The 1,153,433-nt window shown below is 34.5% G+C and overlaps 1 protein-coding gene and 2 pseudogenes across 5 annotated transcripts; all 3 read right to left on the bottom strand.

Annotated features, from left to right (window-relative positions):
• Nucleotides 1-181,323: 181,323 nt before the first annotated feature.
• LOC119234753 (influenza virus NS1A-binding protein-like) lies at nucleotides 181,324-182,726 on the bottom strand (annotated as a pseudogene).
• A 346,583-nt stretch (nucleotides 182,727-529,309) lies between these two features.
• FSTL5 (follistatin like 5) lies at nucleotides 529,310-1,087,730 on the bottom strand. 5 transcript variants are annotated; one of them, XM_054690351.1, is made up of 16 exons: nucleotides 1,087,695-1,087,730; nucleotides 978,611-978,752; nucleotides 928,318-928,351; nucleotides 840,296-840,544; nucleotides 763,739-763,935; nucleotides 751,661-751,781; nucleotides 687,112-687,278; nucleotides 653,347-653,467; nucleotides 624,497-624,658; nucleotides 621,098-621,232; nucleotides 612,495-612,521; nucleotides 607,227-607,345; nucleotides 592,715-592,864; nucleotides 575,371-575,478; nucleotides 571,314-571,438; nucleotides 529,310-531,864 (listed from the first exon to the last, which is right to left on the bottom strand). In XM_054690351.1, the coding sequence occupies exons 2-16, from the start codon at nucleotides 978,734-978,736 to the stop codon at nucleotides 531,162-531,164; spliced, it is 2,544 nt and encodes an 847-aa protein (XP_054546326.1). In that variant the 5' UTR covers nucleotides 978,737-978,752; nucleotides 1,087,695-1,087,730; the 3' UTR covers nucleotides 529,310-531,161. The 5 variants fall into 5 exon arrangements, with proteins under 5 accessions (XP_054546326.1, XP_054546325.1, XP_054546327.1 ...); XM_054690350.1 differs by lacking the exon at nucleotides 1,087,695-1,087,730 and adding an exon at nucleotides 1,028,768-1,029,474; XM_054690352.1 differs by lacking the exon at nucleotides 1,087,695-1,087,730 and adding an exon at nucleotides 1,028,768-1,029,474 and having other exon boundaries at nucleotides 928,318-928,348.
• LOC119234990 (U2 spliceosomal RNA) lies at nucleotides 671,787-671,920 on the bottom strand (annotated as a pseudogene).
• Nucleotides 1,087,731-1,153,433: the final 65,703 nt, after the last annotated feature.

Here is a 1,153,433-nt window from a genome sequence, read left to right as displayed (position 1 = left end):
TCCCAGTTCATGGTGGGTAACACAGGCTACACAGTAACTTGCTGGCCCATGGTTAGATTTTCATTCTCAACTTAGGGCTAGTAGCTGGCCAGCAGTTATTTCTCTAAAAATAAAAGAATAGTTATTTGTTGAGAATGGCATGGACTTGGGCTATAGGTGATCTATAGGACCCTGTGAAAGGCTCTAAATAGCACCCTATAAATGTGACTGCCACCATTTGGATCTCTTGGATCATAAAGCCCAAGTGCAGAGCACCTTGTTGTCACAAATACTGCTATTCTAATGACACTGACAGATCTAGATGTTATATATCTCAATATTACAATGATCCTTACTGTTTGAGAGGTGGGAGCAATTGCAATAGAGTGATTTAGGTTATCATTATAAAACAACAACCACTTGTTTATGAAGACACTGATAAATAGCCATGTTAAAGACAAGGACAGATAAAAAACCTGGCCATGCACATAGACTCCCATCACCCCCTGCCCTAAATGCAGGTTATTCTGATAATATGACTCCAACTGTTCTATGAATATAAGCACCAAATTGCAGCTAATTGGAGATGTTTATAGACTCCAGACTTGTGATTCTGAAACTAGGTTTTGGTGGTAGCAGTAAAGACTGCTACCAAATAGCAGTATGACTGTCCTTGCTTTTTTGGGGGTCTCATTTATGTGTAAGATTATAGTCCAACCATTTACTTTGAATCTGCATTTACCCTTATAGCTCAAATGGGTCTTCTGGAGACAGCAGAAAGTTTAGTTTTATTTTTGGTTTAAACCGGCCACTCTGCTTTTTGATTGGCCTGTCAATCTATTTACATTTGGCTTAATTACATGAGAATTTCCTATTACAGTTTTGTTTTTACATTCTCATACTTTTAATAAAGAGTAAGTCAATGAAATGCTTCTCTTTCTCTCTCTATTTCTGGAATGATTGAAGAGGCCAGATAACACTGGTAAGTTTTCATGCTAAGCAGAGCAATCTGATGTGGCACAAATGCAGCAAAAAATAGACTTCAGGTAGATTGTTATGATCTAAAATTTATTTATAAGAAAAACAGCATTATGGGTGAGCTGATCCCTAGGTCAGAGATTGATTGAAATTTTCAATGTTCTATTATTTTTGTCTGATCTAGAAATATTGATTGACAAGTGTAGATTGTAGGCAGAATGAGGTCAAAGTTAGTTGTAAGGGTGTCTTGCCTTTGATTGAATAATGTTCTCAGTCAGGATCTATGTCTAGTTAGTATTATCATCACAGAGTCTATTAATTCTGACATGTCTTCCTAAATTTTATTCATGTACAATAAGAGAAACATGATAAAATTAAAAAGGAGAATTAAGGTTACTAAAGACAATGAAACTTCTGGTGAAGGGCAATAAAAAACAATGCAATGCGAAGTCCTGTCCTTTGTTGTCCTTACTTTACTTGGCATGAAAGACTTCTTTCAAAGAAATCGACTAAAGAAAATCAAGTGAAATGACATTGATATTGTTCTTCAAGTTATGGAAGTTTCATTCCAGACTCCTTCAAAGTTTCATTCTTAATGCTCTATTTATTTCCATTTGAATTCTGACAGAGTAAAACTAGGAGGAACACTTTCTCATTTTTATTTACTTTGCATCCTAGGAATTGACATATAAAAAGACTGCTTATGAATACATTATGTCTCCATTAATAAGGTTTGCATTAATAAGGTTTATTGAGACTGTTTTGCTGTTATCCCAAGGGGTGACAACTCATTTATTCAGAAAGTGGGCAGTATCGCTTCTCGGCCTTTTGGCTAAGATCAAGTGCAGAAAGTGGGCAGTACCTAAGTAGATGAAAAAGGCATATGAGAATGAACCTTTGAGTTTCATTAGATATTTGTGGATGCATTCATCAAAATGTTATTTTAGAAATCATGCTATTTTTGTTCTTGTTGCTAGACTATTATGACAATAAAAAATTAAAGCAGTAACTTACATTATATGATAACTTGGTCAATAAATTTCAAGTTCTACTTGAAAACTACATTAGTACCTACAGAACTGGGGGAGGAAAAAATCCTTATACCAACCTTACTACTTAACAGGAAAGTTCAAAATAAATACTGCAATTATTATTGGGAAACTCTCAGTATATAGTACATTTTCTAATAAAATTTATTATTAACTTGAAATTCCACTTTTATTATATTAGTTTCAATTAATAATATTTGAAAATATTTTTCTATGAGGATGCTAGTTGAAGTTTTATATAATAGCTAAAAAGTATAAACTAGTTAAATATTCAGCAACTAAAGATTTATTAAATTCTATGCTTAAACACAATACTCTGCAATCATTGCAATAGAACACACAAATACCATCACTTATAAATTATATTTTGAGTAAAAATATATATAAAACAACACTCACTTAAGACCTCTTTTGATAAAGGTAAAAATGTATCAGCTATCTTGGATAAAAGAGAAAATATATACAATGAAATTGTCACTTCTATAATTATATAATTACTCTAAATAATATGTCTTAAGGTCTTCTTTGTACTTACATGTAGTTTATAATTTTGTGATAGTTCTATATATTCTATAATAAGAAAAATAGTGTTACTAAAGCATTTAAAATGTACCTGGAAGAACTAAGTGACCTAATTTTATAAATCACATGACTGTTTATATTTGTCTAAGTTATAGCAGAGTCATAATTAGAATTCAAGTCTATTTTTTTCTCCCTATTTTTGTTTCTTCTGTAATATAGTAATGGATTTTGCATAGTCCGAATTATTTTAAAAAATAATTCATTCAACACTTACCTTATGCAATGACAGTTACTTATTCAGACTTTGAATAAGCTGCCAAAAATCTTTAATGTAGTCCATACTATATCTTTTCCATAAAGTCAAGTGGAATAAGATCACTCTAGATCTATGAATTGTAGTTTTACTTTGCTTATACTAATATAATATCTGACCTTAGTAAATGTAACTATTTGTCAAATAGAGTCAACAAAACCAAAATTTTGCTTACTTGTTTTGTTTCACTGGTTTAAGCTTTTGTTTGGAAGGATGGGCCAGTGGAAAGAAACACCAAGCCTTGCAGTCACTCCCAGCAGAGTCCTTTTTTAGTTCAGTTTGTTATGCTCTTAAAAAAAGAACAAAGTAAGAAAAAAGAAGCAAACATTAAAAAGCATTCAAACATGTACGTCAGGGGACTTGCTATTGCTGAGACTGCTCCATTCATTCTCAATTGATGGTCTCTGATATGAGATTTTTGGATTTATTTCTGTTCAGACATTTGAATAAAATTTATGAAGCAGTACAATGGAGGGTGAGTCCATAAACCATTCTTCAGGTACAATTAACAGCAATATGGCACTCCAGCTAGTTAATTTATCTAGTATATCAAAAGGACATCATTTCCATTGTGATCCCCTTTAGGCACATCAACAAAAATCATCTATGAACTACTATCTTGAAATTGCAGGCTCCCAAAAGACTCTAACTGGATGAATTAAAGAAGCTTTATAATGTGTTTTTTTACAAACCAAGACATAATCTAAATTTCTAACTCATATACATTGTTGTACAGCAATGTTACCTCAATAGAAAACACTACATTACAATAAAATATTTAAATTCAAAGGGAAATAAAATAAGATAAAAAAGAAATTAAAATATGTTGAGGCTTTCCATGTGAATATCTATAAGTCTATTTTTATAAGTGTTTTATGTGCACTTGGAAATATGTAAATACAGATTGCATTTGGAGCGCTGTGAGAAATATGTAAATACACACACTTTTGTTAATTGTCTTTATATTTTTACATCTTGGTTCATCTTTTTATTAATATAATTTGCCTATTATCAATTCTAAGCAAGATTTGTTATGGTATCCTAGTACATTTTAGAATTTATTAATATTTCCTTTAACTTTTGAAATGTGAATTTGAAACTTGCTATTAACTACATATAGCTATTACTATGATTTGTTTTTCATCTTCTATGCTTCTGTCTTCCATTTAGAACATATTCCATGTCTCTTTTTCTCCATGCTTGTTATAATTTTTATTTATTTTAAAAATGTTTGCTAATTATTAATCTTAAAATATTTGATAATTTTCTATTATTAATTTGCTAATTTGCTAATATTAATTGCTAATTTGCTATTAATTCAAAATAATACTCCAGAGGTTTCTTACTACAGTCTAAGTCAGATTTTTTTTATCAGCAGTCAAAACTGCTAAAGTCTTAGAAACTCTAATCTCTTTTTGTCTGAGTTCTTATTTTTATTTATTTTAACTATAAGTACATTTTAAAGTCTGGAAGATTTATAATTGTGTTATGCAGTCAATATTGTTTTATTTACTCATGTACTTAGACATTAATGTGTACCTTAATCCCTTCTGTATTGCTTACCTTTGCCTAGGACTTGTTCTAGATAAATACGTAGGTAAGCATAAAACAAATGTTTTCTCATTAAAAAATTAATGAGGTAACTACTGTTTGAAGAAAAATAATATGAATTGCATGTCTTGTGACATGTAGAATAATCATGCCAATAATTGTACAAGTTTGGAGAAAAGAAAATTGCAATGCTCTAGTGCAGTTTTCTTATAAATGAAATAGTATTAAATATGCAGAATACATATGATAATTTAAAAGTACTTTTCTAAAAAATGAAACAAAATCAGGGTTAAAAGAACAATGATGAACATAAAATTGAATGCCAACTATATAATCAAGTACCCCCAAACTGGCAGAATTAGTCAAATAGAAAACAAATGTCAAGATGGCGCGATTAAGTCCAAGCTTATCAGTATTTACATTAACGGTAAATGGACAAAATCTGAACTTTACAGTACATTATACTCTTGGAACTATGTAAGTCTAAATTAATTAAAATATAAAAGTCAATGTTTCAATCATATTGGCCTTAGTTCAATACTTTGTATTTTCAGACATTCCCAAAATCACTTTTCTTTTACAAAGTACTTGTCTAAATGCTATCATTAAAAGGTAGAAATAACTTTTCAGAATGTATTTCAAAAGGCACCACTAAACTATTTGTTCTTTTTAAGAAATTCAATTTAAATATAAAATAGCAAATAAGTTTAAAAAAAGGAAAAGTATAGAAAAAGTATAGTGGTTATAGTCATACCAAAGTAGACTTCAGATCAAGAAGTTTTACCAGAAATAAAGTTATCATTAAGTGCATATAGTTACTCTGTTTTTATACTCAAATGTACACATGTTATTAAAGCATCAAAGAAAACATACATCAATTTCAATGACTTAAGTTGAGCAAGACAGATTCACAAATACATTTTAAAATTCAACAATGCTCTCTCAGAATAAGTTGAGAATGCTAGCAAATCCAAGGTTTGGATAATAATACTTTCATAAGAAATTATCACAAAGATAAAATGAAATAAGATAAAAATAAGTGTTGGAACATAGCATGTCTCAGTAAATTTAAGATGATTGAAAAATAAATCTAAAAATACTTCTTATATAAAAAAGTTTTATAAAATAGGATTGAATAGAAATCAAAGAGTAAATCAAGTTAAATAAGAAGCTAAAATTATCAGACAAACTAAACATTAGATTAACATAAATCAAATTTCCATACAAGAAGACAAAAGTTGCTAGTTTAGGATAAAAAAACACACTTATCAAAGTGTTCAATTTCAGATGTTCAGTTTGTTTCTCTTTTTTACTAATGCTTAATATAGTTTTTTTAATTATACATTCTAACAGGTATGTATGGCATCTCATTGAGGTTTTAATTTGTGTTTCTTCAATCAATAATAATGGCAGTTGGGCCTCCTCTTGTGGCGCAGCGGTTGAGCGCTGGGCTGTGAAGCTGCCTGCAGCCTCTGTAGCACCAGTTCAATCCCGGCCAGTGAGGGTCCCACATGGTATGGCAGACCTCTCCTGCCGCCCCGCTGCTCCCCTCAGCAGTGTACTTCGGTCCTTCTGCCTGCTCTGCTCCCCGCTCTGGCTCTAGTGAATTCTCTCACCCTCCTGCGCTTCTGACTGTACCCAGTGCTTGTATAAATAAATAAATAAATCTTTAAAAAAAAGAAAAAGGGAAAGAAAATGACTTTAAAAAATAATGACAGTTTTTTTTTTAAATTACTTTTTTATTTTTTCAAATATTTATTTTTATTTTAATACATTTATTTATATATATTTTTTACATCATTGTTCATTTTGTACAATGTTGTATTTCTCTTCTCAGGTGTAATCTTAAACAAACTTGACTTGTTTGTTTTTTCACATTATAGAATTTCTCCCCTTAGGTGTGTTCACGATAGTTTTCCACCACCAGTGCCCACAGTCCTACCCCACATTCTACTTTGCTCTCATACCCTTTTTCTCCATTGTCCATTTTCTCCATTCCTCTTTCCCTCTCTCTACCACCTCTCCTGAGTGTCTCAGATCTTTGGTCTGCTTTCAAGGGTCAGTCTTACAGTTTGATCCTTTGTTTGGTTTCTCCAGATTCCACATATAAGTGAAACTGTCTGGTATTTATCTTTCATTTTCTGGATCACTTCCTTAGAATAATCCCCTCCAGTTCCATCCATTGTTGCCACAGATGGCATGAATTTTTCTTTTTTAATTGTCAAGTAGTATTCCATAGTGTGTCTATACCATATCTTCTTGATACACTCATCTGTTCTGGGGCATTTAGGTTGTTTCCATGTCATGTCTATTGTAAATAGCTGCTATAAAGATAAGAGTGCAGGTTTCCTTTTAAATTAGTGTTTTTTGTGTTCTTTGGGTAGTTACCTGATTGTTGAATTGCTGGATTGTATGACAAATCCATTTGTAGTCTTTTAAGAAACTTCTATACTGTTTTCCATAGGGAGTGGGCCATATATTTTCATTATATTATAAATTTAGAGAGTAGGGACCATCGGTGTTTATAAGTTTAGGGAGCAGCTTATTGTCTTTTGCTGTGTTGTTTGTGGTCCTAGTCTCATGTATGGACAGCTTATCACAGTTGTTCTATAAAAATACAGGCCTTTTCCCAGGATAAAATTTGGCAAATAAAATTGTATTTCCTTATTTCACACATATAATGTTCTATATCTTAGCACTCTGTTTCATATATTGAGCCTATAGACAGAAACATTGCACACTTTTTATGTTTTTCCAATTATCATAATTTTTCTTATGATTTTCCCAGTCATTTATTTATGAAATGGTAACAAAAGAATTGGCTATCCCAAAGCCAGGGAGTAAGAGTAAAATTTTATTGAGAGCATGACTTTTGGAAAAAATAAAAAAAGATTTCCATAATAATCAAAAGCAATTTTAATATGTAAATGAAACTAGTTCAGGGTATCATAATAACTGAAGAAATTTGTCTCATGATAGGTAAGCTCAGCTATTATCAATAACAATACTTTAAGAATCTCTTGGCGCAAGGGGTTGAGACACAACCTATGAAACTATCTGCAGCCACTGCAGCAGGAGTTCAATCGTTGGCCAGGGAGGAGACTCACATGGCACAGCAGACCTCACCTGCCTCGCCCACTGCTCCCCTCAGCAGTGTATTTCAGTCAATATGCCTGTTCTGTTCCCGCTCTGTCTCTGGTGAATCCTCTTACCCTCCACACCTCTGGCCAATACCCCATTTCTTGTATGCATAAATAAATAAATCTTTAAAAAAAAAAGAATCTCTTGATGAAAACACAGCCTTCTAATGACTGTTCATCAGATGTTAAGACCATTAACTCTGAAACTAAGTAAAAGTGTCCAAGATCAAAGCCTGAAGTATTTTATTGACAAAATAAGTGACTTTTGATGTCTGAATACTTTTAAAATATTTTAAGACTGCATAATTGACTTTCTAAATTTTATTTGAAAGGGTTTGTGTTAGTGATAATAGTGTTACTGTCTTACCAATGTGCATATTTTTGTTAAGTTTTATCCTATCTGGGCCTCCCCTGGTGGCACAGTGGTTGAATGCTGGGCTGTGAAGATGCCCACAGCCTCTGCAGTGCAGGTTCGATCCTTGGCTGCCGGCAAGGGTCCCACATGGTGCACAGACCTCTCCTGCCGCCTGCTGCTCCCCTCAGCAGTGTATTTCGTCAGTCTGCCTGTTCTGTTCCCTGCACTGGCTCTGGTGAATTCTCTCACCCTCCTGTGCTTCTGACTGTACCCAGTGCTTGTATAAATAAATAAAATAAATCTTAAAAAAAAGTTTTATCCTATCTGGGCATTAAGTCATATTTTAGTTAGCGTGAATTTCTATAACAGTTTATTATTTAATGTACACTGTGGGTAAAAATCAGTTATATTTCTGATTAAAAAAGTGTATTTTTTGAGCTCTAGCTATGTCCTAAGCATAATTCTGGTGGTATTTCCTCATTAATTCTCATAAAAATCATCTGAGATGGCAAATTTTTTTGTGTGAATGAGAAACTTGAAATTCAGAGGGCTTAAACATCATAGTGCAAATTGTGTAGGTACTAAATATGAATCACAATTTGAATATAAGCAGTTTGGCCCTTGTATCCTTTGAACTGATGCAGTAATTAATTGCCTTTTTGGTTGATCATTAAATTATTATGATCATGTGCATCAATATTTACTGATTGGATATATTCTCATATAAATTGAAAGTAGATATAAGTAAATTAAAATTTAGATGCAGAGATATTTCAAATTTTTTGAAAAGGGATGATGAATAAAATATATAATTATTATAATCTCTTAACTCCAGGATTAGATGTCATAAAAACAGGAAGTCAGAAAGGAATTTAATTTTTGTCTATGAGAGACTTCATTTGATTATCATCTCTTTCAGATATTTTCTAGTAGGTTTTGATGTGGTTTAACATGAGGTTCTTATGAGGTACATACAGTGACAGATCATCTTTAATTTACAGTGGTAACAATATGAAATTTAATGCCTAATAATATGATTGAGTTTATAAGGGAGAATAATCAATATTAACTTCCATGTATAAGTTCTCTCAGAGTTTGCTAACTCCTCCAAAATACAAACAGATTTGTCTTACCTTTTAAATGTAAAAAAAATATTTTTCATTTACTTTTTTTCCCCTACCATATTAAGATTTCATCCTTAAAGTCATATTCATTTAGGGCCTCCCCGGTGGCGCAGCGGTTGAGCGCTGGGTTGCAAAGCTGCCCGCAGCCTCTGCAGCGCCAGTTCGATCCCCGGCTGCTCCCCGGCCACCGGAGGAGGGTCCCACATGGCGCGCAGACCTCTCCTGCCGCCCGCTGCTCCCCTCAGCAGTGTACTTCGGTCCTTCTGCCTGCTCTGCTCTGCTCCCCGCTCTGGCTCTGGTGAATTCTCTCGCCCTCCCTCACTTCTGACTGTACCCAGTGCTTGTATAAATAAATAAATAAATCTTTAAAAAAAAAAAAAAAGTCATATTCATTTAACCCAATGTGGGTCATTTGATTTCAATAACTGGATATGTATCTGGGTAAATCTGACCAACACAATTTTGTGTGCAAAACGCCTATGCCCTTAGAGAACCTCCTTAGGGTGTGTGGCATTTGAGAATAACAGAGCTGTTGACATTTTCTTTGGGCAAACATATTGATCTTTCAAAAATGCCTACTTTGTTCTAGCACAGGAAGGATCTCTGCTCTGCCCTTTCCTACCTATGTCCAACTCACCATCCTCCTGTCCTGAAAGCCTGAAAATCACTAATCTGATCTCTAATTTTGTCTTCATCATGATATTACATAAATGCAATATTATCATTTTATTGAATACAATGTGAACACATTGATTATTACATTGGACTATGCTAGAAACAGGAGTTATATCATTATCAAGAAAATCTTATTTTACAATCTTATTTTTACAATTTTCAAAGAGAATAAATGCCATTTTAAGATGTAAATGATACATAATTTTAGCAAATGAAAAGAGAATGAAGAAACAAAGACCTGATTGGAAGAAAGTATTTGTAAAAGTCACATCTCTTAAAGAATTGCTCTCCCAAATATAAAAAGAACAGAAAAATAAACAATAAATAAAAAAAAAAACCTGTTTAAGAAATGGGTAGAAGACCTGCTTAGATATCTCACTAAAGAATATATATAGGTGAAAAATAAGCATATAGGAAAAATGTTTAACATTATGTCTCAGAGGCATTGAATACCACTGCAAAACTATTTAAAAGGCCAACATGCTTAACTCTAAAATAGTCAAATACTGGCAATTACATGTAGTAATAAGGGCTTTTATTTTTTTTGTCAGTGGGAATGCAAAATGGTTCAGTCACTATGGAAGAGTTTGGCAGTTTCTACAAAATTCAGCTTAGTCTTCCATTTAATGCATCATTCACAGTCCCTGGTATTTACCAAACAGTGTTGAAAATGCACCCATTCTAAAACATGCACACACGATTTTATAGTTACTTTATTCATTAAATGTCCCAACATTGAAAAATCAAGTCTTTTATCAGGTGAATGGATAAATAAATGGTGGTGCATCCAGATGATGGGAAATTGTTCAATGAAAAGAAGAAATTCCAAATCCATGAAAAGATATGAAGGGACATTTGCCCAAACCCATATAATATACACCACCAAGATTGAACCCTAAAATAAACTATGGATTTTGGATGATGATGATGTGTCAGTGTAGGTTCCTCAATTGTAAAAAAAAAAGTGCCATTTTATTGGGGAATATAATAATGGTGGAGATTATGCATATGTCAGGGCTGGTGTGTAAAGGATCTCTGTACTTGACATTCAGTTTTTCTGTCAATCTCACACTATTAAAGTATATTTAAAAATGAAAGCTATTTCCTCTCCCTAATTGCTTGTATTATTGCTGATATAATGCTTTGTAAACTTTTATTTGTTTTATTAAGAATTCATGTTTAAAATAATGAAATGATCATTTGGTGTTTTAATTATAGATACCTTATCAGTTATATGTTAATTAGAATCTTAAATACAGGCTTGGTTAAATTTTTGGCTACTCCCATTTTCTGAAAAAAAAAAAAAAATAGTTCAATGTGGGCATTCTGGATATGTTCCAAAAAATTATGTATTTCTCTATAGCTGGTGGAGTGCAGAATATGGAATTTTTAACCTGTTCATGAGATAACTGATAGGTTTAGTAATGCCATATTTATGAGAAGTACTTCATAGGTTGAAATAGTTATATAAGCACATTAGTATGGTCTATGGGTATAATCATTATAATAGTATTTTGGAGAAATAATGCTGTGAATTTTTGAATTTTATTATTTAAATTTGTGTTTATGTTTTTAACATCAGTTAAGTCTTTTGCTTTAAATGTATTTGAATGACTTAACAGCCAGTCACTTTAAATTGAAAAGTCCTTCCATCTATGTTAAAAGATTGCTATCAGTTACATATTGAGTTTAAATAAAAGATAAGAAGATTCCAATAGCTTGAAATTTATAGTTTCATTACTCTGAAAAATTAAATCTAAAAATGTATAAAAATTCACATTAATCATTTAGTTTCAGCACATAAATGTAAATGGATTGGAACTTAAATTCACTTCAGACTGTAAGTAATAATTAGCCTGAAACACTACATGAGCTTCATTAGATCCTATGTTTAATAAAAGTGAGGAGCACAAGGGACCTTCACAAATCTTCACAAATAAGAGGATTATAGTATTTAATCAGCCTAAAATGGTCACCATAAAGCTTCATTAAGAAGCATTTTCAAAATATGAAATCAAGAAAGATGATCCTGAAAATGAAATCTGATTTTCAAGTTGACAATTACTTTCACAAAATGCAGCTAATTTTTATGCAGCTGTCTTTTCATGTTCGTTTTCTATATATCCCAAATTAGCAAGGAAAAAAGAATAAGGAAGTGGTTGAAAACACCGATAACATTCAGCATCTTTGTTTAATACACAAGTATTTGCAAATGCTAGCAATTTAAAAAAATATAATTTCATACGATTCATGTGATTAAATAGCATCTTTTAAGAAGCCACTTTGGGAAGCATCTCTAGTTCTTAGAGGATAGGTACATATGTCTTGGTTTAGTCGATGAAAGCTGAATTTCTGATTCTTTGTGGAGAGTGAATCAGAGAACATGATACATCTAGAGATAAATTGGAGGTTCTGAATTTTAGAATTTTCTTTATACTATTTAAAAATGTGAATGGATGTTTAAATTACTTTTATTTTATTTAGAGGGCCATCCAGACAATGCAAGGTTTGGTTTATATTCTCCTTTTTTTTAGAAATGGGGTACAGGCCAGAGTTGCGGGGGTGGTGGTGAAAAGATTCACCAGAGAGAGTGGGGAGCAGAACAGGAAGATGTACTGAAATACACTGCTGAGGGGAGCAGCAGGTGAGATAGGAGAGATCTGCTGCACCATGTGGGTTGCTCCTGGCTGGCCAGGGATCGAACTCAAACCGCAAAGGCTGTGGACAGCTTCACAGCGCTGCGCTCAGCCCCCTATGCCACTAGGGAGGCCCCCCTACAAGGCTTATATTCTATGAATACTTATGGAAAACATCAATCATATTTTACTGCTTATAGCAACCTTATTACTATAATAATAACAAATATACCAAGTTTCAGTTTTTGGTCTCTTTTCATGCTAGAATATATATTAATTTTAATAGCCATTGATTTTAAAACATTAGGAACTTATCAATTGCCTAGTGCATACTTCTGCAGTGCTTAGATAAAACCTATACAATTCCATTAATAAAAGGTGTCCACTATGACTAGATTCATAATTACTTTGGGGAATATGTGAGTTCTCTATTTTATATATCTGATTACAATTCAACAGCTTTATGGCTTTTTAACAACATACTTACTCCTGAGCATTAAAATTTAGGTAATTCAAAGAGGTGGCAGAGAGTCTACATGGCTCTATAAGATATAGGAACCTAATTACAAGGGTTGTTGGCAATGTGTTTAAATTTTAGCCATTTTAAAAACTGCACTATGGGGCATCCCTGGTGGCACAAGGGGTTAAGACACAACCTATGAAGGTATCCATAGTCACTGCAGCACAAGTTCGATCCCATGCCAGGGAGCTACCCACATGGTGCAGCAGACCTCTCCTGTTTCACTCACTGCTCCCCTCAGCAGTGTATTTCACTCAATCTGCCTGTTCTATTCCCCACTCTCTCTCTGCTGAATCCGCTCACCCGCCACACTTCGGGCCTATACGCCAGTTCTTGTATGCATAAAAATAAATAAGTATTAAAATAAAATAAAAAACTGCACTGAAAATTTACAGTATCAAAACTATTGCATAATTCCATGAATCTAATATGTTTAAGCAACTTTAAAACAGTAAATGCTTAAATATTGTACTTGGACTGTTGGCTTGTTCTATGGTTTATGGTATCTCCTAGGACATCCGAATGAGATCCCAATGATTATTGTCTTATAATGATTTCTCACCAAAAGCAGGATTTTAATATCATTAATTTCAAATACAAAAAATGTCAGTGTATACTGCTGTGGAATTTAAATATACACACAATACACATATGCATACGTATATGTGTTTATGTAAATATATGTACATTTGTATGCTTATATGTGTGTACATGTATCTATGTACTGCATACATTATAGTGAACATATTGGTATTTGCAGCACATTGAAAAACTGAAGTAAGTGATATCAATTTGTGGGAATAATTGCTTGTTTATTTTAATAAAAATGTCATATCAAGTTCCTATCCTTTTTTCTGCCTCTTACCTTGCTCTCTTACCTTTGCCCTTTGAATAACTGTGATTCCTCCCTCAATCTCTAGATATATGTTATAGCTTTCAAGTAAGAATATAGAATCTATATAGAAAGAATATACATAAATAAACTATATTAGGTAATATTTAATTAAATATATTAAGACTATCAAGTATATGTGTGTACACCATGTGCATGCACACTATCTTGGGGAAATATCCAAATATTTATAATTTTATTTCATTGCCAAATGGCAGTTGTGAACCTAGAAGCATTTAGTCGTTCTCCTAACAAATACTTTGCTAAAATAAGTGAATAGCAGCTCCTTTTTGATTCTGGGGAAACTCTGTAAGAAGCCTATTGAATGTTTCAGGGGACTTTGCACACTTGAATAAGTATTTTAAACTTCCAAGATTTGCAAAAATGTTACTGTGATTTTTTTGTGAATGGGCACTGTAAGAGGAATTGATGCTTTTGCTTTTTCAGGTGTAGTGCTAACAGTTGTGAGACTGAAGATCAATCCTGGTTAAGTGCTGTCCAATTACTGTCAGTAATTCCCACCACTAGCCAGAAAGTCTAGTCTTAATCATGTTCATTTTAACAATGATAAAATGCATTGTTTTTGTGCTGTGAAAATGCAGCCTTTTTTTCCCCACATCAGTAATTTTGGATAGTAATGAACATTGTAAATGATAGATAACATTAGAAAAATTTCTGAGATGAGGATTCTATTAAAAAAATTGATTGCCTAATACCCAATATAAATAAACAGCATGGACCGCAAAATAATGACAAAATTTGGCTTTTGTTAAATTAAGAAATTTCATTTTATAATGTTTCAAAAAAAACTCTGCACAGTGTAATAATTATACAAGGAGGATAATTTCTTATTAAAAAAAGAAGCAATGATGTGTTAGCCTGATGCATAAGGGGGGGGGAAATTAACTTTCCGTATTCTAGTAAAGAACAAAATAATTCAAGGTAAAGCAAAAAATAGTGCCGGTAAAAACCAAACAAGAATATATTATGAAATGAGAACTTTGTAGAGGTTTTTGAGGTATAAAACAGATTGGATAAAACAAATGAAACACCTCAGCAGCCTAGCTCACTATCTAAGAGGAAAAAAAAAAACCAAAAACTGTCAACAGTAAGGGAAAATGTCACCAAATGTCAGAACTAGAACTCCTACAAAATAAAACAGAACATTTTCCTAGAGATAAAGACTGCTGCACAAACTTATTGGAACTCTATAAATCAAATTCATGAAAAAGGGACACCTCAATAGGCTCGAATGTCAACATTAATAAATAGAGTCAAATAGAACTATCACATTAGGGGAGTAATGAAAAAAGGAAGAGAAGCGGAACTATTATTTCCAGTTGTTAGGTTTTGCAGCAGTATGTTTGTGTGGGTTCTAGTAGGTGGTAGTAAGGAAAATAGTACAAGGAAGAAGAAAGAAGGCATTAGGGAAATGCACAGAGTAGAAAAAGGAGCATTGATCTGTAGAGGTTGCAATTGTGTTTTAAGCATGAGCAAACTGTGAATAATAGCTACCAGATATTGAGCCTGATTATATGCCAGCAACACAGCTAGCCTCTTATAAATTTTTTTCATTTTATTCACACAATAACTCTAGAAATATGTTGTTATGCTCTTTTAGAGATGAGAAGGCAGGATCAAAAAGCTTATATTAATTGATGAGCATTGCGTAGTGACTGAGTGCCTGGAATATGACTGTAGTCAACACACTATATTGAAATGTAATGCATTCAATCATTTTCTTTTCTTTTATTATAATTCTTCCACTCATCTAATTTATTTAAACAAAATTGTGACTCTGTTCTTAGAGAATAAAAAAAAATTGTCAAAGGTATCACAAAGTATAAAATGAAGAATTAATGATTTTTTATTGGTAGACAAAGTATATTTCCATACTAAATACTTAGCAAATCCACATTGCAATTGTGAAAATATGAGCATATTACTGAGGTTCACATCAGGTAATAAACTATATGAGGGAAAAAATTATCGATTGGACAGTTTGACCCTAGTAGAACTGTAGAATGACTAATGGTTTAGTCACAAATAATTTGACCTCTGGGTGAGAATGTGTGATACATTCTTAGACAGAGAAATCTTAGAAAATATTTATCAGAATTCAGGGTTTTGTTTTAGTTCAGCTGCTGCTAAACTATTGCTCTGATAATATTGATAATTAGTCAAAGGTTCAAATGCTTAAGGCTCCTTCACAATGAAACCATGTCATTAGCGCAGACAGAGATGGGTAATTATCTTCTAATTTGTGGTGTCAGGAAGGGAAGGGATGCATCCGAGTTAGCTAAATCATAAGATAAGTTATCCAACTTATTTTCTGCCTCACATGAATCATATTTACAATTCTGTGTCATGGATAATATCATGCATTACAAAATAATTATAAAATGAAGAAGAGAGCATAAGACCCTAAGGTAATGCTTCTCAGATCAGGCTGTTCATCCCTGAAGAAGTAATAAAAATATAATCAGTGATCAGATGTACATCCCTACAATTTTGATTAAGCATAGTTGAGAAGGATCTAGGCACGTATATTTTTATAGACTTCTTGATTTTGAAGCATATATTCTTAAAAACTACTAGTCAAGAGAATATAAAATCATTTGCATACAAAAGTAACAAGGTGTTTAATTAAAAAAGCAAACAAATCACAATTAAAAAAAAAAACTCTAAAGATAATTCTCATATGCAACCTGAACTGAAATTTCAGTAATGGAACTGATCAAAATGCTAGTTGATAAGTATATTTATAGACTCAGAATTCCTTTGTGCCCAAATCTGCTTGAAGAGCAGAAAAATATAAAGTATAAATAATTACATAAGAATCTTGAGATAAAAGCTTTGCAACTCAACTAAGCAAAACAGAAGACTTTGAGTGATTCTCCTCAAAAGAATTCCGAAAGGCAGACTGTGAAGGCAACAATATGTCATGCAAGAGAAACTGTGATTCAGAAAAGAAATTGTGAGTGAAATATGGTGTGTTGGACCAGGCCCTTAAGTTCCTTCTCTAAAGCCAAGAAAGTTGTAATAATATGAAAGCCCATTACTATTTTAATGAAGTGGAAAATCTGTAATGGTGGTTCTCCATGCAGGTATTTGGATCTTAAGAGAGTGACTGGGAAGTGCCCAGATATCTTCCAGTTGATACAAAGAACGAGGATTTTTGAATATGCAGAATGCAATCTGTTCATATAATTATATCAATTGCTCAATTACAAAATCTAGATATTAGCTTTGATCTATGATTTTTCCTCATACCCCCTCCAACCTCACTGGATACTTGATTTATCAACCATTTTTGTTGACTCTAAATGCAAAATATTTATTATATTTATACAATTCATTTTCACAGCTAACATTCCATTCTGTGACAACATCATTTTTATCAACCTGAATACAGTATGCCTTTCTCTTTGGCCTCAAGTTTTGTGCTCTTTTCCCACTACTAGCTACTTTCAGCACATGTTTGCATAATGATACTTTTAAGCATTAAATTCGATCATGTTACTCACTTGCTTAAAGCAATGTCATTATTTTTTCTCCTTGAAACTTGAAATAAAAACCAAATTCCTAAAAGGTGACTCCTGTTTAGTCCTTTGTGTCTCTCTTTGCCCCTTTTCCTCCTATACTGGAGAACATTGTTGATTTTTTTATGTTATCTTAATTGCCCAAGGTATATGATTCAGGCTAGGACATGCCCTCTTTAAATTTACAATAGATATGAAATGAAATTCACAAACCCATAAATAAACGTCATAATTTTTAAGACCATTGATGTCCTCTTGCTTGAGAGAAATGAGTTATTTTATAAAACATAGATAAAATACCTTAAAGTAAATACTAAATGAAAAAAAAATTCTTCTTTTATTTTTCTGGTCTCCATATCTTATTGATTATTGTTTCCAAGGGAAGAGAAATATTAAAATTAAGAAATGTTTTCTTCTCAACTTGTTATATAAAATATCCATCACTGAAGTAAGGGTAAGCAAAGCAGAAACAGAAGTGCTGACCCCTTGATGAGAAATGAAAAAGCAATAGCTCAAGAATTGTCACATACTTTTCCACTGAGTGACATTTATCTGTGATAGTAAGTTAGTCTGAGCAACTATACTCTCTCATGTGAAATAAACATATATGGGAATCCATATTTCTCATGAACAAAATTTTGGCAAACTGATAGAACTCTTCTTTTTTGTTGTTGTTCATGTACTCCCCTCTGCAATGTAAAACTTAGGTAGTAAAAGCACAAAAGATGGTAATTATGGATCTGAGGATTGGTACTTCTATCAGTAAGAGATCTAGATATATACTATAAAGGCACACCAACAGCATCCTAGAAGTTGTGGTAGACACAGATGATCTTAGGTAGATAAGAATTTGACACATAAGAAGTAAAATAAATTGTGTAACTTGCTTTACCAAATTTGCTTTAGTTGATGTCTGAATAAAGAATGGCATAAATTATTAAACCAAAGGGGAGTCCATTTAAAAATAGCCAAGTAGCTATTTGAAAATGAAGACAACTTGAGAAAAAATGAGTGGTCATTATTTTATTTTTTCTTCAAACTGCCTTAGTAAAAGAAGAAATATCATCTATTTCAAAGAGAATTTAAAAATATCTATATTGCCAGCAGATTACCACCTTTTGCTTTTGGCTCACTGGTTTTATTACCTTATACAAACTGAATATGGAACCTATGGATTTTGAGAGGCTTGCCTAGTCTGAAAGTTTAGAAAATTGCCTTTTCTCTTTAATTGTGGAATTATTGCATTTTTGGTCTGGTGTATCAATTAAGAAGAAAAGCTTGATAAGAAATTAGGTGTAAATTGATACTTTCATTTATTAAATGTAATTCATTAATAAAATGGTATTAAAATGTGAAGATGTTTTAATCCAAATAACTGATCTAGAAAATTTTCACTAGTGTCACACAATGACCAGGTTGTTAGAAATCACATAGATTAAGGAGTTTGTTAGGGGGGAAATTTGCAAGTAAGACTATAGGTTGTGATTGTGACAGAATAGCCTTACTAAACTACTTACAGAAAGACTTACTGAAAAGAACTGTCAAAACTGTCCCTTTCTTTTTTTTTTTACAGATTTATTTATTTATTTATACAAGCATTGGGTACAGTCAGTATTGCGGGAGAGGTCTGCGCCCCATGTGGGCCCCTCACCGGCCACCAGGGATAGATCGAACCACGCTGAGAGGCTGCGGGCAGCTTTGCAGTCCAGCGCTCAACCACTGCACCACCTGGGGAGACCCAAACCTGTTCCTTTTTATAAAATAATTAATTGATTTTTTACTCTTTAATATTTTATTTATTTATTACAAGTATTATTACATAAAGCTCCATTAATTTTAGACAAACTAACATAGTTGCTAGTAAAACCAGCAAAAGCCATTAATACTAGTTCAACTTATAGGACAAGTCAATAACTGGCATGATTTGATGCTTCAACATATAATTTAAAATAAATAAGTCTGAAAACTACACAAAAATAATTTCTGATTGTATCATTGTAGAGAATGGGAATTCAGATTGTAGAAAACACTGGGTATGTGTACATACATTATACGGCAAAAATGTCCTTAGTTTCATCACCAGGTGATCTTCCATTGATTTTCAGCCACCAGAAAACTAAGAATCATCGGTGGATCTAAAATAATCCTAAACTAGGATTCAGAAAACAAAAAATTTGATCTAAGCCAATCAATTAGTCTCTTCAGCCCTTAGTTCCCTCAGATAAACAATAAAGAAGTTGAACTAAATAATTGCTTTAAAATCTTCCATCTGGGTCAAACTGAGATTTTCTTGTTGCTATTTTAAGGACCATCAGAAATTTTACAACATCTGCACTAAGAAAAAGAAAATGACAGAGTTGTTGTTCTAGTCAGCAGCATATGCTTCTTTATAGCTTCTCTTTCTCTCTGTCTTTTTTTAAAGATTTATTTATTTATGCATACAAGAGCTGGGGTACAGGCCAGAGGTACGGGGGTGGGGGTGAGAGTATTCACCAGAGACAGAGTGGGGAACAGAACAGGCAGACTGAGCGAAATACACTGCTGAGGGGAGCAGTGGGCGAGTCAGGAGAGGTCTGCTGCGCCATATGTGTTTCTCCCTGGCCGGCCGGGAATCGAACCAGCGCTGAGGCTGCGTACAGCTTCCTAGCGTGGTGCTCAACCTCTGCGCCACGGGGGAGGTCCCAGCTTCTCTGGTTTTTCATAGAAAGAAGGATGGATCAATAGCTATTGTGTGGTGTAAAGTCTTTGCAGGACTTCTTTAGTACTCATCCATTATTATTATTATTTTTTTTTTCTTTTCCTTTCGGAATCTGTGACCTTCCAGGTAATATCTTGGGCATTTTATAAAGATACTAATTCTTTCAAAGCTTTTGGAGACTATTGAATTATGCCAGGATGTTGGGGGAAGTGTGTCCTAAATAAACTCCACCCATTGATGTTTTTTGGACTCCACCCGACCTCCATGTCGAAGAGATCCAGGCACCTGGGACTACAGCTCACATCATGCATGAAATTGCTATGACTCTTGACTTCCTAAAGGGGGTGTGGCTGGGAACTAAGGGTGGAGTTAAGTAAGGGAACTGGGTATAAAGCCAAACATATGCGCACCTGTGGGTTCTTGGTTATGCCGGCCCTCAGCATGCACTTGGGAGCTCAGCGCAGACAGCGTTACTGGTAGGACACACTGACCAACTAATCTCTCTCTCTCTCCTCTGGGTTCCTTCTCTTTCCCTTTCCCTTGTAAATAAAACTTTCAAACCTCTTATTAACCTTTTCTGTGTGTATCTGCACTTGGGTATTGTTCTAAGTTTTGTTTAAAGCATGTGGGTGAGGACTCAGAGAATATAGGGGAACCAAATAAGACATGAGGGGAAAAAAATAATGACAATACAAAACACAACACAACAAAACAAAAACAATTATAAACCAGAGACATCCTGCGAGCGGGGGGGGGGGGGGGGGGGGGTAGGACAGAGAGGGTCAATGGGGCTATTAAATAGAGTAACCCTTCATTTAATTGGCAATGTTGAGAATTAGCATGATCCACACAGGTGAAATTAGTTCTGAGTGTGTTAACTTTTAGCTTGAGCGTATGAGCTTTTGGCTTCTTTTAATAGCAAATAGCTGAGACTTTCTGGTTTGGGCCTGACTTTAGGATAATGTAGTTTGTTAGAAATGCTCTACTTTAAACTGTTATTTGTTGGGAAAGTGTACTTGCCTTGAAATTTATCACACAATTTCAAAAGTAGTCTTGACTAGAGTATTGACACAATTTTATTTGATATTAATAAAGAGCTTTGTGCTTGCGAGGAAGATTTTGCCAGTCAGAGAGCTAGATATTTATTACTACTGTTTAACAGAAATCCCAGCTATAAGGGAATATTTTTCTTTAAGGAATGCCCCTTTTCCTGCTTCACAGTATGTATAGAAGGGAATTTTGGTCTAGATCCAGAAATTAATGGGAAAATTACCCTTGGGTCACAGGTAGTAGGTAGCATAACTTTACAATCTGGTAACTCTAAATTTCATACATAATTGCAGCAGTGAGAGTTGGAACACGGTTTGAAGACATAATGATATTACCATGGAGAGAAACCATTTAACCATTTAATCAACCAAAATCCAGTAAGAAATTGTAGATTGCTTGCTACCATCCAAAAAGCAAGTAAATAATGACTTTAAAAGTCAAAAATAATTTGACAATAAATTGTATACAAGTTTAAAGGAATGAAATAGAGCTTGCAGTATTATCACCTGTTGAGAAAAAAAATTATTCATTTTCTTCTTTAATGAAATATATTACCTGCTTAAACTCTAACACATTTTTATATCAGTGAAACAGTATTTTACTAGGAAATCTACCTAAGGTAGACTGATGTTAAAACTAGTACTGAAGAAAACTGAAACTGAGTTCTAATCTCTTTGTGTTCTGTTCTGGTGAATCCTCTCACCCCCCTGCATCTCTGGCCTGTGCCCCAGCTCTTGTATTCATAAATAATAAATCTTGAAAAAAAAAAAAGAAAGAAAGAAATACTCATATGTTATAAAAGTAAGATTAAAGAAATTGAATTTGTAGTAAATCATCACTGAGGCCTTTGAGAAACATGGGTTACATCTATATTAAAAGTACTTATAGTATGCACCTGCATTTTAATTTATTAAAATAGTGGAAAATTCTCAAAAAATGATAGCATACATTTAAATTTGTTTCAAAGCTTTAAAAATCTGTAAATGCTATTTTCCTGATGTGCAGGAAATCTTGTATTTTCAGCATGATTATTTTGCAAAGTGCTATGAACTACAAATGATGTATGATTCCTTTAGAACACTTTAAACTTTACTCAGAAATTTCTACCTCTAAGAATTATTTTTGTACATACTCAAGCCTCCTCTGTGCCAGTGTGGTAGCTTTTTGGTAGGTAAAATTTAGAGGAGAAATAAAATGTGTTGATAGGAGTATTGCTGTTTAAGGAAATTGAGGTTGTTGTGGATTGGTATAGTCATAGAAAATTTAGTAGAGACAAATATTAATCTGGCCTAAGAGGGATTTGTCAGCACTGAGCACTGTGTTGTGAGAAGGAGTAAGATGCTATACTTGTAAGTGGAAAATAACATAGCATATGTAGGTACAATGAAGAATTAGGGCAGAGATAATAAGGACTTTTATTAAAAAATACTAATGTCAAAAGGTGAACAGACTCTGTCAGTTTATCATAGACAAATACAATTTGTAGCCTTAATCCACAAGGGAAAAAATCAATGTGTCTGTTCTTTACTTTTTAATGCTGGGTATGGACATCATATAGAACCTATTTTAGGAAGATTAACCATAGACCAATATTATTCTGACTCTGATGAAGGACGATAACTACCAGAATATACTAAATAAACATTTCAGTAACCCTATGGCAAGAATATGAGCCCTTGGCTTACATACAGATAAAATGAAAACAAAGAAGTGGCAAATCTAGGCTAAGTAGTGTTAGTGCTCAAGCCTCTTGGAGGTAATACAGAGGCATATTATTTGTAGAAAATATTAAAGCCATAATAAAACAATAAAAGTTTGTCTGCTTCTAATGTCAGTGTTAAAAACTTTCTCCTGAAAAAAAAATCTTACTTTTAGTAAGGACTAAACAATTGTCATCATTATTGATGAGTTTTAATATTATGTATACAAGTTTTAATTGCTTTTTCTTTAATAAAGGCTGTCTCTCCAGGGATGCTAATTCCAAGAAATCAACAACCATCACATACTTTATCAGTTTATTTCAAAAGTCAGTTCATGAGAATTCAGAATCCTTTGATTGCTGTCAGTAGTTGTGTTCCAAAGCATCAGTGTATTACATAGTTCTTCAATGAAAAATCCTAAATTTGATTAAATTGAGAGGGCACACTTGTGGATCAGCGTTAGAGGAGAGTTGAGCCTTGGGAGCCAGAGATGTGTTTTACTGTGATCAGATTGCTCCGTTTTCAGAGCTAACCAGTTGGTCCTTTTATCAATTTTATCTTGAAAAAAAAAATACTATCATGCCTCCCCAGTGGCACAGCAGTTGAGCGCTGGGCTGCGAAGCTTCCAGCAGCCTCTGCAGCACCAGTTCGATCCCCGGCCACTGGCAAGGGTCCCACATGGAGCACAGACCTCTCCTGCCACCCGCTGCTCCCCTCACCAGTGTAGTTCGTCAGTCTGCCTGTTCTGTTCCCCGCTCTGGCTCTGGTGAATCCTCTCACCCTCCCGTGCTTCTGACTGTACTCAGTGCTTGTATAAATAAATAAATAAATCTTTAAAAAAATAAAATAAATATTATCTACTGTTAAGGTGAATAACATCATGTTTTAATGCTTACTTACAGTCAAGCTAATGTATGCATCCATCTCCTCGCATATGTACTTTTGTGAGTGCATGTAGTAAGAACACCTGAAATCTCCTCAGTGAATTTCCAGTGCGCATTACAGATTTATTCACTAAGGTCCTTATCCTGTACATTAGATCTCTAGAATTTATCTATCGCTCCTAACAGCAACTTTTGTTGTCCGAATTTTTGGTGTCATATCCAAAATTTACTAAGGTCTATGTCATAGGGTTTTTTCCCTATGTTTTTTCTTCTATGAATTTTAAAGTTTCAGGTCTTACGTTAAATAATTTAAAATATTTAAATTTATTTTGTGTATGGTTTATGATAGGGACGCAATTTAATGTTTCACTTCTGAATGTACAGTTTTCCTAGCATTCCCTATCATTTCCATTTGTGTGCTCTTAGTCAAAATTAGTTGACCTACACAGTCAACTATAAATCAAACTTTGGTAAATTTGCTCATAGGAGCAAATCTGTGAAGAACGGACTGAATATCATGACTACCCTCTCTGAATGAAAATGTCTTTTCTAAGCATGTATTACACAAATACCATTTCATTACTGTGAACATTTCATTATAGAGTATAAGCATGATGTAAGGATCCAAAAAGATTCTGAAGGTAGAAATACACAAGCCTGTCGTTAAATGATCACACATATATTTTCAACACTTCTGCCACATACACATTGACTCTACAAATACAATATATACTTAAGCTAATCTGTTTGGTTTTTCACATTATCAATTTGAGTTACATAAATATTAATCCATATAAAAAACATTAGCTAGAATTAGGACCAAGGCATTCCTATAATGAAAGACCATAGTGAAATTTTGTTACCAGGTAAATATTACCCATTATGGAGTTAACATATCCACCACTTAACCTCTTTTATTTTTCTCTTTCACTTTTCTGTTTTGGCATTAGCTTAAGTAAAAAATCAAATCTGTATTTTTGTTTAAATTTTCCTTTCAGTCAATTCTGTCAAACTGAGAAGACAAGGAAAAAATAAAGAAAAAAATGCAGCTTATTTTGATAGTTCTCCTTAGAATGGACATGACACCTGTCTAATTATAAGACATTGAAATGCAGCAAAGTCCTTAAACAGGCAGTCATCCTGTCTGCTCTTGACAACCTTCCCTGCCCTTTCTATCATGCTGAGCATAAAGTAAAACTTAATGAATGTGACCTACTGATTTGGAATTTGTAAGATTAAGGCATAAGAAGCACCATTGATTTCAAATGTTCCATAACAAAGTATATAGGGTTTTATTTGAAGATAAATAAAATGTAGTCAATAATTAATATTTTTCAAATGAAGGGAAGAGCAATGTTTTCATATATTATCAGTCCCTTTTATCAATAATGATTATTGCTAATTTTAGCTTCAGAGAGAATATAATAGGTATATAATAGGTATAAACATATACCTATTAAATGATAGCTGTTTTTATAAAATAGTAGGTCTAATTTTAATAATATAGCTTGTATTCATTTGTTAGACTTTTTTATTAACCACATTTTCACATAATATAATTGAATTACATATAACTTCATAGTTATATAGTTACATAAATCAAATTTTTAGGTTATCTCTATATGTGAAATTTCTTTGTTATTGATTTTCTTCCACTAAATTTTTAGCTTCATCTATTCTTCAAAATAAGTAGCACAGTGTTGTGTGCAGTAAACAAAATCAACAGATGATTTAAAAATTGAATTGAATAGAAAACATTGCATCCATATAAACTTTAAGTACAAAGGACAAAGCAGTATTATCCCCAGGTTGGTTGAGTTGCTCAATACACACACACACACATATTTATTACAAGTTTAAGTTCAATTTAAAAAATTTACAGGAAATTATTAAATTGATTGGAGGGCATAGATTAGAAAAGATAAAGACAAAAGCTATTGAACTCAAGAGATGTAGAGTAAAATTGAAGGTATTGGTTAGTTTCAGCTTCTTGAGCTAGTTCAAAAATATCTAACTTGACATATAAACTGCAGAGGTGCATATTCTCAATCTGCAGCTGAGCATCTGAAGACATAATCAAGGAAGGCTGAGGATATGGATAGTGAGAAATGATCAAACTCTGATTTGCTTTAATTATGTGTGAAGCTCTGCAATTATAAAAACCTAAAGCAGTTTTCTTTTATTTTGAACATTGATATATTGTAAGCACACACAAAAATAAATAAATAAATAAAAATGAAACGGAGGGGAAGTTTTGAGAGTTACAGAAAAAATGTAAAAGGTTAGTTGAATAAGCACCTACTTCAATCACCATTGAAATATGTGGGAAAAAGCTTATGCTCAGCAGTGAACTAAACTTTACCTGAATAGATAAGAGATGAAAATGGGCTTATGGAATATTTCCCTTAGTTTAAAATGTAGCATCAAAATAAAGAACTAAATAATAGTGCATAAATGGTATTATTCCTGTAACAGGTTTCGGAAGTTTTCCTAGATGAAATGTAAACAAATAATTTTTCTTTTCTTTGGAACATTGACTTCCTGATCACTTAGCCTTTTTCAAATTATAAAATGCAATGGCCTTTATTATCGAGACATTTCTATTTCACCAAAGCCTGAAAATTTAAGGTTGTCTTTTATTGGTTGATGATTTGTTGTCCCATAACTCTATGTTTGTTTTCTTGTTTTAATTGTTTTTAAATACAATGAAATATATCATATTTGTGAAATGAATTTTCAATATTAAAGAGCTTATGAGGAAAATGTAGGCCTCTGGAGACATGGCAGTTGAGATGCAGTTGAGACATTCATGATATTCTTTAGGTCACATTATATTTAAGTATTCTTCAAACTACAATATATATTCCTGAAAGTCCATAAAGTTTTTCCAGGTGCTAAATACAGCCTGCTGGTTTTGAGAGAGTAATTTCCAATCCTCAACTTCCTCTGAAATTGCTTTAAAGCTTTCCTGAATTCAAAATAGCCTCTCTTTTAGTCTGTTAAAACTGTGATGGTGGTCAGATCTCATAAGTTCTGCTGCTGCATATGAACAATTGCAAAATTACAGTTTGTCAACAAGAAGAAAATATTGGATACTTACATTGCACACTGGCTGTTGATTAGCTGTGCCCGAGATCCAGGCTGAAGGTCAACTTCAAACTTTTTTAAAGTGTCTTATTTCTGGGATTCAGGCTGTATGAGCAACTACTTGGGATATGGCCAGGAGGAAGAAGTAAACAAACTAGTCAAAATACATGGTGACTGTCACAATTGCTGTGTGGTCCTGTCAAATTGTCACCTCCACTTATATTTCACTGCCCCCCCCAAAAAAAAGACTGACAAGATTGGAAATGGGACAAATGTATCTTCTACGTAAAGGCTTATGATTCACATGAAAAGTGGCAGGACTATATCCTCTTATAGGATAATAGAATCTCATACAGAAATAATAGATATATGGGATCTAATGCAGAAATCAAACTCCTTATGCCATTTACAGTGACATGAATGGGGCTTGAAAGGATATGCTAAGTGAAATAAGTCAGAAGGAGAATGATAAATACCTGGATGGTGTCACTAATATGTGGAATATAAAGTCACTAAATGAATAGTCAAAGAAAGAAATACTAACCCTTGATAGCTGACTCCAGAATTGAGACACAGGGAGAGGTGGGGGCAAAAACAAGAAGGGAGGGAGGCATAATGAACTGTGGTGGTAGAGTATGGGGCTGTAGGTGGTGGGTGCACTATGGTGGTAATACTTCATGGGAGTGGCCCAATGTTACCTCAGTTAAAAATAAAGTAATTAAAAAGTCAACTCCTCTGTCATCCCAAGTCACAATGTGGTACAGAGCCCGAGAACATCAAAATTTCCCTAGAATAATATAAACATATTTCAAAATACAGCTTTTACATAAGGAAGCATCCTTAATTAAGTAGTTGGACTGTTTTATTTTCATAGTACTTTAAGCTTTCCCTCTCCTTTTTCACATTCATATTTATTAGTCAATGCCAGTATATTCTGAATTAGAAACAAAAATTATAGTTGAGGTATTGAGTTTGTTTTTTAAAAATGTAACTAGAGGGGCCTCCCTGGTGACTCAAGGGGTTGAGACACAACCTTACTTACGAGGCTGTCCATGGCCACTGAAGCATGAGTTCGATCCCTGCCTGGGGAGCTACCCACATGGTGCAGCAGACCTCTCCTATCTTGCCTGCTGCTCCACTAAGCAGTGTATTTCAGTCAGTCTGCCTGTTCTGCTCCCCCCCTTTGTCTCTCGTGAATCCTCTCACCCTCTGCACCTCTGACCTGTAACCCAGTTCTTATATGCATGGATAAATAAATCTTAAAAAAAATGTAACTAGAGCATTTTCAAAATACAAGAAATTTTACAGTGAAAGTTATATAACATTTCAAATCTGTTGTGAGATGTGCAGTAGATCAAACTTTTTTCATGAATTATATCATGGCATAGTTATGCCAATTGTAGTTAATCCTCCTCTTATTTAATCTTATAAAACATTTAATATTTCTAACCCATATTAACACAAAATGAATTATATTTAAACCTATGATGGAATGATTTCAAATGTCATTTTAATAATGTGTTAAGTAGTATTTAATCTTTTAAAATTATTTTCCGTTGTGTCTCTTATTTCCCTGTTCTCCCTTTTATACCTTCTTTGATGCAAGAAGTGAGATACCACAAGTTAGCCAGCTACACCTGGTTAAGCTGACTTACTGGGTTCAGCCAAAGAGAAATGCATAAATTCATTATTTAAAAAATATTTTTGCAGTTACAATAACAACAAAAGGAAATGCAAGAGAAAAGCTGAAAAACATCGAGTTAGAGCGGTACCTGCTTTTTTAACACTACCTTAGAAACAGCGCTCCTCTTCCTCACCCCCAAAAGTAGTTGATTTAAATTTGAAGACTGGAAATATATTGCTATAAATACAGCTACCATGGGATTCTGGATTTAGTGGGTTAAATTGAACATCTAGAATTGCTCCAACACTTTAATTATTTAATTGGTTTAAATTTGAAATTAATTTTGAAATGCTATAAGAAATTCAAAGGCCGAGAGAATCTTTGAAAGAAATTTTGTCGTGCATTTATCATATGTGACCTGCCTAGCATCCTCCATTTCATTCTTAATAGGGCTTAGAAGTCACTCCATTTACTAAGACATTGATAAATACTTTGGTGAAGGGAATGCCAGAACACGTGAAGATCTCTGAGGTGGCAGTCCTCTGTGGGCTGGTTATGACTAGGAGAAAGACTGCCATTAATACAGCTTCTCTATTTTAGTAGGGATGAAACAATCTTGGAGTAATGAGGGTCAAGTGGAAGTACTTAACCTTAATAGACAAGGTATCCCAATTACCATAATGTGCAACAGGCACAACAGAGACCAGAATGTTTTCATCTACTGGGACTTCAGCTAGTGGTGAAGTGAACATAGTTTCCCTGAGAATAAAACAGATAGGCAGCCTACAAAAATGCTCCCTGATCTCCCCAACAGGAACATATCCCTCCAGGTCTAGTGCTAGAAACATAAATTGAGTTATGAAAGGAGAGTCACTGCCCCTCAAAGTGTTTCCATGTCTATGACAATTCACAGATTGGAGCTTGTCTATTGAAGATGAAATTGAATCTCCTGAAAATTTTTCTGTCACATGATATAGTATTTTCTTTGAAATCCTGATGAGCATATGATGTTTTTCCTCCCTGATCAAATACATGATTTTAACAAACAAGGAATCAAGGGAGTCCATGATTCTCTATGATTCATTCAAAAACCTGTTACTACTCTTCCAGATTTGGGATTTTTGTGAACTGGAGTTATTAGTTCTCAAGGGAGTAATTTGAACCTGATTCATTAAAATCTGATTTCATTGAAACAGACTATCTTTCTACAGGCAAATATGAGTATTTCCAAAATGGCTGTGGTTATTAGCAGAGGAAATTTAGGTTTCTATTACATCATGGCAATGATGAGGCTTTCTTTTGGACACAGGTGGTTCTCTGGACTGTGTCTTAGTTCCTACTTGAACAACAGTAGTTAAAGGGAACTCACAACAACCAAGAAGAGACAGGATAACTAAGGACTCCAACTTTTTAAATATACAACTTGGGTTCACCCAAACTGGAAAAATCCTTAACTGCTGAGGCTATGATTGGGGATGACAAAGGAACATGGGATGCAAAAAGTAGCAACAAAGTATTGCACATCGAAGGGCAATTATAGGATTGAGTCTTTGCTCTTTATAGTTAGGAAGAATATTTGGAGTGGTGGATCTAAAGAAAAGGGACTTTCTGAAATCCTTAATTACTTAAATATTGTTATTAAAACCATTAAGCAAGCATTGTTTTCATCTCTGGAATTTCTAAGAGTGACAGTTTCTTTTTAGAAATGAAATAAGGCTGAATATTTAAAAATAAGTATATTTGGAGAGAAATAAAAGACATCAAGAAGCATCAGGTGCTCTAGAACTGACTATCTTCTTTGAGACTCATAATCACACTTTTCAGCCTTTGACATATTACAAACCTTATTTTCATTGTTAGTGTTGTATTGCATATTAAAATTCTAAATGGTTCCCTCAGTGCCTCAATTTTTAAATTTCTTTTTAATTCCATAATGTTATATTTAAGAAATGTGTAAAATTTATACTCATTCATTTATTTTTAAATAAGGTTTTTTTCATTGTGTGAAACCACAACAAATTCTCTCCAGTTTATTTTTAATTTTATTTATTTTTGCATAGAAGAACTGGGGTACAGGCCAGAGGTGCGGGAGGTGAGAGGATTTACCAGAGACAAAGTGGAGAATATAGAACAGACAGATCTACTGAAATACACTAAGGGCAGCAGTGGGCAAGACAGGAGGGGTCTGCTGCACTTGGCCAGGGATTGAACTCAGGCCATATTCGTTATAGCGCTGAGACTTAACCTCTAGACCACCAGGGAAGCCCCAGATTCTCCATTTTAAATGTCTTAAGTTTATAACTGATGTTTTATATTTATATCTTTCTTTTCTAGTTTTTTTTTTTTTTAAATCTAAAAATTACCAGTTTGGTTACTGAGCTGCAACTACTAAAATTTATGACAAAAAGAGAAATATAACACTTTCAGGACTAATGAGAAGAATTTTAACAGAGCAGAATTTTAACAAGAGTGGAATCTTTGTGTGATCTTATCTCAAGTATTGACACATGCTTTGTACAGCTTCATTTTTAGTGCTTATATATCACAGTATTATAATTTATTTCTAGTGCATAATTATGTATGAGCAAAGACTCATTTGTGTGAAATGTTTTACCCCTACGTTTCTTATTTTTGGAGAGTAATGATGTTTCAATGCAATAATTAATAACACATTTATTCAACTGATATTTATTGAGTTAAATCCCCGCATCACATATAAGATGGACAATATCACTTTGGAAAATGAAAAAGAGCTATTAGAGGAGCTTGTGTTTCAAGAAAGAAATGAGTAATGCATCCAAATATATACTAGGATTACTAGTATTTTATTATTCAACTTTATTTTGATGAATTATGGCCATTAGATGTGACCAATAAAATTATATATTACTGACAGCAAATGTGCAAAAACACCAAAATGTGGTAAGAAATTTAAGTTAATTTCTCTAAGACATGTCTCGTGATTTGACTTTTAATACTGTAAATGTGTGTTAATAAATTAGATAACCAAGAAAAATAATTCTCTCATAATCTCTAGCACTCTCTCCTTCCACCATCCTCCTTCTATTTGTTTTTTTCCTTTCCCTGTCTCTTTTTCTCTCTTTCCCTTTGTCTTTGAAATTTTCTCTAAGTTCAAATATCCTGGTGGAAGATTCTGCTGATCTTACAGTTCACGTTTATGAGTTGACTTAAATCTGAGATTGGAAGGAAAGGGTTATTTGCAGAAAGAGGAAATATCTTTTAAGTGTGTCATGAATTTGATTTATGAAAGAAAGACATATGGAATGTCAATTACAGTAAACAAAAAATAAAGTTCCATAGTGACAATAAAAATAATATAGGTCAGGTCAGAAACTTGGACCTATAGAAAGGCCATCAAAGAACAATTAAATGAAGATACTATAAAAACTGTTATGTTTCATAGTCTTAACTGACCTAACAGATAATACTTTGTTCAAAGTAGTAACAACTATGTATTTGATGATAATCCATATATTCTTTATATGCTGATAGATATATAAACATTTCTATACACCTCTCAAAATTATGCTACATTTTATACTTGAAATTTGCTAAAGTGAGTAGATCTTAAATTTTCTCATGCCAAAAAAAATTAGGTGATGGAGGGTTTACTGAATTTTTACTTAATATTCCTTTTTATTAGACAGCCATTTTTATTTTAATTCTCTATCCTAAATAAAATTACATGGAAACAATAAAAAGGTAAATAAGAAATCCCAAATACTTTAAAAAATTGAAATATAGGAATAAGCTACTTCATGTTAAGGTTCGGAAGTTGAAGTTTTCAGCATATGTCCAGAGGATAACTGAGAAGATGGAATTTGAATTTATAACAATGTGACATCCAGGCTTGGTTCCAAGTTAAGCATTCCTCAAAGGAGCTGGTCTGCTTGCCAGAGGTAAAGCACTCTGACATGTGCTCTAGGTTTGAATATTACATGCTTGAGAGAAGAGAAAAAAGGCTGCAATCACTCAAGTCAAATTCCAAATGTTTCCCTAGCTGGTTTATGCATATTTGGAATAAATATCAAATAAATCATTTCTCTCCTACACAGAAAGTGGTAAGACTGCTATTTCCTGCAAGGCTGGCCCTATGTAAGGATGTAAGAATCTGCTCAGGTGTGGTGATTTATGGAATATTGAACACTTTCACTTGGCCAAATAAGATCTTTTAAAATGTGTGTGTGGTGTACGTATGCATTTCCACTTTTGACATTGAAAACCTTTGTATTAAATCAGCACAGTTTTCTTTTTCAAACAGAAAATTGAGAATGTATAAGAAATTTCATAGCATAAATATGGCATTGTATATGTCACGCACTGCTGATGCATGTTTTCATAGCTTTTGAGGCAAAAACCTTAACACTTGTCATGATTTTAAATGAAAATATAATTGTATATGTTGGTTTCAAGGTTTTCATAATACATAATATAATCATACACATTGTGAAATGAAATATACATCAATATTTATTGCTCATAAGTCCAAGAACATTGTGAACAGCCTAAATATTCATTAGTAGAAAAGTTAAATTTTTACAAAGGATTCTGATACCATAATTTTAGAAAAAGTATATCTGTACATGCTTATTAAAAAAAGATTACAAGATAAACTAACGATATAAAAGCTACAAAGAACATAATGCATAGTGTGATCTTATTTATTTTTTCTGTTAAATACACTTGCAGCCACCCTCACCTGTTCCCACTGGAAATAACAGAATGTCTTGTATTTTTCTACTTTATACTTTCATCTGCACCTCTTTTTTTCCCCCGTCATTAAGGTAACTTAAGTTTACAAGACTGTATATAATTTGAGGGAATAAGTTACCACCCCAACCCTACTATCCAAGTACCCGTAGTCCTTTCCTATAGGCCATTGTGCCCCCAACCTTTGTTCAGTCACATACTGAATGTAGAGGAAACAATCACAACAACAAAACAAAGAAACTGACAAAACAAAATCATCTGTAGCTCTTAAATTTTCAACTCATTCTCAATGATAATTCTCTGATCATCTTGACTGCTTCCACCAACTCAAATTGTCATTTCTCTAAGTACTCATATTAGATTCCTTGATCATTTATAGTAATCACTTGCTTGTTAGCAATGAATGCTCTTGCTTCTTTCTCACTTCATTGTCATCACTTGTAGAAATGTCGGCTCTGAATAAAATCCAATGTTCTGACTAATCTCTGCCTGTAAATTTAATATAACCGGAGAAATGTGACTAACAACAGTTTACCGGGGTGACAATAAATTTGCAGCCACCCACTCAGTAGAATCCTAGTGTTGCTTAGCATTTTCACATTATTCTCTAGTCCATTCACTTGCTCACTGAAAATAGACTTCTCTTTCATTAAAATTGTAATTTCTCTTTCTGTACCTTTACTCATCTAATTAGCTTACTTTTTATTTTCAAGAAAATAGAGACAATCAGAAACCAATATTAGCATGCTGCCATCCTGCAGCTCTCAACATATCATCTGTACCCAAACAAAAAACGACTTCCACCCTGTGAAGATGAATGAATTAGTCATTTGTGCCACCAAGGTGTTATATTTAGATTTGCCTGGGAACAAACCACTTATTCTCAATTGGGTTGAAGTCTGAATAATAATTATATAGTATCGTGTGTCACCTTCTTAAGAATAAAAATAATAATAGTAGTATTTATGTCTGGGCAATAGGTTTTACTACCTTAGCTCTCATTCTCTCACTTCATTTTTACCACTTTGTCCAAGTGTTGATTGTTACATTGCCACAAAGAGTGATCAGTTCTCAAATTATGTCTCACTAGACCTATCAGCCCCATTTGAAAGCATTGACCACTTCTTTTTCCTATAACCCTCTATCTCTGTTCTTCACTAAGGACACTACTGTCCTGTTCTCCTCTACTTCATTGGCTTCTGCTTTTTAGTTTCCTCTGTTAGTCCCTACTTCTCTCTCTGACAGTTAAGTATTGGCATGCACTGATATTAGACTTGTATTGATTCTCTGTTTAAATGATGTAGTAGATTGGCTACAAAAATCCTCTCCATTTATTTCCAATTCAAAGTCGTGCATCTATGATGTGGTACTGTGGTGATTTCTCGCAAAACGTGGGGTCTATTTCACAATCCCTATAGTTAGGGTCATTTTTAACAGAATAAAACAACTAATTTTGTGCCAGTTCTCAGTATAAGAATCAAGTAACTTCCCCCTTTTTCTTTGGAAATAAGGCTTAGCTCCCTAGGTGAAAGAAAAGGCATAGTTCAATTATACTTGTTTTCCCAGCTGAGTGTCAAGCAATTGTCTGGTGCATAAAGGAAACTAACTTAAAATATACCTTGTTCCTGGCCAGTCTTAACAGTTGACCACAGGCAAATGAAAAAACATATCCAACGTCGACTGAGTCTAGTCCAGACCAGTAGAGCTACCCATGTAATCCACTGACTTGCTATCATATCATAAAATACAGTAATGGTTGTAAAATGAGTATATGTATCTTTTAACCAACCTTATTATGTAGCAGTCATCTCAACTGCTGATAGGTGAGGAAGATAGCTATGCATAGCCAAATCCTTTACATTCTTATACTCCTAGGGAGATAGAGAAAAATTTATCTGCTTGCAATAATTGGCTTATTATAGCCATCAGGTAACTAGAGATCTCTCTGGTATTCCATGTTTCTAAGACTTCTTTTAACCAAAATGTAAAGGAAGAGATGAAAAAGGGTTTGGGGACACTGGGCATTAAAGCATAACAAGAGTTAAAGACCTTGTGAAATGAAATTGAGTGCTCTTATCATTTCAATTCACAATTTGCCTTATAGAGAACAAGAGATTTTTGTAAAAACTGTCTAAAATAAATTAAAAAGTAATATCAGTAAGTAGAAAGTAAAGAGGAAAGTAGAAATTATTTGGAAATTACTGTTAAAGTAGTAAGTTATCATGTAAGAAGTAAGGTTATTGCAACAAAAATAGATTTGGGAGCCCCCCCAAATTTCCTTTTTGTAAAATTCTAAGCTGCTATACTAGATTTATTTTAATGCTTTTCCTCCTATTTATTACAAAAAGTAGATGTTTGCTTATTTGATCAATTTGAACAAATAAGATTGTTTTAATTCCTTAAAGATCATTTTTTCTAATTGGTATGAAATATAAGAATATAAAAAGACCCCATTTGTGGATGAAAATCAACATTGGGGTGCAGATATAGTTGCCTCCACAGGTGGCATGAGCAGAATTAATATTTACACATGATTGTGTCTTTTTTGTTTTTCCGCTATGTCATTTTATCAGTATTTGCAGTTTATCAAACTAATGAGTTGGTGATGACCTGTTGCAAATACAAACAGGCCAACCTGACTGTGAGCATAAGTGAGTTGGGAGTACAGTCATCCATCCTATAAGCAATCGATTATCAATTAACAGCAGGCTCAGTGCATCTTAAATCTAACATTGTCAAACATAGTCAAATGTTAATGAACCGAAGTCCAAGAAGATGAAGGTGCTGGACTGGTCTAGGAAGAGGCTTTTGGGGTTCAAATATTTTATGGTTAGGTGAGCACAATGTGGGAGTTTATCATGCCCAACTCTGTGGACTGAATCCAGCAGAGAGAGGCAGAGAGTGCTTCCTTGCCCATGCCTGGACTGAGTGGCAGTGTCTCAAAGAACAGATTCCTGAGGTGTATCTGTTTTTTGCTTGGTGTCTGGCTACTGTGTTTAATACTTTTTTAAGTTTCTCTGCCCAAGGTCAGTGTGCGGTTGTTCAGATAAGGTTCCAGTTTAGGGAATTCCTCTGTTATCACTGTATCCATAAATCCATTTGGATGTGCAGAATTTGACTTCCCCAAGGTATGTTTGTGCTTTGACATTGGTGACTCCATTTATATTTGCATAAGTTCTTCATTTATAGATTTTTTTAAATTAAATCTATATTTTACATCATTGTTCGTTTTTGTACAATAGTTGCTTTCTCCTCTCAGGTGTAGTCCCTGTAAAATTCCCACCACTGATTCACCCGTGCACCATCACCATTGTCCCTTGTGTTCTTCCCTTCCCTGTTTTGAAACCTCTCGCTCACCCTCCCCTGCAGAATGTCTCTGATTTATGGTTGCCTGTTAATTGTTTTTTATTTATTTTTCTCCTGATACCTTATTTGATTTCCCTACATTCCTCCTATAAGTGAAACCATCCAATATTTTAAGATGAACTCATTTATAGCTTATTAAATAGTGTAACTACTTGAAAAATAAAATACTCAAGAGGTTTTTGAGTCAGCCATAATTTATCTATGGAAAAGACTGACTATAAAGAACTACTTCTTTTTTTGTGTTTATTTTTTCCCCATCATTATTCCAAGCTCCCTCCCCCACTATGCCCCCCTCTACCCCTACACATACACCGCTGTAACCCCTGAAAGAAACCAGATTTATATATTAAAAAAATACAGTCTTTAAGGTAAAATGTTATCTATTAGTTCTTGCATTTTCACATACATAGATTGATTCTGGCCAGGCAGATAACAGCATCCCAAATGCAAATAATGCATTTCCCTCACATAACCTCCTCACTGGCCTGAAGACTCTTCCATGGGACATAAAGTCTTCACAGAACACATTTAATTACCAACTGACCCAACACAGAGCACTGCTTTTGAGTCAGGAAATGAATCTGATGATGTCTAAATTCTAGTAGGTAAAGAATTCTGAATTTTAGCACATATTCTTCTTCCCTCCACAACACATGAAAGTGGGTAGATTACCTCTGTGCTGCTGCCAACAATAGTTTTGGAAGCTAGCAGTGTTTGTGCTAATTTGTATAACACAAACTACACTGTGTGCTTGGCCACAGAAAAAAGAAAAGAATGAGAAGCAGAAAGACAGAAGTTAAGATATTATTTCATAGAATTCCATCCCCTCATTGGTAGTTAATATTTTCCTTATTTGTTTTAGGAAATTCTCTAGATAAGATGGATGATTTTCTCATTCCTTAAAATAATAAGGCCACACATATTGCTTCTGTCATTTAGAAGAGCGTAAGTCAAATGCAGCATTGGAAGCACACACATTTGAGAACTCTGTGTTTTAAGATTTTACAAATGGTTGCCCTCTCTCTATCTTACTGTGAGGATTATTTTTCACTTTGTAATATATACCATATCATTAAAGATACATATTTCTCTTTAGGGAGGACAGCAAGATGGTGTTTTGATAGCAAGAATAAGCTTGAATTGGGTAAAATATTTTCTAAATCCAATGTGGGCTGGTTTTATAACAGTCCATCAGTGAGTGCTATCTTTTAACAGAATTTGGTCTGCTGGTGAAGCGACAGTGTGAGATAACATTAGCAAAAATATTTGGGGATCATTTTTATTTTTGATAATTTTGTGAGTTGATAGAAAGCTGCTGAAAGCTGTGGTCTGCGATTTGATGTAATATTTTGCCTTTCCATGTAGGAATAAATTCAATCTTTTCTCACTGCTGTAGCACTGATAAGTTCATTGAAATTTAAGGTGTTATCATATCAAACAGGCATCTAAACAGTAGTAAAATCCGAGCAAAAAAATTGATTTCCTGACTGACATAAATGAAGCAACTGGGACATTTGAAGGAAACACATGTTCTTAGATCACCAATGACTTTAATTTCAGAATGTTGATTTTTCCGTGTCATGATAAATCTATCTGTAATGAAATATCACCCACGTGGTGTTTCCATAGTTATGTTTCTTATGCTCACATATTCTCCTTGTTTTCTTTTATTAAAACACACCATCAAAGGACCAACTCAAGAAGAAATACTAAGGAAAGCACTTGAATTTAAAATTTTCATGGATTTTTTAAAGGAGTCTTAGAATTTTATCATTTCTCATTTTATGAAAAATTACTCCTTTGAAGGGAGCTGTATTGTAGTGTCCATCAGATTTCATTCACAACTTGATTATGACAAAAAATTTAGGAAAAAAATCAAGTTTTACTGGATATCAAATCAAGTTATGTTTAAATAACACAGACACAGATATGTGTATCGTGTGTATATATAAGGCATATAAACATAGATAGTTTTATTTTAAATATCTAATGACTGCTCCTTGTTAAACAGATGTCATTCATTAAGAAAACTTGTAGAAAAAGCAATAAATAACTAAATTCAAAATTCAATAAATGCAGTAATACTCATTCTTCCATGAATATTTTAAAATTAATCATACTAATTATACTCTCTAATAATATATTTATACATAGGTATGTCTTTTACATAAAGAATCACATATGTGCTCTAATAATTGTATTAAATCTAACTTTTTATTTTAACACAAATGCAGGCACTGATTCATACATCAGATTATTAAATACAAATATGTTCAAATTCTAATGTATTTGCTGGAATGAAGTTACATACATTGGACAAAAAAAAGTTTAATGTCTAAGGATTGTTAAAAATAGAAAGTAATTTACTTGTATTTCCAATTTGTTTTCCATCTGTGTAAATGTTAATTTTTTTTTTACCAACTTCTAACCCCTAGAAGTGTATATTATTAGAGTTTATTTATTATAGTGTAATAAGTGCTTTGAAGAGTACATGAATGGTAATAACAGGAGTTCTTAAAGTTTACTATATGAAGCATAATGCATTTTATTTCTCTATGGTGTTTAGGGTGTATGTATCATGTAGATTATCTAATTTAAAAAAATGAAACATGTTTTTTTCTTAGTAAATGACAAATCCATTTTTCTAAATTATGCAATTATAATATACTGTCAAATTAGTGAATATTGTCTCTATACCCAGAATGCTAGGTTTTTATAAATATAGTTTTTATCACTTTGTCCATTCATAGTACTCTTACCATTCAGTGTAGCCTACAAAGAACTGATTGCGACAGGGATATCATGTTGTTAAATCAATTACAGGGATTGAAAAAAAATTTCAAATTCAATAGGGATCTTTCCTGAGAACCTGTGTGGAGGTCTGCAAATTCTCTGTATTTATCCTAAGAATTGCCCAACACCTCCTGTACCTGTGGCAATTCTAAGTCAATTGATTCCTAACTGATAAATGAATAGATGCAAGAATTAACAAACCACAAATATTTGTGAAAAATTAAACAAATTATTTGAAAACTATGTCTATATAAATTTAAAATCCCATCTCATTACAAGCACATGGATATTTGTAGCCTTATTAAAATAAACTAAGCTATTGATTGAGAATAGTTTATGTATTAGATAGCCTACTAGCTATTGGATTACCCAGGATGGTGAATTTTGTGACTTTGCATCAATAAGTGATATCACTGGATTCATTTGTCCCAATGCATTATGAACTTGCTTTATTTCTCAGAAGGAAAAGCAATTATTCATCTAAATGTTATTACTTTTTTTTTTTTTTTTTTTTTGGCCAAGTGCTGTTACCTTTTTCTTCCTTTGGCTGGGGATAATTTAGACATTGGTAATTCAGAATGACTTTGTTACTAAATTGAAAATGACAACGATGTTATCTTTTTCTTTGCTTCCTTGGTTTCTTGAAAAGGAGAACATACAAATTTCTGTTTATTGCTAATCACCTTTGAAAATTTTAAATTAAGGTAACATTGATTTACAACACTGTATGCGATACAGAAATATAAGATCTAACCTTTTCATGTATATGTTATCACACCAAGTCACTAAGCACATGGAGCTCCCTTCCCTTCCTTTTAGTCCATTAATTATTCACATGTAGGTACTATTTTGTTGTATGGTGAGTTTTTAGGGTCTTCTTACCAGTATTTGTTAGCGCTGTAACTTATTAATAGGAAATAATAGACTCCATGTGGCCATATTAAATCTGTAGGTATGTTATTTTTCTGCCTTCTTCTTTGTTGTCCACAACTCTATCAAAACACAAAAAAATACACAGGCATTGAAACTTTTAAATAGATCACTTGTGGTTTTATATATTATATATCAATAAAATTTAAATTAAAAAAAGCTGATGATAATAGGTTGGCTAAGCTATGGAACAAATGGCAATTTCATATATTGCTGATAATATAAAATGATAAAAACCCTTCATAAAATATTTTGGAAATTTCCCTTTAACCATCAGTTTATGATTTGAGCAAATAATTCCAATTTTAGATTTTTTAATCCAAGAGGAATAAAAACAAATTTCTATTAAAGGCTTATATAAGAATGTTCATGGCGGGGCCTCCCCAGTGGTGCAGCGGTTGAGCGCTGGGTTGCAAAGCTGCCTGCAGCCTCTGCAGCGCCGGTTCAATCCCTGGCTACCGGGCGAGGGTCCCACATGGCGCGCAGACCCTTCCTGCCACCCGCTGCTCCCCTCAGCAGTGTATTTCGTCAGTCTGCCTGTTCTGTTATCCGCTCTGGCTCTGGTGAATTCTCTCACCCTCCCGCGCTTCTGACTGTACCCAGTACTTGTATAAATAAATACATAAATAAATAAAAAATCTTAAAATAAATATGTTCGTGGGAAATTTTTTTTTTTGTATGATAGACCAAAACTTGGAACAATATATCAACAGGAGAATGGACATAAAAATCATGGTATATGAACACAAGGGAACAAACTCCCTGCAACTGTATGAATGAATCTCATAGGCATTATGGTACATGAAAAGAGAAAGGAACATTTTTTTTTTTAAGATTTATTTATTTATTTATACAAGCACTAGGTACAGTCAGAAGTGCGGGAGGGAGACAGAATTCACCAGAGTCAGAGCGGGGAGCAGAGCAGGCAGAAGGACCGACGCACACTGCTGAGGGGAGCAGCGGGCGGCAGGAGAGGTCTGCGGGCCATGCGGGACCCTCCTCCAGTGGCTGGGGAGCAGCCGGGGATCGAACCAGCACTGCAGAGGCTGTGGGCAGCTTCGCAACCCAGCGCTCAACCGCTGCACCACCGGGGAGGCCCGAGAAAGGAACATTTTGATGGAGTAGCAATGTTCTACAGGTAGCTTGGGCTTTGGGTGAAATCAGTATCACTTTCTCAAATTTATACCGTTTAGATGTGTGAAATTCAATGTACATTGACCTTATTTCAAAAAGAACTATAAAATAATAATAAATAGGGAGCTTGCAACTGGAGTAGGTTTTGAAGAATCACGAATATTGAGTAATTGAAGTTAGGAGATGAATGCATGAGGTTTTATATACAATGTGATTTGGCTTGTACATGTTTCTGATTTTCCATAAACTAAACTATATATTTTTTAAAAGAGTTTCATGGACAAGAAGGATGATAATGCCTTAAAGATCACAGAGGTATTTACAAGGAACAGTGATTTGGCAGAACAATTCTTTGAGAATGTATTGCTTATACTAGTGAGGTAGAGGTTTTATCATTATGATAGAAAGCTACAGACAAGGTGCAAGCTGAGACGGAGATGATACCCTTAGAATATACCTTCAAACGATTAATGCATTGAAAATAAGGATAGCACTCTTCCATTGCTTACTGCCGTGGCATGTTTTAGCTTATGTCCCTTAATGCATTTGTACATTTTTTAAGGTTTCAATGTTTTACTGTTTCTAATTGTATGAACTTGTGAAATACCTAAGATACCAATTTTTTTTTAGATTTATTTATTTATTTATACAAGCACTGGGTACAGTCAGAAGTGCGGGAGGGTGAGAGAATTCACCAGAGTCAGAGCGGGGAGCAGAGCAGGCAGAAGGACCGAAGTACACTGTTGAGGGGAGCAGCGGGCGGCAGGAGAGGTCTGTGCGCCATGTGGGACCCTCCTCCGGGGAGCAGTCGGGGATCGAACCAGTGCTGCAGAGGCTGCGGGCAGCTTCGCAACCCAGCGCTCAACCGCTGCACCACCGGGGAGGCCCCAAGATACCAATTTTTTAATTCATACATCTATATTTATGAATGTTGTAGGTTAAAATATCAAATGTTTTTCTTAAACATGTATACACAGAATCATAAATTCAGGCATTGGCAAAGTTGTAAGTCATGCATTTGCTCAGTTCTTTTTGCAATTATAGATTAAGTGCATTTTTCAGGATTATATCAACTTGTCGCATATTTAAGGTATGTTCTGAATTTCTAATCAGCAGGTCAATTCTATACTAACATGCATTTTCTTTATTTCCACATTAGAAGGTAACAACCATATCTGAAAAATCGATATCATGCCTCATAGTAAGAGGTAAAGATATTATTTTAGAAAGCTGCTTTCATAACTTGAGATGTCTTTCAGTATATGAATTTATATATTTTCTTTTAAAATCATGTAAATAGGCATTTGACTGTAGTAGAGTTATAAATATGTGCTCTTTAGTTTAATCCATGTGTTTTGTGCAATTGCATGTATATAATTATTTTTATTATCTTTTTTATTTTTGAAGAATGGTCAAATGAGAAGTGTTAGATAAAAAGAGCTCATTAATTAGACATAACCTTCAGTTCATCCTCAGATAATCCATCAAAAATATCAATAGGGATTTCCATATCTTTTCATTCCAAACAGATTGGTAAGTAAAATTAATAGTTCTAGGCCTTAAAGTCATAACACACGAGGGCCAGATAAAATAACTTAATTACTAAATTGTGACAAAGTTTAGACAACATTATGTGTAAGTAGAACCTTCAAAATTCAGAATTATAAAAAACTACAAAGATTATGCTTTATAAATATAAAAATCAAGAATGAGTGCCAAGGATAATAATCAAAAAGAAAAAAAAAATAAAATGAGATTACTAGCAGGTGTTAAGAGACATCCCACCTGAAATACAGAAATTATTTTGTTTCTAGAAAACATAATTTCTCATATTTACTTGCTTTCACTTCTCACCTGATTCTGTAGATAAATACCTAGCAGTGGTATTGCTGGACCATATGGCCTTTCTATGTCTAGTTTTTAGAAAAATCTTCATACTTTTTCATAGAGATTACCCCAATTTACACTCCCAACAGTAGTGTACAAGAGTTCCTTTTTCTCCAAACCCTTGCCATCACTTGAATGCAGTCTTTTGGTGAGAACATTATTAAAAGTGTGAGAGGTGAGATGACATTGTGGTTTTGATGTGCATTTCATTAGTAAGTACAATTGAGCCTTTTTTTCATGTGCCTGATGGCAGTCTGTGTTTGCGTTTCATTTTTTGGAGCAGTTTCTGTTTAGATCTTCTGCTCATTTTTTGATTGGGTTTTATTTTGGGGGTGTATTTGTTCTTATTGTCCAACTTTCAATTCTTAACACAGAAGCAAAAGTGAGCTTTTATAATGTTAAGCAAATAATGTTACCCCTATGCTCAAGCCTTTCCATTGGCATCTCGTTTCAAAGTAAAAAGCAATATACTTAAAATGTCCTTCAAGTCCTATAGTGTGTTGACCCTCACTGCTTCTCTGATCATGGTTTCTATTTCCCTCAGCTTTTCTTAGTGGAATGCACATACACTGAACTTCAAGTTTTAGGGGCACAACAAGCATTTTCCTACCTCCTTTACATTTGCATTTTACCAAAAATGCTATTTGTTATCTTTCTCTCTTTAATTTTTCATGTCTCTTTTCAAATATCAACATGTAACTGAATTTTTGTTACATTCTTTATAAAAAATAACTCTTCCTCAATATTGACAAGATGTCAGTTCTTCCAATTTGATCTAGAGATTCAATGCAATCCCAGTCAAAAATCCCAGCCAGTTATTGTATAGATATCAAAAAACTGATTCTACACTTATATTGAGAGGTAATAGACAAGGATGGCCAACACAAGATTCGAGATGAAGTAAAAGTTAGCGTCCAATCTACCTGATTTCATGATTTATTATAAAGCTACAGTAATCAAGGCAAGTGTGATACTGGTAAAAGAATAGACAGAACAATGGAACAGAATAGAGCCCAGAAATAAATCCGCATAAATATAGTCAACTAATCTTTGACAAAGGAACCAAGATAAAATGGAGTAAAGATTATATCTTCAATAAATGGCATTCAGACAACTGGACATTCTACATACAAAAAAAAAAAAAATCTAAACATACATCCTACAACCTCCAGAAAAATCAACTCAAAGTGAACCATTGACCTAAATGCAAAGCACAAAACTATAAAAGTTCTCAAGGATACCACAGAGGAAAACTTAAGTGACCTTGAATATTGTGAGATATTTTTAGATACAATACCAAAACCAAAATCTATGACAGAAATCATTCACAAGTTATACTTATTAAAATTCAAAACTTCTGCACCACAACAGACCATGTAAAGTGAATTAGAAGACAAGTCAAAGACTGGGTGACAATGTTTTTAACAGACACTTCTGATGAAGAAGTTTTATCCAAATATATAAGGAACTATTAAAATTTAGCAATATCAAAACAGCCTAGTAAAACTGAATTGAAGACATTAACACCTAATCAAAGAAGATTATATATGCATTCATATGTATGTAGTTATGTATGTATATAGTTACAAATGAGCATATAAAAAGTTGCCACACATCATATGACATCGGGGAAATGCAAATTAAAACAACCTGATACCTCTGCACATCTATTAGAAAAGTCAACATCTGGATGTTGGTAACTACAAAGGTGGTAAGGATGTGGAGAAACAGAAACACTCATACACTGGGAATGCACAATTGTTCAGCCTCTTTGGAAAACAGTTTGTCAGTTTCTTAGAAAATTAAGCATTCTCTGGCTGTGCAATATCGCAAATGTTCTCTGTGGTGCTTATTTATCCAAAGGAGTTGAAAGCTTATATCAACAGAAAAACCTGCACATGGATATTTATAGCAGATTTATTCATAGTTGTCAAAGTTGAAAGCAACTAAGATGTCCTTCAGTAGGTAAATCAATAAACAGTGGCAACCTCAGACAATAGAAAGTTATTTAGCAATAGGAAGAAATGGACTATCAAATCCTAAGAGGAAGTGGAGAAAAATTCATGTTACTCAGTGAAAGAAGCCACACATTTCTACATACCATGTGATTCTAGCTATAGAAATCCTGGGAAAAAAGAATCCATGGAGATACTAAAATGATCTGTGATTGCCACATTTCAAGTCTTTCTAAGATTAAACGTAACCATTGACTGAGAGAGGATTTTGGAGTCATTTTCTTTCACTTTATCACATGATTATATCACATTTGAGTGAACTTAAATTTTGTGACCTAGTTAGACAATAATGTGGTTGTAGAGTAAATTTGAGTGTGTGTGTATGTCATATGTTATATGTTACATGACTTGTTAATAGAGCTTTGTAGTGAGCTCCAATTTTTCAGTTAATCTGAGTTTCAGTTTTATTATAGTCTTAAATGAGGATAATAACACCTGCATTGCAACACTGTTTGGAATAAATTAGTTTTCTATTTCTGTGTAATTGGTTACCTCAAATGTAGTTTCTTAAAGACATACAAGTACAGTACTTACTCTTTCTGAGAGTTGGAAGCCTGGCCATGGACTAATGGGCCTTCTGCTTATTTCTTACAAGGCTGAAATCAAGATAGGGAGTGAGCCTAAGATTCTTATCCTAATCTCTGGTGCCTCTTCTTAGGTCATTTAGGTGTGGGCAGAATCATTTTCCTTGTGGTTGTAGGATCGAGGTGTCCCACTTCTTGCTGTCAGCTGGGGTTCACCCTCAGCTCCTAGAAGTTATTCTCTGTTCTTAGCTGCTGACCCCCTCCATTGGCAATTTACTACCTGGGGTTTGCTTTCACGTACTCCAGCAGGGAGAGGGTGTTACTGCTTTTTGTCTCTTTTAAGGACTCACTGGAATAGGTATTGCTCATTCAGGATAATCTCCTTTTTGGATCAACTCAAAGGTAAATTGATTAGGGACCTTAATTAGATCTACACAATCCAGTTATCTATATAATGTAACAATCAGGGGAGTGATAGGGATCATATGCAGAGATCCTGCTCACACTCAAGATGGTGGGATTAGACAAGGACTGGAGTCACAGCTGCTACCACATGACAATTAACAGTCCTAGTTTTGGGCCTCCCTGGTGGAGCAGCAGTTGAGTGCTGGGTTGCAAAGCTGCCCGCAGCCTCTGCAGCACTGGTTCGATCTGCGTCCGCCTGGCGAGGGTAACACGTGGCGTGCAGACCTCTCCTGCCGCACCCAATGCTCCCCTCAACAGTGTACTTCGTCAGTCTGCCTGTTCTGCTCTCCTCTCAGTCGCTGGTGAATTCTCTCACCCTCCCACTCTTCTGACTGTACCCAGTGCTTGTATAAATAAATAAATAAATCTAAAAAAAGGAAAAAAAAAAAGGCCTAGTTTCATAGGACTGTTCTCATGCTGTATATCCTCAGAGTACTCAGTAAAGGAATTCTATTATCATTTTCCTTGTTTTGAATTTCTAAATAGATAATGTGTTTATACTTTAAGCAGCAGTTTGTACTGTAAGATATAATTAGAAAACTTACTGATTACACAGATCACATAAAAACATTCTTAGGTCAAAAAGACATTTATTGGACATTCACATAATGGATGATTCAACAAAGGAAAATACTTTTTAAACTAGCAGACACCAAAAAAAGTGAGGCTTCTGAGGCTAACTGGGAGGAGAAAGGGATTAGGATCAAGGGATAGTGATGACAAATATTTTTTTTTTGAATGCTCAACATGAAAAGAGTTATATGAGAATTTAATGAAAAAAATATTGTTAGGTCTTGAATTAAAGAAGACACAATAAAATATGTGAAATATCTGTTCTATTTTACCTCTATTTTAACTCACTATTTCTTCACTTGAGCAATTTGCCATCATGTTCCCTAGGGGACTGAGAAAATTGTACTTGTAAGATGTTGCAAAAAGGAAACTTCCATGGCCTTCAAGTACAAGCTACATTATTTATTATCAGATCAATGTTCTGGCAGTGTTGCTTGTGAGTAGATATACTGATTTAATCTTAAGATCAGTCAGGTGAGCTGAGTTTTGCCTTGGGCTATGGGATAAGAAATGCATCTTACTTTGATATTATATTTGATATTATATTTGAAGTCAAGCTCTGAAGAAAATATTCATATTTATAGCATGTGTTAACAATATTACTTTACTTCTGTGACCAATATCATTGAACAAGAAAACTAAGCTGTTAATTGAAATTCTCATGTACATCAGCCATGAAATTGTGGCAAAGTCATGATTCTCTAGATAAGATAAATATTATTAATTTCACATATATACTAATTATTACTGCTATTTCTGTGGATAAGAAAAGCCCCATAAGATTTTCAGCATTTTTCTTAAATACCAGTTGTTGAAAATGATCAACTTAAACTGCATTGTAAAAGTGATAACTTCATAAAACCACTCAGATGAGACTGTCAGTAAGTAGTGTTTGCAAACTAATATGAAAGTAAGACAATTCTGATATAAAGTATAGGAAATATTTTAAAATGATCATTTAGAAAGATTATAAAGTAAACTAACCAATTTCTGCAAGTGGCATATCCCATCTTAGGGGAAGAGAATGTGGCATGTTTATAGTAGATTAATGCATCTTGTCAAGCAGTTATCGTCAATGTCAAGACCTAGAAGATTATTTGTGCATCACCTTAACCCTGTACTTATAGTTCTTTAGTCTCCACTATTAGAGCCATGTGACCATCACATCTCAGATTAGTCATTTCTTAAAGTATGGCATCCATTTATTGATTGATTTTTTTTTAATAAGTGGCCTCTATTCTGCATACTTACTTTTGGTTGAACTTTATTATTGCTTCTGCTGCTGTTAATTTTCATTACATTCTCTATCCTAAGCTCATTTACAAGCCTTGCCTATATCATCTCCTCTTTCTCTTAGGAACTGGAGACATTTATTAGATCCAAACACTGAATATCTATTTGTCTGGATTTTTCTTTACCTATGTATGACCAAATAACTCCCCATTATCTTATGCTAGACCTGATAATTTCCATACTATTTTTATGGTTGCCATAGTTACTTCTATGAGTATAAGTAGACTTGATAGTTGTTTTTATATATGGTTTTTTAGTATTGGTTCTGCTTAAATTGAACATGTTCTCTTGCTAGCTGAACCAATACTTAATATCCTAATACTCAAATTAAATACCTCATAGATTATAATAATTATTTTAAAAAATTGTTCAGAGCAGTCAGTCAGAGCCACTGCTTGATTATTGAGCTGGAACCAGGCAAGTTGAGGCTCCGTACACCCTCCCCTAACATTGCAATGTATGTCTGCCCACCCTTACTACATGGAAGTCCTTCAAGGACACACGTCTTGTGATAGTAACATGTTGTTGAGACCTTCTGGATGGTGTGCAGTGACTGAAACCAGTTAAGACCTCTATATAAACTTTTAAGAATCTATCAAATAGAAGTAGAGACCAACTTTTCTTTCAGCCACCAATACAAACCTTATAAGTAAGTTCCCTTCCTATTAAATTCACCATGTACCAACCTGGAGTGGCTTACCTTTTCAGTCTCTCCCTACCTACCCTGTTTTGGGGTCACTTTCAGATTTCACTTGGCAAGTTTGGAACAAAAATACCTGATTTTTATGAGATCATGAATCGAGTCTGGAAGAACATTATGAATGTGACAGGGAGTCATACTTTTTTAATTATTTCAAGATATCTTCTGTGCCCATTCAAAGCTCAGTAGTAACATCATTATTTCATAGTTACTCATATTTATTAATTTTTAAAGATTTATTTATGCATATAAGAGCTGTGGTGTAGGCCAGAGGTGCAGGGGGTAAGAGGATTCACCAGAGACAGAGTGGGGAACAGAACAGGCAGACTGACTGAAAAACACTGCTGAGGGGAGCAGCAGGCGAGTCAGGAGAGGTCTGCTGCACCATATGGGTTGCTGCCTGGCTGGGGATCAAACTTGAGCTGGAGTAGCTGCAGACTGCTTCAGAGGACTGAGACTTAATCCCTTGTGCCACCAAGGGGGGACCCCATCATATTTAACAATTTTACCTAGTGTAAGACTCCATGAATATTTTGAGGTTCCTTTTAATAATCAGCAAGAGTTTTTGTATAAAATTTAAACTAAAAATTCAGACTGCTTTAAAAGTTGTGCCTTTAATGTACATAATTCTCTCTACATGAATAACTGTCATTTTTTCCAGCCTTTACAAAACAATCCTAATTTGTCAGTATTGAAACATAGTACTCACATGTAAACCTATATAAGTCAAAAATTTTGAGTGAATATGCTCTGTAATAATTATTTAAGGTTCTTTTTTTTTTCTTTTTACTAAGGCAAAAATCACTTGAAATCTAGAACTACATCTTGAGCTTATTTCCAGTCTCTACCTCTGGACCAAGGATAACTACTGTCCAACTTCTATTCCTACAGGAAAATTATGTATATTTTAAACTTTATACAAATTGAAAGGAGAAAGATAAATACAAGATGGTGTCACTTATGTATGAAGTATGGAAAACCAAAGGGAAAAAGTCAAACTTTAAAACCAATCCTTGAAGGATTTCCATAGATCTTGGGTTTTCAGATGAAGGGGTGAGAAGAGGGAGAGGAAGGGGGACCACACAATGGACTATTGTGGGGGACTAGGGATGCTTGCGTGGTGGGAGGGCTCTGTGACCGCATCAGAGAAGGGAAATCCTGTGCTGTCAAACCACTAGCAATGATGTAAAATAATGGTACTTCAATAAGCGTAATTTTTTAAAAACAGTATATGCTCTAGTTTCTGGTTTCTTTCATTCAGTATATGCTTCTGGGGGTTATTCTTGCATGTAGTTGTGTTTTGTTCCTATTTATTGCTATTTGTCACGTTCTGATTTATTAATAAATCATGACACACTTATTCATTGTAGGATTCATGGATATATATTTTTATTTCTTTTCATTATTTAAAAAAAATAACTCTGCCATGAACTTGCACATCTTTCATTGTGAGGTAGAGGTCAAGATTAGTTGTGTTCAAGTGTATATGTAATTAATCCAGAATAAGTGTATTGTAGTTCACGCTCACCTTTATAATCAATCAGGTAACAGGTCTGTATCTGTACTTTCTATTCTATAACTTGATGTTTTTTTCTGTCCCTTGTGCAAATACCACAGTTTATGTTTCTAAATAAGTTGATACGATTTGATTGGCCTTCTAGTCACATTCCTCTTCTTCTCTAACACTCTTCTTCTCTAACACCTGTATTTTTCTTTTTCTTTTTTTTAAAAGATTATTTATTTATTTATTTATACAAGCACTGGGTACAATCAGAAGCGCGGGAGGGTGAGAGAATTCACCAGAGCCAGAGCAGGGAGCAGAACACGCAGACAGAGGGGAGCAGCGGGCGGCAGGAGAGGTCTGCGCGCCATGTGGGACCCTTGCCCAGCGGCCAGGGATTGAACTGGCGCTGCAGAGGCTGCAGGCAGCTTCACAACCTGGTGTTCAACCGCTGCGCCACCGGGGAGGCCCTAACACCTGTATTTTCAGTATTAGCTAGTAGAATAAGTTTGTTTTAGTCTTTTGCTCCTATAACAGAAGAAAGGATCAGCTCAGTCAATTGAACTCACTTACCTGTGAGAAAAAAGAAATTGTTATTCTAAATCATGAAGTTTTGAGGTAGTTTGCACACAGCAATAGATAATTGAAACAAAAATTGGCATCTGGACATATAATTATGCCTTGCCAAAACACACAATATGATATTAGTTTGGGTACTAATTGGTGGGGAAAGATTGAAAATACAATGTGTAAATTTCTAGTCTAGCCTAGAGAAAGGAAACTTTGCTTGTGTATTGATGGGACAATTGCAAGAATGCTGTCTTTGGTAACTTGGGAGATAGAAAAACCTAAGCCAAGAAAAAATTGACTCTAAGCATTTTAGGCAGAATGTTGAAAATGATAATTAACTTCTTTTATGTGTAGTACTATATTGTAAAAGAAATATGAAATAAAGAACTTTTATTTTCAGGAGAGTCTTCAACAGCTTGTTGGATTGAAAATTAAAGCTATCTCATTCCCAAACTTTATAGCCAGTAAAAATTACTCAGGGCAAAAAAAAATTCCAATCTAGAACCTGTTATAAGACATCAGAAGCTTTGATGGTGTCTCACAGACCCTCTCATCAGTAGAAACTAAGTGTGCAAGAGTAAATAACTGAATAAGTTTTACTGTCTATATTTTTTTTAATCTGGAAAGCAATCATGACGTTTCTTACATCATATTTCACAGATCATAGATAAATTTATTAGTGTTTGTAGCAATAACTGCCCCTATTTCTCATGCCTCTTTCTCCTTGTTGGGATGGCATAATAGCAGCAGAGGTACTTACAGGAGTCTAAACTACAGAAGCAATCTGCAATTATGAATTTCATAGCCACTGTCCCTATGAGCTATTGTCCCTACAGTTCCACCCTTTGTTCTTCACATTATGGTTTATGTCACATTTTCTATTTATATGCCACTCCATTGGCCTTTCTGATTATCCTCACCAACAGGGGTTGGGACCAAACTGCTGGGTTTGTGTTCTATAGCACTTATCATGGCTGTTCGCAATAGGACTCAGAACAGTAATGTGAGACCAACTTGCAAGGTTGATCTCAATCATGCCCACCAGGGGCTCAGATTCAGTCAGCTAAACAAAACCCATTAACTCTCAGACTCTACCTTAGAAAGATAGATAACTTGACCTGTCCACCTGGCTCAAGGCACTAATCCAAATACAGCAGGATATTTTAATAATTGCACAGATGTCACCTTGGTCTCATAGGGGAAGAAAACTTCCCCCTTCTTTTCTTTCAGGTTATTTGGCTTGTCTAGCATTTAAACTGATATAAGACATTAATAAGAAAAACAAATTTAATTTCACGTGTACTGGGACTCCAAAGACAGAAGACCCAAAGTGTAACCAAACCAGGCAACTTTTATACCTTTTGATAAGGGAACAATACACTTGTAAATAATTAACAAGGCACAGAATTTGGGTTGGAGGTAGTAAATTAGGTTGGAGATAGCAATGTTTACACAGTCTTCAGGGTCATGAATTCCCATCTTTTTTTTTTTTTTTTTTAAAGATTTATTTATTTATTTATTTATACAAGCACTGGGTATGGTCAGAAGCGTGGGAGGGCACCAGAGCCAGAGCGGGGAGCAGAGCAGGCAGAAGGACCAAAGTACACTGCTGAGGGGAGCAGTGGGAACAAGCGCTGCAGAGGCTGTGGGGAGGCCCATGAATTCCCATCTTTATGTTAAGAATGTGTCCCTACCTCTGGTACGGGAGAATGCTTTTCACATGGGAGATTTATTTCTTGCTTTCAGAGGAACAAAGGAATATCAGAGTGTCTTTCTTGCACTGTTTAACCTTAATTCAAAATAATCAATACCTGAGAAGCAAACTTTGGGATGACATAGTCTATTCTCTGTAAAGTTATAAAGGGAGACCAGGGCAACCCTGTTGCCCCGAGACCAGTGAATTGATACCTTCAAGGGAGGGGCTAGGGCCATTTAGCATTTTAATTAAGGTTAGATACATATTTTATACCACCCTTTCAAATGAAATAACTCCTATTATATGTAAAACTGCCCTCAGAGTATTCCATTTGCAGTATTACCTTAAATACCTAAATGTTTCTGAAAACTACAAATTGCAACTAGGTCTAAGATGAAAGCAACAAGAACATATATTATGGGGTTTCAGCTTAAACAACTTATTTTATTCTGAAAGCAAACATAAACACATATAAGCTTCAAACTTACTGGTAACTATATTTTAATATAATTATATCCACCGTTTATGGAGAATATAGCGTCGATAAATGAAATGCTAAAATAGAGTATAAAACAGTTCATATCACACAATTTCATATTCTGTATGTCAATAACAAAAGAATGGAGTTCTATCTGCTTTGGAGAGGAAATACATCCAGCATCAATTAATTATCATAAAAACTAATGTTTAAAAGAAAATATATTGTATTATCTGTGAAAGCTGACATATAGTAACTATTTAAGTCAGATCTGGAGTTAGAGAAGAGTGACTCTACGTGCATAAGCAACAAATTACAGGATGCAGCATGCCTAACTTCTAGGGCAGGCAAAGGTCTTGCTCCTTCCCACCTTCTGCAGGCGAAAGGAAGAAAGAGGCAACTTTTCCCAGAAGCTACCCAAAAGCATACTTAAGGGTATGCTTTGGTTGGGGAAGTACATGTGAGCTTGCTAGTAGACTGCCCTGTGCTTACTAAGCCACCTTTTTTTGCTGTGCTTAAGCTCATTTTTCTAAGGATATAATTGATTGCTTTTTGTCTGAGTTCAACATATCCTATTTTGTAGAAGAGAAAAATTGAGAAATATTTCTGCATATATACATATATATGCTTTTTATGGATTCTAGTCAGGTAATTAAAATGATTTTTCTCTGTGTACTGAAAAGAGAGCAAAAGTAATGTAAATGCAAGGTCTTTTTACTTTATACACTTGCCAGTTTATACAAGCATCAATTATTGGCATTAAAAAGTAAAAGAAAAAGGAAATGATCTCCTAGTATATTATTTTTGGGGGCAATCAAAGTTGACTTTATTTTCTGATATTCCTATATTATAAGATTAATAAAGAAATTCAAATAAATGAAATTGAAGAAGATGAAAATTGACTAGCTACATAGTCCTTTCTTCAGTTACACTGTTTCATTGTATTTTTTATGCTTTCATAATTCTCCAGCTACCTGCATAAGATGTGTTTCAAATTCCCAGCATGAGAAAGTAAGCCCCTTTTGGTTAGAATTAGAGTCTGTCCAATATTTCTTCATGTAGCAAGAGTCTCTTATTAAGAGATCATTATTAGCCCATTCCTTCCTCTGTTTGGATCCCATTATATGTGATCACGTATCAACCATTACAATCCCAAGGATATGGATGTCTTCCCTCACTCTACAAATATTTAGTGAGTATTGTCACTTATCAGCCACATTGCAAGTCCTGCAATAAAAATGAATAAGCCGTCTAACTATAGTATTAGTGTGATAAGCTGAGCAACGGCCCTCCATGGATGTCCATGTCTTTATCCTCAGATGTGTGAATCCATTATCTTACACTGTATAAGTATCTTTGTCCATATGATTTAGTTAAGGTTATTGACATGGAGAGGGTCTCTAGAATTATCTGGGTGGATATAATATAACTTCAAGGGTATTTGTAAGAGGGAGGCAAGAGGATCAGAAGATGTAAGGATGGAATTAAAGGGTGGAGGGATGGGTTTGAAGAGGAGAAGAATGGGACATGAACCAAGAAATGTTGGCAGTCTCTGGGAGCTGAAAAAAGGAAAGAAATGAATTCTCCCTTTAAATCTTCAGAAAGATGCAGTCTTTCTAATTCCTTGATTTTAGACTTAAAGCTTCCAGCATTGTAAGAGATTAAATATGTTGTTTTAAGACACCAAGTGTTTGATGATTGGTCACATCAGCATTAGAAACTAATGTAGTTAGGAAGGAATTATTAATTTGTTAAGAAACAAACTATAGTATTCTTTCTATCCACTTAAAATTATGATCATATTTAATTTTATTGTAGTTTTGTCAATAAAGTTTCTCAAAAACAGTCTTTTATTTGCATAGCTTTTGGGCATAAGGTCTACTCTCTGCTCCAAGAGGTCATTTCAAATCAAAAGTCAATGAAGGGCCTCCCCGGTGGCGCAGCGGTTGAGCACTGGGTTGCAAAGCTGCCCGTGGCCTCTGCGGCGCCAGTTCGACCCTCCAGAGGAGGGTCCCACATGGCGCGCAGACCTCTCCTGCCGCCCGCTGCTCCCCTCAGCAGTGTACTTCGGTCCTTCTGCCTGCTCTGCTCCCCACTCTGGCTCCGGTGAATTCTCTCACCCTCCCGCGCTTCTGACTGTACCCAGTGCATGTATAAACAAAAAAACAAACAAAACAAGAAAACCAAATAAATAAATAAAACATGCCTCTATTAAAAAAAAAGGTCAGTGAAAAAATATTCTGTTCAAATCCAAAAATTAGTATGAACTCTATAGCATCAATTTTATCAGAAATAGGAATTGTACATTAGTGACATAATTTATCATTTTATCATGGTTAAAAATGCCACATAATATATCACAAAGTTGCATGCTTTATTTATGTATTTTATTCTGAGTAGAATGGAGGTGATAAAATACTTCTTAATCACCACCAATTAAAACCCCCCTTGGAGAAACAGTCTCTCAATCCTCTCCCTGTTCTGGAAAAAAAAGTCTAGAAAAGAAACCACATACTAGAAATAGTTTTCTCTTATAAATCTGAGTAAATATTGAGGCTTTTTGTCCTAGACAGAGTATTTCTGCTTACAGTGGGTTAAATGAATGACCAGTTGCCAACAATATATTTCCCAGTTTCTTGCCATCAAGATTTAGAGTGACATGAATTAATCCATTGGTTAGCCGATTTGAACATCAGATGAGGAATATTGGCAGTGCTGAGGTTGGATAAAGGACAGATATAAATACATCAGATACATCAACACATCAGCCTCTGTTTGGATTTGTTTCCTTATGCCAACAACTGGGGCATTTTTATTAGGTCATAACTTCCCTTATGATTGGCTTTTTATCGGTGTCTTTTAAATCTCTCATGCAAACTGTGTATTGGGCAGCCAGACTCTCTAGTCTATGGAATATGTGTTGCCATGTTTAATCAGTAGTGAATAGTGTTTTGGCCCTTAAAGTTATGATTAGGAAGAGGCCTGAAGATGTGTTTGTTCAGCTACTGCAACAAACAAACAAACAAACAATAAATAAATAAATAAACAAATAAATAAATAAATAAAAGTTAATAATAATTTAGGACGGGCACATATTCTCGGCTTATCACATTTTATACATTTCCTTGTGTGTGACATCCAGCTGCTTCACTTTTTCATGTAGCTTGCCCATATTATAGGGACATGATTTTGCAACCCTTGGGCTACGTATTCTGCCAATTAAATGTAGGTATTCTCCCAATTATATTATGTGGTTAAAGCAAGTTGAAGAGCAAGGAAGTTGTAATTAACTTTTGGTTTCCTTTTTTCCCCTTTTCTTCATGATTTCTCTCACCCTCATTACTTTAAATAATGTTCAGGAAAAATGTGTTAAATGATTGATGTCAACATTGAATTCACTCTTATCTCTAAGATGTCCTGATTGCAGAAAAATATAATCTATTGATGTGAATAGAAAGACTCTGTCAGATTCCTAGTAGAACAGTGACTAGATTAACAGATAACATTGTTGTCTCTTCCAGTGTTTGTAGAAATATCATATGATTTATTCCATGCAAAAGATTTTTTAAGTGTTGATCTTCTACTAAAAGATTTAATTGATTTTTGCATGTTATTAACCATAAAAATAATTGATTTTACTGATTATGCTGCAAAAGATGGTTATCTGATATAAATTCTATTTATCATATGAAAAAGCTTATTTTACTCTTTTTACATCATCTTATAAAGTTAGCAAGTTATTAAGAATTATAAATATATAACAGTATAGATGTATAAAATTATAAGATACAAAAGAATATGTGACATTACTAAGCAAACATACATAGCTAGAAATAAGTAATATATTATAATGTGACATGATTTTGATATTAATAATTCTTCTGAACCTATGTACAAATGAAACAAAAATGTCTATATCAAATTATGTTTTGTGGTCTTAATAATCATACTAAGTTTCAAAAATTATTTAAGGTTCTCACACATTGCATTTCTTCTTATTTATCAATTTTACACAGTTTATTGGGAGATGTGGCTAAGATGTTAAGCAATAATGGGTCTCTAATACTGAATCACAGAATTGGGCAGACAATCCAGCTGTGAGAGAGACTCCCTGGGAACTTCAAAATGATGTACTATTATGACATTAGGAATGTTTGCAAATACCTTTGCTTGGGAGAAGAACTAGGTAGCATGCTATTGCATCAACTATTTTATGTGTTAAATATAAAGTATTCATAGTAAAATATAAATATGAACTCATTCATATATACTGTAATAGGAAATATTCATTTCATATTCATGAAAAGTTTCTTTATGAGTCACTATCCTCTTGTGTTATTATATTATTTTGAAAAAATACTTGGGCTTTCATATCATAAAAAACTAACCATCTGCTCCCACACTTGAATAGTGCTCCCATTGACTTTTAAACATGCTTATTACTTATCTTATTGCATTTTATTTTGACTGCATAGGTTTTCCTTCATCTTTGTTATGAATTCCTAAAATTCAAAGACTATTCATTATCCCTCTTTGGATCACCAGCTCTAATCATACAAATACTGTAAGAACACAAAGGTGAGAGTTAAGTGGAACTTTATTGTTTAACTCATTTAACTTCCTTTGCATTTCAACAAGTCCTAAGTTGAGGCTGTGTAAAAGGAGCTCTCCTGTTGTGGGCATCACAGTCCCTATTTAAAGATCTGACGCGTGACACTTTTCCAGGAGTCCTGTATGAGGAACTGCTTATTCTCAATCACTGATATTTTCTTCCATGTAGAACATTTATTCTCTTTGCTGCCTCACTCCTCACTTTCTTTTCCCCCAGGGAAGTGAAATGATTGTTGTGTTATTTTGAGTTGGGTACAGAGAACCAGATATCTCAGTTACTCCATTCTGTGAAGCTTCTTGCTTGCAGAGAGCAGGTCCTCTGATGTGGCCCCAACCAAAAGAGGCTTAGAAGTCAAAGCTCCATCTAATTGGGTGACACCTGGGGTTCTCAGCATGACTGTGTCTGGGTGGTTGTCTGTCTAATTCTACAGTTCACCATTAGAAGTCCATAATTGCTTCATCCCCAGGCTGTATTAAATGTGCTATTTTGATCTTATTTTTGTTATGTTCTTTAATGCCATAGGTATTTTAGGGAAAGACCCCAAGCAGGGGAGACCTGCAGTTTGGGGTAGCTAAGTTCAAATCACTGGTGAAGTATTAGTAACTTGTGTATCAATCAGGGAACTTTGAGAATTACAATGAGAATTGTTGGATCAAAGTGCTATGATATGATTGAGTCTGTGGGGCTGCCAGGGAAGGGGCTCTAAGGCTTGATGGTATTGAATTAAGAGAGATGAGGATTTGTTGTTACAGTTAAAGTAGGGTGTGTGTGTGTGTGTGTGTGTGTTTTACCTGGAAGGTTTACAGTGCTATAACTGTGACTGTTTTCTCAGTTGCATGGTTGGTTTTGACTACCCCTGCTTAAAATGTTAAACTTTAAGAAAGCAAACCACATGTGAATTTGAGATTGGCAGTTCCCTACACCTGTGGCTTTTCTGATATGAGTCATTGTTCATTTTCACAAAGAGAGGGCACCAATAGAATAAAGTAAAATGTAAACAAGTTTAATAAATTGGCTTGTGGCCTATGCTGCTGACTATTGTAGATTGAAATTAAATTGGACAAGCATAGGTTGAACTATTTTGTAAGTGAGGGTGAGATTGGAGTAGAAATTCTAAATGCACACTGGACAAACAAGCAAGAAGACTATTGCATCCTTCTATAGCTACAGAACAAGAAATCAAATATCAAGGCACTGACTTTTGCTGAGTCACAGAGCACTGCTGAACTACTTCATTCAAATAGCTAAACTTCTGAAATATAAACAACATGCAAACCAACATTACCTAAATTAAAAAAAAAAAAACACATTATTTAGAAGGCTGTGACAGTGACTTCTGCATCCAGAGATGAGTGAATAAGGTGTGAAGTAATCTTGGATTTCTGTAGCTTATTCATAAGATCAAGATTCATCCTTTATGACAAGACCTGTAATTAATTGTCTTATATTGACTCATATGGGATCTATGTCTATGGATTTTAAGTTTAAAGGCCCAGATTAAGCTGTTTTGAAGCGTACATGGCATGGATGTTGGTTTCCTCTTATGGCTGTGAGATGTAGTTTTCAAATGTATGAATTCAATTCAGGGATTTGAAATTCAATTCAGGGAATCCTTGAGGATCACTCTTAAACTAAAACAAAAATTGAGATGACACAAAACTTGAGATGATGTACAGGTCTCAAATGGAAAACACAAGTTTAGAATTTTGAATATATAGGAAAGAAATGAAATACAACTCTCATAAGGTCTAGTGACTAGAGTTGCCTCCATATGAAATTTCAGAACTTTTGAAGAAGACAGAAATTACTAATCAATTCTTTGAGTGCTATCCTTCAACTCTGCCTGTACACATACACACTCATAAACGTGGATTCTGATTAAGCAGTATTCACTGACAGCATACTAACAAATCTAAAATCAGCAAGCATTTGATCCTGATAATAGAATATGGGATAGAAAAGTCCTGTTAACACTTGGCTCTAACCTTTGGAGATTGACTAGTTTACTAAATCCAGTGCATGTAGAGTCCATTCTATGATAACCTTGAATCTTTTTATCAGCATGTGTTTTTTTAATAGTGAATATAAGAGAATCTCAACATCAGACTAATGCTACTTCTGCAGCTCTAAATGAACCACTCTATCAGTTAGAGATAACATAGACAACTTCACAAAAAGAACAAAGCATCTACTTAAATGTTGATAATCTTTCTAAAAGACAAAGAATTTATTCATAAGTTAGGTAGATTACATTTTGGACTTTTTTTTAAACTCCAAATCAATACAGGAAATAATTTGTCTTTATACTTAAATTCATCAGGATTAAAATATCAAGAGAGTTAATTTGTGCTCTAATTTCTCCATGAGAATCTGACACTAAGAGGTAGTTAGTTCAGTTCATTTTTAATTTCAACTATTTTTAAATTCTAATTTTTTAAGATTTATTTATTTATGCATACAAGAGCTGGAGTACAGGCCAGAGATGGGGGGGTGGTGGGTGAGAGGATTCACCAGAGACAGAGTGGGGAGCAGAACAGGCAGACTGACTGAAACACACAGCTGAGGGGAGTAGTGGGTGAGGTCTGCTTCGCTATGTGGCTTTCTCTCTGGCTGACCAGGGATTGAACTCGAGCTGCAGAGGCTGCAGATTGCTTCATAACCCCTTGCACCACCAGGGAGGCCCTCACATATTTTTTTTTTTTTTACTTCAAACACATTTTGGTACATTGTATTTGAGTATCTTTGTGAAGTCATTTGACCTCATTGATAGACTTTGGATAGGCTATGTTGAAAAATATGACTAAAAGAAAATTAGAATGGGACGTAAAAGAAGGAATCCAATTTCAGCACTGGATGAGAGAATGACCATACAGCTTAACTAAATCAATAGCCTATTTCTGACCCTTATGTTTCTTTCCCAAGAGCATTTATAAAAGAGCAGTACTTGTTCTGTGTAACTTCCTTTTTCAATAGACTCAATCATCTTTGAAGATAGACTTCATGGTTGAGCACAATGGGTTAAAAAATAAAAGCTCAGGCTTTTTGAGGGAGTACTTTTCTTCATTTCTCAAAACTATTTCCAAGTAAAGGGAGATCCTTTAATCAAAGATATTTGGACTCTGTTCATTTAGGAACTGACCTACCTCATTAGTGGGGATAATGCATGTTTTGTTGGGTCTCCGCGGTGGTGCAAAGTTGAGCGCAAAGCTGTGAAGCTGCCCTGCAGCCTCTGCAGCGCTGGTTCTATCCCTGGCCGCCGGCGAGGGTCCCGCATGGCGCGACAGACCTCTCCTGCCATGCCTGCTGCTCCCCTCAGCAGTGTATTTCGTTGGTCTGCCTGTTCTGTTCCCTGATCTAGCTGTGATGAATTCTCTCACCCTCCCACACTTCTGACTGTACCCAGTGCTTATATAAATAAATCTTAAAAAAAAAAAAATACGCTTTGTAGCAAATACAGCTCAGATCTTCCCTTATAGGGAATTTGTCTTTCTGCAGAGAACATTGTGTTGGATTGTTCTTCGACTTACATTGAACTTAGCAGTTAAAGGATCTTATCTTTGGAGAAAGCTTTCAGTAGGCCAGTGCTGCTTGTGATTATGTGGGCACATCTACAACTCTTACAGTAAGTATAAGCAAACTTTTTTTTGTTCTGCTGCATACTTCAGCATGCTCTAAAAAAGCATTACCAAAAATGAGCTCATTAGCATTTTACTTTCTACCTGACTGACTCTTGACTATCTTTAATTATTTCATAATTTGGTGAGGAAATCAGGGTCCATTTTCATTATCTATTAAAATATCAGCAACCTCTAGGGAATTATCAACATCAGTTTAATTGCTCCTGTGCTTTTTTTTTTTTTTTTTTTTTTTGATAATTTGGGGAGGTCTAAAGGTTGAAAAATACATATAAGTAATGGAATCTAGAACATCATTCTAAAGTCTGTTATTTCTGACTTTTTCTTAAAATAAACATTTCAAGTACAAAGGCATTGAAAATTATGAAATTTGCCTGTGTTACAAAAAACTCATGTAAAGACCAAACCAACTGGGTCAAAAATAATAATTTTAATTTTAGACAACTTTCATAAATATATGCTTCCCCAAAAGGAAGGAATGTGCTGAAATTAACAAAATGACTGTGATTCTGGTCTAGCAATAGTTAGTCACAAATTTGTTGAAGAAAGCATAGAGCCACTGACATCTCCAGGATTCATAACATCAGTCAAGAAGAAAATCGTCAACCTGTTGATTAAGATATTTACATGCAGAGTCCCAAAGTATGTTATGCTAACATTCAGGTTACCATATAAATATGAACTGATTTTTCCCACCTCATAACATTTTGTGTTAGTTTCATTTATCAAAACAACTTTGCTCCCTAGATTTCAACTGAAATATTGGTGTTTAATTCATTGTATCTCTTAAGAGCAAAACAAAGAACTTAAGGGAATAGAAGGGATCAAAAATTATGAAAGCCTGTAAGTTTAGAATTCTTAACAAATATTGAAAAGCTGTGACAAAATATTTCACTATATTTTTCACTTCCCAAGTGAATGATTTTCAATGTGATGCAGGTTACATAATTCCTTAAATGCAAAAGTTGATAGCTACTACTCTGTATATTTTTCTTACTGAAAAGACATTACATTTCATATTTATTTTTTAAAGGGCAAAAATTCAGTTTAAATATTCATTGAAGTCAGAAACAAAAATCCAACATATAAATTCTATTCTGTGGAATATATCAAATTTTCAGCTTTCAATGTGACAAGCCTGTGGTGATTTTTTTGTTTGACTTGAATAGTTGATCTCTAGACTAAAATAAGAAAAATTCCTAAATGCATCTTGATTGATGTTCTCTTTGAATATACAATGCTCTTAACAAAAATCGACTGATTCTATTTAAGTCTTTAATTATAAGGGTCGTAGATATGTTATCATTAAAAATGGATTGTGGCAGGAGAGTCTTCAGTTTTATATATTGCATTTGAGTTATATATTGTGAGAAAAGTTAGCAAAAATTAGAAAATATTTTCATTTCATATTCCCCCTGCACTGTGAGAAATAATTTTAACATCTGCCTGGATATCTTCATCTGTAATGATCATGCCATTTTCGTGTTAAGGAGGATAAGTATTCACAGATTCCATATAAATTTTCTATAAAAATTACTACCTGGTATTTAAATATTCATGTCAAAACAAAGATTCCAAAAAAGTGACAAAGAAGCAAAATGGACTCAACAGAATCTGTTATATAAAGCAAAATTTTGACATGATTCAATAAAAGAAAATTTAGATTCACTGACCTAAATGTCAAATTGGCAACATTACTTATTACTGATTCACTCATCATAGTTACTCATTAGCATGAAAAATAAGTCTTTATAACAGTTTTTCTCAGGTTAGAATATGTAATGAATGAAATAAGAAAGCATATAAAAGATGTCAGTGTTTCAAAGCAAAGTACTAAACAAAAATAATAAAAGGATTACAACCATCTTGACTTCTATGCTAATTAGGATGGTTTGTTACCCACTAGCAAATGAAGTTAGAATTAAAATAGGTTGAATCGTTGAACAAAGTGGAAAATTTCAAAGGAAATATTAGTTAGCTACACAACCTAGAAGGATCAAATTTAATCTTCTTGAAAATATTGCAGTACAAACTCAGTTCTACATTTAGCAGCATCTTTAATAAATAAGTTTGTACAATAAAGTTACCATGGAAATCGAGACCCAAATTTCATAGCCTTTGTCAAGAGATAGATTTGGATTTTAAATTCTGGAATTTGAACAAAAATCAGTTCACCCAACTACTTATTTTGGAGATGAGAGATGAGCTCCACATGGCTACTCAAATTCACCTTAGTAGCAAATGTGATTAATAGAAAACTAGTAATAGAAACCAGTTCTGAATTTTAACTCAGTTTACAACTGAGAATTGATAATTTAGGATATCAAGAGCCTAAATAAATGATCAACTTCTCAAATACAGCAGAGAAAAATAAGCAAGATGGGAACTATGAAATTGCTTAAGTTCCAGCTCCCAAAATTATGAACCACTTTTCTCTCATTGAGTCAAGAGAATCCATGTGAGCCAACCCAGTCTGGAAACCCTCAGGTATATAACAGGAGATATACAAATAAGCAAAATACTTAAAAAATGTAATCATAAATCTTTCTTTGCTTCCTAATATCAGACTTAGAAAATTCTACCCAAAGAAAACATCTACCAATTAAAACATTGGACTCAAATGACACAAACTCCCACTTTTCACCATGATTTAGTAGTTTTTCTTGAATAAATATTTCTCCATGTGCTATATGCTCTTTTCCAGAGATTTTAATGATTGATTTTTTCTAAATTTGTGTAGGTAAATATTATATTACTTTATTAGAAAGACAGTATACCACACTAATTATTTTAATGTCTATCTTAATTGTTACTAGAGTTAACACTTGCAAAGTTTCCTCTCAACATTTCCTTCATTGCTCAATTTTTGTTTCAGTTTTTTTTTTTTTTTAACCTCTGGTGATTTTTCTCTTCAACCCTAATTATTATACATTCTTGACATAGGGTTTATTAATGAGATTTTTTTTTGAGGAAATTTCTACATTCATTTTCCCCTACAGAATGCTTCTGAGGAATTTAGATTTAATAGCAATTTAATAGCAATACTTGCTACAAACCTAGCCCTACACATTGCTAGAAAATTTTATTTCCATTATCATTTTTTTTTTGCTCATTAATCCATCTCCTTTGGTCATTTCTGATTCACTACTCTGTTTTTCAGTTTTAGAGTTTATCCCCCAATAACTAATAAAGTGTCCTAAAATATAGACTTCCTGTGAAATATTAGCAGTCAGAGTAGTGTAAAATGACAAAACAATTAACATTACATATTTGAAAAAAAATTGAGCAATCCCAAACCAACAATTTAGCATGCCAAGTAATACATAAAACCTAAAATAATAGCAGCATGTTGTAAAAACAGGACTAATATGTACATGCCTGTATAAAGTTGTGTATACACAGGTATGTATACAGGTGTATAATGTACTCACAGTGTAGTTTCACTTGCTAGAATTGAGTAGACAGCAAACACACTGGAAGGCTGAGGGATGGTGATGATGGGTTGATAAACTAAGTTGTTGGAGACTGGAGTCTTGGGGGTACAGGAGACCGGGATGGAGGAGAGAGGAAGAGGGTCATCTATTACTCATGGTGGTCTGCACTCACCAGGCCACTGTGTCTGCCTGCCTGGATGCCAAAATTTGAGGTTTCTCATCTACTGTGGCTGATTTGGCAGGCTTGAAATATGACCATATGCTTGATTGTTTATTCTCACACATTTTTCTCATGCAGTTCTTTGTACTTCTTTGTAGCTCCTTGCAGTGCTTTGCAGTTCTAAACACCTGCAAACCTGCCCTAAAACCACACTCCCTTTCCAAATTAAAGCCAGACTTTTCTGCAGTCATCGCAGCATCAGCAATCCTGGTGAAAATCTTGGGCAAGTGTTTCAGGTTCAGGTCCTCAGTGACTTCACTTTTGTGTGTTTTCCATTTGTATCCTTTTTTTTTTGCCTTGCATCAACTCTTCATAAGTCAGGTCTTGGATCCCAAATCTTCAACATCATCTTCATCAACTTCCAGTTAACATTGAGATACCGAGTGTAGTTGCCGTGGAAGGAGCTGATGGTGCCATTCTCACCGCACAGCATGCAAAAACAAATGTTGACTGCTATTTTTGCTTTTATGACAAAGGGTTCTCTTTAGATTCTGTCCATTACCAAAAAGATGTGCTAATAGGTCTTTTGTGAGAGTAAAGTGGTGCAGTAGCATGCACTTCAAGAAACAGAAGGTGCCTGCTTTATTTACTGAAAGAATTGATATTTTCTTGGAATAAAGGAGAAGTTGAACTCTGGCTTCAAGTCACCATCTCTTCATACATTGGGTATTTGCTTTGTTGCCTCTGTCTCCTGATTTTCCTCCAGTTGCACAGGCATGTAGCTTTCATTGCCTTTACTGGATTTTGTTTTACTGTTCTTTTGTGCTTCTCTTTTTTGCACCATACCTCTAATTAGCTTTCATTCCAGTGATCCTAAAGTGATCTTAAACTCTATTCTCCAAACTTGATATCTTAAGCCAATCTAACTAAAGATGTATTAACTCTTTACTTGAAATATACTTTGGTAAAGTGGAACTCTTATCTCTGCCCCCCAACATGCACACACACATACACTAGCCCTAAAATTACTTAGTAATCACACTTTTTTTCCAATTAATACCATGTCAAAGAATTACAAATGAACATGAAATTTCACATCTTCGCTTTAAAAATTTCTTCATGAATTTGTATTTTACCAGTCAATACTATATAAATAAAAATTTTTGAGGTATTATTTTTATAAATAGGAGATGAGCAGGGGAGTGAGACCAGGGATATAAAGGAATCACTTCATTCATGCTTCCAATTTTATCAACTAGATTTAAAGAAAACTGTCAGTTTAACAATATTTTTCCAATTCGTTTGTTCCTGAATGACTTTTGAGAAATTTATAACACATCTTTTGACTCTGTCATTCCATGAGGGCACATTTTCAAGCATGGCTGCCTTTTTCAACTTGAAATATATTTACCCATAGCTTTAGCCTATGGCTTCATAAATTTTCAATTGTTCCAACATGATATCAAATTTAATCTTGAAGTAAGTTTAAAGCTAGTCTTTATGGACTATTTAATCAGACTTTTCATTATTTGCTCCTAGAAAACAAATATCTCTTCTATGTTACAAAATAGTATTGGTGATTTTTCTTCACATTTTAATAAAGCCCCAAGAGTTCTGATTTCATGTAGTCAGTTATTCTGATTCACACAGAAGATTCAATCTGTACTAGACACTTCTATTTCTAGTACTAAATGCCATATTTGAAATCCTCAAATGAGCACATTCCATAATTTTAAATGGATTGCTCCTACTTTCAGTAATTCAGTAATTTTAGTTAGATCAGTGCTATCTTCTTTTGCACTGTGTGAGTTATTTTAGGATTTATACCTAATAAATTTATCCTGAATTTTTCACACAATCTTATTAATTTTCAAACATTTTAAGGGCATTTCCTAATAGTTTTTGAATTTAAATTCTTATATTTCCCTGTGAAAATATAAAACTGCTGCTTTAATTAACAAGTGGCTGAAACATTGTAAGTCTGTCTCTTAACCCCTGGTTGTATGAGATTTTCACCATGATTATATGACATTTTCATTTTCCATTATACTTTTGATATTTTTCCATATTTCCTCATGTCACAGATGTATAATATGAAAGAAAAATGAGAGGATTTTTGTAAGTTAAATTATCAATATAGCTAACAGAATCACATATTCTGTGAAGTCACCATTAAAAAGAACTTTTATAGGGGCCTCCCTGGCAGCATAGGGGTTAAGTCTCAGCGCTATCACCTCTGCAGTCTAAATTCTATCCTGGCCAGGGAGCTATCCACATGGTGCAGCAGACCTCTCCTGTCTCGCCTATTGCTCCCCGTGCAGTATATTTCAGTAGATCCACCTGTTCTGCTCCCTGCTCTGTCTCTGGTGAATCCTCTCACCTCCCACACCTGTGGCCTGTACCCCAGTTCTTATATGCATAAATAAATAAAAATGAATCTTTAAAAATTAAATAAATAAAAATAATTTTTATATTTCATTCATTTACTTTCAACCTATTTATTTCAGTACACTTAAGTGTGTCTTTCTTAGGCAACCTATTTTAGTGTATTGCTTTTTTAAAATCCACTTTATGTTTAAAATTTAATTGGATTTTAGAATAATAACATTTAATGTAAATACTAGTAGGTTAAAATTTATACTTACAATTTTATTTAATTTCATTTTCTGTATTTTGTATACCTTCATGATCTTTATATTATTTGTGTATGTATTTTTAGTATTCTGTTGTTACCATGGGCCTTTGCTTTTATGTTTGATTGCTGCAGAGATTGCAACATACACATGTAAATTTTCAGTCTACCAAGGGTTCATATTATACTACCTTACTGAAAATACAGACTCCCAAGACAGAGGTTTTTTTTTTTAATTTCCCCCATTCTCACTGTTATATTTATTGTAATTACAAATCTACATGCACTTTCACAACTTTTATTTTAGACATTCATAGATATTTTAAAAACTTAAGTAGTGAAATATGTCTTAGCTTTACCTGGCTTTTCGCTTTTTCTGTTGTTTCCCCTTCATTCTTGAAGATAAAAGACTCCTGCTGGTATCATTTACCTTTATCTTGATGGATTACTATTACCATTACCAATAGAAGAGGTATTGCAGAAATAAATTTGCTTTGCCAGAGAATATATCTGGTCCCATTTTACATCTAAAAGGTATTTGCACTAAATGTAGAGTTCTGGATGGTCAGACAGTTCTTTTATTTAAACATTTTAAAGATAAGATATTGTCCACTGTATTCTTGGCATAATGACTTCTGAGATAGTCACAATCATTGTAATTTTTCTGTTCTATTTAGATGCTCTCTTTTTCTGTGGTTTTCAGCAGTTTGTTGTGATGTGCTTATGTATGTTTTTCTTTGTTTATTCTGTTTGAAATTCTGATCTTCTGGAATCTATACGTTATGCCATTTACCATATTTATGAGGTTTTTCAGCTATCATTTCAAATCTGTGTGTCTGTTTGCCATATGTGTATTTCTATATCTCTATAAATAAGTATAAAATAACAAAGATTAGTATAAATAAAATATAGACTATATATGTATATATATTTATACACACATTTTCTCCAATTTCTTTCAATTTTAGCACTCTATGTGGATATATGTGTATGTATGTATAGACTTTAGTTCCCCAAGGGTGTTTTAAAATCTGTTTCTTGCTTTCAATCTCTTTTTTCTCTGTTCTTTAATTGCCAAGAAAAAAAAATCTGCTGGCCACTTTAAATAATTCTTCTATCATATACATTCTCTTCAACCCAGTGAGGAGTTTTTCAATCACATACTGTATTATTTTTATTTTCCATTTGACTTCTTTTAGAGTTTCTTTTTCACTGGTAAGAATTCCCATTCTTTTTCTTTTTCCTTAATTTCTGGTTTGGTTTCCTTTCTCCTCTAAGTCTTTGCTATGTTGGTTTTGATCTGCAAATGCATGCTTCATTCAGAGCTTGGTCTTGTACTTATGTGGCTACTTCAAATGTCACCTTTCAAAGACTTCATTATGCTATTTGTACAGTGTAGTGTTAGGCTAACACATGTGTGTTTATACACTGAATTCCTTCTTGGATTATACTATACTCAGTGGCTACAGAGGATCATTTCTCTGGCTCCTCTGGACTCAAAGGTAGAATTTTATTGTTTTATGCTCTCCACAGTGATGCACTGTTCTGCACTTAGGTCCCCCCCTTGGGGCAAAGCCATCAGAGGAGAAACAATAACAAACTTGACAATGTAAAATGTAATCCTGTGTGTTTTGTCATCTCTCCACAATCAAAACTTTTATGTAAAGTTTCCAGGCAGATTTTTTTTTTTTGGAGGGGGGATTTATGCAGTGATTTTAGGTGGCATCAGTGAAAAGTTTGGATTTTGTGGGGTGTGAACTATGAGAATATACCATAGCAAAATTAGAACCTCTTTTCCTATTTTGTCTTAAATATAAAGTATTAGCAATCATTTTTAAAAATCACTGGAGGCTGTTTAGCCACAAGCCCTCAATTTACAAATATAGGAGTGTAAGCCTGAATTAACTATAGTTATTAGCCTAATTAACATTATTTAAACAGGGATATAATTTATATTCTCAAAGTATTATATGAAAAACTTCTGAAAATTGAGACACAAATAATTAAAGTGGTTAACATTATGCAGGATTTAGTGTTTGTGTTCTAAAATAATTTCCTTTAAAATTTGGGATAATATGACCATTTTATGGAATTATGGTGTTATTTGCCAAGGTAAATTTTGTTTATTCTATGATGGTGAGTATATATTTTGCTCTAAATTTTGCTAACCCATGAGACATTAAAGCCTGGGAAATCCTCGTGCATTCCATGTTTAGAAGGCAAGGACACTTATGCCATGCTCCAAGAATAAAGAGAACTGTTAAGTGTGAAAGTGTCATAGAAATTGTGATGTTCCTAAGTCCCCTCTGATCCTGGAATACCATTGGGACTTCTAGTTGAAGACAGAGGAGAGCAGTCTTGAAGTAACTTTTGAGAACATTCACAGTCATTTTGTTTGAGATGACAAACCCTAGCACTGTGGAGAGGGGGGGCTATTTTCCCATCCCCTGGCTTTAATCTAGTCAGTCCAGCTGAGGCTTCTAGCAGATTGGGAACCTCAAGGCAGAGGACCTTAGGGATTTAGTCTCACAATCCAGTGGAGCTCCTGCAATAAATATATGGAAAACAAACATCGAAAGTAGGATTGTGAAACTGAAAAGGGAAGCCCAGTGTGATGAGCTCCTGGAGACTGCACAGAACACTGGCTTATTATAACATGAAAAACTGATTTTAGGAAATGTCAAAAATCACTGAGTTTAGAACTAGAACTTTGAAGGCAATATATTAGACATTCTGAATAAATATTTGATATCTAGCTATTCAAAGTAACCTAACTCATCTTTCCTGAATGGTGACATAGGGAACAAAATCTAAATGCATAGAATAAAATCTAAACATACAAAAATTAAGCTCCTTTTCCACTCCTCTCATCTTTCCAGATATCTATTTTCAGTGATAGCCACTTTTGCTATTAGATTTTAACTTCAAGTCCCCTTTATTCCTATGAATGGTCTTATAGCAGCAATTGGTGTTTTATTTTATTTTTTTTCTCCACAGATACAGTGTTGTCTGAGTTCTTAAAGGGTATATAAATGATAGCACCCTGGAAGATTCCTTTTCCCTGCCTATACATATTTTCTAAAAATATTATTTTCAAATGCTTCTTTTGTTTTCTGTCTTCTTATTGCTTTATTTCCCCCAAAGTGATTGGAATTCCTTTCCTGTCTCAATATATTTAAGAATGCATGGATATGTTTGGGATCATGGTGTGTGTTAAGGTGCTCTACAAGCTATTAATTTGATTGAAGGATGACCTGGAAAGGCTGATGTATTTGGAAAGACAAATACAAGTATCTTTAGGTCCTTTCTCTGGGAAGTTTATTTCTCCCAGTGAGTAGACTACCATCTGCCAAAAGGATACTAATTAACGGGGCATGTTTGTTTGGGGAGTCTTTGGATTTTAGTGAGAGAAGAGGCTAGACACTCATTATTTTATGAATGACAGCTAACATTTACTGAAGGCTATTTCATGCCAGGTGCTATTTTTAGAGCTATGCCTTATGTTATCATTGTTTCTTACGCAAACCCATAAGTTAGGTGCAAGAATTATATAGTTTACAAATGGTCGAGCTGATCCAGATAGATCAAATATCTGATATACCAAGACTGGGTAAATTTTTCTATAGGATGATTGCGCTTTACATTTCTGTGAACTGAGACTATCAGCTTCTACTCCAAGGGTTGGACAGGTTTACTTAGATTTTTGTTTGTTCACTGGCTTCTGTATTATGACAATACCTCTTCTAAAAGGAACCTTACTGCCAACTGTTGAGATCATTTTTTAAGAGATTTACTTATTTATTTATACAGAGAATTGGGGTACAGGCCAGAGATGCAGAGGAGGGAGGGCAGAAGATTCACCAGAGACAGAGTGGGGAGAACAGACAGATACACTGAAATACACCGCTAAGAGGGGGCAGCAGGCTAGACAGGAGAGGTCTGCTATGCCATGTGGGTCACCTCCCTGGCCGGGATCAAACTCAGGCTGCAGTGGTAATAGCTCTGAGACTTAACCCCTGAGCCACCAGGAGGGCCCCAAACCATTTTTATAGGAAAAAGAATAAATAGCATGTTTTACTTTGGTCTGAGTACAAGCACTATGCCTCCAAAACCATGACACATGTTTTGGATATTTATGTGATGCAATATGGTAATGAGAGAGCTATGTGATCATTAGTCTGCCTGGTTGCAGATTGTGCTCTGCTGCCTTTATGTTCAATTATTCTGCATTTTCTTACATAGAAACTGTATTCATCCTTTTACAACAAATTGTCAAGTCAATCTTAGTTTCAATTTATGGATAAAAAATTAGAAATGACCCATGATACTGAATTTAAAAAGAAATTAAATATTTTGTTAATCAAGGTTAGATACAGGAGAAGGAAAATTCATCAGATTTTTTTTTGCAAATATGATTAAATAACTAAATAAAGTAACAGACTGTTGAGATCATACATATTGTAAACATTAATTGTGATTCATGAAGTTTGTGAAACACTAAGATAATGAGAATGCACTGGACCCTGGTAATACAACACAATGCTTTTGAGAATAAAAGAATTTGGTGAATGAGAGCAAAACAAAGAAACACATTTGTTAAAATAAATCATTTTGAATAATGTTATAGTTCTGAAATAATGACAGTTCCAAATTGTCTTTTTTCGTTGTTGTTACTGACTTTTAGGTCTTATCTTACTTATCATTATAAATAGTGAATTTGTTTCTTTGCATTTGGTATGAATTTTAACACATGCTAATCTACCAATTTCATTGTTGGTTTATGTGCAGGAATTCATCATGAACTGATATTCTTGAGTGCAGGTACATTTTTAATGCTATATTTACTAGCCCATTGCTTATTCCTTCCTTTGAATTACTCTGTTTTCTTCTCTATTATTTGGGCCTCCCTGGTGGAACAGGGGTTAATGTCTCAGCACTGTCAAGCTATTGCCCGCCACTGCAGCATGAGTTCCATTCCCAGGCCAGGGAGCTAACCCACATGGCACAGCAGACCTCTCCTGTCTTACCCGCTGTGCCCCTCAGCAGTGTACTTTGGTCAGTCTGCCTGTTCTCTTCCCCACTCTGTCTCTGGTGAATCCTCTCAACCCCCACACCCCCTACACATCTCTGGCCTATACACCAGTACTTGTGTGCATAAATAAATAAAAATAAAAAAAATAAATTAAAAAAATAAATTAAATCCTCAAGTCCTATGAACTTGTGTTAAAAATTACTTGTATAAACTCCATTTTTAAAAATTTCTATAACATTATTTTTAGAGTTCAGAGAAAGTTTTATTGATCCATTTAGTAGTTTTACTTTTGTGTTGTCAAACTCTAATTTATGGTTTTCTAGGTTTGTCATCCACTGATACCTCTAAGATATTTGTTGCTTTAGAGGGTAAATTTCAAATCTAAGTAAGTATGTTCTGTAAAATGCCATAATGATAAGATATTTCCTTTAGATAACTATATTTATTGAGATCAGATTTATTTTTAATATTTTGTTCATTTTCTTAATTTGAACATGCATCAGAGGAATTGTTAAATATATAAAATATACAAGAAATACATAAAATCAAATGGGCAAATATATTTATGGATGCAAACCTCAAGGTTGTGAGAAAGAGGCTATTGCCTTTTTTTTAAAGAATAAGAATATTAAGCACATGTAAGAAACTAAGCTAGAGTAGAATAAAGCCATTAACTGTAATTTACTGTATCTTTCTCATAGACAATTATAATCCTCTTGCAATACATGAGCAAGACCTACTAAATTTACTCCAGAAAATAAAGATAATCCATTGATTTTTCTCATCTTCATTGAAAACATTATAGTACAATCCAGATATTTTATTTAGAATCTTTTTAATCTTTTTTTCTCTAGGTTCTATCAAGAACCTTTATGGCACAGACCTTTCTCTTTCCTTCCCTCAGCTTACGTGTCGCCTCTTCAGAGACCTCTGTTCATCAAACTTCAATTCACTTTGAATCATTTTCTATAGGAATGATATACTCTGAAAAAATACTGTCCTCTTCTTAATTTTTGTTTCTCAGAACTGGAACATTAGTTTCATTAAGGTCCTGACTACTTAGTATAAGTACTTACAAATAGCAAGTTAATATTTTAGCCTATATTTGACAAAATGTTTGAAACAAGAAAAAGGAAAAAAAATATTCAATTCTTGTCCTCTTATATAAATAATTTAAAAATAATTTGTGATGATGCATAATTTCTTTTACATATTTTTTATCTTTAGGGTGTAACCTATTTAAAGGAATTAGGTGTATTGCAGTTGAATTATGAGTATAGGTGAGTTAATTGGGTGTATGAGAAAATGGTGAGACCACAGTTCATAATAGCGAGAAGCAGCAAGCTGTCCATGCAATGGCAGGCAGAGAATAAGGTAAAAGGAATATGAGTTATTTGGAAAAATCTGTAGGAGTATTATTCAAAATAATATACTTAACAGGTTTATAGGAAAAAGTTACGTTAATTACAAGAAAACCTTAACTTTCTTTGCCACTAAGTCAAACACTTATGCCTTCTCATATTTAGAATATATCAGAAAAGGGGTATTTATGATAGATACTTATCATGTTGGAACAGCCTTTATTTCTACCAATTAACTGACTTATTACCTGGTGACATATCCTCCAAGTAATCCCCAAGGTTATTTATAAAAGCACGTACTGAATATTCAGAATTGTAATGACAAAAGCAGGTGACATAAAGAAAAAGACTGCTAAAGCTATTATTATTTTTTTCTTAATACCTTTCAGATTATTATAGTAACTAGATAATATGTTTAGATGCATTTATATATACATACATATATATACTATATACTATATACTACATATATATACTATATACTACATATATATACTATATATACTATATATGTATGTATATATACACACACGTGTATACATACACATTTGTATCTACATTTATTTATAAAAGTTGTGAACTGTTTTGACCAAAACTGAGCATGTGGCAGGGTTTTTTGTTTTGTTGCTTTGTTTAAGAAACATTCTAAAAACTGTAATAATACATAAAACTGGGAAAAACACTATTTGTCACAAGATTCTTCTTTTTTGGGAAGAAATTGTATTTTATTTTTGGAGAAATTTTCTTTTAGCGATAGATCAGAAACAAAAACATTTTAGTGAACCCTTAATTATGACCATATAAGGAAAATGTCTATCTATTGTGAAGGGCTGCTCGAAATAAAACAATCCAAGAACAGATGTTTAGGGCTAAGATGACTATTCTGCTTAGTAATATAAGCTGTGCCTTTGCAAATCATGATACTCATTAAAACTTGTTTGTTTTGTACATCTGTACTTAGACTAAATTACACTTTTTATGTCGAGTCCACTCCTATTAAATTGTGTTGATTGTTAGCAGGTCATGGTTTATGGAAGATGTAGGGCTTTATTATAAAGGATGAAGAAGTAGTTTTTAGATAGGAAAATCCATATTTTATTCTGTTTATTGTCAGGTAAGAGTATGTATTGGTGAGAATCCACTTAGAAACTAAAGGCTGGTAGGTTTTTCATAACCAGGGAATGCAATTCAAGGAAAGGACTTGATTAAATAGGTTGATGGAAAGACTGACAATTATAGTAATAAAAATGCACCCCAAAAGAAGATGCCACAATTTCTAGAGCAGGAGGATCACAGAGAGGAAATCAGAAAACACATTTATTCTAAACTGAACTTGAAAAAAAGTACTGAGGCCCTACTGAAGCCAGAGACACAAAGGAAAGGTCAGCCAGTGACGTTGAAATGACATGGCATGACCTATGGCCGAGGAAGACAGACTAGAATAGAAAAACCCTTGCTTTCTCTTCAGTGTTTTCCTTTTCTTGTCTTCTCATATGTCTTCCCTCACATCTTCCACCATCGCCTCCTACTGACAGCTTTATCATGAATTCAGAGAACAAGAGAGCTGGAGAAATACAGTTTGAAAGAGAGAAGTAAAAATGAATCTGGAAGTAAACTAATGGCAACACAGAGGGTATGTTCTATGCTTTCACAAAAACATCTGTAGAAGTTTTAACTTGATCTTAGCTATTTCCTGGATAATCAAGAAAAGCCTCCATACATAGTAGTTGCTGAGTGAAGAAACGGGTCCTCTCTGAGATTCATGGTGGTGTCAGTGGTGATTTCCTTTGCAGAATGAGTACACTGTATTTTGAGATTGAGAATTGGCTTGCCAGGAGTAAGAAATGGAACAATATTATTTAACTGTCCTAAAGAACTCATGATAGTATGTAAAAGCTATAGTGACCTTTATTAATTTTTTTTAAGATTGATTGATTTATTTATACAAGCACTGGGTACAGTCAGAAGCGTGGGAGGGTGAGAGAACTCACCAGAGCCAGAGCGAGGAAAGAACAGGGAGACTGACGAAATACTACTGAGGGGAGCAGTGGGCTCGGCAGGAGAGGTCTGTCGTGCCATGTGGGACCCTCGCTGGCAGCCGGGGATCGAACCGGCACTGCAGAGGCTGTGGGCAGCTCGCAGCCCAGCGCTCAACTGCTGCACCACCAGGGGAGGTCCTATAGTGACTAAAAGAAGCTCATTTCTGATACCAGTATGTTTGTGGGCTCAAACAGTTACAGTTTAAATTATTTGTGGCCTCCCTGGTGGCACAAGGGGTTGAGTGCAGCACTGTGAAGCTGTCTGCAGCCTCTGCAGTACAAGTTCGATCCCTGGGCAGGGAGCTACCCACATGGTGCTGCAGATCTCGCCTGACTTACCTGCTGTTCCCCTCAGCAGTGTGTTTCAGTCTGCCTGTTTGGTTTTCTGCTCTCTCTGGTGAATCCTTTCACCTCCTGTACCTCTGGCCTGTTTCCCAGTTCTTGTAATCATAAATAAATCTTTATAAAAATAAATTACATTATTTGTTGATACAGCAATAGGTTAATAGAATATCTGCACTGCATTCTTTAAAGCACTAAATACAAATGCAGGGGATTCCCCAGATAGAATAGTAAGTTATTATAAATAGATATTTTGTACTTGAAATTAAATTATAAAGCATTCTATGAGGTCTAGAAAAATGGATGAAGACTATCAGTTTTTATGAGTGTATGTATGGGTAACACCAAAATCTCACAGTACATATAGAAGCTTATGAAACATGTTACCATTTATGAGATACATAAAAACAAATCTCACAGGCTTAATTAACATTGGGTAATGCATCTTTTAATGTTGTTTGATTGAGAAAACATTCCTGAATGCAGGGATATTTAAATCAAACTGTCTTTGATAGATATTCATATCCATTGAACATTCCACAGTTTGTCATTAAAGGTCCTTCACAATTTGCTTTCTCAAGTATATTTCAAAAATCATTTTACCTTTTTCTCTGTATTAATCTTACCACCATTAAATTTATATGCACACTGATTTCTAAATATACTTTGATTTGGTCATTTTCACCCTCTTTATTCACCCCAATTTATCCATTCTAAAAATGTATTCACTTTTCACTGGCTATTCCAACTCTGTCCACATTTTAATATTATGCATATATTTTCTGATATAACACACATGTTTAGGATCTTATATGCTTTTCATCATTAGGTTATGTATCATAGATAAACTGATAGGCAAGATATTGTCTGCCTTTAAAGATGTCTGCCTTTAAAGGTGAACAATAACCATTCAATTGTATTGATAACTGATGTGAGGTATAGTGGATTTGTGCTCTTTCAACTCAGCTAAATTGGAATTACATTTGCCAAAAATCACTTTTATGTGTATCCAAATTACAACTGGTAACAAAAGAGATTTGTGCAGGATTTGAACGATAGCAGTGAAATAGCGGCCATTTTATTGGAAAACTGATGGAGAGGTCTGTTGTTACTATGTGCCAGGTACATTGTCACTTATCTGCCAAATCACTTGTTGGCAGGAGCTATACCTGGGTATAGCACAGTTCACAGTTCCTCAAATCTCCCCTTTCACATACTCCAGTTCTGATCTAGGCAGGTGTGTGGCACTTTTACAAGGTCACAGCTTTTTTCTCAGATCATTCACATAAAGGTTGTTGATTTATTCTGATGGATGCTGGATTGTCCTTTGGATTCTGATGCACCCTTGCTCTCCTTTACGCCACATCCAGTCCTTTGCTGACTAACCTCCCAGCAACTTCAGACCTATCATAAGGTGCAAGGGCCAGACCTGTCCAACTGCAAAGTCTAATCACAGCAGTGCATTTCTAATTCTGTATCAATCATATTTTTGTACCCCTGGTCAATTCCAAGAAGCAAAACCTTGGAGAAGCATTTTGTAAAATATTGCTCTGATATGATTGGTTCTGGTGGTATTAATGGCACTGTTGCCAGTGATAGATGGACGTGGTAGCCCTTGGCAAGTTATGGAAAACATTCATTTAAATTATCATTCTTAAACTCCTGTAATCAAGTAACTACAGAAGGCAAGATGTAGAGTAACAAAGAAGAAATATTAGAATTTTTTTTTTAATAATGATAGGGATGTAACATAATTTAATCAGTAAGAGACCTGTGGGGAGGCTGGCAATGGCAGCCTTTATATTGATTTGTACTTTGATTATGTTCCTTTTGTCCCAGACTTCCCGCCCCATTAGCCCCTTTCCTGTGGTTCCCTGTTAGAGGTGCCTTACACTGTGGCAAGTTTTGGGTCCTCAGTGTCCCTGCTTTGGGGCAATCCTTTTTGGCTGGGTGTGTTATTAGGAAACTACTACCCTTTCTTTTCTCCTTGTGCACACTATTCTATTACAGTTCTTATACACTAAGAATATGTTTGTCTTTGTGTGGTAGATGGCAGAACCCCTTTAGAGTGTACAAGTTTGGGAGACCTGGGGTGCCCTTCAGTCTGTACACAAACACTAATTCTGTTGACCCTTCTCTGCAGTAATGACAATCTTTCCTAGTTTGAGGGACTTACCTCCTCTTGCCTTCAAATGATTTGCTGATATTTTTAAAGACTATTTCTGCTCTGCTCTTTGCTCTGGAACTAAATTAGATTCAAATCTGAAGGTCCCACTTAGTAACTTATAAATAAGTAATATTATTATAATAAGTAAGAAATAATAATATGAAATATAACATATAAATAATATAAATATCTTGTGGGGAGTGTCAAAAGAATGTTTTTAAGATTTTTCTAGTTTGTACCACTGATTTCTAATGATGTATAAGGATAGAATAAAATAATGTTGGTTGAAGTCATATTTGTTGTTAGATATTCTGGATTTCTATATTGACTCTAGTTGCTGGGAGAGACTCTAAGAGAATTTTGGATAGTTTGAAATATGGACCCTTAGGTGACCTAAAATGAATAAAATGGAAATGTTAGAACTACCTTGGCATACTGTAAAAGAAGGTACAAAGGCAGAGAGTGGTTTGATGATAGAGCAGATTTATCACAAGAAAACTGTTCATTTCCAAACTAGTTATGTGAAAGCATCTAGAGCTCATTCCCTTTATTATGCTGTAAGAAATACAGTTGTGAGGGAGTCCAGCATTGCTGAAAAATTCTGTGGTGGGTTGCCCTGGGATGGTTTCTAGTCCATGGGATTCATGTGAATCATTGGGGAAGATAGGATCTTAGGATGTCAGTGACCTAGTTGTGGTCAGAGATAAGATGCAAAGTAGACAAAGCAATCAGCATAGTCTGACTAGTAGGACTGATTAACTAGGCCATTTATTGCATGATATTTATACAATAAAATTCTGCATGATATTTATATTTATATTGCATGATATTTATACAATAAAATTCTAACTTTTATCTGGAGGCACCATCAGCTATTTATCAGGTGACTGAGTATTTATCACTGTGACTGAGCATTGGGTAATGGACATAATTATACTTTGGGGAAATAACTAGATTCTGATTCTCGACTGTCAGTAATTTCTAGAAACCCAAAATGTCACATGATCCATCAGTAAGAGTCTTGTGGAGGACAGAGCCAAATTTTTGGCTCAGGCTTTTTATACCAAAGCCCCAATGTGCCACCAAGTCTGAACTTTCTAATATAAACTAAGTACTATCTAATTTACCAGTCAGAAAGTTGACCATAGATGTGGTATATAAAATAATAGCCAATATAATTATGTTCCAGCTGTGCCATGTGGATCACCTCCCGGCCGGGGATTGAACTCATGCTGCAGAGGCTGCAGATAGCTTCATAGTGCTGTGCCTAACCCCTTGTACCACCAGGGAGGTCCTAATTATGATCTTTAAAAATAATTTGTAAGGTTTATATTACTTTATAAATCTGAAACTGTAAAAAATTCCCTCAAAGCAACATATAAAAGTTAAGAAAAAATATTTTTCCACAGACACTTTTTCATCTTTAGCCCTTAGAGAAATAAAGAAAAACTATATTGGAACTTTAATGACAGCATAAAGAAGCTACATTGTTCTGGAAGTTGTACGGTCATTTTTAAACTCCTGTCAGTACAGGGAAATAAGTACTGGGAAGTTTTCTCAGACCAGCATGCCAAATCTGGCAATAGGATGATGTTATCTTTAAAGAGAGTCGACAGGACTCCAGAAGGAACATTTGGCGAAGAATCTGCCAACTGCCTTTATTACCTTCTGAAATACCTCTAAGTTACAGGTATTTCCAGTTTTGTTCTGCAGATAATTTGAGCCCCATCTGTGGTTGATGAATATTTTTTAGTATGCTATTACAAATTATGGCTTTAGGCACAGTTACACCGTCTCCCTGCAAATTCAACTCTATAAAATATTGTGTTTCTTGATTGTGGGGATAGTTCTATAGTGTGAAATGTGGTGCGAAAAACAGGGCATTATTTTCTGTTGTAATTTGTTGACTGGTTTGTTTCCAAAAGAAGGGTGTTTAAATTTTGATGTGAGAATAGGTGATTATTAATTCTGAAGTATAAATTCTCCACAGGATCTATACTCTGTAGTCTATAAGGAAGCCATCAGTATCTGTAAATAACTATTAATTCATTAAAAAACCCTACATGGTAAATATGTAGTTGCTTAACTTGGTTTAAAGTAAGTATACTTTGACTATGTTTTCATTGTGGATAGTTTATACAATGCTCAGTTTCAAATTAATTATAATGAATTTTGATTAAATTATTCTTATGATTTAAGAAAAGATGAAAATAGTTTGTAGTTTGATCTTGTATTACCTTCCAGACGCATTCCAGAAATAGTTTAAGAGCAGGGACTCTTGTGTACTGAATCTGTTCTATACAGATGGCTTAGAGTCCTGGCAGGTCAATTACAGCAGAGGTCAGAAAAAGGCAGACAATTAAGTGTCTTCTATGGTAGAGATGAAAAAGAAGGTCTGGTTAGATGATTAAAGGAGCACAGGAAGTGTAGAGAACTGAGGAGTCACATTAATTAGCATCTGAAGCAAGTATAGAATAGTCTATAGCATCATAAGAATAGAAAGAATTTGAAGTTTTTCTCCCAGCTCCCTTAGTGCTTTGGAATATAGTCAAGCCATCCTGCATTTAAACTTGTACTCCCTGGCTTGGCTACTTGCTAAATCTATGACTTTAGAAAATGTTTTAACTGCCTCTGAGATAATTATGTTTATTTTTCTCCCTTAATCTGTTAAACGTGGTAAATTTTGTTATTAGTTAGCTTGATAAGCCATCCTAACATTCTACGGACAAAGTCTAATGATGATGATTTATCTTGGATAAGGTGCTGGATTTAATTTGCTAAGTTGTAAGAATGATTTGCATTTATATTAATACGGTGAGATGGATCTATGTAATTTCCTTTTCTTGTACAATCCTTCACCAATTTTGGTATCAAGATTATATAAACTGCTTAAATGAATCTGATAGCTAGCCCTTTTATTCTCTACAAAAGTTTGTGCAAGATAGGGATTAAGGATCATTTGTTCTTTGAAGTATTTATAAAATTTAGCTGTTTGTAGGTATGCATGTACATGAAATATTACTTATGCAACTTCTGCTTATTGGTCTATTTTAAAAATTTTGTAATCTTGAAATAATTTAGAAACTTACATTTATCTGGAAATTCATTTTATTTGTGTTTTCATATTTAAGATTCCTGAATTCTTTCATATAATTTTCCTGACTTTTAAATCCCATTGTACATGTAAATTAATTTCCTCATTCTATTGCAATGTTCAAAGAAATATATCTTTATTTTATGTTGGAAGAAAATTATTTTTGTCTCTAATTTATTAAATGTATGCATATATGTTACCTCTGTCTTATTTATTTGACTGCAACATTGACTATTTTTTTGCTTAATGCATTCCCCTTTTGTATGAAAGGCTACAAATTATTCATGAGTAACAATTTTTCTGCTTATTATTTTTTTTACATGTAATGATTTCACTGTGACCTAGTTCTAAATATATCTTGATAACCATTATAACTTAAAGATAAATTATGGCTATATTTTCAGTTTTTTTAATATGTGATTATGTTTTAACAATGCTTTATTTCCAATTTTATTGTTTTGTTATCAGAGAATATAACACTTTTTTCTTGAGCCATTCTTTTTATTTTTTTATTTTTTATTTATTATTTTTAAAGATTGAATTATTTATACAAGAGCAGGAGTACAATCCATATGTGCGGGAGGGTGAGAGAATTCACCAGAGACAGAGCAGGGAGCAGAACAGGCAGATGGACCAAAATACACTGCTGAGGGGAGCAGCGGGTGAGACAGGAAAGGTCTGCCGCACCATGTGGGTATCTCCGTGGCCAGCCGGGAATTGAACCTGTGCTGCAGAGACTGCAGCTTCACAGCACTGCACTTAACCTGCTATGCCATCGGGGAGGCCCTTGAGCCATTTTTTTTTAGAGTATTTTTTTAGAGTATGTAAGATGGCAATATTTATTGCTCATGTCTGTTTTACAATCATCATTAATCTTTACTTGTTTGAACCATCATTTCCTTTTAAAGTTGTGTTAAATACATATATTATGTTGTTTTAAGTCCCTGTGCAATTATGTTACTTATCTCTTTGGAAAATTTGAACTTATATCATTAAATAAAAAAGCATTGCTTTTTCTCCCCAGAAGACATGATATTTCTAGATTTTTTATTTTAATAATTTTCATTTTCTATTGCTGCATAAAAGATGAATTGAAAGCACATTATTTTTAATTTTAGTTCATCAGACTTACTGAATTCAATAATAGAAACAAATCAAAATACATTGTTAGTCACAAGATCTAAGTGTATAAGAATTTCTACATAAACAAAATAAAAAAATATACTAACCAAATAACTAATATAGTTATTCTAATAGTCATATTGTGCATAATAATAGACTTTAGGGTAAAACTTTCCATCCTTAAATCTCATTTTTATCCTAAAGTCTATTATATCATGTCTTCCGGGGAGAAATAGCAAGGATGTCCCACTCCATTATTTCATCTCAGAATATTACATTTTTATAATAGTTTAACAGTTTTCTTAACATATATAATTCAGTATTTTGTTGATCTTAATTTAATCTGTTTTCTAAAATCATATGGCAGGTTTCAATTATCAATTATCAATTTTGTATATATAAGTGAAACAGTGTAATACATACTTTTCTATTTTACTGTTATTTCTTTCTAGAACATTATATATAGATCTGACTGCCACTTCTTTTTATTCTTATGTTGATTAATTTAAGCATGAAATCATCTAAATTTAGTGTGTCTACGTTGTTCAATGAATTAACATTTTAATTTTTGCATAGTGCTTATATTAATTTACCAACAGCAGTGTATTATATATGAAGTGTTATGCTACACCTCTCTAATAAATGTTATTTTCATGTTTCTTTTTTAAAGCAATGCTGGAGGTTCTTTAAAAGTGTATCCATTGTAATATTCATTTGCATCTCTCCAGTGACTAATGAGTTTGAACACATTTTTGCTTTTAGCCTTGTGGATATTCTACTGTGAGATTCTTGTTCTTTATTGGGTTCACTTTCTTATTGTTTTAGAGAAGATGTTGATATGCTAAACAGGAACCCTTTGTTGCAATATGTTGAATTATAGTCTCAGAGTCTGAGCATTATCTGTTCTTGCCTTACATATATCTTCTAATGAATAGAAATTCTTAATAGTTGTATAGTCTAACTGGTTAATTTTTTCCTTTATGGGAAGTGCTTTTCCAACCTTAAACTCATAAAAATATTATCCTGAGTAAACTAGAAAATTTATTATTCTACCTTTATATCTATATCTACATGTGAATTATAATTTATAATTACAATTACAATTGTGAATAACACACACTGTGATCAACTTAAGTTTGTTTGTTTATTATTTTGGTGTAGATATCCAATTGATTTTATACCATAAAAAATCTTTTGTTTTCCAAGTTTTATACTGTCACACCTTTGTCACCAAATGTTATACTGTTCCACCTTTTTTACTCCTTTGATAATTGATAATTCAAATTGATTTTTTAATGTGTATCGGTTTTTAAATTTTTCTTTACAAAAGGAATGTTCAAAGCAGACATAGTAATACATATACCATGTCCTATATTACTTTTTGATTAATTATAAATGAATTTTTATGTATTTTTTCATTGTGGTACCATTTGTAAGGTTAAATAGTATTCTAGATATTTTTGTGAAGGTATTCTATATTTGTGATTAGTATCTATAAGATGGAATTTTACCTCAAAAATACAACAGAAATCTTGTCAGTTTTCAGACTGCTAGGCTCCCAACAGCTTTCAAATCAAAACTGAAACTGTAATTCTTTGAATTTATTTTTTCCATCCTGGACCAGCCTGCCTTAGGAATTTTGGAATGCCAATGCCCATAATCATATGAGCCAATAACTTAAAATAAATTTCCTTATATATACACATACATACTTACATCTTTTTGGTCCTTTTTTTTCCCCTGAAAAACCTGGGACACGACACAGACACATGTCATAAACAAATTTATTAAATAGATTTCATAATTCTGTGGATGAAAGTCAAAGTCCTAGTTTAGAACTGCACCAAAGGAAGAACATCTATTAAAGAAACTAGAAAAAAACAAAACAAAACCAGAAGGTACAAAGAGATAAGGGTTGGGTCTCTCTTATCTGAAAGCTATGTATTTTCTAGTATTACTAAATACTAATAGATTCAAATGAGTTATTCATATATCCAAGAATAAGATATAACAATTAGCCTCCAGAAGTGGAGATTGAGAGAGAGAAAGAGAGCAGTGCAAGGAGGATTGGAGACAACTGCAAAAATAGAGGTGCGGGAGCTAATGTGGCTTAAGGACAGAAAGGAGATGTGTATTGAGAGAGCAGTGAACAAAGCTGAGTGAAATAACTTATGAAGTCAGAACAGTAACAATGATGAGGTATATAATGCTTTGTCTTAAATAAATTCCTCTGATCTCTGTATTAAAAAATATATATAGGAGGACCTTCCTGGTGGCTCAAGGGGTTAAGCACCGCACTATGAAGCAATTTGTAGCCTGTGCAGCATGAGTTCGATCCCTGGCTAGCCAGGGAGCAACCTACATGGCACAGCAGAGCTCTCCTGACTCACCCATTTCTCCCCTTAGCAATGTACTTCAGTCAGTCTGCCTGTTCTGTGTTCCCCACTCTGTCTCTGGTGAATCCTCTCACCCGCCACATCTCTGGCCTGTACCCCAACTCTTATATGCATAAATAAATAAATCTTAAAAAAAAATAGAAGACAAAGGTAAAAGTGGGGAATACCACTTGGGAGGTTATAGCAATAATTCAGGAAGGGAAAAGAAATCACGATGTAATTGGTGGATGCTATGCAAAGAGAACAGATTGTGAATGATTTTTAATGTAAAGAAAATATAGTTTTAATAGGAATTATAAAAAGAAATATCTGTTTTGACTGGGTAATTGGAAAGATTGTTTGCATTTAAGTAAGATGGAGAAAATTATGGAAGGAGTAAATCAACAGTAAAATTTCATGCATTTGAGTAGAGATGTGGCTGTGAAGAGTCTAGAATTCTGGGGAGATAGGCCAACTAGATGTATTTGTTAATTGCCCACAAAGAGATGGTATTTAAAGCCTGTCAAGTTGAGTGAAACTGATAGATTAAACAAAATGTGAATAGAAAATTACCCACTGAATTAGGCAAAGTGAATACAAATGAAAATATTTTGTTGTATAATAAAAGTGAAAAATTAGTCCAGGAAAGACTGATAAGAGGGATTAGGGTCAGAATAAGAGGGGTGGGAATTATATGCAGAATATAACCAAAATGAAAATGCATACATTGTGCAAAAATGAAAAATGATACAAGAATTATATAAAATAAAATAATTAAAAGAAAACATGCTGTAATGTGGTATAATAAGTAGGGATCACTATCATCTGAAAAGATGCTTTTTATGGATATATTATAAAATGAGCAATGAGCAAAGAACAAAAAATAAAACAATGAGAGAGGAGATAATTCCTGGAACAATGAGTAAAGAGGCAGATGGGAGCTAATGAAGAAGTGGAACCAACCATTCTTATTAATAGGAGAAAGGAGAGGGTGTATGAACAGAGATGTATGCATTAAAATTGGGATGCCAGGTATATCTAGATTTTTTTTCCTGTGATTATTTCTATTTTCTAAGGGAAATGGGAAAAAAATAGATAAGAAAGGGTTGGGTGGTGTAGCATTTTGAGGAAAGAGAAGATGGTATAAAACGCTTCTTGAAAAAAGTGGGCAAGTTGGATTAGGGGAAGGTAGAAGGACTCAGAGCCACATTAAAGACTCATCTGAGGTTAGTGATCATGATTTAAAATGAGTCCAGTCAACAAGGTAGAATAATTTTCTTCAAACACAGAATTGATGGAAGATTTCCCAGGTAGGGATTCTCCAGGCAGTTTTACGGGCGGTATAGATTATATAGTCTGCTGAGGATGTTTCAAGGGAGTGATAATAATCATAAGCCATAGTTCTATCTGGAAGTAAAGAAACGTGAGAACAGGAAGGTAGGAGAACCAGAAAACTGGTGGCAGGACCAATGCATTGTCAGTTCCTGTGGGGACAAATAAAATTAGAATAAGAAACTGTAAAGGATGATTGAGCTCTGAACAGACATCACCAGGAAAATCCAGTGAAAGTAAATAAGTTGTTTCGAGAGAGTGATCAAGAAAAGATCAGGAAATAGAAAGAGTATTTACGGTTTAAAAAAATAATTCCTGTCTGTGCTTCAGCACTGAAAGTCCGCAATTTGGTTCTTAGAGGAAAAGGCATAGTAATACATATTTTTAAAACTGCTTTGTACTTTAACTAAGATGTACGTCAAGGACCAAGGCATCTAAATAGTTTCAAACTACCCATTCCATCTTAAGTACATGCCAACTGCCATCGTCTAAGAATTAAACTAGGATGTTTTTATTTCCATTTTAAAGGGGGGAAAAGCATTTTGTTTGTGAGGGAATGGGATGTTCGTTTTGAATATATCAGAATAAGTACAATAAAAGCATAAAGAGACTTGTAATTTCAAAGAAAAGTGAACAATTTAAACCCAAACTCTATAGCAATAGGAAGCAGGACATATGGAGCAAATCACTAACTTTAAATGAGAACCACAGCTGAGAGTTTGGTGTATTTTGGGAAGATTATCTTTGTCTTCTTTTGAGTCGTCTTTCTCTTCTTATCAGGGGATGTGTTAAGGATAAGCAACTTTACAGAGCTTAGGTGAGAGACATGATAAACATTCCAAACAAAATTTCCCAATTACATAAAATTTGACAAATGGAGACGTTTATTCCTAAAGAACCGTTTAAAATGCAGCTTGAGTCAGGACAATATAGCAATGGCAGCAGCTCATTATGCACTGCAAAAGACCAGAATTTGACAGCTTTTAGCTACCTTTTCCAACAGAAGACTATTATCAACATTTTTCATAGTAAATGCTTTTAATGAAGCCCCTGTGGACAAGTTGACGAGGTGTACACATGTCATTTTGCATGTTCCTCTTTAAAAAGTGAGAATGAAAACTGCTGAGAACACCTAGGACAGCACTCCTCCACAGAGCATGAGTCCTCTGCTGCCTCTAATGACCATATCCATTAGATCTCAATAATGATACAATTTCCTGCTGACTGTCTTGCGGCTGCCCCACAGGGGACACAGTTATACCGATGTATCAAAACTGTTTAGTGACAATGCCTATTGTTACAGCCACCATTTTCTACCTTTTGAGTTTTTGACACATTTTTATTATGTGAGGGTTTGGAAAGTACTACAGACAAACTGCTTTTTTATTCCTCAGCTGGAGCAAGAGTAGTTTGCTTGAGAATTTAACCAAATTATCAATTCATTTAAATCCTGCGGTAAGTTCTAATGTAGAACATATATTTCTTCTGAAGTACATGTTTAAAAGAAAATGAGCACAATGACTATGTGTTTTCATTTTTATGTAGGTACTCCTCCTATATTTCAATTCAGTTCTGGGAGAAGTAATAGCATAGAGTTTTCTGGTTTATTCTGAGTATGAAGAGTATGATGCAAAAAAGGACAAAAGTTTTTTTCTTCATCTCTGCTGTGCTTTCTGTATAGATTCTCTTTATTAAAATGATTTCTCTATGGAATATTTGAATGTATAAATGTTTATGTGTTGTTCATTTATAGTGTAGAAAAATGCCCAGAAAGGTGACTTTACTGGGTAGGTTAATGTGCCCAAATAGGAATAACTTTAATTCAGAATGTTACAACAAGTTGGCAATGCCAAAGTTTAGTTGATACCACTGTGCTCAGGAATAGAAATTAAGGTAGATTGGGCTGAAAACCAGGCCCCTAAAATTGAAAATGGCACAAAACCAGTACATTTACTTGTGGCTCATGTCTTGGGGAGAAGAATGGAAAGGTTTTTTATGTCAGGATTCAGGAATGCAATCCATGGGGCTGATCCAAAATCTTCGACACATGACTTTGAAAATATTGCTAAGGGTAGAATTAATCCCACTATCTGGAAATAGAAAGAACTGGTAACAGAGAGGTTCCCAAAGGCCAGGTGAGAGGTGGCACTTACTTCCATTCACATGGAGTCTGACTCTAGACCTATAAATAATAGAAAACTCATTTGGATTGTTAGCTATCAGTCTCTGCTGAAATATTTTTCCTTAAGGCCATGCAACCCACATAGATTAATCAATCTAATTATATATTTAAAACATCAATACATATTGCATTTGTGTGAGACTTTATTACTAAATAGACATTCATCCTCAGTAGGGCACTCAGGAAAAGCTTACCCACATAGTTAGTTAATGTCTGTCTCACTGCTTCTGCTGTCACTTTCCTAGTTTTGGTGTGATGTGTTGTTTGACAATAAGATCTTCTGTAATATTTCCAGGCATAGTCAGCTTTTCTGTATCAATTTAAGTGGTAATTTCATTTACAGTGTTGATATATAAATTACAAACAGGGCCTCCCCGGTGGCGCAGCAGTTGAGCGCTGGGTTGGGAAGCTGCCCACAGCCTCTGCAGCGCCTGATCTATCCCTGGCCTCTGGGCGAGGGTCCCACATGGCGTGCGCAGACATCTCCTGCCTCCCGCTGCTCCTCTCAGCAGTGTACTTCATTTGTCTGCCTGTTCTGCTCCCTGCTCTGGCTCTGGTGAATTCTCTTACCCTCCCGTGCTTTATTAAACTTATACTAGGTACCATGCACGTTACTAGTACCTGGACCCACAAATGATAAATATTTAAGGAAATTACATTGTAACATGGAGACAGGTCTATAAATTAGAGAACAATGTCAAAACAAAAATTTTAAGATATGTTTTTATATATTTTTATTTAAGATTACAGTTAGGAGTATATTAATAACTTTTTGAAGAAAACACAAACTATCTTTGATTCAAATATTATTTAAAAGATCCCCCATTGCCATTATTTAAAAATAAATCACTTCTTGGAGATGCCAATACTCCTTCAATCCAATATATGTGGTTGCAATATTCGGATAGTATGATGGAGTCATATTATTAAACAACAGCCCATCTAGCAGTGGAATGGCTCTGTGAGGAGCTGTAAGAAATGGGAGGTTCTTTATAATCAGAAAGTGGGTGGGAAAGAAAAGACATATTATTTTATGCAAAGGAACATACCCTTAGCTAGAGGCAAAGGAGTCTTAAAATTCAGATAACCGGGCCTCCCCCGTGGCGCAGCGGTTGAGCACTGGGTTGTGAAGCTGCCCACAGCCTCTACAGTGCCGGTTCGATCCCCGGCTGCTCCCGGCCACCACAGGAGGGTCCCACATGGCGCGCAGACCTCTCCTGCCACCCACTGCTCCCCTCAGCAGTGTACTTCGGTCCTTCTGCCTGTTCTGCTCCCCGCTCTGGCTCTGGTGAATTCTCTCACCCTCCTGTGCTTCTGACTGTACCCAGTGCTTGTATAAATAAATAAATTCTTTAAAAAAAAATTCAGATAACCTTATTATTACTGATTTGGAAATTCCAGATAGAATGGTTATAAATTCTACTTCTGGGAGAGACTGAATCTGCAGCTAGGTGAGGTATTTAGTTTTGGTAGGACTTGGCATAAAGGATTTCATTTTAGGGCTATTATTTCTTTTTAAACACTGGTTAAATATAGACTACAGTAAATCACGCTTGATAAGATCTTAAGGATATTCAGGTAAAGAATATGGAGCAACAACTTATATATGAGTACAGGGAAAATTGAATCAGAAAATAAAAACTATTTTAAATTAAGATTTAAAGTCAAGAAAAAAATATGCAGGATAAAAATATTCAGAATGTCAGATGTTAAACTTAAGTCCCAGCCTGTACACAACCAGAGAAAATGCAAACATACTATTTAAAAAAGAAGTGTCAGAATTAATTTCAGAAATATAGCAATATGCTCTGAATAAGAAAAAAGCCCAAAATATGAAAACTTAGAAACATCTAAAGGGATTTAAAAAACACCAGGCAATTGCTAACTAAAAGAAATTTTATGTAGTTTAATTATATCATATAGACCATGGCTTATGACAAGCACATTATTAAGTATAGAGTGATAGAAGTTATGATTTACCAGGAAGATGCAAAAATTATGTCTTTTGTACCATGCAAAGCCAGAGGGAAAAGGTGAAAACTCTACAGCTACAATGAGAAATTGAAAACAGTTTGCAATTATAGGCATCTCATAAAAGGAAAGCTTATAAATATGTTGTTACTTTGAAAAATGCAATTATTAAACTTTGATGACTAAGCCATCTATTTATCCATTCAACCATTCATCCATCCATCCAACTGCAAAATTTGAGGTTAGATATCCTTCTCAAACACATGAGAAATGTTCTAATGTTGTTCCTTGTCAGAATATATTAAAAGTTGTTTAAATGATAATATGTATGTCATGTATTTTGAGTACATGAAAATAAATTTGCAATTAGTAAAATAAATTATTAATTAGAATACACATATATTTGGCATTCTAAAACCATGCTTGTAAAAAAGCCACAAGTCAAAAAAGCATAATGGATTGTATTAGGATCCTACAGTGATAACAAAACCAATAGTTTGGTATACACACACACACACACAGACGTACACACATATATGCATATATACACACAAATATATGTACTAATATACATATATATGCACACACTAATAACATATACAAATGTAAATATTCTGCTATATATTAGAGCTTAATTTATATATATATATATATATATATATATATATATATATATATATACAATTTTGTATTAGTGATTTGCTAAGGTAATTATGGATGCTGGGAAGCCCCAAGAATGTCAGTACAAATGACTGAGAACCAGGAGAGCCTATGGTATAAGTTCTATTCTCATCCAAAGGCAGGAGAACACCAACAGGTAGAGAGACCAAATTCTCTCTTGCTCAATTTTTTGTAGTATTCAGACCATCAACAGTTAACAGATTAAATGACATCCACTCTCTTCAAGCAGATAATTTACTTTTTCAGTCTATCAATTCAAATATTAATCTCTATCCAGAAACATTCTTACAGACACACTTAGAACCACATTTAACCAAAATCTGTTCACACCATGGTCCAATGAAGTTGACACATTAGCCATTGTATGCATGACTTGAAAATATTCAGAAAGAAATATTGAATAGTTGCAAGTAAATTTATTATTTTAAATGCTCATTTTAGAAAAGATTAAAAATTAATGAGACTATTGAAATTAAAAGTACAGAATGTTTAAAATGCAAAGCGTATAAACTCTTAAGAGCAAGGTAAACATAGAAGCAAACATTTAAAATTTCAATTTAAAATGACTCATAAAATAGACATATTTCTGCCAATGTTTACCAAGAACAAAAGTTAGATGTCTACGCTACCCCTTTCTGGAAGATGTATGAAGAAATTCAAAAAGCATATTTTTAATATGCCAAATAATGGTTTAAGTCAGTCATCTCAAAAAAATAAATAAATAAACCTTTATACATGGAATGTAAAACAGGAAAAAATGATTATTAGACAGAAACGTGATCTTATTAAAATAGATGTAAGCTTGAGTTTATACATAAGTCAAAATCTTTACTTTTTTTACTTTAAAAATTGCACTTTAGCAGAGATGTTCCAAAGAATACCTATCTAAACGAGATCTTTTTGTCAGTTCTTTTCACTTCATATTATCAATAAATGTCACATGTGTGTGATTTCTGGTGGGTTAGGGAGCAGCACAGCTGGTAGCTACCATCAAAACTCAAATCCACATCTGTTGTGATATTGCCGAAAAGAATTCTTCACTAATTTATATGATGAAACATCTTTTATCCACCACCCCTCCTCATAGAAGTGCTAGATCTGTCCAAAAAAACATCTGGACACTCTGCTAAAAAGAAGCATTTCTTTATCTTATAAGACATTATTTTCATTAGATTCTAGTATAATTTGCTATCATTATGCAATGAATCACTGAAATATTAATGTCACATATGTTAATTCAATAATATTTTTGAAATGGTTTTTGAGAATCTTTCATAATTATCCCATCTCTCTTAAGTTTTCCAAGATATCAAAAAGGAACAAATTACTTTCTTAGTTCAGCAAATTCATTTTTTGTGTTTTATTTCTTTTTCTCAAGATTCAGCATTACATGAATTTATAGGCCTCCAAATGTTGTTTTAAAATAATTTCAGTCCTAAAATATAAAATGAATAATCATACACTTTTTAAATTGATTACACAAAAATTATAGTGTTTCTTCATTTATAAATGTATCAGATGGACCACATAGTAAATAGTTAACTCTGACCTAAGAGTTCTAACTTAGCCATTTTCTAAGTTCTCACAGTTTAATAGTCAATATGTATAGTTTATGTTTTATGTATTAGCCATTTTAATTAGTGCATATTACTGTAGGTGATACAACATCATACATCATTGCTCCATTGAAAAGTTAAGGAATTCATGAATCAAAATAGTCCTCTAATTAGACAAGTGTATTAAATGTCTGAGATTTTAAGTATGAAGAAACACTTATACTCAGAAATTTACAAATCCAGCACAAGAGAAAATTCATACAATAATAGTCTCCCCACTTCTGAAAAGTATTTCTAATATCATCATATTATCAATATATTTCCAAAATCATCTTAGTGCCATTAGTCATGAAATATCTTCCAAAATTTACAGAACTATCTATCTTGAAAGTTGGTGAACTTTCAAGCAAATTGTTAATCCAATCAACAAAATGAGCAGTGGTTGCCCCATTTTTACAGATTCAGTTCCTCATAATGAATTGCAGTCTGAAATGGTACATATATATAGTAGATATTTTGAGAGACCACATTCACATAACTTTTATTAATGTATATAAGATATTGTAATTGTTCTACTTTATTATTAATTATTTCTGCTAATATTTTACTCTACCTAATGTATTAATTAAACCTTATCAAGGGTATGTATGTATAGGGAAGAAAACTTATCAAAGGGTATATATATAATGGGTATGTGTGTACAGTTAATCAGTTTTAATTAGTGTTAGTGTATATTAGTGTTAATTGCTTTTTGCAGTTTTAGCAATCAACTAGGGGTATTGGAACACAGCAATGTACATATCTTCCTCTCAAATATTACAAACAAATAAACCTATGATTTTGGACAGTGGCTATTGGGAGGAAATTATGTGAGAAATGAGTTAGTCAGGAATCAAATGAGGTAGCATATTGAAAGGCTTCTTAATGAGTTGGGACTTAATTTCAGTGCTTCAGAAATAATTTGGAAATAGTTTAAGAATCTATTTGGAAATGATTTGTAAATAGAGCTTTATCTCTTTTAAAATATTCTTTATACTATTTTGAAAAAAGTTATATGATAAAAGGACAGAAACTTGATGGACTCCAGAAATGAGACTGTATTTGTGTCAGTGGCATGATAAGTCAAAATACCTCCTTTTGCAAGTTAACTTCTTAGTTGCTTCAGTTAGTACAAATCATGGATGTGTGATCACATATCACAGATTTCCATGTTAACTGCCTTTCTTGCATCAGTATTTCTTTCTTAGCTCACACTTATGATATAATAGTGTTTCTTTTCAACCAGGTAAATAATTAGACCAAGACTGAGTCATCACCATACATTTATAATAAGAAGAAAAGGGGATGCTTCCAATGACAATCCCACACTGAAAGGCAATGTGTAGGAGAATATAATACACAAATGTTCAATCAATACCCCTAGCCATCCTCTTGGTGTAGAGGAAGAAGTGGTTAAATGTTGGATATAGACTCAAAAGCAGATGTGAATGCCTTGATTGATTTAACTTGCCTCAATGAAGCAGCATTAATATGTCATTGTGTCATTTAAGAAAAAGAAAAAATACCGGATGGTCTCACTTATAGCAGGGATTTAGGAAACCTAAATAAGAGACCAGGAAAAAGACTAATCAATACAAAGTAAAAATCAAAATCAACAAGCAACTATAAACCAGAGACACACTACGGGGGAGGGGAGGAAAAAGAGGCGGGGAGAGGAAGGACTAGAGTCAAAATAAGGGGGGGTGCAATTGTGTGGGGAATATAACCATAATGAAAACGCATACATTGTGCAAAGATGAAAAATGATGTAAGAATTATATAAAATAAAATATTAAAAAAATAGAGAAGGAACAAAAATATATATCATTGGCAAGAAAATCTTAGAAAAAGACTTGTGAATGGTTCTCTGGGAATCATCACAGGTATATGCATTTTTGTCTTACATCCTGCAGCACCTTCTGCAGAGGAGATACTGATCTTTGGTATTTCTGAAGTATCTATACTGATACTTTATACAGTATCTATTCTGATCTTCAGTATCTCTCCATTGCTGGTCACTACTGCCTAACAGTCCTGTGAGCCTGTGAGCAGAGTTGTCATGGGTGTGGTGTCAGGCATGGTGCATGTGCATGTGCCCAATAGTTTGAGGTTCTTCTCAGCTAATGGAATACTTCGAGGGTTAAAATCACCAATAGAGACCAAACCTGAGCCCTCATTATATTATCATCTCTCCAAGAAGTCAACTATTCACCTCAGAGTAAGAAAATTCATTCAGCTGACCTCTTTTACCATGGAAGGTTCAAGAATTTGTCTTTAGTGGAATTATGTATTTCAAGAATAAGAAAGAGATGATAAACAATTATAGTGTTGTGGCACTTTAATTTTTAATATTTCTTTTGCAGTTACTTTTCAGAAGTTGTGAGTAGATATCATTGTGACCAATTGGTAACTAAAACAAGTGACTGGATCCAAGAGTATAGAAAATCCTGTTGGTATTCCCATCTTTATTGCCTTGTTATATGGTACTTTGTACAGATCAATACAATTGTTATGTTTTGTAAACAACTGTTCATTATTGCTAAAAAGCCTTGATACCAGGCTCGGCCTGCCCATGAGGCTCGCTAGTCTTGCCAAGGAGTTAATAGCCCCAGGAATCCCTCAACCAATAGCTGATAGAACCTACTGGTCAATCTTAATAGTTGAAAGCTACCCAAAAAATACACCCTTCATTAATTACCTTCTCTATAAGTGCTTCCTCCTACCCCCTCCGAAAAACATTTTCACTTAAATCTTGGCTTCTCACATGCTTTAGGGAGAAGTGTCCTGAAGACCATCAAGTAAATATTCCCTGCCCTTTGTTCCTATAAATATAGAGCAATATGAAGGAGACATCACTATTTAATGAAATTCTGGTTATAATGCATTATAATTCTCTCTGGTTATAATACATTAGCATCTCTTTCTGAAGAATAATAATGTTCAGGAAATTTTGGGAAATCATGTGTATTTTAATAGTTTTTCTGTGATAAATATCCCTTAATTCACTCTATTGCATGTTTGAATTCTGGGGCACTAGTCGTGTGGAGCTTTGTCCGGTTTCCACTATAGTCATCATATCCATCTGTTATTACTGATGTTTATTCCTTTTCTAATCCCACATGGATATCTTGAGTTAAAAAAAAAACTGAACTATAAATTTTGTGGAAATATATGCCTTATATAAGATAATAGGGATACTGTAGAGAAGGCTCAGGATTTGTCAGATTGTATGGTTCAAATGTTAGAGATTGCACAGTAGCCTGGAATAGCTAAAAAAATCTGCTCTTGTCCTGAACCCTATTCAAAAATTGTAAAAGAGACACTTGTCAACTGTGATGTTTATTACCACTAAAATCCAAAAATGTCCATCGATTCTTAGAGTAGGGAGTGCAACAATTCAGCAATTGCTATTCCATTTCAGAGACAGTATTTTGACATGTCCCAAATTTTGTATTTTATTTTCCCCATTACCTTGTGTGCACATGCATGCACACATATTACCAGGTCATCTGTGGTACTTGCTACTTCCAGTGTCCCAGGTATGGATCTAGGTGATGCCCCTAAAGTAGGAGGTGCCTAGTGATTCTGTAGACTAGATTATGACAGAAAGTTGAAGTAAACCAGAAAGAAGTAGTGTTGCTACTGTCATATGAAAACAAGTTAATTGTAGTATTCATGGGTGTCTGGATAGAAAATAAATTTAGTCTGAACATTTTATACAGAATGCAGGGTCTATGTTAAATTGGTCAAGTAAAGAGATTACATTAGGAAACTCTCTGCAATTAGAGGTAATGTAGGTTATATTTATAATAATCCACTTGTATTTCCAAGATTGATACATCTTCTCCATAAGGCACATAAGATATAAAATGAGGGAAATGATATGAGTCATCAATCTTCTGTATTTTAAGGCCTTAATAGTGATGTAATTTTTGAATTTCATGATAGTTCAGCTGTTGTATGTTTCTTATTATTTCATAAAAAAAGAAAGTGCTTCATCTAAGCTGTCTATCACAAGCAATTCATGTGGATATTTTTCCAGGTTCCAATTGTGGTTAATTCACATTTCCATGTAGGAATGAGGTGTGCATAAGTTGTCTCACCAGTGTCTAGACCTTTGCAACAAACACTCAAGTCATCCTCTGTCTTCTGCAGATTTCCATGTGGGTGATAAATCACAGTGATTTTTCGGTGATGCCAGAAATTCATATCAACTCAAAGTTCATGAAATAACAGCTCCCTAAAATAAATATATTTCCTTTTCTCTATAATGCATATTCACCTTAAAAAGTGGTCACAGCTCATATAAGCTACAATTGTGACAATATCAGTACATTCTTCCTCAAAGGAATTTTGTTCCTTCTCCATGCAAAAGGACTCTGTCTGCGAATTGACTCAGATCTGGAAATAGGGTAAAAAAATCCTGACTCTTCCCTGTAATGACTTAGGTCACTTTTTACAGATCTGGGGGCTCTATCTATCTATCTATCTATCTATCTATCTATCTATCTATCTATCTATCTATCTATCTATCGTTCAATTTATCTATTGTCTATCATCCATCATCTTTTTTATGTCACAGGTTGAATAGGATTTTTAGATTGCTCATCTAGTTTAGAGCACCATGATCACATTGCCAAAGAACCTGCAGTTCAAACCATTGATTATGAGGTTGACCTTGCTATTCATTACAGTGACCATGGCCTTCTGTTTCTAGTGCATACGTGTTACAATTACTGATGATCTCAAGTGCACTATCATTCAGGATTGATACAGATATCAGAAACTATTCTATGTACTTCTGGCAAAAATAGAGGTAGTGATTTTATACAAGCAGATAGATATATAGAAAATCATATGGTACTATATCAGTGTGATTTACTTCAATTGCACGGACATGTTTCTGTAAAGGAAGGGTTAATAGTACTTCAGTCATTGTTGCTATTTCTGTAACATTTACTATTAAACTGCTCCTGACCCCTATACCTAACAGTAATTAGATAAATGAATGCAGTGTATCTATTTCACATTCTCCCCTGCAGTGATCTCTGTCTCCATTCTGCTCAAGCGTTTGCATCTAATTGATGTGATATACTTCTCATCTAGAACATTAGTTGCAAAGAGTCATGAAAATGGAGTTTTGGCTCAGAAATTTTTCAATATAAGAAGCTAGCATACCTTCTGTAAAAAATGTGTCCTCTCTAATTCTACTTATTTGCCTTTCATCACAATATCATTAACATAAGGAGATTGTTGTCAAAAATATTGGCAAAAAGAAAAAATAACACTAGCTAATTTTATTGAAGACTTGTGATGTGCTGAACACAGTTTTTAACATAGCACATGTTGACTTTTAATTTTTCATAATAACCTTGAGGAGAACTATAATTATTTCATTCTACAGATGAGGAAAGTGACATGCAATGTACTAAGTAAAACATTGATTTCACAGCAATAAGTAGAATAACCATTTTGATGACTAGACAAACCCTGAATTATTATACTAAACCATCTCTGGTTTAATATTTTATTAACATAAGGCTCTATCTTACTGGACTCTGATTATCCTCCTTGCTATTTCTCTCCAGCAGTAGGAATAATAAAAAATCTTTTAATGATCTAGAGTTTCTTTACATTGCTTTACATTTCCATCTCAAACCTTATGTGAGTTGGCCACTCTTCCCTGCAATCACTGAATTAACTCATCCCATCTCTTTTCATAAACATTTTTTTTTATATTTTATTTTTATATTCCCCATACAATTGCAATCCCCTTATTTTGACCCCAATCCCTCCCCTCCCTGCCCCCACCCCCCATAGAGTGTCTCTGGTTCATAGTTGTTTATTGATTTTGATTTTTACTTTCTTATAGTTATTCTTTTTCCTGGTCCCTTATTTAAGTTTTCTAGATTCCTGCTATGAGTGAGACCATCCGGTATTTTTGAAAGAAACAAATTTAACAAATAAGAATATCTACCTTGTAATCAAGCATATCAAATACCCATCCATCTATCTATCCATCCATCCTGTATTTTAAGAGTTGTTCACAGAAGAAAGCCAAGCTGTTACTTAGGAAGTAACTACAGAATAAATTTGCAGTAAATTTAGAGGTCATTGAAACTAAAGTTAGATATACAAGAGTTTTTCTTTATATAGTCTTTATCTTTACATTATTAAAACTACTACTTGTGATCATCAGAATTGTTTTTGGGTTGTCTATAAATGAAACAAAGACTGAAGTAAAAGAGAAAGGAGAGTGAAGATAATTAAGAACATTAAAAGACAACAGATTTTATTTAAAATAATGCAAAAAGATAATTCTCAAGTTAGAAATTAATTAATTACCTTACTTGTAAAAATATATAGGAAAATAGGATAATCATTATGGCCATACCATATGTGTGATTCTCTCAGTGGGAAACTAATAATTAGCTGGACTTCCAATATGGACATTTTTTTTTTGTTTTCCTTGCTTATACGGCAAATGGTAAAAAGAAAGGCAATATATATGACAATTTATATGAGCACAAATTTGCAAGCATCAGTATATTCTGCCCTAAGCTGATTACCAGGCACACAAAGTTGGCTTCTCTATGCTTCAAATATTTGTGAAAATAGATTACTAAATCCAGGTTCTAAAAGATATTCTGAATTTCTACTAATTAGCATTGTCATCCTCTGTATTTGAAAGGCTAATAATTCTCCATCATCTTTGATAAATGATTTAAATCATATATCATGGTATCATCAATAATTCTTCAAAAACAGTAATTGAGTAATGCAGTTTGATTTATAATCAGAGATGGCATCCATAACTGGAAATGTTAGGTTTGTTAGACCTTTCAGTCTGAATGACTTGGAGATCAATATATTTTTGTATAAAACAGCATTTGGGGCTTTCCCATCTGCAAAGCTGACCTTTAGTAATTCCACCAGTTACTTTTAAACTTAGCACAGATATAATCACTTCAGTTTGAACCTCTAGGATAATGTTAATAAAAAAAAAATTATTCTTATACTATTTAAGGTTTAAAAATTATCTTTTATTTTTTTAACTTTTGAGGACATCTAGAAACAGCCTGGAAATTATCATGCAGTTCTTATTTTCTGTATTTTTAAGAAGAACTTGGTCCTTGTCAGAGTAAATTACTTCTGTACATTATTTCTGTCTGGAATTTCTTCCAAAGAAAGAGGACTACATTAGCACTTAGAATCTTTCTGTTCAGAAGCTACTGTGCCATCTGTAACCTTTTTTTTTTAATTTTTAATATAAAATTTGAAAAATAAAGTTATTTTTTGAGACTATCCTACAATATCCTTCCACCAGCCAGATAGTTCTCAATTTAGTTGATAGGGATGAGTGAATTTATTGTCAATATTTTCTGAAGTAACTAATAAAGCTAATAATCATTGTTATAATAAATAACAGGGATCTTGAACATCATCAAACTGTCTATTCATTTCCAATATTTCCAAATACATCAAATAACCCCAATTTTGTTATATGTGCTTTAGAATATAAAATATGGAATAAAAAATTCTTGAATACTGAGCCATTAATATTCTAATTGGTGTACTAGCCTGCAACAAAAAACAAAACTTTAATCATCTTGGCTTATTGTAATAATGCATAATAAAAAGTCCCTTCCTGAGCCCTTTTTGGCTGTTACAGGATAATGATACTTAGGATATTTCTATATCAAAAATAAGCTCTTTCTCTACTCTGTGACAATTCACTTGACTCTACATTAAACCATGTTAAGCTGCCAGTCTCTGTGAGCTCCATTTTCACTGAGCAGTATAAATTCAATTATTAATATCATACTTCATTGACTGCATGCAGCTTTCAGTTTCTGGAAAACCACTGGATTTAAGTGTCATTTTTTATTTTTCTTATTTTATAATATCAAACTACAATGATTATGGCATATCATTTCCTATTTCGAAAAACTAAGGGAACCTCCTTCAAAAACAGAGATAACTGACCTCTTCTGAGTATTATTTATAAAATATAAAGACTCCCTTTTTGAATTTTGAGTTTAAGGTAAATTTGCAATTATCAACTCATTAGCTATTACTTGAAAATTTTCTTGGATAAAGTATGTTTTTCCTGTTTTTAAGTCATTTTTTTAAAAATAGTTTTATTAAAAAATACTTGACATTAAAATTGCATATATTTAGTATTGTATATATCTTTTATTTGATTATAGATTATTCTCAATTTTTTTACTATTGTTAGATAAATAGAAACTCTTTAACTAAATTTCCTATATCAGAGAAATTAACTTTGCTTTTAGCAGTCAACCTCAGTCTTTAGAACTGCAGCGAATCTGGTTGGCTACCTATATAGAGATAGCCACGTATATTGAGCAAAAGTTCCAATTGATCCAAATTTAACAATATTTATTTTGTGTGATTCATTTTCATTATTTCCCTTCTTATTTTATTAATAATTACAGAGGCAACAATCTAATTTTCACAGTTGACATATTAAAATATATGCAATTGTCATGGTAGTTAAAAAACAGAAAAATTATCATTTTAAGAAGTTTTCTCTATGGCAAACAATTAAATATAAAAAAATCAGTAATCATTCTTTAAATTACCTCTCATCAGTAGCTTCAAGTTATTTATGCCATTAGCTTTTTCCTCAACACTGCTCTGAGTCAGTAAATAACTGATTTAATTTCCTTCTTCCTTCTCTTACACACTGTTTTTTAAGTGGGTTCATTAATGAACAAATATAACCCTGTTATAAGAAGTATAAACTAGCCAAGTATAAAGATATTAAGGGAATAAGTATTGTTGGAAATACAAAAAAATAACTTAGCTTGAAATAACAAATGTTGAATGATTAAAGTGATCTAAAAAACTTTTAAAATGGTTGGTTATGATTTTCAAGAAAAGAGTGAAACAATGTGCTGTTATTGCTCCTGCTCCTGCTGACTCTTGTTTCCCTGTTTCCAGGTGAGTGGATCTACAACTAGCTTGGCTTCTCGGGTAGATCCTGAAAGTTCTTGGAATGAGCTGGTGCTAAGACTCTGGGAATGGTGAGGTGGCACCACAGTCCTGCCCAAGTCACCTGAATATGACTCTCAGATTCACAGGTGACCTCTCAACCCATACAGCTGAAATAGACATGTGAAAGTCCATGCCTCTCAGACAAGGTGAGCATTCCCCACATGTGGCTGTTTTTTCAGGGATCCAGCAGCTGCTTGGGTGTCTCCTGGATAAAGATCTGGTCTTTTATTCCCCTCACACAGTTTTTCACACTCTGGTCATAGAAGGTGTGAGTGACTTCGGGGTTTCCAGATCACCGCTGTTCTCTCCAGCATTGACTGCAGAAACACGAGGTCCTTTATACTGGCGTGAAGTATGAGGATGCGAGAGCTCTGTGGGACTTTAGTTGACTGGTTCCTTTTGAGAGCTACATCGAGGGCAATGTCACTGTCATGAGCTTCCTGTCCTGGTCCACCTGGACGAGGGTCATTGACTTTCTTGAATGAGTTCCACCGCAACTGGGCCTGTGTTTTCTAAGCACAGCCTCTCTTTCAGATCTTTCTTCAGAAGTGATGGGTGTATGGGTATGTGTGTAATTTCATACACACACACTTACAAGTATCCCCTACTTTTCAAAAGTTAACCTTAAACTCTTTACTTTAATAAAATACCTACATTAGTGTCTGTGTTTGCTAAACTTTGGGGATTTCCACCTTTACAACACCCACACACACACACACACACACACACACACACTCACACACATATGTTCAACCAGTCTAATAATTGCATAAGTAACAACCTCCCAATAATAAACTGTTTATTCGTGGGTACTCTTTGGCAAATTTTTTCCTTGTAATTTTAATTTCCACTAGCAGGGAAAAGAATCTTCATTCACGATCATAATCTTAGAAAATAAATTGATATAACACCTTTGAAGGGGTATTACACAAAATTTGCCAAACCTTAAAATTTTGTACACTTTTGAGTTGGCAATGCTATTGATGTTATCCACATTTAACCACCACCACCAATAATAAATACAACAGATGTAAAGAGACTGATACAGAAATTAGAAATCTTAGGTTTAAATCTAAGCTCATTGTCAGTTTCTCCCTCTCTAACATAGAGATAGTAATAACTACTGTTTTATAGTTATTTTAATACCTCATAACACTAAAATATTGTTTAAAGTGCAATTACAATTTATAGTAAAATTTCTAAAAAAATGAAAGAATTGATACATTTATACTGGTGTGAAGTATGAGGGTGTTAGAGCTCCATGGGACATCTGTTGACTGGTTCCTTTTGAGAGCTACATGGAGGGCAATGTCACTATCACGAGCTTCCTGTCCTCGTCAGCCTGCTTTGAATGTGACATTTTTCTGTACTGCCTTTGTTTTCAAAAGTTTCTATTATGAACATATATTATTTTGGAAACATTTATTTGCAAATCATTGTGCCATTACAAAAGCACAATTGCAGGTATGATGAAATGATCAAAGTTGTTTACCTCATGTGTCTTCCAGCTCTTAACGCAATCTTTCCATTGCTTTTACTTAAAGTGATTCACGTGCAAAGTAAGCGCCCACTTGTTAATGTTATTTTACATGATACTGTATGCTCATGTTTTCCTCTTCAATACCCTTTAACTTTATCAGCATCACACAATTTTTCTTTCATTGTTTCATTTCCCCTAATGGTAAACATTTTTCCTTTATTCTTCCCACCTCCAGTAATGTTAGATTCTTAACCTTTATGGCCAATATCATCTTGACCTTTAAGACACCGAGTAACACCCAGATGTGTTGAGTAATTAGAAACAGACTGCCTATTCGGTAGTGCTCTTATCCCATCCCAGAATAAAGGGTCTTCCGCCTTATTTCCCAAGTGTGGCACAAAGGGTACATGGGATGCCTGCTTTTCACTCATTGTAAATGCTAAAGGCACATTTTATTTTCTCCTCTGGTGGCAAGTCCACTTCAGCTTTTGTGCTTTCACCACAGGAATTCTGACATGCACGATGGTTTACAAAACAAGTAATGTCAGATCTATTTGTCTTGTCGCCTCTGTCTCTTACAGCCACCCATTTAAAACCAGGTACATTTTGGTTTTATAATTCATATAATCAGAATTGTTTTGACTCTGTCAATCTTCTTGTCCTTTGATAGTTCGTTTGCTTTCCTTTCTCTATCGCTCATATTCCTGCAATTCATCTTGCTCAAAACCTCAAAGACAATCAAAACACAGAAATATAATTGGTGACAAAGATTACATCGTAACTGACTGACTGACTGTCAGGAAGTTTTTCACAGTGCTTTATGTCTGACTGTAGCTTCACATTTGCACATGTATTGTATAGGGGGAAAAAGTTTTGAAACTGACATATTTATCCAGTTAGAGGAATAATGCCTTTGACCTTTTTTTTCTGATTTTAAAATTGATGCTAATCATTGACTTTTGCTTTGAATACTAAAGAAAACACAGCTGAAGAATGAGACTTAGGTAAGGCTGCCAGTCATCCTGTATAGTGAGAATATGCTTGTAGTGAAGGATTTTGTCATGAGTACTCTAGTAAATTTGTTAAGACAGTCTAAATTCAGCTCCTTTCAAAAATTCTTAAATTCAGCTTTTTTCATTTGTTTCCAAAAATCTATCAGAACTATTTTTCAAGTGGTACTGGCTAGCCTGTGTTTATTTACCAAATCTGCAACTCTAGATAGGTTTTCTTATTATGAATATGTATTACATATGTTTTTATATGTAATTATATTTATTTTTTTTATTTTTTTTTAAAGAGACATGTTTTATTTTATTTTATTTATTTATTTGTTCGTTCGTTTTGTTTTATACATGCACTGGGTACAGTCAGAAGCGCGGGAGGGTGAGAGAATTCACCAGAGCCAGAGCGGGGAGCAGAGCAGGCAGAAGGACCGAAATACACTGCTGAGGGGAGCAGCGGGCGGCAGGAGAGGTCTGCGCGCCATGTGGGACCCTCCTCTGGTGGCCGGGGAGCAGCCAGGGATCGAACCGGCGCCGCAGAGGCCGCAGGTAGCTTCGCAACCCAGCGCTCAACCGCTGCGCCACCGGGGAGACCCATATGTAATTATATTTAGAAGAACTGTTATCTACTTCTTTTAGTGACATATTTACATAAATTATCTATTTATGATAAGAAACATAATAAAAAGTAAGCAAGGAAAGGGCAGTTCTGATTTTACATATGTCTGAGTGGATGCTTACCAATTAGTTCCCTAACTGACATTGATATATTCTTAATATTGAGGTGTTAGGTTGATACTGTTTAACCTTTAAAATGTGAAATGATAGAAAAGGAGCATGTTCATGAATAACTAACACTGACAAGAGTTTAAATTATAGACTCTTGTCTGTCTCCTTTTATAGCCTATAGATTAACTGTCACCCAGTCTCTCAATCTCTATACCGTATATAGTCCTATCCAATAGCATACCTTCCCACGTCACTTTTTTTCCCAAATTTCCTTCAGAAAGAATTCTCCACAGAAAGAATTCAGATGGCCCACAGATACATTAAAAAAAATCAACATCACTTAATAAAAGGAATTGCAATAGCCACATTATTTAACCCAGATTCTTTCTTAGTTTTGAATTGGCAGCTCAAAATAATAAGAAGAAATGAACTTTGTAATTGGTGCATCTAACCTATAGTTTTATACCTCTATCAATTTAGAGACTCCCATACCCAATCAAAAAAATTGAAAATTAAAAAATGCAAATCCCTCTACCCTGAAGGCAGCTCTGCTCACCACTACAGCACCAATGCTCAAATCCCTCCACCCTAATGAATAAATTTCTGTTTTTTTTACTTTTTGAATTCAAACTTATTGTTTATATTTTTCTGATCACATCACTATCTTTTGTAATTACATTTTAGCTTATAATATTTTTGTTTGCAATGTTTATATTGTTGTGATGAGCAAAAACAGAATAATTTGTTCATTGTTTGAACAAACATATGTTTGTCAGATATGTACCTAAAGATGATGCACTGATAGAGAATATTCCTTATGGCTTATAGTAACTGATTCACATTGCTTAAATTGTATTCTATATAAAACAAAAAATTGTGAAGCCTCAATACATGTAGAAAAGTTTCTAAGTTAATTCAGCATTAGATGTTAATGATATTTTAACTGAAGGCAATAGCTTTTTTTTTTGCCAAATAAGCAAAAATAAATATGGATATATCTTTTGGCAATGGGTTTGAAAAATCAGTCACCTAAAATATAACAAGTGAAAGTATATATTAATTCTACATATAAACTTCCATTTTCTGAAAAAATAAATTCCTTTGGTTCCCCATTAATGTATAATGTATCTTTGGCATAAGATCATACTAGAGGCTATTTTCTACTAATCAAGCTCCATGACCTTAGAACCACAGAAAAAAGTAATAAAAATAAAAGTTCAAAACGGTTCCTTATGTAATTTCAAATATGTAGAAGGAATTTAAGTTAATATGTTCCTTTGAATATACAGACTTGGGATTCTTTAATACTTTTAAGAATTATTTCAATACACTCATGCACAGTAAATTCATATGTAGACGAATTCTATCAAACAAGTTTTAAGTGTGTTTTTTGTAGGTTGAAATGATAGTATTTTGCATATTAATTACATATATTTGTATGTTTACATAAAACTTTAAAACTGCGTTATTCCTTCTGATAATAATAATATCAATGATAAGGATTATTGCCATGCTATGTACTTTGTTTAGATTGAATCATTGTCTCTGTAACTTTAGAAACTAGTCTATACTAACCTCATTTTACAGATGAGGAAATTGAGACCTAGAGGGGTTAATTGATATGCTGAAAGTTTCATATTCACTAACTGTAAGAATTAAGTTACATTAAGATATTGCAATTGCAATATACTGGAGTTCAAGCACTATACTGTATTCTTTCTGCTTCTAAATACAATGAAATGGACACATTTTTATTAACTTATTTGTAGGTAACTTATGTAAAAATAAATATATCAATAAGATTTGTTATCTTTTTACTTGGAGAAAAAATAAATATGGATATGTATGTATAACATATTTGTAGCTATAGAAAATAAAATGAAAATGATAGTAATTAATGTTTTTTTCTTAAAATGCTAGACTATAATAATTACTCCCATACTAGAACTGTCTTCCCTTTTTTTTCTTAAGAGGGTGTGCTACAATATAATAAAGGTCTGGGACTTAAGACTCATTTTATATTCTATTTTTGTTTCTCTACAACTAATAATTGCATATTGCCTATATTCTCTGTCACTAAAGTTTTTTTTTTCTCCCCACTGTTTACTAGAGCTACCAAAGCATCTATTTCAACACCATTGACTGAGGACTTAATAAGATAAAGCATTAAGGTAGGCACTCAGTGAATGCTTATTTTCTCTTTATTTCAAAAGACAGGTAAATTCACAACACTATGAATGTGAATGTCTTTTTTCTTCTTTCTCTGTGTCTGATTGGATACCAAGTACTCTGAAGTTAGTGTTGCTTTTTTTTTAACCTACTTAAATGACAAATTGCAGTAATTAGTAAAATTAATTTTACAAATAAAATTCAACAAAACATATCTTGTGATAAAGGAAATTTCTCTAATCATGGTTTGGTTTACTATGTATGTGGTATGATACATGGTGAAAAAAAGTCAATTGGTAAATATTTCAATTTGTTGCCATTTAAATAATATAAACATGTATCACCATTTGGGGTTTATGTGTGCTTGTGCTAATGTACACATGTGTATATATGTGATCTGTGCGCTTCAAATAATTCAGTCAAATAAATTTTAGAACTATTTTGTTGTGTAACATGCAGAATAATGAGACAGATGAGGTCAGTCATGGCTCCAATAATACAGAATAAGTGAATACATCTGAGCTCTATCGACATGACACAAGGGAATAGTACGCTTGTAACAACCATTTAAGCTAGAACTAATAAGCTCTGCTACTATAGGTCAGGTGACTTTGAGAACACACAAAAAGTGAAATGACCATAAATTATATTGCCAGAAATGTTTCATTATCCTCATGGAATAGAATACATAATGAATGCAAACCCAGAGCTGCATGTTCTTTTTTATCATTAATATGAATGAGACATGATGAACAGCTAATTTTTTTTGTACATTCTGAGTCATTAAAATTATTTCTAAACAGTGTGCAGGTAGCTACTTCACAGTTTTGATTTAACAAATTATAAAATTTGGTAGCTATTGACCTACTATTATGATTTATTTTCTACCTTCCAGTATTAATTGCTTTATTTATCAGCTATCATTGTAGATACTTGACTCTCACTGCCCACTATAATCCTCAAGTGTACATATTGCATATATTTATTTTTAGAAAGTATCTTATTTTAGAATATGCATTTTAAACAAGTAAATGTTAGTGAAAAATACATTGTACTTATAGTTCATAATTAGAATATAATTTCTCTTTCTTACTCTCAACCTCTAATTCCTTCTTTCTCTTCCTAATCTCAATTTCTTTATTCAATATGAGAATCTAATTGTTTAATATAATTTCGTAAATGTTGGAAATACTAACCAACTTTTATGATCGCTACATGCTTCGAAAAGAAACTGATTTCAAGACAATAACCAATATGATTTTATATTTTTTACTCAAGATGCTTGGATAAAGTTAGGCTAAGTTGTTTTACTTTCAACCAAATATACCAATATTGTTTTATCATCATATTTTTAATTTAATGCTTAGTGTTTCTCTTAAATCCTAATATCCTGCCATTACATTGATGTAAATTGATATTTATGATAAAATTCTCTGGTCTACATAACAATAATATAATGCATTCTTTTACCATTCATTTTCTGAACAGATATTTCATCATCTCAGATATTATTTTTGAAGTTCTTATTTAATATCTATATTGATACCAGTAACTTTCATATACTAGTGCTATGTTTATGAAAAAACGTGTAGGAGTAGACATTTTTATATTGCAGAAATTTACATAATATCAGGTAACTGTCTTGGAAATTGTTTTTGTACATCTTAGCCAGTATTTAAAGAGACTGGAACAAAAAATTATCAAATACCATTAACACATGAAATAATAAAGAATTATTTCACATCAATGGTTGGATCCTTTAAAATAGTTCCCAAATGATCTTGGATCTTTCCATAGAGCTCTCACAATACTACAGAATCCATAGATTATGATCTAGTCTTCGTCTTAGAGACACAAAACCATTAGTTTTAGATGCTAAAAAAAAGTTTAGTAATGAATCTTTAGTTGTTCAGTAGACAATCTTACGGTAGTTGATCATTGAGTTAATGAGACAAACCTAAATTCCTAAAATGACCTTCGATATTAGGAAATATATGTAAAAAATCATTCTACAAAAAATGTTGAAAGAACAGTTAAATCAAAAGCAGATATGTATCTTTTTCTTAGTAATCTAGTTTTGTCAAATCTACGTCCTCTTGCAGCCCAGAAAAAGAAACTCATGAATGACATTTGATAATTCTTAGCTAAAGTTCAGTTTCTCATCTTGCAAACTCAAATGTGTTAAACAACATTAAGGCACAGAGAGCTAGGTTAGGGCAAATCAAGCTTAAAAATTGCAACTTAAACCCTTAGAAGAGTGAACTCTCACTATCCCATAGAGAAAGAAAAGATCAACAAGGAGATCAACATTATTAGTTTAATGATCATTGTAAAATAACTCTGGTGGGATAAATTTTCTCCACATTTGATGACAATAAAATGCTTTAATCTACTGTCAGAACACAGTAACAGCCTCTGGGAGAAGAGCAGAATGATTATATTTAACTCATCTGCTAGTGGTGAGGTGTCACAGAGCAATGTGGAGACATCACTGGAAATAGGTAGTCTCTTTAAATATTGATTTTGCCTGACAATTAACCTCTATTTCAGAACTGTACTTTAGAAAATGAATCAGATCCTGTGTGCCCATCTGACAGAATCTTTATGACTGAATTAAGAAAAAACAATGAACATGATTTGATGTTAAATAAATATGTGACTCATTTATTTGGAAGTTCAAAAAAATCTATTTGGAATCGTTGATATTTCACTAAAGTGCTACTTTTGCTTGAAACACACTCATACTTACATGTTGGTAATTCTGAAATAAGGAGGTGACATAAATCCAAACTAAAGTATAAAAGATAAACTTAAAAATATATACTGGAAAGAACATTTGATAAAGTACCAGAAAAGTGAGTTTTGTTATTAACTAGTTTATTCATCTATTTTCTTTTAGTTTCCATAGCTACAAGCATTGTCATGACCAGGATTTCGTAGCATTCTTCCAGCATTACATTTATGATTTCCAAATTTTTACATTTATGAAATATTCACATCATAACATATATCACATATAAGAATGATATAGATATATAAAAATAAAGAATATCATTAATACTTTGTATTATAGCTAATGATCATAATTAAAAATACCCTTGGGGATTAGTTGATGATTTTTCACAGAGGAGTTAATAAACAAAATCATATCAATTCAATGAATATTTACTGAGTAGTTTCAAGATTATTTTAAGACACAGATTGGCCCTATTTTCTTTTTTTTTAAAGATTATTTATTTATTTATTTATTTATTTATTTATTTATTTATACAAGCACTGGGTACAGTCAGAAGCGCGGGAGGGTGAGAGAATTCACCAGAGCCAGAGCGGGGAGCAGAACAGGCAGAAGGACCGAAGTACACTGCTGAGGGGAGCAGCGGGCGGCAGGAGAGGTCTGCGCGCCATGTGGGACCCTCCTCAGGTAGCCGGGGAGCAGCCAGGGATCGAACTGGCGCTGCAGAGGCTGCGGGCAGCTTCACAACCCAGCGCTCAACCGCTGTGCCACCGGGGAGGCCCTGGCCCTATTTTCAATATGCTTTAAGTAGTTGGAAACTATACATATCCATCAATCATAAAAGATGATGTCATGTGTAAAAAATGTCATGTGTAAAATATAGGCAGTAAATTTAGACTCTATATTATATACTTGAATGCAGATTCAGGTAATCCATTCAGATAACTTTGCTGTAAAGTGTGTAATCTAAAGAGCTATAACAGAAACTTATACGGTGATCTAAAATGTTGAAAGAGGAATTAAAGATTTAGGGAAATATTTGTAAAAGGTAAACAAATCCTCTAGCAATAGGTCTGTGGATATTTTCTCACATTCTCCCTCTCTCCTATCGGTGTAGAAATATATAGTGAAAATAGGGAATTGTCTATGTTAGAAAAATCTCAAGGATTTTCATGGGTTTCTGAATAGGAAAAAAAAATATTAGCAAGAGACAGGTGTTGGATAAGTTTTAGCTTTTACCTTCATAGCTGTCATCGGACATAGGCTCACTTGCTCTTTCTACTGTCCGTCTAGTTCCTTTCTTTTACTATAGAAAGCTGAGCAATTATAGATAGAATAATAGAAGTTCCTGGTTTTTCTTCCCTGAAGAGGTTGTCGAATGGACAGTTTTATTATCTGGAAATTGTTGCTGGTCCTTTGCAAGCTTGCTTTACAGATGGATACACTTGGTACCACAGGGATCTTATGGGTATTGATCCTAGTAGTTCTAAAACCTAGTGTATGACAGAGATTCACAGTATCTGAACTGGTAAGAGCAGAGCAGAATTTCATGTATTAAGGTTGACTCCCTATTATTTCTCTGTTCTTTAGTGAATAGACATCATAAAACAGACGGAGTATGTGTGTGTGTGGGTGTGTGGGTTGTGAGTTCTGGTGCTGGGATGGAGAATAAGGGCGTCTTGTAAGGAAAGTGGTACAGAAATAAACTAAAACTATTCAGGTAAGTAGCAATATCTGGTTAAGTATCCTTGGTAAGATCACAAAATAATATTAAAATAAAAAATAATAGAAGTGAAACAATATATTTGTTTTACTCAAAGGGATATTTTTGAATGTTTATACTTACAAATTTTTATATTGTTTATGTAATTGTGTACTATTTTTTAATATTCAAAATATAAACCCAAACAGTCACCTCTAAATTTTTATCATTTTTTAAAGAAACTAATTCTAGAGGAAGACCATGTAATTTGAAATAATTTTCACAAACAAAATGAAAGTATGTGCATTCAATCTAAGATTTTTCTCTGATTTATTTGTATCATTTTGTTAAAGAAAATCAGATAATTTACAAGTTGATTGAATGTGGGATTTTAAGTTTGCATATGGGAAAATGTATGTATTAATATAATGTTTACAGGGATATGCAAATGGAGTATTAGAAATGAATAAAAATTTGGCAGATAAAGCTGAAATGAGTCACCAGCGGTTGAAATCCATGAAAATGTAACAGAAGCTACTACTGAAGTTTTGTGAATTTCCCCAGAAGCCATTAGCAGTTCAGAAGTAAAAGAAGAAAGAACAGAGTAGAGTTTCTCTTAGTTCTGAATCAGTAAGGCAAAAAAGACAAAACACATAAGGAAGAAAAAAAGATGGACACTCTTAACCTGGGAAAGCTGAAATAAAATTTTTCTTTAACTACTCTCTTTCCAGGAAGAAATATTTACTGTATAAGTCTATTTGTGGCCTGACAGCTGGCAAAAACAGGTTCAGTGAACACAATTTTGCCAAAGATAACATCTCTAAAAGCTATGGATTCTAAATGTTTTGTTTGTGGGACCGATTCTGGATAGTCTTACAGATTTTAACTTTTTGGACTTTCTTCATAAAAGAAAACATGGAAGGCTTACGGTGTTAATTCAGGTATTTTTCTGCCTTGAGATATCAAATCCACTCCTGAAAAAGACAACCTGGTGGTTGTTGAAGCTGCCTCATTTCCCAGGGGAATCTGTGTGACATGCCTGGGGCTGAGACCAAGTAGATATCGAATTACAGGAGATCAGGATTGATGTGAGATTTCAGTTGTTTGAGGCTGTAGTTCAAAATGAACATTATCTTGGTTTTGGCTTTAATATCTTTGGGTTCCAAATAAAACATTAAGTATTTCTTCAATTTGATAAAATGAATTTTTATTTCATAGAATCCTAAGTTCCCCAAAATTCTTTAATTATTCTATGGGAACTTTACAGATTTCAAGTTCATATCTAATTTATATCCATAGGATGTTTTATATGCTGAGGGATTGAGAGGATTTTTTTTTTTACCATGATGAATTTAAATCTGATCTTTGTTGGGAATGTTGATTCTTGCTCATGTGCTCATTAACATTACATCATGAACAACTTTTAATTGAGGAGTTAGTGTGTAGATTTTGTGCAGCCCTGACAGACAACTGTCAGAGGTTGCTGAGATTGAATATTTATTAAACAATTTGCTTTTGAGGGAATTATCAAGAAATTTAGTTTTAAAAATGATTTTTAACTTGTAAAATAATATAAAATTTTTAAATAAGATTTAAATCCAGCTCCTTCCACTTCTTTCTTGTTTGCTTTTTTATTTTCTGTTTTCATTGCTATTATCATCAGTGTTATTACTTAATCATTGCATTGCCACAACAAAATGACAATACCAGTATATAATTATCAGGCTTAATATCAATGTGTTATTTGATAGTTTGATTTTTCTAAATATTAAACAACAGGGTTTTGTATTATTAGTCTCATTTGTTACTTGTAAGGTGTGACAAAGTAAACATAGTTTTTAAAATTTCCATGTTTTTTTTTTATTGAGGGAACTTTGGTTTAAAACACGGCATATGATTTAGAATTATCAGTTCACAACTCGTCAGATTATTTTTACTATGTTACAGCCACCACCAAAGCACCCATAATCCTATACCATGCTCTACTGGTTTCCTTCTCCCACTTTGCTCCCTAGCACCCAACCACCTCCTCTGTTACACGCCTTAATTCTACAGGCAGTTTTATAGAGTCCATTTTGATTTAGTTTTGTCTGTTACATTATTTTATTTCTCTCTATTCCACATATGAGTGAATCCATCTGGTATTTGTTAATTCTATTTCTACTTGTTTTGCTCAGCATAATCCCTTTCAGTTCTATCTGTGTCACAAATGACAAAGTTTAATCATTTTATAGTTGTGTCCTGTTCCATTGTATACATATACCACATATTCTTAAGGCACTCACCAGCCATTGGTCACTTAGGTTGTTTCCATAACTTGGTTATTGTAAATAGTGCTGCAGTGAACTTAGGAGTCCATATATCCCTTCAAATTAGTGCTTCCACATTATTCCTGTATACAGAGGAGTATGAAGACTAGATCATATAAGAGATGCATTTTAAATTTTGAGAATCCTCCATACTTTTTTTACATAGGGCTTGGATCAGTCTGCATTCCCATCAAAAGAATATGGGGTGACCATGTTAAAATATATATGCATACAAGAAGGAATATGAGACAGAAATAAATATAGAGAGATGATTGGGTAAAAACAATTAATGGAACGATATCCTAGAATATGTGAGTGATTAAATGATCCAGAATTACAAAATTATCTCTCATAGTTTGTCAGGAGTGGTTTTTTGAAAGGTGTATTTCCCCAGACTTCTTCTAGTTTACAAAGGGAAAATGTGAAATGAATTTGTGTACTGGGTCACAACAGGAATGTTTATGTGGTGAACACTAGATTCTTTATTCATTGAGCTAACTAAGATATAAACCCTGCTGTGCTTATATCAGTGATTAGCCACATGCTGTTGCTGAGCACTTAAAATGCAGCTATTTCAAATTGTGTTTTAAAAGTAAAATAGAAGCCAGTTTTTGAGGATTTATTGTGAAAAATTTCGTATAACTATTTAATGCTAAAATAAAAATATTACATTAATGTGAAAGTATTTAGAAATATTGAAATGGAACTAGATTAAACTGAAAATATTTAGCTATATTAAAATAAAATAATACTACAATTAATTTCACGTATTTTTCTGTTTCTTTTTTTAAATTTATTTATTTATGCATACAAGAACTGGGGTACAGGCCAGAAGTGCTGTGGGTGATAGGATTCACCAGAGATAGAGTGAGGAGCAGAACAGGCAGATCTGCTGAAATACACTGCTGAGGGGAGCCCCAGACAAGACAGAAGTGTTCAGCTGTGCCATGTGGGTTAGCTCCCTGTCAGGGAATAGAACTCTTGCTGCAGTGGCTGCTGATAATATCATAGCGCTGAGACTTAAAACCCCTTGTGCCACCAGGGAGGCCCCACTTTTCTGTAATTTTAATTTTTTCTTTTGATTTTATTTTTAATCTAGCCAGTAGAAATATTAAAATTACATATATAGTTCTCATTTATGAATCACATTACATTCCTATTTGATATAAAGAATTTATATACAAAATAATACCAAAGTTAAATGTATGGTGGTATTAATTTTTATTAATACTGTCTTGATTTCAATGGTGTTAATTGCCTAATATCTTGAATAATTTAAAGAAGACAGAACTTTAATATCTTCATATGACATAGCACATAACACAATTTTCATGACATTAATAAAATTAATTTTTAGAATTAAGATTATCATTCCAACTATTTAATACTGTGCTGAGTGAATATTTACTCAAACTAATTTCTAGATGCTTCATATAATCAAATGTAAATTTTTGTCCTCACAAGTCATAGAATTTCTAAATGTAATATGTAGTAAATTGAAAATATTTAGTAAAATATTTACCCCTGTCCAGGAGGATATAATAAATTTTCAACATAATAATAATTAATTTGAATAGTAAAATCTTATAGTCATTGGGTTATGTAATAGAATACACACTTACAAATCTTGTCTATAAAAGAGTAGTGGTAGAAACATCCATGAAAAGAAATAACATTTACATGACTTAAAAAAGCAACATAAATTATAGGAGACTCTGTATCCAATAATCTATGATGATTGCACAGACATTTAAATGTTAAATGTGTCCATGATGTCATATTAATGAAAATTTTTTTAGCATTTTATGAAAAAGCATACCATCCTGTTTCTTTATGTGTTAACAAAATGTGAGATACATGTTTACTATTATTACAGCTTCTAGGAAAACTTAATTTATATATTGGAAGCAATAATCTAAAATTTAGTTTGATTTTCATATTTCTTAAACTTGGCTTCTGTTTACTTTACACTTACCATCTGTCCATAATGCTCTTAAAGCTGTTCAAAATACTATAATACCAAGAAAAGAACCTTAAGGAAATAGAAACAATTTATAAAAACCTTTTTGGATAAAGGATTCATATACACTTACATTTAAAATACACATTTTCTGTAGTTTTATATTTGGAACGTTATGTGTGCTACTGAAGTTATTTCCCAATTTATCTAAAAACTTCTATAAACTGATGACATGTACAAAACATTTTATTTTACATGTACTTGTAATATTTTCACCATAATGTCTAGTTTTGTATACATTGCCTTTAACTTCAGTTAGTAATGAATTATTTAACAGAATTAACATTTATAATGCCCATCAAGTTTTCTCTTTAAACCAATATAATCAGAATGTAAGAATTCATTATAAACCTCATTGGGAGGAGGAACAATAAGTATATGAATTATGGAAAAAACAGACATTTTCAAATTCCTGTTATAGAAATCATTTTTCTTATTTGTGGCCATTCAAGATTTGTGACAGCTTATCCTCCTCATTAGTATTTTGTTCATTTTGTGTCTCATCTTCCTAATGTTAAAGCCAGAAAATTATTTTACCATGACCCTTTTGTAGGTAAAGTAAGTTTCACTAATCACATGCATTTTCATAAGCACTATCACTTAATGTTCTGAAAAAGAGTTAAATAAAATGAAGCATCTTCAATTGACAGCTCCACTTCCCAGCATACATACACACACACATATATCATCATCAGGAGTCAAATTCAATCCATATATTTATGTCTTCCAAAGATTATTTTATAGTTTTCAACATATATAGAAAATTGTATTTTTAATTAGCCATGTAAATGTTGCCATATGGCACCTTTGTGTTATCTTATAAATTAGATCAATCAATGCATAGTTTATATTAGGAACATGAAAAACATTTTACATACTTATTATAAGTGATTAGAGAAACCAATGTACAGGTACAGGAAAAGAAAGCGAAAAAATAGTTTATCAGTAGAATATTACAGTATTAGCATATCCAATTTATCATATCCAATCACAGCATTGGGCAGAAAAGCTCAATTGTAGCTGGAATCAGACAGACCCAGAGGGAAGATTCTGACCTGTTGGTTGAAAAGACTTTCAAAGAAACATGAGGTGGGCCTCCCTGGTGGCAAAAGGGGTTAAGCACCTCACTATGAAGCAATCTGAAACCTCTATAGCATGAGTTCAATCCCTGGCTGGTCAGGGAGCAACCCACATGGCACAGCAGACCTCTCCTGTCTTGCTTGCTGCTCCCCTCAGCAGTGTACTTTGGTAAATCTGCCTGTTCTCTTCCCCACTCTGTCTCTGGTGAATCCTCTCACCACCCCCCACACTGCGCACCGCATCTCTGCCCTGTACCCCAGCTTTTATATGAATAAATAAATAAATCTTTTTTTTTTTAAAAGAAACATGAGGCATTTTGGTGTGAGAGTATGGAAGGTAGAAATCTTGTAGTTAAGAATATAAAGATTATTGAGCACATATTTGTTACATGTATTTGCAATTACATAGTAAACTTTTATATTATTTAACAATGAATTCAGTATTGGCTGATGATTCCCTGCCATACAACAAGCATCTATTGTTTAAATTTCTGTCATTAATGTTACATAAAACAGGACAACTATATGTCCTAAAAGACAGTTTCAGCTTCTGCTGAAGCAGGACTTATTTTTGAACATTATATAATGTATAGAGAACCCAAAACTTCAAAAACACATTAGTAGCAAATGTGAAAATAATGTCATATTCAAGAGAAATCCTTTGAAAAGTTGAAGTAGAATCATCAAAGTAGAAGTAGAAGACATTAAAGCAAATGAAATCCTATATTAAGAAGAAAGTCCAGCTCTTTTTTTTTTAAGCAGTAGAAGCCACAACCTGGCAGTGTATTCAATAAGGATTTATATTTTATGCAAGGCTTTGAGAAGGCATGTATAAAAGGGAAATAAGAGTGACAGTATTAATTAATAAAAAACGGCCCCAGTCAATTTCAGACTTATTATTAATCAGTGGGAAAATGCCCTGTAGAAATAATAGTATCATAAATTCTTTGAGAAGATTCAATATAAGTGCTATCCAAAAATATTGTAAACATGGTTTCAGACAGAGTAATAATCCCAATGCTGAGGAAACGTTTAGTAGAAACAAGTGTAGAAACCTTTTGACTATAATGTAGTTTGATCAGTCAGTTGCAAACTATAATTATATAGTTTGAATTATTATTTTCCTATGGAAAGACTATGGTATGCTATACCTTTCTTTATTCAAAGCTTCATGAATATCAAAACACATATTCATTAATAGAAAGTAAAGTATGTACAATGATATTTCTAGTTGTAAGTAAATAATTAAATAAGGAAAGTTGAGTAACTAATATATATTTTCTTTGACTTCAATGATAATTCAATGAGGCTGTCTTGTCTAGATGATATTAATCTTAGTTGAGCAAAATAAATCATGAATCAATATATGATTCTAGCTTCAAGGATCATACAACATTAGAATGATATATATTTGATCAATATTTTCAAAAAGCAAACTATACAAGATTAAAAACACATAATAAATTAATGTGTTTATGTAAGTTATAACAGAGTGAACTGCAGACAATGCAACCATCTTACTGAGCTGACTAGGAATAAGGGTAAGCAGTGAAAGCTGATGAAAGCTTATGGGCTGATACATAAGGCTGTTGCCCTCTGTCTATGGTTTAGAGCAGCAAAGTGGGGAGAAAGACAGCAGAAACTGCAATGACAAAAAACTGGAGTGGGGTTGCTTGCCCCCTCACACTATCCACTAGTACTGACTTTCTGAATCATAGTTATACAGAGATAATAATAGATAAATAACTAGTGTTTCCTAACTCAAGAGTTGGGCTCAGAAAAATACACTACTCTTCCTCCACTGTAGACTACTATTATAAACACGCACATATTGTTAAAGGAGAGGAAGGAAAATAGGAAATAGATGAAAATTGTTAAAGAAACAAGAATGGATTGTGATATGGAGAGTAAAACATTATCTATTCGTATACTACTATAATACCCTCTAAAGTTTTAAGTCTATAATTTATTTAACTTGTCCTTATTTTTTGTATCTAAATATCAAAATGTTAAAGGGTACTTTTTAATAAATTTATGTAATTTATAATACTTTCCTTGGGGATATTTTGTCAAGCATCTTGGGGATACTCTTGGGAAAATATTCACTTAATGTTGTGGTTTTTTTTTTCTTTCTGAGAAAATGAAGCAGATAATGTATTTTGTTCTCGTGATCTCATTTTAAATATCCCTCAAGCAAGGGAAAGTATTAGTGACTTAATAGCGGGTCTTTCCTCTAAATTCAATGTTGTGTTATCTTTTTATATATGTATTTGGGCAGCCTATGTTAATTTATATTCCTGCTTACATAAGTGGTTTTAGCAAGTCCATAGGTATAATTGGATGAGCACTGTGTGGATCTCTCTAATTAGAATTTTCAGTAAGTTGAGCAGGAACTGCTTTTCCTCTGCTATGCATGTGTAATTTCCACTAAAGTGAGCAAGCATAACTAAGGACAGTGTTTTCCCCTTTGAGCACTTTGAATTCTATGCGCTCCAGATGCTATGGAGACTCCACGCACTATTCCCTTATTCAAACTGTTGATTTGTTATGGCAATATAATTCCTTATGAAATCACTTTTGTTTGTTTAAATGAAGTTTTAGACCCCTCCAAAGTCATATAAGTTCTGGTTATGGAGGCGTTAACTTTTCAGTGATGGAAGAAATATTTGCTAAGTGAAATGAAAATATTTGTCAAGGCCATCATGCTTCTAGTTTGATGATTCTGGACAGGATGCTGATACTAGCTGGCAGATATGAACATCCCTGCAGATTAAAATGCAAATTTTATTGCTGAAAAAGCAATACACAGAAAGGCCATAGAGCCTTTCAGGTTTCTGACAGCAGCTTGCAAAATCAGTACATTGAATCACTCAATATCTTTAAGTGTCTATATTATTCTGGAACGCTCATAAACATCTGCTCATACCATGCCCATGGCAACTTCCAGTTTTAAGATTATACAGGCTTCAAGATTAAGAAACTGTTGGCCTAAGTACTTTCTTAAGAGTTGGTTGGGAATATATATACTCTTAATTAGAGGGTGGGGTTGGGGTAAAGTAAGAGATGATAGTATAATATCATATAGCAATCTAGAGCAAAGATAATTGACTCATAATCCAAAGATAAAAATTACAGTTTGAATATCAATAGATGCTGAGAAAGCTTTTGACAAAGTGCAACACCCATTCATGATAAAAGCCCTTGAAATTCTTGGGATACAAGGAACATACCTCAACATCATAAAGGCCATCTATGACAAGCCAACAGCCAGTATCATTCTCAATGGTGAAAAGCTGAAAGCAATTCCATTAAGATCTGGAACAAGACAAGGATGTCCACTCTCACCACTGCTTTTCAATATAATACTGGAAGTCCTAGCCAGAGCAATAAGACAAGAGAAAGACATCCAAGGAATCCAAATAGGAAAAGAAGAAGTCAAACTATCACTATTTGCAGATGATATGATAATATACATAGAGAACCCCAAAATCTCCACAGAAAAAACTAATTTAACTCATCAATCAATTCAGTAAAGTGGCAGGATACAAAATCAACACGCAAAAGTCAGTAGCCTTCCTATACACAAACAATAAATCTGAAGAAGAAGAAATCAAAAAAACCACCCCTTTTATTATCGAAACAAAAAAAATCAAATATTTGGGAATAAATCTAACAAAAGAGGTAAAGGACCTATACAAAGAAAACTATAAAACACTGTTAAAAGAAATAGAAGAAGACACAAAGAAATGGAAAGACATCCCCTGCTCATGGATTGGAAGAATAAACATTATTAAAATGGCCATCCTACCAAAAGCAATATACAGATTCAATGCTATTCCAATCAAAATCTCAATGGCATTCTTCAAAGAAATAGAACAATTATTGATGAAATTCATATGGAATCACCAAAAACCCCGAATAGCCAAAGCTCTACTGAAAAAAAAAGAAGGAAATGGAGGCATCACACTCCCAGACTTCAAACTCTACTACAAAGCCATAATCATCAAAACTGCATGGTATTGGAACAAGAACAGACATACAGACCAATGGAATCGAATAGAAAATCCAGAAATAAACCCACAGATTTATGGTCAACTAATCTTTGACAAAGGAGCAAAGACTATGCATTGGAGCAAAGAAAGTTTGTTCAATAAATGGTGCTGGGAAAACTGGGTCGCTACATGCAAAAGAATGAAGCTTGACCACTACCTCACACCATACACAAAAATCAACTCAAAATGGATTAAAGGACTAGACATAAGACCTGAAACCATAAAATACATAGAAGGAAATATAGGCGAAACACTACGGGATTTGCACATCAAAGACATCTTTACAGACACTTCACCCAAAGCAGTGATAGTGAAGAGAAAGATAAACAGCTGGGACTACATCAAATTAAAGAGCTTCTGCACAGCAAAAGAGACAATAACAAAAACAAAGAGAAACCCCACCAACTGGGAGAACATTTTTGCACCCAACACTAATGATAAAGGACTGATCACAAAAATCTGCAAAGAGCTGATGAGACTCAGCAACAACAAAGAAAATAATCCAGTCAAAAAATGGGCAGAAGAGCTAAAAAGAAACTTCTCTGAAGAGGAAATGCAAATGGCCAACAGACATATGAAAAAATGTTCAACATCACTTGTAATCAGGGAAATGCAAATCAAAACTACCATGAGATACCATCTCACACCAGTGAGAATGGCACATATTAAAAAAACTAGCAACAACAAATGTTGGCGAGGATGTAGAGAAAAAGGAACTCTTGTGCACTGTTGGTGGGAGTGCAAACTGGTCCAACCACTATGGAGAGCTGTGTGGAGATTTCTGGACCTACTAAACATAGAGCTTCCATATGATCCAGCAATTCCACTCCTAGGTATTTACCCAAAGGACACAGAAACATCAATTCCAAAGAGCACCTGCACTCCTATGTTTATAGCAGCACTGTTTACAATAGCTAAGCTTTGGAAACAACCCAAATGCCCAAAAATAGATGACTGGATCAAGAAGATGTGGTACATATATACCATGGAATATTACTCAGCATTCAAAAAAGATAAACACATGCAATTTGCAGCAACATGGATGGCACTGGAAGGGATCATGCTCAGCGAAATAAGCCAAAAAGAAAAAGAAAAATACCGGATGGTCTCACTCATACATAGCAGGAATCTAGAAAACTTAAATAAGGGACCAGGAAAATGAATATAAGAAAGTGAAAATCAAAATCAACAAAAACTATGAACCAGAGACACTTTTTGGGGGGGGGGCGGGAGGGGAAGGATTGGGGTCAGAATGGGGCGTTTGCAATTGTATGGGGGAATATAAAAATAAAATTTAAGATTTAAAAAAAAAATTACAGTTTGAATTTAATTTATAACTGACTTAGCATATTATGTTGCACAGACAAAATGAAATACTTTAATTTTGCAGTGTAAATATGAGACTAACGGGTCTGTCCAACACTTGGTGATTCTTGGATGCTAGAGCCTTTTGTAGATTAGTGGAAGTAGAAAGAACAATGAAATAGTCGGTTCATCAAATAGAGTTCAGCTGGATCACAACCCTATAAATAACTAAATCCAGCAAAATGGAGTAAGACCTTGTGAAATAGTTCATTCTACACTCAGAATTGATTTTGATAAACATCCTGATTATAGTTGAAGACTCTTCCCTAAGTGAAAGAGAATTTGATTTAAACTGGGCCTTGGTAATCCACATTCAGAAAAAGTGATATTTGGTGTATGGTAACAAATCTAATGCTGTTGTATTCTTATAATAACTAGTTCTTTGGAATGGATCTAAGAATGCCAATTGGATCTTGGCCAATGTTGGAAACACGGTGATAAATTTGGGGTTTCTTTTTCTAACCTTTATGCTATCTTGATTTTTAAGAACAAATTCTGGTCACTTAGAACATTTTTTAGGTCTGGCCCAATATCCATTAATAAATAATTTATTAGAAAATATTATTCTTGGGCCTCCCCTGGTGGCGCAGCAGTTGAGCACTGGATTGCGAAGCTGCCCACAGCCTCTACAGTGCTGGTTTGTTCCCCGGCCACTGGCGAGGGTCCCAAAAAAAATAAATAAGTAAATAAATAAAATAAAATATTATTCTTGAGCATTGATCTTGTCGCTTTCATTTCCCTAAATTAAATTCTTAGAAGACTAATTTCAAATATATAAAATACCTTATTGTTGTCCTGTGTACTTCAAATAATACCAAATTTTATATTTTGCCTGAATTATACATAACACAGTCAAAACTGAGTTATCTATAAACCTTTAATATGTATCATATTTATATTTATTTTTACAACTAATATAAAGCTAGGGTACTATATAAACCATCCTCATATTCATTTAATAAATCTGTGCAAAGTATAATCGTGTGTATGTGTGTGTGTGTGTGTGTGTGAAGCTTCTATATGTCTTTTTTTTTAAGGATTTATTTATTTATTTATACAAGCACTGGGTACAGTCAGAAGCACAGGAGGGTGAGAGAATTCACCAGAGTGGGGAACAGAACAGGTAGATTGGCAAAATACACTGCTGAAGGGAGCAGCGGGCGGCAGGAGAGGTCTGCGCGCCATGTGGGACACTTGCCGGTGGCCGGGGATCGAACCGGCACTTCAGAGGGTACGGGTAGCTTCACAGCCCAGTCCTCAACCACTGCACCACCAGGGGAGGCCCTACTATCCCTAGCTTTGATTAGGATTTTTAACAGTAGTTTACACAGCATAAATAGGCATTCTTAATGCACATTTCTGACATTTCCTTACAGTTTGTTCTTTGTTGCTAATATTTGATCGTTATTTGAAATGTATGAAACATGCATCAGATTTTAAAAACTAATTTCTGCTTTATATGTAGCAGAAATTATGTCATGCGAATAGCTCAAGAGGCAAGAAAACACATACACATTAATGCTATTGTTGTTTAAAACCTAAGAATGTATCTTTCACTTTCAGAAGGAAGGTGTTACTATGAAAGTTGACAAGGCAAGGTATTGACCTGTAATTTGAGGGCAGAGGATGACATGAAAGAATGATCACAAACCAATGCTGTTTAACTTTTTTTTACTCTGTGAGGGAGCTCAAGTATTAAAAATTAACAAATGTTATCCTTAGGCATTAAAAACAAGAATAAAACAAGCTATGCGTGGATGTGTTCCATGGTCCCAGCATCATTCTGCTCTTAATAGTTTTTATAATTACAGCTGTTGAATAAGGGAGTGAGTTGTCAGCAGTGGCCATGCATGTCAATGAGAGCTATGCTCCTTGGCAGCATCCAGAATTGGTCTCAAAAACATAGTCTCTGCAGATCTTTCTATGAAGATGAATTTTCTAAACATCAGGGAGAAAAATATTTTTTTTTACTAATTTGAGATTCCCATATGTTTGATATTTTAAAAATGGCAACTTGTGTAAAATTGCCTTCTCTCAGATGATGACTTTTACATATGAAACCATAGTTTTATATGTTGCTACAAACTGATGAGTAAGAGAACACACACACACACACACACACACACACGTAAATTTCAGTAGTTGCGGCTAAATTTATTTTTTTATCATCCAAAATTTTTTATTTATGCTTTTAAACTTGGTCATGATGTCCTTTTTCATTCAATTGATTGGCTTAAGAAGAGAAACAAAAGAAGCCTGTTCCCATTCCAGCAACTGTAACTCTAATCACACAGTTGCTACAAGTCACTGCCAGGGAATGGTGAACACATGGCAGATATGTTTTCAATGATAGCTCTTCCATGTTTGTCTTTGGGAGCCAAAGGCTGTTCATATTCTCTGACTAAGCTTTATAAAATCCTCTACCTCTAAATCATTATATAAATCAATGTTGCTTTCAGAAATAAAATAAAATTCTGTGGGTTTAATGTTTTATTTGGGACACCATATCATTTTATTTAAGGCATGAAACACATTCTATATTTTAGGGTATAGTGAAGATGTCTCATAATATTTATCATAATGTGTCACATATTTAATAAATTTCAGAAATAATATTTGTCTAATCAAGATAATCTATATTTTTGAGAAAGCTTGATGAACATGAGTAGGAAGGAACATATTTATATATTTTTGAAAGTAAATACAGATAATCAATCTTCCAAAAGGCAATGGCTGCCAATCAAGTGATGGTGTACATAATTAATAAATAATGATGCTCTATCTCATATTCACATCTATTTATGTATGATATTTGAAATTCATTGAATATTTGCTGTTTACTAGAAACTGAACTAAGTTTGTATCATAATTCTAGCCCTTAAAATATTAAAAGTTACCTAATATATCTATGAGTCCAGTGATTAGAAAGATTTCCCTGTGATAGAAGGCCTAAAATTTATTTTGAAAGGTAGGAAAATTTTTTTTGATATATCCTTAGTAAGTTTTCCAATTAGTAGTTCTTGAAATTTTATCATTCTAAAGTATGGAAGGGGAATTATAAATAGAGTGGATATTTTTTGGAAACATTATATTAATAGGTTCACAAAAGCATCATTTAGAAGATACTGGCAAGGTTAGTTTGTCTGCTAATTATACCATTGTTCTTGGAATTGGTATAATTTTGGTCTGAAGTTCACAGAGGATTTTGTGCACTTGGTAAAAATAGCTTATTTTATGTATTGCTTAGTATATGTAAAATGTTGTGTAAATGACTATATATAAAAGAAATAATATCTCCTATAAGGAACACATGATACCAGTATTTTTATTGTCTACATTTTACCACTGAACAAGTTGAGGTACAGTTATTTAATGTGCCCAATATCATATGAGATATAAAAAGCAAAGTGAATTTTCTCAGTTTGGAAATGTAAGTAATTGGGATTAAATTGTACAGAAGAGAGAGATTAAACATTAGAAGTTACTGGGTTATTAAGACTAGGAAAATGGAAAAATAATATTGCCACCATCAAAATTGGAAGTAAAACAGAGTATCCAATAGGGAGGATTTAACTGAACTAACAAGCTTTCTTCTGCAATTTAAAACAAGAAAGGACTAGGATAAATTTCTCAAATATACTACAATGATAGTGAATAAATACCTACTCTTTCTCTGTCTTTCTGTTTTTAATTTTACTTAATTCTATATGAAGACAGAATCACCAACATCACCATTAGACTATTAAAAGTCACCAGAGGGATTGTTTTGGATGATGCTTTGTTAGAAAATAGACTTTAGTTTACATGCAAGTGTAAAATTTTGACACAGTCAATTTATTTATATATTCTTGAGTTATAAAGTGAACACATGATCTTGGGAGCAGAAAAAGAGAAGACTTCTTAATCTGAATTTTGTATTTACACTAAGTTTAATATTGCCAATAACAGGTCATTTATGTCTTATTTTTCAGTTGTTGATAGGATTAGATGCTAGAATGCTAGTGAAGGGTCTGTATATTTCCAGTAGAGCAGGATCAAGGGTGTCATTTGTAGATAGAGCAACTCTACATTTACCTTTTATTTATTCTTTAAATTTGTAAAACATCTTTACTTATTTTTTCACAGTGTAGGATTTCTCCCCTCAGGTGCACTCACCATAGTTTTCCCACCACCGAAGTGCCCACTGTTCCTCCATGTTCTCTCTGCTTCCCTTTTCCCTCCTCCCTGTCCTCCCTCGATGAGTGTCAGAACTATGTTTTCAATCTGGTTATAAGACTAATTAATGTGATACCTGTCCCATCCAACACATCCAAGATATGTTCTCAATATCTTCATTTTAAATATGTGAATAACTTTAGAACTAGGCAAGAGTATTGATTAAATAAGATAGAACATATACAATACAGGTACATTGTAAATTATTGTATAAATGTTAGGGATTCTAAGGCTTTCCATAGATAAGTTGCATACCAACACATTTCACACTAAGAGAGAGCACAGCATTATGTAGCTCTTCATTGAAAGAAACTAATCTCATTATGATAAAAATCTATTAAATTGTATGGATTCGGAGTTACATGATAGAATGTAGCTGGCATAAGTTGAACCAATGGGCAGATTTAATTACTTATTTTTAAAAAGTTATAAGGATCATTCTATGTTTTATTTTGGTGAAAAGCAATTAGATGCAATTTATTTTCTACATTTCTTTCGCTATCAGAGGAAAAGGCAAAACCAAAACCAAAAAGACGTGTGGGCTTCAGCGTGTGCCTAATAAATTTGTCAATATGTCAATCAAAGTGTATGATACACTATTTCTTCAATCTCTGTCTTTCAATTTGACCACCCATTTCTTAAAAATGTAATTTCCTGCTACTTTTAATTATTTTATTACAACACATTTATACTTAATTAGTCTTTGAAGTAGTCATTTGGCTATTTTAATAATTCCTGTCTGATTTACAGTGTTCATTATCTAATCTCTCAGATCATTCATAGTTCTCAATTTTGGAATCTGTATAATGCAGAATTAGTTAGTGCATGGGGATTATAAGGATAGAATTCCAGTCTTCAAAAACAATGCCTAGCCAGACAAGAATGCCATTGGAGAAACGTCCTTGACAACTACATTATCAAACAACATCAATTGGGTTGGCAAAGGTTAAGACTGACAATTACCTCTGGTTGCTGCTCAAATGGTCACTGTGCTTCCTGGCATTTTATTCATCTTATTTCAACAGAATGAGAGTTTAAGTACACAAAGTAATTACCTGAAGGCTGAACAGATTGGGTTGGACATTGCATCCTCATCAGAATTCAGCAGCAGTGTAAAGGAATAAAAGTGAGCATAAAGTAGGGAAGAAATAAAAGATTGGCATTGAAAAAGAAAAATCTATGTTGTTCCTTAATTGATTTGAGAAAGAAAAAGTGCTTGTATGACCTTAAATTTAGTTTCTCACCACTTTTTAGGTTGGCATATGATTATAAACTTAATTGCCTTGAAGATTTTTATTTACGATTCTTGCAATCTTAAAGAACCAAGTCTGGTCAGAAGGGAAACAGATGGAGAGGGCATTGCCACATACCCTTCTCTGGGCTTTACCACTGCATTGACATTCAAAGCAGAAATCCACAGAGTTAAAATAGCATCACACAAAGGATGCACCAACCATCACAACTGGACTACACAATTGTGTAAAAAAAACAACAACAATACATAGCTATATTTTTAATAAAGATTCTTGACATATTCTGTAAGGTGATTTTTGTTAAATTAAGAAGACCTCTGGAATAAATCCTGTTTATATTAAAGTAAAACAGATGTCTTATTTTATATTTACTCAGACTTGGATTGACATCTAATTATTTTACTTGTGAGTCTGGAAGTAAATATGTACTGCCGTTTATTTTTCAGAAAAAAAAATGTTGACGGGTAGAACAAGCAATAAATAAGACAACAACCCCTCCTAGGGAATTCTTTGTAGTTGTCATGAATTTCAGTTATGAAATACTGTCACAATCTAGAAACCTAGAAATAATTTGAATGGATAACATTAAATGCATCCAACTATTTGGGGAGAACTTCATGATTGAGCTAAATTGAATGTATTTTAGAATCTGAAATTACTATTTGAATATACACAGACCAGTGAGGAAAAATCATCTTGAGATATGTGGTGAATTTGGCACTAACACAAGATAAACAGTGTGAAGTAGATTAAAAAAAAAAATAACATGGTAGGGCCTCCCCTGGTGGCGCAGGCGGTTGAGCTGTGAAGCTGTCTACAGCCTCTGCAGCACGGATTTGATCCCAGCCGGCTGGTGAGGGTCCCACATGGCGAGCAAAACTCTCCTGCCTCACCCGCTGCTCCCTTCAGCAGTGTATTTCGTCAGTCTGCCTGTTCTGTTCCCCACTCTGTCTCTGGTGAATCCTCTCACCTTCCCATGCATCTGGCCTGTGCCCTGGTTCTTGTATGGATAAATAAATAAATCTTTAAAAAAATAATATATATATATATATATAAAACATGGTAGAAATATATACATACCTAAATTATTTGTTGGATTCTTGGTAATAGAATAAAAATATAACTAAAATGCAGTAATTGTCCATTGGTATAAAATTCTTTTTTTTTAAAGATTTTTTATTTATACAATAGCTGGGGTACAGGCCAGATGCACGTGAGGGTGAGAGGATTCACCAGAGACAGAGTGGGGAGCAAAACAGGAAGATGGACTGAAAGCACTGTTAAAGGGAGCAGAGTCGAGGCAGGAGAGGTCTGCTGCGCCATGTGGGAATCTCCCTGGCCAGCCGGGAATTGAACCCACACTACAGAGGCTGCAGACACCTTCACAGCGCTGAGCTCAACCTGCTGCACGACCGGGGGAGTCCCGGTATAAAATTCTTAAAGAAATTATGGGAAACTCTTAAGAAATGTAAAATATAATCTTAAAAATGAATGAAGATAATTCATACGCAGTGGACATAAATTGCTCTTTATGATAAACACCAAGTTTAGAATAGGATGTCTAGTATAAATCTAATTTTATAGTGAATTAAATTTGCGTTTAATAAAAAATACTAAAGATAATGATTGTAAATTTAAACATAATTTCTGGAAGAAAGTACCAGAAACTGCAATTACCTCTAGGAAATAGCAAGTGAGAATAAATGGAGGGAGGCAACTTTCAATATTTTCTATTTATTCTTTCATAAAGTTTGAAAATTTCAACATAATAAAGTATAACAAAGTATTTTTGTAAAAGGCAATGGCTCTATTGGGCCTCCCTGGTGGCTCAGCGGTTGAGCGCTGGGTTGCGAAGCTGCCGGCGACCTCTGCAGCGCCGGTTCAATCCCCGGCTGCTCCCCGGCCACCTGAGGAGGGTCCCACATGGCGCGCAGACCTCTCCTGCCGCCCGCTGCTCCCCTCAGCAGTGTACTTCAGTCCTTCTGCCTGCTCTGCTCCCTTCTCTGGCTCTGGTGAATTCTCTCACCCTCCCGCGCTTCTGGCTGTACCCAGCGCATGTGTAAACAAAACAAACAAACAAACAAATAAATAAATAAAAAACATGCCTCTATTAAAAAAAAAAAAATCTTAAAAAAAAAAAGGCAATGGCTCTATTTTGAATGTCACCCCTAATTTTGTCCATCTTTCATAAACTCTAGCTATATATCTTTAGACAAAGAACCAGAAATACTCATCTCAGCTGTATCCCAAGGACTTTCTATGTGATTCTTCCTATTACTTTAAGAATTAATATTCTTTGCAAAAAAATGTATGTGTCTCATACCTTTGATTAAAGGAGTGATTTTGGGGTGAATTATTTAGTGTTCTTGGACAAATCAATCAGAGCATGGTAACAATTTATATTTGATTTAAATCTTTCTTAGAAACATGTATGATAACTTTTAAAGACTAGCCTGAAATCATTTTAAATATTCTAAATTATTTAACTTAATGTTGTTTCAAATTTAATTTCCATTTTGTGACCTATATTGTAGATTGTTCCATATATAATGACATAAAGATGATATTTACATTTATTCAGATTTTCAGTTTTTATTTTTTAAATTTATTTATATTGAAGTAATGTTGGTTTACATTGTTGTTTGTATTTTGGAAGTATAGGGTCATTTTTGGTTTAATATTTAATTAAATGAAGATACAGTTAAAATGACCACTGTACAACATGAGTGAATTTCACCTTATTTACCAAGCTTCAATTTTCTTATTTGTTTCTGTGATTATAGCCTTCAAGTATTTAATGAAAAAGTGATATAATAAGTTTTTATCTAAATGTGTGGTGCACAGAAAAAGAATTGTGTACTTTTTAAACATTGAAAATAACTTTAAAAAGTATTCAAATTCTGGAAACCATAGCAAGATAATATTTATCACTTTTTTTTTTAAAGATTCACCCATCTATGCATACAAGAGCTGGGGTGCAGGCCAGAGGTTTGGGGGGTGAGGGGATTCACCAGAGACAGAGTGGGGAACAGAACAGGCAGATTGACCAAAGTACACTGCTGAGAGGGGTAGCCGGCGAGCAAAGAGAGGTCTGCTGCACCATGTGGGCTGCTCCCTGGTCAGCCGGGGAATCGAACTCATGCTGCAGAGGCTGTGGTTTACCTCACAGATTGCGTCCCAACCCCCTGTGCCACCAGGGAGGCCCTCACTTACTTATTTTTTGTTAATAAACATTGGAAGAACTAAGAAAATAGCCAGATGTTCTCTGCTGCTGCAAATTTCAGTCAAAGGTTTTAGGAATAGAAAAGAGGCAGATATTGAATTAATTCAGGATATGAATTAATTCAGGAAACCCTACCTGACTTTTGCAGTGAGACAAGTAATAACACATTTGTTGCAAATGGGGAAGTTTGAGTGAGATCAATTTTCAGGTTAGCACTCTTTAAGTTTGTAAATTATACTTGTCTGTATTTTTGTACAAATATTTGTGAAGCTCCTAAAAAAGTGACCTGTTCGGTGTCAACACCATGTAATTGTTTAATTAAGTTACAGTGGATTTAGGATTAGATTGTAAGTGATCAAGCAGAATCAGTAGAAGTCAAATTTCAGTGAACTGAGAACTAAAGGCAGAGAGTAAGATTTTGCACATTCCTTTTTCAAAAAGATATTAAGTAAGAAATAAAAGAAAGGGGTATCATCCTAATTTTATTTATAGGGACAAAAGTGATATGACTTATTTATAGTGAATAAAAAGATCATCTGTGGTGGGGCCATGGACCTGAATTCAGTGGGAAAATACTGAAATATCACTGGGTGGAATTAGGTTTCTACAAAGGAGAAGAAATTGTCCTACTGTCCATAGGGGGTGTATGCTCATTGCTTGCATCCTCTGATTTTATCTTTAAACTTCATGTCCCAGGTAAGGTGAGTGAGGGAGGGGAGTCTCCATTTTCACTTATTTATATTAGCATATTCTCAATATGGACTGCTTGCTTTCCCTAATAACACTAAGTCAGAGGATACAAAAATATTTACAATCTTTGTATCTTCCTTAAGCAAGTGTTTTCATGGTAGAAAATAGGTAAAAGATTGTGTGATTAACCTATAATCATAGTTACCTGCATGTTAGTTCAGGTTACAAGCCTATCCTAATAGAATATGCTTATATGGATAGGCCACTTGTTATGAAAATGAGTCACTTCTACTTTTGTAGTTCATTTAAAATATTTTTTATTCAACTGTTACTTTGATAAGGGAATACAGGGAGGGTATTTGAAATACCTCAGAAATGATGATTCACTTTGGTGCTAATGAATTTTCTTTCACAAAATCTGTTGTGTTATGTCCTCAGAATTTGTTTTCTAGCTCAGCAATTCTGTGATGGAGGGTGGAACTCTTGCAAATCATGATTAAAGAGAGGAAGTATAAATCTCTACATTGAAATGAGAATGCTAGAACAGGAGTTTCTCTTATATCTTCTCTGATCGTTTGAGTTAGTAATGGCACAGTGTAATAAATAAAGCAGAACTAGTTAGCAGTAGTCAATAAAAGTTGCATATCACTCATGGAAGCCTAAGTGAAAAATCCCTGGTGACTCCATGGCAGAACACATAGTATGCCACATTACCTCCTCTTTAGAATACTGGAGGCACTTCTTTAAAACATGGCCTGCCTTTGCAGATTATCTCATTGGGAAAAAAAAAAAATAAAAGTTAACCTCTCCATAACCCTGAACATGAAATGAGAATTTTACTAAAAACAGCTGCAGCTGTTGTTTCATGAGAAGAGGAGGTGATGATGTGATAACAGATGCTCAGCTTCTCCCTTGGTAACAAAGCATATTGGTGATTTCAAGTAGGGCTGGCATCTTGAAGAAAGCAATTAGGTTCTTTGTGAGTGATGGTGGTAAAGAAACCAAAGTAATTAGGACAGATTAAAGTGAAAAAAGATAAATCTCTTGTCCAGGCAGAGGTTGAAGTAACATGACCACAATTACTTAGGCAAGAGCAAAGTGGTACATATGGCCATGGGCAGTAATGCTTTCATATCCCAAAAGTGTATTTCACATGAAATAGACATGAAAAAACATTTATAAGATGTCATATGTATTCACTTCAAGAAAGTACATTTGGTGGAAATATTTGCTGTTTGTCTTTTGAAAAGAGCATATAGATATGTTTCAAAACTACTGTTTTTGAGAGTAACTTCAAATATTATACCATAAATACACTTAGAAAGGAATCTCAGATATCATGTGTAAATCTGAAATCAATTCTCTAACTTTGCATAGATCTTATCTCCTTGGATTTTGGGAAGTTCTTTTTCTTCTCCACACACTTGCTGATTTCTACATTCCTGCTAGACTGCCATTGTGATATAGTAGAATAGCATCCTGACTATTATTTGCTGGTAACATATGGTTGCACAGCTAACAATATGTAAATTATTTTGTTTAGGCATTGCAACCAATAAATACATTTGAAAGACTGGTTTAGGCATAGCTTGTTTTCAATTGACTTAAAAGTCTTTAAAGGTGAGAGTGATTTTATGGGTCTAAGACTGCAAACTGAGAAGTTAAATAGATGAGTTTGTTTCAAAAGCAAAGATTGATAATCTAACCTCCTTCAAGGATTATTTTTTTTTTTATAGAGGCATATTTTTACTTATTTATTTGTTTGTTTGTTTGTTCGTTTTTTGTTTATATATGCACTGGGCACAGTCAGAAGTGTGGGAGGGTGAGAGAATTCACCAGAGCCAGAGCGGGGAGCAGAGCAGGCAGAAAGACCGAAGTACACTGCTGAGGGGAGCAGCGGGCGGCAGGAGAAGTCTGCGCGCCATGTGGGACCCTCCTCCGGTGGCCGGGGAGCAGCCGGGGATCGAACCGGCGCCGCAGAGGCTTCGGGCAGCTTCGCAACCCAGCGCTCAACCGCTGCACCACCGGGGAGGCCCCAAGGATTAAATTTTTTGGTTGATCTGAATATTTCTTAAGTGTTTGGTATGAATATTTCTTACCTGTTAAGGAAATATAAGACCCTTCTCTGACTCTCCCTTCCCCACCTTCACATGGGTGACTCTTCTTGATGGAGAATTTAGGAGTTAATTCTGAAAACACTTAAGCAGTATGCACTAATAATAAGGTGACAATTACGACTGCTATTAATTCTTCTCTCTCCCCTTCTTCACACCCACATTTAGATGTTTGGACCTCTTAAGGTCCTAAAAAATAAAGCAAAACAAACACATCCAATTTTGTATATATTCAAATAATGCATGTGTCTAAAGTTGATACTGTGAAATTGCATTGAATTTTTATAAATCTAAAATATCACTAAGTCCTCCAACTTTTCCCGGTTATATCTCCTGTCAACATTATGGTAACCCTCACAATAACAGAGAATAAAGGCAAGATTTCTGATGCTGTATTTTGGAGTACTTCTTTAATTTACTTTTCTTTGATGATTCACTATTCATAGTACTTGAAAATAATTTAGCCATTGCTCATTAAATATTCCAAATTACATCAATCTTCTTTTTTTTTTTCTCTTTGAGAGTATTTGCTTGAAACTAAGTGACTGAAATTTAAAAAAGAACAGAGTAGAAAAACAGTAATTGCAGTTCCATGGCTATTAAAAGTCATATTGAAAATGACTCTAATAAGAAATAAGGATATATATGAATTTTTATTTCTTTAGTATCTGATACCATTTTTAATATTCCTCAATAAATACAATCACTGATATACTAATTGTTATAGTTTATATGTATCATAAGGTAAAAGGAAAGAGAAGAAAAAAACTAGCAGAACATTTGCTAATTTTTTAAATCTTTAGTTTTTACATAATAGTTGCATTGTATGTACAATAATAAAATAAGAAATAATACATAAAATAAGAAATATAAAATAAACATTTAAAATATGCTTTAAAGATATGAAATTTTTACATATACAAATAAAATTAAAAATGTGTGTTATAAATAGATGGCATTATCTTATTACTCAGCTGACACCAAATAAAGCTGCTTAGTAAAATGATACTACATTTATATTATTAGCAGGCCTATCGGTGTGATTTGTTTGATAAAGACTAGCATTAGCCATTTTAAGACCTTAAAACACTAGAGACAATTTTTCTTTTTTTGAAGAGTCTTAGGCAAGTTTAATATTATTTGGTTAGAATTATTTGTTGTTATTATTTGGTGAGAAATTTTTAAAAAATTCAGAAGACTCCATCCACAGCCTGACGGAATAGGGGTTTTTTGATAAACCTTTACTGTAAGTACAACTGGGAAGAAATAAATTCTCCCCAACAAGAAATTTTACCAGCTCACTACTGGTGACTGGACAGATCCATGGGTATTTTCCTATGAGACTGGCAGCTCACCATGGAGGCAGAACAGGGAGAGGCAAAGGGAGTTGCAGGCCAGGGCAGCCAAGCCAGCCAAACAAACGGGGCATTGGACACAGGCAGTGTGGCACAAAGAGCCGACACAGTAAATCTTTTTAGTGAGGAGGCATTGCAGAGCTCCATGAACACAGACACCGCGACCATTGGTTGAGCTATAGAGAATCTGACTACTGGCAGCACAGGTGACAAAGTCCCTTCCTCCCTGCCTGCTAGTAGGTCAGAGGGAAAGACCTACTGCACACCAAACTGTGGACCAGATGGAGTTAATAGATATCTACAGAACCTTCCATCCCTAAAGAAATGAATATGCATCCGTAAGAGGGCATGGAACTCTCTGATGGAAGGGAAGGCAGTTCCAAAGTGTCTCTTTTCTAGAGGGATGCTTTGAAATTCAGTGGATCTCAGTACTTAATGTGGTAAGAGATGCCCGCTGGGACACATGAGACCAGAAATGTGTGCTGTCTGCTGTGCTGTGCTTTATAGATTTATATTGAGAAAATGCTCACTCATTATCTGCTTCTTTTCCATGTATGCCCAGTTTGGATTGGGGCACACGTCAGCCTATCTAATTCAGACTTACCTGTTTCAGTTTTCTAAATTCTTATTGTTTCAATCCCATAACCTGGTTGATAATGCTTCCAAGTTATAGTGTATTATCCAGCCATTTCTGGGCTGTATAATTTATTTCTTAGACCCCCACACACTGATTCCCAGATACAGAGTAGCACCGATTACAGACTGGCATCAAGTTCTCTCTCTTTCAAAAGTAAACACTGGAGTTGAGAAACAGAACTACAGAATAGATCTATGGCTAGAATTTGTTGAAGTCAGTCAGTTCAAAGGTCTGAACCTCTGTTTAAAACTTTCTGTTGCACCTCATGCAATTTTAATTATTCATGTAATAGCAATTATTTCATTAGAAATAAGTTTAAAAGTCTATTTCAAAAGCTTTTTTAGTGGTGATCATGTTATAGTAGTACTAATGCTTACTTCATAAACTTTTAATTACTCTGAAGTGTTTTAAGCCCATTTCTAATTTAACAAGTGTGAAGAAACATTAAAAATCTCAAAAGAAACCCATCCTTTTGAAAGAGAAAGTAGGTTTCTTTTATTATTAACTAATTAAATTCAAGTATAACAGCATGTATTAAAAAATTGCAGAGAAAATGTCAACCTAAAATAAATTTATTTCAAATAATTTAGATTTATGCTGCTTATGCAATATACTTAGATTTAGTAAATCTATCATTTCTTATAAAACATAGAAAATCAGTTGAGAGAGAAAATATTCTTTAGTTTGTAATCTGTCAGAGTCTAAGTTATAACAAAAAACACTTCACTTCTAGATTCGTGTTGAGGAAATGATCTTTCTCAGTCCTTTTTGTTTAGATCTCCATGGGGTAAACTGACAATTTTTGTTTGAGTATTCATTTTTAGAGCTGCTTTGCCAATTTCAGAAGATTTCTATTGCTGAAGTCAGCATGCATAAAATGAAACATAGTTGACAAAAAGAATAGCAAGTCCAACCCTAGATTACATACTCTGAAAAAACAGCATGTGAACAAGATAAGGCAAGGGAAATAGAAATGAATATCTATATGGAGTGTCAGGTGATGCATAATGAATTCTTACAAGCTGTTGCTGAGCATATTAAAGGTATTATAGGTTTTCAAGTTGTATAAAAGAGAAAATTGTGATGCTGTCTTCCAGGAAGGAGAAAAGCAGATTTAATTTCCCATTGGTTTTCTTGACTTTTTTGGAGAGAATTTTTCATTATGTGCATCTTGAAATATTCCGTAAGTACAATACGTTGTTTAAGTTGTTTAAACACTACCAATGAAAAGATGTCACACTGGTGATAGACAGGTGAAAAGTTCCTGCTTTTCCTTAGCTGTTGACTTTGTGGTTTGAATAATTCCCAGCTTATCCCATCCGCATTTGCTTGGAATAGACAATCAGTATTAGACAACAGAGACCAAGAGAAAAATTACATGGAAAATTGAAAATTTGTTTTGTTCTAAATCTTTTCTCTCTGAACTATAGTATGTATAATGATTTTGTGTTATCCCCCCCAGAGTCCCAGGTTGGCTGTTTGATTGTCCATATATGACATGACATTATTGGGCCTATGCCTATTAACATGTCTGCTTATATCTCCACACACAATCACTGTGTCTAGGATTCCATTTCTCTCTCTTTGCTTACCTATTCCTCTCTGTTCTCTTTCCATTAGTTTCTGAAGTTTTCCCCCTAACTAAACCTAGAAGAGATTGGTCAGAGAACTGCCAGCTATCCTGATCCATCTAATGAAACTCCCACCACATTGCAAAAATCTTCAATTTACATTGCTTCATATCTATAGATGACATACATGATGGTACGAAGGTAATATTCTAAAATTTCTGTGAATGGAAAATGACCGCAATAGGAACACAATTTGCTGTTTTCTACATTAATTCACCATTAAAGCAAAAGCAGAAACCCAATGCAATGTTCAATTCTAAGATCATAAACACATGATTAAATGCTGGTCTCATACAGAGTATTCATTATCACATGCAATATAAGATAATTATTAAACAACTGACTCAAATACAAAATATTGGTAAAAAAATTAGTAAGAATTTTGTCCTTGTTAAGTTAGTTTTCTTTCTTTCTTTCTTTCTTTCTTTCTTTCTTTCTTTCTTTCTTTCTTTCTTTCTTTCTTTCTTTCTTTCTTTCTTTCTTTTTTGCTGCTTTCAGAATTCCAAATTAGTACCAAAAAGTTTGTGGGGAAAGTGCAAAAAAACATGTAAGAAATGTTTATTTTTTACCTCCTGCCATTTTATTGTATTTTATTCAGTGCAGCAGTATCTAAAAGGGTTTCTATTAACTTACAGAATGAAAAAAAGAGAGAAGAAAAATTATATTCCAACTTAGCAATGATTTCTATTCCTCTTTGATACCATGTGTAATGCTTATTCTCTTCTTTAGTGTAACACAAATTAGGAAATTATAAAAAAATTATCGAGCTATTATTTATAACATTTCTCTATTATTTGGAATATTATTTAACATAGCTTCACTGCAGGATGTTACATACATGTCTAAAGTGCCCTCTTCACTGTGAGGTAGCAAGTGCTTTTTAGATTTTTGAGGCATTAGCTTTGTGACTCCAAAGTAAGATTTACACTCAGTTTACTCAGTTTATTATCATAAATGGGAACCACATATACAGTTGTTACAGTTGAGAGTCACTGATCACTAATTGTTAATATTAAAATCAAAGAATATTTCAATTATCCTTTCACCAGATCTTTATTACAATCCTTCAATGCATCAAATCCCATTCTAAGACCTGGGAATGTAGCATTAAACAGACAAGTTATAGGCCTTTGAAGGAGAAATGTTATAATTCAGTAATTACATGAATACCTACACAAGAAATAGGACCAGATGTACAGTGCTGTGTAGGCTATGAATCAGGGTAATATATTATAGTGAATGTCTCCATTAGGTTGCATGTTTAAAAAGTCTGAGAGGTTATCACACATACCCCAAATTACAACTATTTATTGGAAGATTGAGTAGAATGGTATCCTAAGCAGAGTGTCTGAAATAAGTTTCCTGCATTCATGAAACTAAGGAAGACTGGCCCATAATCAAAAGAGAAATAGAACTATAGGATGTGATCATCTTTCAGGTCCTGTGAAAATGAAGATGATATAGAACTATTCTACCCAGAAGAAAGTCTAGAGTTTATTTCAAGTGCCAGTGGAAGACACTTTAAAGAGTTCTATGCAACTGGTAGAGAATAGTTTGTAGGGGTAAAATTTCAGAGTAGAGAAAATATACAGAAAGCTAATAAATTAATTCAAGAAGAAATCATTCTGGCTAGTATCATAAGTAGTGCTAGTGCAGTTAAAATTTAGATGTTAAAATTGATTTTGAAGACATGCCAGACTAAGAATTACTGATATATAGAGGTGAGAAAAATGTAGTACTCTAAGACATTTACTCAACTTTCTACTTGTACAACTGATTGGCAGCAGAGATCTTAACTGAGTTGGGAAAAATTAAGAGAATGAAATGACATGGGAATATTAAGAATGGGAATCAATTTTTTGACATTCTCAATTTGAGATTACTGTAATAAATCTATATGAGCATGTTGAGAAAGAAGTCTGAGATTCAGAGAAGTTGGATGGAAAATTATGGATCACCAAAATACAGCATTTGGCACATCTGTATTGCTAAGACAATTAAAATGGGAAAACTGATAGTGAAGGAGCAAGTAAGAATAAATTCTTGAAAAAAGAAGAGAGGGCAGATTATCCAGAGAATGTGTGAAGAAACTGTGCATTGGTTGGTAAATGCCAAGCTATTTCATCCATGGTAGCAAGATGGAAGGCAGAGAATACAGATGCATGAGCTTGTGCACTTGCTCCTGATAAAATGAAATTAGTTCAGATTGTTTCTGTTTTCTTAATGAAGCTTGATTCAAGTCCATTAGCTGAGAATAAAATTAAAAAGAAGGAAACAGAAAATTAAAAGGGATATAGAAAATGAGCGATAGAGATTTGGGGTAGTAGAAAATTAAAGAAAATGTAAAAATATAGTCAGATTTCTGAGTAGTATAAAGTGATCATTTGAAAGTTGTATTTGGAATTTAAGGTGAGAAGTGAGTTTCGGTGTGTGCAGTCATTGTGAAAGCAGAAAATTGAGTTTAATTAGGTATCATGTAAAACAGATGGAGATGGGCAAAGGGAGTTTAAAGTGTTTGCAAGGGTGTTGTTATAATTATGGAGCATTGAATCTGAGTTTAGCAGGAAATGAAATGAAGATGCAAGTTGGAGAAAGAGTAGTTCATAGAAAGAAATCAATTTGAGTTTCAATAAGGTAAAATGTTGGTAGAAAAGAAACTGAATTAGAATGCTAAGAAATATATTCATAGAGCAGGTTTTGTTTTCACTTAATCCTAAGTTAAGGGATAATTAAACACGAGCAAAAGAAAAACAAGAAACATGTTCATTTGCGAGTACTTTAGATATCTGAGTTGGGATACAACTGAGTGCATTAGAAAAACAGTAGATGGACATACAGAAATCGTTCGACAATAAAGAAATTTGATAAATTATACTTGAGAGTAAAACTATATCATACAATGGTTTGGGGGGTTGTTTTAGTATAAGGAATCATGTCAGATTAATGAGGATATATTTTGAGGAATAAATCTGAAGACTTAGGTTTTGAATGGTACATAAAATATGTGTGTTTCTGTGTTATAAAGGGGTGTATGACATTCATAAAGTTCATTGTGGAAGTCCCTTGAGGGAAGACAGGAAACCAATTCAATATGGATTCTTTGAGGCTTCTGAGTAGTTTTCATGTCCATCTGGGGGAGAGGCAGCCAATGTGATGAGTGTGACTGAGGGCTTAATCAAGGCCTGGCTTCTTTAAGTGACAACCTTTTGACCTAATAACCTTGCTCCATGACATCCAGTTTTTTCTTCAGTAGGAGCTGATGAGGTTTCCATTTCCTTGGTGTCTAAGTATTGTTGTTGTTGGATTAGGGGGGGATATATAAATGTATGTATATATATACACAAATTATGTATTGTATATTATATATAAACTATATTAATATAAACATACAAACACATACACATATATTCATTTAACATTTGTTAAATATTTGTCTGTGGATAGCTTTAGCCAATGTTAGCTAGTTCATCATGTCTAACAGTCAATCTCTAATCTTAGAGATTCACACCTAAAACCTTTGTACAGTTATAATGCATTTACTTCAATTAAAAAGGAAAAAGAAGAAAATTAACATTGTTAAGAAATGCAAAATTAGTCACATATTGTAGCATATACAAAGTATAGAGCATAGATTATATTTAATTTTGGTGGATATTTACTAACTCATGAAATAGATAAGAATGAGCTTATATATAATGTATTTTTCAAGAGATTAAGCTTATTGGCAGCCTTGAGTACTCTCAAATGAACATTTTTTATTCATGTTTAATTATTTAAATTAGAACTCACACTAAGTGAAAACAAAATAAAACCTGATACTGGTTTTCCTGATACTGGATTTATTGTTTTGACAAGATAGTTTTGTTTATTTCCACCTGACTGCTTTTGGAGTTAACATGTATGCAATTCAAAATTTTTTAATGTATATTTTATGTGTAAACATAAATCCAGCATCTGTCTAATACAGCTTGTAAGTTTGATTCTTCAGTCTTCAGATTCATTCTCCCTCTTTATCCTTCTGCTCTCACTTGATTCACGACCCAATCATCCTGCATTTGGTTTGCTTCAGTAACTTCTTTTCTATCTACTAACATTCTCTTTCACCTTTGACTCACTCTGTGACCCATCTCCGCATTTCTATTCCAAATATAGTCCTTATGCTCTGTAACTGTCGTGACTACTAAGGTGCTGTTGATACTTATCACATTGGATTCTTATCCCCCCGCAAAACATTTATAGTACTCAAAATGAAAAATAAATCACTTGGCTTTCTATTATCAACTTAAATTAAGCTTTCTCTGTGTACAAACATAAGACCTTTATTCCAATCCTTCAATTTCCCTACCACTCAACATATTTTTTTCTAAATCTGTGTTTTATTTTATCTTGTCCATTTAGGCTTTCCCTTTTATGATTCAATCTGCATTATATGGTAAGAATATATAGCTTCCCAAATTACTTTTCAAGATAGAAATTTATTTGTTTATAAAAAATTAACTTAGGGCCTCCCCTGGTGGCTCAAGCGGTTGAGCGCTGGGCTGCAAAGCTGCCCGCAGTCTCTGCAGTGCTGGTTTCATCCCTGGCCTCCGGCGAGGGTTCCACATGGCGCACTGACCTCTCCTGCCACCCGCTGCTCCCCTCAGCAGTGTATTTCGTCAGTCTGCCTGTTCTATATTCTGGTCTGGCTCTGGTGAATTCTCTCACCCTCCCGTGCTTCTGACTGTACCCAGTACTTGTATAAATGAATAAATAAAATCTTTAAAAAAAAAAAAAGAAATTAACTTAAAGGAGAGTAGAAACATAAATATACTTAAACACACAAAAACTGGACTCGGAGAAGGATGGATCTTGAGAAATTAGAGGGCTTTTGTTTTAATTGTGTATGCAAGTTAAAGGCAGATCATAGGCTTAAGCTGCTTAATAAAGAAGTGAAGAATTTGAAAGTCTTTGGAAAATATGGTAGAAAGAATCAAAAGGTTTCTACCAAGAATTCCAAATTATAAGTATTACGTGAGGAAAAATCTGAGCAGAAACAATGAATATTATAAAATAGATTTAAGGAGATTTTGTATGAATTTATTTCATAGAAATGTATAATGCAATTTTTTCTTCTAGAATCCAGTAAAATCTAAATTCTAAGTTTAGTAAAAACTACAATACACAGTTAATTTTTTTTAGCTGCTCTTTTGAAGAGAGTCATAAAGGGGCCAGTACTAATACTTAGAGTGATGCATATGAAAACAGCAGGCATGACTTACAAAAAGTAAAATATGAAAGGTCAGCTGGAATCTTACTTAGACACAAATGCCTTGTAAGGTACACATTAGTAGTTTCTCTTTAACATATCTTTCTAATATTTCTACCCTACAATAATTTCTACTATCTAATTTTGGTATATAATTTATTGTTTTCATAAATAAATAGTACTTGTTCTATACTGCCATACATAATAGCAATTATTCTATTTTACAGATCTTCTTTAATCCCAATATGCTAAAACAAATTTGAAGGCAAGAAAATCTAATCTGAATTTTTTCCAGTCCTTTAGGCACTAGCAATTTTACAATAAACTTTTCTAATGTTAGTATTTTAGAGTTTAATAATTAAATGTATTTGCATAGGCTTTATCTTTAGTATTGGTCATTTATAATACATAGATTATTTAAATAGTAAATATTTAAGCATTAAACTTGAATTAATTACTTTTATTTTATGGTTTACTCTGTGTATTTAAGTAAAAATAATATGGTTATGTACTGTAGATATAAGAAATATTGCTAGGAAAATAGAATCCTGCCTTGTTTGTCTTCATTTTGTGTTTTAATCTTGCATTTTATAAACTAATAGTAGCACTAAGAGTCACCAAATGTAGGTCCTGAGGATAATTTGGACAGATGGATAAAGTACGAACATAACCGTGTGAGACATCCAACGGGACTCATAGGTTTTTAGATTTCTTCCCTCTAGAAAGTCTTCTCTATCATAAAATGTCATCACAATTAAACAAAGACAGGACATGGAACAAATCCTAGTCACCAATAGTATTACTACAAGTACAGCATCCTAATTAACTATTTGGCTATTGTTTGAATTGCTTGGCTTCATTTATTTTTTATTTATTTTTTTTTAAAGATTTATTTATTTATGCATACAAGAGCTGGGGTACAGGCCAGAGGTGTGGGGGATGAGAGGATTCACCAGAGACAGAGTGGGGAACAGAACAGGCAGAGTGCCCAAAGCACACTGCTGAGGGGAGCAGCAGGAGAGACAGGAGAGGTCTGCTGGGCCATGTGGGTTGCTTCCTGGCAGTCTGGGGTCAAACTCATGCTGCAGAGGCTGCGATAAGCTTCATAGTGTGGTGCTTCACCCCTTGTGCCACCAGGGAGGCCTGCTTGGCTTCATTTATTTCCTCTTTCTTTTCATCTCCTTTAAAACTGAAAATGAAACTAAACCAAATTTTGGGCTTAATGAGTTCAACTGTGTAAATAAGAAACTGAAGCTGTTACAGCTATAAATAACATAAATCACATTTGATTAACAGAAAAAAAAAAAACAACTCCAATTCACTTCTTTACAAATCTGCAAACATGAAACTACAAATGAGATTGTTAGCATCAAATTATATAGTGAAATAGATAGTGAAATAGATTATATAGTGAAATAGATTATATAGTGAAATAGATTATAAAATTTGGGCAACTTTTGACAAATTCTGATATTTTAATATTTTTAAATTTGAGTTTTCATTTTGAGATGCTTGAAAATTAGTGAAATTTTTATTGCAATTAAAATTTGCTTCATTAGAAAGCCTAGTTTTTCCAGGTTATAATCCCTGCATTAAGAACAGGAATTCTAGGGCCTCCCCTGGTGGTGCAGCTGAGCACTGGGCAGCAAAGCTGCCCACAGCCTCTGCAGCGCTGGTTGGTTCGATCCCTGGCCACTGGCAAGGGTCCCACATGGCAGACAGACCTCTCCTGCCGCGCCTGCTGCTCCCTTCAGCAGTATATTTCATCGGACTGCCTGTTCTGTTCCCTGCTCTGGTTCTGGTGAATTCTCTCACCCTCCCATGCTTCTCACTGTACCCAGTACTTAATAAATAAATAAATAAATATTTTATTTTATTTTTTAAAGTCTTTTTTTAAAGATTTTTTTTATTCATTCATTCATTCATTCATTCATTCATTCATTCATTCATTCATTCATTCATTTATTTATACAAGCACTGGGTACAGTCAGAAGCATGGGAAGGTGAGAGAATTCACCAGAGCCAGAGCGGGGAGCAGAGCAGGCAGAAGGACCGAAGTGCACTGCTGAGGGGAGCAGCGGGCGGCAGGAGAGGTCTGCGCGCCATGTGGGACCCTCCTCCGGTGGTCTGGGAGCAGCCGGGGATCGAACCAGCGCTGCAGAGGCTGCTAGCAGCTTCGCAACCCAGCGCTCAACCGCTGCACCACCAGGGAAGCCCAATAAATAAATATTTAAAAAAAAATAAAGAACAGGAATTCTAGACTCCTCATAATTAATATTAGTAATTTTTATTTTTCATTACATAATTCTATGAAGAGTAAAATAAATTAAATTATATATTGAATAATCTATTCCATAAATATTGCTGTATAAAATTTATAACAAATTATCATAGCACTGAAAATGAAATGTTGACTAACATGTATGGTTTTATGTGATATCTCACTGTTCCTTACTTTATATATGAAAAGTTGCAGTCAACAATGCTCTTGAGGCAAAATGCATTAAAGTAAAATGCTTAGGAGTAAAATTAAAATTCCGAGGAAATTTATATGTTGAATATATATGTCACATTAATTATAATCAACTTTCCCTAACATTTATTGAACTCTCTCAAGCAGTTAAGTGGTTGTGATGTTGTACAGATAAACCTTAAAACCCATTTTGTTACCTAATTTACTACAAAATTGGTTTTGTTTATCACGTAAATTGTATTTGTTGCCCCATGTATAACTTTGATCATCAGAACCTTGTAGTCTCTAATGATAGAGTAATAGTACTTTAAATAGATATTTTCCCTAGTCATCAAAAGAATAACATAGTATATAAATGAAACACTAGCCAGTTCTGGTTTTTGAAATAAATGAATTTATAAAATTATAGAAGTAATAACCAGGTTCTCAGAATGTGAGAGGAAACATAAATGTTGACTACTAAATTTTTGTCTACCAAATGGATTGTACAAAACTGATTCTCTTCCTTTGTCCCCAGTTTGTTACTGTATAATTCTTGTAACTGTTTAATTGTAGTCCCTGGGAATGAGTTTAAAATTGATTACTTTCTAGTTACTATATGTTGCCAGTATAAACAGGTAGCTTTTTTTTTTCCCTTAGGGTGACATCATTTAAGAAAAAAAAATTTATATTTAAACTAAAGTATACCTAGTTATTTGAGAATCACACTTTGGTTTAGAGGAGAAATTGATTATATTTCCAGAAATTGTGACATATCACACATCTGATAATTGTCCAGTATGTGAATAATTAATGATACATAGATGCAGCAATCAATCAGTACATTCACCAGTATGAATTTAATAATTATAAAAATACCTCTATCATTTGAAGTCTTTTTCCATATCTAATGAAAGGACATGATCAATATAAAGCTCCTGAATGACAATGCTGATTTGATGATATTTTAATGATTTTGCTTAAAATAGTTATCTCTGCTGTCAAATGTGCCTTATAAACTGCATGCATATATGAGACTCATAGTATTTATGTGTGTGATGTGTCTATTTGTATGTGTCTATCTACCTGTATCAAGTCAGCAGGTTGTTTCAGGAAGCAAGTGAAAATGAATTTGAAAACACTTTCATGGTTAGTATAACTCTACCACCATTCTAGAAAACAATGAAAAAATCATGGCCTTTTGAGGAAGATAAATTTAAATGAATCTTTTAAAATTCTTACTATATACTGATGTTAAAATAAAATAAACTTTAAAAATATGAAATACAAGATTGTTCTACATACCAACGAAAAGGTCCTAGATACAACTGATATGAAACAAGGCTGATTTAGGTTTTACCATTTCTTTAACAGTCTGGAAACAACCTCTTGGTACTGAAGATTGATCTGGATGGATTAACCTTGACAGCAGATAGTAGCAGTGCCACAGATCATACACAACGACCAACATTGTGTGATGGAAAGGCTGCCTGAGGCAGCATATTAAAAAGACTGTTGTGCTACTTAATACTTTGAAATGTTAACAGTTCCAGAGATATTGCCACAATTGCTCACTTCCTCCTAATCAGTGTGTTTCATATCATATGATTATGCTGTTTGGGGCACTGCTTGACTATGTAGTTTTATACTATATACTAAAAGTGTTAGCTTTTTTTTTAATAATAAATTTTATTTTTATATTCCCCCATACAATTGCAAATGCCCCATTCTGACCCCAATCCCTCCCCTCCCGGCCCCCACCCCCCAAAAAGTGTCTCTGGTTCATAGTTTTTTGTTGATTTTGATTTTCACTTTCTTATAGTTATTCATTTTCCTGGTCCCTTATTTAAGTTTTCTAGATTCCTGCTATGAGTGAGACCATCCGGTATTTTTCTTTTTCTTTTTGGCTTATTTCGCTGAGCATGATCCCTTCCAACGCCATCCATGTTGCTGCAAATTGCATGTGTTTATCTTTTTTGAATGCTGAGTAATATTCCATGGTGTATATGTACCATATCTTCTTGATCCAGTCATCTATTTTTGGGCATTTGGGCTGTTTCCAAAGCTTAGCTATTGTAAACAGTGCTGCTATAAACATAGGGGTGCAGGTGCTCTTTGGAATTAATGTTTCTGTGTCCTTTGGGTAAATACCTAGGAGTGGAATTGCTGGATCATATGGAAGCTCTATGTTTAGTAGGTCCAGAAATCTCCACACAGCTCTCCATAGTGGTTGGACCAGTTTGCACTCCCACCAACAGTGTAAAAGAGTTCCTTTTTCTCCACAACCTCGCCAACATTTGTTGTTGCTAGTTTTTTTAATATGTGCCATTCTCACTGGTGTAAGATGGTATCTCATGGTAGTTTTGATTTGTACACGTGGGTTGTATTTTTAATTTATGGTGAGAAATGATCTCAGATTAGCATTAGTCTCATTGCTTTGTGATCTATATATACAGTGTCTCATGAGATTTTACTTACAAATACCATTTGTTATATCCTCATTAGCTCAATTCCCCAACCTAACTCCTTAACAAAAGCTGCTGCCCATGAAACTTTAACTTTTTAGATATTTTGATACCATGCAGATTACCTTCTAGAAAAATTATATCTTACAAATTACTCTTGCAGTTCATTCTCATCATCTTTGAGTTTATGACTTCAGTTTTCTAAGTAAATGAAAATCCAAGTATGTAGGGCTTCCTCTCTTTTTTCGCCCACCATGAAAAATTTTGCAATATTTGCCAAATACCTATTTGTTAATTCAAATCGTATTAACTAATGTTCATACAAATCATATTAACTAATGAATTAAATGAAAAAAAAAGCTTTTTATGCTGAAAATTTACTAATTACAGTATTGTTTTAAGAATTAAGGGAGATAATAGATATAGTTAAATTAACTTCCACATCTAAATTTGCAGTACTAACTTCACAAAATTTAGCCATACAATATATTGTTTGGATATCTCTAAACTTTTGTCCTGTCAGTGCTTTGAATTATTTACATGCATACAAAAAAAAGACTGTTCTTTCTAAGTTTTTTTCTTTTTCTGATGTTTCAAGATTTCAAATCTCTGAGTGTTGGTCTGCTAATTCTAAGTGGCCTGTTTTGCCACCATTTTGTTACCTACAATTCTAATTCCTAAGCAAGGTCAGAACGGCCCACAGTCAGGTACAGGGGCCCAACCCTGCAAGGTGCCTTTCAAAATCAATCAAGAGCACAAAGCTGGATCACTCTGGGAAGGCTATGCATCAAGAGGTATGACCAGGTACGCCCAGGGGGCCAAGGACTGATGTATAGATGTATAACAAGGGACCCCAGAAGCTGATCATTGGAATGCCTTGATAAAGTTGAAACCATGGCTAGGAAACTAGAGCTTGATCCAATTACAATACTAAGTCATCAAGCAGATGAGAAGTACCTGGAGAGCAGACTCACAATCTCTGACATACAGATGACAGCACATTTTCTAGTTACATTTTTCCCCTTTTCAGAGATCTATGCACACATTAGTATTTAGAACAATATCTGACTTTGCCTACGAGTCTTTCCAGAAACAAATTTAGACTCATCCTGAGAATTCTCAGAGAACATGATATCATCCTTCTTATTCTTCTTTTGGTTGATCTCTTCTAACTTGGTGTCATTAATTCAGTATTTCTAACTCCCAAGTATAGATGAACACATTTCAAAACAAAATCTTTAAGGGTGTGTATTTTTTGAATTTTTGAGTAGAAAAGAAAGAGGCAATACAAGTACAGGAAATAGTATGGGAAAAAATAAAGTATAGAAGGAATGGAAAAAGAAACAATACAATGGCTAGAAATAAAAGTATGAATTAGTTAGAAAGAGATAACACCTGGTAGCAGAATAGAACTAAATATGGGTAATCTGTTTAATTATTTTCATTTATATTTTTCAACACATGCTACACTACTAATATAATCATCAGAAAGAGACTGATTTAAAAAAAAAACCTGTTTTTTACCTCTTAGATCATAATTAGTGGCATAAAATGCTCTTATAAATGTAACAGGGTGGTCCCCAGGAAAGGGGGAGGTTCCCTGCCCCACCCAAGCAGGAAGAGGAGAAACTGCAGAGGAGACTGAGGGAGGAAGAAGCAGGATGGAGCCAGGAGACCTGGAGGAGGCGCGTGGAGCCTAGAGACATGTGAAGAAACTGCGCTTGTCTTTTGGTCGTGGACTGGGTGACACAGATGTGGGTGAGACCCATGGGGAGGTGACAATGGCAGCTTTTATTTTGATGTTGATTTTGCTCTTTTCCTTCCGGGCTTCTCTGGTTGTTTCTGACCCTTTTCTGTGGGTCCCCACTGGAAGATGCTTTAGACTTGTGGCAGGCTTTGGGGCCTTGCTCTGGGCTGTTCCCATATGGATGGACTTTTACCCACGAGGGGATCGGTAACTTTAGGTGCTTCATTTAAAAACTAGACTCTTTGCCTTACCTTTATTATTTCCTAGTTTTATTAAAGTTCCTTCCCATTAAAGTCTCATATGTTTTGTGTTGATGCGGCGAATGACAAAACCCATTTAGAATAGGCAGGTTTGTGGGGTTTGGGCTAACCCTCTCCCTGTCCTATAACATAAATACAAAAATATAGCTTTAAATTTTGATATGTGAACAAGAGAAAAACTAGCATACTCTTGGAGTAGTCAGAGAGAAATCTTTACAAGATTGGGGAAGGTCAATGAACAATATAGATTGGGGAAGGTCAGTGTAAACAATGAAGCTGAGATATGAGGGCTAAATCTCATTCTCTATCCCTCCTCCTATTGTTATGTCCCATACATAAGTCCCCACTTTCTGTCTTTGACTATCAAATGTCTCTAAACTCTGTTTCTCTCTTCATTCATTCCTCACTTCAATTTTTTTAACACTTTTCTGTTTACTCCGTTCCTCTTTGAATAAGAATTGAACCTCTTTTAGCACTGCAGTCAGAGTTCACTCTCTAAAGTGCATTGAAATGACATTTTACTTAAAAAAAATAATGAGACCATATTGCCTTCAAGGAGAACTCCACAGTGCTCAGCACACTTCAAGATCAGTCTGTGGTTGTCTCTATAGCTACATCTACCCAAAAACTAAGGCTTTGTGAAAGATTTGTTGTATTTTACTACCCTCTATTAAAATCAAAATCAAACAATCTGAGACTGATAAAATGAGTTTTGGGAATAAACACAATAGGCTAGGCATATATCATTAAAGATCATTTTGTATCCTGGGCATACTTACATGGTGTTCTTAGATTTAATTGTCTTCTTCACACAGTGAACATACAGAGAAGGCTGTTTTTTCAAAACTAGTTGTTCACTTGAATCACAGAGCTTTAATAGAATTCATCAGAAACTGCCTTCGAGGTTCTTAGTTGCAATTTCAAAAGTGGGGTTAGTTGTCTTTATTTTAATGGCTTCATAAATAATCATGAAACAGAGCCAGGGTTGCAAAATCACAGTAGTGGAAGGCAGAGGATTGTATACCTATATTCCTACTTTCTGATAGAGTACCTAAACTTCAGTAGTATAAGCCTCAGGAAATCTTTTAAATTTATTAAAAAAATACAGCTTTTGTGCATTTTCAGATACACAATTTACATAGATAATATTTGCATATAAATGTATTTGTTTTGACTCATTATCATTTAAAAAGGAGATCAGATCTTAGGTGGAACAGTCAAGAATGCCTTTGCATTCATGATGTTCAGGTTGGTATCAATGAATTTAGTTTTCTTCATAATATACTTGCACACAAAATGACCAATTATATATTTTCACTTAGATTCTTTGATTCCACCTAAGGCACTGATAAAAGCATCTTCATATATTTTTTATAAGCATTCAGAGACTGAAGTATTTTGCATATATAAGACACTATAACAAAATTATGAGAACTTTATACTATGTTTGGCTTTTTAAAGTACACATTAGCTAAATTAATATGGCCAAACTGTTCCCAGAGGATATTCTAAGAATGATAGAATAAACTAAGCATTCTCATAATTAAAAGAAAATGTAATCATCATTTTCAAATTAAAAGGCAGTTGTAAACCTTGACAGTTGTGAAACACTGTACTTTCACTATTCTTTTTATTTTAATCTGGTGTGATTAATGAAATAGGTGTATCATCATTTCAGATGTTTCTACATTAAAATTTTATTTTGGCAGACTTGCAAACCCTTCGACCAAGCTTGAACCACAAAGAAAATGGCTTAGAAACCAGTCATCCAACTTCAAAGTGTTAGACAAACTGTGCTGTGTCTACTTTGATAATAATGCATTTTCAGAAATTCAAAAGCTCTAAAAATAATACATTAGAGATAAGCATGTGTTACACACTGCATTTGGGTGACCTTATTTTTAAAAGTTTGCCTTGCTTCCCTTTCAAATATGAAATTCCTTTGTATTATTTTGCAATCATTACCTTAGCATAAATAAATTTAATATTTTATTTTATTTTTAAAGATTTATTTATTTATTTATACAAGCACTGGGTGCAGTCAGAAGTATGGGAGGGTGAGAGAATTCACCAGAGCCAGAGCGGAGAGTAGAACAGGCAGAGTGACGAGGTACACTGCTGAGGGGAGCAGCGGGCGGCAGGAGAGGTCTGCGCGCCATGTGGGACCCTCGCCGGTGGCTGGGGATCGAACCAGTGCTGCAGAGGCTGCAGGCAGCTTCGCAGCCCAGCGCTCAACCACTGAGCCACTGGGGAGGCCCTAAATTTAGTATTTTAAATGAAGCTTTTCTCATCTTTCAGTATTGGTAATGTTAAATTGTTGTCTTATGTTCTGAATTGTTTCATCCTCATTCATTCATCAGTGATTACCTTGAGTACCTAGAATGTGAATTATTGAATTATTGTTGTTTTTTTTTTTTTTTAAATAGAGGCATGTTTTATTTATTTATTTGTTTTGTTTGTTTATACAAGCACTGGGTACAGTCAGAAGCGCGGAAGGGTGAGAGAATTCACCAGAGCCAGAGCGGGGAGCAGAGCAGGCAGAAGGACCGAAGTACACTGCTGAGGGGAGCAGCGGGCGGCAGGAGAGGTCTGTGTGCCATGTGGGACCCTCCTCCGGTGGCCGGGGAGCAGCCGGGGATCGAACCGGCGCTGCAGAGGCCGCGGGCAGCTTCGCAACCCAGCGCTCAACCGCTGCGCCACCGGGGAGGCCCTATTGTTGTTGTTTTTTTAAGATTTATTTATTTATTTATGCAAGCACTGGGTACAGTCAGAAGCGCGGGAGGGTGAGAGAATTCACCAGAGCCAGAGCGGGGAGCAGAACAGGTAGACTGATGAAATACACTGCTGAGGGGAGCAGCAGGCGCAGCAGGAGAGGACTGTAGCACCATGTGGGACCCTTGCCAACAGCTGGGGATCGAACCTGCGCTGTAGAGGTTGCGGGCAGCTTCGCAGCCCAGCGCTCAACTGCTGCGCCACTGGGGAGATTCAATGTGAATTATTGTTAAGTGGTTATTTGATATATTCATCATATGAACCATGACCCTTGCCTCTGGGAGATTTTGGGTAAATTTCAGGTATTAACAGGGAGCAACACTACAAAAAAAAAAAAAAAAAAAAAAAAAACTCTGAAAGTTAAGAAACAGTTTATTCTAGTCTTATCAGAATTGCCAGTTAGGTATTCAGCATAAGTGAATAAACTGATCCTTCTCACTCTGAGCTTTCTCATCTACTACATGAAGATGAGTTAGATTAAGTTGTCAGCAACTGTGTGGGCACATCTACAGAGTATGCTCAGATTTGGGCTCAAGATTTGTACTCCCATGTATGGATTACTTGATCACAATTTACTCAATTATAAAATGAGGAGACAGGGCTACCTTTAGTATTTTAGGTCATCTATCCCTAAAGCATACTGTGAATACACTAGAAATATTTGCTGTGAAAGGGAAGATAGTGTAAGCCTTTTCTCCACAGATTGCATTGAAGCTATATCTAGACATGCTTAGCTTGTATTTAGATGAAATTTGGAGAGCCTGGATTTTATCCTATAGTCATTATATAAAATCTTTAACTAGAATATTCTAGAAACTTATTCTGAAAATCACTTTGCTCTATAATCTTTTCTTTTCTTTTTATGTTTTAAAAGGACAGGATTATTAGGAAAAGGAGGGAAAAAAGAGAAGCACCCTCATAAGCACAGGTGATCAGGACAGCAGCCACTGCTGTTTTTGCTGCTTTATAATCTATTCTGTTCATGGATAAGGAAGACACAAGATAATGAATGAGAATTTCCAATGTTTTATTTATTTATTTATTTTTGTTACAATAATTTGGGAGTTGGGCCTCCCTGGTGGCCCAGCGGGTTGAGCACAGCACTATGAAGCTGCCTGCAGCCTCTGCAGCATGGGTTCGATTCCCGGCCGGCCAGGGGGATACCCATATGGCATGGCAGACCTCTTCTGACTGGCCCACTGTGCCCTTCAGTAGTGTATTTCAGTCAGTCTGTCTGTTCTGCTCCCCACTCTGTCTCTGGTGAATCCTCTCACCCTCCAGTGCCTCTGGCCTGTACCCCAGTTCTTGGATAAATCTTTAAAAAATATAATTTGGGAATCTACACTTTTGATACACTGATTGATAACATATACAATACTTTCTTTTTTACATTTTAAAAGGGTGGTTTATTAGGAAAAGGAGAAGGGACTAAAGAGAGACAACTGCATAGTCACAGGTGGGCAGGGAGGAGAGCAGCCTATATTCGAGAATTTCTTAACTTTTGTGTTACACATAGGCTAATATTTTCTTGATGGTCCAAGCCTTTATCTCTTTTCATTGGATACCTGCCTGAGAATGTTCAGACAAATAATTATAAAAACTAGACACTGGTCGCATGATATTCCAAATCATCACTATTTGGTAATTCTTAAGAAACTAATAGAGTGAAAAATGAAACATCAACCCTTGAGGGTCATTTCTGCAGATTGCAAGCAGGTTTGTGCTCTGGAGCTTACTGAAACTGTTGGCCTCAGTGTAAAGTTCCTTAAATTTGTTCAAGTAATAGTTAAAATTAAAAAAAATGAAATTTGATTTCTCCATCTTATACTAATTCCTGATGACTAAACTTAGTGGCCTTGTCCCCCAAATTATAAAAAGACCTAGAGAAATTGATATTTCAGTTTACAAATACATAGTGATATAGATACATGCATGTACAAACACACACACACATACACACACATACACACACATATACACACACATTTATTTCCCCAAGTCAGTTTCTATCTGGATGCATTCGGATATAGCTTATTAATACAATCTCAGAAATGTCCATTCTGTGCTCTGAAACTCCATACACTTGCATTTGACAGGAAATTCCCAGATGTTAGTGTAGCAGACATACCCTAAGATATTTTCCAATTAGTTGTACTTTTATATAATCCCTTTCCTTAGGTGGAGTCTAATTTGCTTGTAGCCTATAGAATATGGAAATGGTGAAGATATTTTTTAATGTAATTAAGATACCAAATCAGTTGATTTTAAGTTCATCTCAAGTGAGCATGTACTGTGTGGGCATCACTTCATCAGGATAAAGGATCTTAAAAGAGGACTACCTCTTGGGCCTTCTTGATATCAGAAAGCTATGTCTGATACACTTGAAGATGAAAATTTGTAACGATTTGCATTACAGCAATGGAAAGCTTATAGAGATAGCATCTTACATAGAGACTGTAACACCTTGTCACCATTCCTTTATACTAGGATGCTCCCTGGAGGGCAGTACCAACAGTACCTTAGGGAAAGTGCCTGATTGCATTGTGGAACAAAGCCCTCCATAACAAAGCTCTTCTATGTGTCTTCTGGTCTTTCTTTTTTCTAGATGTCCTATCTTGAGAACTCTCTGAGCATCTGTGTCTGAATGTAAGTTTGTATGATAGTGACCCAAATCTCGTTCCTCTTTTATCACTAGCAGATTTAGGTTTGCATTGAACATGAATCCTCAGCATTAGTTCTTGTCATTTGTGCTTAAGGACTAAAATATAGACTCTCCCCTGGAGGCAAAAGCAAAGGTCCTGCACTCTTTTATGTTCCCTTAGTGTTTCACATATCTATTTGGAGCTTCATCAAAGAGAAAACAAACATTGCAAAACCAATAACTATTAGAAATAACAATAAATTTAGTAAAGTCAGAAGATATCAACATAAAAATATTGTATCAGTTGCTTTTCTGTACAATAAAAATACCTGACAAAGAAATGAAGCAATTTCATTAACAATAACATTTAAGACAATGAAACATACAGGACTAAATCAAATGAAAGAGGTGAAAGATCTATAAAATGAATACTACCATACTGATAAAAAATTAAAGACATGTCTTTTCCCACTATCCACAACCCACAAGGACATGATAATTAAAGTCAGAATATTCAGTCAAAAGTAGTGGTTGGTGGTTTCAATTTTAATGTTGAAACTTTTTTTTTTAGATGCTGCATTTAGTTTATTCAGGTCAAGCAGAGTGCTAGTGAGGTCATTTTTGTAAAACCAAGCTCCCAAATGATCTTGTTAAAATAAATATATCATCTGGTCACAGAGTTATTTTCTGACCCTGGAACTAAAAAATTAAAAAATTAAAGACATTCATTCCTTGGAGAAAAGGAATACTAAGTAAGTGATTATCATTCCATAAGGATAAAACATTTTAAATATAGTAACATAAAGTGACAGCATTGCCTTGACAACTGTGATAACTTCTGTGTATCTTTAGACTTACATCAAAGACATGTGTTGGTTATTCTCTAAAACAGAAGAAACTATCTTAAAATAGCATTAATAAGTCTATAGCTCCCCTCCAAAAAAAAAAAAAAAAAGAAAAAAAATCCTTCACAGAAAGAGTTTCTGGTTTAAAGTATGGGAGTTGAATTCCTATCTCAATTCTAATTTTCAGCTTCTTAGAAAACAAGTTTCTTTCTTACAAATTAAAATTAGATCAGATGAAATAAGCCAGTACAGGTTATCTGGAGTCATTATTAAAGTGAAATTTCTGATTTTGTAGGGCTGGGTTTAGTAAGAGTCTGCATTTCCGATACATTCCCAGGTGATGATGTTGCCTATTCATGGCTCATAATTTGAATAGTAATCATATAAAATATTTCTTCTAACGATAAGATGTGGGCCTATATCCCTAGGTCACATACAGTGTTATAAAGCAACATTACCTCAATAAAAAGAAAGAAAGTTAAAAGAATAAAAATATAAAAATAAATAGTTCATGTATTCTGTGAATTAGTATCATATAGGAAAGATATGTTTTTCAACATAATGACTGCATGATAAAAATAATGTAGAAAATCGAATTTACCATCCAGGAATTCCCTTCAGATCTTCAATGAATCTGTGAATCTAAATCCCATTTTTTGTCCCTCACCTATATTACTTTTCTATTGCTAACAAATTGTAGCTTAAAACACACACATTTATTCTTCAATAGAATTCCCTCCGGGCATGGTAGGGGCAAATCTATTTCCTTGTCTTTTCCATTCCAGACTCTATGTTTCCTGCCTTATGATCCCTTCCCCCATCTTCAAAGCCTGCAGTGAAGAATATTAAGTTTTCTCTGATTTGTTTCCTTTTTTTCCCTGTCATTTTGTTACCTTCTCTCACACTGATCCTCTTCACCTCCCTTTTGCAGCGATCATCCCAGATAATCCAGGATAATTCTTAATATTTAATTTAATTACATTTGAAAGTCCATTTTAGCTTGTAGGGTGACAGATTCACTGTTTCTGAGGATAAGACTAAATACATGTTGGGGTCATACCTGACTTGTTATGTCTTCCAGCAATGGTGTAATACATACTGAAAGCTTGGAGAGGGAAATTTTTATCATGTCTCTCATACTCTGTTATCTCTGGAAAGTGCTGCAAGGTTCTTGCATTTGATTGTTCATTTATTAATGCATTCAAAATTATATATTGAGCATCAACTATCAGGCAGATTCTGTGCTATGTGTGAGGAATGCAAAGAACCAAACAGGCAACGTATTGTATTCAAAACTATTTCTTAAATGTTTTCCTGTATCAACCACAGCTCAGCTTGCTCTGAACATGAAAATGTTTAAGAGAATTGTGGTTCCTTTTTGTTTCATTATAGTGTAGTGAAATAGATAGATAAAAGAGAAAAAACTAGAAATTTGTCAGAGAGTGACACATTCTATGCAAATAGTTGAAAGATGATGGCTGCAATGGAAATTTACCACACAGTAATTTTTGAGTGCACTGGCAGGGAAGACTTCTCTGAACCGGTGACATTTAAGCTAGGAAACAGATGACTTTAATGACCCAGTCATACAAATACCATGCTTCACATAGAGGAAGCAGCTATTGCAAAAACCCTTTAGGGAAAAGAGTTTGGCCTTTTCCTCCTAAGCATCAAAGGACATAAAATGTAATGTCATTTTGAATAAATATGGTAATGGATGAGAGGGAAGAGTGTCCAGTTCAGAAGGAGGAGCACAGCCTGCCTGGGTGGTGAGGCACTTGTGCTCACTTTGCTCTTCTGTGCCCTCTGACTTCCCTGAACCCACCCAGCCTTTCACTGCGGCCCCTTTCACAACAATCCTATTCTTCCACCTCTTCAGCTTGCACTTCAATTCCACATGGTTTTCCCTAAAAAAATGATTACAGGGGCCTCCCTGGTGGTGCAAGGGTTAAGATGCAGCCTATATAGCTGTCAGCAGCCTCTTCAGCATGAGTTTGATTCCCCACCAGGGAGCAGTCCACATGGCGCAGCAGACCTCTCCTGTCTTGCCTGCAGCTCCCCTCAGCAGTGTATTTCGTCAGTCTGCCTGTTCTGTTCCCCGCTCTTTCTCTGGTGAATCCTCTCACCCCCCCACACCTCTGGTTGTACCCCAGCTCTCGTATGAATAAATAAATAAATCTTAAAATAAATGATTACACCTTCATGCATCTATGGTGTTTTCAGTGACAACCTGCTCTGTTTGCCAAGGTGTGATCCATGCTTATCTTCCCCTCTGACTCATGACTTGTGATTCATGTTATATGCCTGTATCATCCCTCCCTCATAATTCTCAATTTTAGTGAGTCTACAGTGGTGGCTCACTTTGTTTTAATTTATAAATTTGAATTAGACTAAGCCCACAGCTCTGCCTAGAAAATACTGAACTTTTAATTACTGTGACATCTTATTAATATCAAAGTAGCACATGCTTCTGGCCACCACCCACAAAATCCATCCTCCAGGAACTATGAACAGTTGGAAGGGAGAGGTAAACAAGAAAGTAATAAGCTGATTAAAAAAAACACTCTGAGAAGCTCCCCATGAAATGTCCTGTTGTTCCAACTAAAAATTTAATTCATCTACAAGCTATTTTTCTCCATTTCACATTGTTACAGTTGAATAGGTGTTCTTACAAAGACAAATGACTGGACATCTGGTACATCTTCTTCTTTGATCCTAGAAAGAAGATCTATTAGTTTAAAACATAATGCATACATACAATGCATGTAGTGAAATATCGATGCATTTACACATTTATTTCTTTAAGAATTTTTTCCTTTACATTAGAATAAAATGTGAATTGTAATGGGAAATGACAAATAGAATGAACTAAATAGAAACTATCATTGAGGCAAGGAGGGTGCAAATGTGAGTGTGTGTGTGTGTGTGTGTGTGCCTGCACACAAATTTAAATAATTTAGCAATGACCCTATCCTTGTACAGGTAGACAGAAAAAAAAAAAGATTGCAAACAATCTCTATAAAATAGAAAGATGTGTTAATTGTACTATTAAGGGTTAATTTCACCAGTTTTGGTCTTCTAAGTTTTGGGACTGCTAAGCAGGTAAGTTCATGATTTATTCTCTTCATGTGATAGGTTTGCAGGATTAAGCAACCAATGGTAATAATTTCTTATGATCTTAAAATAAAGACATGTTTGAAATGTTCTCATGAGCACTTCCTATATGTCAGCAAATGAAGTGAAGGTTATAATATGTATTCTTATATTTATGACTGTTTTACTTGTTTAAAATTTTTATTTGATAATAATGAAAAGCAAGTCTTCGGTAGTGGTAAGAGAACACTATTGCTGTGAGCACTTTGTGTCTCAGGGCTACTGAGATATTGCTTTTCCCTGTCCTGATGCAATGTTTAAATGAGTAGGCTTAATTAAGATCCAAAATAGCTTCTTAGGTATTTTATGGAAGTTTTCTGATAGTTGAATGATTGCTTTTGTGCTTGCCTATCTACCTGTCATCTATTGATTTATCTATATTTTTCACAGTAGATTAAATTGCTTCAAAGGAACTTAATGCCAACATTAATAGTGAATCCCCTTGGAGACGAACAAAAGAAACAGTGATATGGATGCAACTTTCCTTGTGAAAAGTTTTGACAAAGTTAGTTGGAAATAAATAGTAAGGTAAATTATTATAATCCTGCTATGACACATTCTGTGCCACTGGGTTAATTTGGGAATTTTTCTTTTTGTTCACTCAGAAGCTTGTGTTTTGGGGAATAATTAGCTCCAGGCAAAGTTCATATTCCATCTATTCTGCATCTCTTCACTTTTATTTGTGTTTGTTGAACAGTTTATTGAAATAATGGGATCACCTTACTAAGTGATAGATTTTTTCAAGGAATGTAAAAACAATTCTTCATGAAGGCAAAAACACTTTTTATCTTTTCTCTGGAACTGGAGGAGATGTAAATATTGCTGCATATTCATATCTGACATAGATATTAACTGCAACATAGATGCCAAGAAAGGGTCTTTGGTAAAAAATTACCTCACTGACATGTAGATGAATGATCAAATACTATTTTTGTTCTATTTCCTCATTATATTTCCATTTCTCTCAGCAAATAGTTTTAAGTAGATTTGTTCAATGATTCAGTAATTGCCAGAATAAAAAGAACATCCAAAATATAATCTTTTGCTCTCAACTTCAAAATTATTCTATACGTATCACAATTGAAATTAAAAAGCATCATTATTCAAAGATGTTTTGGTTTTTTGAGAAATACTTTATTAAATTGGAAGTGAGTAGATTAGGAAATGTAAGTTGGTGTCATTCTCTCAATGGAGTGCATAACAAAATATAAAATTCTGTTAAGTCAAACTTCAGGCTGCAAATATCAGGTCTTCTATTTTGTTTACATACTAAATGCAGGTAGTTACTTATTAGATGTCTAATTCATAAAGTACAAAGATGCAAAATGGCTCCATAGGAGATACAAGCCTTTATATAGCAGTTACCAGAACATTATCCAAATCAAAATGTTTTTGGATAATTCCCAATCTTGTGAATATGAAGATGTTTATATCAGGAAAAGAATCCCATTTTTGATTGCATCAAAGAGATTTAAATACATTGGGGTAAATTAATTTTTAATAATTTATTATTTTATTTTATATATTTTACATCATTTCATTGGGGTAAATTTAACCAAAGAAATAATATATATCATATATTGGGTATGTGTGTACATATATATATATATATACATATATATATGTATACACACACGTATGTGTGTATGCATGTGTTTATGTATATGACACAAAAGTTTTAAGACATGTTGAAAGAAATAGAAGACACAAAGAAATGGAAAAACATTCCATGTTCATAGATCAGAAGAATTAGCATTGTTGAAATAACCATTTTACCCAAAGCAATATACACATTCAATACAATCCCTATCAATGTTTCAGTGACATTCTACAAAGACAGAAAAACTATTACTGAGATTTATTTGAACCACAAGATCCTGAATTGTCAAAGCAATACAGACCAAAAAATGAGGAAGAATAGTGGTATCATACACTACAAAACTATAGCAATAAAAATAATATGGTATTGGGCTAGAAAGTAAAACAGACCACTGGAGGGCCTCCCCTGGTGGCACAGTGGTTCAGCGCTGGGCTGCGAAGCTGCTTTCAGCCTCTGCAGCATCGGTTCGAGTCCCGGCCGCTGGCGAGGGTCCCACATGGCACACAGACCTCTCCTGCTGTGCCCGCTGCTGCCCTCAGCAGTGTATTTCATCACTCTGCCTGTTCTGTTCCCCGCTCTGGCTCTGGTGAACTCTCTCACCCTCCTGCACTTCTGACTGTACCCAGTGCTTGTATAAATAAATAAATAAATCTTAAAAAAAAATCATCTCTTAAAAGAACAAAAAACAAAAAACAGACCACTGGAACAGAATTGAGAGCCCAGAAATAAAACCACCCACATATGGACAACTAATTTAGTAGTCATGAGGTTATATTGATCAGGGAAAATCCCTTCAATGAATGATGGGGATACTGGACAAACATGCAAAAGAATGAAGCTGGATCTCTTCTACCACCATGCACAAAAATTAATTCCATCTGAGGAAAAGACAATGTAAGATGTGACACTGTAAAATACATAGAAGAAAGCAAATGTAATGTGCATCTTGATAGATGTCTCAGAGAAGTATTCAGGTACTAGACTCCACTGGCAATAATAACAAAAGCAAAAGTAAGTAAATGTCCCAAGGTTTCATCTAGGAAGCATTGTGAATGAGTCAGACATCTGAATGATAATACATGAATAGGCCAGTGAGTTTGATTAGGAATGATCCAGTCCATAAGAATCACCTAGATGCGTAATCAGTCTGTAAATATATGAGTTAATAAATGCTTCAGTACTTAAATCATTGTATTTTAAAACGGTTGGTTACAAGGCAAAAGTTAACTGAAACCAGAATCTTCAAAATGCACAAATATAATAATGATATGAAAACTTTTTTTCTCATATGAGCTTTCTCCTAAAATTTGTCTTATCTCCCAGTGGATAGATAACCCAATAACTACTTGCATCTTTCCCATACCAAACCATTATTCCTTTTCTAATGTTTAATTGTATTACATTTTCCCAGTTATATTACTATATATCATATATGTTTGAAAAGTTTTTGTAATAATAGGTCACCTTAATACATCACTAACTGAATAGTTATAACATCCTAAATGTCTCATAAATGCATCTTTTTTTTTAAGTACAGCTTTCATCTACTTTATCTTATTATAAACTGGATAATGTAATGCTTTTAAAATGTTTTTTATCTGTGTAATTTCCTAACCCAGTCCAAATTTTCTAGAAATCCATTTCTACATTTCAATCATTAATATGCAAAATATATCAGAAAGTTATTTTTTTGAAATTTTAAGGAAAATCATATTGGATCAGATAACCCCAAAATATATTGTGATCAATTTCTAGACTACAAAGCCTACATACATCTCTAACTCAATTTGATCCCTGATTCTCTCATTTTATGGTTCAACTATCCCAAAATATGCCAGATAACTCCATAACTCCTTGTCATTGTAATTTGTTTCCTCTGTTAGAATTTCCTAAATTTTACACCATTTTATGTTGATTGTCCCATTTTTTTCTTGAAATGCCAACCTATAAAGTATCACATGTAACTCTATTTGGAATATATGAGATAAGAATAAAAATATTCTACCATAGAGATTAAACACATTAAGACAATTGCGGCAGTAATACCTTTTCAATTTTTTTAAAGCCCCTTTGAATCATTCATCCAATAATGGCACTGTACTTTTATAAGACCATATTTGTCTTCTGTAGTTATATAGTTAAAATATTACCAGTACCTTTTTTTTTTTCTTTTTAGAGCCCCAATGCCTGCATTTACATTAATCTAATAGATCCTTCTATTTAACTCAATTGCAAGTGTTTATAATGCTTTCAGGAAAACAAAATTATATGTAGATTTTGATTTCTGCAAATAGATTTGAGATCATCAGAAGTGCTGAATTTTCTGTCTTCACTGTTGTAGTTAATATATGTCCTACAGTGTGTTATGCTTTAAAGATTCTGAGTATCTTTTTTTCTCACTGTATTGTCATAAAGACTGCACTGAAAATTTCTTTTTAATGCAGTCTTTCTTGTACAGAAACTCTGTCTTTGATAGTTCTTTAGCAGCTGTCATTCTCACATTTTGATATCAACTACTTACTCTACATTGGTGTTAAGCTCCCTGTAATCAGCAGATGTATCATATCATAGTGTCCTTGAGCTTCTAATTGACTGTCAGCTCCTCAGTTCCATCATCCTGAATGCTACATTTGGTGACAGTAGAAAACATTCAATTTTACTGATGCTCTTTCAACATCATTTGAGATATTGGAAATCATTTTGTGGGTTTTTTTTTATTCTCCATTTGTCATCTCTGTGAATGATTGAGTCATCATTGCACCTTATCCAAAAAAATCATGCAATGAAAAGTGGCATGCTAAAGACTTTAGGGATTAGAGTTCATTTCTATAGTTGACTATAGCATGCTACAAATTATAAATAGTTGCAAAAAATTCCTAAATTATAGATGGTAGTCGCGACTCTGATAAAATCAGCTTACCTAATTATTCATTTGTCATTTAAAAAATGAATACAACATTTTATTGAATGATATTGAAAACATTTATTTATTAAATAACAATTTTATTATATAGATTCCCTGGTATTCAAATCATAGTCAATAATGCTCTTGTCTAACCTTAGCTCCTTATTATCCATACTGTAATTCAAAATATTAGCTTGCTTTAATATTGCATAATTATATTTGCTTAAGAATCACTGTTTACTAAGTTTTTTCATAGGCGATCCTTAAATCCTCCAAAAATGAAGTTTGTTTCCTAACTTATTGTTCCACAAACATACTTTTTAATTGCCTACATCATGTTTTTCATCATCTACAAATGTCTTCAGCTTATCAATGACTTTAAAAAATATGGAGCTAGAAGGCATTATGCTAAGTAAAGTAAGTTGGAAGGAGAAAGACTAATGCTGCATGATTTCACTCATATGTGGATAACAGAGAAACAAACTGAAGTAACTGACAAAACAAAGCCACAGCAAACGCTATACATCTGACTTAGAATTGAGGCTGTCAGCAGGGGAAGGACTGAGTGAGGAACAAATGTGCAGGGGCCCGATGGACTGGGATGAGGATTATAGGTTCCTTGGTGCTGGGGTTGTGTTAACATATCTTTGAAGAGGTATGATGAGCCTCTAACTTTTAATTACCTACATGCTGTATGTCAAAATTACTTCAAAAATAATTTAATAGTCATAATTTATTGTTTTACTGCTAAAATATTTTCTTTACCTATAAAATTGTAGAAGTAAGCTCTTGCAATAGTAATTATCAGTTGGATTTGATTTGATATCAATTTGTACTCATTTTGGGTCTTTCTCTTGGATTGCAAGTTTTTGGAGTTCAGTGTCTATATTTTCATTAAAACTATTGCAGTGACTTGGTTAAGTAAACACTAAATATTTTGATATAAATAATGAATGCATTTCATGTGATGAATTACAAAGATATTGTATCATTTTTTTTCTGCAAAATTTCATATATAGCTGTAATTAGGAAACATTTTATATTTCTAAATATGTGTTACTATTTTTCAATGAACGTTAAGGAAACATTTTTAAAAACTCTACATTAAAAAGGTAGAAAGTGGGCCTTCCCTGGTGGCGCAGAGGTTGAGTGCTGGGCTGCGAGGCTGCCCGCAGCCTCTGCAGCACCGGTTCATTCCCCAGCCGCCGGCGAGGGTCCCACAAAAAAAAAAAGTAAAAAAAATAGTAAAAATAAATAAATAAATAAAAGGTAGAAAGTGAGATAAAAGTACATAAATAAATATGCTCCTTGAACAAATATCTAAGAGGATATTGCAATTCTTAGATAAGATAGAAATCATCTTGTTTTTACATAGGTGACTGATAACCTTATGTGATTTTGAGCATCACCTCAAAAGGCACACTAATGTCCCAGTATCCTAAGAATTCCAAATAAATAAGTTCGGCATATGATCCAGGGCCCTGTGTTTTTACTTCTGTATACAGGTGATCTGTAGACCCATTTTGAGTAGTATTTTAGGTAAATGCTGCTAATGAACTTTACTTAGATGTTTTTATTATTTATTTGGATGGGGAATTTTGACCAACTAAGATTAAAGAAGTAAAACAATTAAGGGGTTATATGACAAAGTCAAGTATTCAGGAATTGAATTCTTAAAGATTTTGGGGATTATTTGGAAGAAGTAATACTCAGAAAATGGTGGAATGGTTGGTTTTGGAGAAAAGTTTGAATAAATAAAATTCAAATTGACAAGGAAGAAAGATGAAAGAGGAAGGAATTTTGCTCAGTGAAATAAAACACAAGGAAAAAGAAAAATATCAGATGGCTTTACTTATAGGAGGAATATGGGGAAAGAAGAAGTTCAAAATATACTAGTAGCTAGTATTTAATGTGTTTCTTGTTCTGATTTGGATTGTAATGTCAGTTTTCCCACCACATTCTGGTTATCCTCAAATTTGCAGTGAAAATGTAACTGCTATAGATTTTCAATTTTTGTGTTGTTTATTATTTTGAGAAATTAAAGATGAGGAAAATATACACATGGTAGAACTCTGGCAGGTGTTAACTGGGAGTAGGTCTGGGAATAGATGTTGTAGCAAAAAATAGCCAGCTCTTCAGGAATCGTCAATAGCATTGGGAAAGGAAGTAGGTGAATTTCAGTAGCACCTGACATGAAAACTGGAGCTGTTTATTTGTGTTTGGAGGACGAAGTGACTCTGAAAGACTTGAGGACCAGGAACCCAAGTGGCTATATAGGTTTGTATTTATGCACATATGGGATTCTAGCAGTCCAAACAGTTATGCATTTTTCTGCATTATTTTAATTAAACCATTCTTAGAAATAGTAATTCTGACTCATGCTAACAGATTAAAAATAATAGGGAAAGCAGCATAAATAGTGACACTCTGAAATGACAACCCAGAAGTCAGTGGAAATAGCAAATGAACATTTCACAAAATTCAGAAAAATTGGAGTACGAGCCTGATAAGAGCAATGTTCCAAGTAGAAGACTGAGCAAAATATGTAAAAGAAGAAAAATTCTATATTCTAATCAGCTTGCTTTTCCCCATCTTGTTTTCTATGCCTGACTTTCAAAATGATATGAAGGTTTACTTAGTCTTTGAAGCTGATGTTGAAATTTAGGGAAGTGATTTGTTCAGTAACTCTGTAAGCCATCATTTTGGAGACGTGTGTGTGAGATGTGTAAGCCTGATAAAACTTCTGCATCACAAATTCAAAACGCTTCAGCGTGGTTTATGTCCAACAGTTTTATCCACAGTTTAAGTTGAAAAAGAAAGAAGATACTGCCTGAAACTTTGATACCTAGTCAGAGAAATCACAAAATCAGATTGAACTGTTACCAAAGATGACATAAAAGCATGCACTGGAAATGATGAAAAATTGTTTATTTAGTAAGGAAAACTAAATTGTTTATTTAGTAAGGAAATCACCTCACTCGTTACAATTCCTGGCACCTTTTATTGCATTCAAACTTTTATCTTATTTCTTTGTTTGATGTAAGTCAGAGAATAAATGCATTTGGTATATTTGGTGTATTTCCCCCTCATTACCACATCTTTTTTGTTCTAAAAATATTTAGTACATGTGGCAGCTTTGAACCTTGAGGATGAATATAAAGGAATATTCAAATAATGCTTTGAATTCACATCAAATATACATGTGCATGTTAGAAGACAGACTGATCAGAATTTTGCTATTTTGTCTTGGCTAAAGGAAAATAATTAGACCTGAAAAAATGTAACACATTTGATTGGAAGAATAAGTACTCATGGGCAGTTTATTTGATATAGTCTATCCCTCTCCACCTCTGGATTCCTCAGTTCTATAGTCAACTTTCAAGGGTTAATTTTTAAGGTTGTCTTCATCTGATCCTTAGTTTAGATCTCTGTATTCCAACTATAAGTGATACCATCCTGTCTTTGTCTTTCTCATTCTGATTTATTTTGCTTATAAATGGATTTATAATTTATAGGGTTTATCTATTTTTGATATTTGTACTACAATGCAATTAGTATAAAAGAAGTAAGTCCTAGGAAGGAGATAGGTAGTTAAATTAGACAATGCCACAAGAAATGTTTAATGATAACTTATTAGATGTTTTAGAAGAGATGAGACTAATTCTAATACTTGATTGTTATCCCATATGTATTATCAGGCTATTACAGCACAAATGTTTAACAATATTCATACAAATAGAGAAGTTAATGAGATAGATATTTCTGTCAATAGCCTTATATTTTCAGAACTGTCAAGACTGAGAGATGTTGCAGCCACAGGCACATGTGCTTTCATCTGCTGTGAATAGTAAACTGGTATTATCTTTCATGATCCAACAAATTATGCAGAAAATAAACATCGAAGTATAGAATCAGAATTTTGTGTCATGATCAAAACCAGTAATTTTAACTTTTAATTAGATATTTAAAAAATGCAAATAATTTGAATAATGTAAGTGCAGCTTTTATTTAGTAAGTAGAAATTATTTTGAAAAATGTATATGCAGATTTTGTCAATGATACCCTATAATGGAAGCCAACTTTCATTGACAGTTAAGTATGATTAGTTTGTTTACTTGAATTTTTGATTTTTATGGAACACTTTTGAATTCTTCTCCATCAAGTATTTACTCTAAAGAATTTAATTTATTCTACATCCAACTATAAGAAGATAGGCTATATTTACTAAACCATGTTACCTTAAAACAGTGAGATATTTTTATCTGTGCTACTTGAACAAATTTTGTTATATAATTACACATTTTATCTGTCAATTTAATTTGATTATTAAAACCTCACTTATTTCTTTAGAAAGGTAGCATTTTATCTTGAGCACTAAAACTCAAGTAATTCTAACTATATTATATAGTTAAAATATTGATAACAGATCTTTTTAATCAAATTTTCATTTTTGTTACTGCTCATCTGTGGAGAAGAGACTACTTCCTTATTTCACTGATTTTAAACTTTACTATGGAAATGTCTTCAAATAATGGACTAGGGACTCAGTGGACAATATGCTTATTCTAAGACTAAATGGTAAGATACATTAAAAGATTGTATTTATGTCTGTGATACCTTCCAACTCTGTCAAGAAGAGAATATCCCCTGCAGAATTGCTGTCTCCCCAAACTGGACAGGAGTAAAACATGTGGAGGAGAATCTTGACTGTTCTGCAACCTTCTTCATAAAGCAGAACTTTTGTTCCTAGTTCAAACCGTGTGGGAAATATAAATGATGATGGAATATGCAAATACATTTTGAAGTGATGAAAACAAAGCAATATGGTGAAAATGGTTGGCTGGCACAGCAGTTAATTGCAAGCATGCAAAAATAATTTTGGGGAAAATATTCTGGATCCATATTTTAAATATCACAAATATTCTGAAAAATTAACTTTATCAAATAATGTATTAAGCAATTATATTTATATAATAGTGCTTCATCAACGATATGCAATTATTAAAATTTATATTCAAAATTTTATGTACCAGGTTTTTAAGACAGGTAGTAAAAATGTCTGGAGCCATTAAAAAGCACATTTAATTCTTAAAAACATTAGCTTTTAGGCTTGTTGAAATGACATATTTTAACACATAAAATTTTGTTAATAGCAGATATATTTACAAAGAAAAGTTACCTATTATCATGCACTGATAGCTGAAAGTTGTGTCATTCAGTGACTCTTATTATCAGGCAGAACAGCTACTTCCTTGAACATCACATATTGGAAAACCCAACATAAGGAAACATATCTTAATATTTTGGAAAAGCCTATGAGAACTTTGTCATTTGAAATCTAGTACTTAACCCTGGAATAGCATAATCCATAACCCTAAACATCAGCTGTAATGAGTAACAGAGATCAGTGCTTCCAGCAAAAGATGACTACTTCTAATTGCTATAAAAGTTTGTGGTTTGTTTAACTGCCAACATTAAAGTCAAACATTATTGTGGAGTGAAGAGGCATTTGAGTGGCAGATATGTGTAAGTAAGATCAAAACAAATTAATCCACTTGGCAAACTCTACCTCGCAGATACTGAAATTCAATGAAACATTTTCTAATAGTGGCAAAGATTTTAAATAATAGTTAGATAATTTTTATTGATGGTTCTGAAGGAACTGAAAGTCAACATGATATTGAAATCCAAAGTTTAAGAAACAATTTGTAACATCTTGGTTAAGAGTGATTTTCAATGTGTAAATATATAGTTATAAATGTAACAAGCATTACTTTATTCTCTTACAACACAACTATAAATTAACTTTGAATATTTTACCATCATTTTTTAAAGTTGTTTTTTTTTTAAGATTTTATTTATTTATTTATACAAGCACTGGGTACAGTCAGAAGCATGGGAGGGTGAGAGAATTCACCAGAGCCAGAGTGGGGAGCAGAACAGGCAGACTGATGAAGTACACTGCTGAGGGGAGCAGCAGGGGCGGCAGGAGAGGTCTGCGCCATGTGGGACCCTCGCTTGCAGCCGGGGATCAAACCGGTGCTGCAGAGACTGTGGGTAGCTTTGCAGCCCAGTGCTCAACCGCTGCACTTCCAGGGAGGCCCCATTTTTTAAAGTTTGTTAATTTTAATCACATTTTTTATATCCTTTCTCTCTTGCTCTCTCGTTTTCATGCTCTTTTTGATTATGTATAAATTATCTATCTTGGAAAGTGATGATGTAGGAGTAAGAGGAGACAGTTTTGTGATCAATATAGTCCATATATGTGATTTGTTAGTATTTTCTACTAATTTCCACATAAATCATTTAATTATGATAAACATTTATTTGGCAGTTATTGAATGTGTATCAAGTGTATTCTATCCACTGTCTTAGTACTTGAGATAATGCTGTAAGCAGGAACCTAATAATTTAAATTTAGTTGGGAGAGGGGGTGATATTTACAAAACCCCTTCTATGTAATTTCAGTTGTAGTTTTATAAGAAAAGTCAAATCTAATCTGTTTTGTGCAACTCTTCCATTTCTCTCTCACGCCTGTCCCCCAACAATTACTTTTCTGCTTTCAGCTTCTGTGTGATTAATTTAGATACCACACATAAGTAAAATCATGCAGTATTTGTCTTCCATGGCTGCTTTTTTCATGTAGCCCAATGTCTGCAAGGATCATTAAAGCTGTAGCTTATGACAAGATTTCTTTCTAAGGTTAAGCAATATTCTGTTTGTACCGCATTTCTCTTTAACCATTCATCTGTTGATGGATATTTAGGGAGTTTCCACCTTTCAGATATTGCAAATAATGCTGCAGGGTACATCGGAATGTGGATGTGTTTTTTAAATCAAATTTTCATTCCTTTGGAGTAAATGCCCAAAAGTACATAGTTTTCTATTTTTACAAATAAGTATAATTGAGACTATGATAGGGATTGTATCAGGTCTATTAAACACACTGGGTGGTATGGAAATTTTAATAACACTAAATATTTAATATTTAATTAATATTTTAATAACATTAAATAATATTTAATATGTAAATAATCACTAAGTATTAGATGTTATTATCTTGCAAGTCATGAGTGCATTTATGTGGATCATTTTAAATTTCTTTAAATGATATTTTGAACTTTTCACTGCACAAGTCTTTTGCTTCCTAGGTTAAGTTGTTTCTAAATATTATTTTCTTTTCATAGTATTCTAAGTAAGATTTTTAATTTCCTTTTTCAGGTAGTCATTGTTAATGTATAGAAATACAAATGATTTTGTTTGCAAATGCTTGGTCATCTTAAAAAAAGGAATGAATAACTGATTTATAATTCACATTTTGTGAAAGAAATTGTTAATAAATTTGATTTTAAGGACATCATTACAATAATATTTTTCAAATTTACAGTGTATAAATTATTAGAGAGAACAACTATCCTCACTTGTTACACAATTACAAAATACTGTATTAAACCTTCATTTAAACTTTATTTATTCTGTAAATAAATGTATCCCATAACTTTTTACAGTGATCCTCTGTAACATCTTTATAACTTCCTGAAAATGTGGTCATGGAATATGACATTTACCTGAGGGCAATGGTTCTATTCCATTTTATTGCTACAGCTTAGGTGTCAGAAGGTGAATATGAGAGTCATAAAACATTTCTCATCCAAAAGGAAGGTCAGATTTATGAGCCAATGTAAATCCTCAATCAATTGGAAATACACTTCTATATAGGCCTTTTTTTTTTTTTTTTTTTTTTTTTTTGGTAACCCAGATAGGAAAATAAGACTATGGTATAAAGATCAAAAACACTTGGTGACATTTAAGTACATTAAAATATAACTTGTGATTATGGTAAAGAACACATATTATGAATACATGTTTATATTTTTTGAATCAGTTTACCCAATTTTCTTAATTTTTATAGTGAATGTGATTAAAACTAATCATTTTCAAGGTTTCAAATGATTGAAATATTCAATCTCTTAGCTTTAGTACCACTTTAAATTCCAATCGAATTTGTAATATGCCAAGGTAGTATTGAGTTATTGCTTCAAATATTATGAAATTGGATTAGAAATTGTTTTGCAGATCAAAATGGAGCTTAACTTTGCTATAATAAAAATTACTGAGTATCTAAAGACAATGTTTTGTAAGGTATTGTAAGATAAAATTGAATAACACTGTCCTCATATGTTCATCTAATTTAATCAACAAAATACTTAACATTTCTTTCCAATGTGTCTTACACATTTAAAAAATACATCTTTGACTTTTTGTAACAATGTGTTATAATAAACCTTGACTCATTATTATGCCCCAATTTTTTATTTTCTCTTGATTCAGAATAAAATAAATATTACTGAAATGGGAAAGAAGATTAACAAGGGGATTTTTTTTTTTTACTGGATAAAAAACCCAGGTTTCATAAAGATAGTATATATGCTTTAAAAAGTGTATGTTGCTTTCTAAATACATATTTAAAAATATCCTCTCCTAAAACATCCCATTTCTTTATGGGAAAAAAAAAGCTAATATATGATAGCAAATATTTTCAACATAATTTTGCAATATAGTAGAAATTGTAGGGTTTAGGGGAGACTTGAAAACTGACAAGTTCTTGGAATTGAAATAAAATAGCAAACCAAACATAATCCCTATAGCCTCAAAACCTCGCACATTTTCTGAAATGCCAGAAACACTATTTATTTCTCCCCTTTTTTCCTTATTGCCAATGTCCCCAGATGATGTTGTGTGTGGTATAAATTAGACAGACAGTTTATTGAATCTACTTTTAGTCCATCTTCTATAACACACAAGGCATCACTTTCAAGGTGTCACTTCAGAGGAATAAAGGCAGACTAGAGCAATATTTTAAGTCTGACTGGGTAAAATATGGTTTGGAAAACTGCAAGCGCAATATTATTGGAATACCTCAGCAAGATGTGGAGCATATTGGATGCAATTTTAACTTTGATTATTGAGTCAGTTTCTGGTATTTGCATAAAATCATGTGCAGTAAATACATATCACTCATGAAAAAAATTGGGGCTTCAGCATAAATTTATTCCATCCAGTTTATGTGTTGCCCTCATGACCATCATTTTGTCCAAATCAGGACACATGCAGATCTGAATTTTTGCTGCATCACAGAACCAGACGAGGTGGATGAAAATGAAATAGAATAACTTATTCATCTTGTGAAATTTTTGATTACTACAAGTCAGACTCCATACATTTTTCACTTATAAGAAAGTAGTTTTAAAATCACCCTTAGAAGGAATGGACTGAGAAACTTGCATATTCAGTCATAACAGGTAACACTTCCTTAGAGACAGAGATTGTGGGAAGAATGAATGAATGACTAAATTCTTTAAAAAAAAAGCACCAGGAGTTTTATATAACAGTGGTTTTAATGTTTAAGATACTCAGATAAATGAAAAAAAGAGAGGTTATCTTAAATAAATGTTATTGTATTTTGAGACTATGCAACTCCTTGTATTTCAGCTTGGATTTCCTTTCAGAAAAACAGATAAATGTGGAATCCAGAACCACAAAGATAAAGCATCATTTAAAAAGACTAGAAAGAGTCTTATACACCTGTGCACATGTTAACAGACAGATCTCAGCTTGGACTTTAAAAGCAGCAACTGCATAGAAACTGTTCCAACCCTTAAGGAATATAGTCAGAGAAAGACTAGAGAGTATTGGAGAGAAATAGTTTGAGGAAAGAAACTTTATAGAATTTAAATCTTCACGAGAGGAAATTATAACACTCTGTGGGAGCCAAAATATATGACTCATTTGGATACATTAGAGATGGTAAGAGGAACTTTGCTGGTGGACACCTTCCCCAGGCAATGCTATGAGATAAGACTAGTAGTCATTTTTGAAACTTAATTTGATATGTATGGAATGTAGTTTACATTCCATACGTAGTATTTACCTTGGGAGATTAATCAGATTCTCTTCCAGATTTAAAATTGCTCATGGTCTAGTGAAGGAAAATAAACTGCCCCCAGATAAATAGCTAGTGCATTATGGGAGCATAGGTTTCATTTATTTTTATTTGTTTGTTTGGTTGGTTTTAGTATGAAAAATCTTTTACAGAATTAGTGTGCATAGAAAGGAAAGTATGTTAATTGCCCAATAAAACCTCCAAAATTATTAATCCCTTCTTGAGCAAATGCCAGGAGTCAGCCAGGAGCATGACCACTGGGACCAAAATCCTTGCCAAAAGTTTAAGTTACCTTCTGGTGGGGAATCACAAGAAAGGGATTAGGCAGATCTTAGAAAGCAGGGACCAGAAAAAAAAAAAAAAAAAAAAGAGCGAGGGAGAGAGAAAATATAAAATCAAAGTACAAATACTTTGTCTCTGCCAAGGTCAACCTTTTCTTATGTCTCTCAGCCATGTGTCTCTTTCAAGTATCTCTTCCAAGTGTCTCCTACAAGTCTCCTTCCCAGTAGTACTAGGTAGCAGGTCAGGCCACAGAAACAAGAGGACCCTGAGACCACATGTGTTTGGTTAATTAGCCAAACATAGTAGTTTGCTTAACTACACCCCTAATTCCCATTGACCCTCCCTTCCATACACACCTTTCAGGAATTCCATTTCCCAACATGCCTGAAACTGTAATCCTCAGTTCACAAGATCTCTTCAAGCATGGAGATGACTTGTAGTCTGTAAAATCATCAATAAATAGGTTAATTCAGGCTGTGTTTCATGGGCTAAGAATTGGGAGCAAAGATTTGGATATGTTCTGTGTGTACTGGAAGGATCATACAAGCTTCTTTTGAAAATATAGAAGCTGAACTGAAAGATGAATATAAAGAACTAAATTAAGAGAAAAATGCATTGTAGACTTTAAGATTTAAATAAAGAAAGTAGAACTACTACTGAAAACTTGAAGTAGCTTCATGGTGATATGATATGCATCATGCACCAAACCTTTGTGCGGTTACAAAGGAGCATATGACCCTATAAAGAAAGTCTTCAAAGTTATCCTAGTGAATTGGTGCTATGTGTGTGTCACCTGCACACATGTGTGATACCTGCACATATGTGTGTTCATGGACATGCTGGTAGTTTTTAATCTCTAGGTATCAAGTGTGTACAAATGGATTATTCTTTAATTCATACATTATTCGATCATTGACAATGCTTGGTTCATTGGCTCATTACATATATAAATGCATACATGCATACACACATACACACATACATACACATGCATACATACATGCACACATGCATACATACATATATATTTGTTTGTATATGTTAGCCCAACATGAAAAATGACTAATTTCCTCTTATGACATAATACCATCCCCAGTTCTAACTGCCATACCCAAGATGGCCATTTTCGTAATCCCATTTTAATTATTTTTGTTAAAAATTCAGTTTGATCCATTTCAAGGCATTTCTACAAGTACTATCTATGATCTCAGATGTTTTGATCTTATGAAATAGTACCGTACTTAATACAGACTTTGAGATTTTTAAATCAATGTTACTAATAGGATTCACTTCTATTATAATAAATACCTGTAGATAATTTACTCTGAGCACTGCATAATAATCCATTGTTTGAATATACCATTCTTAATTTATCTATTCTCATTTTGATGGGCATATTTTTGCTATTAAAGTAGTGCTCCTATTAATATTTTTGAATACTATCCTAGAATATATTTGTATTTTTAAAAAAGATTTATTTATTTATTTATACAAGCACTGGGTACAGTCAGAGGCGCGGGAGCGTGAGAGAATTCACCAGAGCCAGAGCGGAAAGCAGAACAGGCAGACTGACGAAGTACACTGCTGAGGGGAGCAGCGGGCGGCAGGAGAGGTCTGCGCGCCGTGTGGGACCCTCACCCGGTGGCCCGGGATCGAACCGGCACTGCAGAGGCTGCAGGCAGCTTCGCAACCCAGCGCTCAACCGCTGCGCCACCGGGGAAGCCCTATTTGTATTTTTTGTATTTACTTAAAGGTGAAAATCATGGGTATTAAGAAGAGAGTAATGTCCTTTACTCTAGACCATTGATCCTCCTCCCTCCTTTGTCTCACCCTCTCTCCCTCCCACACTATTAGACTCAATTCTTCAGACATATTTCAAGGATCTGTTTTGGTTTAATTTTGCCTACTTTGTGCCTTTGTTTTATTTCTCTATACTCCCCCTGAGTGAAATCATCTGGTATTTGTCTTTCTCCTTCTGATTTATTTCATTTAACATAATCCCCTCCAGTTTTATCTATGTTGTTGCAAATGGCAAAATTTCATCTTTTATATAACTGAGTCGCTATAGTAGTAGTCGGTTGTGTGTGTGTTTGCTCTATCAGTGAGCAATTTAGGTTGTTTCCATAACTTGGCTATGGTAAATAGTATCGCAGTGGACTGTGGGTGCTTTGATGGTAGGCATGGTGACATAAGCATTCCCCTAAATCATGTACATAGTTGTTAACCACTGTAACCTCGATAAAAAGAGACACTAAAGTTAAAATTGACCATATAATGTTAACTTATTTTTAAATATCTACAAAATAGCCGTATACAATATCTGCAAATTTCCAACCACTTGCTTCATGTTCTAAGTATCTGAGATATATGTACACACATCAAATATGTTGATAGTCATATATGAAAATTTAAAATAATCATAATACTATATTAGGGCTAGTCAGGATTTTTTTCAGGTAAGTGCATATAAATGTACAATATTCCCTTTGTACATTGATAGTCTCTGCCTGAATCATTGTTTTACAAATGTCAGCATATCCATATGAAAATATCTATTACTGGAAAAATGCTGTCATTGGATTACAGTATCGAGTTTGATGGAATATAAAGGAAATTTTCATTCAGCACTTTGCTCCTGTGTGTCTTCCAGGAAAAAAGAAACAATCTAATATAATTAGCAAATCAAACCTGAGAATCAATCCAGTTCAATTATCTTTTTTAATAGTGTGGAACAATGATTCCTGTTATATCTTTCTCATGATAGAGATAACAGAACAGAAAATTGAACATGACAATTCCACTTTTGTGACAATTACTAAGTGAGAAAAATGTTGCATATAAAATATTTAATTCTCCTTGTTAGAAATTTGAGTGTGATTCTTTAATGCTGGTTTCTTTTCTGAAATTATACTTTTAAGTGATCTCTAGTATGAAATCAAAAATCTTACAATTGAATTCCTAGTGCTTATATTTGTGAACTGAAATGTTGCAAAATAATCAAAAATATATATCCTGTAAATACATATATAATTATTGGTATTAAGAGAAAATTAGCAATGAAATAAAATATATGAATTTTTCCATAATGAATAAAGAAAAAATATACCTTTATTTCTTTTACAATAGAAATTAGTGATAATTTAGTTTTATAAATCTGTCAAAGATTGAAGAAATGCAATAAGACAACACGCCAGTAAATTTATTGCATTTAATCAAGATTCTTTAAAGATTCAAGCCTTTAAAATAATATTTGAGAAAAATTATTAAAAAGGCACAAAAGAAAAAGTCAAAAAATTTACATTTGTCTCAGTCAAGTTACATTTAGAAGACTTAATTTCTTTAAAGTTAAGTAAAAGGGGGATAGATTTTTTTTGCATATTACATTAGGCATATGAAATTAAATCACATTTATGAAAGTATTTTAGAGATTTTGAAAATAATACTTATACATTATTTAAATAAAGTATTATTGGTAAAGTCTATGAAACAGAAGCACAGAAATTATGAAAAATACCATTTTATTACATCTGACATTGGTTTTTTCCAGACTTAAAAAAATAATTTCATTCTGATTAATGGTATTTTTCTACATTTTCTTATTTTATTCACTAATATTCCTCCTCTTTCACCAGTGAATATTAAAGGATTATTTTCTATTTAGGAAAACTTTGCTCCTTATAAATTTTTAAAAAATTATGTTCAATTTATTTGAAGAATATTGTTGGTATTTTGATGGATATTGTGTCAAATTTACATATTGCTCTAGACAGGATAGTATTTTTGGTTATATTGATTTTCCCCATCCATGGGCATGGGATATTCTTTAATCTCCTATGTCACTGGATGTTTTAATATCTTGTAGTTTTTATTGTATTGGCTTTTTGCTTCCCAAGTTAGATTAATTCCTAGGAACTTGAGTCTTTTTGAGGCAATCATAAACAGAGTTATTTTCTTTATTTCTTTTTCTTACCATTCATTACTTGTCCATAAAAATGCTATGGATTTTTGTATGTCGTCTTTGTAACCGACCGCTTTGCTATATATTCATTTACTGTTTCTCATGGATTTGTAGTGGAGTTTTTTGGGTTTCCTATCAGTTCTCTTTCAGGATGCTACTAAAGGACTGATCATTAATCAATCTAGCTAGTCAATGATTTGGAAGGATTTCTAATTCCCCAGTGCTGATAGAAATCCCACAGTCCTATTTCTGCCATGTTATTTTATGTCTCCAGTGAACCTTACACTACACACACACTGTAGTGTAAGGTTCTGACACTCTGGCACACTGCTCAGAGTGTCAGAAAGAACAAAGAGCTTAGAAGGCAACAGATGTATGATTGTATAAATATGTTTGGTGTCTGCTGATAGTTTTGCGCATAAGAACTATAAAGGCTTCCTAAGAGTTATATGTGTCCAAATTAAGCAAGTGTGTAGTATCTGTTTAAAACCTAATAATCCTCCAGAAAACAGCCAAAATAATTCTTCCCATAAATAGTGAGCTCTCCCTATTACACAGCTTATAGAGCAGTGCCCTTTCTATATATAGTCATAAGAATAGATAATTTACAAACTTGGTAGTGACATCAGAATTCCCTTCAAAAATTGAAGTTCTCTATAGGATTATCTCATGAGCTTAACCTGTTGTCAGCAGTTCCATTCAGACGTCAGTATTTTTGTACATGGAAACATAGAAAGTTTTTTTCATGATGGGCGAGAGAAAAAATAAATTGATGAGTGTATGAAATGAAAAAAGGGCAAAGATCATATATGTGTTTCACAAAAACAATGTATGGGAAGTGGTCTATTATTTCATGGAGTGAAAAATCTGAAGTGTATCTTAACCATAATATCTACTGCATTTGCATGGATGTGATCGACAATTTTCTATATAGTCACAAATATTGGGTTAATTTAATTTGTTCACAAAAGGTTTGTAACAATTTTGGGTTTATTTTAATCTATCTTCCCAGTGATGAGAAACAGAAGTCAGGTGGGGATGATCACATATTTCCTTTAGTTCATTTCAGTAAATTAATGTTGGTAGAGAATCCACTAATATCAATTATGTATTGGAGATATAATGATTAGTAAATCTTATTCCATGACCACCAGATATTTCTCATTTTAAATATGAGAAATTGATATTAGAGAATTAGATATTAAAGAATTAGACATTGAATTTCCTTAACTTCTTTAATGCATCAAGTGCTGGAGCATGAATAAGTTTACTTTTGTTTGTGTCTGCTTATTATTTTAATTCTAGCAGCTGTCAAACTGCCTAGTACATTAGGATTTAAATTAAGTGAATATTGAATGTTGTCAATGATTTTTGTGTAGTTATCAAGATCTCATCTGTCATATGTTCTAGAATACAATATTATTTAAAGACATAATACAAACATGGACAAAATGTAAGTCAATTTCTCATATTTAAAATAAGAAATCACCTGATGGTCATGGAATAAGATTTACTAATCATTATATCTCCAATACATAATTGATATTTGTGGATTCTCTACCAACATTAATTTATTGAAATGAACTAAAGGAAATATGTGATCATCCCCACCTAGTGACTTCTGACTTCTGTTTCTCATCACTGGGAAGATAGTAACTGTCCTATAATACTAATGCACCCTATGTTATAATCCATAAAGAAACATTTAGATCAAGCATAATGTTTGTGATTGATATATATTTTAAATTTTAATCTATGCATTACAATTGTCATTTAAATTATGTGGTTAGCAAGAAATACAGACTTAGGAAATTTTATTAACAATGGTGAATTAAATCTTTTCTAACTAAGTATTGCTCATTGGAAATGGAGAAAATAATTCTCATTACAATTTTATAGCATTAAGTAACCAGCATTACTGTAAACGGCATAGTGCTAAACACCAAAAGTTTTTCTTAATTGTTAACAGTGTTTCTCTGCAAATCTGCCGGTTACTTCAAATCCCCCAAAGGAATTATCTACAGACAGAAAAAAGAGGATGCTTTCAATAAATTAATGTATTAAACTAGTTCTTTTAAGATTCATTTCTGTTTTAATATTTTTCTCATATGTAAAATTCCAACTCAGATAAATAAGATGACTTCCATATATTTAAGACTTATGTTTAAGCCAGTTTTACATGAAATGTTCAGGGGTTTGCTTGCCAAGTAAAATGTGCCCTGCAATTTGAGTAAAAATGATAAAATATAACACATTAGATACCTATTATGAAAAATAGAAATCTATTTTTCAATTTCCTCAGCTTAAAATTCACAAAATACTTTAAGGAAAATCAATAAACCAACTAAACAATTTTACTTCATTTTCTGGAGTTGTGAGAAATGTTGAAAGCCTGTTCTTGGTTTGAATTTTACACACTTTGATTTCAACACTATATTTAAGAAAAGTCTAAATCGAGTGAAGATACTTTTTTATAAAGAACCAGACAACACATAGTTTAGGTTTTGCAGGCCATATGGTTTCTGTTGCAGCTACTCATCTCTGCTTTTATACCATGAAAGAAGCCAGTGAGTGATAAGTGAGTGAGTGTGACTTTGTTCTAGTAGGTGTGGTGTGGTATAACATATATGTGGAGAGGTGTAAACCTGTTCCTCTAGATGTATGCTGTGTTGTAAGCAAGAATTACCTCACTAAAAAAAAAAAAAAATAGAATTAAAAAAAATATTACAAAAGTGGTTACCAGCTTCACCCACAATCTGGAATATGTCAACTCCTGGCCTAGGAGGATGTAAACAAGTGTTTAGTTTAAATAATCTGAGCTTGCTGTTTGATTTTGGTGGCCAGAAAAACACAAAATCGATATAACAATTTACTGTAGTTATATGAAATAGTGTTGTATTTCAATTGACCTCTCTTACCTCTGGGGTGAATTAAATATATAGGGAAGCTGTGTTTTTCAAAGATTTTTAATATTACTCAGCAATACTAAAGGTCTTTTAAGGAATGTTTTACCATAACAATCATTCTTTTGGTCTTTATTTGCATAATACTTGCCCTCAATCTTACTGAGGTTAGATTTTCAAACACAGTGCAATACAGATTATTGTGTACTGAAAAGATTTTGAAAATCCTTTCCAATAAAATTTCACTGAAGAAAACCGATTACATTAGATACTGATGAAAGTTATTTGGGCATAAAAGGGAAAAAAAGTGAAATTGGAAATGGGACAATGATCTGAGACCTTAATCTATATGATTCTGCTTTAAAAAGTAGTTCTTGAAATTCTTAGAAAATATTTAATCACTATTCTTTAATATTAAGCCCCATTAAGTTTTCATTTAAGGAAATGCCATCTAATGGCATTAAATATTTAGCTTTGGCAAAATCAACATCATAAAAAAGGGCTGAGACTCTCCATTAATCATGTGCATATTTTCACTGAGACATGACTATTCTAATTTACCTATTAGAAATTAACTATCACGTAATGGCTTTTTTTGAGAGAAAATCCACAACATTCAGCATTAGTTTAAATTAATCCACGTCATTCAATAATCTTTGTGTGTTAAGAGGAACATAGGTTATCCATGGTTTTGTATAGGATCAAATGTATCACAATTTTCAGTTCTTTTTGAGTCACTAATAATGTATATTTTTCCATTCTTACCATACGCTCATGCCTTACAACAGTTAGTTCTTAATTCCAAAATAGGTGTCCAGTTATTTATGTTTGGATCATACATTTCTTTACAACTCAAGACTTCTAAGTGGCCATCCAATCTACCTACCACATTGAGATGGTTCATGAGTATATCATTTAAAATTGGGCTCTTGATGTTCTTTTCATGGGAGCAAGAAAAGGCTGGTTATCTACATGTGGATTATAGAATTCAACTGTTTGAAGATACTCTTTATATAGCCAGCTACATTTATGAATTCACCATTTTTCTCTGCTGTTCCCAGAGTAGATCATGCATACTGCATAGGAGACATGAGCTTCCATTATTTCATCTGGTTACAAATGAAAGCTCAAAATTTTAATTAAGTTTAGAGTGTGAATGCTGATCTCTGTGGGCTGCATTGCCTGTGAAAGAAAATTACACAGAATATAGCATCCAGCACAGCCAAACCCATATGTTCTTTGGAGATATTCCACTCATGCTTATGGCTTAGTGTTGTAATATTTGGGGAAGAGACATGTCCAATGGAACTTACTGTTAATGTCCATTGTCATGTGGTGGCTGCTTCTGTACAAAATAAAAGTGGTCATCTTCACTGTTAAATACCTTAACCTGCCCATTTAATAAGTTCCCATCAAGCAGTTTTGACCAGCTAAGTAATACAGGCTTTGAACCTCTTCCATCAGCTTTTCCAGACTGCCTCCATTCTACCAGATGCTCAGCGCCACTTTACCATTGCTGGGCAAGTAAAATCATCTTCAAGGCTAATTCTTGCCTTGGGAGTTTAAGGAACTTCCTTTTCTAAAATTTGTAACAAATGTTCCTGAATATAAGCACTAACCTTGTTCAAAAAATGGAATATTTGTTGGAATAGATATCTCCCATACAACTTACTTAATTTTGGTAAGAGAAAAAACTGGTAGCATCCATTATAGATTGTAAATAATTGCCACAAACCTGTTTTACTCCATCTTCAGCTTTTTTCCTTGAAGAATAAACATCTTTTACTGATTTCTTGTCACTTTCAACTGAGCGCTACAGACATAATTCAACAAGACTTCAACAGCTTCTGAATTGGGATCATCAAATTTAATACAAGAAAATCCATGAGGATCATTCTCACACTAACAATTTCAAATAAATTGGGACTGCAACAAGCCAAGGCTACCTTGTGTGCTAACATCTCATGGCCACAGAACTGAAGTTGATATCACAAAACTGACCACGTTTCCTAAAAGCATTTAATTTGATAACAGAAAATTAAATTTTCATTTTTCAAAGATTAAATATCTGTTGAAACATTTTTCATATATATTATACTAGTTACTATACTGGTGAAAAATATATTTCTGAGGCATCTTAAATAATCCAAAGACAAGGGAATGTTAAAATTCAGCACTTGGTAGAGGTATGAATATAGGTGGTTTGAAGAAAAAGTTGAAGTTTCTTAAGCTCTAATGGTGATTCCAAAACTATCTGGTCTGAAAATAGCATGATCAAATCCTTAAATATCATATATATCCCAGATAGGTATCTATATATATATACACATAAGCATATATTTTAATGATACACTAATAATATATGAATATTAAAATTTTAAGTTAAAAATGATAATATTTGCCATGAAAATTTCATATAAATGTTAATTCTATTTCTCATTTCTTTTCCATCATCTAAGCCTATTCTTTCACCAACACACTGACTAATTTACAATATTAATGTCTAGGAAAACAAAACAAGCAAAAGCAAACACTCCTAATCTTCAATTTTTTAATATTTGTTAAATAAACATATAACAAAACTTCTGGTTAGTCAGCATCATCAACAGAATGATAATGATACATGGAGAAATGTGCAACCTCTCCTGCGAAGAATTAAATAAAAGAACCTAGTCTTTGGCACTTACTGAAAATAGTGAGTCACAAATGCTCACTGTGGGAGACCTGGCCAATCTGGAAACATTTCAATCTGGTGACACCACTTCCATTTTAAAAGACAAAACAACGTGTCCAATGTCATTTCATTAAATCATGTGATTTCTTGTTCCATAGAACAATCAAACAATGAAAAGCTTATGATGTTAAATAAGTATTACAATTTAATGTGTGTAATCACGAATCTCCATCTATGTATCAGTCAATTCTTTCATTTGCTATTTGATATATTAACTAAATGGCAATACAATCAAACCCTAACATGCCCACATCTATTCACCACCCCATTTTCTTTGCACTGTACCTCCTTCTCTCCTGTTTCATAGCAGTTCTGTCTTCCATATTATTGGGCCATTTCTCTTGTTAATCTTCCAAATACCTGAAGGCCCAAGACCTCCGAGGGCCTCTCTTGTGATACATGGCAGTTCCCCAAATCAGAATTGCAGGGTGGAAAAGTCCAGAAAAATCTAGAGAGTCAACTTTTTTTTTTTTCAATTTCTCTCTCTACATGTATCCCCATTCTAAATTTCAGTATTCCAGTGTTTCCTTATAATTGTCCTGATTTTGATATAAATCTGTGCTCTAACCAGAGAATTCAGACTTCTTTTCGACCTCTGTCATTCTTAACAATTTGTTAACTCTTAACTCTTAACAATTAGTCATATGTCTGACTTTCAGTTTTGCTTTTCCCTCTAGCTTTAGGAGAGTGTCCATTCAGTGCTGCCCCTGAATGCCTAATGCCCTTACACTTTGCTTTCATTTACTTCTTTAATGGATCTGTGCTGTCATTTTATCTCTTAAGTGTATTACTGTTATCTATTAACAGCTACCCCATTCCACATTCCTTGTAGTTCCTATTTTCTCTATATCCCTCAAAGACAAGGGATAATGAACAAGAGAGAGTAGTTGAGTATAGTGTAGCTCTATAATCTATCACAGGTCTCCCTAGGTGAAAATTGCACTGATACAAATAATAGGACTCTCAGTTCTATTTTACCACTACTAGTGAAGTGATCCCCTTTGCAATCCAGTTGGATAATGACTCACTTTTAGATCAATGGCATCCTTCGAGTTTGGTTCCTAGGACTATGTCAGATAGTGATTGTTGCAGAGCAGATTCTTCAACAGTAGAGAGTTTTGGGAATTATTGTAAAGTAGTGAGGGAGTGGAAGCATGACAGTGTACTAAGCTAATTAAAAACGCCTCCTCCAGAAAGTAGCATCACTCCAGTCCCAGAGAGAGGTTACAATAAAGTCCTTTCACAATTTGAGACAAAGGAGGGACATTCACCCTATCAGGCAGACATTGCACATTGACTTCTTACACAAGGGCAGGGTGCTTCATGCTCAGAGTAGGGTATCCCAGTGAGACTGAGAATTATTCTCTAGATAAAGTGGAGTCAACATGTACACAGCCCACATAACATACCTTGAAGCCTTTATTTTTAAAATAGTTTACCTGTTGGATACTTAACTAGAAAATCACCTCACCTTTGAGGACCTTAGAGCTGGAAGGTGCTGCATTAAGGTCCAGAGGGGTGTGCATGCACACTCCTGGAAAGTTAATCTCCAGAAATTCTGGACAATGAGGGGATTGGCTTCTACCACTTCACCTCTCATAGGAATGATTTCTGGAGAACTTGTTCTTCCAACTAGGACTTTTTTTGCTGCTAGTCATTTGGTTGGCCTAGAATTTGAGTGACATTAACCTAATGGCACCTCAACCAGGACGTATCAAATGTGTCTACATGGTACCCATGTGGTGTGTTCCAACCTTCCAAAAACAGAGCCTCCAGTCTGTGACCAGCATAAGACTTGCCTGATGGCAGCTGAAGTTTGATTAAGACAGGAACCTTCCCTTCTCTGCCTAATTTCCTTTTCTCAGTCAAGTCCATTCAGAATTCCATTCTCTTGTCAGCAGACTGCAAATAAAGTGTTTCTCTGTTGTTAAAATTCTGCACATAGTTCCTAAGTTTCTGCAGAGGTGTTCTTTGTTCTTCTCCTGAAGAATAATCTTAATAGTATTTAACAAATATTTGAAATAAAGACTGCACACAAAGACAACCAACGAAAAAAGAAAGGAAAGCATCTGAGTTTTCTCAAAAGGCAGATGAAAGAAAGGCGAGCTCTAGCAAAAAAATCCCAGTACTCAGACAGCAAAATTGCCCCATAGTTTCAAAGATGAAAATAATTGCAAAACAGCAGTAATTCCTTTTTCCCCCCAAATACCACAAACTCTTATTAAGTATGCAGAACTTTATAACATAACATTGTTTCTAGTCTATACCTTTATTCATTCACATATCGTGATCATTACCAAGTATGTGTCCGGCATGATACACATCACTGGGGCAGAATCAGTAGACAGCATGGCTGTGCTTGGATAGTCTACAGCACAAAATGCTGATCTTCAAAGACTTTGGTCATGGATTCAACCACAACTGGGTGATAGTATTAAGAGATCTATGTATGGGGCCTCCCCGGTGGTGCAGCGGTTGAGTGCTGGGTTGCTAAGCTGCCCTCAGCCTCTGCAGCGCCGGTTCGATCCCCGGCCACTGGGTGAGGGTCCCACATGGCGCGCAGACGTCTCCTGCCACCTGCTGCTCCCCTCAGCAGTGTACTTCGTCACTCTGCCTGTTCTACTCTCCTCCCTGGCTCTGGTGAATCCTCTCACCCTCCCAGGCTTCTGACTGTACCCAGTGCTTGTATGAATAAATAAATAAATCTTTAAAAAAAATCTATGTATGGAGAAAATTTGGAGAGACAGAAATCCAAAGGAAGGCTGGGTAAGAATAAAGGAATTCAGTAAAGATTGAATGGAATTTTAAATGTATGTTGGAAAACAACACTGTCATATTCAAGCAAGTCCCATCATTTGGGGGAAAAAAAAAAAAACCTTTGTAGGAAAAGTCATCTTAATAAATAATGGAAATAATAACTTCCATGCTTTAATTAACCTGAAAAAACACTTCTTGTGTGGCCTTTATTCCTGCTGTACATACTTTTTCATTCATTTTCAAAATAAATACTCAAAGGACATTTTATTATGCTGATGTTTTAATGATGTTGAGATTTGAAAACAAGTTACTATAGTCAGTGTATTAAACCAATTTTTAAATTATATACCCATTTTTTATATGGGAATAGTGACACAATAACTCTCTGAGTTTTAATTTTCCCCACAGTATGCTTTCTCAACACTCAGTACAGAGTGGTGGCATGGGAGATTACTGCCAAACCTGCTTTTCCTTAAAAAACTAAGGAGCGCATAGAAAGACCATATTTCTTTATTGGTGGTCAAAAGAAGCCACTGCAATTTAGGGGATCTTGAACCAGGACTTTGACGGTTTTAACTTTTACTTCACAAGTTAATCCTTAGAAGTGGTGTCAGGGCCTCCCCTGGTGGCACAGGCAGTTGAGATCCGCTCTGTGAAGCTGTCTACAGCCTCTGCAGCGCCGGTTCCATCCCTGCCGTCCAGCGAGGGTCCCACATGGTGCAGCAGACCTCTCCCATCTTGCCTGCTGCTCCCCTCAGCAGTGTATTTCATCAGTCTGCCTGTTCTGTTCCCTGCTCCGTCTCTGGTGAATCTTCTCAGCCTTCCGCACATCTGTCCTGTACCCCGGTTCTTGTGTAAAATAAATAAATAAATCTTAAAAAAAAAAAAAAGTTGGTGTCCAGTTTGAGATCTGACATGATATTCTTTCTTGTTTTTATCCTAGTTGACTCATTGGGATTATTTGTTTTCTTACAATTAGTTTCAGTGATTCCATGAAAGGAAAATTGGCTGCATACCAATATTTTATAACATGATGTGTCAGGTGTGCAGTAATGTACTTCAGCATCTGTATATGTTACATTATGATCACCACCAAAGGGTTGGATTCTATTCACTACCGTAAAGGTGACCCCTCTACATATTTTACCCAACACTCTTCTTTGGCAACTGCTTCTCTGTTCTCTTTAGCTAAGAATTTGCTTTTTGTTGGTTTATTCATTTTCTTTGTTTCTTTATCTGAAATATGGGTGAAAATATACAGTGTATATGTCTTTCTCTAACTTTTTAAATATAGCATATTATACTTAATGTCCATACATGTTGAAAATGGCAGGAATTCAGTTTTCATAACTGAGCAGTATTCAATTGAGCATATATACCACTTCTTTATCTGTTCATCATTGATGGGTATGCAAGTTATTTTCATGTGTTGGCTCCTGCAAAAAATGCTGCAATCAAGAAAGGGTGTGTGCATTTATTTTTATATAATTTATTTACTTATATATATTTTATATCATTATTCATTTTTGTACAATGTTTGCTTTCTCCTCTCACATGTAGTCCCCATAGAATCCCCACCACTAGTTCATCCATGCACCATTGCCATAGTCCCTTGTGCTCTTCCCTCCCCTGTTTTGATCCCTCTCTCTCACCTTACCCTGAAGAATGTCTCTGATTTATAGTTACCTGTTAATTTTGTTTTTTTTTATTTTATTTATGGTTATTATTTTCCAAACCCTAATCCCTTATTTGCTTCCCCCATATACCTCCTATAAGTAAAACCATCCAATATTTTTCTTTTTCCTTCTGACTTATTTCACTGAGCATAATTCCTTCTAGCTCCATCCATGTTGCTGCAAATGGCATGAGTTTATCTTTTTTGATTGCTTAATAGTATTCCATGGTGCATATATACCACATATTCTTGATTAAGCTATCTATTTTTGGGCATTTCCATGCATTTTTTAAATCTTGTTTTTATATTTTTTTGGTAAATACATAGAGGTGAATAGTTAGATCTGTACCCCTGAATCAAATATGGTATTGTAAACCATTACCTCAGTAAAAAAAAAAAAAATGCAATTTCAGAAAAGCTTCTGCACAGCAAAATAAATCATCATCAAAACAAAAATGCATCCTACTAAATGGAAGAAGGTATTTACAAATCATACATCTGAATATATGTAATATATATATATATAAAGAACATATATAACTCAACAGCAAAAAAAAAACACACAAAACACACAAAAAGAGAAAACAAGCAACCCAATTTAAAAAGGGCAGATGATCTGAATGGACATTTCTCCAAAGAAGTCATACAAATAACCAGTAGGCACATGAAAAAATGTTCATCATTTATTTATTTGAGAAATATAAATCAAAGCCACAATGAGATATTAATGCACACATGTTTGAATTGTTATTATTAAAAAGAAAAGATAGTTACTTTTGTACATTACCCCCAAATAACACATAAACATGTTAGGGAGGTAACAAATTGGCCCTGTTCTGTCCTCACCTACTTTCTAGTTTTAGGATTCCTGCATAGGCTGTTAACTAAGCAAAACTAGTCTGGTTATTTTTTTGTAGTCACTTGACACTAATTTTTTTTTTTTAATTTTTATCTTCCTATACTTTAAATGTTTTAGTTTAATTTATTTTATTTTTTTTTATTTATACAAGCACTGGGTACAGTCAGAAGTGCAGAAAGGTGAGAGAATTCACCAGAGCCAGAGCAGGGAGCTGAACAGGCAGAAGGACTGAAGTACACTGCTGAGGGGAGCAGCGGGCGCTGCAGGAGAGGTCTGCGCCATGTGGGACCTTCTCCTGGGGGCCGGAGATTGAACCGGTGCTGCAGAGGCTGCGGGCAGCTTCACAACCCAGCGCTCAACCGCTGCGCCACCGGGGAGGCCCTTAAATGTTTGTTTAAATCACCATTTCTCCACTTCTGAATTCAGATCTAAAAGATCACATATTATGAGATTCCTCTAATATGATATATCCAGAACAGACAAATGAATGGTTTCCAAGAGAAGGGGCTATGAGACTGGGAGGAATTGCCAGTTCCATATAATGTTTCTTTAGGGTGAGGAAAAAGTTTAAAACTAAAGCAAAGTTGAGTTTGTGCACTACTGTAAATGAACAAGATACCACTCAATTTTACATTTTCTCACTGTTATGTGAGTATCCTTTCAGTTAAAAAATACATTGAAGTTTTTCATTATGTATTTTTTAAAATTGCCAATTTATATAAAACTAGTTTTCAAAGAAACTTCTCTTCACCATTAACATGATTTTAAATTCTAATATTCATATTGTTAAAAACCCTCAAAGTTTATTCGCCTAACAGAAATATTTTAGGTGATTTTGACGCAACTTTGTCAATTTACTCATGTTTTTTAACATATCATTCCTTGCAAAATGCAATTCTCCTACTCCTTTCCCAAGGAGACTATTCTTGTTTATTTTTTGACTTGCGTACTCACTGTCTATTGGAAAAATCCTGTCACTCAATTTCCAAAATTCTAATCCTTTCTTTGACTTTCCTGTCTTCTCAAAATTATGCTGTAAAAATATTCACCCTTTCCTGTCATTTATGTCTTATCATCTCTATCTCTAAATTCATCTAGGGACTCCTCTGCCATATATGTTACTTTAAAGTCAAATTTCTGTATTTTTGTGTAAATATGATCTATTTTGACAGAAGCTTTCATTCAAGAGTACAAAAAACTCTCAAATCCAAAAGTAGAGTTATACATAATACAACAGTTTATTTTAGAAAGATCTCTGAATTCATCAAGCAATGTATCAGTGATAAAATTCAGTTCCTAATCTGTACCTAATTTATGCAATTCATGATCCTCCTTAACGGACCAACATAATAGTTACAGACTACAAAGCACAAACTATTTGGAATAGCTCCAAGTTTTTTAGACCAAGAAAGGCGTTAAAATGATACAAAGCAATTACAGAAAAAATATTTGTTTTTCTAGATGTTTGAGTTATGAACTTGTTATGCTAAATGTGCTATTTTCAAAAAGGCAGATAGCAGTTTCTTTATTTGAAAGAGTAAACCCTTTGAAAGATCTTATTTATGTGTAAGAACTATGGATTAGGTTGATAGGTTGGAGACCTGTTAACCAACTAGTTATTAGGTATATTAAGGGAGCTAAAAGAATAGAAATTACATTGTTTGAGAAACCAGAATGTACTTATCTCTCTAATAGGAATTTTTATGTATGTAGCAAGTTTACTTTGTATAAGGTGGGGGGGAGCAATAAAGTGTTGGTTTTTTTTTGTTTTTATTTTTGCTGTTGATAAGAAACATAAAAATAATATATGATCTGGATATTTTCAAGTTCCATATTACTTTTCCTTTCAAAGAAATGAAGGATTTGTCCTAGTTTGTGTTATACCATTTATTCCTGGAAAAAGACACATACCCAGTACATACTTTTGGAAAAAAAACTCATCAAAATGTTCTCTAAAATACAGAGATGAGAAAATATGTGGAAAAAGAAAACTAACTCTGTCTACTAATATAAAAAGTTGTTATGTCAAGTGTCTTAGCAAATATTTTTACTTATAAATTCACATAACTGCGCATATTGGCAAGTTGGATAAAAATTTCTCTATTGTTTTTGTTCATTACTTGTTATTTTCTTGCAAGTTAGGTAGCTAGGCTACAGAGTCTTTTAGACTGTACATACATGCATTTTTAAATAATCTCATTGTAATAGAAATAGAAAGGAACCAACTGAGGTTGTTTTAACTTCAATTGTTTTATAACATTTGATGTTTAAATTACATCAGGAAGTACTGGTTTTAGGCTATTACTTTTTCTTTTATTTTTATACAGGCTAAAGGCTAGGATTAGCCATTTGTTAAGGATGAATAGTTCTTGACTGAAATAAATGTTTGTCATTGTGTCACTCTAAAAGTCAATCCAGGGTTCTCAGTGCAAGCTCACATACTGTACATTCACATTTGTGTTTATTGACAATTTTTATTCACGCTAGTTCAGAGAATATTTACTCTGTTTACTACTGTATGCCTCAATCTAGAATAATACCTACTTCTACATGGAAATTTAAAATACATTGTTAAATGAATGAGCAATGTGAGAATTAAATTGCATATTACTCTAAATCTATACTTTAATTGAAATCTGTTCTCAATTTATTTTTCTTCATTATTTAAACAACGTTCTTTTTTGAGGAAATATATTTTCTGAATAGAAGAAATAAAAGATGAGTGGGTTCACAAATACTTTTTTAACAGAATATGATTTACTAGGACTACAATGGTTTAGAAAGTATGTAGATTATTATAAAAACAGTAAGTTGAATTTGTGCTTTGAATTTTGGGAGGCAGAAGTGTACTAAAGCATAACTAATTGGAAAACAGTTGTTGAGATGGTTGAACCCTGGAGGATATGTAGAACTAAAAGTTTACCACAGCTGGCCATTCCTTGAATCTTATTTCATAATAGTTTTCTTTTTTCAACTTATTATATTTAATATAATATAATAATATAAATATATAATGTATAATATGCAAAAGTAAATATATATAACAGATGAGTGGATTAAGAACATGTGGTATTTACACACAATGGAATACTACTACTACACAGCTATATTTAAAAATGTAATCTTGTCATTTGCAACAACATAGATGGAACTGGAGGGGATTAGACTAAGCAAAATAAGACAGAAGATGAAAAACGCTGGATGATTTCATTCATGAGTGGAATATAAAGAAACAAAACAAAGTAATAAACAATATTGACCATAGAAATCTCACTGTAGAATTGTGTCAATCACAGGGAGAAGATAGGAGTGGGGAAAGAAGCAGGGAGGGTGCCCAATGGACTATGGTGGAGGATTATTGCTGGTTTTGTGGTGGGCAAGGTGTGGCAACCAACATCTGAAGTGGTATAAACTGTAAATGAAATTATAAACTAACATTACCACAATAAAAATAATATCAATTAAAAGTGAATGAAAATAACTGTTTTGTTTTAGTAAACTGCTATTAATTTTGCACTGAACTTATTTAAATTTATCTTACTTTTATGCTATTTATATAATAAAATGTTCCTCATTTTTCTATCCTATCTATAATATCTAATATTATTTCTATGCCTGATAGAGAAGAAAGACATTTCTCTTGATATGTTGCTGTACAAATTAGCCATTAACTAAAGGAAATCAGAATAAAAGGTCACATTTCACACTTCTTATTTAAAAAAATTTATAAGACCTTTTTAGAGTTTTAAAATTACTCTATATGCCTTTGTTTAAATATCTAAAGACTATTATAATAATTCTGATATTTCTATTCAGCTCAGGTTTTCACAATTGCTTCTATGGTTTTCTTCTTCATTTTTAGGTGTTCAAATGAAACTGCTTTGATTTCAAAATACCCACAGTATTAGTTTTACTAATATCTGAGTAATAGATTCACTTTTTGAATAGACACATCTTCCTTTTCAGTTTTGACGCTTTGATATTTTCCCAGATTGTTAACCTCACTTTCTCTCCTTATTTCTTATCTTTTATCATTCATCCTTCACTAATAACTCCAACTGCTATCCAGTGAACTTGTTAGGCCATAATTATATCTTCATTTTTGTTCCTTATCTTCCTACTTAAAATGAAAAGCTCATTTTATGCTATCATTATTTTCCAAAGTCAAACAACTATAAGCATTAAAAAAAAACCTTATAAAATGTTTCAGTTTTAAAATTCCTTTACATACACATGAAAGGAACATTTTGTTTTAAAGATTTCATTGTTCTCATTTAATATAAAAGATTACCACACTGATACTGTCTTTTAACTTTGAGTCTGCCTACTAATATTAGCATAACAGATAAATGTATTCCTGTACTTATACTAATCCTTGAAACATACTCTCTTTTTGATCAACATCATAAGTAGATCAGAATCATAATTATGTTCAGAATCATAAGTAGAATTAGCAAGAGAAACGTTATCAGGGAATAAAGACTTCAAAGGTCAAAACATTATCATCGTTATTAAGATGGTTATTGGGGCCTTCCTGGTGGTGCAAGGGTTTAAGCACCGTACTATAAAGCAATCCGCAGCCTCTGCAGCACGAGTTCGACCCTCGGCAGGCCAGGGAGCAACCCACATGGCGAGGCAGACCTCTCCTGTCTCGCCCGCTGCTCCCCTCAGCTGTGTACTTCAGTCAATCCACCTGTTCTGTTCCCCACTGTCTCTGGTGAATCCTCTTACCCCCCCTGCATCTCTGGCCTGTATCCCAGCTCTGTATGCATAAATAAATCTTTTTAAAAAAGATGGTTATTAATTACTCATTTTTAGCATTTTTGACTATATTTATTTTAGCTAAATGTTTTCTCTTTCTTTAACCTTTAGTATTGACATGGGTTGTCTGTTTATATAATATTGTACCATCCAAAAGAATTCTAGGTTTAATATGGTACTACACAAATTCCACAAGTAATGTTTTATCACAAGTAACAAGGATAGTACTGGAAAAGAATATTCCTCCATACATATATTGTTAATAGTGACAAAACTATTTTTTTAAAGATTTATTTATTTATGCATACAAGAACTGGGGTACAGGCCAGAGATGCAGGGGGTGAGAGGATTCACCAGAGGGAATAGGGAGCAGAACAGGCAGACTAACTGAAACACACTGAAGAGAAGAGCAGCAGGCGAGATAGGCGAGGTCTGCTGCATATGTGGGTCAGCAACCTGGCTGGCCAGGAGATAGAACTCGTGCTGCAGAGGCTGCGGACAGCTTCACAGTGTTGTGCTCAATCCCTTGCACTACCAGGGAGGCCCAGAAAATCTATTTTTTCAACTACTTCATACATTAAAAAATACTCATGATTTAAATATTGCATCTCAAGGAATATTTACCAAATTTTCTACATAAAAGAGGAAAATAAGTAGCACAGGTGAAGCATAAAGGGAATATTGGGTGGATTCTCAAGTTCATATTTTAACTTTGTACATTCAACTAAGTCTTTTTGAGAAGTAGTATATTTTCACTAAAATATTTCAGGAAGGACACTTTTTGGGGAAAATAGTGAATAAATCAATAACATTTACATATATTGTTCTTTAGAACAATATCCTTTTGCTAATCTGCCATCAGGTTAGAAAATATATATTAAGTACTTCTTAAAAGAATAGAGTCTTCTGCTCCTACTTCTTTGTGAAACTTGAGCTTTTAAACTTTGTGCTGCATAAACTTACTTTATAGAAATAGATATAGATAGATGTATATACTGCTGTTGTGCTAACTATTGCGGCATAACATGCTGTTCCTCATTGTAGTAGTTTAAAGTAATAGCCATTTGTTTAGCTCTTGTGTCTACAATGAAGGCAGGTTTCCCAGGAAATGTCCATCTCTGATGCATGTAGCAACAACTTTTACTGGTGCTGGAGGGTCTATTTCCAAGACGGCTTATTCTCTGGAATTGGATGTTGAGTAGTAGCTCTGCTGCAATTATGAGTCAGAATACCCATACAGACTTTTAGAATGATGTGGGCTTTCTCAAAGCATGGTGGTAGCTGGGTTCTAAGGCTAAGTGCCCCAGGAATACCAGGCAGCATCGCTGTCACTTTAGATGATAGCTTCAAAAGTGACTTCAACAGTTGTCACATTTTCACCCAGATACATGAGCAGGGAACATTACTCTCAATGGGAGGGGTATTGACATCGAGCTGTAGTAAGAGTCTGGGAGTCAGAGGAAACTGTGGCCATTGAAGAAAATAAAAGCTGCCACAAAAGCCTAAAATGTGTGAAAAAGTGATGTGGTGTTATATTGTATATTTGCCACAACTCACAAATATCTGAGTACCTTTAGTTTTATGTTGGTACTTAATATAAATTTTAAACCAAAAGATGGATCAGATACTGACCCATAGAGATAATGGAGATTATCAGGTATTATTTATTTTCATGTATGCTGTCTTCCCAAAGTGGTAGGTTTTTTTTTTTTCTTAAATCTACATTCTCCTTCCCCTTTTTTATCAAAGGCTTTCCCTCCCAGTAGGGAACTGATCACACTAACCATTCCTCTTTGGTTTTTGCCCTTCTCAGATCTTCAATCTCACTTTTTTCTCTACTTGTGTTTTCCTCTTAACATGAAAACATTTGCAACTTCCCTATGCTCAAAATTGCACTCCAAACACAACACCATAATTATTATTGTTATTATTATCCTCCTCTTTCTATAGCAATTATATAGTTTATGTATTTCTTCATTCAAGTTCTTAAAAGAGCAAATTTGCTATCTCTGTCTTAATTTTCTCTTCCATTTACTCTGTCCCAATCCGCTGCATTTTGATATTGCCTTTTTCACTCTATGGAAATAGTGCTAGCTACAATCTGCAAAGATCCTTTTGCCAAAGCCAACTGATTTTAGTCTTTACTTACTGAGTGTTTCTGTTCCATTTGAAAGGCAGAGTTTATTACTTATCTCTATAAGTTCTGTCTTCCATTACCCTCCTGATACCACACTTGCACTATACTCATTTTCTTATATATCCTTTCATGGCCATTTTTATGTGTTCTTTTTCTCTATGCCCTTTAAAGTTTTGTTTGCCTCAAGATTGTATTTTCAGCCATTTCTTTACTCAGTGATTTATCTGAAAAATAGTAAGCTATTAAAACATTCCAGGACTATGTTAGGCACTGAAATTAGAATGGTAAACATGATATTAAATTCCTGCCTATCAGAATGCCAACAGGAGTATAAATAAGCACCTAAATAACCTCCTAAAAATCTAGAGCTGTTGTAAGTGCTATTTTGGAGGAAGGAAATAATTTTATATAAACATATTCAGGGACAACTACTGTCATTTTCCACTTTACCTGTTCCCATTAATGCTATAATGGTGCAAGCTTTCTCCTAAAAATTCATAGCATATTCTCTTGCATTTTGCTTTAATTTGAAATTATAGCAAATTTATTTATTAAAAATATTTTCCTAGCTCTCACAAGAAAGTCAAGCTAAACATACTTAACATTTAAATAGCATTTTTATTTAATCCATTGTCCTGCATTTCTCATTTGTGTTAGCAATTTGACCTTCTAGCCATCAAGTATAATTTAACTCCTCCCTCTTCCTCTATACTCTAAATTACAAAATCCTTTTGCTTTTACCTCTTAATTTATTCATGATTCTACTCTCTACTCTTATCCCTATTACCTAGCCCTGTCATATTTCAGACATTTATCACTTATGTGTCCTTATACTAACTTAAAAACTCCTTTCTCTGATTGTAGATTGGCCCAGTAAAATTCATCCTCCAATGTCCTTTAGGCAATTTACTAGAAGTTCAGATTAAGTTACTATTCCCTTTAAAAGCTCCAATGGCTTTTCATCATATGGAGATCAAGACATAAGCTCCTTAACCAGATAATCCAGAGTATGGCTGTTACCCACTCACTCATCCATTCTCTTGCCTTTCTTTATATTTAAATACATTTAATGCATTTTATTTCCTGACACACAGTTTTACTTTAACATCTGAATGTCTTAGCTCATGTATCCTTATCCTCTGAAGAAATATTCTTTCCCTTTTCCTCTTTAACTAGATTATACACACAGTTTCATTTCATTTTGTTGGAATACTTAAACAAAATCTTATATAACTCTTGACTCAATCCACACATAATGATTCAAAGTTTATCCCCCTAAATACTCTTATAATTTTCCTTGAATATCTTATAAAATGTAGTTTTGTATTTTTCTATTCACCTATTGATATATACAAATCTATGTTATGGAATTGGTTAAAGGGTACAATATGTGTTTGGCGTGTGCAGATAGATGATAGAGGATAGATAGTTGTGGAGTACTCTATACTTATAGCATATATGTATCCTGTATGATATGTGAAAAGCAGAATATACCCAAGACAGACACAGAACACATGATAGTAGAACTCTCACCCACAATGGCTTGAGGAACCAGCTTAAAAAATCAACTATAAACTCTGCAACTCTGCAGCAATCAGTCCAGGAGTCAAACACAAACTACAATAATCAGGTGAAGCTGGTGGGACTTTGTCATTGATTGCAAGCTTCCACGCTTTTGCCCACACTTCCAAGTCCAGAACCACCAGAGAAACCAATGTGCTCTGCAAACCATCACATAGGATGACAGATTCTACTTAGGCCACATCTTGCTTTCTCACATCAAGAACCTGTGATCATGACTGATATGAGTTTTTTTTCCTTTTTTTAATTATAAAGTTTTTCTGCTCTCCTGTTTACCTTATCATCTTCTTTTGGGTGACCTTCATTTATTTCCATAATTTTCCTGGAGGTTACACCAAGATATCCTCTCTAACAAGATATCAAGTCCTTATGAATGCTAGTCTTCAGCTAGATATAAAACACTGATGACATCTTCTTGATCTTGGAATTATAACTTCCAGGACTATGTGAAAATAAATTTATGTTGTTTAAACCCCCTGGATGGTAGTGTTAGGGGGAAATAATGTCCTGAGTTAATCCCATACAGGCTTTGTGGACCCCACCCCCAATCCAGACTAAAGCCATCAGGACACTGGGAAAGACAAATCCCATCACCACCAAAGGGAGGGTGGCTGGGACCTGAGGGTGGAGTTGGGCAGCCAGGTTGGATATAAAAACCAAACACGTGGGCCTTGGGATCTCTCTGGCTCCCGATCGCTCACCTCCTGGCTTCACTGCTCCTGGCTGGTGGCCAGCTCTGAGAGCGCCATTTTGGGATTCCTGATTGGCGGATTGGGTAGGACTCATTTAAAACTTTGTCTCCCACTTTTCTCCCAGAGCTGTACATTTCCTCATTTCCCCTTCCCTTGTAAATAAACCTTTTTTTATTAACCTTTCACGTGTGCCTGCAGTAGAGCATTGATAAGTCCTTTTAAGCGCGTGGGTGAGGACCCACAGTCAGGCACCCCGTTTTGTATCGGGGTTGCTCTACAACAGTTGTACCATGCTATAGTAACCCTAATAAACTGACAAAAATGACCGCTCTGGAAAACATTACACTTGAACAAAAGTGTTCATTTGAGAAGTAACTTAAAAAATCATTCCTTGGGGCCTGTCTGGTTACACAGGGGTTAAATCTCAGATCAAGCTATCTGCAGCCACTGTGACATGAGCTCCATCCCTAGCCAGGGCGCTAGCCCACATGGTGCAGCAGATCTTTCCTGCCTTACCCCCTTCTCCTCGCAGAAGTATATTTCAGTAAATCTTCCTGTTATGCTCCCGTCTCTGTCTTTGGTGAATCCTCTCACACACCCCCACAGTTCTGTCCTATACCCCAGTTCTTGTATGCACAAATAAATAAAAATAAGTTTTAAAAAAATCATTCCTTCAGTCAAATGTGCAATATATTTTTCGTGGAATTCAGAGAGCACTAAATAAGATTCTGATCCAAAAATTAATTCTCTGAATTATTCTTTAGTAAAAACTAATCATAAATTTTTAAAAACATAAGCAATAACAAACTATCAATATGTCACTTCTCTAGATTTGTTCCCCTCCGAGTCCTTCAGTTGCTTCCCTATATCCATATCTCCTTCCTCCCTTATCCTTTCAATTTAAATTTCTTTTCTTCTGAAAGAATATCAAGGCATTCTTAATCTTTCCCTTATCTGAACTCCTAATTGTCCCACAATGGTTCTCCTAAGACTACAAATGCCATTTTCCTCTAAAAGGTCACTACAGTTTAACTTTACAGTTAAGTATCCTGCCCTGTTGTTCCACCTTCTACTAATGTCTCACATACCACTCAGTTCCCTGTCAGTTGGTTAATAAACTGTTCCCTGTTTTCTTGAACTCTCCTGGTATTCCACCTGTGCATGTTTGGGTTCTTAGAGAAGAGGATATAAATATGTAGTTTGATTTGGAAGAGATTTATTGGGGAAAATGCTTGTGAATGATAAAGGGTATGAGTAGGTGAGGAAGAACTCTAAAACTGTGATGATATAGATCTAACATCTATGAAATGAAGGAGGGAATAGAGGAAAGAAAAAGAATATCAGTTCTGAAAATGTTTTCCAGGTTAATGGGAAGACTTGATCCATTAGTGTAAGGCAGTATTACTATTAGTGATCAAGTTATAATCCCCTGCCACTAACTGGACCATCCAAAAGTTCATCTTCCACTACCATCTTTTTGGATTTCATTTCTCTATGTTTACATTTGGATACCTCCCTTAGGGATAAGCTCAGGGTAACTGAGCTTTGTTTTCCTTTTAAGAATCATGGCCCTGTGTTGTGACTTTGAATGTCAGAAAACAATTGCTTCATCTATCTCCTGCTTCCTAATTGCTTAGAAATTAGAAATTTCATGAGGTCAAGTTCAATACACATTCCTCCATCATGAATGAATCAGATTTTTATGTATAAAACCCTTGAACTATTTTAATTGGTGCTTCAATATATGTAGTGATAAAAACACCTAAATACAAGGAAAGACAATCAATAAACATACACGTAAAACCTAAATAAATGACTTTGACTCAAAATGTTAGGGGGAAAAATGATGTCCTAAAGCTAATTCCATACAGGCTTTGTGGACTCCACCCTCACTTCAGACCAAAGCCATCAGGACATTGGGAAAGACAAATCCCATCACCACCAAAGGGAAGGTGGCTGGGACCTGAGGGTGTAGTTAAGCAGCCAAGTATGGTATAAAACCAGACAAGTGGGCTTTGGGGGGGTTCCCTTTTTGGCTCTCCGCCAGGTCACAGCGCTCGGCCAGCTCTGAGAGTGCCTTTGGGTTTCCAGGTCGACGGATCGGGTAGGACGCATTAAAGACTTTATTTCCCTATTTTCTCCCTGAGTTGTACATTCCCTCATTTCCCTTTCCCTTGTAAATAAACATTTTATTAACCTTTCGTGTGTGCCTGTAGTGGAGTATTAATAAGTCCCTTTTAAGTGTGCGGGTGAGGACCCACAGCCAGGCAACCCGTTTTATATTGGGGCTGCTCCATAACAAAAAAAGCAAAGATTTCTATGGACTGGATGTTTTGTATCTTCCCAAAATTTTTATGTTGAAATGTGTGTTGTGATGGTATTTGTAAGCAGTCTTTGAAAAATGATTTGGTCTTGGTGGCAAAATTTTCAAGAATGGTATTAAGCTCTTAATTGTTACAGGGCAGGGAGAAGACCACCCTGTTACATTATAAAAGAGATTTCAGAGAGTTAATGACCTCTTTTGCTATGTGAGGACAAATAGAGAAGATAGTCATTTGCAAACCAGAAAGAGGACGACTCTCACCAGCCTTCAGAGCTGTGAGAAATCAATGTTTGTTGTTTAAGCCACTCATTCCATAGAATTTCTGTTACAGCAACTCAAATAGATTGGCAAAGGTAATTTTCACATGTGATTTATGGAATGATAACCCAGTCAAAAAATGGGCAGAAGAGTTAAAAAGAAACCTCTCCAGGGAGGAAATGCAAATAGCCAATAGGCCTATGAAAAAATGTTCAGCATCACTTGTAATTAGGGAAATGCAAATCAAAACTACAATGAGATACCATCTTACACCAGTGAGAATGGCACATACTGAAAAAACTAGCAACAACAAATGTTGGTGAGGATGTGAAGAAAAAGGAACTCTCCTGCTCTGCTCGTGGAAGTGCAAACTGGTCCAACCACTATGGAGAGCTGTGTGGAGATTTCTTGACCTACTAAACATAGAGCTTCCATATGATCCAGCAATTCCACTCCTAGGTATTTACCCAAAGGACACAGAATCATTAATTCAAAAGGGCACCTGTACCCCTATGTTTATAGCAGCCCTATTTACAATAGCTAAGCTTTGGAAACAACCCAAATGCCCAAAAATAGATGACTAGATCAGGATGTGGTACATATACACAATGGATTACTCAGCAATCAAAAAAGATAAACACATGCAATTTGCAGTAACATGGATGGAGTTGGAAGGGATCATGCTCAGCAAAATAAGCCAGAAAGAAAAAGAAAAACACCGGATGGTCTCACTCATAGCAGGAATTTAGAAAACCTAAATAAGGGGTCAGGAAAAAGACTAATTATAATAAAGTAAAAGTCAAAATCAACAAGCAACTATAAACCAAATACACACTACAGAGTGGGGGCATAGAAGGGAGTAGGATCAAAACAAGGGTGGTGCGAATTGTACAGGGATGATAACCAAGTTGAAAATGCATACATTGTACAAAAATGAAAAATGATGTAAAAATATATAAAAGAAAAATAAAGCAAAAAAAATTCAATTAAAGTTGTAGGAAGAGAAATTTCAAATTTACTATTCATTTAGTTATATAGATTGTGAATTTAAATAGCTTTCAGATCTTTGCATGTCTATTTTATATAACCAAGATCTGCATGACCTCTTTTCACACCCTTACAATGAATAATAACTTGTTTCAATGCTTTGCACATTTTAATCTGCCTCCACAATGCTAACAAAGATGTTAAAGTTTAACAATTCGATAATTCTAATCTGTCCCTTCCAACTTTCCCTTGCTTCCTGGTCTTTCAAAATCAAAGTCAAACTCACCTATTGCTTATATAGGTTGGTTTAGACCTAGATGTTGTGTAATTGTCTCTCATTAAGAATTTTAATAAATTACTTGAAATTTTTTATATATTTTAGGCATGGTTTTCCTTCATGCTTTTCCACAAAATTATCCTCTCTCAGGAATTATCCACCTCCATTCCAAACCAAATTTTTTACCTAACTCCCACTTACTCTTAACTTTGTAAGGCTCAGGCATCCCTGAACTTTTTTAAACTATGAAAGTGTTCCCACACAATTCTATTTATTAAGTTAAATGGTATTGCACTTATTGCATTGTATGTAATTGTTAACTTTTCTTTCTTCCCCTTTATTCTGTGAAATCTTGGAAAAGATCCATCACCCTTTATTGGTGTCATAGTTACTGTTATTTGATAAATGAATACAAATAATTAAGGTAACTATTCAAACAAATCCTTCAAACTGTTGGAATTGTCACATCTCTTGAAATGTGCACCCTTATTAATATTTTAAATATAAAGTTCACCTTTTATATATTATGCAATCGGTAGACCTTAAGCAAGCTGTGGTGATACATCATTATAGAACATCATAAGCAGAGAGGTGGAGATTCCACCTCAGCCTTACTCCTCCAGATTTGACTTTTATTAAAAAAATGAATAATATATAAACTTCAAGCAAGACTTTTTGCATAAAATTTCAGTAAAAATGATGCAATGTGTATTCCACTTTTCTATGCTAATATGTTTCTCATTTGTCTGTAATCAATTTGCTTACTCTTTCATCTAAGGAAGATTATTTGATTGTTTTTTTTCCCAAGATGTGTTATTCCCTCCCTCTCTGCACGTCATTTTCATTTTTTTTTTTTTTTGAGTTAAGGAAAAGATAGAAATGCATTGTTATTTCACAGTGAAATTTTTCGATAGTATGCACTGTCCCTTGGCTGGGTTCATTCTCTTAATACTAAATATAATCTTATCTAGAATAGCATGTCAACTAAGGATTTGGAAAACACCTTACTTTACCTTATTTCTGCTATCATTCATGTTCCTCTTATCTTAGGTGAACATGACTTCCCACTCAAAGTTATATCTAAACATAGTCACTATTTGAAATTCTTCAACTATCAGAAGTTTAACCAAAGGAAACCTCTTTGAAAAATAGAGTTGAACAAACACCAAATGATTTTACTCATATGTGGGAGAGAAAGAAACAAGTTTACAAGCAAAATAAAACAAAACAAACTCTTAGCTGCAAAGAACAGATTGGTGGTTACCTGAAGTCCCCTTCAGGTGAGAGTGGGTGAAATAGGTAAAGGAGGTGTATTGTATGATGATGCATAGGAACGAGACTATTGGTCGTGATTACGGACGATGCAGATATCAAATTCTAACACTGTGTCCCGGAAACGACAATAATGTCATGAGCCAATGTTACCCCAATTAAAAAATCATTTTAAAAATAGGGTTATTCCAAATGACTAAAATCCTGTGCTTTTGTCTCATAATAACTTTTCACCATAAAAAGAAGAGTACAATGCCCTCTAAAGTCTCTCAATCTGGAAATAGACCCTATTGATGGCAACTTTTTTCAAGTGAATGGGTATTAAAGTTTCTAAATAATTTTGAAGGTAATGTGTATGGCAAAATGCTTTTTAAAAAATATTAAACTACATAGAAGTAGAGATAGATTATTTGTAAGAGGAATGGAAAGAGAAAGTATACAATGAAGTTAATAATAATACTCTAATACATCAAAATGGTAGGATTATGACATTTTTCTTATAACTTAAGATGTTCTATATATTCTGTAATAACTATGTGTTATTTTTTAAATCATAAACATAACATTAAAAACGAAAATTTCTTGGCACTCCCTATATAATTTTTAACATAACAATTAAGATAAATATTTCTAGAATTAAAAATTCCAGAACCAGTAATAATATTTCTGCAGGCTTACCTTGGATTTGAGGTATATTCATGGGTCATCTATAAAGCAGGAGTTTCTGTTACCCCAACAGAAGTATATCATTATTAGGTTGCTGCTTTCAAGACTCTTTCTAATGTTTAGCTTGATTAGCACTCCAGAACTTCTACTATTCTATTTCAGTTACATCTTGTCATTTTTTCATTTATTGAAGGGCTTAATACTCTTATAATAAGTTTTATGTTTGTCAAAAATATTGCAAACTATAGGTTTGTTTTACCAGTTTTTAACAAAAAGTATTAAGTGATAATAATATTGCTGCTTAGAATGGTTTACAGGCTATGAGCTCTCATTATTTGGAATTACTGAGTTAAGAAAGGGAAGAAGACATTTATGTTTCAGAAGAGGACTTACAGAAAGCTAAGTGAATTAGCTAAATTAATCAGCTTTGAGGACACATATGTCTTCTAGAAGGCAAAGCAGTAACAATTAAAATAAAATACATAACTAAGATCATATTAAGTGACAACATCTGATAATCTGTCATAATTCAACACAAAAGAGTGGCGAATTAAAGTACTCAATTTCTTATCTCAAACAAATTTGTTCCATTTAGTCTCAACAATGGGTTATAACTGGACCAAGATTTAGAATTAATAACAAAGAATACGTCAGATCTTAGGCTACTGGGCTAAGAATTCACATAGCCTGCATCCTGTTGACCATGCCAAGCTTTAATGCAACAAAGGAGCCAATCTCAATGAAAAGGCGAGAAAACAGGAACTGAAGGTGATGAAAACTCCTCGACACTATAGGGTGCAGGACCAGTGTCCATCAATCAATTTATATTCTATTTCTATCATAGGTCTGTGCCATCTATATAACAAAATATTTTACCTAAATTTTAAATTTATATGTTGCTTCTCAGTGCACTAAATGAAACGCTTAACGATTCTATGATGGTTACATTTATGATACAGATTCGTGTTCACATATCAAAAACAAAATTAAAAGGATTCTATAGATTGTGAATGCAAATTGAATCCATAGCCTTTCTTATGAACTTACATGAATGTTATTGCATTGCTTGGGGTGGCTAAGTCTTCATTTAGGGTATAGTATTATTTGTAGGAATCAAGAATTTTCCCAAACCTTAAAACCCAAAGAAAAATTTTCTATGACCTTCCATTGTCTTTGGAAGCTTTTTCCATGGACGAAAAAGCTGTTGATTCTCTTTTCCAGAAAAAAAAATAAAAATGAGCTTCCTTCACAGTTAGAGAATAGGTAACTAAAAACAGACCTTACCATTTCCGAAGGAAGAAAGCACAAAATAAAACTCTTAAATTCTTATCATCATGTTTCTGAGAAATAGTTCTGATAATGAATTTCCAGGTACTTGAGAGAGCAAGAAAGCTTTGTATGAAGTTGCAAATGGATAAACTTCATGGGACTCTGCACTTAACACACTATGTCCTGAAGCTGGATCTATCTGACTCAATTATGATTTTTTTTTTCAATTATGGTTTTGTATTGGTCATATGGCCCAGAACACAACACTTGATCTTGCCAATGACTTTTCTTACTTTCTAACTGTATTTCTCAAAACTGATTACATGTTAACATCACTTAGGTGTGTTGTAAAAAATATATATACACCTTTCCGGTACCATTTCCTCAGCTTCTAATTTATTTGTTCCAACATGAGATCCAGGAATTTGTTTCAGCTTTACTTAATTATTTCTATATGATTTCAACCTTTGAGATATACTACAAGAACAATTGTGGGATATTTATCAGTTTGGATTTTATTTGATACTTCCTTTTTGCAACAGAATATAATCTAATTAATCCTAGTTTATTTATTGTTTTTTAACTGCATTTTATTAGGTACTACACAGCTCTTTGTGTTCAATTACTGATTATGTAAACTTTGTTAGCTAGAGATTACATGGAGATTACATAACTAGTTTTACATAGTGACACTAGTTCAACATCCATTATATATTCTTGACTGAACCAATATATTCAATCAAATACAATCTTGTGATGCTCAGCTGCCTGTCACATATTTGGCAAGTGGGAGTGGCCTGTACTTGATTTCCATATGTGTTACAGAGACTGTTTATGGCTTGCAAAGCCTAAAGTATTTACTTTCTGGCTATTTATAAAAAAATTGACTAAACCTACCATTTAATGGTATATGTTAGGTGTAGTTGAACCCCATATACATCTATTGTTTTTGCCCAGTTCCTCTTTGTAGATAGTTAAAGTTTAAGCCTTAGCAACCTAATAGATTACCAATATTTCCATAAAGAAAAGGTAATTCTGGTAAAAGTCAGTTCTATATAGTAGAACTTTCATAGGGATTAATTAATATCAAGTAGTGATACATTTACTTACATGTTCACCTGGGTGAGTAGCTGATATATAAAGGCACGTGATAACTATCAGTCAATATTCTATCCCTAACTTTCCTTGAGTTTTCTTGGTTCCCACTTATTTATAAACTTTTTTCTCCTGGTGACTTGTTAATTCCCTGCAATCTTTATAAACCAGTTTATTTCCTTTTCATACAATCAAAGAATCCTATTCATAACAAATAATTCCTTAGACATTTAAGCTTGTACTTGGACTTTATAATAAGTATTCTGAGAAAATGTGATGCTCAGTAAACTGACATGACTGTGTTGCAGCAGGAAGTTGAAAGTTTTTAGGTTTGTCAGTTTTTCTGTTTTTGTGACAGGGAACATAGGTTATAAGTAGGCTGGTTATTTTCTCCAGTGAAATTATCTGTCATGGAAACATTAAAATATTTTTTATTGAAGTAGAATGGAAGAGATGACATAAAATATAGTAAAATAAAAAACTTAAAGTGCTATTATTTATAGCAATTCATAATAAATAAAGAAGGTGTTTAGATGAAGGAAAAGGAAGACACTTTCACACTCTTCTTTCTCTCTATCATAAAGCACAGCAATTCTAAAATGGAATCATCTGAGCTGTAACTACACAGTGGTCTAAATTGAGAAGTTTCCATCTTTACCATTTGTAGTACACACCATAAATTCTCTCTAAGCACATACTTCTTCCACATCACTGATATCACTCGCTTTTATCTTTACACTGTCATTTTTAAAACCTGCAGTGAAAGACCATTTCTTACATTTTAGTCTTCAATAAACTTAGAACTTGGGTATAAGACATTTCAGCCTTGAAGTTCCAAGTGGTCTTAGAGTCAACATATAATAAACTACATAACTAAAAGTGCTGCTTTATGAGTTTAAAGCCATTTACTTGCCTTTGATATGAATTATGAATTCTTGCTTCCTGGGGACATACATTGCCAGTGAAATATATAGATTTTTTTTTGAACATGCAAAAAACAAAGTTTATCACCTGTATTTTGCTATCAAGCTTGTGAAACTAATCTATACCACACATCAAATAATTCTATTATCTGGACTAAAATATTAGATTTGCAATATTGTCCAAAATATCATAAAATAATAACAATTTGAAAAACTTTAATAGTTATTATTTGAAATGTGAAATTTCTAAGAAAACGTTAATTTGGTGGGATTTGTTTTTAATTTTTATTGAAGTAAGTTGATTTGTAAAACTATATGGGCATCAGGTAAACATCATGATAAATCTCAACATCATTATCAACCAATATTTCTATATAATTACACTCTATTTCCCAGTGAAAGTCAAATTCCATCCTTCACAGCACAATTGACCCCTTTTACCATATTTACCCACCCCTCTTTTTTCTTCCCTTCTGATGACTACTAATTTGGTCTTTTATTTTGAAAGTTGATTTTTGCTTTATTTAGTCCATTTGTTTTGTTTCTTTATGTACCACATATGAATGAAAGCATTCATTGTTTTTTGCTTTTCTTTGTCTGACTAATTTAACTGAGCATAATACCGTTTTGGTGTATCGTATCGATGTGTTGCAAGTGAGAGTATTTCATTTTTCTTAAAGTAAGTGAACAGAAAAAATAATTTATAAACTTAACATTTTATTAGTGCAATTTTAAAAAATGATATTACTTATACCAATAACTAATGCAAAAATAACTCTATTAGTGTAGTTGTATTAATATTATATAGGATAACTTGCAAATAAAGCAAATCATAACTAAGTCATAAGGAATATTTTGGTAGTTTATAGCAGCTTAACGAAAGAAGAAATATCTGTAATCATAGAAAATATGATACCATCCATATTTCAACTTCAAAAAATTTGAACAGCTTCTTTGACCAGGAGCAACTTAAATAGTATGCAATCTGAAATCATGTTCATAATTTTGCATATATTTTGTTAGTTTCCTTATTAATTAAAACCCTAATCTTCCAATCTCAGCATTGTTTGGCCTTAGGTTAAGTGGACATGGTGAAATTATGAAATTTCTCCAAATATTTCTACTAGTTAAAATTTTTCTATGCCTACGTCTCAATCTTGGCTCATGTTGAAAGGAATAAAAGGTATTGTAGAATGAAGTAACTCTAAATATATGGGTCACCCTTTTGACATATATTATAAAAGGTAAAGACATAAAATACTGGACTTAACTTCTTAGGAGACTCAAAAGTTTCTTTTTCACTTAAGCCATAAAAGCACAAGAATAAAAAAAAATGGTAATAATAGCAGTAATAACATATCATGCAGCATCTTAGATTATATAGTCCCTTTCTTCTTAAGTGATCAAAGACTTTCCAAACCTTTATGTAATTTAATACAAATTCAGTGAGAAAGTCTATGAAGTATTTAAACATTCACAGTAAGAGAATTAGGAGTAAAATGATTCTTAAACATCCATCTGAATTTCAGCCCAGAATACATTTTAATAAAAAAAAATCTTGACTTTTAGCATTATGAAAGGTCTTTTGAAAATCTTCTTTAGAGTCCTGCATGTATCTCTACCATTGTTTATTGCCCCTCCAATAGGAGGAACAAGTATCAATTGCGGTTATTTAAAACATATATATGTGTTAAATAGCCACTTATGTATTTTGACAGTTTTATCAAATAGTGACATTACAGTCACATTGAAGCAGCAATGTATCTCTCTATACATTTCAAGCCCATACAACCATGGTAAGTGGGGGTAGAATTACTCCTCCAGAAAGGAGCATATTCATAGATGACACACATTGAAATGGAACTAGTAAAATAGATTATTGTGTCCTCATCTGCATTTGATAGGAAACCCAATAGGAACATATTTCCTCTGTCTGGTTATTCAACTCAGGTTAAAGTAACTATTTCATTTAAGAGACACAAGTTAAAGTCCTTGAATGAAAAATTGAATGCAAATACTCTGGCTAAAACAACAACCAAAAGCAAAAGGAGGCCTGGTATTCAATTCTTGCAAATTATAATAGCTCCATCCTCAGAGAAGATATAAAATGGACTTATCCAACAGGATAAATCTGTCTTCCAAAAAGACACTGGATATGGTAGAGAAAAAAATAACTCTATCCCATAAGGCTTTTCCCATGAAGGCAAAAGACAGCACAGCCGAAAGCAATGCTGGGACATTCAAAAAATGGAGAAATAAGAACTACAAAATGTGCACGGCTGTGGAATGGGTGGTGATTTGTATTCTAGAGAAACTACAAAAGTAACTTCATTTAGGAAGTTTGGGGAGGGAAATTCTCCAGCTGATCAAAGCTGAGGATTACCTTGAAATCCTATTGCAGAGGTAGTTTTCAAGGCCTAAATAATTTCATGGCATGACAGAGGAAACAATGTGCCTCAGGGTAAAAAAGAATAAATTGCTTACTCATAAGAGTGTGCAAGCTAAAATATTAGTGTGAGACCACTTTCAATATAATAATATAGACTGCCAGAAATAGGAGACACCGAGGAAATCAAAATTAATTTCTAAATATATTGGACATAAAATAAATACATCTTGTATTATTTCTGCAAACTGGGGCTTCCTAAACATGACAACATTTCTAAATTTCATAAAAAAAAAAATGCACCTGTGATTCATTCACCTAGGTGAAATCACCCCACTGATTTTGCAAGTACAAAATTAACCCTTTGAGAGATCCAGAGAAATAAGCTCAAATTCAGAAGTTTCACATTCCTGAACAACTTCTCTCTACTGATTATTTTGCTTATGAGTCTCACACTTTCTTTTTCTCAGATACCACTGAATTTCTGCTATGGTGTTTTATAATATAACAATTCTGGAGGCATTATTTCACCTAGGCTATCTACTATAAGGAATTGATTGGGTGATAGGCCACTTTTCTAAATCTTAAGGGTCTGAGAACATTGTAATGATAGTTAATCTTACTTTTTCTTATTTCTGGATGCTATAGATTGAAGTATCAGAGATTTGACATTTGACCAATACATTGTCTAAGATTAAATACTCACAATGATCTTTTCTGTCACCCTCACTGTGACCAGAGAATGAAATTGAGTAAATGATTTTTTTGGATGTTTATATAACTTCAAAGTTTAAGAATATGAGCTTTATTTCAAAAGGGCAAGACAATTTATTTTGAGAGGCAGTGTAGCATGGTTCTTAAAAGAGGTAGTATTGTTTGTTCAGGAACCCAAGCTCTTGATCCATTAAAATGTAGGCTTCACTAACTGCTAGCTGGTAACCCTAGACAAGATGCGCAGCTGCAGCAAAACTGAGATATTAGTTTGACTAAAGTCAAAGCACTTTTGTAAGAATTAAAGGAGGTATTATTTATGAACTACTTTGGACATTGTCTAGCACATGCTTATTTCTAACACATTTGGATGTTAAATTCTGCATGGATTTCATATTTATCTTCTCCCTGGTGTTTGATGATCAAAAGACTTTTTTTTTATTCAATCAGGACTATTTAAAATGTCAGTCATTGTATGTTTTAACATATTTAGGTATATAATTGAAATTGTACAAGTGGCACATATAGATTTGTAATAAGCTAACCTTTCCTACTTACCTGTTACAAAGAATAATCTCTTTAGTATATGAGGTTTGGAATTACTTATTGAAGTATCTATAAGAATGAGATATCTATTTCTCTGAAATTAAAAAGAAGCTATATTAACAGCTTTTTTGTCATTCAGCATTTTTCTCTAACAGTTTACCTCATAACCTCACTAATCCCAAAGCATGCATATATTTTTCTTCAAACAGCACAAGATCTTTATTCTCTGTTCCTAAAGAGTACCTTTATTTCTCACACACAACACAAAAGTTAATTTTATAGCCTTACTTGATATCTTTACCATCTTGAAAACCTACCTGTGGTATTTTATCTTTATTATCCTCATAAAAAATTCCTTTGTCTGCCAGAATTTTAAGTTCTGTTTCTTTATATATAATTAAAGAACTATAATACATAAAGCATGGAGTACTAAAAGCACTCTGTAAAGAATGAGTTTTTGTGTATTTATACTAAGTTGCATCTGAAAAATGAACATTTTCAATTACAAATTTTAAATTATATGTTTACCCTAATTAGTGTCATTTAGAATCACTCAAACATTAGTTACTCATATAAGTGTGCTTTGAATAAGGACTGAAGAAAGCATAGTAGCTACAGATTTTTTCATATTTCAATGTGTTTTTTACATATTTACACTTTAAGTTTTAGTTTGGAAGGTTCAACCATTAAAGATTCTCTACTTAGAAGAGAATCTTCTAAGTAGATTTTCAATAAGTAGATTTTCCAGTAACCTGGAAAAATTTGTTGTTTCCAAAATCTGTGTGGGGCTAATTTTAGAAAAAATTATTTATCTTGCCCTTTTTGGTCAAGATGTATTACCTATTTTCTCAATTGATGATTATCTGAAAAACTTTACTTTCGGGGCCTCCCCGGTGGCGCAGCGGTTGAGCGCTGGGTTGCAAAGCTGCCCGCAGCCTCTGCAGCGCCAGTTCGATCCCCGGCTGCTCCCCGGCCACGGAGGAGGGTCCCACATGGCGCGCAGACCTCTCCTGCTGCCCGCTGCACCCCTCAGCAGTGTACCTCGGTCCTTCTGCCTGCTCTGCTCCCCGCTCTGGCTCTGGTGAATTCTCTCACCCTCCCACGCTTCTGACTGTACCCAGTGCCTGTATAAATAATAAATAAATCTTAAAAAAAAAAAAAAAGATGAGCACTAAGGAATCATCATTTTAAAAAAAAAAACTTTACTTTCATTGATAGCATGAAAATATAGAAGATTTATATATCCTTATTTAACCTCTAACAAAGTTCACCTCCAGAGAGTTTCAAACAGACATATTTTTGCTGAGTTTTCTCTATTTACAGATTCATAATGTAATTTGTTTACGTGCACTTTATATATTTCAACTTATTGAAGTAGGATAGTCTGTAAACTGAAGAATTAATAAAATGTGAAAATTGAGTTGAGGACTATAGTCTTATTTCATTGAGGGTGTGGACAAAAATACAAATATTTCATATTACATGATTTAGTAATATGCATTTGAAGTTCCTCTATATTTTTTTCATGATTTGATAACTAGTTTCTCCTTAACACCAAATAATAAATATTCCATTATCGACATTTTTTTTTATTCATTCACCTCATGAAGAACATATTGGTTACCTGCAAGTTCTAACAAACTATGAATAAATTTATGGTAAACATTTGTGTGCATACATTTTCAACTCTTGGATAAATATCAAGGAGTACAATTGCTTGAATTGGGCTTTTCAGACTGTGTTTATTTTTGTAAGAAACTCCCTAATGGTTTTCCAAAATGATTGAGCTATTTTTGCATTCCCACCAGCAATATATAAAAGTTTCTGATGTTCCCTCTCCTTGTCAGCATTTGATATTGTCAGTGTTCTGATTAGGCCATTCCAATGTAAAGCTGGATCTCAACACTTGCATTTGTATTTCCCTCATGACATATACTGTAGCATAACTTCTCATGTGCTCGTTTGCTATCTATGGTTCTTTTTGGTGAAGTGTCTTAAATCGTGGGTGACTCATATTTTGAGTTTTTTATTTCATATTGTTGAGTTTTAAGAGTTCTTTTTATTTTAGTTAACAGTACTTTATTAGAATATCTTTTGCAAATACTTATTTCCAGTTTGTGACTTTTCTTCTACTAGTCTTGAATTATCTTTTGTAGAGTGTTTTTAATTCCAATGAAGTTCATCATATAAATTCTTATTTTCATGATTTGAGAGTGGTATTTTAGTTAAAAGGCATCATCATACCCAAAATTATCTATTTTTTTTCCTCTGTTATCTTCTAGGAGTTTTATACTTCAGAAATTTGCATTAAGGTCTACAACCCATTGTGAGTTAATATTTGCAAAAAGTGTAAGGTCTGTGTATTGGTTTATTTAATTTTATATGTGAATATACAGTTGTTATAGCACCATTTATTGTAGCAGCTATCTTTGCACCAGTGTATACCTTTGTTTCTTTGTCAAAGATTAGTTTCTTTGTCAAAGATTAGTTGACCATACTTATGGGAGTCTACCTCTGGATTCTGTTCTGTTGATAGACTTGCCTATTCTTTCACCTATTTCATAGTGTTTAGACTGCTGTTGGTTTATTATAAGTCTTGAAATAGGATAACATTAGTCTTCCTAATTTATTCTTCATCAGTATGTACAGTCACTTCTTTGTAAGTTTTAAGTTTGATCATATTATTACCTCTGTTAATCATTTAATGATTTACCACTGTTCCAGATACTCTTATGGGATATAATTTCTTTGATGAACATTTGTAGGACACCTTTGTTATTCTGATTCTAGACTTATGTATAGTCATCTTCTATAAGATCTTTATAAAGATCCTTTTACTTCAACTTCAGTGTCTGTGCAAACTGTTCCTTTAGCTTGAATTCTTTATCTCTCCCTTCCATTGATTACTGGTTGTCTGGTAATTTTTCAAGTCAGGGGCCTCCCCGGTGGTGCAGCAGTTGAGCGCTGGGTTGTGAAGCTGCCCGCAGCCTCTGCAGTGCCGGTTCGATACCCGGCTGCTCCCCGGCCACCCGCGGAGGGTCCCACATGGCGCGCAGACCTCTCTTGCCGCCCGCTGCTCCCCTCAGCAGTGTACTTCGGTCCTTCTGCCTGTTCTGCTCCCCGCTCTGGCTCTGGTGAATCCTCTCACCCTCCCACGCTTCTGACTGTACCCAGTGCTTGTATAAATAAATAAATCTTAAAAAAAAATTCAAGTCAAAGGTCAATTGTGAAAACAATCTCACCAAAGAAATCTTTCTATATTTCCCTGAATTATATAAATATATATAATTCCTTCATTAATATATATCCCTTCACTAATCACAACTTCCATTTTACAACTATTTTATTATTTAAAAAATATATGCCACCTCCATCAGACCATAACAGTATTGTAGGAGAGCTTTTACTTCTTTTCTTTACCCTGACAGAGTGTTGGCTTGTTAGGAGTCTAGGTTATAAATGCAGAAACTTACTTGATTGTTTGACTTCGTTTTTCTTAGAGAGATACTCCTCACATTTTCTGTAGAAAAGAACGAACTCTGTCATAGTAGAACACAATGTGAAGACTGCTACAGAATAAAAAGGCTCATATTGAGGTATTTTCATTGATTTGAAAACATTTTAATTATGAAAAAATGCAAAAATGTTTCATAATTATGTTATTGTTTTATGATTCTATAATCTTTTAAATTAAATTTAAATGTTCTACTTCACCTCAGTACTTGTTTGTTTACATATATACTTACCAAAGCAGATGAATGATCAATTTAGTAAATCAATCTTTATATTTTTATCCAATGTTTTCCATCTATCTATAATATGTATGTGTCTAATTTTGTTTAGATATTTTTGTTTTTCTCATTTTTTAGCCCTTAGCAAGTCTTAATATATACTAATGCTTCCAGCTGGGGACACTTGTCAAAGCCTTGTGATATTTTTGATTGTCACAGCTGGGAGGGAAATGTTAACAGTGGATAGTGGGTAGAGGCCAAGAATGGTCCTATAAATTTAAAATGCACAGAACAGTCCCTCTTTATCCCCCCCTCCAACTAAGAGAGAATTATACAGTTGAAAATACCAATAGTGCTGAGCTTAGGTAACCTGCTGTATACTACCCAAAATAATACTTGTTTGACAAAACTTTCAAGGAAAAGGAAGGACTCTCTATCAGAGTTTTCTAAACTAACCAAATGGGATTAGGGATCAAAATAAATAGAAACTAAGTTTCTTTTATAAAACATGCTACAGATTTTTATTCTGATGTGCCAATTTGTATACAAAACACTAACCGTTCTCTTTAAATATCATTTTTACACCAGGTAGAATGTATTGATTCAAGTTTGTAAAATGATCATATTAATAATTTGACTTTTATACATTGTGGGAATGACATCTCTGAAGTACTACATAATTTTACTTCCTTAAAGGTATTTTCCTGTCACCACATTCTTAGCTAGAATGGTCCATTGATCTTTCCTAGTGTTACATTTTCATTTTGAAAACTACCATTAAAAGCAATTGTGTTTCTCTTTTCAGATATTATTTTCTACCTTCCATCCTACACAATTTTGGTGATCTTTGTTCTTGTATATTTTTCTCCAAGTATATTTGATATATATTAGGACAAGATCTAATGTTATTACTGTCCTTTTTATAGAGGTTGCATAGAGATGATTTTAAAAACAAAAAAATACTGTATGTTTTGGCTAAATGAATTCTTCAGATTCAATGTCAGAATATTTGAGGAATTTAACCTTTATTCAAGTAGAATATGGTAAGCCACTTTTTGTACAGATGAATCATTTAATGTAATTATTTCATTGACTCATTCAAATATATTGTCTGACATATTTGAACAGTGCTATGAGTGAGCATGTTTGCATTTACTATCTTTCCTAATAGAACCTGAATTCTTTCAGGATGATCTGTGTCTCTGTTGTTTCTTGCTTCTGTTTTTTTTTTCTTTTTATTGTGTCTTTTGAATTGCTATTTTATCTTTTGCCAGATCAACTAGATCTATTCTAATCATAAGCTAGGAATGTTTCTATTTGCTCTTAGCAGCACAGCTACAATTCTGTTATTATTCATAGAGTCTTGTAAATCTTTGCATGTAAATGTCACTATTTTCCTTTGACATTTGAGCATCATTGACCTATTATCTAAAGCAAGGACCAACTAAATTTTCTATTGCTAAACGTGATCTGAGTGACACGTGGTAGATATGCATAATCAACCACTCTCCCTTAAAGATTCCTAACTTTAGTTCTTTTTTGTCATCAAGTATAATCCATAACTACCTAACAACATAGTCATAGATTTATAAATTGATAAATATATTATTTGCAACATTTCGTAATGACATTGCAAAATGATTTTCTTTTTGGAAAAAAAACAAAACAAAATCCCAACACTATTGATAATAATTAGCCTCCTAAAGATGACAAGGTGTAATCATATTAGGCTTTATTTCCACAAGAATTATTTTGCTTCTTGAATACAAGACCAAAGAGGACCAAACCAAGATGGATTAGGAAGAAGTCCCATGCTACACTACCAGGAGAACAATCTGAAAGTTAACTTAGACAGGCAGTATACCCAAAGGGTATTGTGACTTGGGGAAAACTGAGGCATATGGTTATTTATTCTGATGGTGATATACTGAGGAAAGGGGGAAACCAGATATTTCAAGAGCTCTTAGACAGAGATCCAGTTTGATATTGGCACTGGGATTTGCAAAGCCTATTTATAGTTCTTTTGTTTTGTGTAAGAGATGGCATAGTTGGGAAAGACAAATAGATGCTGCTGAAAACTGGCCTCTGCCAATATGGTAAGGCAAAGGCAGTACTGCATCTCAAAAAGTAAATGGAAGAAAGCAGTGCCATGCTTAAGATTTAATGTGCAATCATGTTGATTCTCATCATATCCCCCTATATTTAAAAGTCTGGCCATTAGAGATGGCCCCTAGACAACATAGTAGGATACTGAAAACTCACCAGGTAGTCATTAAATATGACATCTTTGTTACAGCATATGTACAAGATCCCAGGTTTACCATCCTCAAGGACATAGTGCAGAACTTGATCAATGACCACTGTATGGTGTTGTGTCCCTAGCTGGAAAAAATACATGATACCAGGTACTAAGACATATAAGAGTAACTTAATTTACTTTTACACACAGTAATCTATTTGGTTAACTTGTGTTTTTTACATAACTATTGCAGTGACACCATTGGTTATCAAATAACCAAGCTATCATTGAATCATGACCAAGAATTTAAGGGAAGCTCCGTGAACTTGGGTACTGTTGAGCCAGTAGCTTTGTTTTCCTCTGCAGAATGAGAGAGAAAAATTTTCCTAAAGGGAAAGTGCCACTTTTTCATATAAAACTGAAATGTCCCTATCGTTAGGACAGCCCCATTGTTGAAGATACAATTGACATTTGAGAAGTGAGTCTTGTTGGACCCTTCCTTCATTATTAGTCTTTGAATTTGAGCTGCCCAACTTCCATAGGAAACATCAGGCCAGAGAGTCACAAAGGTCTAGTGGTAATAGATCAGTTTTACAAGAAGCCAGTAGCAAGTTTCATTTCAAAAGATGTACCTATTAGCCATGTCAGAGAGTTGATAGATTTGCCTCAATGGGTACCCCTGAATGGAGGTGGTATCTTTTAGCCAGAGGTTCTAACTGGCAAAATCATCAGTCACAAAGACTTTTAACTGAAGGGGTTTGAGAAAACTGAGTGGTACAGTACTTTCTATGCAGTATTTTCTGATAAGAGATATTATCTTTATTCCATCAATATGAATTATACATTCAGTGTATGAAACCACAATGATAGTATAATAAATGTACCAAATGTCTTCACCCTTCAAACGTTGTCCAAATTCAATTAATTGAATTCAGTTTGTTTTTACTCCCAAAGGAATTCTTACATCTGAGGCTATTACTTCTGCTAAAAGTTAACACATTTGTCTCATGGTACACTAGCCACATTGCAAGGATCATGACATTTACCTGTTCCTCACAGTTGACTACATCAAGCTTTTACTTATGCTTTGGAGCTAATTTTGAGGCCTCAGTGCTATTGACATTTTCAGGTTAAATATTGATACTCCAGCTCAATCAATTGACTTCAGGATTGCATATGAAGTTAATATGTATCCTGTTTTCAGATTCCTATGTTATCCGCAATCTGAAAATTGTGTTTCTTTTGTTATGAAAGTCACTCTACAACAGCCTGATATTCAAGATGAACCATCATTATCATTCATAGACATTTAGTAAATGTTAAAATATCTTCCTCGATATTATGCTAAAGTATGTTTGACTGAACTTCCCTCACTTATTTCTGCCATACATAGCCTAGAGGTGTGTTGGTCAGTGAATGTGGTTGCCTCCAGAAAGAGATCATCTCTACATGACCAATTCTTAGGTAATGATCAGAATGAAATAGTTTGGGTGGTTTAAAGAGTTATTTCTGAAAATGAGATGTTATAATGCTTCTTTCTCCCTCATAACAACTTTGAGTGACAACTTGGCCTAAGGGATACTTAGGGGAATAAAAGTTAATTCTGCTTCAATCACTGACTTTTCTTTTTAGATTGGAATTGTTAGAGATAATGATAATGACCATTTGATTGGGTAAACTGGTCATGAAAATCACTTCCAATTGCCTAAGAAGTCTATACTTAGTCTCTTTCAGCTTTATAAAAATGGCCTTCCCTTTCTTACATCTATTTCAAATCAAGTTGGCTATAACATGGGAAATTAGAGCTATTGCAATTAGACATCATTTTGTTGTAATCTAAGAGGAGCAATAACCCTCTGGGAAGGAAATACCTTGACCCTGGGAAGTAAAGATAAAGGAAGACCATTAATGATCATTATCTTTCAGAATAACCCGTCAAACCTTCTTTATAAAATAAACCACTTGGTGTCATTCTCTTAAACAGTTGCAAGCAACTTAAATTCAACTGATTGTTGGGTTTCCCATCCCTTGTCCGATAATATTGACCAAGAATCAATCTTTATTATCTCTAATTGTACAGAAAAGAAAATCAGAAATGGAAGATAATGTCATCTGTCCCTGTACTAACTACACAAAACGCCTTGTTAATCCTTCCAGATATCTTCCCCATGCTCACTTCCATAGTTGCACTCAGATATTTTATCATGGAGTTGATGAATGGCACTTAGCAGTTTTCAAAGACAGGACCTACCCTCACATTCTCAGTATTTAATCATTGACTAGAATCAATTTTTTAAAGTAAACTGGGAAATGTCTCACCAATAGTCCAAGGGATCAAGTGTTTTCACTGACACAAGTTTTACTTAAAAATGGGCAATGATTTTAAAGAAATATTTCTTTTCAGGGGCAACATGTGTACCCTCAGGATTATGCTACTTTGTCTCAAAGTCAAGTATTAACTTATCCCTCTCCTACAGAAATGCGCATCTTAGTGATAGTCATAAAAAATGACATCAATAGATTCATGAAATTTATGGTTTCTTAACTAGCAATAGTTTAAGAAAATACTCAGAAAAACATTTTACATTATTAAATCATGAGGACAGCTCTCCAAAATGAGGATGGGTTCCTGGAACAATTGACTAGTTATTGACTAGAACTGACTAGTTATTGAAGCAGACAGTCATATCTACAGTGGGAATAAACCAGTTAGAAAATTTTCTATTAGCTGCCTTTGACTATAGTTGAAGTGTTCAGTAATACCAGCTTGGGTCTAGAAACCATTCAGGTCACCCTCAACTTATTGACTAGGGTTGATGTAGGTATTTGAATTAGCCTAGATGTTCTCCTTGAGGACCAAGGCAGAGTCTGTGAAATTACTACCATATATTATGTACCTGGATTAATGTCTTGGCCCTAGTAGAAAGGTCAATACAGAAAATTAAGAAGAAAGCCACCTGATTTTGCAAGATAGTTACTGAGAGCTTATGAGATTTGTTCAGCTGATTAGGTCCTGTAGTCCTGGGGGACATGACTGAGGTCAATACTGCAGGACGGTCTCATTCTTCTTTTCAGAGTACTGTTGATAGCAGTCTTAACAAAACACTGAAAAGGGAATTAAGCAGATTTTGCTTCACGATATTTGTTATATTAGTCAGAATGGATCATGGACTTCAAGACAATGCAAGCTGACTGTTGATTTTCTTGGTAGGAAATTTCCCACTGATATCTACCATTTCTGCATGTCTTATGAGCAGAGGGACGGACTAGTTTTATTCTGGATGTTTTAAGAAGTAGGTGAAGTGCAGTGTATTGAAAGAGTAGAATTTCTCTAGAGAGCAAAAAAAAAATGTTTGCTTTCTTCCTTGGAAGATAAAAGTAGTTCCTCCCTCTAGAATGAAGGGCAGGTATGTTGACTATTCCCTATAATAAAGACAGTGTCTTCCTGTAGAGTAGAACAAACATGCTTATCATCTATTATAAAATACTTGGATTCCCTAAGTTCAGGGTTTCTCCCCTTAAACATAACCTTGCTACATGAACAGATGTTACCTGATAATTTTAATGTTGTCTTGTGGGCTTTGAAACTTGGGGAAATTTGGAGCTTGATAATACTGACAGTCTGGCTACTGCTATGAACAATAAGCTTTACTTTATCCTCACCCAGGATTTTTATGTCTTCTGTCTATATGCATAAGACTGACATGCTAAAGGTAGACTTATGTGCTGACTTCCTTGCTTCCAACATGTGTAAAATCTCTTTATAGCTCAAGACACTGTGTCTTGTCATTTTCTAAAATGTGCTGTGAGTCACAAATCAATAAGGTAAAGAAAATATATTTACATGTGGAAATCTTAATATATAGGTCATAAATCATAAAAATAAAGTTGCATTGAAATTTGGAAAGCAAAGACCATACTGACATTGCCAAAACATAAATATCTTTTGTAATATCTATTGCATTAGTAACAGATTAATATCTTACAATACAAATTGGAGTTCAATATGGATTGGGTACAAGCATAAACCAGGAAACAATATTCCTCTTATGAGAGAATGTCTTCACTTGTAGACCTTTGAGCATAAATCTTATGCTATAAAGATGGAGTGGTTGTTTCTTTCCTGTTGTTATTTCTGTGGCTATCTCATTTAAATATATAAATATTGGAATATTCCTCTGTCCCATTTCAACTCATACATAACCTTTCCAGACTGTATCTTTCATCAGATATAAGTATAAATTTCTCGATTCATTCTTGAAAGTTTATAAAGCCACACATTGTCTTGTTTTTACTTAATATAAGTATTCAGTTAATGAATCATTCAGCTATTCCATTCATACACATTAAGTATAGATGTCTCAAATTCAGCAATCTATTTATAATTTCCATTTCATCAAAGTAGGATTAGAAATCAATTTATTTCAAATAAATTCCTAGCCTGTCTGGATATTTGAAATTTAGCAATGGGTATTTTAGCACCTAAGTTCTCACTTTTTGTAACGCAAATGAAAATGTTTAGAGCTGTGTAAAAATAAGTGATGTTCATGTGTTTTATTTTATATGTACACATAGAAAAAAGGAAATTTCTCTCAACTAACCACACTCTATCAGTAAAGATTCTTTTTTTTTTTTTTTTTATAAACAACACTGATAAAAAGGCTGTGGTGAACTTTTTCACAAGGAGACTTGAAGTTGTTATCAGTAAACACTCCATGGGGACGAGAAAGTCATAGTGAGAACTGGGCAGGTTTCCTAGGAGAGTCAAACTTCAAGTAAACAGCATTTTCACACTAATGGAACCATTTCATCAGACCTTATCTGTACATTTAATAAAAAGCTCTAACATACATAGTTTACAATGTATTTTGGACATACTTAGCTCTGGGTCAGGCATATAATAAGGATTCAATGAATGTTAACTATGTTTATTTATATTGTCAGTATACCACAATACCCATACTGTTGTGCAAATTGTTTTGCTTTAACTATAAAGATTTGGAAACCACAAAATAAAGTTAAAATTAAATAAATATAATAAAATCAAATACATTTAACTATTGAACAACACAGGTTTGGACCTTAAGGATCCACTTCTACTTGGATTTTTTTTTTTTTTTTCAGTTAAAACAATTGACCCTCCAATTCTGCAGTTTCTGCATTCATGGATTCAACAAACTGCAAATGTCAGTTGGGTGACTGGAGGATGCAGAGGGCAAACTGTGAGAGTCTTGAAGGAATATGTGGATTTGGGTTTCTGCAGGTACCTGTAACCAATCCCCTGAGGATACCAAGGGATTACTGTAGTTAGGCTTTGGGAACTCAAAAGTTCAGTGACTGCTTTCAATTATACAGGAGGTTTGGATCCCCTAAACCCCTCATTCTTAAGTGTCAAGTATAAATATATAAATATTAAAGATTCATTTTTATTTATTTATGCATACAAGAACTGAGATATAGGCCAGAGGTACAGAGGCAGGGGTTGAGAGGATTCACGAGAGACAGAGTGGGGAGTCAAAAAGGTGGATCTACTGAAATACACTGCTGAGGGGAGGAGCAACGGGCCAGACAAGAGAGGTCTGCTGCGCCACATGGGTTAGCTCCCTGGTTAGTTCCCTGATCAGGACCCAACTCATGCAGCAGTGGCTGGCAATAGCTTGATATACCAGAGACTTCAAGTTAAGTCTTCAAGTTTAGATAATGAACAAATCTTCAGTACTTGATGGTAAGTAATACTAAAATACTGAGAACTTCCTAAAAAACTGCATTTTGAGATTTGATGATTCATAAACAAAAAGAAAATTATTCCAAAAATTATAGTTGAATGGACTGGAGAACCAAATTAAGAAAGTATAATACTTAGTGTCTGAATTCTTATTCACATACTTTTTACTTTAGTGAACAGGCTCTAAATGCGTGTGAAGTTGTAAACAGCAATGAGTCACAATAGGGATTCTTTAAGTTGAGTGTACCAGAGCTATAATTAAACTGTTCTTAATCCTGGTTATGGAAAAGGTCTGTAATTTCTTGAAAAAGAAGCATTTCAAGGAAGTCAGAATTGAAAACAGTAACTTAAGGAGGAAGGGGTGGGCATAGATGCCTTAGGTAATGGAAGGTAACTCCCTACTGCTCTATTCAGTTGCAATAGATTTCAAAACAATCCTGGGATTCAAACTCTCAGCCTTTAGAGGTGATGCTCAATTTGGAGCCCTGGTTGAGACCAGATTTTCATTTCAGTGCCCACAGGAAATTTAAACTCAAGACTGAATACCACTTAAGCTACCAAGTGTGGAATGGACTCTCATAGTGGCATCTAAGCTATTTAAGGTTTTGCACTGCCATTTCATCACCAAAATTCCATTTTTTGTTCAGATAAATTTACTGACTGTGATGATAACTAGTTAAATAATTAATAGGGATAATTTGTTGTAGTCTGTACCTCTCTTAGATTTTAATTTATCAAGGTTATTTAAATAAAGTTTTAATTAGCAAAGGTAGTTTTCCTTGGAAACAAATTTCTGTGTAATTGTGGAAGGGTGAACCAAAATTAATCCTACATAAAAACAAACCAAAATTTTAGGTAAGCTGTTAGAAATTCCAAAAAAAAAAAAGCATTTGAAAAAAAACTTTCAAAATTCTGTATGACAAATGTCAGCTATAATCTAGGTTAAAATGTAACTGGCAAAATTAGGGGAATTTTGTGAAATATATAACAAGATTTAAAATGTATAATATATGAGCTGTGTAAATAAATAAATAAAAATTTTATTAAATAGCTAATGAAAAATGATTTAAAGGTATAAAGAAGAAACAAAAAGAGTTAATATAGTTATGTTTACCGGTAATTGGATGATAGCACCAGGAAACTTAGAATCAATTTTCCATCAGTTGTAAATATTAATACTCTAGGAATAACAGTATATGGAAAATCTGTGAAAACTCCCTACTTTCTTATATTGAAGAGTATAAATTAGGGCAAGATCATTCAAAAGCAAAAAAAAAAAAAAAGTACCTACTAACCTATTGGACACAGCTACTCTATTTTTTTTAAAAGGTGTATTCATTTATTTATACAAGCACTGGGTACAGTCAGAAACGTAGGAGGGTGAGAGAATTCACCAGAGCCAGAGTGGGGAGCAGAACAGGCAGACTGATGAGGTACACTGCTGAGGGGAGCAGTGGCTGCGGCAGGAGAGGTCTGTCGCACCATGTGGGACCCTTGCTGGTGGCTGGGGATCGAACCGGCGCTGCAGAGGCTGTGGGCAGCTTCACAGCCCAGCACTCAACTGCTGCGCCACCAGGGAGGCCCGCTACTCTATTTTTCAAGAAATCTTTCCAATTTTTAAAATAAAGATTTTTCAAACGACCTCTAAATATTTAACATGAAATTAAATGAAATATCCATTTCTACTTTGGGAGCAATATATGCTTTAATATCAGACACTTACTATAGATTGTGTATAATCAAATTTAAGAAGAACTACATTATCAATTAAGAAGTATAATTACTGGACCTCCCCTGTGGTGCGGCAGGTTGAGCACAGCGCTGTGAAGCTGTTCGCAGCCTCTGCAGCACAGGTTCAATTCCTGGCCGGTCGGCAACGGTCCCACATGGCACAGGAGACCTTTCCTGTCATGCCCGCTACTCCCCTCAGCAGTGTATTTCATCAGTCTACCTCTTCTGTTCCCCACTCTGTCTCTGGTGAATCCTCTCACTCTCCTGTGCCTCTGGCCTGTGCTCCAGCGCTTGTAGAAAAATAAATAAATCTTAAAAAAAAAAGAAGTATAATTACCTTAATTAAAATGCTTTAAATATATTTTATACTATACACATTTAATTTGGATCTTTGTTATTCTTTTATTTTCAAGCTTAATTTTTGTATATATGTGTACATGTACACATATACATGTGGTCATTTATCGTCATTTTGAGATTTCTGAGGGGTACTCTTGGGTGTCTCTCCAAACTTCAACCCTGACCTAGTTGTGATTCCTAGATTAAATGTGATGGATAGTCTGAAAAAAAAAAAATCCTGCACTCTAAAATAAGATGGGAAATACATTACATTACACATACTTTTTTCATGTTAATATGGAGCTGCAGTATAATTATAAAAATTATGATAACATATATGTACATGCACATAAAATTATATATACATATATATGTGTTTATACACATTGTAGGTATAACTCTCCCATCTAAGTGTAACTGAGTTGACACCAGCAATATCATTTATGGAATAGCAATTGTGAATTGTCTTTTACATATGACTGGAAGCACAACTGTACTGTAGATGAAAAATGAAACCATTTGTAAATGTTAGTTGAAATCATAAAATTTACCAAATTAACCATTCACTTTATATCTGGGTACATATATTAAAAAAAGATAAAAGTTGAATTACTTTTTACTGAAACTGTTACTATGCTTTTAGTGATAAGACTTCATCAGAAACATAAGCCAATTTCAGGGATAAGCCAGAGCTCTTCCCAGAAAATATATTAAATATTTAACACAAAAATAAATTTTTATTTGTAGTTTCTTAAAACATTTATTTATTTAAGCATGCTTTAAACCTATTCAATGTGTTTAAAGTAAAGAAATATTCTCTCTACAGTATAATTTGTAAAGGCAGAAAATCAATGTGTTTTATGTGGTTGTAGAAAAATGGCACTTTAACAGCTTTACTAGTTTAATGTACTTCTATAGTGCAAATGAGTATATTTTATATTTTAGTACTTAGAATGTGAGTCATTAATGAGTTTATTTGTTAAATTTTTGTGACATATGTTGAATTTATTTCTTTATGGCTAAGAACACCAAAATATTTATCTTTTAAATTGTTCTATAACTTCCATAGTTATTCATTTAAATAAGTCTGATTAGTCCGTGCACTCCACTCCACTCCACTGCACTGCACTGCACTGCACTCTGTGCACTGCACTCCACTCCACTGCACTGCACACCATGCACTGAACTCCACTGCACTCCACTGAACTTCACTGCACAAAACTGCACTGCACTGCACTGCACTGTACACCTGCACTGCACTCCACTGCACTCCACTGCGCTCCACTGCACGCCACTGCACTCCGTGCACTGCATTCCACTGCACTCCACTGCACGCCATGCACTGCATACCAGTGCAATCTGTGCACTGCACACCACTGCACTGCACACCACACACTGCACTGCACTCCACTCCAATGCACTCCTCTGCACTCCACTGCACTCCGTGCACTGCTCTCCACTCCACTGCACTGCACACAACTGCACTGCACCGCACTGCACACAATTGCACTCTGTGCACTGCACGCCACTGCACTGCACTCCACGCACTCCACTGCACTCTATGCACTGCATTCCAGTGCACTCTGTGCACTTCACACCACTCCACTGCACTGCACTCCGTGCACAGCACTGCACTCCACTGCACTGCATTCCAGTGCACTGCATTCCAGTGCACAGCATGGAACTCCACTTCACTGCACTCCACTGCACTCCACTGCACTCCGTGCACTGCATTCCAGTGCACTGCACTCTGTGCACTGCATTCCAGTGCAGTGCACTCCACTCTGTGCACTGCATTCCAGTGCACTGCATTGTACTCCACTACACTCTGTGCACTGCATTCCAGTGCACTGCACTGCACTCCACTGCACTCCGTGCACTGCATTCCAGTGCACTGCCCTGCACTGCACTCCACTGCATTCCAGTGCACTCTGTGCACTGCACTCCACTGCACGGCACTGCACTCTGTGCACTGCACTGCACTGCACTCCACTGCACTGCACTCCACAACACTCCACAGCACTGCACTGCACAACACTACACGCAGTGCACTCTGCACTGCACTCCACTGCACTGCACTCCACTGCAATGCACACTGTGCACTGCAGTGCACTGCACTGCACTGCACACCGTGCACTGCACTCCACTGTGCTCCACTGCACTCCACTGCACTCCGTGCACTGCACTCCACTGCACACAACTGCACTGCACTGCACATAACTGCACTGCATTGCACTCCAATGTACTCCAATGCACTCCGTGCACTGCACTCCACTGTACTACACTGCACTCTGCACTGCACTGCACTGCACTCCATGCACTGCACTCTGTGCACTGCAGTCCACTGCACTCTTGTTTCTACTTTAAAAATATATAGAGAATTCAATAACTTGTACTTTTATAAGCCAGTCCAGCTCTCTCTTCAATCAGTCCAGTGTGTTCTAAAATGGCCTCCTGTAATCTCCCCTTGCTCTGTTACAATTTATTTTCCTCACAGAGGCAAAGATTGATTAGTCACCTCATGTCACTCTTCTGATCAAAACCATACAGTAGCTCACATTTCATTTCTAGTAAAATCACAGTTCTTCCAATTATTCACACACGCCATGATCTGCCAGCTCCCTTCCCTAAGAATTGAGCTCTTTTCTTCGATTTTCCTCCTTCAGCACTCAATGTTAAAAAAGTAATAATTTTAAATTTGTATTTATCAGATAGCATAACTTTAAAAGTACATGAAACAGAGGCAGGTAGATCCTGGTTATCCTTTCATACTTCCGTACAATGAGATATATTTTGAGACAAAAACATATTGCATTATGCCTCATGCATTCAGTACTACTAGCCAAATGAAGGTTATTTTTTAAGATTTATTTTATTTAGTTAGGTATACAAAAGCTGGGGTGCAGGCCAGAGATGTGGGGGTGAGAGGATTCACAGAACAGGCCGATCAACTGAAATACATTGAGGAGAGGTCTGCTGTGCCATGTGGGTCAGCTCCCTGGCCAGGTATTGATCTTGTGCTTTAGTGGCTGCCGATAGTTTCATAGTGCTGAGACTTATTCCCAAATGAAAGTTATTCATTGAAGATACCAAGACTTCAGGTAATGAGAGACTATACAGATGGAATCTCGTTTTCTGAATGAATCTAACACAGATGTGGAGGCTGTTGAGGATATATTGTTTCATTTTCATTGATTGATTTTGGAAGAAGGTGCCAGAAGTTAGAAAGTCATTATATAAATTTTAGGTCATGATAATCTTCTACTATTTCACCTAAGTGGTTTAATATTTAATAACCATTCTCTAAAATTGCTTATTTCTTTTTACGTAGTTATTCAGATACATTTTATAATTTTCATAAAAATTAAGATATATACTACCTATCCATTTATGTATATCATGCTACTCTTGATTTTACAGTGCACAGGCTTCAATTGTAAAACAAAGCTAAAAATATAACTAAAAAAATTAAGCAATACTGTTTATTAAGCATTTTATATAAGATATATACTCTGAGCTAAATTCCAAAGCTATTGTGTAAGACCTATATATATCAGTGTTCTCTTGTCTTCCTAATGTTAGTTGTTCTATCTCCAATTTTCCTGTTTGTGGACAAGCTAGCTAAGAGAAAGGTATATAATAAGACCATTGCATTTAAAAAATAAATTTCTTTTTGCAAAAAGACAGAAAATATTAAAGAAAAAGTACATTGAAGTACTTAGTATAAAAAAGGTTCATTTATTTTTAATAGTCTGCTACTATAGTCTTTTTGAAAATTACTATAATAACATAAGAAGTTCTTAAAATATTTAAAACAATTTTTGAGAATTGAAACTGTATTCTGCTTTTTTGGTTTAGGGAAGTCAACTTCTTTTTTGTTATTTTGCTGTTTTCTTATTTTTTTTTCTTTTTGTTGGTGTACTTAATGTGCCATTGTATCATTTGACTTTCATTCGATATGAAAACTACATTTATATACTTTCTATTTTCTTTCTTTGCTCTCCTTGGAAAACATAGAATAATAATTTAGCAAAATTGGCACAAATAAAATTGTCACAAAATTTTCATCAAGCACTACTTTTTTCTTTTATGAATCTTCTGACATACCACCAAATATAGAATTCCAAAGTATATAATCACTATATAATTTGTTTAAATACTTACCCTGTTACCTTGCTTCCAGGTCTTTTCAGATATTTTGCTGTGACAATGCAATAAAAAATATAGTGTGTGTGTATATATAAATATATGAATTGGTAATTGTGAATTTTTATAATTTGATAAGTATTTCCAACTACATTTACACTTTTTCTTTAATTTTTTAATGCAACCTAATTATAAAATTTTTTGGCTTTTGCATTTGCTCTTTGGTTTGGTTTGAATTTGACATGGTGACTTCTTAGCAGTGCCATTTTTTACCCCCAAACATACTTTTACTGTGGAAGAAAGTAACTGAACAAATCTAACTGAATAGATGGTCATGAACATTCTAGCTTTGTTTCCACATTTAAAATATATTTACTTGTCTAGATACTACACTAAAAATTTTTCTTCGGTCATAGTCACAGCTACAGCTATGCTTTCATGCACACTGAAGCCTTGTCTCTAAATGAGAAGCACTAGGTTATCAGTTAATTCTAGTCTCTTTATTTCAAAATTTTAGTTCATGCATTTCTTTTTTTTTACTTTTTTATTATTATTTTTATTTTTTTACATCATTGTTCATTTTTAAACAATATGTGCTTCCCCCTACCCCCTTAGGTTCTTAATTCATGTTACAAACCTAAGCTACTTTGTATCAGTGCCTTAAAATATTTTAATAACTTTTTTAATAAATGTTAAGAAGAGTGAGAATGATAGCAGGTAGATAGTGATAGGGGATAAATAGGTAGATTATAATGAGTAAAATCTTTGGTTTTCTCAATTAAATGTCAGCATATAATCTCTCCATACCCATTATTTGATTGTGGTTCAGTTTTCTCATACTCCGGCTTCAAATATAAATCCAATTTCTTTTCTGACTTTATTTTTCATTTATTTATTTATTTGTTTGTTTGTTTGTTTATTTATTATGGAGGCATGTTTTATTTATTTATTTATTTTGCCTGTTTTGTTTATACATGCACCGGGTACAGTCAGAAGCACAGGAGGGTGAGAGAATTCACCAGAACCAGAGTGGGTAGCAGAGCAAGCAGAAGGACCGAAGTACACTGCTGAGGGGAGCAGCGGGCGGCAGGAGAGGTCTGCGCGCCATGTGGGACCCTCCTCGGGTGGCCGGGGAGCAGCCGGGGATCGAACCGGCGCCGCAGAGACCTCGGGCAGCTTTGCAACCCAGCACTCAACCTCTGCGACACCGGGGAGGCCCTCTTTTCTGACTTTAAACTAGATACATAATTATTCATTCATTCTATCAGAAATTATATTTTGAACTTCAGGCCCTTTACTAGGTGCTAATGATATATCAGTGAAGAAAAACAGGAGCAACCCTTTATCTCATGGAGAACATATAAGCACATATTAAGTATGTCAGTGAGTGGTAGAATTATTGAGAATAAAGTGTGTAGGAGTGGACAGTCTCAGGGAAAGTATTATCTTGTGCAGTTGCCAACACATCTATGATAAGGTGATTTTGGAGCCATATATATGAAGACAGTGAATGATGATCCATGTTAGCTTGTCATCTCCAATAGAAGGGGAGTTCTGGCTTTTTGAGAAGCATGTCTCAGAAGGTATAATCATGCTATCCCCAGATGTAAGGTAGTAACTATTTCGGAGGGCTTGGAGAAGTTAAGGCAAGAAGACAGGATGAAGTTATAGCAAAAGCATTCTGTGTGTTCTATCCAAGAGGAGACAAATTGAAAGAAAAAAAAAATAAAGCAAAATGAATATCAGCACATAGAATCAAAAAATATTTAAAAAAAAAACTTCATGTATTCAATAATTGTGAAAGAGAAGTATAATCAAAAAGTAAAATTAGAGTAACTGGTTAGGTTGCTGGAATCAAACGAAGAATAGAAAACAAAAAAAGGATTTGCTAGTAAACTTTTTAAACTGTGCTGTCTAAAGAATAGACTAAAGATTAGCATATGTAAGTGTTTTAGGAAGAAAATCAGAATACCTCTATGATATAATATAGTTTTAAAGATTCATTTTGCAGAGAAAAATATCCAACAAATGATTGGTAAATTCAAGTAAGATAAATATATGGAATACATTTGCATTTGTTAATATTCCTACAGGTAAGAAGTTTAGTTACAGAGTCCTACAACCTTTAATTTGGTTAAAATCCCCTAAAGTCCTCTCTCAGTACTTTTCCTTTTCAAATTCAACCTCACTGAGTTCCTTGCATGGCTGTTCCTGCTGATATTCTACTCACCCAAGGTGACGTTCATTTGATCCTATCAACTAGTTATATATATTAATATAAAAAATCACTCAGACAAATATTTCATCCTTATAGCAAATTTAGGAGCTACATGGGATAGTTCTTACTATTTATGTGCTTTTAAAATATAAGTTATTTTAAAATGTGTTCAACAGTGAATTATTAATACGTCCTTTTCCAAATCTAGTACTTTATCAAGTCTGTTGCAATTAAATTCCAAATCAACTTCAAACTCTCGGCTATAACTAAGTTGGTTGTTTTAAATGTGTTTTGTATTTTGATAGAACCTATTTTATTTTCATTTTGATTTTTTGCCTGTTGGCTCTCATTGCTACATCTTAATAACACAATATACTAAAAGATATTTAAAAACTTTGGGCTGGTATGACATTTTGCTCAATTATCATGCCACTCTGTCAAGTGTATTTTTACATCAACAAATAAAGAAAAATATTTATTTGTCAAAGACATAGTTTCATTATAAAAGGAATATTTTATAATGCTTCTGTGATGAGAAAAATTCCAGTAGCAAGATCACCCCGAAAATGTTTTGATACATTTTTAGTTAATGTAATTTCCAGCAAGAAGTTTTCTTTCCCGCTACAATTTATGAAAAAATAACTAATACTTTTTTGCAAACATTTGCAAGAAAAATATTACTATGCCTGAACTTGTTCCAGATATATTAAACTTACTCAAAAAAATTTTATGAAAAGATAGCTATAACCTTCCTGGTTTTTGCTTGTAAGAAATTCTAATTTCTAAGCAGTGCCTAAATAAACATCTTTAAAGGCTATCTCATATATGGGTGTGAATTTCTCGAAAGAGAAAATAGATGTGCTTGAATGTTTCCTAGGAGCATGTTCCTCCAAAGGTTATCATAATATTCAGAAATATGTCAGCAACATTCTCCCATTTCATCATGACAACACCTTCTAGGATTATTTTACAAAAATGTCATTAAACAAAAAAGATTTTGATCAATAGCATCTCACCATTTCTCTTATTGCTTTTTTCCTGGACAAAAATTTACACTTATTGATGTCTATCTTATCTAGGATTGGATCATTTGACTGGTTTTACTACAGCACCCCATGTTGTAATGATACAAAACAATGGATGTAAAATTGCAAAAAATATTATTCTTGGATGCATATGCTTTTTCACATGCATGTGCTTCTTAAAATAGTGATCAATGAAAGTGACATAGAAAATAGTGCATTAGGATATTAAAAATTAATTTGGCAAACGACTTAGGTCAAAGTTTTTAAGGTGTTCAAGCTCATTAAATATATTTCATTCAAAACTAGCTTTACCTTTATCAAATAGAAATGAGTTGTTATATTTTTATTTCTTCATTTTCAAGCATTCAGTTACTTCTTCAAATCTTATTTTTTGTTCCTTTACCCATTACTCTTATAATCACTTGTTATTTGGAAAGAATGCCTTAACAAAGCAAAAAAAAAAAAAAAAAAAAACGAAACAGTTAATCAAGTTACATGGTCAAAGGAAATGCAGTGCTCCTCTAGGGAATCTTATTTTGAATTTCATTTACATGCAATTGGATATTTTATAACTAGCTGGAAGATAGAGCCACATATTTTTAAAAAAATTCAGAAGAAGGTAAAAACAAAGCAGTGTTCCTGAGTTAAAAGATGTTATTAATGTTATTATTTATCATTTTCCCTTGCAAAATCTATATTCAAATGATATGTTTATTGGTGGCACTTGATGTTGGGGCATGGAGACAAAAGTCATAGATTTAAAGGAATTTATTGCATTTATTCCTATTTAAATATAAACATATTCCTTATTCTATTTCAATCATTAAAAAATTTATTATATTAAATGGCTAGGAAGACATTTATTTGAACATTATATTGCATTTCCACATGTCAGTTATACAAGGTTATTTGTTAAGTCTGCATTGTGGTTAGGAAATACCTAACTTCTTCCAAGATACTTGTTTCTAAAGCAGAAAGATTTATTCTCCTGCTGTCCTGAGTATATCATGGAAAATATGTCATGGCATTGTAAAAGCATAAAATGACTGAGGCTCAGATGTGTCCTTTATTAAACAACCTCCTCCAAAACACACAAACTAAATAAAAAAAAAATAAACTTTCAGAATATAATTCCAACTAGTGGCAACCAGAAGGGATGGGGGAAGGGTATGGGTAAATAGAGACAAAAGGAACCTGAGTGGTCAACTTAATGTAGTGTACAAACTTGTTTTTCAGTGACGCACTCCTGATATATATATATATATATATATATATAAAATGTTATATAATGCAATGTTACTTTAAAAAAAGGCCTAGGCCTCCCCTGGTGGCACAGGTGGTTGAGTGCAGCACTGTGAAGCTGTACACAGCCTCTGCAGTGCTGGTTCGATCCCAGCCAGCAGGCGAGGGTCCCACATGGTGCAGCAGACCTCTCCTGTCTTGCCTGCTGCTCCCCTCAGCAGTGTATTTCGTCAGTCTATCTGTTCTGTTCCCCGCTCTGTCTCTGGTGAATCCTCTCACCCTCCCATGCATCTGGCCTGTACCCCAGTTCTTGTATAAATAAATAAATAAATCTTTTAAAAAATAAATTAATTAAAAAAGGCCTATAGGGATTCAAGGATTATCTCATTATGTGTATAGAGTGCCTCCATGTAGTCTGATAATACTTCCCTTATTCTATGACTGGAAGCTAAATTTATTACCCAAGATTTCACCACATTTCCCAAAGATTTTACTTTCCAAGTTGTGGCTTGGCTCTGTAAATATTGACATACTTTCCTCTCTTTCTTGACTTTTTTTTTTTTTAATAAATCACAACTTTGTGCCTCACTTGATTCCAGATATAGATTTCAGCATCTCTCTTTCTTCTCTCTAGCTCTCATAGTATTTGTACTATTTAAATTCTATTTCCTGTCTTCAGTTTTTTTTTTTTCTCCTCCACTTGTACCTTTACCCTTTTGTCTTAAAATAGATCCATGAATTAAGTAGATTTGAATCTTTGCAATGGAGAACACTTAAAAAGATATAGAAAGGATAAAGGGCATAGGGGAGAAGGAGTTGCTTTACATTTTCGTAGACTTCTGTATGCAGTTCCCCTAGGACAAGGATCAACTTACTGAAGACCTCACAGTTTTTCAAATTCCCAGTTCCTGAAGCACGCAGCATACAGCAGCACCAAATTCCTAGCGTGTATCCCCTGAAATATTCCCGTTGGACTGAATTATAAGCAGAATACTTGTGGTATGTCACCTCCTCTCCTCATCAACTGCTTTCCCCAATAGAGTAAAGGAGAAATTTATGGCCAATTCCTGAAGAAAGATTTTCATAAAGTTCTTCCAGTAAAACTCCATAGCAGCTTCTCTGTGAAGAAAACACAACTTGGTTTTCAGCAGTGTGGATAGGAATTTAACTCTGGGGGCTGGAAGAGTATTTCTTGGGGTGCTTTACCTCAGCTATTCTTATTTCTACTATTATTTTTATGCCCTTTATATTTCTCCATACTATATTTACTTCAAAACTTTCTTATTCCAATTCCAGTTATAGCTAAAAATTACAGTACACTTTTCCTAAGAAAGTTATGTAACTCATCTCTCCTAGTAAGACCTATGCTGACACAGTATAGTTCATGGAGATCCAGTCTAATATACAACTAGAAATGAAGATTAGGTTTGAGTCTTCTTATTCCACCACGGTAGAAGGGATAACAATTGTCTCCAAATTACTTCTTTTTCTCCATCAATTATCTTCAACCTGTTGACCTCTATGCTTGGAGTGATGGCTCAGTCTCCATGAGATTGTCTCCTCATATTCTCAAGCAAAATTGGCTCATTCATCAAAAGGATCTTGATGGAATTTAAAATAACACTTTACAGCTAACATTAAATTTGAGGATATAGCTAATTTCTTATACATGTTTTAATAAGGAGAAAATCAGTATTTGACAAATTTTAATTTTAACATGCCTTGTCATCTTGACTCAATATTTTTTTTAAAGATTTATTTATTTATGCATTCAAGAACTGGGCTGTAAGCCAGAGGTCCGGGGGGTGAGATGATTCACCGTAGGAAGTGGTGAGCAGGACAGGCAGATCTGCTGAAATACACTGCTAAGGGGAGCAGCGGGCAAGGCAGGAGAGATCTGCTGTGCCTTGTGGGTTGCTCCCTGGTCAGTAAAGGACTAAGATGGAGGACTGTGTGTTTTATTTGGGGGTGGTGGTGTTGTGGTAACAACACCTGAAGGAGGAGATCTTATAACTCTGAATCATAAAAACAACATTGTATGCCCATGTTACTTTAATTAAAAAAGAAAAAAAAAAAAAACTGTTAAAAAAAAGAAAAAAAAAAGAAAAAAAAAACTGCAAAAGAATGAAATGATCTTCAGCAAGATTTTCTGTTAGATTACATATTTCCTTTAAAGTTGATATTTTTTTAATTATTTTTAACTTTTATGATGGTAAAAAAAAATGCAGTGTGAATACAATAATGAAAAATAGTATGGAAACAGCAGTCACCTCCCTCTGAGCTGAACTTCTGCTATCCTCATCATAATTTCATTCTTTTTTTTTAAGATTTATTTTTATTTGTTTATTTATTTTATTTATTTATGCAAGCACTGGGTAGTCAGAAGCGCGGGAGGGTGAGAGAATTCACCAGAGCCAGAGCGGGGAGCAGAGCAGGCAGAAGGACCAAGGTACACTGCAGAGGAGAGCAGCGGGCGGCAGGAGAGGTCTGCGCGCCATGTGGGACCCTCCTCTGGTGGCTGGGGAGCAGCCGGGGATCGAACAGAGGCTGCGGGCAGCTTCGCAACCCAGCGCTCAACCGCTGCGCCACCGGGGAGGCCCCATGATTTCATTCTTATGATTCAAAGACAGACACAATAGCCAATACTTACTTTTCTTTTTATTGCAATATAGTCTAGGAGGGATTCTATGAAAATCTAAGAGCTGGGCATTTTTCCTAAAAAAATCCCCATCAGAGATAGAAGATACTGTAATATAGAGAAAAACTGTGTTCCTTCCACGGTGTGAGAGAGAGAGACAGGGGCAGAGGAGAGAGAGGGAGAGAAAAGAAATGTTCAAATTTACTTTTCCTGATAACTGTCTGTATCTACAAGCCTTTTCCAAGAAATGTAAGTTAAGGAAAATAAACAAAATAGAAACTGAAATGATTCTGAAAATGATTTCAGGTCATTTCTGCTTTTATTGTACATAAAAGAGAACGTTAGAATCATATTGTAAAGATCACCATTCATTATTCTGCTTACAAGGAAATGTAATTGTAAAACAATTTAAAAATCAGTGGGCACAAAAATGTTATAGTTCTTAATAAATAAGTTTTAACAAAGCACATTGGGTCATAACTAGAGAAGAAATTACTATGATCTGGACAAAACTATTCATAATTTAAATATAAGGAAAACAAGTTATTCTGAGTTCACTAGGTGCACTTTATTTGAAGGATCACCTGTCATGAACTTCCAAAATAAATGCTGGTAAATATAAATATAAATATAAATATAAATATAAATATAAATATAAATATAAATATAAATATAAATAAAGCCAGAGAGAGTGACAGATCTCTTTCCCATTAAGATGTTGTTCATAAATACTACCTGAAATACCTCAGAACCTAAACCTTTGTTGCTGAATCGGATTTAATTAGTTTCAAATTCTAAACACATTTTATTTTTCCTATAACTAATAAATGTATTTTAGGAATGATATCTATTATAAGTACAGGTTTATTAGTAGTAATGTTTTTTTAAATGTGTGCATTTTTTCAAATCCTTAATGATACTCTTCAAATTAAATATATTATTTATATGTAACATTATACTACAAAGAAATGACAGAAAATAAACATGATTTGTTTAAGCAACTCTATCAGGTAATACTATTTTGTATTTTAAGTCACCCAAATTTAATCACTGGCTATTCTTCTCAACTATAAATTCAGTTTTTGTTATTTTATACTAACTTATTTTTTAGGATAAATCATAATTTTAATCATTCTACTATGACAAATGCAACTTTTCATTTAAACTTAATGTTCAAATTTGGTGAAAGGCAGGTTTCTTTATAGTGTGTCAAGTATAAAAGGTATCATTGCGATTTCTTTAAGATGTGAATATTTTCAACATTCAAAATCTGTGCTATTTAATGGAGAAAACCATCAATGTGAATACATTTCTATAAAACTCAATGTGGACTTAATCTCTTTAAAATACCAAAAGCCTAATCCATAGTGTACTGCTTAGTCTTTATAGTCATGGTCTGGATTCAAGTGCCCTTACATATTAATGCATGTACTTAAACTATTAATATATTTATGAAAATCCCAAATTATTTTTATTCATTATTCTTTCATTTTTCTATAAAAATTAGCATTCAAATTTTGAGTTTTCTTTTCTTTCCATTGGATAAAATGTGTTTTCTTTTGGTGACTTGAAAATCTGTACTTTCTACTTTTTAAAATTTATTCATAGTCTTTAAGTATCATACTTACATTTTTTTTACCACTAGTGAATTAGTATTATAGAAACTTATTTTGTTCCTAACATTACAAATACTTTAGAACAAGTCATGTTTATTTGACTCCTTAAGTTCTCACCCCACCAAATAGATGCAAAACACAATGCTGTGCATGTTTAGTCATTACTTTGAAATTGAGTGAACAGAAAATTCAATTATATTTTTTAATAAAACCAAAATTAGAATAGTAAAATAAGGTAAACAATTGTCAAAGCAGTGAAAGAAGGTCAATTGCAATATAAACACTGTTAATCTGGATTCCAAACTTACATGTTACTCAGAAAAAAGAAAAAACAGGTACTAAACAAAACTGCAAACAGACACAAAATAGTGGACACTCCATAGCAGGTAACATAATAAGAAGAAATAGCAGGCATGATATTTTAAGAAAATGCATGCTTATTTCAAAAGTGTATTAAACAATACATACTGTTGTCTTGTGCATTTAAAACATCTGGACAAAATGATGATACAATGATGGCAGATGAAAGTGACTCAATAGATAAAAGATACTACCAGAAATTAAATTAAAATATAACATAAAAGTTAAAATTAAAACCAGTTATTTTAAGACAGCAGTTCCAACATCTTTCATTCATTATAATTACTTGATGATTTTTTTTTAAATATCCTTATATACAAGTTATACTGCATACCATTTTATTACGAATGTCTGGATCAAAAAGCCAGTGACAATAGTACAGCAAAATTTAGGAACATCTGACTTAGGTTTCTTTAACCTGTCACTATCAAGTTTCTTTTAATATATTTTTAGCTATAGTTCAAGATTATAATGGGTAACTATCTAATTTATATGAATAAATTAATGTAAAATTTGTATCTATAAAATATGTATAAATTAAAAAGTATTAACATCTGACACAGTAGTTCTTATTCTTAGAGTTCTATACTGAAATAAAATTATTGTAATTTGATATATATATGAAATCTTATATATAGTTATTATATATATTTTAATTTTAAGTAAGAAAATATCTATCTACCTAATAATTGACATATAATGTCTTAAACACTGTTGAAATCATGTTCTAATAACATTTAAATCTCATTTTGTAGCCACCTAGTAAGAATAGTGTTCTCTGTACCCAGTTATATGCTCTTGCAGGGAGAGGAATGCTGATAGCAGAAACAGCTGAAATTTCTGATAACTGGCCTAAATTAATTCTCCATGGGGAATAACCTAAATGTGACCTTTGGGTCATTAAAATACTGAACATTATGCCCAAGGGTGACGACTTAACATTACAAAGAAACAGGAGATCTGCATATAGACAAGTAATAGACAAGTACATGTGTGGCTTACTCCAATCTGGAAATACCTTTGTTCCAAAGCCTTGTATACTTGTCCCCCAGTTCAAGGCTCAAGGAGCAAGATGCTTTGGAAGACAAGCTTTCTCCATTGTGCAGTCAGAAAATAAAGACCTTCCTCTACTGAAATTGGTGGTAATGTCAAGGGATTTAATCACTAGGTTAACACACCGTCAACTCTAGGAGCTGGGTGACAATTATATAATTTATAAATCTGCATATAAGATTAACTGTATTAATGCAAATTCAATTTTCATGAATATATGTATCTAAAATATATACATATATATGTTGAGAGAGAGGGACAAATCAATCTAAAATACATCAGAAAATTTTGAAGCAGCGGTTCTTTTTATGTATTCATATTAAATTATTGTGTTTTCTTATATTAATGCTACTCTTCCCAACGTTAGCATCAAAACTTAAGTAATCATATTTTCGTCAAAATTAACTGTGTATGTTCTATTTTCGGAAACATGGAACTTAAATGCTTTGTTTCCTACAGTTTGTATATTGAGGAAACCATATTGTTTGACCTTTAAATTTTCCTGCAATCTGGACTTTATTGATTTCTTGTACGTAATGTAGTTCAACATGTTCCCCAGAGAACTTTCCTGAAAATTTACAGCTAGATCCACATATTTGTTCAGACTGAGGATTTATTACTTTACTGTAACTACAGATGATTATATAATTTTTTTAATCAGAAGATACAAAATATCTGTGTTTTTGTTGTATTATATGTTATTTCTCTTAATTTTGTAGGTCCCTGAATTTATCAATGTTTTCTGAAAAATGATGTACTAATTCCAAAGTCACTGTCTCTTCTAATAATTTTGGATCTCTGAAGGGTTTCTTTATAGCATTTTTTAGGGAAAACATTCCCTAAACATTCCCTTAGGGAATGAGTGTTGAAAACTGATTATCTATGCCTTTACACATTAAGGTCATTAAAAGTCATTGGCTAACTTTGTTGTATTTTATTTAATTTTTAAAAAGATTTATTTTTTATTTACTTATGCATACAAGAACTGGGGTGTAGGCCAGAGGTGCAGGGTGGGGGGTGGAGACGATTCTCCAGAGACAGAGTGGGGAGTAGAGCAGGAAGATCTACTGAAATACACTGCTGAGGGGAGCAGCAGGCTGGGGATCAAACTCATGCTACAGTGGCTATGGTTGGAAATAGCTTGATAGAGCTGAGGCTTTAACCCCTGTGCCCCCAGGGAGGACCCTGTTATATGTTATTCCACTTTGGTTTTTCTCTTATAAAAAACATGGCATTAAAATTAATTAATTTTAATTAATTAATTAAACATTAATTAAAATTAATTAAACATTAATTACAAAAACATTAATTAAAATTAATGTCTGATTGTAACATTGCAAATAACATGTATCTTTTCTTACATATGCGCAAATAGTTTTCTTCTTTAAACTCAATTATTGTACTGAGACATTTTGTCGATTTTCATGATCAATATTTTCAGGTGCACCATGTGATCTTTTAATCTGGACGTTCAAAACTTTTCTAAAATTAAGTTCTGGAATGTCTTTTGGAATGTACTTTTTATTATGTGATCTGTGTTACTCTGCTTTTCTTTTGCAGGTAATCTTATCATTTGTATGCTTTACTTGGGCACAAAGGATATCAACCTGCAACTCTTTATTGTCTCAGCCTAGAATAATAATCAAGCTATCAGACAGAGTAGCAAAGGAAAAAACTTTTATAACATACACATGCAAAGTTCCCATGGCTATAAATTCTGACAAATAGTGGAGCAGATAAGGATATATTTGTCCTATGTTAGGGGACCTGGGACATCAACCACAGAGGTGGGGAGACGTCATATGGCAGAAAATGGGGGGGGGATATGTCATCATTGCTCTAATAGTAAAGATGAGATTCTTAGATTGAGATAAGGACAAACAACTGAATGAGACCCACTAACTACATTCTTGTAGGTATCTCTTCTTTGATTAGGGAGAGTGAAGAACTTCCAAAAGTACAGAAGCTTCTTTTGTCCTTCCGGGCTTTCTTTCAGTAACGGTAATATACCGCCCAATGCTCACAGGGCCTTAGTTCACCTCTGGTGCCCATGTTAAGGTGATAAGAGGCCTACTCTGGCCCATCTAGAAAAACCCACTGCTGAATTTTAACTGCCTACTTTTAATACTTGTGACTATTTTAAACCATTTTAATTCTTATTTTCATTACTATAGATTTCAAAAATTGTCTCCTTTTTTAAAAGTCCTGCTTGTCTTGTGGGATTATCTATCCTGTTCAATTGTTCGTGTGTTCTTTCTAATTTAATCCATACTTCTGAAATTATTAAATTTTATTTACTATTGTTTGTGTTCTCTCACATCATTTTCCATCATTTCTAATTTTAGTTTATGATGGACTTGCTCTTTTCCATGATTTGTTTATCTTCTCAATTTATTTCAGCTTGCTTTAAAATATTGTCATGCTGGGCCTCCCCGGTGGCGCAACGGTTGAGCGCTGGGCTGCGAGGCCACCCGCAGCCTCTGCAGCGCCGGTTCAATTCCCGCCAGGCGAGGGTCCCACATGGCGCACAGACCTCTCCTGCCGCCCACTGCTCCCCTCAGCAGTGTATTTTTTCAGTCTGCCAGTTCTGCTCCCGCTCTGGCTCTGGTGAATTCTCTCACCCTCCTGCACTTCTGACTGTATCCAGTGCTTGTATAAATAAATAAATAAAATCTTAAAAAAAAAAATTGTCAAACTTTTTATCTGTTTGGACAATTTTTTTAGGCATGTGTTTCTTTTGGAAATGTTCATCAATTTAAAAATATTAAATATGTATGATTTTTAGCATCCACATATTCTGCCATCACTTACCATGTGAACTTTGCAGAAGATTTAGAAAAGTGTTTTTTTCAAATACTTTTTCTAAAGTCATTGATGTCTTCAATTTCTTTTTTGTGTGTAATTTTCCGAACTTTTCCTCACACCTTCTCTGTTTTATCATTCTGCCCCTTACCTTACTCAGTCAATCTCTTTACCCGGCAGATTCTTCTTGGTGCTGGAAGTTCTCCTAGAGAAGGAAGTCCTAGCTGGCATATTTTGAGACTTTACTCAAGCTAGGAATTTGGCACTTATTTGTTATTAAATTGAGCCAAACCCTTTCAGTTTCATCTGCTGTTCTCAAATTCTCTACTCAACTTTCCAATGAATATTGATTTTATTGGTGTTTAGGCCCTCTTCCCAGAATCTGCAAAAAAACAAATATGTTTATTTAGTGACTATATTGAAGTGCTCTTGACATAAACTAAGAAGGTATTTTTAAAAAGTGCCTGATAAAAAAAAAAACAAAACTGTTGATATGAGTGTACAATTGTGAAGCTATCGTTGGAATCAATTCAGGGACATATCCACCACCTAAACAATATTTATGGTGTCCCTGCGTAAAACACTACCTCCTATTCTTCCTCAAAATCATTGTTTCAGGAAACCACTTATGTACTGTCTTTATAGATTCATTTTTTATGGCAACACTTTATTACAATAAAATGTACCTAGCAAAAAAACTACCATTTTATCCACCTAAATACCATTTTGTGGCATTAGGTACATTCACACTATTGTGTTACCATCACCATTATCGACCTCTGGAGCTGTTTCATGATCGCAAGCTGAACTTCTGTCCCCATTAATCTATAACCTTCATTGTACTTTACGAGGGACATCCCTTCCAATCCTGACAACCACTACTAAAATTTTTGTCTTTGTGAACTGGATAGTCTTGGTTCTTCATGTAAATAGAATCATGCAATTTATCCTTTGGACACTGACTTATTTGCTGAGTAAAATGTTTTCAAGATTCATTCTTGAAACATATAGCAAATCTTTGAATATGTCTTTGCATGTATATATCACATTTTCTTTTTCTATTCATCCATCAAGGGCCATTTTCCCCCAACTTTGGTTATAAATAATTCTACTTTAAACACTGGTGTCTGAATGTCTTTTGGAGTGCCTCCTTTCAAGTTTAGTTCTATACCTAGAGGTAAATTGCTGTGTCATATGGTAATTCTGGTTTTAGTTTTTTGAGGAAACTGTATTGTTTTCCAGGGAGTGTACCATTGTACATCCCCACCAGCAAAGATACCACTTTCTCCACATCTTCGGCAAGAGTGTTTATCTTATGTTTGTTTTTATTTGTTGTTGTTTTGTTTTGTAATAACCATCTTAATGGGTACAAAGTAAAGTGGTTTCTTATTAGCATTTCCATAATAAAATTAATGATGTTAAACTTTTTGTGGGCTTATTAAACATTTGTACATCTTTGGGGAAATATCTACCCAAGTGGGTCTTTTATTGAACTTAAATCAAGATGTTGGGAGAGCTGTTTTCCTTTCTGGATGCTTTAGCAGAGTATACATCTTTATCTTACCAGTTTCCTTAGGTTATTTATCTTCCTACTTATATCTCCTGCCTCTCTCACCCATCTCTGTCTTCATATCTCTGTTGTTGACTACAGTTAGGAACATTCCTCTATTTTTGAACTTGTGTGTGACTATATTGGATTTATTTGCTTAATACAGGATAATCTCTCCACTCCAAGGTCCTTATCATTAATCATACTTACCAACTCCCTTTAACCATATAAAATGAAATAGTCATAAGTTCAGAACATTAGCACATCCATTTGCTTAGGACGAGAGCATTAATTTGCCTAACACATTTAACCTCTGACTCCCAAAGTTTCACATTAGTCCTACACACAAAAACAAAGCAAAACAGCTCATTTCAACATCTCACACCACTGCCTAGCATCAACACAAAGCCCCCAAATATAATCTAACTCACATCAGTTCAAAAGTAACAACATTCCATAATTTAAATCATGTAAATCAAATGTGGATGAGGCTCTTAGATGCCATATTATAGCACTATTATTTTCCATGTGTGGAACAATGAAAGTAATGAAACAAGTTATCTTCTCTGCAAATACAATGAAGACATGAGATTTTTATAGAATGTTTAAACAGTCCTCTTCAGAAAAGAAGAAAACTGGGAGGAAAAATGAATCACTGCTCCCAAGACATTTTGAAATCTACTCTGACAAATTCTCTGGTTTCAGGTTCTAGGGATAAGCCTCTGTGGCTCCAGGTTCCTCTCTCCAGGCTCTCAGCTCCACCCTCTGAGGCATCATCCCTTCTTTGTAAAAGTTTGCACATGTTTATGCCTGAGGAATTTTGGAAACAGACTTATTTTATTTCTTATTTTCTCTATTTCCTGCTAAGATGCCAATGCAGCTGTTGGCATAAAATTCTTAAGGCATTTATTTATCTCCTATGTAAATTATGAAATTCACTCTATTACACAAGAGATTCACAAAATTTTAAATGGTAATTTCATCTCTATTTTTAGACGTCCTCTAAGATGACACAGGGTATCTTTGAATGGCACCCTGAATCTTTTGAGAAACTGTTGTGTTAGACATTTGATATTTAAAATGTTTTCAAATAATGTACATTCACACTCTCAGCTTTTTTTTTGATGTTTGCTTTTCTGACTAAATAACTTAATTTTTGCATTAAAAAAATCTTTTACATTGAGAACTTCTAAATCATCAATTTCTGGTTCCTTTTAGTTTAAGAAGAAGCCTTCCTTCCTCTGCTATTTCACTATAAGCAGCAAGAAAGAAGGAGGGGGAAGCTCCTTAAAGATTTGTTTGGAAGTCTCATTGAAAGATGCAATTTCTTTGTTTAAATTTTGTGTTCTAATATCTTCCAGAAACAATTCTGATAAACTTTTCAGCATTGTAAGAAGAGTCTCCATTCCAGTACTCAGAAACATGTTCCTCTTTTCCTGCAGCCTAATAGGCAGCACCTTTGGCACACACACACACACACACACACACACACACACACACACACACACAGTGAAACACTTTTGATTAAAGTGTGCTTGAATTGGGTATTTCCCTTTTGCCACCTGGAAGTCTAGAGGGAGTTAGATTTGAATTATTTCCCTTTTCCCAGTTTTGTCAGGCTCTACTAAAGCAGCAGCATTTTAGTCTATTTAAATAGTTTCTCCTGAGGGCAGACCTTGATAAGAACAGAATGCTCTGGTTTATTTAAAAATAATTCCATTTTTCCTTCCACTGCTGGAAGCAGGTAGTTTTTTTGGTTTTGTTTTGTTTTGGTTGTTTGTTTTGCAACATTCACTTTGAAAAACTGGTTGAGCTCCTGGAGGTAAAATTCACAAAACTATGAGGTCCCCTATGATTGGGTCCCTGGAGTTTTTATCTCCAGATTTGTTCAATTGACCTTCAATAATTTATCAGTTATGGTTCAGGTCTCTCTGCTTGTCATTGATTCTCCTGCATGTGCAGGCTCCTGGGTTTGTGTTCTAGTAAAGTGTGATTGTATTCTTTCGGTCCCTCTAATTTGGGGATGGAACTTAACATGAGACCACACATCTCTTGCATCTAAGATCTCTTAAATCTAAGATCATCTGTGGAGTTTTCAGTCTGCTCAGTTTTTTCCTTGTAAGAATGGAGGGGTGTCTTTTAGTTTGTTATGTGCTAACTTGTAACCATATACACATCACCATTTTGTCCTTTTCATTGTAACCTAAATAATGCTATCTGATATTAAACTGCAGTTTTCTAGAGAGTGTGTATTTCAGTATTGCATTTCTTAGAGTTCTAAATATCTTTCTTCTGAGGCTTTCAATTATATTTTTAAAATGTAATTATTGACATGGTTGGCTAAATAGATATTTTAATATTTCATTGATAGGTGTTTCATATATTTATTCACTTTTCACCACCTCTGCTGCTTTCTTATTTGTGTATTTTATTTTGTCACTTTACTTTTCCTGTTGAATTTTTGACTAAACTTCTGTGAATAACATTTTAGTCATTCCCAAAGGGACTATAATCTTCATCTCTAATTAATAAAATCTTCATAACGTTATTTAAAAATACTTCTGGTAAAATGTAGGAAACTTGTGCCATTATATTTCTATCCCAATCTATAATTTGTGCTTTACTTAAATCATATATTCCATCTAAATGTCTCATAAGCCCAACAATAGAATGTCACAACTCTTAATTTTAGCAGAAATCAGCAAATGATGTGCCCTGGGCCAAACAAGACTCACTATCACATATTTAAATAAATTGTGGTTGGAACTTGCAATAGCCATTACTTTAGGTCTTGGTTATGTCTTTCATGTACAAGAACAAAAAGGAGTAGGTGTGACTGAGATTTTCATGCCTCGTTGCTAAAGTACTTTTTTTCTGGCTTATTACAGAATATCTCCCACTCCTGCCTTAAATAGTTGAATGGATTATACAGAAATTTAGACAAGAAAAATGTATGCCTATATACATGTAGTTATCTGTACACAAATACACACATATTTGCCAATTCTTGTGTTCTGTATTCCTTTCTGTATACTCAGTGTATAACAGGTATGCATTTCCTTTAATCTGTAGGATATTTTTAATATATTTTTACTATTTCTTATGTTCTTTAGTACAGATGTGTTGCCAACACCTATCTTCAGTTTTTGCTTTTCTCAAAATATATTTAATCTGCCTACATTTGTAGAAAGTATTTTTCTGAATATGAAATCCAGGTGTTTCTTCCTTCAGCCTTTTGATACTTTTCCCTACTCCCTTTTGGCCTGTATTATTTCTGACTAGAAGTCAGAATTCAAATATGTCATTGTTATCATGAATAGCCCATGTTATTGTTCTTTTGCTGCCCTCTGGGTTTTTCTTCACTTTTGTTTTGAAGTTGTTAGAATACGTAAAATCTATGCTAAGTATCTTTTTTCTTGGTTGGGTTTTATTGAATTTGAATCTGTAAACTTATATTTTCTCATAATTGAGGAAATTTTCAGACCTTTTTAATATTTCTCCCCACTTTTCTCAGTTTGGTCTTTATGGGGCTCAAACTATGTTTTTGAATACTGATATTGTCTCACTGGCCTGTGAGGCTTTATTGATTTTTATTTCAATCATTTTTTTCTCATATTTTCAGACTGGATAAATTGTGTTTATTAATCTTAAAATTTATTTTTCCTATTTCAAATTTGTTGAGCCTATTACAGAGGCAAGGAAAGACAAAGCCCATCTTTGCTGAAAGACCAAATCCAAATTAAAATTGACATATAGTGTAATGACACACCTCTGAAAGCTGTATGAATATGGGAGATTAATTAAATCAAGCAGACATACTTTGCACTCCTATCCAAGAGGCCTCTGGAGCCTTCTCCAGATTTGGCATCTGATCTTGGATCTACTCACCAGACAAGCAACACTCCCTTCTACAGGAACTGACTCCACAAGTCGTGTTCTGGACTGAATTTGGGCACTCTCTCATTGGTTTCAGGAATCATTTCTTAGTGGGTTGGCCTCCCCTTCATTTTATTGCAGATTGAATCATGTGATTATATCGTTTCAATGTGGAATTCCCCCCCCCCATAAGTTCTTATTGTGGTTTTATGCATTTGGCTTGAGTTGTAAGTGAAACCTCTCTGTTCTGGTGGAAGGAACCACTTTTGAGATCTGGATCTCTTATTACAATTGGTATAGTTGGAAGGTTTCACAAGTCAAATATCCTGGTAAAACATTGTTTATGATATTATAAATTTATGAACTAATCAACATTGGGGGGAAATACACAAAATAAAAACCTGTAGCTATTTAAATTTCCATCAATACATGGAAACTTGAATTTATAAAATATGCTCTGGCAATGACCCAGTAGGTGTTGGTCTGATTACCCAACCAACTGCTTCATTCCTCTTATTAACAGATCAAGGAAAAATGAAATCCCTACCTTAGTTTTAAAAACTGTAAGTGCTGTTTATTTAGATAGTCAGAAAGGGAAAACTCCAGCAAAGAAAAATCCTAAAAATTATCCTAGGGAATATGACACTAATGTTGAAGTATCAGGGAATTAAATAACTTCCTGGGAAGGTGGCTGTTGATATCAGAAAAAAATTGTTTAAGGTCATGATGGAAGAAATATAATAACTGTAGAAAATATATTAGTTAATATACAGGACATCCACAAATTTTTTTGCTTAGGGTATAAAATCTAACATCTAGTTTTTACATGACTTATGAACAAATGGCAGTAAATCCTTATTACTCACAGGTACTAAAATAACACAAGTAGCTAACATAACTAATAATTCTGCAGTGAATGATGACTTAATGAGTTTGGTCCAGAATAGTCTTAATTTTGCTGTTTCTCTTTGTGGTTAAATAAAAGCAGTGTGGAAAAGAATATATCTTACTATGAACCCTAAATTTATACAACAACCAGCATGTCAAATTTAGATGAAGCCATGAAATTGCATAATAATATGGGTCTCTCCTCATGGAATCATTGTGCATGTTAGAAATATAGCCAAACTATAATAAACTCTTTAAATAATACAATAGTTATAAATTGATCAAGTAAATTATTAATTGTATATTTGTAGCATATGTAGCATAAATATATTTTAAAATAATGAACTCATAAAAGAACACCTCAAAACTTGTAATGATAGAAATAATAAGAAAAATATAATTTTCACTTGCAGCCATAATTCACTCACACCATTATGACAATTAAGAAAGGCTACAAAACTATAATCACAATTTAAAACACACTCCTCAGCAAACATACCATTTGAAAAAAACTAGGCAATGTCTTAATAGACAATCAGAGAAATAAAATCACTACTCCCTACAAAATCTGAAGAGATGAAATAAACACTTTTCATCATGATAGGAAGGGAGTCTCCCTGAGTTGGTAACCAGTGTCCCCTATTTACAGACCTATTGCTGGTATATCCACAGTCTGGCCTTTTTTAGAAAATATATTTAGATTGGACATAGTCTCTATTTCATTACTTAAACAATCTGAAATAAAATGTTTTTTAGCATATTTTGGCATAACTCCAATAATATTACCTAAGGCATATAAGGCAATGTTCATGTACAATACCCTGAAAAAGAGTATGTAAGGAAGTTTCTGATTAAATAGAGGAATTACTGACAAAGGACATGGTAGAAACTTCCTTTGTACCATATCATTTGCCTACATGACCAGTAAGAAAATCAGATGCCTCATAATTTACTGTTGACCACTGACAATTGAATAAGCAATCACCTCCCATGTAGTGTGCAAATTCATGTATTAACCATTCTTCTACACAACCAGAAATAGCTAAGATATCGTCTTTACCTTGCTTTACTTCTGTGAAGTTTCAGATACACAGAAAGCTTCATCTCACTCCCTCAGACAAAAAGTACAATTAAATCCAGTCATTAACCATCCATATTCTTTTGCTAACATAGAAATGCCTCTTACTAAATATTAACTGCTTGTGCCGTACAGGTCTAACAGAAATCGGTAGTTTCAGAGTCAGTCTATCAGCAATATCTGTCTGCATCACTGCCTCCTGATGGACCCCAACTTTTATCTGAACTTACTCATTTTCATTATAATTTTATTTAAATGCATACATTCTAATTCACTGGCAGTGACTTTCAGCATATTAAATACCCAAGCAATTAAAAGACTCACTCTTAATTATAATGACTCATCAGGGGAGGTGGGGTTATATTGTAAACTAGAGTTCATTTCTTCCTTGTAATGCAAATGCCTGAACTCAGTTTAAATCAGAGGTATCCATATCAAAATAATTGTTCAGTTCAAAGAGGACTAACTCAAAGACTTGTAGACCACAGTACTACCCAGGAGCTAGACTGGTTTCCAGATATGTCATTTCAATGAGAAGTTTTATTTTATTCCAAATCAATTTTAAAATTAGTTTCTTCCTGAAAAATACAATAGAAGAAATGAAACAAAGTTTTCACATTCAAAAATGTTATCAAGCAGTTTTGTAGGCATTTGGTTAAACACACCATGGCATTTTTTTTTTTAAGAGAGATTTATTTATTTATACAAGCACTGGGTACAATCAGAAGCGCGGGAGGGTGAGAGAACTCACCAGAGCCAGAGAAGGGAGCAGAACAGACAGACTGACGAAATACACTGCTGAGGGGAGCAGCAGGCGGCAGGAGAGGTCTGTGCGCCATGTGGGACCCTTGCCCGGCGGCCGGGGATTGAACCGGTGCTGCAGAGGCTGCAGTGCTCAACCGCTGAGCCACCAGGGAGACTAATAGCTTTCTTAGGGAATAGAATCTGGACCATTAATTGTATAATACATGGAAGATAGTTTCTTATTTTCAAATCAAAATTTGAACATTGTAATTAACAGTTTTGTATGGGATGTACGCTCTGTTCTTTTAATGAGAAAAACTTTTCATCAGCAACCCAAGGGAATCATGGGGTCTTACTAGTCAATGAACAAACAGATTCTATTCCCTAAGAAAGCTATTAGCCATCCTGTGTGTGTGTATCTACATGCCAATACTAATCATCTCAGATATACTTAGGAAGGTATAGAGTTGTTCAGAATTTCTGGCTTTACAAGGTTCATAAACATTTCCACCCATCTTCCTGGACTTCACATCTTATTACGTATGCCCTATTACACCATTCAGGGTTATTTAAAACATGAGATTAAGATATGTAATTTCCACATTGGAAACTTTTTACTAGCAAGTGATACCATGTTAGGAAAACAGCAAAAATCTGTATCCAAGGAAAAGCTGCAATTCGAAGTAGCAAGTGAAAGATTATACAGGTGAGGAATGAATGCAGAACATGCAGTCATGGGAAGAGTTGCATTCTCCATTTGGGGACTTCTGGGCAGTCTAGGGGCAGTCAATCATAAGACTATTGATGCTATTTCTGGAATAGTTGCCCTCTTCTGTCTTATCAATTTAAATCAACTTGCTGGTTTTCACTAGGCACAAATATTTTCTGTATCCTTGGAAGGAACAGAAATGTTCCAAGAAAAAAAATAATTACAATCAGTAAGTTTTTGCTCTAATGCATACACTGGGAATGAAGAAATATCTGAAGCTAATATAAATTATTTTTTAAAAAATTGTCAGTGTCCTCTAAAGCATTATAAGCTAAGAACTTTTAAAGTATTTTAATACCACAAAAGATGACTAGAAACTGGCAACATAAAAACCATGGCTAGAGACTAAATTTAGATGAGCTTCCTCAAGAATTGTTTTTTTATAAAGACCCAGGAATGATTTTATGCTATTTGCATTCTAACATGGACCCTTCAGTTTGGAGAAGGTATTTACTTTTAAGTAGATTTATAAAATTAAATTAATTCAATCAAAATAAATTGAAGGGCCTCCCCGGTGGTGCAGCGGGCTGAGCATGGCACTGTGAAGCTGTCCGCAGCCTCTGCAGCACAGGTTCAATTCTCAGCAGGCCAGGGAGATTCCCACATGGCGCGGCAGACCTCTTCTGTCTTGCCTGCAGCTCCCCTCAGCAATGTATTTCATCAGTCTGCCTGTTTTGTTCCTTGCTCTGTCTCTGGTGAATCCTCTCATCCTCCCGCGCCTCTACCTGTATGCCAGTTCTTGTATAAATAAATAAATCTTTAAAACATAAATAAATAAATTGAGAATCTGAAATGTATTTAAATTCTTCCACAAATAAGATACATGGTAAGAATATCTATGGAGGTTGGGGAAGAGATACAGAGAAAGAGCATTGAAGTGTTATTTTTTTTTTAAATATTTATTTATTTATTTATACAGGCACTGGGTACAGTCAGAAGCGCAGGAGGGTGAGAGAATTCACCAGAGCCAGAGCGGGGAGCAGAGCAGGCAGAAGGACCGAAGTACACTGCTGAGGGGAGCAGCGGGCGGTAGGAGAGGTCTGCGCGCCATGTGGGTCCCTCGCTGGCGGCCAGGGATCGAACCAGTGCTGCAAAAGGCTGTGAGCAGCTTTGCAGCCCAGCGCTCAACTGCTGCGCCACCGGGGAGGCCCAGAGCATTGAAGTGTTATAAACCAAGACCTGTGTTATAGGACGTGATAACACAGAATAGTAATGATTTAGAAATACATTATAAAAAAGGACTAACTGACTAAAATAAAGATAGCTGCAAGTATCTAGGAGGGTTCATGAAAATAGAAATGATATGATTATCAAGAAGTATGCTGGATGTATGAGTATTTCAAACACCTAATATGAAATATTTTTTACAATATAGTATTTAAAAACAAATTCATGATAGCAAAATTGATTTATAATTTATGGAAAATATAGTATTCATTCTTTAAAAATCAGTACAATTTAAAAAGGAAAAGAGTATAAAAATTAAAAAATCAATATACATACTAGCTTACAGTGCCGTTATTTTTCTAATGAAGATGCTAATTCTTGAATAACTTTCTAATAGTATATAACCATTGATTTTTTTTGACCTTACAAGATTTAATAAATCTTACTAAACTTACCTTTTCTTGTATTAAAATGAGAATATTTATAGTAAATTTTACCCAATTTAATTTGGGGACACAAGCTCTGAGAGTAAAAATAATGTTTAGTTCGGAGCATTGTGATCTAATAAGTATCCACCAGCTATGTAATATTTATCATTGCTCTTAAATTTATAGTCAGAACCAGTTGGGATTTTCCATAATTATAGTAACTTAATTTTAATTAAATGTCATATAAATGCATAGCAGATGGAGAATTAATTATCTTTTATAATCTATTTCATGTGTCCTTTAATTAATATTCCTATAACCCTTAAAGTTTCCTGGACAGGAATCAAGGATGTTTTTTCCCTTATTAGAATATTAACAATACCCCCTACTGCCTGTTTTAAAAAGTTATTTATGACTATTTTCAATTTTTTGGCTACAGATTCTTTAGCTTTATTTGGCTTATCAAATTGAGTTACGAAGCATCATAGAAAAAGAGATGCTCTTCTAATTAAAAATATAAATAGTGAATATTTCTAGCTTCACACTAGGATCTCATACTATGAATGATACAATGTAAGAAATCCAGACAGATTTAACATTAAAGATCAACAATTTATTTTATTTCTTAAAACTGATCCACATATGTTAATCAGGAAAATTGACAGGGTTTGTTTTCCGAGGGAAGAACAGTTGCTGCTGCTTTCACTAAATTGGCATTTTTGTTACTTACTGAGTGACTGAACTGCAGCTGTTTTCATAAAAATGGCCGAGACTATAGGAGGTGTGGAGGCGGCTGGATAACTGTTGGAGAATAAAGTTAGAATTTTGTTCTGTGCCAGCACTGACTGTGCTAGACAACTACAAAGTAAGCACAATTTTTATTTCTTAACCTACAATATAAATTTTAAAATTTATATCTTCATTGCCTAGACAACTCTTCGGGGTGTTTTGATATACAAACTGTTCTTTACCCATAGGCACATTCTTTCTAACTTAAAAAAATGCACAATTTCCAAAATAGTACCTATATTTCATTACTCTGTAAAGAACTGAGAATATTACCTGTACTTTAAAATATAAATCTGTGAATATTATCTGCACTTTAAAATATAAATATTCACAAGAAAATTCAAACTAAATGTGTTGAAATTGCATGAATACACACAAATTATGTCTTAGTACAACTTTGTTACAGGGCACTTTGTTACAGGGCAGGGAGAGGGGCACCCCAGAACCCCAAACCTGCCTGCTCTAAATAGGTTCTGCCATTTGCCACATCAAGACAAAACATATAAGGGGCCTCCCTGGTGGCACAGGGATTAAAGACACAGCGCTACCAAGCTATATACAACCCCTGCAGCACAAGTTCGATCCCCGGCTGGCCAGGGAGCTAACCCACATGGCGAAGCAGAACCTCTCTCTGGTCTTGCCCATTGCTCCCCTGAGCAGTGTATTTCAGTGGCTCTGCCTTTTCTGCTCCCCACTCTCTCTGGTGAATCCTCTCATCCCCCACACCTCTGGTCTACACCCCAGCTTTTGTATGCATAAATAAATAAATCTTTTTTAAAAAAAGACAAAACATGTAAGTCCTTTAATAGAAAGGAACTTCAATACAATTAGTGTGCAGTACAGAAAAGACAAAGAATATAGTTTCCAAATCAAGCACCCAAAGTTACCCATCCTCTCATGGGGAAAAGTCCACCCAAACAGGATTGGCCAAAGCAAGGCCTCAAAGCCTGCCACAAGTCTAAAGTGCCTTCCAGCAGGGTCACAAACAGCCAGACAAGTCTGGAAGGAAAAGAATAAAATCAAAAGCAAGAGAAAAGCTGCCACTGTTAACCTCTCACCCAGCTCTGTTTCAACTAGTCCAGGACCCAAAACCAAGTGCAGCTTCTTTACATGCCTCTGCTCTAGGTGCCTCCTCCAGGTCTCCTTCTTGCTCTCCATCCTGCTTCCTTCCTTCACCAGTCTCCTCTCCAGCTTCTCCTCCTCCCTGCTCAGCTCTACCCAGCCTTGAGTCAGGCAGGGGACCTGGAATCTCCTCTTTTCCTGGGGACCACTCTCTTACAACTTTACTCTCAAATACTCATTTTAGGAAGAGTTCTCACAATTGATCCCAAGTAGAATTAACAGACAAGTATTTGGCAGACAGTGTCTGTGGGCCATTTTGTACGCACTATGTTTTTTAATTGAGCTTACTGCTTTCAAATGGTAAAAAAAGAAAAAGAGAAAAGGACATGTAGTCATCTCTCATTTACTAAAATTACCAAAAATAAGGGAGAGGGAAACCTTTTTTGAAGGTTGCAAGTGAAAATAAAAAATCTTAAGGTTGCATATGACAGCATGATTTTCAGAAAAGAAAGATTACATTTTAAAAAAACATTTTAGCACGTTAAAATAGATTATGTACTCACATTACATTTTTAGTGATAAGAACAAGAAAACACTACTTCCCCCCTCTTCCTGCATATCAATGATTGTTTCAGGGGCAAATGAATAATAAGCTCCTATTTTCTATGTACTTAAAAGCTCTGAGAAGGTACCTCAAGGTTTTTGATTATGCCTTTTTCTTCGGAGAAGAAAATGTAAGCCTTTTCATACTCTTTGAAAAAAGTGCCACTTTAATGAGAGAAGAGGTAGATCGTGAAGGGTGGGGACACTTGAATTAAATGTAAATGTAGTGTTGTCACAACACTAAATACATTTCAAAAATTATTGAGCTATTTAAAAGTAGGCATACATTAGTAAGAGATTTTTTGCATCTGTTTGCATTATACTTTTTTTGTTCGCATTATATAATATTGGCACTATGACATAGGAGACTGCAGAGAAGAAGGCTGCAGAAACTGGTCTCAACTGGTTCCCATTTCATTATGAGCTCATTTGTAGGTTGGGCTGCCCAGAAGCAGATGCAGAGATGGAAGTTGGCACACATGGCAATATCAATTATCAATCTCTCGAAGAAAAGGCCGGGAAGAAATACATTTGGGAGAAGTTAGAGGTCTGCCTGCAATTATTGACTTTATAACTCTACAGAAAGTTTGGAAGTATATGGGGATCACAGATGAACAAGCTTTCATGGTGGATCTTAACAACTTATTTGATGTGGCCTGTCCTAGGAGAACAATTGTGGCAATTCTTGAAGAAATTGAAAGTTGCATATTGTCTCCTGACAGCGAGGGCAACAAATTATCCCTCACAAGGGTCTTTCATGAACACATCACTGTACCTATCAAAGTCCATCCTGTGGACGACTCATCATCTCTGTTCTCCACTCTTCATTCCAAATTTCCCTCAACTCAGTTTCTACCTTCTCTGTGATCGAGACTGCCATCCCTAAGCATTCTGAGACGCTAGGCACAAATCAGGCTAATGCTGATTTAGGGGTTCATTTGTAGTATGCAGGGATGCCACGTGGCTCATCTGGCTGCTGTGTCTAGTCCTTCCTGTCACCTGTGGCAACATACCTTCTGAGATGCTTAGAGTTGGTTAGCCTTGCTAAGATGCTCACGCCTGCCTTTGACTACTGCTGCCTGGACACTGTGAATGGAAGTACCTCACTGGCAGCTGGAGGGGGACTCATGTTGTGACTCCTGATAAAAAGTACATCCCTTTTGGGGAACAGGACCTATAATTTTTTTTTAAGATTTATTTGTTTTATTTATACAAGCACTGGGTACAGTCAGAAGCGCAGGAGGGTGAGAAAATTCACCAGAGCCAGAGCGGGGAGCAGAACAGGCAGAAGGACCGAGGTACACTGCTGAGGGGAGCAGCGGGTGGCAGGAGGGGTCTGCACGCCATGTGGGACCCTCACCCAGTGGCCGGGGATCAAACCGGCGCTGCAGAGGCTGCGGGCAGCTTCGCAACCCAGCACTCAACCACTGCGCCACACTAGGGAGGCCCAGGACATATAATTTTTTGAAGCAAAGTTAGTGAGAGCCAGAAGTGAAAACTCCCCAGGAGTATTTTGGGAATAATGACAAATAAAGGAATATTGTATATTCTGTATGCAAGTGAAGGTATATTGCATATTTCATATGCAATAACATAAAGATGTCTTCAACTGAATGTGTACAGTACATCCTAAAAAATAGTGCCTCATATTTGTAAACTAAATTTTCTGAGGGGAGTTTCGGCTACATCTTTGCCAGATTGTTCAAATGATTGACCTGCTGGTCAGCTCAGGATGGTTTGGGTTTTCATGACAACAGATTCTAAGTCCCTGAGTAAATCCTAAATTTTCTTTGCTATGAAATGGTTTCCCTAATCTGATGTGATTTATGTGATTTTAAATCCTCTATCTCAGGTAGTAGTACGTACTTAGAGCCTATCGATAGGAAAGGCATACTCAGGATTTTTGTCTAAGTAATTTATAGACTAATCAAAGGGTCTTCAATGTGGATATTTTAGAGGTTTTATTTCATTTATTTCATTAATGTGAATCTTTTATATGAAGCTGACAAATGAGAAACATTGTACATTTTATAGATGTGGATATGCGATATTTCAAAAGGAAAATAAGAGGATAATAAGCAAATGTGTTTTCTTATTGGATATTGAGCTTTGTATCAGTGAGGAAATTTATTTCATTATTAACATAACTGAATATTTACATCTCCTGTCCTTAATATCTAAAAAAATTCAAACCAAGGTAATAGAGCAATAAAGATGAGAAAAGAAGGCAGCCTGATTAATTACTAATAGGGACTAATATAATTAGTTAGATAATAGGGTTCAACTCAATTAACAGGCAGATACCTGTAGTCATGGTTACTACAAATAAAATATGTTATTAGGGCTACCCAGGTTTCATGGAAATAATTATCCTATAAATTTTTACTTGGGAATTTTGTATGAAGATGAACATGAATCCTTTTGGTGGTGATGTTGCCCATCCAGCTGGAAGAAGAAAGTCCTCAGGTTGTTTTTACAGAATGGATAGCCCTAAGTGTACCAGGTAAAGTTATAGGTAGGCTCATATGTGTTTATTGGAAACAGATACAAGGAAAGGCATGTGTACTCCTGCAACCCACAATGACTGCAAATATTCTTACTGGTAGCAAAGCAGCTGTAGTTGCAATTAAGTCCATGAAAGATCCCTTAGTTATAACTGAGTTTCAACTCATGCTACGAACTAGATTGCTATTTTTGAAATGTATAGACATGGAGGAGGTTTCTTCTGAAGTCTTTTTTTTTTAAGATTTATTTATTTATGCATGTAAGCCTGGGGTACAGCCAGAGATGCGGGGCCTGAGAGGAGTCACCAGAGACAGTGGGGAACAGAACGGGCAGATTGACCAAAGTGCGCTGCTGAGAGGAGCAGTGGGCGAGTCAGGAAAGGTCTGCTACACCATGTGGGTAGCTCCTTGGCCGGCCGGAGATTGAACGCATACTGCAGAGGCTGCAGATTGCTTCATAGTGCATTGCTTTACCCTTTGAGCCACCAGGGAGGCCCTCTTCTGAAGTCTTAAGAGAAAAACTAAGTGACTCTAAATATTAACACAATGAAGGGTCTTAAATTTGAGATATGTATAGGAAGTTGGAAAAACAAAAGTTTTCCAAAGGAAAGAGAGTGCATAATGAACATATATAGTCAGAAGAGGGGGAAGCTGCACTGTAGTATTATACTTTTTCATAATTATGTATAATAGGATATCAATAAACAAAGCAGATTTCATGAAAGAGCTGGGAGGATTCTTGCTCAACAGAAAAGGCAAGTATTTATCCTTCAGCGAGAGGCAAGAAAATATCCATCCAGGAATATTCTTACAGAAAAAGGAAGGAGCAATCAAGAATTTCACATGACAAATAGAGATAGGTCAAAGAGCTAAGTACTCTCATCTCCAGGAAGAAGATTCTATCACAAATGAAAGAACTGATTGTAAATCTGTCTTAGAAATTATACTTAAGTCTCTATTCCATGTTTTTTTAAAGATTTTATTTATTTATTTATATAAGCACTGAGTATAGTCAAAAGCGCTGAAGGGTGAGAGGATTCACCAGAGCCAAAGCGGGGAGCAGAGCAGGCAGAAGGACCGAAGTACACTGCTGAGGGGAGCAGCGGGCTGCAGGAAATGGTCTGCGCGCTATGTGGGACCCTCACTGGTGGCTGGGGATCGAACCGGTGCTGCAGAGGCTGCAGACAGCTTCGCAGCCCAGCACTCAACTGCCTCGCCACCAGGGGAGGCCCTCTATTCCATAATTTTATTGCTTTTGTTGTAACTGTTGACTTAACTGAAATCAACCCCAAAAAGTGTATATGTAAATTTTAACTGTATTTAAATATTTTCATCATTAAAATTATTAACGTTAGATTCAGCTTCTTTTCCTGAGATTTGGCTAGCATGATTTACATCTGCTTCAGATGCATTAGTCACTCAACCTAATCATGCCAATTCAGGCAATTTTTAAAGCCTATTAATTACATAAATTAATATATCAAAAAGAGCAATATATTTTTAAATCAGTAGATTAAAGCCTTTCCCTTACTAAAAACTGAAAACATTTAGAGAATAAACATAATTTTTAAAAATAAAATAACCAATAAATGTTATAATACATTACTAATGAAGATAATTTTTATATTCTGTTAGCATAAATGGTATTCATTTTTCTTCACACATGTAAATAAAATATGATATAAAATTTAACGTTTTCCTCCCAATGTTGACCTTTTAAGTAAAATTCTATGATTTTTTCACAGTATTTTTAGCAATTCTTTTGAAATCCTTAATACTTCTATTTATAGGTAAAAATGCTAATACTTACTAAAATCTTAATTTGTAGCCTTAGAGAAAATTTATTATTTGAGAAATTACTTTTCATTGTGACAGTGATAATTCTTCTCAACTTATCTTTTCTATAATTCTTCGTTTCTTATGTTGTTCATAAAAAAAAAAGAATTGTTAAACCCCTACAAGGTTTTTTTTTTTTTTTTTATGATGGCCAATATTCACCCTGCTGGTAAGTGGTATTTCTTCTAATGTATATTTAGTGAATATGCTTATAAAATATGCTTATAGATATAAGCATATTTCCAATAAAGCATATTTTTTTTTTGATAGAGGCATGCTTTATTTATTTGTTTTTGCTGGTTTGTTTGTTTGCTTTGTTTATACATGCACTGGGTACAGTCAGAAGCGCGGGAGGGTGAGAGAGCCAGAGCGGGGAGCAGAGCAGACAGAAGGACTGAAGTACACTGCTGAGGGGAGCAGCGGGTGGCAGGAGAGGTCTGCGCGCCATGTGGGACCCTCCTCTGGTGGCCGGGGAGCAGCCGGGGATCGAACCGGCGCCGCAGAGGCCGCGGGCAGCTTCGCAACCCAGCGCTCAACCGCTGCGCCACCGGGGAGGCCCAAGCATATTTATTTTTTTAAATAATAAATTTTATTTTTATATTCCCCATACAATTGCAACCCCCCCCATTTTCCTGGTCCCTTATTTAAGTTTTCTAGATTCCTGCTATGAGTGAGACCATCCAGGTATTTTTCTTTTTTTTTTTTTTGGCTTATTTCACTGAGCATGATCCCTTCCAGCTCCATCCATGTTGCTGCAAATGGCATGTGTTTATCTTTTTTGAATGCTGAGTAATATTCCATGGTATATATGTACCACATCTTCTTGATCCAGTTATCTATTTTTGGGCATTTGGGCTGTTTCCAAAGCTTAGCTATTGTAAATAGTGCTGCTATAAACATAGGGGTGCAGGTGTTCTTTGGAATTGATGTTTCTGTGTCCTTTGGGTAAATACCTAGGAGTGGAATTGCTGGATCATATGGAAGCTCTATGTTTAGTAGGTCCAGAAATCTCCACACAGCTCTCCATAGTGCATATTTAAAGATATTGTTAAATAAAAAATTATATTCACTTTCATAAACACTGGAATTATCTTTTTCTCCACTTTTTTCTACTTATTACAAATGCAAGTATCAAACTTCATTATCATGCTGTGTGATTTCATCAACTCAATGAAAATTTGCTTCACTACAGTTCATTACACAGCTGATTTTCAACATTTTCACCATTCCATTGATTCTTCATGAGACCATATCATTGTCCAATGGAACAGAATAAATTATTTCATTTAGAGTTCCTTCTATCACCATACTAATAATGTAGTGATCAGCACATCACATTAATTATTTTCTAATATTATAGGTGTTAACATTTTTTATCATTCATTTTATTCAACAAAAATAACACAATGCAATTAAAGCACTATCCCGATTGGAAGATATTTTAAATCATTGTGGAGAGAATCACATTGTTTAAATATTTCAGATAGTATGAAAAAAAAGTATGTAATGTGACATTATCATGTTCATTTGTAGTATCTTTAATCTTCTATGCATCCCTTGTAATAACATTATGGTAGGAGACTACGAATTGGTTAAGAATCCAAACTTTTACTTTGTAAAGAGATGTAGACATGGAATATATAATAAACTCTGTGAATGTTTATATAATAAACTGCTAGAAATGCATATCAAATACAATTGTACTGTTAGGGGTATTTAAATACTAGACATTGTTTCACCATAGAAAATGCTATTTTGAAAAAAAAAAAAAGAAAATGCTATTTTGGCAAACAGAGAGATGATTCTTAGTAACCATTTTTGAGATATAAAATGTATTTCCCCCCAATTAATGATAAATGTGCTTATAAAAATCACAGAGCATGTTAAACCAGGCATTATGAAACAAAGCCCTTATATTTTATATGCAAAATAGCCCTTATATTTTATTTTCTAGTCACAAAAAAATCACATTCCTAATTATCAGGTAGTTCATTTGAAGGTCATGTTAGAAGTAAGTTAATTCTTTGCTTTGCATGATTTGTCCTTACTTTGCAAGATACTTACTATCCTGAAATCTACTCATTATGTGCGAGTAATTCTTCTCAATTATTTTACCTACAGTATTTCCTTAGTGGATATCACCATCTCTGTTGAGGAATATTTCTCATATGATAAATGTGGTACCTTGAATGATTGTTTATATATAATCAGTCCACTTCAGTAACTCCAGAAAATCACTTCACTAATAGTCATATCATGGTGACAATAAGCTTATAAAATGATCCCCACATATTCATATTCCAGATATTTTTCCCTGTTCATAATAACACTTTACTAACCTTATTCTCATTTGGATTACCCTACTAGCTTTCTCAATTACGTTTTTGCAACCAGCTCTGCTGACATATATCTTCTTCTTTGTTACCTTCTTTGTATATTTTCTCCACAACTCTGCTTACCAGCAATTACATATTCAAAAATATGCATTACATATTCAAAAAATGCCATATAAATATGTCTATTTATTTATGTATGTGCATATACAGAGAGAGAGCAAATATGAAAAAATAGAGTTAACTAGCACACACACATCACACACACAGTATGCTTTTTATCTTCTTTTCAGATAATCTCTGTTCAATTTTTCACAGCTTTATTAATATATATTTAACATACAATAAATTTCCCATATTTAAAATGTACAAATTAGCAAATTTCAATGTGTGTCTAACCCAGGATCATGAAATCAAGAAATTAATTTTTCTCTCACCTGGCCAATAGCCTCATTGCCTTTTGTAATCATGTTCTGTCAAAACCCATTCTTTAGCATTTCTTCTATTTTATATGATTGAAATGATCCCATATGTCTGGTTTCCTATATTTTGATACCCTTATTGGGTCTTTAAATTTTTGTTTTTAGATTTCTAGGATTATAGTTTTCATCAAATTTAGAATATTTTTCATCATTATTTTTTTTCCAGTATTTTCTGTTAAACCACTTTCTCTTCCCTCACTATCTCTCTTTACTTGAAAACTAGGCCATTTGAAATTGTCCCACATTTGTAATAGTCTGTTCATTTTTGCTGACTGATTCTATTGTATCACGATATTTTTCTGCAATGTCTAGCTCCTAATCTCAATTCACCCATAGAATTTTAATGAGAGGTTTTTGCTCTCGTTTCTAATATTCAACTTGAATCACTGAAAACATCTATTTCTAAACTTTGCATGTTTATTTTCATTAATTTACTTTTACCATTTTTACTTTTAATTTTTAAAATTAATTAATTTTTCACTGAGGTAATATTGGTGCTATACCATGAGGTATCACCATTGTAGTGCACCAACTACCCATGTTCCACCACCACCATAGACCATTGTGCTTTCTTCCCTCTTTATTCTTACCTCTCCCCCAGTCCACCCAGTTTGTGGTTGGCAATCAGGAGTTAGTTTTTCAGCTTGTCTTTATATCACCATTTAAAATTTAGTTGCCTTATATCCCACATATTAGTGACACCATGCAGTATTTATCTTTCTCCTTCTGACTTATTTCACTTTTCGAGCTTCTTGAACATGTGATTAACAGTCATTGAATGTTTTTAATATCATTGTTATGAACTTTGTCATCACTATATTTTCTATAGTGGTTTTGACTGATTTTTCTCCTATTGGTTTTATTTTCTGATTGTTTGCTCACTAATTTATGTTTGAAAGTTAATAATTTTGAGTTTTGCTCTATGCTGAACATTTGTTTTCCTAAAAATACTACTGAACCTTTATGTAGTATTTTGTTCAATTATTTAGGAGGTGTTTGATTATTCTGTTTTTTATGGGTGTTACTTGAGAGAAAAATCAGTGTTTTGAACTAATTTCCAACACTGCTATGGTGAAATACATCTGAGCACTCTATCAACTCTCCCAAGGTCTGTGAAGCGTGCCACTCAACTATTATTTGAGCCCTGTGTATTGTTAATTCTAATCTCTTTAGATGGATTTTTCCTGAGTTTTAGCTTGTTTTCTCAAACTAGCTTATCCTACCAAGTGTTAACACTAATTTCCTCAGCATGTTCTGACTTGATTGGGCCCTTCTGCAGATTTCCAGAGTTTCCTCTCGGCAGCTCTTCTCTGTTATTCACTCTTGTGAAACCTAAGCACTTTGACCCACTCGGATTCTATGTTCCTGCTCTTCAACTCAGGGCTCTGCACAAGGTGTGTAAGCGCTCTCCAGTTAAGTAACTCAGACAAAAGTGGGGCTCACCTTTTTTGTTTTCTGTACTTCAGACATCATCATTATTTGCTCCATGCTTAACTTTTTAAAAATTAGCAATATGCCTTGAAGATCTTTCCAAATCAGCAGAGACTAATCTTTTACATTCTTTTAAGTAACTCCACTGCAGTGTATCATGTTTTCTTCTTATTAAAAATGCTGCAGTGGGGCCTCTCCTGGTGGCACAGTGGTTGAGCGCTGGGCTGTGAAGCTGCCCGCAGCCTCTGCAGCGCCAGTTCGATCCCCGGCCTCCTGCGAGGGTCCCACATGGCACAGATCTCTCCTGCCACGCTTGCTGCTCCCCTCAACAATGTATTTTGTCGGTCTGCCTGCTCTGTTCCCCACTCTGGCTTTGGTGAATTCTCTTACCCTCCCACGCTTCTGACTGTACCCAGTGCTTGTATAAATAAATAAATAAATCTTTAAAAAAATGCTGCAGTGGATGTTTAACATATGGATCATAAAAGTTTTCATGTATATATAATGTAAAAGTATTTAGTTTTTTTATACTGTGGTGTATATTGCCAAACTGTGGTACATAGAATTTCTACCAATTTACATTGTAGGTTGTCTAATTGTGAGCAATTTGCACTTTCAGTTAACATTGAATTGTTACTTGAATCATAGATTAATAGTCACATGAGTATTGGGTCCATGTTTCAATTACTAGCGAACTTTCAAACTCTAAATCATGGTTTCCTTTTTCTTTAATTTGTGCAAAAATGTCCTTTATGTGCATAGATAAAATACAAAGAGCTAATGTTAACTTAAAACAAGCCTTGGGATGTAGTATATCCTTATTAATAACCATTTGTGTTATTATTGATTATAAATTGTTATTTTATTGATTATAAAATGGTATTAGCTTGCTGTTTTATTGTTGTTGTTTTATTGATTATAACATGGTATTAACTTAATGACAACAAACATCGGCCTTTGGAAATCCACAAAGGTATGTAGCATTAGCATCTGTAGGCTTTTATCTGCTGATCCTTTCCTTATACCTATTTTTCTCAGTATTTTAGGAACACATCAAATGGATTATGGTATTCCTGAGAGTTTACAAAATTTCATCTTGGCCCAGAGTTACTGAGAAATTCTATTATCATGAAGAGATTTTAAATTGCCAACCTGTATGAAAAGTTTAAGCAGGTAAGTTCTATTATTCCAGGTGGAGATACTTCCTACACTGATATTGCACATGAAGTGTGAGTGATGTCTAGAGATTGATGCAGGTTACAAAACGGGTTGTAAGACCAATGTCTTACAGCTGGGCAGACACAAAATGAGATAATGAGGAGCAATACAATTATCTTCTCTGTCCTTTCTGGACCTTGAAGAGAGTATTAGTTACCCTCTATTGTTCTCATATGTTTGTCAAAGTACTGAAAGTTAGTATTGCCCTGAGGATGAAAGCTGCTTATGCTATTACTCAGTCCACACAGAATCAAAGTCCTGATCAGAAAAGGTTTTCAATTATCAATATGCAAAAAAAAAAAATGCCATTTTTTTCCAAATGAGATGATATGCTAAAGTGCTAATGAGCCCTTTTTAGACAAGACTTATTCTTAAGAAAATTAGGAACAGTTCTGTGGTGAATAGGAAAACCCTGAGTTTGGTTTATTAAATTCTACCAAGTTTCCAGTGACTCTACAGAACCAGATTTACTGAGTTGAGATATTTAACTTCTAGATCTATCTCTGTAACAAATGATGTCTTGTTATTCTGACTAATACTCAGAAAAGATTCAAGTTGCTCCAGGGAATGTGGGTATAAGATCATCTATTTCAGTTAATAACATATGCAAGAGTAGTAAGATATAACAGAGCAGATCATTTAATCATTTTCAACTTAACATCTAATACAGCTTGTTTCCTTTTGATTTAGCTAAAAAGCCTGGATGAAATTAGCTTTGTTGTTGTTCAGTCTTCTTTTTTAATAGAAAGCGTAGCCAAAACAATTTAAAAGTTGGCAATTTATAAATATTTCTATAAATTGAAAATAAATGAGTATTTATATTACTCATTTTCTTGTTGACTAACAATTGGAAATCAAATCAAAATTTGTATCACAATAAAATGGAAAAAATGGAGATTTTGATGCTATCTCTGTTGTTGTTTGCGTCACTGCATATTTTTAGAAATACATTATTTATCGACAGTTTTGATATGGCCAAGCTAAAAAAGGTATCAGTTACCTAAATTGCAAAGGTAAATATCTAAGAAAATCTCCTAATACAATGATTATTTCTTTTTGACAACAGATTGAATTTGTGGAGTACGTTACACTTCAGCTGTTGTCAATATAACAGAGGGGTAGCATGAGTAATACCTGTGCACTTGGTGAGACAAAAATATAATGGGTGAAGGAACAGAACACAACTTTGGAGGCAGGCTGTGTGGACTGAATCTTAACATTTGAACTTTATGCTAGTTAGCTAATTATATTCTTTTGATTTCCTAATTTTTTTATCAATAAATGCGACTGCACTGGGCCCCTTCATATATAGCTAAACACTACTTAAAGTAATGTCTGAAGCACAATAATCTCTCAGTAAATGTTAGATATTTATTTTATAAACAGGATGTATATTTAAGGTATCAAACACATCACAATGATATTCTCAGGGTATTCTATAATTGATTATATAGAGTGCATCATATTATAATAGGAATTCAAATGACATGGTGATAAAACCATGTGTTTTCAAGTGTCTTCTCAACCTATTAACCATTAATCATATTATTAGAGACAAAATAATGATAAGAGCTGAATCAAGAAGGTGGAAAATATAATAAGGGGAGATCAAGGAAAAATAACCCTATAGCTCATTAATTGTGGTATATTCCCCAGAGAATTTGAAATAGAGGAAGGGAATTTAAGGCAAGAACATATAGCTTTTCAAGTTAATGTCAGGATTCCCCGTTTGAGCAGACTCAATTCAAGGATCTACTTTTAATGAAGATCATACTGTTAGAAGCTGAGATGAGCATTTGTAAAGCTATCTTTTAATGAGGTATTAGACTAATGCTGGTAGATTTCACTAATGTTAAGATTTATCTTCAATGTTCCTTCTAAATTTTACTTTCTAAATTTTTCTTGAAAGACAGAGATTTGCAAAGTTGTTACTTGGTTTTTATCATTTCATTTAGCATTATTATAAGCCTTATAGTTATATAGGCTATTAATGAGTTTTATCTACCAAGCAATATTTCTGAGGTTTTGTATCTGTGTGTTTTCAGTTTCTATTTTTTTACTTTTTCCCAAATAAATTATCTGAGAAAAATGGTAGAATATAAAATTAATACATATAATTTAAATTAATGAAAAATATATAGGTCGAGATGCTGCTATTTTGTCATGTACTTAAAGACTTTCCTAAATAAACAAAAATATTGCTACTGATGAAGAGAGAGTGGGTAGATTTAAAATAGTAGACATTGTTCAGAGGGAATGAGTCAATTCAACTACAGCAGTGCAAACTTTTAGAAACAAATTTCTTCTAAATTAAAACAATGTTCATGTGCTTAATATTTGATTTCTTGACTGGAGAGTCAACCTTACTCTCTTTTCGCAAAGACAGGGAGGGAAACTAGACAGGAGATATTTCCATTTACTTCATGGAGTTAGCCCAAGGTTCACAAGTGAATAAAAATAAACTTTTAAATTAATACTGTGATTCTTTATTAGGTTCTTAATGATTACTGGTCCTTTCAATTTTGACAAGAGGTATAATTTTTATTGGTCTAGTTGGCTAATAGACCTTTGCCTATGGTGATGTTCTTGTCATACTCTCTTGCAAGCTTCCTAGAAAATAACAATTAAAGTTAATAGAGTATTTATCATTATTTCAAAGCTGTAACCTTTTTTTCCCAATATGCACTACTAAGATCTGAATACAACATTTGCATTTAAATTAATCCTAGAGGGATTAAATGGCAGTTTGTAAAACACAATGAAATAAATATAGAGATATGCCTGAATTAATAAAATAGCTATTATTTATTTTGTCCTTTAGGTATTCCAAGCACTATGCTAATTTTGCCTTAGCTTTCCTCTTTAAAACAAAGGGAGTGTTAACCCAATTTAAAAATCCAGAGCTTGAGTTCAAAGATGTTATGCATAATAGAATTATCATTTAGATATTTTTTGTCATTTTAGACATTTTTTAAACCTAAACTTCATATGTTTAATTGGTAAGTAACTGAATCATGCTTAGCACTTAAAACTTTCTGCCTTCATGGCACTTTTCATTATTTTGCTATCACATCTTGTCCTGCCAAAGCAACATAGAAATTTTTTTAAAATGTGCTACAAGCTCTGTAAATTGTGCTAATTTCAAATTTAACTGAAATGGAACAAATATGTATAAACATTGGAGGTATATGAACACAGAAATGTAAAAAAAATGGTCTGTGTGGTAAGGAATTCACCCATTTTATGATACCCACTAGAATTTTGAAAAAGTAGGGTCATAGATTCAAATTTTCCTCGTCATAAACATGATAATATAGTTTAGATTAACCAGCAACCAATGTAAAAATCAGTAAATATTTGATGATGTACAGAGGTTATGGAAGAAATACCAAATGAAATACAGAGAATTCAGAGATTGGAAAATTATAGCAATCAGTACACACGATGGTGCTACTTAGTTACTAAAAATCTTACTGTATTCATATTACACTTTATAGTTAAGCATAACATTAAAAATATTTATTCTTACTAGAATTTAAGTCTGAAAGAAGGATCTGTTTAGTTAGATGGGTTTGTGAATTTTGGCCTTGGTATCATTTTCAGTTGTATTATTGTCAGTTGCTATTTTTTTCCCCTGGATTTGTATGCTGTTTTTCATCTTTTCTTAGAGGATTTGTACTTGTTTTGTGAGCCAAGTTCCATTATGTTGGATATATTCTTTATTTCATTCAATTTCACTTCCTTATGTGTTTCATGCAGACATCATGGAAACTAGTAAAGAAATGCAATAGAAAAAAAATATTTCTTTGACATATCCAAAGTCATCTGAAGGACAATAAAACTTTCAACATTAAAGAATGTGAAAATAGGAAAAATAAACAGAGAACATAGAAAAAACTTTCATCAACTAAATTCAATGAAAATTTCTGCTTGTAATGATTAGTGAATAAACACAACTAAATTGAATCCTGACTAGTATAAAAGCAAGTGGTTAAGCTTAAATTCTATACTGTATGCTTGGAAATAAATGTATTATGTCCTCATTTAAAAAAATGAGTACTTTCTTTTTTCTAAACATGTCTATGTTATTTTTATTTATTTATTTTCTTAAAGATTTATTTCATTTATGTATGCATACAAAAGCTGGGGTATAGGTCAGAGGTGTGGGAGATGAAAGGATCACCAGAGACAGAGTGGGGAGCATAAAAGGCAGATTTACTGAAATATACTGTGAGGGGAGCAGCAGGCGACAGGAGAGGTCTGCTGTGCCATGTGAATAGCTCCCTGCCAGGGGACTGAACTCTATAGCAGTGGCTGCTGATAGCTTCATGGCGCTGAGACTTAACCCCTTGTGCCACAGGGAGGCCCCTATGTTATTTTTATTTCCCTCTTTTTAAAAGTAATTTCTGTGTGTGTGTGTGTGTAGTCATATATATATATACACACACACACACACACACACACACATATCACATAAGCAATTAATAGCTTTAACAAGTAATATTGGACATTTTTAATGAAATCATCTTAATATTATGTTATACTTTTTCATTTTTAAATGTTACATGTTATATAAAGTATTTATATCAAAATGTAACATATCTAAAGAAATGATTGACATACTACTTTAAGTCCTCTATGTGGCCAATTTTCTCTGACTTTCTCAGCCTGACTGCCATATGCTAGAATTCCATGGGCTCACCAATTACAGAACATACTAACTGTATATCTTTTCATTTGCCATTGATACAGAAATTCAGGACCTTTAATACTACTTTTTAAAAGATATAATTCAATTCCTGAATTATTATATTACTTTTTGGGAAATGATGTAATTCTGAAAGCTAATACAGCACATTTTTTAAAAAAAATTATGTATATATTGATGGGAATTTAGAAAAATACTTTCAAAAACATTCTATGAAATGTTACTTTACAGTCTATAAAATCCCGACCTACATGATACTGTGTGACAGGATCTAGAAAGACATGCTTTTAACTTTAATATAATGCTTCAGACCATTGCTACTGAAGAAAAATATAACAATTACATTAAAAAATTGGATTCTTTAGTTGCTTATAAAAAGTTAATTTGCATTACTCTGAATTATTGAAATAATGGATATTGAGCGTTAATTCATTTATTTCTGTACTTAGAATGGAAGAACCATAATATCAGTTGAAATTGTTAAGATTAAATAGAAAAAAAAGATAAAAATTCACTTTATTTTATGTATTTAATTGGAAAAATATGTAATGTAAATATATTTAATGTAAATGTATCTTAAAGGATTATTGCTTTCAAGAGGGTTAGTCACATGTGGAACATGAATGCTTTGAAGAGCAATATGTTGCATAATGCTACTCAATGGAAGATTTTATTTTTAAAGATTTATTTATTTATTTATACAAGCACTAGGTACAGTCAGAAGCGCGGGAAGATGAGAGACTTCACCAGAGCCAGAGCGGGCATCAGAACAGGCAGACTGATGAAGTACACTGCTGAAGGGAGCAGCAGGTGCAACGGGAGAGGTCTGCGAGCCATGTGGGACCTTTGCCAGCGGCCGGGGATAGAACCGGTGCTGCAGAGGCTGTGGGCAGCTTCACAGCCCAGCGCTCAACCGCTGCGCCACAAGGGAAGCCCCCCGCAGTGGAAGATTCTTATTTGACTGTGACTATAAACAGGATATGATTCCCTAAGTCCTGACTTTTTAAATATTTTTCTGCTGGTTCAATAAGCAGAGCATAGAGACAGTACAGTTAATCTAGAGAGAGTTAGAAGGATGAAGCTTTTCTTATTAACCAGTGACCTGACAGCCAGAATTTCAAAATGCATGCTAGAGAAGGAAAATGTTCCTATAGAAGTTAATGCATGAAAATATTGAACATGGGCCTCCCCTGGTGGTGCAGGCAGTGGAGGGCAGCGCTGCAAAACTGCAGCCTCTGCAGTGCTGGTTCCATCCTGGCCGGCTTCGGAGCAACCCACTTGGCAAGCAGACCTCTTCTGTCTCGCCCACTGCTCCCCTCAGCATTGTCTTCCGTCCTTCTGCCTGTTCTGCTCCCTGCTCTGCCTCTGGTGAATCCTCTCACCCTCCGGCACATCTGGCCTGTACCCCGGTTCTTGTGTAAATAAATAATTCTTTTTTAAAAAAATTGAAAATGATGTCTCTGGATCATAAGGACTATCAGTGACTTCAAGTAGTTATTTAAAAAGATAGGCAAAGAGATACCAAATAAGTATTACCCAAGATATGAAAAGCCTGAAACTTAACTCTAAGGGGCATTACGGTCTTGTTAAATACTCCTTCCGGCTGCTTAAGGCATAGAAAATACAGATTTATATCAGAGATCATCTATTTTCATTATATGTAATTACTAAAATTATTTTTACTTACAGGTCTCATAAATGTTCTTGTTAATGTTAATCCCAAATGAAATAATCATATAGTTTCCCATACATGCAGTTGATTGGCTCTGAGAGTTGTCTTAACTTGATCTTATTTCTATATAGATTTCTCTTCTATATAAATAAAATTTAAATTTATTTTATATGGATTTACATTTTGTAGAAAGTCATCACAAATTAAGTAAATAAAAACAAGCAAATGAAAAAAAGTTTTATCAAAAGGTTTAAATTATTCAAGTATCTGCTGGTATTTACATCAACAGTGTTTTCTTACTATAAAGATTATAGGATAAAAATGAAATGTGCAAAAAGAGGAGAGAGATTTCAGATGATTTTCAATTAATATCATTAAATTTGTATGTCTTGATTTTCTATGCTCAAGAAATACAATTGCTTAATCATGCTTAAGTCCTTGCATAACATCAGGATGGTGTGTATTCCTGGCCCAACCAAAACCAGGTATAAAAAAATGAGTAAAAAATTAACCTTTATGTTCTAAGCTAATGGGAGTCCAGACCAGCTTGTTACCAACCTAGTCTTACTTATTTCTAACTTTAAATCCATTAATATATTTCTTATAAAAGAGAAATGTCAATTTTTATAAAGAATTATTGTGGGTGTGGGATAAAACATGAGAAAATGAAAGCAGTCCAGAATCTTTCTCTACATTGTGCTTTAGGTTATTATTAACATCTTTTCTTCCATGATGAATGTCAAAAGATAAACTGGGGCAAAACAAGTTCACATCTCAAATCCACTATTTTTATTTTTTTCAATTTTAATAAAAATGGTATATTTAATCTTGGAAGACATATTCCTCTTCCATATGCTTTGTTATTCATGAATTGCTTTGGGTCTCTCCTATCACACTCTGTCATAAAGATATAAAAGTTAATTATTCTGCATAGACTGTATGCTTATTTATGGCCATTAACTATGAGCACATTGTGAATACTCAGTGGGATTCTCACATTTAAGTAGAGATCTGTAGTGCTTTCTCTCCCAAGATCCTTTTATTTATGTGACTCAGCACATCATCTCTTTCCCTCCTAATAGGCCTATTTATCTTGTGGCCATTTCACCAAGTTCGGTATATGTTCATTACAGCGTGTGATTAAAAGTACACAATTCCCCATTAATCCCACTGAGTCCTACAAAGCCATGCAGTGATCTACACCATTAGAGTTTAGGTCACAATCTCAAATTTTTATGACTAAAGGTAAGCTCCAAGCTGTGAGAACCTGATGTGAACAAGATAGTAAAGATGGAACCAGCAATATAGCGAGGCCCATTAAAAAGCATTAATGAACAAACATAACCATAGAAACTTTTAGGAACCAGAAATAGATCTCCATAAAATAAAATGAAGAACCATTACAGTTAAAGACAAAGAATATCAAGTGGAACCAGCAAGATATAAGTACCATTAAATTCCTCTTTAGAAAGAGTCTTTGAAATTTTTTTTTGGCATGATAATAACTTGATCACAAAAAAGAAAAGTGTTTCATTTAGTGCCTCTTAAAATCTCAGGTGTTTTGTTTTTTTGCTTATATGAATTTCAAATTATTTCACCTTTGAGTGTTCATACTTAGCTATTGTGAAATATTTAATTTTATGCCTTTTAATATTTGAAAGTCAATTGATTAAACAATTACTACATATTTTGAGTTCTAGTGGTATTTCTTCTTTTTAATACAGTCAAATTATTTAAACAATAGGCAAAGCCAAAAATATACAAGTATAATTCTATGGAACTATTTTCTAAACCTTACGTTGAAACAAAAACAAAATTCAGAAGGCTAAGGAATTGAACAACTATAAAATTGCTATTTTAGAAAGAAAAATGAATAAACTGATCAGTATTAGTCAGCATTACTTACTGAGGAGCTATTAAAGTCCTTGTTGGGTTATAAATAAGATAACCTGCATACTTTTTTTCCCTTTACATTCTGAAATAATTTTTACTGACCAAAAATGGGTTTTACTAAATTAGTTGATTTTAGTTCTTTTGGAAATATGTTTGTAAGACATAATAAAGTAAATGGCAAGGAAAGGACATTAAAGCAAAAGTAAGCAATTGGGATTACATCAAACTAAAAAGCTTCTACAGAGTGAAAGAAACTATCAGTAAAACAAAAAGACTCACAGTTGACAGGGAGAAAGTATTTGCACATCATACATCTGACAAGGAGCTAATTAATACCCAGGACCTACAAAGAACTCATAAAATTCAACAAAAATAAAACAAATAATAAAAAAAAATAGGCAGAAGGGCAAAAATAGGCCTTTCTCTGAAGAAGACAGATGGTCAATAGGTACCATCATTTTTACTAATCATCAGGGAAATGCAAATCAAAACCACAGTGAGACAGCATCTGATCACTGTGAAAATGTCCCTTATCAAAAAGTCCAGAAAAGAAGGTATTGATGAAGATGTAGAGAAAAAGGAACCCTCATACACTGTTGGAGTATGCTGGTCCAGATGCATTGCAAAACAGTATTGTGGGTTCTCAAAATATTAAAAATAGAATTACTATACAATTTAACAATTGCACTCCAAAATATCTACCCAACAAAAGCAAAATTACTAATTCAAATCACTTCTATGTTTATTACAGCACGATTTGTAATGGCCACATTATATAAACATCCTAAGTGTCTAAGGACAGATGATTGGATTAAGAAGCCACAGAATATTAATCAGCACACATACAATGGTATATGAATCAACAATAATAAAAATAATAAAAAAAGAGGAGGTCTTGAAACAATGTGCATGGAACTAGAGGACATTATACTAAGTAAAATAAGCCAGAAGGAGAAAGACTAATACTGGATGATAACTCTCTTAAGGGGAATGTAGAGAAATCAAAGCAAAACAAAACAAAAACAGCGAAGGGTCAGACAATGCTAAGCCAAAAATAAACCCTGGAAGTCTGACTACAAAACTAAGGCTACCAGATGGGGAGGAGAAGCATAGAGGCAAAAGGGAGGAATGGACAGAATGGACTAGAGTGGAAAATGATGGGTGGGTGCTTTGGCGGTGAGTGTGCTGTAGTGACATGCATTTGAAGAGGTGGGATCCTGTATTTCTCAATCATATCCAATGTCGTAAACCAATGTTACCTGAATTTAAAAAATATAGAACTAAAACTGAAACATAAATATAGAGCAGCATATTCTTACATTATTCAAAGTTATATTTATTTTCAAATTTTGATCACATGAATATCTTAAGATAGCATCAAACTAATAATTATTGTTAGAACCGTTCATATATGTTGTTGATTCTTAGCTGTGTTTATTACTAAGTCACTGGTATTTATCTGAAAAATATAATTAAATGTATTTATTTATTTAATTGAGCTTCTATCTAGATACCCCCATCAGGTATTACCACCACAGTCCACTCACCACCAAATTGCCAATATTCCACCACCATAGTCCATTGTTCTCCCTTCCCTCTTTGTTCTTAGCCCTCTTCCAACCTTTCTCTCTTGGTAGGTCAGTTTAGAGACTTAGGAGCAAAGGTTAGTTTTCTAATGTGTTAATTGCATTCTTGAAGTGCCTCAATGTGTGCCATCAAATGCTTACCTGCTGCATATGATGATTTAGTACAATAACATTTATTGTTTTTAATATTTTCAATAGTTTTAGCATACTTTTTCAATTTCTGTGATCAGCATTGCTTCTTGCATACCATATCCTTCCTTACAAACTATATGGGCTATGATCATGTGTGCTTTTGAAGTAGTTTATTCTTCAATTAATCTTTCTTTTGGTATGTATTTTTTACATTGTAAAACACTTGGCTGTGGACATGTCTGAAAAATGTTTTGTATTCTTGAATGGATATTTTACTGTGCATGAAATAGAATGTTGTCTGTCATTTTTTCCCCCAATTATTTGAAGTCCTTATTATAGTCACTTATTCCTATGGTTACTAATGAGCAATTTAATGATAATTGGATTTTCTTTCTTTTGAAGGTTACCTGTCTTTTCAATCTGGTAGCTTTTAAATTACTTTGCCCTCTTATTTTGATGTGCTGCAGTTACATCTTAATTTTTTCTAATGGAAATAAACATCTTAAAAAATAACTCCATCTTCTACTTTTTAGGTGAATTGGTAAATTTCTCATTAGTTTACATTTGGGGACTGGTGTTTATTTCCTATATTGCATTTTAACTTTTAACTGACAAGATTTAACAAGTTTTCGATGGTGTTCTTTACTATCTCACAGTTGTGTTTTGCTTCATTATTTCACATTTTCTAGTATTTACGGTTATTAGACATATTTTTAAAAATCACATTAATGTATTTGATTTTGATTTGCATACTCACTATTTATACTTCCCCTACCTTTTTTAATATATCTTTTTAGACTATTATGTTTTTTCACTCACCATTCTTGTGTTTGTGTGTGTGTCTTTGTGTGTATATATGAGAGCACGGGCATTTTGCCTTACTTGTTAGGATCACATGCTAGATGAGGAATCAACAAATTTGGAGCTTCAGTCCCATGAATATATTTGGATAATACGGGGTGAGCCATATCATCAGCAACTGGCTTGAGTTCTTTATGGTTATTCAGTACATTACAATACACACACACACACACACACACACACATATATATATATATATATATACACACACATACACATTGTATATACATACCAAAAATAGAAATTCCTATGAAATCTTTTGTAAATAAAAGCAAAGAAGCAACTACCATTAAGTCACATAGATTCTCTTTATTCTTCCCATACCCCAAAAAATAACCCTCCGAAACATACCCAATAACACATAAAACCTAAAACAACACTGACATATAGTAAAAATTAGAATGTTGTGATAAATACACAAGCTGTATAAAGTGATTGCCAAGAAAGGAGCTTGACAGCATATCTATGACTGCTTGGTATGCACACTGTCTCTAAACAAGTACTGCAGAAGCAAACATTGAAGGTTCTTTGCATTTTTCTTCTTTTGTCTTAAGCAGAACTCTCTTTGGAATTATTTCGGTTAACAAAAGCAGGTACTAATGTGGGTCTTTCATAAAAGCAAAGTGGCATAATGAAAATGTATGTAAATTGTCCAATGCCTGTACATACATATTCTTCCAATTCATTGGATAGTCAATTTCTATATACTGTACCTGTAGTCAGAATCATCAGCGGTTTCTCTCAGTTTCTCTAGTTATATTGATCTCTTGAGTATTCACCATATTTATGGCAATATATCAACTATTTTTATATTTGATACAAAGATACAGGTTATGAGATTTTTATCTACCTTTTTTTTTAATATCCAAGGAATTCTCAAGCTGAATACTTCCAGACAAGTTGGAATTTCTTTTGAAGAAAAGTGAGTTTCTTTGAGAACTTTAAAAAAAGAAATCCGTGTTCTTCCTATGATTTTAATGGTTAGGAAGTTGTTCTTTATGCTTAATCTAGATTGCTTTTTACATGAAAATTCTTGTTTTGATCCCAGTGGAGATGAAAATACATAAAAATATAATAAAAGAGAAAATACATAGCTAATATTGCATTTGTTATGTATTGTGAAATATAATAAACTTAGCTTTATCTTTGGATTTCTCATCTCATTTGAGTTTAATTCCAAAGACATCTCATTTAATGTTTTTTCTAAGTCTGAATTTATATATCATATAATTTCTTTTAATAGCAATTTTATATCCAGATAAGTAGAGATGATCCTCTGAGACTGAAACTGTAATTGGTAAACTGAAACTATGTTTTATTTTCCAACTGTGCACAATATAAACTGCATTTCTGCATATGAGTAATGTGATATAGGTTTTCTAATGTGTATCTAAGTAATCAGACACTCCAGTAACCTTAAAAAGAGCTCCTTACAAATTTCAATTCCTAATTCCTGGACATTATATTTCCTTATATAGCAAAGATTTTGTAGATGTTTAAGTTAAAGACTGGAGTAACACAATTACTTTGGATCATCTTTCTGGTCTCTAGATTCCATCAAAAGTATCCTCTTAAGAGACAGGCTGAGGGGCCTATCTGGTGGCACAAGGGGTTAATTCTCAGCACTATTAACCTATAGGCAGCCACTGCAGCACGAGTTCAATCCCCAGCCAGGGAGCTGACCCAAATGATGCAGCAGACCTCTCCTGTCTCACCTGCTGCTCCCCTCCGCAGTGTATTTCAGTAGATCCTCCTGTTCTGCTCCCTACTCTGTTTCTGGTGAATTCTCTCATCCCCTCAGCCTCTAGTCTATACCCCAGTTCTTGTATGCATAAATAAATTAAAATCCTTTAAAAATAATTTTTAAAAAAGAGAGGCAGAGGGAGATTTGACAAAAACAACAGAAGTGGGGATGAGGTCATGGAGGCAAAAAGTGGACAGCGGTTGCCACAAGTCAAGGAATACAGGAGCCACCAGTACTGATTTCACCACGGACACTGATTTCAAACTTCCATCCTGCAGATCCATGAAAGAATAAATTCTGATTGTTCTAAGTCAACAAGTTTGTAGTAACTTGTTAGAACAGCCACCAGAAACTAATCATATTCTCTCATTGGACAGAAGTGTAAGGAAACATGGCAATAAATCTCTAAAGGTAATGTGGTATCCTGGCCCTGGCCGGGATGTTGGAACAAAAAATGGACAGCAAGTAAAAATTTTGAAAGTTGATTACAGACTTTAGTTAAAGGTGATTCATTAATATTAGTTCGTTAATCATGACATATATATGTTCTAATGTAAGAAGTTAAAAAAGGGAAACTGTTTGCTAGATATATGAAAGTTCTCAGTACTTTTTACAACTTTTCTGTAAATCTACTATTATTCTAAAATACCAAGTTTATTTAAAATAAAAACTGTGAAGTATATTGAAAAAAATACCCAATGGGATACTACTCTGCTATAAAACAAGATGAAATCTTACCATTGGGGAGAATGTAAATGGAACTGGAGAGAATTATGCTAAGTGACAAAAAGCCAGAATGAGAAAGACAAATATCAAACAGTTTCACTCAAATGTGAGATACAGTGAAACAGACAAAACTGAACCAAACAAAGCCTTGACTTGCATAGGGTAAGGTGAAGCATGGGAAGCAAAAAGAGAAGGGGGCCCAATGGACTGTTGTGGTGGGTGATGGGTGCTTTTGTGGTGGATGTGGTGTGGTCACATATCTGAAGAGATGTAAACTTAACACCTCTAAGTTGTTATAGTGAGGTAAGCCAGCATTCCTTCACAAAAAAATAACAACTAGAAAAATACAATGATCCTTGTATTGTGTATACTTTTTTTTTTTTTTCTGTTCAGGGTTTAAAAAGCTAAAACATTAAAGATGGAATAGAAAAAATAAATACTGAAAGCTGAAAAGACACAGATAATACATTTTTTTCTTGAATAAAGAGAAAATAATTATATATGGGTAAACTTCTGATAATCCTTTAAATTTTTTTTATTATTTTCTAAAATGTTTTATCTCATACAAGGTAACTGAAAACATACAAATATCCATACATAAATTTTGTTATATTCACACAGTAGATCACTTTTCGTAAAAAGAATGAATTTCTGATAGAATAATATGGGTGAATCTTTTTTTTTTAATTAATTTATTTATTTATACAAGCACCGGGTACAGTCAGAAGCGCGGGAGGGTGAGAGAATTCACCAGAGCCAGAGGGGAGAGCAGAGCAGGCAGACTGACGAAGTACACTGCTGAGGGGAACAGCGGGCTGCAGAGGGGGGTCTGTGCACCATGTGGGACCGTCGCCCGGTGGCCAGGGATCAAGCCAGTGCTGCAGAGGCTACAGGCAGCTTCGCAAACCAGCGCTCAATCGCTGCGCCACCGGGGAGGCCCTACATGGATGAATGCTAAAAGCATTATGTGGCAGGAGATAAGGAAGGCTGTCTAATTCTAGGTGAACTTAAACCAGACTGATGGAAACCAGGTCAGCCTCTCAGGGAAGGTGAGCAAAAGGATCTTTTTGGAATGATAAAAAATATATCTAATTTGTGCTAGAGGTGATGTAGGTAACCACTACATTTTTAAAAGTTCATCACACTATACACTTTAAATCTCTTTATTCTATTGTCTATAAACTATATAATATTAATTACACACCATGAAATTATATATAAACTCTATGACTCAACAATTTCAGTGCTAGATATTTAACGAAGAAGCTGCATCTACCCACTGTTGTAGAAGATGGCATAGCAGGTTAAAATATACTATCTTATTTTTTACATAATTGTTATGTAAGTTACATAATATTATTATGTATTATTTTTTTACATAATTATTGTGCTTTCAATTAATTTGTGAGTGGTGCCAATAAGCAGACTGAAAGTTGTCAAAGCTAGTCTTCTGTACTGATACATTTCTATTTATAAATAGAAAAATTTGGTCCATTTTTAAAATCATCTCAAACTGAATTTCTCAAGTATAAAACATAAAATGGAGAACATCTCTTCCTACAAGTCTCCAAATACTATCTAGAAAATTGAATATTCTGAGTGTGTGAAATAGTGGTTCATTATAATGAATCAAAATATTTCAGCAAAATATCTTTTCAAAAGAATTCAAAGTCCTCTAAAAATGCCAGAGCACGTGAATAACAAGTTTATAAAAGTCATTTTATGAAATAAATATGAATTAAAGTAAACTGTAAAGTAGAATACTAATAAATATTTATAAACTAGGTAATATGTAGAATGCATTTTTATACATTCATTCCATTAATATACAGTGCCCCAAACTTTCTGGCAATTAACTTTGCAGTTTATGCCTAGAAGTTTAAATGTATTTCATCAGTCAGAAACTAGTCATTAAAACAAAAACATACTAGCTATTTAAATTGATGAATTTAATAGGGGAAACAGTTCACTTTGGCAGGAAGACCAGAATATAAAGCAAGAAGCATTTTCATCCTATAGTTAGGAAAACAAGGAAGAAGAAGTAGGGTTTCCAGAAATCAGATGGTTGCATAATGGGTTCTTTGCAGTTATCATTCAGATATTTGAGGAACAGTTCACCTATATATGCTGGAAACTCAGGACTTCAGAGGAGTGCTATGAAACACCATCTCTCTGATGTCCGAGGATGGAATATTTCTTTGAGTCTCAATGGAGCTGTTTCAGTCATTGCCTAAAGAATCTAGGTTAATATGATGTGTTGGCACAACTTTTCATGCTGAATAATGCTGGTATGAACATGATAGAGGGAAACAGCCCCTTTCCTCTTAACTTTCAATTTCCCTCAAGTGACTCCTCCTGGAAAAAGGCAGTGAGTAAAACTGACAAAGATGTATGGGTAGTGTAGTTCGTTGAGTGCCAGATTTTGCATCACAGAGTAGAAGGTGGATTTGGAGTTGAGGGGCAATACTATAAATCCTATCTATAAATCTATTGCAATGATTTATAAACAGAGATGCAAAATGCACCTTTTTCATTACAGTAATCACAATAGAAACAATACAAATGTCCATCCTCCATGGCATTTATAGATAAAATTACATAAATCATGACAATAACATAAAAATAAGTTCTCAGCAATTCAAATATTTTCTCCTTGCAGTTTTCTCTGTTACTTTTGTGTGCTGCAATCATCCTATGCATGGATTTATTTAGTTAATCTTTTCAACAGGAACCAGAAACTTTCACCAAGTTTCTTGTTAATAAATATTCCAAATAACATGAAGAACATGTTATTTAGTTCACAGAACAGATAGTATTTGGAAAAGTCAAATATGATTAGGGAACAGAACATCCTAGAGATAAATAAGCGAAGAGTACAAACTGACAACAAAGTTTATTTGTTTTTATTTTTAACACTTGACTATGAGGCAGGCATGTATAGAAATGTTAATTTATTTTGAATGTTAATGGTCCTGTAGAAGAGATAAGAGATTTTGGTTTCTGTAACAGTTGATCAGAATTGAAGATGATATCACAAGGGCAAAAAACCCTGAACAGAATGGAGAGAAAATGGTAAAGAACATAATCTCTGCTTTTATCTAGGAGGAGAAAATAAAGCCAACATAGTGTATTCATTAAAAAAAAAATTGAGGAAGGACATTTAAAAATTTGTTCCTGTGTTCCTGTAGTTATACTTCAGCTAAAGAAGAAAATATATATTAAATTATATTCATTAGTAATATCCTTAATTACATAAACAGATTTGGAAATTAACATTGAAACACTAATATAAAAACAAACTATTATGATCAAATTGCAAAAAGTAGTATTGAATAGCTACTCATGGAGGCAATCATATCTAAAACAGTACATAATAAAGGTCTCAAGGAAAGGCTATTCAATGATAATAGAATGATATTTTATAGGTCTTAAAATGTACTCAATTTGAAGTATGGATAACTGCATTCACTACCAACTACTCTTAGATTTGGCTAATTAGCAAGTATTTTGACAGGTATTATGTTACCAAGTGTTTTGGGACACCCTTTGCTTTATGCTTCAGAAATTCTGTTTAGCATGATGAATTTAAATAGTATCCTTAACTTGCATATTTTGTATTCCCTTTAAAGTACATTTCATAAATTAAAAGCAGTAGGTGTATTGTAAAGTCTAATTAGTTTTCAAGCTTCCTGTCAGTTTTGTGTTTCTACTAGTAGTGAGAAAACATGCTGCATATAGGAAATATGTCCCCTTTCAACTTTTGTAAAGAACATTTTAAAAGCCCTACTATTTACACTGCATATTTTTGAAAATACATTGATTCTTTGAAGTCATTAGGGGAACATTTAGTGCAGTGGAGCAGTAATTCACTGAATTTCAGGCACTGGTGGCTTAATGTAGTTAGTACAATGTAATTTACACTCAGGGAGTAGTTTATATACCTGGAAGGATCTAAACCATTGCCTACTTAATTGACATGATTTTTTAAAGAGAGATGGAGCACCCTAATATTTACATGACAAGAAAATTGGGATTAAATTACCCTTTCAAGGTCAAGGAAAAAATTAATTGCTAAAGTAAGACTTGAATTTTTGTTCTTATTCTCACTGTTCTGCTTAGAAGAATTTGTTATTGTGATTTGAACCTATGGGAATATAACTCTGGACCTCACACTTTCAAAAGACACAAGTTAATGTAATCTATAACTCTAAATTTACACAGTACATTTGTCATTAATCTAAGGTCAAATTATAAAATCAGCAAGTTAGACAAATATCACAGTCAAATTACCCTTGAACAATCTCTCTGGGATGGTGCTACTAAGCAGATGTATTTAATTACTTTCAGGAATGCATCAGAGTTGTTTAGATATTAGGAAATATTCTTCTTCACCTTAATGGTAGGTTAAAAACTAGGCTTAATTTTAGGAACTAAGAAATTTACGTAGCATTAAACACTAGAATCATTCTTATGTATTATGTTCCAACTATAATTAATAGGACAAAATATTAAAAGGAGACCATTTGATCTAATTCTAATATATACCAAGTATCTCCAAGAACACTTGGGGCAAACAAAATGTTTCACTTTTGACAGAGTGGTAGCAAACTTTGCTTTTAAGGCAAAGAGAAAGATAGTTGTTGACTTCATATATTTTTATTTTTTAAAGATTCTTTTTATGCATACAATAACTGGGGTGTAGGCCAGAGGTGAGGAAGTGAGAGGATTTACAAGTGACACAATGGGGAGCAGAACAGGTGGATCTACTGAAATATACTGCTGAGTGCATGACAGGAGAGGTCTGCTGCACCATGTGGGTCAACTCCCTGTCCAGGACTCGACTCATGCTGCAGTGGCTGGTGATGGCTTGATAGTGCTGAAACTTTAACCCCTGAGCCATCAGGGAGGCCCAACTTGATATATTTTTAAACCTGAGCATGGGCTACAGTGATGGTATAGAATAGATAGTCATCACAGACACTCATGCAATCCACATTCTCTCAGCAGCTATTTCTATAGGGCTTGACCATAAACTTAGGAATCAGGTTAAAGAAAAGGCAGGAGATCTGAGAGAGCCATCGTTGAGGTACAAACAATGTAGACAAATCTGCCTGCTCCTTAGCTCCATTGCACAGCTGGTACAATGGTAAAGTCATAGCAAGTCTTGGAGAACAGAAAATATTCCTATTGTAGAATCTCCTGGCAATGCTTCTGAGGAAAGAGCAGAGGCAAATTCCATCTGCCCCTGGAAGAGGGGGAGGAAAGAGCCCCACACAACCCAACTGTGAGCTTTCAGCAAGTTACCAAGCAAGTAAGTCACTCAGTGCTGCGGGAGGAACAGAAAACTCTATTTTAAGGCAAAGGTGCACAGGGAAGATTAGAAGAGAAAACACTTAATACAGTGCGAGGGACAGGAAAAGCAATCACAAAAACTCTTGAAAGCAGTCAAGAAGAAAAAAAAATTGACATATAGAGACACAGATCTAAGATTATAGCAGTGTTCATATAAAGTTTGGGAAGTCAGGGGCTAATGGAAGGGTTTCTGTCATGTACTAAGAATAAATTTGTGAATCCAGAATTACATAGTCTTCTTTTATCTTTCGAAACTGGCAAAATATGAGCTTTTTAGAGAACAAAAACCGGAAAATCCATCACCAATATGACATGCGGTGATATGCCCAACTGGGAACTCAGCGGGTGTAACGAAGAATTGAAACACCACACACAAGACACAGACCTTGGTAAGCAAGCTAGCAAACACAAGGAAGTTTATTTAAAGACACAAGCAAACTCCTGAGAGCAAAGCCACAAGGGTTAGAGAAACAGGCTAGCTCCTGCCAGCAGCGAGCAGGTCTTTGAAGATTCAGGCAAAGACAGAGAAGCTCCTGCACATGCAGAGGGATCCTGAATGGGTTGTCACTGGTGAAAACAACTTCAGGGTTTTTATAGTTACACTCATATTTGGGGTTTAGGGGATGAGTGTGTTGATTTTGCAGTTTTTTGTTTGGGCCACCTTGGCTGATGTATTAACATAGGTTTACCGCTGACAGCTTTTCTCTTGGTCTTGACTTTTCTCTATATTTTTGGCTTATGGCATGCACCTATAAAAGTTATCTCTAAACTCAGAAATACAACACAAACCCAAAAATGTTTGTCATGAAATTGTAATCCGGTTAATTTTGGTTAATATAAACCATTCTTTAAAATCCAGTTGCTTGACTTGAAACTTGTGTATCCTTAGTTATCAAATTGGAAGCAGTATTTTTATACTATTTGCATTTCAATCAAGTATTAGTTTATGTTATCTAATAAGAAAATTAACTGACTTGGTCTCCTGAGGCTTTATGGCTAATGACAAGAGACGATAGGCTCATGATGGAGTTTTTTTGTTAATTTCACATCACCCAGAAATGTCAAACTGAAGTTTCCTGGTCAGTAAACTTTCTTGAGAGATAAAGGTTTAAATGAGTGAGATACAACTCGCAAGCAATAGTTTTATTGGTCTCTCTAACTTGAAATTTTAAAGGTAGGCAAAATAATGGACATTAATTGAATATCTACAACATTTGAGTGAAATACCAATTCTTAAACTTTTAGGTTTACATTTGACTTATTGAAGACTAAAGGATTTGTACTTATGAGTAAAATATGTCTTCTGTCAACTAGAAACTGTACTGTAAGGAAGTACATGTTCTAGAAACCTTGACAATTTATTTGTGAATCTTTCTAAACAATTTTGTCATAACTTTTTATAATTTAGAAATTAAGCTTTTAAGTCTACAAATTCTAAATTAATGTATGAAATAAAAAGTAATGATGAAGAAACTATCTCTAAATCAAAATAAATGTGTTTTTGGTAAATGGGAAGTATAAAAATAGATTATTTATTTTTTTAAATTGAGGTAACATTGTCTTACAATATTGTTGGCACTGTGGAATTATAGAATCTCTCACCTATAGTCCACCACCATACAAGAAAAAGATTTTTTTTTTTTGAGGGAAAGTGAAGAAATCTGGGGCCTCCCAGGTGGCGCAGCAGTTGAGCGCTGGGCTGCAAAGCTGCCCGCAGCCTCTGCAGCGCTGGTTTGATCCCCGGCCACCAGGAGAGGGTCCCACATGGTGCGCAGACCCCTTCTGCTGCTCCCCTCAGCAGTGTACTTCGTCAGTCTGCCTGTTCTGTTCGCCGCTCTGGCTCTGGTGAATTCTCTCACCCTCCCGCACTTCTGACTGTACCCAGTGCTTGTATAAATAAATTAAAAAAAAAAAAAGTGAAGAAATCTGGTCTTCAGGAGTTAAGCATATATCTTAAACAGAATGATTTTGGCCAGAATGAGAATGGGAGAAGCATCGAGAGAGGAATGAAAGGGAATGTAGTATTTGGTCAAGCCAGATAAGACCAAATGAATTGTCATGAGAATTTTTACAGTTAGATTTTAATATCAGTTGTAGATGTATGCATAACCCAACGCTAATTACTAACTTTTGTAAAAAGGACAAAAGCATTTAAAACTGTGGTCATGTTATAGGACAGGGAGAGGGGCAGCCCAAACCCCGCAAACCTGCCTATTCTACATGGGTTCTGCCATCCGCCGCATCAACACAAAACATAGGAGATTTTAATGGGAAGGAACTTTAATAAAACTAGGAAACAATACAGGTAAGGCAAAGAGTCTAGTTTTTAAATGAAGCATCCAGAGTTACCCATCCCCTCGTGGGTAAAAGTCCATCCAAATGGGATTGGCCCAGAACAAGGCCCCAAAACCTGCCACAAGTCTAAAGCATCTTCCAGTGGGGACCCACAGAAAAGGGTCACAAACAACCGGACAAGCCTGGAAGGAAAAGAGCAAAATCAACATCAAGATAAAAGCTGCCATTGTCACCTCCCCACGGGTCTCACCCACATCTGTGTCACCTAGTCCACGACCAAAAGACAAGCGCAGTTTCTTCATGTGTCTCTAGGCTCCATGCGCCTCCTCCAGGTCTCCTTCCTCCATCCTGCTTCCTTCCTCCGTCTCTTCCTGCAGCTTCTTCTCTTCCTGCTCAGCTCCACCCTCCCTTGGGTGGGGCAGGGAACCTCCCCCTTTCCTGGGGACCACCCTGTTGCAGTCAGTTTTTAATAGCATCATAAACTTATCAAGTAACCTAAAGATTTGGTGCCTTGAGTAATCTTTGCCTTTTAAATAAGAGAATCCAGTCCTCTTAACATTGCATTGAGCTGAGTCTTGACAGTGATCTATATCTTTCTTAAAATCTAAATGTCAGAAGCATTATTTCATAGTAGTCTGTATGTTTTACCTTTTAATACTTGTGAAAAACCTTATTCCCCCATCAAAATTTTAAGAAAACATAATAAAATAAAGCCTTTAATTAAAAAAAAAAATGGAAAGCCTCAGAAGAGCTCATATTCTTAAACATTGTTCTTTCTCCTTGTAGAAAGAGAGATATTAAACAAATAAGGCCTATTTGTTAGTATGAAACTTCATGGTGAGCACTAGACATTTTGTCACATAAAGACAAATGTTTAACCTCTTTGCGTTTATGTAAATATTAATCCATGTATTTTAAAATGAGGTGAAACTTCCTAAAGTCTGGTATTTTCTGGTAAATTCTGGTTATTATTCTAAAGCATCGTATGATATAATATTGAACAAACTTCCTTGTCAATTGTCTTATACTTAGATTTCTAATTATGGTAATTTGCAAAAAAGAGTTATTTCTTATTCTATAACTTGTATTTGGATAAATTCATAGGAAGGCTTTGATAAGTGCTGTAGGCTACAGATATATCATGAAACTGGTGAGGAAAAAAAAATTGCAAGCTTAAGGAACAAAGTACCCAGATTCAGTCATTGTTTTGAAAAGATTTGGTTCATCTGATTCTTGACAGGCTGCCTGATAAGAGCTCAATCTAAGATTCCTTATCAAACATTTGAAGCAAGGTCTAGTAAAAGAATGTACGTGGTTATTTCTGCTCTTAATGTGCTAATAACAGGTAAAAATTTTGATGCATATTAATATGCAAATGAATCCATTTTACTGCAATTACTTATTAGTAAAGTTAGAGTGAAAAACAGATTTCATTAATACACATATTCCTAGACATCAGACCCTGGCCCTCAGTTATTTTTGAGGTTTTCATTTTCTACCTGTGAATTGGACTGGCATTCTGAAATTTTCTAATATCTGGTATTAATTTCCAAACTAACATATCCAGTTTTACTACCAATCTTTTGACTTGTATTGATTAGAAACCTTACTCCTTTTTCTGAAACCACACAGGATGGAAATGGAGAACTTAAAGATATTTCAGAGAGATCACCCTTAGGGACTGCACATAAACAATTCTCATGACTGATTGCTGTTTTCTAAATACCTAATGATGTGACAGACACAGCAACCCAGGAGAACCTGACATCTGAAGATTATTCAGACCTAATCCCTAGGTATCTTTTCACTGGATGCCTCAGAACTTCTGACTAAGGTTTTGTTTACTTCACTGATTATCCTTTGTTTCCATAGAAATACCTTTTATTATTGCTTACACAATATTGAATTAACAAAACTTTGGGAATCTACCTACAGTATTGCCTCTAGGAGTTGGACACAACTGTATAATGGACTGAGCCATTCTCAAGACAAAGGGACTGATCTATCATCCCAAACTTTTAAAATATAGAATTTCCCTTAGAAAATTTCCAGAGGAAAGAAACTATGGGATTGACCTCCTGCAAAGGGCAGGACAGACTTTTCTTATCATGCCTCTTCTAGTAATTATCACCTCAGACTGGGCAAATAAGATCACTTGACACCCTGTGGACCTTGATAAGACACTTATCATTGGTTAAGAAATACAGATTATTTTAAAAACAGTGTAGGCCTTAGAGGCTTCAAGAAACTATGTCCTTGTCTTTGTCATTTGCCCTTTTCTTTAATTGAAAAAAGCAATCAATACTCCCCCTTTTTATGACCTCGTAAAATATATTTTGGGGTTTATTATTCAGGTGTAAGTTTTATCGGTGATTTGTCCTATGTATCTGAGAAGCTCATCTGAGAAAATCTGAGAATGAAAGGATGAGGTCATCTCTTCCTTGTCATGTAAAGTCTGCTTCTCATCACCCCAGGTACATTAACACAGGATACATATCCCTGTTTTACCACATATTTCTTTAGAATTTACAACTATTACATTTTCCATATGTATGTTATTAAATTTTGAGTTGTTCTCTTACCTGCCTGTCTTATGTCAATTTGTTAACATCAGAAGAACCCAAATGGGGTGAGAGGATTTTTTCCCTGTGCTCTGATAGATAAAAACATTTTTTCAGTTGATGTTTTGGTCGTTTTTATTGTTGCTTAATGTTTATCATATTATGTACTTTTTTTTTTTTTTTGCTCCTGTAAGTTTCTAAAATTCTATGTATTCTATTTATATAAAATTTGTTGTAGGCTCATCGTATTTAGTAGCAAGAAAATGTCAAATGAATGTAAAAGAATGGCAGGTCCGTATTCTCATAGGAAACCAAGTTTTGCGTTAAATTTTTCTTAGCTGTGAATGTGTTTCATTAAAAGAAAGACTTACAAACACATCTAGAAAAGGTATGAGATCAAAAGAATAAAAAACAAAGGGAAGTCAAGTACTTACAGTTTTTATATATTCTATAAATTTGTTTTTAGCTAAAATTACATAGTGATAGTATGAAAGACATTTTTCTCAGAGCTTTACAAATATTAATTAATTATTTTTTTAAAATAACCTTCTTATATATGTACTAATATCATTGCCAATTTTTCAGAAGACAGGATGAAGGAAAGAGAGGGAGGATACAATTGTACATGTGGTGCTTTATCAGCCTAAGTCCACCTACCAAGCATTCTGAATCAATATCTAATTTATCCAACTCTTTACTTGATTAGTTGACTAAAACACTAAGTCTGATGTAACTCTATAATAAAATTGATGTATCAAACATTATCTATTTTAATGCAGAGAAATGGATAAAATGTCCTAGAGAAATGGGGATGTTAGAAGGCATTTATCAACTTATATTGCATATGCCTTTAAATAAACTCCCAAACATGTTCTGGGCTATACTGTCAAGAAATTTAATGAGGGAAATTTCCTCCTCACCAAAAAACACTGAAATTTCTTTACATTAAAAGTTGGAATAGGTAGAAGATGCTGCTACTGATATATACTTCTTGATTTTATTGGAAATGCTATCGGATTGGAAGAAGCCAAATAATAGCTTTTAATTTCCATTGATAAATTAGGCCTTGGGTTTAACAACAGAGATTTGTAACTGTGGTTATGTGCCACTGAGGTGTCAATATCTAAAATAATTGGCTATCACACGAGGGGACAAGTTGATTTATATAGTAGAAAGTAGAAATCTTTCAAGCAGATATAGTTTAGTTTGCTATGAAAATTAATGATCCCTCCTAAAATTCCTGAACATGAGTAAGTCCACACATCCAGCACATCCTTAATGAAAGGAAATCCACATGATCTCAAGAAAAGATTTTCTAATAATAATATAAATGTATGCATACTATTGATCTTAGAATTCTGGGGCTTGTTGAGGTTGCACTGATGACTATGCGTATCTGTTTCTGAATTCCATCCCACAGTTTGCCTAAGTTTGCAAATGGTTACAGTGTAGGGGCTTTGCAAGTTCCTGGTTGCTGTTCATGGGGCCCATCAGGCCTCCAGGGCTCAGCTTGCCCGGCTTTGCCTACCTGTATGTCCCATTCAGCTGCTCACTGGGGTCCCCCTCCTCTGGATGTTACTCCTAGAACAGACAATGGTCTGTTTTTCTTTCAAGTTTTTCACTTTGTTCTGCTACAGTCTGTCAGTATGTGGAGGAGGTGAGCCTTATTTTTCACTCTGCCACCATCTTTGGCTGCCTCCTCAAGGCCAAAGTTTTGCAGTAAAGTCATTCCATACATGCACTTTGTACACTATATGATGGCACTGTCAAGAACATGTCAAAACCATAGAATGAAGATAAAGGAAAGATGTATGTAAAAAGGAAAATGAGAATGACTGTTCCCCTTCATATTTGACTAACATAATGTCCTATGACCTTTCTTTACAACCAATGACAGTTAAAATGAAGAAAATTGTTAAGTTTATGACTGTCCAACTGAGTTAGACAACTGTGTATTAAAATCTTCTACAGCAAAAATAGAACGGAGTATAAAATTCAGGCTATAGTATATAACAATAGTATATACAAATGATAATTACACAAGCAGAATTATAAAATATAAAATGTTGGACTCAGATGGATCCTAGCTTAAATACAGTGTTACCACTGCCTACCCTAGAAGCTTTATTAATTTACTAAATCTCTCTAAATTTCCCTCCCCAGTTATTTAGTCAAAAATAGCACAAATCAAAAGGAATATTTATGAACAGTGATATGATGTATATAAAATGCCAACACAGTGGCTGACTTCCTATAACATATGCTAATCATTTCTCTATCATGTATTCCAGGCACTGAATTGGAAGATACCACTTGAAAATGTTATTCTACTAAATGGCCTGGTAAGCATTCTTAGTGCGCTGGATTGCCTGTTATGATTGCAGTCATAACATATAGTCCTTAAATATTGGTATTAGGATAATATGTCTTTAAAGAAAAATTGATGATGATATTAGTATGTTTGAGTCACAGGTTCTTATTATTCTAATGTGCATGGAGGCATTTGATAGCAACAGTGGTACAATATTATTACATACAGAGGGTGATGAAACAATTTCCATAATTATCTCTTGTCCATACTATGCACAAAAAAGGAGGAAATACATTTTTATGTTTTTGACAGAAACTCTGCTCTTAGCCAAAATAATGATTTTGTAGTTTTTCCTGTAAAGTTTTGTGAAATTTTACAAAGAAAGTAAGAAAGCTGGATAGGGCTACCCCAAAAGTTGAACCTTTTCTGTGTGACATGATGATCAGATAGTTATTGAAAGAAATATACCAATTTATTTGGATAGCATGATAGTAGAATGTTTACCTTTTGTGATGAGCAAGATATGCAGTTGTATGAAGTTAATAGGTAAAAAAATTGCTAGCTATATTGTAAAATATAAACATTTATATACATACTGTAGTAAGTTAAATTTTCCTTAATATATGGATAAAAGGGAAGCATTGCTATGAGTGGGGAAAACTCTTTTTTCCCCATAATTTAAACCCAGACTATATATATAATATGCAATTAGGCTTCACTTTGCAAGTGTACTTCTGTATCATTAAAATATATTTTATATGGAATACTATTTGTAATGAGAATTGTGGTAATTACCTCATATTTTTCCACCTTACATACTACAGTTAATTATATAATATAGCTCTTTTCTTCCTGGGAGGCATTTTGCAAAATGTCATTTCTAGTAGGTAAGTGTTGCATGTCAAAAGAGTATAGAATAAATCATAAAAATTGATATAGTAAATCAAAGGTTTAAAAGAATATCATAAATAAGTCACAGATGTTATTCTATTGTTTCTTGCATCATTTTTCATTTATTTGTTAAGCATATATTTTAGGACTTATTTGCAAGATAAACATTCAGTGCCGTCAGAGATGCGTAAATATGTAACCATTTAAAAATTCTCCAATAGCTATAACCTATTTCCCTCAGATGATAATGCATGTTACTTCATTTGAGAGAGTTTGGAAATATTAACAAAATTAAAGTAGTAATAAGGGGACTAGAAACATTCTTTAGTCTAATTTAAGATCAAAATATTAATTTCTGTGAATTCCAATCAATGTTGCGTGAAACTCAGGTGGGTTCCTCCACTTGCATGATCTTGATGTCATAGGTATATTTCACAGTGGATTTCAGAAATCAGATTGAATTTATTAAATTCCTTCAGTAGCTAACATGGAGATGTGATACTTTTTGGTTATTTTTGGCAGCTTGCTCAGCTTACTTAGCTTACATCAGTAGGACTACTCATCATGACAAAAGCATAAATGTCAGCACTGCAGCTTGTTGCTAGTTAACTTCAACAAGAATGTCACAAGGAGTGACAAGGCATAAAGTGATACTGAGTGATGACATTCCTGTTGATAATAGATCGACTCCCATGTATGTGGCAATAGCCTTGATCTCCAAATCCTCTCATTTTTTAAAGAAAAAAAATTGTGAATTCTTCTAAGCTGTGATAGGAAATTTCAATTTTCCTACCAAACATTGTCAGAATTGTCTTTAGATGATTTAAATGTCACATTCACTCTACTTGTGATCATATTCTGCAATACAAATAAGACCAGAGATTCACTGCCATGTAGAGAATTGGAAACACAGCCATAATTATTTCTGAATGCAATCCATGATGTACAAATAGTGAGCATTCATGAGTAGTATTTTGACCCAAAATGTCCTAGAGACAGAAAAGAAACATTTTCTGAATATCCCATAGACTATTTATACATCATAGTCTTGACATTCTTTCTCATGATAAAAACAACTCAGCACTATCCATTAGTGTATACATATCTTTTCATTAATTTTAATGACAAAGGTGAAAAGAAGTTAAGGCTTGTCAGTTAAGGTTTATAGAAATCTCTTCCCCAGTCTTATAAACATAATCTTAATTTAATAAAAATTTTATATGAAAAACAATATTAATTCTTTTAAAATCTAATATTAGGTCAATGTTTAGAACTCATTATGCTTGGAATGTTTTTCCATGGACTTAGCAATTAAGAAAATTCATTAAATACTATATAAAATATGTTTGATAGCTAAGTTTTACTCTATTGCATAGATTTTGACAATTTCATGTACTCACTATGTTATAAAATTTCAGAACATATATGATTTAGAAATGTAAATCTCTAAGATTTACAGAAAATAGACTACATATACTGAGGATCAATTTAGGAGCACTATACCCACAGGAGAAATGAAATTTAAAATCTAAAATCATTAGGAAGTACATGGCGATACCCATATAAGTGAACTAGCCAAAGTTCCTATCCCAAGAAACTTACCATAAATAATCAACAAACTTACCATAAATAATCTGATCTTCAGATTATCCCTTAGTTGTATGACAGTTAAGAATGAGATGAAACTCAAGTTTTATGTGACTGTATTATGTAAGTTATTTATCTTTAATTAAGATAAAGATAAATGCTTAGAGTTAAATGTCTTTATGCTTAGAGTTAAACTTAAGTTATGTATACTTGCATGAAGTAAGTACCTATCATACAAGGATGAGCTCACCTTTTCTCCAAGAAGTATAAACCCAAGCTCTCACTATGCATCAGGCATCATGCCCAAAATAACATGATGTACAGATTCCCCCATCAGGTAAGAACTGTATAGTAATTGAGCACTATACCTCAAATAAAGGAAAAAAATAAAATGTAAGCTGATGAACAAGTAAGAAAATACTTACCTGCTATATTTCTCATAGTCACAGGGTCGAAGAACACTGTAAGGCTAGTCTCTATCAAGGTCCAGTTGAAAGATAAGAGCTAAGTCTGAAGAGAGAATGGTAATCACTAGAGGAAAATGTTTTGCTGAAAAGACCCAGAATCTGTGCTGTAATTACTGTAGTGGGCTAGCCAGAAGATCCATAAAACAGTCCTTGTTTGTGACTGACACTGTGAGAACCATTTTATCTGCTGTTTTGTGTGCTCTGATTTTCAGAAGGCTTTCATGTCAGTCAGAATATGTTGTTGTGCCATATTTTGTCTTGACTTAAAAAAAATGTGTTTGTTGATTTTTGAATTGAATCAATGTGGTTTATAATCTAAAGAGACACAAGTTGAATTTTACAATTTTTCAGTCTTAGGAAGTGTAAAGTGTTTCTCACTTTAGAGGGGTATTTCCCAACATGTTAAAAATTGTTAGGTCTCTAAAAAGATTTAGTAATCTGACAGGATGCAGACTTTTTATTGGGTTTTTCTCTTGTGACTAACATGCATATAGTTATGTAGAGTAGCTGCTTGCTGGCTATACTCTGCTTACTAGATTCCACCATTTGGGCTACTAATAGTGGGGCAACATTATATTCTGTAGACTATTGAGATGGTTCATTTCTCTTACAATTATTTCAAGACAGAGAGCATGAGAGCTGATGTAGGTAGCCTGAGGTTAAAACATGGAAAGATGTACTGTTGTTTATGCCTGATGAAGGTGAATTGCTTCTCTTTGTCCCTGTTAATTGCTTTGGGAAGAATTATAATTTACACTACTTTCCAGGATGTGAGTTGTAAAATTGATCTAGTCAAAGGACAACATGTAAAATGACAAATGGATATAGAATTGTCATCTCCTTAAGTTTTAAACAACAGACAATTCCTGTAGTTTTTGCACTAGTCAAACACATCAGTTAAGTGGAAATCTGACAAGAACCACCACACCTCTAACTTTCAGATCTTAGATATTTCCCGCACTGAATAAAGAAGTATTAAGTCTACTTTCAACTTTTTAAGTTGGTAGCTTTAATTAGCCTAGCTATGATTAGCTGTCTGTATACAGATAATCTTAGTGAAATTCAGCCTCCTTCTCTGCCTAATGATGATTAAAGTGCATTCCCACCTTTGCTCACAAGGTTCTTGCTATTATAACTTTCAAGATCTTATAATTCTATTGACAGTTAGACTATATATTTCTGCTCAATACTTACAATTCTCCTCCTGGGAGAATTGGGACAGATTTATTTTATAAGCTTGGAGGTCAGAAAAGATGAGTTATCTGTCTTAAAATATCTTCAATTCATTTAAATTTACACTCAACCTAACATCAATTATTTGTATCATGTTTTCACCTACAAGGAGGTCATTACAATGTCCAGGATTAATGAGTTAAGTAATCTATTCTCAAAATCCTGTGTTAATGTTTTTTTTTTTTTCTGGGACCACCCATAGTAGTAAGGACTGTAGCAGGCAATGTCGACTCTATTAAACAAAGTCAATCTGTGTATTTAAAACATGTTGAGCAACCTTTGGTGTCACTTACCACTATGATTCTCAGCCATGGTGACTTTGTCTGCCATGGAACATTTAACAAAGTCTGAATTCAATTTTCTTTGTTTCATCTGGGAAAGTGATAGTGATAGCTGATATGTGCAGCTCTGGGTACTCAAATGTCTGGGGATGCACAGGAAGGTTTATCGCAACCAAAAATCATTGTAGCCAAATGTCAAAAGTGACAATTATGATGTTCTGGAAAAGATAAAATGATAGGTACAGATAGATCATTAGTTAATCAAAACATGTGTCTAGAATTGCCTTTGGGGAATGGTCAAAATTACAGAATTTAAAATTTTGGAAATCTGCACATATACTGGTAGTTTAGAAAACTGATTCTATTCAGTTTTTCTTACTATTTTGAGTTTGCACTCAAGCTAACATAGAAAACTAAATTTTCTCTTCTAATAACAATAACAATAAATCTAATAACAAAAACAATAAATCCTGTTTGCATTGAAATACATATTCACTGCTTAAAGAAAGAAAAATTAAATACAAAACAAATGCTTGAAAAATTCCATCTTTCTGTTATTGTGTTTACTTTCAGTTATCCAGCTCTTGATCTTGGCAATTTTTCTTACTCATCCTGCAACTTAGCTCTTATTCAGTTTAAAATAGACAACACTTTATTGATACTATTAGATAAGTTCAAATAGTAAAGTTTGCAGGAAAGTGATGAACAAAAGATATTGACTGGAGAAATGAACTCACTGAAGAAACTATTAAATGTTCTAAGATTAAGGGGGATATCAAATTGTAGTGATAAGAAACTTCTAAGAAAAATTTTAAGTCATTTGAACTAACTTTAAGAAGAAAATAACATGAATCAGTAGACTTAGACAATAAATCAAATATCATATTTTGTGATAAGAGTGCAAAATCCCATCTTTTTTTGTGATAAAATTCATTTATTTTTAAATGGATTAAATGCCATGGAAGAACAGATCTTGTCCTGTGTGCATAGCGATCTTACTTGCAGCTATTTTTAAATGTGTGGCTTCATGCAGATGTATATATAAATAGAGAATAAGAAAGGGAGGAAAACAAAATGATATATAAACAAAACAATATAAAATCCGGGGAGTCCCACAAACCATCTATATAACAATATAAATAAAAGGATTTAGACTTAATCCACTTTTAAATGATCCAAATATTTCAAATGTCACATATCTTAATATTTTCTCATAAAAAGGTACTTTAGCACTGAAGAAGATCATCTATGAATTCAGTCCCATTTTCAAGTGTTAAATTGGATTTACTTCATACCATTTATGCAGCTATCAATCAACACATATACAAAACTATAAGTAGAAATAAAGCAAAAACCTGTCAGCATGATCACAAATGAGGTAAATAGAATAACGGTATAATCAAATGAAAAAGAGAGTTAAAAATTAAGGTTTGTTCCATCTCAGCTAATTTTATTCAATATAAAGTTGTTTCAGGAAATGCTATATGAATTTCTCTTTAACTTTAAAATTATTTCTCTTTAAGTTTACAAAAAAAGAGTCCCAAGGCTAACATCCACATAGTAGAGCACTTGTTAAATGCTCAAATGTTATTGTGTTTACTTTCAGTTATCCAGCTCTTGATCTATGATTCTCAGATCTATGTACATCTTATAAATATATTTATATCAATGTCATCTAAGATGAATCCCTCCATCACAAATGCATACATTTGTTTAAAAATCCATTGGATATCTATTCAGATTGAAGGAACAGTTTTTAATCATTGATTTTACCACAGGTAAAAAATAGGTAAATTGAATCCTGTATAAAAATTAAAATTCTCTTGACAAGTTTTAAAGCCAAGCATTTTGATATAACACTAAATATAAAAACTAAATTGATGTTTAATTTTCCCACAGAAGGAAAATAAAGTATATAAAATTTTCTTTGCAAGGAACATTAGTAACTTTCATTTAATATTTTGACAGAAGTTTAAAGATTTCCTAGTTACTGAAATTTTTCACTGTTGAAATTTAGTGCCATTTATTTTTGTGTTAAAATCTGAGGAATCGTTAAAACACCCATCAAGAATTGATTATATGTTTGAAACCTAAATTATGAAAACAAAAACATTCTCTACACTAATATTATTAGCATAAGTTATTAATATAATGGTTTTCAAAAGTCATTGATTTTTTTGAGGAATAAAATATTCCCTATTAAAGCAAAATGGCCAATAATTTTTGTGGAAATTCAATAGAACTAAAGGTTTTTCAAAGGCAAAGCTTAAACTGCAAGATTGTTATATCAGTGTTTATCTTTAAACAAAAGAATGTTATCTCACTTTTTAGCAACTCTTTAATTTGACCAAATTCATTATGCATAAACCCTGATATAAAATTGACTTCATTACTGAATTTTATTTTAGAAATCTCATATTTAGTTCTCTTGCCTTGAATCAGCTCACCAGCCTCTCGCTCTCAAAATGGCAGAAACAAAATCAAATAGAAATTATTGTATCAAGGATGAGAAAAATGATGTTTGATTTATATTACCAAATAAAGTCACTTAGACAAATAGCATGAAATTGAAACTTTCATTGTCACTTTTATAAAATACAATCTGGAATCAATTTTGTTATGCAATATCTGGTTCAGAACTTGCTAAATAGATTTTCATATTGATTTTATCATAACTGGTAAAGGAATGAAGACAATTCTGAAACAATATATGAACAGGGCATTTAATCACCCTTATTTTCAAGATGTGAATGCATTTGTGTGGGGGTGATTCAGGGTCCAGCAGTTAGCGTACCATTGATTCAAGGATTGAAATGGAAGATCACAACTGCTTTCCTGATGCCGATATTCTTATACTAACAACATTGAGTAAACTTAAAACCCAATGTAGAGACAATGATATGTTTTCTCTGATATCTGACTCTGATTTTGATATTACCAGAAATCTTTGATTAATAAAATTCCCTTCACATACCAATACAATTTATGTAGGCAATAGAAAATAGTCATTGAAAAAAACATTTAAAAAATACAAAATAATGAAAGAATCATATTCTTTTACTTTTTCTCTGAACTCTGAAATAGTAAATTGCAGATTTGCTTCATGGCCATTTGTACCTAAATCTTTTGATGTCCTTTTTCTAATTAAAAAAAGAGTAGACATTTATGTCTCCATGCACACATCTACATAGGTACCCATGCTTCAATGGCATTAACATAGAAGAAATATTTTTATCTAATTTATAGACTTTGTTGAGATTTTGCAATTATTTAGGTAGTATTATGTATAACAAAACCATATCAAAGATCATGTACCATATTCTCTTGTCGTATATCTCATTTCCTGGAGTAGTTTCTGCATCATCATTTGTCATCATTTGTGTTTATGGCATTCATATTTTGTCTTTCATTCTTTTTTTTAAAGATTTCATTTATTTATTTTGATGTAGAAGAACTGGGGTACAGGGCCTTCCCAGTGGCACAGCGGTTGAGCGCTAGGCTGAGAAGCTGTCCGCAGCCTCTGCATCGCCGGTTCAATCCCTGGCCACAGGCGAGGGTCCCACATGGCGCGCAGACCTCTCCTGCAGCGCCCGCTGCTCCCCTCAGCAGTGTACTTCATCACTCTGCCTGTTCTGCTCTCTGCTCTGGCTCTGGTGAATTTTCACACCCTCCCGCGCCTCTGACTGTACCCAGTGCTTGAATAAATAAATTAATTAATCTTAAAAAAAAAAAGAACTGGGGTACAGGCCAGAGGTGTGGATGGTGAGAGGCCTCACCAGGACAGAGTAGAGCAGAACAGGCAGATCTACTGATATACACTGCTAAGGGGCACAGCAGTTGGGACAGAAGAGGTCTGCTGTGCCATGTGTGGGTTAGCTCCCTGGGGGTCAATTCAGGCTTACGCCCGTGATAGCACTGCTCCCTAAACCCTAGGCCACCAGGGAGGCCCTTTCATCCTAATCTATTTAGGGTTAATTTGATTTTTCCCTCAAATATTTACTGATTTTTTTAATCTTTTATTGATTTTCTGTTATTCTATATATTTTATATTTATGTATTCTATCCATATATTGTATTCTATATATTTTATATTATTATGCTCTATATTATTCTTATATTCTGATAACTTATTCTAAATTTCTTAAACTATCTTTTAACTTTAAATCATCTGAGATCAGATCACAAAAATTAACATCAGTGATTTTATATCTATCAGTATTCATTCACTCATTCATTCTTTCATTCATTCATTCATTGTCCTGAGATTTCTTTTATGGCCAAACATAACAATTATTTTTGGAAAATGTGTTGTTCAACAAATGCATCTTAACTGAAGTTATTGGCAAGGCTTTTTGACTATCTTTGTATTTTAAGAATCAGCCCACACAATTTTTCTCACATTGTAAATTCATGTGTGTTTGTGTGTGTATGAGTGCTTCTTTTCAGAACTTTTATCTCTTCATTGTAATTATTTGCTATTAAATGAACATTTTTAAAGAGAGATGCATTGTTTTAGATAGTTTAAAAGATTTAGATATGTGAAATTCAGCTGTGTGATAAATTTCAATATATTTTAATTGATTTCATTCTGACATAATTATTGATTCTCAAGTCCAAACTCTTTGTTTTTGTATCAAAGAGTTACTGTCAAGTTTGTGATGACAATAAGAGTAAATGTATGGAAGTGAAGAAGCTGAAGGTAAGCAAAACCTCTAATGGCATAATAATTTCTATAATCATTATATTGTGTGCTGTTGTTTCCACTCTAGTTATCAATGATATCATGGCATATATATGTGAGCTTTTAACATAGATCAGCTTAAAATGAAGATATTAATATTTGTTTGATATTAATATTTGTTTATTATCTTATTTTAAAATTCTGATAAATTTCTTTGCCTTTTTCCATTTCTGGTTCATGTGTTTTTAATTATAGAGCATATCAGTAGAGAAGAATTTAACCAGAAAGTTCTGAGTGTCTGTATATATATTTTTTCAAGTTTTAAAACATTGTATTTGTCTCCTTTTCAAGAACAGCATACTCTGAAATAAGAACCTGATGCATTGTTTGCTTAAAAAGCTGATACATTAGAGAAAAATCAGAGTATGCAGATTGAAAACCACATTAAATGAGGCTAAAAATTCACATGAAAAATATCTGTATGACAATGTGCTGAGTCTTATGAATATAAACAAAACGCCTTTCACAACAGATCATGTGACACCATTTATAAAAGTATTTATAGGTAAACATGAGAAAAACATCCTTGCAGTAGAACATAGTCTAAATAAAATAGGTTCAATATTTCATATTATTAAGAATTTTGTTGTCCTAACTTGTCACTAAATTTTTCTACCCAATTGATGCATAATGTAATATCTTGACTATAGTATAAATAGTTGTAGCTTTAGAATTTTATGCCTCTGTGTTTATGTCTATTTTCAGATAGAAGTATCAAAAATTATTAAGTGTATGTACTTAATGAACCTGAGAATTCAAAACCTAATGCATGATGGTAATGAAAAATAGTGTACAAATAAGCTGAATCACGGAGCAGAATTTTGGGAATATTTCTGTAATCTCAGGTATTAAATCCATTTGAAGGCATGTGTACAGGCATTTCTGAAAACAAGTTACATTATGAAGCCTGCAGATACAGCAATTACAGTCTCTTCCTCAAACTGCTGTAACTGAAGTTCTACTCTTTCCTGGTCTCCAACCAGACATACTGGGTATCAAAACTCAGGGGAGACAGGGTTACTTAACTAGAAATACAGTGAGCTGTGAAATTCTGTGTGGCCAATTGTCCCAATTGCATCCACCTGGCTACAGGAAAACACAAGATCAGCATTTCCCCTGTTTCATTCCTATCGAACCCTCACCTCACTCCCACAATGACCAACAAAGGGATAAAGATCCCTCTCCACTTGGAATCACTCAGTATGGGGACTCCTGCATTAAAATGGCTGTCTGCCCAATATCTTAAAGTTTGCCCTCAAGCCAATGAGCTCAGCCCATGCTCACAAATTCTTAGTAACTTTTATGAAAAAAAAAATGTATGAGTACAGCCTGGAATTTGAGGAAACCATCTAATATGAGGGGGGAGAAATGTGTCTATGAGCAAACTGCATATGTCTATATGTATGTATGTATGTATGTATGTATGGTCTCTTTCTAGGTTGAGGGGAGAGAGACCTACTCAGTTTTATTTTGCCAGGCAGTAACATAGCCTGGTGCTTATCTTGTATGAATAACTGTCGGAGCAGTGAATGGAAAGGGAGTTTTATAGACTTTGTTGCTTGTTGCTCACAACAGAAAACAGTGGTAGCCTTGTAAAAGAGAAGACATTGTTAAAAAGGATGTCAAAGAAAAATTGAACTAAACTTTATAATATTATCATGGATTTTTTTTTTATTTTTACTAGAGTTCTAAGAAAAAAATATTTTACGTTCCAGAAGTAAACATATTTTTATCTGTAGAGAATTATATAATCCAAATTATACTACCTGGAAATACACATTTTTAAATATGAGCCTTAAAAAGATAAACATCCTAATGCTGTAATTTAGAGATAACATAGTGATCACCTGAATAATCATAACATAAAATGTGCTAATTATTATCGTTTCTATTGCCAATAAACTGTTTTCTGTAATTCCTATCATTCACCTTCTGCTGTTCACATCATTAAATCTTATGAAATGGTTTTTGATGGACTGAGCTTGAAAAAATAAAATATCAGGAAAACTTTTGAATAAAACAATTTAATATAGAATATCATAGGAGAAGCCATGAAATCAAATAGTGAGAAGAAACTTAAATATCCTATTTTCAATAGTATACATGACAAATGGTTTAGTGTAGATTTTTCAACTAACATTTGGCTTTTGGATTAATTAATCATTAAAATGGAAAATGCAAGTATTGTCAAATTAAAATAGGGATATTCTTTTCTATTATTGCCACAAAAACAGTAAGTACATATGGATATGTTGGCATGTTTTGAATGATCACTGTACATAGATAAAATCTTTACCTCGGTTTTAGGATCAACAGGTTAAAGTTTAATTATTACTGGTTAAGAACATTTTTCTGTGTGTTAACAAAATCATATTTTTCCCCAAGCTCCCACCAAAAAAAAAAAAATGCACACTTAAATTAACATCTGTTGTAACTCTAAATACACACTATGGCATTTTAAACAAAAACCACAGAAAAGAATGATGGCTATTTTTACATACCTGCTGTGACATAACATTTCTTCTTGGGAATCAGTAATGCTATTTTTTTAGATACATTGAACTAAAAATATAAAAAATGTGACATTTGGTTAATGATAGAAAACATTTTACTGAGAAGGATAGCTTAAAAATACAATATGAAAAAGTCTGTCGATCAAACATTTTCTCTTCTTAGAGACATATATTTTATAAATTAAAATGCACATATTTTACTGCACAATTCACCTACTTTTGACAAATATATAACTGATATAACCACCATAATAATAGAGATACAGAACATATCCTTAAATCACCTCAGCAGAAACACATTTTTCTATTAAAAAATAAGAAAATGATTCATTGTTCCTAAAGCTATTAAAATTAGAATTAATCATTGAATTTAAAGATAAACACTTGTTCACTCTTTGCCTTGAATTTGCCAAATATCTGAAACCACAATCTTCCAGATATGTGCCGTGTGTAATGATATAAATGTTCTGAATTACATGGCAATCTTCTCCAATCCTGGATCTCCCTTTGATCAATGGATAAATATTGTTATTGTGTGAAGATGGAGTTACATGTTTTACACTGATGTCTATAATTCATGGAAGATTCAGCTTACTGTATTGAATGATAGAATGTGTCAATGCCACATTTTTTTTCTGCATGAACACAAAAAGGACGGCAACATTTATTTAAAAACAGAACTTTCCCAATTTTTTTCTTCCTCTATCAAAGCTGTGTGTGCAAACCTATGTGAGGGTCCTTCTTAACGTCTCTGTATTTGCACTTGTCCACTGGTCTTTGCCCAATATTACTGTCGCAATTACTTTAATTTGAATAAATCTTATTTCTGATGTAACTGGAACCTAAAGAGCCACATCTGAATTAGACAGATAGGACTGTGTGTGACCCATAGGATAGATTTTCAAGTGGAAAAATAGGTAGTTCTTTGTGTGTATATTGTTTTGAAAGATTTATTTATTTATGCATACAAGAGCTGGGGTTATAGGTCAGAGGCACGGGGTGGGGGGGTGAGAGGATTCACCAGAGACAGAGTGGGGAGCACAACAGGCAGACTGACTGAAATACACTGCTGAGGGGAGCAGCGGGCGAGACAGGAGAGGTCTGCTGCACCATGTAGGTTTCTCCCTGGCCGGCCGGGATTCGAACTTGTGCTGCAGTGGCTGCAGATACCTTCATAGGCTGTGTCTTAACCCTTGCGCCACCAGGGAGGCCCTATTTTTTATGAGAGGTAACTGTGTAGTTTGTGTACAAAATAAAATTTTGGGTGAACCCATGATTGGACAAAAATGCTGAAGCCCTAGCTACTGCTTATTTTCCACACTCTTTGTCATCCCTTCTTCCCTGCCCCCTCTCTCTTCTGTCTGAATCTTTCACTTGCTCTCCGTCCGTTGTATGGAAAGCCCTAATCTTCATAAGGATACACAACCACTTATATTATATTATACACTTCCCTTTTACCCATGGAGTTCTTTGTGGACATGTTTATAATTTTTAGCTAATAAATTGCAAGTGTAGTGTTGTGTCCAACAACATTCATAATGTGCTGTTGTAAAACAGTGATTTCATTCCCCTGGTGGCCTACGGGTTAAGTCTCAGTGCTGTCACCGCTGTGGCTTGAGTTCGATCCCCTGCCAGGGAGCTAATCCACATGGCACAGCAGACATCTCCTGACTCGCCTGCTGCTCCCCTCAGCAGTGTATTTCAGTAGTTCCCTCTATTCTGTTCCCCACTCTGTCTCTGGTCAATCCTCTCATCCCCCTGCACCTCTGTCCTACACCCCGGTTCTTCGACCAAAATAAATAAATAGTCTAGTTATAAAAAGGAAAAGGATTCTATACTCAATCTATGGATTCTATAGCTCCACACTCAACGTAGTGAATGAGATTTCTTTTGGATTATAAGTCATATAAGGCCGAGTTAAGATTTACTATATGAAGACTTCTGGTACTTGAGGAGAAAATAACATCTTTCTTTTGTTTAAGGAATCCTAATTTGAGGTCTGGTGTTAGTGAATTCATCCCATCTAATTCAGAAGGGCAATAAGTCTTATTGGCTTACAATTGGTTTCATTAGTATTCAAGTTAACTACATTATGTTCTATTAAAACATGATTGCTGGTAAAGTTAGCGATTGTGTATCATCTAATGACTAGTCATGAATAATGTTTATTTCAGGACTATTGAGATAGAACATAGGGGGTTACAAAATAGTTCCATACAAAAGGATTAGAGTTCACTGCAAAACCATATGATGAACAATATTAATAAGAATGTATAATATCCTGAACACAACTTCTGGGATGAGAAAAAGGAGAATTTTAGAAACTAGATGACTTTGAATTAAAATACTTATATAAGACTACAAGAAATAAGAATACAATCATGAAATCAATTGCCTTTTTATCTAAGTGTGATATAACAGCTGCATGCTAATGGGTTAATAATGCATTGAGAGTGCTGTGAACTTCTTCAGTTTCCAAGGCAACTATTTTTTTCATTTTTTATTCAAAATACATGAAATTCCTGTAAATTAAAGATAATGTAATAATACATTCCAGGATGAAATGATCAAAAGAAGGAAATTGATTTAATATACAATATCCTGCAGAAAATGTATAAAATTTTATTTTCCCAATGCATATTTTCTAGAGACACATCAGACTACACATGTGCAGAATTTGAAATGAAAAAATACTCTTAAATATGTAAAAAAAACATAAAATTCAAAAATATATCTTAAAGAATGTTTTTCATATTTGTTGTCACTTTTGAACTCATTTTTATTTACTAAAGCATCTCGGAAAATACTCAGGAAGGTCTAACCTTTATATGATAACACACTCATTGTGGAGGCTGTAATATTTTGTTTTCTGTCATTATAGTGCTGGATAATTACGGAATATGAGTCTGAATTATCAGAACTTTAGGTCCTTTGACTTTTCAGATCTATAATAAATACGTTCTAGATTCCTCAATTTGATACCAAGTAGTTAAAATATGAATCATTCTTTACACTCTTGGTGAAATGTAATGGCTACAGAATTGAGATTCTCTTAGAAATTTAGAGGTGAATAATAAGAACCTGAAGCATAGTTGGCTGAAATGATCTCTGGAAAGGAATGATAGTTTTATGACCCTCAAGTGGTTGCCATCCGAATATAATTAGTAGAGCAATCTTGGTCTCTGTAATGAACACCGAATGATCCTGAAAATCTTTCAAGTAAAACAGAATGCCTCCTAATATATAATATCAATAATTCCAATAAAGATTTGGAATTTAGTAACAAATGTATATACATTGAATTGAATACAAATGAAACACTGTATCAGATCAAATTAGAAATATTATTTATTATTATTATTATTTATTCTTTTTATCATTGAGATAACACTGATTTATGTTGTCGTTTGTGTTTTAGAGGTACAGGATTTCCCCACATCCACCGTTAAAATATCCACAATTCATTCCAATAGCCCTTTGTCCTCACTCTTCACTTTGTTCTCTGGCTTTCTCCTCCCCCTCTACAGACAGTAGCCTCAGTTCTATAGTCAGATTTCTAAGCTGTAGTGTTAGTTTGCCTTTCTATGACCCCTTTTTGTAAATTTTATTTATTCATTTTAAAGATTTATTTATTCATTCATTCATTCATTCATTCATTTTTTTTATTTATATGAGCACTGGGTATAGTCAGAAGCAGTGGGAGGGTGAGAGAATTCACCAGGGCCAGAGTTGGGAACAGAGCAGGCAGAATGATGAAATACACTGGTGAGGGGAACAGCGGGCACGACAGGAGAGGTCTGCAGCCATATGGGACCCTCACAGGTGGCTGGTGATCGAACCGGCACTGCAGAGGCTGCGGCCAGCTTCGCAGCCCAGCACTCAACTGTTGTGCCACCAGAGAGGCCCTGCATTTTATTTTGTGTATTTTTACATAATTTTTCATTTTTTCACAATGTATGCATTTTCATCTTGGTTATATTCCCCATATAATTCCCACCCCCCTTATTTTGACCCTAACCCTCCTCCCCTCCTCCCCCCCATAGTGTGTCTCTGGTTTATAGTTGCTTGTTGATTTTGATTTTTACTTTATTTGAATTAGTCTTTTTCCTGGTCCATATTTAGGTTTTCTAGATTCCTGCTATGAGTGAGACCATCCGGTGTTTTTCTTTTTCTTTCTGGCTTATTTTGCTGAGCATGATCCCTTCCAGCGCCATCCATGTTGCTGCAAATTGCATGTGTTTATCTTTTTTGAATGCTGAGTAATATTCCATGGTGTATATGTACCACATCTTCTTGATCCAGTCATCTATTTTGGGGCATTTGGGTTGTTTCCATAGCTTGGCTATTGTAAATAGTGCTGCTATAAACATAGGGGTGCACGTGCCCTTTTGAATTAATGGTTCTGTGTCCTTTGGGTAAATACCTAGGAGTGGAATTGCTGGACATATGGAAGCTCCATCTTTAGCAGGTTGAGGAATCTCCATACAGCTCTCTGTAGTGGTTGGACCAGTTTACACTCCCAGCAGCAGTGCAGGAGAGTTCCTTTTTCTCCACATCCTCGCCAACATTTGTTGTAGCTAGTTTTTTTTTAATATGTGCCATTCTCACTGGTGTAAGAGGGTATCTCATTGTAGTTTTGATTTGCATTGACCCCTATTTTGTTTGTTTCTTTATATTTCACATAAGTGAGACCATCCATTATTTGTCTTTCTCTTTCTTCACTTATTTCCCTTAGCATAGTCCTGTCCAGTTCCATCCATTGTCACAAATCACAAGAGTTTATATTTTCTTACGACTGACTAATTGTCCATTGTGTATAATTACAACATCTTCCTGGTCCACTCATCTGTACTTGGGCACTTAGGTTGTTTCCATAACTTGGCTACTGTAAATAGTGCTGTAATGAACATAGGAGAGTGTTGTGCCGGCAGGCACAGTACAGGTTCTCCATCAGTTCAGGCAGATGGATAAAGGAGAGTTCTGGAGCCCTCAGTGGCATTTTCAGGCTTTAATGCTCTTTCTATGCCATTTATTGTGGACCAAGCTTGCAGGCTGGCAAGGCAGGGAAGCAGAAGGGGCAGAGGAGGAAGCTTGCAGGCTGCCCCTGGAGAATCCTGACTCTTTCTCTTGTAGCTCTTCCACCCACGCCATATTCCAGGTGTCCACCATCAGGTATGTGTGCCCCAAGCGCACGCTCCCAAGCACCTCCTGCCACAGGTGATAGTCACAGAGGCCAATGGCATAAAAACCTGAGCATCTTCATGTACCCTACAGAGGGTATATATCTCTTTGAATTAGTGTTTCTGTATTCTTCTTTTGATACTTGGGAATGAAATAGCTGGGTGTTATGGTAGATCCATTTTTAATGTTTTAAGAAACCTCCAAAATTTCTCACGTTAAGTGTTACACCAATCTGCATTACCACCAGTGTGTCTGAAAGTCTTCCTTTTTCTCCACATTGTCTTCAAAACTTTTTATTTCCAGTCTTTCTGATGAGTCATTCTCACAGGTATGAAGTGGTATCACCCTGTTGTTTTGATTTGCATTTGTGTGATCATAACTGATGATCATTTTATATTTAAGCAAGCATTGCTTGAGTTATTGCTTTTTCTTGTCCATTGTTTGCCTATAGGAACACAGTTTATTTTTGTAATTTGATTTTTGTAGCTGACACTTCAGTGTACTGATTTATAGTTTCTAGTAGTATTTATAGTTTGTAGTATTTAGATTTTTATAGGTATATTATTATGTAATCTGCAAATACTGATGACTTTACTTTTTTTTTTTTTTCCTTGAATTCCTTTTACGTCTTTCTCTTACCTAATTGTCCTAGCCAGGACTTCCAATGCTTTGTTAAATAGTAGTGGGGAATGTGGTCTGTCTGTTGAACACGTATTCAAAAGACATTAAAACATATGTGTGTTTATTTATGTCACAAATTAGGAGCATTTACATGCTTCAATATAGACTAGCAAAGTAATAATATATGATCAATTGTTGTACAACACACCTGGAAAGATATGGAAAATTTTATCACATCAAATATGTGAATTGTTCTGCTTAGTTCATTTTGACTGATTATGTTGGATATTCTTAATTGAAGACTTTGAAGTGCCTAAGATTTTTGCTCCTTACAAGTCAATTATGCTTATTATAAATATTTAAGAGAGAGAGAGAGGGAATGTGTAGAGTGCATCTAGGGTGTTTGGTCAGAGTAAGGCCATTTTGTTCACAAGGAATTAATGCCAGACACAACAATATTTTGTGATTGTTCTTTTTTTTATTTATGCGTACAAAAACTGGGGTATAGGCCAGAGGTATTGGGGGTGAGAGGATTCACCAGAGACAGAGTGGGAAGCAGAACAGGCAGATAGACTGAAATACACTGGTGAGGGGAGCAGCAGGAGAGACAGGAGATGTCTGCTGTGCCACGTGGATTAGCTCCCTGATCAGGGATTGAACTCATGCCACGGTGGCTGACTGTGAATAGCTTGATAGTGCTGAGACTTTAGTCAGTGTACCACTAGGGTGGTCCTATGATATTTCTTAAGAATCAGTCCCTTTAGGACTATGGGTGATGGTCACAGGTGAATTGGTGGTGGGAATTTTATGGGGAATACACAATGATGTAAAAGGTATAAATTAAAAGAAAAAAAAAAGAATCAGTCCCTTCAGGGTGACTTGGTAAGGGATAAATGCATGTGCACTTGCAGTGGAGCACACTACACAAAAGTTACCCCATATCAGGATTCATTGATCTTCTGCAGGGTGAACTAGAGGTATAGAGTGAGCTTGCCTTTACTCTGGAAAATAGATTAACTCTGGAAAATCTTGGAATATTCCCAGGGAGGGAAACAACCTCTATTCATGCTAAAAAAAAAAAAAAAAAATCTGCCCTCTTTAGCACAAAAGGATTTATTGTCTATATCCTCAAAGAATATTTTCTTTGTATTTGTTATGATAGCAAAGTTTTAAGTCTCACAGATAAATTGTGTTTGTTGATCATAGCATAGGGAACATATTAAGGGAACATATTTTTGCAAGAGTGTATGAATTCCTTGCATATTATCAGTGCCTTTTGCTCAAAAGATCTAGACTGTGGGAACATAAGATGCTTATAGGGAATTATGTGTCTCAATGGACATATAATCTTAATTGTATTTAAACAGGTTTCATCTTCACAGTATTTTTATATCACAATATCTATTGGGACTTTTAAAAATAACTTTCCAAAAGGTTAAATAATACTAACAACAGGAATTTTGAGAATTCCAAATCCATACATCTCCGTAACAACAACAAATGGAAACATTTGGTCTAGTACTAACTGGGATGCTTATTGGATCCATTATCACATAATGCTCAATCCCTAATTCCTTATTGGACAGTGACATAATAATTCAATGAAATACTTGGGCATTTCTTCCTCTTCCCAATGTCACCTTCTCCGGTGGTGGCATGGTTCCTGTAAAACAATTCCACCTATGAAAGAATGTGTATGATGAACAAAACTGTTGATTCCATATACAACACAAGCTCCCCAATAAATGATGCCATATTTCCTCAGGGAAAATAAACTCAGTATTTACTTAATCCATAGACTGATGATTCCCTGAAATAAACTGCTTTTTCTAAACAATCGGATTTCACAAGAACCGACTCATAAGACTAAAGTATGGTTTGTGCTATGTAAAAATGTACTGCATCTTAATGCACTCATCTACCAATAGATACTTAGGTAAAGTTTTGGTTATATACTTTGTCATTTTCCAGTCTCAACACATCTTTGAAAACGTTTTTCATTTTCCATTTTTAAAAATTTTAGACAGCCTTATGTATACGGAGTAGCCATTCTCCTGTGCGTGTGTGTGTGTGTGTATGTGTATGATATATATAATATATACTTCCTTAAATTCCAATAATATTATTTCATAAATTGATATACTTTATAATCATTAATAATCATTGGTCTTTTGTCTGACTTTTAAGAGTTACAAAAAGTATCAATTATGTAAATAATTTCATAGCTCCTTTTCTAGCAATCATGGCTCTTGGGGTCATAGGAGAACTAAATTTTAGACAAGCTTCTTTTCAGAATATAAGAGACATTGTTATCTTCTGACACTACTACTAATATGGATTTAGTTTTGAAACAGACATTCTGAACAAGGTATTTAAAAGAGAAGGGAAAATACGCATTGATCTTGCGAAAGTTATATTTTCCCTCAATTTAATATTCTCCTATGTTGTGAAATTTTAAGAAAGTTGCATTGTCATTGTCATTGTAAATTAACCAGGGCTTATGTGTACTCACAAAATTTCCCCATAGTTATCTCTTCCTTTGAACTTTCAGTATCTGTGTTAAGTCATTTAACCATTTTGGTGTTTTCTTTCCTCCTCCAAATCCAGTATCAACTGATCAAATACTTAGAAGAAAAAAACTATATATCATCTAGCAGGGGGTCAAGAGTCAGGCAGTTAATATATTAAGTTTTGTAGGGTGCATTTTGTTGTTGCTGTTGCGATGGCTCAAATATTCTATTGTGGTGTAAGAACATCATTGACAATATGTTAAAAATGCATAGAACTGTGTTCAACAAGCTTTTATTTAAAAAAAAAAAAAAAGATTATGGGATATATTTGTCTCTCAAACCATAGATCTTAAGATTTGATTTAAGAAAAAGATGGAATATTAGCTAGCATATAATCATGAAGTGATTACTATAAATTGTAACATGCTAAAGTGGGTAGAACTAATTGTAATAGTAATATTTATTTAAATACGCAAATTATAAATATTTCAATGTATAATCAATATAATTTTGCTGATATTTTGTATTTACTTTTCATACAAGACTGTAAAATGAAGCGTACATACTACAATTATGTCACATTTCTGTAAGAATACAAATTTTCACTAGAGAAATTTAATTTGTATCTAGATTTTATAAAATATATAGTTGAAAAAGTAAATACTTATTGCAGTGGAGTTCCAAATATTCTTAGACATTTCCTAAAACTTGAATAAAGTAAAACAACATCATTTCCCTTTGATTATCTGTGTTTAAAATACTGGTTTAGGGGCCTCTCTGGTGGCGCAGTGGGTTGAGCGAAGCGCTAGGAAGCTGTCGACAGACTCTGCAGCATGGGTTCGATTCCTGGCCAGCCAGGGAGATACCCACATGGCGAGGCAGACCTCTCCTGCCTCGCCCACTGCTCCTCTCAGCAGTGTCTTCAGTCCATCTGCCTGTATCTGCTCTGTCTCTGGTGAATTCTCTTACCTTCCCATGCCTCTGGCCTGCACCCCAGTTCTTCTATAAATTAATCTTTCAAAAAAAATAAAATACTGGTTTATTTCTTTACAAGAGTCAATTTGAATTTAAAAAAAAGTATATTATTTTCATTCTTCTATTCAGATTAGGTAATTTATTTTCTATTAGGTCAATTCAGTATCACTAACAAAATATAAAGGGATAATGAATAAATTCAAAAGGAATTTCCTCTATATCAGTATCAGCAAAATATTATTTGAATTTCATTATAGTTTATATAGAAATTATGTATAATGCTGTAGATTAAAATTGTTGTCTGTAGATAGTCATGAATAAATGGGGAGAATCATTATTATTGATGAATGATGAATCGGCAACAGGCTCAGACTTTGAGGGCCTTCACATACTATTACCACTCCTCTTGCACCCTACCCTAAATGAGTTAACCTGTCACAAGACTTTCTGCTTGTTCCTGGCTATGAGTTTTCCATTAATTTAATTTAGTAAGTCCTGTCTTTTGGCATCTTTATTTATCCTGTCAACCTCTAGTATGTATGATCGCTAGTATAACTTGCATGCAAGTATACTTTGAAATCAACACTGGTCACAGTAATTCCCATCATGACATTTTCATGCTTTTGGACATAAGGTCCACAGACAGGGTGTGGAAAAAGCTAACCAACCAGTGTCCAGGCTCAAGGAGTATATATCTCTTGTCCCTCTCTATGTGCCAGCTCATATCTTGGCGGAAGAGAATGAAGAATAGAGTTATTAACAAATATAAAAAAAAAAGATCAGAATGACGATCCTAAACATAATTCATTCCACATTCCATCAGAGTATTTTCAGACCAAAAGTTATGTGTTGTTTGCTTTTCAGGAATTACAGGCCTTTAAGAAGATAATTATAGTACGACCTACCACCACACATTTTTGCTTCAATTTTGGGAACCTCTTGAAATATATCCATAGACTTTTGGTGATGATTCCTTGATTTCAAAATATAAAGATGAAAGAAAAAAGAAAAGAATGAAAGAATAAGTCACATATATAATCTGATGTCCTTGGATATAAAATAACCATAATTTCCTGACTTCGTAGCTATGCATATTTTACTGTTTCATAATTTATTTCTCTAAGAACTGAGCACTTTGTTAGCTCTCATTACTTCCAAAATAAATCATGTTCAATAATACTTAAAAAAAAATTTAATCCACTTAATCCATTAAAATTAATCCGATTAATTTTAGTGGATTTGATCATTTCTGGATGGTCTGTAAAGAAGTGTCATTTCAATAGCAGTGAAGAAGTTGCTCACATATTAAACTGGTTTTCCACTGAAGTCCTAAGAAACAAAGGAAGCAGCCATCTGTCCCAGGAGCTTTCTCACACTCAGGCGGTTGCAGGTTACTGTGGTTGTTGTTGTGATAAATGATCGCCAGGTGGCGCTGCAGTGTTAGTCTCCAGCGGATTCCAAACCCACATTGTGTTCTCAAACAGACTAAGTCACCAGATATGGCTGTAAGAGCAATGGTTGACACTAACTGAGCTTTCACGGTGTGCCAGGAACTGAGCCCCTCCCCTTTCCCAGATGAGTCTTGGAAAGTTGAGCCACTGATTCATGAGTCTGCATTTGAGAAGGGCTGGCATGGGCTTTTAAAATCAGATCCAAAATCACAACCTTTGTGTTCTAAGATTTCCTCTTCTGGGATGACTTTGGAAAGTGCCAGTGTGGAAAGCGTCCTTCTTTTAATTTTTTTTTTTTCCAAACGTTTGCCTCACTTGGCCTGAGATTTTGTGGTTTCTTTATAAAAGGGTATTGGACATTGATTCTCATCACCTTGGTCACAGAAATCCAACTCAATTCACATTTTCCATCCCAGACATAGCATTCTGTTCCAATCATCTCTGTGATCTGTTCTGGAAGGAAAGGGTCTATCTACCAAGTAGATAAGCATAACTTTTCATTGACTCATTCATTTAAACAGGTCCTAGCACATGGGCACTCCATAACTACTTTAGTGATAGAACAGACATGGTTCTTGTTTACAAAGATGTCATATTCTAGTAAGCACTGGTTTATGACAACATTGTACCATGAAATAAGATTCATTTTGAGAGTAATATGCGTAATCCCCCCATGACTTTTTGCAAAATCGATGGGAAAACTGTCTGGTTGGAAACCAGACAATTTTAATCTTCTCTTTTGCAAACATCTGGAAGCTCTTCCAGCCCGCTGTGGATGGTTGGATGTTTCACTCTTAACCTTTTTCCTAATCACCTGTGGCACTTAACTCTTGTTAAGTGAAAGAGAGTTGAATCGGCCATTCTGAGCTGACCATAAATCTACCAGTGGCTTTTATTTTTACCATAGATCCTTTGACAACTAGGCAATGTGCCCAATTGGCCACATTTGAACATAGAAGAAAGGGGTCTTTAAAAGTAACATGGGGCCTCCCTGGTGGCACAGCGTTGAGCACTGGGTTGTGAAGCTGCCTGCAGCCTCTGCAGTGCCGGTTCGATCCCCGGCTGCTCCCTGGCCACCGGAGGAGGGTCCCACATGGCGCGCAGACCTCTCCTGCCGCCCGCGGCTCCCCTCAGCAGTGTTCTTAGGTCCCTCTGCCTGCTCTGCTCCCCACTCTGGCTCTGGTGAATTCTCTCACCCTCCCACACTTCTGACTGTACCCAGTGCTTATATAAATAAATAAATAAATAAATCTTTAAAAAAAAAAACAAAAAACAACCCTGTGTAAAAGTAACATGGAAGCTTTGAAAAGTCACATGATTTAGCCATATTTTCCTGGTGCAGACATGGGGCAGACAGAATTAGCTAGATACATAGCCAAGAATTTTCCTCTTGTATAGTACTAGATCCAAGGATAAAAAAGTGAAGATATCTATTATTCATCCAAAATTATGTTCTTATTATCAGATATCTCACCATTATAATCTTACCACTAGAGGTAGATCACAAACTATTTCAGAAGTTGCTATAAAATCATTTGGAAGGTCTTGTAGAATGACTTTAAACATACTATTTGCTAAATATTTTTTATTTCTCTAAACTTTAGCTTCTTTGTCAAAATTTCAAAGACTATTTTCTCAGAGTGATTATGAGAATTATGAGTAAAGTTAATGTGTATATATCACATGTAAATCTTGCAATAATTATAAAAGCAATGAAATGTTATGCATAATTCTAACTTCTCAGCCTGAAGTTCCCCTTAAAAGCAGATGTTGGGCCTCCCTGTAGCCTCTGCAGCGCCGGTTCGTTCCCCGGCTGCCGGCGAGGGTCCCACCAAAAAAAAACAAACAAACAAACAAACAAACACAGATGTTCATGTGAAAGTTATTTACTATGAGCTAAGGGCAAGATGAGTTTCTAGAAGATTGTAAGAGCCAAGAGGACAATGACAGAGTGAAGGTAACTTGTCAACTACTTTTCACTGTTGCTCAGATTCAGAAGAACACAAACATCAGGCCTCAAAGTTCTTGCTTGAGAACACAGAAGCTCAGCTGATAGTTGAGTGGAGTCTCCCACTCCTACAGGTGATAGTCCTTTACAATCACCCATGCAACAAGCACTCTCTTCCTTCTTGGGTCATCCATCTTGTAACCAAACGGCTGTTGCTGATGGAGGGGAGGGAGGCACGCCTTAGCAGCTCGAAATGAGTCTTCCAAATGCAAAGAAGATTGAAGAACCACAGGTAGGATCTTCTACAGCTCTGCAGTTCATAAGGTAAGTGTATCCCAAGTAGCAGATTGGGCAAAAACAGTCACACCGATATGCAAGCTCCTGCAAGTACAGATATTTCCAAGACATGGGATTGCTGCTAGGAACACTTGGAAGTGACTAGCCTTTGAAAGATCTGAAACTTTATCTATCTAAAGAACTGGAGATAAGGGTTGTAAGATATAGATTTGCGGCTCTGCCTTGTTGCCTGTTGCCATGATTGTTTTTCTCCCTCCCATCATATTGTCTCATGGTGGTTTGCTTTGGCTTTTTTGGTTTTTCCTTTTACTGAAATATTACAACACCATAAAGAAACAGGCACCTGTTATCAGTAACAGGTGATTTTCACAAATGATTTTCACAAATTGAATACACAGGTATTTTCAAGAAACAGAGTGCTGTCAGCTTCTAGAAAGACCCTGCCATTGCATGTCCCCTGTAATCATTGTATGAACCCTGCCACCACCACGGATCACTTGATTTTGAACTAAACAAGAAATAATTTTGCCATTTTTTTAACTTTTATGCAGATGCAGGTTGACTGTTTTTTATGAGAAAGTAAGCTTTATCCATGCAGAGAATACCAACAGCTTTGCTTGATGTTGGAAGTCCCAAGGTATGTCCTCTGTAAACTCCACTTCTGGAATAGAAATGTTAAAGATCTTAAGTCTCAGAGATCATTCTGTAGCCCCTTTCAGTATTTAACATTCTTTATCATGAAGAACATAGCAAGAGTCCTCAACTAAATGCCCTTGAAAGAATCACAGCCACATGTTTAACCCTTAAGCTGAGTCCCCAGGAAAGGCTGGTTGTAAGACCTCTCTGGAGGTATGGTAGCAAAGCACTCACTATCTGTTTTTTTCAGACAATGGGTAACATGGGGCAACTGATGCTCAACTTCCCTGGGAGACCACAGGAGCCAGAAGTGGCTGATGTTCCATTATTCACACAGAAAGTCAACTTAATAGGCCAATAGCCTGGGCCTATTCAACCCATGCCTACCAACGGGAGCGGCAATGCCCTTGGCTTGTAATTGTAAATTTAAATTGCTTGGGTTTTCCTTACGTTGGAGATTTTGCTCTACTCTCCTCCCTCCTGCCTCGGCATCTTTCCCCACAGTGGAAGTCAACAGGCCTTTTAAAATATTTCCCATGTGGATGCTTTGGAATTTATGTAGCACTGGGTTGAGGGATTAGCATACATAGCATTTTATTACCACTGCCTTGCTAGAAGGGGCAGCCAAAACCTTGGGGATCAAACATAAATCCTGCCTTGGTGAACGCTTGATGGTTCCCTTTAAAATATGCGTTGGAGCCTCCGTAGTGGCGAAGGCGGTTGGGCGCCACGCTGTGAAGCTGTCCACAGCCTCCGCAGCGCGGGTTAGATCCTGGCAGGCCTGCAGAATTCCACATGGCAAAGCAGACCTCTCTTGTCTCAACAGTGCTCCCCTCAGCAGTGTATTTTATCAGTCTGCCTGTTCTGTTCCCCGCCATGTTTCTGGTGAATCTTCAAAGCCTCCCATGCATCAGCCTGTACCCGGTTCTTGTAAAATCTTAAAAAAAAAACCAAATAGGTATTGTGCTTTAAATGTTTTTCAGGGGCAGGGAGTCTCTAATGTTCTCAGTAAGACTCAGTCTGACCCAGGAAGTAGCTATCATATTTTTCTTATCACTTCTTCCTGCTGAACTCACCTCACGTCTCTCTCTACGTTCACAGCAGAGGTAGAGCCAGTAGTTAGTTAAAAGTGGGCTCATTTCTCTCCACGTTAACGGCAGAGGTAGAGCGAGTAGTTGTTTAGATAGTTAGTTAGTGAGAAGTGAGCTAGTGAGAAGTGAGTTAGTGAGAAGTAATAGTTAGTGAGCCAGTAGTTTAGATAGACAGATAGATAGATAGTGAGAAGTGGGCTCTCTGGTAGAGCCAGTAGTTTAGATAGTTAGTTAGATAGATAGATAGATAGTTAGTGAGAAGTGGGCTCTCTGGTAGAGCCAGTAGGTTGGATAGACAGAAAGACAGATAGTTACATAGACAGATAGATAGTTACATAGACAGATAGATAGTTACATAGATACATAGATAGATAGATAGATAGATACATAGATAGATAGATAGTTAGTTACATAGATACATAGATAGTTACATAGATACATAGATAGTTACATAGATACATAGATAGACACACACACAGATAGACACACACACAGACACACACACAGACACACACACAGACACACACACAGACACACACAGACACACACACAGACACACACACAGACACACACACAGACACACACACACAGACACAGACACACACACAGACACACACACAGACACACACACACAGACACACACAGACACACAGACAGACACACAGACAGACACACAGACAGACACACAGATAGACACACAGATAGATAGATACATAGATAGATAGATAGATAGATAGATAGATAGATAGATAGATAGATAGATAGATAGATACAAGATACATAGATACATAGATAGATAGATTAGATGATAGTTACATAGATACATGATACATAGATAGATAGATTATAGTTACATAGATACATGACACATAGATAGACCCATAGATAGACACATAGATAGATAGATAGATAGATACATAGATAGATACATAGATAGATAGATACAAGATACATAGATACATAGATAGATTAGATGATAGTTACATAGATACATGATACATAGATAGATTAGATGATAGTTACATAGATACATGATACATAGATTAGATGATAGTTACATAGATACATGATACATAGATAGATTAGATGATAGTTACATAGATCCATGATACATAGATAGACAGATTAGATGATAGTTACATAGATACATGATACATAGATTAGATGATAGTTACATAGATACATGATACATAGATAGATTAGATGATAGTTACATAGATACATGATACATAGATAGATACATAGATAGATGGTAGTTACATAGACACATGATACATAGATAGATACATAGATAGATTAGATGGTAGTTACATAGATACATGATACATAGATAGATTAGATGATAGTTACATAGATACATGATACATAGATTAGATGATAGTTACATAGATACATGATACATAGATAGATTAGATGATAGTTACATAGATCCATGATACATAGATAGACAGATTAGATGATAGTTACATAGATACATGATACATAGATTAGATGATAGTTACATAGATACATGATACATAGATAGATTAGATGATAGTTACATAGATACATGATGCATAGATAGATACATAGATAGATTAGATGGTAGTTACATAGACACATGATACATAGATAGATACATAGATAGATTAGATGGTAGTTACATAGATACATGATACATAGATAGATTAGATGATAGTTACATAGATACATGATACATAGATTAGATGATAGTTACATAGATACATGATACATAGATACATAGATAGATGACAGTTACATAGATACATGATACATAGATAGATACATAGATAGATTAGATGATAGTTACATAGATACATGATACATAGATAGATTAGATGGTAGTTACATAGATACATGATACATAGATAGATACATAGATAGATTAGATGATAGTTACATAGATACATGATACATAGATAGATTAGATGGTAGTTACATAGATACATGATACATAGATAGATACATAGATAGATGACAGTTACATAGATATATGATACATAGATAGATACATAGATAGATTAGATGATAGTTACATAGATACATGATACATAGATAGATTAGATGATAGTTACATAGATACATGATACATAGATAGATACATAGATAGATTAGATGGTAGTTACATAGATACATGATACATAGATAGATGATAGATACATGATACATAGATAGATAGATAGATACATGATACATAGATGATAGATACATGATACATAGATAGATACATGATACATAGATGATAGATACATGATACATAGATAGATAGATACATGATACATAGATAATAGATACATGATACATAGATAGATAGATACATGATAAATAGATAGATGATAGATACATGATACATAGATAGATAGATAGATAGATAGATAGATAGATAGATAGATAGATACATGATACATAGATGATAGATATATGATACATAGATAGAGAGATACATGATACATAGATAGATGATAGATACATGATAGATAGATACATGATAGTTAGATAGATAGATACATGATACATAGATAGATGATAGATACATGATACATAGATAGATAGATAGATACATGATAGTTAGATAGATACATGATACATAGATAGATAGATACATGATAGTTAGATAGATAGATAGATACATGATAAATAGATAGATGATAGATACATGATACATAGATAGATAGATAGATAGATAGATAGATAGATAGATACATGATACATAGATGATAGATACATGATACATAGATACATACATACATGATACATAGGTAGATGATAGATACATGATACATAGATAAACAGATAGATACATGATACATAGATAGATGATAGATACATGATACATACATAGATAGATAGATAGATAGATAGATAGATAGATAGATAGATAGATACATGATACATAGATGATAGATACATGATACATAGATACATACATACATGATACATAGATAGATGATAGATACATGATACATAGATAAACAGATAGATACATGATACATAGATAGATGATAGATACATGATACATACATAGATAGATAGATACATGATACATAGATAGATGATAGATACATGATACATAGATAGATAGATAGATACATGATACATAGATAGATGATAGATACATGATACATAGATAGATGATAGAAACATGATACATAGATAGATAGATACATGATAGATAGATAGATGCATGATACATAGATAGATAGATACATGATACATAGATAGATGATAGATACATGATACATACATAGATAGATAGATACATGATACATAGATGATAGATACATGATACATAGATGGATACATACATGATAGATAGATATATGATAGATGCATGATACATAGATAGATAGATAGATACATGATACATAGATAGATAGATACATGATACATAGATGATAGATACATGATACATATATAGATACATGATACATAGATAGATAGATAGATACATGATACATAGATAGATGATAGATACATCATACATAGATAGATAGATAGATAGATAGATAGATAGATAGATAGATACATGATACATAGATGATAGATACATGATACATAGATACATGATACATAGATAGATAGATAGATACATGATACATAGATAGATGATAGATACATCATACATAGATAGATAGATAGATAGATACATGATACATAGATGATAGATACATGATACATAGATACATGATACATAGATAGATGATAGATACATGATACATAGATAGATAGATAGATACATGATACATAGATAGATGATAGATACATGATACATAGATAGATAGATACATGATACATAGATAGATGATAGATACATGATACATAGATAGATAGATACATGATACATAGATAGATGATAGATACATGATACATAGATAGATAGATACATGATACATAGATAGATGATAGATACATGATACATAGATAGTTAGATAGATACATGATACATAGATAGATGATAGATAGATAGATAGATAGATAGATAGATAGATAGATAGATAGATACATGATAGTTAGATAGATACATGATACATAGAGAGATAGATAGATACATGATAGTTAGATAGATAGATGCATGATACATAGAGAGATAGATAGATACATGATAGATAGATACTTGATACATAGAGAGATAGATAGATACATGATAGATAGATAGATAAATGATACATAGAGAGATAGATAGATACATGATAGATAGATAGATAGATACATGACACATAGAGAGATAGATAGATACATGATAGTTACATAGATAGATACATGATAGGTAGATGAAGAGATGATAGTTACATAGATAGATACATGATAGGTAGATGAAGAGATGATAGTTACATAGATAGATACATGATAGGTAGATGAAGAGATGATAGTTACATAGATAGATACAGGATAGATAGATAGATGAAGAGATGATAGTTGCATGGATAGATACATGATAGATAGATAGATAGATGAAGAGATGATAGTTACATAGATAGATACATGATAGATAGATAGATACATGATAGATAGATGAGATGATAGTTACATAGATACATGATAGATAGATAGATACATGATAGATAGATGAGATGATAGTTACATAGATAGATACATGATAGATAGATACATGATAGATAGATGAGATGATAGTTACATAGATAGATATATGATAGATAGATGAGATGATAGTTACATAGATAGATACATGATAGATAGATACATGATAGATGAGAGGATTGATAGTTACATGTTACATAGATAGATAGATACATGATTGATTGATTGATGAGATGATAGTTACATACATACATAAATAGATAGATATATGATTGATTTATGAGATGATAGTTACATACATAGATACATGATTGATTGATGAGATGATAGTTACATACATAGATAGATACATGATTGATTGATGAGATGATTGATTGAATGATTGATTGATGAGATGATTGATAGTTACATAGATACATGACTGATTGATGAGATGATTGATTGATTGAATGATTGATTGATGAGATGATTGTTACTTAGATACATGATTGATTGATGAGATGATTGATTGAATGATTGATTGATGAGATGATTGTTACATAGATACATGATTGATTGATGAGATGATTGAATGATTGATGAGATGATTGTTACATAGATACATGATTGACGAGATGATTGATTGATTGAATGATTGATTGATTGATGAGATGATAGTTACATAGATACATGATTGATTGATGAGATGATAGAATGATTGAATGATAGAATGATTGATTGAATGACTGATTGATTGATTGATTGATTGATTGAATGATTGATTGATCGAATGATTGACTGATTGAATGATGAATGATTGATTGATTGATTGATGAGATGTTAGTTACATAGATAGATACATGATTGATTGATGAGATGATAGTATGATAGTTACATAGATACATGATTGATTGATGAGATGATAGTTTGATAGTTACATAGATACATGATTGATTGATGAGATGATTGATTGAATGATTGATTGATGAGATGATTGAATGATTGATTGATGAGATGATTGATAGTTACATAGATACATGATTGATTGATGAGAGGATTAATTGATTACATGATATGGATGATTGATGAGATGATTGATTACATGATATGGATGATTGATGAGATGATTGATTGATTACATGATATGGATGATTGATGAGATGATTGATTGATTACATGATATGGATGATTGATGAGATGATAGTTACATAGTCAGATACATGGATGATTGATGAGATGACTGATTGATTACATGATATGGATGATTGATGAGATGATAGTTACATAGTCAGATACATGGATGATTGATGAGATGATAGTTACATAGTCAGATACATGGATGATTGATGAGATATAGTTACATAGTCAGATACATGGATGATTGATGAGATGACAGTTACATAGTCGGGCTCATGGATGATGATTGATGAGATGACAGTTAGTTACATAGTCAGTCGGGCTCATGGATGATTGATGAGATGACAGTTAGTTACTTAGACAGTCAGTCGGGCTCATGGATGATTGATGACAGTTAGACAGTCAGTCGGCTCATGGATGATTGATGAGATGACAGACAGTCAGTCGGGCTCATGGATGATTGATGAGATGACAGTCAGACAGTCAGTCGGGCTCATGGATGATTGATGAGATGACAGTCAGACAGTCAGTCGGGCTCATGGATGATTGGATGATTGATTGGATGATTGATTGGATGATTGATGACATGACAGTCAGACAGTCAGTCGGGCTCATGGATGATTGATTGATTGGATGATTGATGACATGACAGTCAGACAGTCAGTCGGGCTCATGGATGATTGATTGGATGATTGATGGCATGACAGTCAGACAGTCAGTCGGGCTCATGGATGATTGATTGGATGATTGATGACATGACAGTCAGACAGTCAGTTGGGCTCGTGGATGATTGATTGATTGATTGATTGGGTGATTGATGACAAGACAGTCAGTCAGTCGGGCTCGTGGATGATTGATTGATTGATTGATTGGGTGATTGATGACAAGACAGTCAGTCGGGCTCGTGGATGATTGATTGATTGATTGATTGGGTGATTGATGACAAGACAGTCAGACAGTCAGTCGGGCTCGTGGATGATTGATTGATTGATTGGGTGATTGATGACAAGACAGTCAGATAGTCAGTCGGGCTCGTGGATGATTGATTGATTGATTGATTGGGTGATTGATGACAAGACAGTCAGACAGTCAGTCGGGCTCGTGGATGATGGCTCGTGGATGATTGATTGGGTGATTGATGACAAGACAGTCAGACAGTCAGTCGGGCTCGTGGATGATGGCTCGTGGATGATTGATTGGGTGATTGGGTGATTGATGACAAGACAGTCAGTCAGTCGGGCTCGTGGATGATTGATTGGGTGATTGATGACAAGACAGTCAGTCGGGCTCGTGGATGATTGATTGGGTGATTGATGACAAGACAGTCAGTCGGGCTCGTGGATGATTGATTGGGTGATTGGGTGATTGATGACAAGACAGTCAGTCGGGCTCGTGGATGATTGATTGGGTGATTGCTGACAAGACAGTCAGTCGGGCTCGTGGATGATTGATTGATTGATTGGGTGATTGATGACAAGACAGTCAGTCAGGCTCGTGGATGATTGGATGATTGGATGATTGATTGGGTGATTGATGACAAGACAGTCAGTCGGGCTCGTGGATGATTGATTGGGTGATTGATTGATGACAAGACAGTCAGTCGGGCTCGTGGATGATTGATTGGGTGATTGATGACAAGACAGTCAGTCGGGCTCGTGGATGATTGATTGATTGATTGGGTGATTGATGACAAGACAGTCAGTCAGGCTCGTGGATGATTGGATGATTGGATGATTGATTGGGTGATTGATGACAAGACAGTCAGTCGGGCTCGTGGATGATTGATTGGGTGATTGATTGATGACAAGACAGTCAGTCGGGCTCGTGGATGATTGATTGGGTGATTGATTGATGACAAGACAGTCAGTCGGGCTCGTGGATGATTGATTGGATGATTGATTGATTGATTGATTGGGTGATTGATGACAAGACAGTCAGTCGGGCTCGTGGATGATTGATTGATTGGGTGATTGATGACAAGACAGTCAGTCGGGCTCGTGGATGATTGATTGATTGGGTGATTGATGACAAGACAGTCAGTCGGGCTCGTGGATGATTGATTGATTGGGTGATTGATGACAAGACAGTCAGTCGGGCTCGTGGATGATTGATTCGGTGATTGATGACAAGACAGTCAGTCGGGCTCGTGGATGATTGATTGGATGATTGATTGATTGGGTGATTGATGACAAGACAGTCAGTCGGGCTCGTGGATGATTGATTGGGTGATTGATGACAAGACAGTCAGTCGGGCTCGTGGATGATTGATTGATTGGGTGATTGATGACAAGACAGTCAGTCGGGCTCGTGGATCATTGATTGGGTGATTGATGACAAGACAGTCAGTCGGGCTCGTGGATGATTGATTGATTGGGTGATTGATGACAAGACAGTCAGTCGGGCTCGTGGATGATTGATTGATTGATTGGGTGATTGATGACAAGACAGTCAGTCGGGCTCGTGGATGATTGATTGATTGATTGGGTGATTGATGACAAGACAGTCAGTCGGGCTCGTGGATCATTGATTGATTGATTGATTGATTGATTGGGTGATTGATGACAAGACAGTCAGTCGGGCTCGTGGATGATTGATTGATTGGGTGATTGATGACAAGACAGTCAGTCGGGCTCGTGGATGATTGATTGATTGGGTGATTGATGACAAGACAGTCAGTCGGGCTCGTGGATCATTGATCATTGATTGGGTGATTGATTGATGACAAGACAGTCAGTCGGGCTCGTGGATCATTGATTGGGTGATTGATGACAAGACAGTCAGTCGGGCTCGTGGATCATTGATTGATTGGGTGATTGATGACAAGACAGTCAGTCGGGCTCGTGGATCATTGATTGGGTGATTGATGACAAGACAGTCAGTCGGGCTCGTGGATCATTGATTGGGTGATTGATGACAAGACAGTCAGTCGGGCTCGTGGATCATTCATTGATTGATTGGGTGATTGATGACAAGACAGTCAGTCGGGCTCGTGGATCATTCATTGATTGATTGGGTGATTGATGACAAGACAGTCAGTCGGGCTCGTGGATCATTGATTGATTGGGTGATTGATGACAAGACAGTCAGTCGGGCTCGTGGATCATTGATTGATTGTGTGATTGATGACAAGACAGTCAGTCGGGCTCGTGGATCATTGATTGGGTGATTGATGACAAGACAGTCAGTCGGGCTCGTGGATCATGGATCATTGATTGATTGGGTGATTGATGACAAGACAGTCAGTCGGGCTCGTGGATCATTGATTGGGTGATTGATGACAAGACAGTCAGTCGGGCTCGTGGATCATTGATTGGGTGATTGATTGATGACAAGACAGTCAGTCGGGCTCGTGGATCATTGATTGGGTGATTGATTGATGACAAGACAGTCAGTCGGGCTCGTGGATCATTGATTGGGTGATTGATGACAAGACAGTCAGTCGGGCTCGTGGATCATTGATTGATTGGGTGATTGATGACAAGACAGTCAGTCGGGCTCGTGGATCATTGATTGATTGGGTGATTGATGACAAGACAGTCAGTCGGGCTCGTGGATCATTGATTGATTGGGTGATTGATGACAAGACAGTCAGTCGGGCTCGTGGATCATTGATTGATTGGGTGATTGATGACAAGACAGTCAGTCAGTCAGTCGGGCTCGTGGATCATTGATTGATTGGGTGATTGATGACAAGACAGTCAGTCAGTCGGGCTCGTGGATCATTGATTGATTGGGTGATTGATGACAAGACAGTCAGTCAGTCGGGCTCGTGGATCATTGATTGATTGGGTGATGTGATTGATGACAAGACAGTCAGTCAGTCGGGCTCGTGGATCATTGATTGATTGGGCGATGTGATTGATGACAAGACAGTCAGTCAGTCGGGCTCGTGGATCATTCATTGATTGGGTGATTGATGACAAGACAGTCAGTCGGGCTCGTGGATCATTCATTGATTGGGTGATTGATGACAAGACAGTCAGTCGGGCTCGTGGATCATTGATTGGGTGATTGATGACAAGACAGTCAGTCGGGCTCGTGGATCATTGATTGGGTGATTGATGACAAGACAGTCAGTCGGGCTCGTGGATCATTGATTGGGTGATTGATTGATGACAAGACAGTCAGTCGGGCTCGTGGATCATTGATTGGGTGATTGATGACAAGACAGTCAGTCGGGCTCGTGGATCATTGATTGGGTGATTGATGACAAGACAGTCAGTCGGGCTCGTGGATCATTGATTGGGTGATTGATGACAAGACAGTCAGTCGGGCTCGTGGATCATTGATTGGGTGATTGATGACAAGACAGTCAGTCGGGCTCGTGGATCATTGATTGGGTGATTGATTGATGACAAGACAGACAGTCAGTCGGGCTCGTGGATCATTGATTGGGTGATTGATTGATGACAAGACAGACAGTCGGGCTCGTGGATCATTGATTGGGTGATTGATTGATGACAAGACAGTCAGTCGGGCTCGTGGATCATTGATTGGGTGATTGATTGATGACAAGACAGTCAGTCGGGCTCGTGGATCATTGATTGGGTGATTGATTGATTGGGTGATTGATGACAAGACAGTCAGTCGGGCTCGTGGATCATTGATTGGGTGATTGATGACAAGACAGTCAGTCGGGCTCGTGGATCATTGATTGGGTGATTGATGACAAGACAGTCAGTCGGGCTCGTGGATCATTGATTGGGTGATTGATGACAAGACAGTCAGTCGGGCTCGTGGATCATTGATTGGGTGATTGATTGATGACAAGACAGTCAGTCGGGCTCGTGGATCATTGATTGGGTGATTGATGACAAGACAGTCAGTCGGGCTCGTGGATCATTGATTGGGTGATTGATGACAAGACAGTCAGTCGGGCTCGTGGATCATTGATTGGGTGATTGATGACAAGACAGTCAGTCGGGCTCGTGGATCATTGATTGGGTGATTGATGACAAGACAGTCAGTCGGGCTCGTGGATCATTGATTGGGTGATTGATGACAAGACAGTCAGTCGGGCTCGTGGATCATTGATTGGGTGATTGATGACAAGACAGTCAGTCGGGCTCGTGGATCATTGATTGATTGGGTGATTGATGACAAGACAGTCAGTCGGGCTCGTGGATCATTGATTGGGTGATTGATTGATGACAAGACAGTCAGTCGGGCTCGTGGATCATTGATTGGGTGATTGATGACAAGACAGTCAGTCGGGCTCGTGGATCATTGATTTGATTGGGTGTGATTGATGACAAGACAGTCAGTCGGGCTCGTGGATCATTGATTGGGTGATTGGGTGATTGATGACAAGACAGTCAGTCGGGCTCGTGGATCATTGATTGGGTGATTGATGACAAGACAGTCAGTCGGGCTCGTGGATCATTGATTGGGTGATTGGGTGATTGATGACAAGACAGTCAGTCGGGCTCGTGGATCATTGATTGGGTGATTGATGACAAGACAGTCAGTCGGGCTCGTGGATCATTGATTGATTGGGTGATTGATGACAAGACAGTCAGTCGGGCTCGTGGATCATTGATTGGTTGGGTGATTGATGACAAGACAGTCAGTCGGGCTCGTGGATCATTGATTGGGTGATTGGGTGATTGATGACAAGACAGTCAGTCGGGCTCGTGGATCATTGATTGGGTGATTGGGTGATTGATGACAAGACAGTCAGTCGGGCTCGTGGATCATTGATTGGGTGATTGGGTGATTGATGACAAGACAGTCAGTCGGGCTCGTGGATCATTGATTTGATTGGGTGATTGATGACAAGACAGTCAGTCGGGCTCGTGGATCATTGATTGGGTGATTGGGTGATTGATGACAAGACAGTCAGTCGGGCTCGTGGATCATTGATTGGGTGATTGGGTGATTGATGACAAGACAGTCAGTCGGGCTCGTGGATCATTGATTGGGTGATTGATGACAAGACAGACAGTCAGTCGGGCTCGTGGATCATTGATTGGGTGATTGATGACAAGACAGTCAGTCGGGCTCGTGGATCATTGATTGGGTGATTGATGACAAGACAGTCAGTCGGGCTCGTGGATCATTGATTGGGTGATTGATGACAAGACAGTCAGTCGGGCTCGTGGATCATTGATTGGGTGATTGATGACAAGACAGTCAGTCGGGCTCGTGGATCATTGATTGGGTGATTGATGACAAGACAGTCAGTCGGGCTCGTGGATCATTGATTGATTGGGTGATTGATGACAAGACAGTCAGTCGGGCTCGTGGATCATTGATTGGGTGTGATTGATGACAAGACAGTCAGTCGGGCTCGTGGATCATTGATTGATTGGGTGATTGATGACAAGACAGTCAGTCGGGCTCGTGGATCATTGATTGGGTGATTGATGACAAGACAGTCAGTCGGGCTCGTGGATCATTGATTGGATGATTGATTGACAAGACAGGTGATTGGATCATTGATTGGGTGATTGATGACAAGACAGTCAGTCGGGCTCGTGGATCATTGATTGGGTGTGATTGATGACACAGACAGTCAGTCGGGCTCGTGGATCATTGATTGGGTGATTGATGACAAGACAGTCAGTCGGGCTCGTGGATCATTGATTGGGTGATTGATGACAAGACAGTCAGTCGGGCTCGTGGATCATTGATTGGGTGATTGATGACAAGACAGTCAGTCGGGCTCGTGGATCATCATTGATTGATTGGGTGATTGATGACAAGACAGTCAGTCGGGCTCGTGGATCATTGATTGGGTGATTGATGACAAGACAGTCAGTCGGGCTCGTGGATCATTGATTGGGTGATTGATGACAAGACAGTCAGTCGGGCTCGTGGATCATTGATTGGGTGATTGATGACAAGACAGTCAGTCGGGCTCGTGGATCATTGATTGGGTGATTGATGACAAGACAGACAGTCAGTCGGGCTCGTGGATCATTGATTGGGTGATTGATGACAAGACAGTCAGTCAGTCGGGCTCGTGGATCATTGATTGGGTGATTGATGACAAGACAGTCAGTCAGTCGGGCTCGTGGATCATTGATTGGGTGATTGATGACAAGACAGTCAGTCAGTCGGGCTCGTGGATCATTGATTGGGTGATTGATGACAAGACAGTCAGTCAGTCGGGCTCGTGGATCATTGATTGGGTGATTGATGACAAGACAGTCAGTCGGGCTCGTGGATCATTGATTGGGTGATTGATGACAAGACAGTCAGTCAGTCGGGCTCGTGGATCATTGATTGGGTGATTGATTGATGACAAGACAGTCAGTCGGGCTCGTGGATCATTGATTGGGTGATTGATGACAAGACAGTCAGTCGGGCTCGTGGATCATTGATTGGGTGATTGATGACAAGACAGTCAGTCGGGCTCGTGGATCATTGATTGGGTGATTGATGACAAGACAGTCAGTCGGGCTCGTGGATCATTGATTGGGTGATTGATGACAAGACAGTCAGTCGGGCTCGTGGATCATTGATTGGGTGATTGATGACAAGACAGTCAGTCGGGCTCGTGGATCATTGATTGGGTGATTGATGACAAGACAGTCAGTCGGGCTCGTGGATCATTGATTGGGTGATTGATGACAAGACAGTCAGTCGGGCTCGTGGATCATTGATTGGGTGATTGATTGATGACAAGACAGTCAGTCGGGCTCGTGGATCATTGATTGGGTGATTGATGACAAGACAGTCAGTCGGGCTCGTGGATCATTGATTGGGTGATTGATTGATGACAAGACAGTCAGTCGGGCTCGTGGATCATTGATTGGGTGATTGATGATTGATGACAAGACAGTCAGTCGGGCTCGTGGATCATTGATTGGGTGATTGATGACAAGACAGTCAGTCGGGCTCGTGGATCATTGATTGGGTGATTGATTGATGACAAGACAGTCAGTCGGGCTCGTGGATCATTGATTGGGTGATTGATTGATTGATGACAAGACAGTCAGTCGGGCTCGTGGATCATTGATTGGGTGATTGATTGATGACAAGACAGTCAGTCGGGCTCGTGGATCATTGATTGGGTGATTGATGACAAGACAGTCAGTCGGGCTCGTGGATCATTGATTGGGTGATTGATTGATGACAAGACAGTCAGTCGGGCTCGTGGATCATTGATTGGGTGATTGATTGATGACAAGACAGTCAGTCGGGCTCGTGGATCATTGATTGGGTGTGATTGATGACAAGACAGTCAGTCGGGCTCGTGGATCATTGATTGGGTGATTGATTGATTGATGACAAGACAGTCAGTCGGGCTCGTGGATCATTGATTGGGTGATTGATTGATTGATGACAAGACAGTCAGTCGGGCTCGTGGATCATTGATTGGGTGATTGATGACAAGACAGTCAGTCGGGCTCGTGGATCATTGATTGATTGGGTGATTGATGACAAGACAGTCAGTCGGGCTCGTGGATCATTGATTGATTGGGTGATTGATGACAAGACAGTCAGTCGGGCTCGTGGATCATTGATTGGGTGATTGATGACAAGACAGTCAGTCGGGCTCGTGGATCATTGATTGATTGGTGATGATTGATGACAAGACAGTCAGTCGGGCTCGTGGATCATTGATTGATTGGGTGATTGATGACAAGACAGTCAGTCGGGCTCGTGGATCATTGATTGGGTGATTGATTGGGTGATTGATGACAAGACAGTCAGTCGGGCTCGTGGATCATTGATTGGGTGATGTGATGGATGACAAGACAGTCAGTCGGGCTCGTGGATCATTGATTGGGTGATTGATTGATGACAAGACAGTCAGTCGGGCTCGTGGATCATTGATTGGGTGATTGATTGATGACAAGACAGTCAGTCGGGCTCGTGGATCATTGATTGAGTGATTGGGTGATTGATGACAAGACAGTCAGTCGGGCTCGTGGATCATTGATTGGGTGATTGGGTGATTGATGACAAGACAGTCAGTCGGGCTCGTGGATCATTGATTGGGTGATTGATGACAAGACAGTCAGTCGGGCTCGTGGATCATTGATTGGGTGATTGATGACAAGACAGTCAGTCGGGCTCGTGGATCATTGATTGGGTGATTGATGACAAGACAGTCAGTCGGGCTCGTGGATCATTGATTGGGTGATTGATGACAAGACAGTCAGTCGGGCTCGTGGATCATTGATTGGGTGATTGATGACAAGACAGTCAGTCGGGCTCGTGGATCATTGATTGATTGGGTGATTGATGACAAGACAGTCAGTCGGGCTCGTGGATCATTGATTGGGTGATTGATGACAAGACAGTCAGTCGGGCTCGTGGATCATTGATTGGGTGATTGATGACAAGACAGTCAGTCGGGCTCGTGGATCATTGATTGGGTGATTGATGACAAGACAGTCAGTCGGGCTCGTGGATCATTGATTGGGTGATTGATGACAAGACAGTCAGTCGGGCTCGTGGATCATTGATTGGGTGATTGATGACAAGACAGTCAGTCGGGCTCGTGGATCATTGATTGATTGGGTGATTGATGACAAGACAGTCAGTCGGGCTCGTGGATCATTGATTGATTGATTGGGTGATTGATGACAAGACAGTCAGTCGGGCTCGTGGATCATTGATTGGGTGATTGATTGGGTGATTGATGACAAGACAGTCAGTCGGGCTCGTGGATCATTGATTGGGTGATTGATGACAAGACAGTCAGTCGGGCTCGTGGATCATTGATTGGGTGATTGATTGATGACAAGACAGTCAGTCGGGCTCGTGGATCATTGATTGGGTGATTGGGTGATTGATGACAAGACAGTCAGTCGGGCTCGTGGATCATTGATTGGGTGATTGGGTGATTGATGACAAGACAGTCAGTCGGGCTCGTGGATCATTGATTGGGTGATTGGGTGATTGATTGATGACAAGACAGTCAGTCGGGCTCGTGGATCATTGATTGGGTGATGATTGATGACAAGACAGTCAGTCGGGCTCGTGGATCATTGATTGGGTGATTGATGACAAGACAGTCAGTCGGGCTCGTGGATCATTGATTGGGTGATTGATGACAAGACAGTCAGTCGGGCTCGTGGATCATTGATTGATTGATTGGGCGATGGATGACAAGACAGTCAGTCGGGCTCGTGGATCATTGATTGATTGATTGGGCGATGGATGACAAGACAGTCAGTCGGGCTCGTGGATCATTGATTGATTGATTGGGCGATGGATGACAAGACAGTCAGTCGGGCTCGTGGATCATTGATTGATTGATTGGGCGATGGATGACAAGACAGTCAGTCGGGCTCGTGGATCATTGATTGATTGATTGGGTGATGGATGACAAGACAGTCAGTCGGGCTCGTGGATCATTGATTGATTGATTGGGTGATGGATGACAAGACAGTCAGTCGGGCTCGTGGATCATTGATTGATTGATTGGGCGATGGATGACAAGACAGTCAGTCGGGCTCGTGGATCATTGATTGATTGATTGGGCGATGGATGACAAGACAGTCAGTCGGGCTCGTGGATCATTGATTGATTGATTGGGCGATGGATGACAAGACAGTCAGTCGGGCTCGTGGATCATTGATTGATTGATTGGGCGATGGATGACAAGACAGTCAGTCGGGCTCGTGGATCATTGATTGATTGATTGGGTGATTGATGACAAGACAGTCAGTCGGGCTCGTGGATCATTGATTGGGTGATTGATGACAAGACAGTCAGTCGGGCTCGTGGATCATTGATTGATTGATTGATTGATTGGGTGATTGATGACAAGACAGTCAGTCGGGCTCGTGGATCATTGATTGGGTGATTGATGACAAGACAGTCAGTCGGGCTCGTGGATCATTCATTGATTGGGTGATTGATGACAAGACAGTCAGTCGGGCTCGTGGATCATTCATTGATTGGGTGATTGATGACAAGACAGTCAGTCGGGCTCGTGGATCATTCATTGGATGATGGGTGATTGATGACAAGACAGTCAGTCGGGCTCGTGGATCATTGATTGGATCATTGATTGATGGGTGATTGATGACAAGACAGTCAGTCGGGCTCGTGGATCATTGATTGGGTGATTGATGACAAGACAGTCAGTCGGGCTCGTGGATCATTGATTGATTGGGTGATTGATGACAAGACAGTCAGTCGGGCTCGTGGATCATTGATTGGGTGATTGATGACAAGACAGTCAGTCGGGCTCGTGGATCATTGATTGGGTGATTGATGACAAGACAGTCAGTCGGGCTCGTGGATCATTGATTGGGTGATTGATGACAAGACAGTCAGTCGGGCTCGTGGATCATTGATTGGGTGATTGATGACAAGACAGTCAGTCGGGCTCGTGGATCATTGATTGGGTGATTGATGACAAGACAGTCAGTCGGGCTCGTGGATCATTGATTGGGTGATTGATGACAAGACAGTCAGTCGGGCTCGTGGATCATTGATTGGGTGATTGATGACAAGACAGTCAGTCGGGCTCGTGGATCATTGATTGGGTGATTGATGACAAGACAGTCAGTCGGGCTCGTGGATCATTGATTGGGTGATTGATGACAAGACAGTCAGTCGGGCTCGTGGATCATTGATTGGGTGATTGATGACAAGACAGTCAGTCGGGCTCGTGGATCATTGATTGGGTGATTGATGACAAGACAGTCAGTCGGGCTCGTGGATCATTGATTGATTGGGTGATTGATGACAAGACAGTCAGTCGGGCTCGTGGATCATTGATTGGGTGATTGATTGGGTGATTGATGACAAGACAGTCAGTCGGGCTCGTGGATCATTGATTGGGTGATTGATTGGGTGATTGATGACAAGACAGTCAGTCGGGCTCGTGGATCATTGATTGGGTGATTGATTGATTGATGACAAGACAGTCAGTCGGGCTCGTGGATCATTGATTGGGTGATTGATTGATGACAAGACAGTCAGTCGGGCTCGTGGATCATTGATTGGGTGATTGGGTGATTGATGACAAGACAGTCAGTCGGGCTCGTGGATCATTGATTGGGTGATTGGGTGATTGATGACAAGACAGTCAGTCGGGCTCGTGGATCATTGATTGGGTGATTGGGTGATTGGGTGATTGATGACAAGACAGTCAGTCGGGCTCGTGGATCATTGATTGGGTGATTGATTGATGACAAGACAGTCAGTCGGGCTCGTGGATCATTGATTGGGTGATTGATGACAAGACAGTCAGTCGGGCTCGTGGATCATTGATTGGGTGATTGATGACAAGACAGTCAGTCGGGCTCGTGGATCATTGATTGATTGGGTGATTGATGACAAGACAGTCAGTCGGGCTCGTGGATCATTGATTGATTGATTGGGTGATGGATGACAAGACAGTCAGTCGGGCTCGTGGATCATTGATTGATTGATTGGTGATTGATGACAAGACAGTCAGTCGGGCTCGTGGATCATTGATTGATTGATTGGGCGATGGATGACAAGACAGTCAGTCGGGCTCGTGGATCATTGATTGATTGATTGGGTGATGGATGACAAGACAGTCAGTCGGGCTCGTGGATCATTGATTTGATTGGGTGATTGATGACAAGACAGTCAGTCGGGCTCGTGGATCATTGATTGATTGATTGGGCGATGTGATGGATGACAAGACAGTCAGTCGGGCTCGTGGATCATTGATTGATTGGGCGATGTGATGGATGACAAGACAGTCAGTCGGGCTCGTGGATCATTGATTGATTGATTGGTGATTGATGACAAGACAGTCAGTCGGGCTCGTGGATCATTGATTGATTGATTGGGCGATGGATGACAAGACAGTCAGTCGGGCTCGTGGATCATTGATTGATTGATTGGGTGATTGATGACAAGACAGTCAGTCGGGCTCGTGGATCATTGATTGGGTGATTGATGACAAGACAGTCAGTCGGGCTCGTGGATTGATTGATTGATTGGGTGATGTGATTGATGACAAGACAGTCAGTCGGGCTCGTGGATCATTGATTGGGTGATTGATGACAAGACAGTCAGTCGGGCTCGTGGATCATTCATTGATTGGGTGATTGATGACAAGACAGTCAGTCGGGCTCGTGGATCATTCATTGATTGGGTGATTGATGACAAGACAGTCAGTCGGGCTCGTGGATCATTCATTGGATCATTGATTGGGTGATTGATGACAAGACAGTCAGTCGGGCTCGTGGATCATTCATTGGATCATTGATTGATTGGGTGATTGATGACAAGACAGTCAGTCGGGCTCGTGGATCATTGATTGGGTGATTGATGACAAGACAGTCAGTCGGGCTCGTGGATCATTGATTGATTGGGTGATTGATGACAAGACAGTCAGTCGGGCTCGTGGATCATTGATTGATTGGGTGATTGATGACAAGACAGTCAGTCGGGCTCGTGGATCATTGATTGGGTGATTGATGACAAGACAGTCAGTCGGGCTCGTGGATCATTGATTGGGTGATTGATGACAAGACAGTCAGTCGGGCTCGTGGATCATTGATTGATTGGGTGATTGATGACAAGACAGTCAGTCGGGCTCGTGGATCATTGATTGATTGGGTGATTGATGACAAGACAGTCAGTCGGGCTCGTGGATCATTGATTGGGTGATTGATGACAAGACAGTCAGTCGGGCTCGTGGATCATTGATTGGGTGATTGATGACAAGACAGTCAGTCGGGCTCGTGGATCATTGATTGATTGGGTGATTGATGACAAGACAGTCAGTCGGGCTCGTGGATCATTGATTGATTGGGTGATTGATGACAAGACAGTCAGTCGGGCTCGTGGATCATTGATTGGGTGATTGATGACAAGACAGTCAGTCGGGCTCGTGGATCATTGATTGGGTGATTGATGACAAGACAGTCAGTCGGGCTCGTGGATCATTGATTGATTGGGTGATGTGATGGATGACAAGACAGTCAGTCGGGCTCGTGGATCATTGATTGATTGGGTGATGTGATGGATGACAAGACAGTCAGTCGGGCTCGTGGATCATTGATTGGGTGATTGATGACAAGACAGTCAGTCGGGCTCGTGGATCATTGATTGGGTGATTGATGACAAGACAGTCAGTCGGGCTCGTGGATCATTGATTGGGTGATTGATTGATGACAAGACAGTCAGTCGGGCTCGTGGATCATTGATTGGGTGATTGATGACAAGACAGTCAGTCGGGCTCGTGGATCATTGATTGGGTGATTGATGACAAGACAGTCAGTCGGGCTCGTGGATCATTGATTGGGTGATTGATTGATTGATGACAAGACAGTCAGTCGGGCTCGTGGATCATTGATTGGGTGATTGATGACAAGACAGTCAGTCGGGCTCGTGGATCATTGATTGGGTGATTGATGACAAGACAGTCAGTCGGGCTCGTGGATCATTGATTGGGTGATTGATGACAAGACAGTCAGTCGGGCTCGTGGATCATTGATTGGGTGATTGATTGATTGATGACAAGACAGTCAGTCGGGCTCGTGGATCATTGATTGGGTGATTGATTGGGTGATTGATTGATGACAAGACAGTCAGTCGGGCTCGTGGATCATTGATTGGGTGATTGATGACAAGACAGTCAGTCGGGCTCGTGGATCATTGATTGGGTGATTGATGACAAGACAGTCAGTCGGGCTCGTGGATCATTGATTGATTGGGTGATGTGATGGATGACAAGACAGTCAGTCGGGCTCGTGGATCATTGATTGATTGATTGGGCGATGGATGACAAGACAGTCAGTCGGGCTCGTGGATCATTGATTGATTGATTGGGCGATGGATGACAAGACAGTCAGTCGGGCTCGTGGATCATTGATTGATTGATTGGGCGATGGATGACAAGACAGTCAGTCGGGCTCGTGGATCATTGATTGATTGATTGGGCGATGGATGACAAGACAGTCAGTCGGGCTCGTGGATCATTGATTGATTGATTGGGCGATGGATGACAAGACAGTCAGTCGGGCTCGTGGATCATTGATTGATTGATTGGGCGATGGATGACAAGACAGTCAGTCGGGCTCGTGGATCATTGATTGATTGATTGGGCGATGGATGACAAGACAGTCAGTCGGGCTCGTGGATCATTGATTGATTGATTGGGTGATTGATGACAAGACAGTCAGTCGGGCTCGTGGATCATTGATTGGGTGATTGATGACAAGACAGTCAGTCGGGCTCGTGGATCATTGATTGATTGATTGATTGATTGGGTGATTGATGACAAGACAGTCAGTCGGGCTCGTGGATCATTGATTGGGTGATTGATGACAAGACAGTCAGTCGGGCTCGTGGATCATTGATTGATTGGGTGATTGATGACAAGACAGTCAGTCGGGCTCGTGGATCATTGATTGATTGGGTGATTGATGACAAGACAGTCAGTCGGGCTCGTGGATCATTCATTGGATCATTGATTGGGTGATTGATGACAAGACAGTCAGTCGGGCTCGTGGATCATTGATTGGATGATTGATTGATTGGGTGATTGATGACAAGACAGTCAGTCGGGCTCGTGGATCATTGATTGGGTGATTGATGACAAGACAGTCAGTCGGGCTCGTGGATCATTGATTGATTGGGTGATTGATGACAAGACAGTCAGTCGGGCTCGTGGATCATTGATTGATTGGGTGATTGATGACAAGACAGTCAGTCGGGCTCGTGGATCATTGATTGGGTGATTGATGACAAGACAGTCAGTCGGGCTCGTGGATCATTGATTGGGTGATTGATGACAAGACAGTCAGTCGGGCTCGTGGATCATTGATTGATTGGGTGATTGATGACAAGACAGTCAGTCGGGCTCGTGGATCATTGATTGATTGGGTGATTGATGACAAGACAGTCAGTCGGGCTCGTGGATCATTGATTGATTGGGTGATTGATGACAAGACAGTCAGTCGGGCTCGTGGATCATTGATTGGGTGATTGATGACAAGACAGTCAGTCGGGCTCGTGGATCATTGATTGGGTGATTGATGACAAGACAGTCAGTCGGGCTCGTGGATCATTGATTGATTGGGTGATTGATGACAAGACAGTCAGTCGGGCTCGTGGATCATTGATTGATTGATGATTGGGTGATTGATGACAAGACAGTCAGTCGGGCTCGTGGATCATTGATTGATTGGGTGATGTGATTGATGACAAGACAGTCAGTCGGGCTCGTGGATCATTGATTGGGTGATGTGATTGATGACAAGACAGTCAGTCGGGCTCGTGGATCATTGATTGATTGGGTGATTGGGTGATTGATTGATGACAAGACAGTCAGTCGGGCTCGTGGATCATTGATTGGGTGATTGATGACAAGACAGTCAGTCGGGCTCGTGGATCATTGATTGGGTGATTGATGACAAGACAGTCAGTCGGGCTCGTGGATCATTGATTGGGTGATTGATGACAAGACAGTCAGTCGGGCTCGTGGATCATTGATTGGGTGATTGATGACAAGACAGTCAGTCGGGCTCGTGGATCATTGATTGGGTGATTGATGACAAGACAGTCAGTCGGGCTCGTGGATCATTGATTGGGTGATTGATGACAAGACAGTCAGTCGGGCTCGTGGATCATTGATTGGGTGATTGATTGATGACAAGACAGTCAGTCGGGCTCGTGGATCATTGATTGGGTGATTGATTGATGACAAGACAGTCAGTCGGGCTCGTGGATCATTGATTGGGTGATTGATGACAAGACAGTCAGTCGGGCTCGTGGATCATTGATTGGGTGATTGATGACAAGACAGTCAGTCGGGCTCGTGGATCATTGATTGGGTGATTGATGACAAGACAGTCAGTCGGGCTCGTGGATCATTGATTGGGTGATTGATGACAAGACAGTCAGTCGGGCTCGTGGATCATTGATTGGGTGATTGATGACAAGACAGTCAGTCGGGCTCGTGGATCATTGATTGGGTGATTGATGACAAGACAGTCAGTCGGGCTCGTGGATCATTGATTGGGTGATTGATGACAAGACAGTCAGTCGGGCTCGTGGATCATTGATTGGGTGATTGATGACAAGACAGTCAGTCGGGCTCGTGGATCATTGATTGGGTGATTGATGACAAGACAGTCAGTCGGGCTCGTGGATCATTGATTGGGTGATTGATTGATGATGACAAGACAGTCAGTCGGGCTCGTGGATCATTGATTGGGTGATTGATTGATGACAAGACAGTCAGTCGGGCTCGTGGATCATTGATTGGGTGATTGATTGATTGATGACAAGACAGTCAGTCGGGCTCGTGGATCATTGATTGGGTGATTGATTGATGACAAGACAGTCAGTCGGGCTCGTGGATCATTGATTGGGTGATTGATTGATGACAAGACAGTCAGTCGGGCTCGTGGATCATTGATTGGTGATGGGTGATTGATGACAAGACAGTCAGTCGGGCTCGTGGATCATTGATTGGGTGATTGGGTGATTGATGACAAGACAGTCAGTCGGGCTCGTGGATCATTGATTGGGTGATTGATGACAAGACAGTCAGTCGGGCTCGTGGATCATTGATTGGGTGATTGATGACAAGACAGTCAGTCGGGCTCGTGGATCATTGATTGGGTGATTGATGACAAGACAGTCAGTCGGGCTCGTGGATCATTGATTGGGTGATTGATGACAAGACAGTCAGTCGGGCTCGTGGATCATTGATTGGGTGATTGATGACAAGACAGTCAGTCGGGCTCGTGGATCATTGATTGGGTGATTGATGACAAGACAGTCAGTCGGGCTCGTGGATCATTGATTGGGTGATTGATGACAAGACAGTCAGTCGGGCTCGTGGATCATTGATTGGGTGATTGATGACAAGACAGTCAGTCGGGCTCGTGGATCATTGATTGGGTGATTGATGACAAGACAGTCAGTCGGGCTCGTGGATCATTGATTGGGTGATTGATGACAAGACAGTCAGTCGGGCTCGTGGATCATTGATTGGGTGATTGATGACAAGACAGTCAGTCGGGCTCGTGGATCATTGATTGGGTGATTGATGACAAGACAGTCAGTCGGGCTCGTGGATCATTGATTGGGTGATTGATGACAAGACAGTCAGTCGGGCTCGTGGATCATTGATTGGGTGATTGATGACAAGACAGTCAGTCGGGCTCGTGGATCATTGATTGGGTGATTGATGACAAGACAGTCAGTCGGGCTCGTGGATCATTGATTGATTGGGTGATTGATGACAAGACAGTCAGTCGGGCTCGTGGATCATTGATTGGGTGATTGATGACAAGACAGTCAGTCGGGCTCGTGGATCATTGATTGGGTGATTGATGACAAGACAGTCAGTCGGGCTCGTGGATCATTGATTGGGTGATTGATGACAAGACAGTCAGTCGGGCTCGTGGATCATTGATTGGGTGATTGATGACAAGACAGTCAGTCGGGCTCGTGGATCATTGATTGGGTGATTGATGACAAGACAGTCAGTCGGGCTCGTGGATCATTGATTGATTGGGTGATTGATGACAAGACAGTCAGTCGGGCTCGTGGATCATTGATTGGGTGATTGATTGGGTGATTGATGACAAGACAGTCAGTCGGGCTCGTGGATCATTGATTGGGTGATTGATTGGGTGATTGATGACAAGACAGTCAGTCGGGCTCGTGGATCATTGATTGGGTGATTGATGATTGATGACAAGACAGTCAGTCGGGCTCGTGGATCATTGATTGGGTGATTGATTGATGACAAGACAGTCAGTCGGGCTCGTGGATCATTGATTGGGTGATTGGGTGATTGATGACAAGACAGTCAGTCGGGCTCGTGGATCATTGATTGGGTGATTGGGTGATTGATGACAAGACAGTCAGTCGGGCTCGTGGATCATTGATTGGGTGATTGATTGATTGGGTGATTGATGACAAGACAGTCAGTCGGGCTCGTGGATCATTGATTGGGTGATTGATTGATGACAAGACAGTCAGTCGGGCTCGTGGATCATTGATTGGGTGATTGATGACAAGACAGTCAGTCGGGCTCGTGGATCATTGATTGGGTGATTGATGACAAGACAGTCAGTCGGGCTCGTGGATCATTGATTGATTGATTGGGCGATGGATGACAAGACAGTCAGTCGGGCTCGTGGATCATTGATTGATTGATTGGGCGATGGATGACAAGACAGTCAGTCGGGCTCGTGGATCATTGATTGATTGATTGGTCGATGGATGACAAGACAGTCAGTCGGGCTCGTGGATCATTGATTGATTGATTGGGCGATGGATGACAAGACAGTCAGTCGGGCTCGTGGATCATTGATTGATTGATTGGGCGATGGATGACAAGACAGTCAGTCGGGCTCGTGGATCATTGATTGATTGATTGGGCGATGGATGACAAGACAGTCAGTCGGGCTCGTGGATCATTGATTGATTGATTGGGCGATGGATGACAAGACAGTCAGTCGGGCTCGTGGATCATTGATTGATTGATTGGGCGATGGATGACAAGACAGTCAGTCGGGCTCGTGGATCATTGATTGATTGATTGGGCGATGGATGACAAGACAGTCAGTCGGGCTCGTGGATCATTGATTGATTGATTGGGCGATGGATGACAAGACAGTCAGTCGGGCTCGTGGATCATTGATTGATTGATTGGGTGATTGATGACAAGACAGTCAGTCGGGCTCGTGGATCATTGATTGGGTGATTGATGACAAGACAGTCAGTCGGGCTCGTGGATCATTGATTGATGATTGGTGATTGGGTGATTGATGACAAGACAGTCAGTCGGGCTCGTGGATCATTGATTGGGTGATTGATGACAAGACAGTCAGTCGGGCTCGTGGATCATTCATTGATTGGGTGATTGATGACAAGACAGTCAGTCGGGCTCGTGGATCATTCATTGATTGGGTGATTGATGACAAGACAGTCAGTCGGGCTCGTGGATCATTCATTGGATCATTGATTGGTGATTGATGACAAGACAGTCAGTCGGGCTCGTGGATCATTCATTGGATCATTGATTGATGGGTGATTGATGACAAGACAGTCAGTCGGGCTCGTGGATCATTGATTGGGTGATTGATGACAAGACAGTCAGTCGGGCTCGTGGATCATTGATTGATTGGGTGATTGATGACAAGACAGTCAGTCGGGCTCGTGGATCATTGATTGATTGGGTGATTGATGACAAGACAGTCAGTCGGGCTCGTGGATCATTGATTGGGTGATTGATGACAAGACAGTCAGTCGGGCTCGTGGATCATTGATTGGGTGATTGATGACAAGACAGTCAGTCGGGCTCGTGGATCATTGATTGATGGGTGATGGATGACAAGACAGTCAGTCGGGCTCGTGGATCATTGATTGATTGGGTGATTGATGACAAGACAGTCAGTCGGGCTCGTGGATCATTGATTGGGTGATTGATGACAAGACAGTCAGTCGGGCTCGTGGATCATTGATTGGGTGATTGATGACAAGACAGTCAGTCGGGCTCGTGGATCATTGATTGATTGGGTGATTGATGACAAGACAGTCAGTCGGGCTCGTGGATCATTGATTGATTGGGTGATTGATGACAAGACAGTCAGTCGGGCTCGTGGATCATTGATTGATTGGGTGATTGATGACAAGACAGTCAGTCGGGCTCGTGGATCATTGATTGATTGGGTGATTGATGACAAGACAGTCAGTCGGGCTCGTGGATCATTGATTGATTGGGCGATGTGATGGATGACAAGACAGTCAGTCGGGCTCGTGGATCATTGATTGATTGGGTGATGTGATGGATGACAAGACAGTCAGTCGGGCTCGTGGATCATTGATTGGGTGATTGATGACAAGACAGTCAGTCGGGCTCGTGGATCATTGATTGGGTGATTGATGACAAGACAGTCAGTCGGGCTCGTGGATCATTGATTGGGTGATTGATTGATGACAAGACAGTCAGTCGGGCTCGTGGATCATTGATTGGGTGATTGATGACAAGACAGTCAGTCGGGCTCGTGGATCATTGATTGGGTGATTGATGACAAGACAGTCAGTCGGGCTCGTGGATCATTGATTGGGTGATTGATGATTGATGACAAGACAGTCAGTCGGGCTCGTGGATCATTGATTGGGTGATTGATGACAAGACAGTCAGTCGGGCTCGTGGATCATTGATTGGGTGATTGATGACAAGACAGTCAGTCGGGCTCGTGGATCATTGATTGGGTGATTGATGACAAGACAGTCAGTCGGGCTCGTGGATCATTGATTGGGTGATTGATTGATTGATGACAAGACAGTCAGTCGGGCTCGTGGATCATTGATTGGGTGATTGATTGGGTGATTGATTGATGACAAGACAGTCAGTCGGGCTCGTGGATCATTGATTGGGTGATTGATGACAAGACAGTCAGTCGGGCTCGTGGATCATTGATTGGGTGATTGATGACAAGACAGTCAGTCGGGCTCGTGGATCATTGATTGATTGGGTGATTGGGTGATTGATGACAAGACAGTCAGTCGGGCTCGTGGATCATTGATTGATTGATTGGGCGATGGATGACAAGACAGTCAGTCGGGCTCGTGGATCATTGATTGATTGATTGGTCGATGGATGACAAGACAGTCAGTCGGGCTCGTGGATCGATGATTGATTGGGTGATTGATGACAAGACAGTCAGTCGGGCTCGTGGATCATTGATTGATTGATTGGGCGATGGATGACAAGACAGTCAGTCGGGCTCGTGGATCATTGATTGATTGATTGGGCGATGGATGACAAGACAGTCAGTCGGGCTCGTGGATCATTGATTGATTGATTGGTGATTGATGACAAGACAGTCAGTCGGGCTCGTGGATCATTGATTGATTGATTGGGCGATGGATGACAAGACAGTCAGTCGGGCTCGTGGATCATTGATTGATTGATTGGGTGATTGATGACAAGACAGTCAGTCGGGCTCGTGGATCATTGATTGGGTGATTGATGACAAGACAGTCAGTCGGGCTCGTGGATCATTGATTGATTGATTGATTGATTGATTGGGTGATTGATGACAAGACAGTCAGTCGGGCTCGTGGATCATTGATTGGGTGATTGATGACAAGACAGTCAGTCGGGCTCGTGGATCTGTCTCTTATACACATCTTGATTGGGTGATTGATGACAAGACAGTCAGTCGGGCTCGTGGATCATTGATTGATTGGGTGATTGATGACAAGACAGTCAGTCGGGCTCGTGGATCATTGATGGATCATTGATTGGGTGATTGATGACAAGACAGTCAGTCGGGCTCGTGGATCATTGATTGGATGATTGATTGATTGGGTGATTGATGACAAGACAGTCAGTCGGGCTCGTGGATCATTGATTGGGTGATTGATGACAAGACAGTCAGTCGGGCTCGTGGATCATTGATTGATTGGGTGATTGATGACAAGACAGTCAGTCGGGCTCGTGGATCATTGATTGATTGGGTGATTGATGACAAGACAGTCAGTCGGGCTCGTGGATCATTGATTGGGTGATTGATGACAAGACAGTCAGTCGGGCTCGTGGATCATTGATTGGGTGATTGATGACAAGACAGTCAGTCGGGCTCGTGGATCATTGATTGATTGGGTGATTGATGACAAGACAGTCAGTCGGGCTCGTGGATCATTGATTGATGGGTGATTGATGACAAGACAGTCAGTCGGGCTCGTGGATCATTGATTGATTGGGTGATTGATGACAAGACAGTCAGTCGGGCTCGTGGATCATTGATTGGGTGATTGATGACAAGACAGTCAGTCGGGCTCGTGGATCATTGATTGGGTGATTGATGACAAGACAGTCAGTCGGGCTCGTGGATCATTGATTGATGGGTGATGGATGACAAGACAGTCAGTCGGGCTCGTGGATCATTGATTGATTGGGTGATGTGATGGATGACAAGACAGTCAGTCGGGCTCGTGGATCATTGATTGATTGGGTGATGTGATGGATGACAAGACAGTCAGTCGGGCTCGTGGATCATTGATTGATTGGGTATTGGGTGATTGATGACAAGACAGTCAGTCGGGCTCGTGGATCATTGATTGATTGGGCGATTGGGTGATTGATGATGACAAGACAGTCAGTCGGGCTCGTGGATCATTGATTGGGTGATTGATGATGACAAGACAGTCAGTCGGGCTCGTGGATCATTGATTGGGTGATTGATGACAAGACAGTCAGTCGGGCTCGTGGATCATTGATTGGGTGATTGATGACAAGACAGTCAGTCGGGCTCGTGGATCATTGATTGGGTGATTGATGACAAGACAGTCAGTCGGGCTCGTGGATCATTGATTGGGTGATTGATGACAAGACAGTCAGTCGGGCTCGTGGATCATTGATTGGGTGATTGATGACAAGACAGTCAGTCGGGCTCGTGGATCATTGATTGGGTGATTGATGACAAGACAGTCAGTCGGGCTCGTGGATCATTGATTGGGTGATTGATTGATGACAAGACAGTCAGTCGGGCTCGTGGATCATTGATTGGGTGATTGATTGATGACAAGACAGTCAGTCGGGCTCGTGGATCATTGATTGGGTGATTGATGACAAGACAGTCAGTCGGGCTCGTGGATCATTGATTGGGTGATTGATGACAAGACAGTCAGTCGGGCTCGTGGATCATTGATTGGGTGATTGATGACAAGACAGTCAGTCGGGCTCGTGGATCATTGATTGGGTGATTGATGACAAGACAGTCAGTCGGGCTCGTGGATCATTGATTGGGTGATTGATGACAAGACAGTCAGTCGGGCTCGTGGATCATTGATTGGGTGATTGATGACAAGACAGTCAGTCGGGCTCGTGGATCATTGATTGGGTGATTGATGACAAGACAGTCAGTCGGGCTCGTGGATCATTGATTGGGTGATTGATGACAAGACAGTCAGTCGGGCTCGTGGATCATTGATTGGGATTGATTGATTGATGACAAGACAGTCAGTCGGGCTCGTGGATCATTGATTGGGTGATTGATTGATGACAAGACAGTCAGTCGGGCTCGTGGATCATTGATTGGGTGATTGATTGATTGATGACAAGACAGTCAGTCGGGCTCGTGGATCATTGATTGGGTGATTGATGACAAGACAGTCAGTCGGGCTCGTGGATCATTGATTGATTGGGTGATTGATGACAAGACAGTCAGTCGGGCTCGTGGATCATTGATTGATTGGGTGATGTGATGGATGACAAGACAGTCAGTCGGGCTCGTGGATCATTGATTGATTGGGCGATGTGATGGATGACAAGACAGTCAGTCGGGCTCGTGGATCATTGATTGATTGGGTGATTGGGTGATTGATGACAAGACAGTCAGTCGGGCTCGTGGATCATTGATTGATTGGGTGATGTGATTGATGGATGACAAGACAGTCAGTCGGGCTCGTGGATCATTGATTGATTGGGCGATGTGATGGATGACAAGACAGTCAGTCGGGCTCGTGGATCATTGATTGATTGGGTGATTGGGTGATTGATTGATGACAAGACAGTCAGTCGGGCTCGTGGATCATTGATTGGGTGATTGATGACAAGACAGTCAGTCGGGCTCGTGGATCATTGATTGGGTGATTGATGACAAGACAGTCAGTCGGGCTCGTGGATCATTGATTGGGTGATTGGGTGATTGATGACAAGACAGTCAGTCGGGCTCGTGGATCATTGATTGATTGGGTGATTGATGACAAGACAGTCAGTCGGGCTCGTGGATCATTGATTGATTGGGTGATTGATGACAAGACAGTCAGTCGGGCTCGTGGATCATTGATTGATTGATTGGGCGATGGATGACAAGACAGTCAGTCGGGCTCGTGGATCATTGATTGATTTGGGTGATTGATGACAAGACAGTCAGTCGGGCTCGTGGATCATTGATTGATTGATTGGTGATTGATGACAAGACAGTCAGTCGGGCTCGTGGATCATTGATTGATTGGGTGATTGATGACAAGACAGTCAGTCGGGCTCGTGGATCATTGATTGATTGGGTGATTGATGACAAGACAGTCAGTCGGGCTCGTGGATCATTGATTGGGTGATTGATGACAAGACACAGTCAGTCGGGCTCGTGGATCATTGATTGGGTGATTGATGACAAGACAGACAGTCAGTCGGGCTCGTGGATCATTGATTGGGTGATTGATTGATGACAAGACAGACAGTCAGTCGGGCTCGTGGATCATTGATTGATTGGGTGATTGATGACAAGACAGTCAGTCGGGCTCGTGGATCATTGATTGATTGATTGGGTGATTGATGACAAGACAGTCAGTCGGGCTCGTGGATCATTGATTGGGTGATTGATGACAAGACAGTCAGTCGGGCTCGTGGATCATTGATTGGGTGATTGATTGGGTGATTGATGACAAGACAGTCAGTCGGGCTCGTGGATCATTGATTGATTGGGTGATTGATGACAAGACAGTCAGTCGGGCTCGTGGATCATTGATTGGGTGATTGATTGATTGATGACAAGACAGTCAGTCGGGCTCGTGGATCATTGATTGGGTGATTGATTGATTGGGTGATTGATGACAAGACAGTCAGTCGGGCTCGTGGATCATTGATTGATTGGGTGATTGATGACAAGACAGTCAGTCGGGCTCGTGGATCATTGATTGGGTGATTGATGACAAGACAGTCAGTCGGGCTCGTGGATCATTGATTGGGTGATTGATGACAAGACAGTCAGTCGGGCTCGTGGATCATTGATTGGGTGATTGATGACAAGACAGTCAGTCGGGCTCGTGGATCATTGATTGGGTGATTGATGACAAGACAGTCAGTCGGGCTCGTGGATCATTGATTGGGTGATTGATGACAAGACAGTCAGTCGGGCTCGTGGATCATTGATTGGGTGATTGATGACAAGACAGTCAGTCGGGCTCGTGGATCATTGATTGGGTGATTGATGACAAGACAGTCAGTCGGGCTCGTGGATCATTGATTGGGTGATTGATGACAAGACAGTCAGTCGGGCTCGTGGATCATTGATTGGGTGATTGATGACAAGACAGTCAGTCGGGCTCGTGGATCATTGATTGGGTGATTGATGACAAGACAGTCAGTCGGGCTCGTGGATCATTGATTGGGTGATTGATGACAAGACAGTCAGTCGGGCTCGTGGATCATTGATTGGGTGATTGATGACAAGACAGTCAGTCGGGCTCGTGGATCATTGATTGGGTGATTGATGACAAGACAGTCAGTCGGGCTCGTGGATCATTGATTGGGTGATTGATGACAAGACAGTCAGTCGGGCTCGTGGATCATTGATTGGGTGATTGATGACAAGACAGTCAGTCGGGCTCGTGGATCATTGATTGGGTGATTGATGACAAGACAGTCAGTCGGGCTCGTGGATCATTGATTGGGTGATTGATGACAAGACAGTCAGTCGGGCTCGTGGATCATTGATTGGGTGATTGATGACAAGACAGTCAGTCGGGCTCGTGGATCATTGATTGGGTGATTGATGACAAGACAGTCAGTCGGGCTCGTGGATCATTGATTGGGTGATTGATGACAAGACAGTCAGTCGGGCTCGTGGATCATTGATTGGGTGATTTGATGACAAGACAGTCAGTCGGGCTCGTGGATCATTGATTGGGTGATTGATGACAAGACAGTCAGTCGGGCTCGTGGATCATTGATTGGGTGATTGATGACAAGACAGTCAGTCGGGCTCGTGGATCATTGATTGGGTGATTGATGACAAGACAGTCAGTCGGGCTCGTGGATCATTGATTGGGTGATTGATGACAAGACAGTCAGTCGGGCTCGTGGATCATTGATTGGGTGATTGATGACAAGACAGTCAGTCGGGCTCGTGGATCATTGATTGGGTGATTGATGACAAGACAGTCAGTCGGGCTCGTGGATCATTGATTGGGTGATTGATGACAAGACAGTCAGTCGGGCTCGTGGATCATTGATTGGGTGATTGATGACAAGACAGTCAGTCGGGCTCGTGGATCATTGATTGGGTGATTGATTGATTGATGACAAGACAGTCAGTCGGGCTCGTGGATCATTGATTGGTGATTGATTGATGACAAGACAGTCAGTCGGGCTCGTGGATCATTGATTGGGTGATTGATTGATTGATGACAAGACAGTCAGTCGGGCTCGTGGATCATTGATTGGGTGATTGATGACAAGACAGTCAGTCGGGCTCGTGGATCATTGATTGATTGGGTGATTGATGACAAGACAGTCAGTCGGGCTCGTGGATCATTGATTGATTGGGCGATGTGATGGATGACAAGACAGTCAGTCGGGCTCGTGGATCATTGATTGATTGGGCGATGTGATGGATGACAAGACAGTCAGTCGGGCTCGTGGATCATTGATTGATTGGGCGATGTGATGGATGACAAGACAGTCAGTCGGGCTCGTGGATCATTGATTGATTGGGTGATGTGATTGATTGATGACAAGACAGTCAGTCGGGCTCGTGGATCATTGATTGATTGGGTGATGTGATGGATGACAAGACAGTCAGTCGGGCTCGTGGATCATTGATTGATTGGGCGATGTGATGGATGACAAGACAGTCAGTCGGGCTCGTGGATCATTGATTGGGTGATTGATGACAAGACAGTCAGTCGGGCTCGTGGATCATTGATTGGGTGATTGATGACAAGACAGTCAGTCGGGCTCGTGGATCATTGATTGGGTGATTGGGTGATTGATGACAAGACAGTCAGTCGGGCTCGTGGATCATTGATTGATTGGGTGATTGATGACAAGACAGTCAGTCGGGCTCGTGGATCATTGATTGATTGGGTGATTGATGACAAGACAGTCAGTCGGGCTCGTGGATCATTGATTGATTGATTGGGTGATGGATGACAAGACAGTCAGTCGGGCTCGTGGATCATTGATTGATGATTGGGCGATGTGATGGATGACAAGACAGTCAGTCGGGCTCGTGGATCATTGATTGATTGATTGGGTGATTGATGACAAGACAGTCAGTCGGGCTCGTGGATCATTGATTGATTGGGTGATTGATGACAAGACAGTCAGTCGGGCTCGTGGATCATTGATTGATTGGGTGATTGATGACAAGACAGTCAGTCGGGCTCGTGGATCATTGATTGGGTGATTGATGACAAGACAGACAGTCAGTCGGGCTCGTGGATCATTGATTGGGTGATTGATGACAAGACAGACAGTCAGTCGGGCTCGTGGATCATTGATTGGGTGATTGATTGATGACAAGACAGTCAGTCGGGCTCGTGGATCATTGATTGATTGGGTGATTGATGACAAGACAGTCAGTCGGGCTCGTGGATCATTGATTGATTGATTGGGTGATTGATGACAAGACAGTCAGTCGGGCTCGTGGATCATTGATTGGGTGATTGATGACAAGACAGTCAGTCGGGCTCGTGGATCATTGATTGGGTGATTGATTGGGTGATTGATGACAAGACAGTCAGTCGGGCTCGTGGATCATTGATTGATTGGGTGATTGATGACAAGACAGTCAGTCGGGCTCGTGGATCATTGATTGGGTGATTGATTGGGTGATTGATGACAAGACAGTCAGTCGGGCTCGTGGATCATTGATTGGGTGATTGATTGGGTGATTGATGACAAGACAGTCAGTCGGGCTCGTGGATCATTGATTGGGTGATTGATTGGGTGATTGATGACAAGACAGTCAGTCGGGCTCGTGGATCATTGATTGATTGGGTGATTGATGACAAGACAGTCAGTCGGGCTCGTGGATCATTGATTGATTGGGTGATTGATGACAAGACAGTCAGTCGGGCTCGTGGATCATTGATTGGGTGATTGATGACAAGACAGTCAGTCGGGCTCGTGGATCATTCATTGATTGGGTGATTGATGACAAGACAGTCAGTCGGGCTCGTGGATCATTCATTGATTGGGCGATTGATGACAAGACAGTCAGTCGGGCTCGTGGATCATCATGATTGGGTGATTGATGACAAGACAGTCAGTCGGGCTCGTGGATCATTGATTGGGTGATTGATGACAAGACAGTCAGTCGGGCTCGTGGATCATTGATTGGGTGATTGATGACAAGACAGTCAGTCGGGCTCGTGGATCATTGATTGGGTGATTGATTGATGACAAGACAGTCAGTCGGGCTCGTGGATCATTGATTGGGTGATTGATGACAAGACAGTCAGTCGGGCTCGTGGATCATTGATTGGGTGATTGATGACAAGACAGTCAGTCGGGCTCGTGGATCATTGATTGGGTGATTGATGACAAGACAGTCAGTCGGGCTCGTGGATCATTGATTGGGTGATTGATGACAAGACAGTCAGTCGGGCTCGTGGATCATTGATTGGGTGATTGATGACAAGACAGTCAGTCGGGCTCGTGGATCATTGATTGGGTGATTGATGACAAGACAGTCAGTCGGGCTCGTGGATCATTGATTGGGTGATTGATGACAAGACAGTCAGTCGGGCTCGTGGATCATTGATTGGGTGATTGATGACAAGACAGTCAGTCGGGCTCGTGGATCATTGATTGGGTGATTGATGACAAGACAGTCAGTCGGGCTCGTGGATCATTGATTGGGTGATTGATGACAAGACAGTCAGTCGGGCTCGTGGATCATTGATTGGGTGATTGATGACAAGACAGTCAGTCGGGCTCGTGGATCATTGATTGGGTGATTGATGACAAGACAGTCAGTCGGGCTCGTGGATCATTGATTGGGTGATTGATGACAAGACAGTCAGTCGGGCTCGTGGATCATTGATTGGGTGATTGATGACAAGACAGTCAGTCGGGCTCGTGGATCATTGATTGGGTGATTGATGACAAGACAGTCAGTCGGGCTCGTGGATCATTGATTGGGTGATTGATGACAAGACAGTCAGTCGGGCTCGTGGATCATTGATTGGGTGATTGATGACAAGACAGTCAGTCGGGCTCGTGGATCATTGATTGGGTGATTGATGACAAGACAGTCAGTCGGGCTCGTGGATCATTGATTGGGTGATTGATGACAAGACAGTCAGTCGGGCTCGTGGATCATCGATTGGGTGATTGATGACAAGACAGTCAGTCGGGCTCGTGGATCATCGATTGGGTGATTGATGACAAGACAGTCAGTCGGGCTCGTGGATCATTGATTGGGTGATTGATGACAAGACAGTCAGTCGGGCTCGTGGATCATCGATTGGGTGATTGATGACAAGACAGTCAGTCGGGCTCGTGGATCATTGATTGGGTGATTGATGACAAGACAGTCAGTCGGGCTCGTGGATCATTGATTGGGTGATTGATGACAAGACAGTCAGTCGGGCTCGTGGATCATCGATTGGGTGATTGATGACAAGACAGTCAGTCGGGCTCGTGGATCATCGATTGGGTGATTGATGACAAGACAGTCAGTCGGGCTCGTGGATCATCGATTGGGTGATTGATGACAAGACAGTCAGTCGGGCTCGTGGATCATCGATTGGGTGATTGATGACAAGACAGTCAGTCGGGCTCGTGGATCATTGATTGGGTGATTGATGACAAGACAGTCAGTCGGGCTCGTGGATCATTGATTGGGTGATTGATGACAAGACAGTCAGTCGGGCTCGTGGATCATCGATTGGGTGATTGATGACAAGACAGTCAGTCGGGCTCGTGGATCATTGATTGGGTGATTGATGACAAGACAGTCAGTCGGGCTCGTGGATCATTGATTGGGCGATGGATGACAAGACAGTCAGTCGGGCTCGTGGATCATTGATTGGGCGATGGATGACAAGACAGTCAGTCGGGCTCCCTCTGGGCTCCCTCTGGGCTCCCTCTGGGCTCCCTCTGGGCTCCCTCTGGGCTCCCTCTGGGCTCCCTCTGGGCTCCCTCTGGGCTCCCTCTGGGCTCCCTCTGGGCTCCCTCTGGGCTCCCTCTGGGCTCCCTCTGGGCTCCCTCTGGCTCCCTCTGGGCTCCTCTGGGCTCCTCTGGCTCCTCTGGCTCCCTCTGGGCTCCTCTCTGGGCTCCCTCTGGGCTCCTCTGGCTCCCTCTGGGCTCCCTCTGGGCTCCCTCTGGGCTCCTCTGGGCTCCCTCTGGGCTCCCTCTGGGCTCCCTCTGGGCTCCCTCTGGGCTCCCTCTGGGCTCCCTCTGGGCTCCCTCTGGGCTCCCTCTGGGCTCCTCTGGGCTCCCCTCTGGGCTCCCTCTGGGCTCCCTCTGGCTCCCTCTGGGCTCCCTCTGGGCTCCCTCTGGGCTCCTCTGGGCTCCCTCTGGGCTCCCTCTGGGCTCCCTCTGGGCTCCCTCTGGGCTCCCTCTGGGCTCCCTCTGGGCTCCCTCTGGGCTCCCTCTGGGCTCCCTCTGGGCTCCCTCTGGCTCCCTCTGGGCTCCCTCTGGGCTCCCTCTGGGCTCCCTCTGGGCTCCCTCTGGGCTCCCTCTGGGCCCCTCTGGCTCCCTCTGGGCTCCCTCTGGGCTCCCTCTGGGCTCCCTCTGGGCTCCCTCTGGGCTCCCTCTGGGCTCCCCTGGCTCTCCCTGGGCTCTCCTCTGGGCTCCCTCTGGGCTCTCTGGGCTCCCTCTGGGCTCCCTCTGGGCTCCCTCTGGGCTCCTCTGGGCTTCCCTTGGCTCCCTCTGGGCTCCCTCTGGGCTCCCTCTGGGCTCCTCTGGGCTCCCTCTGGGCTCCCTCTGGGCTCCCTCTGGGCTCCCTCTGGGCTCCCTCTGGGCTCCCTCTGGGCTCCTCTGGGCTCCTCTGGCTCCCTCTGGGCTCCCTCTGGGCTCCCTCTGGGCTCCCTCTGGCTCCCTCTGGCTCCCTCTGGGCTCCCTCTGGGCTCCCTCTGGGCTCCCTCTCTGGGCTCCCTCTGGGCTCCCCTCTCCTCATGGGCTCCTCTGGGCTCCCCTCTGGGCTCCCTCTGGGCTCCCTCTGGGCCCCTCTGGGCTCTCCCTCTGGGCTCCCCCTCTGGGCTCCCTCTGGGCTCCCTCTGGGCTCCCTCTGGCTCCCTTCCCTCCCTCTGGCTCCTCTGGCTCCTCTGGGCTCCCTCTGGGCTCCCTCTGGGCTCCCTCTGGGCTCCTCTGCTGGGGCTCCCTCTGGGCTCCCTCTGGGCTCCCTCTGGGCTCCCCTCTGGGCTCCCTCTGGGCTCCCTCTGGGCTCCTCTGGGCTCCCTCTGGGCTCCCTCTGGGCTCCCTCTGGCTCCCTCTGGGCTCCCTCTGGGCTCCCCTCTGGGCTCCCTCTGGGCCCTCTGGGCTCCCTCTGGGCTCCTCTGGGCTCCCTCTGGGCTCCCTCTGGGCTCCCTCTGGGCTCCCTCTGGGCTCCCCTCTGGGCTCCCTCTGGGCTCCCTCTGGGCTCCCTCTGGGCTCCTCTGGGCTCCCTCTGGGTCCCTCTCCCTCTGGGCTCCCTCTGGCTCCCTCTGGGCTCCCCTCTGGGCTCCCTCTGGGCTCCTCTGGGCTCCCTCTGGGCTCCCTCTGGGCTCCCTCTGGGCTCCCTCTGGGCTCCCTCTGGGCTCCCCTTGGTCTTGGGGCTCCCTCTGGGCTCCCTCTGGGCTCCCTCTGGGCTCCCTCTGGGGCTCCCCTCTGGGCTCCCTCTGGGCTCCTCTGGGCTCCCTCTGGGCTCCCTCTGGGGGCTGCTCCTCTGGGCTCCCTCTGGGCTCCCTCTGGGCTCCTCTGGGCTCCCTCTGGGCTCCCCTCTGGGCTCCCTCTGGGCTCCCTCTCTGGGCTCCCTCTGGGCTCCCCTGGGCTCCCTCTGGGCTCCCTCTGGGCTCCCTCTGGGCTCCCTCTGGGCTCCCTCTGGGCTCCCTCTGGGCTCTCCTCTGGGCTCCCTCTGGCTCCTCTCTGGGCTCCCTCTGGGCTCCCTCTGGGCTCCCTCTGGCTCCCTCTGGGCTCCCTCTGGGCTCCTCTGGGCTCCCTCTGGGCTCCCTCTGGGCTCCCTTGGGCTCCCTCTGGGCTCCCTCTGGGCTCCCTCTGGGCTCCCTCTGGGCTCCCTCTCTGGGCTCCCTCTGGGCTCCCTCTGGGCTCTGCCTGGGCTCCCTCTGGGCTCCCTCTGGGCTCCCTCTGGCTCCCTCTGGGCTCCCTCTGGGCTCCTCTGGGCTCCCTCTGGGCTCCTCTGGGCTCCCTCTGGGCTCCCCTCTCTGGGCTCCCTCTGGCTCCCTCTGGCTCCCTCTGGGCTCCCTCTGGGCTCCCTCTGGGCTCCCTCTGGGCTCCCTCTGGGCTCCTCTGGGCTCCCTCTGGCTCCCTCTGGGCTCTCTGGCTCTCCCTCTGGGCTCCCTCTGGGCTCCCTCTGGGCTCCCTCTGGGCTCCCTCTGGGCTCCCTCTGGGCTCCCTCTGGGCTCCCTCTGGGCTCCCTCTGGGCTCCCTCTGGGCTCCCCTCTGGCTCCCTCTGGCTCCCCTCTGGTCCTGGGCTCTGGGCTCCTCTGGGCTCCCTCTGGGCTCCCTCTGGGCTCCCTCTGGGCTCCCTCTGGGCTCCCTCTGGGCTCCCTCTGGGCTCCCTCTGGGCTCCCTCTGGTCCCTCTGGGCTCCCTCTGGGCTCCCTCTGGGCCCCTCTGGGCTCCCTCTGGCTCCCTGGGCTCCCTCTGGGCTCCCTCTGGGCTCCCTCTGGGCTCCCTCTGGGCTCCCTCTGGGCTCCCTCTGGCTCCCTCTGGCTCCCTCTGGCTCCCTCTGGGCTCCCTCTGGGCTCCCTCTGGGCTCCCTCTGGGCTCCCTCTGGGCTCCCTCTGGGCTCCCTCTGGGCTCCCTCTGGGCTCCCTCTGGGCTCCCTCTGGGCTCCCCTCTGGGCTCCCTCTGGGCTCCCTCTGGGCTCCCTCTGGCTCCCTCTGGGCTCCCTCTGGGCTCCCTCTGGGCTCCCTCTGGGCTCCCTCTGGGCTCCCTCTGGGCTCCCTCTGGGCTCCCTCTGGGCTCCCTCTGGGCTCCCTCTGGGCTCCCTCTGGGCTCCCTCTGGGCTCCCTCTGGGCTCCCTCTGGGCTCCCTCTGGGCTCCCTCTGGGGCCCTCTGGGCTCCCTCTGGGCTCCCTCTGGGCTCCCTCTGGGCTCCCTCTGGGCTCCTCTGGGCTCCCTCTGGGCTCCTCTGGGCTCCCTCTGGGCTCTGGGCTCCCTCTGGGCTCCCTCTCTGGCTCCTCCTGGGCTCCCTCTGGGCTCCCTCTGGGCTCCCTCTGGGCTCCCTCTGGGCTCCCTCTGGGCTCCCTCTGGGCTCCCTCTGGGCTCCCTCTGGGCTCCCTCTGGGCTCCCTCTGGGCTCCCTCTGGGCTCCCTCTGGGCTCCCTCTGGGCTCCCTCTGGCTCCCTCTGGCTCCCTCTGGGCTCCCTCTGGGCTCCCTCTGGGCTCCCTCTGGGCTCCCTCTGGGCTCCCTCTGGGCTCCCTCTGGGCTCCCTCTGGGCTCCCTCTGGGCTCCCCTCTGGGCTCCCTCTGGGCTCCCTCTGGGCTCCCTCTGGGCTCCCTCTGGGCTCCCTCTGGGCTCCCTCTGGGCTCCCTCTGGGCTCCCTCTGGGCTCCCTCTGGGCTCCCTCTGGGCTCCCCTCTGGGCTCTCCTCTGGGCTCCCTCTGGGCTCCCTCTGGGCTCCCTCTGGGCTCCCTCTGGGCTCCCTCTGGGCTCCCTCTGGGCTCCCTCTGGGCTCCCTCTGGGCTCCCTCTGGGCTCCCTCTGGCTCCCTCTGGGCTCCCTCTGGGCTCCCTCTGGCTCCCCTGGGCTCCCTCTGGGCTCCCTCTGGGCTCCCTCTGGGCTCCCTCTGGGCTCCTCTGGGCTCCCTCTGGGCTCCCTCTGGGCTCCCTCTGGGCTCCCTCTGGGCTCCCTCTGGGCTCCCTCTGGGCTCCCTCTGGGCTCCCTCTGGGCTCCCTCTGGGCTCCCTCTGGGCTCCCTCTGGCTCCCTCTGGGCTCCCTCTGGGCTCCCTCTGGGCTCCCTCTGGGCTCCCTCTGGGCTCCCTCTGGCTCCCTCTGGGCTCCCTCTGGGCTCCCTCTGGGCTCCCTCTGGCTCCCTCTGGGCTCCCTCTGGGCTCCCTCTGGGCTCCCCTCTGGGCTCCCTCTGGGCTCCCTCTGGGCTCCCTCTGGGCTCCCTCTGGGCTCCCTCTGGGCTCCCTCTGGGCTCCCTCTGGGCTCCCTCTGGGCTCCCTCTGGGCTCCCCTCTGGGCTCCCTCTGGGCTCCCTCTGGGCTCCCTCTGGGCTCCCTCTGGGCTCCCTCTGGGCTCCCTCTGGGCTCCCCTCTGGGCTCCCTCTGGGCTCCCCTCTGGGCTCCCTCTGGGCCCCTCTGGGCTCCCTCTGGGCTCCCTCTGGGCTCCCTCTGGGCTCCCTCTGGGCTCCCTCTGGGCTCCCTCTGGGCTCCCTCTGGGCTCCCTCTGGGCTCCCTCTGGGCTCCCTCTGGGCTCACCTTGTTTTCCTGGGCGTGCTCTTTCCACATCCAGCCAATGTCCAATCCCATTCCAGTTGCTTCTTGCATTGCAGGTTTTACACGATTGCCTCAGAGACTAATGATGCCTTTTTGATCTAACTTAAATCCACAGACCCTTGCTTTTTAGAATCTATACTCAGGTGTGTAGCATAGCAGCCATGTCCCCAAATTTAATAAAAAGCACACATCACACAATACAACCAAAAATATCAATAGTGCAAGTCAGTCTGGGCAGGCAACAATCCAGGGCCATTATGAGAACTATCACCTGCAGATGCTCTATCAAGTTGCTACTGAAGAAATGCTCACAGCAGGGACCATCTCTATTCACCCATGGCCTCCACCCCCAGGTTCCCATGACATAACATTACCAAATTTTCCCACCTTATGGCGGAGCTTTTAGTCCCAGTCCACCCATATTATCCTTCCATCAGTACTATGTAAGCTCTGGTGATCAAGTCGTTTTTTTTTGTGTCATCCCTGATGAACCTGCTGCTTGAGTTGTTATGGGCTGTTTGGCAGGTTTTCTCCTCCACTAGAATTCCTGTCCTTATTCTCTAGGACACCTTCCATTTCTGCAGTGTCTTTAGCTCTTTAAGTTACTGTACTTTCACCTGTACATGTTTCCATGCTGAATATAAACACTGCACCATGACCCACAAAAGCCAGTGTGATACTACAGTATGTTGCTATACAGCAAAATGCAAGTTGACTCAGGCAGGGCGCCAACCTAATGTAAAAAAAAAAAAAAAAAAAAAAAAAAAAAACACATGATTATTGGGGCCAGCAAATGATCTTCCATGTCTACTGCCGAAGTTGCTGCTCATTCAGCGGTAGAATCACTCTTCATAGGCCAGGAGCCATGAGTCCTGCTCCGGCTGTGGTCTCAGCAACAAGCATACGCTGCATCCACCCCCATGATGCACTATACTCTTCTGGGGATAATTAACCAATCACCAGGGGTACTCAGCTTTCATAACTAGTGTGACAAGCAGACCTCTGCACTATGGCCAGCACTTTTTGGCCTCTTTGGTCCTCTTTCCATTTGCGGTCTCAGCCATAGGCTAAGTTCCCATCTGCCCCCTAATTCAAACAGTGAACAGGGCCACAGATGATATTAGAGACTTACCCGCCTTCTTTATCATCCTTCAGCTATTTAACCACTGCTCAGGGCTTCCTGACCGTGGCACAAGCTTTTTGCCTTGTCTAAGTAGCCTGTTTGGTATATCTCGTGTACATACTCATGCTCACCACCCCTCTGTCTCTCCCCAGGGCACAGGAGGGCTCCACACCCAGCTGCGTGGGACCATCCTGCTGACCATGCCAGGTATAGAGCTGGCAGGCAAAGGAGAGCCCTGGAGCCCTCAGTTGCTTTTTCAGGCTCTTAATGATCTTTCTATAACATTTGTAGTGAGGCAACCAGGGATAGAGCAAGCCAGGGTGCTAGAAGGCAGGGGACAAGGAGGTTGGCAGACTTCCCTGCTCTTCATTTTCTGGGCTTTCTAGGATTCCCCCCCAGTCCCCACTGCACTCTGCTGCTGATCCTGTGCCACATACCATCTTGTCTTGTTGCCCTTATATGCCAAGACTCAGCTCAGTGTGCCCACTCACGCATGCCCACACCATAGCCCAGGTGTCCACCATCAAGCGTACCCCTAGCTCTTATTCCCAAGTGTCTCCTGCATTCAAGGCCACAGGTGAGGGCTATGAAGGCCAATCACGCAAGAGCCTGAGAAAAATGCATTTACCCTACAATTCACCCAGTCAGGTATTTTTGTCATACAATCTACATGCAAGTTTCCCGGGTGAATGTGGTACACAGCAGCCATGACCCACAAAAGTAAAGAGAATACAACTCTAAACAATACAAAGATGCAACTAAGCTCAGGCAGGACAGTCTTGCTGCCATCAGACGCTCAGCTCAGTTGTGCCCACACCATACTCCAAGTGTCCACCATCAGGCGTGCCCTACCCCACCCCTCCCCTAAGCGCCCCTGCATGTAAGGTCGAGGGGTCAGAGGCCAGGGGAGCAAAAGCCTGAGCAATTTTCTTTTACCCTAAATTCACCCACTCAGATTTTTTGGCCATACAATCTACACACAAGTTCCCTTCTGAACGTGTAACACGGAGGCCATGACCCACAGAAGTAAACAGAATACAAGTTAAAACAATACAGCAAACGATACAACAGAATACAAGCAAACCCAGGCAGGGAGCCATCCTAGAGGCAAGAGACAACATTAGCACCCATAGATGAAATAGCAAGTCTATTTCCAATGGCACTGCTCATGTGAGTACAACCACTACTCACGGAATCTGGCGCCACCCACCAGGGGTCATCAGCAGACAGCACAGCTTCTGTGATCCAGGTAAAGGAGTCCCGGAGCCCTTCGTGGCTTTTCAGGCTCTTAATGATCTTTCTGCACCATTATGTCGCGAGGTCAAAAGGTGCAGGGCAGGTAGGGGTGCTAGGAGGCTGGCGGGCAAGGAGGCTAGCAGGCCTCCTGGCTCCCTAAGTCAGTCACTCTGGGCTCTCTGGGGCTCCCCACTGCACTCCACCACACGGTCCTGACTCCTACTGCCTTCTGTCTCGCCGCCCTTCTATGCTCAGACAGCTCGGGAGTGACCACTGACACATGCCCACATCAGACTCCAGGTATCCACTATCAAGCGTACCCCTGTTCCCCACTCTCAAGTGCCTCTTGCACTCAAGGCCACAGGTGAAGGTCATTGAGCCCAATGGCGCCAGAGCCTGAGCAATATGCTTTTACCCTACAATCCACCCACTCAGGGTTTCAGGCCGTAAAATTTACACACAAGTTTCCCTGGCCAGTGTGAAACATGGCAGCCATGACTCACAAAAGTAAATAATACAACCAAACAATACATCAAAGATCCAAGAGAGGGCCTCCCTTGGTGGCGCAGTGGTGGAGCGCTGGGCTGCGAGGCTGCCCGCAGCCTCTGCAGCGCCGGTTCGTTCCCCAGCCGCCTGCGAGGGTCCAACAAAAAAAAAAAAAAAAAAAAAAAAAAAAAAAAAAAATATCCAAGAGAATACAAGTGAGCCCAGGCAGGGCATTCACCTGGCTGGGGGGGGGGGGGGGGGGGGGGTGTGGGGACAGCATGAGCTCCAGCACAGGATCTATGAAATCTGCTGCCCATGGCGCTACTCATGAGAGGGGCAACCACTACTCACAGCATCTGCTGCCACCCACCAGGGGCCATCAGGCACCCTGGCCTTCTCAGGGGGGGGGGGGGGGGGGGGCAGCCACAAGCCATACTCCACTTTACCACCAGGGTGCACTCACTCTACGACTGGTAACACACTATACGCTTTTGGGGGCAATCGCCAATCCCCAGGAGTACTTGCTGTCACCCCAACACTTGGCTTCCACAGCCACCAGTGTAACAAGCAGACATTCACAGCGGCAGGGACCGTGGATGCCAGCTCCACATGTGGTCTCAGCCATAAGGCATGTTCCCCACCCGGCCCTTGAGGACCGGGCTCTCAAGACCTTCCCCTTTTCAAAGAAAAGGGCATCACGCAGTGGCAATTTTAAGAGACTCATCTGCTGTCTTTAGGATCCTTTTAGCTCCTCAATAACCTCTTGGCTTCCTGGCCATGGTGACTGCTTTTGACTTTAAGCTGGCTTTTTTGAAAGATTTCTTCTGCCTTTCTCCAAAGAACCTCACATACGGCTGCTTTAGGTCATCAAGGACCACTGGCCACCCCTTGATTCTCCTCTCTTGGGGTGCACACATAAGCCATCTACCCCCAAGTTTCCCATAGACAGAACATCAACCACCAAGTTCCCCTGCCTTCTGGCAGATTGTTAGCTCATCAGATTCTTCCCTGAATCAGCACTGGGCGAGCTCAGCTAAGGAACTGTGGTCTTCTTACCCTGGGAGAAAGCTATCTCAGGAATCCCTGCAGGCCGTCTCCTCCCCACAAGTGCTTGTCCTGGCTTGTCCGCCTCCCGTGCTCCTGCAATGTCCTCTGCTCTACTCACAGCTCCTGAACTTGGGCCACCACCTGATTTGCCATGGCATCTCCAGCGTTGTCCTCCACTCCATTTGCAGAGTTGTGAGGAGCACTCAACCCTCATCCCTGCAACCGAGCAGGGACCTTGTCCATCAATACCTTCCCCAATGAGTTCAGTCCTCTCCAATGCACCAGGGCCACGGTGGCAGCCAAAGAGGGGACACTGGCCACTGAGCACTACATACTTGTAGCCCACCACTGTCAGTCCCTGTGAGGCCTTCAGAGGGCTCCTGACCCATCTGCATGAAGCCATTCTGCCAACCTACACCTAATGGGCAGCAAGACAGTACAGGTTCTCTATGACCCAGTAAGCCAGGTAACAGAGGAGTCCCGGAGCCCTTAGCGTGTCTTTCAAGCTCTTAATGATCTTTCCATACCATTTGTAGTGAGGTAGCCAGGTGCAGGGCAGGTAGTGTGCTAGGAGGCTGGCAGGCCTCCTGGCTCCCTAAGTGAGTGGGCTCTCTGGGGCTTCCCATTGCACTCCACCACACGGTCCTCTGACTCCTACTGCCTTCTGTCTCGCCGCCCTTCTATGCTCAGACCGCTCAGGAGTGACCACTGACACATGCCCACATCAGACCCCAGGTGTCCACTATCAGGTGTGCTCTCTAGTGCCTCTTGCATTGAAGGCCACAGGTAAGGGTCTTAGAGAGCAACAGCACTGAAGCCTGAGCAATCTTTTACCCTGCAGTCCATGCCCTAGAATCTACACACCAGTTTCCTGGTGAATGTCTAACACTACAGGCATTACCCACAAAAGTCAACAGAATACAACCGCAAGTACACCCGCACGCACACCCGCATGCACAACAGAATAGTAGACCCAGGCAGGGAGCCAACTTAGGGGCAAGAGACAACATTATGAGCACCAGCACAGGATTTATCATGTCTGCTGCCGAGGGCCCTGCTCATGCAAGGGGCAACCACTACTCACAGCATGCGCTGCCACCCACGAGGGGCCATCAGGTGCTCTGGCCTCAGCCACAAGCCATACTCTGTATCCACCCCCAGGCTGCACCCACCCAAGATTAGCAACACTATTCTTTTGGGGGCAATCGCCCAATCCCTAAGGGTACTCACTGCTGTCACCCGAACAGTCAGCTCATAGCCACAGTGTGACAAGCAGACCCCTGCGCTATGGCCAACCCTTTCTACATGTGCATGGGTCAGGGCCGGAGAGAGCAAGCTCCACCTGTGGCCTCTCTGGCCCCCTCTGCGGCTGTGGGCTCCACTCCAAGCCATGCTCCCCACCCAGCCCCTGAGGATGGGTTCCTCAGCACCTCGCTCTTATCAGGTGAACAGGGCAGCAGCCACAGGTGATTTTAAGAGACTCACCTTCCTTCTTTAGCATCTTTTAGCTCCATAACAACCACTCTGGGATTCCTGACCTTGGCACCAGCATTTGCTTTGTCCAAGTTGGCCATCTCCTCTGCCTGGCTGCAAAGAACCTCACACAAGGCTGCTTTAGGCCACTGAGGCCCATTGGCCTCCCTTGATTTTATCTCCTGGGGTGTGCAAATGATACCACCACCCCTAGGGCCCCACAGACATATCAACCTCCAGATTTCTCCCAACTCCGGCAGATTTGTTACTCATAGTCCGTCAGTGTCATCCCTGCACTGGGTGAGCTCCAAATGACGAATCGTCTATTTCACCTGATGAGTCTGCAGCCTCAGGATGCTGGGCTGGTTCTCAGCTGTCTCCTCTGCCACTCAAGGTCTCGTCCCACATCTCTCAGGCCTTGTCTACTGCCTGTGCTCCTGCAGCATCTTCAGCTCTACTCACAGCTCCTGGACTTGGGCTACCACCTGGTCTGCCCTGGTGCCTCAGCATTGTCCTTTACTCCACTCCGTTGCAGAGCTGTGAGGGAACAAAACCCCCAGCCTGGCCTCATTTGCATCCAAAACTTTACCCAATGAGTTCTGTCCTCTCCCCCTGTTCCAGGGACTTGGGAGGAGCCTGGCCTCCAAGCACTACACACACATTCCCGGCCTGCCACCCCTCATTCCCTCCCAAGGTCTTTGGGGTTCTCCATACTCATCTGCGTTGAATCATCCTGCTGACCTATGGCAGTTGCAGCGCAGGAAGGCAGCAGGGTGGGGTGGCAAAGGAGAGCCCTGGAGGCCTCAGAGGCTTTTTCAGGCTTTTAATGATCTTTCTACACCAATGGAGCAACCAGGTGCAGGGTCGGCAGGAGTGCCAGGAAATAAGGGGGGACGGAGGCTGGCAGGACTCCTGGCCCCACTGGCAAATCTTTACCCTATGAACTCCCTCCCTACTGCACCCTGCTGTGGATCCTCTGCTGCAAAGCATCCTGTCTTGCTACCCTTCTATGCTCGTATCTCAGCTCAGGTGTGCCCACTCTGCCACGCCCACACCATGCTGCAGGTGTTCACCATCACGCATACCCCTATCCCACACTCCCAAGTGCGGCTTGCATTCAAGGCCACAGGTGAGGGTCCTAGAGGCCAACGACACAAAAGCCTGAGCAATCTTTTACCCTACAGTCCACCCACTCAGGGTTTTACGCCATATAGTCCACACACAAGTTTCCCACACACAGCAGCCGTGACCCACAAAGTGAACAGAATGTAACTGAAAATACAACAAAAATACAACAGAATACAAGTAAGCCCAGGCAGGGCACCAACGTAGGGGATAGAAAACAACATGAGCACCAGCAAAGGATCTATCAAGTCTGCTGCCCATGGCCCTACTCAAGCAAGAGGCAACCACTACTCTCGGCATCTGCCGCCACCCACCAGGAGCTATCAGGCACCCTGGTCTTATTGGCTGTGGTCTCAGCCACAAGCCATGCACTGCATCCACCCCCAGGGTGTACTCACCGAGATTATTAACAGTGTAGTCTTCTGGGGTAATCGCCCAATTAACAGGGGTACTTGCTGCCGTCACCCCAACACTCGGCTTCCATAGCTACCAATATGACAAGCAGACTCCTGCACCGTAGCCAAGCTTTGCACATGCACACGGGTCCGGGCCCATGGATACAAGCTCCACATGTGGCCTCTTCGGCAGTGGTCTCAGCCACAAGGCATATTCCCCGCCTAAACCCGAGAACAGTTTCCTCAGCACCTCACTCGTATTCAAAGGTGAACATGGCATCACCCACAGGTGACTTTAACACACTCACCTGACTTCAGCATCAGAGCTCAGGCTATAGGCTCAGCACTTCCCGACACTGGTACCAGCTTTTGGTCTGTTGGCTTTTTGCTCCATCTCCTGCCTGGGTCAGAGAACCTCACACAAGGCTGCTTTACACCGCCAAGGCCTATTGGACACCCATGATTTTCACCTTCAGGGGTATACAAGTAACATCCATCCCCAGAGCCCATAAACATACAACTGCCAACTTTTCCCACCTTCTGGTAGAACTTTTAGTTCAAGTCCCTCACTTTTATCTCTGCGTCAGCACTGGACAAGCTTGGAATGATGAATCACTGTCTCTTTCACGCCCAATGAGTCTGCTGCCTCAGGATGCTGTGGGCTTGTTCGCGGCTGTCTCCTCCGCCAGTGGACGTCTCGTCCTGCATCTCCCTCCTGTGCTCCTGCGGGGTCTTTAGCTCTTCTTGAAGCTCCTGGACTTGGGCCACCACCTGGTCTGCCATGGTGCCTCCAGCGTTGTCCTTGACTTCATTTGTACAGCTGTGAAAAAACATTCAATCCCCCAGCCCTGCTTGGATCAAGCACCATGGCCTTCCAATGCCTTCCCCAATGAGTTCAGTCCTCTCTACCTGCCCCAGGGACTCCGGAGGCGCCCAGAGAGGAGGCTGGCCTTCAAACACTACACACTCATAGCCATTACCCCTTAGTCCCTCCCAGGGTTTTTGGGGTTCTCCATACCCATCTGCGTTGACTCCTCCTGCTGACCTACGGCAGCTGCAGTGCAGGCAGGCATGCAGACAGCAGGGTGAGGCAGGCAAAGCAGAGCCCTGGAGGTGTCAGTGGCTTTTTCAGGCTCTTAATGATCTTTCCACACCATCTGTAGTGAGGCAACCAGGTGGCAAGGCAGGCAGGGGTGCCGGGGGACAAAGAGGCTGGCAGGCCTTCTGATCCCCCAGCGAATCTTCACTCTCCGGCCTTCTCTGGCGCTCCCCATTACGCTCCAGCGCTGCGCGGCTCCTCCGCAGCAAACTGCCCTCTGGCTCACCAGCCTTATATGCTCAGTCTCTCGGCTCAGGCGTACCCACTCACGCATGCGCACACCAGGCTCCAGGTGTCCACCATCAAGCCTGCCGGAGCACCCCTCTCAAGTGCTTCCTGCATCCAAGGCCGCAGGTGAGGGCCGTAAATGCCAATAGCACAAAAGCCTGATATGCACAAAGGAAAATAATTATGTGTGTATTGATATGTGTGAATGATTTTCCTTTTCATTTGCACGCCCCCTGCCCCCATAGCCACACACATGATCAACCGCACAGAAATAGAATATTTCAACTTAGTCACAAAGGGCATATCATCCTGGTTGACTCCACAAGGGGAAACTAGTTTTCTAATTTTTTTTCACTGTATACTTTTCATCTCTTATGCATTACGATTGTCAGTATGTTATCTCTTCAAAATAAACTAAATAAAATACACACTAAGATGAATTCGTAAAAATTCAAAAGGTGAATATTTTGACAAGGACAGGCATTGATGTTTTGAAATCTCTTGTGCTTGAGCTGCCAGAAGAGGTAGCATTAGCTAGGGTTCTTAATTTTAAGAGCATCTCAGGTGCTTTTAGCGTTTGTTTAAGATTTATTTATTTATTTATTTATTTATTTATTTATTTATTTATTTATTTATTATTTATACAAGCACTGGGTATAGTCAGAAGCGCGGGAGGATGAGAGAATTCACCAGAGCCAGAGCGGGGAGCAGAGCAGGCAGAAGGACCGAAGTACACTGCTGAGGAGAGCAGCGGGCGGCAGGAGAGGTCTGGGCGCCATGTGGGACCCTCCTCTGGTGGCCGGGGAGCAGCTGGGAATCGAACCGGTGCTGCAGAGGCTGTGGGCAGCTTCGCAACCCAGCGCTCTACCGCTGCGCCCCCGGGGAGGCCCTTAGCATTTGTTAATGCCCTCTACGAAAATGATTTTAGAGACAAATGAAATAAATAAGGGAAAAGTCAGCTATAGGGGGGAAACTATTGATATACTTAACATTTTGATGCAATATCAGTTTCTTTACTAGTGTCATAAATAGGACTTAATGACATGTCAGTGACTTCTGGAATTTTGAGTTGTCTGCATCAAAAGCAGTGTGGGATTATGAAATTAGTTGTAATTTCTAGTGGAGGCACCACCTTCCTAATAGTATTGTGCTCTGTTGCATATAATCACAATGAAAGGATATGTAAAATTTCTACTAGGTATCAATAAACCTAAAGAATGAAATTATTTTCCAATCAAGTTCAGAGACTACCATAATGGTATCACTAGTCATACTTGGGAGGTATGTTGAGAATCCTTCTTGATGGAAAAGTAACTGGGTAAACACATTGAATAAAACATAGCAAGGGCTATGAAGAAGGGGTGAAACCAGCTGAAGGAATTCAGAATCACCACCAAAGTAATATCTGAGCTACATTTTCAAGGACAAACAAGATTTTTTTTGTTTGCTAAAAATTTGTTGAACATTTGTTGAATATTTTATTATTATTTCAGATGACATTTTATTGATTCTTCATTTTTGCATATACCTAATGAGAAAGAAGAAAAATAAATTTACAAAATAATTTCATTTCCTATCACATTAAAAATCATTAAATACTTAAGAATTAACCTAGGTAAGGTGAAGGATTTATTCAAAGGAAACTATAAAACACTATTAAAAGATGTAAATCTATTGATAAAGAGATGGAAAGATATTCCTTGTTCATGATAGAGAAAATTAGTGTGCTGAAAATGACTAAATTTCCAAAAGTGATAAATAGATTTAATGTAAACTTCATTAAAATTCTAATGAGCTTATCCAACTTAACAACAACAACAAAATAAAACCCAAAAAACTCAATTAAAAAATAGGCAGTAGATCTGAAAAGACAATTTACCTCTTAGAATATACAGCACACCAACAAATGCTCATCATCACTTTTAATAAGGGGCACAGAAGTCAAAACCACCTCTGAGAATGGCCTGTATTTAAAATACCTTCAACAAGTACTAGAAAGGAGAAGGTGAAAGAGGGGCTCTAATGTGGGTGAAAATGTAAACCGGTGCAACCATTTTGGAAAGCAGTGCTGACTGCTTTCAAAACCTACAATGGAAACATCATATGATCCATCAATCCCTCTTTTGAGTATCTATTTGAACAATATTGAATTTCAACTCCAAAAGCCTTATGCTCCACAGCTTTTAATGCAACATTTTTTTTTATAACAGCAAGGATTTGTGTAGGGTAAATGATTTTCAGGCCGTTCTGCCCTCCAACCATTAGGAGTACCCTGCCTGATGGGGCACCTGCATTTTGTTACATTGTTATAAATTGTGTAGTTTACTTTTGGGGGCCATGGCTGGAGTATTGAGATATTCACCAAGAGAAGCAGAGGCAGGAGACTGGGATAAAGATCGCCAGAGAAGCCCAGAATGAAGGCAAACCACCAAGGGCTCCAGGATTCCTCCTTTACTCCGGTCTGCTTGAATCATAAAGGAAACCTGCCATGTCCATCCTGCCACTACAATTGGCATAAGTCGGCAAGATTATTTGAAGCAGATGGGTATGGAGCCCTCCGAAGACCTCAGGGACTGAGGAGTAGCAGACTGTGTTTGCCTCTGACAACGCTGGATGTGCCATGGCAGCATAGGTGGTGACCAGGGCCCAGGAGCTGGAGGAAGAGCTATAGATGCTGCAGGAGCACAGGAGGAGGAGAAGGTCCAGGAGCTGCAGGACCAGACCTCGAGTAGAGGAGGAGACAGCCCACAAGGACCAGCCCGAGACCCCTGAGGCAGCAGAATCGTCGGGGAAGAAGGACCACAATTCGGAGCTCGCCCAGTGCTGACACAGGAAAAGACTGATGGACTTGGACTGACAATCCTGCCAGAAGGTGGAGGAATTTTGGCAGGGTAATATTTTGGGGACCTTGGGGGAGAATGATATTGTTTGTACACCCCAGGAGATGGGAATCTGGGGGTGGCCAGTGGACCTTCATGGCCAAAAGCAGCCTGTGTCCTGCCCGGCAATCCCAGAGCCACAGCCTGGAGAGGCAATGGCCAGAGTAGAGGATGGGGCAGTTATGAGAAAAGCTGAAGACTGGCTGAGGGAGGAAGGCCCCACCAAGTTCTCTGCAGCCAGGCAGAGGAGATGTTTCAAAAGCCAACTTCGAAATTCAAAAGCTGGTGCTGAGATTGGGAAGTCCTGAGTAGCTGTAAGCAGCCTGAGTATGTTAAAGAAAGCCAGTGAGTCTCTTAAATTCACCTGTGGGTGATGCCCTGCTTGTTGTCGAGTAAGGGTGAGGAGCTGAGGAACCTGTCCTTGGGGGATGAGTGGGAAACGTGGCTTGTGGTGGAGCCCACAGCCAAAGAGGCACCCCAAGAGAGGCTGCATGTGGAGCTTGTATCCACGGATCCCCGACCCCTGTGCATGTGCATTGGGTTGGCCTGAGTGCATGGGTCTGCGTGTCATATTGAGTGTTGGAAAGACCACAGACAGAAAACCCTGAGGATTGGGCGATTACCCCCAAAGAGTACAGAATCGCCGATGCAAGAGTGAGTGCACCCTGGGGTTGGATGTGGTGTGTGGCTTGTGGCCGAGACTACAGCCAGAGAAGGCCATGAAGGCTGACGGCTCTTGGCGTGTGAAGGCAGATGCCTGAGTGGTTCCCCCCACCTTGTATGAGCAGTCCCTTTAGCAGCAGAAGTGGTGGGTCATCTGTTGGTGCCAATAATCATCTTTTGCCACTAGGTTGGTGCCCCGCCTGGACATATTTGTGTTGTGTTGTATTATGTCTTTGCTATTTTCTTTTGTGGGCCATGGCTGCAGTGTATATATTTGTTAAGGGAAAAATTGTGTAACTTGTATATAGACTGTATGGCAGAAAACCCTGAGGGGGTGGATTGTAGGGTAAATGATTTTCAGGCCTTTCTGCCCTCCACCATTAGGATTGCCCTGCCTGATGGGGCACCTGCATTTTGTTACATTGTTATAAGTTGTGTTGTTTATTTCTGTGGGCCATGGCTGGAGTATTGAGATATTTGCCAAGAGAAGCAGAGGCAGGAGGAGGAACAAGACAAGGGGAGAAAGAACGCCAGAGAAGCACAGAGTGAAGACAAGCCACGGAGGGCTCCAGGACTCCTCCTTTACCCCAGTCTGCTCTGATCATAAAGAAAACCTGCCCTTCCTGTGCCATCCTGCCACTACAGTTTGGAAGCAACCTAAGTACCCACATATAGAAGACTGGATGAAGAAGACATGGCATATGCACATCGTGGAATGCTATTCAGCTATAAAGATGAAATGATATCATGTACAGAAAAATGGGAGGAACATGTGGGAATCATAGGTAGCACAGTCAGAAAGATAAGACAAATACTGGATGATTTCATATATATGAGTAGGATTCAAAGCACATGAAACAACAAAATAATAAATAAGTGAACATTGATATTGATAACAGAAGCGTGGTATCTAAGGTTAAGAGAGAGGAAGGAGGGAAAAAGAATTAAGGGGATAGGGAGGTAGGGAAAATTAAAAAAAAGAAACTTGATAAAGACAGCAAAGTAGAAGCACAGTATCTCAGTGTCAGGCATAGCTACACAATTCTAAAAGAAATATTTAGTACATAGAATCTGGCAATGAATCTATCTAAAAACAATATATGGTTAAGAAGTGTAGGGTAAATGATTGTCAGGCTTTTCTGCACTCCTGCCATTAGGGTTAAAGATGGATCCCAGTGGTCCTGAATGCATGCCTGATGGCGGGCACCTGGAGTAGGGTGTGGGCATGCATAGGTGGGTACACCTGGGCTGAGAGACTGGGCTTATAAGGGTGGCATCACAAGGACACCAGAGGAAGAGCAGAACCAGAAGGAAATCAGAACAGACTGGAAGTTAACCAGCAGAGAAGCAGAGGCCAGGAGAGAATACTGGAGAGCCCAGAAAAAGTGAAGACATGCTCCTACCAGCACCCCCGCCTGCCGTTTACCTGGTAAAATCCCAATAAAACCTGAAAAAGCCAAGGAGGGCTTCAGGACTCCTCCTTCACCCATCTGCTTGGATCATAGAGATCCTGCACTGTGACCTTCCTGGCATGGCAAGAAGATTTTACACTAAGTGTAGTTCAGCATGAGAGAATCTATCAAAATAATCCATCATATCATTATATCAATAAACTATATATGTATGGCATGCATATACATGAATGGTATATATTGTTTATATTTATACATATATGTGCATATATATTCTATACACATATATTAATAATAAGGAAAAAAGAATAACATTTCACATTTCTTCACTTTTTACCTTCAAGTGGAAATTAATATGCATTAAATAAAAAGTCCAGTTATGTATTTGTATTAATCATATTTCAAATGCTTGTGACTATATGTGGCGACTTACTGGACAGGCAGCATTAGAAGCTCTCTAATATGCTTAGTAGTTTTAATGACACACCTTTATAATTTAAGTGGCGAGTGCAGATATAATGTCACATTTTCAACTGAAGTAATTTTCAACAAATTTCTTTTCAAAATAACGGCTGCCTAAACATCTAAAGGCCACAGTGTTCCAGGCTCAGTAACCCTGGTACCTCCATAATTCTTTCTATGGCAGGTTTTGAAGTGATTGATGTTAGCTTTTTTTTTTTTTTTTTTGAGCTAGAAATAGTGGCACATAGAGCATGTAAATTTTAATGGAGTGAATGGAATTATAATGAGGGGTGAGAAAGGTCCAGAACATGATATTTTTTGAGGGGAACAGGCAGAAATAGAGTGTTGTAGGCAATGCATCATGAGACTCCGGGGCAATGAGTTTCCCTGGAGACCAAATGAAAAGGAATCAGAAGGAGAATCTAAAGGACAAAATTAATCCTAGACAAAATTGTGAAAAACAATACAGGCAGATCTATAATCCACAATCAAATCTCAAATGTCCTCAGAAATGATGTACCTTATTTGGAGCTCACTAATGGAATTTAGCTTAGTTCATCAGCTCCTGTTCAGGTCACTGGCAAAATAATTTCATCTAAAATTGTCAGTGTTTTTCTTCACTGAAACTTTAACTTTTTTATTATTTTTTAGTCATTAGCAGCAGACTTTTATAGAACTCAAATTAGACTTACATAATAATTAAAACTTATAGTCTATCAAATTCATCTTCACAAAATAAAGACACAATGAATGGGAGTATATATATATATATATATATATATATGGCAAACATAGACATACATATATGTGTATATATGTGACAAAACTATTATGTATTATACATAAAGTAATTTCATGAACCGAGAGAAAAAATAAACAACTCAATGTAAAAATTGCAATAATCTATTCACAACCTTTTACTGGATGTGTTCAATAATATAACTCATCAGGGAAACTCAAAATAGAAACGCATTAAATATCACTACACACTCGAGAATGGCATGTTTAAAAATGTCATTTCCAAGTTCTGTAAGGATCAGTATTAACTAGAATTCATAATGTTACTGCAGGAAGGTTAATATGATACACTCACTTTGGGAAATCTCGTTGGCAACTGTTCCACGCATAAGTAAATTTTTCAGAGAAATAAGTTTGTCTGTTTATTGTCTATCTAGTCTGTTCGTCTAGAGTTTTAGACCAGACCCTGTACAGCAGCACAGCAACACTCATTATAGCTAGATGTTGAAATCAGGACAATAGAACATTTTTTTTTTTGCCTTATCTATCCAATGGATATTTCTCAATATTAACGATGTCCTACTGCTACATACAAGAGTTTGGATGGAAATCATTGACATTTTCTTGAAAATATTATGTGGCACACTTTCTATATAGTTGCTGCTGTGTTGTGTCAATCACCTCCCTGGCAAGGGATTGAACTCAGGCCTCTACCATGGGGACATTGTAGTGTTACCAGGGAGTCCGTGTTTTTTACATTTAAAAGGAGTTTTTAGGGGCCAGGCCAAGTTTCTGGCCTGGGTTTGCAGCTCGTAGTGGTCTGGTCCACTGCCCAGTGCCGGGAAGGGGTGGGGTGGGGTGTGTGTGTGTGTGTAAGGGGGAGGGTCGCAGCCCAGAAGCCGCCCTTGGGCCAGGAGGGAGAGGCGGAGGAGGCCTTGGTCATCCAGCACTGCACCAGCTGATGCGTGTACAGGGTGCAGTGCCGCCACCCTGAGCCAGGCGCTGCACGGCGAGCCCCTGAGCTGCCAGTGAAGGTGAACCCGGCCAAGCCCTGTTGGGGCAGCTGCTGCATCCTCTAGGGCAAATGATTTTCAGGCTTTTCTGCCCTCCTGCCATTAGGATTGCCCTGCCTGATTGGGGCACCTACATTTTGTTACATTGTTATAAGTTAGGTTGTTTACCTCTGTGGGCCATGGCAGCAGTGTTGAGATATTGCCAAGTGAAGCAGAGGCAGGAGAAAGAGGAAGAAGAGAGAAGGGGAGAAAGAACACCAGAGAAGCCCAGAGTGAAGGCTTGCTGGGGGCTAGGTGGTCTCCTGGACCCTGGCACACCTGCCTGCCATGTACCTGGTTGCTGCACTGCATGTAAAAGCTCAATAAAAGCCTGAGAAAGCCACCGAGGGCTCCAGGACTCTCCTTTACCCGCTGGTCTGCTCTAATGATAAGAACCATTTCTGTGGCCATCCTGCCACTACAGTCCAGTAGGCAGCAGTGCGGACCTATGGACTAAAATTAAGAAGGGGCCCCAGCGCAAACACAAGTTCCCAGAGCCTCTGGAGGTGGTGGAGCAGCTCAAAAAGTACCTTTTGTAGGAGGCTGGAGCAGAAGACCTCGTTCTGAGCCTTCTGTCCTGGTGATGTTGGAATATGTATGATGGGACATGACAAAACTTCAGTCATGTGCCTGAAGCCCTGGTTTTTCCTCCTCCAGAAATGAAGGTTCAGTGTGAGGCAACTCTCCAGTGAAGCATTGGAAAATCTTAGATTTGGTTTGTTTAATAAAACTTAAAGTGTTTGATACAAAAAATAAAATAAAAGGACAGTTTTATTAGGAAAAGGTGAAAGAAATATAGAGGCCCCTGCATAGTCACAGGTCGGCAGGAGAGGTCAAATTTTGATTTTTAAACCCACTTTAAATTACATTACATCATATTAATCTCAATGTTCTATAAAAATTCTGGCTCCAAATGCAGTTAGTGTTTGCCATTTAAGGATGATTACAGAACAGTTTGTAATTCAGTAAATAATCAGGTATGCTTATTCTGATGTAAAGAAAACTAGACTGAGAAGTTTCACATTGCATATGAAAAGACTGTTGTAACTTTAAAAAAAAAATACCTTTTCAAAGGAACAGCAAGTCCCTACTCTTTGATTTTAAAGCCATGATTTTGGTGATGATCATTAAAATGTTAATTTAATATTTTCTAAAATATCGCCTTCTCTTTGCTATGCATCATTTATGCCATGGTTATATTATGTGGGATTACACCCTGAGAATTCGCTTTCATTTTCATTACTCACAAGTCAGCCCAGAAAAATAAGCCGCTTTTTTCCTAATCAGAATTCACTTTATACTATAATGACTTATTTATTCATTTAAGAGTTTTTAAGGATTTAAAGTAAAAGAAAAATAGATTTAGGGTTAGGAAAATGTACACAGGAAGAAATATTCTCTCTCTGTGTGTGTGTGTGTATGTGCAAGTAAATCCTGACCTCTATATTTCTGGTTTTTCAAAATCACACATGTTAAACTTCAATGACTTTTTTTTTTTAATCTAAAACATCTAAGTGCACTAAAAGCTGGTAGGAGAATAGACTACACCTCTGCTTCTTTCCTTTGTTCTTTCTTTCAATCAGGCTTAAGATGGCTTTAGAGGAGACCTAGCCTGGAGCCAACTTCTGCTTGCAGCTGTGGGAAGCAGAGTGTGGCTATATTCACACCAGACCAAGTGCATATACCTTACAGGAGAAAACAGTACCAGAATCTTAGGACTTTATCTAAAACATGCATAGAAGTTTTATATTCTGGTTGGCTAAAGAAGTGCCTGTCGTTTTCCTCTGTAGAGGTCACATAGCCAGATACTCTCTGGACATTATACCACTACTTAGCATGGATGAAATGCTTATTACCCAACATAAATAAAAATGCTACTGCATTTTTATTGTAATAGCATGTGTATGTGAATGTAATCTGTCAATTTATATTAGTATTAAACATTATTTTCTGTTCTTCATTTTTGTACCTCCATAAAAATATGGAACGTATTCACAGAGATGAAAACTCCAGTAAGTCATGGTTAACCCCTTTCTACCTTACTCACTGCTCTGAGATTTTGTCTTGTTTGAAACTGTTGCAATCCATGCAAAGGACACAAATCCATTCCTATTAAATATAATGAAAAAACTAAGGCAAATAAAAGAAAGAGCTCTGTATTTGTACAGATTGTTTGCTGTCTAGTCACATATGGAGTTTATTGATTCAGCCCAAGCCTGGACTGTTATATTTGCTTGTGAATATCAACTGGCAAAATATTCTGATCTCATTATTCTGTGATATTATGCATTCTCACCAGCACATTTGTATTCAACATGTGATGTATCCTACATGCTTCCATATATATGCCCTTTGTACCTACAGCTCTTTATTACTTGTTTAATAAAATCATCTCAGAGGCAAGCAGAGCAGACTAAATAAATAAGCACTTACCATGAAAACGACTTGCAAATTCAAAATGTAGCCATGCCCATTGGCAGCAGGACTTTCATATATTCATATACACACCTGTGTTGTTAAAAAGGTGATGGGCCTGGAGTTAAAGCAGCTTAATTTCAAAAGGGATATGAGAATATTATAAAATCCTTCTAAAATAAGCCACCTAGATCCAAAATCAATGTTTGTTTATGACACGATTTACAAGTTACTTTAATAGGATAAGTAGATCTGGGCAAAACATATTGAAGTAACTTATTTATTTGATTAACTTTCTAATCTGTACAATAAGGTGTAAAAAAACATACAAGGGAATAGAATACCCAACATTTTGGTAGTTGTGTTCTGATAACTATTAGAAAACATAGCTGAAAGGTTTTAACTTAGTTAGTGACTAGTGAGTTTCTAAAATAAAAATCACAATATAAACATAAACTGTGACTTAACTTCAGCTATATCATACAAGATAGCATCAGTAATGTTTTACATACTTTCATGCAACATAAGACACTGGAAGATCAGCATGTCCAGATGAGCATTTTATGAAGAGTTTATGGAAATGGCTTGCATAAATTATGGTGATAAAGAAATTCTAGGAATAATTATGGTGAAAAAGAAATTCTAGGCAGTTATGTTTTCTTATAGGAGTTTGTGTAATATTGATATTTTGTGCAATTGATAGTTTGTGCAATTGATAGTTGTGTAATATTGATAGTTTGTGCAATTTGATATTTTCCAGAAAATTCTGTAATCTAGAAATATTAAGACACATCTAATAGAATACTTTTAGAATCCTCCATACAATGGAGGAGTGAAGTGCATACATATGTTTCTGCAATGTTAATTTACATGAGGAGAGATTATTACTTCAAAAGATGCTGATAATAATGTGGGTATTTGATAACATCTGCCCCACACAATATAGTATTTCCTCATTATTTCATGTGTATAGTAAAAGTTAAGTCATAGAAAGAAGAGATTTTTTTATGGATTTATAAGAATGGAGTAAATTTGAAAAAGTTTCATGTAAAATGGTAAGATAAACTCACTAAATGAACTGACTAAAGTATAGAAAGATTGCCAGCAACTTTGATGGCTCCTTTGGGAATGAAAACCACAATTTTTACATAATGGTACAAATCTACATTGCTCTGTGGTTTTCTCCATCAGTGATTATCAATCGTCATTTATGTTATAATACACAAAACTATGCATATGAAATTGTCCCTCAAGATACTGTTATAAATTGATAAAGAAAAGACAGATCATTATGGGAGTTGAATATATAATTGTGCTGATCATAAAATAAAACATCAGAAATATATACCACCTACTGCCATTGTAGGTACTTTCACTAAAACTTGTGTTCCTAAGGTTAAAAACATTTTAGTTTCTTTGAAGATAACAGTTGACTAAATACTAAATGTACAGAATCACTTGGGATTGTAGTGTGAATGTCATGCTAGTGAAGCTTGCATTCAGTATAAATCTAATATATTGGGGAGAGAAGAAAAGCACCAGCTGTTTATCAAGCAGCTGGAGAACAACTCTTCTAAACATCACTGTCTACATAGAAGGGGTAGTAGGTATATCATAGTTACAGATACAAAGACTGGAGGAGTCTGCCTATAGTAATGCCAATTCTTCAACTACTTGATTAAGTCACTTAGGTATTCTCTAAGATGCAGTCTTCTCATTCATGAAATGGGGTTTATGATAACATCCAACCAATCTATTTATTTTTTCCTTCTTACACATTGTTAATTTTTGGACAGTATTTGATATCCCCCCTCAGGTGTAGTCCTCATAGTTCTTCCAACACCATAGTACCCATGATCCATCACCACTGTCCCTTGTGCTCTTCCCTCCCCTGTTTTGACCCCTACCCCCCAATGCCCCTGCTGTAAGCCTCTTACCTATGGTCAGCTTGGAAGTTTTTGTTTTTTCCTAATCCTTTGTTCAGTTTCTCTATATTCTGAATATAAGTGAAACCATCTATATTTATCTTTTTTTCCTTCTGACTTATTTTGCTTAGTATAATCCCTTCTGTCTCTATCCATGTTGCCACAAATGACATGAATTTATTTTTTCATCACTGAGTAGTATTCTATTGTGTATATATAACACATATTCTTCATCCATTCATTGATTTTTATGAGGATTAAACGAGTAAGCCTTATAAAGCATTTAGTACATGGTTAAAATATAAATGCAATGTTGGTATCTGTTCAATAAATAAATAAATAAATAAATAAATAAATAATGTTAAAAAAATTTATTAAATCTGTGTCCCCTAGAAGACTTAAAAACAAATAAAGGTAAAAATGCCATTGTATCAACACTGCTATGGCTGCTATTAAAAAAATGTGTGGTCTTGGCTAAACTTTATTAAAATGAAAATCTGCCCTACAAAAGATAATGTATTGCGAATGAGATGACAAAGCACTGATGGAGAAAATATTTCAAAAGACCCATAGGATAAATATACAAAAAACTTAAAATTCAATAATAAGAAAGCAAACTATTCCTACCATAATGTACTTCTTCCACTAAATCTTTTATCTTTTCCAGAATTCCACATTTAACTATTTTTTTAATGTAACAAGTCCTGATAATTTCACCATAAAAAAAAAATAGACTAAAGCTATAGAAACTTACATTTTAAAAAAGTGAAAATGAAATGAAGACCTTAGCCAATAACACGAAAGAAGATACACAGATGGCAGATAAGCATATGAAATGGTGCCCCACATGTCATCAGATAAATGCAAAGTAAGGTGACAATGTGATACACTGCATGCCTTTTAGATTGACCAAATCTGAAGCATTGACAATAGCAAAGTTTTGAGTCAGTGGAGTGACAGGAGTTCACATCCATGGTTAGAAGGAATGCAAAAATGGTGCAGCCACTTTGGAAAATGAGAAGAGGAAGAGGAACAAGGTGGTTGGTGCTCTCCACCATAGATAAGCGCCTAAGAAGCTAGCGAGTGTTTAATTTAACCTTCATAAATCTCCAGAAATCAGCATTCTGGATCATTGAATATTAGTCACCTGCTGTGAAATAAAAGAGATAATTGAGTTCTTCATCTTTGAATGATTTCAAGGTGTAATTTTATCTAAAGGACATAAAAAACCAAAGCCATTTTAAAAGCAAGGCAATTCATAAATTCCTTTTGAAGGTTAGTTGTAAACATAGAGTAAAACCTCATTAATTTAAATAATTGAAGGAGAAGTCTTTTTTTTCAGTTTGGAAATTAGGTTGGCAAAATGTTGTCTATTATAATTCCTCCTGGACTTATGCTAATAAATAAATATGAGTCATGCAATTATGACATTGCTTGTATGCAAATGAATCTCACTAAAATCTTTAAAAATGATTAAACAAGTTCAATAGTCTGTTTTCCCCTCCCCCTTTGGCCCCGTTGAGAAATATCTGTTAGAATTCAAACAAGTTACTTACATTTTCTGAAGCTTAGTTTATTCGTTTGTAAAAGGGGATGAAATTTAAAGGTTTCTAAATTCCATTCCATATCGACCCAATTTGCCTCCACAAATAAATATATACACGTATTCTGCAATAGATTAAATTTAAAATATTTTTGAAATAGCATTTCTAATTAATTGAAAATAAACAACTGGGTTTCTTGTTCTTGCCGTAGCTCCTCTTCCCAATGGCTTTTTTTTTTTTTGCCACAACTGGAATGTAGCTGGATATAGGATTTCTTCTAGCTTCTCGTTAGTCCTTTCAGATCATTTTCCTTTTGCCCACATTTTTGATTTATCACCACATTAGATAGCACATTACTATCATCTATATTCTATCAATACCTGGTCATTTCATGAGTTTCTAGTTGAATGTTTACACAAAGTACTATGTAATTCTAAAATTAATTCTTGTTTATTTCAATGTATATGTAGATAATCTTTCCAACAACCAGAATGAAGTTTGCTAAATTCCTCCACTTAGCACCGAAATCACTGCTGTCATCATTACTAATAACTGCAATGCCTTTATATAGCTCCCTGTCTCCCTAATCACCGTGTTCATTTTCCATGTTACTTTCTCTGCCCTCTAATTGAAGTCATTGGCCAGTCCACAACTTCATGGTCCTTCAACCCTGGAAGGGCTTTTCATTCTTGTTATTCTACTTCAGGTCCAGGGTAATTCATCATCACTACTTCCTTACATTTCAAATTTCAGGCAAGTGAATCACCTTTTCATAATTTTCATTGGTAGAATAATAATGATGGCTTATTTTAGTCTATGACATCTTTTGTTTGCAACGTTTGCAGCTGCTTGTGACTAAAGAAAATGCAGATACCTATTTAAATGTAGGGCCAAAAAGCTAAAGTGGCTTCTTAATGCAGCCAAACAACTGTACCGTATTTAACAAATCCATTTATTTTCCAGCTGTTCTACACTATTATCTTACACCTTCCTTTCTCTCTTAAAATCCCCATATCTCCTTCCTCATCTGCATTCTCATAATGACTATTCTTGTGACTTTCCTGGAAAAATCAAGGTAACCACATAAGAATATAGAGACTCCCCTTACTACCAGTTTATGGGCTTTTGTGTACATATGAAGTAACTTTCTGACTTTTGGAGAAATTAACTTCATTTACCTATATAATGCCAATTGATGACCATGTAAAAACAGAATATAATGCATGGTAAATGGCTTTAGCCTATTTGAACCTTAATTGACACCAACTCCTTAGAGACCATTATTAATATACTGAATAGTTCATCAGAATTCCATCCTATTATAACTAACATACACATAAGTTTCATGTGTGATGTACAAAATTAAAAAAAAATATTGATTTATCAGGTTATTATTATGATTATTACAAATTAAAGTTGCAATTTGGGCTGAATAAATTAGTTATCACAATCACATACTATTTGACCACTTGTAGAGAATATTTACCCAGGATCAAAAAAGAGAAAATAGGGCCTCCCTGGTGGCACAAATGTTTACGTGTCAGCTCTAGGAAGCTGTCCTCAGCTACTGCAGCACGAGTTCGATCCCCAGCTAGAGAGGTGACCCACATGGTGCAGCAGACCTCTCCTGTCTCGCCCACTGCTCCCCTCAGCCGTGTATTTCAGTCAATCTGCCTGTTCTGTTCCCCACTCTGTATCTGGTGAATCTTCTCACTCCCAGCACCCCTGGCCTGTACCCCAGTTCTTATATGCATAAATAAACAAATCTTTAAAAAAAAGAGAGAGTATGAGTATGAGAGTGATGGCAAGAGACAGGGAAAGATAGAACAGAGTGAGGATTGGTTACATTGGTTATATTTATATTGGTTATATTACATTGGTTATATTTTATAGAAGTTTTTAATAATAATTGTTAGATATTTACTGAATACTTTTATACTTTGGATTTCTAATATTAAAAAATCCATAAAGTTGCTATAAGGCATAAATAAATTAATATTTTGAAGCATTTAGAACAGTGCCTGATGCATAGCAGGCATTAAATGTGTTTGTTCCAAAAGATATGTCATCACATATTACTATAGATTATTAAATGCCAAGTAATTTAGTCTTGTAACAAAATATGTGTATATAATATGTATAAACAAGGTAAGCTCTGAATATTTTAGAAATCTTAAAATTTCTTGCATAATGTTTATTCAAATATGATTTAATCCCTAGATGAGAGTATAAAAATAGAATACATTAAAATGTTTTAAAAATGTTAATTACTCATGTAACTTTATTCCTATAAGGTTAACATTGATAACTATATCCTAAGTCACAGAATTTAGTATAAATTAGAATTTTTAAATGATTGTTTATTTAAATTTTATATTTATATATAACATGTATTGATGACAATATGCTTCTGGCAATAATATTCCATGTAACATTTGTAAAGAGAGACTTGGTAATAATAATACTAAATGAAATTTTTGGTTCATATAATCTGCCATATACTTAAGAAAACTTATATGCTTTATTCCATTTAATATTCATAACAGTTTATACAGGTGCTATAAGCTTTATAATTTTTATTTTATGTGGGAGGAGACTAAGGTACAGAAATATAAATGACTCAAGTTAATGGAGCTAATAATGACAGAGCTAGGATTCAATATATATTTTTCCCTTCCTTAGTATCCAAACTCTCGGGCAGTAGACTAAAAAAGCTACAGAACTACTTAGAGTCTCATGCTATTGTTGCTGCTATGGTTTATATCCACTGTGATAATAGCAAACTCGTGCTGAGGTGCTGGTGTGCATCAAACAACTCTCCCAATCATCATGGGTTATTTTAAATTTTCAAGGTAACACAGTAACACTCAACAGCATTCATCAACATCAGGTTTCACATAATGCTTTATAATTAAAATAGTTCATACTCCATCACTTCTACTGACGTTATGTCTTTGTGAATCTGGGATCAGCAATTGCTGTGATAAAAGACAAGTATGGGGCCTCCTTGGTGGCACAAGGGGTTAAGATGCAACCTATGAAGCTATCTCTCCACAGCGACTACAGCACAAGTTCAATCCCCAACCAGGGAGCAACCCACATGGCGCAGCAGACCTCTCCTCTCTTGCCTGCTCTTCCCCTCAGCAGTGTATTTCAGTCAATCTGCCTGTTCTGTTCCCCACTCTGTCTCTGGTGAATTCTCTCACCCCCGGCACTTCTGGCCTGTACCCCCGTTCTTGTATGCATAAATAAATAAATCTTAAAATAATAATAATAAAAGCAAAGTGCTATGAAATCCCTATGAAGCAGAATTTAAGGATGGTGGCATCCAATCTGAGATTTGAGAAACTATGCAGGCCACAAAATATGCACATACCAAATATTAAGAAATGGTGATTATTCAAGAAAGAAGCAAAAATATTTTCTTAAATTTTAGTTTATGTGTGCTATTTTCTGATGACTATACTGTTTGGTTTCACTGTTTAAGCAAAATAATTTGGTATTTTCTTTAACATAAGAGCACCATGAAAAATATCTTGAAGCTCAAGGTCTCTGTCAGTTAAGAAAGTTTGGTGATCTCTGATCTACAACCTTTGATTAGAATGTACCTATTAGTTTTAACTTTATAGGGATACGTCATATTGGTCATTAACATTTTTAAAACATTTCCCTGAATTCTACTTATTTATATATATATATATATATATATATATATATATATATATTTATAACCTCATACAGGTGTTAAGACTTATGTGATTTAGTGCTATTCCCAGGAATATCAACACTGGGTGTCAAAGAAATTTTCTATCATATTCAGTAAAACCATTCTTCCACCCATGTCTGATATTTTTTCATCCAAATCATAAGGTATGTTTAAAAAGTTATTTCATTAACTCTTCTCTCAATTTTTGGATTGCTCTCTTTGAGAAATATCAAAGTGAATGACCCTAATAGAAAATAATTAAACAATAACAGAGAAAAAGTTTTTGGTCTTTGCTCCTTAATGTCAATATTCTTTCTTTACTACTTGTGACTCTTTAGCATTCCAGAAGTGAACTAGAAGGAGGCATTGGCACAACTCCCTACCAATAAAAAGGGGGATTTTATTATTGTAAGCTGCAAAAAAGTTTCATAGAAGGACAACACAACATTTCAAAATTATACATTTTGACAAAAACAATTGCATTAGTAAAATTTGCCTTCAGTTTGTACTGATTGTAGTCTCCATTTTTCACACAAGTCTCTTCCCAACATGTTATGTTGTGGTGGAGGAGGGCAGAGTAAGTGATGCTGTTGACAGTAGAAAGATCATCAGCTTGCAGCTTCACTCTGACTTGAGAGTTCACTTCTAATCTCCATGTGTCCGATTAACAGCTCTGCTGTTCCTCTCTCTTGAGCTCTGAAGAATCCCGTTTTACAAAATAATTTGGTGGTATGACTACTATTGATGTCCACATACATATCAGAAGCATATAAATTAAATGTAACAAATGGGAAGGATGAAATGATTTTGAAACAATGATACAGAACCCTCTTCTTTAGGTAAAAACCATAAGAATTTTAACAACACAATGTCAAATATCAGAAATATGTCCTAGCCTTTAGGAAAATAAAAAAAAAATAACCTTGATTCAAAATATTTAATGTTTTATTAAAGATTCCAGAAAACTCCCTGGGATTTGATTTCAGCTGTCAAATTGAAAATAGAGCTCAAAACCAGACCAGGGGCCAGGTCGGTGCTGGTGCTTAGCTGACAGTCCTCTCTCTGACCTCTCCCTTTTCTCAAAATCCATTTCTATTAAAGGTAAACTTGTCTCCCCTTTATGTTTCTAGCAAGGACCTCAAAGCAGTTTTGATTTGTGCAGTTTCTTGAAGCTATTCCAAAAATTTATTGGACTAGAGAGGGTCTTTGCTTTATATGGGTAAAACTGAAAAAAGTTCTTTCATTTCTTTCTATTTTTCTCAAGCAACAAAGAAACTGATTACACCAAATGATTAAGTATTACAAGCAGAAAAAAAGATTTCCATTTATAATTCAATTCTCTTTCTGAACACAATATATCATCCTAATCGATATTTTAAGTATCTATAAATCCATTTTTCAATCCACCTTTAAATTCGAGCTATTTGACTTCCCTTTTCTGGCTAGTAAACTGTAAAAAAACTGTGTTCTCAAGCATATAATAACATGTTTCTAAGATTTTGTTATAAAGATATGAAGATTGAGACAAATGCATGTGACATGCATAGGAAATGGTTTGACACACAGTAGGTCCCACACAGGTTTAAGTATTTTTCCCCATGAGAAGTAGCAGTTGATTTACTCTGGGGAATTATAACAGCATCATTAAGAAGGAGGGTCATCATTTGGGAATTTTGAGGATGGAGGGGCATGAATCTTTTCCTGAGATTGAGGAAAATTTCTCCAAATGTAGTTCATTTCAATGAATCCCACTCATGTCTAACTAGCAAAATACAGCTTGCAGATATGGTGCCCCACCTATGATTACAAAATGAAAGTGTGATTGACTTAAAATAATGATCTCTGGAAACTCATGTAATCAGGAGATAAATAAATGAAAAAAAAATCTGTTAAGAGAGATATAGGAAGAAATAGATAGAATATATACAATGAAGATGATGATATTGCTAGATAGATGATAGATAGATAGATAGATAGATAGATAGATAGATAGATAGATAGATAGATAGATGATAGATGGAGGATAGAATTTTAGTGAATGATTGCGGTGTACTCAGTCTCTGGATAATCTGTGTAACAGGTAAGATTTCTTTATTTGTACTTGTCTCTGAGAATGTTAGTGCTAAATAGAAGCTGTGCACTACGTAGGGTCACAGCCTCCACTCTTCTGTGAACAATGTACCATCTTTTATCTGGAAACTTTTTTTTAAGATTTATATATTCATGCATACAAGAGCTGGGGTACAGGATTCATCAGCCGGGGTGAGAGGATTCACCATAGACAGAGTGGGGTACAGAACAGGCAGACTGAAATACACTGCTGAGGGGAGCAGCAGGCGAGTCAGGAGAGGTCTGCTGCTCCATGTGGGTTGCTCCCTGGCCAGCTGGGGATTGAACTCATGGTGCAAAGTCTGCAAATTTCTTCATAGTGCAGTGCTTAACCCCTTGCTCCACCTGGGAGGCCCATTTATCAGGAAACTTTCTAAAGAGAATTAATGCATTCTTCTCCTTCTTAATTTCCTATTGTGTCTGTATTTCTCTATCCACAGGGGTTTCTAGATAATTTTTTCTCTCATACCACGGGATTCATGTTTTGCAATTTTTTAATACCTTGTGACCCTCTCCCCAAGAAAAATAGTTTTACCCCTTCTTGCTTACCTCTGCCTTAGTTTATTTCCAACTGAAAGTATTCTTCACAGGAGAACAGTTGTGCCCAGGAGAATAGTTCGTTTGGCAAGCACTCTTAAGACTTTGTCTTCACCTTTGGAGTTTCTCAGACCTCAAAGAGCTGTACTACTTCAATAAAAGAAGAACCATTCATTTCTGCCATATACTACATGGCAGTGGAATATGCCACTTATGTTGCATTTCCCATTTGTTTTCTATTAAACCTAATGAGGGCTTTTAAGTTATAAAAACTTTAAATGTTCCTTAAGATTTCTCTCTCTCTCTCTTTTTTTTTAGGCCTAAATTCATGGGCCTTTTTCATTTTTTTTCTTTCTACTTTCAAACACAGATATTTGTTTTTCTAAAAAGCTTCCATATATTTTCCTTGCTATCCTTCACAGAGAAGTCTATGAATTCCAATTTTGATGAGAACATTTTTCAAAGAAATATTTTCTTTTTATTTTTATACAAGAACTGGGGTACAGACCCAAGATGCGAGGGTGAGAGAATTCATCAGAGAGAGAGCAGGGAACAGAACATGCAGACAGACCAAGGACACTGCTGAGGGAAGCAGCTGGAAGACAGGAGAGGTCCGCCATGCCATGTGGGTATCTCCCTGGCTGGCCGGGATTTGAACCGGTGCTGCAGAGGCTGCAGACAGCTTCATAGAGCTGCTTTTAACCCATTGCACACCACTGGGGAGGCCCCAAACAAATATGTTCTATCATCCCCTCCTACCTTTGATAATTCCACCCAAGAGATAATCATTTATCCATTTAATATCTATCTCCTAGAGGGAAATCAATCTACTGCTGTTCTGTTTTCCTTCCCCAAAGAAAGTTCCATCTTCCCCGAGACATAGCTTTTACTTCTAAACCCATAAATTTCCCTTAGGTACAGATTTTACCTGTTTTGCCTCTGATATCAGGTGTTTGAATTTGCATCTTTTCTAGTATCAAATGAGTATATTCTACTTTGAGAACTACAGTTTTTGGTGTAGCTGACCTCATCTGGGTCTCTGTCCTATGTCAAGGGAGAAATGTATGTGGTGGTTTTCCGAGAGAACATCAAAGGTCTTTATTATTGTCCGGGTGTAAGATGAAAATACATGTGGGAGTTTATCAGGAAACTCTCTTGGAGTATAGTTTGTAAGTTTTATTTCTGAGAATTTCCACCTTTCTTTTCAGACACTGTGGAACTGTTTTCCTCTTTCTCTCCATAGATTATCAAAACTCTAGCATCTAATTTTTCCCAGTTTATTATTAGTGGGCAATTAGTTACACAAATATTTCATTTACACTTTCATGCACATTTTCTCTATTCTTTAGGCTAATGAATCTTCCTATACATGTATCCCTAGATAATATACTGCTCTGAAGTTTCCCTCATACCTCTTTCTTCAAGTTGGAACACAGACACCTCCATGATCCCACATAGATTATGAAGTCAGGGATAAAAATTTAGGGCGGGTAGGATCTTGAAATAGAGGAATAGCTCCATCAATACACATTGTTTCCTGCAGAACATTTAGAGGTTAAAGTGATACTTCTACTCTCTCTTTATTTACATTTATAATTGTACCGCCTTCTTTATTTTTTTCTCCCTATTGCCTGGATTGTATCTGCAAATATTTATTTAAAAATGATATATTGGAGCTATTTTCTAAAACTCAGTATATGAGTGTTTTCCTATTGTGTTCACTCAAAAGCATAAAAAAAGGACTGGATAAAAAAATTGTTGGGTCACTGTTTTAATTAGATTCCATAAAATAAAAGAGCCAGCTATAGATTCACAGTGTCCTTTCAAATCTGAACTAAGTAGAAAATTGGCTGGTAGCAGAGGAGCCCAGGGTTTTCAAGTAAATATAGATTTATTAATTCAATAATTGCCATTCTTTATATCAACACTTTTGGAGCTGATAGGCAATCTTGGTAAATGTTAGTGGTGTTTTGAATTTCCTCCCCAGTGGCTTTACGGTATTATTTATGAGAATTTGAGACCAATTTTAATTGGAAATGTAAACCATAAAAGTAGGATCCCAAAAGATCCACAAGGTTATTTACTCTTTCTGGATGACAGGGATGACTTTTTGACTGAAACATAACCTGATTAAAAATATTTCAAATCCATTTTAAAATATGATACACAGAGCACTACTGAGGTAATAGAATGTCTTTTTCTAAAAAGAATATCAAGATTGTAAGCACATGAAAGATAGAGACAAATCTATCAACACAACTCCTGACAGTTTCTTTATTGAATGGTAGTGGGTCTTGCAGTAAATGCTGCAAGAAATATGCATTATGTGTTTTGTCAATGTATATGTATAATTAAATAGATTTTGTTTTGTTTATGCATTTTTATAAAGCATATCATGTCTATGTAGAATGAAGAAAGGTAAAAATAATCCAACATTAATTAAATATTGTGATTTTATTTTTTTAAAGATTTATTTATTTATTTTTACAAGCACTGGGTACAGTCAGAAGTGCGGGAGGGTGAGAGAATTCACCAGAGCCAGAGTGGGGAACAGAGCAGGCAGAATGATGAGGTACACTGCTGTGGGGAGCAGCGGGCAGCAGGAGAGGTCTGCGCGCCATGTGGGACCCTCCTCTGGTGGCCGGGGATCGAACCGGCGCTGCAGAGCCTACGGGCAGCTTTGCAACCCAGCGCTCAACTGCTGCGCCACTGGGGAGTCCCCAATATTGGGAAAATTTTAATTCTAACTCAGGACCTATACTATTAAAGATAAAAATACAAATTTGGTACAAATACCTGTTTTCAGTATAAATATTAAATATTTGGAGACTCTGGTTAAATATATATTAGTTAGAAGAAATGTGTTAATAAAGTTATCATTCCTTAAGTTAGATGAAAGTGAGTTGAGTGTCAGTATCAAATACTAAAAATAACACTGTCCTTTACATCAGCAGAATTGAGCTCTATTTCCATGACATTAGCTATCTAACCATATTATGAAGGTTCTAAATATATTACATAGTCCAAAGTGTTCAACTATAAATAGTACAGATATGTAATATTTTTTCTAAATAGAAACAAATTATCTTTGAATTGGAAATAAAGATACCCTTGTTCCACATGTCTTTAAGAAAGTATCAAGAAACATTTTTAATTTTTTTAAAGATCTGTTTATACAAGAACTGGAGTACAGGCCAGAGGCACCAGAGGGTGAGAGAATTCACCACAGACAGAGTGGGGAGCAGAACAGGCAGATGGACCAAAGACACTGCTGAGGGTAGCAGCGGGTGAGATAGGAGAGGTCTGCCGTGCCATGTGAGTTTCTCCCTGGCAGGCTGGGAATCGAACCCACGCTGCAGAGGCTAAGGACAGCATGGTGCTCAACCACCTGTGCCACCAGGGAGTCCTCATTTTTAATTTTGACTTATCTTTAGTTTCTTAGTTTTATCAAATGTGACAATATATTTTTAAAGTAATGTATTTTGAGATCACATTCATATTTCAAAGTATGATACAATATAAACAATTGAAATGATTTCTAATTTTTCACACAATATACTAAATATTTGTAATTTAAATATTTCCCAAAGTCACTTTGCAAAGATGGTATGACATATTTATGAATATTAATCCCTTGTCAGTTATAGTCTGAATATAGTCTCCTATTCAGTTGGATATCTTTTTAATTTCCTTTTCTGCTATGTAAAAGCTTTTGAACTTGAAGCAATCCCAATTGTTTATTTTTGCTTTTATTTCTCTTGGCATAGGATTCAAGTCTCCAAAATCATCTTCATGGAAGATGTCATGGAACACGTTGCCAATGTTTTCTTCTATGTAATTTATGGTGCAGGTCTTTTATCTAAATCTTTAATATGTTTGGAATTTATTTTTGTGTTTGGAGTTAGAGGGTGATCCAACTTCATTACCTTTTTTTTTTGAATGCATGGCTTTCCAGTTTTCCCAGTGCCATTTATTGAAAAGACTTCCCCTGTTATATAGCTGTGGCTGCTTTATGATCTATAGGTACTGATATGTATGTGGATTTATTCCTGGGTATTCAATTCTGTTCCCCAGATCCATGTCTCTATTTCTGTGCCAACACCTTGCTGTTGTTTTCGATGTTGCTGCTTAATAATAAAGTCAGGTAGCAAGATACTTCTGTTTCTCTCCTTTTTCTCTCAGGTTGCTTTTGCTATTTGAGTCCTTTCATGGTTCCATATAAGTTTCAATATTTTTCCTTGAATTTCTTTGAAAAATGATTGCTGATTTTCTGATGGGGATTGCATTAATTTTATTGATTACATTAGGCAATATACTCATTTTGATTCTATTATTTCTCTTTCATATATGGCCAATTCCAGGAGTTTGGGATCTCTCTCTCTCTCTCTCTTTCAAAAAGAAATTGTCCAATTTTGGTTGAGATCATCTTTTTTCTTGCAATACTATGTTGAAAGCAGTATGGTATAATGCATACTAATACACCAGGTCATTCCAACTGCTTCCCTCAAAACTACAGGTCTCACAGGTATATAAATGTTTTTCCAAGTTGTCACAGATAACAATTTAATAGGGACATGAGAATTCCTGATCAAAATTTTTTCCTTGCCTCTTATTGTTTAGGCATTAACCCAGCAACTCAATTTCAGACTTTAGTTATGGAAGCACGATAGTCTTTTATTTTAATTGGTCTAAATGTGAAGCTTATATAGCAAAGAAGTTTCCTAAATAACCAGATATTAAAAACATGATTCTTCAAAATAATAACAACCAAAGAGCACTTCAAAAGAAAAAAAATATATTATTATATGGAAACTTTAAGAAAGCATAATTTAAAATGAAATAAAAGTAATTAAACATATAAAAGAAAAAATAATGAACACAGAGGGTAGATTTTAAAGTTCAGATATCTAATTAAGAGTGCCAAAATACTAGACCTGGGAAAATAGAGGTCTTCAATATCCAAACTACTAATAATAGCAACGCAATGATAATATCATACTGTCAGGAATGCAAAATGCCAGTATTTAGATTAAAAAGTTCCAGGTTTTCCAGAATATTCAGTGAAAAAGAATCACAAAATCTTCAAGATTTTATGATGATATAAAAGACAATATCCTACAAAACTTCCAGAATTAAATAATGACAATAATATTAAATAAAACTAACAAAATTATTCTCTTCTAGGATATATCATCTTTCTTCAACTTTCAATGGACCACAATATTGATTTTCTGGGTATATACTCACATATTATTTAAAAAAGTAATTGTATGATGACAGATGTATTAACCAGCCTTATTGTGGTAATCATTTTACAATATATATGCATGTACTATTGTGTGTATTAAAATTACACAATATTTTATGTTAATATAATGTTTAAAAAGCTGGAAAAATGCTAATGGAATGTTGTGGTAATAGTTGCTCTAAAGTTTACATTAATGTCCACTATCAAAATTCCATTATATGAAAGTTAATATATTTCTTCATTCAACAGAACTCATTAGTCACTAAAGCATGGTGCTTGAAACTCAGATTGTTGCCAGGGTGGCCTCATTCCTATAAAAATGTGTGGGATGGGGGTAGGGGGAGATGCAGGGTGTAGAGTGTAGGAAAGGCAGAAATGATGAGGGTTGAGATTTTCTGATATTGTTTTTGGTTGTTTGATGGAAGAGCCGATCACATGTGAAAACACTTTTAAATCTAGTAGATAAGACAGCTTTGGTTTTAAACATCACAGATTAAGGTACAGAGGCAGGGATTCTGTCCATATCAGTGACATTCAGAGCAGCCTACTGTTGCCCTAAGAGCAGGTAGCAGCATATCAGAGCCCACCTCAGCTCTGAACATCTTTAGTGCACTGAAACACTAGCTGGGGAGTCCACTGACCTTTTGAGGGCTGGAAAGGTGAATTTTATCAAAGAGAAGCAAGTCAAAGCAGAAGACACAGTAAAAGGTGAAGGTTGTGTGTTAGCTGACAGCTGTGTCCTGATCATAGAACCACAAGTCCGGTAGATCTGAAGGGATAAATAGGACAGAGGCTTTGAAAGTTTCATCTGGATAGATACATAACTTCCGTAGTTACAAAAAAAAAAAAAAAGTGACACTACATTTATGTTCGGGCTTCTGTGTCCTAAAAAATGCTGGGTCCCTGAGGCAGTATGTGTCAACAATGTCACAGAGTTGTTGAGAAGACACACAAAGTCATGCACAGCATTATTTAAAGTGCAAAATATTCTACCTAAATATAAGATTTACTCACACCTTTCTATTTAGATGTCATATGGGGACTATAAACCATCACCTTAGTTGATTTCATATATCAATAACAAAGGTAAATCAGATACAGTTCAAGAAAGTGTTTCCATTTATGGACCCTTTTATCATAGAGCAAGTAGCATTCAGGAAAGTAGATTGAGTGAAAAAGAAATTAGAAAATCCCAGATTTTATGAGTCTCTGAGTTGCAAAATTGTTTTTTTTTTTTTCTTAAACCAAGCTGTCCTTGTTTGATATATTTTCCTTTGGGGCTCAAGTAATAAACATAGATATATAGAGGGAAGAATTTTATATCAAGTTTTAATGAAAGGTTAATCACTTCAGCATCAATAAGTCATTTACTAGGAGAGACATTCTAATTCATAACTGTAAGGTTTGATATGTGTTTCCATTTATTAAGATGTAAGGAGACGAAAAAATGAAATAATCAAACTTAAAATATAGCTATTAACTGCTTGGTGTTTTGTGATACTAATAGATTCCTGTCAAAATAGAAGCTGACTTAAGATGACCTTGGTGGAAGTTGACTAGTACTGAAATTCAATTAACTGTAGGATTAGGGTAGTAATGAACGTATTTATTGCAGGTTAGTAACATCCAGAGGAGACAAAGTCATAGGATACCAGTTGTTAAATATGCCACAGAGATAGCAGCAGAAGAAAAAAATTATATGCAAACAACTGGAAACTTTGTTATAAATTGTTTCTAATATTTTAATGATATAAACAACAATCCTTGATTCTTTAAGGAAAAGCAAGCTGCTAAGGAATGTTACTAAGAGTTTCTCTATAAATACACAAGGCCACTTCCAGTAGTCTGGAAACATGGCCATGATTGTTTATGCTTTCTTGTATTCAAACTGTTTGCAGCAGGATTTTGCAGGTCTGTTTTTTATAACTGGTGGAGATTACCTCCTAACTACTTCAATTTGACCTGTACAGTGACTTGCTTTCATCAATAGAACAAAGCAAGGTGACATTATATTACTTCCTAGCTTCAGATTCCAGAGGCCTTGCCTGTTTTCTGCTGGTGTTCTTGAAACCCGTCTGAATGAGGTTAGACTAGACTGGAACTCCCGGAAGATGAGCAATCATGTGCAGCAGTCAGCTGGTTCATCTCCACCAAGAACCACGGTGTGTGAAAGACCCATAAACACTCCTAAAGTCAAACATAGCAAACCTTGCATCTAAGCTGATGGCCATAGATACATAGCCAAGGTCATCCTAGATCTGCCTGGCCTGCTTTGACTCAATTACTCATGATTTAAATAAATGTTTATTGTTCTAAATCACTAAATTTCACAGTGGTGTGTTACAAAGCAACAGATAGCTGATATACTACTGAATATAGTTTATAAGAAAAATGTGCAAAAATTCCTTTGGTAATATATGGTGTCTTCTCACTACTATTACGAAAGCACTTGCCATAACTATACTATCTGTAAGGATATGTTTTTGTTTGGGAATATTATTTGCACAAGTGATACTTAATGTTCATCTAATTACAAACTATAAACATCACTCGTGCCCATATAGGAGCAAATAGACAGTTTCAAGGAACCAAATCCCCAGATTAAAGCTTAACATACGAAATGATAAAAAAATTACTGGGTTTCAAACATTTAATTTATTTCACCTTCCTGTCGCTGAAAATAGAAAAATAGCATCACTTTTGTTGCTTATATTTCCTCACAGTCTAGATTACAATCTAACTGAAAACCACAGATGCAGCAGTCCCTGAGATTTCAGATCCTGAGATCCTTCTCTCCCCTTAGCTACTGCTTGTCAGAGCCTTAGGATCACAAGCACAGATTATGGCAAAGATATGCTTCCGTGATTGTTTTTGAAACCATTCCTCTATCCGTTTTTTTTTTTTTTTTTTAGATTTATTTATTTATTTACACAAGCACGGGGTACATTCAGAAGTGTGGGAGAGTGACAGAATTCACCAGAGCCAGAGTGGGGAGCAGAACAGGCAGACTGATGAAATACACTGCTGAGGGGAGCAGCGGGAGTGGCAGGAGAGGTCTGCGTGCCATGTGGAACCCTTGCCTGAGGCCGGGGATCGAACCAGTGCTGCAGAGGCTGCGGGCAGCTTTGCAGCCTAGCACTCAACCTCTTTGCCACCAGGGGAGGCCCCCCTCTTTCCTTTTAAGGCAGGATTCACCCAAGAAGGATTTTCAGCCTGAACCAAATTTGAGAGTTTCATTTTTCATTAAAATACCTATAAAATCATTTTTTTAGCATCTTACCAATATGCTTTCAGGACCTAACAGCATTTCCAATTGACTCACCCATCTGCCACTCACCAACAAATGCCCATCAAATATGTACCTTAAAAGAAGAATATCAACCCAGGACCTGATGGATTTACAAATTAATTCTACCAAACATTCAGAGACAAATTAGTGCCTATCCTTCACAAACTCTTCCAAAAAATTGAGAAGGAAGGGATAATACCAAACACGTTCTATGAAGCCAACATTACACTAATACTGAAACCAAACAAGGACAAAACAAAAAAAGAAAACTACAGGCCAATCTCTCTAATGAACACTGATGCAAAAATCCTCAATAATATTTTAGCTATCAGAATCCAACAATGTATCCATAAGATAATTCCCGACAACCAAGTAGGATTCATTCCAGGGACACACGGGTGGTTCAACATCTGAAAATCAATCAACATCATCCAACACATCAACAAAAAGAAATATAAAAACCATATGATAATATCAATAGATGCTGAGAAAGCTTTCGACAAAGTGCAACACCCATTCATGATAAAAGCCCTTGAAATTCTTGGGATACAAGGAACATATCTCATCATCATAAAGGCCATATATGACAAGCCAACAGCCAGTATCATTTTCTTTTTTTTTTAAAGATTTATTTATTTATTTATTTATACAAGCACTGGGTACAATCAGAAGTGCGGGATGGTGAGAGAATTCACCAGATCCAGAGCGGGGAGCAGAGCAGGCAGACTGAAGAAATACACTGCTGAGGGGAGCAGCGGGTGGCAGGAGAGGTCTGCGTGCCATGTGGGACCCTCCTTCAGTGGCCGGGGATTGAACCAGCACTGCAGGCTACGGGCAGCGTTGCAACCCAGCGCTCAACCGCTGCACCACCCAGGAGGCCCAGCCAGTATCATTTTCAATGGTGAAAACTGAAAGCATTTCCATTAAGATCTGAAACAAGACAAGGATGTCCATTCTCACCACTGCTTTTCAATATAATACTGGAAGTCATAGCCAGAGCAATAAGACAAGAGAAAGACATACAAGGAATCCAAGTAGGAAAAGAAGAAGTTAAACTATCACTATTTGCTGATGATATGATAATCTACATAGAGAACCCCAAAAACTCCACAGAAAAACTAATTCAACTAATCAATCAGTTTAGTAAAGTGGCAGGAAACAAAATCAACACACAAAAATCAGTAGCCTTCCTATACACAAACAATAAATCTGAAGAAGTAAAAAAAAAAAAAATCCCTTTCATTATCGAAACAAAAAAAAAAATCAAATATTTGGTAATAAATCTAACAAAAGAGGTAAAGGACCTATACAAAGAAAACTATAAAACACTATTAAAAGAAATAGAAGAAGACACAAAGAAATGGAAAGACATCCCCTGCTCATGGATTGGAAGAATTAACATAATCCAAATGGCCATCCTACCAAAAGCAATATACAGATTCAATGCTATTACAATAAAAATTTCAATGACATTCTTCAAAGAAACAGAACAATTACTGATGAAATTCATAAGGAATCACCAAAAACCCCAAATAGCCAAATCTCTTCTGGAAAAAAAAAAAAAAAAAAAAAGAAGGGAATGGAGGCATCACATGCCCAGACTTCAAACTATACTACAAAGCCATAATCATCAAAACTGCATGGTATTGGAACAAGAACAGACACACAGATCAATGGAATGTAATAGAAAATCCAGAAATAAACCCACAGATTTATGGTCAACTAATATTTGACAAAGGAGCAAAGAATATGCACTGGAGCAAAGAAAGTTTGTTCAATAAATGGTGCTGAGAAAACTGGGTCGCTACATGCAAAAGAATGAAGCTTGACCACTACCTCACACCATGCACAAAAACCAATTCAAAGTGGATTAAAGAACTAGACATAAGACCTGAAACCATAAAATACATAGAAGGAAATATAGGCGAAACACTACATGATATGCACATCAAAGACATCTTTACAGACACATCACCCAAAGCAGTGATAGTGAAGGCAAAGATAAACAGCTGGGACTACATCAAATTAAAGAGCTTCTGCACAGCAAAAGAGACAATAACCAAAACAAAGAGAAACCCCACCGACTGGGAGAACATTTTTGCACACATCACTAATGATAAAGGACTGATCACAAAAATCTACAAAGAGCTGATGAGACTCAGCAAAAACAAAGAAAATAATCCAGTCAAAAAATGGGCAGAAGAGCTAAAAAGAAACTTCTCTGAAGAAATGCAAATGGCCAACAGGCATATGAAAAAATGTTCAACATCACTTGTAATCAGGGAAATGCAAATCAAAACTGCAATGAGATACCATCTCACACCAGTGAGAATGGCACATATTAAAAAACTAGCAACAACAAATGTTGGTGAGGTTGTGGAGAAAAAGGAACTCTCCTGCACTGTTGGTGGGAGTACAAACTGGTCCAACCACTATGGAGAGCTGTGTGGGGATTTCTTGACCTACTAAACATAGAGCTTCCATAGGATCCCACAATTCCACTCCTAGGTATTTACCCAAAGGACACAGAAACAGTAATCAAAAAGGGCACCTGCACCCCTATGTTTATAGCAGCACTATTTACAATAGCTAAGTATGGAAGCAACCCAAATGCCCAAAAATAGATGACTGGATCAAGAAGATGTGGTATATATACACCATGGAATATTACTCAGCAATCAGAAAAGATAAACACATGCAGTTTGCAGCAACATGGATGGAGTAGAAGGGATCATGTTCAGCAAAATAAGTCAGAAAGAAAAAGAAAAATACTGGATGGTCTCACTCATAGCAGGAATTTAAAAAACCTAAATAAGAGACCAGGAAAAAGACTAATTAATACAAAGTAAAAATCAAAATCAACAAGCAACTATAAACCAGAGACACACTATGGGGAGGAGGAGGAAGGGGTGGCAAAAGGAATGACTAGAGTCAAAATAAGGGGGGGTGCAATTGTATGGGGAATATAACCAAAATGAAAATGCATACATTTTGCAAATATGAAAATGATGTAAGAATTATATAAAATAAAATATTTAAATTAAAAAATAAATATTAAAAAGAACATCATCCAAATGTAACTTTCACCTTTTAATGTTTTGATATGAGGAAGAATAACATATATAAATGTTTATATTTCCTCTTAAAATACTAAAGATCTCAAAGTCAAACATGGTACAACTTTTAAAACACCATTTTTTGTAATTGGTCAGATTGAAACTGATAATAGGGCCTCCCAGTTGGCGCAAGGGGTTAAGCACAGCACTGTGAAACTGTCCGTAGCCATTGCAGCACAAGTTCGATCCCTGGGCTGCCAGGGAGCTACCCACATGGTGCAGCAGACCTCGCCTGTCTTGCCCGCTGCTCCCCTCAACAGTGTATTTCAGTCAGTCTGCCTGTTCTGTTCCCCACTCTGTTTCTGGTGAATCCTCTCACCCCCCTGCACTTCTGGCCTGCACCCCAGTTCTTGTATGCATGAATAAATAAATCTTTAAGAAAATAAAACTGTTGATATATATTTGAAAAGCACTCTTTTTTTTGTCTTAAAATAAAAGTAATGAGATAAATAAACTTTGAAAACTAAAGAAACAAGATAATCAGGTGTCCCAGTCAGTCAAAAGATGAATTTCCTTGGAAAGGTTATGCCGTTTAAGGAAGAGGCACAAGGGTCTCAAGGTACACATATACCAAGAAAGGTGTAAGGAAAGTGAACAGTCTAATGAGCATAGAGTTTATTCCAAGTACATGCATGTAATCAACTTTTAGAACCGGAGGCTCTAAGAAAACAGGGATCTTACAAAAGAAACACCGAATGGGGAAAGAAAAGGATGGATAATGTTTCAAGCAGTTTAAAACATTCTGGCTAGGACCAGACTATGAATTTGAATCCAAGTTCTGGTATTTACAAGATGCATGGCCTTGACAGTATTACTTACGTGTCTGTTTTCTGTAAATATGTAGTAACTACCTTTTAGAGTTGACAAAATATTGTGAATGCTACCTTTTAATTTTTAATATTTTTGTATTTTATTTTCTAAAATAATTTATTTACTCAAATTCTTCTATTTCTGCCATGTTTATCACCCTGTCTTGAATTTGGATCCCTTATCCTGGAACATTCCTTCAACAGATCATCTGGTGTTTTCTATCATTTCACTCATGTCTCCTCAGATGTCAGCTCCTTAGAGCTCCCTCCAAGGGACATCATCTCTGCTTCCAGAATAGAAGAACCCATCCCCTTTCAGCATTCTTTCTTTTACTGCAATTTATAATTCTTCACAGAGAGTCACAGGGCAAGTGGAAAGCCCTAAGGGTCAGAATACAATAGGAAAAGCCTGGAGAAATAAGGGGGGCTCCAGAAATATGGGCATCAAAATTCAAAGGGAACTAAAAACACCCCAGGACTAGGGGCAACAGGGCATTCTGGAACAAGGATGATAAAGAAAAGTATGCTAAGATAAGGGCTGGGACACAGAGACTTAGTTTTAGGCACAGAGACATTAAGGCCAAGTGAGTGAGAACACCGAGAACTAACCAATCACAAAGAGACTGATGGAACTTTATAATAATTAGGGAAAGAAGGTCTATATTCCTGGAGGCATGTCTCCACTTGGCTTCCTTGTCCCTCCCTGGCCTGGTTCCACTGGCCTGGGAATCCCACTTTATTTCTGTTCCTTTTCTCCTTAATAAACTTTTTCTTTCTCTAAACAAATCTGCCTCTTTTCGCTAGCTTGCCTGAGGGTCAGCAAAGCTTCTGCTGTGGCTTCGTGAGACACCCAACCTGTGCTGGTCTAGTGGCCAGGGCTCAGTGCTGCCGCTGCATCCTGGGATCCATTCCTGCCTGGGAGACTAAGCCTGAAAACCTGAAACTATGGTATCAATAGTGCCTACTAGTATCTGACATCTGATTTGAAACTATCTATCTAGAAAGTATATGACTTTTGAGTGTTTCTCCTTAAATTTTTTTTAGTACATACTGAGAAAATAAGGGATTTTTAAAGACACTTCTGTTCTTACTCTCAAGATTTTTAAAAGGTTAGTGACAAGATTTACTTCATGCAAAACTTACAATAGTGTAACACATACAGGAAAAAATATTTTATTTACTGTGATATTATCAATAAAGAAACTATAGCATGGTTACCGCACTTTCAAATTTTTATATAATTAAATTATCAAAACACATAGCCTATTTTAGCCACAAATTTTCATCTAGTTCATCAAGAGAAATGTACCTAATGGAGTTGTTTGGGAATATAAATTCAATGTTTTTCAACTGAGTAATCATATTTGGGATCTTTAGGTAACAATAATATCAATTCTATTCTTTATTTAATAACTATATTTGGTAGACAATTAATGCCGTCATTCAAATTTGAACAATGTTTCTAATTTGGAGCACAAAGCTGAAGTTAATTTCTCACAATTTTAAAAACCATTCATGCATGTTTCAAAGAACATGTTCTTTGTGTTTGGAATTTGGAGAACAGGGACCAATGGGGAAGTTTCAGGAAAATGGAACTAAACTGTTCTTCTATGCATACCTCATGGGCCAAAAGTCATAATGTTGTTGGAAGAAGGTCAAAAACTGTACTCTGACACTGGAAAAATCCACTGCAGCTATGCAATAGAAACTAAAATATAAAGAATTGTACTTCTGGGAGCAAAGCAGGAAAGTTTTCTGTGTCCAGAAAGTTCTCTGGGAGGAGCAGGGACTAAAGGATCTCCATTACTGAGACTAGGACCAGGGCCTGCTTTTGGTCATGATTTATGCAGAAGAAAAGACTATTCTTCGATTGCCTGCCATCAAAACACATCAAGTAACAATTAAGAGTAGAATATCTTTGGGCACAGGCCAGGAGGACAAGATGCCAACACCTTCCCTGAGGCAACACATGAAAGAAAACTTAGCATTGAAGTTTCTGCAGTTAAAAAAAAAGTAAGAAAATGTTTCAGGAAGTAAGAAATGGGTATAAAAAATAAATGACTTCAAGGAGACCCATGAAAAGTAATAGCATGCGTAATAAGATACGCATAAACTGAATATGCACACACATACACGCAGAGGTGATAGTTACAGGTCATAAAATAAGCAGAACATTTGTCTAACATAGGAAAAAATAAATTTTGGAAATTGAAATATCTCAGGCATTCATGGAGTAAGTTTTCTTAATGACAACGGCTCTTCCAGCAGAACGGTTTTCGTTACTTTAGCTTTGTGTGTGTATGAAGCATATGAAAAATGTTCCCTTGTACTTCCAAGGACTAAAGTTTGAAAGACTGTAATAAAGAGGGAGCATCAATAAACACAGCACTTAGTTTGACCTAAGATACGAGCAATTCCCATTGACTGCAGCATGATTTGAATTAATTGCAAGATTTGGCCAATTAAGTTCTCCTCCCGGCTTGGTCATCAACTCTCCAACTGTCAGGTCATACACAGCTCATTCCTTCAGATCTCCCTAGTTTCTCAGATTTTGGCAGTGAATATAAGTAACTAAAACAAAAATTGTGTAGTGGGCAAGGAAATATATTATTCAATAAATGACTTAAATAGACCAAAAAGAAATGTTGAATTGATGTATTAAAGTCAGTATCTTTGCAGGCGCTGTGGTGGGGGAGCAACTACAGGGGACCATGCCTGAGGGGAGAAATCAAATACTGTCCAGTGATAAACAACAAAGTAAGACAATAAACAAATTAATTAAATTAAAATAAATAAATAAATTCAGTGTCTTTGAATGTGATGGCACTGTTTTTCCTTTAAAATGTTTTGATCTTGAATAATCATAGTACTCTTAAGGCTCACAATAAATTATTTTATTAAATACCTACCAGAAAACTACTCACATTTTAGAATTGCAATGCTGAATTTTGTGCTATTTTCAAAAAGTCTTTACTTAAAGACAGCTGGTTATAATTTAATCTTTGGTACTATACAATGTGTATAATTAGTTTTAGGAATTATAATATATAACTTTGAAATATAATAATAACCAAATTTTGAATATAAGAATCTTCATTAATTTAAGAAAACCAGGCTACCAAAGTCAGCATCTCAAAACTAAAATTCAAATGTACTTGTTACCCACAATTTGTCATAATTTTAGTCTTTTCCAGAATGCCTCTGACATAAAATTTTAAATAGCTAAGCAATTAATAGGAATAAAACACTGAAATTTATAGTGCTTCTCATACCAATGATAAAGCATAACAACACAAAGAACAACTTTCTTCCTGTTTGATTTTCCATTCAATTGAAAAAGGAAGTTATTCAAAAGGAACAATTCAGTTGTTCATAACTACATAACTACATTTTCAATAAAAACGATTAGATTTTGATTTAACAAATTAGTTTATAAATGTTTTTATTACACTCAGAAATTGTCCTAGACCCTATGCTACCGACTCCCTAGGAGAGAGTAGAGATTACAGATTAAAGTGGGGGAAACTATACAATTCCACCTCCAAACCATTGCACTCTAATAGGTTCTGGAATAAGAATAAACAGATGGGATACTGGAACAACAGAATCTAGAATCATCTTTAGCAACCTGAGACTTAGTATTCCTCGAGTTAGGTATCCCTTGCCCTGTCTCAGATAAGCACATGAGGGCTCTGTTAACTACCTTAGTCATGGGCTTTTGGTTCCTCACTTGGCAGCTGGGACACAGAGATAATGAAAACAGTTGTAGGGCAGCAATGAGAAAGGTAGTGAGATTTGAATAAAAGTTACCAAGAATAATAATAAGCAACTTTGAACAGGCTTTCTTTATAGACATTACAGCCCTGGCATCTGAAATGAAAAATCTGAGTGAGGCAATGAGGCACTAGCAATTTACCTTACTGTACTGTAGATTTTGAAGATTGATGACATTTTGTTCCTCTTGTACTGCACAGTAGATACATGAAAAGGGTATATGGCCTGCCTTAGTGCACCAAGTTTATATCTGATTTATAAGCTGCATAGGGCTCTCCATCAAAATAACAGAAAAGGTTTTAGTGTTGCTTAGAATGACATTCTGACTTTTGCTTAAGAATGAAATGTGATTTAAAGTGTATCACCTTCTTGATGGGGAAATCAAACCCCTCCCCACTGCCTATTTTACAACTTATTTCAAATAAGGTCCTCAATTTAGTTTGTGGCAAGTATGATTTCTTCAATTTTGACAGATTTATTTTGATCCTGAAAATAGCAACACCAAATAATGGCTCTGTTCTAAAAGGTAAGGTACTTACTTTTGCCTTTGAAGACTTTAATACCTTATCAAGGGGATAATGTGGCAACTACTGAAATGCCCACTGTGCACAGAGCAGGTAGCTGCCACCTAGATTTCAGTTAACACTTAAACAACCAAGTGAGTATGAAAATATGTCAGAACTGCAGCTGCATAATTTAAGTAGAGAAAAAAAAACTCTCAGTGTTTTCATGGATTTCATATGAGGCAATCATTATGCAGTGTTTTCTATAAGTGCTTCTTGTAACTGACAAGTCTCAAAATCTCACTGTAAATAAGTAAACACATTTTGAAAGAAGGAAAGAATAAGAATAAAAGTAAGAAAGACAGAACATTGATACTGATGAGTTGTGCTAGTTGTGGGGGTGGGATCTACATTAGTATTGACCAGTGGTGCAGTAATATATATTTTAAGAGGTATAGGCCTCTACCCTTAAATCACATACTGAGTTGTAAGCTGTCACCTCAATAAAATATGATACAATTAAAAAATCTCAAAGGACTTTTATATAATTTCAATCTTTTAGATTTTTTTAAAAATAATTTTCATTGAAATATATTCATGGGAAATTCTAAATACATTTTGATCAGTATCAGATTGATCTGGAAGCTGGAGCATTAGGATGATTGAAGGATTTTAGCTTGATATATACCCATGATATTCCATGTTGATTTTATGGACCAAATAAAACTTATTATAGAATGTAATGCTCTGAGAGTAACTTAAAATAAATATCAAATTGTCTAATTATTAAATGTTATCATTATATGATAGGGAGATGTTTTTCTAATGGTTCAAAAATAAGTGTAGGTGAAAATTTACATAACTTAATGAACATTCACCTAACAATTCAAAGACCTAAAAAAATTAAAAATAACTACATTTCCATAGCATTAAAAATCATAAAATACATATGCAAAATGTATCCAAATATGTATACCATCTCAAATTCAAAATAACAAAACATTGATAATATAAGTTAAGATCTAAGTAAACAGAGAGCTATGCTTTGGTTAGTGATTTGAATGATGCAATATTTTAAAAATATCAATTTCTCAAGTTGGTATAGAGCATAAAGTTCAGGAAGACCATCTCCTGAAAAATAACAAGTTTGTGTTAAAAACAATATGATCACAAAGGTCCCAAAGTATACAAAACATTCTTTTTTTTTAATTTTTAGTGAAATAACATTGCATTATAACACTATCTAAGTTTTAGGTGCACATAATTTAAAAATCAACGTGTTTATATTTTATATTAAGTTCACCACTGAAAGTTTTATTCTATCCTTCACCATATAATTGACTTACACCCAATTTAAACACCCCCTTCCCTTTCACTAATGGTGACTATGAATGGTCTTATAAACAATTAGAAAACAACAAAGAAGTGGGTGTATTTCACACCTACGATTCATGTTTTACTATGAAGTCACAACAATCACAGCAGTACATTATTAGAGCAAGTATAAATAAATGAAAGAGTTTAATGAATGCAAAGTATAGAATTAGGCCCAGAAACAGATTTCAGAAGAGAAAGGATAATTTGTTTAGTAATTCACATGGGTCAGTCTATACTAAGTCACATAGGCTTTTAGGCAATCTGTTGTTTATATTTAAAAATATAATTTTAAAATTTATATTTAGGTAATTAATTGCACAGTTTCCTTATTTTCTTCTGTGACTACTCTGTCTGCATAAGTGTTAATATAAATTGACATTTGGGAGTTTGCCTGTTTACCTTTCCATGTTTGATATAGGAGTAAAATGATAATTATATAAGCATTAATTTTAAACTGGTAAAATATAATTGTTTCTATAGAAAAGTAACATTTGGAAAGTTTTCATTGTTGAATTTTTTTCCATTCCAATAGTTATCTATTCTTTTATTTTTTTTAAACTTATTTATTATACATATATACATATATGGTTGAATATTATATATATATATGGTTGAATGCACATATATAATTCCCTTCAACTCAAAAAGGGAATTCCTCTTGGAAATATTGCTTGATTTAATAGTTCACATGATGTGGCAATTAAAGACTTACATTCCGAATGGTGTGATAAATGTTTGTTATTCATCTGGAACTAGGAATGTAGTTCACCTATGTATAACTATTCAGAGATTTGTTGTAGGTTTCAAAATCTTAAATTAGATTTATCAGAAGAAATTTCTTCACACTCTACAATGCAAAATGTCATGTGTCAGTGGTTATATGAGTTTAGAAACTATCCTATTTTTAACATTCAGTTAGGAATCTGTTAAGAAAGCATAAATATCCAGACCTCAAATGGTCAATCCTAAATTTGCCTCTAATTTGCATTATGTCTTAAAAATCCATTATCCAAATGTTGATACAGTTGTTATTCATTATGTCAGTTGCACAAGATAACTTAGTGAACATAAGCACATCTATTTGCTACAAAGTATTGGCTTAAATATCCGTATAGGACCTGCTTCCAACAGGATAGTTAGGCTAATACTGTAGACACTACAGCAAAAGGAGCTACATTGTCACATGATTTAAAACAATTCTCTTCAAGCTGATAAGACTCAACAAAAACAAAGAAAATAATCCAGTCAAAAAATGGGCAGAAGAGCTAAAAAGAAACTTCTCTGAAGAGGAAATGCAAATGGCCAACAGGCATATGAAAAAATGTTCAACATCCCTTGTAATTAGGGAAATGCAAATCAGAACTACAATGAGATACCATCTTACACCAGTGAGAATGGCACATATTAAAAAAACTAGCAACAACAAATGTTGGTGAGGTTGTGGAGAAAAAGGAACTCTCCTGCACTGTTGGTGGGAGTGCAAACTGGTCCAACCACTATGGAGAGCTGTGTGGAGATTTCTGGACCTACTAAACATAGAGCTTCCATAGGATCCAGCAATTCCACTCCTAGGTATTTACCCAAAGGACACAGAAACATCAATTCCAAAGAGCACCTGCACCCCTATGTTTATAGCAGCACCTGTTTACAATAGCTAAGTTTTGGAAACAACCCAAATGCCCAAAAATAGATTACTGGATAAAAAAGATGGAATGGAATATTACTCAGCATTCAAAAAAGATAAACACATGTAGTTTGCAACAACATGGATGGAGCTGGAAGGGATCATGCTCAGCGAAATAAGCCAGAAAGAAAAAGAAAAATACTGGATGGTCTCACTCATAACAGGAATCTAGAAAACTTAAATAAGGGACAAGGAAAAAAATAACTATAAGAAAGAAAATATCAAAATCAACAAACAACTATGAACCAGAGACACTCTATGGGGGGTTGAGGGGTGGGGAAAGGAGGACTTGGGGTCAAAATAAGGGGATTGTAATTGTATGGGGAATATAAAAAAATAAAATTTAAATAAAAAATAATAAATAAAAATAAATAAATAAATAAAATAATTCTCTTCAGTGGTTGGATTAGAACTAGCCAGCAAGTCATGTGCCACTTTGCAAAGTGATACAGAATCTTGCAGATGCCTCTGATGAAGTAATCAAGGCTGTATAGAGAGCTAAATGCTGGTGGGAATCTATACTTAATGATTTAAAAAAAATAAATCAACCAAAGTTTTATAAGACACTTCTGAACATAACTTCCTGTTAAACAACCTTCAGATCAAGAATTATTCAAACTTGGACTTTCATTAACTGTGAATTTTGCAAAGTACCTAATATCTTTCTCATTTTATTTTTCATTAAAAAGAGAAATATTATTCTTTTGTGTGATTGTTCTGAAGATTAGAAAATAGTGAATTAATTAAAACCAACTGTGAATGACAATATTTAAATTTATTCATTTGTTTGTTCTATGATCATACAGTAAATTTAAAGAAGCAAAACACATAGACGGAAAATTTATTCATTTCATTGAGTATTAGGGAAATGTATTGGTTTTTGGTTTGATGATAGTGAACAGTGTTATTCATTTTAGTACGCCTTCAGAAAAACTTGATTATTTTATTTCTCTCAGCTAGTAACACTTTATATTACTGATAGCATTCTTTCCAGGTACACTTCTTCCTTGCCCCAAACCTATTTTCTTTTGGTGTTTAAACTAAATCAGTAATATTTAGGTTACCTAAGCTAGAAATTTCTGAAACATAGAAATTATTTAAACAACAAAGACTTTTTACATGCAATGTCCATTTGCTAAAAGTTGAAAGATGTCATTGAATTCCTTTAGGTGGTGAGGTAGAGAATAGAGATTAAGAAAACCAGTATTCTTTCTTTGGGTGATTACAATCTATAGGACAGGCAGTCACTTAAACTCTGAAAATTTTAGATTTTTATGAATTAATAATAAAGTGGCTGCCTCATAGATTATTGACATATTATAAGTACTCTTGTGAAATAATATTTGCTTTGCCATTGATTGTCATCCTTAAAGTCAGCAGCAAGAACAGTATTGCAAATAGTAACTATGGAGTGCTTTCTACTTGAGAAAGTTGTTTTTTTTCTTTTCTTTTTTTTTTTTGTGTGGTGTGAACAGAGTTTACATTTTTTAATTTGTTTTCTGTTTTAATATATGACCAACACTGCTATTTAGAGTCTCTTTAATTTGTGTTTTATATTATTTTTATGTGTTCTTATTTTATTATTCAGGTAGAATTGTCTACAACATTTTATAAGTTTCAGATGTAGAGATTCACACCTCCAAAAATGCATATATCACACCATGCACATCACTGAAGCCACAGTTACTATCTACCACCATCTAGTCACTACCTCTATTGGTTCCTTTCATCCTCTGCCCTTTTCCACTCAAGGCCAAGACTTCCAGCACTCTCATTTTAATCTTCCCACAGCTTCCAGTAATCAAAATGAGCAGTTTAGTGGTTCTGCCTGTTAAGGATCTAGCAATTTCGTTTCTAGGCAAGCAAATTTAGAATATCTCAGGATGAGTTTCTACATATTTTCCAGGAAAATTAAGTTCTCTGAGTCCAAATAAGTGAATGATTTTTGGATGAAGCTTAACATTTCTTCTTATAGGTTACCTATCAATGTGTCAATTTTGCTCATTCTCCTGAATTTAAACATATTTTAATGTATGTTTTCCTCTTTTCTGAAGTATTGTTTTGACATTGTATAGATACTCTCTAGATTTTCTACTTACCTTTTGAGTTATAGAGTCCTAAATTACTATCTTATAATAATGCACCACAATAATACAATCCTTGATTTCTACATTTTCTAATGGGAAAAAAATCATATTACATAACAGCATCCATATGAAATGATTTCATTGACCTCTGGGAGGACAATTTTATTTCAAAGCTACTTTTCTCCAACTGATATTTGAAATTCTTTTAACAAGAGACCAATCTTTTATACCACAAAGAGAAATAAGACTTCAAATATCTCCTTGGAGAAGTAATATGTTGCGTCCCATTCTTCTAGGACAAAATTAAATAACAAGTCCTTTGAAGGCACTAAGAACTTGAAAAAGAAAAGTAATGGAACAGATAAGCTGAAAAAAAATGGACAAAAATATAAACCTGGTGTGAAGAAACACTGAATGTGAACCAGCTCTCATTTCTATACCTTTATAAAGGAACGTATCTTAGAATTGAAGAACAGAAAGCCAGGTAGAACTCACCCATGAAATGATTGTCAGTCACTGCCTTCTGGAAAATCTCTGGGAGAGATGAAATTTAGTGACTATTTCATTCCCATAAGCAGAAACAGATACAGAGAACTTAGTGAATTGCCCAGTGTTGCAGAGGTCATTAACAGCAAATATGTAATCAAAATAAAAAATATTCCTGATTTTCATCATTTGCTAATATTTTTATTTTGTAATATATAGTAGAGAACTATTAACTTTGAGGGTTTCTTTAATCAAATGACAGTAATATAATTACAATAAGGACAATAATATAATCACATTTTCATACCTTTGGCTTTGAACTCTTAAGGAACTAGATTTGAATTCTGGCCTTGAATAATTTATCTTGCATGAAAACCTATTTCAAGATGATAGACTGAGCACATATATCAGCTGTCTCTTACCTAAATGTATGGTATAGGCAGAAAAAATATTAAATAACTAAACATTTTCCAAACATGTCGAAATGAAATATTTGGGGAATAAGAAATTTCCATGTAGCTCAGAAATAAAAAAAAAAAAAAACACAAACAGTATATTGTAAGATAATCATCTCAGTGGCAAGTGCTTGAAAGTAAATTATGGACGATGGGTTAATATTTTGTATGAGGAACCTCCTCACTTCAAACAATAACAGGAAAATAGTAAATTATTTGTTATAACAGACTGGTGTTCAGCAAACAAGGAAAAAAAAAAAACGATCCTGAGTCTTAGAATTGCTCTTACTATTGGAAGCAAATTTCCAGACCATGGAATAGTAAATCCAAATGCACTCTGACAGACTCCTTGAATCAAGGAGATTAGAGATGAAAGTTCAAACAGGCTACAGGTACTAGAGCTGACAGAACAGAAATATGGAGGAGATTTTTTTTCCCAAATTGGTTTATAATTTCAAGAAATCCCAGTAAAAAATCTTAGCAAATTAGTGGAAAAGTATAAAGAGTACAGAAACAGACTCACACAAATACAATCAATGGAACTTTGCAATGGGACAAATGAATTCAATGGAGAAATGGTTTAGGGAAAACTGGATTTCCTTATACTAAAAAATGAACTATAACTGACATCTCATAATCATAAAAAAATCTAAATTGAAATTAATTAGACTTAATATGAAAGCAAAACTATAATGTTTAGAAGAAAATGGAGCAAATCTTTGTGACCACAATTTAGACAAAAATTTTTTTTGATATGATACAGTACCAATTATGGGGTAAATAAAAAAAAGAATTAATTTGACATTTAACTAAATTAATGACAGCGACTTTTCAAAAGATATTATTACAATAATGAAAAGACATGTTGCTAACTAGAAGACTATTTTAACATATTTCATATTTGAAAAAAGAAATTTTACCCAGAAAATACAGCTTTCAATATTCAGTAACAAGAAAATAATCCTATTAAAATAAGTGAAATATCTCAACTAACACTTCAGCATGTACAAATAAGGATGGAAAATAAGGATATGAATAAGTGTTATTTAATGGGAAAATCATAACAATATTCTACTACATTCTGATTAGAAATCTAAAATTGAAAAAGTTCACTATATCAAGTACTGGCTAGGATGTGGGATAATTCAAACTTTGATATCCTACTTATGAGGTGGTAACATTTTACATTTGAAATGTATTTGCATGAAAATCAACAATAAAATAGAGTGACACATAGATTAGAGGTTGTCTTGGGAGGGGCATCCTGAAGGACTAGTTGGAAATACAAAGATTAGTAAACCTCTGGGGGCAATAGATGCATTTCACTGTAGTGATTTTTTATATGTACTGAATATCAGATTGTATATTTTAACCATGTACATTTTTATTTATATGAGTTAAACCTTAATAATACAACTACTTGAAATTGGGTATAGAACTATAAAATATGTAATTTCATATATGGTGATGACTCACAGAAAATGTGACTAAATAATGACTTAAACAACTAAGGCTTATTCCACCCCTCTCCCCACCTTGTAAATAAGTCAGAACTCCATGGTTATATGGTAAGTTTCTTGATATTTTTCCTACTTTATTAATGTTCAGTCTTTTCCTTACCGCCTCTGAAATATAGCTCTTAATCACCAGGAATGAAGAGTATGGAATAAGTATTTCAAAAAACAAAACTAGATGAAAAAGGGGAGAAGACTATATCAGCTGACCTATTTTAAATAGGCTTTCCCATTTATGCACACCTTTTACTTTGTCCTATGGCAGTCTCTTTCAAAAGAGTGTTAGTGAAATATAGTTGTCATTTTCTTTGTTTAGCCTTATACATTGCCTCTCCAAACCAAATTGAAGTTTTTATAGTTTCTATTAGTAATGAAGAAGGTTAGAATGGATATTAGATTGATAACTAGCAGGCGATGCCAGAGGCATCAATAAGGCTTTTCATAAGAAGGTGTGGATACAAGAAAAAGAAAAGTTCTCAAGACCACTAAAGCACATGCGGGATGACTCCTGCATATTCTCCATTTCATATTCTCCCTGCATATTCTCATTCCTACTTGCATCAATGCTGACAAAATTACAGTGTATGAACACCTTGCAGAGGAGAAATGACTACATGAATTAGGCAGGGGAAGAGCAATATTTCATGTAGCCTGCTACATAGGATATATGGAGCATCCCTTCACCATGTGACCAGGGGCAAAGTACCCCACACTAAAATAATACAATCCCCCAATCTAATTTTCCATTAAAAACAAAGCCAGAATACACACCATAGTCACAGAAGCCACCTTTCCATCCAATAACCAAAAAGACATATCAGATCTGAGGGGAAATGGTTATAAGATGAATAAAAGCACAAGCACCAAATGCCCAAGAACATCAACTACCATGAATAGAACAATCAACTCAAAAAATGGTAGAAATTATGGACATTGAAATCGAACTTATTTGCACTAGTATTCTTTTGTTTGTTGGTAAATAATATATTCTCATATTCTAAAGGATGCTATATATATTTATTTGAAAGTCCTCAGAAGTGATAAAATATATAAGGCCTAAGAAGGAAGATATTATAAGCAGATATGTCAATAAGGTTCCAGCTAGCCTGAAATTTTAAAATGTATAATATACAGTGGAATTGAATTTATGCCAATGCCCTTATAAAAGCATTATAAATGAAATGAGGATTTTTTTTAAAAAATTACCAAAATTAAACCAAGGATTAGAAAAAAGCTAAGAGAAGCAATGATTACATGAACATTTGGAATGATAGTCACAGATCTTAAGTCTGAGATCCAGATATTTTATAGATGAAACTTGCTAAGTACCCATAAATGGATGGTTCAATAACATAGAAAATTCTTCTCAACATTAAGAGAAAGAAATGATGGATCCTACCAAAAAAAAAAAAAAAAGGTACTCGATATATTCAACTACTTCTGAGGTGTAAATTTGATAATAATATAACTTAAATTAGAAAATTCATTATAATGAAAAAAAGACTCTAGAGCATTATCAGTTACATTTCTCACTTTCAGGCATAGTTTGAAGAAATTATAATCAAAATTAGAAATAAAAATATTCATTCCTACCTAAATAAACATGCACTTACTGCAAAATGTGTTTAAATTTAAAAGTGCAAATGAACTTAGAGGCAGATTTCAGGCTAATTCTGAAAGGTAATAGCTACTACAATCTTATTTTGTCCTGAGCTGAAAAATAAGTATGAAAAGAAAATATACTTGTTTCTGAATGAGTTAGCTATGAAATTATTGTTTACAGGATGTTAAAGACTGAAATATCTCTAACTGGTATCAGTTTAAAACAGGGACCACTGATAACTATGAAATTTGCATGTATTATTTTTAGCAGGTAGAGCCTCACAACAGATTTTGAATTAGTCTACGTGAACCATATCTGACATGCCTGTTAAATAAATAGCAATCATGTGTTTTGAAATCTGTCATACATTTTTAAGAAACCAGTGGGGAGGAGATAATACATGCCATCTATAATTACAGGTAAAAATTGAAATTTGGAAAATGGTTATCCTTGAAGCACAGACTTAAAGCCAGAGAGAAAGGCCAATTATTTTGTTCTAATATTTTAATTTGTAGTTGTTATCACTCATACATAAATCAGAATGATAGATTTATATTCAAGATAAAATATTTCCCTTTGCTTTTTTGATTCCTGTTTTAGCTAATTTAGTTTCAAAATATTTATTTTCATATATATACAAATTTTTTATTCTTTTAACTTCACCACCCAATATTTTCCTATTTCCCCAATAACTTAAAAAAATTGTTTCAAACACAGAAAATTTCCAACATGTCAGAAAGTTCTACCATATAATAGTGATCTAGAATACAGGATCATATCATAAGTTTGAAATAGGATACATTGTCTTTAAAAGGTTGGAGGGAGGATCAAATTTTTAAAAAATGGCAAATTGAATCTCACTTAAACTAGGAATTTCTATTACTAAAAAGGCATCTTAAGAAACAAGGGCTGTTTCTGAACACTACCTTAAGACTATTGTAGGTGAAAAGTCAAAGCGGAGAAAAAGGTATATTGCATGTTACCTTAAAAAGTAGAACATAAACACATACACTTGCTTATATTTTATATATCTATGTATGCATATATATATATATCTGCAGTTTTAAAAAATTGTTAGAAGATAAACCATAACTTTGATTACCTATAGCAAGAGGGAAGAACTATAGCACAGGAACAGGGAGAGTAGATGCTAGAGCTGTGTCTATATACATTGTTTTATAAATGTATTTTGTGATCACATAAATATGTCACATTATTATAGAAAGAAAATTAAATTTTACAAGCACATTCTAAATTTGAAAGCAACTCAAAACAAATGAATCCAACTCTATGTACCTTGTGGCTTAATTACAAAGAGACAAACTATTCCAAGATACTTTAAAATCAGGTTATCAGACTGTGTATGGCTGGTGGGATATGCCCTAAAAGTGAAAAGAATGGCAAAAATATTAAACTCTCACTACTAATCACAAAAATATTGTTTTAATTATAATTTTATTTCACTAAAAACCCAACAAATATACAAATCATAACCTATAACCTAGACAGTGAAAAATGTTCAATTAAATGAAAACTATTAAATGTAATTACATGATATCAAATAAGAATAATCAGTCTCTAAAATTCTTAAGTAAACAATTTCATGACAATTTTTAATTAACTTTCTTCTAAATGTTCTGAAACTGCTTTCTCTCAAAAATATACAGAATTAAATTAAAAATGTTTTACTAATAAGACATTTATTTCTGTTTTTAATTAAACCATCTGTATTTTAAAATTAATATTTTTCTTAGAGTCTACTGAAGATATCCATTATGCAGAACCCATCACATGGTACATTGATTTTATAGATTAGCTTCATTTACAGTAGTAGCTCAAGAGAAAATCCTTCTGAACATGAATCAGCCAACTCAAAAATAAGTGTTTGGATCAAATCTATAGATTCTTTTTTGTTCTTTCTTCTTTTACATAGTTTCATTGAACCTATATATAGATTCAATATAGTATATATTATATTAGAGAATATATTATAATATGAAATTTTATTTGTAATGACAGTGAAAAATAGAGGGGTATTATATCAGAAAGAAGAGATGAAATACTTTGTCTAAAATGTGTATATGTTGCTATATTCAGGATATTAAATCCCAGTGATTAAAATAAAATGTCAATAAATTATTTAGTCTAAATTCTAATTTATAGAATTCTCAGAAAAAAGGATTTTTTAAATGTAATAAGCATACACTACCTAACAAAGCTAAACCAGACTATTCAGACTGTGATAATAGACTATATACCTCTACTTAGGGTTAAATATTTTGTATTGTTCTTCTTCCCACGTGTTAGTCTATTTGAAAAATCACAGGGAAAATACAGTTATGTGTACATAAAAAAAGCACATGTATGTTTAAGGAATGGTACAGGAAGTGATTATGTAAATCACAGATGCATATAGCAGGATCACAATTACTTATAATTATTTAGGTTGAAAAAGAAACAAAGCATTAAGTTAGAGTTAGCAATTACATAGTAGAGATCCAAGTAGTTTTTGAAATATTCTTTGTAGGGAAAATATTATATAAAAGCTGAATGTCATTTCAAGACATGTTAGGTAGAAAATATGCTTACATGTATGACTAATTTTTTTAACATTTTATTGACAGCATACATTATTTTCCTTTACTGTCAAACATTTCAAAAAATGTCTATCATTAAGGGTCAAGAACTTGTCTATTTTCTGATTTGAAGTAACTGTCTATTGTCTAAGTCTTAAAAATTGTATTTACTGAGGGATATTGGTAACTTCTTTAGTAGGTGAAGCACACAGAAAAATTCTTTTGAATGAGAGAGGAAACTGTGGGGGCTATCTCTTTTACTTATCAAGATAATTAGTTTTTTATCCTTTAATCTGTTAATGTTATATGTTACACTGAGAGTTCTAATTTAAGATCTTTTTGCATCAGTAGTCATAGGGTAAGGTTGCTTTTAATCTCCTCTCTTGTTTCTCTAGTCTTTTACTTGACTTATTTTCTGAATTATTGCATTCTACTTGTGAATTGATGACTAGAGTTGGTAGTTCCTGGGAGGCTGGGTTGGGAGTTTTCACTTTGCAGAGGCTGTTTTTTTCCTTTACTAAGCATTCTGAATAGCTCTCACTGGAATCATTTTAAATTAACATCCCTGCTTTGGTTTTGGTGCACTTTATCAACAGATTATTTCAAACCCCACATCATTGTATTTACAAATTCTTATGTTTAAAAAAAAATGTACTCCTTATGCAGAAGCTAAGCTAAGCAGATGTGTTTGTGCATGTGTGTACCCTCTTTTGCTACTTGTACAGGTTTTTTTTATTCCTCTGAGTATCCTTTCATTGAAGCTGAAAGGCTTGGACTTTTGAGTAATGGTGGAAAAGTCTCATTACCTATTCATCTCCAACTCCTCATCTTGCAGAAGCCCCAAAATTCATATGTTTAGTCTCCCACATACGACTCATTAATTCCAAGATTCTATATTAGACAAATATTTTGTGTTGAAATACACATTCTTGCTTGATTATACATATGGTTTCCTGACATCTATTTAATTTGCACAGTTAGGAAATTCCATATATAGCTCCAGTGATTCACCTGGATAGTATGATGCCCAATCACCCCTTCTGGAAAACTGCTATTCCCTTTCTCAAGTTCACAGTTATCTGGGAAAGCTGCTGCAGGGTCATTTATGGCAAGATAGAGTAATATTGTTTATAAATATTTATACTGGTATTACAATGTTCTCAAGATGATTTTGCCTACTCATCAATCACTAAGTTCTGTTTTTGTGCACTACATTACTTGTAGAAATTGGGTAAAGAATTGTTATTTTTCATTATAGCATTTGACATATTGACTCTTAATTTTGTTTCATCCAATTCATGAAGTCTTCTAATTGGCTGCCTACTAACTATGCCTTCAGAGATATTATGAACTACCAAAGGTCAACATATGATCCTGAAGTCCAGGCCTACTTGGAGTAGCCCCCAGTCACGCTGCATATTAGGGATTTAAATGATCTTATGTGTGAAGGTAAAATAGTTAATAACCTATGACTGTCATTTTGCAATTTTATCATCTGTAATAAAATTAGGAAGTTAATTTCATGGAACATCGTTCATTGTTAATTTGAGGTGGAAGATGCCCAATCTAACCAATTGGCTAGATGGCCAACCTAGTCAATACAAAGCTTCCCAAAAGATTCATATTTCTTCCTCATCAGTACATTGCTTTCTGTTTTATTATGGGAGTGATTTCTGGTCCTTCCCAAAGAATATATAGTAAGATAGAAATTTCTCAGTTCTTACATAGTAAATCCACTGCAATACTTCCTATACCCTGGGCCTTTGGGGCATTCCTTAATATTACCTTAAGGATATACTGATGTCCCAGCCTCACTTATTAAAAGGCTTCTTATGTTCAGGATTCAAAGTGATATCACAGCAATTTATTAAGATAGCGGTGTCTTTCCTATGCAGAAACCTGGAAGTTTAGCCAGGACTAAGTCCATTTTTCAACATATTCTCCCTTGTCTAGTCATATGTTATTCCTACTCTGGCCTATGTCTCTAAATATATCTATACATGCCATCCAGGATCCTTATAGTACATATTTCAAAAGTTATTTTTTTCCCCATTTACATCAGGTGAACCGAGATTCTTTTTTTTTTTTTTTGAGCAGAGAGCACATTCCAATGTGTTTTCATTGTAGCTATTAGCAAAAATAAATGTGTTGATTTATCATATCCTGAGAGGAGCTAGCAGCCTTATAATATGTGGCATCTATTTCAGGTTGGGTCACTACACAGTTTGCAGACAAGGAAACCAGGTTTTATTTTCTGGACAGGAGAAAATGTTTTTGTTATCAAGGATGTTTCTAATGGATTTGGATACAAATTATCCAGAATTATGTACTCAAGCACTATCATCCTGAGACTTAAAGTTCCTCTCCTAGCTGATCAGGGATCTGACTTTGATATAATGTAATTCTCATGACTTTAGATTACTCTTCATCCTTTATAATTAGGTCTTAAAGCTGCTATTCAGCGGCATCTGACCATTATCTATAGAAGATAAGAATTTCCACTGAAGCATCATAAGGACACTCTCACTTTCACAGCATGATTTAAATTACTAATTAACACTTTTTAACCTAAGAGTTTCTTTTTGCAAAGTCCAAGTGTCAAAAGCAATTTTTCTACAGAACACTCAGCAGTGCCATTCTACCATTCAAGTGCAATAACCATCGCCCTCCCTCCACAAAATATTAACTTTCACATGAACCTCATGTGAACCCCATTGAAATTGGCCACAGGTAAATCCCATATGGTCACTCAAACCAGTGTTGGCTTCTACCCTAATTATAATCAGAAATGAGGATCCTCATTTCTTTTTGAAAACCAAGAGCACTAGCTCCAAAATAAAGTGTTTTTATTTATTTATTTATTTATTTATTTATTTATTTATTTATTTATTTATGTTATGAAGTCCTTTAGCCTTGATTTCCTAGAAAAGATTTTCCTGAGGCAAAATATATGCACTAATGATTTATCTGGAGATCGAATACTTGGACAGGGAGAACTGAAGAATAAAACAAGGAAGGCAGGGATGAAAATGACACTTTAAACAAACTAACAAGAACTTCACAGAAAACAGAAGTATCTAGTAACTATTCATAAGCAATAAACAAACAAACAAATAAATAAATAAAACTACTCTGTCCACTTCTCTCATCTCTTCTATTTTGCCTCATGATGTGTTAACTCCCCTGCATGTCGCTTATGTATTATCCAGTCCAAACAGGCCAACTCTTGTCTAGCTGGAACATCTTTTCTTATCTAAATCTGATGCAAGTATGACAGATTTGGAAACAGACAAAATTAGTTAAAGCCAACTCACCAGTTCATGATAATTTTGCATTAATAATTCAGAGCCCTACTATATTGTGTCTTTGTTCGTGTTTTCTCTTTGTATTTTCTTTAGAGGAATAATTCTACATTCCCAAAGCCACAAAAAAATCCCAAGAAACAAAATGTAACAGATTCCTTATTACATGGGATTTATTTCTATTACACCTACCTATGCTTTACGCTTATTTATGTCTACAAATAACATATACACATAGTCTTCTGTGTGCCTTACCAAATCATATTGTGTACCTGGTATTTAATACTTTCAAAAAATGGCATCAATAGGTTAAAAGTCAATATGTATTGTACTCTGACATTATATAAGGATGTTGATTTATCCCTTAGCTAAAACAGTAAGGTTAAAATATGTCCCTAGATGGATAAAAGAAAACTACTTCAATTACTTTCTCTTTAACAAAATGGAGGGGAAAAAATCAATCATACACCAGATCAATTACTGCATCCAGGTGCCATCAAGCAGTAAGATAAACAAAACAAAACAAACATACAAAAATCTATCACCTGAGCTCCTCGATCAAAGCCTTGCTCTTACCAGTGAGCCATATGGTGTTCTGGGAATCATGGGATTATTTTGCTCTGTTACTGACTCATATTCCCTGGAAATTGTCAATGCCCTATCTTTTTCAGTACACAATGACTCATTGAAATGACTAAAGGTCATTTGGGGAATAATTTGAAGGAAGATTCTTTATATTAATGTGTTTTGGGACTACACCAGTTTTCTTTATGCAAAGTGATACAGCAAAGAGACATTATGTATGAAGCAGAACAACACCTGATTCCTCTTCCAATGACTCTTTTACTTATGCATGCCCAAACAAGACCAAGATGCACCTTATAGTCGACTGTATTCAGGCACTGCCAAGGAACGGTGGTCTTGCCTGCAGTCCAGCCTAGGCATGTGGACATGTTACAAAAACAGGAGCTATTAATGGACCTGGGATGCTAACGGGCTGAGCAACATCCACATTTATAATTTAAGAATGTTGAGAAAATAAAAAGGTTTCAGAGAGAAAATTATTTTGTTTATTAGTAAAATATTTTTGAAAACATTGGTCTTATTTGAGACTATAACAAAAATATCCCATATGGCACTGACATGAAAGAAGAGTTCTTATTGTGGTTTGGTGGCACAAGGGTCTCAGGATGCTACTGAATTGCTACCAGAGAAATTCTCCAGTTTGGTGGAAAGGTAGTAAATTTTATTCAAACAAAAGAGAAAGTGCCTTATCAGCTACTTGGAAGAGCTGTTTCATTGGATAAGGGAGGCTGCTGGGAGCCTTCACTAGTATTCATGTGTAAGGGATGCTCTGAACCCTTCACACCTTCTTAGGTAGCTCCCATCTAGTGACAAGGACCTTCATCTTCCATCAATGTTCCAAGTGTTATATTGTAGGTTAGTAAGAAAGTGAATTTAACTGATAATGCAATTCATTCAACTCCATGTTTATTATTTGGTTACCACATGCCTTTGAGTACAGATGTAAAAGATTCTTTAAAATTAGACATAGACTATCCCTGAACATGTTTTGAAGTGAGAATTCAGAACTGACATTCATTACTCTTTTAAGTGTCATAAGAAATTCCCACACCACCCCAAAATTCTTGCCTCCTATCCACCACCAATAATATAATAACCACTCTGAGATCCTCCAAAGCCTGTACCTCCTGGCTTACAGGAGACCATCAACAGTAATTTACATGTTTGGTTGTAGATTATCACAGTGGCCAGGATTTTTTAATTTGCAAATTCAAATAAAGATTCACTATCTTCAACTCCATTATTCGGAACATCCCACCCCCCCACCCCCCAATTTTTATAAGAATACCTGTTGAGTTTATTTTCTTGTTATTTTGTTTGATTTTCTTGTTATTTTGTTTCATTTTAGCTATAAGCCACAGAAATCGATGTTGTATAAGTAAAAAAACATGGAATCCTCACAAACCTGCTAAGTTGCTGGAAAAGGACTTATAAATGAGGAACATTCAATTTAGCTCTCAATGCTGAGAAATACGAAGGACAATAGACTCACAGCAGAAGCCATCCTGTCCAAATGCCTCCACCAGAGACGCAGATGTGCCAAGCGTCATCAGTTTCTTTGTTCTTTTCAGCTCATTATTCAAATTAGGAAGGAAACGTGATTGTTTCAACTTCTGTCACATTTTATAAATGCAGTAGATGGATTCCAAGGGATGCAAAGCAGTTCTTTAAACTATATCAGGGTGCTTTTAGGAAACATACATTGATATTGAGTATTTAAAAGTAAAGTAAGTCAGAAGGACAAATACTGGATGTTATTACTCAAATGTGGAATATAGAGAAACAAAGCAAAATAATGGATAGGACAAAACTAAACAAAAACCCAAGAAATCAGACTTCAGAATTGAGGTTTCCAGAGGGCAAAGGTGGAATGTAGGGAGCAAAGGATGTAGCCCAGTGATCTGTGTTCAAGGACTATCAATACTTCAGTGGCAGTGGTGGTATAGTAATATACATTTTAAGTGGTGTGAACCTACAGTGCTAAAACATATACAGTGTTGTAAACCAATATTATATTTCAATGAAAAATAATATAATTTTAAAATAATAAATATAAAAGGTGTACTATATATTTATCTTTACAATATGAATTTCGCATCTATATTTTTATCATATATTAATTTAAATTCTGGGAAGAATTATAATCTTCATGTTACTAATGAGAAAGTGAAGCTTTGAGAATTCAGAGTAATCAAATTGCTATAAATTAATTCCAGTATGATAATGCTGATCTATTTGAACAAGATATTTGATCTAAGTATGTTCAGATACATATCACCCCAAACAATCTGAGTTTTCATTCTCTTTCTGAAACACACAGGCACCATGATTTAAAGTCTTACATTCTAGATTGGAAAAAATTCTCCACAATTCAATAACTCAAAGCAGAAAACATAGTACTTTGTAAACATATATGTATATCTTTGCTCATATTAGAAATTCTCATGCAGTCTCCCACAGTATATTATGTACTGAACATGTATATAATACATTTAATGTAGACTGTTTTATCATATCTAAAAAAACTCTGTGACCAGTCCATAATGTAAAATATTTGTAATCACAGTTACCTAAACAAAATCTTAAAATCCAAACTTGAACATTAATCAAGTTAGAGAAGAATCTAAATTCTTCATGATTTGCCTACGATATCACAAATAATGTCAACGTGTTTTTACCTCTTAGTGTTTTCATCTATCATTTATTACACATTTCTCTTTTAAACTTATGTTACAGGTAATTTGTTACATAGATTATATCTTTTTGTTGAACTTTTTCTGATTTATTTCCTTTTTCTCCTACTAACTGATTTCCAATTTCTCAATAAATAATAGTTCAATTATAAAAATAGCTAATGTATTGAAGTATTCAAAGCCTTAGTTCTCTTTTAAAGCATAATATTGATTTTGATTACTGGGTGCATAAATGTATATAATGGTTGCAACAAATTTATTGTACAAATTTAAGTAGACTTTGCAGGCTGAAATAGCCTTCACAATGCAGATAACCTCATTCTATTTTGATCTCTTTTTTTGTTTCAATAAACTTCCTGAGATACACATTTCAGTTACTCCTACATAATTACCAAAATATGAATATGATATGCTATTTGTTTTTAGCAAGTATATTTGGATGATAATGACATTCAAAAGCATCTATGTGCTAAAAAAAATCATCATTGGATAAAGAAATAACCAGAATAACATAGGCCAGTCATATAAACTTATGAGGGGAACAAAATAATAATATCTAAGACCTGAAAATATCCTTTTTTATTGATGGAAGTAAAATTAGTATGCTTTTCTCTGTGTGTGTGTATAGATAAGAACACAGGTCATCCCATCTCTGTGGTAAGCTACATCACAACTGCAGAAAACAAGATGATTATAATTTTCTACCCATGGAAATATGTAAGCCCAGGGCTTGCCTTAGGAACAGTGAATTGGAAACATAATAACACATTGTTCCCATCAGATTTCATTTCAAATCCGGGATATGTTTAATCCTACTCATAAATAGCATGAGATTCAGGAAGAACCATTAAAATAAATCATCTGACTTGTCACTAAAACACTAGTCATCAAATTCAGTGCAAAATACAAAAAAGTGTCACTGAGTCTAACACTTACAAAGTGTCTCTAATTAATATCTATTTATTGCTTAACTACTTCTGGAGGGGGAAGGGGAGAGAAGTTATATTAAAGGAGATGAACCTGACTGTTGATGAGCTACACAAATATTGTTCTCTACAACTGACTGATAACTACTACCCAGTGCATTGCTATAACACCATCTCTAGTTACTGTGTATGCCTCTTAATCAGCAGATCTTAAAGTTCCTGCCAATGACTGGTACTTAGAAATTCATCTGGTTTGTATAAAAGGAAAAAGAATAAACTTAAAAAGTGGAAAATAGGAAATTTTATGATATCATCTAGAACAGTAGGGAGGAGGGAAACTCTTCAATCCCTGAAAGAGATTTCTAAATGGTATTTACATGTATGGTAACATCCTCACAGCAATTTCTTTCTTTTTTTTTCCAAAGATTTATTTTTTATTTATACAATAGCTGGGGTACAAGCCAGAGATGCGGGAGGGTGAGAGGATTCACCAGAGACAGAGTGGGGAGAAGAACAGGCAGACGGACCAAAGGCACTTCTGCGGGGAGCAGCGGGCGAGCAAGGAGAGGTCTGCTGTGCCATGTGGGACTCTCCCTGGCCAGCCAGGAATCGAACTGGTGCTACAGAGGCTGCAGACAGCTTCACAGCCCAGTGGTCAACCTGCTGTGCCACTGGGGAGGTCCCTCACAGCAATTTCAAGAGGCAGATTGTAATGGTCTCTGATGGAAAAATATTTTGTAGTAAAACATGAGGTTGAGGGAAACAAACTACTTTAAAAAGTAATTATACAATTGTTGCTCTTAGAAATTTGTGAAAAGCAGAAAACAAGAAACAAAGTCAAAGGTGCTGCATCTGACATTCCTTGGATCTAGGGTACTCTGTAGTTTCAAAATCAATATTAATTGATTGCTTCTTCTATTTCTCTGTTCTACTCATCTGCATGTATTAGATGTTCCCTGCATTTAAAATTCTGATATATCCATAGCTGATTAAAAAAAAATACCTGTTAATTGCAATTTATTTTAGGAAAATATGGTTATGCATAGAAAATCTTTATTTCAAGCCAAATACAAATTAGTCTTAGTATTGTGAAAAATGATGAAAAAATCATCATGGGAATAATTAAATATGGATTATTCAAGGAATAGTCTACTAAGAAAACTTAAAAGAAGAATTAAAATCATAAACAAAGGCACACAGACAAAACTGTATAAATGTAAGAAAATGAAGTGTGAATACAAGAACACTTTATAATGTTTTAATTATTTTTTCTTTTAATATTACTTTTGCCACATAATACATTAATTTAATTAAAAATAAAATTGAACACAAACTGTTTATTGGGAAATCTAACTTGATGCCCCTTTCTGTACCTACCCCATTGTTATATATATATTGATATTATAATAAATCTGACTAAGGGGGGGTCTCAATTGAGATGGAATGACTTAAATTATCAATTTAAAAGTAACTATTTTGTTCATGAAGACACTGATCAACAGGCTGTTGGACAGCAAAGAGTGATTAAAACCTATCTGTGTCGAGAGTCCACACCCAAATTAACATCAATAAGTGGTCCTGGGAACATACCTTTGAAATCAGAAGAAAAATATAGGACCCACATTTAGCCAACCTGAGAAGTTTTGGACTCTATTCCCATGAGGACTGTAAAGTCCTTTTCCATTTATGGCCTCTGCCTGGAAAAGTATCACCTCTGTCCCCAATGAGCTGATGTTATAAGGCGAGTTCCAGAAGCATCACTTGTCACATTTCATGCCAACTGAATTATATGTTTATATTGGTGTCATGTGGATTCATACCCCCATCCCAAAATATGATGATTATATGCCATTGACTTGAGTCATAAATGAAACCTCTCCACTTTGGTGGAAGTTAGCACTTCTACACATTGCCTACAGATAATCTTGTCTCCTAATCTTCAATGTATCCTCATCATATTTCTGTTAACAAATTGTAATAATACTTTTTAAAATGTGGATCAAAATCCACTGTACCTTAACTCATTCTTCTTAGCTTACTATGAAGATTTCATGCTTCTTTGGCATTTTATTTCATAAATAATATGGTATATTTTTCTACCTTCATTTGACTTATTTTCAGAAATCATATCCCCTTTAGTCAGCCCTATGAGATATTTCATTTTTGTTGATTTTCTCTTCACTGCTGTGAGTATACACTTTCTTATTTGGAGCAGGAGGTTTCTCTGGAGGACTCTAAGTTTAACTTTTCCCTCAAAGTTGGAAATAATTGAGAAATAATAATAGACGCCATTTCCTGATCAAAACCTGGAACTTGATTGCCGATAGAAATGACCTAGACTGTCGTTTTGATCTGCAATCATATTTAGACCACTTAATACTTTCCCAGACAAAAGGACTTAATTAGCCACAAAAAGATTAGATTAAAAAATAAATTCTCAAGATTCATTGCCAAATACCACATCAATAGACCTAATTCAGTAAGGGCAGCAAGGGCTCCCAATTTTAAGAAAAAATATGGTCATGTATTTCACTGAAAGCCACTCATCTAGACTTTTTGAGGGATCAGTTAATCTTCTTAACTTCTTTTCCTCTGAGGTACTATTCTAGATGGAAGAACTCAGACATTTGGAGGTGGGTGTGCTGGGAATAAATATGGTTTTCAAATAAACGACATCGACATCCTTGCTTATTGGATGGACATTAGCCAAAGGTGGTTGATGCCTCAGACTAAGATGCATAGTTGAAGAGCCATGGAGAAAAAGAAGCCAAATATGAAATTATTTTATGAATGGAAATATGGACATACATAACTGGGACTCCTGTACATTGCCTGTAACTATGTTGCTCAGTGCTATATTTCCTCAGATGTTATATAAGAGTAGGTATGCAGATACACAACAGCTCATGCTTACTGAAGCTGGAGGCAACAGCAAAGCAAACGGTGTCTGACTCCCCTTCATATCTTTCATGCTGGCATTTATTAAAAATAAAATCTTCAGTCTTGGCTAATATAGCCATAACTTTAAATGGTGACCAAGATAAATAAGACATATAGTAGAGCTAGACACAAAGAAGGTAAAAATAAATCTTCTGAAGGTAAAACATTGGAAAGCAACTTTAATTTCTTATGGTCTATTTTCCTTACCCTAGGAAAAAAGATGAAGCAAAATTGATTATAGGGTCCTTAATTTATTTTTCTATTGTACAATATAATTCAGGCTATATATTTTTAAATTTAGCTTCTAGTTATTTTTATCTTTGAATTATTTAAGAACCAATTGAGGTCATATAGTACCTCTCCTACTTGAAAAGCAACAAAGGTGAAAAATGTAGATAACCTAAACATTCAAAGTTGCAAAGAGTTTAGATGTGTGCCATGGAGCAGACGCTAATGAAAAGTGGTCCATCAAGTCAAAAGACTTGTGGAGTCTCTGATTTCATTACATCAACCACCCAAGGCATATCTTAGGATTACTATTTCACATTTTGAAGACAGAAAATAGTGCTAAGAATATGTGAGCATTAAAAAAAAAAAGTCATCAATCACCTCCTAAATCCAAAGTAAAGGTAAGAAAAAAATATTCTAGCAGCTACCTATTTGAATTATGTCTATTATATCCTATCATCCAGCAGGATTGAAAGTTAGGATAATTTGTTTGATTTTTTAATCTTGTACCAAAGAATAAAAGAGAATTTAAATAACAATTTTTGTGTTTATTTTATACATTTTAAGATTTTTTTTAACTTGAAGTACACAGCTATATTAATGAAAATTCAAAATTGAATATTGTAATAGTAGTCTGAGGTCTTTGTTAGATGCTGGATCTACAAATACCATGATTAAGGAATGTCATTGATTAAATATGACATTTAATGGACTCATAACTTTCTAATGAGAAGAAAAGGCTACTGGGGTTAAACTTAATGGTTTGCAAGGACAGTAGGCTGAATAAAATACCATCCAAATAGCATGTTTAAGAGGTAGGCTGTGTGGGAAAAAAGCAATATGCAAACAGTTGTATTTTCTTTAAAAAAATACCAATGATCTAAAACATAAGTTTACAACTTACAAGTAGGGTGTCACTAATATGTGGAATATAATGCAACTAAATTAATAGTCAGATAAAGACAAGCTGAAAAACTGACCCTTGATAGCTGGCTCCAGAACTGAGACACGGGGCAGTGGGGTGTGGGGAAGGGGTGAGGGGAAGGGTGGTAACTCCAGAATTGAGACAACCAGGGGGTATAGGTGGTGGAGTGGGGGAATAACAGGGAGGAAAAGAGGGAGGCAAAATGGCCTGTGATGGTGGAGTATGGGCTAGTTGGTGGTGGGTGCACTATGGCTGGAAATATGTGTTTTTTTTTTTTTTTTTAATACCTAGGTATTTACCCAAAGGACACAGAAACATCAATTCCAAAGACACCCGCACCCCTATGTTTATAGCAGCACTATTTACAATAGCTAAGCTTTGGAAACAGCCCGAATGCCCAAAAATAGATGACTGGATCAAGAAGATGTGGTGCATATACACCATGGAATATTACTCAGCATTCAAAAAAGATAAACACATGCAATTTGCAGCAACATGGATGGCGCTGGAAGGGATCATGCTCAGCGAAATAAGCCAGAAAGAAAAAGAAAAATACCGGATGGTCTCACTCATAGCAGGAATCTAGAAAACTTAAATAAGGGACCAGGAAAATGAATAACTATAAGAAAGTGAAAATCAAAATCAACAAAAAACTATGAAACAGAGACACTTTTTGGGAGGTGGGGGGTGGGAGGGGAAGGATTGGGGTCAGAATGGGGGGGTTGCAATTGTATGGGGAATATAAAAATAAAATTTATTTTAAAAAAATAGAAAAAATAAAAACAACACCACACATTTGAATAAGCCAAGAATGGCAGACTGATCTTCCATGAAAACTGTTGTAAGTGGAGTTAAGATTCTTTTCATAGCCCATTGATTTTGTAAGTTAACATATAATGTCCAGCATTTTGATTTACTAATTGAACATTTCAAACCTACTTTCTTTATACTTATTCACTACCTGAAATTACAATAACAAGACTGTGAAATTTCAGATGGCAAGCCATTTCACATTAGATAGATTAGAAGACATTAGTTCTATAACTCTACCCTACTTTCATTTTTAAACATTTAAGCTACCCTCTAAAGCTGATAAAATCAATATGCATGAAAATAAGTGACATGGTACAGATGGTATATTTACCAAGATACTATCAACCAAGTGTATTTCATAGGTAAAAGACATATTCCTTCCTCATGTTTTTTCCTCCTTGCACTTATTTATATAACAAATATTAACAGAGCAGTTATTATGTCTGGACATTGATCAATTGTCAGGGCCTGGTCTTCATGAGCCCATACTGCAGGATAAGTTTGCACTCTAGTGATTGGCATCCAATGTAAGTTCATAGAACTAAAATGGTAAGTTAGTGATTTGGGAATATTTTGCCGAACTCTAAGTTTTGACAGTATGAACTAATAAAAGTGTGTTACAATCAGCCAATAAAAATAAATGAATGTAAAGAAGCAGAAAATAGATAAATTTGGCTATTATGTTAAATTAGTTATTTATAAGAATTAGATATTTTGAGATTTTATCTTTATTTTCAAATGTTTATGGCACTTTAAAATGGTTATTTTGAACTATGGTTTTAAGTGGCCATTTATATGCATTAATTTAGCTAGAAAAATCACATCCAATAAATTGGTGAGCTTTAAAAATCCCAAAATGCTTTTAAATTGAGAGTTTTATCTGCAGGGAAATAAAGTTTAGATTTCTCCTTTCCTTGCCCTCTCCCACGTCTTCTCATGCTCCTGTTTGTTCTGTGTTTCTACAGATCAATGTCTGGACACAATAACCGTTCTGTTAATATTTGTTATATAAATAAGTGCAAGGAGGAAAAAACATGAGGAAGGAATATGTCTTTTACCTATGAAATACACTTGGTTTTCAGTATCTTGGTAAATGTACCATCTGTACCATGTCACTTATTTTTATACATACTGTTGCATCTTTTTATATGTTCCTCTTTCTTAACTTCTCCCTCCCTTTTCTCTTCCCATTTTCTTTGTTTTCATTTCCTCTTCCTTCTCTTCACTATCTTTTCTCTTACTTTGTTTCTTCCTTCCTCTATATTTATTAAAAAATATATTTATATTTGAAAAAACTTGAAAAGAGAGTCCATTTCCTTCATTAGTGTGTTTAACTATGATCTTAGGACAAAGATTGGAAGCAGATTTTCATGTCCCCAAAGAATTTCAATGGATATCCTAATATCAGATCTTTCATTTTCGCAATGGTGCCCTCAGGCAGTAATAAATCATATTTCCAACAGTACACTGAATAAAAGAAACTATAAATCTAGGGTCAACAGCCTGAGGTTTTTTCATTGTATTATAATTACTAACACAATTTAAATCTAATGTCATCTAAATTGAGTTTAATTAAATAAAAAGAACAAAACAACAGAATGCAATATATGAGCTAAAACTTAGATAAGTTATTTTGGCAAAAAAAAAAAAAAAAGACCTATAGCATAAATGATTAGACACTTGAACCTCATGTTTAAAAAAAATATTTTGAAGATTTTATTTATTTATTTTTGTGTAGAGCTGTGAGTAGGGCAGAGGTGGGGGTGGTGGTGAGAGGATTCACCAGAGACAGAGTGGGGAGCAGAACAGGCAGATTGACTGAAATACACTGCTGAGGGGAGCAGCAGGAGAAAGAGGATAGGTCTGCTGCAAGAGGTGGGTTAGCTCCCTGGCCAGGGATCGAACTTAGGCTATTCAGAGTGGTAGCACTGTGACTTAACCCCTAGGGCACCAGGGAGGCCCTCACATTAACAATTTTGGCTCACTGAAGCTTAAAAGGGTAAGCAATAGCTGTGTCATCTAGTAAATACCACGGGGATGATGATCCAGGTCTATATCATTAAAAAAAAATAAACTTTCTTATCCATCATCTGGCTGCTGTCTACTGATCATTTTCACTTGGAAAATTTCACATTGACTTCTTTGGTTTTAACAGACTACTTATTATTTTCTTCTTATAGTAGCAAAAATTTCTTTTATTGTACAACTGAAACTTAATCTTTATGTATTTATGTCATCTGCTTAATATGAAACTGAAACTATTATGAAATGCCTGAAATTTATATAAATCAGTTAATAGATTTTTATTTCTCTGTTTTTATTTCTTCAATTTCAAGCATACTTCCAATCTTTTTATATGTATTTGAAATGAATGATGTCAATATTTGTGTAAATGGTTTATATATATTGCTTTATTATGCAAACTTCAATCAGTAAGTGGGATGTATATAATCTGCCATGATATAATAACATATATAATAGCATATTTTGCATAACATATATATATATAAATATATGACATAAATAGTCATTTTACTGTGAAATATCCCCATAAAAAATAATGCCACTTATGTGTGCAGTTTAATTATAAATTGAGTACCCATAAATGCCAACAGCAAAAACAGAATATTTATTGCCTGCACTGAAGTCTCCCTTATATCCTCTCATGATAGCAGCCCATTTGCTCCCCACAGAGGAAGATACTCTCCAGTGTTTACCACTTTATAATGAAAAATAGTGCTTGTTTACTTTGCTTAAAGTAAGACTTTCTGCAGGCATTTCTTTAAATATTTATATAGTACTTTTTTGAAGATCTTCATGACAGGAAGGATGGCTATCATTTATTAAGCCCATATTTTATATCACTCTATTTTAAATCATTGATAAATTCATATTTCATTTTTATAACAACTTTTCAAGATGGATCATTATGTTCCCACTTCACAAATGAGGAAACTGAGGCTTAGATCTGTTAAATGATTGCTTGCATGTATACAGAAAGGGGCTAATATATCTATTGTTATAGCTATTACGATACTGAATGTGACACTGATAGACAGTGAAAAAGCCCTATTTTAGTCAATCACTTTGTTGTCTAGAATTATAAGAGGATTCTAGGTAAAATAACAAAGTGAGATACTGAGCTGGATACTGAGAAGTATTTCATCAGATTAGTAGATCAATAAAAATTTGATAAGATGAACGTACTCCTTATAATTAAAACTTTTTCTTCTGTCCACATGAAATATTTACTCAAAATATGGCATGAACATTATGAGCATATTTAAAAAAATACTAAACTCTAGATTATTCTTTACTTTCAAACAACTTTTAAATAACCATAAGTGCATATAAATATCAAGTAGATTTATTTCAATATATTAGAAAAGTACATTTATGTTGATGATGTAAAATGTCATTCAATAATTAATGAGACAAATAAAAATGGAACAGAGAAAAGAGTAAAGATAAAAGTTGAAGTTAAACAGTAGTGTTCCAGGAAAAAAAATCCTAATTTTAAAAGATATGAATGATGATTATACTGTTTTATACCTGGAGGCCTCCACAATTAATCTACGAATATTGAGGGGGAAAAGATACCTGACATAAACCGATGGCTTTCTTCTTTAGCCTTATTTGAGCTGAGCTTCTGCCTTTTGGATTAGCCAAATATAGAGGACAGAGAACTGAGAATTTAATAAGATAAGATCCTCTCCAGGATAAGTGATTTTGAAATACATATTCTTTTATCTTAGTAGGTGCGGAAAAAAACAAGAGTCTGAGGTATGTGTGTGTGTACATTTGTTCATTGTTATTCTTTCAAAATAAGTGTCCAACTCATCTGAACAATGAACAGTTTCACACTCAGTATATACAGGATCTAGTCAAGACATCTGAAATTCTTTATCCTATTACAAATGCTTTAATTCAAATAGAGGAAAATCTGTGGAAAGCAAATGTATTTTAGGAGAGCAGGTAGAAAAAATTAATTCATAATAACATATTTGGTATTTTCTGACTTGTTACTAAAATAATTCTATAGAGCAAAAATATATCCCATGTGGGAAATTATCAATCCTAAAAGGAAACCGAACACAGACTATCAATGATAAAAACAATCAATTTCACTAAGTTTGTATGTGATTGAGTTAGGTTACCTTTAACAATGCACTAATGCATAGAGGTTGTAAGAATTATTTTTAAGAAATAATAACATAAAGCTGTATAATACACACTATTGAGCTAGAACTCTTTAAATTCAGATTATAAGACTCTGCAGTTTTTTCCCAATCTGAATTCAGTGACATCACACTAGTAGCTTGAAATTGTCTGAGGTAGGAAGGAGTATTTATGAGCACAATGATTGACGAACACTAGAAAATGTGTATTTTTCCCAGCTAGTAAAACATTGCATTGCATATAATTTTGTTATAATTCTTAGACATTTTTAATTTTCCTATGGAAGAACATTTTCTCCAATAAAAATTAAATAAGATGTAGACTCAGTCAACATATATTGAATCAATATTCACTACATAGTATCATTATGTAACATCAGGTGCTAAAAAATTCCACATATGCAAACAAACTAAAAGCTGTCCTTTTGCCATTTGATGTCTAGTGAGATCCTTCAGATTACACAGTCTAAAAATAGTATTATATATAATACGCTATGCAATTTTGTCCAAAACTACTCAATTTGTATCAGAGGGAGATTTTTTAATGTTTATACTGGAGCAATAGGCATAAAATAAGAATTTTTTTAAAAATTGAAAAAATAGTTATGAAGATACAGTAGGCTATTTAAATCAGACTTAGAAATTTTAGCTGATGCTCTCAATTTAATGAGTTTCACAGATGAAAAAATGATGGAAATCACATTTAGTTAGAATATGTGTATGTGCATACACAAACCTATGCTATGTATTTAGTATTTTTGCAAATATATAAAAATGTATACACACATCATGTCCTATGCTCTAGCTACACTGGACCCTTCCAAATTACTCAATGAAGCTCTTATATCCCCTTATATCTCCAGCCTTTTGCATGAAACAGTATTGCTCAGAGGTGGTCTGTGAGTTTGCTACCAATCCACATATAATTCTATATGGAACTTGAACCATTTGAAAAATTGTTTGACACATACACACATCAACACTCACCAGTTCAACATCTACATTTATGATGCCACAGAATATCACATCACTGTCAATGAAAAGAGTGAAGTAGCCTTTAGTTCAGAGAGAAATTGGAGAAATGTGTTAGAAAAGACTAAAGAAGGAATATATAGGTTTCTTAAAATGTTAGCATTTAAAATCTTAGCTACTTCTTTCGTTAGCCTGTCTTAGACACTTAAGCTTAGTGTTAAGTCAGAATTTAGCTGACTTTATCACTCTTCCCACTCAGTCGTTTAATTTCAGGTAAAAGAAAAATGGTGTCAAATGCTTAAATATATCTGTTATTATATGTGAATCTTTCTTTGTGTTAATCTTGCAGTTCTATATGTGCTTTACTCTGATTCAATGTAGTAATCATTAGAGTTACTGGAATCAGAATTATAGCTGCCACATCGTTAGAACAAAGACACCGGATCTCTTTTGTCCAGACTCATTTATTGGCTGCACATTAAATTACAATTTTGTGGGCCAGACAGATAGAGGTACTAGCATTAGGAGACTATTCTACTCTTTGTCTTTGTTGACATATAAATTGTTCCCTCTAAAACAAGTTTCCAGTTGGCTAAGTAAGAAATTTCCTCTTGTTTAAGAGATATTTGATCAAGATTGGTACTTTTTTAATTAAATCCATGGGGAGAAAAGCAAATCTGTAAGTGAGAGAAAAGGACATTGCTTGAATACTAAGATTTGGACATAACTTTTAAGAGATGCTGTAAATTGGTTGGAAAGATTTTTAAAACATACCTATTCTATTATTTAAGAAAAATCAGGCAGGGTTTCTGAATTAAGTGTAACCTTTATTCATTGTTGATAAAGTGATTACTACAGTCAGGAATCTCTGTATGAAGTTTTAAAATACTGATTTAAACAAAATACAAAGAATTCAAAAAAGGAATGACCCGCAGGAGTGGTGCTGCATTGGAATAAAACTGTCATAATGGAAGAGAGACTATTTGGCAGTTCTGACTCTTCATATCTATGCCTTTAGAAGCAGAGGGTGAGAGAAGGCATGGAAAAATGACACTAGACTTAGAAAGAAATGAGTAGTATTCATAGTCTTAAGTCTGTCAGCTGAACCTAAGAAAAGCCATATATAACAATGAGTGTAGTTCCCAAAATTTATTCCACGAGATATCCCTGAAAATGGAGGGCATAAAAATATAAAACACAAGGGAAGACACTTTTGAGTATGAGTTAAAGCTTTACAATCATTAGACAATGATTACTATAACAAGGTAACTATTAATTAATTTGCTAGTTATTTACTTTATTGAGGTCACATTGGGCCATACCATTATATATGATTTGGTGGTAATAGTGGCACACGATTCAGTTGTGTGTTACCATGCCACATCCACCACCAAGGTACTGTCTCTTCATTTTAGATTTTGCACGAGTTTTAGTAAAGAAACTGTTGCTTTTGAAATTGCTAGATTGGTCAGGGGACTGGTACCAGTGAGGGTAGTAGGTTTAAAAGGGCCAGGGATTTAGGATCAAGGGATCACCTAAGGTAAACACAGGAATTTGACATTCCTATTAAGCATTTCTTTGTGGGGAGTGGCAGGTGTTTCAGATATCTCAGTCTGGACATTAGTAGCAGTCTCTTCTGTAGATTGAGAAGGACTCGGAACCCCCAAACTTTCATAAAGGGATTCTGCCACCTGCTGCATAAAGACAAAGCTATTCTTAGCATGGAAGAACTTCAATCTAATTAGAACCCATAGAGAGAGAGGAGGAAAAAGGATAACAGTTCCCACTAACACCAGTAGCTACGATCCCCTCCTGGGTAAATGCCCAGACAGACTTGGCCTGAAATGGGGCCGCTGAGGCCCAAAAGCTTACAACAAGTCTAAGGTAGCTTCTAGTGGGTAACTGTGCCAATGGGGTGAAAGGAGCCAGGCAAGACTGGACAGAAGGAGCAAAATGGAAGTACAAATCAAGACAAAGGCTGCCATTGTCAGCCTCCTCGTGTTACCTACATCTGTTCTAAGTTCCCTGCATCACTGGTGCAAATCTACAGTTGAGAAGCAAACAGGCCCTTCTTCTCCATGTGTCTCTCCTTCCAGTGTCTCAAGCTTCCCCTTGCCCCTCAGCTCCACCCTTCACTAGGTGGGACAGGAAAAATGGAACCTCCCTTTTTATAAAGATGCCTCTGTCCCATGAGGAAGCCCAGATGCTGTGATGCAACTCAGTTTTCCTAGGTTATGATCAGATTGAAACCAGTAGTCCTGGTTCTGTGCCCTCACCTCTGTAGCTCTCCCGCAGTGCACCCTCCATCCCTGGTGCCTGCTCACACTCCCTGGGGGGTTTGGACTTTGACTGAGTCTTTTTGACTTTGCATCTTTTTGACTTTGACTGTTGTGCATGTCTGGTGGTTAGCTTCACTGTGCAGCCATCTTATTGGATTTCTAATTATATAGTTTACTTATTTAGAAATTTATATAGAAACTAATATTACTTTGCTTATATAGAATATTAGTATGTAGTCTGATATGTAGTTTCTTCTTTCTAATGACAATGCTTCCTTTCCTTTTAAAAATTTTTCTATGTCCATTTCTATAATAATTAATATATTATGCACATCTCATTTATAAACTTAGCATCAGGCAGCAAGCTTCCTTGGAATAGATTTGCTTCCATGCTGGGCTGGTGAAATGTGCAGATCTGATGCAGTCATTGAGATTGGGCTAAAATGAGAAATCTGTCATTCACTCTACCACTATACACAGATTATTTTATCCTATGGGGGAATTTTTCACTTATCATTAATTTGTTATTATTCACAAGAATGTAACATAGAAGGTTGTTAATGTGGCAGACCAAACTTAACCACTTTCTGATTGATTTACTGAGGGATCTTGAAGACATAGAAGTATCATAAATGCCTTAGTAGTAAAAAATGATTCAATTATGGATATTATGGAAATGGCAGTAGGTAATATGGAGTGTCAATAGCAAAGGTATTGAGTACTTGCTCCAGGGCTTTCTCTAGCCTGGGTGTTGAAAACATATTTAAACCTTTTTGAATGAATAATTGTCTTTAAGGTGTTTGCACAGATAATCGTAATGGGAAAATAAACCACAAAAGAAAGCTATTATTAATCTCCCTGTTAATTTAATCAAGAAATGGATTGCATCATTAATTTAAAAATAAAAAGTGATAAGATCTGATGCATAGCTGAAATTGCAACAGTGGATCATACTGTGATTTATCTCTCTCAGTGTTGCAAAGGGTATAAAACACATTTTATACTCATTCAGAACCTACCTATTATTATGTTAATGTGGGCTCTGCAAATTATTATAAATTTGTTTTTCTTAATCACTGGTGGATGCCCTTCTTTACTTAGCTCATTAGTTTTATGTTTCTCACTATAATTTTTTTCACAGGTTTTCTTCATTTTTGTGGTTCCTTGCCTGAGCCATCCTGCTGTTTCTACTGCTGTGGAGTGATCTGCTCTAAACTGACATCTATCTTTTGCACTCAACTCTCCAAGCTAACTTTGTTGCTTTTAGAAGTACTATTGTAAATCACTTTCTTAATCTAGACATACAATTTTCCTACTCTGATTACTTAACTGCTACTTCTGGGAGCAACACCAAAAACTGCATCCTGACTTGCTGAGTAGCTTCAGGATTCTGTTCTTAGCAGACAACATTGTCACAAGAAATTATTTCTGCCCGCAGGAGGGCCATGTAACAGAAAAGAAAGAAGAAAGGTAACACTTCTGCTCTTCTCCAGTTATTTCCCCTCTGATTACTCAAAGATTAATCCATGGATGGTCCCCACCATTGCCTTAATTCCTAATCAACTTCAGCTAATAGAAGAATCATTAAAATGTATCTTATTCAGTCATACTTATATAAGGCAGTGCTAAATATTCATTTACTTCACACCTGAATTAGCCTGCACACAGCCCATGTCCTGCACTTTGCCTCACACTGCACTCCTGGACACTCTGCCATTCTCTGTATTACTTCAAAATAATCTGCAATATGAACTTCCGAAGCTAGGCACTGAGATTCCAGTAATAAATCACGAAGATGTGATGACTTCCCCGAACTAGGTTTTTCTCTACTTAGGAATAAGACATGCATTTCAAAGAATACACATAGTAACTACAAATGTGACAAATGTAAATAGAAGACAACCAAATTACTGAGCTGAATAATAACATGAAGGTTATAGCTTATGGTAGGGTGGTTAGAGACTAATTCTCCAACCAGATAACAATGAAGCAAAATTCTGAAAATCATGCAGGAGTAGGCTTGGAGAACTCTCAAGGCAAAGTCACAAGCATGAAAGAGATGAGAAATGCCTTAGTGAGAAACAGAGAAGTCATATGAAGGTGCATTGCCCTGGGAACAAATCCTGTGACAAACAAATAGATTTTTAAAAATATCACTTTGATGAAACCACTTTAAATGACTAATTGGAACACCTTTGTTCTTTGGGTTTTCCATCTCTGGTTAATAAAAGTTTGTATGGGGATGAAACATGGCCTGTATTTATGTGAGTTTCATGGAGAACAGAAGCTATGTGGACTATAGAACACCTGATAGTAAACTGAATGCTGTCACATACAAGTTCTGATAGCTCATCATCTTTAGTGAGTTGGCTTATTAATATTACAAAGTCTGGTTTAACATTGTTACACATAAGTTTATTGTGGGGCGATCTGCTCAATGGACTTATTCAGGAAACCAGACTGACGAGGCTCTACCGCTGACTTAGACATTTGACTTCTCAGATCAACCCAAGAGAAAAAAAAAATAAGTTTAAAAAATTTAAAAAGCTGTTAAATGGGGGCCTCCCCTGGTGGCACAGCAGTTGAGCGCTGGGCTGTGAAGCTGCCCGCAGCCTCTATAGCACTGGTTCGATCCCTGGCTGCCAGTGAGGGTCCCACATGGCGCGCAGACATCTCCTGCCGCCCGCTGTTCCCCTCAGCAGTGCATTTCATCCATCTGCCTGTTCTGTTCCCCGCTCTGGCTCTGGTGAATTCTCTCATCCTCCTGCGGTTCTGACTGTACCCAGTGCTTGTATAAATAAAAAATAAATAAATAAATAAATAAATAAATAAATAAATAAATAAATCTTTTTTTTTTTTTTAAAGCTGTTAAATGGAAAGGAACTGAAAAGAAAAAAAGATAATAATTGTTATTGCTTTTTATTGCTGTAACAATGATTTGCAAAACTATATATGACTTAGGGGTATATGTCCACAAATCTTCAGATGTAGGTTACCTCACCACACCCACCATCATTGCACCAATAATGATGTATTCATTGGGCACCTCCTGCTGGTGCTCCCCACCACTACTAGTGATGTAGGAAATGAATGGACAGTTGTGTGCAGGTGATGCACAAAGAAAGGAGCTATATCCCCTCTTCAGTTGCTGATCTGACATCTATAAAAGCCCCAATATCCCTCCCCGGTGGCGCAGCGGTTGAGCGCTGGGTTGCAAAGCTGCCCGCGGCCTCTGCGGCGCCGGTTCGATCCCCGGCTGCTCCCCGGCCACCAGAGGAGGGTCCCACATGGCGTGCAGACCTCTCCTGCCGCCCGCTGCTCCCCTCAGAAGTGTACTTCGGTCCTTCTGCCTGCTCTGCTCCCCGCTCTGGCTCTGGTGAATTCTCTCACCCTCCCGCGCTTCTGACTGTACCCAGTGCATGTATAAACAAAACAAACAAACAAACCAGCAAACAAATAAATAAAGCATGCCTCTATAAAAAAAAAAAAAAAAAAAAAAAAAAAGCCCCAATATCAACACTACAGTGAGACTTGGAGACAAATTGATAGAAAAAAATAGGAGCTTGTGTGGTCACGTGTAATTCATACAACTGAAAAGTGGCATGGAGTTAGGAGAGCCACAGTTGAAATTTTAATAATCCCAAATTCATCTTTCATGTAGATGTGGCCTATTTTGAAATGATCAAAAATTTCCATATTAGATGAAAATTATGACCCACACATACAAGAATCTCAACAAACTTCTAAAAGTATATAAAAAGGAAAACCTCATCATGGCATATCATAGTAAAACCATTAATACAGAAATATACTACAATAAACTAGAAAAAATGAAAATACATATATGAAGACAAAAAACCTGCAAATTATTCATAAGAAGGTAAAGCGGATATAACGAAGTGATTTTTTTAAAGTGTTGCAATAAATGTCTGCTTTTTCAGAATTTTCTATACATTGAAAATATAATTTTGAAGGAAAACAGATGTAAATATTCTTGAATAAAATCTGAGAAAATTAAAGGATGAGAGGCCTGTACTAGCATAAATATATTAAAAGAAAATCTTCAGGAGGAAAGAAATTTATAGTATTTAGACACTTTCAGTCACACAATGAAAGAAAAACTCTACAAATTGAAAATATGAACCAAAGTGAATTATTATCTTTAAATTATACTTTTTCTATTTAAGACAAAATATTAACATGTTATGTTTTAAACTAATGTCCAAGTAAAACTATAATAAAAATTACACAAAATTTCAAAAGTTCCCATTTATTTAGTATGTTTAGAAACTAAAGCCATCAAATCTATTCACTCTAATTAAAACAAATTCATTTCAATAATATTTAGCTCTATAGATTCAATTATTTGATAATTCAGTCTACATTTTCTGAAATACACTTTTAAACTTAGGTTGTGCTTACTTGAAACCAAAGTTACTGTGTTTGAAGGAGAAAATATATTCCATTTTAGACATCTGGTGTATGAAGGAGAAAATATATTCCATTTTAGACATCAACGTGAAGGCCCTGCTGTTGGTCTTGATTAGAATCTTTTTCCTTCAAATTTTATTGAGAAAAAATCACGGCTAAGAGAAGTTCTAGAGCTATGAAACCCAGATTGATTTGTTAGAAATAAATGTGAACATAAACAGTTCTATAGAGATGGTCACACAGGTAATTGTCTTATTACATGTTTGATGATGAAAACATAAAGCCTAGGTCTCCCTGGTGGCACAGTAGGTTGGGTGCTGTGCTGTGAAGCTGTCTGCAGCCTCTGCAGTGTGGGTTTGATTCCCAGCCAGCCACGGAAATACCCACATGGCATGGCAGACCTTTCCTGTCTCGCCCACTGCTCCCCTCAGCAGTGCATTTCAGTGGATCTGCCTATTCTGCTCCCCGGTGAATCCTCTCACCCTCCCACACTTCTGGCCTGTACCCCAGTTCTTGTATAAATAAATCTTAAAATTTTTTTTTTTAAAAAGAAAAGAAAACATAAAGCCTATATAACTCATCTTAAATGGTACTGGCTTCATTTTGTGTCCTAGTCTTATGTCTGTGTTCTCACGATGATGACTCATTTGTGTTACATAGGCAAGGAGAGAGCAATAGGGCTAGAAAGGTGAATGCATGTAATTGAGCATATGTAATTTTTCTTCTCTGTTTGCTTCACTTGAATAGATCTTAATGTTTACAGAGATCTTAATGTACAAAATATACTTCAGCTAATATGGTACAAAGAAGCATTTTTCAAATATCCCTACAAATTTCCCTAGTGGAGGTGGGGGGACGAGAGGATATAACTAATTTTATTCAGATCATATCCCTAGCAAATATAGAGTTAAATATTTCATCGCTCTTCACCATGTTATCAGTAGTCTTGACCTGGTTTCCAATAATGTGTGATAGAGTGAGAAGGGTTATATTTAGTTATATTTATTTATAGAAACCAACTGTGTAATTAACATGTCCCAAAGAGGTGAAGTAGGTGTCAGTTTGAGCCCATTAAGTGTCATCTAATCAAATTTCATGAATTAATGTTCTCAGTGAGCAGTGTTTCTTGGAGGTATATTGGCTAAGGTGAGAAGTGGAGATGTAGATTAATTGAAAATCAATTTTTGGAACACATAATGGACTCTTAGGTAGTATTCCATTGGCAGGTTAGCTTAAATATTTTGGAAAACAAAAGGAAATAAATGATAAATACACAGCATTCTTGGCCATCATTCATTTCTGTAACAGTCCGTAATTTCACAATTATTCCTAGGCCTGTAATTACTTGTGTTTTTGTTGGCAAACATATTATTTGGTTTTGAAAACTGTAAAACTAATTATTAGCTTCTGAAGATTTATTTTGTAGTATCTATCCGTTTGTTACTATTTACCATTTGTAATCCTGACCCTGTAGATTCAGGACTTCTATAAGCTCCTGGGAGTATTCTCCCTTTAATGAGACATTTATAATGAAGAGATATTAAGATGAAACATTTCATGGAAAAGGTCATTAAACATCTAAATTCATAAGCAACCCTATTTAAATGATGCTATGATGGCATGTTTAGAAGTACTAAAGAAATCTTTAAGATGTGCTATCATTGGAAGTGAAATACAAAATATGATTTTTATTTATTTTATATATTTTTAAAATTATTAATTTTTTTAATCAAGAAAACATTAGGATCATCCCCATCAGGTACTGCCACCTAAGGGTACATCCACCAGGGATCATCCATAATCCACCACCATAGTCGATCCCCACTTTGCTCTTCCCCTGCCCCCTCTGTATGCTTCTGTTCTACAGTCAGCTTGTTTTTATTTGACCTTTCTTTTGCTTTCTCTATATTTCACATATTTTTCTCAGTGAATTAGAATGTGAGAGCTGCAAAACAGACTGAAGGTCATATAGTTTTGTAGTTTTCATATCTGATTACATATTAGAATATAGAAGTTTCATCCAGGAAGACTCATTTTGAGGCCAGAAATGTGTATTTCAAAAGTGATAGCAAAGCCAATCCTTCAGATAGTTAATTCTAAAATAGCCAGTCCATATAAATTCACTTTGAGTATCACTGTTCAAGAATGTCATTAATTTTACACAGAAGTAAGTGATATCCAACAAGAATAAGAACCGTAGGTTAAATATCTATTTTTAATTTGTCCAATTAGTTTTTCATGCTGGAGGGAAAGTTGAGTTCCAGTTATTTCACATTCTAATATTTTTTTCTCACATTTTATTAATTTGTCAGTCATTTAAATATCTATATATCTTTGAGGATACCTTTTCATACCTCCATATATGCACACGCTTCACTGACCCTCCACCAAAAGTCTCCTGCCAATGTTCTAGCTGCTTCCTTTCCCTACCTCCTCCTTTTCCTATTCCTTCTAATAAGCAATGCATTTTTTAGAGTCTGATAATTATTTCACTATGCTATTTTTGCTATATATTTTATTTTTGTGTTGGTTAAGTCTACCTATTTTTCATATTTGTGGTGCTTGCTTTAGAGTTGAAAATACACCTATTAATTAACAAATGGATATTTAGACTCAATATTGTGCTATTTAAACTTTGCACTTTACATTTGACCCTTTACCCTTCTCACTTAATTCATCTTGCCAATGTTTAGTTCCTAGCATTTCTGACTTTTCAAGTGAAATTATATCCCAGAAACATAAATCCCTATAGCTATCACATATAAGAAATACAGTGCAGTATCTTGGGGATCTCCTAAGGATACCATAAGCCCACCTTACTTTGGGAAGAGTTTTTTTTTTTTTTTTTTTGCATCTGAAAAAAGAAAGTAAAAAGGATACTTTCTGAGAGGATGACTTCTAATACCGGCTGGAAGATGACATGTTCAGTCATGTTCAAATGCTCTGAGGATCGACAATGACTTGATTACACTTGCTCTACAGTAGAGTACAGTTATCTTTACATAATCCATCACAGATGTCTATGAAAGTTTTAAACACACCACAAAATAAAAAGAACAAGTAAACCTAACACTCTGTTCTTTTCTGTATATTGCATTTTCTCTGTATTTCTGAACTTTATTTCTTTGCAAACTTGCTGACTTTGCTTGTTATTCATAGAAGTTGAGTCTCTCAAACTTAAAGGGAAAGGTTCATTTTCATAACATGACTATCCTGCTTAGTTTTATTTCACACCACTCCACATTTTATGACACAACATAAATATCTCAGGATATCACAGTTATGAATCATTTAGCATCCTAGAATATATGAACATAATTGTCCTATAAGATAATAGAAAATGCATGAAAAAATGCTTCAGAACTCAATAGGCATATTTTAAACCCTACAAATATTTCTGTTTTGTGAAATCCTATATCATGGATAATGAGAAAGAGAATATAGATTCTGTAATTCAATAATCATCCCCATAAAACAACAACACTGAACTCAGATCTACGTAGTTATTTGGTAGAGAAATAACTCTGATTATTAATACGGAGGATGTTTAATATAGTATTCAAGTCATCTTGATGTATTCTTCTGTGATAGGATACATTCTACTTTGATATTTTCCTGAGTTCATCTACAAGAGAAAAGTAATTAAAAATGAAGTTTCAATGTTTATTCTCATCACAAATCATAGTTTATTGTAATGCATACTTTTAGATACACATTTAAAAGGTATCCATCATAAATTTTTATGTTGTACATGAAGAAAAGTGGTAATATTCCAAATAGGTAATAACTTTACAAATTGCATGGAAATGAATGGCACAAATGTGCTGGTGCTGCTTTATCTTAGAAATACACAGCAGTAAAATTCATCATTTAGAAACATTTTATTCAGATGCTTATAAATTCAAAAATATTCCTCAGCCAGGATATTTTTTTTCCTAGTTACTTTTTGGTTTTTCTACTAATATATGAAAGGAGAGAACAACCGAATCAGCATTCAAGGAGTATCAGTATCTCCCAGTGTATTTTTAAAGTCTACAGAGAATTAATTGGGGGATCTGGGGTCTGTGGCACATTTAGAACACCTCACTCCTCTTTTTCTTTCCAGGATCTCTGTGCATGAATGGCATTAATTTTAAAACAGGTATTTCATTCAGGAATAATTGAGTTGTTTTGAAATTGTCTGGAGTACTGAACATTGCTGTGGGAAGGAAAATTCCATGATACCATCCTGCAAACATTTGTATGCTATCTATCACTTTCTTGAAATGAATTTTCACTTGTAAGTTCAAAGTGTATTAGTACAAAAGAATGAAGCTTGACTACTACCTCACACCATGCACAAAAACCAACTCAAAATGGATTAAAGAATTAGACATAAGACCCGAAACCATAAAATATATAGAAGGAAATACAGGTGAAACACTGCATGACATGCACCTCAAAAACATCTTTACAGACACATCACCCTAAGCAGTGATAGTGAAGGCAAAGATAAACAGCTGGGATTATATCAAATTAAAGAGCTTCTGCACAGCAAAAGAGACAATAACCAAAACAAAGAGAAACCCCACCAACTGGGAGAAAATCTTTGCACACAACACTAATGATAAAGGACTGATCACAAAAATCTACAAAGATCTGATGAGACTCAACAAATCATAGAAAATAACCCAGCCAAAAAATGGGCAGAAGAGCTAAAAAGAAACTTCTCCAAAGAGGAAATGCAAATGGCAAACAGGCACATGAAAAATTGTTCAACATCACTTATAATCAGGGAAATGAAAATCAAAACTACAACGTGATACCATCTACCATCTCACACCAGTGAGAATGGCACATATTAAAAAAACTAACAACAATAAATGTTGGCGAGGTTGTGGAGAAAAAGGAACTCAGCTGCACTGCTGGTGGGAGTGCAAACTGGTCCAACCACTATGGAAAGCTGTATGAAGATTCCTCAACCTACTAAAGATAGAGCTTCTATATGGGCCAGCAATTCCACTCCTAGGTATTTACCCAAAAGACACAGAAACATTAATTCCAAAGGGCATCTGCACCCCTATGTTTATAGAATAACTATTTACAATAGCTAAGCTATGGAAGCAACCCAAATGCCCAAAAATAGATGACTGGATCAAGAAGTTGTGGTAATATACACAATGGAATATTACTCAGCAATCGAAAAGATAAACACATGCAGTTTGCAGCAACATGGATGGAGCTAGAAGGGATTATGCTCAGTGAAATAAGTCAGAAAGAAAAAGAAAAATACAGGATGGGCTCATTCATAGCAGGAATTTAGAAAACCTAAATAAGGGACCAGGAAAACGACTAATTAATACAAAGTAAAAATCAAAATCAACAAACAACTATAAACCAGAGACATACTATGGTGGGGGCGGGGAGAGGAAGGATTAGGGACAAAATAAGGGGGGTGCAATTGTATGGGGAATATAACCAAAATGAAAATGCATACACTGTGCAAAAATGAAAAATGATGTAAGAATTATATAAAATAAAATAGTAAAAAAAAAACAACAAAGTGGATTAGTAGCTGCTTTGGCTGAACTATAAATGGACTTCCTTTTACCCTCAGCACTGCATTTCTTTATCAGTGTTCTCTTAGTATAGGCTGGGCCTAGTAGGACTCAGAGACTATTTCAAAAATCACTAAGTAAAAAACATTTATTATTTAAATGCACAGTCTCAGTTCTGTCATTTGTAACAAGGAATAATAGTGACCGTTTCCTAAGGTTATAGTGAAAAATAAAAGAGTAAAGAGTAAAGGGAGTTTAGAGGTGGACAAGAATCCTTTGAAAGTAACATGGTCTAAATAAAAGTTAATCTTTCTCATATATATATATTTTTTTTTTTCGGTAACATTGTTTTTGACCCTGTATGTTTTAGTGGCACAGGTTCACACTGCAAATGTATGTCACCACATCACAGCCACTAACAAAGCACCAATAACCCACAAAAATTGTTCATTTGGACCATGACCCTTCGCTCCTTACTCTCTCATCTGCTAGGTAAAATAAGTTCTGGAGTCAAATTTCCAAGGTTTTTGTTTGTTTGTTTTTGTTTTGTTTTGTAGTCTGAGTTTGATTGAAATCATCCAGTTGAAGGTTTCTCTTTTCCACAAATCTATTGACAAAGAAAACTACACACAATATTACTTTATAGGAATATATAGTAAAATGTCCTCGCTCACAAAAACAGTGAGATAGACACTGAGAATTATAAATTTAGACTGTCACATATCTTCAGGGATGCATTGTAGTTATTTTCATCTTATTTTAGCAGGTTAGACACTTGGAACAACTAAGAGGATCTCATTCATTCAATTATGTATTCATTGACTCAGTAAGTATGGAGAATGTGCTGTGTGGCACTCCCTGTGGGAAGTTGTGGGAATAAAACAGTGAAGGAGACAGACATGGTCCCTTTTGTTTCCATAAATGAAATGAGTAAACATATGATCCAACATTTTCACACGCAAAATATTACCTCATAATTTACCACCTGATTCATGATTTTAAATTTCAAACAAAAATTAGAAGAGGTAACGTTAAAAACAGAACTGAAGTAACTCAAATTCTGTTTCTTCATATTTATAATCATTGTACTATCATTGTTTACTGCAAATACACTGTTTAAAAGCAGGAAAATGGTGCACCACAGGAGTTGGAGATAAAATTGATCCTTCAGAGAAACAAAACAAATTTAAATCTTGATGAATTTACTCCTTTAAAAAAGCAGAATTTGTATGACACATGAATTAACTGTTTATCTTGGAAATTTTCAAATTAACTTCCTTGCAGAATATATGTAGAACATAGTATTTTCTAAAACTTATGTAACAAAAAATGTGTCATTTAGTAATACATGTTTGTATACATATATGTCCATAAAGGTGTGTGTGCATACATGTATAGGTGAATGTATGCATGCATTTATATTTATGCATGCATTTATTTATATGTATATACATATAAATGTGTGTTATATAAGTATATAAATAAAATATAAACATATATATTGTTTACATGAACCTGAATTACTTGGAACTCAGACCAATAATCTTTTTTTTTCATTATTTTATTACTAACATTGTTTAAAATTGTCAGAGTATGTTGACAATATAAAATCAAACCATATTCACTTAGTTTTACTTTGGTTTTTAAATTCTCTATAAAATGTGTTATTAAAAATCAAGGGAGATACTTTCAAATATGTGTTCAACTTTGTCCACGGGTCAGTTTAAGCAACTAGACCTTGATTATTTTCCCCCATACTAAGTACGTGGCTATGTTCTGGTTGTGAAAACAGAATATCATAGAATGGGTGGCTTACATCCACAAAATAAATATTTGTCACAGTTTTAGAGACTGAAATCTCAATAACAAGATAGACAAATTCTGTGTCAGCTTCATAGATAACCCTGTTCTTGCTCTGTCTTCACATGATAGCAGGTGCATTGGAGTTCTCTGGCATCTGTTTTATAAATTTACTAACCTTGTTCATGAGGGCTCCATCCTAATAACTTACTTACCTCCCAAAGGCCCTAACTCCAAACACTACTAGATTGGGGATTAGGTTTGAACATGTGAATTTGGAAGATGGGAGCATTCAGTCAATAGCACCCAGCCATCTAACTCCATAATTTCTGTGTCTATACTTAAAACAAATTTTTACTAATGTGGCCACAATTATTGAATCAACACTGTTACATTTAAGGTATCTATACCCCCCTCTCTCTCTCCATACACATACATATATACACACACACACAATGATATATATATATTATGCATGATGTATATAAATTATATAATGCATATCATTGTTTAGTATTTTGTAATCCTTTTGTTCATTACTACTATACCGAAATTTTAAAGGTTTTTCTTTTTTACTAATTATCCAGCTTCCATCATAAAATGTTAATACCACAGATATAATGTATATTTTTGTATCTACTATAGCCCTTTGGAAGGCCATAAGCCACTATATTTTTTGTGCCTTCAAAGAAGCTACCATTCATATAGAAAATGCACATTTTAAAATATCCCTTTGATAAGGTACAAATCATATCAATTCTCTATAATACTGCTAATAGAAAACAAATAACCTTCCCTGCCAATTAATTTATATGTGTATTATGTAAACTTCATTACTTTCACCAATTTAAAATGTCATTTTAGTTTACTAGGGTCTGACAGGAGGAGCTGGGAGGGCAGTTTGTGGAAGTGGGGACAAAGTTCCAGGTCACCCACGGGCAAGACATAATTTTGCATGTCTATGCCTAGAAAATATTATCTAAATGAGTCTATATATAATAAGCAATGGCCATAATAAAAGCAGTTAAAGGGCCTGAAGAAATATTGAGAGGAATAATTAATCCCCTGCAAAGCAGCTTTGTGCATTCATTATTATCCTCTTTCACATCTGTTTCATTATATATGTCTTTTTATACAAAGTTGAAGGAAAACATATAATTTTCTATTCACCCTGGAAAGTCCCACAGCATGTCAATAATTTTCTTCTGAGTTCTTAATGAGACGCTTTAAATTTCAATAAAGAATGTTCTTCCATTTGGGAACTCATGAAGAGTTTGCAGCAATTCATTCCCAGACAATATTTTATGGCATCATTATGCCCAAATTTTCACTAAGTAATTTCACTCAAATAATTCAATAAGAAAATAAATCCATAAACAGTTTTCTTGATCCTTATAGCGTCAATTAACAGTAGTATATTTTTTAAATCTTGGTACAAACATGTATTATTGAATCCACAATCTTGTTTTTAATAATTTTATTATATTAATGCTTTAATATGAATGAATTAAACTATTGAATCTATTAATGGCACTATAGATTATGATATACATTCATTTTTGACATAATTTTATTCATTTTTTGTAGTACTTTGCCACAATTAAAATCTGGTGCACATATAGGTGGTGAATTGGAATGTATGCAGACTAATTTTAAACACTTATCTTGATCTTTGACAAATAATAATTAGTTACCAATTATCTTTCTGCTTATCTCACTTTCCTTCCCTATGAAAGAGTGACAATAATCCAAAGAGAAAGAACTAATGACATTTGAAGGGGCTGGGGGATCCTATACTCCCCAAATACAATAATGTGAACCAATATTGCCTCACTACAAAATAATAATAATAAAGTAAAAAAAAAAAAATGAGAGGAAGAAGCCAACAACAAAATGGTATACAGTTGACCCTTGAAGTACATGAGTTTGAACTGTGTGGTTCACTTGTACGTGTTTTTTTTTTTTTCCAATAAATATATTGAGAAATATTATGACAATTATCAATGAATGTGTAATTAGACCTATAAATATGAATTTCAGTTTTTTACATTTTCTTTTTTTTGATGTCTAGTGTTAGTAATACATATAACATCCACAGTGTTTTGTATTCATATAAGACTATATTGATGTAGGTACTGACAGATGATTCATCTTGTTCAAGTAATGTAAACTTATGGTATAGATAAGTACAATACAGTATTCTAAAGGTAGTTCTACTTTATGAATGCATGGCCGTGTGGTATGAGTGGTAGGCGGGATTATCAACACATATGGAGTAGAATCCCAACACTGGGGAAATAGATAGGGGGATTGATTATACCACAATGGCAACTACACACACCCTTCCATTTTGAAGCAATATAGTGTGGGAAGCAGAAACGATGAAGATTGAATAGTGGGTTCAAAATCAACTTTTGCAATGTATCTGCTGAATGATTTCATAAATTTATATAAAATCATGGTGCTTCAGTTTTATTATTTTCAAAGTGTGTATCATAGTACTATCTACCATACAGTTAGAATAATAATATAAAGGATATTTAAAATGGTGTCTGTCACTGCATAAATGTTAGATTAATGTACAATTTAAACTCCATAATAGTATGACTCATTAGAGTTGTTTTATTTTTATCCTTATCTTTGCATTAGTGGCCAGAAACTGTAGAAATATTTTGAAATTCCTAAATGCCTCAGAAGACCATGAAATTGAAATCAAGTTTCTGAAGAGTAATCATAATCGGTTTTTATTCAAAGTCTCTTATTTCTTTGGAGTTTATTTTTGAACAATACAAAGAGAATGATGCAATACCCCCCAAACATGCCATTTTGAGAAGCATTATCAAGCTATATATGGACAAAACTTCAGTGTGCTATAACACCTATGAAACTACAGCACAAAATAGATAATTACTTGAGTTCTTACAAGAGAAAGTTGATTTCAAACAAAATTACAGTATTCAAATGTAGCATGTCATAAATGTCAAGTTATATTTTAGCTAAAATGTTCCAAATGTAAGTTACTATCAGGGTTGTAAAGCCCTGAGGTATCAAAAGAATTTTTGCCATTCCACTATGGACCTGCTTGCATTTCTGGAGCAATTTGGAAACCTCGAGGTGCCAGAAGGCCATTCTCTTTGTCTCTTTATAGAGTCACATGTAAATAGTTGGTCACTGTGATATTTTGTTTTATGTTTTAATAGCAATGTGAAAGCATAGGTCTCCCTGCTGACTTCTTGGATTACATCTTGATAAAAAGTAAGAATGCTTTACCACCACACTTCATGCCACAGGTAATTTCCTTTGTATCCTTAGAGAATCTAGCAATTTTACACTTTTCACTTAAGGGAGCCACTGCTGTTAAAACAAAACAAAAATAAAACACCAACAAAAAATGTCGAACCTTACTTTCCAAAGTTCCATCTATCCAAAGACTTGCTCTGGTCAAACAAAACACAGAACAGCTGTAAAATCTAAATGAAGGGCTAGAGTCAAATATTTCCTGATTGCTTGTTTCTCAACACCGTCTGTTCATTGGCTGCATTTGGTAACGTGCCATTCAATAAGTAAAAACAAGTTAGTTTTACTACATTACTCTGAAAAGACACCATGTGTTAGTAAAGATCATTGAAACTTATTTATATTGGCTTTCAGAAATATATTAAAGCAATTAAAATAAAAACAATTACTGGAGAAATTAATTTTAAGTAGACCCTGTTCCTATTCTGCTTCATTTTGATGTGTTAATATGGAAAGTATTGCAAATAATGAGGTTCACTTTCAGACACTGTATCAAGATGGCATTATTTATGATAGAAAAATTATCATAGCAACCACTGTTAAATGATACTTTGTGGGGGCCTCCCCTGTGGCTCAGTGGTTGAGCACTGGTTTGTGAAGCTGCCCGCAGCCTCTGCAGCGCTGGTTCGATCCCCAGCCACCGGGTGAGGGTTCCACATGGTACGTAGACCTCTCCTGTGCCTGCTGCTCCCCTCAGCAGTGTATTTCATCAGTCTGCCTGTTCTGATCCCCACTCTGACTCTGGTGAATTCTCTCACCCTCCCATCCTTCTGACTGTACCCAGTGCTTAAACAAACAAATAAATGAATCTTTTTTTAAGAAATGATACTTTGTGGCTCCTTGGTGGCTTTTGCAGTGTTTCTTTCTTGGCTATCACTGTGATAGCCAAGTTAAGTTCCTTTAAGTTCACAGTGACTATGTTGTGACAATTTCAAGGTGGAAAGGGAACCTAAGCCAAGTGCTTGTCTCTAAGTTGAAAAATTAGCTGATGATTAATCCTCTCCTGTAATTCATATATTTTTGTGTGTGTATATATAAAAATAGTGATTAAAATGTTTATTCAGCCACATAAAATTGGTCTGTTATGTGTTTTTATTCTCAAAATAATAAGAGATCAATTTTGTTTCAACTAACCATTGGAGACCTACTTCCTTTTTCCTGGACATGAAGTTAATTAGTGAAAGGGATAAGTTCATAAAAATAATTGACAACTTACCAAACGCCAGCTGGTTGTTTAATATTAGCCACAGTGCCAGAAATGTGGGTGGCAGACTTAAATCTACGGCATTTTAGTTAGCCATAATTCAAACTTGGTTTAATTTGTGTGGTGACCTTAGGTAAGTTTGTTTTCTTCTCTACAATCATCATCTCCTCAAGTGTAAAATAGAAATAATACTGTCACCTACATTAAGTGATTTCTGTAAGAATTAGCTAATCTACAAAGAATTTAAGTGCCTAAAATGTACTCAATAAAATGTTTGCTATCACTATTATTATATTCCTCACAGCAAACATAAATGTAAATACACACACACACACACACAGAAATCTCTGTTATTCAAATTAAGAAAAATGAAGTCCAGAAAACTAAAGCTACTTGGCCTAAGTTATAAAGCTACTAATGGTAAATGCCAAATTTACTACTATCTAAAGCTAGTCATTTTTTACAAGAAAAGTATTTAGCAAAGATGTACAAGGATGGAAATTTTGAACACTCATTGCTGTTTACCATGTGATTAGCTGTTTAGGTGCAAATGAATTTCCATTTATAGAGAGCAGAAAAGATCTGAATCCTATTATTTTTAAAATTCTCACTATTTTAATTACAGAAATCTTGATACTTTTCCCCCATAGTTAATTTACTTTAGAATTTTGTGGTTCAATACTTTATTATAGATTACTTCAATTTCCCTGGAGTGGAAGTGATACAATTCAAAGACAGTTTGAAGAGAAAAACTTAAAATTAATTCAAAACTTAAGTCTATATAAGGGAGCTTAAAAGAAAAACAAAGATTAGAAAAAGTTATTCAAACTGATATGAATGAAAAACTGAATCTCTGTGCACATTTTCATAGTAATAATCTTTTTTGAAGTGAAATAATTATCCAAATCTATGCTTATTGAGTATGTACAAGTCCTTTTTTTATCTCTAATTGACTCTCTGGTGTCAGACCTACAGATATTATCACACTAGGATTCATTTCAAGTTCCCACTGTCACACAATAAGTTTCATACCTAATAAAACAACCTGATAGTTTAACATATCTTGATCTCATCTCAGTATAACAGGAAACACACATGTACATTTGTAAAACTAATTTAAAAAAAATCTGGTCTCTGATTATCATCCTTTAATACAAATAGGACTTAAGTCATATGAATCTACCCTCCATTTCTGACACGTTCAAGCACTTGTACATTTTCCACTTTTTATTAAATATTTTAAAAATTATTAACTTTAAATTTTACTATCTTTTAACAATATTTAGAATTTCAAATCATGTTTAAAACTCACCTTAAACTTGAATTTCAATAAATTATATCAGTGAATTATTATTAACTATCACCAACGTGACAAGGATATTAGTCCATAAATTTTGACAAATGTGTCTATGTTGATGAATTAAGTTAAATTTAACATTATCTTCCATTTTCTCTGCTTTGCCTCTCAATATCACCCTCCCACATTTTGGGTTTTTGAAGAAATAATTTGGCAAAGTCTTGCTAATACCTTAGTGTTAGACAAATTCTTCTCAATTAAAACTATGCAGTTGTCCTTCAGGTGCAATCTCAAACATCTGTGTGGTGATGAATCTAGAAACAATGAAGATGAGTAGGGATGCCTCATGATATAGATGCATGCAAAAAAAGACTCACTTGCAAAATACATACAGGGCATTTAACCAATAGATGGCTTTTCATTTTGTATAGGAAAGAAAAGGCTTTTTGGCTGGTAAGAAGTACTCAGTGGGACCCAGGAATTAAAATAGTCAAATTTATCCAAATCCACTAAAAACCCCCATGCAATTCCCAGGACATAATTTTATCCAATGGCCATGCTTCCAAAAAAGAGAACATGTGAAACTTTATATTCAATATATGGTAACTCACAGCCCAAAGAGAAAACATGGTTTTCTATAAAAATCAACCCCCAGCCACAAGAGATTAGAAATTCTTTTAGAGTAGTCCTGTAACATTTTCATGCTCTAGCCTTAAGTCAAATAATGAATATAAACTTGCTAGTGAAAATCCTTCCATTAAATAGTCAAAATTAGCTACTTTTATCCCTTATCCTCTTCATTCCAATGGTTGGTCTATTCTAGAGTTTCTTTGTCTACAATGTTTTGGTCTTTGATGGTAACTTTATATCAGCTAGTACCTTTCAGGTGATAATTGAATAGTTGAAATATTTTTGTTATCGATTTTTATCAATATTACTACATATATCAGGAAGCATTAATATCACCAGGATCCCCCTCCAGCCACAGTTGTCATCACTGTCTCTGCCACAGTCACCCATGCCTAAGCTGGTGATTATCAAGTGAAATATTGTACCCGGTTCTTGCCAGACTCCATGTGTGTTATGCCCTGGCATCCCCTTAGCAACATTAGCAAGTGTTGTTTTCCAAACTTTAAATGCTAGAATCCTGAGGCTCAAAATGATTATATAATTTGTCCTGTATCACTTAACCAATAAATGCCAAAATGTTATGTGACCCAGTTAGCAATAATTCAAACACTGTGTTCTTAATATTTATATTGCTTATCATTAAAATGGCACACTTTAGTCCAATCCAATGAATTCACATATGACTACATCCCATGAGAAGGATGGGGGTCTAAATGAAAAGCAAAATAGAAACTAAGTCTCTAATCCCCTTGCAAATTTTCATATTAATATTTTGATTTTAGGGATAACTTTTGTGAGCCATCTGAGACACATTTATATTAAGGAAAATATGAATAATAATAAAAACTATGCAGATGCATCACTAGGGCAACAAAAAATGCACATTGCATAATTATTTATATTTACATATTTTCTATATCATTTATCTTTTAAATAAATGCTATTATTTAAACAATAGAATGGTAGGACTTCTGGAGTGTGGTAATTAATAAAATTAAAGAAAACAATAATTTATCTGAGAAAAATATATCAGTATTTTATGTTTATATTTGAATTATATTATTTTTATTGGGGTAATTTTGGTATATGACGCTGCATTTGGTTTAGAGGTATAGGTTCACATTTCTTCAGAAATATTTTATCATGCCCACCAGCAAAGCCCCTGAAAAAGTACTGTAGTGAGTTGGTCCCTGTACTACCTTTGCTCTCTAATTCTGCCATTCCTTTCTTATGACCTCAATTCTACAGATAGATTTCTTGGGTTTGTTTTGGTTTAGTTTTACCTGTTCTTTTGATTTTTTTCTTTATAAGCCATACATAAGTGAAAGTGGCAATTTCTTTTTCAGTTCTGAAGTAACATTATTTTCAAACACTTGGTTATTTCTTCACCATTGAAATTTCTATCACAATCTGCATATAATAGTGATGAACTCATATTCAGTCCTTTCATCTTTTTCTCTTGACTTCTTACATCCTCTTCAAAGATTCTCACATATTTTGATGGAACATCATATAGATTTTTCTTTTACTGTAATAAATTCCCCCATTCTTACCCTCAATATATCTCCAGATTAGAGAAAGATTTCCTATCTACCTACAGTTTGAGATTGTGATCTGATTGCAGGTTAACATTTTAAGGGCATCTCTATGGCCAGCAAAGATTGTATCCATCTTATAACACATGTAAGAAGATTGCCTCTTTCCATTAGCTATAAAGCTGAAGTATCATTAAGTATTTTTACATTTTTTTAAGAAAGCTGAAGAGCAAAAAAATTAAGAAAACTTATTATGAAGGTTTCAATAGCACATGCAGCAAACCCAACTCCTCTTTGACAATGTTTTATTCAAAGTATGTAAGACAGTTAGCAGGTAGTTTCTTTTCATTTTATTTGTTAGGAAGTTTATAGCCTCAATAGAATTTGCCAAAACTTATATTTGTATTATCTGCCAAATATAAAAATAAAGGAGCAAAATCTAGTTTGTATTTGGACAAGACAACAACAATCCTTCGTTTCACGTTTTCTGTTGTTTCTTTATAATCGTCAAAAAATCCAGAAGATAATTGAAACACTCAATGAAATAAAAATAAAATCATTTGAACTCTAAAATCAAATTGTCTAAAAGCTAGAAGGGGATTTTTTTTTTCTTTTTTGCCTTGTTTCAATATGCCCAATAAACATCAGGTAGCATGTTGATAGATAGGAGCCTCAGAATTAATACTGCACTTTAGAGGGGCAAAGCATCTGTTATTAAAATGTCTCTGGTGCTTGTCCACTAAACATTTTACTGCAACCTCTGACTCAGGATACATAATTTCATTCAGTTTCTTAGATCAATCAACCAAATCAACTAATCTATAGCACAAGAGTTTGTTTCTGTGGTTTGCTAAAGCTAATTCAACAGCTCCTATTTTTAAGAAACAATTGTTATTTTGGGTGGAGAAGAAAAAATCTTTTTATTATTAGCAAGTCCTCATTCTTGATTTGTGACATTCTGTCTCCAGTTGTGCTTTCTGATTCCCTGCTCCACCAGGTCCGATCATAAATTCTATTATGCAGATTGTCCAATATGCTCTGTTGTAGTTATTTACCAACCTAATCCAGTTGCATGTGTCCTTCCATCTGTCATTAATAAAACACAATTATTTAGCCCTCTTTATAGTGATGAATGAGTCACCCTGGCATTAGTATTATAATCATTCATTCTCATGTTATTTATCTTAACTCTTAGAAAACATAGCCACAATATACACAATTTTAAAAATTAAGCCAGCATTAACCTGATACAAAGCATTACAGTTAATCCAGAGTCAAAGCTGAAGATAGAATACAACTGCTCATAATTACAATTGCAGAATAGTCACATAATTCAGTGTAAGCAAGGACTCAGGGTCCATTATCGGGAGCCACAGATCATGGTTGCTAAGATCAGAGGTCAAGGGAGAAGGTACTAACACAAGCTATGAAAGGTAGATATTCTCTGCTATTTCCATTTAACATTTTAAATTATGTTGCTTTTAGTCCCTATACTGGGGACAATCACGTGGCTGAACTTCACCCCGAAACTTCCAATCTCATCCTCAAAAATGGACTTTTTAAATCCTAGAGAGTTTTTTCCAAGATACCACACTTTTAGTCCTAAAACAAAGCACAATGAACCATGGTGAGGGGTAGGGATTTTCTGGTGGTGGACAAGGTGTGATATCCTGTAGCTCTAAATCACAATGTTGTAAACCAATGTTAACTTAATAAAAGTAAATAAAACAGAGACAGGGAAATCAGATGGTTTTGCACCCCAATATATTATTGACTCTTTGACAATACATAGAAAAATAACCTTGAGTAGAAAGTTAAGTGAGTTACGATCAAGCAAATGATGTTTTATCTTTGCTCATTTAGAAATGTTCTAAAACTATAATCTGGCTGATATATTCTGTGGTACTGCTGACTTAATATATTCATTAATGTACAATTTTCTTTCTGTAAAGATTTAGCATTGTTATGTGTTAGTAGTAAATATTCTTTAATTTCATTAATTTTTAAAAAGCACTATCACCATTGGTTTGATCAACAGATTAGAAAACAGATAAATTTCTGAGATTTTTAGAGGGTACTATGGAATTCAGTAGATGTATTTTTATCATTTGACTGCATATTGAAGCAGGAAATAATTTTATGTGGAATATTAATTATATATAAGATAATAACTACAAAACATAATTTTAAGGAATATACCAAACAAAATATATCTGTATGTCAACATCAAAGCTAATTTTAAATCTATTCAAATAGGTTTAAGAAATATATGAACTTGCTTTGTTACCTTTGTTTAAAATTTTTAATGTTTGATGAGTATACAAATCAACTTTAGTAGGGAGATTAATAATCTAAGAGGAGTAAGGAACTATACTAAAAAGATGAATAGCTAAATTAGCATTTATTTTATACATAATGTTAGATTTAGTAGTCAGTTGGTGGTGAGAAAAGACAACCTCTAAAATATGCAAATGGTACCAGAAGATCCTTGAGTATATAGCCCAATCATTTTTTCAGCTTTATTGAATTATATTAAATATCTGATTTTGCTAAGAAAGTAGATTTTAAAAGTTCTCCCCACATACACAAAAATATAACTATGTGATGTGATGGATGTGTTAACTAACCTTATTATGGCAATCAGGTGTCAGAATAAAACATGCATCAACATTTCTGTCCAATTTTTTTCTTTTTTTTTTTTAAGAGGCATGTATTTATTTATTTATTTATTTATTTATTTGTTTGTTTGTTTGTTTATTTATACATGCACTGGGTACAGTCAGAAGCGCGGGAGGGTGAGAGAATTCACCAGAGTCAGAGCGGGGAGCAGAGCAGGCAGAAGGACCGAAGTACACTGCTGAGGGGAGCAGCGGGCGGCAGGAGAGGTCTGCGCGCCATGTGGGACCCTCCTCTGGTGGCCGGGGAGCAGCCGGGGATCGAACCGACGCCACAGAGGCTGCGGGCAGCTTCGCAACCCAGCGCTCAACCACTGCACCACGGGGGAGTCCCCCAATTTTTCTCTTAATACTAAAGCCATAAAAGAAACAAATCAAAATCAAAGCAATGTTTTAAAGGATATTTGAATGATACAGACTTTGCATTTAATGGGAAAAGCAGTGAAAGAACCAGGAGACATGATACGTGCAGCTATATTAAAGATGAGTGTACTTAATGTAAAAGAATACAATGGTGAAACGTTGTTAGAGTTTTTAAAAATTCTAGTAAGAAAATATTCATTATAATTAGGTATATAGCTTTAATACTTTGTTTATAAGAGCATGCAGGTAGCATGCAACATTTCGTTCACAATGTGACTTTGTCCATATTAACAGCTTCTCAGAATGTATTTCTGTTGTTTCTTTTTCTAATGTAAGAAGTAGGGGAAACAATCTCTAACTTGTAGCAGGCACTATGTTAAATGCTAAGGTGATACAAAGGTAAAGAATATAGATTCCAACTGAACAAATATAAGAATATTGTATCCCCTTTAAGATAAAGAGACACACGTGTGGGTGACTACAAGATAGTGTGAGGTACGCAGGGTGATGAAAGGACACACTGTGCTGTATGTTCAGGAAGACAGTTCTGCTGCCAGGATGAGTCAAGGGGATCACTACAGAAGGTGCATTTAAAGGTGGATTGGAACAGTTGAATGAAGGGGTGGGGAGCGTAGTATAGGTAAAGAGCTCATGTAATATAAGGAGGCATAAAATGGCAGGTGGCATAAAGACAAAGGAGGGAGAGATAAGGATTGATGATGGGAAATGACGTCTGGGAGAAGAAAATACCAAATTATGGAAGGCTTTGATGTCCTTAGCTAGGTATTTTCATTTATGATCATTACTGCTATTGAAATATTTAAAGTGTTTGCTCTTTTAGGAATCGAATCTGGATATTTAGACAAGACAGTGAGGAAAATAGTAAAAATAGGGACAGTGGGAAAAGAGAGAAGTAATCAAAATTTAGACTCCAGTAGAGGATCAGATAAATGATAAAAGGAAAAATGGAAGTATCTTAGTTTCTAGTTTGGCCAACTACCTATGCAGAGCAATTCATAAAGACGACAAATTACAGGGAGAACGGACATTTTGTAAAAATAATCATCTTCAGATTTAAACACGTTTATTTTAGGGCCTCACCTGGTGGCCCAGCGGTTGAGCGCTGGGCTGCGAAGCTGCCCGCATCCTCTGCAGCGCAGGTTCGTTCCCCGGTCGCCGGGCGAGGGTCCCACATGGCGCGCAGACCTCTCCTGGCACCCGCTGCGCCCCTCAGCAGTGTACTTCATCAGTCTGCCTGCTCTGCTCTCCCCTCTGGCTCTGATGAATTCTCTCACCCTCCCGCGCTTCTGACTGTTACCCAGTGCTTGTATAAATAAATAAATCTTAAAAAAAAATTTATTAAAAAAAAAAAACATGTTTATTTTAAGGTTTAGTGAGAAATCTCAGGAGAGATACCAGATGGTCTTTGGCTCAACAAATTTGGAAATAGTTTTGCAGTTATTGAAGTTTTGATTTATGGTTGCTAATCAAAAAATTGCTGATATGAGGTTATTAATTAGGGATATATAGAGAAAGTAGAGTTGGGGAGCAATGATATGTAAGAGACAAGTAAAAATATTACACCAGTTTTTGGTTATTATTTTTTTTTAAACTTGGTTTATATAATAGTAAATTCTGAAATTGCCCATTATTGGTCATGTGGATAATTGGCTTACATAATTATGTATAATATATAATAATAACATATATTTATAACATAAATCATGTAGTATGTTAATACATATGTATACATACATATACATGTCTATACATGCATATGTATATTCAGTACATTGCTGTAGATCTGTAGTATAAGGCAAGTAAAAGAAAATTGAATGGTCACAATATTTTTTAAAAAATGTATGATTCACTTCATAATGATCTGTAGGAAATATTCACTTAGAAGCAATCTAAAATATATTTGGATAAATTATTTAGATTTTTTTTCACTTTTTTACTGAGCTGTAGGTGTGCTCTATCTTTACTGCCCTAGCCTCTAAATTATTTTGATCCACTCTCCCCCTTAGATGGAATCTGTCGTTTCTCTTCCTTTTCATGTTAGGAAACCTTGAAACATATATTGGCATAAAAATCCAATTGTCAGAACAAATATCAAGCCAGAGCTGATCACTTTTTTTAAAAGATAAAAGATCTAGCAAAAGAGAACTTAATATTATGCTCTTAGTTTGCATTTGACTTATTTTTTCAGTCAAAACAATCAGTTTCCAACATATTATAACACACAGTGATGAATTTTCAATGTGTTTGCAAAGTAAATACAATAAGAGAAACCAGTATTGTTACATAAGTGCCTTTTATGTATACTGAATGAAGATTTACAGCATGATAAACAACAGATGATTTGTGTATGTGTGTTTGATCTAATAGCCATAGAGATCCAAGTGCACAACTTCAATAACTGTGTGATAAAGGCAGCCTGCCTGAAGTCTTCAATTAAGGAAAAAAACAGATTTCTTAAGGGCATTTTTGGGAGAAAAGAAAACTGCATTGCAATTAGAGTTTCCATTGGGAGAAATAGCTCAATCTAATCCCATTTATAAATAACAAAAGGAACAATGAGAGCAATTTATCATCAGTCAGTGCCAAGGAAATACACTGAAGGGGATGACCAGAGAGATTAAGGTCTGGAATTGTATGTGAGCTGGGCTGCTGAAACCAAAACTAAGTGTGGCAAGCTTTGGAGGCACTATGGATGTAAAGCAAAAGCACACCTGTAAAACTCTGTCAATTTAAGCCTAACAGAAGATCTTTTAAAAAATCAACTGAGAAAAGAGAGAATATTCCAATAAAGACAAAATAGGGAAAACACCTTAGGAATTATTGACACCACCATCTCAACAGCAGCACTGGGTATCTTGCCTTATAGTACTCCTATGTAATACAGATTTTAAAACTTGTGGAAGAACACTTTTGACTTGAAGTATGAGCAAAAAAGAGATATTCAAAGACAACTGTTTTCTGTTTTCAAATCAAATTTGTACTGACATGATTGTGAAGCATAGTTCAAAAAAGAAAACACCTCTAGATTTTGGGTCAGAAAACTTGCATGAAAACCTGTATTGGCAGAGAATAAGCTGGCATATCCTGACAAATCAAATCTTCCAGGCCTCTTTCTATCCATGAAAGGAGTAGGGTAATGGAGAATGAAGGGGGATGAGGTTGAATAGCTATTCTGGGACATATTTCAGATTCACTCTGCCAAAAAAATGAATCTATTTCTTTTCCTTTCAAATCTGTTTCTCCATTTATGTGGCAAATCAAGACAATTATTCATTTGGTTAATAAAACTAGGTTACTTAATTCACAAACTGCTCCTGACCTCTCCTTTGTGCTTGTTAAGTATCAAATGTCATCAACTGTCTACTGTGCATATAAAAGGCCTGCAAGTGTTTCCTCTCTCTTCATTCTCACTCACACTGTTTTAGTTGATGTTTGGGCCCCTTTTAATTACCTATAAATATTTTTCCATAATTTAATTTTCTTTCCACCTCTCTTCCACTTTCAGGGTGAGTTTTCTGAATTAAAATTTCGACATTCAACTCACCAGCATAAAATCTCTCACAGCTTTCTACTTTGCCTATACGACAGAATGAAAATCTATCATTTTACTTCTTCTCAGATGCTTTATTTACTGATATTCAAAGATTTGATTTTTCCTGTTTTAGTGTTTGATCATTGTCCTACAGTAATGGAGTTTCTCATACTGATTTTTATTTGTAAAAAAAAATTGGTATTTTTAAATTTAAAAAGAAGGTTGAGACATCATAAATAAAATTAGTAGACAGACATTTAATTGTTCAGTGAATACAAACAAATATCTTTTCTAAAATCGTGCAAAAATATCCAACCTGTGACCACACTTCACAGCAATTAGGGAAGGGTCTGCCCAGATGAAGTGCTCTTTTTAGCACTTTACCTGCTATATCTAGTGCTTTACCTGCTGTATCTCTGCCTCAGAAGATGGAGCAGAGTGTGATTCTTAATTCATTTTATTTCCTGATGTAAGGAGAGTCATTTGATAGATGATGTGTTTCTAGGATATACTCAAGCCACTTATTCTAAACATATCAAATGTATGTAGTGTTTTTTGTTATTTGGGGCACATTGATCTAAGATATTAGCAACTTTGTGAAACTATTATGTTGTGATCAGAGAATCAGATAAGTGGACTCAGTAAAAATGCAAGGAAAATGTAGAACCTGTTTCAACTAGGAAGACTTTGATTGTGAGACATTACAAAATTAAGATGTTTAATTTAACTTATGCTAATCAGTTAATTTATTAGTAGGCACAAATTGCATATTTACTAAAATCTCCATATAAGTTAGATTACTAAAATATACGTACTTGATCTGTATTGTCTACATAGAAAATTACTTCATCATGGAGCATCTACGTTTGAAAAATTTTAATGTCAGAACTTCACACTTTTCAAAAATACTTTTTATATACTGTGGAATTTTTATTTCTTTTCTCTTTCCAAGAGAGTTAATAAAAAACAAGAGAAAATTCAGAGCCAGATATATCACAGCAGCTGAGGAAAAGCAAACAGCTGGTACATAAACATGAGTGTAGATTCATTAGATCATGAATATATATTCACGCTTACCTGCCATTCCAAGGTGAGAAAAGTTTTAGTTATTGTCAATTTCATAGTGTTGCAATAGTTCATTGAACCCAAAGCTGCTTGAAATATTATAAACAAGACATCTAAGGCATTCTTAAGGGGAAAAGGGAAACAACCATAGCTGAAGCCAAGAAGAAAATAAAGTTATCCGTATGACTCTAAGAAACCACAGCCAAAAAGATGAATTTCTAGAAAATATAATCTTCTTTATTGTCTAGGTTGGTTACTATTCTAAGTATTCTGAAAATAATTCTTTGTCTGGAAATATTTTAAGAAAATATTATTCTCTCTTGCTCAATATTAAGCCTACACCCATAGGTCTCATGTCTTCTATTTGCTAGCATTTAAAGAAGAAAAATAAACATTTTTAGCTAAACTGAAAACAGAAATGAATAAATATTTATTTAAAAGCAAACATGTTTTGGAAAATCAGAGAAATTATCATTTAACATTTTTTTTGTGTTAAAAATAGAATGTTCTATTAAATCAATAACTATAGCAGGATAAACAATGTACACAGGAATTAAAGACAGTACTGTTTTGAATGACAATATGGATCAGTGGCATTTGTAAGTAACTAATAGCTGCTTGGTAACCCCTTAGAGAAATTTATGGTGTAACAAATTTCTTGAGAATTTTTTTTTCTGATTTTTGAATTGTTTAAAAGTGAACAAATCACATAAATATATGTAGTTACATTATTTCTATTTATTTTTCCAATATGTAAGAGTTCAAATATTTATTTCCAAATATCTGCATGACAAATATATATAACAACTTCATGGTTTTAAGAAAATATATAAAATACCTCACATATCATAAAATGGATCTATTAACTAACTGATAAAAATTTTTTATGCAGTCTGATCTGAAACTATTTCACCTTTCTTAGATGTTACAATAACTTTCTTTTTACAATTTCATTTTATTCTTTGCAACATACAAAATAGACTCATTCACCATAATCCTTATTCTAATACTGACTCCTAGGGGCTTATATTAAATTCCTTAAGGGAAATGTAGTTCAATTTCATATTTCAATATATTGAAATTAGATGTTGATACTACAGAAACAAAAATTTAGATGATAACACTGGTACTCAAAAATTTTTGAGATCAGCTAAAGAGAGTTGAACTTTTGTCATTTGCAACAACATGAATGGAACTAGAGAGAATAATGCTAAGTGAAAGCAATCAGAAGCAGAAAGACCAATACCAGACTGTTTCATTTATACGTAATATATAGAGAAACAAACACAAGCCAGAGAAAACCAAACCAATGACAAACTCTAGAAATCTTACTATAAAATTGAGGTTAGGGCCTCCCTGGTGGTGCAAGGGGTTAAGATGCAACCTGTGAAGCTGTCCACAGCCTCTGTAGCACAAGTTCGATCCCCAGCCAGGGAGCAACCCACATGGCCCAGCAGACCTCTCCTGACTTGCCCGCTACTCCCCTCAGCAGTGTGCTTTGGTTGATCTGCCTGTTCTGTTTCCTACTCTGTCTCTGGTGAACCCTCTAACCCCCCACACCTCTGGCCTGTACCCCAGTTCTTGTATGCAAAAATAAATAAATCTTTTTAAAAATAAAATAAAATTGAGGTTACAAGCACTGGGAGAGAGGAGAGAGCAAAGCAAGTAGGAGGAACAATGGACTCTGGTGGAGGACAGTGGGTGCCTTGCTGGTGGGTGTGGTGTGGTGACATGCATCTGAGGAGGTGTGCTCCTATGCCTCTAAATCACATACAGTGTTGTAAACCAATTTAACTTGAGAAAAATGAAAATATTCTGGGTAATTATTTCAGTGAAGAAAATGACTTTAGATAATCTAAGCTTTAATAGCTTTTTTTTGTTGACATATACATAGCTCTGAATACCAGATACTTCAAAATCCTTGCTTTCATCATTAGTGGAGATGTTTACTTTCCTGTCTTTGTTACTCTCAAATATTTAACCTGCACTCATATGTTTGCATTTGCTAGGGCTTCTAGAATAATGGTGAATAGGAGAGAGGAAAGTGCAACTTCTTGTTTTTGAACTTTGGGGCAAACACCCAGTTTCTCATATTAAGGATGATGTATGTAAGATGTAGGGATTTTATTATTTTTTATCAAGTTGAAGAAGTTTCCTTCATTCCCAATTTGCTGAGTATTATTATCATAAGTGGGTATTGTCAGAAATCAAATTTTTAAAACATCATAAGACAGTGGAAATAGAGTGCTACAATGGATTAAAATTAGATCAAATAGATGTAACTAAAATTTCAGAGAGGGACTCTTCATTTTGAATTTGATGATCAGCAGACATTCCCCACTGTGTGACATTTCCAACCCTTATGATGCCATAATCATAATTGTCCCAATAGGATAATCTGTATTGGGGTGGGGAAAAAACACATGAATGTCTTCAAGGTTACTCAGTACCAGTTTAACAGTCGGAAAATTACTCAATCCAGAAAACAGGGGAGACTTGCCCCAACACATTTTATAAATCCTGTTATGCCTGGGCCAGAAATGCAAAGTGAAATCACAGACAGAGCCACACTGCTTAAAGATATAAAGTCCTGCTGATGCAGGGGGCTGAGGATGCAAGAAGCACTGTGAGTCTTTCCTCAAGACATAAATCAGATTGTAAAAACATGCAGGATACAGGTGAAAGATCTAAACTCAAAACCTGTGAAAGATAAAATGGAATCATCTATAATCTGTTAGCTCTGAAGAACCAGATACCTGCCATGTTCATAATCAAAAGAGTGGGAAGAGCCTACACTTAGACTTTGGCTTAGTCAGCTCCTGCAGGAACCACCTTTCTCAGACAGCAAACTCGAGATTAAATACTAAAAGCAATTTCCTAAAGAAACCGGAGAGTGAACAACAGCAGGAAGACTCTCATTGGTACTTGGAAGAAGGAAATCTCTAGGAGGCAGGCTTCTGGCAGTACTGCACAGATATCTAATTCTTCAAAAGAAAATATGACGTCTTCTTTGCATGAAGGAGAATACAGAGTTGGCAACATGGCTGAACAATGAGAGAGAAATTCCATAAAGGAGAGCAAAATAGAAGCCTCACTCTCTGTATCAAGATAGTAACAGCTGATATAACTTTGAGTCACATGTGTATAGGTGGACACTCAGATCAGGATTAAAAAACTAAACTAGGTTTGAGGTACTTCATGAGATAGCTACTTATTTGAGTCCTCCCAAGCTGATTGTCTACTAAAGCATACAATCAAAATCAACAATTGTTTGCTGTTTTGATGTTTCTGGTCGCCTTTAAGATTTTTAGCTTCAACAACGATGCTTTCTTTTGATTATATTTTATATTTTGTAGGAAATTATTAAATTTAAATATAATTTAAAATTATTCTGAAATCAAGACATACAAGAATAGTTAAAAGCATTTTATAATTTGTCGCTATGTATTAAGCTATAAAAATGCACATTCAAATGACGCATACACTCTCATTCATTTATTTATATGTGTAGGAAAATTGTCACTGTCGTGTTTGTTTCTTCAGGCCATTTTGCTGAACCAGAGGCAATTTTGCATGCCATTTCTTTTGGGACTGCTAAACTCTGTCAGAAAACACATGAAACATGCTAAAATTTCAATATGATGCATTGAAATGCATATGATATACAACTTCACATACAGACACAATTACTATTTGAAGTATTGAATACTTATGTGTCATATAAACCCGGGAATTTTGGTGATTTTTATTTCACATAATTCTCAAATTCTCCCTCCCCCAGTTATCTATCTATCTATCTATCTATCTATCTATCTATCTATCTATCTATCTATCTACCTACCTACCTACCTGTACCTGAATTGTTAGTCAGAATGGCAGAAAGGAGAGAATATCTATTCTGATTAAGGGTCAATGAAATGAACAGTTCATTTATAATTTACACAGCTCCAGATTAGAACAATTTTCTATGAAATCACTTCTGGATTAACATATTATTTTTTCCTACATGACTCACATAATTCAAGAGACTGATATTATATATTACATTTGCAGAGTATATTTCTTTGGCTCTGCAAAAGTGGAGATGGCCAGACACACATTGCAAATCCCAGAAATATATGTCATTAAACTAAAAGTGAAAGATTTCCCCAAATCCATTATCTCTCAATAAGAGCTTTCAAAGTATATGTACGCTTTTGTCCAAAGTCAATCAATAGAAAAAGAAGCAGAAGGTAAGATAAGCCATTAAGAGGTATTATTCTTTGCAAATGCATTTGAAATCTTACTTTGGTAAGTTCTACAAAAATATATGACTGCATGAACAAATATCCAGAGCTCTTCCCTAGAAACCCACAAAATTGAAAGACCCAGTCTGACTTTGATTAACTTCACTGCAAATTCACCATTACACACCATTTAAGTACCATGGTCAGAATTTTGTTAATTACTAGCTTAAATCCTTAATTATGATAGCAGAATGAGAATTTTAAAGTTTTCATACTTAACAGTCTACTTATCATCATAGTACTAGGCAAGAACTTAGCAATAGAGTCAAAACACCTATTTTTTCTCATTGATCCTTAGAAAACAGATCTTATTTGAATTCCTAAAATTGTACCTACGAGGGAATTATTGTTCTGTGAATCATAAAACTATACCTTTAAGGTATATTAGTATTATTTCAATTATTTTAATTATTAATTATTCAATTATTTTAATATTATTTCAATTATTTTGAAAAAGAAACACATTTTGGAAACTTAAATTTGTCCAAAGGAAAACTCACTTACCTCATTAGTTGGAAATATCTTTGTATTCTATAGATTTTATTTCACATTTAAAAAGAAAAGGATAAAATTACTATGCCTGGTATTCAAGAGTTTTCTGCTAAACCACTCAAACATCTATTCAACTAATGTTTGTTATATTTTCTATGCTTCAGTCATATTTATTTGCTCTCTTACTATATGTATACCATTTATTTTCCATCACCCATACTCTTTCTTCTTTCTGGAGTACTTTCACTGTTCCTTTTTTGTTATTATTTTAATAAGTCCTACCCTATCCACAAGAAATAAATTGTTTAATAAACCATTTTCTCCATTTCTAAGATTCATGGAACACAACAGATACTCTTCCCTTTTCAATGACAAAGAATTTATGTCTTCATTTCTCCTACTAACTGCAAGACATAAAAATGAAAGAACATGTATTTTCACTAGTAAACCTACTATTTCACCTTTCCAGTGTCCAAAAAACATACATAGATGATAATGACTTCAAAAATAATTAAAGCTATACTTTGTTTTGTAAGCAAAATAGTTATACAAACAAGTAGTTAAGCCTACTTGGGCCCACTGTGTATTATCTCTGGGCCATTTCAGTTCACCTAGGTTCAGGGAGTTTTTTTCCTCCATCTCCAATTTTTCTAATTAGATATGCTTAATCTACATATTTTAAGATGGTTTTACAATAAGAAAACAAAAACTATTTAATCAACAACATTTTTTGCAAAGTGAACACATTTATTTTCTTTTATTTATATGTTTTACCTCCATACAATAATCCAGTTTTTTAACTCAGTACAACATAACATCAACAACAAAAAATATATTTCAGTAGCTACATTCTAGAATATAAATGGGAAAGCCCCTGGTTTCATAAATCCTCAAATACCATAAGGAATGTGAGAGAGTAATATACAAAATCCATCTTTAATAGAACAAGATGAAGGAGAGTTGCAAGCAGACTAAAGAAAACTCCTACAGCTTCAGATCTCAGATATATCTGGCAGAGAATTTCTAAAGGAGGAAGTACACCTAGAAAGAAAAATAACTATCGCTTATTTAGAGAAATGGCACCATGATTCAAGCACTGATATGGGCTTTCCTCGACAGATCTGCCATGAAAAAGGAGCTGGGAGAGTTAGGATGAATGAGAAATTCCTTAGATATGCCATATTTGTAGGAAGCTGTCTGTTGGTAAGTATGGTGAAAGAACAAATTATGAGCAGCTGTATATCTGCAAATACCTGAAGTTAGGGAGCAATACCACTAACACAAATTCACAAATATATCTTGTGTTATAAATCACTACCCTGAGAACTAAAGGAAATTTCTCTTATTCCTAGGGACTTATTTAATATTTTATGTCATTAAATTATTTTAATTAGAAATAACTTGATTGTTATGATGGTTGTCTATCACAGTTTTTATCTTCTCTGTGTGCTTATTTTTCAGCAGTTAGTAACATGATCACACTATATTTCAGTATTTTAAGGCAACTTTTTGATCTTTTAACACCTTTTCTCTACTCCTATTGAATATTTTTGTGAAAATAATTATTTACTTAATAAATATTTAGTGATTTTATGCCACATAAATGTTTATTATTGCTGCTCTTTTGTTATTATAATTATTCTATCCAAATAAGTCTAGTTAATATTATAAGAACTAAACAAGTTTAACAAATACATATTATCACCCAACTCAGAAAATCACATGCATTTAAAGTAAACTACAGAGTTGTATGTGGCAGGGATTGGGAAATAATATATGGTTTACACTGTGACTAAATTATTTAAGTAAATAATCAACAAGTGAATTGAACTAGCAAAAAACACTTTATTCACATAATCAAAATTAAAATGTTTGACACATGCTTGACTTCACACTGTTTTGGATTCCTAGATGATTTTTATTCACCACTTATCCCATTTCAAAATCAAATGTAGATTTATAGATTCATTGTTTTGCATTTCCATTAGTAAACTGAAAGCTGACTAGAATTAAGAAGCAAATGTTTTATTGCTCAGCAGGGAATATTAGGTTTTGTGGTCTTAATCACTTAATTCTAACCATGTTCAGACTTTTTAGAGATATATTCTTATTTGGAAAATGTGTAGTAATACTGAATATGTGGTAACATCAGATTTCTAGAACACTGCCTATGTCAGTAATGACAGCATTTGTGAGCTGGTAAGTAGCACTTTCAGTAGAGGAAACACAAAAGCAATGCTTCATTCTGATCTTACTAAAAGCAGACTTGATTTTGATCCTTTGTTTGGAATAGTAGAAGTGAAAATATTGTCTTTACATTCACAACACCTCTTATTTACCTGAGAAATTATACCACTGCTGAGACTACTGTTAATGCAAAGTGAACAGTGTTATGAAGAAAGGCAAAATTCACCGATGCTTGAAATGCTAAAAATGCAGACACTGCATCAAGAACATATATTAACAGTTCTACAGTCCATGACTCATAGATTGAATTAATAGATTCTCACTCATAAAGGAAAACAAAGAAAACTTAGTAAAGGGGCATTTTTCCAGTCAAAACCCTGGGATAAAACATGTAGGCATGGTAGGTTTGTACAGTGGTGTGTATGTTTATACTAGTCCTTTGAATCTAAAAGTCGAGATTTTAATCAGCATACAGAATATCACATAAGGAGTCTCTTAAAATAAAATTTGGCTTCTTATAATACAAATTGAAAAAAAAATGACAGAGTGAATGAGATTAGCCCTCTAGAAAAGTAATTGAAATTTAATAGCATTCTACAAATTATTGATTAGGATGGATTTTTCATAGTCTTAATCTAATCAAGATGTCTAATTTATATTCCATTTAATTTACTATTTATTTTATTTACCATTTAAAAAATTTGTTACTGAGGTATCATTTGTTTACAATACTGCACATAATTTGGGGGTATAGAACCATCAGGTGTATGTTACCACACCACACCCACCACTAAGGCAAGAGAGACATCATAGTCCATTGTGCTCCCTCCCAACTTTCCTCTCCCTACCCTTTCCCCCTCTCTCGTGGCTACAATTCTAAGTTAGGTTTCTAGGATTGGATTAACCTGGCTTTTTCTTCCCTTTCTCTATGTTCCACATATAAGTGACAACATCCAATATTTGTCTTTCTACTTCTGATTTATTTCGCTGAGAATAATCCCCTCTAGTTCCATCCATGTTTTCACAAAAAGTCAAGAATTTAACTTTTTTTGTACAGCTGAGTAGCAATCCATTGTGTATATATATACACCACATCTTCCTAATCCTCTCATCTGACTTTGGACACAGGGTTTTCTGTGGCCTGGCTTTTGTCAATAGTGCTGCAGTGAAAGTAGGATTGCATGTGTCCCTTTGAATCAGTGATTTTGTATTTTTCAGGTAGATACTTAGGAGTATTTTTCCTGGATTTTGTAGTAGATCTATTCTTTATAACTTTAAGAGCTCTCCTCAGGGACTGGATCCATGTACAGGCTACTTTCCCACCAAAGGTGTACAGAGGCTCCTTTTCCTCCACGTCCTCACCAACACTTGTTTTTGGTCTTTTGACATGGGCCATTCTCACAGGTAAATCTGTCTTGCATGATCACTTTAGCAGGTACAACACAGTCAAATAGAATTTTTCTGTGTGCACGTATAACTTCTACATAATAAATCCATCCTCCATTCCTCTATCCTATGGTCTGTGGAATGAATCACAGGTTCTTCTTGCTCTTGGCGTCTCATTGAGCTAACAAGTGGTGTTGTTAGGTAATCAGCAAGTGGAAGTGTAGTCCATCCTACAATGCTTCCTTTGAATTCATCTTATAAGGACCCTGCAGATTGGCTTTTTTTTTTTTTTAATGAAAGTGACAAGATAGAAAGTTACATATAAAATCTGCCCAGGCTTTGATAACTTCAAACACAGGGGTGGATTCCCTTCATGCAAACTTAGTTTCCCTTGCTGTTCATTATTGGTTTCTCTTATCCCCATTTGTACTATAAGAAAAAGCTTCTTTATTATTAAGCTCAAAATGCAAAGATACTGTCATTTATTTTATGATGAATATACTTAAAATATTTTATTATTAAAAATGATAAAAATAAAATCACAGATGTGAAGAAATTGAACTTCTGAGGGGGAAAAAAAGACTATCACTTTATGTTTATTACTCTTTCAGTGACAGAATGCCAGGATCAATTGCTCAAGATGATCCAGTTACTCTCTGCTGAAGGGATGGCCTTATCAAGTAATTTTGCTTGCGATGGTTAATGTCACTTTATATTTTGTTTGTGTCTATGCTTATTAAGTATACTTTGCAAAAATATAAATTTGAATGTAGGATTTTTATTACATACATACTCCAGAGAGCATTACTAACTAATGATCAAACCTTAAACTGTAGCTCAAGTTATGTCACAGCAGAAGACAACCTGAACAAATGCTCTTAGTGTCATCTCTCTTGAATTGTGATCACTCTTGAACTAACATAAACATTTAAAGCAACACATTATATTCTATTTATTTTCCTGCAAATATGACAATGTAGACATCTACAGCAAAGACCACAGTGAAACCTTGCTTATTTTATGTAAATAGGTCAACACCCATAATTGTGTTGGTTTAAAATAAATGACTAATATATTTTAAAAAACAGAAAAACAGTTTAATTTTCTGTTCAACAAAAACAAACAAATTTCAGGAAGTACCACTTGCAAGTATACATTACAAACTTAAAAGAGCATCAGTAAAGGGTCAGCACTCACTATTCACTACCTGATCATTATTCCTTGTCCTCATTATCCACAAATCAGACTCTATGAGTAATATGTGGTTGATTCTAGGGACTAGATAAGAAAGATGGCTTCAGTCTATTTATCCATTAATTTTTACTGTTGACTAAGTACTTCGTATGTATAATGCATATACATCTTTTAAATGTGTTGAAAGCACAAAGAAAAATAAGATTTTACTTTTACTCAAGGTGAAATTAGTCTGTTGGCCATCATTATAGAAGAAGAAACTGAGAGATATCTATTTCTTTCTAATACCCGTACTGGGTATCTTTTGTAATAGAGTTATCCATCCATGTGTGATGATATAACCACCTATCCTTGATGTGAGGTTTCTTGGGAAGTTCCTATTATAAGGGAATGTGGTTATAACTTTGAGAATGAAGTAGAAAAGAAAGGTCCAAAGCATCATAGAACCTGTATTTTAAGACAGGAGTTGACTTTAAGCACCCAATCTTGCATTTATTTATTTTTTAAAGATTTATATATTTATATAAGAAGTATAAATAAATATTTATACTAAGTACAGGCCAGATGCACAGGAGGGTGAGAGAATTCACCAGAGACAGAGCAGGGAGCAGAACAGGCAGAAGGACCAAAGTACGCTGCTGAGGGGAGCAGCGGGCGAGACAGGAGAGGTCTGCCGAGCCATGTGGGACCCTCCCCGGCGGGGATCGAACCAGCACTGCAGAGGCTGTGGACTGCTTCACAGTGCTGCACTCAATTGCCTGATCCCCAGGGAGGCCCTAATTATTTAATTTAATGTTAATAAGACATACAAATAAATAAGAAATACATAGAAATATGTAAGTGGAATTAGAACGAGTGTATGAGTTTAAAAAAAAACTAATCTGGAAAAGCGCATAAAGATGAGGTTGAAAAGATGAAACAAGACTAATATGTGAAGCTGGAGATAACAATGCAAAACAGTACATACAATCAAAATATCGTGCTTGACATAAGGGGAAATCAATAGTGAAGTCCAGGGACTTCCATTAAGTGCTATTAAGTTCTATTAAGTGCTCAAAATAATGTTCTATTAAAAAGTTCTATAAAGTGCTCAAAATAATGGCCTCATACAATGAACTTCTTTCTAACTTAATGGTTTCTAATTATTCTTCAGTCTTTATTTTTATCTATAACTTTTATTGAGATATTAGATTTCATAATATGTTAATCATCTTCACAGTATTGTAACTTCTTAAAGATAAGCCTGAGTATGAAAAATCATTTTTCCTCACCACTGCTATAGCAACACAAAATAATCAAATATCAAAGTTTTTCTGTACTTCAAAATGTCCCTTTGGCACTTAAGTTCATTTGCAAATGAATCTTATATAGTGGTCTCTAAGGACTCTTATTGCAGCATTTTGTCTTTCACAGGTGAAAAACTTCAAGTGTCTCGAATAATTTTTTGAGCCTTTACTGCCCTTTTGAAGCAGATACACACACCTAAAGAACCTTATTATTCATCACTCAGCAAGATTTTTGTGTATGTAATATTAAAAGAAAGCTGCAAATTTGATTTGAGATTAAGAAATCCTAGGAGACAGAGTGTTCCCCGCTCTGTCTCTGGTGGATCTTCTCAGACCCCTCATCTCTGGCCCGTACCCCAGCTCTTGCATGCATAAATAAATCAGTATTTTAAAAAAAATTAAAAAAAAGAAACCCTTTGAAAACTGGCTTACTACTCAGCACCATGCATAACATTGCTATTTTAATCACAATTACATTGATTATCCTGTGTCTGACGTCAAGGAATTTCACTTAAAGTCACATTCACATGCATATTCTCAATACTTTCCTTACTCTTATTGGGAAATAAGGAAATAATTGTTAGTAAAAATATTTTATATGGAACAGAAGAGGTATGTCTTAAAGAGTCACTAAAATTCTGTATTGCTCTGTGCTAATGTAATAAATTTCTATTGAAATAAAAATCATAAAACTGTGCACAGCAATTATGACAGGAATTTGTGTTACAAAAGTGACAATGACCAAGTATTGTGATTGTGTTTACATATTTTGCCATCATGCTATACTAATAAGATAAACTAAGAATCATTGAGTCCAGCTCTTCCATGTTTCACCAATAGTACTTACAAAGGTATTTTCTTTCTATTTCCAAGATTTCAAAATTGATGATATTCCTATCCTACTAGAATATGATATGATATTCTTTATTACTTTAAATTTTTAAGTTTTTGATTCCACTAATTATAGAGCAGATAACAGACTAGTTTCCTGGAAATAATTTGTAGAAATTATTTTCAAATGAGTAGTTAGAACTTACATTAATTAGTCTTAGCTAATTAATGAAATTCCTGACACAGTTTAGTTATACATATTATATCTCTTTAGGAAAGGGATGAACTTAAGCAAATATATCATCATCAAAAGTAGAGGTACATAAATATAGGCACTTTGGAAAATATTTAAATATTATCATTGCTGTTTTGAGCTATTTTGTAAACAAAGGTGATTAGTAGTTATTGCTACGTAAAGAGTTATTGGGTTTTCTAAAAGTTCATTAGCTTATTAAACAACAGCAATGATTTTAGTAAGACAATTTTATTTAATTCTAAGGACTAGTTAGAAACAGATATTTTGTAAAATAATGTTTCATTCCTGCTTATGTCATAATACAATAAAATTGTGGATTATAAATATAAATGGGTTTTCACATATACTATTAAAAATTTAAGTTACTTTCAGTCAATTTAATCCTAGGTAACCAATTCTTGTTTTGTCAGTTTTGAAATATGATGTCTACTTATGATATCTACTTCTAGACTAAAAATTCCTGGGAATAATGACTCAGTAGCATTATTTTGTCACTATTTCTTAGAAAAATTAAAAAAAAGAAAAAAGAAAACCACTCCTTTTAATGAATGGCAGAGAAAAAAACAAGCAAATGGAATTGCAGTTCTGCCAGCTAACTCAGCATACGAATGAAGAGTGATATTAAATACTCTAAAACGGGGCCTCCCTGGTGGCTCAAATGGATAAGCTATGAAGCTATCTGCAGGCTCTGCAGCATGAGTTCCATGCCTGGGCAGGGAGCTACCCACACAGCACAGCAGACCTCTCCTGGCTTGCCAGCTGCTCCCCTCAGCAGTGTATTTCAGTAGATCTGCAAAGATAATCATCCCATACACCTCTGAGTTCTTCTAGGTTCTTTATTTTCTTTCATTTAACAAAATCAAAGATAGTTTGGGGTCATTCAATAAGCACCACATGTTCATTTTCATTTTTTAAGTTTGTCCTTCTAATTAAAAATTAAACCACTTTATAGTATATAAACTGGAAAAATTATAACCTCTTTCCAAACACTTCTTGTTTGTGAAAAGACAGTAGGTTTCCCCAAAATATCCATTTATCATCATGCATCTATGAGCCATCTATTCCTTTCTTGTTCTTGAAGGAAAGGCATATACCATGGTGAGCTGGGAGGGAGATAAGCACTACTGCAGTTCATATTCCTGCCTCTGATTCGTGCCGGCAGATAAATCCCTGCCAAGGTGAAGTAAGAAGAAGATAGGAAAGGTAGAAAAAAGCCAGGAGAGACTCATGTTTCTTATCAATTCCATTAACAAAATACAAAGGTTCAGAATCTGAAGTCAGTAGACGGTAAATCATTCTCAGCTAACTTCATACTCAGAAGCTCTATGAAATATTAACATATGAGAATTCCTTTCATTTTGCACACACAGATTATGGATAAGGCCAAGGTTTCCTCAAAACCCTTGCTGAAAATTAATGAGCATTCACATAATAAGCCCTCCCCTCCCCACACTAACAGTACAAAGTCAAACTGAAACCAAATATTCAAACTACAACTAGATGATTTAAATTCTGTAATTGTTCCAATAATGTTTTCTATTAGAGAAAAAAAAAAAAACTAAGATGATCTCATTCATAAAATTCTTAGAAAAAACTGCTATATAATGGACTTCAATTCTGATTAGTCTTTATAGTGAAAAGTGACAGCTGCTATAGGAAGTTCTGTAATGCTTTGCATTGGAGAGTAAAAAGGCATAGATATCTCAGAAAACTAAATAAATGACATCAAGTAACAGATAAATACATTATTTTTGGAAGGAAAATTATTGGTATTTTGTTTCTTTTTTTAAGATTTATTTATTTATTGCATAGAAGAATAGGCATATAGGCCAGAGGTGCAGGGTGTGAGATCATTCACCAGAGACAGTGGGGAGCACAACAGGTGGATCTACTGAAATACACTGCTGAGGGAGCAGCGGGCAAGACAGGAGAGGTCTGCTACACCATGTGGGTTAACTCCCTGGCCAGGGATTGAACTCATGTGGTACCAGAAAAAGCACTGAGACTTAACCCCAAGGCCACCAGGAAGGCCCAGTATTTTGTTCGTGTAAATTGAAATTATTATCTTTTATAAGAGGAATCAAAACTATGGAATTTCAGGAGCAACACTTAAAAAATTAGTAAAGATGATTTTCATGATATGTTTCAATTTTAAAAATGTTTCTCTCATTCTAAGCTGTCTTGTCATTTCTATGTTGGGTAAATATTTTTAAAATTTTTGTTACCCAGTTATCATTCTTCTTAAGAAGTATGTACATTTTTAATCAAAAATGTCATTATGCCTGTTATATTTTTTGTTGTTGTTAAAATTGTTTCTGATTTATGGAGAAAGAAATTTGGCCCAACAGAATAATCACTGCCCTTAAACATCCTTGCTTAAATGTACATTTTAAAAAAGAATATAAAAGACAAGTTGCATACTTATCTCATTCCTCTGATCAAGAAATTCCAGGTCTTTTTAAATGGTGATAAAGATAGATGGTGAACACATACCTTCTTTAACCTCCTGTCAGTGTCTTTGCCAAGGTGTATGAAATATGACAGATTCACAGTGTGTCAGTAAATAAGCGCAAACGACTGTCAGACATTTCATTTTAAGGTGGTTGTAGTAATTTGTTATAAAGATATAATGCAGATCTTTGATTGATTATGTAACATTCACTGTACCAGTATGAACTTGGCTCTGGACTTTATTACTAAACTTATAGAACATACCTGTTTATAGTGCTTCAACTCACTTGGAAAATAAGATAATTTCTCAATCACATGTATTCATAGACTATTGTGGTTAATATCAGCTAATTAATGCAGCATGTAACAACTTGATATTGCTAGCAAAAGTTAAACATATGGATAATAACCTCTTACTTATTCTTAAGCATATTTGTGTGCTAAGTTTTTAGACAATAAAGTCAAAAAGGGTTAAGTACTTTTGTTGACTAGAAACATTTAGGCTGTGTCAACAGCAATGGGAAATCAGTTTATGTATTTAGATTTTTTTAAAATGCAGATTACTATGTACATAATTTGTGCTCTTGATGCTTTTAGAAAAGGGAATGATTTAAAAAGGGAGGTTAGGGGCCTCCCCCGGTGGCACAGCTGTTGAGCACTGGGCTGCGAAGCTTCCTGCAGGCTCTGCAGAGCCGGTTCAATCCCTGGCTGAGGCTAGGGTCCCACATGGCACGACAGACCTCTCCTGCTAAGCCCATTGCTCCCCTCAGCAGTGTATTTCTTCGTCAGCCTGCCTGTTCTGTTACCCGCTCTGGCTCTGGTGAATTCTCTCACCTTCCTGCTCTTCTGACTGTACCCAGTGCTTGTATAAATAAATAATCATTTTTTTTTTAAAAAAAGGGGAGGTTAGAAAAATTTAAAAGGGAATTAAACAAAATCAGAGTGAGTGATTTGATATTTCTAGAGTTGCCAGTCTTACTAAAGTTTCCTCACCATACTTAATTTCAACATCATAATGAATTAATTTTTCAAAACTGTTGAGAATAAAGAAGAAATAAGTCACTCATACTTGGGCATCTATGTGTATGAGGAACTTTGTGTCAACAGAGAGGTTATATTAGAATGTGCTTTGTATAGTAGGATGAATCATTAATTAGTAGTCATTAATCTAAACTGATGAAAAAAAATTATATATGTAGTTTGGGGAGAAAGTGAAATATATTAAGGAATTAATACTACGTATATGTAGCCAGATTTTTCAGTCAGGATTCAGAAAGAAGGCAGAGCCACTTGGAGTGTTACAGGATAAATAATTTACTATATTAATTTGTCCTTTTACACTTTTAGACAGAGCTGAGATAGCAAACACCTGCAAGGGGAATACAAAGAGCAAAGAATGCAGTCGCCAATCAATCTGAAAAGAGAGGGACTTCCACTCCCAAGTGTCTCAGAAAGAGGATTTCATGGTGAGATCTATGAGCAGCTGATGCCCCTGAAGCTGTTTCCTTTTCATCTCTATGGGTTCATAGCTAAACATATGGAAGTGGGATCGGGTGTCTGTCAGTCACAAGTTCAGTGGAGAGAAAGAATAACTGAGGAAATCTAGGGGAGGTTGGAGCCCTTGACTATATGGCAATCTTCAATAATGTCTTCTTCAGTCCTGTTTTTTTTTTTTTAATCTCATTTACACACTTTTCTTTTGGCCTATTGTCACCTACAACTGTACATGGAAGGAGATTCTAGAAAAAACACAAATCCGGCTTACCCAAATCAACAGAACCAAAACCAAGATGGATTGTCTAGCCCTTGACACCATTAAGTTGCCTAAATTCAGGCTTTAGAGCAGGAAATCATCTAAAAAGAGCATACAACCTTGAGAAGTTCATACAGAAGGGTACATATTCAGCAGAGGACTAAACAATATTTAAACTTGAATGAATACAGTCAGTTTTGATCAGAATTTTGGCATTTATATAACATCATTTTTGCCTATGACTATGCAATGATACACATGAAAAGTGACTCAAATATAAAACAGTGTAATGTGACAAAACCAAATTACAAATGATTAAAGAAGAGTGGTTTGCCTAACTAGACAGAAAGAAGTGCTTTATACTGAGCAGTGAAACATAAAGGATGAATGAACAAATGCAAGGAGACTGAGATAGATGAAAGATACAGCTAGTAGTAATTGCAGCAGGAACTAAAGAAAAGTAACAGCCATTACAGTTTAAAGAAATTAGTGCATAGGGAATCTGAGTGGCCTTGGGACCAATACACTTTTAAGTATCACTGCCCCAGGAGAAAATTACTAGCTTGGGAAGACAATACAAATTCCAAGCACAGAATGACAATACTGAAAACTGGGATAGTGCAGGGCATTGTCTTTAGCTTTCTTGAACTAAAATCCTTCAACATTTCTTGATAGAAAGAAATGAGCAACTAATCAAGAAGAGCATCATAAATTAAATATATATGTAAATTAATATACACATTAGCCTTTTAGCTAATTTATGATCATTACCTTACAGGAGCATTTTAGAATTTGCATTCAATTCCTAAGCATAATTTGATATAGTTCAGTTGTTAAAACAAATTTTTTTCATACACATGGAATCAATTAAGCATTTGAAAATAATCTTTATACTCAGTAATTTCTGAACAATTGGCACATTGATAGTTTATTGAGTTGACTCTTAAACACGAATTGATCATGACAGGTGTCTCCCAAGAGAACAATCTTACTTGAATGCTCCTATTGTCATGAACTAGAATTTGTCAAATATTTCAAATTTTCAGAATACTCAGTTTTATTTAGACAAACTATACATTTGTTATTCTCCCTTGGAATTAGAGTTCTGCATCTACTTAAAGAACAACCCCATGGGATTTCTAAGTAAAATTTAAACCATTTTCTTATAAATTTAAAGCCTGGTAAGCAAATTATAACATGTATGAATATTTGTAGTTGATGTATTTTTTTATTTAGTTACAAGTTTCATAGATATGAGACAAACTTATAAGATGCAGTGATGATAACCACACCTGAGGGTTCCTTCCATTCTGTGCCTTCAGCCCTTTTGCCACATAAGCAACCACAAAACTCCCTGCATTCAATTCTTCCTGGTTGAAATACCTGAAGTGGAGTATTACATAATGCCCTGACAGATACACAAGACCTCTTAGAACCATTTGTTTTCATGTATGTGGAATCCTAAGAAAACAACACAGAATAAACTGAATTAAAAAGTTTTAATATAATATTCATTTGATTGGGAAAATAAAACATGTCCTATTAGATTGTGAGAGAGGGACTAAGTAGTAGTGCCCTTCACACATGAACGCAATCTGAGAATATGCACAGTAGGGCTTGCCTCAAACATTTCCTGATTTTGTGTCAATTGCCCCAAAATACCTACACTTAGAAATTATATTAGATATGTACAAACACATGACGATTTTCCTATGCAATTATGAGATAATTGTAATAATAATGTTTGAAGTTATATAAAGATAATGTCATAATACTTTTTACCAAAAAATGCAGATAAGTTAGCCATTCTGATACTGCAATTCATTAAAGGAAACCAACAGAGACAAAAATATTTCAAATAAACCTTTTATTTGTGAACACTGACCATTATATGCATTTTCTTCTTATATTACAATGGTTTGTTTATGTTTAGTGTTAATGACTCACTGATTTGATATTTTTATAGGTTTATATTTTTCAGAATATGGTATCCATACTTGCCTTACTCCCTGGCTTTTCTCAGTTTAAATTAATAATGTTTTTCAATGAAAGACTCAATCTTCCTATATTCTTAGCCATATAGTGAATACACCAATAATTTCATGCACAGAAGCTAAGAAATTCTGCAATTAATCTCAATAAAAACCTTGTATTTAGTGTGCAGGAAATCCCTGGGCATGTTCTTCATCATTACCCCTCCCATGGCCATGTTCTATATCAACACCACTGAGACCAACTTTATATCAAGTAAAAGCAAGATGGACACTCAATCTTCCTTTTCCCTATCTCCCCAAGTTAGTGTTCTTTATGCAGTGGCATTGATCTAAGCAGACTGGTTGAGTGTCTTCTGAGTCTAAGCATTGCTTGTCCTCTTTATTTCTACTATATCGTCTATCACTTATGTTATATGCTTCTTCTGTTCTCCAGACCTGCCCAAACTAAGCCAAATTTAATCATAACCTCTTGGAATCATCATAGTTCTAAAGTGCCATTATTTTCCTGCTGAATATGGCCTCTGTAGTCAAATTCCTTTCATCAGACTTTTTGTTGCTCAATCCCATTTGTTTTAGTGCCTCTTTTCCCTCTTCTGTTAACTTTACAATCTGAAATACAAGCTTTTCTCTGCTGGACATGATGAAAGCATTTCAGTATTCCTTTTTGTCACATTCCACAAATCTCATAAATCTTATATTCTTTGAGAGCAAGATAAGTGGCTATCAAGTGTATAAAAACTTATTTAGGCAGGTATTTCTGGATGTGTAGCTTTTTATTCTGAACAATTGGAAGTTTATAGGAAATGAAAAAATTATCAACAGATATATGAGATTATTTCCCATGCTAGAGGTAAAAGAAATATCGATTAAAAGGACTTACAAGCTATTCTACAACTCACATACTCTTTTTAGTCCTTGATTTTTTCAACAAATCTTCTTAACCCATATTTCAATGAAATCACCCTTTCCAGAAGTTTTATATACATCAAAGACACAGGCTATAAAAGCATTAGATATCCCCTTGTCTGTAACACCTACTTGTTTCACATCTTTTTTTTTTTTTTGAAAGGAAAATCCCCTTATGATGTTTTAACTGCATTCAGTCACACTGAATACTGTTTGTGGTTAACACATCTTTTGCAGACTAGGAATTAATTTTGCTAACATATCAATAATATTTAAAAATTTAAAATGAAAAATATTGACTAAAACTACAAAATAACATTTTTATTCATTGTATATACATAACTAATTGTCATATAACTATTTTCATAATTTTTAAATCCTGTATAAATTCTCCTTTTTTGTATTTTTGAATATTTTAAAATATACAGTAATTAAGAAAATAATTTATATGGTTTTATATAGATCTGGAATTCTATAGCTCTATGAGTCCATGATCAATCAATATCTTATATCCTTAATTTAGTAAGTATATCTCAAAAGATATTACCTTATGTAATGATAAATTGTTCTCATCAGCTTATTCAATTATGAAACTGTTTTATGTTGAAAATCAGTAAGATATATATAAAAATATCACAAAATTTTAAAACATCACCCAAATCAAATTATCTTTAAAGAAAATAAAACTTTGGGGCCTCTCTGGTGGCACAGGCAGTTGAGTGCAGCGTTGTGAAGCTGTCCGACAGCCTCTACAGTGCTGGTTCCCCACTGGCCATGGAGATACCCACATTGTGGGACAGACCTCTCCTGTCTTGCCCGCTGCTCCCCTCAGCAGTGTACTTCAGTCTGCCTGTTCTGTTTCCCACTCTGTCTCTGGTGAATCCTCTTACCCTCCCACACATTTGACCTGTACCCCGGTTCTTGTATAAATAAATAAATCTTAAAAAAAAAAAAGAAAAGAAAACTTTGGGAAGTCAAGCTTCCTTCCAAGTGATTGAACACATTTTGAATGTGTTCCAAAAGGAAAAAAAGCCAAAAGGAAAACTTCAAAAACAATTGATCAATATAGTAAAAGTGATGAAAATAGATACTTTGGAATGTGCTTCTTTAAATCTGAATTCCAATTAAACTTGAAATTAAAATTCAGAAAGCATAATTATTCTCTATTATTATTTTATCTTTATGAATAGGACTCCCACATGTTTTGCCCTTTCTCAATCTATACCTGAAAGTCAAATAAGGAAAATAAATATGAATAAAAGAGATTATCTGCAACTTGTGCTCTGGAACAACCTAAAAATAGGTGAGAATAGGTTAGGTTGGTGGGTTATAAGATTTGGGATAAGTAATTAACCTGGTTTGGATAACCTCTCAGATTGACTGCATGCATTTGATTATTTTTTTTAAGAAGTATGACACCAAATGTTTTTAAAAAAATGGGTGTTAGGCTGAAAAAAAGTACATAATCTATTTATCTCTAAAATCCTGTGTTTCTATGAGACTGCGTTCCACAGATGCATTGAAATTGCTTTCTAACCAACCCCCAGATCAGAGCATGTGATCTCATGATGAGATTCTATATTCTTTCCATTTGTGAGAGGCAGTTTAGATGTGGTCAAGATGCCAAAATGATATATGTGAGAAACACTGTAGAATAGTGCCTGGAGCATAATAAGCACTCAGCAAATATTAGCTTCCCTGGTTTTTATTCTCTATCAATACACACTGTGGCTAGAATGATTTCCTAACAGTAAATTTTGGTGGGGAAGGAAAGTGTCAGGGTGATTGCAGAGGAGAATAAGGCATTGGAAGAAAGAATACACAGACTTGTTTCTACATTGTAATTGGAGATAGTCCCTGATTTTCTCAAGCTGATATCTCAGTGTCCATTTGTTGTCTATGTTATTTATGTTTTTAAATTTATAAATATATGGGTTGCTTATGTGCAGTCTTACACAGAAGGCAGCAGAAGATTGCTTCACTGGCTAGCATCCTAAGTAAAATTGATTTGATCTGGCTTACAGGAAAACTTCTTAAAAAGCATGTCACCCACACAAAATCTAAACTTATGAAACTTCTTGGGTCAATCCTGAAAAGTGACCCTCAACATATCACTTTCTATTTTGGTGCATATCACAATAATCTGTGGGGCTGTTTTAAATTGCAAATTCCTTCCTAATTTATCTGGTAAGTGGGTATAACACACCACAAGTGTCTTGCTCTTTCTTGCTTCTGCAAATGACTGTAGTAGTATGAGGGGAGTATGCTTGCCATCCTGGTGTGGATAAATGAAAGTACATAGAGTTGAAAATCAAGCATACTGCTTCTTTTCTTGATTATTCCAGAAGGACCTGTTTATCCTATGTAACTCCCCCCGTTTTCATAATATCTCACATCTTCAAACATATAACAATATGTTACATAGCTCCCGATTTTGGTGCATTTACAAATGAGGTTGTGTTGAAAAGTGAAAGAAGTGATAATTTTTTAAAGTTCTGCCAATTTTTAACTGGGTGAATTTCAGCATGCAGTATTCAAGTCCCCTGAGGTAGACAGGTATAGCACATTAATGTTACATATGTCTGAAAATCAGGCCCCTATCAGGGTCACTGGTAAGAGCAAACAATTATTTTTAAATGTGTTAGATAAACTTCACTATTTTATAGACTTACTCAGTCTAATATTTTTCTAATATATAAGAAAGTTTGGCTGAGAAAATAAGTGATATGATTCTTTGTAGATTTAGATGAACACTGAAGGGAAGGTTTCAATAATATGTGTTACAATTAAAGATATTTTAAGAAAGAATGATTAGAGAAGGGAGTAGTAAGAGTACTGAAGAGAGTTGGGAAAAGCTTCCGTAGTAGTCAGAGGAAATTTTAGGATCACAACCACTTGGCATTTAACCAGTCTCATTTGTTGTCAAAATTAACCAGACATATCATTTATAAAATACCATAAATTCTCACACATTGCATGTTTGTGGGATGGATAAAAAATATGATTAATACTTTGGCCTCTAAAGCCCTTGGACCATAATACAAGGAAATTAAATGTTTGAAGGAAAGATACCATAGATGACCAATTACTCAAAGATATTCAGCGCATAAACCTAAAATTCTATGACAGAAAAAATATATTTATTCTATTCTAACACTTAGAAGTCATGACTAATTAGTAATTAACCCACAGAAATGACATTCAAAATTATGATCTTCAAAATTCCTAACCTCAAGGGACTTCCTTTCTGTGTTAAATAATCAGAATGAGTTCTAAAATAAATAGCATTCTAATTAAGAGTATGTCTAAATTTTGATAAGGTTGATTATTGTAAAAGACATTTTAATCAAACAGTTATTAAGAAATCCAACTCTATGAAACAATCTAATAAAAATTCCTGAAGTAAATTCTAAATTGTGGAACTTTGCATATTTTAGAATCCATTATAATTAGCTTGTTTGTTTGTTTTTCCCCCACACCTTTAGGAGACTTAGGCAATTTAAACTTAGCAAATTTAAAAATTACCTCAGATTCTTTCCTGTTAATCAGTCATTCATTCCCTGAAATTATTTGAAACCACAAGATCCTCAAGTTTACATCGTATGGAGAAGGGCACAGATACTTAGATTTCCTGTATTGCTCTATCATTTTCTGGGTCATTAGAATACAATAGGAATATAATTCCAAGTACATGTAATTTTCATTCCATTATTCATATTGAAAATACAATTTTAAGTGAAAATCATTTTTACAAAATTTATTTATTGTGGATAAGAACTGGGATACAGGCCAGAGGTGTAGGGGGTGAGCGGATTCACCAGAGACAGAGTGGGGAGCAGAACAGGCAGACTGACTGAAATACACTGCTGAGGGGAGCAGCGGGGGAGACAGGAGAGATCCATTGCACCATATGTGGGTTAGCTCCCTGGCCAGGGATTGAACTCAGTCTATGGTGGTGATAGTGCTGAAACTTAACCTCTAGGCCACCAGGGAGTCCCAATAATCATTTTTTAAATAGATTATTTTAGAAGAGATTTGCATTTTTGGAACTACTGATGAGATAGAAAGAAATTACCTGTGATTCTATTAAGAATTGCATTGAATCTGTAAATTTGGAAGTATTGCCATATTGCATATTCAACTGAAAATTACACATTCAATCTATGAACATGGAATGTTATTTCATTTATTTAGAAACTTTTAATTTCTTTAAACATAGCACTTTATTTTTCAGAGAATAATTTCACACATCCTTTGTTAAATTTATTCCTACAGTGTTTATTATTCTTTTTGATGCTATTGTAAGGTGAAATTGTGTTCTGATTTCCTTCTTTGAAATGCTTATTCTAACAGTATAGATATGCAATTGATTTTTGTACCTTGACACTGTTTTATCCAATTTTAATGAATTTGTTCATTAATGTACTTTTTAATGGATTCCTCATATTTTTCCTATATACAGAAAAATACTTATAAATGTTGTTTTATCTTTCTCTCAAATGTGGATGCTTTTTATTTATTTTTCTTGTATTATTGTCCTGGCTAAAAGCTCTGTCAGTCAGCAAGGAAGGGTAATTTCTCATGGTACAGAAAGAAATCTAGGTTAGTGGATTTTTTCCTCAGTATTTTTTAACATTTTCATTCTACCTGTTCTTGCTTGTATGATTTCCGAGAAGTCGTCAGATATAAATCTTACCTTTGCTCTTCTATATGGAAGGTTGTTTTTCACCACCCCTCTGGGTTTGTCAAAGATTGGTGTTTGCTGAGCTCCCGGGGCCTATGGTTTGGAATATGAAATTACTTCATGGAAATTTCCAGTCATTGCTTTTTCAACTATTTCTCGTATTAAATTGCATCTTGTTTTCCTTTTTGTCTGTTTCCATGTATGTTATGCCAATTAAAGTGAGCCAGCATCTTTGGATAGTCTGCCCAGGTTTTTTTTTTTTTCAGTCTTGTTCTATGAGCGCTCAGTTTTTGAGGTTTCCATGAATAAATGCCCAAGCTCAGAAATTATTTCTATTAAGTCCATCAAAGTTATAATTCATTCTGTCGGTGTTGCTGTTGTTTTGATCCTCACTGTTTCTTTTTGTCTTAGGATTCCAATCTTTCTGCTTACATTGACCATTTTTTCTTACATGCTATTTACTAACCAGAGTCCTTAGTATAGTGATCAGAGTTATATTAGATTCCTGGTGATAATTCTGATATTCCTACCCATCTGGTTCTGATACTCACTCTTTTTCTTCAAGTTGTGTTTTTGTTTTATCTTTTGATATTCCTTGAAGCTTTTTTCTTGATAGCTGTACATGATATACAGGATAAAAGGAGATGCTGTAAATACAGCTGTGCACTGTGAATGTCACACGGGCTTCTACTCCTCATTCCACCCCCCACACAGCCTTACACATTTACTTTCCCTAAGTTGGCAGTGGGTGGCCAAAAGGGCTCTAACTGAATATTTCCTTACTTGTAGGTCAGCTATGGTCTAACAATAATACCCCAGCATATCAGTCACTGTTTAATTATTTTCTCTTGAGGGCAGGTATTGTTAAAAAGAACAAGTGCTTCAGCCTATCTAAAAATATTATTCTTCTACTTCATAGGTTATTCATTCACTTCATAGGTTAATGAATATTATTCATTCACTTCATAGGTTAATTCTGGACAGATGTGTCCATATCTGAGTTAAGCCTCCCAAACATCCCTAATCACAATGTCAACATATATAATTTTGATTCTATTCCTTTCATAGTGTTTTTCACAGAAATCTGTAGGATTATGACTTTGTTGTCTCTGAATCCCAACACACAGTTATATACATTTTATGGAGTCAGGAGTTACTCGTCTTTTTCACCACTGTATCCCCCCAAACCAGAAATGTGCTTAGTACACAGTAGATGCTCTCCACATATCTATTAAATAAATGAATATATGGCAAAAGAAGTTATTAAATCAACATACCCTGGTCTTGTATATTATTAGGTGTTAAATGTTTTATAATTCAACTACAAAAATGATTATTTTCCTTCAGTTATCAAAATTATGTGCATCATGGTCTTTTTTTTTAGCAAAGAATTGCTATATATATGGCAAAATGTGTTGCCAAATACAGCAATGATTTTATTAGCAAAAGTTTCAGTAGAATTGATCTAAAAACCTCTACTGATCTGCCTAATATGGATTAATTATTGTGTACTGGCTGAAACACGTGATCATTTTTCTTTTTAGATTATGAAGAATCATTCAGACAGAGTAATTGCTGCAGTGTATTGAAAAACTGTTCAAATTTACCCTTCTAAACAACTCTTACATGATAATCTAACTTTTATAAAGTCAGTAATTTTGATATGGGGTTAATCCACTTCAAAAGGAATTAAGAATATTTGTTCTCATTGGAAAATTGCAGTTTTAGAGCAACATACAGAAGTTATATTTTCCTTGATGGTATGAAATGAGAATTAATAGTAGGAAGTATTTACAAGTTGATGCAAAATTTATGTTGCTTAAAAATTCTATTTTGTGGGCCTCCCCGGTGGCGCAGCGGTTGAGCGCTGGGTTGGGAAGCTGCCTGCGGCCTCTGCGGCTCCAGTTCGATCCCCGGCTGCACCCCGGCCACCGGAGGAGGGTCCCACATGGCGCGCAGACCTCTCCTGCCGCCCGCTGCTCCCCTCAGCAGTGTACTTCGGTCCTTTTGCCTGCTCTGCTCCCCGCTCTGGCTCTGGTGAATTCTCTCACCCTCCCGCGCTTCTGACTATACCTAGTGCATGTATAAACAAAATAAACAAACAAACAAATAAATAAATAAAACATGCCTCTATAAAAAAAAGAAAAACCTCTAAAAAAAAAAATCTATTCTGTGCATTTTCCAGCCTTCCTTTCTTCCTTTCTTTCAGGGAAGATTTAATGTGTCTCCTCACCTAAACCCCTCATCAGTGTTTTCCTTAAACAGATTGCATCTCAAGAATGTGAAACATCTTCCATTTTTTGTAAATGTGTTATGTAACATGGGAACATATATAATTAGGAGGTTAAATACAAAGAAGTGAGGAATATAAGTAAAAACTAGCTTAAAAAATGCAAATGCAAATACAAATCCACAAAATAAGCAATTAGATAAATACAGCAACTACTTTCAAATTAAATCATACAATAAAAATAAAGCTTCTAATTGATCCAGTTAGTCTGTTGTTTGTTTTATTATTTTTAAGACACATTTATGGGTTCTAAATAAAAAACTCCTATAGTAAACTAGTGTTTAAAGAACAAAAACATTGTGAGGAATCAAAAACCGTAGAGTTTCAACAATCAATATAAGAAATCTTCTGCATACAATGATTCTGTAGTTTAGGCAGTTCTTTCAAATAGTCTTCAAGAGACTTTGGCAGGACACTCAGTGGGAACTACATCAATCATTGGCAGATCACTGCAGCTCATCTAAAGATGAGACAGTAAAACATGGGAGTTTAAACTGATTTAAACTTAGTGTAGCCAACTTGGAAGCCTAAAATTTCAATGGCTATATATCAACTAGCAGTATGCTGAACTATCTAAAACATAATGTGATATCAGTGAATTTTTAATTTTCATAGAAGAACGGGGTACAGGCCAGATGCATGGGAGAGTGAGAGGATTCACCAGAAACAGAACGGGAAACAGAACAGGCAGACTGACAAAATATACTGCTGAGGGGAGCAGCAGGCTAGTCAGGAGAGGTCTACAGCATCATGTGGGTATCTCTGCAGCAGGCAGGTTTGGAACCCGCACTACAGAGGCTGAGGACAGCTTTACAGTGCTGTGCTCAACCCGCTACACCACTGGGGAAACCTACAAATCATTACTTTTAACAGTAAGCCATTGTTTACAGGTGACAACAATGTGGGATGCGTATTGATTCACGTTATGTTATATATAAGAAATAGCATGACCTTTTACTTTCAATTAAGGGGTAGGCATATTATAGCAAATTCATTTAAAGTTTGTCTTGTGACACTAAATAGGTTGTGAATAATAAAACTTGAAATTTTCCTAAAAATTTCTCTAGTTTTGAGAATTTAAAGAGAAATTTAAGAGCCTAAAAAACAAGTTTAATGATTTATAAAACATTAAAGTTTGTGAACTTAGTAACCCTGATACTGTTAATGAAATAAAGTAACAAAATAACATTTGACTGTTTCATCAATCTTAATTATAAAACCTGCCACCTGAGGAATAAAGAAGTAATGGTTCAATTTCTTGACTTAATACATGTTCTGAAATAGATGTATGTAATAGAAACTTTCATTTGGAAATTACAGAAATTCTACCCATAACTTAGAAATGTTGACAAATCTTTGATACAAATAATTTTTTTAATGTTCGTTTTGGTTTCTCTTGTGATTAGTGGCAACTTAGTATAAAGGGTAATCTAAAGCACAGACAACTTAAGTTTGAAAGCAGCTGCAAAACTTATAGAATTTGATTTTTTGATTGGGTAATTTTATTTAACCTCTCTGTACCTTCATTTTCTCTTTTTAAAAAAAGAAATTATCAGGTCTGCCTCTAAAGGTAGTTGTAAGTGTACAACTGAGACGAGCACCATTACAGATTTTATATATATATATATATATATATATATATATATATATACACACACACACATATATATACACACACAATTTACATTATTTATATTCTATATGTATATATCTATATAAAATGCATGCATGCATTTGTGTATATATACAAAAATTTTCAGATTTTGAACTTACATAATTTTGATCTTACTTAAGTGAACTTGATTTTATTAATAATAGACAAAATATTATCATTATGGTCATATCTTTTTGAATATCCAGAATTATTCCTCATTTATAATATTATTTTCCAGTGTTCTCACTATCAGCACCATTACCTTCACAACTATGAGACTTGTAAGTCTTGATTATTATGAACATTAATGCTATGACAGAATGAAAATTAAAATTCAAGAAGGAAAGATAATATGTAGATAAAATCAATTTTACTATACTCCAGTATTACACTTCTTTCCTATTACAATTTGTAAATTGTGACATTCTGTTTGTGTGGTACATAGGCGCAGCCACCACAAGGTGTTTCTAAGAGTTTTTATATAAAACAAAAGATCTCTGCCTATCACAATTCTACTCTCTAAAAAGGGATTACTCTGATGAAATAAAGTCAAACAGCCTGCTCCATTGAGTATTTAAGAATGTCTATCATAACACCAATATGAGTTAAGTATAAGTAGGGAAAGAAAATCTCTCAGGTAGTTTTTAGAATAAACAAGAAGTAAACTCTCAAGCTGTCATGTTGAATGTTTTCCTAAGGGACCTTTATTTTTGCTTAGAGCCTAACTGTCTGAAACACTTTTTTATACACACATGATAAGTCAAATTTAATATCATTCTTTCCATGAGAAACAAACTTAGAAGGTGAATTAAATAAAACAAAGAGGGTGTTTGTGCTTAATCTGTCACATAAGACGACAACAACATCCAAATGCTTTCCTTGTCCCCTAAATCTGTATGCTTGGCAGGGTATGTTATATAAATATAAATTAATATTTAAATAAAATCATAGATTATGAACATTTATTTAATTTTGATGATGTCATATCTGTCTCTGAAAAACACATAGGGAGAAAAGTATTTATTGTCTGTAATTACAGAAAATTAATTATGTAATGCATAGCCATAGAAACATTGTTCTTGTCGTTCTACATAGCAGTAGTTGCTTTAAAAAGTGTATGCTAGAAAAAATTTCAGTTTCCATTTGAATTTTTATTTCTCATTGAGAATTATATCTTTCAGCTTTTGTTTCTTAGTTATTCACACTCTGATTTTTTTTTTATTATTATTTCTAGTTTGGGCTTGTACTGTATGAAATAGCATACATTCTAACACAGCTGGAAAGATTTTTTTCCATTGAGAATTTCCAATGTTTTTGAAAAGGCCAAAATACTGTTGAATGTAGAAAAAGCCTGGGAAATTAAATGGTGAATTTACATGACAATATACTACATATGGTAAAATATTTGAGAAAAGTTATCCACCTGTTTCAAGTTTTTAAAAACATTTGATATGGGCACTGACATAGTCTGAAGATGTATGACCCTATATTTCTGAATCTCATACAGTATTGTAACCAATTACCTAAATATAATTGAATGTATAAAAACATTTTATGACAAAATTTTACATGCATGTATCCTTCATGTTTATATATGTATATATATATGTTTGCAACATTAAAATTAGATAGTTAATTAGATGACCACCAACATTTGAATAGATTAAGATTTTGAAAATTCTAAATGCAAAGGTCTCCAAATTTGTATTAGTTTCCTATTGCTGCTATTGTAAATTACTACAAACTTCATAGTAAATTACCACAAATGCAAATTTATAATTTTATAATCAGTAGGTCAGAAGCCCAACATCTCACTAGACTAATGTCAAGTTGCCTTCATGTTTGCATTGCTTCTGAAGGCTCTAGGATTAAACCTGACTCCTGGTTTTCCCATATTTTTGAGGTTGACCTGCATTCCTTGATTTGTGGCCCATTATTCCATCTTCAAGGCCCATACTGCTACAATCAACCCTATTCTTTTTCTGATACCCTATTTTATGAGTCTTTGTGATTATTTTGAGTTCACCTAAATAGAACAGAATAATTTATTTTAAGGATAGTTGGTCAAAAAGCTTATCCTTCCCTTTCCCATGTAATCTGATATTCACAGATTCTGAAAATTGAAGGTAGCTATCTTTGGGGGAGGGAGGGGCATTCTTCTGGCTACCACAAATACTCCATTTCATTTGTAATATGAAATAATAAATTTCCATTTCTACCTATTACAGTGAAACACAGGAACATATTGACACATAAAGTGTTCATTTTGTCATGAAATAGTACATTGTGTATCAGGTAATTTTGAATAGTTTCATGCGTTATATTATATTGGTGTGCATATGCATATTTATATGAAAAAGATAATCCCCATCTGCAAATATGTGTATCTGTCTTTCTACCAGTAAAATCCATCAGAAAAGAACATTATATATGCACACATATGTACATACACACATAGGTATACGTGCATGACATGTGTATAAATGTAGATGTATAATTGCATATATTAGATGTATGGAGTTTGTTTTTAAATTTTCTGATAGAATAAAAAATAAGTATATATCTATTCTTTATTGTGGCTCTTCTGTTATACAGGATTTCATTTTCAATCTGTTCTCTTTTATCCTTTTATTCAAATACTAGCCATGTTTTATACTATAATAAAAGATGCTCTTTCATGGAAGTAAGTAAAATTATATTGGGTAATTTTATTCAATTATGACAGAATAAAAATATATGAACTACAACTGAAACATGAAATCTATCAAAATCTATATTTTTATTTTCCTTAATATTAGCAAAGTTTGTGATTTCACATTGCATTTGCCTTTCTCCTTGAATTCTAGATCAAACTCTTGTTATAGAGAATGAGGAAAATACTTTAAAATTTGTTTTTAGGACAGTTAAACATGAAAGTATGATACAATTATATGTATAGAAATGTGATCTATAGTCCATCAACATACAAAGAATCAAGAATAGAAATCTTAATTCAGAATCTTAATTTTTCTTTTGTGAGAACATATTAGAGAGAAGTAGTTCATGGAAATTAGAGGGATCCACTTCTATTAAAATCAGTATTACCTGAATTCCTGATACCATTTCTCAATGATAATATCTTATAGTTCATAGTCTTCCTTTTTGGCCCTCATTTAGATATTTTGGAATATATCACAGAAACTATTAGATTTAATGTGGCCCAACAGTGTCATTTAATTCTTAAAGACTAAGAGCACAATTGACTAAGTATTGTTTATTGGTATGATCATTCTAAACAATTCAGGGATAAATCTCGCTGACATAGCGACTTTGCTAAAGAAAATTAACAGTAGCAGGCACATAACTTAACGGTATGAGAGATAAAGACAAATTGCTGCTGACACTGAAGAATGCCACAGAACACCAGATCGACTGAAACCTGGACACCTGCAGATAGTAAAACCACCTGCCTGTGCGAAATCATTAAATGCACTAAGGGGTAGAATGGAGCACCTCTGAGGTCAACAGGGTTTTAGTATCTAGATGGCAAAATTGGGAACTTCATGGCAGATTTCTAACCTAAAGATCATTCTATTTCTTTTTTAAAAAGAAAACATATTAGGGAAAGCGACTACCATAAAATATTTATCCTAAAATCATGTTTCTTTGGGTTTAAAATGACAAACCCATTTTTAAAATATCACAGTCCCTTTAATTGTTTGAAAAAAACCAAAATGCTATAATCCTTTAAGTGACTTTGACCATGCTATGTTTATCTTGTTTGTGCTTTTGTTTCACTTTGATGTTTAAGATCCTCTAAGGGAGAATTTCCTTTCTCTGTTCTCAGTTAGTTCTGATCTATCATGCTATTTTCAAGTATTCTCAACTCTATAGGGTTTACATTTATGGCTTTAATTTTCAGTGTCATGTTCTTTCCAAACACCAATAAAAAGTAACTTAAAAACACAAAAGCAAGTAGTAGTTGACTATATCACTTTAATTGGCCAACCCAAAATAGAAATAAACAAGTTGCCAATAATTGCTCATTTTTGACCATGAAAATAATTTAAAAACCAGCTATAATGCAAGGTATTCATTCTATCATGCAATTAAATTCAAAACATATTTTAATTCCAAATGTATCTAGAGGAAATTTAAATTTTGAAACAATGACTGCATACTAATCACATTTATCTAAAGTGCCCAGATAAAATGGAATTTAATTTTCAGATATAGCATATCTAAAAAAGAATATTCATAACAAATATTCATATCAAGTCACCTAACCAAGTTAATTATGGCCAAAATGACTCTTTCAAATTATTTTGAAAATCAGAAATTGGAACTGCTTGCCATTGCATTTTTTTTAATTTAAAAGACTTTGTTAGATATATGATTTGAAAATAATGAGTAATAATAACAGTAAGAGTTAATGTAAAGTCCCAGGGCACAAGAAAATTTCTTTAAATTTTAAATATGCATGGTCATAACATTTCCCAATGTACAGTTGGAGGAAGAACATACTTTGGAAGAAAATAAATTTAATTAAATGTTTTATCTAGAAGAGATCCTTCAAAATAATGCTTCCCATCCCATGCCATCATGCATTTTCAGGAACAAATAAATAAAAAGTTTCAAGTTCTGTCTACTTTGTCACACACTCTTTCCATCACTCGATTTAGTTCAAATCCAGAACCACTTATTCCATCTCTTATTCAACAAAACCCATGCCTACATCAGGCAGAGTTCAGGTAATTTTATACAAAATATGTCTCTTTTTTACAGTTAATGCTTTAACTTTATTTTTTCTAAAACAAATAGAAAAAACAATATTTTTACTATAAAACCATACCTGCAAGATTTTGTTTAATGCTTTTTGAATAAATTCATTTTCACTATTCAAAGAAGTATGTTGATTCTCTGGACATACTTTCTGGTCTAAGGATGTAATATTTTCAGTTCATCAGACTTGCTCAAATTTTCTTAATTACAGCTTCTTCCTCAGAATAGAGCTCTATAGTATGACAACAAATCTTCTATGACTGAAAAACATCTTTCCAAAGACTTATGATCCTCTTCACAGACATTGTACAAATGGTGTAGCAATGGCAGAAATACCTCTCTGAAGAAAGTTGAAGCTATATTATAACATTGTACGGGATATCAAACTCTTTTTTTCTTATATACATCTAGGTGTGTGATCATGCAGTGTGATCTGGCAACAAAATCACCAACTTGTTTATTGTCTTTTGGATAATAGTCATTCTAGACAGCATGAGGTGATATATCACTATGGTTTTGATTTGTACTCCTTATTGCTAAGTGATGATAAGCATCTTTTCATGTGTCTGTTGGACAGCTACATTGTTACCAGCCCCAACCTGATGTGGATCCTTTGCCTTCTAGAGAAAGAACTCGCCAGAAAGTGTGAGGTGTAGTTGAGTGAAGCAAGACTTTGTTAGAGGCTTGTGCATGAGGGAGCCAGTGACAGCAAGGATTATTTAGGCTAACTCCTTAAAGGGAGTTAGGAGGATGTATTTAAAGGGTAGGTTCATCAGGAGGAAGAGAGCAGTATCATAGATATACATAAAACACATATAGGTTATATTTGCTGATATCTACAGCATCCTCCAAAATTTGTACTGACAGCACAGAAAACTGAGATCAACTATGACTGATATCTGAAAATATCTTCTGCAAGAGATAACTCTTTTTTAAAAGATCTATTTATTTATACAAGAACTGGGGTATAGGCCGCATGTGCAGGAGAGTGAGAGGATTCACCAGAAGCAGAGTGGGGAACAGAACAGGCAGACTGACCGAAATACATTGCTGAGGGGAGCAGCAGGCGAGACTGGAGAGGTCTGCTGTGCCATGTGGGAATCTCCCTGGCAGGCTGGGATTGAATCCACACTGCAGAAGATGCGGACATCTTCACAGTGCGGCGCTTAACCACCTGCGCCATCAGGGAGGCCCAAGAGATAACTTTAAAGCTACAGCTAGTCTGTAAGACGGAATTCTGACAGTGTTCGTTGGGATGTTCTTTCAATGAGAGGAAATAACTGTGCTCAATATTACTGAGATAAAATAAGTGTTTATGAGAGGTAATTAAATCAGAATCTTAAATATGATAAATACGTAGCTTGAAAGGCAAGGAAAAAAATCAACAAGAATGCTGTGCTGAAGGAAAATTGTATTGGAAAGAGGAAGTGGTTGTAAGGAATATTAAAACTTAAGGTTGAAGAGATATGATCTGTCAAAAACTCAATCATAGTCATAAGGGTGACTAATATTCCAAAATAACTGGGATAAATTCAAAACCAAAATTTCAGAATATCTCTCTGTCTAAAAATATATTTATCTCTTTTTAAACTGTTTTATTTAAATACCTTTGGACATATGGATTGTACAACTTAATGTTTCTATATATGTGTACTTTGTGAAAATATTGCTGCAATTAAGCTGATTAAAATAGACATCACTTCTATGTAAGGTCACCATTATGGGGCACATGTGTGGATAACACAATTTTCTTAAGGTATTTTAGAGTATGTCAAATTATAGTTTGTTTCTTATTATTATTTTAGAATGATGTTCTAAAAATAGTATAGAATGCCTTTGCTAAGGACAGGAAGACTTGAAATGGAATCTAGTTAAAAGATCTAATTATATATGCTTGGAAAATGAGGTAATTTAAAAGTTTGGATGTATGATATAGAGTAACTACAAAATTGGCCTTGATCCATAGTTGATGTACAAACTAAGAAATGGCAAAGAGAGAGAGGAAAAAAAAAAAAAACCAACAGCCCTGCAATGAGCAAAAGAAATTTTCTATCTGCTTTTGAGAAAGGTTTCTCTTGATAGGTGAGAAAATCAATTAGGAGGAAGCAAACAAATATAGTTACAGTCTCTGTAACAAACATGATCCATTGAGTGACATTTACAGGTATGGCGCTCATTCTACCACAGGTAAAATTTCGTGATTTAACTAGAGAATTTCTGCCTCCCCAGAACCACTATATCCTCTTAAAATGTTAGTTTATTAGAGATATGGGGTCAGGTGTGGGTCACAAAACAGCATGACATTTTCAGAAAAGTGCATGGTGACCTCAATCGAGTTATTTCACTAGGAAAAAACATGCTATATTTTATGAGAAAAATGGTAAAACCTGAAGTGTCAAGTACCTGGCTGATGTGCAAGAAGATGAAGTGTAAGTGTAGGACTGCTGATGAGCTCTGGGTGGATGTGCTATGCCAAGAAGTTTTTATTTAATAAACACCTGAACGTTTAGCAGGAGTTTTTTGAGGTAAAGGAAGTAGATGAAGGTAATATAGAGAAGGTTCCAGGAAGAGGATGAGAGGCAAGAGAAAATTTTATTTTCGTGCAGGAATTACAGGAATTAATGACAGTCACAGGGTGAAATATTCCAAGAAGTGAAATAGGTGATAATATGATCCAGAATTTTATTTAACCTCTGGAGATACTAATGTGATTTCCAGTTGGGAGAACACTTAGGTTCACTTCATTTTGGAGTAATAAAAAAATGATTATTTTGTAGAAAGACAACCTCAAGTGTGTAAGTGCATATAATTTTTTCCATTGCTGATTATTCTAGATATACTGAAAGCAGGAAAAATAATGCTACAAAATTTTATAAACTTGAAAATTCATTGATGATAGAAACTCATGCAATCTAGGACTGCCTGAGCATCGCTTGGTGTCATATGTAATATTTGTTGTATACACACTTATTACTATATATGTGAAGTGAGTACAAAAATGATTATTCAATGTTGAGTCAAAGAGAATATAACAAAGGTGAATAGTATACAGATTGGCTGTACCTTAAAACAGATTTTTTTTCCTCATTGAAAGATTTAGATCTTATTACCTGCATTTAGCCTTACCTCTAACTTATAATTTCTTATATTAATTGTTTATTTTTTCATCTCTTCTATTTTAGATTCTTTTTTAGGAAGGCACTATTCATCATTCACTATTGTAGTCTCTAAAAAAGAACTATGACATTAAGGGTTGGGATAGATTACAGCAAAACAATGAGAGTTTAAATCATAATTAAATGATGAAAGAAGGTTGTGAAAAGCACAGAATTTAAAAAGTAATTTTAAGCTAAGTAAATTATTTTGTTTTGAAAAACATAACTTAAGAGGGAAATAGTCTGGAGGTATCCAGGGGACAGGATATTAAATAGTTTGAGACTTAGCAAGTGCTGATCAGATCTATATTCATATTTCCTAGTCAATGAAGATTCAGATTAGAAAGATTAGAAAGAATTTACTTTTTATTCCCTAAAAGGAAATTCAAACTGAAAAAAAAAAAATAACAGGGAAGCCATTACAACAAATGCATCATTATTTGTTAGACTATGTATAAGCCTATACTTAAGAATGCAAAACCACAAGCACATAAACATGGGCACATATAATAAGAACTTCAATAAATCAAATTTCATTTGACTCAAAGGCACTTTGTTTTAGATGGAAAATAGGACTTGGAATCAGAAATTGATTTAAATTCTCATTCTATCATTTTTTTCAGCTTTATTGAGGTTATTGAATTTATTCTAGGAACATATATTCAATATATACAAAAACAACATATTTTTATATGTTTATTTTGATGATAGTTTTCCTGTGAATGTAGCAAAATATTTATCTTGAACCTCAATTTTCTTTTATAAAATTGAAATAATTGTATCCCTTAGGGATATACTTATGCATTAAATTATAATAATATATGAAACATAGTGATTGTGCTAAAGAAATATCTCAGTAAATGTCAATTCCAATATCTATTCTCAAATAGACATTGCCTGTTAGTTTAGATCCAAAAATTATTTGGACAGAATTTATAAATAATAAAACTGTAAAATTGGTGGCTAATATATCTGAGAAAATGTATACTGATGGAACTTTTGGAATTGACAGAATGTGTATATTTGTGTCACATATAAATGCCCACCAGGGAACATCTACTCTCAATAATTATAGATAAGCTAACTCATCATATAAGGCTTTGATGGCAAGAATGGGGGCTTTCTCTTGGATTTATGACATACCCTTCCTCTTACTGAGGCTGTTTGTCTGCCACCACTGTTGGATAAATGCATAGTCTTCCAAAAACAAATTTCAACACTGAGCTACTGAACTGGTGCCTGATGGGTCGCTGATAGGTATGAGGTGACTATATTAAGCTCTCTTATCATGGGGGAACATAATTGTGTTCTCAGGGAGATAGACAAATATTCCAGATAAGAATATGCCTCCTGGGCCTCTCCGGTGGCACAGCGGTTAAGCACTGGGTTACGAAGCTGCCTGCAGCCTCTGCAGCGCCGGTTCGATCCCTGGCTGCTCCCCGGCCACTGGAGGAGGGTCCCACATGGCGCGCAGACCTCTCCTGCCGCCTGCTGCTCCCCTCAGCAGTGTACTTCGACACTTCTGCCTGCTCTGCTCCCCGCTCTGGCTCTGGTGAATTCTCTCACCCTCCCGCCGTGCTTCTGACTGTACCCAGTGCCAGTATAAATAAATAAATAAATCTTTGGGGGGAAAAAAAAAAGAATACGCCTCCCATTTCCAAGAGCTTCTCTTAGCACTATGATTCCTTGTCTTTTGCTATATTGTGTGACACAGTGTTCTTTATGTTTAGGAAGCATGTTGTGTGGTAAAAGAATATAACAATAATATTGTGTTCACAGATTTCATTGATTATAATACATGTTCCATCACCTAAAAGTAGCAGAATTGTTCTTGTCAATCATTTCCAGTTTAATGCAGTGTTACCTAAGAGGACTTGATAGATAAATGCAATTTTATTGCTTCAGAAATCTCTTGGTTTCAGATATCAGATTATAAGGCCTAAGTGAAGGATTCTAATTGTATATTTTAATCTTACCATTTCTTCAGTTGCTTTAATAGCATATAAATTCAATCCATTTTTTTTTAAGAACAAGTCAACAACAACAACCAAAAACTCACATTACTTAAAAAAAAAAAATTTGCTGGTACAAGAAAAATTTCATTTTTGCTAATACAATTTTAATAATGATGTTAACTCTTTACTTGGTTCTTTTTATACTGTATCTTAATAAAGAAAATTTTTCCCAACTTTCTAGGCTATTTCTGCTGCATTGCAGGTCCCTATGTCTTCTGGCACAATTTCTTTACTGATTATGTTCACCCAAACTCAAACTATTGCAGGTCAACCCCTAGAGGAAATGGTATGTCTTGGATGTAAGTCCTCACCTGTGCACTTAAAAAAAAAAAAACAAAAAAAAAACCACTCAGGGCCTCCCCCGGTGGTGCAGCGGTTGAGCACTGGGTTGCGAAGCTGCCCACAGCCTCTGCAGCATCGGTTCAATCCCCGGCCTCCAGTGAGGGTCCCACATGGCGCACAGACCTCTCTTGCCGTGCCCACTGCTCTCCTCAGCAGTATATTTTATCCGTCTACCTGTTCTGTTCCCCACTCTGGCTCTCGTGAATTCTCTCACCCTCCCATGCTTCTGACTGTACCCAGTGCTTGTATAAATAAATAAATAAACTTAAAAAAAAAAAAAAAAACACTCAGAACAAGACCCAAGGGCAGGACACATAGAAAGGTTAATAAAAGGTTTGTTTAACAAGGCAAATGAAAAAGAGGAAGAGCACAGAGAGTGAGACAGGGACACAGAGGAACTAATTGGTCGACACACCCTACCAATAGCACTATCTAAGCTGGGACCCCAGGTGCAAGGTGAAGCAGGCAAAACCAAGCTCTCCTCCAGGCCCATGCATGGTCAGTTCTGTACCAAACATGGCTGCCTAACTCCACCCTTTGTTCCCAGCAACTCCTCCATTTAGGAAGCCAAGTCAAGACAGCATGGCATTGATGGAATCTTTCTGAGGTATCTGGGGGTGGATTCATTCAGGACGTATTGTTCTTCCGACAAAATGTCCTCCACTTCATTCCCAAAAGGAGTATAACTTTCCAAAGTGAAAATTAAAAGCTGATTATTGATATCCTAAAGTTTTAAAGTAACAAATACAAATTACTAAATTTGGATAAGAACATATATAAAATTTAATGCAATTTAAGTTACTATAATAATAATAATTTACAAAATACTTTTGATGTGAAAGTCATTACCTTATGCATCTGTTATTTTGCATATTGTTTTTTTTTTGTTTTCAATTTGGTGATAATATACATATTTAAATCTCTTCTGAATTAGTCTTTTTTTTTTCCACTGGGCTGCCACAACCTTGGCCTATTTTTTCCTCTCTCATTACTCCATCCCACCATGCTTTCCTTTTACTCTGCAGCCATCAGCAATCTGAGATTCCTTAACCTTAATCCAAGCCCTTTTTCTCCCTGCTTATGTTTCCTGTTCCTATCAATGGCTCTTCTCTTAAGTTTGAAACCTTAAACCTTAACCGCATCGTCATGCCCCTTTTCCTTAATTGAAACTCATCCTTTGCAAAGAGTAACCTTTACTCTGCCCGTCTTTTAAGTGGACTTTTTTATCCAGTCACTCATAAGAGATTACTAGTTTTTCATTAGTCTTTTGATCCTTCAACACAGTGTGAGGGAAAACACTTCTCTATCTCCTCTACTCTCAATACTTCTCTTTTGAAACCAGATGTGTTTTTTCCCCACAGATCAAGCTCTTCTCGTATCTGTTCAATGTCCGACAACTTCACAGTTCTGACACTCTCGACCTGGGATTAGCGTCAAGTCCTGCAGGTTAAGGCTCTGTAGCACAGGACTGCTCTCACTTCAGATGCCATCCATCTAAGTTGTCACTTGTGCTTCTGACTGACCAATAAGAAGTGAGACATGAGAAATCCCCATGCCCCCCTACTCTGGTTTATCAAATTTCTAGAGTTACCTGCAGAATTCAGGAACAAGAGTTTATATACTATTTTAGATTACCAGTTTGTTATATAAAGAATAGCTAGAGGGAAGTGATGCCCAGGTCAGGTATATGGGAAGGGGTGCAGGGCTTTATACCCTCCCCAGGTGTGCCACCACCCCTGCACCTCCACATGTTCACCAGCCAGGAGGTTATCAAAATCTCATCCTCTTGGGTTTTTATGGTGGCTTCATTTCATAGGAGAGATGATTGAAATTGGTGGTTGGTGTCACTCCATCTTCAGCCACTTTTTTCTTCCCAGAGTCAGAGGTCAGGAGTAGGACTGAAGGACCCAAACTTCTAACCCTATATATATTTTTCCCTTACCATTTTTCTGGTTTTGAAGAAGTTGTCTCATTGAATCAGGTTGGCCTTGCTAATTTCTATGATGCTGAGTTTGAAATTTTGCAAAGTAGATTACTTATTACAACAACATTCTTGATACAGTCTGACAATTGGAGGCAGCACAAGAGGGAAATTTTAAGTTAAACAAATGGAAAAAGCGTCTTTATTCTTGTGGTGTGCTAATTGTGGTAATTGTCACCATTACCATTGTAATGAATGCAGGTGCTTCTCATCCCCTGGATGCGAATATAGCTCAACTAAGCACAGTTATCATTTGCTCACAACTGCTCTGAGAGCTGACACTGGCAAAGTCAAGCTAGGGAGCTAGAATCCAGAGTAAACATGGCCTTATCCTCACATCTATGTGGTTTTAGGACTTCCAACTTTCAAACCAACATTCCATATACCAAGAAACTGCCAATAATTCTCAAAAAGTCAATTTTTTATCATTCAAAATCATCCAATATCTACATTTCTCTCCTCAATAACATTCCTTTCTATCCCATTAAAAATAAAATCTGAACCCACATCCAAGATTCAAAAGAAAATTAACCGTTACTTACATTAACTGATACAATTATGTGTATGTGTGTGTGGGGGGGGGTGGAGGTGACTTCAAATGCTTGGTGATGTTTCAATTTTAACCAGTCCAGCTGAACCACAGATTAGACCACATTGCACAGAATTGACTTTGTTGTTAATCAGTTCTGTGATTTTGAATTAATTACATATACTCTCTGCACCTCAGTTTCCTTCACTCTAAAAGGGGGATTTTTAAAGTATCCAAGTCAAGGATTATTGTATACTGAGTGAGTTCATAAACATAAAGTACACAGAATGACATTATCATGTGGCAATTGATAAATGAATGTTAACTACCTTTATTGTTACTATTTCTTCTGTACCCTAAACTGACATAGCCTGGATAAATATGTACTAGGAACAAATGTATTCTTAAACATAAATACAGAAAATTTTCATAAACTAGAAATGTTTTGTTCAAAAATGTGGAAAGCAAAAGCTTATCAGACAAATGCTTCTTTAATTTGGTTTATTAATTGGGTAGAAATAGTCTGTGCATTACTGCTTCACACCTCCAGAGACGAGAGACCCTCAGGTAAAATGAAGTGTCAAAACACTTTCTTCACCTTCCTACCCCTCTTCTCTCTCTTACCATATGTTCTTGGAAGAAATGTGAAAGCAGATGCCAATTGCATGTACAATTTTGATACTGCTTTTGGAAAACAACTGCAGATTAATTAAGATTTCTGTATTGTTTGTTTCATTTAGACCATTGTATCCAATCATAAAAAAGCATTTTTCCAGTTTTTGGTAGGAAATTGAATAGTGCCCCCATCCCCGTCAAATGCCACCCCAAACCCATATACCATTTGTCAGGACTATCCTGTCTTAAAATTCTCTGACACTCAAGTTTTATCCACAACAAATACCAATGTATTTGTCGCATACATTTTAATATATTTTACTAAAATTTATTGTTCTTAGCTATCCTTCCCCTTATGAATATTGGACATGGATCCCCAAAACTAAATTCCTAAGTTTAGTGGTTGAGCCAATTCTAAACTGTGTCTCCTGATCCTTGGCCAGACACTGTTTCATTGATGTCTAACTTAGAGGTTAAATTTATACTTCCCTAGGTTAAGGAACCACATATTTTATTTTATTCACATAAGAATATATGACTCAAATTAATATTAACCCAAATTTTATGTAGTATTAAAAGCTAAGTTGGAAACAGTGGAAAACATGGGGGGTCTCCTCAAAGAAGATGTAGGGAACACATTTCAGGTGTGCTGTACCAACTCTACTCATGCTGTACCAACTCTACTCAACTCTACTCAAGGGCCCAAGTAATTCAAGATTAAAAAGGGCCTTTCTGTTTTCCCCTTTTTTCAGGCTAATCTGTATAAATGAAACTTCTTTGAGAGTGAAAGGACAAAATATTTAGTTCAGAATACATGTTTGTGGAACCATTTATCTTGATGAAGAGACTGAAATTTTAGAAAATAGATCTCACACACACAAAAAAAAAATCAACATTGCTAACTGGGTTCTAATAATGGGATATTGTAATTTTTTTTTGTTTTAAAATATTTTCAACTAAAAATATGGGAAATAGGATCTGAATATGCCAGTTCTTCCTTGAAATAAAACATATTTTAGAAAAATTGAAACATCAAACATCCTATAAAAAATCTAAGCCCATCTACATCTATGACTGGTGAATGTTATGTTAGGGGAAAAGGATGTCCTAAAGCTAATTCCATACAGGCTTTGTGGACTCCACCCCCACCCCAGGCCAAAGCCAAAGACACTGGGAACTCCACATCCCATCCCCACCAAAGGGAAGGTGGCTGGGACCGGAGGGTGGGATTAAGCAGCCAGGTTGGTATAAAGCCAGACACGTGGGCTTTGGAGGGGTCCCCCATTTTGGCTCTCCGCCAGCTCGCAGCATCCGGCCAGCTCTGAGAGTGCCTGTGGGTTTCCAGGTTGGCAGATCGGGTAGGACGCATTAAAGACTTTATTTCCCTATTTTCTCCCTGAGTTGTACATTTTCCTTCTTTCCCTTTCCCTTGTAAATAAACCTTTTATTAACCTTTTGTGTGTGCCTGTAGTGGAGTATTCATAAGTCCCTTGTAAGCGTGTGGGTGAGGACCCACAGCCAGGCAACCTGTTCAATATCTGGACTGCCCTATAACAGCTACACTCTATTTCTCTCCACAGTAATTCCCCCTCATCCATGGTTTCAGTTACTTGCCATTAATCTCCTGAAAATATTATGCACAATAATATAATTCATATAAGATATTGTAATAGGGTGGTCCCCAGGAAAGGGGGAGGTTCCAGCTTCCCTGCTCCACCCAAGGGAGGGTGGAGCTGAGCAGGGAGAATAAAAGCTGGAGAGAAGACTGAGGAAGGAAACAGGATGGAGCCAGAAGGAAACCTGGAGGAGGTACAAGGAACCTAGAGACACGTAAAAGAAACTGCGCTTGTCTTTTGGTCGTGGACTGGGGGACACAAATGTGGGTGAGACCTGTGGGGAGGTGACAATGGCAGCTTTTATCTTAATTTTAATTTTTCTCTTTTCCTTCTGGGCTTGTCTGTTTGCTTCTGACCCTTTTGGATGGGGCAGGGAACCCGGAACCTCCCCCTTTCCTGGGGACCAACCTGTTACAAGACCACATTCAAATAGTTATTACAGTGTATTGTTACAGCCTTCTGCTTTATTATTTGTGAATATATTTTTACACCTAATTTATGAATTAAACTTTATAGGGATAGGGTTTAGAGCAGACTTCCCCTAAATGTGCCACCTTAATTTTTCCATCTTACAATTTTTCATCTTACAATTTTTTCATCTTACAATTTTATCATCTTACAATTTTTTCATACAACCTTGCATACAGAACACTGAACACTACTTGTCCTTGAAACAGGAAATGGATTCCCCTTTTGAAAAATACCCTCCCTACAGAAGGCATCCTTAATCACTACAGATAGGGATATGTAGGGCCCAAAAGCAATGCAAATAGACTTTGTCACATCCTTACTAATCTAAGAGCCCAAACCTTTAATTCTTGTCAAGTCTTCTTTGTCTAGAAAAGATACAAGGTGAAGTGCTCAGGTCATTTCTCTTGTCCTATATCTATTTATATCCTCCATCTGTAAGAAATTAATTTTTTTTCTCCTGTTAATTTGTCTTTTGTCACTATTATTAGACCAGCTGAACGAACCCAGAAGGAGAAAAGCAGTTTCCCTTCCTGCATCTATAAGGAAAAAAAAGGTTTTGTACTATCTGTGGGTTCAGACCTCTTCTGGGGTTCTTAAAATATAGCCTTAGAAGATAAGGGAGATCCCCCGTATTTCAGAAGAGCAAAATTTCCAACACAGGAGACAGGACACAAAGGGGAAACATCCCACACACATGGAATGAAAGCATGCAAGGTGTGGAATCTACTTACACAAACAGCTTCACAATCTGAAACATTCATAACTGCAAAGCCTGCACTTTTTATCTAGTGTGAAATGTAATCATCTTGGAGTTAATAGGCTCATCTCACGCTTAGGATCAGTTCCTATGGCCCTAGGAGTCTCTTTTCCTTTTTCTTTTATTTCTTCTTCCTTTCACTTGCTCCCTCTTTCCTCCTTTCTCTACATGTCTAAAGTTCTCTCTGTAACATAAAGAATTTTCGTTTCATGGAATTTAACACTATTTTAACTAACAAAACAGCTTGCTCTCTGAAGACAGAATATATTTATGCGCTTATTTTTTTTTTTCCTTAAGAGACAGCAAACAACATCCTCAAAAGAAAAACAAACAAAAATCCCAGTGGGAAAGAGGAAGTGAAAAGATGCTACTTTCCTAAGTGATATTTATATCCTTGTTTGCTTTCTATTTTCTAAATTTGCCTCAATCCATCCCTGTTGAATCCCCATTTCTAAAATGTTACTATGAAACCTTCTGCTCCTGCAAAAGCTTATATACATTAAAAACAAGTAATCTCCCAGATTTGGGCTTATTAAAAAAAAAAAAAAAAGGAAGAAAGGAAGAAATTGTCCTGTTTCAGTCTGTTGAATTTTCTTGTATTTTTAAACAAAACTCAATTTATCAATTCGAGAGAGGGTAGAACATAAAAGTAAAGGATGTTGCCATAAAAGTTGGAAATATATCCTCTATAACAGCTTCTGGGGCCGATCTGCATAGCAAGCTCTTGGTTGTTTATTCAGTGTGAAAGCTAATAAATCTATTTGTGAGAACTCCTAAAAGGCAATCATTTTCAGAAAGAGCGAATTCTGGCAAAAGCTATTGTTTCAGCAAATCCAAATGACAAGCGCTTTAATATGACAACATTTGCAGTTCCGGGGGCACAGTACATTTTAGAATCATAAAAGTAGCAGCACATTCTGTGTGGCAAAACATACTGTGTTTAAATCTGTCCTACTGCAAAGTGCTGCTAATGGTTATGCACCAGGCATTAAGAAACGGAAGGATGATGAATTATAAGCCTACACAGATCTAGTCACTTTGCAAGAAAACCTTTATTTTCTTCCTTTATTTTTTCTTTTCATCCATCTGTTTTTGTTACACCTATTCTCCAAATTCTGTTAGGAAATCTCTCTCTCAAGAGCTTTCTCACACTGTGTTTTTTACTTTTCTTTAGAGGGTATACTTTAGTTTGTCCAATAACAACCACTTTTTTTTTTTTTTTTTTTTTTGGATCTCAGCAAAGAAAATCTGATTTTTTAAATTAATGAATTAAAATAAATAATTTTTATTCTATGTGTTAAAAAAGTAATGATTCATGATACCCAGGAAGGTAAAATCCAGTTCTCATTTAATTTACTTCAATTTCCTTTATCACTGGGATACAGTGTACCAAACATTGTGGAAAATGAAAAGTTGATAGTCTTTGCCCTAAAGCTTACAATCTAAGAATAAAAACTTGAGACAGGCAGTCAAAATAGGAAAGCTGTAGCAAAGTGAAGTAAACATTGTTAGAGGTAAAGTAATAAGAGGGGAAAACAATATACTGTGATCTTGGAAGAAGAAACAAAAAAATTGTGTTTATTTAAGAATTGCCATTCTCCCCAGCTGCATGCTGCAAGATGGTCACCAGCACAGTGGGCCCAGATTTTTTTTTTCTTAGGGATTTATAGAGATGGTTTATTATATGGACTCTGATCCCTGCCTTAATATACACTGCAGAGTATTGCTAAGAACACACCAACTTTCTGAAGGCATTCCTTCACTCATTGTATTCTGATTCCCCCTTTTCTGTGTCATTTACTTTCAACTTGTCACCTAGTCTATAAATCCCATCCTATAAAGTCCCCTATTATCTAGAACTGAATGAGGAAGTTAGGAAATGCGTACAGGTAGTCAGTTAAGAATGGGTTTCTCCAGGCCCCAAGCCCATTTACAATCTGAACAATCAGTGGGAACAAGGAGTGTGCCCCCAACCCTCAGGTGCTTAAGTCTATTCATCAGTCGGATTGGAGAATAATTGTGGGACCATCTCAATTAAACATGGACTATTCAGAATACCAACACGACAGCACAAAGCTAAAGCAATGGGCCAAATTGGTTCCAGAATGCAGGCCAGGTAACGTGGGAAGACTCAGTGGGCCTCAGTAACCTAGGAGACCCTGCAGGCTCAGCCAATCAATAAGGGACACAATGGGAGACAGCCAATGGCCAGACCACCATTCCTTGCCCAGTATACCCATATGAACACCTACTTCTGGCCCCCTCAGAAGCTACCCATTCGGGACCCCTCTTCAATGGGAGAGCTTTCCTGTCCTTCCTCGTATCTATCCATAAATATCTTTCTCTTCTGTAATCCCATCAGGCATGTTCCACTGCCCATGGCTGCTGAGTCAGTCAGCAGTGGAACCTGGCCCTGTACTTCCAAACCAGGAGCTGTGGAGCTCCTTTTACAAGTGGTTAAAAAACTGATGAATTCGCCAACTTTAAACTGTCCAGCTTTGTCCTTAAAACAAGTTTTGGAATTTGTTAGGTTCTAAGATAGATTTCCATTGTTATGTTTTTCCTAATTTTCCTCCACTCAATTCCATCCTAATTAATGTGAAGATGAGGCTACTCTTTTATAGTTTTCAATTGAATTAATATAAATGAGAATAGTGTGTGTCCTTTTGAAAAGTATCAAGGCCACAATGTCTCACACCTGTGACAATAGCCCATATTGAAAAGACCAGAAAAAACATGTGCTGACGAGAATGTTCAGAAAACAGAACCCTCCTATTCTGTTGGTGGGAATACAAACTTGTCCAGCCTCTATGGAAAACATTATGGATGTATCTCAAAAGGTTAAAAATGGATCCATCATATTACCTGGTAATTCCATGCCTAGGCATCTACCTGAGAATTTCAAAAATATCAAGGAAACTTGTACTTTCACATTTATTGAAGTACTGTTTATTATTATATCATCACATCGACATGCTATGTGAACAATGTAAGCTGCCCCAAAAACAGCTAAGTGGAACGAGAAGATATAGTATATATATATATATATGTATATATATATATATATATATACATAATGAATATTACTCAGCAATCAAAAAGGTAAACTTATGCCTTTGCAGCAGCATGGATGGAGTTACAAGGATAATGCTAAGAACAAAGATAAAGTCTAGATGGTGTCACTGATATGTGGAATACAGAATGACTAAACTGAGTCAGATAAAAACAAGCTTAAAAACTAAAACTTGAAAGCTGATAATGGAACTGAACATATATATCAGGGAGGGAGGAGAGATGATAAAAAGGAGGGAAGGAAGCACAAAAGATCATGGTGATGGACTATGGGTGATTTGTTGGTTCATGCACTGCAGTGACCACTTGTTGCATGTATCCAAATATTACCTCAATTGTAAACTAATTTTAAAATATATGATTTTATTTTTCACCATTAAATCTTAATTTTATCAATTCTTCAACTATCCAGCTATACTACAAATTTTAAAATGACTACAATTAACTTAGAAAAAAAGTGTCTCAATTTCTGTGTTGTGACTATATATTTTGTGTTTTTTTAAGAACTTATTGAAATAACTTTGATTTATAACATTATAAAGGATTCGGGTATGTAGAATTATAGTTCCATATCTCATAGGTTACATTATGATCTCCACCAAAAGTCATTTATAGAACACAGAAAAAGAAAAATAAGGGTCAGATGAAGACAAGTTTAAAATCTCACCCTTGAAAATGGACTATAGAACAGAAGCATCCAGAGGGTGATGGGATGCAGAAGGAATGAGAAAAGAAAAGAGGGCACAGTGGTCTACGGCAGTGTGCTATGGGAAATTTGGTGTCAGGTGTGCTATTGTGGTACTTCCAAAATATCAACAATTAGATAAGCCAAGTTTACCTCAATTAAAAATAAAAAGCCAAATCGCGAAAAAAAATTCCATTAAATCTTATGTTGCTTTGTTCATCATGACTTAGAGCATTTATGTAGACTTTAGACATACTGTACACTTAGGCGATACTAAATTCATTTAAAAGCTTTTTTTCAATTAAAAAAATCAACCTTAGTTTACTGTAACTTTTTACATTATAAACTTTCCCCCATATTTTGACTCATAATAAAACTTAGTTTAAATAAATACACAGTTGTGCAAAAATATTTCCTTTATAATTTTTAACCTTTTTTAAATACCATTTTAATTGATTTGCCATTGATTTACAATATAAATTTTGGTAGCACGATACCACGGCACTCATGCCTACCACCACAATTCTACTAATACATACATTAGGTATACATAGAGTTGGAGTCATCTATAACTATGTTCTATCTCCACATCTTCCACTGGGGGGTTTTGATGTGTAATAATTTATACAGAGCTTTCATCTCCTATGTAAATGATCTCTTCTTCTGGAAAATATCCTGGAGGACCTGCTTGTATTTAAATGTTTAAAGTAACTTGTTGAGATCTGCAGATTAAACTTTAATGTGTTTTGTGTTATCTAAGGTAGTTTTTCCTTCAGAGCTCAGAACATTCATGTCACATGATAATTAATTATTGAGCAGATTTCATAATCTCTTTTCCTCCTGAAATATTTGTAGTAAGTATTTTATCCTTTTAATCCTAACAGTTAACATTAAAATCTTGGTATATAATTAGCTTCTTTTTTTCTTAGCATTCCCTTTGGTAGTGAATAAAACATAACCCCATTAGCAATTTTCATTTGGGACACTGAATTTGATGTTTTCTAATGTGCCTTGCCTACAACAAAATATTTATTTTGAAGATCTGCAGTGTTTCATCATAACCCACATTTTAGCACAATGAGACACTTGTATATATTTGTGAAAATATCCCTAATATTTCATATATTCTAGGGGTGCAAATCCAGCTGTTTGAATTTTAAACACTATCATTTTCATTTGACTCTCACAGTTAAATGTTCATTTCATTTCACAAATGTATGAAAACTTTTTCTCAAAGTCTGTTTCCCAATATAACCTCAAATTTATGAATTTTAACATTTAATATTTCTCCTTTATGTTAAGATGTTTGTCTGAAACCTCCATATGGTTTAAAACTTTTCCTTTCTTTTGGTGGATTCTAAGTTTCTTTCTCTCAATAAGTTGGTATTGAGGTAAAATATCTTAGAAAGTAGATGCAAGCTTTTTAATGTTTATTCTCTCTTTTTCACTTCATGCATGATGTACCGCTAGTATTTCATCACCACTTTTTAAAAACTCAAGACTACAAAAAAAAAAAAAAAAACAAACAAAACTCAAGACTACATCAAAATTGTTAACATCCTGTTAATACAGTTCACTCCTTTCATTTCATTATTTTCTACAGATTCCTTTTAGGTTTCTGTTTTTTTTTTTTTGTTTTTTTTTTTTTCACCCGCACTCCATTAGTGAGAATAAAGATTTCAGCCACACTGAGTAAGTTTTTTCTCCTGTGGACTCAAGTCTCTGCCTAAGTGTAAATTAGGCACTTAAAGAGGACCATTAGCACCAGCAATGCTTGCATAATGTTCAACACAAGACACACATGGCTGAAAAACTGATGTACCTAATGCCAAAGATACTTACAGAGCTTGACTTAGGATCCATGGAGGAAGCCATAACGGGATCCTGGGGGACTCTCTGCTCCAGCTCTTCACCTTCAGGCAGCCACATGTTGAAGCTATCCGGGAGAGATTGTTTTGTAAATACCATTATGTGGATTTCATGTTCATCTATTCTTTTTTAAAACTACACAAAGCAGCTGCAACAATCCCATGCACCGGGTGCTTTCTGAAACTTTCTTGATTGAAAGGTAGCTCTGAATCATTTTTATAAGTACTCACTAGCTAAGGTTAATATATTTCACTATTTATTTTTTTGAATTGAAGCAAGATTAGTATTCTATTAGTTTATCTTTAATATCTAAATTTAAACCAAGATAGTTAAAAGTAGAAAAAAATTTTCATAAATCAAAGAGGATATTATCTGGTCGTACCAGTGGAATGTTGCAACTTTGGATACTTAACATTTTCCTCCTTGTTAAGTGTTAAAAATAGGGGCCTCCCTGGTGGTGCAAAGGGTTAAGTACTGTACAATGAAGCAATCCGCAGCCTCAGCAGCATGAGTTCAGTCCCCGGCCGGCCAGGGAACAACCCACATGGCACATCAGACCTCTCCTGCCTCTTACACTGCTCCCTTCAGCAGTGTACTTCGGTCAATCTGCCTGTTCTGTTCCCTGCTGTCTCTCGTGAATCCTCTCACCCCCCACATCTCTGGCCTGTACCCCAGCTCTTGTATGCATAAATAAATAAAATATTTTTAAAAAGTGTTAAAAATAATATTTACATTAACTACTGCATTGGATTGTTGTAAGGATTAAATAAACTCTGCATGTGACAATGCCAAGAAATCTACAGGGTGTTACTCAATTATGTAGCCTTTAATCACTATCCCTTCCATGACCATGGAAAAAAATTTTGTTTATATAACTACTACAGCACTCTGGGCATTGTTTCTTAGTATTAAATGTTTCACTTCTGTTTTTCAACACTAAGGTTGTCAACTAGTAGAAAAGTTACCCAAATTATTGTTTCATTCCATGAATTTAAAAATAAATTACCATGCATGTAATAACCAAAAAGTAAATGGGAAATAGTAAATGAAACATGCAGATGTCATTACTGATTATTTGCAAAATTAATATACTACACTATGTTGGAAATGGAAACCAAAGGCATAATGGAAATAATTCAAACCGTATATTGTCAGATTTCAAAGGTCAAAAAATTAGGTGATAAATTTTGAACCAAAAACATCACCAGTACAAATTTTGAAAAGTATAACCATGGTTTAAAACTATTGGAAAGGGATAAGTCACTCTAAAAAAAGGTTGCATTACAATCTGTGTTTATGTCCACTTAGATGATGAGGTAAAATTAAAGTGGGTCATTAGCACCCAACCACCAGCAACATTTCCTGCCCCACAGTCTTAACCAAATTTTCTGCTCCTTTATTCTGAGAATAGGATGTACCCAACTCTTGCTAAGTGAGCAAAGCAATAAACTGCAAGGTAGAACAAGCTGAAATGTAAAAACTAAACCCTAGCCCCTATCCGGGGGCAGACAGTGACACTGACTCCTGCCCTTTCCTCGTTTGGAAAGTATTTCAATAAAACTTTACTTCATGTCTAACTTCTCAATCTCTAGATTTTTTCACAACCCATGCCTGAATGCCTACCACATCATAAGAGTACCAAAATCAAGGGTAATATACATAATTTTTAAGTATTATTAAGTATTGGCCTGCATTTTAACTATTTCAAATCATTGTTTCAACTCTTCAGTCAAGTTGTTCTGGCCATTGTTCAAATCTGTGGTCATTTAGACAGAGGCAGGAAATTCAGCAAAAGCTTTAAAGTCTGATGTGGCTGAACAAAATGTAAAAATACCAAGACTCACTCAAGATATTTGAATAAATTATGATTTTGTCACATATCTGAAACAAATATTTGAGTCTATATTATTTTAGTATTAATAGAAGAGAAAGCTATGGTCAGAAAGCTTATGCTATGAGAATATTCAGATAATGACAAAATTATGGTATATAATGTAAAAATTGGAAACAATGATGTCTAGAGCATAATGCATAATCTACTTACTGAATAGTGAGATCTTTCACCTGGAATTAAATTAAATTCAGTATAATTTAAACAAGATGGCTTGTTTAGGCCTCCCCGGTGGCGTAGTGGTTGAGCGCTGGGTTGCGAAGCTGCCCGCAGTCTCAGCAGCACAGGTTCAATCCCTGGCTGCTCCCCAGCCACCAGAGGAGGGTCCCACATGGCGCACAGACCTCTCCTGCCACGCCCGCTGCTCCCCTCAGCAGTGTACTTCGGTCCTTCTGCCTGCTCTGCTCCCTGCTCTGGCTCTGGTGAATTCTCTCACCCTCCCGCGCTTCTGACTGTACCCAGTGCTTGTATAAATAAATAAATAAATAAATCTTTAAAAAAAAAAAAAAGATGGCTTGTTTATAGGGGTATGACTAGTTTGATCATTCACAACTTCATTAATCAATTTGGTATACAATTGCCATACTATCAACCAAAATTTAAATAATTTTCTTCTCTTCTTTGGATGTGTTTAAATGGCTAATTTTATGGCATCTTATAAGCATTTTTACATTTGCTGTAAAATATTTGCAATATTTATTAATATTGATTTTTTTTCTATTTTTTTTTTTTATTTTTGCATAGAACTGGAGAGTAGGCCAGAGGTGTGGAGGGTGAGAAGTTTCACCAGAGTGGGGAGAAGAACAGGTGGATTTACTGAAATGCACTGCTAAGTGGAAAAGCAGGAGAAACAGGAAAGGTCTGCTGCACCATATGTGGGTTAGCTTCCTGGCAGGGGTTCAGACTCAGACTGTTGTGGTGACAGCACTGAGACTTAACCCCTAGAACACCAGGGAGGTCCTTATTAATATTGTTTTTAATGAAAAATCAGAATTTGACATGTCTGTCAGGGATGACTTTTGCTACTGTGAAATTCTGATTCTTCATATTGGGGGAGGGAGAAATGAAATACTAATTATTGGGAAGGTTTGGCCAGTTAGAGTAAATAACACGATAAATGCTAGTAACAATGGAAGTATAAGAAAGACTGCTGTCTAAAGATATATGATGGTGTAAAGGGCAAGACAGGACACAGTGCAGGTTTTCTGATCCCATGCAGACCGGGTAAAGGAGGAGTCAGAGTCCTCAGTGGTTTTTTGCAGGTCTTTTATTGGGGTTCATCAGGCATATGGCAGGCAGGGGTGCTGGGGGGGGGCCGGGAGGCTGGCAGGCCTCCCAGCCCCCAGCAAATCCACACTCTCTCTGGGCTCTCTGGCGTTCGTTCTGCTGCTTCTCGGCTTCTCTATCGGCTTCTGCTTCGGCTTCTGCTGCTGCTGCTGGCATCCCCAGGACGCCGCCCTTAAAAAGCACAGTCTTAGCTCAGCTGAATCCCATCTACCTATGCCCACACCCTATTCCAGGTGCCCGCCATCAGGCATGCATTCAGGACAAGGATCCATCATCTATCCTGATGGCGGAAGGGCAGAAAAGCCTGATATTTTCTTTACCCTACAGATGGAAATGATGATAAGTAGAAACTCCTTATGTATAAGGAGGGAAATGTGAGAAAATTGAGAAAAGAAATATTCAAGCTGAAAAATTCAGTCCAGTCTCTCTAAAATCTAGTCAATTGTTTAATCTAGGGTCATAAACATGATACATAAACTTATGATTCACAACACCCAAGACAGGGTTTGTTCCACATCTTGCCTTTGTGGTTATAGACAAGCTGAACCTTTGCCATGAGACACAATATAATGCAGTGATTTAAAGTATGAGTGTAGGAGCCAGACTCACTGAGTTCAAATCTCATCTCTGCTACTTAACAATCAGTATAATTGAACCACTGGCTCAGCTACTCTTTATTTTTGTTTTTCCATCAGAGAAAGTGTCCTAACAACTGGGATACCTCAGAATTTTGATGGACACCTTAATACATAAGCAAGGTACAGAATGCTCAGCACATAACAAAGGTAAAAGTCTCCTGTGACTCCTTAGTTGATAAGCATAAACTCGGCAGCTAAAGGTAGCAATATATTTCTCTCACAGGCCAAGAGACTGGAAGTATTTAATCTCGCAGGACTATATTCAGTCTGAGACTTTAGGATAGACTCTTCTCTTTTTTTATTGCATTTTTATTGCATTTCATGCTTCCTCAGCATTTCTGTGCTTATGGACATCACACTCCAATCTTTGCCTCTCCCTCACATGCTTCTCCTCTGTATCAGTGTGTGAAATTTTTTTCTGCCTGTCTTCTATCAAGACAGTGTTATGACATATGTGGCCCCTCTGATATTCAAGGGTAATTTCTTCAACGCAAAATTCTTAATTTAGTTGTATCTACAAAGAGGTTTTTTTCAAATCAGATAACATGTACATATTCTAGAGATTAGGATTTGGTATGTTAAAGCAAAACAGGATGAAAATCAAAACAGGATGAAAAATGCTACTGTGTTTCTTGTTTTTGGAGCTCTCCTGCGCTCCTTTTTAAGCATATCATCACAGGTAGTCTTTCCATGTGCGTGATTGGCTTTGTTTAGCAGGAACGTTTTTGTTTAAGTGCTTCTTTGATATCACCCAGTACAATATTGGCATCTCTTTTCACAGGCTGTTTGATTTTCTTCAGAAATGAGACTAATCTCAATGAATGTCAAGCATTAGTCTAGCAGTTGTTTCTTATTTCAAAATGGAAATCAAGAATAACTTCTACAGGAATCATTGTCCAGGACTGTAAACTTTAGAATCACTTGGCATTTGTTCTGAAGATTCTAGTCTCTCTGAGTTTTTGTAGCTGACACTTTAAATGTCACAGAGCACGGAACAATGAGGGTATTTGATCAATCGTATCAAAAATATATTTTTTTATATTTTTATTTGACATATATGTCACCAAATTATATCCAGTTTAAGGATATGGTTTCACCAAAATCCAACTAATTTTGGTCCTTACTATCTCACCTAAGGAAAGACTTAGAAGTAATCATTTTAATTTTTCTCCTTTCTTCTTGAGCAGTTCATCTTAGTATGTCATTCATCTTTCTAAATTGAGAAACCATATCTCCACTGAATTGTGCATCATTAATACAATTTATCAGAATGCAGATGGTATTTGTCACTGTGGTTACAATTATTCATGCAATACTAATATTATTAAAGTATAAATCACCTTTGGCTAGGACATTAAAAGCAATTGAATTTTTTCTCAAGGAAATACAAACTCTTCCTGATTGTCTTATAATAGAGTGGGAAAAGCTAGCATGAACATAATCAGAAGCAGCATACCATTCTCCTCCCATGTGTTGAGCTTCTACTACTTTAGAGATTGAAAATAAACATTAGAGCAAAACATCCTAGATTGCCATTACATCTCCAACCCTTATGTGCTGTGTGATTTTTTCCAAGTTACTCAATTTCTCTGTGCTTCATTTCCCTAACTCAGTAAACTTTAATAATACCCATTTTATAGGTGTTACAAGAGCATTAAAAAGAGGTAAAACACTTAAAACAACTATAGATTATTTGTGAATATTAAAGAGCTAAGTGAATGTTTACTAAGTCCTATACCTAAGCCATTTGTATATATCATTTCTTTAATTAGAAACCACATTTCCTGAGAGCAAATCAAATCCTTTTCACTGCTTTTAGCTGTGGTTTCTATTAAGCATGTCTGCTAAAATCCAAGGGAAAGACAGGTGCTCTGTATCAGCAAGGTTTTAGCATTTGCTAAGAATTCCCATACCGCAGATGCAGCGTCACCATGTCATTCAAAAGATTTTTATCTTTTCCCTTCATTTTTCACTTTTCACCACTAGACCCCCCCACCTCTGTCTGAGGCTACAGCACATCTCTTGCCTGTGTTTGATACTAAGGCATAAGCAATAGCACCCAGAAGTCTCTTGCACAGTATCTGACCAAAATCTGCCATCTGTGTTCTCCAGAGCAGTTAACAAAACCAAGGAAATTCAGTGTCTTTCTTTGTTAAATTATAATGTAATCTACTGAGCTATATCCCTAAAAGATGACTTCCTACTCCTCTGGGACTTCTACTTACCATCATATATCTTAATTTGAGTCACAGGAAAAAAAAAATAGTTCAATTAATTGTTACATTATTCTTCACTTCCACTTTCTGTATTACCCCCTGTATCTTTTCACAGAGATTTACTCTAAAAAGGGTCTATGGTTTTCATTGTAAATCTCTCTCTCTCTCTCTCTGTATATATGTATATATAATAAATTATACATACACATAAGTGTAAATCAGCACAGTCGGAACATGTAACAGAGAGAAGCATCATTTTTTTATAAAGTGGTAGAAAACTTAAAAAAATCCTTATTAACTCCAGAAATATTTTAATATGAGAGTTACATCATAACCTCCAGGATGTTCAAATGAGCCACCCAAACTGCCTTACACATCCAAAGTTAAACTACTGAAGCATGTATCTGAATTGAGTAATCAGCCTCACCAGTATCAGGGTAGTCCTGTATCCTCTTGTTTCACAATCATCCCAGGCCAGGTAGGTTCATCGTTGGTTCTCTAAGATGAAACGATCATTTTGGAGCTTTTGATAGATTTTTAGTCTTTAATGCTGAATCAGGGGACAGGCCAGCTTTCACCCTCAGCATTCCTCTAAGTTCCTCCTCTCCAGACACAGAGTGATGCAGTCCTTTTATTCCTTGCCCCTGGGCATGGGCGTCCACATTTACATACACCCACCTCCCTGTGCTCTATGCGCTCAGGTGTCGCTGATCATAGGAGGCATGCAAGCCCACAGGTGCTAGCCTTAGAGGCTAATGGGGTGAAGCCTAATTTTTAACTCATTTACCGTACACCCCTTGGGCTGTAGAATGAGGGAAGGCACAAACACAGGCATGAACATTCCTCATTTGTCATCTACAGCCTCCCAGTTTCATCAAGTCCAGCACGAATGGGTTCTTCGACTCAGAGCTGCAGACCTAGAGTGAGAGTCACATACTCGAATGTCTGTGAATTGCCCCTTAGGCAATCATATAACCCATGCTTAGAACTCAGTATTTTTATTAAAATTTATTTTTCATTGAGGTAATATTTGGATACCCAATCAAGTATTGCCACGAGAGTGCACCCAACACCAAATCACCCAGAGCCCACTGCCTTAGCCTATGGTGTTTCCTTATCTCTGTTCTCCCCAACACCCCTTGCAGATGCTTCAGTTCTGTAGTCAGCTTTCAAGGGTTAATTGTTGTTTTTTAAAAAATATTTATTTATGCATACAAGAACTGGGGTGCAGGTTAGAGGTGTGGGGGTGAGAGGATTCACCAAGACAGAGTAGAGAACAGAACAGGTAGATCTACTGAAAAACACTGCTGAGGGGAGCAGCAGGCGAGACAGGAGAGGCCTGCTGCACTAGATGGGTTGCTCCCTGCCAGGGGATCTAACTGGTGCTGCAGTGGCTGGCAACAGCTTAATAGTGCCAGTTTTAACCCCTGTGCCACCACGGAGGCCTTTCATGGGTTAGTTTTTAAACTTGTCTATATTTGACACTTAGTTTTGTTGCTCACCTAAAAGCCTACGGCACCAGGTATTCCCAGGTACTACCCAGCCAGGAGCCAGCACTATGACTGTGGATTCACTCAGCAATTTTAAATTAAGTCTTAAACATAAAATTCGTGGGCTTATCACATGTGATCAAACTATTGGTAGTTACTGTGATCATTAAGACAGTGATTAATGAAAAATTGGTATAGGTTGGACATCTATATTATTGTTTAATGATTTTAATGAACTAGAAGATGCTTGAGGACTGTATGATGAATTGAGAGCAGTATGTCAAGCATAATAAAAAAGGCTTTGTAAATATGGGTAAATATTCCCAGGAAACCTTTATGAACCGCCATGCCCCCTTGAACTATGTATTGCTTCATATCAGTATGTTTTGTGTACTTGTGGGTCTCTCTACTTACATACCTCTCTCCAGGGAGTTCTGTACATTGTGGTTGAGAACAGCAGTTATTAAAATGGAAGGATGATACAATCACCTAAGATGGGATAAATAACAAAGTCAAAAAGATAGAAATGGAAATTTGCTGATACATGGGTTTTATTGCCACTAAGAATAGCAGCAAGGTAGTCAAAGGGAATGAGTTACTCCTCCTCTTAGAAAGTAACTCCTTTTCAAGTAGAGTCTGCCTTTTTTGCTTCAGCGTATTCAGCACCTAGAGCACAGTCTAGCAATAGCTGTTACTTAATAAATATTTCATTAATGGATGAACTGAAAAACAAAAGTAGCACAGAAAAAGCAGAATTGGAAGATAAGAAGATCAATGTAGCTAGGGACACAGAAAACTGGTCTACTAAAAAAGTCAGGTTGCTAATATAGGCAACACCCATTTGTTCCTGAAGTAAATATTAATCAATTAAGGGAAAGTTATATTACTTTATAGGACATGATTACATATAACACCTTATTAGCAACTGCTTCAATTTAGTGCTGCAAAACACAAATGCAAATAACTGAATTGCTCAAGTTCAAGGTTGTCAAACAATTTTAAAATATTTATTTTATTTCGCTGTTTATTCCTCAATGGATTGAAAACCTCTATGGACAGCAGTAGTATATCATTCATCATTGTTTTCTTGTAGAACACAATATCTGATTTAAAGTCGGCATGAATTCATTAATTTAATTGAACTAAATCCCAAGAAACTTTCTCAGTAAGTAGACATCCTGCCAGATCAAATAAAACTTGTCCTAATCTCTGCATGTGAAATATACCAGTGTTGTTACTTTGTTAAATCTTCTATAAAACAGATAACTTTAGGCAATTCCTCCTTTAATTTGAAAGAACCATAGCATTGACACTAATTTGATTTTCTGTTTTCCTTCTATAATCCTATCACTTGAGCTATGCACTGAAAATCTATCTTGTCAGACTGTTGCCACCCACTGCCTGTCAGCCTCTCATAAGATGGCGTCTCAGTGAGAGAAAGAACATTTACACCTCTGTGATTTTATCAATTGGTTTAGGAAAGGACCACTTCTAACATAGTGCAGCTTCCACAGGAGGAGAGAGCTTTGTTCTTTAGTCCCTTGGGATACAATTTGATTTGTGTTGAAAACTATTATCTATAGGAACCAACTGAGACCAGGGGAAATGTTACACCACACAATACAGGCAGGGATAAATATTTAAACAAAAAAAGAAACAATAATGGTAGGAGGTGAGATAATAAATAGAAACACGGAGCTTAAAGTATTCTAATTCTTTCATTTCAAAGATAAGTGAACTATTCCAAGGAGATTTTGACCTAATCAGGATCACACAGATAAGAAGTGGTAAGAATAAGACTGTAAATTAGAAGCCATATATCCTATGTACTAGATTAAAAGGACTCTTTCCACTAAGTTAACAGTTTTCAGACCAGTACCTTGAAAGTATATTTCTGCCAAATAGGGTAGACACATAACATAGAGTTGATTCAAATTTAAATTAATGAAATTAAATAAATAATGATGATGCAGGTCATCATTGGTAACACTAGCCATATTTCAAGTGTCCAATACCATCAATGACTAGTGACTATTGGCCAATGAAGACATGCAACTGTCCATCAATGCAGAATGTTCCTTTGGACATCACAGCTCTAAACATTCCATTTGCAGATGGCTAAATACTTAAATCAAGTAAAGTACTATTACATGGTCCACTCACCTAACATATTTGATTTCCACATGGAATTTCATAGAAGAAAATGGCTTTAAAATAATGTAAATATCGCAGCACCCTCTTTGCTTCTGTTCCTCCACCAATATAGTGATGCTTCTCATTGAACAGGGTAATACCACAAAATAAGAAGATGCAAAGCTGGATTACAAACCAAGGATTCCATAACTGGCAAGTGTATTATTTATTCACTATGTCCATAGAAATTGACATTAATATAAATGTATTACTCCATTTCAACAAAAATGAAATTTTAATAACTTTTTATTTTGAAATAAACATATTCACAGGAAGTTGCAAAAATGTATACAGTAGGGTCCTTTGTACTTTACACTAATTTTAACATTTTATATAATACAGTACAATATCAAAACCAGGACAATGCCTTGATCCAAAGTGTAGGGCCTACTTGTGTGTGTCTTTGAACATATGTGTGTCTGTAGCTCTGTGCAATTTTATTTTGTGTTAACTTAGTGTAATCACCATGAGTCAGGACATTTAACAGTACCATTACAAGACTCCTTTATGTTATAGATACGTCTACTTCGCCATTTTTCCCGCCATAGCAACCAATATCCACACCCATGTTATCTTATTTAACAATAATTATTATATAGATGGAATCATTCAAAATGTGTTGTGTTGTGATTGATTTGTTTCCACTCAGCATAATTTTTTGAAAGTCATCCAAGTTATTGTGCATATCAGCAGTTTGCTGCCTTTTAAGATTGAGGAGTATTCCATGATATGGAAGTTGTAGTTGTTAAACCACTCACCTATTGAATTTCTGGTTATAGCTATTATAAATGAGATGCTATGAACATCCATGTGAAAGCTTTTGCATGTAAAAAATCTTTGAATTACCTGCTATTACTGCCCAATAATGAATTTTGTGGGTAATGTGTTGAAATTATTTTTAGTTTAAAAGAAACTGCCAAATTCTTTTTTTTTTTTTTTTTTAAGATTTATTTATTTATACAAGAACTGGTCTGCTAAGGGAGGGTGAAAGAATTCACCAGAGACAGAGCGGGGAGCAGAACAGGCAGACTGACTGAAGACACTGCTGAGGGGAGCAGCGGAAGAGGCAGGAGAGGTCTGCTGCGCCATGTGGGTTTTCCCCTGGCCAGCCTGGAATCAAACCAGCGCTGCAGAGGCTGCCAGACAGTTTCACAGTGCTGCACTCAACCCTCTGTGCCACTGGGGAGTCCCGGAACTGTCAAATTCTTTAACCAGTTACAGTATTACTTTGCATTCAACCAGCTGTTTATAAGCTATCCAGGTTCCACATCAGAATTTGTGGTTCTACTTTTTAATTTAGTTTTTCTGATAGTTGTGTAGTGATATCTCGCTGATTTTAATTTTCAGTTCTCTAAGGGCTTATGATGTTGAAGATCTTTTCATATGCTTAATGATATTTTGGCTACTTTTTAAAGAATTTTTTTATTGGTAACTTGGGACTTAATATAAACACCATAACTTAGCAGAATTTATTTCATATTTATTATACATAGTTAAACCCAATGAGATACATAAATGCAACTCTTAAATAACTCTATCCCCATATTCACTATTTGTGCTATTTTTATTTATACATACATACATATATTTGTATGTGTGTCTGTGCATGTTAATGCATTTTACAAATAAAAGAAATGCCTTGTTATGGTGTTTATTTAACATAATTTGAAGTCTTTTACAAAAACTGAGAAAATAGGAGGGCAAGAGTTTTATTATTCTTATTCATCTTTCCCATTCTTTTAATTTAGATTAAAAGTACCAACTAGTATAATTTTCTTATTCTAATACAGATTTGCACTGCTTTCTTTTTTCTGTTATTGTCAAATATATTACAATCCCATGTTATATTTACATGCATATAATTTTATAAAATTGCTTTATAAATCAGATTAAAAAGGGGAAGACATATGCATGTATACCACCTTTAATATTTACATATTTAACTTTGTTGTGCTTTAATTGTTTTTGTGTAAAAACATTTCACTGTCTGAAGTCATATGCTCTTATTGAGAAAAACATCCTTCATAATTAAAGTTAGGTCTATAAGCATAACATTCTCTGTTTTGCTCATTTGGGAATGTTTTATATTGCTTTATATTTGGAAAGACAATTTTACCGGATAACAAATTCTTGGTTGACAATTATTATCTATGAGCATTCTGGATATGTCATCTTTTTGCCTTCTAATTTACATTGTTTATGATAATGCATCCACCATTAATCTTATTGGTGTTCCTATAAAAGACAACTCATTTTCTTCTTGCTATTTTAAAAGTTTTTCTTTGTCTTTCTTTGGCTGTGAATATTTTTGCTATAAGCCTGGATGTGGATAATTTTGAATTTGTACTGTTTGATCTTCATGGCTCTCTACATCTTAATGTTTTCCATCAAATTTGGGAATTTTTCAGCTATCCCAAAACTTTTCTTTTTTTTCTGTTAGCCCCATTACACATTTTTATGTACTTAGTGATTTTCATTTGTCTTAGCCTCAATCATTATAATTTGTCTCAATCATTGCATTATATAACACTCTGAATTTACTTTCAAGGTCACTGATTTTATTTTCTATCAACTCAAACTTACTTTTGAATCCCTCTAGTGAAATTTTAATTATTGTACTTTTCAACTCCAGATATTCATGTCTTCATTGATTTTCATCTCTTCATTGGTACTATTTCTTTGATAGGACATTATCATTTTAGATCCTTTACTTCTCAGCATATAATTCACTTCAATTATTTGAAAATAGTCATAATGACAGTTTTGTTCTTTGACTGTTCACTGCAATGATTGGACCATCTCAAAAAAGTTTTGGTTGCTTGTTTTTTCTCCATTTTTATGAGACACATTTTCATATTTTTGACTTGTACATTTTCTTTTTCTTCAAAAACATTTTGAATTTTAGTAACATACTGTAGCAAATCCATGTACTCCCAAGCAGAGCTGCTGTTGTTGTTTGCTTGTTTATTTACTTAGTTACTTCACAGGGCTACTCTAGTGTAGTAAAGCACACTCAAAGTAAAGCCTTTAATACCATTACTTAGAAGGTGTGACCTTTGATATTTTCCCATAAAAAACCCAAATGGCATTGGTTTAGCAAGGCTATTTTTGACTATTTCTTGCCACAAATACTCTGTTAATTTCTCTGTTAATTTGTTTCTTTTGGTTTCCTATGAAGATGCTAGGCTTCATTGACTGATGACTGAATTTACTATTGTTTCAGTTTTGTCCTTGTGGACAACTTGCTCCACAGTCAGCCTGAATTAAATCCAGATCCTTATGCAGAAGTAGTTTTTAATGCACATAAAACTCAACAAAAAAGGAGTTTTGAGAAAGAGTAATACAAACACTGTGTGTTTTCACTAACATGTGGTACATAAAAAGTAAAACAAATATATGAACTAAGTAAAACTAAAACAAACTTTTGTAACATAAGAACAAAGTAGTGTTTACCAGAAGGGAAGGGGTTGTGGGGTAAGTAAATCTAGCAAAAGGGGCCAACTCTGGTGATAATGGAAACCAGAAACAGTTGGCAAATGTAAGGAAGCATATACAGATATTGATTTAAATAACTGTGCACAGGAAGCCTATAAAATGTTATAAAACATTACTTCTATAAAAATGTATTTACATTAAAACAATGAATAATATCTTTTTGATTGACTGAATTAATCTTAAAAATAAATATAAATTATCCCCAAATATTCTGATGTTTCTGTGGGATAACATATCTGCAACATCCATTATTTATTTCTCCTAAGTATAATTATTCTGGCAAGGCTAACATCTAAAGGACGATCTGCATCTATAAATAATGAATAGATGATGTATATTAATTTAGAGTTTAACAATATTTGAAAGGGATTAATTTTTTACACAGCAGTCACCATGTTTACATAAGCAATTATATTTAATTTGAGATGGTAAATGTTTTAAAAAGACATCATCTATCCAAATGTTCATTATTTGTTTATTAACTCTTAATACTTTAGAGAATTAGAAGAAAATTAAATGGAAAACACCTGCCTGCATGTTGCTACTTTTAATTTTCACAGTTTAATAGCACTCAAGGCATATGTTTTCTCATAATGATTTGAAGTTTTCAAAAAGTTAGATATTTGTTAGGTAGAGACCAAAAATTAGAATCTAATAGTCCAATAGATAAGGAAGTTCCGTTATCGTGTATGTTTATTGATTGCCTTGTACCTGCCGTATATTATACTCTTTTCTGGATGTGGTATAAACCAAACACAAAGATACCTGCCTTTGCTTGGTTACATGTGTACGTGTTGGATTGGGTTAGACAGTTAATAAATGAATACACAATATATTATGTTGCATAATAGAAACTTACACAATTATGGAAAAGTACAGCAAAGGTGGGTAGGCATATTCTGGGGGATTATTTAAAATTTTAAATAGGGTAGTAAGGGAATCTCACTGGTAAGCAGGCCCATGTGGAAAGTAAAGAAATAATTGATGAGGCTATATCTAGGGAAAGTTTATTTCAGGTGGAAGAAAAAGAAAGTGTAAAGACACAAACCAGTAGAGGCCTTTCAAAAGGAAAAAAAAATAAGTTATGTGATTGGAGACGAATAAGTATAGGAGAAAGTTTAGGGTGGTGAGCTGATGATCAAAAACATGAATTGTTGTATTATGTAGTTCTAAATAGGCCATTTTAGGAAAATCTGAAGAGCAAAGAGAAAAACCCAGACTATCAGAGGCTACCACCTCATACTCAAGGCACTCATAAAGATGAAATGTTACTCCAAGAGTAGGAAGCAAATATTTCTATCACCAGTTCCAGAGTTGTAGCTTAAGTTTTTGTAGGTCATAAGAATAAGGGAGAAACATATCATTAGATCAGAGAAAATCATATCTATTCTCATAAAAATTTGATTTTACTTGAAATTGAGTGTGAACGTATTCAAGCCTAAGGGCTCTGTTAAAAACCATAGGGAGTTTGGTAATAATAAACAAAGGGGGAGCTGGTAGGTCTAAATGGGTAGTAAGCTAAAATCATTGGTCCACTAATTTTCTAGACATAACCAGGAAAAGGGCAGTCAAGACTAGGTTAGAACAAAACCCTCAGGCAAATCTCATAGCTTCTCTTGCATAGGAATCTGAATTTTATTGGAAGACAGCAGCAGTTTCTCTCCCAGGGCATTATTAAAAATAGTAGCGAAAGCAAGCAGCAGGTATGAAACCTAATATTTTTGGGTGTAATTCCAATAGAGACAGAACTTCACAGAGAGATCAGTCAAAGAAAAAGTCAAAACAAACCCTTCTAAAACAATGCCATCCCAGGGGCCTCCTTGGTGGCACAAGGGGTTAAGATGTAGCACTATGAAGCTATCAGCAGTGAGTGCAGCAGAGTTCCATGCTGGGCCAGGGAACTACCCACATGGTGCAGCTCACCTTTCCTGACTCGGCCCTCAGCAGTGTATTGCAGTCAATCCGCCTGTTCTGCTTCCCACTCTGTCTCTGGTGAATTCTCTCACCCTCCACTCCTCTGGCCTGTACCTCAGTTCTTGTATGCATAAATAAATAAATAAATCTTAAAAAATTACTTAAAAAAAAACAACAATGCCATCCCAGAGTTATTTGACATGGCCATTGTCTTGTTCTCTGAAGGATAAGCATCAGTCTTTATTTTGAGGGGGAAGCTATATATCATTACAATATCCCAGCTAGATCAATAAACAAATAAACAAGCAAGTAACAATGAAAAATCCAGAGATAGAGTATCTATAGATTCAATGTTATCAAAGATGTAAAATCTAAAAACTATGGTATATACAAAGAAAGAGGAAAGTTTAACCCAAAGGGAAAAAAAAGCATGCACCAGAAATTGCCCAGTTGTTACATTAAAGATCTCAAAACAGCCACTTTAAATGAAAACAATTTACAAAAAGTAAAGGAAGACATGATGACAATGTCTTATGAAAAACAATATATAAATAAAAACTTAGAATTAATTGATAGATGAAGTATAAACAAAAAATAATCCCGAAGTTGAGAACTACAATGAAATAAGATAGAAATTCTCAGAAGTGATCCAAAAGAATATTTAAAGTGGCAAAGAAAATAATCAACCTACCTGTAGCTACCTGTAGCTACGTAAGTAATATACAACCCAAAGGAAAGAGAGATAAATTGTTGAAAGAAGGTATCAAGTTTCAGAGATGTATGTTTCCCTACGAATCATAAAGACAAACATATAATGCGCATGGCAGGGAAAAAAAGAGATAGAGGTACAGGCAAATTATTAAGATGACACAAGCTGAGCACATATAAATGTAAACAACAGTCCACACATCAAAAAATGCTCAACAATGACCAACTTGTATAAAGAAATCTAATCTCAAACATATCAGTAAAAAACATTAAAAGACAAAGACAAATAGATAATCTTGAAATTCGGCAAGAGCACAACAATATGTCATATACATGAGAATACCAGTTAGAATAACAGCAGATTTCTTATCAAAAATAATGAAGGCTAAAAGTTAGTTATTATTCCTATAAAACAAATTTCTGTGAAATGTTCAAATTTATTGAAATAAAAAAAAAAGTTCCAGTCAATGGTATCATATATAACAATAGCTACACTGATTTTAAAAATTAAGGTGAAATAATAAAGACATTTCAAAATAAAACTAGATAATTTCTTAATATTAGACCACTTTAAAGGAAAGCTAAGCAAATGTTTTAGGCAAAAAACAAGAGGCAACAGATGATAACAATCTACACGTACATACATGTACACACAGTTTACCAGTAAGGGTAATTATGCATTTTAAAAAGACACGAAAAATTTCTTCTTTCTTCTTGTAACTGATATAAAAACCATTTGCTTAAAGAGATGGATTACAGATTGATGGATGATAGATACCAATTTTTCTGTATCTATCAATAATCTATCATCTCTACACTATGAGTGAACACTAGTGTAAAAGTATAAGTTAAATTTTTCTAATTTACTATCATTATAAATTATTGTATAAATTACTGTAAAATACCGCTGCAATACCCATACCACAGAAATAGCAAATTTTAAAAAATATGTTCCTAATTATTGCAAAAAAGCTAAATGCTTTTCCTTTTACTAATGGGATTATATATCTTCTTAAATGCAATCAAAACCATATTATTTGATGTAGTTAAGACAGTCTTCTAGGGAGATGGGAAAATGTACCATAGCCTGAGACAGCAGACACAAATTTCTATAGCACAACTTTCAAAACATATTTCTATGTATGAAGGTAAATATAATTAGTCAGAATATATCAATATTTGGAATAGAGGTGAAAACAGACCTTTGATAGTTGTTCGTTTTCTTCATTTTACCCTTCATTCAGATAATAACAGCTAAATAATAGATACAGGGGCAAATGGCATTAGAAGTGGACCTTTATGAATTCTTAAGGTTAATGCATTAGTTGTACCTTATTTTAGTGTCGTATTGATTTCCATCACTTTAAAAATTTACATAGTTGTCTTGATTAAACAATTTGTTTCTTTCTATAAAATATTTTTAGATATTTTATTTTTAATATTTTATTTTATATAATTCTTACATCATTTTTCATTTTTGCACACTGTATGCATTTTCATTTTGGTTCTATTCCCCATACTATTGCACCCCCTGCCCCCTTATTTTGACCCTAATGTCAACTCCATTCAAATTAACTATTTTTTTTTAAAGAAAACACTATGAAAGACTTATGGCTGTGCTTGAAAGTTGATAAGGTTCTGAATTACATTTCTTAAAATGTATTGACTTTGCATACACATGATTAAACAGAAGGAGGAATAACTCCGGAAACTATGTCCGCTGATGGCATTGCTCTGGGAATAAACTTCATTGCCCAATATTTTCACGTAATTAGAATTTTATCTTAATCCCCATTATCTGCCTGAATCTCAAATCTCATTCAACCTCATGACTTCTGTTTCTACTAATGATGTCATATTTGAGAACTGTCATGTTTGTCTTTTTTTATGATGCATATTTATCAGTTACGTTTTCAAGGTTGATTTCTTAACATGCCCTGATTTCTAATGTATACCTTCAATTTAATTGTCTTGTACTAAAGGCATAAACACATAATTTTGCAGCAGCTTTCCAGCTAATTTTCCTTTTCTTCAGTCACATCTTTATTCCACCAAAAATAATAAATTTTTAAAGTGCTGTTTTCACTGCCATTTCTCACTGAAAAATTATTGTTGGGTCCATATTGTCTGGACTAAGTCCAAATTCTTTACATCAGTTTCAATACCCAGCTCCCTCCCTCCCAAACTTGATGATAACCTACTTTTCTTGCCTTCCTACATCACCTTCTTTGCATACCTATTAACTTCTTTCAGTCTTATTTGAGTAATTCCCCACACATCATTTCCATTTTGGTGTCACATATTTTCTCCTTTCATGCTTTCCTTGCTGTCACTTCACTTTTTTCATCTGCCAATTAAAATATTTATTCTTTGATGTTATAATTTTTGGGGGGATTATGAAATATTCATTTTATCCTAGTTTTTCTTAACTTTTGGTTTTACACATACCCAAATTGTTGATGAGATTGTAGATCGTTATCTGCAATACAACTTTTATCAGGATGTACATACAATAATAATGCTGCCCCTCTTGATGTTGGTTCTTACTCTATTGTTTGTACTATCATTGAAGAAATATCTTCCCAAGAAAATATTGTAGCATAATATTACATTGTTTTTTAAAGAATTACAAATGTCAATATTTTAACTATTATATTGCTTTAAAAATGTGACTCAATATTTGTGTGTTTAAGAGTGTAAGGATGGGGAAGAAAAATACTTTCTTTTTTTTTCCATGAGTGTGGCAGAAGTGCTCCTGTGCTGTAGGAGTTGCAGCCAATAAAGTAACATCCTCCCTAGTGTGTGCTGAGGAATACACTTGCAATAGACAAGTCTACTTTTGATATTCAATCCTGATATTCATTTGATACATGAGAAAGTATTTAAAGAAATTGACACTTTTAAAAGAATAACTGCTCTGACTTAAATAGCAAATATGAACAGATACAGCAACTTTGATATAAAAAGATAAACTAAATTTCTTTTCCTGATTGATCTCACTTAACTTGCCTTTACATCTTCTCCATGTCAAAACTTTAAGAATAATACATGGCACCAGCCTATGTTTGAAGCATTAGGAAGAAAATAAAACCAAGCCAAAATAAAACAAAACACTGGTTTGCACATTAAAACATTGACTAAATGCTTAAGGGTTAAAATGTAAGAGGTTTATTCTCCTTTTATCAAGCAATGTCTACAGACAGAGCATCCACAAGGTGTAAGCTACCAAAGAAAGAAGTATGAGACAGACTTACATTAAATTGTTAGGTCACAGAAACTTTATATGGATCATGATCACAAGGGAAAAAACTGCTAAAAAGGAAAGCAGATTCAATAAGTAGAAACATAAGCTGTTTTCTTGTTTATTAAATCTACCTCCCATAATTTTTTTTTCAAGCTAAGAAGAAATCTACTGTATCACACAGCTCAGGATGATATATACACATAAGATATTACACACTATAAAATTTCAGTTTTCTAAGCAGTTTTACACAATTTAAACTTGAGTAAAATTTGTATTTAAAAAAGACCTTATTGGATTACCTTCAGTAAATGGAGGTCATTTCAAAAAGCCATTAGCATTTTTAGCAACAATAAAACAAAAATAAGTAAAAGATTCTCAAAACATGTAAGCTATTACTTTAAGCCTGGATAATTATCTGCTTATTTCAATAAACCAACTCTAGTTTTAATCCACTTCTACTGGCCATTTCTTTGCCCTTATTTTTTTTTAAAAGAAGCAATCATTTTTTACTTCTATGCAGTGTCCAATATAAGAGGATTAGTTAAATTTGGAGCTACAGTACACAGTTAGGGAGAGGGTCATTTAAGGATTATGCAGGACTTGAACAGAAGTCATTAAGGAAAGTTATTAAGGAATGAAGTTTGTTGATGGGTTATATTTAAATAGCAAAGGCAATTGGAGAAGTCTCTCTGTACTCTCCACTGTGGAACTATTCTCTTATTCCTATTTCTTGTTACTAATTCTCCTAAGCCTCTATCAATTCTTTAGCCAGCTTTCTCTCTCTGTTGTTAATTTCCCTATATGTGGTTTTAGTCTAAGCAGATACAAATGATGCTACATTTTTAGAATAAAAATTTCTTCTGATGCAATACTGGACTACATGAAAAGGGAAAAAAAAATCTGTTCTGATAATAATAAACATCTGTAAGCAGTTGACATCCCAGACAAACTTGCATTAAAAAAAAAATTACACAATCTAGTGGCTAAAAGCAAAATGAATAGAGAATACATTGCAAACATTTTACCATAATTATTTTTCCTTCCTTCCTCCCCATTTTCCATCGCATGCTGCAGATTATACAGTATGTGTCAAATAGAGTTTGTCACTTGTATACACCATAAGGCCAATTTAAGCCTTGAAATGATATTTCACTAAGGGTTTAATAAATGAGTGAAGGCAGGATTTGGTGCAAGAGATGTTAAACATTTCTCTTTCAAAGACAAGATATTTATAGTTATGAGGGTATCCAATATGCAGCGTTAGCCTTCCTTTTCCTCTTGTGACATTCCCTTCAAGGCACAAAAGATTATTAACAGTGAATGGGACAGAATATTTTGAATGAACAATCTTGAGGTTCCACAATACCTTCTATTTCTGGTTTAAGCATACTAAAAGGACAGAGAAAAAAATAGATAAACTTCCCCTCAAAATGAAGCAAAATGCTTAAAGTTATCAGAATTTCCCTGCAGTTATTTTTTTGTGTTTAAATTTCTATTTTACTAACTTCAACAACATAATTATATATTTGATTCTTGTGATTGATGTATTTTCTTATTAAAACTGTGTTCTATGTTTCTAACCAACCAATGTTTCTAATTGTGTATGTTTTTGCCAAAAAAAAAATCTATTTTATTTGGGCCAACCAAGTAATTTATGTTTGAGTAGGCTATAAACTTCAAAAGTTAAGCTGTAAATTTAAAGAATGGATTAAGTGCAATGTACTGGAAAACTCTTCATCCAATAATTATCTAAAGGACTCCTAGGCTTCTCCAACCCAAATGACTGTGTTTCCTTTTTCAACTTCAGTGATCTCACAGTTTAACTTATTGAGTCGTCCATCTAGTATAAAGAGAGAGTCCTTGGACGGGGTCATCAGGTATTGACCAAACAAGCCACTGTCCTGGATTTGCCTGTTCTTCCGGTTCCAAGGCCATTCTTCTGCTTTGAGTGGTTCTTTAAGGCTCTTTATCATCTTAACCTTCCCAGAGGACAATTCTACAAAGAGCACATCAGTTTGTGTGCTTGAACTACCATAGATGTTGTATTGGTGGGCTTCTGTAAAGGACGGCTGGAATGCCAGATCAGATATGTGCAGATTTGTGTGAATATCAAAAGCCTCCTGAATTTCTCCTCTGATGGTAATGTACTGGACCCTTACAAGACCTTTCACATCATTAACGCTGACAAGATAGTGCCCATCTGGAGAGACATATGGAGTGCCTGTCACATCACTATTGAATCCAAGCACTGAGTCAGTTACACTGTCCACCATGAGCTGTGGTGGAATTGCTCCAGTGCTGTCAGGTTTGCAGCCAATAAAGTAGTACCCTCCCAAGTGTGTATATGCCAAAGATTGAGGAACACACTTGTAGTCCTTCAAGTTAATTGTCTTGATGTATGACATGGTTTCAAGATCAATTTTTTGTAGTGCAGCTTCATCTTTATGGAGAATAAATCCAAACCTGAAAAGATGAAAACCAAAGTTAGACAGGAAACTATAGAAGGGTTGCATCAAAAAATAGATTGTGGCCAGATGGAAAAGGGCCATTGGAAGTCCAGGTAGGTTATATAGCAATTTGTATCACAATTGTGCTACAGATTAACTTTAAATTTGTGCTTTGGGCTGCCCTCTTTCTCTAAGTCATTCTTCTTTTTTAATAAGATTTATTTATTTATGCATACAAGAACTGAGATATAGGCCAGAGGTGTGGGGGGTTTGGGGAAGGGGTGAGAGGATTCACCAGAGATGGGGTGAGGAGCAGAACAGGCAGGCTGACTGAAATACAATCCTGAGGGGAGCAGCAGGTGGGACAGGAGAGGTCTGCTGCACATGTGAGTAGCTCCCTGGCCAGCTGGGGGATCAAACTCCTGCTGCAGAGGCTGCAGACAGCTTCACAGTGCTGTGCTTAATCCCTTGTGCCACCAGGGAGGTCCAGTCATTCTTTCATTACAACTAAACAAGTATAACTCATGCTGTAGAAAGCAAAATAATTAAAAGCAATACATCTAGGTAATTGGGGCAACACATTTTTTCTTTTACCATAGCATGAAAAAATAAACATTCTTTTGCACATCTCTAAACCCTCTGATGCTGAATAAACTTGATACTAAAGCCAATACTGTGACTAATGTCAACAAGCATAAAAGGCTTAAATACATATTGATTTCACTCTATCTTATATTGTCTTATGACTAGCAAATCTAACATCTATCACTATTTAGATAATTATCTATATCTTTCTCATTTTAAGACTGCCCCACAGGAATAACTTGATACAGTATTTTTTTTTAATTTGGTATAGAATTATTAGATTTCCAGTTTTATGTATTAATTCTAGTGTCACTTTGAGTAATGACATTTATGATTTTATAATAAAATAAATTTTAAATATACATTATATTTTTCAATCATGGCCTGTTTATATTACTATTAGTTAAATGATGTGCCTATATCATACCAACTATCTCATTTTGAACGTGATGAAATGTAAAGATTGATAGTATTTTTATGAAAGTCAATTAAAAATAAATACTTTTTTGTTTTGGTCATCTCATTAATTACTTCAGTGCTTTTCAAGGAATTTGTTCTGAATAAAGGCTGAAAATGATCAAATGTGCCTGTGACAAATGTAAATATATTTTGAAAACTTGACTCTGGTTTCCTAGCAAAATAGGTTGGTAAAATAAGATAAAATGACATTGGAACTACTATACAGAATCAATTTTGGATATTGACCAACAGAATTGTGAAAGAGTTTTGTTTTTTAAATGATATGGCATTAAAGAAACTCCTATTACTGCAAAATTTCCATAAAAATGAAGATTAGAAAAATATTATTACATTGACTATGCTCATAATTTAAAAAATATTTTGAGTATTGTAAGACAAAGCAAAGTAAAATGAAAATATAAATCTATATATATATATATAAACAACTGTGTTATTGTCATACTGGCAATTCATTACCAGTATGCTAATTCCTACAGATTTGTTAGTGCAAGAATGATAATTTACACACAAAATTCAGAAATATGATGCATTCAGTTTAGTAGTTGCTAAAAGTTTCAAATATAAACAGAAGGAAAAATAAAAAAAAAATCAATGCATCTAAATAGCATAGAAAAAATAAGATGTCAAACAATTTGTGTGTATTGTATAAGGCAAGGAGTGCATAAGCAAGTATTTTACTCAAATAGACATCAAACTGCAACCATTTCTATGTTATTATATTCATACAGTAGGAAATCACATTATAATTTTAGCTATATTTAAACATTTATGGTGAGGCTAGCTGTCACTGGAAAGAACATTACTATTATATTTTCTATATAAACTTGGCATGACATAAAGTGATAATTTTGAAAATAATATTCTAGTGTGTTTCAGAATGATATACATAATATCAGATTTAATTTCTAGATCTTTATATTTGCCTGTGTTCTTAATAACTGCATTTGTGTCGTTTCAGTAAACATAGCTTATAATAGCCCTATCTGGGAAAAAATTTTAGTCCCAAATACGATGGGATGAAGAAACTCTCATATTAACAATCACTTCTAAATGTTCTCATTAAAATATTAATGCCTGGTGGAGGTTTTAAATTGTTTCTGAATATTAAAGAATAAAAAACTCAAATGGAAAAGTAAGTCCCATTACTTTTGTGTGACAGCATCAAAAATATCATAAAACCCAGAATACCACTATCCATTCTCCTACTTGTCTTACTAAATAATTAACTCTGACCATTGCAAAGGGATGCTTTTTCATTAATGGCTAATCATAAAGATATGTAGGTGTGTAGATGTATGAATAGGCCTGTCGTTATTTGAGAATATATAGATTATGATATTGTCTTTTCAGTTATACATCTATACATGTGCCAGAGGCAAAAGCAGTAATATGCACATTGAATAAAAGCAATAAGCCAATCAAGTTTTGGCATTTCAGCTCTCCTGTTAACCTTGAGTCTGCTAGTCCCTTTGGGCAATGGTTTTTGAATACTGATGAGGAAGAATGAGAGGAGCTCTCTTTCTAACTACTCTTGAACTATTTTAACTCTAATACTAAAGAATGCACTCCAGCTTTCTGTGATATAATCCAGCCTCTTTTGGAGGTAATTAAAATTTAAAAAAATGGTCCAGATAAAAATGCAAAAGCTCCATGTGGGGTGATAAAATTATATCTATTTCAGAATTCACACTTACGCTCCTTGAGGACTAGAGATCTAGCTACATAAGCAGATGCATGAGAATGCCTTCAATTTTTCACTACTGATTTATTGGGTAGAAAGTAGTGTCTCTAATTCAAAATTTCCCCCTAGTACAGATTGATATTCAGAAGTCTCCCACTGTTCATTAGTCTCTGATTAATATTTACGAGGCTCTCAACTTTCATGCCTGCTTAGTATAATAAAATCTTGCACAGTACTAGACCTAACATAGTTTGTCTAATATTTGTCAGAATGTGTATAGAAAATTGCAGGCTGAAAAATGTGAAAAATGAGAGAAATTTAAACTTAATCATGAAATCATTTATTTAACTAAGAAATTAATGCAAATAGGAAAGTATGACCTAAGGAGGAAGCATGCTTTTGTATAGATTTGGTAAGGAAAGTTTAAGTGATTTTTTTTCTTTTTCAAATTATTTTAGTTTGCTGAATGATTTAATCAGTGTAGTTCATTACCATGTTCATAAGAAGGTTCAACTTTAATTGCTGCTTTTATGTTTTAAGGTGAAGTTCTGAATTGATTCATAAACAGAGACATTATTTTGGAAAAATAAGTGTTTTTAATCTAGTCTGATCTAGTCTTATGATACAAATTTTCAATATAATAGATATGTGACCTCATGTAAAATCTTTGACTTACAGGAATTTCAATTTCCTCATCAGTCGGAAGAGTCTAAAGTACAATCTCGCTTAGATGATGAGAGTAAATTTATATTTCAAAAACAAGTAGATTCCCAATAAATAGACCTTGTCCATGTTTATACCTTAAGAAATATAACATCCCATTATTAATGAAATAAGATATTTTCTACAGCACAAAAAATTATTTTGATCCATGAATGGGAAATACATTTTCTGTACAGCTACTTTTCCCATACTGTTAAAAACAAACATGGATTTACTCAAAGGTGGCTAGATTTTTCTAGTCAAGAATCCAACAGAAATCACATTGAAAAAAAAAAAAATGACTTTTTAAAATCTTGCTCTCTCTGTAATGACAGGATCTATGTTCTGGTCACACCTTACCTAATTATCAAACCCCTCACATTGTCAGGAATGAAGGCAGTTTAGCGCACTCCATCTTCCTAAAAGGTGGTGTTTCAGCTATTACTGAAGGCCTGGAGCAAGAAGCCATGGAGCAGTGGGCCGTGATGCAGGAGGTGAACTTGAACTCTATAGAGATGATGTAATTTGAAATAGATTCCTGACTCATTTAATAAAATACTCAATAAAACTAACCGAAAATTTTGTGGCTGATTGTTGGATCTGGATATGTAAGGAACAGAGAGTTATAGCCAGAATTTATCTCATGACAATTCAAGAGCCTTGCAAAGAAAGCTATTTGGCAGAGGGGAAAAGGACAGATATTTAGAGAGCAGCGTGGTTGAAGCACCATGAAGCCTAGTAAAGAGTAACTAATCAAAGACCTCCACATGCCCCAAGAACAGGCTGCGTTTCTTGCATTTGAGTAATGAGTGATCTCCCACATTCCTCACTTACACAGTCCCCAAATAGATCTGATCGCACAGCATCTCATACAGCACTCTGCAGTCACTGTCACCTCATAGCATCTGTCATGCAATTCTGCTACTGTCCTGTTTTTGAATCTGTCACCTGAGAGGATACTGAAGGTATCTCATAATTGCAGTTAATGACTATAATAACTGCCATGGTCAGTGCCAAGAGTACTGATATCCCAAGGTCTGAAATAAAGAAACAAGGCTGTTTAAACAATAAAAGAAAAAGAAATAAAGAATCCTGTGAAACTTGCAGAATAACAATTATTTTATATCCTAAGTCTTAATGTAGCACTGCCTATTCTCAGAGAATCCAGTTTCTCACCTGAACAAAAAGTTTTCTTTACTGCTGACTTTTAATATTTAACCACCAAGGATCAATCCCCACACTCCAAGCTGCGAAGGGTGCCAGATGCTGGCTTGCCATTCCTGCATCATCTCTGTCCTCAAACCTTCTCATCTGAAACTCTGCAGATTTTAAAACCAGTCTTACTATGTATATAAGTGGATGCAAATAGGTCATAAATGGAAAGGAGTATATTTTAGCATTGGATTAGCCAGAAACTCTATCTTGTAAAAGCATCCTTGCTGCAACTCACATCTAAAACAATAGTATTTCCCAAAGCATTGCTGATGTCTCAATTATAGAAACCAAATTCTTTGAAGTAAAGTGCCAGAATAAAAGAATTTTTTAGCAGCCCAAGGAATTAGTTGTAGATATGGATGAAAATCCACATCCAAGACATGTGATCATGTAATTTGTACTTCATAAATAATAGTGTGCAAGATAACTATTTTTTCTTTATTTTTTATACATACAAGAGGTAGGGTGTAGGCTAAGGGTACAGAGGGTGAAATGATTCACCAGAGACAGAGTTGGGAGCAGAACAGGCAGATCTACTAAAATACACTGCTGAGGGGAGCAAGGGAGAGACAGGAGAGGTCTGCTATGCCTTACATGGGTTAGCTCTCTAACCTATGCCTTACATGGTTAGCCAGGGATTGAACTCCGGCCTCAACAGTAATAGGGCTGAGACTTAACCTCTAGGTCATCAGGGAAGTCCCCCAAAATATTTTTTCTAATTAGAGGGCAAATATCTTGTTTTAGCAGTTAGAAGAAATGTGAACCTAAAAGATATTAAATTTATAACCTCTCCCCCATGTAATTAATATAAACACATATAGAAAGCAGTTCTGCAGTGGTATCTTCCATTGTGTTACAGCTGACAGTTTTCATTAATTCAAACCATAAATCTGACATAAGTAATCATTCACCACTTTCTGAATTCCTTTATATTTAGCTGTTTTCTATTATCCCAGAATGACCCTTGTAAAAACAGATTGAATGTTGCTCCTACTCAAGTTGCAGAAGATATAGTTTTTACCTGAATTTTACAGACATAGATCAGCAAAACATACCTGTTCATAAATAGCAGTCACATACGTATTTGGGAGTAGAGAAGGAAAGAGAAATAGTTCTGATCATTTAGTCAACATTTATAACTAAAGACAGTTTCTGAGTAGTTCTAATGCTTAGATATATTTAAGAAATGATAGCACTTTGAAGTTTTCTGTTATCAAAACATAGGTTGAAAAATATAAAATAAATCATAGGAGGTCTTCCTATTTGATTTATAGTATATCATAGAAACTACATATTAGCTACATTGCATCTTCTTTCATGTCATTTCTATAAAATGTTGTCTTAAAAAAAAAAAGCTAGATGAATATTTCCCTCCTCAGGTATCCTATTGTTCTGGATCTCCCTTGAAAGATAGTTTTTCTAGAGAAAATGGAGACATAATCACATAATCTAAATACAAAAACATCTAGGATATCTAATTTCTTGATAGAAGCAATACAGTCTAAAGGTATATCACACACTCCTAGTGAATACCCTAGAAAAAGCCAAATTTACTAATAATTCTGTGCACATAACATACTTTAGAGTCTATACATCAAACACTAAAGTCCTTAACCTCTTTTGAGGAGCTTACAAGCTTAGGACACAAAACTGACAACTATAATTTTTATAAAAGATTGGTTGCTCTCCCTAACTTAGGATTAGAAAAACAACATGAAATTCTGAAAAGAGGAGCCTCCCTGATCTTATTTTTCTGATGGATGTTTTTACTCAAGAGTTAATAAATAGATCTGAGGTGACACAGTAGAAAAAGGCAAAATATTCGTGAGTACAGACATGGAAATAGAAAGGTAAAATAAAGGCAAGAACACATTAAAATCTATTAATCAAGGAAAAAACAATTATAACCAACATATCCATTGTACACCTGGAAAACAGAATATTGAGTGAGTTCTGGAAACAGGTCCATGAAGAACCAGGTTTTAGATAAGGTAGGTTCTAGCAGCAAAGTGACAAAATTCCACAGTTTTTATAACCTACTATGTGCAGTGTACTATGTAAAGCCCATGATGAAAATGGAGAGGAAATAACTTGTCCCTATATTTAAGGTAATTGTATTCAAGCAATACAGTGCTTTATTTTATGCCCTGACTTTCAAAGTGTGTTCAGGGAAATGCTTCAAAGTTGGGAAAGGGATGGGTATGCAACATCAGTGTCTCAGCTACTATTTTACTTTTTTGTTATGCTAGGCTTTCCTTGAAAAGAGAGCTTCATATCACTCTCATCCCAGAAAGAATAGGACCAAGTTGAAGTAGAGTAAATCAAGGGATTTTCAATAAAAAGGCTGTTTACAGAGAAATGTTAGTTGAACATAAGGAATAATGCAGTAATAGAAATAATAATGAACCTTTTGTCACTGCTATGTCCTAAAAGGAAGAAGTTATGGGGAAAAGTGCGTGTGGTGAGGAGATGTGACATTTGATATAAAGGAACAGTTGATCTCCTACATATCAACAGACAAGGATCTGAGGGATGGGAATTATATACTCAGTCTCACCCTCCTTCATGTAATCACCAATCAAACTTAGTGGCCAAACCAACGAGATGCCACATTAGTCTTCTGGGACAGAAAGCAAAGTGGGGAAGTGTAGAAGGGTCTACCATGAGATAGAAATGCAAAACAATAGTCACAAATGTCCTTGGCTTAAGAGTCTGAAAAACTCAAGTCTGGTGAATACATAGAGCTACATGGGTTAAGGACTGTAATATACACATTTAATTTCTACATGGGATCATTCAATAGCTGATGAAGAAAAATTGTATAACATCACAAAGTGGGAGATGGAAAATTTTTGATTTTTTAAAATATGAAATTAATGCCTGTTTGGATAGCATTTTCCTTTGTTCTGGATATAGTTTTAGAAAATATCTTTTACTCTTCGATACTGGTAGAATGTTTTCAATAGCTGTCATTTTCTAGATGTTTGCTTGCTACCAACTCCTACCAAACTCCTAAGTTGAAATCCTAATCTCTGAGGTGATAGCATTCAGAGGTGGGATCTATACAAATAAATGAAGTCATAAGGATAGATATCTTGTAAATGGGACATGAAAGAGATGCCATCTTTGTCTATACCATCTGAGGACACAGGAAGAGATGGCAGTCTGCAAACCAAGAAGAAGGCACTCACCAGAACCCAAACATGTTGAAACCTTTGACTCCCCAGCCTCCAGAACTGAGAAAAATAAACATCAGCTGTTTAAGTTGTCCAATCTATAATATTTTGTTGAAAAACTTGAACTAAAACAGAAATTGATACCAGAAGTTGGAGTGCTGCTGTAACATTTTCTAAAAGTGTGGAAGCATCTATAAAAGTGGGTATTGTGCAGAAGCTGGAAGAGTTTTGAGGTGCATGCTAGAAAAAGCCAACTTTGATAAAATGGGGGTTACCAAAGGCAATGCTGGTGAGGACTCAAAAAGAAAATAGGAGTGCTGGAGAGAAAGCCTAAGCACATAAATAATCATGAACAGAATATGGAAATATGGATGTTAAAGACACTTTGATGATGTCTCAGATGATAATGAGAGATATGTTACTGAAAACTGGAGGAAAGATGATTTCTTGTTATGAAGTATTAAATTCTGTGAGTTTTCCAGTGTTTTGTGAAAAGTTAGACTTGGAAAGATAAAATTAGATTTCCATCCAGTGTAGGAGGTTTCATAAATGAAGGGTAGAAGGAGTGATTTGACTACTCCTGGATACTTATAATACAATTTGAATTGAAGGACTTGTTACACATAAAGGAGACACAATAAACACTTGAAAATTTTCCAGCCAGTCTATAGTACAAAAACATGAGAACGTATGTTCAAAAGAGAACAATAAGTGTGTGGAAGATGAATCTTTGGTTAGGGAGTAGGCCTGTGAAACATAGAACTCATCAGTCACCCAGCAGGAACACTGCCAGTTCAAAATGAAGAGAATGGAGACACAATGGAATTAAGGAATGTTGTTGGACTTGTTGAATTTAACAGGATGAGACCTGTAAAATGTCACAGATATCTGTCTGTGACCATGAATGATTCTTCAATGATTCTTCAGTACAAAGGAAAAATGACTCCAGAGGTTATTCCGTAATCATCAGGGCCATTTTTAAATGACTATAAATTAAAACAAGAAAAAAAGACACTTATTTTCACCAATCTACTGTTTACAATAATAAAGTATATTTAGATACAACACTCATAATAATGTGATTAAATATGTTCTCTCATGTACTGTTGTGGATCCATAATCATTGCAACCTCTTTAGAGGATAATTTGATATCTCTTAAAAATTAAAATATGAATGCTTTAGTGAAGCAGTAATGTCTCTCAGTCTCTTGCCTTAATAAATGCTCATAAATGACTACAAATAGCATACACAAGGATCTTTATTGCAGCACTGGTAAAAATAGGAAATTCAGGAATAATCTAAATGTCAAGTAATACAGGAATGTTTAAATAAACTATGAACTATGCACCAAATGAAATTTCATACTGCAATTATAAAAATGATAGTGCATTAATAATGACACAAAATATCTATGAAACTTCATTTTTAAACAAGTACATGCCAAATTAAATAGGATACTGTACATTTTAATGCATTTATACACTATTGCTTCAATTAATGAACTGAAAAATTCTCAACAACTTATTCTCCTAGGGTGAAAAAAAAAAAACATGCTGTGAGTGTTTCTAGAAGAAGACTTTTACTTATTACTATATAAATTTCTGCATAATTTAATACTGTATACATGCATTAAAACATATAAAGAAAACATGCCACTTCATTATATTTTAACTAAGCAAAATTAGAGCAGCTAGATGCCATTTTCATTTCACAAATTGAGAAAACATAATGTTAAAGACCATTCAAAGAAACTGGCACTGTCTTATACTGCTAATAATGTAACTTGCATGTACAAAATAATTAGTTATTAGCATCAAGTATATTTCACATATTTTTGCCTTTTTTAGTGTTAATTCACTTCCTAGTTGACTACCCTGAGGTAATAATAATAAATATAAATAAAGCTTTATGCACAAGTATATTCCTAACATTATTATGTTTAGTAGTAAAAAATTCTAAACAACTCAAAAGCCCATATTGAAGTGACAATATGTAAATAATGGTATAGTCACCTGATGTAAGAAAATATACATGTTTAAGATATTATTGGAAAGATTTTAAAACAGTAATTTAGGATAAATATTTAATTAATTGCTATATGAAATGAAAGAGTACAACACTGTAGGAATCATATACTTAAGCCATTTAAAATAAAATAAACATAGCTCATAAGGTAAATATGCCCAAGGGTAAACTTTGGTCAAATTCTAGGATTGGAATAAGTTCGTTTTGTTCTGTTATAAATAAATTTGCAATCTTTCTTTAAAGAGTATAGTTTACATATGTATTGACAAATATATATTTATTAATAGAAGTAAAGCAATAGATAGGGATGCCAGATAAAAATCTCAGGCAGTTTTTATGTAATTGCTGATCAATATTTTAATTTTGAATGTTCATTTATTAAGTGCCCAAGAAAAATACACAGTCTGTACGTGGTGCTTCAATAAAATGTTTCACCTGTGTGAGGACTCATCTCAAAGAACCGAAGATATACTGAAATATAATTAAATAATTACAATATATTTGGGTGTCAAACTAAATGAAAATCATGTAAATAAAATTAGTAATTTCATTGATTCAACCAAGGATATAATGAAACAATAAATTAATAATACAAGTATGAAGCATATAGTAACTAAGTATTTGACAGAGGACCAGCATGAAATGTTATGGCCTGTAATAGCACCTTGTCTTGCAGCTACTCAAGACAAGTCTTACTTGGAAGTTTATTTGCTTCCAAACTGCCATACACTAATCTGAGTGGTCTGACTCTTTCTTCTAACTCTCCTTGGCCTCTGTGAACAAGGATAGTTTTGAATTTCACCAGGGATCTCTTCAGTTTGCAAACCAACACTTCCTGCTCACAAGACATCATTCCAAAATGTTAATCAGAGATTGTTTTTTATACTTCTCTAAATGATTCTCTCTTTGAAAATCTGTTTTGGGGCCTCCCCGGTGGTGCAGTGGGTTGACAGCTGCACTGTGAAGCTGTCTGCAGCCTCTGCAGTGTGGGTTCTATTCCTAGCCAGCCAGGGAGAAACCCACATGGTGTGGCAGACCTCTAGTGCCTCACCAGGTACTCCCCTCAGCATTGCTTTTGGCCTGTCTGCCTGTTCTCCTCCCTGCTCTGTCTCTGGTGAATCCTCTCACCCTCCCGTGCCGCTGACCTGTACCCCAGTTCTTGTATAAATAAATAAATCTTAAAAAAAAAAAAAGAATGGGATGCTCACTTTAAAAAAAAAAAAAGGAAAATCTGTTTTGAAATCCAAGCTGGCATAACTAATTAATTTTTAATACTTCTCTACTCAAAATATCACCTTTGATAATTATCTTAACTCTCATTTCAAGTATATTGGAAGATTTGCCATTTTTAAATCTATTATGCATAAATTGATGACTGAACATTAGAATTTAAAACTGAATGTGATTTTATTGCAAGTCTCTGGAAAGGCATATTTATTTCTGAGGCTGATTCAAGCACAAATACTATAGAAATGAGGACAAACAAGGCTGAGGTAGTTGAGTTTGTTGCAACTACTTGATCAATCCTGCTTGAATACATAATCTTATTAACTTTAGTAGTCTTTTCTTGTTATAATGATGCTAGAGAGAAACATGTTGTGAAGTTTTATGAGGAAGAAAGTAGAAAAACCAAAACATGCCTCACCCATATCTTGAAACTCAGCCCAAATACTGTAATTTCTTTGGTTTTCTGTTTTTATAACGGTGATAATGCCAGCTAATTCCCAGACATTATGATAATTAATTGGACTTAAAAATCTCAGTGCTTTAGATCATATTATTACGAAGAGCAAAGCAAACTAAATGTAACTATAATGTTTGTAATAATGAACTAAAAAATGGTTGTATTCTTCATAATGGAAATTAGATTGCTACTACCTTTTAAAAATATATTACTAATGCTAAATGACATGTTTATTTAATACATTGACATAAAATTTCTTAAATTATTTGATTTCCTCTTTCCTTTTTATTAATCATGGAATTTTAAAGTGATTTTCATATCTCAATATTCTATCAGCCTATTAAAAGTAGACAAAAGACACCAAGGAACTAAGTTTCAAAGGAACTGAGTCTATCTTACATTTCTGATAACATTCTTATAGGAAAGGAAATGTAAGACAGAAAACACTCATAATGATTATAATATTTAAAAAAACAATTTCACAAATTATGAGCAAATTTTTTTATATATTTTTGGAAATATTTCAAACAAAATTATATAATATGAATTAACACTAATATTCTGAATTATTACTAATATAAATTATTGGGCTCTAAGACTGACTCTTCCCTTGCAGGATATACATAACTATATTATATTGTATAACACTTAAAATATTAGGAACTGACCAATACTTTTTGGTAACAATGACTTATTGAGTTTTGTCATTTTCTCAGTGTGTCTCAATACAATCCAGGATCTATAGTTTGTGTAACTTCTTTTTTGTTTGTTTGTTTATTTATTTTTTTATAGAGGCATGTTATTTATTTATTTATTTATTTGTTTGTTTGTTTGTTTGTTTGTTTGTTTGTTTGTTTGTTTGATTTGTTTATACATGCACTGGGTACAGTCAGAGGTGTGGGAGGGTGAGAGAATTCACCAGAGCCAGAGCTGGGAGCAGAGCAGGCAGAAGGAACGAAGTACACTGCTGAGGGGAGCAGCGGGCGGCAGGAGAGGTCTGCGCACCATGTGGGACCCTCTTCTGGTGGCCGGGAGCAGCTGGGGATCGAACCAGCGCCGCAGAGGCCGCGGGCAGCCTCGCAACCCAGCGCTCAACCGCTGCGCCACCGGGGAGGCCCTGTATAATTTCTTTTGATTTGAGTGATGGTGAGATATAGATTTATTTCTGTGAGGAAAGGACTTGGATGCCTTTTCTAACTTGAGGTTTGAAACAAATTACTCCATTTTGGGCCTGTTTCTTTCTATAATAGTCATAAAACCTTAGAACAATCAATTAGATTTCCTAGTGTACTATAAACAAATTCTAGTTAATATATTTAATTATGGAATAAAATATTAACATGCAATATTTATTATAATTGTAAAGACAGGCATACTAGAGGAAATATGAACAGGTAAATTTACAGAAACAGCATATTTGTGGTTTTCATGGGTTGGTTCACTGGGGAATAAGTGATTGCTTATTGAGTATAGGTTCTTCTTTGAAAGTGATAGAGCATTTTGGAACATTTTGAAACTAAACAGATGTGATGGTTGGGCAATGCCATCAATACATTAATGCCATAAATTGTAGACTTTTGTGTTATGTGAATTTTATTTCTATAAAATATTAAAAATAAGTAATCTAAATATAAATGTCAGCTGGTGACTGCACTAAAATAGGCATTACATAGATCATTATAGTCATCAAATGAAGAAAAATTAAAACAAATATTATCAATAATTTAATGGTTATTTCTCCAGAAAAAGTATAAAGCATAGACATGTATATTTTAATGTGCACTTAGAGATCCTCTGGGTTTACCATAGTTAAAGGCCACACTTCTAGAGTCCTCATGTAGTTCTAGTATGTAGTTCAAAATGGATATTTTTTATGGGAATATCATTTAGATACCTTAAATATTCTTCATTTTTATATAGGAAGACAACCTAGATAGTTATGTAATATTCATTAGTTGAATTCATGTAAAAGAGAAAAGATCATGTTACAGAAAGAGAAGCAACAAAAACCAAAAATAATTCACAAAATAAAAGAAATAAAGAACAACACAACACACCAGAAATTCCAGAAGCATATTAACTGGAAATTATTTTTCCCACTTGTATCTGGAAAGCAATAACAGAGTTAATAATTTGCTTCCTTCAAATAATCATGTGAATTCAAATTTTGGGCAAGAATATTCCATTTCAGGTTCCCAATGACTGTATAGAGAATAGGTGTGTTTTGGAGTCAGGACTAAATGTGAGTCCTGATCTCCCATATACTGGTTGATGACATCCTGAATAAGTTATTCTATCTGAGTTTAGTTTTTCCTTTGTTTTATGTCCTAATATGTAAAAAAAAAAAAAAAAGCGAAGCTTAGAGAAGTAAACATATAAAGTCTGATATGCTGTAGGTACACAGTTAATTACAGCTATTATCCTTAATGATATTACAATATACCAAGAAAATATATTAAAATTACAAGTAATGCAAATATCAGGCACTGATTTATTTTTAAGAATTTAGATAATTTCCCTGAAAAGGGAAGACAGATACATTTAAGAGAGTTATGATTTATTTTCCCATATGTTCACTTTCTTTTGAGGTTCACTTAGCTATTTTTTGCTTAAGATAATCTCTTGTCTTTTACTACCCTAAAAGATACATATTGCATTATGGGGACTAAATATCTAGCATTTCAGAACACCAACTGCTTGATTTGCTTTGATATTCTTTAATGTATGTCCACAATGGATAGGTGGGTATTGGATGGCCTGAACAGATAGTTTCTTTATTCAGAGAATTTAGCACACCAACCTTCAGAAATGTCAAATTTAGGAATATTTCTGCTTAGCATATTCAAGTATATGAACTTATGTTTGCTTTCAACTTGATACTATATACTTATTTATTGATAAGCTTTTCAATGCCAGTCAACTTGACTTTCCATAAGTCAATGATCTAATGCAGTATATAATTGTAATATTATTTTACCAAGAGAAAATTTAAAAGGTTTAGCTGATAATAGGGTAATTAAATGCTCCTCCATTGTTCTGATGACTATGGAAGTTTAAGTTTATTGTCATGTTGACATGGTTAACTGGAATAAAAAGTTTAGGTCACAGAGCCAGTGACCTTTCATTTAACTTTTTGATTTCTTTGTGATATTAACAATTTTAAATTATCAAATATAATTCTTGAATTCTGGTCCTTTTATTTTAAATGTAATAAAATCTTTATCTGCACTCTCAACTTGTCATAGCTTTAGCTATATACAAAGTGTGACACTCTTCTGAATTAATTTCTGTGAGTTTTAAAAATATGAAACCATACTAACCTTGCAGTCCTCAGAGGTCTTCTTCTGAATTAATTTCTGCGAGTTTTAAAAATATGAAACCATAACCAAATATAGAGATCTTTCTTGTCCATGTAAACTGTCTATTTCCCATTGGATCCTCATGTTTATTTTTAATATTAGTCATTATATTAAAATCTGTGACTCTGAAAGCATCTCTCTTTAAGTTATTTAACAACCATAAAATATACTGATTATTTCCTTTTTCAGTGGTAGCCTAATTCTAAAGCAGCATATTAAGTAGATATTTATATAGCTGTTTTGTTTGTTTAGCTTTGAGCAAGTTTTGCTCAAAACACAGTAACTCTTAATGGTTATGCAATAGAGTTAAATTCTCTATTTTGTGGTTAAAGATAGCCACAAAATAATGTGTGTGCCTTATTTCTAATTTTCAGTAAGGCCATACTATATTCCAGCTAAATTTATAGTTATTAATTTTTCACATATGTGTCATCCTTCCTCAAGTTTTTGATATCCTCTTCTCATGGTATCCTATTCAGAAAGTGAAATACCACAATACTGATTGTGCAACAATCAGTTTTTGAGTTGTTTTCAGTATAGGATAATAATGTGGTTCTGGGCACTAGACTATCTGACTTCAAATGTATTAAAATCTTTATTTGCACTCTCAACTTGTCATAGCTTTAGCTATATACAAAGTGTGACACTCTTCTGAATTAATTTCTGTGAGTTTTAAAAATATGAAACCATACTAACCTTGCAGTCCTCAGAGCTCTAGTTTCCATACCTGTAATATGTATACAATCTCAATACAACATCTATTTACTCATTTTTATGAGTACTGAATTAATTCATACAACACTAATAAAATTTTGTCTTGCACATATTCACTGCCATATGTTTGTTAAATAATTATTTCAGATACAAATGAATGTACAAATTACTTAACTACAATGCACTGAGTGTTATCATAAAGCATGGAATTCACTGGAAAACAGATATTTTATACAGACTGATAAAGGATGGATTATGAATGTCTTTCTGGAGGAAATAAAGTAAATCTTGGAAAATGGTGATCAGATGAAGAAGGGGAAACAGCTCAAATGAGTAGGGAACAAAATAAGCAACATAATCAGTAAGATTCGATACTGGCTGCCTTGAATGACACAAATGAAATGCGTAGAAATATTTATTTTGTCTCTGTTCCTAAGCTCCTTGAGAGGCAAGAAGCATAGGTGTAGCATACCCTTAGTTCTTGCAGTCTCTAAAACAGAGCTTTATATATAAGACACACTCATTGGCTCATGTGTTATTCTTGAAATAGCTTCCTGAACTCTCAAATGCTCTTCTGAAATACATTCATTGAACTTCATGTAGAGCATCCAGCTTAGCCTACATGCACACATAATCCCTGAAAGGAAAAATAGGCTGAAGAAGTTCAGTGGCTCATGTTAACACTGACAATGATGGCAATTTCTTATTCTAGTCTTAGTCATACTCTTCACAATTATATGGCTTATTTACTCTTTATTCAGCCTCCTCCATTCTTCTATCTGAATTATATATTTGCCTATATGGTTGAAAAAGCAAGCACTTTGTCCAACGTCATTTAAATATTGAAGTTTAAAGATTGTAATGGATAAAACAGGGAGAACAACAGAAAACAAAAAGAAAATATTCCTGAAGGAAAGAGATTGTTTTCTTTGATGTTGTTTAGTTCTTGGTGGCATGTTCTTGAGAACTAACCCTCCTGAAGATCCTGACCTTGCATGTGGACTTACAAATGAAATTCCTCACTGGTATACACCTATATCCTCGTAGAATATAAACTCCCCAATAATCAACATGACACTTTTCCAATGAAAATCAGATTCTGTTTCAACTCTGTTCAAAATCTTCAAAGCCTCCTATCATAAAAATAGCAGCTGATTTTACTTTCCCCAACTCATCTACCTTTAGAATCTCAGTGGTCTTTTAGATGTTTCTCAAAATTTTCAGGAGGATTTCCATGTAACAATGTCATTCACAGTTCCTTCTACCCCAGATACTGGGTTTGAGTCTTCTCAGTTAGTATCACTTTCTTTTCAAACTATCTTTTACAAACACACTGCCATAATTCTCACTGTCAGTAAATTTACATTCTAACATCTTCCTCAATATTTTATGCTTTAGTGAGCTAGAGTAAAGTTGCAGTTTCTGCTCATTCTGGATACTTTAAGCATTAGTCTGTAGGTACTGAAATTAGATACCCGTTTTTGAGTTCTGTGATCGAATCCAACAAATACCCAGTGATCTTCTGCTCATCTGCAGCAGGTTGTCCTTGGGTTGGCATTATAAAATGGCCAAATTTCAGCTTCAATTGATGTCTATAAATTGCTCTTCCGAAGGATTTTAGAGAATGCTGTTACATAAAATGTACCCAGTAGGTTGCCTGGCTCCATTCACATCGTAAGGAACATCTACTGTTACAACTACAGCTCTCCTAATGAGATTTCTGTACAAGAAAACTTAATATTTCCTCCTTGGTTAATTAGAACTTTATTAAGAGCTAGAACCAAATGTCCTATTTAATTGCTTTAGAATATGCCAGAAAACAGATAGCTTTGGGATTAGCCCAGAGAAAACGAAACAGGAATCTATGGGAGCTAAAGATGTGGTGGTACTAAAGCATCCAGAAGCTAAGCATTTACATTGAGTCTGAGGGCTGTCTACACTGCCTGCCCTTAATTTCTTCAACTGACTCTACGATAAAAATAGCAATTGTTTGAGCATTCCCTGCAGGATGCCTACATGCTACTCTTTAAAGTGCCCGAGGGAGTTTATTTTATTTTTCTTAAATAAATCATACCATAATGCAACACATTTCTTTCTTAAAGAGTATCAAAGAAGTCAGAGCATTGCCTTTGAAAGGACCTATGGACTGAAAACACATTATAGCATATTACAGTTCCATCACAGCTTCTCCTATCTATTTGGAAAGGCATTTATGTTGCACTTATTACCTAGTACCTGTTAAAGCTGTTTATGGAGACCACAAGGAAGAAATAATTTTTATGCACCTTTTAGTTTGCTATAAATTCAGAAACAATTTTGCTTGAACAGCTGATCTGTGAATTAATAATGAGAGACTATAACTTTTTCTCAATACAGTATGTCAAGTACTTCCTTTGTGCTTAAAAATTGATGAGGCTCAAAACTCCATTTCTTCACATGAAACAGATTTCAAAAGCATATGGGGCAATCACTACCTCCTTTATATGGAATATTTTTCCAAGATTTTATCTTGACTAGTAAAAGAAAAATAAATAAAAACAGTTTAGTTTCAAGTATCAAATACAATGCTAAAAAGATTCTTTGGGACTTCTTAAAAATTATTGTCCTGAAAAATCAAGTGAATGTAAAATATATATATATATATATATATATATTAAATATATCAGGCTGTGTCTGATAGTAAAGTATATCAGCCTGTAACTCATAAATGCTGGCTATCTATAAAAAATTAACTGAATCTTTTCATAATGTGAATAATGTTGATTTCATTGGGCCTTATGTGTTTGGATTTTTATACCAACTGTTTTTAAAGTAGGATAATTCTCCCTGCTATATATTTCATTCCATATTAGCTTAATTTATCAAGATGAAGACATCAGTGAAATGATATTCCATCACTGGAATATCAGACAGACTTAGGACATGATGAAAATATCCTCTAGGGCAGATATGATGTCTTAGTCCTGAACACAGACACATCAATAGTTAAAACAAAGTCAACTTGAAAGTGATCAGAAGCAGTGGACAGAAAAGCTTTTCTAGTATTTTATGTAGTTCATCATCAAATGGGGGGAATAAGCAACATGGTGAATTTAAAAATTGCTTACATTATCCATGTAGTAAGACTCATTCTTAAAACAGTGCTAATATGATTATTTTATATAGGAAATAGAATGTTCATTTATTCAAAATGACTTCATGTTCACTGGAACATAGGGCATAGCATTCAATGATATAATACCCTGAAGGCAAATAGCCTATGCTTAAGGTATTATATTTTGAGAGTCAGGCAGTTTCCTAAAAGTATCTTTAAAACAATTCCCTTTTGTTTGATTTTAAAAGCTTATATTGCCTCAAAATTTTTAAAAAATAATTACTGATTTTTTTGGTATTATTTTTCCTCTTTATTCACTTTTCCTATATAAATAGATTCTTTCTTATTTCCTGTTTTTCTCTAAGACTCAATATATTGATAGGATTTTGTAAATATTCACTTTCTAGCATGGAGATAATTATTAAATCAGAAAATGACAGCACACTACTTTGGATCTTTGAGGATACACACTACAAATAAACATCAATTTTAAGAAATTTAAAAATACAAAAGTGATATATGTCATTGGAAGTTTTTTGTTTGTTTTTTGCTTGTTTTTTTACAGGCATACAGTAAAGTCAAAGAGAAATGCTAGTTAGAACAGAAATATTTTCATGTCTTAAATTTTATAATCCTGATCTAATGCTCACGTTTTCTATATTTTGATATCAGTTATCAGGGTATGTCAAACACCAAACCCATCAACTCTTTCATGTGTCTGCTCCTGGCAGAATGTCAACAGAACAGGTTAAGACTAGGATTTATTTGTAGTTAGGAGTCTAGTTGGCAATGTGTGTATTATACATTGTATTACAGTTATTGTAGATCTTTATGTAGTGCATTTTAATAGCTATATTCATTGTTCAGGGAGTTCCTGATCCAAATATATTTGTCTCCCTTGAGAGAATGATTAATATTTGGTAGCTGTTAAATAAAACCATAAGCGATTAGAGAGAACAGCACAGAGCCAGATGTTCTGGTCTGAGGCAATCTTAAGACCTTAGAGTTTTCTTTGGAACTCGAGGGACTTTGGAGATGATCTGGTTAAATCCTTTCATTTTACAGATGAAAATCTTGAAACCCAGTGAGATTAAAGGATACACCTGAAGTCACAAACTCACTTATTGAAGAGCTTGGATTAGATCTTATGTTCCTAAATTCTATCCTATTCCTTTCTCAGGAGGAAACGGTCACAAGTAGAGCTTAAAAATATTTTGGGGAATATTTTTTTAAACTTGGAACATGAGGAAAAAGAAAACAACATGAAAAGTTAACTTTTTAGGAATCAATTGAAGATTCTAATCAAAAAATCTGTTAGAAAAGACAAAAACAGTACTATTTTTTAGCTAGTAACTTTTTTTTTAATAAATCTTATTTTTATATTCCCCATACAATTGCAACCCCTTATTTTGACCCCAATCCCTCCCCTCCCCGACCCCCACCCCCATAAAGTGTCTCTGGTTCATAGTTTTTTGTTGATTTTGATTTTCACTTTCTTATAGTTATTCATTTTCCTGGTCCCTTATTTAAGTTTTCTAGATTCCTGCTATGAGTGAGACCATCCGGTATTTTTCTTTAGCTAGTATCTTTATACACTTTGCTAATATAATACTATTTGTTATGTGAGTTATAAGTATTTTTATATATTTTCACTATATTCAGAACTTTACTAAATTATTTAAGTATAGAATATGTTAAATATTTTAAGTTATTAAATTATTTTTACTAAACTCTTGCTATTGATTTCTGTAGGATCCATGTTTTATGTGATGCCATCCATGAGAATGATACCAAAAGTACTACTGTGGGTACCTAATCACCAAGGGTCTTAGCTGCTGTGCTTCGAAATCTATGGTGACTTTTGGTACATGACCATGTTTTCCACAGACTACTCTATGCTGAACTTAGAATTGAAAATAAGGCAGATCCATTTCTACCAGATAGGAAGCACCTCTGGTGGACAGCCTGGCTCTAAAATTTCCAACACTGCTGCTAAATCTTCCTTATATGGCAGTCTAAGGGGCTCACTAAAACTGATTTTCTTCCTCCCCATCTGCTCACTCAGGGTCAGACATGCATCATGGTCAGAGAAATCTCCCAGCCTTGTCCAAGTCCCTCCCCATTTGTTTTCACCAGTGTTCCTCCTAATAAATTTCTTGTACTCTGTTAATATCTACTTTTCAAAGGCCCAGGAGAAGACACACATGTAAATATCCCATAAGGATAATAACCAATTATAATAAATATATCATAAAGGACACAAACATCCCATGGAAGTAATGTATTATGATTAATCAAGAAGTTCAAACTTCAGAGTGAGTAACCAAAACCAGAGTATTCCTTGGCATCTCCAAAAAAAGGTAATTAAACTTGTCAACTGAATATACATTTCATAGTTCTACAATACAGTAATAATTGGATTTCCCCAAGGAATCAAAACAGTGTTTTTTTTTTATCATTATGAAAATAAGCATGCCAAGGCTTTTTATTACATTTACCTTTGCATATGCTATTTCTTCTAGTTGTAATAAATTCCCTCACATTTCTGCGCTTGCTTGCTTTGGAATGCCATCATTATGCATTTTTTTGGGGGTTGTCTCATGGTAACAATGATTAATAGCAATTATCTAATACATACAAGCTAAACATACTTATTCATCTTAATGGAGATCAAAGATCATGGGTATATGTGTATTTGGCCAACATTTCATGCAGAGGACACAAAAGAATGCTTCTATCTGGAGGGATCAATTTACCAGTGTAAAGTGCATATAAGAGCACACAACTACTTATAATAACTGTTAAAATAGGACAAAGATTCAGACAGTCATTTCTTATTTCATCCTTCATTTGTTAGGGATCAATGTGTGCTTAAGATTCTTCCAACTCTTCAGGAGAATTTGGCTATTGCCTACCCACTTGCTAATATCTGAAACTAAGTAGCCCTGTCTATTAACTGGAGAAGGGGTGAGCTAAAGTTCAATTTTCTGGGCAAGCTATCTGCCAACATTTTCATGATCCAAGCTTTACTTTCACCAATTTCTTCAAAAGACATCGCATGAATCACTGTTATTGTCATACTTCTCTTACTTCTCTCCAAAATAACTGATTGCTTCACTTCTATTAGAAATGTCTTGACACTACTTCTAATATTGTATTTATTATGCATCAAATTCTGCATATGTATTAATCTATTTTATTGGGTCATGAATAAATTGAGGTCCAGTCTTCATTAAAACATGTGCTAACAATGTCTGTATCCAATCCTTCAGTCTATACTTATGTTTACATGCAGATGATCAGATTGAGTCTGTTGAAAAATAAGAACATTTCAATGATTCTGAATTGAATATTAGCTCTTATGTGAAATAGAGAAAAGTGAGATTTTCCAAAGTAATTTAAAGATTATAGAAAAGTTTTTGGAAATGTTTTCAAGCAACTGCTATTACCACTGTTTAATCATTTCATTACGTGGCATTCTGAATAGGTTCCAGGTATCACATGTATCACCATGTGTTGGGGATAAATAAATTATAGTTACAATTCCATTATTAGGACTCTATTTTCATGGAGAAGACAAGTTTGTGAATGACAAAAATTTTGAAAAAATAACATTTGCAAAATTCTGTTATCACAGAAGCTTTCATAGTATTATGCAAACAATATAATTTTGAGGAACTGGATTAGGTTCAAGACTGCAGTCCAAAAGAATCTGGGAGAGAAGAAGTAATGTGAGAGAGGTTTGACTGAATAATAAAATTAATATTAGGAAGTAAAAGCCAGTGAGGACAAAATAAAAACTGAGAAGAAATAAGTCACAAATGGCCTTGACTACATGAAATGTAGTCAATTATTTCTTTTAGAGATAAAGGGTACTATTGTCATATTTTTACAATGACTTGATATATTGCAATATAAGTAATAGAAGCAATTAGAAACATAAAAATATATTTTGAATATAGACTCAGTAGTGCTTTTTGATTTTGTGAAAGTGAGAAATGAGATGCTGGATGAGTTGTCCACTTCGAAGCGGAAGTCATTTGTATGAACTTGGTATGGAGAGGAAGCTAAAAACTTTCATATGTTTTTATTAAGTAATTGTTGCTAAGGGGTGGCTTGGATACTGTAATACAACAAATACAAGTTGAAAGTAATACAATTGAGATGGAGTATTATGTACTTCCAGAGGGGATAACTAGGGCTTTTTTCTCATTTTTGGTGAGGACTAGTGATTTGTGAATGACAGCATGGGCAAAAATAATGAAGGCAAATAACTCTCTCCCACAATCTCACACATATGTAGACTGTTTAGAATAAGAGCTAGACACTTTCTCAAGAGTGGAGAATGACTTACTAAAAACAAGAAGGGTGATGAAAAATGATGATAAAGGTCTGTGTATCTAAGAAAATTTAACTCAAATAGTAACTCAAATAACTATCTATAAAGGAGGGAAAATGTTGAGACTTCTGAAATGATCTTGGCCTATGAGCTGTTCTTGCTATTTGAGGTTTTCAAAACTTATTGTTAAGGGGCCAAATTTTGCTACTAGTTTTCTTCATTAAGTTCAAATATACCAGAGAGAAAATAATAATGGCTACTTAGACATAAGTTAGCAACTTATGGTGGATACATTGATGGTGAAAATGAATTTCCCATTCAACAAAAGCATTTCACAAAATGTTTCATATGTTTCCTTTTAATTTTACTTTTTATCTCTTGCTGATGACAAAAAAAAATAGGCTGCTCAATTAGCATCTTATATGGTTGCAGAATGATAGTTTTACAATGTCTATGAAAAGAATATTTATGAAAGTCCAAGGAACACCAGGGATTATTTTTCAGATCCATGATTCATAAATCTAAATGAACAAAAGATGATTAAATTGAATTAAAGTATATTATTACTGTACAAGTATTCAAAAGTAAAATTAAATCGATGAATCTCATGTAATGAATTAACTATGATACTCAAGATGCTTGAATTTTTTACAGAATATTTAATTATCATATATAAAGAACATTACAAAGGAGACAAGCCAGTTACTTTGAATTAATAGAAGTAAAAATCCATTTTATAATTAGTGATTTCTTTCTCTGATACTGGAAAGGGAAGCTTATATTATATTTTTCTAAAACCTGCGATAGTAATATCTAATTCATATGACCACCTCGTAGTTTCAACATCTCTCCATAAAACAAACAGACAAAATTGAAGGTTACTAGGTAAACTAAACAAGGGCAATTTTTTTTTTTTATTTATGTATACAAGAACCGGAGTACAGGCTAGATGTGCGGGAGGGTGAGAGGACTTGCCAGAGACAAAGCAGGGAACAGAACAGGCAGACTGACTGAAATACATTGCTGATGGGAGCAGCAGGCAAAACAGGAGAGGTATGCCAAGCCATGTGGGTATCTCCCTGGCCTGCCGAACAAGGGCAAATTTTAAATGGAGGTAAAGTGTGTGTATACATGTGTTGGAGGAGTGGGTGAGTCAGGGCCATGGAGTTCCTTGGCAAAGCAAAGTGGTTAAGAATACTCAAACACTGGGCTTCCCCGGTGGCGCAGCAGTTGAGCGCTGGGTTGTGAAGCTGCCCTCAGCCTCTGCAGCGTTGGTTCTATCCCCGGCCGCCAGCGAGGGTCCCACATGGCACGAAGACCTCTCCTGCCGCCCGCTGTTCCCCTCGGCAGTGTACTTCATCAGTCTGCCTGTTCTGTTCCCCACTCTGGCTCTGGTGAATTCTGTCACCCTCCCGTGCTTCTGACTGTTCCCAGTGCTTGTATAAATAAATAAATAAATCTTTAAAAAAAAAAAAAAGAATACTCAAACACTGAGCTTCGACTAGATGATGTAGATTTATATCCCCACTGAACAATTTAATAACTGATGATAAGTAAGTTTTTCAATTTCTCTGTAGGTCCGTTTCTTATCTCAAGAAAATGACCTAATATGATCATTATGATTAATACGTTAAAACATGCAAGTATTAAATATTGCCTAGAACAGATTAAATACTTAATGAGGATCAATTATTTGCAAAATGATAGCTAAAATAACTGATAACAGATAGGTCATAACCAATTAGAATGCATAACAACCTGGTATATAGTCACATCATACCTGATTATTTAATATGCACATACAATTGCATATTTAAAATATATGTACATAAAAGTATTTTCCAAGTAATGATCAGAGTGAGTTGGTTTTGAGCAATTAATGCCATAATCTGGTATATTTTCTCTAAGTGATTGAAGAAGGTTATTGTCATTTTCAGAAACTGCAGGTCCTGACAGAAACAGATAATGTCAAACAATACAGTATCTGCTAATATGATTAGAGTCATAGAGTCATGATCTGCAAGATCATCTTATAATGACAAGACTGCTTTTAATTTAATTTTATTTTCCTTTTTAAAGCAGGAAAAGGTATTGCCCAATTGTTACCTAGGAGATACTGTGCTGAAAATGAACATATCATTAAGCATTTAAGGGATTTTCCAACATATAGATCTTTGTTCCATTCATTATTTTTTTTTAAAGATTTATTTATTCTTGCATACAAGAGCCAGGGTACAGGCCAGATGCACGGGAGGGTGAGAGGATTCACCAGAGACAGAATGGGGAACAGAACAGGCAAACTGACAAAATATACTGCTGAGGGAAGCAGCAGGCGAGACAGGAGAGGTCTGCCGTGCCATGCAGGTAGCTCCCTTGCCGGCTGGGTTTGAGTCGGCGCTGCAGAGACTGTGGAGAGCTTCACAACACTGTGCTCAACTGCCTGTGCCACCAAGGGAGGCCCCATTCATTATTTGTTTTGCATAAAAACATAATAAATAATAATCATAATAATAATAATGATAACGATGTTATATCTGCACCTGTTGATAAAGTGTTTGTTTTCTTTCCCCGTACACCTTCAGAAAGTCTTTGACAACCTCATTTTCCAAGAGAATAGGGCTCTGTCTTGTTTTCCCCATGCTGTTCTGAGTTTCCTAATGAACCAGCTGGTGCTTTGTTTTTTTCTTTTGAAAACATTGACCTGCCTCTGGACCTGCCAGGTATCATATCCTGGTAACTTCTCATTTTAGAGATTCTTGTTTTTACCACATTTTCCTGCCAGCCTTGAGGAAATGAAGGTCTCTATCATGGCGTCATGTCAACTGCTAATGATGTTTTACTTCAAAGGGTGTGACTTGAATTTACACTAGGGGATTGATGTTTGCAGAGATATATAATAGTGAACATAAGATAGTAACTATGAGAAATGCTGATATTCCTAGTAAATACAGTCATGTATTTTGTTGTGTTAGAACATTTTCCTACCAGATGCTCATTAGGTAATTAGCATAAAATTTATCATTTACTATTTTGTCACTGATGTTGAAAAATGTGTCCAATATTTATTTAAAAATCTTCCATGTCATATTTTTATTGAATGGTTTTCATTAAGTATTTCTGACCAGAGATAAGGTACATGATAGAGCAAACAAGAGTTATGTAAACCAGCAGTGCTTGTTATGGGCAAAACAGCTATCCTTGGTTATAAACTTCTACCTATGTTGTGTTTGCTAAAGAGCAGGAATTGTTTTCTCTACAGCACCAATATTGAAGTTCCAAATTAAAATGAGCCAAAAAAGAAGGCTTCTTGAGCTTTATAAGTCATTTAATAAAAATACCAAATGTGAACTACAGATTATAATTACTCTTCATCATGTTACACACTTTGAAGAAATATTAGCTATAGTGTGGTAAGGGTTCTAACTTATAAACCTTGCCAATTATTCAACATTGCTATAAATTAGATGGATCCTAAATTAAGACTTAGAAGTCTAGTGAAATATCCACTCTAACATGCATTGCTTTGAACCAGAAAAAATTCAGTCATACGTGTTAATACTTTAATGACTATAACGGATAGAGAGGTGGGGGCAATTGAGATTTAACAATTTAAATTACCAATTAAAAAGAAACCACTTGTTTATGAAGACACTGATAAATTCCCATGAATTAACATAATTTGGTTTTTTGATTCATATAAATTAAGAGAATCTAAATCATAATCAGAAATAGCATTTCTACTGATTAAATGGAAAAAGAAAACTACTCAGCTTCACACTTGCAGCACCACAAAAAATGTGTAGGTCATTTTTAGGAACTAAGGTTGCTAAAGGAGGTGGAATTAACATGATTTGGACTTAACCTTTACACATTAGGGAATGCATGCCTTTTTTTTTTTTTTTTTTCCCTTTTAAGTACAGGTTTGCATCACCAGAGCTATCAAGTTGGGAAAAGAAATCTAGTGGTTCTCTGTTAGATGAATTGAAGTAAGTAGAAGATAGAAGTTCTGAGAACAAGAAAGAGTTAATTGCATTAGCAAGGTGAGAGGGAAGGTAACATCTTCAGGCTATGCCTGCAAGACTAGAGAAAACAGATTAATAAATATTATCAAGTTAGACATGAGCAGACAACAAAAATTTACTACAGGGTCTGCAGGGACTACAGACACCACACCATAATTTTTCTCTGTCCCTTCTGAAATCATTTACCTTTGGAAGAGGAAAATCAAAGTGATCTAATTGATATTAAATATTGTGTTAAAGGTCTCAGAAGAGTTGGAATGCTAGTTTCCATTCTGGGTCTGTGGGAATCTCAACTACAAATGAGAAATAATGAAAATTCAAAATGCCAAAGGGACTCCAATTAGGGAAATTATAACAAATTTTATAAAACGTGGTTTTGAGAGAAGCCTTGATGGATTTTTTAGGCAATGAAGAAACAAGCCATATTGCAAATAAATGCAGGTAGGTGAGAAAATATGTTATGAGGACTATCATTTTGTTGTAGAATAAAAGCCAAAAAAGGGAATGTTTTAAAAGGTGAACTTGTGATATTTGTGAACACACCTCTCACTGGGTTTTACTCTGAAAATTAAAAAAAAAAAGAAAACTTGAATACTATAATGTATTAAGTGTTAAGACATTGAATTTAAACAGAACTGTGTTTATAACTGATTCTAACACATAAGTTAAGTGATCACCATATGTACAATAGGGATAAAAATTTATGTAGCTGCTAGTTTTAAATGAAGCAGTGCATAAAACATTCTTAGCTTAGTGTCTGGCATAGAAAAAGTGTTCAATGTTTCTTAATAACTATGTATTAACATATAATAGCTACAGTAATCAGTGCAAAAACCACAAGTAAGGAACACAAACTGAAGGCATGTAATTGATACAAAAACATAGACTTGACTTGACAAACTCATACTTTAGCTTCTATATTAAAATAAGACAATTATAGAGAACTATATTAAATGACAATTGTATGCAGTACAAGAGGAGAGTAGGAATTATTGTTGAAACCGCTAAATAATAGTAGCAACTAGTAGTGTGTTGCCTTTATGTCCTGTAAGTTTCTCATGTACCTGGTCCATTTCCCTTAATACTTTCATGTATTTCCTGATAAAGTAAAAACCTTCATTGACATCTGTGCATGATTTGCTAAATCATTGAATTTATGATAAAAAGTGCATCCCCTTAAATTATTTATATTATGGACATATCATAAAAAGTTAAAGCAACTGTTTACATTTCACTTGTATAAGTACAATAAGGAAAAAATGTTTCCCTAATGATTTTGTCATTTTAGCAATGACCTTTTTTTTTTTAAGATTTATTTATTTATTTATTTATTTATTTATTTTATTTATTTATTTATTTATTTATACAAGCACTGGGTACAGTCAGAAGAACAGGAGGGTGAGAGAATTCACCAGAGACAGAGTGAGGAGCAGAACAGGCAGACTGACGAAATATACTGCTGAGGGGAGCAGCAGGCGTGACAGGAGAGGTCTGCATGACATGTGGGCCCCTCACCAGCAGCCGGGATAGAACTGGCGCTGAAGAGGCTGCGGGCAGCTTCGGAGCCCAGCACTCAACCACTGTGCCACCGGGGAGGCCCTAGCAATGACCTTTTGAATCAGAAGAATAAATATAATTTATCTCCTCCCAGCAAACCCTAATAATATGGTAGTCCAAAGAGTGTTGTGAAGTTGAGTGATATTAAAAGATGGAAAATTTGGGGCAGCCAACAAGGGCAGCTTTGCTGGAGGACACTGGTATGGGTGACCAAAGATGACCAAGTGGAGCAGGCAGAGACGGCCTCCAGTCTGGAGACCCTGGGTGGTGAGTGATCTGCCCCCCTCTCTGCTGTCACCTGTGCAGAGCACAGTGTGGATATTCTAATCCACAGTCTACCTGGAGCACCACAGCATGCCCTGGGAGAAGAACAATCTCCATCCTTGACCTGGACAAAGCAGTTGCCCAGGGAGAGCAAAGAGAGCACCTGGTTCAGGGTAAAAGTCATTTACAAATGAGAAGCAAGACTTCCCTTTCACCCAGCCACAGGGTTATAGTGAACCAGTTGTCCAAAACCTAATCCAGGATGTTGAAGAGGTTGCAGGAGGACTGCTGCCTTTTCAGAAACTCATTTTTAAAGGATAATCCCCGAGAAATTAATATAACCAAATTTTCAAACAGAACTTAAGCAATATATATTTTAGTTAATTAAAAACATTAGTAATTTTCCCATCACTCAAAATGGATGAATAATCTTGATTTACATTATTAGGGAAAACATCTAAGTTATTTTAAGGGTTTTCTTGGTTTAGTTATATAATTGAACCACTTCTTTCACAGTCTATGAAAACCATGATTCCCTTTTGTCTCAAATAAATGGAAAGGTATATTTATGTATCCTAAATCACATAAGCATTAAAAAAAAAGCTTTAAGACCATGGCCCAACAATAAATTACTGTGATTTTATATTGTTTCTCTTGAAAATTGGTTACTAGAGAAAAATCTATAGTTCATTTATTATCCCTATCTTCAAAAAACAGAAAGGAAGTTCCCATATTACAGAACAAATTCAACTAACCTCAATCTATATAAATATAAAAAGAGTGATATAATTTCACTGTCATTGAATGATTATTTTTCCCATTGGAGAAGCTTTAAAGAATTATATGTCAAGCCCAAACTCTTCTTAATCATTTCTTTGCTATAATTGAAGAATAATAAACCCCACTTGGAATTTTAATAGTCACTTAAGGAAACGGTCATTTTCATTTTCCCTGAAGCTATTTCTATTCACTTTTGAGGTATATACATTCTTCCCTATGCTTTTATAATATCCAAAGGGCAAATCCCTGGCAACTTGTCACTTGTCACTAACGTTCTCTATACACTCAAGTCATTATGTTGAGTATTTCTAAAAGACTGATGAGAGATTAACTTAATGGTTTCTCCATGTATTTACTAATTTGGTAGTTTTTTGTTGTTGTTGTTGTTGTTGTTGTGGTTAAGTTTAAAGGTTCTCTGATATCCTTCTCATGTACTTTAGTTTTATTTAAACTTTCTTAAAAAACTTCAAAACCTGACATTTTGTACATGATTTCTTTTCAAAAAAGAAGCAAGATATAGACACTGTACCATCACAAGTGAATGCCAACAAGTGAACATTATTTACTTAACCTAAATGAAAAAACAAAGAATGCTTTGTCTAAATATTCTTTGAATGACTCACAATAACCAATGACTTCCTTCACTTACATGGACAGTAGACTGAAGCTACCTCCTCAGATTTAAAACTAAATTAAAATGATACGAAATATTTATTCAGGTGGATACATAATGAATAGTTTTTAGTCTCCCAGCATTAAGAAAATGAAGATTATCAGAATATCAGGCCCACTAATGCCCTGCATTAATTTTACATTTAAGTTTACTTTCGTGGTCAAACAAAATTGAAAAGAAATATGTCTATAAAAATAAGCATTTATTCAGAGTCACTGGAACCTTCCAAAATATACTATTAACTGTTATCATTAAGTTGGACATGTTTTCTCAAAGACAAAATTGTTCATTTGCTAGTGCTTTTCTGAGACACAGTAGGAGTCTTTCATTTTTGAAAAAGGAGTTTTTGTAGTGTTATGAGACTTGTATTTAAAGTTTTAGCATTTTAATAAAATATTAGATCAAGAGAAGTGCATGAATTCAAAATTTGTTATGGCAAAAAATATATATATTGCCTTCCTTCATCAGAAAAGTAATATGTTTACTTAAAGAGAATTGAAGCCTCAATATATATTATTCTTTAATATACATATTTATGGGAACTAGCTAATATCTATATGCTTGATTCAAAATATTATAGGCTCATCTACTAAATACATATATGAAGTAGGTCATACAGTATGTACATTAAATTAATAAAAGAAATTGCTCAAGTTCTGAGTATGAGCTCTACTCTGCTTATGATTTATTGGATTTGTATTTTAGCTTTTAATATTTTTTACTCATCTGAACTATTATCTGAGTCTGTTTTTACTAAGGAAAAAGCCCAAGTAATATAAGGAACCATGTAACTTAATTGTTTAGGGAAAAATAAGCTAGATTTATTATTTCCAGAAAAACCCAAAATCATATGTAAAAAGGGGAAAAATACATGGAATTTTGCACATATATAATATTAATTTAATGTACATAATGAATGGCCTAGTTCATTTACATTATATATATGTATATATAACATGATACACACACACACACACCAGCTACCTCTTAAGGAAAATACCGAGTCCTCTTAAATGGATGAATCTATATTTTACTGAACACTTTGATGAGTTAGCATAAGGACCTCTGAGAAAAGAAGTAAGAGCTATTTTACTTTGCATAATAAAACTCAAGAGGCAGATTACGATGCAGAGTGTTTCTAAATTACATGTTATTAGTGCTCCATTGATTCCTGCAGTAGAAATTTCTGTAGAACACATATATTTAGAGACTTTATTAAATACTAGTCTACTATCAATACCTGTACCGAGTTTTTTTCTTTTTTAAAATAGCTAACTCTTCATATTTAAATACAGCTCGCTCTTTAAATCCAATCTTGCTTCTCCATACAACAAATATATTACATGGCTAATGCAGGTTACTAACCTAAGTGAGCATTTTGTCAAAAGAGGTCTATTTAGGCACATCCACTTTGGGCACTACGTTGTTTCTTACAAGGCTTATGTAGAACAGAACCTTGTTAATACAGAGCAGAGACCAAACAGGACAGCGGGCAGGTTCTCTAACTCAAGAAATAATGAAGATAGCAAACTGAACATACATGACACTTGGCTGCAAGCACTCAGTGATTTTCTCCCTCAGTGTTTTACAATCAATGTGTGGACTGTACCAATAAGCTAAAAGAAGGTTGAAATTGCTGCTTAAAATAAACACAAATTCAGGAACCATATGAAAAAAACACTGGCATACAGATCAAAGCTTGAAGGATATATGTATTCACTACTTTAGAAATAAGATGAGCAAAGTGTTTATGTAGAAGCTTTGCACCCATATAAGGATGCTACGTTTGCCAATGATGATTTCCGTTTGTATGCGCAATGTAAACTACTTTGCTTGCTAAACAATTTATGAAAGTCTCATTGTTCACCTAATATACTGGGGCCTGGAAATGAAAGGGCCCCATGAGACCATCTATGGTTTGTGATTGTGTGGAGCAGAGCAAGGACAAGCAGCAGCTCAGGGCAATTGGAGTAAGAGAAGGTCTGCTTCAGAACTGACACATATTTCAGATAATCATAGTTGAGAGACTATAGACAGAAATAGTTTTGGATCCTGTTGTATTTGGAATTCTTTTCTTTCTTTTTGTTGGAGGAATTAGCATATTAGGATGACTGGATCAAAAAAAAAAAAAGGAATCTAACTGAATTGTGATTTTTGTGAGGTCTTTTTCTAAAAATAATTTTGGAAACAATGTAAATGGTTGTTTATTGTCCTGTAAGTATGCTTTCCTTAGAAAGACTTTGGATATCATATTTTCAATTTTTGATGTGCTAGGATTTCAATGTAACCAGACAATTTTAGTGTTAAAATTATATCTCTACGCACCTGCCCTGTCCATGAATCAAGTGCAGAGTTGTCTTGATATATCTCTAGCCATATATATAATTTTGCCGCAATAGATTTGATAAAATATGAGGGAGAATGATATACTTTACTTTAACTTTTACTTTCACAGAATGTTTATTTTTCCCATGGAGAAGCTTTAAAGAAACATATATCAAACCCGATCCCTTCTTAATCATTTCCTTGCTGTAATTTATAATGAAAAAGGAGTTCTATAGACCTCTCTCCAGACTGCCAGAATGGTGCCCACTACTTGTTATTTCAGTTTTCTTCCTATCTGGCAGCGGAGCCAAAGCCATCAGCTGTGCAGGGATTATGACAGATCTGAAACAGGGTGAGCCCTCAGCCCCAACTGCCACATTTGACTGCAAGCACACTATGCTAGCTTTGGCACTTATTTGACTTTTGAAGTCAAATGACTAAAAGAGTGCCTCCCAGCCTCTCTCATTCTTTCTAGTCCATTTGAATAGAAGAGTAACACAGAAGTCCACTTTTTGTGGAATTTGGCATTATTCAATCTGAGCTATTTATTTGACACCAACGTCCTATCAGGGTTGTGATGAGGAAGGAGTGTATTAAAGGGAACTTTCAGAGCACAAGTGTACTTTTTTATTTGCTTCTTTGTTCCTTAACAGGTCAAGTTCAGAGGTGTGAAAAGAGTAGGAAGCAGCACTATCAGGTTTTTATATAAATGATTTTTTTTAATTCTATGATCCCCCTGTCAATGTGATTTACAAATTGATTTTATTTATTTTATCCCATATTATGCAATTACTGATTGAATACACACACATATATATACTCAGACACATAAACCTTACTTTTAAGACAATAGCATGATCAATCCATAAAGAAAAATGACAATAAAAAAGTATCAATTTCCTAATGTCTCCATTTTCCTCTCAAGAAATAGATTCCCAGAGAAATACAACCCAAATAAATAGAATACTTTGAAATTCCAGGCAATATGATCAAATGGTGGTTTGATTTGGGGTGATTCCAAGGTTAGGTAAGTTGTCAAGGTATCTCAAATAGCATCACCTAAGCCACTACCTTCATTTCTACTTATAAGACTAGGTCTGGAAGAGATACATAAATTAATATAATATCCTACTTGCATAACTGTCAGGGTGTCCTTGGCACCCACTGGCATCAGCACGCTTGAACTTAGTAAGATTAAACTTATATGTAGTTGCTCTCTGATGTGGAGAATCATCAAGAGGTGGGAGAGGCATATTTGCAGATATCAAAAGGGATGAGGTACAAATACATGTTTTTTTTCCCAAGTGGCACTGTATTTTATCAAAGTTATTATTGCATCAAATAGGCTATTAATAGGTTATTTATAATCTTAAATAACCTAAATGTTGTGCTTTTGTAAGGTAGGTGAAAGTATCTTTCCTTTACCTTCCAACTATTTTATCAACAAGTCAAAGACTAAGAAAGTTGTCTGCTAATTCTTGCTTCTTGCATTTGTTGTAGATTACACTTTGTGGCTTTTTTTTTTTAATTTTTGTGGGACCCTCGCTGGCGGCTGGGGAACCAACCAGCGCTGCAGAGGCTGCGGGCAGCCTCGCAGCCCAGAGGTCAACCGCTGCACCACCAGGGGAGGCCCCACTTTGTGGTCTTTTATTTAAATCTTACACTAAATTTTATCATAAATTCCCCTGCTCTGAACCTCATTGGCCCCCTTGTAGTTCTCATTTTCAAGATCCCACCACCAAAACGAAATTTGTTGCAAGAATCATGGAATGTTTTTCTGGGAAGGGCCTGGGGAAATATCTTCACTCATTGCCTGGTTATCTCGCTACCACCTCACTAACTTCTCTTATTTTCTCAGTTCTCCTCACCCCTCTAATCTTTACATAAGTACTTTAGAAAAAAAGTGTGATATTGTGAGAAATCATTGCTAAATTTAATGTTTTTTTTTTTAATTTTTGTATGCAAATTATAGTACCACCTGCACAGAAATGTGTAATCTTTACGCAAATCACAACCAGAAATTGACATTTAAATTTTTTCTCTCTTCAGAGTAGTACCAAAATAAAACACAATCAATTATGGAAATGCTCATTTTGCATGAAATTTAGTTGCTTTGAACTTTAAAACAACCATAGTAAAAACAGTTTTTTGAAAATAATAAACTTTTTTTAAAATGCTTTTTAACTTTTGGTTAATTTTTTAAAAATTGATAACATAAAATACATAATCGGTCATGCTTTAGTCATGTCATAAAAATTAAGGGTAGTAGAACAATGTTATTATTCAAATGTAAGTGGTTATCATGTAATAATACTAAAACCATGTACTCAGATACAAATTATGCATAGAATAATGAACTATTTTACTTTACATTTTTAGAGAACTTTTGATTAAAAGTGATAGTGAATTATTTAAAATTTTATAATATTAAATAGATATAATTATTTCTTCTGAGAATTATAAATGCATTTTCACCTGCAACAGTCTCTCTTAATTTTACCATCTGGGTATTTGACTTTACTCTGTAGTACACAAAGAATATAAAAATTTAAGTTGAAATTCTTAACTTAAGAAATTTATATTCATGTCTTAACAAAACCACAAGTTTTTCTTATAGTCTAAAATGATTTTTTTTTGTTTTATTTAGTTCATTATTTGTTGTTTTCTAATATACAAAATCCAATATGAATGCATATTCAATATGAATGAAATCATATGTATGAGGTTTTTAAACTGTCTTTAAAATTGGACAAACTTCCTAAATTTTTTGAAGATTATTTTTTAATTTCAATTGTATCTTTAAATTTAGATTTTTTAAAAAATATTTATTTATTTATGCATACAAAAACTGGGGTACAAGTTAGCGGTGTGGGGGATGAGATGATTCACCAGAGAAAGAGCGGGGAGCAGAACAGGCAGATTGAATGAAATACACTGCTAAGGGGAGCAGCAGGCGAGTCAGGAGAGGTCTGCTGTGCCATGTGGGTTGCTCCCTGGCTGGCCTGGGATCGAACTCATGTTCAGTGGCTGTGGATAGCTTTATAGGTTACATCTTAACCCCTTGTGCCACCAGGGAGGCCCTATAGATTTTTTTTCCTTTTATGTTTCATATTTTATTTATACATTTTTTATATTCTTTTTCATTTTTGCACAATGTATGCATTTTCATCTTGGTTATAATCCCAATAAAATCTGCCACCCCCTATTTTGACCCTAATCTCTCCTCTCCCCCCCCACATAGTTGCTTGTTGATTTTGATTTTTAGTTTATTATAATTACCCTTTTTTCTGGTCTCTTATTTAGGGTTTCTAAATTCCTGTTATGAGTGAGGCCATCTGGTATTTTTTTTTTCCCTCCATCTTTGTTTTGTTTTTCCTGTGTCTATAATTCCAGGTTTGTGTAATCTAGTCTGTCACTAAATCAGGATTATGGGAATTAAGAGTGACATAAAGTTGAACAGGGAAAAACAGACTCTTAGCAAAATTAAAACTAATCACAGGAGCTCCCCTATCAGTGTACATTATGAGTAGTCTGAACAATTATTACTGGTTAATATAAAATTCAAACATTACTTTATTTCATTCCTTAAAAAGAGACGGAGAAAGTAGGCTAAGGTAATGATACTAAGTGGAAAGTGCTTTTTCTGGATCATTCAGGCTTAGATCTGACAAAAGTAGCAAGTAATCACTTGCAAGAGTTATGATTTGCTTCTACACCATTGGCATGTTCTTGCTACAGCTTGTGCTACATGTTGGGTTTTGTGTTAGGCACTAAGAAATCTAGCACATTAGGTATCCCCCACAAAAAACAGTCATTTGAAGGGATATGTATACTCCTATGTTTATTGCAGCACTATTTAGAATAGCCAAGTTATGAAAACAACCCAAGTGCTGAAGGACAGATGAGTGGAATAAGAATATATACACAATGGAATACTGCTCAGCTTTAAAAAAGATAAATTCATGCCATGTATGACAATATGGATGAAACTGGAGGGATAATGCAAAATGAATTAAGTCAGAAGGAGAATGACAAATAATGGATTGATTTCACTTAGATATGGATTACAGAGAAATAAAACAAAGGGTCAGATAACAAACTCTAGAAGTCTGACTATAGAATTGAGGCTACCTGAGGGGCAGGGGTATGAATTGGGCCCAATGGACTATAGAGGCAATCTATGGTATCTCAATGGTGGGTGTAATAGTAAAATACAACTGAAGCTGTGTGATTCTGAAACTCTGAATAGCATACAATATTGTAAACCAGTGTTACTTCAATTAAAATAAAAAGTACATTTCCCTCTCAATACTATATAATCTAGCATAGACAATAGTGTAGTACTTTCTTCTTTCTCTTTCACTCCTATGAGTGCCTACACTATTTTAGTGCCTACACTATTTTAGTCACTAAGGACGTAAAATCTTGACACTTATCCAGCAACTCTTCAGACATGACGTATAAATTATTTGAAATGAGGCAGTAGCAATCAGAGAGCAAAGAAGATTAGGGTAATATGGGGTCAGAGGAAGAAAATAGTTATTAATTAAATGCATATTATATGACAGACCTGCTCAGCATGGAATTATCTACCAAGCTTAATAGTCAGAAAATATTCTCAAATTCTGACAACACAAACACATATATATTTAAACACATCCTGATATAGTTAGAAATATAATGCACGAAAATAGTAGGAGAAAAAACCATATCTGTCTCAGGTCTTTCCTGATATGAAACAGATTCTTGCTGTATCAAAAACACTTTATATATTTAACAATTTATTTTTGGAAATGCATGTTAATTTTTACTCTTACTGTTCACTTTAATAATAGGAATGATTGCTTTGAAGTACAATAGGAAATATCATTATCATCTATTTTCATTAAAAGAGGACTCTGCAAAGGACTGCTTTAATTTAATATAGTATTTTCACAATATTGACATATCTATACCTAAAAGAAATACAATATTTGAAAATATCTTTAGGCATACTTTTTAGAATTTCTCATAATATATAGAAATTACTAAAATGAAATTTTGCTTTATATTAGTTCACATTATTTGAATGTGCTTCTAATCACCACTAGCTCTAACTCCAGCTATGTAGTATCATTTAGACCCTAAAGAGATGCTGTGGTCTCACAGTATGTCAATTATACACATGAACACAAATTACACATTGTACTCACTACATGAAAACAAAGATAAACTCTTGTCCTTGGTAACTATTTTAACATAATGAGACAATTTACTTGTAGGGGAAGAAATATCCCAAACTAGACACTATTCACCCTATTAATAACATAGATATGGAAATTTTGCCTAAAATGATTACATTAATGGTGCTTAAGAAGAAAAACAAAATAGTGAATAGGAGAGTGGGGCAAATAAGTGTTATATATTCAATTATTGATTAGTAATAATTTACCACTGAAAACTAACAAAGGGATTTTTACTAATCATAATACAGAATGCCAACAGAATGAAATTTTACCCTTATCAAATACCTATAAAACATTATATATTCTTTTGGTACCATCTCAATTGGTACCATTTCTTCAGTCTTGAACTAAATATTACAGTGCTTAGAATTGGATTTGAAAATTATTATTTTGATACAAATACTTTAAAATATTCTGCATTTTCAGTAAGTGCTACTTATTTAATATAAACATAATAATTGTACAGGATATTACATATTTAATCAGTTTATTGCTGATCACATAATCACATTCCAAAAATAAGGGTCAGTCACTAAAGAAATATATCAAACTTTGAAAACATACTTTTCTGCACAAAGAACAGTTTATGTACATTTTGGCTATGGCGTCTTCTGATTGACTAATCCCCATTTTTATTTTTGCAAGTTGAATGTTGCATGCATTCACGATTCTACTACTACAACTTACAGATGATATAATTTTCAATCTAAATCAAGAGAAATAATATACCTAAGAACCAAATAATGGTTTGACAACATATCTGGAGCAGCTTCCAATTCTCTTGAGAAATGAACTAAAATATTAGTTTGTTTTAAATTCACTTTTAGATTTCATTTTTATTGCTGTGCAATACTAAATACTAAATGCTAGGCAATAGCATTGCTGTTTCAATAAATTATCAATATACATAAAAATGAAAATCTTAAAGTATCAAAATTTTCCCCTCTTTAAACATTTAAACTACTCTCAAGAAACACTGGTGTAATGTCATCACAAGTTATTACTTTTTCCCCTTTTGCCAGTACATAAAAAGATAGAATATATCAACATATTTTCCCAAAGTACATACCTCAAAGATTTCAATTTTCTATAATCTATAATAAAATTTTCTATTAATTTCTATGTAGGAAAAATGATACAAGATGTTCTTATAATATATTGAATAGATTTCTACGAGAGTAACTCATCATCCCAACTTCAAATGTTTGCTCTATTTAAGAAGGGAATTTATCATTTAAATCTTTTTTTCAGGAAATGCCAACATTTTGTGAAAGCTTAATAAGAAGATACCAATGACAATTGGCAAAAATATTAACACCGAAATTGACTTTTAAAAGGAAATATATCTTTAAAAATTCACTTCTCTATCAGACATAAAATAAAGAGATTATTGGAAATTCATCACTGATGTCAATAAAAATTCAACAAGCAGATGAGTCAAACTAAATCATGAGTGAGTTGTGTGTACATTTGTTTTATAACTGAACTTTTAAAAGGACTTCCCATGGCTTTCTATAAAAATTAGAGAGAAATTGAAAAGTTGATACTTCATCTCAGCACTTACCTCATATGGGTGATGATGAGGGTTGTGCTAGGAATGAAAAAATCATCTACTCGGTCAAATTGCTTTCCCACAGGCTGGGTGTGGATGGTGTGGTGAGGCACATTCCCAGTAGCCAGGGTTATTACCTAAATATAAAAAATCATGTTTTGATCTTGGTGATGCATTCACTTAATAGTATGACCTGCTATTTTATTTACAGATGATATTTTTGTTTCCCTTGTGGCAGCTGTTTACATAGATTCTCCAATGCTATCCTCAAAATTAGTATAATATTAGCAAATTCCAGTTCTGCAATTGCTTCAAATCTTGCAATGTAAAATGTTCTATAAAGAAATTTAAAATATAAAAATATTTGCTTTGAAATATTTCTACCTAATATATAAAATAAATGCACATATAAGTTATGGTATTATGAAAGTATTAATTGTGCTGTAATGAGAAAAATAAAAACAAGGATACAGGTAATATAAAAGAGATACTAGCTTTTTCCATTAAATAGCTTTATTTAAATATAATTGATATATAAAACCTGATCTTCCTGTAGAACAAAGACAGAAACCTAGGACTGAAAACTCAAAAATAAAGCAGAGGACATATTTCAGCTTTTTGAAATCTTAGACTAGACAAAACCATATTTTAAAACTTTTTTCTTCCTAAAAATGGAAAAGAACTGATTTAAGTGAGTGATTTAATCAAAAAGGTTTCTTCTAACTATTCATCATTAATTGCTTCTTAAAACTTTCATAGTCCATAAAAGAAAAGATCAGTACATTTAATCTCTTTTATTCCTCATATTCTATTTTTCTCCAAATTCTATCAGTTCTTCCTTTAGCTTCCTCATACTGCTCATGCCTCTATTGTCCCTGCTGCACAGCCAGAGGAGTTTTTCAAAGGACTTTCCTGCCTTTACCTTTCCCCTTTTAAATCCTTTCTACATCAGGTCACCAAATTAAACTTAAACTATTGACTGATTCTCTCAAAACTGTGTTTTCCTTTGGTTTTTATGACAGAGTAAATAGTCTTTTTTTTTTTTATTTTTAAAGTTTTCTTTTTGAAAGGTTAGTTTTTATTCAATGACAATATTTTCATTGAGTTCCACTGGAAATTGCCCCATTCATTGAAAATAGATTTTACAATGGTCATGGCAGACTCAGTTGTTACAGAAAAACAGAAGACAAACCTAAAAGTCTTAGTGACTTAGGAAATAAAAATTTCATTTCACACCTGTTACTTTTCCAGAGGACTTTGAGGGCCAGTAGGCAGGTTACCTACTGTTTTGACTTAGTTTCCTAGGCTGAAGAATCAGCCACCTACCTGGAATACTTTCATTCACAACAGACCTTATTTTCCAGAACAATTCATAAAGCCCCATTTAACCAAAGGAACCCACTATGTACCTACAGGAAATGAAAATCAGTGCATTTGATAAAGCTTCAAAGACATCTACCTATTTTATTAATGAGTATCTGTGCTGAAGTCATCACTGGATTTTACTTTTATCATAATAATGTCTACTAGACTTTAATAAAGATCAATAAACTAACCGTGAAGGGATTCTACAAATTTGCTTTCCTTTAGATGGTCTAGAAATCTATAACTCCAAAAATCCATGTACCTGTATTTGAAATTGTAATAATACATAAACTAAAGGCAACAATAGTAATATCTGCTGAAAGCTTGCTATATGCTAATGTGTACTACATAGTTTCCAGGCAACACAAAATTTAATATGCAAATAGCACTGTAATATCTGTATTGCATCCCTGGGTGTATTTGCTGGTATCTCTTTTTGTGCCCAGTGCAGTCCTAAGCAAAAAAAAAAAAAAAAAAATGCACTGTCATGTGTCTAGTTCCATTCAGTCTAGACTTTGTTCTGTGATGGTTCTAGAACCTTCTTGCTGCTGAATTAAGTAGAGAGTGGTAGATTGTTAGGTTAAGACTGAGTTGACTGCCAACAAAGGCATACAGATTGATCTATGACGAATCTTAGGCAATAAGACCAATCGTGCAACACACCTACTCATTCCCAGTGGTATCCTACTGCTGGTCTCTCCATGTGTGATACTTTCACAAGCCCACAGTCACCACCCCCCACTAGTACCCCATCTGGCTGGGGTCTGTTTCCTGGCCAATAGCAATATGTAAGGACTTTATTCCAAGTTGTTTCTTGAGGATATTTTCTTCTTTAATTATTATGCATTTTGAAAAGATAGCACACATAAATTTTAAAACTGTAGAGATGACAGATTCATGATTATTATAACAGCATTTTTAAAAAATTTTCATAAGACATAAAGTTGCCTTTTAAAAACAAACAAAAAAAAGTCTATGGTATATCCTTGAGAATTCATTAGACAACACTTATTGGAAAATCAGTCTTACATACCGAAAATTATGAAAGCTATGTGTTTTTATTAATTAATTATAAGATCATAGAAAATATACAATCTGCTCCCATAACTGGCAAAGAAATATAGATTAAATTATAATCAAATGAAAACACAAAATAAAAATATAAGCAGGGCATTCTGATACTTAATAAAAAAGCTTTTTCACCTTCAAGTAGTAGCAGGTACCACTGTAAGAATAATGTATTAGGACAAAAGAGTTACTTCTTAGGATTTCCAATGTAGCATCAATCTTTTTTTCCATTCAAATCTTTCAAAATTATGAAATATTAACACTATAGCCAAACTGAAACCTTGCCCACATTTTTGGTTTGATGAATTCAATTCCCAAAAAGGAAAATCTGTTTTCCTTCCCAAACAAATTTTAAGTCCATTTTCCCTTGAGGGTGTTAATCTCATGAAAAGCAATTACCCACAGATATTTTTACATTTCTGCAAAATCAAGCCTTTCTAAGCAGAGGCCACTGGCACATTTGGCTAAGGAATGATGGCATAGCAAAAGTGCTTGGAAGCTAGAGATGGTGTATTGCTCCTGAGAGATATGGGGACTTATCGTCTTTGAACCAATTATTGACATCCCAGGGTACTGAGTGACATATTCTCCCAGGAGAATATGTGCATACATTCTAGAGCAACAGTCTCTATCTTTCAAAGGAGAGGATGGCCTGATGTGGCATCAGACTGAAAAAAAATAGACAAAGACTTATGATTCGAGGATCTTCTACTATAATGCAACTGTGCTACACAGGCAGGGTAACTTTAGCTTTATATATATATAAATATATACACACACACACACACACTCACACACACACACATATATATATACACATATACACACACATATATGTATGTACTGGAATTAAGCAGGAAGTGGTAGATTATTAGGTTAAGACTGAGTTCTCTCGGGCCTCCCCGGTGGCGCAGCGGTTGAACGCTGGGTTGCGAAGCTGCCCGCAGCCTCTGCGGCGCCGGTTCGATCCCCGGCTGCTCCCCGGCCACCAGAGGAGGGTCCCACATGGCGCGCAGACCTCTCCTGCTGCCCGCTGCTCCCCTCAGCAGTGTACTTCGGTCCTTCTGCCTGCTCTGCTCCCCGCTCTGGCTCTGGTGAATTCTCTCACCTTCCCACGCTTCTGACTGTACCCAGTGCTTGTATAAACAAGAAATAAATAAATCTTTTAAAAAAAAAAAAAAAGACTGAGTTCTCTCTCTCTCTCTCTCTCTCTCTCTATATATATATATATATATATATATATTTGTTAAGTTCTCATATAACTTCAAAAGAGAAGTAAATGACAAAATTGGTACCACATGTTCCCCAATTGCAAATGACTCTGTGCTCTGATAATAAAATACTATCAACTATCTGTTGTAGAAAAATGGAGGTCTGCTTCATGTTCTCTGATTACCTCTCCTGGGCACCACCACAGGTCCTACCCTTTGGGTCCCACCTTGAAAAAAGAGATGGAAGCAAGGAAATTATGAAAATTGGAAGAAGAAAGGAAATTGCAGATGTAGGTAATAACTTTTTCTCCCTTATAGCAGCAGTTTTAGATGGAAGGAAATTATTATTACATGGTTTTAAATATCTAATGATCACATCTAAATATTCAGACATCATTTTCTCTAATACACTTAATGGCACTTACCTGTAGTGTTGGAGAAGTCTTTTCCATGGTACCCCAGCTTAGCACCCAGACTTGATCATGTGATTTGTCATAATGTAATTTAACTGGGACAGGGTCTGTGCTCACTGCCTGTAATAAATAAGAGTTGAAACAAAATGATTACAGAATAAAATAATAGTTGAAAATTAGGTCAGAATTATGGAAGAATCCAAGAGCTTAGTTCAAACATTTGAATTGCCAATTACATGTTTTTATAAATTTTATTTGATTAATATAGAACTATGATACTTCACTCAGAACTATGTTTGCTTATTATCTGCACAATTGTATATCTTCTTGTGTTTATTTGTTTTCTATGTAAACTGTTTGGAGAAATATTTAAAACTCAAAATATTAATGATTAATATGTGAATTTTAATCACTTGTTGAAAGCAGGTGAGAACTATGTTTATTATATTATTAGGTTTCTCCAACAGAGTGTTGGTCATGGGAATGGATTCATCTTTAATGCCATAACTCCAATAACTGGATGTACAGTTGTAACTCTAAGAACCTATTCCTTAGTTTAGCTCACCTAATGAGGAATCTAAAACCACAGAAAGGAGGAGAAACAATTTATCACACCATATTTAACATGGTAAATGTGTTTTTCTACTAATATTTGTAATATTTAAAATTTACTTAAAATAAACTTCAGAAAACAATGCTGCCTGGAAGTTATTTAATTCACCTTAATTTCAAGTTATACATTCATTATGAGCTAACAACTTTTTAAGGTTCTTTTCTCTAGTATATAGTTGTACATATTTTCTAATGTTATAACATAAACAAGTAGTATTCAATAAAACCACCTTTCTCTGATCTCAAACATATTTCTTTCCAAAGCTTTGTCTTATATCCTTAAAGAATTTCCCAGGCTTAATTCATAATGGAATCCTCTTCTCAATGTATCCTTAAAGGTAAGCTACAGTTCAGGATGGACCGAGAGATTCATATTTTAACTGACATGCTGGTGGTGTAGTCTAACTAAGGAATTTTGCTTCTTAAACCTTGGCCTTCATTTACCTATTTAAAATTCACAATTCTTGTGTCCTCTGAGAACCAGGACACAGAAGATAAACAGGCAACTCTGGTAAACTGCCCAAAGAGGAAAGTAGCCATAAAAGAGGATGAAAAAGATAAGAAAGCTCAGAACCCTGCTACCCTTGCCCACCACATTGCTGGCACATTCCAACCAACAGAAAGGAGAAAACAAACAAAACAACAACAAAAACAAGAACAAATTAGAGATCAAGCAGAACAGTGAGTGGAAAGTAATGACTGCAAGCACCGCAACCCGCAAATGGGAACTGTGGAGAACCATACGGGAATTGCCCCGGTGGTGAGCAAACGGCTCTGGGCACCATTAGAAGAAGATAAGACTCCATGGAGAGACCTGCAAATAGCCCAAGGACAGCTGGTAAGCTTGTGTGGAAAAGCACGCCCATGCTCAAAAAGCATAGTTGGATCACGGCTGCCCGGGTCCCTGTGTCCACAACCTAGGTTTGTGGGGAGATGTGCAGGAATAGACACTGAGGTGAATGACCCTCACTGAGTAATCAAAAACCAGGTGCCCAGACAGGGGAGCAGGGTGCAAAAGCACCATTTCTGAGGACACTGAACTGGGATACTGCCCATGTCCTGGATCTGAGGGCTTTGGAACTGAGAAATGGAGCACGAAATTCAGGGTGTGGAGTCCCCACCATGGCGGGGCAGAGGGCAGACACAGCTCCCGCACACCGTTGAGGCACTCCACGCCAGCCCCACTCTGTTCCCCAGAGGGGGAAAATCACAGTTCTGGAAGGATACTAGGAACGATCTCTGGTGCCACCTAGTGATCAGAACAAAATCACCAACTTCCTGATAGTTGGAAGCTAGGGGCCCCAAAACTACCCTCCGCTCTGAGAGGGGGTGAGCCATGCAAACGGGGGTAAGAAGGGAAACAAGATGTGGAGCAAGACTCCATTCTGGAACTGAGAGCCATGTGCAGGATCCGGGTGTGGGGTGCACCCTTAACAGTGGGCATTTCACAGGGTGACAGCCAGTGTTTTGGATCTGATAGCCCTGGACCTGAGACCTAGAGTGCAGAATTCAGGGTGTGGAATCCATACAGCTGTGGGCACAGCACCAGATGAACACGGGGCAGACACAGCACTCAGCGTGAACAATAGCCCTGTATTGAGGTGCTGCCCTCCCCACCTCCATTTCTCAGAGAACCACTGGGAAAATCACAGGTCAGCAGGTACAGGTCTCTGGCACCAACTAGTGACCACAACAAAACCACCAACTAGTTGACTCCCTGTTGGAACTGATTAAATACAGAGGGAGGGACCTGTAAGGGACAGTGCCAAGCTACACAGCAGTCAACACCCTAGTGGAATTTTGCATACAGTGCTGGACTTGGTCTGGTAAACAGTTTTTGAAACCACTGAAGGAGCACCCCAAAGAGATGCCCGCCAACACCAGTGGCACAATGTCCCAACACATAGAACTAATTACAAAGCAAACAGCAGGGAGAAGGAAAAATATAAATAATCAAGCAAGCCTGCAGGAGGAGGACACACCACAAAAAGAAAAACGGTTACCAGAGCTCAAAAATGACATGGAAGAACTTTTGGCCTGCCAAATAGAGAATTAATGATCATCATGATTAAATAGATGAACTAAAATGAAAAGGAAAAAAATGATTTGAGACAAATAATCACTGAACTGAAGAATGAAACTGACACCTCAAGATAGGAAAGACAAGAAATGCAGGAGATTAAAAGATTACTAGAGGAGATAAAGAACTCTGTGAAAAGCAATGAAAACAGAATTGATGAAATGGAAGAATGGATCAGTACTCTTGAAGATACAGTAATAAAAAGAGACAAAAGAGAAAGGGAGAGAGAAGTGCAAAGGAAGAAGAATGAAGACATTATTCGACAATCATCAGACTTCATGAGATAGGAAATGTAAGAATTATAGGCATTCCAGAAGGTGAGGAGAGAGACAAAGAACTGAGAAATTATTCAAGGAGATAATTGAAGAAAACTTCCGAAGCATGAAAAAGGAGAATATAGACATACAAGAAGAGAGAAGAACACCCAATCGCCACAATGAAAAGAAAACTACAGAAAGAAACTTAATAGTAAAGCTTACAAGAGTCCAAGACAAGGAAAAAACAATGACTTCTTCAAGGGGGAAGAAACAGAAAATTTATAAAGGAAAACCAATCAGGTTAACTTCAGACTTCTCTGAAGAAATACTACAGGGAAGAAGAGAATGGACTAACATATTCAACAAACTTCAACACAGAAAATGCCAACCAATAGTACTTTACCCTGCAAAGCTGGCCTTCCTCTATAAAGAAAAAATATGGATCTTCTCAGACAAACAGAAACTCCTAAAGCCAAAAACAACAGAGGAATGAACAAGAAGAATAGAATAAAGCAAGAAATAAAATCACAAAGAAGACAAACAAAATGGCAAACACAGATGCCAATATATCAATATTAACTCTAAATGTAAATGGATTAAACTCACCAATAAAAAGACACAGAATAGCAGTCTGGATTAAAAAAAAAAATCCATTCTTCTGCTGTCTCTAGGAAACACATTAAACCATAAAAGATAAATATAGACTGATAGCAAAAGTTGGGAAAACAACCCTACAAGCAAATGGATCAAAAAAGAAGGCAGGAACAGCTACTTATATCAGATGAAAAATACTTCAAATTAAAAAAGGTAAAAAGAGACAAATAGGGACACTACATTATGATCAAAGAGATGATATACCAGGAAGAAATAATACTCATCAACATATACTCACCAAATGAAGGAACACCAAAATATATTAGACAATTATTGTCAGATCTGAAAACAGACATTAAAGAAAATACATATATAGTGGGAGACTTCAACTCTCACCAATGGACAGATCAACAAGACAAAAAATAAGCAAAGACACTAGAGCCCTAAATAAAGATATAGAACTTATGGACTTAACAGACATCTATAGGAAATTGCCCCCCCAAAAAAACTGAGTACACATTTTTCTCAAGCACACACAGATCATTCTCCAGAATTGATCACAACTGGGCCACAAGACAAACATCAACAGATACATGGAGATCAAAATCATTCCAACTATCTACTCTGATCATAAAGACATCAAACTAGAAATCATGAAAAGAAAACAAGGCACCCTCCCACTTCATGGAGATTGAAACCCACACTACTGGAAGACCACTGGACTAATGAGGAGATTAAACAAGAAATTAAAAAAAAAATACTTTGAGTTGAACAACAAGGAGGACATCACTTTCCAGAATGTATGGGATGCAGTAAAAGCAGTAATAAAAGGAAAATATATATCAGTACAGGCTCACATCAAGAAATAAGAAAGAACTCAAAGAAACAACCTAATCTCACATCTCAAAGAGCTAGAAAAAGAACAACAAAAACCCTCAAGCCAGTAGAAGAAAGGAAATAATAAAAATCAAAGCAGAAATAAACAAAATGGAAATAAAAAAAAAATCCAAAAGATCAATGAAACCAAAAGTTGGTTCTCTGAAAAAATAAACAATATAGACAAACCTCTAGTCAGGCTCACAAAGAAAAAAAAAAAAAAAACAGGAGAAAACACATATAAATAGGATTATAAATGAAAGACGAGCAATCACAACAGACTGTAGAAATAAAAAGAATAATCAGAGATTACTATGAACACTTATATGCAAACAAATCCAACATCCTAGAAGAGATTGGTGGACAACTTCCTAGAACAATACAATCATTCAAAGCTGAACAAAGAAGAAATAGAACAACTAAACAGACCAATTACAAACAGCAAAATTGAGGCAGTAATCAAAGTGATCCCCAAAAACAAAAGCCCAGGTCCAGATGGCTTCATAAATTAATTATGCCAAACATTCAGCAGTGTATTAGAGCCTATCCTACACAAACTCTTTCAAAAAATTGAAAAAGAAGGAATACTACCAGATACATTCTACAAAGCTAATTAATTAATACCATTAATACCAAAACCAAACAAAGACAGCGCAATAAAAGAAAATTGCAGGCCAATCCCCATAATGAACACTGATGCAAAAATCCTCCACAAAATCCTTGCCAACAGAATCCAACAATGCATCAGAGGAATGATACACCAGATCAAGTGGGATTCATTCCAGGAACACAAGGATGGTTCAACATACAAAAATCCATCAGTATAATCTAACACATCAACAAAAAGCAAAAGCAATGAACAGATTCAATGCTATTCCAATAAATATCTCAATGACATTCTTCAAAGAAATAGAACATACTGATGAAATTCATATGGAACCACAAAACACCACGAATATCCAAAGTCCTACTGATGAAAACAAAGGAGAAAGGAGGCATCACACTTCCAAACTTCAAGCAATACTACAAAACCATGATATTGGAACATAAACAGATACACAGACCAATGGAACCAAATAGAGAGCCCAGAAATAAAACATACTTATATGGACAGCTGATCTTTGACAAAGGAGCAAAGAATATGCAATGGAACACAGTTTGTTCAATAAATAGTGCTGGAAAAACTGGACCATCACATGCAAAAAAATGAAACTAGACCACTACCTCTCACCATCCACAAAAATCAACTCAAAATGAATAAAAGAACTGGATATAAGACCTGAAACCATAAAATACACAATAAAAAATATAGGTAAAAGACTACAAGACATACATTCAAAAACATATTTAAAGACTCCTCACCCAAAGCAAAGAAAGTCAAGGAAAAGATAGACACCCGGTATTACATCAAACTGAAAAGCTTCTATACAGCAAAATACATTAACTAAAACAGAGAGATACCCCAATGATTGGGAAAAATCTTTGCACTCCATTCAACTGATAAGGGACTGATCACAAAGATATGCAAAGAACTCTCAGGACTCAACAAAAACAAAGTAAACAATCCAGTCAAGAAATGGGTGGAAGAACTCAAAAGACATTTCTCCAAAGAGGAAATGCAAATGGCCAACAGGCATATGAAAAAATGTTCAACATCCATTATAATTGGGGAAATGCAAATCAAAACCACATTGAGATACACCTTACACCAGTAAGAATGGCACATATCAAAAAAACAAGCAACAACAAATGTTGGAGAAGATCTAGTGAAAAGGAAATCTCATACATTGCTGGTGGAAGTGCAAACTGGTCCAACCACTATGGAAAGCTGTCTGGAGTTTCCTCGGTCTACTAAAAATGGAGCTACCATATGACCCAGCAATTACACTCCTAGGGATCTACCGAAAAGACACAAACACATTGATTCAAAAGAACACCTGTACACCTATATTTATTGCAGCACTATTTACAATAGGTAAAACCTGGAAACAACACAAATGCCCACAAATAGATGACAGGGTCAAGAAGCTGTGGCATATACACACAATGGAATATTATTCAGCAATCAAAAAAGATAAACTCATGCCATTTGCAGGGGCATGGATGGAGCTAGAAGGAATTATGCTCAGTGAAACAAGCCAGAAGGAAAAAGAAAAATATCACATGGTTTCACTTATAGCAGGAATATAGGGGAACCAAATAAGACATCAAAAAATAATAACAGTACAAAACATAACAAAGCAAAAATGGACAATTATAAACCAGAGACATCCTGCAGGTGAGGAGGAGGGAGAGGGATCAGATGGAGGGAGGAGCACAGGGGACTGAGGTGATGGTGCACGGGTGCACTGGGGAAGGAAACTCTATGGGGACTACACCTGAGGGGGTAGGGGGAAGCAAATATTGTTTAAAAATGAACAATGATGTAAAAAATTAAAAAAAAAATAAAAAAGGAAAAAAAATCACAATAACCCATAGAAATATTCCTGTATCAGTGTTCTCAGTCTTTTCTTCCTGCATAGTGAAACCGTATTAGTGTTTTGGGATCAGGGGCAGCTATTTATCAGGAAAGGAAGCTCAGTTGGCAAACACCAGAGAATCAAGCCAAAGACTAATCCCATTTCCCTTTGACAGATATTAAGTTTCTAGCTTCTGCAGTGACCGAATGGTGACATGGCATATTTAGATTATGCATCGTAACAATATGATTAGTGATTTATGAGACAGATACTGAATTTTCATCAAAGAGACCGTATCAGCAGGAGGTTTCCTTGAGCCATACTATCACTTTCTTGTGGCTTCAGATGCTTTTCTCCTTCGCATTCTGTCATATGAGGATATTAAACTTCAATTTCTAAAATAATTTTTGAGGCCATCAACAGAAGCATGAGAAGGCAAAGCCAACACTTTGAGTATTCGGCAGAAGAAAAATAAAAGGAGACAATATGCTTGATAATAACTAAATTGCTGCAAAAACCTAGAACACTCTCCCATGACTTGGTATAACTTGGGGTATATAACTGCTTTTATTGTCCAAGGAATAGCTAGTCTGGTATTTTGTTAATTATACTCAAATGAATGCCAGATGTTTCATTTAAATTCTTTATGTATTGATCAATAATTTTGATGCACTTATAGCAAAAGAACCATCATTAATCATTACACTAATAGCAAAGCAATAAGATGCCTTTGATTTTTCACATTTTCTCTTTTATATGTTAAAGTTGATCTATGCATGACTATAGCAGCCAGCCTATTTTGCCTGGAGCTTAAATGGAATAATCTTTAGGTCATTAAAATATTAAAGATAATATAGTTCAAGACAAAGCAAAAGCAGTAATAACAAAGACCTCATTTTTACTCAACTGTTGGGATACAGTTTCTAAAAAGCAAAGATACTTAGATAACTTTATCACTGACAAATTCGAATGAAAATTTGCCAATTCTTGTAAGGTGCTTCTATTTCAACCAGTCACTTTCATAAGAGCATATCACCATCTGTATTTTATGTTACTATCCATGTAAAATGGTGTAGGGAAACATATTCGATGCATCCAGTAAGCAGCAGAACTGAGATGCAGTTTTCCTTCCCACTGTGGGAATCACTCTGCACATAATTGACAGTTGTTGCACAAGGTGATGTGCTTACTCTGAAATGCTTAGAGTGTGCCTGCAGAATTTCAAGCACTAGGGTAATAGTATTACTATTTCTAGAAAAACAAATTGAACTGGAGGTATTTTCATAACAATTAGCATGTTAGTGTTTTACTGATAGTAGTGAAATATCCTACTTACAAATTGAAAAACTGAGACCTAGAAGGGTAAGTATCTGAGCAGTCTTTGTTCTTGAAGGCTTGGCAGGCCAGTGGGTGAAAGAAATTAAAATAATGTGAAGCATGCCACAAAATAAAACTAAAGACCAAATGGCATGGAGATTCAGAGGAAAAAATACAATGTAAGATAAAGGATGAGGAATGGAGGTGATACTTTAATGGAGCCTTAAAGTATGAACGATTTTTACAAACAGCAGACAGAAGCTGTGCTTTAATGTTAACTTATGAGATGATGTTTCAGGAGTTTTCAGAGGCACCCTGAGATTAATTGTCTTCAAATATAATAGATACTTGTGTTTGAAGGAGGAATATATCACACAATTTTCAAAACAACATCATAATTTGAAAAATCTCCAATGGTTCTCTAAAATTTTTGTATATTTTGTTTTCAGCATTTCAAAGTTTTGTATTAAATGTAATTTATTTTGGTCTTGGTTTATAAAACCTCACCAGAACTGAAGAGGACATGCAGATTAAAATGAAGAAAAGCACACCAGATCTGCTTTATGTAGCAAACATTTAGCTCTGAGGAAACTGTGTTTACATGTTTTCAAATATTCAGAAATGACATATTTTACAACAGAAATATTTAAATGTTTTCCAGGAACAAAATCAAATAATGAAAAACTATTTCCAAACAACCATTTCAGGGCAATCTTTTTAAAACCTAATCTTCAGTCAAAAAAACATATTTTCCTATTTATAGCATTAGCATTGAGTTTTGAGAGGAGTAAATGGCATGCTGGCTTTCATAAAATATCTACTGTGAGTGCTGGATATTTACATGCTCAGTAAATTTAGATTACAGGTTTTGTAAAAGAGAAAGATACTGTTTTTAACACTCAACAAAAATATCCTGCCATAATTAAACCTGTAAGCTTTCTTATGTTATAAAATAATTTGTTTCTCCATATTTAGTGAGAAGGATTGTAAAGATTCTTTCTTCCATACCTCTCATTCTCAGGAATCAGGATTGAAGGTACCATCCTACTCTGATACCATCATGAACAGTACGTCTGCCATCTCTAGCCCCATCATACGGCTTCTAACTTCACACTAGTCAACTTTCACAACAGATTTGTCAGTATTTTTTTTAAAACATTAACTAGATCATAACAGCAGTATGCTCAAATCATTATAGCATGTTCCTTTTTTTTGAGGGGGGGATTGGGGAGATGTTGTTTAAGGGTATAGCTTTGCAACAAGTAGCTAAAAAAGTTCTGGAACTCTAATACACAGTGCAGTCATTCTAGACTAAAGCAACAATACTGTGCTATAAACTTCAGAATTGTTAAGAGTCTAGATGTTAATTGTTCCTGCCACAAAAAAAGAAATAATCCTGTGATGTGATAGAGATATTAGTTGGTGCTAAGACAGTAATCACATTGCAATATATATATGTGTCAAATCAGCATGTTAAATACCTTAAACTTACACAAAGTTTTATGTTAATTGTATCTCAGTTAAAAAGTTTGTACAAGTGGGCCTCCCCTGGTAGCACAGGCTGTTGAGTACAGTGCTGTGAAGCTGTCCGCAGCCTACGCAGCGTGGGTTTAATCCCTGCCGGCCAGCCTGTGAGAATCCCACATGGCATGGCAGACCTCTCCTGTCTTGCCTGTTCTGCTCCCCACTCTGTCTCTGGTGAATCCTTTTACCCTCCCGCACATCTGGCCTGTACCCCGGTTCTTGTATGCATAAATAAATAAATCTTTAAAAAAAAAAAAAGTATGTACGGGGGAGGGGGGGGGAAGCATGTTCCTTCTTGCCCTTGGACAAAAAGCCAGAAATCCTTCCAATGTCTACTGGCATTTACCTGACCTGACAGTCCAGAATTTTCTACCAGCTCTTCTATTTCCTATCCAGCTGCCTTGGCCTCCTTACTGATCATCCAGCATGCTAACTGCACATTTGCCTTTTGGAGGACCTTTACTGAATATTCTTCCCCTATTTAGCCCACTGTCTGCTTTCTAAACACCTTCTTTGCACAGAACTCACCTCCTCGGTGAGGTCAGTCTAACTACCTTATTTAATACTTATTTAAATACTTATTTAACACCTGCCTTCCCTTCATGCATTTTCCCTCATCCTTAGCTTTCCTAGTCCTACCTGGTCTTGCTCTATCTTCTTATGCTTTCCTATAGCACTTAACCCCTTACTCATTTTTTGACTTAAATTTTTGTTATTCTTATTTTGCATTGTCTATCTCCATTCTAGGCTCTAAGAAGCCAGGCTTTTGTGTTTATTTAGTTCCATGATAAAGCCTATGCACTTAGAAAAATACCTAGTAATTATTAGTACTTAATATATAATTAACAAACATCTAACTCTGCTTTAATGGGGAAAAGTAAATTGCAAAATTGAACAGCATGCCAAAATCATTATTATTAAGATCATCATTATTATTTTATTTAACCAAAGCAATTACGCTGTGCACAAGGTTTATGAACAAAGTTGTATTTTTCTGAAAACTTTACAAACATAAATTCTTTTTTATGTAAAGTTTACAATAAAATTTCTGTTAATGTTTACACCACTGCTTTCCCTTTTGTTCACATATAAGTGAACATAAGACTAAGGATACCAATGTGGATCCCTCCCTGCTGTAAAACACCTGCTTTCTTCTCAAGACATCTTCATACCCACTGTACAGATGGATTCAGATATTTAATATAGGCCCCAAAATTAAATATGATAAAATGTAATTTAATTATCATTTTAAGATAAAAATAAATAAAATGAAGTCCTAGGATTCCTTTCCCATGATGGTCATCATTATCTCCCTTACACTGCACACACTTCCACTTTATAAATCATATATATGATTTATATATGTTTGTATTTTTCTGCAGCCACTATCCAGTATCAGGAAAAGTTATTTAAGTTAATAGACAATGTTCAAGTATATGTGTTGTGAAAAAGTATTACATATATGCTCATTTTTTAGCTCAAAATTAACCTATGTAGGATAGTAATTTACTATTTAGTATAAATTTGCATTTAGTTACCAGTATTAATTTGCTAGAAAAATGATCTTAAAACTCTGCCTTGAGAAGTCCATGGAAATGAAACTTGTTTGTAGCAGTCTATTTGAACACCCATCATGACTGGGCAGTGTATCAGTTTTGACCTACTGAATAATTCTGTAAGACTTTATTTGAATAAAGGGTTCTGACACTACAGATTAGAACTTTCTCTCCCAGATTATAAATGCTATGATTTGTATATGCAATAGCCTTCACTACCTAGTGTGATATTTAGATTATTAAGTCCCAAGCCTTCTTCCAAATATCTATCAATGTATTAAATATTAAATATTGTTATTTATTTCAATCAACTATTTTGTTATTGTAATTATTTAATAATAGTATTCTACACATTCAATTCTTGGATTCCATATTTTTAAATTTCCCATGTGCTATTTTCAGTCATGATTTTGATAAATTAACTTCTCATTCTATTCATTTTAAAAGATATATTAATATATATAGTATAAATCATAATAAAGTTTTATTTGAATTAGCTTTATAAATATATTGATAAAATATGAATTTTCTAATATTTGAAAACATTACTTAAGAACACAATTTACTTATAATATGAAGATTTTTTTTCTTCTTTATCTATCTGTAAACCTTAACTCCCTCATAACCCCAACATACCAAATGTTCACAAATTCATGAACATTTCAGGGGAGATGCAGCAAATACAAACATTTAAAACGCATGCTACAGTAATCATGGACCTGTTGTATCAACGTCTGTAAAGATGATTTATGGTGTAAGGGTGAAATATGGATAACAGCAACAAAAATACACAGAACTCGGGGCTTATTCTGGAAGCAACAGGAAAGCACAGCTTGTTTATCAGTCTGACAAGGAGAGTACCAGCTGGCTAATTAAGTGAACCTAATTTAAACTAATGATGCAGATTCTCAGGATAACGTGCTAATGGCTAGAGGAGACTGCTGATGACACTTAAGAATACTCCTGAGATGCTTCACTAAGCCACTTCTGCATCAGAGCAGAACCCAATTTTGCTTCACAGAAGACAAAATGAGGTCAGTTGTTTACTAGTTAATCTTTAATACAGGGAAACATCACCTGTATGCCAGCTCACACAAATTTTAATAGTAAGAAAACTTGAAATCATTGAAGTTTAAAGCAACACAAGGTTATAGATTCCATTGAAAAACTGTGACCTTTTACTTTTTAAACTGCAGAAATAGTATGGATAGAAATAATACGGATGTATCTATTAGAACACCAAGATACTATAATAATACTTTAGCATGAAGTTTATAAAATCTTACGTTTTAAAAAAATATTTGTCATTTTAACAATAAAATGGAAAAATGTGTTTCATTTTTTTTAAATCTCCAGTGCTAAAATACATTTAAGACCAATGCACATAGTCAGGTACAAGAAACAGAAATCAGAAATATGGTTTCTTACATGAATATAGCATAAACAGTAAAGTACTTCGTTGTATTGAAAAAGAAAGCTTGAAATAGTGCAATGAATGGTGTAGTATTCTTTTCTCTTCATTTATTTTTTAACAATAACACATTTTGATTTAGGATGTCAATGTTTCATCTATATCTACACTGTAGAAAATTATATTGTGATTTCTATAATGTTTGGGAGCTGATAAATTATATTATTTATATTTTGTTATAATTAATATTCTTAGTTGGCTCTGTTTAAAATCTTGAGGTCAGAAGTAAGTAAATGAACATATATATATATATATATATATATATATCTATCTCACACAATAAGGAAGTACAACTTCCTTTAGCTACAAATAATGCTGACTGCAAATATAACCTCTGTTGAGAAAAATGGCCAATTGAGAAGAACATTTTACTTTTTACAAAATTAACTTCACATTCTGCAGTTGAGTTTAAGAATGTGCTCAGTCCTGGCATATAAATGAAAGCTTTACATCACAAAGTTTTCTAAATTTAGATTTTTAAGTACATATAAATAGTCTTTCTTAACAAAGCCTTCAAACTTATATTACTTGAACTATTAACTTATAAACCAGAAGGTTTGCTATCCAAGTGTGTGAAGCCTACTATGTACATAATGTCTTTAGGGAAAACTTGAAGGAATTTAAAATTCTAAGAGATGAAGTATTTTCAAGTATAAAAATACAGTAGCATATTCACAATTCACCTTTAGCACATATATTTGAGGATTAAAATTTACACACTTCAAAGTAATGTTAAAACAAATAAAGAGGTGTGTTATTATCCCCAGCAGGGATATACTTATGAAACTCATAACCTAAATAGGTTCACAAACTGAAATGATACATGGCTGCAAAAAAGAGAACTTAGAAAATTTGAAAGAAAATTTTAATTTTTTAAGAAGCGAATCTTACTGGCGTATTTCTAAAATTTGAAGTTGACATTTATAATCAACACTAGACCTCAAGAATTAGTGTCCCTCTCAGAGACTATTAGGCGCACTATACCTGATGAGATCATATATATTTAGTCATTTCTGGATAGAAACATATGTTAATAAAACATGGTGATAGTTTTGTTTAAACCACCTATAGCACTAATTGTGTCTGTTGGCTTAACAACGGTTGAAATACAAAAATTGTAACATAAATTTTTTGAAATATAAAAATTTTGAATGGCGATAAAATATATAAAATTGTAAGCAATCTTACATGAATACATGTTTTAAATATCATTTTATCATTATCAGGTAATTTTACTTAATGTTTTGTATCTTAAAGTCCTTTTTCATGCTGATGCTAAAATAGCTTTGCCAGTTTTTGTTGCTTAATAGTTATCCATCTGCATTATCTGTTACAATCCTTAAATTTCAAATTTTCCTTTTTCTCAAATTTTTGGGTATATCTCAATTTGCAGACAGATAAACTTTCATTATTTGATCTAACAAATTTCTTTTCAACTTTCATTTAGTTACTTTAGTCAATTCTCAGTGATTTTTGTTATGGATGTATTTGGTTTTATTCTTTCATTTTGCTTAAAGTTTTTCTATTTCTGCTTTTTTCTATTCATAACTTTTTGTCTTTCTTATTCTTTTCCCATTGTATGTCATATTTTTCACAAACACAAAAGTTTCATGATGATAGGCCTTGAAATTAATAAACATTTAAAATATGCATAGAATAAAATTATTTTCATTTCCAAAGATAATAAGGAATCTTAGCTAATATTTTGAAAGATGACATGTTTACCAATTTATTTGTTCACAATCACATCAAATTTACTACTCAGTTAATTTTCCTTACTACTGAAGCAGTTTCAGGTTGAGGTGTTTTGATTTATGTTGCCAATAAAGATAATTTCTTTTGTATATATGACACAATTACTTATGCTGTGGTTTAAAATTACATTTTCACTGACCACATAATATCAGAATATATTTTATTTCAACTTAGTCTTTTAATAATATTAGTTCACTTTTGTTGTCCACTATAGTTACTGAGAAAATTAATGTTCTTACAATAATTCATCTGTAATTTTTGAGTTGATATTTTGAACTTGAATTTTATCTTGATATTTGGTGTTGTCACGAAATATATTTGAATAATGATTTATTTTCTATTTGAATTCCACTTGTCTTTAATGTGGGTTTATTATATTGAATTTTACATTAAAATTTTATAATAAAGTATAAAATCTAAAATATTCTCGCTCATTTTGGTTCAAATGTTAACTTTCAGTTTTTCTCATAAATATTTCCTTCTGAAATTTCTCTATCTACTATAAATGTGTGAATAAAGTCTTATGTATTCAAATATAGCTGATTCTTGTTATTAGTGGTAGTTGTTTTAGAAAGTCACCACACACTGAATTTCAGAATACTGAACTATTGCTCCTAGGAGAAACATACAGTTGGATTCCTTTGAGCCTATGATCACATGATTTTTATTAACTAAAACAATACATAACCTTGTTTTATGTATTTCTAGTCAAATACTCTTTGATATATATTGTTTATTAATTAACATGGCACAGTCAAGCATCACTACAACTCATGCCTGAGTGAAGCTTATCACACACAACCTTTTTGAACTTAGGAAGAGTAGGCTACATTTCAGTGCTATGTTGGGGCCACTTCAAAAAGAAATCTGCCCCAAAAATCACAAAACTTCAAAAAAAAAAACAAAAAAAAATACAAAAAAAAAAAAACCAAAGTGACTCTAAATAGACCATGAAGAGAACACTTGTTTACAGTATGAAAGATGAAACAAGATAGCAGTTATCTCTATTTTCAACCCTAGCTGTGAACATGCATGTCCAGAAACAAGTTTTCACCACCCTCTACATTTCTGTGAATGACCACAAATGTGCCAAGGATATAGATTTGTGGTTTTAAACCAGTTAAACTGGATAAGAGAAATTTCATACAGAATTTATACAATAAAAGAGAATCAACGATAATCAATTTCTTTACAGCAAACAACGAAAGAATAATTTCAACAATAGCTACATGAAAACAAAATGATCTGCCAATTGTAATATACAGTCAAAATGGCTAGGTATAAATAGTGAATGTTATATATTTCCATTTAAATAATTTTTAAAAATGGGCAATATTTCTGTTGGTAACAGAAATCTAAGGAATGATTACTTTTCAATAGGTAAGACTAGAGGAAGTAATACAATACTCCTAAAAATATTTATTATCTAAATAACAAAGTCACAAGGAGAACAGATTTGTTCAGATTGATACCCAGTTTTTTTTTTTTTTTTTTTTTTTTTAGCCTGGTCAAAATCTAGCAGTATCAAAGACAGAAGTTTATGGTAAATATATGGGACAAAATGTATTTTAACATTAGATATGGGATGATTAGATTGGGTATACATGAGAAATTGTAACTCTGGAGGGCTTAAAGTTTTCTAATAGAACAATTATTCATCCTTTACTCATTATTGTACTACACATTCTCATATAAGAAATTGAACCATTAGACTAATTGTTTACTGGCAAGTTTTCAACAGTATAGATACCAGAGCTTCCTTGCAGGAACACGTTTTTATTTTTTTATTTGTGACAGCAAATCCAATAATGTTTATAGGATGAACAGATGACTGGATGAACAGATGAATGGATGAATTTAGGTGAAGGTGTTAAACTTTTAATATAACAAACTTGAACTTCTAACCCTTTAGCACTTTTTATGGCTCGAGTCATTAATCAATATTAGAGGAACTAATATCTATTTCAATATTCAATTAAAAAAAGTATTATGTTAAAAAACCCTGTAAATTATAAGGAATGGTTACTTTTCAGTGTCTTCCAGAAATTTGTTAGTAAACAGGGATATAGCACTTCCATATGGCATCATCTCTATAAATGCTTTAAATGCATTAGTTGACCTAATACTTAAAGTAATTTTATGAGATTTGTGGAGCTATTAAAGCTATTTTGTTTGTTTCCTTTGAACATATCATGAAAGGCTTAGTACAAGAGCCACATTGCCTAGATACAAGTCCTGCATTGATCCTTGCTATTGTGCAACTGAGTTTGAGTTGATTGGTCATGTTGGGCCATCTTAGAGAAAACAGAGAATTAAACATTTGATGGCTCAATCCAGAATGATTTCTCATCACCACAACCATGGCAATATGGAAACTGACTATGACAATGTTTGTTAGAGATGTTACCTTTCATTGACCTATTACATATCACTTGCCACTCCAATAAAACCTACTTTTATTTAGTAAAACTTAGTATCATCTGTAATTTTGTTAAGAATCAAATATGCATGATTAAACACTGTTTTTGGAAACATAATGGAGGAATACCTTACTTGGTCTTTGAGTAGGTTTCTCCCTTCTCTAAACAGTATAAACAACTATGAGGGGCACTAGTCATGTAAATACTATGATGTGTTAATGGAAGCCTAATTTTTGGAAATGAAAGATGTTTAAATTCCTCCTCTAGTTTGTTATGTTTAAGTAGCAAAGAGAGATGAGAGTTTGCATAAAATACATGTTTTCCAGTTATCAAAGTGATGAAACAATTTATCAATGACAGTGAAATAGCAATGCATAAGTAACCTGGTAAAGATATGTTTTTAAAATCAATTTCAAAAGTGGGATTAGTCCATACCTGAATAACTTTTTGGGACTGCACATCAACAATAAGGACTCTGTTCAAAGTTGGCTGTGCAACATATATGAACTTGTCTTTCACATTCACAGCTGAGGCCCACACACACCTCTGAACTTCATCTCCCTCAGCTTTGGGACAGACTTCATCCTGTAATAAAATGAAGATATTAAATTGTGATATGGGTATGGCCATATTATGGGTAAAATCAATGTGATGCTTTACTACTTTCAGCATCAAAAGCTATATATGTATATGTTTATGTGTGTGTATATATATATATATATATATACATATAGAGAGAGTTAGATCAAATAAAACCATACATAGTACATGTTTGAGATCATTAAATATATATAGAAACCTGTGTAAATAAACTTCAAGTCCTTAATTACTTATTTATAGTAAGATATAGTTCTTTCATTTGATACACTTCTTCATGGCTCAGTCATTCCAGGAAGACATAACAAATGCAGATTTTCCTGCCAAAGCACCCAATCTCAAGCTTCTTTACCATAGATCAAATGTCACACTAAATTACATTTAGAGCTTCTCTAGACATAAGTAGTTGTACATGGTATTTTCATGGACTTGTCAAAAGTTACATAATTCAAGGAAATAATTGAAGGTGTCTTTTAATTTAAGGAGAATTAGAAATTTAGAAAAATATAATAGTATAATTATTTAGAATTATTATTTCATTTCCTTTTGATATCAAGGTTAAATATTACAAAATGCTTCACATTGCCCAAGTCATTATTTTTTCTCCTAGAAATATCTTCTGGTTGAATATCACATCATTTGACAGCCAACAGGCATATGAAAAAATGTTTAACATCCCTTATAATCAGGGAAATGCAAATTAAAATCACACTGAGATACCACCTTACAGCAGTAAGAATACAAATTGCAGCAACATGGATGGCGCTAGAAGGGATCATGCTCAGCGAAATAAGCCAGAAAGAAAAAGAAAAATACCGGATAGTCTCACTCATAGTAGGAATCTAGAAAACTTAAATAAGGGACCAGGAAAATGAATAACTATAAGAAAGTGAAAATCAAAATCAACAAAAAACTATGAACCAGAGACACTCTATGGTTACAGAGTAAGAATGACACCTTACAGCAGTAAGAATGACAAATATCAAAAAAAAAAAAAAAAAAGCAACAACAAATGTTGGTGAGGATGTGGTGAAAAAGGAACTCTCCTACATTGCTGGTGGGAGTGCAAACTGGTCCAACCACTATGGAAAGCTGTGTGGAGATTCCTCAGTCTACTGAAAATGGAGCTACCATACGACCCGCAATTCCACTCCTAGGGATCTACCCAAAGGACGCAAACACATTGATTGAAAATAATAACTGTACCCCTATGTTTATTGCATCACCATTTACAATAGGTAAAACCTGGAAACAACCCAAATGCCCACAAAGAGATGACTGGATCAGGAAAAGGCAATATATATATACACAATGGAATATTATTCAGCAATCAAAAAAGATGAAGTCATGCCATTCGCCCCAATGTGGATGGAACTAGAAGGAATTATGCTCAGTGAAATAAGCCAGAAGGAAAAAGAAAAATATTGGATGGTTTCACTTACAGCAGGAATATAGGGGAACCGAATAAGACATCAGTGTTAAAAAAAAATAATAACAGTACAAATCACAACAAAGCAAAAACAGACAATTATAAATCAGAGATATCTGCAGGGCAGGAGGAGGGGGAAGGATTGCAGGGAGGGAGGGAGGAGCACAGGGGACTGAGGTGATGGTGCACAGGTGCATTGGGGAAGGAAACTCTATGGGGACTACACCTGAGGGGGTGGGGGGAAGCAAATATTGTTTAAAAATGAACAATTATGTGAAAAATAAAAAATAAAGAATAATGCGTCATTTGAGCTAAATGACCATAAATAAGGCAAAACGTACCAATTATTTTCTCCTTTCCTGCATTATGTCAATGCGTGAATGTAGAAGTGATACCTAAGCCTTGTGATTTGTGTTATGAGAAACATCACGAACAGAAGTGCCATGAAGCCTGTATTTTTTCAGGTTTTTCTTTTATCCGGTATATTGGTTTTAAAATTCTCTTCATTTACTTATAGTTAGAAGAACCACTATAAAGAGAAACTTTTCATTCTGTACATAAAAGATAAGTATAATTATAGACCCTTATATAATGACAATGTTATAGAAGCAAACACTGACTTGTTGCACGTGGTTTATGATTTAGGTACAGATATTGATGAATTTTGTCTAATTTATTGACTTTTATACTCTAGCAGTAACTTTTAAGCTAATTTAGAATATTCGTTCTCCTAACTCAAACAAACACAAAATTCATTTTTAACAGATGTCCCATTCACCATTTGTTTTTAAAAATCATGAAACAAAATCATGATTTTTTGTTATAATTATCAGCATTACTAAGTAACTATAATTTAAATATAATATAAATAGAGGATAAACCACACTTTGCATTTAGTAGTTAAAATTAACGTCACAATAATATGAAACCTCTTCGAAAAAACATAATGGTTGGTTTTCCTGTTTTCATGAAACCTGGAAAATAATGTAAAAACAAAAGTAATTTGAAAAGAGTCGGTTGAGGGTGGTGTTTTTTTGTTTTTGTTCTTCAAACTTCAGATCTGATTTAGGGAAAACCTGGGATGGCTAACAATTTTTTAAAATTCTTTTTTAAAACTCTGTCCAAAAGTTAGTAGGTTCAGCCAAAACACCCAAAGCATATAATGATATTGTTATTCTTTGAGCTGAACAGATTGTTCTAAGCTTGCAGGACAGAGGTTAAAATGCCTGTAAATTAGGCATGCAAAGTGTACTTCTAGCTCTTTTGAAGGCATAAAGTTAATCTCATTTCAAGGATGTACCCTAATTATAACCCAGTGGGGTCATCCTGTTTAATATGAATGGTACTTTTAACAGCATAAAAGCAGAAATCTGTCCTCAGTACATGCCCAATTAGGAGTACAGTGTTTTACTTTCATTCATTGATTTCTACTGAAACATTATTTTCTATGTCAACCTTTCTTTTAGAAGTGTAAGTATTTTGAATATCTTTGACAAGAACCTATTTTGTGAGACACAAACACCATAAAAATATGTACTTGAGAAACATGGAGAGGTGGGGAAAAAAGTGGGACCTGAGGTTGATGAAATGCTCTGAATTGGAGAAATTGTTTATAAACTCTTTGCTGTTGTGTAAAAGCTCCCAACAAAACCTGCCAAATAACAGAAAGTACGAGCGACCTGACACATAACTGTCAGCCAAACAACTGCTGAACCAGGAGCAATTTCCACCCCTTTGTTTGCTACAAAACTAGTCAACAGTAAAATAAACTATTCTGCTGGGAATTATTTCCTATTTGTATGCTGTCCCACTAGATGTCCCTGACCAGACTCACAATCATTTTCACAAAGCCATTAAAAGTTTCCTGACAGTCACCCTGAATTTTCTTCGCTTCACTTCATGTCATTATTTTTGATTATAGTCTATTAGGTCTCATTTTATAATAGCGCTCTTATTTTTTTCAGACTATATAGATTAATGTTTATTTTTATGGGTAGGAATTGTAGAGGAATGTTTTTCACATGCATTAGGCATTTAGTGGGATAAAAGAGAAACTGAAAAAAATACCAGAGATGCAAAATAAGATTAATTCATACTGATAATGCAAATTGTCAAGAATTATATCAAGAGAATCATTAAATGACTTTTTTATAGAAATGTATACCAGAGAGGGCGGAGCAACATGGTGGAGAGGAGACACTGCGAGTAAGATCTCCCATTAAAAAAAGTTAATAGGGAGGAAAAGCGGCAGGTCCCAGTGAGAACTGGGACACGGAAGATAAACGGGTGACTCCAGCAAACTACCCGAAGAAGAAAGTTGCCATAAAAGAGGACTAGAAGGGAGGAAAGCGCAGAACTCTGCTCCCCTCCCCCACCCACGGAGTCGGCACTCTCCGACTGGCAGAGAGGAGGAAAACAACAAACTAAAACCACCAACAAGAACAAACTACGCAGCAAGCGGGACTGTGAGTGGAAAGGAACTATTGCAGCCACCACACCCCGTGAACGGGAGCTGTGGAGAACCCTGCAGGATTCGCCGTGGAGGTGAGCTCCAGGTGCCATTAAACAGAGACCCCGCCCCCCAGGAGGAGGCCAGGACCAGCACACAGCCCCAGGCCGCCCGTTAAGCTTGCGTGGAAAAGGGGCTCTCTGGAAAAGCAAACGCGGATTGGGATCGGGATAGCGCGGAAAAGCAGCGTGGTTGAAAAGCAAACGCGGATTGGGATCGCGGCTGCCCAGGTCCCCGTGCCTGCAACCTATGCTTGCAGGGAGACGCGCGCGAAGACCCTCACTGAGGTGAAAGTGCCTCACTGAGTATCCAGGAACCAGGCACCCAGGCACGGGAGCGGGGTGCAAAAGACGCCATTTTGTGGACACTGAACTGGGCTACAGCCCGCGTCCTGGACCTGAGGGCTTTGGAACTGAGATCCGGGGCACAAAATTCGGGGCGTGGGTTCTCCACGACGGTGGGGCACAAGGCAGACACAGCACCCCAAAGCTGTTGAGGTTTACCCTACCATTCCTGCTCTGTTTCCTGTCCCACGGGGTGAAAAAAAAAAAAAAAAGCTCCCCAAGGGCTTTAGGAGAGATCTCTGGCGCCACCTAGCGACTTGAAACCAGCAGAGGCTCCTGGTGGAGCCGTGGCCAGCTGGGAAATTAGCCCATGCTGGGCCCCTGCCAACCAGTAGTCTGAGCCCACAGGGGGAGCGAGTACCCAAAGCCGGGGCAGACCAGGCGCGCAGAAGAGTGTGCCTGAGACTGGACACGCAGGGAGTGTGTCCCGCATCGGCATTTTAGAACAGGGACCTTTCTTCAGTTAAGACTGCTTGAAATTGACAGATGGCTCCCGGAGGAGCCAGAGGGGAGCAGAGAAGCTCACCCAAGATGCCGGCCAGTCCCAGCAACACAGTGTCCCAACGCATATGGCAAATTAGAAAACAGACAGTAGGGAGTAGAAGAACCACACGCAACATAGCAACTCCTCAGGGAAGAAGCACACCACAAAAAGAAAACCAGCCCCCAGATTGCAACGACAGTAACTTGGAAGAACTTCTGAGCCTTCCAGAAAGAGAATTTAAAATTGCCATGATTAAAAAAATGACAGAACTCATAAAGGAAAACAATGATAAGGGAAAAATAATCAACGATCAGAAGAATGAAATTGAGTCCCTAAAGAGGGAAGTAAAAGAAATGCAGGAGATCAAAGAATTAATGGAAGAACTAAAGAATTCTGGGAAAAGCAATGAAAGCAGAATAGATGAAATGGAAGAACAAATAAGTTCTCTTGAAGACACAGAAATAAAAAGAACCAAAACAGAAAAGGAAAGAGAAGTACGAAGGAAAAAAAACAAAGAAAGACTTCGGGAACTATCTGACACCATGAGGAAAGGAAATATAAGAGTTATAGGAATACCAGAAGGAGAGGAGAGAGATGTAGGAACAGAGAAAATATTCCAGGAGATAATTGAAGTGAACTTCCCAAATGTGAAGAAGGAGCTGAAAATTGATATACAAGAAGCAAGAAGAACACCAAACTTCCATGACGAAAGGAAAAATACAGCAAGACACATAATAGTGAAGCTCCCAAGAATCCAGGACAAGGAAAAAATAATGAAGCTGACAAGAGGGAAGAAACAAATAACATTCAAAGGAAAACCAATCAGGCTGACATTAGACTTCTCTGAAGAAACACTACGGGCAAGGAGAGAGTGGAAGGACATAGTCAACAGACTCCAAGAAAACAGATGTCAACCAAGAATACTCTATCCCGCAAAGCTTTCCTTCCTCTATGAAGAAAGAATAAGGACCTTCCCAGACAAACAGAAACTATGGAACTTCATTACCAATAAACCCCCACTCCAAAAAATACTACAAGGAATCCTAAAGCCAGAACCTCAGAGGGACGAATAACAATGAAAGAAGGCAAGGAAAAAAAAAAGATATTAAAAGAATAAATAAAATCAAAGGAAAGACAAACACAATGGCAAATATAGATGCTAACATATCAATATTAACCCTAAATGTAAATGGACTAAACTCTTCAATAAAAAGACACAGAGTTGCAGCCTGGATTAAGAAACAAAACCCAACTTTTTGCTGTCTCCAGGAAACACATTTAGCTACAAAAGATAAAAATAGACTCAAAGTTAAAGGATGGAAAACAATCCTACAAGCAAATGGACCAAAAAAGAAAGCAGGAACAGCTATACTTATATCAGATAAAACAGATTTCAAACTCAAAAAAATAAAAAGGGATCCCAACGGTTACTACATTATGATCAAAGGGACAATACTTCAAGAAGAAATAACGCTAATTAACATATACTCACCAAACGAAGGAGCACCAAAATATATCAGGCAACTGTTGTCATCTCTGAAAACAGACATCAGAGAAAACACATATGTAGTGGGAGACTTCAACACACCACTATCAACAATGGATAGATCAACAAGACAAAAAATAAGTAAAGAAACTAAAGCTCTAAATAAGGACATAGAGTATTTGGGCTTAACAGACATCTATAGAACACTAAACCCCCAAAAAACGGAGTACACATTTTTCTCAAGCGCATACGGATCATTCTCCAGGATCGATCATATACTGGGGCACAAGACAAACATCAACAGATACACCAAGATTGAAATCATACCAACCATCTTTTCTGACCATGAAGGCATCAAGCTAGAAATAAACCATAAAAAGAAGGCAAGGAACTTTCCTACCTCATGGAGACTAAAAACCACACTACTGGAAGACCACTGGACTAATGAGGAGACCAAAGAAGAAATTAAAAAATTCTTTGAATTGAATGACAAGGAGGACACCAATATCCTAAATGTATGGGACGCAGCAAAAGCAGTAATAAGAGGAAAATATATAGCAATAGAAGCTCACATCAAGAAACAAGAAAGAACTCAAAGAAACAACCTAATCTCGAAGCTCAAAGATCTAGAAAAAGAACAACAAAAATAATTAAAATAAATGGCGAGAAGATCCAAATAAGCACTTCCCCAAATAATACATAGAGATGGCCAACAGGTACAACAAAAAAATGCTTATTATCTCTTATCATTAAAGAAATACAAATCAAAATCACAGTGAGGTTCCACCTCACACCCACGAGAATGGGTCATAACAAACTGAGCATAAACAAAAGTAGTGGTGAGGCTGTGGACATAAAGGATCCCTCATTTTATGAGTATAGAATAGTCTGAGTCTTTGGAAAACAGTACAGATGTTAACCAAAATATTAAAAATAGAACTGTCACAAGATCTCACAATTTATCTATATAAAGAATACAAAAACACTAATTTGAAGGTATATATGTGTTCCTATGTTAATTGCAGTACTATTTATCTGAATCAAGTTATGAAAACAAGCTAAGTGCCCAGTGACAGATGAGTGGATTGAGATGTCATAAATACACACAATAGAATATGACTCAGCTATAGAAAAAGATGAAATTCCTCCCATTTACAACATGTATGGAACTGGAGGGGATTATGCCAAACAAATCGGAAGGCAAAATACACATACCGGATGATTTTACTCCATTGTGTAATATTGAATAATGGAACATACTGGTTAAAAAAAGACTGAGCAAAAGATAAAGTGATTTTTTCCTACAAGTATTTTAAGAACTACTGATTTTGAACTTTTTTCTGTTCTAGCATCTTTCTTTCTCCCTCTCTTTTTATTTTCACCCTCCTTTTCTGTTATCTTAGAAAAGTGAATAGAACAGTTGGGAAAAAAACACAAGTGTTCACTTTATCAAATGCAGTAGTAGAATGTAAATAATTGTTCTCAGTGAGGAATTGTTTAATTTGTCATATGTTATGGCAAATGAAACAAGAATATCTTTTACTTAATTGGAATACTTATTTATTTATTTTTAAAGATTTATTTATTTATTTATACAAGCACTGGTTACAGTCAGAAGCACGGGAGGGTGAGAGAATTCACCAGAGTCAGAGTGGGGAACAGAACAGGCAGACTGATGAAGTACACTTGAGGGGAGCAGCGGGCGGTAGGAGAGGTCTGCACGCCATGTGGGACCCTCACTGGTGACCAGGGATCGAACCAGTGCTGCCGAGGCTGCGGGCAGCTTCACGATGCAGCGCTCAACCGCTGCACCACCAGGGAGGCCCCTAGATTGGAATATTTAGATTGAAATTCCCAGAATATATTTTATAGCTCTGTGAAAATATGCATAATCAAGTTTGGTCTATTTGTGAATATATTAGATATAAGGCATTTTATTAATCTTGTTTTGCAATGCTATAAAAACTAGATATTATAATATATAATGTATTATTCAATTTAATAACAGTGGCTATTTCCTTTATTCAACCATTTTTTAAAAAGATAATGAGGTCAAAGGAATTTTATCTTTTTTTTTTATTGAGATCATTGGTTATAACCTGGGCAATACAGCATTTTATTTTTTCTGTAACTACAAATGTTTAATCTAGTTCTTTTTGCCATTTCATTTACTAAAATGTTATAAACACACCTACTCATAGTATTTAAAACATACATAGTCATGGCAATGGTCATTGCTGTCTTTTTTTCAGACTGGTAGAAAGAACATTTAAGATAGTATATAGAAACAGTTACTGAAACAAGAAACACTCAACTGGTGTTTTCAGAAAGCTTAGTTATACTGCCAGAGGTTGTGTTACTCTAAGTGTCTCATATTACATTTTCTTTAAAGATTCACAGATGATGTTGAAATAGGATGGATCAACTGTCTTATTGATTTGCAAGTCCTAGATGAACTTTTAATTTTGCCATTAGCTTTCTAAGCAATTCTTAAACATGCACTCTAATAAGTTAAAAAAATTGAAAGTTAGTAAAATTTAATGAAAGGGCATTAAAGGTGCACAAGCTATCCACTTAAATAGTTGGAGATGGACTGCATATAAGGGTTCAGTTTTACTGTTATTATGATTCTTTTTATGAAGTTGTATATTAAATTTCCTGTAGAAAACATGAAATGATTACATGATAAGGATATGGAAAGGTGCAAACTTGTCATCTTAAATACTCATCAATAATTAAAAAAAAATGTGGGCCTCTCTGGTGGCTCAGGGATAAAAGTCTCAGCCCTGTCAAGCTATCACCAGCCACTGTAGCATGAGTTAGATCCTGGCCAGGGAGCTGACCCACATGGCACAGCAGTCTTCTCCTGTATCACCTGCAGTTCCCCTCAGCAGTGTATTTCAGTCAATCTGTCTGTTCTGCTCCCCACTCTGTCTCTGGTGAATCCTCTCACCCCCCACATCTCTGGCCTACACCCCAGTTCTCATATGCATAAATAAATAAAATTAATCTTTAAAAAATGTTAAAATTAGCCTACCATTTAATAATTTAATTTAATCTACACTTTTGTTTCCTGAACCAACTCCCCAATTATCCAAACTGAGATAAATGAACTAGCTGATATATAAAATATTAAAGAAATGAATAGACTTTATGTTAAATTGAAACTACTGACAATTTTGAAGCTACTATTGAAATAAAAATGTAAGCAATGAGAAATCAAACAAGAGTTCTGAAAATATTAAATATTTAAGAAATTCCAAGAAAAATAAGGACTAACATTTGAGTGCATATTTAAAATTATAAATTTCATTCACAAAAATCATGAAAATAATTATTTAAATTTTACTATATTTACAATGAAGGAAAGTAATTTTAAGTAAAATAATCACCTGCTGTAAAGGAACACCAATAGGAAATATCTAATATTGATAAATCAAAAAATATCACTACCGAACACATTATTTAGAGTCACTGAATAGATTCAATTACATGAAGTAGATCTGGGAACAGGGGACATGCCGCAAGAAACTGCTTGTTATCATAAGCTTTTTTGCATTATTTTATTTTTATCATGTATTTCTATTACTTTGGAAAAAGAAATAGGTGCATTTCTGTGAATACAAAAGTCCTGGATGAGAAAATGTATTTTAAATTCATATTTAAAATACATAGAGTTATGTGATTTTGTGTCAAGAAAAAAAGGTTTCATGTATAAACATACTTGTATCAGTAATTTTTGTGTTACACTTTTCAATTTTACCCTTAAAAGCACCTATTGAAAATCCAAATTACTGTAAACACATTTCTTTCTGAAGTACATAGAATATACTCATGTTTATAGTGAGTCCTTAGTAATCATATAAAAATGTTTTAAAACGATGGCAATAGATTGCAGAAGATGCATCATTCTGCTTACATTCACCCAAATAGCTCCCTTGGTCCTTATTAATAATCTTTTGAAAAAGACATGATTTCTTAGACAAAACCATTTGATCCAAATAGCCACGCAGCACCATTACAAGGCTCTTGCACAACTTACATGCTTCTCACTCTAGTTCCCTCAATGTCATACTTACATACCTAAAATCTAAAGAAACACAATGTGAAAATTTTGAAACAGTGTGATTTTTAATGAAGGATTAGAGGGTTCTTTTTAAGTTCAGAACTTCAAAGACCAATTTCATAAATTTATTTCTTTTAAAATCTACAGAGTAATCTTCTAAGGAATAGTTAGAGGGAGTTTACATTACTTCTCTTTAGGAAGCTCTTTGCAGGATATCATTGTACCACAAAGGGACAAAAGCTTAAATTTTTATCATTCTATAACCCTTTGTAACTTAAGCCATGTTTGAATAAGGACCCTCTGAGAGAAGAATAAGTGGGGAAACATTTCGATTACTTTTCTGGAAAATACAGTGGTATTAAATTCAAAAGGTTTCTCAATGGCTTCACAGGGAAATCAATTGTCAGTGTCAGATAAAAAAAGGCTGGTGTTTCAAGTATTTTTGTGGACAGAGTTTGGAGAAGTAGTAATTGGATTGGAAACAGAATGAAATGATGAATAGGGAAATTTGGAGTTTTAACTAAAGGAATTGATGTATGCCTCGAAGACTACACTCCTTGTGGTGAGGGGGGCACCAACAGAAAAAGGAATGTGGACTCTGTGTGCCCAAATATAACCTCAGTTTAAATTCCTGATGCTTAAGTATTCTAGACACTATAAAATTCTGTCCTTACACGCACGTTTCATCCTAGTAGACTACTAATAGTATCAGTTTATAATAGTAAAATAGTTATAGTATGTGGAAATGACGAACTAGGAAACAGACATTTTGGAGGTCATTCACATCAGATTTCCTGTAGAAACGATGTTCTGTGCATAAGATCTGGTGTTTTAGCACCCATGAAAAAAATAAGTAACACCTTGGTATGTGTGAAGAGTTGCAGCTATATCTATAATAAGCAAATATAGAAATAGCTGAATTTGGAAGTATTAAAGATTTAAGCAGTGGCCATTGAGGATGGAAAAAATAGTTGAAAATCAAACAGCTACAAAGTTGGTTACCTTTTTCTTCCTTGAACCTATAATTTAAACATTTTTGCCAAACCTATTTCAGTTTGAGTTCTGAATTCATAAGTCTGGAATAGAATTCAATTTGCTTGAAGTTCAGGCTGTTCATACTGAGACAAGATGAAATCATGTGTACAACTAAGATAAATATACCAAGAATCCTATCTAGTAAGGATACATAACAAAAACGAAAAAAAAAGATGAAAGTATAACATAAAAGTATGTTGTATGAACACTCACTAGTTCACTATCAAAACTTCAGTCCTGATATAATCTGACATTGTACCAAAATTGAATTTTTATTTAGAGCAAGCAAAAAAGCAAAAAGCATCTTCTGAGAGGTTTGATGGAATATTCTATATTCTAAATATTTCAGTTTTTATCTAAACTTTACGGGCCAATGAGTTATATTGGGAAATGCACTTCTATTCCCTTAATATCAACAGTGACTTTGAAAAATATTCTATGTATCTTTAATCCCTTTGTGGGAAAAATGACTCCAAAATACTCATTTTCACTACTTGCACACAAGAGATTTATCTTCTAAAATCCAGATGAATTAGTTCATTTTTCTATAATAGAACTCAGCTATCTATACATGGCATCTGCATTGTACATTTTGACTATATGATCCTGAATTAATGAACCCAAGAGGTTATATTTACCTTGAAACAATTCAATGATAAACTACTCTATGAAACATTTCTCACAAATGCATTAAAAGAAGAACACTGTTTTGTCAGAATTGTAAAGTAAGGAAAAATAGTATAATGAAGAAGACATTAGATATATAGATCTTTAAATATAGAGAACACCTAATATAATGAATAGACCAAAGCTCTGAGCCATGGAATTTATATTAAATTCATTCATTCAATTTTCATTGAATTCATTAAAGTCATTTAACAAATGTATGTGTAAGGCATTGCACTAAGCATATTTGGACTACAAACACTGATTAAATAATCATCTCTTACTAAACAAGATATGATTTTTTTCATATTAAATGGACAGGTTAATTATGAAAGGGAAAGAATGCACAGACACAAGAGAGAACGAGTTCACCTATGTTTTATAAGACTATAGAATATGAAATTGAATGATTTGCTTTATCAGAAGCAAATATTCATATACTTATGTTTTTGTTTTGTTTTGTTTTTAATAGAGGCATGTTTTTATTTATTTATTTGTTTGTTTTGTTTGTTTGTTTATACAAGCACTGGGTACAGTCAGAAGCGCGGGAGGGTGAGAGAATTCACCAGAGCCAGAGCGGGGAGCAGAGCAGGCAGAAGGACCGAAGTACACTGCTGAGGGGAGCAGGGGCGGCAGGAGAGGTCTGAGCGCCATGTGGGACCCTCCTCTGGTGGCCGGGGAGCAGCCAGGGATCGAACCGGCGCCACAGAGGCCGCGGGCAGCTTCGCAACCCAGCGCTCAACCACTGCGCCACTGGGGAGGCCCTATATACTTATGTTTTTGATTTACATACATAAACACCTTATTCAAAATGTATCCAGTCAGTATTGATATTATATGATCTTAAAATAAAATTGCATATTGTATTTAAAAGGTTTGTGTACTTGTTGTTAATCTATAACTTCACAAATATGGTAGCAATTCTATTAAGTAATACAGCCAATAACTGAAGTATTTTTAAATTTAAAATTATTTCATTTAAGTAATCAAGGATATATTGAACTGAATTATTTTCTTCATTTAAAATTAAAGGTCAGGGCCTCCCCTGCTGGAGCAGCAGTTGAGCGCTGGGCTGCGAAGCTGCCCGCGGCCTCTGCAGTGACAGTCGATCCCCTGCCACCAGGGAGGGTCCCACATGGCGCGCAAACCTCTCCTGCTGCACCTGCTGTTCCCCTCAGCAGTGTATTTCGTTGGTCTGCCTGTTCTGTTCCCCGCTCTGGCTCTGATGAATTTGCTCACCCTCCCATGCTTGTATAAATAAATAAACAAACAAACAAACAAACAAATATATAAATAAATCTTTACAAATAAATAAATAAAATTAAAGGTCATTGGATTGTCCTACAGTATATCTGGAGGAAAGATAATCATTTTACTTATTTCACATTTCTTATTTCATTAGAAATTTTTTTTCTTGTTTTAGGGCATGATTTTAAGGTATAAAATACAGGGTCATTTTCAATATATATGATAACAATACTGGCTATGGGTAGGCTTTGAATAGAAGTAAAAATAAAGGATCTAAATTATGACTTTTAACATCTTTTTTACTCATACCTCATTGACATGCCACCTTAAAAATAAATATTAAGAGTGGAAACCATGAAAAGATCTGCCAATAAGTTATTTTGTGTGTCTGGTATGTGTCTGAACTTGTGAGAACACATAGGTAATAGCAATACCTGCTATTTATTACATAATTAATGTACACATACTTATGTCAGTATGTAAAATCATAACAATATGAAAATCTCTTGTTATTTTACAGAAAATATGCATTTCAATATATGTAATCAATGCTCTTTGCCAGATATTCAGTTCTAAAATTGTAGAAAAAAATTAGTTCTAGAAAGGCAAGGTGTATACAAATAGAAAAAGGAATGGATATTTTCCCACATAAATCTGAACCATTTATTCTACTTATATCTCATGAAAAATTATATGAAGAATAAAAGGTAATTAACATTTATAAAGCATCCAATGTACCCAAATATCCTGTCAGATTATTTACATGTTCTTTTGTTTCATTTGTTAAAGTAATTATTATCTACCAAAATAAGAGATTCTAAATTGAAAAGCAAGTAATCTTGTGTTTATTTTGGGTATTTCACTAGTATTGCCTTAATTTTAATTCCAAACAATTATGAATACACAATACATTGTTTCCTCCTCAAATATAAAACTACCATAGAGCAATAACCAACAAAATAGTTTCAATATTTTCTTCCCAATACAAGTTTCATATATATACATATTTCTGGTATTTCCAAAATATAGTTGTCTTTAACATAACTGTTTCATAAAACTACAAAGAAAGTTTTAAACACTTGCCTGAAACCCAAGTAGCTTTTCGCTGGGTTTAATGTGCCTCTGAAATTCACATTCAATAGGTTGAATCACTTTGATTCCATCTTCATAAAAAACATAGAACATGTTCCCAATTCCAAGACCTTTTGGAATAAAAACACATTCAAAAGTTCAAAATAAAATTATCAGAAATCTTTAAAAAACCAAAACTTAGTGCCCCATGCATCACTGGCCAATCAATTTTTAAAGTCATGTAATGTTAAAAAAGCAAGCCATATGAGATCTTTACTGTATACCTAAGCCATTGTGTGGCATTTATTTTGTATACTCTACCTTATTCTACCTAATATGAAATTCAGTGTGTGCTTTAATATTATTCAATAGATTTGAAATATTTTAAACAATTATAAATGGCAATTAAACTCTTTGATGCATAGATTGTCAGATACATTCCCCACTTACTTTAAATATTAATAAAGAAATAAAATTACTTTTTGAAGAATCATATATGTTCTAGTACGGTTAATGGATTTTTCTAGGGAAAATAAAATTTCATTCCTTTTGAGTACTTAGTTTATATATATTAAGACTTCTAGAAATTTACATTCCCCAGATTGTGGAAAATATCCATTTTCCAGACTAGCCTTTGTAATTTGACACAGAGGTCTTATAAATCAGTCTTTGTACTGGCAATGACCAGGGTCTCTTATTATACATTAAAACTTTTATTAGTTTAAAATATTAGAAAATCACAGTGAAATGGTACTTTTAATTATTTTTCTCTCTATAGATATGGGAGTATAAACGCTCAGAATTTCATCTCACTAACTTTATAAATCCACACCTAAAGGGTGTGGGATATTATAAATTAGAACCTTGTAAGGCAGAGGTTGATAGAGACCTGCACCAGAGGAGTTTTCATGCCAGTTCTTTGTGTCTTCTGCTTCTGCCTTTTTCCAACACACCTAGATTTAAGGCATTGCAGTCTTTTTATGGATATTTGAGTGACTCCCTTGCTCAGTGTGCATAACAATATTCAGTCTAACTATACCTTATATAACTCAGTGATAAGCACAACTCTTAAAGATTTATTTTTATTTATTTAGTATACAAGAACTGGGTTCTAGGCCAGAGGTGTCGGGGGTAAGAGGAATCACCAGAGACAGAGTGGGGAGCGGAACAGGCAGGCAGAGTGACTGAAATATACTGGTGAGGGGAGCAGCAGGCAAGACAGAAGAGGTATGCTGTGCTCTGTGGGTCAGCTCCCTGGCTGGGATTCAAACTCATGCCACAGTGGCTGGTGATAGCTTGATAATGCCGAGACTTAACCCCTGCTCCACCAGGGAGGTCCAAATAGCACAACTCTTCAAGAAATAAGTAAAGTTATTGAAATCTTATATTTTGGAAATCTAAACCATTCTTGCTTAAAATGTTTCCATTCTAAAACATCTATCAAAAGGGAGATAATAAATATCAAAATTACTCCAAGTTTAATTTATTTCAATTGACAACACCTGCAAGGTTTATTAAATGAGACTGAGGATAACAATAAAAGTACATGGATTAACTTGCACAAGTGAATAACGTGTTTATTCAATCTAAGTCACATATATTCTTTATAACGATGAGCCTGGAGGGATTTCAGTAAGAAAAGTCAGAAGGACAAGGCCATAAACTGGACGATGTCATTTATTTATTTATTTATTTATTTATTTATTTATTTATTTATTTATTTAATGGAGGCATTTTTTTGTTTGTTTGTTTATACAAGCACTGGGTACAGTCAGAAGTGCGGGAGGGTGAGAGAATTCACCAGAGCCAGAGCGGGGAGCAGAGCAGGCAGAAGGACCGAAGCACACTGCTGAGGGGAGCAGCGGGCGGCAGGAGATGTCTGCGCGCCATGTGGGACCCTCCTCTGGTGGCCGGGGAGCAGCCAGGGATCTAACAGGAGCAGGCAGGTTCTCAACCCAGTGCTCAACCGCTGTGCCACTGGAGAGGCCCTGGATGATGTCATTTATATGCAGAATAAATGCAGAGAAACTAAACAAAAGGTCAGATAAAGTCAAACTAAGAACCAACCCTAAAATGCTGGACTCCAAAATTAAGGCTACTGGCTGGGAAGAGAAAGGGCAGAGAACATGACAGGGAGGGAGTACAATGGACAAGAGTAGTGACTGAGGGTGTTTTGTTGGTGGGTGTGATGTGGTGACAGCCCGTGGAAGGGGATATCCTATATGTCTAAAACACAAACAGCAATGTAAGCCAATGCTACTTTAATTAAAAAAATACAATAATGAATTAATACATAAAATGAATAATTTTCAGATTAATCTGAAGTGAATAAAATGGCTTAAAATGCTTAATTATTTGTATTAATCAAAATACTAATTAAGCTAAATCAAATAACAACTCCCAAAATGTTAGCAACTAAATAAGCATTAGTTAAATCTTCATTAGATTATAATCGATTACAAGATCACAAAAATATTGTAGAACAAAACCATCCATATTGAATGTTTCAATATGTATTTTATATATGTTTTTGAATTAGGTAACCTTGGCTCACAATACTTTATATGATTCTGAGGTATAGATTTACAACTCTTCAGATTTATGTTACCACACTGTACCCACACCAGGGGACCGAGAGTCCTTCCTCCACCATAATGTATTTTGAAATTACATAGTAAACTTAGTTGACAGTAGAATGATTATGCTTTTAATCCACTAGACTAAGAGGTTCTTTTGGTCAATATTAGATTTTATTTATTACTGCATTTCCAGTACTTTCAAAGTGCTTTACATTTAATAGGCTCAAAAAATGTGTGTCAATAAATGAGATATTTCCTTGAAGATTGCCATTCTATATCCTGTGAATTACAATGATGACTAGCAAAAAAACGAAAGTAAAACAGACAGAAAGATGTGGCTCCAAGCATAAATATCCATGTGATTACTAAAATAATGCATATTAAATTCAATAAAATTGAATCAGGTTACAAATTTCTGGCTAGCCACATTCTAATATGCGTTATTGGAAAAAAAATCAGTTAAACAAAATTTCATAGTTTTTCCACACACAGGAAATAATATAAAATTGTAAGAGGTATTTTCATTTTGAATTTTCTTTCCATTATTGACCTTAAAGTTTCTGACTTCTTTGGGGTTCTCTGTTAAATAAATTTTCTCTTGACCATGAGAAAGAGGCAAGCATATAATCAGAAAACACAGCTACAGTGTAAGAAAAAATGGATCTCAAAAATGTGTAGTTCATATTTGTTTTTCTATCTTCTAAATATAGAGACAGAAATTTAGTTTGGAAGCTCCAGATAGTTAATATTTTAATTACATTTAATAAAGTAATTGTACACCCTGTTAGGGTTCGGTGATTTCTTAAACAGCTCTATTATCACTGGCCACCATAATTATTATTAAATGCAATCATTTCCAATTGTAATTCCTTGCCAATTAGTGTGGCATCATAAAAAATAAATTATAGATGCCTATGAAACTCAGTCAAGTACATTATTTTCTCAAATATTTTATTTTACATTTTTTTTATCCCAACAAAAAACAAAGAACTCTGATGACAATTAGACGTGAAAATTTACAAAAACACATTTATGGTATATGTCCTAAATAATCTGCAACATGTACTAAGTAGTTATTATTTCCTAAGCATATATTCTGTGTCAAAGCCATGAAGAATAAAACGATCATTGATTGGTGGAAAATAATTATTGAGAATACACATTTCCCAAAACTAAGAGAATAAAATTTTAAAAAGATAAGAGTTGCTTCATATAATGAATCTCACTAAAATCTCAAATAAACTGAAGGTCTCCAAAACTTTTGATGATAGCCTGAAGAATATTAAATTAATACTAAAAATTAATAATTATTGCAAGCAACTCTAATGGTACTAATCAAAGTTCAATCATAAGGAGGGGTTGTTCACAAACATTAAGTAGCTTCATATATCACAGATTGATAAGGAGAGTATCAACTGTATTTCAAACATTAAGAAATATTTAGGAGGTAAAAACACATATTTTTTTTTTACAGTGAGGTAAAATAACTTATCCAAATTTTCAATTAATCACAAAAGCCAGCATTTAATCAGCAAAGTCAAATCTGTGGTAACTGATTTCTGACCTAAGTATTGTTCCTTCCATTACAATGACAAAAGGAATAAATCCTTTAAAATGCACATGTGAAGATTTGTTTCCTCTCACCCAGAAAGGCAGTATAAAGAAATGGCTAACAAATATGTCACTGCAATGACTGCACTTGTACATTTAAATGTGAAATATCCAAGGGTAATAAAATGAGATGTAGCTACATGACAACCTCCTCAGTAAACAGCACTCAAAGAAATTTAAACAAGAGATTTAATGAGCAATACCAATGGAGTGTGGGGTTAGCGACATTGGGTGTAACTCATCATTGAGTTTAAAATAGAATGGGTAAATTCTAAACTTTCCTGAAGCTTATGAAACACAGCCCCCATAGGTAACAAGTCTCCAATTCAGTAATAATTGAGGAATGTGAAGTTCATCTAAGATGGACTGATTGCAAACATTTTGCTTAATTTCACTGGTTACTATGTGGTATAATGATGACCTATTCACATTTTTCTCCTAAGAATTTAAATAAAGCATAATTGTGTGTTTGGGTACTTATCAAGTACTTTCTTTCCAACCTTTGTTACTAAGGAAAACAATAAAAACAACAATAATGATGAGAGTGGATACTATTCATTGTGTGTGCTATACTTATTAAACTGAATACAACCCTACTATGTATTAACAACTAATCTTATAGTTGAGATAAAAAAAAATAATGACAAAGAGGACCAAGGTTACATAGTGATGGATACTGGATTTGAATCCAGTCCCTTCAAGAATATAGCCATTTCCTTAAATAATTTATCATACTTTATTCCTAAGACAATGTTTTGTATACCATTCCTTCTCAAAGGTGATTATGAATTGTTTAATAAAATTATAATTTGTGTAATAAAATTATCATTTATTTATTTGAATTAATTGCATGTTCTTAAAGGCATTTCAATATTTGTAATGTAACTTTCTATTCATTTATAAATAATGAATCAACTAGTGAGGAATAATAAGCATTTTTCTGGTAAATGTCTATATAAAATTATTGAAATTTAACAAAAATATTAAATCAAGATAAAGACACATGATAATTTAAAAACTGATAGCAATAAATCTCTAAAAATTAAGCAAAATAATCACAAAAGCGTAAAAGAATACCGAAATATAGTACCTTCTTCTCTCCATAATATGTTAGCTACTGCAGCATGTTAAGAAAAAAGAAAAGAGAATTTCAGTTGCATAATATAAATAATTATTAGAGAGATTATAATCACTATTGTAGAACATGCACCAAAAAAGTAGTGACAGTGGATTCAACAAACTACTTTAAATTAACAAAATGATAACATGCTAGAACTAACTAATAATGCTCTGTTGGTCTCTTGAAGCAGCCAATTCTTTGGAATAAAGATTGTGTTAATAAACAAATAACATTTTATGCTTCACTGAAAAGAATGGGATATTTGAGTTCATTTTCTTGAACTGTATCTCTACAACAGGCTTTGATAGTTAAAACTATTTATTTATTTGACAGTATAGTTAAAAGTCGCTAATAGAAAATGTTGCATTTTTAAAATTCTCAATAATCACAATATGCAATATTGCTACACAATATACAATATTCCTGAGCAAGAAGAGTTCTTGTAAATACAGGATTTTAGATGCAGAAGTAGTCCATTTAAAAGTTTTCACCTCTAAACCAGAAAGAATAAAATTATATCCAAATATATCTTTGTTTGTTTTTGATAAAAACTAGCAAGATTCTTACATTGTTCCCTGAAAACTGCTAGTCATGATGCTGCTTGACATTAAATTTCTAATCTTTTAGGAGCATAAATCTTTCTCTGAGGAGACAGTCATTAATGCTCTTAAATGCCTGTAAATGAGACTGAAACCACACTTTTTTCTTACCATGTTAAAAGAGGGAAATCAAAGCATGAAGAAATGCCATCAATGTCTAACAAATAAACCAAAAAGGTTCCCACTGCTGCAATAAAGATTAGGAATTTAGAATCACTGCCCAGATGATCTGAACACTTATTTTCTTCTCTGAAACTTCACTGTTGCTACTACAAGTTGGATCACTGCTTCATAATGTTAAGAGAAACAAATGCTTCATAATGTTAAGAGAAACAAATCATAAACTGAATTAACTGTTCTTTCTTCTCTAGTCCTACCTTTTCCTCTCTTTCTTTCTAATCCCCACCCCCTCACAATAGCAATCCTGTATTAATAAGGAAGAATAATGCCAGCTGCTTCTCTTCCTTCCATTGTCAACACCGAATCAAAAGGCAGAATGACAGACAGAATTGATACTCTAGCAGCTCCGGTAACTGGCACAGAAAAAAAGAGAATGGGTCAAGATGCCCAGCAGAGAAGTGTCAGGGAATACAAAGAAACTGGGCCAAGCAGTAAGGGTGTAGCCAACCATGGCTCTGGTAAGAATAAACATTGGCATTGAAATGTGAGAGCATTTTCAGTTGAAGCCTTTCATGTTACAGTGACTCCACACACACAGGTAACCTTTAATTATTGCTCGCTCTTGAAAATAAAATGTGGTCAGGCATGACTTTGAGAATATGATATAAAAGCACTTTCTTTCCCTTCTACAGAGTAGTTTCCCTTTATCCATGGGGGATACTTTCCAAGACCCCCAGTGGAGACTTGAAATTGTGGACAGTACCCAACCCTATATAACTACATTTTCCCTATACATGCACACCTATAATAAAGTTTAATTTATAAATTAAGCAAACTAAGAGATGAATAGCAACAAGTAAAAATAAAATAGAACAAATATAGCCATACACTTAATAAAAGTTGTGTAAATGCTCCCTCTTGATATTTCTTCATCTCTCTCTCTCTCTCTCTCTCTCTTTATTTTTGGACTGCATTGGACAAGGACTCACTGGAACCAAGGCCAAGGACTACTATATAATGGACAGGAACTACTGTATGGTTATTTTTGGCTAACATTCTCTATGAAACTTACCTTTCTTACTGGAAAGGGAAGTTACCAGATTTGAATAAACTATGCAGCAATCTTATATCTTGGGGCATTTTTTTTCAAACTCAAGGATAAACTGTTTTGTCACTATGAGAATAAAATGGAGTTTAGCTTCACTGTTGAGTAATATAATACACAACATACAAGAGTAAGCAGTTAAATAGTCAATTCCCATAATTGTTAATAAAGGTATAATGAATTCCTATATATATATATATCCATATATATATATATGGATCTCAAGGTATTTTGATATAAAACAAAAATTTCTATCTTTAACTCTTTCTTAATAGTCCCATGTCCGGCATATGGTATTACCACATTTAAGCATATTTACCCAATTACATCTTTTTTTTAATCCATTCTTCAATATGTTTAAGAAAATTTTAAAGCTAATAATCATTGACCTGGAATAATAACAGCAATGGTAATCAGAACAAACAATTACTGAGTTCTCATTATGTGCTAGACACAGTGCCAAGTATTTTAGAGCATTGGCTCCATTAAAATTTAATTTCTACAAATGACGCTAATTGAGTTAATTTCTATAATAGCTTAATCTAAAAAAGCAAAATAAACAGAGCATGTGTTAAGAATATAAGAGACTAATCAAAGAGTTGGAGTAAAATGATAATATATTAAAAACAAATTGATGAGCAGTATATCTATTTCTTTAAGTATTATACAAAATGTTTTCAGATTAGTCTCGTTAACAAAATAATCCATCCAGCCAACACTGTAGATAGGCATATGTGAATATGGAGATAGGCGTGAAGATTGTTCAGAGGGCCACAGAAGCAAGTAGCTGACAACAGATTATCTTCTATCTATGATCATAATAGACTATTTCCAGTATCAGTTGTATTCTTATTTAATGATTATAAATTAATAGATATAAGCAGCCTAAGGCATTTAGTCCTTGACTAATAAGATTACTTGTTATGAACACATATTTTCTGAATACACAGGTTGTTTTGTAGAAGTTTAAATAGTCTGATGAACAAAGTAACACTATTTTTTGGGAGAAGCCATTATGCCAAATACTCTTCAAAATTGGATAAAGAAAGATAATTCAACTTCATATTGAATGCTCACATTAATTGTGTTTCTGAAGCATGTTGTAATGAGTTTCTACATTACATATACCATACTGAGATTTAATAGTAAAAATACAAGATTATAACTGAATAATAGGATGATATTCACTTAAAGGATACATATATCATACATATTATATATATAAATTATCATAAAATAAATTAGGCAAACTGTCTTTCTATAGTATGAGATGACAAAGGAACATTTCCTGAAGGTACACAATACCATAAAAAATAAAATTTAGGTAATAAATTAAAATTAGAAAGCTTTGATTCTTAGTTTGTAATGTAGACAAAATAGCTACCCAAGGGCTTATGATTGCGATAAGCCTGTAAATTCGATGACATTCAGATCATGTAGCATCTTGTTATATAACAAGTCTCTGCAATTGTGCAAAAATGACAATGCATTAGAAACTGATCTACTTAATGACACTGAAAAGGGTATTATTTTTAAAATATAGCCTTCAGATATGGTAATTACAAGGCAAATCAGTTCAGTATGTTCTGGGTCAACAGATGAAAAGATTTACAGAACAAGTCACTTTACCAGATGTGACAATGTCATTGGCCAAATGAAAGCATGCATACTAGAATTTATGATAAATAATAAAAGCTCATAAAATAATAAGTGCCTATCAAGCATAGTTAACCTTGACATGTTATGATTATACTAAGTAAATTTTATTTCACAGTAAATTTACTTACACATGTATATATAAATGCCCACAACAAATATTAAATTGTGTTGAATTTCCAAAATATATAGAAGTGTTTATTCTAAAATGTTTTTAGTATAGACTTTAAAGGCTATACTAAATATACTATTGAGTAATATTTAGTGAATGTTAAAAAAATTAATAGAGTTTTTCATTTGTTAATTCATTTTCCCCCAAAATGTTTGCTTTATTTGGTTCTGTTTATAGATTCATCATATAATGACCAGGAATAAAATATTGTACCAGCTATGTTTATCTTTAATTATAGATTTCCCCTATTCCTAATAATGATCATTATCTCTTATTTGTGCACCTATCTCACAATTATTGTTCGTAAAATCAACTATTAATTGATAACTATTATATTTTATATTAAATCTGCCAAAGGACTGCTATTTTCTTATTAATATAACCATTATAATCTCTGTAGATTAAATAAGATCATATGTAAGTGATATCTTTAAGTTATACAACTAACCTCTTGAAGTATTGTTGCCATTCTTTAGATACAGGAAAAAAATGAAGAGTAGAGAGGTTTATTAATTATTCTTCATTACCAGAATGTATAATTTCAAAGTCTGCTATGTTATATTCAAACATTGTTTGCTATGTCATATTAGTTTATTTGCAAAGTTTGCTAGGTCATATTCAAACTGTCTTTATATATTCATCAATTACGTTTTAACCTGCTCAAGAAATTTTCCTCTACTTGTAAAATGTATATATGTTAATTTCTAACAATGTAAAACTGAAGTTATGTAATATAACAATGCAATGTCACTTCAATTAAAAAATAATAAAACAGGTCATACCTTTTAAATAATTGGATTACTAGTCAACTATTGAAATGATTAATTTTTGCATTTGCCACAGCACTGGTTGACCTAGAGGGTATTACTCTAAATTAAATTAGTCAGAAGGAGAAAGACAAGCACTACATGGTTTCATTCATATGTAGAATGAAAAAAAAAAAAACAAAAACAGAGAAACATGTTCTCTAAAACAGAAAAACATCGAAAAAAAATAAATGAACTAAATAAAGCAAAAAATAACTGTTGGGCTATATGACCAAAATCATGGTTACCAGAAAGGAGGCGGGGGGTGGGGAGGATTGGAAATCAGGAAAAAGGGACCAATTGGTGTCATGAAGGAGATATTTGAATTTTAAGTGATAATTTGATAGTTATATACAGATATGATCTCTAATGAGATCTATCTCTATCTATCTCTAATCTCTACCACCTGAAACACATAATATTAAATTTAATGTCACTTCAATAAAAAATAAAAATGAAATAAAATAAAATTTATCCTAAGTAAATAAATAGGAAATATTTCTGAAGGATTTAAATAACATTTTAAATATTTAGGGTCAAGCGGCTACATATTGCTGTATGTCTATATTTGTGTTTTGTGAATTATACATATTGTATATGTTATAATGGTTATTAATTTGTACAATCATATATTTACATAATTGTTTATTCAAATAACCTAGTTGTAGAATTTAACCCATTTTTTAAAAAAAATTATTTAATTTTAGGTTGTAATAGTCAACCATTATAAATTTACAGAAGTTAATTCTAATTTAAGAATTGTTGCATATATATATATATATATATAACTTTTCATGTACTTATTACCACTGTCATAGGTAATATTACATTTGGAAATATTGGGCTATTGCAACAATTAGAATTATATATACATTATAATTATAATACATTATAGTATAATTATACATTAGAATACATTAGAATTATATATATACACTATATATTATATATAATATATATGTGAATATGTACTATATATGTGAATATGTTATAGTATATATATACCATACACTATATGGTATATACTATATACTATATAGTATACAGTATACTATAGTATATATGTATATATGGTATATATAATTATAGTGTGTGTGTGTGTGTGTATATACCATAACATATTCATACATTATTGCAATATATTTGCAAGATTTTGGATTAATCATATTTTCTACTAAACCCCTAGCCACATATGATATAATCTGTGCTTGGCACTCTATGCTGCCAATAGCTTAAAAATTCAATAACAGCCCACATTCACACTGCTTTTCATCTACCTTAATCCTGGAGATGAGTTATTATCATCTGGGAATTCACTTCTCTTGGAATGGAAATCTATCAAGTGTTTATTGCTATGTGCAAGACATTTTCAAATGAATAGCCTTCTACCTCTACCTAAAACTCACATGTTTTCAATCATCATCTTTGTGATAGCATCACACAACCTCTTGCTACCCATTTCTATTCTGCCTTGCATTTAAATCCTCCCCTGTATACCACTCCAGTAAATCTTAGTTACCAAACCCTTTTCTTAATGTAACTGTACAACGTATTATTTATTTTTTTTTTTAAAGATTTATTTTTATTTATTTATTTATTTATTTTACTTATTTATACAAGCACTGGGTACAGTCAGAAGCGTGGGAGGGTGAGAGAATTCACCAGAGCCAGAGCGGGGAGCAGAGCAGGCAGAAGGGCCGAAGTACACTGCTGAGGGGAGCAGTGGGCGGCAGGAGAGGTCTGCTCGCCATGTGGGACCCTCCTCCAGTGCCGGGGAGCAGCCGGGGATCGAACCAGCGCTGCAGAGGCTGCGGGCAGCTTCGCAACCCAGCGCTCAACCGCTGTGCCAATGGGGAGGCCCCAACATATTATTTTTAAAGCACATTTTTGTAGTTCAATTTGTTACATGAGAAAACTTCCAGTGTGTTTGTTGCCAAAGTTGGGCACTGTAACTCAAGATTTTCCAATTCAAAGACTAGGGAATAAGGAAAACATAAACTCCTTAGCCATGTGCCATTTTGCATGAATTGTTCTCCCAAGAGTATAAATTGCTGGGAAATGTGGTGTAAGAAAAAAACTGATTGATAGTACTATGAGTGTTCCATTATGTAGGAAATAGCTAGATGATTACACTGAAGCTGTAGCTAAACAAAGTAAGTCTGTGTTGTGTCATTTAGTCCAAAAGTTGTAAATTTTTCCCATTTTTTGCTATCACATGGAATTCAACAGTTTTATTCTCTGCATCTTTCAAAATGAAAACAAAAGCAAAGCACATTTTAGAAGAATTTTTGAAATATAAGAATATGAATAGATCAATGCAAGGGGGAAATAGTATACAACTTGCTCTGATTCTGTGACAAATGTGGATTCTATAAAAATTGTGTCCTTTGTTTAAAATATTTTGATATTTTGTTTTCTATATTTAAGTAAAAAATGTATATTCTAATCAGTTGAGTCATTTTTAAAATGTGAAAAGAAATAGCTATATTTTATATTTGGATATAAAATAAATAGACATCCCCACCAGAAGGTGCCTTAGACTTGTGACAAGCTTTTGGGCTCCAGCAGTCTCCCCTCAGGTCAACCCTATTTGGCTAGGCATTTACTCGCAAGACTATGGGTAAGGTTGGGTGTTTTATTGTAAACTATTATTCTTTCTCCTTTTCTCTTTCCATGTACACTAATTCTATTAAAGTACTTTCCTATTAGAGGTCTTACACACTAAGAATATGATTTGATTGTATGCAGTAGATAGCAGGGCCCATATAGAGCAGGCAAGTTTGGGGGTCCTGTCCACTAACAGAAATACAACAGATTTTTGTGCATTGATTATTAATCCTGCAAATTTATTGAATATATGTATAGCTAATAACTTTTTATAGTATCTTTGAATTTTGTATATATAAGATTATGTCTTCTGCAAACAGAGACACATTTACTTCTTTCTAATTTGGATCCATTTTATTTATAATTGATGACTAGGATACACAATATTATGTTAGATAGAATGGTGAGAGTAGGCATTTTGTTATGTTTCTGATCTAAGAGGAAAAGATTATCTTTTTTTTTAACCATCGCTTTTAGCATTAGCTGTGGCTGGTCATATATGGCTTTATTATGTTGAGGTACATAGTATCTAGGCCCAATTTGTTGAGCATTTTAAATCATATAAGAGTGTTGTTAAAAGAGCTTTTCTAAATCATAAAACAGTTTGTAAAACATTTATTTGCATCTACTGTATGATCAAGAGAATTTTATCCTTTAGTTTGTTAAAATGAAAATCAAAATGATCGTGTACTTGAACCATCCTTGCGTCCCAAGGCTAACCCTACATAATCATGGAGTATGATCACTTTAATACACAATTAAATTATTTTGCAAATATTTTGTTGAAGAATTTGCACGCATGTTCATCAGAGATATTAGCTCATAAATTTTCTCAAAAGCATAGGCAACAAAATAAAAATTTACGAGTTAGACTATATCAAACTAAAAAGCTTCTACACATCAAAAGAAATAATCCATAAATGATAAGACATCCTATGGAATGGGAAAAAAATCCTATAGTTTCACCCATGAATTTGAAATGCATTTAATTACCAATATATATTTTTGAAAATCCAATAATGCAGGGGAAAATATTAAATAATCACATTTAAAGAAGTCCAAAGAATTTGAAGAGATTTTTACAAAGAAGACATAAAAATAGTCAATAGGTATATTAAAAGGTACACTACATAACTAAATATCAGGGATGCGAATCAAAAACACAATACAATGCCATCACATACCTGTTAGGAGGGCTGTTATCAAAATAACAAAAGATAAAATGTTGGAGAGAATATGCAAAACCTTTCTTAGAGCTTGTATGGAAACTACTATGGAAATTCTTCAAAAATCAAATATATTATTGTCACATGACCCTGTAATTCCACTTCTGAGTACATATGCCAAAGTATTTAAATCAAGATAAAAAATATATCTGCATTCATATGTTCATTGCAGCATTATTCACAAAAAAGTCAAAATATGAAAACAACCCAAACTATCAACAAACAGTGGATAGAGAAAATATTGTGTTTGTGTGTATATGTGTATATGTGTTCAATACATACGGGTCTTTCTAGCAGAATCTTCCACAAAAAGAGAAGAAATGTCTTCATCCACTCCTGCTTCATTCTTTGCGATACAAGTGTACGCTCCTGTATCTTCATAGCGCACATTGCTTATGTGAACTTCACTGCCATTTGCTGAAAACAGAAGGCAAATGCAACTTGTAAACTACAATTTTAGTTTTGGTACAGTGCTTTCTGATTACACAGTCAAATGGTTCTCTTAGCTTGTCCTAATTAAACTGTTTCCCTTCCTACTTCCATGATTTGGAGCCATGCCAAATTATTCCAAAAGCATTAAAGTGTTTCATAAACTGTGTTGTCACTCTATTACAAAGAATTCAATACTCTATATCAAAAGTATACTCTTAATATTCTATATGCATTTCCTATTTCCCACATTGCATAAGAAGTATTTCATATTAATAACTGTAATTTAATTTATATAGTTATTTTTATTATTCAGAATCTACTTTGTTTTAAACTTTTGCAAAAATTTTAAATAATAAAAATATGATTAATTTATAGGAGAGAATACATCTGAAAAAGGAATTGTGAAAATAAATTAAATGAGCAGGTATAATATGATTGATACTTATCAAGTCTACTTTTTGAATTCATATTAATATATCTGGAATTATTATGGAAAAGGACAGAAAGATAATGCCACATGATTTGTATGTCAGAATACAGAGAAGAAAAATATTTTTCTGTCTTAAAAAGATTTTCAGTTTTTGCCAGTTATTTTACTAAAATAAACTATATTATATTAGGGAAATTAATATAGTCAATGTGTGTATAACCGAATTAAACAGACTTTTAAATCTTGGTAAAATAATATTTTAAATTAATCCCTGATTAATGAGTTTCATCCCACCAATGGGGAAACCAAAGTATAATTAACTGTTTTCTACATTTGGTCACAAAGCAAGTGCTTTCACATAGACCATATCTGAATTTCCCCAAATAATACTGAATTATCAAATGAGGAATATGAAACTCATAGTATGATCTGTGCAAGTGTATGGTAAATTTCCAGAATTGACTTTTAACCAAAAGTCACAACATCCACTTCAAAGAGGGTAATTGCTTAGAAATACTAGATCAACATCAACAATGAAGAAATGGATAATAAAATATCTATAGTGCTGGTTAATATATAATCATACATAGAGTGTGAAATTTCGCATACCTATGTATCCAGATTTATCTCTTAGCTTGTATCCCCTACTCACGATTTATTATCTGTCATAGTCTCTCAAAACTTGACGTAGTTTCTCTTGCTAAAAATGACAATAGCTATTTTATAAGAACTCTCATTCTTTTGGTGTTTGGTGTGGAATATAATCAACTTCTGAAATTTGCCTACTATATATTTCAAATATATATCAAATATATAATATGTTCATATAATAAGGTTTGTTGCTATTAAATGGGCAATATATGACAAGATCAAAATCTAATTATTGTCAAAATCTAATTAGATCTATCTTTAATTTCTGTTAATCACATCAGTGCTCATTGCTTCATAAATTACAGGTACCAAAATATAAACAGTAGATGTAAGGTGTAATTTTATTGGGGTTATTTACATTGATATGGAAATTTCCAGGATTTAGGTTTCAAAGGTCAAAATACTCTGTCTTAAAATTTTTTACCTTATAAAAATAAGTCAATCTTTCAAAAAAAATTAAAAAATGCATACTGATCACATATTTACTGTAAAAGTAGAATAATGAGAGAAGTCTGTACTTGTAGAAATAATAAAAACATTAAAATACTAAAATAGTTATTTCTAAAGTATGACTTGATTGAGCTTAAAAGCATGGAACAAGGAACACAATGGACTATTGTGGAGAACCATGGGTGTTTTGGTGATGGGTATGCTATGGTAACATGTATCTGAATAGGTGTGATTGAATATCTCTAAATCATATATAATATTGTAAAGCAATGTCATATTAATTTTTAAAAAAGGAATATACACCATGACATAGATCCTCAAATATCAGGTGCTCCTCTTGATAATGTTAATAAAATTTGCAGATTTTTTTTTCACTTACAACAATATTATAATCAGCACATATGCAACTGCTTTGGCATTATGTAGACAATTTGACACTACAAAAATGCTTTTTATTTTCACTCACCACATCTTGTAATTCTTATTTTCTATATTTTTTTTTTTTTTTTTTTTTAATAGAGGCATGCTTTATTTATTTGTTTGCTGGTTTGTTTGTTTGTTTTGTTTATACAAGCACTGGGTACAGTCAGAAGCGCGGAAGGGCGAGAGAATTCACCAGAGCCAGAGCGGGGAGCAGAGCAGGCAGAAGGACCGAAGCACACTGCTGAGGGGAGCAGCGGGCGGCAGGAGAGGTCTGCGCGCCATGTGGGACCCTCCTCTGGTGGCCCGGGAGCAGCCGGGGATCGAACCGGCGCCGCAGAGGCCGCGCGCAGCTTCGCAACCCAGCGCTCAACCGCTGCGCCACCGGGGAGGCCCTTTTCTATATATTTGATTAGTTATGTACACAAAATCGACTACTAGAATATGCAGGATACTTTACATATTATAATTTAAAGTAATATAAATGTGAAATATTTACTGGATTTATTTTTTTTTTTTAATTTTTTTTTTTTTTATAGAGGCATGTTTTATTTATTTATTTATTTGTTTGTTTGTTTGTTTGTTTTGTTTATACATGCACTGGGTACAGTCAGAAGCGCGGGAGGGTGAGAGAATTCACCAGAGCCAGAGCGGGGAGCAGAGCAGGCAGAAGGACCGAAGTACACTGCTGAGGGGAGCAGCGGGCGGCAGGAGAGGTCTGCGCGCCATGTGGGACCCTCCTCTGGTGGCCGGGGAGCAGCCGGGGATCGAACCGGCGCTACAGAGGCCGCGGGCAGCTTCGCAACCCAGCGCTCAACCACTGCGCCACCGGGGAGGCCCTTTACTGGATTTATTATTTTCCTGTTTTAATTTTCAATGTTACCAAATATTCACAAAAATAATTTCTATATTATTAATACCTGTAATACATTTTTTTTGTAATTTAAGCATTTAAATAGTCACTTCAAAAATGCATTCTATGAGGAGATGTAATTTTCCTCTTCAGTGTATCTGTTATAAGTCATTGGAAGTATTTAATATATACTGTTTAATACTTTGTGTATCACTAAAATAAGCACATAATCACGATAAAACTTTGTTTAAAAAATTAAAATATAAAAAGAATCTATTTAAATCTTATGTTCTTTCAGGTACAAATATGTATTTTCACTTATATGATATTCTGTTGTCACTGACACATTTTCTATTTTTTCTAAATACTATAAAATATATTATAAATTTTAGCACAAAATGTCTATGTATTCATTTAAGAGAAAAAAATTCAAATTAAAAAACACCTTGAAGCGTGAGTTGTTTGGACAGCTTTGGTGTAATATCAATTCCATTCTTCAGCCAGCCAAGCTGAGGGTTTGGTATGCCCTCTGCATGACACCTAAGACTTGCAGTTACCCCAGGTTCTCTAGCCTGGCTTTCAGGATACACCCGAATTACTGGAGGAACTAAAAAAAGAAATGGAAAAGAAAGTAAGTAAGTAATCCATATTTACCATTTAATTTTTCAAAACAAACAATTGGAATATGGTAAAAATATAAATCATATATTATAATGATGTTTTATATTTCTATAGACATTTGTTTATAAGAACTATTATCCATGACAATGTACCATGAGTCAGTGAATAGCCCTAAAGGCTATTCTGGAGGCTTTGCCATGGAAATATCTTAGGATATTTTATTTCAGAAATTAACAATGTCCTCCAAGTATGACAGATACATATAAAAAATACAGAAATCATTTTAGAGAGGCTCTCCTTTGTCAGATATTGAAAAAAAAGAATATTAAAATATCTAACAATTGTAAAAGAGTTTAAGAAATTAAGACTATGAATTTAGATATATGTAAAATAAATGAATATAGTAATAGGAGAGAAAGTAATTTCTTCTTTTTTTTTAACTACAGCATTTTAAGAAATTAGGATAATTCCATTAACAGCTGCATCCCCCCAAAATAAAATATTTTGTAATGCAAACACTAAAAAATATGTTGAAAGAATTTAAAGAAAATCTACATAAATTGAAAGATACCATGTGTTCACAAATTGAAAGAATTAGTTGCTAAGATAGTAAGAATTGGTGAGAATCATTGGTAAAATGAGAAAATTCCAAAATTGTTCTATATATACAACATAATCCATGTGAATATTCCAACTGTGGGTTTTTTGTTTGTTTATAAAAATGAGAGAGTCCACCTTCAGTTTCATGTGGAATTAAAAATTACATTAAATAACCAAAACAATCATGAAAAAACTCTCACTGGAGGTCTCATATTCCTGGTTTCCACATTTATTATAAAGCTAGAGTAAACAAAACAATGGGATACTGGCATAACGATAAAGATACAGCTCTCTAGAATATAGTTGGAAGTGCAGAAATAAACCCTATATGGGAGGTCAATACATTTTCAACAAAGACATCAAGAAATTGTTTTTCTTAAGAACTGATACTGGTCTGACTAGATATATACATGTATGGCAATAAACCTGTAAGTTTACTGATACCATATATAACAGTTAATTCAAAGTAAACTGGAGAAATAAATGTAGGTGCTAAAACAATAAAACTTATAGGAAAAATACAGATAAAGTCTTCTTGGCCTTATATTTGACTTTTGTTTCTTAAATAATATCCCCAATCACACGCAAAAAAAAAATTGGATTTCATTAAAATTAATTTTTTTGTTATACTAAGGACAAATTCAAGGTAATGTAAATATAACTGAAAGAATAGACAAAATTGCAAATTATATTTGATAGGAAACTAGTATCCAACATATATTATGAACTGTTACAATTCAGCATCTTAAAGGCAATAACCTCTTCTTCACAGCAAAATAAACTATCAACAAATTGAAAAGGTAACCTATGGAATCAGAAAAAAATATGTATAAACCACATATCTCTTAGAGAAATATTAGTCAAAACATCAAAGGAACTCACAACTGAACAGAAAAAAGTGAGCCAAGATCCTAAAAAGCCATTTTTCCAATGACAGGATGCCAAGCTGTACATGACAAGGAGCTCAAGATCATGGAAGATCAGGAAATGCAAATCAGAAGCACAATGAGATATCCCTTCACATATGTTATGATGTCTGTTTTCAAAAACACAACAGAAAATACATACTGCCATGGATTTGGTGAAAGGGAACTCTTGTACACTGTTGGTAATATAAACTAGAACAGTCAGTATGGAAAACAATATGAAAGTAGCTCACGAAATTTCAAATGGAACTACTTCCAAGTCAATAAATTCCCACTTTCTACTTAATTAAGTAAGCCTTGATAGCAATTCATTTTCACCTTTAGCTTCAATTTTCTCACAAGTGAAAATGAGAATTGATTTATGTCTCTTTTTTTATTATGTGACATGAGTATTCTCATGATAGAAAATAATACCATTAACACCAACACTTTTAGTGTGGAAATAGTAATATATTCATAGATACTATAGAATATTTACTATAGAATATTTCATATTCTATTCATAGATACTATAGAATATTTCTGTTGTTTTAAAGATGAGTAACAGGAAAGTTTAACAGCTTTTACCGATGGAAATGAAAAATTACTGCCAATAAATATTCAATAAAAGAACGTATAACTTGTCACAGAACTTGAAGTCAAAGCAAAGATCAATGATTCCTGTAGCATTTTGGGAGAAGTGGAAAATCAAGACAACAGAATATATTCGAAAATTACTTTGAAATGAAACACATCAATCAATTTAATAATTATAATAAAATCTGCATCATTCATATTTGAAAATGCAGCTATTATTGGGTGACCTATACTGTTCTTGATACTTTCCAAAGAATGTTTTCAAGTAAGATGTGCAATAGAAACCTGCAGTGCCATCTCTTTCAACCTTATTGATATAATTGTGATTGAAATGAAAGGAAAACAGTGAATAATACATTTTATCATATTGAACTTTAATACCTTTAATAACTTTTATACAATAGATAATATACACTATGGAAAAATAATAATACACATATATAATGTTTCTTATTTGGTAGATTGGCATCAAGACATGGCCTGAAAATATCTAACTCACATAGAATTAAAGGATAAATGATTGGCATAACAACTATTAACCTAAGCAATAAACTACACATTTAATAGGAGGTTATTTTTCCTGGGATATATATTATGAAATACAAATGAGGATTGATGGCAGTCTAAATTAAAAAGTCAATAATTCTCCAGAGAACATTTTAAGCCATTTGTTACAGTCATTTTTAGTTAGGAAGTGCACTCTATGAACTTGTCTTTCCTTGCTATTGGCAGTATATAAAAAAAAAAAAGAAACTGAAGACACCAAGAGCTTCTATGTTGACCTTATAATTCAATTTGTGTTCACTATCACACCAATCTTTAAATAATGTCCCCAATATTTTCAGCAAAAGATGATACATAAAGGTTTCTATGTACAGGAAATTTCCTAATAATGTTTCTTATTTCATTGAAGTAACACAGGAAGCAATCTTGTTAGGTTTAATTGATGCAATAGTATTAAACAAAGTCAAGTAACATAATATTGCATGTATATCTATAAAAACATTAAATAACTTAGTGTATATATATATGTGTTATCCAACCTCATGTTATTGAAATATATATATATTATATAAAACGTGATTAAACAGTTTCAGACACTTAAAATGGAAGGGATACAGGATGATGTAAATACATGAATTTTATTTGTGAATAACATTAAGAAAAGTATAAAATCTTGTTTATCCTTTAAGGTAACAACATACACTATTTATTGAGCAACATCTGGGTATAGTATATAGTGCTAAGTGAATTTATTCTCTATCTGTCATATTCTAATGTATATATTAAGATGTTGAGTGAGTGCTGAATTCAGCTTTTGAAATTAATCAAATGAAATTCTGGAAAAAATGCAAAACTCTGGAGAGAATTGCCTTATTTGATACTGATCTTAAAATTCCCTACAGAAAGTATCTACTGGAATTTGACTACATGGAATCTGAAAACAAATTCTGACATTTATAACAGCTACATCTAAGGTATATTTGAGATCCTTAAAAAGTATATTTTAAAATGAAAAGTTAATATACTTTTCATTGCATTTATATTTCAGAGGAATATTAATAATTAATCTCAAATAGGTGCAACTTCTCAAAATAAGTTACTTCTGTCACCCAATTGAAATAAATAACACCATCATGTGATTAAAATACACTAATAAAAGTATATTTAATTTATCTACTGATCCTTTAAGCATAACATATAAGTAATAAGATAGTATATATGGAAGACTTGTGAAATACATACATAAAGCTAATAATTTTAAGCTACTTATAGAAACTTAGAAATGGAGATGTGTTTCTAGGACTAAAACATTAAACTTAGATATCAAAAAAGTAGATAAGAAAAATACACTACTGCATAATTACTATCATTACATTTTCTCACAGATTTCTTTCCAGAAATGTTGGGATCTATATGGAATTATTTGTAAAATTCATCATCAGTTCGAAACCAGAAAGCATTTAGTAATATGTTTAAATAGGCATAAAACTAAATAAAGGTCAACGGGCATATTTCTGAAATGTTCATAATATATTTTTATATAGGAATAAATCAAGGAAGGATCCAAATATGATTCAAATAGGATTCTAATCTAATTACCTTGCCGGTAGAATATTAGAGATTGGGAGAAAATGGAAAACGGTAGCTCTCTCTAATGCTGAATGCTGGCTTTTTTTTTTTTTTTTCCTTCTTTCAACATGCATATCCTGTGATTTCTTTAGAACTCCCTGCACTTGCTGAAAGTCTGAGAATAGCCTAACTTGGGCTATTTGAAAGCTTGATTGTAGAGTCAGGAGGCAGATACTGCTGACCCCAAACAATGACTCCATTCTAACTGAAAACAAAAATAAATTTAAGGTGAATCCTCAGGTCATTGGTATGTAAACAACTAAACACTGGGTATTTTTTTCCTTTTCTGGATGTTATTATCTTGTATTCATTTGTAGGATTCTATCACTGCTTTTCCACAAATTATTCACACAGCTGCAACTGTTAGAAAAGGTTCTAAGAAAGCTTGAGGGTAAGAATATAAATGTCTCTGAAGTAGTGCTGACTCACAGCAGCATCTGGATTGTTCTGTTCGTATTATGCCTTCTTTTGTCATTAAAGCAACTTTCCTATGAAAAATTACAGACTGGGTTTAATAAATATTTTAAAATGCTACTGAGCCTGTCCAATGCCTTTTGTCTTTGACATTATTAAAGCCATCACTTTCTCTTTAACATTGTCCCAAAGCAGTCTTTTTATATTCATGACTTTCACACAGCCTCTTGTCAATATTACAAAACTCTGATCACATTATTGCAGCCTTCATAAAAGTGTAAAGGATGCAACAAATGTTGGAGGCAAAATATAAATTAGCAGCAACACACTCATGGTCATAAACTTTTGTGACTTTTTTTTTTAATTTGGTCTTCCTATTTATTCTGTGGTATAGTAACAAATAACAACTTTTTAAGTTATTTTGAAAGAGGCAGCTGTTCATCTTTAATTAACTTAGATCTATTCTGTTAATCCTTAAAATAGTGCAATTTTTTAATCCCCATTTTCACAGTATCAAAAGCTACCATCTTCAGAAATGCTCACTGAAACACAAAAGAAAACATAACAAAAACATTGAACATAATAACACATGCTTTTCTAAATCTGTGAAATAAAATAAGAATTAATGAAAATTTGAAGTGCAGCACATGGTGGACACTGTTTTTTCTTTTAGGCCTTATTTACTTTGATTTAAAATATACTTAATTTGAAATAATTTATCAGGACAGTCAAAGTTACTTATTTGAGGCATGGACTATTCAATGGCTCTACCCAACCTGAAAATTTGTTTTTTTTTTAAAGATTTATTTTAGGGCCTCCCCTATGGCACAGGCTGTTGAGCACCATGCTGTGAAGCTGTCCACAGCCTCTGCAGTGCTGGTTTGATCCTGGCCGCTGGCAAGTGTCCCGCATGGCGCAGCAGACCTCTCCTGTTGCGCCTGCTGCTTCCTGCTGCTTCCCTCAGCAGTGTATTTTGTCAGTCTGCCTGTTTTGTTCCCCACATTGTCTCTGGTGAATCTTCTCATCCTCCCATGCATCTGGCCTGTACCCCGGTTCTTGTATAAATAAATAAATAAATAAATCTTTAAAAAATTATTTTATTTATTCATGCATAAAAGAACTGGTGTGTAGGCCAGAGATGCAGGGGTGAAAGGCTTCACAAGAGATAGAGTGGGGAACAGACCAGGAAGATGTACTAAAATACACTGCTGAGGGGAGCAGAGGGTGAGAGAGGAGAGGTCTGCTGCGCCATGTGGGTTAGCTCCCAAGCCAGGGATTGAACTCAGGTCACAGTGGCTGGAGATAGCTTGACAGTGCTAAGACTTTGACTCCTGCACCACCAGGGAGGCACCCCCAACCTGAATATTTCAACGCATCTCTAATACTCTATGCTCCAAGGGACAAAATATTCAACTACTCTGTGCCTCAATTTCCACACTTATAAAATTTGAAATCCTTCCTAGGACTAAGTGGATTAAAGAAACAATAGTAAGTCTCCAGATATGCTAGACATAAGTGAGCAGGAAAATGTTAGGAGTCTTACACACATTGCTTAACAGAAATCATGGGTTTTGCCTGTTACATGGAGAATGACTGTGGCTTAGCATGAGAAATGGTAAATTAATTTCACTAGTTCATACTGATTGATTAGTAGAACTGGACTGATAGTAGAAGTGGATCCAAAATGATGTAAACTAAACCCATGTATGCGTTCTATAGGCAATAAATCAGTATAACAATCAATCAAAAATATGGGCCGGGATTAGAAAAAGGGAAAAGAAAAAAAAATCACATTTTTCAAACTTTCTAAATGTTGAAGATATAAATATAAATGCTATCTAGATACAATATTTGAATGGATTTATTCAAAGCTATTTCTGAAAAAATTCTAAACACATCAAGTGTATGTATCTTCTAAGCCCTTTCTTCAATTCACATTTGCTCCCCATTTGCCAAATAACTCATAAGAGTTATGTATAGTCTGTAAAAAGGACATACTTGTGACTGAAAAGTAAGAAAAATAATTTGCCTTTATTAGGGTTTAAAAATATGAGGAAAACATACGTTGTTCAATAAAATATTAAGATGCTTGGCAAAAAATAATTATGATTTTTAACTTTTTTGTTCATAATTTTTTGGTTTACAACCTAGTTAAACATATGTTCTTCCACTATTTGTATAAGAAATGAAGAACTTTAGGATATATAAGACCATAATATGTATAATACCTAGCATTCAACAGATCGCTTAACAGAAATCATAGGTTTTGCCTATTACATGGAGAATGTCTGTTAAGAGACAGATTTTAGATCATAACCTATAAGACGATGTGATGGTATTTTAAAATATAAAACAGAAACACTATGCAGTAGAGAGAAAAGGATTCATGATTACATATCAATGATAGTGCTAACAATAGTGAAGATATTTTCAATAGAATAGATGATGCAAATTTAAAATATTAAATATTTTGGCATATTTTTTGTAAAAATTATATAAAAAGCAAAAACAAACAAATTTCAGATATAAATGTATAGTCATATACACTTAACTAGTCTAGGAGATATAGATCTATTTTTTAATTATGAGTTGAACTCCAGGTTTATGAAAGTTGTGACATCTTAAGAAATTGCCTAATTTAAGAACAATTTTTAGATGTGCTAACATACCAAGATTTCAAAATAAACTTCTTTATAGGATTTATAAATGCAAGTAACTGCAGGTGGAAATAATCTTATTAATACTAAGCAATATATATTACAATATCATACACAATTATATACAAAATCATCCTTGTATTTTATATACCAGTGCATTCATTTTTTTTAGATAATCTGAATCCAAAAGGAATTTTTACATTAAAGAATATAGGCATTTAATAGCGGACACATAATGTTAGATTACTAGGTGAACATTTTGTAGCAATCCCATCTCTTAATACTAAACAATGTGTGAGAGGGTCAATTTTCTCCACAAGTTCATCTGAAATGCATGGTATTACTCTTTTTAATTTGGAAAATGCTTCCTCATTTTAAATAAATTGAAGTCATTGTTCCTTGGATAAGTATGTGTTTATCCACCCATTTGCCATTTTGATTACTTCTAAGAATTGCTTGTTCATAATCTTTTTTTTTTTAAAGATTTATTTATTTACACAAGCACTGGGTACAGTCAGAAGCATGGGAGGGTGAGAGAATTCACCAGAGCCAGAGTGGGGAACAGAACAGGTAGACTGACGAAACACACTGCTGAGCAGAGCAGCAGGTGCGGCAGGAGAGGTCTGCGTGTCATGTGGGACCCTCGCTGGCGGCTGGGGATTGAATCGGAGCTGCAGAGGCTGCAGGCAGCTTCCCAGCCTAGTGCTAACTGCTGCGCCACCAAGGAGGCCCCCTACTTGTTCATAATACTTACCCATAATGTTGCCACCATATAGCTAAACAAATAAGAAAACATTTCCCTTGATGTCATTAGCAAGCTACCAATCAATCCACAAATAGTGATTTACCACAAAATATTTATTATTAACTTTCTACTTTATCCTTTTGACCTTTAGGAATATTTCTAAACTATTCAACTTAGAAATACTCTACACTTAAGACACTTCAGTATTTCTAGTCTTTGTTAATGCAAAATGTTACCTGCTCTCCTCCACAGCGCTGCTCAAATCCATCGTCCGTATCACTGTCAAAATTATTTTTAAATTGAAAGTAGAATATTGCTCTGATTTACTCTAAATCCTTTACTAAATCACCCCATTTTCTTTTTCAGAATAATATCTAAACTGCTTAACATAAAATGTTCTTTGTTATTTGATCTTGTCTTTCAAAATTCATTTTTTGCCAAGAACTTAAAAACCTCTATTGATGTTTCCAAGTGTAAAGTGTTTCTTCTTGTATTTCAACTCCTCTTCCCCTTATTTTATTCTTTTTCCTCCTGTTTCTTCTCCTTTACTCCAAATCTTCTTTCTTCTATTTCTCTCTTCCCTTCTATTTTCCTCTTTCTTGTCCTTCCTACCCCTTTTCTTTTTCTTCATCTTCTACACATTCTCTCCATTTTTCTATTCATGTTTGAGTATTCAAATGTACACATTTAATTTCATATTTATATTTGAGTAGACAATCAATTCATATTATTTTTTAAATATTTATTTATGCATACAAGAGCTGGAGTACAGGCCAGAGGTGTGGGGTGTGAGAGGATACACTAGAGCCAGAGTGGGGAGCAGAACAGGCAGATTGACTGAAATACACTGCTGAGGGGAGCAGCAGGCAAGGCAGGATAGGTCTGCTGCGCCATGTGGCTAGCTCCCTGGCTGGCTGGGGATCAAACTCATGCTGCAGATGCTGCAGGTGCTTCATAGGTTGCGTCTTAACCCCTTGTGCCACCAAGGAGGTCCCACATTATTAAAAAAATAAAATATACAAAAATAAATTATGAAAAATCTCCTTCCACCTTTATCTTTCAGTGACCTATTTTCTTCCCTCCTCCTGGAAGAAAAAAGCAAAGGTTACCAGTTTCTCATGGATTTTGTCAGACATATGATAAAGATGATGACAATAGAGAGAAAGAGGGATGATAGATAAGTCTAGATATATCTGTGTATAGTTATTATAATATTAGTATTGCACTCAAGTCAAGAAAAGAAGGCAGATGTACATTATGAAAAGTAGATTAATGGTTGTCAGAGGATAGAGGTCGAATACAAAGAGATTGTTAATTGATAGGGATACTTTTTGAAGTGGTGAAAATATTTTGGAATTAGATTAATGATGATAGTATAACCTTGGGAATATACTATATAACAGTAATATGTGTACTTTAATATAAGAGTCAATTGTATTGTGTGAGAATTACAGCTCAAAAAGAACACTAAGCAAATAGAAAAAAAAAAACAGGAAAGGGAGAACGATAAGTATAGTATGTTAACATTTGTGTAAAGAAAAGTAAAAATATAGTAGAGGTTTGCAATCTCTCCATGTGGCTTGGCTCTACCATGTTTCCAAGAATTTCCTCTCGTTTGGTTCTACTTAATGTCAATAATAGGAATTATTTTATATTTGTCAAAGATATGTGGTAAGAAGTAAAACGGAAGTCATTTTGATATTGGGATAAGGTCTCTATGTGTTCTGTAACTTATATACATGGTTGCCTCTCTGGGGCTGCCTCACATCTACAGCTGTTTCACATTCCCTCCAGCTTTATACCTTCTTGGACATGATGCTCATTTTGTTTTGCACAAAAGTGACCCAGAATCTCAATACATTCACCTTATAAGGCTGGAGTCTGTGAGAATTGTCCTGGATACCAGGCTAATCTCCTAAGTTCCACTTCATGCTTTCTGGCTTGTATTTCCCCTTATTCCTTCCCACTTTACCTCTGTTTTCCCTTTTCCAAATCCCTCAACTTTGTTTCATTGGCCAATATGTCTATCTCAGGCAAGTATCACTCCATCTTGGTTATGTTACATCCTGGCATCATTTTTACTTTGCTCATCATAAATTCCTCAAATTAGTATATAGTCTGAGCAAGAACTGGGGAGATTTTGAGAAAAGGACAGCTTATATTCAATACATAGGAAGTTAGAGCACCATCAAGAATGACAGCAAGTTCCTCAAAGAATATAACTATCATTTGCTCACCATCGTATCTTCAGCATCTAACATATGTGAAATAGATGTCAATCCATAGTTGTAAAATAAATTACATAGGCCTCCACTGGTGGCACAGCTGGTTGAGCACAGCGTTTTGAAGCTGTCTGCAGCCTCTGCAGCGCCGGTTCAATCCCCGGCCGGCAAGATACCCACATGGCACAGCAGACCTCCCCTGTTTCGCCTGCTGCTCCCCTCAGCAGTGTGTTTCAGTCAGTCTGCCTGTTCTGTTCCTTGCTGTCTCTGGTGAGTCCTCTCACCCTCCAGCACCTCTGGCCTGTACCCCAGTTCTTGTATGTCTGAATAAATAAATCTTTAAAAAAATCACATATGTGTGAGTAAATGAATGAATGAGAGCTTGATATCAGGTTCCCATTTAATTAGTTACCATCATAATATGACAACGTTGGGCTTACTTTCACTTTGATCTCATTTTTGCTGCTCCTTGTTAAGGCTGTGCTTGCCTTTATTGTTTCTGCTCTTGTCAATCACATTGCTTCCTCTACTATGCCTGTTATTAATGGCTTGTGTCACTTGCAACATACAAGCTGATCAAAGCGTCGGGACTCTTGGATATTATCTCCGCTTTCTATTCCTTTCAGTTCTGTAGACTTGTACCTTAGTAAATATACAGTATTTTTAAAAAAAACTAATAATTTTCACCCTGACAATTTTGTGGGAGAATACACAGATTGTTTTAGCCAGCTTTATAGTAGCAAATGTGGAAAAATTAAAAATATAAATTAGAATTATTGAGATAAGATGATTCAACTTGAGTTTTCTAAATAGTAGCTCATTATTATAGATGATCAAGCCAAAGTAAAATATAGAGAGAAATAGTCATACTCAGTAGCTGAAGGGAATATATTCAGAAGTTTACATTGTTAAAGTATTATCTGTACTTTAAAATTGAATGAATAATAAAGTTATTCATCATTCATCATGTATGTATCTATTGCCTATGTCTTGTAGCAGATAATATTTAATACTAAATTTTCTTTAGTTCATATTGATGGAATTTATTATTACTCAAATGAATGATAGTGAATCTAACAGCCAATATTAATCAAAGTACCACATTTTTAATCGTAAACACATATATACCTCTCATCCATATTACTTTTTAACTAATTCCAGAATTTAACATTGCCCAATAATAATTTAAAAGAATAGTCACAACAACAAGGGATCATTAGTTCTGGAAATATATTCCTATGAATCTAAAGTCTTAGTTTCCCTTTCATAAAAACTGTAGTTTTCAATTTTATCAATAGATGGCACTACTATTTACCATATATATATATATATATATATTTTTTTTTTTTTTGCTACACAATAACTTAAAATGTTTGTTAGGATATATCAGTTAATTAGATAATTTCTTCTTTCTCAAGAACTTACTCTCAATAAACATTTTATTTCCATGACATTGTGATGGGTTACTTTAAAATGTTCACTTTCAAAGTGAGACAATCTTTTCAGAACACATAATTACTATAAAATTCATTGTTATCATCTACAAAATTTTCCAGGTACTTTCTAAGAAATCTATTATTATTATCATCATCATCATCATCATCATCATTATCATCATCATCAATACAGCGTTCTGACGTAGAATAGCGTTTGTGGGAAAAGGTGACAGTTGTGGTTGGAGATGTTACTATTACTGGTTGTTTTTCTTGCTCACTACTTGTTTTTATATTAAAATTATCAATGGTCTTAAAAAGTGAGTTGAAGTAACTCTTAAAAGTAAATAACATAAATTTGCTATTAAGAGCAAGTTTACTACTGATAGTCACAAATGATATATTTTCTGTTGTTAATCTCTTGAGCAACTATCTGACAGAAGAGATACCTGTATTTTTTTATTTTTTTTAAGATTTATTTATTTATTTATACAAGCACTGGGTACAGTCAGAAGCGCGGGAGGGTGAGAGAATTCACCAGAGCCAGAGTAGGGAACAGAACAGGCAGACTGACGAAATACACTGCTGAGGGGAGCAGTGGACGGCAGGAGAGGTCTGTGCACCATATGGGATGCTCGCCAGTGGCCCGGGATCAAACCGGGGCGGCTGCAGAGGCTGCAGGCAGCTTCGCAGCCCAGCGCTCAACTGCTGCGCCACTAGTGGAGGCCTGATACCTGTATTTTTTCATGATACCTGTTCCCAAGTCACTAGTATGGATGCCAGTGAATAGCAAACTTCCTAAATGAGAAGATAAACATTTTCTTTTTACATGTTATCTATATGGAAACTTTTATTGGCACTTAAATTAGAAGCATGCTTATCTAATAATCTCAACTAAATTAAACCTCCTTGTACTTATTATCTCAGTAAAGATACTGAAATGCATGTACATGTGAGGAAAATGCAATGTGCAAGATTACACCTCTCTCTCTGGCTCTTTATCTCTATGAATGTCAGTCCTGCTATTAAGAACATTCAAGCAACCCAGGAGAGCTCTGTGGCCCATTTTGAAACAGTTCTTCTTTTGCACTTTACATGCCACTTCTTGAATTTGATACTTCAAATTCAGAAAAGCTACATGAGTAGAAGTTATGTCCTTGCTGAAGTTACCAGAACATTAATGACTGACCTAGCCTGCCACAAGAGAGATCCAAGCGCTGATTTCATCATGGCATCTCGAGACACTGATTGTATGGTTGTATGTAAACTGGCTGACTTTCACCAACCTACAAACCAGATGGCTGATTACTTACTTTAGTAGAATAAACCTAATCCCAATCCAAACAAAACAGAATAGATCGATAAGAATTTGCTTATTGGGCCTCCCTGGTGGCGCAAGGGGTTAAGCACCGCACTATGAAACAATCCACAGCCTCTGCAGCATGAGTTTGATCCCCTGCCAGCCAGGGATCAACCCACATGGCGCAGCAGACCTCTCCTGACTTACCTGCTGCTCCCCTCAGCAGTGTGTTTCAGTCAGTCTGCCTGTTCTGTTCCCCACTCTGTCTCGGGTAAATCTTCTCACCCCCCACACCTCTGACCTGTACCCCAGCTCTTGTATGCATAAATAAATAAAATCTTAAAAAAAGAATTTGCTTATTGTTTACTATTTACAAAATGCAAAATTATGCCTATAGAGAAAGCAAATGTATGCAATGTGGCCCTTGTTCTTTAGCTATCTAGTTATGAAGTTTCATAAACATTAAAAAATCTAAAGGGAAGATGTGAAAATCAAATGAATCAGTTCTAATGAAAAAAGAATGTCTAGTAATGTAGGATGTCTGAGTTGAAAAAGATATGTGAGCTGCATGGTTGACTGATATGTTACATGAATAAACAACATTGAAAAAAGTATAAAAACCTTGTGAATAAGAAAAAAGATATTAATTTGAAGAATTCATAAAAGCTGGTTTACAGATTGTGAACATGTGACTCTGTTTTTCCTGAGCCCAAGGAATCAGCACAGTATTGACTGAATCACTGCCATAAATATGATCTGTTTCATTGCTAAGTTAATTTCTAAAATGTTCTTTCGATTTGGTCAAGTCTAAAGTTGACGCAGGTATCAAATAATGAAATCACATTTATTGACACACTGTAAGGCAGGTAAGGTGAGCTCCATGACACAAAGATTACTTCAGTGAGTCCAGTCGTGACTTCTCTCAGCTGCCAGAATTATAGTAAGCTATTGTTTGGACATTTTGAAAATGTGGTACTATTTTGAATTAAACTACAATGTAATCATAATATGAAAGAATCTCATAAATTATGTAGATCAAATGAAAAATTCAAGAAAATACTATCACCAATAAAGGTAAAACAACACATGGAAAAGATTAGACAAATCTATTAATTTAAATGAAGTAAAATTTATTTTTAGAACATATGGATTAACAAGTACACATGTAAATTGCAAAAGGTGCTTAAAATCTAATTAAGCTATCTTGAGAGTGCCCTCATGTTAAATCTTTAAGATCAAATAAGCCTCATTATCACATTAACCTTCTTTCGACTCTCTTGTTATACAAGTGTCATTACATTAATTAGTCATTATACTGTTCTTTAAGTGCTGGCCACCTCATGAGTGTTTTGTAACATTTCCCAGGACTAGTATACACAGAAATGATCTATAGAATATTGCTCCTATCTATCGACCCATGTAAAGTAGTCCAGTAAACCATATCACCCTAATTTAAGTATGCATGTAGGCATGGTCAGATTATAATTTTGTAAAGAAAAAAAATGTTGTAGTAGTAAAAAAACAAAATTAAGTGCATTTTTTTTTGCCCATAAAAGAACATGAAAGTACATTTGCTTATAGCATAAAATAATTATGGCTGAATGAACTTAGGTCTGAAAAAATGGTAGGTTAGTACAAAATACCAGAACCTGAGATTGAGTCATCTGCCAGAGAGATGTGCTCCTAGTCAATTCATGCAGAGGACACTCTCTCTCCCCCAGCTCTTATTAAGTCCTCCAGTAGGAAGAGGGACAGAACATCTCTTAAAGCACTTTTAGAAAGGCTGGGTATAGGCATTTCATCCCTTCTCACATTTGGTTGTTGGTAATAATGAGACCATTGCCACTGGCTCTGCTTCTGTGGGCTGATGTCTATAGATGTCTACCACTGTCCATGACTTGGTGGACAAATTGTAAGCAATTAATTGAAATGCTATCCATCTCAACCAGGTTCTCTAAGCAATTGTTTCAATAGAATATATGATTTTTTGTCCTTTGTATGACACACTACTGTACCTTTCTTGTTCACTGGTTTTGAAGGCAATATTATGAGGATGAAAGAGTGGTATACTATTTACTTATCTCCTAAATGTCCAACATCTGAGGCTTTAAGAAACCTTGAGAAGTTCACAAAGTAACATGTGGATGACATAAATCACATTAGGAGGAATCAAACCTATTGAAATGGCTAGGGTAGGTAACTTAGCCTTGGAAAACTTCATTTTTAAATGGTAGGAAATTTGATTTGTATATGTTGCTAACTCAGTAGGTGACTTTAAGCCATAGGCTTCAACAAATATGGACTAATTAAATTTGATCCCATTGGATGAATTCTTCCACATAAGTAAGTAATTGTGTTTATTCTGGCAGAGCTTTGTCTAAAGAATACAGATCTTAGAATGCAGGTCACCCTGTATGGGTGGGTGTAGCTCAATTTTGAATTACACAGGTGCACTTTGGTCTGGCATTTCACTGAGGGCTGAAGTTCCTTTGTTATGTATCAGTAAGTGGCTTTTGCTATGTTTCTCAACCAGGTCTGTAGGCAGCATTTTTGTGATTTTTCCCTAACATTGAGGCAGATAATTTCCATTAGTGCTACAAAACACTAAGTATAGGTTATAGCTCTAAATTATTAGGCAGCACTAAACTGACTACCCAAATTCCTTTAACTACCTTTAGTTATAAGGGAGGGATCTTGCAGGATTAACTTCATGTAAAGAGGAGCTTATTCAAAGGCTCTGCAACACCAGTTCACTTCTTAGTGGTAAAACGTGTTCTGGTTTCCTTCTTAATAACATAAACTCTGAGTGTGGCTTTAGACTGCAAATATCTACAGTGTATCTTCGACCAAGGAGACATTACACACACACACACACACACACACACACACACACACAGAGTAAATAGACATGATGTACAAATTATATGAGTAAATCTCAACTCTGAATAAAAGCAACTCAATGAAAGCAATGAAAGTTTAAAGCATATAAGGTTAATTAATGTTCCATACCTCCACTGTCTGCAAGACTTAGTGTTGCCTGGTCCAACCACTATAGAAAGCCATAAGAAGGTTCCCCAGTCTACTAAAAATGGAGCTATCATATGACCCAGCAATTCCACAACTAGGGATCTACACAAAGGGCACAAAAACATTAATTCAAAAGAACACATGCACCCCTATGTTTACCACAGTGCTATTTTATAATATGTAAGACTTGGAACCAACCCAAATGCCCAAAAATAGATGACTGGATCAAATAGATGTGGTATAGATACACAATGGAATACTATTCAGCAATCAAAAAAAGATAAACTAATGCCATTCACAGCAATGTGGATGGAGCTTGAGGGATTATGTTCAGTGAAATAAGTCAGAAGGGAAAAGAAAACTACTGGATGGTTTCACTTATAGGAGGCATATAGGGGATCAAGGAAAAAAATAATTACAAAAAAAAAAAAAACCCACAACACAACACAACAAAAATAAGCAGACAACTATAAACCAGATACATTCTGCAGGGGAGGGAGAGGGAAAGGGATCAAAACAAGGGTGGGAAGAGCATAAGGGACTATAGTGATGGTGAACAGGTGAATTGGTGGTGGAAACTCTGAGGACTACACTTGAGAAAAGAAAGCAAACATTGTAAGAAAAAAAAGAATAAAAAAATTACCATTAAAATTAGTTTTGCTCAATAGATCAAGGCGCTGGAGTGGTTTAAAATATATACTTTATTTTTTCTAATAGATCATGAAAAATAGAAAGTGAAAAAAAATAAAGAACTAAAGACTGATTAAACTGGAGATTTATTTAGAAGAACCTCTTATAGGACAGAGCAGTCATTGGCTATGAAAGAGGAAATTAGATTTTGAAATCTAACACACACACATACAGGCACCCTGCAGGGGCCACTCTGAGGACTAACTTCTGTTAAAAAAGGCTATCATTAGAAAAGGAGGAAATGCATTAGCTGCCTACTTAATAAAACCATAGATAGTCCCCAGCAATCTGACAGCAGAAAAGAGTAGACAATCCGGAGACAGCATAATCAACTGACCCTTGAAAGGAATCCAGAATCAGGAACTAATAAGAGATTTATTCATTCATTTATGTGCATTCATTCAGCAAATAGTCATTGAACATAATCATGTGCAATACAAGGCATTGTTCTGGGCATTAAAAGGAGGGGGGAAGGAAGGGAGGGAAGCAGGGAAAGAGAAAATATTTCTCCTGTCAATGAAGACCAAAAATAAACTAAAACACACTAAATGATTGTCTCTATTTAGTTGAATCTAAGATACTATTATTTATATACCACTTAAAAATGTTGCCAGTTTAATAGACACTGTCTATGAAATTAAATTATAAATTAAACTAAACTGTATAATTGTTTTTTATAACCAGACATTATAGAATGCATCCCTACTTCAAAGGTGTTGAAATATGAAGAGAAAACAGTATAGTAGCACGTTAGGACGTAGGATGCATATAATTTGTTAGAAGGTAATAGTGTTATTCATAAATAGAGTTGAAAGGGAGTGAAAGTGTGGGAAGGAGGGAGCTAGTTATAATTCTAAATTGTGTAGTCTGGATGAACTTCATTGAAAAATGGTCATTTAACGAATGAGTTGAAAGAAGCTGGAACTGAGCCTTGCATGGATCTGGCAAAGTAGCTTCAGGCAGAGGGAATAAGTAATTGTAAACTCTTATTATATTCAAGAATGAAAGTTCAGTGGGTGTTAACTGCATCGAGAGCACATTTGGCAAGGGAGAGAGATGCAGGATAGGAAAGATGGAGCATTTAAGGTTTTGAAGGACATTCAGAATACTGGCTTTTCATTTAAGTGACACAGAAGTCACAATAAGATTTTAAGCAGAGGGGAGTATGACCTGATCTCATACATGTGATGTTGGAGTGACACAAAAATAATATTCATAGAGCTCTAGAAGGCATTTAAACCAATTGTGGGAAATTTTGTGTAAGAATAACAAAGAAGGGCAGTACAGAAATCTCATGGCATCCCAGGGGGTACTTCACAGAGACCGTCATTGCAGCCGGTCATGGCACTGTATTCTGTATCTAAAGCACAGGGCCAGGAAGTCTGTGGAATAAAACTCCGAGGTGAGACACAGCCAAGACGAGACATTCTAAATAGAATCCAGGCAAGATAATGATGGATCGTGTTGGGACATAGGTTAAATATTGTTCTAATGGAAGACTAACCCCTGGGTGGGATTACCCAAGTCATTAAGGAGAAGGTGGAGGATATTTGTTTGAACTGTGAATGCTTCTGACAGACTCAGATGCAATATTCTCAAATCTCTTTCTGGACAGATCCCACAGGATAACATATAAAGAAATACATCAAAACAAAAATGTTTGGGCCAGGAAGCAGAGAGCAATAAAAAAGAAAGAATGCACTTTCCCCCCAGCATTCTGCTCTACCAAAGGAAAAAGAAAAGGATCCAAATTAAGAAGATGGTTAAACTGTTTGAAAGTGGCTTTCAAGAAGAAAGCCTCAAAGAAAGAATGGGACAAATAACAGAGAAAGCGCATTAGAAACAGGGGAAAATAAAGCAGAAATAAACACCCTACAAAGTCTAGAACCTTTCTAAACTGAGGAAATGATACATCTGGGAGCTCATGGTCAGGCATAGTCCCTTGACAGCATAGACATCATACACTTTAATATCATTTGTATTTTCAGAACACAGTGTAGGGTCTTGGTGAAATCCCTATGGTCTTGGTTTCACAAATGCAAGTAATTCTATTGTGGCAATCAGTCCAAAAGCACCTGTTTCCAAGGCTATTATAATTGTCTTATATGTTTTCTGAGAGGAGACATTCTGCATGGCTTGATAATTCTCCCAGAATGCTTATGAGCATTGTATTTTTGTGGCCAAATCAGTTTAGACGCACAGTTAAGGTGTTCCTTCTCTCTGAGCTGAGAGCTCACTTAGCTTTCTCAAACTTCCTTGTAAGTGAAGGCACTAAATGTGAATCCTTATAACTAGGTAATTCTGCTACTAAAAGGCCTGCCCGGGCCTCCCCGGTGGCGCAGTGGTTGAGTGCTGGGTTGTGAAGCTGCCCGCAGCCTCTGCAGTGCTGGTTCAATTCCCAGCTGCTCCCCGGCCACCAGAGGAGGGTCCCACATGGCGCGCAGACCTCTCCTGCCCCGCTGCTCCCCTCAGCAGTGTACTTCGGTCCTTCTGCCTGCTCTGCTCCCTGCTCTGGCTCTGGTGAATTCTCTCACCCTCCCATGCTTCTGACTGTACCCAGTGCTTGTATAAATAAATAAATAAATAAATAAATAAATAAATAAATAAATAAAAGGCCTGCCCGATTACACTTCCGACACAGTCCTTTACACATCGTCTCTTATGCTGTCTGCTAAACAAATACAAAGGATCCAGTGGGGGACTCCAAGACTGAAAAGAAGAATGATTCTATGTGCTGGAAATTGCTGGAAATCTTTGCTTTTCTTCAATTTCTACAATTACCAGAAAATAGGATTTCCTACATATATGATGGAGAAATACAAAATCACTACAAGTCTTTTAAAGCTTACTCATAATTTCTAGACTTCATTTCAAGGATAAATAACAAAAGAGTTCACAGGCTGGAATGCAGTCACATCATATATGATACTGTGTCTCACGGATAGGATTCTGGATCACTGAATGACTACATCAATATTGTCTCTCTACCAATGCATAATGGAATATAGCAGAGATGAGAAATAAACTGGCACATAGAGGGAGAATGCCAGTTAAACTGCTGGAATTAGCAATTCCACTCCTAGGTATTTACCCAAAGGACACAGAAACATTAATTCAAAAGGGCACCTGCACTCCTATGTTTACAGCAGCACTATTTATAATAGGTAAGCTATGGAAACAACCCAAATGCCCAAAAATAGATGACTGGATCAAGAAGATGTGGTACATATACACCATGGAGTATTACTCAGCATTCAAAAAAGATAAACTCCTGCAATTTGCAGGATTATGGATGGAGCTGTAAGGGATCATGCTCAGCGAAATAAGCCAGAAAGAAAAAGGAAAATACCAGATGGTCTCACTCATAGCTGGAATTTAGAAAACCTAAATAAGGGACCAGGAAAAAGACTAATTATAATAAAGAAAAAATCAAAATCAACAAGCAACTATAAACCAGAGACACACTGGGGTCAAAATAAGGGGGGTGCAATTGTGTGGGGAATATCACCAAAATGAAAATGCATACATTGTGCAAAAATGAAAAATGATGTAAGAATCATATAAAATATTAAAAAATAAACTGCTGGAATTAACTTAACAATAATATAGTTCATAGTTGTACAAAATATAAATCTTGATATGTGGCCATAAAATGGTATGGTGGTTTGATAGTTTGGATGTGGTTTGATCTATTATAACAGAGACCCAGATACAGCGGGTTAAACCCTATATATGGTTAAAGGGCAGTTTGTTAACTTGGTCTTATTGCATGACTTACTGTATTTGTTTCCTATTGTTGCTGTAACAAATTGCTACAAATTTAATGGTTCAAAGCAGCAAAACTTTACTTTTTTTTTTCAAAGATTTATTTATTTATGCAAGAGCTGGGGTACAGGCCAGAGGTGCGGGAGGGTGAAAGAATTCATCAGAGACAGAGTGAGGAGCAGAACAGGCAGATGGACCAAAGACACTGCTGAGGGGAGCAGTGGGCGAGGCAGAAGAGGTCTGCTTTGCCATGTGGGTTTCTCCCTGGCAGGCCAAGAATCAAACCTGTGCTGCAGAGGCTGCAGACAGCTTCACAGTGTGACACTCAACCCGCTGCACCACCGGGGAGGCCCCAAAATTTTACTTTCTTATGTTTCTGGAGGCCAGAAGCCAAAATAGAAGTTTTGCTGAACTAAAGTATTCAACAGAGTTGGTTTATTTTGGAGGCTTTAGGGAAATATCTATTTCCTTGAAATTTCTAATTTCTTGAGGTATTCATTGATCTCTGGCACAGTCTTCATATCACTCCAACATTTTGCTTCTGTCATCACATCTCCTATCCCCTTCTTGGACTTCCCTGCCTCCCTGGTAGGAGAACTCTGATAATTACATTGAGAACCCACCAGGATAACATCTCCATTTCATGATCATTAACTTAATCATATATGAAAGACCACTGTGCCAGATAAATTAACATTCACATGGGATTAGGGATTAGGATGTGGATGTCTTTTGAGAAGACCTTATTTAGTCTAGAACATTCAGGTACTTTTTATCTTTTTCTTCTACTAACTTCAAGTAATGATAGCCTTTTTCCAAAGAGAAAATTGTTCCACCAGCTACCACCTTCAGGCCCATATTCCAGGAGGCAGAAACAGGGAAAAGAAGAGCATTAGGCATATATTTTCCCTTTTATGATCATAATCCAGACATGAAATATATTAGTTATCCTCATATTCCATGCAAAAACATTGTCCCAGGCAACACCTAGCTTCAAAAGGGTCTGAGAAAGATTATTTTAGGTGGATAGGCACTAGGCTGGCTAAATGTGCCTTGTCTCCACACAGAAAACAGCACAATAATTTGGTACATCATAGCAAATATCTGTTATACACGTATAGTGACCCTCCCCCAAAAAAAAAACACCAAGAACTATTCATGGGTGGCTATGATCAACAAAGTATAAATTCTTTAACCTTGAACAATTGATACAGGAAGTCACATCTTGACGCAGCAAAAATAAACAAAAAACCCTCTTTGTGTGTGTTATTCTCCTACCTGCTTACACAACTGAATGTCTGCGGTGGGTTTTGACAGAATTTAGTACTGAACTCTGGGGACAAAATAAGTATTACTTGCAATTTCTAATGCATTTGACATAGTATTGATGCTGTTGGTATTAGCTATCTCCATTAACTCTCAGAACGTTTACAAATGAGGGTCATGAAAAAATCTGCCTTTAGGCTACTACAACCTCTCAGTGTTTTAGAAGAATGGTTCCTATGTGATATACAGTCATGACAGAAATCTTACAGCAGACCTATCTGCCCTCTGCCATAAATGAGTAGAATATGAAACAACTGTTACCACTTGGGAACCCAGCCACAGAAGACTGTCATCCATGAAATAAGAGAAAAAATAGAATTACATGAGTTGTAATTACATAAGTTGGCTAATATTTTCCCAAATTTGTTGAAAAAATACCTATCTCAAATGCAAGAGATTGAGTAATCTCTGTAGGATAAATCTAAGTAAGGGAAACCAAATCAACACATGTCATAATTGAATGGCTGAAATCCAATGAAAAAGTAAAATACCTCAAAAAGCAGACAGAGGAATGAAAAACAAAGGCTAGGGATACTCAGCCTTCTTGTTAGGATTCACACAAGCCAGAAGAAAGCAATATGACATCTATAAAGTTTTGAAAGAAAAGCAAACAAAAAACCCTGCCTACACAAAAATATCTTTAGACAAATAGGCTGAGACAATTTTAAAGGATGATTATAGGATATAAGGAGAATTTGTTTACATGAGGTGTGAGTAGAATTAGAAATGCAATTGTAACAGTATTGTTCACGTGTTCTGTAAAGATTCACTTTGAAAGATACTTAACTAAAGCAAAAAATAAAACAATGCTCTGTGGAATTTACAACATACAGAGGTAAACTGAAAGTATTATCACAATATGGAAAGGAAAGAGATTAAATATGATATTTTAAGGTCTTTATATGTAAAGTGTGAAAATATTATTGAAAGATATATTGTGGGCCTCCCTGGTGACACAAGGGGTTAAGACATAACCTGTGAAGCTATTTGCAGACACTGCAGCAGGAGTTCTATCCCTACCAGGGAGCAACCCACATGGCGCAGCAGACCTCTCCTGACTCACCCACTGCTCCCCTCAGCAGTGTATTTCAGTCAGTCTGCCTATTTCTGTTCCCTATTCCGTCTCTGGTGAATCCTCTCACCCACCGACCCCCAACACCTCTGTCCTGTAACCCAGTTCTTGTACGCATAAATGATTCTTTAAAAAAAAAGAAAGATATATGGCATACTGTAAATACAGCTTAAACTTCACCTTAAAATATGAGCAAATGAATGTAACCAACATGCCAATTGTGTAGTAAAATAGAATCCCAAAAGCTATGGAATACAACATAAGGCAGAATACAAGAAAATAATGAATAAAGAATAGATGTGACCATTTGAAAACAAGTAGCTGATGGTACATTTTAATCCAGTGAGGGTAGCCAGGATATATAAATAGAATTTACTCCAAATCCATACATATTACAAGGGCCTCTCTCACAGAAAGGGGACAAAATTAGGAAGGAGCTTCATTCTTTGAACTTTACTTGTACTTAAAACTTTGGGACTTTCATTAGATGTTATGTCAAAATAAAGGCAGAGGAATTTAATTTGGGATGTTAATTACCTTGGAATAATTCTTTGGGACTTTAACTTCTGAAGTTGATTTGTCCCTGGAAATTTAATAATTAGATTATATATTAAATTTGGAGCATTCCCATGCTCGTGTTATTGCAAAATTGGAGTAGACTGATGTTGTGATTTAATCAAGCTGCAGAAGCTATGAAAAATTTTATTGAACAGCGTAACTAGACATAATTTAGCATGGGAAATAATAGAATTTGAGGTTTTGGAGTTAGTGCATTGATGAATGTTCTATTATTTTTCAAATCATTGTAGAAGCAATCAAAGTGCTCACAGTAGATATTTGTGGTGGGGAAGCTACAAAGGGACAAGAATAGTCACTTAGGTGAGGACTTTCCAAAATAGGAGTGTAATAAAAAACAAAACAAAACAATTTAATATAGTTCATTTGGGAAGTAATTTCAAGAAGCACAACTCAGAGAGTAGGAAAGTGAGACAGAGGAAGGAAAAACAGGGTAGGCTCAAAAAGGAGGAAGGGAAAAATTGGAAATGGAAGAAAGAAAGGGTTGGGAGGTGCAGTCATGAACATGATATCACTATAGGCATAAAAGGATTCTATTCAATATGGACCGTGGGAAGAACCTTGTAGAAGCCACATCAGAATCTTCCCAACCAGTGGGAAGTTGTGCCTGCTACCTATTGACACATATCACTTTTTTTTTTTTTAAAGATGTATTTCATTTATGCGTACAGGAACTGGGGTGTAGGCCAGAGGTGTAGGGGGAGGATGTGAGAGGATTCACCAGAGACAGAGTAGGGTGCAAAACAGTGAAATACACTGTTGAGGGGAGCAGTTGGCGGGACAGAAGAGGTTTGCTGCACCATGTGGGTTATCTCCCTGGCCAGGGATCGAACTCATGAAGCAGTGGCTGGTGATATCTTGATAGTGCTGAGACTTCAACCCTACACCACCAGGGAGGTCCTCATGTCGCTCTTAGGTTGGCATTACAAATTCCTGGCACCCTTTGTCAAACAAAACTTCCTGTGTCAGAGTCCTTGGGAAGAAAGGCAGAGAAGCAGATTTTTAAAGTAGCAGGTTTGGGGGGATGTCCACCACTGTGCTGAGGTGAGCTGATCAGTACTGTCTCCAGCATGGCCTCATGAAGGGGAGACTGATTTAATACGTGGCTGATCTCAGCCCCTAAGGGATAGCCACTCCCCAAGATTGCTATAAACTTATTTTCATATCCTCACTTCTCATTTTTCTAGTGAGTAAAATTGCTAGGGCAGTACTTCTCCAACTTTATCATCAGAATCATCAGGATTCTGATCATTCTACTGATCTCTGTACCTCATGTCTAAAGCCTCTGTCAATAGATGAGGGTGTGCCCTGAAGGATGGCATTTAAAACCAGTTTCTGAGGTTTCATGCCCACAATCGCACTTAGAGAATCACTGAGTCAAAGTGATTTCCCCTTGAGGCTTCTATTTCTATCTCTCCCCATGCCTTGGACTCTCATATTACTGAGTGGAGGGCAGTGAGGGGTGAGGAGGGAGGGGTGAGAAGAAATGTCACTGTCCTCACTTCCTGCTTCCTGCTGTTGGATGAGTTTATTCTTATCTGTACATTGGCCTTGCAGAAATGAGTGAATAAAGAGGTTCATTCGATTCAACTATGCAAAAAGTCCATTGCTGCCCTTGACTTATGCCACTGTCTCTAAATAGCGTTGTCTAGAAAGGAGGTGATGCTTTGATGTCTCTATGTCTGGCTCTCTTGTCTTTCTTTTAGATGTTTCCAAACTTTGAAGGAGAAAAATACAGATGTTCTATATAGACACCCTATAAAATCAGCAGTGTTGTGCAGAAGTTTTTTTATATGAGTAAGAAAACATATCCATTTAGAATTTTGGGTGAAGACTTAAATGATATGGAGAGAAAAGTAATAGCAGACCTATGAGTCTATTGTGAATATGGACAAGCTTCCTGCCTAAAGGGTAGTGTAAACACTGAATGATTTTAAAATTTCAAACATTCTGTATCATAAGCTGAAGATCTAAAGATGATTTGCTTTATGTAAAAAGAAAAAGAAAACCATGAAATGAATTCCACTGGTAGAGTCAAGCTCCTTTGATTTATACAAATGTTTCTTCTGACAAGGACACAGAAGCATGCTCATATTTCAATAATCTAATTTTGCATTGTTTGAAAAGAAACAGGGCTATTGATAGACTTTTATTTGGCCAGCATCAAGGGATATTTAAATAGACTTTGCACTTCAAAAACACTCTTTCACAAATTCCAATAACTTGCGGTATTTTCAGAGCTTTTTATGGCAATCAATGAGATATTTTATTTTTATTACTAATTGACAGATTGTTAAGATAAATATGTTAAATTTCCTATGAAAACCTGATTTTCTAAAGGTCTTTTAACCTCTTCTGAAAAGTGGATGGAAAATAGAAAATGAGTTAAACTAGTTTTAGAGATTTATTGGGTCCATAAATGTGCTATTTGGTTAATTAATTTGCATTTTCGTGTATTTTTTTTCCAGCGTCAAAGCTCATTCCCAGATATTCTTTTGTTTTTAGCCTATAAAGATATTCTGAGTAATCTCAAGTTTACTGTACTCATTTATGCACAAAACAGACATTTAAAGTTATTTTACGTGCAATGCAAAACAACATAAAACCAAAGAAAGGGAAATGCTCAAAGAAGGGTTTCTTGCTTGTGTAGCAAATCACATGTGGAGCTGCTGTTTTACCCCACTGATTTCTAACTATTTAATTATAAAGTGTCATTAGTCTATTGCAGTTTTGCAGTCTTTTGACATATCAGACACATTTGTGACAAAGATGGTTAGCTACCTATCCAATATTTATCCCCCACCCGTCTTTCCTTCCTTCTAAATAAATGAACCCTTAATTAGCCAAAAAGATACTTTGTAATATCTGTATTTAGAGTAGTTATTGTTGGTGTTTTCATGACAGTATTTTCAAGTGTGTTTGCCCAGGCATCAGATGTTATTTCCCTCACTCTTTTTTCCTTTTTTCTTGTTGAAATGTGAATAGAAGGACTAGAATGCCTACGACCACTTGCCATTGAGAACAGAAGCTGTGTGTTAAGCACGAAAGGGAAATACAGAATCTTGAGAATATTAGGGGGCTGTCACCCTGAACCACGGCAACTGGGCTTCTTTTATGAAAAAGTCAAGAGCACTGTTCTAGCAACTGAAGGTAATCTTTCACTGATATATAGATCTATAGATATAAAAAAGAACTTTTTTGAGTGTCTTGGTGGTAGATGTGCTATGGTTATACACATCTGAGGATGTGTAAGCCCATATCCCTGAATCGTATACAGTGATATAAACCAATGTTACCACAGTAAAATAAGATATAAAATTCAGTGGTTTAAAAAAAAAAAACTAAAAGAAAAAAAATAAAATTAATTGCTAGCCCAAAAACAAACCTGAAAAAACAAACTCAAATATAAAATAAACAAAAAGTAAAAGAACTCAAATCATTTATCTTACGACAAGCAGATTCTGATTTAGTAAATAATCACACCAAAAAGAGACAAGAAAAACAGACTTACAACAGACATTTGCACAAGAACACAGCGTCTAGATAGCGAACATTAACCATTATGTCATTTTGACCTGTCCTATCAAGATTACATACCATCAAGTTTAATGGAGATATCTGAAAATTTTACCTCAAATAGTTGAGATTAGAAATACAAGCACACATCCTTTTGCATTTTTTCCTGCTCTCTCCAATAGTTCATTCAAATGTTGCTATTGAGATCTTGATCCATGTTTAGTTGCCAACTGGGCTTTATCAGAAACCAAGACCAAGACCTATTGTGTTGCGTGCCAACAATAGTCAAACCAGGAACACCCCAATCTTTCCACTCTTTAACCACATTTTCTGCCTGACTTTCAAGCAGGGTGTTCATTCTAAGTCATCTTTTCTTCACTTGTTAACTTCAGCATCAAGGATTAATCTCTCACTTCATATCTCTCTGCATTCATTCCTAAACTTACCTCATTAAAGCTTTGATTTATGACTGTAAGTATAGTCTAGTCACAGTGATATTATCTAAATATTCAACTTTAAGCCTCACCCTTCTCTGATGTCTAGACTTTTATACTAAAGTGTATACTTGACTATTCCACCTAGATAAGCATATTTAAATAAATGAGTCAATTATATTAATCTTACTCAATTTCCAAATATGCTGCTTCTTTGCATTTAGTGGCATAACCGTTATGTCTAAATGTTTAGTTCAAATTCCTTAGATTGTTTTATAAGTTTTCTTTTTCTCTTATTCATATGCCAATCCTTAGCAATATAGTCATATCTACTATAAAAGCATATTATAAATTTGAACATTTTTTACCTCATCATCATTAACCTATATTTTAAGTCATATATCTTCCTTAGACTTTTAAAGTAGTTTTTTTATAATATCTCAGTATTGCAGTCATTTTTTAAAACAAATAAGAATATGCTACTTCATTCACTATATAATTTGATCACTTCCCATTATCTTTAGAATAAGAATTCAAATATTAATCTAGGCCCACATTGCTCTATATTATCTGACCCCAGGATACCTCTTTAAACTCATGTTCTACTCTCCTCTTAAACCATGCCAACCGCACTAAACACTTTCTTTCCCCAAAGAAAGTGAAGTATATTTCTGTTTACTTTTTGTAAATCACGAAGAAGGTAAATATACAACGGTAATGAATATGTGTATGTTCATGAGTTATACATGCAACCCTACATCCTCAATTCAACTAATTATCATTTGAATTAAACCAGAAATAAAGATCTGAATGAATGGTAACACACTAGCCAATGTTCATAGTCATTAACCATTGAGAGTATAAAATTTGCTGTGCATAAATAAGATTTCTGTATCATCAAGATCAATTGGACAGATAATCCCATTTAAATTTTGAATGCTTAGTTTATCAGTTTTAAAATCTATATGGTTATTTCATTGTTACTATTCTAAAGATGAAAAAAGTAATTTAAATTTCCTACAGCTTAAATTTTCAATTAGAAGGAGTTACTCAGTATGTCTCATGCAGAGATAAGTGGTGCAATTCACTTGGACACTGTTCTTAACTGAAAAAGGTTGTATATTTTACAATAAATCTCGAAACTCAATAATTCAAAGCCTAACCAAACTCAAAGATTTGAAAATCTGTCTTCCTAGTAATGGTGATATTCTTTGAAGATCTAGTGATACCAAAAGGAATTACAGCAACACCACATTTCTTACCATTCACTTGGAAGATATGTGTCTGATAGACTTGCTCATACCCATCTGCAAAGCAGGTATAATTGCCCATGTGAGTCGTGGTCACCTTAGTAATATACAAGGACCCATCATCTCCAAAGTCCTGCAGAAAAAAAATTAAATTAAATTAACTACTTGTATTTGAAATGTAACAATTCACTTTATAAAAAGGTATATTTAGATGCAAAGTAAATAGACAGATATTATTATTTAGTTATTAAAAGTATTATTAATCTAATAATTTTGAAAGTCCTCCAGTTACCATTTTCTTAAAACAAGTTTCATTTAAAAAGTATAACCTCGGGCCTCCCCGGTGGTGCAGTGGTTGACCGCTGGGCTGTGAAGCTGCCCGCAGCCTCCGCTGCACCGGTTAAATCCCCATCTGCTCCCCGGCCACTGGAGGAGGGTCCCACATGGCACGCAGACCTCTCCTGCCGCCCGCTGCTCCCCTCAGCAGTGTACTTTGTCTGTTGCCTGTTCTGCTCCCTGCTCTGGCTCTGGTGAATTCTCTCACCCTCCTGCGCTTCTGACTGTACCCAGTGCTTGTATAAATAAATAAAAATAAATCTTAAAAAAATAAAAAAATAAAAAGTATAACCTCACCCATAAATATAGCTTTTAATATTTATTGAGCATTTAATATACATATTAAAATACATATTTATTTAGCTTTTATTCAGTACATAGCATACATATATTTTAATAAACCCAGGAACATTATACACAGTAGAATAAAATTTCTCATTTAAAATACCATTTCAAATTTATAGGAAAAAATGCATAACCATTTTGAAAAAAATGAAAAAATCGCACATTGTCAAAATCAAATTCATGAAGCATCTCCAGAGAAGCAAAGACCTGAAAGTATTCTCTTCCATAAAGACAATGAATGTAGTAGGTAATATTGTCAAAATGAACTTCTTCAAAACTCTGGAAAAAGACAAAGACTGCCACGAATCACAGAGCATTACTCAGTAAAAGTGACTGAAGCTCATTAAGAAGAGCAAGATTCCTGGCATTGCCTGCTTGGCCACAGCTGCATGGCAGCCTTGAACCCGGATGTGCACGGTTCAAGTAGTGAAAACCATCACCCGCACAGACAGCAAAGGGTGAACAGGTTTGGAGCTCTGCCAAAACTCCATTCACAAAGAACTGTCACTATTTGACCCATCATGCATCTCCCTGAGAATGTTTATTTTTATACCTTCTTTTTATTTGAGCAAGAATTAAAGCTCAATTCGTGTTAATGGCCCTACCTCTAAAAAATGTACAGATTCCTGAAATGGAGATACTAGTTGGAGAAAACAATAGGCACAAAAATTTTTATTTTTTTATTTTTAAACAATATTTGCTTTTCCCCACCCCCTCAGGTGTAGTCCCCACAGAGTTTCCTTCCCCAAGGCACCCATGCACCATCACCTCAGTCCCCTGTGCTCCTCCCTCCCTCCCTCTGATCCCTTTCCCTCCTCCTCCCCTGCAGGATGGCTCTGATGTATAATTGTTTTTGCTTTGCTGTGTTTTGTACTATTATTGTTTTTTTTAAACTGATGTCTTATTTGGTTCCCCTATATTCCTGCTATAAGTGAAACCATCTGATATTTTTCTTTTTCCTTCTGGCTTAGTTCACTGAGCATAATTCCTTCTAGCTCCATCCACATTGCTGAAAATGGCATGAGTTTATCTTTTTGATTGCTGAATAATATCCCATTGTGTATATATGCCACATCTTCTTGATCCAGTCATCTATTTTTTGGCATTTGGGTTGTTTCCAGGTTTTACCTATTATAGAAAGTGCTGCAATAAACATAGTGGTACAGGTGTTCTTTTGAATCAATGTTTTTGTGTCCTTTGGGTAGATCCCTAGTAGCAGAATTGCTGGGTCATATGGTAGCTCCATTTTCAGTAGACTGAGGAAACTCCAGACAGATTTCCACAGTGGAAATATCTAGCAATGCCAAAAGGAATTACAGCAACACCACATTTTGCACTCCCACTAGCAATGTAGGAGAGTTCTTTTTTCACCACATCCTCGCCAACATTTGTTGTTGCGTGTTTTTTTTTTTTTTTGATATGAATAGGCACAAAACTTAAAAGGAAGTTTTCCACATCCTTAAAAGTCAAAAAAACAAAAAACAAAAAAACAAAAACTTAAAAGGAAAATATCTCTAAAAAAATTGAAAGGAAAATCGAGTAACCAGGATGCCCATGGGGAGATTAAAAAAAACTCTGCATTTTTCTGTGCATCTAGAAAACAATACAAATATACAGTCTGTGTGCATGCCTCCAAATGTTGCATTTATTGTACATTTTGTGAATAGGGTGAGAATCCCTAATATCTCATCTCTGTCTGACCTTGAGTCTCTACACAAGCATGGAGTGAAGACTGAGACAGATTCATAACTGCCTGTGAGAGCATTCATTCAGTGCAGGACACAAAACAAATAGAGCAACTCAGCAAAGTCTGGAAAACTTAATGACTCAAGACATTTAATTACATTTCTGTCCAATCATTAGCTCACAACTAATGTAACTGAGCAAAGATTTCAGTGGCCATACATAACAGCCTAGGTAATTATATAAATCTTCTTCAAAATTAAAAACTTTCACTCACCTAGGACACTATCAAGAAAATGAAAAGATACCCCAAGAATGGGAGAAAATACAGGCAAATCATTTATCTGGTAAAAATTTTATATACAGAATACAGAGCTATTATAGTTGAACAAGGAATAGACAACTAATCCAATTAAAATAATGGAAAAATAATTGACCAGATAGCTTTCAAAAAGACTTATAAGTAGGCAATAGTACATAAAAAGATGTTCAGCATTTTAATCATTAGGGAAATGCAAACCATAATGAGATGCCATTTCATACCTAGTAGCATGACTAAAATAATAATGAATTTAAAAGATGAACTGAAACAACTGATGTAGAAGATGTGGAAAAATTGGAACCTTCAAAACTGCTGATGGGTATAATAAGTGGTACACCCACTTTGGTCTACAAGTAGCAATTCCTCAAATAGTTAAATAAACACATTTATCTAATAATTTTATTCCTGGCAATATGCACAAGAAAGTAAAGAAAAATAACTTTGCCTACACACAAACTGTATGTGAAAGTTACAGCAGCATTACACACAATAATCAAAAAGTAACAATAACTGGGCCTCCCCTGGTGGTGCAGCTGTTGAGCGCTGGGCTGCAAAGCTGCCCACAGCCTCTGCAGTGCCAGTTCAATCCCCAGCTGCTGTCGAGGTTCCCCACACAGGGTCCCACATGGCGCGACAGACCTCTCCTACCGCGCCCACTGCTGCCCTCAGCAATGTATTTAGTGAGTCGGCCTGCTCTGTTCCCGGCTCTGGCTCTGGTGAATTCTCCCACCCTCCCATGCTTCTGACTGCCAGTGCTTGTATAAATAAATAAATAAATAAATAAATAAATAAATAAATAAATAAATAAATCTTGAAAAAAAAAGTAACAATAATTTAAATGTCTATAAACAGATTTAGATAAGCACAATGTGGTATATTTATATACATTGAATAGTATTTGTCAATGAAATAAATAGAATGCTTGTATATACTACAACATTGATTAAACTGAAAGCATTATACTGAATGAAAGAAGTCAAACATAAAAGTTACAAGTTGCATAGGTCTATTTGCACGAAATTTATAAAATAACCAAATCCTTAATTGTGGAGGATAGATCAGTTTTTGCCAGGAGTTGAGGAGGGTGGAGTTATGGGAAATGACTCCTAATAGATACTGAGTTCTTTTTTGAATAACATAATATTCTAAATTTTGAGAGATTTGTTCCTTCCCATCTACTGCAATCAAGATTCTTCACCCAATGATCAGAAAATTATCCAGGAATGTAACTTTGAGACTATCTAAAGTACTTTATTGTACCTGATATATGTTAAAATAGTGTCTGTGTTCTGATACTTTCTTATCTATGTGTTTTTGTTCATGCTGTTTTTTAATCTTTCTTCTAAACGGAAACAGTACCTTCCAGCCCCTTCAATACACAAATTTTTAATCATCTTTTCAAACAGTTTTTATTTTTGAGTAGCAAAACTTTTATAATAGTCACTCACTCTGGATAAACATGAATCTTTTCACTGCAGTTAAAATAAGTGTGAAGGGCCTCCCCTGGTGGCGCAGCGGTTGAGCGCTGGGCTGGGGAGGCTGCCGTAGCCTCTGCAGCGCTGGTTTGTTCCCCGGCCGCCAGCGACGGTCCCACAAAAAAAAAAAAAAAAAAAAAGTCTGAAGGTTTTGGTGATTAAATATGTCAGGCACTGTGTGAAATAATTTAAATGATCAAATTTCATCCTTTAAACAACCATTTTAAAAAACACTACTAAGGGGCCTGCCTGGTGGCGCAGCGGTTGAGCGCTGGGTTGCAAAGCTGCCCGCGGCCTCTGCGGCGCCGGTTCCATCCCCGGCTGCTCCCCGGCCACTGGAGGAGGGTCCCACATGGCGCGCAGACCCCTCCTGCCGCCCGCTGCTCCCCTCAGCAGTGTACTTCATCAGTCTGCCTGCTCTGCTCTCCCCTCTGGCTCTGATGAATTCTCCCACGCTTCTGACTGTACCCAGTGCTTGTATAAATAAAATAAATAAATAAATATTAAAAAAAAAACCTGGAATATGATGTTGTCAAGTTTGAAGTCACCAGTTTTTATGGTACCAATGTCTATGTCCCCTACCAATTCATCTGTTGACATCCTAATGACTAATATAATAGAACAGGAATTTGGGCCTTCAGGAGGTGATTATGTTATGAGAGCGAATGGGGTTATCCCATAGAGTTCCGTTACCTCTGCTGTTGAAGGACACAGCAAGAAGATAATGGTTATGAACCAGCAAGAGGGCCATCACTTCAAAATGAATATGCTGGTGGCTTGATCTTAGACTTCTCAGCATCAGAAATGTGAGACATAAATTTCTCTCATTTATGTTACTGAGTGTTATTTTATTGTAGCAAACTGAATAGACCAATATAGCAACCACATGAGAGGTCTAGATTAGCACCCGATAAGAATGCAGGATTCAATTACTTTTGCTCTTTTTAATTCTTGCATTTATTATTTTTTTTTGTTGCGGTAACATTGGTTTACATTTTTGTTTTTCATTTTATAAGTGTAGGATCCCCCATCCAGACATTGTTACCCTAATGCTCCCCCATCTAAAAACCCATTGTCCCCCACCATGGACCATATGTTCTCTTCTCCTTTTGACCTCACCCCTCTCTTTTTCATTCCTCTGCTAATGCCTCAGTTCCAAAGTTAGCATTCAAGTGTTACTGTTTTAGTCTGTCTTTATCTGACCCTTTGTTCGGTTTCTTTATAGTCTAAATGCAAGTGAAACCATCAGGTATTTATCTTGTAATTCTTAACACAATGACCTCTTTCCAGATTCTTTATTATTTTAGAAGACCTCAAAATTTCCTGTTGAGATTTATTTATTCAAATACATAAAACCTACTCATTATCTCCATTTGAGCATGAGCATTTCTAATCTTTTCATCTTTCATTTATCATTTTTTTAATCTTTAATAGATTAAATCAAATGTATGATTTTAATGCTCAGCCATGTTAGAGATTTATGGCTTTAGAACAGGCACTCATTGAATACAGGGACAAAATCTTGCACTTACTCTGAATCTCCATTACACCTTTACAATCTTGCTGCCAATAGACACTCCATAAATACTTCTTCAGTGATTAAATCTTTATGAGCTTCTACACCATTAAAAAGTTGCCTCAAGGCACTGATATCTGGAAAGTTGATAGGAAAAAACCTAAAATAATTTATTTTGTTGCATTGACTGCTTATATTCTTTTTAACACAGTAAAAAGGGAATGCAGAGTAAAGTAAATCTGAAACAAATTTTCAAAATTTGAAAAAAAAATAATTATGGCTACTATTAATTGACTATAATCAATCAAAACATTTAACCACTAATAGATGTTGAATATTATCAATCAATACATAAGGCCAAAAACACCAGCTATGGATTAATCAGAATATAACAGCTAAATTCTAGGCATTGAACAGATACAAACATTTGCTTCAATCTGAAAGACAAATCCATCCATTAGAAAATGCTAAATTTTAAATTTAACTTTACACTTCTATTTTATATTATATTCCTCCTCATTGTTTTAAGTTTCATGGAACCAGTATTACTATACTTTAAAAGAGGTTTTCCCTGTAATATATACACTGCTTTCATAAACACTGACATTAAAGCAATTTCCTTTCTAATTTTGATTATGATAATATGCTTTTACTTTGCAATATTGTGAAAGCTATTTTGCTAGCTTTTTATGTGTATGAAATATATTTTCATAAAATAGCAATAAATGTACTTTAAGCTAACTTCTAACATTGCAATTGACTAAAGTGCAAGTATCTCATGATTTACAAAACTTTCTAAAAACAATGGAAGTTTCTTGCTAGTCATTTACTTAGATATTTAAGCTATCATCAATGAAATATAAAATTAAATAACATAAATTCAGTTTGGTAAATTCATTATTTTAAAAGCTTTTTATTAATACAAACTATCTCATATCAATAGACAATGGAAATAAATTCTAATATGGATTGAATTTATGATTTAAGGTTGATAAACACAAATTGAAGCAACTGTATTAATAGAAAAACTAAAAACCAAAATTATGAAAATTATGTATAACAATATTTTATGATGGAATTTGGAAATAAATAAACATATTTTAAGAAAATAATACTGCAAAAAATTCCATTAATTCCTCCTTTTGACCACATTTCTCAAAATTCTGTTTTAGGGTAAAAGATGAAACTAATCACCACTCTGGACAATCAAGGAAAAGAGAAAAGATTGATGAATAGCCATACAAGTTCTGAATGCATGTTGAATTTCATGAAGTTTTATAAATGTGATTTGGAATGCATAAGTGGTTCGTGAAAAGTTAAAAGGAACCTAGAAATATGGAAGTTCTTTAAGCCATTCTTGAAAGGTTTTGAGAGTTAAAAATAAGACCAAAAAACTATAGCTATTTCTATAGTTGTAAAGAAAAGCAGTCCAACAAAAGGCTTTTGCAGTTGCCATGAATAGATAGTTACACCAAATGTAGAATCAATACAGTAGGGTGTTGAGATATGATCAGAGGACTAAGAGGTGTTACTCTATTTGTGGTGTGGGAAGATAGAGGAAATTGAATTTGGCAAAATGGAATGGGTAGCATTTGTAATAGCTATATAAAATGATAACTAAATATACCTACAGCATGAAAGGTCTTCATTGAGAAAATGAAAACTTTGTTGAAGGATATTAAAGAATATCGAACTAAGTAGAAAAAAATGTATAGGTGGACTCTATTTTAAAGATAACAATTTTTATTAAATTAATCCAAAATCACAGTACAACTTCAATGAAAATATCAAATTTGTGGAAATTGTAAGATGATTTAGATCTACAAGAAAAATAATGTACTATGAAAAGCCAAGGCTGAGTTGAAATAGAAATAGCAAGCAAACACACTGTACCTCTATCATATATTGATTCGTGTACCAGATTAAAGATATTATCAAGTTCAGAGAGATAAGAAAGTTGTAGGTAGATACATACATTCACTCATTTATGTTGTACACACATATATACATGCCAACTTGATGTAACAAACCTAGCATGGCAAATCAGTGGGTAGAAAGAATAGTCTACTAAGTAAATAGGGCTGATACAACTGGAAGGTTCTATCATGTAGGAAAGACCAAAGGGTACAGTAGTGTATGTGAAAGGTAAAACTAAATAATTTTGAATAAATTATACAAAAATGTCCTCATCACCTCATGCATCAGGTATTGGATGAATTTTAAAATTAAAAGACCAAATAAGAAAACAGAGAGAATAAATAGAACTGTTTGAAGAAATCTTATTTGTAAAAACATAGTGACAACACAAGCCATATTGACAATGAATTTATTATGTATAACTGAAAAAGGGGGAAAGAAGGACTAACAACTCAATATAAAAGAAGATTTAAAAAAAAAAAAACCAGGTATTTTGTAAACACCGATTACATTTTTCATAAACTTAAATGTTTAATCTCAACTGTTGACAATGAAAATTCTAACAAAGGCAGCAGAACAATAAATTGTTGTAAAAATAAAGATAATATGTAAAGATAAATGAAGCTGAATATGAGAGCATTCTACCATCAGACATTTCATTTAATAATAAACATACTCCTGCAAATATATACCAAAAAAATAGTATTGAAGCAACATGGGCTTACAACATTGTATATGATTCAGAGACTGAAGATCACACCTCCTCACGTGTATATTGCTGCACCAACCACCACATGGTTACCCACAGTTCTCTCATAGTCCATTGTGCTGCCTCCCCAATTTGTTTTCCTCCCCTCCCTGCCCTTCTTGTAACTTCAGTCACACAGATTTCTTTTTTTTTAAGATTTATTTTTATGCATACAAGGCCAGAGGTGTTGGGGGGGTGAGAGGATTTGCCAGAGATAGAGTGGGGAGCAGAACAGTCAGATCTACTTAAATACACTGCTGAGGGGAGACAGGAGAGATCTGCTGCGCCAGGTCTGTGGGTAGCTCCCTGGCAGGGGATCGAACTCGTGCTGCAGTGGCTGTGGATAGCTTCATAGTGCTTCAAGGGCCTCCCGTGTGCCACCAGGGATGCCCTCAGTTCTATAGATTTCTAGGGTTTGTTATTCATTTGGCTTTGACTCACCTTTTATTTTATTTCTACATAGCCACATATAAGTGAAATCATTTAATATCTGTCTTTCTCCTTCCGCTTATTTTGCTTAGCATTTTCCCCTCCCATTCCAATCATGTCACTCATGGCAAGAGTTAATCTTTTTTATAGCTGTGAAGTATTTCACTTACACACCAAAATTTTGGTATAGTGATATTTAAAGCAGCACTACTTTTTACAATAAAAATCTGAGAAAATAGTCCCCAGATAAAACACATTAAGACTCTATCTATGCATACAATGGGAGTGAGTAGTATAAATAAAATTAATCATGTTTTACAAATACTATTCAAAGTGCTTTACATATGTAAAGACAGTAAAGTACAAATTTTAGTGCCCTCATTTGTATAAGCCCTTTCCACTGATCTGAAAGCAATCTGGAAATGCGTTTATATACTTCTGAAATAATTGCACATATATTTATAATCTATATGTTTATTTTATTTTCATATGGTAATAAACATCCTGTTATGTAGCTAATTGCCATTTTTAATTTTGTTATATTATTTAAATGCAGTTCCATCAAAATATAGATGCTCTGAAACATCAAGATATAACCTTGAACCACCTCTGACTATACTAATTCTTTATATTTTGATAACACCATATTTTACTCAGAGAAGAATCAAGGTCAGAAAGAGTCAATGACTTATCTCTGAAGGTTATTAATAGAATGATAAAATATTCAAAGCTAGGCCACGATCCTCTGGAGCCCATGTTCTGAAATACACTGTCTAATATATGGCTCAATATGTAAAATTCAAAATAGGTCAAATAAAACTTTGATAAAATATAAAGAAGAAAAAAGAAATTACTCATATATAACTACTGATAGGAGTTATATCTAGTGAAGAAAGAAAATTTAATTGGAGAAGTCTATAAGAGGTTTCAAATTTATTGGCAAATTTAATTTATACATAGTTGTTTATTTATAGGTATCAATAAATATATTATTTTATTTTAAATTACATATATATATATCTTTGGGTGTGTGTAATACATGAAATACTAAAACAAAACAAAACATCTAACTTAATAAAAATTTCTACTAGGAGGCCTCAAATCGTGTATCTCAACTGTGTATCTCTTTCCCTAAGAATATTTAGGATGTACCAATTCTCTTGTTACTCTAGATTTCAAATGCACTTACAAATTCAATAGAGTAACAACAACAACTACAAAAAAACACTTCAAACTATATTTTGTCATGTTTTGAAAGATAATAAATCCTTTTTCAGGTTTCATCAAAAATTGTTAAAACCATAATAGCCAAAGATACTTGCAATCCTGAAAACTATCACATAATCACTAAATTAGTACTATGTACTATAGGGCCTCTGGCTCCATTTTAGGAGATATAAACAGAGGGAGAACATTCCACTTATACAAACAGCAAGCAGATAAATTGCAACATCACACTTTTCTTAAAGCACATCAGAGTGCTGACTTTGCAGGGCTGACTAGACTAAATGTGAAGAAAGTTGGAGAGAATCTCCAGAGAGAGACAAGACACAAGCACTTGTCAACCAGAGCACTGAAAGAAAACAAGGTTTCCAAACAAATGACTATAAAAATTATAAACTAATATTTTAATGACACACTAAAAGCTGTCATGCACAGTTTTGAAGTGTAGAACCCTGGGAGCACAAACACTGGCAGTCCCTTCTCCATGGCCCTATTTGTTCATTAAAAAAAAAAAAAAATGTAGAAAGCAGGAAAGATCAGAGAAAACATCCCTCAGTGAAGTCCTGGTGTTGTGTAACAGCTGCTGCTGAGGAAAAACAATACCTACCCTGGATCTTTCTCTGCAGTGTAATACAATCTTTAGCTGCTAAAGAAAGGCGGCAAGTCTTGTCACGTTCAGTGGTTGAAAACCCACTGAGTCTTAGAAAAGGAAAGAGGCAAGAAATATTCCTACTTCTAGAAAACTTAAATGTCTCTTAGCACTGAGGGCAGGGCAGGATCACTAAGAAAACTCAACTCAAAAGACTCAAAGACTACCTAAGGCTGAGCCTGAAAGAAGAAAATGTAGAGCACTTCCTGTTCCTTTAACTCCAGGTTAGCAAGAACACAGAAACAAGTGCAGCAGACAAATTGAGGGACAAAAGCATGAAAAGTTAACTTCCCTGAAGTGCAGGTTCACATGGAAAATCAGAAGTTAAGGGTGAACCAAACAGAATCAAGCATATGCACATATGATCAGACTCCCCCACTCAACACAATATAACACCAGAGAAATTTGAAATTGTTTGTTCTTCAAGATATAACTATAGCAACTAACAAAGCTGAAACAGCCTAACTTCTCAATAAAGGTTTAGCAGAAAAATTGGTGTTCCTATTCCCAGGCATGAAAACCGTTTATTTCAGTCCCAAAACAGAATATGTAGATTTTGGCTTAAAATTTATAAGACATATAGCATGCAAAAGAAAAAGAATCTGCTGTTGAGAGACAAAACAATCAATAGAACTAATCTCAAATATAGCCTATTGCTGGAAAAATCAGACAGGGGATTTAAAAGAACTATGATTAACAAGGTATAGACTCTATCTAGTGCAAGGCTTGTGGACATTCATGGAGTCTTGAACATTATTTCAAGACTGGATTTGGATTTGAATAAGAATCAGCTTGCTCTATTCAGGTCCCTAACACCATTTATAGCTTTTTTTTTTTTTTTTTTTTGAGAAGGGCATTATTAAAAGGAAATTATCCCTTCCCATAGGACATCTGAAAAGAGAGCAATGTAGTCTCAGAGATTCATAGGGGATGATTAAATAGAAGAGTCCATTAAACACTTCCTGAAAAAATAATCTTAGAGAAAGATTTTAATGATTTCCATTTTTTAAAATTCTTATTTATTCTTATTTTCAGAAGCAGACAGACAGCAGAAATATAAAAAAAAAGAATCATTATTTTGGAGGGATGGTATATATTGTATCTGTGAAGCATGCAACTAGCAGAACGTTTTGCAAAATCTCCCTGACATATAAAAGCTAGCTGAGCAACAATAGCAGTATCAGTATTATGAAAAGTTCATAAAATATAGCGATAAATTTCTCATATAACATATTACTTGACGATTCCTCAAATCACAAGGTTCTTTGCCCAAGTCCTCAGGATGGTTCAGAATATAAGACTATTGCCTAATTGACAGTCAAAAAATTTACTACATTACTTGATAAAAACCTGTGGGTTAATACACAGTTAGTGAAACAGTGAATATGTCTATTTTTATTGCATTAATACCTACTTTAATATAAATTATGTCTAAATGTTTTATAAATTTGTTATCCCTTACTTCTCTTAGTGAAGAAATCAAATCGCCAATATTGTAAGTTTAATAATTTATATCATTTGGTGGACTCAGCATTCATAGATTTTAAATTAAAACATTTAACTCTCCATAAGTAAACTTAAAAGTTTTGGGCATATAATATATTATATCTCACTTGTAACACAATTTAAATTCACAATTTCTCATTACTCATATGAAGAAAAATAATCTTATACTATCAATAAATCTAAGTGACTACTTCCTATGCGAAATCAGCATTTGTTTTTTGGTTTTCAGTTTAGTTTATCTATAGAATAGCTCCAGTGAAGTGATATGAATATTATTTAAATAATCATTATTTAAAATCATCGAGTGAGACAGTAAACCTCAGTCAGAAAGTAAAAAGTCATTCCAGATGGCTGTTACAACATGGCACATTACGATAAAATTGAGTAACTAAAAATCACAACCTTTAATTATACCTTGAAGGTTTTGGGTCAGCTAGGAGGTTGTATGAACTGATTGCCCCCCTACTTACAAAACATTAAGTAAGCCTGACACAGTTTCATGAATGCTGGCAGAAGACATGAGATACCTGGTTCAGAGACAAAGGTCTTTATAATTCAAGGCTTATCAAGCAACATGAACTTCATACTTGCATCAATTCTTTTCTTGTCTGGGAACAATGCAGAGCAGCCTGGGTGAATATTGTAGCCAGTTAACACACCTGTTTTCTCTTTTACAGGGAGATACTATTTCTATTCATGCAATATACCAATATACTTACAAATGTAATCCAGAACAAAAATCTGCTTATAATATATGCACAAGACCCATGGAAAATTGTTTCTTGGTGTGCTCTTCTCATATTAATGCAAATCTTGCCATTTATACTCTGAAACACTTTAACAGAGCAGTACTTGTTATGTGTCAGTTAGAAAATTATTTCAATACAGTAAATTTCAGTCTGTTGAATATTGCGCCTATTAAAAAGTACACTGATTTATTGAGACTCTCTTGTTAGTTGAAAATGGATAATAAGAAGAGGTTTTAAAATATTAAATGCTGGCTTCTCTTGTTTTGGATTGCATTTCTAGAGTTAGTCATATTGCAAATTTGTAAAGTATTCCGCGGATGTGTAAGAGTTCTGTTTACATTAATCACAGAACTATAGGTTTATTATAGAATTCTTAGGCTGGCAACAGTGATAAAAATCACTGAGTCAAAGATATACATTATGTACAACATAAAATTTCAGTTATATCAATTTTCTATTTCTAATGTGTTACTGGCCTCAGAAGAAAACAGAATCTGTCCTTGTTACAGTCCAATTTTGCTTTAAATTTGAAAAAACTAAGGTGACTACATGGCTGAGGGCTATAAATGTAGTACAGATTTCCAACATCTAGTGCTCTAAACAAGAAAGCTCTAAACAAGGAAACAGGGAGGCCATTTCAGTAAAGGCAGTACTTTCTTCTCACATGGAACTTCAACTAGAAATACAATGATGAGGAGTTGAGATTGAAAACTGGGATTTCACCATAAATTTATTTATTTAAATGATAAAGCAGCTTGGTTACACACTGGCATGTGATTATTAACAGACTTACACTGTTTTCTTTATAACATTTCATGTACATTTTGGTTATAGAAAAAGTTTTTCTATGGATATGTGATGTGCCATTGTTTCTTCCTGGTAACTTCAGGTGCAGATGAAATGAAAAATAGACTATACTATCTTCTATTTTCTCAAATACTTTTCTAATTCATAAAACAAATTAGGCCCCATAATTAAATTTTGAATTTATAAAAGGAAGATATAAAATCACTTGTAAAGTAACTCACTTCAGCATACTTACTCCATCAAGAAATAAACTGTGATGGAAGAATCAAGTAATTTGTCCATGGTCACAGAACAGGTTAGAAAAAAAAATGAAAAGATATAAAACTAATGTGCTATATCAGTCAGTTACTTCATTCATCTTTTTTTCACTATTATTTTTATGGTTCCTGCTTGCTCCAGAATATGATTATAGTTATTATGACTGATCTTCTAACTGAAGACCACATGTTTAGACCAGAAACAAGCTGTAGATAATCTGCCTCATCTGGGGTATCAACAGTGATGGCCAAGACCACTTGAGGTACTGGGCTGAGAATAATGCCGTGGAGTGCTTTTATTCAGAGATGAGGCAGCAGCTAAGGCTGTGCCAACTGTGAGAGCAGAGTGCATAGAGGAAACAGAAAGAATGGAAGAGAGGTGTGCAGGTCTCATGGGGTACCATGCCCAGCCAGAAGCCGGAATCTGAGAGGCGGCATTTAAACACTAGGAGGTGAATGTCTTCTATGTGTGTCGGGGCTTTATGGGGTGGAATGCCCAATTTTGTTATATGTTTCCATTTATTTGTGATATATTTACATCCATTGTAAATATTCATGAACTACCTACTAGGGAATAGACACTATTCAAGGTCCTGTATACACAGACTGACCAAAAATTTGCCCGCCATCAGGAAACATAATTATAAAGAGGAGAATCAAACAGTAAATGCATTTTTAAAAAGTTAATTTTCTAGTGTAAAATTATGTAATGGAAAATTTAGAGTGGGTATATACTTTAGATGGGATAATCATGAAAGACCTCTCTACTAGGAGAGATCCTTCTTTCTAATAGAAATATGATCCTAGAAAAGGAACTGGTCAAAGTGGAACCAGAAAGAAATAAAAGGGAGTTAAAATTGTGGATGTTTTCCACCCTTACTTCCGGGCCGGGTGAGTTCATCTGAGAAAGAATGGGGGGGAAACCCAGAGCTGCTAAAACTTAGAGGTTATTAATAGAGGAGGTGGTGTCAAATGAGATTGTGAAAGGACAGAGTGGAAGAAAAGAATCAGCAATGTGTAAGAAGCCAAAGAAGAGAGATCCTTTATTTGTTTCTTCTAATAATAAATTATACTACAGAAGCTCACTTAATTGCCAAACATGGAAAGAAAAATAGAAATTCAAATAACATAATTCAGCTTTATGGTTGCTTTAGTATGAGGAAAATGTAGTATATTATAAAAGTTATTCTGAATTAGTAAAAAAATACTGTATTCATTCCACTTATGAATGAAAATGTTGTATCTTCACTAACTTTCATGATAATAGTATATATATCAATAACATACATAATACAATAACAAGTATTATTTCAAGGTATTCATTAGTATGTTTTCCATTCAGGGAAAATAAAATTAGTAGCATTTTAGAGGACTAAAAAATCCAGACTTTTCTATTTTGCCATTCACTAGGACTGGTGTAAGATTAGGATAAATTGATTTGGTACTTGAATTTCACACGATTGCATTCTACCATTGTGCTATTCATTAGCCTGCAGTAGTGCATTAACATATTGTGATATGACTTTGTAGATTCTTTTAACAAAGATAAAAGGTCATGTACTTCACTTGGAGATTAGAAGTATGGAAGATAGTAGCTTTTTCAGAGCATTACTTCAATAAGGGTATATAAGGCTATAAAGTTTCAGCAGGAATTCCCACTTGTGAACAGCAAAGCTAGTTAACATGTTATTTAGGATTGGGGAGTTGTAGAGAAAGGTGTTGAAAAAAAGGATCTATAGTAGAAACAGAAATTATGTGATGAAAGCACATAATATAACATCTTCTTGATTCAGAATTGTCATTTATGATATGGGGATTTTAGTGATAACTATCATGTTACAAGTCTGAATGCTTTGTAAAAAAATGATCACAATGCATCTGCAATACTGTAACTGTAGTATAAACATCAATCATTTTTGCTTTATTATAATTTTAATGCAACATAACTATGCCTTAAAGTAAGAATATGTACTAATATTCAAATGAGCTTGGTGCTAGATAAGGGGATAATGAATTTTTTAAACAAACCTGAGGGGAACTATATTTATTGAAACCCCAAAATAATCTTGTAAGTTTTGGAAACTAAGTTTAAGACATTTCAATTCACTAATGCAACACCTACTATGTAATAGTATCAACACTTACCATGATGCCCTAATCATATGAGTAATCAATAGATGGTGATGCCAATAATGTAATAGTAGAGTCAGATGTAAAGGGTCTAGAAAGCAGGTTGGAAGTAGGGGAGAAGGAAAAAGGAAGACAGAAGAACTAAAATACCTGAAAGTTGGATTAATCTCTGAAACCATACAGAAAAATAAACTCCAAATAGACTAAAGATTTAGATATAAGACCCGCAAAAAAAAAGTACACAGAAAAAAATTGGCAATACATATCAATAGTAAAGATATTTTTGGTGACTCCTCCTATATGACAAGGGGAACAAGAAGAAAAATAGGATTACTGTGAGCAAAAAAGCTTCTAAAAGTGGAAGAAAGTATAAGATAATGAAATTGACCCCTTATTGAATAGGAGAAAATAGTAGACATATATTTACGCAAATATTACACATGTAATTGAGAAGAGGTTAATATCCAATATATTAAAAAGCCAATTTAGCAATAAAAAAGCAAATATCACTATTAGTAGAAGAGCAGCAGCATATGAGCAGACATTTCACTAAAGACAATACCCAGAAGGCCAAAAACCATGACAAAACATTCATCATAGTTTCTAAAATAAGTTATTTCATGCCCATGACAATGACACAAATTAAGATCCACAAGAAGTGTAAGAGAGGATGTAGAGAATAAGGAACCCTATTAACACTGTTGGTGGGAATGTGAACTGGTACAACCACTACAGAAAGCAATCTAGATTTACCTCAAAAACTAAAAACTGAAGGTGCCTCCCTGGTGGTGCAGAGATTAAGTTTCAGTGCCATCAACTCTAAGGCCTGAGTTCTACCCCTGCCAGGTAGCTAACCCATGTATGGCATGGCAGATCTCTTCTGTCTCACCCGCTGCTCCTCTCAGCATTGTATTTCAGTAGATATGCCTGTTCTGCTCCCCACTCTGTCTCTGGTGAATCCTCTCCCCACCCCAACCCACACCTCTGGCCTATACCCCAGTTCTTCTAGGTAATAAAAAATAAAATAAATAAAATAAAATAAGGTTACACTTCATTTAATTTACTTTAAGTCACTAATTTTTTTTCTATAACTTCTGGTCACATAATAGGCTTTTTTATAAAATATTTATTTATTTATACAAGCACTGGGTACAGTCAGAACCGCGGGAGGGTGAGAGAATTCACCAGAGCCAGAGTGGGGAACAGAACAGGCAGAAGGACCGAAGTACACTGCTGAGGGGAGCAGCGGGCGGCAGGAGAGGTCTGCGTGCCATGCGGGACCCTCCTCCGGTGGCCGGGGAGCAGCTGGGGATCGAACCGGCACAGCAGAGGCTGAGGGCAGCTTCGCAACCCAGTGCTCAACCGCTGCGCCACCGGGGAGGCCCACATAATAGGCATTTATCAAATCAGAAATGTGGAAATAATTTAGCAAAAGCCAAAACAAGCTTTTGAAATTAGAAAAACCTTGAAAATAATTTAGGTTTTATTCTATACTTGCTGCATACCTTTTTCAAGTCAACTGGCTTTATTGATTATTGAGGAAAAAAATGCTTATGGTGCATGACATACTCATACACACAAAGTTTCTGGTAAATTATAAGTAGCTGCTATTATTGTCATTTATAATTATGACAGGTGTATCTATTCTCATTATTATATCTCATACCTATATTTTGCTAGCAAATCATTCCTTTTTCCATTCATTTTTCCATGTACTACATTTAAATTAATTTGTTCTCAGAGACAAATTATACTTAATTGTTTAAAAAATCATCAATAATTCATCATTTGAAAGTTGACAATCCCAAAAACACTGAATTAAAGAGGAAAGCCTAAATTTAAATATGACTTCTATTAGGCATGCTTTATTATATCCTATGGACCATCAATTTGAGACACTGACTCAGATGATTGAAACTAGAATCAATCGACAAAGATGAAGTTTCAGTCAAATAAAAATAATAAATATCTCCTGAATAATTAGAAATATATGTACTTACTTCCTCCAGATTTACACACAAAGGTTTTATGCAAATAATTACATTTGCCAAAAATTATTCTGGGCAAAATTATTTTAATTTTTCCTCTCTAAATAACATTACCTTAAAATATGAAAAAGTGTTATATAATCCCTTTGTTAGTATAAAAACATTAAGTGTTTCTATGTAAGAGTAGCACTCCCTGCAGGACAGTAAGAAATGTATGAAATGTTAAAGTATGTGACAATGGGATTGAATTATACTCATTAGATCAAATAAACATTAAAACCAAATGGTACAAGTATTCTCATTTCTTCCAGTGCTTCCACATTTACACTCATTATACTTCTGGTACCATCAACATTTTCCATAATTGCATATATGTAAACTTTTTAATAGTCTATCATAGCAATGCCTTTTAAAAATGTAGCATACTTAATTGTCCTTCTGTCAAAGTTATTTTCTATTATTTCACATTTTACACTTGATCTTAGCCAAAAGGCCGAGAAGCGATCTATTATTTCACATTTTAAAATTGTCTGGATTCTATCTGCCACACAGCAATCAAATTCTCATATCTCCTGGTTATCTGACTTTTGAAAGAGCACACAAATCTCTTTTTATTTTCTAAATGTATCTTCTAACTTTATTAGTTTGTTATTAGGAAGTATAAAGAGAACCATGTTAGACACTTAGAAACCTAATCTTGTGTGTGAAAGTTTATTATCCTTATTTTACTTTGAAGAATGATGCTCCAAATCTCAGTCAAAATCTCGTAATTTATTAAGCTACAGAAAGGTCTTCCAATGGCAAACCCACAATTTTCATAAGGCATCATTCTGCTTCCCTATTATCTGTACTAGATTGCCTTAATTCAATTCTTGAATCATGATTAAGAACAAAAGTCTACTTTACCAAGGCAGCTTCTTTTTCCTTTCACTCATTTTATAAATATTATAAACAGGCTTGAACTCCCCAGTATTACCAATAATTTACTTCTTTCAAGCTTTTTATCTAATCCTCAGGAAACAAATCTCGGGATGTACTTATGAAGTTCATTTGCAATCACTGCTTATTATTATTTACAATTTACATAACTTGCTGGGCAAAATATACTTTAGAAATATGCATAAATAAGTTTAAATTTAAAAACTATAAATTATTTCTTTTATATTTCTTCAAGATTGGTCATCTAAACAGATATAACCACACTAAAATAAACCCTTGAAATGTGAATGCAGGACCCTCCCTGGTGGCCTAGGGGTTAAGTCTCAATGTTGTCGCTATCACTGCCACATCCTGAGGTTTGATCCCCTGCCAGGGAGCTGACCTACATATGGGCAGCAGACATGTCCTGTCTCACCGGACACACTCCCCTTAGCAGTTTATTTCAGTAAATTTGCCTGGTCTGCTCCCCACTCTGTCTCTGGTGAATCTTCTCACACAACTCCCCCCACACCCCCACCTTTGGCCTACATTACAGTTCTATGAAAAAGAAAAAGAAAAGAAAAGAAATTTGACTGCAGAACTGAGACGACCAGAAGGAGAGGATAAGAGGAAAGAAGGCACGGGTGGGCAGTGGACTCTAAGGGAGTGTTACCAGCGTTTTGGCGTGAGGTGTGATACATTTGAAAGGGTGTGAATCTAACCTACAAAACAGACAGTGTCATAAGCCTCAATAAAAATGATTTAATTTTAAAATAAGTTATGTAATAACACCCTTAGGAAACCTTTTTTTTTTTTTTGCTTTTTACAGTAATCCCAGTGGTTGACACTGGTCTGCTGCACACAGTCTACAAAATTAACCAGGGACAATTTCTCATCTGTGTTAATTATATCCCCAATATTGTTCAGGCATTTTCCTTGTACCACTTTCCTCTACTTTCTTAGAAATTCTGTTAAAAGGGAAGCTAGCATCTGAAAATTTTAGTTTTGGATACAAATAAACCTTGGATAGAACTCAAATTTTTATTCCAACATCTATGTAGTATTGGATTAAATAAATGACCACCAAATGATCCTGTATTTAAATTTTCTTAATCTGACATATTATAGTTGAACATTTTATAAAACATATTATTGCTGTTTGTCCAGATTTTCTTTTTTTTTTTTTTAAATGTAGGTTTTTTTAAAAGATTTATTTATTTATTCATACAAAAACTGGGGTACAGACCAGATGTGCAGGAGGGTGAGAGGATTCACCAGACAGAGCAGGGTACAGAACAGGCAGACTGACGAAATACACTGCTGAGGGGAGCAGTGGGCGTGACAGGAGAGGTCTGTGCACCATGCGGGACCCTCGCTGGCTGGCCGGGATCGAACCAGCGCTGCAGAGCCTGCAGACAGCTTCACAGCGCTGCGCTCAACCGCCTGCGCCACCAGGGGAGGCCCTGTTTGTCCAGATTTTCAATTTTTGTTTTGGTTAAATGGTCTTTGTTAGAATTTTATATGAACTTTTACATTATAAATGAAGCCATTCTCTATATAATGTTTGATTAATACTTTCCTTTATAATTGTTTTCTTGTATGTGACATGTACAACTTTCTCCAGTACATTTCTTTTATTCCTGTGACATATTGTTTACATTAAAATATCTCATTGTGTTATATTTCCTACTTAAAATGACTGATTTCTGGCATGATAGCATACAAGTCAATGACAAATATCAGTTTATTGAAGAAGGCTGGCATTTCCTTCACTAATTGGAGACTCTAATTAAGAGCAGTGTTGTGCATAATATCTTGCACCCTTTACTCAGACTGTTTTAATTTAATGTATTTGAGATGTTTGACAAGACAAAACTCCCAAGGACTTGCTTATACATTTCAAATTTATTATTTCTTTGCAATTAAATTCACATAAGCTCTTAGGCAATTAAGTTTGCAAGAGAAATTTTTAAGTGATGAGAAAGATTATAGGGACGGATGTACAAAAGTGAAATTGTCCAACACTGGTTATGCAGTATTTTATATAAGACAAAGGCAGTGGGGAAGATAAGTGCTTCCTCACAAGAGATAAGATAGCTATTACCTATTAAGAAAATGCATTTGAAGCAATTACTAAAGAATAACAGCAGTCACTCTATTCGTATTTTGAATATCCCTTGTCTGCCAAATTAAAATATGTACCTCTGCTCTATAATTTGGTATATTTTTACATTTTCTTATATAAATAGGACTACATGCTAATTTTTCTAAGCTTTACATACTTCCAATTCTGAAGTCCAGAGATAAGCCTTTTGTTTTTGATATTATAATTTTCCCTGAATGTATATATCCATACATTTAGCAATGTAATTTGTACACTGTAATTTGTTTTAATGATTAAAATTCAAGATATCATCTGTTATAATAAAACAGAATAATTAGAAAGCATACAAAATTATATGCATTTCAAATTTGATGGTTATATAATGTGAATTTTTCATTTTCACATATACTTATTTAACATTGCTTTATATTATAGAGCTACAGACTCAAAGCAATAAGAGTCTATTGATTTTTTGAACCATAACACATTAAAATTTTATCCTTTTTTATAGGTAACCACTTTTGGCATGCACATTGTATTGAAGTGCTTATAGAATTTAATTTCTAAATAGAAAACTTTGCACTGCTTGAGAAAATGTCACGACTTATGCAATGGGTGACATACCTATAAAAAGAGAGCGATGCTACTGCAAGATTAGTATTAGTTCTTCTAATTTCCTACTATATCTTATTAATTTGTTGTTTACCTGTACCAATATCTTTTTTGTAGATATTGTTGAATTTGGATATATTTGCTGGTACAAAACTTAACTTTTAGAACTTATGCAGAAGTCCAATATAGACTATTGAAAAAAGCAGAGAAGCAGGTGTTGTAATGAATAACACACAAACCGTGTTGGCGTTTTTGGTTAACAACACAAGTATCTATTTTTGGAACTGTGTTAAGAAATATTTTTACCATTGTATTTCATCTGTAATGGTCAACAGCATGCTGTTCATTTCCACCAATGTAAAAACCTAATAAAACATCCATCATATAGGGCCTCCCCGGTGGCACAGCGGGTTGAGCACAGCACTGTGAAGCTGTCTGCAGCCTCTACAGTGCAGGTTCGATTCCTGGCCAGCCAGGAAGATACACTTATGGCACGGCAGACCTCTCCTGTCTCACCTGCTGCTCCCCTCAGTGGTGTTTTCAGTCTGTCTGCCTGTTCTGCTCCCTGCTCTGTCACTGGCGAATCCTCTCACCCTCCAGCACCTCTGACCTGTACCCCAGTTCTTGTATAAATAAATCTTAAAATAAATCCATCATATAGAAATAATAGTCTCAGAAAGTTCTCTTTAATTATATGCAAATGTAAAATATTAATGAATTGACTATTTTTCCCAATTTATCAGTTTTTAATACCAGTATTTCACAATAATTTTAGGAAATGTGTTCTCATCAGGTAACTGCAGAATACAGAAGCTCTAAACCTTAATGTTAATCATATAGAATTAATTTCTATTACTTCACCATATTTTTATGTCAATTAATATGGGATTTAAGGCATTAGAGCTATACAGCCAGAAAATTTCCCATGTGATAACTTTGGATATTATCAAATACATTCTGGAGTATTAAAATGAAGTGACTAAACTAACAGCATCTCTATATGTAAAGCATATAATCTCACATCTGAAATATAAATTAAGAAAAAATAATTTAATGTATATTGATATTCTCATGCTTTGGAATATTTTCATGATTGCTACAGATGTAAATTAAGTCATATTTAATTCATTCTAACATACAAGTATAAGAAATGAATAGAAACATCTCAAACAAGACAAAATGCTACATCTTTAGAGGCAACCAATATGACTTTTAATTCTGACTTTATTTCCAACTCCTTTTGTAGGATTTTGATTAAGTCAGTTTCTTAACCTAAGTTTCCCATACACAAGTGGGGGACAACGTTCGGTATATTTTCATCAAGATGAAAAGAGTCAAGCAATATAATGCATTAGCACTGAATCTGTCACATGACAGGTACTCAACAAATTTTAATTCCCTGACATATATATATATATATATATATATATATATATATATATATATATATATATATATATATCTTTTTATTTTAGAGATTTGATTTGAAAATCTATAATATCTATGTTCTGAGTCATGGAAACTATCTTCATAAAGGGAAATGGTAGCGAAAGATGAGCATAGGGGCCTCCCCTGGTGGTGCAGGCGGTTGAGCGCAGCACTGTGAAGCTGTCTGCAGCCTCTGCTGTGCCGGTTTGATCCCAGCTGACCGGGGAGATAACCACAAGACGCGGCAGACCTCTCATCACACCTGCTGCTCCCCTCAGCAGTGTATTCCGTCAGTCTGCCTGTTCTGTTCCCCACTCTGTCTCTGGTGAATCCTCTCACCCTCCCTCACATCTGGCCTGTACCCTGGTTCTTGTATGCATGAATAAATAAATTTAAAAAAAAAAAGATGAGCATCAATTTATCAGGGGGGTCCTTATGAGTGTCAAGGTCTTCCTAAGGTAAGAACATCATACTCTCAGCAGAAATATAACCACAAAGATAAAAGCTGTTTAAAAGAGACATGTGAATGGATGCTCCATCTTTAAAATTATGCCTAACAAAAAATTAATATATAAAACATAATATCAGAGTATAATTGTTTTACTTACTCAGATTAACCAAAGATGAATGACAACCATATTACTTTTAATGTGCAGAGCGATGCCAGAAAGGACATTTGAAATCACTTTAGTCCATTAAGTGTGACATTAAATCCCAATGATATTTAAGTTTCAATTTTATAATGCATCTCAACCTGAAGCCTCCATATATAATTAGTAATTTATTCTTTTTAACTTCCTATCAGATCGGCCTTGCCAATCTTAAACCCTTGATCAAAATTTGCCACTTACCAATTTCTAATATCAAGTTTCAGACCATTAATAGACAGTCACATTATTCTGCTGCCTGGATGTACCAAAAAACGTCAGTGATCTCCAGGAACAATGAAGCTTTACATTTTAATGAGTGCTTAGCATATTCAACACATTGATATTTATCTGGGAACTTTCTTGCAGAAACAGTTACAAAATAGGAAAAACAAGCAGTGTCAGTGAACACAGAGCTTGGAATCCTAGGAAGGAGCCAAGGCCATATATTTATTTTGATGTGTTAGACAAACTGGAAAGAAATTATATCAAAGAATCATTAATAAAATCTGAATCTGTTTTGTTTCTGGAGATCAGTGACTTTCATGTTATCTCACAGCAGCAAAACCCGGTGCCCAGTGAAATCCCAATGACATCACATGTAGTTTCTGCCTCCTTGATTGTTTTTTAGTTTTGTCTTGACATTACACATTTATTTTCCATTATTGGCATTTGATTGTTTATAATGTTTTTCTGCCTTCTTGAGTTTTCTTAAGTGGTATATGGGCCTACCACCTACATCTCTATCTCTGGCTGTTTTCTATTACAAGTTACAATAAATGTTCCCAACCTATATTTTATTAGTATAAATAATATTATAAGTAATTTATTTAAAAAAAAAAAACTAATACAGTTAAAGGTGACTTGTCAAAAGTGTTTTTAATGAGTGTAGTATCTTGAAAAAAAAAAAGGACTTTTTTTTTTTTCAGGTTATACTGGTATAAATTTTGGTCTGAATCAGTTTGTGAGAAAATAATTGAGGTATCTTCCTCTATCAAGAATCTCTGTGTGGGGCCTCTCCTGGTGGCGCAGCGGTTGAGCGCTGGGCTGCAAAGCTCTGCAGCACCAGTTCGATCCCCGGCCACTGGCGAGGATCCCACATGGCGCGCAGACCTTTCTTGCTGCCCCCTGCTCCCCTCAGCAGTGTACTTCGGTCCTTCTGCCTGCTCTGCTCCCCGCTCTGGCTCTGGTGAATTCTCTCACCCTCCCGCGCTTCTGACTGTACCCAGTGCTTGTATAAATGAATAATTAAATCTTTAAAATAAAAAAATCTGTGTGTGACATACATGGTTTCATAGGATTTACCTGGCAGGACTCACACACATGAAGAGTGACTTCCTCCAGGATGGGGTGCACAGCCATCTCTGAAGGGATTTGCAGTTAGGGATTCAGATCCCCTTGCCAGCCTTGCTCTTAGGTTCTCTGTATTACTATTTCCAACACTCCCATTACATCTTTATCAGGGATTCTTTGTAGAGGGTTTCTGTTACCTGTGCTGAGACTCTTTATGGGGAAAATGGAGGGGGTGGGGGCGTGAAGATACCTTTTTCCACTCTCGCTTAGAATTAATATATTTCCACTTATAGTCATTACTCTTCCCTCCTCTCCTCTCCTCTCCTCTCCCCCGCTCCATAAAATTGCAGGGTTATTTTATTTAGCTTCTCTTGGTAGTTAGTGAAGTGATGATTCTCATTTTTGGCTTGTGATTCAGTGTCTGTGCTGATCCACTTCACTCCTGACTGGTGCCATTTCATAAGGAAACATGGAACAGCAAGACAGCCACCACCACCTCTAAGTTAGCCTCTTTCTTAGAATTTGTCACTAAGTGACTAAGGCTTGTGTGTTGCTTGCAGTTTGACTTGTGTCAATCTGAGACTAGGACACCTACCAGCTCAGCTCTCTGCAGCTCGGCTCAGTCCTTGAAGTTATATGCCTATTTTGAGACTTTTTTGTCTGTGACATAGGGATAGTGATCCTTTTATCATTGTAAGATAAAAGATGACATAAGTGTATTTCTTAGGATAAACTGACATGACAGTCAATAATGGCAATCTCATAACCAAGATTATAACTAGAAATTTGAAGGGTTGCCAAGAGAGTAAATAGCAGTTGTTGAACATATGAAATGTTTACACTTTGGGTAGGTAAATTTTTATAAAATGGGCAATGAATCTTGTGTCTATAAACTACACATATTTTCTAAAGGAAATCATTAGATCACTTCACAGTAAACATATGTCTGTTAAATCATAATCTAATTCCAGCAAAGAAACCAACTGAAAAGATTCTTCCATCTGTTCTAAAGGTTCTATTAGTCTTTGTGTAACTGGGACTCAAGCTTCTAAGTTCTATTTGGCTGCTGTTGCTTCTGTCCTGTGTTGAGAGAACATTGTTTTTGTGCACTGGTTAGAGAAAAGACCGTTACTTGCTAACTATACCTACTCTCTTAATAGGAATCTGACACAAAATGCCATCCGATTTATTGTTGGCATTTCAGCAACACATTTTCTCAATAGCCGATAGACCAACAAAATTTAAGCTAATTAATGCTTTATAGCTCAAGTTACTAATTGATCAAAAACACCGAGTAATATTTCAATGTTGATTTAGAATAAAAATATTTTATCCCCCAATTTCCAGTTTCACTTGCGGTGAAAAAGGAACTCTCCTACATTGCTGGTGGGAGTGCAAACTGGTCCAACCACTATGGAAAGCTGTCTGGAGGTTCCTCAGTCTACTAAAAATGGAGCTACCATATGACTCGGCAATTCCACTACTAGGGATCTACCCAAAGGACACAAAAACATTGATTCAAAAGAACACCTGTACCCCTATTTTATTGCAGCACAATTTACAGTAGGTAAAACCTGGAAACAACCCAAATGCCCACAAATAGATGACTGGATCGAGAAGATGTGGCATATATACACAATGGAATATTATTCAGCAATCAAAAAAGTTAAACTCATGCCATTCGCAGCAACATGGATGGAACTAGAAGGGATTATGCTCAGTAAAATAAGCCAGAAGGAAAAAGAAAAATATCGGATGTTTTCACTTATAGCAGGAATAAAGTGGAACCAAATAAGACATCAGTGTAAAAAATAATAAGTACAAAACACAACAAAGCAAAAACAGACAATTATAAATCAGAGACATCCTGAAGGGGAGGAGGAGGGAGAGGGATCAGAGGGAGGGAGGAGCACAGGGGACTGAGGTGATGGTGCACGGGTGCATTGGGGAAGGAAAATCTACGGGGACTACACCTGAGGGGGTGGGGGGAAGCAAATATTGTTTAAAAATGAACAATGATATAAAAAAATAAATAAAAATGAGAGATTTAAAAAAAAAGTCACAACAGCAATGAAGTTGGGTGTTTCTGTGCCTTAGTATTATTTGTCCATTTCTGCCTTCACAATAATGTCCTATAATTAAAGTTAACCCTCAAGGCGAAAGTCTGAACTTCCCTATTATTTTTTTCACTTCCCTAATCCATAATCTTTTCCTGCTAACAATAATTAATGTGACCCAAAATACTAATTGGGCACTTGAATCTATAGTATTATATTTATTAAACAGCATAACTAGTATTCAAAAAGCCACAGTATCTTTTGGCATCCACAAATAGTGAAATATTTGGACTAGACAACTGTAATACCAAATATTTTAAATATATCTTATTCATTTAAATAGCATAGTTTCAAATTTGAACTGGTGCTTTAATAAAGTGAGCAATTTAAAAAAATCACATTAAAATTCAGGGTATTATTTAAGAGGGACCTCAGGTAAGACTGAGTCATAATTTGTTTTACTGATACATTTTTTAAGGGGCATCCAATTTAGAAATACATTGAAGATATAGTTGGTTCATATATAGGTTTATTTTAGTTTGTGGGTAAGGTCAATCGAAATTTCAAGAAAAAAATATCCTTTTACTCAGTCTTTACACTACAAAATTATACATTTTTTTAGAGTGAAAGAGAATAGGGTAAACATGGTGAGAATGGTGTATTTAGGCACTGATGAATAATTTTTCAAAGTCCTGAAAAATTATTTCACTTAAAGGCTAATAAATTTTTGTATAATTAAATTACATGATGGACAGAGAACTACAGATCCCTGAATACATCATGCTCTCCCAAGTATGCTGCACCCCTCCCCAAGAATACCAACATACCACTGCTTCATCTTGGTATCATCTAAACTGCACAATGAATGTATTCTTAGGAGTTTTCTATGACTCTGAAAATTTTAATTTGACTCTGCTTTTCTATTTTGTATATATTTGTGTATAAACATATGTATATTTCTGAAACTTTCATATTGCATTATTAAATGTAATACAGTTTTTTTTTTTAATCCTTTAATCTGTGGTTTTGAAGACTGGAATATCTCTTACAACTATAGCCTCAACATTTAGCTGAGTGCCTGGAAAAGTGTAGCAATATTTGTTGAATGCATAAAGATTAAACAATGACCAAATATGTGTTTCCCTTCATCTTTTACTTGCCTACCTTATTGCATATGATAGGAGATTAAATTGAAACTGTAGTAAAAAATCAATATGCTTAATGAGAAATGTGATTAAAGAAATTGAATCTAGAAAACGTTGAGCTGTGCTAGGCTTTAATGATTGATTGCCAATAAACATCAGTTGATTGATAATCCTATATATGACTACTGTAAGTAAATAAAATAGCTAGCAAGGTTTCAATATAAAATACCCATGAATAAACTCAATAATGCAAAATTGCAAATATGAGAAATACCACCATGTCATTTGTTATTGAGCATTCAAAATTATTAAACATCTCCTGTATGTCAGTATAATGACAATATCATAACACAAAGTTCAATAACTTTGTGTTGAACTTAGCTCAGACTTTTCAGTCTACAGAAGAAGATAGGAACATCAGTTTTATTATGATGCATCAGGTACTGTAGTACTAGGCACATATGTAAGAAAGGTGAATTTTAAATATAACAAACATTAGTCTATTTTTTAAGAACACAATGAATTTAGTTGGATGAAGGAGGTAAGAGAATGTTTTCCAGCAGAGAGAATGTGTTCAAGAGTGGTGGTAATAGTATAAGATAGACAGAGAACAGTCAGTGTTTTGGAGAGTTTTTAGTGACTATGGCTAATAGCAGGAAGAACTAGGGAGAAATCGGTTTTCTAGATCCATTAAAGAATTTTAATTTTTTTTTTTTTTTTTTTTTTTTTTTTTACTAAAAGCTACAAGAAGTAGTTGAAGACTTTGAAGATTAGAGTGAGAGATGTTATAATAAAAACTTCATGACATTCTCTCAGGCTGTTATGTGATGTTTGGGTTTAAAGAGAATGGACAGTCTCAGTAGGCAATGGTGAAAATGTGAAGATAGAAAAATGGTAAGAACTTCAGCTAAGGCAGTAATAGAGAAAACAAGGTAAAGAACAGATGCAAGATTCATTTTTAAAAGTTAAATGCACACTGTTTTGTGTCATTAGTTTTGAAGGAAAAAAATAGGAATGTTCCAGCCGGACTCAGATTTCTGGCTGTTTGCATGGAATAGGAAACTGCAAATGTTATAGGTTTGGGAATAAAGGTATCTCTTTGAATTTTTCACATTCAAATGAAAAAAATGGAACTCAGAAGAGAAACTTCAAGTAGAAGTAAAAGTTGGAGTGCATCAGCTTAAATATAGTAATTATGGTTATGGGTGCAGAGAAATAATAATGAAAACAAATTAAAAAACACACTTTGTATTTAAGAATCTATATATTTACTTAGCCAAAATTATTATAGAAAATATATAATAACTTAGTGACATGTTTCCATATTATTATATTTCATAAACTTATTTCAGTGACATGGTTTCATAATGCTTATTACTGAATATAAAATGCAAAAATAAAAAAACAATAACCTAGTGTTCATCAGATAGGTATGTGGCTATTTCTTCCACTCTTTCATACAAGGAGACACCCTTTTTTATATTTTGTTATATGTAGAGAATGAATTCCAAGAAATACAACTAAATAAATTAAAATATCTTTTAATTTTGAATTTTAATTTATTATAATTACCCCCATCCCTTATTTGCTTCATCTACATTCCTCCTATAAGTGAAACCATCCAATTATTTTCCTTTTCTTTCTGGATTATTTCACTGAGCATAATCCCTACCAGCTCCATCCACGTTGCTGTGAATGGCATGAGTTTATCTTTTTGGAAAAAAAAAGTAATTATAAAAAATTAAAAATCAAAATCAACAGGCAACTATAAACCTGTAGGGGAGGGGGGAGGGAGAAGGATCAAAACTTCAAAACGGGGTTGGAGAAGAGCACAAGGGACTATGATAAAAGGACAGGGGTGAATGGGTGGTGGGAATCTCACAGGGACTATACCTGAGAGGAGAAAGCCCACATTGTACAAAAATGAATGATGAGAAATATATATAAAATAAAAAAAATCAAAAATCATTTAATTCAAGTAATATTAGTATTCAACACTGTATATAAATCAAAAGTATAGGTTCAAACCCCTTTAAATTCATCTTAACACATCACAACACCACCTATGAACTCATAGGCCTCCACCAGTAAAATATTTCTAAATTACTGATTTTAACACTTTTTTGAGAAGGAATTGTAATCTGCAATGCTATCTCATGTCAGCAGAATAAAGTAATTTGGGAATAATCTTCATTTTATTTTATTTTATTTTTTTAAGATTTATTTATTTATTTATACAAGTACTGGGTACAAGCAGAAACGCGGAAGGGTAAGAGAATTCACCAGAGCCAGAGTGGGGAAAAGAACAGGCAGACTGACGAAATACACTGCTTAGGGGAGCAGCGGGCGGCAGGAGAGGTCTGTGCACCATGTGGGACCCTCGCCGGCGGCCAGGGATCAAACCGGCGCTGCGGAGGTTGTGGGCAGCTTCATAGCCCAGTGCTCAACCACTGCACCACCAGGGGAGGCCCCAATAATATTCATTTTAAAGTAATACACTCTTAGGCAATATTTATGATCATATGCAGTTTCACGAACTTAACTAATAGTGTCACTGTATAACCCTTTATGTGAGAAAAACGAATACAAGTGGCATTTTTTGTATTTGAAGACAACACTCAATTCTATGGCCTTACCAAATGTTCTCTGATTTGTTTGGCTAGGAAGATTCTGAATCATAAATATTCTCTGATGACACTTAGGTTTTAAGAGTCACAATGGCCTCAGGCATATATTAAAAATGAATTAGTAATAAAAATTACATGGTGATTGATGTATTTAAAACATTAATGCCCACATTTCAGTTTTGGGGGAAAGGAAATAGATTGCTTATAATCCACAGGAGTAAAAAATCAATAGGTTTCTTTTTAAATGACTAGTTTTTAATGGTATAGTCTAATATGTTACATATCAATAGATAACAAGTCTATAAAAGGATAAATAAAATCTTGCTAATTATTTTCATTGGTGATAGACTATTTATGATGTGTTAGTAAAATATCTGAAAGGTTAAATATGCCCCTCTCACAGATGTAAAATATTGAAAATTCAGATGTTTGAGAAAAGAAGTTCTATTTTCACAATGCTTTAAATATTAAAAGGAAGCAACCGAGTCAGAATTCACTTGTAGTAAAATTCATTCCTTCTGTCTCTAGAAACTGGTATGACTTGAATATTTCACATCTAAATTTGAAGTATAGTGCATATTCTAAAACATTTTTTATCAGAATTAGGTATAACATTCTACAATAGGTATGATATATATACATATCAAATGCCTTTAAAAATCCAGATATACAAGGAAATTTTATTATTTTTTCTTTAACATGCTATCTCTCAGAATTAATCTTGCCAAATATGCACTAAAAATCTAGAACTTAAAAGAATCTAGTAATATGGCAAACTTCCACAATTGCAATAGTATCCTGATTTGTATCAAATGATAATTTCAGTTGCTTTTTGTCTACTTTTAATAGAGTGTTTCATATTAAATGGAGACCAATTGCCCATGGTAAAAATCACTTTAGGGCTCTGCAGGGATAGAACTATCTTAAGAATTACAAGAAGGAAAACCATCGCACTGAATAAAAAAGAAGTAGAATAATTAAGGAAAGGTCTATGAGCAAATCAAAACAATAAAATAAATAAAACAAAAGCTAGAATCGCTAGCAAAGGGATAAACATGGCAGGGAAAGTTGCTCAGATTTGAATTCTGATTATTAATATTATTTCATCAATGCAGAAAAAAAAACAGAACTATAAAGTAGTACATCTTATATCATCTTAGATGATTCTGTGGTAGCTAGTTCTTCTGTTCCTAATTTCTAAGAGCAAACTAAACAGTATGCCTAACAAAATAATTATATTTACCAGTTCCCCTAGTATAGTTATTGCTGTCATTACACATCATTTACCAATAAACAGTTGCAGGAATTCAAGGATTCAGTGGCATTTATCTTTCACCTCTTTTTTTTTTTTTTTTCTCTTTTAATGCATAGACCTGGATTACAAATCGATGAAATAGATTAGTAATTGGAGCTCCAATAGTTCCCTGAACTCTGAGATAACCTTGCTCTTGGATGCCAGAAAAGAAAAAGATGAATGAGTTCTAGATGTTTCATGGAGAATCATACCAGTTGTGTTATGTACAGTATATTTTATGAAAGATTAAACTCATGTCCATTTCTTATACTATTTTTTTCTAATTTATATTCAGTTAATGACATAATTACTAACAGGCTAGATAAATGTAGAAAACAAATACCAGAAAACCAATACTCAAAAATGAGAAAGTAATGTGAATCTACAAAGTCAATGGATAGAATTCACATGAACTTTTAACAGTTCAAACATTTAATCTCAGTGATTATAAACTACAGAATCATTTGCAAGAAAATGTAATAATGCAATATTCAAACCAATTTGAATTTCATGCATAGTGCCAGGCTTAACAAATAAAATATGACACCCAATTAAATTTGAATTCAAAAGCAAATAAAAGAAAAACAAAACAAATGAGACTTTATCAAACTTAAAGATTCTACACAATAAAAGAAATATGCATCAAAACAAAAAGACAAGCTACTGAAAGGGAGAAGACATCTGTGCTTCATAAGTCTGACAAGGGTTTAATATCAAAATATACAAAGAAATCATAAAACTCAACAACCAAAGAACCAAACAACCTGATTAGAAATGGGCATGGGATTTGAATAGATACCTCTTCAAAGAAGACATATAGATGAACACATAAAAAGATATTCATCTTCTCTTATTAGGGGAGTACAAATTAATAAAGCAATGAGCTATCACCTCACACTTGTGATAATGGCCTTATCCAAAAGGCAAGAAACTGTGCAAAGAAGGAGACTTGCACATTTTTGGTGGAATAAATTGCTACAATTAAGAAAGAATTAACAGGATTCTTTGAAAAGTTAAAATTATAAATAGAACTAAACATAGAAATAGAATTGTTCTTTCTTTGTTTCACTTACGGAGTTTTATGCACTTGAATTGAGTTTTGATTCTGGAGTCTCTAGGAATGAACCTGAATGGAGAACATGTTCCTTCATTCCAGAAAAATGATATGTTTATTTGTTTCATTGCTATTTATCACCCCTGACACATTGTGCTTGAAGCAAAACTGCTTTTACACACCTTAACATGTCAGGAGTTACAGGTTGCTGTTCAACCATAATAGCAAATACATGCAGATTAACTTTTGATACTTATTGAAATTCTGACGATTAGAACTTTGTAGTTTCGATTGGTATGATCACTCCAATCATAACCTCCTTACCACACATCTACAAGTAAATTGACTAATCTTAAATGTTCCACCGTGTGCCTCTTGGACAGTAGAAGGGACAGAACATTGTTCCAGTAATTTTATTCCACTCTACATCTATATTTAAGCTCTTTGTATTTCACAAAGTTTAGATATATCAGGTGAAATGTACAAATTATAAAGCAACATTTATTTATGTACTCACATTGATGTCTTCCAAATCTAAATTATTTAGAATAATATTGTTTCTTTTCCAGATGATGGGGGGTCTCAGGGATCCCTGAATGGCACAGCTCAGAACTGCACTTTGTCCCACAGTTGCTGCTGTAATGCTGAGTTTCTGATCTTCAGGCAAACTCAACTGGATAACCTCTGTAAAGACAAAGTATCAGTAATGTTAATGAGTGTGTAGTTTTGTAAGGTTAATAAGTATAAAGTTTCTGAATACTAGTCATTAAGACTTAATTTGAATAAAATGGAAAAAAGCTTGTGATGAAATGAAAAAAAAGAGTCAACGGTTTCCAATAAAAGGTCAGAATGACATTTCAATTTAATTGATTGACAAGCATCCTCATGAGGCAAAGAACTATTAAACATGAAATGAATATCAGAAGTAGAGTTATAATAAGCCTGGCAGATTGCACCCAAAAGAGAGATAAATTATTTAACTGCCAAATCAACATGTAGTATGTCATCGACATGGAAATAAAAATGATGTTGTTTATCCACTGATAGATTTATACGTAGGTGAGATGAGATCATTGTTGGCTGGCTTCAGAGAACACTAGCATAGCTGAATGGGTGAAATATATCATAAAGCTGGGAAAAAAATTGACTCTAAAAATAATTTATTTGGGGAGCAGAAGGAGGAAAATCAAGTTCACCAACCAAATAACAATTAAGAGAAATTCTGTCAGCTACCTTTAATGAAAACTGTTGTTTCAGTACAGTCACTTCCTTGTCCTTAAAAGAGTATGATAAAATCTTGCCATTTGCAACAACATGGATGGTACTGTAGGGGATTATGCTATGAGAAATAAATCAGGAGAAAGGCAAAATAGTGGATAGTGTCACTGATATGTGAAATGTAGAGAATTAAACAAACAAAAGGGATCAGATAAGCCAAACCAATAACAAGTTCTAGATATCTCACTTTAGAATTGAGGTTACCAGAAGAAGAGGAGGCAGAGCAAAGTGGGGAGGGGGACACACTGGTGCCTTGGTGGTAGGTGTGGTTTGGTAACATATACCTGAAGATGTGATCCTACACCTCTAAACCATATACAGTGGTATAAATCAGTGTTACATGCCCCCAAAAACAAATTAAAAAAAAAACAAATATTTTATTATTAACTAGTAATTGAGCATATTTCTCCTAGTAATTATGCTGAAAAAGAAAATAATAATCATACTCTGAATCTGGTTTTCAATTTTCTGTTTTCTGATATCCTATGAGGTATAATCGTAATAATTCTCTTTTATCCTATCTTTGTCCATTATCATGAGAAATGACTGGCATAATCATAATAGTCATCATCCATATGAAAATAACATTGTAGTTTTCAGGTGACATTCTTAGACACTTTAACTTTTACACCCTATGAGTGAGTCTTGCATTTTGACCTTACGTAATTATAGTCAAGCTAGAAATGCCACAAATCACAATTCTCACTGAAGTTTCCATGGTAAGGAACATAGATAATGGTCTTTTTTTTTTTTCCTATGTTGATATTTCACATGGGAGGTTGAGTGGAGTCAATGTTAGCTTTTGATTTACAATATTTTATAATAACCAAAGTTCTGTGGCATCAAAGACTGGGATAGGCATATTTTAGAAATTGACCCTTTCACTAAAAGAAAATATATTTAATGAGTTACCCAAAGGGAAAGTCTGAAATTTGCAAAGTGGTCTTTATCTTTTTAAAAATATTACAAACTTACGTGTGGAGAGAACATTATGAAAGAAGTAACACCATATAGAATACCAATAATTTCTCATTAACATCTGTGAATTTTAGCTTTTCATTCATTTTAAATTTATGTAAAATAAAATGAGGCATATGCCTTTATTTTTTTAATTTTTTTTAAAGATTTACTTATTTATTTATACAAGCACTGGGTACAGTCAGAAGCACAGGAGGGTGAGAGGATTCACCAGAGCCAGAGTTGGGAACAGAACAGGCAGATGGACGAAATACACTGCTGAGGGGATCAGAGAGCAGCAGGAGAGGTCTGTGTGCCATGTGGGACCCTCGCCGGCAGCCGGGGATCGAACTGGCACTGCAGAGGCTGAGGGCAGCTCCGCAACCCAATGCTCAACTGCTGCGCCACTGGGGAGGCCTGGCATATGCTTTTAAAAACAGAATTGTTCTGACTTTTGTAAATACAACTGCTACTAAATCAGCTTAGTATCTTTTCATTAACCTGCATCTAGTATTAAGTACCAGACCATTTGAATTAGTCACATTTTTGGTAGTTATATATTACAAGCTAATTAGGTAATATGAATATCTTGAAATAAATGCTGGTATTAGACATCACATTCACATTGATACACATTAATGATGGCATATTTCACTCTATAGCTAACAGAAACATCTTATGTTATTTATGTACAAACAACTGTTTGCAGCAAGTGACAACTCATTTCAGTACCCCGTTTCATCACTTCAGCTCCAATGATAATGAATGTATGAAAAATCTTATTTAAGCAAAATCACATGCCACATAAAATCAAAAGTCATTTGATGTCCCGACCAAAGGTAAAAGACCATAGGCTCAGAATAACAGATGATAATGAGTTTTTTAGAATACTGCATAATACCTTTTGACCTAAAGACACTCTCCTTTAGAAGATCCTCTCACACATTTAAGTGAGATAAATCAGAGTTCTAGCTGTGGTGTTTCTTCTGATCTCATTATGAATATTATTATTTATATTGAGATGACATTGGTTTAGAGCACTGTATATGAAAATTATTAATATCCGGACCAGCTTTCCCTTTTATCATTTGATTACTTAGGAATATTAAGGGACAAGTAAAATAGGTTCTCTTTGTGGATACCATTTTTGTATTTTTTCATCTTCAAAACAATCTTATAATTAAGAGCTTACTTTCAAACAAATGAAAAATTACATCTCCATTAGCCAAATCTGAAGAAAAGGGAAATGTTGATTTACAACTTCAACAACTGCATGCAAGTATTTATGAAATATGTTTTCCAGGCCTAACTAGAATGGCTTTATGCCTTGAAGAAGAATGTAGTGTGACCTGCACAAGGCAGTGTTCAGGTGTTATGGAGAAATACTAGAGCTATTGTAAATAATGTTGTGATAAGATAGATTGTGATCATAAAGTAGAATTGTTAAAGTTGAATTATAATGATGTACATCTGACACCCATATAAAGTTTTTTAAAATACAAGCTATTTCATCAAAAATAAATAAAACTATAAATATTGGAGCATAAAAAGGAAAAAGACTACTAGAAATAACAATGTGTACATTTTATAGGTACTTTCAATATATTGGACGGGAAAAATAGAAGCAGTCTAAATGGGAAAAGAAGAATCTGGAAAAGAATAGGATAAAGGAATCCTGAATTTATCCTACAGAAAAGGAATTGGTATAGAGGAAAATACTGAGAGTAGAATGATTTCTGCCAAATTTCTGAAAAAATGAAAACTTATAATTGCAAGCATAAGTAAATATTTGGCAATGAAAATAAAAGGTCAGTTCTTCCTATGGAATGATGAGATTGAGCATTTATGGGAAAATATATAAACAAATACTTTTCAAGGAAAGATCTGTGAAACAATGAGGCAACGATTCCTGTGCAAAATTGGAATTCGTTTTTGATTCTTTTACCACTCTGTAATCAGGACAATGCCCTATTATAGACAAAATTGTATTTTGATAATACTTCAAGGAGTTTTACATGTTAATAACAGTGAATCTCATTTTCTTTTTGTTTTAATTCATAATTTTTATAATCTTTCTATGGTCTTTTAAAAATAGAACAATTGGCATTTAACTTTTCTGCTCAATTGTACTTAATTTCTTTCAAACAAATTATATACATTTGAATTTTAAAAAACATGTGAAGAATAATCCTTTTCATTCAGAGATATGTATGACACTAACAATTTAGAATATAATGAAAATAATTCTCTTTTATGAAGAATAATTTGCACTGGAAACCTGACCGAATGAAAATAGAGCATTGAGTGGTCAAACCAGTCAAGTTAATTTTAACTTTATGATTTGAAAAATTTCAAGAGTGCAGACAAATAGAGTATTTGACATTATAGGCTGGACTAACAAGGTATTGCTACTTCCATTTATATTATAATAAGCTTAAAACCACTTTATTTTTTTTTTAAGATTTATTTATTTATTTATACAAGCACTGGGTACAGCAGAAGTGTGGGAGGGTGAGAGAATTCATCAGAGCTAGAGTGGGAACAGAACAGGCAGACTGACACACTGCTGAGGGGAGCAGCGGGCGTGGCAGGAGAGGTCTGCAGGCCATGTGGGACCCTCGCTGTAGGCAGGGGATAGAACCAGCACTGCAGAGGCTGAAACATGTGCAGAGGCTGCGGGCAGCTTCTCAGCCCAGCGCTCAACTGCTGCGCCACCTGGGGAGGCCCTAAAATCACTTTAGAAGAGAGTTTTTTCGGGGGCCTCCCCAATGGTGCAATGGGTTAAGTCGCAGCACTATGAAGCTTTTCTGCAGTCACTGCAGCATGAGTCTGATCCCCAGCCAGGGGGCTGATTCTGCACCCCAGCTCTTGTTTTCACAAATAAATAAATCTTTATTTAAAAAAAAATACTCAGCACGTTCTATTTGCCAGGCATTGTTCTAAGTATTTGATTCATTTAATATTCACCATTATCCTATGAGGTAGATGTTGTATGATCCTGATTTTATTTTCTATTTGTAGTGTTATTATGTGAGGAAGAGATGATTAATTGAAGATTCCCTAGCCATCTTGAGACCAGACAGGAACACTTCCTAATACACCAAGGACAGCATATACAAAAACAAAAGAAGTTCATCTCCTTAATTACAACTGTGTGAAGCAAGAAAACATAGTACCTTTGCATAATTTGTAAAATAATTATCTTAAAAAGATACAGGATACTAACAATCAAGTCTGAATAGCATGGAGAGTAAGATCATACACTATAATATCAAGATCCACAGTTGAATTGTGACTTTGATGCCTGCCTCGCTGTTACAAAGACTTTTGACAAGTTATTTATACTCTGTGAGTTTCATTTTTCAATCTTTAAAATAAACATGGTAAGAAAGTTGTGAAGAAAAGACACAGTGTTTTTTTTAACTACTTATGACTGTGTCTGGCATTGAGTAAATTCAGAATATGCTATAGTTGTTATTGTTAATGGAAAGCTAGTTAAGTATTTGTAGATTAAGACAGACACTATTTCACCATGGTTAAAATATGTAATTTTACTTTGAGAAAGGTATTTTTATGTAAAATTGTATTGGCTTAAGTATTATAGATATTACTTAAGCACAAGAGGAAGAACCCAGACTCATGACCCATAAAACTGCTTATAATCTCCTTTTTTTCTGCTCTTACATACAAACTGCCTTGAGGTTGTACTACATATGTGCATGCTTTTAAAAAGAGTATCTAACATAATGATAACCAGTCTTTACTAACCAAAGATCTACTTATGAAAAAAATCAATGAAATACTGAATTAGGACTTCCCTGGTGGTGCAGGGGTTAAAGTCTCAGCACTATCAAGCTATCCCAGCCACTACAGCACAGGTTACAGTTTGCCCCAGCCAGGGTGCTAACCCACATGGCACAGCAGGCCTCTCTTGTCTCACCTGTTGCTCCCCTCAGCAGTGTATTTCAGTCAGTCTGCCTGTTCTGCTCCCCACTCTGTCTCTGGTGAATCCTCTCTCTCTCTCACACACACACACACACACACACACACCTCTGGCCTTTACCCTAGTTCTTGTATGCATAAATAAAAATAAATCCTAAAAAAATGAAAGAAATACTGAATTAACCAGTAATCTTTTCTCCATTTGATTTGTTGGTATAAAGACTACAGATGACTTAAGAAAATTCAATGTTATACTCTAAATAATTGAATCAAAAACTGCATGAAATATTTAAATTACTATCTTTAATTATTTTTAAAATTTTCAGTATGATCACTATAAATGGAATTTAGTATATTAAACTGGAAAGAGAAACTGGATAGTCATGTGACAAAAAGTAATTAACATAAAGTGTTTGCTATATATTCGAATTTGTCAGTCAAGATAAAGAAATAAGCTAATCAATACCCATTTCCTGTATGTTAAGAGTGTGTTCAGTGGTGTGTCAAAAAGCTATTATAGATAAAAGGAAAGAATGTTAACCTGTTCTCATTCCTTCAACTTATCTCAAGGGAACCCCAAGATGTTAATGTTGGAGTCAATCAAATGACAGAATATTTTCTTTGTCTTAAATAAGTTAAATTTTTCTCAGTTTTTTAGATAACAGTTAGTCAGACAGAGCTAAATTGAATGAATGATTCCTTCCATGAAGTCTAACAGAATTTGAGCATTTTGGACTGTAAAAGACTTTATGGTTGTTTGCCCAATTAAAACAATGCAGATAAAAGAGACTGCTATTTGTCATAATGCACTGCTATTACTGATAACACTGAAACTAAGCTCCACAGCACTTGCCGGCACTATGAAGTTTTGCAAAGTTAGAGTCTCTCTAATATATTACAACAAGGCAAAGTGAAAGATGGGGAATTGAACACTGGCTGTTCATTTTGGCAGCTCTTCACAGGCTCTGAAGACTGGACCTCAGCTAGGCAAATTCAAAACAAATTTAACAATCCATCCAGAATTAATTAGACTATTGGGAATTGACTGAGCCAATCAAAATCACTGGATACCTTTGTTTATACTGGAATGCCAATTTATTCATTTACAATTGGGAAAGCATCAGGTTTAGTACAAAGTGTCAGCTGTGAGCCTGGGAATCTCCCTTCTAATTCACAGGTCAAAAGCTTCTCAAGATTGATGAACAGAAAATTACAAAAAAGGAGTCTGCTATTCTCAAGCTATTCAAGCTCTAATCAGCTAATGAATTGCCCTTTTCAACTCTAAAGACATTTCTGTCTAGAGAGTCTTTATTTTTCCTGTCACTTTCAAGTTCATTGACAAATTCTTAGTTCTTATCTTTAAAAAACAAAAATCAAAAACAAAACAAAACAAAACACCATCCACATCACCATGATTGCAGCTAGAGCAGGTAGGCTATAACAGAGTATATAAATCTTCAAATCAGCAATTGTGCCCATAATCGTGGGCTTGTCAAGTTTCATCCATGGACCAAATCTTGCCCAACACTCATTTTTATAAATAAAATTGTACTGGAACACAGCAATATCCATTTATTACTTTATTTCCTAAGCCTCTGGCTGCTTTTAGCTAGATAACCAGAGCTTAGTCATCGCTACAGGAAGGTTATGGCATATAAAGCCTGAAATATTTTCTCTCTGGTCCTTTACAGAAAGTTGTCTAGTTACTGAAACAGTATCTTGCTGATTTTACATTTCTTGAAGATATATAAGGTATTTAAATATTTCATTCTGCTTATTGTCGACTTTCAAAACACTAACCATAAGACAATGACATAGACACTACATGGAAAATGCTCCTATCCAGTTCTGGGTGAGTTTATAAACTGCCACTATATAATTTATATTCTTTGAGACTTCCACTAACAATGGAAGGATGGATTTCTATAAGTAAGACAGCTCTTCCTAGAGTCCACCACAAAATGTTTGTCCTATGCAAATGCAATTTCTTAGTCCCTGATAATAGTATACTTCTGGATCTATCTTCCCCAAGTTTATTATGTTAAACAATTATAATTTCTTCACTCTGCTTAACCTTCAATAAAACTACTAATTTCCGGGGAACAATCTCAACCAAAAAGAAAGCAATCTTGCTTGCCCCATGTAAGTCATACACAGCACTAATCTGTGAGCTAGCTCGATTGCAAGGCAGGATTTACGTTTTAATAGGAACACTTCATTTCAAATGTGTCTTAAACCACCAAAAGGCTTATCAGAATTGATTTTAAGGAGAAGGAAAATCTTTCAAGTAACCTTTGTCAACTCTGCCACCAAATTTTCTGTAAGAATGAAAGGGACTAGGGTCTGAACAAGATAGTCTTAATGTTTCCCCCAGTTTGATAGAATAGTAGACACATTCGTTTCTTATTATAGACATGCCGCCCTACTGAATGGGAGAAAATATTCACACATATATTACTGATAATAGGTTAATATCTAAGATATATAAAAATCTCACAACAATAGAAAAACAAACACCTCAATTAATAAATGGACAGTACACATGAATAGAAAATTCACCAAAGGTAAATTTGATATTTTGAGAAATATCAAAGAAAATATAATTCAATATTAAAAAAAGAATACTCATCATTGCTTCCAATTGGGTCATCTGGTTAAAACCACAATGAGTCCTCTCACACACCTGTGAGGATAACATATATTAAAAAAGACCTCCACGATAAGTACTGGATAGGATATAGAGGAAGAGGAACCCTACTAAATGTTTGTAAATGTGTAAACAGCTATAGCCATTAAGGAACGTGATTTGGATTCATCTTAAAAAACTAAAAGGGAACTATTGTATGACCCAGCGATCCTACTCTTGGGCATCTATCCAAAGAATATGAAACCATGTAGCAAAAAAAAAAAAAAAAACACACTGTACATTAATTTTTACAGCACTATTTACAAAACCTAGGACATGGAAGCAGCCTAAGTGCCCATCAACAGATGATTGGATCAAGAAAATGTAGTCTATCCACACAATGGGATACTATTAAGCTATAAGGAAAGATGAAATGCAGCCATTTATAGCAAAATGGAAAAAGTTCAAGATAATTATGTATAGTAAAGCAAGTCAGAATTACAAAAATGACAAAAATTAATACTGGCCATTTACATAACAGGCAATTTGACAAGATAGATTATTTACAAAACTAGTTGGCAATATACACAATGAGGGTTCTGAGGTTAGTAGTGGAGGGGAGATAAAGTGACAAGGTTATAATGGATGATTATGGGGAAAAAAACCAAGTAATTCTCTGTGAAAAATAAGAGAGAGAAATAGAGTCTCTATTTTAGTCTCTGTGAGAAGATAGGTGTCTAACACCAGAAAGTGTCAATTAATAGAACAAAAAAACCTTACCATCATGACCAATATCACCCCACCATTACTTTGATTCTGCATTTAAAATGCTAATGTGAAGAAGTAAAAGTTGCCACATTTTCCCTTTCATACTAGCCTCCCTTCTACACATCCAATCCAGATTCTACCTGAAACTATTCGTCCCAAAAGGACATCATTGTGGATTTTGTTTTTTACTTAACATACTTTTCTAGGTATTCCTTCCTTCTTTATAAGGAAAGTATTGGTATTTCATAACAGAAATGAGACATATTTACTTATCCATTCCCTAATCATTATTAATGATGGCTATTTAAATATTTAGAGTGTCTGTGTGTTTGTTTTTGCTACAATAAACGATACCATCATTAAAAAAGTCTTATCTTCACCACCAAAACAAAGAGATGAACAATTGTATATTTAACTTACTAAGGTGAACAGATGCTCTGGGCATTGATGTTAAAATGAATGTACTAGATTTAAGTTATACAGATTGAAAATGTATTTCTATAAATTAGAATAACAAGACTTTATATTAAATTCTACATGTACAGACCTTAGATCTGCTAAAGTACATTTGATTATACATATATTATATACATATATAATTTTTCAATAATATATGTGTATTTACAGTATAATAAATGCAAAAACTCAGTCCTTTATGTCAATTCAATATTTTAGTAAGTTCCTCAATTTTATGGAGATTTCAATGAGATTATCTTTATCCTCCTTGTTTGAGTAAATCATGTGAATAGAGCTGACTAAAAAAGCTATATACATTTTTCTAAAGAAGTTGCTGAAACAAATCCACTAAGATTTTTGGTAATCTTTAAATAATAAAAGTCTAAGCTATTTATAACATCATGTTAAAAACAAGTAAAACAGTTATTCATGGTTAAGTAGATAAGTGTAGATCAAATTCATGTACTGATGCATGCCGGTCTTTGACACTGTCCTTTTCTTTGTAATAAGTAAGCATTAGTAGAATATATAATTAAATTGTCAAATGACATCATTTTTATACTTACCTTTAGTTTTAATTATTGATTTGTGATATAAACTATGTGCTTTATTTTTTTCAGACTGCATTTACTTACATTTTTAAATGATTTTTTTAAAGATTTATTTATTGAAGCATACAAGAACTGAAGTACAAGCCAGAGGTGTGGGGGGTGAGAAGATTCACCAGAGAGAGGGTGGGGAACAGAACAGGCGAATCTACTGAAATACACTGCTGAGGGGAGCAGTGGACAAGACAGGAGAGGTCTGCTGTGCCATGTGGATAGATCCCTGGCCAGGGGTTGAACTTGTGCTGCAGTGGTTGCAGATAGCTTCATAGGTTGTGTCTTATGCCAACAGGGAGGCCCTTAAATGATTATTTTTGTGAACATATTTTTATTTTAAATTCATAAAAAGATAGATAAGTTGTTTCTAAAATTAGAATTAGCAGGATTTCCAGCAAATGTTTGTAAAAATGTGAAAAAAAAAAGGATTAAAAATTAAAAGTAGTTTAAACTTTATAGCCTGTTAAATTTAGAATGATTTTAAGATATAATTTTAATATATTTGTGATATAATTGAACTCTGTACTTCATATACAATCATTAAAAAGAGTGATTTTGTTATGATTGGACATTATTTAGTACACAATTAAAGGAAACTGAAGGATTAATACAAAATAAAGCCTTTATGAGTTTACATATTAATACAAATTAATATAAATATCTATTTTGGTAACAGGATAAACTACAACATTTGCAACACTGACAGTGTAACAAAAGTAATTTTATCGGGAGAAAGTATAAGTGGGAAAGAAGAGCAATGAGGAAAAAGATTTGATACAGGAGATTCAACAGAAGGAATCTTCAGAGTAAAAGGCTCAGGGAAAATATATTGTGGAGAATCTTATCACCCACTGGCATCTGTTCTCTGCTGCTCCACTAGTCCTTGATGTAAATATTACTAGTAATAAGAAATGATCCATATCTCTTACATGTGCAAGGCTTCTCTGGCAGGGGAGGAACTGCTCCAATACTCAGTGACCAGAGTTCTTGTCCAAAATTAGATGAGCCAATATACATATTATTTTTGGTCTATAAAAAGTACCATATCATATTCTCTAAATGCATATTTACTGGTATTTCATTTATTGTGGAAATGACCATTTGGATTGTATCCAGCTGCACTGCTGGGCTGGCACTGCTGTCACGTGTGTAGGTCACCATGCCAAGGCTGCTTGATAGGATTGTCTGATAACAGCATCAGTTAGTGGGTAGCTGGGCATCAATACTGCAGTTGAATAGTTAGGTTGTGAGCAGTCCATAGGCAGAGGGCACAAGGGACAGTTGTTTTTGTAAGAGAAACATTTCAGTCAAAACATTTCCCATTTCTGTTTAGTAGAAAGTTCCATATCTTGGCCCTGAGAGAACATCTGGATTTCAGTAGCCAGTTTTGTTTCTGCCTTTCTGGCATTCCAGAAGAGAAAGAACCCCTCTTTCCCATGCTGTGGTTTTATGTTTCACTAATCTGAATTCAGCTTTATAATAACTGGTTTGACTTAGTAGAAATGTCCATTACAAGATTAACGTCATACAGAATAGATTAAAGGCAGAAAAACCCAACAAAATTATAGATAAAGCTATAAGCGCATAAACATTTCAATTTACCAAAAAGATATAAATAGATATGCTTCTAATAACTTCAATGCCATGTTAGAAATATAACAATAATGTATTGCTCAGTTATCCATTTATCAGTAAAATACTAGAATATACAGTTTTAAAGTGTGCAAAAACCTTTCATTAGTTTTAATCTCCATGAAAATTTAATGAGTCAATATAGATACTAATTTATATTTTGAGTTTGGTCTATAAAAAGTATCACATCAAATTCTCTGAATGCATATACTGGTATTTCATTTATTTTTGAAACAATCATAGAAATTAACACATAGAGCACAATATTTACCCAGTACAGCTTAATTATCAACTTAATATTAGATATATCAGACATTAAGCTCACTATTTTGCAAAAACAGCAACCCAGGAACACACTAAAACCCTTGTCTAATTCCTCTTATGCTCATAAAGACAGCATTCTGTAATTAGCACAGTTAAACAGAATGTATTTTTTATATAATTCATATTTTTTTATTTATCAAAATTCTAATTTGATAGTTTTAAGAGCAGAGGTTTACTCTATTATGAAAACATTAACTTGGATGAAGTAATTTACTTGGGAGCACAAATATTAAAATTCTAATGAAACAAGAAAAAATAATTTTATTTCCACCCTAAAGGCATGCTGTATAACCAGATTTTAATACATTGCTAAGAAATATATAAAAATGTGCTTTTAAAAAAAAGATATTTAAAAAATCAAAGTTGGAAACATGACGTAATTTATGCTAATATGATGCTGTCTGTAGAAAAAACTTTAAAAATCATTATTTTTTACATAAACGATAAAATGAGTATTTTTTGAAAAAAAGAAGAGTTACAAAGGAACTATTAGATTTCAACAACATTACCTTGCTAAACACCATATTAACCAAACTAAACTAATTTGTGTGTGAATTAATTATAGAAAACAAATCACAATGCATAGTTGTAACCAGTTTCTGGTGTGATTCAGAATTGAATTTCTAACACTAGTACTTACTAGTGCTAAGACATTCATTTCTTCATCTGCAAAGTAGGGTAATGAGAATAGCTCAGAGACAATTCGTCATGATTAATTCTCATAAAATACTTTTAAATAAGCATTTATTTAATGGAAGTTATTGATACTATTAAATTACCAAACAATACCACTCTAAGTGATTCTAACCAAATGATGTTAATTTTTTTAATGATCAACTTGTAATTATTCACAACTGTACTTGAGAAATACCCATACGTAAATTTTGTATGTATATTCACACATGTACATAGCAGTGCACAAGTAAACAACACTTGCTTTCCTTGAAATCAGTGTAGTTTCTGTTTGTTTTCTGGTTTTCCAAGAGTTATCAATAATCAATCATTCTTCAACTTTTATCCCACACATTAACTTATTTCAGTAGTATTTAAATATATTTTATTTCATTTAAAATAAAGATTGCAACATTTTTCTTCCTAAATGAATCTTCATGTATCCATGTTAAAATGTGATTTTATAAATGATAAATATTATTTTATATTAAAATAAAAAGAATGACCTCAATTTAGGAAATTTATATGCATTTGACACCAGATATTGGTCACTAAAATACACAATGTTTAATTTAAACTATAGACTATACCTGCTAGAGAAATATTCAGTTATTTTCACCCATAAAAGTAGCATCTAGTATCAAGTAATAAAGGTACAATAGAAGGAAGAGGAGAAAGATATGGAGTGGGAGATACGGAAAGAAAAAATAAAGAATCAAGGAAAGCAAAAAAAATCAACAGAGCGAAGGGAAAAACATTTACATATATAAAATCTAAGATTAAAATTAAGAGCTACCACTTATACTATTTTTGCTTACCTCAAAATTGTCATTCATTATTCAACATTTAGTATTTGCCTATTACATATCATATATTTGGAAACTATCACTTCTCTTCTTGAAGATATCAGTACTTTGGAAGAAACACTAGCTACAAATTTTTAAGTCTGTCAGTATTGACCTCTAGTCCCCCCTGCATCCATGTGAGAACTGAGATGTGCATTTTCACCAGAATTACAGTCTGCACTTTAGTTTCTTCAAGACTAAAAGCTGCAATTGAATGACAGGAAAATAATGAAAAAAAAAACGTGAATTTTCATATAAATTGGCTCATGAAAATGAGCCAAAATATAAATATATATCTTAGTATTGAACACCCAAGTAACTCTTGAAGCAAGTGCTGTTAATGTGTATGTAACACACACACACACACACACACACACACACACACACACACACACACACGGTGACCAAGCTGATACAAGCTGCTCTCATAGAACTCAATTAAGTGAATTAAAGTCAAGACTATGAAGGTATTGAAAGACCTAAGTATGCTCTCAGGTTTTTTTCTCATCAAAAAATATAGAACATTAGCAATGTTTTTTGGCCCCATTTTTCAGACATATGGATTCAGAGAAATGCAACAACAAAAAATGAAATGAATCTTTGTAGTTTCTAAGGCCCACATATTTTCAGGTTTTGTTTTCATCATTGTTATTACTTCTACTGATAATATAAATTACACAAATAAATCATTGAAAATACAGAGAGAGCATGTTGTAATTAAATGAGTCAAGTTGAATTCAGAGAAGGCTCTATCATTGCATTTGATCAACTGAAAGAAGAGTATGCATTTTTCAGAGCTAGAGACATATATTTTCAAAATAAACTGCAAACCCAGTAGAAAGTGGGAAAAGTTTCAGAGTGATGAAAAGTGAGAAATGGGAAAACAGCAAACAGGATGAGATTTATTTTAGATAAATGTAAGGAAATACACAGAAGCAATGGCTGGAGAAAGGAACAAATTGAAGAGTATAGACTGGAGAATGTTGTTTAGAGCTTAACTATGGATTAGTATGGGACAAAATTTGGCTAAATAGCAGGAACATAAAAACTAGTAAAATGAATTATATATAAAGTATTTTATCCATGTACCTAGGGCCATTTTTAACTCTAATATTAACTTTAAAAACAATAATGATTGGGCCTTCCTGGTGGCACAAGGGGTTAAGCACCACACTATGAAGCATTCTGCAGCCTCTGCACCACCAGTTCGATCCCAGACCAGCCAGGGAGCAACCCACATGGCGCAGCAGACCTGTCTCACTCGCTGCTCCCCTCAGCAATGTACTTTGGTCAATCTGCCTGTTCTATTCCCAGCTCTGTCTCTGGTGAATTCTCTCACCCACTTCCCTCCGCATCTCTGGCCTGTATCCCAGCTTTAAAAAAAATAAAAATAAAAAAACACAATAATGATTGTGATACCTAAAGCTTATTGAACATGAAGTTGATACTAGACATTGTATAAGCGTTTTTGTCTTAGTACTGAACACTCAAGTAACCATGAAGCAAGTGTTGTTAATGTCTCATTTCACAGATAAGATATTAAGAGAGATTGAATATTTTTTTTCAAATTTATACATACAGAAGTAATAGAGCAATGGTGATACAAAATTTGAAAATTTATAATATAAATTTAAAAAAATAAAAGGAAGCATAAAAAACACTGAATAATAACATATAGGAAAAATTATTTCAGGAAAACATGATTTTCAAAACATGATTTTCAAAAGTGACAATTGCTAACACATATTAAATACTATTTACTATGGACTTTATTCCATATTTTTCTAGTTTTTTTTTAATATTTCAATAATCAAAAACCATATGAGTTCTAATTACTCCATTTAGAGACACTAAAACAGTGAAAAGTTTTGTAACCTCCTAAGCTATTAGTGGGATTTGCATCTAGCACTCTCCACATCCAGCTCCTTGAATGTGTGCTAGCTATCAGGCTGTGCAGGTTCTAATACTGAGAAAAAAGGGATGGAAGGGCAAATATAGAGTAGAATGTAAGTGTAGAAATAAATGCAAAATATGGGGATTATTGAAAAAATATTGAGCCTGAGTATAGTATAATTTTTAATAATGTTTCAAAAATAAACTAATTATGGAAAGTTTGGAATAAAAAATAACTAATTGAGGAAATAAAACAATAAACAATATGATTTCTTCCTTCTTTCACTGACATTACTTAGGAATGTACTATGAGCTGGGTGGTATCCTTCTGGTATGAAAGAGAGATAATCCTATCCTCATACAGTTTATATTCCAGAAAATACAAAATAATGTTATACCAAGGTTCAAATATTTACAATTTTATTTCTAGGTGTATTTCAGTTAACTTTGAATCAAAAGGTCATTGTTATTATTATAAAGTTAAATCTACTATTATAAAAAGGATAATTTAAAGATGCAATTTTAACAGAGCATTTTTCTCTACCTGGATGGGAGAAAAATATATTTACACATTAAGCATGAGTATAATCCAGAATTCAGTTTAGAGGCCCAGGATTTTAGAATCAAATGAAACAGACAGAAAATGATACTAAATGTAATCTCATTATACTTGTTACCTCACATTCTGAGTGCTCATCCACCCAAATAGATCAGTCTCGGGACCATCATCCGGCATATTGTCCCAATTCTAAGTTATTTTTCGTCCATTCCAAAACACATTTCTTTACATGTTTAACTCTTCCATTCCCTTCTTAACTTTAGATCTTCTAAGGTTTACACTAAAAAATCATTACTTAATTTATTTAATGAAGAGCTAACCTAAGCTAGTTGAGGTGAAGCAGCAATGTTTTCTCTACTTTAATTAGTTGGTTTTGTTTCCTTCTCTCTGTCTTTTTTGTTAATTTTCCAATAGACATTCATTTTTCAAGTGATAAGAATCACAATACTTAGAGATTAGATTTATTTTCATTTTAAATGTTTCATGTCCCTTTCTATTAAATAAGGACAGAGAAAGAACCATAGCAATGTGTTTATTTCCTACATATATATAAATTTCCATTGGGAAAAAAATATCTGGAAAAAACAAGTATTTTTATCAAACAAGAAATTTACAAATGATTAAAAATTTTAGGCAAGACACTAACAGTACCATTATAAAGGCATAAGATATATGATGCACAGAAAGATTGAAAAAAACATGACTGAAAGGAATTCCATGTTTTTTTTCCTCCCCACTTTGTACATCCTTCTCTGGCTCTAAAGAAAGACACATTAAATCACTCAGTTCAATGAAGTGTAACATTGCAAATAGCAATAATGTGTAGATGCATTCCAGAAGTCAAACTGAATTATAGAGTCAAAGCAAAGTTTCATTACATGAGAAAATAACTATGAAAATCAATTAATGAAGTAGCTAAATTAAGCCCTAGGTCATGTGAATTGAGTAAAAATTGCTTGTGTTTGTGTGCACAAGCATGATATGAAAATGATCTTCATTAAACAGAAATGACAGCATCAAAAATTTGTAAAAAGTGGGATAGCAAAAAAGTAGTTTCTGGCACTATTGCTTTTTGTGCTTTCTGTTTTATAAAAGTAAAATCTCCATCAAAAAGTACATCATGTACAATTTTGAAAAGCAAAACCTACTTGGGAAACAAACTAGCACACATCAGAAGTGTTTTGATATATTTCTTTTCAATGAATGGATGGATGCTTGCAGGTTTCAAGCCTGTTTATTTTCCATCCTTGTAAACAGGAGTATACTAAACAAATTTCACAGTCAATATCACATTGGCACTATCAATAAGAATAGGCAGTAGTACAGGAAATACTGGTGGCTCTATCCATGCCAGCTGGATTTTAGCCTTGATAATACAGAAATTGAACAAATGTTGAAGCCCTAGTCATAATTATCATTTTTAAATGTGTAAAATATTGTATCGAACAGACGTAACTTATTTAATCTTTCCTTTTTAGTTTCATAAGAACTAAATAAATCCACTCTTAAGCTTAATAACTATAATGCAGTCATGCAAGTTCATAATTATGTCTTCCTTTTTTCATATTACCCACTCATATTTCAAAGAAAGAAATTAAAATATGAAAATCAAGAATACTTTCTCAGACTTGGTACAGTTTTAAGTTGTTTTTTTAAAAAGAAAAACAAAAGCTCAAAACAAATAATGGGAGAAGGAAAAAAAAAAAAAAGAACAAAAAATGGACACATGAGTCCTCAGTACAGTAATACAATGCACAGAGAGAATAAATCTCTAGAGTCCAACTTCAAAGACATGGGAATATGTTCTTCCTATAAGACACAGTGTTTAAAATTGCCATGATAAAGAAATTCAAAGAAATGGAAAACCAAGAAAACTAAGAAACACAAGTGATTAACCTTAGAAATGAAATCAATAAATAGAATATAGAAACCAAACCCAACATTCCTCTCAGTTTCAATGCTTTTTAATTGAGATCTTTAGGTTTCCTAGATATGCAATTATATCACTTGGAAATAATAGTTGACATTTTCTATTCCCGTTTCTAACTGATTTTATTAGCCTTATTATGGTTAGTTAATTTCAAAAATCAACAAATTACTTGAAGTCATGAGCTACTTCATTTCATGTATCAATGGGTTTTGTTGGGAAGCATTTATGCCACTATATACAACTATATATATTCTGTTGATACTAAATCCTTATTAGTATTTTCTAAATTAAGACTATTGGCATAAGGAACTACTTTGAGTAGGAACATATGGTATGTGCTTGACAAAAATCCTCTTCACTTTCCTGAAATAAAAAACAAAGTTTCATTTTTTCCAAGTACACAAATTCCAAACAGTGTAAACTATTATTTTCTTCATGATGAGGTGGTTTGTTTAGTAATTAACAGAACTTTTAGCATATATTGGTACACTCCAGAATAGTAGACAATAGTTACATGTGATTATTAAGTGCTGAAAATATGGCTAGCTCAAATTGTGATATGCTTGAGTAGCAAATATGTACTATATTATAAATGACACAATCAGTATATTAGCTATATGTTAAAATAACAAATTTTGATATGCTGTCTTGTGTTGCTTAATGACAGGGATATGTTCTAAGAAATGCCTCAGTCTCTTTTGTTGTGGGAATGGCACAGAACATAACACAATTTTTGCAAGTTTCTCATTCTTGTAGATCCTTTGAAATCATGAACAAATCTCTTGAGTATCTTCTTCCAGATACCTTTCATACACTCTTTGATGACATCATTCTAAGCTTAAAGCAAGGTTCTTGATTAAGTCCTGGATGTTGTAATCCTTCCAAAATTGCATCAGTGTCTTCTCTGCCTCTTCCTTACTTGTAGCAGTAACCTGGAGCAGTAACTCATTGATCATTGTTTGGATCAAAGAGGTGGTATTTGTAGGTAAAAACAGCACTTCCCATTGGGAGGAAGAGCAATGATAAAAGGAGCATGTCTAGAATCATTATCAAAACCATATAAAATCTTGAAAAGTATTTTTTTCTTCAAACAGTACTTTTCCATCTTATTGGCACAACAATTCATAAGGGCATTATGGAAGAGAAAATGAGTCATCCATGTCTTCTAGTTGCTCCTGTAATGCACTATCAGTATGTGCTTGTTGGTATGCTTGAAGACCTTGGACTTCTCACTGTGTGAGTTCACAAAGGGCTTTAATTTGTAGTCTGCAACATTGTTCCCCAAGCAGGACTATTATCCTGTCTTTGAAACCCTTGAAACCTAGCAATGACTGGGACTCCTTTTTGATGAAAGTCCTTTCAGGCATATATTTTTAAAAAAATGGAATTTTCATACTGAATTGAATTTCATTCAAATATTGAGTATTTGCTGTGGCAAATAATTTTCTTCCACAATCAACTTATTAAAAGTTTCCAAATTTCTTTCAACTGCTTTTAAATCAGCATTCACAGACTCATCATTTACTTTCATCATTTACTGAGGCAGATCCTCTAGCAGCAGGTGTCTCCTGCTCTGTTTTTCAAGATCTAAGCTATGGTGGAACGAGACATGCCTGACTTACAATCAATAACCATCACTGACTTTTCACTTTGGTAGTCCTTAATCAATTTTAATTTTGCTCACAAGTCAAACACTTGATGTAGCCTCTTACTGGACACATCAGCAGTGGATATTATAACCTTAAGGACCATAATGAACAAAACAACACAAGTTAAATCAAGCACAAATTAAAATGATACCATCGAGAAATAGCAAAGTCAACCAGGAGGAGAAAGGCAAATACTGGATGGTTTCACTCAAATGTGGAATATAAAGCCACAAACTATAGAAACTTACTGTAAAAACAGAAGCTGCCAGAGAGGGAGGGGGAGGTTACAGAGGAAAGGGAGGAAGCCTACAGTAGACTATGTGTGGAGCATTATAGGAGCCTTGGTGGAGGGAATTGTAGGAGTAACATATACCTGAAGAGATGGTCCTATATTTCTAAATCATACACAATGTTATAAACCAATGTTGCATCAATATAAAATACATGAGAATACGAAAATTGCAAACTAATGAATTTTATGGAGTTATCTTCATTACATTTGGACTGAAGAATGAGTTAAGCTTTCATTCTTTTCCTCTTTAGAATGTAATTTAAAGACAATCACATTTTAGCAGCACAAAAACATATTTTGCTACAATGTTTCAAGTTTAATGAGTATGTCATCACATGCATAAGTATGATCTGATGCATTTTGATTCAACAAAGCATGAGGAGGGGAGAATAACATGTTTTTTTGTTGGAATATTTATCAAAGGTTATAATTTCCATTCATATGGGTTATGACGATATTAGGAAATAACTTAGAATGAAATTTTGCATGTTCTTAAATTACGTCTTAAATGTTATATTACTTAGAAAAAATATTAAGGTACAAAAATCTTCCTCTGGTAACTTCACTATGGTTAAAAACCTTTTTTTTTTTTTTTTCCATTGGGGTCTCCCTGGTGGCGCAGTGGGTTGAACTGTCTGCAGCCTCTGCAGTCTGGGTTTGATTCCCCGCTGGCCAGGGAGATTCCCACATGGCGCAGCAGACCTCTCCTGTCTCACCGCTGCGCCCCTCAGCAGTGCTTTCAGTCTATCTGCCTGTTCTGCTCCCCTCTCTGTCTTTGGTGAATCCTCTCACCCTCCCACGCCTCTGGCCTGTACCCCAGCTATTGTATAAATAAAAAATAAAAAAAAAATTCTTAAAAAAAACCCTCTTTTTTCTTGCTTAAAACAAAAATTAAATGATTTCATTATCTGATTGTAAGAGTGGGGGGAAAAAACAGCAAATTATAGCTTTCTCATCTAGTATACAACAGAACAAGTATTAGGTAAAACAGTGACTTACAAACAATATCAGTATGCATAATGCCTATATTATAATGAGAATTCATTCTTTAAATGGTAATGGTCTAAGCAAATTCTTCACATTATCTTTTTTATCCAAAATATAAGTTGAGGATTTTATCATAAGTACATATGGTTAGAAGACTGCTGATTTATTTTAAAGAATTGTTAAATGATTGATTGAGACATAATATTCAAACTGAATACAATGTGCATGAATAACAAAATGAAGCAATTAAAAATGATTTTATTTATGGTTTGTATGTGGTAGAAGAAATAACTGTAGTGATATGTGATAGATATTACACATTCACAACCTACATACAAATATGCTAAAATATATACAACAATGCACTTTTTGTAAGATATGTGGGTTATTCATATCATGGTATTATTTGTACTGACTTAGCACATATATAAATATATGCTAAAGTGGATGAAAATGTATTTTGCAATTGGTGGTATTAATGGAGTCTGGAAAAATTGACCATGGTCTTCTACTAAAAATTATTACTATTTTCCCTTGATTTCAAATGGAAATATAAAATACTTTATGTCATTAGAATTGTTTCATGAATTGTTTCCCACGTGGCACAGGGGTTAAAATCTCAACGCTATCAAACTATCTCGAGCCACTAAAGCATGAGATTGACCCTGGCCAGGGAGGTGACCCACATGGCACAGCACTTACCCACTGCTCCCTCAGCAGTGTATTTCAGTCAGTCTGCCTGTTCTGCTTCCCATTCTGTCTCTGGTGAATCCTCTTATCCACATGCCTCTGGCCTGTACCCCAGTTCTTATATGCATAAATAAATAAATGTTAAAAGAGAGATAATTATTTCATGATACTAAGATAAAAGTAAGGCCATATTAAAATTTAAAAATGTCTTTGTGTCAAATGAATGTTTAAGTCTGTCTGAAGCTGATGGCAAGGGCAATAGGAACAACACATAATGATAACCATCTATTTTTTATTACCATGTCAATCTAGTCCATCTGAAGTCTATTGGAAGTTATCTATCCTGACATTTCTAATTCCTCTGTCCCAAACTTGGTCATGAAGTCTTTTAGGAGACTCCCATAGGCAAAGTGACTTATTAATGACCATTTATCTATGGGTACCACAAAGTCATCCACTCAATATGTTGCATTAGAGTGAACTCAGAACTTTCTGCCCTCTGCACTTCATTTTCTGTGACATCCTAGAATGAGAGAATGAATTCAACCTAATTATCCAAGTGTAATAACAATCAGTTAGCACTGGCTTCAAAAATAAAACTCTTCCCCTAGGCCACCCCCACCACAGAATGGTAAAATAGACATCTTTTATTGAACATTTGTCCTATTAAAGCACTGATAACTTCAGATCCACTTTGCTGTTCTAATTTCCATGAAATGATTATTCACTTAAATGATTGCCAGGCATCCTTCCTCTGTGACAGAAAGTAATACAAATTTGAACTTTGATTCCATTTTCTTCCTCAGAAAAACAACTGACATATTTGTTATGGATTCAATTGTGTCCCAAATCATACATTGAAATCCGAACCCTAATACCCCAGAATGTAAAATATTTGGAGAAAGACTTTTAAAGGGATAAATAAATTGGAATGAGAATATTATGGATGGGCCCTGTTCCAATAGGACTGGTATTCTTGTCAAAAGAGAAAGACTCACCAAGCAGGCAGGTGTGTATTCAGGACAATGTATGAAGTTTTGCTAAGAGGGAGATTTCTGCCAACAGAGGAGAGATACCTGAGGAGAAACCAAACTCTATGATACCTTGAACTTGGACTTCCAGTCTCTAGAACTGTGAGAAGATAAATCCCCATTCATTCACCCAGCCAATCTGTGGTATTTTGTTACGGTAGCCCTAGCTGCCTATGTTCTGTGTAGTAGCAGGTTACAAAACCTAACTTTTGAGTTCAGGTTTCTTCCTGGTGGTCTTCATTTGATGGACTTTATTACCTAGTTCCTAAAGTTCAAAATCATTTTTGAGGTCAGGTAATAATGCTTGAAGAAAAAAAGCTATAATGTCTTGCCCTTTCATTTGATCTAGTTTTATTCCCTCCACATGTATAGTGCTTTATAATAATAGTCTTTTTATGGGTTGCCTTGTGGGACATAGACTCTCATCTGGCAATTACTCTATTTTTCAGGCATGAAATAGATTCTGAAAATCTCAAACCCAATGTTGCTGAACAACTTATAGAAGTGGCATACACTTTTTATACTTTGTGATGAATCTTCAGGAGAGTTCACCATAAAACATAAGTAAATTTCTCAATACCTGTTATCATATTGAAATTTACATTTGTATACAATGATTTAACTCTACCTTCATTTCTATCATATTACTTGGCCTTTTTTGAACTAGAAAGTGCATTTTTGCCTTTACTATTAAAACCACACACATTTTCATAATAAAAAAACCCATTTTTTTATGCAACCCACATTTTTCTAGTTATTTTCAACCATGAAACCACCCTCTCCACATATTACTTACTAATGTGCTAAGAAAATGTACTTTGGGAATGTTAAAAAGTATATTGGGAGGATTGATTGCTCAGTTTAGTTAACATTTTTTTACAAACTTGCAGCAAGTGATTAAGCTCCAAGATGGACAATTAAAGACTTATTTATTAATAATGAATGATTATAGGAAGAAAAGATGGTTAAAAAAATGGTAAACTAAGTATGAAAAAAGTAAAAGGATCTATTGAGAATACCAGGCTCATTACAGACTGATAGTTTCCTAGCAGTTTAAAGACAAAGTCCATCAGTTAATATCTTAACTCTAGTTCCAGAAATACTACTACTGTTAATCTTATGAGACAATAAAGCTCCATAGCACATTCACTCACTTTCTCAGATTTGAAGCCATCTTTTTTCTTATCATGAAACACTAGTGGTTTGATCCTCTGTGCTTTTGTTCATGTATTGACGATACCTCTTGCTCTTTCTTACCTGATTAACTTGGTTTTGTTCATAAAATGAAGATGTTACTTATTCTTAGAATAGAGGCATCTATTCTTTGTTCAAGGAGTCCTTGAACTTCAGGTTGGATTTATGTTTCTATATAATTTAATAAATATATTTTTCATAGCTTTAATAGTTCAGATACTGTACTATATTTCTAAATCATATATTATTTTGAAGTGATCTTTCTCAGTAGATTATATACTTCTCAGATATAGGTGAAAACATGTCATGCACATTTTAACTTTGTATTTATATTTAAAAATTGATTTATATAAAATTTATATTTATACTCAATATCAAGCACAAAATAGCCAGCCTTTAAATGGATGTTGAAATGAACTAAACCTATTCACAACAATCAATTACAGGAGGTGAGAATAGCTTTTAATATTTATTTATGTACATATTTTTTACATCATTGTTAATTTTTGTACAATGTATCCTGGTATGCTTTATTCTCCCAGGTATATTCCCCTTAAGGAGATGAGACTATTTCAATGAGGCAATTTTCTTTGAAAAAATATTTGTTTATAAGTATTATTCATACCATCACACAAAAAACCATAAATCTAACAGAATTGTCCATTTGGAAAGAAAAGGGGCCTTATTTTGAAATCATACCCAAAAAGTCTATTATGTTACAAGAAATTCTGCATTTGATCTACTTTTTTCTTCTAAATGATAAATGAATATATCATTTAGGATAATATGTTTGCATATTAAAATGGCACATAAATTTGCTTTCAAACAAAAATTATTTTTAAAGTTAAAGACGGAAAATGTGTATTTAATGAATTTTTTGGAGGTCACAGTATTGCTTGCCTAAATAATCATCTTTTAGGTTTTCAAATTAGTGTTTGAAATGTAAATCAACATATTACCTAATAGGATTATAGTTCACTGAAAAGGAATAGGAAGTAATAGTAAAATATTTACACAGTTACTGGCCATCAATTCTTTTTTTTTTAAGATTTATTAATTTATACAAGAGCTGGGGTACAGGCCAGAGGTGGGAGGGTGAGAGAATTCACCAGAGACAGAGAGGGGAGCAGAACAGGCAGATGGACCAAAGACTGCTGAGGGGAGCAGCGGGCGAGACAGGAGAGGTCTGCCTCGCCATATGGGAATCTCTCTGGCCTGCCGGAATTGAACCCGCGCTGAGAGGCTGCCAACAGCTTCACAGCGCTGCCTCAACCCACTGTACCACCAGGAAGGCCCCTGGCCATCAGTTCTTAAATTGCCATTCTTTTTATGCAGATTTTAGTGCTGCAATATATTTTACTATATAACCAAAAAGTCATCTTTGCAAAAATAAATTTGTTTCTTTATATAAATTAACTTGTTCAGAGAGAAATACCTTTCTAGAAACACAAATTAATTATAGTTACTAATTGTTACATGATACTTTTCACTTCTCAAGCAAGAAATTTAATTTTCACACTTCAGGAAAACATTGTATTGAAATGAATTTTAAATCCGGTTTCTTAGCCAAATTCCTATTGTAGGAACAAGACATGCATTATTGAAAAGTTATATTTATGCAGTTAATGATCAGGTTTATTTTATTAACAAATAAACATAATATATTTATGTACTACCAAACATAATGCAGATGTATATTATGATAAGACATCTATTAAAAGTTAAATGATTTGAAAAGGAAAAAAATATGATGAAACTTTGAATCATATGCCATTCATTATGCTACAAACACCACACTGGTATAAAAAGAAATTAAAACATAAAGATTGCAGTGTGTATTGTGTAAATGACTTGTACGTAAATGAACATAGTTTTTTTTTATAAATAAAAAGCAAATCACTGAATGATTTATTTATAAATAAAAAGCAAATCCCAAAATCTTGCATCAAAGTTTTCTAATACAACCATGCAATTTCAATGTCATTCTGCCATATATATTGATATACACAAATATTTCATTTGCTGAAACATTTTGTGTTCTTCATTTTATAAATTTAATTTTATTACACAATTAAAAATAAACTTTACTAGTCATACTTCCATGGTGATACAAAATAAGAGAATATTTTCTGCTGTATAAATGAAAGAGATAAAAAATCTTTGAAGGAATTTGGTCTCTAGACAGTAATTTTGTTTTACTGAAAGTTGGAATTTAAACCTCATAACTTGAAAATAGAGAAAAAGACCAAAAACGGAACACAACATAGTAACTAATACAAAATAATAATTTTCTCATAAATATCTTCCAAGTTTTATGAAGGCATAATTTATCAGTCAGAGAAAAGTTATAGAAATTTAACACATCCCTATAAATTTCAGAGTGTAGAAAGGTCAAATGAGCACATCTTTAATACAATATGGAATTTTATAGATAAAAGGAAAGGTGGAAATTTCATCTTTTCTTCTTTAAAACTTAGGCACAGAAGATGCTCAGAGTCCTCTCTCAAATTCAGAGACAAAGAAAGAATTAGAAACCTTGTTTCTCTTATAGCAATGCCTAGATCTCTAGTACATTTTTTTCATCCTTGTCTAGTTTAGAAAACTACCACTTTTCAAATTTCATTTTATACAAAATGAATTAATCCTGTCCATTGTTATCATTTCTTCATTTAGAATTTCCTAACGTAGGAGGTACCTATTTTATAGCTTACATTTTCACTCAATTTTTTTGAAATAACATGACTTTTTTCTTACTACTTAGCCTACTTACTGCTTAGCCTACTTCAACATACCAACTTCATTAAAAACAGCAGTAGCAAACAATCAACTTACAATATACATTAAACCTAAACAAATGTGAGCTCTGAGTCATACCTAGGCAAACAATGGGACTTTGCCTTGTCCCTTTTCTGGCTGTTTCACACTTCAATACTTAGATTCTAAAGATTTTTTAGTCTTTATGTATACCAATCCATCACATTTATATAAATTATTTTTAATTTTTTTAAAGATTTATTTATTTATTTATTTATTTATTTATTTATTTATTTATTTATTTATTTATTTATTTATTTATACAAGCACTGGGTACAGTCAGAAGTGCAGGAAGATGACAGAATTCACCAGGGCCAGAGCGGGGAGCAGAGCAGGCAGAAGGACCGAAGTACACTGCTGAGGGGAGCAGCGGGCGGCAGGAGAGGTCTGCGCGCCATGTGGGACCCTCGCTGGTGGCCGTGGATTGAACCGGTGCTGCAGAGGCTGCAGGCAGCTTCGCAGCCCAGCGCTCAACCGCTGCGCCACCAAGGGAGGCCCTATTTTTAAAATTTTTAAATAAAAAAAGTTTTTGTGTTTTCTTTTTTGTGACTATGATTTTGTTATCTAACGTTTTCCTCCTTTTCTAGTGATTATAATTATTTCAGTAACTGGGGAAAGGAAGATGAATTGTCTATTAGAAAAAAAAAAATAATAGTTTATCTTATTTTCATACCAGCACCAACAGTTTGCCAATTCTAGATCATGGAGATATTAGAGTTATTCTAAATAGTTATTTGCGTATGTTGAATTTTCATGAAACTTTAAGATATTGTGCAGAATATTTATGAAGTATCATTAAGATGATAATGTTAATAATTCCCTAATTTGTTTTTTCTTAATGCAGTTTATCATAATGGTTATAATATCCTTTAAATTTATGAAAAATCCAGTATGCATTGACTATTTATGACTAAAGCATCACAGAAATTTGCCACTGTCTTACCTTTACCATGTCTCTGTTATTTTTCATAATATAGTTTGACTAATTTCAATGGGCCTGAGGCAACTTTTATTTTATAAATAAGAATTTATCTACTTTTATTATTCTACAACTATTACTTTTAGTTTTAATATATTTCAGAGAAATTTTTAAAAATCTACCTTGAAACAATTTTAAGGACAGAGGAAATGAATATAGACTTGAAATAATGCATTCTATTTTCAGTATAGTCCAATTGCATTATTAAATGAATTATTTAAACTACACTAGTGTCCATTTACTTAATAGTATTCTCATGGAATACTATTGGACCATGTGCTATTTTAACACTACTTACTTAATAGTATTCTCATGGAAAAATCTAATAAAAGAGAAGAAATCAACAAAAGATGCAGTATATTCTCATATATATGAAAATATTGAATTACAAAATTTTAAAAGTCAGACATGATCTATTGATTGGTTTTGGAAACACTATATTAGAACAGAAAGTAGAAACTAATATTGACATTTTAATGAAAATAGTGGTGCTAATAATTTCAATATCATTTATTTTAAAAACTTAATATTCTGTAATATAGCTGTTAGAATATTATGAATAAATGATAACTAGTTGATTATTTTCAGAATATCACTATATCAATTATGGTTAAATAGCAAATCTAACTGAAGATAGCTTAGACAAAAATGGAAACAAATGCTTTAGATAAAGATAGTTCAGGAAGAGATTGGATCTGGTTTTAGGTACTGCTTGTTTAAATGCATTAAATTATTTTATCAACCTGTTTTATTCTACCCTATGTTTCTTACCTTATATACATTATTAGGATGTTTCTGCATTATATGGTAAAGCAGGGTAGTATGTGAATTATCAGTTAGTCATATCTTCATTATCAGGTAGTTTCAACACAGCAGCTTCAGACTAATATACTGAGTGTTAGATTTTTGGCAGCAGAGCATGTCCCTTTTCTCTCAATATTACAGAAAAGAATGTTAATTGTGCCACTTGCTCTTATTGAGTCACATTCCCATCAAGGTAGAGAAAGAATGTGATACCCCCAATGATTGAACCAGTCATTAGATGCTTCAGAACCTGAGTGGGAGAAAGGGCATCACCTTGGAACAGTGGTTCTCAAAATTTGTCTTACAAATGCAAATTATCTGTCATATCCCAGACCCACACTTGTGAAGGGACATAGTAATCTAATTTTTAACAAGTTCTTCAGGTGATCATGATGCCTGCTAAAGCTTACTTGAGAAGTAGTACCCAAAATACCCTAAAGTAAAATATGGTTTTTGAAGCTAGAAGGCAGCATAGTTTATAGAAGGAAAAAAAAAAAAAAACAGATTCCAAAATAGTATCTTAAGTAAAATATTTGTGTTGTGTAAAAATGTTTGTGAATGTATGTATGTAGTTTTATTATTAAAAGAATAGACTTTTGGGGTATCTGAAATTTAAATAATTGAATGCTGAATTCCTTTTTATCAGTGTTATGCATATAAATATTGAGTTTTATTTCTACATTATTAAAACATTTATTTATTTGAATATGATAATTTAAATTCATGCATATTAAAATGTACATTAAATTTTACAAGACACATTTACTTCCTTTCTGCATTTTCTCATTAATTAAAAAAAAATGCTGTAAGGAAAGCCCTTCAGAAATGGCAGCATGAGAGGTTAATGGATCCTACCCTATCAAAATAGCTAGCAAAAATAGCTCTAAATCATATATAGTGTTATAAACAAATGTAACCTCAATTTAAAAATGCCTGTCCCTCTCTTTCCCTTTCTCTCTCCCCTATCCCATGTGTGTGTGACCAGACATAAAGAAATAATTTTAAATATACATATACAAATACATATACACATATAAAAGCACTCCTTAAGGGACCTGATATAACTTGGTACAGAATGTGAAACAGTCCAAACCTAAGAAAAATGCTGAAAACAATGGAAATTGTAGTAGTAAACAATTAAAATGAAGTTGGATGGTCATGCATACATGAAACTATAGATTAGCTAAGAGATTTAACAGAAAACCAGGGAAAGAAATAGGCAAAAACAGTTCTCCAGGGATTGGAGCAAGATTCAAAGATTGCATAAAAATTACTTCTGCAAATTGACCTAAATATAATCAAATATGATTGTGGAGCCATGCGTGCTGCAGAATGGTTGTTCTATCAAACAATAGAACAATCAATTAATAATTGATAGAAGATAGCAACTGGACTTGACATCAACAGGTAGGTCAGTTCAAAGCTGAACAAGGAGATACGAGACAGTAAAGACAGCTCTATGACCACTGATATGCTTGGGTGAGGGGTTGTCCAGAATGAAAGTGTACATGATTAAGAACAAGTCTTCTGGGTAGCAATGTCAGAGGCTGAATACTTTTTCTATGAGGAAAATTATCAGTAGAGAGTCAGAATTTAGGTATAAAAAAACAGAACTGAAAAATAAAATAATCAAAATGAAAAATTCACTACAACTCAAAGTAGATTTCAGATAGCAGAAGAAATAATCAAATTAACAACCTGACAAATATAAATTTAGAGTAAAATAGTTAACTGAGTAAACTAATGAACATTAATAGAGTTAATAGTGTTAATATATAGAAAAATGACATGAAAATGTCATGAGACATAAAGGAGTACTTTTTAATAATTCTAAAAATATCAGTCCATCAAGAAGATGAATGGTTATAAACATATATGCAACTAAAATCAGAGCTCCAAAATATATGAAAGGGTATAGATTTCAATACTCCACTTTAAATAATGTGTACAGTAACTAAACAGGGGAACTAGACAGAAGGAGGATGAGGAAGTAGAATTGAAAAACATGATAAATAAACCATATCTAAAAGAGAACTACAGAAGACTATAGATAACATTACCCAACAATAGCAGAACGCCTGTTCTCCTTAAGCACACAACAGAACACATGCTAGGCCGCAATAAATTTAAATGGAGAGAGGTCATGCAGTAAGATCTCTCAACACAATGGAATTAAATTGTAAATCTGTAACACAGGAAAATTTGGGGAATTCACAAATATGTAGAAATGAAGTAACCCAGTACTACATAACCAAAATATTAAAGAAGAAATCAGAAGAGGTTTTAGGGAACACTTTCAAAGTGGAAGCAAAATAAGTAAGAAAAAGAAAGGCAAATATCAGATCATTTCACTTACATATGGGATATAGAAAAACAAAACAAAGGGTCAGACAAACCAAAACAAAAACAAACCCTTGAAATCTGTCTGGTAAAGTTGAGACTACCATAAGTGGAAGGGTGTCAGTGAACTATGGGGGAGAACATTGGGGTGCCATACTGGTGGCAGGTAGGGTGTTGTTAATGAGCATCTGAAGAGGTGTGAACTTTTACCTTTGATTCATATACAGTGTTGTAATCCAATGTTAGCTCATTAAAAAAAAAAAATGAAAAAAGAAAATACTTTCAGATAAATGAAAACAACACACTCAGCCTAGCAAAACTCACATGATATGGCCAAAGGAATGCATCAAAGGAAATTTAGAGTTACTGATGTCTATCTTTTAAAAAAGCAATATTTTAATCAATAGCCTAGTATTCTATCTAAAGGCACTGGACAATATGAAGCAAATATGAGAAAACACAAAGGGGTTAAGTACCACACTGTGAAGCAATCTGCAGCTTGCAGCCTCTGCAGCATGAGTTCAGTCCCAGCCAGCCAGGGAGCAGTCCACATGGTGGGACAGACCTCTCCTGCCTTGCCCGCTGCTCTCCTCAGCAATGTACTTCAGTCAATCTGCCTGTTCTGTTCTCCACTCTGTCTCTAGTGAATCCTCTCACCCCTTGCATTTCTGGCCTGTACCCCAGCTCTTGTATGCATAAGTAAATCTTTGAAAAATAAATAAATAAAATTAACTAATAAAAAAAAAAAAACAAAATCTTCAATGTTTATTTAAGATGACCAGGACAAAAGGAAATAAGGCTCAAGTTTCTTAAAGGAAAAGTGATATCATTCAAATCTAACGGAAAGTCTTAGCGAATACCATGCATATACAACTCCATGCCAACAAATCACACAAATTGGATGGAATGGAAAAATGCCAGAAAAACACAAAACTACAGTCTGTCTGAAGAATGAAGAGAACACCTGAATAGATGTGTCAAAAGTAAAGAGACTGAATAAAATTTAAAAAAAAATTTAGACAAAAATTCAGCCCCTGATATAAGCTTTACTGGTGTGCTCCAGCAAATATTAGAGAAGACATACTAACTCTTCATAAATTTTCCCAACTTATTTTACAAAGTTGGCATTAGCCTAACACCAAAATTAAACAAGGGAAATTTAAGAAAACACAGAACATTATTTCTCATGAAAATAGATGCAAAGATGTTCTTAAGAAAATACAAGCATACCAAATCAATACTACATAAAGGGGACTATAAATTATGACCAAGTGGGATTTATCTAAGATTGGTTCACCATCAAGAAATTAATTAACATACCATATTAGTAAAAACTGAACAAAAATACATGATCATTTGAATAGAAACAAAAAACGCTTGATATAATTTGAAAGCCTTTGTGACAACAACACTCAACAACTAGAGTTAAAGGAGAACTGGTTAAATGTGAGGTAGGACATAATGTAAAACCCACAGCTAATGTGAAGCTGAATATGAAAACCTGATTGCTTTGTTCTTACGTCAGGCACGAGAAACAATGTTTTGGAGTACTTTTAAAAAAATATATATATATATATATATATATATATTTAAAGAGGCATGTATTATTTATTTATTTATTTATTTGTTTGTTTGTTTGTTTGTACATGCACTGGGTACAGTCAGAAGCTTGGGAGGGTGAGAGAATTCACCAGAGCCAGAGCGGGGAGCAGAGCAGGCAGAAGCACCGAAGTACACTGCTGAGGGGAGCAGTGGGCGGCAGGAGAGGTCTGCGCGCCATGTGGGACCCTCGGTCGGTGGCCGGGGAGCAGCCGGGGATTGAACCTGCGCCGCAGAGGCCGCGGGCAGATTCGCAACCCAGCGCTCAACCGCTGCGCCACCAGGGAGGCCCATACTTTTAAAAAAATATTATACAGATTAGATATGAACATGGAAATACTAGCAGTATGTAATTTTAGAAATTTTCTAAAATGAGTGTGTTGGTTGTTATATAATTTTGAATACATTAAAATAAAAACACTAAATTGTGCAATTGTAATAGGTGAATTGAATTGTATATGATCTATGTCCCCATAAAAGTTGTTGTTTTTTTTTTTTTTTTTAGTATTAAATGTAAGGTCAAGAATTGCTGTTACGTAGAAAAAATATGCTGACAAACATTTTTAAATTTAGGTAGATTAAATCATGTGGTCATTCAATTAATCAACCTAACGATGATTATTCCCATACTATTACAAGTTTCACAAAAATAATGAAAGTCTTTTCACAAAGGCAATTCAAAATGGATGGGATTTAAAAACTAAAATCAAATAATCAATACCTGATATGAAAATACTCAGAAAACATGGTTGTTTTCAAATCATATATAATCATCATGTCCAAATGAAAGTATTTAGCACTATAATGCAAAATTAATCCATGGATTAAGTCTAAACAACTTCATGATTTAAAGAAATACTTCTTTTTTGGTGAATTTATTGCAAAGGTTACACAGTAAATTATGAATAATAATAGTTGAAGATATGAAGGAAAAATGAGGCCAAATATATTTTACTCATATACATGTTGCTTCTAGTTATGCCCAGTGTGGCACTTTACAAACAATTGAGCTCTGGAAGTTTTAAAGAAATTTCCTCACTCTGTGTTCAGCATGAGCAGTTATGTCAAACTGGGTTTCTTGGTTAAGCAATTTGGAGAAAAGTTAGATAATAAAATGTCAAATGTTTCTTTGCTCTATGACATTATTTTGAAAAACGAATAATATAACTTTCAAAGTTTTCTTTCACACTAAACTTTGAAATTATTATGTTCCATCGGTGTTTTAAAATAATGCATGCCTTATAGAAGAAATGAAAAATAAGTATTACCTGAGATGCCAGAAAGACAGTGAAAAGTTTAATGATAATCCATTTAAAATCTTACATGCACAAATATACACACAAACTCTAAATGTTTCTTCATTTACTTTTCTCTGCACATTTATATAATAAAAATACAGAATAGGCACATTTTCATATAAATAGTTCTTCATTTTTAGTACCCTTTGCTTTTCTTTTCATAACATAATTACTTTAAATAGTCCACTATTTATGGGGTTTGGGTTGTATTACATTTTTTTCTTCCCTGCTTAGATTTGGAATTTTTTATGAATAGTTATGAATTTCAATTTTTTGCTACTTAATGTGAAATTCTTCCAGGAAATATAGCCATTTACATTCGCAGGAATACACTATACCTATAGTCTTGTGGAAATTTTGTTGCTACTTTTTTTTAATTGTCATATTTGTAAATATTTAAAACATTCTGATCACTTTGAATTTTCTTTTTTCACTAGTGAGCTGAAGAGCTTTTCCTGTTTGTTGGTAACTGCTTCCTTACTTTTTTGATTTGTTTCCTTTCCCCAAATATTCATTGGGGAAAGAAATTTCAGGATGTCCCCATGCACAGGGACATGTCAGTAGACATGCAGAAACTCATTAAAGTGTGTGAAGTGGTTTGAGGTCACCTCACAACACCATTTCTCACACAAAGAGAATATAAATCAAAAACCTGAAATTCTTATTCAATTTACTCAGTACCAGATGCACTTGTAAACATTTACTGAATCCCATCTTTTAATTTTAGGTAAAATTCAACTTCCTCTTACTTAATTCTATTTCTATTTTCTACTTAATATTTAGACATAAAAATTTCATAAACAATATACACAATGAGGGTTATTGTGAGGAATGAAAAAGGAAGCAAAAAAAATGGGATTCAAATCTCCTAATCCTTTAACAAATCTTCTAATCCACTAGCCCGTCTCCTGTAATGAATGTTCACTCTGTAAGCAGGATTTGCTGTGCTGCTGGCTGGTCCTCACTTCTGCATTCAGTCTGACACAGTTTTCAGATTAGTTTTGTGGTTATCCCAGCTTAGTTTTGTGGGTTATAACCAGTCCTTTCTAGAAACACTCAAAATGAAAAATTTCAGCTTAAATGAAAAATACTTTTCTTAGATAGATACAAGTTATAGATTTTGCAAAAAGAAATAAATAAAATCTGCTTTATACTTTGTTGATTATATAGATGAACAGGTGCACCTTGACTTTAGTAGATAATTTTATTTTATTTTTTTTTTGCAAAAACCTGCCTGATGTTATTCTCTCTATCTGTACATACCATGCATAAAGATGTATACTTCCAATATTAATCTAAACTTACCTTTTTTTCTTTCCAAATTTGAAGTCAATTTAATAAAGAATAAATTTATTTTTTTTTCTAATTTTAAAGCAAAACTATTTTGTAGCAAAATGGACTAGGTAGATTATTTCAACAATGAATAATTGTTTATTATTTAAAATGATTAGTCTACTTCTATTATGAATATAGTCAGAACTGTTACTACTTGTTAAACTTTTAACATTATATATATGTGTGTGTGTTTATATATATGTTTTCCCTTCCATTTGAAAATGAAAACCAACATGTGAAAGAGTATTAAGATGAACTGCCCAAGTATTTGCTAATATTGATTCTTCTCTCCTTAACAAAATCTCCTTGACTTTTAGACAGTATGGTACAGTAGCACTCAGAATCCCAAATATTCATGTGAACTTCCACTCTCTACTCTCTCCTGTTGCATGGTTTAAAAATACTACCTGCAAGTTCATGGTTTCCAATTTATACTTCCAATGCCAATCTCTCTTCTAAGTGGAAAGGCAACATGTCGCTCAAATATATATATATATATATAGGTATCTGTACAAAATATACATCAACTCTGTTCCTTTGCCATTCTATCACTTTCATCCTTGTTCATCCTCTACTCTGAGGGTTATTTTCTACCACAGTAATCAGAGAAACTCCATTAAAAAGTAAACAGTTGGTTTCTCAATTTGATTTCCTGAAAATATCTTTGAATTCATTGACATCTATGCTGGTCTCTCACTATAAGGAGAGCAGAAAGTTTGCACTTCCTATTCCTTTTACCTGATAACTTTGTCTCCTCCCACCTCACCATAGATATGTATGCACATGCCTTATGTTTTTGCTGCTTTGTGGTCTCCCCTGTCTCCACACCCAATGGGTCCTTCCAAATTACCCTATTAAAAATGTCACTACCACTCTCTAAATTCCAACTTTACTTATTAAACATAGTTTTCACAGTTTTTTATACACCTATCCCTCTCTCCTTCTACCCTCACTATTTCACTATTCACCAACTGGAATGGAAGTTCTATGAGACATTTATTCACTCTTTATCTTAATGCCAGGAACAACCCAGACAAGTGATTGGCATACATTATTTGTTAACTGAATCAATAAGTAATTGCTGAAGTTAAGAATAAAAATTATTCTGACTTTATTCAGGTTAGGCCAGAGGAAATAAAGAGAAGTTAGATATAAATATTTGCACAATAGATTCAATATGGACATCAAAATGGTTCAAAAAATTATGGCTAGAAGGCAGAAAAACTACAAGGTTAAAACTGAAAACAGTGTTTTTATTTTTATCTGAGATTGATATTGACTTTATTGGAGCAAATGTTCCCTTGGTTTTGGAAAAGTGTCTTTAGTAGACCTTTGATTCATGGTTAAGACATGAATGCAGTGACATGACTTACACGCTAATAATTCAAACTGAGAAGTTAAATGGTCTTTTTACAAAATGGAAATTGGAAGATCTATGTGTATGCAGATTGTATTTTCTTCAGCGGTTTCATTTCCTAAATAAATATTTAGACTGTGCTGAGTATACTTAGACTGTGGAGATACTACAGCTGAGCATACCGATAGCAAAGGCAGACTTTTCCCCTTCATTATGAGAAATTATCACTGGCTTCAGTCGAGTAGCAAGTCCATGGCACAGAGTACACAGTAGTACTTAAAGGGGTCTTACCTACTCTGATTTATGACCCGGAAGATAGAGCCTCAAAGTTAAAAAGCAGACATACTATCATTTATCATACCTATTGTGAAAATATATAAATGAATACATTTTCTATCACCTTTGCTTCAAAACTCCAGAGGGTCAAGTAAAAGGGATTGACCTTTGCAGATATTTCAGTCCTTAAAAGCTTAGAATTGTGTAAAGGAGATTCACTACCCAAAGAAAAGAATGAATTTCTTGTAAGCAGCTATCTGTAAATGGTTAAAGATACTTTTTATGTGAAAATGATAATCATTTTTATCTTAACATAAGTCTTAAAATGTTTTTAACTGAAAACTAACATATTTTTATCATGTTGACATGCTATTAAATCATTTCATTTTTGGGTAAATGATATAATTATAAGAAAAATAAGATGATTATATCTCCAGGTAATTTTTTTTAATTTTATAAATGATGTATTTCTAGTGTAAAGAAGTCAATTATTTCCATTTAATAAGTTATATAGTTACCGCAATCATTTTTAAAATAATATATTTCACTCATATAATACTAAGTATGTGCTATCTCAACTTGACTGGAAAAAATTCATTCCAAAATGTTATAGACACTTATTATGTAACCCGGTATATAACAGAAACAAATCTACATTTATTATCTGATATTTTAAATTATCGCATTTTGTTATATTAAAAATAAGCTGCCATGATTTAAAATTATTGTTCTGTGTTATTTATAAATAATGATATGAATTTTGGAAAATTCTGGCTGATGTTTTAAAATAATTTTCCTTAAATATAGTGAATTTGGCTGATCTATAATTACATAACTGAATAGAGAAATTGGAATAAATCTTTACCATATTTTCCGTTTACTATCAATGATGCTTGAAATCTTAGAGCTATCTTTATTTTTTTAAGATTTATTTATTTATACATACAAGAGCTGGGGTACAGGCCAGAGGTGTGGGATATGAGGGGATCCACCAGAGACAGAGTGGGGAACAGAACAGGCAGACTGACTGAAATACACTGCTGAGGAGGGCAGCAGGCGAGACAGAAAAGGTCTGTTGCACCATGTGGGTAGCTCCCTGGTAGGTCGGGGATCGAACTTGTGCCACAGAGGCTGCAGACAGCTTCATAGGTTGGGTCTTAACCCCTTGCACCACCAGGGAGGCCCTTAGATCTATCTTTATATACTATATAAGAAATTCATTGATATTTATGTTTTTGACTAATTTATGAGCAACATCTTGGGGCAATATGACAGAATTATTATCATTTGTATGTTTTCATTAAATTGTTTTAGCTCAAAATAAGTATTTCCCATATCTCCATCTTTTAAATTATGGTACATTAGGAATTAACCTATGAGCTTGTCCTTGTAAGGTATTTAAGAATCACATTTTGAAGACTATGGCCTTGAAACTGCAGTGGTCTGATGGTAATTTACTATTTCTGCTTATTTTGCAAGAAAAGAAGGGTAGGCTTACAACAACTGGACAAAAATGCCCCTACTCATTGTAAACAAAGAGAAAAAAATGATGTTTCATATGTGACAAGTTGTGTTTCAGAACTCAGGTCCAGAAGAGTATTTGCTGTTCTAGAGTCGACATCACATTACCTGGACTAAAAACAGCCATGCAAGATGGAACTAAAATGCCTCGTTAGATGGCCAACATTCAGAAGTAAGGGGTGCTAGTTTGTTGCAACTCTGAATCCAAATTCAAATTACACCATGAGTTAATACAAGGCAAGCAAGCAGACTCTGCTAACTTGCATTTACTGTAATTTATTCTTCAAAGCCATAAACACTGCCCAAAGCTCCAGCCTCAGGGAGACTGATTTGAGTCTGTCTCCAGTCTCCTGCCAGGTGACTTTACATTAGTTGGTCTTTTCTCAAAAACGATAAACACATGCAGTTTGCAGCAACATAGATGGAGCTAGAAGGGATCATGCTCAGCAAAATAAGTCAGAAAGAAAAAGAAAAATACCGGATGGTCTCACTCATAGCAGGAATTTAGAAAACCTAAATAAGAGACCAGGAAAAAGACTAATCAATGCCAAGTGATAATCAAAATCAACAAGCAACTGTAAACCAGAGACACACTAAGGGGGGGTGAGGGGGTTAGGGAGGGGCGGGGAGAGGAAGAACTAGAGTCAAAATAAGGGGGGGTGCAATTATATGGGGAATATAACAAAATGAAAATGCATACATTGTACAAAGATGAAAAATGATGTAAGAATTACATAAAATAAAATATTAAAAAAAAAAAGCTGCTGGGATGATATTTTGGCTTCAGGGCCATAGAGTAACAGGTCCACATTTGGCAAATAGCCTCATGGACTAAGATGTAAGATTTGCTGTCTCAAAAAAATAAAGTGAAAGAAAGGATAAAAAGTATCATCCAATGTAGACAAGCTTTTCTTTGGAATAAAGCTTTTTAACTTAATAGAAAATTTTCAAACTCTTCCTTTGGCAAAGATTATACAAAAGAATAGTGAGTGAATTTTAAAATAGTTTGCAAAGGGATAGTCTAAAAGAGCATAATCAGGTATCATTATGCTGGCGAGACAGGGGTCAAAGTAATTGAATTTGTAAAAAGGCACAAAGGATATCTGGTGAATTAAATTATAATTAGAGAGTGATAACATCTTCTTATACCTAATATGGATGCAAATATAAATGAAAAAAATACTTTAAAGATGTCTTTTTTTTTTATTTCTCTCTGGAATACTATGCCTAGCTTCTACTTCCTTGCCTTAAGGATTATGAGGCTGCCTGGGATTCATTCCCAGAAATGTTAATATTACCTTATTCTCATCCTCTCACTGATGTGAAAAAACAGCTGGGGAATTGAATGCAAATGCAAACATTTTCCTTAGCAGAATTCTTTCCACTCTTGTAAAAACCTCTTGTATCTATTTGTTTTATTGATCAACCCCATTCAACATTTGTCATTAAATTTTAATTAATTCACAACATGGATTTGATTCTAAAGGAATAGTCAGGTTATCCTAGTTTTTTTTTTTTTTTTTTGAATGTTGCTTTCCAGACTCTTCATTGCTAAGAAATTATTGAATTTCAAATAATTTTCTCTCCCTCTCTACAGATGAATCTCATTTGGTGTTCAGCTCATATTTCATGTATCTCCCTTTAGTTCACTTATTTTAGGTGATTATCCCAGGGGTGTTTTCAGTACCTTTAAATATTCTGATGTATGTAAATTGCAGTGATGTATTTCCTTATAATCGCACTGCTGATCTATCTATATACAGAACTAACCCTGTGGCACTTAACTAGCTACTTCCTCCATCTAGACAATTTCCATTTTAATCATTCCCACTGCCTTTATTCACTTAAATATATTGAATTATATTCTTAGCCAAACTATTTTTTAAATGGCACATCTCATAAGGCATGATTGATTAGCTTCTCAAACTAAATATACTAAATGTCACTAGAAGGGAATCATGAAGGTATGTTAATTCTTTGGGACCACGAGAATGTCACTGCGGTTTCTGGGCCCTGAATAGTTATCTACCGTTAAAACATGCCTTTATGAAAAGACTCGGTAAGAACCATATGTGGTGTTTTATAAGTGTCACCCTTACATTTATAGAAGATCAGTTACATGGCTTTTTAGAGAATATGTAATTTTATAAGAACAGAAATCTGCAAGTCCAAGTCATCTAAAGGCCAGCCAGAAACTACATTTCTGAAATAAGAATGTGTCTTTATAATTAATGTGCACAATTGAGGAATATTTTTGCCTGATGAAATGCTACTTGTAAAGAAATGAGGAAATGTATACATACGGAGATTTTGAAGATAAAAGTCAGGTTTATAACACATATGATTAGCAGCTCCTCTCATCCACTAAAGTATGTGAAGGTAAAATGACCAAGACTTAGTTTTGATAAGAAATTTTTGGCATAGTAAAGAGGGATTATCCACTAACTATAAAATGTATTTAGTCTGACTTAAAAAAAAATCAGTGGAAAATTTAGGCTTTTTATAAAACAGGCAATTGTTTGCTTTCTCCCCCTCTGTTCTCTAAGTTGGAGATCAAATATCTATACCAAGCAGCATATTAGGCAGGGTATGGCATCTCCAGGGTATGCAAATTATTAAAGTTTCCTTCCTTTGTTCTCTGTGAATTTTCTATATTCAATCACAGTGTACACATTCAAGAGACAATAACTGGGAATTTTGGGAAAATAATATTAAATATGCATTGACTCCTCAGACATGGAATGAATTGACAAAGCTAAAATAAAGTTTTGCAAACAGATCTGGGTTTAGGAGTGTGGCCATAAAAGAATAAACTTATTTCTCAGAAAGCTGACATTAATTAACCATTTTTCAGTGCCCACTGTGCAGGACACATATCTAGATCGATATCTGGATTATGAAGAATACATTAAAGAGAAAAGACAATAATGAAACAAATCAACATCAGAATCTGAAAGTGGTATTGTGAGGTTGATCTCCCCAAGGGGTCAGACTTTTTTCAATATGCTCAGAGTAGGTCCTGTGTAATCAGTGTCACTTTGATTTAGGGAAATAAAGGTTAATGGAAACCATGTGAGCCTTTGGAAGTGGATTACCTTACATAAAAAATGCGGATTATTTAAAATTAAGGGTAGTGAGGATCCTATAGACTAAGAGAAATTGTATGCCTGTTTCAGTCACTTCCCCTTTTCTTAATGGATAATCAATGACAGCTCCCCCTATTATGACCATGACCTATAAGAAATCAGTTTGGGGGCCGCCGCTGGTGGCGCAGGTCATTGAGCGTAGCACTGTGAAGCTGTCCACAGCTTCTACAGCACTGGTTCAATCCCGGCCAGTGGGTGAGGGTCCCACATGGCATGGCAGACCTCTCCTGCCTTGCCAGTCACTGCTCCCCTCAGCAGTGTATTTTGTCAGTCTGCCTGTTCTGTTCCCAGCTCTGTCTCTGGTGAATCCTCTCACCCTCCCACGCATCTGGCCTGTACCCTGGTTCTTGTATAAATAAATCAATAAAACATTAAAATAAAAACTTTAAAAAAAAGAAATCAGTTTGGGTGATATTATCCAGGTGTTGGTATATTACTGAACATGTTTTCCATGTTTGAAAAATGCATCCTTTTATTCTCAGAGTAGATGAATAAGGTCACCGCCTCCTTGTCTGCCATAAGAAGTCTCCCTTTTTTCACTCCAAGATGACACAAGTTCTTAATCACAGGATAGATTTCCCTAGTCTGCTCCATTTTACTTTAGAATTTACAACCATGTAGATTATCCATCTGAATATTATTAGATTGAATTTTCCTTTGTTAAACCTTTGGATGCCATTTTTATTTGTGTACACTGAGCAGATCTCAGAGAGGTAGGGACTTTTTCCCTGTGCACCAAAAGTAATTTATCAGAAGGGAAAGACACTCAAGAATAAGAAACATACATTTGGAAATAATTTTGCAGAAAAATAAGTTAATGTCTGGGTGTTCAGTGAAATTCAAAATAATATTAAATCTATGAAGGTGAATTGAAGGCTGTGAGAATAAAGTGTTTTTGAAAGACTGTAAAGGTGGAATCAGAATAAAATTGAATGAGATTCAAATGAATAATATCTTAGGATGAAAATATCACAAAGAAAGCAAAATAGTATTACCAGAATTAATAAAGTAAAACTGTATTTATGGCAAAAGAATGTCTGAAGTATGTGATCCTATACCTCTAAATCATATACAGTGTTGTAAACCAATGTAACCACAATAAAAAAATTAAAAAACAAGGATAGTAAGAGCAGATGTGGTAATGCAAAAATCAAATGAATGATAGTAAGAGAAAAAACTTGAGAATTTTTTTTCAAAAGGTTTAGGAAAGACAAAAAATAATGAAAAGAGACAATAAACAAGGACAGATTGCAGGACACACATAATATTCATGTCCTGATAGAGAACAGAATAATCAATTATGTGTGGTCAACAAATAGTACAATTATTAACAAGGGAAAAAGTTTTCTTTTGGAATGGAAAAAAAAATCTATGTATATACATAAAGAACATTCATTATTCCAGACAAAATTAATGAAAAAAATGAAAAAAATAGAGAAAAGACATTCATATACAGGCAAAACATTCACATATATTTGTATGTGTGTGAAAACAATATATAGGTATGTACAAACAGATATAAGTGAACACATATTTGCACATAAAGGAATATATACATGAAGAATAAAACATGAATTGTTCTAAAGAAGACTTCTCCTGTAATATGAAATATTAAAAAACACTGTAGGATATTCAGACAATGTCTGTGATGCACGATTTATATCTATAAATACTTGCTCGTTTGCATTAGCTTTTGATGGAAAACAATTAAAAAATAGGTATACACACAATTATTTAGAAAATATAGCAATCACATGTCTTGTCCTATCTATAAAAGTTCCTTAAATTTATACCTTGGTAATAACATCAATCATATATGCTCAGTGGGCCTCCCTGGTGGTGCATCGGTTGAGCACTGGATTGCGAAGCTGCCCGCAGCCTCTGCAGCACCAATTCAATCTCCGGCCACCAGGTGAGGGTCCCACATGGCGCGCAGACCTCTCCTGCTGCCCACTGCTTCCCTCAGCAGTGTATTTTCTCAGTCTGCCTGTTCTGTTCCCCACTCTGGCTCTGGTGAATTCTCTCACCCTCCCGCACTTCTGGCTGTACCCAGTGCTTGTATAAATAAATAAATAAATATTTTAAAAAAATAAAAAAATAATATATGCTCAGATTTGGGAAAGGAGATATTCAGCATTAAAAAATGGGGCAGAAATATAAATTCATTATGAAATGCTTTTGTGATAGTATTAAAAGAAAGAAAAGACAATATACACATCCATGTACAGCATATGAAATTATTCATAATAATGTGAATATATGGAATAACTAGAAATTCACTTAAGTGGTATATGAAATAGATACTTTCAGGAAGGTAAGTTGTTAGGGGAGAAAGTACTAAGATAAAACAATCTTGTGCTATTGAGGTTATACATTTTCAATATTATTGGTTTTGCACCATGTGAATATTATTATTTTTAATAAGAGGAAAGAAAATTTGAATTTGTGGTTTCAGAACTTTGTGTCCCATAAAGGTTAAACAAATAGTTAAATCTAAACTTAGAATTGAAAATAACTACTATATAAAAAGTTACTTGGAAGGGGAAACAGGTTATATAAATAAATATGTAAAAATACTATGTGATATATTATCAATGCATGTATATTTTTATTTTATTTTTTTTTTATTTTTTTTTTAAATTTTTTTTAACGATTTATTTATTTATACAAGCACTGGGTACAGTCAGAAGCGCGGGAGGGTGAGAGAATTCATCAGGACAGAGCGGGTAGCAGAGCAGGCAGAAGGATCAAAGTACACTGCTGAGGGGAGCAGCGGGCGGCAGGAGAGGTCTGCGCGCCATGTGGGACCCTCCGCAGGTGGCCAGGGAGCAGCCGGGATCGAACCAGTGCTGTAGAGTCTGCGGGCAGCTTCAGAACCCAGCTCTCAACCGCTGCGCCACCAGGGAGGCCCTGCATGTATATTTTTAAAAAACATTTTTGCATAAGGTTTGGTGACAGCAAGCACTTTAGGTTATCTAATTTAGTTTATTTGTGAAAATACAAACTCCACAGTTTACTTAAAATAGTCTATACTTTATCCTTGGAGTTATCCAGATATTCGAGCAGAAATCTAGAAAATCATTTAATTCCTGTTTACAGCCCTATATGGTAGGTAGTGTCATCCCTATTTCATAACCATCTAATGAGTAGCCCCAATTAGTTAAGTAATTTACACCAGATTAAAAAAAAAAAGTGAACAGCAGAGTTAAGACATAAACACAGGCTATCTCTACACTAATGTTTCTACAATATATTCAAATCAAAATGACTATTATAGGATATGTAAAATGCTGATGTGAGGATAATTTAAAAAAATCAGAATGAAGCGCTAGTAAAAAATCTGAATCTAATTATGAAAAACCACCATATATAATATGGATACAAAATTAAGCTGAAAGAAAATATTAATAAAGGTTTTAACTCTTCTGGCATCCCCTAAGATTACTTAAAATAATGTATTTTAGAAAAATTAAAATACAATTACTCTTTCATTATCATTAGTGTTAAAAGTATATTATTTGAACACAAATAGTTAGCTAATTAACTCATAGATAAAGAATACACCTAGGAGTTGATATTATCAAATATGTTAAATATGAAGGGAAGTTATTAACAATCAAGGAATTTTATCCTACTAAGAGCTAGTCAATATCTTGTTAAGAAATCAGCATAAGAGAAAATAAATTTTATGTAATTATTTATTGTGTCCATATCTGGATAAAGAAATGCAGTAAAGTGTTAAGTTAAAATTTTAAGAAAATGTTAAAGGAGAGCTACTTTGATGCAAGAGGCACTACTGCTATATCACAATGCTAAACCTGAAGTTAAATATAATACTTTTGTTACTGCATCAAATGTGAAAATTGCTGAGATTTCCCAGGTGAGGGATCCTGCTGCCTGCTGGCCTTATAAACAGTTTGGACAACTTGCTTCTTCATATGATGAGAATATTTTGAGATAATATTTGCCTTTAGCTATTCTTTGTCTCGATATATTTTAAAATCTTTCAAATTGCTGTTAGTCCTTTGCAAGCAGGGGATCAAAATGAGAGGCAGGGAAGAAGGAATGCAGGGAATGAGGAGGTGTGTATGTACAAGAGAGAGAGAAAATGGGAATGAATTATGTGTCAACATACCTGTTTCTAAATTAGATTCAATCAAATTAGATATATTTCTAGTCCTAGGTAGACACATGTGATTATGCTTCAGTAGTTTTGGAAGGGAGGTTAATTATTGAATAAAGTAAGGTGGCCAATTTGCCCAAATTCCAAGTCACCTTATTTATTTCACTGAATGATCAAACTTCCAATATGCTGAAGAGGTTTCTCAAAAATTTCATTTGTTCTTTATTCAACTGTGGTCCTTGATCCTAACCCTACCTCTTGTCATGGAATTGTGGACCATTTCTCACTAATCTAATGTACTATCTACTGTCCTTTGAGAACATATGTCTTTATACACATGAGACCTACTTCAGAATTGGCCTCTATTTGTTGTTGAAGCAGCAACAGGGAAGTCACAATGAAAAAACTTGTAAATATTAGTGGAGAATTTCTGAAAACGGTAAGTTTCACAAATCTTGAACTAGAGAGAGCAAAGGAAAAGATATTCTAGGAAAAGAGTAGCTTTTTGAAAACGATGGATTCAAGGAAAGCTTTACAAGTTGCAATGTGTTCAGTTGAAAACTGTGAAGCTGAAAACTGCTACACATAGGAAAAAGAAAAAAATAAACTAAAGCATATACAAAAGTAAGCAGAGACCAGAGTATTAGAAGTCTGAACTCGATTCTCTGTCAGAGAGAGCCATTGAGAGATTTCCAGAAGTTAATAACAGTTGAAAATTAGACCTATTGCCTTATTGAGATCAAGATAAACTGAGAATTCTTGAAATAGAAAATATTCATTAGAAGACAAAGAAATAATCTAGGCAATAAGTGCTGAATGACTAACCAATTAGTAAATTATTAAAAATGTTGATGGAAAGGGAGTATTTTTGAGAGATAGTTAGCTGAATGCTATTTTGTTGATAGCCACTTGTCTATGGAAAATGAGGAAAAACCACATTAAAGTCCATCTAAGGATTTAGGATGGAACAATTGGTACTTACCTCATAGAGAAAAGAAGGGGATGATTATAGCTTTTAGGGACAACAACATTGGCTTATTTTGAGTTTAAGATGCTACTGAAGGGATATATGTAAGGTAATTTATCAGAATCTGTGTGTGTGTGTGAGTGTGAGTGTGTATGTGTGTATGTATGTGTGATTAGTGTATTTGAGCTCAGAAGGGAGAGATAAGGATGGATATAATATTCAATTGATTCATTCTATTTATTACACAGGAAATATAAAAGTAAAGTAATAAACATTTGGTAGAGAAAGGAAAGGAATATCTCTAGCTACAGTAGGCTGTCACAAAAGAATTTAAAAGAGGAAATTAGTATAAGACATAGATGTTCTGTGCTAACAAAAAATACTCAAGGAAACTTGGGTTTTAGGAAAAAATCTGTTTCTGGTACCATGATTGTCTAAATCGAAAAGCTTCTCTGGAAGTAGGCAGACTAGCACTGGGAGATAAATCAATAAATGAACTAATGAGCATTATGAAGCGCCAACTATGGAACCAGAAGTTATTACTCTACCAGATGGGACATGCATGGTTATTTGCAAAGAATCTGTATATATTACTTAAACGAATAAAATGGGACACACTAAATATACAGTAGATGCACAAATCACATCTCAGGATGTGGATTAGAATGCCATCCTATACACTGTATCAGGCAGAATAATGGCCCTTCAAAGATGTTTATATCCTAATCGGCAAAACCTGGGAATATTTTATGTGGCAAAGGAGCTTTTGCAGAAGTAAGGAAACTGATTTCCTTAAAGCAAGTAGATTATTTTGGATCCAGTGTGCCCATCTATTTACATCATTCCTCAAAAGCAGCAAACTTTCTTCAGCTAGAGTCAGAAATGTAGCAGAAAATGATGAAGCAGAAAAGAGATCTGAAATGTGAGGAGGACTCAAGCAGCCAATTCTGTAATTAGGGCTACATGAAAAATGTGAAGATGAATGTGGGTAACTCTAGGAATAAATGGGGACCCACTGCTGAGAGCCAAGTAGGAATTAGAGACCTCAGTCCTACAAGTGCAAGCAACTGAATTTGTCTAGCAACATGAGTAAGCATGGAGGACATTTCCTCCCCGGAGCTTTCTTCCCTAACCTTCCCTACTTCTGTTCAGCCTGAGACTCGCAGTAGAGGACTCAACTGAACAACTCTGAATTGAGACTTCTGACCCACGAAATTGTAAGATAATAAATTAGTTGTTTACAACAGTTAAATGTATGGTCATTTGCTATTGACACCACAGAAAACTAATCTATGTAGATTAATTTATGTTTCTGAGAACTTGGATTGTATTAATGAAATCATGATGTCAATAGAACCCAATAGAAAGTTCTTAAGTACTCTGAGATATACTTTGAGTGACCCACTGTGAAAGATTCATAGAACAAAATGATGAAAACAAATTCAGATGACAGTGAAGATGACTAATCTTAAGCCATCTTCTGTTTTTCACTTGATTCTATAATATATACCAGGCAAGCTATTTTCTATGAAAGCAATATAATAATTTTTAAATAGGTGTAACTAAAATGGGAAATACGGTAAAGACTTAGAGATACAAGTGTCATTAGATATGTTCCTTTAGATCAGCTGAAAACACATCAATAGTTATTTCAGAAAATCTTCCCTAGCTTTGCAAAATTATTCTACTGCCTTCCATTCTGTTCAACTCATCCTTAGCTCCATATGCAGCTACCCAAACACCAATCTGAGAAGTCTCAGAAGATCCAACAACCTGCCACAAAAATCATGGTGAACCCAAAATCACTTTTTAAAAAAGATTTATTTATTTATACAAGAACTGGGGTACAGATCAGAGGCACAGGAGGGTGAGAGAATTCACCAAAGACAGAGCAGGGAGCAAAACAGGCAGACGGACCATAAGCACTGCTGAGGGGAGGGGCGAGACAAGAGAGGTCTGCTGCACCATGTGGGTTTCTCCCTGGCCAGCCAGTAATAGAACCCACACTACAGAGGCTGTGGACAGCTTCACAGCGCTGCACTCAACCTGCTATGCCACTGGGGAGGCCCCCACAATCACTTTTTGTAACATCATCACAGAAGTTGACAAGCCACAGGCCTCCCCTGGTGGTGCTGGCAGTTGAGCACAGCGCTGTGAAGCTGTCTGCAGCCTCTGCAGCACTGGTTCAATCCCCGCTGGCCAGGGAGAATCCCACATGGTGCAGCAGACCTCTCCTGTCTCGCCTGCTGCTCCCCTCAGCAGTGTACTTCAGTCAGTCTGTCTGTTCTGGTTCCCACTCCATCTCTGGTGAATCCTCTCACCCTCCCGTGCATCTGGCCTGTACCCTGGTTCTTGTATGCAAGAATAAATAAATCTTTAAAAAAAAAAAAAGAAGTTGACAAATTAGGAGATCAGCAAAGTCAGAGTCTACACCTCAGTTCTCAGTTCAGATAGATATTCCACTCATGCATTCCTGGTGTTTACTTTAAATAAGACCAAGCCCCTGCTGCCTCCTCCAAGTCAACATACCCTGTCAGGGAATGTGGCCAGAATACCAAAATGTTTTTATCAAATTTAGGTTTGAGAAAGTTTTAGTGCCTACTCTAACCCACCCCCTCCACTTTTATAACCCCCAAATAACTCTCATAAAATGCATGTTTTACTGTCCTCTCTACCAGTCATTTTCCTGGAAGTGAAAGTTTAGAAGTGTGTGGGGCCAAAAGGTATAGGCAGTTGAGAATATTTTTATGATGCTGAACATGTCAGATTTTAAGCTTCATGGGTTTTAAACACACACTTCTGAATAACTCTGCCCTCACACCTGATCTTTCTAGCTGAGCAATCTTAAAACAGACAGCAATTACCACTTCATCATGTTCAGTGATAGATGATTTGTCTCCTTTTTATTCTTTTCAGCAATTTAAAGATTTGCAGGAACAAAAGTAATATTTTAAGCAAAGGCAATTCTAAATGTTAAAATTTACTTAAAAATAGAAGATGAAACCAATTCCTTAAGATTTGAAATAAAAGCAAACAAAATCTGTGTACAACTATCCATAGATTTCTGGAGGCATTTATGATGAATTTGGATGATAAAGTCCACAGTTAACGTTAAGTTGGTTAGATTCAAATAAACCTGAATTACAAGAAATTGCAAAGACAGGAAAATGGTAATAATGGAGAAGCATTGTCTACTCTTCTACACTTCACAAAGGATTCAGGAATGAGCTGGTGATGGGCCCCTAGAGGATCTGACACCCCAGAAAGCACAGAGCATTATTTCTGCCCTCCCAGGTGTACATATAAAGCTGTGCTATTCTGTGTTAGAGGCAGGGCAGATATGATTTTCTTTCATTAGAATTCAGGAGTAATTTTGGCCCAGTATGATCTAAATTAGCATTTATTGGAATCTTGTGTGTGAAAAGTGCAGGTTTTTTTTTTTTTTATCGAGACTAATATTCTGTTATGTCAATCTTATTCATCTCTGAATAAGACATATCAATCTTATCCAGTTTGTTTTCTAACTTAAATTCTCATTTTTTGATTACATATTAAATCACATGACAGAAAAACTTTGCATAAAACTAATGTTATTTTGAGAAATATAAAGAATCTATATTATAGAATAATAGTATCAAGGGAATTATATATATGAGTTGTTTTGAGATATTTTTCAGGCATATGGTCTTTTTCTGAACCCATTTACAACTCTGAATTAGGAAGTATCTTCATTAAGTATGCTAATCAAAAGCAATTTCTTATAGAAGGTATTTTCCATTTTATTTGTATTTTGTTTATTGTATTGATATACAATAAATTTATTTATTTAAAATCATTTAAAATAGCTTTTCATAAAAAATATACTGCACAAATCAAGATTTTGCTAAAATGGTATCCTGAATAAATGGCCTATAATTTTCAAATATACAGCTAGTACAGAAAGTTTGCTGCTGTCAAATCCATCTTCAATTACTGACCTTTCTCTTCCCCTTTCAGCCAGATTCTCACAAATCTAACCCTTTCTTTGAAATGATGCATCGCCTCATTAGCCAGAATACTGGGCCTACTGTCCATAAATTTTGATTCAATCCTAATTTACATTTCCTTGCTTGATTTTGAATGCAGAAATCACAGATATTTTGAATGGTTTCATATTTTGAGTTAAATACTGAATTGCTAGATAATGAAAATTCTTAAAGAAAACATGAATATTCTCACTGAAAAACAGAAGAAACTAAAAATTTGGGAGAAAGTAATTATCTACAAACAGACAAAAGATCATGTTTCTGGTATGCAAATAAAGTGTATATATATATTAATTTTAACATCATTTATTATTCACAGAAGTCGTTTAAAGAGCAAGTTTAGGGTCACAGAAAATTAAAAGGAAGATGCAGAGGTTTCCCATATATTTCTGCCCCCACACCTGTTTAGCACCTTCTATTCTTAACATTCCCCACCAGGGCAGTGCATATATACATATATGCTTTACTTACAGTTATCAGACATTATCAAAAGAGATATTTTGTTTTTTACTATTAATTTTAATCAATATATTAATTTTATATCTTGAGATAAAATTGATGTAGACTATATTTAAATGTATAATTTAATGCATTTAATACTGTATTAAATTTGATAAATTGATGAATAAATGTTGCTCAATATGAAAACATTTGAAATTCTCATAAATTTCTTGATAATTTTAATATGGATAGGCATTCATGAGAATGCCACAACATTCAAATGAAAAATATGTCCATCCGCCAATGATTTTTTTGTGTATGACTCCTAAATTCCTACCCAAACCTCACATCATCTCCAGGTACACATTGTATCTCTTCTTACTAGTACAAATTAGTTTGCACTTACTAAAAATTTTATGAACTTTATCTAGTAGCACATTTTTTTCATCAAGCCTTTTTTAATAAATACATACTAAAAATAATGAAACAAAGTCTACATATTTATTTACAAATTGAGAAACATTATTGCTTTTAATTGTTTATGCTTGATAATATCTACTGTGCCCTCTATACATAGGTTGTTTTTTAAGGAAAATAATAGAAAAAGGTGAAATTTTCATATTTTTCTAAATTAACTCTTATATCACATGATTTATAATTTTAAATAAAAAATGGCCTAATATGATGAATAAAATATTACCACTAGTACTAATTATATGAATCAAAAATTTAAGACTCATGCTTTTTAGAATGTTTTGCTGTCCTTTTATCACATGCTCGTATAATCAGATTTAGACCGTGAATAAAAAAAGAGAAAACTTCAGTTTACTATTTTTCTTTTTTTTTTTTTTTTTTCATTCAGAAAGGTCAGGTTAGGTTTTATTTTTTTTTTAAATAATAAATTTTATTTTTATGTTCCCCATACAATTGCAGCCCCCCCATTCTGACCCCAATCCCTCCCCTCCCAGTTTACTATTTTTCAAATCATTGTTCAGGGATCTCCCTGGCAGTATAGGGGTTAAGTCTCAGCACTGCCACCACTATGACCTGAGTTCAATCCCAGCCAGGGAGCTAATCCACATGGCACAGCAGACCTCTCCTGTCGTGCCTGCTGCTCCCCGTAGCAGTGTATTTCAGTAGATCTGCCTGTTCTATTCCCCAATCTCACCAACTGCAACCCCACCTCTGACCTGCACCACAGTTCTATGCAAAAATAAAATATTTTTAAATAAATTATTGTTCATTAATTTTAGAGAAGAATGTTATTGTTTATCTGATAATAATGATGTTACCTATTTTCTCTTGTTAAAGTGAATAGGTATGAATTACAAACTATATTTTCTGGATAACATTTAATTTGCTACTGATTGTGAATTTTATCTGAGACAAGAAGGAGATGGCCCATTAAACAAAGCTCTTGTTTCAGAAGTGGCCATTAACCTCCACATAATCCTAACAAAGCATCAACTCATGTTGGTGGCTTTTAGAAACCAATAAGCTTTATAACACTTGTGATTTGGCATGATAATTATTAAATAATAGCTCATAATATACTTAATAGTTATTTTTTTTAATGACAAAATAAGAAAGGTCAAGAATGAACATGGAGAGAGAATGTTCATTTACTCTAACAGAGATCACATGAAATAAGCTATTGAAGAAAGGGATTTTGTGACTAAGAATAAAATGAAAATTAGAAAAACTGGCATTAAAATTGATTCCGAGATAAGGATAATTAGTATAATAAACAGTGATCAAAAGGTAGCTTGTATTTTGCCAAAACATATCAAAAAATGTATAAAGATATAATAAAGGAACAACTAGCCCAAAGTAACCCAATTAATTGGTGTTGATGAAATTAAAATAACATTGCATTACATACTATGAAAATTACATGCTAAATCAAGACTGTTCAGCTAAGCAAAATATTAAACTACAAGATGTCCTTGATTATCTGCATAGCTTTTGATGATACTTCAAACACTTCTCTTTTTTTTTTTTGCTATTTCCCTTATTTGCATATTTTGGTTAAATAACTAGCACAATTTCCTTAATTACATAAGTTGTAATCAAGTTCTTTTACAAGGACTCTATTACTTCTAAGATTAATAGAGAAAAGCATTCTTGTCCAAATTTCATATGACAATATTTGTACAGGAAAATTCCAACAACCAAGTTTTATCTTATTTAGGAATGTATAATTTATGTGTGTCAATTTTTAAAATGTGTTTACCCTGACTATTTAATGTATGAATTGATTTTATTCCCCCAAATCCATATGTTGAAACTCTAAACCTAGTATCGGAGAACGTGACCTTATTTGAAAACAGGGTTATTGCAGATACAATAAGTTGTTAATATAAGGTAAGCCATAATCCATATGACTTGTGAAAAGAGGAAATTTGGACATAGAGTCATGTGCATAGTAAGAAAACGATGGAAACAGAAAGATGGCTATCAACAGACCCAAAATAGATCCATCATCTATGTTCAGAAGGATGCAATTTTACTGAAACTTATATTTTGGATTTTCAACTTCTCTAACTGCAAAAAAAATCCCAAAAACTGTTGTTTTAAATACCAAGTTTGTTATATTTAATTACAGAAACCTAGCAAGCTAATTAAATTATGTACATCACTTTATCCCTAAAATGTTCATTACTGATTTTGCTATGAAAATTCCTCTATACTGAATAAAATATTTTTACAAAGCAGACTTAATAGGGGAACAATTATATACAGAGAAGGACAGGGACAGGAGTATTTTTGGGGCCAAACACAACTAATGACAAATATTGGGACAGGGAGACAGAGTCAGGGAATGACATCCTAGGTCTGTGCAAAAATAGTGTTCACTACAACCTCAAAGGAGGAGATCATTTCAGTGTCTGTTGGTCATCTGTCTGTCTTTTTTGTAAAAAGTCTATTTTGATGGTCTGTCCACTTTTTTAATCAGGTTGTTTGTTTACTGCCATTAAAGTGTATTATTTCAAATATTAAATGTTAACACATTATCCGATATATGATTTGCCATTGTCTTTTCTCATTCAGAAGGCTATGTTTTCATTTTGGAGAGATGTTTTCTTTCAGCCTGCAGATTCTTTTTAGTTTGTGAGAAACAGGACAGTGAATACAAGCAACCGTAAACGTCTGATGAGAAAAGAACACAAATTAGGTTGACATTTGAAAGAAAGTATACTGACGTGGTGGGAAGAGACTTGAAAGTCCTTAATATTATTGAGATAAGGTAGCCATCATAATGTGAGAGATCAAAGAGACATCATTTAAAGGAATTAAAGAAAGAAATGTTCTTTGGTAAGGAGAGACCATGAAGAGGAGTTTGGATGTAGATAAAGGGAGGATTTGTCTATAATGTATGATCTTACTCTATTCATTCAATGGGGAGATTTAGCAGTGGACTAATGCATGTCAGTCAACTAAAATACATGAAATTGATTCACAGTGAATAGTTAAGAGTCAGTAGTAGCTTCTGGAGAAAAAAAAATATTTTCTAGAAAAGCAAAACTGGTGACCAAATAGTGATGGTTTCGAAGAATAATTTCAGTTAATATTGATAAATTGTTCTATTTCCATACATTACCATAATGTCTAAAATACCATAATATTACAGCAAGTAATAACTTGAAAATTCAAGTCTGAAATAATGTAAGAAAATTGCATAAAATATTTACTGACACCACATTTTGTATATGTATAATTATATATGAAAACATACTACTTTATAAGTTTTAATGGTGAGAAATGCAGTGCTAATATAATGTTTTTCAAATACAGTGCTAAAATAAAATAATTACAATATGGGGTGATAACAAGTAAATATTTATAGATAATAATGTATATGGTGCTCTCATCTGTTTTTTAAACAGAGTTAAAAGGTGTTAAAATATTTAATTATACAATTTTAGCTGAGTTGTGAAATGTCTACAAAGGGCAAGGAAATAATCTGCACTTTTTAATGAGACTTCATAAAAATAATATCCTTTATATATGAAATGTGTCAACCCATAAGTAAAAAGTCTCATTCACTATACTAGGAAGATAAACTCATGATCTCAAAAAAAAAAAAAAAAAAAAAAAAGGTGTTACCACTTAATACAGTCTAGCAAAGATGTAATCATTAAAACAAATGTTGAGCTGTTGCCAATGCAGTTTTCAGAATGTTAATATACACGTCTTATAAAAATTAATTCTAATAAAATGAATTGTGTCAATGGAAACATGCTATTAAATACAATCAATGGCTCATATCTTTAGTTTGTTCAACTAACTTAGTTTGATATTTTTCATCAGTAAGAAAAAAAAAATTCTTGCTTGAGTAGCTCTAAAATCTTGTAACACATTATTCAGAACTTACTCATTATACAAAATCCATTGTTCCATATATATTTTTTCCATTATAAAATATTACATTAATATTTCTAGGGATGGCCTCCCTGGTGGTGCAGCGGTTGAGCGCTGGGTTGCAAAGCTGCCCGCAGCCTCTGCAGCGCTGGTTCGATTCCCGGCAGCTCCCCGGCCTCTGGAGGAGGGTCCCACATGGTGCGCAGACCTCTCCTGCCGCCCGCTGCTCCCCTCAGCAGTGTACTTCGGTCCTTCTGCCTGCTCTGCTCCCTGCTCTGGCTCTGGTGAATTCTCTCACCCTCCCGCGCTTCTGACTGTACCCAGTGCTTGTATAAATAAATAAATAAATCTTAAAAAAAAAAAAAGTGTGCCTTATTAAAAAAAAAGTATATTTCTAGAGATGAGATTTTTTTTAAGTTGAAGTTTAACAAAGCATGGAGTGTCATCATTTTGTTTATTTAGATGTCTTTGTAAATCACAGAAAGCTTCATAAGATTATTGTTAATACTAACTTTGTATTGTAAAATGTATAAATTCTAAGAATATTTTTTAGAAATTGTCAGCCAATGGTATTTTCTATAAAATATTCACACCACCTGGGGCCTCCCTGGTGACCTAGGGGTTAAGTTTCAGTGCTATCACCACTATGGCTTGAGTGCGATACTGGCCAGGGAACTAACCCACATGATGCAGCATACCTCTCCTGTCTCGCCCACTGCTCCCCTCCGTACTTCAGTAAATCCACCTGTTCTGCTCCCCACTCTGTGTCTGGTGAAGCTTCTCACCCTTCCTCCATACTCTAGTCTACACCCCAGTTCTTTTATCCAAAAAAATCCACACCATCTTTTATATATATATATATAAGATTTATTTATTTTTATGCATACAAGAGCTAGGGTACAGGCCAGAGATGCGGGAGGGTGAGAGGTATCACCAGAGACAGAGTGGGGAACAGAACAGGCAGACTGACTGAAATATACTGCTGAGGGGAGCAGCGGGTGAGACAGGAGAGTCTGCTGTGCCATGTGGGCTGCTCCCTGGCCAGAGATTGAACTCATGTTGCGGTGGCTGCAGATTGTTTCATAGTGTTGTACTACCAGGGAGGCCCTCACACCATCTTGAGTTACCTTTTCAGTACCTCAAAATATATTAACTAGAGGATTACAGACTGTTCTCAGCAATGTTCTATCCTATTAAATGCTAAAAATATAGCTTTCTATGCTGGGTAGAGTGGCATGGGAGTTAGGCCATTTGCCAGTACCTATGGAGTAAAGGTTCTCAAAATGGGCCAATTTCTAGTTTCTACTTTGCCATCAACTTGATAACAAAATTTCTAAAAATTTAATCATTGACTTCAATATACCACTGATTGCAGCAATGTATTTTTTCTACTCCAATCTGGTTTCTTAACTGAACCTTAGACTTAACTTCATAAATGATCTTTCCAAATTTAGATCTGAGAATTCCATATTGCTGCCAGTGTCTTGCTGATCATTATGTAGATTCTCTCAGTTTGTCCATATTATATTCATGGAACTTCAAGATTTATCCCTACCTCCCTCTTCAGCTTCTTCCTTCACTAATTTTCTCTTTGCATTTCCATCTTCAGGAACTCTCAAACTGCTTATAATGTCCCACACCTGGATCTTTGCTGCTATGTTCTCCTTTGCAGAAAAGGATCTGAAATGATTTTATCCTCAAGAACCTCTATTCCAGAGTGTACTTAATTAACAAGCTATTTCTGTTTAGCTCCATTCCTTAATGTGATCCCCATTTCATTACCCCATGGCATTTTATACAAGTAAATATCTTATGCCATGTCATATTATTTGTAATTGTTTTTTATTGTTAATTTCCCAGAGTTGAGAAACTATTCTCATTTATATTTGTATTATCTTTGATAATGTTACATAGTAATATAACAAATATTAGTTGTGTATAAAGTTAATGTTTGTAACTTGAAAACATTAATTTAAATATGCCAATGTGCAATTGGATCGTTGCACAGCTTTATAAAGTTTATGATAAATTCAGGGGCCTCCCTGTTGGAACAAGAGGTTAAGTCTCAGCACTATGAAGCTATTGGCAGCCACTGCAGTATGACTTCAATCCCCAGCCAGGGAGCAATCCACATGGTGAGACAGACCCCTCCTGTCTTGCCTGCTGCTGCCCTCTGCAGTGTATACCACTAGATGTGCCTGTTCTGCTCACCCTCTGTTTCTGGTGAATCTTCTCACCCCCCACACCTCTGCCCTATATCCCAGTGCTTGTATGCATAAATAAATAAATCTTTAAAAAATAGTTTATGATAAATTTAAAACTCAAAACAATTAATAAAATATATTGTATTTTTTCTTCTTGTATTTCTTCTATCTTCTTCTCTTTATCTTCCTGTCTTTCTCTTATCCTTTCATCCTACCTTGTCTTTCTAATCTCTATTGTTAGATGAAAATGCTCATCATGGACCTCCCTGCTGGCACAAGGGATTGTCTCAGCACTATGAAGCTATCAGTAGCTACTGCAGCATGAGTTCGATCCCCAGCCAGGGAGCTACCCACATGGCACAGCAGACCTCTCCTGTCTCACCCGCTGCTCCCCTCAGCAGTGTATATCAGTCAATCCACCTATTCTGCTCTGCATCCTGTCTCTGGTGAATCCTCTCACCGCCCTGCCCTGCACCTCTGGCCCACACCCCAGCTGTTGTATGCATAATAAATAAAAAAGAAAAGAAAATGCTCATCATTTTGGAATAGACAAGTACAATTTACCATATATAAAGATGCCTAATTTACTTATTTATTTATTGAAGCAGTGTTATTTTTAATAATCAATACAGTCATGGTCAGAAGAAAGATAGTAATAACTTGATGCCTTCTTACTCACTATAAGAGTGTTACATCTAAGGTGATTTGTAATATGTAACTCCTGTAATGCTCTAAACATCAGAGCTGCTTTTTTTTTAGACCTATCTGGTCACTGTCAACAGACATCTCTTTATTTGACTGATTAGTAACAAGTTTATTGTAATTGCCTTCCTCTTTATAGGAACAATTACCATCAGTATGAACACATTTTTCAGTGAGTACCTTGCATACAATATACACTATTCTTTTCCTCACAAAATTCTGAGTCAGGCGGCTAAACAGCACTTAGCATAGATAACTCATTTCCATTTTCATTCAAACATCTTTTTAGCATCCATCTATTTTTAAACTGTTGCCTAAGATTATAATAAATATTTGTTGGAAATTAAAGATAAATATTCATGTTATAGAAAATTATCATTACAAACTTAGTAAGGGTTATAGGTTATGTCAAAAATTCACTCACTAAATAACACTTGCAGACTTAAAATATTAATACAAATTAAGTAATTTTGTAATAGAACTTCCTTAAGAAATTGAAACTTGTTATTGAACAAAATAGATTAAGAGACTCAACACTCAAAACCTGGAGCATTACTAGATGATTGGCCTCAAATACTTTAAATAGCTAATAATTATCAAATTAATTACTTGTGTAGAAATGCAAGGTGGACCTTTATTAATGATGTATTATGCTAATTATTATTTTTTTGTTTAAAACTAATTTTCTATTGTTTTTGGAATATATGAATTGCCAAGAAGAAATGCTCTGCATTTCCATGAGGCAAGTTCATAATTATTTTGCACAAATTCTGCTAAACATAAATATGTACATATGTACATGCAAGACTTTTCATTGTGATGACCCTAAGGCACTACAGAATACTTCAGGAATTCTAAGCATTAAAGCATTATTAAGCTCTACTTATTGTACTACATTAATTCCCCCAGGGTTTACACAGGTAACAATGTGTGGAGCTATTTAAATACTTCAAAAGTTAAATAGAAAACATTAATCCTTGTGGTACATGAGACTGTACAGGCTATCTGGAAGTGTTTTGCAGGTAATTGTTGGATTGAAATAACTGAGACTAATAACACTTTTATTTTCAGAATGAACAGTCCCTTGTACTGGAAGACAAAGTTGGTATATTTCTTTTCAATCAGAGGGAAAAATTAGTCATTAATTTAAAAAATAAGATTATTTTTAGAAGCATAAAATATTTTGGAAGAACATACTATGGACAGAAGATTTTGTGATTCAAATGATCCACTGATAATACAACATTGGGGGGACATTGGTTAAAGGTAACGATACAAACATTTTATTCAAGCTAGTTTGTAAAATAAACATCTTATTTGTGCTGAGGATATACATACTACAATGCTCTGTGTGGATGGCTATTTTGTAGTAGCTATGTCAACTGTATAACTCAGTATTTCCTAAATCATTCCAAACAAAATGTAGAACATTATCAGCAGCAATGGAAGTCATTTTGCCTTCAGCTCTTCCAAAGTCAAGCACCCTATTCATTTCTAAACCCATGATTGAGTTTTGTTGTTTTGGATTAGATCTAAGTATTTCTTTCTTTTTTTTAAAAAAAGATTTATTTAATTATTTATACAAGAACTGGGGTACAGGCCAGATTCATGGGAGGGTGAAAGGATTCACCAGAGACAGAATGGGGAACAGAACAGGCAGACTGACAAAAGACACTGCTGAGGGGAGCAGTGGGCACGACAGGAGAGGTCTGCTGTGCCATATGGGACCCTCGCTGGCCGGCCAGGATTGAACTGGCACTGTAGGGGCTGCGGACAGCTTCACTACGTGGAGCTCAAGGGCTTGTGCCACCAGGGGAGGCCCAATGTAAATATTTCATTGATATAGGGTTATGTACTCTGCTTTTTGCTCATTAAAAAGGAAATATTCTTATATTTACCTGCTGAACTGCCAGCACTACAGTTTCTACTGCTACATCTCTGATGAGTTTCAGAATTACACACATTTCTGTTTTCATATAATTTCAAGATTACTACAGAAAGTCAAAGTAATTTATGTTTTAACTGAGCAAATAAATTATAATGAAATCATTTTCAAAATTAATATTCTTTCTTTGGATTGTGAATTACACCACTCTTCGTAAGTGAAAGCAATTTGTTCCTAAAATCAATAATCACAACACAGTACTTTGTCATCTTAATTGAGTTTAACTACAAAACTAAGTAAATACAAAAATTTATTTGAAAATCACTTCTGAAATTAAATGCCTCAGCTCAGTACATGGTCATCTTGTCTAAGAGGTAATCATTGCATTTACCCATAGATTTAAAGGAAAAAATAAAGTATTTCATGCAAATCAAACTTAGCCAAACACCACAATGCTGACATGGAAGAAATTAAAACAATGAATCTTATATGTTATTACAAATTTTTGTAGTTGTAATTACATGCCTAACCCATTTTTAATTATGTAACAGATGTTTTCACTGAAAAATATACACTTTTACTGACAATATTCAAGAAAATAAAATGCTAAGATGAGGCATCTACCTTCTGACCAGAGATTTAGTGATTTTTTTCTGAATTTGTTTTTTTTCAAAAATTTGGCCCTGAACCCTCTTAATATTTATTGGATCACATTAAGAGGATTTCAATTGCAAGTTGAATGATTTAGAATACCCTATGCTCACACTTAGGATTTATTTTAAATATCTTAGTAAAATTGAAAATTATTTTAAAAACCTAGTAACAATTTATTGTAAATACCTTAGTGGACTTTTAAAGATAATACCAAAAATGCTGCAAAAATTTAAGAATACTGAACCTTTCAATGCCTATTGAAAAATATTAAAATATAATAATTCATCTTATCCACAAAGGAAAAATATTTATAGTGAAGCTCATAAATACTGTAATAATAATGTAATTTTTGGTCAGTGATGTGTTTTTTTTTTCTTTTTTTAAAAGATTTATTTATTTATGCATACAAGAGCTGGAGTACAGGCCAGAGATATGGGGGGGTGAGAGGATTCACCAGACACACAGTGGGAACAGAACAGGAGATTGATTGAAGTACACTGCTGAGGGGAGCAGCAGGTGAGTCAGGAGAGGTCTGCTGTGCCATGTGAGTTGCTCCCTGGCCGGCCAGGGATCGAACTCATGCTGCAGAGGCTACAGATTGCTTCATAGTGTGGTGCTTAAACCCTTATGCCACCAGGGAGGCCCCGTTGTTTGTTTTTTCATTAACCATTTATAATTTGCAAACTACCCTTTATTTCCATTATATAGCATGGCAAAAAAGAAAAATACTCTGTAACTCAGCAAATCTGTTTATCCTTGTATCTACTTAGAAAATAATTAATGAATCAAGATAAGTTTATTAACTCTTCCAGTCTTAGTTTATTATTCTTCTGGATATCCAATTATAGATTGTCTGTTTTCTGGGCTGTTTGCTTATTATTTTTTTTTTTATCTTGGGGAATACATTCTTGATGTGAAAATCATGACATTTTACCTTTATTATATCTGTCATCTTTATCACTGTCTGTCTGAGATTTCATATTCCTATCAGAAAGAAAATTTATCTTTTCAAGTTACTTAACTATCACAGCACTATAAACATGTAGCCACTTGATACATGACTTTTTAATAGACTGCCTTTCTCACTATTATATGATTTTTATTCATAATACTGTGTAAGGATTTTATAATAGAGTAATTTTCTAAAATCATATCATTATACAAAGCCTGTTATTAAACTTAATAAAGCCAAAGTGAATTTGTGAAATATTATAGCAGATGGGGAGGAAAAATAACAGTATATGTTTCCTATTCTCATCAAGTATAAATCCCTTCTTGGTAATGTAAAGACAATACACACAAGTTAGTTTTACTATCTCTGGTGGGGTGGTGGGGCAGTCACTAGATAGCATGGTCTTCTCTTTAAATGAGGGTGTAACCATGATTTAATACCTGATTTATTTGTAGAAAACCAGTTGGTGAGGCCATACAGATTATAAAAATAACATCTATAATTCCAGTATTACTTAAAAAACATTGTTCTTTAAATGGTTAGGTCAATATAATTTTATATTGTTAAGGTATATTTTGTGATTATACAAAAAAGAAAAATTTCATAAAATGACTGTCAAATGCTTTCATTACCTAATAAATATTTATGACTCAAATATTAAAAATGTAGACCCATTGTACAATACATACTTTTGATGTAATGACAGAATCATTGTGGTATTCATTAAAATAATTGCATGAACTATAACTTATTTATATGAAATTGCTAACGTTACCTTCTAACAATTAACAAAATCAAGTATTTTTTCCATACTAGTTCAATAGTTTCTAGCACAATACAGCTCTTTTATAAATGTTTTACTATTTCTTTATTGAATACTTTTATTGCTTGATTTATGAATTGCAAAATTTTATTTAGCAGAAATATATACTGCTCTACCTTGTATTTCTTAACATCAAATCTTATCATAGACAGTGATCATTATTCCCCTTGATATGTACAAACAGTGGTAGTCTAGGCGATATTCTTATTTACTGATATTGCTAGGGATCATTATTCAGTCTTTTGCAGTACTGTCATAAAAATAACATTATTCACTATTTGTTTTCCTTAGTTTTTAGCTACAGCATTCCACAATCAATATTCTAGATAAAAATCATGCACAAGCATTTCCATGTCTTTATCTTATTGATACTTGATAAATTGTGTATCATTAAGATTATTTCCTGCTGTCACTACATGTTTCAATTAATTTAATTTTGCCAAATCCATGTATCCTCATAGCAAGGGAATGGGAGACAGTAGTTGATAGATTTTATTGATTATTTCAGATATAAATTAGTATAAAAGCAACAATTAGTGATATGTTTTCAAAGTACTTCAGACTCACAGTTGTATTAGTTTTTCTAAATACCCTAGTTTCTCATGCTCTTGATTTTTTAATTATGGTATTTTTGTCCATCTTCCATCTCTCATCTCCCAAAGCTGAAATCCACTAATTTGGAAGACTAACTCAGTTGCTATCATCATCATAAAATCACCTGATTCCCAGAATTGGAGATGATACTCTCGATTCACTTAATATTGCTATCACATCTATCCCCTTCTATCTTGCATCATAGTACTATAGATACAAGGATGTAATATACTATTAATAATGTATCATAATTTCCTGCCTGATAAAGTATAGATTCTCCCTGCTGACTGAACAAACAAAATGATGTCTGCTACACAGTGATGATGAGTGGAAAATTCATAGGATGCTATAATTATAGTTTGACATAATCTGATATAAGTTCAGTCACTTAGTACTTAACTTTAGTATGCCAAGTTCTTCATACAAACTACAATGCATTTGCTGTTTTCATGTTTCCTGTTGTTATATTTGAAAAGTAGTCTAATCTTGCTGAACATTGTTAAAAGATCAAATGTCTATTGATCTGTATTGTTTTGCACTGTTGCAATTTAAAGTGAAAATTCAATTTAATCAAATCTGAAGAGTATCCTGGTGTCTTACCTTAAAGCTTTGTAACCTACAGATATTTCACATACTTTTTTTGGCTTGTAAAAAATGTTACATAAAAAAGAGTTCAATGTTTCAATATAAAATTATCAGCTTATAAGAAAATCACTATTCTTATTAATATAGGTAGAAGTAATTTCCCCCAATATCAGATATCCAACAGATGGTAGATGCATAATTCACAAATGCCCTTTTAATTCCAGTCCCCATCACTCTGCTGCTTTTTAGAAAGCAATAAGTAAATATATTGGTTTCAGATGATGAATTAAATTATATGATTCTCCTATTCTTGTGTAATTTTCAAATATGAAGAGTAAATTTAATTTTCCCCTCTTCTTGCACACAGTTCCCAAATCTTTTCTGGTTTTTGTCTCTTAGTTCTATGTTTTTGAATAACATGCAAGTAATTTAGCCAATAAACTTTATAAAGCATAAATGATTAATCTTAAGTTTTTAAATAATTTAAGTAAGTATAAAATATTCCCAAGTTTAAGGTAAGTATAACTTTCCATGTTTGTTGTAATTTTTATTATTAAGATATATGTAACTATATCAATCCACTTGAATTTCACAATAAAATAAACAAATATTCACCCTGCAAATGATTTGTTTGTTTTTGATATCTAGTGATGTTGGTCAAATGTTCTTTCTATTCTGAAATCACCTTGCAAGTCACATTATGGAACTAATGTCTTAAACTAGATTTAGTGAGAACCGATAGACAGGATTATCAAATATTTCCAGCTCTTCATTTTAGAACAGCTAAATCTCTTGCCTTTATATATGTTTCAATATAGCCAAACATTGCAATTTTCTCAATCATGTCACTTATCTTAAGAAACAGTTTGTACTCTGATAGCAAGCAAACATACCACTGTGTAAGAAACTGAAAAATGATCTAAAAGAAATTAGAGAAGAAATGTAATACTCACGGAATGCTCTATAAAATTCCTCAAGAGCCAGGTGCTTATCAGAGTTAAAATCATCATATTTCAGTAGATCATACAGAGTACAATCAGAAAGATCCTTTCCAAGTTCTTCCTGTTTTATCACCTAACAAGAAAATTACATGTATGTATTAATATTTCTCTAGCATAATTAAACACAACAATCATTTAAATAGATAATCTTAATTGGCAGTGGGCTAACAACAACTTACAAAAAATGCAATTTTTTGTTACTGGACAATTATTTTGAACTATTTCAAAAATAAAGTTATAATTTTAAGATATTTATTTAGAATTATGCCTAGGTAAAAGTTTAGTGTAGTATAAAAATCTCCCAGTAGGATGCAGAAAATATGAGCATTACAAGGACAATTTGAATTTTATTAATTTTCTTAGCTCCATTTACACTGACTCAAGGAAATATATCTACATGAATTTTCCAACAAAAATACTGAAGTAGTTGGTTCCAACTTTCATCATCATATTATTTGTGAAAAATGAAGTTAGATTTTTTTCCATCTCGGTCTAAACTCCTCCCCAGCTGGAAGTGAATTCATTTGGGATTGTGTATTAACTCCCTCAGTCACAAAAGAACTATTAAGCAAATGACTGTTTCCAGGAGCCAGATAGAATTAATGCACCGACTAATGATGAAAATCTATCCGAGCATGGGTGAAAAATATCACCAACTTCTTTCCTACTCTGTGCTTTGTCTGATGGACTGAGGCTGTAGCTTTTTCATACTCTACTGCTTTTGACTATTGCCTGTTATATAAAAGAGCTCCCCAAAATTTTTCAAACATTCCTATTTATTCTGGGTAGCTGCATAACTGTGACAATGGTCTTTCATGTTGCCTCATATACAGAGGCAGTGGTTTACATTACTTGAGTTGAACATGACAGTGAACTTTAATTTCTTTCAGAAAACTGTAAAAATAACTAGAAAACAATAGCTCTGAAGTCACTAGTTCTGGGTTCAGGTGCCAATACAACTAAATAGCTCTATAATTTCTGGCAAATCCCTAATCCTTTCCTCGATTAAACACTGAAGACAGCAACCTCTTTCTTTTGGTTGTTGTGAAACACACATATAACATTCATACATGTAGGTGCTAGAATGAACATATTGTATACACTCAAAGTAATTGTCCAAATCTAAAAATAATAATTCTTCATATGAGGTGCTTTTTATTCAAATAACTCACGCAGATTTCCACACGAGCTTATTCAGGTTATGGGATGCATTTAAAACTTTGCTCCACTGTTAGCAGGAACAATTAGTCATATTAACTAACTGTGAGCTAGTTTTTGCAGAAGAAATAGAGAATGATGCTTGTCTACAAATCATACAGCTCAAGTATATACCAAGCGATGGACCTTAAACTAAACTCCAAGTCAGCTGGAACCAAGAGACCTTTTGACACAGAACAATGAAGACAGGAAGAAGAACCAAACAAAGCACACAAGTAATGAGTCTGTCTACCAAGATAATTTGGTCATTTAAAAGAAAACTCTCCATATATTGGACCAATTTATAACTAACCAGTAAATTTCAGTCAAGTCCATACATGTTTGCCTTTAATCCAGTCCTTAACAAATAAAATTTTACTGTTTCATTTTCAATTACACTCCCCCCAACAATATGAACCCATTTCCTTTACAGTTGGGGAGACAGACTTGACTTTCGCCCCTTGTTTCCTTGTCAGAAGACTGTATGAACTCTTTTCTTAAATCTTGGTGTCAAGGTATGGGTTTCTATATACATGGAAAAGAAGTTCTTTGGCTTGGTATCACATTCACAATGAATTGTTTCTTTTGGTAGAGTAGATTTCACACTGTCTTTGTTATATCAGTGGCAGATTGGTAATGCTCATTTTTAACAATTCTCAGATGCTTTAGAACAATTTTTAACAATCTTTAAAACACTTCTATGTAAAAAGTTCTGTTTATGATTGAATGTGGATAATCTGTAGAGATCACTCTAAAAACTAAGCTTCACATGCAGGTCACTAGAATTTCCAAACACCCTTCTCTAGCTACCTCTGTGATTATATGCACTGATGGCAGACACACTGCCCAATGTAACTCTACAATACAATAGTTTTCTATTGCATATTTTATTCAAAAAGGTTAAGCTAATATGTTCAGGCTTGGGGGAAGACTGCAAAAAAGTGTATCTGCATTATTGATCCATATAAATAGATACTGTTGGTACTGAAGCTTTAGGACTATTCAGCTGAAGAGATTAACAAAGATACCTAATGGCTGACACCATCTATCCTATGTCTAATGGAAAACAAATACTGTTTTTCTATTTAGAAAGCAACAGAGCTCTCAGTCACTCTCCATCTGTTCTTAAATCATGGAAAGATTTTTTTTTTTTTTTTTCGTCCTAAAGTGCTACAATGGTAGTAGTGTGGTGATGGTTAGAAAGCAGGTACATAGGGATGGTCAGATATTTTAATGAAAATGTTAGCGATCTGTATTCTCATAGCTGTTTGTAAAGGAATTGAAATGGACTAGAAATTTAGGGAAAATGCTTTCATCATTTTCCACCTCATATTTATTTCTATATGTATGAAAATCTCTCTGGGATTTTCCTGGGAAATCTGTCTTTTATTACAGTGGGTGTTACAGGTAAATTAATTTTCTTCCTCTTCACTATTTAAAACATTTCCAGGGCCTCCCCGGTGGCACAGCAGTTGAGCGCTGGGTTGCGAAGCTGCCCACAGCCTCTGCAGCACTGGTTTGATCCCCAGCCACTGGGCAAGGGTCCCACATAGCGCGCAGACCTCTCCTGCCACGCCTGCTGCTCCCCTCAGCAGTATACTTCATTAATCTGCCTGTTCTGTTCCCTGCTCTGGCTCTGATGAATTCTCTACCCTCCCACGCTTCTGACTGTACCCAGTGTTTGTATAAATAAATAAACAAACAAACAAATAAATGAATCTTTAAAAAATAAATAAATAAAATATTTCCAAGTAACTCCTTTAAGTTTCATGAACAGAGGTAGGCACTATCTGGGATGTTCCTAATGAGAGAGGTATGAAAAAATTGCTTAGATATTGAAAGTTTAATAGCTGTAAAGTGATGAGTATTTAATGATTGCTAAGTACTAAACAAACAAAAGTCATTAAAATAAATTTAGACATCTAATTGACTTTATTAAGCCATTCATGAATTAAACAGAATCCCATCTAGGAAGGATAAATGAATTGCAAGGAGTTGTACAAAATGGCAAGTCCTAAAGAGGGTAGTACAAGAAAACAAAGATTATTTCAGCCAAAGCCACCTTCCCTAAGTCTTATCTTATCATGCAAATTACCTCACTAGTGCACCCTAGGAAATTCCATGTTAATTAGTTTAAAACCCTGCTTTTGGAAAAGGCTAAAGCAGCCATTAAGTTATATATTAAATCTTTTTGGAGTTTGGCACTAATAAGCAAATTTTGAGCCTGTTGTGTTTTTTTAATAGAAGAAAGTATGATAGAAAATATAAGTACATTTTCTTCCTTAGTGCACAGTAACACATTAAGCATTCTTTGGCACAGAGGCATCCAAACTTGTAGTGCTTTGCTAGTTTCCTGCACATCTTTTACTGTCTGGCAAGGTTCCAGTATCTTCCCACTCTACACTCCTCAAAATGCACTTGCCACTTTTGAACTAGTGGTTCATGACAATTCAGACTCTTGAACATATTGTTTAAGTATCCTGCGATGAAGCTTTAGTCAAGGAAACAATTCATAATTTCATTTGATATTTATTGTAAATACCAAAGATGTTTCCCAAACTCATCTGTGTTCTAGAGAATGCTTTAAGGCTACAAAAAAATAAAAAAAAAAATCACTTTTCAATTTTTTGTTTTTTAATCAAAGATCAAGTTGCATGAATAATCTTGGACTCCACAGAGGTTAGTGTCACTGACAATACAGACGTATTTGCAAAATGTATATCATCAAGGGAGTTCAGACACAAAGCATCCCAGAGTGGGTATATATTTAACTTCAAGATAATAGAACTGTCAAAGTTGCAAGAAGGATTGTAAAAACTCAGGGATGATTCAGTGTTTAGATCTATAAACTTGTTTGTTCAAATGTAAAATAAAAAAGAAGTAGCCCTCCCCCAAAGTAAACCATTCTTATTCTCTTTCATTCATTTATTCAACAAATGGCTTTTGTCTGTCTATTATGTGTCACTGTCATATGTTCTGGAAACATTAAGCATTCTTTGGCTCAGGGTATCCATACTGAGACAGACAAAACTCCTTTCTGCGCAGAATTAATATTTTAATGAAGGGGAGCAAAACAACATATAAATAAAACACACAGTGTATCAGATGATAAGTTATCTTAAAATAATGAAACTGGATAGTAGCTGAGGTGGCTGTAGAAGACTGTCTAAATGCAGTAGAGACAGATGTGTGATATTAGATTTCTGGGCATATGACATGACTTGGAAATCCAAGTTCATCATATTGCTTCTCACAAAAGGAATGACATATACAGGGTTGGGTTTGAGGATCTCAGGGCAGACAATGGTAATATGACTATCGTTGTGAGGGTCTAGCAGACCAAAGGGGTTAAATTTCCCACTTTTGAGTATTTTTTTTTTTTTATTTTTCATTCTTCTTGGTCAAGAAAGGAGAGGGCAGAAACTATGAACAGTTGAAGAAAGAATACCACATGTATGTTTAAGTTATCTGAGCTCTTTCTCATCCTTTACAAATTCATGTTTTTCAAACTAATCATAACCATGTCAGATTCACAATGGTCTTAGAATTAGAGCTCACTGTTACTCTCTTTTAAAGTCCAACAGAGTCATTTGTGAAGTCAAAGAGAGTCCAATAGATTCACATCTCTACTTCGCTAATGTGAATATTGCATAAAAGTATAAGGGCCAAGAAATAAATATACCCCTTGGGTAGTGTCACAGAGAATCTTCATAAAATGTTCCCTGAGCCACCTAATGAAGGATGGAGCTGAGTACCAAGGAGAAGCTAGAAAAGACTTAGAGAATTGTCTGGAGGAGGCATGTGGAATAGAGACATGTGAAAAAGGGCCATTTGCTTCTCTGCTGTGGACTTGCACCAGAGACTTGGAGTACATAGAAGAAGACACATGTAGTTGAGACATGTAGAGACACTTGGAAGAGAGACATGGGTAAGAAATATATGGCAAGACTGACAATGGGCGCCATTACCTTGATTTGTACTTTGATTTTGCTCCTTTAGGCCCAGACTTCCCCAATCCCTCTGCCCCTTTTCTATGGTTTTTGGCCAGGAGGTGTGGTAAGTTTTCAGGACTTAGCAGCCTTTTTCTGCACCAACCCTGCTGGGCTGGGCATTTACCCACGAGGGGATGGGTAGCATTGGGTGTTTCATTGGGAAACTATTATCCTTTCTTCTATGAATATTAATCTTATTAAATTTCTTTTTCACTAAGAGAATGCTTTGTCTTTATGTGGCTGGTAGAATACCTTTAGAGAATACAAGTTCCCGGGGGCCTCCAGGACCCTCAATCTGAACACTAAGAATAAACATTGTCAGACATTAACTTTAAGTTTCTCAGCATATCTTGGCTCTTCTACCACTTTAGTCTATTTTTCTTTCTTCTTTTCTTCTGCTCCTTTTCTCCCTCCTTCCTACTTTCACTTCTTTGCAACCAACATGTACCAGGAACATGTCCTGGGGATAAATCAGCAAATAAGAATGACACTATCTCTACCATCATAGAATTAATATTCTAGAGAAGATGAAATCAAACAATTAAATAAACAAGCTAATTACACATGGCTAACAGAGTTCTAAAAAAATAAACAAGTTAAAAAGACCAAGAAAATAATTATTATTGCAAATTATAATTGCTTAATCATACTTAATTATTGTTAATCTACAATAGGTGTATTAAAATAAGAGAACTGAATAAAAATAACTAAATCTTCTAAGTTCTAGTCTAGATTTTCTAGCAAGGCTTACATGTTAGAAAGCATTTAAAAAATCAATAGTGCCAACATTAATTCTTCTGAAAGATGAGCTGAAAAAATAATATTATTAAACCACAGGTGGGTGGAAAAGTATTTTATTTTTAAGGCATTCTATATACCTCAGAGGGATTCTCTGAACATGAATTCCATTTTTTAAATGTACCTTGACATTCAAAGGGAAAGATGCAACAAGTAATATGTTTAATTTTTTTAAACAACTGAAATTTCATTGTGGCTATCTTGTGAAAGTTATAAACAGCACTAAACAACAACAAAGAATATCTGAAACCAGTTGCTAATGTTTCCAGATACAATTGAAAGCACTGTTTTTTAATTGTAGCCTTGAGCTGTATCTGAACCAACAACCAAAGGCCTCATCCTTCTGTCAGTGCTAATTGTCCCTGTTATTATTCAGAATTTTTTAGCACTTGAAAGGAAAGTCCCAGTACTACCAGGATCTACCCACTGGCTTTGCCAGTGCCATTCTAAGTCAAACATGTTATTTCTGCTGCCTCATTTTGTATACCTGATAAGTTTATAGACTTTTAAAATGTTAAATAGGATTAATTACCATGACATTCCCTGGATGTTCTCACTTATCTTACTTTTCTATCCAGACAAGTTCTTATTTATTTGTATTTAGTTTGTTTCACTAAAATAGCTTTTCACCTATGAGACAAAACAATTCTTCCCAAGCTTATAGTAAATAACTATAGTGAGTAGACTCCAGAACCTTTTAAAATCTTTAAAATTTTAGCAGGTTTTATTAATTCAAAACAAAGATTTACCATCCACTACCTAGGTAACAGCTCTAATACTTTCAAAAGAAAATTGATACGTACAAAGTTTCCAAAGTGTCATTACCATGCCCATCCTGTTAGCTTAAAAACATTGTCTTATTTATTTTCGCTTTTTATTTAATTTCATAAATGTATTCACATATGGTAGTCATTGAGCAAATGGCTTTTAAAGTCAAATATATATAACATAATAATCTGAATTGTGTGAACAAGTAGTTCTTTTTATTATTTTAATAAAGAGTTGGCATGTGTGCACATTAGGAAAATATTTCATTCTAATATGCATTCCTAATGCACAGCAGCATATGAAGATGACAAGATCTTAGTGAAGAAAAAGCTAAATCAATATATTCAATACAGCTGATTATTTAAACTCAGAATCACTAGGGAACGACTCTACTTATTTAAATGTTATGGTTGATTATTTTTATCAAATGTAGAGTGTTCTAAGGAGCAGATTATCCAGATGTTAGCATCAATTCTCTCCAAGAACACAAGTTCACTGCTAACAAACTCAGAGCTGCCACAATGCCAAGAGAAGTCAGCTTTGTGTTCCCTCAGGATCAAATAAATATGACTACCATACACAAGCCATTGTTCATTCTCCTCTAAGGAGCAATTTGGACAAACTCCTTTGTGCATCATACCCTGATGAACTTCTATGACCCTGTGAAGCCCAAATCTCCCTATTGTCCAATCTGACTCAATTTATATTCCTGTCCAACTCAAACCAATCACATCTTGTTCTTCATCACATTGACTTGAGAAAATTCTGGCCACTATTAAGAAAACAACTGGAGGTTAAATTATCTCTCAGATCCATTCCATCTCAGAACAAGAAGAAGATAAAAACTCAATCATCCCTATTGATACTTCTGGATTAGTTCTTTTTCCCAAGTCAATCTTCACTAGAAAAATAAACAGAAGCAGATAATACATAGATAGGTGATAGAAAGACAGACAGACAGACAGATAGAACCTACTCTGAATCTCAGAATATTCAGCTACATGATTCTGGCCCCATAATTCTTGAAAAGATAAAGCTCCTGATGCACAGCATTTTGGTCAGCTTTTCAATATTCCCAGTGACTTCCACATCCAGGTGAACAAACCACCTAGAAGAGTGGCTGAAAGCGATGGAAACGCTGATCAATTATTTATCCATTACCTAAAGCACATGTGCCCTTTTTTATTTCCATCATCATCCAGGGCATCCACAGCAAAGTTAGATTTGAACATATATGGATGGCTAACAATTACACTGTGTTTTCTATGTACTAGTCATCTGTCTAAGAAGCTTACCTATTATAAATAATAACTATGACATTACATGTGTGTACTAGGCACAACTGTCATTCCCAATACATAAAAGGGAAATTGTCACACAGAAAGTTTAAGTAATTTGCCAAGTGGTACATGGGTAATAAGAACTAGAGAGGTGAGTCAGACCCAGGTTCTGTAATTAAAGTTCTTAACTATTATGATATGCTAACAAAGATGACTTTTGAAAAATGTCATAGGACTTATCAATTAAGGTTCACTCACTCTTTAGCCTCATAAAACATTCTCTTGATTTTGAAATATACATCACATCAAATATTTGCTAATTTCTCTTCATAGTTATTAAACTATGGTTAATTAATTTAACACTTCTATACCAACGGGAAATGACAAATATCCTTGCAGTCTAACATCATTTTATTGACTTAAAAAATACTATTTTTTTTTGGGCCTCCCAGGTGGCGCAGCGGTTGAGCGCTGGGTTGCGAAGCTGCCCGCGGCCTCTGCGGCGCCGGTTCAATCCCCGGCTGCTCCCCGGCCACCAGAGGAGGGTCCCACATGGCGCGCAGACCTCTCCTGCCGCCCGCTGCTCCCCTCAGCAGTGTACTTCGGTCCTTCTGCCTGTTCTGCTCCCTGCTCTGGCTCTGGTGAATTCTCTCACCCTCCCGGCTTCTGACTGTACCCAGTGCATGTATGAACCAAACAAAAACAAAACAAACAAATAGATAAATAAATAAGACATGCCTCTAGAAAATTAAAAAAAAAAAATACTATTTTTACTGTGTTATTATATATTGAAGTAGGGTTGTTTTACAAAACTCAATATGACTTAGAGGTACACACCTTTTCATATGTGTGTACCACATCACAACAACCCCAAAAGCACCCAGAATCCTCTACCATAGTCTACTTTTGAAAGTTCAAAATTTCACTTTGCTACAAATTTGCCTTTCATTGTTGGCTATTTCCAACATACAAAAATCAGCCACAAAGGGAAAGATAAATGTGCAGTTATATATGTTCATGTAAACCTAGAGTGATAAAGTGATGGATCAAATGAGATCTATTGCTGTAACTAGTCAGTTCATTTTAGCAAGTATTTCTTGCATGATAAGGTGTTAATGGTGGTATTAAAGTTCCTACCCCCCTTTATGTACTGCTTATTATAATATTATTATTGTTATTATTATTATTATTTTCATTCAATTAGACAGGCTTCCACCTTCTAATTTACTTAAAATTCTGCAAGAAAAACTACAAAATATATATTCCTAATGTGGAGTATGAATAGAATGTCTGCAGACAACTTTAATGCTGCATTTATAAAACCTCAAAGTCAAATTATATTATTTAATTTTTACTTGTCACTGTCATTATTTTAGACTTAGATATTATATTTCTGCTAATAATAGCTCATAAATTATTTACAGACACCATTAAGATTCTTCTCTTTTTTAGTCTAAGTTAAATTATTTTCAATTTAAAATTAACTTATTATATTTTTCAAGTTTATGAATAAAATGGTATGCATTATTGGTTATAATACTTGACACAGAAGTACTTAAAAAGTACCTATAATCTATGAAGCATAAAACTCAAAGATCATTATTTGTACTATAATTACAGTTATTACATGTATTTCAGGGTGACTTTCATAATCTGATTTTTTTCATAGTTGACTGCTGATGGATGAGATACTAACATTGCCACTAGATACCACTGAAGTAGTAACTTATATGATATTGGATGCGTGTTAAAGAAAGTCACTAAACATTACCTTCCTAGATCCTTATTTGCATGTACCTTATGGATAGCCAAGATACAAATGGATTCTGAAGATAATTCTTTCTTCTGTCACATGGTATTTTTCAGATGCATTGGAAAGAGGACTTCTCAGAGAGAAAATGAATCCAAATCAAACATAACTGAGTAAACAAAACTAAACTTTAGAGGATATGAACTTTATTATGAGTTGAGTTGTGCCCTCCCAAATGATATTTTAAAGTCCTAACTGCCAATACCTCAGAATATGAACTTTTTACTTATTGAAGATTTAGTTAAATAACAAGATTAGGTCATGCTGGAATAGGATAGACTTTTAGTACAATATGACTGCTGTCCCTTTAAGAAGATAAGGTGAAGATAGACACACAGGAAGAACACTATCTGACCATGGAGCTAGAGATCAAGATGGAGTGATGCCTCCAGTTGGGTCCATGCAGATGGAGAATGACAAAGAATGCCTGGAGGTACTTTAAGCTGCAAGAGGAAAGGAAAGATTCTTCCCTGGAGGTTTCAGGGAGGCATGGACCTTACAACACCTTCATTTCACAGTTGAGTATCCAGAAATGAGAAAGGTTGTTTACAAGTCATCCAGCTTGTATTTTTTCATTGGCAACCTTAAGCAACTAATCAAACTTGAACTTAGCAGAAACTTGAAATATGTATAAGTTAAGGCTACACTGCTATTTTCTAATGATTATAATTGCTCTTTTTGGATTTGAATGTGGCTTTGATTATAATAACTAAATTTGGGCAGATCATGGTTTTGTAGCTAACCAATGACTACAGGCAGAGGCATGCAGGTATGCTAAAGAAGTGAAAAAATATTATTGAAAATAATAAATGATAGTAAAAAAATTAAAAACATAACCTAATGTTAGCTACTCATAAATAAAATGACAACACAAAATTCATTTTTGATGAACTACTTGTTCTTTCTTAAAGTAAAATGTCAAATTACACTGTTTCATTCTTGAAAAATAAATCATTAATGATACAGCAAATTGATATAATTAAAAGACATTCTAATTTACTCTAAACCTTCCAGAGTTCAATTCCTTAAATCTCAGTGTCTGGAACTTAGTAAGTACTCAATAAATGTAGGGTGACTATAGAAGATAATGAAAATGATACACACTTTTAATTAAATGAAATGACAAGAACTAGAGCTAATTTGCCCACAGGTTCATTTTGGTATGAAGTCTTTAAAATAAGTTACACTATTTCAAACCTCAGAAATACTTGCATAATCAAATTAACATTCTACAATGTCAGATTTTTTTAATAAGCCATGAAATTAACCAGAAAATATGAGTGGTATGATGTTATGGAAATAGCCTATTTCATTTTTTTAGAAAACTATATTAAATGTTCTACACAGCAGCAAAATCCACCTCAAGATACACAATAAAGATTATCAAGAAGTCAGCAAAATTCTTAGTGCTATTACCATTTCCTTAGTCACCCTAGATTGACTTTTTTCCATTACTCCTTAAAACTTACGTAACTTTTTGGAAAACTTCTATTGCCTTATTTCACCTTTGCACTACCACTCATAACTAATTTAGATTCTTAAATGTGGGTATGTTTCTTTAAACTAGTCTGTCTTAGTAATACTCAAAAACCATTTTTTCTTTAAAGTGACCTCATAAATATCTTTTGTTTATTATAAAATTCTCTTTAATAACAACAAAGTTTACTACTACCATTTGGATGACACCTTTTTAAAGACATGCAATTTAATAATACGGCTATTGAAAAGTACAGAAATATGTCAGTAATTCAATACCAAATTAAATCATTTTTTAATATTATGTGATAGTGCCAACTGTTAATCAATGATGCCCTTGAATACTGGATAAATATACTTTTATTGACTGATAGTTAATTAAGCATTAATAGGGTCCAGAATATGTCTGGAGAGAGCATATAAATGATGATACAAAATTGGTAATTTCTTTGCTATTCAAGTTATATAAAAGGCTTTCAAAAGTATGTGTATTTTTGACATGTAAATGATACTTGAAATTATTTTATCAAAGTCAATTGAAATTAAAACTACTGATAGAACAGTCAAATTTTACTTTTAGAAAAGTTGTATGCCCACAATCTTAAAGACATGAATTAAATATCTATATATTAATACAGAAAAATTCATACAAAAATATTTTGTATATGCTACATTTAAATAAGTCTGTAAATTTAAGCATTAGTCATACCTGAGTTAGTTCATTAATATCTATAAGTCCATTATTGTCAGCATCAAAATATTTAAACATTTGATCCACCAACAACTTCTTCCGAGATAAGTCATCACCGTTAGGATTTTCATTTTCTTGTGTAATATATTTTTGATTTTGTAAATCTAAAAGCATACTTTTCATCTTGCTGTATTCAATGGCCTTGCAGTTATCTCCTGTAACAAAAGAACTAAGTTATTTCCAAAGCATTATTATCGAAAAGGAATCATTTAGTTTATTTTATTAATGCATAGATACTGTTTCCTTACAGATAATATACATTGTACATAGTTTTAATGTTTCTGTTTTGTGTATTTTACAATTTGTTCATGGAAAATTAATTGGGCCAATTTCATGGTGGGATAGACAATTTTTGTCTGTATTATAGCTAATAAAATATATCTACTATTTTTTTCTATGCAAACATCATTGATTCTATGAGGGACATAGGAAAATAAGAGAGTTCCAACTGGCTGACACATTTGCATACATTATTTCAGATTTAATCCTTACCACACATTATACATTGATAGTTTCACAGATTTTGAAAATGAGATCCAGAGAGAGGAAATGACTTTTTCCAAAGCAAATGGTTAGACTGTGCTGGACTTTGCAATTAAACACATGTATATTTGGCTCCAAAATCATTTAGAACCCATGGAGTATATGGGATCTTTGATTGTGGGGGTGGTGTGGTGATACACATTTGAGGTGTAAAGTACTATTACATACTAATAGCAAATGTAATATAAAATATATTACAAAAATGCATTGTGTAACAATCTGTAAATGAAAAGTAGGCACATTATATATGGTAAATTTTTTTCAAGACTTTTTGTTTAGAAATAAAATGTACTTTATAATGTGGTTAATTTTGAAAATTAGCTTTGATAAAAATCTATGATTTTAAAGGAAGATTTCTAAAGATTTGAAAATATATCTCTGAGAATAGGGTTGAAAGGAAATATATGAAGACAATTCTCTTTTAAGATAAGATGGACAACAATCTCTTTTGGAGAGAGAAGAGACCAGCTTATTTTTCAGACAGTGAACAGACTCCTGTTGTTCCGCAATTTTAGTGTTTAGTAATCCTGCCAAGACTTCTTTTTTACAATAAAATGTAAACTTTGTGCTGAGATTAAGTCAATTTGGCATTATTCTGCTCTCAGTAAAGAATAAGAAGAATATGCTATCATAATAGCAAAGAAATCACTGACAAAAGAAAGAAGTAATCAAATCCAGAGGGATAGGTAGCAATTTTGGTGTCTGTGAAAGCAGCACAAAAGGGGCCTTCAAATATGTGTTTGTGGGTGTGTGGGTCTATGAGTAAGAGAGAGAAATGTGTGATGCAAGAATGGGGAAACTGTTCCAATAGCCCTGCCTGAGATTTCTGTATTTGACCTTGGATCTGTGTCCCTTTAAAATTCATTCACTGCTGGGGAATAGGTGGAGTTTACGAGAGCTGACCCAGGACCTTAGCAATAAGGATATCAGAATGTCATTAACATAGCAATTAGGATTTAAATGCTGAAAAGCTTTGAACCAATATTGGGCATCTGAGGGAAGAAGATGTAGTCTGGGTTGTTATAGTCTGAGATCTAATGAAATATTGTGATTTGCGTAGTTTATTAATGTTTTCATTCATCAAATTTTAAATTCTTGTCAAGGTATTGGGGTGGTTGCTGGCAATTCAAAGGAAAAAAATGTAATAAAAGTTTTGCATTTAAGGTATTCATATTGTATTGGAATGCACAGTAGACAGTTATAAAAATATGTAAAACTTTATAGAATTTATGCATTTAGTAAAATGTCCCATGTCTTTCTCATAGTAATAAATAGGTAGTTCTGTTGTTAATACTATATTACATGTAATGCAGGCTTAATATGTCAGCGACTTGACTTACATGGAGTCATTTAACCATTCAGTCAATTCAAAAAGAAGTACAATACAATTATCACCACTTTACAGATGATGAACTGAGGCACATAAAGATTGAATAGCTTGCTCAAAGCCACAGAACTAGAAAGAATAGAATGACTTTTAAACACAGACAGGGCCTCCCTGGTGGTGCAAGGTGTTAAGATGCAACCTATGAAGCTATCCACAACCTCTGCAGCGCGAGTTTGATCCCTGGCTGGCCAGGGAGCAACCCACATGGCACAGAAGACCTCTCCTGTCTCACCTGCTGCTCCCTTCAGCAGTGTACTTAAGTCAATCTGCCTGTCCTGTTACCCACTCTTTCTCTGGTGAATCTTCTTACCCTCACATCTCTGACCTGTACCCCAGCTCTTGTATGCATAAATAAATAAATCTTTAAACACAGACAATATCTCTTTGACCCTCTATTCTCTACTTCTCTCATCTTCAGAACTGAGTTTTGAAATATATGAATATGTAGATTTAGTAAATTTTCCCAAGTAAAAGAAATATAAGCTCCAGGTGACATTACTGTGACAACAGCATATTGTGACCTTGAACTTAAATGTTTAGAAAATAGAAAATGTGGAAAGTAAACTTCATGATGAATACACATAGGAAACAATGGAAAAAAATACTGGAATTTTTTTACATTAGATGTACATAGATTGCCATTGGCAAAAACCGAATCAAGAGACAGTGAGCAAATAGACAGGAAATGATAAAACAGTTGTTAAATAAGTTTGAGGCACTTGTGGGATATCTTGATTGATGCCTCAATGAGGGCACATGAAACATAGTTCTATAATATTAGATGTTCTATAGCTCAGAAGAAAGGAAGGGTATGATCAGTTGGACTTGTGAGTCATTGATAAATGTAAGACAGTTAAATCTATGATTGATGAATGAAGATATTTGTCAAGTGAACTGAAGAAGACCCTGGTCAAACAAGAGCTTGAACATTTTTAAGGTCTGTTTGATAGAAGTTACTTAAAAGAAACTGCTAAATCTTATCCTGAAACCATAAAATATATAGAAGGAAAGATAGGCGAAACACTACATGACATGCACCTCAAAGACATCTTTACAGACATATCACCCAAAGCAGTGATAGTGAAGGCAAAGATTAACAGCTGGGGCTACATCAAATTAAAGAGCTTCTGCACAGCAGAAGAGACAATAACCAAAACAAAGAGAAACCCCACCAACTGGGAGAAAGTTTTTGCACACAACACTAATGATAAAGGACTGATCACAAAAATCTACAAAGAGCTGACGAGACTCAACAAAAACAAAGAAAATAATCCAGTCAAAAAATGGGCAGAAGAGCTAAAAAGAAACTTCTCCAAAGAGGAAATATGAATGGCCAACAGGCATATGAAAAAATGTTCAACATCACTTGCAATTAGGGAAATGCAAATCAAAACTACAATGAGATACCATCTCACACCAGTGAGAATGGCACATATTAAAAAAAACTAGAAACAACAAATGTTGGCAAGGATATGGAGAAAAACGAACTCTCCTGCATTGCTGGTGGGAGTGCAAACTGGTCTTACCAGTATGGAAAGCACAAAGCTGTGTGGAGATTCTTCAACCTACTAAAGATAGAGTTTCCATATGATCCAGCAATTCCACTCCTAGGTATTTACCCAAAGGACACAGAAACATTAATTACAAAGAGCACCTGAACCCCTATGTTTATAGCAGCACTGTTTACTATAGCTAAGCTTTGGAAACAACCCAAATGCCCAAAAATAGATGACTGGATCAAGAAGATGTGGTACATATACACCATGGAATATTACTCAGCATTCAAAAAAGATAAACACATGCAATTTGCAGCAACATGGATGGAGCTGGAAGGGATCATGCTCAGCGAAATAAGCCAGAAAGAAAAAGAAAAATACCGGATGGTCTCACTCATAGCAGGAATCTAGAAAACCTAAATAAGGGACCAGAAAAAAGAATAACTATAAGAAAGAAAAAATTAAAATCAACAAACAATTATGAACCAGAGACACACTATAGGGGGGTGGGGAAAGGAGGGTGAGGGGTTAAAATAAGGGGGTTGCAATTGTATGCGGAATATAAAAACAAAATTAAAAAAAAGAAACTGCTAAAGCATTGATTAATTGGAAGAACTGAAGACGGTTTAATCACACAATTGCATGTGCTTTAGTTTATTTTTTGAAAAGGGAAAAAACACTGAATAATGGCTTAACTTAAGTGGAATTATGAGCTAAAAGAGATGTTGCTTTTCTCTGAAAAACAAAAATTTTCTTTGAAATGCAACAGACCTTTTTATTTTCACCATATGTAAGGACGTGTATCAGTGTGGGTTGTGTATACACAAAATAAAATCTGTAGTTATATTAACATGAATAATAGTAGTACATGTAGAGATATATTTCTTTGCTTTTCCTTTTAAGTTCAGAAAAAGTGTTTGCATTTGCATTATTAAAAATAAGTTCAAGATGACTTTCTACAATGAAAAGTTGCTTCCCTATTAATTTGACTTTACTCAATTAAAATTGCTCAACCAAAAGCATGTGAGTTTTGAATATGTTTACGTAAGAAAAATTTCATTAAAATGTGTGAAATTTCTAAAGTCAATAGGAAGTTGTAAAAATTCCTAATTTTCACTTTAGGAATAAATAGCAGAAGATAATTGCTTAAGTAGTTGTCCTTTTCATGTATATTTTCAAATGAAAATGATTATAAATCCCTTCTTTAAAGCCATTTGTTTTCACAAGTGAATTGCAGAATTACTTAGCAAACATTTTAAAATAATTCCTGACATCTGGTTTCTGAGGAAGGAGGAAAGTCAAGCTGTGGTTCTTTACATACACTTAGTTACAAACACTGGAAACAAAAAACAGTGTTCTTCTGAGGTAACATACATTGATATGCATATGCCTATAGTTTTATGTATTTGTGTATGTATTAATGCACAATATATTATGCTTTGGTACTGTTTTGTTTTCAATTAAACACATTTCTTCTTGGCTCCACAATTAAAAGTTAACAGTAGCTTATATAATTGATGTTTAAAGATTATCTCTTTTGCAAATTAAATATTGTTCATACCACATACTGTTGTCTAATATAACTCTGTAAATACGTTTGGAATAATCAAATGAATGATTAGATGACACCAACAGAAAATTATTTATAACATCCTTTTATGGGTTATGAGACTTTAGCCCTTCATTATCTTTGAGGTATTTTATTACCCTTTAAATTATAGATAACAGATAGTAATGAAAAATAATTCTTGTCTATGGACAAGAAATTAATCCAGACTGGAAGAGGTGCAATTGATTTCTTCTTACCATTTTGTGGAAGGTCAGGTTTATGACTATGTCTAAGTTATTTCCACAATTCTTTATTTCATTGAAATAGGTGACTCTTTGATTTCTTTGAACTGAATATAATGTACGTTATTTCCTAAAAACCAATGCATTAAATATTTCTATATTTGTTAAATATTTAATGTGTATTCTGTATATATCTGGACTGGATATATCATGTTCTCATTTAAAAATGTATTCTTCAACACCCCAGATATATTATTCTTTCTTTTTAGATGATTATAAAAATGGCTAATATAGACTCAGAGTGCTTTTGATTGCTTCAGACATTTGATTATGTATCAACACATAATGGATATACTTTAATGAATATGAATTTGATCTGAAGGTGAGTTTGAATATAACTTAGCAAGCTGAATAAAAAATACAGCATATAATGCACATACACTATAAGGAAAAAAATAAGGACACAAAGAAAATGAAATCACAAAACCCAAGAACAAATTTTAGTCATGGAAATCTAAATGGTGGTTACCACAAGGGGCAGAAAAGGATGTGGGAAAGAACAGACACAGGGGCTTAATTTGCTAATAGTAAGTAGTACTAGAACTTTGGTGGTGGGTGTGGTTTAGTACATACATCTTAAGGTAATCATTTTATTGGATTTAATCATTGCTACCTCCTTTCCAGGAGAAATAAAATTGTTTTTTTAACTTTTTTTTTTTTTTTGTGAAGAACTGGGGTATAAGCCAGAGGTGCAGGGGTGGTGAGAGGATTCACCAAAGACACAATAGTGAGTAGACCAGGCAGATCTACTGAAATACACTGCTAAGGGGAACAGTGAGCAAGACAGGAGAGGTCTCCTGTGCCATATGAGGGTTAGCTCCCTGTCCTGGGATCAAATTCAGGCCATAGTTGTGATTGTGCTGAGGCTTAAGCCCTAGGCCACCAGAGAGAACCAAAATTGCTTCTCTATTATGGTATTATGAAATAAAAATAATTTTTACAAGGTCATATAGTAAACAAAATACTGAGATCATATATTATTTCCTGAAAGTGAAATTTTGATTGCTTGGATTTAGAAGAATGTTTAAATAGCTATGCACTTCTAACAGGGTGCTTCAGACTTTGTGTTACCTTCTTATCAATTAAGAAAGGTCCTCTCCTTTCACTGGAAAAATCTCAAGTTATAAAAATGGTGAATACAAACGGACTCCAGGGTGACTGACTTCACAAGTGAGGTTCAGACTGGATTTCAACCCCACCTACCACCTTACTCATGCGTCCATGCAGTGTATAACTTTATGGTAACTTTGTAGTTTTGTCCTGGACATCATTTTTCTACTTTTAATTTGAGGAAACTTTCTGTTATGAATTTTAACAAAATTTACATGAGATAGTACCTATAGTTACACCATCATATGCATTATTTTATCATAGTGTTTCATAACTAAAGAGATTAGTCAATAATATTTAAAATCATGCTAAGGTATTTAAAAAGATTACTTTTTGATTATTTCATTAGGAAAAAAATGTGACAGACTAGAAAACCAAAAACACATTAAAAAGAAATGGGGTCATTTAGTCAATATCATTCCTACTTAAGAAGGTTCTCTTTTAATTTTTCACATTGTTCTTAGTCATGGAACACATTTCTACTAATTTTGGGGGACAGTATATTTGATGCTACTGACTGATTTCTGTCATTACGTGATCATTGCACCCTAATGAACAGACAAGATTTTGGCTGAAATTCAATATTTGACTCAGGACTGGGTCCTAGCACAGGTCCTTGTTTTGGGAATTTTTTCCATTTTAGAGATTAAATGGAATGATATGTGAGTCGTGATCAGAATTTCTATCTTATTTTAATGACTCTTCAAATCATCCTTAAATGATCTTTCCCAGACTAGTTCTCAGGGAATCACAGAGCAAAATACCACTTAATTGTAGAAAGATGTCAAGCATTTTAGAATTCCAAAGACGTATAGCATTTTATATGGTCCAAAGAAGACAGAAAAATGGTATCATAGAAAGGAAATGAGAAATGAAGGGGGGGGGAAAGAGGGGGGCAGAAACAAAGGAGAAAGAAAAAAGATAGTTCATGCTGAGGAACAGCCTTGTTTCACAAATTGTTTTTCCTCCTTTGTTTATTACATGGAAAATGATAAAGAGCAATTTAAAGAAAGTAGTAATCTTAAGCTATCATAAATCATAATAGATTGCAAAAATCAATCAAGAGGTGGTTTTGGCAAACTTTTTCTATAAAGGACCAGAGAGTAAATTTTTTAGGCTTTCTGATCTCTACCATCTCAGTCAACATTACTCTATTCGGCTATTACAGGGCAAACTCAGCAGTAGACGATTCATGAACAAATCATCATGACTATGTTACAATAAAACTTCATTTACAAATGTGGCCTGTAGATCACAGCTGTCTGATCACTGACCTATAGAATAATGGTATAACATACATAACAGTATAAAACTCATTAACATTATTCCTACTTTTTTAGGTTTTGCTGGTTTCCCTGATTTTAAGTATAGATTTTTTGGAAATGAGAGTAAATGATGTAGAGATAGACATAATCAGCAATGAATTCAAAAGTAGTATATTTTGTATTTCCTTGAATTAAAAGATTCTTTCAGGGCCTCCCTGGTGGCACAACTGGTTAAGTCTCATCACTATGAAGCTATCTGCAGCCACTGCAGCATGAGTTCGGTCCCTGGCCAGGGAGATACCCACATGGTGCAGAAGACCTCTACTGTCTCACCCGCTGTTCCCCTCAGCAGTGTATTTCAGTAGATCCGCCTGTTCTGCTTTCCACTATGTCTCTGGTGAATACTCTGACCTCCCCACTCACACCTCTGACCTATATCCTAGTTCTTAGATGCATAAATAAAAAAAGATTATTTCACATTGGTTATACAAATACATTTAAATAAGGCAAGAAAAATAAATATTTTAATGTACAATCAAAGGATAATGTGAAAATAAAGGTGGGTTGATATTTCATAGATCCCAGGAAAGTATGATTTTTATTTACTGTCATAAAAAAGTAGGCCAGACCTTTTACTTTTCTGAAATTATCTCTTAGTCTTAAAAAGGGTTGTGAAAGCATATTTGTAAATATAATTGGTGTAAAATAGACTTTATATTAATGATTGAGCATAGAAGATCTATTTTTCACCTACGGAGGATGGTTAGGAAAGTCAGGTGAATTGGAAGTTCAAACTCCAAAGAGTATCATTGGTACAACTTGAAGTTGTTTTTAAGGAATAATGAGTGGGAAGATTAAGACTCTCAGAAGCAATATTTTCTAACGTGTTCATATTATGGAGTCACTGGAGTAACATTAAACGGAGAGAAACCTGGGCCTAATTCTCAGAGATTCTGATTTAATTGATCACTGATGGGGCCTAATCATCAGTATTTTTCTTTTTTTTTTTTTTAATAGAGGCATGTTTTATTTATTTATTTATTTGTTTGTTTGTTTTGTTTATACAAGCACTGGGTACAGTCAGAAGCGCGGGAGGGCGAGAGAATTCACCAGAACCAGAGTGGGGAGCAGAGCAGGCAGAAGGACCGAAGTACACTGCTGAGGGGAGCAGCGGGCGGCAGGAGAGGTCTGCGCGCCATGTGGGACCCTCCTCCGGTGGCCGGGGAGCAGCCTGGGATCGAACCGGCGTTGCAGAGGCTGTGGGCAGCTTCGTAACCCGGCGCTCAACCGCTGCGCCACCGGGGAGGCCCATCATCAGTATTTTTCAAAGCATTCAAGTGATACATTTGTGCAGTCAAGGTAGTGACTCACTGTTTCTGAGTTTAAATAAAGTAGATCAAAATTACATTGTTAGGTGGAAAATCTAAGACTCCGTATTAGCTCAGGTGTTTAATCTAGGCCATAATCACCTAGTTTCTTTACTGTCATTGGTCTGGATGATGCCAAAGAAAACTGCCTGGGGCATTCAGTGCTTGTTATGGTTTGTGTGTGTTGTAGTAATCGCATATCTAAGGTAAAGGAATGGAGCCAAGGAAAGGAGGCTTTTATCAATGATTACATTTCAAGTCTTATTCAATTTAATGGACAACTTACGGGCAACATGAGTCGTCTCCCCAGTCTTTTGGGCCCAGTAACAAAAAGACCTGGTTTCTTTTCTTGTATCATCCTCCCACTTCCTCCCTCCGCCTTCCCCTTCCTCATTTTGCCTTTTTTTAAGCCATGACTTTTCCCCTCACTTTTGGACTTGATAAACTAGCGGTGAGGATCATTTGTGATTCATTTTTGTATCCTCCATAGGCTCTTGAACTAAGTCTTGTATCTAAGAAATGGCATGAACTAAGTAAAATATCAGTATAAAAATTTTACATTTTTTTTTACTCTCCCACTATACACATCATCTATATTTTATTACCAGGTAAGTTCAATCAGGACTCTTAATATTCATCTGATTATAACACTGATTTTCTCACTGCCTAAATTTTAACTTTTTTTTTTCAATATTACCAACTTCAATACATTTTCCATATTATTGTTGAAGCTATATTAAAATTAATATTTTCAGGTAACATTTCTGCTTTACTTTTGAATGCTCACTGTTCCATTCTATATTAAGTCCAAGCAGAAACATGTAAGGCACTCCTACTTTTCATTACCACATTATTTTACTTCTAGCATAGTTACTTTAGATATTTTAAAATTTCTGAGAGCTGACTGCTCACTGGCTGCTGTATTTCTTTAGGTAATAGTCCATACTGAATAGTCTATTCAGCAGGCTCATAGTACAAAAAGCATGTTGAAGTTGCATAGTAAGCATTATGTTTACTCAAATTGTTTAAATGTCTATAATAATATAGACATAGTTATAATAAAATTATTATAAATTGGGCATTGTAACATTTGGGCACTACTTAATGGTATTCCGTACAACACTTAATTTTCCTAGAATAGTTTGCTTATGTTAATTTGGTTTTAATCAGGTAAAATGCTAACAATCACACTGGTACTATTAATTATTCTTGCTTGGAAATGACAAACCCTCTGCAAAATTAGGAATTGGTGTGAATATTTATGTGATCTGTTCTGATGAATATATTTCAATTATAAAGTACATGGAACACTATTAGAAAGATGGATTTTAAAACAAAAGGTATATTATGTGTGCTGTTTTATAAACAACTTGTTTATTAAAGAATTTCAAATATTTTTATGAATATAACACATTCTAGAATAAACAATTACTTTCCTCATAGATAGTAAAGTATATTTGTCACTTCATTAATGCAGTATTTATGAAGGTTTTTCTATTGAAAATATTTTTATTATAAAGGCACAATTAATATTATAATTGAAATAAAATATAAAAGCAGAACTAGTCATGTTGATATTTGAATTTCATTTTGATCCTTGATAGTCATGTCATTCATATCTTTCAGTTAATAAACTCTCCAAACAAAACTTTTTACATTCTATAAAATATAATGCTAGCACAGTAAGGTAAAAGCTAAACTCATTGTATATATTTCTAATTGCCTTACATCTATTAATATATATGATATTAATGCTATCTTGTGGGATATACTCTACTATCACTTATTTATTTTAGATCAGGAAGCTGATACACAAAAGTTAAGTAATCAGAATGATAGATTTAAGAAATGGTAGAGCTGGAATTTGAATTTCATGTAATTTGGCTAAGAGTCTATGATGCTCTATGCCATTTGATAGTGATCAACATTAAAGCCTTGTAACCAACTTACAAACCTTTTTAGTTGGTGAATTATAGAAATATATCCAAAAGAATGGAGAAGAAATAATCAAAAGTGCATGCATACTGAGGGCCTCCCCTGGTGGTGCAGTGGTTGAGCACTGGGTTGCGAGGCTGCCCACAGCCTCTGAACCGCCAGTTCGATCCCTGGCCACTGGCGAGGGTCCCACAAAAAAAAAAAAAAAAAAAAAAAAAAAAAAGGTGCATGCATGCTTATCTGCTACAAATACTTAGCTAGTTAGAATTTTGTAAAAGTTCAAAATAATATTTTTAAAAACTTACTTAACATTTATGGGAGGAACATAGAACGAAAGCATTTTAATAATGAAGTCAAATGCAAATTCTCAACCACAAGCAATATAAATTGAGTCAGAAACACAAGTTATATGGCCCAGTTATCTGCGTTTTAGCAACCTCTTTCACTGAATCCTGTAAATATTCAAGTTTAACAAGTACTGGTTTTTATTTGCAAAAATAGAATCAATGATGGGGATCATTTGTAAATCTAAAAAAGACAATGCTTAAGTATTTCAGAGATTAGTCTAACCTAATTTTCAGTATGCTCTGGCATGCCAACTGCAAAAGCATTTTATTTTAATAAACTGGTTTTATAAAGGAAAATATCTGAACTTCTAAACCGTGTAAAATGAAAGGAAAGTGGAAAATTTAAGTGTGAGAAGAGATTTAGGATTAGACAAAACCAGAAACCTGAATGAGATTATGAAGAATTATTAAATCATTATGGTAAAATACGAATGTTTGAAAGGCAACTAAGATTAGATTGACTGTAGAGACCATATATTACTAAATAACTGTCCTCAATTACCAAAAGACTGTTGTCTAGGTTAAAAACCTAACATATATACCAGTTAATAAAATGTAAATTAGTCATGTGATCTTTCCATACCTTTGTGCTATAATTTGATATGACTACGTCAAAACCTAATTGGTGCTTTGGGGGGATGATTAATTTTACATGAAGATCTCTCCACAATTTTTCTCACAGAGCTAATGAACCCTTCCAAACGTTAGAGCCTCCATATAATGTAAACAGAATACATAACACAGCGATATATGAACGATCAAATGAAAATATTGATATTATACTTACAAATGTTTTGGGTTAGATATTTAGTTATATTAATTCAATTTTAAGATATTACATTATGTATGGAAAGGTAAAATACATGAAAACCAAAAAAAAAACAATTTCCAGAACTATATCGAAAATAGAACAGATATTTGACTAAAATTCTTTTACTATTTCCATCCTCCACTTGACACCTTGTTCACAAGTCTATATTTTAGTACAATATACAACTTGTCCGAATCAAAAAAATGAGAAGCAGACCTGATTTATGTGTGTGTGTGTGTGTGTGTGTATCAATTGCAATTGAATGCTTCCCATGTTACAGGATCAGAAGAAGCTAAACATTAACGCATGTAATCCTTGCAACCATATTCTACATAACTATTATCTCTTTTTCATAGACGGATAAATGATGGCAGTAGGGTGTTGAGTATGTCTCCACAAGAGATACAATCAGTGAATACTGGAGCTGGGTTATGAAATCAGGCAGTTAAACTCCAGAGTTTATGTATTTAACCACAGTGCCATGATTCAAGTCACTTGAAACACGTATGTTTACAAAGTAATATTGATTCATAGCCATAATAGCAATTCAAATATTGACATAACATTTAGGACATCTGTGCAAATTTAGATTACCATATCATACAGATGTAATACTGACTGCCGCAGCCAGGCTAAGACTAGACTTGGCTAACTGATTATTGAGATGGTGATGCTGCATCTTAAAGTGCTAATTATACATTTTATTTTTATCATTGAGATAAAAATCCCTTTCTTGTCTTCACCCAGACTGTTTCTAAGCTTCATTTCTAAATGTAGTCTCTGAGGATCTGAAAAATATACACTATTATTTTTAAATAATTGGAGACAAAAAAATTATGTTTTATCTTACAGCTAACAATTAATTTAAATAGGAAAAATACAGTAAATAATATACAAAACTAGCCCCCACCAGAGAAAAGCACCTCCTGGAGAGGCTAGGAGGAACATTTTGATAAGACAGCAATTTCCTTTTTTAGAATGTAAGAACTGGAAGATCAACTGCCACTGTCTGAAGACTTAACCACCTGACTGGTCAATTTTCACTTTTCAATATTTACATCAAAGGGCATTTCAGAGTCAAGTAGACTACATTTGAATTTTAAAAGAATCTTTGAAAAAAAAAGAAAGTCTCACACTGGCAGATGGAAATGAATATACAAAACCCATATATATATTTTTTTTTATTTATTGAGACAAAAGTGCACTGACTTCTTTACCTCTCATGGAATGCTAAATTTTAAATATTTTGTTGTACTACAACTTTGGTAATTACCCCTTCTAAGTGACTGAATTTGTAATTAGCAATTTAAGAAGTTCATTTTTGTTCAAGTTCAGTCATGTTCTAATTTGGAGTACCATGAAAAATTATTTTAAAAGTTGTGAACAATAAACTGTGTAAACATGAGTAAAACAGTCTGTTCTTCAGATATAAACACAATTTTAATATAAACAAATATTTCATTTAATTCTTGAAAAAAGTAATAACAATACCTGATAAAATATTGTGAAATGTATTTTGACCAATTTTTAAATAGTTGATAAATTTCTCCCAGCCTGTATGACATTAATTTTAGTTTCTTTAGATAGGACTTTGGAAATTCTGAAAACCATTAGACAATAATGATAAATGACGGTGGACATGTTTCATTAAGCAGCTTCAGGGATTCGTATTAGGCAATGAAAAATGCAGCACTTGTCAAATTATGGAGATGAAAAATAAATAAAGCAGAATTTTTTTGCAGTCCTTGTTTAAAAAAATGCTATAAATATCTTAATGCTTAGATTTTTTATTGTTCATACGTTTTTTGTAGAGGGGATAAATATTTTGGGGAGGACAAGAATGATGTGCAAGCTACATATTTCTTGTATGAACTATGCCATTCCTTCTTAACCTTTTCATGGCTAGTATTCAGTGTAATGTACAGTAGGGGATCATTTGTGTTATGTCTTCTCTCAAATGCACATTTATTTTGTGAAGAAATGAATGAGACCTGACAGTGTGTCTCAGTTTTATGTTTTTTTATACTCTTGGATTTTCTTTCAAGGAAAATCTCCTCAGAGAAATGAGAAAAAATAATTTCTGCAATATCAAGAGATCCTTCAGTTTTATCATTTTATGTTCCTAATGGGGAAGCAAAATCCTCTTCTCCTTCCAGATATTCTAGGTCTCAGATTTAAAATCTTATCCAGCACACTATACCATTTGAAACATACTATAATCAGAATTTTCAATAAGACTGATATATTCTTGTGAAACTCTACTTGAATATATCATGTTATTATTGTCATTTATAAATATTTATAAGTGTATTACTTAGCTAATACAGTATTACGATATAATAAAGAAGTCTTTGAGAAATAAATGTCTCTACAGAGCAGGCATTCCATCAAGTTTCTCGAACATCTGATGAGCAGTGATTGAAAAGTATAAAGGACAGATTAAAAAGAGATTCCTATTGTGTCTCTAATATTAGTGCACTTACTTCTCCCCAGCAAATAAACTGCTGGATATGGCATTTTTGTAGATGCCTTTCTCCTTCTTCACACAATATTCAAGAATAGAATTGTAATTTGTGATAAAAGTCAATTCACGATGGTAGATTAAAGTCATACCATCTTTGAAAGACCTTAAGTTTGTGTATTTATACAAATATTTAGTGTGCTATTCTATACATACAATGAAGACTATTTTGGTTGATCTTTAGTATTTTTTAGGGAAATAACATATTTTCTGAGTTCTTCCTTCAAATTTGCTTGAAAATATAACCACATAATACCTTTAATGCTACTTTTATATGATTAAAACAGTAAATGTATTTGGTCACTAAATAAAAGGAGGCTGACTGTCCTCCAAAGAGTATGTTATGGGACAGTGATTATTTTCACTCTTATCTAAGCACTTTTTATAAAGGCATCATGTATATTTGAGTTTCACTTGTTTAAACCCCATAGTATTAATTATCATTATTATTAGATCATTACCTAGGATATGATGTGATATGTTCAGTAAAATTTAAAGACTATGTTTCAAAGAGTATCTTCAATTCATGTATCACTTCTACTAGAATATACAAGACAAAGGATACAAATGCTGTTATTCAAAGAGGAACTCTATTCATATGTGAATTAGATTTAAAAAATATTGTTCTATTGCATCAGTAATGCTATTCAAATTATTGAATAGAAAAATCCCTTGAAATTCACCTTTGAATACAGTTTTTGATAATAGTTTGAAAATAATTTTTGAAGCTTAATAATTCACTATTTGTGAAATTAGTTTTCTAGTATAATGATACAAGTCTATAGAGAGAACTAAGATCTAAGACATATATTGAACTATGAGCTTTTCTGGGTCTCCAGGTTCTTAGCATCGTTCATACCTATTGCTTCACAAATTCTAAAGTAAATTAATTTACTTTTGTGTTGAAAGAATGTTATATGACTTCTTCATAATGCATAACAAAAATTATTCAAAACTTATTCTAATTTTGTGCATGATAGTGCTCAATATTTATTACTGACTTTGTGATTAACTGTGTTAAATTAATCTTCTATCATAACAACTTTTTGAAGCATTCTCAAAATCTATCTTAAAAGGTCCCATATAAATAAAATATTGAAATTTAGTAAGTTTTAACTTCTTGAAAAGAGGGAATATATAATTTATATGGCCTTTTAGTATCTCTAAGCCTTAAAACATTGATGATCACTATTCTGTTCCTGACTTCATAATAGTCAAATTTCAAAGTCAAAAATATTCAACTCAGAGTACTGAAGATCATTTTATTACATGAAGTAAGTCTGCTTACTTCATATGCTTTTCTGGATACAAAGATACTAATCAGCAATTAATAAAAAATATAGTAACATTTGACAATTTATAATTCCTGTCCTAACAAATTGCTACTTATTTAAAAGCTTAAAGCAACTCAAATTTAATTTTTAACTGTCACTAGATTAGCTACCTGGATATAGGTATCTGATACACTATAGTGTATTAAGCTAAACCATAGTGCAGTTTAGCTTGTTCTGTTCCTTGAGTTTCTTGAGGTTTAATTCAAGATGTCAGCTGGATTAAGTTTCTTACTAGATGCTTTAGGCATAAATCCACTTCCAAGCTCAAGCAGGTTGTAGGCAAATTCCATCTCCATATTGTAAGGCTGGCGTGTTCTGGGTTTTCACAAACTCAGTTCCTAAAGGCTTCTATGTGCACATATGGAAAACCCTACATTTCAGAACCAGCAGTGGCACAACTCCTTCTCTTTCTGTAACTTCTCTCTCATGCCAGCAAGAATAAACTACATTTTTAAGGGCGCTTGTGATTAGATAGACCCATACAGATACAAACAGTAGTTACATGACCTTTAGTTCCCTAAACATAACTATACCTGCAGTGTTTCTTTTTGTTACATAGTGTTACATATTAATGTGTTTTAGAGTCTCAGTGAGAAAGACAATACCTGCTTTATAGCTTTGATTCATGTATTTAATTATAACAATATTAATATGGAATTTATATAATGATAACAGCAATTTATATATACCCATACACCCAGTGTATAGAAGGTACTTAGACATTGTAGCTATAACAAAAATAATCATAATTAATGCGATCAAGTGACAGAGAAGTTCTAGCTAAACAGCATAATAATAGCAAAAACAATAATAGCAAGACACAGGAAGCACTGCCATCAAGAGTAGCAGCCGATTGAAGTCAGGGAGGCCTCACTATGTGACAGTGGCAGCCCCATCCTAAACATTTTACATGCCTTTTAAATTTTTTTTCGTATATTTTTTACATCACTGTTCATTTTTAAACAATGTTTGCTTCCCCCCTCCCAGGTGTAGTCCCAACCTTGTCCCACTAACCTTGAAAAGAATTTTGACCTATTTATACTCTTGTCCACATTTTTATACATACATAGAAAAAGAATAGAGAGGGAATGAGAGGTGCAAACAGTATCTTAGAAAACACCTTTTTTGTTGGTGGATAAGAACAGTGAGAAAAATAAGAGTCCTCAAAGAAGGAACAGCTATGGTGACAAAAGGAGGTTTGAAAAAATACAATTTTACTGAAGTCAAAGCAGAAGAAAGTTAACAATACATCAACCTATGATTTTTTGCAGAATAATCAAAATATAACATTATTTTATAATGATGGTTGTAATGATTAGTTATTTTCTTTCATGTAGATGGCACACATTTAAATTATTGAGTAAATTCTACATTGTGGCAGCATTTTAACAGACATCAATATACTACAATTGAATCTAAATTTCCCTTTCTCAGCTTTCACTGAAACAACCTACAGGGCTAATTTTAAAATGGCTCTATGGAAAACAGATGGATTTTGAATGGTATACAATGTGCCTGGAAACATAGGGAAGAAATCACAAATGAAATGTTGACCCAAAATCTTACTTGAAGTTCTGATCAAGACAGAGCTTAAAAACAAACAAACAAATAGGTCCTTAATCATGGCTAGTCTATGAAAGCATGGAAAGCACAACACTATAGTAGATGGCAGTATTCTGTTGTAAATCAACAAATTCCCTATACAACAATTCACTTAAATATTAATGTCATACAGAATGTGCCTTTGCATCAAATATTTAGCTTAGGAATTAACAATCAACGTAGAATTTACCTAAAATAGCAAATATTTCCAATTGGCTCTCAGGACTGCATCACTGAATATAAATTACATGTTCTGAGAATCACACTTCCTACTACCCTAAAAATATTTCTAACTAATGGGTTAAGTGTTGAAGAAATACTTGACAATAATCCCTGGGAAATATTTGAATATGGCATAAATATTAATAAGGACTATTTCTCTCCCTGAATCTTAAGACCCCTGTTTATTAAGCTACATTGCATAAAAGGGCAATGTAGCTGAAAATTCAATAGATACAGATTTGTTCCCAAACTGTTTTAGGCAACATTAGTTCTATAAATCATTAATAGAACATTTCATTTTAAGAAGACAGCTTGTGGGACAAAGTATTTGGGAAGTGCTGAAGCAAACATCTTTAACAGATTCTTTCTTTTGGGCCTTTCATAAGAGCAAGATGAATTTTCCAAAGACAAAAACACAGAGGCAGTTTTCTCAAACTTTTGATCACAGAGTCAGTGTACAAGTACTATGGGGGGTAGTTAAGAATTTTTTTTTAAAGATTTATTTATTTATACAAGAACCAAGGTACAGGCCAGATGCGTGGAAGGGTGAGAGGATTCACCAGAGCCAGAGTGAAGAACAGAACAGGCAGACTGACGAAATACACTGCTGAGGGAAGCAGCGGGTGAGACAGGAGAGGTCTGCCGCGCCATGTGGGATTCTCCCCGGTTGGCCGGGATCAAACGGGCACTGCAGAGGCTGCGGACAGCTTCACAGTGCAGCTGTCAACCACCTGTGCCACCAGGGAGGCCCCTGGGGAGTGGTTATGAACTGAACTCGGCTCACACTGAAAGGTAACAATCCAGAGACGCCAGTGTTCAGGGATGTGCTTGCAAATTGCTTAATTTTGCTGTTTCTCAATTTTATCATCTAAAATTAAGGAAAAACTGTAAAAAACAATAAAAAAAACTTCATGAAGTTCTAATGAAGACTAAATTATAATATTCTAAGAATTTAAGGTAGCATCTGCCACACTGAAAGCCCCCACTAATAGCTGGCTGCTGTAATGAGCTATGAATGGAAGGTCTGTCTCCTTCCTTTCCCAATTCATATGTTGAAACCAGCTCTGGGGCCTCTGCTGAGGATTTATTACATAGGTGTGATTGGTTAACTCATTGATCATTGGTAAATTGAAATCACCCTCCAGTCCCACTCATTGCTGCAAGTCAGGGAGGAGGACTAAAAGTTCCAGTCCTCTACTCTATTTCATTTCCCTGGCAGACAGTCCCCAACAATACGTGTTTTACAAAAGTTCCCTTCATTCACATAGCAAGAGACACTGTTAACCCTCTGATGATTAGGAAATTGCAAGGATTTAGGGGGAGCTCTGAGCCAGGAACTATAAATGAAGCCCAAATATGTATGATAAATATGTTTTGTCTGTATAAAAATACATTTTTCTTGCATATCACAATATTGCATCAGCACAAACTAAGAAAATACGCTATCTAAGAGTATGTCTGAGGAACAGTGTACAAAGGGAAATTTTGTTTTAGCACCACTACCTTATACTACATTTTCAAAATATCAGGCCAGCCTTTTCATTTCTCATGCTGCATTATGTCAGGGATAGAAAAGGACTCTCCCCACCACCCAGAGGAGCATAGCTGCATCCTTGCCATTCCAGAGTCCAGCTGTGGAGATCTTTGTTTCAAGGACCAGATAAATCTGGCAGATCTGGGAAAACTGCAAGGAGTCTCTTAACTCCAGTTTTGTCCTACTCCAAGAGGGTGGGAGGGGTAGTTTCAATTAGCCCTGGAATCAGAAGGTGATGGGAGCAAGGTCATCATAATGAAGAGGAACCACTCCCCATCCAGAAAGGAAAAAACAAAACAAAACAAAACAAAAAAAACCTTAAGAATCAAACTGCTTTACTGCCCAGGGATCAATCCTACTTGCTGAGACTGCCTGCTACCTCCAGCTCTGTTCTGACCTATCATTTCCTAATAATTTTTTTTAATTTATTTGAATCCTAAATTTCATATTGAAGTTATACAACAGCTAATTGGTGTTTTTGTTTCGCCTTTGTGAACCCTTAACATATCATGGGTGAGGCACTAGTACTCTGTACAGCATAGGATTATTTTTCAAATAAGGTTTTTAGAAAACCTCTAGAAACTGAAGTTGTTTGCTTTGGTATTTCATACAAATGAACTTCTTAAAAATCATGCTAGCAGAGAAAAAAGAAAATGGTGAATTTTATATATACCTAATTGTCATTATAGTAATTTTATTATTCTATGTCAGGAATAAACAAGTGAAGAATGAGTCTTGGGCAAGATCTCTGACCCTTATGAAACTGGCAGTGGAGAGAAAGTTCAAGTGCAAAGATGTATTATTTTGTTCTGCCTCGCTTTCAAAATTTTAGTTAAATAGGAATTACACATTCTATCCAAAACTAGTTCAATATAGAAATTTCATTCTGTATAATGAAGAATTAAGTAGTACAAAGGAAGAAAAACAGATTACCAAGAAAATGAGCAAAAAAAAAAAAAAAAAAAAAAAAACCTCCAGAAAGGGATAGAAAAAGAGCAAATGACACTAGAATAGAATAAACAGAAAAAAATAACAGAAAGAAAGTTTGGCAAAGGGAATACATAAATATGTACAAAGAAGACTGAAAACATAAATAGGTACACATATTAGCAGAAGTAAAAAAAGGAAAGTGAGGAAAAACTAAGACAAGAACTATGAAATTAAAGGAAAAAAATAGCTTGCACATAAGGAATCTGTGCAGTTACTGCTCTGGAAAGTCTGATTAAATAATCCTGAAATCATGCATCTCCAGCATGTGTATATTAAATTCTTCAACTTAACTCTAGCCAAGAATATACTCTTATAATTCATGGATCAAATCCAAGAAAAGCTCAAACTAGCCTGAAAATGAAGTTGTTTAACTCATTTCTTGATATATTATTGTACTTTAGGAGGTTTTTTTTTTTTTTTTTTTTTAATCAGGCTCAGGATTTCTAAAAGTGCTAACTTTCACAAAGTAGGAAAGTCTCATTTATTTATGAACTTATTGGGGGAATCTACACTACAATAATTTAAGCATACAATTTCACTGGCAACAAAAAAGGGAAGGTTGCAAACCTCTTGGTAAGACCTGGGATATGGTGGCACAAAGTGGTCAGGACCTGTTAGAGTTCCTGGCAGTCATCTGCAGAAAGGGGAAGGGCACTTCTCAGAGTCCCTGTGACTCTCCTCACAACCTAGAGAAACTTCAGGTCTGTGGCTGTGGACTCCTTAAGTATGTTATGAAAACCACCTGTTAACTTTAAATTAGGCAGGGCCTCTTGGATCAGCCAAGTCTTTATCTGTCTTAGTATTTAATATATCTACTAGTATCTTTAAAAAAGAGTGGTTGCTTTTTAATTGGCAACTGTAAGTAACTCTATCTCTTGCCCCCAATGCTCCATCAGTCAGGATCATTACAATGTCAATGTCACACACATAACATCTCTGTTAATCAGAATCATTACAGTTTCAATACATATGACAGAGGTGATAAATAACTTCCCAATATTTAACTATCACAGTAACTTCCTTACAATGGGGGAGGGGGAATAAAACTATGAAAAAGTGAGGTGAGTGAATAAACCTAACATACATGATGAAGATGACGGTCAAGCAAACAGTGATAAATCATGATAATGGCATGTGTGCAGATATTATGTTATGAGAATAGAAGTTACCTTTGTGCATTTACTCTCCAAAATGCATAACCCCAAAATTCATCAGACAGATCCTAATTGTGGGACATTCTATAAAATATCTCATGGGTACATGTCAGAACTGAAAGGTCATCGAAAACAAAAGTTTGAAAAAATGATCTTAGCCAAGGACAATGAAAAAAGGTAACGTAGTATCTCAAAAGAAAAAGGACTTTAGCTAAAAACTACTATAATCTGAATCAAGCTTGGACTTTAATTTTATATTCCTTTAATAATTATGACAAATATAAAATGTTAATAAGAGAAGTTGAGTGTGGAGTATATGGGAAATCTCTCCACTATCGTTAAAAATTTTCTGTAAATCTAAATCTTCTCTAAAATGAAAAGCTCATTAAAAAAAAAAACAAAACTGCAGACTAAAAACAAAACTGCAGACTAATTCAGTCAGAATCTCTAACCTATGATAACTTGTAATCTGTATTCACCACATTCAGGTGCATCCACTAAGTCCCAAAGTTGTGATTCTCAACCCTGGGCTGCTCATCAGAATTATTTAGGAAATTAAAAAATAATGGCAATAATAATATGGTAATTGGACCCCCAACTTCCTCTAGACATTACTGACAATTTTAGAATTTGTGATTTCTTCTACCAGACTTCCACTGCTACTAGACTGTTTTCTTGATGGTAGATTACATCTTTCTAGCCAGAGTTTAATTACACTTAGCAAATAATTTTATTGAGTGATATGATCAATGTGCATATTTTGTGTCTAATTTTACCTAAGCAGTTACAATATCAACCCTGTATCATTAACATGATACACACATTTATTCACTTAACAGTAATTTATAAATGTAATATGCATGCAAATAGAAAGAGAGAACAAAGAGACAGAAATAAATATTTTGATTTGGCCAAGCTACAGAAATAGGCTAATTCCAGTAAACTCAAGTTCATGTCAAGGCTGTTGTAACAGAAGTAAAATACAAAGCCCTGCTCTTCACCAGTTTCAGGTGAAGAGTGAAATTATGAGAAGAATGAACTTTTAGACAGCTCTACTTGGTAGGTGTCAGTGGTGATGAATTTAAGGATACTTGAGAAGTGTAAAGAGGACAAATCAGAGTTCAAAAGAGCTTCTATACACTAGACAGTATGAGTGGGGAAGAAGCAAGTGGAATTTGCTTTCAGGAACAGTCTGTGTATTTTATATTAATTTCTCTGATGGTAAAAACACAGGCTAGTATATTAATGAAAATCTCATGGCATGTGTATACACATATTGTTGTATACAGCATATTGTTATACTGTTATATATTGTTATATACACAGTAAATTATATATATCTATGTATCATTTTTGCATATGACATATATTTAAGACTAGAAGCTCTTTGAAATATTAATTTTGATTAAATAGCAATCATAGAATATCATTACTTTTAATCATGTATGCTAGAGCTAAGTAATAAAAATCAAGTAATCTTTTTCAGGATTCTTAGTGAATAGAAGGAATTTTGCATAAACAATAACAAATCAAATGATAAACCAAGAAAACTAGACTTTTAAGCTGAAAATCAACACAAATCACATTATGATGAATATATACAATTAACTATGATAACATGCAATTCAAATTTATACTGATTTTCCCTCAAAATTATCTTGTTTTAAGCATTTCTTAGGAATGAAAAATAATTTCCAGTTTTGTTTTGAGCCATCAAATAACAAACACCGTGTAAATGAGAAGGAAACAAGAATTCATTTGGCTACTGTGCCAAGAGGGACCCTAACAGCAGGTGATTACAATAAAAACCACCTTGTTGTTATATAGTTAACATCTGTGCTTTCTAAATGGTAAAGTAAATGAACATAATGGATATAGTTTTGGATTCACATTTTGCCACCTGCCTTTACACAAGCGTATGCAGAATGTCTTCAAACCACAGAGCCAAAAATCTCAGATACATCCTGCCAACTTTCCTTTAATGATTGTATGCATCAATGACAAGGAACAAACACATTTTACAATTTTGTTCACAAGGAAAGAGCAATAATTAAGTTTATAACAGTAAAAGACTAGACTCAGAAGCAGTTTTTAGATGAATAATAACTAGAAAGCAAATATGATGTAGAAATCCAGAGTAATTGTATTGATTTGAATACCTTTTAATGTATGTCATAAGTATATAACTGACTAAAGAAAACTTAAAAAATAAAAATAAATTTTATAAAAGAAAATTTAGATAGCCACAGATCTTTTGATTGATGTAATGACATTGAGAAAATTTTAAATTAGGTAAAAATATTTGATATTGCACAAACAGAATTCCTTATGATTACCTAAGGACTTTGATTATAGTATAGAACACAGCTGGCTCACTATTTACAGAGACTTTATTTTTGTCCTTCTGGAAACCTATTATATTTCAAGGTGTATGCTTTGAGAATAAACAGACATACTGCAAACTAATTTCAGAAATTGTGTGTCTGTTATAAGGTACTTTCCAAGTTCTTACATGGTTATAATATATAATCTGATTTTTAATATTTTGGTTTTTGTCATGACATTTAACTTCAATAACCTTACTTTGCAATCTTAAATTTAATGTTTTGATTAAGAAATAAAATATGTGTACAAGCACATTTTTTAGAGAAAAGGACATTTGATATGAGTGAGGAGAACCCTAGTTTCTCTTTACATTTGTTTTTGGACTGGAGAAGGTAGTAAAGTCTTTGGCCTTGAGATTCTCTGTGCAAAATAAAGGTATCAGTATTAACAGTATTCAGCTCAAGATGCTTCTTTCTGTTTCAAAATAAAAATAAATAAATAAATGAAACGTGTCCCTTGGTAAAATGCTTGGAAAATAGATGATCTATAGCTTCTCAATGAAGAGACACTGTGACCCTCACCATATTAAGGTATTTAAGAAATAGCAAAGAAAAGACTGCATGATCAATCCATCAATCAACATTTATACAAAGTGTATGACCAGAGGACTTTCCAAAATTGACATTAGGGGAGGTAGGGTTAGAACAGATAGTAACATCTCTCTGATACATAGGACGCTGTGTAGTTATTTAGATAGAATGGATGATATAGAATGATATTGGTCCCTATCAGGAATAAATTGCTATGGTGCTTAGTATACATGAAAGTTAGCATTTCTACATACTCTCTGCAAGTCAAATGAGAATTTCATGCATTAGCATTAAGGAACATTTTGGTTGTTTCAGTCATACAAAAATATCTAATCAATGGACATATTGCAAATTATGTTTGGATATTTTAATTTGATTTTTCCCCTTTGAAGCATACCTCATATTATATCTGATAAGACAAGCAAGCACCATCTGCCTGCTTTTTAAATTGACATTTTCACCACCTGTATTCATTCTTCTGTGCCATTTTGAAGGGGAGATAACACAAAATTTGGAAATAAAATGGAAAGATCTAAATTTCCAAGGTTACTCTGTTTTGTTAGGAATTACATATGATTCCTATAACAACACTGAAAAACACAATCATGTTCAGCTCCCAATTTCCAAAAGTTACATTATGTTTGAAATTAAGATATAATCAGTTTAATTTCTTATATATTCAATTTCTATATAGTACTTTGCCGAAGACCAGCCTCGGCAAAATGTCGTGTCAGGAGTCCCTGAAAGGATGAGATGGCGTCAGCGAAAACTTAAGGGCTAAGGGGAAGGGGACGAGGTAGTGAGGAGACACTGACACTCGATGAGGTGCAAGTATCTTCTTCTGAGGGACTCAGCGGGTCTTTATTTATTCATTTTTAGCAAGCAATGAGATTACATCACCATAGGCATAGAAGCAAAGCAGAAACAATCAGTGCATTCTTTTCCCATAGACTACTGGCCCCTACGGTTCTCAGCAAGGCGGTAGCCTTCAAGGTTAATAGATAAAAAACTAAACCTTACACTAAAACTCATTATTTTAGCTTAGACAATTACCTAAGACAGTTGATAGCGGTTGGTACACTCCTATCAGCTAATGCCTAAGCATCAAAAGATTCTCTTTATTTGCGTGGCCTTCAGCCGGAGACCAGCTGCTTTCTGGTTATCAGCTGACAGGGTTTTCTACCTAGAAACTTCTTAACACAATTAACTTTGTTTCAAAACTTTCCTAAGAAACTTCTAAAAAAAAGCAAAAGAAGGACTTACTATAATTGTTGTCCTGGATTCCTTGTCAGGCATGTTCATGTATAACCATTATTTCCCATTGTCAGGCAGGCCAAATTTATAGTGTTTAATTTTTGAGCAGCTATTTCTTTGTGCCATTTACTTACAGTATTCTATAGGTATAATTTATTGCCCAATGTACTTTCTGAGTTTTCTTCTTATATGACCAAGAACAAAAAAACAAAGGGATGCTTATAGGTTATAAATTAATCTTCAGCCCCACGATGTGAGGCACAAGGAAACTTCAGCCCCACCGTGTTAGGCTCTTTGAGCTTTGGCCCCAAGGTGTGAGGCCCATTTTCTTCAGCCCCAAGGTGTGAGGCTCTTTGAGCTTTGGCCCCATGGTGTGACGCCCTTTTTCTTAGCCGGCTTGCCAGTGTCTTATCTGGCTGGGACAGCAAGGCCCCCCACAGTATTTTATTATAATGTATATTTCTGTAGAATAGTTTTAAAAATTAAGTCATTTAAGAATATCTCTTAATGTTTTTGAAATATTTTTGTTGTATATGTTGTACATATACTCATTTATATACATTACTTAGAAATATCATATTCCTATTATATACATGTATATAAATATACCCATTCTGAAAATTTAAAAAAATATTTTAGAGTTTTAGAGATAATTTGCTGAAAAATATATTTAAAAAAACTGGTAAAAAATGACTTGTGATTTTATTAAACTACATGATTTGGATAATAATAAGGGACATTGCCCAGTTAAGGCTATTAATTCATTAGGTAGATTGTTATAATAACCTGCTTACCATGTGCCAAAGACAGGAAATACAGACATGGAAAATGACTGACAGTAATGTTAGTGGAAACTCCCTACAAAAAAACCAACCATAAAGCAACATGGGAAGTTTTATAAATGATGCATAATTGCAAGGTTTGAGGATACTTCAGATGAGGGGATGATTAACCAAACATTGTCACAGAATAAGGATAGGGAAGAATTCATAAATGACATGAAAATCAGACTAAAAGAATGAGCTGTACAAAAGGATAGGGTGGTGGTGAATTTTGTGAGGAAAGATGATCATTGCAGAGAGCTGAAATGAATGAAGTGGATAATAAGTAAAACACAACCCTATACTTGCAAACAGCGCATTAATCCCTTAGGTAGAAATTGCCAAAGGAGTTTGGTGTCCATATAGATTATTACACACTTTCCGATGGAGTTTAGCCTATATCAGGGAGCTTATTTTAAGTAATGCTAGTTTATTACCATATTTTGACATTAGAAAGAACACTGTGGAAGCAATTCTGAGGATCGGGTACTGGTGTGCCATCCTTGACGTTTGTGAAGTTGTGGACTTTTAAAATACATCATATAGTAAAGAGTGAGGGTAGAATGTAAAATTTAAGAGGTTCAAAATGTCTTTTTAAAATAAATTTGGGATGTATCCTTATTTTCTAATTTCAGTAATAAATAAATATTGATTTCATCTTCTGAGATAGCTGAAAAGAATGAGGGAGATATGAAACAGGAATGAGTCTGTTCTAGATCTATTGAATCTGAGGCATCTGTGCAGCAGTGGTAGGTGCTAAACATTAGTTAGAACAGAGAACCTGGACACTCAGGACATATTTTCAATCTATGAGTTAATTAAACTATATATGGAGTTGAAATCATAGATGAGTATTATTAATTCAAAAATAGCTTGCAAAATTAATAGGGAATTTCTTGGAACATGAACAGAGGTGATAGTGAGGTCACCCAAAGAGAGAGAATATTGTGAAAAAGAAGAACACTGTCAGCGTCTGACAAAGGCTGTATCTTAAGATGAAAGCAGGAAAATTGTGAGACTATGAATGAGACCAAGAAGATTATGTTTAATAAGTATGAGGGGAATTTAGAAATAATGCTATTTATAATTTCATGAGAGCAGAGAAGTGCAAAAATCTCAAATATGAAAAGTTATAGCAAATCAATCCTGAAAATGTGTGTTTTATATAATAATTAAGTAGAATGTATGAAATTAAGAAGTTTCAGTAAGTATTTTAGAACAGATAGTACTGCATTAGTTTGAGGTGAAGAGACAGTAAGGAACTGAAATAATGAAATTAGGCAAGATATTTTAAATGACAAAGAGCTTCAATGTCACTAGTCAAATGAAAGATATGTATTGTTTAATCTGGAAAGTTGCCTATCTTTGTATATCTTGATTGATTATTATAGGAGTCCAATTACTCAACAAACTCTGATATCTGCAATGCCACAAAGAAAAATAACACTTTATAAAATGCTTTACTTCAGCTGTGAATAATATTAAAAATACATTGTGTGGCCTATGAAGTAGATTCATCTTCTCCTTTATGTATTTAATACCCTTTATGTATTCAGAGAGCAATACTGAATCACTCAAACTTATAAATACAACATCTATAAAACAAACATATTTTTGACATTCAGGATCAAGAAAATAAACATGGACATATTATGGCAGTCACAGAATGTTAGCCATCTGATTTAATGATTGATATGCTTAAAGGCTGTCTTTATTACATGATTTTAATATTATATGTATTATTTTTCATTTTGACAAAGTGTGAGTTTAGTAAAATATCCAGGATGTATTCTTACACACATACAAGCACATACCAATATCAGACAATCATTCAAGGAAAAAATTCAATCTAAGTGTAAACTGAAGTCTCTTTACATTTCTACATGTGAAAAAACAAGTCTGATTTTTACTGGAATTTTTCCTTGTTCCCAAATTTCATCCGTGTTCAAGAAGAATATAAAGACATAACGCTGATGAATGTTATGATTTTTTAAAGATTTATGTATGTATGTATGTATTTATACAAGAACCGGGACACAGGCTAGATGTGTGGGAGGGTAAGAGGATTCACCAGAGACAGAGTGGGGAACAGAACAGGCAGACTGACGACATACACTGCTGAGGGGAGCAGCGGGTGAGACAGGAGAGGTCTGCCGCGCTCCATTTGGAACCCTCACCGGCCAGCCGGGATCAAACCGGTGCTGCAGAGGCTGAGGACAGCTTCACAGCGCTGGGCACAACCACCTGTGCCACCAGGGCAGGGCTGAATGTTATGATTTTTGAGGGGACTGATTTTAACATCAAACAATCAAACAATAGAATCACTAAGTGCATCGAAAAAAATGGAATATAACTAGAAAGCATAATACTTTTTCTAAAATAAATTTCAGATTACTTAGAATAATAAAATTTGTACATGAAAAGTTAGTTCAAAACATCAGATAGCATACTTTAAATGCTGGAAAAGTAGACCATGGCTAGCCTGTACCAAGCTTTCCAGAACTATTAGACTGGCAAGGCTACTCATTCTTTGAGCAATCCTGGGGAAGCTGGGGTGCTGACAGTGTGTGTCAGTGTCAAGTTTCTAAGTGTGTGATACAATTATTTTATTAGAAAATAGGAACACATCAATGCAAGATCTCCATTCTTAAAATAAGTCTCAGTTAGTAGTCCCAAAGCCTTTGGATATCAACAGATTGAAAGAGTAATAAAAATGAGAACTCATTGAGTAGCTTTTATATTTAATTTAAGCTACTCTATATCCTCCCAGATATTTCTCTTAAACTAGTATCACTCCGACCTAATCCATGGTGTTGTCTGGCAAACCAATTTTACAAATTACCTAAAAACATTGCTTTACTCTTCAGATCCTCCAGCACAAAAATCCTGTTTTTGACCCATTCTCTATTTAGTCTGTTTTTCAATTTGAGTTATGAATGGAAAATATATATGGTAAAAATCTATTGTACATCATAAACTGGGCAACTGATGTTTGAGTCCACCAATTTGCATCATCCTGCCTATACTTTCCCTCTCCAGATCCTCTCTGGACATCCTTATCTGGATATGTCAAGAAGCTGCCTTGCCTCTTGGTGCATGGTAAGGGTCAGAAAATGTGAAGCACAGGCAGGAAATTGAAGGAGTAAGGAGAGTAAGGTGGATAAATAGAATACAGTTTACAGAAAATATATAGATAATACTGATGTAGCTATAGGTTCCTCCTCCTCCCTACAGCATATGGAGTCACAGGTTCAGTGACACCCTATGAGCTAATGCACAGCTCTTGTCAGAGTGCATTCTTCTCAAGTGTCTCTGGTAACAGCTGCTTTCATTTGCCTTTTCAGTCCTAAACCTGGTCCCAGAAGCTTAGTTAGTAGGTCCTTCCACATTTCTATAAACAGTTCGCTAATAAAACTCTCTTCAATTTACCCAAAGTTCATGTATCTTTTGTTTTATGCCAGATTTCTGATTGTTTCACCTCTGTTATTGATAAAAATATATATGAAAGGGAGAAGGGAAATTATAACACTATTTCTAGAGTTTCTTAGTGATATTGCCTAAGAAACTAGTGTACAAAATATATTGATATGATATATTTATAGGGCCAAAGTGGCCCAGAGATATTTGATGTGGGTATGCATACATTCCAACATTGACCAGAAATAAATTGTGAAGACAGGAAATTTAATCTAAACAGTTCTTTTATTAAGGAAGAGTTTCTAAGTTTTTGTTTTTTTTTTTTTAAGATTTATTTATTTATTTATTTATACACGAAATGGGTACAGTCAGAAACATGGGAGGGCGAGAGAATTCACCAGAGCCAGAGGGGAGAGCAGAGCAGGCAGACTGACGAAGTACACTGCTGAGGGGAGCAGCGGGCGGCAGGAGAGGTTGGCTGAGGAGAGGCTGCGGGCAGCTTCGCAACCCAGCACTCAACCGCTGCGCCACTGGGAAGGCCCGAGTTTCTAAGTTTTATTTAGCAGATAATCATCTAATAACTCTACAACAAAATAGGAAATAAAGCAGAAGGTGCATATCTTTGATGATATAAAATTATTATTTAATATCAGTTCCATTTTGCATGTACAAAAATATGTTTAGAGCCTTGATAGGGCCTCCCCCATGGCGCAGCGGTTGAGTGCTGGGGTGCGAAGCTGCCTGCAGCCTCTGCGACACTGGTTCAATTCCTGGCTGCTCCCCGGCCACCGGAGGAGGGTCCCACATGGTGCACAAACCTCTCCTGCTGCCCGCTGCTCCCCTCAGCAGTGTACTTCGGTCCTTCTGCCTGCTCTGCTCCCCGCTCTGGCTCTGGTGAATTCTCTCACCCTCCGCACTTCTGACTACCTAGTGCTTGTAAATAAATCTAAAAAAAAAATAGAGCCTTGATATATAAATTTTAGACCTAATTCCCATAGATGAACATGGAGAAATTACTTCTATTATTCATTAGATATTTACTGAGTTTTGTAGGAGATGGACATATATTTCTAGAGAGATTATTAGAGGTAGGATCACTGTTCTCACAAAAAGTGTAGGTAGGCAAGAGGACAAAGACAATAAATAAATAATTAAAATGTTAGGTAGTGTTAAGTATCTAGTCAGCTAGTGTTAACTACTGTTCCCAATAATTTAGGGGAATTATTCTAATAATAGAAAACTTGACCAGTAGTAGAATCACAATAAATCAGAGCATATTTAATATTTTAGTGTTTATTCCCGTACTTGGATCTTCAATAACTGTTTTTGATGTTGATGAGTCTTTGGCAATCACTCAATGGAAGGAAAGATTTGCTCCCAGCCGGGATGGATGTCTGTTCAGATTTGAGTGTATGTTGGCACAAGGATTTGAACTATCTTAAACTTAGCTTCAGGAAAAATACTGAGCGGATTTTGCATGGTGTCAACTGAAGGATTCCAGCAGAGCTAGGACACCTTGCGACATCAATATAAATAGCTGCAAATTGACAGCTGGTACCAAGTAATCAAAAACAGGTGGCTAAATGTGAACTGAAATGTGATGGTGATTATTGTATTTTGAAGGTACAGTCTGTGAGTCTTCCTGTGTGTAATCAAGATGACTGTTTGCATTTTAAATACTATAGGCTCATTCCAGTCCATATCTGGGTATTTACCAACTCAGCTTCCATATTTGTTTTTATAATTTCAAGCATCTGTTCTTTCCTACAGGTTCATTTACAGTTATGAAGAATTAGCTAGGAAACTAAAAGGGATCTTCTAAAAAGTGAACACCAGTATAATCACTATTTTATTATTTTGTTATTTTCAAATTACAAATGAACCAAAATAGAACACAAATATCCTCACATAAAGTAAATATCACTGTATATTTGATAGACTACTGAGGAATATACTTAATTATTACCATCTATTTTATTTCATCTCATCTGTTTTAAGTCTAACTTCAGCATTACTCTAAATTAATGTCACTAAAATTAATGATTATAGTTTTCTTTTAACCAATGCCTTACATCCAAGAAAATCTTTTTAAAAGATCTCCTCCTCTAATAAAACACTATCTTATCAAGGAGGAACAACAATCAGTTATGATTTTTAAATAAAATTCTTTTAAATAAGCAATTATAAAGCCATTTTATTAATTATTCTAATAACTTGTCCTGCATTTAAGTTTAAATATCATTATAAAACATATGCATATGTCATAGAACATGACAATCTTTTGAGAACTTAGTCACTCTAATCTACCATGAGTTCTCCAAGAAAATTATTAGCGTGCTCAATAATTCTTAATCTAGTACCCTGAGTAAATCAGAATAATTTTAATATATATTTACTAACTTGATTGTGATTGCTATATTTTAAAAATACTTTTGATAATTTAATGTGATTTAATTCCTTTCTTAAGATACTAATAAACCCAATTTGCTTATTCCACTTTTATTGTGATATTACTGATATTTAACATATGTGATTTTAAGAGGCACATTATGACTTGATTCATACAAGATGATCAACACAATAGGGTTGATTTGACATCTCTGTCCCTTTACTTGACTGCCATTGTGTGCTTATATTGATAACATTTAAGATGGACATCCACTTTCTTAAAATTTGTGAACTATATAATACAATATTGTTAATTATAGTTACCATGATATACATTAGATACCCATTACTTTTTCATCTTCTAGTTGGAAGTTTGCAAATTGTGACCCACATTTCCCCATTCCCCCTGCCCCAGCTGCTGGAAATTGCCATTCTACTGTTTATTTCTATGAATGTAACTGAATTCAATGAAACATATAAGTAAGAACAAATAGTATGTGTCTTCCTCTGTGTAATTTATTTCACTTAGCATAATATGCTCATGGTTCATATGGTGGTAAAGGTACACTTTCCTACTTTATAACTTAATAATATTCCATTTTTTATATAACATATCCTCTTCAATTGTAAACTTTGATGGATATGGTTTGCTTTCATCTTTCAGCTACTGTGAATAATGCTGCAATGAACATGGGGGTACAGAGATATGTTTAAGTTAATGACTTCATTTTCTATGGGTATAAACCCAGGAATAGGATTATTGGATCATATGGTAGTCCTATTTTTCATTCTTTGAGGAACTCCATACAGTTCTCCATGGTGATGGAAGATTTTATTTATTTACTTTTTAAAGATTTATTTATTTATATATACAAAACCTGGGGTGTAGGCCAGAGGTGTGGCAGGTGAGAGGATTTACCAGAGACAGAGCGGGGAACAGAACAGGCAGACTGATGAAATACACTGCTGAGGGGAGCAGTGGGTGAGTCAGGAGAGGTATGCTGCACCGTGTTAGCTCCCTGGCCAGGGATGGAACTCAAGCAGCAGTGGCTGGTGATAGCTTGATAGTGCTGAGCTTGTGCTACAAGGAAGGACCATGAACCATTTTAAATTATAACCCATGGTGCCCAAATGTTCTCCTTAATTCACAGACTTACAAATAAGTACGGTCTTTTGTCTTTTTAATAGTAGCCATTCTAACAGGGGTGAGATAATAGATACTTCCTTGTGGTTTTGATTTGCATTTCCCTGATAATTAATGGTGTTGAGTCTATTTCCATGTACTTATTAGACATTTGGATTTGTTCTTTGGAAAAAAAGTCTATTTAGTTCTTTGCCCATTTAAAAATAACACATTGGGTTTCTTTTCTTTCTTTATTTTTTTTAAAGATTTATTTATTTATTTATACAAGAACCGGGGTACAGGCCAGATGTGCAGGAGGGTGAGAGGATTCGCAAGAGACAGAGTGGGGAGCAGAACAGGCAGACTGATGAAATACACTGCTGAAGGGAGCAGCAGGCGAGACAGAAGAGGTCTGCTGTGCTATGTGGGACCCTCGCCTGCCAGCTGGAATCAAACTGGTGCTGCAGAGGCTTCAGACAGCTTCACAGTGCTGCGCTCAACTGCCTGCACCACCAGGGGAGGCCCAAGGGTTTCTTTTAGTTTGTTATTGAGTTTTATGTCTTCCTTATTTATTGTAGACATTAACCCTTTATCAGGTATATGATTTGCAAATATTTTCTCTCATTCTGTAGAACTACCTGTTTATTTTGCTGTTTCATTTGCTGTGCAGAATGTTTTAATTTAATGTAGTCCTATACTTGTTTATTTTTGATACTGTTGTGTTTTTGGTGTTATCCAAAAATCTGTGCCAAGCCAATGTTATGGAGGTTACTGCCTATGTTTTCTTCCAGCCATTTTTTGTTTTGGCTCTTACATTTAAGTTTTCAATCCATTTTGAATTAATTTTTTTGAATGAAGTATGATAGGTTTCCAATTTCATTCTTTTGCATGTAAATATTGCTTCTCCAAGACCATTTATTGGAAAAGCTATTTTGTTGTTATGTATTCTTGGCTCCCAATCAGATATTAGTTGACCATTTGCACGTAGGTTTATTTCTGTGTTCTTGATTTTGTTCCATGTATCCATATGCCTGTTTTTATATTGTTTTGTTTTTCACAAGTACCATGGTATTTGACGTGGCTCCTTTGATTAATATATAGTTATAATATAGTTTGAAATCAGGAAGTATTGTGTCTCCTGCTTGTTCTTCTTTCTTGGGGTTGAGAAGTCCCTATCTTAATAATTGATTCCAAAATATTTTTATAGTCCTATGAAAACATTTACTTTTCCTGTTGACTTTTATTTTAACTAGGTTGTTGTTTCTCTTATTCATGCTATATTACCTGCAGAAAGGTAGTGCACTCTTAAAACAAGCATGAATATGTGTGTCTTTTCAGGATTCAGAGTACTTTGGAGATGCCTTCCAGATCACTTTACAAGTCACATTAGAAATCAGTTTCATTCGTTGATGTGCAGTTGCATTTGTGACTGCAAATAATGTCATCAAAGTTGATTATTTATCTTATTCACCAGGGATAAAAGACTTCTGCTTGAAAGCCATTGGCCAATGCTTTCAGTGTTGGTTAAGCTCTGCTCCACATAATCATCATATATGATACTTTTCTGGTCCTCAAGACAGAAGGAAAATAGAGTCTTGACAAATCATTAACCACTTTTTAATCTACTGAAATGTGATACACACATTATTTTGTTTTCATTAAGTTGAGCAAAGTAAGTTACATAAGCACTCTGAGCTCATGAAGTGGGGAAGGATAATCATTTGCAATTGGGAGCTGTTATAAGTTAGGTGGTAGAATCCTCCACCAGTGGTGAAGGGATAAGACAACTGTAAAAACTACAATTTACCATGGCCTCAACAAGTGGTTGATGCTAATCCTGCACCTAACCGAACATAGTTATTGCTAAGTAAATATTTTTTAATAAGTGTTAAATTGTCTCCACGTTAAAAAAAAAAATTTAGGTAGACTTTAGAAGAAATATTTTCACCGTTAAATCTGAGTAAGAAGATATAAATCAGAATGTTTCCTTAGACAGAAAACCCAATAACCACCAGCAACATTATTGTGTTTCTTGGTTCTTTAACTTCTAGAATGTCCATCAACTATAAAATCCAGCTTGCATAGTTAGATATATTTGATTCCTTTGAAAATATTATTTCTTAGTGACCTACAACAGCACTGAAATTATCAGATTGGTTTAAGCCATGAGATAAAGTCTCTAAAGCTTTTGTCTGTCTTCTAGATTAGCGGTATACATGGTTGATAGACACTATAGTATCGCTATCAAAAGTACTTCAAAGGTTTTATCAAATTTAAAGTGACTTTAAATCTACCACATACACTAGAAAATATGATTTTTCAAGGAATTTAATTGCATATTGGTGTGAATAGTGTTGTCTCTCCATGACATTCTGATCACTTTGATTAGCTATAACATTACCAGAAAATATTAAATAGTAAATTGACTTTTTTTCATGTTTCAGTCAAATCTAAGAAGTGTATGTGTTTAAAAATCAGCATAGTTTCTCATAATAGGTAAGTGAAGTTAGTAACATGACTTTTAGCCTTCCATGTGATCATAAAATATACTCTCTATACAGGCAGATATAAAATGCATACAATTATTTAAAATGATTTACACAAATTGTGGAGGAAAAGGACTGCCACATATTGAGTAAACTAAAATAACTTAATTGAAGATAATGGAATCTATTGCAAAGCTAACCCAAAACCAAACCTAACCAAAAAAAAACAAAAACAAAAACAAAAAACCCAGGATACAGCCAATGCTTCAGAATAAAGGGTACAATTAAGAATTTAGCATTATTTCCTTATATCTCAAGTCATTTATGCATTAGTTATGTAATTTAAATGAGAGAAAAAATGGTTTTCTATTAGGTGTCCCAAAGAGTTCTATCAAATTACTGTGTCTCATTGTATCTAGCCCATCCATTTCTAATGATATCAATATAATATAATTCACCTTCAGGGAATTTGTAATGAAAACCATATAATTTGATGTAGATGAGTAAGTGTTGTGTGATATTTTGTCTTTTAAAAATTGCTCATTTCACTTAAAAAATAAGAGCCTTAAACTTTCCTAAAAGCTAATTAAATATTTGTATTTTCCTTCAGATCTATGTCAACTTTTGCTAGCAATTTTGCAATTTAAATAGTTTGATATCTTTGGCATGGTTGAGGGGACAGGTTCAGTGCTGGGGTGGTGTTTATCCCTCTTCCTTCAGGCCAGAAAAACAAGTAAAATTAATTGCAAACATCCCTATGCATTTGAACATGATTTCAAGTTTTGACAGAAACGTAATAAAAATATTAGGACTCTGGAGTTAGGGAAGACTACCTAAGTACTACCACTCACTCACTTTATAAAATTAGATTAATTACAACAGGGAGTCATACTTGCCTCACAAATAAAATGAAAGTAACAATCTCTAACTTACAGACTCAAGATGAGGATCAAATAAAACAATCAATCAAAGAAGATAGTAAATAACTAAACTTCCTAAGAACACATATTTATAATGTAGATCATATTCTGTATACATTTCTTTGTGGTATAAACTTTAAACATAAGCTTATTCTAGAATTTAAGTGTTCGTGAAGTGTGGAAGAGAGGGAAAAGCTTTCTATTCGAAACTTAGGAAGAAACAGTGTTGATAGGAGTAATTAGCAATATGTTGGACACTTACACTTTGCATTATAGAAAGTAAAATGTTTAACATTCACTTTCCCATTGAAAAGAACCATTACTCAAAAAAATACATTCAATCCTCAGAAGGGGCTTTTGGTAAGGAATGTGTCTCCCCGTAGACAGTCTCAACATTTAGCACAGAGGACACTTGAATAGGGATGAGCAGGACCAATTCTCTGGATGAGTGCTAGGGACTGCTGGATGAGGAGTCCCTCCAGGATAATACCTTGAGACAGGGGTTCTGACTATACACATTCACATTCATTGGGGAAGACTACATACCTCTCAATGGTCTAAGAGAATAAAAGAAATTTGATTTCATGGTGGGTAAGTGAACTTTTAATTCTCCATGGGGATTACTGATGCTATTCCAACAAAGACATCAATATTATAGACAAGTGTGCACTTGAGTCAGAGTGTGACTCAAATCAGAAATAGTAGGCATAAATGAGTTAGGGAAAGCTACTCTGTCACTGGCTTTTGTGAGCATAAAAGATCACAACACATATTTTTATGAGATAAAAAACAAAAATGAACCATAAAAAATATAATATATAAAATATAATTTGTGTTTTGTGTCTACTTATAGTTTAAATAGACATATTTACATAGTTACACATAGATATACATTTAAACATTTACTGAAATTCAGAAGATTGTTTTAAAATATTCAAAATTTTAAAAATGCCAAAATATTTTCCTGAATTTAAACCCACAACAATTAACAGATAAATTACAATGTTGGTAAGCCAAACTTTACATTTCTTATGAGGAAGAAAACTATGGATTTTGTTTTTCTTTCCCTTCTACTCTTTTCACCACTAAGTTCTGCAGCTTGAAAGCAAAGATTGAGAATGTTCTCAGAAATCTGACTCGAGGCGGTAATATTAAAGAGAAGAGAATCTAAGCCCTAATTGTGCTATTTGGGGTAAATTAATTATATTGCAATAAATATAAAGATTAAGATAGCAGTTTATGCCTTGAGGTATGTAAACATAGGACAACATTGCCATAAGGTATCTTTGGAGAGCTTTCTAACTGGTATATTCAGAGCTCCTCTGCATTCCCTTGAAATTTCACAATTGAAGAAAATTATATATTCAGGTCTGTAAGGATTACATGAAAACAAAACAAACCTCTCCTCTGAGCATAAACAGACTCATTCATTTCAATATAATGTCAGTGTGCTTGTTTGCAATCAGATTACTGAGATACATTTGTTACAGAATTTATAGTTAGATTGGAAATTCATAGAAACTCACAGAAATATACCCCTAATTGTTCATTTACATCAATGTCAAAAAATAAAGGAAATGCAAGAAAAAGATAAAGAGGTACATTGTTAGCTTATACTACTATATTTAAAATATACAGAAAAGGTCAAAACATCTATCTATTCTGAATATTGTTTAATAGTTTGCTCATACTCAGGTCACACAGCAACTGACCATAGTGCTATTAGAGACACCGATTATATTATGCTTCAGTTACTTCAATATCCCATTTAATTTTCTAATTCTATTGGTAAAACAGATACCTCAAACTTAAATGTAATCTCAGTTCAATGGATTTTTTTCCAATTTATACATATAAAAGTCTAAAAAGCATAAAATTTTGGGAAATTTTTGTAGATGATTTAACAAATGCCAGCATGTCTAGAGCACAGTAAAAATCACAATAACATATTTATGATACAAAATATTAATTATTAGTGAAAACATAGATAAAATAGTTTGATGCCAAGGGAACAGTGAACTACTACCATTTGGAGGGTAGAGAAATTCTCATGTATTACCAGGAATATAAATTTTCCTTAAAATATTTTTCAGACTTAATTTTTTTTAATATGAAACGTAGAAGGAAAAGCATAAGCAAAGACATGACTGATGTGTGGCTGATGTGTAGGCATAAGAAGACAAAGGCTGTTACAATCCATAGTTTGGAGTTTTTAAAGATAAATTTCAAGGGAAATATTGGTGATATATTTAATTATAGCTTGAATGAAATAACGATTTTATGAAGATCTATAGCATCAAAGTATATCATTTTAAAAGGCTATTTAAAAAACAAACACTTGGAATCTGACTACACAACTGAGTCCACCACAGTGGGAGGTGGGGGGTAAGGTGAGAAGATGGGGGGCAAAGTGGAGTGGACACCCAGTGGGCTATGGTGGGGGATTATTGGTCTTTGAGGATGGGTATGATGTGGTAACATATATCTAAGGAGATGTAAAATTATTTCTCTAAAATTTATACAGTATTGTACACTGTACACTGACTGACTTTATCTCAATAAAAGTAGGAAGAGGAGGAGGAAGAGGAACCTGGATTGAAAAAAAAATGAAAATAAAAACAATTTAAAAAGGATATTTGAAACACCAAATAACTTACTTATATACAATCATCATTTATGGGGCATGTATCAGTCAAGATATTACCCTCAACTTGAAGAAACAAGAGTGGATTAGTCAGTTAATTACTTGTCTCCCTTGAGGGAGTTTAGATTCTAATGGGGAAAAAATAGTATTTTTATTTATACCTGAGTCTCTATTATTTATTTACATGATTTTATATGTATGCATGCATACAGGTATATACTCACACGGCTAAGCATGTAAATAAGTAATATAAATTTAAATAATGAAAAATAATGAGGCTTATAAACTGAGGGAGGAAATTCTGGGCAGAGTTCTCAAGACTCTGAGACTAAAATGCATTTCACATGCTAAGGGAATGGAAAACAGACCAGCTGGATTAGACCAGAGTAAAGGTGGGAAAGAAACAAGGAGATGAAGTTCAAGATGGATGTAGGATCCATACATACCAAGTCCATTGATCACTGTGTGGAAACTGGAATCAAATCTAAGTGCAGTCAGTACATTATTGACTGAGATGTTCAAAGTGGCCAGTGGCATTATCTGACTTGCCTTTTGAAAGAGATCATTTTGATTGCAAAGCCATAAGTAGAGAGTATTAAAAAAAAAAAAACACTGATGCTGTAATACAGGTGAGAGATGAAAGTGGAGGGCTAGATGGTAGTGGAGGAAGTGATGAGAATTGATTAGATTTGCATGGATTGGATCTATTAGATACACACTGATGATGTTGGCTACAGGATCTGCTGATGTGAATGTGAGTTGGCGTGAAGTCAACAATAGTTTCATGTTGTTGAAATTAAATTTAAATCCTTGGTGAAGATAAATTAAATCCATTTGAAACTATTTTCCCTAACCTCTTCAAAGGATAATTCTTGGGGAGCATCTGTTTGTAACATTCATTTTTTTTTTATTTTTAATTTTGCCTCTTTCTATTGCTGTCAACTACCAATAAAATAAGAGTTAGAGAAGAGGGGGCTTCAAATTCTAAGCACTATGATAGAGACCAAGTGTAACATAAATAACAAAAGCACACATGATCCTTGCCATCACTCAAGACAAATGAAGAGACTGATATTAATCAAATAATCCCTTAAGATACACTTACCTCCTATTTACTTTAACAACTCTTTTCCATAGATACTGCTTTGAATAATACTGAAATTGTTATTCTATTCTCATTTTTAGACACATATTTGACTCCTCCATGATTACTTTCTATTCTACTGATTCTGCTCAGTGAATACCTTGAGATTTAAAATATGTGTCCCTGTCTTCTACTCTGAGATCAGGACCTTGCTCCTGACTTTACACCTTGTTGTTTCTTCCCTCGACATCCCAGTAAGTGTCTCTCTTACCTAGGACTTTATCTCCTTCCACTCTGTTTTCATCCTCAAATGCATGGTAAACCACAATCCACAACACAGTTATGCATCTTTCATTCTCTATGAGATCAGTTGAAAATACTGAAGAAAATTCCATAAATGTTCTAATTAGTGTCTTTGTAGGATCATGGTTTCCACCTGCACTGACACCGATGTTGTTCAGGAGAATTTTTGTGTGTCTCTGGACAGTTCCCTCTCCCTCTTCCATTCTCCCTAGGAAGTATTTTAACATTGTTTCCTAGACTCTTAGACAATAATTCTGCTTCCCCTTTTTGGGACATTTCATCAGTCAAAAGTGAAACCCTTAACAGTACTCTGGTACTTACATCTGTGGGAATAGTTATTCATCTCTCCACTGCCTTCATTTCTATCCTAGAAGAATAGCTGGGAAATTCTCTCTTCACTAACATCCTTACCACCATTCTTACAGCCTATATAAATGTTAAATTATAAACTTCTAAGATGCTGTCAAAGCTTTTTATTTTATTTCTTTGACTCATCATACATTTTTACCACCAGATTAACTTAGGAAAACATAGTTCACTGGGTTACTTTTTTTTTTAAAGATCAGTATTAAAGATCACTATTAAAGATCAGTATTTTCTTTTTTTTTTTTTTTATAGAGGCATACTTTATTTATTTATTTTTATTTGGTTTTTTTTGTTGTTGTTTATACATGCACTGGGTACAGTCAGAAGTGCGGGAGGGTGAGAGAATTCTCCAGAGCCAGAGCGGGGAGCAGAGCAGGCAGAAGGACCAAAGTACACTGCTGAGGGGAGCAGCGGGCGGCAGGAGAGGTCTGCGCGCCATGTGGGACCCTCCTCCGGTGGCCGGGGAGCAGCCGAGGATCGAACCTGCGCCATAGAGGCCGCGGGCAGCTTCGAAACCCAGCACTCAACCGCTGCGCCACCGGGGAGGCCCAAAGATCAGTATTGTCAACTGATCTCATAAAGAATGAAAGATGTGTAACTGTATTATGGATTGTGGGTTATTACCATGCATTGAGGATGAAAACAGAATGGAAGGAGATAAAGTTCTAGGTAAGAGAGACACTTATTGGCCAGGGTACAGGTCAGATGTGCGGGAGGGAAAAGAGTATTCACCAGAGACAGAGTGGGGAACAGAACAGGCAGACTGATGAAATACACTGTTGAGGGGAGCAGCGGGCGAGGCAGGAGACATCTGCTCACCATGTGGGTTGCTCCGAGGCTGGTGGGGATCGAACCAGCATTGCAGAGACTGTGGACAGCTTCACAGTGCTGCACTCAACCGCCTGCACCACCAGGGAGGCCCTCACTGGGTTACTTCATGTATAAAATCTCCCCAACATTTCTTTAAGTCTTTAGCATTATTTCCCAATTTATTTTCTTGGTATACAAGACTCACTGTAACTTGACTTAATGGTAACTATCTAAAGTTGTTTTCTACAACTATTACCCTAACATACGAACTCTCCATTCATAAGACCTGTTTCTCCCCAACATCATATATGTTTTATCTTTTAAAAATTTATACTTGTGGGCATCCTTGGTGGTGGAAGTTGTTAAGTCTCAGCACTATGAAGCAATCCACAGCCACGGTAGCATGAGTTCGAGGCCCAGCCAGGGAGCTAACCCATATGGTGCCGACCTCTCCAATCTCATTTGCTGCACCCTTCAGCAGTGTACTTCAGTCAGTCTGCCTGTTCTGCTCCCCGCTCTGTCTCTGGTGAAACCTCTCACCCCCCCACACCTCTGACCTACATCCCAGCTCTTATTTTACTTTTTTAAGAGCTGGGGTACAGGCCAGAGGCACGGGAGGGTGAGAGGATTCACCAGAGACAGAGCAGGGAGCAGAACAGGCAGACGACAGAAGTACACTGCTAAGGGGAGCATCGGGCGTGACAGGGGAGGAGGTCTGCCACACCATGTGGGATTCTCACTGGCCGGCGGAATCTAATCCGCACTGCTGAGGCAGTGGACAGCTTCACAGCATGGCACTCAAGCCACTGCGCCACTGGGGAGGCCCCCAGCTCTTATCTATGCCTATAAATAAATAAAATAAATTTTTAAAAACATAATAAAAATTTATACTTGTTCAATTTCCAAAATTTGGGAATTTAAGAAGTCAGCTGTGTAGGAGGCATAACAGTAACTGTTGGGAATAACATAATGAATAGGGCAGGCCTATTTCTTATCACCATGGGCTTACCACTGCTTACATACCATCAATTAAATGCTATTGTATTCAAGTGCAGAGGGCTATCAAACATTTTGAAAGGTAATGGAATCCCGAGTGAGAGGTTAAAATGAGGCATCAAGGGAGGCTATGAAGATCAAATGCCCACTGAATTAATGTTACAGGATGAGAAGAATTATTAAATAAAAGAGAGATGACAGTGAGGAACAACAATGTGTGCAATGCTTTTCTGAGATGTTAAAGAGAGTACGGGATTTAAAATCAGGTTTGGCTGAAATGCAGAGCTAAAGGTGAAGAGGGATGAGAGATGAAGTTGAGCAAGTAATAATGTTATTATATGCCATATTAAGGAGCTTCGATGCTGTAATAAACGTGTGGGGAGGTTTTGAAGGAATCAGACATAATAGGGTCAGATTTGACTTTTTATATCCATCAATCTGGCTTCAGAGTAGAGAAAGTTTCCAGAGCTTAAAAATAGAGCTCAGAGCTAAATTGAAAGGAATCGATGAGGAAAGTAATGGAGGCACATATCAGGTAGAGGTGCAGCAACTCTCAAACCCTCTACCTTGTGGAAACATAGAAATTAATTTAACTGCTCTCTTAACTTTGTACATGTATAGTCTGGTGAAACTTTAATGAAGGAATAAAGTATATAATATTTCTTGACATGCATTTGCCTGCATTTTTTCCCCTCAGAATATCTTATAACACTCTATGTGGCTCAATCTACAAGAAATGCTGACAGTGTGTTGTTAGCAATAGATAAGTGCCTAGATGTACACCCACAACAGTGCTCCCTGCACAGCCCAAGAGAACTGGGGTGTATATTCTACAGTTATTACTATCCATAAAAAAGCACACATATATTTCTCAACAATCAATCATTTAAATCACTATCATAATGAAATGTACTTAAAAGTTCCTGTCGCCCAGCATATTATGTGTTATATTTGATATTCTTATGTTGATTTCATCCCTTTAACTGGTTCTGCTATAGCATATTATGGTCTCTTGTCAGAAATTCTAAATGATATTTGGGTAGCACCACTCAAATCAGAATAACATTTTTTGACATGGTTCCTCATTGAAACATGGAACAAAACTCAACAGGCCAATTTTGGGTAAAAATTTGGGAGAGCATTATATTTTTCATGGGAAAAAGGTTGACTCTTCCCTTTAGACTCTTGCCAGAGAAGAAGCTGACAGATTGAGTGGATAAACTCCAACTCATGTCAAGCAGTATTTGGAAGTTGCTTTCTCATTCTAATTCTTTGATGATATATGTAATATAATAATAGCTGATAGCAAGATGGGAAATATATATATATATATATATACATAAACTACATGCAGATAATCTGATCAATGTATGAGTCTGTGTCTAAGAAATCATTTCTCCCTTAATGCAATTTTAGTTCATTTTAGCATACTGAAGAGTAAACTAATATCATTAGTCTTTCTTCTAATATCATTAGTCTTTCTTCACCTGTAAAACTGACATGGCATATGCAAGAGAATTAAATCTCCTATTTTAGAAGGATATGTAATACAAAGATCAAATTAACTCTCAATGATAACAAATTCTTTGTGCAAATACAGTCTATCTGATGTATACATAGGAAAAAAATTAAATAATTTGTTAGTATCAACAGAAATATTTAATGTTTGATAAACCTATTGCATATATATAAATTTACATATATTTATAAAATATATAAACCACATGTGCATATATAATATGTAACTGTACACATATACATTTATAGGGGTAGTATTTTACCTTTGCTTTCAGTAGTTAAATGAAAAATAACAAATAGGAATAATAGTAATTAATTCGCTGATAATAAATGTAAAGGAGTGACCTTTAATAATTTATATTTGGTAATTAATAGTTGTAGTGTAGTAAAAAATCAATGTTTTCATTATAATTTCAATTTAATAAGTGATAAAAGTACTAGAAAAATCATTTATGTGATATCTTATACTAGAGAAGATACTGTACTAAATAAATGTGGGAATGATTACAAAAAGTCAGTATAAAAGAAATTAAAATTGTGAAGAACCCGAACATTTTGAGTAGATTGATCCTTCTTGTATGACAGAAAATGGAGAACTGACAATTGCAGTTTTTCTATAGTTCAAACTATGTAAAAAATATAGTGATAATATTCTAAATAAGTGAAAAAAATTTGTGTTATCAGTTCTGCAGAGAAAAATATATCCTCTAAACCAAATGTGAGTGGTAACACCACAATTTGATTTGATTAAATTGACTCTTGTCTGATAATCCTAAATATATATAAAGTCCATTTTATAGACATCTCTGCATCTCTGTATGTAACCAATTGCACATTTTTCTATCAGCATAACACTTAAGCATTCTTAATTTTAATGGAAATACAAATTCTGCATATTATCATATTGTTATAGATATTAGTAAGGTATAAAGAGTGAATAATAATGAAAAAGGTAGATTTAAGGCAGAGAATAAAAGGCCTTAGATTGTGACTGATTTTTTACTAGATAAGATAACATCATATTTTCTACTTTGTTTTAATCAAAGGGTTTCATTATCAAAACTGTGTCGGGTGATGAGTATTTGCTTTCCAGTCACAGAGGAAATCAACACAGAAGAAAGTAAAGAAGCAAGAGAATCAGTTAGAGGTTGTAGCATTAGTTACAACAACGGGGATAGAGAACATTGAGAGGCTGAATGAGATGTGAGAGGCATGTTAGCAGCAGAACTGACAGATTGGCTATGATGCAGGCAAAGAAAAGTGGTGTCAGAAATTCAGGCTGATAAGTCTACAAGTGTTTGCCTTTTCCAGTGATTTCCATGAGAAGCAATTTACCTCACCCTCTCTCACTTTTACCGGTTCCACTCTTGAGAAGTAGAGTTTCCTTGTTTCTAAATTTACAAAGTGTAATTCAGGAACCTTGTCACAGATCCACTCATTTGCCCCCTCAAAAGAAGCCCACCTGCTGGCATTGAGCTCACTCAGGGGTTTCTCCAGCAACTTTACTTCAATAACGCTCGGATAGGGCTGGTTAATTCTGCAGCAAGGGTTTTTAAGGGAATAAGCTCACAGCATTATTCCAGTAGCATATTTCTAACAAAAAAAATGGATTTTAAAAAAATTAGAGAAATGTTTAAATAAGCATTTAAATAAGCATGAATAAATATCACTTAAACTTTTGAAGCCATAATTTTCTTTTTTTGTAAAATCAGGCTAATAAAATGTACCTAGAGGTTTTATTAGGAGACATTAAATAAAATAGGTATCAGACATCTTACAGGTGTTCACTGCATGTTTATTCCTTTTCTGTCTTTATTTTTCCAAACAATTTCCTGCTTGGGAACATCTCAGACAGTTGGATCTAGTCGAGTGCACTAAATGGGTCAGTGTTCACATAATGAAACAAACCCAAAATGACTGACAGACACCTGAGAAAATCAAGTTTGCTGATGCACAAAGATGCCCTAATAATATGTGGACATACTGTAAAATCAGTAATTTCATTTAAAAATGAATCATAATTCAATTTATACTTTAAAAAATATAGACACATTTTAAAAAGTCATAGGCTTAGTAAAGACATAATCATTTTCACAATACTTGTTCTAAGTCAAGCACAATTGATAATGTACCATAAAAGAAAATGGTCACCCTTTTAAACAAATTATGCAAAATTACCCAGTTCATAAAAGTAAATATTTTATGAATGAATTATAACCTTTTCAGTACATAAGGAACTTTTATTATGAGACTTATCACATACTATAAAAGCCAATGTAGAAAATGTACCTACATAATTTTTTTGTTTTTTTTTGTGGGACCCTCGCCGGTGGCCTGGGAACCAACCGGCGCTGCAGAGACTGCAGGCAGCCTTGCAGCCCAGCACTCAACCTCTGCACCACCAGGGGAGGCCCTCTACATAATGTTTTAAGGTAAGAATTTTGGACTGCGGGTGCTTTGGTGGTGGATATAGTGTGGTAACATATTGATTTATCTGGAGATGTGAAGCTGTCCCTTAGAATCATATACAGTGGTGTATATTCAGAGAATAATACATAAGAAAATGTTACCTCAATTATGAAAATAGCATAATTAAATATTAAAAAGGGGCTTTTAATTTACCTAGTGAACACAGAACACCATGTAAATGTTTACTAACCAGTATCTACAACTTTGTGTTCTTAGCAAAATAATGTCCATATGTATCTAATTTGAATTATCATGATCAAGAAATAGTTCATGAGTTTGTATTATAGATTAGTGAATTCTCAATTTGTGGAAAATTCAAGATCTCAAATTTGCCACAATTTTCAAAAAGCAATGGAATAAAAACAACAAATAGTGCCGATATCATGTTGTGTATAACATATGTCATTGACTGTGTCATATAACCACAACTGGAAGTTATTCTTTTCTGCTTTAAAAATGTTAAATTCATATATATCTTCTAATTTCTAGAATAACACTACTCATAAAACTTTTAAGATAGGAAATTTGTTACAAATTTGTTAAAAATTAACATTTTTTTATAAAAACTCAAGTCCAAGCAAAAATAGCTATCCTAGTCCTTGAATTACATATAAAATATGATAAGTGGCCTTCAGTTATCAATAAATTATCAAAAATATAATCAATGACATTTCTGTAGGCTATTTTATGTCTATTATGCATTCTTTATAGAAATACATGTATATAATTCAATAATTTTGAATGCATTCTCTGTATTGTCAACAGGTCAAATTAATATGCTTGACCAATGAAGAAACATTAAAAAGGGAAGAAACATTCAATGATGTTTAGGGCAGCGCCCAAGCTTTGTATCATATTCATGTAAGATGAGCCAATAATGATCTCTATTTCAATAGCCTTCCAATGCAGCTAATATATTCATATCTTAAAATGAGTCCTAAGTAAAAGCAAAAGTATTTCTGCTACAGTACAATGTTTAAATGTGTTGTTTTAAAAAGTGGTTAGTAATCAAAATATTCATTTTATAGCAATTTGAATATTTTAAATATAAGGGTATTTATTTTATTTAAATTCCTTAAAATAAAGCCATCATCACTTCCTCCTCTTTACTAAAGCAAAAAATGCAAAATGCTATTAAACTAAAAACTACACGTAATGGTGAGTTTCTATCCAGATATAATTACATTGTTAGTATGTTAGAGAAATACATTTTGGCTCAGTAAGTAGGAAAATATTTCTACCTCCCTTAAAATAGATACCAATGTTTTTTATAATTACTTATTTTTTGAAAGATCAGTAATACTCTAGTCTATTGTAACTTACTATAATTTCAATCTAATATTCAATTTTAAGTGCATACATATTTATATTTAATCATCTCTGCATATTTAGATAGATTTATGAATCTCTTTTAATTCTATAATCAGGATTAAAGAAATTGGCTCAGTGGTTCCAATCACATATCTTTAGGGGAAGGGTGTGTCTCCAAAGACACTAAAAGGAATTTTGAGGATTTGAGGGGACTTCTCTGTGTCCTTTGTGATGTAGCTGAGGTCCAATTCTTCAACAATTTTAATTGGTAAAAGTAAATGATAAAGCTATTTTATGACAGTCAGTGGTGTGATAACTGTGCTTCAGCTCAACATTTCGTTTTGCTCTTTACTTAGCCCACACACATCCTTTCCCCATCCTTTTGGGAGTAGGGTTAAATTACATACTAAAGTTGTATAAGTGAACTTCAGGACTTGTGCATTCAAGAGCATTTGGTAAGTACTTTCTATATTTTTTAAGTACACACCTATACTGATTATACTAGCTATGCTATCTGGGACACCATGTAAAACATTGACAAATGAAAACCAAACAAATAGCATCCTCATTCACATTTAAGTTTTTAAAATCACTGTTTAATGCTGATTTTTCTGATCCTGACATTTGAACACCAGCAAATTTCTTGCTGTTTAATTTTTCTCTTCTGTCAGCATTGCCCGGCTGCTCTAAATACCCTAGAGAACAAAAAAATGCACCAGCCCTGGCATAACAGCAGGAAAGGACTTAGGTCACTGTACTTTTTTTGGTTTTGTTTTGCTTTTATGAAAGAAAACTACTTTCCCTTACATAGACTCATCTCCAGCCATCTGAGAATATTACGATCACAATAGGGTACTTACGCAACATAATACCCTGTAGTGGTCTATAGTTAGGTCAGAATATATACTTTTTTTCTCTATTTGAAATGTTCTCTTGTGTTATTCCTTGATTCTGAACACAGCAATTTTTAAAATGTTAATTTGCATTAACCTTCAAAGATTATGTGTCAACTGAATCCAGGGGATTTTACAAAATGATCTCAAACTCTAATTCCTGTTAGCTATTGAGGTGAGAACCTTTCCTCTGGTCACTTAAAACTGCTATTTGATCAGGCAGATAGAGATATGTAGTCTTCAGCAATAATCACACTGAAGTCAGTAATTCACTTGACACAAATGGTATAATATATGGGCATGTTGGAGGGATGCATTGTAGTTTTAAGATAGAAATATACAATGACTTGACAAATGATCAAAATGTTGCTTTATATTTGTTATAGTTGATTAAATAATATTCAATCATATTAAACTATTTCTTTCTCAGTATCCCTTTACACTCATCCTCTGGTCCACTCTTTTCCAGATTGCGAGCCCAAGTAATTTTTTCCTTTTATAAAACGTAAGCCAGCAGTAATGGACTTTAAGCTGATCATCTGTCTTATCTTAAATTGTTCCACTCTAATTCAGGATTTTCTCAAATCACCAGTGACCTACTACTTGAAGACCACAAATCCTCAACTAATTCCTGACATCGGATTATTTGGAAACTTCATCTGTTATACCAAAGCAAAATTGCAATACTTTGAAAATTGAAAAATTCATAGTTTGGCTTCTCTCTTAACTAAGAGATTTTCTTGTCTTATCTGTTTGCTATTTTGCACTTGTTTATCGCAATGGCATCATTTAAAAATCCAGGAAACAATATTTCAACCCAATGACATTTGCTATATATCCAAAATTATCACAGCAAATTCGTTATTAAAAAATACAACCTTTAAATAATGATGAACAACAATAATCTATGTAAAATATTTCTTATAAATAGATCAAAATTCATTAAAAATAAAACGATTTTAGAACAAGTTTCATTTCCACTTTCTTTTTTACACATTTCTATGTACATTTTCTAGTGGAAAAACCATTTATAAAACTTGAGTCAGGCCTCCCCGGTAGCGCAGCGGTTGAGCGCTTGGTTGCGAAGCTGCCCTCAGCCTCTGCAGCACAGGTTCGATCCCCGGCCACCGGCAAGGGTCCCACATGGCGCACAGACCTCGGCTGCCGCCTGCTGCTCCCCTCAGCAGTGTACTTCGTCAGTCTGCCTGTTCTGTTCCCTGCTCTGGCTCTGGTGAATTCTCTCCCCCTCCTGTGCTTTTGACTGTACCCAGTGCTTGTATAAATAAATAAATCTTTAAAAATAAACAAACAAACAAATAAATAAAACTTGAGTTACCTTTCCAGTTGAAAGAAACCACAGACTCTGCATGGTAGACAGACATTATCGATACGATTCTCTGGTGAAACGTGTTAGGTTTATTGCCAAATGACTCATTAGACTGCATAACAGTTTGGTTTCAACTGACTACAATGCATCCCTCCAACATGCCCATATATTATGCCATTTGTGTCAATAGTGAATTACTGACTTCAGTGTGATTATTGCTGAAGACTACACATCTCTATTGAGAGTTATGTTAGCCAGGGGCTGGTCCATTTTGTGTTTAAGTATGTTCCTTTCTTATGCAATTTGTAGAAACTTTTTATTACAAAAATGCATTTAATTTTGTCAAATACTTTCTATGCTTCTTTAAGAGGATCATATGGCTTTTATTCTTCATTCATTTATTTGTAATATTATGCTTATTGATGTGAGTATATTTTTCATCCTTGTAACTAAGAGAGAGAAATCCCATTTGATCATGTGATGCTGTTGGATTTTAAATGTTGCTTTTAATATGATGCTGAGCTTGGTTTGCTAGTAATTTGTTGAGAACATTCCTTTAGGGACATTCACCCTAAAGTTTCTTTATCTGACTTGATGCCAGGGTAACACGTGACTCAAAGAATGAGTTAAAAATTACCTTAAGGGAACATTTATACCATTGAATGAATATTTTAATAAGAATAAAGATCTAGACTCAATAATCTCAGTTTTTACCTTAGGAAACTAGAACAGGAAAGTAAACACAAAATAGTTTAAAAGAAAGAAACAGCATAAACTAGAGTGTCAATGCAATTTAAACTAGGAAATCAAACCTCTACAAATGTATGTTTCACACCTTGCCCATCACCAAAGCTGTAATGCTCCACCATGCTCCATGGGCCCTCTCCCATTCTACCACACTCCCCTTTCTGATTGTCTCAGTTTTGCAGCCATATGCCAAGGGTTTGTTATTGGTATGGTTTCATCTGACCCTCTGTTTTGTTTCTCTGTATTTCACATATAAGAGAAACCATCTGCTATTTGTCATTTTCCTTCTGACTTATTTCACCATTGGAAGTCCTAATAATATAATAACATACAAAAAAAAATGAACCCTAATGTGAGCTATGGACTTTGGGTGGATTATGATGTGTTTGTGTGTATGTTTATCATTTGTAACAAATGTACAGCTCTGGGTCAGTTGTTGATAATTGGGGAAGGCTGTGCGTGTGGTCAGAGGGGATGTGGGAGAACTCTTGACCTTCATCTCATTTTCTGTGAATGTAAAACTACCCTACAAAACAAAATTTAAGAAGATAATAACAAAACTGTACATATCTGTAGTATTTTAACCTGTAGTCCACAAATTTTTAATCCCCATTAAGATAATCAGTAATGGTTTGTTTGATCTGAATGGAATCAAGGATACTCTCAGCTGAAGACACCCCAAATACTTAATAATATTCAGTAACAAAATATTTTCAGTGTCTAACTTATTCATAATTTATTTTGTTGTATTAACTATATAAGAATTATGTTCTTTATCTCATTTCTCAAAGTCATAGTAACTCTGCCATTGTTATCAGTCCTATATGAGTCTCACCCAGTTATTTGCTAAGTAATTTAAAATTCAAATAAAAGTAAATATTTCCCCTGGTATTTACTGTAACGATAAGGGAAACAAAGCAGCCCTTTGGGATAATAAAAATATGGCTAATCTCAGATTTAATAATCAAGGCTGTGTTAGCATTTAGTTAAAGTTAAATTTTTGTGGGAACCTATTACTAAGGACTGAAGTAAAGTAATACAAAGTCAATTTATCAAAATTTATCCAAAACAGCTCTTGTAAATAAAGGGATATATTAAGCACCCTGACATCAGTGACTGGAGCTTCACATTTCTAAGATTTTCCCCAAAGTTATCAAAAGGTGTTGACAGTAAAGCAGAAGACTCACAAATGTCTACTCTCAGTGCAAGGTGAATTATTCTTGTTATTCTTTTTTTCCCCTTACCTCTCTGAACATTTTCTATGAGACTTGTTCAATATTATAAAAGGAAATTTTGCACATTTCAGAATGTACTCAATATTTCTTTTCTCTGAAATTATGGTTAGTGTTCAGAATATTAGAGATATTTTTGAATTTCCAATTGTTTAAATCTATTTAACTTGTTCTTGTCAGGAATAATTCTATCTCCGTTAGAAGTAGTGGGCTGGAAAACGCAATGAAATGATGGCAGGAATGAATGCTTACTTGGCTACAGGCAAGCATATTAGTGCAGACTTGGTACTTAATAGGCAAAGAATTTAGCACAAGGTTTAAACTCTCTGATTTTCTCAGCCTCCATCTATCAGATATGCCATCTGAGATATTTTTAAGATAGCACAATTGAATGAGGGAGACAAGATCATAGCATGAGTCCAGTAGTCCACTATAAGTACCTTTCTCCTCTTTTCTAAGCTTCTGAGGAAACAAATTTCTATGCACAACGGAGTAAATGCAATATAAAATGGAACTCACTTCAACGGATAGCAAAGAGCATAAAGGTTTAAATAGTATGATTAAAATGCTTGCTTAGCCTAAACTTACAAAATACCACTTAATAAAATTGGCATTGAACTTATAAGAGATCTCCTTTTTGAAAATCTAATGTTTCAGGAATGAGATAAATCTGTAAACAAAATTTATCTTAAATTTAGTGTCTTTTTTTTCTAGATAGTTATATAATGCATTTCTCCAAACCTATTTTTTCTTTTCCATTTCAATAAAAGACTCTCTAGAGTGTTAATTATGTCACCACTACTGGGATACTTATCAACTTTATAATCTGTACTGTACAATTTTAAGAGATTATTATACATTTAACAATAACATTCTGAAAGCATTAATGTTAATTTGAAGTCTTTCTTTCTCTCTTCAGGTTATTAAAAAAATTATTGAAAGAGAAATAGTGTAATATGAAAACTATTCCCTAAATAGTAATTCTACAAAAAACACTGAAAAGATATATGCTCTACCAGTTACCTATAAACTCTGAGACATAGATAATACTTTAGATTAAGATGAGCATTATAACCCTGTTCCTTTTAAATTATCTGTATGCTTGAAAAATGCTATGAAAAATGAAAATTATAGAATTTTAACTTACAATTATTTGATGAATTTAAAATCATGGTAGTTGTATTTGTCAAAGTTAGTAATTGGACAGAAAAGTCTATCTCAGTTAAATGAGCAGGAGACCACCTGTTTTTCATAAACTGTGACTGATCTTTATCATGTTTTAAGAGTCCACCAAAATAACCCCAATTCAATTTTTAAAAATTCAAGTTTAAGTGAATTATTCTGCTGAGAATCATCACTGCTTATCTCAATCTTAAATATTTGAATAATTTCTATGATTTGAGGGAGAAAACAATAAGTGCAAATGATTTAAATTACTTTAGGGAACAATTTTTGATTGACAGTTAATCCCCAAAATGTGTATCATAAAAGGCAGATATTATCAGCAAGGTTAGTGAGTAGCATAGCGGAAGGATGTAGAACAGTCTAAAAACAATAAATTTAAAAACACATAAAAATGATTTGTATGACATTTCTCTTTAAATTGTCAGGAACTAAAAATTAAAAATAAATGGGAATAAAATCATATTTGATGCATATTTAAGTAAATTGGGGAATAAGTAAAAGTTAGCAAGAGGAGACATGAATCATTTTTTTCCAAATAATGTTTTGCTGACAAAATTGAGTTTTGGAAATCTAACGGCATTTTGAATTCTAAGAACAAATTAGGCCCTAGAGAAGAGTATACACAGTGGCAAAAATTTAAAAAAATATAAAATTAAAAAAGGTTTTAAATTCACTACATTGTTTAATAGTTTTGGTTGCTTCTTGTTTTACTGTGTGTGTGCATGTGTGCATGTGTGTGTGGTTGTGTGTATGTGTGTAGAGTGGAGAAATAATATTATATGGGTGTGCATGTATGATTTCCTTTCAGCAAGAACCCTTATTTTGGGTTAATTAGGTAGCCACAAGTGCTGCTGCTTGATTCTGCTATCATAACTACATGAAAGTTACTAGAGGAATGACTTGGAGGGTCACTTAGAAGATTTAAAAATAACACAACTGGTTAGCTATAGAAGACTTAACTAGTTCCTATTGTTTTGTGTTTTATTTCCCTTTAATCCACAATTATTTCTTAAAATCACTCTTGGGCTACACACTGTTGAAATGCCAGTGATACTATGAAAGTCCTCTTTTATGAGGAATTTACTAATTTTCAAATAAGTAAATAAAGTTCTATAATTCACATTGTTGGGTGCCTGATTAAAATAGCTTTAGAGGAATGTTTTTTTTTATTTCAATAAATGAGACATAATTGTCTTCCACATTTTCCAATCATGTTTGGATACAAAATTCTAACATTTTAAAAGATATGAATAGACTGTGAAGTAGACAATAGCAAATGAGTACATGCCATACCATCATCTGTATCTGCACTTGAAGGTCAACTTTTATAATAATTATTTTATTATAGAGTTCAGTATATTCTGAAAATCCATCACCTTTGTAGTGTATTGTAATATTATATTCCTAATGCAGAAGGAAAGGGGCACACTCTGTTTTAGTAAGTACACATGCCATGCCGGATCATGACAATATCATGACAATATTCAAATATTTGTATAGCAATTCAAGAATACTTGGGTTGCCAACATAACAATCCTGACATAAGCTATCATATATAAATAATGTTATCATTGAATAAAACACTTTAGTGTTTAAATGTATTGTTCAACCCTGGCCAACTTATGCTTTAACATAGATAAATTTGCTAACATTTATTTATTAAGTGACAGGCAATGCAATCTTTAGTAGTTTTGAAGAAAGTCTATGTAGCAAATTCTCAAATAGCAAATCCCATAATAACATTAGCATGTAAGGCTAAGAACCATTTAACCTAAATTAACGTTGCATGTTTTCAAGTGCATCAGAGTGTTAAAGTGCTGATAAATTAATTAAGCATTCAAACCCATGATCAAAAAAAAAAAAACCAGAAAATCTAATACCACTTTCCCTATTCTTGACAAGCATGTCTTGTCAAAACTGAGATACATTTTTGGATGAATTATGATGTATTCCATCTCTGTTATATCTATTTATCTACCTTTACTATTGGGTCTTTCATTTTTATAAATTTAAATGCTCATCAGATTTTCCATCTTTTGTTATAACATCTTTGATGGTAACTACAACACTTTTTAATTATTTTAGATGAATCCTTTAATATTTTCTAGAATTTAGCCCAGGATTTTTTCTACTTTAATACAACCATGAGTAAAATTGATGAGCATTCTCATTTATTAATCAAATATTAACTCATTTCCAATTGTCAATATTCCAATTTAATTTACTTTCTCCTTAAGACAAATGTTCAAACACTGGCTGCCCATAGTTAATCTTCCACAAGAAATAATTTAGTAGAAATCATAGCTAGTCTAATTCATTCTTTTACAGGTGAGGACAACTAAGTCCAAAAAGTAACCAGTTGAGAAAAAAAAAAAGTCATGGAATCCTTGCATACGAATATCCATTCAACTTTATTTTTTTCTGCTTCTATTTATTACCCATTGACTTCTTCGAGCTGTAATTATTAAGTAGTCCCAGTACAATACTAACATAGATAAAATCGCATGACTGCTATAGTAGAAATGAACTGATATCCACCAAACCCATTTCCTTTCTCCTGTGTACAAACTCAGCTATATCTCCTGGCCTCCCTTGGAGGATGTACAAGTGAATGAGTGAGTTCTGATCAGTGCATTGTGGTGATGTGAGGCACTATCAGACTGGCCCCTAAAAATCTCTCAGAGGTGATCCTAATACTCATTCTCCATTCACTTTCTGGATGAATAGAACTTGTAGGACCCATTGTAAAGCAGAGGCCAAACCTGGACAAAGACCTGATCTCTGATTACCCCTGGGACAGCATTCATCCAAATCTAGAAAACACATACTGGACATAATGGCTGCAAAAAACGCTTACTGCATTACATCATAGTTGATTTTGAAATTGTTACAGAAAATAGCGTTACTGATAAACATATGTTAATATTAGATAGGTTATTTTGCATTTTGCCCTTGATGATTTTGTCAGAAGTTTTACTTGGAGGTTTGCTTTAATTTTTAATTAATGCAATTTCAGTCTTTATTCAAGTATGCTGAATATTCTAATGGATAATAAATGACAGAAATATGGCATTGAATTTAATTAATACTTGAATTTTAGTGATCAACTTCTTTCTTTTTTTTTTTTTTTAAGATTTATTTATTCATACAAGAACCGGGGCACAGGCCAGATGTGCTGGAGGGTAAAAGGATTCACCAGAGACAGAGCAGGGAACAGAACATGCAGACCAACGAAATACACTGCTGCGGGGAGCAGCGGGCGAGACAGGAGAGGTCTGCTGTGCCATGTGGGATTCTCGCCAGCCAGCAGGGATTGAATCAGTGCTGCAGAGGCTGTGAGCAGCTTCACAGTGCTGTTTTCAACCACCTGTGCCACCAGGGAGGCCCGATTAACTTATTTCTTAACATATATAAAGAACTAGTAATCATTTGATTGTGGTTCGGCTTCATTTAATCACTCTTGTCAAGCAATAATATACAAAATATCTAAATAGTGCTATTAAATGCTTTTGCTAAGGCATGGTCAGTCACTCCGTGTCTCTGTGTCTTCCTGACCAAAAGAAAAATTCAAAAAGAGTAAAAGTTTTCTATACATCTTAACATCTACTAGTGTCCTACAGATTCCAAACATTGTGCCCTTTATTAAAGGGAAGCAATAAGAGAAATATGTTTGTAAGACATAGATATTGGGAGATATTTATTAATTTTATGACTTTAATTAAATGATTCCCACTTTCTTTGTAAAACAATTAACTCGGTATGTCTTTATGATATCTCTATATACAGCATGTCATATCAAAAATATTCTTAAAGAGAAATGTGATTACATTAAAATGGATATTGCTATTTGGTTTTCTGCTATTCATTGTGTTATTAATTAGGAATGTACTCATAGATGTGTATAGAAAATGTGTAAGTGACTTTTTATGTTTATAGCTGAAATAAAATGATATTTTTAAACGTTTTTTTATCCACAAATAAATAACAGTCTAAGTATCCTAGATTAATCTGAACTTTAAATAACTATCTATGTCTATTTACCAGATAGAGGAAGTCTGAATGTTCTTAAGACAATGTTTGGTTTTGCTGAAAGAAGGTTCTGTCATTTAAAACAGAATCATTTGGATATGAATTTGTTGGAGAAATCCAGGGTAATGGTAAATCATGTTTACCCTTGAACATTCTGAAGAAGCATGAGATTAATACGTTCCAAGAGAATCATACATTTTTGGAAATGCAAGTAAATACACTTACATGTAAATAAAGAACTTTGCTCCTATTTCTAATGTGCATGGTTGCAGTCCAGCTAGTTGAAAACTATGATAGGTATCTGGAAGTTGCAAGAAAACAGGCTATTTTTGCCCATTTTTTTCTCAGAGGTTTTTTCTAATAGATTTTTCATGCCTTATAATGCTTCTTTCATGCAATCATAAGATATTCGTTAGTAAAAAGTAATTTAAAACTTTGTTTATTTCAATTTTAATGAATATCCAAGGTTTATAAGCTAATGTCAGAATTTGTAAAACATTAGCAGATCAGCAAGGCAGTGCCAATAACACAGACATTGCAGGGGAGATTCCAGCTGTCTGAAATGGTTCTGAATCATGTAAAATTTGCAAAATTAATACATCTTCATTTATATTCCTATTTGCAATCTGTATCAGCAAATGAAAATGAGTCCATCCATACAACATATTTAAAATCAGTTTTGATGAATTGCACTAAGTTACAAAGCTAAGTAATTTATCATGACACAATTAGCCTGATTGGCACTTAATTGAGTGCAGTTTATTAAGTTTATTTACTTTATTAAGCTCGATGACATAGTGATTTTTAGATGTAAGATGATGCCAAATATCACCATTTCAAATTTGTATGGACCTTACTTTGAGTCTTTAATTTTATTAACTAATAACGTGAAACAAAGCATGTTAAGATGCCTTCTGAGAATGTTATTCTTATTTCCAATTTTTTTTTGTGCAAAATAAATTAAAACATGTAGAAACTAATATTAAAACACACATTGATAGTCACCCTGGTACCCCTCTTATTTTTTCTTTTTTACTGTATTTCTTGTTTGGCTGAGTATTGAAATTATATGCTATTTCTTTAACTGCAAAGTAACTAGTATTAAGTAGGCCCCCCTGATAATTTTGAGTTCATGGATTAAATGAGCAGTTTTGTCTGACCTTCTTCACCAAGGAACCTATGTATGCAACAGTAGAAAATTCTATACTTTCTTAATTACTTTAATAAATCTGATATTTCACCCTTATTAACTGATTCTGTTAGCATTTGTATTTAAGAAGTTGTCAGTTCTGTCCTCTGCTGCTTCTGAAATATTTATTTACTATTTGTATCCTCATTTGTTTCATTTGGTCAAGTGTCCCTGTGCAATTCACTCATTGTTTCTTTATGTCATTCCTAAGGAATTTACTCCTTATTTTAGAATTTTATTTTTTCATTTTGCTTTTTATTCCTTTACATACCTCACATTATATTAAGGACATTCAGAAAGTTTTGTTCTCTTATATATTTATCTATTACATCTTTTTAACTGGGTTACTGCAGGAATAACAAGACAAAGTCAGAAAAGAATTTACTTGTTAAGATAGATAGTCTGGAATAGTGATAATAATTTTAAAATTAGGATTTTATGACTGATTTCAAGTCTCCATTTGTCTACTTATTCTAATTACTAGTTGTTAATCCTGTCCAAGTACTTGGTCTCTCAAAAATAAAGTAATGTCTTAAAAGTGAAATGTGAATAATACCATATACCTATGATGATATTTTAGGCAACAATCACAATTGCTGTGTTAGAGTTAGAAATCAGTAAGTTAAAGATGTATTATGAGCTACAGTGGGTAAACTTTGGAAAAATATTCCATCTTTATATTACTTATAATTATAGCTGAATTAGCAGTAAACTAACATATAATTCATCTAGTCTGGAATTTAACTATGTGCAACTGTTAAGTACTACATTAGACAAAGCTAAAGAACCCTAAAAGAGATGTGTCCTGATTACAGATCCTTTTACATGCAGCAAGAAGTAAAAAAGGAATGTAATCTTTCTCATATTTTCCTACTGGCTCCCTACTTACTGCTGTAACAACTCTTGAGGCTTATGATATTAGTCTTTCTCGTCAACACAAGTTTCTGCCATCAAAAATGATTATTTGATTATTCTATTTTCCACAATCTGTGAAGTTTTACTTCTAGTTCATATTAGCTATTCATATTCATGGATCCATTTAGGATTTGTTTACCTGATACATACTTGTTCTCAAATATCTTACACTTGAGGACAATATGATTATAAACTGCTATGTTGCATTTCAATCATGCCATTATTTGAACAACCACCAGCTTAGACTTCAAGATGATTACCAATATTAGGAAAAATCAAGATATATTAATTTATTCCTACTATACTATACATCTATTAGACAGACATGTTTTTGAAAAACGAGACTAAAGTTTGTAAATATTTAAAAACATTTTTAATGTTTCTCAGTTCACACTCATTACTATAGACACCATTATAGTTTTTACTTTCTCATAGAAAGTTGAATTCTTAAAGCTTTCTTTTGAAACATGGCAGGAATTGCATGCTATAGCAATATTTTATGCTTATGTTTTTATTAAAATATTCATATATATGTGTGCATTATAAAAATGTGAAATATAACATTTCAGTCTCATGTTGCATACATTTATCTCTGTTTCTTGAACTAAAGAAAGAAAAGCTATTTTTAGTGTTATATAATTCTGCATTTTCCCACAATAGCTGAAATTTCTGTTTTAACACTTAGTCATACAGTAAAAAAGATGGATGTAATCCCTGTACAGCCATTTACCATCTGGTTAAGCAAACACACTTAAAGATACTTCTGCAATTATGATCAAGTAACAGCAGACCTAAGAGCAGACAGAGCCTGGACTCTAAAATGATGATTGTACAGCTGTAGTTGGCATCATTAGAGACCAATAAAATCTTTATGTTCCGTTTGGATGGCAAGGACCTTTATCAAAGAGAAGCTCAAATGGCTAAATAACAAAGAAATGATCCATTTAGCAGTTGTTTTAAATTTAAGGCAGATAATGGAACTTCTAAGTCATAATTAGCTTTTAACACTGAAAAGATTGTTTTCAAGTCCTATATTCCATTCTAATATTTTAAACTTGTCATCTTACCATAATTCTTTGATTATGGCTTTGCTTCATTTTTCTAATGTTGTCATCAATGTAAGCTAAAGTCATCACATAATCCTTAACAGCTAAACACTGGAATTATCAGAATACTTTCACACTGTTTCTAATTAAAAGGCGAAAGAGAAAAAAAAAATCACTGAATGTCTTTTGTCTAGTAAAAAAAGAGCAGACAACACTTTTGTTTTCTTATCAGGTAATTCACAACTCTTTCAGAATATAGGATATTTATTGCATTCTGTTAACAGGGTAATTCCTAAGTTGCCATAAAAGGTTTATTAAAACAGAACAGATGAGCACAGCATACTGCTGAGTGATTTGCGGTATCAGCAGTAATCCCTAAGAATTCACCCTTAAGAATTTTCAGTGCTCTACACTGTCATCAGCAAGCTTTATAAATTGGCATTTTTTCCCTTTCCCTAAAGATTCAGTAATCCGGGTACGTAGATATTTTAATCATGTTCCAGATGAGGGTAAAAATGATTTTACTTCCGCAATTTAATAATAGGCTTCCTAAGAGAATCTTAAAACTTAAATCCCATCCATCTTTTAAAAAAATGGGTATTTTAAATCCAATTTCTATAGATTGTATTTTAAAAATATTGAGTTAGAGGCTGATAGACAGTTCAATTTTTAACATTTTGCATGAAGAGTATATTACCATTCATCAACCTCAACATTATGACTATGGATGAGGAAATTTAAGTCTGGTATGAGAGTTTGCATAAAATTACACAGTAAGAGGTGGAGCACAGATTAATGTCAGGCCTACCTGACTCCAGAGTACCATTTCCTCTCCACTGCACTAAAACTCTCAGTCTGGGCTTAAGAAACAAGATTTCTTAGCTCTCTCTCACACAGGACCACCACCAACATCCATCTGAGGGTGGTGTTTAATCAACTCCAAAAACACATTATTTATTTCAACGTGGACAAAGGTACATGTTTCCACAAAATGTACTTACTTGGACAAACATACACACACACACACGAATTAATTTGTCAGGTGCATCTTTAAACTATAGCCTACATTCTACATGTAGCTTCTATAAGACTGGAAATTGTTTTCTCCAACAACATGCACATTATTTAGTAAAGTTTTCCTGGTTTTAACAGTATTTGTTAAATAAAGTCAATGCTTAGCGAAATCAATCACAATGACTGCTAACATATACAAAGTACTGAGTGTGTGACAAGTTCTGTGTTTCATGAGTTACACTCTTTAGTGTTCAATCAGCATAAATAAATCGGTGGGGTAGGTACTGTTATTATCTCCATTTGCAGACAAGAAAATTCAGACTTGAATGTTTGACTAATTTGCCCAAGGTCTCACCGCTAATAGGCAGCAGAAGCACAAAAAACAGATTTAATCTGACTGTAGTGCACTTTTTTTTTTTCACCTTTTAGCAATATTGTGTTCAATTATTATGCTTTGAAACTATATTAGAAAGGGCCTTACTTCTGCACCAATAAGAATGGTATTTGTTGTTACAGTTCTATTTTTCAAATATGCACTAAAAACAAAACAAAACAAAAAAACTATTAGCTTTCACATCCTTTTATTTATCAGCATCACACTCTAACCAACTGACCTAACTAGCCACTAACATGCCTTTTGTTTAGAACCAGCTTTTAAGTGAGATTTACGATTCACATTTAACTCATGTTAAATTAAGTTGCAAGATTCACCATATTGTTAGTATCAGGAACAGATATTGAGAAGCATATCTTCTAAATCGTTATTTCAACTAGAGAATATTAAGCTGAATTTTACACATATTTTTTTCTTGTTGCCCAAGAATTCCATACACCACACAGTGGAGATCCACAGTGATGTTATGTGTGTCATGTTAAAGCAGAAATAGTATTGCAAGAAAAATAATACAAAAAAATACTGCAAGAAAGTTACTACACTAAACTCTGTGCCAGTCACTGTGATAAAGGTGTTTACGCAGTATGCGCTTTAGTCCTCACCAAAAATCATTAGGATTACTCTTCCAAGTCATGATATTTTCTTCATGCCCTATTCATTGACCACTGGCTTCTAAGTGGCAGTGATGAAATTCAGAACAAATATACTGGACTCCATGAAACTTATACTTTCTGGTGCACCAGCCACAAAAATATAGACTATATCTGCTGTTTCCCTTCCTATATCATTTTAATCTAGACATTTGACAATGTTGGACTTTATCAAAGATGCAGCACCGTCACCTGAATCATAAGAAAGTAAATTTCCTGCTGCACCTATGATTATGGAAATGGAAATGTATGGTTATGAAAATATACAGTGGATATACAGAATCTATATATGTCTACATAATTAATATATCAAGTATCAATTTAGCTTTAAAATTTTGATATCTTTTCAAAGATTGAATTCTGAATTCTAAATTCTGAATTCTGAATTCTAAATTGTGCTAAACTTCAAAAACACTATCTGAAATGAGAGACATTTTTGTACCTTCATTTTTTTTTTTACTACCTGAGCTATTTCAATCTATAATTATAATAATGATGATAGACTGAAGAATGCAAAAATTACATTATAACATAGTGGATGAATATTAGCAATTTCTTCTGCTTTGAGTTGATAATATCCTCTTATTTCCTAAAATGTTCATGCTAACTTTGGTTACTAGGTAATACTTTCTTTAACTGACCTCCACCAGTGTAATAATGCTTTATGAAAATTTTAATTTAAATGCTAGAGAAGTGTTTCCCACTTCACCCCACACAGACCCAAATTATACAGTATTAACTATTAAAGCAGCTTAATGCAACTGGGAAAAGTTCATATCTGCAATTTTGTTTTATATAATGTTAGGAATTAGTTTTTTTTTTTTATTTCTCAATAAGTATTAATGATCATAATATATAAAATAGAGATTGCATCTAATAATGCTACAGCTGCAGAAGCAGATAAAATAGGAAACTTTTATATCTTAAACCTGATAGAGCTATTACATTTTTCTAATTAGGTAATGAGGAATTTACATAATTCCATAAGAAAAAGCATTATAAACAGTTTAAAAGGTGGTATTTTTATTAAGGCCTTTTTAGAGCATATAAAATTTTATTATATATATATATATACAATCTATACTTTCTAATTTTACTGTTAAAGTATCAATCAATCATACAGTCTGAAATATATTGATTTTTTTCCTTTGGCCATTAGGGTTACATTCACATATATTACAAGCAAATCTTTGCATAAGAGTAGATACGTATTAATGTTATAGGTCTTTGATTATAATATTTGATTAACCTCTGGGGCACTCATGATGTTGTGCAACCACGGTACATTGAGTTCCAAACATTTTGAATTCAAATTGATCATACTGCCTATGAATAAATTATATATTTCATTCAATTCAATTCATTAGTAGTAGGTAATTAGGGAGTACTAAGTAATTTATAGTCTGGTGGCATATATATAGTTGAAAGAAATTACATTTTCACACATGTAGATATAATTCTAGATATATATAGATATCAGACAACTGCCATTCTTAAATTCTTTGTGACAAGATACCTTTAAATTATTTTTTCAAAAACTTGTTTTTTAAATTAAGAGACTAATATTATGAAACGTTTATGTCTACAGGAAAATTGAGTGCATAGGGCAAAAAGGTTCAGGTATCCACCAACTCATACTTTCTCCATATAATTTATATCTTGCCTTAATGAGCTGTCACAATACATTATTATCTACTAAAGCCTATGGTTTACAATAAGGTTCACTGTGTTGGACTTTGATTCATTCATTCATTCATCCATTCATTATTTATTGAATAGGTAGCTCAATACTAGATTCTGAGCCTTAGTGTCTAAAGAAAGACAATGTTCTTGCCCCAAGTTTACATTTTAATAGGAAAGGCAGCCCCCAAACAAAAGGCATATATCCTTAGTAGTGTTTCTGGCAAAAGTTAGTATTTTGAAGAGAAATACAGAAAGCTATTTTATAAACCTTGTCCTGTGAGGATGTGATATATGAGAAGTAAACGTAGTGAAAGACTAAACCATGAGTAGGTCTGAGAAAAAGCATCAACAGTAGTGCAAACACAGGGAAGGAAAGGGCCTTAGGTAGGAGTTTGCTTGTTTTAGTGTCAATAAAAATGGACATGAAGGCTCAAATAAGTGAGTGATTAGGAGGAGTGAAAGAGGAAAATATCTAAGATATGCAGACATTAGCAGATCATGTGAAACCTCCTGGGTTTTGACTGAGAGACCGAGAACTTTGGTATTTAAATTTCATTTTGAGTATTTTCAGAGGGAGAATAACAATCTTATTTCTCATATTATATATATATATATATATATATATATATATATCATTCTAAACTTTCAAATGGATTTGTAGTTAGTAAAATCTAGGGTTGGATTGAGCTCATATAAATTAAACCCCAAATAAAGATGAGCATATATGTAAAGCATGCTCAATCTTATCTTTTTTTTTTTCTTCTTTAGTTTCTTTATCTAGGCATCTTTCATTACATGTCAGAATTGACATAAATAATTGTTCTCAGTTCCTTAAAATACTTACCAGCTTAATATTGTTACCAAATATAATCATACATAATAATTTACTAGATTTTAAGACGTTTTGTAAGATTGTACCTAACCAAAAAGATACACTTAAAATTAGTTTAACATGAGGGTGGAGGGGGCCCAATGGACTATGGTGTAGCATTATGGGTGCTTTGGCGGTGGTTGTGATATGCTAACACATATTTGAAGAGATGTGAAACTATATGTCCAAATCATATATAGTGCTGTAAACCAATCTTACCTCAATAAAAAAATTATAATAAAAAATATGTTTAACTACCAGACCAGGTAACATACAAATATTTAAATAATAGATAATAGCAACAGGGTTAAACTTGAATGTAAGTGTGATTATCTTTTATTATTAACTTTCAATGAATTTGAGTCTTATTGTTTAAAGTAAGTATGAAAGGACTGAAGTATAAATCTTATCCTATTTTAATAATTTCCCAAAGACAAAGGCTTGTGGATATACTTAATCCTTGCCACTCTTATATCTGTCATCTTACCTTTTGCTAGCTTGCCCACTATTAAGTTTTTGATAACTGCTTTTAGGTGTTTGAATGGTGAGTTCCAATTAATCAGCTATGTCAGGATACTCACTTTAGTGAGAGTTGACAGTAGACTATATTAAACACCTTTTCAAGATATATTGTGATATTTTAATAGGTGTTATTCCTACAGGATATCAAGTCCCAAGTTCTGAGATTTTTTCCCATGCAATTTATTCATTTTTTTCTTTTGATCAGGTTATTAAGCCTTCTACAAATTCCTTTTCTCATTTTGTGTCATCACTTTTAACAAAATTTTAAAGACACTATTGATGTGACTGGTCTCAAGTGATCTACTCAAATAAAGTTTTCATTTCCTTCTGCCAAAAAGAGATAATTTAAAAAGGCTTCCTTTTAGGCCCTTCAAAAACCACTGCACATTTGTTCCATAAAAATAAGAAAGATGAGAAATGCATGTTTTATTCTTCATTATTTATATGATTATGTGATACCATCCTTTCATTTATTCCCCACCCACTTTTGAGTATAGCTTATTAAAATATCATGATTATAACTACTTTTGAAATTTAGGAAAGCAGGTATTTTTAACAATTGCCAGCATATGACATTGATCTTCGGTATAATATCTCAAGACATTTCCAAAAATTTGCATCAAAATCCAAATAGTTTAATTGCTAAAGACATATTGGTCTTCCCCTAAATTAGATGTCATTTTTGTGCGTGTGTGGAACATTTTGGGGGGGTTTAGTTTAGGTAACAAGTTCCTCTTGAGGAAATAATATGAAGTTTTCCCAAAGCATAATAAGATGAGGCCTATAGAAAAGGCCATGATGTCAAATACATTTAATAACCCTACCTCCTGAAACTTTCTCAAGAAAAGCTTAGGAGGACCAAACTATTAAGTGCATAAAAATCAACTTCTGCTCCATCTTTACATCCTATCAAATTAGTTGATTGTATCCATTTGACCCACAACATTTAGCTATTTCAAAACTGTGTCTTGTTTTCATCATACCACTTAATCTGAATCCTTGTCTTTCTTCACTATTACTGTCATTTTCCTATCCTGAATGTTGATGCATTTCCCTTACCTAACCACCAACCACTAGTAATGAAGAAGTCTTCTTTTCCCAAATGCATTAGATGCATAGACTAAACACTAATTAACTGAAATTCAACACTTTTTGTTCTCAGCCACCCAAACCTCTGCTGTTACTGAGTCCATCCTTCATCTTACAAGTTTTTAGTCCTTCCTTCAATCATGTAAAGGAAATAGAAGGTGAAAGACAAAGTTAAGAAGAGCAGTTTATTAAGAAGAGCAGTACTACTAGAATCAGTGAGGGCAAATCAGAAAAATGACCATCCCTTGCATATCTTAAAACAGATTATAAAAGTCCTATATGAAAATAATTTTATGTTTTTCTATAAACTGAAATCCTAAAAGTTTAAAGAATACATTTTTTTCTCATCTTCTATTAGGATTTCCAGTCTTGATAACTTAGAGATTCATCAGTAAACAAAATTCTGATAAATTCTGTCACAAATTTAGCCTCAGCACTTAAATTCCAATCTTAGCATGAAATCACAGGTGCATGAAATCACATGAATGCAATGATTTTGTGTCTTAAAAACACAGTTAAGCTTCATTTTTTGAAGAGGCTCACAATTTAATTTATTCAAGTGTTTTAGGATATAAAAAAATTAATTAGAAATTTATTTTCTCAAAATTGAATCCATTATTGATTAATGCTGAATGTAAATAATTTAAAATACTCCATTCCTTTTTCCTGAAGCTTTATTATTATAATTTCTTTTTATTGAAGCTTTATTATAAAGCTTATTAAATTTATACAAAATAATACTGATAGTATTTAATCTATACAAAACTCTATTTTTTAAGGAGTAAGGGTATGTGGTATTCAGCAAAAACTACTAAGGTCATATAAATTGCTTATATGTTATTCCTAGTAAAACAAAACAAAAACCCACAAAGGCACCACAAAATACACAAACATTTTTACTAAATGAAGGAAATGTTAAAATAATGATAATTTGACTAATAATGTTATTAACATTGGTATTAATATTCATTAACTATTTTATTTTATTTTATTTTAAATATTTATTTATTTATAAAAGCACTGGGTACAGTCAGAAGCGCGAGAGGGTGAGAGGATTCACCAGAGCCAGAGCAGAGAGCAGAACTGGCAGATGGGCTGAAAACACTGCTGAGGGGAGCAGCAGGCACAGCAGGAGAGGTTTGCGTGCCATGTGGGACCCTCGCCGGAGGCCGGGTATTGAACCGGTGCTGCAGAGACTGCGGCAGCTTCGTAGCCCAGTGCTCAACCGCTGCGCCACTGGGGGAGGCCCATTAACTATTTTATTTTATGTTAAAGTCACTGTGGCCTCTCAGCCAGTCAGGTATTGAGGGATATTAGTATAATAGGAATGCCAATCTTTATATCTGGGGAAGTAAATATCACTAATATTACTATACATGTTAAAGCTAAGGAAAAGGTATATGTGAGAATCCCAAGAAAAATACATAAAACCAGAAAGAGATAAATCCTATGAAGGTTCACAGATACCACTAATAATAACCATCATTTCCTTTATTACTAGTAATAGGTGGTTAGATAAGGGAAATGCATCAACATCTACAATAGGAAAATGACAGCAACAGTGAAGAAAGACAAGGATTCATATTAACTGGTATGGTGAAAACAAGATGCATTTTTGAAACAGTGAAAGGTTGTGGGTCAAATGGATCCAATCACACTACTTTGATAGGAAATAAAGATGGGGCAGTGGTTGATTTTTATGCACTTAATAGTTTGGTCCTCCTGAGCTTTTCTTAAGAAAGTATCAGGAGATTGGGATGACATCTTGGCCTCATCTATAGTGTAATGAATTATTTCAGCCAGGGTCACTGCTTTCAAAGTTCAAAGAGCAATAGAATGTCCTGTGTTTGGGCCAGCTGTGTGAAGGGCTGGGGATGGAAATAGGGTGCAAATAAGCTTCGTCTCTGAGTAACATAACTTTTCAAATTTTATAAATATTTTGGGTAACTTGAAGCTAAATAAAGCAACCTTCCGCTCCCTACTGCTTGTAAGATATTGTCTGACTAGATAGGATTTTTATTAATTAAATTATTTATTTTGTGTAGTATTCTGATGTTGAAATAATGATAATTACATAGCAAGGGCATGACATAATCTTTCTTTAAATTTTTAAAGATATATTTAACTGAAAGTCACTGCTATGCCTTTTGCTTCTAGTAGATTTAGATGCTGCAGTGACAAATTTATACAAGAGTTGGTGTGGCTGTTTACTATGGAATTAATGAACAAAGCTGTTGCTATGTCATACACTAGCTGTGTCTGAGCTATGGAAATTTTGCCAATGTGTCATGTAAATGTTTCCACTTGTTAAAATGTTTAAAGACCTAAACATGTTCTGTATTATTCAAGCATATTTTTCACTAGAATTTAAAAGTAATTATGACATAAATGCAATTAAACTTCCAAATCCCACCCTTATGTTTTGTAGACTGTCATCACAGCTAAATGACATAGTTATGTTCTGAATACTGGAAATCACACCCCATACCAACCTACATGTTCTTTTATATTTCACTAAAAGTGCAGGTGATATTGAGTATATTAGTATTTATCAAGTATAAATTAAACATTATTTCCATATACTATACATCCACTATATCATATTCTTTGGGCTTTTATATGTATACATTAATATATTGGTTTCAGGGTATCATGACTGATCATTACACTTTTATTGATACACTCTCTTCTCTGAAATTCAAGTGAATATCCAGTATCTTAGACATTGCTAGAGTGAACTTGATAAGGCTAAAGATGTGAATTCTTATAAAGGGATATCACCTTTCTTATTAAAACACATACAGTATTTTCAAAGTTGCAGGAGGTGATATTCATTATGAGAAGATGAGATTAGTTTTCCACATATTCCTTCTAAATTCTAACTTCCGTGTTGCGGATTTTTTAAATTTGATCATTTCATTTCTTGCTGAATATGTTTCACAGCTTTAATTTGGACAACATACTCAGTAATAGTAAACTGCAAAAGGAAAAAGCTAATGCCCATAAATAATGATTGGATATAATATGACACATATATCCTACATAGAAAATCTTTTACTTAAACAACATATAGATAAGTTTATTTATACTTTAATGCCCCTGAATATCAGGGATAGATGCAATTTCACCTAATATCATAAGATTTCCCAGCAATGAGAAAAAAAGCATCTTTGGTCATTAATTGACCAAAATTAATTGGTTATTCATCACCACCCAGATGGCAAAAGTAATTATTGTGTCAGTTTGCCAAATGATAAAGGTGCCAATGAATGCCAGTAAAAAGTTTAAAAAATAATATTTCCTAATTCAATTCATATCTGTACATATATTTTATTCTTGTGGATACTTTACATGAATTATTATCTGAAACCCTTTGACAAGCATTTAGCATTTGAGCATTTATAAAATTAATCAAGCATATATAATATTGTTCTTTTTTTTTTTTTTTTTTTTTTGGTGGGACCCTCGCCGGCGGCCGGGAATGAACTGGCGCTGCAGAGGCTGCGGGCAGCCTCGCAGCCCAGCACTAAACCACTGCGCCACCAGGGGAGGCCCTATAATATTGTTCTTTTTAGTTAATTATACTAATGCTCAATTAGAGTCATCAAATGTTCATACATCTTTCTCAATTTTAATAGCATTTTCTTCCTTTCTTAGAAAAATGTTTTAAAATGTGAATTAAATACTAACAACTATGGAAATGTACACAATGACTAAGCCAATCTATACTCCAAAATTATACAGAGCAAATTATTTAAAAACATATGACATAATGAAATGTATGTAAATATAGACATATTAGGTAAAACATGAAGCTATATGCAGTAATTTTCACTGGTGACAATATGTTTCTCTCCTTGCTTATTCTTCCTTTACTTCCTAACTGGTGAAGTTTGAAGTACAGTAGACTTTTCAGCTCTGTATGCTTCCAAATAATCATTTTTTTCTTATTTTATCTCAGCTACAAATTCCTTGGCTTGTCTGTTTATTAACATAATTTAACCCCCCTAAATATACCACCTGTACAAATGCTCCCTTGAATTCCTGACTAATATAAAACTTCATAAATGGCATTTTCCCTACTTGTTAAAAAAAATACAAATTTAACAACCTCAAGATAGGGAAACCTTATTTGTATTAGTAAAATATTCTCTTTTTTTTCTGTCACTATTGAATACTTCATTGATAATAATTAATAGAATATTTATGTACCCATAAAAAGATGAAAGAAAAATTAAACTGAAGTATGTATTCTATAATTTGAAACTGAATAAATGATATAACATGAAAATACACAAAACAAGATAAGATTATCCATGTATTTAAAGGTTAAATTTCCTGTATGTCACAAATGGGAAAACTGGATGAGAAATAAAAGGGCTCCTTAAACTCACTTAATCTCCACAGCTTGGGGGAGAAGGGAATTAAGAGAATAAATAATATTGCATAGATTTAACAGATATTGTCATATAGTATAAGGCAAGTGAAATTAATCTCAAATACATCAGATAGATTTTCAAATGTCAGTCAATAGAGAGGAATGAATCTGAACCTCTGAAATATATACAATGTTGTATAGCCATGGTGCCTCAATAAAAAAAGAAAAAAAAAATGGATCTATTTCTAAATTTCTGGTAGTTACTTTTTTAAAGTAGTATATCTACAACCTGAAAACTTACCATATCATAAACTGGCAAATACAGTGTCAGTAATAATTTGACTAGAGTTTTTGGATACAAGATTATAACTGAATGTACATGTAAAAGAAAATACACTTGTTATTACCAAATCAAATTAAAAATTAATTGGAATCAAATGTTCACTTATTTAATTTCTACTCATATACCCAGTAATCAGCTGTTCCTGTGTTCGTCTACTGACCAAGAATTGTGTTAAGTAAATTATTCAGTCTTTATAAATATTATAGTGACCAAGATTGTTTTTAAAAAGATGTCAGTTTACATACATGGAAATTACAATGGAAAATATTTTTTTCAATTGTCAGCAAATAAATATTATGGTACTATAAACTTTAGCAAATCTATTTGGAACACACCTGTGCTTAAAAAGTAGCCAAAACCTTTGTTTGGTGTCTGTGCTAGTAGTCACTGTGTGAATGTTGCAGGTCATTTTTAACATCTTAGACTTGTTTCCTTCTCTATAGTACATTGCTTTGTTAATATGATACATTAATTATATATAATATTTGTGGAAGTTTTTTGAAGTAAATAATACTGATATTCTCACTCTCTCGTACACCTATCCTGGTAATATATATTTTTTAAATATATATATATATATTTTTAAGATTTATTTATTTATTTATACAAGCACTGGGTACAGTCAGAAGCGTGCGGGAGGGAGAGAGAATTCACCTATTCTGGTAATATTTTTAATGCATATATTTAGTAGCCTTAATATTTAAAACTCCCACTTTATGCCATTTTCATAGTACATGTATAATTCATCACATCTACTCTCTATCTACAAAAGAAAACACATATACTATGTAATCTTTATAGACTTCTTTGGACTTCTTTACAGAATTTTCAAAAACTAGGGAGAATCTAATATTTTGTATGATTTTAATAATAATGAATGCATGAATGTATACATGGCATTGATTACTAATGCATAGACAATAATATATATTATAAAATTATACACATAAATGTGAATATAATGCATAGGTTTCCATACATCACACTGATTAGAGACAAAAATGGAAAGAAAACTATCACCTTAACTTTGGTTAACTATGAAATATATATTTTTTTAATTTTAGACAACTCCGTTGATTTCAAATCACCAGATTCAGAATATTTTAATACAGATCTATGGAAATTTAGGGAATTAATCGAATTGGTTTTGATGGCATATTCTGAATATATTCAGGTGAACAAACTGCAACTTTTGAGTATCTATACTATGACCCCTGAAGAGTTAATGAGCTTTTACAGTTTACAAGTTAATAATTTTACCACCAATCTGCAGTTACATTTGGCTAGTACGGACTAAAAAACAAATAGCCCTCGCCAAAGAAAATAAACATTTGTGTATTTCCAAAGTTAGTATATTTATGAAGGTTGTTTTTCATGAAATGGAATAAAAGACTTTTCAAACAAAATAATAACTTTCAAGTGTGCCCTTTCAAGAAAAAAAAAAAAAAACAATCTAAATCACATGCACATTAGCACATGGCATTTACTAATATATTTTAAAATACCACTGGCAGCTTAATTTTTACAAATCTCATTTTTAAAAAGCCAGATAAAAAAGAACCAATTAAAAGAATGGAATATGAATATCTCTCCAGATGATATCCCCCAAATAGAAAACCATGTTAGATCTCACTCAAATTGCGCACATACAGCCATAAAAAAACATATTTCCCAAGTTGTTATTGTTTGTGAAGCACATTTAAGTGCACAGAACATTTGCCTTTATGGCAGTTTTATTCTTAGCACAGTAAATGACAAAAGGATCTGTTCAATTGACTTTCTCATAAAAGGTTTAATTCCCTATTCATTTTGACATAGGTTATATCTTGAGTTTCTTACTTCCGTTTACATCTGCACTCTGAGTAAGTAACTTCTGTTGTATATGACACACTGACCTGGTGTCAGGGTGAGAAGAATCTATACCTTGTTAGAAATAATGACATGAGTTACAGCAGTTCGAGAGCACTTTGGGGGAAGGATGTGGGAGTAGGAAATAACTTCAAGGCAAAATTGCAATTCACAACCACAAAAACTTAATTTTAACCATAAGAGCAATATTAGGTATTCAGTTAAATAGCATCTTCTTTTATGTCCAAAAGTTTGCTAATTGCCATCCAATAAGACAGGAGATACATGACTGTTTTGTTCTATACTATTCACTTTCTGCTGAAATTATATGTGTCATACATTTGTTAGGTAAAATACCAAAACAAACAAGCAAAGATAGCACTCATAATTCTGAAATCAAGGATGTGGTCTAACATTTGGTAACTAACCAGATAATTTAAGTGGAATCTTAATATTGTAATAATAAGAAAGTATTTGGAAACAATTTTAGTTCTAATAAATACACTTAGTGTAAGTATGAAAAACAAAAGTTTTCAAACCATTGTTTTATGGAGTACTCATAAGGAAGACAACATTCTTGGCTTTAACCAATTCATCTATGTCCATGCTGATTTATATGTTAAGTTACATTATGCCTAAGCATCCAGCAATAAAGTAGAACAGTAAATATGCCAGACATTTTTTCCTACATGACATCCAATATACATGTTTTCATATTGATGGATATCGACTTGACAATACCTCAGTTTGGCAATATGATTTTAAGTTGGTAAAAATGTGGGTGAAAAGGAAACCTCATCCACTGGTGGTAGGGATGTAATTTGCTACAGTGTCAATGGAAAATAGTCTGGAGATATTGTAAAAAAAATAAAAAGGGAAATACCAGGTGATTCTGCAACATCACTGCTAGGTAGTAACCCAAATAAGATGTAAACGGTAATATGGAAATATTTTTGCATTCCTATATTCATAACATCATCATCCACAATAGACAAGTCAGGGAACCAACCTAAATACCCAAAGGTGACTGGGTAAAGAATTCATGGAATCTATACTCAAGGGAATACTACTCATTTATTTAAAAAAGATGAATTAGTGCCTTTTCGAACAAATTGGATGGATCTTGAGATGATTATGCTAAGTGAAATAAGTCATAAATTGAAATTTACAGGATGGTTTCACTTATTTGTAGAATATAACCAAAATAACCAAGAAAGAATAACAAAAGTAATTCTTAGACTCTGAAATAAATGTACTGCTTACCAGAGAGAACAGGGAAGAGAAAGAAAAGGAATAGGGGAAGAAAGGAATAAGGCATTGTCATGAGATTTTGATGGAAGGTGAGTATAGTGTGTGCACATATGGAGGCGTGAAAATATACACCCTAAGTGATACATATGTGTAAATGACTGACACACAAATATATATATATGTTAAACATACATGTTTGTGTGTGTTTATTATATATAATATATATATATGTTTGTGTGTGTTTGATTACTAGTACATAGTTTTATGATAGTTTCATGATATCATACATGTCTGTAATAGCAAAAATCCCAATGTGCCAGTTCAGATCAAAATGACAGAAATACATACTCTTTAATAAGCTTTAAATGCAACATTAATAGATTCATTACCTGTAGAGTAGATTCGATAGAAGTGGGGAATAAACTGAACTTGAAACAAAACACTGGTATTCCTTGTGTAAAGAAGAGTCTAATATGAAATTATCTGTACATGTTTTCAGGTACATATAGTTCACTATGGTAAGGGAATAATTTTGTAATTTTAATCCAATTTTATCAAAGGACTTCTAGTAGCCACAATGACTACAGAACATTGCATCTTACGTCATTTGAAAAGTTGTGTGTATCAATTTTATTACACAGGAAATATTTTATTCTACTAAGCTTGAAAAATTTAAGTTATTTTATCTTTCAAGTGAATAAATAAAATTTAGTAGCATTATATTGTGACCATAGCCTTAAGCTAAGAATTAAAATATCAAACATGTTTTCAAGAGTATATATATTTCAGAACCATTCTAAACAAGAGGAACATGGAACCCATCAAAGATCAGAAAATCAGGTTCATCACTGCCCTCTTTGAATGATGGAAGTTCTACATATTTAACACTTTAGAATTTCAGCTTGGCTTATATTTATTAATAAGAAAATATCCCCACCATTATAAACAGAAAAACAGCAAATATATTTATAAAAAATGTATTAAAGTTTTTTATGTAGCACTTTAAAATAATTTGTCAATTTACTAATAGAGCAATACATTTCCACAATAGCGATTTCAAGCACTATAAAAGTGAATACTGATATTTTTCATTTTTAAATTGTTGTCATCTCAGATTACTCACTGAGTTTAGCATGAGTCCTTTATAGTCATTTCTGTGGGCACTCATTCATAATTTGAATGATGCAGTGCAAATTAAAAGCATTGTTCTTATTCAAGAAGAAATGAGATTTTATCACAGCATGGCTTGGCATTCAACTATTCCCTTAGTTCCACTCCAGGTGATAGTCTCTGAATGGATTTCGCCTATTGACTGAATTGGACACCCTGTGTCCCTAAGATAATGCTAGATTGAGAAGCCATATGGTGCAATACTGTGAGCTATATTAAATTTTGAGTCATGTATTGGCCAACTTTATTCCCATAAATGAATACCAGGAATCTATCAATGTAAATTTATATACCCTTGCTGCTTATTGGCGTAATGAAGTCCACCTTTTTACTATTCCCTTTTTGGGCACTTTGCTGACATAAAATCATGCTAGAGTTAGACTGAAATGCACTTGTTGGGAAAAAAAACAGGGAGGGTGATACTTGAGGTTCACCCTGTGCTTACCTTTAAAGAAGCAGTCTTCATTGTGGACAATGGTAATCTTTTGTTTTTTCAGGCAAGCAGCTCTGTGCACTTCACAGTGGTTTTCATAGAATTCTCCATCAGAGCCACACACAGGTTTGTAGTGTGGTTTGCAATGGTCCATGCATACACATTCTGCCTGACCGGTCTCTCTGCTGATAACACAATGCCTTCCCAAACCACAGTATTTATTTTCACAAGATCCCAAAGGGCCATCCTGTATCAGGAACCCTAAAAATAAATAACATAAAATCAGTTGAATGCATATGTGCCAATAACACATACATGCATGACAAATTTCATATAAAAATAAAAAGACAAACAGATATATAGCATAAGCTTTGTTCTCAGTAGAGAAGTGATTATATCAAAACTGCAGATGAATGTTTTCAAAAACCTCAACATTTTTCCTCCTTTATCCTCTTCAGCTTGAACTCTCTTATCCCTCCCCATTGAATAATGTGGTCCTTAAGGACAAGTTCTCTGAATTTAAACTGACAAGCTCAGGGCTCAGCTCTACCACTTGTCAGCTATATGCTCTTAGATAAATCATGTTTTTTATGTCAAACTATTCTATCCATAATATAAGGATAATGGTATAGACCATCTCCTAGAGTCGTACAAAACATTAAATGTATCTCTGGCACATAGTTGATGTTTAATAAATGCAATAGTTTATACTAACAGAATTCTGGATAGGAAAAAGGAAACATGTATATAAAGTAGTAATAGGAGATAGGAATGAAAGATAGTATCTTGAAAACTTTTTGATAGGTTCTCACAACGATCCTTTCTTGTTTTAATCTTTGCCACTAGACAATTACTGTCGTATTCCAGGACTAAATGAACAAATCATGAATAATTCAACTTTTTGGTACTTATTCAATGTAACAAACTCCAATAGCATCCAAAAAACATACTGGACCCAATAGTCTTGCACTGAAACCTAAGCAACTTCAATACCTATGCTTTTTTTTTTTTACCAATTTTATTGATAAGCAATTAATATACATATCACTGTACAAGTATAAGATTTACAGTAGGATGGTTTGATTATCATATATTCTGACCCCTATGCTTTTGAGAGCAGATGGACTTTTGTCTTTCCAGAACTTTATGTGTGTGGAAAGTAAAAAAAAGTGTCATCAAACTGAGTGTACACAATAAGAGAGAGATGGAGCTATGGATACATAATAGCAACATATATAAAAAGCTATATGTGTATATACATGCATGTGTATGTATATATATTTACTATGAGTAAGACCTTTATGTTACATTTCAATAAAAAAGGAAAGTTTTCAGAGGTTATACATTTACAGTAAATGTCTTAGTGAATATTTTCAGATTTTTCATTTAAAACCATTTCTCTACATAATGGCATAATAATTAAGAATACAGAGCATTATTATTACTGATGCTATTACTATAGCTTAGAAAGTAATTTTCACAAGGACAAGCATATACAAGTGAAAGATGATGTAAATTATCCAATTGGATATCAATCCAATACTATATGATATTCATATAGTACCTTTCATATACATGCATGCTTCCAAGTAGAATTTAGCACTACTAAAATCAACAAAAACACCAACACTCTCATCTTGTAATTAAAAAATAGCATTTATTTTTATAAGAATTTTAAAGTGAAACTAATCTAAATATTTGTATTTTTTGATACTACACTCCAATTGAGTTGAGAAAGCAGTCCATAAAATTAAAACAAAGAAAACCCCAAAAGACTTTCTAATTCATTAGAAAGACAATACAATTTATCTAACAATATGTAGTGCTATTATAAATATATGATAACTTATTGATATATTTTAGTAAAGTTTGGAAAATTAATGCATCAGTTCTTGAAGTTTGGCATGTATCTGAATAGCCTAAGAAGTTGTCAAAACATATTCTGCCTCCAATCTACTTAATTTCTGATTCAGTAGATCTAAAGTATAGCTCAAAATTTTATATTTCAAAGTTTCCAGGTGATGCTGGTATTGTCATTCTAAGATCACACAAAAGAATCTTTGACTTACAGAATTCTTTGCTTATAATTAAGATACAAAACTGGGCCTCCCTGGTGGTGCAAGGGGTTAAGATGCAACGTGTGAAGCTGTCCACATCCACTGCAGCACAAGTTTGATTCCCGGCCAGGGAGCTACCCACATGGTGCAGCAGACCTCTACTGTGTCCCCCCACCGCTGCTCCCCTCAGCTGTGAATTTCAGTAGATCTGCATGTTCTGCTCTCCACTCTGTCTCTGGTGAATCCTCTCACCCTCCCGCGCAACTGGCCTGTACCCCTGTTCTTGTATGCAAAAGAAAATAAATCTAAAATAAAAGATACAAAAATACAGAAACTATATTATAAAATGATAACTAACCAGTTTGGAAAGTTTTATTTCCTTTCCTTATGCCAATATACATGCTCTTTGTTGATTTAAGGGTCCAATTGGAATGACCCTTAACACAGGAATTTGACTCACAAATTTGTATTTTTTATAATTGTAAACCTTATACTTTCTTTACTATCCTACTATCCCTGCTAGAAGGAGCCTAAGATTTATCAAAACATATATTTTTTCATTATTAAAAAATGGTTCAAGCTTGCCATCTAACCATTTTATATTTTAGTCACAAACCGAGGTCACTAATTGAATCAGTACAATTTCCCTTTTGGAGAAGAAGAAATGATCTACAATAAATTAGGTCATTTCTGATATATCTAGCTTGATATGTATCTTTTTCAGACACTCCCTCTTAATTTTTTTTTTCTCTTAAAGCCTGTACTCCAGTTTAGAGTATTAGAATATTGGCCATTTTTGAGAAGTTAACAAACTATTTTACACTAGTTAGAAGCTGTGTGTTGCATGTAGCTGCTACAATTAAAGGGAATTTAATTAATTCATATGCAATCCAAAAGAAAGCTCATATTATGTAAATGAATAGCAAGAACATATCCTTTTTTGACAGTAATCATCCATGACTAATGCTGAACTTAAGTTTCAGGAAAGATAAAATCAATTTAATCTGATCAACATGTCAAAGATTTCCTTTAAGTACATACAGTCAGATAACACAGTAAATGAATTTTATCCAAAAACTTACATCCTGCTATCTCATGACTTGATAAAATAACATTTGTTCTCTAAATGTACTTTATATTTTACAAGTGTATTACTTCATAATTCCTATGCCTCCGGAGCATAACAAAAATTCCTCAAATTAAAAACAAACAAAGCTGAAACATTAAAAGATTAAAGACACCAAGTCATAAAGCAAAATAATTCTATGTAATTCTAAGCATGATATCTTTAGTTTCTCAATCATGATTTGATTTTCTTCAACTGATTTATACAATATATACTTTATCAGACTGATATATCAGGTGCTATAATATAGAGCAAATCTATTTGAAATAAACTAATAAATTGCAATTTTTAATGTCCAAAGTACAATTTTAGTGGTAATAGGACATATAAAAAGAGTAGTCATTGATTATATTTTAAGAGACTTACAAAGAACAGGAAGTATTTGAGTGTAACTAAAAAGATAAACAAAAATCTAGGGTCACACTTAAGAGCATAAAGGAAAATGAGATAAATAATATGTGAGAAGACATCACAGACAATGAATCATGTCATATAAAATATGTGTTTGAAGAAAAGGTTAGTTGTTCACAAGGCTGATATAGGAATAGACTGTATGACTGAAAAGTGATGATGGATTTTTAAAAAGCAATAGCAAGGGAAGGAAGAACCATATTTTGAAGAGTTAAATACCTTTAACATTGTAGTGGAACACAGTATAGTTGAGTCAGGTGCAAAATATTTTGAGGTGCTGGGTTCTAAATATATAAATTATTAGAGTATTAAATATAATTTTAACTTTCATTTGCAAAAATAACTGATTTGGAGGAAGGAACAAGATTATAGTCTTTGCTTTTCCATTATATATTTGTCTGCTTCAGCCAGGCTGCAATCTCTTTGGGTCTTACACTCAAATGTCAAAATAAGGGAACTAATAAATCATCTTTAGCTTTACTTTAATCTAAATAGTCCTTTCATTTAATAATGTTTTACAAAGCAGTTTCTTATAAAAGCTAATGTCTGACAAATATACTTAGTAAGTTTTCTCTAGAAGACCTAACATTAAATCTACCACTGCATAGCATAATCAAAAATTTAATTTTCTATTTTGAATACTTATATACTCTAGAAACAGCCCCAGCTATACATTATTTTAAACTTAGATTTTCTTAATTGTTCTAGTTTCGAAAATTTTGTCAGTATTTATTTAAATTTTGGAATCATAATAACCATTAGAAAAATGGAGATTTTGAGATCAAAGTTCCTTTTTTTTTTGTGGGACCCTCGCTGGTGGCCAGGGAACAAACCTGAGCTGCAGCAGCTGCGGGCAGCTTCGCAACCCAGTGCTTAACCGCTGCGCCACCAGGGGAGGCCCCAGAGTTCTTTATTTTCATTCCAATTGTGACTGCAAGTATGATTTTAAGCAAATTAGTTAAAATTGCTGAACCTCCATTTTCTATTCTAACAAGAACATAGAATAAAGTATACAAGTAGTCAAATATATAAATAAGATAGAAATAGTTCTCAGCATAATATGCTTGCTGAAAGGATTATGTGAGAAGATAAAGTGAGAGTCCATGGCATAGAATGTGTTTAAGAAATACAGTTATTTAGAATTATCACTTAGTATGATTTTGTATAAAGAATCTGTTGACTTCAAATCACTGGGATAAATTGAAAATGATCTTTGTCAGTGTGGAGAGAGAAAATGTAAAACAGTGTTCAAAGGACTGTGATTAAAACAGTGCCAAAGACAGTGCCAAGGCTGGCAGGCAGGTCACTTTGTGAGTTCTCACTTGTGGGATTGTGAAAGGAGTTTCTAAGGTCACAAATGACCGGCTGCTCAGCCCAGATAGTGCCCACAGTATCTAGTCGTCCAAAACAAAGTTCACTCATGCAAGATGGTGCCGTCCCTTCCAAGAGGGCCTGGACATGGGGCCAAATTTCAACTCAAGGTGGCAGCCAGAGGTGCAGGCCACTGGGGTGGCACTACAGCAGCCAGGAACACCACCGAAAGGCTGGCTGGCCAGCATCAGACACCAGACCAGACAGTTCCAGAGGCCACAGCACCAGGAGGCTGCTGGAGAATCACAAATGGTAGCAGTTCTGAGAGGTAGCTGGACACAGCTCAGCCGTGCCCACGTTGCCAGAGCACAGGACTAGTGAGACAGCTCCGAGAGAGACCAGACCCAGGCCCACCACCACAGGCTAATGGTGCCGGCAGTCAGTGATGTTGGAGGCAGGGCCTGAAGCAGAAGAAGCAGTTGGGCTGCTTCCCGGATATCTGGACAAGTCTGTCCAAGAAGCTTTCTTCAGGAGAATGTCCTGATGAGTCTGAATCCCAAAGTTTAAATGAGTCTTAACCCTCTGGAATCTCTCTTATATCCCCTGCCTGTCAAGCCTGATTTACTAGTTACCATCCTGACTAATTGGAGTAGTTAAGACCAATTAGCTTGATCCATTTTAGAGTCCATATCCAAAGGTTAAACACTGGCCTGCATATTCAGACATGAACTACAGTGAGGCCTGGGCAGGCTCCTTGGCTGTGCACACAGGGAATCCAGGGACAGGGATGACACTCATTCCTGAACTTCTGCCACAGGAGCCACTGGGCTTGGCCACCGACTGCATGTTCCTCAGCCCTTCAACCAATTTATGCCCCATGTCAGTGGCAGCCTTGTGGCCCTTTTTAACTAGACCATAGTGATGGACTGTGGGTGCTTTGGTGGCAGCTGCACTATGTTAACAGCATTAAAAGGGGGAATCTCATACTCAAAATTTTATGATGTAAACCTCTATTACTGCAATAAAAAAATAAAAATAACCCTGACAACTCTAGTTTTTATTATGTCCATTGAAAACGTATTTATAGGAATGATGAAAAGTGTTTTCCAATAAAACACCTAAAATCTTCAAGAGTATTCACTACCCAAGAACTTGCTTCATCCGCAAAAAAAGGAAAAGGCTCACAGTTAAATAATTATATATTTTAATTTAGAAATAAGTATAATATTTTAGCGACATTTTACTATCCACATATGGCAAATGGTGAAATTCTTAAGTAAATCAAAAATACATTTTCCTGTTGCACATGTTAAGCTAACATACCACCATCAGTCCTCCCAAACTCCATGGCAAGTTACACTTGAAGTAAATACTTCAGTGTCTGCGGAGAACTAAGCATACTGTAATTTGTCACGAGCTTTCATTACTGGGATGTGCCTTTCCTGCTACTACTTTGTGAAGTCAGTCAAAACAAGGTTGCCTGACACTAAGTCCGCCCAGTGTGCCACTATGGAAGAGAGTTTGAATGGTTACATTTCTTTAGGCCACTGAATTCCCCAATTCCCTTTCTCTTATTTTAGACAGACTTCTACAAGCATCTTCATATAAATCTGCAATCAGATTTATTTTCAAAAGATGTAAATATGACAAAGATAAGGCAAAAGGTAAAGGCACATGCATCCAGTTATAATTCCTGCTGAATGCAAAGTGCAGATGATTGTTAATGTGCCATTTTACGAAGTTAGATGTTTTGAGGTCACTAACATGTCAATATTACTCTAATGATCACCAGTGCAGGAGATTGAAGAGCTGAGGATACATTCTCAAAACTTTTTTAAACTTCAACTTGCAACTTGGATTACAAAGAATACAAAATTTTTCCTAATCATTAATTTTATCCTTTACAAGCCTCATCTAGGAGCTGAGATTTTTGCACTAACTTAAGAGGCAGTGAGAACAGGTGCTAGCTTTTAAGGACATACCTGAATAAAGCAATGCTATTTTCATTTCAGTCTCTTGCTCTTGCTCTTTTCCCTATTTTCTTTCTTTCTTTCTTTCTTTTTTTTTTTTTGGTAGACTGTGAATGCACTATTTACAACACCCTCAAAATAAAGGGTATGATGATTAAAAACTAAAAGTCCCATTAAGTACTTAGAGTAGTGATTATGGTTACCAGGAAAAAATGCTTTCATTACCTGTGTTATTTATTTAATTCAACTAAGTGTAGGAGGTCAAGGAAATCTCACTTATAATAGTTTCCATTAGTAGCTAGAAATGCATTGATATTATAAATTGTTGGTAGGTAGGTAGATTATAAATAGATTACAGATAAATATATTGTTTTAAACCTATAGTATGTGGTTATGTTTACTAAAAGCAATATATCTGTTCTGAAATGTATTACTTCAGTAAAGGTTTTGAATGATACTAAAATAAAGAAAAATGTAGTTCCTGGCACTCTTCTCTGTGAATGATGATGATCTATATAATAAGAAAATAAATCAATTAGCAGACATAAAAGTATTTTATTTAATATAACTATGAAATGAGAATAAGGACAAATGAAAAATCATCTATGACACAAACTATTTGAGTCTTTGGAATAAATCCAAAGTTCAAAAACAGCTTTCTTATTAATATTTAAATCAGTAGATGGATTCATCTCAAATAATATAGATACTTCACACAATGGTAAAAATATTAAATGGCCAAGTAAAAATGTTAAAGATCAAACATTGTATTAGAAGGGTTGATTTGACTAGGTAATCTTCAGATTTATTTCAATGCTAATGGTGAGAGCCAGGCCAGTCATATAGCACATAAAGAACTGAGAGAGAAATGAAGACCTAGGAATGAAATTATTTCAATATGCTAAATTTCTTTTGAAAAATCATTTTTATAAGCTATTTTTAATGCCTTAATTTTTACATTTTAAATAAACAGACTTTCTTGTTAGAACAATTTTAAGTTTACAGCAAAATTAATTGGAAAATACAGTAAGTTCCATAATGCAGTCAAAAGACAAATATTTTACTCATTTACTGATATCTTAGAGTAGTCAAAACAATAAAAGTCATAAAGTAGGAATGTAATTGATAGGAACTGGGGTAGGGGCAAGGAATAGGGAGTTATTGTTTAATGGGTGTAGAGTTTCAGTTTTGCATGGTAGAGAATTATGGCAAACTCTGAAGAATGGTGATGGTTGCACATGAACAGGAATGCACTAATACTACTGAGCAATAATTTAAAAATGCTTAGTTTTTATAAACTTTTTTTTTTTTTTTTTTATATAGAGGCATGTTTTCTTTCTTTCTTTCTTTATTTGTTTGGGGTTTTTTTTTGTTTATACAAGCACTGGGTACAGTCAGAAGCGCGGGAGGGTGAGAGAATTCACCAGAGCCAGAGCGGAGAGCAGAGCAGGCAGAAGGACCGAAGTACACTGCTGAGGGGAGCAGCGGGCGGCAGGAGAGGTCTGCGCGCCATGTGGGACCCTCCTCCGGTGGCCGGGGAGCAGCCGGGGATCGAACCGGCGCTGCAGAGGCTGCGGGCAGCTTCGCAACCCAGCGCTCAACCGCTGCGCCACCGGGGAGGCCCTAAAATGCTTAGTTTTTATGTAAACTTTATCACAATCAAAAATTGTGATAAGCACACAGAGTTCCCATATATCGTCTTTTCCCTAGGAGATTTTTTTTTCTCTCTCTACAAATAATCTAACATCAGCGTGGTACATTGGTTATAATCCATTTATCAACACTGACCCACCATTATCCACCAAATTCAGTAGTATGCATTAGAGTTCTTTCCGTTCATTCCATTCACCCATCCCTCTTTTTATTTGAACACCTGCAACCACTAATATTTTTACTGTCTCTGAGTTTCCATTTTTCCAGAATGCCCACTCATTGGAATCAGATAGTGTATGGTATATTCGGATTGCTATATTTCATTTATCAATGTGCCTGTAAGATTCCTCTACATCTATCCATGACTTGATAACTGATTTCTTTTTTAGCCCCGGAAAATATACCATTGTCAGGATGTATCACAGCTTATTTATCCATCCTCCTACTGAAAGACATCTTAGTTGCTTCCAAGTTTTGGCAATAATAAAATAAAACTGCTACAAACACCCATGTGTAGGTTTATTGTGTACATAATTTTCCAATTTGTTCAGTTAAATACCAAAAAGCACAATTTAATTTTGTAAGAAAGTTTCACACTTGTTTCCAAAGTGACTGTAACATTATGTATTCCACTGAGTTATGAATGAGAATTTCTCCTACTCTGTCCGCACCAGCATTCGCTCGAGTCAGAGTCAGTGTTTTTCTGATTTTCACCAATAGGTACTAGTGGTATCTCACTGCTTTAATTTACATTTCCCTAATTAGGTATGATGTTGATCATCTTTTCATTTGCATATCCGTTAAATCTGTATCATCTTTGGTAAGCTCAATCTTCAGCTATTTTCCCCTTTTTTATTTGGTATTCCTTTAGAGTTGAAGTTTAAGAGTTCTTTATATATTTTGGATAATTATCCTTTATCAGATAAATCTTTTGTAATTTTTTTTTTCCCCCAATCTATGGCTTATCTTCTCAAGTGCTTGTCAGTATCTTTCCCAGAGAAGATTTAAATTTTAATGATTCAAGAAATTGTCAATTTTTGTTTATGGATTTTAATTTGGTTGCAGCTAAAGTGTCACTAGCAAAGCAAAAGAAACCTAGATGTTTTTTCATGTTATCGTCCTAGAATTTCATAGTTTTGCATTCCTATCTAAGTTTGTGATCCATTTGCATTACATTACATTTTTGTGAAGGCTATAAGATTTTTTTTTTTTACAAGTGGCTATGCAGTATTTCTAGCACTAATTGCTAAAAAAACTATTCTTCTTCTCTGAATTGCCATTACACTTTTGTAAAAGATCAGTTGACCATAATTGTCAAGATCTATATCTGGGCTCTCTATTCTGTTCAATTGGTCTTTTTTGTCTAATTCTTTCTCTAATACCCTCACTGTCTTGATTATTGTAGTTTCAAAGTAAATCCTAGGTCTGGTAATCTCAGGCCTCTGACTTTATTCTCCATCAATATTGTTTTGGCTAACCTGGGTCTTTGGCTTCTTCATATAAACTTCAGAATCTGTTTGTCAATATCTATAAAGTCAGTGGCTGGGATTTTGAGTCAAAAATATTCACTTTTATAAAATCTAATACAGAATGTAGGTAATGCAGTAACTTTAAAATTTGTCAATGTACATTGTAGAAAAATATACTCATAAATGATCCTAGCTACTACTTTAGAGGATATAAGTATGAGTATGTGTGTTTGTGAATAAATTTCAGGATAGGTCTTCTCAATTGCTGTTTTTTTTTTTTTTTAATTTAGTTAAACTTGGAAATCATTGCCTAGAGAAAACTTTATGGAACAGTCCAATATGGATGGAGTCCCAGATAGCCTCAGGTATACACTAAAGGAAAAGTGAAATTCAGGATTGTCACAAAGAAATAGAGAAAATGATGTCATATTTCAACCTGAAAAATGTATATTTGATAAGTGAATGGTTCTACTCACTGCACCTTTTCTTTATATTGTGTACATTAGAAACAATGGCAAAGCTGTTTAAGTCTTCTATAATGCTATCATAAGGTGAATTTATTGGAAATATCCTTTAAGTGTGTGAGTACTTCTGGCTCTGAGCCTTAACCAGCCATGCAGTGGTCACTATGTAAAGTAGTGTCTGTAGAATTTGGCAGCTATCAAATTTGTGTAAAATAATACCCTGCTGTGTAATTTTAAACTATAAACATGTCATTACCTAGACAGAATTTAAGAAATATATACAATTGGCTTTTCTGAACTAGTATAAGTCAATCCTAGCACAGTTGAATTCTTATCAGTGATATCAAATTGAAAAAGTCAATGATTAACACATTTTATCAAAGAAATATGTTTTTAAAACATTATTTCATTCATTTATTGTACAAAATTTGAGCAGTTACCATTTGCAAATAAGAGGACTTTCTAAGAATCAACATATTACCATAGCTGAGATACTATAGCTCTTCACTTCAATCTCAGTAATCTTTGAGGCTTGTTTTCCCTCTTTTGAGGATAAAGGACAGAATTCAAATATGTTAATTACACCAATCTGTGTAGTTGTGTTATTTTTCTTCAATATTCAGTCATTTCATATTGAAGACTAGAAAGGTAAGATTATTCCACTCCTCAGAGTAACAGTTCAAGTTGTAAGTCAATATATGGGGCAGGTAATATAAGTTAGAAAGAGTTGAAGGAATTCTTAACTAATATTCTGAATATCCTTGAATAATAAACAGTAATCACAAGAATGAGGAATTGGTTATGGATTCAAATGAACTTATTGCATGCGGTAGAAGGGTATGAAAGGATTAAAAGCTGAAGCAACTAGAAAGTACTAGACACAGGGTAAAAGGAATGGGCTTCAAATAGGGAAACAGGGCAAAAGTTCCTGAATTCTTGCATGGTAAGTAATTTAATATTATATGTAGGAATTAAGTCCAACATAGCCTTTTCAACTGAAATGCCAATCTACTGTGACATTTCTCTAATGTATGAAAATAAGAAATTCTGTTTCTCTCCTCCCCAGTGACAGGAAACCTTTCTTTTAATGCAAAATTGATAAAATCTAGTTTCTTTTTAAAAAATACATGGTTTTATTTTTATAAGTAGTGATAATTATCTGCCTTGTCTGAAAATTAAACTCTATATAACAGAAATATAGTATTAATATCTTAAAACTAACTCTCCTAACAAAAAATATTACTATATTGGAATTTTTAATACATTGATTTATATAAAATCCCTTTTGACCTAGATCACACTGAAGTCTCTTGGTCTGTGCTTTTCTTTATATAACTCTAATCTGTAATTCGTTAAGTATTTTGGTTTTGACCCATATCATTGTGTTTATTATTTTCCACTTTCTGAAAAGCCAATTTGATTATTTAACATATTTAGTGTTCATGTCTTCTGCATATTTAGAAATTTATTTCTCAAAAAATGAAATTGATATTTTTAATTCATCACTTAAACAAAATGAAAAATTTCCAGGTATTTTTAAAGTTAATTTTATCAGTTAATTCAATTTTTTTTTAGCATCTGAATATGTTCATTGTGGTTTTCTTCCCATCATGGGCTTTGGGTTACTTTCAACTTTCCCTGCAAGTTACAAAACAAAACAGTACATTGCACTATAGTGTGTAGGGGAACATTTCTGTTGTTATAAATGATTTAATTTGCATATGATAATCTTCTCTATATACACCTTTAAATCATGCATAACTTGCTGAGATAATGACAATGTTTTTCTATTTTTATATTGCTGCTATTTGGATATGGAAGATTCAGTGTAAATTTAGAAGTTATTTTATGATCTGGCATCTCATTCTCCCTACTCTGCCAACATAGCTGGCAAGGATGAACTTTTCCAAGGCTCCTCTCATGCCTTTCAGGCTCCAGGGCCACACAGGATCCCACTGGACTGATACATTCATGAAGTTTATGACTTGGAGACTATCTTTGTTTCATTCCTTTACTCATCTCCCATTTTCTCCTTCTTGGGTATAGAAATTCAAAAATACTAAATTAAGTACCTAAGTAGGTGAAAAGTATATTAAGATGTATACAATGTACTTTGGCTCAACGGGTCTTATATTTCAGTAGGAATATGAGATAATTGAAACATAAATGTTTTACAAGGTGAAAAAGAACTTATCACATGGGAAATATACTGTGCACTTGAAGGAGAAATATTTATTTTGTGGGAAAATAATAAACATCTTCCTAATAAGAAGTAAGATTTGACCAGGGATTTAAAAATATATATAAAAGGTTACAATTTAGCCAGACAGAAATTAGTTAGTAAAGGAAGAACATGGAAAGACAGCAAAGCAGTATACTATGTCTCATGAAGCTTGACTCTACTATCAGTTTCACATTATCTTTACAAGTGATTTCGGAATGATAATTTTTGAAGTTGGAAAGTAAATCATTACCATTGACCTAATAGAGGAAAGCTAGCAGAACCTACCTTCTTCTTAGTTTATTTTTGAAGAGTGTTCACATATCTTCAAAAATGATATAAAAATAGCACCAATGGCATTTTTTTTTCTTTATGCAGTGACTTATTTGAGTAATAGTTCTGAAGTAGAAAAGAATAAGAAATTATACCTCCAAACCAGGTATTCTAATAATAATTACCATTTTTTTATATGCTGCCTAAATTTTTTCTACAATTTTACTTCATTTTCCAAGAATTTTACTAATTTATTGAAATCCTTTGAAATAGGAGTTGTTCACTACATTACAATTTTTTAAATATTTTATTTTATATAATTCTTACATAATTTTCCATTTTTGCACAATGTATGCATTTTCAACTTGGTTATATTCCCCATGCAATTGCACCCCTCCTTATTTTGACCCTAGTCCTTCCTCTCCCTGCCCCCCATCCCCCATAGTGCGTCTCTGGTTTATAGTTGCTTGTTGAGTTTGATTTTTACTTTGTATTAATTAGTCTTGTTCCTGGTCCCTTATTTAGGTTTTCTAAATTCCTGCTATGAGTGAGACGATCCAGTATTTTTCTTTTTCTTTCTGACTTATTTCGCTGAGCATGATCCCTTCCAGCTCCATCCATGTTGCTGCAAACTGCATGTGTTTATCGTTTTTTGATTGCTGAGTAATATTCCATTGTGTATATGTACCACATCTTCTTGTTCCAGTCATCTATTTTTGGGCATTTGGATTGTTTCCAAAGCTTAGCTATTGTAAATAGTGCTGCTATAAACATAGGGGTGCAGGTGCCCTTTGGAATTAATGTTTCTGTGTCCTTTGGGTAAATACCTAGGAGTGGAATGGCTGGATCAGAATGGCACATATTAAAAAAAACTAGCAACAACAAATGTTGGCGAGGTTGTGGAGAAAAAGGAACTCTCCTGCATTGCTGGTGGGAGTGCAAACTGATCCAAACACTGTGGAGAGCTGTGTGGAGATTTCTTGACCTACTAAACATAGAGCTGCATTACAATTAAAGATGCCCTAGGTTCCACAGTCAATAAGGGATGGTACCAGGCTTCAAACTCATGTCTATTTGAAGTATTGATATTAACTGCTACACAATTTTTCTGGGGCTCCATTCTCATGTTTTTCATAATTCTTGTAAACTACAGTACATAGGAGATATGTGTTATAGGCAACTGGAAAGGTAAAACTTGAGCTTAGTAGAAAATGTAGACATTTCAATTTGACGGCTATATACTAAAGGGAATGATAGGTGAAGACATGAAGCTGATGAAAGGAAAAAAAGATATACAAGGTAGAACAAGAAATATAGCAACTTGGGCAGTGAAAGAGTTTTTCAAGGGGATTGGGAACACCTATATTCTTAGTCATAAAAGAGTTGGCAACATAAAAACAATCTTATTTCCTCAGTAATGATTAGGAACATTAAACCTATATTCCTGCTGCCTGATTTAAACTCTGACTCAAATTGTAACTGATTATGTAATTGTGGAAATTTTCTTAGTTTCTTTTCACTTTAGCTTTCTCATCTTCAAAATGGACATGGGAATACAATTCATCTCAAGTTGTATATATAAAAATCCTTAAAATAGGGGCTTCCCTGGTGGCGAAGGTGGTTGAGCGCTGCACCGTGAAGCTGTCTGCAGCCTCTGCAGCGCTGGTTCAATCCCTGCCGGTCAGTGAAGATCCCATATGGCGTAGCAGACCTCTCCTGTCTCACCCGCTGCTCCCCTCAGCAGTGTATTTTGTCAGTCTGCCTGTTCTGTTTCCCGTTCTGTCTCTGGTGAATCCTCTCACCCTCCCGCACATCTGGCCTGTACCCTGGTTCTTGTATAAATAATAAATCTTTAAAAAAATCCTTAAAATAATACCTGTAGATAATATGTAATGTCAGCTATTACTGTGGGATTTTATTGCTGTTATTGCTTTTACTGTTTTGCTTCATTCTAATTGAAAATATTTAGGGTACCTCAGTGGTGGGTGTGGTATATATATGTGAAGAAGTGGGATGCTCTATTTCTAAAACATATGTAGTTCCCTTAATTAGACAAAATATTTTAAAAAAGCCAGTAATTTACTCATTGAAACAACACTTAGCATGATATGTTCCCAAGTTAGCCCACAACTCTACTTAGCCCTTCATGCTTCAATAGTATAGTACACATTGACATTACAGAAAACAATCATTATGTAAAAAATGCTTTTAAACAAATGTAACCAGTAATTTAACTTTGAATCTCATTACCATGAATTGTTGCTGTAAGAAGTTTCCTGTCCACAATGTCAACTTATCATATGATGGAAGGGAAGACTCCTCCAGTTCCTACTTAATGATTTTATTTGGTACAAAAGGTCCAGCTTGGCAGGGCATTTGTAAGGAGGCATATGTGTTCATGTGAGTGTGCATACATATAGACACTATCACACATACATTTTCTTAAGTGTACTTGTGGTTCATGATGGCATATTGAACAGGCAGACATCATTTTGCACACTGTGCTTATACCCTTCCAGACCCCTAATAAAAATTATTTTAAAAGGCATATATAAAGATGAGGGGAACTGGAGAATGATAACAAAAAAATATTGGCACCTTGAAAGTATATGGGAAAATGGGAACTATCCTTATGGCCCTGGGGGAACATTATGGTGGATGAAGATGAATACCTTATTTATTGTGCATATTCTCAAGAAAGTACATAAACTACCGATACCAAGCATTCCGGGTAATGAGAGTGGCAGTGATTACTAAAAGAGGGAGAACTAGAGTTCCTTCACTACACAGTCTGAAGGTTACTTCACTCAGGACACCCACAATATAGAATCTGAATAATACTGAATGCTGAATGCAGTGAAGGATAATTCTTTCTCCCAATGAGTCCCACACCAGCAGCCTGCAAGAATGTTGGGAATCATAGACAATAGTCTTCAGGTATATTTCAAAGAGCCCTTCCTGGGTAATGTTTAACCTGTTATTGAGAGTTTCCAAGAATTGATCCACCCAGGTCATCCACAATGAAGTTTACCTTACCCAGTGCTCAAAAATTCTAATCAGTTACTTGCTACCCCTTCTCTTCAATGAAGAGCAGAAACATCTGAGTAAGCTGTCTCATTGAAAAATAATGGCAAAAAAAAAAAGACAGAAGCAATGTGAAAGGAGAAAATGCTGGGAGAAAAATACTACAGAAACAAAATAAAACCTGTATTGTTTATAAATAAGATAATCCTAAATAAGAATTAGAAAAAAACTTATAAAAACAAAGAGCTATTGAAATTAAGAAAAAAAAACTTACAGTTAAAGGAAGTCTGATTTATAAAGTTAAAAAAATTAAAGAAAATAAGTGAATAGAAAAAATGTTAACATATAGAAAAGAAAATGCAAAACTCAGACATCCCTTCAAGAAATCCAATGTCCAAATAATAGAACTTCCAGATGGAGAGGAAAGGAAAGCAGATGGCAGGAAATAATTAATAAAATTATTAAAATATTTCTCAGAACTGAAGAACATGAATTGCCAAACTTAAAGAGTTCACCCAGTGCCCAGTGAAATGAGATAAAATAGACTCACATTAAGGTACATCGATACATCATGAAATTTAAAAATACTGAAAACACTTAGAATAATATGTTCCCAAGTTAGCCCACAACAAAAAGAATTCTCTACAAGTTTCTGAAAAGAAAAAGTGAAATGTTAAGTCACACAAAAACCGATTAGGAATCAAAATTGCCTCTGTCTTCTCAACCGCAACAAGGAAGGCAAGGAAGCCATAAAACAGTACAAAACTGGGAAGGAAAAGTGCTTGAAAGTGCTGCTGTCGTCCTAGTGTCCTCCCCACCCGTGATGCTCTGTTCCTAGGACACTTCTTTTCACAGCAGTAAGTATCTCTCCTTCCACTTACTTCTGAGAGCTGGAAGTAGGCAATGGTAAAGTTAGAAGCCAAAACAATCTAAAGATCTCTCTCTCTGCCCACATGTGGTACAATACCTCACACCTGCTTCATGCTACAGCGCTGCTATTGCTGTTTCCCTGGCCTTACTGTGGTTTAGCTGAGATCATAATCTCACCTCCCTAGAACATTTCCATTTTCTTTGTCTAAATTGTATCACTTTTTATTTCCTCTTCTCTCAGAGGTTTTCACTATACCTTTCTTTAAAAAAAAAAAAAAAAATTGTATCGGGCCTGCCCAGTGGCACAGTGGTTGAGTGCCACGCTACAAAACTGTCTGCAGCCTCTGCAGCACTGGTTCAATTCCCTGCCAGCCAGGGAGAAACCCACATGGCGCAGCAGACCTTTCCTGCCTCGCCCACTGCTCCCCTCAGCAGTGTCTTTGTTCCGTCTGCCTGCTCTGCTCCCTGCTCGGGCTCTGGTGAATTCTCTCACCCTCCCGTGCTTCTGACCTGTACCCCGGTTCTTGTATAAAATAAATAAATAAATCTTTAAAAAAATTGTATCATTTTTTACTGAAATAACATGAGTTTATGACACTGTACATGATTTAGGGGCATATGCTCACCTCATCAGATAGATGTTACCACACCATGCCAACCACCTTACCCCATTTCAGTACTAATACAGATCCTGCCACCACAACTAACACCATTCCTCAGTGTCAATAAACTTTGTTAGAACTCTGTTTTTTTCTCATAATGCTTAAATAAAAGTGTGATTATAAGGCTGCTGACTTGAACATTTGTTTAATATTTGTGTCACAAAAGAGCAAAAATATTGTCTGTTACGCAATAACTGTATCTCAGGTCTTAGCAGAGTCCTTGATGAATCTTGAGAAGTGAATAAGTCAAAACTTAGTATATTAGTTGATGTCATATGCAATAATGATCGTCAAATAATACTACATTGTAACATATTTTTTAAAGTTTTATATATATGTACCAATTATTAAAACAATAGCGTTGGTAAATGCATAGTTACATATTTGGCAAGTATAATTCCTTATAAACCTATAACTTGAGCTCGAAATTTATTATGAAAAAATGTTTCATATGAAACATTGGCCCACATCTTTATCTTTCATAAATTGTGGTTGATTAAAATATGATACCACTGGTAGTTTACAGTAGTAGTACAATGGGCAGTTATGAAAATTAATATATGTATTAGAGACTATAGTTTTCAAAAATATGGCATAGTGAAAGAAGTATGGTAATATATATTATATATCAATATGAATGACCACATTTTGTCTGAACATTATATTTATAATATCCTCTTAATAATTTAATAGTAGCATTCTTATGAATAGGTTATCTTCATTTAAAACTCCATAGGGAGTAGATTATTCTAAAACTTGTTTCCTTTTATTGGTGATATAACTCATAGAAGATTTTCTTGAGGTTAATTTTAATTAACTTATTAATCAATAATTAAATTTCTTTGTTGTTTTATTAATAAACAAAGAGAACAGTTAACAACCTCAAGATATATTTAAAAGATGTAGTCATAGGAAAAAAGAGTGACATAATTTATTATATAATGTGCACAAAATATAATCATTTTCTATATTGCTATAGCAAATTATTGAAATATTAGCAAAGAAGGATTCAGTTGAAAATAATTTTATTTGCTTAGAATAAATATAATGAAACTTAATACTTTCATCTACTAACCTACAACATAGTCCAAGTATCACAATGAATTCTTACATTCATACTCTTGTTGATGATGGAGCACCTCTAACTTGAAATTATATTAGAATATTTGTAATATGAGAAGCTGTCTCTTTATTGTTGATATATTATTTTATTTATGTTATTCTCTCCTTACTTAAATACCAAACATCAAGATAAGACTCAATTTCATTTTGAAATGGTTTCAGTAAGTTTTCCTCATTATATTCTTTGGCTGATTTTCATTTAGTTTGTGCGTGGGTTCATTAAGCTGGCTGACACACTTCATAAAAATGACCATGTAATGAGCAGGACTGTACAAGAGGAGTTGATTTTTGTTACTTATGAAAGGGCAAAGTATAGCAATTCTTACTGCCAGCTTGCAGTGCTTGACTCCATTGGGTAGGAAAAAAAAAGATGTCATTTCCCATTATTGAACAAGCAGTAACATGAGAAAAATAGTGAATGAGAATGGTTCATTTTAAAGTTATGTGAAAGATGACATCAGCAATAACAGTCCAACAGATAGTTCCAAGGGCCTATTCCTATACAGAAACAAAAAATTGAGCATAAATTGTAAGAATCAGCTTTATCAGAACTCTGGAAAATAGCCCAATGTTTATAGGAAACAGGAGAGTGCTGAATCTCAAAAAAGACAACTTAAAAGTGAAAACATTCCCTTTGCATTTTCCTTTCCTAGATCATTGCTGGTATCAAAGATTTCAGCCCAAATTTTCAGATATTCTGGTTCTGAAAATTACAATACCGAGGGTGAAAAAAAAAATTACTCTAGAGGATTTCAATAGCAGATTTAAGTAAGTAGAAGAAATAATCAGAAAACCTAAGGATAGGCTAGTAGAAAGTATCTAGCCTGAAGAGCAAAAATAAAAGAAATGAGAAAATAAATGCCTGTTAGAGCTTTAGGATGCCATTAAGCATTAAAATGTACATGAGAGCAATCTGAGGAGGTGACAAGAAAAGAAGGCATAAAGAATATCTGAAAAACTGATGACCAAAATCTTCCCAGAGCTGATAAAAGACTTGAATTAACATATACAATGGAGTCCAGAAAGACAAATACACGTAAGTTCATGAGAATAATAAAACTGGGATTTTCCAAGTTTTCAATACCCCAAAGTAAACATCTTTGGTGGGAAAGGGTTAAAGGTGGTCAGGGCACGCCACTCCCATATCTACCAGTGTGGGTTTCAGTCTCTCCAGCCCCCTTCTCCCACTTTCCTAGAGTTCCCCCACCAAAACGTGCCTTAGACTTACGGCATTTTCAGGTCTCAGTGACCTGGCTTTGGGTCAACCCTGTTTGGCTGGACATTTACCCATGAGTGGATGGATAACTTTGGGCGTCTTATTGGCAAACTATTATCCTTTCTTCTCTATGCACACAATTCTATTAAACTATTTCACACTAAGAGTATTCTTTCCTTTTATGCAGGAGATGGCAGAATGTCTTTAGGGTGTACAGATTTCTGGGTCCTAGGGGATGTCTCAGTGTGCCCTCTAACACTAGGAAGAATAAATTTACTAAATAGACATGGAGAATATGGGAAGACCACATACATGTATAGATAAACATTACCACTCTACCACAAGCTTTTTCATCTCCTTTTTTTGTTCTACTGAAATTCAATTTGTCTTTCCCAAAGAAATCATTTTACTTTCCCTATAAGAGCCTTTGCTTTTCTTTAGCTTTACCCTGCTACACTGGGATATATAAACTGCTAACTTTTTACGACTCAGTTTAACATTTCACGAGTCAACTGCTTCCTGTGTTGGCTCCAGTACGCACAGAATGCATCCCTATAAACTTTTCTCTCTTATTATTATTTTTTGTTTTGTTTTTGATAGTTTGATCTGGTTTACAGAATGTAATTTAAGAACAGTGGATGTGAGATATTTCATAAAGGCATTAAAACAAGAATACCTGCACTGTGATTATTGCTAATTTAATTAAGGTAGAGGATACCTACCTCAAGTCCTATTAATTAGTTTTTTTCTCTTCCTCTAAGTTGGAGTTCAATGTGAGAGACTGCTAGATGTTTCTTGTATGTGGCTAAGGTATTCTAACACAGAGAAATGGAGGATTTGAAGTGGTGATTGCTTCTACCCAGATTATGGGCAGCTTTTTCCTGAGGGGATTGAGAGTGTGAAAGTACATAACTCTGCTTATCTAATGACTCTGTGAATCCTGGTTCCCATCCCAACCTGTAGATCACACAGAGTACTACATCGTGATATCATGCCTTTGGGTGGTTTCACCAGAGAAGCTCAATTCTAAATTGTTTTCCTCTTATTATTACTTAAAACAATTTGAACTGATTTCTGTTCTTACAAATACAATTATAAATAAACAAAAATTATATTAGTATACCTATGGAGAAAATAATTCTTGGTGTTATACTCTAGATATGTGTGACATTACTTGAGTTCAGTATACAAACAGGCATGTAAGATAATTGAAGAGGAATGGTTTATGCCCATTATGCATAATGGATGTGAAATTTTAGAGCACAGATAAGAATGCTCAAGGACTAATGGATTACCTTTTAGCCTTTCTTGTCTAAGCAATTTTGCTCCAGATATGTCACAAAGTCACACATGTTAATTTCTGTTACCATGCCTATGCAATTACTTAGCTCTGTTTTATATTGTTTTAAAGTTTACCTGCAAATGTTCATAAAAGGCATCATAGTAATTTAGTTTCTACTGAATATTAAAATGCAAATTTTATCATCCAGAGGAACTCTAACTTTATTTTTAGGCAAAATATAGATGACAAGTATGTTAATACATCTTAGCCATAGATATCATATATTTATGCCCACATGAATGGACATAAATATATAGAAAATATACAAGTAGACAAAGATGACTGTGCTTACTAGTATTTTTGCATTTATTTTACTCAAGATTAAATTTTAATATGCAATATGTTTTTTCTTATTTCAACATTGCATTTATTACAAATAGCTAATGATAATTATAGCTGCAAACAAGATTATATTTCAAACAAATCTTGCACGAAAAGAGAGAAAATTTTTTAATGTGGAAATGTTTGTGGACTTTTATGTATTCTCTTGTCACTTCCCATTTTTTCTCTTATTTAAGAATAAGGGTTTGTGCCTGATGGTATAGGGAACCATAAATCTACCACCCCAAAATATTTCTTTGGCAAAAATTAGATTTTACAGGAGTTGTTCTGAAAGCTGGATGGAGGTTGTTTTTGAAAAAAGATCGTTTCAGGTCAACTGCTGTGAGTATAAACTGGAAAAACTTAATTTTCTTATCCCATTTCAATGAAGAAGGCCGGACTTAAATCTGCATACATTTGTCTACTGTACCTTCACCTGTAACCTCTTCTCAGCCCCGGCCACACCAATTCTTACTGTCTTAATTGAACTTTATAGGGGCATCTGAAGCCACATGGGGAATTGCCTTGTCTTACTGGGTCACTCCAGTATATAGATAAGGTACACATTTTATTACTAAATTTCTTTTTGGCTTTGTTTGATGCTTGTTTGATTATTTGCCATCTTAGAAGAAGCAAGAGGGTTATGGAATTATTTCCTTTGCTTACCCACATTGGCATGCATGCAGAAAGATGCTAGTTATTTAATAATTAATGGATGAGAATAGTGGGAAAGAGAAAGGAGCAACAGCTACTTGCCTAAGGTATGTGTGAGACTTGGCATAAAAAGATTCCAGTGATGCTGGTAGTTGCCAGAAAATTTAAGATTGACAGAATGATTTTGGGAAAGTGTCATTGTAGGTTATGAATGGAACTGGCATGAGTTGGGCTTCTTATCTTATACTGAGAGAACACTCAAACTAGCTGTATACAATAAAGAATACCATCCCTTGTAACCTTGTAATAAGAGTCGAGTTGATTCTGAACTGAGGTATGGTTCTTTTTAGGTACTCATCAATGTAATCATGAATCTGTTTTGTTTTTGTTTGTTTGTTTGTTTTATAACTCTCAAACTGTTTGCCTTGCTTTAGGTCCCATTTTCTGCAATAATCCTTCCACTCAGCAGCAAAGATGATTACAGACTACTCTAGACTGACATGGGGCTAACCAGCACTTTTTCTCAGAGGAGATACCACTCTTGTGATATCAACCTTTTCAAAATGTTTCTAATTAACTTCTAGTGGCTCAAGTGCCCATTCCTGGATTAAGCCAATTATGTAGAAAAAAAGGTGTAATCTGATACATCAGTGGGTAGATAAGCTCTCCCATTCTTCATGGTAAAGCATGGAGCCTTAACATATTGATCTAACCACCAGCCCATGCAGGCAAGAACACACCACCACGAGAGATCTTCAGCTAAATCTGCATTATCACCCTGTCTCCTTTACCCAATGACTCTTGCCAAAGCCATTTTTTCTGTGCCTCCACTCCAACCCCCAGCCAATAATATTAGATTTTTCCTCTCCCAAACCTGCTTCCTAAAATGTGCTGCAAGTCCATTTCTTCAGCCATTCAGGAGGTAGATCTGAATCTGGGGCTCCTGCTTCTTACTGAGCTAGTTTCACATTAAAGTGTTTCCTTTCCCAAACCCTGGTGGCATATCTTTGGCATTTATGTGCACCCAGTAGATGAACATTTGAGTTCTCAATAACATTGTTTCTGTTTAGCTCAACTAGTTTATAGAGATTGGGCTATGTGATTTCTCACTTTAAGAATGATTACATTATGCATGTAATGCAAAGACAAGACTAAGTCGTACCAAAAGCAAGTAATTTGTAAGGCATTAAAATTTCTTGGGAAATCTGAGATCTGAAGACTGAAATGGTCTTTAGGAAGGTAAGAATTAATTTCTGATCTCACCCAGTATTATCTTTCTATCTAGAAATATGTTTGAGAATATGATAAATTTTATTATATTTTAGCTTGCCTTGAAGTAGAATTTAAATGTTGATATATAGATATATTTTAAAAATTCAGGAAAGGGGTTAAGACGCAACCTATAAAGCTGACCACAGCCTCTGCAGCAAGAGTTCGATCCCCAGGCTGTCTGAGGAGCAACCCACATGGTACAGAAGACCTCTCCTGGCTCGTCCACTGCTCCCCTCAGCAGTGTACTTTGGTCAATCTGCCTGTTCTGTCCCCCACTCTGTTTCTGGTGAATCCTCTCATCCCCCACACCTCTGGCATATACCCCAATTCTTGTATGCATAAAAATAAATCTTTAAAAAAATTAAAAATAAAATATGTAATATCTCCATTAATTCATCAAGGGGTGGGACTTTCCTATCAATTTTCAAGCTCAACTGACACCCATTCTGATTTCTATCTGGACGTAAAACCTAGTATCCATAACATTCTTAGATACCATGGAAATGTTTTAATTTATTTTAAAGCAAGAAAGTAAAATAAACTAAGTTAAAGAGAATTTCGCAGCAGATTCTTGCATTACCTAGAAAAGTCATAAAGTTCTGGGGTTTTCTGCGTGTGTGTGTGTGTATGTGTGTGTGTGTAAATTCTATGTATATGACACACTCCCTGAGGAGGGGATTGTAATGTCATGGGTTTTAGTTAAAATAAAGTCTCTTTGTATTTCTGATGGGTTTTTAAAATTAGGATTTCATCAGGTAGGTGTCACATTTTCATTATTATGGTGAAATTAATATTCTCTTGCAACATTATGTGTCTTACTCAGAAACAGATGTCTGCAACGTTTAATGGTAAATGTGTGCTAACCTTACTCTGAAGGCATAATTCAAAAATTAACATTATTATTATTTTTAAATAATTTTTATCTAAAACAATTAAACACCCTTGTTTATTTTTTCAACTCAGAACCACAATGAGATATCACCTGACACAAGTGAGACTGGCCCATTGGGAAAAAAACAAAAAACAATAAACCTAGGACAAGTACTGGTAAGGGGTGCAGAAAAAAAAGGAACGCTATTGCAGTGATGGTGGGAATGTAGACAGATCCAGCCCCTATGGAAACAGATGTGAAAATTCCTCAAAAAGAAGTACAGAGATTTCTCAAAAGACTTAAAATAGATCTACCACATTATTGATATTTAAATCACATTTTCTACTAGATTCATTCAAAACAATAAAGTCTGAAAGTCAAAAACCAATGTATAAAGATCCATGACTTTTTGATTTGAAGAAACATTGTGTTACAGCAATATACGTTCCAGTTGTACATCCCTGAGAATCAACATGTGTATATGCTACATTAAGATCAACACTTAATGCTACATTAAGATCAACACTAAGATTTATCCTTCACGATAACTTCTGACTAAATCATTTTATGGTCCATTTTTTTCTGCAAAATTATTGAAATATATTTTGAAATTTTTATCTGTCTCTTTTATAAATCCAAAACTCATATTTTATTGTCTTTACACAGAATTATTAAAAATATAATACAACTTCATAGAAATGCCTTAATTAGCATAAATCAATTTAATTGTGTAAATAGATAAACATCACCTTTTATAAGATATACAGCCAAATTCACTGATTCCTTTTTAGCTAAAATATAAAATCTTCAAGGCTTTATTGTATTTATTTTTTGTGGGGAATGGGAATATTAGCCCTTTGAGTGAACATTAAATTAAAAATAATCTCAGAAAAATAAGCTTTACCAAGACAGGGTATAATTTTCCAAGTAACTAAGAGTGTTTATGAGTTGTAAGTGGCTAAACAATTAATCCTCTGTTTTTATGTCACAACACCCATCTCACTAACTTTAATCAGAGTTTTAGATACTGTTCTCCTGTCTTTCATTTTTGATAGAAATGACTTTTGACACTTGACAGACACAATCAATACTTCTATTTTTGACCTTATTGAAAAATTGGCCTCAGGGGAACTAGAGATGGAAAGTGAGAGAAGATAAAAATCAGGGAACTAAGGTAGAATAAAATGCAGTATTTATTACAGACTGATCTGAGATCATTAGAAAATAGTTAAACAAATATAATAAGAAATTTTAAAAAACACTGCACAGTGATTTTAGTTGGTCTTGAGAAATAGCTGACACTTTTAATTAAGCTTTATTTTGGATATTAGATAGTTTCTATACATAGAAAGTATAAGCAATCATTTCATCTTTAGATTTAATCATTCTTTTGCCCTAATTGTATTATCATCTGGATTTGAAACTAAATATATATATATTTTTAATTTATTTATGCCTACAAGAGCTGGGGTGTAGACCACAGCTGCAGAGGCTGAGAGGATTCACCAGAGACAGAATAGGGAGCAGAACAGGTGAATCTACTGAAATACACTGCTGAGGGGAGCAGCAGGTGAGACAAGAGAGGTCTGCTGTGCCATGTGGATTAGTTCCCTGGCGGGGGATCAAACTTGTGCTGCAGTGGCTTCAGAGAGCTTCATAGTGCTGAAACTTAACCCCTTGAGCTACCAGGGTGGCCCTGAAACTATTAAGGTCTTGTTACAGATACACCTCCATTAAGAGGAAGCAACATTTTCCTAGCCTCCACTTATACGTAGTTGTTCTGGATTATAAGTCTCAGTTTGCCCTGAACTGGACTTTCTGAATGGTGGGGGTAGGAGGACAGCTGGGAAGAAGCAAGGTAGATATATAAAGGGAGATTTGAAGGGGACTTGGAGAGACACAGAGAGGAGAGACCTAGAGGCACTTGGAAGACACATGAGGGTAAAAGACACATGAAGAGGTTGCTCCTGATCCTTATCAGATTCAGAGTCAATCATTCTCTTGACTTCATGTTGGGTTATGTGTTATATATTGAATTTTTACTCTATCTGTTCCTGCTCACTGGGACCTGCCTAACCCCTTTCTTGTGGTTCCCTGCTAGAAAATACCTCGAAGTGTAGCAAACATTCCAACCTCAGAAGCTCATTTTCAGGCCAAAGATGCTTGATTGGGCATTTGTCCACAAGGAAATAGGTGATTTTCTGAGTTTTAATAGGAATATACTTTCTTTTCTCTATGTATCCCAATTCTATTAAATATCTGGGCCTCCCCTGGTGGCGCAGCAGTTGAGTGCTGGGCTGCGATGCTGCCCACAGCCTCTGCAGGCGCCAGTTCGATCCCCGGCCACCGGCGAGGGTCCCACATGGCACACAGACCTCTCCTGCCGTCTGCTACTCCCCTCAGCAGTGTTTCGTCAGTCTGCCTGTTCTGTTCCCCGCTCTGGCTCTGGTGAATTCTCTTACCCTACCGCGCTTCTGACTGTACCCAGTGCTTGTATAAATAAATAAATAATTCTTAAAAAAAAAAATCTTTCACACTAAGGGTATACTTTGATTGCCATTCAGTACATGTGCCTCTTAACAGTTTGGGGTCACAGGATATCCCTTGCTAAAAGTCTTAGTTCAAATATTAATTAAATCAATTCATTTACTTAAACAAATAAACAAATAATGCCTAGGCAAGGTACAAGGCTCAGAAATGAAATGATTAAGGTGGTAATTGATAACTCTTATTTTCTATCAGGTCAGGTAACTGAATTTTCACTGTTAACTACTGAAAATATCATTATGCAACTCAAGTTTAGCCATTACCATCATCCTATTAAAAAGTGTCATTTTGTGAAAAACATGACCATGTATGAAAAAGATGTAATGGGTTTATAGAGAGCTAAGCATACTTTAAATTATATGACCATTTACTATTTGCTCAAGGCAAGGTTCCTTATCTTCATGAATACAAGACATGGTTTTTAGAAATGATTTAGACATTTATCTGCCTGAAGGTTCTGAAGATAGATGGATGATCAAAAAATCATTTTAGTTCCCTTTTTCCCCTTAAGAATGTATTATTACAAGCAATCTAAGTAGGTTCTTTAGAGCATACTTTAAAAATATAGCAGTTTGCTCTCTATATTTAGAAGATTTAAAACTGTAATATAATATGTAAGTTTGTATGTTCATTGAAAAATACACAACTCCAAAAAAAGTACTATTATAAGTCATTCTGTTACTATTAACTATAGATCAGATAACTATAAAATATAAATATTTTGAAACATTTACATAAAACTTTAAAATTTAACTTTACATTCCATCAAATTCTGATGAGTTATGCTTTAGATAATACATGTTATACATATAGAATGTATTAATAAATACTGGTAATTCACAAGTTACATGTGTTCAAATGAGAATTTAAATCACAAATCAGACACATATCTCACAGAACTTATATACTTCTTTTTAGCAGGAAGGCTAATTTTGATAGAGTAGAATAACATAATTTTATACTATTTTAATAAAATTGCACAATTGGATTCACCACAACATTACAAAAACAATTTTTCAAAAGTTGGGTAGAAATATTCAATCCAAAAAGAACAATAAGACAATTGCTTCACTTGTGTATCTCGAGCCCTGTAATTACCCCACAGAGAATTTTTGGCAATGACTTCCAAATTTTTAATAATTGATATATAGCTTAATAAATCTGCTAACAGTTTGGAAAAGATTCATTTAATTTAAGGTTTAGTGTTGCCAAAGTGTAAGAAATTTATATCCATTGTTTAAAAATACTATCATAACTCATTTGTATGTGGAATGTATAGAAACAAAACAAAGGGTCAGGTAAAGTCAAACTAATAACAAAACCTAGAAATTTGACTGTAGAACACAGGCTACCCCAGGGTGAATAGGAAAGGAAGGGGGAAAGAGAGGGAAAGTAGTAGAGGGGAGAGAACAAACTAGGGAGGAGGCACAACAGGCTATAATGGAGGACTGAGTGTTTTTTTGGTGCCTCCCTGGTGGCACAGCGGGTTAAGTGCAGCGCTCTGAAGCTGCCCCAAGACTCTGCAGCGTGGGTTCGATTTCCAGCTGGCCAGGGAGATATCCACATGGCACAGCAGACCTCTCCTGTCTCGCCCACTGCTCCCCTCAGCAGTGTATTTGGGTCAGTCTGCCTGTTCTGCTCCCCACTCTGTCTCTGATGAATCTGCTCACCCTCCTGCACCTCTGATCTGTACCCCAGTTCTTGTATAAATAAAAATAAATCTTTAAAAAAAATTTAAAAAAAGAGTGTTTTTGTGGACAGTGTGGTGTGGTACAAACATGTGGAGGGGGTGATCCTATACCTTTAAAACATAAGCAACATGTTAAGCCAATGTCACCTCAGTAAAAAAAAAATATATATATGAAATCAACACTACCATAACAAGTAATTTTTTGGTTAACTATGCAATATAATTTACTAAGATATTATGTGGTAGGTGGACCACTGAATTGCAAAGCTTATTATTCAAAAAAGTGCTATGCCAGAGGATAATATAAAATGAATATATTCATGGAATTTAGCTATGATTATGCCTAAGATTAGGGTAACATTTAAAACATTTAAAACATAATACCACAACATGTGTCAAATGAATATATTTTTACAGAATCTGAATCACTATTGCACAAAACCATGATCCACATGACTAATGGTACTTAAAGATTCTGAACACAGTAAAGCAAGAGTTTATTTTTTGTTGTTTTTGGTTTATTTGCTATTGTTTTCTCTCCAGTTTTATTGATATAATAAATATGTAACACTGTAAGTTTAAGGTAGAATGTGATGGTTTAGTGTATGCAGATATTGTGAAATGATTACAATAACATGATAATTTAAGACATTCATCACTTCATGCAGTTATTTCTGTCTCTCTGTATATGTGGGGTGAACACCTCATATCAAATTCCAAGTATACAGTATAGCATGAAAACTATAGTTACCATTCAACATATTAGATTCAAAGAAAATATTCATATTATCACTGAAAATGTATACCCGTTAACCAGAATTTCCCCATTTTCCCCAATCCAGACCTTGACAACCACCATTCTACCCTTTATTCTATGAGTTCAACTTTTAAATTTTATTCTACTTCTAAATTATGTTTACTGAGATGATGTTGGGTTATAACACTGTATATATTTATATAGGTTCACACTTCTACAAGTGTATGTTATGACACCTTGTCTACCAGAAAAGTCCCAGTTTTTTTCCACCACAGTCTGAATTTAAAAAATATCATATATATTTCAACATTTTTCTACAGACTATTTTATGCCACATAGACATAAAATTATTCAAATAATAAAATTTAAAGTTATGAGTGAAAATATGAAATATTTCCTTTACACAATTTTAGCATTCAACATTTAATCATTTGATTTACAGGATTTTATGTTTTCATTTTTAAGTAATTAAATTTTAATTGAAGTAATATTTAGATACCTCCACCAGGTATTGTCACTATAGTGCACCCACCACCGCTAAAATAAAATACTGCAACTGATGGTTTTTTACATGCAGTGTGATTTGCTGCTTCAGAAAGCAATAAGCTCTAGGTGAATAACTTATAACTAATGCAAGGTAACTATATTTCCATGTCAAAATATGTAGGATAATATAACAGAAGTTTTGATCATAATTAATTGAGATAATGGAAAAACCAATAAAAAGAATTTCAGACTATTTAGTCATATTTTATTCTGTAACATATTAATATTAATATCTTTATTAACATTGTAAAAGCTTTGAGAGTAGGAAGGTACACAAGTACTTAAATAGTTTATTATATTTTATTTTTGCTCAACAATTTGAGCAAATAATGTCCAAAATGTCTACCTATTAATATGTTAAAATATATGTGTTAGAAATATGTATATTTAGATTGGAAATGTTTCTTGGTATATAAATGGTTTTGGAGATTTTTTTTCAATACTATTTCTGCTCTCCAGAGTTCTGTGCTTTACAATTTATTGGATGAGAATTGGCTGTCTGAGAAAGCTAATTCAGAGGTGTGCTATTGAATTAGCCTTTAACACAAATAGTAATTCACTAAGTGGTGTCCCAGTTGCCTAGAAGAATGAACTATGCTCTAAATTTACATCCAGGGAGCAGTTTACATGGAAGACCAATTCTGGCTTCTTGTAAGCTCAGTATGAGGAAGTTAGCACTTGACATATTCCCAGATTTCAAACTAAAACCACATTGAAACACCAAATCAAGCAAAGTGAGGCAGATATATATTTACTACTTAACAATTTAATTAAATCAAAATGTTTCAATGCCAATGTTAAGTTAGCTTGTTTGCTACATCAATATTTATTTCTATGAGAAACAGAAATAGGCAGCTTGAGATAGAGAATTTGAATATATCTAACCAATGAAATTTACATATATAGTCAGAATCAAATAAATCTGTTCAAGATGTGACTAGCTAGTTTGTCTATTATGTAGAAACATTTATACTATATAATTGGCTAAAATATCCACTTTCTTCTGAATTATTTAACTATTATACTATTCTTCTCTATATAAATACTTGCTATTTATTTCAAGACAGTAGTACTAAACTATTTCCTTTCAACAAAATGCAAGTTTGATACAGTATTAGAATAGCAAGAGGATGCTGAGAAGACAGTTTAAGGCAAAATAATTTTAGACATATCAGGTATGAATGGCAAAACAAAGTAACAATTCAAGATTGGAGTTATAAGTCATATTGGAAATAAACCAGGGAATGTAGTAAATTTCTTAGTAGTCATGAAACTTTAAATTATATTATTTTTCTATATACATATTGCATTAAATATAGCCACATGGCAGAAGTTTATAATTATACTCTTGATTATGTACACTTATAATTTATTTTTATATTAACAAAAGTGAACTTGGAGGTAACTTTGATTATATTTTATCAAAAGATTGTAATTGTAGCCAATACATAGTAACTAACTTAATTGGTACATTGGCCCTACAGATGTAATAGGCAAATACATAATATGTTATATACTTCACTTTATGCTGGAGGGAAATAAATATTTTATATATAATGAATTCTGAAAAGCATCCTCTCTTTATTAAATGAACATCACTTAATATTGTTGAAATCCTCTTAACTTTGGGATCTCTTTTCATTCCAAAATGGACTATTAGTGATAAAGTTATCCATAGAACAGAATGATATAATCTCCAAAGATGAAAATTTGGTATCAACTAGTTACTTAAAAGTGTAAAACCCAATTAGTACTTCAATATTAATAAAAATATGTCCTCACTTCCAAGTTCCATTAATAATTTTATCATTTTCCTTAACTTTACTACATGACCCAGTCCCACCATAATATTTTTTTAATTGATAAAAGACATTATAGTTATGTGTTTGAATGCCCAAGTTGGGTGAACTTATGTAATTTGATAAATTACTAGTGGCATGGTAACATCCATCCAACAGGTATGAATTTATATTCCCAAAAACACAAAATGCAGTATAATAAACAGTTACCTAAATTAAAAAAAATTCTCTATCAACTAGATTGATATGTATTTCACTGATACTAAACATAACTAACAAATTATTTTTACTATGTTGTTTTCAGTGTTATTATATAATATGATGTATATTTATTACAATATACTTGTTTTATTTTATGAAAATTGAGTCCTAAACATTAAAAGCAAAAGTCAAATACAAGTAAAATCTAATAGACTAGGTATTTAAGTATTTATGTACCTTATTACTCTTGAAAACCTCTGCAGCATTATTAAAGATATTAACAAGTTACAGAATAAAATTTGACTACATAAGCATTCTTAAATAGATTGTAATCTCCATGAGAGAAAAGTCCTAATCGTTCTTTGAAATATTTTGTCCCAGAAGTTACCACTGTTCTCAATGCTTAAGTACCGGTTGGATATAGATAAAATATTTTCTGCTTGTTATTCTAGCCAAGACTGCTCCCTTTTTGTGATCTAATAAATCTTTTTCTACTGTAACTCTCCAGAATATTCTAATTTGTACCTTCCTATGAACTCAGAGAGTAATTGTCTACGCTGCTCATTTGAAAATGGAATTACAGGCATTGTGTGATAGCATCTTCTATTATTACCTTGTGGTTGATTATCTGTCATTTAATTTTCATAAGTTGATGCCCTATCTTTTAAGTTCCTCTAGGGCGGGCACCATGAATTAAATTTAATTTTGTCACTGAGACAGCTTATTAGCTGAGCCCTTAATACTTTTAAAACCACAATTTGGATAATCACAAACTGCAATTTCAGATAAGTTCATAGAACTAAAAAAATTTTATTTCTTAAGACACTCTGAAGTCTATCATTTAAAACACATTCATTTTCCAGTAGAGGAAAATTGATGCAAAAAATTACGTGCTACGTTTGATTTTTTAAAATCAGAATCCATTCTTATTCTACCAACTAGTGCCATATTATTACAATTATGTATAAATTGGTCATTCCTCTAAAATCTGAATCTAACCAACAATGGTACTATGCACTTTAATAACTTACTTGTAATTAATAAGTATTGATTGATTACTATATGAAAATAATTGTTTGAAACACTATTTACACATATTCAAATTTTGCTATAAAAAAAAAAAAAGTTTAGAACTCAGTACGGGAATGTTTTCATTTACAAGAATATTTCAAGGGAGAAAATGAGGATGGGTGTCGTCAGTTTATGTGCGTGATGGTAAAAACTGCATTTTGAGAAGTAAATCACATGATATAAGAGGTAGCACAGACTTTGGGGTGAGAACTAAATTTGAACTCCAGCTATGCAACTTGCTAGCTATATTTTGTTTAACCCTAATTTAATACTATTAGGCAGGGAATATAATAACTTCCTCACACATTTGCTGTGCTTAAATTAATTACTGAAACCAAATGTTATGCAGAATACTTGCATATTACAGTTATTATTTTCTTGTTCTTTCTTTAAAAAGGATTATAAATAACTTTGAAATAGAAAAGCCCCCTTTGTTCTCACAAGTTCATACAGAGTCACCTTCCGAAAAAAAAAAAAAACAGCCAAAATGGATACATTTTTGAAACAAGTCACAGATTATATATAATTACAAGAATGTCTGAAGTTTATTTTTTATATATATTTTTTCATTTAAACATCCTTGTTTATTTTTTCACAATATAGGATTTCTCCCCTCAGGTGCCACCACCGTTAACTTTTCCACCACCAGTCCAGCTCCACACTCCACCACACTCTCCCTCACACTCTCCTTCCCCTCCTGAGTGTCTCTGATCTCTGATCTACTATCAATTGTCAGTCTTACTAAAGACTAAGGATGAGTTTATTTTGAATTAAAAATGCATCAAAAAATTAAAGCATTTACAGTTATTTTCCTCATTTGCAAGGTTATTTATTATGCATTGTGCTGCAATATACTATTTTAGATAAATTAATTTCCTACTCCAACACATTTTTTTTAAAAGATTTATTTATTTATTTATACAAGCACTGGGTACAGTCAAAAGCGCGGGAGGGTGAGAGAATTCACCAGAGCCAGAGCGGGGAGCAGAGCAGGCAGAAGGACCTAAGTACACTGCTGAGGGGAGCAGCGGGCGGCAGGAGGGGTCTGCGCGCCATGTGGGACCCTCGCCCGGTGGCCGGGGATCGAACTGGCGCTGCAGAGGCTGTGGTCAGCTTCGCAACCCAGTGCTCAACCGCTACAACACCGGGGAGGCCCTCCAACACATTTTTTTTTAAAGATTTATCCATTTATGCATCAAGACCTGGGGTGCAGGACAGAGGAGTGGGGAATGAGAGGACTCACCAAAGACAGAGTGGGGAGCAGAACAGGCAAACTGCCTAAAATACACAGCTGAGGGGAGCAGCAGTCATGTGGGCTGCTCCCAGGCAGATGGGCCTGGACCAAATCTGGGCTGCAGTGGCTGGTGAGAGCTTCACAGGGCTGTCCCCAGCACCCGTGCCACCAGGGAGGCCCCAAACATTTTTAATTAAAAAATTCAAACACTATATGAAAGATACTTAAGCTAGGATATAAGCTTGAATACTCATATAATGAAAGTTCAAAATCTAAAACACAGCATTTCTTTAAACAGTATTGCATACACATGAACTCCCCATTTCTAATGCGGAACATTTCATAAGACAGTGATGCAACTTAACAGGAAGGACTTCTAAAATTTTCTTTTTCACAAATGTACCCAATTATTGTTGTTTTCAACATAATATGCATACTTATTATTATTGTCAATTAATGGTCTTGCCTAAGTATTAATATGCTATATGTTGCATAAATTTTTCCTGCTCATGCTTGATACATTATTATAAAATACAATGAGCAGCAATTTAAATAATTTCTAACATTACTCAAGAGATTACTTGCTTTTAGTAATATATCTCCATGAATTCTGAATTACAGTCAGATTTGTATTATTAGGACAAAGGATTTCAGGAAAGACAAAAAAGAGGAATGTTTAAGTAAAATTCTTTTTTTTTCTCCAGTGTCACTTAAGCATTATGAATGTTAAACACTAACTATTCTAACTATTCACACTTGTAATGATTTGGAATATGATGGATAGTAGGGACACCACATTGCATGTAGCTTCTTTTGTAATTTGAAGAATTATCTATGAGAGTATGTTGTAGATTGGCAGTTATCTGACTTAGGTGGAAAATTTCAAGTCAGATTTCACCTCTAGCAGAAAATGTCATCTTCACACCTCAGTTCACTGATATTACTTTTTGATTATGTAATTAACAGCCAATTTATTAAATTCTATATTAGATTCTAGAGCTTTGACACAGATCCTTAAGTATGGTTTACTAATTATATGTAGATTGTTAGGGTATTTCTCTGAATACTACATACAGAAGTGAAGCAACATCATGCTGAATTAAAGTTTTTGCTAAAATTCTAGGAAGTAGCTGCCTATTATTTCTCTCAGGAAATCTCAGGTTCTTGCATGCAGTAAAGAGGAAGATTTAATAATATCAGAGGTTAACTATTTTAAAGACCCCCCCTGCAGTTTTTCTTTTTACTGTTGCCATAGGAAATTATCTGCTAGATTTTTGGTCAGTTTACTGTGCTTTTCTCTGAAAACAGGTAATATTTAATTTATAATGTTTTCTTCATTCTTAGTGTATAAATATTAATAGCTTCCTGTGTTTGCCTTCTAGGACGCAGCATGATAGTAATAGAAATCTGTGAAACATGGATTTTGTCTCTTCTGGTTACAGCAGTTACATTTTAGAATAAAACATTTCTTAATTTTATAACATATATGGTCACAATTCTTCAGAAGTTTTTTCCTGAACTGCTAGAAATGTATAATAATTTCTTCATCAGAAATAGGAGCCTCCTTAATTATTGGCTCATCATTACATTATTTTAATCTAGAGCAAGGTAATGCTTATCTAATTAGCAAGAAACCATTAAGAGTTTATATAAAAATATTAAGTTTTCCCATAAAACATTAGTACATTTTTGGAAAACCTGATTACTAGGGAGCAGATATTAATTGTTTTGTATATTTTTCAAAAACATGCATCTATTCCTACGAATATTGAATTTTTATTATACCTTAATCCTTTCATATCTCTAGTGGGTCCACTCCCTTTGTTATTTGACCTTAGCTTCCATTCATTGTTCACGACTACTTTGAAAATTACATTCAGAATCTTGGGTACATGATCACTCTCTAGAGATCTTTTAGTATCTCAACTCCATGGACCTTTACATATTTTAGAGTCTTACTCTCATTTTTGAAAAAGTCCTAGAGAGACTCAAAGAATTTTTTCTTTTTTTTTTTTTAATAGAGGCATGTTATTTATTTGTTTGTTTGTTTGTTTGTTTGTTTATACATGCACTGGGTACAGTCAGAAGCGCGGGAGGGTGAGAGAATTCACCAGAGCCAGAGCGGGGAGCAGAGCAGGCAGAAGGACCGAAGTAAACTGCTGAGGGGAGCAGTGGGCACCAGGAGAGGTCTGAGCACCATGTGGGACCCTCCTCCAGTGGCCAGTGGCCGGGGAGCAGCCAGGGATGGAACCGGCGCCGCAGAGGCCGCAGGCAGCTTTGCAACCCAGTGCTCAACCGCTGCACCACCGGGGAGGCCCCTAAAGAATTTTTGATTTTTTATTTGCAATAATAAATTTGCTCTTTGACTGGACTAGAGAGATTATGGTAAATATTAGTCAATGTGTCTTATCTTTTATTTTTGATCTACTTAATTATTAGATTTTAGGCAAGAAATTATGTTTGCTTAAATTGTGTAGGAAGATTGGATGGCATTTATCTTAAGACTTGGATTTGCTCTGTCCAATATAAATAAATCTGGAAAGAATACAAACCGTATATCTTCTGTTGAGGCCACCAATCTTTGTTTCTCTGCTTCCAACTCTCCTTAGAAAGGATATTTAAATGTATCAGAAAGTGCTTACTACTGGACAGTTTTCAGACTCATGTTTATGTAGTACTGGACTGAGGCATTTAATGTGCCAAATATAATAATTACGGGGATTGTCATTTTCTATAAGGATCTTTTTTAGAAATTCAACTTAGATGCCTTGGAAATAATTTTTCTTCTTACCAATTATTACCAGGAGACTATGGTAATTACCCCAGTTTATAAAATTCTCACAAAATTAGTACAGACTATATAATAATCAGATTATGTCAATGGCATGCAAGACCTGGACTTAATAAAATTTAGCATATTTTTATGTATTTGTAAATTTCTTATTTCATGTGCCAGAGTTTGCATATGAATCCAAGTGTGTGTGTGATTTTCTTGTTGACACAGAGACAAATGCGCTATAATAAAATCTTGTGGCAAGAAATATGGAGCTATAACAAGAAAATGATGCCTTTTTTCTTTGATTCATACTAAGTAGATGAACGATATTGTAGAAGTCTAAATTTCAATTCATACTGAAATTTGGCTTGTTGCTTTAAAATTTGGGATCACTGATCTTGATCTTGTTTTATCTACCTGTCCATTCTAGATTTTACTAGACCCCTCACTTTGTGCAGTTAAGTATAAAAGAAACATTAAATAAATTACTCAGGAAATAATCTTTAAAAAATTTTCATAAACACCTGGGAAAATACCTAAAAGGCTGGTTTTTAGTTGAATTGTATTCCCCCCCAAAATTAACAACTTAAGTTCTAATCCCTAATATTCAGAATGTGACCTAATGTGGGGATAGGGTCTTTACAAATGTGATAAAGTCAAAATGAGATCATTAAATGGACACTAAGCCAAAATAACTTTTACTTATATAAAAAGGAAATACAAGCATAATGATGCACAAAGGGAAAATAAGGGACACAAAGAAAAGGCTTTATAAACCAGAACAAGTTCTAGGACAGATCCTTTCCTCATGACCCTCAGAAGGAACAAACTACTGACACATTAATGTCAAACTTATAACTTACAGAAATGTAAAGAAAAATAAATTTCTATCGTTGATGCTACCTGGTCTGTGATACTTATTATGGCAGCCCTACCAAACTAATACAGCACTTATCTCGCTGTCATGATTCCATTTGAGTATATCTCCTTCATCTTTCCAAAGTAATGTTTTAGTTAACTCAAATTAATGACCAACTTGTCATGTGACAGGCAAAAGAGCTAGATACTTTCAATGAAAATATTTTACACAATATGGATTAGTCACAGCTAACTCAGATTTAACAACCTGTTAAACCTCTCCACATAAAAATAGTGTAAGTTGAACTCACTCATTTTCTATTTCCCCTCCAGCCTTTCACTCTGCACATAGAATCAGTTACCAGCTAAACTTTATGAGTTCAAAATGTCCTTGAGGAAAAACATAAAACTTCTCTCTAAAAAAGAATACGTTATTGAAACAAAATAAAACAGAGTATGGTCTAGTACTCCATTTGTTGAATTATATCTGAATCATCTAACAACATTTTTTTAAATAAATTAAGTCAATGAATCAGAAATATTTTATATACAAGCATTCTGGTATTTTATTTAATTTTCAGTTTCTATCAGATTGACTTTTCTACAAATGACACAGATTAATGATTTAAAATTGTTTCTTAATTATTCCACAATGTTTAACATTTTAAAATGAGGTTCACATAAAGTAGACTAATTTAGTGCTTTGAGATTCATATTTTACAAATAAAATGTCCTGTGATATACAATATTATAGCATTACTCAAATATGGGAATTTGAAGAAAACATTTTAATTTTAGCTATAACTGAAATGCATTAATCCTAAAATTTTCCAATCTAGAGTCATAGATGTTAAAGGAAGTTTGAAACATACTTGTCATGTGCTGAAGAGAAGCTCCAGTTTATGGAATTTCTTTTTGAATAATCCTGAAAGCTTATTGAGCTATGAGCATTACACAAAAAGTAGCTCACCTCCATATGTCCTCAACAAAGCTAAGTTTCCTCAACATCAACAGTGAAAGTTCTAATGACAATTATAAAAGGAAAAAAAAAAAAGAATAGTTGGCAGGCAGGCAGGCAGGAAGGTAGGTAGGCAGGCAGGCAGGCAGGCAGGAAGGAAGGGGAAAATTAAAAAGTAAAAGAAAGGGAAAGAAAATTAAGGAAGAAAAAAATCTTTGATTGGAAATTTAAAAAATAGAAAGCTCTTTGCTATAAGAAAAAAAATTCAATTATATAAAATAACTTTGTAAGTTGGCTATTTAACAAAATGATGGAAAGATAAAACCAACAAAACATGAAGACATAAGAGACAAAAAGAAAACCCATGGACAAACTAGCACTTGGGAATCACAGTTTGTGTTAAATTTTGGTTTTTAAAATCATTAATCATTGGAAGCAATTGTTTCAAAAATCCCACTGATTTAAGTATCTTCTGCAATAACATTAAATTGCAAAGAAACATCTTTCCCAAAAAAAATTTTAGAAAAGAGAATATTTTATGTTGAAAAAAAAGGAAATTTCCCAGGACATAATTTTCCTTTAACATCATCTGTGCTTATGAATGTTACAAAGAAGAAAACCAATGCTTCTTTCTTTGTTGTTTGTTTCAAACATACTGTAGTTGTTAACAAGGGTGTGGGGCCTCCCCAGGGGCACAGCGGTTGAGCGCTGGGCTGCCAAGCTGCCCGCGGCCTCTGTGGTGCCAGTTCGATCCCCAGCTGCTCCCCGGCCACCAGAGGAGGGTCCCACATGGCACGCAACCTCTCCTGCCGCCCGCTGCTCCCCTCAGCAGTGTACTTCTTTCCTTCTGCCTGCTCTGCTCCCCGCTCTGGCTCTGGTGAATTCTCTCACCCTCCCTCGCTTCTGACTGTACCCAGTGCTTGTATTAAAAAAAAAAAAAAAAATGTGGTACACTTCTGACTTCAAAAACATCCTGATACTTTTCCTATTAGTTATTCAACTATGGTAATTGCTTTATTGCCCTACCTGTCACTTCCCTGGCCTGTAACATGTTTTGTTCTATGGTTAGAAAATAGGATACAATATGATACAATATCTGGCAAGGTGGCAAAGAGGAAGACACTGGGTTTACATCCTCCACATATTTGCAACCAAATTATACTTAAATAAAGACAATAACCTATGGTGATGAACAGATAGCTACTGTTTACATCTAAAGGGATTACATGGAGGAAATGGATAAGAAAAACAACAATTTAACTCTGGGGCAGAACTGGAATTTTACAACACCAGAGAATTAGAGGCAGAAGCTGTGTGGAGTCTCTTTGCTATTTTTGACTGGAGGATTCAAGCCTATGTTGGAAACTTCATTAGTATTTAGTGAAAAGGTAAATAGCTAAAAAGTAAATATATAAATATAAATAAAGGGGCCTCCCTGGTGGTGCAGCGGTTGAGCACTGGGTTGTGAAGCTGCCTGCAGCGTCTGCAGTGCTGGTTCGATCCCCGGCCACCGGGCGAGGGTTCCACATGGCGCGTGGACCTCTCCTGCCGCCCGCTGCTCCCCTCAGCAGTGTACTTCGGTCCTTCTGCCTGCTCTGCTCCCTGCTCTGGCTCTGGTGAATTCTCTCACCCTCCCGCGCTTCTGACTGTACCCAGTGCTTGTATAAATAAATAAAAAATAAAAATAAATAAAAATAAGTCCAAAATGTAAATGCAATTTTTTGATAAGGTGTCATTCTTACCATTGAAATCAGTGATATCTATAAAAGATAAAAACCACATGTAGTTGAAAAACAGTATTTATAAATTAGAGATTACATACTTCCAGCATTGCATATTAATTACATAGAGAAGTACAAAATATTTGATTTTTCTCACAGCAGAAGTTTAGAACAGAAGTTCTGCACTAAATATTTAGTCATTTGGGAAGAAGATATTTAAAAATAGGTAATCTGGGGTTTAGAAGGGACCTCAGAGACATTCTAAAACAATCATCCATTTGATATTTTAATCTCTTCAAAAGCATTGTAGCCAAGCAATCATTCTATCTATATTTGAACACCTGTTAGGACAAGTAACACCACATATTGTCTGCCAAATCTGTCTCTAGCATCTTGATTTTGCAAAGCTAATATTTAGTTTACATAAAGCCAAATATATTCCCTTTAGCCTCAATTTATTAATCGTTTTGGGCATTAAAAATGAAGAAAAGCCTGCCTATTGTCATAACAGACTTTAAATAAGCAAACATAATTATTATGTCTCCTATAATAGCCTATAACACACATAATGTATATACAGACATCACTTTAGAGAACTTAAGAGTTGATTGTAAAACTTTTTACCACATCGGCTTCCATCCTCTCCATACCAATTCCAAGGAGGGAGTGAAAATGCTTTATTTTTTGAGATTACAGATGCACTTGAATGTGAATAAAAGTATGACATATTGGGTATTTGCAGAGAGAATGGACTGTATGTTGAAGTTTTTTCTGCCAGTTTACTATTTCCTTTCCTTATATTTCCAATTTGATTTGTCTACTCAAGTGTTGGAAATAGCATTTTTTTTTTTTAAATAGAGGCATGTTTTATTTATTTATTTGTTTGTTTTGTTTATACAAGCACTGGGTACAGTCAGAAGTGCGGGAGGGTGAGAGAATTCACCAGAGCCAGAGCGGGGAGCAGAGCAGGCAGAAGGACCGAAGTACACTGCTGAGGGGAGCAGCGGGCGGCAGGAGAGGTCTGCGCGCCATGTGGGACCCTCCTCCGGTGGCCGGGGAGCAGCCGGGGATCGAACCGGTGCCACAGAGGCCATGGGCAGCTTCGCAACCCAGCGCTCAACTGCTGCGCCACCGGGGAGGCCCGGAAATGGCATATTTTAATTGGTTGCTTTAAAAGTGTTTTGCCAAGATGCCATGCTTAAAGTTAGAAAAGTTTTACCTAGTCAGAATTTCATGTACACACATATGTAACAAGCATTCCCTATGTAATTTTCAAGGATGTAATAACACAGAGTCACAAATGTCCAAATCATTTTACTTTGAAATATGTGTATTTAGAAGGAAATATATTAAAGTAACTGGTTCATATTTATCTCTGGGAGACATGGGTGGGCAGAAGTCATGGGATTGTATTTTTAATGGTACATTTCATGCAGTATTTACCGATGTTGATTTTTAGTGATGCACATCTGAAACTTATGTAACATTTCAATGTTCCTTCAATGAAAACTAATACAAATAAATTAATGATACATGTTAACATCACAGATCTTTCAAGAAACTCAGCTGCTAGTAAAAGAAAAAAAAATAACAGATACATAAAACACATTTTTTTTTTTTAAATAGCAACAACAGGGCCTCCCCTGGTGGCCCAAGCGGTTGAGCACTGCACTGTGAAGCTGTCCGCAGCCTCAGCAGCGCCGGTTCGATCCTTGCCGGCCTGCAAGGGTCCCACATGGCTCGGCAGACCTCTCCTGTTGCACCCGCTGCTCCCCTCAGCAGTGTATTTCGTCAGTCTGCCAGTTCTGTCCCCTGCTCTGTCTCTGGTGAATCCTGTCACCCTCTAGTGCATCTGTCCTGTACCCCAGTTCTTGTATAAAATAATCTTTAAAAAAAGTTCAAAAATAATATAAAAATAAAAATAAAAATAGCAACAACAAAGTGTTTGAAAGATGAAAGAGAAGCAATCTGAGAGAGAGATACTGTTAATATGGTGCTGGTGGAAATCTAGAGACTTTCAAGCAGTGGAAGTTTGAGAAAAGATGACATTAGTGCAGTGATGAGTCAATCAACTGGAATGCTGAGTGAAATAATAATGATTAAGAGTATGTTTTAAAATCTGCTGGTTAGTGTGTACAAAAAATCAGAAGAGAGAACCAAATATTAGATCTCCATCTCCAAATAAGCAAGTAAAGTATAACCAATACAAGCTTGGTTGTGGTTTCAGCTTTTCAGAGAAGTTAAACATGAAATTTAAGATTATATAAGAAAGGACAACAAGACTCATGTAAAATAATTAGGTTGTAGAAGGATAAACAGTAGAATTAGGGAGCATAGAGAGATCAAAATGCTAATTTAGGTATTTTGTTCTGAAATAAAATCAAGTGTTATGCTTCTCATTAAGTGGGAAGTTAGCTTGAGGGAAGGAGAATAAAGTGTTGCAAAATGTTCTTCAAAATCTAAAATGACCTCTTCCTCTATTTCATCTTGATTTAAAATACAAACAATTGTATGTCATGCCTTTATTTCCAGTTCAAACCTAAAAAAATATAACATCAGTAAATATAAATGCATTGTTGGATGCTGCAGAGAAACAGAACAGAGAGAACTCAGTCTTAGGAAAGACTTTTTTTTTGAAGAAATGGATTAATGATTTCAATCTCAAGAAAAAATGAAGAGATATGTATAAGAATAATAGATAGTGGTGGGCCTCCCCTGGTGGCGCAGCGGTTAAGCGCTAGGTTGCGAGGCTGCCCGCAGCCTCTGCAGCACTGGTTCGTTCACCGGCCGCCGGCGAGGGTCCCACAAAAAAAAAAAAACAAACAAACAACAACAAAAAAAATATAGATGGTGATTATATAGCAGAAGGAGAAAGAATTGAAGATAAAGAGCACAGTGTGTTTGAAAAAAAAATACAAGTTATTTTCTAAGAGTGTGGAACTCAATGGAGGGAGTAAAAGACTAGATTGAAGGTGATGATATGGACCAGACTCTTGTGTTCTGGGCTAAGAAATTTGGAATGACTTCATGGGAATTCAGCATTAAGTATGTGATCTGAAAAATAATAATAACACCAGTGGGAATAATTATAAGATGCTTTGGGGTAAAGGGTGAAATAAAAAAAAATATTTTCTACTATTAAAATAATCCCATTGAAGGGGCCTCCCTGGTGGCACAAGGGATTAAACACAGCACAATGAAGCTGTCTCAGCCTCTGCAGCACGAGTGCGATGGCTGGCCTGGCAGATACCCGCATGGTGCAACAGACCTCTCCTCTGTTACCCGCTGCTCCCCTCAGTAATGTTTTCAATCAGTCTGCCTGTTCTGCTCCCCACTCTGTCTCTGGTGAGTCTTCTTACCCTCCACACCTCTGGCATGTACCCCAGTTCCTATATGCATAAATAAATAAATCTTTAAAAAAATAGTCCAATTAAAGATTATGAGGACCTGACCAAGATTAATATAGTAAGAATAAAAAGGAAAGAACAGAGTTTAAAATCACTAAGGATTTATGATCATAGACCTTACTCTATGTTTAGGAAGTTTATTTAGACTACGTTGGTAATACTATTTACTAGGACTATAAAGTATGTTTTTCAGTATGGTAACACAGAAATTGAGTCCAAATCTCAATGAATTTGCATTTAGGAGGAAAAGGGCAATGAGAATTCTATATTTATGAACTATAATGTTTTGAAAATCAGTACTATGATAACAACTGGTTTCATTAGGCATGTTATATTTCCTTCAAGACATAACATTTTAGGGCCTCCCTGGTGGCGCAAGGAGTTAAGACAACCTATGAAGCTATTTGTAGCCACCGAAGCAGGAGTTCGATCCCCGGCCAGCCAGGGAGCAACCCACATGGTTCAGCAGACCTCTCCTGTCTCACCTGCTGCTCCCCTCACCAGTGTACTTTGGTTGATCTGCCTATTCTGTTCCCTACTCTGTCTCTGGTGAATCCTCTCACCCTACACATCTCTGGCCTATACCCTAGCTTTTGTATGCATAAATAAATAAATCTTAAAAAAAAAAGACATACCATTTTAAAATAAGGGTTTATTTCAAATTATATTATGTAAGTTATATTATGTAAGTTTTCAGGAATTTTGTGTCCAGACTGAATTAAGTGAAAAAAAGCAAAATGTGGACTTATGTAGAAGGCATCCATCCACACAAAGAAACAGATTTTTATTCTTCACAAAAAAACCCCTCAGTCTTGAATATTAAGCAGCACATTTTCTAAAAGGCACAAGATATTAATCCTGATATAAGGAAAGGTCATTAAAAACCAAAATATTATAATAAAATCCCCGTGGTAAATCAAACAGTAGCTTCTGAAATGCAGAAAAAATATGATTTCAATAAATGATTAGAAATCAATTTATATTCTAGACAACTCTGACTGCATCAGTTATATCTAAACAATGAAATTCAAGTGAATAATATAGAAATCAGAATTAATACCTGTTATGAATTTTATATCATTTATGTATTCTTTATAAGTGATGTAATTACAGAAAAAGAGAGCTGGTTCTTCACTAAGAAATGATTTTTTCAATCTGGGCTTGTAAAATAGTTTACTAGGAAACAATAATAATTTCACACAAATGCAAAAGTCAATTACTACCCTAATATCATAATAGCGATGATAAATATTCAATTTTTTTTAAGATTGATTGATTGATTGATTTATACAAGCACTGGGTGCAGTCAGAAGCATAGAAGGGTGAAAGAATTCACCAGAGCCAGAGCGGGGAACAGAACAGGCAGACTGATGAAAATACACTGCTGAGGGGAGCAGCGGGCACGGCAGGAGAGGTCTGTCACAGCATGTGGGACCCTCACTGGTGGCCAGGGATCAAACGGTGCTACAGAGGCTGAGGGCAGCTTCGCAGTCCAGGGCTCAAGCATTGCACCACCATGTGAGGCCCTGTTTTTTATGTTTCATTCATATAAAGTGACTCAGACTTGAGATTTCAAGAGGTATATTGAATGGTAACAGATTGGTCAAACACTTCTGATTATGTACTGTTACATTAAACCATACAGACATGCCCTTTTTTACTAAGTCATAGTAACAAGCTATCGATATTAGAAATAATAAATTAACCAATAAATTAGTAGGCTACAAATTATTACAGAACAAAAATCTGTGTGTTTCTTTATGCACATAATGAACTAACAGAAAGAGAAATCAGGAAGAAAATACCTGTATACCAAAAACTGAAGCTGTGTTGCAGGACAGAAGACACAAAAAGATGGAAAGGTATTCAGTGTTCTTAGATTGGAAACAGAATCAGTAAAATGGATATATTTCCTAACATAGTTACATACTCAAAATAATCCCTTTCAAAATCCCAAAGACACTCTTTATAGAAATATAAAGAAAAAATCAATAAATTTGTTTAAAATAATAGAAGGCCCAGAATATTCAAAGCTATCTTGAGAAAAAAGAACACATATGGAACTATCATGCTCTCTGATTTTATTTTTTTTTATTTTTTTTATAGAGGCATGTTTTATTTGTTTGTTTGTTTGTTTGTTTGTTTGTTTGTTTTTGTTTATACATGCACTGGGTACAGTCAGAAGTGCGGGAGGGTGAGAGAATTCACCAGAGCCAGAGCGGGGAGCAGAGCAGGCAGAAGGACCGAAGTACACTGCTGAGGGGAGCAGCGGGCGGCAGGAGAGGTCTGCGTGCCATGTGGGACCCTCCTCTGGTGGCCGGGAGCAGCCGGGGATCGAACTGGCGCCGCAGAGGCCGCGGGCAGCTTCGCAACCCAGCGCTCAACCACTGCGCCACCGGGGAGGCCCATGCTCTCTGATTTTAAACTACACTACAAAAAATAGTAGTTAAAAGAATTTATTATTAGAATAAAAATAGACATATAGCTCAATTAAACAGTATTGAGAACCCAGAAATAAGACCACACACATAGATAACTAATTTATGACAAAGGTGTCAAGAGCTTACAACAGAGCAAGGAAAGTTCCTTCATAAATGGTTCTGAGAAAACTGGACTACCACATTCGAAAGAATTAAACCAAATCACTACCTAATACCATACACAAAAATTACTTAAAGATCTCTGACATCAGCATTAGAGATGGACTCCAATGGTATGGGAGACAAAACCAAAAATAAACAAATGGAACTAAAAAATATAAAATAACAAGATTCTGCCCAGCAAAAATAACTTGCTTCAAAATGAAGAGACATGGTACTGAATGAGAAAGATATTTATAAACCACATGTCCAACAAGGTGTTAATATCCAAAATATTAAAAGAACTTATAAAATTCAAAAGTAAAAAAAAAAATTAAAAAGTGGGCAGAGAATCTGAACAGACAATTCTCCAAAACAGATATCCTGATGGTCAACAAACACATGATAAGGCATTCAACATCTCTCACTATAGAGAAATGTAAATCAAATCAATGAATATCACCTCACATCTGTGAGGATGGTTATTATTCAGAAGACAAGAAATCACCAGTGTTGGAGAGGATGAGAAGGGGATCCTTATTCATTGCTAGTGGAATGTAATTGGTGCAGCAATTATGGAAAGCAAATGGAGATTGCTCAAAAAATTAAAATGGAAATTCCATGCAATCCAGTTATTGCTCCTTTGTTTAATCAAAAAAATACAAAAACATTAACTCAAAGAAATACATGGACCCCCATTTTTTTGTTTTATTGAGGTAACATAAGTTTACAACACTGAATAGCGAATCAGAAGTACAGGATCACACTCTTTTAACCATAACTACCAAAAACGTATTCATAGTCCTCCAATATAGTCCATTGGGCACCCCCATTTTATTGCAGCATTGTTTTTAATAGCCCACAACTGGAAATAACCTAATTGTCTATTGATTGCTGAATGGATAACAAAGTTATTGTTTTTATATACAATGCAATACTATCCAGCTATACGATGGCTAAATTCTACCATTTTTAAAAACCTGGATGGAACTAGAAAGAATTATAGTGAGATAAGTCAGATGGAAATAGACTAACAGCATATGATTTCACTCATTTTGTGGAATATGGAATAAACAGGTGAGCTAAATGAAATAAAAATAAACTTTTGGACTGTAAGAGCATTTAGTGGTTATGAGAAGGGAAGAGGATGGAAGGGATGTAAATCAGAAAAAAAGGAGACAATAGTCAGGTGAAGAAGACATCTGACTTTAGTAGTGAACTTAATCTAATATATACACATTTTGACTCTCAAGGTTTAACATCTGAAACATACATTATAATGTAATATTATTTCAATTTTAAAAAGATAAGGGCTTTATGCATTTTCAATCATACTCTGGGTGATTGCTTCTGATATTGGAGAATAAAACTAAGAAATATGTCTTTAAGTTCATGATTTCATATAGATGCCTTCAATGCCACCCAACATTTTGCATTTTTTCTATTAAAAGGCAAAAATGATTTTTAGATAAATATACTTGAGTTTTTTTCCCAGCCCCCCCAAAATAGAATGAAATAAAATTTAAGGAACTGAATAACTGTCAAGAAACAGATGCATTTAAAAGAAGCACAGAGAAAGAAGCAGCAGCTGTTTAAGATTATGGAACAAATGACAAGTGGTATACATGGCACCTGTCCTTTTGTTTCTTTTATTCCTAAACATTGTAGTTTGTTTATATTTTCTCTCTCGTTTGTCTCTTTACTCACTATAATTCCCTCTCTACATTTTCTTTTCCTTTTTGTTTCTTATAATCTTGTCTCTTGTTTATCATCTGTATCTTGTGGAAATTATAAGAAAGTGACTAGTATTTTTATACTTTAGTTTGTTCTATAAATATACATATTCAAGACACCAATCTCTTTCTTAGAAAATCTCTTCCTTAGAAAATAATGTAAAAGGAATTTAATAACAGGCATAAGTGGTTGTATGTTCTTAAGCAAATTTTGCAGTTACTTAGCATGTATAATTTTTTTGCTCTTTTTTTCCTGCTTAAAGCAAAAGAACTATTTATATTTCTAAAACACATATTTTCTGAAAAGTCAGGATTGGAAAATATATGATAAGATAATCCACTAAATCACATGTCACCTTCTTACTGAAATATTAATATAAAATCTTAGCTTCGCCAATTGAAATTCACGATCATGCACAAACACATTTTAAAGCAGAAGTTAGATCAGTTAGAAGATAATGATATACTTTACTATTATAATGATGATCTTGCACTTTATAGTAACTTTTCAATAAGAAATCAGAGTAGTGATTTTCAGAGATTATCTAGCAAATCTCTTTGCCTTTTGATTTGTTACAAGCACAAGAGCAAAACTTTCACATTCTCACATTGTTCAAACAGAATAATTATTATAACTGGAGGTAAAGTAACACATGAAATACTTATCAGCACTCTTAAACCTTACTAGTATATTAACCAGAATTTTCCCATATTTTCTTCTTTTCCCCGTGTGATATGCCACTGTATTCCCTTTCCTTTCCATGTGAATTGCAATTCCACTCTCAGTGCAGAACATGAGACTAGTTCCTCTATATAACACCTTGTGGCAAATATAGGTTTGGATTTTGTCTCTCAGATTGTTGGTTGATGTTTTTAGTGTTTAAAACCTAATGATTAGCTTTTCAATTCTTACTCTTGCATATATTTCATCCTCATTGCCATTAAAATGCACTCTTTAATGAACTTACAGGTTTAAATTGTACATTTATATTATAAAGTTATACATAATTTATGTGAACATCTATAAATACCTAAAAGTTGGTCTTAATATTCTTCAGTCATAAATTTGTATATGTTGAAAAAGTTATGCTTGACTTTAAAAAAAAATGTTGAACATGGCATATCATACCCCCATGATTCATGGACATGGAACCCCATTTATGATGCTCATAGCTCTGGTGGGTTCTCAAGATCCAATTTGAGCCACAGCAATCTTGTAGAATGTTAGGCTATGATTTTCAAGTATTACCCATACCTTCATAAATAACCACAGAAACAACATACTGAAACGTGGGTAAAGGAGCTGAGAAAGAGCTGACCTTTGTGAGTATGAATTGCATAGAAGGGATCTTCCCAGTTAATTGTTTATTTGGAATTCAGATTTGTTTATGAAAACTGTAGTGGGTCCTCATCCTACCTGGAGTATTCACAGGGAGATGAAACCAAAATTTTAGAACTGACCTTTATAAGGATAAAGAAACATTTAACAGAAGACATAATGGTTCTATATGTATAACTGTGACTTTTCTACAGCAGTGTCAGTGACAAGGGAAACAAAGTTGTGCTTAGAAAAAAGAATGTTTTCCCCTTCTATCTTTGTGCTGAACTTCACTAAATTCTTTGTATATTTATGGCTATATTTGTAGCACATTCTTTTATTTAGGGAACAATCATCCATATACCTGTAAAAGACTACTTCTTTGAATACATGAATAACATTTGAATAATATTTGAGTTAACATATGTGACAGGGAAATATAATGTTCATTTTTATGCATAGTAATTATGACCCTTTATATTCTACTATGGCCCATTTTGATAGTCAATTAAAAGTTACAAAAGAAATGACCAGATTCTTTGCTCATTAATCAATTTAAAAATATTCATGAACTACTTGTTAGGACTATGTAGTATTTTTTTGAACTTAAGAATTTAATAATGCTTATAATACATTAACTATGACTATGCTGAATAAGATACTGCAAACTATGATTTTAAAAAGATACACTACTATGAACTCACTTATCATCAAAATACACAATGCATTCCTAGGTTTTTGATGATTCTGTAATACTATATTATACAGATTCAACTACTTTGCTTTAGCATTTTAGTTTTTTAAAAGGATATTATTATTAGAGAAATAAGTCAATCAAAGAAATTATGAAACATCAGTTTTTACATGAGTCATACTGGTGAATTAGGAGAATACAAGGAGAAAAAATACATTAAGGTTTTTTACAGCATGGGGGAAAACGAAATCTTAAGGAAACCATGTATCACTCATCCGTATATGTGATACATATTTTAATACTTGTATCTGTGGTTTACAATTCATACCTTGTTTTGGTATTAATGTGAAATGTGTGTCTTCTATTAGAAAGTTTAAATATATACATCTCATAAAAATGGCAGAAGGATGAATAAAATTAGAATTCAGAATACTCATTTATACATCAAAACATATGAAATGTATAATTTCTTAGCTTTCTAATATTATGTCTTCCACCAAGACAGCCTTGAGGGATGTAAAACTTAAGAACCCCGATCAAAAATTATATTATTTGTATTAAAATATACTATCATTTTTGGGGTTCTATATATGATTATTATTTTTTTGTTTACAATCAAGCCTATGATGAAATTTTAGGAAATTTCATGGAAATTTTCACAGGAAATTTCATGCCTGATCACAGTACCTCATGCAATTAACAAATACTTAAATTAAAAAACTTACAAAATGAGTCCACAGTTAACATTCATTTAAAGTTATTTTCTTCTAATATCTTTTGTTCTTTTTCAAGACTCCATCTAAGGCCTACATCTTACTGACTTGTCATTGGTAAATACATTTCCCCAACTGTTTTAATAATCAAATTGAAAAGAATTATACAAAAGTTTGTAACATTCTATAATATTGCATAAGAACTTCAATTTCCATTCTGTATTCTATATCATGATATTTTAAATTCTCATTTATCAAGTTCATTTACTATACTAGGTCGCTACTCTTTCTTTTGTTGTATTTTTCTACTGTAGGCTTCACTTTAATTTTTTTGATATTTCACATATAATTTTACTTATGTATTACTGATACTATACCAATAATCAGCACCTATAACATGAATGTCATACATTTACTTATTTTATTCTCCCAATTTTTTACTGAAAAACTTGATAAAGGTGAATTGAAAACAACACTTGAAATGATCCCATTCAATTTAGAATCAGGTTTCTATAACATAGTTCACTAGTTTTAGTTGACTTTAGTTTCTTGAACCTCAGTCATTTTTAAATAATTGCAATAAAACAATACTACTGTATGTATCTCATAATACCTAAGGAAAAGTAAAAAATATCTACAGTGTGTTAAGTACTATAGCAGTGGTTCTACAAATTTGAAAAAAATACTAGAATGACCAAAACAGCTCTTATAAGTCCAGATTCCTACAATCCACCTGAGTATAGTTCTGAAGCTATGAAATGGAAACCTAAAGTAATAGAATTAAATACTCTGAGTTATTACTAATTTTACCTGTGATTACTTACTGTAAATCAAAAATACCCAGTGAGTGAGGGGGGGAGAGGGTTGGTAGACTATTGATTTGTATATCTCATTGTCAAATTATACATTCTTGATTTGCAAACTCCTGTCCCAATCTACCCTCTGCCCTCTGCCTTTTGTCTAGTTTTGATTTATCTAAGTTGATCCATTAACTAATATGTAGAGGAAATTTTTTTTTTTTTATTTTTTACATCATTTTTCATTTTTAAACAATGTTTGCTTCCCCCCACGCCCTCAGGCATAGTCCCCACAAAGTTTCCTTCACCAATGCACCCGTGCAACATCACCTCAGTCCCCTGAGCTCTTCCCCTCCCTCCCTCTGATCCCTCTCCCGGCTCCTCCCCTGCAGGATGGCTCTGATTTATAATTGTCTGTTTTTGCTTTGTTGTGCTTTGTACTATTATTTTTTTTTTTACACTGATGTCTTATTTGGTTCCCCTATATTCCTGCTATAAGTGAAACCATCCGATATTTTTCTTTTTCCTTCTGGCTTATTTCACTGAGCATAATTCCTTCTAGTTCCTTCCACATTGCTGTGAATGGCAGTTTATCTTTTTTGATTGCTAAATAATATTCCATTGTGTATATATGCCATATTGAAGAGGAAATTTGAATCGAAAATAATTCAGTTTCTTTTATTTTCTTGCCCTCATAAAACTACTTTTGTATCCCAAATAAAAGTATCCTTTCTTCTATAATTTCAGAAACAATTAAAAAGGCAGTAAAGGGGCCTCCCTGGTGGCGCAGCGGTTGAGCGCTGGGTTGCGAAGCTGCCCGCAGCCTCTGCAGTGCCGGTTCGATTCCCGGCTGCTCCCCGGCCACCAGAGGAGGGTCCCACATGGCGCGCGGACCTCTCCTGCAGCCCGCTGCTCCCCTCAGCAGTGTACTTCGGTCCTTCTGCCTGCTCCGCTCCCCGCTCTGGCTCTGGTGAATTCTCTCACCCTCCCGCGCTTCTGACTGTACCCAGTGCATGTATAAACAAAAAACAAAAAAAACGAACAAACAAATAAACAAACAAACAAACAAACAAATAAATAAATAAATAACATGCCTCTATAAATAAATAAATAAATAAAAAAATAAAAAGGCAGTAAGGGAGATATTTTGAAGTGCTAAAAAGGAGAGAAAAATTCTCAGTAACAGGGTAGATTTATAACTCATAAGTAACAACTTAGTTACTATAGAAGAGGATCCGAAGAGTCTATGAAGTCTAATAGAAGTTAATAACAAAATGAGCATTCCTATCCAATGGTTCTAACATATTGTAACTTGCACACTGGAAGTTTTAAATGAAGTATTCTTTTCACTAGAACACCTTCTGAAAAAGAGATTAGCCACCTATATAGCTTCACTTTGAGAGATCATTAAATCTCACACAAACAAATCATAATTAAAATAGGAAAGTCAGTCACAACCTTAGACTTTCCTGCCTTGAATCTCCTGAGAGATGCAATTTCATCATTTTATAGACTTAGAAAGTTAATCTTAGAAAAGGAAAAACCTAACTCTAAGTTATTTCAGTTACAAACTGAAAATACGAAGATTATATTACAAAATTTATTGTGAGATAATAAACCAATAAATAAAGAATCATTATAAGAATAACGGAAAAAAACCAAAGAGCTGAGAAATCATTCTGGTACCAGACACACTGTAGCATTTTCTTAGATTTTACACAATTTGAAAAGTAGTAGGGTCTAGAGTAATTAAAGAAATTTGGCCTAGAAAGATTTGTTTTCCTAGACTACAAATCACAAAACATGAGGGTTACAGTGGAGAATTCAGAGAAATCCAAACAGTCAAAGGCATTCCCATTGTGTTGAAAATAATATTCAGTGAAAACTTAGAATCGTCATAAGCAAAATGGTGATGGGAAACAAAACAATAACACAAAGTCCAGAATAAGTTCGTGAATTATAGCAAGAGTTGAACTTCCTCAATGAGATGCTGAAATCTCAAAAAAAGAAGAAAATTCTATAGACCATAAAGCTTGAAAAGTTGTTTAGTAATTAAAAATTGCCACATTAAAATTTTCAGCGGAGGTATTTATTAAAATGTCCTCTCTCAGGAAAGACAAACTCCTTTACTGCATACACTTTTGAGATTAATAAACCAGGAATATAATAAAACTAAAAAAAAACTTTCTACTTTTTTTTAATGAAGACATTATTTCTTGGACATTTTAAGATGTTTTCCTTTTTCTGGTAATTTATTTTAAATTAAGCAGTATAAAATGTGAAATCAGTTTAATTTAAAGTTGTAGTAGAACTAATTCTAATAATGAAATAATCCCTTACAGCAAGTCTTTGAGTCATTAGAGGATTTTCAGATAATTTCTTATGAATGCAAACAAGATAATCACAGGAGTGCATATATCAAGTAGCCCTTTCTTCAAACACTAGTGGTTATGCATATTCAACAGAATGCAAATATTGACTTTTCTGATAGCAAGTGGATCAGATTGAAAAGTGTCTGATGGGAAACTATAATCATGTTGTGTAATGTGTTAATGACCTTCACGCCCTCTGTGCCAAGGGTGTATTTCACTTGAATCTCTGATTCTGCTAACCTTTAAACAGTTTCCACAACTTGCAATATAAAATAGACATCTGGAAAAGGGCAGTCTCTGCCATTACAATAAAGGGTTGGAAGAAATAAACAGTCCTTGTGTCTCATAATGTTTCTCAGGAGATCCAAGGCAGGAAAGCCTAAGGTTGTGACTGACTTTTCAAAGAGACAAAGTTACACAAAAAAAGCTTCCTCCGTCTAAATACAGTGAGAATAGAAAAGGTCAGCCAATTGTATATCAAGTAATCAATAGGCTGTGCAAATATGATACTCATATTAGATGTAATCATTTAATATTTCAAGTAGGAAAATATCCTAGTATATTTCTATCAAGATAGCATTTAAAATATCACAGCTTGCTTTACATTTTCTGAACATAGCCCACATGCTTTGAATGCCAGACAAAGCATAGCTGTAAAATCAAAGTTTAAAAAAAGATGGTTGACTATAAATCAGCTTTATACAGGTACGCTAACAAGTTAAAAACAAATGTTAGTTTATTTAAATATAAATGTATTAAGGAAATCAGTCTAATCTCAGAAATATTACTCACTGCATGATTTCATTCATGTTTTTCTGGAAAAGGCAAAAATATTGGGACAAACAGCAGATCAGTGTTTGGCAGAGTTAGGGTGCAGGAGATTTGGCTAAGGGCTGGGTATTAAGGAGTAGTATTGGGTGATTGATCTGTTCTGTTTTTGGATGTGATGGTTATTATAGAAAACTATACAGGTCGTAGAACATAGATCTGTCCATGAAAATAGGAAGTAGCAATAAATTTCACATATATGTGATTGTATGTATGAATGTTTCCAAACTCAGAAAAAATCCTACATGGGGATCTTTATAGGTGCTTTATTCATAGTACCCCAAACTTGGAAGCAGTCAGGAAGTCCTTCAATAGATGGATGGATAAATAAACTGTGATACATCCAGATAATGGAATATAACTCAGCACTAAAAACAAGTGAGCTATCCAGCCTCTCTCTCTCTCTCTATATATATATATATAGCTATCCAGCCTCTCTCTATATAGATATATATATATAGAGAGAGAGGCTGGATAGCTCACTTGTATATATATATATATATATATATATATATATATAGAGAGAGAGAGAGAGAGAGAGAGAGAGACCTTAAATGCATATTATTAAGTGAAAGATGCCAGTCTGAAAAGTCTACATACTATATAATTCTAACTAGACATTCTAAAAAAGTAAAAACTATAGAAACAGTTTAAAGATTAGTGATTGTTAGTGATTGTTAAGAGTTATATGGGGGTCAACAGGCATAAATTTTAAACAGTTTAAATGTGAGTGAATTATTCAACAATGCTACCTTTTTAAAAATATATATAAAATGAAAAATTGTGATAAGTGAAATATAGTAAAATATTATCAATTATTTTCCTACAATTAACATTTACTTATATGCATAGAAATTATATAATTTTTTTCTATTGAAGTTCATTAAAAAATACAATGGGACACCTGATTAGATATAAAAATTTATAGGATGGTGAGAACATAGATGTTACAATGAAAGACTATTTAGCATTTATTTTAGGGTACAATCTTGTTCTTCCTGTGCAAAAAGTTTTAGAATCATAACCTTCTTGAGAATGGACTGAATCAACAACTCATTCCTGGATTTTTTTCAATGTATGAAATATGAGAACTCTAACACACAAAGTTTTATTTATTTTTTTAAAGATTTGTTTATTTATTTATATAAGCACTGGGTACAGTAGAAGTGCGGGAGGGTGAGAGAATTCACCAGAGCCAGAGTGGAGAGCAGGGCAGGCAGACTGACGAAGTACACTGCTGAGGGGAGCAGCGGGCGGCAGGAGAGGTCTGTACGCCATGTGGGATCCTTGCCCAGCGGCCGGGAATCGAACCGGCACTGCAGAGGCTGCAGACAGCTTCACAACCCAGCGTTCAACCGCTGCGCCACCAGGGAGGCCCCACACACAAAGTTTTAAAATGAGCAATGGCTATCAAATGATTACTCTCTCTAGTTCAGTGTTAGATGTGTATGCCCAAACTTGCTATCTTCAACCCACCTGGAGATCAAATTATAGCAGCTACTAGCAGGAATGTTAACAATGAGGTCCCAGAAGTGTGTAAACGGAAATAGAGTTTGTGATGGAAAAAAAAAAAATTGTCTAGATGTGGACTAAATTCCCAACACTAATTTCCTAACCAAATTGATAACATTGTTATCGATTTTGAAATATCATCAAGATTTAAAAAATGACAGGTCTATAGAGATATTCAAACTGGAAATACCATGTTTTAATCTCTTATTATTTTTGATTTCATTTTATGTAAATTAATTCACACAATGCATTGCTTTGTCTAATACCTACTGAATAATCGATGTCATTTTATAATCTCCGGCCAATTTTATACCTAAGGTAATTGAACTTTGGGAAAGCAGAAAGAATAAGTTCCTACAGAGCCAGGAGATACCAAAATGATTAAACCAGGTCAGTTACGACAGTAACAACTATCCTCAGATCGTGTCTCCTTTCTCTCTACTCATTTCCCTTGATTAGTTCATTATATCTGCTAGAAGATAATAATTTGGAGGGACTTTGTCGTGTATTCTATCAATTTAAAGATATGTCAAACCTTTATATCATTAATTCCTTAAAAGACAGCTAACAAAGTTCTGTTGTGTAACCAAACAATATGTTAGGAATAGGAGATATAGTAGTCACCACAACAGGCAGAATCACTGTCTTCAGGTGTTCACATTTTATGAGAGGCAAACAATAAATAGCATAAATGAATGCATAGTTTGCAAGAAGGCAATAAGTCTACCTAAGATGAAGAGAGAAAGGAGATCGGTAGAAGTAAGGAATGCTAAGAGAAAGAGAAAACTGAGCCTTGAATAGGAGATTTAGGGTAGATTCTCTAGAGAATATGGCCTTTAAAGTTATATGTCAAGAGGGCCTCCCTGGTGGCACAGGTGGCTGAGCGCAGCACTGTGAAGGTGTCCCGCAGCCTCTGCAGTGCCGACTGGATCCCCACCAGCCACAGAGATGCCCACATGGCACCGCGGAACTCTCCTGTCATGCACGCCGCTCCCCTCAGCAGTGTACTTAGTCCGTCTGCCTTTTCTGTTCCCCGCTCTGACTCTGCTAAATCCTCTCACCCCCCACCCCCTGCATCTGGCCTGTACCCCAGTTCTTATATAAATAAATAAACGTGTATATCAATAATATAAAGGAATAAATCATGTGGATAACTAGGGAAAGAGAATCTCAGAACAGAGGATGACGTGCAAAAATCCCAGGAAAACACTGCCTGTGTTCTTGTTCAAGGAGGCGCAAATGGAGATGGTGTGGCAGGAGCAACATGACTGAAGGAAGGTGATACTGGTGGAGGTGAGAGGATGAAGCAAAGACATACCCTGCAGGATCTTGTGAGTAATTTTAAGGTCTGCAGCCTCCATGCAGGGTAAAATAGTGAGTGGTATGAACAAAGCAGTAACTATCTGAATCTGGTTGTTGGACCGAGAAGAGTTCAAAAGGAAGAAACTGCAGGCACAAGGAGACTAATTGGGGTAATCTAAGCAGAGATAACAGTGACCTGGAAAAAGGCAGTCGAAGCAGAGAATACGGAGTAACCTAGACCTTTAAATATACGTTGAATATAAAGACATAATCATTTAGGGCATGCAGACACAATATAAACATTTCCCGAGAGAGTGATGAATGAAAGAGAGTAGTCAAGGTTGATTACAAGATTTGACTGAGATCCTGGAAGGAAGGAATAGCTACTAATGGAGAAGGGGGGAAAAGAGGAAGATGTGCAAGGATTCTGTGTCAGATGGGACAAATGTGGGACATCTTGAGGTACACAAACATGACTCAAATGGCTTCAATCTATTTTACAAATGATATGTCTGTTTTGTTTCCTTTTCATTATAAGAACAATATCTTATTTGATAGCAAGTTGTTATTCCATAGCTTTGACAATATAAATGATTTCAAAAAATGTATCTTAATCATTATTTTCAACAATTTAGGATTATGGTTGATACATAAATATGATATTGTTATATAATTTAACTCATTTCTAAAGGCTTCAGTAAAAAAATTAAGACCTATGCGTTAACGTTACTACTTAGTATTAACAAGATCACTAAAAGAGAAGACTGGGTATTTGAAAGCTATACAGTAGGAATAAAATAAATGGCATCTATTCTTTGAGAACTTAGAATATAATTTGCATCTGGACATCCATGTCCTGATTAAAAGTATGAAATGAATTTTACCTTTGCAAAAATTTTAATCATAATGTAAATTATTCAAAAGTAAATGGAAAAATATATTTTTATTTTGCTTGCAGTATATATTATAATCAGAGACTTTAAAGTTGTGTGATAATAGGACTTTGTTACACATTACTACAGACTTACCAAATAAAAATAAAAACAAAAACAAAAACATGACTTTGGAATTAAGATTGCTTTTAGAGGAATACATTTTTATGTCAATTGGGGTGATACAGGAGTGGAAGAGTATAAAATTAACACAAAAATTGCTCTCCCCTGATTTTCATACTGTATGTGTGTGTGTGTGTGCATGCACACCCATGTGTGCGAATATATCTGTGACTGTACACAAACTCCCTCAAAATATGAATCATTTGTGCAATAAGATTATAGGTTATTAAAAGATGTCTACTTTGATAGGATACATGCTTTAGGAGGAAAAGTGAATGCTCATGCTCACATTTTGGTTAAGCTATAATGATGGTCATAAAATAATATTGATGTTTTGTATGCCATATGCCAGGAAAGGGGCATAAGATTGTACATATTTTTGGGCCTCCCCTGTGGTGGAACAATTAAGCGCTGGGCTACAAAGCTGCCCGCAACCTCTGCAGCGCTAGTTCGATACCCGGCCGCCGGCGAGGGTTCCACATGGCGCGCAGACCTCTCCTGGTGCCCACTGCTCCCCTCAGCAGTGTATTTCGTCACTCTGTCTGTTCTGTTCTCCACTCTGGCTCTGGTGAACTCTTTTACCCTCCCGCGCTTCTGACTGTACCCAGTGTTTGGATAAATAAACAAATCTTTAAAAAAAAAAAGATTGTACATATTTTTGCATGTAGTGTGAGTTACTCATAGACATTATTTTAAATAAACCTAGGATTATTCACATTTACAGATAAGAAAAATGAAAAATGAAATGATTTGCCTAACTTCACATAGTGAGGAAGAAAAGAATCAGGATTTCAAACCAGATGGCTTTATGCTACCGGTGTACTTCCATTTATATGTGAAATCTTTATATTCAACCTATATCTTTTGGGCACCTGATATTCTCTGAACAAATACTCTCTTAGCACATAAAGGGAATATTGTTCTTATTAGTCTTAAGGAACATCGTTATTCATTTGTAAACAGCTATGAATGCAAAAATCAATAGTTGGAATCAGTAATTTGGTGTGAAAAATACCATATCACAAGAAAAAAATTTAAGATTAGACAACTGAATTGCCAATGATTAACTTCTATTCTGTAGATATGTCCTTAAATATGTTGATAGTATAGCAAATTATTTATTAGCATGTAATTTTGTGTATGTGTGTGGTTAGATTTATATTCCTTTATTATCAAAGGAAAACACACTACTTCTCTGAGTCAGCTGAAGGAACTCTGTGGAGACTCACAATATTCTTCGGATCACCTATCAGAATCTTAACCCTGTTGTTTCTAAAATGTACTGTCTAGTACTCTCAAATGTCAGCCACCACACATGGGAATAAACCACTTTATTCATAAGACAGAAGTACAATAATGTTAATGCAGAAAGAAAATTACCTACTGTTCAAATTCCCAAAATATTAGAACCATAAAAATTATAGCTTAGGAAAAATTAACTTTTGCTCAAGAGTTTAGTTCTTAGAAATTAGCGATCACAATATTCATTATCTATCAAGGAAACCAGGACTCAAAGATATTAAGTAAGTCACTGGAGATAATATATCCTGACATATGACTAGACCACATTTCCACTATAAATTGTCTGACTTGAGTGGTGGTGTGCTAAGGTCGCTCACCAGTAAAATCATTTTACTCTTCAGGCCTTGCTTTTCTTTTAGGATTCATCTTCATAATGCAGAGAAAATATCCAAACACTTCTAAGTCATCTACAGTGTCTATTCCTATTCTTTCACATCTCAATGATTCCTATTGACTCTAACAACCTCATTTTTCTTTACCACCCTCCAATTGAACTTCATTTCTATTGTCTTAGGTATTCATATTTTTCATATTCCCACTTCATCTGTCTTCTTTGTCTCTCCTTTGTTTAAGTCATGTTCCACATAACCACTGATGTATTCTTTCTAAAATATATATCATTCAGTAGCCTTTGCCTACAGCATCATATTTTTTTTTTCTAGAATCAAAATGTATTGCTTTGTACCACCTGGTGGGCTCATTCACCACTTAGAGAAAATTGGCCCAGTTTACTGTTGGATAAATCTGCCAACTTCATTTGTTTCCTACAATCATTACACTATGTGGTTAAATTTTTGCATGTCTTTGATTATGCATAAGGAATCCATCTGTACTTTAAGAAAAATATCTATTGCTAATGAGAACCTATTTTCAACATCACAGAAATCATTCTCTTGGGATAGATGTTATGACAGGAGAATCATATCTTTACAGTTAAAAATATGTACTACATTTCAGTAGGCAATTATATTTAAAGTGTGAAATCACCACACCAATAAAATTTATGTAAGTACAGTCAAAACAGATGCTAATTAGATCTTTCACGGGCATAGGATGAACCAGACAGGTGTATATTGATTTTACTTTGGTTTTACAATGTTTTAATTAACTTTTTATTATTACCTTCATGAGAACTAAGCGAAGTAGCTAAATTAAAAATTTAGAATTATTTTTATCAAATAAAGTCCTTAGTGAGTAGCAAAATAAATATATTTAGAAACATAATTGTCATCACAGAATTTATTTGATAAGTTAAATACAATTTTCTCATTCATATGAAAGTTTTATATTTTAATAGATTTTCCTTATTATATTCAGTATATATCTTAAGATACAATACAAATTGATATAATTAAAAGGAAAAACTACATGAAACATTTAGGATGAAATTCTGGATAAGCAGAAATTCAAATTCAATTTCTAAAGCACTTATGCGTCCTATGTAACATCTCTAAATATGGTCTGTATATGTAATAGTATGTTAAATAGAGTTAATGCATACATGCTCCTTACAATGGATATTCCTTTAAGATAATTTCACTATACCTTAAGACAAATGACAAAGGGGTGTGTGTGTGAGAGAGAGAAATGTCAGTGTGTTAATGTAAGTGTAGATTACAAGATCTAGACCATCCTCCAATTGTTAATACTGAAGCAACAATTACCTCTGAGATGTTCAATTAGAAACAGAATTGCAAGTCCATAACAACACTTCATATAAATTTCTCAAAGCTACTTAAAGGAAGAAATTCTCTACTCTTGTTTAAGAATTTCCACACTGATCTGTAAAACAGTAAGAGATAGGATTTGGGAATATCTAGTCTAATGTCTAAATCAATTAGCCCAACATCATACATGAGATGAAACTTTCAATAGACAATATGAGATTGGCAATTAAATAAAACACCTAAAGCTAAAAATGACTTTAAAATATTCTATTTCTTCCATGCATCTTTATTTTAAGGGAAAAATTAAAATCATAAGAATGAGAAATATAGTCACCTGACAGTTGTGATATAAAGCAAATGTGAAATACTTGAGAAAAATATTTACCAAGCAACTAAAATAATAATTGACATTAAAGTTAAGTCAAAAATATTGGCACGTGGGCCTCCCCGTTGGCGCAGTGGTTGAGCACTGGGTTGCAAAGCTGCCCATAGCTTCTGCAGCGCCGGTTAGATCCCCAACCTCCGGCGAGGGTCCCACATGGCGCGCAGACCTCTCCTGCCACCCGCTACTCCCCTCAGCAGTGTACTTCGTCAGTCTGCCTGTTCTGTTCCCCGCTCTGGCTCTAGTGAATTCTCTCACCCTCCTGCGCTTCTGACTGTACCCAGTGTTCGTATAAATAAATAAATAAATAAATAAATAAATAAATAAATAAATAAATAAATCTTTAAAAAAATTCTTTAAAAAAATATTGGCAAGTATCCATGAGTTTAAAGTTTTCTTTCTTGGTCTCAGAAATGACCCTAATTTGTTGTATAACACTGCCAGTCACCAGTAACTTTACGAGATGACAAAATTCCTAATGACTGTGTTCCCATATACTTCCTTAAACACTGCCCTAATTTTATATCATGGAGGAAGAAGTAAACACCAACTGAAAACAGTACTTAAAAGAAAAATAATGAGTGTTTCAAAACCATATACTTTAAATATTGTTTATAAAAATAATAGATGACACATTCATCAAAATGAACTATAAGTTACATTAAATTATGTCTAATTTATTATTTATCAATAATAAATTGCCACATTTAAAGTCATTAGGCCTTCTCAAGTTTTTTAAAAGATTACTTACAAAGAAGACATTAATATTTTGCACCTACATTGAGAGAAATGTGAAGTAAACTCTTAAGATAAAAGTTATAGGCTGTAACAAGGAATATATTAAATGACAATGTGGATAAATGCTATGCCATGTGGACCAAAAGTTATAAAACAGAGGTTTAATTTAAAATAATGATAAAAAATAAACAACAAACAATCTCCCTAGTGTAAAGTTAAACATTAAAAATGGAATATGAACCTTAATCTAGTAACACAAATTGATATTGATGAAAAAACAAATTCAATTTGAAATTACCTCCTTTGGTGTATAGTGACTCTCTTTCTAATTAATTATGTATTGTAAACCCTTCATGGTTCCTTCAAGATATTTATAGTCCTCAACAAATAGATTGTATTAAAAAGACTAATAAGTGGAGAATCAAACTCTTCTGGGGAAATTACTATGCATTACGTATTCATAATAATCAGGTGGACAAGACACTTTAATGTGGCTGAATTACCATCCTGATAGCCAACAAATTTCATTTGTGCCTCAATTACATCTTACTTTTAGAAATGGAAAATTAAAGCATAATCCATTATTTTATAAATGTAGTACTCTACATGAAACAATGATATAAAAAGCACATTACCTATCATTCTTTCTTGGATGATTCACATGAAAACTATCAAAGTCATGTCTAGTCTAGTCAAAAGTTTGAAAAGGTTTCAGAGGTCAAATTCTACTCTGATTTCCCAGGTAAAACACAAGTAGATTTTAAAACACAAGTAATAGTTTTTGCTGAATTCTTCAGGCATCATAAGGTCAGCCTGTACTAAATGATTGAAGTTTGAAATTGATTCTGATGAGAAGATTTGATATATTGGATTTGAAGTTCTCTTGCTTAGGGGCTATCAGGAGAACAGATGTCAAGAGGTTTGACTTCTGGCAGTCTCAGCCAAAATCTCTTTGCTTACATTCATGCCTCCCAGGCACAAAGACACAAGTATCCTTGCTTTAAAATGAAGCTCATGGTTTAAAATTGAAGATTGATTTTTTTTTTCTTTATCATACCACTTATAGTCTTAAAAGAAATGAAAATTTTATACTTCCAACTTATATTGATTTTATTTTAAACTTCCATGAAATAATATTAAAAAAAAGCTAAGGTTGAATTATCCTTGGATAATTGTGCAAAATCTCCTGCCCAGTAACTTTTCTTATTTAATGGAGGATTGAGAAGTTGATTTACTAAAATAAATGCTACTATTTTCTAAAAAGAGGTCTTAGTTATAAACTATCTTACAGGGGGTTTTGGAAGCAGATATAAAATAAAAATCATAGTCCTTGTCACAAAATATGAAAACACTAAAATAGAGAATATGTTTGACAAGGTACACGAAGGGTCAGATAGTGAGGCTATTTATATGTTGTGAGCTTTCAATTGGACAACAAATATAAGTTCCTTCTTATAAGAATAAATACCAGTGTGACTGGTGTGTGTGTGTGTGTATATATATATATATATATATATATATATATATATATATGCATAACATTCAATAAATATGGGTACATGTATATGTGTTTACCTCTTTAAGAGATGATAATTATTACTAGATATTAGCATCAGGATTCAAGTGAAGGGTATTTATTACACCAAAACCAGTCTTTCAGTATACTTAGTGCCATTGTCATTAAGCTTCTCTTCTCACTGCTGTGGTGCAAATTACTAAAATGATTTATTATTCTTGTTTCTTCACTTTTGTTTAAAATTGTGGTTGTGGTATGGTAACATACACCTGAAGAGCTGGTACCTTTATTTGTGTATCATACACAATGTTGCAAACCAATGTTACCTTAATAAACAGTATAAATAAAATAATATACCTTAATCAAAATATCATTTCAGACATTGTAATGGTCCTTGTCCAAAGAAGTATAAGAAGGAAGTACATATCCACTATAGACAATTTTTCAAATTACAAATTATAAGGGTGCAAGATGGAATTGAAACTGTGTACTGCTTTTTTCCAAAATTATATCATTATTTTGATTCAGTGAGAAATTTAAGATTTTATATAGAAATAGTATACCTACATGGATGATATGCAAATCTTTCAAAATATAGGCCAACTTTACTATAAATTCAGAGTTTGATGTTTCATGAAATTATGAGTAACTTTTATAAATGAAGATATCTGTTCACTGCATGGCCATCGCAAGCACACACACATAACTGTTTCAAAAAAATTTCAAAGAAAGATATATACTTTTAAATTGTAAAATTATTCCCCAAATTCCTATCTCCCATCCATTAGTTAACTCATATTTCAGGTCTCCAATCCCATAGTTAACTCATACTCATATTAATAATTTATATTCAGAGACTGACTTTGAAGTTTGAACTCTCAATCATCATGTTATGTTAGCTGAATTACTGCTAAATAAACAAATGCATAAATGAATAATAGATGAGAAGACAGGAAGGAAAAAGGACAGTAGGAAAGAAAGACAGCAAGAGAATGAGATGGAAAGAATGTGAGGAGGAAATAATACTATTAACTTAGAGAATTAATAAATGACACAATAAATGGCATGATTATTATTCACAAGAATGGCCTACTTTATACATATATATGCATATATATATAATAAATGGAAAATCTTTATGCATGAAAATAAAATATTTAATGGAATACTTATATGCAAATTGTGTATAAATGTTATCCATTTAACACTTTATATGAGTAGAGCTCTTTTCACTTATTACTTCAAATGACTATAATACCCTACCATAGCCCTATGGATATAGATAACTGATATATTTTTGTGATAATAAATAATTCTCTTAAACATGTAAAGTGTGCCCTCTGAACACTTAATGCATCAAATCAAGAAGCATATCTAAGACTTACTTGCAAAATTTAAAAAGAAAATTATTTTCATTCTTCCTCTACCACTGGCAGATGGACTACTGGGGAAGTTAACTTAGCTTCATCTTATAGGACAGACCTTATTTTTTATCTAAGTTGTAGTCCCATGTATCAAATTTATCGATTCTCCATGTTTATTCACCTGATAGCATGCCTCATGTGGTCCTATAATCAGTTCCTAGACTTGAGTCACTTTACAGGTCCAGAACCTCTTGAATGAAGAGGAGTTCAGGTGCCCTTGAGGAAGGACACTACTGACAATTTTTACTGCTAATTCTTTTCCAGCCTTCCCCAAAAGATCCTATGGCATTTTACTTAAATACCTTTACATTGGGTGGAAGGAAATAATCAGAAATTGCAGGGTAACTAGACCACTGGCTCTGCACTAACACTAACTCAGGAGACCCAAAACATCACTGTGATCCATCAGAGTATGGGTTTATAAAGATCTCAGGTAATCAACGGAGTTTCAGTTCAGGTACAGCTCACATTGGATTCACTGTGATCTTCAACCCATCTTGTGGGTCTTTTTGGATTTTTAAGGCAACATTTTCCTCACTTGGGTGTATTAACCCATCTCATTTGCCAAGTGACTTAAAATCTACTGGCTTTGAGTGTGGTCGAGAACAAAAGCAGGTTCTGAGCAAGTTTAAGATGCAATGCATACTGCTGGTCTACTCGGGCCAAATGATCTAACAAATCGATGATGCTTGAGATACCAGTGGCAAATGTGGATGCTATTTGCAGGCTGTAGAAGGAGGTTCCTATAGGTGGGTCACAGAGCAGACCTTCGAGATTTTGAACAAGGCCCGAGTATCTTCCACAGATAACAACACTTCTTTTGAGAAACAACTCTTGACTGCTATGAGCCTTCCTTGAAGCTGAACATTTAACCACAGGTTAACAAGTTATCATGAAACCTAGTTGCCCATCATAAACTACATACTAGCTAATGCACCAACCTATAAATTTGGGTATGCAGAACATCATTCAGTTGTGAAATAAAAGAAGTTGTCCAGTGTTTATTTCAGCACTATTTATAATAGCTAAGATATGGAAGCAAACTAAATGCGCAAAAACAGATGAATGGATCAAGAAGATGGGGTCTATATACACAATGAAATACTACTCAGCAATCATAAAAGATAAGTTTTATGCTCTTTGCAGCAACATGGATGGAGCTGGAAGGGATTATACTCAGTGAGATAAGTCAGAAGGAAAAAGAAAAATATTGGATGGTATAACTTATGGGAGGAATGTAGGGAAACCAAACAAAGTGTCAAAAAAGACAAAACTTGCAGGCAACTACAGATCTGAGACATACATCAGGGGAGCAGGAGGAGAGGGATCAAAACAGGAGAGGGAAGAGCACAAGGGACCATAGCAATGGTTCTCAGGTGATGTGGTGGTGGGAGATTTACAGGAAATACTCCTGAGGGGAGAAATCTAATACCATACAAAAATGAACAATGATATAACAAAATTAAAATGTTTAATAAAATTAGAAAAAGTAGTATATGCAACCAGACTCTGAAGACATAAATAAGCTATATGAGGGCCTCCCCAGTGGCGCAGCGGTTGAGCGCTGGGTTGCGAAGCTGCCCGCGGCCTCTGCGGCGCCGGTTCGATCCCCGGCTGCTCCCCGGCCACCGGAGGAGGGTCCCACATGGCACGCAGACCTCTCCTGCCGCCCGCTGCTCCCCTCAGCAGTGTACTTCGGTCCTTCTGCCTGCTCTGCTCCCCGCTCTGGCTCTGGTGAATTCTCTCACCCTCCCGCGCTTCTGACTGTACCCAGTGCATGTATAAACAAAACAAACAAACAAACCAGCAAACAAATAAATAAAGCATGCCTCTATAAAAAAAAAAAAAAAAAAAAAGCTATATGAGGAATTAACTCAAATGTCTAAGAGCCTCACTCCTACTATTTAGTAGAAGATAAAGAGAATATGGGAGTTCAATTGAGTGAGTGTGTCAGCTAAAAGATCAAAGGACCAGAGGGTTATAACAAGGTTTAGACAAAGCTGAAGGAATTAAGATTTGTTACTTATTTTCTAACAATATTTTTAATGCTTTAGAATATTTAGGTTCACTAATTTTGGATAAAAAAGAGTACTGTTTGATTATTTTTTGTTAGGGATAATTCCATAAGAATGTTATATATATATATTATTAATTATTATATATATTATATATAATATATATTTATATATTATATATTAATATATATTATATATGTTATATATATATATTAATCTAGAGGTTGTTTGTACCACTTGTACTATTCTGTCAGGGATAGAGAAGTTTGATTTGATGTCAATGCTCTATGGAAAAAATTGACATCAACACTGTGATGTTTGCTTATATTATACAGAAATAAGCAACAAGTTGTTAAATTGAGTTTTCATCTGTATTCCAGAAGATAGACACTGTTACCCAAGAAAGAATGAACTAGATAGAAAAATGCTGTATGCTGATTTCCTTTAGCATGAATAGCTTAAGGTCATTCTGTTTTTAATATTTAATATAGAGGATGAATTGCCTAAACTTGGGCTTGATTTACACAGTCATCTTCTTGAATAGTAATTTTCTCTGTGAGATTTTAAATTAAACATTGAAATGCAAGAATTTTTCTCTTTTATCAATTTAGCTTACATAAAAGGATTTGATTTTGTAGAGAAATTAAATTGAAAAGAAAAAAATAAATAAAATTGGGAAATAAAAATTTGACCTTTGATTGACAGAAGCTTCTAACATCCTACAATAATCATACACATTTAATTCCACATATTTAAACTACTAGTTAGCAATAGATGTGTTCTCTTTTAGCAAAGCAGTCAGAAATGCTATTGCTTTTGCAATAATCAGAATGGACAGCCTGGTCCACCTTTTATGATAATATGGTATGCAGTCTTGTTAATCTGACCCACTGAAATAAATTAAAAATGTACTTGTGCCACAGTATAATTGTTGGCAGCAACGTTTTAGCAGGCTTTAATTTGCACTTCACTGTAATATCTCCTCTCAAATGCTGATGTAAACGTTAACCAGAGCTGGCACTATTAATAGCATGCTAGGAACTGGGGTAGGGGCAAAGGCAAGTGTTCTTGGAGTGAACCAGAACAAGACCTTAATTGTTAATGAAATGCCACAGTTCCATGAAAAGGCAAAAGTGCAAAATGAATACAATAACAGTTACAGTAGGAACTTGCATAATGCAAAAGGCAACAATTACAAAATGTGCCACCCCAAAAAGTACCTCTTGTATTCATATTTCAAGGTTATATGAGTTCTGAATGCCCTCTAAATTACCTATAGACAATATAAGAGAAAATAATAGATGTTGATATATAATTAATAGCATTTAAAAGCATTAACTCAGACTTGAAGCTAAGAGGTGGCATAAAAATAAAAATAATAAAGCTGCTATAAACAGAAAATAAGGATGACTAATTTTTATTCCTACATCATTTTATATATACATAAAGATTTCAATATAATTTAGCATTTTGTGTTTCTTCCTATCAGCATTATACAAGTACTCTTGTAACTCATTATCCTTCTTACTGATCTTCTACAGTTTAGGTATGGCAGTAGCAGACCACAAAATGAAAAGTAGCTTGCCACAGTCTGTGCTCAGTTTTATGTGTGATTTTAAGCAAGTCTCAGTATTTTTTGTTGGCTTTCATTTTTTTTTTAAAAGAACCTATTACATATTTCAACAATTTTCTTATCTCTCTACCAGTACAGTATATAAACATAAGTGGTAATTTGGGACCATTTCTTTATGCTTTGTTCCTACTTGCAGGTTAATTTCCTTTTTATGGAGTTCAACATTATGAACTTAGGGGTTTAAGAGACAACACTATCTCAAAATAACAAGATTGCATCATGCAATATATCTCAAACACCATTTTTCATTTCTAATTCATTTGTATATCTGTAAGATTATAAATTTATCAAAGCACCCAGAATCATGATGTGTCAATGCTAAAGATCATAGTAAAGTTAAATAGGACATATAGTCCTGCATAGCAATATGATTATCATGCTAAGGAGAAAAATGATGGATGAACATGCCAGAGTTCACCCATTTAAAATATACAATTTAATGAATTTCAGTGCCTTTACCAGTATTGTGCAACCATAACTACGATATAATTTTAGAAAAAAAATTATCACTCTAAAAGGAAACTTCATATTCATTAGCAGTTATTTTTCAACCTTCTGATTTCTGTAGCTCTAATCAACCATTAATATACTGTTTGTATTAATACAGTTTTAATACAGTTAATACAGTATTAATACAGTTTTGGACATTGCCAGTTTTGGACATTTCATATAAATGCAACCATACATTATACAGCCTTTTATGTCTTTGCTTTTTTCACTTATTATAATGTTTCAAGGTTCATCCACATTGCAGCATGTATGAATTTTTCATTCATTTTTTATTATAGAATAATATTCCATGGTGTTATACCATATTGGTTCATCTGTTCATCATTAGACCAGCATTTGCACTATTTCCAATTTTTTTTGCTATTATGAATGATTCAATGAACATTTGTGCACAAGTCTTTTCTGGACATGTGCTTTTATTTCTGTTGTGTATATACCTAGCTGCTGTGTTGCTGGGCCATATAGTAACTGTGTTTAAGTTAATTAGATTTTGAAGAATGCTATATAGCACAATAAAGCCCAGGAACAACAGAACAGTTTATAGCTGCCCCTAGGAAGGAAGAAGACATCTGCTTTACTCCCTTCCTATGTGGTTATACTGTGATGGGAAGTACAAATGATGGTGAAAACTGAAGTACAATGAAGTCTAGAAGTTTAGGGACTCAAAGTTAGGGGAACTCTCAGTCAGAGAACTCTCAGCACTGTTGTGTTGAGTCATTGTTCTTTGTAAATATCAAAACATTAAGATTTCCATCCCTAGGCTGTGTTATTGAGTTATATACCAAAAAAATCTCACTTTTGAATTTCTGCAATACACTTCCTACAAATTGTTCTTTGCTTTAGAGACTCGCTTTTCCAAAGTAAAACCACAGCAAATAGCTTGACTTATGTTTTAGCAGTGGAAAAAATATTCAAAGTATTTTTTCCTAAAAACTTGGAGACCTAACTCTTGCTATGTATCCACTCTTTTTTCGACCCTCTCTTTGAAGTTGTGCTTGTTATTTTACTCTCTTGACTCTCAGATATAGTTTCAGGTGTGCCATTTCCTTGGAGCATGTATCCTTTTCATGAACAGTGTTCACAACTTGCCCTTTTTTTCATTTCATCTCACTCCTCTAAAGACCTTACTAGATCTGTTTTGTGTCATTCCTCTCCAGATTCTTGCTTATACTGTCACAATATTTCTTTCCCTATTTATTATTTAGTATCATTATTATTCTTACATTTCCAGTAGATCATAAACCTATAGAGGGCAGGTAATGTATTTCACATGTTTGCATATTTTTTGGTTTGCCCAGGTGAGTAATTTGCATTTAGGTTGCTGCTCAGTACATGTGAAATGACATTGTTACAGACCAGGGAGTAGAGAAGTTTAGAGATGTCTCCCTTACTCTGTTGTCAAAGGATATTAACAGGAATACACTGTCTAGGGTGCATCACATATGGAGACGCAGTGAACTTCCCTAAATCATTTATGGATGTCTCTGGAATGAAACAAACTAAAGTGAGACAAACTCAACTATCATCTTTCAAGGAAAATATGATTAGCACAAGGAAAATATGATTCATCGTGAGGACCACACTATCCACAGAAATCTTGATTGATTTTCCAATAGTAAAGAGGCTGAGTTTTAACACGCATTATTTTAACCCTTCTGATCATCAGCATTTAGTTCTCTTGCCTTTACACAGTCTTAGCTATCTTAGCAAGATACATAAATTCTTGAAATAAAGATGGACTATTACTGAAAACAGAAAATCACATTTAAAAGTTAAATAATGTATACCCAACTTTCAATCAATCATAGCTCAAACATTCTGGTTATTTCTCCAATTAAGGAAATAAGTATAAAAATATTAAAAGGAAACTGTCCTGAGCAAAAGAATTTTTATTCTACCATGCTAATAAATTTTGGTAGAAAGAATTCCCAGTTGAGAATATTAAAATTTCAGGCCCTCCCCTGGTGGCGCAGCAGTTGAGCACAGGGCTGCCAGGCTGCCCGCAGCCTCTGCAGCGCCGGTTCGTTTCCCAGCCGCCAGCAAGGGTCCCACAAAAAAAAAAAAAAAAAAAAAAAAAAAAAAAAAAAAAAGAGAGTATTAAAATTTCATATAAAGGTTTATTTACCTTATGGCTTTCAGTTACATTATATGGAAATAAATTTAGAAATATCAAATGCATTTCAGCTGAATATCAAATATCAGTGTTCAATATTATAAATTGCTGGTTTGAAAATTATTTCCCCAGAAACATGTTTTTCACCCTCTTCTTCTGAATATTACATTGATATATTTGAAACTTGAAGTGTTTTTAATTTTATTCCGTAGAAAATAACCTCTCAGAGTGTCTTCACAAGTGTCTAATATAGTTCAAATATTCTTCATGAAAACCTCAATAGTCAGTCTATTCCCCTGAGATTTTAGGAGTGACATTGCTAAACACCAGGGAGTAGAGAAGTATAGAGAAAATTCCCTCTCCTGATTTCCCCTTTCATTGCGGAGAAACTCCCTTGGCATAATACATAGTTCTCTAACATCCTTCTCCAGGGAAAAAGACAAATTTTATTTGAGAATGTAAGAGTTGAATATGGAAAGAAAAACATGTGGCTTGTTCTTAGTTTCATTTATTTTCATGATTGCTGTCTAAGTTCCTTTTTGTTTTTTCAAAGCTTGTTCTCTACTCTCCATGACTTAGTTTTAATAGGTTCAGGTGATCCTGGCATATGGTTTTACTTCAAATGTTAGTAAACACATCTTTTTGTTTGTTTTTGTGGAGGCTTAGATTAGGTTATGTAAATGAATTTTAGCTTGTCAGCAGCTTCAAATAAAAATGTGATTTTCTTTTCTTCCTTTACTGGTCATTGCAGCTTCTGAAGGATCTGTCCATGGGCAATATTTTAAAGAGATATGAAGGCATGCCAGCAAACATCAGGCCTTAAGCAAAGGTGCACTGATCTGGCAAAGATGCTGGGAATCTGGAATTAAGCAACATAGAAACTGCATGGAGCTCAGAAACCAAAATGCACTGTGTGCAAGCAGAAAATACCACAGCACTCCAGAAAGCTTCATAGACCTCAGTAAAAGGGTAATGGTGGAGGGGGAGAAGAGAGGAGGCACATTCTGGCTCTACCTTCTGATGTACCACTTAAATTCACACCCTTAGGGCACGTACGGGGGATTTGTTAGTTCAGTAGCTGCTGCTGTGGCAGCAAAGGCCACTGAGCTTAACTGGAGTCGAGTTCAAATGTACGGCAAAGGGAATCTTACCATCCACCTACATTGCTTCTTTAAAGAGCTGGCCAGTTAATTGTCATTTGCATTGTGCTTTTCATGCTTATCCACAGGGAGTGGCTTTTACAAAGCAAGGCAGCTGGATTCCTTGCATGTTCCATAATACTAAAGAGGTTCTGGCTTGAAATTATTATTGTCAGCCTTAAGTCGGATGTTTCTAATTTCATTTTGCTTTTGGGGCTACAGAGGAAATTGTGGAAGAACTAAGTTTGAATCCACATACTCAAAATTTGAAAAATAATAAAATAATCTGAAGTGATAGTTACATTAGGTTGTCTATCCTGGAGTCAGTGAATCTCCTGAGCCTTAAGAGAACATGTTTGGGGGCCTCCCTGGTGGTGCAGGCAGTTGAGTGCAGCGCTCTGAAGCTGTCTGCAGCCTCTGCAGTGGCGGATTAATCCCCGCTTGCCTCAGAGCAACCCACATGGCGCAGCAGACCTCTCCTGTCTTGCCCGATGCTCCCCTCAGCAGTGTATTTCGGTCATTCTGCCTGTTCTGTTCCCCACTCTGTCTCTGGTGAATCCTTTCATCCTACTGCAAATCTGGCCTGTAACCCCAGTTCTTGTATAAGTAAAACAAATCTTAAAAAAAAAAAGAGTCCACATTCACTGCAACACTGTTACACCAGAAACATAGGACTTAAGGAAAAATAAAAGGTACTGGGTTCAGTTTTATTCATTACTCCACATCTGCCTACTTGATTTTTCCTGACTGGATGCAGTTCCCTCAGTCTTGGAGATAGATCACAGTTGCCGTTGCTATAGATCTTGGTTACTACCATTCTCTGCTCATCTCTCAATAACCTATCATCCCATTCCACACTCTGCTCACTGAGGGACTGAAAATAGCTCAGGTGCACAGATACATAACCTGAAAGCATAGCAGGGTTAGTGACTATGTGACAAGCTGTGACTAATGGATACAGAGGCTGGTGAATAAATTCAGATAATTGCTCCTTTTCCCCTTGGATTTCCCTTTGGAAATTCAGATAATCATATGAAATGGCTTCATGTGATTTCACTACAAGTGCCTGTGATAGGACTGGCTTGTAATATATGAGATGGGCAACTTGGCAGAACACTGCATCTGCAACTTCCACCATTCTCCCATCCTTATTCTTTATTCCATTGTTCCTGGGGATGTATGTATTTTCTTAAAAATTTATTTTTAACTGAGGTCATATTAGGACACAATCATTGTCACTTCAGTGTACCCACTGCCAAATCCCCCACAGTCCCTGACCACAGTCCATTGTGCTTCATCATTACTTTGTTCTAACTACTCCCCAACTTCCTTCCCCCTCCAGATGCTTCAGTTCTATAGTTGACTTTCAATGGTTAGTTTTTATGCTTGTCTTTATCTCTGCTGTTAAGAAAAACTCAGCCAAGATAAGACATTAAGTGATATTTAACATGCTAGATGGTCGGGAAAAAAACTACATGAATTAAGGCTTACTAAAGTTGCTTTAACTGTATATTTCCAAACTTCAAAAGAAAGTGGTCATATCCCAAAAGCCGTGACTTAAGAAAGGAGAGAGTATTCATAATAGATTACCTTTCTCACAACTGTGATAAGCACTGTGCCATAATTAACCTCTTGATGAGAGTCTTCCTTGGCTTGAAATTACTTTCAAAGTTCAGGGACACAAGTAACTGGTCTCCTACAGTGGTTCATTTCTTCAAATAGCATTGAATTTCTGTTTCAGTCTTTGCCAAACTTAAATCCCAGGTTCTGAAAACATAAGTCTGAGTGGAATAGCTTTATCTATGTTCTAGAAATTAGTTTCTTTACAAAATAAGTTGGATAAGAACACAGACTATGATAATCTCTAGACTCTCCAAAAGAGGGGTACATCAATCAATCTAATTGATATTCTGTGGAAAACTGAAGCTCAGACAGCAGATACTAAAAGAAGTTGCATTACAACCAGCCTTTGGCATTCCCTGGGGCTCATGCTGAGTAAGATGAGAAATGGGGAAAGTTCTATGTTCTTTGGATTTCAAGGGAATAGATAATTGATTTTTTTGAGTCGTAATTCCTTTGGACTTTAGTGTCTTTGGATTTTAACTTACATGGGGATTTAGTCTTCTGATTAAATTTTTTTAATAGCTTTCCCAGGTTTCAAATAAGAATAAGATTTATAATTGCATTGAGGCATCTCTATCTTCTTGGCATTTTTTAGAGTATCTTTATAATGGTATATAACCTCAAGATAGGTCTTTGCATGAAATGTAGTTCACCAACATAATGGGCATAATTTAGGAAATGATAAAAATTTGGAATGGATTTTCAGATATGGAGGGAGTAATTTTAGAGTGTATCAGTGTTTTAATTTTAGAGTCTATCTGATACATTTCAGCATTTTCTGAGGACAAAATCTATATTATCAAGGTAATTACCCATGGTTGACATCTATCAATAAGTAAGTGGCTCAGATTTGTGACTTCATGAAGTCCCATAATTATCCTGATAAATTGCAAGGAGGTTGCCCACACTGCAGACTGAGTATAGGTTTACTAATTTACTTTAAATTATTTAGAAATAAAGTTTAAAAAAATCTGGATGAAGAAGTGGAAGTTTTCTATACTCTGATCCTCCAACAATTGTCCCTTCCACTACATCTTCGCAAGTGACCTGTGATTATTCAGGCAGGTTTCTCCTGCTGTGGGTGACATCATAGGGCCTGTGGTGTGCAGACCACATGCCAGATGGCTGTATGCTGTCACCACATAGATTACCTGTCAACATGTTCTTTCCAGAATGACCAGACTCTTTGCAACATTTCCACCTGACCTTGCTTTTTATTTTTAGGTTAATTTGCTGAAGACAGAGATCTCAAATAAAAGTGAAAATATTTTTCTCTGATAAAGTGAATCTGATAGTTCTGAATTCTTTCAAATCACACTAAAATTATCATAGAAGATATTGTTACTGAAAAGATGACCCATGTTAAGGGGAAGTTGTGTTGCCTGTGCAAAAGAGGCACTGTAGCTCAAAGCACAATTTCCATTGCTATTTTGAAAAAGCAGTTTAAAGCATGCTTCTTTTAGAGAACAGAAAATTGCAGTTCAAATTAATAAGGTAACTTTTCTATAGCCACATGTCTGGGGGATGTCAAAGCTAGGATTCAACCCAGCTGGCATAATTTCATCAAACAATATTATTATTTAGTTCTTTTTAATGATTTTTTGTAGAAGAAAATAAAGCTATTTTTCACAAATTTCAAAAAATACAAGTAAAAATTATGCTTTTCAGTATATATCTAATGCCACTGCTGATAGAACCAAATGATTATTGCCTCATCAGACCCCTTATAAGAGGTAATTTAATGTCTTAATTTTATTAGTTCTGTTTTATAGTTGGTATTGAAGTAAATAATCTGTCACTTGAGCATTAAGTTCTTTATTAGGAGACAATGTTTTAAGTTTTTCTCCCACTTATTTTGTTCAACTTGTTCATATATTTTTTGGTTATGAAGATGAATTTTTCATTTGGATTCTGACATTTAAATAACTAACCTATTTATTCAGCTTTAGTGGCACAGGGCTTTTCCATCTTACAATGGACATATTGTAGTTTAAATTGGCTACTATTCCATTGCAAACAATAAACAGATTCTCACATATGACTTTTCCAAAAATAGAAATATTTCACTTTATTACACATGCACAGGAAAATTGTGAGAACAAGCCCATGGAAAAGCAGAAAACTTATTTTAAATTTACCTGCAAGCATCTATTAGCTCTATGATCTTGGGATAGTTTCATGTAAAATATGCCTGTTTCTCTGATTTTTTTAATGATCTAACAAACTGAAAAAATAAAATAAATAACAGGTGGCACACGCTTGAAGATCAAAAAATATTATCCCTCCATTTAAGCCTCTACCACACACAACAAAACAAATACACAAACAAAATAAATTATATCTGCTACCAATTAATATTGTGATTTTATCAATTATATTATTCACATAATATACATTAGGATATATCATATATATATCATGTGATTAACAATATTGTGCTATGTAGTTTCATTTTATAGTAACATAGTATGTATCTTTATCCAATAATCTTTTTTAAAGGAGAAACTTAAAACACCATGTGTTAAAAATTATGTGATAATATCCTCCCATGGCTGTGGGTAGTAATTTGCATAATGCTGCTGAAGGTTCACCACATAGAAAACCAAGAAAAGTAAAGATAACTTGGAGGTAAGCAAATTGCCCAGTCAATGTGCATTTTCAGTCATCCTCTTAAAGAATTGCTGCTACATTTCACCTAGAGATTCAATGTTGATGGAAACCAAATAGGGCCAATGGACATGGAATCCTTTCATTTTATGGATTCATAAAAACTGCATCATGAAATTTGCCACAAATCACCTTGATTATGAATCACTGGCAAGAAGTCTGGGGGCAAGTTTAAAATACACACATTTTTCACATTTTTCTGAATATGAAATTTTTTCTTCTGTAGGATTGGAAGGCTTGGGAAATAATTTAGAGGTAACAGCAGTTTATACTCTCAAGAAAGGATTTGTAACCTCTCATTGTGTTGACTAATTTATCGACTTCTGGCTACTTCTATTTCCATCATCCTCTAGTACCAGTGTCTTACCCTAAATTTCAGACAAGATCTGAGAAAAGGTAGAGTTAGAACAGGAGAGAAGAAAAGATGTGTGTGAACTTATGAAATGTTAGCTAGGTTTTTACAATAACTACAATCTTGTTGTATAGGAGTATTTTATAGGAACTGCAAAATAAGATTCAGAAAGACATAACATTTTTCCTGTTTTGTCAACTACTATATCTCCAGTGCCCAGAATAGTGTTTGGCATGTAGATGTTGCTCAGCACAAAAAATTGAATAGTTTGAACAAATTGCCATATGAAATTTGATTACATCTGTAATTTCCTACTGTTATGCTTGTAAACTAGATAGGACAACACATTTTAACATGTGCCTGAACAGCGACTTTGTTTGCGATACTCTATGTGTTTAACACCTTGTACTTCCTTACCTCCTGGCTGCAACTGCCTGCATCAGCCTTGCAGCTAACCTGGTAAACAGATGGCTGATAGTCCCTTGGCTACATATTGTTTTCCATACCACAACCACGGTTGCCCTAGTTCTAGAATGGATTGAGGGAGTTTTTTTTTTAAAAAAGATTTATTTATTTATACAAGAACTGGGGTATAGGCCAGAGGTATGGGAGGGTGAGAGGATTCACCAGAGAGAAAGCAGGGAGCAGAACAGGCAGATGGACTGCAAACACTGCTGAGGGGAGCAGCGGGAGAGACAAAAGAGGTCTACCGCACCACGTGGGTATCTCCCTGTCCAGCCGGGAATTGAACCAGTGCTGTGGAGGCTGCAGACACCTTCACAGAGCTGTGCTCAACCTGCTGCACCACTAGGGAGGCCCTGACAAAGTTCTTGTTACAGGCAACTGAATCTGCATTATATAAGTAAAAGAGATGTATTAAAGAGGTAGCAAATAGTTTACAGGGCCAAAGAAAGGGCTATATCCTGAATTCTTAGAATCAACTTCAAAACCTTACTACAAAATGGAATCTAAAAAATTGACTGTATCTGCCATTATAAAAATTAACTATATACCAACTCTATTACCCTAGTCCTGGGTTCAGAAGTACAATGGCTTTGCCAATGGACAATTTGTGTCGCCAGATTTTTGTTTGCTTCACAATAAGAATTTCACAGAAGTTCATGTTTACATCTGATAGGAGAAAACTAAAACCACATCCAGAAGGCTAACTGCGGGGGAATCTGGGAAATGTAGTTTTTCATTTATGAGGCCCTGTGAAAGGTCTGTAAAAAGAAGCATACTAAGTGGTATTTGAAATGGCTGTCAAGTGAACCAATATCACAGCATGATTGCAACTTCTGAGAGACAAGAATTTCTATTAACATTTCCAAAAGATTACTGAAGTTTATGCATCAATAATATATTTTATACATAAAAATGTGTGATTTGGGGCCTCCCCTGGTGGCACAGTGGTTGAGCACTGGGCTGCAAAGCTGCCCACAGCCTCTGCAGCACCAGTTTGATCCCCGGCCGCCAGCAAGGGTCCCACACTGCTCGACAGACCTCTCCTGTCTGGCCCGCTGCTGTTGGGGAGATTTTATACATAAAGTAACCCAGTGAGTGTCTCCCTGGTGGTGCAGGCGGTTGAGTGCAGCGCTGTGAAGCTGTCCACAGTCTCTGCAGTGCTGGTTCGATCCCCACCAGCCTCAGAGCAACCCACATGTGAGCAGACCTCTCCTGCCTCGCCCGCTGCTCCCCTCAGCAGTGTATTTCGTCAGTCTGCCTATTCTGTTCCCCACTCTGTCTCTGGTGAATTCTCTCACCCTCACATGCTTCTGACTGTACCCAGCGCTTGTATAAATAAATAAATCTTAAAAAAAAAAAAAGTGTGATTTTGTATATACCAAAATGGCAATGATAATAATATTGGTAAAAAGATTAAAATTTCTTAAGTGGGGGACAAACAATTGAGCTTAACTATGCACAGTCTAAGTCCCATGATATCCTCTGAAAAGTGTGTGCAGTTCTTGTAATTTAAAAACGTTGAGGGATAATAGCTGTTTCTTGAAAGGTGGGAAGAGAACCTTGGTTAAATATAGTGAGAATACTTAACAAATCAAAGGCAAACAGAAATCAAAGATTAAGTAGAAATTTGGAATTATCACAATGCATATTTGACCATTTTTCACTTACTTTCCATTGTTCAGTGGGTAAGCATTCTCTACATCAACACTTTAAAATTGATAGGAATGTTAATAGTATCACATATTTTTTCCCCTAGTAAAAACATGTATATATTATTAGCTAGGCAACTGAAAGTAAATGCTACCCTTATTATGAGTTAAAACTATACAAATTGGGGCTTCCCTGGTGGGACAGGGTTTAAATCTATGTAAGCACTAAGACTGCTACTCTCCCTCTTTGCTCCCTTCAGCAGTGTATTTCAGTAAATTTGCTTATTCTGCTCCCCATTCTGTCTCTGGTGAATCCTCTCATACCCCCGCACCTCTGGCCTACACCCCAGTTCTTCTATGCAAAAATAAATTTTAATATAAAAAATAAAAAGAAAAAAAAATTAAAAACTATAAAACCTATGCCATATTTATTTCAAAGGGAAATTATTTGGCCTTTATAGAAGTAAAACTCCAAATGAAGTAATCCATCTTAGTTTGACCAAGAAAGATATGTCTATTTTGCCTCATAAAGTCTTTAAGTACATTACAACTAAAAATTGTTTCATTTAAAATTTTGAATCCTTCATAATTCTAACAAAAAAAATTCAAATAATTTACAAAACACTTAAAAAGTACTACCCTGAAGTTTAACTTAAGATGTTGGGTAAGAAGGAAGAAATACATATTCCAAAATCCAAGTAAATACGGCTTCTTTAACAAATTAAAAATTTTGTGTTTAAAATGCCTGGGAGATAAAACAAACACCAAAAACTGATAGACTGTATTATTTTTCACTGGCAGAATAAACAGGGACTTTTGCCCAAATGTAATGTTCAAATAAGCATTTCAAGAAATGTTATTTCGGGCCTCCCTGGTGGTGCAAGAGGTTAAGCACCTACTATGAAGCAATCCGCAGCGTCTGCAGCACGAGTTCAATCCCCGGCTGGCCAGGGAGAAACCCACATGGCAAAGCAGACCTCTCCTGTCTCGCCCGCTGCTCCCCTCAGCAGTGTATTTCAGTCAGTCTGCCTGTTCTGTTCCCTGCTCTGTCTGTGGTGAATCCTCTCACCGCCCCCCCACACCTCTGGCCTGTACCCCAGCTCTTCTATGAATAAATAAATAAAAAAAATGATATTCTTTCACTAAAGCTAAAAAATGCAAGTAGGTGAAATTATTTCTTTGAACTAAATAAACAAAGCCATCAAGCACATTTTGCTAATATTGCTTAATATTTCTTGAAACATTACATTCAACTACTTCAGGAGGCAGTTTGTGGAATATTTAAAAATATTACTTCATGGAACCATTTAACTCTGTTGAAAGTGTAGAATAAAGATATATGTATGGTTGAAGGGAGACTCCATGTTGAAATGTTAGTAGGCATATAAAGAAATATTAAATTAGGCATAGAAAAGGCCACCTGAACGTCTGAACAATATTCATTTGATATTTCATTCTGCATTTGTATCAATTATGCATTCGAAAAAATAATTAAATCCAGTTATTCCAGTTTGTTTTACCAACATCATCAAACCAGCTATGTGTTGACTTCTTTTAGAGAGCACTGCCTCCTGGTGGGCAAAACGAGTTGCAGAATTAATCTCCCTGAAGCCAAAACAAATGGCTTACTGCAGGACATGATTTATTGGTATCCTTTGAAAACTAGAGAATGAACGCAAAATAATGGGAAAGATGATGTGTTTGACATAATATAAATTTAGTCCATCTTGGGGTAAAAAACATTATCAGATGCTTTTTGAAACCTCTTCTGGTTGATGATAACAGCATCATTAGATAGAGGGAGACATCTGTATTCCTGTTGATTGTGGCAGAAGGATGCACCAACAATCATCTAAAATTGTATCAAGTTACTTAGATGATTTTTTTAAGAATAAAGGGTGAATATTGCCTTAATTCAAGAAAAAAATCATTACTTGAAATCTGTATTATTTGAAAGTTATTTAGTGAGGCATTTGAAGCCATAATTTAGGTTATTTATAGTGAATAAAGTTCCATTAGCTTATTATTTCTTTCATGAAGTTATACATTAGAACTGAAATTGTTATGTATTTTGAATTCTCAAAGTAGCAATTACTATCTTATGTATATAATGGCTTCTAGAATTTGCTTCTATGTTTTATCATTTTATTTCAACAACTGATATTACTACAACATCACTCATATAAAGAGAAATAATTTTTATAGTAAAAAATGATAAAGGGAACAGATAACAGCTAATGATATCAGAAAAGTATGGCAATATGTTTATAATAATTGGGAATTATATTTTAATTCATTTGTTACTCAACAATCAATGAATATTTATATTGTTAAATGCGAAGTGAAGTGGATTGAAATATTTGCATTTCTATATTAGTAATTAAAGAGTCACCAGTCAATCACACATTATTCATTTGTGCATAAATGACACTGATATTTTGCTGCAAAGTAATCAATACTCACTAATGAGACTACATTCTGCCCCATTTAATTTTGAAAGTGTGTTTTATTTTTTTTTTAACATTTATTTATTTATTTACACGAGCACTGGGTACTGTCAGAGGCACCACGGGAGGGTGAGAGAATTCACCAGAGCCAGAGCAGGGAACAGAACAGGCAGACCGACGAAATACACTGCTGAGGGGAGCAGAGGATGGCAGGAGAGGTCTGCGTGCCACATGGGACCCTTGCCGGTGGTTGGGGATTGAACCCACGCTGCAGAGGTTGCGGGCAGCTTTGCAACCCAGCGCTCAACCGCTGCGCCACCGGGAAGGCCCTTGAAAGTGTGTTTTAATAAATCAGGGAGTGAAAACAGATTATTGAGATATAATGCAATTGGTATGGTACACTTTTTTTCTGTGAGTTTATTGAGCATTATTGTTTGCTAAAAAACAAAAACAAATAAACCTATCAATACTTTTGTTGACCTTTTCTAGAGTTGAGTTTTCTCCTTTCTATGTACATCTCCACAGAGCTCTTGGGAGACCATTTTCAATGAGCAGTAATATTTTGAAAAAAAAAAAAAAAAACAACTTTGTTTGTCTTGTCTCAACAGTGGGATCAAAATATTCCATAAAATCACAGTGTAAACAGATCTGCTGTCACTCAGGCTTTGTTATGGAGCACTGGCAGAGCAGATTTAGCATTAATCTTAAGGGGCCTAGGATTTTCAGAATGGCAAGTAAGCACTGGCTTCGACTTCAGGTCACTAGCTGCATTTGTCCCTAAAAAATTAGTCCACTTCTTTGTTGAAGCTTTGAAACATTGCTTTAGTCTATCTAGTTATGGAAAATGTTATGATTCCTTAAAAAAAAAGAAAGAAAATGTTAATGTCATATGGACCAGCAATACCACTGCCATATATTCACCCAGAGTTAAAAAAAACAACGTGAAAAGATTCATATATCACAATGTTCATAGTAGCACATTTTCAATAAGACATGGAATCAACCTAAATGCCCATCAGCAGACCACAAGATAAAGAAATTGTGGGAAACAGACTCAATGGAATACTCCTCAGTTATTAAAAACATTTAAACTGTTCCTTTTGGGACAAGATGGATGAAATCTAAGGTGATTTTGCTACATAAAATATGACAGAAAAGAAAAACAATAGCCACATGCATGTGGAACTTAGCCAACTGTTTGGTGGAAGATGTCAGACTTCAACTAATCCAGGCTTTCTAGATGCCTTCTTTACCTCCTCACTAAGCTTAATCATTTCCAGCCTTTGATTTAAAAGAGATATAATTATTCCTTTAAGCTGAACATCTAGAAGTCACCCTAGGTCAATAATTGGCCTAATTTTAATATTGTTGTGCTTCAGAAAACAGGGGCACTGAAGGGAGGGAGAGAAACAGGGGTATCAACCAGCTAGTGGAGCAGGCAAAAGACCTACTTTGTAAATTTTGTTCACCTTCTTTTCTGGGCATTGCTCATGGCACCCCCATAAAATTACAAGAGTCACATCACTGATCACTGATCACAGATCAACATATCAGACAGAATAACAGAAATTTGAAGTTGTGTGAGAATGACCAAACCGTGACTTAGAGTCAGGACGAGATCATATGCTGTTGAAAAATGCTGCTGGTAGACTTGTTTGAACAATATTGCAAAAAAATGTTGGCATGAGGTAAATATTTGCAAGTATGACATTACAGAAATTACCATGTAAATAATAAAATTCATATGTATCAAATACCTGAAAATGTAAAAATCGTTACTAATAATGGTATGTAAAATGTATCAATGGTATAATTAGTGAAATCAAATGTGACATATTTTAGATAGAACAAAAATAATATGATATGAATTATTTAATGTAAGATGATATCTCAGAATGGTGGCATGTGTGTGCTAATTTTACCTTGTGATTTGTATTTGAGAATTAAAATGACATATTATGTGCAGAAAACCTCATCATGGTGTGTGACATCTGTTAGACATTTAACAAAGATGGGTATTAGCTATATAATATGTAAGCTATTCCCATTAGGGAAATAACTCTAGACCTCAGTATTTCCCAACTGCAGAATTTTAACAAAAGTATATCAATGAAAGGGAAAAGTGCTTTACTTTTATCACTTCTGAATGGTAAAATGTAAGCCTGTCTACTTGAAAAGAGAAAAGGAAAATTGTGTGATAAAAGCAAATACACTTGGTGAATGGACATCCACGCACATTTTTTTATTGCCAGAGTGAGGAAGCTAGAACATAACCATGTGCAAACTTTTCACAAAAGCATTACCCTTCTAATTGCCATTAATATTTTAACTATTTTGAAATTTCAAAACTCAACTAAGTTAATAGAATTTTTTTTAATTTTATTTTATAGAGGCATGTTTTATTTATTTATTTATTTGTTTGTTTGTTTTGTTTATACAAGCACTGGGTACAGTCAGAAGCGCGGGAGGGTGAGAGAATTCACCAGAGCCAGAGCGGGGAGCAGAGCAGGCAGAAGGACTGAAGTCCACTGCTGAGGGGAGCAGCGGACAGCAGGAGAGGTCTGCGTGCCATGTGGGACCCTCCTCTGGTGGCCGGGGAGCAGCCAGGGATCAACCGGGGCCGCAGAGGCCGCGGGCAGCTTCGCAACCCAGCGCTCAACCGCTGCGCCACCGGGGAGGCCCAAGTTCATAAAATTTTAAGTTATTTGCAAGGCAAGAATTATTTACAATAAATTTTCCTTCAAAATTTACTGTTTCATCACTGAATCTGTAGAAAAATATTCATAAATATAATTGAATAAACCAACAACAGATTAAAATACTCCACTAAGAATACTGACAAATGTTAATTGATTTACTGTGCATATTATATAAGTAATATACTCAAAGGGAAATATTTCCCATAATATTTATAAAATTTTCAATGGATTTGAAAATTTGACATTACAAATCTGTAATGTCACTGAACAACAGTGTCAAATAACAGTTAAATTCCAAATAGTTGATTCTTCTCTCAAACCTTTAGGATTGTTTTCATTTCCCTGCTGTGATCCCTCCATGCAACTTAAAGGAAGGATTCCTTAAACAATTGTAAACCTCCAATTGTGTATTATAACTCATTTAACAATAGGCAATCTGGATATGGAAATCAATTGAGACTACAATAGCATTATAATTATTGAACCAAATTTAATTTTTCAGTAGAATTAGATAAATATACAAACTTAGAAAACATAAAAATGAAGATTTTATGGTATTTCACAAAAGAATATTGGAATAAAAGCAAATGTAAGTGTCAAATACAATTAGAAAGAAAATTGTAAATTCCAGACATTTATATATGCATATAAATACACAAACACACATATGCACACACACAAAGTGAAGTTGTCCAATTTTTATTGGCATGCTCTGTGCATTAATGTAATTTTCAGGTCACTGGCATTATGAGGTTAGGTTTGTTGTTATCGCAGAAACAGGCATAGGATACAGAAAATTAGAAGATAATACATTCACTGCATACATTCCTAGTAATATCATGAACATGTTCTGACAAGTGAGATCACCAATTAGTCAGGAATTTCATTGTATTATGAGCTAAGAATTGGTAACTAACGACCAGTGAGGATATAGTTTACACTTCACTAATTAAATTAATTACCAAGAAATATCTGTATTTAGAATTTTTAGGATCTACCAATAGGTAAACTATTGTTTTTATGGCATAGAAGTTTTTCTCTTAATCGTGACATTTAAAAACACTTTTACATGGCAGCTCAGAATGTCCAGTAATATGACACACTTCAAGATGACTCCCAAAAATAGTCAAGAAAGGGCCTCCCCTGGTGGCGCAGCAGTTGAGCGCTGGGCTGCAAGGCTGCCTGCAGCCTCTGCAGGGCTGGTTCGTTCCCCAGCCACAGACAAGGGTCACACACACACACACACACACACACACACACAAAAAGCAAAAATAGTCAAGAAAATGTTGTGTAGTCTAAGCAGAATTAGGTGACAAGTAGTGATGTTACCATATATCTCTGATTTAGTTACACTTCAGTAGTCTAGAAGTCATAATGTGAGTGTTCTGAACCATGTGTCAGTTAATAACAGTGAAAGGTATGACAAGCATAATCTTGAAAATTTTACGACTTTTATAAAAGAAAACATGTTCCTAGACAGTGGTTGGAAAACATAATTTCTACTACTTCAGATGATATGATTTATGTACCCCAAGACAATGAAACTTCAGGAAGAAAGCTATACTTACCTTATTTTAACTATAACAGAATTATAAATATGATTTAAATCACCCTAAAACATCAGGACCCTTCATGAGAAGGTAGATGTATATTCGGTATGTTTAAAAGGCATATATCATTTGTATGCACATGGTATAGCACATCTTGGAATAGAAATTCCCTTTTGCAACACAAAGGTGTAAAACTTTGAACTAGTATGAGTGTTTTGAGGATAAATAAGTATAATAATTTCCCATATAAAATAACAAGCCATACTTCAGTTTGCTGAGAAAGAACACAAATAGTTTTAGAATTCCTTGAAGGGCAGTCTTACAAAATTCATTTGAATAAAATACATCTTGCAAAATAAAAAGAGTATGTGATTTCATATTCTTCAGTAATATTAATACACAGAGATGACAAAACATGGGAAAATACTGTATAAGTCAGTAGGTTGCAGGGAAAAATGCAGAGATTATACTTGGAATCATTAATCTAGAAAATATCAAAAGTCTGATTGTCTTTCTACCATGTCAGGAGAACATTCAAACTAGCAACTTCTCTCTAAATTATTTTTTTAAAAATAGAACTGTGAAAACAAACATCTTCCTATTCAAAAAGGATGGAAGGAAACAGAACAATTCTGGTTCACTCCCTAGTCAAGCTTGAGACTGGGACAACTTTGGGAAGAATAGGTGGGTAAGGACACCCCAGATTGAAAAGAAGGATCAAGACTTCAATAGTGACATGGGAGGTAATATCAGAAAAAATCTGTGCAGATAATACTGTGATGGTTATGATCAACAGAAGAAGGTAATAGAAACATTTCTTGAAAGATTATTGTCAACTTAGAATAATTTCTTATCTCAACGTGTAGTCTTCAAAAATTAAGACTGTTTCTTAGAGAAGAGTCTCCCAATGAATGACAAGAGTTGATTATATAACACTAAAGGCTATCAGCACATTTTAATATATAAAACAATATATTCTTGCTTTTGCATAGAAAATAACAGTGACTCAATAATTCTCCATGAAATGCATTTTGAAAAATGCCATCTTCTAAATCATAAACATGACAGAATACCCAACCTTTATGGATAATGCTTAGTGGAGGAATTGCAGGAGAACAATCCAGGCCGATAAAGAGAAAACCGCATTGCTGCTTCCCAAAGCACAAGTGAAGAAAGGAAATATCAATAATGAATCCCCTCAAGTCTTGGAGCATTTCTGGAGGAATCACAATGGCTTTACAATTACAATCAAGATCTTGAATTCTCATCATTTTCTCATTTTAACATTGTTTTCAAAGAAACGACACATAGTTTGTTCTTTTTATATGAATTTATGAAACTATAATATTAAACAGTCATTTCTTACCTTTGATTCTTGAACTTTCTTGACTTTTTTCCTGCTGGAATTAAAACAGAAATAGGTCAAGATTTGTAAGGATGTGATCAACACTCATCTAAAGCATCACTATAACTAAGTGCTTGTAAAAGTGTTTTGTTACACATATACTCAGGAGACATTATAACACCAATCTCACCTTAAAAATATATATAGCAAATCTTTCATTAGACTTGTAATCAATCTTAGTGGACATATATTTCTCTAAGAGACCAATACATTATATCAATATGTGTTTATAAATGCATGGTTAATGCATAATAAATAAATGTCTCTCAGGTGCCTTAGCCATTACACTTAACTTCAACAGTTACTGAATGCTGTCTTGAGAATCTTCTTTCAACATCTGTACATTAATCATAAATTGTTGGTAAGAGAAAATGTTTAAGGGCAAACAGTTAAGAATTCACTAAAAAAGCACGAAAAAAAAAAACCATTTCGACTGTGTTTTCTTCATTTTAACTTAGAAGTGGTCCCTGTCTCATTCTCTGAGGCTAAAGTTGACAATAATTCTATTATTTATTTAAAGACTGCTTTAGTTAGACCTATCTTTCGATTTGACATCTTCTTTATTAGTTACCTGGCAACCCTGAAAGAATTAGCTTGCTTTCTTTTTTAAGTACAGACTGTACAATCTATAACTTCTCAATTAATATTGAAGCACAGTTTATATGAAAGTTTCAGATTCTCACACTAAAAATAAATTTGAAATGTGCTTCTGATAGTGATATACATATGTGGAACTGTATGAATGCCAATAAATTTTGATTACATAGTAAAAAATAGGAAGAACTTATTTTCTATAAACATAATTCAGAGTTAAATTTTTTAAATAAAAATGAATGTTGATATTTTAAAAATTCTTTTTAAAAATAATATTTATTCAACAATCTGATGAAATGATATGATTTATTATATTGTAAATTTATATTCTTTTTTTAAAGATTTATTTATTTATTTATACAAGCACTGGGTACAGTCAGAACCACGGGAGGGTGAGAGAATTCACCAGAGCCAGAGGGGAGAGCAGAAGGCAGACTGATGGAGTACACTGCTGAGGGGAGCAGCAGGCAGCAGGAGAGGTCTAAGATTATATTCTTAACTCATGCAGCGCCTGTGTTTGAATTCTATACTCTCCTTTGTTAACTGATTTTCTAGTTATGATTTCTTATTAGAGAATCTTTTGTCCACATAAACTAAAATTAAAATATAGGGCCTCCCTGGTGGCACAAGGAGTTAAGCACCGCACTATGAAGTAATCCTCAGCCTCTGCAGCATGAGTTTGATCCCTGGCCCACCAGGGAGCAACCCACATGGCGGTTGCCCACTGTTCCCCTCAGCAGTGTACCTAGGTCAGTCTGCCTGTTCTGATCCCCTCAGTCTCTGGTGAATCCTCTCCCCCCGCATCTCTGGCCTGTACCCCAGCTCTTGTTTGCATAAATAAATAAATCTTTAAAAAAATAAATAAAATAGGCCCTCCCCTGGTGGCGCAGTGGCTGGGTGCTGGGTTGCAAAGCTGCCCACAGCCTCTGCAGCGCCGGTTCAATTCCTGGCCACCAGCAAGTGTCCCACATGGCACACAGACCTCTCCTGCCCCACCTACTGCTCCCCTCAGCAGTATACTTTGGTCAGTCTGCCTGTTCTATTCCCCGCTCTGGCTCTGGTGAATTCTCTCACCCTCCCGCGCTTCTGACTGTACCCAGTGCTTGTATAAATAAATAAATATTTTAAAAAATAATAATAAATAAATAAATAAAATATAGGTTACATGTTTTGACATATATTATTTTATAATTACAGACTAAACAGACTTATACTTCCTAAAGAAACATTTCCACATTTATCTAGCCAATAATTCTTTCAAAATATGATTTTTTATGTGCCAGATACTGTTCCAAATAAGATGAAAGTGATAAAGCAGAAAAAAATCCTTATAAAACATATTGCATAAATGACAATAAGTTATATTTCAGAGAGACTGCAATTTTATCCTATGTCTACAAGGATAAATTAAATTTTGAATACAATTCATATCTTTCTTCCATATACCTCGCACATTTGGTGATACTGTATAGTCTTCAGTCTATAAGGGTCATCCTTTCCTAAAGACTCTCAAAATTATATCTCTGGCCAGTCCTCATCATTGACCTTCAAACTCCTATATTCAACTGTATTTTTGACATATCTACTTGGATATCTAATCACAACCTACTTGCGATGACCAAAATGAACTTCTGAGCTTCCCTAACTTCATCTTTCTTCTTTAGTTGATTCCCTCATCTATTCTCCTTCCTATGCTCAGACCCTTAAAGTCATTATTGTCTACTATATCTTTTACGAGATAAAGAACATGCTATTTTTTAATTTGTTTTTTTTTTAACCCCTTGGCTTTGAATTTAGTTTGAATACCTATGAGGATGCAGTATAAACAGATAGCTAAAATATCTGGAAATCATGGAAGATATCTCAACAGGAGATTAACATTTAGAAATCACCAACTTATGTATAAATCATCAGCACTTACTCTGGAAAATATATGAGAATACAGTTGAATGATCACATTGTATTAGTTTTAGCTGTACAACATAAAGATCTGATATTTATACACACTGCTAAATGATCACCACAATATGTCTGGTTACCATTTATCACCATATACAGCGTTAAACTTTTTTTGTGTGTGTGGGACCCTCCCCGGCGGCCGGGGAATGAACCAGCGCTGCAGAGGCTGAGGGCGTCCAACCGCTGTGCCACTAGGGGAGGCCCACAGCTTTAAACTTTTTAATTATGATATAAGCTTTTAACATTTATCAATTTCATATGTGCCACTGAGTATTATTAACAATATTTACTATGCTGTATATTATCTCCCCATGTTTTATTTAGTCTATAACTGGGAGTTATACATTTGATCATGTCCTATTTTGTCCTGCCCCTAAACCTCCTTCTTCTCTGGTAACCATGACCACAGCATAAAATCAATAAATACAGAGAATAGATTGATGGTTAATTTTAACAATTTAATGTATGCATTATAGATACTATTCCACTGTGAAAAATATCCAGCATAAATTTGAAAGTATTTAAAAGACATGCCTATTTAGTTTTTGAAATATTATTTATGATATTTTCCTACAAAAGGGGAATAACATTTTCTAAATTCAATGAAAAAATAATACATATCCTAAAGTTTTATCCATTTATATCAATTTTTAAAGAAATCTGAAATATATTGGAATATATTAATCTTTTTATACTCATGTTACCAAATTAATAGGGAATAGACATAATAAACTATTCACTCATTGAGTACAAGTTTGTTTTGCATATGCGCTGTCATTACTGCATTACAAGATAGAGATTAACTCTGGAAAACATACAGTTCTGATTTTAAAAGTTTGCAAACTACTCAGAGAGACACATAGCTATCAGTTATAAAACAATGATAAAAAAATTATGAACTGATGTGGAAACAGGTATGGGGGAGCAAGTGTATATGCTGAGGATGGGGGAAGGGGAAGTACATAGTGAAAGTGTTTGAGCTAAGAATTAAAGCATGGTAGGGACCTCCCTAGTGTTGCAAGGGATTAAGTCGCAACACTATGAAGCTATGGACAGCCACTGCAGCACAAGTTCGATCCCTGGCCAGGGAGGTGAACCACATGGCCCAGCAGACCTCTTCTGCCTTGCCCGCTGCTCCCCTCAGCAGTGTGTTTCAGTAAATCTGCTTGTTCTGCTCCCACTCTGTCTGGCAAATCCTCTCACCCCTCCCCCACACCTCTGGCCTGTACCCCAGTTATTGTATGCATAAATAAATTAAAAAAAAAAGAATTAAAGCATGGCAAAATAATTTGCTTGAGGAAAAGAGCATTAAGCTTTGCAAAGACACAGAATTATAAAATATGTAATCCTTTGGGAGGAACTGTGAATAATTAAGAATAGCTCAACTACATACTTATTTAGGGATGAGGGTTATATAAAAATAGATTCAAGAACATTCTCTTTAACAAAAGAAAATATATGCCCAGTTAACTATTATAGCTGAAGTTATTTGGTAAAGAGCCATATAAATGAAATAAACATAACAATTATTTTAACAGTTTTCATAGTGTGTTTTTGGAGTGTGAAAAATAATGATGATTTTTCTAACACCAATCACTAAAGGATTTAGAATAGAAATATAAATCACTAATTAATTAATGACTGACATGAAAATTAGTGTTTATATGATATAAAATGCAGATATTCATATTAGAATTATTTCCATTTTATGCTTATCATTCAATGTATTTGGATTGTAATTTATTATCTGTAAATGAACTACATGTAATTTTTACAGGAATCTAATGATTTGATTTTTAAATTTCCAGTGGTCTGGAGTATAGTATGCTTTTTTCTAGCAATATATATTTTACCTAGACTACCAATAAATAATATTTATTATTGAGAATATATTGCATACAAAAAATAATCTATACCTATAATGTAAAAGATATATTTATAGCCAGTCATCTCAGGTGAACCTAAAATAATATAAGGTACTCTAGGCACAGGCAACCATGGGCTTGATGGTGAAGATAAGCACAACAGAAGTCAATAGCATGGAGTCTAAGCAGAAACACGCTCAATTCCAGTGCCAGAAAACAGGTCATTGCTTATAAGTGTCTATAAATGCTGAGTCTTGGATAATAAAAACAATAAGAACAAACCACATAGTTTTTCTTACTATGTGAAAAGCAAATTTTAAGTCCTGCACACACACACACACACACACACACACACATAATTTATATATACATATGCACACACATATAAAGGACTTATATATATAAGGATATATATATATATATGTCTAAGTCATATATATGTGACTTAGTCACACACACACACACACACACACATATATCTCCTTATATATATATGACTTAGATTCTGGAGTCCTTCTGTTGTCCTTTATTCTCTGTGAGAGAATGATACAACCACAATGAGAATCAGTGGGATTCTCTTTTTCTGATTTTATCTAGGGTAGTAAAAATCCCAATAAGAGGTTCCTTTTTGGTCTCAAAACTGCTCTGGACTGAGGGGTGGAGTATGCATGTAAAATGTTTCCTCTACTTTTCTGTACACTCATCCTGATTTTTTTTTAGCACAATAGAGCTTCTTCTGATTCTTTGTTGCAATCCAGAATTTTCCATTAGCTAATTTTGCTAATTTATAATTGTTTATTTGAGTGTATAGTAAAATAAAATGTAAATAAAATGGTGGGAAGATTAAAGATTTCTTAGCTAATGCAGTTGGCTGATAAGAAGTGGTTGGAGATCAGATGGAGAGAAATTTTTGGAGATTTGCTCTTGACTTACATCTATCCAGCTCCAAATGCCTAAAACATGATCTTTCTATTGGCACTGAAACACGTCTGTAGCAAAATCTCAAAATCCACTGTCAACAGGATAATTTCAGAGCAACCCCAACAGCCAGCCGTTGTGAATTGACTATCATACATTCATGTTCATGTATCCCTCTACCTACTCTATTTCAAAATATAAAGATTTATTGATTAAAATATAAGGATATTATTCCCCTCACAATGTCATTTATTTTAAAGAGTTAGGAGCTATTAGGCAGTTATAGAAAGTGGAAAATCAAAGACGGGTCTCTTGGTACCTAGGGATTTTGACCCTCTGGCATCCATCTTCTTTCTCTCTTTTATGAATCAAATCAGGATTAACAGAGTGCAGTGTTGACTACCCCCTCTAATTTTAATAGTCGGTCTTCCTAATGGAACATGTTCTTGCAGATCAAACAAATAGATGCATCAAGAGTATAATCATATGAAATAAAATGCAAAATGGATAATATAAAGCTGTCATTAATATATAGTCACTTAATAATAGATTTAACACTAAATATATAAATTAAGTAGATTAAAATAATTAATCAATGGAGAGGCAGATAAACAACTTATTAGCAAATGATGGCTTTCCACAACCTCTCAGAAACTGAAAAATCAAGAAAAACTTGATGAGCTATGTGTTCTGAGAAGAATCAATTCAAGCTATTAAACTCTCCTTCTATCCCTTAGAAGGAAATAGCATTGTTTTAAAGCCCATATAATTACAAAAATTGATAATGTATTAGACCTTAAAGGCAGCCTTATAAAATTCAACTGGAAAATTATAAATGTAACTTATCAGATATTATTCAATAGTATCAGACTAATATCAAAGGACATTGAAATTATCACCTTATAACCAGAATCTATATAATAAATTATTAAATAATTGTTTGATTAAAAAGGAAATCATGAAGTAATTATGAAGTATTTAAAATGAGTCCAAGGAAAGCATTGCATAAAAAAGTATATAGACTCTAGAAAAACAAAATTTGAGAGAAATTTATAGTTTTAATTATCAGGAAGCAGAAAAGGTTCTAAAATATACATTACATATTCAACATAAGAGGTTAAAAGATAGTAACAGCATTAACGATAAGAAGCAGGGACCTCCTTGGTGGCGCAGGGGTTAAAGACATCCATTGCTATCAAGCTACTGCCAGCCACTGCATCATGATTTCAACCCTGGCCAGGGAGCTAACCCACATGGCACAGCAGATCTCTCCTGTCTCGCCAACTGCTCCCCTCAGCACTGAATTTCTGTATATCTACCTGTTCTGCTCCCTACTCTCTTTGGTGAATCCTCTTACCCCATGCACATCTCATTTATATGCCAGTTCTTGTATGTATAAATAAATAAATCTTAAAAATACAATAAGAAGCGATAATGACAGACTTTAAAGGAACAGAAAACAAAAGGAAATGAAGAAAATTAGCAAAATTTGAATTAGGATTTTTTGTAATGTTAGATGAACATAACAGAAATGCAAGAAATAGAACTAGGCATATGGCATATTATCAAACTAGCACTACAGGTCATAGGGAAAGGATAGTTTTTACAACAAATGGTATTTGGACTTATAGATAGCCATACAGAAAAGGAAAGCATTGAATTCTCCCTCACAATATGAATAAAAATATTTATATTTAAAGGTCCAAATAATCAAAGAAAAACTTAAAAAAATATCGTCAGAATTTGTGTATGACCTAAGGATAAGAAGGAAATCATCACAAATGTTTTAAAAAAAAATAAACTGTAGAAACATTGAAACTACAGAAATATCAAACTTTACCAAATTTTAAAATTTGTACACCAAAACAGCTATGAATAATGTGAGAAGATAATCAAACACTGGGAAAAATTTTTGTAGTGAAATATAATAAACCATTAGTATCCAAAATATATAAAGACTAAAAATAAGCTTGGATAGACACAAAAAAATCCATTGGCAGCAAAAATGCCGTGTAGAGATTCCTCAAAATACTAGAATTGGATCTGCCATATGACCCAGCTATTCTTTTCTGAGGAATCTACACAAAGAACACAAAAACACTAATTCAAAAGGAAACCTGAACCCCTATATTTATTTCAGCACTGTTTACAATAGTCAAGGTATGGAAACAAGCTGAATGTCCCAAAACAGATGAGTGAATTGAGAAGATGTGCTAGCTATACACAATGGAATACTACTCGGTGATCAAAAAAGATAAACTCCTGTCATTGTAACAACACAGATGGAGTTGGAAGGGTTAACGCAAAGTGAAATACTTCAGAAGAGAAAAGACAAATACTGGATAGTTTCACTTACAGGTAGTCAAAGACAAACCTTGAAAGCTGACAATAGATACGAGGCATCCAAGAAGTGAGAAGGAAGGAAAGTGTGGAAACAAGAGGGGTAAGGAGGACAAGGGAAAAGAAAATGAAAAGGTCCACCAAGGAAATTGTAATAAATGCAAATAAAATCATAATCTCACTTTTAATTATGTATCCGAGAGTAATTTCTGCTCATGTGCATTTTGATATATGAATATGAATGCTCTTAGCAACACTGTTTATAATAACAAAAAAAAAGAATTAAATGATCCTTCACATGATGAATTTGACATATTCATATATGGGGCATTTATTATAATGAAAATGAATGAGTGGAAGCTACTGGAATCACTGTAAATAATTAAAACATGTTAAAATTATATTAAAATGTATGTCATACAAAATCATTATTATCAAATGTTCACATATATTAAACTTTCAAAACAACAGGAATGCTTGCCACAAAATTCAAGAAAACAGGATGTTCAGATAAAGAATATGATTGAGGAGCAGTACAGAGAGGCTTAAACAATATCATCAGTCTTATTTCATATTTTGGTGTTGGCTCATTATGGATTATTAAATTATGTTTCTGTCTCATTGCAAATCATAAATATTTTCTAATAAATTAAATAAAAATGAAACATATATAAATGCCAAATGCCAAACTCTTAATCTCATAAAAAGATTTAATTAGCTTAAAACATCTATTCCAAATTATTATTATTATAGAGAAAAATATGTTAATACATTGAGCCTTTGTGTGTCTACACAGGCATTTAATTTAAACTGCTGCTGAATATAAAAGAAGACCTGTTTGCAGCAGATTGCAAATAGGTCCTCAGGGGGATGGGACAACCAGCTTTAGTGTGTGGCCCACCTGTCCGATTAGGGCCATGGCTAAAAGGACCTGACAAGCAGCTTCTATTTTTATCTAATCTTTAAAGTCTGGGAACCTCATTTCACTAAATCATAGCTTTCTAGTAGGGTTGTAAAAGATTTCCCTCTGCTTATTCCTTTTTAATCTAGATTGCTCTCAAGAGCTCTACTTGTAGATGGCTACTAAACTGATAAACTCCCTATTTTCTGCCATTATATTCTTAGGAAAAAATATCCTGAACTAAAATTGAAATAAAAATCAATCTAGGAATAATTCAGCAATTAATTACATTGTTAAAAAAGCATATTTTAAATAGATTTAAGAATTTATGGTTGTCCACTATATTAAGGTTTTCACATTACGAATTACATAGACCAGTTTGCAAAATCCAATATATATATACAAAAACTTTGAATTCTTAAGAGACAATAAATATGCACTCATGAGTTTATGAAATAGTTACTTTTAAGATGTGAGAATTAATCTGACCTTATTTTCAATGCATTTTTATATTGGGTATCAGATAATGGCAAGGTAGAATGTCACAAACACATCTTAAAGAAAAGCATGATATATTATGAGAAAAGTTTAGTATTCAACCAATTACACATGTACATTCATTCTTAATTGATTTTAGTCATGGTTATAGACTAGATACCATATACATATGATAAGTTTGAAGACTGGTGTAATGAGATACATTAACATGAGAAAGGTAGTAAGTGAGGAACTCATAGGATTTATTCCTTGACATCAGTGATGAAGAAGTAAGCTCATTTTGTAAGAATTAGGCAATATGGAATCTTTTTCCATGAAGGAAAGTTGAAAATAAGCCTATGCAACTTTATACATTCAGCTTGTTATATAGTCTATGCAATTAGAATAATTTCTATGTTGACAGTTAAATTGAGTTAACTTCTAAAGTGATAGAAAGAGGACAAAATATTTGCTTTGTGAAAAAGAATAAAATAAAAAATGTCTGCTATATTTGTACTATGTGTATACACAATTAAGAAAGAAAAACTCAATCATCTATAGACTTTCAATTGTATCTGTCACTATCAATGTAAACCAACTCCATAATTGCATTGGAAATATAAGTTCACTTACATTTCTTTGCTCTTGAACATGAGTGATTCAATCAATTAAAATTTAAGAAAATAAGTAATATTTCAAAGTTATTTTGTATATCTTATTAAGTTTGAAATTCCATAACATTTAAACTTATTTGAGAGATGCATATCTTTTTAATAACAGTTCAAAAACTAAAAATCTGAGAAAGGATTGGAAACCACAGTCTTAAACTCTTAGATATTTACACCCCAACATTCTTGAGTGGCTATTATTTGTGACAAAACAACTGAAAAGAGCAAAATAGAAAATCCCAAGAGTCATGTATTAATTTCTTATAAATAGTAAAAACTTCAATTTTCAAAACTGAAATATTAACCATAGACCATCATGCTACTAGAGATGATACATTCTTTCATATCTGTGTTGATTACAGACTTCAGTTTTTAAACATATTTCAGAGTCAAATAAGAAATGTCACAACAGAATATTCTTTTTTTATATTCAATGGTTTAAATTACAGCATCAAATTAGAAATTGAGAAGAAACCTGAAGTAAAATAATATTGATTATTTTTTTTAGGTCGATTAAACATCATTGGTATTTTCAAGTACTATGTGCAAACCAAATTCTGTCTCACATGACTGTAATGCTATATTTGTCTGCCAGTCACAGCATAATCACAAATGTCAGGAAAAGTCAAGAGTCACAGAGGAATAGGAATGCTGATATTAATAGACTATAAATACCATCATCTATAACTGAAACAAATGAGAAAGGGTTATGAGACTGGGAAGAGAGGGCAGGATCATGCTCAAGATTTAAGTGGACTATGGGGAAACAGGAGCTGCAAAGAAAATCAAGGTTAAGGCATCAACAACTCATGCAGACATATATGACTTCTGGATAAGGGTCATAGGTCTGGAAAAACTTTCAGAATTTCTCAAATTTTAGAGTACATCAGAATCACTGGGGAACTTGTTAAACTGAAGATTTCCTTAGATTTCACTTCAAGAGGAATGAATTGATTCAATATACTTCATCTAAAATGTCTTAAATTCCTCATAGGAGACATTTCTTATACTATCAAAGTTACACTGAAATGTGGAATAAAAATGCAACACCATTGGAGGTTAAATTATTTCACTTGTGTTTATTTAGGAATAATTAATTCTTCATTATTAGTTTTACTTTTTTCTTATCTCTAAACATCTTCCATCACATAACTTTTTTTAGGAATTGTTAAGTTGAAATTTTCATAGCAAATTTTAGAATTAATATTATTTCTTATAAAATAAGTGGGGTCCATACATAATAAAGCAGTTTCTACTTTTTCTTCCTGTGTCCTTTCCTGCTTTCCTATTTATGTGGGCATGTGTTAATAAGTGAATTCAGTCCCCCAGAAGAGATATGTGGGAGTCCTTACTTCCAATACTCCAGAAAGTCAGTTTAATTGGAGATAGAGTCTTTATAGAACTAGTAAATTAAATTAGGGGCCTCCCTGGTGGTGCAAGGGGTTAAGGTACAACCTATGAAGCTGTCCGCAGCCACTGCAGCACTAGTTTGATATCCGGCCAGGAGTTACCCACATGGCTCAGCAGACCTCTCCTGTCTCGCCTGCTGCTTCCCTCAGCAGTGTATTTCAGTCAATCCACCTGTTCATTTCCCACTCTGTCTCTAGTGAATCCTCTCACCCTCCCCACACCTCTGGCCTGTACCCCAGTTCTTATATGAATAAATAAGTAAATCTTTAAAAAATAACAATAAAATCGAGTATTAGGATGAACCCTGATCCAGTAAGGCTATTATCCATAAAGGGAAATTTTGACACAGATAGGCAAGTACAGAGGGAATGTGCCATAACAATGCAGAGAGAATACCATCTAGAAAGATTACCAGGAAACATCCATAAAGGAGGAAAGAAATCTCGAACAGCTCTCAAAAAGAACCAACTCTGTGACACCTTGATCTCAGACACTTAACCTTCAGAACTTCTAGATAATACATTCCTGCTGTTCCAAGTCACCAGCTCTTGATGTTTTGTTACAGCAATACTAGCAAATTAAGACAGTATGTGATCATTTTGATCTAGTGGAACAATTGTGAGTGACATCTGTTGCTTGGTATCAATATGCTGTCATGTCAAAAAACTAACACTATATATGGCATAAATATTGGGAACTGACACAGTCCCCTATTAATAAAAATACTCATCAATGAACTATTATTTTTGGTTTATTTTTCTCTAGGAAATTATTTAAAATTACATGTATGGGGCCTCCCCTGGTGGCACAGCAGTTAAGCACTGGGCTGCAAAGCTACCCGCAGCCTCTGTAGCGCCGGTTTGGTCCCCAGCCACCGGTGAGGGTCCCACATGGCACGCAGACCTCTCCTGCCACGCCCACTGCTCCCCTCAGCAGTGTAGTTCGTCAGTCTGCCTGTTCTGCTCCCTGCTCTGGCTCTGGAGAATTATCTCACCCCCCTGCGCGTTTGTCTGTACCCAGTGCTTGTATAAATAAATAAATAAATCTTTAAAAAATAAAATAAATGACATGTATGCCTCTCTAACAAGTCACTTTTCTGTGACTGAATTGGGCTTTGAGTATTTGTGAAGGTTGAAGAAGAGCCATGTTCTTTGCATCTGAACCTCTTTCACACACATATTTATCTGCTCTGGTCATTTTTGAGTTGTTATTTTGCTGTTTTATTTGCTGGTTATAAAGCGAAGTGCTCTGCTTCAAGATAAAAGGCAAGGAGATGCCATTTTCTTCCCTGTTGAAAACGAGTAAAAGAAACACAAGAAGATGACAAAGAAAGGATAAGGAATATGGGTGAGAGAAATAATGAGCGGCAAAGGAGCAGTTGCTGAGGTAAGGAAAGAAACGTGACCCAGCCCATCCCTGCTCTCCTGCTCCACGCGAGACAAAGGCTATGACGAGGAATCCAGAGACCTGCATTGCAGAGCGATGTCCTAAGACTGCTTTGGAATACAGGCAACAAGTGCAAGGGGTCACTGTTTCCATTCCAGGTCAGCAGAAAGACACCCCAGGTACCTAGAGTGTTGGGAGCTGAGAATAAGAGCAGCAAAGGACAATTTCCTTTGCACTGATTTGTGTGTTTTTGTGGAAAGGAAAAAAGGCAAAGACAGCACACAGGATGCTCTGCTACCTTAAGACTCCCCAAAATAACTAAAGGAAGTAATTATGGCAGGGAGACAAGGCCAACTATACAATTTGCAGGACAGCTCCCATTGTTCAAAATTTAGAATGTCAGGTTGGTGAAAGTAAAGTCTAAACCAAGCGTGAGGCCCTGCTAAGCATGGGGTCTCTCCCAATTGCAAGATCACAGAGCAATAAAGTCCAACCTGATTATGATTCCTGCATGAACAGATAGGGGCAAGAAACTGATACATTATTCACATAAAGAGATCATGGTTAACACTTCAATGTTTCCTATAATTCTGTAATTTAGTAAATATTGAAGGGGAGCAGCATACATCACCCCAAAGTATGCCTCTTGGGCACAAGGATTGTTTTGAACTGGTTATATTAAAGGAGCAGACATAGGAAAATCTCTGAAAACTGAGCACTGTTGTAACTCGTCTTTATATTTATAAGGAAAATCTCCCTTTGTGGGTGTCTGCCTCTACCAGGAGGATGACCAAATTGCTAGAGATGTTTATCCATAGAGAAGGTAGCACACTTAAATCTGCATTAAATCTGTAGGATCAGTCTTCTTCATAATGTTCAGAGAGGCTTTTTCTAATTCTTGTCACCCAGGTATGTGGAACTCAGGTCAAGGGAGGTCCTATTGGCCTGGAGAGAAACTGTTACTATAACCATAAAGAATGCTTACTTCAATTCATGGACAGCTCCAGGAGCAAACTTGTTATTGGAGAAACCTATCATAAGGCAGAGCAAACATCTGGAGGCAAGGTTTTCATATCAATCCATGCCCTCCTCATCATGTACACTCCTCCTTCTTGACGCCCCAGCCTCTGAGCACAGGAAATAAACCTTTGGTTTCTCTCATGTACTTTGGAATTTATGGTCATATAGGTTCTCCAAAGAGAAGTTATTAAATTTACCTATCTCCTACAATGCAGTTTGATGTTCTTTTATTTTTCCAGTCTCAGAAGACCCAGAGGTCTGGGGGATTTTTTCCCTGCATTTCTACAATTCTAGATCCTGGATTACTCTGCCTTTCTGGTAACGTTCCATAATTAGCTTTGCCATTTTCCCCAACACATTTTGTCTTTAATGAAAGGTAGCCGGAATTTAAGGTGATGGTTTGGACCATTTGAGAATTAACAGTTCTTCTGGGTCTCTCGCATTTGTACAGGAGCAATGTTATCAAGTTTATTTTTCTCCTGTTAATCTGCCTTTTGTTAGAGGGGATGTCTCAAGCAAGAATCTGAAAAGGTAGAGGGAAACCTATTTTCCCTCCCCTACAGTATGAGAGCTATTTAAAAGTTTAAATGTTTTTCACAAGCGTTTAAATATTCCAATGGTAGGGCCTCCCCGGTGGCACAGCGGTTGAGCGCTGGGTTGCGAAGCTGCCCGCGGCCTCTGCGGCGCCGGTTCGATCCCCGGCTGCCCCCGGCCACCGGAGGAGGGTCCCACATGGCGCGCAGACCTCTCCTGCCGCCCGCTGCTCCCCTCAGCAGTGTACTTCGGTCCTTCTGCCTGCTCTGCTCCCTGCTCTGGCTCTGGTGAATTCTCTCACCCTCCTGCGCTTCTGACTGTACCCAGTGCATGTATAAAAAAAACAAAAAAGCAAACAAATAAATAAATAAAAACATGCCTCTAGAAAAATTAAAAAAAAATTAAAAATAAAATAAATATTCCAATGGTAAATGTGCTGAGAGCATCTATCATAATAAATATGTTTTAATGTGCTACATAAATGACTCACTTTTGAGTTTATATTATATTTTCTTTATTAAAATAACTACTTAATAAGTTCTTTACCCTTTGTGATAATACATGAAATCAACATAGCTTCCTATTTATATATGGCACATATTATTACTGATTTGCAACATTAATACAATGTTGGTGATATTGCCAATATATAGTGATAAAAAGAACCCCTTTTTTAAAATCACATGAATGTACTATTCTCCATGACATGAATTACTGAGAACTAGCAGAGTAGTCTTATTTCAAGTGTGAATATATACTAGTTAGGCAGTCTGAATATACAATGATGTGAATTCTTAGTACTGTCTATTTGAACAGAGTCAGCATTCTTGCGTTGACATTTGCTTAATTCAATTATTATTTGAAATTGAAAATCTTCTAGTCTTTCCTATCCCACACAATGCATTTTGATCTGCCTTACTAAATACAGATAATAAACACTTGATAAATTTTTTCTTATTTGTTTCTTGTTGGAAAAATTTACAGTTACAGAGGTCACATTCCTATCTTCATATCATACTTATTGTCATACATCTTGTAAATAAGAGATCAATTTGGGACTATTATTATTACTCAATACTTAATAGTGTCTTTTTAATGTACGGTGTTGAAATTAAAGCAAAATTTTCAAGTAAGATTACTTGAAAATGTTTAAAATCTATTTTTACTCACATACTTGTAAACTGAGCTTTTTTGTATATTATCCTATCGTATACAAGAGAATTTCACATTCCTGTTTTCCACATAAGAAACAATGATTGTATTTTAATTTTACAAGGCCTGTTTTAATTGTTTTCTGGGTTTATTGATAGCCTGTATTAATCAATGTGCTGAATCAACTAAAACTTTTTGAATTGAAATGAAGGAACACAGAAGGCCATCCTTCTAAATCATATACTGTGTAGTAAGAATGTTATAATTTCTAAAAGATAAACATGTATCATATCATTTTATGCGAGGATAAGTTATGTTAATGTTATCTTGAACTGTTAAATCATTGATTTTTTTTAAAAATCTTGTTGATTTGCCTTTGTTTGATGAGCATTAGCTGTAGTCTCAAAAAATTCAATTTCTGTGCTCCTCTAGCACTTGAAATAAATGTCTGCTTTGAGAGATATGAATATGAACAATTATGCTACTTTAATTCATCTCTCTGGAATTTATCAAGGATTACATCTCACAATGCTTTTTTAAGAAGATATTCTCATTACTTATGAAGAGATTTCTTAAAATTAAACTCTCCTTGAATTTTCTTTTTTCTCTTCTGTGTTCTTCCTACCAGAGATTTGTGTAAACCTTCTATATTTATCTTTCATCAAATGAAAAATAGACTTAGGAATTTAGAAGTAAACTTTTATTCCTTCTCTTGCCCAATATTTACCTTAATTACATTTTTCTTTTTGCTCTTAATTTTTCAGCTATTTCTCTCTGGGTATTTTCAGCCTCCACTTCGCCTTTCTGCCTAAAGTTATTCAATAGCTTTTATTGTGTTCAAATGAATTTCTGTTTAGTATCATTGTTTTCTTCTTAAAACAGGAATATCATTTACTAATGAAGATTTTTAATCAAAAGTCATCTTTGGATATCTGCATAATATTTTGTTGATTGCACCTGGTGTTTGTCACTAGAAGAGTTAAAATTTTATTAACAAACTGCATGTGTGGTGGTTAATTTTTTAATCAACGTGAGGGGGTCACGTGATTCTCAGAAATTTGTTCTAATGTTGTTCTGGGTTTCCTTGTGTATAGGGTGTGCCTGGGTGAGATTAGCATTTGAACTGACAGACTGAGTAAAGCAGATTGCCCTCCTTAATGTGGATGGAGATCAAATATCAATTAAAACATTGAGTAGTGCAAAAAGCTTCCTGTCAAATAGCATGAGCTGGAACAGAGGACTGTCCCTACATTCACACTCAGATTGAAACACCGCCTCTTCTTGGGTCTGAGCTGTGTCTCTTATTGGAATTAACATTGATCCTCATGGGTCTGCAGAATGCCTACTGCAGATCTTGGAGCTGCTGCATCTTTGTAATAATATAATCATGTGAGCTAATTCTTTATAGTAAAAGTTTGTGTGTATGTGTCTGAAGATATACAGTACATACATGTAGTCCATCACCTGGGAAAAGGCAGTCATTTCTTCAGACAGAAAGAAAAAAAGGTTATTTCTAGCTCAAATCTCACCACACTCTGAGAATATCCATTGTCCAAACCCATTTGACAAAAAAGATATTTGATAAAATCTCTACTGAGTTTACAATTGTACATTTTCAAAAATTTATTGAGAATTATTTTGCTCCATCATTGTTGTCAGTAAATATTTAATGTGCACTTGAAAATAATGTGCATTCTACTAACATTACTTAGAATACACGTCAAGTTGTTTGGTTGGATTATTTGAAAGAGTTGTTCAAGTCTTCTCTAGCCAACTGATTTTCCTGAGGGACCAGTATTAAAATATTCAGTTATGAATGTGTAATTGTGTATTTCTTCATTTTGTTTCCATAAGTTTTGCTTCATACAGTTGGAAGCTTCATTCATAGGTACTTGAAAATTGAAAACTGCAACGTGCTATTGATGAATTGACTCTTTAGTCATTATAAAGTGATTTGCTGTATCCCCACTAATATTCTAAACTCTGAAATCAGCTTTGTTTGATAATAATATTGCTAGCCTAGCTTTTCTTTTAATGAATTTTACCATGTGACATATCTTTCAATCCTTAAATTTATAATCTATTTGGATATTTATGTTTAAAGTACATACAGGCATGATACATTAGTTCTGTTTTTTTTTTTATTCCAATCTGACAATCTCTACTTTTGAATTACGGTATATTGACAATTTACATTTAATATAGTTATTAGTGAATATATTAGATTTAAAGCTATCACCTTACTGTTTGTTGTTTAGTTGTTTTTTGTTTTTGTTTTTGTTTTTGCATTTATCCTTGTGCTGTTTACTTTCTTCTTTCTTCCTCCTGGATTAATTGAGCATCTTTTCATAAGCTGATATGCCATCTCTTTAGCATCTTTGGTAGTGTGTCTATTCAGATAACATTCTCATTTTAATTGCTTTGTTTATTTTTATATTATTGAATTTTAAGAGTTCTTTGAATATTTGGGCATAGTTATATATCTATCAGATATATCTTTTGCAAATATCTTTCCTGGTCTTTTGATTTTTTTCTCATTACCTTGACAATAACTTTTGCAGAGAACAAATTTGTATTTTAATGAAGTACAGCTTGCAATTATTTCTTTCATGGACTAGTTTTTGGTATTATAACTAAAATGTCATTGCCATACCAATGGTCATCTCAGTTTTCTCTTATGTTATCTTAAAGGAGTTTTAGAGTGTTTCTACCCAGTCTATGATCCATTTTTGAATAAACTCCTTTTTTGGCTTATTAGTTTAGCTTTTTCATTATAAAAAAATTGGTTATTTTGGGGGCTATATACACATAGAAAGCATGTCCACTTTCAAATCATGTTAAATATATCTGGTATAATAAGAGAAACTTACAACAATATATGGATATTTCTCCTGTTAGTCTTTATGCTGAAATGATTCACCCTCTAAAAGGAGTGTTAAAATCTTCCAGATAGAAGGAAAATGGTATCACCTGGAAACATGAATCTACACAAAGGAACAAAGTATGCTGGCAATAGTAAATAAATGCGTAACTGTGTATCAGTGTGAAATACAGTGCTTTCATTTCTTAAAAAGGAAACACTTTTTCCAGAATTTCACTGTATAATTTAATAACAATGTATATTTAAGGAAAATAAACAGAGGGTGGAAGTATAGAAAGAGCTACTGTTTTCCAAATTCTCCCAGATACACACATTTGCCCCTATAGTTGTTCTTTAGGACCTTTTGGTCTTATTTTTTCTAAGACTGGCTAATCAAGGAATATGTCTTTGACATAGGTGAGAAACTGACAGTTGCACAGTTCCTTTCAACTTAATTATAAGTCATTCCATAAAAATGTATACTTATATTTACAAAAAATAATTATTTCCTGAAACCTCTCACTTTTTGGTTTCTAAATCTATAATTAACTATCCCAGCTATGCGGTTTGGTATGAACCTTAGAAATAGGAAGTACAGTAAAGAAAAAATATTGAGAAGGCACTCGCTATCTCAGCCTTGGGCTTAGAGAAAGTAAGGGAATATTGGAGAGGCATATTTCAAGAATGAAAATAATATTTGGGTGGCACATGGTTTGTTTTATATAAGATTAGTTTATAAGAAATGAGCACTTAAGAAAGAAAGATATCAAGGCTTAAACTTGGTTTCCCTGACCCTGGTTTTACTACTCCTTTTACTTATCTTAAGCCTATAACTCACCTAATTTGACCCAGAAGCTTGAAATAATCATTTTTTAACATTAGATTTTTAATGAAAAAATTTAGGTGAGGGTTGGGATCAGCCAACTCTCAGTTATGATGAGTTGGTATGATTGCTTAGGTATTGTATACATGCCTTTGTGATAACATAAATATCGCTAACTACTGTTCAGGGAAACTGATGCAAAGGAATACTACTAGAGGGATGGAGCAGAGGAATACTAATGGAGGATATATGTACAAAACTTAAACCAGGGCCTCCCCAGTGGTGCAGCGGTTGAGCACTGGGTTGTGAAGCTGCCCGCAGCCTCTGCAGCACCGGTTCGATCCCCAGCCGCAGGACAAGGGTCCCACATGGTGCGCAGACCTCTCCTGCCACCCGCTGCTCCCCTCAGCAGTGCACTTCGTCAGTCTGCCTGTTCTGCTCTCTGCTCTGGCTCTGGTGAATTCTCTCACCCTCCCGCGCTTCTGACTGTACCCAGTGCTTGTATAAATAAATAAACAGATCTTAAAAAAAATGAAAGTTAAAAAAAAAGACTTAAACCAAACAGCATGTATTTGTAATTATTTTTTCAATAATGAAAGTCAGTTTAATTAACATTAGTTCAGCAGGACAAAACAATGAACTACTAATAAGGCATATACAATCAGAGTTCATATTATTTCACACCTAAAAAGCCAAATTGTAAGTTTTCATTTATTCAGGAATAATCTTCCTCTTCCACCAGCAATACACATAGAACAAGGATGAAACCTTAGCAAGAGAATTCCAATTATGGCAATTCCTTTAAAATGTAGAGCTAAAATAAATTAAAATCTTGAAATGAAATATATAATAAAATAGTTATAAAGGAAGGTGACCTTGCTCTGAAATCTATTAGGAATACTATAAGGGGAAAACTCATATTAGCAAATGAATTCAAAGGTAATTATTCATTTATTCACTACAAGTTTAATGAATAAATATCCACATGATATTATTTCTGAATTAGTTCTTTGAGCAGAGCCACACTTCATAGTTAAATGACAAATATAGGCACCCCTCAGTGAAAACAATTTTAGCAATGTAATTGCATTCTGATACAACAGCAAACACTTGCTGAGTATAATGTAATACTGTTCGAATCTAAGATATATTCAATTACAGCCTAGTTGAGATTTTAAAGTTTGGTATTTATGATAGTTCCTTTTATGTGTCAAATTGACTGGGTCATGAGGTGCCAAGTATTTGATCTAACATTATTCTGGGTGCTTTTCTGAAGCTGTTTGTGGGTGAGATAAACATTTAATAGTAGAGATAAGTAGATTGCCCCCCACGCGCACACACACATACTTTTTCTATTGGATATATTTTTCTGAAGAACCCTGACTAATGCAGAATGTAAGACTGTATTTTACTAATAAATTGCTGCTAATCATTATACTGCCGTGTGTGTAAATGCATGTGGTCTATGTGTGTGTGTTAAAGGTATAAATTCAGTGTAATGGTATCATTTTGATTCTAAAAATAATAACCTATTTTACACTGAACAGTTCAGAAAACTCATTTTTCTTGTTTCTGTTCTTTTAGCAAAATATCATTGATTTCATTGCAGACATCACAGTAAAGTTGTTTATATAAAAGTCAACTGTATTTACTTATGACATATCTTCAATCTTTACAAATGTAGAAAAATCTTGATTTTACAAATGAAGAAATATCTCAAGAAGCAATAAGACGTAGTGCATAATCATCTGTAATTTGAAAATCTGCTTCTGATTAGAAAATATGGATACTAACTGACTATAATAGCAAATATAAAAATTAATACTTGTTATAATGTGATTACAGTTTGCTTTGGTGAATTAATTTTTGACAATATGTAATGGTTAACACTGTAGGGAAATTAATGATTCTAAACAAAAAATTCTACTTATTTTGGTATTGTAATATGTACAATTGGATATTCTTACTTTATTCTTCGTTTGAAGAAATAAGGTAATATTAAACAGGAAACTTTTAGAGTGTTTGTATGTTTTTGCCAAAACAATACAGATACAACATAGAGAATTTTGTTTTACTTGAGCAAACAATTTTCTAAAATAAATTGAACATGATACATTTTACATTTTTTCAGCTTATTGATGAGAAAATCTTTTTAGCTGTATTTATATAACTCAGTTGTTCTCTGCTTATGAAAACTTTTATTATACTACAAAAGGGAATTAAATTAGTTCAGCACAATTAGCCTTTCACAAAATCAGCTGGACTATACACAGCAAATTTCCAATTTAGGTGATTCCAAATTATGCCTCTAGTGAATTCAAGCAATTCCCCAGGCACAAGTATTCTGCTTGCTTCTTAGTAATTTACAGATTTATCTTTTCCCCATATTTGACATTTCTAATTTCTTTTTTCTGTCAGCTATGTTTATTATTTTTTTTATAATTAGAATTGTACAGCTTCCTTTGACTATTAAGGGATGGTATATTTAAAAAGTGTGATAAGTTTTATTTTCTTTAATTTGAAAAATAAATTTTAATTTATTTGAAGGAGTTAAAGCATTCCTTTCTAAATGTATCCTTGTGGACGAAAAATTGTGACCAAAGGATATTTTTTTAGTAAAGACTGTAAATTTCAATATAGAATACCATTTGCACTGTGCACAATGGGATTAATGAATATCAACTGAGTTGACATTAATACATCATTCAACATATTAAATTCCATAATGTCTGGCAGACTGAATTATTCTTCCTACTATGTGCAACTGCATAAATCTAATAGTTATGCCAAGTGTGCACAGTAGGAAGAAAAATTCCCATGCATTTTCTTCTACAATTTTAAATATGGAAAAATGACCAATGTCACATATGAGGAAAAATATATCACCTTAATAAAAGGAAGCCATTATTTTTATCTTTAGCTATACTGGAAATTATTTCAACAGAACATTTCCAATGGATTCATGTTCCAAGTAGAATCTTCCAACCTAGCATTACTGCTTTCCTTTGGTTCTCCTTACATGCATGTGAAAATGATCCAGAAAGAGTTCAAGACAGTCACTTGTTCTGGATATTTACATCAAATAATCTAGTAATAAAATGAGTAATGGGGGCATCCCCAGTGGTGCAGCAGGTTGAATTCAATGTTGTGAAGCTGTCTGCAGCCTCTGCAGTGCTGGTTCGATTCCCGGCCAGCCAGGGAGATACCCACATGGCGTGGCAGACCTCTCCTGTCCCGCCCACTGCTCTCCTCAGCAGTGTTTTTGGTTGTCTGCCTGTTCCACTCCCCAGTCTGTCTCTGGTGAATCCTCTCACCCTCCCGTGCCTCTGGCCTGTACCTGAGCTCTTGTATAAAAATAAATTGATCTTTTAAAAAAATAAATAAAATGAAAAATGATTTTAGGAGAAAGTTGGAGGTGGTGGGAGGGAATACCAATTTCTTGTCAGAAAATAATTGAGTGTCTACAAGTTAATACGATGAAGAAATACACTATACAATCTTAAGTGAGGTAAATTGATTATAATAAGGTAAATTTGGCTCCAACATTCAGATCACATGCCCCCTGCTCGCTCGCTCTCTCTCTCTCTCTCTCTCTCTCTCTCTCTCTTCTCACACACACACACACACACACACACAGACTTCCCCCAAGAACATATAAAATTTTTACCAAAAATCTAACAAATTTTCATTTAAATCCATGCCAGAGTTTTCAAGGAAAATAAGAGTACTAGAACCAAGTAGGAGAGTAAAAATCAAGTTGCAAGGGTCGAAACTAATACTGCCATGTTCCAATATCTGGTCCTCCAGGGTATGAGAGTCACCTGTGGCGGCACCACCAATAGCTTCCTGATGTGAAGAATTATGAAGGGTCTGAGAATCTGCACATCTGGAAAGCTATCAGGGCACTCTTCCACAGTTTTATGGATGATGACAGAGGATGCCAGTTTTCTGGATCATAAGCAAATGACTTTATTTTGATGACACAGAGGAAACAACGTGCCTTGTGGTCATGTTCATTTCCCCTTCTGGTTACATCCCATGAAAGCAATGAAAAGATACCTATCTCGATGCAGCACACCCTCCTTAGGCACAGCCACATATGGAGAAGAGGCAGTAACAGGGTCATAAAAGCCACCATCCTTGTCTTTGAAATTGGAGCATCGCTAAAATACCATTCTAGCTCCACAGCTCCCTATAGGATTGGCTGGAGCCTCTGTTGCAACCACATTGTAATTTAGTTTCTTCCTCTATCAATACTGTTTCCCTCATTGAAATTAAAGATGGTTCCTCCAAGATTACTGTCCAATAGGACACTTTCACCCAAATTTCTAACTGAATTTCTTTTCAGAAAATCAACTTAAGACACATACTATACCAGAAAAGAATCAGAAACTATCTTTGGTATACTAAGCACAAATTCCAGAAAACAGGTATTAGACGCAAAAATTATGGAGTAGTTTGGAGAAGTAAGACTGAAGTCATGACTGGACTATTACATCCTGGAACATGCTGCTGTAGCTATAATCTCAGCCTATTGTTGGAACACAGTTCTGCATGAGCCTCTGATGTGCTTTTACATCTTTTAAGCAAGGCAACAACTGCTTTCACTTTCCAAACTATCTTGTAAAGGATGTTTGTATAATGCACAATTTAGACACACTGTTTATCTCCAAAGGTCAGAATGCTTGCTTTTCTGTAAATATAGTGTTTATTATCTTTAAACATTGCACCCACTATAAAACACAGGGGATCTTTAAGTTATAAGTTCCTCAGCAATGAGGAACTTTAATGGCACCTTATTCACTGTAGATGAAGTGGATGCTGGGATAAAACACTGTAAATGTAATAGTAAAGTTATGTTAAACTGCATACTCAAGCTCTTTAATGATGTCTCCTGAAAGACCATAACATAATATCTTTTTTAAAGGCACTGATACATTGGTTACCAGATCTTTGTATAGTGGTTGTATCAGCAGCTGAGATCAATTCTAAACACCTAATGTGGCATCTGTACCTAAAGGTCAAGTCAATTACCTGGACAGGTTGGTTACATTGGTCACATTCCATCATAGATTTGGTAGAAATTTCCCACACCGGAATAGACAACAATCTGGAGATGGACTTAATCATCTTGTGAGCAATATTTCTGAAGTTCTTATCTTCTTTTGACTTGCCAAAGGTCTTACTAACTGTTATATACCCCACACAATCTTGCTTCTGGACTAAATAACTCATTTTCATGTAAGAAAAGTCATCAACATGACTATGAAATTCATTGATTCTTACCACGAATCACAATGCTCAGAAGCAGCTGGCTTTACAGATAAGTGTAACAGTTTATTTTATTGAGTACTTTGTTGCATTGCCAGCTAGGAGGGAACAATTGTTTGTGAATTAATGGGATAGGTTGAGATAGATAATAGAAATTGGTAACCATATGCAATATTGCTCTCCATATTCCAGAATATCAGGAGACAAAAAAATGGAAATGGAAGAGGAGGCTTTACTATTACACTCAATAACCTATTCTCAAATTTCCCCTCATTCTTTTTTCTCTTTCTTCAATTTCAAGTTCTGCACTTTAATATTCAAGAGTGAATACTACCACTAAGGCTCAAAAAAAAAAATTCTTCCACTGAATTGGATATTTAAATTGCCACTTCACAACCATGTATCTTCATGCAATAGAAACAAAAAGAAAATAGGAAGACAGATTATGATTATCAAGGGAACAGAGTTACAGGCACAGGCATCTGTCAGGAATTCAGAAGATACTTTGGAATAAATGATATTTCAATATGCACTGGCAATTATTGTTGGAAGTTTAAAGCAACCAAATACAAAACAAAAAATCACTAAAATCTCAGGATCTTCAAGGGAAAAAAAAATTGAGCCCAACCTACCAGGGAAAACAACAACAGAACTCTACTAGTTGAGGTACTGTCTAGGGATCCAGAAAACACAAAATAGACAGAGAAGGATGTTATTAACTATTAATATGACATTGTGAAAAGCTGAGCATTATAGACTGCAGAAAGTACCCATGTTTTCTGCCTGTCTATAGACTGTGCCTAGTATAAATGTCAACTCACTGCTTGTCTATTTAATCTACCTTTCTCCTGTGGTTTTACATAAGGTATGCAGGTGGTAGTTAACTTTCTGATTCAGCTTTTAAGTTAGAGCATTTCAAGTTAAGATTATGACTAAGTTAATATGATAAATAGCACCCCAAGATGTATTCCATGACTAATAGAATTAATAATGTCTCTTTCTGGGTATATGGATTTGTATTATAAGAGCAGTATCTGTGTTGCTCTGGAGGAGGACAGAGATGAGGAGGGATAAGAGAGGGCCTTCTGTTATATCTGCATTTTTTTTCTGAAAAAGAAATATGGTGCCAATATGGAAAAATATCAATATATTTTAAATAATTATAAGCACATGAGTTCCATTGTATTTTTTCTGTACTATGTGTTTAAAAGTTTTGAAAATTCAATAAAAATAAAATAGAATAAGAATAGATTATATTTATTTGCCCCCAAATTTTCAGGAGTTAGTATTTGGATATGATAGCAATGACCTTTAGCTGATGAATTTTTAGGGGTAAAAAACATGTTGCTTCTAAATATTAGATTGACAAGACAAGGATGCCCACAATCACCACTGTTATTTGACATATTCCTGGATGTCCTAACTGAAGAAATTAGGCAAGAAAAGACATTTAAGGAATCCAAATTGGAAAAGAAGTAAAACTGTCACTATTCATAAATGACATGCTAATATACTTAGAACAAACAAAGGATTATACAAAAAGCTTATAGAGAAAATAAATGAATTCAGTAAGGTGGCAGAATACAAAATCAATGCACAAAAATCGGTGTCACTTCTATACAACAAAAATATACCAAAAAGAAAGGGAAATAAGGAATACAGTTCCATTTACAAACACACCAAAAAGAATGAAATGCATGGTAATAAACATAGTAGAGGTTAAGGACCTATACAATGAAACTAAAAATAAATAAAACACAAAGAAATGGAAGTATATACTGTGCTCATAGATACGAAGTATTAACATCATTAAAATGTCCATCTACCCTAAGCAATTTCCAGATTTAATGCAGTATCTATTCACATAACATTGACTTTTTTAAAGAAACTACATCATCAAATTTATATGGAATCACAAAAGGCTCAAATAGCCAAAACAATCTTGAGAATAAAAGAAGAAAAATGGTGGCATCACACTTTCTGAGTTTAAACAATATTGCACAGCAATAGTAATCAAAACAGTATGGTAGTGGAACAAAACTAGAAATTAAGATCAACGGAACATAATTGAAAGCCCAGAGATAAATCCTCATAAATTTGAACAGCTAATTTTCAACAAAGGAATTATGTCTATTCAGTGGAGAAAAGATAGTCTTTTAATCAATGGTCCTGGTAAACATGGACACCCATATGCAAACCAAATGAATCAAGACTACATTTAACACCATACATGAACATTCACTCAAAATGGATTGAAGACTTAGACATAAGAACCAAAATCATAAAGCACACAAAAGAAAATATAAGGGACATGCTACAGGGCACCAACCACAAAGATGTATTTGTGATACAAACCCAGCAACAAGAAAAACAAAGACAAAAATAAACGTGTGGGACAATATCAAACTTAAAAGTTATTGTTCTACAAAAGAAATCATCACAAAAACTTAAAAAGGCTGCCAACCAAATGGGAAAAAAAATGTATACTCTATACATGTGATAAGAGGTTAACCTTAAAATTTACAAAATACTTATACAATCCAACAACAAAGAAACAAATGATCAAATTAAAAAATGGGCAAAAGACCTCAATACACACTTCTCTAAAGAAGACATTCAGATGGCTTGTAGCACATGAAAAAAATGTTCAACATCAGGGATAGTTTTACTTACAGATTTTATATTTATTTTTCTTGAGCAAATTCTATAAGGATTTACTGTGAACTAACATACTTAAGGTGTGTCCTAATAGTCCTAATTAAATCATATGGGAGGACATAAGCTGATTGCTATAGGTTTTTATGGAGGTATTTTCACTCTGTGCACAAAACTAAGTTAATGACAAAATAGAGACAGAGGAGAATCTGCTGTTAAGTGCTCTATAGGTACTAATGTAAGCTATCAGAAATATGAGAGGTTCATTCCAGACATTTTTATGAAGTGTTAGAAAGTATACTATTTATAAATGCATCACAGATCGGTCTTTTCCTCCAAGCTAATTATATAAGAATACATTTTTCAAAGTTAATTTTCCTGTAAGAAACAGCACATAACATTGTTATTTCTAAAATATTGCATTTTATTTTATCAGTAATTTGAAATTGGTATGGAAACCCACCATGCTTCCAAATTTGCTCATGTGTCCTGTTTGATATTTAGGTTTCCAATTTGAATTTGACAAACTCTGTGTAGTAGATTAAATATAGGAGCTTCTAAAGCACTATTTGTTTACTGACATATACTAAATAAATTGACTGATAGGACACTAGAGCATAAAAATTCTTTGAATTCATAAACATTGCAAGCTAAGTAGAAATCTTATCATTTTAGACAAAAATATTCTGTGCAAATTATGTTTATCATATTTAATTTTTAAAATAAAAATCAAAATTCCCAGATTGAAATATAATGAATACAGAAAGTTAATCTAGACCATATTTTTATCCATGCCCTCTTAATAATTATTAAGCTGCATTCTAATTTTTAATAATGAATATTTCTTATCTAATGCCAGCATGTCAAGGATCAGCAATGTTGGAGTTTATACAGCCTGCTAATGAAACAGATCAGAGGCCAATTCAATGAGAACAACTTAATTCTCATTCATTTCTGGCTCATGCTTGGTTATTTAAGGATCAATTTGTAAAGTGATTCTCTCCATCAATAAAACTAAAAATTAATCTCTAATATGAAAAAAAAATACTTAAGCATCTCTCTCTTCTATTTCTTTTCCACACACAGGCACACACAATTCTAAAAACATTTTATTTCAAGGATTTCTAAACAAGTTTAGTAACCAATAAACAGTCCTCAGTCTGAATGACATGACATCAAACTAGTAACTAACATATATTGTAAAATTATGTTGAACTCAGAATGTTTTCTAAAATTTTAATTAATTCCAACATTTAAACATTGAAGTATTCCACACCAAATAAAAAATGGAACTATCTTCATACCATTGGCATTATCTGGATGTTAAAATTAGATATGTCACTGAAGAAATTAGATGGATAATTTAGTTGGTGAGCCATTTGATTCTGGTGCCCTTATCAATGTTGTTCTCTTTCAAAAATATTTCTGGGGCCTCCCCGGTGGTGCACCAGTTAAGCGCTGGGTTGCGAGGCTGCCTGCAGCCTCTGCAGCGCCGGTTTTATCCGCTAATGCTTCCTGGCCACCGGAGGGTCCCGCATGGCGCGCAGACTTCTCCTGCCACCTGCTGCTCCCCTCAACAGTGTACTTCGGTCCTTTTGCCTGCTCTATCCTCTCGCACTTCTGACTGTACCCAGTGCTTGTATAAATGAATGAATGAATGAATGAATGAATGAATAAATAAATAAATCTTTAAAAATATTTTTGTAGTTTTTTTTAATATTTTATTTTGATTTTTACTTTATATTAATTAGTCTTTTTCCTGGTCCCTTATTTAGGTTTTCTGAACTCCTATAGTTTCTTATAGTATTCACCAGGCATAACTCATGTTTTAATTATACACATTTAGTGCACAGAATCATTTAATTTGCAACACATGAAGACCAATACATCAATTTATGAAAATGTACTGGTTATGGCATAATACATATGTAAATAGTCATTTTTTCAGGTCATGGTTGTATTGAATATAAGCCAACCCCAAACACAACGCATTAAAATTTCCTTTCTTCTTCATCTTTTTTTTTTTTTCAGACAAGGCAACATATACTCTCAACCTCTTGTAGCATCCAAAACCACTCTGACACTAACCACTGAAGAAATACTTTAGTACCTACTACAAAGTAAATCAATATAAAATGCAAAGCTAAATGGTAATTTTGAAGGCATCTCACAGTGAGACTTTTATAAACTGGCTAAATAGGTGACATCAGTAAAAGCTGCTGGCAGTGTTTAGTGTTTATTCAATTACAAGTGTATTGTGAGACATTTGTTTGGAAAGGGCTTATGGAAAGGATATTTATGTCATAGATAATATCCTATTTCATCCTTTGTTATACTTTGAACAAAATGATTGAACATGCTCTTTTACAATATTGACTTAGTGTAGTTGTATTAGAAATATACGAAGAACATTTGGCTAGTAACTCTTATATAATAATCATCGTATGTTTAATGTTAACACGGTGCAATAAAACTCCCAAAAATGTTGTATTGATAAAAGCCAACATTCATAACCATGTCAGGTGACATACTCTTATTCTCTCAGGGATGAATGTTATGTATATCACTAACTTCAAATCAATGAAAACAATTCAGTTGTTTTGTTTTTTTTTTTTTAAGATTTGTTTATTTATTTATACAAGCACTGGGTACAGTCAGAAGCACGGGAGGGTGAGAGAATTCACCAGAGCCAGGGCAGGGAACAGAACAGGGAGACTGACAAAATACATTGCTGAGGGGAGCAGCGGGAGGCAGGAGAGGTCTGCGCGCCATGTGGGAACCTCACCCAGCGGCTGGGCTTCGAACTGGCGCTGCAGAGGCTGCAGGCAGCTTCACAACCCAGCGCTCAACCACTGCGCCACCGGGGAGGCCCCTGAAAACAATTCAGTTTTAGGAGCACAGGTTTTGGTGTCAGTTAAACATAATTTCTCAATCAAATTTGTGCATGATAACAAAGCTTTATTAAAAGGAATTAATAAGTAAATGCAAAAAAGTCACATCTTTTAGGAAGAGGCCCTCACCTTGGAAAACACAAGATTATCAGCTAAAAAATATAAGCTCAATAGGGAAATACAAGATGAAGTTAATATTTCAGCAATTTCTGATGGTTAATTTATATAATTACAAAAATATATTTTATACACTTGCAAGGAATAATTTAAAATATTAGCAAAACACTAATTTACAATAGCAGAACACACAAATTTCTCAAAATCAAATTAATAAAATGTATAGCACCAATATCAGAAGGACTATAAAATTTCATTAAAAGATATAAAGGGAAATTTGATTCAGATATTTCACATGAAGAATTAAATTCTGTAAGATCATGATTCTTCTTAATGTAACACTGATATGACCATTAACATATATTTGAGTAAAATTAAGTCAATTAATAGTTTTAATATATCAATGAATCATCCTGTAACTTTATCAATTTTTTTCCAAAATTTACATGGAAGAAAGTGTCAATAGCTAGAAAGAATTAAGAAATTATTGTCATGGATATATAAGCACACTCAGATATTCCAAAAACATTTGAATCCATAGTAACTAAAACTGTAGCACACAAACCACAATGGATATTTAAAAATTGTATATATTATGAATTACAGACACTGAATTTTTAGTACTGGTATCTAGGTGATAAACAGAGCTGTCATTCTGATTGGTCAATGACCATACCATACTTATTTTTATTTCTTATTTATTTATATTTTACGTCATTGTTCACTTTGTAAAATGTTTGTTTTCTCCTCTCAGGTGTAGTCCCCATAAAATGCCCACCACTGATTCACCCATGAAGCATCACCACAGTCCTTCCCTATTTTGATTCTTGTGCTCTTCCCTTTGCTGTTTTGATTCCTCTCCCTCATGCTCCCCTGTAGAATGTCTAATTTACAGTTGCCTATAAATTTTGGTTTTTTATTTATTGTTTTTTTTCCAGGTCCTTATTTGGTTCCCCTATATTCCTCCTCTGAATGAAACTATCTGATATTTTTCTTTTTCCTTATGGCTAATTTCACTGGGCATAATCCAATACAGCTCCATCCATGTTGATGCCAATGACATGAGTTTATCTTTTTTGACTGCTGAGACCATACTTATTTTTAGATATTTAGAATATCATCTCCTAGATTCATGCTTATCTGAACTCTAAAATCTAGGGTTTTGGAATATGCAACTAACATGCTATGTGATTTTTATTCTACAAAAATTCCACTATTTATTCTATATCACAAACTGTCATAATTATATTAAGTGAAGCCTCCTGAAGCAAGGCAAAAGAAAAAAAAACAATGTAAATGTAATCAGTGCTTAAAAAATTACAACTTGTCAAACAGGAGGTCTCAAAAATCAAATATATTTTTAGCCTCAGGGCATTGTCAATGTAGGCACTAGATGCAATATTTAATATTCTTTCCCCCTCTCCCTTAATAATTAATACATTTAATGTGTTCTTTACTCAATCATTATCAGAATACATGCTTTAAGTATCTAATTTCACAAGGTATCTGGATAAATTCAAAACTTCTGCAACAGGGATTAGGAGACGTAATCTTCCAGAATTTTTTTTTCTTTAATTGTTTCCACTTCACACATTATGTCCATTACTTTTATGTTCCCTCTTTCCTTCTATCCTCTTCTTTTTGGCCCCTTTTGCTCCCCCCACCCCAAACTTCCTTTTAATAATGCCTATAGTTTACTCAACTCTCTGACTTGTTACTTTACTGTTAATGTTAACAATACATAGTGTTTTTATGAAACTTTGAGTTCTAGTATAATATGTGGTATGCTATTTATATGTTTTCAGCATTGCAATTTATATATCTGTGGGTTACTTTTGATAAGCACTATCTAATCCAGTTCTAAATAAAATTCTATCTAAAATATACTTTATAAAAATTATTTTCTAATGCTGAATTTGTGGCAGACTTTGTGTTGTATTTTAAGTGTATTTTCACTGAATAGATTTATTTCTTTTTTGCCTTATTATAATTTTTTAAAAAAATTATTGATCTGAGAGCTATAGATATACATCTTACCCCCCCATATTTGATCAGTGGTTCAAGTTAAAACGTCAAAGTAACCGCTGTATCATTTCAATCAAGGTTAAATCTAGCAACAAGGGTCTAATACCAAGATAATCAAATGTGACAAACTGTAAATCAATATATACTTTATTAAAATCTTGGGGTTTGGGAGTCCTAATGAAAGATCAGTTTACCACATATTTCTCAATTCATCACTTTTTATAGGGAATTTTATATAATAAATTATTAGCTAACTAATAAGTATTAGCTTTTCAAGGATTTAGAAATTACTGTATAAATTAAGTTCTTTCAAATGTCTTTTTGAATCATTAGCTCCCTAAGGTTTTTTTTTTTTTTTTTTCAGTAAGGAGCCATTGAATTATTACCAGAAAAATAATATGTAACAGGACCACTGTAGCTTTATTCTCCATAAGACAATAAAAGTGCTTCTTTAAATGAATTGATCTTTCTAACCAATAAGAATGAACAGAAATAATGATACTTTGGAATGTTATTATAATGCAACATTAATTTTGAGGGTATTGAGTGAGGAAAACATTGATTATTGTATAACATTCCCTAAATTATTAGTAAATTTATATGTATGGAGAGATTACATAAATTACTTCATGGCTTTAAAATAGCACATTTAACAACAACAATATACTTGTGAAGAAGATAAAAAGAAAGCATTTCACAAGGTTAATAAGTGCTCTTATGGGGATAAAAATAAGAGAATTAAATCTAGAAAATTTATGGGACATTGTGTCATTTATAAGTGAATCAGTACTAAAAATAATTGTATAAGAGAAGATAAAGGACAAGGGTGATGAAAAATATTACTTGTATTTGGGGAAAATAAAGCAAATGACAGCCTGTTGTTTTTTCCCATTGCTAGTCTAAAAGCAAAAACCTTCAATTCACTTTTTCTTTGTTTTGAATCAATCAAAAGAATGAAATCTTAGAAAAATTTTGTAAAAGTTAAAATTCTAGGGCCTCCATGGTGGTGCAGCGGGTTGAGAGCTACACTGTGAAGCTGTCCACAGCCTCTGCAGCACTGGTTCAATTCCCGGCCGTCCAAGGAGAAACCCACAGGGCCCGGCAGACCTCTCCTGTCTCTCCCGCTGCTGCCCTCATCCCTTGTTTCGGTCAATCTGCCTGTTCTCCTCCCCAATCTGTCTCTGGTGAATTCGCTCACCCTCCCGTGTCTCTGATCTGTACCCCAGTTCTTGTATAAATAAATAAATCTTTAAAAAAAAAAAAGTTTTTCTTAAAAAAAGTTGAAATTCTAGAATGACTAAAGGAATTATAAAGACTGAATATTCCTTTTTCAATAAAGTTCACATTTCATGGTCAAAAAAAATTCCATGTCTACAAATAACAGATTCATCAAACTACAGGAAGAAGAGTTTAAACTTAATTTCAAATAATTCTATGAAAGCAATCAGTTAAGGACAATGCTGTGGATACCTGGAATCTGAGAATCTATAGAAATTTTTTTGTGTTAAGTAAAACTTACTGTATACTTTTTTTTTAAGTTGCATTTTGGAGGTTCTCACAAGGAGAGATAAAGTAGATCTTCACTTAAGTATTAAACTTTTTTATTTATTATAATTTATTTACTTATGTATATATTTTACATCATTGTTCATTTTTGTACAATGTTTGCTTTCTCCTCTCTGGTGGAGTCCCCATTGAATTCCCACCACCCACTCAGCCGTGCACCCTCGCCATAGTCCCTTGTGCTCTTCCCTGCTTTGATTTCTTTCCCTTCCACCTTACCTGCAAAATGTCTCTGATTTATACTTGCTTGTTAATTGTTTTTGTGGTTGTTATTATTTTTCCCCTGATCCCTTATTTTGTTCGCCTACATTCCTCGTACAAGTGAAACCATCTGATATTTTTCTTTTTCCTTCTGATATTTCACTGAGCATAATCCCTTCTAGCTCCATCCTCATGAGAATGCATCATATTTTATAATATCATTATGGAATGTTGAACTACATAGGCTAATCCTGGAACAACTACACATATTTGCATCTACTTGAATAATCATTCACAGATCCTATATATATTCAAAGCTGCATCAACATTTACTAAATTGTAAGCCACTATCTCACACAGATATGTTGAAATAGTAAATTGATTTTAAAAATGAGAACATAAGTGGAACAAATTAATAAAACTGGGATTTTGTTCTTTAATAAAAATAAAGATAAGATACATGTTTAATTCTCAATATACAGTACACTAAATTTGTATAAAACAGCTTGATTTAACAACAGGGCATGGAACAACCTCTCTCCCGACCAACAAACTCCAGAAAACAGAAAACAAAATTAGATTCTACACTGTAGACTCTTGAGTACCTAACCTGAGTTTACTTTATAAAATTTATAAAAGGGAAAGGAACAACCAATTCATTATTAAATAGCAAATACTTTGATTCAAACGCGATATCTAGAAAAATGTTTCAATTTAATTGAGGAAAGATCACACCTGAAGAACTGGCTTATATTCTAAGTCATAATTAACAGGGATGCAGTCAACTAGGCTTTATTCAGCAGAGGAAATAGGCAGAAGGACTTGACACTAAGAAGCATGAATAATGCTTAATAGGAGGAGAGATTTCCAGCTTGAGTAGTATTTTGGGGAATATGACAGTCACATTAAAATATAAAGTATATTAAAATATTATTAATAATCCACAAAACTGAATTAGTACCACTAATTGAAAGCTACAAGGAGACTGGTTTTAGCTCAAAACAGCATGTTGTCAAAGTTGCAATGAGTTTCATCCACATATTTGTATTTGAAAATTACTCAAAGAAACTCACTAGAAACTAAATAACATTTTAACAAACTATTTGAGAATGTTCACTGTAAAATAGTTATCACCTGGTAGGCTATATAATTTTTCACACTCCTGGAGACATACTGTAAACCAAATATCTTATATTGAGAGAGAGAATATGATTTAAATTTTTAGATATTTATTATGAAAAATTTAATTTGGGTAAAAATAGGAATTATTTTATGCTAAAATATCAAGTAAATAAAATGAAACATTTTGACTTAGTCTTTTCCCTTGAATCAGTGGTCCTCATATTTTGTCATAGGTCAAAAGTACCAGGACGGCTGATTTAATAGATCTGGATGGAATTTGAGAATTCACATTACTAACAAGTTCCTAAGGGATGTTGGCAGGGTGACTCTGCAACCACACTTCTGAGCCACTGTATAAAAGAAGGTGGTTGTTGCAGTACTGCTAACTTTCAAGCAGGTTAAACTGCTACTTAGACAACAGTGTAATCTGAGCTTCAGATTATTGTGCAGAATGGTTAACATTTCCAAGCTATGATTAATTGAAGCACAATAAAATTTTGCTTTTTCACAAAATTGTTTAATTAAAAAGTATAAAAATATTTGATTAACCTTTATGGTATATACAATTGCCAAATTTATATTATTGTCTTCTTAAGGCATAGCCATTGGCTACTTATCAATCCTAGAGTTAAAAACTGCACTCTGTTAAAAACTGTCAATAAGTACTCTTATCGAACTCCCTACTCTTCACTGATTTACCTTTAATCACTACCTCTACCTATTTTCTACTTATGATTTAATCCTTGCAAATATTAACCAAATTATCAGGGCTTTTAAATATATACATCTTTCCTCCCACTTAGACACTTTACCCCCTTTAAAGCCCTATGTACTTCCACTGCAACCTGCAAATACCTCATGTTTCATACATGATAAATTATCACTGTAATCTATAAATACTACATATTATAGATATCACTGCACTGTTACATATTTAAATAAAAGTATATATATTTAAGACTTTAAATCTCTAAGAATCTTGTGTCATGATCTTCAAAAGCTTTCAGATATGGTTTAAGCAAAATACATTTTCTTAGTAATAAACAAAACCAACTTGTCCTGAACAAAGGTGTTGGCAACTTTGGAGATTTCCTTTGCCATAAGTTGTCATTAACAGTTTCCAGGCGCCTTTCCCCAGTCAACCCAGCAATTAAAAGGATGCTAATTGAAAGGATGATCCAAACATTCCCTTTGAAACTTCAGTTCTTATTATTTGTTCGAGGCTCACTCTCCTAGGTCCTGTTTGTGACTTGAAAGATTATACATTCGATTTTCCTCTGCTAATATCTTGCTCATGTTATATTCAACTACCCACCACATATATCATGCATTAACATTCTGCTGCTTAATGATGCAGTACTATTTTTTGTTCTTCCAGCAAATGCTACATAAAAAAAATTTGCAACCAGCACAAATTCTTTACTAAAGTGGATTTCCTTTTATATGGAAACATTTTTTATTAGTTGTATTTATATGATATATTTTATACAAATATGTATATTATATAGATTTAGGTATATATGTTTAAATTAATAAATATTCAAAATTCTATATATAGTATAGAATTCTATCTTGTCACCATTTATTATTAGAATACAGGATTCAACAATACAGAGCTTTTACTATTTCAAACTTTGAGAAATATTTCTTTTTAAACACAAATTAATACTTTTAAGACTTTCTAATATTCCATTTTTTGATATAGAATTCTAGTATAATAGTTTCTTACCATCAATGCAATCATCTCAGTAGCTTTATAAATGTCCATGTTACCTATCTGTATTTGTATGTAAATTTAGCTGACACATACATATATAGATATGTAACATCCATAAATTCTAAACCTCATCTGTTGCCAATGTTTCCCAGAACATCAGAAGGTGTTCATGATTTTTTATAGTCCATTTGGTAGGGAAATTCTAGGTTAAGCAAAGTTTAGAATATTTCTCAGACTTTAATATGTTCTTGTGCATTGCGGATTTCCATGGAAGCGTAATATTAGGTTTTCTCCAAGTGACTTTGTCATTAGACTCCATTTTCAGCAAAACATTTCACAGAAATAATATTCTCAGGGGCAATGAATACAGACTTCTTAGAGAAGAATGAGACTTTATTATACCAATCAAAAGGAAAAATCATAGGATCTTGAGGAAAGTTTTACAAAGTAAGGAACACGCAATACAATATTTTGAACTAAAACACATAAACCATTTCTATGTATGCTATAAAGGGAGTGATTTTTATTACAATGATGTACTTACTGATTGAGATTTCATAGGGGAAATTAAATAGTATTGCTTCTGAAGACTAGTTCTTTGGAATTTCAAGTTTTGAAGAGAAAGTCTATGTAGAGGTTGAGAACCAAGTACAACTGGTAAAATATGCACTTGTGATGGAAATATTTGTATAAATCATATGCACATAGGCTGCTTATGTTTAAGCACAAACAGAGGTATCAGAAAAAAAAGCGCCCTAATGTGGAGAGTTCTTAACTATTCTTTGCTAGGAGATGAGTTTTATATCCAAATTTATCATTACTTGATTTCAGAAACAATGCAATATACAAAACAGGAGGACCTACATTTTTCATTAGCAAAATGAAGACACAATTTTAAACAGATAAAATATATTTTTACTTTAACTTCCACTGATTCTATGCTAACAGGTGTACGAGTGTGCTTTCAAAATATTTAATTCTACCCACTGGAATAAAGCTTGCAAAATCGTCATTAATTTTAAAAATATATATTTCAATTTGGAGATCAGTTTTATTTTTAGAACTAACAATAAACCATTTGAACCATAATTCACAAAATCACTAGGTAATTGGAGTGGAAATTGAAGACCACCCATTCCAATATTTCAAATTGCAGTGAGTGATAGTAATATTTTACTCAAACAAAAACTTCTGTGACTCAAAATATATAAAAAATAAATCAGAAATGTTCTAAGATAAGTGGGAGTAGGTCGCTCTGCTTGTCTACTATTCCTCCTGGCCATATTCAAATAAACTTGCTAAGTGTAAAACAGGATCAGAATATTAGATGCCTACATATTCTTCCCCTTATTATCTCTAATACTTGATTAAAATATGTTCCAAAGGGGAAAAAAAGGTAATTCTGTGCACAATCAATGTGCCCTTAATTTTCTCAATATACAGATTAAAAATGAACAAGTTTATGAGTTGTATCATTTATTCACATATATCTCTTATATAGGCTATAAATTCAAAGTAAACTTAAAAATTGAAGAAGTCAATAATATTCAATTGATGAAATGGAATTGAACAATGAGTGATAGTTGAAGCTACTAATACTTGCTCTATGTTTGTTACTAAAAGGAATGTAGAATCCGGAATGAATGGCATGCTTTCCTATTTTTCAAAAATGAAATAGTTGCACATTTTTAAGACATTAAAACTCATCATGTGGGCTTCCCTGGTGGTGCAAGGGATTAGATGCAATCTGTGAAACTATTCGCAGCCACTGCAGCACGAGTTCAATCCCCGGCCAGGGAGTTACCCACATGGTGCAGCAGACCTCTCTTGACTTGCCTGCTGCTCCTCTCAGCAGTGTATTTCAGTCAATCTGCCTGTTCTGTCCCCACTCTGTCTCTGGTGAATCCTCTCAACACCCACACCTCTGGCCTGTACCACCGTTCTTATATGCATAAATAAATAAATATTTTTAAAAATCTCATCATGTAATAAAGATAAATTTTCATTATCATGGCTATATGTACACTTTTTATCCTAATTAGAGATTTAATTCCTTCTTTTCAATGTTATTTCTAGCTTGTATATCATTAATCTCAGAAAAGTGAGTTTACAGAGGAAATATACCAAGGAAATACTATTTTACATATTAAGTAGGGTGTGACTGATTAACTTTAGTGGCTCATTAACTACAATATCGTAATATTTTTTAACAATTAAACATCAGTGAAATCAATAATATGCTTTATATTTATATAATATCTAATTTATAATATTGATTTATAGATATCTTATAATTCTATGTATTATTTCAGTCATATCTAGTCTGTCTTTTTTTTTAAAAATATGTTCTCAAGAACTGAGATTTATTTATATTTTATTTATTTAAATATTTTATTTTATATAATTCTTACTTTTTTTTTCATTTTTGCACAATGTATACATTTTTATTTTGGTTATATTCCCCACACAATTGCACCTCCCCCTTATTTTGACTCTAGTCTTTCCTTTCCCCACCTCTCCCTACCCCCCACCCCAGTAGTAAGTCTCTGGTTTATAGTTGCTTGTTGATTTTGATTTTTACTTTGTATTGATTAGTTTTTTTCCTGGTCTCTTATTTAGGTTTTCTAAATTCCTGCTATGAGTGAGACCATATGGTATTTGTCTTTTTCTTTCTGACTTAATTCACTGACCATATCTAATCTGTCTTAATAGGTGTAGCTTTCAATTACTGTGCTAATAAATGTTTTAAGTTTCTGTCCAAGCATGGGTACTTTTTACTGTCTTAACAATATTTTCTACAAAAATCACATTAAATAGGGTAAGAGTAACTTTGTTTAATAATGAAGTACAGATTTATTTCCATAAAATAATGGTATATACTTTGAAGTATCAAGATAATGTAAAGTACTTCAACAAGGAATAACAAAAGAAAACAACACTGCAAACAATGGGCATAATTTTGAACAAAACTTATTAATAACCAGTACACAAATTAATAGATGCTTAATGTCACTGGTCATCCAGAAAATTCAAAGCAAAACTACAATGGCTACTACCCTATACTCTTCAGAAGGCTAAAAATAAAAATATTAAAAATAGCAAATGTTGGCAAAAACATAGAGTAACAGTTGTGTGGGTAATCTGTCTATGGTGAATCTCATACTCCACACCTCTGGCCTACACCCCAGTTCTTTTTGTTTGTTTGTTTCAATACATTATTTGCATTACTGTTGGGAATGTAAAAGTATACATTTTTAGAAGTTCTGATATTTTCTCCTATAAAACATATATACCCTACAAATCAGCAGTACACTCTTACCTATTGTTCCAAAGAAAATGCAGGGAAATAACATCCAGCTCCTTGAATATCTCTGTTAGAATTCGTAGTTGACCAGGTACATTGCCAATGAGCTTAATATTTTTAAAGGAGTCTTTTTCCTTTAATCTTTTCCTTTTTCCAGTCTGTCTTAACAATGGAATCAAAATACTCAGTAGACCGTGTTGCAAGCAAATGTGTTGTTACACGTTCAAGCCAATGTTTGAACAGGCAGAGTAGATTTAGTATCATTAGTAGATTTAGTATCATATCAATCAACAGGCAGAGTAGATTTAGTATCATTCTTAGGGGGCTGAAGAATGGCAAAAGAGCATCAACTTAACTCTAAGTCAACAACTTCATTAGCCCAACTTGAAGTCACCAACTCCATTAGCCCCATACAGAAATAGGCAATTCTTCAAAGCTTTGAAGTAAGGCACTGACTTCCCCTGTCTAGCTATTAAAGTTATAGAGGGCATCTTCTCAATATAAGGCTCTTTCGTCTTCACTGAATAGCTTTTGTTCAGCATAGCTATATTTATCAATAATGTTAGATTGAGCTTTCGGATATTTTGCAGTAACTTCTGCATCAGTCCTTGCTACTTTACCTTGCACTTTGATGTTATGGAGAATCTCATTAACCAACCTCTGCCAGATTCAAACTTTTATTCTACATCTTCCTTTTTTCTCTGAGCCATCACAGAATAGAAGAGAATTAGGGTCTTGCTCTGCACTATGTTGGCTTAAATGAGTATTATAGATGTTCTGATGTTCTATTCAGACCATTAAAACCTTCTCCATATCATAAGGTAACTTTGCTTTGTTATCATTTGTACATTCACTGTGGTAGCACTTTTAATATAAATAAGCTAATTAATGCAGTGATTCTGTATTCGTGGTTAGGAAGACTCAATATTGTCAAGATATCATTTTTGGGCCTCCCTGGTGGCGTAGGGGTTGAGGCTCAGCATTACCACTTAGATGGCCCAAGAGATGCTCTGAGTTCAATCCCTATCCTGGGGACTAATCCACATTGCACAGCAGACCTCTCCCGTATCACCCACTGGTCCCCTCAGCACCATATCTCAGTAAATTCACCTGTTCTGTTTCCCACTCTGTGGTGAATCTTATACCCCACACGTCTGGCCTACACCCTAGTTCTTTTTATTGTTTTTCTTAAGATTTATTTATGTATATGCATACAAGAGCTGGGTTACAGGCCAGAGATGTGGGGTGTGAGAGGATCCACCAGAGACAGAGTGGGGAACAGAACAGGCAGACTGACTGAAATACACTGTTGAGGGGAGCAGTGGGTGAGACAGAAGAGGTCTGCTGCACCATGTGGGTTTGTCCCTGGCTGGGGATTGAACTCATGCTGCAGAGGCTGCAGATTGCTTCACAGTGTGGTGCTTAACTCCTTGCACCACCAGAGAGGCCCATACACCCCACTTCTTCTAAACAGAAGTACATAAATCAAATCTTTTAAAAATTAAAAAAAAAGATATCAGTTTTCTATAGACTTAGCACTATCCAAATTAGAATCCCCGTTAGTTATTTTATTTTGGAAACCGATAAAATTTTAAAGTTTATTTGTAGATTTACAGCCTCATCTTTGGATGGGCCAGTTGTTTAACCCACACAATTGCTGTACTCCCTATCACCATTCATCAAGCTGGTAGCTACTTCAATCTTCTAACTAAGCATGTTTTTCTAAAGTCCAGCAAATACACTGGTCACCCTCATTTATTTTCCTGTAGGCTAGCCCCTTTAAAGCAAACTTAGTACTGACTCTCCCTGGAGGATGTTCCCCTTATTATATGTTCAAATGAGGTCTTAAACAGTTTATTTTCAATAAATTCATGTGAGATGTTTGCTTCACCATCACAGGCAACAATTACAATCAACCTGTGTATTTAAGAACTCAGTTTGAATAGGTTTGTTCATTTGAGTAGTAAGTACTTAACAAATAATTTCTAAAATAATGAGTGCACTTTTTTTGTTGTCAAAAATTAGAGTTGAAGGAAAAGTGTTAGTTTAGGATAGCAGAGTGGTAGAGAAAAACTGAAATGTCCTAGAAGACAGCAGAGATGCTTCCCTTCCTGCTGAAGAACAAAACCCAACTGTGACTTTCAACAAACAACACTGCCTCTTGACCCTCAGTTTTCCCAACTGCATTATATGAATTTTTAAATAACTGAACACTTTCTACCATCTGATAGCTCTCAAAACACTAACCCTCAGCTCATGTATAGAAGAATTGATGCGAGAAATGAGCACTGAGAAAAATGAGCTGAAAATAATACACTGTTTTCAATTGTGGTTTATATACCACAGGGCTTTTATCACTTAAACATGCTGAATGTCAAGCTCATAAATCAGGATATTTCCTTTCATTTATAATACACAGCTTTGCTAATTGAAGTCACAATGGAATTTTAATAATGAAAGATGTACAAAACAACTTATAATTAATTTATAAGTTGAAGTGGTGAATGCAAATGCTAACTTGCCAATATATTAATATTAATGATTAGATAAATGTATTTTACTTAATTCATTCTTCTTATCTCATAAGCTTTTTTTCCTACAATGACATGTTTAGAGGGCCCACACTGAACTATGCAAAAAACAACTACACCTGCATTTTGTTATTTGAATGGGTGACAGCAATAATGTAGTTTTGTGTGTTAATACCTTATTTCTCTTTAGCAAGTTCATGTGATCTAGCACTAGCCTTTCCATAGAGATAAGACAAATAGATTTGTCTGAACACAGGAGGGTTTTAAAAGTCATCAAAAAAATGAATGACAAGCATTTCATTGCTTCTAGGTCCCTAATAGTATTTAACAAGTTCCTTTATAAGTTAAAGGATCTGGAGAACAGGGATAAAATCATATTTTTCCAATCATGAAAATAATGTATTTTTAAATTATTGAGTCAGATAAGAGGAAATATTTTTGGGTCATTTGAAAGGTCCATATTCAGATGGTAGAAAACATTACATGTGCTCAAGATTGGGCCATAAGCAGAGTTTTCTGAAATCTAAGCTTGGTTGTAATGCACTGTACCAATTTGACTTTATTTGGCTACTTTATTATGTTGTGTTGACTAAATGTAAATGGAATCTCAATGTATCACCTTTTTTTAACATTTCAAAATTTCAAATCTTCTATGGGAACTAGCTCTATTTTTTCAAGTTGTCATTTTATAGCTCTAAGGAAAATATTTTAATAGCCTTGTAAAGAAGCATCCCCTCTACATACCATCTTGTACATCTCAAATGACAATTTTTAGCCATATACTTATCTTGAGACCTTTCAGCCAGATATCTCTTTATTGACTTAGATTAAGCAAAATGAGTCAGTTTACCACATACTAATATTCCCCAGATGAGCAAATATACCCTCATTTGAAGGAATAAACAACCAAGTAATATACCAAAAAGTAAGAAAAAGGTAATAATAATAAAATAAATTTTCCTTAAGTTCTTGAAAGGATAAAGTTGACCAGGTAAAAGGGAGGATGATGCTATTATCATGTCCCTGATTTTCAAATCAACTTTGAAACACACAGCATTTAGTTCAGGCTTTAGACAGATGTACTTAGTAGCAGTCCTGGCCTTGTGATAAAGGTGGTGCCATCAGTGTGCATTAGGAGACAATCCTTCATGGGTTCCTCATGTTTCTGCATAGTTCATAAGCAGAGGCACTGGTTGCAATTTGGTCTTTCCTATCTGTTTAAGAATGTTTGGAGAGTACACACCCTTGGAACATAGAGTTAATGGCTACCTCAAGAGCAAAGGACAAGAGTGTTTACAATTTTAGAAAATAGAATGCATCTCCATTGAGAGCAAATAATAGTATAACACAGACTGTCTTCCTCTGGTTCAAGAAAGCACAAATTTATGGACCATAAAATAGATCTGGTATACTTCAACACAGAGATCTTCTCAGATCTTTTACTGTAACATGCTTATGGTGTGTGTTTATATAACCTGGCCAACTACACATTGTCCTGTTGAAATTCAGCTCTAGGAACTAGCTCAGATGCTGACACCCTGGCTTGAACTATATTTTTGAGCAATAAGCCAACCTTTGTCTCTGACCCAGGAATTTGTGTCCTGCAGCTATTTATAAAACTATGTGGCAAGCTAACATATTAGCTTGCAAAGGCAGTAATATCTTAGAGCTTCCACAATTCTTGGCAATATTCAGTCACTCATTAAGCATAATTTACTCACAAATTTGCCTATTTTCCAGTGTTTGCAAGATGAAGAGGGTGGAGGAGTGCAAAAGATCAGACCCTTTTCAACAAGCCATATTAAAAATATAGAAAGTCCCTTTTAGCATTTAGGATAAGAATTTTAACATTATGATAGCATCCACGTTGTAAGTAATTTAATAAATAAGATACAAGGCATTTCTAATGAAAAGTTTTACAAACATTGTGTGTTTTGATTTTTCCTTAGCATCTTACAGAACTAAAAAATCATTCTGCTAAAATTCATGAGATTTCTTACATTAATTCCCCCTAGTTATAAAGAAATGGAACTATTATGCACACTTTGATTTTATTAACCTTGGACTCCAATTTGTCAATCATTCTTCAATAGGTCTTATACAATCACAAAGTGAGAATGGCATGGTTTCAGTAAATACTGGGATACCATTTCTCACCAAAAAAAAAAAAACAACTTTCAAAAACATTCTTATTTTTCAAGCAACATATTTGATTAGAAAAAATCTGAGATTAATTAATAATATTCAGCTACTGTGATAAATATGTAATAGATATATCCAGATACATTAATTAGTACACTGCTTAACATTTAAGTAATTAATTCTTCGACCATTACTCCCCCTACTCCCATCACTGCTGCTACTTTTGCTGTCAGATGGTGGTCCAAGTTGCTTCCTGACCTCTGCAAAATATATTAACATTTTAAAAGGCCTTTCCTTGCACACCCTGCAAGCAGTCAGATATTTCAGATGGAATGGCACAATTTTTCCTCAGTCAGGAAATAATGCTCCTGGGTTTGCCGGAAGGTTCCAAGCCTCTAAGCAGTGATGGTTTTGATGTGTTGTTTAATGCTTGTCTCTTTCCCAAGAGTTCTCCCCTGCCACTCTTCACCAATGCACATCTATCATTCTTTTAATACCAAAAGTAAAAAATCACCTCCCACAAATTATTTGTTGCATAGCAACACTCTATGGCTTATTAAATTATGCACTCTTTGCTCCATTTTCACAGGAACTACTCTGATAGAAAAACATTTTGATTTAGGAAGTAAGGGAATCATAAAGCAATTTAGGTTTACAGGAGCAGCTCTGTATTATAAACCTGGACACGGCATTCTCTGGTCATATAAAGATGTGAGCATTTTAAGATCTTTTCGTGGTTCCACTAGGAATACTCAAAGAACACTCCTAACTGTCCTCATAAACTCTTCCCTCAAGCCTGACTTTGATTATCATTAGCAGCAGACAATGCAGTGGTGTGATCTTGATGTAGCCAACAAAGGGGAGGTAAGATCCGATACTGAACCTAGTGGGTTTTGCAATAAAGCAATGAGGGTATATGGGGATATGCTGAAACACTACATTCACACTGCAAGCTTATAAGTACAACAGGAGTTAATTTGTGATGGGAACTTACAACCCAAAAAGAAGTAGAAGAAGGGAATGATGAAGCAAAGAGAGTGTAGGAAAAGACCAAACATGGAATTGAAACAGCTGCCAGCTGGCACAGAAAAGGAGCCCAGGATTTGCTGTTAAGTGACATTAGTTTACTTCTAGCTCTGTCTTTATTGATGAGGCTAGAGCATGGTTATGCTGATAACAAGTAACTCTCAAATGTCAGAGGTTTAAAACATTCCTTTCCTTCATTTTTCCATTCCAAGATAATCACAAAATGCCTGGATGTTTAATTCATCCTAGTTATTTAGACACAGGATGATTAAGCAGCCACTACCTTGAATAGATACTGTTTGCAATGCTAGAGGAAAAGGAGAGTTGAGGAAGATTTTCCAAATGCAATCAAATGCTCAAGCTAGAATGATTTCCTGGAACTTCTTATAACTCATTAGTTAGAACCATATACAAAGTCCCATCAACCTCAAAAGGACTAAGCTATGAAATCATATCTTCCTACCAAGAGTTCACAATGTGAGGAGAATAGTAACACGTAGATTAAATTCCTACAAAACGTATTCCCTGTGTTGTGCATTAAATTATTTAGGTGCTATGTATGAAAACCTAAATTCTGCATCCTAACTTTCCAGAAATATAAAATTAAATAGTTACTGTCAGTCAACCCCAGTTTTCTTATCATTAAAACAGTGTCCATTACACTCAACCATCTTATCTCAACACACACACTGCTGATTCCCAATGAAGATCACTAACAGCTCCTCCTAAGATGACAATTTCTGTTCATCATGTTTAAGTTCAGAAGAGACTAGAGAAGTCAGGGAAAACACTTACTATATGGGAATATCTATATAATTAAATGATCTAATGAATGGTATAAAGCCAGCCCAGTAACTTATAGGCAGTAAATGCCTGGTAACTCGTTACATTCTGTCTGTACCAACTTTTCTGAGTTTTGCAATTGTGAGATGGCTCAAAATATGGGAGGCTTTAGGAAACTAACAAAAACACAAAGTAATCAATAGTTACTACACTGTTTAACAACAAGTTTACATTTACATACGTGCAGATAGTGTAGTAACTATTGCTTCCTAGTGACTTTTCAATGGGAAGCTGTTCTAAAACAGGGCTTCAAAAGAAAAATTCATTTCAGTCCAGCTAAAAGGACATTGGAATGCTGTGGTTCTGTTAAAAGAGGATCAAGAGGAACTTTCTGAAAGAACATTAGCTGTTCCTACGGAGGTCAGTGGCACATTGTTTTACTATCATTATCATCTTTATCTCCTTGGTCCATCTTCTGATTGCTGGCCAAAATTTGCTTTTATCTGGCTTTCAATAATCTCATTAAGTTTGCCTGCTGCCTTCACTTGTGCGTTAGAAAGTTCTTTTAGCTATGTTTAATGGTGTCCTTTGGATTTTCTGGGATTAATATTCCCAGCAAGTCAGGATTATTGTAGGATTAAATTACATCAATTAATGTATATGAAAGTTGCTAGCAAAAAGTAGGCACTGTTTAATTTTAAATAATAATAATCAATAAAAGAACCACTTTGAGGATTTATGTCTGTATTTATACTTTAAAATTCTAGAGTGGTTATGAGTTCCTACATTTGATGTTCCACAAACTCTTGTAGGATAAACACATTAGATGAAACACATGATCTGTTCCCTCAGATATACTGTGGAATATAATTAAGATTTTTATAGTTAGCATGATGAGTTTATATAGAATTCATTTTACCTATAGACACAAATATATTTTCATTCATATTAATGCATATAGTTGTAAGCAATGTAAATATGTACAAGTATTTATATTTAGATCTACAATATTTATATGTAATCTGACAATTCTTTCCTTTCACTTTTTACTCCCAAGAGGATCCCTTATACAGTTGGTATACAAATGTTTTTTTTTTAAAATGAGTTCTGTACATATATTTGTTCCGATTCAAAGTAATAAATGATACTTCTCTGGGAAAATGTGGAAAATGGCTAATCAGAACCCAACATTTACAGTATCAATTATTTATTTTACGGTTTTCTAGTCAATAACTAATAGTTAATACTAGTGAAACCTAACCAAATTGAAAATGTCCTTCTCAATTCTCAGTCTTATAGAAATTTATACTCTTTACAATTGAAGTAAAACTAGGAAGATTTGAAAAAGAATAAGAGGAAATTAATTTAAATAATGTTATTAAAATAATTTATTCTAAAATATATTAACTATGTTTCATTGATTTCACTCTGTTAAAATTATAGATAAGAAAATCATACCTAATTAATGTATTAATCATAACTACATTAACACAATAAAAATGTAGAGATAGATGATATTTCTCATCATAATTCTGGCCCTATTCTTGTTAACAGATGGAGTCATTCATTCCACATATATTTTTTCAGTGCTTACCATGTGTCAAATACTATTCTAGGTGCTAGAGTATAGGAAATGAATGGTAGCTGACATCATAATGGAAGGAAACATCCAAAATGCAAATAAATAAGTGAGATATATCTTGACAAACTGTGATCAGTTTGACAGATAAAAATAAATCAGAAAGGGGAGCTAGGAAATGTCAATACAATGGCTGTTCATTTTCAATTACAGTCTGAGGTCAACATGAGCCTAAATGGAATCAGAGCCAAACAAAAAGAAATGACCAGAGATTCCTGGGATTAAATAATGACTGAAAGAGACAAAAATAAAGGGTATTATGAGATTAACCTTCAAGGTCTCAGGGAAAGAAATAGCTCCCTGTGGTCAAGTGGAGGGTTAATAGTGAGTAGAAATGATCTGGTGATTTCTGTAAGGACTTATACAAACACAACACTTCATTACTTTCAAATTCTCTCTCTCTCTCTCTCTCTCTCTCTCTCTCTCTCTCTCTCTCTCTCTCTCTCTCTTTCTCTGTCTGTCTTCCTTTTTAGCAGATTTCACCTCTCCTAGATCTTTAAAATTTAGGTATTACCATGACACTCTGCCTCTATGCTTATAAATATCAAAAGCCACTTATTATTTCTACTTATAGTTGAAGATACAGATGAAAAACACTGAGAACTGATTTTGATCAATTGTGGTAGACATTCATGTTTCTAAAACAGGTTTAACACATTGTGTTCTTTCCTTTTAAAAAAGGCTTATTAAATCTCAGAGCAATGCAGAAAAGTAATTTACCTTTATCACTTAAACGTAATTCAAAATATTTTGTTTATAAATGCACATTAATATATAAAACTTGTGGAATTATATTTAGCAGGGGAACAATCAAAAAGCATATTTATTAATACTACCTGTCATATTTCTGCTAATAAATCAATATCACATTATCTACTATTTTTCATGGCACCAGGATTATAGAATTGGAAAGCCGTAGATTCTTACCTCCAGAAACATAATTTAGGGCACACAAACAGCACAGGATAAATGTTTACTGTGTATGACACAGTGTGATCCAATATGCTGTATTAACAATGTGCTTTAAAGCACACATACCAAGTCTTGTTATTTTTAAGTATTGTGCTGAGATAAAAATTAGTAGTAGTATATGACACAGGGGAAATGACTGATAACTAAAAGATAGAACAAGGCTTATACTATAATTGAATTTATCCAGAATAGAAACTATAAAAAAATATTTTACATGTGGCTGAATTTCTACAATGATTTTTGACATTGCAAAGTAGTTTTACATTTTACTTAGTATCTTTTTCCTATCAATCCTATCTTGCATGCTGTGCCAATTAATATATTTAATAAATGTATTCATTCAAAAATTCCCTTTGAATTGTGAGAAATTTTATTTCTCACCTGTTTAATGAAAATAGATGCATCTTCATAAATTGTTGCGAAGGTTAAGGGAAACAATACATAAGAGTCTAGCTTAGTGTCAGAATAAAAATATCCCATTAAAAGTTAGCTATTTTATCAAAATGCTATAATAATATGAAGGAATTTCAGCAAAAATATAAACAATGTAAATGCCAAGAGCATGTAATGAATTTAGGGGAAAAATCATTATATTTATTTCAAAAGTGTTTTTTCTGAAGACAAAAAGCACAAGAAATTTAACAAATATATATTTTCTTCCATAACTAGCAAGTTATTTTTGTATTTTTCCACTTTATGTCTAAACCAAAATGTGTTATAATGTTTTAATAAAAAAAGCACTTGAGGATGTTATTTGCATCATAATGATCTGTTATTAAAATAAAATTATGATAAAAGTACTAACTTATTTTCAATATACAATCTCTATAAATTATATCATAACTAAATGTCAATTTACTTTATACTTGAAAATATTTAGCATAAATGAGACATTTTTCCCAATGGTAGACAACACAAAATTGTAATTCTTGATGAAATGATTCCTATTAAAAACTAATCCTTTGCTAATCTATATATCTCCAGATGGCAATAGACATCATTTTTTTGTATATTGATGGCAAATTCAAGAACACAACACATGTTTTAGTTTAAAATTTTCTAAACTTAAGATAAATATGGAAGTAGTGAAATCTGCTTGGTTAACTCTTAATATATTTGCATTTTAGAAATCCACTACAATTACTTCATGTAAACTTTAAACATATATCTTAAATGAACCATACATTGCCAGAAATATTTAATTCCAAAACTGAAAATTTCTAAAATTACCACAATTATATTCTTTAAAATGTGCATTTTTTATAATATGGCTATTATATTCTGAAAGCATGCTTTGAAATCAGTGCTCCCAAGTAATAAAACAGACAACTAATAGCTAAATCTGTAATTTTTAGGCATTATGAGCAAATTCAGAATGGTCACTGTACCTTGTGTCGCAATCTTATTAGAGGTTGATAGGATTTAAGGCCATATCCTGTTTCTTTGACCGGCCTTCCTTCTGACTCCAGAAAAATTAATCCAAGAACCAAAACAGTAGACCAGCACTTAAACATCCTTATTGCTTTTCACCTGTGAAAATTGACATTATAAATAATCAGAAAAGCATCCTATACTGAAGAAATGTTTCCTGAAATATTCAATAGCACATGGAAATAGGTCTAATCAAAATTTGCTGGTTATTTCCCAAATAGGTAAACTTCCCCAAATAAATATGATCCCCTTGTCTATAACAAATACTGCTTACTTGTTTGTTTCACTCATAGTCTACAAAATATGTAAAAATATAGGGACTGTTAAAAATGAATTGAGGAAAAGGCAAAAACAGGTTGAAAGAAAATAAAAAAAAAATATTCTAAGTATCTATAAAGAAAACAGATTATCAACATATTTGTAAATCTTAAACACCTCTGAGTTTGTTGAATAAACCTTAATAAATCTTTAACTATTACAACTCATTGGTAAATTTTTTAGAGGTTAATAAGGTAATCTCTCTAGTAGGTACTTAAAATGAGGTATAACAGAAATTATGCAGATAGGTTACACTGAGTTACAAATACATTTTCCAATTGTATCTAAAATGGCATTTCCGGGCCTCCCCTGTGGCGCAGCGGTTGAGCTCTGGGTTGCGAAGCTGCCTGCAGTCTCTGCAGCACTGGTTCAATCCCCGGCTGCTCCCCGGCCACCAGAGGAGGGTCCCACATGGCGCGCAGACCTCTCCTGCCGCCCGCTGCTCCCCTCCGCAATGTACTACGGTCCTTCTGCCTGCTCTGCTCCCAGCTCTGGCTCTGGTGAATTCTCTCACCCTCCCGCACTTCTGACTCTACCCAGTGCTTGTATAAATAAATAAATAAATAAATAAATAAATAAATAAATAAATAAATAAATAAATAAATCTTTAAAAAAAAAAACGTTTAAAAATAAAAAAATAAAAATAAAAAATAAATAAAAAAAAATAAAATGGCATTTCCTAGAAAATGGCCTTACACAAGCTTTATTTTTTTAAGATTTTTTTTTTTAATTTATACAAGAGCTGGGGTACAGGTCAGATGCGTGGGAGAGTGAGAGGATTTACCATAGATAGAGCAGGGAACAGAACAAGCAGACTGACCGAAATACACTGCTGAGATGAGCAGCAGGTGAGACAGGAGAGGTCTGATGCGCCATGTGGGTTGCTCCGAGGCCAGCAGGGATCGAACCAGCACTGCAAGAGGCTGCGGACAGCTTAACAGTGCTGCGCTCAACCGCCTGTGCCACCAGGGCGGCTCCATACACATGCTTTGAAGTAAAAGTGCTATGGCTCTTTCCGGTGTCTATATTTTTATTAATAGATATACCAGAAAAATTATAAATGATATATATTTATTTATAATCATATAAATGTCATTTCACAAATAAATCTATGCCTTGTATTCAACTCTATTCCTTCCATTCTACTACTTTTGCCAACAGTTTGTTCCTACTGTGACAGTAGATTTTTGTCCTCTGAAGCCAGTCTCTATGTCTGACTTCTTGAGAAACTTCACAAATTGACTAAGCCTGTTATTTATGTTCTGCTTCTTCAAATATTCTTAAGTCACCTATATATTAACATAATTTCTCCCCTCTACTTGGTGAATTTTTTGAAAGAGTTGTATATTTCATTTTATCCATTTTCTTACACTAGGCTGCTTTAATTATGCTTCCCCCCCACCATCACTCTATCAAAATAACATTTTTTTTTTCAAGAAAAGGTTACTTCAATCGGTATCTATGATACCCTCTCTTCTGTTTCTAAGAAGCTTATAGAAAAACCATCCTAATCTTTATGCAAGTTCATGTATTCCTTTACCTACTTTCCCATTAAATATATATTTTATCAAATTTCATTTTTAATCATTTAGTATGTTCCATTTACTCAGATTAAGTTACTTCAGCACAATCTATGGTGTATGTGTGTATATCTATGTGTGTATTAAAATATATGGCCAGGGCCTCCCTGGTGGTGCAAGGGATTAAGACACAACCTATGAAGCTCGCCACAGCCACTGCAGCATGAGTTCGATCCCTGGCCAGTGAGGTGACCCACATGGCACAGCAGACCTCTCCTGACTCACCCGCTGCTCCCCTCAGCAGTGTGTTTCAGTACATCTGCCTGTTCTGTTCCCCACTCTGTCTCTTGTGAATCCTCTCATTTTCCACATCTCTAGCCTGCACAGTTCTTCTGTGCATAAATCTTAAATACATATATATATGGTCATATATATAGATATATATAGATATACATATACATACATACATATACATACATACATATATATACATACATACATATATATACATACATACATATATATATATATATATATCTCTTCTGATCTCCAGGTTGGTTTAGCTAGATTACCTAAAAGCTCTACCCTTATGCTTCAAAAGCAACACTCCATAGAGTATACCTTCCTTCCCATGCCCCAGAAAGTCATTTTTCTTGATTTCATTTATAAATTTACTTAAGCCAGAAACAAAGCAAACATCCTTGACAATTCCATACCCTTATCCTTTCATATTAAACCCATCACTAAGTTCTGCTACTCCTACCTTCAACTGGCTCTCAAACACCAGTTCCTCTCTGAGTCAGTTGTCACAACTCTAGCTCGAGTTCTCAGCACCACTTCTCCACTGAACTATCCCAATCACAACATGACTGGCCTTTCATATTTATGCACCTGCAACTTCAATCCATTCACATACCATAGCCTGAGTGATCAGGTCAACTAATGTTACTGCTTTTGCTAATAAATTTAAGATATACTCATCTCTGGATAGGACATAAAATCAATGATATAACCCACAAGCTCCCTAGTATAGGTGCTATATGACTTTTTCTTCCATTAAATAACTGCTTTCCAGCTACATTAATCTTCATTCAGTTCTTTGTATTTATTTTGCCCATTCCTGCTATGAGGCTTTTGTGAGCTATTTCTTGCAACTGAAATGTATTATTTTATGCCTACTTAACACCCCAAGGACCTCCACTTATCAAACATTCCCTATAATACAAAGCCTGTTACATCTTTAGTTATTTCCTAGATCAATCTTCATTTCAGAGCATATATTTGTAATTAAACATCATGAATATGATCATTTGTACAACGTTGGCTTTATTAGATTACATTTATTTCTCTCCTTCAAACTTCTTGATTTCAGGGATTCGGTTTTATTTTTTTTCTTTGATTTTTTTCCCCTGGTATTATATCACCTGGGCTAGCATATCTTCCGGTACCTGCTAGATACTACGCACTCAATAAATGAATGCATTAATGAATATAAACTTGAATTCAAGGGTAAAAAAAAGATCAAATTTCCCCACAATATGACAGCAATTCCTGTTTCCACTGTTGCTCCAAAACTTGTGAAAACTAACCTGAGAAAACTAAATATTTTCATTTGCAATCCATCCTTTTGCTGTCATTTTGATGTATAGTCTAATCCTTCTCTCAGAGGTAAATATTTGTTTATGAGAAAACTGAATGCAATATTTTAAATTCAAGATAAAACTCAAGAATAAAGCAAACAGGAACAGTTTAAGTGAAGGGATATTTTCTCTGGGTTTTGAATACTGTGCTCCGGGTGTCATCAACAGGGAGAGAGAGTGTAGAGGAAGGACAGTGTTGTTTCCTGTAGTCATCTCTCGTTAAAGGTGAAGACATAAATTTCCTAAAAGTGGCCAACTAAGAATTTCCCTTTCGGGCCTCCCTCATGGTGCAAGGGATTAAGATGCAGCCTATGAAGCTATCTGCTGCCTCTGCAGCACAAGTTCAATCCCCAGCCAAGGAGCTACCCACATGGCACAGCAGACCTCTCCTGTCTCGCCCGCTGCTCCCCTCAGCAGTGTATTTCGGTCAGTCCGCCTGTTCTGTTCCCCCCTCTGTCTCTGGTGAATCCTCTCACACACCCCCACATCTCTGGCCTGTACCCCAGTTCTTGTATGATTAAATAAATAAAAATCTTTAAAAAATAAAAAGAATTTCACTTTCTCTTCCCTTTTTCTTTTGCCCTCTTCCCTTCTTCCTTCCATTTCTCCCTCCCTTTTCTCTTTTTCTCTATACACACTCCCATAGGTATGCATTTGTGTGTATGTGAGTGTGTGTACACTGGTTTCCTTTACCATCCAAAAGTAGAGCATTCCCATGGAATCTTTCATAAAACTACTTTGTTTAAATGGAAAAAATAATTACATTTATACGGAACATTTTTTGAGTGTTCCCAGGCAGGCCCCCAAAATAACCTACCAAATCAACCATAAAAAATCTAAAATAACTTATGAAAAAGCAGGAATGACAGGATAAATGCACACCCTGTAGGGCATAGTTCCCAGGGCAGGGGCTGGGCAGGGACCCTCGCTGCTCAGGGCACTGCTACCTCTAGCACAGCTGCTGCCAACACTGTGGCTATTTGTGTTTTTCACCTTTTGTCATAAAAGCAAAAATTCTCTTGAGATTTCTTTCAGTTAGCAAAAAAAAAAAAAATGCACTAATGTAGGGTTTTTGTGAAAGCAAAGTGTTGTGACATAAGCTTTTTAAAAGTGGGACATACATTTTAAAAACAGGGATAGCTCACTCTATCTCCAACTATCACCTACCTACCCACTGAACTACAGACACTGCATGACTACAAATATTATACCTAATATAAAATTAGAGTAAATTAACAATTATTTTTTTAAAAGACCAAAATCTCAGGTGTTCATTAAAAAACTTTCACACATTGACAATTAGATCAATAATCTCCTAATCAATAATCTCCTAATTTTTTCTCTACTCAAAAGCAGTAGTCTGGAAATATCTTTTATAATGTTCAAATATTGATAAGTCTCTGTGTAAATCTTCAGTATATGCAATCTCTTTGTGCTAATTTGTTACGTATATTACTAACCATGATTTTTTATTGAGTATTCTGATTTTCAAGTGTAAAAGTTCTTAACACAAAGTTACACAAAAAATATAAATATGAATTCTTTATCTCAGCCAAAGTTATCATACAACTGGAGTGATTTACTTTGTATCACATAAACCGAAACGTAATACTGAAAGTTAGATGGCTTGTTTTTAGGAGAGCTCTGATTTCTATTACAGATAGGCCTCTGAGCTCAGCAGTCTAGTGTTAGACAAGACAAAGGACAATGACTAGTTTCCCTGTTTATCTTTAGTGCATGGCTACCTTTGTAAGATTTTATCCATTGAAATATCACTAAGAAAAATAATTGAATCTAATTATAGTTGCCAAATATTAAACAGAAAGATGGCTTTTCTCAATGGATGCTCAAAACATAATTATCATCTTCTTACTTCTCTTCAACTACATCCTTAAAAAATGTCATTATTATATATCTTTAAAAGTTCACTCATCCACAGAGGTGTTCCAGAAATTGTTTGTAAATCAGTCATAATCGATCCCATGATATACTGATTTGTGATCTCACTTTCTCAGTATAGTAACCTCTGACACCTGTTAAGTTTTTCTAATTAATTGGCAGTTTGTTGACAGCTTAGTAAGAACACTGAAAAGCATGTGACTAAAACAAACCAGCTGGAACAGATGGTACAATAATGCTCCTATGACTTTTCCTTATAACCTCCACATTTACAGGGAAGTGTCAGAAAACAACCTCATTAACTTAGAGAAAACAAAATGCACATGCATTTAAAAAGTATCTGTCAAACATTAGATATAACAAAGTGAAATTTAAATATGGTAGGAGGAAAAGACAAAGGTTTCTCTTCAAAAAGTATCCAATATTTCGTTAGGAGTAGATGACGGAAGTTGATTAACTGAAAATAACAAAGAGGGGCATTTGGGGGCTGAAAAGAACACCCTAACGTTGGATATTGTAATGGTTATAAAATATAATTTACTAAGACATATTGCTATGTCCATTAATGATGAGCAGATTTTGTTGTATACAAGTTATATTTTAATATTTATTACAAAAATACCAATGTTTTATGAATCAAAGTACATTTGCACTAATATATGTTGTGCTGCTTTTGATGGTAGGATTCACATTATTTAGAAGATTCAAATATAAAAAAAGAATTTAAAACAAATTAAGAGTGTTAAAGTATTGCCTTAGGAACATAGGGTAGCATATGAGATGATGAGGAAATAGGTATTACAGCAAATACTGGGCAAGCATATCCCCAAATATGGCAGAGAAGCCATATCCAGAAAATTTCACCTGGAGTAGCCACACAACCTCTGACTCCATCCTGAAAAACTACTGTAGGTTTTTCAAGAGAGAGCTTCACTCTCTTCATTTGTGAAACTTTTTCTGCCAATCTTACATGAACTATGCTGCTCTCTGCTACAATTTTTACGTATCTCCTTTAGGGACTTTTTACCTTGGACTGTGATTCATTCAAGAAAGGTCACTATCTGCAATGGCGGGAAGACACAGAGCAAGCTCTCTATGACCGGAGCAGAGGGGTGAAGGAGGACAGAGTCCTGGAGCCTTCGGTGGCTTTTCAGGCTTTTATTGGGATTTACCAGGCACACATCAGGCAGGGGTGCTGGCCTCCCAGCCCCAGCAAGTCTTCACTCTTTCTGGGCTCTCCTGCTGTCTCTAGCGCTATCTCTGCTTCTCTGCTCTCTGCTCTTCTCGTGGTTCTTCCAATTGTTCTCTGCTCTACTCATGGTTCTGCTAGCATCCCCATGACACCGCCCTTATAAGCCCAGTCTCTTAGCGCAGGTGAATCTCATCTACGCATGCCAACACTCTACTCCAGGTGCCCGCCATCAGGTATGCATTCAGAACCGCAGGGATCCATCATCAGTCCTAATGGCGGGAGGGCAGAAAAGCCTGATACTTTTTTACCTTACCCTACACTATCCTCATACAGATATGAAAGTAAACTAATCTGTCACAAGCTATCAAGGTTTTTCACTTATATCTTTTTTGTTCTGGAACAAGGAAGTGCCTAATAACTAGAGTGTGTTTACTTGCTGCTATGTCATATTCCTATGAGACAGAGAAATGACTTTGAAATTACCTTTCTCATTCTATGTAACCTCAGCAAAATCAGTTGCCTTAGTTGGGTACCATCCATATGCTGGGATTTATGACCCTATATAGCCTAGCATATAATCGGGTCTACACTCGATTATTCCTTCTGAGTAGATATATTGATCTGTAAAGGCTACGGGGACAAACAAGTTTAAGAGAGAATCTTACAATTTTTTTTTTTTGAGATTCCCACTTGGTAGTCCAATTGGAGGTATTTAATAGGCATAGGGGCAAAGGAACCTGGATTTTAGCAAGGAGGTATGGACTAAAGATACCTGTTTGGAGCTATTAGCATTTAAACTTCTTTTAATCTGGGTATGATATGGGAAGACATTAAAGAGGAGAAGAAATACATAAGCTAAGCCTGCCTGCAGGCTCAGCTGAAATTAAATTCTATACCAGGAGGGAAGGAAAATAAAAATAGTCAAAGGTAATTTTGGAAAAATGATAGATGAAAATTTCATTAGAATGGAATGGCTAGAAACCACAGCACTTGTTGTCATCTGACATGTTATATTTTTACTGGTTTGTTGGTATAATGTCTGCATCAAACCAAAATGCTAACTATATAAAGACTTTGATAATCATTTGTGGAAATGAGAGAAGTAATTGACACACAGCATGAGCTTAATAGATATTTGGGGGATAAATCAATGAATGAATAAATTAATGATGATACATAATTTGAAATAGAAGGTATACATGAAGTAATAATACTATTGGTATAACTGAAAATATTCATTAAAACTGATCGTAAAATCCATTTAGAGATCAAATTGCAACTATTACAAAAAGCTTTTCTTTTACACCTGGATCAACACTGGGCTTTCAATGGAAAGTTCTTTGGAAAAGCCTCCCCGGTCAAGGACAGATAGTGTTTTCATTCCTAAGCTCAACTAAAATTGGAAGGACTGAAGGAACTTCCTTTCTATCTATCAGGCAAGTCTATTGCAGCAACTATTTTCATCATTTGACCTACTTTAACTTCACACCCCTTACTTTGAACTCTGTGGCGGAGTTCTAATTCAATATTTCTCTTAAGAAAAAAATCCTTCTTCAAAGAATCCAATGTTACGTGCAGTGGATTCTTCTCTTAAGAGAAATGGAAATTTTAGATGCAGCAGTTGATTCTCCTTGTCAGAGTAAGAGAATCTCCCAATCACTGTTTAGTCTTCAAAGATTCATTGTAATGTACATCATTTGAAAACTAAACAAGAAAGGGCAACAATTATGGGTCACTGCCGTAATGTTCTATTATGACCAAAAATAAAAAAGCAGCAAAAGAAACATATATATCCCATTAGATATATTGGCATGGCATCTGAGAGGTATTCTCGCTTATATTGAACCAATATATAAAGATTACTTTATCAAAACAAAGACTCCAAGTTTATAAAACTGATTATCTGAACACAAAGCTGCCTCCACTCAAATTTGACCCATGGTTTTGTTATGATTCTAGTTAGACATATATAATGATGTAGATGGAAAGAGAGAGCCTGTAAAAGAAGTGGCCATATAGGATAACTAATTATTCAGAGTGTATGCTACTGGGACAGAGAATCTCTCACTATATTCATTTTAGATAAAAGTGAAGATAAGTGAAGATACATGATAAATGCATCAGTAATCAGAAGAGCAATAGCTACAGATGTGACTTCTATATTCAGGTAACAGCAACAAGAACCTTACAAATCTGCATGGAAACACTAGCATACAGAGAGTGTTTCTTCAGTTTCTTTATTCTATGCCTTGTTGGATTATATTATGAGCTTCCAAAATGTTTAAAAATAATGTTATATGTTGAAAAATTGTATGTGTAGTACACTTTTCTCCCTAATCTGGGATAAGAATAAACTTTTAAGTGTTAAATAATGAGAACTATGACCACTAAATTAATTGCATTCTTTCAAAGAAGGAAGGACTTTTATCACATTGACATCTTGAGACATTAATTTGGATGAACAAAACTATCCAGATTACTATCAATTATACCTTTCAGTAGCCAGCTTAATTTGAAACTAAAAGAAGAAACTACATAAAGATAAAATATATTCACTGCTGTTTTAGGGAGACTGCAGTGTAAAATGTCTAATCATTTACGCTTTACATTAACTGAAAATATTCACACTGAATTATATTTATTTTTTAAATGTATGTACTTTATTTTAAACAAATGAAAATCTTACATTATGAAAATCAGTTAATTGGTTAATATTTTGTTTTCCCAAACTATCTTTGCTTTACAAAACTACTTATGCTGTAGTTATATTAAATACTGTGGTGCTTTAAAACATTTTTCAAAGTAATTTTTTTTTATAGAGGCATGTTATTTATTTGTTTGTTTGTTTGTTTGTTTTGTTTATACATGCACTGGGTACAGTCAGAAGCGTGGGAGGGTGAGAGAATTCACCAGAGCCAGAGTGGGAAGTAGCAGGCAGACTGAAGTACACTGCTGAGGGGAGCAGTGGGCGGCAGGAGAGGTCTGTGCGCCATGCGGGACCCTCCTCTGGTGGCCAGGGAGCAGCCAGAGATCGAACCGGCGCCCGAGAGGCCGCGGGCAGCTTCGCAACCCAGCGCTCAACTGCTGCGCCACCGGGGAGGCCCTAAAGTAAAATATTTAAGTACTACATAGAACCCATGTTAGCAGAGTGAAAAGATATATCTGAGATATATTTTCTCACATGAGAAAAGAATGGTATATCGTGATGAAAGTAAAAAGTGGGCATTGAACACAGCTACTCTAATTATGGGGACAGAATTTTTGCTTGTTTGTTAGTTTTAATACTATAACACACCTACCTAGAATCCATTCACTATACCAAAGAAGGACATGCATGTGCAAAGGTCTTGGTGTCTAGGGAATTCTTTAGAAGCTACAGCTCTGTGAAGCCCAACAGCTTTGTTTTTATCACTAAATTCTCTAGAGTTTCCAAAGTCAACTGAGGACATCAGAGAAATCATTTTTATAGAATTTTATTGTTTGAGTAGAATTTCTAGAAAACTTCTTGTTTGTACATTTGTTCCATTAAAATAATCTTCACTGGACAAATGCATATGTATAGTGATGGTTAGTTATATATAGATGGTTACAGGTGTACCCATATAACTTCAGATATATAGCAGATACACATGTATTTCAGTATAACCATATTTATATAAGTATACAAGTAAACCATATACAGTTTCATATATGCATCTATAGAACTGGTGATTTTGTTATATAACCCTGTAGATGTTTAAGTTCTATTTAAATGGCTCTATAAATTACATGAGCTAAATAGATACACATATATATAATTATTAGTGTTATTAAGGCATTTTTGACAACTGTGAAACAGAATGAAACTCTGGATCAAGCTGACTTAACCAAAGCAATTTGTTAAGTTGTATGAACTCACAGTTGACTAGACTTCAAATTGTCTATACCAGGGTCTCAAATTTAGGCAGAAAAAAAAAAGCACAGTTTCTGGTGACTTTTTCAAACTCCTAAAAGAGCTCCTGAACCTGATTTATAATACATTCATTGTTTAATAGACAAAAAGTGTGTTATATATAATCTGCAGTTAAATTAATTCCATACATCCATATTGATATGACCTACAATAAATATTATTTAAAAAATAAAATTCAATTTTATGTGACAGCTTATTAAACTACTGGTCACTTCCTTCTTCTCATTGATTTATCTGAGTAGTTTTGAAATAATTTGATCTAAATACTCTGGTTTATATGTTCTTCCACACACATAATGGGCCTTTCAAGTTCTACCTTGCTGAAAGTTGCATCTATAACATGGTGTAAAATGACTGGTTAAAATCATGCCCTAATATGAGCAACATAACATGATATATCTTAGCTGCTCACTTAACTTTTCTCTACTATATGTCCACCTGGATATATGTGACAAGGTCAAAAAAAGAAAAAAGATATTTCAGGATTGTTCCTATACTTTTCTAAGTGGTTTATTTCATACATTGAATTTCTGAGTTTTAGCTTCTTTTCACAGAAATCTGACAAAAAAACAGTCACTTTTTCTTCTTGGGGTTGATAAACTGAGAATATTTATTTCTCAAAACTGTAACAAAAGTAATTCTAATGCTGACAGCAGCATGCAGTAGTAGAAAGAACAATAGGTTAAAAGCCAAAAGATATAAAGTCTACTTGTGGCTGAGTTCCTAGACCAATTTCTTAATACTTGCATTTCAGTTTTCCATCCACTGAGATCCAGCTTCTGCTACCTAATCCCTGAAACTGCTCTCCTGGCAGTGACCCCGTGACTGGCCATTTCTCTCTTATAGCTTGAATCACCCCATCTTTTCATAATTTCATTTTACCTTTCCAGTATAATGTACCCTGACTGTCTTCACTCTTCCATGATCCAAGTTGCCAGGTGTTTCTGCAGTGGGAGCAGGAGAAGGAGACTCCACTGGTGTCTGCTAGTAGCTGCCAAGCCACTGCAAGCCCCCAGGCAGCCCTTAGCCATGAGAATCTGCAAGTAGGCTACAGAGCCATGTTTTTTTATGTAGAAAGTCCAACCCCTATAATGCTTCACTCTCCACCCCAGCTGGATATGGAATGCCTAGTAACGCATATGATGAATGACAGAGTATGTTTGCCTGCCCCAAACTTTCCTTGAAACTCATGCATATGTATAACCTCCTTATGAATATCTCTATTAATTCAAAAACCCATTATAAGTCAGGCAGCCTGGTTTGGGTCCCAAATACCATCTGGATTGTTTGACCTAGTCAACTCCTTTCTGGTTACCACTTAAATCGATGTCTTTATGTTTCCATTGGCACACACAAAACACAAGGGCCCTTAGATGTTCTGACTGATTGTGCCATTTTGCTGTATTCTTTTCTACTCTTTCCTGACTAAAGCTGGTAGACCTTAGGCTTTGTCTGTCAAATTCAAAATTTAATTCTTAATCTGAATGATAAAGTTTATTTTTGTTTTGACTTTTATTTCTAAGGCAATAATATATTCCAGAAAATTTTAAGGAAAAAACAACTGCATGTCATGATGTTAGAAACTGAAAATTATAAAGAAAAAAAAAACACCTTATTTTCAAAACAAGTATCAATTGCACTAATTATGCAAATTAACACTAACAAAACACATTGATTTGATCTATTTTCCCTCCTAACCAATACAGAGTTAAGTTATTGCACATTGTGAAATGTTAGATAAAGATTAGCTACTTCGGGGCTTCCCTGGTGGCACAAAGGGTTAAGCATTGCACTGTGAAGAAACCTGCAGCCTCTGCAGCACGAGTTCGATCCCCGGCCAGCCAGGGAGAAACCTACATGGTGCGGCAGACCTCTCCTGCCTCGCCCCCTGCTCCCCTCAGCAGTGTATTTCAGTCAATCTGCCTGTTCTGTTCCCCACTCTGTCTCTGTTGGATCCTTTCACCCCCCACATCTCTGGCCTATACCTCAGCTCTTGTATGCATAAATAAATCTTTAAAAAAAAATAAAGATTAGCTACTTTATATATGTTTGGTGTGAAAGACTTAGGACCCTACTTTGTAAGCATAATAAGTTTGCTAATGCAGTATGAAAATATGATGCTTTAAAAACATTAAAACTAATAACATATTATATGACCTTGAAGATCTTTCCCTGGTTCAAGAGAAGAGACAGTCATTATAGGCTCTGTCTGCTGAATTCACTGCCTTCTATTTTGATGAGCACTTAAAATGTAAATTAAAGACGAATGCAGCTCTTAGAATTGACTCTGCTTAAAATCCCAAAGGTACTATGTTACAGATTTTATTTGCTATTAAAAAAAATTGCAATTTTATCAATGTCAGACAGGTTTTAAACTCAACCTATTCCATATCAAGTTTTCTAGCAGCCTATATTCTTCTATCTGGGACCAATTTTATTGTACAAGGGGAAAAAATTCTGTCACAACTTAACAATGAAGTGTTGCACAGGGAACAACTTAATTTCCTCTGTATTTAAAATTGAAATGCCATAGGGGAACACTTGCCCATTCATACAGGTCAGTCAAGGCTCAGAGGTATTGTAGTTCATACTCAGAAAATTGTGGGGAGAGTCCAGGGGTGGAGTCCACAGTTAGTAGTAGAAGTGATGGGGACCAGGATATTTTCCAGAATGATCTCATGCCTCTCCAAGAAGACACTCAGCCCACTCTAGTGTGCAGAAAAAGGGCAGAAAATAGATTTATGCTACCTAGTTCTGCCATAAGGGGTTTCACACAATCAAAACCTTCGTGTTTTCATGGGAGATATGAAAAGTAGAGTATAAACCAGGCAATAACTGATAGATAAACTTTAGACAAGACTTAAGCACACTCCTAGTGATCTGAGCTGAAACAGACAAGAGTAGCTGAAACTTTTCAAGAAATTTCTAACAAAAATTAATGCAAACTATTTCATCTAGTTATGGAGACAATGGTGGTCATTCATCAAAAAACAAGTCATGAGCAAAATCACAGCTAAAGTCGCATTAATTTTCAGTAAGTGACATTAGATGACTTGAGTTTTATTTTACACCAAGATTTCAAATGTGAAAAAAATAAAGGATGGATAAAATGTAAATATAATGTTTTATAGTATATAACCAAAAAAAAGTACTCACTGGAAATACACAGTTTTCCAGGTATGGGTATACCATGTATTTTACAAACTTAGTGATAATCTATTAACATAAAATCACTCATTTAGGTAGACTGGACATGCAAATCCAGGAGGTATGTGCATGCTCCTAAAAGTTAATAAAGGCAAGTGCAGGCATCACTTTGATCTCAGAGAATCTCACATTTAAAATCTTTTGGCATGGTGCCCTTTCTAATTAAATTTAAAGACACTATTTGGAATTTAAATAGAATCAGAGCTGACTTGCAGCTCCATCAGATGCTGTCTATCGTCTGAAGGTAGGCAACAAAAAGTTACAAGCATCATCCAATCCACAGATGTCTGCTTCAATATCTTGTAATTGACAAAATCCACAGTAACCTGATAATCACTTCTTCTCGGCAGCTTTGATTCTCTAGTGTCTTTTCTCTGAGAAAGGAATGACTGAACTGTTTGGGCTCAAGGGTCCCTTCCTCTGTTCTCATGGAACTAGAACCAGAAATACACATAATGATTCTCCCAGCTGGAGGCAAGAGAGAAATGCCTCTCAAGTTCCTTTATAAGAGAATCTATTCCAAAATGGGTTCATGAATACTCAGACAGCAGCCAAGAAAGTACTGTACTAGCTGGAAAATCTATCAAAATTTCCCTCAAGCACACTTAAATGCCTCAATATTTCATTACTTTTCTTTGAAGAAGCTAAGTTATGAGTTTGACTTACTCTGCTGGTTGTTCTACAGTAAACACAAAAAAAATCACTGAGATTATTTTTACTTTTTTTTTTTTTTTTGTGGGACCCTCACCGGCGGCCAGGGAACTAACTGGAGCTGCAGAGGCTGCAGGCAGCCCCGCAGCCCAGCGCTCAATGGCTGTGCCACCAGGGGAGGCCCTATTTTTACTTTTAATTATAATGTACACAATTTTTAATTACAGTGTATAATTGAATTGTTTAATGGTTTGTGATAAAGATATAGTATTTAAGAAAAATGCTTCCCTGTCACAAAAATATTTTCATATAATTTTATCTAAAGATTTTTACTATAGTTTTTTAATAGTCAAATAAATTTGGGGACATGGTATGGTGACAAAATTTTTATTTTGTTTTATGACTTGCATTCCTGTTTTTATTTTATTTAGCTTGTTTTTCAAATGTGATTTGATTTATAATTTTATCTTGGTTAAATATTAGTTTTCCCTGTTTCTGTGGTTATATCTTTAAGTTCTCTATTTGATTCCATTAGCCTTTGTATTCCTATGCAGATGCCAGAGATTTTAATTACTAAAGTTAGATAGCAATTCTTGATATTCAGTAAGGAAAAATATTGGCTCTTATATCCCCCACTTTAGAATGAGCATTTTTATGTTCTTCATCAGAACTCTTTTGGAAACTGAAGATGGGTTTCTAGTGTCTATAAAATATTGAACATATCATTTTGTCTTCTAAACAATAAAATCTTCAGTTTTAAACATGTTTTGATAACATTCCAAGTTACGTAAAATTAATAATAGTTCTGCCTTTAAAAAATAATTGGTTGCTCATGTTGCTATTATTATTATTATTTTCTTCCAGGTACACAGATTAATTTTTTTTAAAGATTTATTTATTTATTTATACAAGCACTGGGTACAGTCAGAAGCGCGGGAGGGTGAGAGAATTCACCAGAGCCAGAGCAGGGTGCAGAGCAGGCAGAAAGACCAAAGTACACTGCTGAGGGGAGCAGCAGGCGGCAGGAGAGGTCTGCACGCCATGTGGGACCCTCCTCCAGTGGCCGGGGAGCAGCTGGGGATGGAACCGGCTCTGCAGAGGCTTCGGGCAGCTTCGCAACCCAGTGCTCAACAGCTGCGCCACCGGGGAGGCCCACACAGATTAATTTTTGAATTTTATTTTTGAATTTTACATAGATGGAAGTAAGCCATTTATATTATTTCAATTATTATTATTTTTATTTATTTTATTTTTTAATTTTATTTTTATATTCCCCATAAAATTGCAACCCCCTTATTTTGACCCCAAGCCCTTCTTTCCCCGCCCCCCCCCCATAGAGTGTCTCTGGTTCATAGTTGCTTGTTGATTTTGATTTTTTCTTTCTTACAGCTATTCTTTTTCCTGGTCCCTTATTTAAGTTTTCTAGATTCCTGCTATGAGTGAGACCATCCGGTATTTTTCTTTTTCTTTCTGGCTTATTTCACTGAGCATGATCCCTTCCAGCTCCACCCATGTTGCTGCAAACTGCATGTGTTTATCTTTTTTGAATGCTGAGTAATATTCCATGGTGTGTATGTGCCACGTCTTCTTGATCCAGTCATCTATTTTTGGGCATTTGGGTTGTTTCCAAAGCTTAGTTATTGTAAATAGTGCTGCTATAAACATAGGGGGCAGGTGCTCTTTGGAATTAATGTTTCTGTGTCCTTTGGGTAAATACCTAGGAGTGGAATTGCTGCATCATATGGAAGCTCTATCTTTAGTAGGTTGAGGAATCTCCACACAGCTTTCCATAGATAATTGGTTGCTCATGTCGCTATTATTATTATTATTATTATTTCCTTCCAGGTACACAGGTTAATTTTTGAATTTTATTTTTGAATTTTACATAGATGGAATTAAGCAATTTATATTCTTTCAATTATCATTATTATTATTATTATTTTTAATTGGGATCCAAATAATAGTACAGTTGGCTTATGTCATTTATATATTATCCTCTCTATCTCTTTTATATATCCTTGAATTTAAAGTAAAACAGAATTATTCTTGTTTTGTCAGTTTATCCTCTGGTTATTTATATGACTGAAACCATCTGGAAAATGCCTTTCACTTTCTGACTTATTTCATTCAGCCCAATCACCTCAGAATTGATCCCAAAAGGCACTATTTCTTAGAAAAAACATTAGTTACCAGAGGAGACAGAGAGGAAGAAGGAGAAGAGAATTGAGGAAAGGTGACTGGTTCTTGGCACAGGGGCTTTAGTGAGGGTGAGTTAAGCATGTGCACATATAATGTCAAGGCATGTGTTATATAATTTCGAAATAATGTAATTTTGTAAAAGAGCAACAATATAGTATATATAACAACAATAGAGTATAACAATCACATATAATCACATATTACCAGGTATACATATTTATACCCTGTAAATTTAAAATAAATCATATAATGAATATAAGTGTAATATATACATTTGAATATATACAAACTTATACACATATGGTATAACATGGCCTTCACTATAAAAATCTGAGACAGAACATAAGAAAGGCTAAGCTGAATGGAATCTTTTATAAATATTAAACAAGAGTTGACATATTATTCAATTTATATACCAATCAAACTGCCTTTATGCAGAAAATGATAATATTTACAAATCATAAATTTATTAAATCTACAACTCTAAAATTAATTCAAATGATGTACTAAGGAGAATTTCACAAATTTGTAGAATAAGACATAACCTTCTAGATGTACTGAATTTATCAAGTTACTACTATAAATAGTATGCCAAGTTTAGCTTGATGCCAACATTAATTAAATCTTGTCAAACAAGGAAAACTAGAATTTTCTATTTTAAAGAAGTCATAAAATCATACTTTATGATTTTAAGATGTCAGTGACATAGTAATCAATATTTGTTTTTGACATGATCAAGGACAGATCAATGGGTGACAGAAAAAATCAGGGCATAAGCTCATGCATATATAATCACCTAATTTCATCAAAAGTGCACATGCAATCACTTTAGGAAAGGAAAACTTCTTTGACAAATGGAAAAAAAAAACACAGGGACTATATTCATAATCTTGCAGTAGGCATACATTTTTAGTACAAAAAGGCATTAAGCATTTTTTTTTGGTTAAATTGGGCTTCATCAAAAAGAAAATATTCTGCTCATCCAAAATAAACTATTAAATAAGTGCAAAGGCAAACAAACCAAGCTCATGAACTAAATAAAAGAAAAGTACACTTAAAAAAAAATAAAAACTAGGGCCTCCCCAGTGGCGCAGTGGTTGAGCGCTGGGCTGTGAAGCTGCCCGCAGCCTCTGCAGCGCCAGTTCGATCCCCGGCTGCTGGGCGAGGGTCCCACATGGCACACAGACCTCTCCTGCCGCCCACTGCTCCCCTCAGCAGTGTACTTCGTCACTCTGTCTGTTCTGCTCTCCACTCTGACTCTGGTGAATTCTCTCACCCTCCCGCGCCTCTGACTCTACCCAGTGCTTATATAAATAAAGAAATCAATCTTTAAAAAATAAATAAATAAAAATAAAGACTAGATCACTGTCTCAAACCATATACAAAACTAATTCAAAATGGATTAAAGACATAAATATAAGACCTGAAACCAGGTGATGCAGTGCTTTTTCGATTCCTGGTCAGTCAGGGAGATACCCACATGGCACAGCAGACCTCTCCTGTCTCACCTGCTTCTCCCCTCAGCAGAGTTCTCAGTCTGTCTGCCTGTTCTGCTTCCTGCTCTGTCTCTGGTGAATCCTCTCACCCTCCCACACCTCTGGCCTGTACCCCAGTTCTTGTATAAATGAATAAATCTTTATTAAAAAAGACCTAAACCGGGCCTCCCAGGTGGCGCAGCGGTTGAGCGCTGGGTTGCGAAGCTGCTCGCAGCCTCTACAGCGCCGGTTCTATCCCCGGCTGCTCCCCGGCCACCAGAGGAGGGTCCCACATGGCTCGCAGACCTCTCCTGCCCCCCGCTGCTCCCCTCAGCAGTGTACTTCCGTCCTTCTGCCTGCTCTGCTCCCCGCTCTGGCTCTGGTGAATTCCTCCCGCGCTTCTGACTGTACCCAGTGCTTGTATAAATAAATAACTAAATACATAAATCTTAAAAAAAAGAAGACCTAAACCATAAAATACATAGAAGAAAACACAGGAAAAACACTCCAGGACATTGGCTTTAGGAATGTCTTCAAGGATTTGTCTCCAACAGTAAGGAAAAAAAGCATTAGTAAACAAAATAGGACTATATCAATCTACGAAGCTCCTGCATGGCCAAAGAAACTATAAATAAATGAAAAGACAATCTACTGAATGGGAGAAAATAGTCACACATCATACATCTGACAGGGGCTAATATCCAAGTCTACAAAGAACTCATGGAAAAAAACAAAAAAAGAAAAGCAAGAACTCAGTCAAAAATGGGCAAAAGAGCCCAAGAGATACTTCTCCAAAGAAGACATACAGATGGCCAAAGGCATATGAAACAAAAAAATCATCTTTTATCATCAGAGAAAAGTTATTCAAAACCAAGAAATACCATCTCACACTTGTGAGAATGGCCTATATCAAAAAGACCATAAACAACAAGTTTTTGTGAAGGTGTGGGATAAAAGAAACGCTTGTATCATGTTGGTAAGAACGTCGACTAGTTCAATGTCTATGGAAAATAGTACAGAGTTTTCTGAAATATTAAAAATAGATCTACCACCAATTCTACTCCTAGGCATCTATCTGAAGAGTGCAAAATAACTAGTGAGAAGGGATATATGCATTCCTACATTAATTGAAGCACTATTTCAATAGCTAAGTTATGGAAACAAACTAAATACCCAGTGGAGTAAGATGTGATATGGGAATCACACTATCCAGGAGTCCCACAATGGACAGACAGAGACAAGAAATGAACTGATGAACTGTCTTTGTGTGTGTGTGTGTGTGTGTGTGTGTGTGTGTGTGTGTGTGAGAGAGAGAGAGAGAGAGAGAGAGAGAGAGAGAGAGAGAAACAGAGAGAGAGAGAGAATATGTTCTATATGGATAATTGACTACTATTCAATTTTTTTTTAAAGATGAAATCTTTCCTTTCACAACAATGTCAGTGGCACTGGAGGAGATTATGTTAAGCAAAATAAGCTAGAAGGAAAAAAACGAATAGAGGATAGTGCCACTCGTGTGGATAAAGCTACTGGTATTTTCTTTTCCTGAGCTAGCATTGTTTTTGGTTATTTAGTATACACATGTCCATGCTTTAGTTTTCAGTTTTTTCTCATTGTCAAAATGAATTCATATATGAATTAGCCTTATTTTGGCATATATTACTCCCAAGGTAATTTCAGCCTTAATAATTGGTGGCTCATGAGGCTCATGACCTTATCTACTTTCATGTTTAAATAACTCATTTACTTTCTTCAAAACCACATTTTACATAAAGTATTTGGATACTCTATTTTTAATGTTTTATCATTTATATTTTAACTTTAAGAAAGCATTTTCCAGAGAACTCAGCTGGAAGTTAATATTTCAAATCTCTGCAAATGTCCATATTCTTTATAAAAATTAGTGAAAAAAAAATCCTTGAAAGCATACTGATATTACAGAACTAATTCTTAATTAAAACACAATAATCAATAAACACACAAATATCAAGAAAACGCTGATTATAACCTGCCCAAGAGAAAAGTCTTAATATAGTGCAGTTGTGAAAGCTTTCAAAATTGTCATCATCTAGATCATGATAGTTTGAGAGGACAACTCTCAGTTCCATGTTGAAAACAAACATGAAACAAGAAAGAAATAAACCTTATTATACTTGAATAAAATAACAATACAATGTAAATTTAAAAATTCATTTTATATGAATAGCTAGTAAAAAATACTAGATTTAAATAGTAAAACACAAAACTCCAAACTTTAAAGACGTAAAATACTACTCAGAAATATATCTGCTATGTAGAAAGAAGAAAAAAAGCTTATGGAAGCAAAACCATCAGAACTATTTAGACTTACTGCAAGATTTAAAATGTACCCTTTTTAAAGAGGCAACATGCTAGCACTACAAATACATTTTAGGAAGACAATACAGTGAGATTACAAATATGAACAATAGAATTCCAAAGAACCTAGAGGGATAAAGTCCACACAGGCGCTGAACATTTTTCATTTTCTAAAATCACCCTGTCATTTTAAGCAACAAACTGAAGGTCTTGTAAAACGATTGTATTCCACTATCCCTGAGCACCTGACAAAGAGTTTAGGAAAAAAATCATCTCTGTCTGATTTTTGAAAAACTTTCACTTTGTATTCTATTTCACTGTCATTCTTAGAAAGGAGGATTATTCTCATATCCATAAGTTTTGTATTACATATATAAAATATTTCATCATCCCTATAAATTCTCCCCTCATCAAGTACATAATAAGTAGGTTCATAGGTCTGAAAATTATAGTCTTTTAAAAGAAGCTCAATCAAGCCTGAACATTGTAAGCAGTTACTATGCAACTGATTAAGAAAGTACTTGACAAAATATATATGGCATGTAAGCAGAAGCTTATTACCTTACAATCATTTTTTTTCTAATTACTGATAATCTACATTAAATGAAAAAAAAAAAGGTTCCAAGTGAATGTGATCTTTTTCTTTCTACTTGTGTTTATTTATTTAAACTGCATTAGCTCAAACAGATCTATAGAAAAAGTCATACTAGGGTCTCCCTTGGTGGTGCACGCAGTTGAGCACAGCGCTGTGAAGCTGTCCGCAGCCTCTGCAGTGTCGTTTCAATCCCGACCGGCCAGTGAGATACCCACATGGCGTGGCAGACCTCTCCTGTTTTGTCCACTGCTCCCCTCAGCAGCGTACTTCAGTCAGTCTGCCTATTCTGTTCCCCGTTGTCTCCGGTGAATCCTATCACCCACCCGCACATCTGGCCTGTAACCCAGTTCTTGTATGCATGAATAAATAAATCTTTAAAAAAAAAGTCATACTAGATAGGTTAAAGTCTACAGAGTTAGAACAACATAACAACAATTGCAAACATTGCTGAGTGATTACCTTATTGAAGAATTTATGTTAAGTATATTACATGAATAATGCAAAATAATGTTATGGAAAATAAAACCAACTCAAACTAATGTGCAGTGATTTACACAAGATGACCACACTGAAAAAGGATTTAGATCCTTGTTTTCATGACTAATATATCACAAGAAATTCTAACTAGTTATCAAATGTCTATGATGCAAGTATTGATTATACACTTTTCTAAGGTTCACTGTGTCAATGTTTCCATATTATAGATATAGCATTCATTATTAAATATAGTCAGTTATTAAGCATTAACATATTTCTTATTAACATATGTCATATTAACATATTTCATAATACCATCCTTATTTACATGATGTATTCCCTTAAACATATATATTAATATATATAATATATTATACATAATATATATTTTATATATATAATATATCCATATAATCATTAATATATGGATCATGATCCTAATGGTGGTACATTAAAGTCAAATTGCTCATTATATACAGGAATAATATTAAATGGAAAATAAGATGACTTTTAAATGTGTATTATATCAGAGAACCACATTTTAAAACTCAAAGACTTATAGCCTATGTAAAAATATCACTTGAATCATAACACAAAGTATATTATGCCCTCTTCATATGTGGTGACCCAATGGGATGGCACCATTCATTGTCTGCTGTGTTCACCATAACATAATCCCATTGGACTACTTGAAAATGTGCTTAAGTAAGCACAAATGCATCACTCTATTGTACCCCTGAAATTAAAGAGAATTAGAAATTCAGACATCTTCTGTGTAATTTGAATGACCATGCGATGTGATTTCTCATTGGAGAAACAGTAGAATGTTCTTTCATTTGTGGACTAATAAAGCTCTATGAATATTTTATACTAAATAAATGAATCCACTACAGTATTTGTTTGAGCTCACACAGCGAAAAAATATGGATCGTGGTTATAATAAGGTCACAATCATTTAATATGAAAAACAACTAAATTTTAGAATGTGGGGACCCTTTGGCCACTCAAAGACAAGTTCATTGATCTTCTGTGAAACTGGCCATCTGGTGGCATCATTCAAATTGAAGTCACGTTCCGAAAGATGTTCTCTGGTTCTCTGGAGGATGTGGCTAAACGATTCAACTCTCTTCACAGAGATTATAGTAATCAAATGTCACAATGATATAAAATTATTCCACAGAATTGGAGAGTACCTACTACAGCAGGGACTTCTCACTGAGAAAAGACTCCCTGGGCTGGAAGGACACAAGCAGCATCAAAATGAATGTCAAACCTCAGGCACAATGGGAATGTCCAGAGGATTTTGTACTGACTGCTCTATGTCAGATTCCACTGCACTGACTGCCTAGCCTTTGCATTCCCTTTCCCTGAAATCTAAGTCCAGCGATTTTATTTGATGCCTATAATTAGTGGATCTTCATGGCCATAGGATTCTTGTTAAATGTTCCCAGGTCCAAGGATATTTATATTCTAGGGGTCTGAAGTGAGATCCAAGTGTCTATATTTTAAACAGGCATCAAAGGTGATTGTAATACTGCTGGAGCCAGACACATTCTTGTGAAATAATAGAGTATGCTGTTATATTAGAGTAAGAAATAAACCTCAAAGCATTTGAATATGTTATCCATCAAGGTTGAGCAGAATAATTTTGGGTTATTATTCTGTTTAATTTATGAAATTAAGTATGGGATTTCAGTATCTGAACATCAGTTTGGTTCCTAATCCAAACGTCGGCAGGCAGAATTATATAACTTTTCTTATTTATAGGACTAGGGTTCAGAAAAAAAATGCAACTACAGTGCCCTCTCAGAAACAAAGAATGGTACACTTCACAATTTAAAAATTCAAAACTTTCCAACTTGAGATAAAATTGGTAGTAACGTGAAAAATGCCTACCCTGCAAATTGTTCCTCAACATTTGGTAATAAGGCATCCTTGCTATAGGTGAGATATGAAATCATCTTTGGAAGTGGGAAGACATTGCAATCAAGAAAATTGCAAGTATTTATATTTCTCTTTGTAATTTTGCCATCTGCTTTCTGGAAGGAACTAGACTTATTTCCTAGAAAAGGAAGTTATCTGGTCCCCAATGTGAAATCCTGCATGTCATCAAGTGATTGTAACTATTTAAAAATATATTTTGCTTAACTATTGCAAATAGATCAAAATTATTTCAGTGTGTAGCAGAGACACAGTAGTAATGTAATTCTAACAGTTGTTCAGAAGCTTGGAGTGTTGGACTTAATCTAAGTATTTTCACATGCATTTGAGTTTTTAACTATTTAGAAGGAATAAAGCGCTAGCATAGGCAGTTCCCTCAAAATCATGACCCTCCCTCAATCTATGATAATTGGTGCCTAAAGAGATGTTTTATTTCTTCTCCTTATGCTGTTTAGAAACTTTCAGTAAATTGCTTTGGAATATAAAGGACAAAGATCTCACTGTGCTGTTCTAACACTTCTCTGCCAGGACAAATCTTATTTAAGTGCCCAGAGCTACCAGCAATTCTCTGATAGTTTTGCTTCTCTCCAAAAGCGATGGATGGCTTGCATTTGAAAAGCAACTAATGCTGAGAGCTGGGGATCTTATAATTGGCCCCAACTTTAAGTCACATTGTGTAAAAAAATCACTGAAAATCTTGTGCTATTTCTCTGATGAAAACGGCACCTGGATTGGATGATCTCCAATGGTTTCTTAAAGCTCAAAGCTCTAACATCTAATCCATGACATCTATTGTCCTCCCTCTTCCCTACATACAGTTCGTTTTCTCTCCCATCTTGCTCTCAGCCAGTGCACTGTAAAATGTTGAGGGCTAAGCATAACCCTGGAAATTTCAAGCATGATGGCAGCTTAGGCCATGGAGGCTTGATTAAAGTGTGCTGGGGGACAATGGTTTTAGTAGGGGACTTAGCCAGTGATGAAAAATAATCCATTTCAAAATATATGATTACATTGCCCTGAAGTTTCACAGCTTGTAAGGTATATTTTTTAATCCATAATTGGTTGATGGGGTTCAGACTAGCAATTACATACTCTTTTCTGTTAAATGACATGGAACACCACATGAGAATATTTCTAAATGTTTTTAATTTGTTTATGAAAATTATGTGAAAGAAAAAAACTTAGTAACTCAAGGGTTTCAAGGTGTATTTTAAACAATATAGTAGCATTAAAAGACATTAAAAAATTAACCCCTTCTTATTTAGCTCCTGGATAATGTAATATCAGAGTCCCTCTCATATGCTTGAAAGATGGGAAAACAACAGAGGTATTATCCTACAAAGGCCTCAGAGGAGTTGTTTTAATAGAATGGAAGATGACTGCTGATCTCATTTTCCCATAAATGTTCACAGCTCAATCTCTTGGAATGGCTGTGTTTACCACCACTGATGTTGAGAATCAGTGTTAACATAGGCAACTTAGACAGCCAGCCAGGCAGTCCTTTTTTTTCTCTTGTTAACTGGGCTTGTTATTACCATTTCCTCAATTTCCTAGAGGATACACGTACATAATCATGTCAGTTGCTAAACTGGTGGGAATTGAAGCTATTCTACATTTTGAAAGCATTAGCATGTGCCACTTTAGTAGCTACATAAATTAATGCATCACTTTCCACTTAATAAAAAAAAAAAAAAAACTTCTAGCAGATCTAGCAGCTTGAGTTTTTTGGTAGATGTGTGTTGTCAGCATAGTATAAGTTGGGTTTTGGCAATTAACTACTTAATTAGATCATTATGGAACCAATCAGAATAATGAAGTCCTCAAAGTGGGCTAACTCAGGTTTTGTTATCATTATCATTTGTTTGAATTATCATATTAAGCTATTTTTGTTTAGCATATTATCATTCGGATAGATGTTCTACCTCCATTTCACTCACTTTAAAATTTAGTTAATGATTATATCATTAGAAAAAAATATTTTAGTTTTTCTTTTTACATTTTTATTATAAAAGGATATTGTTCATTACAGACAATTATAAAATATATGTAACAAAAAATACAATAAATGTTGCTTATAATTCCATAGCCCAAGTCAATAATTCTTAATACTTTGTTCTATTTCAGTATTTTCCTTATGCATATAATTTAACTATGTCTTGCAATTGAACCCATTTTAATATAGCTTCTTCCCCTACTGCTCAACAAAAAGTATTTTTTTCACTGAATGTAATGTCATTTTTGTTAAATTTAGTCAAAACCTCTAAGCACTCTTATATCTGCCTTGACTTTTCCTTAATAATTGGGCATCATTTTATATCTCATCCTCACAGATCCCAGTAATCATTCATTTCATACGTATCTTTTTATTCTAGTACTGGTTCTGAACAATACCTCCGTTTTATTTTATGGAAATAAACTTTATGGATTTTCCACTCCATATCTGAAAATTTGTTCAAAATCATTCATTTTTTTTCTTGTTCCTCTCTATATATTTTCAAGGTAAGTGACTTTCATTTTTAGATTTTCATCTTTCATAGACTCCTGGGTCTTCCATGCACTCTTATGACTACAATTATCACAGGGTGGTTAACTTTTCTAAAACAAAATCTTATCAGAGATCTTGTATTCCCATATTCATAAATGTGATTGCCTACTCTAGTTTCCCACTTTCATACACAGATAACAGAAACATATCCTAAGTGAAAATCTTTACTTCTTACCTCCCAACAATCAGTAAGTATATGCCTCTATGAGATATTTAGGAAAACCAAACTGAAATGGACTTGGCTTTGAGACATGACAATATGCCAGTTGTAGGTGAAAGAAAAGAGGGACTGAAAACAATCTTGAGGGGTAGCAAGTCAATGGTAATTACTTAGAGATAAGTGTTTTAGCAAACCAAATAATTTGTTGAGTGTGTCAAATTTAGGTTTTATATCTCTACAGTTGGAGGATTCTAGATTTAAGGGTTTTGATTGAGAGAAGATGGTTAGAGTATTAGCCAAGAAAAATAAACAGAACTTCACAGCAGCAGACACAATTGATAAATCAGTTAGACAAAGGCTATATACAAATGACCCAGCCTGTCAATACAGACTTTCCAGAAGCAATCCATTTGATAGGATTTCAAAATTATACATTTTCTTAACCTAAGACCATATTTCCCAAATTGTATTCCGCACAATACTAGAGACATATACCTTACATTAATTTAACAATGAAACAGATGGTTAAAAAAAATATATTAGGAGGGCCTCCCTGGTGGCACAAGGGGTTAAGTAACGCATTATGAAGCAATCCACAGCCTCTGCAGCACAACTCTATCGCAGCCGACCAGGGAGCTACCCACATGGTGCAGCAGACCTCTCCTGTCTCACCCACTGCTCCCCTCAGCAGTGTATTTCAGTCAGTCTGCCTGTTCTGCTCCCCACTCTGTCTCTGGTGAGCCCTCTCACCCCCTCTCCTGCATTTCTGGCCTGTGACCCAGCTTTTATATGCATAAATAAATAAATCTTTAAAAATCTTTAAAATAAATAAATAAATCTTTAAAATCTTTAAAAGATGAGATAAAGAATTGTTTTATGAAAGACTTCTCAGTGACATCAATATGATTATGTGCACTGAAAATTACAAGAGGAAAGTGTAGTATGCAGTTTCTTAAATATATTTTAACAGCAATTTTTGTTTATAATGAGAACATAAAACATAATAAAGGCTAAATAGCCTTGTGACTAAATTTTGAAACAAATTGCTTAAATTGAAGCAATATATATATACACATATATATGCATCTAGACACACACACAGAGCAGATACTAAGTAAATTAAGATAGAAAAATGCAGATACTGAACAATGAAGAAAATAAGTTTAAATTATACTTTACTTTTTCTTAGCTATTTTCCTATATTGACTACAAATCTACACTCATTATCTTAATCCTTCCAGCACAAAATAAAAGCTAGTAAAAAACTTTCTACATAATGAGTATTTAAAATATATTCCTCCAAATTTCGACACACATTTTTAATTTTCACAAATTCCTAATTTCTATCCAGCATCATCTAGATCACAGTCTAGCAAAGTCCACCATTTTAACTCTGATGACTGTCTAGTGATCCTCTGTACTAGTATGAATGTTAACAGGAACTACAGTGAGACTATAACATATGTTTCAGGAACAAGAAATCACCAGGGAGCTACCTACATGGTACAGCAGACCTCTCCTGTCTCACCCATTACTCCTCTCAGCAGTGTATTTCAGTCCATCTGCCTGTTCTGCTCCCCACTCTGTCTCTGGTGAATCCTCTCATCCCCTGCATCTCTGGACTGTACCCCAGCTCTTGTATGCATAAATAAATAAATCTCAAAAAAAAGGAAATTACAGCTAGACACAGACATATAAAATCATTTCTGATTGCATATATAAGCCTTTATTTACATCTAGAACCACATCTGATATTTGCCTCCTGAATATATTAGGATCTCATTGAAGGAGGCTGGTTCTTTGCCTTTTTTGCTCCAATTACTGGTTCAGAAGTAGAACTTGTTAAAATAGAAGCTTGTTGCTCTTTGGAATTTCTGTGTCCTTCGGGTAAATACCTAGGAGTGGAACTGCTGGATCATATGGAAGCTCTATGTTTAGTAGGTCAAGAAATCTCCACACAGCTCTATGTTTACAGCAGCACTGTTTACAATAGATAAGCTTTGGAAACAACCCAAATGCCCAAAATTAGATGACTGGATCAAGAAGATGTGGTACATACACACCATGGAATATTACTCAGCATTCAAAAAAGATAAACACATGCAATTTGCAGCAACATGAATGGAGCTGGAAAGGATCATGCTCAGAGAAATAAGCCAGAAAGAAAAAGAAAAATACCGGATGGTCTCACTCATAGCAGGAATTTAGAAAACTTAAATAAGGGACCAGGAAAAAGAGTAACTATAAGAAAGTGAAAATCAAAACCAACAAACAACTATGAACCAGAGACACTCTATGGGGGGGTTGGGGTAGGGAGGAGAGGGCTTGGGGTCAAAATAAGGGGGTTGCAATTGTATGGGGAATATAAAAATAAAAAAATTAAAAAAAAAAACAAACATATGAGAAGAAAAAGGAGCTAAGTGAAGAATTGGTATTTTTCCTTTACCAGATAATAAGCAAAACTCTTTAATTAAACAATGTAATAAGGGAATGTAAGCAGATATACTGATGGAATTGGAGTCCATATTTGAATCTATGTGCATATTAAATTTAGTACCCACTCAATAAATATTTAGTGAAAAAAAAAAAAGAGAAGCTTGTTAACTGATGAATTGACTGAATTCTCTTTATTTGGCAATAGTGACCTGCATGGTTTACAATTTAAAAAAAAAAATCACCTTGAACAAATAACATTTTGGAAGTTTAGCATGTCTACCAATAGTTTATTAGCTTAAAAATTATTTTGATATCTAGAAGAGTTGGTAATTTAAATTAGATAAAATTAGTATGTGATTATAGAAACATAACATTTGCTGGCATCATAAATTAACATAATAGTTAACCAAGTAAAATCAATCAACATAAACTTTCAAGAAAAATGAAAAGTACATTTAGGGATAATGCACATTTGAAGTGTATCTTGATGACTACAGTATCCTGTTCATACAGGATGACTCTGTGTTCCAGTTCACAAGGTTGGTGGAAAAGTATGGAAAGAGACCACAAGCAAAATTGTAAACTTTCAAAATTTAACTAAAATTTTTGAAAACCTGGGAGCAGCATTAGGAAGCAGAAATGATAAGCAAGTGGCGCACACACACACACACACACACACACAAATGAGTAGATATAAATATGAACATAACAGAAAACTTCTTGCTCTTAAGGGTAATACTATATATGTAATTCAGCAATCCTGCTCTAACTTGAATATGAAGCAATTTTTTGAGAAATCACAGGGTGATGGAAAGAACACTTCAGTCACAGAAACTTCGACTGGGTAATGAGATGAATTAATTAATCTGATTAGCACTTATTTTAATTTACCACATTTACAGAACAAAGAACAAGGATACTAATACTGGAGTTCACTTAAGATATGGAAATATAATTTGCTTGATAAAGTTTAAAAATATACTATGAATATTCTTAACAAATAGAGCAAAACAAGATTAAAAGGGATATTTTTAAAATGTAAAGAAAAAATATTAATATTACATTTAATGAAACAATCTTTAATAATATGAGCAACAAAATGTGCTTGTAATTAATTACCAATTCTATTTAGTATTAAACTGGAACCCCAGTCAGTGCAGTTAGAAATTAAAAATAAAATAAAGTCTATTATTAAAGAGTCTAGGCAAAACTGTTTATTTTTAAAGATGTGATTATCTATATAGATGAATGCATTTTAATTAGCATAAATAAGTCATACTGAAACAGAGACATGCAACACACAATTGCAATTCTTTTAGCCACAACATTCAGTTAGAAAATCTATTAGATGAACATTTAGAGAGTTGATAAGTTATAAAAACCCTTCATAGAATACATTTAAATATTATATTAAATAATCTTAAATAAATGAGGACTTTATGTTTTGGAGAAGAGACCGCTATCATCAAGATATCAATAGTCTCAAACTGAGCGATAGAGCAGTTCAATTCCAATAAAAATCCAAAGGAGTTCTTTATAGAACTTGATGGTTTTAAATTGTGCATGGAAGGAAAAAGAGCCAAGACATTTGAGATATACTGAAGAAGGTCTAGGTGTGGAAATAGACAAAAGGAGAAAATGTTTGATGGGGTAAAGCCAAACATGTGCTATAAACTATAGGTAATTACCTATTAGTTGATGCAAACTGAGAACTAAAGACTGAAATATTTACTCAATGTTCACCTCAAAAGTAATGCATTTCAGGGATTGGGAATGTAGATTCAAGAGAGGATGTCTTTGATGACAGAAATTTGAGTGTGAGTAGAAATTGTTTTGCAAGGAAATTTACCATAAAACAAAGAAGAGAAATGAAAAATAACCAGCGAATAAACAAAGTCAAAAGAGTTTGACTTGTTTGTTAGGTTTCAATATGGAGAGAAATAGAATATAATTTCATGCTGATGAAAAATAATCAAGGCAAGTAGAAAAAATTGATAACACAGAAAGAGAGGGGGAAAACCTTATGGCAATGTCCTTGAGTATTTAAGATAAGATGTACTACAGTAATTAACATATATCAAAGTATTTGAAAAGTAGATGAAAGAAGCATTTTTAGTCATAAGTATATATACCTGCAAGAATTTTATTTTGACTGCTGTCAATTATTGGCAAAGTGACTTCAGTCAAATTATTTGAACATATTTCAGTTTTCACCTGTGTGATTTCATTGTATGAAGCTGTTTTATGACTAGAAGATAATGTATGTATAATACCCAAAACTTGACTGTGAAACACATTAAGCCTTCAAATCATAACTATTAATTTTCTGATTCTAAATGAGAAAATCAATTACTTCATCCTTGAAATAATTCTCAGTTATTACATTTAAAATCTCAAATGTAATGCTTACAGTTGGAAAATTTTTAGAATAGGGTATGTTCTGAAAAAAAAATTGCTGATATCTAATAGACACTAGAAAAATTATCTCAAATAATACACTATTTATCATAAGTAACCATTTGCAATTTATATTTAATTTGACCATTTATTTCCAGTATTATAATATCATACAGTATTATATTAAAATTTATTGACTATAGCTTGATTTATAATAAGGCATTTTCACAAGCTTTCTAAATTGAAATTTAATTTAATTCAATTGTATTTCTCTTGTTTTAAAATTTTAATTATAAATTCATATAAAACAGTGATCTTACATAATCTAATAACAGGAAATTTTTTTCAAGGTCAGAATTTATACTTAAGACAATCTTATTTAAGTCTAATGGTCAACATATCATTAATGCTTTAATCATTATTAATGCATTAATCACATATATAATTTGATATCATTACCTTTTAAATGTCTAAAGCATATTACTTTTTTGTTTCCATTTTTCTCCCTTTACTGCAATAGTTTCTGGCCTCCATATTGTTATAAGATGCATTTTTTTCCCAGAACTTGTATCTTTAAATAATCACACATAGTTTAGAAGACTGAGATTTAGAATCTGAAATACCAACAGCTAATGTGACATCCTATCTGATTTCTAACACACACACACTCACAAACACACACACACGCACGTGCGCACATGCGTACACACACACACACGCACACAGAGCAAGAGAAGCATGCTTTTGCTTTTTGTTTTCTTCTAAGATCATACAATTAGAGTATAAACATTACCGTTCACAGCATATTGCATATTCTAGAGACAAAACTATTTTCAGGAAAATTTAAGACACTGAAACTCCTAGGGCAATGCCCCAATTTCAGAGTTTCCATAATTATGTCTAAACAAAGCCTGCTGGAAATTGAAAGTTTTAGTTCGAGTGTTGTGAATCCAATGAAGAGCAGTGAAGGCTCCTTTGGCCTTAGTGGGAGAGAGAGTAGCCTAGCGACTTGTCTGTGGCAGATAAACAAAACATCTTCTAATGTGATAGGAAGCTAATGAACTTTCAACATGCACAAAAAGAACAAAATTCAAAAAACACACATCAGTGATTTATATAGCTATAACTAATTATTTGGGAGGATTTCTATTTGTGTTGTTTGTTCTATTATCGACTTAACTCAAGTGGATTGCCTTCTTATATTTGCATTTTAATGCACTAAGAGGTTTTAATTTCAACTTTTCTCCCATAGGACTACACCAAACAGCAATTTATTTCTAGGCTACTATTTGAGTTTCATTTCATTCATTACTATCAAACATGTAAGAGTATGCTATGGTGCGTGATTAATATGGACTCAAACTCAATTTTTTTTTATTTTTTTAATTTTATTTTTATATTCCCCATACAATTGCAACCCCCTTATTTTGACCCCAATCCCTCCCCTCCCCGTCCCCCACCCCCCATAGAGTGTCTCTGGTTCATAGTTGTTTGTTGATTTTGATTTTCACTTTCTTATAGTTACTCTTTTTCCTGGTCCCTTATTTAAGTTTTCTAGATTCCTGCTATGAGTGAGACCATCTGGTATTTTTCTTTTTCTTTCTGGCTTATTTCGCTGAGCATGATCCCTTCCAGCGCCATCCATGTTGCTGCAAATTGCATGTGTTTATCATTTTTGAATGCTGAGTAATATTCCATGGTGTGTATGTACCACATCTTCTTGATCCAGTCATTATTTTTGGGCATTTGGGTTGTTTCCATAGCTTAGCTATTGTAAATAGTGCTGCTATAAACATAGGGGTGCAGGTGCTCTTTGGATTGATGTTTCTGTGTCCTTTGGGTAAATACCTAGGAGTGGAATTGCCGGATGATATGGAAGCTCTATGTTTAGTAGGTCAAGAAATCTCCACACAGCTCTCCATAGTGGTTGGACCAGTTTGCACTCCCACCAGCAATGCAGGAGAGTTTGTTTTTCTCCATATCCTTGCCAACATTTGTTGTTGCTAGTTTTTTTAATATGTGCCATTCTCACTGGTGTAAGATAGCAAACTCAATTTTTAAATGACTTTGCCAGCTCTGGAGGGTGACAACTCTTCCAAAGTTGCGTTGCTTCATGATAAGGTTGTGAACGTCAAGAACAACATGGCTGTTCTGAAAATTTTTTTCTTTTTTTCTTTTTTTTAATTTTTTATATTCCCCATACAATTACAACCCCCTTATTTTGACCCCAATCCCTCCCCTCCCCGCCCCCCCATAGAGTGTCTCTGGTTCATAGTTGTTTGTCGATTTTGATATTTTCTTTCTTATAATTATTCTTTTTCCTGGTCCCTTATTTAAGTTTTCTAGATTCCTGCTATGAGTGAGACCATCCGGTAATTTTATTTTTTTTTTCTGGCTTATTTTGCTGAGCATGATCCCTTCCAGCTCCATCCATGTTGCTGCAAATTGCATGTGTTTATCTTTTTTGAATGCTGAGTAATATTCCATGGTATATATGTACCACATCTTCTTGATCCAGTCATCTATTTTTGGGCATTTGGGTTGTTTCCAAAGCTTAGCGATTGTAAATAGAAAATTTGATCATGTAAATACAATGATCAATAAGAAAGAAGTAAGTGCACACTACATCAAGGAATCAATCAGAAAGGCAAAAAAGAATTAAATAAATTCTGACCTACACATAGTATTGTAAGCTGTATTGTTAAACTACTCTTTTAAAAAATCTATTTTTTTGTTTTGGGGCTTCCCTGGTGGCACAGCGGGTTGAGGAAGGAGCTGCGAAGCTGTGCTCAGCGTCTGTAGTGCAGGTTCTATTCCCAGCCAGCCAGGGAGATTCCCATATGGCACAGCAGACCTCTCCTGTCTTGCCTGCTGCTCCCCTCAGCAGTGCTTTCGATCTGTCTGCCTGTTCTGTTCCCCACTCTGTCTCTGGTGAATCCTCTCACACTCCCAAACCTCTGGCCTATACCCTAGCTATTGTATAAATAAAAAAAAAAAAAAAAATCTTTTTTAAAAATCTATTTTTTGTTTTGGAATTCCCTTTTTAAAATGCTTATATAAATATGTTTTAGAACATGAAACTAGTTCTAAATAGTCGATATCTCCACAAAACTATTTTTTGGGTTGCTATTTAAGAAAAAGTATTCAAAAATTTAAAAACATGTTTGCTATATCATACAAATACACAATATCAGTACACATATATTTACATACACAAAGGCAAATCCGTACAAGCAAGCATATAGACATACATAGTTATAAACATGAAATATGAAAATTTATTTTTAAGAAGCAATGAAAGAGGACTCTGACTACCTCAATGTCTTAGTGGGTTTAAAGAAGTAAGGATCAAAATAAATATTTAGAAACCTTTAGTGTTAACCATATAGCAAATACTACTGGTAGTTAAAATAAAAACAAAACATTGTTTTCAAAATACCTATAAAGACACAGTATTTTTAGGTGTATTCAAGATCATCTAGGTTACAGAACAAACAATTCCAAAAATATCAAGAACATATTTTTTTAATTGCATATTTCTGTCTGTGCCATCATCATACAAGGGTTGGCAGAATGAAAATTCCTGTAAAGTTATTAGGATAAATGAACTGATGAAAACTACCCCATTTTATGATGACATTTTCTCAATATAATCATTAGGATATCCCATAGCAGGGAATAAAAATTTGGTGGGAAATTCTACTTAAACGTATAAAGCCTGGAATACTTGCCTAACTTCGCTACTTAAACCACAATCTGTATTACCTAGAATCTAGATTACAGGTCAGTATTTAGTGAAATTTAATACCTAACCTAATACCAATAAGTAAATACTTAAATATTAAGGCTATCAGAACCCTCACTTATTAGGTAAGTCCATGAACAAAATGGACTATTCCACAGTAACTGACTAGTTCTTCCCTCAAATATCCAGTTAATCTTTAAAAAAAATCATAAAACACAATTTAAAAAGTGAAATAAAATATGCTGACTGTATTTTTTGGTGTTATAAATATTGTTACCCTAACTTTCTTTTATGTCTTTCAAATATTGTATCTAGTATATGTATATGATTTCAGTGGATTCTCAACTTTTAATCTATCAACATAATAGTCTGTTGAAAATGTAATTATCTGCATATTAATGAATGTAAAAATTCTGACTGATTAAAAAATTCCAGTACACACATATATCTAGCATACACTGTAAAATAGATTTCAAGATAAAGATAATTAAAATTATAAATATTCCATCATTAAAATATTATCAGCTGTGTAGATCATCCCCACCCCAAAATACAATCATGTCAAACCTATAAAAGTATCCTATACTAAAGCTTAAAAATTGATCTAGAACTTCCTAAAGTTCCTGTATTTATTGCCATACTTAAGTTTTCTGAATCAGGCATTACTAACATACATTTTCAAAAAGAATGAGTCACCCAATCCATCTTACACCTGAATATACCTTTCACAATTTGAAATGAATTTTAAGTACTGTAATGAGCACAAGAGGTAAGCTCTTGACAAGTACCATTTAGTAGAAAGTCTGAAAATAATACATATAAATGATACATAGATATTTATATATGTAACAAATATGTTGATATATATATTTAAACAAACAGGTATATATGTTACATATATGCTACATATATGTAAACAAATATTTGATATTACTCAGGGAAAATATAGCAAAGTCAAAATCAATACCATTTGTTTGTATCATTTGCCACGTGATTACAGTTCTTCACCTACAGAGTTCTAGAACACAGAAATACTACACTAACAAACCCCAAAATGAAGTGGCAAATTACACATTAGTCAGGACTATACACTGAAGTCTGGTGGTGTGGAATAACTAGAATTAGATCCATTCATGGTTAAATCTATTGTGAATTAATATGAAATAATTTAATATCAATATCTCATCATTGAATTAGATCATGTCAGTGGTTCTCTTCACTGAAAAGACAGTGCAAGTACAGTTAAATTGTCTATTATATTTATATCTACAATTATACACATATATAGTTCTAAATATTTGTAAGAAAAATAAAGTATGGTCTCAAAGTAATTTTGCTCCTGTTAAAAATGCTCTTATTAATATACTTAATTTGTAAGATTATTTCAATATTATGATTTGATTAAGATCTGTTTCTAAGATAAAATACTTATAGTCTATCAGAAATAGAAGTTTGCATATTCTACAATTTGGTAAGACAAATAAAAAACAGAAAGAGAGAAGTGCACTAATAAACTTAATTTTATTTTCTCCCTAACTTAGGCAAGGATTTAATTCATATTGCTTGAGCTATTTGCAAACAATTCGAAATTTTAATTAAAAAGTAATAATCAGGACTGTATTAGAATATACCTGTTTAGGGTGTTTTATATTCAAGAGTTAAGCCACTTTGAGGAAATACTTATGAACTTAGGAAACCTAAGTACTTTCTAGAAAAACATACTGGGCCTAATGCATTTTTATTGAAGACTTGAGAGATTGAAAAAAAAATAATTTCACATGAAAGATATGACACCAAAAATTAAAAAGTTTCAAATATACAGCAAGCATCACTGCAGCCTTTGGATCCCTGGACCAGATGTTTGCGAACCTCCACAGAGGTTCTGGAGCTGTCTTGATTCCACCTTAAAAGCTCTTCTAAAACTTTTGTAAAATAACTTAGATAGTATTGAGAATTATGCCCAATGATTGCCAGCAAGCATTGAACAGTAGCATTGTTACCATTATCATTTTCATAGAAAATCTATTGTTCATCAATTCTGTAAAACTAAGTTAAAGTTCTCTTAGTATAATAGTTAAAGGCATACAAAAGACTTACAATAAAAAAATGAATTCTAAGAAGAATTTTAAAATGTTGCATTCAGTAATGAACGAGTACTTATAAAAACCCAGAAAGTATATCTTTCACTGTTAATAAAATCATACTATACAAAACTACGATCAATCAATGTCTCAAACATTACTAGCTACATGCACGGATGTAATAACGAAAGAAAATAGTATGACAATAGCTTTTCTTTTTTAGTTTTGCTTGAGTTTCTTATTTTTTTTTTTTTCACAAAAGCTATTTCTAATCTTAAGAATGATCAGGTGATTTTGCCTAGTAATTCAACTTCTGGGAAAATGTAAGCTTCTACAGAGTGGGGTCTCAGTTCACAGAGCGGGGTCTTCATAATGTTTAATTTACAAATCAAATCCATTTCCCTCCTCTAATAAATAAGACAGTGAACTTTAGAGAGAAATGGTGAAGCTTTTTCCGTTATTTAAATATTTGTCTCACTGCTTGGACTCCCTCTAGAAGATTTAAATAAATCTCAAATATACATTTTAAAAGTTTGCGGATCACTTGACATTCATATAAAAACTACATGCCCAGCAATACCAAGTAATAGATAAATTTGACTAAAATGCAAAAACAATCTCAAACATTCACATATGCTATTATTTTAATGTCCTATACAAAAAAAAAACAATTAATTTCATAAATGTCACTACACAAGGAAAGGATCTACTAATTTAGTATTAAATCAGAACGCAATACTATCATAGTAAAACTGGGTCAAGAAAATATTAGTAATAAAATTTTCCTTCCTCTTCAAACAGGTTAAAAAGCATAGTAGTTCCTAACAGCACGGTAGTTTCAGTGAGACCCTTAGGGCACACTTAGTACTTACCAAAATATAGAAAACAATTAAAATATAAATTTGAAAATGTATATTAAATTTACAAATTTTACATTTTCACCAACACTTTGAAAAATTGTGTATCAGGGTCAATAGCAAAATAACCTAAGATAGTTGTTACTTCCAAATTTATAAGTTGTATAAATAGGGGGCATTTCTTTGGGTATAAAGTTACTAACTGGAAACAACAGGACTATTGAAGAGTTTCTGAGGATTGATATCCTATAACTCTGCCTCAGTATTTACAAGTTTGGAAGGACCATGCTGCAGGTGCTAGGATAGAACAAAAAACAATTAAAACTACAATTAAAACTAAATTGCTAAGTCCAATGTATTAATATTTAGGATGTGGCTTGCTGTGTTTTTACAACTTTCATAGATTTAAGTTTATTAGTGTCTCCCAACATCTAGACCTTGAGTTTTCATGTTCTCTATTCTGGATCAGAAACCCTTCCTGAGATCTGAAAATTGGGTCACCGAAGCCTAATCTCTCAGAGTGTGGTCTTACACAGGTAAGCCGCTACAGAGTGGGGTAAAGGAGCCTCACTTCACAGAGCAGGGTCTTCATAAAATTCAATTTACAAATCAAATTCATTTCCCTTCTGTAATAAATAAGAGCAAACTTCAGAGAGAAATGCTGAAGCTTTTTCAATTATTTAAGTAATTGTAAGTTTCACAGCTTCAAAATGGCTATTTTATACTTAAAAATTTTTATTTCCTACACTAAACACTATTTTTGAGGAAAAGCATAGCGACATTAGAAAGTCAGTATCAAAATACACTTAATGCCTGCTTGGGCTCCCTCTACTGATTTTGAGAGAGTTGTTAACCTAACTGAGATGTTCAACAAAACATATATAATTAACGAGATGTCCAGTCGAGTGTGAGCACTGAGAGCAGTTTTCACAGCTGGGCACACAGTTCTACTCCAGACATTATCAATTAACTTGTACTGTCTGTGCACAGACAGGGAAACAAACTCAATGAATGTATTTCACCATTCTTGGGCCTTGGTAAATATAGGGAACTAAGATAATTTTTAAAAGAAATTGAACAGGAGCCTCCCTGGTAGCGCAAGGGGTTAAGGCGCAGCACTATGAAGCTGTCCGCAGCCACTGCAACATGTGTTCGATTCCTGGCCAGGGAGCAACCCACACGGTGAGGCAGACCTCTCCTGTCTCACCCGCTGGTCCCCTTAGCAGTTTATTTCATTCAGTATGCCTGTTCTGTTCCCCACCCTGTCTGTGGTGAGTCCTCTCAACACCGCCTCCCCCTGCAACTCTGTCCTGCACCCCAGCTCTTGTATATATGAAATCTTTTTTAAAAAATAATAAAAAAAGAAAGAAAATGAACAGTTGTATAAAGTATTTTTTAATATCTGTTTTCATGAGTTGTAAATATGTAGACTTAAAATGCCAAGCAATATCTGAGATTTTTTTCTCTTTATTTTTTGAATTGTTTGGCTCTGTTAATTATGGCTTTATGAAAAATCTCATGAAAGGAAATAATTCAGACAAACCATGGCACAATTTGTACAAGTTCTTTCAAGCCTTACTTTTTATGTAAATGCACTAACTTTTGAGACTGCCAAAGGGCTGAGATTATGCAGCCATTTGGTGCATTTACTTTGTAAAGATGTGGATGTATTTTTATCACTATTATTTTCTTTTGCTTGTTTCTTACGTGGCCCCATGATGTCATACTTTTTGGAAAAAAGACCATAATTACATAATAACTAACAAACACTGAAGTTTCTCAAGCATGTGCACAAACCAAAAAGCACTCTAAGTGTTTCTTTTTCCCTAATAATGCCATAGTGTCCAGGATAATGGACCTTTTGATATAAATACCAGCTCAGTGAGTCATTGCCTCAAAGAACTTGAGAGCACTTAAGTCTTCTACTAAGGAATGTGAAGTTCTGCACAAATAAACTGTACAATGCACAATAAATGCAAACTAATTTTCAGAAATTAGATTTAAATCCCAGAATTTAGTTGCAACACACTCTGGTTAGTATATTTAAATGTGGGGATAAAAGTTAATCTAACATATTTTATTGTAGACCCAAATAAAGAGGAAAATTACTTTTTACCAATGAGAAACTCATAATAAAATTAATCATTTTTTTTATGATGGGAGCCCTTGCTTTTTGCCAATAATATGGCATTCAACAATGAGAGAAACTTTTGAAGACGCCATGCAAATGGCCAACAGATACATGAAAAGTTGTTTAACATCACTAATCCTCAGGGAAATGCAAATGAAAACCGCAGTGAGAGATCAGTTCACATGTGCTACAATAATGCCTAGCCAAAAAAAAAAAAAAGAGAGAGAGAGAGAAAATGTAGGGTGCAGTGCAACTGTGGAGAAATTGGAAGCTTTGTGCACTGCTGGCAGAAATGTAAAACGGTGGAGTCATGATGGAAAAAGTATGGAGTTTCTACAAAATTTCACAGTATCGGACCTCCCTGGGGGCACTAGGGTTTAAGTCACAGCACTATGAAGCAATCCACAGCTACTGCATCATGAGTTCAATCCCTGGTCAAGGGGGTGACCACATGGTTCAGCAGACCTCTCCTGTCCAGTCTGCTGCTCCCCTCAGCAGTCAATTTCAGTCCATGTGCCTGGTGAATCTTCTCACAGCCCTGCCCCCATCCCACACTGGCCTATACCCCAGTTCTTGTATGCATAAATAAATAAACCTTTTAAGAAATCCACAATAGAACTGCCACATGACCCACCAATGCCACTTATGGATATTTATCAAAAAAATATATAAATAAATAAACCCAGATCTCAAGGAGATATTTATACTTCCAAGGTCACTGCAGCATTATTCACTAGTAACAAGTACATGGTAACTTATTACAAACTTGTAATGGCTACCTCAGAAAGAGAGTTGGTACTTAAGAAAACACTTCTGTTAGGTAATACTTCTATCCCTTATTACTCCTATACTTGTTTTATTTTTCCTCATCACACATTGAAGTCACTATATTTGCAAATGCATATACAAATGCATATACACTATATTTGTTTTTATCGGTTTGCTTATTTCCTCAGAAAGAGAAGAGTGTAAATTTTGTCTTTCTACTCCTATTCTACTCCTATGCAACCCCAGCAACCAAAGGGTACCTGAAAAATATAGTTATGCATTTAATCAACATTTACTGAATAAATTATTTTATAATGACTATAGTCTTAAAAACCTTAAGTTGTTTATATAAAGATTAAAAACTGAATATATATATATACGCTCGTTAATTTTATTTAACTTTTACCAGGATAAAATTGCCTTAATTATATATGTACTATTAAAGATATAAGGACAATTACATTTTTCTGTATAGTTATTGTTAGTAAAAGCAATTATCGAATTATTTACCAATATTTAGACCAAATAAGCAATAACAAAATGATAGGTATCATATGCATGACATTCTTTTGAAGATAATATTCTTTCAATTGTGACTGTGATTCTCTCACAATTGTGAAATTGCAATTACTTCAATAGGTACAGTTTTCCTTTCAAAATAAATGTATTGCATTTTTCTCCAAATAGCAAATATAAATTATTATTTTATTTTGTTTCATACTTTTGCATTCTACCTTATATATAATTTTTATACTAGCTGTACAGTATAAATTATAGTTATAAATTCCTTATTTCCATTGACATAATTCATGTTGCATGAAATAAGATAATATAAAATCTTTGGTGTTTTTTATTTTTTTTATTTTTTACATCATTATTCATTTTTAAACAATATTTGGTTCCCCCTGATGGGGGGGTAGATTACCAAAATCTAAAAATATTAGCCAACTCCACTTCACTTGTACAAAACACTGTACAAAAGTTTTATAATAGAAGCAAACATTAAAAAAAGAACAAATTTCATTAAAGATAAATGACCTGCAATGGAAAAAATCTTTCCAATGTGCTATATTGAAGGAGGACCCTGAGACTCAAATAAAAGTCCAGCTATGACTGAAACTGAGGGAGAGATCCTGAGCAGAAGACCCAGTTACCTGGTATACAGTAATGTCAGGCACAGAAACAGAGATAACAGAACTTCAAGTCATAAGTTGATGAGAACTTTACATGATAGAAAACAATAGACTTTTTCAATGGAAAACAAATGCATATACCTTAAAGGAATGGATATCTTGGTGACAATGATATGACAATTCTTACAACAAAATCTAGACTGTGGAAAGTACAAGTAAACACAGTATGTTCTTGTGCTGTGAGAAAACACAGTTGGATACAATATAGTAAGGTCTTGGTTGGGATTCTAGAAAATCTAATAGCCCAGAGAGGCACTACGTTTAGAGAGAAGTCACCATCTTTTATAATTTGACTCAATTCTGTTTTATTATGTGCATTACACATATGAGAAAATTGAAAATCTGATTGATTACTTGAAGGATATAGAAATAGTAAGAAGGCTCTTAAAAACAAGTTGAGAATTTCCACTTAATATAATAAAAATTACAGTCTACTGATTAATTCTGAACAATGGCATTTAAAAGCTTACTTTAATGAAGAGGAATTTAAAATGGATATAAAGTCTATATCAGCAGAGCATAATGATTAATACATGTCACTGGTTTCAGACACAACTTGGTCTGAATCTCAGCTCTGTGGGCCTCACAACTCTTTGAGCTACCTCACGATCTCACTATCTACCTCATATGGTGTGCATATAAATGAAAATATGCTTATAAATACTTAACACCTTGTATGTCATATTATGAATCATCAAGAATTTTAGTTCCTTTGATTGTCAATAGTAATTATTATAGCTGGAAGAAAAAAGAAACAGGAAGACCAACACAGAGACTATCCAAAATATTCAAACTGAGATGGGAGAGTATGGGTCAAGATAAAAGCGATAAAAGGGGTGAAAGTGAAGAAGGGAATCAGATAAAGATACATTACACAAAGCAAGGGATGTCAAAACTTGGGGAAACCATCACAGAGAGTGTAACAAGAATGACGTAAATTTAACATGTCCATGAATTTTCAGACCTAAGTGGCTGGAAAAAAGAGTGTCATTCTCTGACAGGCAGAAAAATTAGGATGGGAGAGCACCTTAGGGATGAGAGATGAATTCAAGAGTTCCATTCTGCCATCCTGAAGTAAGAGTTTAAGATGTCTAGAAGTGCTTTGTAAATACACAAATGGAGTTCAAAGCTGGACTACAGCAAGTTTTGGAAGATATCAGTGAAGAGAGAATAACTGTAGCTGTTGGAGTACATGGATTTCCTGCACAGCTCCAGAGTATGAGGAAAGGTGAGTCCAATGGATATTATGAAACATGGCACAGGAATTTTAAGATTAAAAAGTTTTATACTAGGCTTCATATCAAAAGCAAAATATTGGTTATGGTTAGCTGATGTGTAAAGTATTTAAGGAAATCTCTTGAATTCTTTCTACTTTTAGGTTAAACTTTCTTCAGAAAATAAACTTTTCTACCTCCTTTGGGGTTCATGTAATAAGGACAACCCAAAACTTGGATAATGAGGAATCACAAGGGACCTGATGCAACACTGCGGCTCGCCTGGGAGCCGTGTAATAATTACTGCCACCAGTTCTCACCTCTTCTCCTACTCAGACAACCTAAATCCTCTACAAAAACAAAGAGCAGCGACTAATGGTTACAACAGAATAAAGTAATTAATATTTCCTAGGTGTTCAAGACCCCACCTGAAACAACCATGCATATTGTGCATCAAAACTTCAAATTTTGTTTTAATTATTTTACCTCATAAACTATTTGAAATGTTAGCAGCTAATTAATCTATAGGTAGCAGAGTAGAAGTTGACAACATCAGTGTTAATTACCTGAAGTGTACTGCAGTTTAACATTTATTTGTATTTGAACTTGGTATTCAGTAGGAATTTTTAGAAAAAAAAAATCAAGTTCAGGAAGAAGTAACCACTCTATTCTATTATAACTTGCTTCATTTGAAATTTTAAAAAAGGGAAATATCTACTGCTAAAATTTTGAATGGCCTTTAAGATTAAATAATGTGGTGCCTTTCTAACATTAAATACAGAGGAATAACTCCTTAAGACTTTGGTATTGAACATTCTAAAATATTTACACCAAAGAATATATGCTAGAAAATAATCTCAATATAATGAAAATTAAGAAAAAATATTTGGAATACATACTATGAGGCATTCACATAAAGAAAATGTCTGGACCTCCCTGGTGGCAGAGCGGTTGAGCGCTGGGTTGGGTTGCCAACAAGCTGCCAGCAGCCTCTGCAGTGCCAGTTCAATCCCCAGCTGCCGGGTGAGGGTCCCACATGGTGCACAGACCTCTCCTGCTGCCCGCTGCTCCCCTCAGCAGTGTACTTCGTCAGTCTGCCTGTTCTGCTCCCCGCTCTGGCTCTGGTGAATTCTCTCACCCTCCTGTGCTTCTGACTGTACCCAGTGCTTGTATAAATAAATAAATAAATGAATGAATGAATGAATGAATGAATGAATGAATCTTTAAAAAAAAAATAAAATAAGAAAATGTCGCAAGGCCTCCCCGTTGGCTCAGTGGGTTGAGCACAGTGGTGTGGAGATGTCTGCAGCCTCTGCAGCATGAGTTCGATTCCCAGCCAGCCAGGGAAATACCCACATGCCGCAGCAAACCTCTCCTGTCTCGCCTGCTGTTCCCCTCAGCAGTGCTTTCGGTCCCATTGCATGCTCTGCTCCCTGCTCTGTCTCTGGTGAATCTTCACACCCTCCCATGCCTCTAGCCCGTACCCCAGCTCTTGTATAAGTAAAATAAATCTTAAAAAAATAAAAATAAAAGAATGTCTTAAAAAGTCTACTTTTAAATAACATACATGGCGCCTCCCTGGTAGCACAAGGGGTTAAGTCTCAGCACTATCAAGCTATCCCATAGCCACTGCAGCAAGAGTTCCATCCCTGGCCAGGGAGCTAACCCACATGGTGCAGCAGACCTCTCCTGTCTCTTCCATTGCTTCCCTCAGCAGTGTATTTCAGTAGATCTGCCTATTCTGTTCCCCATTCCGTCTCTGGTGAATCTTCTCATCCCACACACCTCTGGCCTGTACCCCAGTTCTTGTATGCATAAATAAATAAAAATAAAACTTTAAAATAAATAAATAAATAACATATATCCAGGTGAATAACTGACTTAAACAGAGTTACTTCAAGTGCATGGTGTACCTGAAAGAGGGATGAGCTTCTTCTGATTGCCTAATCTATCTATTCTTTGTGCGATCATGGGTTGGAGAGATGGAGAACATTGATCAGAGTTTTGACTTAATCATATCTAAAATGAAGACAATATGAACATACATATATATATATATATATGTTTAAGTAAATATTAAAATGACCTAATGTGGATAAAAATGGTCTAATTTGAGGGCCTCCCCTGGTGGCGCAGGTGTTTGGGCGCAGCACTGTGAAGCTTTCCACAGCCTCAGCAGTGTGGGTTCAACCCCGGCCAGCTGGCAAGATGCCCACATGGCATAGAAGACCTCTCCTGTCATACCCACTACTCCCCTCAGCACTGTGTTTCATCAGTCTGCCTGTTCTGTTCCCCACTCTGTCTCTGGTGAATCCTCTCACCCTCCCACACATCTAGCCTGTACCCTGGTTCTTGTATGCAAAAAAAATATGGTCTAATGTGAGAAAATTATTTAGGCATGAATATTAACACTTCAAAAGTTATTTCTTTCTGTCCTCTCACTCTTTCTAGATATATAGACCAATCCAAACTCAATGCCCTTAAGTCCAAAGATCAATAGATTACCTATTAATAGATGGCAAATGTGTTTACTGGTAGCAATTCAGACTGGCTCTCTTCCTTTGGAAAAAATGAATAGGACAATCCCCTTAATCTCAGAAGGGCAGTTCAGTGACTAGTTGACACGAGGTTCACAGTAATTATTATGTGTTTGAGAAAAGAGGGCACATAACCATAGAGTGCATGGCAGCATTAGTCCCTTCATGTAAGAACCTTTATTTTAGTGTTTTAGAAATTAGAAAAACTAAGATCTTGGTGATCATTAAAACATTATCTAATGTGTTTGGTGGAAGAAGTCCAACCATGTAATTTATCTCCATTTCATCATCATCTTTGGGGAACACAGTTCAGGCGTGTGTGTTCTAATTGCTACTATATGCATGTTTTAATTGCTACCTTGGTGCTACTTGCACTGAGAAAATATATGACCAAAGGAAGTTTCACATAACTGTCAATTACAATGAATATATTTAAATAAAACTCAATGAAGAAAGCATTTTCAAATATTTTGCATTGTGCTGTAGAATTGCTAGCAATTCTGTGAACAAGATAGGAGTTGGAATAATATTCTCTGTATTGACGTGCAAATGAACTCACTAAGTTACCACTTTGCTTTAGAGATTTACATAATTTGATAGCAAAAGTCACATTAAATTAATATTAATTACTTGGTTTTAAAGTCAGAAAGTTCAAAGTTAAGCTGCTCTTCTTACCACATTTCACACCAATCTACACATGGAAACACTGATATACAAGGAATACACGTATTTTAGGTGTAAGGAAATACAGATACTGCTCTTTAGAAGTGCATGGCTTATTACCTGAAGATGTGTAGGAATTAAACTTGACGTCTCTCTTTTAGAGATAATAACTTTCAAATAATTTATTGGAATACATATTTTCTTGGAATCAATGAGTAATGTAAACACTTCATTATACACACATACATTTTCTTTTATTCTTGGCAAATTTTCATTGCCAATTGTCCTTTTCCTTGCCAATAAGCCATAAGAGCTCCTGAATGACATTTTTGTGCCAATAAAACTTGTGTGTGTTCAAGTATACTAGCATAAACAAAAAAAAAACAATAATTACAAGACACACTTGCCACTAAATTTATACATTTTATCACTTATGACAAATTATTTTAGTATTAAGGAGAATATCTTGAACTTTCACATTTCAATCATTCCCACTGCATGTCCATTATTGCATAGAATCTACCAAAACCTTATATATATATATATATATATATATATATATATATATAGAGAGAGAGAGAGAGAGAGAGAGAGAGGAAGATTAAGAAAACAGAAAAAGTTACCACCAAAGTATTAATGTGTTTGCATTGAGAAAGAAATACACACACACACAGACACACACACTTTCATTGTAACAAGCACTTATACTATGTTGAATTCTTCCTCTTTCAGAAAAACCATATAGACTCAGAGAGACCTGAATTTTACAAGACACGATGTTATCCATTATAATAATAGAGGTCTCTTTAACACCAAGGTGACTGAGGCACAGAGGGACCAATTGTTTTGCTGCTTTGTGACCAATTTAATGAGAAAATTAGGATTTTTCACAAGGGAAACTACAGCACACCTTAAGTAGACTATGCCCAAAGGACATTGGAGGTGTTGAAGAAGAAGGTGATTAAGTCTGTTTGGCAAAGGATAATTGGTCACATGACTGTCACGGTGATGTTAGCAACAGGAAGTATCTTATTCTAGCCGATTGGTCCACAAGTTTCTTTTGAACATGATAATATATTAAGTAATAAAAAGGTACTTGAGCTAGTGTAGTGATTTGAGGCATATAAGAAGGGAGAGAGTAAGACCATATTATTCAAGGTGTTTTGTTCTCATTGATAAATAACATTAAACATGAAAAAACTGGCCTCATTATTCAAATAAAATCCTTAATAAACTATTACTCAATCTCTTAAATATTATTTTAAAGTTACTTTTAAAAAGTCAGTTCACTCACTTTTTAGCTTATTTTGCATTTATTACTTTATATATCTCCATTATACAATGTAAATAAATATATTGTAAATAAAATAAGTAAATAAAAATGGAATTAATATATAGCCTTGATAATATAAAAACAAAATTGCTTCATATTTGTCTTAAATCCCACCAAATACACATAATTATTCAGCTTATTTATAAGAAAAAAGAAGACTTATCCAGCAGTATAATTTTTAAATTTAGTGCCAATATAGCTTAAGAAATTGAGAACTAATTAGGGAAGACAACTTGTGCATATAATGTGACAATGATTAAACTCATTCAATATTTTTCATGAATTTCATAAAAGATTATAATCTTGAAGTAAGAAGACATACTTCCAGTGCCTATATAACAAAATGAATTAATGATTTAATGGCTATCCACTGTTGTCGTATTGAATAATCCTTTGAATTCCACATGGACAAGTTATAACTTCAAACTATGGTCATGTCTTTGTGGAGCAAAAAAATTAAAAATGATAACCATGTTTGAATATTTTTATAATGTTCATAGTTGACAATTTTATCAAGGAATCAGAGTTTGTATTAAACAGTATCTCCAATATGTTGAAGTTGGGCTTATAATAGTTACCAATTTTGCATTACTACAGAACTCTACTGCTAAATGTGTGGAAAAAACAGGAGACAATACTTCCAATATTTAAATTTAAAATCCCATTGAATCTCTCTTTGACTGGTTTCATTATTACCAATAGCATATTTTAACCTAAGTAGATAACCAACTCACTGACAACCCTAAACTTCATCTGAAGAATTCCAGATATTAGTAGTTCAAGGTAACTGTTTATATTTTATGCAAAAAAAATCAGTGAGATACTCAAATACATTTGGGTATATATAGAGTTTACATATGTTACCCCCTTTAAAGAAAGTTGTATAATTAAAATATATCTTGATACTTTAATATAATAAAGAAAACTGAAATTAAGTCACCATTCTGCTTGAAATCTCAGTTTAGGTATCAATACTAGCACAATCAGTTTCAGAAAGAGAATTTTAAAATATATAGAAAGATTATATTGACATTTAAAGGAGGCTATTTGGCATAAGCTTCATGCCCCAGTGTCTCATATATTCTTCTTTGTTTCTATACCTGCTTAGTCCTTAAAAACATATGAATATTTAATATAAGGTCACATGACTGAAAGGAATTCTACAAAGCACATCTGTTTAGGGTAAAATGTGGGAATGCTTAAAGTGATTTACATTAGACCCCTAGTGTTTACAATAATATCTATTTTATCTAGCAAACATTCACATGTAGGATAGTGATATAAATAAAAAGAAAAATATCTACCCATAAAAATTATTATAAATCATCAACTCTAAAGCCAAAGTTCATCCTTATTAGTACAACACAACTAGAGAAGAAAATTTCATGGCAACCAAAAATACACAAATATTTAAACATAAATGTGTACATTTTAGTTGCTGGAAAACATAGATATAGTTCATAGTTAGCTGAGTGATACTGATTAACTATGAAACAGCTTTATATTTTACCCATTTGTGTCAAACAGGACTTCTAGTTGCAACCTGAACTCTCTGTTTTTCCAGCCATAATTTATACTTAACCTAATGCCACTAAATGACATAAATAAAGATCACAATTCTATTTATCAAAAAACCATCAGCCTGTCAAATAAATGAATAGTAATAAGAAATACACATAGTACCAGCTAACTTCTATCATTTAATAACTGTTCACTGTGAGAAGTATTAAGTGGTTTTCCCCACTGAATTCTTCCCCACACACAATCAGAACACACTGCCAATTGACAAAAGGAACATAGCTTCAAAAGAAAATCTCCTAAGTAGAGAAAAGCTCTCTGTTAAGCATGCAAGAGGTTAAACATTGCTGAAATAGCGAGACATTTTCTCAGCCCACGTTTCCCAGTTCCATTCAATTACCAACAGCAGTAGAGACTATAATACAAGCTAATACTGTATTATTAAATCAGAGCTTCCCATGTACATCCACCTCTAACCTTAGGGGGTAGGGGGGGTGTCATTTACTAGTCAATAGCAGAACAAACAGACCCCAACTTGAAAATGCACATGACCTTGGGGTGTGGAATTCTCAAAGACTGAGTTTCACAAGTTTTATTTGGATCTAACATAACACATCTAAATGAACCTGGCATCGTATAAACGTTCCTATCCTTACCAGCTACCCTCCAAAATGTTAAAGCAGTCTAAGCTTTAGCTATCAGAGGTAGCTAGCATTGATTAAGCAGAGATTAGTACATTCAAATTTTTTTTTAAGATTGCATTTGTTTCATACAACTTGTTGGTTGATTTATTTAATGCAATTTACTAACATATTTGGAGCCTTGCATTGAATCTTTCTTGTTCCTTGAGCCATGCTGGAAGTGTTGCTCTACAAATATTTATATTTGTAAAGCAAGATGTATCATGAGAACATTTACTTCACACACACACACACACACACACAGCCCTCAACTTTCTATCTAAAACCCAGTGCATAATCAGCAGTAGATGAGCTTATAAAAATAATAGTAATTATTAAAATAATTACTGCAATTATTGATAAATGTCCCATTCCAATTTATAAAAATACTCATAACTTCTTTTTAAATATGTGCATGGCAATCTGCATCACTCATAATAATATTCTTTTTCTTACCTTATTTTAACAGTCAAAAAGTCTCCCAGAAAGATTCCTAAATGGTGTGGATATATAAATAGCAATAATAATAATAATAATTTTAAAAACTAAAAAGATCGTCTCAGCTGGGAACAGATGAAAATAGTTTGGGTGAAACTATAGAAATCTCCAAAGTCACGCCTGAAAGGGCGCTCAGGTGGCAAACAGAGGACTCTCTTCCACGTCCGACACCACACTCCTTTGTCAAGTTGATATGGTCCTGCTGGTGAAGCGGTCCCGCAGGGCACAGCGGGTGCGCGAGGGCGTTGCCTCGAGGCGCTGGAGGAACCGGCCCCGTTCGCGTCCCAGGTTCAGCACCCACAGCACCGTGGACAGCACCAGCTCCTCTCACCTCCAGTTTGTGTCAGTCACTGAACCAGGCTGATTCTCGCGCCTCCTCCCTAAGCAAGAGCTGCTGCCACTCAACCCGGGCGTGCCCCGCCCCCACCATCTGACGTAACTATTTTGCATATCAACTCCCTGAGAGGTGCGGGGTGGGGGGGGGACCCCCCTTTGCACTGGGCTTCTGCTAGGGTCAGCTGAGGCAATCCATGCAAAATCCAGGCTTATGATCAACGTTGGCATTTTTGGACTTCATGATCCAGTCACAAGGAGTCCTGAAGAAACTAGATGCTCTCGGCGTTGCGGGAGCCTTTGCCTTCCCCGGGACTGCCGTTCAGTGCGCTCCAAAGATCGCGGCTGGCGCTGCTCTGGCAGCAAGATGGGGCGGAGGGAGGGGGCACTGGAGCATTAGGAGGAGAGGGTGGGGTGGTGGGTGGGGAGAGAACTGGGGAAGAGAAAGAACCCATTCAACCACTCCAAAAAAAAATAAAAGAAAGAAAGAAGGAACGAAATTTCAGATCCCTTTGATCTCCCTGGCCAAACTTTCCTTTCTCCTTTGCCATTTGTTTACAAAAAGGGTGTATTTGGTGTTCTGTTCCCTTTGCTCGGTTCACGGAGCTGCTAGAGGGAGTCGCTGCAGCAGAAACTTGTTCTGAAGGGAAAAAAATATGCTTTGAACGCTGGAATAAAATAGGAAAGCTTGCAATGTTTACTACCATTCGTAAACAGAATCTTCTTTTTTCATATGCGTGCTGCATAATCGACATCAGACTTCATGTGCTCCCTTATATTCTGCACAAATCCATCTTCATGCTCAGGATTTAAATACATCGTCAGCTATGTGGAGTTGGAAGTTCCAGGGTTAACAAATTATTTAATAATACCAAAAAAAATCAAACTTTTCAGTTTCAACTTCCACTGCCAAAATCCTGGAGGTTATTCGATATTTATGAAGTCTAATATACCAATTGTTTTATGAACGGTGGTGGATGCTAGAAGCATTTCATTAAAGCCTTTAAGAAGACTCTCAGAATAGGTGATGTTTCTTGTCCCAGGAAGCTCTAAGGGCCTTGACAGGAAGAGAAAGGGGCTGCTGTGTCAGATTTCTGACTGTTTAAACTTGTAAACAAACACTTTTAGTGAACTGAAACAATCAATCATATGGAAGGGTCATTATTCACACACTATCCACACGCCCACCTACAGCCATCAGCACTTAACTTGTACAGATATTGGCAATTGAAATCAAGGCTACATCTTCTTAAGTTAGAACAATTTCAAAAAATTTTGTAACATTCAGTACATTGTTTTCCATCAAAATGTATACATAATGATATGAACTATCTAACCTTAGAATCTAATAGAATTTTGTACTAGATTTGCACTTTTCTGCAACTCTGATGGAGTAAGTACATTTTATTTTTGTATAAGGAAAACTAATAGTCTGCAGTGTGTGAGACTGAATTCATGGAAGTTTATTTAATTTAAAGGCATATATGCTCAAATTTGATAGTTACTTAAACAAGATCAAAATTGAGAAAGCACATGTAATTTTGCTACTGAAGGAACTTTTTGCTACTACCAAATCTTTCTTTTCAGCTTTATTACAGAATTTTTAATTTTTTTCCCAAATATTTAATTCCCTGGGTATATCCCTCCAAGCCATGTTTGCTTCCCAGGTTATCTGTAACATTTTTATTTTCCTTTTACTACTAATGATTTTATGTAAATATGTAAATGACATGTGCCATGTTTTTTGCCCTGTTCATTATACACACATGCTCGAATATGCACACACATTCTATAAGTGACTCAATACCTAAATTATTATTGCTTCAGGCACTGTGACATGCCATTAAAGATAACATCTCAGAGCAGATGGGCATTCTATAATTATAATTATAGTGGAGTCAGCTGAATAACCTGTACTTAGGCTGACCAAAGCATGTATGTTATAAACTTCTTTTGAAGTATATGTCACATGGCATAAATTAGTCAGCTTCATGCCACCATGACAAACCATCAGAAAAGATTTAATATACATGGTAAAAACTCATAATATTCCACCAAAGCCTGTGTTGTTGTTTAATAGAAAATATTTTTCAGTTCACTCCAGTGATCAGATCGTTTTGGGTGATGATGTCAATGAAGGCAGGGAAATATTATTCAAAACCCCAAGGCAATAAAATTGGAAAGCAAATTTATGTTTTAGATGAAAGAAAAAGCAAACCATTTTCTTGTTATTATCGAGAGAGAGAAAACAAGATGAAGAGAGGGAAAAGAAGTGACAAAGGGAGGGGGAGAAAGAAAGAGAAAAGAAAACAGATTATTTCAGCAGGCACAAAGATCCTGGCATATAGAAGCAGCATTGAGAGTATTGTAGCCCCCTAGAGTATTCTAGGTATTGTTCTGTCCTAATTGGGGTGTGACTGAAAGCGAGATATTCTTTTTTTTTTTTAAAGCCTTTATTTTTTTTTATTTTTTTAAGATTGATTTATTTATTTATACAAGCACTGGGTACAGTCAGAAGCGCGGGAGGGTGAGAGAATTCACCAGAGTCACAGCAGGGAGCAGAGCAGGCAGAAGGACCGAAGTACACTGCTGAGGGGAGCAGCGGGCGGCAGGAGAAGTCTGCGCGCCATGTGGGACCCTCCTTCGGTGGCCAGGGAGCAGCAGGGGATCGAACCAGCGCTGCAGAGGCTGCGGGCAGCTTCGCAACCCAGCGCTCAACCGCTGCGCCACCGGGGAGGCCGGAAAGCAAGATATTCTATCTCTTTCATCAAATTCATCATTTGGAAAATTTGGGGATTATAAAAAAGAATATCTCTAAAGTACATATCTGTCATTTGTGATTCTATATTAGAATTCAAAAATTTCAGAAATTTCTATATGAGAATGCAAGATCTTAAGATGTTTTCCCTTAAGTGGGATAAACTGGTGTCTAGTTATTAAGATTGTGAAAATAGTATATTAGGGAAATTAAGTTGGGAAGTGTAAAAGGGGTTGGGTGAGTAGGATCAAAACAAAGTTAAGAAAGTTAAAAAATAAGCTATTAAGAATGAAACTAAGAGGAATGAGTGGGTCTGTCTAAATAGTCACTTATGTTTACGTAAGCAATATTACAATAGTCTCACATGTATATTTTTCAGGATATTTAAGGTAAAATATGAAACAAACTATAAGTTATGCAGAATGTGATTAGATGAATTTTTAGTTTAGATTAATAATTTTTCTTCTGAAAAGGTAACTAAAATAAGTAAACATGCGCAAAGAAAATACTTTAAAACTGAATGACCAAATGTCCTTGAGGATTTTAATTTAGATAATTGATATGAACATATATCAAACTGGAATACACTGAAATTATGAGTTTATTGTGTTTTCCTATGCGTGTATATTTACACTTGTATGAGAGACTTATTTTTTGATCAGTTTCTTTATGGATTTTCTATTTTTTGGACTCCTGTAGAGTCATCAAATTTTATATGCGCCTATTCAAATTATAACGTATCTAATATATTTGTAGTACAATAGGTTTATAGATATTCTAAACATAATAATAAATACTTTGTTAATTTTTGGTTTTAAATCAATTATGAGACTTACATGAACTAAGAACATGCTTATTTTGAAAAACAAAGCTTCCTTACTTTCACAAAATGATTTTTGTTATTAATTTGGCCAAACATTCCTTAATTAAAGAGACCAATAAGATTACATCATAATGGGCCTCTCTGGTGGTGCAAGGGGTTAAAATGCAACCTGTGAAGCTATCTGCAGCCACTGCAGCAGGAGAGTTTGCTCCCCAGCCAGGGAGCTACCCACATGGCACAGCAGACTTCTCCTGACTCGCCCTCAGTGTACTTCAGTCAGTCTGCCTGTTCTGTTCCCTGCTCTGTCTCTGGTGAATCCTCTCAACCCCCCTCACAGCTCTGGCCTGTACCCCAGTTCTTGTATGCATAAAAAATGTGATGTTGCATTCAATAATTAATTTTTATTAAGAAGAAAGATTTTCTGAAATTTAATTTATGCTCTTATATTAGCCTTGTTCCGCTATCCCAAATGATAATCATGCAATGCATTACATTATTTGATAATTAGGCAATTGAAAAAATATTTTTCTTTTTTTGTTTCCTCTTTTGCTTTAAATTTTTACTTCCATTACTTACTTTCTTCCCTCTTTTTTTTCTCTTGCTCCCTCAGGACTTGTTTCTTTCTCTACCTATCTTTCACTCTAATACTGTATTAATAAAACGTTATTAAATATGTCTCTTCTGTTATACAGCACTTGAATAAATTATTGTGCTATTAAATGGCATGCTACTATAATTTGCTAAAATTCTTAGCTAACCCAGAATTGCAACCTTAATCTCAAATGTAGTGTGTGTGTGTGTGTGTGAACAATGCAGTAAAAAGAATTTTCAAATGTTTTCTCTTTAAAATATAACATAAGTTTAGGATGTAAAAATCAAACTTCTATACTGACTTAAAATTAAAGAACATTACTTCATTACACACACACACACACACACACACACACATTTTTGAAACCTAAGTGTCATTTGCTATCAACTACAGTTTTCAGTAAATTATATTGGCTTGATCTTTTAAAATTTTCAGTATGAATTGAAAAAAATGAGATTATATTTATTTGTTTTCTCTACTGCCTGTTACAGTGCAGATATTGCACTGGTTTTGGATAAGAGATTACAAAACTTACTCACGAGTAATATAAAATTAAGTTCCTTTCTTACTAGTATTTTACACAGAGAGAGATGCACTAATAAAACTAATTTTTAGAGATACTGTGAAGCACATAGTCAATGAACTACTACACAGTTGTTAATAAGTCTGAGGCTCTTCTGCCTACCTGTGACTATGCATATGTCTCTTTTTCTTTTCCTTTTCCTAATAAACTTGTGCATTTAAAATGTAAAAAAGCAAAAAAGGAAAGCAGGGAGTGAAGGTGGAAGGCAGGGAGGAGGTGAGGAAGGAAGAAGGAAGGAGAAACTGTGGCAACAGGACAAAAATGGATGGATCTTGAGGTGGTTACGTTGAGTGAAATGAGTCAAAAAATTAAAGAATGTGGGTAGTTTCACTAATCTGTGGAATATAAATACATAAAAATCAATTACACTCAAGCAATAGGAGAAATAAAAATTCGAACTCATTATAAAGAAGATAATAGTGGGGCCTCCCCCATGGCGCAGCGGGTTGAATGCCATGCTGTGGAGCTGACCGTAGCCTCTGCAGGTGCAGGTTCGATCCCCGGCAGGTCAGGGAGAAACCCACATGGTCCAGCAGACCTCTCCTGCCTCACCCACTGCTACCCTCAGCAGTGGTCCGTCTGCCTGTTCTGCTCCCCGCTCTGTCTCTGGTGCATTCTCTCACCCCCCCACCCCGTGCTTCTGACCTGTACCCCAGTTCTTGTATAAATAAACCTTTGAAAAAAGAAAGAAGATAACAGTCACCAGAGGGACTAGAGGAGAGGGTGGAGGGATACTGGAGGGAGGCAGGAGGGGTATGGTCATGGGTGGCTTGGTGAAAGAAAAAAACACCACCACCTGTGTGCAAAATAGTTTATCAGATTTAAATATAGCAGAATTCTGATGAAATTGAGGATAGAGAGTTTAAGTTTTTTAAGAAAAGGAGAAAGAAAATTGTCATTTTTTAATCTATTGCTCAAATTCTCAGATCCAAGTATATGTGAATTCTTCAATTCTCACTCTGTAAATTGGTTATTTGAATTTAACAAGAAGCTGGACGAATGTATAATATGAATAAGAATTATAGATTAAGAGATTCATTGATGTCGGTCTGTATTGTGGTAATATTAGAGAAAGGATGGAGCAAATGCTTGGTTCATTGGAAAATTAAAACATAACATTTGACAAAGCAATCTATTTTGGTCTGTAAGGAAAAGTCATTAATTATCATCAAAATTTGAGGTAAGTTGTCAATCATTATCATAAATATCTGGAGATCAATTCCAAATTCTAAGTCTAAATTCAGAATTAGATACAGTGACAGGCCATTCAAAGGGCCACAAATGGGCTGCTAAAAGGATGTGCTATGGGTGCTGAGTACAGAAAGAGCTATTAAGCTAGTATTATTTTTATGGTCAACTGGGATCCTTAACCTTTAAAGGTCTGTTCTAAATTGAAAGAGAAAATTAAGCTGGCCTTTTACATAAGCTTATCAAGAGACATGAACATTAACAGACAGATTTACTAGATTCAGGTTTGTAGAATCTGCTCTAATTTTCAAGTTTCTATGAACTTTTATCTTATTCATTCAATTGGCTCATTTATAGACATAGCCCTCTGACATCCAAGTGCTATCACTGTGAATTTTTTCCAAAGCTATATTTTGCTTCTCTGTTTTGACTTGGTAAAGAGTATATACTCTTTCTGTCCTAGCCTGAAAACAATGTGAGTAGGCTGTCAATAAAAGCTGGCATCAGTCAATATATCTACATGAAGAAATCTTGGAATATAAACTATGGAAATATTTCTATAGTAATTGTAAATGAATAAATCATTTTTTTCTTAATATGACCAAAAACCTGTACAATTAGGGTTGCCTCATGAAAAATATGACAGATCTGGACACAGTCTCAAAAATTGATTATTAGGGAGTAGTAATTTCATAAGTTAAAGGTGCAAAGAAGACAACATAGTTCTAATTTACCTAATTTATATAACAAACCTGATTAGTCTTTCCTATAAGCTTCAATGTTAAAAATCTAGAAGTCGAGAACACAGTTAAAATAAAATAATATAGATCAATGACTACTCTGCTAATAGTTATGTTATAGAAAATGACAGAAATTATAGTAAAATTGAAAAAAACAAATATATCAGTTAATTCAAGCAAATATTGTACAATTCAACCTGATCATCTGCTCTGATTAGTTTTAGGGTTATATTTGTATACCATAATGTTTGATGCATTCATTAAAATTATAATTTAAATACTGCCTTCATTGCATTTTTAATATAAATTCTGAGAAAAGTATATTTTTCTTTCTTCTATTATTTTAATAATCAATGTTTGCAGATGTGATTTGAATCTGGTAATTTTCAGATATTTTGGAATCTAAAAATGCTGTTCATTTCACAAATGTAATTAAACTATGAAAGTAAAATAACTTCCTGGTGTTCAAGTAAGATGATTTTAATTCTCAGCGTTCTTGTGTTTAAGAGATCTCTTAGGGCATCTATTGGCCAATGTTAGTATTGCATATAAGAATATGAGTACAATAGTGTGAACCCGCCGAGAGTGCTGATTCAAGGCATTGATTTAAGTGCATACAGACAAAAACTTATAATGAGAATCTCTAATGTTTATTATTGGATTTAAAGCAGTAAGCAAATACAGTTTTAAATTTAGCTGCTTTCATATTTTGTCTAAACATCAGCATTTTTATAGGACTATCAAAATAATGGCCCTTCCAAATTTCAAAAGCAGCAAATATAGTAACACATTTTAAATTATCTTTGAGAGAACAATATAAAACAACATTGAGAATATGATTGCAACTCTCAAATTCAGAAAGATTATACTGTGTGATGAAATGTACCATTATAAGTGCAAATCTGTAAGTTGGGTCACTGGAAAGGATCTGGGTCTTACGGTTTAGTATTTCTGTGTGTATGATATATAACTATCTTTATTAAAGAATATAATAATTGGGACTCCCTGGTGGTGCAAGGGGTTAATTCTCAGCACTGAGCTATCAGAAGCCACTGCAGCACAAGTTCAATCCTCGGCCAGGGAGTTAACACAGATGGCATAGCAGACCTCTCCTGCCTGGCTCCCTGCTCCCCCCAGCAATGCATTTCAGTCAATATGGTCTGTTCTGCTCCCTACTCTGTCTCTGGTGAATCCTCTCAATCCCCCTCACCCTGACCCTCTGGCCTATACCTCAGTTCTTGTATGCATAAATAAATAAAATAAATCTTAAAAAAAAGAATGTAATAAGAAACTCTATACTTAACATTTTATTGTAAGATAAAGATATAAATAAAAATATTAATGGTGTATGTAAGTTATCATTGGTAAAAATAAGATGACACAATAAAGCGATAAACCCTGAAAGAAAAATAAATAATTTTGGTGAAGTGAGCAATCCTGATTCTTTGTAGTTCTTTTTAAGATTTCCTGTACATCAGATCTTTCCAAAGCAGATGGCCCAAAGCAGCTCTGTTTGTCCCCAAGAATGGTACTAGCATTGTCTAGGAGGAAATGTGAGCAGAACCAGAGCTATATGTGTTATTTTTCTTGAAGTCTCACTCACTTCATTAATGTCATTTTCTGTTATTTATTTGTGTTACACAAAAAATTTTAACTTATGAAAGCCAATAAAGGAACTTGAAAATAATTGTATCTAACAGTTTGAGACTTCACAATTTACTTCTTTGATATTCATTAATACTCCTCACCACATAAACCTACCTCTCTACTTGTGGATATGTTTGAATTACTCTTTTGGCCTCCAATCATTGTGTGGAGCCATGTGCTTACTTATGGACAAAGACGTATGTGTGAAAGTGACAGATGTTACTTGATTCTTCAGAGCTTAATTTTCTCCATCAAGAAATTTCTACCATTTGAAATAGTGGCTCCTCAGTTAGTCTGGATTCCCGAGGGACAACTATATATCTAGAGAACTTAGCTGACTGTGATGGTTAAAGTTATGTGTCAACCTGATTAGACTAAAGGATGTCTGGATAGCTCATAAAATATTAATCCTGGATGTGCCTGTGAGGGTGTTTTAGGAAGAGATTAGCATTGGGAGATTAGCCTCAAGAGTAAAGAAGACATGTGATGGCACCTACCAATTAGTTGATAGATTGAATAGAACAAAAAGGTAGAAAAGGGGAAAATTCACTCTCTTTATTTGTGATGTTCATCTTCTTCTATGCTCAGAGATCAGGACTCTGTTCTCGGGCCTTTGGACCCCGACAAGGACTTATACCAGCTCCCACCCACAATTTTCTCGTCTTAGCCTCAGGCTGAATTACACCCAGACTGAATTCCCTTGCTCTCCAGCTTGCTGATGGCAGATGGTGAGACTTTTTGGTCTCCATAATTGTGTGAGCCAATTTTTTCTTATCTATCTATCTATCTATCTATCTATCTATCTATCTATCTATCTATCTATCTATCACCTCTCCATTTATCTCTCTATAGGTTCTGTTTCTCTGGAGAAGCCCCGACTAACGTATTGACTAGTGATGAGCATAGAGCAGGATAAAGAAATAAACTTGGATTTTTTCTCAGGTCACGGAGATTTAAGGTTTGTTATGCTGTTACCATAGCACAGTTTAAACTAATTGATAAATGGCAGCAACCAAATTGATTAAAATTTATAAATGCATCAATCCTTAAGAAGACCTGATACATCTGCTTTCTTCTCTAGCTTCCCACATGAAAAATATCACTAATATCCTCATATGTAGACTAATTTGTTCTTAGATTTTATATTTATCTGGAATTAAATAAAATTAATATCATCCTCTTAGAATCCATATTAAAATAAGTTTAAGTTAAGCCATAAAATAGTTTCCCTGTATTAAACTGAAATAACTTTTCCATCATCTGACTCAGATAAATTACTCTAGAGCTGATTACATGGTTTTCTAACCTTGACTTTGGTAATGGCTTAATCCCCAACAGCTAAGGATTACATTTCCATACACTTATAGAATGAGAACTAAATCTCTTCTTTGGTGGTTCTTTTCAAGTATCCATTCAGTTAACCATCAAAAAAAAAAAAAAAATTCCTACTCTAAAGAAGGTATGTTAGAGATACAAAATAAATATTATAAAATACCATAAAAAGGCTCATTTGAATCATTAAATTACAATGTAATAAGTAAAAAAATAGAGTAGTATGTCTAGAATCATCTCTGCTGGTAAGATTCCTGTTTATATTAAGAAATGAAGTTCTTCCTTTAAAATACATTCAGAAGTACTGACTAACACTTTTTATGGTTTTTGCTACCAGACATGAGACACCTGGTTTCTGGATCTCAAAATATTGCCAGCCTGTAGTCTCTATTCCCATACTTACCCACTTGACCGAACAACAGCTAGTTAAAGGCATCTTATTGGACCTCCCCGGTGGCGCAGCAGTTGAGCGCTGGGTTGCGAAGCTGCCCGCAGACTCTACAGCGCTGGTTCGATCCCCGGCTGCTCCCCAGCCACCGGAGGAGGGTCCCACATGGCGCGCAGACCTCTCCTGCCGCCCGTTGCTCCCCTCAGCAGTGTACTTCGGTCCTTCTGCTGCTCTGCTCCCCGCTCTGGCTCTGGTGAATTCTCTCACCCTCCCGCACTTCTGACTGTACCCAGTGCTTGTATAAACAAATAAAAATAAATAAATAAATAAATAAATAAATAAAGGCACCTTATCCTACACTACTTATCTAAAATTGACTGTGAATCACTTATCTCTTTGACTATTGTGACTTTTCCAGATGACTTCTTTTCAGCAATTAGGGTTTGCTTTTTTAAGCTAGCGAGATGATCTAGTTTTGTCAAATCTTTCTGTTTTATTTATAAACTCACATTAGTCCTAAATTACTATGATAAAACAGACTAAGTTTCAAAGGAATGTCACCTAGAGTGCTGACAAAGGTTATGGGGAAGGGACTAGCATTAGGTGAGAAAATCTTTTGCACCAAAAACTAATGAGTCCTTCAAATATGTTATTTATTTTGTAACACACTATGACACTTTGAGTTTATTATTACTATCTCTGATTTATCATTAATGGAATACTAATAAGTAAATTAATCTGTCCATTGTTGAAGACTAAGTGAAATACACTAGTATCAATTGAAGTCTAAATCAAAAGATCTTCCAATTGAGCACCAGAGTATGTCTTCACAACCTTCAGTATATCAAAATTGTTTTGTTAAGGAATGATAAAAGCAATAAGGTGCTACCTGCTTTTATTTGGTAAAACATGGGATTGCTTCACAGAAAAGAAAAAGGCAATCTAGGCAGAGAGAAAACAGGAGAAAAATGGGGCATGAAATCACTAGTTGTTTTATGGCTTATAAAATGATCTAGTCTAGAAAAGCATAGCATGCACAAGGTCACGAGGACTACAGTGAGTCAAGAAATTTTTTTTTTGTATTGAGATAACATTGGTTCACAACACTGTATATGATTCAAAAATATAGGATCCCACCTCTTCCTGTTTCCAATACTCCATACTACCATCTCTTAACCATTATATTACTACTTTGGCTTCATAGAATATATCAGTCTGATACATCATTTGTTCACTGATACTGTGTCTTCTCCATTTGAACATTAGATAATTGCATGTAAGATCCAACTTGTTCACACCTATATTTTGAAGGCATAGAAAACTTTCTGTCATATAAGTGTACAATGTCCATGTAATGAATTAATGCATTAATATATTTCATAATGCATTACTTGACTATACTTAACTTTTCAAGAGCTACCCATTCTTTAAGATATATGAAATGATGTTTATTTTATGAAATATCTGATTTACAAATTGTTCACAACAAATTTCCTCCTTTAAACCACTACAAATTTCCATCATGATGCTCATTCTGTCTTTATTTGAATTTATTGTTTTTAAATTCCTCTCTGTAGGTAATGATCAGCTCTGAGAAAATAGCTAAAATTTGTTAGTTTGATATCTACAATGTGATTCAAATTTCTGGTTCAAGGCTAATATACAATCTAGTAGCATTCATAGTTACTTTTACATGTGTTTGTTGCCTATTTCTAAATGAGAGTTTGATCTTTCCTTGCTCACTGCTTAGCTTCATTTCCTAGACAGGAACTGGTCAGCAGGGGAAGCCCAATAAATAGCTGCTGAAAGAGTGACAATTTGTGCATACGCCCACTGAATTCAGCATTGTCTAAATTCATATTTTTCTTTGTCAGAGTATTAGCAACATAAGTTTGTAAATTTACTTCAAGCCTGTCATATTTTGACTAATCTCTTAAAATGCTTATTTTGTCATAAGTGTTTTAAGATTACCAGAATTTTAATTACTCTTCATTGTCTGACAAGGTTAATTGAATTTTTTATGAATAGTTCAGAAAAAAATGACATATCAGGTTTTAGGAATTGTGTGGCTAGAAAATACATTATCTGAGAGTCAGCTATATACCTTTGTTCATAAGTTTCAACTTCCTGACATTGACTTAGTATTTTACCTTAGTCTGCAAAGCATGTTTTTGGTTCTTAGTCTATATGTAACATTGTAAGGGGTGTAAGCCAGAAGGAGGTAAACCTGGATACTTAAGTATATATACATCAAATTTAGACTGGTGTGTAGAAGTTTTAGCTAAAATGCATCAAACATTTGTTAGTTTCACTTGGATATGAATTCAGTTACCCTTTATCAATTTGTAAGGTTTCAAAAAAATAGGAAAATGTCTACCCAAATAGCCTATTTTACAAAATGTGGCTATTAGCTAGATGATATCCATATGTTCATTTTTGAATTACTAAATACTAATGTTTAAGTTTAGTGATTTGATAAATGTAATCATTAGTAAAATTAATTGAATGGAATATAGTTGTTGAATAGTTTTGCTTAATAGCAGTGAGGAAACTGGCAAACTTTAATATTAAATATTGTCATAGTCCCTTTCATATGTTGAAAAAATGGTAAGAACTATATTTATTTTGATGGCAACAATCAACAGACACTATGACACCATAAGGATACTATAATCTATTAATAGAAGAAAACTGTGCCACATAGAATAAATATTTCTGTTATAACTTTTAAATATAATGTACAGATCATAGTTATTTTACCTGAATATAGATTAAACTAATGTAAATATCATAAAAATGGCAATTTAGAACAAATTCAATAGAGGTGTTATACATGAAAACAATTATATTTAAATTATCCTCATGGTGCATATCAATTATTAATAACAATACTATATTACTAAATTGTTTCATAAAACCTTAGCCAAAAGAGTTCTATAATATTATTTATTTTACAGAATGCTGCTTAAATTACTGAAAATGGTGCTGTGAGGACATTTTAAACTGAATAAATAAAAGTGCTCCGTTAGCCAGTGAAATATAAGAAAGAAATTAAAAGTTATAAACAAAGAGAAATAACACATTTTAAAATGAGTCTTGAAGATTAATATGTTCTATTTGCTATGTTTACTATGGCACATAAAATATCAAGACAAAGTAGTAAAGAAAATTTATGAAAAAACATTAAAGTAATCAGATGCCTTAGACTTAAGCAACAACTCAGGCACACATAATGCAACATCTCGTTTGGTTATTTATTTATTTTTAATTCAAATCAGGCACTATTATTGGCACACTGTTTTATACACTTATTCCAGGCAAGTGACAAGGATCACTTAGCCATACAAAATATATTCCAAAAATAACCTGAGGTGACTTCACAGAGCTGCTTCCTCTATTTCAGTTCTCAGACAACCTGCCTTATTACCTACCTTAGTGTTCAATGGATAGTTTCAGTTCCCTTGTTTCATTATTATTTTAACATTTAATCAATCCTAATTAAAGCAGAATTAGGGATGCTCAACATACTCCACCTTATCTATTATGGAAGTTCATATTTTCTCCTACAAATATCCATTGCATTTGTTCTAAACTTCAAACTTCCATAAAATATTTTAACAAAAGTAGATGACTAGGTACTAATTCAACTTGAACCATGTTTCAAGTCCAGTTCAAAATATGAAAGAAACTATGTTAGAAATTACAAGATGTGCTTCTAAGTTGCCTTCACACTTATATCTGCTACATTTTGCTTCCTAGGATATGAAGGATATATAGTTATCTTAAATCTATATATGCCTTTGATTACTAATGTTGTCATCTAAATAAATGTAAAATTATAGATTTTATAGGAAGCATCTGATCTGAAATATAAAGGCAGGATTTTATTATTTGACTTATTATTTTGATCATTACAGAAATATTTTTGAGCATCTCTTTGGGTCTGGTGTTATAAAGAGCACTGGAGATATATTAGTGACAAAAGAGGGGGAAATAGTGTTTATTTTAGGGAACTACATGTATGTAAAACCCTAGGAACCTTTCTGATTTCAACACATATTATAAAGCTACAGTAGAAAAAAAAATGATACTTGCATAAAGACAAACATATAGACCAATGGAACAGAATATAGCATTCACAAATAAACCCTCATATATGGTCAAATGATCCTCAATAAGGGTTCCCAATCCTATACATGGGGAAAGGATGGTTTCTTCAAACGTTGCCAGAAAAAATAAGAAAACTAGCTATCCGAATGCAAAAGAATAGGATGGATACTTATCATTTATCAATGCTGGAAAACTCAAAACGAATATATGACCAAAACAATAAAAACTTGTGACTATTTCATGGGTATACGTTAATTTCCAAAATCATCAACTTGAATATATTTGTATGTAAAAGTGTCAGAATGTGAATTACAGTTCAATAAAGTGGTTTAAAAAACTGCAGAGGGTGAAGGTATTGAATTTATTTCTTTCAACAAACATCAAATGAAAAATATTTGTGTTTGAACAAATAAACATGAAAAAAAGCATTAATCACAACTGATCAATATAAGTGGAGCTAGGTATATCTATACAAACCTAAAGGAGAACACACACAGAAAAATCCATCTAAAAAGCAATGACAGTCATTTGTTGCATTAAATAAATCTGAATCTGTTTCATAACACCCTGTAAGCTTTCACTGACCTCATTATTACCCCCTAATTAGGTACAATTTCCTTCAGGAATTAGCTGTCTAGATAAAATTTTAATGTTTGCATTCATGGAAATAAAATATTTTATTCTCAGAATTAGCATTATTTATCAATAAACCTGGGATTTCAGTAATATATACCTATTAGTATGATTTTTCTGCTTTTTCAATGGAATGTAAAGTACACCAGCATCACTGACTTTGAGAACTTGATCACGGTTTAACTCAGGAACCTTAACCTCCATTGTGTAGTATGTTAATTTATGTGAAGAAATACGACACCTTAATAATTTTCTGAATGCTACCTGTTCAGGAGGAAAGTTACATGCAGAATGCTACAAACAAAGAAGGACAAAAAAAAAATTGTGAGAATATTGAAGACAATGAGTTTCCACGTTAACACAGTTTTTTTTTTTTTTTAATAAAATCAGCTGGCCTACATAGATAGAATTTCTACAAACAATTATAAACTGGCAACTTAAAACTTGAAGTGGAATAGTTTAAGAACATTAAGTTGGAAAATTAATAATAATAGAAGTATCTTTTTTTTCAAAAGCAAAATGTTTCCAAAGAAAAAACACAATCATGATAGGCCTCCAGTAGGTCATATCGCTAGTCACTCAAGTTCCAGAAGGCAGTCACACTTAATTCCTTACTTTCCATCTTAATAAATACTTAGCTTCTAAGTCCTACTTTTTAAACTCTGTAGCATTCAGCTTATAATACACATTCTCCTTTCCTTTCCATTGTCTCTGTCCTAGTTCAGATTTGCAGTACTTTTCCTGAGATAATTGAAGTAGACATCTAATTGGTTTCTCTGCTTCAGGTCTTTCTTATCTTCATTCCTTCTACACATTTCTTTCAGATTAATCTTTCTAAAGCATTTCCCACATCATGTCATTATCTCACTAAAAAGCCTGTCATGGTTCTCTGTTGCTCCAGTGACCATATAATTTGTCATCCAAACTTGAAGACATTTGAGAGTAAAAAAGCCATGACTAATAATCACCCTCAGGTGACAGGTGTGAGCCAGGATTGTTTCAGGTGGCTGGAGATGAGTGGCCATTCTACTCATTGCCATAAACCATCCACGATTCTCCCAACCTATGTTTCTATTTTAAATTTCCACTAATCATTCCTAGATAAATTGCTATCTATATTGACCACTCAGCTCAATTTTCACTCAATTAATATTAAATATAATATTAATTGTCAGTATTCCATTTTTGTGAGAATAAATGAAAATATATACAGATAGATGGAACATACCAGATAGTTAAATAACATTACTATTCTTATACAATAAACATTATTTTAATACATACATGTTATCTACTCTTAGCACAGAACACACAAAATAATGCTATGTCAGTGGTTTTATATCTGTTGCCATTGTTAATCAATAATTAGCATGTGCTTAAAATTATTTTGATATTGGGCTTCCCCTGGTGGCACAGCAGTTGAGCGCTGGGCTGTGAAGCTGCCCACAGCCTCTGCAGCACCAGTTTGATCCCCAGCCGCTGGCGAGGGTCCCACATGGCGCACAGACCTCTCCTGCCTCGCCCACTGCTCCCCTCAGCAGTGTATTTCGTTGGTCTGCCTGTTCTGTTCAACGCTCAATTCTCTCACCCTCCCGCGCTTCTGACTGTACCCAGTGCTTGTATAAATAAATAAATAAAACTTTAAAAAAATTGTTTTCATATTTCTGTAGAAAATGTAACTATTTACTTTTATCCCTTAACTATTGTAAATTGAAAGCTCGATCAATAGAAAGGTAATTTTGGATAAATATACAATACCCGTCCAATTCATTATGGTATCTTTTTAGTGTTGCTACAAATTTGAAATAACAGCATACATAATACTATTTCAAATAATGTGCCACCTGCATAAGTAAATATGTACATTTTTATTTTAAGAAAATTATATCATCATTTAGAATTTGGTTTTCCTGAAGACTATGTCATTTGATATCCTCTTCATCAATCAATTGCAGACATGCTAAATTATACCTTTATTAAGAAGGAAAAAATAAACCCTTGCCTACAGAAATATCTCTGGCACATGTCAGCTGTATATTATGCTACTTATTTGATAATAAATTTATCATTTCCAAATATATTTATTGAAAAGTCTCCAAGTTTAATCTGTTTTAATTGCATCATTAATGTGTTATGAATATAATCTATATTCAAACATCATTCCTCACAGGCTAAAGTCAAATTAATGAGAGTCTGTTTCCTATATTTTTATTTATAAAATTAAATTTGGAATTAGATGACCACACTATGAAGATGTGGCAGGAAATTTTCTTTTATAATCTCTCTTTACGGTACCTACCCTACCATAGGGAGGATTTCACATTTTTGTGATTTTTTTATGACCTTTGTCTGCATTTTGCTGATGTTAGAATATTCCTATTTTGATTTAGTGTTTACTTAGAGATGAATTATGTCAGTGTAGATATACACAGGTGTATGCATGAAAGCACATACATGACCTTGATGCTTGGGAGTTGTAATGAGCAGGAAGGTCAGACCCTTGCATTAAACATTAGCTTTATGTCAATTCAAAATTTCCTGAGGTCTGCTGTGATCATTTTAATATCTAATATTCAGAAATCAACTGACATTTTCTGTGGGGTGAGAACAAACACACCCAAAAGACATAATAAATCATTCATTAAACAAACATTTAATGAATATTTTCCCATTCTAAGCATTATGCTGAGCTAAGAAGATAATAATTCCCCCCTCAGTCAAATAAAAGTAAAAAGGACCCATAAAAATGCAAAGCAATATTTTAAATGAAATAATAGAGGTGTGCATTTACACTTTAAAAGAACTAAGACTTATTTAGTGATTTTTGTGTGAATGTTGAACTATTTCATTATACACAGGAAGAAATAGGCCAGAGAATCTGTTCAGTGTGGCCAAGATCAGAGTATGGAGCAGGGATTGAAGTCTATACTCCATACACTATATAACTAATACTTAGTCAAATAGCAATGACAAATATGGGTTAATGTATATATATATATATATAATATAATTCCATAGATAAACATAGAATTTCCCTTGTACATAATGGTCAACGAATGTTAGTGAAAAAAATATTTTTTTTTTTACTTTTCCAAATCTAAGTATATTTGTGTGTGTATTGATATATATATACATATATTACCCTATTTCCTCTACACAATTTGGAAGTGAGAAGCATCTACACTATCTAGATAGCTATATTCATCTGCATAAATATGACAGAACTAGCAACTAGACAGAAATTATCACAATTAAAATTTGAATTGCTAAAAGAGAAAATAATCTCTTGAATGGGTGGATGTTTTGAATTTAATCACTCATCACTGTGCTTAATGATCACAGTTGTTTATTTTTTTCCAAATTAGGTTGTAATATACTGGTAATAATTTATCAAAAACCACAAGTGTTTTAAATAATAAATTACCTTTTACTTCTACTCCTTTTATACTGTAATTACATATTAAACCATGTTTTATTCAATTTTCTACTAGGAGTATTGTAACTAAGAATGAGGAAAACACTATTAATATTGCTATCCTCTTGAAAATAATAATTTATTATTATGTTTTTATTGAGGTAACATTGGTTTACAACATTGTGTATGATTTAGAGGTACAGGATCATCCTCTCCAGGTTACCACATTGCGTCCACCACCAAGACACCCATAATCCTCCAACATATTTCATTATGTGCCCTCCCTGTTTTGCTTTCCCTCCCCTGCTTCTCCTCTGTAGCTTCATCTGCAGTCAGATTTCTAGAATTTGTTATTGGTTTGGCCATATCTAACCCTTTGTTTCAATTCTTTTCATTCCACATATTTGCCTTTCTTCTCCCTGTCCAATTACATCCACATTGTCAGAAATGGCAAGAGTTTACATATTTTATAGCTGAGTGATATTTCTGAAAACAATAATTTATTAAAATTATATGACACAGGGAAGTGCAATGTAATTATTTTTAAAGATATGAGATGCAAATTAAATCGTAAGTTTTATTTTTGTCATTTACTACTTTTAATTCATTATTATAAAATTAAAGAGTTACCAATGGACATTTTACATTAATAGAATCCAACAGTTTAATCGGTAATAATTAGTCTATCTACTCCTGGTTTTGTTTGAGATTTGAAAGAAAAATTATTTTTCTTTTCAGTATAGACTCTCAAACTTTATTTCAAGTGTTCATTTGAATAATTCCAATTATATTTAATTTTGTAACAGGTAGCTTGTATGCCCTGGGAATTTGTTTAAAATGTGCTATTTTATACAACTATTTTCAAGAAGGTGCTGTTTTTGGTTTAAAAACAAACAAACAAACATGAATTTGTTCCATTTGTACTCAAGTCTATGTGGGTTCTAAATAAACATAATAAATTATAGAGTTATAAATGTTGATTACCTTACAAGTGAATAAATACAGAAGCAGGGCCTCTCTGGTGGCACAAGGGGCTAATACACAACCTATGAAGCTGTCCGCAGCCACTGTATCACGAGTTCGATCCCCGGCCAGGGAGCAACCCACATGGTATAGCAGACCTCTCCTGTCTCGCCTGCTGCTCCCCTCAGCAGTGTATTTCAGTCAATCTGCCTGTTCTGTTTCCCACTCTGTCTCTGGTGAATCCTCTCACCCCACACACTTCTGGCCTGTACCCCAGTTCTTGCATGCATAAATAAATCTTTAAATAAATAAATAAATAAATAAATACAGAAGCAAAAAAAAAAAATTTCCTCTGCTTCTTAAAAATAAAAAAAAAAAATTATTTTTGAACTAAATAATAAAGGTGGGCTTTAACCTATGGTCCTTTACAGCTTTTATCCAAACTTTTTCTCCCTTGTATTAAAATCATTGGATCTATAATTTAAAATTAAATAGGGCAGTAGCATCACAATGAAGTGAATGAAATGATGTTTTTTGTACACATGCCGATGATCTTGGTAGCTTTAGTTTCTTCAGTTTGGCAGTTTGCTTTCCATGTTTGTTGAAATTCACTATGGTTTTATCAGTTTTTTTCTTTTGACTAAATCATAATGTCCCTTTTTTCCTCTTTTGAATCATGTTTTGATGGAGATTAAGTAGTTGCTATTCAAAATCAAGAATTTTCTAATGTAATAATGTATGTTTTCTTAATGAGAGTGATGTTGAAATCATAAATTTTTCAGATTAATCTCTTATTATTTTGAATATTTTTACATGTATTGCAAGAATTTGACAATTTCCTTTGTCTTTTGTTGTGAGACATGCTTGCAAAAGAAATCTTTTTGCTCAGATATAAATAACAAACTATAACACAGCTCTAAATAGTTGTGTTTGTTTTTTTCACAGGTTCTGTACACCACTGTGTTTTTCTTCTTGTAAGAAAACACAAAATTGTAGATGTTTCACAGACAACAAATAACTTTCTCTATATCAAGTATAATCCTCCACTACTTGTATAAAAATAAAAAAACCTTTCTACTTCAATGCCAAATCATAGTACATTTTTTTTTCTTGAAGATATATTAAGTAACAGTTAAACTCCATATGTGCAGTTCCAAAAATATACATAACTCAATTGAGGTGAAAACAACTACAGTAGCTCTAGCCAAGATGTTACATGAAGTATTTATTTCAACTGTATTCTGAACCTGGGAAACAATGATTATTAAAGTAACCTGCAACTGATAAAATTAAAGTAAAAGTTTTCTACTGTGTTTCTTCTGTCTTATAATCTTTGTGATTCCATTAATTAAGAAAAAAAAAAAAAAAGGCGTGAACCACCTTGGTTCATCCACTTTCCACCAGAGTTAGCCCCAGCCAATACATTGCCTAAGGGGATTTCTCTCACAGGACACAGAGCTACAGAGCTGTGATTTCTTCCAAGAATCATTTGTCTTTGCCTTTGTGCATGTGGAAGAGCAGACACTTTTAGAATGAGCCAGATGGCTTTTTCCCCTTCATACCTTGCTGTCCCTGGCTACCCCTCGGTTTTGTGCACTTTCTTTTTGACTTTATTATATTCGTTCCCACCTCCCACCCTGTAAAACTGGAAAATCAATTTCCACTGTCTTATGCTAACTAACAGTTAGTTGTACTATGTCAAGCAACTATGTACTATGTCTAGCAACTTCACATAGATTTCTTTCTATTCCCAAGACATGCTATATGAACATATATGTCTTTTTTGAAAAAGGTTTATTTTCATTTATTATGCATACAGGAACTGGGGTACAGGCCAGAGGCACAGGGGTCAGAGAGGATTCACCAGAGATAGAGTGGGGAGCAGAACAGGTGGATCAACTGAAATACACTGCTGAGGGCAGTAGCAGGAAAGACAGGAGAGGTCTACTGCGCCATGTGGGTCAGTTTCCTGGCTGGGGATGGAACTCATGCTGCAGAGGCTAGTAATATCTTGATAGCACTGAGACTTTAACCCCTATGCCAGCAGGAGGCCCAATGTCTTTGATTCCTATCCCCAATAGAAATGTCATTCCATATTCTCCACAACATAACTCAATGATTAATCCATGCCAAATTTCCATGACTCTAAGTTTTAATAATTTTTTGGCATCTGTATTTTTCTGGAAATATTTATAATAATTTTCTAAAACTACCAGAAATGTTTACTTGCTTATATACGTCACTGTTAAACTGTCACCTTATCAAGGAAATATTTCATATCTGGCACTTAGTAAGTGTCTGTGACAAAACAACTACCTAATTAATTTGATGCTGAATGAATGGCATCTCCCAATTCTCCATGTATCTTCATGTGCACTATATGAACTGACCATCTATACAGACACTAAGAATTTTGAAATAAAATAATCATGTATAATTCATAAAACATCAATATAACACATTCTAAAAGATTATACACTAATGACATGTACATCATATGTAATGCACTAATGAGACACTATACTCTCTATAATTCAATATTAAAATACTACTTAATATCTACCTCATTAAATTTAATGAACTTTAAAAAGTCTTAAATATTTTTCTCAGTTAAAACATGAAATGACATATGTTTACATGAATAATATTGAACTTACTGGAATTGTCAGGGGAAGTAAAGAGCTTTCCAATCTAAACAAGATACATTAACATATAACTGTAAACAGATGTTAAGAGAAGCCACAGAAAGATAATTGCACTTTGTTCCCAATTTAACAGTCTTTCCTTCTCTAATTAAAGGAGGAAATAAATGATCCCATGAGGGAATTATCCAAAGTATTAAGAGTTATGCAAATGTCTAATTTAAATGATTTAGATGTATGCTTTATTCCATATAACATTAAACAATCATCACAAGTTTAGACAGAATGTAAACGTAGTTAGAAAAATCACACACAAAAGGGAAATATTGTTTACTATTGATATGGGGGGGTGAGCAAGAAAGGAAAAAATCATATAACAAATTTAAGTATTTCCTGTTCCTAACCTAATAATAATGAGAAAAAGAATGAAACAAGTAGAACTGGGACACAATTTGTCAAATGTTTCATCAGCAAGAATAGAAAGTGATGCAAGGACATTCTGTAGAAAATCAACCAAATGTCAGATATGGGAGGAGCACTTGCTACTCTCACTGCTGTGATACACAATTGATTGTTAAGAACTCTGCAGGGAATTGCTCAGCACAAGAAGAATACAAATGAGATCACCCCATAGTTCGGACATTTACAAGTCCCTCTCTCGAACACAGGAAGAACTTGTGAAGTTGAAAATATTGTTAATTTGTAATTTTATTCTATTCCAAATAAAGCAAAGAGGACAATCCCAAGCACCTGGAATAGGTAAATAAAATTATAACAGTACATGGTGATCACAAAATAAATTAGAATGATGAGAGAGAAGCCAGTAAACAGTTATATTGGGGTAGGCAAATACACAGTAATTGGATGACAATGCAGAATATGAACATGAATTTGATGTTTACAGATCCAGTTGTTTTTCTTCCAATCTAAAGGCCAGATGTATAAGGAAAAGACCATGGGGGAATAAAAGGAGATTGGCATTCTCCATCGGGACTATACCTTTCACTTGTTCAAACAGCAGAAAATATAACACGGAAAGTATGCCATTGGGTGACTCTCCTACTGCTTTTAGGACAGTTGGGTCATATTAACAGTCTGACAAAAATTATCACGGAAAGCAATCTGGACGGTTAGACAATCTCTGGTGACCCAGTGAGGCAACCCCATTTCATGAATGCCAAGGAAAGCATCCTACATACACCTGGATAGCTTTGTTTCTCTTTACAATATGAATAGTAGAGAAGTTGAGGGAAGGTCACTTTTTGATCTACACATGGTTTTGCCACCTGTGTACATATCTCCTCTATGTATGATATAGGATGGTGGCAGAAAAAATATTTGGATTACACCAGGATTTGAACATCAATTCTATTGTTAACTGGTTGTGATTCTAGACAATTCTCCTAAATTTGTAGAGCTCAGTGTTTTCATAGATAAAACAAATTGCCAAACCCCTGCCATGAAACAACAGAAGTTTTAGAGAAGTACTATTAGTAAAGGGCAGTCTCTTATTCAGGTTGTTACTAGCACTCAAAGTCATTGCCTCTCTTTATGGCACCATCGAAATGGTAAGCATGTCAATGGATTCTCCTAATGTCCAGAGAATGTTCCAACTTTCTTTGGAATACTGTGTTATATTCAAAGATTATTACTTAACCCAGTAATTATGACATACAATTGCATTAGTACAACTGACACACTATTAAGTATTCCACAATTATACTTAATGTCATTGTGATAATATTAGTAATAATGAATTTAATTCAGAGGAGGTATTTATATTTACTAAAGAGAACAAAAGGATAAGAAAAAGATCTTTGCATGTATTTCAAGAATTGAATATGGATGGACATAATGTTTAGATATGCATTGATAATGAAGAGTTTGGTTACTTATTCAGAACTCATGTTTTCATACTTTACTAATTAACAAAAGTTGCATAAATTAGCTAGAGTGTATAGTTTGTTGTAAACTTATAAGAATTATCTAATTTTCTGTATGTTCTTGATTGGTTTTTAATGGTTGCATAAATATAACTGGAGAGCTTATTGAAAATAGAGATTACTACCAATTTTAATTATAAAAACAAATTATATTTTGTATAGAAAATAATATATTACATTTACATTATTAACTATTACCAGGTATAGATAACCCAATCTTCATTAGTATAGCTTTTATAAAATTCATTTTATTAAAATGTTACTGTTTTTCTTCATGCTTTTATTCTCCAGATAAAACTCATAAAATCTCCAAGTATTTAACACATTTTTAAGAATGCACATGTTTACATTATAAATTTCCTTATTGTGTGTGTATATTTATGATTTTATTTATCATAATCATAATTTCTTTAGGGTTTGTTTTTATTCTATTTGCAATATTGCAGTTGTCTACAATACTTATTTATTGCTACTTTTAAAACATTATTTGTAACTGAATTTGCTTATTCTCACTTGTCTGAGTCCTATAGGCTGCCATATCACATTCTGATTTATAATACTTTATAAATGTTCTATTTGTGTTTTAATTCCTTCTTTGATTCAGAAGTTATACACAAGGATTAGGTATGTTTTCTAATTGCTAATTTCAAACTCTGCCATAATAAATATTACACCTTAAAAAACTAAAATATTTTATTTCTCAATATTTTGCTTTTGTAGATTTTATATCTTTCAACTAAAATCATGAAATCTAGACTATGTCATCCCTTAAAATTTTCAATGTATTATGCACATTGATGCTGTCAAATTCAACTTTCAATTTATTACATTTTATATGTGAAATCTAAATAATGAATAATAAGCAAAAATCCTTTCTATGCAAAATGGGGGTGAGTTTTAAATATTACATTCTTTTACTTTGTATTGATAATTTCATTAGTATATTTTATGTTCTTCAAGCTCTGATGTTGGAGCTTGTTAATTTCTTCAATTTTACTTAGCACAAAACTAGACATCAACTGATTAAATTAATGTCAGTGGAAAGGAAGGTACCAATACCAACACCCCACCCTGGCTACCAGTAACCAAGAAGCCCTTGATCAAAAGCTCTGTTCTGTGGTTACCTGTAGATCCTCACTGGCACACCCCTTCCTGCAAAGCCCATGGTCTAGAAGCCCTGGTAGAAAGTCCTCCATGTGACCTCTCTATTCTCCCCACCCCCAGACTAGACAGACTCCCTTGTTTGCAGCCCCATTTGTGAGCACAGTCCAGAGGTCCTGCATAGGTGGGAGAGGGAGTGGTGGGAAGCCCGTGTTCTATAAGTTCCCTGTCAAAATGTCTACATGCACAATATGCTCAATGGCACCACTGAGCAAGACACCAAGCAGCTCAAGTTTGTTGTGGGTTTCTGTAGCCTCCCCCTAAGTATAGAGTTGAGGTTGTGCCAGTCAGGGGAGAGCAGTTAGCTTCTTTCCTGGCTACTCAGGATGTGATCACTGACATTCCTGAGAGCCCATAGACCACACTGGGAGACCGTGTGCCTCCACGCTGAAGAACCCAGCATGGAGGTGTCCCTTTTTGAACCGTGGCACAGGCTATGCTGTCACACTGAATATTGTTCTTCCTGTTCCTGGCCAGTGGGAGTGACTGGGCAATTGTTGAGGAAGGGGTCAATAGTCTCCTGGTGAACTGGCACATTCCCAATTTACTGTTTCTCAATCTTATCTTCCCTTTCTGATGGGTTCTGGCTTACTTTCTTTCTGAGACATTGACTCTCAGTTTCTGAGCTGCATCCTTGATAAGCTGTGCCCTTCGCATGCTGACCCTGGTATTTCTGAGGGAAGCAGTGACTCAAGGATCCTACCTGTCGAAGAGCTTCTCCCCCTCCTTTGCAATTCTCATCTCATATTTTATCTTGAGCCAATCAAAGTTGTCTTTAACAACTATATCCTGTGATTTCATGTTTTTCCTAATGTTTTTAATTTTGACTTCTTCATTGAAATGTTTAAATGGTTATTTTTTTTTTTTGATCCTAAGAGAATGATCTCATGGGAGGTGATTTTTAAGACATGTTCAAATTGTTCATTCAATAACTGAGTGAAGAAATTTTATATTTAATCGTTATATAGATGATTCAAATCTTGAGCTTTAATTTGGATAATATCGAGGCCAGAACAATGAAGATGTGTGTGTGTGCGTGTGTGTGTATTTACCTCTGTATCTTTTGGGACCTTTATATCTATCAAGGGTTAAAATAGCTTATTCTACAGCATAACTTTTATTATTCAAGACATAAGAAAGAAACTAAGCCATATTCCTCATATTCCTCATTTCCAGACTTTTTTCTTGTCATTATACTTTAAACAATACATTGCAGTTATTTACAAAGCATTTATCTACATTGTTTATAAGTAGTCTAGAGGTGACTTTAAAGTAGACTGGAGAATTTGCATAGGTTATATGTGAATAGTATACTTTTATATAAGGGACTTGAATAGTATACTTTTATATAAGTGTGTGTATAAGAGGGAGATCTTGGAATCAATCTCTCAGAGATACAAAGGAATTAATAAAATTGAGATTTTTCAGAAAATCCATGGGTGAAGAGAATGTTAATATGGGTCTCTATTGCTTTACATTTTCTTAAAATAATACTTTGTTGATTATGCAGCAATTATTTGTTTTTTTTTTTTTTTTTTTTTTAATATTTATTTATTTATTTATACATGCACTGGGTACAGTCAGAAGCGCGGGAGGGTGAGAGGATTCACCAGAGCCAGAGCGGGGAGCAGAGCAGGCAGAAGGACCGAAGTACACTGCTGAGGGGAGCAGCGGGCGGCAGGAGAGGTCTGCGCGCCATGTGGGACCCTCGCCGGCAGCCGGGGATCGAATCGGCGCCGCAGAGGCTGCGGGCAGCCTCGCAACCCAGCACTCAACCGTGCAGCAATTATTTGGATGATTATGGATGTGATACCTAAGAAGCTAGAAAAACAGAGTATTTTATTTGGAAGATAGATTAATTCATCATGCTTGATAATGATATAGGCCCGTCCCAAGAAGCAACATGCAAACTGAATCAATGAATTTTCCAGATACTTAGAAAATCTTTCTACATACATCTAACAAGGATTAGTTTTCAAGTAAGTAGAAAACTTTATGAACTACAAGTGATAGCTCCTAAGATGATGGACTTCGGTACTAGACAGTGGCATAGGGTTAGGTTCAAATTAGAAGCCATAGTAGAACTTCACCAAAGCCTTTAATCACAGTTCTGTTTTTACCATCTCCATGAATTTTGAGGAAGGGGTTAGAATGAGGGGCTAACTTTTAATTTACCTATGAATTTTAAATTCCTGCCTGGTTATACATTGATTAATAATACTTCATTAGCATATTTCCCACATGGCTGTGTTACAATAATATAAGAAAGGGAACAAATCAAGGAATAATATTCTTCTTCTCTCTTATATTGAACAAGAATATGCAAGGAATATTATTCGGAACACTTCATTTTACGTGCTGTATTACTTTTATACATTTCTTATCACGTTAGGTTTCTTTTTCACTTTCTATCCTACACTAATGATAAATGACAGGGGAAGGTAGTAATGGAAGTCTGGCAATGACTGTGAATGCACATATCAACCTGAGCAAAGAAGTAATGTGAAGTGACTGATGTAGGATTGTAATGAGGATGGTATAATTTAACACTATTTTCTAGTCTTGTTAAAAGAAATGGATTTTGTTCCATGCTAAGCTTATTAGAATTTTTGTCATAAAAATGATTCACTGAATAGTAGTCCATAAAACATATCTTTTTAAAAAATTTTTCTTCTACTGCATGGTATCCCATCTTCAATATCTGGTTGATCTATATACAAATAATTCAGTATCATTCAGATAATGACATTAAATTTGGGGGGCACATAATATCCATGAAAATATTTGGCTAAAGAAATTTTCATACTTTTGAAAAATAATTTTGATCAGAATGACCTAAAGTATATATAATTTTTCATTTGATTTTCCAAATCTATTTTAAAATATAAGCAGCTAGTTAACTATTTCTCAGAAGTTACATGTGTGTCATTATTGCATTATTTATGTTTTCACCATTTTTATATCTGATAGATATCTTGTGATTTTCATATTTGGAAATGTGGCACATTTTACAGATTTACTCATTCAAAGTAAATGGTGAAGAATTGTTTAGTGTAAGGCTTTGAAAAATGTGCTAGGAGGACTACAGAGACAATTTTGACATATATCCTTTCCTAAAGGAGTTTATAGTATAAGAAAGACGTTACAACTGAATACAGTAGTAAATATAAATAAGCTTTATGTATACAAAATACCTTACAAGTAATAGAGCGGACCAAGTAATTGTGAAAAAAAATTTCCACAACTTTTCATTTTAAAAAAATTGATAGTATTCTTAAATTACTTCTAAATTATTATAAATTTCATTTAAATGTGTAATAACATAAATTTGAAAATATAGAAAAAATACAGACTCATAAATGTCTGGATTCTCTCCCTTGATATCGTATATTTTTCTTAAACAAATCAATTTACTTTAGTCATTATTACAGTCTCAGGTCCAAACATAACTTTCTCTTTAGCTTTCAAACAAATAGTGATATTTTTATGTTTTTATCCTAACTCTAAAAATGATTAATTATTCACCAAGTATAAGAAATGATGAAAAGCATTCTTTTCATTTAAAATGTTGCATTTCCCTCAAATCTCTTCCTCCTGTATCCTTTAATGTAAGGTTGTGGTGTGGTTTGTATCTTCCTTCTTTGAGAAACTGATATTGTTGGCTTGTATTCTATTCTTTTCCCGGGAATTTATTTTTTTTAAAGGAGATGCTTCACTAAGTAATTTGGAGATCCTGATAAGCCAGAAATGCTCCCAGTGGTGGGAGATAGACCCTAAAAAGATTGAAAAGATCAAATCACATCATACCACAATAGTTTTCTATGTTCTAATAAAGAGCAAGTGAGAATATTCCCCTAAATTTAAATAGGAGTGATTTTGTTTCAAACATTGAAAACTTATTGTTAACCAATACTGCATCAATTAAAAAAGAAATGCTATGAAAGAAAGAATTTTTGAGTCAAATGACCTTTCAGTGATGTTAAGTAATTCTTATTGAGGACTTTTCCTCTTAATTCAATAGCTAGCGAATAAATAATAAATCTGAAAGAAAATAAAGGACAGATTGCTACATCTCTCACAACCCAACATAAGGAAGGAAACACAAATTCTGGTAAAACTTCAAGCTTTTGAGGCAGTGTGTTTTATACTGCCTGTTTATCAACAGACTCAGAAGACATGCAGGTTGAACTGGGGTACAGAGTAGGGAAGGACTTTATAGCAGTTCTAGGTAGCCTGCAGTAATGCGAACAGCCTAGCCATTTGTTCCATATAGCTGGCATCCTTATAAAGCTATAGTAATTTGTAGTAGAAAAGAAATTGTGTGAATTTTTTAGCAAGCCAATAGGAGATATTCCATGTAGACTCCTAGAGCTTTAGGCCAAGTCTATACCATCTGCAAAATATAATTCTTACTATGCTAATGTAATGTTTCCTGGTAGAAAATCAAGTGATAGTAGAAACAAAACTTATAACTTACAGTAAGTCATGAACAAGTGTATTAAACTGAAAATAATAGCAGCATTTTTCAGATACTACAGCTGTTCTGTCTTTTTAAACAACTCCAGCAATTTTATTTTATGGTGTGATACAGCATAATGATGATTCATCTCCTGTAAGTTATTTCAATATTTTATTCTTTTTGTAAAGATTTATTTATTTATACTAGAACTGGGGTACAAGTCAGAGGTGCAGAAGGGTGAAAGAATTCACCAGAGACAGAGCGGAGAGCGGAACAGGCAGAGGGACCAAAGACACTGCTGAGGGGAGCAGCATGCAAGGCAGCCAAGTGGGAATCTCCCTGGCCGGCTGGGAATCGAACCCACGCTGCAGATGCACTCAACCCGCTGCGCCACCAGGGAGGACCTAATATTTTATTCTTTATTTAATTGAAAATTATATGTAATAAATTTAGGTATGGGATAAAAGATAAAATTATTGGGCCTCCCCTGGTAGCGCAGTGGTTGAGCGCTGGGCTGCGAGGCCATTCCCCCGCCGCCGGCGAGGGTCCCACAAAAAAAAAAAAAAAAAAAAAGATAAAATTATTAAGATCTTTTGATAGGTAAGACTTTGGTACTTTTATTTCATTCAGGATAATATATGGCATACTTTGATGTCTAAATCCTGAAAGTTCTATACTTGCTAAAATGCATCTCAAGTCTTACTGTAATTTATGGACTCAATTAAATAATACTACTTGTACTCTTTTTATGTGACTTTGTATTTTACACAGATAATATTTGTGTTTTCTAAATGGAACGCTTTGTTATCCCCACTGGTTTTTCTGTCCTCTTGGGCTGGCTCATTACTCCATGTGATTATAAATTCTGTCAAGGTGGGAACTTCTACAGGAAGCTTTCCCTTTCACTCATTTTCTTCATGCTGGATTAATAGCCCCATCATTTGCCCATGCTTCCTTAGCAGGTATCATGTTACAATGAAACTATCAATTAATGTATATACCTCCCTTACAATACAAGAGATGATATTTATTCATCTATACCTAATCTTCCTACTTCAAGCTTAGCGCATGGTCATCATATAATACACGTTAATGACCTCAGATAGGAAAGGCATGCTCTAAAATTTACTGAATTAACAACATAAAGCTACCAAATTACTGTAGTTATTTAGATCCTATGATAAATACTTCTCCCCAAATGTTTTCTTGAATTATGTAATACCTGGATTTTTAAAAAAAATAATAAACAGACCTATTCAATGACTACCTATACGTGTATTATCCTTGAATATTTTTCACTCTTTTTAGGCGGTAAAACAATTTGTATTTGTGTGAATTTGTCTGAGTTACTGATCTTGACCCCTGGGAAAGAAAACAAGTGCTAAGCTGGTGTGTTGAATTTATGAGATTTTCACAAAGGGAAAAAAAAAATAAAAGGAAAGAATAGACCTTCTGGAACAACTATAATATTTCTTAGTATAGGCAGAAGTTTTACAGATGATTAACCTCCCGGGGGGCTAGGCTTCTGTTTGTTATAGTAATGAAGAGGTACTGAATTCTTAAATGTTTGTAAATTAGTACAATACAATGAAGTCATTTTCTAATTTATATTAAAAAAACATAAAATTACAAACTTTAGGGCCTCCCCTGGTGGCGCAGTGGTTGAGCGTTGGGCTGTGAAGCTGTTCGCAGCCTCTGCAGCACTGGTTCAATTCCCAGCCACTGGCGAGGGTCCCACATGGCGCGCAGACCTCTCCTGCTGCACCCGCTGCTCCCCTCAGCAGTGTACTTTGTCAGTCTGCCTGTTCTGCTCCCCGCTCTGTCTCTGGTGAATCCTCTCACCCTCCTGTGCTTCTGACTGTACCCAGTGCTTGCATAAATAAATAAACAAAATAAATCTTTTAAAAAAATTATAAACTTTAAAGTGAAGCTAAGGGAATAAAAGAACTCCTACTATCTACAAAAAGACCCTAATATAAAAATGGGTATTATACAAGTAACAGAAACAAATTTATACACTTATGCAAAAACCCATGTTTTCAACAGTCCCAACAGGGTTACAAATATTTAGTTACTTTTTAAATTTAGAAATGAAATATCAGGGATTTAATGAACAACCTTATTTTTGGTTTCATGAAGCACCCTGAATATTTCTTAGAGAAAGAAAGGAGGCTAGCAGAGAAATGTTGCCACATAACATTAGTCAGGTATTACAATCAAAGCTTCATAAAAAACTTCAAAGTTGCTATTTCATTCTGGGTGACTTCACTGCAATAGTTTCACTAGATTTTATATGCTTCCCAGAAAATGGCTTTACTTAGATTAAGTGCTATAGAATTCTTTTGCAGATATGCATTTAACGTTCCGTTTAAGACATAAACAGAATGAAGCATGCACTGGGATAGAGTACTTGGGATTGGTGAGCATCTTGTTTCATGTTAATTTTTAATGTGCACTAATTCTAACTTGTATTATACGAGGTTGTCATTTTAGGGGAGTTGTTTTGTGAGAAATTTTGATATTATATACCTGTAAGAATTTTTCTTGTTAAAGAATAAAAACTAGGAAACTTTTGATTTTCTATTATATTTTTTAGCTTATTAATAGTTCACTTTAAAGTGTATGGATAGGTCCTGTATCAGAATTATGGAAAATTATCTATAAATAGTAATTTGATAAAATATATCTTGTAACCATTCTACTAGAAAGTTATGCTGGAAAATGTAGGATATACTGATTTTGTTCTTGGAGTAGGAAGAAACAATTCAAATAAAAGGCAGATATGAAAAATTCTGACGTGCTATTGTGTATGATTCATTAATTTTCCTTTAAATAATAATGCAGATCTTTGTTGAGCTATAATCTGACATTTTACTATTTTGTGCACAGAAATATGCTCCTATTCATAACATTAAATAGAAATTTAAACTGCAGCAATATTATTAAGGAGAACATATCCATTATCCATTTCATAATGTTTTATGAAATACATGAAGACAATGGAGTACATTAGTCATTGAGATAATGAATAGATATTTTGTTGTGTAGAATTTTAATGAATAAATGGCCTTTCCATAGGTTATTTATCTACTTTTTATCTAAGGAAAGTATGCCTATATAGTTACCAAGGGTAATATTTTCTCACTTTATATAGATGTGGTAAATGCATTGGCAGGTTAACTGGACAAATCAGAACTCTCTTTCTCACTTCTTAAGATTTAGATGTTAGAGATTCCAGTGCTATATTTATGACAAATCAAAGAAAGATGTATCTGCATTTGCATTTTTACACTGAAGCTTAGAATACTTTGGTTCAAAACCTGACTTTGACTTTTAATAGCTAAAACTTCTCGGCATATTACTTTCTAGAGCATTTTCTCAATTTTCTCCCATAAAAAATGAGAATGCCAATAAATAAAAAAATTGTCATGAGGAATAAAGAGCTAGTATGTATCTGAAACATTTAAAAATTGGTTAGCACATTGTACAAGATAAACAGTATATTATTGTATCACTGTAACTATTATTATTATATCAGCATTGTCTGACATAATGAATGATATGCTAGCTGTAGAAACTCCCTATTTTCCATTGTCCTTATTCTGTATACATCTATCCCATCAACATTGTTCCAAGTAAGCACAGAGTAAAATTATGAAGCAAATTAAGATAACTTCTGCACCACTCATCTAATTTGCCACCTAATAAGGTAGCAAATGACATGTATACATGAGATAAAAATGTCTGGGGCTAGAGGAGCTGAGAAAAAGGAAACCTCATTTCTTGTAGAAAATATCTTGTAGAGAAGAAATAATAGAGAAAAATGAGTAAGACTCAAATAAGCATGAAAGTAGGGAAAGGCACTTCATACATGAGGTATGACTTTAGGGGGATAACAGATATAGAGAGTGATGTGCAGACTGGTTTAAATGGAATAAAGTGGAACAACATTGAATATTATGGGTTTATTTTCCAACTTATATGTCATTGTCTACATACTAAACAGTTTAGTAATCACTTTTCAATTATAAAATAAGATACTCTTTAACTATAAGAATAAGGATGTTGGTGTGCTTATATTACCATTAGAAAAGTAGTCTTTTTTTTAATTTTTTTTATAGAGGCATGTTTTATTTGTTTGTTTGTTTGTTTGTTTGTTTGTTTGTTTTGTTTATACATGCACTGGGTACAGTCAGAAGTACAGGGGGTGAGAGAATTCACCAGAGCCAGAGCGGGGGAGCAGAGCAGACAGAAGGACCGAAGTACACTGCTGAGGGGAGCAGCGGGCGGCAGGAGAGGTCTGCGCGCCATGTGGGACCCTCCTCCGGTGGCCGGGGAGCAGCCGGGGATCGAACCAGCGCTGCAGAGGCCGCGGGCAGCTTCACAACCCAGCGCTCAACCGCTGCGCCACCGGGGAGGCCCTAGAAAAGTAATCTTGAAGACATAAATACTACTGAAATAAGAGAATTATTTCCTAATGTTAAAATGGCATGCAGAAGAAAAAAAATGAGCATTGTGCATTTCTTTAATAACAGCAAATCTAAATGAATGAAGAAAAGTTTAAAATAATTAACAGTTCAGAGAGATAAATCCAAAATTATGATGTGAAATATTTGACAATTTTCTTTTATTAATTGATAGAGAAGATAGAAAAATAATTCAGTAAGCTTTTGCAACTAAATTTATGTATCTTGATGTTTTTAGAATTTACATGCAAAGACTACAAAGTACACAAATTTCAAGTGAACTTTGATCATTCTCTAAGGTAAACCATATGGTAGGCAATTAAATAAACTATAATAAAGTTTAAAAGACTGAAATCTTACAGAGCTGAGCCCAAATTAGAAATCTATCACAAAAATTATTTTAAAAATCCACAAATTTTGGAAATTAACCACATTCTATATAAATCAAATGTCAAGGAAAATAGAAAGTATTTCAAATTGAACTTAAATTTAAACACAAAAATCACAAACAATAGGATGCAGTAAAGCAGTATCTAGAAAATTAACTTTAAATGTAATCTCATTTTGTAAAGAAAATAGACTAAAATTAACAATCTAACCTTTTACTTTGAAAGTAGAAAGAGTAAACCAAACTCAGATGTTAAAAGGACAAAAACAAAGATGAACTGACATCAGTAAAATACAGAAGAGAACAATGATAGAAAAATTAAATCAAGCAGATGATGATGTTTTAAAAAGATGCATGAAACTTAAACATCTAAGAAAACTACTCAAGAAACAAAGAAAAATACTTTCCCAATGAAAGGAATGAAAGAAGAAACCTTCCAGTATCCCCTATGTACAAGACAAAGATAAAAAAAAAAGGAAGCTTAATAATTTTATGTTAATATAATTAACAAATTAGGTAAATAGGCAATTTCTTTGAAAAAATCTGAAAATGAGAGAAGAAACAATTGTCACTTTATGAAAAGATCAAGGTAAAAACTTGAACCTCGCTAGGACACCAGAAGAAACAAACTATAGGACAATATCCCTTATAAACATTGAAGCCAAAACCTTTAATAATATTTTAACAAACAAAATCCAGCAATATAGACAGAGTTACAAGACTCAAGCAAATGGGGTTTAACTCTGGTATACAAGATTGTTTTAGTATGAAAAAACAATGAAATTGGCAACATTAACAAATAAAAGAGAAAAATCCTGTGATCTTTCCAAAAGTAACAGAAAATACAGAATTTACTAGCCATTCCCTAGGTAGCTGTCAACAAACTAGGAACAAAGAATATATTTTCATTCTGACAAGAATATCTAATTTTCAAAAAACTAGACTAAACTGAAGCTAACATCTTATTTAATGGTAAAATACTGACACTTTCTCATAAATGAAAAAAGGTAGATGTCTATAATTACTTTCTATTCCATGTTGTACTGGAATTCAGATAATACAACATGGTAAAAGAAAAAATATTTGAAAAGCACAGAAAGATTTTAACTATGTTTATTCATAGATAGAAAGATTTCATAAAATTTCAAAAGAGTACCAATTTTCTAAAACTGTTAATTATGTACCAGCACAAAAGATCAATATACAAATTGATCGACAATATTAATAATCATAATTGTGTATCTATAAACAGTTAAATATTCAGTTTAATACTGTATTTATTACAGTATTCAAAACATAGTATAACTATCACTAAATTAATCAAAATATATTACTGGCCTATGCATTGACACTCTATATCACTGAATACCACTGAAATAAATAACAGAAAATCTAAAAACAAAAAAATTGAGAGATATACCATGTTCATGAATAGGATTATGAGTCCATTTTTAAGATGTTGGTACTCCCAAATGATCTATAGATTCAACACAGGTTTTATTTTTCTTTCCTTCTTCCTTTTTTTGGTAAAAGTTAACAAGTAGAATTTACAACAAAATAAAGATATCTAACACAACCATAAAAGAGTAAACTTATAAAATTATAATAACCAAAAGAACATATTATCAGCATGAACATACAAATATAGATCAATGAACAAAAAAACAGAATGTTTCCAATAGTTTTATACACTCAAAGCTAATGATTTTTCTTATAAGTTATAAGATCATTCATTCAAAAGGAAAAATAAAAATAGAAAGCAAACAAAAGTTATTCCATTGTAATTAAAATCTTCTTGTTATCAAAAGGCTATATAAACAAATAAAGCACAGATATGAAGAAATTACTTGAGACATGAGTATACATATATATTTATTCATACATATATATGACAATGGGCTTCTGATACAAAGATATATGCATTTGCCATAAATACTGAAAATATATATAGTTGGCCTTCATTGCACACAGATGCTATAACCTTGGAATTTCTTAAATGATGAGAGAAATAAAAATATATTTTGTCAAGTTATTGAAGTGACTTTTAGAAAGCACCTAAGGTTGAAAAGTTGGTCAGGGAAACTGACAATCTGATCAGAATTTAGTGCAATCCCAATGGCTAGTAATTCAATCAACTGTGCCTAAGTAATTAAAAAATCATAAAAATTCCAAAGAGTAAGGTTTGCAGAGCTTATGGCTAGGTGAACGAGTGGAAATTCATGAAGAGTGGAATACACTCAGTTAGTATGAAAGTACTATGCCTGCAGTTATTATGTAAGCTCCAAATCCTTGTATTTTGTCTATGCATCTCTTCCACCTGGTTTTTCCTGAGATACATCTTTTTTACAATAAACCAATGATTTAATAAGTAAAAAGTTTCTCTGCATTTTAAGAGCTGTAGCAAATTAATCAATCCCAAGGAGGGGATTATTGGAACCCCCAATTTATAGTCTGTTGGTCAGAAGCACAAGTGACAACTTTGATTGAGGATGACATCAGAAAGCAGGAGCAGGGTGGCAGACTTATAGGAGTAGACCCTTAACCTGTGTGGTTAGATGCTACCTATAGGTAAGTAGTATTAACAGTGAACTAAATGGTAGGATACTCATCTAATGTCAGAGAACTGATGTTGTCAGAAAAAAAATACACACCTGGTATCAGAAGTATTATGAATGTGGTATAGTGTGAGAGAAAAAAAAGACAAACAGAAGGAGGACTGAGTTTTGTCTAAAACATATACATCTAGAATATAAGAATATCTCTAACAAATCAAAATTAGAAGAGATAAATTCTTAAAAAAAAAATGAACAATTTATAAAAGATCCACCAAAGACTGAAACTATCAATGCAAAATCACTCCCACTAATATGACTAAAATTATAAATACAGACAGAAGCAAATGTTGGTAAGTAGAGAAATTAAACTCTGATGCTTTGTAGGTAGGAATTTCAAATGATCCAATCTCTCTGGATAATTGTATGGGATATTACCTATCCATTATTCCATAAATTCTACTAGAGTTTTAAAAAGAGAAGTGAAAATATATGTCCACAAAATACTCATAGAAAAATGTTTACAGGAGTTTCATTCCTAAGAGCCCCAACATGTAAACAATCTTAATGCTTTTAACAGGATATGAATAAACAAATTTTAATATATTCATACTCTGAAACACTGCACAATAATCAAAAGATGATTTGTTAATAAATAAAAAAACATGGGCAGTTCTCAAAAATGCTATGCTGAATTAAAGTAGCTAGACCTAATGGATAAATAGTATATGATGTCTTTGTATGAAGAATAAGAACAGGAGAAATTTGTCTGTGTTGACAGAAGTCAAAATAATGATTTTCCATGGAACATGGGAATTGACTAAAGGTGCAAGGCAACTTTTCTAATTGATACATCCATAGTACATTTTGATTAAAGTGTTGTTTGTACATGAATTCAAACTCAATGTTGTCTACCTAATATCTGTGCCAACCATTATGTGTAAATTATACCTTATAAATATTAATATACAGAAATCCTATTTGAATGGCTAGAGAGAGAATATCTATGTTTTTGGCAAATTACAGGATCCTAGATCAACATCTCCTATAGAATGCAATGCTGATTTGCTTTCCACTGGAACTGAGCAGGAGATTCTCCAGAGGTTATTTAGGGTGTTGATAGCCTTGGATTTATGTAATGCATATGGGTCTTACCATGACAATTTTCCAATCTCCCCTCTTTTCTTTTGCTTTGGAAAAATCCCATTTTGTTTATAATGAAAAAGCTGAATAAATCAGTTTTGAATAAACACTTTGTTTATAGTTGATTGTTTTGTTTGAAGTCAACAAATTTAATAAAAACAAGAAGGAGACAAATAGTTGAGGGTACAAATTTAATCAAAGTAGATTGTTTTGTCTAGCACTTACTAAAGCATGGTTCACATTTAATAATTTTGCCCTACCTTATGAATAAATTTCAATGTGCACTCTTTCCCACACCATAAGATAAAGGTACTTTCTTTGCAAAGACTAATTAGAAAAGATTCTTCTCATAGGACAGAATTCTAAATGCACTTACATCCCCTCTAGTACTTCCTTAGAAGATGATTTCATGCAGAGTATAATCCACAACATTTATACTACAGAGTTGGACAAAGGTCAAGGTCACAAAGCAAAGAGTTAAGGTCTTACTAGAGAGATGAACTTAGGGTCAAGATAGACACCAATGATCATTATGAAGAAGTATAACAAGACAATATTGAAGATGATATCAGAGGTTAAGAGTGATTGGGATAAGGGAGACAATTTTAGGAGATCATAGGGTATTCATAGTCATAACATTGTTTTTGTTTCTCAATAAAGTAATATGCAAACTTGGAATGATAACACTCTAGTACTAGAATATACTTTAGAGATTATCTAGTACAGTTTTGTCATTCATTCTAAGTTTACACCTTAAAAATACAAAGTAAACCTGAGTCTGAAAACCCACGGGGAATTTGGCCAAGTAATTAAAAACTACACAGGAAACCTGGAGACATCCAAATGAAATAAGAAAAATACATCCTTGCTCGGAGATTTACAGTGTATGGAGGAGAGAGTAATTATGTGTTTTTTTTTTCCTTTTTCCTTCTCTTTTTAGAAATGCAAGAAGGAGATCTATTGCCTTGTCCTTTAAGGCAGAATAATGGGCTGGAAAACTTTCCCATTAACCAGCATCCTCAGCTCGGGTTGCCCAGCATAACCTCAAAATCAAGACAGAAGCTGAAGAGACTGTAAGCCTGAACATTTGAGTTTCTGCTGGTATGTGTTTTTAAAGAATCACAAACCTTAAAATAGCTATCCAAGACACACAATAATGGACTGGGAAACCCCCTAAAGAACAAAAATAAAAACATTTCAAAGGATAAAGCAACTAAGTATATTTCATGATTAAGTCTGTCTTTACATGAATTTAGAATTGTTCTACTTCTGAATTCAGCTTTGTGCTCTTGTGTCTTCAGGTTTGTGTGGTGGGGAAAGAGGATAAGGAAAACAGGATCAAAACAGAGCTTCATATCCTCACCATGCCCCACCCCTTCATTATTGCAGCTGCAAGTGTGTCTAATATTACATGCACACTTTTTTTAGCAATTTAATTTAAACAATGATTTCATAGGACATCTCTGGTGGCACAGGCAGTTGAGCTCAGCACTGTGGAACTGTCTGCAGCCTCTGCAGTGTGGATTCAATCTCAGCTGGCCAGCAAGATACCCACACAGCACGGCAGACCTCTCCTGTCACACCCGCTGCTCACCTCAGCAGTGTACTTCAGTCAGTGTGCCTGTTCTGTTCCCCGCTCTGTCTCTGGTGAATGCTCTCACCCTCCTGCATATCTGGCCTGTACCCTGGTTCTTGTATAAATAAATAAATCTTGAAAAACAAACAAAACAATGACCTTTGTATACTCAAAAATTTCAGGAAAAAACCTAATCCTAATTGAGTCAATGGCAAGTGAGCCAAATATGTGACTTTTCTTTACTATGTACTAGTTACACAGCCTCCCTTGTTTTATAGAACCAAGTTAATCTTACATTTCAAGCAAAAATGGTTTGTAAACACACACACTACAAATACATATACTATATACCAGATATTTGGGTGACTCCAGTGAGTTTAAATCTATAAAGTAGCTGCCTGGGAAATTATTGATGGACGATGGAATAAGCAAAATCTCCTGTCTGACATCATCACACAGAGTAGCAACAGGATATGACATGGTATGAGAGGGCATTGTGGTATATTTACAAATACTACATCATTAAAGAAAAAAATTAAAAACTGATGAGGATGAGGTAGTACAGCTACTATTACACCCATTCTACATCTGAGAAAAATGAAGCCCAGAAAAGTTAAACCGTCCTAGTTCAAACAGTTGCTAAATGGAAGAGCCAGAATTCCAAATGGTTCTACTGATTCTCTAATAGTTTATAGACACCCTTGTATAGCTTGAATCCTTTACCCTCCCCAACCAACATGATTACATAGAAAAATACAATTTTTTCATTTATGATGTTAGACTTCTAATTTGGGGTTCTTTTCAAATAGTTTGTCAATGCTTTACTTCTGTGAGAAATGATATATTTTTAATAGAAAAGATATCTCATTCTGTTTAAATCTAAAATTCATTAAGAAAGCTTAGATTCAGGGAAAAATCTAAGCAAATGACTGAATATATTCCATAGAAGATATGAAACAGCACTGAAAAATCTTGCCACAATCTTGAAAAGAAATACACATAATATTGCCGCAAATATCACCATTAATTTATGTATCAATTTGTGATGATATAGTTTAACCTAGACAGTCTATGAATTACAGATTATCTGAAGAATAAAGTCAGCATATTATTTAAAAGGGAAAATTAATTAGAAAGTGGAAAAAATGTTGAATAGTAGAAAGAAGTATTTTGCGTGCCTCCCTGGTGGTGCAGGTGGTTGAGCGTGGCACTGTGAAGCTGTTTGCAGCCTCTGCAGTCCAGGTTCGATCCCAGCCAGCCAGCAAGAATCCCACATGGCGAGAAGACCAATCCTGTCTTGCCTGCTGCTCCCCTCAGCAGTGTATTTCTTCAGTCTGCCTGTTCTGTTCCCCGCTCTGTCTCTGGTGAGTCCTTTCACACTCCCGCGTATCTGGCCTGTACCCCCGTTCTTGTATAAAAATAAATCTTTAAAAAAAATTTAAAAAAAGAATATTATGGTTTAAAAAAGAATATTATGGTTGGGGACATGGAGAAAGTAGATAGGGAACCCTGAAAATGAATTCAGGTTCTTTCTTCCTTGAAACCTTTGGAAAAGGATATGGGGACTTGGGGGCAAGGATATTCAAGAATGATAAAGCATGAAATATATTCTATGTTGACAAAACAATCTGAGCCACAAGAAAGAATAACAATGAAGAGGATGTTAATAAAGCTAATATTTATTTAGCACTTGGTATATACCCCAAGTTCTATGACAGGTTCCTTATGTGGCTCTTCAAATGTTTTAAAAGAATGAAGTTCAAAATAAATAACACATTTTGGGGGGGATCAAATACATTATTACTTGAATCAGGGAAAAATAAATAATGAGAAAAAATATTCATATTATGTTTATACATAAAAACACATGTTACTGCATATATTTAATATCAATGTTTTATGAAAAATATACCTATATGTTATATGAATATACAATATAAAATGGCATAAAAATAATATACCCGTGCATAATTGTTGTCTGCTATTCCATGCCGGGATTATTTGTGAGAGTTTTAAATACATTATTTAATTTAATATTTATAATAATTCTACAAGTTGGGGTTTTACTTGCTTCTTTTACCCATGAGTCAACTAACATTTAGATACTTTAAATAATTTGCCATTTACCAGCTAGTTGCTGTGTTTCCAACTAACCTATGAAACTACCTAAGAAAATAGTCAGTCATCACCTTTACTTTAGGACCATTTCTTCAAAGTACTTTTTTCCTCAAATAATCTTTATCCTTCAGTAATTCAGCTGTTTAGTCAGTCATTTGAATCTGTTTTAAAGAAGCTAGCAGTTTCAGAGTGAGATAGTAATTAAGAGCCACATTTATTAGAAAATAGCCAATGTCCATTACACAGAGTAGTATTATCTAGCTATCACCACTACATTACATAAAGTACTATCTGTTATTGGAAGTTTTAGCCTTCCAGTTACAAAAATAGATTATTCATATAGCGCATGAAAAGAAAGTATTTGGAAATGGAGGGAATATCATCAACAACAATGAAAATGGGGATTTAGAATTTAACATCCATTCTTACCCTTTCTTTTAGCTAAGGAGGTAATTGAGAAACACAGTAGTTTATTATCTCTATCATCTATCATTCTATCTATATATTTCTCTATCCTCTATTTATCTAAATAATAGAAATTTCAACTAGGATGTTTTTGTATGTATCATGAAATTTGATTTCTAAGTGGCAAAATGAAAGTACATCAGCACAAATTGTACAAATCCTATGTTATTTTTCCACAAATAGCAGCAAACTAGCATATAATTGCACATATTCACATTTAATTAGCTGTCAAAACACCTATGGCTACATTTATCCAATTTGCAAATGTAAAGGGAAAACATGAAAAAAATGTGGTACAGTACACTTGCAGAATACAGGCTGTGCCTGCAATTTGCTACTTAATGTTTCAGGTTCAGGTTCTTGATAAAGACACTAAAATATACAATGCTTATTACTGGTTTGTTCCAAAATGTAAATAACATTCTGTATTATAATTGCTAGAAAATTAAAGACAAGAATGATGATCGAAATGGGAGAATAATAGCTGCAGTGTTGTTTTTATTTAAAAACCATAACTTATTTATTCCATGGAGAAACAAAAAAGGAGGAAAAAAGACAAGAAAACGCTGAATGTACTGGATAGAGAACACAATGGATAATGGGTAACAACCTTAAGCAAAGCTAATGAAATCACTGGAACTAATTTACTTAGGTCTCGTATTACTGCTTCTTAAGCATTTTTTCTTTAAATTGTGTTCTCCATGATTTGAAATAAATGCAAAAACATATTTATAGCAAAGTGAGAAAACAGAGTACTTTGAAGATATTTTGCAAGCATTGTAAAATGATTAAATTATAATTGACTTTAATGAAAGATTTCACTGTATAAAAATTACTTCTTATAATACAAGTGTATATAAATGAATTATTATTTTACATGAGCTGCAGTTTATGTTCCACTAATTACCTGCACAACTTTCTCTCTTCATTGTCTCCTTGACAGTTTCTAATGAAAACCTGTGTTTTAAATTATTACATTATGCACTTATTTTTATCTGGTTCAGTATTGTAGAAACAACCCTCAAATACACTAAGTATATCTGGAGCATATTTGAGAAAGGGGGTATAATTTTTAAGAACTACTGGACTGCAAATTAGAGTATTATTACAAAAAGAGCTTTTCAGACAACACAGATTATTGTATTTTTTACCTTTAATATGTATAATGTATATTTGTATATAAATGAGTAAGTAAAATAAGACATGAGTTTACATACTTTTTCTTTTTTTAAAGATTTATTTATTATACAAGCACTGGGTACAGTCAGAAGCGCGGAAGGGTGAGAGAATTCACTAGAGCCAGATAGGGGAACAGAACAGGCAGATGGACCAAAATACACTGCTGAGGGGAGCAGCGGGTGTAGCAGGAGAGGTCTATGCACCATGTGGGACCCTCACCGGTGGCCAGGGAGCAGCCGGGGATCGAACAGGTGCTGCAGAGGCTGCCGGCAGCTTCGCAACCCAGCGCTCAACCGCTGAGCCACTAGGGGAGGCCCTACATACTTCCTGAACCAGGAGAGACCTTTGATATATGCAATGACTTTCCAACTGATCATTACATCCTTTTTATGGACAAATACTCTTATGTTGTAAAATTATATTTTTTAATGGAATAAGCGAGAAAAACAAACTGAGAAACATAAAGTCTTCCTTTTATTCTCACTCATTCATGCGCATACAGAGTATGTGCTTATAAATTTTTTTCTGCCATTAGAATAACAGGCATTTGCCTCCTTCTCTAGGAAAAAAAGGTAGGCAAATCAGCTACTGTATGAGTATCAGATTAGCAATTTATAAACTATGATCACATTGCAAGTGGTTTTACTGACTTTTCTTTCTTTATGGATATTAATTCCTTTATTATGAAAGGTATGACCTCTAATTCCTACCTTATCAAACGATTCTATGGGAAGGCCTTCCTGTTGATTTATTCCTTGATTTATTCCTAAATCAATAAAAAAAATCTAGGAAAAGTACACCAGTTCTAAATCACTCAGAACAATCTCCACACATATTTTATTATTTTCCAGATTTCTGTAGCAAATTGGCACATTAAATGTAGATTAATTCCAAAAAAATGAAAGACATATAAGTGGCTAAAATAACCTCTTGATTTTAATTTGTAGTAAGTGTTACAAAACCCATTTCATGAGTATTTTATGAAAATATTTAATATTGTTTAAATATCTCTTATTTGCATATTTATGTAAATACTACATACAACTATGTAGAGCAATTTTGTAGTACCTGAAAATAACAATTTTCCATTATAAAGGAAAACACTGATTATAGAAAATGCATAATTATTAGTTTGCATTCTGCAAGTTTTGTGCAAAAATTAGTGTTATATAAATATTATTTAGATTATTCATAAATCATTTTATTCACTCAAATTAATCAGGTCTCTTGCTGGCATTCATATATTTGAAGACATAAAATTTATGTGTTTTATGTTACATATTTGAAATTAAAACACATTTAATGTTATAAAACATTAATAAATAATTTCCATAGTGTTTTGGTAGGTAGAAGCATATTGCCAAAACAACACTTATTACTCATCAATTCTCTTCCCCTTTTGTATATGTACAACACAGTGGACACACTAACCATTGCAGTGTGGATATGAACCAATTCAAAGGAATGTAGGAGACTGGCTAAATTAAGAAAACACCAGAGCAAGATACAAACCAAGGCACACAAGTGAAAACATGAACTTTGTATTAAAACTTGCATTCATATGGTCTGAAATAACACATAACTTCTAAGAACACTTAAAGGCCATGATAAATTTATTTTTTCAGGTGAGGAAAGTTTTGAAAGAGAGGTTATGTGTGTGTCAATTCTTATATCAATTAATCACCAGGGTAATATATTTTATTTTACTTTTAAACTTTTTAGGTGCCAGAAAAGCATCCACTCCAAAGAGAGAATCTTAGCATATTTCGGTGTACTACTACCAAATCAAAAAATCAAATTGAAAAATAATAGTCTGCAGGTGGCAATCAGAAAAACTGAGTTTAAGAGAAGAAAAATATTACAGATTTTGACAATAAGGGTGAGGCTAAACCATGAGGAGGCAAGTAAGGCAGGAAAGGTCAGGAAAGCTTCAGAGGTCTGGGCAAGTTGGGATAGACATGTTTATGGTACACATTAGTAAGAAGGAAGCAAAGTTAGCTCTGACTCCAGTGAGATGAATGTTTTATCTTCTCATTAAAAAGACCGAGAGCCCCAAAGTTTATACTTATTTTGGTTTCAAGTGCTCTCCTATGAATCAGTAGCAGTTAATTAAGATAGACTTGAAAAGGACCAGGAGGTTCTTGTCATATTTGTTTAAACGCTTCCTGAAGACCAGCAGAAAAATAATATAAAAGAAAAAGAGCTGGGTCTCCCCTGGGGGCACACCGGTTGAGCGCTAGGTTACGAGGCTGCCCACAGTCTCTGCAGCGCCAGTTCGGTCCCCGGGCACCAGTGAGGGGCCCACCAAAAAAAAGAAAAAGAGCTAACTTGATTTGTATTGTCTCTGGGGCCCCCAGACACAATTTCAGTACCTGACTCACAATACCTTTTGTACTAACATCATATATGTTATGTAAAATAGTTTTATATCATATACTAATGTTCTAAAATTTCTATTTGTTTACATAACATACCATTTCAATATCCTAATTTCTTATCTGCATATAGTTTACTTATAATGAAAAGTATTGGTAGGAAACAAAAGAATTTAAGTTTACACATTTATTTTCCCTCAAACAGTATTTTTATTTCATTTTATTATTTCTTTTTATTGATGTCATATTGCTTTACAACACTGTATATGATTTTGAGGTTTAGACACCAATATTGCCCCATAATAGTCCACTGTACCCCTTTCCCCACTTTGTGGTAGCCTCTCTACCTGCCTTCTATGGTAGATTTCTAGGGTTTGTTATTGATTTGATTTTATCTGACCCTTTGTTTTATTTCTCTATAATTCAGATTAATAATGACACCATCTGGTATTTGTCATTCTAGTCATGATTGTTTTGCTTAGCACAGTTCCTTACCGGTTATATACTTCTTTCCCCTAGCCAGTTTCAGTATTTTATTTTGTCTTGAACTCTTAGATAATTCACAACTATGTGTCTTGGTGTCAGTCTCATTACATTTTGGTAATCATGTGTCTTTTAGCTTCATGGATTTGTATATTTAATTATTTTCCCATGTTTGTGGGCTGTGTGCTGTTTCCCAGGATCAAAGTGAGTCCTAGGAGGTGGAGGAAGAAGGGGTGAAGAAAAGAGGAAGTGTCATTCTGTGTCCTATCCTTTTTGCTGATGACCCAGCCCACATGGTTTTTGCTTTAGTTAAGGGTCTTCCAAACTAATCAGCTCTCCTCTCCCTGGGGTGCCAGTCAGACACATGAACACTGGTTTAAACTACCAGTTCCTACCCCAACCACATTCTCTAGGCACTTCTCCATCTACCTGTTTTTTATATAGAGCTTAATTTGCTCAGTGTCTGTTCTGTTGCAGTCAGCATCAGTATCTAATGCCCAGAAGAGCTCTAGTTTCTCCCCAAGAAACAGGATCTTCTGGGTCCAGGTCCTCTCTGAACTATTTTATATTATCCTCCCAGGAGCTAGGCAGGGAAACGTAATGCCATAAATCCAGTGGTTTAGGTTTCCCTTATATAAATAAAGTATTTAATTTATTTAATTCCCAAATTCAGTGTGCTGAAATGATTAAAATTACAATTTGAATGTTGAGATAGATCTTCCTTCTTTTATTAATGGAACAGAGATAACCAGTAAAATGTACTTAGAAAAAAATTCAGAAATTACAGAAGTATCCAGTAATACCCTCTTTTTTCTAAGCAGCCACAGATTCCCCAGAGCCAAAAGGGTAACATTGGTTAATCTGATAGAAATGTTAAATAATGCTTTATGTTACAAAATCCTAATTTCAAGGTTAATGAGTTAAATAATTCATTTCTGGCTGGGCTTCTTTATTCTAATACTTAAAACACATGAAGGTTTTTTCTTTCCTGGATTAGCTTCCTGGCTAGAAAAACCAATATGACACTCTTACCAACCATGACCAATATCTAAACTCTGAGCTCAATACCTCACTTAGCCTTTTCTCTGCTTCCATGTTCTCAAGAGAACTGTATTCCTATGTGTACTTATTTGGCATGTGTATTTGATTCAACTTCATTTCTGCTTTCAAATTTGAATTAGCTTTAAATAAAAATATCTATTTTTCATTCTCTATACTTATGGATGACTTTCACAAGAAACCCATTAAGTTATTCCACAGAATTGTCCCTCTACATACATATATTCCTTAAGTTAATATACTACCTATTAACTATTAGTATATATAAAATGCCAACATGGAATTAAACATAGGCAGTTAAAAATCAATTAATTTAATGTTGTTCATTATATAGATGCTAATACTTCATCTTTATTTTCTGGAGAATTATGTGTAAAAGAACTCCACAAATCAAAATAATCAATTTTTTCATTGGTTGTAAAAATAAATAGAATAGTAATAGTATGTTTCATCAGGCAGAAAATCTATTGAATGAAGCCAATGACATTTGGTTCCACTTGAACACATTCTGGAAAATTACATTATAGAACTGTCAAACACAAATTCCAACCAAAATGTCATGTTTATACAAAGGCAACAATCTGAAGGACAAAGTGAATCTTGCCTTATCCTAGAACCTTCAAAGCTGAGTTGTATGTTATTTAACTATAGTCCTTTAGGGACAAATCAGTTTTTAACGTAAGTTTAACCTTCTCAGACATAAGGCAGAAACAAATGCAAGATACCATGTCAATGATATCTTAATAGAAAAAACTATAGTTGGCTTATCATATTATCTTCTATACTGATAATTGAAACAAAATCAAAATTCCTTCTCTTAAATGGGGAAGTAAACTGTTCAAAATATTTTTTAAATGGTGGCTTGTAAGGATTAAAGTCTATAAAGGTATTATCCCACTTTTAAGCATGTCAGGCTGATTGTGTCCCATTGCTAATATAGGTGTGTCATTAATTTGGGAAGTTTGGTGTTAGGCCTCCTATCATTCTGAGTTTTTATCTACTTTGGCAGAATAAGACTGAAGCACCAGCAATCTAGCAGTCCTCATTTTCCTGCAGCTCAGGATAAATAACCCCATTTGCTCCTCACTGACCTTGGAATCCTTATTTCTATTTAAATTCTCCATAAATGATTTTTTTTTTCTCTTACAGTATGTCTGAAGTTAAAATGATCACTTTTCCCACTACCCTAGAGAGATGGGGGAAATTTTCTCTTTCCAACACCATCGAAATCTTCAGTCTTGGGCCTCCCCTGGTGGTGCAGGTGGTTGAGTGCCACACTGTGAAGCTGTCCTCAGCCTCTGCAGTGCTGGTTTGGTCCCAGCCAGCCGGCGAGGGTCATGCATGGCGAAGCAGACCTCTCCTGTCTTGCCCGCTGCTCCCCAGAGTGGTGTATTTCATCAGTCTGCCTGTTCTGTACCCTGCTCTGTCTTTGGTGAGTCCTCTTGCCCTCCCGCGCATCTGGCCTGTGCCCCAATTCTTGTATAAATAAATAAAAACCTTAAAAAAAAAAAAGAAAGAAATCTTCCTAGAGAACAGCAGGTCCTTATAAAGAATCTTCAGTCTTCTATTATTCTATATTTCAGGTCAATGTTTTATATTTCTTGTAATGACATGTTATTTTTACCAGTCCTGTAATTTAATATATAGTTCACGTTAGATTATGAAAATAAATTTTATTGGAGGCGACTCAGTTATGTATCAAATGTATATATGTGTAAATATGTTTATAAAATTATATATTAAACCTCCACAGAAGTCTGGAGCTGTCTAAGTTTGTTTTGTTTTGAAACACCCCAGCAATAAAATAATGTCTTAGTACAATATCTCCTGGATAGTATAAAGTTCTACATTTCACTTCAAGACTGATAATATGAAACTGATTCATTTACCATATATTTTTAGAGAAAGACTTTAAAACTTGTTCTTGATACTACCTCTAAATAGCACACTCATTTCCCTAGCCTTTCATATTTTATTGTAGCTCTCAAATATATAACCTTTGCCAAATACCAAGCTCAGTTCAAAATCTTCTAGCAGTAATACTAAATTTTCTTCATAATTCCTTAAACTGTAACCTAATATTCTTATTGTCTTGCTTCCCTGCACCTGTTGGTAATATCAAAATATTCAAATGTCAGGTGGCTGGGTTTGCCAGCTGGGAGGGTTTTTCATCTTACTGTGGGTAGCATTTTGCCCATTACTAGGTATGCTTCTTTTTATGGGCAGGATAATGATATTCATGGGAAACTGTCTGCTAGAGAACTAGGATGAACATTGCAGCAAATCTGCATCACAATGCACTGCCCTCTTTTTACTACCTGAGATAGGAGTAAAACTTTAAGGGCATTTCTTACAACCTTCACTGTGTAGTTCACATAGAAAATTAGTTTGGGATCTGATTATTTAGGAGGCTATCTCACAAGAATGTTAATCAAGTAATAGCATGTACAATTTATAACTTGTCTTTTTTCTCCCCCTTTCAAATCTTGTTTTCTTCTCTTTTAAAGTAAATACTCCTATTTGAACAATCAAATGAGGAAAAATCAGATAAGATGCAGATGATAACTTTTACAGGGACATAGGGCTCTATGCTGATATGAGGAGGACAAAGCAGTGACTTAAGAAGAGGCAATGTGAAAGTATAGAGAAAATCATGTGATTAATTGTGACCTAACATAATCACAACTGAATAATCCAGTAGTGATCATTCTATAGGTTATATGGAAACCCACATGTCCAGTTAAATAACTATAGTCATTAATTTTATGACTAGCATATTATATGCTAGCATTTTATATGCTGTGAACACATATCAAAGCAGTAAAATTTCAAGATTTTTTTCAAGCATAACATTTATCCATCAACATCTGTCTATCTGTCTGATATTAACTTGATTCTTCACTAGTCCAAGAAGAATCCAGAGGGAAGGCAAAATTACCTCACGAACAAAGCTCACTAGAAGCCATGCATATGAGTGAAATAGAAGCCTCAATAGAAGTCATAAATATGAACGAAATGTGTCAACACAGTGACTCAAATTTGACAATAAACCAAACTTTGAAAAAACTTTAAAGAAATCAGTGAAGAGCAATGGGTTCTGTACTATACAGCAAATATCTTTATTTGTCTTGGAACTATGTGTGGTGACTAAAGAAGCTAATACTAAGGATATAAAACTCAGTAATCTCTCCCCTCAAAATTATGACTATATTTTATAGAATTATATGAACTACATATTATATATTTTATATTGCATACTGTGCAATTTTACATTCAGCAATTCATTCTGTTTTGTAGAAATTATTTGTTTCTAAAATTTTGGTCACAGGGCCTCCCCAATAGGGCAGCGGGTTGAGTACAGTGCTGTGAAGCTCTGCAGCCTCTGAAGCGCAGGTTCCATTCCCAGCTGGCCAGGGAGATTCCCACATGGCATGGCAGACCTCTCCTGTGCACCCGCTGCTCCCCTCAGCAGTGCATTTCAGTCGTCTGCCTGTTCTGCTCCCCACTCTGTCTCTGGTGAATCCTCTCACCCTCCCTTGCCTCTGGCCTGTACCCCAGCTCTTGTATAAAATAATAATAATAATAATAATAATAAAATCTTTAAATTTTGGTCACATTTTTAAATTTGTGAATTTTAAACATATTTAATCCAGAAGCTTTAATCTAGATGTACTTAAACTATCTGTAACAGATTTAATAAGTAGCTTACAAATATCCCTAAAAGAAGTTTAGGTATAAGTTGTGCCATTTAACCAAATTGTGCAAACAATCACAAATTTCTAAAGGATGTACAGCTATTATATCTTTCCCCAAATCTCAAGAAACAGGTAGGAACAAAGTATTGTCATTTTTGTGAAAGTTAAGGTTTCCAGAGTAGAGATGGCAAGGATGATTTTAAAATGTTGCATTACAGACTGCATTTGGCATTTTGCCATAACCATCATATTTACAGAAATTGCAGGTTGGTACAAGGTCTGTCTCAAATATTATACGACTAGGCTGCCTATTAAGTTACAATTGTACTCAGCTACAAATAAACTGGTGTGTCATAAAATATAAGGCAAAACATCTAATTACAAATGTGGGTCTGTCTGAACACAAACCTGATTAAATTGATTTTCATTTTATCAGAATACAGACTAGCAGAATAGAAGAAGCCTAAAATTACTCTAAGTTGGATGGAAATAGACAAAGTCTATAGAAATGTATGGACTCAATCTAAACAATTTTATAATATTTCTTATTTGAATAAGTTCCCTTCTTTACAACACAGTATAACTTCATTTGAACTTGGACTTAACATGAAAAGGAAAAACATTGAGAAGCTACATTATTTTTGTTACTAACTTCAGCAGTAATGGGATATCATCAGCTGACCAATTTTAAGTTAAAACAACAAAGTGAAAATCAAATTATAGAATATAAAACAAGTCATGCTTTTAAAAAATAAAATCAATCATCAAAGGTCTTTTTTTGTTTTTAAAATATATTCACAAGAACAAAAACTGATATTCTTGAAAATACCGTAGACAAGATTTTAATCAGTTTCGCTTCTTCCTCAGGGAGGAGTAAAATACGCAGCTCAGACAGTCTTTTTTTTAATCTCACACCACAAAATAAAACCACCTAGAAAATAAAGGATCAAGTCTCCCCATAGGCACGAATAAATAAATAAATGAATAAATAGATCAAATGCTGATGTTACTGGCATTTCCAGAATAGTTCTAGGAATATTTGAATTGAGGGGCTGAATTCTTTTATGAGTTGATGTAATTTAAAGGCTGTTACACTGCAGTTTGAGTACCTGTAGATTAAAATGCCTACACTCGTAATTGGAAAATATGTTTTTCCCATTTTGTTTCAAATTTCCATCAGTTCATTACTTCATCCTTTTTTTAGATTAGAAATAGCTAATCTTTATAAAACAAGAATAAAGTTCTTTAATATCAGTAAATGAGCAAATCAATGACTAGACATTAAAGTCTCTTATTATGTTTACCAAAATACGCCTATTATTCTCATTATATGTAAATTGATAGGCATTAGGTCTAATCAGTATTTTTATAATTCCGTGTCAATGACAGAGCATATATGTTGACATTTTTAAATAGGTTTGTGACATGCCATGTAAAATCATGTAAAAATACAATTGGATTATATTCCCTGCTTCCTGATTATTTTTGGCTGGACATTTACCCAAGAGGGGATGGTTAGCTTTGGGTGTTTTATTTGGAATATTTTCTTCCTCTCTCTCTATGCACATTAATCCTATTAAAATTATTTTACAGTGAGAGTCCTTTGTCTTTTTTTGCATAGCTAGCTGGATCCCTTTAGTGCATGTTCAGGGGTCCCTGGGTATTTGTAGTATTTGTTGGTCATGCACTAACAATTACGGAGAGTGAAGACTGGTAGATATTAACCTCTCTGTTAATGTATGAATTGGTAATCTGTTAACCTAGTGCTTCAAAATCTGTACATGTGGAGCTTCATACTTACATTATTTTTGTCACTCTCAAAATTCTTCTGATATTGAAAAAAATTTTGTAGGAAAATTATTACACTTCATATTTTTTCTTTGACTTGCTTTTGTTTACCAATGTGGCCAAATATGTTACTTGAATTTATTTGCTTTCATACATTTTGCTTCAAATTAATCTACATAAATTCTATGCAATTTTTCTTTTGTCACAAAGTTTTCATATTTATAATTTCTTATTTTCTAAGATATTAAACTGATTTTTCATCTCTGATACTGGCTATAATATACTAGTTTTCTTTAGTCTTTCATATTTTCCTCTGATATTCCTTCTTCTATTTAGATTACAATAGTTCTTTTGCTGTGAGTTCTATCACTTTTATCCTTTATGTAGTTTTGTTTTTAGTATTTTTCTAAGAAATAACTTTTTAGCACAGTAAAAGCAAAACTGCAACAAAAAAATTTTCTGATAATTATGCTGTTTAATTTTACATTTCATAAATATTCTTGTTTTCACTTTGGTTCATAATGAACTTGTTTTGTTGATGTTCCAAAAGAATAATGTAATTCTGTTTAAGATTCAAGTATCTAACTATTGCCCCAGTTTAATTATTTTTCCATTCACTCAGTCATGTTGTGGCTTATAAATTCTCATATATTCAAGGGTCAATATCAAATATCACACTGGTTTAATATCAGCTAGTCCACATTTCCTCTCCTTTCTCTACACAATAAACTGAGCAGGTCCTACCCATTTATTTTTCCAACCTACTTTGGCAGAAAAAGGTCTCCTTTTGCTTAGCTTATATTCTTTTTCTTTTTTTAAGATTTATTTATTTACTTATTTATTTACTTATTTATTTATTTGTTTATTTATACAAGAGCCGGAGTACAGTCCAGATGTGCGGGAGGGTGAGACGATTCACCAGAGACAGAGCAGGGAACAGAACAGGCAGACTGATGAAATACACTGCTGAAGGGAGCAGCGGGCGAGACAGGGGAGGTCTGCCGCAACATGTGGGACCCTCACTGGCTAGCTGGGATGGAACCGGTGCTGCAGAGGCTGCGAACAGCATTGCGCTCAACCGCCTGCGCCACCAGGGGAGGCCCTTAGCTTATATTCTTTTTTTTTATTTAAATATTTTATTTTATATAATTCTTACATCTTTTATTTATCTTTGGACAATGTATGCATTTTCATTTTGGTTATATTCCCCATACAATTACACACACCCCACTTATTTTGACACTAGTCCTTCCTTTTCCCGTCCCTCCATCCCCGCCCCCCATAGTGTGTCTCTGGTCTATAGTTGCTTGTTGATTTTGATTTTTACTTTGTATTGATTAGTCTTTTTTCTGGTCTCTTATTTAGGTTTTCTAAATTCCTGCTATGAGCGAGACCATCCGGTATTTTTCTTTTTCTTTCTGACTTATTTCACTGAGCATGATCCCTTCTAGCTCCATCCATGTTGCTGCAAACTGCATGTGTTTATCTTTCTTAAAGTGCATATATCAGATTCTGAGGTTTTTTTATTTATCAGAACTATTTTAAAATTCCACTCATAAGTGACTCACTATTATAACATAACTCTACCCGAATTAATTTCTAATTTAAACAAACTTCTAATCATATAAGTGGACTATTTTATAGATAAAAATGAAATTCTAATATTCATGTGAAATATAAATTAATATGACTCATATATTTACAAAAGCATGTTGTTTAGCACAGGGGTAAAAAAGTTAATTATAGAAAAATAACATTTTATAAAAATGCTCAAACTCTAACCTCATGTAGCAATAAATCATCTCAAGTAACTCAGTCTCTAATTATAAAAACCTCAGTGGTAAACTTAGCGAAGTGTATGGAATTAATTTGTGTAATTTTTACCTGACTTCAAATATATCACTTGAAAACAAGATTACATCAATTGAGGCACTTATTTTCTCTAAGGATAAATTAAAATTTCAGAGTGAAAATTACTATTTGAGATAAATTATCAGAGGAGGAGTCAGAGGTCTAGAATTTAAGTGACTTTCCCCAGGGCACAGCACTATTTAAGTGCTCAACAGGGAGTAGGAAGCAATCCCCTAAATCCAGGGGCAATTTCTATTGCACTTCCCAGGCCCTTTCTACTTGATCTTTTATATTACTTTTTTTTTTACTACTTTTACTGCAGTCATGCTGAGAATAAGTATTTTTTCCCACCAAGATAATTCAGATATAGGTGGTCAAAGAGGGGAGAAACATATGTGATTAAATGCCTCGGGTACTATGATAGCACTATTATAATTGCTTGCTAGATATTAAAACACTTTCCAGTGAAAAATAGAACCATTGGGAACTAGAAGGTCAATCTTAAAGAAGGCTGATGAATTCTCTTGAGGAATATACTAAAAAATCATCCCTCTGCACTCATATCAACAGCTTGAATTCCTTAAAAATATTTTTGCAGGTATTTGAATTGATCAGTTTTTATTAATTATAATTTCAACAACAGGAAATAATGAAAAGAAATCTAATACTCATGCTTTGAGAACATTTTGCAGTTTTTACAATTATGTTGTAAAATTATATGTAATGGTACAAGCAAAAATATTTTATAAAAACCTTAAATGAAACATAGTTATATAGTATGATTTTATTTTTCAAAAACATATGAATGTATGTATTTGTACATATCTATTGGTAAAAATAGAAACTATAGATTGTTAACCTTATTAGTTTCTGGGTATTTTCTTATTGAGTCCCTTTTTATTTTTTCTAAGGTCTATAATTAGCTTATATTTTCCAATCATAAAAATAATATTAAAAAAATTATAACTGACATTTTACCTTGATGGTGATTTGTATTTTAAACCTTGTAAAATATTAGTATCAATATTCATATATGCTATATATTCTAGAACTGATAAAAGATTTGCAAAATGATACTATCTTTGGTCTCACAACATAAACTAAAGCTTAACCAATTAATTAAAGCAGTAAGAAAAATAAATTTAGTCCATGTAGGGAAATTAAATCAAAATTGAGAGATAAGGTTTAACAGTACACATTTCAATGACTAAAAAGTAAAATGTCTTCTCTCACTCTATAAAAACTCTACATAACTTTACTTTTAATTAACTGAAATGGTGTAATTCGTTTTTGAAAATAAGATCCAAGGAATGCAAAAGCTAGGTTATAATAATCATCATAATAAACAGACCTTAAATCAATTAAAACTTTGATAAATAAATACAAAATAAATCAGAAAACTCCCTGCTCACACAAACTGCTAGGGAGTTAAATTCATATCCATGTATATTAACATAGTCCAGAAGTATTTCTCCTAAGAAAAGTAATTGCTTCCTTGTATAAATCTCATGTGATTTGGGGGATAATTAAATGAGGCAATGCATATAAATTGCTTATTGGAATATCTAGCACAAAAGTATTTGGCTCAATATATTAGGCTATCTCTAGTATTATCATTATCATTATTATCTCTGTATCAGCAGCCCCTGTACTTTTTTTATTGAAGCCTTAATAATCTTAGCTGTTTCACTGTTCAAATGAAACTTGTATGAGAAGTGAGTCATACAGATTGTGTCAAAATATGCATTATAAATTCCATTATTTTGCTTCTTAAATATCATTTATGTATATTTTACTTTTATTTTTCTGTCTATCTATAATAATTTGAGTTTAAGAGAAATCTAAAATGGAAACAGGAAAAGCTTATATTTCTATTCACATGAACTGAGCAGTTCTTAAAACAAGCAAGTTGAAATGATCTCAATGATTATCAATCATTTTAAGGACTCGATCTGGAACAAATTATTTGTTTTTATCTCTTATCTATACTTTTTATATATACTTTCATCTATACTTATCACAAACTCTCCTATCTAGCTTCCAATGACCCACATACCAATATAGCCCCCCCCCAAACTAAATAAGCTCTTACTATTGGTCCTCTCACTCTATGCAGATGTAGCCAAGACATCTTACTATAGCATTCACATTTTCTTGTATATACAATTTCTGCCTTGTAGTTATTTCAAAATATGTCCACAGATTATATAATCCTATTTCCATCACGAAGTGGAGCTGTATTCTCCTCCTTTTCAGTGTGGGTACTAATCATGGATTCAGTAATTGACTTCTGATGAATAAAATACAGTTGATGTAATAGCCATACTGTTTTATTTTATACTTAAATGTAAATTACTATATTTTCTTTTATTGTGTGTGTGTGTGTGTGTGTGTGTGTACATGCGAGGGTAATGCTTTTTTCCCAGATGGTATATTTTCTTTGATTATTTGTTTTTTGGTATTTATTTTGGAAGCAAAGAAATTTTTTCAAATTGTTTAAGTGAATACTTTATAAATAGTGGCTTTTACAAAATTCTAATACTTTTTTTTTTAATCTTGAGCTCCTACCAGAATTCAGCATCTCTATTTAATTTTTCCTCCTATTCCCACTTTTTGGGATAATGTATGACATTGACATTTTGTTTTCCTTTTTTCTATCCTTGTCACAACTTTGTTTCTCCTTAGGTTATAATTAAATATGTTCATTTCTTGATGACATTCCCTTAGTTGATATTTTGGTAATCACTTCTTGGTTAGATGAAACGCATCCTTTAGCACAATGCTCAAGGATGTTTCATGCTTGTATTATTACAGTATTACTGCAGATATAAAACTCATTTTCTAAAAAACAAAAAAAACTAATGAACTGAATTAAACAAACATTTAGAATCAACATTGGGATTTACTACATTAAGAGCATCACTAAACATCTAATTCCATCCTTCACTATACATTTGATTGCTTATACCTATTTTACTTTCTGCCTTTCTCCGTCTGTTCTGAGAAGGACTAATATGATTTATAGTCTAAAAAAATCAGTCACATTTCTTTAACTAACAATGAAGATGCAGCCAATAATTAACATTGCACCAAAGATAATGTAATAAATGGAAACAGATCTACTGAATTGAAAATCCTGAAATAAACCTGCACATATACGGACAGCTACTTTATGATAAAGGAGCTTGGATCATACAATGGAGAAAGGAAATCTCTTTTAAAATTATGTTGTAGGGCCTCCCCGGTGGCACAGAGATTGAGCGCTGGGTTGCGAGGCTGCCCGCCACTTCTGCGGCGCCGGTTCGATCCCTGGCTGCTCCCCGGTCACCAGAGGAGGGTCCCACATGGCGCACAGACCTCTCCTGCTGCCTGCTGCTCCCTTCAGCAGTGTACTTCGGTCCTTCTGCCTGCTCTGCTCCCCGCTCTGGCTCTGGTGAATTTTCTCACCCTCCCGCGCTTCTGACTGTACCCAGTGCTTGTATAAATAAAACATAAATAAATAAATAAATCTAAAAAATAAAAAAATAAAATAAAATTATGTTGTAAAAACTGGATTGCCACATGCAAAATATTGAAATTAGACCACTATGTTACACCACATAAAAATTAATTCAAAATGGTAAAGACTTGCATGTAAGACCGAAAGCCATAAAATACATCAAAGAAAACTTTATCAAAACACTCCATGACATTGCCCTTAGCATGTGTTGGGAACTTACTTCCAGTTACAAAAGAAACAAAGTAAAAAAATAAACAAATGAGAGTATATCAAACTAAAAAGCTTGTGCACAACAAAAGAAACTATCATTGAAATTACTGAATTAGTAAATTCAGTAATTACTGAATAGGAGAATATATTTCCATATCATATCTCTTACAAGGGGTGAATAGACAAGGTATGTAAATAAATCATATAACTCAACAACAAAAATAAATAACCCAGTCAAAAAAAGTTCAGAAGATCTGAATAGACATTTCTCAAAAAAACAAAGATAGATGATCAACAGGCACATGAAAAATAATTCATCATCACTTACCAGGGAAATGAAATCAAAACCACAGTGAGGTATCACATCTGTGAGACTGGCCCATTTCAAGAACACCACAAAAAATATGTGTCTGGGAGAATGTGAGAAACAAAGCAGACCTTGTTTGCTTGATTGGAATGTAGACCTGTCTAGTTTCCAAGGAAAAGAGTAAGGAGTTTTCTTGAAACACTAAAAATAGAACTACCAGGGCCTCCCTGGTGGCACAAGGGGTTAAGACGCAACTTATGAAGCTATCTGCAGTCACTGCAGCACGAGTTTGATCGCCGGCCAGGGAGCTACCCACATGGCATAGCAGACCTCTCTTGACTCGCCCGCTGCTCCCCTCAGCAGCGTATTTCAGTCAATCTGCCTGTGTTGTTCCTGCTCTGTCTGGTGAATCCTTTCACCCGCCCCCCCACACCTCTGGCCTGTACCCCAGCTCTTGTATGCATAAATAAATAAATCTTTTCTAAAAATAGAACTACCATATGATCCAGCAATTTCACTACTAGGTATTTATTGGGAGAATACAAAACTACCAATCCAAAAGATGGATGCACTCCCATGTTCAGTGCAGCACTATTTTTGTTAGCCAAGATATGAAAACAACCTATGTATTCAACCATGAATAATTTGATAAAGTGTGGTTATATATATGTATATCTATGCTGTAATACAACTCAGCTATTTTTTTAAAAAAAGATAAATACAGGATAATTTCATTCACATGTGGGTATAAAGGAACAAAGTAAAGGAACAGATGAAACCAAATTAGAACAAATCCTTGGATTCTGACTGCAGAACTGAGATTACCAGAGGGGAAGAGAACATGGGAGCAAAAGGTGGAGAACCAATGGACTGTGTTGAATGAAAGGTTTTCGGTACTATGGTAGTGTGGCCATGCATTCGAACCTGTATTCCTAAAGCATATAGTATGTTGTAAGCCATCATTATGTCAAAAAGTAATAATAACTGCACTGAAGAAATGACAGAGTTATTTATACAACTTACAAGACATATCCAAGATATGTAGACTGATAATTGCAAAAAGCTAAAGAAAGAGTTAAATAAATAAATGTTGAGACATACCCTCAACATGGTAAAGACACCAAATTTTTAATGCAACTCCTATCAATAGCCTAACGAGGATTTTTGTGACACGGACAATAGTCTAAGTTGGGATCAAGACATATATATACACACAAGACATTATATATATATATATTTATATTTATATATATACACACACATATAAAAATAGAGAGAGAGAGAGCACTGACTGTATCTAATATTAAAGCTTACTATTTACAGTATAAAATACGGTGTGGTATTGTTAGATGGACAGAAATATAGACCAGTGGAACAAAATAGAGTACTCATAAATGCTCTCAAACAGATAAACAATATTACATAAGCAGTTCAATAGTGGAAAAAAAAACATAAAAAAATAAAAATCTCATACACCTTATGCAAAAATTAACAAGAAAGACATCTTGGAATTAAATAGAAAATTACAAAATTTCAAAAAAACACAAGAATGCTGAGATCTAGCCTATGCAAAACATTCTTGAACTTATACCAAAAGCATGATCCATAAAAGGATAAAATGATTGAGTCTATCATCAAATTTAAAATGGATTGTGACCATGCCATACCCAAAGGGGTTGATCCTGTACCTCCAAATCATACACAATGTTGTAAACCAATGTTTCCTCAATTAAAAAGATAATAAAAAGAAAATGTGCATGCTGATGTGAAAAGGAAGAAAAGACAAGCTTCAAATGGGAAAAATATGTGTGCAAAGCACATAATCAGTAAAGATCTAGCTTCTAGGTTTTACTAAAAGCTCTTAAAACTCGGGCCTCCCCAGTGGCACAGCGGGTTGAGCGCAGCACTGTGAAGCTGTCCACAGCCTCTGCAGCGTGGGTTGGATTCCCGGCCGGAAAGTGAGATACCCACGTGGCACAGCAAATCTCTCTTGCCTCGCCCGCTGCTCCCCTCAGCAGTGTCTTTGGTCCGTCTGCCTGTTCTGTCTCTGGTGAATTCTCTCACCCTCCAGCACCTCTGGCCTGTACCCCAGTTCTTCTATAAATAAATAAATCTTTAAAAAAAAAAAAGCTCTCAAAACTCAACATTAAAAACTATTCCAATTATAAAATAAACCAAAGAACATGAAGGGAGAATTTCACTAAAACAGATGCTTGGTAAGCAAACAAGAAAATGAAAAGGTTGTCAACATCAGCAGCTCTCAGGTAAACACAAACTAAAACAGCCACAAGACATCACTATACATCACCTGGAATGTTTTAAAAAATATTGAAAACCCCAAATGCCAGAGAGAATGTGGAGAAAATGGATTACTCACATATCACTTTTGGAAATGTAAAAATATATATCCAGTGTGGGAAATAATTTCTAAGTCTCTTATAAAATCAAAGCTGTAATTACCATATGATACAGCAGTTGTGCTCTTGGGCATTTATCCCAGAAAAATGAAGCCATGTTCACCAAAATCCTATACAACAATGTACATAAGAGCTTTATTTGTAACTGAAAAACTGGAAACAGTTCAGATTTCTGTCAACAGGTGAACAAGCTGGTTTTTAAGCAAACTGTGATGCATGTGTAGCATGGAATAGTATTCAAAAACTTTAAAAAATGAATGTATAAAATAACAAGGATGAGCCTTGAGAACCATGCAAAAGGTATCATAACGTATCGTTCCATTTAGACAGTATTTTTGCAATGGCACCATCTGAGTAACGAAATCAAAATAGGAACAGGGGGAGGGTGTGATTAGAGTATCACCTTAAGAGGGTAGGTATGGCCATAAAGGGAAGCATGAGGAGTTACTGTGGTGATGGGACTCTTCAGTATCTTGATTGTGGATATATGAACTTACATAAGATAAAACTGTATAGGTTTTACACATAAACACATATGTATATACACATGCACACATGTGACTACAAGTAAAACTGGAAAAATATGAGTAAGTACAACATGTCAATGTCAATATCTTATGATATTATGTCCAGAAATAATTGATCTATTTACAAAGTTACCCAGGTAAAACACTCTTTAATAAATAAGGAAATGCAGCATTACATATTATCTTAATGATATTTGTAAATATTCATTTTGAGCACTCAGTGAAATTCTCCCATTAAAATTTCACAACTGCACAAATTTTGACTACCGTGAGCTACAGACAGTAAATGATTGATTGATCTTTGTGACCAACTATTTTATTTTCACACTTTATTATAAACGTTTTGTTTTGTTTGTAATTCTTAAAATAAATGTATGTATGTTTGATGGAGTAATTTTGCATTATAACATTATGTAAGATTCAGGTATGCATCATTAAAAATGAACATGTATAATATACAAGTCGTATATATACATATATACATATATATATGTTAATGAAGAGATTTTGGGGCCTGAGTCTGCCTCTTGGTCAGTACAGTAGGACCCCAAATCCACAAAATGGCTGCTGTCAACTTCTGAGCATGTAGTTGGAATAATGTATAATTCACTCATTGCTTCCATGACAATATTTTTTTTTACTTATAAGCTCAAGAAAATATGCCTAGACATTTATCTACCACATCAAAGGAGTAGTAAAAAGCAATGCCATGTTTTTGGGCAATCACAGAGTTAGGACCATAAGTATTTGAACATTTTAGAGTTGATTATGCCAATAGTATTACCATCCGAACTACCTACTGATTTGAACTCTGAAAAGGACACATAGGCCTTAAAATGAAAGTGGGTAAATTATAAGCTTAATAAAGTGGCTTTTCAAATTATAAATTTTATCAAAGTGGTCTCCACTGGAGCAGAGAACATATGCCTTTCTACTGAAAATACAACTATTCACTGAAAGACACCAAAAGAAACAAAAGCAGCACTTTGTTTCCTCCTCAAAAGAATAACAATGCACATTCTTTATCTTGCCTCAAGACACATGAATTCCTTCTGTGTATCATCATTCAGTCTAAATAAATACTTACTGTCATCAATCAACAAGACTTCACACTGTTTCGCTACATAGACTACACAACAAATTGTTGCTTGGGATACACAGTTACATACTTGATCATACAATAGAAATTCAGATAAGGATTATCTCCACACAGGTCCTTAAAGAAGCACAGAATTCACACACAACCCCAATGTGCCTATTCCTACCTCTCACTGTAACTTCTCTCATGTCACTTCTAGGGTCTTATAAAGAAATTAGTTCTGATATGTTGACTGACTGAGGATGAATAAAACTGATGCTAGTTACATGTGTTTCTGCACAGAATGTTGGTGACAGCCAAAAAGCTATATAGGGGCCATCTCAGACCCATTCAGTAGTGGCTTACAGGATAATGGAGAAGACAAATTATTACAGAGAATTTAGCTGCATTTTATGGTCTACTTTGTATAGAAAATTGAGTGCCTAAAGATTTTTAGACACTTAGCTGTACTTATAGTCGGGATTTTCCAACTATATTTATTTATAAGGTCATCCCACCTTCAAAAATTGTAGATGAGGGCCTCCCGGGTGGCACAAGTGGCTGAGAGCCACACTGTGAAGCTGTCTGCAGCCTCTGTAGCGTGGGTTCGATCCCAGCCGGCCGGGGAGAAACCCACATGGTGCAGCAGACCTCTCCTGTCTTGCCCTCTGCTCCCCTCAGCAGTGTATTTCAGTGGATCTGCCTGTTCTGTTCCTCACTCTGTCTCTGGTGAATCCTCTCACCCGCCCACGCATCTGGCCTGTACCCCAGTTCTTGTATAAATAAATAAATCTTTAAAAAATACTTTAGAAGAAATTAAAACTACGAATGTATTGAATTGATACTGTATATTGGATTAAAGGCAAGGCTACAATGATGATGAGATCTGGCTTCTCTTATTTTTATCAAACCAGCAACTATTTTTAATCTCTACCTTTACAGAAAACATAAAATTATGTTGAATTTCAGCAATTTTATTTAGGATATGTGCAAATAATATAGCATTTTAAAATAATTGCCTTTACTTGAATCATTAAAGGAACATTGAATTATTAAAGGAACATCATTTATATCTCAAGTATGCTTAATTATTGATATTACATAGAGCATAATGAAAAAAAAAGCACAAAAATGAATAAAATCAGATAATGAATGTTGACAAAGGTATGATTTTGCCTGATAATACTATTTAAAAGATTATTGGAGAACAATTATTGTCAAAAGGTCATCTAATACAACAAAAAAATTCATTAACTGTTTACTCCACTTCAGTATCATCCAGTCTTGCCAATACTAAAAAACAATTTTAATACCAAAGAACATTCTTTCAATTTTCAATGTGAAAAGACAATTATATTTTCTTATTAAACTTTAGTGTTAAGACAGAATTATTCATAGTATATTATTATAAAGCACCTTGAGGCATCTCTGACATACAAGCAACGGGATAAACTTATTTTGTTGCTTCTGGCTTCTCTCTTATATTCCCATAGAAGCAAATAAAAAGCTTTCAAATTGCTTGTTCTTCAGAATCCATTCAGTCTATTTTCATAAATCACATGTAAGAGGCCAGACACTTTTAAACTGATGAAGGAAAATCCTTTCTAGGTTTGCATAGGGCCTAGGAAAAAGGCAATCTATTTGTCCCCTAAGTGAACAATTGTTTTATTCCTGTCACATAATTCTGCTCTTATACTCATGATATGCAATAAGCTGCAGACTTAAACATAGGTTTCAATCACTGACATGCATACCAATAGACTCATATTCAGGTTCTACATTTGGCCAAGAAAAAAACTCAACTGAACACAAAGAAAAAAGAAAATCTCTGAGTCTATGAAGGAGAGCACAGCTGTTAATTGGGCAAGTTTGGAGATAGAATTTCTGATGCCCATCTGTCCCCACCACCAACTACTTGCATTAGCTCAGAAGGTTTTTTTTTTTTTTCTTTTTGTCCCCACTCTACAAAATACAATGGGAAAACCAAACAGAATTCTAATACTCACATCTGTCTTCAGTTGTTAATATAATATCCATTATCTTATTCAACCCTCACAACAACTCCTTGAGGCAGGAAGCTATTATTTTACTTACTCTACTAAAGAGTAGATTAAGGCTGAAAGGATATATGATTTGCCCAAGCTAATGAAATTAGTTTGTAGTAAGGACAGATGATCAACAGTAATGTTGAACATCAGAAGTAATAAAATCACCAGTAATGTTTTAAATTAAATATATTAAGGAATATACCTAAAGTTTAAGTATAATGTATTATGTTTCAATAATAAATTTTACAAACTTAGATAAGATATAATAAATTCCTAATATTCATAAAATAAACAGTCCTTTTTCTTTTATCATATGTTCATCATAACAATTATTTTATTACTGGTTAATATGTTGAGTAGTTTCATACTTTTTCTTTTTTTCCTGTAATTACTTAAACTCCTTGACAAGATAATGGTTATCTGTTCATTATAAAGTTGATAGATTTTACCTCTTGTGTCTTGTACCATGAGTAATATAGTTCCCGAATTTTAAAGCAATAATAAAATATTAAATTGTATTTGTTACTTCTCTTAGAAGTTAATATGTAAAAGAGGTAATAAATAAAATAAAAAGCATAAAATTTGAATAATCCAAGTATAAAACTTTAACTAACAGCTATGTTAAGAATTTTATAAACATAAGAAATGTACATCAATACTAAGCCCCAATGGAAGTTTTAAAACATTTACCACATAATAATTATAAAAAAGTCTAATTTTTCCCCTAAGAATCAGTAGCACATAAAACATTTCCATTTATAACACAATGACATAGAAATTGATATTTTTTTAAACATGGAAATGAATACTGAGTATTTACATACTAAATAAAGTCAATCTTATCAACTAATGATAGAAAGAAATATAAAAAAGTAGAAACAAATAGAAAAGACTACAGAAATTATAGGGAACAAATAATATATATATATAACATTTATAAAATAAAAAATGGGCTTTTGGAAAAGGTCATTGAGAAAAATATCTAGGGATATTGGCCAAGAAGGAAGTAGGGAAATGAATGAAAGTATTTAGCACAATAACTATTTAAATTAATAATTACATTACAAAATAGTATGCCTATCTATGCTAATTAGTTTTCTAATATAAACAAAATGGAGGCTTTTTTTTTTTTTTGGTGGGACCCTCTCCTGCAACTGGGGAACGAACCAGCACCCAGAGGCTGTGGGCAGCCTCGCAGCTCACCACTCAACCACTGCACCACCAGGGGAGGCCCACTGGAGGCATTTTTAAGAACTATACTGAAATTCCACTCCTAGGTATTTACCCAAAGGACACAGAAACATCAATTCCAAAGAGCACCCGCACCCCTATGTTTATAGCAGCACTATTTACAATTGCTAAGCTTTTTTTTTTTTTTTTTACTTTTTTTTTTTTTTTTTTTTTTTTTTTATAGAGGCATGCTTTATTTATTTGTTTGCTGGTTTGTTTGTTTGTTTTGTTTATACATGCACTGGGTACAGTCAGAAGCGCGGGAGGGCGAGAGAATTCACCAGAGCCAGAGCGGGGAGCAGAGCAGGCAGAAGGACCGAAGCACACTGCTGAGGGGAGCAGCGGGCGGCAGGAGAGGTCTGCGCGCCATGTGGGACCCTCCTCTGGTGGCCGGGGAGCAGCCGGGGATCGAACCGGCGCCGCAGAGGCCGCGCGCAGCTTCGCAACCCAGCGCTCAACCGCTGCGCCACCGGGGAGGCCCTACAATTGCTAAGCTTTGGAAACAACCCAAATGCCCAAAAATAGATGACTGGATCAAGAAGATGAGGTACATATACACCATGGAATATTACTCAGCATTCAAAAAAGATAAACACATGCAATTTGCAGCAACATGGATGGCGCTGGAAGGGATCATGCTCAGCGAAATAAGCCAGAAAGAAAAAGAAAAATACTGGATGGTCTCACTCATAGCAGGAATCTAGAAAACTTAAATAAGGGACCAGGAAAATGAATAACTATAAGAAAGAAAAAAATCAAAATCAACAAACAATTATGAACCAGAGACACTCTATGGGGGGTGGGGGGCAGGGAAGGGAGGGATTGGGGTCAAAATAAGGGGGTCACAATTGTATGGGGAATATAAAAATAAAATTTATAATAAAAAAAGAAATATACTACAATTGGGCAAAGAGGAATTAAAAAACTAGAATAGACAGATGTACCCTAAAGAATCTGAAATGGACGAGAAAAACCCCTTTGCTATTTTTTTATACAAATTTGACACATGTACCTATGGTAGATAAAATCATGTCTACTCCAAAGATGTCCAAGACCTAATATCCCCTCAACCTGTGAATTTGTTACTTTATATCTCAAAAGACAATTAAGTTTGATAATCAACTCACTTTTTGGTAAAGACTTCTGATTACCAGGTAGAATCCATAAAATTAAATGGGCCTGCCAAAGTGGAAGATGAGGCAGAAGAATCCATCACACACATAACAGTGGAAGGAGCATAAGAGATTCTTCTGCGTATGAGGGTCTTGGCCTACCTTTGCTGACTTTGAAGTTGGAGAAATAAGGTCATAAGTGAAGGCAAGTAGGAAGTCTCTAGCCCTTATCACCATTCAGGAAACTGGAACAGCCATCCTATAATATAAGAAACTTTTATCCACAAACCATCTAAATGAGTGAGAGGAGGTATACGTCCCTAGAACCTCCATAAAGAGCAGCAGTCCTGAATAAATCTTGACGTTAGCCCCAGGGTCCGACTTCTAAATTTTAGAATTCTAAATTATCACTGTTGTTTCACTAAGTTTGTGATAATACTTTACAATATCAATAGTTAACATTATATGAGCATATTTCAGCCTTTATTTCTTGTTTCTCCTCAAAATGCTGTCCTCTAACTATCTTAATTTAGTGGTATTTTCAAAGGTACTGCATACATAATGAATTTTAAGTTCGGACACTTTAAAATTTTCTTTAAGATTCTCTTCCTAATGACTCCTACATAATTGTCAGATCTAAAAGAACTCTTCTCTGTGAAAACTTAAACTCCCTTCTCTACAAATATACTGCTTCTTTTCTCTATTCTGGTAAAAATTATAAGACTTTGAGTCAGTAGGAAAAAGGTCATATCTTATTTAACTTCAAAATTCTGGCCTGGAATTTTGCAAATAAAAAGAAGTAACAAATAATTGTCTTATAAATTAATGGCACATTGGTATCCACAGACTTCATAAACTAGGGAGTCAGTCAGCATACAAAACAGGAAATAAATTTCAGGGTACATAGACACTGAGAGAAACATAGAAATAAAGCTTTGGAAACATTTTATATCTATCTCTTGGGGGGGGGAAACAGTAAAAAAGGATAATGCTTGGATGTGCATTTTCCCCTGTGGAAATTGTCTTTCTGTTGATCCATGCTTCAGTCAATTCACTTTGACTAATAGCCTACTACATCAATAGTGACATATCACTAAACTCTGGTGCACATTTTGGACCAGAGGAAACATCTTTGAAATTATTTCCAGGATTGCCTGACTGCCTACATGGCCTCATCTTTTAAATATTTTATTTTTGGTGTCTGCACAAATGTTATCTATCTCTGAAAGAAAATTCTCAAGGGTAAATACTGGGTCTATATTTGATTTACCTCTCAATGCTTTATATATATATATATATATATATATATATATATATATATATATATAAACAGAGTGTAACAGAGTGTTCTCATTCTTGTATACATTCAAATGATTTCAATCTTTTTAAAAAATAATTTAAAATGAAATAAACATGATTTCACCCCTCACTACATGATTTCACCCCTCACTAGATTTTTCTTCATTAGCCAAACGAGTCAATCTGCCTCTTGCCATGCTGTGCATGGACAAACAACCATTGTTTGATACTCAGTATACTCCAGATGGCTTTCCAATTGTGAAACCTGAAACCAGAAGTGCAGGGTTGAGCTTATCTCTTGCTTACACCTGATTCTGGGATGCTGAGATATTCAAATGACTGAGTGTTGGACAAGTTCACCTCAATACATATCATGTGTTCTACACTTGACAATTTCATATCAGTCATTGAAAATATGATCTTGGTTGGTATAAGGAAAAAATCAATGTTAAGCTGAAAATAATCTTAGTTTCTCCAAGTAATGTTTCCCTGATAAGTCATAAAGAGTTTTTTAAAATGCTTGTTTGCATGAGTTTGATAAATCACTAAAAAATGAATTGACAAAAAAAATCTATTTTTAATGTCAAATGTGCAAAAACGAATTGAAAACAAAGTACTATTGATTTGAAATTAAACTGCCCATCTTAAACAATTTATTACATTAAAAAAGGCATTATATTTTAGAACAATCCAAAACAGTTTTCTAGATACACGCTCAGAATTGGTCAACCTTTGACATTTTTAAAAATTTTATTCCTTCCATATTTAATTAGAGGTCCTTTATTAACAGAAAATAAATTATTGAAGCAACATAAGAATTAAAAATGAACAAGGACAGATCACTTAAATAACCATTAGATTTCTATCATCTGTTTATGAGAATACTTAGCATACTATTTAAGTCTAGAAACTACAACCTATGGGGAAAGAAAGAAGTGGAATTAGGAGGTCATGATAATGTGGTGAGATTTAAAAACAAACAGGAGAATCATACCTAGAAGACTGATTCTAATTTCTGTGCTGACATTTCCTAAGTGTAACTATGGTGAATGCACTTGAGAAGAGAAATCCTATGTTGTTATTTTATACTCATTACAAAATAAAAATTCCATAAAATGTTTAAATTTTGATGAAAAAATTCTTCTATAAAGTATTATAGTCAACTTTTGATGTGAATATTCTGGTATAGTTTCTTGTTAACATATCAATATATCCTTTTCCATCTACAATGTGAAATATGATAACACCCTTTTATTCATTTCATAGTAGCATTAAAAGTGAAATTTCTAAGGAAAATGCATTTAATTATCATGTTCTAACTTGTGATCCGTTAGACTTCTTGCCTCACCATCATTGAATATATTAGTCTTACATTTAGAATTATTGACATTTTTAGTCTTGTATTTAAGTAGATTGAAAGTCTTATCTTCCAACCAAGAGCATATGATTTAAACTTAGTGTAATGCCATTTGACTTTTATATTGAAATTCATATTAAACCACATTTATATAGAGTGGGAAAGAAATATTGTGTATGTCAACTGGATACTGTTTTATTAATTCCCATTCATTTAAAATGTCAAAAGTAAAGGAAGCAGCTAAAGTACAAAGCTAAGTGCAAGAACCTAGAGAGGTATGATGTGATATTATTTAGAAAAAAGTTTTATTATATAAATCTCTAAGTTTCTGCCATGATTTTAAAACCTTTGTTATAAAATTTATAATGCTTTAATTCCTTTAATTCTTAGACAATAAAGTTAAAGAACTAAAATCATTTTCCAACAATAAAATACTATATTTAATTTGAAACATACCACCTTTCATACTATAAAAATTGTATATATATATATATCTCCAATAATATGTGTGTATGCACAAACACCTCCCTCACATATACACACATACAAATCCAAAAACAACACTGACCTCATGTTTTTTGTCACTTATAGAATCTGTTTTTCTATTCCTTGTTATGACAACCTCAGATCTGAGACCCTTTTCTGATTCCTGAATTTCTTACTGAAATTCAAGATTGAGAGGTAAAATGTTACTATTTGCTGATTGTGCTGTATAATTTTTTATGTTGCTGTAGTTTGTTTCTTATATAGTTTTTTTAACATTTTTTATTTAAATTTTATTTTTATATTCCCCATACAATTACAACCCCCTTAGTTTGACCCCAATCCCTCCTTTCCCCAACCCCACCCCCCATAGAGTGTCTCTGGTTCATAGTTGTTTGTTGATTTTGATATTTTCTTTCTTATAGTTATTATTTTTCCTTGTCCCTTATTTAAGTTTTTTTTTTAAATATATTTGATAATACAAAGAGGAAGGGCACAAAAAAAAGGCCCCATGTGCATGTGTCTACATCCAGATTTATAGAATATCAGCATTTGTTGTATCAGAGTACCTTTGTGAGAACAGAAATATAAAAGAAACTGTTGAAGACCTGTAATACTCCATAACACAATTATTCTCACCAATCTTCATTCTCAATCACAAACTCTAACAGAAGATGGTGTGTCTTTTCATATCCCTGTAGTTTAGATTTATATTATACATGCATGGGTTCAACAACAGAATCTGCCAATATTAGTGTGATTTTAAAGTTTATGTATATATTGTCTCTGTGATTTTTATGCTGCACTTGCTCTTTGTTATTGAAATAACACTGCATTATCACATTAATGTTTCAGGTGTTCATCACTGAGAATTAATTTGTATATACTAACATTAAGTTAGCCCTTTGGTATATGTGTAATACACAGGTTTATTCTTTGTCACTATAGTTTTTTTAATATTTCTATATATTTAAGCTATGTGTATATATTTTATATTATGTATGTAGTCACATAAATTATTCTGTTTAATCATATAAATATACAATTGCTATAATTTTTCATGATTACAAATAGCTCTGCAATAAACAACAGGTTGATTTTATATGTGAATGTATGGAAAGGAATTACTAGTAAGTTGACAGGATAGAAAATATGCCCATCTTTATTTTTACCAGATATTTTTGAATATTCTCAAAGGTGATTGCACCAACAGTAAATATTTCTGTAGCTATTTTCTCATCACCACTTGATATTGGCAGACTTTACACATTCCCCAAGCTGTTGCATGTGAAATTATATCTTATTCTTTTTTTTAAGATTTAATTTATGCATACAAGAACTGGGGTACAGGCCAGAGGTGTGGGAGGTGAGAGGATTCACCAGAGACAGAGTGGGGAACAGAACAGGCAGCCTGACCGAAATGCACTGCTAAAGGGAGCAGTGGGCGAGTCAGGAGAGGTCCACTGCACCATGTGGCTATCTCCCTGGCCGGGGATTGAACTCATGCTGCAGTGGCTGCGGACAACCTCATAAGTTGCTTACTAACCCCTTGCACCAACAGGGAGGCCCTATCTTACTGTTTTTAATGTTCACTTTAGTGATTTTCAAAAGGTAAACATATGTTCTCATATTATTTAGTCATGTATGAGAATTGATTTTTAATAAAATTTACCCATTTTCCATTCAGCTGTTCTTTCTTATTCATTTGTTGGGGGGTTTTAAACCCCACTTTTCTTTTTGAGAAGGTTTAATGCTAGGGATTGGTGATGAATACGTAATTGACCAGCTGCCCACAAGTTACCATGTAACTTGAATTATCCATCATGAACAACTATATCTTTTTCACCAAACCATAAATTTGGGCAACTCTAGCATACCCTTCTTAAATGAAGATGAAATAAATGAGAATCTCATCAAGTATGACCTGAGTAAGCCACAAGACCAACTGACACAGATGTAATTCAATACATAAGAAATGGATCCCAGTCAAAAATTTACCACACTTTAGATTTATGTGATATCTCACAATACAAATCTAGTAAATGGAAGAGTTTAAACTTAAAAACAGGCTTGTCTCACTGAAAAAACCTGTATTACCAGATATACCAAAACTATTATGTCAATATAAACATAAGCTTAGCGCTCAGACTATTATTTTGATGTCCTCATAACTTACAATCCATCTTCTCATTTCAACCTTTTCCAAATAATCATTTTGATAGTCATGTTCAGTTAAAAAAATACATTAACATTTGGGTTATATTAAGTAATAATTTTTGCAATACCATAACATTCTTAAAGTGGCAATCTTGATACCTCTCTCAGCCAGCTATTAGGTATATGTCTGCATGTTTACACATACATTTTTGTTTTCCTATTTAGAAAGTAACCATGATAAAATTTCTAAGTCATTAGTTATATGAGTATGTCTAAATTTACATGTTTCATGTTTCAAAAGCTGTTTCTTAGTACAGCATTCTCTGGCTCAAATTACTTTTGTTTTCATGTTTATAATTGTTTCTAATCAATTACAGAAAGACCTTTAATTTTATTGTTAGGTGTTTGTTTTATATTTGTTCCTTTGAGGGTTCACTGATGATAACATTTGTTCTTTATTTTAATTTTAAACTTTTTTTTTTTAAAGATTCATTTATTTATTTATTTATACAAGCACTGGGTACAGTCAGAAGCGTGGGAGGGTGAGAGAATTCACAAGAGCCAGAGCTGGGAGCAGAGCAGGCAGAAGGACCGAAGTACACTGCTGAGGGGAGCAGCAGGTGGCAGGAGAGGTCTGCGCACCACGTGGGACCCTCCTCTGGTGGCCGGGGAGCAGCCGGGGATGGAACCAGTGCTGCAGAGGCTGCGGGCAGCTTCGCAACCCAGTGCTCACCGCTGCGCCACCAGGGAGACCCAATTTTAAACATTTTTAAGGAAAAGTTATGTATATTTTTCCATTTATTTTTGCTATAATGTGGTAACATTTTTTCTATTATCTACTTTTTATTTCTATTTTTCACTATCAGTTTTACATTTTTCTGTCATGTAGTTCTTTCATTTGTAACCATATTATCTTTTTATCTCACAAAATTATCTTTACCTTACATTTTTCTTGTAACTTCCAGCCTTTTTTTGAATTAAAAGTATTTTTTGTTTTTGTTTTTGCTTTCAGCTTCCATTCTGTATCATTTCCAGTTATATTTTTCAATGGACACAATACCACTGTGTCTTCAGGATGACACACTGATCCTACTTCTCCAGTAATTTTTCCATAACTCACATGCTTAGAACAATCTACATAAAATCAGTGTTTCAACAGAAAAGATAAGTAGAAAATCACACATCCTTGTACTCATTATCTATCTACCTGAGTGATTTTTTAATTCACTTCTTAGATCTACAGTTTGATGAGTCAATTCCCATTAACCAGTAGTCATTTATCAAGCACCATCTAATTTTACTGAGATGGAATTTTTGCATCTTCACAATACTTGGATTTTTTCAGAGTGAAGTAATAGATATCCAGTGGAACAAAAAACAAGCATAATTTTATGACTACACATGCATTTTGCATTTATACCTTTCTACATCATTTTACTTAGATGGAGAGAATGTGAAGAATTAAATACAAAGCATTTTACTCTTACTAGTCTCTAAATACTATTTAGTGCATGATTGCTTTTTTTTGCAAAATTCTAGGTCATCCTAGTGAATTTTTGAGGCAGAGAGAGAAGTGAGAACCCTCAAATTTGTAGCCAGCTATATGGGTTCTTAAGAACCCCCAAACTTAAAGCTTTTGTCTAAATGAGGGCATCTTCTTAACGAATACACCCTTAACTCCTACAGTTGAACTCCAAGTAGTGACCTAAATCATTGCAAATTTCTAAAATTGCTTTGGTTGATACTTATTTGACAAAGCTATTAGAATATATGCTGAGGGCCTCCCCGGTGGCGCAGCGGTTGAGCTTTGGGTTGCGAAGCTGACCGCGGCCTCTGCAGCGCCTGTTCTGATCCCTGGCTGCTCCCCGGCCACCGGAGGAGGGTCCCGCATGGCGCGCGGACCTCTCCTGCTGCCCGCTGCTCCCCTCAGCAATGTCCTTCGGTCCTTCTGCCTGCTCTGCTCCCTGCTCTGGCTCTGGTGAATTCTCTCACCCTCCGGCGCTTCTGACTCTACCCAGTGTTTGAATAAATAAATAAATAAATAAATAAATAAATAAATAAATAAATATCTTTTAAAAAAAAGAATATATGCTGAGCATATTTTTCCCATGTAACTATTAGAAATTCAAAAAAAAATTCTCTATTTTTTTTAGAGATTTATTTATTTATTTAAACAAGCACTGGGTACAGTCAGAAGCTCGGGAGGGCGAGATGAATCACCAGAGAGAGCGGGGAACAGAACAGGCAGACTGATGAAATACACTGCTGAGGGGAGCAGCGGGCAGGGCAGGAGAGGTCTGTCGCACCATGTGGAACCCTCGCTGGTGGCCGGGGATCGAACCAGCGCTCCAGAGGCTGCGGGCAGCTTCGCAACCCAGCACTCAACCCCTGCACCACCGGGAAGGCCCTTTCCTTTCTATTTTTAAGCATATTCATATGCCCTAAAAATGTTGATTGTGAGTGCAACAATCAATGAATAAATTATAATAATTACAAGAAATTTTGTAATTTACATTACATGACATTTTTCTATGTTCAATGCTTTCAATGTTGATAAGTAGACAACAGACACTTAAATCAACCTTCATTTGACTTTCAAGATCTGTTTATATGAATAAATTGCATTATAATGTACAGGAGCTCTTGTTTTGATTGATTCATTGGTTTCTGTGTGATGTATTCCATATTGTATTGATATTACCTATGTGCCTTTTATTTCCATAATCAATATTGACCTTTCTTTGGGATAGGATTTCAATTCAGTACCCTTATCACAAGAATTCGAAAGCAAGAGAACTTTCTAAAATACTATTCTTTCAGCAAATTGATTGAAATCATTGAAATCGTGGTGGTTAAGGTCACGCATGGTGGTCAATCATGGTGGTTAAGGTCTACTGATGGACTCAAAGTACAATTTGAAAAATGTGTTATGATCTGATGATATAAAAAGCTTTTGCATGAAGAGGATGGTCAGAAACTACTACTTGTCAGAAAAACAAGGTTTACATCACAGTATAACTGCTAATGGATTCCTGTTTGAGAATTGTAGAAAATAAGTAGATAATAAAAATGAAATAAGGGGGAAAATGTCTGTTTAAAGCTATGTAAAACAAGGTACGATTGTACAATTGTGAAACAAGTACTTCTGAAGCTAAGCCTAAGAGCATGTTTTATCAAAAAGAGATGTATTCTGCAGTTTGCCAGCTGTAGTGTGAAATAGCTTTGGAACCACCACCAGCTCAAGGCATTTCTGGGACCGCACAGGGAACAGCAGCTACAGCAGCAGCTACAGCAGCAAGATATCATGGGCCTCAGCAAGCGGCGCCAGCACCTGTCAAAGTCTGCACTTCCTAACACAGTATCAGCAGCAGCTGACAGTGTAATGGAAATGATGCTAGGGAAATAAACACTCGGGATGGCTTCAGTTCTGCCAGGTAAAACACTTCAGTACCACTGAAGAATGGGAAAACCACCAGGTAGCTGCAGAATAGCATCTAGCTGAATAATTGTACTTGTAAAATACAAATAGGACAGCTCCTGAGGCCTCCATAAAAATAGTAATAAAGAAATATTTGAGGGGAAATATAAAGAATTCTAAGACTGTCCATGAAAAGGTGCAGGCAAATGCTCATGTGTTCCCTGGTGATGTTGCTAATGTAAGCCACAGACCCACAGACGGCTGAGATCTGGGGAAATGAAGATTATATATAGGTAACACTTTTTAAATTATATTTTTGTTACTGATAGTAAACTTATAATTGCAAAAGAATGGATGGCCTATTAAACAAAATATACTTAAGTAGTTCAATAATTTTCTGAGTAGCTGTTATTGCTGACTCATAAATGTTGACATAAATTTTGAAAAGTATAACTGGAAATATTTTAAAAGTTACATTATTGAGATGAAGCAAAAATGTATCCATTACTGTAAAATCTTAGCATTGCCCCAGAAAAATGATGAATAATTTATCTGCAGTAAATCCAACAATTTTCTATAATGTATATAAAGTACTATTTTATGAAAATATCTTTCCTTTCAAAGAGAAAATAATTCCTTTGCCTTTTCATGAAACACAGATGTTTTCAAGACACAGTACTGAAAAAACTTGTCAAAGAACTTGTCTTTGATATATGTAGGCCCCAGGCTATGAGTGATTTTTTTTTTACCCAAAGTTTTGTTTATTCAATTTATTCAATTTGTCAAGCTCAGAAACGTATGTTCCCATAGAATCAATGTTATATAAAGCTTTCGAATCCTCCGTACAGGAAAACTCTTCTGCCCAACTTTCATAATTCTTGAGAAAGTTCATTTTAAGCCATGGCAAGATTAATGTGGAAAAAGGAGAAAAATAACCACCATATTGGCTTCCTTAATTAATCAACCACCATAGTGCTAGCCTCTGATACTCTATCACATCCCCTTATTCAGCAACCTTTGCATCTTTATTTTAACTTCTCATATCCTCCCAAATGCAGATATATCTGAGCCCTGTTTCAAGATCCAGAGATGCTAGTACTCTGGATCTCTAACTTATAATACACTGGTAAGTGCAGAAGAAAAGGAAAAGAGAAATTTTTCAAGATTGCTTTAAGAGTGAAAATGAAGTATGGAGGTGAGAGAATGTATATCTGCCATCTCATGGTGTAACTTTTAATAGACTATTTAATCAACAAAAGTGTGCTAAAGGCTAGTATAGAGAACCTCCTGGGAATACATGAGTGAATCCAGTTCTGAAAACATGGAATTGACAGACTAATGAGAGAGATTTTAAAATCATACAAAATTAAAGTAAAATATAAAACAGATTTAAAAACTAATTAGAAAAAATGCATAGTGCTATGGGTACATATTTGGGGACTACAAGAAAAATTGCTTGTTCATCACAAGTTGAGGACTGTAGGAGGAAAATAAATTAATTATACAAGTCATGGAAACAACCTACGTACCTAAGGACAGATGAGTGGAATAGGAAGATTTGGTATAGACACACTGTGAAATACTAGATAGGTGATAAAAAGAAATGGTGAAATCTTGCTATTTACAAAGGCAGGAAAAGAACTGTTGGGCATTACTAAGTGAAATAAATCAGAAGGAAAAATACAAACACCAGATGATTTCACACATGTGCGGAATATAGAGAAACAAAACAAAGGAACAGAAAATACCAAATCAAAACAAACCCTAAAAATCTGATTACAGAACTAAGATCAACAAAAGGGGATGGTGAAGATGGGGTTAAAAGTGATTCTACTTGTCCAAGAATAAAGCAGAAATTTTCTGAAAGTAAGAACCTGAGTATTAGCCACTTGGTTATAGACAGGGTGCAGAATACACAGTCAAAAACTAGAAAAATGAGGGCCTCCCCTGGGGGCACAGTGGTTGAGCGCTGGGCTACGAAGCTGCCCGCAGTCTCTGAAGCACCGGTTCAATGCCCAGCCGTCGGGCAAGGGTCCCACATGGCACACAAACCTCTCCTGATGCGCCCACTGCTCCCCTCAGCAGCGTATTTCTTCAGTCTACCTGTTCTGCTCCCCGATCTGACTCTGGTGAGTTCTCTCACCCTCCCACACTTCTGACTGTACCCAGTGCTTGTATAAATAAATCTAGAAAAAAAAAAACTAGAAAAATTAAATGACACAGCTGTAATATCAGATCCCCTGTACCATAAATGCATAAAGTGACAGTTAAAATAACTCATTATCAATCTGTGACTCAGATATAATTAACCTGGGGGCATGTAGCACTCAGATACTCAATCCTGCTGGACAATCTTTAATCTTTAGTTATTGAACTCAATTATGCTTCTAAATTTTCAAAGTAGAAACCACAATTTTTGCCTGATATTTTCTGCTGTAATTATCCTTATAATTAAATAGTTGTAGTCTAATATAGAGATAGTTATGTAATTCAAATAAATAGAATAGTTAAATTTAAAAATAATCTGTGCATGTTATAATTTGTCTAATATTTTTAATATATAACATATAAAACAAATATCTTAGATAAGCATTTACTTTGAAATTCATAATCACTGTTACTTTTCTAATTTCAATCTAAGATATTGGAGAGAATTTTTCTAGATTTTAACACGGTGTTATAGGTAAGAGAATTAACAATTCACTATATTATTTTTTTTATTTTCAAAATGTGCTATTTCTAACCATGGTTGTTAAGCTTCTAAGTATGCTCCAGTTGTCAAAGTAAATCCTCAGGGGTTTATTGTGGAAGGCACAGAAGTTTGAGGTGGGAAGCACACAGGGTGTACAGGAACTCATCACAGCTTCAGTTGAATCCAGAATAGAATAAAATGATATAGGTCAGAAACCAATAGCATATACTATAGCCTATGCCTTGCATAACTAAAATTGACTCCCATTCCACGTGAAACTCAATCTAACACTTCTTGAGAAGGTCAAAATGGCCATGTAATAGTCATAACTTTAGGTTCTATGGAAATCATGCTGTGTGAACTGGTAGAATCATAGCATTCTTAGGGTCAAGACATCTAATCCAACAGAGCCCAAAAGTGGAAACACAAATTTCTACAAACTGTGTTTGAAAATAATGATGAGAGAAGCCAATCCTTTTTTCAGTCCTTGGTTACTGGACTCATATTCTAAGTATTTTGGGACACAGTAGTTACATAAAATATTTGTTTAATGGTATACACCATATCTGAAAATATACCCCAATACTCTACAAGGTGTCCTTCCATGGTTGGTGTCTTATTTATAAGTTTAAGACAATATTCCAATTGTATCACTGGTCTGTAATTTCAGGATAATATAGAATAAAATAAGACAAGTCTATACCAGTGTCTTAGCACTAGTCTCTTTTGCTAATGGGTGTAGGCATACATTAGTCTAGTTAACATGGGACACAATGATCTCTTACACCCACTATCAGATCCACCACCATACTGTTCCTGCAAATTTCTTGCATACAAGCTTTTATTCTTGTACCTTTTAAGACTAATTTTACTATCAAGTCAATTTTTGTCCTGACATCCTTATGCTCAAAATGCATGACTGAGATTATGGATCAAGATTCTTATTGATGGAAGGATTTAACTTTGTCACAGAACCACCTCTAATTTTGACTGTGGCATTACAGAAGTTTGTTTTATTGGTCAAACTAGCTATATAGTTCATTCATCTCTTGAATCAGACCTAGATAATTATTCTATGCAAGCTGCTCACAAGGAATCAGTTCCCCAAATTCCCTGACACATAGCAGTGCATTTAAGAGATCTGTCTGTGCAACAAAGAGAGATGATATAGACACTTCTTTAGTCCTTTCACTCAAGAGTACACTCCACATTTGACTGGCTCCAATTGCCAAGGTACCAGTCCCTAAATAAATGTACAGCTGCTACACCACTCAAACATATGATCTGGCGAGTCTGACACCAAGTTCACAAAGGTCAGTTCTGGTCCCATAATCATTACTGTCCCATAGAGGCATTCACTATCTATTGGAACCTAGAGCATGCTAGAAACTGCTGGTTTCTTCTGGTTTAATGCTATTCTGGTTTAATGCCTTCAGAATATATGTGCCTATCAGATCAAATGACTAAGCTGATGAACAGCTTCCAACAGAGCTGCGTCTCATGCAAAGCATTACCTTTATTGGGGCCTACTGAATATTGGCAGCCTGTGAATTGCCTAATAAATGCGTTAGACCTATATTGTGCTCTAAAACCCAAAAACACCTACAAAGCATTGTACTTCTTATTTGTTGTAGGACAAATAAAATATAACAATTTCTCTTTTCATTGGAGAAGATGTCCTGGCATCTCCAGATAATAGCATCTCTTAAAAAAAATCACCAATGTGACCTGTCCCCAAATCATTGCAGGATTCATTTTCTATTCTTTGTTGCACAAGAATCGTGCCAGGGAAGTGAAGTATTTACTTATTCTTATTCATCAGACATTCCTATTCATCCTATTCACCCTTTATGTGTTTCATCAATAGAATTGACTAATACAATCTAAGGAACATCAAGGGGTCCAAATTTTCTTTAGATCAATTTTTAAATGTGCAAGAAAGTTATCATAGCTCTGGAACAAGATACTGACTGTGTACTGGTTTGGATCCTGTTTCCTTATGGAGATTGAAAACAGCATACAGCCAGATCATTAACTCTATATACCAATTTCCAGTACTGATTAAATCTTTTCTAATAAAGATGTCATATCCACCACAGCAGCCACCCTTGAGACTACTATCTCATTATGTTTAGACAGTCCATTGTCTTTTGTCAACATCCATCTGCTTTGCTGTGGTCTCATTGGTGAATTAAAAAAATATGATGAGGGCCAGTAGCACTGCATGCATTAAGAACCTAAAATCTCTACCATTCCACATGGGTTGTGGCACTGAATCAGATTTACTCTCTCTGCTAGGTAGAGGGGAACATTTCAGAGACTTCCAGCTAACTTTTCTTAATATAGTGAATCTCATAATCTGTGCCGGAGAACCATTGTGACAGTTCTGCCAGCCACTAATTATATTCATCTAGAGAAAGAGCCACAGATTTGGTCTGCAGAAATATAAGCCTCCCCAGGAAACACTTGTAGCTTCATCCATTTATCATCTGACCTTATAATGGCCATGCTTAGTAGGGAGATGCCATAGTAGGAGGAATCATGATGATATTTTGTGTCAACCAAACGCCACACAGCTTTCAAAAAATCTGGGTTTCCTTTTTCCTTTAATCACCACTCATTAAAAAAAAAAGATCCTTTTGGGGAATAATTTGGTTGATATTTATCTTAAATACTCATTGTGGCATTGAAGAGCCTTTCCTAAAAAGAAATCTGATCTTGTTTTTTAATTAATGAGTCCTAGGTCTGACAACCAGTTATATTTTGGAAACCATCTGATACAGTATGAGTTTACAGTATAGCAGCTGGCTTCAATATTTGGTCACTAAATCTTGATAGTTTGGGTTTATAAATTAAGTAACGTCTTTGTTGGCTGCCACTCAATTCTGGCCTGGCAATGCCATGGTCTATTAATAATCACTTCAGATCCCCACAGGTAAGTAAACTCATCTTACTCCTGAGGGTTTAGTGCCACCACTTAGTCTCTGCTCTTTCAGAAGAGCGCCCTTCCCCCCATGTATTACACTATCAAGTCAAGTTCTAGAGCAGCAGCTCCTATCATCTGTCCTGCCTCCAGGGGATAGGTGCAGATATTCAATAGCTCAAAGGTTCATTGAAAGGCATCAAACAAAATAATTTTCGCATTACATTTTCCCATGTCTCCTTCCTAAACACACACATTAGAAGGAAGTCAGATAGCATATACAATTGTCTATTCTTTGGTCATAGCATTTACCCTTACTGGAGAATTTTCTTTATGTTCTATAGCCCTTCACTCCACAGCTTGGATTTCAGTGGAGAAGTTGCCCTTACTTGCAGTTTCTCTTAGAAATTGGAATGGAATTCAAAGATATTTTTAAAAAGACCTTGAAAACTTTATATTCTATATGGGGACTGCAATTTCTATTGAGTTCTGTTAAGTTCAGAAACTGAACTTTAGGATTTGATTAATTTTCTGCTAGTATACTCAATTATGAATTGCATATTTCATGATCTGTAACCCATCATTAGGATGTATGTACTTAATAATTCCATGATTATTGGACTAATATATCTATGACATGTTAAAGTCATTGTAGAGAAGGAAACCAAAATCCTAGCTAGGTAACCCCTTGCCTGATGAATAAATTCTAATTTCTGAATAATAACTATCTAATACATTGAAAAATTAGTCATAGTGCCAATGTGTTTAATCCTAAGGAGATGCATGATTCACAGGATAGTCTACTACCTCACCAGTTGCTACAAATGTCACCTCAATGGAAGAAATTATAAGATATGTGCTATGCATGAGCAATGGAGGAAAAAACACACAAACCAAAAAACAAGTTGGCTCATAGGCATAATTTCCTACACAATGAATGACATGCAGTCAAAGTGATGGCAGAGTTCTAAAGAATATGGAAATAACTAAATTGAGGGCTATGAAACAGAAAATATTTCTCTGACAGGAGACAGCTATGTAAATAGTCTCAGACAAACATTTTAGTGGCCTACAGCAGTAAAAGTCCACTTCTCACTCATACTAACCTTTCCATTATCAGTTAACCCGCATGTGAACATGGAAGAGACTAATCCTCACAGTTATCCTAATCTTGGGACTCAGGGTATTGTCAGGTCTCTGAACACTGTACTCAGTAGGGCACAGAAGAAGACAATATATCTGTCAAGGCACAAACTGCTCTCACTTCTTCTTGGAACTGATATTTACATTTAATTGATCAAAGGCGGTGACATGACTAAGCCTGATTTCAGAGTGCAAGAGAAACAAACACCTTCATAGAATAGAGAAGGTGGTACTAATGCTTAGTAATACAATCTGTCACAGTGGACACTGGAACGTAGTTCATTATTGCCTGGGAGCCAGTGTCATGGTTTGCCTACATATGAGGGTTGCATTAGTTGGTGTGGCCAATCACTGCGTTTGAAAATGTTTTTCTTGCAAGTATAAGTTAGAAAGATGTGAACATCAGTAAATGAACATTATTGGACCGCTTTCCTTCAGCTCAAAGTCTGTTGCCTCTGAGAAAAATGACTAAACATTGGATTTGCATCAGTTTTTATCTAAAATAAGTCACAGAGGCAACATGGTTCTCTGAATAAATCAAGATGTTATTGATCATGTATAAATTCAACTAAAAAAATAAAAACATGGTAGAGCAGCTACAGTGAAGGATTAGAAAAGTAAATGCAGAAACAAAAAAAGATATGAGATAATCTATTTAAAATAAAATATTATTGGGCTTCCCTGGTGGCGCAGGCAGTTGAATGCAATGCTCTGAAGCTACCCTCAGTCACAATGGCATAGGTTTGAACCCGGCCAGCTGGGGAGATACCCACATGACACGGCAGACCTCTTCTGTAGTGCCTGCTGCTCCCCTCAACAGTGTATTTCAGTCAGTCTGCTTGTTCTGTTTCCCACTCTTTCTCTGGTGAATCCTCTCACCCTCCTATGCATCTGGCCTGTACCCCTGTTCCTGTATAAATAAAATTTAAAAATCTTTAAAAAAATAAAATATTATTAAAGATAAACAAGAAGAGGATCAAAAACAATATCAGTGAACTTGGAATTCTGAGCTGAATAAAAAGTCAAAAATATTCTGATTTGTAATTTATGAAAATAAATCAGAATATACCTTTTTCAATATTTACTTCTTTCTTCATAGGCAGATTTCAGAAAAAGCTAAGTCCTTTTTCTAGTATAAAAGTAACAATATTAAAACTTATTTCCTGCTTTATATCCTCCCATAGGAAGGCATGGCTGTCAGGATATTTAATAAATTCTGACCATTTAACCATGAGCTAGTTAGACCTGACATCAGATCCACCCATCACCTAGTAGAAGAATAAAGCTTTACTTGAACACCTAAACATCAAGGAATTTGAGCTACTATGAAGCAGGTCCCTGGAGATGAATCCTTCTGTCTTAGGATAAGAAGGAGGAAGAGTGTACTTAAGATACTAGTAAGACAATTCCTCTGTGGTGATGACACCAGAACATCTGTAATTACTACTGGAGACAGTAAGGTTATAAATTGTTGGACATATGAAGTAGGCAGATTCTTATATAAACTATCAATAAAAAGTATCCATAAAGTCATGTAATTTCTACTGAAAAGGGGGGGTATATTTTGTTTAATAATAGAATATTGAATTGAATAAAATTCCCCTTTCATATTATAATTAAAACTCTCAAGTCAGTCCTAGATGGCTATTCACAAAGAGATAAGATATTACTTTAGGGGAAAAAATTCTCATTTCTATTTAGTTATTCTTCTCTGTTTATTTGAATCAAGGAATACTCTGTTATTTTACATTGTTTGTGTTATCTATGAAATAATAGCAAAGCAATAGAATCCAGAAGGCAATTTTTTAAACTTAATTTAAAATTGTGATGGGATCAGAAATAATAGTGTTAACAGTAATAACACGATAAAACAAAACAGTATGTTAGCCAGAAACGTCTCCAGCTACTGTCTCAAGCTACTGTCTCATGCCCTTCTTCGAAGGGCATGACAAATACACCATTTTTTTTAGATATGGAAGATAAGGGGAGATAGCCCCACTTTAATTCTAGGGTGAAAGCATTTCCTGGACATAATTTGGTCTTGTCCATGTATCTTTGTTGCAAACGATGATGGAAAGGTGAACATCTATCACTGTCAGTTTCCCTAGTAGCTTCAACATTCACAGACCAGTACAATCTACACAGTGGGGGATGCCCAAAATGTCAAAAAAAAGTTTCAGGTGTTTTGCTACCAAAAAGCATGCTCAGTTTCTAAAACAGCCATATTTCTTACATTTTGAATAAAACTGATTTCCTAATAATTGTACATTATTCTCTTTAATCACTTTGTTGTGGACAACTATAACTAAATTAGTTCAAAACAGTTTAGAAATTAGTTCTTTTTATGTATTTGTAGGAAAATATAGTACATATAGATTTTTATGCTGTATATAAATATAATATGAATATAATAGTTTTTATGCTGCAAACTCAGAATATTTTATTGTAAAATACAGTTAATTTCACAAATATAATAAGAATAATGGAAAACTGAGTGTTAATTTCCTCTTAAAAATTCCAGAAACTTAAATGTATATTATAGGATACCCTTGTCTTTTCATGTCTCACAAAGCAATCTCAAGAAAGAACCACTTCACTTAGATTACTTGCTCTTTATAATGAATGACAATTGAGAGACAGTTGCTTTCTAGATAATGCACATCTTATCTAACTTAATTTCAAAAAAATAAATTGCTTCATGTTTATGAAGCACCTTTGATCTAAAGAGATCAAAATGTTTTAGGACTTATATCTCATGAAATTTTATAACACTCTTTATATTAGGGAGATAGTAATTATGACTTTATGCATTTCACAGTTGAAGAATATGAAATATAGAAAATATAAGTATAAAAGCTTGACTTAGCATAATAAATATCAATTTAAGACTGGGGAGAGAGAAGGAAGTAAGGTTTTCTCTATTACTGACCTTTCTTTAATCAAATGATTTTAGAGAATGACTTTCCTCACATTAACTAATAAAATCCTGAGATATGTAATGAACCCATAGAAGTTAATTTTTTTTGTAAAGTGATAGTGATGCTTAGCTGATACACAATTCTTGAATAGGTATATAATTTAGTGAACAGATAAATGTTAAGATGAATGCTTATTCCCAGTATTAGGGCTGACTTAAATCATAAGAAATGTAATTTCTGAAATTTCTAATCACCTTCTTCCCAAACATAAGAACTAAAACCAGGTGTATTTTTCCATCCCCTGCTGTTATTCCTATGCAACAATGGTTGAAGCTGAGGTACCAAACTCAAGTGTCTGAATAGAGTAGGTCACAATTGACACAGCACCATGACATTAATATGAAAAAACCATTACAGCAACCTAATTACTACCTTTTTTAGTGTTAGGAAAATGAATGAAGAAAAAAATGTTCTCATGAGTTAAAAAGGATATTTTTATATCTTCAGGTTTGAGTTTGTCACCATATAGGCAGTCATCTACCACCATTTGATTGAAATGACCACTGGAAATGATTCTGAACTGTTTCCTCTGACTGTATAAGGACATTTATATTTTCATCTTTAGTGCTACACAAAAGACTATATTACTACACACATAAATTAATTTCTAAAATAATAAAAAACCCCAACACATAGGTAAAGGGAGTATGTATATACTGTAATCACTTTCTCATATTTTAATGTTATATATAATTTTAAATTAATAAATAGCTTGCTTTACTTCTCTTATATTGTGTTTGGATATATCAAGATGCATGTCCATTCTAGAAAACTAATTCAATTTATTTATTGTCATTTTTAAGATTAAAACTTTTCTTATAGAGTATTTTTGACTGATATATACTGGAGACAAAGAATATATTATTACAGTATTACGCAGATCCAAGTTAAAAAATATTATTCTAGTAATTTTTAAGCTTATCATAATGGAATTTTGCATTTAATAGAGGCATTTTGTACTTCAACATTACCTCCTTATCCATGCCTCAATCTGATGTCATCAAATAGGTACCGGTCAATAGGCAGAGAGAAGGAGACAGCAGGAGAGGGGAGGTATGTGTAAATCATAAAATGGATAATTAACCCCTGAATTAATCCAAAATTGACAGCTGTGAAGAAATGATAATACCTTGTTATAGTCATCGACACTAAATACTTTAAGTTCAAGAAATAATTTAGGTTTCTTTTTTGCATAATATTTCAGAAAGAACTATTCAAACACACTAGAGGCAGTGTTTGATGTAAGTAAAATATTCATATCTATTCATTTGTGACTTAATAATTGTACACTCTTTAATACTGTAATTAGGAAAGAAGCAATTCAACTCCTATACTTAAAAGACTCAAATTCTGTTACCAGACACAGCATGAATTTCTGATTTTACTTCTTTGAGGGAAGTTTTTCATTTATTTAAATTGTAGCTTTGGCATTCTGCCCACTAGAAAATCAAGGGAAATTTCAGAAAGAAATTTAAATTACTTTGATCAAAATTGCACAAAAGTAGAAAATGAAAAAAAAGAATGAAAATGTATCAGGGTGTTCATCCATTTTAAAGTTTAACAATCTAAAATCATACACTGTAACCACTGTACATTCTTTTGTATATAGAATGGATGTACAATACAGTGGTTTATTAGGATTTTTCAAGCTGGGGAACTTTTTCTTTTTACAACAATTAAGTTGATAAAGTCCAGGTTCAATAACTTTTCACCTCCTTATATTTATGTATCTGTCAAGTAACTCAGCTATAATACATTAACAACATGGAAGAAAAATGGGTTACAAAATTGAACATAATGGACAAGAATTTCCTAGATCACTCTACAGCATGGACTTTAAAAGTTAATAAACATTTAATAGAGCAATAATTTTTGAATACTGATAAATTCTATTCTTCTCCATTGATTCTATTCTGTTACAATTATTAGAGCTGTATTCTACAAGGAGTTGTCAAAAGTTATCAGACAACTCAAATGATAAATAACTGGTTTATAAGTTAAGAAAAGAAATATTTACATGTAATTAAAATGATATACAAATTACAGGATCATTTTTATCACATCGTCCCAAGCCTCCATCTGACCCTTATCTAAGCGAAACAAGAGAAACAAACAAAAGTACTAAAAATATTTGTAAGCTGGGTGACCTGATGGATAACGATGGTGTGAAGGAAAATCTGGAAGCAAGCAGCATCACTGAGTTGTTAGGGAAAGGAAAATATGCTTACAAATTGCTCTGATTTTTATGTGGAACTCAGGAGCATGTAAAAGAACAGTGACATTAAGATAACAAGGGTAAACCTATTTTGTTATTTTATAGTATCTTATTTTATTGTATTTGTTCACATTTCTCAACTTTTCTCATATATTTAAATCTGGGCTGGGACAGCTCCAAGCAAGGGGTGCTATTACCAGGCACAGATGGAATATGAGATATAATGCAAAAGATGTGCTTATCTTATGCCTCCACCCAAAAAAAAAGCAAAAGTAGATATTCTTCCACTATTGATGAATAGATCAAGGAATAGTATACAAGGTGAGATGCTATGTTCCTGATTCCACTGGCAAACTCAAAATCCCAATAGAAAAGAGAGAAAACTGAGAAAGGCCTTTTCTAAATTTCTATTTACAAATCTAGGTGGAAATGTTTCCAAGTTTCAAACATTCCAACATGGGGCATGAGTTACCTAGAAACGTCAGTGATGTGGATTAGGTAAGGTCTCTAGAGACTCCATGGTGCTGATACAGAGGCAAACAAAGAACAGACACAATTTTACTTACTTTGACTTCAGTAACATTTGGTTGCCTGGATAAGTGATAGAACTGCTTAGGTAACGGGTCCCAGAGAACATTAGCACAACAGAATAGACATAATCATGTAAGCCTTGTCCCCAGGTGCCTTACATACAGTTGTTTTATGGCATAAGAATAAAAACAGACACAACATATAGACTAAGTTGGTTGGAAAGGGATTAATTATAGTTAGAGGAGGAATTTACTTGCTAAGCATAACCCCTGTTCTATACTATCCTTCTCCATGTTTCCCATACAGTCCACCAGAATAAGTAAACAATATAAGCAGCATATGCTAATAAACAATGGACTGGGATTTCCAACAAGACATGGAAGATTAGCAATGTGTATTTATCTTCTCTCTCCTAAGACTTCCTTAATGTGACAATATAAAATTTAAAAGATATAAAACTACAAGTTCAAATAAAATAAGAGATGATTTTGGTGGATAGGAGATGTTAACAATGTTTTGTAGAATAGAAAGGAGACAGAAGGTATTACTAAGATAGAGAAGAAAAGAGATAAGTTATAGATTTAAATGAAAATACCAAATGAGACACAAGAATTTCAGATACTAGGCTTTGTAGAATTTGACCTGAGGTGTCTCACTCTCAGGCTTGAAAATGGTAATTTATTAATTTATTCTCTATACAAATGGAATAATATATGTTCCTTTTTGAGGCACATCAGAAATAGCAGATGGAAGATGTGTGTTCTGGAGTGAAAAAGGAATTAACTGATTGGATTTTTGCACATTTACAATAATGAAAACCAGTAGTCTTCCTTCTAACTCACAGTTCTTACATTTCAAGACCAAAATGGACCTTCTGATTCTATTCTAGTCAACTACAATGTCCTGGACTTTCCAGAGCCCTATTACCATACTGGCAACTAGGCAGAGTGAAAACTATTACTCTGAAACTGAGAGCAATAACAAATCAGCTTGGGACTGAAAATGTTAAAGTCAGTGGTGCTGTTAATTAGATTGGTATACAGGCATGGACAGAGTCACTGCAAAGTTAACAGGAAACTTATTTTTTTCCCAAGATCATGTTATACTTCGAAAAAAAATAATAACCCTGTTCTTTGAGGCAAACTTCTTCCTTGCCAGTGACTTACCCAGTTCTGAATCATGACTCCTGAACATAGATCAGATATCCTCAGGGTAAACTGCCCTCACCTAGTATCTACTATCAATTCCCACTTCCCAAGGCCTCTTCAGAATCACTCAGTCTAAGACTATATTTTGTCTAGAAAATCCCACCCTATTCCATCTCACTGAAGAGCATACTGGTTACTTCTGGCGGTCCCTTCCTTATAGAAAACATATGCCTCACTGTGTTGAACTGCTAATTTAGTCCTTAGCTGTCTTTAACTCTTTAATAGTGATAATTAAGTATGCATTAATTTACTGGATCTATTTGCATTATAGTTTATATTTGTTAATAAATGCCATTAAAACTTTACAAAATCAGTTAATTCAGTTTATACCTATGATGAATACATGCTTTTAAATGTTTATATAGTTTATATAAGCTTCAAAATTACTTAAATTCGAGGGGGGCGGAGCAACATGGCGGCGAGGAGACGCTGCGAGTAAGATCTCCCATTAAAAAAAGTGAATAGGGAGGAAAAGCGGCAGGTCCCAGTGAGAACTGGGACACGGAAGATAAACAGGTGACGCCAGCAAACTGCCCGAAGAAGAAAGTGGCCATAAAAGAGGACTAGAAGGGAGGGAAGCGCAGAACCCTGCTCCCCTCCCCCGCCCACAGAGGCGGCACTCTCCGACCGGCAGAGAGGAGGAAACAACAAACCAAAACGGCCCACAAGAACAAACGACGCAGCAAGCGGGACTGGGAGTGGAAAGGAACTATTGCAGCCACCACACCCCGTGAACGGGAGCTGAGGCGAACCCTGCAGGATCCACCGCGGCAGTGAGCAAACGGCTCCGGGCGCCATTAGAGAAGAACAAAGACCCCGGGAGATGCTCACACAGCCCAGGCTGCCGGTAAGCTGGCGCGGAGAGCGGCTCGCTCGGGGAGCTTGAAAAGCAAGTGCAGACCTGGATCGCGGCTGCCCAGGTCCCGCGCCTGCGACCTAGGGTTGCGGGGAGACGACCTAGGCTTGCGGGGAGACGACCTAGGCTTGCGGGGAGACGCGCGGAGGTCCTCACTGAGGTGAAGGTCCCTCCCTGAGTGAGCAGGAACCAGGCGCCCAGGCACTGGAGCGGTGCAAAAGGCGCCATTCCCGCGCCACTGAACTGGGCTACAGCCCGCGTCCTGGACCTGAGGGCTTTGAACTGAGACCCGGGGCACGAAAATTCGGGGCGTGGTTTCTCCACGACGGTGGGGCACAAGGCAGACATAGCACCCCAAAGCTGTTGAGGTGTACCCTACCATTCCTGCTCTGTTCTCTGTCCCACGGGGTGGGGGGAGGCGAAAAACAGCCCCCCAAGGACAATAGGAGAGATCTCTGGCGCCACCTAGCGACCAGGAAAAAAAAAAGTCACTAACACCCTATAAAACAGGACATTTCTTAAGACTGCTTCAAAAGGGCAGAAGGTTTCTGGAGGACCCAGTGGCCAGCCGGGAAGTTATTCCACGCCAGGCCCCTTCCGACCAGCAGTCTGAGCCCACAGAGGGAGCAGGCACCCACGTCCGGGGCAGACCGGGTGCGCAGAAGAGTGTGCCTGAAACCGGAGGCGCAGGGACTGCATCCCGCTTCGCCATTTGAGAACAGGGACATTTCTTCAGTAAAAACTGCCTAAATCCAGCAGAAAGCTCCCCCAGAAGACAGAGATGGCTCCTGGAAGAGCCAGAGGGGAGCGGAGAAGTTCACCCAAGATGTCAGTCAGTCCGAGCAACACAGTGTCCCAACGCATACGACAAATTAGAAAACAGACAGTAGGGAGTAGAAGAACCACACGCAACCTAAAAACTCCTCAGGAAAGAAGCACAACACAAAAAGAAAACCACTCCCCAGATTGCAACGACAGCAACTTGGAAGAACTTTTGAGCCTTCCAGAAAGAGAATTTAAAATTGCCATGATTAAAAAAGTGATAGATCAGAAGAAGGAAATTGAGTCCCTAAAGAGGGAAGTAAGAGAAATGCAGGAGATCAAAGAATTAATGGAGGAACTAAAGAACTCTGGGAAAAGCAATGAAAGCAGAATAGATGAAATGGAAGAACGAATAAGTAATCTTGAAGACACAGAAATAAAAAGAACCAAAACAGAAAAGGAAAGAGAAGTACGAAGGAAAAAGAATGAAGAAAGACTTCGGGAACTATCTGACTCCATGAGGAAAGGAAATATAAGAGTTATAGGAATTCCAGAAGGAGAGGAGAGAGATGTAGGAACAGAGAAAATATTCATGGATATAATTGAAGAGAACTTCCCAAATGAGAAGAAGGAGCTGAAAATTGATATACAAGAAGCAAGAAGAACACCAAACTTCCACGACGAAAGGAAAAACACAGCAAGACACATAATAGTAAAGCTCCCAAGAATCCAGGACAAGAAAAAATAATGAAGCTGACAAGAGGGAAGAAACAGATAACATTCAAAGGAAAACCAATCAGGCTGACATCAGACTTCTCTGAAGAAACACTACGGGCAAGGAGAGAGTGGAGGGACATAGTCAACAGACTCCAAGAAAACAGATGCCAACCAAGAATACTCTATCCCGCAAAGCTCTCTTTCCTCCATGAAGAAAGAATATGGACCTTCCCAGACAAAGAGAAACTCCGGAATTTCATTGCGACTAAACCCCCACTCCAAAAAATACTACAAGGAATCCTAAAGCCAGAACCTCAGAGGGACGAATAACAACGAAAGAAGACCAAAAAAAAAAAAAAAAGTTATTAAAAGAATAAATAAATAAAATCAAAGGAAAGACAAACATAATGGCAAATACAGATGCTAACATATCAATATTAACTCTAAATGTAAATGGACTAAACTCTTCAATAAAAAGACACAGAGTTGCAGCCTGGATTAAGAAACAAAACCCAACCTTTTGCTGTCTCCAGGAAACACATTTAGCTACAAAAGATAAAAATAGGCTCAAAGTCAAAGGATGGAAAACAATCCTGCAAGCAAATGGGCCAAAAAAGAAAGCAGGAACAGCTATACTTATATCAGATAAAACAGACTTCAAACTCAAAAAAATAAAAAGAGACCCCAATGGTCACTACATTATGATTAAGGGGACAATACTTCAAGAAGAAATAACACTCATTAACATATACTCACCAAACGAAAGAGCACCAAAATATATCAGACAACTGTTGTCCTCTCTGAAAACAGACATCAGAGAAAACACATATGTAGTGGGAGACTTCAACACACCACTATCAACAATGGATAGATCAACAAGACAAAAAATAAGTAAAGAAACTAAAGCTCTAAATAAGGACCTAGAGCATTTGGGCTTAACAGACATCTATAGAACACTAAACCAAAAAAAACGGAGTACACATTTTTCTCAAGCGCACATGGATCATTCTCCAGGATCGATCACATACTGGGGCACAAGACAAACATCAACAGATACACCAAGATTGAAATCATACCAACCATCTTTTCTGACCACGAAGGCATCAAACTAGAAATAAATCATAAAAAGAAGGCAAGGAACTATCCTACCTCATGGAGATTAAAAGCCACACTACTGGAAGACCACTGGACTAACGAGGAGATCAAAGAAGAAATTAAAAAATTCTTTGAATTGAATGACAAGGAGGACACCAATATCCTAAATGTATGGGATGCAGCAAAAGCAGTAATAAGAGGAAAATATATAGCAATAGAAGCTCACATCAAAAAACAAGAAAGAACTCAAAGAAACAACCTAATCTCGAAGCTCAAAGATCTAGAAAAAGAACAACAAAAAAACCCCAGAACCAGTAGAAGAAAAGAAATAATAAAAACCAAAGCAGAAATAAATGAAATTGAAACTAAAAAAACAATCCAAAAGATCAATGAAACCAAGAGCTGGTTCTTTGAAAAAATAAATAAAATAGACAAACCCCTAGCCAGGCTCACAAAGGAAAAAAGGGAGAAAGCACAAATACACAGAATCATAAATGAAAGAGGAGAAATCACAACGGACACAGCAGAAATCAAAAGAATAATCAGTAACTACTATGAACAGTTATATGGAAACAAGTTCAACAATCTAGAGGAGATGGACAAATTCCTACAACTCTACAATCACCCAAAGCTAGATAAAGAAGAAATAGAACACCTAAACAGACCAATTACAAGGAGCGAAATTGAAATGGTAATTAAAAACCTCCCCAAAAACAAAAGCCCAGGACCTGATGGATTTACAAATGAATTCTACCAAACATTCAGAGACGAATTAGTGCCTATCCTTCACAAACTCTTCCAAAAAATTGAGAAGGAAGGGACAATACCAAACACGTTCTATGAAGCCAATATTACACTAATACCAAAACCGAATAAGGACAACACAAAAAAGGAAAACTACAGGCCAATCTCCCTAATGAACACTGATGCAAAAATCCTCAATAAAATTTTAGCTATCAGAATCCAACAATGTATCCATAAGATAATTCACCACGACCAAGTTGGATTCATTCCAGGGGCACAAGGATGGTTTAACATCCGAAAATCAATCAACGTTATCCAACACATCAACAAAAAGAAATATAAAAACTATATGATAATATCAATAGATGCTGAGAAAGCTTTCGACAAAGTGCAACACCCATTCATGATAAAAGCCCTTGAAATTCTTGGGATACAAGGAACATACCTCAACATCATAAAGGCCATCTATGACAAGCCAACAGCCAGTATCATTCTCAATGGTGAAAAGCTGAAAGCAATTCCATTAAGATCTGGAACAAGACAAGGATGTCCACTCTCACCACTGCTTTTCAATATAATACTGGAAGTCCTAGCCAGAGCAATAAGACAAGAGAAAGACATCCAAGGAATCCAAATAGGAAAAGAAGAAGTCAAACTATCACTATTTGCAGACGATATGATATTATACATAGAGAACCCCAAAATCTCCACAGAAAAACTAATTCAACTCATCAATCAATTCAGTAAAGTGGCAGGATACAAAATCAACACGCAAAAGTCAGTAGCCTTCCTATACACAAACAATAAATCTGAAGAAGAAGAAATCAAAAAAACCACCCCTTTTATTATCGAAACAAAAAAAATCAAATATTTGGGAATAAATCTAACAAAAGAGGTAAAGGACCTATACAAAGAAAACTATAAAACACTGTTAAAAGAAATAGAAGAAGACACAAAGAAATGGAAAGACATCCCCTGCTCATGGATTGGAAGAATAAACATTATTAAAATGGCCATCCTACCAAAAGCAATATACAGATTCAATGCTATTCCAATCAAAATCTCAATGGCATTCTTCAAAGAAATAGAACAATTATTGATGAAATTCATATGGAATCACCAAAAACCCCGAATAGCCAAAGCTCTACTGAAAAAAAAAGAAGGAAATGGAGGCATCACACTCCCAGACTTCAAACTATACTACAAAGCCATAATCATCAAAACTGCATGGTATTGGAACAAGAACAGACATACAGACCAATGGAATCGAATAGAAAATCCAGAAATAAACCCACAGATTTATGGTCAACTAATCTTTGACAAAGGAGCAAAGACTATGCATTGGAGCAAAGAAAGTTTGTTCAATAAATGGTGCTGGGAAAACTGGGTCGCTACATGCAAAAGAATGAAGCTTGACCACTACCTCACACCATACACAAAAATCAACTCAAAATGGATTAAAGAACTAGACATAAGACCTGAAACCATAAAATACATAGAAGGAAATATAGGCGAAACACTACGGGATTTGCACATCAAAGACATCTTTACAGACACATCACCCAAAGCAGTGATAGTGAAGAGAAAGATAAACAGCTGGGACTACATCAAATTAAAGAGCTTCTGCACAGCAAAAGAGACAATAACAAAAACAAAGAGAAACCCCACCAACTGGGAGAACATTTTTGCACCCAACACTAATGATAAAGGACTGATCACAAAAATCTGCAAAGAGCTGATGAGACTCAGCAACAACAAAGAAAATAATCCAGTCAAAAAATGGGCAGAAGAGCTAAAAAGAAACTTCTCTGAAGAGGAAATGCAAATGGCCAACAGACATATGAAAAAATGTTCAACATCACTTGTAATCAGGGAAATGCAAATCAAAACTACCATGAGATACCATCTCACACCAGTGAGAATGGCACATATTAAAAAAACTAGCAACAACAAATGTTGGCGAGGATGTGGAGAAAAAGGAACTCTTGTGCACTGTTGGTGGGAGTGCAAACTGGTCCAACCACTATGGAGAGCTGTGTGGAGATTTCTGGACCTACTAAACATAGAGCTTCCATATGATCCAGCAATTCCACTCCTAGGTATTTACCCAAAGGACACAGAAACATCAATTCCAAAGAGCACCTGCACTCCTATGTTTATAGCAGCACTGTTTACAATAGCTAAGCTTTGGAAACAACCCAAATGCCCAAAAATAGATGACTGGATCAAGAAGATGTGGTACATATATACCATGGAATATTACTCAGCATTCAAAAAAGATAAACACATTCAATTTGCAGCAACATGGATGGCACTGGAAGGGATCATGCTCAGCGAAATAAGCCAAAAAGAAAAAGAAAAATACCGGATGGTCTCACTCATAGCAGGAATCTAGAAAACTTAAATAAGGGACCAGGAAAATGAATATAAGAAAGTGAAAATCAAAATCAACAAAAAACTATGAACCAGAGACACTTTTTGGGGGGTGGGGGGCGGGAGGGGAAGGATTGTGGTCAGAATGGGGCGTTTGCAATTGTATGGGGGAATATAAAAATAAAATTTAATATTTAAAAAAAAAAAAAAACAAAATTACTTAAATTCATATCTTAAATTAATTTCTCAATTAAACATTTTAAATTAGAATATCAATAAATGATCTTAATTAAATTACTTCAAATACTCCAATTACTTGATAAATGAATATATCATTCTGCAATACAATTAATGCCATATTGATTTGCTTATCCATTTTGATATTTAAATTTGGCTTTCCACTATAAAATATTTAATGTAACAAAGCTGTGTTATAATAACAATAATTTTGAATAATTGAAGGTAGACATACATGTTTGTGGTAATCAATAAAAACAATTTTCTTACACTTTTTTATTGATGTATATCATACATACAGACAATTGTACAAAACCTAAATGCACAGCTCAATGAATTCTTACAAAATCTATGTAACCAAAGAACAAGAAGACAGAACAAGAAATGATATGTTCAAGCAACATGAAAGATGCCTTATATCCTCCCCAGTCAAAATCCCACAAAGGAAATCACTGTCCTGACTTTTATCACCATAGATTGTCTTTTCCAGCTAAGTTTAAAATAGATAGGAGCATAACAGTGTGAAATTATCTTCTCAGTTAGCTTAGGTCTCTTTATTAGCCAGAGAATTTGCCTAGGCTATGCAGAACTAGAGATTCATGCTCCCTACATTGAATGAACCCATTGAGTCCTGTTTACGTTGTAATAACTAATATTCTGAAACCTAATTTTTAAAAATGTTTTATTGAAGTAACATTAGTTTTCAGATCTGCATCATTACAAATCAACATCTGTCTATAATATATTACTTTCACCAGTAAAAGTCCAAAATGCTATTTACCTCTTTCTTCAAAGGTCACAAACCTAACCTTTAAGTAATATTCATCACCAAATGCTTTTCTATTATGAGGCATATACAATCCTGCAGCTTAAATAATAAATGAAATTGCATATGGCATCAGTTGTACTTGATGTTTTTAATTTTTAATATACCTAAATATTTTCTTATTGGATTCTCAAACGTATAGTTTCCAAATATTTGCTAGTTCTATTATCATATTTCTGGGATTAGTGTAATGATTCTCTTGTACAAGTTTTCATCTTTAACCCTCAATTTCTTTCTTATAAAAACAGCTAAGTGGTATTACATAAGTATAAGGTTGTTGTTTAAGATTTAAAGATCTAAGGAATGTGTGATCACTTTACAGTGCCTAGCCCACACTGAATGCTCAATAAATAGTTCTGTTATTAAAAATGATATCTTCTGCTATCCTATTAAAACATTAAGAATTTATTATGGAATTGTAAAGTAATTGGACATTCTCAAACGTAATCTTAATTATCATAATTTTTTCCACCTGTTTTAATTAAACCTGCCTAAGTAATTATACATATTATTTGCATATGTCTTAATGTTTTGCTGAAATAGGGCCCCTATAAAGTTATAATTTATGCAATTGTGAAGGGAGAATTACAATAGAAATAGAGATAATGTTTGTATAGACTGCTTAACTTGATTAATTAGCATTATACAAACTTTATGTTTTTGCAAAGTTCTTTATTCAGAGCTACAGTGCAAAGGTATTGTAGCTTTGGATGTATTTCTTTGAGTCATAAAGGAGAGTAAATGTGAAAAAATGGGCAAAACACTTACTAAAATGAATGATGAGCAGAAAATGAAAACACACTTGCGCTTATTATTGGAAATATCTGCAACTTTCTTTTCAGTAAAACAGATTTGCATGACTAGCTAAAAGCATCTAAGGACGACAAAAGGATAATTAAAATGTTTTAAATATAAATTCAATTCAAAATCTACAATATGAATGTAACTGGTCTGTTAACACTGATTTCCATCTTATTTTATCCTAATATTTGATCTTCCTCATTTCATCAGATAATGTCATATAAAGTATTCAATAATATTGGACCTTAAATGATACATATTAAATGAAAGAATGTAAGGAAAATTGTGAGTTACATGAGTACTTAAAAGACTCCAAATGTTGTAAGTAAAGAGCTCCTTTTAATGGCATGATAAGGTATCAATCAAGGCAAGGATGAAATCAAGATGAACTGGGAGCAGTGACTTGTTAGAGACAATTCCACATATCAGGAATTTTGTTCAAAACCTGAAAAGTTAGAAGAGATGCTGCCTTGGTGTTGGCAGTATGATAGTCTTTTGTTAGTATGATCTTAAACTGAGGTTATATGTTTGTTTTGAAAATAAAATGAGTGGGCAAAACAATAACATGGTAATATCGACTTTCTTTCCTGCAGACTTGATTTGACTGCAGATAAAATTACTAGTGGGTCTAAGTGGGTCATTCAGAGGAGTCAAGTTAGCACAAAAGAAGCATGAAAGTGCTTGATGGTGGTAAACTGCCCACCTACTTAAACTCTTCTGATGAAATTAGTTCTAAATAAGACAACAGTCCAATTCTAAAGTACTCCCAGTGGCTGCAGAATATTACATGGTTTTAACATTATGCAGGATCCATTTCCCCAGTTAATTTAACTTGTTTCTGCCTGCCTTGTAGATTGATTAAATACTTCAGCTTTTAGGGCTGATTGGCTCTTGAAGGAAGAATGAATGAATTGTAACATTATAAGCCTGCCCACAACTGAAAATGCATGTGTATGTTTAAACCAAACCTAAAAAAGCTGATACCAAAGCTATTCTATCTAAAAATTATACTGGCAATATAAAAATAACATTTTGGATTCCAGTTTAGTGCTCTGAATTATAAAATTATATTTTTTCTGTTGTTAGAATACATTCTGGATATCACCTTAAAATAGAAATCTTTTAAGCACTAATTCAAAGGTAAGTGAAAAACGTTTTTACCATGTACAAAATGTTTATTTTCTCTGTAAGAATACTAAACACTAGACAATTTACCTATAATGGAAGTGATCATGATTTATGAACAAGCTGGTTTGATCAGACATTATACACAGACTTTGAGAAGCTACAGAACGCTTTACTGCACTTGTAAAAATCTCTTGTCTAATCTGAATTTACATTGCAAAGTGATTATCTTCTTCCCACAGAGAGTATCTCTCTTCACTACTGTCCTTCAGGGATGTTCCAGAAAGGAGCAGTACTGTTGTAGCTGTCCACTTTTAAGGTGATGCCACATATCATGCAGAACCATCTGTAAGCCAAGCCCAAGTCTTCTCTCTCTGTCAACTGACCATAGGGAACAGCACATGAGGCCACAGATGTAGCTTGAGAGAGAGAAGGCAATGGAATAGCACTGGAGGCCTTGCCTGTTTGGGCTACTTCTTTATGCACCTTACTTGTGCATTCAGACCCTTTCCAGTCCAGATTTTATTTATATATCACATCCATTTGACAATGGACTATTGTCTTATATGCCCGACTTGTAGCTTGATAGATCATATTACATGTATTCATGATGAAAAACTCAGGTTTCAAGGTAACTTAGTGGATCATATTTAGTCTTCAATCATGTCTAAGGCTCAGTAACAGGCCAAGATTTGTTTAGTAAAAGGAAAGTAGTTATCTGCAAAGGATGGTAGGACTTTGTTGCAAAGTTCAAATTAACTTCAATAGAATTCACCTACAGAGCCTTCAAGAGACTAGACATCCTTTTCTGTCCCTGACATTTCAAAGTGTCATTGGATCTCCTGTGTCCTCTGGAAGTGGTAAAGGAGCAGGATCTGTTGCTGAGTATTTTGTTGTTCTGAGCTGCACTCACAACTAGAAGACTTTTGGGTCATTTGGTAAATAAGTCATAGTAAGACACACAAGTGAAGGTTATGGTGCCTCCAAAATCTACAGATGTCTACTAGGCAATGTGCATCCATTTGGGTTTTAGGAGTCACCAGATGCAATAACTTACCTTTCACCTTAGAAAGGTTATCTTGATATATCCTACACAACAGGACCTGTAAAAACTTCACTGAGGTTTATAGACAATCCCTGAAATTTTGTCAGATTTTTCATCTTCTGACACACAAATATCCTACTCTTAAGTCTAGAGTAATTGCTGTTTCTTGCTCACTAAGTCTAATCAATATAATGTCATCAACATAAAGTATCCCTGTGATATGCTGTGGATGGGAATGGACATGTGCATTTATTATGAAAGATGATGATAATTCCAAGCCAAGTCTAAAGGCTGAGAAACAGAAAGCTAATGCAAGCTCCAGTCTGAGTTCAAGTTGAAGGACAGAGACCCATGTCTCTGTTCATAAAGCAAAGGGGAGTGAATTCTTTATTATGCCATCTTTTCTTCTATTCAGGTTTTCAGTCTCTTCTGGTTGAAGCCCACATACATTCAGGATGTCATTCTGCTTTATTCAGTAATGGTGATTTAAATGTAAATGTCATCTAAAAAGTACCCTCACAGACTCACCCAAAATAATGTTTAACCTATTATCCAGGTGCTCTGTGCCCCAGTCAAATTGACATATAAAATTAACTATTATGTAAAGGTATGTTCATATTTCCTCTAAAATTCTTATCACTCAAATTTATTGTTTGCACATATGATATACAACTTAAAATGGATGTGGCATGTTGTAATAAGCAGTTTGAGCTAAACAAAGGGCATACCCTTTCTGAAAAGTCATACTATTTGGGGGGGTCTTCTGGACCTAAGAAATTAGGTAGATTTTTATTTAATATTAAAAATATATAGGGCCTCCCCTGGTGGCACAGTGGTTGAGCACTGGGCTGCAAAGCTGCCCGCAGCCTCTGGAGTGCTGGTTCGATCCCCGGCCGCCGGCAAAGGTCCCACATGGTGTGCAGACCTCTCCTGCCCCGCCCGCTGCTCCCCTCAGCAGTGTATTTCATCACCCTCCCATGCTTCTGACTGTACCCAGTGCTTGTATAAATAAATCTTTAAAAAATAAAAATAAAAATATATAAACTGCTATTATGAAATTATCTGGCCTCGAGAAAAAAACAGTGGTTCCTATAAGATGAAAAATCTCTTTCTCAAGAGTAGTGAATATTCATTTATTTTTTTCTTACTAATTATTAGTATTATAATGGACCAATTAAAAATTCTACTATTTTTATTTCAACATTTTGCAACTGAGAGTGTGTACTCAGTATATTACTAATTATTTTTATAAGATAATGTATAATAAATTTTTTTTAGGTATCAATGATGTCCTTATAAGTGAATATAGGTGCTATATTTCACAAATCAATTATTTATACATATTGCTGAATAATTGGAATATATTGAAAAGGGCTTTATTTTGGTAAACCTTTAGCTTATTACCTAACCTCTCTTTCTATTGTGCTTCAAAATACAAGAAACTATAAGTCATTAATGTATAAATTTATATACCAAAGTGAGTAAAATATGATAATAAATTTGCATTTAAAGAAGGAAATGTGTTAATAACTAACATAAAGGATTTATTTGCCCACTAAATAATGTTTGTATAATATTTTTGGAAAAGTATTTTCCATGTAGGTTTCACATATATATATTTTTTTTCTTTTCTTTGGAAACTAATTTGAGAACCTATTTCTAATTAGGCATAAATCAGGCACCATTAGCTTAAGTCCACAGACTTCATACCTAGAATCATGACCAAGTCATGAGCCAAAGTTTCTGGTGTCATAGTGGATTTATATTGAGATTTTCAAGAGGATCACTAAATTTTCCAGAACATATAATATCCCAATAGTTTCAGAGTCAAGGAAGACAAGAAATATGACATCAGTATTTCCACAGATGGTATGCCCTTTACAGAAAAGTACATCCTCATAGCCTCAAAGCTTTTTAAGCCTCACCTCATATTCATGGCTTCAGTTATCATATGACTACAAAATCTATTATACAAATACCTATTAAATTAAATGTAGATTATTAAAACAGTGTCTAATTTTTAAGAGATTGTTTTTTCCCCTTATAATATAAATCAGTAATAAAAGTAACTTACAGTTACTAAAGTGCTCTATAAATTTCGGGGGGAATAAATATTAACATTGGTTTTACTAAAATTTCTATTATACTTCCTTTTCTATTTATTCAGCCCATTACTTCCCAGAACCACTTCAGTTGGGGTAACTGCAATTAGAAATGACAGGATAGAAATAGTTTGCTTTCATCTCTGACACTGAGAGCACACACCCAAAAAGGATCAGAAAATACGAATTTTATATTGCTGTGTTTTTTGTTTTTGTTTTTTTTTTACTCCAGTTAAATGCAAGGTGACAGGGAGACTGATGATCCAGAAAGGTTCAGTGTACTTAACAGTTAACAAAAGTCACAACTTCAGTGTGTTGTAGATGGTCACTGAGGAATAGCTTTCATAAATTTGTTAATAATTTGTATGTAGGGAAGGAGGGAGAGAGAAGTATCTCAAATGGTTATAAAACTGGGTAAACATTATGAAGGGATAGATACTACTACTTTGAGGGGGAAATGGCATAAAAATAATATGATGATGCAAATGTGATAGTTTGTTCCAATATGCTAAATAATCATTAAAAATTATTCAGGAATCCACACTGAAGCAACAGGAAAGATTAGGTTGTAAACTGTACTTCCAAAAACACAGTAAAGAGTTCATTGATTCTTTTTCAAGTATATTTTATGAACTACTAAATGTTCTCAATTTCATTCTAAGGTTTAAAATATAGATCAGAGTGTTTAGCAGCCTGTGGTGATGCTGTTTTCCCCTCTCTTTTGATGTTTTTGATATCTTTTCATGTGCTACCATGAGAGTGTGAAAGCAAAGGATAATATGAATTTAATTTTTTTTAACATTATTGATCTCTGGGTAAAATGCTTTATATCAAATTAGATGTCATATTTTCAAAAATGTTTCTTTCTTCTCTTTAAAGTATTAGCCTGATATTTCCCTTTCTTAGAATCTCTTTTGAATTTAATTTGAATGCAAATCAGTTTTCTAAGTTCCAATGCTAATTTAAGTCCTAAGGCTCAACTGCTCTCCTTCCTTGTCCTCATACATCTCCTTTCCTAGGTTTGAATCATTCTGTGCTTGAATTCTGAACCCAACACCTCTCCAAATTGACATCACTACAAATATAGAGGCCTTATGTCCAACAAACAGATGTTTGGTGACCACTGATGTAGAGTAAGATATATAAGAGTAAGGCTACCTCTGCACTATTCATCACTGTATCATCAGTAAAGTCAACAGAAGATACCTAATGGTCTACTTTCAAAAACAGTTGTTCAAGAAAATAATGGGCTCAACATTTGTTTCTGTTTTTAGGACTGTTTAGTTTATGCTGTATTCTTTTTTTATCTGTGCTGCACAATTACAGTGTAATCTAAGAGACAAATTAACAAACAAAATGTACAATCAGTGTTTTAGGTGTCATAATAAATCCAGTACCATAAAAGCACAATGAGGCATACCAAATCATACAACAGAATAGTCAAGTTGTTTTTTTGTTTTTTTTTTTTTTTAAGATTCTAAGCCTTTACTAATGATTTAACTTTGTTTTAAGCTAGTTGGTTCAGGCAGCATTCTATCCAGAAGGCTACAGGACCAGGAGATGGGTATCAAAATAACTGGTCATTTTTTTATTTTAAAACTTTTTTTTTTATTTTAAAGAATTCTTTAAAAATTCTAATCCTTTCCATTACTCACTTCCTGGATCTGCAAATTTGCCAACCATCCTTTCTGTTTTCAATAGGATAACCCATAACAGAGCACTATTACCTTATTCTTAAAATAAAGAAAGAAAATATGTTAGACTTGAAAATAGAATATTATTTGCTGTTTACACTCTAAGGCATAAATTTAATAATATCCATTCATTGGTCTTCTCATGTAATGTACTATGTGCTCATAACCCTGCCTTGGTCATATATTGTGTTGTCACCTTGTGACCTCAAATCACACTTACTTAGAAGGGAAAACTATCTGCCCACTTCTTCACTGAGGTTACTTTTGTTGATTTCATTTGACGTTTCTCCAACATTTGTAAAATTTCTGTTAAAGTTTCTTTAATATATTTAGGTTTAAGCAAATATAAAGGAATACTTAAATTTGAGATTAAAGCAAAGGTTGTAAGGAACTCATGTGAACCCTCTCAGGCGATGAGTAGAGCAGTATTTCAAAGGCAAAGGAGCTGGTGACAAAAAAATAAAGTACAGTAAAGTCTGTACACTACCAACTGTCCACATTCAGAATGACAACAGACATCAATCTTACAGCCTGAGCTCTGTGGGTGGCATCTGTGGCAGCCCTCAGGGTTTGGAGATTTCACATTCCCAGTAGGTACCCACCTTCAGTGATCTAGTGAGATTACTTTCACCATCAAAGAAAAAACAAGCTCCTTTTTTCCCCAACCATAGCCAAGAACTTCAAGTCTTCTTTTAAAAAAAAAAAAAGAAACTATGCCTTCTCAGAAGAGGAAGGAAGTTTGTTTTATACAGTAGATTTGTAAGGGGTGAGGCGCATTAAACCTTTGCATTAGGACCTGGTTTTATTAAGAACCTAATAAAATCTTACAGAGTTTAATGCAAACTTTCCTTTCTAAGCTCTCATTTATTTTCAGTTGTGTTACCTAAGAGAAAACATCCCTTAGAGGCTATAGAAAGGAAAAGCCGAGTCTCAATTACTCAGACCATATTAAATATTCTGCTAATTAGTGGTCGTTTCATAAGTTGTTCATTAGTTTACAAGAAACACATCCACATAATATGGTTACTAGAAAGATCTCTGCTGTACAAATAAGAGAAATGTATTGAATCATATTGCTAAGCAATTTTTCTTGCTGACAAGGGCAATTTTTCAGCAACAACACTACATAAAGAACAGTAACGTAATGGGAGGATAGAGCAGATGCTAAAATTTAGTCAAACATAAATCTTTTTCACTTTATCTTCTTTAAAATATAGAGAAGACAAGAAGAAAAACAAACAGCTCAGAGAGCAAGTGATTGGTATCTCAAGGAAATTTCACACCTCACCATTAATGTCATACACCTGTCATATGTGTAACTTCTGGAAAAATAGGTGATTATTTAATTACTAAAATGGAAATAATTAAATGTTTGTACTTTGTTCCAAATATCCACATATAACAAGAAGAAGAATCAATGATATATAATCATTTTTGATAACCTCTTCAGATATGCAATTATTCAACTTCTTATCTACATAATGACTCATGTAATTTATATACACAAAAGATTTCTACTCATAATACCATATAAAATTTATCATTTACTTATAACTTGACCCAAAAATAAATTTCTCACAAATATTAATACTATCTTTCTGAGATCACACAATTTGTTACCTCTTTAATTTGTGTAGGCTTACAAGGTTATGAGGATTCCAAGATAATACCCCACTTTCTATATGAACCCCTGCTCCAATATTCTGCTCCACACTAATTTTCCTGTTTTCTAAACTCTTGCTAAATTTATAGTAATCAATATCACAATGAACACAAATTTAATTTATATGAATGCAGCTTTTACTCTCTGACAAAACTCCCTAATCTATTGGAAACAGGTAGCCATTTCAAATATTTTTTTTTAAGTAAACACGCTCATAATACTTAAGACAATGTAAGGTGCATTACAAAGCTATTGTTTTTTTTTTTTTTTTCATTATGGAAAGCAACATGGAGATTCCGCAAAACATTAAATATGGATCTGCCACATGACCCAGTAACTCCATGTGAAAAATTAAAAACTGTTAATTCAAAAATAAACTGGCATATTTATTACAGCACTATTTAAAATAGCCAAAGTTATGGAAATAACCTAAATGCCAAAAACAGATGACTAGATCAAGAAGATGTATATATACAAAGGAATATTAGAGTGATCAAAAAAAAAAAAAGATAAGTTGATGCCATTTGTGCAACATGGATGAAGCTGGAAGAGATAATGCTAAGTGAAATAAGTCAGAGGAGAAAGATAAATACCAGATAGTGTCAATAATGTGTGGAATATAGAGAAACCAAACTACAGTGGCAATAACTGAAGGGGACAAGTGAAAAACATGGTATAGGATTTCTGGGACAATGGTGGTGACATAATGTGAAAATATATACTTGTAAAATTTAAACCTATAATCCCAAAGATAGAATGTGGTGCAAACCAACTTTACCTCAATAAACATAATTTGGTGGAAAAATCACCTAACATTGGTTTAGAACTTTGTATGTAACTTAAAAGTATGGGGTAACAGAGGTTTTTTAAGTGATATGGGGAACATTGGAATGGTTTTAAACAGAGGAGCAATGTGTTCTGATCTTTATGAGACACTTTTACAGATGCGTGTAAATACATAATAAGGCATGGAAAGAAGCAAGAAAATCAGGCAGAAAACTAAGCACCGAATTCAGGTGCTTAGACAAGGGTTGCAATGATGAAGGTAATAACTGCATGTTGATCTAGAACAGACAGAATTTGTTATTAGAAATTGCTATTGGATGTGGGATATGACAGAAAAAGTGGAATCAAGAATTATTCCAAATGAGATCTTAGAAACTAAAAGGTTAAATTGAACTTGTTATATGACAAGTTTGCGATGACTAATTAGACTTACAACTGGAGAGGTTAAACTAGCAGCTGGATAAACAAATATTTGTCTCACAGATAATCAGAGATTTTAAAGAAATAGACATATGATGTATATCTATGTTTGGCTATAGGATGGAAACTGGGACTTGCTCCATGTAAAAATCACTGGAGAAATTAAAAGGTGCTTCAGCAGAGTAGTAGTGACATAAACCTGTCTGAGATGGGATTCATGACAAAATTAAGTGGAAAGTTAGAAATATTAAGCATTAATAGTACATACATGGATTTTTGAAGTAAAAGAAAAATAAAAATGTGTGTGAGGTGGTTAGAGAATTATGTCTGTTTAATATGTGATGTATAACAAGATGTCTGCACATTGATACAACAATGAAGGAAAAATATATGAAGAGAGAGAGAGAGATAAAAGAGCAGGTGCTAAAACAATGTCCTCACACACTGGAAAGGAAAGAGAAAATGTATTGTGGAGAGCAAGGGCAAGGAGAGGGCACTGGATTAGAAGTTGGCTGGATTTTATTCATCAGTATGCCTTTAATTGTGTCACATAGTCATTCATGATAAATATTGAATACAACCATGACTTCCTTTATAGAAGATTTTAACTTTCAAAATTTAATATATTGGACACAAATAAGTTTTAGAATTTTACTTATTTAATAAAAATAGTAATATCTCTAAATGTAGAAAGCCATTTTTGAGGGGATAAATTTAAATATATGCCTAACAAAACCTCCCCTGGTGGCACAGTGGTTGAGTGATGGGCTGCGAAGCTGCCCGCAGCCTCTGCAGCACCGGTTTGATCCCCACCCACCAGCAAGTGTCTCACATGGCGCAACAGACCTCTCCTGCCGTGCCCACTGCTCCCCTCATCAATGTATTTCTTTGTCAGTCTGCCTGTTCTGTTCCCCACTCTGGCTCTGTTGAATTCTCTCACCCTCCTGTGCTTCAGACTGTACCCAGTGCTTGTATAAATAAATAAATAAATCTTTTTTAAAAAATTTAAAAAAAGATAAATATATGCCTAATAGAGACTCATTTTGATACTGAAAGAATGTAACATAAAACAACTGATTAAACAAAAACAAATCCAACAAGATTTAAACAAAGCCTAACAGACTATCAAATGTTCAACAAAAATAAATAAATAAATAAAGATTATTTTACTCATGTGGGAGAATTCTCATGACAACATGGAAATATTTTGTATATTAGTTTTAAAATGTTACATATAAACACTATTGAACTAAAGCCCTTTCCATTTGACCCTTTGATATACTTGAAAGAAATTATAGCTCTTACCCTTGCTGCATGTTCTTGAATATCAGGATACAAGCTAAACAACCTTTCAATGACCCATGACTACTCTGGTTAGTCATTTATTCAACTTGAAGTTACTATCTCTGCCTACAAAACAGAATAATACAGACCTAAAGTCTGTTCATTCTACAAATCCAGTAGAAACTGAGTGGGTTGAAAATAATATAACCATAATTTTAGTGCACTGCTCAGTAATTAATGGCACATACTCAAAATTAAAAAGACCAGGTTTTGAATCCAGATTCTGCCATTTAATAATTTTGTAATATCTTACCATGCCCTTTAACAAACTTTTTGAACCTTTGTTCCTTTAACTATAAAAATGTAGATAATTTGTCTCACAATGTGGTTGCAAAAATTAAATAAGATGAAATGGTAGTTAAAATATAAGTCTTAACACATGCTGAGTAATACATAAATGCTCACCATGTGATTGATGGGGCTTAGCTTCTTGTGAGCTAATAACTCTGAATATTTAACAATGTTACTCTTACATAGGTTTTGTTCCATCTTTATAAGTACATGGTCCTACTAATTTTAACAAGTTCAAGACAAATAAACTTATGTGATAAATTTCCTATGAATATCATCCTCTTATTGGACATGAAGTCCCATAAGTCCAATATATCCTTTTGGTCACTATGAACATTTTTAAAATGTTCATTCATTATTCAAGACAGAAAATACTTACTGAATACTATGGCAGACAAGGGGTCACAATGAATATATAATTAACTTAAAATAACAAGTTCACAACAAAAATTATTCAAATGAGATTTCGTTCTAGAAAAGGATTGTGTGTATGAATATTGCCCACATTTATCACACAATAGGAAAAAACTGACTATATTTTATAAAATGAGAACATGCATTGATTGATATTTTACAGAAAATAATCAGTTTCAATCTATTTAGATGACTAAATAGATTTTTCTGGAGCTAATCCCTTAAAATTAGTGAAAAATGGTTGGAAAAGCATAGTAATTTGAATCATTACTCTAAATAAAATGTTATTACATTTTCTTAAGTCATGATTAAATTTTAAAAATAAAAAGGTTTTCCATTTAAGAACCATGAATCATGACCCAAGATTTTGCCATCAGAGTCATTTAGTGATTACTGTAAGAATTTTTTTTGCCCAAGTAAATGCTACATTAGGGAAATAATATTAAAATCTACAATTCAAGTTTAAAAATAATTCTAGCAAATAATTGAAAGGTTTTTTTAATTACTGAATCATAAAAAACAATGGCCTTAATTAAAAAGAATCTACTATAGAAAATTTTCAGTTCTTCTAAATTGTCACTATTACAAATCACTCAGAATGCTTATCCAAACAAACATTAGTGAAGAAATAAACTAATAATAAGTTCCTACTCTTTAAATCCTCATAGTTATTCAAAAAAAACTACAGATTTTATTTTAAGGATGAAGGAACTGCACCTCAGAGTGAGTCAGCTATTTTTGGTTAGCACACCTGTGTGTTGCCCAGGTTATTATCTTCAGATGTGGCTCCATAATCTAAGGGCCTGCTGTACCAGTCTCAATAATGAAAGAAATAAAGACTGCTGACGGTATTTAATACTTCCCTGAGTAGCCACTATTTGATGAGGGGTGATGAGACATTAATTTGAGAGATTAATGACTCTTTTTGTATAGGAAAATGCTCAAAATTTAAAATTTTGCACATAATGTCATGGACACCTTGAACTCTCCAAAAGCACATTAAGTAAGGAATCCCAGATGTAAGGATTGTTTTATAGAAATTATTTTATAATTTCCTTATTCTTCCAGTCCACCATGTGACGAAGAAGCATAACATTATACTATTTGCCAGTGAGGAAATGGAAACATGCTGTTAAGTGATTTTCTGAACTTCACAAACTAGAAAATGATAGATCCAGAACTTGAATACAAGGAATATTGTACACATTTTTTCATATTCAGGAATACCAAGTTTGCTGGCATGCATGAAAATATTTTATTTATAATGATATCTGTAAGAAAACTAACTGTATCTTACAAGATTTCCTAGAAATGTCTTTGGAGTCTAAAAGAAATATCTCCAAACAACTTTTAGTTTCTTTGTTACCCACTTCTGTGCCTTTGGTAGGATGTTTTCTAAATGAGCCAATTGTCTGCAGCAGGCTAAATGGGGCAGTAGCCATTCCAGTGTAGATGAAGCAACGCACACTCTATCTCCATCCTCTGAGAACAAAATCGCATGGGCTATAAAGTGGTAAATGTTGCAGGAAAATGAAAAAGAAAGTGATGACAAGAAAAGGAGTGACAAAATTTTTCAGCAAAACATTTATTATTTTTAAAGGAACAGTTTTAAAGTAATAGGAATATTTTATATCAACTAAGTTGAATACATCTTATTTGAATGACTAGTTTCTAATTCAAAGTAGTCCTGTGCCATCATACCCATCATCGCGTCACACGAGTGAATAGTGAGAAAATTTGAATGTATATGAAGATAGGACATGAGAAGTTAATGAGCAAGAAATTTTGTGAAGCAAATATAATCTATATTACCATAGGAAAAATTATGTGATTTTTAAGTTGATTTAATGAAAACATAACAAAATCTTATTGCTGTGATTAACAGAGATGCTACCTAAACAAATGAAAAAAAAATGTTTTATATGGAGTTAAAATTATTAATATTCTAAAATGCCAACATGATATTTAAACTATTTGGAGGAGTTTTAACGGAATTCCAAATGTGAGTTCTTAATGACGTATCTCAAATTGACCAATTATCTTCATCACTTCTGCCAACTCAGAGGTCCAAGTTACTATCATCTTTGGCCTGGGCTAGCAGAACAGCCTTCTAATTAGTCTCCTGGCATCCAGCTCTGCTCTCTTTCAATCTATACTGCAGCCTGAGTTACATTTTCAAAATGCAAATGTAATCACATCAGTTCTAGCTAAAACCCTGACCGGTTTTTAATTGCTTTTAGAGAAAGAGACCAAAATACTCAGCATCATCTGTAAGGTTCAGCTGTCTACCCCTTAATCTCTTCATTTCTACCTCCTTGCATCTTACCCTATCACACTCTGGATGGAATCTCCTCTGAGTGCCTAAACTGTCATGTTCCTTTGGAAAATGACCAAGGTCTCTTTGGTTATTCTGTGCCTTTGCTTGGCACACTACGCTATGACTTCCCCAGTCACTTACACGTAATTAATAATTATCAGTTCTTGAGCTCTCATTGCAAGCATTTTTTTTTTCAAGAATGCGTAGTCCCCAGATAAAATCCTTTTCTTATTGTGGTTGTTGCTATCGTTACATGTTCTTAGGGATTCGTGTTCCTCTTGATTGTGTATGAGTGTATGTCAGTTTGTGATTATTTATTCATTTGTGTGATTATTTGATTAATGTCTGTCACCTATCCACATAAGAAATTAAAAGCCCCTGAAGATTCTAAGACTGTTCTATTCACTATTATATCTTCATCCTTGTTCACAGTAATGCACCATTCCAGGCATTCAGCAGATATTTGACACATAACAGAAAGCTTCTTTGAAAAATTAATATAAATATAATATTTTCTATTTTGCATTTTTTTGTTTTTTATAAATTTAGGTTCATATTCAGGTATAGCATCCTCTTGTATTCAAGTAACAATTTAAATTTAGTAAAATTATCTTTTTATTCACTACTCGTTTGTTGTTATAGTCTAAGAAATGTATGAAAAGGTAATGATTTCCACTACCTCTCATAAACACCTGCCGCTACCAGCCTGAGATACCAGGGTGCAGAGACTGTAGTGACTAGAGTTGCCCCCATTCCAGGCTTGTGAACAAAGAATTCAGTCCATGTTTTGGCCTTTGTTTTGCCCCTTGTTAACAATCAACCTAAGTGAGGAAGTTCTCTGGCCATTATATCCAATGCCAAGGTTCTCCTTAAAGAAACTTCTGGGGCCTCCCTGATGTCCTAGGAGTTAAGTCTCAGCGTTATCATGGCTCTGGCCTGAGTTCCATCAGCAACCAGGGAGCTAACCCACATATGGCACAGCAGACCTCTCCTGTCTCGCCCACTGCTCTCCATAGCAGTGTATTTCAGAAAATCTGCCTGTTCTGCTCCCCACTCTGTCTCTGGTGAATCTTCTCACTCTTCCTCCCACTCTGGCACCTCAGGTCTATACTCCCCTAATGCAAATTAATAATAATAATAAACAAACTTAAAAAAAAAATCTGACACTAAACCTAATACACCAGTTTTCATTGTTTCCAATAGTCAACACTCAAAATTTAGATGCCCTGATATTGCTTACATTCTCAAGTTACTTGCTATTCTTAAGCCCATGAGAACACCCTTGCTTTGTTTCCTATATGTCCTCCATAAGCCTGTTCCTCAATACTTTACCAAATCCATTATGTCAGGGATTTATTTTACTACTTCCATTCATTAACTGAAGACTAATAATATCTTTTTTCCAAGTCTCCCAAAATATGCCAGGTTTTCCAATTGATACTTATTCAACAGTACAACATATTAATTATACACACATTTTTCCAATTGTCTACTAGAGCTTAAATCCAAATACTCACACTTAATACTCAATTCACCTTGGGAACAAAAGGAGGAAAACTATCTATAATTCTAGACCAGTTCCTAAAACATATTATTAGCACTCAAACATTTTTTAATGATATTGTCATTGCAGATCATTATTACCGCAGCCTTATTATTATTAATAAAAATAACCTGACCCAATGATACTATAAAATTTACATATATTATGTCTTTATTGTCTGCTTTCAGCCGAAGGTATTAGTAATTACCATTTTCAGTGAGTAACTGATATCTGATTCAGTCAAACTTCTATCTTTAGTGATTTTTCAGTGAATTTAATACCCCATTGTTTGATGCATCAAATTATTTAGTTTCTCAATTCCTTGATGTATTCAATCTAGTTATTCACTCCTCTACAAGTTATACTTGATTAGTATTTTTCATGCAAGAATACATTATTGGAATTTCTCAGAAAAGTAATATTTCACAAAATCCTTCAGTCACTGAATTAGAAAAATGGGGAAATATAATGATATCTAAAACAATCTAAGTGTACCAGTCAACCTTGGAACATTTCTTTTGAAGATATGTACTGAAGTGAAGACAGAACAAAAGAAGGAAACACTGACATATGAAGTCAAATTTTAATGCAGAGGAGAAATAGTAACCAACAAATCATTCAATCCAGTATGTACCTGTTGTCATGTTTTATATTTCATGTTGGTTTCTACTATTAATAGTGAATCATCCTTATGAATAAAATATACCACATAATGGACTTCTGGCTTATACTTAGTATGTAGAAAGATGAAAATCACCATAACTATCCTAACAATAAGAAAAATGGAAAGACCTATAAAATCATGACTTTAATTTGTCTGATATCTGAGCTTGAAGCATCCCCAAAATTATACCGGAACTGTTCTTGATACATTCATTAATAAGACTCACATTGCTCTTTTCCAATTCAAATGCCCTTGAAACATTTTTCTCTTGGTTTCATACAATAAACTCTTTTCAGTCCTTACCACTTTTGGCACTCCTTTTCTTTTCTTTTCTTTTTTTAAGATTTATTTATTTATATAAGCACCGGGTACAGTCAGAAGCGCGGGAGGGTGAGAGAATTCACCGGAGCCAGAGAGGAATGCAGAACAGGCAGACTGATGAAATACACTGCTTAGGGAGCAGCGGGCACAGCAGGAGAGGTCTGCGCGCCATGTGGGACCCTCACCTGCGGCTGGGGATTGAACAGGTGCTGCAGTGGCTGCAGGCAGCTTCACAGCCCAGTGCTCCACCGCTGCACCACCAGGGGAGGTTTGGCACTCCTTTTCAATGCCATGAAGTACCATCCTTTTTTTATCCATAACACTAAATATTAGAGTTGCTCAAGGTATACTTGGGACCTCTTCCCTTTTCATTATCTGCACTGTCCTCAAGCAATCTCACTTTTCTCATAAATTATTTAGTCATTTGCTGGCACCATATTCTACTGCTATATCAAAATCATAGTTGACTTACAAACTTACAAATTAACAGCAGCTACAAACAGACTAAATGGTTTGATAAGAACCATTTCTACATAACATGTTCAAAGAAATATGTGTAATATATTCTAAATCAAACTTTTGGCCATTTGCCACATGCCTAATCTTCCTGCAAAACTTGTCTTTCTTTGATTTTCACCACTTTCTGCTCAGTTCTGCATTCTAAAAGTCCAACATTTTCTTTTGAGCTACTGAATTATCCATGATATTTCCAAAATATGTAACTATTTTCACTATCAAAATCATAGTTGAAAGTATGTTATCCCTCTTAATTGAATATTATAATAATTTAATAACAAACTTGTTCTCCTAAATACCTAGTACACATTCTAACATCAAACTTTCTAAAACACATAAGTGTATATTAAAGATAGACATTTAAAAATAAAATGGAAGAGGATAAGGTAGGGGAAAGAAAAGGATTTTCAAGAAAGAGATGAAAAAAGTTCCTAACCCTGTATTCTGTTAGTAATAAAGCAGACTGGTCTAGACCCTATGGAAAACAATGGGTAGATTTAGGAAAATATTAAAAATAGATGTACTATATGACCCAGCAATTCCACCCCTGGGTATCTACCCAAAATGTAAATAATAATAACAATAATAATAACAACAATAATAATAATAATCTGAAGGTACATATGTGCTCCTATATCATTGTAGCAGTATTTCTAATAGCCACGCTATGGAAACAACATAAGTGTCCAAAGACAGGTGAATTTAATTAATGCTTTTTATATTGTACATATAAGTCTATGCCTTTGGTCTGAGAACCCATAAAATTTATTGTACCTTGCATTAAATCAGGTTTTATTATTGAATTTTCTATTGCCTTAAAACAACAAATAAATGATTTAATACGACAGTGAAATTGTCTTACGTATTGGAAAAATAAGAGAAATTTTATAGTCTTAGTTTCTTTTTCTGTTGAAATTGGGTCTCTTTGAAGTTTCTATATTTTTTTAGTTGCTTTGTATTTCACTTGTGCATAACAGTAAACATATTGTTCATCTCTTAAGCAATCTGAAATACTTAAAAATAGGAAGGGGAAATTGTTAAATAGATAAATTAATATAGTTAAAACCTGTCTCCACAATACTGTTTAGTAAATATATTAAAATATCCAAAATATAACTATATCTGAATATATGAACATATTTGAAGTGTAAATTTTATAAAAGTACACTGTTCTATAATTTGTTTAAAGGTTATGTGTGGGTGTAATAAAATAAACCAAATAACTGACTTAAGTGTAAGTGAACTGTAGTCAGCATAATATATGAAAATTCACTTAGTTTAGTTAACTGCCGTATCTCTTTGACAGTTCCTAAAATTCAGCACTAATATAAATATTTAAATAAGAAATACTCAAAAGTGTCCCATTTTCAAGCACTAAAACTGTCCATACTCTATGTTACTATCAGAGCCCTTGAATCAGAATCAGTTTAAGTTCCTAAAAGAACTTTCAGGTAGGTACCATCTAAGAACAGTCAAATTTAAAAGGAATTTGTTAAGGAACAAATTTCTGTCAACAACAAAAACCCGGAAGATAGTCAGAATTAGACTAATTCCCACCATAACTTCCTTCTGTCTCTGTTACTCTCTCTTCATCCATCATGTTCAACTTTCTACTTAGATACAGGCAGGTGTATCAAACAGGAAATCAGTCAGCAAACTCAAGTGGACAAGATATACAATGTTATTTTTTATAACTCAACTTTATTTCTGACTATAAATCTAGATTCTTCGGCTGACAAGTAAAAGAAAAAGTCAAATTTTACTAGATTTAAAGTCTCTTTCTCCTGGAATTTTACCACCATGATGCAATATCGACTAAAATCAGAGATTTTGCATTTAGATTATGAATTATCTTGGAAAATACTAGCTTCTAAAAATTCTGGACTTTTCTGCCTCAGTATAGAACACAATAAATTGGAGTTCAATTGAGATGATCAAAATTAGCTAACACAGTTCCCACCACATATATTCTTCAACTCAACTTTTAAAGGCTTTCATTATATTTTATATTTGGTTTCTATAGTCATTTTAATTTTTATACCCAGAAAATAGATATAAAAATATTTGGTAGTACGGAACACCTAAATGTTTTTATTGGCAATATTATGTGGCTAAACTTTTATCCATCATAACTGACGAATCACCGAGCTGTCATTCAGTACTACTAAGGAGACCCCCAAGTAGATGAGTCATATATGAAATGCCTCTCTGATCCATAAAGCTCCCTCTGTTCTTCTGCTGAACAATGTAGATGGGTTGACATTTATTCTTGTTAATGCAGTATAGCCAATCTTAACATACACAGAAGTATACACATGCCCGACCAATTCATTACCCTCGGCTAACTTAGCTTCAGGGAGAGACTAGAAAATACATTTTTTTGTCACCATGCCTGGTCCTCTCTCTTGCTCTATTTACATGCTCCGTTTATTTTTTCTTGCAGACTAAACCAGACAAGACTGACTGAGCTCCAGATGGAGTTAAAAGACAAGGGTTATGCCACAGTCTCATTACCTAGCCACCAGCACCAGCACCATGACAATTACAGTCAAGACCAAACTTGGAAGAAAAAGGGATGTGAATGCAATTCCTGCAATGCCCACCCATCTATTTCTCTGAAATCCTGCCGATGCAGACCCTTTAGCCTCTCACCCTCCATAACACTCTCCCTGCTTCAGCACAATTTGGGGAAGAGGACTTAGAGATAATAATCCAGCATATCATCAGGCTGTCAGCTACTGACTAAACCTGATTTCCTCTCACCAACTATTGCCTCTCAAGATTAGACTTCATCATAATAAAGTTGCTGTGTCTACTCAGAAATACCAATAGGGTATGAAAGATCCTAGTGGAGAAAGTGTGACAACTGGTAGTTTTTAAAATAATAATCAGAAACTAAATCTAATATCTAAAATTAAAAACAAAACATTATATATTTTGAATTTATTTTTACTTTGTTATTGTATTACTTTTTACTGAGGTAATATTGGTTGACAGCATTTTACATGACTTAAAGGTATAGGCTCACACCTCTTCAGATCTGTTACCATACTGCAGTCATCACCCAGAAGCCTCCACAGTCCACTAGGTCTCTCCACCCTTCACACCCCATCTTCACACCCTTCCTGCTCTGGTCATCTCCATTCTATAGCTAGATTTCCATGACTTGTTTTGTTTTAGTTCATCTGCTCCTTTGTGAAGTTTCTTTATATGCCACATATGAGTGAAATCATCTGATATTTGTCTTTCTCTTCTGACTGATTTTGTTTAGCATGGTCCCCTCCAGTTCCATGTATGTTGTCACAAATTACAATATTTCATCATTTTTTTACTGCTTAGTCTTCCATTGTGTGTGTGTACACACATATATACCACATCACTTAACCCACTCATCTGTCCTTAGGCATTTTGGCTGTTTTCATAATTTCGTTACTGGAAATAGTGCTGCAGTGAACATAGGTGGACATATACCTCTCCATATTGGTGTGTTTTATTCTAAAGAATGTAATTGCTGGGCCTCCCTGGTGGCACAAGGGGTTAAGACACAACCTATGAAGCTCGTGGCAGCCACTGTAGCATGAGTTCCAGCCCCAGCGAGGGAGCTACCCACATGGCCAGCAGACCTCTCCTGACTTGCCCAGGAGCTACCCACATGGCACAGCAGACCTCTCCTGACTCGCCCGCTGCTCCTCTTAGCAGTGTATTTCAGTCAATATGTCTGTTCTGTTCCCCACTCTGTCTCTGGTGAATCCTCTCACCCCCATAACTCTGGCCTATACCCCAGTTCTTGTATATATAAATAAAAAAAATATTTTTTTAAAAAAGAATGTAATTGCTGGATCATTTGACACATCTATTTTTAATACTCTGAGAAACCATGTTATTTCCCACAGAGACTGGATCAGTAAACATCCTTACCAATAGAGTGTAAGGGTTTCTTTTTCTCCACATTCTTGTTAACACTTGTTTTTTCTAGTTTTTTGATATGGGTCACTCTCACAGGTGTGACTGTGATTTGAATTTACCTGATGATAAGTGATGACAAACATTTTTTCTTATGCCTGTTCACCATTTGTATGTCTTCTTTGGAGAAGTGTTTATCTGTTCTGCCCATTTTTTGATTGAGCTGTTTTCTCTTTATTCAGTAGAATGAATTCCTTGTAGATATGGCTATTAGCCCTTGTTGTGTATATAACATGCAAATATTTTCTCCCATTCCGAAGGGTATCTTTTCACTTTCCTGATAGTTTCTTTTGCACTACAAAAACATTTTAGTTTGACATAGTCACATGTGTTTACTTTTGATTTTGCTTCCCTTCCTGTTGGTATCAAATTCCTAAACATACCCTGAAATCAACATCATGGAATGCATTGCCTATGTTTTCTTCTATGCGTTCTGTGGTTTCAGGTCTTACATCCAAGTCTTTAATACATTTTGAGCTCACTTTTGTAGCTGGTATGAGACGGTGTTCTAGTTTCATTCCTTTGCATTTGGCTGTCTAGTTTTTCCACCAGCATAATTCATTGAAGCGATTTTCCTTTCTTCATTATATACGCTCGGTCCCCTGTCATAGATGAAATGTCCACATAAATGTGGCTTTAGAACCTTGTGTTTACTATTTAATTTCCATTGAATCTGTATTTTTTCTTCTCAGTATTATTTTCTTCATACTCTAGAAAATCTTTTACAAAAATTTTACACTTTGGTGGGTGCTAAATAAATGTAGGATGGTGTAGCATTTTGAGATGAAACAAATGGAATCAAATCAAATTAGAATAGATCACAATATATTGCATGGTTTCATTGCAAGTTTTGTATGCATTTCAATAAATGTGTCATGACATAAAATGAAATCCTTAGTGTATACTTATAAAAAACTTTGCAAAGTAAAGAAAAAGATGCAGAATATGAGATATACTCTAGAAATCAATGTTTACATGACAAATAATTTATTTTTTTAAAGATTCATTTATTTTTATACAAGAGTGTGGGTATGGCCAGAAGCGCGGGAGGGTGAGAGGATTCAACAGAGACAGAGTGGGGAACAGAACAGGCAGACTGACTGAAATACACTGCTGAGGGGAGTGGTGGGCACGACAGGAGAGGTCTGCCATGCCATGTGGGAATCTCCTTGGCTGGGCAGGAATCGAACCCACACTGCAGAGGCTGCGGACAGCTTCACAGCAGTGCATTCAACCCGCGGCACCACTGGGCAGGCCAATGGCAAATAATTTAAAAGCAAGTAATTTTTGCTGTCAGAGGTCTTCTTTCTATAAATGGAAATGGTATTAGCTCATCTAAATTAGAACATTTATCACTTGACTTTATTCTTCCATTTCTTTAAAATATCTCACCCAAGATTAATGTTAATTTATGATTTTATGTGTCTATATAATGTATTCTTCCTTAAAATAAGGAATTTTCTTTAACTATGTTCAGTTAATAAACTTCATAAAGTCTAATTAAGCACTTGCCCTACTTTAGAATTACCAGCAATATATAATAGACACATAAATAAGAATTTCTCTTTTTGAATTCTTAGTTCATATCTTTTATAGTTTTAGAATCTAATTCCTACTTGGATGGGAACTTTTCCTCCTTGACTTAACTCTCTCCCAACTCATTTGTAACAATCGGATCGACTTCCATAAATTTAAACAGATTTGTAGCAAATAATGTAAAGCTAAGCACTCAGTGGACACTCCATAAATGTTTGTTGATGATTATAACTTTGTCTTGACCAGATTGCTCAGATAATTGCTTTAAGTCTCCTGTGGCAATTTAGTTACACTGTGTGGAATTTGGCATGTCAATTAGAAATACTCTCCCCAAATTTGCATATAGGCAGATGATGCTTTCATCAAATTAATTTAGATCCCTTATAATAGACCATGACAATATTTTGAGATCCAAAATGAACCAGTACTGAGGATAAAAACATTCAAATATATCATAACTAATACTAATTGTGCCATAAACCCTTATGATATTACATCTCCATCTGGAATATTTTAAGTTTGAGATTATTAAATAAATAAATTTATGATTCCATCTGTTAAAAGTCCATAAAGCTTCAAAAATGTCACAACTGTGTTATCAAAAGTAGATTTCCAAAGTCTTTCTATATTAACAAGAATATTAGTGAAAAATGATGTAAAATCATATATGGCTCACTTTTCTTCAATGATTTTTTTTCTCATTCTTTAAATATATACAACATATTTCTTACCTTTAAAATTCTCTCTTCATCTTCTGGAAGCTCAATTAGAAAATAATATAAGCTGCAATACTACAGTTTTTTTGTCCTCCAGAGATATTTAAAATACTTTCCCAAATTCCAAAAGGGGTTCTCATAAATAAGTTTTAGTGTACTTTTAAAAATTCAATAAAATAATAAAATAGACATAATAAAGTAAACAATAAAAATTAGACTTTACTTAGATTCTCTTTATTTTCCTTACTTTAGAATTATCAAACTTTCAAATATGAGATCATTTTTAATCTGTTTTATATATAGTTCTTCAATGAATGCCATTAATTATATTTTTTCTTTTCTATAAAAAGAAATCTCTAGATATCTTGACTATATCACTCAGGAAATTATAAACAATTTCATGACTTTATTTTTCTTTAATATTGGTATTTTGTTGATAAATGAAGGACTAGAGGGAAAATAACCTCTGCAAAATACTTTTCCCAAGAGAACAGACCTTCTCTAGAGGCCACATTAATTCTGTTATCAAAGAAGTCCTGCCTCTGGGCAGGAATATCTGTATACAAAAAACTCACAGATTCTGGGAGCGCAATCTCAAAAGTCTGGTCACAACTGAATCATTCTTCATTCTGTCTTGAACACAAAGGAGTACAGACCAGAGCTACATTATCCACTGGAGTGCACTCAGAGACAGAGAGAATGTCCTGCTTCTGAATTAACTCACACTGACTGCAGTGCTGCATACATTGTCGCTACCAACACACCTGTGGGCATATGGACAACCACAGAAAGAATGGGCTTCTCCTTTGCTACATGTTTTTATATTGCTTGAGTATATTCCACCCCATCTTCATATATACTCCATTCTATTTTCCTTGTGTCAAATTTGAATATGTTTAGCTGGAAACTGGGGAAAATGTTTTCTTTATCTCAGGTTATGTCAATTTAAAAGTACTCCATTATTTAAATGCATCTATGTCCTTTTTTTCTTCATCTTTTAAAATCAAAACTTCTAATATTTATAAAGTATTTTTATTTCTACCTAAGACAGCTACAAAGTCAAGTTGGGTGTATTTCAATCTTATTTCATTAGATATCACTGTAAACATCGAATTATTTGTGTTTTTGAATATGCCCTAAATTTCTTGTTTTCTGCTTCTCACAAATCCTCAAAATCTTTATTTATTATGCATTTATTTAGATTATTTTTTATCCTATTTTCAATTTTTCTTTCAAGTTTTTTCCAACATTGGGGTAAAATTTAAGAAAGACATAATTCTGGTACTTTTTAATAATATATTAAGGTGGTACTTGTCACATCGCTATAATCCCTCAAAAAGTAATAGAGTAAACTATATTAAAATGATGTATTAGTGAATTTACTTCTTGGTTCTTTCTGAAACATGTCTTATCTCAGCAAGTATTTACAAGTCCACATGTACAGAAACGTTGAAAGTGGTAGGTTCTTGAGATTATCCCCCAAAATATGAATATACTTCATTCATAAAATAAATGACTTAGACTAATAAAATGACTTAGACCAAATGAGAGTCGAGAGACTGGGGTTCTGCCACTGACTGGATTTGTTTCTGGACCTCAGTGTATCCCTAAAATAAGAGTTGACTCAGGGTAGATTCTGAAATAACTATACTTTGCATAAAATGTTCTCTATTTGTTTTAGCATTGTTGTCTAACAACACTATCTTTATTTTGAACTATATATAGTAATCAAATGCATCAAAATAATTAGTAAATTAAGACTATCAATGCATAGTTGCAGTGCATATGTTTTTACATTATGCATTTCTTATTATAATGCACTTTTGGCATGATTGACAGTAAAATTCTCTGTCACCAAATGCTGTCAGCAATTCCTCAAACATGTCTCTCAAATTCAGTCTATCCTTTCCATCTACTTGTCACTACCTAGGTCTGGACACTCATCAATTCTCCCTTAGACAATTGCAATTATAGTCCCCTGACTTTTTTAAATTGACACTGTATTTCTCCCTCATTCTAGCTCATTCTCTGTATAGCTGTCAGTTAACTTTCTTAAAGTAAAATGGCTCATGCCACACAACTGTTGAAATACTTTATTATGTACAATGTAAAATAAAATTCCATCTTTTCTTAACTTCTCATTTTATAGCAATACTTTTCAGACCCAAGCCCTAACTGTACTGCACTTATTTCTTCTTCGATTTTGTGCACATTCTACTATAAGCAACACATTGCCTCGGTATGTCTGACATATGGTGGGTAATCAATAACCACTTATTGATTAAATGGATGAGTGAATTTACATGATGCAGCTTTTACTTGGTTATGAATTCCTTTCTGTATTTTTTAAACCAAGGAATTTTTAAAGTTCAGTTCAATTAAAACTTCTGTACCCTCCCTTAATTTCCCCAAGGAGTGTTGTTCATTTTTTTTTTTTAATAAATTTTATTGTTATATTCCCCATACAATTGCAGCCCCCCCATTCTGACCCCAATCCCTCCCCTCCCACCCCCGCCCCCCTAAAAGTGTCTCTGGTTCATAGTTTTTTGTTGATTTTGATTTTCACTTTCTTATAGTTATTCATTTTCCTGGTCCCTTATTTAAGTTTTCTAGATTCCTGCTATGAGTGAGACCATCCGGTATTTTTCTTTTTCTTTTTGGCTTATTTCGCTGAGCATGATCCCTTCCAGCGCCATCCATGTTGCTGCAAATTGCATGTGTTTATCTTTTTTGAATGCTGAGTAATATTCCATGGTATATATGTACCACATCTTCTTGATCCAGTCATCTATTTTTGGGCATTTGGGTTGTTTCCAAAGCTTAGCTATTGTAAACAGTGCTGCTATAAACATAGGGTGCAGGTGCTCTTTGGAATTGATGTTTCTGTGTCCTTTGGGTAAATACCTAGGAGTGGAATTGCTGGATCATATGGAAGCTCTATTTAGTAGGTCCAGAAATCTCCATATAGCTTTCCACAGTGGTTGGACCAGTTTGCACTCCCACCAACAGTGCAGAAGAGTTCCTTTTTCTCCACACCCTCGCCAACATTTGTTGTTGCTAGTTTTTTAATATGTGCCATTCTCACTGGTGTAAGATGGTATCTCATGGTAGTTTTGATTTGCATTTCCCTGATGACAAGTGATGTTGAACATTTTTTCATATGCCTGTTGGCCATTTGCATTTCCTCTTCAGAGAAGTTTCTTTTAAGCTCTTCTGCCCATTTTTGACTGGATTATTTTCTTTGTTGTTGTTGAGTCTCATCAGCTCTTTGCATATTTTTGTGATCAGTCCTTCATCATTAGTGTTGGGTGCAAAAATGTTTCTCCCAGTTGGTGGGGGTTTCTCTTTGTTTTTTGTTATTGTCTCTTTTGCTGTGCAAAAGCTCTTTAATTTGATGTAGTCCCAGCTGTTTATCTTTGCCTTCACTATCACTGCTTTGGGTGATGTGTCTGTAAAGATGTCTTTGATGTGCAAATCACGTAGTGTTTCGCCTATATTTCCTTCTATATATTTTATGGTTTCAGGTCTTATGTCTAGTTCTTTAATCCATTTTGAGTTGATTTTTGTGTATGGTGTGAGGTGGTGGTCAAACTTCATTCTTTTGCATGTAGCGACCCAGTTTTCCCAGCACCATTTATTGAACAAACTTTCTTTGCTCCAATGCATAGTCTTTGCTCCTTTGTCAAAGATTAGTTGACCATAAATCTGTGGGTTTATTTCTGGATTTTCTATTCGATTCCATTGGTCTGTATGTCTGTTCTTGTTCCAATACCATGCAGTTTTGATGATTATGGCTTTGTAGTATAGTTTGAAGTCTGGGAGTCTGATGCCTCCATCCCTTCTTTTTTTTTCAGGAGAGCTTTGGCTATTCGGGGTTTTTGGTGATTCCATATGAATTTCATCAATAATTGTTCTATTTCTTTGAAGAATGACATTGAAATTTTGATTGGAATAGCATTGAATCTGTATATTGCTTTTTGTAGGATGGCCATTTTAATAATGTTTATTCTTCCAATCATGAGCAGGGGATGTCTCTCCATTTCTTTGTGTCTTCTTCTATTCTTTTAACATGT

This window comes from Talpa occidentalis, unplaced genomic scaffold (assembly GCF_014898055.3).
Source record: "Talpa occidentalis isolate TD23 unplaced genomic scaffold, MPIMG_talOcc4v2.1 talOcc4.8, whole genome shotgun sequence".
Taxonomy (NCBI): Eukaryota; Metazoa; Chordata; class Mammalia; order Eulipotyphla; family Talpidae; genus Talpa; species Talpa occidentalis.
Note: the sequence above shows the minus strand (reverse complement) of the source record. Positions and strands in the feature narration are given on the sequence as shown.

Excerpts from the sequence above, each read along its gene's own strand:
- FSTL5 (XM_054690351.1), bottom strand. The coding sequence starts at position 978,736 with ATGTTTAAGTGCTGGTCTACTGTTTTGGTTCTTGGATTAATTTTTCTG. Across the intron at positions 928,352-978,610 it reads TAATAAGATTGCGACACAAG|CAGGAAAAAAGTCAAGAAAG; the intron begins GTACAGTGACCA and ends TTTTAATTCCAG. Across the intron at positions 751,782-763,738 it reads ATATTAATGAACTAACTCAG|GTGATAAAACAGGAAGAACT; the intron begins GTATGACTAATG and ends TTTTCTTGTTAG.